At 45.6% G+C, this 1153433-nt stretch overlaps 1 protein-coding gene and 1 pseudogene across 1 annotated transcript; both read right to left on the bottom strand.

Moving 5' to 3' along the window:
* Positions 1–662720: 662720 nt before the first annotated feature.
* LOC131478740 (histone H4-like) lies at positions 662721–665150 on the bottom strand (annotated as a pseudogene).
* Positions 665151–1059258: 394108 nt separating this feature from the next.
* LOC131478739 (uncharacterized) lies at positions 1059259–1063574 on the bottom strand. The gene is given in 5 exon segments (XM_058659312.1): positions 1059259–1059377; positions 1059666–1059743; positions 1059746–1060672; positions 1060675–1061293; positions 1061295–1063574. Coding segments are annotated over 5 exon segments (4023 nt in total).
* Between the last annotated feature and the right edge of the window lie 89859 nt (positions 1063575–1153433).

Here is a 1153433-nt window from a genome sequence, read left to right as displayed (position 1 = left end):
TTGAGCGCCTTGAATGAGGAGCTACATGTTAGTTTTCTGTGGGTGCTCAAGGTTTAAATTCCATCACACTGGGCTTAATGGGCTTTGGACCAGAACTACCAAACAGGGTTTCCTAGATAGCTGCCAGGACAGCTGATGGTATGTGAAATTCATGAGCCAGGTGAAAATGTTTAGGCACTGGAAGACCTGTGCTGCTGCTTCGTGCTGTTGCCATTTACCACGACACTGAGTTCCCTACGTGTCACATTAACTGTTCCACATATGTGCTTCTGGAACACTTGGTTTCCATGGCAGCGGGAAATGGCTTGGGCGATGAATTTGTCTTTTGCTGTGGAGTTTGAGTGCCTTGAGTGAGGAGCTCCATGTTAGTTGTGTTTGGGTGCTCAAGCTGCTTTATTCCATCACACTGAGGTCAATTGGCATTGGACCGGAAGTGACCAAACAGGGTTTCCTAGATAGCTGCCAGGACAGCTGATGGTATGTGAAGTTCATGAGCCAGGTGGAGTTGTTTTGCCACTGGAAGAGCTGTGCTGATGCTTCTGGGAGTTGCCATTCATGAGCGAAGCACACTGAGTTCTCTAGGTCTCACATCCACTGTTCCACATATGTGCTGTCAGTGCATTTGGTTTGCATGGCAGCGGGAAATGGATTTGGCTCTGGAGTTTTGAGCGCCTTGATTGAGGAGCTCCATGTTAGTTTTCTGTGGGTGCACAGGTGGATTGATTCCATCACACTGGGCTCTATGGACATTTGACAGGAAGTGACAAAAAGGGTTTCCTAGATAGCTGCCAGGACAGCTGATGGTATGTGAAGTTCATGAGCCAGGTGGAGTTGTTTTGACAGCGGAAGAGCTGTGCTTCTGCTTCAGACAGGTGCCAATCGCCACCACACTATCTTCACTACGTATCATATCCACTTTCAGATATATGTGGTGTCAGAGCACTTGGTTTCCACGGCAGTAGAAAATGGCCTGGGCGATGAACTTGTCTTGGGCTGTGGTGTTTTGAGTGCCTTGAGTTAGGAGCTCCATGTTAGTTTTTTGTGGGTGCTCAAGCTGCTTTTTCCATCACACTGGGCTAAATGGGTATTTGACCTGAAGTTTCGCAAACAGGGTTTTCTACATAGCTGCCAGGACAGATGATATTATGTGAAGTTCATGAGCCACATGGAGATGCTTTGGCACTGGAAGAGCTGTGCTGCTGCTCTGGGCAGTTGTCATTCAATAGAGGACCTATATTTGCTTGTTGTCACATTCAATGTTCCACATATTTGCTTCCGGAGAACTTGGTATCCATGGCAGCGTGAAATGCCTTGGGCACTACTCTTGTCTTTGGCTGTGGAGTTTTGGGTGCATTGAGTGAGTAGCTCCATGTTAGTTGTGTTTGGGTGCTCAAACTGCTTGATTCCATCACAATGGGCTCAATGTGCATTGAACCGCAAGAGACCAAACGAGGTTTCCTATATATTTGACAAGACAGCTGATGACATTTGAGGTTCATAAGGCAGGTGCAGTTGTTTTGGCACGGAAAGACCTGTGCTACTGCTTCAGACATGTCATTCAACACGACAGTGCCTTCTCTAGGTGTCATATGCACTTTCAGACTCACGTGCTGTCAGAGCACCTGGTTTCCATGACAGCGGGAAATGGCTGAGGCGATTATCTTCTGTCTGGCTGTGGAGTTTTGAGCGCCATGAGTGAGGAGCTTCATGTTAATTTTGTGTTGGTGCTCAACCTGCTTAATACCATTATACTTGGCTCAATGGGCATTGTAAATGAAGAGACCAGACAGGGTTTCCTAGGGAGCTGCTAGCAAAGTTAATGGTATGTGAATTTCATGAGCCAGGTGGAGTTGTTTTGGCACTGGTAGAGCTGCACTGCTGCTTTGTACAATTGCCATTCACCAGAGAACCGACCTTCCCTTGATGCCATATCCACTGGTCCACATATGTGCTGGCAGAGCACTTGGTTTCCATGGCAACGGGAAATGGCTAGGGCGCAGAACTTGTATTTGACTGTGGAGTTTTCAGCACCTTGAGTGAAGAGCTACATGTTAGTTTTGTTTGGGTGCACAATATGCTTGATTCCATCACAGTGCGCTCAATGGTCATTGGAGCGCAAGTGACCAAACAGGGTTTCCTAGATAGCTGCCATGACAGCTAATGGTATGTGACGTTCATGAGCCAGGTGGAGTTGTTTTGGCAGTGGAAGAGCTGTGCTGCTGCTTCGGGCAGTTGCCATTCACCACCATACTGAGTTCTCTATGTGTCATGTCAACTTTCAGACATGTGTGCTTGCAGAGCACTTGGATTCCATGGCAGCGGGAAATGGCTATGGTGCTGAGCTTGTCTTTGTCAATTGAGTTTTGCTTGCCTTGAGTGAGGAGCTCCATGTCAGTTGTGTGTGTGTGTCAAGCTGCTGATTTCCATTACACTGTGCTCAATGGGTATTTTAGCGGAAGTGACTAACTATATTTTCCCAGATAGCAGCCAGGACAGCTGAAGGTATGTGAGTTTAAGAGCCAGGTGGAGTTCTTTTGGCACAGGAAGAGCTCTGCTGCTGCTTCCGGGAGTTGTCATTCACCAGCGAACCTACATTCCCGTGTCACTTCCACTGGTTCACATATGTGCTGCCAGAGCACTTGGTTTCCATGACAGCAGGTTATGCTTTGGGCGCTGAACTTGTATTGGGCTGCTAATTTTGAGCGCCTTGAATGAGGAGCTACATGTTAGTTTTCTGTGGGTGCTCAAGGTTTAAATTCCATCACACTGGGCTTAATGGGCTTTGGACCAGAACTACCAAACAGGGTTTCCTAGATAGCTGCCAGGACAGCTGATGGTATGTGAAATTCATGAGCCAGGTGAAAATGTTTAGGCACTGGAAGACCTGTGCTGCTGCTTCGTGCTGTTGCCATTTACCACGACACTGAGTTCCCTACGTGTCACATTAACTGTTCCACATATGTGCTTCTGGAACACTTGGTTTCCATGGCAGCGGGAAATGGCTTGGGCGATGAATTTGTCTTTTGCTGTGGAGTTTGAGTGCCTTGAGTGAGGAGCTCCATGTTAGTTGTGTTTGGGTGCTCAAGCTGCTTTATTCCATCACACTGAGGTCAATTGGCATTGGACCGGAAGTGACCAAACAGGGTTTCCTAGATAGCTGCCAGGACAGCTGATGGTATGTGAAGTTCATGAGCCAGGTGGAGTTGTTTTGCCACTGGAAGAGCTGTGCTGATGCTTCTGGGAGTTGCCATTCATGAGCGAAGCACACTGAGTTCTCTAGGTCTCACATCCACTGTTCCACATATGTGCTGTCAGTGCATTTGGTTTGCATGGCAGCGGGAAATGGATTTGGCTCTGGAGTTTTGAGCGCCTTGATTGAGGAGCTCCATGTTAGTTTTCTGTGGGTGCACAGGTGGATTGATTCCATCACACTGGGCTCTATGGACATTTGACAGGAAGTGACAAAAAGGGTTTCCTAGATAGCTGCCAGGACAGCTGATGGTATGTGAAGTTCATGAGCCAGGTGGAGTTATTTTGACAGCGGAAGAGCTGTGCTTCTGCTTCAGACAGGTGCCAATCGCCACCACACTATCTTCACTACGTATCATATCCACTTTCAGATATATGTGGTGTCAGAGCACTTGGTTTCCACGGCAGTAGAAAATGGCCTGGGCGATGAACTTGTCTTGGGCTGTGGTGTTTTGAGTGCCTTGAGTGAGGATCTCCATATAAATTGTGTGTGAGTACTCACACTGGTTGATTCCATCACACTGAGCTCAATTGTCATTTATCCGCAAGTGATAAAACAGGGTTTCCTAGATACCTGCCAGGACAGCTGATGGTATGTGAAGTCATGAGCCAGGTGGAGTTGTTTAGGCTCTGGAAGAACTTTGATGCTGGTACTTCGGGCAGTGGACATTCACCACCGCACTACCTTCCATTAGGTGTCATATCCACTGTTCCAATATGTGCTGCTAGAGCACTTGGTTTCCACGGCAATGGGAAATGGCTTGGCCACTGAACTTGTGTTTTGCTGTGGAGTCTTGAGCGCCTTGTTTGAGGAGCTCCATGTTAGTTGTGTTTCGGTGCTCAACCTGCTTGATTCCATCACACAGGGCATAATCGGCATTGAACCCAAAGTGACCAAACAGTTTTTGCTAGATAGCTGCCAGGACAGCTGATGGTATGTGAAGTTCATGAGCCAGGTGGAGTTGTTTTGCCACTGGAAGAGCTGTGCTGATGCTTCTGGGAGTTGCCATTCATGAGCGAAACACATTGAGTTCTCTAGGTCTCACATCCACTGTTCCACATATGTGCTGTCAGAGCATGTGATTTCCATGGCAGCGGGAAATGGATTTGGCTCTGGAGTTTTGGGTGAATTGATTGAGGAGCTCCATGTTAGTTTTCTGTGGGTGCACAAGTGGGTTGATTCCATCACACTGGGCTCAATGGGCATTTGACAGGAAGTGACAAAAAGGGTTTCCTTGATAGCTGCCAGGACAGCTGATGGTATGTGAAGTTCATGAGCCAGGTGGAGTTGTTTTGACAGTGGAAGAGCTGTGCTTCTGCTTCAGACAGGTGCCATTCGCCACCACGCTATCTTCACTAGGTATCATATCCACTTTCAGATATATGTGGTGCCAGAGCACTTGGTTTCCACGGCAGCAGAAAATGGCCTGGGCGATGAACTTGTCTTGGGCTGTGGTGTTTTGAGTGCCTTGAGTGAGGATCTCCATATAAATTGTGTGTGAGTACTCACACTGGTTGATTCCATCACACTGAGCTCAATTGTCATTTATCCGCAAGTGAAAAAACAGGGTTTCCTAGATACCTGCCAGGACAGCTGATGGTATGTGAAGTCATGAGCAAGGTGGAGTTGTTTTGGCACTGGAAGAGCTGTGCTGCTTAGGACATTTGTCATTCAGCCCCACATTGACTTCCCTAGGTGTCATATCCACTGTTCCACATATGTGCTGCCAGAGCACTGGGTTTCCATGGAAACGAGAAATGGCTTGGGTGCTGAACTTGTTTTGAGATGTGAAATTTTCAGCGCCTTAGGAGATGACCTACATCTTATATGTGCTTGTGTGCTCAACCTGCTTGATTCCATCACACTGAGATCAATGGGCATTGGACAGCAAGTGATCAAACAGGGTTTCCTACATAGCTGCCATGACAGTTGATTTTATGTGAAGTTCCTGAGTCAGGTGGAATTATTTTGGCACTGCAAGAGCCGTGCTGCTGCTTCGGGGAGTTGCCATTTACAACGACACTGAGTTCCCTACATGTCACATTCACTGTTCCACATATATGCTTCTGGAACACTTGGTTTCCATGGCAGCGGGAAATGGCTTGGGCAATGAACTTGTCTTTTGCTGTGGAGTTTTGAGTGCCTTGAGTGTTGAGCTCCATGTTAGTTTTGTTTGTGTGCTCAAGCTGCTTTATTCCATCACACTGAGGTCAATTAGCATTGGATTGGAAGTGACCAAACAGGGTTTCCTAGATAGCTGCCAGGACAGCTGATGGTATGTGAAGTTCATGAGCCAGGTGGAGTTGTTTTGCCACTGGAAGAGCTGTGCTGATGCTTCTGGGAGTTGCCATTCACGAGCTAACCAGACTGAGTTCTCTAGGTCTCACATCCACTGTTCCACATATGTGCTGTCAGTGCATTTGGTTTGCATGGCAGCGGGAAATGGATTTGGCTCTGGAGTTTTGAGCGCCTTGATTGAGGAGCTCCATGTTAGTTTTCTGTGGGTGCACAAGTGGATTGATTCCATCACACTGGGCTCAATGGGCATTTGACAGGAAGTGACAAAAAGGGTTTCCTAGATAGCTGCCAGGACAGCTGATGGTATGTGAAGTTCATGAGCCAGGTGGAGTTGTTTTGGCTCTGGAAGAGCTGTGCTTCTGCTTCAGGCAATTGTCATTCACCACACTGAGTTCCCCAGGTGTCACAACCACTTTCAGACATATGTGCTTCCAGAGCACTTGGTTTCCATGGCAACAGGAAATGGCTTTGACACTGAACTTGTCTTGGGCTGTGGAGTTTTGAGCGCCTTGAGTGAGGAGCTACATGTTAGTTGTGTGTGGATGCTCAACATGCTTTATTCCATCCCACTGGGATCAAAGGGCATTGGACGAGGTGTGACCAAACAGGTTTTCCTGGATAGCTGCCAGGACAGCTGATGGTATGTGAAATTCATGAGAAAGGTGGAGTTGTTTAGGCACTGGAAGAGCTTTGCTGCTGGTACTTCTTGCAGTGGACATTCACCACCGCACTACCTTCCATTAGGTGTCATATCCACTGTTCCAAAATGTGCTGCCAGAGCACTTGGTTTCCATGGCAACGGAAATGGCTTGGGCGATGAACTTTTGTTTTGCTGTGGAGTCTTGAGCGCCCTGTTTGAGGAGCTCCATGTTAGTTGTGTTTGGGTGCTCAACCTGCTTGATTCCATCACACTGGGCATAATTGGCATTGGACCCAAAGTGACCAAACAGTTTTTGCTAAATAGCTGCCAGGACAGCTGATGGTATGTGAAGTTCATGAGCCAGGTGGAGTTGTTTTGCCACTGGAAGAGCTGTGCTGATGCTTCTGCGAGTTGCCATTCATGAGCGAAGCACACTGAGTTCTCTAGGTCTCACATCCACTGTTCCACATATGTGCTGTCAGAGCATGTGGTTTGCATGGCAGCGGGAAATGGATTTGGCTCTGGAATTTTGGGTGCCTTGAATGAGGAGCTCCATGTTAGTTTTCTGTGGGTGCACAAGTGGGTTGATTCCATCACACTGGGCTCAATGGGCATTTGACAGGAAGTGAAAAAAGGGTTTCCTAGATAGCTGCCAGGACAGCTGATGGTATGTGAAGTTCATGAGCCAGGTGGAGTTGTTTTGACAGTGGAAGAGCTGTGCTTCTGCTTCAGACAGGTGCCATTCGCCACCACACTATCTTCACTAGGTATCATATCCACGTTCAGATATATGTGGTGCCAGAGCACTTGGTTTCCACGGCAGCAGAAAATGGCCTGGGTGATGAACTTGTCTTGGGCTGTGGTGTTTTGAGTGCCTGGAGTGAGGATCTCCATATAAATTGTGTGTGAGTACTCACACTGGTTGATTCCATCACACTGAGCTCAATTGTCATTTATCCGCAAGTGATAAAACAGGGTTTCCTAGATACCTGCCAGGACAGCTGATGGTATGTGAAGTCATGAGCAAGGTGGAGTTGTTTTGGCACTGGAAGAGCTGTGCTGCTTAGGACATTTGTCATTCAGCCCCACATTGACTTCCCTAGGTGTCATATCCACTGTTCCACATATGTGCTGCCAGAGCACTGGGTTTCCATGGAAACGAGAAATGGCTTGGGTGCTGAACTTGTTTTGAGATGTGAAGCTTTCAGCGCCTTAGGAGATGACCTACGTCTTATATGTGCTTGAGTGCTCAACCTGCTTGATTCCATCACACTGAGATCAATGGGTATTGGACAGCAAGTGATCTAACAGGGTTTCCTAGATAGCTGCCATGACAGTTGATTTTATGTGAAGTTCCTGAGTCAGGTGGAATTATTTTGGCACTGCAAGAGCCGTGCTGCTGCTTCGGGGAGTTGCCATTTACCACGACACTGAGTTCCCTACGTGTCACATTCACTGTTCCACATATGTGCTTCTGGAACACTTGGTTTCCATGGCAGCGGGAAATGGCTTGGGCGATGAACTTGTCTTTTGCTGTGGAGTTTTGAGTGCCTTGAGTGCTGAGCTCCATGTTAGTTTTGTTTGTGTGCTCAAGCTGCTTTATTCCATCACACTGAGGTCAATTGGCATTGGACCGGAAGTGACCAAACAGGGTTTCCTAGATAGCTGCCAGGACAGCTGATGGTATGTGAAGTTCATGAGCCAGGTGGAGTTGTTTTGCCACTGGAAGAGCTGTGCTGATGCTTCTGGGAGTTGCCATTCATGAGCGAAGCACACTGAGTTCTCTAGGTCTCACATCCACTGTTCCACATATGTGCTGTCAGAGCATTTGGTTTGCATGGCAGCGGAAATGGATTTGGCTCTGGAATTTTGGGTGCCTTTATTGAGGAACTCCATGTTAGTTTTCTGTGGGTGCACAAGTGGATTGATTCCATCACACTGGGCTCAATGGGCATTTGACAGGAAGTGAAAAAAGGGTTTCCTAGATAGCTGCCAGGACAGCTGATGGTATGTGAAGTTCATGAGCCAGGTGGAGTTGTTTTGACAGTGGAAGAGCTGTGCTTCTGCTTCAGACAGGTGCCAATCGCCACCACACTATCTTCACTACGTATCATATCCACTTTCAGATATATGTGGTGCCAGAGCACTTGGTTTCCACGGCAGCAGAAAATGGCCTGGGCGATGAACTTGTCTTGGGCTGTGGTGTTTTGAGTGCCTTGAGTGAGGATCTCCATATAAATTGTGTGTGAGTACTCACACTGGTTGATTCCATCACACTGAGCTCAATTGTCATTTATCCGCAAGTGAAAAAACAGGGTTTCCTAGATACCTGCCAGGACAGCTGATGGTATGTGAAGTCATGAGCAAGGTGGAGTTGTTTTGGCACTGGAAGAGGTGTGCTGCTGCTTCGGGCAGTGGCCATTCACCACCACACTACCTTCCCTACTTGTCATATCCACTTACAGATATAGGTGCTGCCAGAGCACTTGGTTTCCATGGCCACGGGAAATGACTTGGGCGCTGAACGTGTCTTTGACTGTGGTGTTTTGTGCGCCTTGAGTGAGGCGATACATGTTAGTTGTGTGTGGGTGCTCAACATGCTTGATTCCATCACACTGGGCTCAATGACCTTGGACTGCAAGTGACCAAACAGGGTTTCCTAGATAGCTGCCATGACAGCTGATGTTATGTGAAGTTCATGAGCCAGGTGGAGTTGTTTCAGCAGTGGAAGAGCTGTGCTGCTTCTTCAGGCAGTTGCCATTCAAAACACTGAGTTCCCTTCGTGTCACAACCAATTTCAGACATATGTGCTTCCAGAGCCCTTGGTTTCCATTGCAACTGAAAATGGATTGGGCACTGAACTTATATTGGGTTGTGGAGTTTTGAGCGCTTTGAGTGAGGAGCTCCATGTTAATTTTGTGTTCGTGATCAAGCTGCTTATTTCCATCACACTGGTTCCATGGGCATTTGACCACAAGTGACCAAACAGGGTTTCCAAGATAGCTGCTAGGACAGCTGATGGTATGTGAAGTTCATGAGTCAGGTGGAGTTGTTTAGGCACTGGAAGAGCTGTGCTGCTGCTTCTTGGAATGGTCATTCACCACCACATTGAGTTCCCTAGGTATCACATCCACTGCTCCACATATATGCTGCCAGAGCACTTGGTTTCCATGGCAGCGGGAAATGCCTTGGGCGCTGAACTTGTCTTTGATTATGCAGTTTTGAGCGCCTTGTGTGAAGAGCTCCATGTTAGTTGTGTGTATGTGAACAAGCTGCTTGATTACCATCCCACTGGGCTCAAAGGGCGTTTGACCGGAATTGACCAAACAGGGTTTCCTAGAGAGCTGCTAGGACAGCTGATGATATGCGAAGTTCATGAGCCAGCTGGAGTTGTTTAGGCACTGGAAGAGCTGTGCTGTTGCTTGGGGCTATTGCCATTTCCGACCTCTCAGTGTTTCCCAGGTGTCACTTCCACTGTTCCACATATGTGTTTCCACAGCACTTGGGTTCCTATGGCAGCAGGAAATGGCTTGGGCACTGAACTTGTGTTTGGCTATGGAATTTTAAGCTCCTTTAGTGAGGAAATACATGTTAGTTGTGTGTGGGTACTCAATATGCTTCATTCCATCACACTGGGCTCAATGTGCATTTAACCAGAAGTGACCAAACAGGGTTTCTCAGAAGCCTCCATGACTGCTGATGGCATGTGAAGTACATAAGTCAGGTTGAGTTGTTTTGGCACTGGAAGAGGTGTGCTGCCTCTTAGGGCTGTTGCCATTCACCACAACACTGAGTTCTCTAGGTGTCACATCCACTATTCCACATATATGCTGCCAGAGCACTTGGCTTCCATGGCAACGGAAAATGGCTTAGGCGCTGAACTTGTCTTTGGCTATGGAGATTTGAACGAATTGAGTGAGGAGCTCCATGTTCATTGTGTGTGTGATCAAGCTGCTTGATTAAATCACACTGAACTCCATTGGTATTTTGACAGCAAGTGACCAAACAGGGTTTCCTAGATAGCTGCCAGGAAAGCTGATCGTATGCAAAGTTCTTGAGCCAGGTGCAGTTGTTTTGACACTGAAAGAGCTCTGCTCCTGCTTCGGGCAGTTGCCATTCCCCAGCGATCGTGCATACCATTGGTGTCATATCCACTTTAAGAAATATGTCTTGCCAGGGTACTTGGTTTTCATGGCAGCGGGAAATGGCTTGGGCGCTGAACTTCTCTTTGGCTATGAAGTTTTGAGCGCCTTCCTTGAGGAGCTCCATGTTAGATTTGTGTGGGTGCTCAAGCTGCTTGATTCCATCACACTGGGATCAATGAGCATTGAATCGCAAGTCACCAAACAGGGTTTTTAGATACCTGCCATGACATTTGATGCTATGTGAAGTTCATCAGCCAGGTGGAGTTGTTTTGGCACTGGAAGAGCTGTGCTGCTGCTTCAGACATTTGAAGTTCAAACCACATACCTCACTTAGGAACCTTATCCACTTTCCGACATGTGTGCTGTCAGAGCACATGGTTTCCATGACAACAGGTAATGGCCTGGGAGCTGAACTTGACTTTGACTGTGGAGTTTTGAGCTCCTTGAGTGAGGAGCTCCATGTTAGTTTTGTTTGGGTGTTCAACCGGCTTGATTCCATCACACTGGGCTCAATTAGCTTTGGATCGCAAGTGAGCAAATAAGGTTACTACATACCTGCCAGGACAGCTGATGGTATGGAAAGTTCATGAGCCAGGTGGAGTTGTTTTGGCACTGGAACAGGTGTGCTGCTTAGGGTTGTTGCCATTCACCACCACACTATGTTCTCTAGGCATTACATGCACTATTCCACATGTATGCTGCCAGAGCACTTGGTTTCCATGGCAACGGAAAATGACTTCGGCGCTGATCTTGTCTTTGGCTATGGAGATAGTAGCACCTTGAGTGAGGAGCTCCATGTTAGTTGTGTGTGTGTTATCTAGCTGCTTGATTAAATCACCCTGGGCTCAAAGGGCATTTGACCGCAAGTGACCAAACAGGGATTCCTAGATAGCTGAAAAGACAGCTGAATGTATGTGAAGTTCATGAGCCAGATGGAGTTGTTTTGGCACTGGAAGAGCTGTGCTGCTGCGTCAGACAGTTGAAGTTCACCACCACACTACCTCCCTTAGGTTTCAAATCCACTTTCAGACATATGTGCTGCCAGAGCACTTGGTTCCATGGCAACGGGAACTCCCTTGAGTACCGACCTTGTGTTTGGCTGTTTAGTTTTGTGGCCTTGATTGAGGAGCTCCAAGTTAGTTTTGTGTGAGTGCTCAACCTGCTTGAATCGATCAGAGTGTGCTCAAAGGTCCTTGGACCGGAAGTGACCAAACATGGTTTCCTAGATATCTGTGAGAACAGCTGATGGTATTTGAAGTTTTTGAGCCAAGTTGAGTTGCTTTGGCACTGGAAGAGCTGTGCTGCTGCTTTGGGCAGTGGTCTTTCACAACACGTTACCTTCCCTAGGTGTCACATCCACTGTTCCACATATGTCTGCCAGAGCCCTGGTTTCCATGACAGCGGGAAATGGCTTTGGCACTGAACTTGTCTTTGGCTGTGGAGTTTTGAGCGCCTTGATTGAGGAACTTCATGTTAGATTTGTGTGGCTGCTCAACCTGCTTGATTCCATCAAACTGGGAACAATGGTCAATGGAATGCAAGTGACCAAACAGGGTCCTAGATGGCTGCCAGCACAGCTGATGGTATGTGAAGTTCATGAGCCAGGTGGAGTTGTTTTGGCCCTGGAAGAGCTTTGCTGTTTCTTCAGGCAGTTGACATTCACCACCACACTGTGTTCTCTAGATGTCATATCCACTGTTCCACATACGTGCTGCTAGAGCACTTGGTTATCAATGGCAATGGGAATTGGCTTGGGCACTGATCTTTTCTTTGGCTATGGAGATTTGAGCGCCTTGAGTGAGGAGCTCCATGTTCGTTGTGTGTATGTGATCAAGCTGCTTGATTAAATCACACTAGGCTCTTTGGGCATTGGACAAGAAGTGACCAAACTGGGTTTCCTAGATAGCTGCCAGGACAGCTGAAGGCATTTGAAGTTCATGAGCCAGGTGGAGTTGTTTTGGCACTTGAAGAGCTGTGCTGCTGCTTCGGGCATTTGCCATTCACAACCACACTACCTTCCCTATGTGTCATATCCACTTAGAGACATATGTGCTGCCATAGCACTTGGTTTCCATGGCAACGGGAAATGACTTTGGCTCTGAACTTGTCTTTATCTGTGCAGTTTTCAGCGGCTTGAGTGAGCAGCTAAATGTTAGTTTTTTTGGCTGCGCAAGATGCTTGATTCCATCATACAAAGCTCAAAGGTCTTTGGACCGCATGTGACCAAACAGGGTTTCCTTGATAGCTGCCAGGACAGCTGATGGTATGTGAAGTTCATAAGCCAGGTGGAGTTGTTTTGGCACTGGAAGAGCTGTGCTGCTGCTTCGGGAAGTGGCCATTCACCACCACCACACTACCATCCCTAGGTGTCATATTCACTGTTCCACATATGTGCTGCCGGAGCACTTGATTACCATGTCAGTGGGAAATGGCTTGGGCACTGAACTTGTATTTGGCTGTGGAGTTTTGAGATCCTTGAGTGAGGAGCTTTATGTTATTTTTCTGTGGGTTCCAAAGCTGCTTGTTTCCATCACACTGGACAAAATTGTCATTAGATCACAAGTGATCAAACAGGGTTTCCTTGATAGCTGCAAGGACAGCTGATTTGTGTGGTTGCTCAACCTCCTTGATTTCATCACAATGGGCTCAATGGGCCTTTGACCGCAAGTGAAGAAACAGGGTTCCTAATAGAGCTGCCATGACAGCTGATGGTATGTGAAGTTCATGAGCCAGGTTTAGATGTTTTGACACAGGAAGAGCTGTGCTGCTGCTTCAGGCAGTTGCTATTCACCACCACACTACCTTGCCTACCTGTCACATCCACTTACAGACATATGTGCTGCCAGAGCACTTGGTTTTTATGGCAACGGGAAATGGCTTGGGCGCTGAATTTGTCTTTTGCTGTGGAGTTTTGAGTGCCTTGAGTGAGGAGCTCCATGTTAATTTTGTTTGGGTGCTCAAGTGAATTGATTCCATCACACTGGTCTCAATTGGCTTTGACAGGATGTGACCAAACAGGGTTTCCTAGAGAGCTCCCAGGACAGCTGATGGTATGTGAAGTTGATGAGCCAGGTGGAGTTGTTTTGGCACTGGAAGTGCTTCTGATCCTTCAGACAGGTGCCATTCACCACCACAGTGTTTTGTCTAGGTGTCACATCCACTTTCATACATATGTGCTGCCAAGCACTTGGTTTCCATGGCAAGGGGAAATGTCTTGGACGCTGAATTTGTCTTTGGCTGTGGTGTTTTGAGCGCCTTGAGTGAGGAGCTCCATGTTAGTTTTGTGTATGTGATCAAGCTGCTTGATTAACTCCATCACCCTGGGCTCTATGGGCATTTGAGCGGTAGTGACCAAACAGGGTTTCCTAGATAGCTGCCAGGACAGCTGATGGCATGTGAAGTTTATGAGGCAGGTGGAGTTTTTTAGGCACTGGCAGAGCTGTGCTACTGCTCGGGCAGTGTTCATTCACCACCACATTGAGTTCGCTACGTGTCATATCCACTTAGAGACATATGTGCTGCCAGAGCACTTGGTTTAAAGGCAATGGGAAATGACTTGGGTAATGAAGTTGTCTTTTCCTGTGGAGTTTTGAGCACCTTGAGTTGGGAGCTACATGATAGTTGTGTGTGGATGCTCAAGATGCTTGATTCCATCCCTCTGGTATCAAAGATCATTGGACCGCAAGTGATCAAACAGGGTTTCCTAGATAGCTCACAGGACAGCTGATGGTATGTGAAGTTCATGAGCCAGGTGGAGTTGCTTTGGCACTGGAGGAGCTGTGCTGCTGCTTCGGACAGTGGCCATTCACCACCACACTACCTTGCCTACTGTCACATCCACTTAGGGACATATGTGCTTCCAGAGCACTTGGTTTCCATGGCAGCATTTAATGGCTTGGGCACTAAACTTGTGTTAGGCTCTTGAGTTTTAAGTGCCTTGAGTGAGGAGCTCCATGTTAGTTTTGTGTGGGTGCTCAACCTGCTTTATTCCATCTTACTGGGCTCAATGAGCATTGGACCCTAAGTGACCAAATAGGTTTTCCTAGATAGCTGCCAGGACAGCTGATGGTATGTGAAGTTCATGAGCCAGGGGGAGTTGTTCTGGCACTGGAAGAGCTGTGCTGCTGTTCCTGGCAGTTGCCTTCACCACCACATTGAGTTTGCTAGGTGTCACATCTGCTGTTCCACATATGTGCTGCCATAGCACTTGGTTTCCATGGCAGCGTGATATTGCTTGGGCACTGAACATGTGTTTGGCTGTGATTTTTGTCGCCTTCTGTGAGGAGCTCCATGTTATATTTGTGTGGGTGTTCAACCTGCTTGATTCCACTACTCTGGTCTCCATGGGCATTGGACCGGAAGTGATCAAACAGTGTTTCCTCTAGAACCTCCAGGACAGCTGATGGTATGTGAAGTTCATGAACCAGGTGGATTTGTTTTGGCAGTGTAAGAGGTGTACTGCCACTTAGGGCTCTTGCTATTCACCACCGCACTGAGTTCTCTAGGTGTCCCATCCACTGTTCCACATATATGCTGCCAGAGCACTTGGTTTCCATGGCAGTGGAAAATGGCTTGGGCGCTGAACTATTCTTTGGCTATGGAGATTTGAGCGCCTTGAGTGAGGAGCTCCATGTTAGTTGTGTGTGTGTGATCAACCTGCTTGGTTAAACCACACTGGGCTCCATGGGCATTTTGACAGGATGTGAAGAAACAGGGTTTCCTAGATAGCTGCGAGGACAACTGATGGTATTTGAAGTTCATGATCCAGGTGAAGTTGTTTTGGCACTGGAAGAGCTGTGCTGTTGCTATAGACAGTTGCAATTCCCCAGCGAATCTACATTCCCTTGGTGTCCCACATAGTGTTCCACATATGTGTGGCCAGAGTACTCGGTTGCTATGGCTATGGCAAATGTCTTGGGCACTGAACTTGTGTTTGGCTGTGGAGTTTTGGGTGCCTTGAGTGAGGAGCTTTATGTTATTTTTTTGTGGGTGAACAAGCTGCTTGTTTCCATCACACTCGACAAAATTGTCTTTGGATCGCAAGTGATCAAACAGTGTTTCCTAGATAGCTGCCAAGACAGCTGATGGTATGTGAAGTTCATGAGGCAGGTGGAGTTGTTTTGGCACTGGAAGAGCTGTGCTGTTGCTTCGGACAGGTGGCATTCACCAGCGAACCTATGTAGCCTTGGTGTCACATCCAATGTTCCACATATGTACTTCCAGAGCACTTGATTTCCATGGCAGCTGGAAATGAATGGGCGCTGTACTTGTCTCTGGCTGTTGAATTTTGGGCACCCTGAATGAGAAGCTACATGTTAGTTTTGTGTGGGTGTTCAACCAGCTTGATTCCATCCCACTGTCTGAAAATCATTGAACCCCAAGTGACCAAACAGTCTTTCCTAGATTGCTGCCAGGACAGCTGATGGTATGACAAGTTCATGAGCCAGATGGAGTTGTTTTGGCACTGGAAGAGCTGTGCTGCTGCTTCGGGAAGTGGCCATTCACCACCACCACACTACCATCCCTAGGTGTCATATTCACTGTTCCACATATGTGCTGCCGGAGCACTTGGTTACCATGTCAGTGGGAAATGGCTTGGGCACTGAACTTGTATTTGGCTGTGGAGTTTTGAGATCCTTGAGTGAGGAGCTTTATGTTATTTTTCTGTGGGTTCCAAAGCTGCTTGTTTCCATCACACTGGACAAAATTGTCATTAGATCACAAGTGATCAAACAGGGTTTCCTTGATAGCTGCAAGGACAGCTGATTTGTGTGGTTGCTCAACCTCCTTGATTTCATCACAATGGGCTCAATGGGCCTTTGACCGCAAGTGAAGAAACAGGGTTCCTAATAGAGCTGCCATGACAGCTGATGGTATGTGAAGTTCATGAGCCAGGTTTAGATGTTTTGACACAGGAAGAGCTGTGCTGCTGCTTCAGGCAGTTGCTATTCACCACCACACTACCTTGCCTACCTGTCACATCCACTTACAGACATATGTGCTGCCAGAGCACTTGGTTTTTATGGCAACGGGAAATGGCTTGGGCGCTGAATTTGTCTTTTGCTGTGGAGTTTTGAGTGCCTTGAGTGAGGAGCTCCATGTTAATTTTGTTTGGGTGCTCAAGTGAATTGATTCCATCACACTGGTCTCAATTGGCTTTGACAGGATGTGACCAAACAGGGTTTCCTAGAGAGCTCCCAGGACAGCTGATGGTATGTGAAGTTGATGAGCCAGGTGGAGATGTTTTGGCACTGGAAGAGCTTCTGATCCTTCAGACAGGTGCCATTCACCACCACAGTGTTTTGTCTAGGTGTCATATCCACTTTCATACATATGTGCTGCCAAGCACTTGGTTTCCATGGCAAGGGGAAATGTCTTGGGCGCTGAATTTGTCTTTGGCTGTGGTGTTTTGAGCGCCTTGAGTGAGGAGCTCCATGTTAGTTTTGTGTATGTGATCAAGCTGCTTGATTAACTCCATCACCCTGGGCTCTATGGGCATTTGAGCGGTAGTGACCAAACAGGGTTTCCTAGATAGCTGCCAGGACAGCTGATGGCATGTGAAGTTTATGTGGCAGGTGAAGTTTTTTAGGCACTGGCAGAGCTGTGCTACTGCTCGGGCAGTGTTCATTCACCACCACATTGAGTTCGCTACGTGTCATATCCACTTAGAGACATATGTGCTGCCAGAGCACTTGGTTTAAAGGCAATGGGAAATGACTTGGGTAATGAAGTTGTCTTTTCCTGTGGAGTTTTGAGCACCTTGAGTTGGGAGCTACATGATAGTTGTGTGTGGATGCTCAAGATGCTTGATTCCATCCCTCTGGTATCAAAGATCATTGGACCGCAAGTGATCAAACAGGGTTTCCTAGATAGCTCACAGGACAGCTGATGGTATGTGAAGTTCATGAGCCAGGTGGAGTTGCTTTGGCACTGGAGGAGCTGTGCTGCTGCTTCTGACAGTGGCCATTCACCACCACACTACCTTGCCTACTGTCACATCCACTTAGGGACATATGTGCTTCCAGAGCACTTGGTTTCCATGGCAGCATTTAATGGCTTGGGCACTAAACTTGTGTTAGGCTCTTGAGTTTTAAGCGCCTTGAGTGAGGAGCTCCATGTTAGTTTTGTGTGGGTGCTCAACCTGCTTTATTCCATCTTACTGGGCTCAATGAGCATTGGACCCTAAGTGACCAAACAGGTTTTCCTAGATAGCTGCCAGGACAGCTGATGGTATGTGAAGTTCATGAACCAGGTGGAGTTGTTTTCGCACTGGAAGAGCTGTGCTGCTGCTTCGGGCAGTTGCCATTTACCAGCGAACCAAACTGAGTTTGCTAGGTGTCACATCTGCTGTTCCACATATGTGATGTCAGATCACTTAGTTTCCATGGCAAAGGGAAATGGCTTGGGCACTGAACGCTTCTTGGGCTGTGGTGTTTTGGGAGTCTTGAATGAGGAACACCATGTTAGTTTTGTGTGGGTGTTCAACCTGCTTGATTCCATCACACTGGGCTCCATGGTCATTTGACGGAAAGTGACCAAACCGGGTTTCCTAGGTAGCTGCCAGGACAGCTGATGGTATGTGAAGTTCATGAGCCAAGTGGAGTTGTTTTGGCACTGGGAGAGCTGTGCTGCTGCTTTGGACAGTTGCCATTTACCACCACACTGTGTTCTCCAATTGTCACTTCCACTGTTTCACATATGTGCTGGCAGAGCACTTGGTTTCCATGGCAGCAGCAAATGGCTTGGGTGCTGAACTTGTCTTTGGCAATTGAGTTTTGAGCGCCTTGAGTGAGGAGCTTCATGTTAGTTTTGCGTTTGTGCTCAATCTGCTTGATTCCATCACACTGGGAACAATGGGCTTTGGACCGCAAGTGACCAATCAGGGTTCCCAAGAGAGCTGCCATGACAGCTGATGGTATGTGAAGTTCATGAGCCAGGTGGAGTTGTTTTGGCACTAGCAGATCTGTGCTGCTGCTTCAGGCAGTTACCATTCACCACCACATTGTGTGCTCTAGGTGTCATATCCACTTTCAAACACATGTGCTTGCAGAATACTTGGTTTCTGTGGCATTAGAAAAGAACTTGGGCGCTGAACTTGTCTTTTGCTGTGGAAGTTTGATCGCCTTGATTGAGTAGCTTCATGTTAGTTTTGTGTCGGTGCTCAACTTGCTTGATTCTATCACAGTGCGCTCAATGGTCATTGGAGCGCAAGTGACCAAACAGGGTTTCCTAGATAGCTGCCAGTACAGCTGATGGTATGTGAAGTTCATGAGCCAGGTGGAGTTGTTTTGGCACTGGAAGAGCTGTGCTGCTGCTTCGGGCTTTTGCCAATTACCACCACACTATGTTCTCTTGGTGTCACATCCACTGGTAAACTTATGTGCTTCCAGAGCACTTGGTTTCCATGGCAGTTTGAAACGACTTCAAGACTGTACTTGTCTTTGGATTTGGTGTTTTGAGCGCCTTGAGTGAGGAGCTGAATGTTAGTTTTGTTTGGGTGCTCAAGCTGCTTGATTCCATCACACTACCCCAATGGGTATTGGACCGCAAGTGACCAAACAGGGTTTCCTAGATAGCTGCCAGGACAGCTGATGGTATGTGAAGTTTATGAGGCGGGTGGATTTGTTTTGGTACTGGAAGACCTGTGCTGCTGCTTCGGGCAGTTGCCATTCATCAGCGAACCTATATTCCCTTCGTTTCACATCCATTGTTCCACATATATGCTGCCAGAGCACTTGGTTTCGATGACAGCTCTAAATGTCTTGGGCGCTGAGCTCTTTTCTGACCTTGGAGATTTACATGAATTCTAGAGGATCTCCATCTTTGTTTTCCTGGTGTACTTATGCTGCTTCATTTTACCCCTAGGCTCCATGGCTATTGGGCAGGAAGTGACCAAACAGGAGTTCCTGGAAACCTTCAAGGACAGCTGATGGTATGCGAAGTTCATGAGCTCGGTGGAGTTGTTTAGGCACTGGAACAGCTGTGCTGCTGCTTCAGGCAGTTGCCATTCACCACCACACTGAGTTCCCTTCGTTTCACATCCAATTACAGACACTAATGCTGACAGAGCACTTGTTTACCATGGGAGCTGGATATGGCTTGGGCACTGAATTTCTCTTTGGCTGTGTCCTTTTGCATGGATTTTTTGACGATCTCCATCTGTTTTTTGTGCGGTTGCTGAACATTTAATTTACATCTCCCTGGGTTCAATGGGCATTTTACAGGAAGTGACCAAAGAAGATTTCCCGGAGACCTGACTGTACAGCTGATGGTATGTGAAGTGAAAGAACCAGGTGGAGTTGTTTTGACACTGGAAGAGTTGTGCTGCTTCTGGCAGTTGTCATTCACAAACACACAGAGTTCTCCAAGTTTCAACTTCCAGCTACTTTCAGACATATGTGCTGCCAGAGCACTTACTTTCCAGGGCAGCTTGAAATGTCTTGGGCGCTGCAATACTCTGTGGCTTCGAGTTTGTCACGCCTTGAGTGAGGATCTCCATCTTTGTTTTGTGTGGTTACTGAACTTATAATTTACATCATACTGGACTCTATAGGCATTGGAAATAAAGTGACCAAACAAGTTTTCCCTGACACCTGCAAGGACAGCTTATAGTATGTGAAGTGAATGACCCAGGTTGAGTTGTTTTGGCATTTGAAGGGCTGTGCTGCTGCTTCGGGCAGTTGCCATTCGCCAACACACAGCCTTCTTTAAGTGTCACGTGCCAGCCGCATTCAGAAATGTGTGCTGCCAAAGCACTTGGTTTCCATGGCAGCTGGAAATGGCTTGGTCACTGAATTTCTCTCTGGCTGTGCAGTTTTGAGCGATTTGAGTGAGGATCTCCATCTTTTGTTTGAGTGTTTGCTCAAATTGCTTGATTCCATCCAACTGGGCTCAATCGGCTTTGGACAGCAAGTGACCAAACAAGATTTCCCGGATACCTTGTGGACAGGTGATGGTATGTGAAGTGAAAGAGCCAGATGGAGTTGTTTTGGCAGTGGAATACCTTTTCTGCCACTTCGGGCAGTTGCAATACACCACCACACTGAGATCTCCAAGTGTCCCGTCCACTATCACACATATCTGCTGCCACTGCACTTGGTTTCCATGGCAGCTGGAAATGGCATGGGCGCTGAAATTCTCTCTGGCCGTCCAGGTTTTCACGCCTTGAATGAGGATCTCCATCTTTGTTTTGTGTGGATATTTAGCCCTATTGATTCCATCCACCTGAGCTCAGTTGACATTGGATAGGAAGTAACCAAACTTGTTTTTCGGGAGCCCTGCCAGGACAGATGATGGTATGTGATGTGAATGAGCCAGGTGGAGTTTTTTTGGCACTGGGAGAGCTGTCCTGTTGATTCGGACAATTGTCATTCACCAACATACTGAGTTTCCCAGGTGTCATGCCGACTTTTAGATATATGCTGCCAGAGCACTTGGTTGCCATGGCAGGTGGAATTGGCTTTTGCACTGAAATTGTTTCTGGGTGTCGAGTTTGTCACACCTTGAGTCAGGATCTCCATCTTTGTTTTGTGTGTTGCTGAGCCTACACATGCCATCAGACTGGGCTCAATGCTCATTGGACAGGAAGTGTCCCAACAAGATTTCCTGGAGACCTGTGTGGACAGATGATGGTATGTGAAGTGAATGAAACAGGTTGAGTTATTTTGGCACAGGGAGAGCTGTCTTGTTGTTTCGGGCAATTGTCATTCACCACCACACTGAGTTCGCCAAGTGTCACGTCCACTTTCATACATATGTGCTGTGAGAACACTTGGTTCCTTTTTTTTAAACATATTTTTATTGCCTTTCATTTTTTTAATTAATTACATTTCATTATGTGATACATTTTTTAAGTACTTGGATTCCCCCAGCCCCTACCCACACCCTCCCCTACGACAGATTGCTCCCCATTTTTGCATTTCCATAATTCAAATTCAGTTGACATTCTTTCATTGGAGGTATTTACCAAGCATAAAGTCCAGCATCTTATTGTACTGGTAAGTTCCATGGTTTGTTTGTGAGACCATCTCTGGTCTGATGGTAGAGCCAGCAGAGTATCATCCCAATCCATTAAAAGCCCCAACATAATATTTCCAACCATTTACAACATTGTGCCAATAATTGACATGGTATTAACTAATATATTACTAGGAAAATGCAGGTTATCAACCACAACCTGTGACTTCTTCTTAGACATTTCAATTTTGCTTTATATTCAACCATGCTCTATACACATTAAATGGGTATAGATTGCTATTCAGCTGCCTCATGTGTATTTTAATTTTAGTCATTAGCAGTTTATAGCATTGAAGCATGTTTTCCCCGAACCTGGCTGTTTTTCAAGTGGTCTAACTCTATGATTCTATAAGGCAATTGTTAAGGTGAGCATGTTTAGGAGGGGTGTGCAGAGAAATCATCCATACCCCAGTGAGGAGTAACTAATCTTTGTTTCCCACCCAGTGAGTTATAAGTGCATCCCCGCTGACCATTTCCTGTCTGTTTCTAAGCTTTCTATCAATCTATTCCAGTTTTGTTTGTTTGTTTTGAGGGGTTTCTGTAATGCTCCTGATGGTTATTACAAGAAGGGGTGGGGACCCAAAATTGGAAGCAGAAAAGGACCAGAGAAAGCTCCTCTCCCTAGTCCCGAAGGAAGTTTACTGTTCTTCTGTTTCTGCGGACCGCTCAGGGATCCTGGTTGTTGTTCCAATGACCTTGGATCCTGCAAGGCAGGATTTGGGCTTCTTCCATCCTATGTGGTAGATCCAAATGGGGGTGGGTAACCTCAGAGTTCTTGGTCTCCGAAGGCACTCCATTTCCCCGTGGTCTCCTTGGCAGTAGGGATGTAGTCCTCGGTGCTCATACTGATAGTCCTTGGTGAGGATCTAGGAGTCTTCACGTTTGGGATAAAAGCCTCCTTCTGTCCACCTGCTCCACTCTGGGGACCCCTCCCTGCTCTAAGGGCATGACCTGCTGTTAAGAGGTTGTTAGGATTACTCTTGATTCCCCCATTTGCCTTTGTAGTTTTGCTATTGTCTAATGCTAATTCGAGTCTGTTGTCTATGAGTTACCAGTTATGATCCTGATAGGTTATATTTCCCGTCTTCCTCACACCTTCTGGGTGATGCAAGATTTCTCTGCTCTTCTTCCCCATTTCCAAGTATCATGGATTCTTACAAGTACATTAGGTTTTACAATTCTTTGATGTAAATCATAAGCAATCTGCCTCATATCATTGGTTACTTCACAAAATCTTATTGCATGAGATACAGGCTGTTTGGGGTTGAGATAATATTACTGGTTTTGGATTGACATCATTTCATAACAGCCACTGCTAAAATCATGTGCCACTGAGTATGCAACACATGCTGAACCAAAAGGAAACACAGAAGTCTTTTGGGAAATTTGATGCCCTTGTATACTTCATGAGCACTTGATGAATTCTACTAGAAAATAGAGATTATTTGGAAGCAAACAAACTGACATAAAAACATCAAAACATATGTGATACATCCAAAAGAGCAAACAGATAATCACCGAAAAAAAAAGTATAGATTGGACTGTTGGAGTTACACTTTCCATGTTGGCCTCCTTATATGAAAGACAATATATGGTATTTGTTCTCTTGTGAATGACTCATTTCACTGAGCATAATGACTTCTAGTTGGGACCACCTGGATTTAAATAGAATAATATCATTCTTCTTAATAGCTGAATAATATTCCATAGAGTAGATGTACCACAGTTTCTTTAACCACTCTTCCTTGGACGCACATCTGTTTTGTTTCCATGACTTTGCTATTGTAGATTGTGCTGCTGTAAATATAGGATTAAAGATCCCCTTCTCATATGCAGATTTCACTCCTTTTGGGTATATTCCTAAGAGTGGGATTGCTGGGTCATATGGCAGGTTTATTTGCAATTTTCCAAGCACTCTCCATACTGATTTCCACAGTGCTTGTACTAGCCTACACTCCCACCAGCAGTGAAGGAGGGTGCCAGAGTCCAGCTCTGGCTGAGTTTGGAGCTCTGGAAGGGTGCGTGGATGAGGCGTGAAGAGAGAAAGAAAGGAGACGGACCACCAGGATTCCTTGAAAGTAGTGGACAAAGCGAGAAAGCTGTCCACTTTATTTATACAGAAGCAGTACAAAGTTTTTTTCTTAGGGCATATTGACATAGCTTCAGGGGGGCACAATTTACAACTTCTTGAGAAATGATTGAGGAAGGATTCCATATTCCTTGCTTATCTTGGCTTGCCAGTCTTCATCTGCTCTCCTCAGGTTGGACTATAACCTAGGCGCCGCCTCTGTCAACCAGACCCCTATCTTGTATGAGTTAAAAGGTCTGGGGCCTTGGTCTATGGGGATTGGGGTTATTGACATTAGTTGGCCATTAGGTCTGTAAGCTCACACAGTTTGTTGACCAAACAAGTAAAGCAAGGATTATAATGGCGGAAAGAATTGAAGTTAGCAATGAGCTAAGTTACTCTATTTAAGTTTCAACTCTACAATGGATGAGTGAGTGTTTCCAAAGACAATTCTACAAATTCTTTCAGTATTAGACAAGGCATTATCCATTCCAACGTTGCAGCCAAGAGTTTCTCAGTAGACAACACATCTTATGCAGTAATACACTCCTACTACAATTCTTATTCTACAACTTAGCTATCACGAAATGGGAGAACTGCATCAAGAGAGAAAAAACATGAAGATCTAAGACAAAAAGCTTTAAACATTACATTCCTCTACAACCGCAGGCTCTACAACTTCATAAGTGATCAAACAATAATCAAAAATACATCTTTATGATGTTAGTGAAATCACCCTGTATTTCCTCTAGCTAAAAATTTGTGAAAACAACTAAAGCAAATGCATTTTCTATATTCTAAAGAATTGCAAGGACAGGCTAACCTTTTAAGACCACAGTGACTATATTTTTTGCCTTAGCAGGAAAGCCTTCAGAGTTACAGTAGCTATATTCTTCGTCATAGCAGGATGGCCTTTAGGGTCACAGTAACTATATTCTTTGTCATAGCAGGATGGCCTTTAGGGTCACAGTAACTATATTTTTGTCATAGCAGAATGAGCTTTAGGGTCACAGTAACAGGATAACTTTTAGGGTCCCTCTTACCAAGCCATTTCCTAGAAAGCATGATAAATATCTGGGCCAGATTTTCTGGCAGTGGGTAAACAGCACAGACTTAATTATACTCCTGTGTGTAGTTAAAGGCCCACTCACCAGGACATTCTCAGTCACATTAACTCTTAACCTCACGTTGGTTGTAAAAGCCATCTCACAGGGACAGACAATGCCTCAATAGATTACAAAATTCTTAGTGGGGTGGTTGAGTGCCCATGCGAAGGGGGGTGAAAACCGCGTCAAGGTGGTCAGAAATGAATCCACTTAGCCCTGCTAAGCAGCTGGTAGCTCCCCGGGCCCTGCCAGTCAGGGAGCTGTTCTCTTCACACCTTCGTGTTATTCACACCTACTGCATGGACCCCATCAGGAGGGTGCCTTTCTCCCCACATCCACACCAGCAGGTGTTGTTTTTCAAGTTCTGAATGTAGGCCAGTCTCACTGGAGTTAGGTGGTACCTCAAGGTGGTTTTCATTTGTATCTCTCTGATGGCTAGAGAGCCTGAGCATCTTTTCATATGTCTGTTAGCCATTTGAACCTGTTCTTTGGAGAAATATCTGTTCATTTCTTTTGCTCATTTTGCTACAGGGTTGGTTCATTTTACTATCCCTGTGTTTTTGAAGCTCTTTGTAGATTCTGGATGTCAGTCCCCTATCACTCATGTAGAATGCAAATATTTTCTCCCATTCTTTTGGTTGCTTCTTCACTTTGTTAATTGTTTCTTTTGCTGTACAGAAGCTTTTTAGTTTGGTGTAGTCCCATTTGTTCATTTTGGATTTGATTGCCTTTGCTTTAGGCGTCTTTTCTAAGAATTCCTTCCCTGTTCCTATATCTTGGAATGTGTTTCCTATGTATTCCTTTAATAGTTTGATGGTTTCTGGGTGTAGATTTACGTCCTTGAGCCAGTTAGATCTGATTTTTGTATAGTGCGACAGGTGCGGGTCTTGCTTCTTTATTTTACAAGCTTCTATCCAGTTGTCCCAACAGCATTTGTTGAATAGACCAGGTTTTATTTACCTGGATTGTTTTCCGTTTTCTTGTCAAAGATGAGTTGACTATACATGTGTGGATTCCCTTCTGGTGTTTCTATTCTGTCCCGCTGAAGTTCTTCTCTGTTTCTGTACCAGTATCAGACTGTTTTGATTACCACTGCTCTGTAATATGTCTTGAGGTCTTCTATTGTGATTCCTCCAGTTTGATTTCTGTTTTTCAGGACAGCTTTAGCTATTCGTGGTCTTTTGTGATTCCACATGAACTTCTGTATCATCTTTTCTATTTCTGAGAAGAATGTTGCTGGGATTTTGATTGGGATTGCGTTGAATCTATATATTGCTTTTGGTAATACGGCCATTTGGATAATGTTGATCCTGCCAATCCAAGAACATGGTAAGGTTCTCCATTTTTCGTGGTCTTCTTCTATTTGTTTTTAAATGATTTATAGTTTTCATGATAGAGGTCTTTCACCTCTTTAGTTAGCTTATTTCCTAGGTATTTAAGATTCCTTTCCTCTATTTTAAAGGGAACTGTACTTACAATTTCTTTCTCAGCAGTGGAATTATTTGTGTACACTAGTGCCATCGATTTGTGTTAATTAATTTTGTATCCTGCTACTTTGCCAAAGTCTCTTATGAGTTTCAATAGTCTCTTGACTGAGTCTTTTGGTTCTCCTATGTAGAGAATCATGTCATCTGCAAATAGCGATAATTTCAATTCCTCATTTGCAATTTGCATTCCTTTAATTGCTTTTTCTTGCCTAATAGCTCTAGCAAGGACTTCCAAAACTACATTAAAGAGTAGCGGTGGGAGTGGACATCCCTGTCTAGTTCCAGATTTTAGTGGGATGACTTCCAGTCTTTCCCCATTTAGTATGATACTGGCATTGGGTTTATCGTAAATTGTTTTGATTGTGTTATAGAATGTGCCTTCTATGCCTATCTTGTTTAGGGTTTTTAACATGAAGTGGTGTTGGGTTTTATCAAATGCCTTCTCTGCATCTATTCAGAGGATCATATGGTTTTTATTTGTCAATTTGTTGATGTGATGTATCACATTTATTGTTTTGCGAATGTTGCACCATCCCTGCATGCCTGGGATGAATCCCACCTGGTCCGGGTGAATGATCTGCCTGATGTGTTGTTGGAGCCTGTTGGCTAGTATTTTATTAAACATCTTTGCATCTATGTTCATCAAGGATATCGGTCTGTAGTTCTCTTTTTCTGTTGTTTCTCTCTCTGGCTTTGGTATTAAGGTGATATTAGCTTCATAGAAAGAGCTTGGAAGGATTGCCTCTTTTTCTATTGTTTGAAAAAGCTTGTGTAAGATTGGGGTAAGTTCCTCTTGGAATGTTTGGTATAATTCAGCAGTGAAGCCATCTGGTCCTGGACTCTTCTTGGTTGCGAGGGCTTTAATTACTGATTCATTCTCAGTATATGTTATTGGGCTGTTTAGATTGTTAATTGCTTCTTGACTCTATTCTTTTTGATTTGTTCGCATATAGTTGCTTGTAATAGTTCCTGATGATTCTTTGTATTTCCGAGGCATCTGTTGTTATATCTCCTTTCTCATCTCGGATGCTATTGATGCGTATTTTCTCCCTCCTTTTTTTAATTAGTCGAGCTAGTGGGGAGTCTATTTTGTTGATTTTCTCAAAGAACCAGCTCTTTGATTGATTGATCTTGTGTATAGTCGTCTTGGTCTCTATTTGGTTTATTTCCTCCCTTATTTTGATGATTTCTTTTTTCCTACTCATCTTGGGATTGCTTTGTTGTTGTGTTTCTAGTTCCTTCAACTGTAAGGTTAGCTGATTTACTTCGTGCTTTTCTTGTTTCTTGACATAAGCACTGATTGAAATGAACTTTCCTCTCAGCACCGCCTTCATTGTGTCCCATAAGTTTTGATAAGTTGTGTTGATGCCTTCATTTATTTCCAGCAATTTTTAAATTTCCCCTTTGATTTCCTCTCTAACCCATTGCTCATTTAGTAACATATTATTCAGCCTCCATATGTTTGTAAGTCTTCCTTGGTGTTTTGAATTCTTGGTCTCAAGCTTCACTCCTTGGTGGTCTGAGAAGATGCATGGTATGATTTCCACGTTTTTAAATTTGTTGAGGCTTGTTTTATGGCTTATAATATGATCAATTCTGGAGAAAGTTCCATGTACTGATGAAAAAAACGAATATTTTCTGTCTGTAGGATGAAAAGTTCGATAGATGTCAATTAAGTCCATTTGCTCTAGAGTTTGGGTTAGTTCTATCGTTTCTTTGCTGAGTTTCTGGTTTTTTTGCTCTGTCCATTTGCATTAATGGGGTATTAAGGTCTCCCACTATGATCGTATTGGAGTCTATTTCTCCCTTTAAGCCCGTTAATATTTGTTTCACGTAGCTAGATGCTTTGGCATTTGGAGCATAAACATTTATTATGCTGATCTCTTCCTGCTGGAGGCTTCCTTTGATCATTATGTGGTATCCTTTTTTGTCTCTTTTGAGGTTTTTCACATCAAAGTCTATGTCATCTGATGTAAGAATGGCTACACCTGCTCGTCTTTCTTTACCATTAGCTTGAAATATCTTTTTCCATCCTTTCACTTTAAATTTTTTCTGATCTTTGTTGGTGAGATGCGTCTCCTGTAAGCAGCAGATAGTTGGGTTTTGTTTTTTGATCCAATCCTCCAATATATGGCGTTTGACTGATGAGTTTAAGCCATTTACATTCAGCATTATTATGGATAAGGGGCAGTTTGGTCCTGTCATTTTGGCGATGTGTTGTTCTATGATTGGGTCTTCTGTTAGCCTTTTAGTGGGATGTTCTCCACATTTGCCTTTGTTTCTGGTGGTTGCTATTTCTTTTTTCTTTCATGGGAACATCCCTGAGTATCATTTGTAGGGCAGGTTTAGATGAGACAAAATCTTGAAGTTTTTCTTTATTGTGGAAGAATTTTATTTCATTTTCAAAGTCAAAGGAGAACTTTGCAGGGTAAGTTATTCTGGGTTGAAAAGTTTTCTCTTTTAGAATCTGGAATATGTCACTCCAGTCTCTTCTGGCCTGTAGTGTTTCCTCTGAAAGGTCAGCTGTGAGTTTGATTGGGGTTCCCCTATATGACACCTGAATTTTTTCTTGTGCACATTTAAGGTTTTTTCTTTTTGTTCAACTGAAGAGAGCTTGATTATCATGTGTCGTGAGGAAGTTTGTTTTTGGTCAACTCTGTTGGGAGTTCTGTAGCCCTCCTATATCTTACTTTCTAATTCTTTGGTCAGATTAGGGAAGTTTTCCTGTATTATTTCACTGAATAGGCCTCTAATCCCAGCTTCTCTTTCTGCACCTTCTGGAATTCCCATAACTCTTATGTTAGACCTTTTAATTATATCTTTTAATTCTTGGATTCTTTCACCCTTTGTAGTTGCCTATCTGGTTGATGAAATCATCTCTATGGTGTATTACCTACAGGTCTATAAGTTGATTGTTATGTTCAATCAGTGCCCTGGATTTGGGGAACACAGCTGCCAGGAATAATTGCTTCATCTGTGGCACTGATTTTGTAAGCAGCACTGAGCTTGTCGCCCCCTGCTGGCCAATAAGTATAAGTACCTCCTGGGGTTATTTTGGGTGGAGTTCGAGGCGTGCCTTTTCAGGCTGTTTTTTTCTGTGGAGCCTATGCAGTGCTCTAAGACGGAGGTATTTTTGTCCCCAGGTCAGCCCTTGGGTGATTCAGCTGACCTCCCTTCAGTGTAACAGCGTCTGCTCCCATTACACTGTTATCTGAGAGTTGCTGAATTAGCGCATGCGCAGTTTGCCACTCTTCCTCTTGCAATTTATCAGTGTTTGGAGCACATGCGTCAGTGTTCAATATGACGCCCGTATGAGGCAACAGTAAAGACCAGGGGACTGTCGCCATCAACTCCAGGGACCACACAGACCCCACAGGCCGCAAGGCTCTTGCCCTGGGCTCAGCTCCGTGCAATTAACCAGCAACACGCCCACTCTGGATCTCCACTTAGGGTTCACACCTGCTGCCCTGCCACCCAATATGGCTCCAGGTGGAGAACTGCAGCTGCTGGCTTTCAGTTCCACGGACCACACAGACCCTGCAGGGAGCAAAGCTGGTGCTCCCCTCCACCCTTGGATCAGTTCCGTATGAACAGCCAGAAAGGAGCCTGTGTGTTGCTCTGTCAACTCCGTGTTCTGTCTCTCCACACAAGATGGCACCCTCAGTCCCCGACTTTCTCTGCTGCAGCTAGTCCCAGTCACTCAGCTTGTCTGTCTGCTCCCAGACCAATCTCACTTTCCTAGCTCACCACGTGGACTCAGGCTCTCACCTGGCGGTCACAACGTCTGTGTGGAGGCCACTGCTGGATATTTGGCTGGCGCTGGAAACAGATTGCTGGAGCCTGGATCACCGGAACCTGGATCGTTGAAGACCGGATCACTGGGATTTGAGTTGCTGCTTGCCGTCTGCTCGTGGGAACTTTGATCAACTACAACACTGCTGTCTCATTTCCACAGCTTCCCTGTGTCCCGGGGGGTTCCTGGTAACACTGCTTACTGCCTGAGTACTACTTATCCCCTGTAAACTACTTATTGTACTACTCCCTGCCTAAAGATTCTCCACCTTATCAAACGTGCTGTACTCTATGCTGTCATCTTGGTTCCTTAGCACTTGGTTTCGATGGTAGCTGGACATGGCTTGGGCATTGAAATTCTCCCTGGCTGTTGACTTTTGCATGAATTCTATGAGGATCTCCATCTTTGTTTGTGCGGTTGCTGAACCTACAAATTATATTATACTGAGCTCAATGGGCATTGGACAGGAAATGACCAAACAAAATTTCCTGGAGATCTGACAGGACAGCTGGTGCTATGTGAAGTGAATGAGCCAGGTGGAGATGTTCTGTTACTGGAGGAGCTGTCCTGTGCTTTGGGCAGTTGCCATTCATCAACACACTGAATTCCTCAATTGCCACATCCACTTTCAGACAGATGTGCTGCCAGAGCACATCGTTTCCATAGCAGCCTGAAAAGGCTTGGGAGCTGAACTCGTCTCTGGCTGTCAGTTTTACATGTGCTCAGCCTGCTTGATTCTCTCCCACTGGGCTCAATGGGCATTGCAATGGAAGTGACCAAACAGGGTTTCCTAGATAGCTGCCAGGACAGCTGATGGTATGTAAAGTGAATGACCCAGGTGCATTTGTTTTGGCACTAGAAGAGCTGTGCTTCTGCTTCGAGCAGATGCCATTCACCACCACAAGCAGTTCCCCAAGTTCACCTCCCAGCCACTTTCAGAAATATGTGCTGCCAGAGTTCTTAGTTTCCACGGCAGCTGGAAATGACTTGGGCGCTGAAATTCTCTCTGGCTTTGGAGTTTTGAGCGCCTTGAGTGGGGATCTCCACCTTTGTTTTTTGTGGGTGCTCAACCTGTTTGATAACATCACACTGGGTTGAATGGACATTGGCCTGGAAGGGATCAAACCGGGTTTCAGGAGACCTGCAAGGACAGCTGTTGGTATGTGAAGCGAATGAGCCAAGCTGGAGTTGCTCTTTCCCTGGATGAGCTGTGCTGCTCCTTCGGGCAGTTGCCATTCACCAACACACAGAGTTCCCTAAATGTCACCTCCCAGCCACTTTCAGAAATATGTGCGGCCAGAGCACTTGGTTTCCATGGTAGCTGGAAATAGCTTGGGCGATAAACTTCCCCTGGACTGTGGAGTTTTGAGCGCCTTGAGGGAGTATCTCCATTTTATATTTCTGTGTGTACTCATCCTGCTTGATTACATCCCCTCGGGATAAATAGTGTTGGATAGGAAGTGACCAGACAGGGCTCCCAGAGACCTGCAAGGACAGCTGATGGTATGTGAAGTGAATGACTCAGGTGGATTTGTTTTTTTCCCTGGACAAGCTGTGCTGCAGCTTAGTACAGTTGCCATTCACCAACAAACTGAGTTTTTCAAGTGTCATGACCCAGCCACTTTCAGACATATGGGCTGCCAGAGCACTTGGTTTCCATGGCATCTGGAAATGGCTATGGCGCTGAACTTCTCTCTCGCTGTGAAGTTTTGAACGCTTTGAGTGAGGATCTCCATCTTTGTTTTTTGTGGGTGCTCAACCTGCTTGATTCTATCCCCCTGTGTTCATTGGGGATCGGACAGGATGTGACCAACTACGGTTCCAGGAGAACTGCAAAGAGAGCTGACGGTATGTGAAGTGAATGAGCCAGGTGGAGTTGTTTTACCAATGGAAGATGAGCTGTTGCTTCGGGCATTTGCCATTTACCAGCACACTGTGTTCGCTAGGTGTCACATCCACTTTCAGACAAATGTGCTGCCAGAGCACTTAGTTTCCACGGCAGCTGGAAATGGCTTGGGCACTGAAATTCTCTCTGGCTATCAAGTTTGTCACGCCTTGAGTGAGGATCTCCATCTTTGTTTTGTGCGGTTGTTGAACATACAGATTCCATTAGCTGGGGCTCAATGGGCTTTGGACAGAAAGTGACCAAACAAGATTTCCTGGAGACCTGTTTGGATAACTGATGATATGTGAAGTGAATAACCCATGTGGAATTGTTTTGGCACTGGAAGAGCTATGCTGCTGATTAGGGCAGTAGCCATTCACGAACAGACAGAGTTAAGCATGTGTCACGCCCACTTTCAGACTTATGTGCTGCCAGAACTCTTTGTTTCCATGGCAGCTGGAATTGGCTTGGGCGCTGAACTTCTCTCTGGCTCTGAAGTTTTGAGTGCCTTTGGTTTGGATCTGCATCTATGTTATTTGTGTGTGTTCATCCAGCTTGATTCCATCCCTCTAGGCTCCTTGGGCATTTGACAGGAAGGAACCAAACAGGGTTTCCGGGAGACCTGCAAAGATTGTTGATGTTATGTGAAGTTCATGAACCAGGTGGAGCTGATTTGGCACTGGAAGAGCTGTGCTGCTGCTTCAGGCAGTTGCCATTGATCAACATACTGAGTTCCCCAAGTGTCACGTCCACTTTCAGACATATGTGCTGCCAGAATTCTTGGTTTCCATGGCAGCTGGAAATGGTTTGGGCACTGAACTTCTCTCTGATTGTGGATTATAAGCGCCATTAGTGAAGATCTCCATCTTTGTTTTGTGTGTGTGTGCTCAACCTACAAATTCCACCTCCCAGGGCTCAATGGGCACTGGACATGCAGTGAACAAACAAGATTTCTGGGAGATTTGCTAGGACAACTGATACTATTTGAGTGAATGTGCAGATGGAGTTGTTTTGGCACTAGACGAGCTGTGCTGCTGCTTCGAGCAGTTGGAAGTCACCACCACACTGAGTTTCCTAGGTGCAATAACACTGCTACATATATGTGCTGCCAGAGTTCTTGGTTTCCATGGCAGCTGAAATGTCATGGCGCTAAATTTCTTTCTGGCTGTGTAGTTTGTCACGCCTTGAGTGAGGATTTCCATCTTTGTTTTTTGTGTGTGCTCAACCTGCTTGATTCCATCCCACAGGGCTCAATGGGCATTGGAAAAGAAGTGACCAAACAGAATTTTACATAAACATCTTAGAAGGTCTCCTGAAAAGCATGTCTGGTCACTGCCTGTGCAATGTCAATTGAGAGCAGTGGGAAGAAATCATCCTGATTGATTCCATCTCACTGGCCTCAATGGACATGGGGCCGGAAGTGACCAGATAGGGTTTCAGGGAGACCTGCAAACATTGTTGATGCTATATGAAGTGAGTGACTCAGATGTAGTTGTTTTGGCATTGAAAGAGCTGTGCTGCTGCTTCAGGCAGTTGCCATTGATCAACATACAGAGTTCCCCAAGTGTCACGTCCACTTTCAAACATATGTGCTGCCAGAGTTCTTGGTTTCCGTGGCAGCTGGAAATGGTTTGGGCACTGAACTTCTCTCTGATTGTGGATTATAAGCACCATTAGTGAAAGTCTCCATCTGTGTTTTGTGTGTGAGTGCTCAACCTACAAATTCCACCTCCCATGGCTCAATGGGCATTCGACATGCAGTGAACAAACAAGATTTTTGGGAGATTTGCTAAGACTACCTATGCTACTAGAGTGAATCTGCCAGATGGAGTTGTTTTGGCACTAGACGAGCTGTGCTGCTGCTTCGTGCAGTTGGAACTCGCCACCACACTGAGTTTACTAGGTGCAATAACACTGCTAGATATATGTTCTGCCAGAGTTCTTGGTTTTCATGACTGCAGAAATGTAGGAAAAAAATATAGGAATCATAACATGAACCCTCACAGACCAACATGGAATGAAAGTGGAAATCTAGCTCTAAGTATAATCATTCGGACATAGACTAGAACCTCACCACGATACTCAAATTCACACACAACAATCTCTTCATCCTCAATGGAGCCACAGCTTTCATCCTAACCTCAAGAGTAACCCTAACCGTATTCTAATTCCACAAGTCCTTTCCACAGTCTTCGTTACACGTCTTCTCTGCTAAGGCCTGTGGCGAGAAGGAACAAAGAAAGCAGAGCTTGAACCACTCACCATCTTTCTCCACTCCACAGAGGAGGCTGCCTGTCACCATGGCTTTTCTAGAATGCTGCAGCTACAGGATTCCAGGCTGCTATGACTAGGCAGCTGCTGATTGCACATCTTGTAGGGCCATACAGCCCTGTGAGGTCTTAGAGATGCAGCCAATCAGAATGCTCCCTGTCATCAGGACAGCCACAGGCAGTGACATGAGTGAAACAAGAGTGATGCCCGAGCGTGTGCTGGGCAGAATCAGGCTGGACTGCAAGACGCATTGGTTCCAGTGGAAGACAGGCCTGCAAACACAACCAACCCAGCAACTGCAACAACCAGCTGATCGGGCTGATGGGCTATGCCGGACCTTGGACTTGCTAGTATAGACAGAATCTGGACAGGGAAATACCTCAGACACAGAGGAGATCTTTGGGGATCTCCCCATTGAAACTGCTGCACTCAGAATCCTAACAATGAGAAGACAGAGGACAGAACAAGTCAATCACCCACCTCAGCCACGTATTGGCAGAGAAAACCTGGGCAAACGCAGACTCTAAGATGGACTGTGTCAATCAGTGTATGCTGCAGAGACCTCATCGTGCTTGCAGTTGCATGATTGGAAGCAATTCATGACTATCAAACCACTTGAGAAACAAAGAAACAAACAAGAAACCCACTTGAGCAGGACCCTCGCAGCATGCCCCACATCAGGGACCTGGGTTCGGGAGGAGACTGGGTAGGGCTTCTTCCTTTATCTCCCTCCCCATTTACCCTCAGAGGATGTGGAAATAATAGCCTTACTCACTGTCCTGTAGCCCTTGAACCTTTTGGCCCAAATCAACTGTGTAAAGATTGTCAACAATAGAATTCAACAAAAAGAAAAGGAGTTAGGGTTAGCTTTAGGAGTTTGATTTGTGTTTGAGCTAGGGATGCGCTTAGGACTAGTAGTAGAAATCGGGTCATGATTTGGTCTATGGGTATGATCAGGTAAAGTCTAGGGCTTGGCTTAGAGTTACGGAAAGGGCTGGCCTCAGGGAAGATTTGTTTCAGGAAGCCGGCTGGTTCAGGATGAAGAGAATCTTTAGTGTTGTTTTTGACACTTGAGGCTATGACTCTGGTTGGCTTTCTGTTGAGCTTGAATGCTCCTATTTCAGTTAGATTGTTGTAAAAATGTTGGAATTATGATTGGCGTAGGACTAAGGTTAGGGGGAAGAGCAGAGATGGACAAGGATTAAGGTTAGTATTTGGGACAGGGTTAAGTCAAAGCAGAGGTCGATGAGAGTAGCGCTAGGTGTAAGATTAGAATTAGGGCTACTTCTACAGGAAGAGTTGAGACTAACCCTGCCTGTAAAGCTGACTGAGTCGCTTGACTTTTCATAGATGTAATCAGCAGACAGGCTATAGGCCTAATCCTAAACCTCACGTTGACCCTAGTCATAATTTCAAACTAGAGTAGCCATAATACTTTGGCTTTTAATAATTACGATGTTTTATTGGAAAGTAAGATAGACAGCACTTACCCAAACCTGATTCCGAAGACTACCACGAATGCTAGTTACAACGTAGAGCACACCCAAAGCCAGCCAGATTGATCTCCAACCCTGGCCATCATCCTAACACGCATGCTGATACTAGCTCTAGCTCTAGCTCTAGCCCCAATCCTAAAAGTGACCCTGCCCTAAACCCAAACAAATCCCTAGTCCAAACAACAACTCCAACCCTGACACAGATGGAAACATCACTGTCATACTAAGCCTAGCCCTAACACTGAACGCAATGCCAGTGACATTTCTAAACCTAAACCCCAATGCTAATGTGAATCATCACCCTCATTAGAACACTAAGCCTAAATCCAACTCTAGCCTAAAACTTCACCACAAGATTTGCACCTAACACTAGATTTGGACCTAACCTTAATCCTACAACAACTTTCACACTACCGTTAGCCCACACCCCTAACATGAACTCTAGCTCTAAGCATAATCATTCGGACATAGACTAGAACCTCACCACGATACTCAAATTCACACAACACAACCTCTTCATCCTCAATGGAGCCACAGCTTTCATCCTAACCTCAAGAGCAACCTAACCGTATTCTGATTCCACACAGTCCTTTCCACAGTCCTAACAATAACCCTCAATCAAAGCACTAACTCAAACCAAGCCTGAACCAGAAATGGAACCCAAACTCTCTATCTGGCATTAATCCAAACACTATTCTTTACCTAGTACGAATCCTCACACAAATCCTACTTCATGCCACATACAAAACCTAAGTCTGGACCTAATCTTATTTGTCAGTTGAACACTCACCCTAACCCTAACCCTAACCCTAACCCTAAACCTAACCATTGGGATAACCAGAACTGAAATCTCAAAACCTAACAGTAACCTCCCTACTAGACTTGACGTTTAGCATTAGACCTAGCTCTCACCTTAATTCCACTTAAGCATAATCCTAGCTCTATTCCTACTAGTAACCCAAATCAGAAACCTCCATTGAACCTTAACACTCCACCTTGCCCTAACCTGAAATCTAGGCTTTGACATCACTGCAACAATAAGCCTAGATAGCATTCTAACCCTGATTCCAACCCTGTATCCAACCATGGTATTGATCCCAACCATCTCCCGGAAGTCATCTCTTTTACACTATGGTGACTCACTTACATGACACTGGACTGCACTAGGGAAACTTCACTGAGAGCCATGACTGGAAATGGGATGTAAGGTCTGCCTATGGAAATCAGCTTGGCTTGGTGCTTTCACATTACATAGGTTATTCCACACACTACCTCTAATGGAGAACTAGGATTAGATTGGCTCCTTGAAGAGACACAAGGATTCTCATCGACGGAAAATGGAAATGCTTTCATAGTACCGCTGTTGAAAAGGTTCTAGGCTTCAACACATTGTCAGCGGATTTGCAAACTCACATTCAAGGGAAACCCAAAACCCCACACACTCACGTTCTGCTGGCTTCCATGAAGTCTGCACGTCTTCTCTGCTAGGGCCTGTGGCGAGAAGGAACAAAGAAAGCAGAGCTTGAAGCACTCACCATCTTTCTCTACTCCACAGAGGAGGCTGCCTGTCACCATGGCTTTTCTAGAATGTTGAGGCTACAGGATTCCGGGCTGCTATGACCAGGCAGCTGCTGATTGGACAGCTTGTAGGGCCACACAGCCCTGTGAGGTCTTAGAGATGCAGCCAATCAGAATGCTCCCTGTCATCAGGACAGCCACAGGCAGTGACATGAGTGAAACAAGAGTGATGCCCGAGCGTGTGCTGGGCAGAATCAGGCTGGACTGCAAGACGCATTGGTTCCAGTGGAAGACAGGCCTGCAAACACAACCAACCCAGCAACTGCAACAACCAGCTGATCGGGCTGATGGGCTGTGCCAGGCCCTGGACTTGCTAGTATAGACAGAATCTGGACAGGGAAATACCTCAGACACAGAGGAGATCTTTGGGGATCTCCCCATTGAAACTGCTGCACTCAGAACCCTAACAATGAGAAGACAGAGGACAGAACATGTCAATCACCCACCTCAGCCACGTATTGGCAGAGAAAACCTGGGCAAACGCAGACTCTAAGATGGACTGTGTCAATCAGTGTATGCTGCAGAGACCTCATCGTGCTTGCAGTTGCATGATTGGAAGCAATTCATGACTATCAAACCACTTGAGAAACAAAGAAACAAACAAGAAACCCACTTGAGCAGGAGCCTCACAGCATGCCCCACATCAGGGACCTGGGGTTGGGAGGAGACTGGGTAGGGCTTCTTACTTAATCTCCCTCCCCATTTACCCCCAGATATAGTCAAAGAAGAGGATGTGGAAATAATAGCCTTACTCACTGTCCTGTAGCCCTTGAACCTTTTGGCCCAAATCAACTGTGTAAAGATTGTCAACAATAGAATTCAACAAAAAGAAAAGGAGTTAGGGTTAGCTTTAGGAGTTTGACTTGTGTTTGAGCTAGGGATGCACTTAGGACTAGTAGTAAAAATCGGGTCATGATTTGGTCTATGGGTATGATCAGGTAAAGTCTAGGGCTTGGCTTAGAGTTACGGAAAGGGCTGGCCTCAGGGAAGATTTGTTTCAGGAAGCCGGCTGGTTCAGGATGAAGAGAATCTTTAGTGTTGTTTTTGACACTTGAGGCTATGACTCTGGTTGGCTTTCTGTTGAGCTTGAATGCTCCTATTTCAGTTAGATTGTTGTAAAAATGTTGGAATTACGATTGGCGTAGGACTAAGGTTAGGGGGAAGAGCAGAGATAGACAAGGGTGAAGGTTAGTATTTGGGACAGGGTTAAGTCAAAGCAGAGGTCGATGAGAGTAGCGCTAGGTGTAAGATTAGAATTAGGGCTACTTCTACAGGAAGAGTTGAGACTAACCCTGTCTGTAAGGCTGACTGAGTCGCTTGACTTTTGATAGATGTAATCAGCACACAGGCTACAGGCCTAATCCTAAACCCCACGTTGACCCTAGTCATAATTTCAAGCTTGAGTGGCCATAAATCTTTTGCTTTTATTTTTATTTTTTATTAAATTTATTCATTAATTACATTGTGTTGTAATTACATAGAATCTGGGATTCTCCCCCCCCCCATCCTTCTCCTATGGTGGGTTCCTCCACCCCGCTGCATAACCATAGTTCAAGTTTGATTGAAATTCCCTCCCTGCAAGAATTTGCCAAGCATATAGTCCAACATCCCATAGTCCAGACAAGTCCTACCACTTATTTGGAAGACCCTCTCTGGTCTGAGGGCAGAGTCAGCAGAGTGTCTTCCCAGTCAAATAAAAGCACTAATATACCATCTGCAACAATTAACATCATTATGGATTTAATTGACATGATATTGAGCAGTCAACATGTTAAAAATAAATGTGATTTCTTAACCACTTTCTGTGACCCCCCATTCACAGTTCAATTTTAATTTATATACTACAAATGACATAATATCCAAAACATAACATGATATGCTTAACATCATATCATATTAAATTAAGGCAAACATGTGGTATCTAACCTTTTGGGATTGGTTCATTTCCCTTAGCATTATGGTTTCCAGTTTGGCCCATATTGCCGCAAAGAACTGCATTTTGTTTTTTTTTTTAATAGCTGAGTAGTATTCCATGGAGTGGATGAACCATAGCTTTCTTATCCAATCCTCTGCTGATGGGCATTTTGGCTGTTTCCAGGTTTTTGCAATTACTGATTGTGCTGCTATGAACATAGGAGTGCATGTTGGTTTCTCATAAAACAAGTGTTCTGTATATATTCCTAGGAGTGCTATTGCTGGATCATACGGTATGTTGAATTTGTGTTGTTTGAATATTCTCCATACTGATTGCCATAGAGGCTGTACCAATCTGCAGCCCCACCAGCAGTGGAGTAGGGTTCCTTTTTCCCCGCAACCTCGCCAACAAGTGTTGTTGGTGTTTTTCATGTGGGCCACACTTACTGGCATCAGGTGGTATCTCATTGATGATTTAATTTGAATTTCCCTTATTGCCAGGGAGCTTGAGCATTTTTTCATATGTTTATTTGCCATTTGGGATTGTTCCTTTGTGAAATGTCTGCCCATTTCCTGTGCCCATTTCTTGAGTGGCTTCTTTATTTTGGTGTTTTGGCTGTTTTGTAATTCTTTGTATACTCTGGAGATTAGTCCTTTATCACCTATGTCGTACGTGAAGATCTTCTCCCATTCCGTGGGTTGCTTTTTTACTTTGTTGATTGTTTCCTTTGCTGTGCAGAAGCTTCTTAGTTTGATGAGGTCCCATTTGTTTCTTTTGGTCTCGATTTCTACTGCTTTTGGAGTCTTTTTTTAGGAAGTGAGGGCCTACCCCTAAGTGTTTTTAGTGTGTTTCCAACATTTTCTTCCAAAAGTTTGAAGGTTTCTATATGCAGGTTTAGATCTTTTATCCATTTAGATTTGATCTTAGTATATGGTGAGAGATGTGGGTCTCTCTTTTTGTTTCTACAGGCTATCAACCAGTTGTCCCAACAGCATTTATTGAACACACCTTCCCATTTACCTGGGTTATCGTTTGTCCTTTTATCAAAGATTATTTGACTGTATCTGTGTGAATTCCCTTCTGGTGTTTCTATTCTGCTCCATTGATCTTCCTCTCTATCTTTGTGCCAGTACCAGGCTGTTTTGATAACCACTGCCCTGTAGTATGTCCAGAGGCCCGGAACTGTGATTCCCCCTGCTAACTTCCTTTTCTTCAGGATGGTTCTAGCTATTCGTGGTTTTTTGTGTTTCCAGATGAACCTTTGGATCATTGTTTCCAGTTCCATGAAGAATGTTTTTGGCAATTTGATTGGAATTGCGTTGAATGTATATATTGCTTTTGGCAATATAGACATTTTAATGATATTGATTTTACCTATCCAGGAGCATGGGATGTTACTCCGTCTTTCTAGGTCTTGTTCAATTACTTTTTTCAGTAGTTTGTAATTTTCCTCAAATAGGTCTCCTACATTTTTGGTTAGCTTTATTCCCAGATACGTCATGCTTTTCCCTGTTATTTTGAATGGTATCTTGCTGGTTAGATCTTTTTCCAACTTGGGGCTACTAGCATACACTATGGCTATTGATTTTTGTTCATTAATTTTGTACCCTGCCACTCCACAGAACTCTCGTATAAGTTCTAGTAGTCTCTGTGTTGAGCCTTTTGGCTCTTCCATATAAAGAATCATGTCATCTGCATATCGTGAGAGCTTGACTTCTTCATTTCCCATTTGGATTCCTTTGATTTCTTTTTCTTGTCTTATGGCCTCAGCGAGTACCTCTAGAACTATGTTGAATAGCAGTGGAAAAACGGACATCCCTGTCTTCTTCCAGATTTCAGTGGGAAGGGTTCCAGTTTTTCTCCATTCAGTAGGATGCTGGCGTTGGGTTTTTCATATATTGCTTTGATTATATTGTGATTTTTTCCATCTATGCCTACCTTGGTCAGGGTCTTTAGCAGGAAGTTGTGCTGGATTTTGTCGAAAGCGTTTTCTGCGTCTATTGATAATATCATGTGGTACTTGTTTTTCAGTTTTTGGATGTGGTGTATCACATTGATGGATTTCAGAATGTTGAACCACCCCTGCATTCCAGGGATGAATCCTACTTGATCCGGATGAATAATGTGTCGGATGATTTTTTGAATTCTATTTGCTAGGATTTTGTTGAGCTCTTAGCATCAATGTTCATCAAAGAGATAGGTCTGTAGTTTTCTTTCTCTGTAGGATCTCTGTCCGGTTTTGGGATTAAGGTAATGTTGGCTTCATAAAATGAGTTTGGAAGGGTTGCTTCCTTTTCTATTGTTTTGAAGAGTTTGTAGAGGATTGGGGTTAGTTCGGTTCGGAATGTTTTGTAGAATTCTGTAGTGAAGCCGTCTGGGCCTGGGCTTTTCTTTGCTGGGAGATCTTTAATCACTGATTCAATCTCTGCTTCAGTTATGGGTTTGTTCAGGTCGTTTGTTGCCTCTGGGCTAAGTTTTGGCAGGTTGTGTGAGTCTAAGAACTTTTCCATTTCTTGGTGGTCTTCTGATTTGTTGGAGTACAGTGATTTGTAGTAATTTCTAATTATGTTCTTAATGGTTGTAATGTCTGTTGTTATGTTGCCTTTTTCATCTTTGATGCTGTTAATTCTTGCGTTCTCTTGTTTTTTCTTTGTCAGTCGGACCAGCGGGGTGTCTATTTTGTTTATCTTTTCAAAAAACCAGCTTTTGGATTCATTGATTCTGTGTATTTTTTTTTTGTTTGTTTCTATCTGGTTGATTTTCTCCCTTGTTTTGATGATTTCTTGTTTCCTGTTGTGTGTGGGGCTCATCTGCTGCTGCTGTTCCAATCCCTGGAGGTGTGTGGTTAGTTCTTGTATTTGGCGCCTCTCTTGGGCCTTGACATGAGCTCCAATTGCGATGAATTTACCCCGTAACACTGCTTTGGCAGTGTCCCACAAGTTTTGGAATGTTGTGTCAGGGTTTTCATTGGTTTCCATAAATTTTTTGATCTCATCTTTAATTTCTTCCCTGACCCATTGTTCATTCAATAGCATATTGTTCACCCTCCAAAAGTTTCCGTATTTCCTTGGGCTTTTTGAATTGCTGATTTCCAGTTTCATTCCGTGGTGGTCTGAGAGGGTACATGGTATGATTCCTATCTTTTTGAAGTTATTTAGATTTGCTTTGTGTCCTATCATGTGGTCGATCCTGGAGAAGGTGCAATGCACTGCTGAAAAAAATGTATAATCTGTGGTCTTAGGATAAAAAGTTCTATAGATGTCTACTAAGTCCAATTGTTCTAATGTTTGTATGAGCTCTGTTGTTTCTTTGTTGAGTTTTTGTTTTGTTGATCTGTCTATAGTTGTTAGCGGAGTGTTAAGATTGCCCACTATTATTGTGTGTGTATCTATGTCTCCCCTTAAGTCTGTAAGTAATTGCTTCATGTAGCTAGGTGCATTGGAATTAGGTGCATATATGTTCACGCTTGTAATTACTTCCTGATGGATCAGACCCTTCACCATTATATAATGTCCTTCTCTGTCCTTTTTGATGTCTGTCAGCTTGAAGTCTAGGTCATGTGAGATTAGAACAGCTACTCCATGCAGCCTTCTTTTCTCGTCCTTTGACATGAAATGTCTTTTTCCATCCCTTCACTTTAAATTTCTTACAGGCTTTTCTGGTTAGATGTGTCTCTTGTAGGCAACAGATTGTTGGTCGCTGTTTGATGATCCATTCCCTTAATATATGCCTTTTGATTGGTGAGTTTAGGCCATTTGTGTTTAGAGATAATATTGAGAGAAATTTATTTTTGTGTGTAAGTGTGCAAGTGTATTTTTCGACTATTAGAGTTTCTGACTGGTTGACTTTCCTTGTGTGGGTTTCAGTGGGGAGGTCTTTCCATCTGCCATTTTTGATTTTGGTTTTCATTTTTTCTTTCTGGGTTTAGCACTTTCCTGAGGAGATTTTCCAGAGCTGGTTTCGTGATGATGTATTCTTCGAGTTTCTCTTTACTGTTGAAGTATATGATTTCATTCTCAAATACAAATGAGAGCTTTGCTGGGTATATTATTCTTGGTTGGCAGTTGTTTTGTTTCAGGATTTGATACAGGATTTCAGGATTTGCTGCTGTTTCGGGCAGTTGTCATTCTTCAGAGAACCTACATTCCCTTGGTGTGACATTCAGTGTTCCACATATGTGCTGCCAGAGAACTTGGTTTGCATGGCAACAGGAAATGACTTAGCCACTGAACTTGTGTTTGGCTGTGGAGTTTTGAGCACCTTGAGTGAGGAGCTACAGGTTAGTTGTGTTTGGGTGCTCAACCTGCTTGATTCCATTCCACTGGGCTCAAGGGGCATTGGAGCGGAAGTTACCAAACAGGGTTTCCTAAATAGCTGCCAGGACAGCTGATGGTATGTGAAGTTGATGAGCCTGGTGGAGTTGTTTTGACACTGGAAGACCTGTGCTGCTGCTTCGGGCAGTTTCCATTCACCACCACACTGTGTTCTCTGTGTGTCACATCCACTGTTCCACATATGTGCTGCTTGAGCACTTGGTTTCCATGGCAACGGGAAATGGATTGTGTGCTGAACTTGTCTTTGGCTGTGGCATTTTGAGTGCCTTGAGTGAGGAACTCTAGGTTAGTTGTGTTTGGGTGTGGGTGCTCAACCTGCTTGATTCCATCCCGCTGGGCTCAATGGGTATTGGAGCAGAAGTGACCAAACAGGGTTTCCTAGATAGCTGCCAGGACAGCTGATGGTATGTGAAGTTGATGACCCAGTGGAGTTATTTTGGCACTGGGAGAGCTGTGCTGCTGCTTCCGGCAGTTATCACTCTTCAGAGAACCTATATTCCCTTGGTGTGACATTCAGTGTTCCGCATATGTGCTGCCAGAGCACTTGGTTTCCATGTCAGTGGGAAATGGCCTGGGCGCTGAACTTGTCTTTGGCTGCGGAGTTTGAGCGCCTTGAGTGAAGAACTCCATGTCAGTTTTGCTTGGGTGCTCAACCTGCTTGATTTTATCCAGCTGGGCTTAAGGGGTATTGGAGCAGAAGTAACCATACAGGGTTTCCGAAATAGCTCCAGGACAGCTGGTGGTATGTGAATTTGATGAGCCAGGTGGAGTTGTTTTGGCACTGGAAGAGCTGTGCTGCTGCTTCCAGCAGTTGTCATTCTTCAGAGAACCTACATTCCCTTGGAGTGACATTCAGTGTTCCGCATATGTGCTGCCAGAGCACTTGGTTTCCATGGCAACGGGAAATCCCTTGAGTGATGAAGTTGTCTTTGGCTGTGGAGTTTTGAGTGCGTGGAATGAAGAGCTACATGTTTGTTTTATTTCGGTGCTCAAAATGCTTGATTCCATCCCACTGGTCTCCATGGGCATTGGACCGCAAGTGACGAAACAGGCTTTTCTAGATAGCTGCCAGGACAGCTGATGGTATGTGAAGTTCATGATCCCTTTGGAGTTGTTTTGGCACTAGAAGAACTGTGCGGCTGCTTCGGACAGTTGTCATTCATCAAAGAACCTACATTCCCTTGGTGCCCATTCAGTGTTCCACATAGGTGCTGCCAGAGCACTTGGTTTCCATGGCAACGGGAAATGGCTTTAGGCACTGAACTTGTGTTTGGCTGTGGAGTTTTGTGTGCCCTTACTGAAGAGCTCCATGATAGAGTTTCTGGGTGCTCATGATGCTTCATTCCATCCCACTGGGCTCAATGCGAATTTGACTGTATGTGATTAAATAGGGTTTCCTAGATAGCTGCCAGGACAGCTGATGGTATGTGAATTTCATGAGCCAGGTGGAGTTGTTTTTACACTGAAAGATCTGTGTTGCTGCTTCGGACAGTTGAAATTCACATCCCCATGGCCTGCCTTAGCTGTCATATCCACTTTCAAAAATATGTGCTGCCAGAGCACTTGGTTTCAAAGGCAACGGGAAATGGCTTGTGTGATGAACATGTCTTTGGCTGTGGAGTTTTGAGAGCCTTGAGTGAGGAGCTCCATGTTCGTTGTGTGTGGTTGATCATCCTGGTTGTTTAAATCACACTGGGCTCAATGGGCATTTGGACCGCAAGTGACGAGGCAGGGTTTCCTAGATATCTGCCAGGACAGCTGATGGTATGTGTAGTTCATGAACCAGGTGGAGTTGTTTTGGCACTGGAAGAGCTGTGCTGCTGCTTCGGGCAGTTGCCATTCACCACCACACTGTGTTCTCTATATGTCACATCCACTGTTCCACATATGTGCTGCCAGAGCACTTGGTTTCCATGGCAACGGGAAATGGATTGTGCGCTGAACTTGTCTTTGGCTGTGGAATTTTGAGTGCCTAGAGTGAGGAACTCTAGGTTAGTTGTGTTTGGGTGTGGGTGCTCAACGTGCTTGATTCCATCCCGCTGGGCTCAATGGGTATTAGAGAAAAAGTTACCAAACAGGGTTTCCTAGATAGCTGCCAGGACAGCTGATGGTATGTGAAGTTGATGACCCAGTGGAGTTGTTTTGCCACTGGAAGAGCTGTGCTGCTGCTTCCGGCAGTTATCATTCTTCAGGGAACCTACATTCCCTTGGTGTGACATTCAGTGTTCCACATATGTGCTGCCAGAGCACTTGGTTTCCATGGCAACGGTAAATGGCTTGTGTGATGAACTTGTCTTTGGCTGCGGGGTTTTGAGTGCGTGGAATGAAGAGCTACATGTTTGTTTTCTTTTGGTGCTTGATTAAATCCCACTGGTCTCCATGGGCATTGGACCAGAAGTGACCAAACAGGGTTTCCTAGAAAGCTGCCAGGACAGCTGATGGTATGTGAATTTCATGAGCCAGGTGTAGTTGTTTTGTCACTGGAAGATCTGTGCTGCTGTTTCGGGCAGTTGAAATTCACCACCAAACTACCTTCTATAGGTGTCATACCCACTTTCAGAAATATGTGCTGCTAGAGCACTTGGTTTCCATTGCAATGGGAAATTGCTTGGGCGCTGAACTAGTCTCTGGCTGTGCAGTTTTGAGCTCCTTGAGTGAGGAGCTCCATGTTAGTTTTGTGTGGTTGCTCAAGTTGTTTGATTCCATCACACTGGTCTCCATGCCCATTTGGAGCAGAAGTGATCAAACAGGGTTTCCTAGATAGCTGCCAGGACAGCTGATGGTATGTGAAATTGATCAGCCAGGTGGAGTTGTATTGGCTCTGGAAGAGCTGTGCTGCTGCTTCGAACAGTGGTCATTCATCAGAGAACCTACATTCCATTGGTGTCACATTCACTGTTCCACATATGTGCTGCCAGAGGACTTGGTTTCCATGACAGCGGGAAATGACTTTAGGCACTGAACATGTGTTTGGCTGTGTAGTTCTGCGTGCCCTTAGTGAGGAGTTCCATGTTAGTGTTTTGTGGGTGCTCAAGCTGCTTGTTTCTATCATACTTGGCTAAATGGGCATTTGGAACGCAAGTGATCAAACAGGGTTTCCTAGATAGCTGCCAGGTAGCTGATGATATGTGAAGTTGATGAGCCAGGTGGAGTTGTTTTGGCACTGGAAGAGCTGTGCTGCTGCTTCAGGCAGTTGCCATTCACCACCACACTACCTTCCTTTGGTGTCATATCCACTTACACACATATGTGCTGCCAGAGCACTTGGTTTCCATGGCAACGGGAAATTGCTTGGGCGCTGAACTTGTCTTTGGCAATGGAGTTTTGAGCGCATTGAGTGGGCAGCTCCATGTTAGTTTTGTTTGGGTGCTCAATCTGCTTGATTCGATCACAATGGGCTCTATGGGCATTTGACCGGAAGTGACCAAACAGGGTTTCCTACATGGCTGAGAGGTCAGCTGATGGTATCTGAAGTTCATGAGTCATGCGGAGTTGTGTTTTCACTGGAAGAGCTGTGCTGCTGCTTCGGGCAGTTGAAATTCACCACCACACTACCTTTCTTAGGTGTCATATCCACTTTTGGACATATGTGCTGCCAGAGCACTTGGTTTCCATGTCAACGGGAAATGTCTTGACCGCTGACCTTGTCTTTGGCTGTCGAGTTTTGAGCGCCTTGAGTGAGGAGCTCCATGTTAGTTGTGTGTGGGTGCTCAACATGCTTGATTTCATCCCACTAGTCTCAATAGGCATTGTACCGCAAGTGACTAAACAGGGTTTCCTAGATAGCTGCCATGACAGCTGATGTTATGTGAAGTTGATGAGCCAGGTGGAGTTGTTTTGGCACTAGAAGAGCTGTGGTGCTTCTTCAGGCAGTTGCCATTCACCACCACACTACATTCCCTATGTGTAATATCTTCTTACATACATATTTGCTGCCAGAGCACTTGGATTCCAAGGCAACGGGAAATGGCTTGGGCTTTGAACTTGTCTTTGGCAATGGAGTTTTGAGCGCCTTGAGTGAAGAGGTACATTTTTGTTTTGTTTTTGTGCTCAAGCTGCTTGATTCCATCACACTGGGCTCTATGAGCACTGGAGCAGAAGTGACCAAACAGAATTTCCTAGATAGCTGTCAACAGCTGATGCTATGTGAAGTTCATGAGCCAGGTGGAGTTGTTTTGGCTCTTCAAGAGCTGTGCTGCTGCTTTGGACACTTGAAATTCACCACCACACTACCTTCCTTAGGTGTCATATCCACTGACACACATATGCTGCCAGAGCACTTGGTTTGCATGGCAACAGGAAATGGCCTAGTCGCTGATCTTGTCTTTGGCTGTGGAATTTTGAGCTCCTGGAGTGAGGAGCTACATGTTGGTTTTGTTTGGGTGCTAAATATGCTTGATTCAATCACACTGGTCTCCATGGGCATTGGACCAGATGTGACCAAACAGGGTTTCCTAGATAGCTGCCAGAACAGCTGATGGTATGTGAATTTAATGAGCCAGGTGGAATTGTTTTGGCAAAGGAAGAGCTGTGCTGCTGCTTCGGACAGTTGTCATTCTTCAGAGAACCTACATTCCCTGGGTTTCACATTCAGTGTTCCACATAGGTGCTGCCAGAGCACTTGGTTTCCACAGCAACGGGAAATGGCTTTAGGCACTGAACTTGTCTTTGGCTGTGGAATTTTGCGTGACCTTACTGAGGAGCTCCATGTTAGATTTTGTGAGTGCTCAACTGCTTGATTCCATCCCACTGGGCCCAAAGGGAATTTGACCGGAAGTGACCATACAGGGTTTCCTAGATAGCTGCCAGGACAGGTGATGGTATGTGAATTTCATGAGGCAGGTGGAGTTGTTTTGGCACTGGAAGTCTGTGCTGATGCTTCGGGCAGTTGAAATTCACCACCACACTACCTTTGTTAAATGTCATATCCACTTAAACACATATGTGCTGCCAGAGCACTTGGTTTCCATGGCAACAGGAAATGGCTTGGGCGCTGAACTTGTCTTTGGCTGTGGAATTTTGAGGGCCTTGAGTGAGCAGCTCCATGTCAGTTGTGTTTTTGTGCTCAAGCTGCTTGATTCCATCACACTGGGGTCAACGGGCATTGATCCAGAAGTGACCAAACAGGGTTTCCTAGATAGCTGCCAGGACAGCTGATGGTTTGTGAAGTTGATGAGTCAGGTGGAGTTGTTTTGGCACTGGAAGATCTGTGCTGCTGCTTCGGGCAGTGGCCATTTACAACCAAACTGTGTTCTGCAGTTGTCACATCAACTGTTCCACATATGTGCTGGCAGAGCACTTTGGTCCATGGCAGCGGGAAATGGCTTGGGCGCAGAACTGGTCTTTGGCTATGGAGTTTTGATCGGCTTGAGTGAGGAGCTCCATGTTAGTTGTGTGTGTGTGATCAATATGCTTATTTAAATCACAGTGGTTTCCATGGGCATTTGGACCGCAATTGACAAAAGAGTGTTTCCTATATAGCTGCCAGGACAGCTGATGGTATGTGAAGTTTTGAGCCAGGTGGAGTTCTATTGGCTCTGGAAGAGCTGTGCTGCTGCTTCGGGCAGTTGCCATTCACCACCACACTACCTTCCCAGGTGTCATAAACACTTGTAGACTTATTTGCTGCCAGAGCACTTGGTTTCCATGGAAGTGGGAAATGGCTTAGTCGCTGAACTTGTCTTTGGCTGTGGAGGTTTTAGCGCCTTGAGTGAGGAGCTCCATGTTAGTTGTGTGTGTGTGATCATCCTGCTTGTTTAAATCACACTGGGCTCCATGAGCATTTGACCGCAAGTGACCAAGCAGAGATTCCTAGAGAGCTGCCAGGAGAGCTGATGGTATGTGAAGTTGATTAGCCAGGTGGAGTTGTTTTGGCACTGGAAGAGCTGTGCTGCTGCTTTAGGTAGTGTCCATTCACCACAACACTACCTTCCTTCGGTGTCATATCCACGGTTCCACATATGTGCTGCCAGAGCCCTTGGTTTCCATGGCAACGTGAAATGGCTTGGTCCTGAACTTGTCTTTGACTGTGGAGTTTTGAGCGCCTTGAGTGAGGAGCTCTATGTTAGTTTTGTGTTGGTGCTAAAGCTGCTTGATTCTATCACACTCGGACCAATTGGCATTGGACTGGAAGTGACCAAACAGGATTTCCTAGATAACTGCCAGGACAGCTGATGGTATGTGAAGTTGATGAGCCAGGTGGAGTTCTTTTGGCACTTGAAGAGCTCGGCTGCTGCTTCGGACAGTTGAAATTCAACACCACACTACCTTCCTTAGGTGTCATATCCGGTTTTAGACATATGTGCTGCCAAAGCACTTCGTTTCCATGTCGATGGGAAATGGCTTAGGCGATGTACTTGTCTTTGGCTGTGGAGTTTTGAGCGCCTTGAGTGAGGAGCTCTATTTAGTTGTGTTTGGGTGCTCAAGCTGCTTGCTTCCATCACACTGGGCTGAAAGGGCATTGGACCAGAAGTGACCAAACAGGGTTTCTTAGATAGCTGCCAGGGCAGCTGAATGTATCTGAAATTCATGAGCCAGGTGGAGTTGTTTTGCCATTGGAAGAGCTGTGCTGCTGCCTAGGACAGTTGGATTTTACCACCACACAACCTTCCTTAGATGTCATATCCACTTTCAAACATATGTGCTGCTTGAGCACTTGGTTTCCATGGCAACGGGAAATGGCTTTCGGCGCTGAACTTGTCTTTGTTGTGGAGTTTTGAGCGGCTTGAGTGAGCAGCTCCATGTTAATTGTGCGTGTGTGATCATCCTGCATGTTTAAATCACACTTGGCCCAATGGGGATTGGAGCGGAAGTGACCAAACAGGGTTTCCTAGATAGCTGCCAGGACAGCTGATGGTATGTGAAGTTGATGAGCCAGGTGGAGTTGTTTTGGCACTGGAAGAGCTGTGCTGCTACTTTGGGTAGTGGCCGTTCACCACCAAACTGTGTTCTGTATGTGTCACATCCACTGTTCTACATATATCTGCCAGAGCACTTGTTTTCCATGGCAGCGGGAAATGGCTTTGGCACTGAACTTATCTTTGGCTGTGGAGTTTTGAGCGCCTTGAGTGAGGAACTTCATGTTAGTTTTGTGTGGCTGCTTAACCTGCTTGATTCCATTAAACTGGGAACAATGGTCAATGGACCGCAAGTGACCAAACAGGGTCCTAGAGAGCTGCCAGGACAACTGATGGTATGTGAAGTTCTTGTGCCAGGTGGAGTTGTTTTGGCACTGGAAGAGCTTTGCTGTTGCTTCAGACAGTTGAGATTCACCACCACACTGTGTTCTCCAGGTGTCATATCCACTGTTCCACATATGTGCTGCCAGAGCACTTGAATACCATGGCAGTGGGAGATGGCTTGGGCACTGATCTTTTCTATGCTATGGAGATTTGAGCGCCTTGAGTTAGGAGCTCCATGTTAGTTGTGTGTATGTTATCAAGCTGCTTGATTAAATCACACAGGGATCCATGGGCATTGGACAAGAAGTGACCAAACAGGGTTTCCTAGATAGCTGCCAGGACAGCTGATGGCATGTGAAGTTCATGAGCCAGGTGGATTTGTTTTGGCACTGGAAGAGCTGTGCTGCTGCTTCGGGCATTTGCCATTCATCACCACACTACCTTCCCTATGTGTCATATCCACTTTCATACATATGTGCTTACAAAGCACTTGGTTTCCATGGCAACGGGATATGACTTTGGCGCTGAAGTTGTCTTTATCGGTGGAGTTTTGAGCAGCTTGAGTGAGCAGCTAAATGTTAGTCTTTTTGTCTGCGCAAGATGCTTGATTCTATCATACTGAGCTCAATGGGCATTGGACCGCATGTGACCAAACAGGGTTCCTTGATAGCTGCCAGGACAGCTGATGGTATGTGAAGTTGATGAGCCAGGTGGAGTTGTTTTTGCACTTTAAGAGCTGTGCTGCTGCTTCGGGTAGTTGCCATTCACCACCACCACACTACCATCCCTAGGTGTCATATCCACTGTTCCACATATGTGCTGCCAGAGAACTTGATTACCATGGCAGTGGGAAATGCCTTGGGCACTGAACCTGTGTTTGGCTGTGGAGTTTTGTGATCCTTGAGTGAGGAGCTTTATGTTATTTTTTTGTGGGTGCCAAAGCTGCTTGTTTCCATCACACTGGACAAAATTGTCATTGGATCAGAAGTGATCAAGCAGGGTTTCCTTGATAGCTGCCAGGACAGCTTTTTCCTGTGTTTGCTCAACCTGCTTGATTTCATCACAATGGGCTCAATGGGCCTTTGACCGCAAGTGAAGAAACAGGGTTCTACTAGAGCTGCCAATACAGCTGATGGTATGTGAATTTCATGAGCCAGGTGGAGATGTTTTGACACAGGAAGAGCTGTGCTGCTGCTTCAGGCAGTTGCTATTCACCACCGCACTACCTTGCCTACCTGTCACATCCACTTACAGACATATGTGCTGCCAGAGCACTTGGTTTTTATGGCAACGAGAAAAGGCTTGGGTGCTGAATTTGTCTTTTGCTGTGGAGTTTTGAGCGACTTGATTGAGGAGCGCCATGTTATTTTTGTTTGGCTGCTCAAGTGGATTGATTCCATCACACTGGTCTCAATGGGCTTTGACAGGATGTGACCAAACAGGGTTTCTTAGAGAGCTCCTAGGACAGCTTATGCTATGTGAATTTCATGCGTCAGGTGGAGTTGTTTTGGCACTGGAAGAGCTGTCCTGATGCTTCGCTCAGTGGCCATTCACCACCACACTACCTTCCCTATGTGTCACATCCACTGTTCCACATATGTGCTGCCAGAGCACTTGATTACCATTGCTGTGTGAAATGTCTTGGGCGCTGAACTTGTGTTTGGCTGTGGAGTTTTGAGATCCTTGAGTGAGGAGCTTTATGTTATTTTTCTGTGGGTGCCCAAGCTGCTTGTTTCCATCACACTAGACACAATTGTCATTGGATCGCAAGTAATCAAACAGGGTTTCGTAGATAGCTGGCAGGACAGCTGATGATATGTGAAGTTCATGAGGCAGGTGGAGTTGTTTTGGCACTGCAAGAGCTGTACTGATCCTTCAGACAGGTGCCATTCACCACCACAGTGTTTTGTCTAGGTGTCATATTTACTTTCATACATACGTGCTTACAGAGCACTTGGTTTCCATAGCAACGGGAAATGTCTACGGCGCTGAATTTTTCTTTGGCTGTGGTGTTTTGAGCGCCTTGAGTGAGGAGCTCCATGTTAGTTGTGTGTATGTGATCAAGCTGCTTGATTAATTCCATCACCCTGGGCTCTATGGGCATTTGAGCGGTAGTGACCAAGCAGGGTTTCCTAGATAGCTGCCAGGACAGATGATGGCATGTGAAGTTCATGAGGCAGGTGGAGTTGTTTAGGCACTGGCAGAGCTGTGCTACTGCTCGGGCAGTGTTCATTCACCACCACATTGAGTTTACTACATGTCATATCCACTTAGAGACTTATGTGCTGCCAGAGCACTTGGTTTCATGAAATGGGAAATGACTTGAGTACTGAACTTGTCTTTGACAATGAAGTTTTGAGCGCCTTGAGTGGGCAGCTCCATGTTAGTTTTGTTTGGGTGCTTAAGCTGCTTGATTCCATCACAAGGTGCCCAATGGGCAATGGACCGGAAGTGACCAAACAGGATTTCCTAGATAGCTGCCAGGACAGCTGATGGTATGTGAAGATGATGAGCCAGGTGGAGTTGTTTTGGCACTGAAATACCTGTGCTGCTGCTTCGGGCAGTTGCCATTCACCACCACAGTGTGTTCTCTATGTGTCACATTCACTGTTCCACATATGTGGTGTCAGAGCACTTGGTTTCCATGACAGCGGGAAATGGCTTGGGTGCTGAACTTGTCTTTTGCTGTGGAGTTTTGAGCGCCTTGAGTGAGGAGCTCCATGTTAGTTGTGTTTGGGTGCTCAGCATGCTTGATTCCTTCCCACTGGTGCACAATGGGCATTGGATCAGAAGTGACCAAACAGGGTTTCCTAGATACCTGCCAGGACAGCTGAATGTATGTGAAGTTGATGAGCCAGGTGGAGTTGTTTTGGCACTAGAAGAGCTGTGGTGCTTCTTCAGCCAGTGGGCATTCACCAACACAGTACATTCCCTTTGTGTCATATCCACTTACAGACTTATGTGCTGCCAGAGCACTTGGTTTCCATGTCAACGGGAAATGGCTTCGGCGCAAACTTGTCTTTGGCAATGAAGTTTTGAGCACCTTGAGTGGGCAGCTCCTTGTTAGATTTGTTGGGTGCTCAAGGTGCTTGATTCCATCACAATGGGCTCAAGGGGCATTTGACCGGAGGTGACCAAACAGGGTTTCTTAGATAGCTGCCAGGAGAGCTGATGGTTTGTGAATTTCATGAGCCAGGTGGAGTTGTTTTGGCTCTGGAAGAGCTGTGCTGCTGCTTTGGACACTTGAAATTCACCACCACACTACCTTCCTTAGGTGTCATATCCACTTACACACATATGCTGCCAGAGCACTTGGTTTTGCATGGCAACAGGAAATGGCCTGTTCGCTGAACTTGTCTTTGGCTGTGGAGTTTTGAGCTCCTGAAGTGAAGAGCTACATGTTTGTTTTGTTTGAGTGCTAACTATGCTTGATTCAATCAAACTGGTCTCCATGGGCCTTGAACCAGAAGTGACCAAACAGGGTTTCTGAGGTAGGTGCCAGTACAGCTGATGGTATGTGATTTTAATGAGCCAGGTGGAGTTGTTTTTGCAATGGAAGAGCTGTGCTGCTGCTTTGGACAATTGTCATTCATCAGAGAACCTACATTCCCTTGGTGTCACATTCAGTGTTCCACATAGGTGCTGCCAGAGCACTTGGTTTCCATTGCAACGGGAAATGGCTTGGGAGCTGCACTTGTCTTTGGCTGTGGAGTTTTAAGCGCCGTGAGTAAGGAGCACCATGTTAGTTGTGTTTGTGTGATCATCCTGCTTGTTTAAACCACACTGGGCTCAAGGAGCATTTGAATAGCAAGTGACCAAACAGGGTTTCCTAGGTAGTTGCCAGGACAGCTGATGGTATGTGAAGTTCATGAGCCAGGTGGAGTTGTTTTTGCACTAGAAGAGCTGTGGTGCTGCTTTGGAGAGTTGCCATTCACTACCAGAGTTCCTGCCTTAGGTGTCATATCCACTTGCACAATATGTGCTGCCAGAGGCACTTGGTTTCCATGGCAACAGGAAATGGCTTGGGCTATGTACTTGTCTTTGGTTGTGGAGTTTTGAGCGACTTGAGTGGGCAGCTCCATGTTAGTTATGTTTGGTTGCTCAAGCTGCTCATTTCCATCACACTGGTCTCCATAGGCATTTTACATGAAGTGACGAAACAGGGTTTCCTAGATAGCTACTGGGACAGCTGATGGTATGTGAAGTTGATGAGCCTGGCGGAGTTGTTTTCGCACTGGAAGAGCTGTGCTGCTGCTTCGGGCAGTGTACATTCACCACCACACTACCTTCCATAGTGGTCACATCCACTTTCACACATATGTGCTGACAGAGTTCTTGGTTTCCATGGCAACGGGAAATGGCTTGGGCGCAAACTTGTCTTTGGCACTGGAGTTTTGAGCGCCTTGAGTGAGCAGCTCCATGTTAGTTGTGTTTGGGTGCTCAAACTGCTTGTTTCCATCACACTGGGCTCAACGGGCATTGATCCAGAAGTGACCAAACAGGGTTTCTAGATAGCTGCGAGGACAGCTGATGGTATGTGAATTTCATGCGTCAGGTGGAGTTTTTTTGGCACTGGAAGTCTGTGCTGCTGCTGCTTCGGGCAGTGGCCATTTACAACCAAACTGTGTTCTGCAGTTGTCACATCCATTGTTCCACATATGTGCTTTCAGAGCACTTGGTTTCCATGGCAGCGGGAAATGGCTTGAGCGCTGAACTTGTCTTTGGCTGTGGAGTTTTGAGTGGCTTGAATTAGGAGCTCCATGTTAGTTGCGTGTGTGTGATCAAGATGCTTATTTAAATCACACTGGGCTGCATGGGCATTTGGACTGCAATTGACCAAACAGGCTTTCCTAGATAGCTGCCAGGACAGCTTATGCTATGTGAAGTTCATCAGCCAGGTGGAGTTGTTTTGGCACTGGAAGAGCTGTGCTGCTGCTTCGGGCAGTTGCCATTCACCACCACACTACCTTCCTTAGGTGTCATAACCACTTGCAGACGTATGTGCTGCCAGAGCACTTGATTTCCATGGAAGTGTGACATGGCTTAGTCGCTGAACTTGTCTTTGGCTGTGGAGTTTTGAGCGCCTTGAGTTAGGAGCTCCATGTTAGTTGTGTGTGTGTGATCTTCCTGCTTGTTTAAGTCACCTTGGACTCCATGAGCATTTGACCGCAAGTGACCAAGCAGAGATTCCTAGAGAGCTTCCATAACAAGTGATAGTATGTGAAGTTCATGAGCCAGGTGGAGTTGTTTTGGCACCTGAAGAGCTGTGCTGCTGCTTCCAACAGTGGCCATTCACCAACACATTACCTTCCTTCGGTGTCATATCCACTGTTCCACATATGTGCTGCCAGAGGCACTTGGTTTCCATGGCAACGGGAAATGGCTTGGGAGCTGAATTTGTCTTTGGCTGTGGAGTGTTGAGCGCCTTGAGTGAGGAGCTCTATGTTAGTTTTGTGTTGGTGCTAAAGCTGCCTGATTCTATCACACTGGGACCAAATGGCATTGGACCGGAAGTGACCAAACAGGATTTCCTAGATAGCTGCCAGGACAGCTGATGGTATGTGAAGTTGATGAGCCAGGTAGAGTTCTTTTGGCACTGGAAGAGCTCTGCTGCTGCTTCGGACAGTTGAAATTCACCACGACACTAACTTCCTTAGGTGTCATATCCAGTTTTAGACATATGTGCTGTCAAAGCACTTGGTTTCCATGTCAACGGGATATGGCTTGGGCGATGTACTTGTCTTTAGCTGTGGAGTTTTGAGCGACTTGAATGAGGAGCTCCATGTTAGTTTTGTTGTGTGCTCAAGCTGCTCATTTCCATCAGACTGGTCTCCATTGGCATTAGACATGAAGCGACCAAACAGGGTTTCCTAGATAGCTGCCAGGACAGCTGATGGTATGTGAAGTTCATGAGCCAACTGAAGTTGTTTTGGCGCTGGAAGAGCTCGGCTGCTGCTTTGGACAGTTGAAATTCACCATAACACTACCTTCCTTAGGTTTCTTATCCAGTTTTAGACATATGTGCTGCCAAAGCACTTGGTTTGCATGGCAACGGGAAACAGCTTGGGCGTTGAACTTGTCTTTGGCTCCGGAATTTTCAGCGCCTTGAGTGAACAGCTCCATGTTAGTTGTGTTTGGGTGCCCCACCTGCTTGATTCCATCCCACTGGGCTCAACGAGCATTAGAACGGAAGTGACCAAACAGGGTTTCCTGGATAGCTGCCAGGACAGCTGATGGTATGTGAAGTTGATGAATAAGGTGGAGTTGATTTTGCACAGGAAGAGCTCTGCTGCTGCTTCGGGCAGTGGCCATTTACCACCAAACTGTGTTCTGTTTGTGTCACATCAACTGTTACACATATGTGAGGCCAGAGCACTTTGTTTCCATGGCAGCGGGAAATGGCGTGTGCGCAGAACTGGTCTTTGCCTGTGGAGGTTTTAGTGCCTTGAGTTAGGAGCTTCATGTTAGTTGTGTGTGTGTGATCATCCTGCTTGTATAAATCACACTTGGCTCCATGGTCATTTGGACTGCAATTGACCAAAAAGGGTTTCCTAGATAGTTGCCTGGACAGCTGATGGTATGTGAAGTTGATGAGCCAGGTGGAGTTGTTTTGGTACTGGAATAGCTGTAGTGCTGCTTCGGGCAGTTGCCATTCACCACCACACTACCTTCCTTAGGTGTCTTAACCGCTTGCTGAAATATGTGCTGCCAGAGCTCTTGGTTTCCATGGCAACGGGAAATGGCTTAATTGCTGAACTTGTCTTTGTCTGCGGAGTTTTCAGCACCTTGAGTGAGGAGCTCCATGTTATTTTTGCGTGTGTGACCATCCTGATTGTTTAAATCACACTGGGCTCCATAAGCATTTGACAGCAAGTGACCATGCAAAGTTTCCTAGGTAGTTGCCAGGACAGCTGATGGTATGTGAAATTCTTGAGCAAGGTGGAGTTGTTTTGGCACTGGAAGTGCTGTGCTGCTGCTTCGAACAGTGACCATTCACCAACACACTTCCTACCTTGGTTGTCAAATCCACTTAAACACATATGTGCTGCCAGAGGTCTTGTTTTCCATGGCAACGGGAAATGGCTTGGGCGCTGAACTTGTCTTTGACTGTGGAGTTTTGAGCGCCTGGAGTGAGGAGCTCCATGTTAGTTGTGTTTGGGTGCTCAAGCTGCTTGATTCCATCACTCTGTGCTGAAGGGCATTGGACCAGAAGTGACCAAACAGGGTTTCGTAGATTGCTGCCAGGACAGATGATGGCATGTGAAGTTCATCAGCCAGGTGGAGTTGTTTTGGCACTGGAAGAGCTGTGCTGCTGCTTCGGGCAGTTGCCATTCACCACCACACTACCTTCCCTATGTGTCATATCCACTTTCATACATATGTGCTTACAAAGCACTTGGTTTCCATGGCAACGGGATATGACTTTGGCGCTGAAGTTGTCTTTATCTGTGGAGTTTTGAGCGGCTTGAGTGAGCAGCTAAATGTTAGTTTTTTTGGCTGCGCAAGATGCTTGATTCTATCATGCTGAGCTCAATGGGCATTGGACCGCATGTGACCAAACAGGGTTTCCTAGAAAGCTGCCAGGACAGCTGATGGTATGTCAAGTTCATGAGGCAGGTGGAGTTGTTTTGCCACTGGAAGAGCTGTGCTGCTGCTTCGTGCAGTGGCCATTCACCACCACACTACCATCCCTAGGTGTCATATCCACTGTTCCATATATGTGTTTCCAGAGCACTTGATTACCATGGCAGTGGGAAATGGCTTGCCACTGAAGTTGTGTTTGGCTGTGGAGTTTTGAGATCCTTGAGTGAGGAGCTTTATGTTATTTTTCTGTGGGTGCCAAATCTGCTTGTTTCCATCACACTGGACAAAATTGTCATTGGATCAGAAGTGATCAAACAGGGTTTCGTTGATAGCTGCCAGGACAGCTGATTTGTGTGGTTGCTCAACCTGCTTGATTTCATCACAATGGGCTCAATGGGCCTTTGACCGCAGGTGAAGAAACAGGGTTCCTAATAGAGCTGCCATGACAGCTGATGGTATGTGAATTTCATGAGCCAGGTGGAGATGTTTTGACACAGGAAGAGCTGTGCTGCTGCTTTGGGCAGTGGACATTCACCACCACACTACCTTCCATAGTGGTCACATCCACTTTCACACATATGTGCTGACAGAGTTCTTGGTTTCATGGCAACGGGAAATGGCTTGGGCGCAAACTTGTCTTTGGCACCGGAGTTTTGAGCACCTTGAGTGAGCAGCTCCATGTTAGTTGTGTTTGGGTGCTCAAACTGCTTGTTTCCATCACACTGGGCTCAACGGGCATTGATCCAGAAGTGACCAAGCAGGGTTTCTAGATAGCTGCAAGGACAGCTGATGGTATGTGAATTTCATGCGTCAGGTGGAGTTTTTTTGGCACTGGAAGTCTGTGCTGCTGCTGCTTCGGGCAGTGGCCATTTACAACCAAACTGTGTTCTGCAGTTGTCACATCCATTGTTCCACATATGTGCTGGCAGAGCACTTGGTTTCCATGGCAGCGGGAAATGGCTTGAGCGCTGAACTTGTCTTTGGCTGTGGAGTTTTGAGTGGCTTGAATTAGGAGCTCCATGTTAGTTGTGTGTGTGTGATCAAGATGCTTATTTAAATCACACTGGGCTGCATGGGCATTTGGACTGCAATTGACCAAACAGGCTTTCCTAGATAGCTGCCAGGACAGCTTATGCTATGTGAAGTTCATCAGCCAGGTGGAGTTGTTTTGGCACTGGAAGAGCTGTGCTGCTGCTTCGGGCAGTTCCCATTCAACACCACACTACCTTCCTTAGGTGTCATATCCACTTAGAGACATATGTGCTGCCAGAGCACTTGATTTCCATGGAAGTGTGACATGGCTTAGTCGCTGAACTTGTCTTTGGCTGTGGAGTTTTGAGCGCCTTGAGTTAGGAGCTCCATGTTAGTTGTGTGTGTGTGATCTTCCTGCTTGTTTAAATCACACTGGACTCCATGAGCATTTGACCGCAAGTGACCAAGCAGAGATTCCTAGAGAGCTTCCATAACAAGTGATGGTATGTGAAGTTCATGAGCCAGGTGGAGTTGTTTTGGCACCTGAAGAGCTGTGCTGCTGCTTCCAACAGTGGCCATTCACCAACACATTACCTTCCTTCGGTGTCATATCCACTGTTCCACATATGTGCTGCCAGAGGCACTTGGTTTCCATGGCAACGGGAAATGGCTTGGGAGCTGAATTTGTCTTTGGCTGTGGAGTGTTGAGCGCCTTGAGTGAGGAGCTCCATGTTAGTTTTGTGTTGGTGCTAAAGCTGCCTGATTCTATCACACTGGGACCAAATGGCATTGGACCGGAAGTGACCAAACAGGATTTCCTAGATAGCTGCCAGGACAGCTGATGGTATGTGAAGTTGATGAGCCAGGTAGAGTTCTTTTGGCACTGGAAGAGCTCTGCTGCTGCTTCGGACAGTTGAAATTCACCACCACACTAACTTCCTTAGGTGTCATATCCAGTTTTAGACATATGTGCTGTCAAAGCACTTGGTTTCCATGTCAACGGGATATGGCTTGGGCGATGTACTTGTCTTTAGCTTTGGAGTTTTGAGCGACTTGAATGAGGAGCTCCATGTTGGTTTTGTTATGTGCTCAAGCTGCTCATTTCCATCAGACTGGTCTCCCTTGGCATTAGACATGAAGTGACCAAACAGGGTTTCCTAGATAGCTGCCAGGACAGCTGATGGTATGTGAAGTTCATGAGCCAGGTGGAGTTGTTTTGGCACTGGATGAGCTGTGCTGATGCTTCGCTCAGTGGCCATTCACCACCACACTACCTTCCCTAGGTGTGACATCCACTGTTTCACATATGTGCTGCCAGAGCACTTGATTAGCATTGCCGTGTGAAATGTCTTGGGCGTGAACTTGTGTTTGGCTGTGGAGTTTTGAGATCCTTGAGTGAGGAACTTTATGTTATTTTTCTGTGGGTGCGCAAGCTGCTTGTTTCCATCACACTAGACACAATTGTCATTGGATCACAAGTAATCAAACAGGGTTTCGTAGATAGCTGGCAGGACAGCTGATGGTATGTGAAGGTCATGAGCCAGGTGGAGTTGTTTTGGCACGGGAAGAGCTTCTGATCATTCAGACAGGTGCCATTCACCACCACAGTGTTTTGTCTCAGTGTCATATCCATTTTCATACATATGTGCTTACAGAGCACTTGGTTTCCATAGCAACGGGAAATGTCTACGGCGCTGAATTTGTCTTTGGCTGTGGTGCTTTGAGCGCATTGAGTGACGAGCTCCATATTAGTTGTGTGTATGTGATCAACCTGCTTGATTAATTCCATCACCCTGGGCTCTATGGGCATTTGAGCGATAGTGACCAAACAGGGTTTCCTCGATAGCTGCCTGGACAGCTGATGGTATGTGAAGTTCATGAGACAGGTGGAGTTGTTTAGGCACTGGCAGAGCTGTGCTACTGCTCGGGAAGTGTTCATACACCACCACATTGAGTTCGCTACGTGTCTTATCCACTTAGAGACATATGTGCTGCCAGAGAACTTGGTTTCATGGCAATGGGAAATGACTTTGGTACTGAACTTGTCTTTTCCTGTGGAGTTTTGAGCGCTTTGAGTTTGGAGCTACATGATAGTTGTGTGTGGATGCTCAAGATGCTTTATTCCATGCCTCTGATATCAAAGATCATTGGACCGCAAGTGATCAAACAGGGTTTCCTAGATAGCTCACAGGACAGCTGATGGTATGTGAAGTTCATGAGCCAGCTGGAGTTGCTTTTGCACTGGAAGAGCTGTGCTGCTGCTTCTGACAGTGGCCATTCACCACCACACTACCTTTCCTACTGTCACATCCACTTAGAGACATATGTGCTGCCAGATCACTTGGGTTCCATGGCAGCATTTAATGGCTTGGGCCTTAACCTTGTGTTAGGCTCTTGAGTTTTAAGTGCCTTGAGTGAGGAGCTAAATGTTAGTTTTGTGTGGGTGCTCAACCTGCTTTATTCCATCTTACTGGGCTCAATGGGCATTGGACCTGAAGTGACCAAACAGGATTTCCTAGATAGCTGCCAGGACAGCTGATGGTAGGTGAAGTTCAAGAACCAGGTGGAGTTTTTCTGGCACTGGAAAAGCTGTGCTGCTGTTTCTGGCAGTTGTCTTCTCCACCACATTGAGTTTGATAGGTGTCACATCTGCTGTTCCACATATGTGCTGCCATTGCACTTGGTTTCCATGGCAGCGTGATATTGCTTGCGCACTGAACATGTGTTTGGCTGATTTTTGTTCGCCTTCTGTGAGTAGCCCCATGTTATATTTGTGTGGGTGTTCAATATGCTGGATTCCATTACTCTGGTCTCCATGGGCATTGGACCAGAAGTGATCAAACAGTGTTTCCTCTAGAGCCTCCAGGACAGCTGATGGTATGTGAAGTTCATGAACCAGGTGGATTTTTTTTGGCACTGGATGAGCTGTGCTGCCACTTAGGGCTCTTGCCAATCACCACCACACTGAGTTCTCTAGGTGTCCCATCCACTCTTCCACATATATGCTGCCAGAGCACTTGGTTTCCATGGCAGAGGAAAATGGCATGGGCGCTGAACTATTCTTTGGCAATGGAGATTTGAGCGCCTTGAGTGAGGAGCTCCATGTTAGTTGAGTGTGTGAAATCAACCTGCTTGATTAAACCACACTGGGCTCCATTGGCATTTGACAGGATGTGACCAAACAGGGTTTCCTAGATAGCTAAAAGGACAACTGATGGTATTTGAAGTTCCTGATCCAGGTGAAGTTGTTTTGGCCCTGGAAGAGCTGTGCTGCTGCTATAGACAGTTGCAATTCCCCAGCGAATCTACATTTCCTTGGTGTCACATCCAGTGTTCCACATATGTGCAGCCAGAGTACTCGGTTGCCATGGCTATGGGAAATGTCTTGGGCGCTGAACTTGTGTTTGGCTGTGGAGTTTTGGGTGCCTTGAGTGAGGAGCTTTATGTTATTATTCTGTTTGTGCCCAAGCTGCTTGTTTCCATCACACTCGACAAAATTGTCTTTGGATTGCAAGTGATCAAACAGGGTTTCCTAGATAGCTGCCAGGATGGACAGCTGATGGTATTTGAAGTTCATGAGGCACGTGGAGTTGTTTTGGCACTGGAAGACCTGTGCTGCTATTTGGATAGTTGCCATTCACCAGCGAACCTACATAGGCTTGGTGTCACATCCAATGTTCCACATATGTACTTCCAGAGCACTTAATTTCCATGGCAGCTGGAAATGAATGGGCGGTGTACTTGTCTCTGGCTGTTGACTTTTGCCACCCTGAATGAGGAGCTACATGTTAGTTTTGTGTTGGGTGTTCAACCAGCTTGATTCCATCCCACTGTCTGAAAATCATTGAACCCCAAGTGACCAAACAGGCTTTCCTAGATTGCTGCCAGGACATCTGATGGTATGTCAACTTCATGAGCCAGGTGGAGTTGTTTTCGCACTGGAAGTGCTGTGCTGCTTCGGGCAGTTGCCATTCAGCAGCGAACCAAACTGAGTTCTCTAGGTTTCACATTCACTGTTCCACATACGTACTGACAGATCACTTGGTTTCCATGGCAAAGGGAAATGGCTTGGGCACTGAACATTTCTTGGGCTGTGGTGTTTTGGGAGTCTTGAATGACGAACTCATGTTAGTTTTGTGTGGGTGCTCAAGCTGCTTGATTCCATCACTCTGGGCTCCATGGTCATTGGATGGAAAGTGACCAAACAGGGTATCCTAGGTAGCTGCCAGGACAGCTGATGGTATGTGAAGTTCATGAACCAGATGGAGTTGTTTTGGCACTGGGAGAGCTGTGCTGCTGCTTTGGACAGTTGCCATTTACCACCACACTGTGTTCCCCAATTGTCACTTCCACTGTTCCACATATGTGCTGCCAGAGCACTTGGTTTCCATGGCAGCAGCAAATGGTTTTGGCGCTGAACTTGTCTTTGGCTGTGGAGTTTCGAGCGCCTTGAGTGAGGAGCTTCATGTTAGTTGTACATTTGTCCTCAATCTGCTTGATTCCATCACACTAGGAACAATGGGCATTGAACCGCAAGTGACCAATCAGGGTTCCCAAGAGAGCTGTCATGACAGCTGATGGTATGTGAAGTTCATGAGCCAGGTGGAGTTGTTTTGGCACTGGCAGAGCTGTGCTGCTGCTTCGGGCAGTTGCCATTCACCACCACACTGTGTGCTCTAGGTGTCATATCAACTTTCAGACATATGTGCTGCCAGAGCACTTGGTTTCCATGGCAACGGGAAATGGCTTTGGCACTGAACTTGTCTTTTGCTGTGGAGGTGTGAGCGCCTTGATTGAGGAGCTTCATGTTAGTTTTGTGTCGGTGCTCAACCTGCTTGATTCCATCACTGTGCACTCAATGGTCATTGGAGCGCAAGTGACCAAACAGAGTTTCCTAGATAGCTGCCAGGACAGCTGATGGTATGTGAAGTTCATCAGCCAGGTGGAGTTGTTTTGGCACTGGAAGAGCTGTGCTGCTGCTTCAGGCTTTTGCCAATTATCACCACACTATGTTCTCTATGTGTCACATCCACTGGTAAACTTATATGCTTCCAGAGCACTTGGTTTCCATGGCAGTTTGAAACGACTTCAAGACTGTACTTGTCTTTGGATTTGGTGTTTTGAGCGCCTTGAGTGAGGAGCTGAATGTTAGTTTTGTTTGGGTGCTCAAGCTGCTTGATTCCATCACACTTCCCCAACGGGAATTGGACCGCAAGTGACCAAACATTGCTTCCTAGATAGCTGCCAGGACAGCTGATGGTGTGTGAAGTTCATGAGGCAGGTGGATTTGTTTTGGCATTGGAAGACCTGTGCTGCTGCTTCGGGCAGTTGCCATTCATCAGCGAACCTTTATTCCCTTCGTTTCACATCCATTGTTCCACATATGTGCTGCCAGAGCACTTGGTTTGAATGACAGCTCTAAATGTCTTGGGCGCTGAGCTCTTTTCTGGCTGTGGAGATTCACATGAATTCTAGAGAATCTCCATCTTTGTTTTCCTGGTGTACTTATGCTGCTTCATTTTTCCCCTGGGCTCCATGGCTATTGGACAGGAAGTGACCAAACAGGAGTTCCTGGAAACCTTCAAGGACAGCTGATGGTATGCGAAGTTCATTAGCCAGGTGGAGTTGTTTAGGCACTGGAATAGCTGTGCTTCTGCTTTGGGCGGTTGCCATTCACCACCACACTGAGTTCCGTTCGTTTCACATCCAATTACACACACTAGTGCTGCCAGAGCACTTGTTTACCATGGGAGCTGGATATGGCTTGGGCACTGAATTTCTCTTTGGCTGTGTCCTTTTGCATGGATTTTTTTGACGATCTCCATCTGTTTTTTGTGCGGTTGCTGAACATTTAATTTACATCTCCCTGGGCTCAATGGGCATTTTACAGGAAGTGACCAAAGAAGATTTCCCGGAGACCTGACTGTACAGCTGATGGTATGTGAAGTGAAAGAACCAGGTGGAGTTGTTTTGACACTGGAAGAGCTGTGCTGCTTCGGGCAGTTGTCATTCACAAACACACAGAGTTCTCCAAGTTTCAACTTCCAGCAACTTTCTGACATATGTGCTGTCAGAGCACTTACTTTCCAGGGCAGCTTGAAATGTCTTGGGCGCTGCAATACTCTGTGGCTTCTAGTTTGTCATGCCTTGAGTGAGGATCTCCATCTTTGTTTTGTGTGGTTACTGAACTTATAATTTACATCATACTGGACTCTATAGGCATTGGAAATAAAGTGACCAAACAAGTTTTCCCTGACACCTGCAAGGACAGCTTATAGTATGTGAAGTGAATGACCCAGGTTGAGTTGTTTTGGCATTTGAAGGGCTGTGCTGCTGCTTCGATCAGTTGCCATTCAACAACACACAGCCTTCTCTAAGTGTCACATGCCAGCCGCATTCAGAAATGTGTGCTGCCAAAGCACTTGGTTTCCATGGCAGCTGGAAATGGCTTGGTCACTGAATTTCTCTCTGGCTGTGCAGTTTTGAGTGATTTGAGTGAGGATCTCCATCTTTTGTTTGAGTGTTTGCTCAAATTGCTTGATTCCATCCAACTGGGCTCAAGCAGCATTGGGCAGCAAGTGACCAAACAAGATTTCCCGGATACCTTGTGGACAGGTGATGGTATGTGAAGTGAAAGAGCCAGATGGAGTTGTTTTGGCAGTGGAATACCTTTTCTGCCACTTCGGGCAGTTGCAATACACCACCACACTGAGTTCTCCAAGTGTCCCATCCACTATCACACATATCTGCTGCCACTGCACTTGGTTTCCATGGCAGCTGCAAATGGCATGGGCGCTGAAATTCTCTCTGGCCGTCCAGGTTTTCACGCCTTGAATGAGGATCTCCATCTTGGTTTTGTGTGGATATTTAGCCCTATTGATTCCATCCACCTGAGCTCAGTTGACATTGGATAGGAAGTAACCAAACTTGTTTTTCGGGCGCCCTGCCAGGACAGATGATGGTATGTGATGTGAATGAGCCAGGTGGAGTTTTTTTGGCACTGGGAGAGCTGTCCTGTTGATTCGGACAATTGTCATTCACTGCCACACTGAGTTCCCCAGGTGTCATGCCGACTTTTAGATATATGCTGCCAGAGCACTTGGTTGCCATGGCAGGTGGAAATGGCTTTTGTGCTGAAATTGTTTCTGGGTGTCGAGTTTGTCACGCCTTGAGTCAGGATCTCCATCTTTGTTTTGTGTGTTGCTGAGCCTACACATTCCATCAGACTGGGCTCAATGCTCATTGGACAGGAAGTGTCCCAACAAGATTTCCTGGAGACCTGTGTGGACAGATGATGGTATGTAAAGTGAATGAGCTGGATGGAGTTGTTTTGGCACTGGAAGAGCTGTCCTGTTGATTCGGGCAATTGTCATTCACCAACACACTGAGTTCCCCAGGTGTCATGTCGACTTTCAGATATATGCTGCCAGAGCACTTGGTTGCCATGGCAGATGGAATTGGCTTTTGCACTGAAATTGTTTCTGGGTGTTGAGTTTGTCACACCTTGAGTGCGGATCTCCATCTTTGTTTTGTGCTGTTGCTGAACCTACACATTCCATCAGCTTGGGCTCAATGAGCATTGGAGAGGAAGTGACCCAACAAGATAGCGCAGAGACCTGTTTGGACAGCTGATGGTATGTGAAGTGAATGAAACAAGTTGAGTTATTTTGGCACAGGGAGAGCTGTCTTGTTGTTTCGGGCAATTGTCATTCACCAACACACTGAGTTCGCCAAGTGTCACTTCCACTTTCATACATATGTGCTGTGAGAGCACTTGGTTCCTTTTTTTTTTAACATATTTTTATTGCCTTTCATTTTTTTAATTAATTACATTTCATTATGTGATAGATTTTTTAAGTACTTGGATTCCCCCCGCCCCTACCCACACCCTCCCCTACGACGGATTGCTCCCCCTTGTTGCATTTCCATAATTCAAATTCAGTTGACATTCTTTCATTGGAGGTATTTACCAAGCATAAAGTCCAGCATCTTATTGTCCTGGTAAGTTCCATGGTTTGTTTGTGAGACCATCTCTGGTCTGATGGTAGAGCCAGCAGAGTATCATCCCAATCAATTAAAAGCCCCAACATAATATTTCCAACCATTTACAACATTGTGCCAATAATTGACATGGTATTAACTAATATATTACTAGGAAAATGCAGGTTATCAACCACAACCTGTGACTTCTTCTTAGACATTTCAATTTTGCTTTATATTCAACCATGCTCTATACACATTAAATGGGTATAGATTGCTATTCAGCTGTCTCGTGCATATTTTAATTTTAGTCATTAGCAGTTTATAGTATTGAAGCATGTTTTCCCTGAACCTGGCTGTTTTTCAGGTGGTCTAACTCTATGATTCTAACACGATATAAGGCAACTGTTTAGGTGAGCATGTTTAGGAGGGGTGTGCAGAGAAATCATCCATACCCCAGTGAGGAGTAACTAATCTTTGTTTCCCACCCAGTAAGTGCATCCCTGCTGAACATTTCCTGTCTGTTTCTAAGCTTTCCCTGTTGTTCTCTATCTATTCCAGTTTTGTTTGTTTGTTTGTTTTGAGGGGTTTCTGGAGTGCTCCTGATGGTTATTACGAGAGGGGGTGGGGACCCAAAATTGGAAGCAGAAAAGGACCAGAGAAAGCTCCTCTCCCTAGTCCCGAAGGAAGTTTACTGTTCTGTTTCTGCAGACCGCTCAGGGATCCTGGTTGTTGTTCCAATGACCTTGGATCCTGCAAGGCAGGATTTGGGCTTCTTCCATCCTATGTGGTAGAACCAAATGGGGGTGGGTGACCTCAGAGTTCTTGGTCTCCGAAGGCACTCCATTTCCCCGTGGTCTCCTTGGCAGTAGGGATGTAGTCCTCGGTGCTCATACTGATAGTCCTTGGTGAGGATCTAGGAGTCTTCAGGTTTGGGATAAAAGCCTCCTTCTGTCCACCTGCTCCACTCTGGGGACCCCTCCCTGCTCTATGTGCATGACCTGCTGTTAAGAGGTTGTTAGGATTACTCTTGATTCCCCCATTTGCCTTTGTCTAATGCTAATTCAAGTCTGTTGTCTATGAGTTACCACTTATGATCCTGATAGGTTATATTTCCCGTCTTCCTCACACCTTCTGGGTGATGCAAGATTTCTCTGTTCTTCCTCCCCATTTCCAAGTCTCTTGGGTTCTTACAAGTACATTAGGTTTTACAATTCTTTGATGTAGATCATAAGCAATCTGCCTCATATCATTGGTTACTTCACAAAATCTTATTGCATGAGATACAGGCTGTTTGGGGTTGAGATAATATTACTGTTTTTTGGATTGACATCATTTCATAACAGCCACATCAATCACAATAACAACAACAACATCAACAACAAATTGTAGCACCCTGCGAAAATCATGTGCCACTGAGTATGCAACACATGCTTAACTAAAAGGAAACACAGAAGTCTTTTGGGAAATGTGATGCCCCCGTATACTTCATGAGCACTTGATGAATTCTACTAGAGAATAGAGATTATTTGGAAGCAGACAAACTGACATAAAAACATCAAAACATATGTGATACAGCCAAAAGAGCAAACAGATAATCACCGAAAAAAAAAGTATAGATTGGACTGTTGGAGTTACACTTTCCATGTTGGCCTCCTTATATGAAAGACAATATATGGTATTTGTTCTCTTGTGAATGACTCGTTTCACTGAGCATAATGACTTCTAGTTGGTACCACCTGGATTTAAATAGAATAATATCATTCTTCTTAATAGCTGAATAATATTCCATAGAGTAGATGTACCACAGTTTCTTTAACCACTCTTCCTTGGACGCACATCTGTTTTGTGTCCATGACTTTGCTATTGTAGATTGTGCTGCTGTAAATATAGGATTAAAGATCCCCTTCTCATATGCAGATTTCACTCCTTTTGGGTATATTCCTAAGAGTGGGATTGCTGGGTCATATGGCAGGTTTATTTGCAATTTTCCAAGCACTCTCCATACTGATTTCCACAGTGGTTGTACTAGCCTACACTCCCACCAGCAGTGAAGGAGGGTGCCGGAGTTCAGCTCTGGCTGAGTTTGGAGTTCGGGAAGGGTGCGTGGATGAGGTGTGAAGAGAGAAAGAAAGGAGACGGACCACCAGGATTCCTTGAAAGTAGTGGACAAAGCGAGAAAGCTGTCCACTTTATTTATACAGAAGCAGTACAAAGTTTTTTTTCTTAGGGGCATATTGACATAGCTTCAGGGGGGCACAATTTACAACTTCTTGAGAAATGATTGAGGAAGGATTCCATAATCCTTGCTTATCTTGGCTTGCCAGTCTTCATCTGCTCTCCTCAGGTCTGGACTATAACCTAGGCGCCGCCTCCGTCAACCAGACCCCTATCTTGTATGAGTTAAAAGGTCTGGGGCCTTGGTCTATGGGGATGGGGGTTATTGACATTAGTTGGCCATTAGGTCTGTAAGCTCACACAGTTTGTTGACCAAACAAGTAAAGCAAGGATTATAATGGCGGAAAGAATTGCAGTTAGCAATGAGCTAAGTTACTCTATTTAAGTTTCAACTCTACAGTGGATGAGTGAGTGTTTCCAAAGACAATTCTACAGATTGTTTCAGTATTAGACAAGGCATTATCCATTCCAACGTTGCAGCCAAGAGTTTCTCAGTAGACAACACGTCTTATGCAGTAATACACTCCTACTACAATTCTTATTCTACAACTTAGCTATCACGAAATGGGAGAAATACATCAAGAGAGAAAAAACATGAAGATCTAAGACAAAAAGTTTTAAACATTACATTCCTCTACAACTGCATGCTCTACAACTTCATAAGTGATCAAACAATAATCAAAAATATATCTTTATGATATTAGTGAAATCACCCTGTATTTCCTCTAGCTAAAAATTTATGAAAACAACTAAAGCAACTACATTTTCTATATTCTAAAGAATTGCAAGGACAGGCTAACCTTTTAAGACCACAGTAACTATATTTTTTGCCTTAGCAGGAAAGCCTTCAGAGTTACAGTAGCTATATTCTTCGTCATAGCAGGATGGCCTTTAGGGTCACAGTAACTATATTCTTTGTCATAGCAGGATGGCCTTTAGGGTCATAGTAACTATATTCTTTGTCATAGCAGGATGGCCTTTAGGGTCACAGTAACTATATTTTTGTCATAGCAGAATGAGCTTTAGGGTCACAGTAACAGGATAACTTTTAGGGTCCCTCTTATCAAGCCATTTCCTAGAAAGCATGGTAAATATCTGGGCCAGATTTTCTGGCAGTGGGTAAACAGCACAGACTTAATTATACTCCTGTGTGTAGTTAAAGGCCCACTCACCATGACATCCTCAGTCACATTAACTCTTAACCTCACGTTGGTTGTAAAAGCCATCTCACAGGGACAGACAATGCCTCAATAGATTACAAAGTTCTTAGTTGAGTGGTTCAGTGCCCATGCGAAGGGGGGTGAAAACCGCGTCAAGGTGGTCAGAAATGAATCCACTTAGCCCTGCTAAGCAGCTGGTAGCTCCCCGGGCCCTGCCAGTCAGGGAGCTGTTCTCTTCACACCTTCGTGTTATTCACACCTACTGCATGGACCCCATCAGGAGGGTGCCTTTCTCCCCACATCCATGCCAGCAGATGTTGTTTTTTGAGTCTGAATGTAGGCCAGTCTCACTGGAGTTAGGTGGTACCTCAAGGTGGTTTTCATTTGTATCTCTCTGATGGCTAGAGAGCCTGAGCATCTTTTCATATGTCTGTTAGCCATTTGAACCTGTTCTTTTGAGAAATATCTGTTCATTTCTTTTGCTCATTTTGCTACAGGGTTGGTTCATTTTACTGTCCCTGTGTTTCTGAAGCCCTTTGTAGATTCTGGATGTTAGTCCCCTATCACTCATGTAGAATGCAAACATTTTCTCCCATTCTGTTGGTTGCTTCTTCACTTTGTTAATTGTTTCTTTTGCTGTACAGAAGCTTTTTAGTTTGGTGTAGTCCCATTTGTTCATTTTGGATTTGATTGCCTTTGCTTTAGGCGTCTTTTCTAAGAAGTCTTTCCCTGTTCCTATAACTTGGAATGTGTTTCCTCTACATTCCTTTAATGGTTTGATGGTTTCTGGGTGTAGATTTAGGTCCTTGAGCCAGTTAGATCTGATTTTTGTATAGTGCGACAGGTGCGGGTCTTGCTTCTTTATTTTGCAAGCTGCTATCCAGTTGTCCCAACAGCATTTGTTGAATAGACCAGGTTTTATTTACCTGGATTGTTTTCCGTTTTCTTGTCAAAGATGAGTTGACTATACATGTGTGGATTCCCTTCTGGTGTTTCTATTCTGTCCCGCTGAAGTTCTTCTCTGTTTCTGTACCAGTATCAGACTGTTTTGATTACCACTGCTCTGTAATATGTCTTGAGGTCTTCTATTGTGATTCCTCCAGCTTGATTTCTATTTTTCAGGACAGCTTTAGCTATTCGTGGTCTTTTGTGATTCCACATGAACTTCTGTATCATCTTTTCTATTTCTGAGAAGAATGTTGCTGGGATTTTGATTGGGATTGCGTTGAATCTATATATTGCTTTTGGTAATACGGCCATTTTGATAATGTTGATCCTGCCAATCCAAGAACATGGTAAGATTCTCCATTTTTCGTGGTCTTCTTCTATTTGTTTTTAAATGATTTATAGTTTTCATCATAGAGGTCTTTCACCTCTTTAGTTAGCTTAATTCCTAGGTATTTAAGAGTCCTTTCCTCTATTTTAAAGGGCACTGTACTTACAATTTCTTTCTCAGCAGTGGAATTATTTGTGTACACTAGTACCATCGATTTGTGTTAATTAATTTTGTATCCTGCTACTTTGCCAAAGTCTCTTATGAGTTTCAATAGTCTCTTGACTGAGTCTTTTGGTTCTCCTATGTAGAGAATCATGTCATCTGCGAATAGCGATAATTTCAATTCCTCATTTGCAATTTGCATTCCTTTAATTGCTTTTTCTTGCCTAATAGCTCTGGCAAGGACTTCCAAAACTACATTAAAGAGTAGCGGTGGGAGTGGACATCCCTGTCTAGTTCCAGATTTTAGCGGGATGACTTCCAATCCTTTCCATTTAGAATGATACTGGCATTGGGTTTATCGTAAATTGCTTTGCTTGTGTTATAGAATGTTCCTTCCATGCCTATCTTGTTTAGGGTTTTTAACATGAAGTGGTGTTGGGTTTTATGAAATGCCTTCTCTGCATCTATTGAGAGGATCATATGGTTTTTATTTGTCAATTTGTTGATATGATGTATCACATTTATTGGTTTGCGAATGTTGAACCATCCCTGCATGCCTGGGATGAATCCCACCTGGTCCGGGTGAATGATCTGCCTGATGTGTTGTTGGAGCCTGTTGGCTAGTATTTTATTGAAGATCTTTGCATCTATGTTCATCAAGGATATCGGTCTGTAGTTCTCTTTTTCTGTTGTTTCTGGCTTTGGTATTAAGGTGATATTAGCTTCATAGAAAGAGCTTGGAAGGATTGCCTCTTTTTCTATTGTTTGAAAAAGCTTGTGTAAGATTGGGGTAAGTTCCTCTTGGAATGTTTGGTAGAATTCAGCAGTGAAGCCATCTGGTCCTGGACTCTTCTTGGTTGCGAGGGCTTTAATTACTGATTCAATCTCAGTACATGTTATTGGGCTGTTTAGATTGTTAATTGCTTCTTGACTCTATTTTTTCTGATTTGTTCGCATATAGTTGCTTGTAATAGTTCCTGATGATTCTTTGTATTTCTGAGGTATCTGTAGTTATATCTCCTTTCTCATCTCGGATGCTATTGATGTGTATTTTCTCCCTCCTTTTTTTAATTAGTCGAGCTAGTGGGGAGTCTATTTTGTTGATTTTCTCAAAGAACCAGCTCTTTGATTGATTGATCTTGTGTATAGTCGTCTTGGTCTCTATTTGGTTTATTTCCTCCCTTATTTTGATGATTTCTTTTTTCCTACTCATCTTGGGATTGCTTTGTTGTTGTGTTTCTAGTTCCTTCAACTGTAAGGTTAGCTGATTTACTTCGTGCTTTTCTTGTTTCTTGACATAAGCACTGATTGAAATGAACTTTCCTCTCAGCACCGCCTTCATTGTGTCCCATAAGTTTTGATAAGTTGTGTTGATGCCTTCATTTATTTCCAGCAATTTTTAAATTTCCTTTTGATTTCCTCTGTAACCCATTGCTCACATAGTAACATATTATTCAGCCTCCATATGTTTGTAAGTCTTCCTTGGTGTTTTGAATTCTTGGTCTCAAGCTTCACTCCTTGGTGGTCTGAGAAGATGCATGGTATGATTTCCACGTTTTTAAATTTGTTGAGGCTTGTTTTATGGCTTATAATATGATCAATTCTGGAGAAAGTTCCATGTACTGATGAAAAAAACGAGTATTTTCTGTCTGTAGATGAAAAGTTCGATAGATGTCAACTAAGTCCATTTGCTCTAGAGTTTGGGTTAGTTCTATCGTTTCTTTGCTGAGTTTCTGGTTTTTTTGCTCTGTCCATTTGCATTAATGGGGTATTAAGGTCTCCCACTATGATCGTATTGGAGTCTATTTCTCCCTTTAAGCCCGTTAATATTTGTTTCACGTAGCTAGATGCTTTGGCATTTAGAGCGTAAACATTTATTATGCTGATCTCTTCCTGCTGGAGGCTTCCTTTGATCATTATGTGGTATCCTTTTTTGTCTCTTTTGAGGTTTTTCACATCAAAGTCTATGTCATCTGATGTAAGAATGGCTACACCTGCCCGTCTTTCTTTACCATTAGCTTGAAATATCTTTTTCCATCCTTTCACTTTAAATTTTTTCTGATCTTTGTTGGTGAGATGCGTCTCCTGTAAGCAGCAGATAGTTGGGTTTTGTTTTTGATCCAATCCTCCAATATATGGCATTTGACTGATGAGTTTAAGCCATTTACATTCAGCATTATTATGGATAAGGGGCAGTTTGGTCCTGTCATTTTGGCGATGTGTTGTTCTATGATTGGGTCTTCTGTTAGCCTTTTAGTGGGATGTTCTCCACATTTGCCTTTGTTTCTGGTGTTTTCTGTTTCCTTTTTCTTTCATGGGAACATCCTTGAGTATCATTTGTAGGGCAGGTTTAGATGAGACAAAATCTTGAAGTTTTTCTTTATTGTGGAAGAATTTTATTTCATTTTCAAAGTCAAAGGAGAACTTTGCAGGGTAAGTTATTCTGGGTTGAAAATTTTTCTCTTTTAGAATCTGGAATATGTCACTCCAGTCTCTTCTGGCCTGTAGTGTTTCCTCTGAAAGGTCAGCTGTGAGTTTGATTAGGGTTCCCCTATATGACACCTGAATTTTTTCTTGTGCACATTTAAGGTTTTTTCTTTTTGTTCAACTGAAGAGAGCTTGATAATCATGTGTCATGAGGAAGTTTGTTTTTGGTCAACTCTGTTGGGAGTTCTCTAGCCCTCCTATATATTACTTTCTAATTCTTTGGTCAGATTAGGGAAGTTTTCCTGTATTATTTCACTGAATAGGCCTCTAATCCCAACTTCTCTTTCTGCACCTTCTGGAACTCCCAAAACTCTTATGTTAGACCTTTTAATTACATCTTTTAATTCTTGGATACTTGTTTTAGCTTGACCTAGCTCTGCTTCCAGCTTTTTGCTTGTTTCTTTATGGTGACAGAAACTATCTTCTAATTCTGAAATTTTTCTTCTGCCTCATTCATTCTGTTGTTGAGACTCTCCACTGTATTTTTATTTTGCTCTACTGTATTCTTCATTTGTGATATATCAGCCTTAATTTGATGTATTACTGCTATTTCTTCGTTGAACTCTTGTTTGTACTTCTCATTGTTGACCTGCAGCTTTGCAATGAGTTTTCTGAGTCTTTGTCCCCCATTTTCTCAATGTCTTTCTCAGTTAACTCTGGGAGTGGGCGAAGCTTTTGCTCCTTTGTTGGAGAGACTTCAGTAACATTCATAGTGCTTTTGTCTTGTCTTTCACCTTTTGTAGTTGCGTATCTGGTTGATGAAATCATCTCTATGGTGTATTACCTACAGGTCTATAAGTTGATTGTTATGTTCAATCAGTGCCCTGGATTTGGGGAACACAGCTGCCAGGAATAATTGCTTCATCTGTGGCACTGATTTTGTAAGCAGCACTGAGCTTGTCGCCCCCTGCTGGCCAATAAGTCTAAGTAGCTCTTGGGATTATTTTGGGTGGAGTTGGAGGCGTGCCTTTTTGGGGCTGTTTTTTTCCATGGAGCCTATGCAGTGCTCTAAGACGGAGGTATTTTTGTCCCCAGGTCAGCCCTTGGGTGATTCAGCTGACCTCCCTTCAGTGTAACAGCGTCTGCTCCCATTACACTGTTATCTGAGAGTTGCTGAATTAGCGCATGCGCAGTTTGCCACTCCTCCTCTTGCAATTTATCAGTGTTTGGAGCACATGTGTCAGTGTCCAAGATGGCACCCTTATGAGGCAACAGTAAAGATCAGGGGACTGTCGCCATCAACTCCAGGGACAACACAGACCCCACAGGCTGCAAGGCTGTTGCCGTGTGCTCAGCTCCGTGCAATTAACCAGCAACACGCCCACTCTGGATCTCCACTTAGGGTTCACACCTGCTGTTCTGCCACCCAATATGGCTCCAGGTGGAGAACTGCAGCTGCTGTCTTTCAGTTCCACGGACCACACAGACCCTGCAGGGAGCAAAGCTGGTGCTCCCCTCCACCATTGGATCAGTTCCCTATGAATAGCCAGAAAGGAGCCTGTGTGTTGCTCTGTCAACTCCGTGTTCTGTCTCTCCACACAAGATGGCACCCTCAGTCCCCGACTTTCTCTGCCTGCAGCTAGTCCCAGTCACTCAGCTTGTCTGTCCGCTCCCAGACCACACTCACTTTCCTAGCTCACCACGTGGACACAGGCTCTCACCTGGCGGTCACAACGTCTGTGTGGAGGCCACTGCTGGATATTTGGCTGGTGCTGGAAACAGATTGCTGGAGCCTGGATCACCGGAGCCTGGATCGTTGAAGACCGGATCACTGGGATTTGAGTTGCTGCTTGCCGACTGCTGGTGGGAACTTCGATCAACTACAACACTGCTGTCTCATTTCCACAGCTTCCCTGTGTCCAGGGCGGTTCCTGGTAACACTGCTTACTGCCTGAGTACTACTTATCCACTGTAAACTACTTATTGTACTACTCCCTGCCTAAAGATTCTCCACCTTATCAAACGTGCTGTACTCTATGCCGTCATCTTGGTTCCTCAGCACTTGGTTTCGGTGGTAGCTGGACATGGCTTGGGCATTGAAATTCTCCCTGGCTGTTGACATTTGCATGAATTCTATGAGGATCTCCATCTTTGTTTTGTGCGGTTGCTGAACCTATAAATTATATTATACTGGGCTCAATGGGCATTGGACAGGAAATGACCAAACAAAATTTCCTGGAGATCTGACAGGACAGCTGGTGGTATGTGAAGTGAATGAGCCAGGTGGAGATGTTCTGTTACTGGAGGAGCTGTCCTGCTGCTTTGGGCAGTTGCCATTCATCAACACACTGAGTTCCTCAAGTGCCACGTCCACTTTCAGACAGATGTGCTGCCAGAGCACATGGTTTCCATAGCAGCCTGAAAAGTCTTGGGAGCTGAACTCGTCTCTGGCTGTCGGTTTTACATGTGCTCAGCCTGCTTGATTCTCTCCCATTGGGCTCAATGGGCATTGGAACGCAAGTGACCAAACAGGGTTTCCTAGATAGCTGCCAGGACAGCTATGGTATGTGAAGTGAATGACTCAGGTGCAATTGTTTTGGCACTAGAAGAGCTGTGCTGCTGTTTGGGCAGATGCCATTCACCACCACAAGCAGTTCCCCAAGTTCACCTCCCAGCCACTTTCAGAAATATGTGCTGCCAGAGTTCTTAGTTTCCACGGCAGCTGGAAATGACTTGGGCGCTGAAATTCTCTCTGGCTTTGGAGTTTTGAGCGCCTGGAGTGAGGATCTCCACCTTTGTTTTTTGTGGGTGCTCAACCTGTTTGATACCATCACACTGGGTTCAATGGACATTGGACTGGAAGTGACCAGACAGGGCGCCAAGAGACCTGCAAGGACAGCTGTTGGTATGTGAAGTGAATGAGCCAGGCTGAAGTTGTTCTTTCCCTGGATGAGCTGTGCTGCTCCTTCGGGCAGTTGCCATTCACCAACACACAGAGTTCCCTAAATGTCACCTCCCAGCCACTTTCAGAAATATGTGCTGCCAGAGCACTTGGTTTCCATGGTAGCTGGAAATAGCTTGGGCGATAAACTTCTCCTGGACTGTGGAGTTTTGAGCGCCTTGAGGGAGTATCTCCATTTTATATTTCTGTGTGTACTCATCCTGCTTGATTACATCCCCTCAGGATAAATAGCGTTGGATAGGAAGTGACCAGACAGGGCTCCGGGAGACCTGCAAGGACAGCTGATGGTATGTGAAGTGAATGACTCAGGTGGATTTGTGTTTTTTCCCTGGATGAGCTGTGCTGCAGATTAGTACAGTTGCCATTCACCAACAAACTGAGTTTTTCAAGTGTCGTGACCCAGCCACTTTCAGACATATGGGCTGCCAGAGCACTTGGTTTCCATGGCAGCTGGAAATGGCTAGGGCGCTGAACTTCTCTCTCGCTGTGAAGTTTTGAACGCTTTGAGTGAGGATCTCCATCTTTGTTTTTTGTGGGTGCTCAACCTGCTTGATTCTATCCCCCTGTGTTCATTGGGCATCGGACAGGATGTGACCAACTACGGTTCCAGGAGAACTGCAAAGAGAGCTGACGGTGTGTGAAGTGAATGAGCCAGGTAGAGTTGTTTTACCAATGGAAGATGAGCTGCTGCTTCGGGCATTTGCCATTTACCAGCACACTGTGTTCCCTAGGTGTCACATCCACTTTCAGACAAATGTGCTGCCAGAGCACTTAGTTTCCACGGCAGCTGGAAATGGCTTGGGCACTGAAATTCTCTCTGGCTATCAAGTTTGTCATGCCTTGAGTGAGGATCTCCATCTTTGCTTTGTGCGGTTGTTGAACATGCAGATTCCATCAGCTGCGGCTCAATGGGTTTTGGACAGAAAGTGACCAAACAAGATTTCCTGGAGACCTGTTTGGACAACTGATGATATGTGAAGTGAATAACGCATGTGGAATCATTTTGGCACTGGAAGAGCTATGCTGCTGATTAGGGCAGTAGCCCTTCACCAACAAACAGAGTTAAGCATGTGTCACGTCCACTTTTAGACTTATGTGCTGCGAGAGCTTTTTGTTTCCATGGCAGCTGGAATTGGCTTGGGCGCTTAACTTCTCTCTGGCTCTGAAGTTTTGAGTGCCTTTGGTTTGGATCTCCATCTATGTTATTTGTGTGTGTTCATCCAGATTGATTCCATCCCCCTGGGCTCCTTGGCATTTGACAGGAAGGAACCAAACAGGGTTTCCAGGAAACCTGCAAAGATTGTTGATGTTATGTGAAGTTCATGAACCAGGTGGAGCTGATTTGGCACTGGAAGAGCTGTGCTGCTGCTTCAGGCAGTTGCCATTGATCAACATACTGAGTTCCCCAAGTGTCACGTCCACTTTCAGACGTATGTGCTGCCAGACTTCTTGGTTTCCATGGCAGCTTGAAATGGTTTGGGCACTGAACTTCTCTCTGATTGTCTCCATCTTTGTTTTGTGTGTGTGTGCTCAACCTACAAATTCCACCTCCCAGGGCTCAATGGGCATTGGACATGCAGTGAACAACAAGATTTCTGGGAGATTTGCTAAGAATACCTATGCTATTTGAGTGAATCTGCCAGATGGAGTTGTTTTGGCACTAGACGAGCTGTGCTGCTGCTTCGTGCAGTTGGAACTCACCACCACACTGAGTTTACTCGGTGCAATAACACTGCTACATATATCTGCTGCCAGAGTTCTTAGTTTCCATGACAGCAGAAATGTAGGAAAAAAATATAGGAATCATAACATGAACCCCCACAGACCAACATGGAATGAAACTGGAAATCTTGCTCTAAGCATACTCATTCGGACATAGACTAGAACCTCACCACGATACTCAAATTCACACAAAACAACCTCTTCATCCTCAAGGGAGCAACAGCTTTCATCCTAACCTCAAGAGTAACCCTAACTGTATTCTGATTCCACACAGTCCTTTCCACAGTCCTAACAATAGCCCTCAATCAAAGCACTAACTCAAAACAAGCCTGAACCTGAAGTGGAACCCAAACTCTCTATCCAGCATTAACCCAAACACTATTCTTTACCTAGTACTAATCCTCACACAAATCCTACTTCATGCCACATACAAAACCTAAGTCTGGACCTAACCTTATTTGTCAGTGGAACCCTCACCCTCACCCTAACCCTAACCCTAACACTAACCCTAACCATTGGGATAACCATAACTCAAACCTCAAAACCTAACAGTAACCTCTCTACTAGACTTGACCTTTAGTATTTGACCTAGCTCTCACCTTAATTCCACCTAAACATAATCCTAGCTCTATTCCTACTAGTAACCCAAATCAGAAACCTCAATTGAACCTTAACACTCCACCTTGCCCTAACCTGAAATCTAGGCTTTGACATCACTGCAACCATAAGCCTAGATAGCATTCTAACCTTGATTCCAACCCTGTATCCAGCCATGGTATTGATCCCAACCATCTCCCGGAAGTCATCTCTTTTACACTATGGTGACCCACTTACATGACACTGGACTGCACTAGGGAAACTTCACGGAGAGCCGTGACAGGAAATGGGATGTAATGTCTGCCTATGGAAATCAGCTTGGCTTGGAGCTTCCACATTACATAGGTTATTCCACACACTACCTCTAATGGAGAAGTAGGATTAGATTGGCTCCTTGAAGAGACACAAGGATTCTCCTCGACGGAAAATGGAAATGCTTTCATAGTACCGCTGTTGAAAAGGTCCTAGGCTTCAACACATTGTCAGCAGATTTGCAAACTCACATTCCAAGGAAACAGTGCCCGAAACACTCACGCTATGCTGGCTTCCATGGAGTCTGCACGTCTTCTCTGCTAGGGCCTGTGGCGAGAAGGAACAAAGAAAGCAGAGCTTGAGCCACTCACCATCTTTCTCCACCCCACAGGAGGCTGCCTGTCACCATGGCTTTTCTAGAATGCTGAGGCTACAGGATTCCGGGCTGCTATGACCAGGCAGCTGCTGATTGGACAGCTTGTAGGGCCACACAGCCCTGTGAGGTCTTAGAGATGCAGCCAATCAGAATGCTCCCTGTCATCAGGACAGCCACAGGGAGTGATGTGAGTGAAACAAGAGTGATGCCCGAGCGTGTGCTGGGCAGAATCAGGCTGGACTGCAAGATGCATTAGTTCCAGTGGAAGACAAGCCTGCAAACACAACCAACCCAGCAACTGCAACAACCAGCTGATCGGGCTGATGGGCTGTGCCAGGCCCTGGACTTGCTAGTATAGACAGAATCTGGACTGGGAATACCTCAGACACAGAGGAGATCTTTGGGGATCTCCCCATTGAAACTGCTGCACTCAGAACCCTAACCATGAGAAGACAGAGGACAGAACAAGTCAATCACCCACCTCAGCCACATATTGGCAGAGAAAACCTGGGCAAACTCAGACTCTAAAATGGACTGTGTCAATCAGTGTATGCTGCAGAGACCTCATCGTGCTTGCAGTTGCATGATTGGCAGCAATTCATGCGTATCAAAACCACTTGAGAAACAAAGAAACAAACAAGAAACCCACTTGAGCAGGACCCTCGAAGCATGCCCCACATCAGGGACCTGGGGTCGGGAGGAGAGTGGGTGGGGCTTCTTCCTTAATCTCCCTACCCATTTACCCCCAGATACAGTCAAAGAAGAGGATGTGGAAATAATAGCCTTACTCACTGTCCTGTAGCCCTTGAACCTTTTGGCCCAAATCAACTATGTAAAGATTGTCAACAATAGAATTCAACAAAAACAAAAGGAGTTAGGGTTAGCTTTAGGAGTTTGATTTGTGTATGAGCTAGGGATGCACTTAGGACTAGTAGTAGAAATCGAGTCATGATTTGGTCTAGGGGTATGATCAGGTAAAGTCTAGGGCTTGGCTTAGAGTTACAGAAAGGGCTGGCCTCAGGGAAGATTTGTTTCAGGAAGCCGGCTGGTTCAGGATGAAGAGAATCTTTAGTATTGTTTTTGACACTTGGGGCTATGACTCTGCTCGGCTTTCTGTTGAGCTTGAATGCTCCTATTTCAGTTAGATTGTTGTAAAAATGTTGGGATTGAGATTGGTGTAGGACTAAGGTTAGGGCGACGAGTAGTAATGGACAAGGATTAAGGTTAGTATTTGGGACAGGGTTAAGTCAAAGCAGAGGTCGATGAGAGTAGCGCTAGGTGTAAGATAAGAATTAGGGCTACTTCTACAGGAAGATTTGAGACTAACCCTGCCTGTAAGGCTGACTGAGTCTCTTGACTTTTGATAGATGTAATCAGCAGACAGGCTATAGACCTAATCCCAAACCTCACGTTGGCCCTAGTCATAATTTCAAACTAGAGTAGCCATAACTCTTTTGCTTTTAATAATTACAATGTTTTATTGGAAAGTAAGATATACAGCACTTACCCAAACCCGATTTCAAAGCCTAGCACGAATGCTAGTTACAACGTAGAGCACACCCAAATCCAGACAGGCTAATCTCCAATCCTGGCCATCATCCTTATCCGCATGCTGATACTAGCTCTAGCTCTAGCTCTAGCCCCAATCCTAAAAGTGATCCTAGCCCTCAACCCAAACAAATCCCTATTCCAAACACCAACTCCAGCCCTGACACAGATGGAGACATCACTGTCATACTAAGCCTAGCCCTAGCATAAATCTTTTCCTTTTATTTTTATTTTTTTATAAATTTATTCATTAATTACATTGTGTTGTAATTACATAGAATCTCGGATTCTCCCTCCCACCCTTCCCCTATGGTGGGTTCCTCTCCCCGCTGCATAACCATAGTTCAAGTTTGATTGAAATTCCCTCCCTGCAAGAATTTACCAAGCATAGATTCCAACATCCCAAAGTTCAGACAAGTCCAAATACTTGTTTGGAAGACCCTCTCTGGTCTGAGGGCAGAGTCAACAGAGTGTTTTCTCGGTCAAATAAAAGCACCATCTGCAACAATTAACATCATCATGGATTTAATTGACATGATATTGAGCAGTCAACATGTTAAAAATAAATGCGATTTCTTAACCACTTTCTGTGACCCCCCATTCACAGTTCAATTTTAATTTATATACTACAAATGACATAATATCCATAACATAACATGATATGCTTAACATCATATCATATTAAATTAAGGCAAACATGTGGTATCTAACCTTTTGGGATTGGTTCATTTCCCTTAGCATTATTGTTTCCAGTTTGGCCCATATTGCCGCAAAGAACTGCATTTTGTTTTTTTTTTTAATAGCTGAGTAGTATTCCATGGAGTGGATGAACCATAGCTTTCTTATCCAATCCTCTGCTGATGGGCATTTTGGCTGTTTCCAGGTTTTTGCAATTACTGATTGTGCTGCTATGAACATAGGAGTGCATGTTGGTTTCTCATAAAACAAGTGTTCTGTATATATTCCTAGGAGTGCTATTGCTGGATCATACGGTATGTTGAATTTGTGTTGTTTGAATATTCTCCATACTGATTGCCATAGAGGCTGTACCAATCCGCAGCCCCACCAGCAGTGGAGTAGGGTTCCTTTTTCCCCGCAACCTCGCCAACAGGTGTTGTTGGTGTTTTTCATGTGGGCCACACTTACTGGCATCAGGTGGTATCTCATTGATGATTTAATTTGAATTTCCCTTATTGCCAGGGAGCTTGAGCATTTTTTCATATGTTTATTTGCCATTTGGGATTGTTCCTTTGTGAAATGTCTGCCCATTTCCTGTGCCCATTTCTTGAGTGGCTTCTTTATTTTGGTGTTTTGGCTGTTTTGTAATTCTTTGTATACTCTGGAGATTAGTCCTCTATCACCTATGTCGTACGTGAAGATCTTCTCCCATTCCGTGGGTTGCTTTTTTACTTTGTTGATTGTTTCCTTTGCTGTGCAGAAGCTTCTTAGTTTGATGAGGTCCCATTTGTTTCTTTTGGTCTCGATTTCTACTGCTTTTGGAGTCTTTTTTAGGAAGTGAGGGCCTACCCCTAAGTGTTTTTAGTGTGTTTCCAACATTTTCTTCCAAAAGTTTGAAGGTTTCTATATGCAGGTTTAGATCTTTTATTCATTTAGATTTGATCTTAGTATATGGTGAGAGATGTGGGTCTCTCTTTTTGTTTCTACAGGCTATCAACCAGTTGTCCCAACAGCATTTATTGAACAGACCTTCCCATTTGCCTGGGTTGTCGTTTGTCCTTTTATCAAAGATTATTTGACTGTATCTGTGTGGGTTCCCTTCTGGTGTTTCTATTCTGCTCCATTGATCTTCCTCTCTATCTTTGTGCCAGTACCACACTGTTTTGATAACCACTGCCCTGTAGTATGTCCAGAGGCCCGGAACTGTGATTCCCCCTGCTAATTTCCTGTTCTTCAGGATGGTTCTAGCTATTCGTGGTTTTTTGTGTTTCCAGATGAACCTTTGGATCATTGTTTCCAGTTCCATGAAGAATGTTTTTGGCAATTTGATTGGAATTGCGTTGAATGTATATATTGCTTTTGGCAATATAGACATTTTAATGATATTGATTTTACCTATCCAGGAGCATGGGATGTTACTCCGTCTTTCTAGATCTTGTTCAATTTATTTTTTCAGTAGTTTGTAATTTTCCTCAAATAGGTCTCCTACATTTTTGGTTAGCTTTATTCCCAGATACGTCAGGCTTTTCCCTGCTATTTTGAATGGTATCTTGCTGGTTAGATCTTTTTCCAACTTGGGGCTATTAGCATACACTATGGCTGTTGATTTTTGTTCATTAATTTTGTACCCTGCCACTCCACAGAACTCTCGTATAAGTTCTAGTAGTCTCTGTGTTGAGCCTTTTGGCTCTTCCATATAAAGAATCATGTCATCTGCATATCGTGAGAGCTTGACTTCTTCATTTCCCGTTTGGATTTCTTTGATTTCTTTTTCTTGTCTTATGGCCTCAGCGAGTACCTCTAGAACTATGTTGAATAGCAGTGGAAAAACGGACATCCCTGTCTTCTTCCAGATTTCAGTGGGAAGGGTTCTAGTTTTTCTCCATTCAGTATGATGCTGGCGTTGGGTTTTTCATATATTGCTTTGATTATATTGTGATTTTTTCCATCTATGCCTACCTTGGTCAGGGTCTTTAGCAGGAAGTTGTGCTGGATTTTGTCGAAAGCGTTTTCTGCGTCTATTGATAATATCATGTGTACTTGTTTTTCAGTTTTTGGATGTGGTGTATCACATTGATGGATTTCAGAATGTTGAACCACCCCTGCATTCCAGGGATGAATCCTACTTGATCCGGATGAATAATGTGTTGGATGATTTTTTGAATTCTGTTGGCTAGGATTTTGTTGAGCATCTTAGCATCAATGTTCATCAGAGAGATAGGTCTGTAGTTTTCTTTCTCTGTAGGATCTCTGTCTGGTTTTGGGATTAAGGTAATGTTGGCTTCATAAAATGAGTTTGGAAGGGTTGCTTCCTTTTCTATTGTTTTGAAGAGTTTATAGAGGATTGGGGTTAGTTCGGTTCGGAATGTTTTGTAGAATTCTGTAGTGAAGCCGTCTGGGCCTGGGCTTTTCTTTGTTGGGAGATCTTTAATCACTGATTCAATCTCTGCTTCAGTTATGGGTTTGTTCAGGTCGTTTGTTGCCTCTGGGCTAAGTTTTGGCAGGTTGTGTGAGTCTAAGAACTTTTCCATTTCTTGGTGGTCTTCTGATTTGTTGGAGTACAGTGCTTTGTAGTAATTTCTAATTATGTTCTTAATGGTTGTAATGTCTGTTGTTATGTTGCCTTTTTCATCTTTGATGCTGTTAATTCTTGCGTTCTCTTGTTTTTTCTTTGTCAGTCGGGCCAGCGGGGTGTCTATTTTGTTTATCTTTTCAAAAAACCAGCTTTTGGATTCACTGATTCTGTGTATGTTTTTTTTTTTTTTGTTTCTATCTGGTTGATTTTCTCCCTTGTTTTGATGATTTCTTGTTTCCTGTTGTGTGTGGGGCTCATCTGCTGCTGCTGTTCCAATTCCTGGAGGTGTGTGGTTAGTTCCTGTATTTGGCGCCTCTCTTGGGCCTTGACATGAGCTCCAATTGCGATGAATTTACCCCGTAACACTGCTTTGGCAGTGTCCCACAAGTTTTGGAATGTTGTGTCAGGGTTTTCATTGGTTTCCATAAATTTTTTGATCTCATCTTTAATTTCTTCCCTGACCCATTGTTCATTCAATAGCATATTGTTCACCCTCCAAAAGTTTCCGTATTTCCTTGGGCTTTTTGAATTGCTGATTTCCAGTTTCATTCCGTGGTGGTCTGAGAGGGTACATGGTATGATTCCTATCTTTTTGAAGTTATTTAGATTTGCTTTGTGTCCTATCATGTGATCGATCTTGGAGAAGGTGCAATGCACTGCTGAAAAAAATGTATAATCTGTGGTCTTAGGATAAAAAGTTCTATAGATGTCTACTAAGTCCAATTGTTCTAATGTTTGTATGAGCTCTGTTGTTTCTTTGTTGAGTTTTTGTTTTGTTGATCTGTCTATAGTTGTTAGCGGAGTGTTAAGATTGCCCACTATTATTGTGTGTGTATCTATGTCTCCCCTTAAGTCTGTAAGTAATTGCTTCATGTAGCTAGGTGCATTGGAATTAGGTGCATATATGTTCACGCTTGTAATTACTTCCTGATGGATCAGACCCTTCACCATTATATAATGTCCTTCTCTGTCCTTTTTGATGTCTGTCAGCTTGAAGTCTAGGTCATGTGAGATTAGAACAGCTACTCCATACAGCCTTCTTTTCTCGTCCATTGGCATGAGATGTCTTTTTCCATCCCTTCACTTTAAATTTCTTACAGGCTTTTCTGGTTAGATGTGTCTCTTGTAGGCAACAGATTGTTGGTCGCTGTTTTATGATCTATTCCCTTAATGTATGCCTTTTGATTGGTGAGTTTAGGCCATTTGTGTTTAGAGATAATATTGAGAGAAATTTATTTTGGGCTGCCAAGAGTGTGTGTATGTGTGCAAGTGTGTATTTGCGACTATTAGAGTTTCTGACTGGTTGACTTTCCTTGTTTGGGTTTCAGTGGGGTGGTCTTCCCATTTGCCATGTTTGATTTTGGTTTTCATTTTTTCTTTCTGGGTTTAGCACTTTCCTGAGGAGATTTTCCAGAGCTGATTTCGTGTTGATGTATTCTTCGAGTTTCTCTTTACTGTTGAAGTATTTCATTTCATTCTCAAATACAAATGAGAGCTTTGCTGGGTATATTATTCTTGGTTGGCAGTTGTTTTGTTTCAGGATTTGATACAGGATTTCATGATTTGCTGCTGTTTCGGGCAGTTGTCATTCTTCAGAGAACCTACATTCCCTTGGTGTGACATTCAGTGTTCCACATATGTGCTGCCAGAGCACTTGGTTTGCATGGCAACAGGAAATGGCTTAGCCACTGAACTTGTGTTTGGCTGTGGAGTTTTGAGCGCCTTGAGTGAGGAGCTACATGTTAGTTGTGTGTGAGTGCTCAAGCTGGTCAATTCCACCCCACTGGTCTCCATGTGCATTGGAGCTGTGTGACCAAACGGGGTTTCCTAGATAGCTGCCAGGACAGCTGATGGTATGTGAAGTTGATGAGCCTGGTGGAGTTGTTTTGGCACTGGATGAGCTGTGCTGCTGCTTTGGGCAGTTGCAATTCACCAAAACACTATCTTTCGTAGGTGTCATATTCACTTTCAGAAATATGTACTGCCAGAGCACTTGGTTTAACTGGGAACGGGAAACGTCTTGGGTGCTGAACTTGTCTTTTGCTGTGGATGTTTGAGCACCTTCAGTGAAGAGCTACATGTTAGTTTTGGTTTGAGTGCTAAATATGTTTGATTCCATCATACTGCGCTCAAAGGGCATTTGACCGGAAGTGACCAAACAGGGTCTCCTAGATAGCTGTATGGACAGCTAATGGTATGTGAAGTTCATGAGCCAGGTGGAGTTGTTTTGACACTGGAAGAGCTGTGCTGCTGCTTCGGAAAGTTGAAATTCACCACCACCTTACCTTTCCTAGGTGTGATATCCACTTAAAAACATATGTGCTGCCAGAGCACTTGGTTTCCATGGCAACAGAAAATGGTTTGGGCACTAAACTGCTCATTGGCTGTGGAGTTCCGACCGATTTGAGTGAGGAGCTCCATGTTAGTTGTGTGTGGGAGCTAAACCTGCTTGATTCGATCCCACTGGTCTCCATGGGCATTGGAGCGGAAGCGACAAAACAGGGATTCCTAGATAGTTGCCAGGAGAGATGATGGTATGTGAAGTTCATGATCCAGGTGGAGTTGCTTTGTCACTGGAAGAGCTGTGCTGCTGCACTGGCTGTTGACATTCACCACCACACTACCTTCTATAGGTGTCATATGCACATTAAAACATATGTGCTGCCAGAGCACTTGGTTTCCATGGCAACGGGAAATGGCTTGGGTACTGAACTTGTCTTTGGCTGTGGAGTTTTGAGCGCCTTGAGTGAGCAGCTCCCTGTTAGCTGTGTGTGGGTGCACAACCTGCTTGATTTTGACACTGGAAGAGCTGTGCTGCTGCTTTGGGCAGTTGCCATTCACCACCACACTGTGTTCTCCATGTGTCACATCCACTGTTCCATATATGTGCTGCCAGAGCACTTGGTTTCCAGGGCAACGGGAAATGAATTGTGCGCGGAACTTGTCTTTGGCTGTGGAATTTTGAGAGCTTTGACTGAGGAACTCCAGGTTAGTTTCGTTTGGGTGTGGGTGCTCAACCTGCTTGATTCCATCCCAATGGGCTCAATGTGTATTTGAGCAGAAGTGACCAAACAGGGTTTCCTAGATAGCTGCCAGGACAGCTGAAGATATGTGAAGTTGATGACCCAGTGGAGTTGTTTTGGCACTGAAATAGCTGTGCTGCTGCTTCAGACAGTTGAAATTCACCACCACTGTATCTGCCTTAGGAGTCATATCCACTTTCACACATATGAGCTGCTAGAGCACTTGATTTCCATGGCAACGGGAAATGGCTTGGGCGCTGAACTTGTCTTTGGCTGTGGAGTTTTGAGTGCCTTGAGTGAGGAGCTCCATGTTAGTTTTGTTTGGGTGCTCAACATGCTTGATTTCATCCCTCTGGGCTCAGTGGGCGTTGTACCAGAATTCACCAAACAGCGTTTCCTAGATAGCTGCCAAAACAACTGATGGTATGTGAAGTACATGAGCCACGTGGAGTTGTTTTGGCACTAGAAGAGCTGTGGTGCTTTTTCAGGCAGTTGCCATTCACCACCACACTTCCTTCCTTTGGTGTCATATCCACTTACACACATATGTGCTGCCAGATCACTTGGTTCCATGGCAACGGGAAATGGCTTGGGTGCTGAACTTGTCTTTGGCAATTGAGTTTTGAGCGCCTTGATTGGGCAGCTCCATGTTAGTTGTGTGTGGGTGCTCAAGCTGCTTGATTCCATCACAAGGTGCCCCATGGGCATTTGACCCTAACTGACCAGACAGGGTTTCCTAGATAGCTGCCAGGACAGCTGATGGTATGTGAAGTTCATGAGCCAGGTGGAGATGTTTTGGCACTGAAATAGCTGTGCTGCTGATTCGGGCAGTTGCCATGCACCACCACACTGTGTTCCCTAGGTGGCACATTCCCTGTTCAACATATGTGCTGTCACAACACTTGGTTTCAATGACAGCGGGAAATGGCTTGTACGCTGGTCTTGTCTTTGGCTGTGGAGTTTTGAGTGCCTTGAGTGAGGAGCTCCATGTTAGTTTTGTATGGGTGCTCAAGCTGCTTGATTCCATCACAATAGGCTCAAAGGGCATTTGACCAGAGGTGACAGAACATGGATTTTTAGATAGCTGCCAGGACATCTGATGCTATGTGAAGTTCATGAGCCAGGTGGAGTTGTTTTGGCTCTGGAAGAGCTGTGCTGCTGCTTCGAACACTTGAAATTCACCACCACACTACCTTCTTTAGGTGTCATATCCACTTACACACTTATGCTGCTAGAGCACTTGGTTTGCATGGCAACGGGAAATGGTTGTTCGCTGAACTTGTCTTTAGCTGTGGATTTTAAGCTACTGGAGTGAAGAGCTACCTGTTTGTTTTGTTTGGGTGCTCAATATGCTTCATTCCATCACCCTGGTCTCCATGGGCATTGGAGCGGTAGTGATCAAACAGGGTTTCCCAGATAGCTGCTAGGCCAGCTGATGGTATGTGAATTTCATGATCCCGGGGGAGTTGTTTTGGAACTGGAAGAGCTGTGCTGCTGCTTTGGACAGTTGTCATTCATCAAAGAACCTACATTCCCTTGGTGTCACATTCAGTGTTCCACATAGGTGCTGCCAGCGCACTTGGTTTCCATAGCAACGGGAAACGGCGTGGGCGCTGAACTTGTCTTTTCCTGTTGCTTTTTGAGGGCCTTAGGTGAGCAGCTCCATGTTAGATTTGTTTGGGTGCTCAAGCTGCTTGATTCCATTACATTGGGCCCAACGGGCATTGGACTGCAAGTGATCAAACAGGGTTTCCTAGATAGCTGCCAGGACAGCTGATGGTATGTGAAGTTGATGAGCCAGGTGGAGTTGTTTTGGCACTGGAAGAGCTGTGCTGCTGTTCGGGGCAGTTGTCATTCATCAGAGAACCTACATTGCATTGGTGTGACCTTCAGTGTTCCATTTATGTGCGGCCAGAGCACTTGGTTTTCATGGCGGGGGGAAGTGGCTTTGGGTGCTGAACTTGTATTTCACTGTGGAGTATTGAGTGCCCTTCGTGAGGAGACCCACGTTACTTTTTTGTGGTTGCTCAAGCTGCTTGCTTCTATCCCACTGGTCTCAATGGGCTTTGGACCACTAGTGACCAAAAGGGGTTTCCTCGATAGCTGATAGGTCAGCTGATGGTATGTGAAGTTCATGAGCCAGGTGGAGTTGTTTTAGCACTGGAAGAGCTGTTCTGCTGCTTCGGACAGTTGCCATTCACCAGCAACTCCCTTCCTTAGTTGTCATATCTACTTGCATAAGTATGTGCTGCCAGAGCACTTGGTTTCCATGACAACGGGAAATTGCTTGGGCGCTGAACTTGTCTTTGGCTATGGAGTTCTCAGCGCTTTGAGTGAAGAGCTACATGTTAGTTTTGTTTGGGTGCACAATATGCTTGATTCCATCACAGTGCGCTCAATGGTCAATGGAGCGCAAGTGACCAAACAGTGTTTCCTAGATAGCTGCCAGGACAGCTGAGGCTATGTGAAGCTGATGAGCCGGTGGAGTTGTTTTGGCACTGGAAGAGCTGTGCTGATGCTTCAGGCAGTTGCCATTCACCACCACACTATGTTCAGTCACTATGTGTGACATCCACTGTTCCACATATGTGCTGCCAGAGCACTTGGTTTCCATGGCAACAGGAAATGGCTTGGGCACTGAACTTGTCTTTGGCTGTGGAGTTTTGAGCGCCTTGAGTGAGGAGCTCCATGTTAGTAGTGTGTGGGTGATCATCCTGGTTGTTTAAATCACACTGGGTTCCATAGGCATTTGTACTGCAAGTGACCAAACAGCGTTTCCTAGATAGCTGTCAGGACAGCTGATGGTATGTGAAGATGATGAGCCAGGTGGAGTTGTTTTGGCACTGGAAGAGCTGTGCTGCTGCTTCAGGCAGTTGCCATTCACCACACAACCTTCCTTAGGTGTCATATCTAATTACACACATATGTGCTGCCAGAGCTCTTGGTTTCCATGGCAACGGGAAATGGCTTTGTGTGCTGAGCTTGTCTTTGGCCCTGGAGTTTTTAGTGCTGTGAGTGAGGAGCAACATGCTGTTTTTGTGTGCGTGCTCAATATGCTTGATTCCATCACACTGGGCTCTATGGGCATCGGACCGCAAGTGACCAAACAGGGTTTCCTAGATGGCTGTCAGGTCATCTGATGGTATGGGAAGTTGATGAGCCAGGTGGAGTTGTTTTGGCACTGAAAGAGTTGTGTTGCTGCTTCGGACAGTTGACATTCACCAGCAACTCCCTTCCTTAGGTGTCCTATCCACTTTCACACATAAGTGCTGCCAGAGCGCTTGGTTTCCATGGCAACGGGAAATGGCTTGGGCACTGATCTTGTCTTTGGCTGTGGAGTTTTTAGCGCCTTGAGTAGAGAGCTACATGTTAGTTTTGTTTGGGTGCACAATATGCTTGATTCCATCACAGTGCGCTGAATGGTCATTGGAGCGCGAGTGACCAAACTGGGTTTTCTAGATAACTGCCAGGACAGCTGATGGTATGTGAAGTTGATGAGCCAGGTGGAGTTGTTTTGGCACTGGAAGAGCTGTGCTGATGCTTCGGACAGTGGCCATTCACCACCACACTACCTTCCTTAGGTGTCATATCCACTTATAGACGTATGTGCTGCCAGAGCACTTGGTTTCCATGGCAACAGGAAATGGCTTTGTGTGCTGAACTTGTCTTTGTCTATGGAGTTTGAGCGCCTTGAGTGAGGAGCTACATGTTAGTTGTGTGTGAGTGCTCAAGCTGGTCAATTCCACCCCACTGGTCTCCATGTGCATTGGAGCTGTGTGACCAAACGGGGTTTCCTAGATAGCTGCCAGGACAGCTAATTTTATGTGAAGTTCATGAGCCAGGTGGAGTTGTTTTGGACCTGGAAGAGCTATGCTGCTGCTTCCGGCAGTGGCCATTCACCACGAAACTGTGTTCTGTATGTGTCACATCCACTGTTCCACATATGTGCTGCCAGAGCACTTGAGTTTCCATGGCAGCGGGAAGTGGCTTAAGCGCTCAACTTATCTTTGGCTGTGGAGTTTTGAGCGCCTTGAGTGAGGAACGCTATATTAGTTGTGTTTGTGTGCTCAACATGCTTGATTTCATCCCATTGGGCTCAACAGGCATTGTAGCAGAATTGACCAAGCTGGGTTCCCTAGATAGCAGCCAGGACAGCTGATGGTATGTGAAGTTGAGGAGCCAGGTGGAGTTGTTTTGGCACTAAAAGGATGTGCTGCTGCTTCGGGTAGTTGTCATTTTTCAGAGAACCTACATTCAGTTGGTGTCATATTAACTTACAGACTTATGTGCTGCCAAAGCACTTGGTTTCCATGGGAATGGAAAATGGCTTGGGCGCTGAACTTGTCTTTTGCTGTGCAGTTCTGAGCGCCTTGAGTGAGAAGCTACATATTAGTTGTGTTTGGGTTCTCAAGTTGCTTGATTCCATCACACTGGGCTCATGGTTCATTTGAGTGGAAGTGACCAAACAGGATTTCCTAGATAGCTGCCATGACAGCTGATGCTATGTGAAGTTGCTGAGCCAGGTGGAGTTGTTTTGGCACTGAAAGAGCTGTGCTGCTGCTTCGAGTAGTTGCCATTCACTAAGACACTGTGTTCTCTATGTGTCATATCAACTGTTCCACATATGTGCTGCCGAGGCACTTGGTTACCATGGTAACGAGAAATGGCTTGGACGCTGAACTTGTCTTTTGCTGTGGCGTTTTGAGTGCCTTGAGAGAGGAGCTCCATGTTAATTGTGTGTGTGTGATCATCCTGCTTGTTTAAATCACACTTGGCACAAGGGGCATTTGACCGGAATTGACCAATCAGGGTTTCCTAGATAGGTGCCAGGACAGCTGATGGTATATGAAGTTGATGAGCCAGGTGGAGTTGTTTTGGCCTTGGAAGAGCTTTGCTGCTGCTTCGGACAGTGGCCATTCACCACCACACTACCTTCCATAAGTGTCATATTCACTTGCATAAATATGTGCTTCCAGACACTTGGTTTCCATGGCAACGTGAAATGGTTTGGGCGATGAACTTGTCTTTTTCTGTGGAGTTTTGAGCGCCTTGAGTGAAGAGTTTCATGTTAGTTGTGTGTGGGTTCTCAACATGCTTGATTTCTACCCACTTGGCTCAATGGGCATTGGAGCAGAAGTGACCAAACAGGGTTTCCTAGATAGCTGCCAGGACAGCTGAATGTATGTGAAATTCATGAGACAGGTGGAGTTGTTTTGGCATTGGAAGAGCTGTGCTGCTGCTTCGGAGAGTGGACATTCACCACCACACTACCTTCCATAGGTGTCATATCCGCTGTTCCACATATGTGCTGCCTGAGCACTTGGTTTCCATGGCAACGGGAAATGGCTTGTGTGCTGAACTTGTCTTTGGCTGTGGAGTTTGAGCGTCTTGGGTGAGGAGCTTCATGTTAGTTTTGTTTGGGTGCACAACATCCTTGGTTCCATCACACTGGGCTCTATGGGAATTGGACCTCAAGTGACAAAACAGGGTTCCCTAGATAGCTACCAGGACAGCTGATGGTATGTGAAGTTGATGCGCCAGGTGGAGTTGTTTTGGCACTGGAAGAGCTGTGCTGCTGTTCGGGGCAGTTGTCATTCATCAGAGAACCTACATTGCATTGGTGTGACCTTCAGTGTTCCACATATGTGCTGCCAGAGCCCTTGGTTTTCATGGCGGGGGGAAGTGGCTTTGGGTGCTGAACTTGTATTTCACTGTGGAGTATTGAGTGCCCTTCGTGAGGAGCTCCACGTTACTTTTTTGTGTTTGCTCAAGCTGCTTGCTTCTATCCCACTGGTCTCAATGGGCTTTGGACCACGAGTGACCAAAAAGGGTTTCCTAGATAGCTGATAGGTCAGCTGATGGTATGTGAAGTTCATGAGCCAGGTGGAGTTGTTTTAGCACAGGAAGAGCTGTGCTGCTGCTTCGGAGAGTTGCCATTCACCAGCAACTCCCTTTCTTAGTTGTCATATCCACTTGAATAAATATGTGCTGCCAGAGCACTTGGTTTCCATGGCAACGGGAAATGGCTTGGGCGCTGAGTTTGTTTTTGTCCGTGGAGTTTTTAGCGCCTTCAGTGAGGAGCTACATGTTAGTTTTTGTGGGTGCTCAAGATGCTTGATTCCATCCCACAGTTCTCAAAGCGCATTGGACCAGACGTGACCAAACAGGGTTTCCTAGATAGCTGCCAGGAGAGCTGATGCTATGTGAAGTTCATGAGCCAGGTTGAGTTGTTTTGTCCCTGGAAGAGCTGTGCTTCTGCTTCGGGCAGTTGCCATTCACCACCACACTTCCTTCCTTATGTGTCAATATCCACTTTCAGAAATATGTGCTGCCAGAGCACATGGTTTCCATGGCAACGGGAAATGGCCTGGGCGCTGAACTTGTCTTTGGCTATGGAGTTTTCAGCGCCTTGAGTGAAGAGCCACATGTTAGTTTTGTTTGGGTGCACAATATGCTTGATTCCATCACACTGCGCTCAATGGTCATTGGAGCGCAAGCGACCAAACAGGGTTTCCTAGATAGCTGCCAGGACAGCTGATGGTATGACAAGTTGATGAGCCAGGTGGAGTTGTCTTGGCACTGGAAGAGCTGTGCTGTTGCTTCGGACAGTGACATTCACCACCACACTACCTTCCATAGGTGTCATATAAACTGTTCCACATATGTGCTGCCAGAGCACTTGGTTTCCATGGCTACGGGAAATAGCTTGGGCAAGATCTTCTCTTTGGTGATGGAGTTTTGCGGGCCTTGAGGGAAGAGCTACATGTTAGTTTTGTGTTGGTGCTCAAGCTGCTTGATTCCATCCCACAGGGCTTAATGGGCATTGGAGCGGAAGTGACCAAACAGGGTTTCCTAGATAGCTGCCAGGACAGATGAGGCTATGTGAAGTTGATGAGCCAGGTGGAGTTGTTTTGGCACTGGAAGAGCTGTGCTGCTGCTTCAGGCAGTGGCCATTCACCACCACACTATGTGCACTATGTGTGACATCCATGTTCCACATATGTGCTGCCAGAGCACTTGGTTTCCATGGCACCGGGAAATGGCTTGGGCACTGAACTTGTCTTTGGCTGTGCAGTTTTGAGCGCCTTGAGTGAGGAGCTGCAGGTTAGTTGTGTTGGGTGCTCAACATGCTTGATTCCATCCCGCAGGTCTCAGAGCGAATTGGACCAGAAGTGATCAAACAGGGTTTCCTAGATAGCTGCCAGGACAGCTGATGGTATGTGAAGTTCATGAGCCAGGTGGAGCTGTTCTGGCCCTGGAAGAGCTGTGTTGCTGCCTCTTGCAGTGGCCATTCACCACCACACTACCTTCCTTAGGTGTCATATCCACTTTCAGAAATATGTGCTGCCAGAGCACATGGTTTCAATGGCAACGGCAAATGTCTTAGGCGCTGAACTTTTCTATTCCTGTGGAGTTTGAGCGCCTTGACTGAGGAGCTACCTGTTAGTTGTGTGTGTGTGATGATCCTGATTGTTTAAATCACTTTGCGCTCCATGGGCATTTGGATCGGAAGTGACCAAACAGGGTTTCATAGATAGCTGCCAGGACAGCCGATGGTATGTAAGTTCAGGAGCCAGGTGGAGTTGTTTTGGGACTGGAAGAGTTGTTTTCCTGCTACAGGCAGTGGCCATTCACCACCACACTACCTTCCATAGGTGTCATATCCACTTGCACACATATGTACTGGCAGAGCACTTGGTTTCCATGGCAACGGGAAATGGCTTCGGCGATGAACTTCTCTTTGGTGATGGAGTTTTGAGGGCATTGAGTGAGGAGCTCCATGCTAGTTGTGTGTGAGTGCTCAACATGCTTGATTCCATTCCACTGGTCTCAATGAGCATTGGAGCGGACGTGACCAAACAGGGTTTCCTAGATAGCTGCCTGGACAGCTGAGGCTATGTGAAGTTCATGAGGCAGGTGGAGTTGTTTTGGCACTGGAAGAGCTGTGCTGCTGCTTCAGGCAGTGGCCATTCACCACCACACTATGTGCACTATGTGTGACATCCACTGTTCCACATATGTGCTGCCAGAGCACTTGGTTTCCATGGCAACGGGGAATGGCTTGGGCACTGAACTTGTCTTTTGCTGTGGAGTTTTGAGCGCCTTGAGTGAGGAGCTCCATGTTAGTTGTTTGTGGGTGATCATCCTGCTTGTTTAAATCACACTGGGTTCCATGGGCATTTGTACTGCAAGTGACCAAACAGCGTTTCCTAGATAGCTGTGAGGACAGCTGATGCTATGTGAAGTTCATGAGCCAGGTGGAGTTGTTTTGGCACTGGAAGAGCTGTGCTGCTGCTTCGGGCAGGTGAAATTCAGCACCACACTACCTTCCTTAGGTGTCATATTCACTGTTCCACATATGTGCTGTCAGAGTACTTGGGTTCCTTGGCAACGGGAAATGGCTTGGGCGCTGAACTTGTCTTTGGCTGTGGAGTTTTGAGCGCCTTGAGTGAGGAGCTCCATGTTAGTTGTGTTTGGGTGCTCAACCTGGTTGATATCATCACACTGGTCTTTATGGGCATTGGACCAGAAATGTCCAAACAGTGTTTCCTAGATAGCTGCCAGGACATCTGATGATATGTGAAGTTCATGAGCCAGGTGCAGTTTTTCTGGCACTGAAAGAGGTTTTTTGCTGCTTCAGATAGTTGAAATTCACCACCACACTACCTTCCTAAGGTGTCCTATCCACTTGCAGACGTATGTGCTGCCAGAGCACTTGGTTTCCATGGTAGTGGAAAATGGCTTGGGCGCTGATCCTGTCTTTTCATGTTGTGTTTTGAGCACCTTAGGTGAGCAGCTCTATGTTGGTTTTGTTTGGGTGCTCATGCTGCTTGATTGCATTACATTTGGCCCAACGGGCATTGGACAACGAGTGACGAAACAGGGTTTCATAGATAGCTGCCAGGACAGCTGATGGTATGTGAAGTACATGAGGCAGGTGGAGTTGTTTTGGCACTGCAACAGCTGTGTTGCTGCTACTTCGGACAGTTGAAATTCACCACAACACTACCTTCTTTAGGTGTCATATCCACTTTCACACATATGTGCTGCCAGAGCACTTGGTTTCCATGGCAACGGGAAATGGCTTGGGCGCTGAATTTGGTCTTCTTCTGTTTAATTTTAAGTGCCTTGAGTGAGGAGCTCCATGTTAGTTTGTGTGTGTGATCATCCTGCTTGTTTAAATCACACTGGGCTCTATGGGTATCGGACAGCAAGTGACCAAACAGGGTTTCCTAGATAGCAGCCAGAACAGCTGATGGTATGTGAAGTTGATGAGCCAGGTGGAGTTGTTTTGGCACTGGAAGAGCTGTGCTGCTGCTTCAGGCCGTGGTCATTCACCACCACACTACCTTCCATACATGTCATATCCACTTAGAGAAGTATGTGCTGCCAGAGCACTTTGGTTCCTTGGCAACGGGAAATGGCTTGTGCGCTGAACTTGTCTTTGGCAGTGGAGTTTTGACCGCCTTGAGTGAGCTGCTCCATTTTAGCTGTCTGTGTGTGATCATCCTGCTGGTTTAAATGACACTGGGCTCCATGGGCATTTCGACCAGATGTGACCGAAGAGGGTTTCCTAGATAGCAGCCAGGACAGCTGATGGTATGTAAAGTTGAGGAGCCAGGTGGAGTTGTTTTGGCACTGGAAGAGCTGCTGCTTCGGGCAGTGGTTATTCACCACCACACTACCTTCCATACTTGTCATATTCACTTAGAGACATTTGTGCTGCCAGAGCACTTGGGTTCCTTGGCAACGGGAAATGACTTGGGCGCTGAACTTGTCTTTGGCTGTGGAGTTTTTAGCGCCTTGAGTGAGGAGCTCCTTTTTAGTTTTGTGTGGGTGCTCAATATGTTTGATTCCAGCACCCTGGGCTCAATGGGCATTGGAGCAGAAGTGACCAAACAGGGTTTCCTAGATAGCTGCCAGGACAACTGATGGTATGTGAAGTTGATGAGCCACGTGGAGTTGTTTTGGCACTGGAAGAGCTGTGCTGCTGCTTCGGACAGTGGCCATTCAACACCACACTACCTTCGATAGGTGTCATATCCAATTACACACATATGTGCTGCCAGAGCACTTGGTTTCCATGGCAACGGGAAATGGCTTGGGCGCTGAACTTGGTCTTCTTCTGTTTAATTTTAAGCGCATTGAGTGAGGAGCTCCATGTTAGTTCTGTGTATGTGATCATCCTGCTTGTTTAAATCACACTGGGCTCTAGGGGCATCGGACCGCAAGTGACCAAACAGGGTTTCCTAGATAGCAGCCAGGACAGCTGATGCTATGTGAAGTTCATGAGCCAGGTGGAGTAATTTTGCAACTGGAAGAGCTGTGCTGCTGCTTCGGGCAGGTGAAATTCACCACCACACTACCTTCCTTAGGTGTCATATTCACTGTTCCACATATGTGCTGTCAGAGTACTTGGGTTCCTTGGCAACGGGAAATGGCTTGGGCGCTGAACTTGTCTTTGGCTGTTGAGTTTTGAGCGCCTTGAGTGAGGAGCTCCATGTTAGTTGTGTTTGGGTGCTCAACCTGGTTGATATCATCACACTGGTCTTCATGGGCATTGGACCAGAAATGTCCAAACAGTGTTTCCCAGATAGCTGCCAGGACTTCTGATGATATGTGAAGTTCATGAGCCACGTGCAGTTGTTTTGGCACTGAAAGAGGTTTTTTGCTGCTTCGGATAGTTGAAATTCACCACCACACTACCATCCTTAGGTGTTCTATCCACTTGTAGACGTATGTGCAGCCAGAGCACTTGGTTTCCATGCAACGGGAATTGGCTTGGGCGCTGAACTTGTCTTTTTCTTTGGAGTTTTGAGCGCATTGAGTGAAGAGCTCCATGTTATTTGTGTGTGTGTGATCATCCTGCTTGTTTAAATCACACTGGGCTCCATGAGCATTTAGACCGGAAGTGAACAAACAGGGTTTCCTAGATAGCTGCGAGGACAGCTGATGGTATGTGAAGTTGATGAGCCAAGTGGAGTTGTTTTGGCACTGCAAGAGCTGTGCTGCTACTTTGGGCAGTGGACATTCACCACCAAACTGTGTTCTGTATGTGTCACATCCACTGTTTCACATATGTGCTGCAAGAGCACTTGGTTTCCATGCTAGCGGGAAATGGCTTGGGCGCTGAACCTGTCTTTTCCTTTTGTGTTTTGAGCACCTTAGGTGAGCAGCTCCATGTTGGTTTTGTTTGGGTGCTCATGCTGCTTGATTCCATTACATTGGGCACAACGGGCATTGGACAACGTGTGACCAAACAGGGTTTCATAGATAGCTGCCAGGACAGCTGATGGTATGTGAAGTACATGAGACAGGTGGAGTTGTTTTGGCACTGGAAGAGCTGTGCTGCTGCTTTGGGCAGTTTCCGTTCAAAATGATACTACCTTCCATAGGTGTCTTTTCCACTTTCACACATATGTGCTGCCAGAGCACTTGGTTTCCATGGCAACGGGAAATGGCTTGGGCGCTGAACTTGTGTTTTCCTGTGGAGTTTGTGCACCTTGAGTGAGGAGCTCCATGTTAGTTAGTTTTGATTGGGTGCTCAAGCTGCTTGGTTCCATCCCACTGGTCTCCATGGTCATTGGATTGGAAGTGACCAAACAGGGTTTCCTAGATAGCTGCCAGGAGAGCTGATGGTATGTGAAGTTCATGAGCCAGGTGGAGTTGTTTTGGCACTGGAAGAGCTTGCTGCTTCTTCCGGCAGTTGCCATTCACCACCACACAGTGTTCTGCATTTGTCACTTCCAGTATTCCACATATGTGCTGCCAGAGCACTTGGTTTCCATGGCAACGGGAAATGGCTTGGACGCTGAATATGTCTTTGTTGATGGAGTTTTGAGCCCCTTGATTGAGCAGCTGCATCTTAGTTTTGTTTGGTTGTTCAACATGCTTGATTCCATCACACTGGGCTCCATGGGCATTGGAGTGGAAGTGACCAAACAGGGTTTCCTAGATAGCTGCCAGGACATTCACCACCACACTGTGTTCTGAATGTTTCACATCCAGTGTTCCACATATGTTTTGCCAGAGCATTTGGTTTCCATGGCAACGGGAAATGGCTTAGGCGCTGAACTTGTCTTTGTCTGTGGAGTTTTTTTTATTAACAGTTACATATTTTTTTTAATTTTTTTTCTGTTAATTATTATGCATTATGTGACAGTTTCATAGGCTCTGGGAAGCCCCCCACCATTCCCCAAGCCCCTCCCCCCTTGTGGATTCCTCCACCTTGGTGCAGGATTTTTTTTTTTTTGCTGATTTGTGTATTTTATTTATTTTTTTTCATCATGAATTTCATTGTATTATGTGATACAGTTACATAGGTACTTGGGTTCTCCCCACCCCTTCCCAAACCCTCCCACCATGGTGGATTCCTCCACCTTGTTGCATGAACACAGCTCAAGTTTAGTTGAGATTCCCCCATTGCAAGCGTATACCAAACATAGAGTCCAGCATCTTATTGTCCAGTCATGTTCAACGGCTTCTTAGGTATTCCCTCTCTGGTCTGAAGACAGAGCCAGCAGAGTATCATCCCAGTCAATTGAAAGCTCCAACATACCGTCAGCAAAAATTTACATCACTATGGAATTAATTGACATAGTAATGAGTAACCAACATGTTAAAAGTAAATGCGAGTTCCCAGCCACCTTCTGTGACCACCTCACCTACACTTCAATTTTAGTTTATACACAACATATAACATTCATAACATAACATGTTATACATAACATCATATCATCTTAAATTAAGGCAAACATGTGGTATTTAACCTTTTGGGATTGGATCATTTCCCTTAGCATTATGGTTTCCAGTTTGGCCCATTTGGCCACAAAAAACTGTATTTTGTTTTTGTTAATAGCTGAGTAGTATTCCATGGAGTAGATGAACCATAGCTTTCTTATCCAGTCCTCTGTTGATGGGCATTTTGGTTGCTTCCATGTTTTTGCAATTACTGATTGTGCTGCTATGAACATAGGAGTGCATGTTGGTTTCTCATAAAACAATTGTTCTGGATATATTCCTAGGAGTGCTATTGCTGGATCATATGGTATGTTGAATTTGAGTTGCTTGAATATTCTCCATACTGATTTCCATAGAGGCTGTACCAGCCTGCTGCCCCACCATCAGTGGAGTAGGCTTCCTTTTTCCCCGCAACCTCGCCTACATGTGTTGTTGGTGCTTTTATTCATGTGGGCCAATCTTACTGGCGTCAGGTGGTACCTCATTGATGTTTTAATTTGGATTTCCCTTATTGCCAGGGAACTTGAGCATTTTTTCCTATGTTTATTTGCCATTTGGGTTTGTTCCTTTGTGAAGTGTTTGCCCATTTCCCGTGCCCATTTCTTGAGTGGCTTGTTTGTTTTGACATTTTGGTAGTTTGGTTTGAGTGAGTTGGGAGGGGACAGTGGTGGGTCGGAGGCTCCGGGAGTTGGCCCCATCTTCCTGCCCCTCCCCCTCGAGACTCCAGTGTCTAGGGACACAGGGCGAGTGCCTTGAAACTGCCAAAACTGTGTCTGGAAAGTGACGCACAGTGGTCCTGTGCACTGAGGAGAAAGGCAAAAGGCACACTGAATACTCCCCCGTGCCTTTGCGGTCTGGCACTCAGCTGGGCGGTGCTATCCCACAGGAACCAGAGCATGCCGTGCTAGCGCTGGGGCGGTCGGTCCCCTGCAAACGCTGGGATGGGCGGGCCTGAGCAAAAGGCGCTTCCAGAGAGCACCTGAAACACCCCACGCCCTATAGTCCCGTGCTTGGGAGATGCACAAGGAGAGCACTGAGGACCCACGTACAGGAGGCGTTCCCAGAGAGCACCTGGAACCTCCACACCCTGCAGTCCCTGGCACTGGCGACACACCGAGAAAGCACCTAGAATCCTCCGAGCCCTGTGATCCCACTCACAGGGGGCGCGCACAGTGAGTGCCTTCTCTCCCCCACGCCCTGTGGTAGCATACCTGTAGGGGACGAGCTGAGGGTGCGCTTTGAATCCGCTGGGCTCTGGAAGCGGTGCCCTGAGGTCCAGTGTTCTGGAGACGCACCAAAAGTGCCTTGAACATTCCCACACCCTGCTACTCCATGCCTGCAGACTCCGATCTCTACAGGATAGTGCTTGGAGACCCCTCAGCACACTGGTGCCTAGGTCTCTCAAAAAAAAAGCACTAACACAATGGGAAGAAATACCAGAAAAGGTAATGATCCAGATGAGAGAGCCAACACCCTACCAATAAAGGATCAAAAGCCAATATCTATTTCGGAGATGCGAGATGAAGACATAAAAGATCTGCCAGACAAGGATTTCAAAAAAATAATGTTACAATATGTCAGAGACAATGAGAAGAATTGGGAGGGCTTCAAGGAATTCAAGAACCACATAGCCTCAGAAATACAACAAATGAAAAGTAAAATCCTTGACTTAGAGCACAAAATTGAGAGCCTAACCAACAGAACAAATACAGCAGAAGAGAGGATCTCTGAAACGGAAGATACACAAAACGAACATACCCAGTTCATTAAACAGCTGGAGACAAGTCTGAACAAAGCCAATAAGACCATACAAGAAATAAAAGACAACCTCAGAAAATCGAATATTAGGATTATTGGCCTTCCTGAAGGAGCAGAAAAAGAGTCAGGAATGCAAATGGTGCTCGAAGAAATTATACAGGAAAACTTTCAAAACACTTGGAACATGAACCCAGCCCAAATCCAGGACGGTCAGAAGACTCCCAGCAGATATGACCCAAAGCGATCCTCACCCAGATATATGGTGCTCAAGTTCCACTCCAACGAAGACAAAGAAAGAATCCTAAGACAAGTACGGAGCAGAGAAAAGATCACATACCGGGGAAAACCAATCAGGATCACTGCTTACTTCTCTGAAGAGACTTTACAAGCAAGAAGAGAATGGACAAAGATCTTCCAAATCCTGAATCAGAACAACTGTCAACCAAGAATATTGTACCCAGCAAAGATCTCATTCGTAAATGAAAATGAAATCAAATAATTTCACAGCAAAGAGAAATTAGAACAATATGCCAGCACAAAACCAGCTCTACAAAATCTTCTTAGAAATGCACTAAATCCAGAAAAAAAAGGAGGTGAATCATAAGAAAAGATGGCAAACAGTAATGCCTACCCACTAAAGCCAACACAAGGAAGGGCAATTACACAAATACCAACACCCACAAAAACAAGTATTGCAGGGGAAAATCAAAACCTCTCAATTTAAACTCTTAACACAAATGGCCTGAACTCACCAATCAAAAGGAATAGATTAACAGAATGGATTATGAAACAGCACCCAACTATCTGTTGTCTACAAGAGAAACATCTAACCAGAAGACATTCTAAGAGGTTGTGGAGTTTTGAGACCCGTAGTGAGGAGCTCCCTGTTAGTTGTGTGTGTGTGATCATCCTGCTTGTTTAAATCTCACTGGGCTCCATGGGCTTTGGACGGCTAGTGACCAAACAGGGTTTCCTAGATAGCTGACAGTACAGCTGATGGTATGTGAAGTTGATGAGCTAGGTGGAGTTGTTTTGGCACTGGAAGAGCTGTGCTGCTGCTTCGGGCAGTGGCCATTTACCACCACACGGTGTTCTGTATGTGTCACATACAGTGTTCCACATATGCGCTGCCAGAGCACTTGGTTTCCTTGGAAACGGGAAATGGCTAGGGCGCTGAACTTGTCTATGATGATGGAGTTTTGAGCGCCTTGAGTGAGGACTGCACGTTAGTTTTGTTTGGGTGCTCAATAAGCTTGATTCCATCCCCCTGGGCTCAACTGGCATTGTAGCGGAAGTGATCAAACAGGGTTTCCTAGATAGCTGCCAGGACAGCTGATGGTATGTGAAGTTTATGAGCTAGGTGGAGTTGTTTTGACACTGGAAGAGTTGTGCTGCTTCTTCGGACAGTGGCCATTCACCACCACACTACCTTCCCTAGGTGTCATACCCACTTACAGAAGAATTTGCTGCCAGAGCACTTGGTTTCCATGGCAACGGGAAATGGCTTGGGCACTGAACTTGTCTTTGCTATGGAGTTTTGAGCGCCTTGTGTGAGGAGCTGCACGTTAGTTTTGTTTGGGTGCACAACATGCTTGATTCCATCACACTGGGCTCCATGGGCATTGGAGCGAGAGTGACCAAAAAGGGTTTCCTAGATAGCTGCCAGGACAGCTGATGGTATGTGAAGTTCATGAGTCAGGTGGAGTTGTTTTGGCACTGGAAGAGCTGTGCTGCTGCTTATATAAATGGCCATTTACCAACACACTACCTTCCATAGGTGTCATATCCACTTAAACATATATGTGCTGCCAGAGCACTTGGTTTACATGGCAACGGGAAATGGCTTGGGCGCTGAACCTGTCTTTCGCTGTGGAGGCTTGAGCGCCTTGAGTGAGGAGCTCCATGTAAGTTTTATGTGGGTGCTCAAGATGCTTGATTCCATCACACTGGTCTCTATTGGCTTTCGACCGGAAGTGACAAAACAGGTTTCCAAGATAGCTGCGAGGACAGCTGATGGTATGTGAAGTTCATGAGCCAAGTGGAGTTGTTTTGGCGCTGGAACACCTATGCTGCTGCTTTAGGCAGTTGACATTCACCACCACACTGTGATCTGTATGCGTCACATCCACTGTTCCACATATGTGCTGCCAGAGCACTTGGTTTAAATGGCAACGTGAAATGGCATAGGCGCTGAACTTGTCTTTGGTTGTGGAGTTTTGAGCCCCTGAGTGAGGAGCTCCACGTAAGTTTTGTGTTTGTGGTCATCCTGCTTGTTTAAATCACACTGGGCTCCATGGGCTTTGGACCGCTGGTGACCAAACAGGGTTTCCTAGATAGCTGAAAGGACAGCTGATGGTATGTGTGAAGTTCATCAGCCAGGTGGAGTTCTTTTGCCACTGGAAAAGCTGTGCTGCTGCTTTGGGCAATAGCCATTCACCACCACACTATGTTCTCTATGTGTGACATCCATTGTTCCACATATGTGCTGCCAGAGCGTTTGGTTCCAATGGCAGCGAAACATGGCTTGGGCGATAAACTTGTGTTTTTCTGTGGAGATTTGCGTACCTTTAGTGAGGAGCTCCATGTTAGATTTTGTAGGTGCTAGAGCTGCGTATTTCTATCACACTTGGCTCAATGGGGATTGGAAAGCAAGTGATCAAACAGGGTTTCCTGGATAGCTGCCAGGACAGCTGATGGTATGTGAAGCTCCTGAGCCTGTTGGAGTTGTTTTGGCACTGGAAGAGCTGTGCTGCTGCTTCGGGCAGTTGCCATTCACCACCAAACTGTGATCCTTATGTGTCACATCCACTGTTCCACATATGTGCTGCCAGAGAACTTGGTTTCCATGGCAACGGGAAATGGCTTGCTGATGAACTTGTCTTTGGCTGTGAGGTTTTGAGCGCCTTGAGTGAGGAGCTCCATGTAAGTTGTGTGTGTGTATGATCATCCTGCTTGTTTAAATCACATTGGGCTCCTAGGGCATTTCGACTTCAAGTGAACAGACAGCGTTTCCTAGGTAGCACCTGGACAGCTGAGGCTATGAGAAGCTGATGAGCCAGGTGGAGTTGTTTTGGCACTGGAAGAGCTGTGCTGCTGCTTCGGACAGGTGCCATTTACCACCACACTATGCTCTCTATGTGTCACATCCACTGTTCCACATATGTGCTGCCAGAGCACTTGGTTTCCATGGCAACGAGAAATGGATTGGGCGCTGAACTTGTCTTTGGCTGTGGAGTTTTGAGCACCTTGAGTGAGGAGCTACACGTGAGTTTGGTTTTGGTGCTCAACATGCTTGATTCCATCCCACTAGGCTGAATGGGCATTGTAGCGCAAGTGACCAACAGGGTTTCCTAGATAGCTGCCAGGACAGCTAATGGTATGTGAAGTTTTAGAGCCAGATGGAGTTGTTTTGGCACTGGAAGAGCTGTGCTGCTGCTTCGGGCAGTTGCCATTCACCACACGACTGTGTTCTGTATGTGTCACATCCAACGTTCCACATATGTTCTGCCAGAGCGCTTGGTTTGCATGGCAACGGGAAATGGCTTGGGTGCTGAACTTGCCTTGGCCTGTGGAATTTTGAGTGCCTTGTGTGAGGAGCTCTATGATAGTTTTGTTTGGTGCTCAACATGCTTGATTCCACCCCACTGGTCTTAAAGGGCATTGGACCTCAATTGACCAAACAAGGTTTCCTAGATAGCTGTCAGGACAGCTGATGGCATGTGAAGTTTATGAGTCAGGTGGAGTTGTTTTGGCATTGGAAGAGCTGTGATGCTGCTTCGGACAGTTGAAATTCACCACCATACTACCTTCTTTAGGTGTTATATCCACTTTCACACTTATGTGCTGTCAGAGCTCTTGGTTTCCATGGCAACGGGAAATGGCTTGGGCGCTGAACTTGTCTTTGGCTGTGGAGTTTTGGGCGCCTTGAATGAGGAGCTCCATGTTAGTTGTGTTTGGGTGCTCAACAAGCTTGATTCCATCACAATGGTCTCAATGGGCATTGGAGTGGAAGTGACCAAACAGGGTTTCAGATAGCTGCCAGGACAACTGATGGTATGTGAAGTTCATGAGCCAGGTGGAGTAGTTTTGGCACTGGAAGAGCTGTTCTGCTGCTTCGGACAGTTGCCATTCACCACCACACAGTGTTCTGCATGTGTCACTTTCAGTATTCCACATATTTGCTGCCAGAGCACTTGGTTTCCATCGCAATGGGAAATGGCTTAGGCGCTGAACTTGCCTTTGGCTGTAGAGTTTTGAGCGCCTTGACTGAGGAGCTCCATGTTAGTTGTCTGTTTGTGATCATCATGCTTGTTAAAATCACACTGGGCTCCATGGACATTTCGACTTAAAGTGACCAGACAGGGTTTCCTAGATAGCTGTCAGGACAGCTGATGGTATGTGAAGTTCATGAGCCAGGTGGAGTAATTTTGCAACTGGAAGAGCTGTGCGGCTGCTTCGGTCAGTTGACATTAACCAATACACTACCTTCCATAGGTGTCATATCCAGTTACAGACATATGTGCTGCCAGAGCACTGGTTTCCATGGCAATGGGAAATGGCTTGGGCGCTGAACTTGTATTTGGCTGTGGAGTTTTGAGCGCATTGAGTGAGCAGATCCACATTAGTATTGTTTGGGTGCTCAACATGCTTCATTCCATCACACTGGCATCAATGGGCATTAGAACGCAAGTGACCAAACAGGGTTTCCTAGATAGCTGCCAGGACCGCTGATGGTATGTGAAGTTCATGGGCCAGGTGGACTTGTTTTTTCACTGGAAGAGCTGTGTTGCTGCTTCGGGCTGTTGCCATTCATAACCACACTATGTTCTCTATGTGTCACATGCACTGTTCCACATATGTGCTGCCAGAGCCCTTGGTTTCCATGGCTACGGGAAATGGCTTGAGCGCTGAACTTGTCTTTTTCTTTGGAGTTTTGAGGGCCATGAGTGAGCAGCTACATGTTAGTTTTGTCTGTGTGGGTGCACAATATGCTTGATTCCATCATAATGTTCTCCATGGGCATTTGGAGCGGAAGTGACCAAACAGGGTTTCCTAGATAGCTGCAGGACAGCTAAAGGTATGTGAAGTTGATGAGCCAGGTGGAGTTGTTTTGGCACTGGAAGAACTGTGCTGCTGCTTCAGGCAGTTTCCATTCACCACCAATCTGTGTTCTGTATCTGTTACACCTACTGTTCCACATATGTGCTGCCAGAGCACTTGGTTTCCAAGGCAACTGGAAATGGTTTGGCGATGAACTTGTCTTTTGCTGTAGAGTTTTGAGCGCCTTGTGTGGGCAGCTCATTGTTAGTTTTCTTTGGGTGCTCATGCTTCTTGTTTCCATCAAACTGCAATGGGCATTGGACCAGAAGTGACCAAGTAGGGTTTCCTAGATAGCTGACTGGACAGCTGATGGCATGTGTTGTTCATGAGCCGAGTGGAGGTGTTTTGGCACTGGAAGAGCTGTGCTGCTGCTTCGGACAGTTGAAATTCACCACCACACTAACTTCCTAAAGTGGGCATATCCACTTTCACACATATGTGCAGCCAGTACACTTGGTTTATGGCAACGCGAAATGACTTGGGCGCTGAACTTGTTTGACTGAGGAGTTTTTACCACCTTGCGTGAGGAGCTCTATGTTAGTTTTGTTTGGGTGCTCAATCGGGTGGATTCCATCACACTGGGCTGAATGGGCTTTTGGACTAGAAGTGACCAAACGGGGTTACCTAGATAGCTGCCAGAGCAGCTGATGGTATGTGAAGTTCATCAGCCAGGTGGAGTTGTTTTTTTCACTGGAAGAGCTGTGCTGTTGCTTCGGGCAGTTGCCTTTCACCACCAAACTGTGTGCTCTATTTGTCACATGCACTGTTCCACATATGTGCTGCCAGAGCACTTGGTTTCCATGGCAACGGGAAACAGCTTTGCCGCTGAACTTGTCATTGGCTGTGAAGTTCTGAGCATCTTGAGTGAGGAGCTGCATGTTAGTTGTGTGTGTGTGATCATCCAGCATGTTTCTATCACACTGGGCTCCATGGGCATTTGGAGTGGAAATGACCAAACAGGGTATCCTAGATAGGTTCCAGGACAGCTGATGGTTTGTGAAGTTCATTAGCCAGGTGGAGTTGTTTGGCACTGGAAGAGCTGTGCTGCTGCTTTGGGCAGAGGCCGTTCACCACAACACTGTTTTCTCTTGTGTCACATCCACTGTCAAACATATGTGCTGCCACAGCACTTGGTTTCCATGGCAATGGGAAATTGCTTAGGCGCTGAACTTGTCTTTGGCTGTGGAGTTTTGAGCGCATTCAGTGAGGAGTTACACGTTTGTTGTGTTTGGGTGCTCAACATGCCTGATTCCATCATTCTGGACCCAATGAAGATTTTACCAGAAGGGACCAAAGAGGGTTTCCTAGATAGCTGCCAGGACAGCTGATGGTATTTGAAGTTGATAAGCCAGGTGGAGTTGTTTTGGAACGGGAAGTGCTGTGCTGCTGCTTCGAGCAGCTGAGATTAACCACACAACTACCTCCTTGGTGTCGCATCCAGTTTCAGCCATATGAGATCCCAGTGCACTTGGTTTCCATGGCAACGGGAAATGGCTTTGTGTGCTGAACTTGTCTTTGGTTGAGGAGTTTTGTGCGCCTTGAGTGAAGAGCTCCATGTTAGTTCTGTGTGGGTGTTTAAGATGCTTGATTCCATCCCCCTGTGCTCTATGGGCATTGCAGCGGAAGTGATCAAACATCATTTCCTAGATAGCTGCAAGGACAGCTGATGGTATGTGAAATTCATGAGCCAGGTGGAGTTGTTTTGGCACTGGAAGAGCTGTGCTGCTGCTTCGGACAGTTGAAATTCACCAGCACACTACCTTCCTTAAGGGGGCATATCCACTGTTCCACACAAATGTGCTGCCAGAGCAGTTGGTTTGCATGACAACGGGAAATGGCTTAGTCACTGAACTTGTGTTTGGCCGTGGAGTTTTGAGCACCTTGAATGAGAAGCTACATGTCAGTTGTGTTTGGGTGTTCATGTTGCTTGATTCCATCATTCTGTACCCAATGGCGATCGGACCGGAAGTGACCAAACAGGGTTTCCTAGATAGCTGCCAGGACAGCTGAGGCTATGTGAAGTTCATGAGCCAGGTGGAGTTGCTTTGGAACGGAAAGAGCTGTGCTGCTGATTAGGGCAGTGGCCATTCACCACCAAACTGTGTTCTGTATGTTGCACATCCACGGTTCCACATATGTGCTGCCAGAGCACTTGGTTTCCATGGCAAAGGGAAATGGCTTGGGCGCTGAACTTGTCTTTGGCTGTGGAGATTTGAGCGCCTTGAGTGATGAGCTCCATGTTAGTTTTATGTGGGTGATCAAGCTGCTTCATTCCATCCCACTGGTCTCAAAGGGCATTGGTCCGCACGTGACCAAACAGGGTTTCCTAGATAGGTGCCAGGACAGATGATGGTATGTGCAGTTCCAGAGCCAGGTGGAGTTGTTTTGGCACTGGAAGAGCTGTGTTGCTACTTCGGGCAGTTGTCATTCTTCAGAGAACCTACATTCCCAGGTGTCGCATTCATTGTTCCACATATGTGCTGCCAGAGCACTTGGCTTCCATGGCAGCGGGAAATGGCTTGGGCGATGAAGTTGTGTTTGGCAATGGAGTTTTGAGCGCCTAGAGTGAACATCTCCATGTTAGTTTTTTTTGGGTGCTACAGCTGCTTGTTTCTATCACATTGGCTCAATGGGCATTGGACCGCAAGTATCAAACAGGGTTTCCTTGATAGCTGCCAGGACAGCTGATGGTATGTGAAGTTCATGAGTCAGGTGGAGTTGTTTTGGCACTGGAAGAGCTGTGCTGCTGCTTAGATAAATGTCCATTTACCATCACACTACCTTCCACAGGTGTTTTATCCACTTAAACATATATGTGCTGCCAGAGCACTTGGTTTCCATGGCAAAGGGAAATGGCTTGGGCGCTAAGCTTGTCTTTGGCTGTAGAGTTTTGAGCGCCTCTTGTGAAGAGCTGCACGCTAGTTGTGTTTGGGTGCTCAACCTGCTTGATTTCTTCCCAATGGGTTCCATGGGCATTGTACCACAAGTGATCAAACAGGGTTTTCTAGGTAGCTGCCAGGACAGCTGATGGTATGTGAAGTTCATGAGAGAGGTGGAGTTGTTTTGGCACTGAAAGAACTGTGCTGCTGCTTCGGACAGTGGCCATTCACCACCCCACTACATTCCCTAGGTGTCATAACCACTTACAGACGAATTTGCTGCCAGAGCACTTGGTTTCCATGGCAACGGGAAAAGGCTTCAGCGCTGAACCTGTCTTGGTTGGGGAGATTTGAGCGCCTAGGGTAGGGAGCTCCATGTTAGTTTTGTTTGGATGCTCAACATGCTTGATTCCATCACACTGAGCTCTGTGTGCATTGGACCAGAAGTGACCAAACAGTGTTATCTAGATACCTGCCAGGACAGCTGATGGTATGTGAAGTTTATGAGCCAGCTGGAGTTGTTTTTGCACTGGAAGAGCTGTGCTGCTGCTTCGGGGAGTGGCCACTCACCACCACACTACCTTTCCTAGGTGACATACCCACCTACAGATGAATTTGCTGCCAGAGCACTTGGTTTCCATGGCAACGGGAAATGGTTTACGCGCTTAATTTGTCTTTGGCTGTGGAGTTTTGAGTGCCTTGAGTGAGGAGTTCCATCTTAGTTTATTCTGGGTGATCATCCTGCTTGTTTAAATCACAATGGGCTCCAGGGGCATTTGGACTGGAAGTGACCAAACAGCATTTCCTAGATAGCTGCCAGGACAGCTGATGCTATGTGAAGTTCATGAGCCAGGTGGAGTTGTTTTGGCAACTGGAAGAGCTGTGCTGCTGCTTCGGGCAGTGGTCATTCACCACCACACTAGCTTCCCTAGGGGTCATACCCACTTACAGATGAATTTGCTGCCAGAGCACTTGGTTTCCATGGCAACGGGAAATGCTTGCCCTGAACTTGTCTTTGGTTGTTGAGTTTTGAGCCCCTGAGTGAGGAGCTCCATGTAGTTGTGTGTGTGTGGTCATCCTGCTTGTTAAATCACACTGGGCTCCATGGGCAATTGGGCTGCTAGTGACCAAAGAGGGTTTCCTAGATAGCTGTCAGGACAGCTGATGGTATGTGTGAAGTTCATGAGCCAGGTGGAGTTGTTTTGAAACTGGAAGAGCTGTGCTGCTGCTTCGGGCAGTGGCCATTCTCCACCACACGACTCTCCATATGTGTCATATCCTCTTACACACATATGTCCTGTCAGAGCACTTGGTTTACATGGCAACGGGAAATGGCTTGCGCTGAACTTGTCTTTGGCTGTGGAGTCTGAGCACCTTAAGTGAAGACCTCCATGTTAGTTGTGGTTGGGTGCTCATCATGCTTGATTCCATCACACTGAGCTCAACCGGAATTGTAGCGGAAGTGAACAAACAGGGTTTCCTTGATAGCTGCCAGGACCGCTGATGGTATGTGAAGTTCATGAGCCAGGTGGAGTTGCTTTGGCACTGGAAGAGCTGAGCTGCTGCTTCGGGCACTGGCCATCACTACCACAATGTGGTCTCTATGTGTCACAGTGTTCCACATATGTGCTGCCAGAGCACTTGGTTTCCATTGCAACAGGAAATGGCTTGGGCGCTGAACCTGTCTTTGGCTGTGGAGTTTTGAGCGCCTTGAGTGAGGAGTTCCATCTTAGTTTTGTCTCTGTGATCATCCCGCTTGTTTAAATCACACTGGACTCCAAGCGCATTTGGACCGCAAAAGACCAAACAGGGTTTTCTAGATAGCTGCCAGGACAACTGATGGTATGTGAAGTTCATGTGCCAGGTGAAGTTGTTTTGGCCCTGGAAGAGCCATGCTGCTGCTTCAGGCAGTCGCCATTAACCACCAAACTGTGTAGTGAAAGTGTCACATACACTGTTCAACATATGTGCTGCCAGAGCACTTGGTTTCCATGGCAGCGGGAAATGGCTTAGGCGCTGAACTTGTCTTTGGCTGTTGACTTTCGAGCGCCTTGAGTGAGCAGTTACTTGTTAGTTGTGTTTCGGTGCTCAACATGCTTGATTCCTTCACACTCTCTCAAAGGGCATTGGACTGCAAGTGACCAAACAGGGTTTCCTAGATAGCTGCCATTACAGCTGATGGTATGTGAATTGGTGAGCCAGGTGGTGTTGTATTGGCACTGGCAGATCCGTATTGCTGCTTTGGGCAGTTGACATTAACAACCAAACTACCTTCCTTAGGTGTCATATCCATTTTCAGACATATGTGATGCCAGAGCCCTTGGTTTCCATTCTGTGGGAAATGGCGTGGGCGCTGAACTTGCCTTTGGCTGTGGAGTTTTGAGCACCTTGATTTGAGGAGCTCCATGTTACTTGTGTTTGTGTGCCCAACCTGCTTGATTCCATCCTACTGGGCTCAAGGGGCATTGGAGCGGAAGTGACCAAACAGGGTTTCCTAGATAGCTGCCAGGACCGCTGATGGCGTGTGAAGTTCATGAGCCTGGCGGAGTTGTTTTTGCACTAGTAGAGCTGTGCTGCTGCTTTTTACAGTTGCCATTCACACCACACTGTGTTCTCTATGTTTCACTTCCACATATGAGCTGCCAGAACACTTGGTTTCCATGGCAACGGGAAATGGCTTGGACGCTGAACTTGTCTTTGGTTGTGGAGTTTTTAGCGCTTTGAGTGAGCAGCTCCATGTTAGTTGTGTTTGTGTGCTCAACCTGCTTGATTCCATCCTCCTGGGTTCAACGGGCATTGGAGCGGAAGGGACCACACAGGGTTTCCTAGATTGCTGCCAGGACAGCTGATGGTATGTGAAGTTGATGAGCCAGGTGGAGTTGTTTTGGCACTGGAAGATCTGTGCTGCTGATTCGGACAGCGGACATTCACCACCACACTACCTTCCCTAGGTGTCATACCCACTTACAGAAGAATTTGCTGCCAGAGCACTTGGTTTCCATGGCAATGGGAAATGGCTTAGGCACTGAACTTGTCTTTACTGTGGAGTTTTGAGTGCCTTGATTGAAGAGCTCCATGTTCGTTGTGTGTGTGTGATCATCCTGCTTGTATAAATCACACTGGTCTCTATGGGCATTGGACCAGAAGTGACCAAACAGCGTTTCCTAGATAGCTGCCAGGACAGCTGATGGTATGTGAAGTTCGTGGGACAGGTGGAGTTGTTTTGGCACTGGAAGAGCTGTGCTGCTGCTTCGGACAGTTGCCATTCACACCACACTGTATTCTCTGTGTTTCACTTCCACTGTTCCACATATGTGCTGCCAGAGCACTTGGTTTCCATTGCAACGGGAAATGGCTTGGGCGCTGAACTTGTCTTTGGCTGTGGAGTTTTGAGTGCCTTGAGTGAGGAGTTCCATCTTAGTTTATTCTGTGTGATCATCCTGCTTGTTTAAATCACAATGGGCTCCAGGGGCATTTGGAGTGGAAGTGACCAAACAGCGTTTCCTAGATAGCTGCCAGGACAGCTGATGGTATGTGAAGTTCATGAGCCAGGTGGAGTTGTTTTGGCAATGGAAGAGCTGTGCTGCTGCTTTAGGTAGTGGCCATTCACCACCACACTAGCTTCCCTAGGGGTCATACCCACTTACAGATGAATTTGCTGCCAGAGCACTTGGTTTCCATGGCAACGGGAAATGCTTGCCCTGAACTTGTCTTTGGTTGTTGAGTTTTGAGCCCCTGAGTGAGGAGCTCCATGATAGTTGTGTGTGTGTGGTCATCCTGCTTGTTAAATCACACTGGGCTCCATGGGCAATTGGGCTGCTAGTGACCAAACAGGGTTTCCTAGATAGCTGTCAGGACAGCTGATGGTATGTGTGAAGTTCATGAGCCAGGTGGAGTTGTTTTGAAACTGGAAGAGCTGTGCTGCTGCTTCGGGCAGTGGCCATTCTCCACCACACGACTCTCCATATGTGTCATATCCTCTTACACACGTATGTCCTGTCAGAGCACTTGGTTTACATGGCAACGGGAAATGGCTTGCGCTGAACTTGTCTTTGGCTGTGGAGTCTGAGCACCTTAAGTGAAGACCTCCATGTTAGTTGTGTTTGGGTGCTCATCATGCTTGATTCCATCACACTGAGCTCAACCGGAATTGTAGCGGAAGTGAACAAACAGGGTTTCCTTGATAGCTGCCAGGACCGCTGATGGTATGTGAAGTTCATGAGCCAGGTGGAGTTGCTTTGGCACTGGAAGAGCTGAGCTGCTGCTTCGGGCACTGGCCATCACTACCACAATGTGGTCTCTATGTGTCACAGTGTTCCACATATGTGCTGCCAGAGCACTTGGTTTCCATTGCAACAGGAAATGGCTTGGGCGCTGAACCTGTCTTTGGCTGTGGAGTTTTGAGCGCCTTGAGTGAGGAGTTCCATCTTAGTTTTGTCTCTGTGATCATCCCGCTTGTTTAAATCACACTGGACTCCAAGCGCATTTGGACCGCAAAAGACCAAACAGGGTTTTCTAGATAGCTGCCAGGACAACTGATGGTATGTGAAGTTCATGTGTCAGGTGAAGTTGTTTTGGCCCTGGAAGAGCCATGCTGCTGCTTCAGGCAGTCGCCATTAACCACCAAACTGTGTAGTGAAAGTGTCACATACACTGTTCAACATATGTGCTGCCAGAGCACTTGGTTTCCATGGCAGCGGGAAATGGCTTAGGCGCTGAACTTGTCTTTGGCTGTTGACTTTCGAGCGCCTTGAGTGAGCAGTTACTTGTTAGTTGTGTTTCGGTGCTCAACATGCTTGATTCCTTCACACTCTCTCAAAGGGCATTGGACTGCAAGTGACCAAACAGGGTTTCCTAGATAGCTGCCATTACAGCTGATGGTATGTGAATTGGTGAGCCAGGTGGTGTTGTATTGGCACTGGAAGATCCGTATTGCTGCTTTGGGCAGTTGACATTAACAACCAAACTACCTTCCTTAGGTGTCATATCCATTTTCAGACATATGTGATGCCAGAGCCCTTGGTTTCCATTCTGTGGGAAATGGCGTGGGCGCTGAACTTGCCTTTGGCTGTGGAGTTTTGAGCGCCTTGATTTGAGGAGCTCCATGTTACTTGTGTTTGTGTGCCCAACCTGCTTGATTCCATCCTACTGGGCTCAAGGGGCATTGGAGCGGAAGTGACCAAACAGGGTTTCCTAGATAGCTGCCAGGACCGCTGATGGAGTGTGAAGTTCATGAGCCTGGCGGAGTTGTTTTGGCACTAGAAGAGCTGTGCTGCTGCTTTTTACAGTTGCCATTCACACCACACTGTGTTCTCTATGTTTCACTTCCACATATGAGCTGCCAGAACACTTGGTTTCCATGGCAACGGGAAATGGCTTGGACGCTGAACTTGTCTTTGGTTGTGGAGTTTTTAGCGCTTTGAGTGAGCAGCTCCATGTTAGTTGTGTTTGTGTGCTCAACCTGCTTGATTCCATCCTCCTGGGTTCAACGGGCATTGGAGCGGAAGGGACCACACAGGGTTTCCTAGATTGCTGCCAGGACAGCTGATGGTATGTGAAGTTGATGAGCCAGGTGGAGTTGTTTTGGCACTGGAAGATCTGTGCTGAGGATTCGGACAGCGGACATTCACCACCACACTACCTTCCCTAGGTGTCATACCCACTTACAGAAGAATTTGCTGCCAGAGCACTTGGTTTCCATGGCAATGGGAAATGGCTTAGGCGCTGAACTTGTCTTTACTGTGGAGTTTTGAGTGCCTTGATTGAAGAGCTCCATGTTCGTTGTGTGTGTGTGATCATCCTGCTTGTATAAATCACACTGGTCTCTATGGGCATTGGACCAGAAGTGACCAAACAGCGTTTCCTAGATAGCTGCCAGGACAGCTGATGGTATGTGAAGTTCGTGGGACAGGTGGAGTTGTTTTGGCACTGGAAGAGCTGTGCTGCTGCTTCGGACAGTTGCCATTCACACCACACTGTATTCTCTATGTTTCACTTCCACTGTTCCACATATGTGCTGCCAGAGCACTTGGTTTCCATTGCAACGGGAAATGGCTTGGGCGCTGAACTTGTCTTTGGCTGTGGAGTTTTGAGTGCCTTGAGTGAGGAGTTCCATCTTAGTTTATTCTGTGTGATCATCCTGCTTGTTTAAATCACAATGGGCTCCAGGGGCATTTGGAGTGGAAGTGACCAAACAGCGTTTCCTAGATAGCTGCCAGGACAGCTGATGGTATGTGAAGTTCATGAGCCAGGTGGAGTTGTTTTGGCAATGGAAGAGCTGTGCTGCTGCTTTAGGTAGTGGTCATTCACCACCACACTAGCTTCCCTAGGGGTCATACCCACTTACAGATGAATTTGCTGCCAGAGCACTTGGTTTCCATGGCAACGGGAAATGCTTGCCCTGAACTTGTCTTTGGTTGTTGAGTTTTGAGCCCCTGAGTGAGGAGCTCCATGATAGTTGTGTGTGTGTGGTCATCCTGCTTGTTAAATCACACTGGGCTCCATGGGCAATTGGGCTGCTAGTGACCAAACAGGGTTTCCTAGATAGCTGTCAGGACAGCTGATGGTATGTGTGAAGTTCATGAGCCAGGTGGAGTTGTTTTGAAACTGGAAGAGCTGTGCTGCTGCTTCGGGCAGTGGCCATTCTCCACCACACGACTCTCCATATGTGTCATATCCTCTTACACACGTATGTCCTGTCAGAGCACTTGGTTTACATGGCAACGGGAAATGGCTTGCGCTGAACTTGTCTTTGGCTGTGGAGTCTGAGCACCTTAAGTGAAGACCTCCATGTTAGTTGTGTTTGGGTGCTCATCATGCTTGATTCCATCACACTGAGCTCAACCGGAATTGTAGCGGAAGTGAACAAACAGGGTTTCCTTGATAGCTGCCAGGACCGCTGATGGTATGTGAAGTTCATGAGCCAGGTGGAGTTGCTTTGGCACTGGAAGAGCTGAGCTGCTGCTTCGGGCACTGGCCATCACTACCACAATGTGGTCTCTATGTGTCACAGTGTTCCACATATGTGCTGCCAGAGCACTTGGTTTCCATTGCAACAGGAAATGGCTTGGGCGCTGAACCTGTCTTTGGCTGTGGAGTTTTGAGCGCCTTGAGTGAGGAGTTCCATCTTAGTTTTGTCTCTGTGATCATCCCGCTTGTTTAAATCACACTGGACTCCAAGCGCATTTGGACCGCAAAAGACCAAACAGGGTTTTCTAGATAGCTGCCAGGACAACTGATGGTATGTGAAGTTCATGTGCCAGGTGAAGTTGTTTTGGCCCTGGAAGAGCCATGCTGCTGCTTCAGGCAGTCGCCATTAACCACCAAACTGTGTAGTGAAAGTGTCACATACACTGTTCAACATATGTGCTGCCAGAGCACTTGGTTTCCATGGCAGCGGGAAATGGCTTAGGCGCTGAACTTGTCTTTGGCTGTTGACTTTCGAGCGCCTTGAGTGAGCAGTTACTTGTTAGTTGTGTTTCGGTGCTCAACATGCTTGATTCCTTCACACTCTCTCAAAGGGCATTGGACTGCAAGTGACCAAACAGGGTTTCCTAGATAGCTGCCATTACAGCTGATGGTATGTGAATTGGTGAGCCAGGTGGTGTTGTATTGGCACTGGAAGATCCGTATTGCTGCTTCGGGCAGTTGACATTAACAACCAAACTACCTTCCTTAGGTGTCATATCCATTTTCAGACATATGTGATGCCAGAGCCCTTGGTTTCCATTCTGTGGGAAATGGCGTGGGCGCTGAACTTGCCTTTGGCTGTGGAGTTTTGAGCGCCTTGATTTGAGGAGCTCCATGTTACTTGTGTTTGTGTGCCCAACCTGCTTGATTCCATCCTACTGGGCTCAAGGGGCATTGGAGCGGAAGTGACCAAACAGGGTTTCCTAGATAGCTGCCAGGACCGCTGATGGCGTGTGAAGTTCATGAGCCTGGCGGAGTTGTTTTGGCACTAGAAGAGCTGTGCTGCTGCTTTTTACAGTTGCCATTCACACCACACTGTGTTCTCTATGTTTCACTTCCACATATGAGCTGCCAGAACACTTGGTTTCCATGGCAACGGGAAATGGCTTGGACGCTGAACTTGTCTTTGGTTGTGGAGTTTTTAGCGCTTTGAGTGAGCAGCTCCATGTTAGTTGTGTTTGTGTGCTCAACCTGCTTGATTCCATCCTCCTGGGTTCAACGGGCATTGGAGCGGAAGGGACTACACAGGGTTTCCTAGATTGCTGCCAGGACAGCTGATGGTATGTGAAGTTGATGAGCCAGGTGGAGTTGTTTTGGCACTGGAAGATCTGTGCTGAGGATTCGGACAGCGGACATTCACCACCACACTACCTTCCCTAGGTGTCATACCCACTTACAGAAGAATTTGCTGCCAGAGCACTTGGTTTCCATGGCAATGGGAAATGGCTTAGGCGCTGAACTTGTCTTTACTGTGGAGTTTTGAGTGCCTTGATTGAAGAGCTCCATGTTCGTTGTGTGTGTGTGATCATCCTGCTTGTATAAATCACACTGGTCTCTATGGGCATTGGACCAGAAGTGACCAAACAGCGTTTCCTAGATAGCTGCCAGGACAGCTGATGGTATGTGAAGTTCGTGGGACAGGTGGAGTTGTTTTGGCACTGGAAGAGCTGTGCTGCTGCTTCGGACAGTGGCCATTCACACCACACTGTATTCTCTATGTTTCACTTCCACTGTTCCACATATGTGCTGCCAGAGCACTTGGTTTCCATTGCAACGGGAAATGGCTTGGGCGCTGAACTTGTCTTTGGCTGTGGAGTTTTGAGTGCCTTGAGTGAGGAGTTCCATCTTAGTTTATTCTGTGTGATCATCCTGCTTGTTTAAATCACAATGGGCTCCAGGGGCATTTGGAGTGGAAGTGACCAAACAGCGTTTCCTAGATAGCTGCCAGGACAGCTGATGGTATGTGAAGTTCATGAGCCAGGTGGAGTTGTTTTGGCAATGGAAGAGCTGTGCTGCTGCTTTAGGTAGTGGTCATTCACCACCACACTAGCTTCCCTAGGGGTCATACCCACTTACAGATGAATTTGCTGCCAGAGCACTTGGTTTCCATGGCAACGGGAAATGCTTGCCCTGAACTTGTCTTTGGTTGTTGAGTTTTGAGCCCCTGAGTGAGGAGCTCCATGATAGTTGTGTGTGTGTGGTCATCCTGCTTGTTAAATCACACTGGGCTCCATGGGCAATTGGGCTGCTAGTGACCAAACAGGGTTTCCTAGATAGCTGTCAGGACAGCTGATGGTATGTGTGAAGTTCATGAGCCAGGTGGAGTTGTTTTGAAACTGGAAGAGCTGTGCTGCTGCTTCGGGCAGTGGCCATTCTCCACCACACGACTCTCCATATGTGTCATATCCTCTTACACACGTATGTCCTGTCAGAGCACTTGGTTTACATGGCAACGGGAAATGGCTTGCGCTGAACTTGTCTTTGGCTGTGGAGTCTGAGCACCTTAAGTGAAGACCTCCATGTTAGTTGTGTTTGGGTGCTCATCATGCTTGATTCCATCACACTGAGCTCAACCGGAATTGTAGCGGAAGTGAACAAACAGGGTTTCCTTGATAGCTGCCAGGACCGCTGATGGTATGTGAAGTTCATGAGCCAGGTGGAGTTGCTTTGGCACTGGAAGAGCTGAGCTGCTGCTTCGGGCACTGGCCATCACTACCACAATGTGGTCTCTATGTGTCACAGTGTTCCACATATGTGCTGCCAGAGCACTTGGTTTCCATTGCAACAGGAAATGGCTTGGGCGCTGAACCTGTCTTTGGCTGTGGAGTTTTGAGCGCCTTGAGTGAGGAGTTCCATCTTAGTTTTGTCTCTGTGATCATCCCGCTTGTTTAAATCACACTGGACTCCAAGCGCATTTGGACCGCAAAAGACCAAACAGGGTTTTCTAGATAGCTGCCAGGACAACTGATGGTATGTGAAGTTCATGTGCCAGGTGAAGTTGTTTTGGCCCTGGAAGAGCCATGCTGCTGCTTCAGGCAGTCGCCATTAACCACCAAACTGTGTAGTGAAAGTGTCACATACACTGTTCAACATATGTGCTGCCAGAGCACTTGGTTTCCATGGCAGCGGGAAATGGCTTAGGCGCTGAACTTGTCTTTGGCTGTTGACTTTCGAGCGCCTTGAGTGAGCAGTTACTTGTTAGTTGTGTTTCGGTGCTCAACATGCTTGATTCCTTCACACTCTCTCAAAGGGCATTGGACTGCAAGTGACCAAACAGGGTTTCCTAGATAGCTGCCATTACAGCTGATGGTATGTGAATTGGTGAGCCAGGTGGTGTTGTATTGGCACTGGAAGATCCGTATTGCTGCTTCGGGCAGTTGACATTAACAACCAAACTACCTTCCTTAGGTGTCATATCCATTTTCAGACATATGTGATGCCAGAGCCCTTGGTTTCCATTCTGTGGGAAATGGCGTGGGCGCTGAACTTGCCTTTGGCTGTGGAGTTTTGAGCGCCTTGATTTGAGGAGCTCCATGTTACTTGTGTTTGTGTGCCCAACCTGCTTGATTCCATCCTACTGGGCTCAAGGGGCATTGGAGCGGAAGTGACCAAACAGGGTTTCCTAGATAGCTGCCAGGACCGCTGATGGCGTGTGAAGTTCATGAGCCTGGCGGAGTTGTTTTGGCACTAGAAGAGCTGTGCTGCTGCTTTTTACAGTTGCCATTCACACCACACTGTGTTCTCTATGTTTCACTTCCACATATGAGCTGCCAGAACACTTGGTTTCCATGGCAACGGGAAATGGCTTGGACGCTGAACTTGTCTTTGGTTGTGGAGTTTTTAGCGCTTTGAGTGAGCAGCTCCATGTTAGTTGTGTTTGTGTGCTCAACCTGCTTGATTCCATCCTCCTGGGTTCAACGGGCATTGGAGCGGAAGGGACTACACAGGGTTTCCTAGATTGCTGCCAGGACAGCTGATGGTATGTGAAGTTGATGAGCCAGGTGGAGTTGTTTTGGCACTGGAAGATCTGTGCTGAGGATTCGGACAGCGGACATTCACCACCACACTACCTTCCCTAGGTGTCATACCCACTTACAGAAGAATTTGCTGCCAGAGCACTTGGTTTCCATGGCAATGGGAAATGGCTTAGGCGCTGAACTTGTCTTTACTGTGGAGTTTTGAGTGCCTTGATTGAAGAGCTCCATGTTCGTTGTGTGTGTGTGATCATCCTGCTTGTATAAATCACACTGGTCTCTATGGGCATTGGACCAGAAGTGACCAAACAGCGTTTCCTAGATAGCTGCCAGGACAGCTGATGGTATGTGAAGTTCGTGGGACAGGTGGAGTTGTTTTGGCACTGGAAGAGCTGTGCTGCTGCTTCGGACAGTGGCCATTCACACCACACTGTATTCTCTATGTTTCACTTCCACTGTTCCACATATGTGCTGCCAGAGCACTTGGTTTCCATTGCAACGGGAAATGGCTTGGGCGCTGAACTTGTCTTTGGCTGTGGAGTTTTGAGTGCCTTGAGTGAGGAGTTCCATCTTAGTTTATTCTGTGTGATCATCCTGCTTGTTTAAATCACAATGGGCTCCAGGGGCATTTGGAGTGGAAGTGACCAAACAGCGTTTCCTAGATAGCTGCCAGGACAGCTGATGGTATGTGAAGTTCATGAGCCAGGTGGAGTTGTTTTGGCAATGGAAGAGCTGTGCTGCTGCTTTAGGTAGTGGCCATTCACCACCACACTAGCTTCCCTAGGGGTCATACCCACTTACAGATGAATTTGCTGCCAGAGCACTTGGTTTCCATGGCAACGGGAAATGCTTGCCCTGAACTTGTCTTTGGTTGTTGAGTTTTGAGCCCCTGAGTGAGGAGCTCCATGATAGTTGTGTGTGTGTGGTCATCCTGCTTGTTAAATCACACTGGGCTCCATGGGCAATTGGGCTGCTAGTGACCAAACAGGGTTTCCTAGATAGCTGTCAGGACAGCTGATGGTATGTGTGAAGTTCATGAGCCAGGTGGAGTTGTTTTGAAACTGGAAGAGCTGTGCTGCTGCTTCGGGCAGTGGCCATTCTCCACCACACGACTCTCCATATGTGTCATATCCTCTTACACACACGTATGTCCTGTCAGAGCACTTGGTTTACATGGCAACGGGAAATGGCTTGCGCTGAACTTGTCTTTGGCTGTGGAGTCTGAGCACCTTAAGTGAAGACCTCCATGTTAGTTGTGTTTGGATGCTCATCATGCTTGATTCCATCACACTGAGCTCAACCGGAATTGTAGCGGAAGTGAACAAACAGGGTTTCCTTGATAGCTGCCAGGACCGCTGATGGTATGTGAAGTTTATGAGCCAGGTGGAGTTGCTTTGGCACTGGAAGAGCTGAGCTGCTGCTTCGGGCACTGGCCATCACTACCACAATGTGGTCTCTATGTGTCACAGTGTTCCACATATGTGCTGCCAGAGCACTTGGTTTCCATGGCAACAGGAAATGGCGTGGGCGCTGAACTTGTCTTTGGCTGTGGAGTTTTGAGCGCCTTGAGTGAGGAGTTCCATCTTAGTTTTGTCTGTGTGATCATCCCGCTTGTTTAAATCACACTGGACTCCAAGCGCATTTGGACCGCAAAAGACCAAACAGGGTTTTCTAGATAGCTGCCAGAACAGCTGATTGTTTTTGAAGTTCATGAGCCAGGTGGAGTTGCTTTGGCACTGGAAGAGCTGTTCTACTGCTTCGGGCAGTTGTAATTCTTCAGAGAACCTACATTTCCTTGTTGTCACATTCATTGTTCCACATATGTTTGCCAGAGACACTTGGTTTCCATGGCAACTGGAAATAGCTTCGGCACTGAACATGTCTTTGGCTGTGGAGTTTTGAGCGCCTTGAGTGAGGAGCTCCATCTTACTTTTTTGTCATTGCTAGAGCTGCTTGTTTCTATCACACTGGGCTCAAGGGGTATTGGACCTCAAGTGACCAAACAGGGTTTCCAAGATAGCTGCCAGGACAGCTGATGGTATGTGAAGTTCATGAGCCAGGTGGAGTAGTTTTTGCACTGGAAGAGCTGTGCGGCTGCTTCGAGCAGTTGCCATTCACCACGAAACTGTGTTCTGTATGTGTGACATCCACTGTTCTATATATGTGCTGCCAGAGCACTTGGTTTCCATGGCAACGGGAAATCGCTTGGGCACTGAACTTCTGTTTGGCTGTGGAGTTTTGAGCGCCTTGGGTGAGGAGCTCCATGTTGCTTTTTTGTGAGTGCACAATATGCTTGATTCTATCATACAGTTCTTCATGGGCATTTGGAGCGGAAGTGACCAAACAGGGTTTCCTAGATAGCTGCCAGGACAACTGATGGTATGTGAAGTTCATGTGCCAGGTGAAGTTGTTTTGGCCCTGGAAGAGCCATGCTGCTGCTTCAGGCAGTCGCCATTAACCACCAAACTGTGTAGTGAAAGTGTCACATACACTGTTCAACATATGTGCTGCCAGAGCACTTGGTTTCCATGGCAGCGGGAAATGGCTTAGGCGCTGAACTTGTCTTTGGCTGTTGACTTTCGAGCGCCTTGAGTGAGCAGTTACTTGTTAGTTGTGTTTCGGTGCTCAACATGCTTGATTCCTTCACACTCTCTCAAAGGGCATTGGACTGCAAGTGACCAAACAGGGTTTCCTAGATAGCTGCCATTACAGCTGATGGTATGTGAATTGGTGAGCCAGGTGGTGTTGTATTGGCACTGGAAGATCCGTATTGCTGCTTCGGGCAGTTGACATTAACAACCAAACTACCTTCCTTAGGTGTCATATCCATTTTCAGACATATGTGATGCCAGAGCCCTTGGTTTCCATTCTGTGGGAAATGGCGTGGGCGCTGAACTTGCCTTTGGCTGTGGAGTTTTGAGCGCCTTGATTTGAGGAGCTCCATGTTACTTGTGTTTGTGTGCCCAACCTGCTTGATTCCATCCTACTGGGCTCAAGGGGCATTGGAGCGGAAGTGACCAAACAGGGTTTCCTAGATAGCTGCCAGGACCGCTGATGGCGTGTGAAGTTCATGAGCCTGGCGGAGTTGTTTTGGCACTAGAAGAGCTGTGCTGCTGCTTTTTACAGTTGCCATTCACACCACACTGTGTTCTCTATGTTTCACTTCCACATATGAGCTGCCAGAACACTTGGTTTCCATGGCAACGGGAAATGGCTTGGACGCTGAACTTGTCTTTGGTTGTGGAGTTTTTAGCGCTTTGAGTGAGCAGCTCCATGTTAGTTGTGTTTGTGTGCTCAACCTGCTTGATTCCATCCTCCTGGGTTCAACGGGCATTGGAGCGGAAGGGACCACACAGGGTTTCCTAGATTGCTGCCAGGACAGCTGATGGTATGTGAAGTTGATGAGCCAGGTGGAGTTGTTTTGGCACTGGAAGATCTGTGCTGAGGATTCGGACAGCGGACATTCACCACCACACTACCTTCCCTAGGTGTCATACCCACTTACAGAAGAATTTGCTGCCAGAGCACTTGGTTTCCATGGCAATGGGAAATGGCTTAGGCGCTGAACTTGTCTTTACTGTGGAGTTTTGAGTGCCTTGATTGAAGAGCTCCATGTTCGTTGTGTGTGTGTGATCATCCTGCTTGTATAAATCACACTGGTCTCTATGGGCATTGGACCAGAAGTGACCAAACAGCGTTTCCTAGATAGCTGCCAGGACAGCTGATGGTATGTGAAGTTCGTGGGACAGGTGGAGTTGTTTTGGCACTGGAAGAGCTGTGCTGCTGCTTCGGACAGTGGCCATTCACACCACACTGTATTCTCTATGTTTCACTTCCACTGTTCCACATATGTGCTGCCAGAGCACTTGGTTTCCATTGCAACGGGAAATGGCTTGGGCGCTGAACTTGTCTTTGGCTGTGGAGTTTTGAGTGCCTTGAGTGAGGAGTTCCATCTTAGTTTATTCTGTGTGATCATCCTGCTTGTTTAAATCACAATGGGCTCCAGGGGCATTTGGAGTGGAAGTGACCAAACAGCGTTTCCTAGATAGCTGCCAGGACAGCTGATGGTATGTGAAGTTCATGAGCCAGGTGGAGTTGTTTTGGCAATGGAAGAGCCATGCTGCTGCTTTAGGTAGTGGCCATTCACCACCACACTAGCTTCCCTAGGGGTCATACCCACTTACAGATGAATTTGCTGCCAGAGCACTTGGTTTCCATGGCAACGGGAAATGCTTGCCCTGAACTTGTCTTTGGTTGTTGAGTTTTGAGCCCCTGAGTGAGGAGCTCCATGATAGTTGTGTGTGTGTGGTCATCCTGCTTGTTAAATCACACTGGGCTCCATGGGCAATTGGGCTGCTAGTGACCAAACAGGGTTTCCTAGATAGCTGTCAGGACAGCTGATGGTATGTGTGAAGTTCATGAGCCAGGTGGAGTTGTTTTGAAACTGGAAGAGCTGTGCTGCTGCTTCGGGCAGTGGCCATTCTCCACCACACGACTCTCCATATGTGTCATATCCTCTTACACACACGTATGTCCTGTCAGAGCACTTGGTTTACATGGCAACGGGAAATGGCTTGCGCTGAACTTGTCTTTGGCTGTGGAGTCTGAGCACCTTAAGTGAAGACCTCCATGTTAGTTGTGTTTGGATGCTCATCATGCTTAATTCCATCACACTGAGCTCAACCGGAATTGTAGCGGAAGTGAACAAACAGGGTTTCCTTGATAGCTGCCAGGACCGCTGATGGTATGTGAAGTTTATGAGCCAGGTGGAGTTGCTTTGGCACTGGAAGAGCTGAGCTGCTGCTTCGGGCACTGGCCATCACTACCACAATGTGGTCTCTATGTGTCACAGTGTTCCACATATGTGCTGCCAGAGCACTTGGTTTCCATGGCAACAGGAAATGGCGTGGGCGCTGAACTTGTCTTTGGCTGTGGAGTTTTGAGCGCCTTGAGTGAGGAGTTCCATCTTAGTTTTGTCTGTGTGATCATCCCGCTTGTTTAAATCACACTGGACTCCAAGCGCATTTGGACCGCAAAAGACCAAACAGGGTTTTCTAGATAGCTGCCAGAACAGCTGATGGTTTTTGAAGTTCATGAGCCAGGTGGAGTTGCTTTGGCACTGGAAGAGCTGTTCTACTGCTTCGGGCAGTTGTAATTCTTCAGAGAACCTACATTTCCTTGTTGTCACATTCATTGTTCCACATATGTTTGCCAGAGACACTTGGTTTCCATGGCAACTGGAAATAGCTTCGGCACTGAACATGTCTTTGGCTGTGGAGTTTTGAGCGCCTTGAGTGAGGAGCTCCATCTTACTTTTTTGTCATTGCTAGAGCTGCTTGTTTCTATCACACTGGGCTCAAGGGGTATTGGACCTCAAGTGACCAAACAGGGTTTCCTAGATAGCTGCCAGGACAGCTGATGGTATGTGAAGTTCATGAGCCAGGTGGAGTAGTTTTTGCACTGGAAGAGCTGTGCGGCTGCTTCGAGCAGTTGCCATTCACCACGAAACTGTGTTCTGTATGTGTGACATCCACTGTTCTATATATGTGCTGCCAGAGCACTTGGTTTCCATGGCAACGGGAAATCGCTTGGGCACTGAACTTCTGTTTGGCTGTGGAGTTTTGAGCGCCTTGGGTGAGGAGCTCCATGTTGCTTTTTTGTGAGTGCACAATATGCTTGATTCTATCATACAGTTCTTCATGGGCATTTGGAGCGGAAGTGACCAAACAGGGTTTCCTAGATAGCTGCCAGGACAACTGATGGTATGTGAAGTTCATGTGCCAGGTGAAGTTGTTTTGGCCCTGGAAGAGCCATGCTGCTGCTTCAGGCAGTCGCCATTAACCACCAAACTGTGTAGTGAAAGTGTCACATACACTGTTCAACATATGTGCTGCCAGAGCACTTGGTTTCCATGGCAGCGGGAAATGGCTTAGGCGCTGAACTTGTCTTTGGCTGTTGACTTTCGAGCGCCTTGAGTGAGCAGTTACTTGTTAGTTGTGTTTCGGTGCTCAACATGCTTGATTCCTTCACACTCTCTCAAAGGGCATTGGACTGCAAGTGACCAAACAGGGTTTCCTAGATAGCTGCCATTACAGCTGATGGTATGTGAATTGGTGAGCCAGGTGGTGTTGTATTGGCACTGGAAGATCCGTATTGCTGCTTCGGGCAGTTGACATTAACAACCAAACTACCTTCCTTAGGTGTCATATCCATTTTCAGACATATGTGATGCCAGAGCCCTTGGTTTCCATTCTGTGGGAAATGGCGTGGGCGCTGAACTTGCCTTTGGCTGTGGAGTTTTGAGCGCCTTGATTTGAGGAGCTCCATGTTACTTGTGTTTGTGTGCCCAACCTGCTTGATTCCATCCTACTGGGCTCAAGGGGCATTGGAGCGGAAGTGACCAAACAGGGTTTCCTAGATAGCTGCCAGGACCGCTGATGGCGTGTGAAGTTCATGAGCCTGGCGGAGTTGTTTTGGCACTAGAAGAGCTGTGCTGCTGCTTTTTACAGTTGCCATTCACACCACACTGTGTTCTCTATGTTTCACTTCCACATATGAGCTGCCAGAACACTTGGTTTCCATGGCAACGGGAAATGGCTTGGACGCTGAACTTGTCTTTGGTTGTGGAGTTTTTAGCGCTTTGAGTGAGCAGCTCCATGTTAGTTGTGTTTGTGTGCTCAACCTGCATGATTCCATCCTCCTGGGTTCAACGGGCATTGGAGCGGAAGGGACCACACAGGGTTTCCTAGATTGCTGCCAGGACAGCTGATGGTATGTGAAGTTGATGAGCCAGGTGGAGTTGTTTTGGCACTGGAAGATCTGTGCTGAGGATTCGGACAGCGGACATTCACCACCACACTACCTTCCCTAGGTGTCATACCCACTTACAGAAGAATTTGCTGCCAGAGCACTTGGTTTCCATGGCAATGGGAAATGGCTTAGGCGCTGAACTTGTCTTTACTGTGGAGTTTTGAGTGCCTTGATTGAAGAGCTCCATGTTCGTTGTGTGTGTGTGATCATCCTGCTTGTATAAATCACACTGGTCTCTATGGGCATTGGACCAGAAGTGACCAAACAGCATTTCCTAGATAGCTGCCAGGACAGCTGATGGTATGTGAAGTTCGTGGGACAGGTGGAGTTGCTTTGGCACTGGAAGAGCTGTGCTGCTGCTTCGGACAGTTGCCATTCACACCACACTGTATTCTCTATGTTTCACTTCCACTGTTCCACATATGTGCTGCCAGAGCACTTGGTTTCCATTGCAACGGGAAATGGCTTGGGCGCTGAACTTGTCTTTGGCTGTGGAGTTTTGAGTGCCTTGAGTGAGGAGTTCCATCTTAGTTTATTCTGTGTGATCATCCTGCTTGTTTAAATCACAATGGGCTCCAGGGGCATTTGGAGTGGAAGTGACCAAACAGCGTTTCCTAGATAGCTGCCAGGACAGCTGATGGTATGTGAAGTTCATGAGCCAGGTGGAGTTGTTTTGGCAATGGAAGAGCTGTGCTGCTGCTTTAGGTAGTGGCCATTTACCACCACACTAGCTTCCCTAGGGGTCATACCCACTTACAGATGAATTTGCTGCCAGAGCACTTGGTTTCCATGGCAACGGGAAATGCTTGCCCTGAACTTGTCTTTGGTTGTTGAGTTTTGAGCCCCTGAGTGAGGAGCTCCATGATAGTTGTGTGTGTGTGGTCATCCTGCTTGTTAAATCACACTGGGCTCCATGGGCAATTGGGCTGCTAGTGACCAAACAGGGTTTCCTAGATAGCTGTCAGGACAGCTGATGGTATGTGTGAAGTTCATGAGCCAGGTGGAGTTGTTTTGAAACTGGAAGAGCTGAGCTGCTGCTTCGGGCAGTGGCCATTCTCCACCACACGACTCTCCATATGTGTCATATCCTCTTACACACACGTATGTCCTGTCAGAGCACTTGGTTTACATGGCAACGGGAAATGGCTTGCGCTGAACTTGTCTTTGGCTGTGGAGTCTGAGCACCTTAAGTGAAGATCTCCATGTTAGTTGTGTTTGGGTGCTCATCATGCTTGATTCCATCACACTGAGCTCAACCGGAATTGTAGCGGAAGTGAACAAACAGGGTTTCCTTGATAGCTGCCAGGACCGCTGATGGTATGTGAAGTTCATGAGCCAGGTGGAGTTGCTTTGGCACTGGAAGAGCTGAGCTGCTGCTTCGGGCACTGGCCATCACTACCACAATGTGGTCTCTATGTGTCACAGTGTTCCACATATGTGCTGCCAGAGCACTTGGTTTCCATGGCAACAGGAAATGGCGTGGGCGCTGAACTTGTCTTTGGCTGTGGAGTTTTGAGCGCCTTGAGTGAGGAGTTCCATCTTAGTTTTGTCTGTGTGATCATCCCGCTTGTTTAAATCACACTGGACTCCAAGCGCATTTGGACCTCAAAAGACCAAACAGGGTTTTCTAGATAGCTGCCAGAACAGCTGATGGTTTTTGAAGTTCATGAGCCAGGTGGAGTTGCTTTGGCACTGGAAGAGCTGTTCTACTGCTTCGGGCAGTTGTAATTCTTCAGAGAACCTACATTTCCTTGTTGTCACATTCATTGTTCCACATATGTGCTGCCAGAGACCTTGGTTTCCATGGCAACTGGAAATAGCTTCGGCACTGAACATGTCTTTGGCTGTGGAGTTTTGAGCACCTTGAGTGAGGAGCTCCATCTTACTTTTTTGTCATTGCTAGAGCTGCTTGTTTCTATCACACTGGGCTCAAGGGGTATTGGACCTCAAGTGACCAAACAGGGTTTCCAAGATAGCTGCCAGGACAGCTGATGGTATGTGAAGTTCATGAGCCAGGTGGAGTAGTTTTTGCACTGGAAGAGCTGTGCGGCTGCTTCGAGCAGTTGCCATTCACCACGAAACTGTGTTCTGTATGTGTGACATCCACTGTTCTATATATGCGCTGCCAGAGCACTTGGTTTCCATGGCAACGGGAAATCGCTTGGGCACTGAACTTCTGTTTGGCTGTGGAGTTTTGAGCGCCTTGGGTGAGGAGCTCCATGTTGCTTTTTTGTGAGTGCACAATATGCTTGATTCCATCATACAGTTCTTCATGGGCATTTGGAGCGGAAGTGACCAAACAGGGTTTCCTAGATAGCTGCCAGGACAACTGATGGTATGTGAAGTTCATGTGCCAGGTGAAGTTGTTTTGGCCCTGGAAGAGCCATGCTGCTGCTTCAGGCAGTCGCCATTAACCACCAAACTGTGTAGTGAAAGTGTCACATACACTGTTCAACATATGTGCTGCCAGAGCACTTGGTTTCCATGGCAGCGGGAAATGGCTTAGGCGCTGAACTTGTCTTTGGCTGTTGACTTTCGAGCGCCTTGAGTGAGCAGTTACTTGTTAGTTGTGTTTCGGTGCTCAACATGCTTGATTCCTTCACACTCTCTCAAAGGGCATTGGACTGCAAGTGACCAAACAGGGTTTCCTAGATAGCTGCCATTACAGCTGATGGTATGTGAATTGGTGAGCCAGGTGGTGTTGTATTGGCACTGGAAGATCCGTATTGCTGCTTCGGGCAGTTGACATTAACAACCAAACTACCTTCCTTAGGTGTCATATCCATTTTCAGACATATGTGATGCCAGAGCCCTTGGTTTCCATTCTGTGGGAAATGGCGTGGGCGCTGAACTTGCCTTTGGCTGTGGAGTTTTGAGCGCCTTGATTTGAGGAGCTCCATGTTACTTGTGTTTGTGTGCCCAACCTGCTTGATTCCATCCTACTGGGCTCAAGGGGCATTGGAGCGGAAGTGACCAAACAGGGTTTCCTAGATAGCTGCCAGGACCGCTGATGGCGTGTGAAGTTCATGAGCCTGGCGGAGTTGTTTTGGCACTAGAAGAGCTGTGCTGCTGCTTTTTACAGTTGCCATTCACACCACACTGTGTTCTCTATGTTTCACTTCCACATATGAGCTGCCAGAACACTTGGTTTCCATGGCAACGGGAAATGGCTTGGACGCTGAACTTGTCTTTGGTTGTGGAGTTTTTAGCGCTTTGAGTGAGCAGCTCCATGTTAGTTGTGTTTGTGTGCTCAACCTGCTTGATTCCATCCTCCTGGGTTCAACGGGCATTGGAGCGGAAGAGACCACACAGGGTTTCCTAGATTGCTGCCAGGACAGCTGATGGTATGTGAAGTTGATGAGCCAGGTGGAGTTGTTTTGGCACTGGAAGATCTGTGCTGAGGATTCGGACAGCGGACATTCACCACCACACTACCTTCCCTAGGTGTCATACCCACTTACAGAAGAATTTGCTGCCAGAGCACTTGGTTTCCATGGCAATGGGAAATGGCTTAGGCGCTGAACTTGTCTTTACTGTGGAGTTTTGAGTGCCTTGATTGAAGAGCTCCATGTTCGTTGTGTGTGTGTGATCATCCTGCTTGTATAAATCACACTGGTCTCTATGGGCATTGGACCAGAAGTGACCAAACAGCGTTTCCTAGATAGCTGCCAGGACAGCTGATGGTATGTGAAGTTCGTGGGACAGGTGGAGTTGTTTTGGCACTGGAAGAGCTGTGCTGCTGCTTCGGACAGTGGCCATTCACACCACACTGTATTCTCTATGTTTCACTTCCACTGTTCCACATATGTGCTGCCAGAGCACTTGGTTTCCATTGCAACGGGAAATGGCTTGGGCGCTGAACTTGTCTTTGGCTGTGGAGTTTTGAGTGCCTTGAGTGAGGAGTTCCATCTTAGTTTATTCTGTGTGATCATCCTGCTTGTTTAAATCACAATGGGCTCCAGGGGCATTTGGAGTGGAAGTGACCAAACAGCGTTTCCTAGATAGCTGCCAGGACAGCTGATGGTATGTGAAGTTCATGAGCCAGGTGGAGTTGTTTTGGCAATGGAAGAGCTGTGCTGCTGCTTTAGGTAGTGGCCATTCACCACCACACTAGCTTCCCTAGGGGTCATACCCACTTACAGATGAATTTGCTGCCAGAGCACTTGGTTTCCATGGCAACGGGAAATGCTTGCCCTGAACTTGTCTTTGGTTGTTGAGTTTTGAGCCCCTGAGTGAGGAGCTCCATGATAGTTGTGTGTGTGTGGTCATCCTGCTTGTTAAATCACACTGGGCTCCATGGGCAATTGGGCTGCTAGTGACCAAACAGGGTTTCCTAGATAGCTGTCAGGACAGCTGATGGTATGTGTGAAGTTCATGAGCCAGGTGGAGTTGTTTTGAAACTGGAAGAGCTGTGCTGCTGCTTCGGGCAGTGGCCATTCTCCACCACACGACTCTCCATATGTGTCATATCCTCTTACACACACGTATGTCCTGTCAGAGCACTTGGTTTACATGGCAACGGGAAATGGCTTGCGCTGAACTTGTCTTTGGCTGTGGAGTCTGAGCACCTTAAGTGAAGACCTCCATGTTAGTTGTGTTTGGATGCTCATCATGCTTGATTCCATCACACTGAGCTCAACCGGAATTGTAGCGGAAGTGAACAAACAGGGTTTCCTTGATAGCTGCCAGGACCGCTGATGGTATGTGAAGTTTATGAGCCAGGTGGAGTTGCTTTGGCACTGGAAGAGCTGAGCTGCTGCTTCGGGCACTGGCCATCACTACCACAATGTGGTCTCTATGTGTCACAGTGTTCCACATATGTGCTGCCAGAGCACTTGGTTTCCATGGCAACAGGAAATGGCGTGGGCGCTGAACTTGTCTTTGGCTGTGGAGTTTTGAGCGCCTTGAGTGAGGAGTTCCATCTTAGTTTTGTCTGTGTGATCATCCCGCTTGTTTAAATCACACTGGACTCCAAGCGCATTTGGACCGCAAAAGACCAAACAGGGTTTTCTAGATAGCTGCCAGAACAGCTGATGGTTTTTGAAGTTCATGAGCCAGGTGGAGTTGCTTTGGCACTGGAAGAGCTGTTCTACTGCTTCGGGCAGTTGTAATTCTTCAGAGAACCTACATTTCCTTGTTGTCACATTCATTGTTCCACATATGTTTGCCAGAGACACTTGGTTTCCATGGCAACTGGAAATAGCTTCGGCACTGAACATGTCTTTGGCTGTGGAGTTTTGAGCGCCTTGAGTGAGGAGCTCCATCTTACTTTTTTGTCATTGCTAGAGCTGCTTGTTTCTATCACACTGGGCTCAAGGGGTATTGGACCTCAAGTGACCAAACAGGGTTTCCAAGATAGCTGCCAGGACAGCTGATGGTATGTGAAGTTCATGAGCCAGGTGGAGTAGTTTTTGCACTGGAAGAGCTGTGCGGCTGCTTCGAGCAGTTGCCATTCACCACGAAACTGTGTTCTGTATGTGTGACATCCACTGTTCTATATATGTGCTGCCAGAGCACTTGGTTTCCATGGCAACGGGAAATCGCTTGGGCACTGAACTTCTGTTTGGCTGTGGAGTTTTGAGCGCCTTGGGTGAGGAGCTCCATGTTGCTTTTTTGTGAGTGCACAATATGCTTGATTCTATCATACAGTTCTTCATGGGCATTTGGAGCGGAAGTGACCAAACAGGGTTTCCTAGATAGCTGCCAGGACAACTGATGGTATGTGAAGTTCATGTGCCAGGTGAAGTTGTTTTGGCCCTGGAAGAGCCATGCTGCTGCTTCAGGCAGTCGCCATTAACCACCAAACTGTGTAGTGAAAGTGTCACATACACTGTTCAACATATGTGCTGCCAGAGCACTTGGTTTCCATGGCAGCGGGAAATGGCTTAGGCGCTGAACTTGTCTTTGGCTGTTGACTTTCGAGCGCCTTGAGTGAGCAGTTACTTGTTAGTTGTGTTTCGGTGCTCAACATGCTTGATTCCTTCACACTCTCTCAAAGGGCATTGGACTGCAAGTGACCAAACAGGGTTTCCTAGATAGCTGCCATTACAGCTGATGGTATGTGAATTGGTGAGCCAGGTGGTGTTGTATTGGCACTGGAAGATCCGTATTGCTGCTTCGGGCAGTTGACATTAACAACCAAACTACCTTCCTTAGGTGTCATATCCATTTTCAGACATATGTGATGCCAGAGCCCTTGGTTTCCATTCTGTGGGAAATGGCGTGGGCGCTGAACTTGCCTTTGGCTGTGGAGTTTTGAGCGCCTTGATTTGAGGAGCTCCATGTTACTTGTGTTTGTGTGCCCAACCTGCTTGATTCCATCCTACTGGGCTCAAGGGGCATTGGAGCGGAAGTGACCAAACAGGGTTTCCTAGATAGCTGCCAGGACCGCTGATGGCGTGTGAAGTTCATGAGCCTGGCGGAGTTGTTTTGGCACTAGAAGAGCTGTGCTGCTGCTTTTTACAGTTGCCATTCACACCACACTGTGTTCTCTATGTTTCACTTCCACATATGAGCTGCCAGAACACTTGGTTTCCATGGCAACGGGAAATGGCTTGGACGCTGAACTTGTCTTTGGTTGTGGAGTTTTTAGCGCTTTGAGTGAGCAGCTCCATGTTAGTTGTGTTTGTGTGCTCAACCTGCTTGATTCCATCCTCCTGGGTTCAACGGGCATTGGAGCGGAAGGGACCACACAGGGTTTCCTAGATTGCTGCCAGGACAGCTGATGGTATGTGAAGTTGATGAGCCAGGTGGAGTTGTTTTGGCACTGGAAGATCTGTGCTGAGGATTCGGACAGCGGACATTCACCACCACACTACCTTCCCTAGGTGTCATACCCACTTACAGAAGAATTTGCTGCCAGAGCACTTGGTTTCCATGGCAATGGGAAATGGCTTAGGCGCTGAACTTGTCTTTACTGTGGAGTTTTGAGTGCCTTGATTGAAGAGCTCCATGTTCGTTGTGTGTGTGTGATCATCCTGCTTGTATAAATCACACTGGTCTCTATGGGCATTGGACCAGAAGTGACCAAACAGCGTTTCCTAGATAGCTGCCAGGACAGCTGATGGTATGTGAAGTTCGTGGGACAGGTGGAGTTGTTTTGGCACTGGAAGAGCTGTGCTGCTGCTTCGGACAGTGGCCATTCACACCACACTGTATTCTCTATGTTTCACTTCCACTGTTCCACATATGTGCTGCCAGAGCACTTGGTTTCCATTGCAACGGGAAATGGCTTGGGCGCTGAACTTGTCTTTGGCTGTGGAGTTTTGAGTGCCTTGAGTGAGGAGTTCCATCTTAGTTTATTCTGTGTGATCATCCTGCTTGTTTAAATCACAATGGGCTCCAGGGGCATTTGGAGTGGAAGTGACCAAACAGCGTTTCCTAGATAGCTGCCAGGACAGCTGATGGTATGTGAAGTTCATGAGCCAGGTGGAGTTGTTTTGGCAATGGAAGAGCTGTGCTGCTGCTTTAGGTAGTGGCCATTCACCACCACACTAGCTTCCCTAGGGGTCATACCCACTTACAGATGAATTTGCTGCCAGAGCACTTGGTTTCCATGGCAACGGGAAATGCTTGCCCTGAACTTGTCTTTGGTTGTTGAGTTTTGAGCCCCTGAGTGAGGAGCTCCATGATAGTTGTGTGTGTGTGGTCATCCTGCTTGTTAAATCACACTGGGCTCCATGGGCAATTGGGCTGCTAGTGACCAAACAGGGTTTCCTAGATAGCTGTCAGGACAGCTGATGGTATGTGTGAAGTTCATGAGCCAGGTGGAGTTGTTTTGAAACTGGAAGAGCTGTGCTGCTGCTTCGGGCAGTGGCCATTCTCCACCACACGACTCTCCATATGTGTCATATCCTCTTACACACACGTATGTCCTGTCAGAGCACTTGGTTTACATGGCAACGGGAAATGGCTTGCGCTGAACTTGTCTTTGGCTGTGGAGTCTGAGCACCTTAAGTGAAGACCTCCATGTTAGTTGTGTTTGGATGCTCATCATGCTTAATTCCATCACACTGAGCTCAACCGGAATTGTAGCGGAAGTGAACAAACAGGGTTTCCTTGATAGCTGCCAGGACCGCTGATGGTATGTGAAGTTTATGAGCCAGGTGGAGTTGCTTTGGCACTGGAAGAGCTGAGCTGCTGCTTCGGGCACTGGCCATCACTACCACAATGTGGTCTCTATGTGTCACAGTGTTCCACATATGTGCTGCCAGAGCACTTGGTTTCCATGGCAACAGGAAATGGCGTGGGCGCTGAACTTGTCTTTGGCTGTGGAGTTTTGAGCGCCTTGAGTGAGGAGTTCCATCTTAGTTTTGTCTGTGTGATCATCCCGCTTGTTTAAATCACACTGGACTCCAAGCGCATTTGGACCGCAAAAGACCAAACAGGGTTTTCTAGATAGCTGCCAGAACAGCTGATGGTTTTTGAAGTTCATGAGCCAGGTGGAGTTGCTTTGGCACTGGAAGAGCTGTTCTACTGCTTCGGGCAGTTGTAATTCTTCAGAGAACCTACATTTCCTTGTTGTCACATTCATTGTTCCACATATGTTTGCCAGAGACACTTGGTTTCCATGGCAACTGGAAATAGCTTCGGCACTGAACATGTCTTTGGCTGTGGAGTTTTGAGCGCCTTGAGTGAGGAGCTCCATCTTACTTTTTTGTCATTGCTAGAGCTGCTTGTTTCTATCACACTGGGCTCAAGGGGTATTGGACCTCAAGTGACCAAACAGGGTTTCCAAGATAGCTGCCAGGACAGCTGATGGTATGTGAAGTTCATGAGCCAGGTGGAGTAGTTTTTGCACTGGAAGAGCTGTGCGGCTGCTTCGAGCAGTTGCCATTCACCACGAAACTGTGTTCTGTATGTGTGACATCCACTGTTCTATATATGCGCTGCCAGAGCACTTGGTTTCCATGGCAACGGGAAATCGCTTGGGCACTGAACTTCTGTTTGGCTGTGGAATTTTGAGCGCCTTGGGTGAGGAGCTCCATGTTGCTTTTTTGTGAGTGCACAATATGCTTGATTCCATCATACAGTTCTTCATGGGCATTTGGAGCGGAAGTGACCAAACAGGGTTTCCTAGATAGCTGCCAGGACAACTGATGGTATGTGAAGTTCATGTGCCAGGTGAAGTTGTTTTGGCCCTGGAAGAGCCATGCTGCTGCTTCAGGCAGTCGCCATTAACCACCAAACTGTGTAGTGAAAGTGTCACATACACTGTTCAACATATGTGCTGCCAGAGCACTTGGTTTCCATGGCAGCGGGAAATGGCTTAGGCGCTGAACTTGTCTTTGGCTGTTGACTTTCGAGCGCCTTGAGTGAGCAGTTACTTGTTAGTTGTGTTTCGGTGCTCAACATGCTTGATTCCTTCACACTCTCTCAAAGGGCATTGGACTGCAAGTGACCAAACAAGGTTTCCTAGATAGCTGCCATTACAGCTGATGGTATGTGAATTGGTGAGCCAGGTGGTGTTGTATTGGCACTGGAAGATCCGTATTGCTGCTTCGGGCAGTTGACATTAACAACCAAACTACCTTCCTTAGGTGTCATATCCATTTTCAGACATATGTGATGCCAGAGCCCTTGGTTTCCATTCTGTGGGAAATGGCGTGGGCGCTGAACTTGCCTTTGGCTGTGGAGTTTTGAGCGCCTTGATTTGAGGAGCTCCATGTTACTTGTGTTTGTGTGCCCAACCTGCTTGATTCCATCCTACTGGGCTCAAGGGGCATTGGAGCAGAAGTGACCAAACAGGGTTTCCTAGATACCTGCCAGGACCGCTGATGGCGTGTGAAGTTCATGAGCCTGGCGGAGTTGTTTTGGCACTAGAAGAGCTGTGCTGCTGCTTTTTACAGTTGCCATTCACACCACACTGTGTTCTCTATGTTTCACTTCCACATATGAGCTGCCAGAACACTTGGTTTCCATGGCAACGGGAAATGGCTTGGACGCTGAACTTGTCTTTGGTTGTGGAGTTTTTAGCGCTTTGAGTGAGCAGCTCCATGTTAGTTGTGTTTGTGTGCTCAACCTGCTTGATTCCATCCTCCTGGGTTCAACGGGCATTGGAGCGGAAGGGACCACACAGGGTTTCCTAGATTGCTGCCAGGACAGCTGATGGTATGTGAAGTTGATGAGCCAGGTGGAGTTGTTTTGGCACTGGAAGATCTGTGCTGAGGATTCGGACAGCGGACATTCACCACCACACTACCTTCCCTAGGTGTCATACCCACTTACAGAAGAATTTGCTGCCAGAGCACTTGGTTTCCATGGCAATGGGAAATGGCTTGGGCGCTGAACTTGTCTTTACTGTGGAGTTTAGAGTGCCTTGATTGAAGAGCTCCATGTTCGTTGTGTGTGTGTGATCATCCTGCTTGTATAAATCACACTGGTCTCTATGGGCATTGGACCAGAAGTGACCAAACAGCGTTTCCTAGATAGCTGCCAGGACAGCTGATGGTATGTGAAGTTCGTGGGACAGGTGGAGTTGTTTTGGCACTGGAAGAGCTGTGCTGCTGCTTCGGACAGTTGCCATTCACACCACACTGTATTCTCTATGTTTCACTTCCACTGTTCCACATATGTGCTGCCAGAGCACTTGGTTTCCATTGCAACGGGAAATGGCTTGGGCGCTGAACTTGTCTTTGGCTGTGGAGTTTTGAGTGCCTTGAGTGAGGAGTTCCATCTTAGTTTATTCTGTGTGTTCATCCTGCTTGTTTAAATCACAATGGGCTCCAGGGGCATTTGGAGTGGAAGTGGCCAAACAGCGTTTCCTAGATAGCTGTCAGGACAGCTGATGGTATGTGAAGTTCATGAGCCAGGTGGAGTTGTTTTGGCAATGGAAGAGCTGTGCTGCTGCTTTAGGTAGTGGCCATTCACCACCACACTAGCTTCCCTAGAGGTCATACCCACTTACAGATGCATTTGCTGCCAGAGCACTTGGTTTCCATGGCAACGGGAAATGCTTGCCCTGAACTTGTCTTTGGTTGTTGAGTTTTGAGCCCCTGAGTGAGGAGCTCCATGATAGTTGTGTGTGTGTGGTCATCCTGCTTGTTAAATCACACTGGGCTCCATGGGCAATTGGGCTGCTAGTGACCAAACAGGGTTTCCTAGATAGCTGTCAGGACAGCTGATGGTATGTGAAGTTCATGAGCCAGGTGGAGTTGCTTTGGCACTGGAAGAGCTGAGCTGCTGCTTCGGGCACTGGCCATCACTACCACAATGTGGTCTCTATGTGTCACAGTGTTCCACATATGTGCTGCCAGAGCACTTGGTTTCCATGGCAACAGGAAATGGCGTGGGCGCTGAACTTGTCTTTGGCTGTGGAGTTTTGAGCGCCTTGAGTGAGGAGTTCCATCTTAGTTTTGTCTGTGTGATCATCCCGCTTGTTTAAATCACACTGGACTCCAAGCGCATTTGGACCGCAAAAGACCAAACAGGATTTTCTAGATAGCTGCCAGAACAGCTGATGGTTTTTGAAGTTCATGAGCCAGGTGGAGTTGCTTTGGCACTGGAAGAGCTGTTCTACTGCTTCGGGCAGTTGTAATTCTTCAGAGAACCTACATTTCCTTGTTGTCACATTCATTGTTCCACATATGTGCTGCCAGAGACACTTGGTTTCCATGGCAACTGGAAATAGCTTCGGCACTGAACATGTCTTTGGCTGTGGAGTTTTGAGCGCCTTGAGTGAGGAGCTCCATCTTACTTTTTTGTCATTGCTAGAGCTGCTTGTTTCTATCACACTGGGCTCAAGGGGTATTGGACCTCAAGTGACCAAACAGGGTTTCCTAGATAGCTGCCAGGACAGCTGATGGTATGTGAAGTTCATGAGCCAGGTGGAGTAGTTTTTGCACTGGAAGAGCTGTGCGGCTGCTTCGAGCAGTTGCCATTCACCACGAAACTGTGTTCTGTATTGTGACATCCACTGTTTCATATATGTGCTGCCAGAGCACTTGGGTTCCATGGCAACTGGAAATCGCTTGGGCACTGAACTTCTGTTTGGCTGTGGAGTTTTGAGCGCCTTGGGTGAGGAGCTCCATGTTGCTTTTTTGTGAGTGCACAATATGCTTGATTCCATCATACAGTTCTTCATGGGCATTTGGAGCGGAAGTGACCAAACAGGGTTTCCTAGATAGCTGCCAGGAGAACTGATGGTATGTGAAGTTCATGTGCCAGGTGAAGTTGTTTTGGCACTGGAAGAGCCATGCTGCTGCTTCAGGCAGTCGCCATTAACCACCAAACTGTGTAGTGAAAGTGTCACATACACTGTTCAACATATGTGCTGCCAGAGCACTTGGTTTCCATGGCAGCGGGAAATGGCTTAGGCGCTGAACTTGTCTTTGGCTGTGGAGTTTTGAGCGCCTTCAGTGAAGAGCTCCATGTTCGTTGTGTTTGGGTGCTCAAGCTGCTTGTTTCCATCACACTGGTCTCAAAGGGCATTGAAGCGGAAAGTGACGAAACAGGGTTTCCTAGATAGCTGCCAGGACAGCTGATGGTATGTGAAGTTGATATGCCAGGTGGAGTTGTTTTGGCAATGGAATAGCTGTGCTGCGGCTTCGGGCAGTTGCCATTCACACCACAATGTGGTCTGTATGTGTCACATCCACTGTTCCACATATGTGCTGGCAGAGCACTTGGTTTCCATTGCAACGGGAAATGGTTTGGGCGCTAAACTTGTCTTTGGCTGTGGAGTTTGAGCGACTTGAGTGAGGAGTTCCATGTTAGTTGTGTGTGTGTGATCAACATGCTTTTTTAAATCACTCTAGGATCAGTGGGCATCGGAGCGGAAGTGACCAAATTGGGTTTCCGAGATAGCTGCCAGGACAGCTGATGGTATGTGAAGTTCATGAGACAAGTGGAGTAGTTTTGGCACTGGAAGATCTGTGCTGCTTCTTCGGGCAGAGGCCATTCACAACCACACTACCTTCCCTTGGTGTCATAACTACTTACAGACGAATTTGCAGCCAGAGCACTTGGTTTCCATGGCAACGGGAAATGGCTTAAGCGCTGAACTTGTCTTTGCTCTGGAGTTTTGAGCGCCTTGTGTGATAAGCTGCTCCTTAGTTTTGTTTGGGTGCTCCTCATGCTTGATTCCATCACACTGGGCTCTATGGGCATTGGAGCTAAAGTGACCAAAAAGGGTTTCCCAGATAGCTGCTAGGACAGCTGATGGTATGTGAAGTTCATGCGTCAGGTGGAGTTGTTTTGGCACTGGAAGAGCTGTGCTGCTGCTTAGATAAATGTCCATTTACCATCACACTTCCTTCCATAGGTGTTTTATCCACTTAAACATATATATGCTGCCAGAGCACTTGGTTCCATGGCAAAGGGAAATGGCTTAGGCGCTTAACTTGTCTTTGGCTGTAGAGTTTTGAGCGCCTTATGTGAAGAGCTGCACGCTAGCTGTGTTTGGATGCTCAACCTGCTTGATTTCTTGCCACTGGGCTCCATGGGCATTGGACCACAAGTGATCAAACAGGGTTTTCTAGATAGCTGCCAGGACAGCTGATGGTATGTGAAGTTGAAGAGCCAGGTGGAGTTGTTTTGGCACTGAAAGAGCTTGCTGCTGCTTCGGACAGTTGCCATTCACACCACACTGTGTTCTCTATGTTTCACTTCCACATATGTGCTTCCAGAGCACTTGGTTTCCATGGCAACACGAAATGGCTCTGGCGCAGAACTTATCTTTGGCTGTGTAGTTTTGAGCGCCTTGAGTGAGGAGTTCCATGTTAGTAGATGTGTTTGTGATCATCCTACTTGTTTAAATCTCAATGGTCTCCATGGGCATTTTGACCGAAAATTGACCAAACAGGGTTTCCTAGATCTGCATTACAGCTGATGGTATGTGAAGTTCATGAGCCAGGTGGAGTTGTTTTTGCACTGGAAGAGGTGTGCTGCTGCTTCGGACAGTTGAAATTCACCACCTCACTACCATCCTTTGGTGTCATATCCACTTACACACATATGTGCTGCTACTGCACTTGGTTTGCATGGCTACGGGGAATGAATGGGCGCTGAACTTATCTTTTTCTGTGGACTTTTGAGCACCTTGAGTGAGGAGTTACATGTTAGTTGTGTGTTTCGGTGCTCAACATGCTTGATTCCATCACACTGCTCTCAAAGTGCATTGGACCACTAGTGACCAAACAGGGTTTCCTAGATAGCTGCCTGGATAGCTGATGGTATGTGACGTTCATGAGCCTGGTGGAGTTGTTTTGCAACTGGAAGAGCTGTGTTGCTGCTTCCAGCAGTGGCCATTCATCACCACACTACCTTCCCTAGGAGTCATATCCTCTTACACACATATGTGCTGAAAGAACACTTGGTTTACATGGCAACGGGAAATATTTTGGGTGATGAACTTGTCTTTGGCAATGGACTTGTGATCGCCTTGTGTGGGCAACTCCATGCTAATTTTGTTTGGGTGCTCAAGCTTCTTGATTCCATCACATTGAGCCCAATGTGCATTGGACCGAAAGTGACCAAACAGGGTTTCCTAGATAGCTGCCAGGACCGCTGATGGCGTGTGAAGTTCATGAGCCTGGTGGAGTTGTTTTGGCACTGGAAGAGCTGTGCTGCCCCTTCGGACAGTTGCCATTCACACCACAGTGTGTTCTCTATGTTTCACTTAAACATATGTGCTGCCAGAGCACTTATTTTCCATGGCAATGGGAAATGGCTTGTGCTGAACTTGTCTTTGGCTGTGGAGTTTGAGCGCCTTATGTGAGGAGCTGCACGTTTGTTTGTGTGATTAGTCCGCATGCTTGATTCCATCCCACTGGGCTCTATGGGCATTGGACCGGAAGTGACCAAACAGGGTTTCCTAGATATCTGCCAGGACAGCTGATGGTATGTGAAGTTGATGAGCCAGGTGAAGTTGTTTTGACCCTGGAAGAGCTGTGCTGCTGCTTCCGCAGTTGCCATTCACCACCACACTACCTCCTTAGGTGTGTTATCCACTTGCATAAATATGTGCTGCCAGAACACTTGGGTTCCATGGCAACTGGAAATGGCTTGGGCGCTGAACTTGTCCTTTGCTGTGGAGTTTTGATCTCCTTGAGTGAGGAGCTACACGTTAGTTCTGTTTGGGTGCTCAACATGCTTGATTCCATCACGCTGGGATCAATGCGCCTTAGACCGCAAGTGACCAATCAGCTTTTCCTAGATAGCTGCCAGGTCAGCTGATGGTATGTGATGTTCATGAGCCAGGTGGAGATGTTTTGACACTGGAAGAGCTGTTCTGCTGCTTCGGGCAGTGGCCATTCACCACCATACTGTGTTCTCTATGTGTCACATCCACTGTTCCACATATGTGCTGGCAGAGCACTTGGTTTCCATGGCAATGGGAAATGTCTTAGGCAGTGAACTTGTTTTTAGATGTGGAGTTTTCAGCGCCTTGGGTGAGGAGCTACACGTTAATTTTGTTTGAGTGCTTAACATGCTTGCTTCCATCCCACTGGGCTCCATGAAATTAGACCTGAAGTGACCAAACAGGGTTTACTAGATAGCTGCAGGACAGCTAATGGTATGTTATGTTCATGAGCCAGGTGGAGTTGTTTTTCACTGGAAGAGTTGTGCTGTAGCTACCAGCAGTGGCCATTCACCACTGCACTACCTTCCTTGGATGTCATATCCACTTACACAGATATGTGCTGCCCCAGCACGTTGTTTCCATGGCAACGGAAAATGGCTAGGGCGCTAAACCTGGTCTTTGGCGATCAGGTTTTGAGCGCCTTGTGTGAACAGCTTCATGTTCGTTTTGTTTGGGTGCTCAACCTGGTTGATTCCATCACACTTGGCCCAACGGGTATTGGAGCAGAACTGACCAAACAGGGTTTCCTAGATAGCTGTAGGACAGCTGATTGTATGTGAAGTTCATGAGCCAGGTGGAGTTATTTTGGCACTGGAAGAGTTGTGCTGCTGCTTCAGGTAGCTGTCATTCTTCAGCGAACCTAAATTCCCTTGGTGTCAATTTCAGTGTTCCATATATGCGCTGCCAGAGCACTTGGTTTCCATGGCAACGGGAAATGTCTTGGGCGCTGAACTTGTCTTTGGCTGTGGAGTTTTGAGAGCTTTGAGTGAGGAGCAACATTATAATTTTGTTTGGGTGCTCAACATGCTTTATTCCATCACACTGGGCTCCATGGGCATTTGGACTGCAAGTGACCAAACAGGGTTTCCTAGATATCTGCCAGTACAGCTCTTGGTATGTGAAGTTGATGAGCCAGGTGGAGTTGTTTTGGCACTGGAAGAGCTGTGCTGCGGCTTCGAGCTGGTGCCATAAACCACCACACTACATTCCTTAGGTGTCATATCTACTTACTGACATATGTGCTGCCAGAGCACTTGGTTTCCATCGCAAAGGAAAATGGCTTGGGCGCTTAACTTGTCTTTGGCTGTGGAGTTTTGAGCTCCTTGAGTGAGGAGCTCCATGGTTTTTGAGTGTGGTTGCTTAATATGCTTGATTAAATCACTTGCCTCAAATAGGCATTTAACCAGTAGTGACCAAACAGGGTTTCCTAGATAGCTGCCAGGACAGCTGATGCTTTGTTAAGTTCATGAGGTAGGTGGAGTTGTTTTGGCACTGGAAGAGCTATGATGCTGCTTCGGGCAGTGGTCATTCACCACCACACTACCTTCCTTTGGTGTCATATCCACTTACACACATATGTGCTGCCAGAGCATTGGTTTCCATGGCAACGGGAAATGGCTTGTTCGTTAAACTTGTCTTTGGCTGTGGAGTTTTGAGTGCCTTGAGTGAGCAGCTTCATATTAGTTGTGTGTGGGTGCTCAACATGCTTGATTCCATCCCACTGGGCTCAATGAGTATTGGACCAGAAGTGATGAAACAAAGTTTCCTAGATAGCTGCCAGGACAGCTGATGGTATGTGAAGTTCATGAACTTATGGTGTTGGTTTGGCACTGGAAGAGCTCTGTTGAGGCTTCGGGCTGTGTCCATTAACCACCACACTACCTTCCATAGGTGTCATATCCATTTACACACATATGTGCTGCCAGAGCACTTCGTTTCCATAGCAGCGGGAAATGGCTTATGCGATGAACTTGGTTTTGGCGATAGAGTTTTCAGCGCCTTGAATGAGCAGCTCGATGTTAGTTTTGTTAGGGAGCTCAACATGCTTGATTCCATCACACTTGGCCAAACGGGCATTTGACCGCAAGTGACCAAACAGGGTTGCTTAGCTAGCTGCCAGGACAGCTAATGGTATGTGAAGTTCATGAGCCAGGTGGAGTTGTTTTGGCACTGAAAGAGCTATGCTGCTGCTTTGGGCAGTTGCCATTCACCACAAAACTGTATTCTGCATGTATCACATCCACTCCTCCACTTATGTTTTGCCACAGCACTTGGTTTCCATGGCAACGGGAAAATGCTTGGGCGCTGAACTTGTCTTTGGCTGTGGAGTTGTGAGCACCTTGAGTGAGGAGCTCCATTTTAGTTGTGTTTGGTTGAGCATCATGCTTCTTTAAATCACAGTGGGCTTCATGTGCATTTGGAGCAGAAGTGACCAAAGAGGGTTTCCCAGATAGCTGCCTTAACAGCTGATGGTATGTGAAGTTGATGAGCCAGGTGCAGTTGTTTTGGCACTGGAAGAGCTTTGCTGCTGCTTCGGGCAGTGGCCATTTAACACCACATTACCTTCCTTAGGTGTCCTATCCATTTCCACCATTATGTGCTGCCAAAGCACTTGGTTTCCATGACAGCGGAAAATGGCTTGGGCGATGAACTTGTGTTTGGCTGTGGAGTTTTGTGTTCCCTTAGTGAGGAGCTCCATGTTAGTATTTTGTGGGTGCTAGAGCTATCTGTTTCTATCACTCTTGGCTCAATGGGCATTGGACCTCAGGTGATCAACCAGTGTTTCCTAGATAGGTGCCAGGATGGCTGATGGCATGTGAAGTTGATGAGCCAGGTGGAGTTGTTTTGGCACTGGAAGAGCTGTGCTTCTGCTTCGGGCCATTGGCATTCACCACCACACTACTTTCCCTTGGTGTCATATCCACTGTTCCACATATGTGCTGCCAGAGCACTTGGTTTCCATGGCAATTGGAAATGGCTTGGGCGATTAACTTGTCTTTGGCCGTGGAGTTTTGAGCGCCTTGAGTGAGGAGCTACACGTTATTTTTGTTTGGGTGCTCAACATGCTTGATTCCATCCCACAGGGCTCAAAGGGCATTGGACCGCAAGTGACCAAACAGGGTTTCCTAGATAGCTGCCAGGACAGTTGATGTTATGTGAAGTTCATGAGCCAGGTGGATTTGTTTTTTTCACTGGTAGAGCTGTGCTTCTGCTTCCGGCAGTTGCCATTCACCACCACACTGTGTCCTCTATGTGTCACATTCAGTGTTCCACATATGTGCTGCCAGAGCACTAGGTTTCCATGGCAACGGGAAATGGCTTAGGCGCTGAATTTGTGTTTCTGTGGAGTTTTGAGCACCTTGAGTGAGCAGCTCAATGTTAGTTGTGTGTGAGTGTTCAACATGCTTGATTCCATCCCACTGGTCTCAAGGGGCATTGGACCGCAAGTGACCAAACAGGGTTTCCTAGATAGCTGCCAGGACAGCTGATGGTATGTGAAGTTGATGAGCCAGGTGGAGTTGTTTTGTCACTGAAAGAGCTGTGCTGCTGCTTCGGGCAGTGGCCATTCACACCACACTGTGTCCTCTATGTGTCACATTCAGTGTTCCACATATGTGCTGCCAGAGCACTTGGTTTACATGACAGCCGGAAATGGCTTTGGTCGCTGAATTTGTCTTTGACTGTAGAGTTTTGAATTTCTTGTGTGAGCAGTTACATGTTAGTTTTGTTTGGGGGCTCAACATGCTTAATTCCTTCCCACTGGTCTCAAAGGGCATTTGACCGGAAGTAACCAAACAGGGTTTCCTAGATAGCTGCCAGGACAGCTAATGGTATTTGAAGTTCATGAGACAGGTGGAGTTGTTTTGACACTGGAAGAGCTGTGTTGCTGCTTCGGGTAGTTGACATTAACCACCCAATTACCTTCCCTTGGTGTTCTATCCAGTTTCAGCCATATTTGCTTCCAGAGCACTTGGTTTCCACGGCAACAGGAAGTGGCTTGGGAGCTGAACTTATCTTTTGCTGTGGAGTTTTAATCACCTTGAGTGAGGAGCTCCATGTTATTTGTGTTTGCGTGTTCAACATTCTTGATTCCATCCCACTGGGCTCAAGGGGTATTGGAGCGGAAGTGACCAAACAGGGTTTCCTAGATAGCTGCCAGGACAGCTGATGGTATGTGAAGTTTATGAGCCAGGTCGAAATGTTTTGGCACTGGAAAAGCTGTGCTGCTGCTTCGGACAGTGGCCATTCACCACCACACTACCTTCCTTAAGGGGGCATATGTTGGGAACCCTGCACAAGTGCCCTGCTCTAAAATAATGACTGGTTCAAGGACACGAGGCAGCAGGAAGACAGGAAGACACAGCTGATGCGGATCTGCCTTCTTTTCATGGCCTGGCCAGTCAGGTAGCACTCAGTTGACCCACGGGAATGCAAGTGATGCGAGTGAGAGCTGAAATTGCTATGGCAATAAGTATAGTTATTGTTATTTTATAGGCTAGCATGTTTTGCAGCACAGAAAATGTAGCTGTTTTAGCCACTTTTATAATTTTTAGCTAGAGGAATTAAGGATGCTTTTATTAAAGAAAAGTGCTTTTGATTATTGTTTTATTGTTTATGGAGTTGCAGGGTTTAGAGTTGTAGGGGGATTTAATATTTGTAATTTCTGTTTTTAGAATTATATTTTTTCCCTTGTAAACTATTTTCCCATTGAATAATGGGCAAGTTGTAAAAATAGAAATGTGGTAGTAATGTACTACTGATTAGCGGGTAATCGCATGTGCCTTGGCCTTGGAGTCCTGGCTGCTGCTCCATGGCTACTATTAAAGAATGAATAATGGCTTGCTTTGAAGAATATGAAAACAGTGTTTTAAAGAATTATCTCTGGGGACACCTGCTTAGCCCTGAAGTGCAGACGGAATGACCGAATGTCTGTACATGCCCCCTTAGTCTTGAAGTAAAAAAATAGAATGATTAGTTGCTTGTGCAGAAGCTTGTGAGGTGTCTGAGTAAATAAAAAGGACAGCTTTTTCTTGGGCTGTTGTGAGAACGCATCAAGTGTCAGTGTCTGTGTCTTTCTTTATCACCATCTCCACACACCATTCCCGAGATGTGAACTCACGGCTGGAGCTGGACTCCGGCAAGTGGCGCTTAATGTGAGGGTCGACGAAGGTAGGTCTTTTCTTTCTTTCTGTTTGTGGCGTGGATAGGACTTCAGCCAGGGTGCTGCAGACCCCCTGACAGAAGGTCAGGTTAGGAGGGTTGAATAGTCAGAACATTTCTTGAGAAGTTTTGTACCCTCTGTTGCTAAAGAGTAAAAGTGGGACAGAGTGCGTCTAGCGACAGAAGCCTGTACGCTGATATTATTCAGCATACTTTACAAAAGAGAGGCATTAAGGTTAGTAAAAAAGAGCTTTCAGGATTTTTGCAGTTTATACGGACAATTAGTCCTTGGTTCCCGGAGGAAGGAACTTTACATTTACAGACATGGGATCAGGTAGAGAATGACATAAAGAGGTGGTATCGCAGCCACGGGGGGGCTGACATGCCTTCCTCAGCCTATGCTATTTGGACAATATTGAGACAGACACTGGATATGAGAACAGATGCTTATGCCCCGTCCCCTCGGGAACACACTCCCTTGATTAACCGTAGAAAGGGAGGCGCAGGCTCTACTTATGGCTCTATGGAAAGTGTCTGTCCTGAAGATAAGGTAAACTATTCTAAAAATGACCAGGAAGGCTTAACAGGTGAAGAAGAAGATCTTTCAAAACCAGAGACACTTAGATCAGAAGTTAAGGATTGTGAAGAAGGGCAAACAGTTGAGTTACACGATAGATGGTCGCTTGCTGTTGATGATAAGCCTCCAAGATATTCGGCTAAGCAGTGCGAGCCCTTGCCAGCTAAACCAGACCCAGCGAAGATTGGCTTTAGAGGAGCAATACAGCAGGCACATAAGGAGGGTGATTTTTTCTGTTTTCCTGTTGTCTATGAATGGGAAGAACCTGAATGGGAACCATTGCCTTATAAGCTTCTTAAAGAATTAAAGCATGCTGTCTCTGATTACGGGCCAAACTCCCCATACACTATGGCAATGGTGGAAGGACTAGCAGCAAAGTGGATGACTCCATATGATTGGTTTCAGGTTGCTAAGGCTTGCCTCACCGGAGGAAATTTTCTTTTGTGGAAAATGGAATATGAGAAATTAGCAAAGGCAGAAGTAAAGTCTCATGGACCTGTGAGGCGTGGCAAGTTTCTTACGCTAGACATGCTTCTAGGACAGGGTACTCATATTGGCGTTTCAGAACAGCTTAATCTGCCTAAGGAGACATTACAGCTTATCTCCTCCCTGGCATTGGGAGCATGGAAACACCTGCCGTCTCCAGATCAGAAGTCCTCGGGTTTTGTAAATGTTAAGCAGAAGCATGAAGAGCCTTTTGAAGATTTTGTAGCTCGACTCACCGAAGCAGTGAGACGGACAGTAACTAACAGTACAGCTACAGATTTCATAGTTAAACAGCTAGCTTTTGAAAATGCTACTCCAACTTGCCAGACCTTGATTCAGCCAGTGAAAAGGACAGGAGACTTGTCAGACTATGTTCGAGCTTGTGCTGAAGTAACTCCAACCTACATGCAAGGGTTAACTATTGCTGCAGCTCTTCAAGGTCAAACTGCGACTCAGATTTTGAGGAACCAAAGAGACAATCAAGGAAGTCAAAAAAGAAACAATTGTTTTTCCTGTGGCGGAGTAGGGCATTTTAGCCACAGCTGTCCCACCAAAAATTTGTCACAAAGTTTCAGACAGGAAAAAACTTATGTGAACAATCCTAAACCTAATATAAATCCTCCTCACACTCTTTGCCCACGATGTGAAAAAGGATTTCATTGGCAGAAGGATTGTCGGTCTAAATTTCACAAGAATGAGACTCTTTTATTGCCTCAAAGCCAATTTAATCAGCCTGTCCAAGCCCAGATGCAGGGAAACGGGAGGCGGGCCCGGTCCCGGGCCCCCCAAATAATGGGGACATTACAAGCCTCAGTCAACCCATTTCCTGCAGTCAGGCGGGTCTCAGACCTTCAGCGTGCCACCCCAGGCAGCTCAGGACTGGACCTCAGCTCCTCCACCTCAGCAATATTAACCCCTGACTCGCCAGTTGTTTGCCTGGCCACTGGAGTTTTTGGACCTTTGCCAGTAGGCACGATGGGACTTATTTTAGGGAGAAGCTCCACCTCTTTGCAAGGAATCCAAGTTATTCCTGGAGTGGTGAATGCTGACTATTCTGGTGAAATTCAAGTTATGATAGGGCCACCAACGAAGACGGTTGTTATACACCCTGGTCAGAGAATTGCACAGTTAATTATTATGCCTTATTTTAGCATGGGCAGGTCAGCATCTCAGCTTCCCCGAGGTAAAAATGCATTTGGCTCTAGTAATGCAGCCTTTTGGATTCAGGAAATTCAGACTCAGCGACCTACTAAAGTATTAGAAATTCAAGGGAGAAAGTTTCTTGGACTGATGGACACGGGAGCTGATGTATCTTGTATAGCTGGGAAAGATTGGCCTTCTTCTTGGCCCACTCAGATGACCCCCTCGCATCTTGTGGGGCTTGGTCATGCCTCTAATGTAACTAAGAGTTCCCAAGTCCTGCCTTGGTCAGATGGGGAGCAGCAAGGAACCTTTTCTCCTTACATCGTGCCATCTCTCCCCATCTCCTTATGGGGAAGGGATGTCATGGCACAAATGGGCCTATTACTTGTAAGTCCTTATGAGCTTGTAACCTCACAAATGCTACAGATGGGTTTCCATCCTGATAAAGGCCTGGGCAAGTCTCTTCAAGGAAGGACATGTCCTGTCTCCGTACGACCAAAGCATGATAAAGCAGGCTTAGGTTATCAGGATTTTTTATCGGGGCCACTGTCCAAATAACAGCAGACCCTATAATATGGACCTCTTCCATGCCTGTGTGGGTAGAGCAGTGGCCCATAACCTCAGAAAAATTACAGGCAGCATCTCAATTAATCAATGAACAACTCTTATCAGGACATTTAGAACCTTCTACTAGTCCTTGGAATACTCCAATTTTTGTCATTAAGAAAAAATTAGGGAAGTGGAGATTACTTCAGGATTTAAGGAAAGTTAATGCTGTTATGGAGCCCATGGGAGCGCTTCAGCCAGGATTGCCCTCCCCTGTTGCAGTTCCGAGGGGAGATAATATTATTGTTGTAGATCTACAAGATTGTTTTTTTACCATTCCTCTGCACCCAAATGATAGGCCTAAATTTGCTTTTAGCCTGCCTTCCACTAATTTAAAACGGCCTTTTCAATGGTTTCAGTGGAAAGTTTTGCCCCAAGGTATGAAAAACAGTCCTACCTTGTGTCAAAAATTTGTGGATTTAGCCTTACAGCAGTTTAGGGAAAAATTTCCAACAATTTATGTTATTCATTATATGGATGATATATTAGTCTCTCACAAGGACAGAGCTTTTCTGCAAACAGCTCTTACTCAATTAATCGAAGTTTTGATTAATCATGGTCTAATAATAGCTCTTGAAAAAATTCAAGTACAACCTCCTTATAATTTCTTGGGACGGCAAATACATTCTAATTTCGTTTCACCCCAAACTTTACAGATTAGGATGGATAATTTAACAACCCTTAATGATTTTCAAAAACTCCTGGGAGATATAAATTGGTTACGTCCCTATTTAAGATTAACTACTGCTGACCTTCAGCCTTTGTTTAATATACTAAGAGGAGACTCTAATCCACAGTCTCCACGACTACTGACAGACGAGGCAAAGAAGGCATTACAGTTGTTTGAATCTAAATTATCTCAAAATAGAGTTCTTAGAATTGACTATAATCTCCCTTGGCAATTAGTTATTTTACCCACTACTTATACCCCAACTGGATGCTTGTGGCAACAAGGGCCTTTAGAATGGCTACATCTTTCTTCCATGCATAAAAAGGTTATTACTCCCTATTGTGTTTTAATTTCTACCTTAATTATGAAAGGACGTTATAGAAGTAAAGAGCTCTTTGGTAAAGATGTTGATGAAATAATTATTCCTTATAGCTCTCAACAGCTTACTTATTTGATATCAGAGGATGAGACATGGCAAATTGTGCTCTTGACTTTTGTGGGTAAAATTTCACATCATTTGCCCCAAAATCCCCTTTTACATTTTATTAAAAACCATCCTGTTATATTTCAAAAAACTTGTTCCTCAACTCCTGTGCCTCAGCCTGCTTCTTTAGTCTTTACAGATGGATCATCAAATGGAATGGCTTCATTAATTATTGATTCTGAAAAAATGTCCTTTAAGACAGCGGAGAAATCGGCTCAGAGAGTGGAACTTTGTGCTGTTATTGAGGCATTTAAATGTTTGAAGCATGTTGCTTTTAATCTTTATACAGATTCATCTTATATTGCCACTCTTTTCCCATATATAGAAACTACTCCTTTAACTGGCAGTCACACTGCTATTATTGCCTTGCTTACCCAGCTACAAGATTTAATTAATCTTAGAAATTTGCCTTTTTTTGTAGGACATGTGAGAGCCCATTCTAATCTGCCTGGACCAGTGCATGAGGGCAATGCACTAGCTGACTCTCTAACTAAAATTGTGGGTACAGTTCAGGCTGCGAGAGAGAATCATGCTCTTCACCATCAGAATGCTACTGCGCTCAGATTCCAGTTTCGTCTGCCCTGCGAGGCAGCTCGAGTTATTGTGTGAGAATGTGCAGTCTGCCCTGAGGTGCATCCCGCTCCTAAGATGGGAATTAACCCTAGAGGTTTGCGGCCTAATGATTTATGGCAAATGGATGTTACCCACATTGCCAGCTTTGGACGAGTAGCATATGTGCATGTTGTTGTTGACACCTTCTCACATGTAATTTGGGCTACGGCTCGAACTGGGGAAGCAGCTAAGGATGTCACACAGCATTTATGTGCTTGCTTTGCAGTGCTTGGTTGCCCTAAATCTATAAAGACAGATAATGCACCAGCATATACTTCTAAGGCATTTCAATCATTTTGTTCTATGTTTTCTATTTCTCATTCCACTGGAATTCCTTATAACCCCCAAGGTCAAGCCATAGTTGAGCGTTCTAACCAGATTTTAAAAACGCAAATATTCAAATTGCAACAGGGTGAATTCAAGCATTCATCACCTCATTATATTTTAAACCATGCCTTGTTTGTACTTAATCATCTTAATTTGGATCAGAACGGTGAAAGTTCATTCTCTAGACATTGTTCTCATATTGGATCCTCTCCTAAACCTCTGGTGAAATGGAAAGATACCCTTACAGGTCAATGGAAGGGACCTGATTTCCTCCTAACTTCCGGAAGAGGATATGCTTGTGTTTTCCCACAGGACTCAGACTCTCCAATTTGGATTCCAGATCGACTAATTAGACATCATGTCCAGCCTTCCTCAACTTCCGAGGCCTCCACCACAGTCAGGACATCCGTCCCACAAGAGACGTCATCCGCCATCACTCCTGACAACACCTCCGCCTCGGATACCTGTGGAATGCCCACCTGAGTCATCTTCTCCTGAGAGCAGTGTGCCTAAGAAGCCTGATTTATTAGCCACTGAGGAATTCCTCCCGATCCTCATGTCCAGCTTACAGCTTCAACCTCCTTCTACCTTACATCCACGAGCAGCCTCTATGCGCCAAGTCTCTCCTCCTATTTGGGGCCAGGTCAAAGCCCTAACCTCTTCAGCCCAACGGATGGTAATTTCTCAGCATTGCCCTTGCACTCCTGATAATTTGTTTATCACCATACTTGCCATCGTTACAGTTCAGGTGGGTTTCCGACCCATGGCCACTGCCCACCAATATTGGGCCTATATTCCTGACTCTCCTTTACTCCATCCAGCCACATGGAATTATCAGGAGATTAAGGTATTTACCTCTGACTCCTCCCTCATGGGAGGCAGTCAGGACTCCTTTGTCATTCACAAGGTTTCCCAACCCTTTGATTATCATGGGCTTGCAGATGCTTTACCTATTTGCTTTTCATCCCCAGGTGTCCTTCCTACCCCCGGCTGTGTTACTTTAACTCATCGATTTGTCATTACAGATTCCCCTAACCCTGATCCGCCCAAAAAGCCCTCAGGTCGCTTAAGGTCCTGGCAACAGAAGCAACTGCTTTGGATTCTTAGTTTTGCTTCTGTTGCAGATTTTTCGAGACCCAACAGCGTTGAAAGACATCCTTCTGTTTCTGCCCCTTCATCTATTGCAGCTTGTCAACCTCATACTGACCTTCTTCATGCTTGGGATCATATTAATCCCTATACAGGCTATCCGACCTGGTATCAGTGTGTGTTTCCTGGTAAAACTGCTTCTTTTCAGGTATCTAATGACACCAATCTCATATATGAATGGTCCACCTCCACTCCTCATGATAATCTCCTTCCATTTTTAAATTTGTTGATAAAGCATTTTAATTGGTTTAATGAGTTTTTTCCACCCTCCACAGTCATTAATCACTGGTATGGCCCTGGATGGGTAACTCCTATTTTTCTACTTCTTCCCTCTAATAACCCTATTCCTCAGCCTCATCTATATAAATTGTTTGCAGCAACAGATTCAGTCATTTTTCGACGCCCCTTTAAATCACCAGTTTCCAAGAATGTTCGTGCTTGCCTTCCTTCTCCTTTCCTTGTCCTCACAGAGGGACCCTTAGGTTCCCTCTCCATTATCCGAAATGGTTCTATATACACTGTAATTTGTACTAAGTGTATTGTTACTAATTGTCTTAATTCTTCCCTGACGCCAGGTACCTTTGTCATCTTCACTTGATCTTAGCCAAAAGGCCGAGAAGCGATACCTTTGTCATCTTAAGAAGGCCCTCATATGTGATGTTACCTGTAAATTTGACTGAGCCATGGTATGATGATGCCGCTCTTTATGCATTGGGATCAATTTCTACAGCTTTATCCCGTCCTAAACGCTTTGTGGTTTCCTTATTTTTAGGTCTCATTGCCTTTATTACCCTTATTGGATCTCTTACAGCTTCAGCGACTGCATTGACACAAGTTCATACAGCTCATCATGTTAATACTCTTTCCCGTAATGTTAGCCTTGCTTTGTTTACCCAGGAAAGTATTGATAAAAATTTAGAGGCTAAGGTTAATGCAGTGGAAGAGGCAGTAATTTATATTGGCAATGAAATTCAACATTTAAAAAGCAGATTTGGTGCCACTTGTCATAGTAATTATAAATGGATCTGTGTCACTCCACTGCCTTATATTTACTCAAATGATTCCTGGAATAGTATTCAAACTCATCTCCAAGGTGTATGGAATAGTACTTCTACTATTTTCAGCATCCAGGAACTACATGCCCAGATTTCTGCCATCTCTCGCTCTCATCTTCAGGCCCTTTCCGCAGGAGGTGTTGCTAATCAATTTTTACAATCTCTTTCATCTTTTATCTCTGATAAGACCTTTTTTTCATTCCTTATTAATTTGGGCATCACACTAATTGTTCTCCTTTTTATGTTGTTTCTTGGCCCAGTCATCTTCCAACGTTTGAGCTCCATGATTCAAGCCACTCGCAGAGAACTGCGCATCCTTCAGCTTAATAATAAGAAACGGGGAGATGCTGGGGTCCGTGCAGTAGGTGTGGATGGCACGAAGGTGTGAAGAAAACAGCTCCCCTGTGTGGCAAGGCCCGGTGAAAATCTCTCTCACCACCTTAGAAGAGGGCCTCCTTAATGTGCCACAGTGGGAACACTTGGGAGAAGACTTAAAGAGAGCCAATAACCAACGGCCTTTTCCCCCAGGGATAGGATAGCTCAATTGCTGATCTTACCCAGCTGCCATAGTTTATTTTCAGTTTAAAAGCCTTCAGAATGTCCCACTTGGTTTCTGATCATGGTAACAAAAGCACCATAGAGTTTTATCTTTTTGTTAATAATGCTGGTTAGGTAGGGATTCACTTAACTTGTGGAACAGATTGCTTTTTTTCAGAAAATTGGAATACAACCGAGCACCCGCTGGCTGTAGTGATGTGCGTGCCCACCTATTTTTCCAGACCAGCGGTGGTTAAAGAAGACCTGTCAGTCCTCCTGTGACCAGAGCACGACTTCGGGGTTACCGCTGTCATTGTGACAGCAATAGCTACAGCTGCCGCTACTGACGCCATGGCCATTGTGGCCCTAGTGACTGCTGTATTGGCGACTATGACTAAGCAGCCCTCTGTGGTTCTTCAGACACAGGAGCAGTTTAACCAATATGTTTGGACTGACTTGCTAATTATGAACTGATGAGTGAATTTGATCGAAGAACAGGTGGACATATTATCTGAGGACCTCTCAGTTTCAAACTTGCAGCTAATTTATGAAGAAGCTTTTTGGTTTATTTGTATGGGAGTTGGAATGTTCTGTTTGATAATTTATACACTGATTGCTTGAGAAAGATTATAACCATCTATGCCACCCGGGTTTACAATCTGTGGTCTGCTGGGGCAGACACTGGCTTGGGTTTCTGTCCCTTGGAGGGTTATTGTGCCTCGTGATCTTCCTGCATGTCTGGTTTATGTGCCTGAGACATTGCAAGATAACACCATTATGAAACAGGTCCTGATGGCCCTGGGAGCAGGGGCCTCCCCACAGGTACGGTTAAGCATACTAGACTGATAGTCAAAGACGGGTAAGTATCCGATAAGGCTTTACCAACCTAAGACAGGCGCCGCGTTCACAGCTACGCGATTAGCCCATGACGGGTAAGGAGAGCCCTAACTCGGAACACCTAAGACAGGCACGGTCTCTTGATTATTAAAACAAAAAGAGGGAGATGTTGGGAGCACTGCACAAGTGCCCAGCTCTAAAATAATGACTGGTTCAAGGCCACGAGGCAGCAGGAAGACAGGAGGTCACAGGTGAGGCAGATCTGCCTCCTTTCCATGGCCTGGCCAGTCAGGAAGCACCCAGTGGACCCACGAGAATGCAAGTGATGCGAGTGAGAGCTGAAATTGCTATGGCAATAAGTATAGTTATTGTTATTTTATAGGCTAGCCTGTTTTGCAATTTTTTGGAGCACAGAAAATGTAGCTGTTTTAGCCACTTTTATAATTTTTAGCTAGAGGAATTAAGGATGCTTTTATTAAAGAAAAGTGCTTTTGATTATTGTTTTATTGTTTATGGAGTTGCAGGGTTTAGAGTTGTAGGGGGATTTAATATTTTTAATTTTTGTTTTTAGAATTATATTTTTTCCCTTGTAAACTATTTTCCCATTGAATAATGGGCAAGTTGTAAAAATAGAAATGTGGTAGGAATGTACTACTCATTAGCAGGTAATCGCATGTGCCTTGGCCTTGGAGTCCTGGCTGCTGCTCCATGGCTACTATTAAAGAATGAATAATGGCTTGCTTTGAAGAATATGAAAACAGTGTTTTAAAGAATTATCTCTGGGGACACCTGCTTAGCCCTGAAGTGCAGACGGAATGACCGAATGTCTGTACATGCCCCCTTAGTTTTGAAGTAAAAAAAATAGAACAATTAGTTGCTTGTGCAGAAGCTTGAGAGGTGTCTGAGTAAATAAAAAGGACAGCTTTTTCTTGGGCTGTTGTGAGAACGCATCAAATGTCAGTGTCTGTGTCTTTCTTATCGCCGACTCCACGCACCATTCCCGAGATGTGAACTCACGGCTGGAGCTGGACTCCGGCAAGTGGCATATCCACTGTTCCACACAAATGTGCTACCAGAGCACTTGGTTTCCATGGCAACGGGAAATGGTCTGTGCGCTGAACTTGTCTTTGGATGAGGATTTTTGAGCTCCTTGAGTGAGGAGCTACATGTTAGTTGTGTTTCAGTGCTCAATATGCTTGATTCCATCCCACTGGTCTCAAAGGGCATTGGACTGCAAGTGACCAAACGGGGTTTCCTAGATAGCTGCCAGGACAGCTGATGGTATGTGAAGTTCATGAGGCAGGTGGAGTTGTTTTGGCACTGGAAGAGCTGTGCTGCTGCTTCAGGCAGTTGCCATTAACCACCAGACTCTGTTCTCTCTGTGTCACATCCCCTGTTCCACATATGTGCTGCCAGAGCACTTGAATTCCATTTAAATGGGAAATGGCTTGGGAGCAGAACTTGTCTTTGGCTGTGGAGTTTTGAGCACCTTGAGTGAGGAGCTCCATGTTAGTTGTGTTTGGGTGCTCAACATGCTTGCTTCCATCCCACTGGGCTCAATGGACATTGGACTGGGGGTGACCAGAGTTTCCCGATAGCTGCCAGGACAGCAGATGGTATGTGAAGTTGATGAGCCAGGTGGAGTTTTTTTGGCACTGGAAGAGCTGTGTTGCAGCTTCGGGCAGTGGCCATTCACCAACACACTACTGTCCTATGGTGTCATATCCAGTTTCAGACATATGTGTTGCCAGAGCACTTGGTATCCATGGCAATGGGAAATGGCTTAGGCGCTGAACTTGTCTTTTGCTGTGGAGTTTGAGCGCTTTGGGTGACGAGCTCCATGTTAGTTGTGTTTTGGTGATCAACCTGCTTGATTCCATCACACTGGTCTCAATGGGCATTGAACCTCAAGTGACCAAACAGGGTTTCTTAGATAGCTGCTAGGACAGCAGATGGTATGTGAAGTTGATGAGCCAGGTGGAGTTGTTTTGGCACTGGAAGAGCTGTGCTGCTACTTCGGGCAGTGGCCATTCACCACCACACAGCCTTTCCTAGGTGTCATATCCACTTTCTGAAATATGTGATTCCAGGGCACTTGGTTTCCATGGCAACAGGAAATGGCTTAGGCGTTGAACTTGTCTTTTGCTGTGGAGTTTTTAGCGCCTTGAGTGAGGAGCTCCATGTTAGTTTGTTGTGTGCTCAACATGCTTGCTTCCATCCCACTCTGCTCAATGGGCATTAGACCGGAAGTGACAAAACAGGTTTCCTAGACATGTTCCAGGACAGCTGATGGTATGTGAAGTTGAAGAGCCAGGTGGAGTTGTTTTGGCACTGGAAGAGTGGGGTGCTGCTTCGGGCATTGGCCATTCACCACCAACTGTGTTCTGTAGTTGTCACATTTACTTTTCCACTAATGTGCTGCCAGAGCACTTGGTTTCCATGGCAGCGGGAAATGGCTTAAGCGCTGAACTTGTCTTTGGCTGTGGAGTTTTGAGCACTTTGAGTGAGTAGCTCCAAGTTAGTTGTGTGTGTGTGATCATCCTGCTTGTTTAAATGATACTGGGTCCATGTGCATTTGAACCGGAAGTAGCCAAACAGGGTTTCCTAGATAACTGCAGGGACAGCTGATGGTATGTGAAGTTCATGAGCCAGGTGCAGTTGTTTTGGCACTGGAAGAGCTGTGCTGCTACTTCGGGCAGTGGCCATTCACCACCACACTACCTTCCCTTGGTGTCATATCCATTTACACACACATGTGCTGCCAGAGCACTTGGTATTGATGGCAATGGGGAAAAGCTTGGGCTATGAACTTGTCTTTGGCTTTGGAGTTTTTAGCGCCTTGAGTGAGGAGCTCCATGTTAGTTTTTTGTGGGTGCTCAAGTTGCCTGATTCCATCACACTGGTCTCAAAGAGCATGGGAGTAGAAGTGACCAAACAGGGTTACCTAGATAGCTGCCAGGACAGCTGATGGTATGTGAAGTTGATGAGCCAGGTGGAGTTGTTTGGCACTGGAAGAGCTGTGTTGCTGCTTCGGACAGTGGCCATTCACCACCACACTACCTTCCATAGGTGTTATATCCGCTTACACACATATGTGCTGCCAGAACACTTGGGTTCCATGGAAACGGGAAATGGCTTAGGTGCTGAACTTGTCTTTTGCTGTGGAGATTGAGCGCCTTGAGTGAGAAGATCCATGTTAGTTTGTTTTGGGTGATCAATATGCTTTACTTCAACCCAGTGGGCTCAATGTCATTTGAACCGCACGTGACCCAACAGGGTTTCCTAGATAGGTGTCAGGACAGCTGATGGCAACTGAAGTTCATGACCCAAGTGGAGTTGTTTTGGCACTGGAAGAGATGTGCTGCTGCTTCGGGCAGTGGCCATTCACCACAACACTACCTTCCATAGGTGTCACATCCACTGTTCCACATATGTGCTGCCATAATACTTGGTTTCCATGGCAATGGGAAATGGCTTGTCCACTGAACTTGTCTTTGGCTGTGGTGTTGAGCGCCTTCAGTGAGGAGCTCCATGTTAGTTGTGTGTGGATGCTCAACATGCTTGATTCCATAACAATTGGCTCCATGGGCATTTGACCAATAGTGATCAAACAAGGTTTCCTAGGTAGCTGCCAGGACAGCTGATGTTATGTGAAGTTGATGAGCCAGGTGGAGTTTTTTTGGCACTGGTAGAGCTGTGCTTCTGCTTTGGGAATAGGCCCTTCACCACCACACTGTGTTTTGTATGTGTTACATCCACTGTTCCACATATGTGCTGCCAGAGCACTTGGTTTCCATGGCAGCAGGAAATGGCTTAGGCACTGAACTTGTCTTTGACTGTGGAGTTTGAACACCTTGAGTGAGCAGCTCCATGTTAGTTGTGTGGTTGTGATCATCCTGCTTCTTTAAATGACACTGAGTCCATGTGCATTTGGACCGGAAGTGACCAAACAGGGTTTCCTTGATAGCTGCCAGGACAGCTGATGGTATTTGAAGTTCATGAGCCAGGTGGAGTTGTTTTGAGACTGGAAGAGGTGTGTTGCTGCTTCAGATAGTGGCCATTCATCACCACACTACCTTCCATGGGTGTCATATCCACTTGCAGACGTATGTGCTGCCAGATCACTTGGTTTCCATTTCAACGGGAAATGTCTAGGGCGCTGAACTTGCCTTTTGCTGTGGAGATTGAGCGCCTTGAGTGAAGACTCCATGTTAGTTTGTTTTGGGTGCTCAATATGCTTTAATCCATCGCACTGGTCTCAAAGGGCATTGGACCCTAATTGACAAACAGGGTTTCCTAGATATGTGCCTTACAGCTGATGGCTTGTGAAGTTAATGAGCCTGTTGGAGTTGTTTGGCACTGGAAGAGCGGTGCTGCTGCTTCGGGCAGTGGCCATTCACCACCACACTACCTTGACTTGGTGTCATATCCACTTACAAATGTATGTGCTGCCAGAGCACTTGGTTTCCATGGCAACGGGAAATGTCTGGTCCACTGAACTTGTCTTTTGTTGTGGAGTTTTGTGCGCCTTGAGTGAGGAGCTCCATGTTAATTGTGTTTGAGCTCAAAATGCTTGATTCCACAACAATTGGATCCATGGGCAATTGACCAGTAGTGACCAAACAAGGTTTCCTAGGTAGCTGCCAGGACAGCTGAAGTTATGTGAAGTGATTAACCACGTGGAGTTGTTTTGGCACTGGAAGAGCTGTGCTGCCTCTTCGGGCAGTGGCCCTTCACCACCACACTGTGTTCTGTATGTGTTACATCCACTGTTCCACATATGTGCTGCCAGAGCGCTTGGTTTCTATGGCAGCGGGAAATGGCTTGGTTGCTGAACTTGTCTTTGAATGTGGAGTTTTTAGCACCTTGATTGAGCAGCTCCATGATATTTTTGTGTGTGTGATCATCCTGCTTGTTTAAATGACCCTGGGTCTGTGTGCATTTGGACCGGAAGTGAACAAACAGGGTTTCCTAGATAGCTGCCAGGACAGCTGAAGGTTTGTGAAGCTGATTATCCAGTTGGAGTTTTTTGGCACTGGAAGAGCTGTTCTGCTGCCTCGGACAGTTGCCATTCACCACCACACTACCTTCCTTGGTGTCATATCCATTTACACACACATGTGCTGCCAGAGCACTTGGTTTTCATGGCAATGGGGAAAAGACTTGGTCGCTGAACTTGTCTTTGGCTGTGGAGTTATTAGCGCCTTGAGTGAGCAGCTCCATGTTAGTTTTTCGTGGGTGCTCAAGATGCCTAATTCCATCCCACTGCTCTCAAAAGGCATTGGAGTAGAAGTGACCAAACAGGGTTTCCTAGATAGCTGCCAGGACAGCTGATAGTATGTGAAGTTGATGAGCCAGGTGGAGTTGTTTTGGCACTGGAAGAGCTGTGTTGCTGCTTCAGGCAGTGGCCATTCACCACCACACTACCTTCCATACGTGTCATATCCGCTTTTCCACATATGTGCTGCCAGAGCACTTGGTATCCATGGCAATGGGAAATGGCTTATGCGCTGAACTGGTCTTTGGCTGTGGAGTTTTGAGCACCTTGAGTGAGCAGCTCCATGTTAGTTGTGTGGTTGTGATCATCCTGCTTGTTTAAATCACACTGGGTCCATCTGCATTTGGGCCGCAAATGACCAAACACGGTTTCCTAGAAGCTGCCAAGACAGCTGATGGCAACTGAAGTTCATGACCCAAGTGGAGTTGTTTTGGCACTGGAAGAGATGTGCTGCTGCTTCAGGCACTGGCCATTCACTACCACACTACCTTCCATAGGTGTCTTATCCAGTTACAGATGTATGTGCTGAAGAGCACTTGGTTTCCATGGAAATGGGAAATGTCTAGGGCGCTGAACTTGTCTTTTGCTTTGGAGTTTGGATGCCTTGAGTGAGCAGCTCCATGTTACTTTTGTGTGGGTACTCATGCTGCTTGATTCCATCACACTGGGCCCATGGACATTTGACAAGAAGTTATCAAACAGGTTTTCCTAGATAGCTGCCAGGACAGCTGATGGTATGTGAAGTTGATGAGCCAGGTGGAGTTGTTTTGCCACTGGAAGAGCTGTGCTGCTGCTTCGGAAAGAGGCCATTCACCACCACACTGTGCTCTGTAGGTGTCACCTCTACTATTCCACCTATGTGCTGCCAGAGCACTTGGTTTCCATGGCAGTGGGATATTGCTTAGGCACTGAACTTGTCTTTGATTATGGAATTTTGAGCGCCTTGAGTGATGAGCTCCATGTTAGTTGTTTGTGTGTGATCATCCTGCTTCTTTAACTGACACTGGTCTCAAAGGGCATTTGGACCGCAAGTGACCAAACAGAGTTTCCTAGATAGCTGTCAGGACAGCTGATGGTATGTGAAGATCATGAGCCAGGTGGAGTTGTTTGGGCACTGGAAGAGCTGTGCTGCTGTTCGGGAAGTTACCATTCACCACCACACTACCTTCCATAGGTGTCATATCCACTTACACACATATATGCTGCCGGAACACTTGGTTTCCAAGCAGCGGGAAATGGCTTAGGCACTGAACTTGTCTTTGGCTGTGGAGTTTTGAGCGCCTTGAGTGAGGAGTGACATGTTAGTTTTGTGTGTGTGATCATCCTGATTGTTTAAATCACACTGGGCTCAATGGGCATTGGAGCGTAAGTGAACAAACAGGGTTTCCTAGATAGCTGACTGTCGCGGCTAGCTGAGCCGGCATAGTAGGCACGGCGAATGTCCGAACGAAAAGCACCGACACACGGAGACCATGATGGTGTTTCAAGTGCTGGGAGCCGTCTCTCCGAGCCGTCTCTCCACAAGCCTCTTTATTACCATATTATCTCCTCTTTCCCCCAAGCCCATCAACAGGACAATAGGACGCCAATGAGTCTGCAAAGGCTAGGTGCTACTGCCCTAGGCCCGATTTCTGAGTGCTTAGCTTAAGGAATGTAAATCATCTCCTTTGCCCACAACATATTCCCCCTTCTGTATTAAAGCAGACTTGAATGCTCCTGTCTTAGGTTGTGGACTCTCATGTTATCAGCCTTACCCGTCATCGGGAACCTCCGTAGCATAACGGAGACCCTGTCCTAGGTTGGTCAGTTCCCGGTCCATCTCACCCGTCACTGGCTGCCATTCAACGCATTGTCTGCTGTAGCTGCTCAAACCATACTTGGGGAAGCTGGTAACCCTGTTCCAAGGCCAGGAGTGAATATCAGCTCAGTAGCAAAGAGCAAACAGCAGTTTTCGGGCTTGGGAAAACAAAGCACTTCACAGGTGAAACATACATAAAAGGCAGAATGGGAGACAAGAGGCCATGATCTTAGGAGTAACTTAGCTCAGTAACAATGAGCAGACAGCAGTTCCCAGGCTTAGGAAAACATTTTGCACTTGCACAGATGATAAAACAGAAATGCATACAATACAACAGAAAGGCATACGATGGGATACAGGAGGCCAATACTAAATCTAACAGCATTTGCTATTCCTTTTCTAACAAATCAACCCATAGTCTAGCATAAGCATGCCCACCCGCTCATGTTCATCAGTAAAGTCCTGTTGTTCCATAACTCTGGCAGTCTGCTCTGTGAGCTTGTTCACTGTCACCACGATAGCTGGTGGTGGCGGCTGTTGATGTACTGGCTATGATGGACGCCGTTATGCCAAAGTCTCTTTTATTCTTATCAGGCCAACATAGGCCTCTCCGTCAGTCCCAACAGGCACAGGCGGGATACAGGGCAGCTGCAGGATAACAGCAGAATTGCAATTGCCATTCCAGCATGCTGTCAGGGTGCACTGGAACTTGGTGTCATTTCTTTCAGAGGCATCTCCTGTACTTAAGAAAGAAGCATAGGGATAACACAAGCAAACACAAGCTTCAAATTCAAAGAGCTAAGGTTCACTCACAAGGGCGAGTCCTCAGGTTCAGAGGAAAGAAGGAACTAATCCTCTGCCATAGTGGCGGGAGGAAAAACAAGAGAGAAAAACCTGTATTCATGGTGGGAAGAGCATTTTTTTTTTTTTTTAAAGATTTATTTTATTTTTATTACAAAGTCAGATATACTGAGAGGAGGAGAGATAGAGAGGAAGTGGAGCTGCCGGGATTAGAACCAGCAGCCATATGGGATCAAGGCGAGAACCTTAGCCACCAGGCCATGCTGCCGAGCCCGGAAGAGCATTTTTTAAAGTTTCCTCTCAAAGCTGTTTCTCCAAAAACAAAGAAAATTCCTGGTATCCATGGTACCTGCCCCTGGGACAAAAGGCCAGACAGGTGTCACTGGCCCACTTCCTTGGTCCCTTTCAAATGATAAAGAGGCCAGTCTGAAGCCCTTCTCCTTGGCAATGCCTGGAGAAATGGGCTGAGGCTTCAGGTGGGGAATAGAAATGCAAATGTCACCCTTGTCTGTTGGGGAAGTAAGTACCTGTTAAGATAAGCATTTGTCCTGGGAGAGACATGCTCTGGTGAATCCAAGACAAGGTGGGGAAAAAATAAACAAAAGGAGTTTCAAATCAAAGCATGGATGGGTAATAGCAAGGCTCAATACTTCCTCCCCCATCCCACATAGCTCTCAGAGAACAAAGTCCAAAGCCACTGATAAACTTCGGCTTTGCCATCAGTCAGGGAACATGCTGCAGAACAGCGACAAAATACTGATATACTTATGTTATATATAAAGGCCTAATATACTTGCTTGTCCCGTCGATCTTCCGACTCAAATGCTATCATCTTGGCCAGTATCCGAGCTTTCACAAGACTCCGCAGCAGAAGCTTGCTGGACAAGCCTTTCAGGAATCCACCTCGGACAGTTTTCATTTTCTGGGAAAACACAAACTGATCCTCGCCCCCAAATGAGGACGGGATCTGGGCCTAGCCACTTACCAGTCAAGGGGTCTTTCCACATAACATAACCTTTCTGCTTCTGAGACGGATTCCAATAACGATCTGCAGCAGACCGTCCTTCAGCATCCAATGTTAGAAAATTTAAAATAAATAATACAAGATTCAAATGATCTCGGGGAGTGCTATATTCCCCCTTTTTGGTTTTAATAAGGTAATCCTTAATAGTACGGTTGGCACGTTCCACAATACCTTGTCCTTGAGGATTATAAGGAATAACTGTAATTAGTTGTATATGGTGGGAGGCAGCAAAATCACGAAACTTGCTGCTAGTATAGGAAGGACCATTATCAGTTTTGATAACTTTAAGAGTTCCCAAGATGGAAAAACATGCATAATACTGCCCCCATTTGTTGCAAAACATCTCTCCCCCACAAATTAACTGGCAGACCTGGTACTACATAGGGGGTAACATGGCCACCATTTCCTTCCTTATCCCTCCAGGTTAGAGGCCTGGAGCTAGCAAGGGGGCTTTGGGTAATCCCCAATCCTTGCAGAGTGGTCATGGTGGGTGTAACAGGCCAACCTGGGGGCCAATATTTCTGTGAAATAAGAGTGGTGTCAGCACCAGTGTCTAAAAGCCCAGTAAATTTCTTTCCTTCTATACTCAACTCCAAAGTAGGGTGGCTTGCCATATCAGCAACCCAATAAACAGAGGCTTCACCACTGGAACCAAACCCTGCTTTCTTCTGTCCAAGCCTGCAAGCATTATCTGACTTCACTGTGGGGAGCAGCACTAACTGTGCTATTTGTGCCCCCAGGGGCAAAACTGCAACTCCAGCATGAACACTGGCTAAAACTTTAATTTCTCCTGTATAGTCTGCATCAATCACTCCTGGGGTAATATGAACTCCTTTCAAGGCCGTGCTGCTACATCAGAGCAGAAGCCCTACAGTGTCAGGGGGTAGTGGCCCATAAATTCCTGTAGGAATAGCCTGTACCCCCATTTGGGGTGTCAATACGACGTAGGAGGTGGTATGGAGGTCCCATCCCCCACTGCCTGGGCTCCCTCGGGCAAGGTCATAAATGGCCTTTGTCCCTGAGGAACAAACTGAATCTCTGCCCCATACATTGGTGCTTCTGGGGCCCGGGGCTGGCCCCTGCTCCCGTTTCCCGGCACAGATGGCTGCCTGGAGATGTCTGTCTTGGACCTGCATTCATTTGCCCAATGTTTCCCACGTTGGCATCGAGGGCAAACTCCTGGGGACTGCCTGTCCATATTAGCAGCCTGTGCACAACCTTGGAGTGGGCAGTTCCGGCGGATATGTCCTAGCCGGCCACATTTAAAACATCCTTGTTTTGGACGAGCTCCTGAGCCCACGGTTGTGCCACCACGCAATGCCTCTGCAATGGCTGCACCCATTATCTGTCCTTTCCCAATGTCCTTACAAAGTTTAAGATAAGTGTTAAGGGCCTCATGCTTCCAAGGTCTAATTGCTTCCTGGCACCATTTGTTGGCATTTTCATATGCTAGTTGCTTTACAAAAGGCATGGCTATATCTGCATCACCAAATACCCTATCTGCAGTTACCAGTAGGTGATCTACAAATGCCTGGTAAGGCTCGTTCTGGCCTTGGACAATTTTAGAGAGATGTAAATGTAGCGGGCCCTTTGGTGATAGAGACTTCCAGGCCCTCACTGCAGCAGCAGCGGTCTGTGCATAAACTCCTAGGTCATAATTAATCTGATCCTGTACATTAGCAAAATTCCCCTCTCCTGTCAACATATCATGATTTCTCTCAGGAAAGCCTGCCTGGGTATTTTGCCGTGCTGTGTCAAGGCAAAGCTCAAAGAACTCAGATTTCCACATTAGAAAATCACCCCCATCCAGAGTAGCCTTACAGAGCTGTTTCCAATCGGCCAGAGTCAAATTGTTAGGTGCTAAGGCTTCAATCATGGAAATGGTGAAGGGGGCCGATGGGCCATATGTGGCAACAGCGTCTCTCAGACTCTTTATGTCCTTAAAGGACAGTGCCAGATGCTGTCTAATTCTCTGCCCCTGCTGATTCTCTACCTCAACTACTGGGAAGGTAAAGCGCCTAGCAAGGGTAGCTGCCTCAGAGTCTCCCTACTCCTGTGCTTGCTTTACCGCACGTTCCACAGCTGAAAGAGAAGTTGAAAGCGGGGGTCCAGCACGAGCCCTAACAGTGCATCCACTCTGTTCCTGCCTCAACTGAAGGGAGAGGCACTGAAGTTGCTCCTGTAAACCTTTTACAACTGTGCTCAGACATGATGGCACCAATGGCTCAGGTGGCGCAGAGAGCTCTGTGCCTGTCCAAGAGGGACTTTTGTTTGGCAGACGCTCTACAGGTGGAGGATCCTCAGCAAACTCACTTCCATCCTTTTCCTCCTCAGCCTCCTCAGAAGAGGACCACAAATCTCCTTCGCGCACTTTCTCCAGACTTTGTCTTGTCTGGGGTTCCTTCTCCTTATTTACCCTGGTTTGTAGCTGTCTCCTACTTTTAACAGACAATTTCTTACAGCGGGCTTCCACCACTGCTTGATGGGATGACCAAGCAATATTTAGCAAGCGCCAGAGAAAAAAGATGACTACAATGAAAGCAAACCATGGGAATACGTCGCAGACAGTTTCAAAAAAACTCTGCGAGGCCTTAAGCGTAGTGTCGGTGCCTAGTAACTGGAGAAGATCTCGGATTCCCTTAATTACTTGAATTTTAGAGAGTTCTTGCCCCATGATAAATTTTACTTATGCCCCTGCAAAAATTTTAAAACCTGCCTCTAGATTTCTGGGGTCCCTCAGATTGTCCCTCGTGCCCCAAGACAGGGAGAAGGTCTGGGGATGAAATTAATTATGCCCCTCTAGAGTTAAATCCTAAACTTGCCTCCGGATTTCCGGGGTCCCTCAGATTGTCCCTCGTGCCCCTGAATGGGGAGAAGGTCTGGGGATGAGATAAATTTGCCCCTCCAGAGTTCCGGGGTCCCTCAGATTGTCCCTCGTGCCCTAGCAGAGGGAGAGGGTCTGGGGATTAAATAAGTTATGCCCCTGCAAAATTCCTAAATTCCAAATCCTTAATTCAAAATTCCTAATTCCTTAATTCCTTACCTTCGTAGTTCCAGGGGTCCCTGGGATGTCCTTTGCACTGTGCCGTGCCCCACGTTACGGCGCCATTTGTCGCGGCTAGCTGAGCCGGCATAGTAGGCACGGCGAATGTCCGAGCGAAAAGCACCGACACACAGAGACCATGATGGTGTTACAAGTGCTGGGAGCCGTCTCTCCGAGCCGTCTCTCCACAAGCCTCTTTATTACCATATTATCTCCTCTTTCCCCCAAGCCCATCAACAGGACAATAGGACGCCAATGAGTCTGCAAAGGCTAGGTGCTACTGCCCTAGGCCCGATTCCTGAGTGCTCAGCTTAAGGAATGTAAATCAACTCCTTAGCCCGCAACAGCTGACAGGACAGCTGATGGCATGTCAAGCTGATGAGAAAGGTGGAGTTGTTTTGGTACTGGAAGAACTGTGTTGCTACTTCGGACAGTTGAAATTCACCACCACACTACCTTCCCTTGGTGACATACCCAGTTTCAGACATATGTGTTGCCAGAGAACTTGGTTTCCATGGCAACGGGAAATGGCGTGGGCGCTGAACTTGTCTTTGGCTGTGGAATTTTGAGCGCATTGAGTGAGCAGCTCCATGCTAGTTTTGTGTGGGTGCTCAACCTGCTTGATTTCATCCCTCTGGTCTTCTTGGGCTTTGGACTGCAAGTGATCAAACAGGGTTTCCTAGATAGCTGCGAGAACAGCTGATGGTATGTCAAGTTCATGAATCAGGTGGAGTTGTTTTGGCACTGGAAGAGCTGTGCTGCTGCTTTGGGCAGTGGCCATTCATCACCACACTACCTTCCATTGGTGTCATTTCCACTTGCAGACGTATGTGCTGCCAGAGCACTTGGTTTCCATGGCAATGGTAAATAGCTTAGGTGCTGAACTTGTCTTTGGCTGTGGAGTTTTGAGCAACTTTAGTGAGCATCTTCATGTTAGTTTTCTTTGGGTGCTCAATATGCTTGATTCCATCCCAGTGGGCTCAAAGGCATTGGACCTCAAGTGACCAAACATGGTTTCCTAAATAGCTGCCAGCACAGCTGATGGTATGTGAAGTTGATGAGCCAGGTGGAGTTGTTTGGGCACTGGAAGAGCTGTGCTGCTGCTTCGGACAGTGGTATTCACCACAACACTACTTTCCCTTGGTGTCATATCCAGTTACAGACGTATGTGCCGCCAGAGCACTTGGTTTCCATGGCAACGGGAAATGGCTTGGGCGCTGAACTTGTCTTTGGCTGTGGAGTGTTGGATGCCTTGAGTGAGCAGCTCCATGTTCGTTTTGTGTTCGGGTACTCAACATGCTTGATCCCACAACACTGGGCTCCATGGTCATTGGACCTCAAGTGACCAAACAGGGTTTTCTAGATAGCTGCCAGCACAGCTGATGGTATGTGAAGTTGATGAGCCAGGTGGAGTTGTTTTGGCACTGGAAGAGCTGTGCTGCTGCTTCGGGCAGTTGCCATTCACCACCACACTTCATTCCTTAGGTGTCATATCTTCTGTTCTACCTATGTGCTACCAGAGCACTTGGTATCCATGGCAACGGGAAATGGCTTAGGCGCTGAACTTTTCCTTGGCTGTGGAGATTTGAGCACCTTGAGTGAGGAGCTCCATGTTAGTTGTGTGTGTGTGATCATCCTGCTTGTTTAAATCACCCTGGGTCCATGTGCATTTGGGCCGCAAGTGACCAAACAGGGTTTCCTAGATAGCTGCCAGGACAGCTGAAGGTTTGTGAAGTTTATGAACCAGGTGGAGTTGTTTTGGCACTGGAAGAGCTGTGCTGCTGCTTCGGTCAGTGGCCATTCACCACCACACTACCTTCGATAGGTGTCATATATATTTACACACACATGTGCTGCCAGAGCACTTGGTTTCCATGGCAATGGGGAAAAGGCTTGGGCGCTGAACATGTCTTTGGCTGTGGAGTGTTGAGCGCCTTGAGTGAGCAGCTCCATGTTAGTTTTTCGTGGGTGCTCAAGCTGCCTGATTCCATCCTACTCCTCTCAAAGGGCATTGGAGTAGAAGTGACCAAACAGGGTTTCCTAGATAGCTGCCAGGACAGCTGATAGTATGTGAAGTTGATGAGCCAGGTGGAGTTGTTTTGGCACTGGAAGAGCTGTGTTGCTGCTTCAGGCAGTGGCCATTCACCACCACACTACCTTCCATACGTGTCATATCCACTTTTCCACATATGTGCTGCCAGAGCACTTGGTTTCCATGGCAACGGGAAATGGCTTATGCGCTGAACTGGTCTTTGGCTGTGGAGTTTTGAGCACCTTGAGTGAGCAGCTCCATGTTAGTTGTGTGGTTGTGATCATCCTGCTTGTTTAAATCACACTGGGTCCATCTGCATTTGGGCCGCAAATGACCAAACAGAGTTTCCTAGAGAGCTGCCAAGATAGCTGATGGCTTGTGAAGTTGATGAACCAGGTGGAGTCGTTTTGGCACTGGAAGAGATGTGCTGCTGCTTCAGGCAGTGGCCATTCACCACCACACTACCTTCCATAGGTGTCTTATCCAGTTACAGATGTATGTGCTGAAGAGCACTTGGTTTCCATGGAAATGGGAAATGTCTAGGGTGCTGAACTTGTCTTTTGCTGTGGAGTGTTGGATGCCTAGAGTGAGCAGCTCCATGTTACTTTTGTGTGGGTGCTCATGCTGCTTGATTCCATCACACTGGGCCCATGGGCATTTGACAAGAAGTTACCAAACAGGGTTTCCTAGATAGCTGCCAGGACAGCTGATGGTATGTGAAGTTGATGAGCCAGGTGGAGTTGTTTTGCCACTGGAAGAGCTGTGCTGCTGCTTCAGAAAGAGGCCATTCACCACAACACTGTGCTCTGTAGGTGTCACCTCTACTATTCCACCTATGTGCTGCCAGAGCACTTGGTTTCCATGGCAGTGGAATATTGCTTAGGCACTGAACTTGTCTTTGATTATAGAATTTTAAGCGCCTTGAGTGATGAGCTCCATGTTAGTTGTTTGTGTGTGATCATCCTGCTTCTTTAAATCACACTGGTCTCAAAGGGCATTTGGACCGCAAGTGACCAAACAGAGTTTCCTAGATAGCTGTCAGGACAGCTGATGGTATGTGAAGATCATGAGCCAGGTGGAGTTGTTTGGGCACTGGAGGAGCTGTGCTGCTGTTCGGGAAGTGGCCATTCACCACCACACTACCTTCCATAGGTATCACATCCACTAACACACATATATGCTGCCGGAACACTTGGTTTCCAAGCAGCGGGAAATGGCTTAGGCACCTAACTTGTCTTTGGCTGTGGAGTTTTGAGCGCCTTGAGTGAGGAGTGACATTTTAGTTTTGTGTGTGTGATCATCCTGATTGTTTAAATCACACTGGGCTCAATGGGCATTGGAGCGTAAGTGAACAAACAGGGTTTCCTAGATAGCTGACAGGACAGCTGATGGAATGTCAAGCTCATGAGAAAGGTGGAGTTGTTTTGGTATGGAAGAACTGTGTTGCTGCTAAGGACAGTTGAAATTCACCACCACACTACCTTCCATTGCTGACATACCCTGTTTCAGACATATGTGTTGCCAGAGCACGTGGTTTCCATGGCAACGGGAAATGACGTGGGCGCTGAACTTATCTTTGGCTGTGGAGTTTTGAGCGCCTTGAGTGAGCAGCTGCATGTTAGTTTTGTGGGGGTGCTCAATATGCTTGAATCCATCACAAGGGCCCAAAGGGCATTGGAGAGGAAGTGACCAAAAAGGGTTTCCTAGATAGCTGCCAGCACAGCTGATGGTATGTGAAGTTCATGAGCCAGGTGGAGTTGTTTTGGCACTGGAAGAGCTGTGCTGCTGCTTCGGGCAGTGGTATACACCACAACACTACTTTCCCTTGGTGTCATATCCAATTACAGACGTATGTGCCGCCAGAGCACTTGGTTTCCATGGCAACGGGAAATGGCTTGGACGCTGAACTTGTCTTTGGCTGTGGAGTGTTGGATGCCTTGAGTGAGCAGCTCCATGTTCGTTTTGTGTTTGGGTACTCAACATGCTTGATCCCACAACACTGGGCTCCATGAACATTGGACCTCAAGTGACCAAACAGGGTTTTCTAGATAGCTGCCAGCACAGCTGATGGTATGTGAAGTTGATGAGCCAGGTGGAGTTGTTGCGGCACTGGAAGAGCTGTGCTGCTGCTTCAGGCAGTGGCCATTCACCACCACACTTCATTCCTTAGGTGTCATATCTTCTGTTCTACATATGTGCTGCCAGAGCACTTGGTTTCCATGGCAACGGGAAATGGCTTAGGCGCTGAACTGGTCCTTGGCTGTGGAGTTTTCAGCACCTTGAGTGAGGAGCTCCATGTTAGTTGTGTGTGTGTGATCATCCTGCTTGTTTAAATCACCCTGGGTCCATGTGCATTTGGGCCGCAAGTGACCACAGGTTTTCCTAGATAGCTGTCAGGACAGCTGATTGTATGTGAAGTTTATGAACCAGGTGGAGTTGTTTTGGCACTGGAAGAGCTGTGCTGCTGCGTCGGGGAGTTGCCATTCACCCCCACACTACCTTCGATAGGTGTCATATCCACTTACAGACGTATGTGTTGCCAGAACACTTGGTTTCCATGGCAACGGGAAATGGCTTAGGCGCTGAACTTGTCTTTTGCTGTGGAGTGTTGAGCGCCATGAGTGAGGAGCTCCATGTTAGTTTTGTTTGGGTGCTCAACATGCTTGATTCCACAACACTGGGCTCCATGGTCATTGGACCTCAAGTGACCAAACAGGGTTTTCTAGATAGCTGCCAGCACAGCTGATGGTATGTGAAGTTGATGAGCCAGGTGGAGTTGTTTCAGCACTGGAAGAGCTGTGCTGCTGCTTCGGGCAGTGCCCATTTAAAACCACCACACTACCTTCCATATGTGTCATATCCACTTGCAGACGTATGTGTTGGCAGAGCACTTTTTTTCCATGGCAACGCGAAATGGCTTAGTTGCTGAACTTGTCTTTAGCTGTGTAGTTTTCAGTGCCTTAAGTGAGTAGCTCCATTTTTGTTTTGTTTGGCTGCTCAAGCTGCTTGATTCCATCACACTGGTCCAAATGGGCATTGGAACGGAAGTGAGCAAACAGGGTTTCCTAGATAGCTGCCAGGACTGCTCATGGTATTTGAAGTTGTTGAGCCTTGTGGAGTTCTTTTGGCACTGAAAGAGCTGTGATGCTGCTTTGGGCAGTTGCCATTCACCACCACACTACCTTCCCTGGGTGTCATATACATTTACACACACATGTGCTGCCAGAGCACTTGGTTTCCATGGCAATGGGGAAAAGGCTGGGCGCTGAACTTGTCTTTGGGTGTGGAGTTTTGAGCACCTTGAGTGAGCAGCTCCATGTTATTTGTGTTTGTGTGATCATCCTGCTTGTTTGAATCACACTGGGCTCAAAGGGCATTTGGACCTGAAGTGACCAATCAGGGTTTCCTAGATAGCTGCCAGGACAGCTCATGGTATTTGAAGTTGATGAGCCAGGCGGAGTTGTTTTGGCACTGTAAGAGCTGTGCTGCTTCTTTGGGCAGTGCCCTATCACTACCACACTGTGTTCTGTAGGTGTCACATCCACTCTTCCACATATGTAGTTGCCAGAGCACTTGGTTTCCATGGCAACGGGTAATGGCTTAAGCGCTGAACTGGTCTTTAGCTGTGGAATTTTGAATGCCTTGAGTGAGGAGATCCATGTTAGTTGTGTGTGTGATCATCCTGCATGTTAAATCACACTAGGCCCAACCGGCATTTGGACCGCAAGTGACCAAACAAGTTTTCCTATATAGCTGCCAGGACATCTGATGATATGTGAACTTGATGAGCCAGGTGGAGTTGTTTTGGCACCGTAAGAGCTGTGCTGCTGCTTCAGGAAGTTGCCATTCACCACTACACTATGTTCTGTATGTGTCACATTCACTGTTCCACATATTTGGTCCAGAGCACTTGGTTTCCATGGCAGTGGGATATTGCTTAGGTGTTGAACTTGTGTTTCGCTCTGGAGTTTTGAGTGCCTTGAGTGAGGAGCTCCATGTTAGTTTTGTGTATGTGATCATGCTGCTTGTTTAAATCACACTGGGCTCCATGGGCATTTGACCACTAGTGTCCAAACACTGTTTCCTAGGTAGCTCCCGGGACAGCTGATGGTATGTGAAGTTCATTAGCCAGGTGGAGATGTTTTGGCACTGTAAGAGCTGTGCTGCTTCGGACAATAGCCATTCACCACCACACTACTTTCCTTAAGTATCATATCCACTTTCACACACATGTGCTGGCAGAGCACTTGGTTTCCATGGCAACGGGAAATGGCTTAGGCGCTGAACTTGTCTTTTGCTGTGGAGTTTTGAGCGCCTTGAGTGAAGAGCTACATGTTAGTTGTGTGTGGGTGATCAACATGATTGATTCCACAACACTGGTCTCCATGGGTATATAAGAACAACTGACCAAACAGGGTTTCCTAGATAGCTGCCAGGACAGCTGATGGTATGTGAAGTTGATGAGCCAGGTGGAGTTGTTTTGGCACTGGAAGAGCTGTGCTGCTGCTTCGGGGAGTGGCCATTCACCACCACACTACCTTCCCTAGCTGTGATATCCACTTAGAGCCAATATGTGCTGCCAGGACACTTGGTTTCCATGGCAACGGGAAATGACTTGGGCCCTGAACTTGTCTTTGGCTGTGGAGTTTTTAGCGGCTTGAGTGAGCATCTCCATGTTACTTTTGTTTTGTTTGGTTGCTCAACATGCTTGATTCCATCCCACTGGGCTCAGTAGGCATTGGACCAGAAGTGTCAAAACAGGGTTTCCTAGATAGCTGCCAGGACAGCTGATGTTATGTGAAATTCATGAGCCAGGTGGAGTTGTTTTGGCACTGGAAGAGCTGTGCTGCTGCTTCGAGCACTGGCCATTCACCAACACTATCTTCCTTAGGTATCATATCCACTTACACACATATGTGTTGCCAGAGCAATTGGTTTCCATGGCAACGGGAAATGGCTTGGGCGCTGAACTTGTCTTTGGCTGTGGAGTTTTGAGCACCTTGAGTGAGCAGCTTCATGTTAGTTTTGTTTGGGTGCTAGAGGTGATTGATTCCATCACACTGGGCTCAATGGGCATTTGACCAGAAGTGTCCAAACAGGGTGTTCTAGATATCTGCCACGACAGCTGATGGTATGTGAAGTTGATGAGCTAGGTGGAGTTGTTTCAGCACTGGAAGAGCTGTGCTGCTGCTTCGGGCAGTGGCCATTTACCACCACACTACCTTCCATAGGTGTCACATCCACTGTTCCACATATGTGCTGCCAAAGCACTTGGTTTCCATGGCAAGGGGAAATGGCTTGTGGGCTGAACTTGTCTTTGGCTGTGGAGTTTTGAGCACCTTGAGTGAGGAGCTCCATGTTAGTTGTGTGTCTGTGATCATCCTGCTTGTTTGAATCACACTGGGCTCCATGAGCATTTGGAGCAGAAGTGACCAAAGAGGGTTTCCTAGATAGCTGCCAGAACAGCTGATGGTATGTGAAGTTGATGAGCCACCTGGAGTTGTTTTGGCACTGGAAGAGCTGTGCTGCTGCTTCGGGCAGTGGCCATTCATCACCACACTACATTCCCTAGCTGTCATATCCAATTACACTCATATGTGCTGCCAGATCACTTGGTTTCCATGGCAACGGGAAATGGCTTGTGGGCTGAACTTGTCTTTGGCTGTGGAGTTTTGAGCGGCTTGAGTGAGCAGCTCCATGTTAGTTTTGTGTGGGTGCTCTAGCTGCTTGATTCCATCACACTGGGCACAACGGGCATTTGACCGGAAGTGACCAAACTCAGTTTTCTAGATAGCTGCCAGGAAAGCTGATGTTATATGAAATACATGAGTAAGGTGGAGTTGTTTTGGCACTGAAAGAGCTGTGCCGCTGCTTCGGGCAGTTATCATTTTTCAGAGAAACTACCTTCCCTAGGTGTCATATCCACTTAGAGACATATATGCTGCCAGAGCACTCGGTTTCCATGACAACGGAAAATGGCTTGAGCGCTGAACTTGTCCTTGGCTGTGGAGTTTTGAGCGCCTTGAATGAGCAGCTCCATGTTTTTTGTGTGTGTGTGATCATCCTACCTGTTTGAATCACACTGGTCTCCGTGGGCATTTGGACCATAATTGACCAAACAGGGTTTCCTAGATAGCTACCAGGACAGCTGATGGTATGTGAAGTTCATGAGCCTTGTGGAGTTGTTTTGGCACTGGAAGAGCTGTGCTGCTGCTTTGAGCAGTGGCCATTCACCACCAAACTACCTTCCATAAGTGTCACATCAACTTTTCCACATATGTGCTGCCAGAGCACTTGGTTTCCATGGCAACGGCAAATGGATTGGTCGATGAAGTTGTCTTTACCCTGGAGTTTTGAGCGCCTTGAGTGAGGAGCTCTATGATAGTTGTGTGTGGATGCTCAACATGCTTGATTACATCACACTGGGCTCAAAGTTTGTTGGACCATAAGTGTCGAAACAGGGTTTTCTAGATAGCTATCAGGACAGCTCATGGTATGTGAAGCTGATGACCTATGTGGAGTTGTTTTGGCATTGAAAGAGCTGTGCTCTGCTACGGGCATTGGCCATTCACCAACACTATCTTCCTTAGGTGTCATATCCACTTACACACATATGTGCTGCCAGAGCACTTGGTTTCCATGGCAACGGGAAATGGCTTTTGCGTTGAACTTGTCTTTGGCTGTGGTTTTGAGCGCTTTTCTTGAGGAGCTCCATGTTAGTTATGTTTCGGTGCTAGAGGTGATTGATTCCATCACACTGGGCTTAATGGGCATTTGACCGTAAGTGACCAAACAGGGTTTCCTAGATAGCTGCCAGGACAGCTGATGGTACGTGAAGTTCATTAGCAAGGTGGAGTTGTTTTGGCACTGGAAGAGCTGTGCTGCTGCTTCGGGCAGTGGCTAATCTCTGCCACACTACCTTCCCTAGGTGTCATATCAACTTAGAGACACATATGCTGCCAGAGCACTTGGTTTCCATGTGAACAGGAAATGGCTTTTGCGCTGAACTTGCCTTTACTATGGAGGTTTGAGCGACTTGAGTTAGGAGTTCCATGTTAGTTTGTGTGTGTGTGATCATCCTGCATGTTAAATCACTCTGGCCCAAGGGGCATTTGGACCGCAAGTGACCAAACAGGTTTTCCTAGATTGCTGCCAGGACAGCTGAGGGTATGTGAAGTTGATGGGCCAGGTGGAGTTGTTTTGGCACTGGAAGAGCTGTGCTGCTGCTTCTGGAAGTTGCCATTCACCACCACATTGTGTTCTGTATGTGTCACATCCACTGTTCCACATATTTGGTTGCCAGAGCCCTTGTTTTCCATGGCACGGGAAATGGCTTAAGCGCTGAACTTGTCTTTGGCTGTGGAGTTTTGTGTGCCTTGAGTGAGGAGTTCCATCTTAGTTTATTCTGTGTGTTCATCCTGCTTGTTTAAATCACAATGGGCTCCAGGGGCATTGGACCGGAAGTGACCAAACAGGGTTTGTTAGATAGCTGACAGGACAGCTGATGGTATGTGACGTTGATGAGCCTGGTGGAGTTGTTTTCATGGGAAGAGCTGTGCTGCTGCTTATGGAAGTTTCCATTTACCACCACACTACCTTTCCTTGGTGTCATATCCACTTATACAAATATGTGCTGCCAGAGCACTTGGTTTCCATGGCAACGGGAAATGGCTTGGGCGATGAACTTGTATTTGGTAATGGAGGTTTGAGCGCCTTGAGTGAGGAGCTCCATGTTAGTTTTGTTTGGGTGCTCAGTATGCTTGATTCCATCCAACTGGTTTCAAATGGCATTGGAACGGAAGTGACCAAACAGGGTTTCCAAGATAGCTGTCAGGACAGCTGATGGTATGGAACTGAGAGACAGCAGCTACAGTTCTCCACCTGGAGCCATATTGGGTGGCAGGGCAGCAGGTGTGAACCCTAAGTGGCGATCCAGAGTGGGCGTGTTGCTCTGTCAACTCCGTGTTCTGTGTCTCCACACAAGATGGCGCCATCAGTCCCCGACTTTCTCTGCCTGCAGCTAGTCCCAGTCACTCAGCTTGTCTGTCCGCTCCCAGACCACACTCACTTTCCTAGCTCACCACGTGGACACAGGCTCTTACCTGGCGGTCACGTCTGTGTGGAGGCCACTGCTGGATGTTTGGCTGGCGCTGGAAATGAATTGCTGGAGTTGGATCACTGGAGCCTGGATCGTTGGAGACCGGATCACTGGGATTTGAGTTGCTGCTTGCCGACTGCTGGTGGGAACTTCGATCCACTACAACACTGCTGTCTCATTTCCGCAGCTTCCCTGTGTCCAGGGGGGTTCAAGGTAACACTGCTTACTGCCTGAGCCCTACTTATCCCCTGTAATCTGCTTATTGTACTACTCCATGCCTAAAGATTCTCCACCTTATCAAACGTGCTGAACTCTATGCTGTCATCTTGGTTCCTCAGCACTTGGTTTTGATGGCAGCTGGAAATGGCTTGGGCATTGAAATTCTCCCTGGCTGTTGACTATTGCATGAATTCTAGGAGGATCTCCATCTTTGTTTTGTGCGGTTGCTGAACCTATAAATTATATTATACTGGGCTCAATGGGCATTGGACAGGAAATGACCAAACAAAATTTCCTGGAGACCTGACAGGACAGCTGATGGTATGTGAAGTGAATGAGCCAGGTGGAGTTGTTCTGTTACTGGAGGAGCTGTCCTGCTGCTTTCGGCAGTTGCCATTCATCAACACACTGAGTTTCTCAAGTGTCACGTCCACTTTCAGACAGATGTGCTGCCAGAGCACTTGGTTTCCATGGCAGCTGGAAAAGGCTTGGGAGCTGAACTCGTCTCTGGCTGTCGGTTTTGCATGTGCTCAGCCTGCTTGATTCTCTCCCACTGGGCTCAATGGGCATTGGAACGCAAGTGACCAAACAGGGTTTCCTAGATACTTGCCAGGACAGCTATGGTATGTGAAGTGAATAACCGAGGTGCATTTGTTTTGGCACTAGAAGTGCTGTGCTGCTGCTTCGGGCAGATGCCATTCACCACCACAAGCAGTTCCCCAAGGTCACCTTCCAGCCACTTTCAGAAATATGTGCTGCCAGTGTTCTTAGTTTCCACGGCTGCTGGAAATGACTTTGGCGCTGAAATTCTCTCTGGCTTTGGAGTTTTGAGCGCCTTGAGTGAGGATCTCCACCTTTGTTTTTTTGGATGCTCAACCTGTTTGATAACATCACACTGGGTTCAATGGACATTGGCCTGGAAGGGATCAAACCTGGTTTCAGGAGACCTGCAAGGACAGCTGATGGTATGTGAAGTGAATGAGCCAGGTGGAGTGGTTTTGGCACTGGAAGAGCTGTGCTGCTGCTTCGGGCAGTTGCCATTCACCAACACACAGAGTTCCCCAAGTGTCACCTCCCAGCCACTTTCAGAAATATGTGCTGCCAGAGCATTTGGTTTCCATGGTAGCTGGAAATAGTTTGAGCGATAAACTTCGCCCGGACTGTGGAGTTTTGAGCGCCTTGAGGGAGTATCTCCATTTTTTATTTCTGTGTGTACTCATCCTGCTTGATTACATCCCCTCGGGATAAATAGCATTGGATAGGAAGTGACCAGACAGGGTTCCCAGAGACCTGCAAGGACAGCTGATGATATGTGAAGTGAATGACTCAGGAGGATTTGTTTTTTTCCCTGGACAAGCTGTGCTGCTGTTTCGTACAGTTGCCATTCACCAACAAACTGAGTTTTTCAAGTGTCACGACACAGCCACTTTCAGACATATGGGCTGCCAGAGCACTTGGTTTCCATAGCTGCTGGAAATGGCTAAGGCGCTAAACTTCTCTCTCGCTGTGAAGTTTTGAACGCTTTGAGTGAGGATCTCCATATTTGTTTTTTGTGTGTGCTCATCCTGCTTGATTCTATCCCCATGTGTTCATTGGGTGTTGGACAGGATGTGACCAACTATGGTTTCAGGAGAACTGCAAAGAGAGCTGAAGGTATGTGAAGTGAATGAGCCAGGTGGAGTTATTTTACCAATGTAAGATGAGCTGCTGCTTCGGGCATTTGCCATTTACCAGCACACTGTGTTCCCTAGGTGTCACATCCACTTTTAGACAAATGTGCTGCCAGAGCACTTGGTTTCCAAGGCAGCTGGAAATGGCTTGGACACTGAAATTCTCTCTGGCTATCAAGTTTGTCACACCTTGAGTGAGGATCTCCATCTTTGTTTTGTGCGGTTTTTGAACATACAGATTCCATCAGCTTGGGCTCAATGGGCTTTGGACAGAAAGTGACCAAACAAGATTTCCTGGAGACCTGTTTGGACAACCGATGATATGTGAAGTGAATAACCCATGTGGAATTGTTTTGGCACTGGAAGAGCTATGCTGCTGATTAGGGCAGTAGCCACTCACCAACAGACAGAGTTAAGCATGTGTCACGCTCACTTTCAGGCTTATGTGCTGCCAGAGCTTTTTGTTTCCATGGCAGCTGGAATTGGCTTGGGCGCTTAACTTCTCTCTGGCTCTGAAGTTTTGAGTGCCTTAAGTTTGGATCTCCATCTATGTTATTTGTGTGTGTTCATCCAGCTTGATTCCATCCCCCTGGGCTCCTTGGGCATTTGATAGGAAGGAACCAAGCAGGGATTCCGGGAGACCTGCAAAGATTGTTGATGTTATGTGAAGTGAATGACTCAGATGTAGTGGTTTTGCCACTGGAAGAGCTGTGCTGCTGCTTCAGGCAGTTGTCATTGACCAACATACTGAGTTCCCCAAGTGTTACGTCCACTTTCAGACATATGTGCTGCCAGAATTTTTGGTTTCCATGGCAGCTGGAAATGGTTTGGGCGCTGAACTTCTCTCTGATTATGGACTATAAGCGCCAGTAGTGAAGATCTCCATCTTTGTTTTGTGTGTGTGTGCTCAACCTACAAATTCCACCTCCCAGGGCTCAATGGGCATTGGACTTGCAGTGAACAAACAAGATTTCTGGGGGATTTGCTAGGACAACTGATGCTATTTGAGTGAATGTGCCAGATGGAGTTGTTTTGGCAGTAGACGAGCTGTGCTGCTGCTTCGTGCAGTTGGAAGTCACCACCTCACTGAGTTTCCTAGGTGCAATAACACTGCTAGATATATGTGCTGCCACACTTCTTGGTTTCCATGGCAGGTGAAATGTCATGGGGCTAAATTTCCTTCTGGCTGTGTAATTTGTCACGCCTTGAGGGAGGATTTCCATCTTTGTTTTTTGCGTGTGCTCAACCTGCTTGATTCCATCCCACAGGGCTTAATGGGCATTGGACAAGAAGTGACCAAACAGGATTTTACATAAACATCTTAGGTCTCCTGAAAAGCATGTCTGGTCACTTCCTGTGCAATATTGTTTGAGAGCAGGGGGAAGAAATCATCCTGCTTGATTCCATCCCCCTGGCCTCAATGGGCATGGGGCAGGAAGTGACCAGATAGGGTTTCTGGGAGACCTGCAAGGACAGCTGATGGTATGTGAATTGAATGAGCCAGGTGGAGTTGTTTTGGCACTGGTAGACCTGTGCTGCTGCTTCGGGCAGTTGCCATTTACGAGCACACTGTGTTACCTAGGTGTCACATCCACTTCAAACAAATGTGCTGCCAGAGCACTTGGTTTCCATGGTAGCTGGTAATGACTTGGGCGCTGAAATTCTCTCTGACTGCCTAGTCACGCCTTGAATGAGGATCTCCTTCTTCGTTTAGCGGGGTTGCTGAACAAACAGACTATATCACACTGGGCTCAATGAGCATTAGACAGGAAGTTCCCAAACAAGATTTCCTGGAGACGTGACAGGGCAGCTGATGGTATGTGAAGTGAATGAGCCAGGTGGAGTTGTTTTGGCACTTTTCTCTTGTTTTGGCACTGGAGAGCTGTGCTGCTGCTTCGGGTAGTTGCCATTCACCAACACACAGAGTTCCCCAAGTGTTGCCTCCAAGCTACTTTCAGACAGATGTGCTGCCAGAGCACTTGGTTTCCATGGCAACGGGAATGTCTAGGGTGCCAAGGTTCTCCCTGGCTGTGTAGATTTGAGCGCCTTGAGTGAATATCTCCATCTTTGCTTTGTGTGTGTTTTCAACCTGCTTGATTCCATCTCTCTGGGCTAAATGGGCATTGGAAAGGAAGTGACCAAACAAGGTTTCCAGGAGGTCTGCAGGGACAGATGATGGTACGTGAAGTGGAGGAGCGAGTTGGAGTGTCACGTTCATGTTCAGACATGTGTGTTGTCAGAGCACTTGGTTTCCATTGAGCTGGAAATAGCTGGGGCACCGAAATCTTCTCTGGCTGTGCAGTTTTATATGAATTCTGTGAGGATCTGCATAACACTGGGCTCAATATTCATTGCACAGAAGGGACCAAACAAGTTTTCCCAAAGACTTGATTGGACAGCTGATGGTATGTGAAGTCAGGGGCCAAGTACATTTGTTTTGGCACAGGAAGAACTGCTGCTTTTGGGGCAGTTGCCATTCACCACCACACTGATTTCCTCAAGTGTCACATCCAATTACAGACATATGTGCTGCCACAGCAATTGGTTTCCATGTAAACTGGAAATGGCTTGAGCGCTGAATTCTTCTCTGACTGTTGAGTTTTACATGAATTCTGTGAGGATCCCCATCTTTGTTTTGTGAGTGTGCTCAACCTGCTTGATTGTATCCACCTGGGCTCAATGGACATTTGACAGGAAGTGACCAACCAGGATTTGGGGGAAACCTGCAATGACTGCTGTTGGTATGTGAAATGAATGAGCCAGGTTGAGCTGTTTTGGCACTGGAAAAGCTGTGCTGCTGCTTCTGGCAGTTGTCATTTAACAACCCACTGTGTTCCCTAGGTGTGACAGTCACTTTCAGACATATGTGCGGCCAGAGCACTTGGTTTTCATGGCAGCTGGAAATGGCTTGGGCACTGAACTTATATCGTGTTGTTGAGGTTGTCATGCCTTGATTGAGGATCTACTTCTTTGTTTAGTGCGGTTGCTGAAACTCCAGAATACTTCACATTGAGCTCAATGGGCATTAGACAGGAAGTGACCAAACAGGGTTTCAGGGAGACCTCACGGAGTGCTGATGGTATGTGAAGTGAATGAGCAAGGTGGAAGAGTTTTGGTACTGGAAGCTCTGTGCTGCTGCTGCTTCAAGCAGTTGCCATTCACCACCACACTGCTTTCCCAAGTGTCATGTCCCAGCCAGTTTCAGATAAATGTGTTGTCAGAGCACTTGGTTTGCATAGCAGCTGTAAATGGCTTGATCTCTGAACTTCTCCCTGGGTGTGGAGTTTTGAGAGCCTTTAGTTATGATCTCCATCTTCATTTTGTGCGGTTGCTGAACCTACAGATTCCATCACACTGTGCTCAATGATCATTGGACAGGACATGCTCAATGATCATTGGACAGGACATGATCAAGCAAGATTTCCTGGACACCTGCTGGACAACTGCTGGTATGGGAAGTGAATGAGCTAGGTGGTGTTGTTTTGGCACTGGAGAGCTCTGCTGCTGCTTTTGGCAGTTGCCATTCACCAACACAGTTTTCCATAGGTGTCACATCCACTTTGTTTTTTGTTGCCAGAGCATTTGGCTTCCAAGGCAGCTGAAAACGGCTTGGACGCTGACTTCTTGTGTGGCTGTGGAGTTTTACATGAATTCTGTGAGAATCTCCATCTTTGTTTTGTGAGGATGATGAACCTATATATTAGATCGCACTGGGTTCAATGGGCATTGGACAGGAAGTGACCAAACAAGAAATCCTGAAGACCTGCAGGGACAGCTGAAGGTATGTGAATGAATGAGCCAGGTGGAGTTGTTTTGGCACTGGACAAGCTGTGTTGCTGCTTCAGGCAGTTGCCTTTCTCCAAGACACTGATTTCCCCAAGTGTCATGTCCCAGGCTCTTTCAGAAATAGGTGCTGCCAGAGCACTTGGTTTCCGAAGCAGCTGGGAAATATCTTGTATGCTGATCTTCTCTCTGGCTGTGGAGTTTAGAGCACCTTGAGTGAGGATCTCCATCTTTGTTTTGAGTGTGTGCTCAACCTGTATGATTCTATCCCCCTGGGGCTTAATGGGCATTGGACAGGAAGTAACCAAACAGTGTTTCCGGAAGCCCTGCTTGGACAGCTAATGGTATGTGAAGTGAATGAGCCAGGTGAAGTTGTTTGGGTCCTGGAAGACGTGTGTTGCTTCTTCAAGCAGTTGTCATATACCACCGCACTGAGTTCTTCACGTGTCACCTCCCAGTCACTTTCAGAAATATGTGCTGCCAGAGCACTTGATTTCCATGACAGCTGGAAAAGGCTTGGGTGCTGAAATTCTCTCTGGCTGCGGAGATGTGAGTGCCTTGAGTGAGTATCTTCATCTTTGTTTTGTGTGTGTGGTCAACCTACTTTATTGTACCCCCTGGGCTCAATTAGCATTGGACAGGAAGTGACCAAACACGGTTTCCTGGAGACCTGCTAGGACAGCTGATGGTATGTGAAGTTCATGAGCCAATTGGAGTTGTTTTGGCACTGGAGAGCTCTTCTGCTTTTTCGGGCAGTTGCCATTCACCACCACATTGAGTTCCTCATGTGTCACATCCGCTTTCAGACATATGTGCTGCCAGAGCACTTGGTTTCCATAGCATCTGGAAATTGGTTGGGGACTGAAATTCTCTCTGGCTCAAGAAATTTATGTGCATTGAGTGTTAACCTCCAACTTTGTTTTTTGTGTGTGCTCAACCTGATTGATTCCAACTGATTGAGCTCAATGTGCTTTTGGGCAGGAAGTGAGCAAACATGGATATCGGGAGACCTAAAAGGACAGCTGACGGTATGGGAGTTGGATGATCCAGGTGGAGTTGTTTTGCAACGAATGCCTGTGCTGCTGCTTTGTGCAGTTGCTATTCACAACCACACTATGTCCCCTAGGTGTCCAATCCACTTTCAGACATATGTTCTGCCAGAGGTTTTGGATTCCATGGCAGCTGGAAGTAGCTTGGAAGTTGAACTTCCCTCTGGCTCTGGAGTTATTAGCGCCTTGAGTGAGGATCTCCATCTTTATTTTGTGTGTGTGCTCAAAATTCGTGATCCCATTACCCTGGGCTCAATCGGCATTTAATAGGATGTGTCCAAACAGGGTTTTCTAGGAAACCTGGAAGGACAGCTGATTATATGTGAAATGAATTAGCCCAGAGGTGTTGTTTTGGCTTTAGGAGGCCTGCGCTGCTGCTTCGGTAAGTTGCCATTCACAAACACACTGAGTTTCCTAGGTGGCACATCCAGTGTTAAACATATGTGCTGCCAGAGCACTTGGTTTCCATGGCACCTGCAAATGGCTTGAGTGCTGAACTTCTCTCTGGCTGTGGAGATTAAGCGCCTTTTTTGAGGATCTACATCTTTGTTACGTGTGAGTGCTCCGCATGCCTCATTCCATCACACTGTACTCAATAGGCATTGGACAGCAATTGAGCAAACAGGGTTTTCGCGAGGCCTGCTATGACAGCTGATGGTAACTGAAGTGAATGTGGCATATGGATTTGTTTGGGCACTGGAAGAACTGTGCTGCTGCTTCGGGCAGTTGCCTTTCACCACAAAATTTAGAACCCCAAGTGGCACATCCACTTTCAGACATATGTGCTGCCAGAGCACTTGTTTTCCATGGCAGCTGGAAATGGTTGAGCACTGAACTCTCTGGCTGTGGTGTTTTCGTGACTTGAGTGAGAAACTCCATAATGCTGGGCTTTGAATATTGGAAAGCAAGTGACCAAACAGGGTTTCCTAGATAGCTGCCAGGACAGCTGATGGTATGTGAAGTTCATGAGCCAGGTGGAGTTGTCTTGGCCCTGGAAGACATGTGCTGCTGCTTTGAACAATTACCGTTCAACACCACAATGAGTTGCCTAGCTTATCAGCCACTTTGAGACATCCGTTCTTCCAGAACACTTAGTTTTCATGGCGGCTGGAAATGGCTTGGAAGTTTAACTTCTCCCTGGCTCTGGAGTTATGAGCGCTTTGAGTGAGGATCTGCATCCTTGTTTTGTGTGTGTGCTGAAACTGCATGATTCTTTTTCACTGGTGTCAATGGGCATTGGACAGGAAGTGCGCAAACATGGTTTCAGGAGACCTGCAAGGACAGCTGAAGGTAATTGATGTGAATGAGGCAGTTGGAGTTGTTTTGCCACTGGAAGACCTATCAGGCTGCCTTGGACAGTTGCCATTCAAGAACACACTGAGTTCCCTAGGTGGCACATCCAGTGATAAACCTATGCGCTGCCAGAGCACTAGGTTTCCATGGCAGCTGAAATTGGCTTGGGCCTTGAACTTCCCTCTGTCTGAGGAGTTTTGAGCACCTTGAGTGTGAATCTCCATCTTTGTTTTGTGTGGGTGCCCAATCTGCTTGATTCCATTCCATAGGGCTCAACGGGCATTGAACAGGAAGTGACCAAACAGGGTTTCCGGGAGATCAGCCATGATAGCTGATGGTATGTGAAGTGAATGAGCCAGGTGGAGATGTTTGGCACTGGAAGGCCTGTGCTGTTGTTTCATGCAATTGCCATTCACCACCACACTGAGCTCCCTAGATGTCCCATCCACTTTCAGACATATGTACTGCCAGAGCATTTGGTTGCCATGGCAGGTGGAAATGGCTTTGATGCTGAACTCCTCTCTTGCTCTTGAATTTTCAGCGTTTTGCGTAAGGATCTCCATCTTTTTTCTTTGCACATGCTGAACATGCTTGATTTGATCACACGAGGCTCAATTGGCATTGAACTGGAAGTGTTCAAACAGGTTATCTGGTAGACCTGTAAGGAGAGCTGATGGTATGTGATTTGACTGATGTGAGTCGAGTTTTTCTGAAACTGGAAAAGCTGTGCTGCTATTTTGGGCAGTTGCAATTCACCACCACACTGAGTTCCCCAGGTGTCACATCCACTCTCTGATATATGTGCTGCCAGAGCACTTGGTTTCCACGGCAGTTGGAAATGGCTTGGGTGCTAAACTTGTTATTTGGTTCTGGAATTTTTAGCACATTGAGTGATGATCTGTTTTGTGTGTGTGCTCAACATGCTTGATTCCATCCCCTTGGGCTCAACAGGCATTGGACAGGAAGTGACCAAACAACGTTGCTGGGAGACCTGCTAGGAGAGCTGATTTTATGTGAAGTGACTGACCCTGTTGGAGTTGTTTTGGCACTGGAAGACCTGTGCTACTGCCTCGGGCTGTTGCCATTCACCACCTAAATGTTTTTCCCAGGTTTACCCTTCACTTTCAGACATATGTGCTGCCAGATCACTTGTTTCCAACGCAGCTGCAAATGGCTAGGCTTCTGAACTTTTCTCTGTTGTCGAGTTTTGTGTGGGGGATCAACCTGCATGTTTAATCCCATTAGGCTCAATGGTCACTGGACAGAAAATGACCAAACAGGGTTTCTGCGAGACCTAATAAGAGAACAGATAGTATGTGACATGAATAAGGCCTTGGTTTCCATGGTAGCTGCAAATGGCTTGTGAGCTGAATTTCTCTCTGGATATCGAGTTTTGAGCACCTTGAGTGAGGATTTCCATCTTTGTTATGTTTGTGGGTGTTCAGACAGCCTGATTCCATCACACCGGGCTCCATGTGCATTGGACAGAAAGTGACCAAATAGGGTATGCAGGAAACCTGATAGGACTGCTGATTCTATATGAATTGAATGAGCCAGGTGGAGTTGTTTTGGCACTGGAAGACCTGTGCTGCTCTTTCAGTCAGTTGCAATTCACTACCACACTGAGTTTTCTAGATGTTGCAGCCGCTTTCGGACATATGTGCTGCCAGAGCACTTGGTTTCCATGGCAGCTGGAAATGGCTTGGGCACTAAATTTCTCTCTTGCGGTGGAGTTTTTGGCGCCTTAATGAGGATCTCCTCCATGTTTTCTGCTGGTTCTCAGCCAGCTTGATTCCATTGCACTGGGCTCTGTTGTCATTGGACAGGAAGTGATCAAGCAGGATTTCCGGGAGACTTGCGAGGACAGCTCATTCTATGTGTAGTGAATGAGCCAGATGGAGTTGTTTTGCCACTGGAACTCCTGTGCTGCTGCTTCATGCAGTTGCCATTCACCACTACACTGAGATTCCCAGTTGTCACAGCCACTTTGATAGATATGTGCTGCCAGAGCACTTGGTTTCCATGGTAGGTGGAAATGGGTTGTGAGTTGAATGTCTCTCTGGATGTCGGCTTTTGAGCGCCTTGAGTGAAGATCTCCATCTTTGTTTAGTGTGAGTGCTCAACCTGTATGGGTCCATCCCATTGGGCTCAGTGCTCATTGGACACAAAGTGACCAAACAAGATTTCTGGGAGACCTGCTAAGACAGCTGATTGTATGTGAAGTGAATCAGACTCGTGGAGTTGCTTTCGCATTGGAAGGCCTGTGCTACTGCTTCGGGCAGTTGCCATTCACCACCACCTAAATGATTTTCCCAGGTTTCACATCCACTTTCAGACATATATGCTGCCAGATCACTTGTTTCCAAGGCAGCTGCAAAAGGCTAGGGTGCTGAACTTTTCTCTGGTTTTTGAAATTTAGCGCCTTACTGAGGATCTCCATCTTTGTTTAGTGCAGTTTGATTCTTTCAAATTTTGTTAAATTGGCACTGGACAGGAAGTGACTAAACATGGTTTCTTGGACACCTGCCAGGACAGCTGATTGCATGAGAAGTGAATGAGCCAGGCGGAGTTGTTTTGGTACTATAAGACCTGTGCTGCTGCTTCGGGCAGTTTCCTTTCACCACCACACTGAGTTCCCTAGCTGTCACATCCACTTTCAGACATCTGTGCTGCCAGAGCACTTGGTTTTCATGGCAGCTGGAAATGGCTTGGGCGCTGAACTTCTCTCTGGCTCTGGATTTTTTCACGCCTTGTGTGAGGATCTCCATTTATGTTTACTGTGTGTTCTCAAACTGCTCGATTTCATCACACTGGGCTTAATTGGCAGTGGAGAGGAAGTGACCATACAGTTTTTTGGGAGACCTGTCAGGATAGCTGTGATGGTATGTGAAGTGAATGAGCCAGGTGGAGTTGTTTTGGCACTGGAAGACCTGTGCTGGTTTTTCGAGCAGCTGCCATTCACCACCACACTGAGTTTCCTAGGTGTCACATCCACTTTCAGACATCTGTGCTGCCAGAGCACTTGGTTTCCATGGCAGCTGATACTGGCTTGGGTGCTGAAATTCTCTCTGACTCTGGATTTTTTCACGCCTTGTGTGAGGATCTCCATTTATGTTTACTGTGTGTTCTCAAACTGCTTGATTTCATCACACTGGGCTCAATTGGCAGTGGAGAGGAAGTGACCATACAGTTTTTTGGGAGACCTGTCAGGATAGCTGTGATGGTATGTGAAGTGAATGAGCCAAGTGGAGTTGTTTTGGCACTGGAAGACCTGTGCTGGTTTTTCGAGCAGCTGCCATTCACCACCACACTGAGTTTCCTAGGTGTCACATCCACTTTCAGACATCTGTGCTGCCAGAGCACTTGGTTTCCATGGCAGCTGATACTGGCTTGGGCGCTGAAATTCTCTCTGACTCTGGATTTTTTCATGCCTTGTGTTAGGATCTCCATCTATGTTTTCTGTGTGTGCTCAACCTGGTTGATTCCATCCCCCTGGGCTCAATGGGCATTGGACAGGATGTGACCACACATGGTTTCTGGGAGTCCTGCTAGGACAGCTGATGGTATGTGAAGTGAATGAGCCAGCGGAGTTGTTTTCGCACTGAAGACCTGTGCTCATGCTTGTTGTAGTTGCCATTCACCACTACACTGTGTTCCCTAGGTACCACATCCTCTTTCAGACTTATATGCTGTCAGAGCACTTGGTTTCCATGGCAGTCGAAAATTTCTTGGGTGGTGAACTTCTCTTCGCATTTTGAGATTTTAGCGCCTTTAGTGAGAATCTCCATGATTCTTTAGTGCAGCTGCTCTGTTTGATTCCTTCAAGCTTTGCTCAATTGGTTTTTGGGAGGAACTGACAAAACAGGGTTTCTATGAGACCTGCCAGGACAGCTGATGGTATGTGTAGTGAATGAGCCAAGTGGAGTTGTTTTGTCAGGGGTAGATGTATGCTGCTGCTTCTGGCAGTTGCCATTTACCACCATAATGAGTTTGCTAGGTGTCCCACCCACTTTCAGACATATGTGCCTCCAGAACACTGGGTTTCCATAGCAGCTGGAAATGGCTTGGGCGCTGAACTTCTCTCTGGGTGTGGAGTTTTGAGCGCCTTCAGTGAGGATCTCCATCATTGTTTTGTGTGTGGTTCAACCTGCTTGATTCCATCCCCCTGGGCTGAGTGGGCATTGGACAGGAAGTCATCTAACCGGGTTTCCGTGAGATCTGCTATGACAGCTGATGGTATGTGAAGTGAATGAGTCAGGTGGAGTTTTTTTTGGCACTGGAAGACCTTTGCTGCTGCGTCAAGCAGCTGCCATTCACCACCACACTGAGTTCCCTAGATGTCACATCCACTTTCAGACATATGTGCTGCCACAGCGCTTGGTTTCCCTGAGGGTGGAAATGGCTTAGGCGCTGAAGTTCTCTCTGGCTGTGAAATTTTGAGCGCCTTGAGTGAGGATCTCCATGTTTGTTTTGTGTTGGTGTTCAACCTGCTTTATTCCACACACTGGGCTAAAAAGGCATAGGACAGTAAGGGACCAACAGGATATCCGAGAGACCTGCTATGACAGCTGATGATTTGTGATGTGAATGACCAGTGGAGTTCTTTTAATACTGGAAAACCTGAACTGATGCTTCTGGCAGTTGCCATTCACCGCCACACTGAGTTCCCTAGCTGTCACATCCACTTTCAGACATACGTGCTGCCAGAGCACTTGGTTTCCATTTCAGCTGAAAATGGCTTGAGGGCTGGACATCTCTCTGGCTCTGAAGTTTTTCGTGCCTTGACTGTCGTTCTCCATCTTTGTTATGTGTGAGTGCTCATCTTGCTTAATTCCATCTGACTCGGCTCAATGAGCATTGGAAAGCAAGTGATCCGATCAATTAAAGGCTCCAACATACCGTCAGCAACAATTAACTTCATTGTCTAATCAATAGTTATAATATTGAGTAACCAATATTTTAAAAACAATTTCAATTTCGGGCCCGACGGCGTGGCCTAGCAGCTAAAGTCCTTGCCTTGAAAGCCCCGGGATATCATATGGGCGCCGGTTCTAATCCCAGCAGCTCCAATTCCCATCCAACTCCCTGCTTGTGGCCTGGGAAAGCAGTTGAGGACGGCCCAATGCATTGGGACACTGCACCCGCGTGGGAGATCCGGAAGAGGTTCCTGGTTCCCGGCTTCAGATCGGCGCGCATTGGCCCGTTGAGGATAACTTGGGGAGTGAATCATCAGATGGAAGATCTTCCTCTCTGTCTTTCCTCTTCTGTGTATATCTGGCTGTAATAAAATCAATAAATCTTTAAAAAAAAAACAATTGCAATTTCTTAACCTTCTTCTGTGATTACCCCATTGTTAATTCAGTTTTAGTTTACATACAATATATGACATAACATCCATAACATAACATGTTATACATAACATCATATCATCTTAAATTAAGGCAAACATGTAGTATCTTAACCTTTTGGAATTGGCTCATTTTCCTTAGCATTATGGTTTCCAGTTTGGCCCATTTGGCCACAAAGAACTACATTTTTTTTTTTTAATAGTTGAGTAGTATTCCACGGAATAGATGAACCATAGCTTTCTTATCCAGTCTTCTGCTGATGGGCATTTCGGTTGCTTCCATGTTTTTGCAATTACTGATTGTGCTGCTATGGGCATAGGGGTTCATGTTGGCTTCTCATAAAACAGGTGTTTTGTGTATATTCCTAGCAGTGCTATTGTTGGATCATACGGTATGTCGATTTTGAGTTGTTTCAATGTTCTCCATACTGATTTCCATAGAGGCTGTACCAACCTGCAGACCCACCAGCAGTGGAGTAGGCTTCCCTTTTCCCCACAACCTCACCAGCAAGTGTTGTTGGTGCTTTTATTCATGTGGGTCAGTCTTACTGGCGTCAGGTAGTACCTCATTGATATTTTAATTTGGATTTCCCTTATTGCCAGGGAACTTGCGCATTTTTCATATGTTTACTTGCCATTTGTGTTTGTTCCTTTGTGAAGTTTTTGCCCATTTCCCATGCCCTTTTCTTGAGTGGCTTGTTTGTTTTGACACTTTTGTTATTTTGTAGTTCTTTGCATATTATCGAAATTAGCCCTCTGTCACCTATGTAGTGCGCGAAGATCTTCTTCCATTCTGTGGGTTGCTTTTTTACTTTGTTGATTGTTTCCTTTGCTGTACAGAAGCTTCTTAGTTTGATGAGGTCCCACTTGTTTATTGTCGTCTTGATTTCTATTGCATTTGGAGTCCTTTTTAGGAAGTAGGGACCTACCCCTAGATCTTGCAGAGTATTCCCGACATTTTCTTCCAAAGGTTTGAAGGTTTCTGGATGCAGGTTTAGATCTTTATCCATTTTGATTTGATCTTAGTGTATGGTGAGAGATGTGGGTCTAGCTTTTTGTTTCTGCAGGCTATCAACCAGTTGTCCCAATAGCATTTATTGAACAGACCTTCCCATTTGCCTGGATTGTCGTTTGTCTTTTTGTCAAAGAGTATTTGGCTGTATCTGTGTTTATTCCCTTCTGGTGTTTCTATTCTGCTCCATTGATCTTCTCTATTTTTTTCCAGTACCAGGCTGTTTTGATAACCACTGCCCTATAGTATGTCCAGAGGTCTGGGACTGTGATTCCCCCTGCTAACTTCCTGTTCTTGAGAACGATTCTAGCTATCCGTGGTTTTTTGTGTTTCCAAATGAACCTTTGAATCATTGCTTCCAGATCTGTGAAGAATGTTTTGGGCAATTTGATTGGGATTGCGTTGAATGTATATATTGCTTTTGGCAGTATAGATATTTTAATGATATTGATTTTACCGATGCAGGTGTATGGGATGTTATTTCATCTTTTGAGGTCCTGCTTGATTTCTTTTTTAAGTAGTTTGTAGTTTTCCTCAAATAGGTCTCCTACATTTTTAGTTAGGTTTATTCCCAGATACTTCATACTTTTCTGTTATTTTGGACGGTATCTTGCTGGTTAGGTCTTTTTCCATCTTGGGGCTATTTGCATACACTATGGCTGTTGATTTTTGTTCATTAATTTTGTATCCTGCCACTCTTCCAAACTCTCATTTAAGATCTAGCAGTTTCTGTATTGAGTCTCTTGGGTGTTCTATCTAGAGAATCATGTCATCTGCGTGTAGTGAAAGCTTGACTTCTTTGATTCCCATTTGGATTCCTTTTTTTTTTTTCTTGTCTTATGGCCTCAGCGAGTACCTCTAGGACTATGTTGAACAGCAGTGGAGAAAGCTGACATCCTTGTCTTGTTCCAGATTTCAGTGGGAAGGGTTCCAGTTTTTCTCCATTCAGTATGATGCTGGCGTTGGGTTTTTCATATATTGATTTGATTATGTTGTGGATTTTTCCATCTATGCCTACCTTGGTTAGGGTTTTTAGCAGGAATTGGTGTTGGATTTTTTCAAAAGCTTTTTCTGCGTCTATTGATACTATCATGTGGTACTTGTTTTGCAATTTTTGGATGTGGTGTATCACATTTATGGATTTCCGGATGTTGAAACATCCCTGCATTCCAGGGATGAATCCTACTTGATCTGGATGAATAATCTGTCTGATGTGTTTTTGAGTTCTATTGGCTAGGATTTTGTTGAGAACCTTAGTGTCGATGTTCATCAGAGAAATAGGTCTATAGTTTTCCTTCTCAGTTGGGTCTCTGTAGGGATTTGGGATTAAGGTGATGTTGGCTTCATAGAATGAGCTTGGAAGGGTTGCCTTTTTTTTTTATTGTATTGAAGAGTTTGTAGAGGATTGCGGTCAGTTCTGTTTGGAATATTTTGTAGAATCCTGCAGTGAAGCCATCTGGGCCTGGGCTTTTCTTTGTTGGGAGATCTTTAATCACTGATTCAGTCTCTGCTTCAGTTATGGGTTTGTTCAGTTCGTTTGTTACCTCTGGGCTAAGTTTTGGCAGGTGGTAGAAGTCTAAGAACTTTTCCATTTCTTGGTGGTCTTCTGATTTGTTCGAGTACAGTGCTTTGTAGTAATTTCTGATTATGTTCTTAATGGTTGCAATGTCTGATATTATGTTGCCTTTTTCATCTTTGATGCTGTTAATTCTAACTTTCTCTTGTTTTTTTCTTTATCAGTTGGGCCAGCAGGGTGTCTATTTTATCTTTTCAAAAAACCAACTTTTTTATTCATTGATTTTGTGTATACTTTTTTAGTTTCTATCTGATTAATTTCCTCCCTTGTTTTGATGATTTCTTGTTTCCTGTTCTGTGTGTGGCTCTTCTGCTGTTGTTTTTCCAATTCCTGGAGGTGTGTGGTTAGTTCCTGTATTTGACGCCTCTAATGGGCCTTGACATGGGCTCCAATTGCGATGAATTTACCCCTCAAACCTGCTTCGGCTGTGTCCAATCAGTTTTGGAATGTTGTGTCAGAATTTTCATTACTTTCCATAAATTTTTGATCTTATATTTAATATTTTCTCTGACACATTGTTCGTTTAATAACATATTTTTCAACCTCCAGGTGTTTCTGTATTTCCTGGGGCATTTTGAATTGCTCGGGATGGTGCCATGCATTGCTGAAAAAAATGTATAATCTGTGGCCTTGGGGTAAAAAGTTCTATAACTGTCTACCAAGTCCAGTTATTCTATTGTTTGTATGAGCTCTATTGTTTCTTTGTTGAGTTTTTGTTTTGTTGATCTGTCTATTGTTGTTAGCGGGGTGGAAAGGTCACCCACTATTATTGTGTGCATATCAATGTCTCCCTTTAAGTCTGTAAGTAATTGCTTCATGTAGATAGGTGCGTTGGAATTTGGGGAATATATATTTACAATGCTGATTACTTCCTGCTGTATCACTCCCTTCACCAATATATAATGACCATCCTGTCTTTTTTCATGTCTCTCAGGTTGAATTCTATATCATCTGAAATTAGAAAGGCTACCCCTGCTTAGAGATAGAGCCACAGGTTATACATTTTTTTCGGCAGTATATGGCACCTTCCAAAGGATTGGCCACATGATAGGACACAAAGCAAAACTAAATAACTTCAAAAATATAGGAATCATAACATGAACCCTGACAGACCAACATGGAATGGAACTGGAACTCTAGCTCTAAGCATAATCATTCAGACATAGACTAGAACCTCACCACGATACTCAAATTCACACAAAACAACCTCTTCATCCTCAATGGAGCCACAGCTTTCAACGTAACCTCAAGAGTAACCTTAACTGTATTCTGAATCCACACAGTCCTTTCCACAGTCCTAACAATAACCCTCAATCAAAGCACTAACTCAAACCAAGCCTGAACCAGAAATGGAACCCAAACTCTCCATCCAGCATTAATCCAAACACTATTCTTTACCTAGTACTAATCCTCACACAAATCCTACTTCATGCCACATACAAAACCTAAGTCTGGACCTAATCTTATTTGTCAGTTGAACCCTTACCTCACCCTAACCCTCAACCTAACCCTAACCCTAACCTTCACCCTAACCCTAACCATTGGGATAACCATAGCTCAGATCTTAAAACCTAACAGTAACCTCACTACTAGACTTGACCTTTAGCATTAGACCTAGCTCTCACCTTAATTCCACCTAAGCATAGTCCTAGCTCTATTCCTACTAGTAACCCAAATCAGAAACCTCAATTGAACCTTAACACTCCACCTTGCCCTAACCTGAAATCTAGGCTTTGACATCACTGCAACCATAAGCCTTGATAGCATTCTAAAACTGATTCCAACCTTGTATGCAACCATGGTATTGATCCCAACCATCTCCCGGAAGTCATCTCTTTTACACTATGGTGACCCACTTACATGACACTGGACTGCAATAGGAAAACATCACTGAGAGCCGTGACAGGAAATGGAATGTAATGTCTGCCTATGGAAATCAGCTTGGCTTGGCTCTTCCACATTATTACCACACACTACCTCTAATGGAGAACTAGGATTAGATTGGCTCCTTGAAGAGACACAAGGATTCTCATCGACGGAAAATGGAAATGCTTTCATAGTACTGGTGTTGAAAAGTTCCTACATTGTCAGCGGATTTGCAAACTCACATTCAAGGGAAACCCAACTCCACTCACACTCTGCTGGCTTCCATGGAGTCTGCACGTCTTCTCTGCTAGGGCCTGTGGCGAGAAGGAACAAAGAAAGCAGAGCTTGAACCACTCACCATCTTTCTCTACTCCACAGAGGAGGCTGTCTGTCACCATGGCTTTTCTAGAATGCTGAGGCTACAGGATTCCGGGCTGCTATGACCAGGCAGCTGCTGATTGGACAGCTTGTAGGGCCACACACCCAGGTGAGGTCTTAGAGATGCAGCCAATCAGAATGCTCCCTGTCATCAGGACAGCCACAGGGAGTGACGTGAGTGAAGCAAGAGTGATGCCCGAGCGTGTGCTGGGCAGAATTAGGCTGGACTGCAAGACGCATTGGTTCCAGTGGAAGACAGGCCTGCAAACACAACCAAGCCAGCAACTGCAACAACCAGCTGATCGGGCTGATGGGCTGTGCCGGGCCCTGGACTTGCTGGTATAGACAGAATCTGGACTGGGAATACCTCAGACACAGAGGAGATCTTTGGGGATCTCCCCATTGAAAATGCAGCACTCAGAACCCTAACCATGAGAAGACAGAGGACAGAACAAGTCAATCACCCACTTCAGCCACGTATTGGCAGAGAAAACCTGGGCAAACGCAGACTCTAAGATGGACTGTGTCAATCAGTGTATGCTGCAGAGACCTCATCGTGCTTGCAGTTGCATGATTGGCAGCAATTCATGCGTATCAAAACCACTTGAGAAACAAAGAAACAAACAAGAAACCCACTTGAGCAGGACCCTTGCAGCATGCCCCACATCAGGGCCTGGGGTCGAGAGGAGAGTGGGTGGGGCTTCTTCCTTTATCTCCCTCCCCATTTACCCCCAGATACAGTCAAAGAAGAGGATGTGGAAATAATAGCCTTACACACTGTCCTGTAGCCCTTGAACCTTTTGACCCAAATCAACTATGTAAAGATTGTCAACAATAGAATTCAACAAAGACAAAAGGAGTTAGGGTTAGATTTAGGAGTTTGATTTGTGTTTGAGCTAGGGATGCACTTAGTAGTAGCAGTAGAAATCGAGTCATGATTTGGTCTAGGGGTATGATCAGGTAAAGTCTAGGGCTTGGCTTAGAGTTACAGAAAGGGCTGGCCTCAGGGAAGATTTGTTTCAGGAACCCAGCTGGTTCAGGATGAAGGGAATCTTTAGTGTTGTTTTTGACACGTGGGGCTATGACTCTGCTTGGCTTTCTGTTGAGCTTGAATGCTCCTATTTCAGTTAGATTGTTGTAAAAATGTTGGGATTACGACTGGCCTAGGACTAAGGTTAGGGCGAGGAGTAGAGATGGACAAGGATTAAGGTTAGTATTTGGGACAGGGTTAAGTCAAAGCAGAGATCGATGAGAGTAGCGCTAGGTGTAAGATTAGAATTAGGGCTACTTCTACAGGAAGAGTTGAGACTAACCCTGCCTGTAAGGCTGACTGAGTCGCTTGACTTTTCATAGATGTAATCAGCAGACAGGCTATAGGCCTAATCCTAAATTATGACCCTAGTCATAATTTCAAACTAGAGTTGCCATAAATCTTTGGCTTTTAAGAATTACGATGTTTTATTAGAAACTAAGATATACAGCACTTACCCAACCACTATTTCAAAGACTACCACGAATGCTAATTACAACCTAGAGCACACCCAAACCAGACAGGTTTATCTCCAACCCTGGCCATCATTCTAACCCGCATGCTGATACTAGCTCTAGCTCTAGCTCTAGCCCCAATCCTAAAAGTGATCCTAGCCCTAAACCCAACCAAATCCCTAGTCCCAACACCAACTCCAACCCTGACACACATGGAGACATCACTGTCATACTAAGCCTAGTCCTGACACTGAATCCAATCCCAGCGACATTTCTAAACCTAAACCCCAATGCTAATGTGAATCATCACCCCATTAGAACACTAAGCCTAAATCTAACTGTAGCTTAAAACTTGACCATAAGATTTGCACCTAACACTAGATTTGGACCTAACCTTAATCCTGCAACAACTTTCACACTACCATTAGCCCACACCCTAACATGAACTCTAGCTCTAAGCATAATCATTCGCACATAGACTAGAACCTCACCATGATACTCAAATTCACACAAAACAACCTCTTCATCCTCAATAGAGCCACAGCTTTCATCCTAACCTCAAGAGTAACCCTAACTGTATTCTGAATCCACACAGTCCTTTCCACAGTCCTAACAATAACCCTCAATCAAAGCACTAACTCAAACCAAGCCTGAACCAGAAATGGAACCCAAACTCTCCATCCAGCATTAATCCAAACACTATTCTTTACCTAGTACTAATCCTCACACAAATCCTACTTCATGCCGCATACAAAACCTAAGTCTGGGCCTAATCTTATTTGTCAGTTGAACCCTCACTCTCACCTCACCCTCACCTTCACCCTAACCCTAACCCTAACCATTGGGATAACCATAGCTCAGATCTTAAAACCTAACAGTAACCTCACTACTAGACTTGACCTTTAGCATTAGACCTAGCTCTCACCTTAATTCCACCTAAGCATAGTCCTAGCTCTATTCCTACTAGTAACCCAAATCGGAAGCCTCAGAAGCCTCAATTGAAACTTAACACTCCACCTTGCCCTAACCTGAAATCTAGGCTTTGACATCACTGCAACCATAAGCCTTGATAGCATTCTAAAACTGATTCCAACCTTGTATGCAACCATGGTATTGATCCCAACCATCTCCCGGAAGTCATCTCTTTTACACTATGGTGACCCACTTACATGACACTGGACTGCACTAGGGAAACTTCACTGAGAGCCGTGACAGGAAATGGAATGTAATGTCTGCCTATGGAAATCAGCTTGGCTTGGCTCTTCCACATTACATAGGTTTTACCACACACTACCTCTAATGGAGAACTAGGATTAGATTGGCTCCTTGAAGAGACACAAGGATTCTCCTCGTCGGAAAATGGAAATGCTTTCATAGTACCGGTGTTGAAAAGGTCCTAGGTTTCACTACATTGTCAGCGGATTTGCAAACTCACATTCAAGGGAAACCCAACTCCACACACTCACACTCTGCTGGCTTCCATGGAGTCTGCACGTCTTCTCTGCTAGGGCCTGTGGCGAGAAGGAGCAAAGGAAACAAAGCTTGAACCACTCACCATCATTCTTCACTCCACAGAGGAGGCTATCTGTGGATAGTTGATGGTTTGTGAGGTTCATGAGCCAGGTGGAGTTGTTTTGGCACTGGAAGAGCGGTGCTGTTGCTTCAGGCTGTTGCCATTCACCACCACACTACCTTCCTAGGTTTCATATCCACTTTCAGACATATGTGCTGCAGAGCCCTTGGTTTCCATGGCAATGGGAAATGCCTTGTGCGCTGAACTTGTCTTTGGTTGTGGAGTTTTACGCACCTTTAGTGAGGAGCTCCATGTTAGTTTTGTGTGGATGCTCAACATGCTTGATTAAATCACACTGCTCTCCATGGGCATTGGGCCGCAAGTGAAGAAACAGGGTTTCCTAGATAGCTGACAAGACAGTTGATGGTGTGTGAAGTTCAAGAGCCAGGTGGAGTAGTTTTGGCGCTGGAAGAGCTGTGCTGCTTCGTTGGTCAGTTGTCATTTACCACCACATGGAGTTCTCCTGGTGTCACATCCACTTTCAGACATGTGTGCTGCCAGAGCGCTTGGTTTCCACGGCAGTGGGAAATGGCTTGAGCGCTTATCTTGTCTTTGGCTCTGGAGGTTTGAGTGCCTGGATTGAAGAGCTACATGATAGTTTTTTGTTTGTGCTAAACCTGGTTGATTCCATCACCCTGGACTCCATGTGCATTGGACCGCAAGTGGCCAAACAGGGTTTCCTAGATAGCTGCCAAGACAGCTGATGGTATGTGAAGTTCATGAGGCAGGTGGAGTTGTTTTGGCACTTTAAGAGCTGTGCTGCTGCTTCGGGCAGTTGCCATTTAGAACCACAGTACCTTCCTTAAGTATAACATCATCTGTTCCAGACAATTTGGTATCCATAGCAGCGGGAAATTTCTTGGTTGCTGAACTTTTCTTTGTCTTTAGAGTTTTGAGCACCTTGAGTGAGGAGCTTCGTGTTAGAATTCTATGTTTGCTCAATATGCTTGATTCCATCACATTAGACTCAATGCACATTTGAAAGGTAGTGACCAAACAGGGTTTCCTAGAGGGCTGCCAGGATAACTGATGGTATGTGAAATTCATGAGCCAGTGGAGTTTTTTGGCACAGGAAGAGCTGTGCTGCTGCTTCGGGCACTTGCCATTGAACACCACATTTTCATCTTTAGGTGTCGTATCCACTTTCAGACATACGTGCTGCCAGAGCACTTGGTTTCCATGGCAGAGTGAATTGGCTTGGGCACTAAAATTGTCTTTGGCTGTGCAGTTGTGATTGCCAAGAGTAAGGAGCTACATATTAGTTTTGTGTGGGAGATCAAGCTGCTTAATTCCATTACTCGGGCTCCACAGGCATTGGAGCGGAAGTGACCTAAAAGGGTTTCCTAGATAGCTGCCAGGACAGCTGATGCCATGTGAAGTTCATGAGCCAGGTGTAGTTGCTTTGGCAGTGGAACAGCTGTACTGCTGCTTCGGGAAGTTGACATTCACCACCACACTGAGTTTCCTAGGTGTCACATCCAGTGTTCCACATATGTGCTTCCAGAACACTTGGTTTCCATGGCAGCGGGAAATGGCTTGGTATCTGAAGTTATGTTTGGCTGTGGATTTTGGAGCATATTGAGGGAGGAGCTCCATGTTAGTTTGTGTGTTGCTCAATCTGCTTGATTTCATCCTACTGGGCTCAATGGGTATTTGATAGGAGGGGACCAAACAGGGTTTCCTAGATAGCTGCCAGGACAGCTGATGGCATGTGAAGTTCATGAGCCAGGTGGAGTTGTTTTGCAACTGGAAGAATTGTGCTGCTGCTTCGGGCAGTTGCCATTCACCAGCGAACCTATATTTCCTTTGTGTCCCATGCACTGTTCCACATATATTATGCCAGAGCATTTGGTTTCCATGGCAGCAGGAAATGGCTTGGGCACTGAACTTGTCTTTGGCTGTGGAGTTTTGAGCGTCTTGAGTAAGGAGCTGCATATTAGTTTTGTGTGGCTTTTTCAGCTGCTTGATTCCATCACACTTGGCTCAATTTGCAATGGAGCAGAAGTGACCAAACAGGGTTTGTTAGATATCTGCCAGGACAACTGATGGTTTGTGAAGTTCATGAATCAGTTGGAGTTGTTTTGGCACTGGAAGAGCTGTGCTGCTGCTTCGGGCAGTTGAAATTCAGCAAAATACTACCTTTCTTAGGTGTCATATCCACTTTCAGACATATGTGCTGCCTTAGCACTTAGTTTCCATGGCAACGGGAGATGGCTTAGGAGCTAAACTTTTCTTTTGCTGTGCAGTTTTGAGCGCCTTGAGTGTGGAGCTCCATTTAGTTTTGTTTGGGTGGTCAACCTGGTTGATCCCATCACACAGGGCTCAATGGGCATTGGACCAAAAGTCATCAAACAGAATTTCTTAGATAGCTGCCAGGACAGCTGATGGTATGTGAAGTTCATGAGCCAGGTGGAGTTGTTTTGGCAGTGGAAGAGCTGTGCTGCTACTTTGGGAATTGCTATTTGGACGAACCTATAATACCTTGGTGCAACGTTCACTCTTCCACATTTGTGCTGCCAGAGCACTTGGTATCCATCGCAGCGGGAAATGGCTTTTGCACTGAACTTGTCCATGGCTGTGGAGTTTTGAGCGTCTGGAGTGAGTAGCTCTATTTTAGTTTTGTGTGGGTGCTCAACTTGCTTGATTTCATCCTGCTGGGCTCCACGGGCATTGGACCGCAAATGACCAAACAGGGTTTCCTAGATAGCTGCCAGGACAGCTGAGGATATGTGAGGTTTATTAGCCTGGTGGAGTTTTTTGGCACTGGAAGAGCTGTGTTGCTGCTTTGGGCAGTAGACCTCACCACCACACTACCTTCCCTAGGTGTTATATCCAGTTATACACATATGTGCTGCCAGCGCTAGTGGTTTCCATGGCAACAGGAAATGGCTTGGGCGCTGAACTTATCTTTGGCTGTGGAATTTTGAACGCCTTGAGTGAGGAGCTTTATGGTATTTGTGTTTGGGTGCTAAGGTGCTTTATTCCATCCCGCTGGGCCCAGTGGGCATTGGACCGGAAGTGACCAAACAGGGTTTGCTAGATATCTGCCAGGACAGCTGATTGTATGTGAAGTTCATTAGCCAAGTGGCGTTTTGGCATTGGAAGAGCTGTGCTGCTGCTTCAGACACTTGTCATTCACCAAAACACTACCTTTCTTAGGTGTCATATCCACTTTCAGACATATGTTCTGCCAGAGCACTTGGTTTCCATGGCAACAGGAGATGGCTTGGGAGCTGAACTTTTCTTATGCTGTTGTGTTTTAAGTGCCTTGAGTGAGGAGCTCTATGTTAGTTTTGTTTTCATGCTCAACCTGGTTGATTCCATCACACAGGGCTCAATGTGCATTGGAGCACAAGTCACCAAACAGGATTTCTTAGATAGCTGCCAGGACAGCTGATGGTATGTGAAGTTCATGAGCCAGGTGGAGTTGTTTTGGCACTGGAAGAGCTGTGCTGCTGCTTCGGGCTGTTGCTATTCACCAGGGAACCTATATTTCCTTGGTGTCACATGCACTCTTTCACATATATTCGGCCAGAGCATTTGGTTTCCATAGCAGCGGGATATGGCTTTTGCACTGAATTTGTCTTTGGCTGTGGATTTTTGAGTGGCTTGAGTGTGGTGCTGCATGTTCGTTTTGTGTGGGTGCTCAAATTGCTTGATTCCATCACACTGTGCTCAATGGGCATTGGACCAGAAGTGACCAAACAGGGTTTCCTAGATAGCTGCCAGGACAGCTGATAGTATGTGAAGTTGATGAGGCAGGTGGAGTTGTTTTGGCACTGGAAGAGCTGTGCTGCTGCTTCTGGAAGTTGAAAAATTCACTACACATTTCCATCCCTAGGTGTCATCCACTTCCAGACACATGTGCTGTCAGAGCACTTGGTTTCCATGGTAACGGAAAATGGCTTGGTCGCTGAACTTGTGTTTGGCTGTGGAGTTTTAAGCGCCTTAAGTGAGGAGTTCTATGTTACTTTTGTGTGGGTGATAAAGCAGCTTAATTCCATTACACTGAGCTCAATGTGTTTGGACTGGAAGTGACCCAGGAGAATTTCCAAATAGCTGGCAAGACAGCTGATGGCATGTGAAATTCATGAGCCAGGCGGAGTTGGTTTGGCACTGGAAGAGCTGTGCTGCTGCTTCGGGACGTTGTCATTCACGAACACACTACCTTGCCTAAGTGTCATATCCACTTTCAGATGTATTTGCTGCCAGAGCACTTGGTTTCCATGGCAGCGGGAAATGGGATGTGCACTGAAGTTGTGTTTGGTTGTCGAATTTTGAGCGCCTTGAGTGAGGAGCTACATGTTAATTTGGTGTGGGTTCTCAACATGCTTGATTCCATCACAATAGGCTCAATGGGCATTGGGCTGGAAGTGACCAAACAGAGTTTCCTAGATAGCTGCCAGGATAGCTGATGATATGTGAAGTTGATGAGCCAGGTGGAGTTTTTTTGCCCTGGAAGAGCTGTGTTGCTATGTTGCTGATTCGGGCAGTGGCCATTCACCACCACACTACCTTCCCTAGGTGTCATATCCACTTCAGATATATGTGCTGCCAGAGCACTTGGTTTCCATGGCAACGGGAAATGGCTTGAGCCCTGAACTTGTCTTTGGCAATGGAGTTTTGAAAGCCTTGAGTGAGGAGCTCCATGTTAGTTGTGTCTGGATGGTCAACCTGGTTAATCCCATCACACAGGGCTCCATGGGCATTGGACTGCAAGTGACCAAACAGGGTTTCTTAGATAGCTGCCACGATAGCTGATGGAATGTGAAGTTGATGAGCCAGGTGGAGTTGTTTTGGCAGTAGAAGAGCTGTGATGCTGCTCGGGCTGTTGCTATTCACAGCGAACCTATAATACCTTGGTGCAACATTCACTCTTCCACAATTGTGCTGCCACATCTCTTGGTTTCCATTGCAGCGTGAAATGGCTTGGGCGCTGATCTTGTTTTGGGTTGTGGAATTTTTAGCGCCTTGAGTGAGAGCCTCCATGTTAGTTTTGTGTGGATGCTCAACTTGCTTGATTCCATCACACTGTGCTCAATGGGCATTGGAACGCAAGTGACCAAACAGGGTTTCCTAGATAGCTGCAAGAACAGCTGATGGTGTGTGAATTTCTTGAGGCAGATGGAGTTCTTTTGGCACTGGAAGAGCTGTACTGCTGCTTTGGGCAGTTGTAATTCACCACGACACTGTGTTCTCTATGTGTCACATCCACTTTCAGACATGTGTGCTGCCAGAGCACTTGGTTTCCATGGCAGCCGGAAATGTCTTGGTGCTGGAGTCCAGCTCCAGCCTGGGTTTCTGAACTCGGGAAGGGTGCGTGGATGAGGTGCAGAAAGAAAGAGACGAAGCACTAGGATTCCATGATGATGGTGGACACGGCAATATAGCCATGTGCTTTATTTATACAGAATCAGTTAAACTCTGGCTCAGACTTGCCACGTCATGGTCCAGTGGGTTTTCTAAGGACAACCATGCCATCTGCTTCATCCAAAAACAACACAAATTACTGCTACAATCCTTATCCTACAACCTAATCTTGCATCACAAAGAAAAGAAGAACCTAAAGATTAAGGAAAGGATGAAACCCTAAATATAGGTCCCTTGATTAGCATAAGGTCAATGGGGACAGCCAAAACAGTAGGAATAATAGAAGGCCCTTTTGTAAGACATTATTATTGACATTAACCTCCAAGCTCACATTGTGTAAAAAGCCAGTCTCACAATAGCGAAAATGCCTGGACAGGTTAGAATTCTTCTGCTGAGCCCGCATAGTAGGCATGGCGAATGTCCAAGTGAAAAGCACTGACACACGGAGACCATGGTGGTGGTAGAAGTGCTGGGAGCGGCCTGCTCCTAAGCCTCTTTGTTACATATTATCTCCTCTTCCCCCCAAGTCTATTAACAGGACAATAGGACGCCAATGAGTCTGCAAAGGCAAGGTGCTACTGCCTTAGGCCTGATTCCTGAGTGCTCAGCTAAAGCAATGTAAATCAGCTCCACAGCCCACAACATATTCCTCCTTCTGTATTAAAGCAGACTTGAATGCGCCTGTCTTAGGTTGTGGACTCTCAGGTTTAACAGCCTTACCCGTCATGGGGAATCTCCGTAGCATGACGGAGTCCCTGTCTTAGTTCGGTCCATGCCTGTGTCCATCTTACCCGTCACTGGCTGCCTTTCAACGCGTTGTCTGCTGTAGCTGCTCATACCATACTTGGGGAGGCTGGCAAACCTGTTCCAAGGCTAGGAGCGACATCAACTCAGTAGCAATGAGCAAACTCCAGTTCTCGGGCTTGGGAAAACAAAGCACTTCACAGGTGAAACATACATAAAAGGCAGAATGGGAGACAAGAGGCCATGAACTTAGGAGTAACTTAGATCAGTAGCAATGAGCGGACAGCAGTTCTCAGACTTGGGAAAACATTTTGCACTTGCACAGATGATACACGAGAAATGCATACAATACAACAGAAAGGCATACGATGGAGTACAGGAGGCTTAGACCAAATCTAACAATATCTGCTATTTCTTTTCCAACAAATCAACCCACAGTCACAGCATAAGCATGCCCACCCGCTCATGTTCATCAGTAAAGTCCTGTTGTTCCATAACTCTGGCAGTCTGTTCTGCGACCTTGTTACTGGCTATGATGGTCGTCGTTATGCCAAAGTCTCTTTTATTCTTATTCAGTCCCAACAGGCACAGGCAGGATTCAGGGCAGGTGCAGGATAACATCAGAATTGCAATTGCCATTCCAGCATGCTGTCAGGGTGCACCGGAACTTGGTGTCATTCACTTCAGAAGTGTCTTCTGTACAGTCAAGAGGTCCTTCCACATAACATAACCCTTCTGCTTCTGGTATCCAAGCAAAGGAAGGTGGAGCTGCATCCAGGTGACTGTAGACATCCGCCGGGCCCTGCCTCAATGGGAAGTTCCTGTGGCCCTGCCACATTGGAACAATGTCCTCACATCTTTGTGTCTCCCACATCCACTGTACGGACCCCAACATAGCACGGAGGATGATTGGGCCGGAAAACAATACGAAAAGGAGAATAGTTAGTGCAATTCCTAAATTTACACAAAATGAAAACAGTAGCAGCATCATACCATAGTTCAGGCAAATTTACAGCTAACATTACATATGAGGACCTTCTCAAGACACCAAAAGTATCAGGCATCAAGTAACAATTAACAATGCACTAGTACAAATTACAGTGTATACAGAACCATCTCAGGGAACCTGGAAGGAGCTTAAGGCTCCATCTTGTAAGGGAGGAATGTTACTTATCAACAGTCCTTTTGGAAGTGGCTTGAGTTCTGTGCAGAGATGTCTTCCGTGGTAGAAGGTAGTCAGCAGATGTACGCATGATGTGTCCTCATGGCAGGTGTTGATCTTCAGACTCAGCCTTTAAAACAGTTCTGGGTGGAAGTGTCTGTCGATCCCAGCAAGCGTAGCACGGAGGCTAGAGAAACTCTTTCCGTTGTTATGGCCACAGGGAGGCAAGAAGGAGAGATAGCACTTTGGTACCTAGCTTGCTATTCTTCCTCTGGGCCTCTGGGAAAGTGGGCTGTAGAGGCAATCCTTGGGATTTCAGGTCCATAAGTTAGCCACACCTATATAAACTCTGGATATCTAACTGTATATTCTGAGAGGCCCTTTGGAATTTTTGGAGAGGAAGTATAAGAGAAGTGAAGTAAAAGTTAAAATAATTAAAAATAATTATATAGATCACTCTCAGTAACAATATCAGGTGAAAACCATCAAAAAACAGCCTTAGAAAATATTTGCCCAAAGGTCCAATGTTTGCTATAAATTTAAAATAAAGGCACATACCCAAGTAACACATTGAAAAAGGCAATGAGTGTCTAACATGAGAAACCTGGCCATAAGTGAACTTAAGCAAAAGCATATGGCTGACTAAAAAACATTTTCAATGATAGTCTGAGATTTAAATTAAGTGAGCCAAAAAACAATATTAGCTTAGCACAATAAAGTAGCTTCAATAATGATCTAAGAACTTTAGACATTTAGAATTTTAAATTGGTTAGAATTACCCTGTTGTTTGTAGTAAAATAAGTTTGCATGGTTATTCAGATGGTTTACAAATATAGAATAGAAAATGGATTATAGTAAAGATTTTACCAAGATGGCTTAGGGAACATATATCAGACAAGTATATCTGTTCCATAAATAATTTTTGTTGCAAAAACTTTAAGAGTTAGTTAAAAGTATAGTATTTCCCAACTAGTAAATGCAGTAATGTATAATAGCAATTAAAATTTGTTCTGTAATAACTAGCTGGGAAAAAATGGCATAAAACTAAGATCTATCATGTACCCATTTCTCATCTTATCTCAAGGAATATTGAAGACAAACAATAAAACAAACACACGCACATATATACATTCTCCCTCTTTCTATTTAAACTATAGAAGATTATAATAGTAAAATTTCAAACAATTTTATTTTATTTTTTTTAAAGATTTATTTTATTTTATTACAAAGTCAGATATACTGAGAGGAGGAGAGACAGAGAGGAAGTGGAGCTGCCGGGATTAGAACCAGCAGCCATATGGGATCAAGGCGAGGAACTTAGCCACTAGGCCACGCTGCCGAGCCCCAAATTTCAAACAATTTTAACAAAAAGACGTACAGCAAGGCAGACATACGTGGCCACCACATTCACTCAATTTTAAATAGCCAATGAGCCATGACTTCTCATATACTGACTCAAGAAGTTGTGTTGCATCCAGTCCTCTCAAGTCCCAGATAAGTACTCAAGACAAGCAAATTTGGATGATGAGGTACCTGTATATAGGCAGAGGTCAGTGCAAATCCTGCGAGCCAGGAAGCCAGGACTGGCAATGGGACCGTGTTAATCATCACGGTGGCCTCCCAAGACTACCGAGTCAGGCTCTAGAACTCAGGATGGCTACTACCTTCTGACTGAGGCCTTCAAAATGTTACAAAGTGCACAAGAGATCATGTCAGATAAATTTAGGATTAACTAAGGGGCCTTTATAAACCAAGCTTGGTGATAGCAGTACCCATTAGAAAATTACTAAGTGATAAGTCAATAATGATAATTCAGTCTAAACTGAAACCCTGAGAGGAAAAAATTGGTCATTACTGAAGACCCTGATTTTAGTTAGCAATATAAATTAGCCTAAGAGATAAGCAGTCAACAGCCTAGACATATTTATAAAACCGTAAACATTTATCCTTTGCTGGGTTTTTTGTTGTTAAGCATTACCTGTCCTGGAACTCTTGGAAATACAGAAATTTGAATTAACTTCTGTAAAAAAAAATTGTTTTATAGTAGTATATTGATATGACAAAATTTTGCCCCACTTGGCATCTGGCAGTATCTTTAATACAATCCAAATGCTTGCTCAGTTGCATCTATTAAATAAAACTTTGAATTTTTAAAATGCATATCAAGGATGTCAAGATCTATAACATCTAGTTGAGAAAGAATCTTTATATAACACAATATAGATTAGATGTAATTATTGGCATTAAGTGATCTCTCTAAATACCTATAAAATAAGTACATAACTTTTATCAATCTTAAGCAATGTGAGCATATTGAAAGGAAGAAAACACAAAGATTACTTCAATATAGAATCTTATCATATTCTGAGATGCTTCAGCAAGGTCAGATCTGGAGTTCACTGGAGCTAACTAGAAAAATTTGATCATTAATTATATAAAAACAATTAAGAAGATGTTATAATATTTGGTTGTAAAACTTTGTTGTTATGACAGAGGAGCAGATTTTAATTCCATGTATCAATGATGAATATTTTAGAAAATGCTGCAAACAGTATTTTAAAGACTATAGACCTAAATTAAAAACTAGCAGATATAAGCACATGGGTACATCCCATACCTGGAAAAATTCAACAGTGGATTAGATGTTGCTTTTATGCTAATTTAGGTTTGGTGTAAATGTTACTACATTTTTAAAGCAATGCCTTAAACAATACTTTAAGAGTTATATTCATAAAATTCAAAAATTCAATATAAAAACTTAATAGTTGAAAGAGATGTTAATTATAAAAAAAATTGCATATAAAGTACAAGAGGCTAGGTGTTCTTCTGGAGACCCAGTTTAGTTTATCTCCTATCACTCTTCTCTTGGTTAAAAAAGGTTGGAGGTAGGAGGCTTCACAAAGGAAAAAAAAAGGTAAAGTGTCCTGGAGAAACTGCACTTGTGGGACAAAGAGAAGCAGGAGGGGGTCAGGAGTGAGCATACCTGCTGGGGAGAAGAGAATTTAATCCTGAAGTTGCTGGGCAGGAGGAAGAACTTCTGTAGAGGATGCTTGCTGCTGAGAAATGGCAGAGGGGTGGAAATGTAAATTGGATAAGATCTAGAGCCCTAGTCAGCAAGTCCACGCCCTGTGGAAAAAAAAAAGCATTCCCTCCTCCAAAAGTTACGAGGAAACCATGTCCTTTCCATTGGCCTGTAAGGACGTTTTCAAAATCTATGTTTAAAGAAGCTTTTTTGTTATATGACCATCTGTAAAGACTAAAGAAGCAGGTTAAGGAAACAAAAAAGGTTAAAAACAAAGATGTTAAGAAACAAATCTTTTGAAATATAACCAAAGGACTTTTAACAAAATGTAAGAGAGGATTTTCAGCTAACTGGTTTGAAATTGAATCTACAAGGGTTAAGAATGCTATTTGTCTTATCTCAACCTTGGATATTTAAAAAAGTAAGCTGTTTAGAGCTATAAGGAATAATTATTTACATCTTTGCCAAAAAAGCTCCTTATTCTTATGACATCTCTTTGTAATTAAGGTGGAGCTCAAAGCACAATAAGAAGTAATAATTTTTTATACATGAAAAGAGATGGAGCCACTCTAATGACCTTGTTGCCACAAGCATCCAGTTGGGGTACGAACAGTAGGTAGTATAATTAATTGCCAATGAAAATACCAACTTTTAGTTAGCATATCCACAATCAATATCAGGTTTTAAGTCTGTTACTCTTCTACAGGCACAGCTTGGGTAAGATAATGCTGTCTTTTAAACCTCTGATTGTTCAAGGCCCAAGACTGGCCCTGCCACGAGTTTCCTGACCACAGGCGCTGGCCATTATAATCAATTTTAGATTTACATTTACATACTTTTGCCCAATGATCCTTAGCAGTATAGGTGCCACATTTTTGAGCTAAAAGAGATGCTGTTCGGCATTCTTTTGGAAGGTGGCTGGGTTTCCTACAATTATGACATTTAAATCTATTTTGCTTTAACCCATTGCTTAAGGTAGCACTCAACATTTTAGTTTTGTACCTTTCAGAGACAATATTCATACATGACCCCATTACTTGGGGGGCCCAGGACTGGGCCCTCCCACTTCCCTGCTTCTGACCCTGTACAGACTGATTACCCAATCTAGATCGACTGCGAGGCAATAGAACTGTTCCATTCTTGTGGAATTTAGACTGACAAGCCTTCTGCCAATGAAATCTCTTCTCACACCGTGGACAGACAGTGTGAGGAATATTTAAATTGGGTCTAGCAATGTCCCTATAAGTTTCTTCCTGTTTGAAATTTTGAGATGAGTTACTGGCAGAACAACTGTGGCTAAAATGCCCTACTCTGCCACAAGAATAGCAATTGTTTCTTTTTTTACGTCTTTGATTGCCTCTTATGTTCTTTAAAATCTGAATCGCAGTTTGACCTTGAAGAGCTGCAGCAATAGTTAACCCTTGAACGTAAGATGGAGTTACCTCGACACAAGCTTGAACATAGTCTGACAACTTTCCTTTCCTTCTCACTGGCTGAATTAAGGTTTGGCAAGTTGGAGTAGCATTTTCAAAAGCTAACTGTTTAACTATAAGATCTGTAGCTGTACTGTTAATTACTGTCCGGCTTACTGCTTCTGTGAGTCGAGCTACAAAATCTTCAAAAGGCTCCTCAGCTTTCTGTTTAACATTTACAAAACCGGAAGACTTTTGATCTGGAGGTGGCAGGCGTTTCCATGCTCCCAATGCCAGGGAGGAGATAAGCTGTAGAGTCTCCTTAGGCAGAGTAAGTTGTTCTGAAACGCCAAGATGAGTGCCCTGTCCTAAAAGCATGTCTAAGGTAAAAGCAGGTTTGCCACACCTCACAGATCCCTGAGACTTTACTTCTGCCTTTGCTAATTCCTCATACTCCATTTTCCACACAAGGAAGTCTCCTCCTGTGAGGCAAGCCTCGGCAGTCTGAAACCAATCATAAGGAGTCATCCACTTTGCTCCTAAGCTCTCCACCATTGCCATAGTGTACGGGGAGTTTGGCCCGTAGTCTGAGATAGCATGCTTTAGTTCTTTAATAAGCTTATAAGGCAACGGTTCCCATTCAGGTTCATCCCATTCATAAATCACAGGAAAACAGAAAAAATCACCTTCCTTATGAGCTTGCTGCATTGCTCCTTTAAAACCAATCTTTGCTATATCTAGTCTATCTGGAAATGGCTTGGAATGCTTAGCCGAATACCTTGAAGGCTTGTGATTAACAGGAGGAGACCTTTTATCATGTAATTCAGCCATTTGCCCCTTTTCACAATCTCTAACTCCTGGTTCAAATATTTCTGGTTTAAAAAAATCTCCCTCATCTGTTAAACCTTCCTGGTCAGTTTTACAATATTTTACATTATCTTCAGGACAGACACTTTCTATTGAGCCATAACCAAGGCCTAAGCCTCCCTTCTCAGGATCAATAAGGGGAGTATGTTCTCTCCGCTGAGACGAGGGTGCGGGATAGGGCTCAAGTCCCACATCTAATGCCTGCCTTAAAACATTCCAAATGGCATATGCAGAGGATGGCATGCCCACTCTTCCATTACTCCGATACCACCTTTTCATATCATTCACTACCTGATCCCATGTGTGTAAGTCTAAAGTGACCTGCTCAATAAACCACGGGCTAACTTTTTGCACAAATTGTAAAAATTCTAATAGTTGCTTTCTGCTAACTTTAATGCTCTTCCTATGTAAGGTATGTTTAATAATATCAGCATATAAACTTCTTTCACTAGAATCACTATGGCCAATTTTTACAGCACAGAGGGTACACGACTTTTCAATATAAGTTCTGACTATTCACCCCTCCTACCCTGACCTTCTGTCAGCGGGCCTGCAGCGCCCTGGGGGAAGTCCTGTCCACGCCGCAAAGAGAAAGAAAAGACCTACCTTCGTGGAGTCACTCACGTTGGGCGCCACTTGCCAGAGTCCAGCTCCAGCCTGGTTTTCGGAACTCAGGAAGGGTGCATGGATGAGGTGCAGAAAGAAAGAGACGGACCACTAGGATTCCATGATGATAGTGGACACGGCAATAAAGCCGTCCGCTTTATTTATACAGAATCAGTTAAACTCTGGCTTAGACTTTCCACGTCATGGTCAAGTGGGTGTTTCTAAGGACAACCATGCCATCTGCTTTATCCAAAAACAACAGAAATTCCTGCTACAATCCTTATCCTACAACCTAATCTTGCATCACAAAGAAAAGAAGAACCTAAAGATTAAGGAAAGGATGAAACCCTAAATACAGGTCCCTTGATTAGCATAAGGTCAATGGGGACAGCCAAAACAGTAGGAATAATAGAAGGCCCTTTTGTAAGACATTATTATTGACATTAACCTCCAAGCTCACATTGTGTAAAAAGCCAGTCTCACAATAGCGAAAATGCCTGGACAGGTTAGAATTCTTCTGCTGAGCCCGCATAGTAGGCATGGCGAATGTCCAAGTGAAAAGCACTGACACACGGAGACCATGGTGGTGGTAGAAGTGCTGGGAGCGGCCTGCTCCTAAGCCTCTTTGTTACATATTATCTCCTCTTCCCCTCAAGTCTATTAACAGGACAATAGGACGCCAATGAGTCTGCAAAGGCAAGGTGCTACTGCCTTAGGCCTGATTCCTGAGTGCTCAGCTAAAGCAATGTAAATCAGCTCCACAGCCCACACCAGCTTGGGCACTGAACTTGTCTTTGGCTGTGGAGTTTTGAGCGCCTTGAGTGAGGAGCTGCATGTTAGTTTTGTGTGGGTGATCCAGCTGCTTGATTCCATCGCATTGGGCTCCATGAGCATTGGACCGGAAGTGACCAAAGAGGGTTTCCCAGATAGCTGCCTTAACAGGTGATGGTATGTGAAGTTGATGAGCCAGGTGGAGTTATTTTGGCACTGGAAGAGCTGTGCTGCGGCTTTGAGAAGCTGTAATTTACGAACACATTACCTTGCCTAAGTGTCATATCCACTTTCAGACGTATGTGCTGCCAGAGCACTTGGTTTCCATGGAAACGGGAAATGGAATGTGCGCTGAACTTTTGTTTGGTTGTCGAGTTTTGAGCGCCTTGAGTGAGGAGTTCCATCTTAATTGTGTGTGAGTGCTCAACATGCTTGATTCCATCCCACTGGGATCAATGGGCATTTGAAAGGATGTGATCAAACAGGGTTTCATAGATAGCTTCCAGGACAGCTGATGGTATGTGAAGTTCATGAGCCAAGTGGAGTTGTTTTGGCACTGGAAGAGCTATGCTGCTGCTTCGTGAAGTTGCCACTCGCCACCACACCAGCTGCCCTAGTTGTCATATTCACCTACAGACATATATGCTGTCAGAGCACTTGGTTTCGATGGCAAAGAGAAATGACTTGGGCGCTGAACTTGTCTTTGGCTGTGAAGTTTTAAGCACCTTGAGTGAGGAGCTCCATGTTAGTTTTTGTGGGTGCTCAACGCTCTTGATTCCATCCCACTGTGCTTATGGGCATTGGAGCGCAAGTGACCAAACAGGGTTTCCTAGATAGCTTCCAGGACAGCTGATGGTATGTGAAGTTGATGAGCCAGGTGGAGTTGTTTTGGCACTGGAAGAGCTTGCTGCTGCTTCAGACATGTGCCATTCACCACCACACTACCTTTCCTAGGTGTCATATAAACTGTTATACAAATGTGCTGCCAGAGCACTTGGTTTCCATGGCAATAGTAAATGGCTTAGGCACTGAACTTGTGTTTTGCTGTGGAGTTTTGAGCACCTTGTGTGAGGAGCAACATGTTAGTTTTTTGAGGGTGCTGAACATTCTTGGTTACATCCCACTGGGATCAACGGGCTTTTGACAGGAATTGACCAAACAGGGTTCCCTAGATAGCGGCCAGGACAGCTGATGGTATGTGAAGTTCATGAGGCAGGTGGAGATGTTTTATCACTAGAAGAGCTGTACTGCTGCTTCGGACAGTTGAAATTAACCACCACACTACCTTTCTTAGGTATCATCTCCACTTTCAGACATATGTGCTGGCACAGCACTTGGTTTCCATGGCAATGGGAGATGGTTTGGGCGCTGAGCTTGTTTTTGGCTGTGGAGTTTTGAGCGCCTTGAGTGAGGAGCTCCATGTTAGTTGTGTGTGGGTGCTCAACCTGTTTGTTTCTATCACACATGGCTCAATGGGAATCGGACTCCAAGTCACCAAACAGGGTTGCTTAAATAGCTGCCAGGAAGCTGATGGGATGTGAAGTTCATGAGCCAGGTGGAGTTGTTTTGGAACTGGAAGAGCTGTGCTGCTGCTTCGGGCTTTTGCTATTCACCGTGAACCTATAATACCTTGGCGCAAAATTCACTGTTGCACAATAGTGTTGCCAGAGTACTTGGTTTCTATGGCAGTGGGAAATGGCTTGGGCGCTGAACTTGTCTTTGGCTGTGGAGTTTTCAGCGAATTGAGTGAGGAGCTGCATGTTAGTTTTGTGTGGGTGCTCAATATGCTTAATTCCATCACATTGTGTTCAATGGGCATTGGAACCGAAGTGACCCAGCAGGGTTTCCTAGATAGCTGCCAGGACAGGTGATGGTATGTGAAGTTGATGAGGCTGATGCAGATCTTTTGGCACTGGAAGAGCTGTACCGCTGCTTTGGGCAGTTGTCATTCACCACGACACTGAGTTCTCTATGTGTCACATCCACTTTCAGACATGTGTGCTGCAAGAGCGCTTGGTTTCCATGGCAGCTGGAAATGGATTGGTCACTGAACTTGTATTTGGCTGTGGAGTTTTCAGCGAATTTAGTGAGGAGCTGCATGCTAGTTTTGTGTGGGTAATCCAGCTGCTTGATTCCATCGCATTGGGCTCCATGGGCATTAGACCGGAAGAGACCAAACAATGTTTCCTAGGTAGCTTCCAGGACAGCTGATGGTATGTGAAGTTGATGAGCCAGGTGGAGTTGTTTTGGCAGTGGAAGAGCTGTGCTGCTGCTTCGGGCTGTTGCTATTCACAGTGAACCTATAATACCTTGCTGCAACATTCACACTTCCACAATTGTACTGCCAAAGCCTTTGGTTTCCATCACAGGGGAAAATGGCTTGGGCGCTGAACTTGTTTTGGGCTGTGGAGTTTTGAGCACCTTGAGTGAGTAGCTGCATGTTAGTTTTGTGTGGGTGCTGAACATGCTTGGTTCCATCCCACAGTTATCAATGGGCATTGGAACGCAAGTGACCCAGCAGGGATTCCAAACAGCTGCCAGAACAGCTGATGGTATGTGAATTTCTTGAGGCAGATGCAGATCTTCTGGCACTGTAAGAGCTGTGCTGCTTCTTCGGGCTGTGGGCATTCACCACCACACTAACTGCCCTAGTTGTCATATCTACTTACAGACATATATGCTGTCAGAATACTTGGTTTCCATGGAAACCGGAAATGACTTAGGCGCTCAACTTGTCTTTGGCTCTGATGTTTTGAGCGCCTTGATTAAGGAGCTCCATGTTAGTTTTTTGTGGGTGCTCAAGCTGCTTTACTCCGTCACACTGAGCTCAAAGGGCATTGGACCAGAAGTGACCCAGTAGATTTTTCAAACACCTGGCAGGACAGCTGATGGTATGTGCAGTTCATGAGCCATTTGGCGTTGTTTTGGCACTGTAAGAGCTGTGTTGCTGCTTTGGGCAGTGGTCATTCACGAACACATTACCTTGCCTAACTGTCATATCCACTTTCAGACGTATGTGCTGCCAGAGCACTTGGTTTCCACGGCAACGGGAAATAGATGTGTGCTGAACTTGTGTTTGATTGTCGAGTTTTGAGAGCTTTGAGTGAGGAGCTACATGTTAATTTGGTGTGGGTTCTCAACGTGCTTGGTTCCATCACAACAGGCTCAATCGGCATTGGACCTGAGGTGACCAAACAGGGATTCCTAGATAGCTGCCAGGACAGCTGATGGTATGTGAAGTTCATGAGCCAGTTGACATTGTTTTGGCACTAGAAAAGCAGTGCTGCTCCTTCTGGAAGATGAAAAATTCACCATGCATTTCCATCCCTAGGTGTCATATCCACTTTCAGATATATGTCCTGCCGGAGCACTTCGTTTCCATGACAGCTAGAAATGTCTTGGGCACTGAACTTGTGTTTTGCTCTGGAGTTTTGAACGCCTTGAGAGTGGAGCTCCATGTTAGTTTTGTTGGTGCTCAAGCTGCTTGAATCCATCCCACTGGGCTCAATGGGCATTAGAACGGAAGTGATCAAACAGGGTTTCCTACATAGCTGTCTGGACAGCTGATGGTATGTGAAGTTCATGAGCCAGGTAGAGTTGTTTTGGCACTGGAAGAGCTGTGCAGCTGCTTTGGGCAGTACCCATTCACCACCCCAATTCTTTCTTTAGGTGTCATATCCACTTTCAGAAATACGTGCTGCCAGAGCACTTGGTATAAATGGCAGCTTGAAAAGGCTTCATCACTGAACTTGTGTTTGGCTGTAGAATTTTGAGTGCCTTTAGTGAGAAGCTCCATGTTAGTTTTCTGTTTGTGTTGAAGCTTCTTGATTCCATCATACTGGTCTTCTTGGGCATTTAACTGAAAGAAATCAAACAGGGTTTCCTAGACAGCTGCCAGGACAGCTGATGTTTGTAAAGTTCATGAGCCAGGTGGAGTTGTTTTGGCACTGAGGGAGCTGAGCTGCTGCTTCGGGCTTTTGCCATTCACCACCACAATGATTTCCCCAGCTGTCACATCCACTTTCCGAAATATTTGCTGCCAGAGCACTAGGTTTCCATGGCAATTGGAATTGGATTGAACACTGAACTTTCTTTGACTGTGGTGTTTTTTGCACCTTGTGTGAGGAGCTCCATGTTAGTTTTGTGTGTGTGATCAAGCAGCTTGAATCCATCACACTGGTTCCTTGGGCAATGGACCGGAAGTGACCAAACAGGGTTTCCTAGATAGCTGCCAGGACAGCTGTTGGTCTGTGAAGTTCCTAGGCCAGGTGGAGTTATTTTGGCGCTGGAAGTGCTGTGCTGCTGGTTCAGGCAGTGGCCATTCCCTACCATACAGTGTTCCGTAGGTGTCAAATCAATTCTTGCACATATGTGCTGGCACAGCACTTGGTTCCCTTGGCAGTGGGAAATGGCTTGGGTGCTGAACTTGTGTTTTTCTGTGGAGCTTTGTACACCTTGAATGAGGAGCTCCATGTTATTTGTGTTTGTGTGCTCAAGCTGCTTGATTCCATCACACTGAAATCAATGGGCATTTGAGAGGAAGTGACCAAACAGGGTTTCCTAGATAACTGCTGCCAGGACAGCTGATGGTATGTGAAGTTCATGAGCCAGGTGGAATTGTTTTGGTACTGGAAGAGCTGTGATGCTGCTTCGGGCAGTTGCCATTCAAAGGCGAACCACACTGAGTTCTCTAGGTGTCATATCTAATGTTCCACATATATGCTGCCAGAGCACTTGGTTTCCATGGCAACGGGAGATGGTTTGGGAGCTGAGCCTGTCTTTGGCTGTGGAGTTTTGAACGCCTTGAGTGAGGAGCTGCATGTTAATTCTGTTTGGGTGCTCAAAATGCTTGATTCCATCACACTTGGCCAAATGGGCATTGGAACGGAAGTGTCCAAACAGGGTTTCCAGATAGCTTCCAGGACAGCTGATGGTATGTGAAGTTCATGAGGCAGGTGAAGTTGTTTTGGCACTGGAAGAGCTGTGCTGCTGCTTAGGGCAGTTGCCATACACCACAACACTAAGTTCCTTAGGTGTCACAACCAGTGTTCCGCATATGTGCTGCCAGAGCACTTGGTATCCATGGCAGCGGGAAATGTCGTGGGTGCTGAATTTGTTCTTTCTGTGGAGGTTTGGACGCCTTGATTGATTAGCTCCATGTCAGTTGTGTGTGGGTGCTCAAGTGGATTGATTCCATCACACTGGGTTCAATTGGCATTGGACCGGAAATGACCAAACAGGGTTTCATAGATAGCTGCCAGGACAGCTGATGGTATGTGAAGTTCATGAGCCAGGTGGAGTTGTTTTGTCACTTGAAGAGCTGTGCTGCTGCTTCCGGCACTTGTCATTCACCTGCAAACCTACATTTCTTTGATGTCACATCCACTGTACCACATATGTGCTGCCAGAACACTTGCTTTCCATGGCAACGGGAAATGGCTTGGGCACTGAACTTGTGTTTTGCTGTGGAGTTTTGAGCGCCTTGAGTGACTAGCTCCATGTTAGTTGTGTGTGGGTGCTCCAGCTGCTTGTTTCCATCACACTGGACTCATTGGGCATTGGACCGGAAATGACCATACTGGGTTCCTAGATAGCTGCCTGGACAGCTGATGACATGTGTGTTTCATTACCCAGGTGGAATTATTTTGACACTGGAAGAGCTGTGCTGCTTCTTCGGGTAGTTTCCATTCACCACCACCCTGAGCTCCCTAGGTGTCACATGCAGTTTTCCACATATGTGCTGCCAGAGCACTTGGTTTCCATGGTAGAGGGAAATGCCTTGGCGCTGAACTTGTGTTTTGCTGTGGCGTAGTGAGCGCCTTGAGTGAGGAGCTACATGTTATTTTTTTGTGGGTGCTCAAGGTGCTTAATTGCATCCCACTGGGCTCAATGGGCATTTGACCGGAAGTGACCAAACAGGGTTTCCTAGATAGCTGCCAGGACAGCTGATGGTGTTTGAAGTTCATGAGCCTGGTGGAGTTGTTTTGGCACTAGAAAAGCAGTGCTGCTGCTTCGGACAGCTGCCATTCACCACCACACTGAGTTCCCCAGGTGCCATATCTACTTTCAGACATATGTGTTGCCAGAGTACTCGGTTTTCATGGCAGTGGGAAATGGCTTGGGCACTGAACTTGTGTATGGTTGTGGAGTTTTGAGTGCCTTGAGTGAGGAGCTCCATGTTAGTTGTGTGTGGGTGCTCAACCTGTTTGATTCTATCACACAGGGCTCAATGGGAATCGGACCCCAAGTCACCAAACAGGGTTGCTTAAATAGCTGCCAGGACAGCTGATAGGATGTGAAGTTCATGAGCCAGGTGGAGTTGTTTTGGCACTGGAAGAGCTGTGCTGCTGCTTTGGACATGTGCCATTCAACACCACACTACCTTCCTTAGGTGTCAAATCCACTGTGCAGACATATGTGCTACTAAAGCAATTGGTTTGCCTGGCAGCTGGAAATGTCTTTTGCACTGAACTTGTGTTTGGTTGTGGAGTTTTGAGCGCCTTGTGTTAGGTGCTCCATGTTAATTTTGTGTGGGTTCTTAACCTGCTGAATTCCATCACTCTGACTCTGTTGATATTGGACTGCAAGTGACATAACATCTGCTAGGACAGCTGATGATATGTGAAGTTCATGAGCCAAGTGGAGGTATTTTGGCACTGGTAGAGCTGTGCTGCCTCTTCGGCAGTTGCCATTTACCACCACACTGAGTTCCCTACGTTTCACATCCGATTACATACATTAGTGCTGCCAGATCACTTGTTTACCATGGGAGCTGAAAATGGCTTGGATACTGAATTTCTCTTTGGCTGTGTCATTTTTCATGGATTTTGTGATGATATCCATCTTTTTTTCTGCAGTTACTGAACATATAAATTACATCACCCTGGGCTCAATGCGCATTTCAGAGGAAGTGACCAAGCAAAATTTCCCGGAGACCTGACTGGACAGCTGATAGATGGTATGTGAAGTGAAAGAACCAGGTGGAGTTGTTTTGACACTGGAAGACCTGTGCTCTTGTTTCTGGCAGTTGTCATTCACCAACACAGAGTTCTCCAAGTTTCACCTTCCAGCTACTTTCAGACATATGTGCTGCCAGAGCACTTGGATTCCATGGCAGCTTGAAATGTCTTGGGTGCTGCAATGCTCTGTTGCTTCGAGTTTGTCATGCCTTGAGTGAGGATCTCCTTCTTTGTTTTGTGCGGTTATTGAACCTGTAAATTACATCATACTGGACTCTATAGGTATTGAAAAAAAGTGTCCAAACAAGTTTTCCCCGAGACCTGCAAATACAGCTTATAGTATGTGAAGTGAATGACCCAGGTTGAGTTGTTTTGGCACTAGAAGATTTGTGCTGCTGCTTCATCAGTTGCCATTCACCAACACACAGCCTTCTCCAATTGTCACCTCCCAGCCGCTGTAAGAATTGTGTGCTGCCAGAGCACTTGGTTTCCATGGCAGCTGGAAATGATTTGGTCACTGAACTTCTCTCTGGCTGTGCAGTTTTGAGCGATTTGAGTGAAGATGTCCATCTTTGTTTTGAGTGTTTGCTCAAGTTGCCTGATTCCATCCAACTGGTCTCAATCGGCATTGGACATCAAGTGACCAAACAAGATTTCCTGGATACCTTTTGGACTGGTGATGGTTTGTGAAGTGAATGAGCCAGATGGAGTTGTTTTGGCAGTGGAAGAGCTTTCCTGCTGCTTCGGGCAGTTGCGATACACCAACACACTGAGTTCTCCAAGTGTCCTGTCCACTATCACACATATTTGCCTCCACAGCACTTGGGTTCCATGGCAGCTGGAAACGGCATGGGCGCTGAAATTCTCTCTGGCCGTCCATGTTTTCATGCCTTGAATGAGGATCTCCATCTTTGTTTTTTGTGGTTATTTAGCCCTCTTGATTCCATCTACCTGGGCTCAGTTGACATTGGACAAGAAGTGACCAAACTTGGTTTTCGGGAGACCTGCCAGGACAGATGATGGCATGTGAAGTGAATGAGACAGGTGGAGTTGTTTTGACACTGGGAGAGCTGTCCTGTTGATTCAGGCAATTGTCATTCACCAACACACTGAGTTCCCCAGGTGTCATGTCAACTTTCAGATATATGTGCTGCCAGAGCACTTGGTTGCCATGGCAGGTGGAAATGGCTTTTGCACTGAAATTGTTTCTGGGTGTCCAGGTTTTCATGCCTTGAGTCAGGATCTCCATCTTTGTTTTATGCTGTTACTGAGCCTACACATTCCATCAGCCTGGGCTCATTGAGCATTAGACAGGAAGTGTCCCAACAAGATTTCCTGGAGACATGTTAGGACAGCAGATGGTATGTGAAGTGAATGTGACAGTTCGAGTTATTTTGGCACTGGGAGCGCTGTCCTGTTGATTTGGGCAATTGTCATTCACCAACACACTGAGTTCCCCAGGTGTCATGTCAACTTTCAGAATATGTGTTGCCAGAGCATTTGGATGCCATGTCAGGTGGAATTGGCTTTTGAACTGAAATTGTTTCTGGGTGTCGAGTTTGTCATGCCTTGATTGCGAATCTCCATCTTTGCTTTGTGCTGTTGCTGAGCCTACACATTCCATCAGCCTGTGCTCAATGAGCATTGGAGAGGAAGTGACCAAACAAGATTTTGTGGAGACCTGTTTGGACAGCTGATGGTATGTGAAGTGAATGAGACAGGTCGAGTTATTTTGGCACTGGGAGTGCTGTCCTGTTGATTCAGGCAATTGTCATTCACCAACGCACTGAGTTCGCCAAGTGTCACGTCCACTTTCATACATATGTGCTGTGAGAGCACTTGGTTTCTTTTTTTTTTTAACATTTTTTTATTGCATTTCATTTTTTTAATTAATTACATTTCATTATGTGATACATTTTTTATGTACTGGGATTCCCCCCGCCCCTACCCACACCCTCACCTACGACGGATTGCTCCACCTTGTTACATTTCCATAATTCAAATTCAGTTGACATTCTTTCATTGGAGGTATTTACCAAGCATAAAGTCCAGCATCTTATTGTCCTGGTTAGTTCAATGGTTTGTTTGTGAGACCATCTCTGGTCTGATGGTAGAGCTGGCAGAGTATCATCCCAATCCATTAAAAGCCCTAACATAATATTTCCAACCATTTGCAACATTGTGCCAATAATTGACATGGTATTGATTAACTAATATATTACTAGGAAAATGCAGGTTCTCAACCACAACCTGTGACTTCTTCGTAGACATTTCAATTTTGCTTTATATTCAACCGTGCTCTCTACACATTAAATGGCTATAGAGTGCTATTCAGCTGTCTCATGCGTATTTTAATTTTAGTGTTTAGCAGTTTATAGCATTGAAGCATGTTTTCCCCGAACCTGGCTGTTTTTCAGGTGGTCTAACTCTATGATTGTAACTGGATATAAGTCAACTGTTTAGGTGAGCATGTTTAGGAGGGGTGTGCAGAGAAATCATCCATACCCCAGTGAGGAGTAACTCATCTTTGTGTACCACCCAGTGAGTTATAAGTGCATCCCCGCTGACTGTTTCCTGTCTGTTTCTAAGCTTTCCTTGTTGTTCTCTATCTATTCTAATTTTGTTTGTTTGTTTGTTTTGAGGGGTTTCTGGAATGCTCCTGATGGTTATTTTTTTAAATTATTTATTATTTAACTTCATTAATTACATTGTATTATGTGATACAGTTACATAGATACTTGGGTTCTCCCCCCCCTCCCCATACGCTACCATCATGGTGGATTCCTCCAGCTTGTTGCATAACCACAGCTCAAGTTCAGTTGAGATTCACCCATTGCAAGCGTATACCAAACATAGAGTCCAGCATCTTATTGTCCAGTCAAGTTCAACAGCTTCTTAGGTATATCCTCTCTGGCCTGAAGACAGAGCCAGCAGAGTATCATCCCAGTCAATTGAAAGCTCCAACATACAATCAGCAAAAATTTACATTATTATGGAATTAATTGACATAGTAATGAGTAACCAATATGATAAAAGTAAATGCGAGGTCCCAGCCACCTTCTGTGACCACCTCATTGACATTTCAATTTTGGTTTATACACAACATGTAACATTCAAAACATAACATGTTTAACATAAGATCATATCATCTTAAATTAAGGCAAACAGGGTGGGGACCCAAAATTGGAAGCAGAAAAGGACCAGAGAAAGCTCCTCTCCCTAGTCCCAAAGGAAGTTTACTGTTCTTCTGTTTCTGCGGACCGCTCAGGGATCCTGGTTGTTGTCCCAATGACCTTGGATCCTGCAAGGCAGGATTTGGGCTTCTTCCATCCTATGTGGTAGATCCAAATGGGGGTGGGTGACCTCAGAGTTCTTGGTCTCCAAAGGCACTCCATTTCCCCGTGGTCTCCAAAGGCAGTAGGCATGTAGTCCTCGGTGCTCTTACTGATAGTCCTTGGTGAGGATCTAGGAGTCTTCAGGTTTGGGATAAAAGCCTCCTTCTCTCCACCTGCTCCACTCTGGGGACCCCTCCCTGCTCTAAGGGCATGACCTCCTGTTAAGAGGTTGTTAGGATTTCTCTTGATTCCCCCATTTGCCTATGAAGTTTTGCTATTGTCTAATGCTAATTCGAGTCTGTTGTCTATGAGTTACCAGTTATGATCCTGATAGGTTATATTTCCCGTCTTCATCACACCTTCTGGGTGATGCAAGATTTCTCTGCTCTTCCTCCCCATTTCCAAGTATCATGGGTTCTTACAAGTACATTAGGTTTTACAATTCTTGATGTAGATCATAAGCAATCTGCCTCATATCATTGGTTACTTCACAAAATCTTATTGCATGAGATACAGGCTCTTTGGTGCTGAGATAATATTACTGTTTTTTGGATTGACATCATTCATAACAGCCACATCGATCACAATAACAACAACAACATCAACAACAAATTGTAGCACCCTGTTAAAATAATGTGCCACTGAGTATGCAACACATACTTAAGTAAAAGGAAACACAGAAGACTTTTGGGAAATGTGATGCCCTCGTATACTTCATGAGCACTTGATGACTTCTATTAGAGAATAGAGATTATTTGGAAGCAAATAAACTGACATAAAAACATCAAAACATATGTGCTACAGCCAAAAGAGCAAACAGATAATCACCGAAAAAAAAAAAGTATAGATTGGACTGTTGGAGTTACACTTTCCATGTTGGCCTCCTTATATGAAAGAGAATATATGGTATTTGTTCTCTTGTGAATGACTCGTTTCACTGAGCATAATGACTTCTAGTTGGGACCACCTGGATTTAAATAGAATAATATCATTCTTCTTAATAGCTGAATAATATTCCATAGAGTAGATGTACCACAGTTTCTTTAACCACTCTTCCTTGGACGCACATCTGTTTTGTGTCCATGACTTTGCTATTGTAGATTGTGCTGCTGTAAATATAGGATTAAAGATCCCCTTCTCATATGCAGATTTCACTCCTTTTGGGAATATTCCTAAGAGTGGGATTGCTGGGTTGTACGGCAGGTTTATTTGCAATTTTCCAAGCCCTCTCCATAATGATTTCCACAGTGGTTGTACTAGCCTACACTCCCACCAGCAGTGAAGGAGGGTGCCAGAGTCCAGCTCCGGCTGAGTTTGGAGCTCGGAAAGGGTGCGTGGATGAGGCGTGAAGAGAGAAAGAAAGAAGATGGACCACCAGGATTCCTTGAATGTAGTGGACAAAGCGAGAAAGCTGTCTGCTTTATTTATACAGAAGCAGTACAAAGATTTTGCTTAATGGCATATTGACATAGCTTCAGGGGGGCACAATTTACAACTTCTTGAGAAATGATTGAGGAAGGATTCCATATTCCTTGCTTATCTTGGTTTGCCAGTCTTCATCTGCTCTCCTCAGGTCTGGACTATAACCTAGGCGCTTCCTCCGTCAACCAGACCCCTATCTTGTATGAGTTAAAAGGTCTGGGGCCTTGGTCTATGGGGATCGGGGTTATTGACATTAGTTGGCCATTAGGTCTGTAAGCTCATACAGTTTGTTGACCAAACAAGTAAAGCAAGGATTATAATGGCGGAAAGAATTGCAGTTAGCAATGAGCTAAGTTACTCTATTTAAGTTTCAACTCTACAATGGATGAGTGAGTGTTTCCAAAGACAATTCTACAAATTGTTTCAGTATTAGACAAGGCATTATCCATTCCAACGTTGCAGCCAAGAGTTTCTCAGTAGACAATACATCTTATGCAGTAATACACTCCTACTACAATTCTTATTCTACAACTTAGCTATCACTAAATGGGAGAAATACATCAAGAGAGAAAAAACATGAAGATCGAAGACAAAAAAGTTTTAAACATTACATTCCTCTACAACTGCAGGCTCTACAACTTCATAAGTGATTAAACAATAATCAAAAATATATCTTTATGATATTAGTGAAATCGCCCTGTATTTCCTCTAGCTAAAAATTTATGAAAACAACTAAAGCAACTATATTTTCTATATTCTAAAGAATTGCAAGGACAGGCTAACCTTTTAAGACCACAGTGACTATATTTTTTGCCTTAGCAGGATAGCCTTCAGAGTTACAGTCATAGCACAATGGCCTTTAGGGTCACAGTAACTATATTCTTTGTCATAACAGGATCTCCTTTAGGGTCACAGTAACGGGATAACTTTTAGGGTCGCTCTTATCAAGCCATTTCCTAGAAAGCATGATAAATATCTGGGCCAGATTTTCTGGCAAGGGGTAAACAGCACAGACTTAATTATACTCCTGTGTGTAGTTAAAGGCCCACTCACCAGGACATTCTTAGTGGGGTGGTTAAGTGCCCATGCGAAGGGGGGCGAAAACTGCGTCAAGGTGGTCAGAAATGAATCCACTTAGCCCTGCTAAGCAGCTGGTAGCTCCCTGGGCCCTGCCAGTCAGGGAGCTGTTCTCTTCACACCTTCGTGTTATTCACACCTACTGCACGGACCCCATCAGGAGGGTGCCTTTCTCCCCACATCCACTCCAGCAGGTGTTGTTTTTCAAGTTCTGAATGTAGGCCAGTCTCACTGGAGTTAGGTGGTACCTCAAGGTTTTTTTCATTTGTATCTCTGTGATGGCTAGAGAGCCTGAGCATCTTTTCATATGTCTCTTAGCCATTTGAACCTGTTCTTTTGAGAAATGTCTGTTCATTTCTTTTGCCCATTTTGCTACACGGTTGGTTCATTTTACTGTGCCTGTGTTTCTGAAGCTCTTTGTAGATTCTGGATGTCAGTCCCCTATCACTCATGTAGAATGCAAACATTTTCTCCCATTCTGTTGGTTGCTTCTTCACTTTGTTAATTGTTTCTTTTGCTGTACAGAAGCTTTTTAGTTTGGTGTAGTCCCATTTGTTCATTTTGGATTTGGTTGCCTTTGCTTTAGGCGTCTTTTCAAAGAAGTCTTTCCCTGTTCCTATATCTTGGAATGTGTTTCCTATGTTTTCCTTTAATAGTTTGATGGTTTCTGGGTGTAGATTTAGGTCCTTGAGCCGGTTAGAACTGCTTTTTGTATAGTGCGACAGGTGCGGGTCTTGCTTCTTTATTTTGCAAGCTGCTATCCAGTTGTCCCAACAGCATTTGTTGAATAGACCAGGTTTAATTTACCTGGATTGTTTTCCATTTTCTTGTCAAAGATTAGTTGACTATACATGTGTGGATTCCCTTCTGGTGTTTCTATTCTGTTCCACTGATCTTCTTCTCTGTTTCTGTACCAGTATCAGACTGTTTTGATAACCACTGCTCTGTAATATGTCTTGAGGTCTGCAATTGTGATTCCTCCAGTTTGATTTCTATTTTTTCAGGACAGCTTTAGCTATTTGTGGTCTTTTGTGATTCCAGATGAACTTCTGTATAATCTTTTCTATTTCTGAGAAGAATGTTGCTGGGATTTTGATTGGGATTGCGTTGAATCTATATATTGCTTTTGGTAATACGGCCATTTTGATAATGTTGATCCTGCCCATCCAAGAACATGGTAAGGTTCTCCATTTTTCGTGGTCTTCTACTATTTGTTTTTTAAATGATTTATAGTTTTCATCATAGAGGTCTTTCACATCTTTAGTTAGCTTAATTCCTAGGTATTTAAAATTCCTTTCCTCTATTTTAGAGGGAACTGTACTTACAATTTCTTTCTCAGCAATGGAATTATTTGTGTACACTAGTGCCATCGATTTGTGTTAATTAATTTTGTATCCTGCTACTTTGCCAAAGTCTCTTAGGATTTTCAATAGTCTCTTGACTGAGTCTTTTGGTTCTCCTATGTAGAGAATCATGTCATCTGAGAATAGCGATGCTTTCAATTCCTCATTTGCAAGTTGCATTCCTTTAATTGCTTTTTCTTGCCTAATAGCTCTGGCGAGGACTTCCAAAACTACATTGAAGAGTAGCGGTGAGAGTGGACATCCCTGTCTAGTTCCAGATTTTAGCCGGATGACTTCCAATCTTTCCCCATTTAGTATGATACTGGCATTGGGTTTATCGTAAATTGCTCTGATTGTGTTATAGAATGTTCCTTCTATGCCTATCTGTTCAGGGTTTTTAACATGAAGTGGTGTTGGATTTTATCAAATGCCTTCTCTGCATCTATTGAGAGGATCATATGGTTTTTATTTGTCAATTTGCTGATGTGATGTATCACATTTATTGTTTTGCGAATGTTGAACCATCCCTGCATGCCTGGGATGAATCCCACCTGGTCCGGGTGAATGATCTGCCTGATGTGTTGTTGGAGCCTGTTGGCTAGTATTTTATTGAAGATCTTTGCATCTGTGTTCATCAAGGATATTGGTCTGTAGTTCTCTTTTTCTGTTGTTTCTCTCTCTGGCTTTGGTATTAAGGTGATATTAGCTTCATAGAAAGAGCTTGGAAGGATTGCCTCTTTTTCTATTGTTTGAAAAAGGTTGTGTACGGTTGGGATAAGTTCCTCTTGGAATGTTTGGTAGAATTCAGCAGTGAAGCCATCTGGTCCTGGATTCTTCTTGGTTGCGAGGGCTTTAATTACTGATTCAATCTCAGTATATGTTATTGGGCTGTTTAGATTGTTAATTGCTTCTTGACTTTATTTTTCTGATTTGTTCACATATAGTTACTTGTAATAGTTCCTGATGATCCTTTGTATTTCTGAGGTATCTGTTGTTATATCTCCTTTCTCATCTCGGATGCTATTGATGTGTATTTTCTCCCTCCTTTTTTTAATTAGTCGAGCTAGTGGGGAGTCTATTTTGTTGATTTTCTCAAAGAACCAGCTCTTTGATTGATTGATCTTGTGTATAGTCCTCTTGGTCTCTATTTGGTTTATTTCCTCCCTTATTTTGATGATTTCTTTTTCCTACTCATCTTGGGATTGCTTTGTTGTTGTGTTTCTAGTTCCTTCAACTGTACGGTTAGCTGATTTACTTGGTGCTTTTCTTGTTTCTTGACATAAGCACTGATTGAAATGAACTTACCTCTCAGCACCGCCTTGATTGTGTCCCATAAGTTTTGATAAGTTGTGTTGATGCCTTCATTTGTTTCCAGCAATTTTTTAATTTCCCCTTTGATTTCAACTCTAACCCATTGCTCACATAGTAACATATTATTCAGCCTCCATATGTTTGTAAGTCTTCCTTGGTGTTTTGAATTCTTGGTCTCAAGCTTCACTCCTTGGTGGTCTGAGAAGATGCATGGTATGATTTCCACTTTTTAAAATTTGCTGAGGCTTGTTTTATGGCTTATAATATGATCAATTCTGGAGAAAGTTCCATGTACTGATGAAAAAAGGTGTATTCTCTGTCTGTAGGATGAAAAGTTCAATAGATGTCAACTAAGTCCATTTGCTCTAGAGTTTGGGTGAGTTCTATCATTTCTTTGCTGAGTTTCTGGTTTTTTTGATCTGCCCATTTGCGTTAATGGGGTATTAAGGTCTCCCACTATGATCGTATTGGAGTCTATTTCTCCCTTTAAGCCCGTTAATATTTGTTTCATGTAGCTAGATGCTTTGGCATTTGGAGCGCAAACATTTATTATGCTGATCTCTTCCTGCTGGAGGCTTCCTTTGATCATTATGTGGTATCCTTCTTTGTCTCTTTTGAGGCTCTTCACATCAAAGTCTATGTCATCTGATGCAAGAATGGCTACACCTGCTTGTCTTTCCTTACCATTAGCTTGAAATATCTTTTTCCATCCTTTCACTTTCAATTTTTTCTGATCTTTGTTGGTGAGATGCATCTCCTGTAAGCAGCAGATAGTTGGGTTTTGTTTTTTGATCCAATCCTCCAATATATGGCGTTTGACTGATGAGTTTAAGCCATTTACATTCAGCGTTATTATGGATAAGGGGCAGTTTGGTCCTGTCATTTTGGCGATGTATTGTTCTATGATTGGGTCTTCTGTTAGCCTTTTAGTGGGATGTTCTCCACATTTGCCTTTATTTCTGGTGGTTGCTATTTCTTTTTTCTTTCATGGGAACATCCTTGAGTATCATTTGTAGGGCAGGTTTAGATGAGACAAAATTTTGAAGTTTTTCTTTATTGTGGAAGAATTTTACTTCATTTTCAAAGACAAAGGAGAACTTTGCAGGGTAAGTTATTCTGGGTTGAAAATTTTTCTCTTTTAGAATCTGGAATATGTCACTTCAGTCTCTTCTGGCCTGTAGTGTTTCCTCTGAAAGGTGAGCTGTGAGTTTGATTGGGGTTCCCTGATATGACACCTGATTTTTTTCTCGTGCACATTTAAGGATTTTTTCTTTTTGTTCAACTGAAGAGAGCTTGATTATCATGTGTCGTGAGGAAGTTTGTTTTTGGTCAACTCTGTTGGGAGTTCTGTAGCCCTCCTGTATATTACTTTCTAATTCTTTGCTCAGATTAGGGAAGTGTTCCTGTATTATTTCACTGAATAGGCCTCTAATCCCAGCTTCTCTTTCTGCACCTTCTGGAACTCCCAAAACTCTTATGTTAGACCTTTTAATTATATCTTTTCATTCTTGGATACTTTTTTTAGCTTGACCTAGCTCTGCTTCCAGCTTTTGCTTGTTTTTTCATGGTGACAGAAACTATCTTCTAATTCTGAAATTCTTTCTTCTGCCTCATTCATTCTGTTGTTGAGACTCTCCACTGTATTTTTACTATGCTCTACTGTATTCTTCATTTCTGATATAGCATCCTTAATTTGATGTATTACTGCTATTTCTTGTTTGTACTTCTCATTGTTGACCAGCAGCTTTGCAATGAGTTTTCTGAGTTCTTTGTCCCCCATTTTCTCAATGTCTTCCTCAGTTAACTCTGGGAGTGGGCGAGGCTTTTGCTGCTTTGTTGGAGAGACTTCAGTAACATTCATAGTGCTTTTGTCTTGTCTTTTACCTTTTGTAGTTGCCAATCTGGTTGAAGAAATCATCTCTATGGTGTATTACCTACAGGTCTATAAGTTGATTGTTATGTTCAATCAGTGCCCTGGGTTTGGGGAACACAGCTGCCAGGAATAATTGCTTCATCTGCGGCACTGATTTTGTAAGCAGCACTGAGCTTGTCGCCCCCTGCTGGCCAATAAGTCTAAGTACCTCTTGGGGTTATTTTGGGTGGAGTTGGAGGTGTGCCTTTTCGGGGTTGTTTTGTTCCATGGAGCTTATGCAGTGCTCTAAGACGGAGGTATTTTTGTCCCCAGGTCAGCCCTTGGTTGATTCAGCTGACCTCCCTTCAGTGTAACAGCGTCTGCTCCTGTGACACTGTTATCTGAGAGTTGCTGAATTAGCGCATGCTCAGTTTGCCACTCCTCCTCTTGCAATTTATCAGTGTTTGGAGCACATGCGACAGTGTCCAAGATGGCACACGTATGAGGCAACAGTAAAGATCAGGGAGCTGTCGCCATCAACTCCAGGGACCACACAGACCCCACAGGCTACAAGGCTGTTGCCGTGGGCTCAGCTCCGTGCAATTAACCAGCAACACGCCCACTCTGGATCGCCACTTAGGGTTCACACCTGCTGCCCTGCCACCCAATATGGCTCCAGGTGGAGAACTGCAGCTGCTGGCTTTCAGTTCCACGGACCACACAGACCCTGCAGGGAGCAAAGCTGGTGCTCCCCTCCACCATTGGATCAGTTCCCTATGAACAGCCAGAAAGAAGCCTGTGTGTTGCTCTGTCAACTCCATGTTCTGTCTCTCCACACAAGATGGCGCCCTCAGTCCCCAACTTTCTCTGCCTGCAGCTAGTCCCAGTCACTCAGCTTGTCTGTCTGCTCCCAGACCACACTCACTTTCCTAGCTCACCACGTGGACACAGGCTCTCACCTGGCGGTCACAATGTCTGTGTGGAGGCCACTGCTGGATGTTTGGCTGGCGCTGGAAACGGATTGCTGGAGCCTGGATCACCGGAGCCTGGATCGTTGGAGACCGGATCACTGGGATTTGAATTGCTGCTTGCCGACTGCTGGTGGGAACTTCTATCCACTACAACACTGCTGTCTCATTTCCGCAGCTTCCCTGTGTCCAGTGGGGGTTCCTGGTAACACTGCTTACTGCCTGAGCCCTACTTATCCCCTGTAATCTGCTTATTGTACTACTCCCTGCCTAAAGATTCTCCACCTTATCAAACGTGCTGAACTCTTTGCCGTCATCTTGGTTCCTCAGCACTTGGTTTCGATGGTAGCTGGAAATGGCTTGGGCATTGAAATTCTCCCTGGCTGTTGACTTTTGCATGAATTCTAGGAGGATCTCCATCTTTGTTTTGTGTGGTTGCTGAACCTATAAATTATATTATACTGGGCTCAATGGGCATTGGACAGGAAATGACCAAACAAAATTTCCTGGAGACCTGACAGGACAGCTGGTGGTATGTGAAGTGAATGAGGCAGGTGGAATTGTTCTGTTACTGGAGGAGCTGTGCTGCTGCTTTCGGCAGTTGCCATTCATCAACACACTGAGTTCCTCAAGTGTCACGTCCACTTTCAGACAGATGTGCTGCCAGAGCACTTGGTTTCCATGGCACTAGGAAAAGTCATGGGAGCTGAACTCGTCTCTGGCTGTTGGTTTTGCATGTGCTCAGCCTGCTTGATTCTCTCCCACTGGGCTTAATGGGCATTGGAATGCAAGTGACCAAACAGGGTTTCCTAGATACTTGCCAGGACAGCTATGGTATGTGAAGTTCATGACCCAGGTGGAGTTGTTTTGGCACTAGAAGAGCTGTGCTGCTGCTTTGGGCAGATGCCATTCACCACCACAAGCAGTTCCCCAAGTTCACCTCCCAGCCACTTTCAGAAATATGTGCTGCCAGTGTTCTTAGTTTCCACGGCTGCTGGAAATGACTTGGGCGCTGAAATTCTCTCTGGCTTTGGAGTTTTGAGTGCCTTGAGTGAGGATCTCCACCTTTGTTTTTTTGGATGCTCAACCTGTTTGATAACATCACACTGGGTTCAATGCACATTGGACTGGAAGTGATCAATCCGGGTTTCAGGAGACCTGCCAGGACAACTGTTGGTATGTGAAGTGAATGAGCCAGGTGGAGTGGTTTTGGCACTGGAAGAGCTGTGCTGCTGCTTCAGGCAGTTGCCATTCACCAACACACAGAGTTCCCCAAGTTTCACCTCCCAGCCACTTTCAGAAATATGTGCTGCCAGAGCATTGGTTTCCATGGTAGCTGGAAACAGCTTCGGCGGTAAACTTCTCCTGGACTGTGGAGTTTTGAGCGCCTTGAGGGAGTATCTCCATTTTTTATTTCTGTGTGTACACATCCTGCTTGATTACATCACCTAGGGATAAATAGCATTGGATAGGAAGTGACCAGACAGGGCTCCGGGAGACCTGCAAGGACAGCTGATGGTATGTGAAGTGAATGACTCTTTTGGATTCATTTTTTTCCCTAGACGAGCTGTGCTGCTGCTTCGTACAGTTGTTATTCACCAACAAACTGAGTTTTTCAAGTGTCATGACCCAGCCACTTTCAGACATATGGGCTGCCAGAGCACTAGGTTTCCATGGCAGCTGGAAATGGTTGGGCACTGAACTTCTCTTACGCTGTGAAGTTTTGAACGTTTTGAGTGCGGATCTCCATCTTTGTTTTTTGTGTGTGCTCAACCTGCTTGATTCTATCCCTCTGTGTTCATTGGGCATTGGACAGGATGAGACCAACTATGGTTCCAGGAGAACTGCAAAGAGAGCTGACAGTATGTGAAGTGAATAACCCAGATGGAGTTATTTTACCAATGTAAGATGAGCTGCTGCTTCGGGCAGTTGTCATTTACCAGCACACTGTGTTCCCTAGGTGTCACATCCACTTTCAGACAAATGTGCTGCCAGAGCACTTGTTTCCAAGGCAGCTGGAAATGGCTTGGGAACTGAAATTCTCTCTGGCTATCAAGTTTGTCACGCCTTGAGTGAGGATCTCCATCTTTGTTTTGTGTGGTTGTTGAACATACAGATTCCATCAGCTGGGGCTCAATGGGCTTTGGACAGAAAGTGACCAAACAAGATTTCCTGGAGACCTGTTTGGATAACCGATGATATGTGAAGTGAATAACCCATGTGGAATTGTTTTGGCACTGGAAGAGCTATGCTGCTGATTAGGGCAGTAGCCATTTACCAACAGACAGATTTAAGCATGTGTCACTCCCACTTTCAGACTTATGTGCTGCCAGATCTTTCTGTTTCAATGACAGCTGAAATTGGCTTGGGCGCTTAACTTCTCTCTGGCTCTGAAGTTTTGAGTGCCTTCAGTTTGGATCTCCATCTATGTTATTTGTGTGTTCATCCAGCTTGATTCCATCCCCCTGGGCTCCTTGGGCATTTGACAGGAAGGAACCAAACAGGGTTTCCGGGAGACCTGCAAAGATTGTTGATGTTATGTGAAGTGAATGACTCAGATGTAGTTGTTTTGGCACTGGAGGAGCTGTGCTGTTGCTTCAGGCAGTTGTCATTTACCAGCACACTGTGTTACCTAGGTGTCCCATCCGTTCAAACAAATGTGCTGCCACAGCACTTTGTTTCCATGGTAGCTGGAAATGATTTGGGCGCTGAAATTCTCTCTGACTGCCTAGTTATTCATGCCTTGAATGAGGATCTCCATCTTTGTTTAGCGGGGTTGCTGAACAAACAGACTGTTTCACACTGGACTCAATGGGCATTAGACAGGAAGTGCCCAAACAAGATTTCCTGGAGACGTGACAGGGCAGCTGATGGTATGTGGAGTGAATGAGCCAGTTGGAGTGGTTTTGGCACTGGAAGAGCTATGCTGCTGCTTCGGGTAGTTGTCATTCACCAACACACAGAGTTCCCCAAGTGTTGCCACCCAGCCACTTTTAGAAATATGTGCTGCCAGAGAACTTGGTTTCCATGGCAGCTGGAAATGACTTGGGTGCTGAACTTCTCTCTGGCTTTGGAGTTTTGTCGCCTTGAGTTAGGATCTCCATCTTGTTTTTTGTTGGTGCTCAACCTGTTTGATTACATCACACAATGAGCATTGGACAGAAAGGAATCAAACAGGGTTTCCGGCAGCCATGCAAGGTGAGCTGATGGTATGTGAAGTGAATGAGTTAGGAGGTGTTGTTCTGTCACGAGACGAGCTGTGCTGCTGCTTCGGGCATTTGCCATTCACCACCATACTACCTTCCACATGTGTCTCCTCCCAGGCACTTTCAGAAATATGTGCTGCCAGAACTCTTTGCTTCCGAAGCAGCTGGAAATATTGGGCGCTGAACTTCTCTCTGGGTGTGGAACTTTGAGAGCCCTGAGTGTGTATTGCCATGTTTGTTTTGTGTTCGGGCTCAACCTGCTTGATTCTATCACCCTTGTTTCAATTGGCATTGGAGCGGTTTTGGCACTGGAAGAGCTGTGCTGCCTTTTCAGGCAGTTGCCATTCACCACCACACTAAGTTATCAAAGTGTCACATCCCAGCCACATTCAGACATATGTGCTGTCACAGCACTTGGTTTCCATGGCAGTTGGGAATGTCTAGGGTGCTGAGGTTCTCCATGGCTGTGTAGATTTGAGCACCTTGAGTGAGTATCTCCATCTTTGCTTTGTGTGTATGTTCAACCTCCTTGATTCCAACCCCCTGGGCGAAATGGACATTGGAAAGGAAAACCAAACAAGGTTTCCAGGAGGTCTGCAGGGACAGCTGATGGGATGTGAAGTGAAGGAGCGAGTTGGAGTGTCACGTTCACGTTCAGACATGTGTGTTGTCAGAGCACTTGGTTTCCATTGTAGCTGGAAATAGCTGGGGCACCGAAATCTTCTCTGGCTGTGCAGTTTTATATGAATTCTGTGAGGATCTCCATAACCCTATGCTCAATAGGCATTGGACAGAAGGGACCAAACAAGATTTACCAGAGACCTGATTGGACAGCTGATGGTATGTGAAGTGAATGACCCAGGTGCATTTGTTTTGGCACAGGAAGAACTGTTCTGCTTTTGGGGGCAGTTGCCATTCACCACCACACTGATTTCCTCAAGTGTCACATCCAATTACAGACATATGTGCTGCCACAGCAATTGGTTTCCATGTAAACTGGAAATGGCTTGAGCGCTGAAATCTTCTCTGACTGTTGAGTTTTACATGAATTCTGTGAGGATCTCCATCTTTGTTTTGTGAGTGTGCTCAACCTGCTTGATTGTATCCACCTGGGCTCAATGGGCATTTGACAGGAAGTGACCAACCAGGATTTGGGGGAAACCTGCAGAAACTGCTGTTGTTATGTGAAATGAATGAGCTAGGTTGAGCTGTTTTGACACTGGAAAAGCTGTGCTGCTGCTTCGGGCAGTTGTCATTTAACAATCCACTGTGTTCCCTAGGTGTGACAGCCACTTTCAGACATATGTGCAGCCAGAGCACTTGGTTTCCATGGCAGCTGGAAATGGCTTGGGCACTGAACTTATATCGTGTTGTCGAGGTTGTCATAGCTTTAGTGAGGATCTACTTCTTTGTTTAGTGCGGTGGCTGAAACTCCAGATTACATCACATTGATTACATTAATCTGATTACATCACATTACAATGGGCATTAGACAGGAAGTGTCCAAACAGGGTTTCATGGAGACCTCATGGAGTGCTGATGGTATGTGAAGTGAATGAACAAAGTAGAATAGTTTTGGTACTGGAAGTTCTATGCTGCTGCTTCAGGCAGTTGCCATTCACCACCACCACACTGCTTTCCCAAGTGTCATGTTCCAGCCAGTTTCAGATAAATGTGTTGTCAGAGCACTTGGTTTCCATAGCAGCTGTAAATGGCTTGATCTATGAACTTCTCCCTGGGTGTGGAGTTTTGAGAGCCTTTAGTTATGATCTCCATCTTCGTTTTGTGCAGTTGCTGAACCTACAGATTCCATCACACTGTGCTCAATGGTCATTGGACAGCACATGCTCAATGATCATTGGACAGGACGTGATCAAGCAAGATTTCCTGGACACCTGCTGGACAACTGATGGTATGGGAAGTGAATGAGCTAGGTGGTGTTGTTTTGGCACTGGAGAGCTCTGCTGCTGCTTTTGGCAGTTGCCATTCACCAACACAGTTTTCCATAGGTGTCATATCCATTTTCAAACATATGTGTTGCCAGAGCACTTGGTTTCCATGGCAACTGGAAATGGCTTGAACACTGATCTCTTGTCTGGCTGTGAAGTTTTACATGAATTCTGTGAGAATCTGCGTCTTTGTTTTGTGCGGTTGCTGAACCTATATATTACATCACACTGGGTTCAATGGGCATTGGACAGGAAGTGACCAAACAAGAAATCCTGAAGACCTGCAGGGACAGCTGAAGGTATGTGAATGAATGAGCCAGGTGGAGTTGTTTTGGCACTGGACAAGCTGTGTTGCTGCTTCGGGCAGTTGCCTTTCTCCATCACAATGATTTCCCCAAGTGTCATGTCCCAGGCTCTTTCAGAAATAGATGCTGCCAGAGCACTTGGTTTCTGAAGCAGCTGGGAAATATCTTGTATGCTGATCTTCTCTCTGGCTGTGGAGTTTAGATCACCTTGAGTGAGGATCTCCATCTTTGTTTTGAGTGTGTGCTCAACCTGTATGATTCTATCCCCCTGGGGCTTAATGGGCATTGGACAGGAAGTAACCAAACAGTGTTTCTGGAAGACCTACTAGGACAGCTAATGGTATGTGAAGTGAATGAGCCAGGTGGAGTTGTTTGGGTGCTGGAAGACGTGCGTTGCTACTTCAGGCAGTTGTCATATACCACCGCACTGAGTTCTTCACGTGTCACCTTCCAGCCACATTCAGAAATATGTGCTGCCAGAGCACTTGATTTCCATGACAGCTGGAAGAGGCTTGGGTGCTGAAATTCTCTCTGGCTGTGGAGATGTGAGTGCCTTGAGTGAGTATCTTCATCTTTGTTTTGTGTGCGTGCTCAACCTACGTTATTGTATCTCCCTTTCTCAATTGTCATTGGATAGGAAGTGATCAAACACGGTTTCCTGGAGACCTGCTAGGACAGCTGATGGTATCTGAAGTTGATGAGCCAGGTGGAGTTGTTTTGGCACTGGAGAGCTCTTCTGCTTTTTCGGGCAGTTGCCATTCACCACCACATTGAGTTCCTCATGTGTCACATCCGCTTACAGACATATGTGCTGCTAGAGTACTTTGTTTCTGTGGCACCTGGACATGATTTGAGCGATGAACTTCTCTCTGGCTGTGGAGTTTTACATGAAATCTGTGAGGATATCCATCTTTGTTTTTTGTGTGTGTTCATCCTGCTTGATTCTATCCTACAGGCCTCAATTGGCGTTGAACAGATAGTGACCTTAGAGGGTTTCTGGGAGACTTGTAAGGACAGCTGATGGTATGTGAAGTGAAGGAGCCAGTTGGAGTTGTTTTGGCAGTGGAAGAGCTGTGCTGCTGCCTCGGACAGTTGCCATTCACCACCACGCTGACTTCCACAAGTGTCATGTCCACTTTCACACATATGTGCTGACAGAGTCTTTGGTTTCCATGGCAACTAGAAATGGGATAGGCGCTGAAATTCTAAGTCTGGAGTTTTCAGTGTCTTGAGCTAGGATCTCCAACTTTACTTTGTGTGTGTGTTCAACCTGCTTGTTTCATCCGACTGGGCTCAATGGGCATTAGTCATGAAGTGACCAAACAAGGGTTTTCAGAAACTTGGTAGGACAGCTGATGGTATGTGAAGCGAATGATCCAGGTGGAGATGATTGTGCACAGGAAGAGCTGTGCTGCTGTTTTGGGCTGCTGCCATTCACCACCACACGGATTGCCTAGGTGTCACATACACTTTCACACATAATGCTGCCAGAGCACGTGGTTCCATGACAACTAGTAATGGCTTGCGTACTGAACTTCTCTCTGGCTGTCGAGTATGAGCGCCTTGAGTAAGGATCTCTATTCTTGTTTTGTGTGTTTTTTCTCAACCTGCTTGATTCCATCCCACTTTGCTCAAGTGGCATTTATAGGAAGGGACCAAGCAGGATTTCTTTAAGTCCTGCTAGGAAACTGCTGGTATGTGAATTGAATGAGTCAGGTGGAGTTGTTTTGGCACAGGAAGACATGTGATGCTTCTTTGGGCAGTTGACATTCACCAACACAATGAGTTCCTCACGTGTCACAGCCAATTTAGAACATATGTGCTGCCAGAGCACTTGGTTTCCATGGCAGCTGGATATGACTTGAGCGCTGAATTCTACCTGGCTGTGGAGTTTCACGTGCCTTGAGTGAGGATCTCCATCTTTCTTTTGTGTGTATCCTCAACCTGCTTGATTCCATCCCCCTGGGCTCAATGGGCATTCAAAAGGAAGTGACCAAACAGTGTTTCCCAGAGACCTGCAAGAAGAACTGATGGTATGTGAAGTGAATGAGCCAGGAGGAGTTTTTTTTGCACTGAAACATATGTATCGCTGCTAACGATAGAGGCCATTCAACACCACACTGAGTTCCTCAAGTATCACATTCGCTTGCAGACATATGTGCTGCCAGAGCACTTGGTTTTTATGGCATCTGGAAATTGGTTGGGGACTGAAATTCTCTCTGGCTCAAGAAATTTATGTGCATTGAGTGTTAATCTCCCACTTTGTTTTTTGTGTGTGCTCAACCTGATTGATTCCAACTGATTGAGCTCAATGTGCTTTGGGCAGGAAGTGACCAAACATGGATTCTGGGAGACCTAAAAGGACAGCTGATGGTATGGGAGTTGGATGATCCAGGTGGAGTTGTTTTGCAACTGGAATGCCTGTGCTGCTGCTTTGCGCAGTTGCTATTCACAACCACACTATGTCCCCTAGGTGTCCCATCCACTTTCAGATATATGTGCTGCCAATGCTTTTAGATTCCATGGCAGCTGGAAGTGGCTTGGACGCTGAACTTCACTTTGGCTCTGGAGTTATTAGCGTCTTGAGTGAGGATCTCCATCCTTGTTTTGTGTGTGTGCGCAACATTCGTGATTCCATTACCCTGGGCTCAATTGGCATTTAACAGGATGTGTCCAAACAGGGTTTTCTAGGAAACCTGAAAGGACAGCTGACTGTATATGAAGTCAATTAGCCCGGAGGTGCTGTTTTGGCACAGGAAGAACTATCAGGCTGCCATGGACAGTTGCCATTCAACACCACACTGAGTTTCCTAGGTGGCACATCCAGTGTTACACATATGTGCTGCCAGAGCACTTGGTTTCCATGGCAGCTGAAACTGGCTTGGGCGATGAACTTCCCTCTGTCTGTGGAGTTTGAGCACCTTGAGTGTGAATCTCCATCTTTGTTTTGTGAGTGTGCTCAACCTGCTTGAATCCATCCCACTGGGCTCAACGGGCATTTTACAGGAAGTGACCAAACAGGGTTTCCAGGAGATCAGCCATGATAGCTGAAGGTATGTGACGCGAATGAGCCAGGTGGAGATGTTTGGCACTGGAAGGCCTGTGCTGCTGTTTCAGGCAGTTGACATTCACCACTACACTGAGTTACATAGATATCCCTTCCACTTTCAGACATATGTGCTGCCAGAGCATTTGGTTGCCATGGCAGGTGGAAATGGCTTTGATGCTGAAATCCTCTCTGGCTCTTGAATTTTCAACATTTTGAGTGGGAATCTCCATCTTTTTTCTGTGCGTATGCTGAACATGCTTGATTCCATGACACGGCGCTCAATTGGCATTGAACAGGAATTGTTCAAACAACGTCTCTGGTAGACCGGTAAGGATAGCCGATGGTATGAGATTTGACTGACAAAGTCAAAGTTTTTCTGGACTGGATGACCTGTTCTGCTACTTCGGGCAGCTGCAATTCACCACCACACTGAGTTCCCCAGGTGTCACATCCACTTTCAGATATATGTGCTGCCAGAGCACTTGGTTTCCATGGCAGCGGAAAATGGCTTAGGCGCTGAATTTCTCTCTGTCTCTGGAATTTTTAGCGCATTGAGTGAGGATATCCATCTTTATTTTGTGTGGGTGTTCAATTTGCTTGATTCCGTTATCATGGTTTCAATGGGCATTAAACAAGGGGTCCAAACAGGGTTTCTGGCAGACATACTAGGACAGCTGATAATATCTGAAGTGAATGACTCAGGTGGAGTTGTTTTGGCACTGGAATTCCTGTGCTGCTAATACGGGCAGTGGCCTTTCACCACATCATAGTGTTTAATTCTTGTCACATCCATTTTCAAACATATTTGCTGCCAGAGCACTTGTTTTCCATGGCAGCTGGAAATGGTTGAGCACTGATCTTCTCTCTGGCTGTGGCGTTTTCGTGCCTTGAGTGAGAAACTCCACCTTTGTTTTCTGTGTGTCCTCCACCTACTTGATTCCATAATGCTGGCTTTGGATATTGGAAAGCAAGTGACCAAACAGGGTTTCTGGGAGAACTGTTAAGACAGCTGATGGTATGGGAGGTGAATGAACCAGGTGGAGTTGTCTTGGCCCTGGAATTATGTGCTGCTGCTTTGAGCATTTACCGTTCAACACCACAATGAGTTGCCTAGCTTATCAGCCACTTTGAGACATCCGTGCTTCCGGAACACTTAGTTTCCTTTGCGGCTGGAAATGGCTTGGGAGCTGAACTTCTCTCTGGCTCTGGAGTTATGAGCGCTTAGAGTGAAGATCTGCATCCTTGTTTTGTGTGTGTGCTGAAACTGCATGATTCTTTTTCACTGGTGTCAATGGGCATTGGACAGGAAGTGCGCAAACATGGTTTCAGGAGACCTGCAAGGACAGCTGAAGGTAATAGAAGTGAATGAGGCAATTGGAGTTGTTTTGGCACTGGAAGACCTATCAGGCTGCCTTGGACAGTTGCCATTCAACACCACACTGAGTTCCCTAGGTGACACATTCAGTGATAAACCTATGCGCTGCCAGAGCACTAGGTTTCCATGGCAGCTGAAATTGGCTTGGGCCTTAAACTTCCCTCTGTCTGAGGAGTTTTGAGCACCTTGAGTGTGAATCTCCATCTTTGTTTTGTGTGGGTGCCCAATGTGCTTGATTCCATTCCACAGGCTCAATGGGAATTGAACAGGAAGTGACCAAACAGGGTTTCCGGGTGATCAGCCATGATAGCTGATGGTATGTGAAGTGAATGAGCCAGGTGGAGATGTTTGGCACTGGAAGGCCTGTGCTGTTGCTTCATGCAATTGCCATTCACCACCACACCGAGTTCCCTAGGTGTCCCTTCCACTTTCAGACATATGTGCTGCCAGAGCATTTGGTTGCCATGGCAGGTGGAAATGGCTTTGATGCTGAACTCCTCTCTTGCTCTTGAATTTTCAGTGTTTTTCGTAAGGATCTCCATCTTTTTTCTTTGCACATGCTGAATATGCTTGATTTGATCACATGAGGCTCAAAGGGCATTGAACAGGAAGTGTTCAAACAGGGTATCTGGTAGACCTGTAAGGAGAGCTGATGGTATGTGATTTGACTGATGTGAGTCGAGTTTTTCTGAAACTGGAAAAGCTGTGCTGCTATTTTGGGCAGTTGCAATTCACCACCACACTGAGTTCCCCAGGTGTCACATCCACTCTCTGATATATGTGCTGCCAGAGCACTTGGTTTCCATGGCAGCGGGAAATGGCTTGGGTGCTAAACTTTTTCTCTGGTTCTGGAATTTTTAGCGAATTGAGTGAGGATCTGTTTTGTGTGTGTGCTCAACATGCTTGATTCCATCCCCTTGGGCTCAACAGGCATTGGACAGGAAGTGACCAAACAACGTTGCTGGGAGACCTGCTAGGAGAGCTGATTTTATGTGAAGTGACTGACCCTGTTGGAGTTGTTTTGGCACTGGAAGGCCTCTGCTACTGCCTCGGGCTGTTGCCATTCACCACTTAAATATTTTTCCCAGGTTTCACCCCCACTTTCAGACATATGTGCTGCCAGATCACTTGTTTCCAACGCAGCTGCAAAAGGCTAGGCTTCTGAACTTTTGTCTTGTTGTCGAGTCTTGTGTGGGGGATCAACCTGCATGTTTAATCCCATTATGCTCAATGGTCACTGGACAGAAAATGACCAAACAGAGTTTCTGCGAGACCTAATAAGAGAGCAGATAGTATGTGACATGAATGAGGCCTTGTTTCCATGGCAGCTACAAATGGCTTGGGCTCAACTTCTCTCTGGATATCGAGTTTTGAGCACCTTGAGTGAGGATTTCCATCTTCGTTATGTGTGTGGGTGTTCAGACAGAATGATTCCATCACACTGGGCTCCATGGGCATTGGACAGAAAGTGTCCAAATAGGGTATGCAGGAAACCTGATAGGACTGCTGATTCTATATGAATTGAATGAGCCAGGTGGAGTTGTTTTGATACTGGAAGACCTGTGCTGCTCTTTCAGGCAATTGCAATTTACTACCACACTGAGTTCTCTAGATGATGCAGCCGCTTTCAGACATATGTGCTGCCAGAGCACTTGGTTTCCTTGGCAGCTGGAAATGGCTTAGGCACTAAATTTCTCTCTTGCGGTGGAGTTTTTGGCGCCTTAATGAGGATCTCCTCCATGTTTTCTGTTGGTTCTCAGCCAGCTTGATTCCATTGCACTGGGCTCTGTTGTCATTGGACAGGAAGTGATCAAACAGGGTTTCCAGGAAACATGTGAGGACAGCTCATTCTATGTGTAGTGAATGAGCCAGATGGAGTTATTTTGCCACTGGAAGACCAGTGCTGCTGCTTCACGGAGTTGCCATTCACCACTACACTGAGTTCCCCAGTTGTCACAGCCACTTTCATACATACGTGCTTCCAGAGCACTTGGTTTCCATGGTAGGTGGAAATAGGTTGTGCGTTGAATGTCTCTCTGGATGTCGGCTTTTCAGCGCCTTGAGTGAAGATCTCCATCTTTGTTTAGTGTGTGTGCTCAACCTGTATGCTTCCATCCCATTGGGCTCAGTGCTCATTGGACACAAAGTGACCAAACAGGATTTCCGGGAGACCTGCTAAGACAGCTGATTGTATGTGAAGTGAATCAGAATTGTGGAGTTGCTTTCGCATTGGAAGGCCTGTGCTACTGCTTCAGGCATTTGCCATTCACCACCACCTAAATGATGTTCCCAGGTTTCACATCCACTTTCAGACATATATGCTGCCACATCACTTGTTTCCAAGGCAGCTGCAAAAGGCTAGGGTGCTGAACTTTTCTCTGGTTTTCAAAATTTAGTGCGTTGAGTGAGGATCTCCATCTTTGTTTAGTGCAGTTTGATTCTTTCAAATTTTGTTAAATTGGCATTGGACAGGAAGTGACTAAACATGGTTTCTTGGACACCTGCCAGGACAGCTGATTGCATGAGAAGTGAATGAGCCAGGTGGAGTTGTTTTTGTTCTGGAAGAATTGTGCTGCTGCTTCGGGCAGTTTCCATTCACCAACACACTGAGTTGCCTAGGTGTCACATCCACTTTTAGATATATGTGCTGCCAGAGCACTTGGTCTCCATAGCAGCTGGAAATGGCTTGGGCGCTGAACTTCTCTCTGGCTCTGGATTTTTTCACGCCTTGTGTTAGGATTTCCATTTATGTTTACTGTGTGTTCTCAACCTGCTTGATTCCATCACACTATGCTCAATTGGCAGTGGAGATTAAGTGACCATACAGATTTTTTGAAAGACCTGTCAGGATAGCTGAAGGTATGTGAAGTTCATGAGCCAAGTGGAGTTGTTTTGGCACTGGAAGACCTGTGCTGGTTTTTCAAGCAGCTGCCATTCACCACAATACTGAGTTTCCTAGGTGTCACATCCACTTTCAGACATCTGTGCTGCCAGAGCACTTGGTTTCCATGGCAGCTGAAACTGGCTTGGTCAGTGAACTTCTCTCTGGCTCTGGATTTTTTCGCACCTTGTGTTAGGATCTCCATCTATGTTTTCTGTGTGTGCTCTATCTGCTTGATTCCATCCCCCTGGGTTCAATGGGCATTGGACAGGAAGTGACCACACAGGGTTTCTGGGAGTCCTGCAAGGACAGCTGATGGTATGTGAAGTGAATGAGCCAGTGGAGTTGTTTTCGCAATGAAGACCTATGCTCATGTTTTTGCAGTTGTCATTCACCACTACACTGTGTTTCTTAGGTATCACATCCTCTTTCAGACTTATATGCTGTCAGAGCACTTGGTTTCCATGGCAGTTGAAAATTTCTTGGGTGGTGAACTTCTCTTTGCATTTTGAGATTTTAGCGCCTTTAGTGAGAATCTCCATGATTCTTTGGTGCAGCTGCTCTAAGTGTTTGATTCCTTCAAGCCTTGCTCAATTGGTTTTTGGAAGGAACTGACAAAACAGGGTTTCTGTGAGACCTGCTAGGACAGCTGATGGTATGTGTAGTGAATGAGCCAAGTGGAGTTGTTTTGTCAGGGGTAGATGTATGCTGCTGCTTCTGGCAGTTGCCATTTACCACCATAATGAGTTTGCTAGGTGTCCCACCCACTTTCAGACATATGTGCCTCCAGAACACTGGGTTTCCAGAGCAGCTGGAAATGGCTTGGGCGCTGAACTTCTCTCTGGGTATATAGTTTTGAGCGCCTTCAGTGAGGATCTCCATCATTATTTTGTGTGTGGCTCAACCTGCTTGATTCCATCCCCCTGGGCTGAGTGGGCATTGGACAGGAAGTCATCTAACCGGGTTTCCGTGAGATCTGCTATGACAGCTGATGGTATGTGAAGTGAATGAGTCAGGTGGAGTTTTTTTTTGGCACTGGAAGACCTTTGCTGCTGCGTCAAGCAGCTGCCATTCACCACCACACTGAGTTCCCTAGATGTCACATCCACTTTCAGACATATGTGCTGCCACAGCACTTGGTTTCCCTGAGGGTGGAAATGGCTTAGGTGCTGAAGTTCTCTCTGGCTGTGAAATTTTGAGCGCCTTGAGTGAGGATCTCCATGTTTGTTTTGTGTTGGTGTTCAACCTGCTTTATTCCACACACTGGGCTAAAAGGGCATAGGACAGGAAGAGACCAACAGGATATCCGAGAGACCTGCTATGACAGCTGATGGTTTGTGAAATGAATGACCAGTGGAGTTCTTTTGATACTGGAAAACCTGAGCTGATGCTTCGGGCAGTTGCCATTCACCACCACACTGAGTTCCCTAGCTGTCACATCCACTTTCAGACATACGTGCTGCCAGAGCACTTGGTTTCCATTTCAGCTGGAAATGGCTTGAGGGCTGGACATCTCTCTGGCTCTGAATTTTTTCGTGCCTTGACTGTCGTTCTCCATCTTTGTTATGTGTGAGTGCTCATCTTGCTTAATTCCATCTGACTCGGCTCAATGAGCATTGGAAAGCAAGTGATCCGATCAATTAAAGGCTCCAACATACCGTCAGCAACAATTAACTTCGTTGTCTAATCAATAGTTATAATATTGAGTAACCAATATGTTAAAAACAACTGCAATTTCTTAACCTTCTTCTGTGATCACCCCATTGTTAATTCAGTTTTAGTTTATATACAATATATGACATAACATCCATAACATAACATGTTATACATAATATCATATCATCTTAAATTAAGGCAAACATGTAGTATCTTAACCTTTTGGAATTGGCTCATTTTCCTTAGCATTATGGTTTCCAGTTTGGCCCATTTGCCCACAAAGAACTACATTTTTTTTTTTTAATAGTTGAGTAGTATTCCATGGAATAGGTGAACCATAGCTTTCTTATCCAGTCTTCTGCTGATGGGCATTTCGGTTGTTTCCATGTTTTTGCAATTACTGATTGTGCTGCTATGGACATAGGGGTTCATGTTGGCTTCTCATAAAACAGGTGTTTTGGGTATATTCCTAGCAGTGCTATTGTTGGATCATACGGTATGTCGATTTTGAGTTGTTTGAATGTTCTCCATACTGATTTCCATAGAGGCTGTGCCAACCTGCAGACCCACCAGCAGTGGAGTAGGCTTCCCTTTTCCCCGCAACCTCACCTACAAGTGTTGTTGGTGCTTTTATTCATGTGGGCCAGTCTTACTGGCATCAGGTAGTACCTCATTGATGTTTTAATTTGGATTTCCCTTATTGCCAAGGAACTTGGCATTTTTCATATGTTTATTTGCCATTTGGGTTTTGTGAAGTGGTTGTGAAGTGTTTGCCCATTTCCCATGCCCTTTTCTTGAGTGGCTTGTTTGTTTTGACACTTTGGTTAATTTGTAGTTCTTTGTATATTCTGGAAATTAGCCCTCTGTCTCCTATGTAGTGCATGAAGATCTTCTCCCATTCTGTGGGTTGCTTTTTTACTTTGTTGATTATTTCCTTTGCTGTACAGAAGCTTCTTAGTTTGATGAGGTCCCACTTATTTATTGTCGTCTTGAAATCTTTTGCTTTTTTTCTCTTTTATTTTTTAATTTTTTTATTAATTATTTTGCATTATGTTACAGTTTCATAGGCTCTGGGAATCCCCCCACGCCCCTCCACCTTGGTGACTTCCTCCACCTAGAGGCAGTATTACAGTTCAAATTCAATCAAGATTCTTTCCTTGTAAACATATACCAAGTATGAAGTGTAGCTATTTATTGTCCAGATGGATTGAACAGTCTCTTGGGGAGACCATTTCTGGTCCGTAGTAAGAGCTGGCAGAATATCATCCCATTCAACCAAGAGTCTTGAGTCCTTTTTAGGAAGTAGGGGCCTACCCCTAGATCTTGCAGAGTATTTCCAACATTTTCTTCCAAAAGTTTGAAGGTTTCTGGATGTAGGTTTAGATCTTTATCCATTTCGATTTGATCTTAGTGTATGGTGAGAGATGCGGGTCTAGCTTTTTGTTTCTGCAGGCTATCAACCAGTTGTCCCAATGGCATTTATTGAACAGACCTTCCCATTTGCCTGGATTGCTGTTTGTCTTTTTGTCAAAGAGTATTTGGCTGTATTTGTGTGGGTTCCCATCTGGTGTTTCTATTCTGCTCCATTGATCTTCTTCTCTATTTTTGTGCCAGTACCAGGCTGTTTTGATAATCACTGCCCTATAGTATGTCCAGAGGTCTGGGACTGTGATTCCCCCTGCTAAATTCCTGTTCTTGAGAACGGTTCTAGCTATTCGTGGTTTTTTGTGTTTCCAAATGAACCTTTGAATCATTGTTTCCAGATCTGTGAAGAATGTTTTGGGCAATTTGATTGGGATTGCGTTGAATGTATATATTGCTTTTGGCAGTATAGACATTTTAATGATATTGATTTTACCGATGCAGGTGTATGGGATGTTATTTCATCTTTTGAGGTCCTGCTTGATTTCTTTTTTAAGTAGTTTGTAGTTTTCTTCAAATAGGTCTCCTACATTTTTGGTTAGGTTTATTCCCAGATACTTCATACTTTTCTCTGTTATTTTGGACGGTATCTTGCTGGTTAGGTCTTTTTCCATCTTGGGGCTATTTGCATACACTATGGCTGTTGATTTTTGTTCATTAATTTTGTATCCTGCCACTCTTCCAAACTCTCATTTAAGATCTAGCAGTTTCTGTATTGAGTCTCTTGGGTCTTCTATCTAGAGAATCATGTCATCTGCGTGTAGAGAAAGCTTGACTTCTTTGATTCCCATTTGGATTCCATTGATTTTTTTTTTTTTTTGTCTTATGGTCTCAGCAAGTACCACTAGGACTATGTTGAACAGCAGTGGAGAAAGCTGACATCCTTGTCTTGTTCCAGATTTCAGTGGGAAGGATTCCAGTTTTTCTCCATTCAGTATGATGCTGGCGTTGGGTTTTTTCATATATTGGTTTGATTATGTTGTGGATTTTTCCATCTATGCCTACCTTGGTTAGGGTTTTTAGCAGGAAGTGGTGTTGGATTTTTTCGAAAGCTTTTTCTGTGTCTATTGATACCATCATGTAGTACTTGTTTTGCAATTTTTAGATGTGGTGCATCACATTTATGGATTTCTGGATGTTGAAACACCCCCCATTCCAGGGATGAATCCTAGTTGATCCGGATGAATAATCTGTCTGATGTGTTTTGGAATTCTATTGGCTAGGATTTTGTTGGGTAGGATAGTGTCGATGTTCATCAGAGAGATAGGTCTGTAGTTTTCCTTCTCAGTTGGGTCTCTGTCGGGTTTTGGGATTAAGGTGATGTTGGCTTCATAGAATGAGTTTGGAAGGGTTGCCTTTTTTTTTTTTGTATTGAAGAGTTTGTAGAGGATTGGGGTCAGTTCTGTTCGGAATGTTTTGTAGAATTCTGCAGTGAAGCCATCTTGGCCTGGGCTTTTCTTTGTTGGGAGATCTTTAATCACTGATTCAATCTCTGCTTCAGTTATGGGTTTGTTCAGGTAGTTTGTTGCCTCTGGGCTAAGTTTTGGCAGGTAGTAGAAGTCTAAGAACTTTTCCATTTCTTGGTGGTCTTCTGATTTGTTGGAGTACAATGCTTTGTAGTAATTTCTGATTATGTTCTTAATGGTTGCAGTGTCTCTTATTATGTTGCCTTTTTCATCTTTGATGCTGTTAATTCTTACTTTCTCTTGTTTTTTTCTTTATCAGTCAGGCTAGCAGGGTGTCTATTTTGTTTATCATTTCAAAAAATCAGCTTTTTGATTCATTGATTTTGTGTATAGTTTTTTTGTTTCTATCTGATTAATTTCCTCCCTTGTTTTGATGATTTCTTGTTTCCTGTTCTGTGTGTGGCTCTTCTGCTGTTGTTTTTCCAATTCCTGGACTTGTGTGTTTAGTTCCTGTACTTGGTGCATCTCTTGGGCCTTGACATGGGCTCCAATCGCGATGAATTTACCTCGCAAAACTGCTTCGGCTGTGTCCAATCAGTTTTGGAATGTTGTGTCAGAGTTTTCATTACTTTCCATAAATTTTTGATCTCATCTTTAATTTCTTCTCTGACCCATTGCTCGTTTAATAGCATATTTTTCAACATCCAGGTGTTTCTGTATTTTCTGGGACATTTTGAATTGCTCGGGATGGTGCCATGCACTGCTGAAAAAAATGTATAATCTGTGGCCTTGGGGTAAAAAGTTCTATAAATGTTTTTCAAGTCCAGTTATTCTATTGTTTATATGAGCTCTGTTGTTTCTTTGTTGAGTTTTTGCTTTGTTGATCTGTCTATTGTTTTTAGCGGGGTGGTAAGGTCACCCACTATTATTGTGTGCATATCAATGTCTCCTCTTAAGTCTGTAAGTAATTGCTTCATATACCTAGGCGCTTTGGAAATTGGTGCATATATATGCACAATGGTGATTACTTCCTGCTGTATCACTCCCTTCACCAATATATAATGACCTTCCCTGTCTTTTTTAATGTCTGTCAGCTTGAAGTCTGTATCATCTGAAATTAGAAAGGCTATCCCTGCTTAGAGTAAGAGCCACAGATTATACATTTTCTTCAGCAGTATACGGCATTTTACAAAGGATTGACCACATGATAGGACACAGAGCAAACCTAAATAACTTCAAAAATATAGGAATCATACCATTTTCCCTCACAGACCACCATGGAATGAAACTGGAAATCTAGCTCTAAGCATAATCATTCAGACATAGACTAGAACCTCACCACGATACTCAAATTCACACAAAACAACCTCTTCATCCTCAATGGAGCCACAGATTTCATCGTAACCTCAAGAGTAACACTAACTGTATTGTAATTCCACACAGTCCTTTCCACAGTCCTAACAATAACCCTCAATCAAAGCACTAACTCAAACCAAGCCTGAACCAGAAATGGAACCCAAACTCTCTATCCGGCATTAATCCAAACACTATTCTTTTTTTTTTTTTTTTTTATTAATTATTATGCATTATGTGACAGTTTCATATGCTCTGGGAATCCCCCCACCCCTCCCCACACCACTCCCCCCTGGTGGATTCCTCCACCTTGATGCAGTATTACAGTTCAAATTCCATCAAGATTCTTTCCTTGCAAACATATACCCAGCATAGAGTCCAGCTACTCATTGTCCAGATGGGTTGAACAGTTTGTTGGGGAGACCATTTCTGGTCCAAAGTCAGAGCTGGTAGAATATCATCCAAGTCAATTAAGTGTCTCAATATAAGATTAACAGCAATTTGTAACGTTATGGAATTGACAAGGTTTTGCGTAACCAGTATGTTAAAAAAAAAACAAAATAAAACAAAACAAAAAAACAACAAAAAAAAAAGAAGCAAGTTCTTAACCAAGTTCTTTGATTTGACCCAAATCAACTATGTAAAGATTGTCAACAATAGAATTCAACAAAAACAAAAGGAGTTAGGGTTAGCTTTAGGAGTTCGATTGGTGTTTGAGCTAGGGATACACTTAGTAGTAGTAGTAGAAATCGGGGCATGATTTGGTCTAGGGGTATGATCAGGTAAAGTCTAGGGCTTGGCTTAGAGTTACAGAAAGGGCTGGCCTCAGGGAAGATTTGTTTCAGGAACCCAGCTGGTTCAGGATGAAGGGAATCTTTAGTGTTGTTTTTGACACTTGGGACTAAGACTCTGCTTGGCTTTCTGTTGAGCTTGAATGCTCCTATTTCAGTTAGATTGTTGTAAAAATGTTGGGATTACAATTGGCATAGGACTAAGGTTAGGGCGAGGAGTAGAGTTGGACAAGGATTATGGTTAGTATTTGGGACAGGGTTAAGTCAAAGCAGAGGTCGATGAGAATAGCGCTAGGTGTAAGATTAGAATTAGGGCTACTTCTACAGGAAGAGTTGAGACTAACCCTGCCTGTAAGGCTGACTGAGTTTCTTGAATTTCGATAGATGTAATCAGCAGAAAGGCTACAGGCCTAATCCTAAACCTAACATTGACCCTAGTCATAATTTCAAACTAGAGTAGAAATAACTCTTTTGCTTTTAAAAATTACAATGTTGTATTGGAAAGTAAGATATACAGCACTTACCCAAACCCTATTTCAAAGACTACCACGAATGCTAATTACAACCTAGAGCACACCCAAAGCCAGACAGGCTGATCTCCAACCCTGGCCATCATCCTAACCCGCATGCTGATACTAGCTCTAGCTCTAGCCCCAATCCTAAAAGTGATCCTAGCCCTCAACCCAAACAAATCCCTAGTCCCAACACCAACTCCAACCCTGACACACATGGAGACATCACTGTCATACTAAGCCTAGCCCTAACACTGAACCCAATCCCAGCGAAATTTCTAAACCTAAACCGCAATGCTAATTTGAATCATCACCCTCATTAGAACACTAAGCCTAAATCCAACTCTAGCCTAAACCTTCACCACAAGATTTGCACCTAACACTAGATTTGGACCTAACCTTAATCCTACAACAACTTTCACACTACCATTAGCCCATACCCTAACATGAACTCTAGCTCTAAGCATAATCATTCGCACATAGACTAGAACCTCACCACGATACTCAAATTCACACAAAACAACCTCTTCATCCTCAATGGAGCCACAGATTTCATCGTAACCTCAAGAGTAACCCTAACTGTATTCTGATTCCACACAGTCCTTTCCACAGTCCTAACAATAACCCTCAATCAAAGCACTAACTCAAGCCAAGCCTAAACCAGAAATGGAACTCAAACTCTATCCGGCATTAATCCAAACACTATTCTTTACCTAACACTAATCCTCACACAAATCCTACTTCATGCCACATACAAAACCTAAGTCTGGACCTAATCTTATTTGTCAGTTGAACCCTCACCCTAACCCTAACCCTAACCCCAACCCTAACCATTGGGATAACCATAACTCAAATCTCAAAACTTAACAGTAGCCTCACTACTAGACTTGACCTTTAGCATTAGACCTAGCTCTCACCTTAATTCCACCTAAGCATAATCCTAGCTCTATTCCTACTAGTAACCCAAATCAGAAGCCTCAATTGAACCTTAACACTCCACCTTGCCCTAACCTGAAATCTAGGCTTTGACATCACTGCAACCATAAGCCTAGATAGCATTCTAACCCTGAGTCCAACCCTGTATCCAACTATGGTATTGATCCCAACCATCTCCTGGAAGTCATCTCTTTTACACTATGGTGACCCACTTACATGACACTGGACTGCACTAGGGAGACTTCACTGAGAGCCGTGACAGGAAATGGGATGTAATGTCTGCCTATGGAAATCAGCTTGGCTTGGCTCTTCCACATTACATAGGTTATTCCACACACTACCTCTAATGGAGAAGTAGGATTAGATTGGCTCCTTGAAGAGACACAAGGATTCTCATCGACAGAAAATGTAAGTGCTTTCATAGTACCAGTGTTGAAAAGGTCCTAGGCTTCACTACATTGTCAGCGGATTTGCAAACTCACATTCAAGGGAAACCCAACCCCACACACTCACGCTCTGATGGCTTCCATGGAGTCTGCACGTCTTCTCTGCTAGGGCCTGTGGCGAGAAGGAACAAAGAAAGCAGAGCTTGAACCACTCACCATCTTTCTCTACTCCACAGAGGAGGCTGCCTGTCACCATGGCTTTTCTAGAATGCTGAGGCTACAGGATTCCGGGCTGCTATGACCAGGCAGCTGCTGATTGGACAGCTTGTAGGGCCACACAGCCCTGTGAGGTCTTAGAGATGCAGCCAATCAGAATGCTCCCTGTCATCAGGACAGCCACAGGTAGGGACGTGAGTGAAGCAAGAGTGATGCCCGGGCGTGTGCTGGGCAGAATCAGGCTGGACTGCAAGACGCATTGGTTCCAGTGGAAGACAGGCCTGCAAACACAACCAAGCCAGCAACTGCAACAACCAGCTGATTGGGCTGATGGGCTGTGCCAGGGCCTGGACTTGCTAGTATAGACAGAATCTGGACTGGGAATACCTCAGACACAGAGGAGATCTTTGGGGATCTCCCCATTGAAACTGCTGCACTCAGAACCCTAACCATGAGAAGACAGAGGACAGAACAAGTCAATCACCCACCTCAGCCACGTATTGGCAGAGAAAACCTGGGCAAACGCAGACTCTAAGATGGACTGTGTCAATCAATGTATGCTGCAGAGACCTCATCGTGCTTGCAGTTGCAAGATTGGCAGCAATTCATGCGTATCAAAACCACTTGAGAAACAAAGAAACAAACAAGAAACCCACTTGAGCAGGACCCTCGCAGCATGCCCCACATAAGGGACCTTTGGTCGGGAGGAGAGTGGGTGGGGCTTCTTCCTTTATCTCCCTCCCCATTTACCCCCAGATACAGTCAAAGATGAGGATGTAGAAATAATAGCCTTACTCACTGTCCTGTAGCTCTTGAACCTTTTGACCCAAATCAACTATGTAAAGATTGTCAACAATAGAATTCAACAAAAACAAAAGGAGTTAGGGTTAGCTTTAGGAGTTCGATTGGTGTTTGAGCTAGGGATGCACTTAGTATTCGTAGTAGAAATTGGGTCATGATTTGGTCTAGGGGTATGATCAGGTAAAGTCTAGGGCTTGGCTTAGAGTTACAGAAAGGGCTGGCCTCAGGGAAGATTTGTTTCAGGAACCCAGCTGGTTCAGGATGAAGGGAATCTTTAGTGTTGTTTTTGACACTTGGGACTAAGACTCTGCTTGGCTTTTTGTTGAGCTTGAATGCTCCTATTTCAGTTAGATTGTTGTAAAAATGTTGGGATTACGATTGGCGTAACTAAGGTTAGGGCGAGGAGTAGAGATGGACAAGGATTATGGTTAGTATTTGGGACAGGGTTAAGTCAAAGCAGAGGTCGATGAGAGTAGCGCTAGGTGTAAGATTAGAATTAGGGCTACTTCTACAGGAAGAATTGAGACTAACCCTGCCTGTAAGGCTGACTGAGTCACTTGACTTTTTTTTTTTTTTAAACTTTAATAATTATATATTGTCATCTTTTCATGAAAGATCAAGTTCTATCACATTTCACACATGACTATACCCAAGTAAAGTCTGTCTTTCTCTGTCTTCTCTTATCTCTTTCTTCTTTTTCAATCATCCTTCCACAATATTTCTTTTGTTTTTCTGATTTGTGTGTTTCATTTTTTTTTCTTCATTAATTACATTGTTTTATGTGACACAGTTACATAGGTACTTGGGTTCTCCCCACCCCTTCCCAAACCTTCCAACCATGGTGGATTCCTCCACCTTGTTGCATAACCACAGTTCAAGTTCAGTTGAGATTCCCCCATTGCAAGCGTATACCAAACATAGAGTCCAGCATCTTATTGTCCAGTCAAGTTCAACGGCTGCTTAGGTATACCCTCTCTGGTCTGGAGCAGAGCCAGCAGAGTATCATCCCAGTCAATTGAAAGCTCCAACATACCATCAGCAAAAATTTACATCACTATGGAATTAAGTGACATAGTAATGAGTAACCAACATGTTAAAAGTAAATGCGAGTTCCCAGCCACCTTCTGTGACCACCTCACCTATACTTCAATTTTAGTTTATACACAACATATAACATTCATAACATAACATGTTATACATAACATCATATCATCTTAAATTAAGGCAAACATGTGGTATTTAACCTTTTGGGATTGGCTCATTTCCCTTAGCATTATGGTTTCCAGTTTGGCCCATTTGGCCACAAAGAACTGCATTTTGTTTTTTTTAATAGCTCAGTAGTATTCCATGGAGTAGATGAACCATAGCTTTCTTATCCAATCCTCTGTTGATGGGCATTTTGGTTGTTTCCATGTTTTTGCAATTACTGATTGTGCTGCTATGAACATAGGAGTGCATGTTGGTTTCTCATAAAACAATTGTTCTGGATATATTCCTAGCAGTGCTATTGCTGGATCATACGGTATATTGAATTTGAGTTGTTGGAATGTTCTCCATACTGATTTCCATAGAGGCTGTACCAGCCTGCAGCCCCACCAGCAGTGGAGTAGAGATCCCTTTTCCCTGCAACCTCACCTACAAGTGTTGTTGGTGCTTTTATTCATGTGGGCCAGTCTTACTGACGTCAGTGGTACCTCATTGATGTTTTAATTTGGATTTCCCTTATTGCCAGGGAACTTGAGCATTTTTTCATATGTTTATTTGCCATTTGGGCTTGTTCCTTTGTGAAGTGTTTGCATATTTCCCGTGCCCATTTCTTGATTGGGTTGTTTGTTTTGACATTTTGGTTGTTTTGTAGTTCTTTGTATATTCTGGAGATCATCCCTCTATCACCTATGTCGTTTGCGAAGATCTTCTCCCATTCTGTGGGTTGCCTTTTTACTTTGTTGATTGTTTCTCTAGCTGTACAGAAGCTTCTTAGTTTGATGAGGTCCCAATTGTTTATTTTGGTCTTGATTTCTACTGCATTTGGAATCTTTTTAAGGAAGTGAGGCCCTACCCCTAAGTGTTGCAGTGTGTTTCCAACATTTTCTTCCAAAGGTTTGAAGGTTTCTGGATGTAGGTTTAGATCTGTTATCCATTTAGATCTGATCTTAGTGTATGGTGAGAGATGTGGATCTATTTTTTTGTTTCTGCAGGCAATCAACCAGTTGTCCCAACAGCATTTATTGAACAGACCTTCCCATTTGCCTAGATTGCTGTTTGTCTTTTTGTCAAAGATTATTTGGCTGTATCTGTGTGGGTTTCCTTCTGGTGTTTCTATTCTGCTCCATTGATCTTCCTCTCTATCTTTGTGCCAGTACCACTCTGTTTTGATAATCACTGCCCTATAGTATTTCCAGAGGTCTGGGACTGTGATTCCCCCTGCTAACTTCCTGTTCTTCAGGATGGTTCTAGCTATCCGTGGTTTTTTGTGCTTCCAGATGAACCTTTGGATCATTGTTTCCACTTCCATGAAGAATGTTTTGGCAATTTGATTGAGATTGCGTTGAATGTATATATTGCTTTTGGCAGTATAGACATTTTAATGATATTGATTTTACCTATCCAGGAGCATGGGATGTTATTTCATCTTTTGAGGTCCTGCTTGATTTCTTTTTTAAGTAGTTTGTAGTTTTCTTCAAATAGGTCTCCTACATTTTTGGTTAGATTTATTCCCAGATATTTCATACTTTTCTCTGTTATTTTGAATGGTATCTTGCTGGTTAAGTCTTTTTCCATCTTGGGGCTGTTAGCATACACTATGGCTGTTGATTTTTGTTCATTAATTTTGTGCCTTGCCACTCTACCAATCTCCGTACAAGTTCTAGCAGTTTCTGTATTTAGTCTCTTGGCTCTTCCATATAAAGAATCATATCATCTGCATATAGTGAAATCTTGACTTCTTCGTTTCCCATTTGAATTCCTCTGATTTCTTTTTCTTGTCTTATGGCCTCATCACGTATCTCTAGAACTATGTTGAATAGTAGTGGAGAAAGTGGACATCCCTGTCTTCTTCCAGATCTCTGTGGGAAGGGTTCCAAGTTTTCTCCATTCAGTATGATGCTGGCGTTGGGTTTTTCATATATGGCTTTAATTATGTTGTGGATTTTTCCATCTATGTCTACCTTGGTTAGGGTTTTTAGTAGGAAGTGGTGTTGGATTTTGTCAAAAGCTTTTTCTGCATCTATTGATACTAGCATGTGATTCTTGTTTTTCCGTTTTTGGATGTGGTGTATCACATTTATGGATTTACGAATGTTGAACCATCCCTGCATTCCAGGGATGAATCCTACTTGATCCGGATGAATGATATGTCTGATGCGTTTTTGAATTCTGTTGGCTAGAATTTTGTTGAGAATCTTAGCATCAATGTTCATCAAAGAGATAGGTCTGTAGTTTTCCTTCTCAGTTGGGTCTCTGTCTGGTTTTGGGATTAAGGTAATGTTGGCTTCATAGAATGAGTTTGGAAGGGTTGCCTCTATTTCTATTGTTTTGAAGAGTATGTAGAGGATTGGGGTCAGTTCTGTTCGGAATGTTTTGTAGAATTCTGGAGTGAAGCCATCTGGGCCTGGGCTTTTCTTGTTGGGAGGTCTTTAATCACTGATTCAATCTCTGCTTCAGTTATGGGTTTGTTCAGGTCGTTTGTTGCCTCTGTGCTAAGTTTTTGGCAGGTGGTAGAAGCCTAAGAACTTTTCCATTTCTTGGTGATCTTCTGATTTGTTGGAGTACAGTGCTTTGTAGTAATTTCTAATTATGGCCTTAATGGATGCAGTGTCTGTTGTTATGTTGCCTTTTTCATCTTTGATGCTGTTAATTCTTGCCTTCTCTTGTTTTTTCTTTGTCAGTCGGGCCAGTGGGGTGTCTATTTTGTTTATCTTTTCAAAAAACCAGCTTTTTGATTCATTGATTTTGTGTATCTTTTTTTTTTATTTCTATCTGATTAATTTCTTCCCTTGTTTTGATGATTTCTTGTTTCCTATTGTGTGTGGGGCTCTTCTGCTGTTGTTTTTCCAATTCCTGGAGGTGTGTGTTTAGTTCCTCTATTTGGCGCCTCTCTTGGGCCTTGACATGAGCTCCAATTGCGATGAATTTACCCCGTAGCACTGCTTCGGCTGTGTCCAACCAGTTTTCGAATGTTGTATCAGAGTTTTCATTGGTTTCCATAAATTTTTGATCTCATCTTTAATTTCTTCCCTGACCCATTGTTCGTTTAATAGTATATTGTTCAACCTCCAAGAGTTTCTGTATTTCCTGGGGCATTTTGAATTGCTGATTTCCAGTTTCATTCCGTGGTGGTCTGAGAGGGTACATGTATGATCCCTATCTTTTTGAAGTTATTTAGGTTTGCTTTGTGTCCTGTCATGTGGTTGATCCTGGAGAAGGTGCCATGCACTGCTGAAAAAAATGTATAATCTGTGGTCTTAGGGTAAAAAATTCTAGAAATATCTATCATGTCCAATTGTTCTATTGTTTGTATGAGCTCTGTTGTTTCTTTGTTGAGTTTTTGTTTTGTTGATCTGGCTATAGTTGTTAGTGGGGTGTTAAGGATCACCCACTATTATTGTGTGTATATCTATGTCTCCCCTTAAGTCAGTGAGGAATTGCTTCACGTAGCTAGGTGCGTTTGTATTTGGTGCATATATGTTCACGATTGTAATTACTTCTTGATGGATCAGTCCCTTCACCAATATAGAATGTCCTTCCCTGTCCTTTTTGATGTGTGTCAGATTGAAGTCCACATCATCTGAAATTAAGACAGCTACCTCAGCCTTTTTTTCTCGTCCATTGGCATGAAATATCTGTTTCCAACCTTTCACGTTCAGCTTCTTATAATCTCTTCTGGTTAGATGTGTCTCTTGTAGGCAACAGATAGTTGGGTGCTGTTTGATAATCCATTCTGTTAATCTATGCCTTTTGATTGGTGAGTTCAGGCAATTTGTGTTAAGAGTTAAAATTGAGAGGTTGTGATTTTGCCCTGCCATACTTGCTTTTGTGGGTGTTGATGTCTGTGTAATTGCTCTTCCTTGTGTGGACTTTAGTGGGGAGGCCTTCCTGTTTGCCATCTTTGCTTATGATTCACCTCCTTTTTTTCTGGATTTAGTGCATTTCTAAGGAGATTTTGTGGAGTTGGTTTTGTGCTGGCATATTCTTCTAATTTCTCTTTGCTGTGAAAGTATTTGATTTCATTTTCAAATACGAATGAGATCTTTGCTGGGTACAATATTCTTGGTTGACAGTTGTTCTGATTCAGGATTTGGAAGATCTTTGTCCATTCTCTTCTTGCTTGTAAAGTCTCTTCAGAGAAGTCAGCAGTGATCATGATTGGTTTTCCCCGGTATGTGATCTTTTCTCTGCTTCGTACTTGTCTTAGGATTCTTTCTTTGTCTTCATTGGAGTGGAACTTGAGCACCATATGTCTGGGTGAAGATCGCTTTGGGTCATATCTGCTGGGAGTCCTCTGACCGTCCTGGATTTGGGCTGGGTTCATGTTCCAAGTGTTTTGAAAGTTTTCCTGCATAATTTCATCGAGCACCATTTGCATTCCTGACTCTTTTTCTGCCCCTTCAGGAAGGCCAATAATCCTAATATTCAATTTTCTGAGGTTGTCTTTCATATCTTGTATGGTCTTATTGGCTTTGTTCAGACTTGTCTCCAGCTGTTTAATGAACTGGGTATGTTCGTTTTGTTTATCTTCCGTTTCAGAGATCCTCTCTTCTGCTGTATTTGTTCTGTTGGTTAGGCTCTCAATTTTGTGCTCTAAGTCAATGATTTTACTTTTCATTTGTTGTATTTCTGAGGCTATGTGGTTCTTGAATTCCTTGAAGTCCTCCCAATTCTTCTCATTGTCTCTGACATATTGTAACGTTATTTTTTTTAATTCCTTGTCTGGTAGATCTTCTATGTCTTCATCTCGCATCTCCGAAATAGACATTGGCTTTCGATCCTTTATTGGTAGGGTGTTGGCTCTCTCATCTGGATCATTACCTTTTCTGGTATTTCTTCCCATTGTGTTAGTGCTTCTTTTTTGAGAGACCTAGGCACCAGTGTGCTGAGGGGTCTCCAAGCACTATCCTGTAGAGATCGGAGTCTGCAGGCATGGAGTAGCAGGGTGTGGGAATTTTCAAGGCACTTTTGGTGCGTCTCCAGAACACTGGACCTCAGGGTGGCGCTTCCAGGGCCCAGCGGATTCAAAGCGCACCCTCAGCTCGTCCCCTACAGGTATGCTACCACAGGGCGTGGGGGAGAGAAGGCACTCACTGTGCGCGCCCCCTGTGAGTGGGATCACAGGGCTCGGAGGATTCTAGGTGCTTTCTCGGTGTGTCGCCAGTGCCAGGGACTGCAGGGCGTGGAGGTTCCAGGTGCTCTCTGGGAACGCCTCCTGTACGCGGGTTCGCAGTGCTCTCCTGGTGCGTCTCCCAAGCACGGGACTATAGGGTGTGGGGTGTTCCAGGTGCTCTCTGGAAGCACCTCCTTCGCAGGCCCGCCCACCCCAGCGCTTGCAGGGGACCGACTGCCCCAGCGCTAGCACGGGACTGCTCAGCCCAGAGGTGTGCTTGGGTTCCTGTGGGATAGCACCGCCCAGCTGAGTGCCAGGCCGCAAAGGCACGCGGGAGTATTCAGTGTGCCTTTCGCTTTTCTCCTCCGTGCACAGGACCACTGTGCATCACTTTACAGACACAGTTTTGGCAGTTTCAAGGCACTCGCCCTGTGTACCTAGACGCTGGAGTCTCGGGGCGGAAGGGCGGGAAGATGGGGCCAACTCCCGGAGCCTCCGACCCACCAATGTCCCCTCCCAACTCACTCAAACCTCAGGTTCTTGCAGTCTGCCTCTTCCTCTGGTGGGAATCCTCGCCCCGGGTCGGTCTGCCAGCTACTGTGTCCGGTGCAGGTCCCGGCGGGTGCAGGTGGATGGAACCTGGAGGCTGTGGCTGGTGCAGGTCCCGGCGGGGCTTGGCGACCAGGGTGAGCGGATGCCAGCGGGTCCCGACGACTCCAGGTCCTGATGTCCTCAGCGGGCGCAGGTTCTGGCGGGTCCTGGTGACCAGGGTGAGCAGATGCCAAGAGGTCCCGATCAACGTCAGTCCTCACGGCCACAGCGTCTGCGGGTCCTGAGGTCTGCAGTCGACAGCGGCTTTCAGCGGCTGCTCGACTCCGGCTTTCAGCGGCTGCACTCAAAAGTGACTCAGCCGGTCAGGAGCGGAAAGTCGTCTTCCCTGCCCTTTGTTTTGTTTTTCCCTGGTTGCTCTTCCACGTTGTGTGGATTTTTTTTGGCTCCAGACTGTCCTGGGAACTTCACGTTCTTATCCCTGTAGTTCTATGCTGCTCCACTTACGCTTTTGTCGCTTTCTAGCCCTCTCTGTCTGTGAGCTCGCTCACAGTCTTCCTTCAATGTCGGCCATCTTGCGAGTCTTCCTCTTGACTTTTCATAGATGTAATCAGCAGACAGGCTATAGGCCTAATCCTAAACCTAACATTGACCCTAGTCATAATTTCAAACTAGAGTAGAAATAACTCTTTTGCTTTTAAAAATTACAATGTTGTATTGGAAAGTAAGATATACAGCACTTACCCAAACCCTATTTCAAAGACTACCACGAATGCTAATTACAACCTAGAGCACACCCAAAGCCAGACAGGCTGATCTCCAACCCTGGCCATCATCCTAACCCGCATGCTGATACTAGCTCTAGCTCTAGCCCCAATCCTAAAAGTGATCCTAGCCCTAAACCCAAACAAATCCCTAGTCCCAACACCAACTCCAACCCTGACACACATGGAAACATCACTGTCATACTAAGCCTAGCCCTAACACTGAACCCAATCCCAGCGAAATTTCTAAACCTAAACCGCAATGCTAATTTGAATCATCACCCTCATTAGAACACTAAGCCTAAATCCAACTCTAGCCTAAACCTTCACCACAAGATTTGCACCTAACACTAGATTTGGACCTAACCTTAATCCTACAACAACTTTCACACTACCATTAGCCCATACCCTAACATGAACTCTAGCTCTAAGCATAATCATTCGCACATAGACTAGAACCTCACCATGATATTCAAATTCACACAAAACAACCTCTTCATCCTCAATGGAGCCACAGATTTCATCGTAACCTCAAGAGTAACCCTAACTGTATTCTGATTCCACACAGTCCTTTCCACAGTCCTAACAATAACCCTCAATCAATGCCTGAACTCAAACCAAGCCTGAACCAGAAATGGAACCCAAACTCTCTATCTGGCATTAATCCAAACACTATTCTTTACCTAACACTAATCCTCACACAAATCCTACTTCGTGCCACATACAAAACCTAAGTCTGGACCTAATCTTATTTGTCAGTTGAACCCTCACCCTAACCCTAACCCTAACCCCAACCCTAACCATTGGGATAACCATAACTCAAATCTCAAAACTTAACAGTAGCCTCACTACTAGACTTGACCTTTAGCATTAGACCTAGCTCTCACCTTAATTCCACCTAAGCATAATCCTAGCTCTATTCCTACTAGTAACCCAAATCAGAAGCCTCAATTGAACCTTAACACTCCACCTTGCCCTAACCTGAAATCTAGGCTTTGACATCACTGCAACCATAAGCCTAGATAGCATTCTAACCCTGATTCCAACCCTGTATGCAACCATGGTATTGATCCCAACCATCTCCCGGAAGTCATCTCTTTTACACTATGGTGACCCACTTACATGACACTGGACTGCACTAGGGAGACTTCACTGAGAGCCGTGACAGGAAATGGGATGTAAGGTCTGCCTATGGAAATCAGCTTGGCTTGGCTCTTCCACATTACATAGGTTATTCCACACACTACCTCTAATGGAGAACTAGGATTAGATTGGCTCCTTGAAGAGACACAAGGATTCTCATCAACGGAAAATGCAAATGCTTTCCTGGTACCCGTGTTGAAAAGGTCCTAGGCTTCACTACATTGTCAGCGGATTTGCAAACTCACATTCAAGGGAAACCCAACCCCACACACTCACGCTCTGCTGGCTTCCATGGAGTCTGCACGTCTTCTCTGCTAGGGCCTGTGGCGAGAAGGAACAAAGAAAGCAGAGCTTGAACCACTCACCATCTTTCTCTACTCCACAGAGGAGGCTGCCTGTGGACAGCTGATGGTATGTGAAATTCATGAGCCAGGTGGAGTGGTTTTGGCACTGGAAGAACTGTGCTACTGCTTCAGGCTGTTGCCATTCACCAGCGAACCTATATTCCCTAGGTGTCACATCCAATGTTCCACATACATGCTGCCAGAGCACTTGGTTTCCATGGCAGCGTTAAATGGCTTGGGCGCTGAACTTGTCTTTGGCTGTGGATTTTTGAGTGCCTTGAGTGAGAAGCTATATGTTAGTTTTTTTTCGGTGCTCAACTGGCTTGATTCCATCACACTGGCTCAATTGGCATTGGACCGGAAGTGACCAAACAGGGTTTCCTAGAGAGCTGCCAGGACAGCTGATGGTATGTGAAGTTCATGAGGCAGGTGGAGTTGCTTTCGCTCTGGAAGAGCTGTTCTGCTGCTTCAGGCAGTTGTCTTTCACCACCACATTTAAATCCCTAGGTGTCGAATCCGCTTTGAGACATGTGTGCTCCAGAGCACTTGGTTTCCATGGCAGCATGAAATGGCTTGGGAGCTAAACTTGTGTTTGGCTGTGGATTTTTGAGTGCCTTGAGTGAGGAGATCACTGTTAGTTGTGTGTGTGTGATCAAGCTGCTTGATTAAATCATGATGGTTCCATCTGCATTTAACCGGAAGTGACCAAACAGAGTTTCCTAGATAGCTGAGAGGAGAGCTAATGGTATGTGAAGTTCATGAGCCAGGTGGAATTGTTTTTGCACTTTAAGAGCTGTGCTGCTGCTTCAGACACTTGCCTTTCCCCAGCGAAACGACATTCCTTAGGTGTCACATCCAGTGTTCAACATATATGCTGGCAAAGCAATTGGTTTCCATGGGAGTAGGAAATGTCTTGGGCGCTGAACTTGTTTTGAGCTGTGGAGCTTTGAGAGCCTTGAGTGAGAAGCTCCATGTTAGTTTTGTGTGGGTGGTCAACCTGCTTGATTCCATCCCACTGGTCTCCTTGGGCAATTGATAGTATATGATCAAACTGGGTTTCTTAGAGAGCTGTCAGGACAGCTGATGGTATGTGAAGTTAATGAACCAGGTTTAGTTGTTTCGGCTCGGGAAGAGCTGTGCTGCTGTTTCGGACAGTTGCCCTTCACCACACTGTGTTGTCTATGTGTCACATCCACTTTCCACATATGTGCTGCCAGAGCACTTGGTTTCCATGGCAGCAGGAAATGGCTTGGGCACAAAACTTTTCTGTGGCTATGGAGTTTTGAGCTCCTTGATTGAGGAGCTCCATGTAAGTTTTTGTGTGGATGCTCAAGTGGATTAATTGCATCACACTGGGCTCAATGCGCATTGGACCGGAAGTGACCAAAAAGCGTTTCCTAGATAGCTGCCAGGACAGCATATGTTATGGGAAGTTCTTGAGTCCGGTGGAGTTCATTTGGCACTGGGAGAGCTGTGTTGCTGCCTGGGCAGTTACCTTTCACCACTACACTGAGTCCTCTAGCGGTCGCATCCACTTTCAGACATATACGCTCCCAGGGCACTTGGTTTGCATTGCAACGGTAAATGGCTTGGGTGCTGAACTTGTCTTTGGGTGTGGAGTTTTGAGCGCCTTGAGTGAGGAACTCCATGATAGTTGTGTGTGTGTGATCAGCCTGATTATTTCCATCCCACTTGGCTCCATGGCATTCGACCGCAAGTGACCAAACAAGGTTTCCTGGATAGCTGCCAGGACAGCTGATGCAATGTGAAGTTCATGAGCCAGGTGGAGTTGTTTTGGCACTGGAAGAGCTGTGCTGGTGCTTCGGGCAGTGACCATTCACCAGCACACCTACATTCACTAGGTGTCCCATCCACTTACATATATATGTGCTGCTAGCACATTTGGTTTCCATGGCAGCTGGAAATATCTTGGGCGCTGAACTTGTCTTTTCCTGTGGAGTTTTGAGCGCCTTGATTTAGAAGCTTCATGTTAGTTTTTTGTGGGTGCTCATCTTTCTTGATTCCATCCCTCTTTTCTCCATGGGCATTAGACCTCAATTGATCAAATAGGGTTTCCTAGATAGCGTCCAGGACAATGATGGTATGTTACATTCATGAGCCAGGTGTAGTTGTTTTGGCATTGGAAGTGTTGTGCTGTTGCTTCGGACATGTTCCATTTACCACTACCCTGAGTTCTCTAGGTGTCATATCCACTTTCATACGTATGTGATGCCAGAGCACTTGGTTTCCATGGCAGCGGGAAATGGTTTGGGCGCTGAACTTGTGCTTGGTTATATAGTTTTGACAGCCTTGCGTGAGGAGCTCCATGTTAGTTTTGTTTGTGTGCTGAAGCTGCTTCTTCCATCACACTAAGATCAATGCGCATTGGACCGGAAGTGACCAAACAGGGTTTCCTAGAGAGCTTCCAGGACAGCACGTGGTATGTGAAGTTCATGAGCCAGGTGGAGTTTTTTTGGCACTGGAAGAGCTGTTCTGCTGCTTCAGACAGTTGCCATTCCCCAATGAACCTACATACCCTTGGAGTCACATCCAATGTTCCACATATGTGCTTCAAGAGCACTTGGTTTCCATGGCAGCGGGAAATGGCTGGGGCGCTGAACCTTGGTCTGGCTGTGGAGTTTTACGCGCCTTGAGTGAGGAGCTTCATGTTAGTTTTGTGTGGATGTTGAACCTGCTTGATTTCATCACACTGTGCTCAATGGGCATTGAACTGCAAGTGACCAAACTGGGTTTCCTAGAGAGCTGCCAGGACAGCTGATGGTACATGAAGTTCATGAGCAAGGTGAAGTTGTTTTGGCACTGGAAGAGCTGTGCTGCTGCTTCCGGCAGTTGCCTTTCCCCACCACAGTACCTTCCCTTTGTGTCATATCCACTTTTAGACATAGGTGCTGCCAGAGCACTTGGCTTCCATGGCAGCGGATAATGGTTTTGGCACTGAATTTGTGTTTTGCTGTTCAGTTTGTGCACCTTGAGTGAGGAGCTCCATGTTAGTTGTGTGTGGGTGCTCAACCTATTGATTCCATTACACTGTGTTCAATGGGCTTTGGACCGCAAGTGAACAAACACCGTTTCCTAGATAGCTGTCAGGACAGCTGATGGTATGTGAAGTTCATGAGCCAAGTGCAGTTGTTTTGGCACTGGAAGAGCTGTGCTGCTGCGTCGTGAAGTTGGCATTCACAACCACACTAACTTTCCTATGTGTCACATCCACTGTTCCACATATGTGCTGCCAGAGCACTTGGTTTCCATGGCAGCGGGAAATGGCTTGTGCGCTGAATTTGTGTTTGGCTGTGGTGTTTTGAGCACCTTGAGTGAGGAGCTACATGTTAATTTTGTGTGGGTGTTCAACCTGCTTGATTAAATCCCTCTGGTCTCCATGGGCTTTGGACCACAAGTTATCAAAAAGGTTTTCCTAGATAGCTGCCAGGACAGCTGATGGTATGTGAAGTTCATGAGCCAGGTGGAGTTATTTTGGCACTGGAAGAGCTGTGCTGCTGCTTCGAACAATTGCCATTCACAAGTGAACCTATATTCCCTTAGTGTCACATCCACTGTCCCACCTATGTGCTGCCAGAGTACTTGGTTTCTGTGGCAGCGGGAAATGGCTTGGGCACTGAACGTGTGTTTAGTGGTTGAGTTGTGGGCACCTTCAGTGAGGAGCTCCATGTTAGCTCTGTATGGGTGTTCAACCTGCTTGATTCCATCCATTTGGGCCCCATGGGCATTTGACCTCAAGTGATCAAACAGGGTTTCTTTGATAGCTGCCAGGACAGCTGTTGATATGTGAAGTCCATGAGCCAGGTAGAGTTGTATTGGCACTGGGAGAGTTGTGCTGCTGCTTCTGGCAGTTGCCATTCACCACCACATTGAGTTCTATAGGTGTCATATCCACTTTTAGACATATGTGGTGGCACAGCACTTGGTTTCCATGGCAGCGGGAAATGGTTGGCGCTGAACTGGTCTTTGGCTGTGGAGTTTTGAGTGCCTTGAGTGATTAGCTCCGTGATAGTTTTGTGTGGGTGCTCATGTTTCTTGATTCCATCCCACTGGGCTTCATGGGCTTTGGACCGGAAGTGACCAAACAGAGTTTCCTTGATACCTGCGAGGACAGCTGATGGTATTTGACGTTCATGAGCCAGGTGGACTTGTTTTGGCACTGGAATAGCTGTGCTGCTTCTTCGGGCAGTTGCCGTTCACCACCACACTACCTTCCCCTGGTGTCACATGCAGCGTTCCACATATGTGATGACAGACCACTTGGTTTCCATGGCAGCAGGAAATGTCTTGGGCGCTGAACTTCTGTTTTACTGCTTACTTTTGAGCGTCTTGATTGAGGAGCCCCATGTTAGTTTTGTGTGGGTGTTAATCCAGCTGAATTCCATCCCAATGTGCTCATTGGGTATTAGACTTCAAGGGACCAAACAGGGTTTCCTAGCGAGCTGTCAGGACAGCTGATGGTATGTGAAGTTGATGAGCCAGGTGGAGTTGTTTTGGCACTGGAAGAGCTGTGCTGCTGCTTCCAGCAGTGGCCATTCACAACTACACTGAGTTCCCTAGTTGTCACAATCACTGGTCCACATAGGTGCTGCCAGAACACTTGGTTTCCTTGGCAGCGGGAACTGGCTTGGGCGCTGAACTTGTCTTTGGCTGTGGAGTTTTGAGAGCCTTGCGTGAGGAGCTACATGTTCGTTTTGTGTGTGTGTTCACCCTGCATGATTCCATCCTTCTTGTCTCCATGGGCATTGGACAGGAAGTGACCGAACAGGGTTTCCTAGATAGCCTCCCTGACAGCTGATGGTATGTGAAGTTCATGAGCCAGGTGGAGTTTTTTTGGCACTGGAAGAGGTGTACTGCCTCTTAGGGCTGTTGCCGTTCACCACAACACTGAGTTCTCTAGGTGTCACATCCACTATTCCACATATCTGCAGCCAGAGCACTTGGTTTCCATGGCAGCGGGAAGTGGCTTGTGCACTAAATTTGTTTCTGGCTGTGCACTTTTGAGCGCATTGAAGGAGGAGCTCCATGTTAGTTTTGGTTCATTGGGAATTAGACTTAAAGGCATCAAACAGGGTTTCCTAGATAGCTGCCAGGACAACACGTGGCATGTGAACCTCATGAGCCAGGTGGAGTTGTTTTGGCACTGGAAGAGCTGTGCTGCTGCGTCTTGAAGTTGGCATTCTCAACCACACTATCTTTCCTATGTGTTACATCCACTGTTCCACATATGTGCTGCCAGAGCACTTGGTTTCCATGGCATCAGGAAATGTCTTTGGCACTGAACTTGTTTTTGGCTGTTGAGTTTTTTGCACCTTGAGTGAGGAGCTCCATGTTAGTTTTGTTTGGGTGCTCAGCCTCCTTGATTCAATCACCCTGGACTCTATGGCCATTGGAGCAGTGTGACCAAACAGGGTTTCCTAGATAGCTGCCAGGACAGCTGATGGTATGTGAAGTTTATGAACCAGGTGGAGTTGTTTTGGCACTTGAAGTGCTGCTGCTCTGGGCTTTTGCCATTTACCTCCACAATATGTTCTCTTTTTGTCACATCCACTGTTCCACATATGTGCTTCCAGAGCACTTGGTTTCCATGGCAGCGGGAAATTGCTTGATGAGTGTACTTGTCTTTGGCTGTGCAATTTTGAGCGCCTTGAGTGAGTAGCTTTATGTTTTTTTTCTGTGGGTGCCCAAGCTGCTTGTTTCCATTACACTGGGCTCCATGGTCATTGGATCGCAAGTGACCAAACAGGGTCTCCTAGAGAGGTGCCAGGACAGGTGTTGGTATGTTAAGTTCATGAGCCAGGTGGATTTGTTTTGGCACTGGAAGAGCTGTGCTGCTGCTTCGAACATGTGCCATTCACCACTACACTGTGTTCTCTAGGTTTCATATCCACTGTTCAACATATGTGCTGACAGAGAACTTGGTTTCCATGGCAGCAGCAAATGGCTTGGGCGCTGAACTTGTTTTTGGCTCTAGAGTTTTGAGCGCCTTGAGTGAGGAGCTCCATGTTAATTGTGACTGTGTGATCAAGCTGCTTGATTAAATCACACTGGGCTCAATGGGCATTTGGACCGCAGATGACCAAACAAGGTTTCCTAGATAGCTGCCAGGACAGCTGATGGTATGTGAAGTTCATTAGCCAGGTGGAGTTGTTTTGGCACTGGAAGAGCTGTGCTACTGCTTCGGGCAGTTGCCATTCACCACCACACTACCTTGCCTATGTGTCATATCCACTTTGAGACCTATGTGCTGCCAGTGCACTTTGTTTCCATGGCAGCACGAAATGTCTTGGGCACTGAACTTGTCTTTGGCTCCCGATTTTTGAGAGCCTTGAGTGTGCAGCTACATGTTAGTTTTATGTTGGTGCTCAAGCTGCTTGATTCCATCACACTGGGCTCAATGGGCATTGGACCGGAAGTGACAAAACAGGGTTTCCTAGATAACTGCCAGGACAGCCGATGGTATGTGAAGTTCATGAGCCAGGTAGAGTAGTATTGGCACTGGGAGAGTTGTGCTGCTGCTTCTAGCAGTTCCCATTCACCACCACATTGAGTTCTTTAGGTGTCATATCCACTATTTTTATTTATTTATTTATTTATTTTTTGTTTTTGCAATTTTTTAAAATTTTATTTTAAATTCATTTATTACATTGCATTATGTTACACAGTTTCATAGATACTTGGATTCTCCCCACCCCTCCCCAAGCCCTCCTACCATGGTGGATTCCTCCACCTTGTTGCATAAGCACAGTTCAAGTTCAGTAGAGATTCCCCCGTTGCAAGCATATACTAAACTAGAGTCAAGCATCTTATTGTCTAGTCAAGTTCAATGGCTTCTTAGGTATACCCTCTGTGGTCTGAAGACAGAGCCAGCAGAGTATCATGCCGATCAATTAAAAGCTCCAACATACCATCAGCAAATATTTACGTCATTATGGAATTAATTGACATAGTAATGAGTAACCAATATGTTAAAAGTAAATGCGAGTTCTTAACCACCTTCTGTGACCACCTCATTGACATTTCCATTTTAGTTTCTACACAACATATAACATTCATATCATAACTTGTTATACATAACATCATATCATCTTAAATTAAGGCAAACATGTGGTATTTAACCTTTTGGGATTGGCTCATTTCCCTTAGCATTATGGTTTCCAGTTTGGCCCATTTGGCCACAAAGAACTGCATTTTGTTTTTTTTAATAGCTCAGTAGTATTCCATGGAGTAGATGAACCATAGCTTTCTTATCCAATCCTCTGTTGATGGGCATTTTGGTTGCTTCCATGTTTTTGCAATTACTGATTGTGCTGCTATGAGCATAGGAGTGCATGTTGGTTTCTCATAAAACAATTGTTCTGGATATATTCCTAGGAGTGTTATTGCCGGATCATATGGTATGTTGAATTTGAGTTGTTTGAATATTCTCCATACTGATTTCCATAGAGGCTGTACCAGCCTGCAGCCCCACCAGCAGTGGAGTAGAGATCCCTTTTCCCCGCAACCTCGCCAACAAGTGTTGTTGGTGCTTTTATTCATGTGGGCCAGTCTTACTGGCGTCAGGTGGTACCTCATTGATGTTTTAATTTGGATTTCCCTTATTGCCAGGGAATTTGAGCATTTTTTCATATGTTTATTTGCCATTTGGGTTTTGTGAAGTGTTTGTGAAGTGTTTACCCATATCCCGTGTCCATTTTTTGAGTGGCTTGTTTGTTTTGACATTTTGACTCTTTTGTAGTTCTTTGTATATTCTGGAGATCATCCCTCTGTCTCCTATGCGGTGTGCGAAGATCTTCTCCCATTCTGTGGGTTGCCTTTTTATTTTGTTGATTGTTTCTCTAGCTGTACAGAAGCTTCTTAGTTTGATGAGGTCCCAATTGTTTATTTTGGTCTCAATTTCTACTGCTTTTGGAGTCTTTTTTAGGAAGTGAGGGTCTACCCCTAAGTGTTGCAGTGTGCTTCCAACATTTTCTTCCAAAAGTTTGAAGGTTTCTGGATGTAGGTTTAAATCTTTTATCCATTTGGATTTGATCTTAGTATATGGTGAGAGAAGTGGGTCTATCTTTTTGTTTCTGCAGGCTATCAACCAGTTGTCCCAACAGCATTTATTGAACAGACCTTCCCATTTGCTGGGTTGTCGTTTGTCTTTTGTCAAAGAGTATTTGGCTGTATTTGTGTGGGTTCCCATCTGGTGTTTCTATTCTGCTCCATTGATCTTCTTCTCTATTTTTTTTTCCAGTACCAGGCTGTTTTGATAACCACTGCCCTATAGTATGTCCAGAGGTCTGGGACTGTTATTCCCCCTGCTAACTTCCTGTTCTTGAGAATAGTTCTAGCTATTCGTGGCTTTTTGTGTTTCCAGATGAACCTTTGAATCATTGTTTCCACTTCCATGAAGAATGTTTTGGGCAATTTGATTGGGATTGCGTTGAATGTATATATTGCTTTTGGCAGTATAGACATTTTAATGATATTGATTTTACCTATCCAGGAGCATGGGATGTTACTCCATCTTTCTAGATCTTGTTCAATTTCTTTTTTAAGTAGTTTGTAGTTTTCCTCAAATAGGTCTCCTACATTTTTGGTTAGGTTAATTCCCAGATACTTCATGCTTTCCTTTGTTGCTTTGAATGGTGTCTTGCTGGTTAAGTCTTTTTCCAACTTGGGGCTGTTAGCATACACTATGGCTGTTGATTTTTGTTCATTAATTTTGTACCCTGCCACTCTTCGAAACTCTCGTATAAGTTCTACTAGTCTCTGTGTTGAGCCTTTTGGCTCTTCCATATAAAGAATCATGTCATCTGCATATAGTGAAATCTTGACTTCTTCGTTTCCCATTTGGATTCCTCTGATTTCTTTTTCTTGTCTTATGGCCTCAGCGAGTACCTCTAGAACTATGTTGAATAGCAGCGAAGAAAGCGGACATCCCTGTCTTGTTCCAGATCTCTGTGGGAAGGGTTCCAGTTTTTCTCCATTCAGTATGATGCTGGCGTTGGGTTTTTCATATATTGCTTTGATTATGTTGTGGATTTTTCCATCTATGTCTACCTTGGTTAGGGTCTTTAGCAGGAAGTGGTGTTGGATTTTGTCAAAAGCTTTTTCTGCATCTATTGATACTAGCATGTGATTCTTGTTTTTCCGTTTTTGGATGTGGTGTATCACATTTATGGATTTATGAATGTTGAACCACCCCTGCATTCCAGGGATGAATCCTACTTGATCCGGATGAATGATATGTCTGATGTGTTTTGGAATTCTATTAGGTAGAATTTTGTTGAGTATCTTAGCATCAATGTTCATCAGAGAGATAGGTCTGTAGTTTTCCTTATCAGTTGGGTCTCTGTCTGGTTTTGGGATTAAGGTAATGTTGGCTTCATAGAATGAGTTTGGAAGGGTTGCCTCTTTTTCTATTGTTTTGAAGAGTTTGTAGAGGATTGGGGTCAGTTCTGTTCGGAATGTTTTGTAGAATTCTGGAGTGAAGCCATCTGGGCCTGGGCTTTTCTTTATTGGGAGGTCTTTAATCACTGATTCAATCTCTGCTTCAGTTATGGGTTTGTTCAGGTCGTTTGTTGCCTCTGGGCTAAGTTTTGGCAGGTGGTAGAAGCCTAAGAACTTTTCCATTTCTTGGTGATCTTCTGATTTGTTGGAGTACAGTGCTTTGTAGTAATTTCTAATTATGTTCTTAATGGTTGTAATGTCTGTTGTTCTGTTGCCTTTTTCATCTTTGATGCTGTTAATTCTTGCGTTCTCTTTTTTTTTCTTTGTCAGACGGGCCAGTGGGGTGTCTATTTTGTTTATCTTTTCAAAAAACCAGCTTTTTGATTCATTGATTTTGTGTATCGGTTTTTTTTTTTTATTTCTATCTGGTTGATTTCCTCCCTTGTTTTGATGATTTCTTGTTTCCTGTTGTGTGTGGGGCTCATCTGCTGCTGCTTTTCCAATTCCTGGAGGTGTGTGGTTAGTACTTCTATATGGCGCCTCTCTTGGGCCTTGACATGAGCTCCAATTGCGATGAGTTTACCCCGTAGCACTGCTTCGGCTGTGTCCAATCAGTTTTCGAATGTTGTATCAGAGTTTTCATTGGTTTCCATAAATTTTTTGATCTCATCTTTAATTTCTTCCCTGACCCATTGTTCGTTTAATAGCATATTGTTCAACCTCCAAGAGTTTCTGTATTTCCTTGGGCATTTTGAATTGCTGATTTCCAGTTTCATTCCGTGGTGGTCTGAGAGGGTACATGGTATGATCCCTATCTTTTTGAAGTTATTTAGATTTGCTTTGTGTCCTATCATGTGGTTGATCCTGGAGAAGGTGCTATGCACTGCTGAAAAAAATGTATAATCTGTGGTCTTAGGATAAAAAATTCTATAAATGTCTACCAAGTCCAGTTGTTCTAATGTTTGTATGAGCTCTGTTGTTTCTTTGTTGAGTTTTTATTTTGTTGATCTGTCTATTGTTGTTAGCGGAGTGTTAAGATCGCCCACTATCATTGTGTGTATATCTATGTCTCCCCTTAAGTCTGTAAGTAATTGCTTCACGAAGCTAGGTGCATTGGAATTAGGTGCATATATGTTCTCGATTGTAATTACTTCTTGATGGATCAGTCCCTTCACCAATATATAATGTCCTTCTCTGTCCTTTTTGATGTCTGTCAGCTTGAAGTCTAGGTCATCTGAGGTTAGAACAGCTACTCCATACAGCCTTTTTTTCTCATCCATTGGCATGAAATGTCTTTTTCCATCCCTTCACTTTAAATTTCTTACAGGATTTTCTGGTTAGATGTGTCTCTTGTAGGCAACATATAGTTGGGTGTTGTTTGATGATCCATTCCGGTAATCTATGCCTTTTGATTGGTGAGTTTAAGCCATTTGTGTTTAGAGATAATATTGAGAGAAATTGATTTTGGGCTGCCATGAGTGTAATTGTGCAAGTGTGTATTTGCGACTATTAGAGTTTCTGATTGGTTGACTTTTCTTGTATGGATTTTAGTGGGGAGGTCTTCCCATTTGCCATCTTTGATTTTGGTTTTCATTTTTTCTTTCTGGGTTTAGCACCTTCCTGAGGAGATTTTCCAGAGCTGGTTTCGTGTTGATGTATTCTTCGAGTTTCTGTTTACTGTTGAAGTATTTGATTTCATTCTCAAATACAAATGAGAGCTTTGCTGGGTACATTATTCTTGGTTGTCAGTTGTTTTGTTTCAGGATTTGATAGGTTTTACCCCATTCTCTGCTTACTTGGAGCGTTTCTTCTGATAGGTCGGCTGTGATCCTGATTTCCCTTCCTCTGAAAGTAATCATCCTTTTTTCTTACTTGTCTTAGAATGGTTTCCTTGTATTCACTTGAAGGCAGCTTGAGGACCACATCTCTGGGTGAAGATTTGTTTGGGTCATATCTACTGGGGGTTCATTGTCCTTCCTGGATTTGTGCTGGATTTATATTTCCAGTATTCTGGAAGTTCTCCTGTGTTATCTCGTTGAGCACCCGTTGCAAGCCTGTCTCCTTTTCCACTCCTTCGGGAAGGCCTATTATTCTAATATTTGATTTTTTGAGGTTGTCTTTCATTTCCTGTATGGACCTATTGGCTTTCTCTAGATTTGTCTCCAATTCTGATTGTCTTCCAATTCTGATATTCTGTCCTCTGCTGTGTTCATTCTGTTGGTTAGGCTTTCAATTTTGTGCTCTATATCGAGGATTCCCTTTTTGACTTGATTTTTTTCTGCAATGATATGGTTTTCGAATACCTTAGACTCTTCCCAGCGCTTTTCACTCTCTCTGATGAATTTCATCACTAGTTTCTTAAAGTCCTTATCTGATAGTTCCTCTATGTCTTCATCTTGCAACTCAGATATTGGGATTAGGTTTTGGTTGTATTGGGAGGGAGTGCTTGATCTTTCCTCTGGGTCATTGCTTTTTCTGATACTTCTCCTCATTGTGTATTTGCTTCTTGTTGTTTGTGATTTTAGCATTGATTCAGCTGAGCCGGCTCTGGTTTGGGGTCTCCGGCTGAGCCCAGCAGGGCTTACTGCCTGAGTCACCAGCTACTTTCAGGGTCTGTAGATCACAGCCCCGAGCTGGGTCAGGAGGCTTTGTGGGCCAGCCCTAGTGCAAGGCCCCTTCCCCTGTGGCTCCCTCTCAAAGGCGGTGCCCTACAGATTCACTCTGCTGAGCTGCGCCTGGGCTTTGGGTCACAAGGCTAATACCGTGGGGGTCTCTGCCTCAGTGCTGAGCCGAGACTCTCCTTCAGGGCTTGAGGTTAGCACAGCAGAGGCTCCTGCTGTCCGAATCCTGAAATCCCCAACCCCAGGCTGGGCTGGGCTGGAAATCTCCGTGGCCCCAGTGCCGAACTTGGAAGTGCTGCTCCACTGAGGGCTGCAACACCGCAGGCAGGTCTTTCCCAGTGGGCTCCTGCTGGGAAAACCTGTCGGGCCAATTCAGCTGAGCCCGCTCCTGTCTGGCCTCTCTAGCTGAGCCCAGCTGGGGACTCCGCCCTGAAGAAGCCACTTCCACAGCTGCACTCTCTTATGGGTGGAAGCGGATCTCTGAGAGGCACTGAGCCCTTGAGGGGCACACAGACGTGCCCCCACTAGTCTGCTCCTCTGCCCAGGACGTGAGGCCCTGTCAAGCGTTGCCCAGCCTCTGGGGCTCAAGGCGAGTCCAGCAACAGGATCCATGGACTCTCCTGCAGCCAGTCCACAGCTTGGAACCAATACAGGGATCTCTGAGCCCCAGTCCCACAGCGCCGCTCCTGTTCCCTCTGCAATCTCCCAGAGCCACTAAGCAGCAGGTAGGCAAGCCTCTGGGAAATCTCCCCTGCTTTTCCTCCACTTCTGCAGGGGATGATGCCCCCAATGATCAGTCCAGCAGCCTCCTCTCGGGGCTCCTGCCTTCCAGGGGGCTGGTGCCCCTGCTAGTGTCGGCGCCTATCCTTCCAGCCCCATCTGTTTTCCCTGGGACGGTTGAGCCTCTGCCGCCTTCCCCCTGCCTGGGATTGTGACTCACCAGGTTTCTTGCAGCTTACAGTATTTTCTTTCATACTTTTTGCGGCTGTTATTCACGTTGTGTAGATCTTCTTGCTTTAGTGAGCTCCAGTGACCTACTCGCTCTTCTTCCTACAATTTCGCGTCTCCTGGCCTGTTTTTCTGCTGGATCGGCTCTCCTCGTTCCCTACTCCCCCCTACACCAGCTCTCTGCAGTCGGCCATCTTTCGGACTCTGTCATATCCACTATTCCAAATATGTGCTGTCAGAGCATTTGGTTTCCATGGCAACGGGAAATGGCTTTGGCACTGAATTTGTGTTTCGCTGTGGAGCTTGCAGTGCCTTGAGTGAGGAGCTCCATGTTAGTTTTGTGTGGGTGCTCGAGTGGATTGATTCCATCACACTGGGTTCAATGGGCATTGGAGCGGAAGTGACCAAACACCGTTTCCTAGATAACTGCCAGGATAGCTGATGGTATGTGAAGTTTATGAGCCAGGTGGAGTTTTTTTGGCACAGGAAGAGCTGTGCTGCTGCTTCAGGCAGTTGCCATTCACCACCACACTGAATTTCCAAGGTGTCACTTCCACTGTTCCACACACTTGCTTCTACATCACTCGGTTTCCATGGCAGCGGGAAATGGCTTGGGCGCTGAATTTGTGTTTGGCTGTGGTGTTTTGAGCACCTTGAGTGAAGAGCTCCATGTTAGTTTTGTGTGGGTGCTCAACCAGCTTGCTTTCATCCCTCTGGTCTATATGGGTATTGGACCATAAGAAACCAAAAAGGGTTTCCTAGATAGCCTCCAGGACAGCTGATGGTATGTGAAGTTCATGAGCTAGGTGGAGTTGTTTTGGCACTGGATGAGTTGTGCTGCTGCTTCGGGCAGGTGCCATTTACCACTACCCTGAGTTCTCTAGGTGTTATATCCACTTTCACACATATGTGCTTCCAGAACACTTGGTATCCATGCAGGGGGAAATGCCTTGATCATGGTACTTTTGTTTGGCTGTGGAGGTGTGAGCGCATTGAGTGAGAAGCTCCATGTTGGTTTTGTGTGGGTGTTCAAGCTGCTTGATTCCATCCCGCTAGGCTCAATGGGCATTGAAAGGGAAGTGACCAAACAGGGTTTCCTAGATAGCTGCCTTGACAGCTGATGGTACGTGAAGTTCATGATCCATGTGGAGTTCTTTTGTCAGTGGAAGAGCTGTGCTGTTGCTTCGGGCAGTTGGCAAATACCAACACACTGTGTTCTCTAGGTGTTATATCCACTGTTCCACTATGTGCTTCCAGAACACATAGTTTTCATGGCAGCGGGAAATGGCTTTGGCATTGAATTGTGTTTGGCCCTGGAATTTTGAGCGCCGTGATTGAGGAGTTCCATGTTAATTTTGTGTGGATGCTCAAGGGGATTAATTCCATCACTCTGGGCTTAATACGCTTTGGACCGCAAGTGAAAAAACAGGGTTTCCTAGATAGCTGCCAGGACAACTGATGGTATGTGAAGTTCATAAGCCAGGTAGAGTTGTTTTGGCACTGGCAGAGCTGTGCTGCTGCTTCGAGCAGTTGATATTCACCACCACACTGTGTTCTCTATCTGTCACATCCACTGTTCCACATATATGCTGCCAGAGCACTTTGTTTCCACGGCAGTTGGAAATGGCTGTTTCAGTTTAGTTGTGTCTGGCTGGGGAGTTTGAGAGCCTTGAATGAGGAGCTATATGTTAGTTGTTTGTGGGTGCTCAAGCTGCTTGATTCCATCACACTGGCTCAATTGGCATTGCACCGCGAGTGACCAAAAAGGGTTTCCTAGATAGCTGCCAGGACAGCTGATGGTATGTGAAGTTCATGAGCCAGGTGGAGTTGTTTTGGCAGTAGAAGAATTGTGCTGCTTCTTCGTAGGTTGCCCTTCACCACAACCATAAGTCCCTTGGTGTCATATCCTCTTTGATACATATGTGCTTCCCGAGCACTTGGTTTCCATGGCTGCGTGAAATGGTTTGGGCGCAGAACATGTGCTTGGCTCTGGAGGTTTGAGAGCTGGATTGAGGAGCTACACAATAGTTTTGTATGGATGCTCAACCTTCTTGATTCCATCACACTGGGTTCAATGGGCTTTGGACCGCAAGTGACCAAACAGGGTTTCTGAGATAGCTGCTAGGACAGCTGACGGTAGGTGAGGTTCATGAGCCAGGTGGAGTTCTTTTGTCACTGGAAGAGCTGTGTTGCTGCTTTGGGCAGTGGCCATTCACCACCACACTACCTTCCCTAAGTGTCATATCTACTTATAAACATATGTGCTGCCAGAGCACTTGGTTTCCATGGGGCGGGGGGAATGGCTTGGGCGCTGAACTTTTCTTTGGTGATGGAGTTATGAGTGCCTTGAGCGAGGAGTTCCATGTTACTTTTGTTTGGATGCTCAAGCTGTTTGATTTCATTTCACTGGCCCAACGGGCATTTGACCGCAAGTGACTAAACAGGGTTTCCTAGATAGCTGCCAGGACAGATGATGGTATGTGAAGTTCATCAGCCAGGTAGAGTTATTTTGGCACTGGAAGAGATGTGCTGCTGCTTCGGGCAGTGGCCATTCACCACACTACCTTCCCTAGGTGTCATATCCACTTACAGACATATGTGCTGCAGGAGAACTTGGTTTCCATGACAATGGGACACAGGTTGGGAGCTGTACTTGTCTTTGGTTGGGGAGTTTTGAGCGCCTTGAGTGAGGAGCTCATTATAGTTGTGTGTGAATGCTCAATATGCTTGATTCCATCCCACTGGACTCAATGGGCATTGGACCAGAAGTGACCAAACAGTGTTTCCTAGATAGCTGCCAGGACAGCTGATGGTATGTGAAGTTCATTAGCCAGGTGGAGTTGTTTTGGCTCTGGAAGAGCTGTGCTGCTGCTTGGGGCAGTTGCCATTCACCACCACATGTGTTCTCTATGTGTCATATCCACCTTCAGACATATGTGCTGTCAGAGCACTTGTTTTCCATGGCAGCTGGAAATGTCGTGGGCGCTGAGCTTGTCTTTGACTGTGGAGTTCTGAGCGCATTGAGTGAGGAGCTACATGTTAGTTTTGTGTGGGTGCTCAACCTGCTAGATTCCATTCCACTGGTCTCCTTGGGCATTTGATGGGTTATGATCAAACAGGGTTTCTTAGATAGCTGCCAGTAAGGCTGACGGTATGTGAAGTTCATGAACCAGGTGGAGTTGCTTCAGCTCTGGAAGAGCTGTGCTGCTGCTTTGGGCAGTTGCCATTCACCACCATATTGTGTTCTCTCTGTGTCACATCCACTGTTCCACATATATGCTCCCAGGGCACTTGGTTTTCATGGCAGCAGGAAATGTCTTCGGCGCTCAAGTTGTCTTTGGCTATGGAGTTTTGAGTGCCTTGATTCAGGAGCTCCATGTTACTTTTGTGTGGATGCTCAAGTGGATTAATTGCATCACACTGGGTTCAATGCGCATTGGTCCGGAAGTGACCAAAATGGGTTTCCTAGATAGCTGCCAGGACAGCTGATGGTATTTGAAGTTCATAATTCAGGTAGAGTTGTTTCGGCCCTGGAAGAGCTGTGCTGCTGCCTTGGGCAGTTACCTTTCGCCACCACACTGAGTTCCCTCGGGGTCACATCCACTTTCATACATATACGCTCCCAGGGCACTTCGTTTGCATTGCAACGGGAAATGGCTTGGGCGCTGAACTTGTTTTTGGGTGTGGAGTTTTGAGCGCCTTGAGTGAGGAGCTCCATGTTAGTTTTGTGTGGGTGCTCAACCTGCTTGATTTCATCCCTCTGCTCTTCTTGGGCTTTGGACTGCAAGTGATCAAACAGGGTTTCCTAGATAGCTGCGAGAACAGCTGATGGTATGTCAAGTTCATGAATCAGGTGGAGTTGTTTTGGCACTGGTAGTGCTGTGTTGCTGCTTAAGGCAGTTGCCATTCACCACCACATGAGTTCTCAAGGTGTCATATCCACTTTCAGACATATGTGCTGTAAGAGCACTTGGTTTGCGTGGCAGCGGGAAATGGCTTGGGCGCTGAACTTGTCTTTGGGCTGGACTTTTGAGCGCCTTTAGTGAAGAGCTCCATGATAGTTTTGTGTATGTGATCAAGCTTCTTGATTTCATCACACTGGGTTCAATGGGCATTGGACTGGAAGTGACCAAACAGGGTTTCCTAGATAGCTGCGAAAACAGCTGATGGTATGTGAAGTTCATGAGCCAGTTGCAGTTGTTCTGGCATTGGAAGAGCTGTGCTGCTGCTTCGGGCAGTTGCCATTCCCCAGCTAACCACACTGAATTCTCTAGGTGTCATATGCAGTGTTCCACATATGTAATGCCAGAGCACTTGGTTTTCATGGCAGTGGGAAATGGCTTGGGCGCTGATATTGTCTTTGATAGTGGAGATTTGAGCGCCTTGGGTGAAGAGCTACATATTGCTTTGGTGTGGGTGCTCAAGCTGCTTAATTCTATCACAGTGGGCTCAATGAGCATTGGACCGCAAGTGACCAAACAGGGTTTCCAAGATAGCTTCCAGGACAGCAAATGGTATGTGAAGTTCATGAGCCAGGTGGAGTTGTTTTGGTACTGGAAGAGTTGTGCTGCTTCTTCGGTAGTTGCCATTCACCACCACACTGAGTTTCCTAGGTGTCACATCTAGTGTTCCACATATGTGCTTTCAGAGCACTTGGTTTCCATGGCAGTGGGAAATGGCTTGGGTGCTGAACTTGTCTTTGGCTGTGGAGATTTGGGCGTCTTGAGTGAGGAGCTCCATGTTAATTATGTTTGGGTGCTCAAGCTGCTTAGTTTCATCACACTGGGCTCAATGGACATTGGACAGGAAGTGACCGAACAGCGTTTCCTGGATATCTGCCAGGACAGTTGATGGTATGTGAAGTTCATGAGCCAGGTGGAATTGTTTTGGCACTGGAAGAGTTGTGCTGCTGCTACGGGCAGTTGCCATTCACCAGCAAACCACACTGAGATCCCCATGTGTCACATCCAATGTTCCCCATAATTGCTGCAGGAGCACTTGGTTTCCATGGCAGCGGGAAATGGCTTGAGCACAGATCTTTTCTTTGGCTTTGGCGTTTTAAGTGCCATGAGTGAGCAGCTCCATGTTAGTTTTGTGTGGATGCTCAAGCTGGTTGATTGCAGCACACTGGGCTCAATGGACATTGAACCGCAGTGACCAAACAGGGTTTCCTAGATAGTTGCCAGGACAGCTGATGGTGTGTGAAGTTCAAAAGCCAGGTGGAGTTTTTTTGGCACTGGCAGAGCTGTGCTACCGCTTCGGGCAGTTGTCATTCACCAGCACACTGATTTCCCTAGGTGGCATATCCACTTTCAGACATATGTGCTGTCAGAGCACTTGGTTTCCATGGCAGCAAGAAATGTCTTGGGCACTAAACTTGTGTTTCGCTCTAGAGTTTTGATCACCTTGTGTTTGGAGCTCCGTGTTAATTTTCTGTTTGTGCTCTAGCTGCTTGATTCCATCACACTGGGCTCAATGGCATTGGAGCAGAGGTGACCAAACAGGGTTTCCTAGAGATGTGTCAGGACAGATGATGGTATGTGAAGTTCATGAGCCAGGTGGAGTTGTTTTGGCACTGGAAGAGCTGTGTTGCTGCTTCGGGCAGTTACCATTCACCACCACACTACCTTCCTTAGGTGTCATATCCACTTTCAGAAATATGTGATGCCATACACATGATATAAATGGAATCGGGAAATGGCTTGATCACTGAAGTTGTGTTTGGCTGTAAAATTTTGAGTGCCTTGAGTGAGGAGCTCCATGTTAATTTTCTGTAGGTGTTCAAGCTGCTTGATTCCATCACACTGGTCCCCATGGGCATTTGACCCAAAGAAATCAAACAGGGTTTCCTAGATAGCTGCCAGGACACCTGATGGTATGTGAAGTTCATGAGCCAGGTAAAGTTGCTTTGGCTCTGGAAGAGCTGTGCTGCTGCTTCAGGCAGTTGCCATTCACCACCACACTGAGTTCTTTAAGTGTCACATCTACTTTCCGACATATATGCTATCAGAGCACTTGGTTTCAAAGGCAATGGGAAATGTCTTGGGCACTGTACTTGTTTTTGGCTGTGTAGATTTGAGCGCCTTGAGTGTGGAGCTCCATGTTAGTTTTCTGTGGGTGCTCAAGAAAGTTGATTGCATCACAGTGGGCTCAATAAGCATTGGATCGCAAGTGATGAATAAGGGTTTTCTAGATAGCTGCCATGACAGCTGATTGCATGTGAAGTTCATGAACCAGGTGGAGTTATTTTGGCACTGGAAGAGCTGTGCTGCTTCTTCGGACTGTTGCCATTCACCACCACACTGATTTCCCTAGGTGTCTCATCCACTTTCTGACATATGTGCTGCCAGAGCAACTGGTTTCCATGTCAGCTGGAAATGGCTTGGACGCTGAACTTGTTTTGGGCTGTAGCGTTTTGTGCACCTTGTGTTAGGAGCTCCATGTTAGTTTTGTGTGGGTGCCCAACCTGCTAGTTTCCATCACACTGGCTCAATAAACATTGGACCGGAAGTGACCAAACAGACTTTCCTAGTTAGCCTCCAGCACAAATAAGGCATGTGAATTTCATGAGCCAGGTGAATTTGTTTCGGCACCTGAAGAGCTATGGTGCTGCTTCAGACAGGTGCGATTCAGCAGCGAACCTATATTCCATTGTTGTCACAACCACTGTTCCACATATGTGTTGCCAGAGCACTTGTATTCCATGGCTGCGGGAAATGGCTTGGGCGCTGAACTTGTGTTTGAATTTGGAGTTTTGAGCGCCTTGAGTGAGCAGCTCCATGTTAGTTTTGTGTGGGTGTTGAACCTGCTGGATTCCACCCCACTGTTCTCAATGGATATTGTACCTCAAGTGATCAAATAAGGTTTCCTAGAGAGCTGCCAGGACAGCTGATGGTATGTGAAGTTCATGATTCAGGTGGAGTTGATTGGCACTGGAAGGGCTGTGCTGCTTCTTCGGACAGGTGCCTTTCATTACCACTCTGAATTCTCTAGGTGTCACATCTACTCTCAGATATATGTGCTTCCTAAATACTTGGTTTCCATGCCAGTAGGAAATGGCATGTGCGCTGAACTTGTTTGGCTGTGGAGTTTTTAGCGCCTTGAGTGATTAGCTCCATGTTAGTTCTGTGTGGGTGCTCAAGCTGCTTGATTCCATCACAATGTGCTTAATTGGTTTTGGAGCAGAAGTGCCCAAAAGGTTTTCCTAGATAGCTGCCAGGATAGCTGATGTCATGTGAAGTCCATGAGCTAGGTGGAGGTATTTTGGCACGGCAGAGCTGTGCTGCTGCTTCAGGCAGTTGTCATTCACCAGCGAACGTACATTTCTTTGGTGTCATATCCACTGTTCCACATATGTTCTGCCAGAGCACTTGGCCTCCATGGCAACAGGAAATGGCTTGGGCACTGAACTTGTGTTTGGCTGGGGAGTTTTGAGTGCCTTGAGTGAGGAGCTCCATGTTAGTTTTGTGTAGGTGCTCAAGCTGCATAATTCTAACACACTGGGCTCAAAGTGCATTGGACCGCAAGTGACCAAACATGGTTTCCTAGATAGCTGCCAGGACAGCAGATGGTATGTGAAGTTGATGAGCCAGGTGGAGTTTTTTTGGCTCTGGTAGAGCTGTGCTGGTGCTTCAGGCAGTTGCCATTCACCACCACAATGAGTTTCCTAGGTGTCACATCCAGTGTTCCTCATATGTGCTTCCAGACCACTTGGTTTCCATGACAGCGGGAAATGGCTTGGGTGCTGAACTTGTCTTGGGTTGTGGTGTTTTGTGCTCCTTGAGTGAGGAGCTCCATGTTAGTTTTGTGTGGGTGCTCAAGCTGCATGATTCCATCACACTGGGCTCAATGGACATTGGAACGGAGATGACCAAACACCGTTTCCTAGATATCTGCCAGGACAACTAATGGTAGGTGAAGTTGATGAGCCAGGTGGAGTTGTTTTTGAACTGGAAGAGCTGTGTTGCTTCTTCGGGCAGTTGCCATTCACCACCACCCTGAGTTCTCTAGGTGTTACATCCACTTGCAGATATATATGTGCTGCCAGAGTACATGATTTCCAATGCAGCAGGTAATTGTTTGGGCATTGAACTTGTTCTTGGTTCTGGAGATTTGAGCGCCTTGAGTGTTGAGCTCCATGTTAGTTGTGTGTGGGTGATCAAGCTGCTTGATTGCATCACACTGCGCTCAATGGGCATTGGACCGCAAAAGACCAAACAGGATTTCCTAGATAGCTTCCAGGACAACTGATGGCATGTGAAGTTCATGAGCTAGGTGGAGTTATTTTGGCACGGAAAGAGCTGTGCTGCTTCTTCGGGCAGTTGTCATTCACCAGCACACTGATTTCCCTAGGTGGCATATCCACTTTCAGACATATGTGCTGTCAGAGCACTTGGTTTCCACGGCACGGGAAATGGCTTGGGTGCTGAACTTGTCTTGTGCTGTGGCGTTTTGTGCTCCTTGTGTGAGGAGCTCCATGTTAGATTTTTGTGTGGGTGTTGAACCTGCTGGATTCCATCCACTAGCCTTAATGGCTAATGGACTGCAAGTGAACAAACAGGGTTTCCTAGAGAGCTGCCAGGACAGCTGTTGATATGTGAAGTTCATGAGCCAGGTGGAATTATTTTGGTACTGGAAGAGCTGTGCTGCTTCTTCGGGCAGTTGCCATTCACCACCACACTGAGTTCCCTAGGTGTTACATCCAGTGTTCCACATATATGCTGCCAAAGCACCTGGTTTCCAAGGCAGCGGAAATGTTTTGTGCGCTGAACTTGTCTTTTGCTGTGCAGGTTTGAGCTCCTTGAGTGATTAGCTCCATGTTAGTTGTGTGTGTGTGCTCAAGCTGCATGATTCCATCACACTGGGCTCCATGGTCTTTGAACTCCAAGTGACCAAACAGGTTTTCCTAGATAGCTGCCAGGACAGCTGTTGTCATGTGAAGTCCATGAGCCAGGTGGAGGTATTTTGGCACGGGCATAGCTGTGCTGCTGCTTTGGGCAGTTGTCATTCACCAGCGAAGCTACATTCCTTTGGTGTCACATCCTGTGTTCCACATATGTGCTGCCAGAGCACTTGGTTTCCATGTCAGTGGGAAATGTCTTGGGCACTGAACTTGTGTTTGGCTTTGGAGTTTCACCGTCTTGAATGACTAACTCCATGTTAATTTTGTGTGGGTGCTCAAGCTGCTTGGTATCATCACACAGGGCTCTGGGCATTTGAACGAAAGTGAAAAAACACGTTTTCCTAGAGAGGTGCCAGAACAGCTGATGGTATGTGAAGTTCATGAGCCAGGTGGAGTTGTTTTGGCTCTGGAAGTGCTGTGTTGCTGCTTCGGGCAGTTGTTTTTCACCACCACACTGAGTTCCCTAGGTGTCACTTTCTGTGTTCCACATATGTGCTGATAGAATACTTGGTTTCCATGGCAGTGGGAAATGGCTTGGGCGTTGAACCTGTCTTGGGCTGTGCTGTTTTGTGCGCCTTGTGTGAAGAGCTCCATGCTAGTTTTTTCTGTGTGATCAAGCTGCTTGTCTCCATCCCAATGGGGTCAATGTTAATTGGACCACAAGTGACCAAACAAGGTTTCCTAGATAGCTGCCAGTACAGCTGAAGGTATGTGAAGTTCATAAGCCAGGTGGAGTTGTTTTGGCACTGGAAGAGCTGTGCTGTTACTTCGGACAGGTACCATTCACCCGCAAACCTATTTTCCATTGGTGTCAGAAACACTGTTCCACATATGTGTTGCCAGAGCACTTGGTTTCCATGGCAACAGGAAATGGTTTGGGTGCTGAACTTGTATTGGGCTGTGGTGTTTTGTGCGCCTTCAATGAGAAGCTCCATGTTAGTTTTGTATGCGTGCTCAACCTGCTTGATTCCCTCACACTGGGCTCAATGGGCATTGGTCCGGAAGTGAACAAACAGGTTTTCCTAGAGAGCTGCCAGGACAGCTGATGTTATGTGAAGTTCATGAGCCAGGAGAAGTTGTTTTGGCACTGGAAGAGCTGTGCTGCTGCTTCTGGCAGTTGCCATTCACCAGCGAAACTACATTCCTTTGGTGTCACATCCAGTGTTCCACATATATGCTGTCAGAGCACTTGGTTTCCATGGCAACGGTAAATGGCTTGGGTACTGAACTTGTGTTTGACTGTGGAGTTTTGAGAGTTTTTTTTTTTCAGTCATTGTTGCTTTATTTTCTTTTACTGATCAGTTAGTAGTTTCTTGTTCATATTTTTTTTTATTATTTAACTTCATTAATTACATTGTATTATGTGACACAATTACATAGATACTTGGGTTCTCCCATCCCTCCCCAAACCCTCCCACCATGGTGGACTCCTCCACCTTTTTGCATAACCACAGCTCAAGTTCAGTTGAGATTCCCCCATTGCAAGCATACACCAAACATAGAGTCCAGCATCTTATTGTCCAGTCAAGTTCAACGTCTTCTTAGGTATACACTCTCTGGTCTGAAGACAGAGCTAGCAGAGTATTATCCCAGTCAATTGAAAGCTCCATCATACCATCAGCAAAAATTTACATCATTATGGAATTAATTGACATAGTAATGAGTAACCAACATGTTGAAAGTAAATGCGAGTTCCCAGCCACCTTCTGTGACCACCTCACCTATACTTCAATTTAGTTTATACACAACATATAACATTCAAAACATAACATGTTATACATAACATCATATCATCTTAAATTAAGGCAAACATGTGGTATTTAACCTTTTGGGATTGGCTCATTTCCCTTAGCATTATGGTTTCCAGTTTGGCCCATTTGGCCACAAAGAACTGAATTTTGTTTTTTTTAATAGCTGAGTAGTATTCCATGGAGTAGATGAACCATAGCTTTCTTATCCAATCCTCTGTTGATGGGCATTTTGGTTGCTTCCAGGTTTTTGCAATTACTGATTGTGCTGCTATGAGCATAGGAGTGCATGTTGGTTTCTCATAAAACAATTGTTCTGGATATATTCCTAGGAGTGCTATTGCTGGATCATACGGTATGTTGAATTTGAGTTGTTTGGATATTCTCCATACTGATTTCCATAGAGGCTGTACCAGCCTGCAGCCCCACCAGCAGTGGAGTAGGGATCCCTTTTCCCTGCAACCTCGCCAACAAGTGTTGTTGGTGCTTTTATTCATGTGGGCCAGTCTTACTGGCGTTAGGTGGTACCTCATTGATGAGTTTTGAATGAAGGGCTCCATGCTAGTTTTGTGTGGGTGCTCAACCTGCTTGATTCTATCACACTGTGCTCAATGAGCATTTTGACCAGAAGTGACCAAACAGGGTTTCCTAGATAGCTGCCAAGACAGCAGATGGTATGTGAAGTTGATGAGCCAGGTGGAGTTGATTTGGCACTGGAAGAGCTGTGCTACTTCTTCGTGTAGTTGCCATTCACCGCCACACTTAGTTCCCTAGATGTCACATCCAGTGTTCCAGATATGTGCTGCCACAGCACTTGTTTTCCTTGGCAGCGGGAAATGGCTTTAGCGCTGAACTTGTCTTGGGCTGTGGTGTTTTGTACTCCTTGAGTGAGCAGCTCCATGTTAGTTTTGTGTGGGTGCTCAAGTTGCATGATTCCATCACACTGGGCTCAATGGGCATTGGAGCGCATTTGACCAAACACCGTTTCCTAGATAGGTGCCAGGACAGTTGATGGTATGTGAACCCATAAAATAGGCATTGGAACAAAAGTTACCAAACAAGTTTTCCCCAAGAACTGCCAGGACAGCTTATAGTATGTGAAGTGAATTACCCAGGTTGAATTGTTTTGGTACTTGAAGAGCTGTGCTGCTGCATCGGGCAGTTGCCATTCACCAACACACAGCCTTCTCCAATTGTCACCTCCCAGCCGCTTTCAGAAATGTGTGCTGCCAGAGCACTTGGTTTCCATGGCAGCGGGAAATTGCTTGGTCACTGAACTTCTCTGTGGCTGTGGAGTTTTGAGCGATTTGAGTGAGTATCTCCATCTTTGTTTTGAGTGTTATCTCAAGTTTCTTGATTCCATCCAACTGGGCTCAATCAGCTTTGGACAGCAAGTGACCAAAAAGATTTCCCGGATACTTTGTGTCAGGTGATGTTATATGAAGTGAATGAGCCAGATGGAGTTGTTTTGGCAGTGGAAGACCTTTTCTGCTGCTTCGGGCAGTTGCAATACACCACCACACTGAGTTCTCCAAGTGTCCCTTCCACTATCCCACATATCTGCTGCCACAGCACTTGGTTTCCATGGCAGCTGGAAATGGCTTGAGCACTGAAATTCTCTCTGGCCTTCCAAGTTTTCATGCCCTGAATTAGGATCTCCATCTTTGTTTTGTGTGGATATTCAGCCCTCTTGATTCCATCAACCTGGGCTCAGTTGACATTGGATTGGAAGTAACCAAACTTGGTTTTCGGGAGACCTGCTAGGACAGATGATGGTATGTGAAGTGAATGAGTCAGGTCGAGTTGTTTCGGCACTGGGAGAGCTGTCCTGTTGATTCGCACAATTGTCATTCACCAACACACTGAGTTCGCCAGGTGTCATGTCGACTTTCAGATATATGCTGCCAGATCACTTGGTTGCCATTTCAGGTGGAAATGGCTTTTGCACTGAAATTGTTTAAGGGTGTTGAGTTTGTCACGCCTTGAGTGCAGATCTCCATCTTTGTTTTGTGCTGTTGCTGAGCCTACACATTCCATCAGCCTGGGCTCAATGAGCATTGGAGAGGAAGTGACCAAACAAGATTTCGTGGAGACCTGTTTGGACAGCTGATGGTATGTGAAGTTCATGAGCCAGGTGGAATAACTATGGCACTGGACGTGCTGTACTGCTTCTCCAGGCAGTTGCCATTCACCAACACACTGAGTTCGCCAAGTGTCACGTCCACTTTCATACATATGTGCTGTGAGAGCACTTGGTTTTTTTTTTTTAAATATTTTTTTTTCCTTTCATTTTTTAATTAATTATATTGCATTATGTGATACATTTTTTATGTACTGGGATTCCCCCCGCCCCTACCCACACCGTCCCCTATGACGGATTGCTCCACCTTGTTGCATTTCCATAATTCAAATTCAGTTGACATTCTTTCATTGGAGGTATTTACCAAGCATAAAGTCCAGCATCTTATTGTCCTGGTAAGTTCAATGGTTTGTTTGTGAAACCATCTCTGGTCTGATTGTAGAGCCAGCAGCGTATCATCCCAATCCATTAAAAGCCCCAACATAATATTTCCAACAATTTACAACATTGTGCCATTAATTGACATGGTATTGATTAACTAATATATTACTAGGGAAATGCAGGTTCTCAACCACAACCTGTGGCTTCTTGTTAGACATTTCAATTTTGCTTTATATTCAACTGTGCTCTATACACCTTAAAATGGCTGTAGATTGCTATTCAGGTGTCTCATGCATATTTTAATTTTAGTCTTTAGCAGTTTATAGCATTGAAGCATGTTTTCGCCGAATCTGGCTGCTTTTCAGGTGGTCTAACTCTATGATTGTAACTGGATATAAGTCAACTGTTTAGGTGAGCATGTTTAGGAGGGGTGTGCAGAGAAATCATCCATACCCCAGTGAGGAGTAACTAATCTTTGTGTCCCACCCAGTGAGTTATAAGTGCATCCCCGCTGAATGTTTCCTGTCAGTTTCTAAGCTTTCCTTGTTGTTCTCTATCTATTCTAGTTTTGTTTGTTTGTTTGTTTTGAGGGGTTTCCGGAATGCTCCTGATGGTTATTACGAGAGGGGGTGGGGACCCAAAATTGGAAGCAGAAAAGGACCAGAGAGAGCTCCTCTCCTTAGTCCCGAAGGAAGTTTACTGTTCTTCTGTTTCTACGGACCACTCAGGGATCCTGGTTGTTGTTCCAATGACCTTGGATCCTGCAAGGCAGGATTTGGGCTTCTTCCATCCTATGTGGTAGAACCAAATGGGGGTGGGTGACCTCAGAGTTCTTGGTCTCCGAAGGCACTCCATTTCCCCATGGTCTCCTTGGCAGTAGGGATGTAGTCCTCGGTGCTCATACTGATACTCCTTGGTGAGGATCTAGGAGTCTTCACGTTTGGGATAAAAGCCTCCTTCTCTCCACCTGCTCCACTCTGGGGACCCCTCCCTGCTTTAAGGGCATGACCTCCTGTTAAGAGGTTGTTAGGATTTCTCTTGATTCCCCCATTTGCCTTTGTAGTTTTGCTATTGTCTAATGCTAATTCGAGTCTGTTGTCTATGAGTTACCAGTTATGATCCTGATAGGTTATATTTCCAGTCTTCCTCACACTTCCTGGGTGATGCAAGATTTCTCTGTTCTTCCTCCCCATTTCCAAGTATCATGGGTTCTTCTTTTTTTTTTTTTTTAATTTCATTGCATTATGTGACACACATTTTTTTTTTCTATGCACTGGAATCCCCCCCGCCCCTCCCTAAACCCTCCCCCTACCCACGGTGGATAGCTCCACCCCGCTGTATTTCCATAGTTCAAACTCAGTTGAGATTCTTTCATTGGAGATTTTGACCAATCATAAAGTCCAGCCTCTAATTGTCCTGGCAAGTTCAATGGCTTCCTGGTGAGACCATCTCTGATCAAAAGGAAGAACCAGAAGAGTATCATCCCAATCAATTAAAAAACTCAACCTAATATTTACAACCATTTACAGCATTATGGCATTAATTGACATGGTATTGATTAACCAATATGTTACTAGGAAAATGCATATTCTCGACCACAACCTGTGACTTCCTCATAGACATTTCAACTTTGGATTACATTCAACCATGTTCTATATACCTTAAAATGGCTATAGATTGCTATTCAGCTGTCTCTTGTCTATTTCAATGTTAGTATTTAGCATTTTATACCATTGAAGTATGATTTTGCCGAACCTGGCTGTTTTTCAGGTAGTCCAACTCTATAACTTTAACAGGACAAATGTCAACAGTTCAGGTGAATGTTTTTGGGAGGGGTGTGCAGAGAAATCCTCAACACCCCAGAGAGGAGTATCTGATCTTTATGTCCCACTCAGTGAGTCACAAGTGCATCCCGGCTGGCCACTTCCTGTCCGCTTTCAAGCCTTCCCATCTGTTCTCTGTCTATCTATTCTAGCTTGTTTGTTCGTGTTTGTTATGAGAGATTTCTGGAGCAATCCTGATGGTCCTCACAAAAGAGGGGGAAGCGTGCGTGGATGAGACGAGAAGAGAGAAAGAAAGGAGATGGACCACCAGGATTCCTTGAAAGTAGTGGACAAAGCCAGAAGGCTGTCCGCTTTATTTATACAGAAGCAGTACAAAGTTTTTTTCTTAGGGCATATTGACATAGCTTCAGGGGGGCACAATTTACAACTTCTTGAGAACTGATTGAGGAAGGATTCCATATTCCTTGCTTATCTTGGTTTGCCAGTCTTCATCTGCTCTCCTCAGGTCTGCACTATAACCTAGGCGCCGCCTGCTTCAACCAGACCCCTATCTTGTATGAGTTAAAAGGTCTGGAGCCTTGGTCTATGGGGATCGGGGTTATTGACATTAGTTGGCCATTAGGTCTGTAAGCTCACACAGTTTGTTGACCAAACAAGTAAAGCAAGGATTATAACGGCGGAAAGAATTGAAGTTAGCAATGAGCTAAGTTACTCTATTTAAGTTTCAACTCTACAATGGATGAGTGAGTGTTTCCAAAGAAAATTCTACAAATTGTTCCAGTATTAGACAAGGCATTATCCATTCCAACGTTGCAGCCAAGAGTTTCTCAGTAGACAACACATCTTATGCAGTAATACACTCCTACTACAATTCTTATTCTACAACTTAGCTATCACGAAATGGGAGAAATACATCAAGAGAGAAAAAACATGAAGATCTAAGACAAAAAAGTTTTTAACATTACATTCCTCTACAACCGCAGGCTCTACAACTTCATAAGTGATCAAACAATAATCAAAAATATATCTTCATGATATTAGTGAAATCACCCTGTATTTCCTCTAGCTAAAAATTTATGAAAACAACTAAAGCAACTACATTTTCTATATTCTAAAGAATTGCATGGACAGGCTAACCTTTTAAGACCACAGTAACTATATTTTTTCCTTAGCAGGATAGCCTTCAGAGTTACACTAGCTATATTCTTCGTCATAGCAGGATGGCATTTAGGGTCACAGTAACTATATTCTTTGTCATAGCAGAATGACTTTTAGGGTCACAGTAACAGGATAACTTTTAGGGTCCCTCTTACCAAGCCATTTCCTAGAAAGCATGATAAATATCTGGGCCAGATTTTCTGGCAAGGGGTAAACAGCACAGACTTAATTATACTCCTGTGTGTAGTTAAAGGCCCAGTCACCAGGACATCCTCAGTCACATTAACTCTTAAGCTCACGTTGGTTGTAAAAGCCATCTCACAGGGACAGACAATGCCTCAATAGATTACAAAATTCTTAGTGGGGTGGTTGAGTGCCCATGTGAAGGGGGGTGAAAACTGCATCAAGGTGGTCAGAAATGAATCTACTTAGCCCTGCTAGCAGCTGGTAGCTCCATGGGCCCTGCCAGTCAGGGAGCTGTTCTCTTCACACCTTCGTGTTATTCACACCTACTGCATGGACCCCATCAGGAGGGTGCCTTTCTCCCCACATCCACGCCAGCAGGTGTTGTTTTTCGAGTTCTGAATGTAGGCCAGTCTCACTGGAGTTAGTTGGTACCTCAAGGTGGTTTTCATTTGTATCTCTCTGATGGCTAGAGAGCCTGAGCATCTTTTCATATGTCCGTTAGCCATTTGAACCTGTTCTTTTGAGAAATGTCTGTTCATTTCTTTTACCCATTATGCTACAGGGTTGGTTCATTTTACTGTGCCTGTGTTGCTGAAGCTCTTTGTAGATTCTGGATGTTAGTCCCCTATCACTCATGTAGAATGCAAACATTTTCTCCCATTCTGTTGGTTGCTTCTTCACTTTGTTAATTGTTTCTTTTGCTGTACAGAAGCTTTTTAATTTGATGTAGTCCCATTTGTTCATTTTGGATTTGATTGCCTTTGCTTTAGGCGTCTTTTCAAAGAAGTCTTTCCCTGTTCCTATATCTTGGAATGTGTTTCCTATGTTTTCCTTTAATAGTTTGATGGTTTCTCGGTGTAGATTTAGGTCCTTGAGGCAGTTAGAACTGCTTTTTGTATAGTGCGACAGGTGCGGGTCTTGCTTCTTTATTTTGCAAGCTGCTATCCAGTTGTCCCAACAGCATTTGTTGAATAGACCAGGTTTTTTTAACCTGGATTGTTTTCCATTTTCTTGTCAAAGATTAGTTGACTATACATGTGTGGATTCCCTTCTGGTGTTTCTATTCTGTTCTACTGATCTTTTTCTCTGTTTCCGTACCAGTATCAGACTGTTTTGATAACCACTGCTCTGTAATATGTCTTGAGGTCTGCAATTGTGATTCCTCCAGTTTGATTTCTATTTTTCAGGACAGCTTTAGCTATTTGTGGTCTTTTGTGATTCCAGATGAACTTCTGTATCATCTTTTCTATTTCTGAGAAGAATGTTGCTGGGATTTTGATTGGGATTGCATTGAATCTACATATTGCTTTTGGTAATACGGCCATTTTGATAATGTTGATCCTGCCAATCCAAGAACATGGTAAGGTTCTCCATTTTTCGTGGTCTTCTTCTATTTGTTTTTTAAATGATTTATAGTTTTCATCATAGAGGTCTTTCACATCTTTAGTTAGCTTAATTCCTAGGTATTTAAGATTCCTTTCCTCTATTTTAAAGGAAACTGTACTTACAATTTCTTTCTCAGCAGTGGAATTATTTGTGTACACTAGTACCATCGATTTGTTTTTTTTTTTTTTATTGTTAATTATTTTGCATTATGTGACAGTTTCATAGGCTCTGGGAATCCCGCATTCCCCCTCCCCTCACCCCGGTGGATTCTTCCACCTTGATGCAGTATTACAGTTCAAATTCAATCAAGATTCTTTCATTGCAAACATATACCAAGCATAGAGTCCAGCTACTTATTGTCCAGATTGGTTGAACAGTTTCTTGGGGAGACCTTTTCTGGTCTGAAGTTTGAGCTGGCAGAATATCATCACAGTCAATTAAGAGTCCCAATATAACATCAACAGCAATTTGCAATGTTATGGATTTGACATGGTTTTGAGTAACCATTGTATTAAAAAGAAAAAAAAAAAAAAAGGAAAATAAGTCCTAACCACAACCTACGATTAGCTCATTGACATTTAAATTTTAGTTCATATACAGGACCGGCTGCTCTATACCTTAAAATGGCCATAAGGCACCATTCAGCTGTTTCGTGTCCATTTCATCTTAGCATTTAGCCAGTTGTTGTGTTGAAGTAAAATTTTGCTGATCTTGGCAGATTAGGATAATCCAGACTGGCTTGTAACTCTAACAAGATATATGTCAACATTTTAGGTGCAGAACATTTTTTTTTGGGGGGGGGTGCAGGAAATCCTCAACACCATGGTGAGGAGTAACTAATCTTTGTGACCCACTCAGCGAGGCATGAGCATATCCATGCTAGCTCTTTCCTGTCAGATTTCAAGTTCTACTTTCTGTTGTTTATTTTTTTTAGGTTTTTTTTTTTTTTTTTTTCTTTTTTTTTTAGTTTGTATGATTGTTTGCTGTGAGTGGTTTTCGAAGCGATCCCGATGGTCATTGCGAGGGAGGGGGGTCCACAGGTGGAGCCAGGCTCGGACCAGAAAAAGCTCTCCTCCCTGGTCCCGAAGGACGTTTATTGTTTTTCTGTTTCTGCAGACCACTCAGGGTTTCTGGTTGTCTTTCCGATGATGTTGGCTTCTGCACGGTAGTGTTTGGACTTCTTCCATCCCCTGTGGAAGCTCCGGTTGGGGGTGGGTGACCTCAGAGTACTCGGCCTTCGAGGGCATCCAATTCCCTATGGCCTCCTTGGCAGTTGGGATATAGTCATTGTTGCTCGTATTCATAGTTTGTGGTGAAGGTCTGGGAGTACCATCGATTTGTGTTAATTAATTTCGTATCCTGCTACTTTGTCAAATTCTCTTATGAGTTCCAATAGTCTCTTGACTGAGTCTTTTGGTTCTCCTATGTAGAGAATCATGTCATCTGCGAATAGCGATAATTTCAATTCCTCATTTGCAAGTTGCATTCCTTTAATTGCTTTTTCTTGCCTAATAGCTCTGGCAAGGACTTCCAAAACTACATTGAAGAGTCACAGTGAGAGTGGACATCCCTGTCTAGTTCCAGATTTTAGCGGGATGGCTTCCAATCTTTCCCCATTTAGTATGATACTGGCATTGGGTTTATCGTAAATTGCTTTGATTGTGTTATAGATTGTTCCTTCTGTGCCTATCTTGTTTAGGATTTTTAACATGAAGTGGTGTTGGATTTTATCAAATGCCTTCTCTGCATCGATTGAGAGGATCATATGGTTTTTATTTGTCAATTTGTTGATGTGATGTATCACATTTATTGTTTTGCGAATGTTGAACCATCCCTGCATGCCTGGGATGAATCCCACCTGGTCCGGGTGAATGATCTGCCTGATGTGTTGTTGGAGCCTGTTGGCTAGTATTTTATTGAAGATCTTTGCATCTATGTTCATCAAGGATATCGGTCTGTAGTTCTCTTTTTCTGTTGTTTCTCTCTCTGGCTTTGGTATTAAGGTGATATTAGCTTCATAGAAAGAGCTTGGAAGGATTGCTTCTTTTTCTATTGTTTGAAAAAGCTTGTGTAAGATTGGGGTAAGTTCCTCTTGGAATGTTTGGTAGAATTCAGCAGTGAAGCCATCTGGTCCTGGACTCTTCTTGGTTGCAAGGGCTTTAATTACTGATTCAATCTCAGTATATGTTATTGGGCTGTTTAGATTGTTAATTGCTTCTTGACTTTATTTTTTCTGATTTGTTCGCATATAGTTGCTTGTAATAGTTCCTGATGATTCTTTGTATTTCTGAGGTATCTGTTGTTATATCTCCTTTCTCATCTCGGATGCTATTGATGTGTATTTTCTCCCTCCTTTTTTTAATTACTCAAGCTAGTGGGGAGTCTATTTTGTTGATTTTCTCAAAGAACCAGCTCTTTGATTGATTGATTTTGGTCTCTATTTGGTTTATTTCCTCCCTTATTTTGATGATTTCTTTTTCCTACTCATCTTGGGATTGCTTTGTTGTTGTGTTTCTAGTTCCTTCAACTGTACGGTTAGCTGATTTACTTGGTGCTTTTCTTGTTTCTTGACATAAGCCCTGATTGAAATGAACTTTCCTCTCAGCACCGCCTTGATTGTGTTCCATATTTTGGATAAGCTGTGTTGATGCCTTCATTTGTTTCCAGCAATTTTTTAAATTTCCCCTTTGATTTCCTCTCTAACCCATTGCTCACATAGTAACATATTATTCAGCCTCCATATGTTTGTAAGTCTTCCTTGGTGTTTTGAATTCTTGGTCTCAAGCTTCACTCCTTGGTGGTCTGAGAAGATGCATGGTAGGATTTCCACTTATTTAAATTTGCTGAGGCTTGTTTTATGGCTTGTAATATGATCAATTCTGGAGAAAGTTCCATGTACTGATGAAAAAAAGGTGTATTCTCTGTCTGTAGGATGAAAGGTTCGATAGATGTCAACTAAGTCCATTTGCTCTAGAGTTTGGGTGAGTTCTATCATTTCTTTGCTGAGTTTCTGGTTTTTTTGATCTGTCCATTTGCTTTAATGGGGTATTAAGGTCTTCCACTATGATCGTATTGGAGTCTATTTCTCCCTTTAAGCCCGTTAATATTTGTTTCGCGTAGCTAGATGCTTTGGCATTTGGAGCATAAACATTTATTATGCTGATCTCTTCCTGCTGGAGGCTTCCTTTGATCATTATGTGGTATCCTTCTTTGTCTCTTTTGAGGCTCTTCACATCAAAGTGTATGTCATCTCATGTTAAGAATGGCTACACCTGCTCGTCTTTCTTTACCATTAGCTTGAAATATCTTTTTCCATACTTTCACTTCCAATTTTTTCTGATCTTTGTTGTTGAAATGCGTCTCCTATAAGCATCAGATAGTTGGGTTTTGTTTTTTGATCCAATCCTCCAATATATGGCATTTGACTGATGAGTTTTTTTTTTATTTTATTTATTTATTTATTTATTTTTTATTATTTAACTTCAATAATTACATTGTATTATGTGACACAGTTACATAGATACTTGGGTTCTCCCACCCCTCCCCAAACCCTCCCACCATGGTGGATTCCTCCACCTTGTTTACGTTGAACTTGACTGGACAATAAGATGCTGGACTTTATGTTTGGTGTATGCTTGCAATGGGGGAATCTCAAATAACTGATGAGTTTAAGCCATTTACATTCAGCGTTATTATGGATAAGGGGCAGTTTGGACCTGTCATTTTGGCGATGTGTTGTTCTATGATTGGGTCTTCTGTTAGCCTTTTAGTGGGATGTTCTCCACATTTGCCTTTATTTCTGGTGGTTGCTATTTCTTTTTTCTTTCATGGGAACATCCTTGAGTATCATTTGTAGGGCAGGTTTAGATGAGACAAAATCTTGAAGTTTGTCTTTATTGTGGAAGAATTTTATTTCATTTTCAAAGTCAAAGGAGAACTTTGCAGGGTAAGTTATTCTGGGTTGAAAACTTTTCTGTTTTAGAATCTGGAATATGTCACTCCAGTCTCTTCTGGCCTGTAGTGTTTCCTCTGAAAGGTCAGCTGTGAGTTTGATTGGGGTTTCCCTATATGACACCTGATTTTTTTCTCGTGCACATTTAAGGATTTTTTCTTTTTGTTCAACTGAAGAGAGCTTGATTATCATGTGTCGTGAGGAAGTTTGTTTTTGGTCAACTCTGTTGGGAGTTCTGTAGCCCTCCTGTATATTACTTTCTAATTCTTTGCTCAGATTAGGGAAGTTTCCCTGTATTATTTCACTGAATAGGCCTCTAATCCCAGCTTCTCTTTCTGCACCTTCTGGAACTCCCATAATTCTTATGTTAGACCTTTTAATTATATCTTTTAATTCTTGGATACTTTTTTTAGCTAGACCTAGCTCTGCTTCCAGCTTTTTCCTTGTTTCTTCATGGTGACAGAAACTATCTTCTAGTTCTGAAATTCTTTCTTCTGCCTCATTGATTCTGTTGTTGAGACTCTCCACTGTATTTTTATTTTGCTCTACTGTATTCTTCATTTGTGATATATCAGCCTTAATTTGATGTATTACTGCTATTTCTTCTTTGAACTCTTGTTTGTACTTCTCATTGTTGACCAGCAGCTTTGCAATGAGTTTTCTGAGTTCTTTGTCCCCCATTTTCTCAATGTCTTCCTCAGTTAACTCTGGGAGTGGGCGAAGCTTTTGCTCCTTTGTTGGAGAGACTTCAATAACATTCATAGTGCTTTTGTCTTGTCTTTTACCTTTTGTAGTTGCCAATCTGGTTGATGAAATCATCTCTATGGTGTATTACCTACAGGTCTATAAGTTGATTGTTATGTTCAATCAGTGCCCTGGGTTTGGGGAACACAGCTGCCAGGAATAATTGCTTCATCTGTGGCACTGATTTTGTAAGCAGCACTGAGCTTGTCGCCCCCTGCTGGCCAATAAGTCTAAGTACCTCTTGGGGTTATTTTGGGTGGAGTTGGAGGCGTGCCTTTTCAGGGCTGTTTTTATCCATGGAGCCTGTGCAGTGCTCTAAGACGGAGGTATTTTTGTCCCCAGGTCAGCCCTTGGTTGATTCAGCTGACCTCCCTTCAGTGTAAGAGCGTCTGCTCCCGTGACACTGTTATCTGAGAGTTGCTGAATTAGCACATGTGCAGTTTGCCACTCCTCCTCTTGCAATTTATCAGTGTTTGGAGCACATGCGTCAGTATCCAAGATGGCGCCCGTATGAGACAACAGTAAAGATCAGGGGGCTGTCGCCATCAACTCCAGGGACCAAACAGACCCCACAGGCTGCAAGGTTGTTGCTGTGGGCTCAGCTCCGTGCAATTAACCAGCAACACACCCACTCTGGATCTCCACTTAGGGTTCACACCTGCTGCCCTGACACCCGATATGGCTCCAGGTGGAGAACTGCAGCTGCTGGCTTTCAGTTCCACGGACCACACAGACCCTGCAGGGAGCAAAGCTGGTGCTCCCCTCCACCCTTGGATCAGTTCTGTATGAACAGCCAGAAAGGAGCCTGTGTGTTGCTCTGTCAACTCCGTGTTCTGTCTCTCCACACAAGATGGCACCCTCAGTCCCTGACTTTCTCTGCCTGCAGCTAGTCCCAGTCACTCAGCTTGTCTGTCCGCTCCCAGACCACACTCACTTTCCTAGCTCACCACGTGGACACAGGCTCTCACCTGGTGGTCACAATGTCTGTGTGGAGGCCACTGCTGGATGTTTGGCTGGCGCTGGAAACGGATTGCTGGAGCCTGGATCACCGGAGTCTGGATCGTTGGAGACCTGATCACTGGGATTTGAGTTGCTGCTTGCCGACTGCTGGTGGGAACTTTGATCCACTACAACACTGCTGTCTCATTTCCGCAGCTTCCCTGTGTCCAGGGGGGTTCCTGGTAACACTGTTTACTGCCTGAGCCCTACTTATCCCTTGTAATCTACTTATTGTACTACTCCCTGCCTAAAGATTCTCCACCTTATCAAACGTGCTGTACTCTATGCCGTCATCTTGGTTCCTCAGCACTTGGTTTCGATGGCAGCTGGAAATGGCTTGGGCATTGAAATTCTCCCTGGCTGTTGACTTTTGCATGAATTCTATGAGGATCTCCATCTGTGTTTTGTGCGGTTGCTGAACCTATAAATTATATTATACTGGGCTCAATGGGCATTGGACAGGAAATGACCAAACAAAATTTCCTGGAGACCTGACAGGACAGCTGATGGTATGTGAAGTGAATGAGCCAGGTGGAGTTGTTTTGTTACTGGAGGAGCTGTGCTGCTGCTTTGGGCAGTTGCCATTCATCAAAACACTGATTTCCTCAAGTGTCACGTCCACTTTCAGACAGATGTGCTGCCAGAGCACTTGGTTTCCATGGCAGCTGGAAAAGGCTTGGGAGCTAAACTCGTCTCTGGCTGTCAGTTTTACATGTGCTCAGCCTGCTTGATTCTCTCCCACTGGGCTCAATGGGCATTGGAACGGAAGTGACCAAACAGGGTTTCCTAGAGAGCTGCCAGGACAGCTATGGTATGTGAAGTTCATGACCCTGGTGCATTTGTTTTGGCACTAGAAGAGCTATGTTGCTGCTTCGGGCAGATGCCATTCACCACCACAAGCAGTTCCCCAAGTGTCACATCCCAGCCACTTTCAGAAATATGTGCTGCAAGATTTCTTAGTTTCCATGGCAGCATGAAATGACTTGGGTGCTGAAATTCTCTGTGGCTTGGAGTTTTGAGTGCCTTGAGTTAGGATCTCCACCTTTGTTTTTGTGGGTGCTCCACCTGTTTGATAACATCACACTGGGTTCAAAAGACATTGGACTGGAAAGGATCAAACCGGGTTTCAGGAGACCTGCCAGGACAGCTGTTGGTATGTGAAATGAATGAGCCAGGTGGATTGGTTTTGGCACTGGATGAGCTGTGCTGCTGCTTCGGGCTTTGCCATTCACCAACACACAGAGTTCCCCAAGTGTCACATCCCAGCCACTTTCAGAAATATGTGCTGCCAGATTTTTTCGTTTCCATGGCAGCATGAAATGACTTGGGTGCTGAAATTCTCTGTGGCTTGGAGTTTTGAGTGCCTTGAGTGAGGATCTCCACGTTTGTTTTTGTGGGTGCTCCACCTGTTTGATAACATCACACTGGGTTCAAAAGACATTGGACTGGAAGGGATCAAACCGGGTTTCAGGAGACCTGCCAGGACAGCTGTTGGTATGTGAAATGAATGAGCCAGGTGGAGTGGTTTTGGCACTGGATGAGCTGTGCTGCTGCTTCGGGCTTTGCCATTCACCAACACACAGAGTTCCCCAAGTGTCACATCCCAGCCACTTTCAGAAATATGTGCTGCCAGAGCACTTGGTTTCCATGGTAGCTGGAAATGGCTTGGGCGATAAAATTCTCCCAGACTGTGGAGTTTCGAGCACCTTGAGGGAGTATATCCATTTTTTATTTCTGTGTGTACTCATCCTGCTTGATTACATCCCCTCGGGATAAATAGCATTGGGTAGGAAGTGACCAGACAGGGATCCGGGAGAACTGCAAAGACAGCTGATGTTATGTGAAGTGAAAAACTCAGGTGGATTTGTTTTTTTCCCTGGATGAGCTGTTCTGCTGCTGCTTCGTACAGTTGCCATTCACCAACAAACTGAGTTTTTCAAGTGTTACGGCCCAGCCACATTCAGACATATGGGCTGCCAGAGAACTTGGTTTCCATGGCAGCTTGAAATGGCTGGGGCGCTGAACTTGTCTTACGCTGTGAAGTTTTGAACGTTTTGAGTGCGGATCTCCATCTTTGTTTTTTGTAGGTGCGCAACCTGCTTGATTCTATCCCCCTGTGTTCACTGGGCATTGGACAGGATGTGACCAAGTACAGTTCCAGGAGAATTGCAAAGAGAGCTGACGGTATGTGAAGTGAATGAGCCAGGTGGAGTTGTTTTACCAATGGAAGATGAGCTGCTGCTTCGGGCATTTGCCATTTACCAGCACACTGTGTTCCCTAGGTGTCACATCCACTTTCAGACAAATGTGCTGCCAGAGCACTTGGTTTCCAAGGCAGCTGGAAATGGCTTGGGCACTGAAATTTTCTGTGGCTTTCAAGTTTGTCATGCCTTGAGTGAGGATCTCCATCTTTGTTTTGTGCGGTTGTTGTACATACAGATTCCATCAGCTGGGGCTCAATGGGCTTTGGACAGAAAGTGACCAAAGGTTTTCTGGAGACCTGTTTGGACAACTGATGATAGGTGAAGTGAATAACCCATGTGGAATTGTTTTGGCACTGGAAGAGCTATGCTGCTGATTAGGGCAGTAGCCATTCACCAACAGACAGAGTTAAGCATGTGTCACTCCCACTTTCAGACTTATGTGCTGCCAGAGCTTTTTGTCTCCATGACAGCTGAAATTGGCTTGGGTGCTTAACTTCTCTCTGGCTCTGAAGTTTTGAGTGCCTTTAGTTTGGATCTCCATCTATGTTATTTGTGAGTGTTCATCCAGCTGAATTCCATCCCTTTGGGCTCCTTGGGCATTTGACAGGAAGGAACCAAACAGGGTTTCCGGGAGACCTGCAATGATTGTTGATGTTATGTGAAGTGAATGACTCAGAAGTAGTTGTTTTGGCACTGGAAGAGCTGTGCTGCTGCTTCAGGCAGTTGCCATTGATCAACATACTGAGTTCCCCAAGTGTCACGTCCACTTTCAGACATATGTGCTGCCACAGCACTTTGTTTCCATGGCAGCTGGAAATGGTTTGGGCGCTGAACTTCTCTCTGATTGTGGACTATAAACGTCATTAGTGAAGATCTCCATCTTTGTTTTGTGTGTGTGTGCTCAACCTACAAATTCCACATCCCCGGGCTCAATGGGCATTGGACATGCAGTGAACAAACAAGATTTCTGGGAGCTTTGCTAGGACAACTGATGCTATTTGAGTGAATGTGCCAGATGGGGTTGTTTTGGCGCTAGACGAACTGTGCTGCTGCTTCGAGCAATTGGAAGTTACCACCACACTGAGTTTCCTAGGTGCAATAACACTGCTAGATTATGTGCTGCTAGAGTTCTTGGTTTCCATGGCAGCTGAAATGTCATGGCGCTGAATTTCTTTCTGGCTGTGTAGTTTGTCACGCCTTCAGTGAGGATTTCCATCTTTGTTTTTTGTGTGTGCTCAACCTGCTTGATTCCATCCCACAGGGCTCTGTGGGCATTGGACAAGAAGTGACCAAACAGGATTTTACATAAACATCTAAGAAGGTCTCCTGAAAAGCATGTCTGGTCACTTCCTGTGCAATATTGTTTGAGAGCAGGGGGAAGAAATCATCCTGCTTGATTCCATCCCACTGGCCTCAATGGGCATGGGGCAGGAAGTGACCAGATAGGGTTTCTGGGAGACCTGCAAGGACAGCAGATGGTATGTGAATTGGAGGAGCCAGGTGGAGGTGTTTTGGCACTGTTAGACCTGTGCTGCTGCTTCGGGCATTTGCCAATTACCAGCACAGTGCGTTACCTAGGTGTCACATCCACTTCAAACAAATGTGCTGCCACAGCACTTGATTTCCATGGCAGCTGGAAATGGCTAGTGAGCTGAACTTCTCTCTGTCTTTCGAGTTTTGAGTGCCTTGAATGAGGATCTCCATCTTTGTTTAGCGGGATTGCTGAACCTACATATTCCATTACACTGTGCTCAATGATCATTGAACAGGAAGTGCCCAAACAAGATTTCCCGGAGACGTGACAGGGCAGCTGATATTATGTGAAGTGAATGAGCCAGGTGGTGTTGTTTGGGTCCTGGAAGACGTGTGTTGCTGCTTCAGGCATTAACCATATACCACCGCACTGAGTTCCTCAAGTGTCACCTCCCAGCCACTTTCACAAATATGTGCTGTCAGAGCACTTGGTTTCCATGGCAGCTGGAAATGGCTTGGGAGCTGAACTTCTCTCTGGCTGTGAAGCTTTGAGCGCCCTGAGTGAGGATTGCCATCTTTGTTTTGTGTTCCGGCTCAACCTGCTTGATTCCATCACCCTTGTTTCAATTGGCATTGGAGCTGTTTAGGCACTGGAAGGGCTGTGCTGCTATTTCAGGCAGTTGCCATTCACCACCACACTAAGTTCTCAAAGTGTCACGTCCCAGGCACATTCAGACATATGTGCTGCCAGAACACTTGCTTTCCATGGCAGGTGAAAAAGTCTAGTGTGCTGAGGTTCTCCCTGGCTGTGTAGATTTGAGCGCCTTGAGTGAGTATCTCCATCTTTGTTTTGTGTGTGTGCTCAACCTGCTTGATTCCATCTCCCTGGGCTAAATGGGCATTGGAAAGGAAAACCAAGCAAGGTTTCCAGGAGGTCTGCAGGGACAGCTGATGGGATGTGAAGTGAAGGAGCGAGTTGGAGTGTCACGTTCATGTTCAGACATGTGTGTTGTCAAGCACTTGGTTTCCATTGTAGCTGGAAATGGCTGGGGCACCGAAATCTACTCTGGCTGTGCAGTTTTATATGAATTCTGTGAGGATCTGCATAACACTGGGCTCAATAGGCATCGGACAGAAAGGACCAAACAAGATTTACCAGAGACCTGATTGGACAGCTGATGATATGTGAAGTGAATGACCCAGGTGCATTTGTTTTGGCACAGGACGAAGTGTTCTTCTGCTTTTTGGGGCAGTTGCCATTCACCACCACACTGATTTCCTCAAGTGTCACATCCAATTACAGACATATGTGCTGGCACAGCAATTGGTTTCCATGTAAACTGGAAATGGCTTGAGTGCTGAATTCTTCTCTGACTGTTGAGTTTTACATGAATTCTGTGAGGATCTCCATCTTTGTTTTGTGAGTGTGCTCAACCTGCTTCATTGTATCCACCTGGGCTAAATGGGCGTTTGACATAAGTGACCAACCAGGATTTGGGGGAGACCTGCACGGACTGCTGTTGGTATGTGAAGTGAATGAGCCAGGTTGAGCTGTTTTGGTACTGGAAAAGCTGTGCTGCTGCTTCGGGCAGTTGTCATTTAACAATCCACTGTGTTCCCTAGGTGTGAAAGCCACTTTCAGACATATGTGCAGCCAGAGCACTTGGTTTCCATGGCAGCTGGAAATGGCTTGGGCACTGAACTTATATCGTGTTGTCGAGGTTGTCATGCCTTTAGTGAGGATCTACTTCTTTGTTTAGTATGGTTGCTGAAACTCCAGATTACATCACATTGAGCTCAACGGGCATTAGACAGGAAGTGATTAAACAGGGTTTCAGGGAGACCTCACGGAGTGCTGATGGTATGTGAAGTGAATGAGCAAGGTGGAGTGGTTTTGGTACTGGAAGTTCTGTGCTGCTGCTGCTTCGGGCAGTTGCCATTCACCACCACACTGCTTTCCACAGTGTCACGTCCCAGCCGGTTTGAGACAAATGTGTTGCCAGAGCACTTGGTTTCCATAGCAGCTGTAAATGGCTTGATCTCTGAACTTCTCCCTGGGTGTGGAGTTTTGAGAGCCTTTAGTTATGATCTCCATCTTTGTTTTGTGCGGTTGCTGAACCTACAGATTCCATCACACTGTGCTCAATGATCATTGGACAGGACGTGATCAAGCAAGATTTCCTGGACACCTGCTGGACAACAGCTGGTATGGGAAGTGAATGAGTTAGGTGGTGTTGTTTTGGCACTGGAGTGCTCTGCTGCTGCTTTTGGCAGTTGTCATTCTCCAACAGTTTTCCATAGGTGTCACATCCACTTTCAGACATATGTGCTGACAGAGCATTTGGCTTCCATGGCAGCTGGAAATGGCTTGAACGCTGACCTCTTGTCTGGCTGTGGAGTTTTACATGAATTCTGTGAGAATCTCCGTCTTTGTTTTGTGCGGTTGCTGAACCTATATATTACATCACACTGGGTTCAATGGGCATTGGACAGGAAGTGACCAAATAAGAAATCCTGAAGACCTGCAGGGACAGCTGAAGTTATGTGAATGCATGAGCCAGGTGGAGTTGTTTTGGCACTGGAAAGCTGTGTTGCTGCTTCAGGCAGTTGACTTTCTCCACAACACTGATTTCCCCAAGTGTCATGTCCCAGACTCTTTCAGAAATAGGTGCTTCCAGAGCACTAGGTTTCTGAAGCAGCTAGGAAATATCTTGTATGCTGATCTTCTCTCTGGCTGTGGAGTTTAGAGCACCTTGAGTGAGGATCTCCATCTTTGTTTTGAGTATGTGCTCAATCTGTATGATTCCATCCCTCTGGGCTCAATGGGCATTGGACAGGAAGTGACCAAGCAGTGTTTTTGGAAAACTGATAGGACAGCTAATGGTATGTGAAGTGAATGAGCCAGGTGGAGTTGTTTGGGTCCTGGAAGACGTGTGTTGCTACTTCAGGCACTTGCCATATACCACCGCACTGAGTTCTTCATGTGTCACCTCCCAGCCACTTTCACAAATATGTGCTGCCAGAGCACTAGATTTCCATGGCAGCTGGAAAAGGCTTGGGTGCTGAAATTCTCTCTGGCTGCGGAGATGTGAGTGCCTTGAGTGAATATCTTCATCTGTGTTTTGTGTGCATGCTCAAGCTACTTTATTGTATTCCCCTGGGCTCAATTGGCATTGGACAGGAAGAGACAAAACACGGTTTCCTGCTAGGACAGCTGGTGGTATGTGAAATTGATGAGCCAGGTGGAGTTGTTTTGACATTGGAGAGCTGCTCTGCTGCCTCGGGCAGTTGCCATACACCACCACATTGAGTTCCTCAAGTGCCACATCCGCTTACAGACATATGTGCTGCCAGAGCACTAGGTTTCCGTGGCAGCTGCACATGATTTAAGCGATGAGCTTCTCTCTGGCTGTGGAGTTTTACATGAATTCTGTGAGGATATCCATCTTTGTTTTTTGTGTGTGTTCATCCTGCTTGATTCTATCCTACGGGCCTCAATGGGCATTGAACAGATAGTGACCTTAGAGGGTTTTTGGGAGACCTGTAAGGACAGCTGATGGTATGTGAAGTGAAGGAGCCAGTTGGAGCTGTTTTGGCAGTGGAAGAGCTGTGCTGCTGCCTCGGGCAGTTGCCATTCACCACCACACTGACTTCCACAAGTGTCATGTCTATTTTCAGACATATGTGCTGGCAGAAGTCTTTGGTTTCCATGGCAACTAAAAGTGGCATAGGCGCTGAACTTGTCTCTAGCTCTGGAGTTTTCAATGTCTTGAGTTAGGATCTCCAACTTTATTTTGTGTGTGTGCTCTACCTGCTTGATTCCATCCCCCTGTGCTCAATGGGCATTAGACATGAAGTGACCAAACAAGGGTTCTCAGAAGCTTGGTAGGACAGCTGATGATATGTGAAGCGAATGATCCTGCTTGAGATGATTGTGCACAGGAAGAGCTGTTCTGCTGCTTTGGCAGTTGCCATTCACCACCACACAGATTGCCTAGGTGTCACATACACTTTCACACATAATGCTGCCAGAGCACGTGGTTCCATGACAACTAGTAATGGCCTGCGCAGTGAACTTCTCTCTGGCTGTCGAGTTTGAGCGCCTTGAGTAAGGATCTCTATTCTTGTTTTGTATGTGTTCTCAACCTGCTTGATTCCATCCCACTTTGCTCAAGTGGCATTTATAGGAAGGGACCAAACAGGATTTCTTTGAGTCCTGCTAGGAAACTGCTGGTATGTGAATCGAATGAGTCAGGTGGAGTTGTTTTGGCACAGGAAGACATGTGCTGCTTCTTTGGGCAGTTGATATTCACCAGCACAATGTGTTCCTCACGTTTCACTTCCACTTTAGAACATATGTGCTACCAGAGCACTAGGTTTCCATGGCAGCTGGAAATGGCTTGGGCACTGAACTTCTACCTGGCTGTGGATTTTTACATGAATTCTGTGAGGATCTTCATCTTTGTTTTGTGTGCATCCTCAACCTGCTTGATTCCTTCCCCCTGGGCTCAATGGGCATTAGAAAGGAAGTGACCAAACAGTGTTTCCCAGAGACCTGCAGGGACAGCTGATGGTATGTGAAGTGAATGAGCCAGGAGGAGTTTTTTTTAGCACTAAAACATATGACGCTGCTAACAGTAGAGTCCATTCAACACCACACTGAGTTCCTCAAGTATCACATTCGCTTTCAGACATATGTGCTGCCAGAGCACTTGGTTTTTATGGCATCTGGAAATTGGTTGCAGACTGAAATTCTCTCTGGAACAAGAAATTTATGTGCATTGAGTGCTAATCTCCAACTTTGTTTTGTGTGTGTGCTCAACCTGATTGATTCCAACTGATTGAACTCAATGTACTTTGGGCAGGAAGTGACCAAACATGGATCCTGGGAGACCTAAAAGGACAGCTGATGGTATGGGAGTTGGATGATCCAGGTGGAGTTGTTTTGCAACTGGAATGCCTGTGCTGCTGCTTTGCGCAGTTGCTATTCACAACCACACTATGTCCCCTAGGTGTCCCATCCACTTTCAGACATATGTGCTGCCAGAGCTTTTGGATTCCATGGCAGCTGGAAGTGGCTTGGGCGCTGAACTTCACTATGGCTATGGAGTTATTAGCGCCTTGAGTGAGGATCTCCATCTTTATTTTGTGTGTGTGCTCAACAAACGTGGTCCCATTACCCTGGGCTCAATCGGTATTTAACAGGATGTGTCCAAACAGGGTTTTCTATGAAACCTGGAAGGACAGCTGATGGTATGTGAAGTGAATTAGCCTGGAGGTGTTGTTTTGGCATTAGGAGGCCTGCGCGCTGCTTCGGGAAGTTGCCATTCACCAACACATTGAGTTCCCTAGGTGGCACATCCACTGTTCCACATATGTGCTGCCAGAGCACTTGGTTTCCATGGCAGCTGAAACTGGCTTGGGCATTGAGCTTCCCTCTGTCTGTGGAGTTTTGAGCACCTTGAGTGTGAATCTCCATCTTTGTTTTGTGAGTGTGCTCAACCTGCTTGATTCCATCCCACGGGGCTCAACTGGCATTGGACAGGAAATGACCAAACAGGGTTTCTGGGAGATCAACCATGATAGCAGAAGTTATGTGAAGTGAATAGCCAGGTGGAGATGTTTGGCACTGGAAGGCCTGTGCTGCTGTTTCAGGCAGTTGCCATTCACCACTAAACTGAGTTCCTTAGATGTCCCATCCACTTTCAGACAAATGTGCTGCCAGAGCATTTGGTTGCCATGGCAGGTGGAAATGGCTTTAATGCTGAAATCCTCCTGCTGTGGAATTTTCAATGTTTTGAGTGAAATCTCCATCTTTTTTCTGTACGTATGCTGAACATGCTTGATTCCATCACACGGGGCTCAATCGACATTGAACAGGAATTGTTCAAACAGGGTCTCTGGTAGACCAGTAAGGACAGCCGATGGTATGTGATTTGACTGACGAAGTTGAAGTTTTTCTGGACTAGATGACCTGTGCTGCCTTTTAAGGCAATTGCAATTCACTACCACACTGAGTTCCCCAGGTGTCACATCCACTTTCAGACATATGTGCTGCCAGAGCACTTGGTTTCCATGGCAGCTGGAAATGGCTTGGGCACTAAATTTCTCTCTTGCACTGGAGTTTTTGGCGCCTTAATGAGGTTCTCCTCCATGTTTTCTGTTGGTTCTCAGCCAGCTTGATTCCATTGCACTGGGCTCTGTTGTCATTGGACAGGAAATGATCAAACAGGGTTTCCCGGAGACATGCGAGGACAGCTCATTCTACGTGTAGTGAATGAGCCAGATGGAGTTATTTTGCCACTGGAAGATCTGTGCTGCTGCTTCATGCAGTTGCCATTCACCACTACACTGAGTTTCCCAGTTGTCACAGCCACTTTTATACATATGTGCTGCCAGAGCACTTGGTTTCCATGGTAGGTGGAAAGGGGTTGTGCTTCGAATGTCTCTCTGGATGTCGGGTTTTGAGCGCCTTGAGTGAAGATCTCCATCTTTGTTTAGTGTGTGTGCTCAACCTGTATGTTTCCATCCCATTGGGCTCAGTACTCATTGGACACAAAGTGACCAAATAGGATTTCCGGGAGACCTGCTAAGAGAGCTGATTGTATGTGGAGTTGCTTTCACATTGGAAGGCCTGTGCTACTGCTTCAGGTAGTTGCCATTCACCAGAACCTAAATGATTTTCCGAGGTTTCACATCCACTTTCAGACATATATGCTGCCAGATCACTTGTTTCCAAGGCAGCTACAAAAGGCTGGGGTGCTGAACTTTTCTCTGGTTTTTGAAATTTAGCGCCTTGAGTGTGGAGCTCCATCTTTGTTTAGTGCAGTTTGATTCTTTCAAGTTTTGCTAAATTGGCATTGGACAGGAAGTGACTAAACATGGTTTCTTGGACACCTGCCAGGGCAGCTGATTGCATGAGAAGTGAATGAGCCAGGTGGAGTTGTTTCGGTACTGGAAGAACTGTGCTGCTACTGTGGGCAGTTTCCATTCACCACAACATTGAGTTCCCTAGGTGTCACATCCACTTTCAGATATATGTGCTGCTAGAGCACTTGGATTCCATTGCAGCTGGAAATGGCTTGGGCGCTGAACTTCTCTCTGGCTCTGGATTTTTTCACGCCTTGTGTTAGGATCTCCATTTATGTTTACTGTGTGTTCTCAACCTGCTTGATTCCATCACACTGGGCTCAATTGGCAGTGGAGAGGAAGGGACCATACAGGTTTTCTGGGAGACCTGTCAGGATAGCTGATGGTTTGTGAAGTGAATGAGCCAAGTGGAGTTGTTTTGGCACTGGAAGACCTGTGCTGGTGATTCAAGCAGCTGCCATTCACCACAACACTGAGTTTCCTAGGTGTCACATCCACTTTCAGACATCTGTGCTGCCACAGCACTTGGTTTCCATGGCAGCTGAAACTGGCTTCGGCGCTGAACTTCTCTCTGGCTCTGGATTTTTTCGCGCCTTGTGTTAGGATCTCCATCTATGTTTTCTGTGTGTGCTCAACCTGCTTGATTCCATCCCCCTGGGCTCAATGGGCATTGGACAAGAAGTGACCACACATGGTTTCTGGGAGTCCTGGTAGGACATCTGATGGTATGTGAAGTGAATGAGCCAGTGGAGTTGTTTTCACACTGACGACCTGTGCTCATGCTTCTTGCAGTTGCCATTCACCACTAAGCTGTGTTCCTTAGGTATCACATCCTCTTTCAGACTTATATGCTGTCAGAGCACTTGGTTTCCATGGCAGTCGAAAATTTCTTGGGTGGTGAACTTCTCTTTGCATTTTGAGATTTTAGTGCAGCTGCTCTAACTGTTTGATTCCTTCAAGCTTTGCTCAATTGGCTTTTGGGAGGAACTGACAAAACAGGGTTTCTGTGAGACATGCTAGGACAGCTGATGGTATGTGTAGTGAATGAGCCAAGTGGAGTTGTTTTGTCAGGGGAAGACGTATGCTGCTGCTTCAGGCAGTTGCCATTTACCACCATAATGAGTTTGCTAGGTGTCCCACCCACTTTCAGACATATGTGTCTCCAGAACACTTGGTTTCCATAGCAGCTGGAAATTGCTTTGGCGCTGATCTTCTCTAGGTCTGGAGTTTTGAGCGCCTTCAGTGAGGATCTCCATCATTGTTTTGTGTGTGGCTCAACCTGCTTGTTTCCACCCCCATGGGCTGAATGGGCATTGGACAGGAAGTCATCTAACAGGGTTTCCGTGAGATCTGCTATGACAGCTGATGGTATGTGAAGTGAATGAGTCAGGTGGAGTTTTTCTGGCACTGGAAGACCTTTGCTGCTGCTTCCGACAGCTGCCATTCACCACCACACTAAGTTCCCTAGATGTCACATCCACTTTCAGACATATGTGCTGCCACAGCACTTGGTTTCCCTGAGGGTGGAAATGGCTTAGGTGCTTAAGTTCTCTCTGGCTGTGAAATTTTGAGCGCCTTGAGTGAGGATCTCCATGTTTGTTTTGTGTTGGTGTTCAACCTGCTTGATTCCACACACTGGGCTAAAAGGGCATAGGACAGGAAGAGACCAACAGGATATCCGAGAGACCTGCTATGACAGCTGATGGTTTGTGAAGTGAATGACCAGTGGAGTTCTTTTGATACTGGAAAACCTGAACTGATGCTTCGGGCAGTTGCCATTCACCGCCACACTGAGTTCCCTGGGTGTCACATCCACTTTCAGACATACGTGCTGCCAGAGCAGTTGGTTTCCATTACAGCTGGAAATGGCTTGAGGGCTGGACATCTCTCTGGCTCTGAATTTTTTCGTGACTTCACTGTCATTCTCCACCTTTGCTATGTGTGAGTGCTCATCTTGCTTTTTTCCATCTGACTCAGCTCAATGAGCATTGGAAAGCAAGTAATCCGATCAGTTAAAGGGTCCAACATACCGTCAGCACCTATTAACTTTGTTGTCTACTCAGTAGTTATAATATTGAGTAATCATTATGTTAAAAACAATTGCAATTTCTTAACCTTCTTCTGTGATCACCCCATTGTTAATTCAGTTTTAGTTTATATACGATATATGACATAACATCCATAACATAACATGTTATACATAACATCATATCATCTTAAATTAAGGCAAACATGTAGTATTTAACCTTTTGGGATTGGCTCATTTTCCTTAGCATTTTGGTTTCCAGTTTGGCCCATTTGGCCACAGAGAACTGCATTTTTTTTTTTTTTTTAATAGCTGAGTAGTATTCCATGGAGTAGATGAAATATAGCTTTCTTATCCAGTCTTCTGCTGATGGGCATTTCGGTTGCTTCCAGGTTTTTGCAATTACTGATTGTGCTGCTATGAGCATAGGAGTGCATGTTGGCTTCTCATAAAACAGGTGTTTTGGGTATATTCCTAGCAGTGCTATTGTTGGATCATACGGTATGTCGATTTTAAGTTGTTTGAATGTTCTCCATACTGATTTCCATAGAGGCTGTAACAACCTGCAGCCCCACCAGCAGTGGAGTAGAGATCCCTTTTCCCCTCAACCTTGCCAACAAGTGTTGTTGGTGCTTTTATTCATGTGGGCCAGTCTTACTGGCGTCAGGTTTACCTCACTGATGTTTTAATTTGGATTTCCCTTATTGCCAGGGAACTTGCGCATTTTTTCATATGTTTATTTGCCATTTGGGTTTGTTCCTTTGTGAAGTGTTTGCCCATTTCCCATGCCCATTTCTTGAGTGGCTTGTTTGTTTTGACACTTTGGTTATTTTGTAGTTCTTTGTACATTCTGGAAATAAACCCTCTATTACCTATGTAGTGTGCGAAGATCTTCTCCCATTCTGTGGGTTGTTTTTTTTACTTTGTTGATTGTTTCTCTAGCTGTACAGAAGCTTCTTAGTTTGATGAGGTCCCATTTGTTTATTGTCGTCTTGATTTCTATTGCTTTTTGTGGTTTTTTTTTTTTTTTAGGAAGTGAGGCCCTACCCCTAGATCTTGCAGAGTATTTCCGACATTTTCTTCCAAAGGTTTCAAGCTTTCTGGATGTAGGTTTAGATCTTTATCCATTTTGATTTGATCTTAGTGTATGGTGAGAGATGCAGGTCTAGCTTTTTGTTTCTGCAGGCTATCAACCAGTTGTCCCAACAGCATTTATTGAACAGACCTTCCCATTTGCCTGGATTGTCGTTTGTCTTTTTGTAAAAGAGTATTTGGCTGTATTTGTGTGGGTTCCCATCTGGTGTTTCTATTCTGCTCCATTGATCTTCTTCTCTATTTTTTTCCAGTACCAGGCTGTTTTGATAATCACTGCCCTATAGTATGTCCAGAGGTCTGGGACTGTGATTCCCCCTGCTAACTTCCTGTTCTTGAGAACGGTTCTAGCTATTCATGGTTTTTTGTGTTTCCAAATGAACCTTTGAATCATTGTTTCCAGATCTGTGAAGAATGTTTTGGGCAATTTGATTGGGATTGCATTGAAAGTATATATTGCTTTTGGCAGTATAGATATTTTAATGATATTGATTTTACCTATCCAGGAGTATGGGATGTGATTTCATCTTTTGAGTTCCTGCTTGATTTCTTTTTTAAGTAGTTTGTAGTTTTCTTCAAATAGGTCTCCTACATTTTTGGTTAGGTTAATTCCCAGATACTTCATCCTTTCCTTAGTTACTTTGAATGGTATCTTGCTGGTTAGGTCTTTTTCCATCTTTGGGCTGTTCGCATACACTATGGCTGTTGATTTTTGTTCATTAATTTTGTATCCTGCCACTCTTCGAAACTCTCGTTTAAGATCTAGCAGTTTCTGTATTGAGTCTCTTGGGTCTTCTATGTAGAGAATCATGTCATCTGCGTGTAGTGAAAGCTTGACTTCTTCGATTCCCATTTGGATTCCTTTGATTTCTTTTTCTTGTCTTATGGCCTCAGCGAGTACCTCTAGGGCTATGTTGAACAGCAGTGGAGAAAGCTGACTTCCTTGTCTTGTTCCAGATTTCAGTGGGAAGGGTTCTAGTTTTTCTCCATTCAGTATGATGCTGGCGTTGGGTTTTTCATATATTGGTTTGATTATGTTGTGGATTTTTCCATCTATGCCTTCCTTGGTTAGGGTTTTTAGCAGGAAGTGGTGTTGGATTTTGTCGAAAGCTTTTTCTGCGTCTATTGATACTATCATGTGGTACTTGTTTTGCAATGTTTGGATGTGGTGTATCACATTTATGGATTTCTGGATGTTGAACCATCCCTGCATTCGAGGGATGAATCCTACTTGATCTGGATGAATAATCTGTCTGATGTGTTTTTGAGTTCTATTGGCTAGGATTTTGTTGAGAATCTTAGTGTCGATGTTCATCAGAGAAATAGGTCTGTAGTTTTCCTTCTCAGTTGGGTCTCTGTCGGGTTTTGGGATTAAGGTGATGTTGTCTTCATAGAATGAGTTTTTTTAAGAGTTGCCTTTTTTATTGTATTGAAGAGTTTGTAGAGGATTGGGGTCAGTTCTGTTCGGAATATTTTGTAGAATTCTGCAGTGAAGCCATCTTGGCCTGGGCTTTTCTTTGTTGGGAGATCTTTAATCACTGATTCAATCTCTGCTTCAGTTATGTTTTTGTTCAGTTAGTTTGTTGCCTCTGGGCTAAGTTTTGGCAGGTGGTAGAAGACTATGAACTTTTCCATTTCTTGGTGGTCTTCTGATTTGTTGGAGCACAGTGCTTTGTAGTAATTTCTGATTATGTTCTTAATGGTTGCAGTGTCTGTTGTTATGTTGCCTTTTTCATCTTTGATGCTGTTAATTCTTGCCTTCTCTTGTTTTTTCTTTGTCAGTCGGGCCAGTGGGGTGTCTATTTTGTTTATCTTTTCAAAAAACCAGCTTTTTGATTCATTGATTTTGTGTATAGTTTTTTTGTTTCTATCTGATTAATTTCCTCCCTTGTTTTGATGATTTACTGTTTCATGTTGTGTGTGTGGCTCTTCTGCTGTTGTTTTTCCAAATCCTGGAGGTGTGTGTTTAGTTCCTGTATTTGGTGCCTCTCTTGGGCCTTGACATGGGCTCCAATTGCGATGAATTTACCTCGCAAAACTGCTTCGGCTGTGTCCCATAAGTTTTGGAATGTTGTGTCAGAGTTTTCATTGGTTTCCATAAATTTTTGATCTCATCTTTAATTTCTTCTCTGACCCATTGCTCGTTTAATAGCATATTTTTCAACCTCCAGGTGTTTCTGTATTTCCTGGGGCATTTTGAATTGCTGGGGAAGGTGCCATATACTGCTGAAAAAAATGTATAATCACTGGCCTTGAGGTAAAATGTTCTATAAATGTCTAGCAAGTCCAGTTATTCTATGGTTTGTATGAGCTCTGTTGTTTCTTTGTTGAGTTTTTCTTTTGTTGATCTGTCTATTGTTGTTAGCGGGATGGTAATGTCACCCACTATTTTTGTGTACATATCAATATCTCCTCTTAGGTCTGTAAGTAATTGCTTCACGTAGCTAGGTGCGTTGGAATTTGGTGCATATATATTTACAAGTGTGATTACTTCCTGATGTATCAGTCAGTTCACCAATATTTAATGACCTTCCCTGCCTTTTTTGATGTCTGTCAGCTTGAAGTCTATATCATCTAAAATTAGAAAGGCTTCCCCTGCTTAGAGCTAGATCCAAAGATTATACATTTTTTTCAGCAAGACATGGCACCTTCAGAAGGATCGACCACGTGATAGGACACAAAGAAAACCTAAATAACTTCAAAAATATAGGAATCATAACATGAACCCTCACAGACCACCAACGAATGAAACTGGAAATCTAGTTCTAAGCATAATCATTCAGACATAGACTAGAACCTCACCATGATAGTCAAATTCACACAAAACGACTTCTTCATCCTCAATGCAGCCACAGCTTTCATCCTAACCTCAAGTGTAACCCTAACTGTATTCTGATTCCACACAGTCCTTTCCACAGTTCTAACAATAACCCTCAATCAATGCCTGAACTCAAACCAAGCCTGAACCAGAAAAGGAACCCAAACTCTCTATCCGGCATTAATCCAAACACTATTTTTTACCTAATACTAATCCTCACACAAATCCTACTTCATGCCACATACAAAACCTAAGTCTGGACCTAATCTTATTTGTTAGTTAAACCCTCACCCTAACCCTAACCATAGAGATAACCATAACTTAAATCTCAAAACCTAACAGTAACCTCACTACTAGACTTGACCTTTAGCATTAGACCTAGCCCTCACCTTAATTCCACCTAAGCATAATCCTAGCTCTATTCCTACTAGTAACCCAAATCAGAAGCCTCAGTTGAACCTTAGCACTCCACCTTGCCCTAACCTGAAATCTAGGCTTTGACATCACTGCAACCATAAGCCTAGATAGCATTCTAACCCTGATTCCAACCCTGTATGCAACCATGGTATTGATCCCAACCATCTCCCGGAAGTCATCTCTTTTACACTATGGTGACCCACTTACATGACACTGGACTGCACCAGGAAAAGTTCACTGAGAGCCATGACAGGAAATGGGATGTAATGTCTGCCTATGGAAATCAGCTTGGCTTGGCTCTTCCACATTACATAGGTTTTCCACACACTACCTCTAATGGAGAACTAGGATTAGAATGGCTCCTTGAAAAGACACAAGGATTCTCATCGACGGAAAATGGAAATGCTTTCATAGTACCGGTGTTGAAAAGGCCATAATCTTCACTACATTGTATGCAGATTTGCAAACTCACATTCAAGGGAAACGCAACCCCACACACTCAGGCTCTGCTGGCTTCCATGGAGTCTGCACGTCTTCTCTGCTAGGGCCTGTGGCGAAAAGGAACAAAGGAAGCAGACTTGAACCACTCACCATCTTTCTCCACTCCGCAAAGGAGGCTGCCAGGACAGATGATGGTATGTGAAGTTCATGAGCCAGGTGGAGTTGTTTGGGCACTGGAAGAGCTGTGGTACTGCTTCAGGTTGTTGCCATTCACCAGCAAAATTATATTCCCTTGGTGTCCCATTAAATGTTCCTCATATGTGCTGCCAGAAAATTTGGTTTCCATGGCAGTGGGAAATGGCTTGGGCGCTGAACTTGTGCTTGGCTATGGTGTTTTGAGTGCCTTGAGTTAGGAGCTCCATGTTAGTTTTATGTGGGCGCTCAACTTGCTTAATTGCATCACACTCGGCTCAATGGGGATTAGACCGCAAGTGAACAAACAGGGTTTCCTTGATAGCTGCCAGGACAGCTGATGGTATGTGAAATTCATGAGGCAGGTGGAATTGTTTTGGCACTGGAAGAGTTGTGCTGCTTTTTCGGGAAGTTGTCATTCATCACCACATTTCCATGCCTAGCTGTCGTATCCACTTTGAGACTTGTGTGCTACCAGAGCATTTGGTTTCCATGGCAATGGGAAATGGTTAAGGCGTTGAACTTTCCTTGATCTGGAGCTTTGTGCGCATTGAGTGAAGACCTACATGCTAGTTTTGTGTGGGTAATCAAGTTGCTTCATGGGCATTGAACCGGTAGTAACCAAACAGGGTTTCCTAGATAGCTGCCAGGACAGCTGATGATATGTGAAGTTCATGAGCCAGGTGGAGTTGTTTTGGCACTGGAAAAGCTATGCTGCTGCTTCGGGCAGTTGCTATTCACCACCACACTGAGTTCCCTAGGTGTCACATCCACTTTCAGACATATGTGCTTCCAGGGCACTTGGTTTCCATTGCAGCGAGAAATTGTTTTTTGTGCTGAACTTGTGTTTGGCTGTGGAAATTTGAGCGCCTTGAGTGAGGAGATGCATGTTAGTTTTCTCTGGGTGCTCAAGCTGCTTGATTCTATCCCATTGGGCTCCATGTGCATTAAACAGCAAGTGGCCAAACATGGTTTCTTAGAGAGCTGACAGGACAGTTGGTGGTATGTGAAGTTCATAAGCCAGGTGGAGTTATTTTGGCACTGGAAGAGCTGTGCTGCTTCTTTGAGCAGTTGCCATTCACCACCACACTACCTTCCCTATGTGTCACATCCACTGTTCAGATGTATTTGGTGGCCAGAACATTTGGTTTCCATGGCAGTGGGAAATGGCTTGTGTACGGAACTTGTGTGTGGCTTTCGAATTTTGAGCGCCTTGATTGAGGAGCTCCATGTTAGTTTTGTGTTGGTGCTCAAGCTGCTTTTTTCCATTACACTGGGTCCAATGGGCATTGGACCGCACGTGACCAAACAGGGTTTCCTAGATAGCTGCCAGGACAGCTGATGGTATGTGAAGTTCATGAACCAGGTGGAATTGTTTTGGCACTGGAAGAGCTGTGCTGCTGCTTCGAGCAGTTGCCATTCATCACCACCAGATTACCTTAACTTGGTGTCACAACCACTGTTCCTCATATGTGCTGCCAGAACACACAACCCAGCCATTCATCACAACCCTGAGTTCCTTTTGTATCATATCCACTTTCAAACATAATTTCTGCCAGATCACCTAGTTTCCATGGCAGCGGGAAATGGGTTGGGCGCTGAACTTGTCTTTGGCTGTGGAGTTTTGCGCTTCTTGATTGAGGAGCTATGTGATAGTTTTGTTTCGGTGCTCAACCTGCTTGATTTCATCACACTTGGTTCAATGGGCATTGAACCGCAAGTGACAAAACAGGGTTTCCTAAATAGCTGCCAGGATAACTGATGGTATGTGAAGTTCATGAGGCAGGTGGAGTTGTTTTGGCTTTGGAAGAGCTGTACTGCTGCTTTAGGCAGTTGCAGATCACCACATTTTTATGACTAGGTGTCATATCCACTTTCAGACATAAGTGCTGCCAGAGCACTTTGTTTCCATGGCAGCGGGAAATGGCTAGGGCGCTGAACTTGTTTTTAGCTGTGGAGCTTTGTGCGCCTTTAGTGAGGAGCTCCATGTTAGTTTTGTGTGGGTGGTCAACCTTCTTTATTCCATTCCACTGGCCTCAATGGGATTTGCAGCGGAAGTGATCAACAGGATTTCCTAGATAGCTGAAAGGACAGCTGATGGTATGTGAAGTTCATGAGGCAGAAGGAGTTGTTTTGGCACTGGAAGAGCTGAGCTGGTGCTTTGGGCAGTTGCCATTCACCACCAAACTGAGTTTCCTACGTGTCACATCCACTGTTCCACATATGTGCTACCAGAGCACTTGGTTTCAATGGCAGTGGGAAATGGCTTGGGCAGTGAACTTGCGTTTGGCTGTGGTGTTTTGAGCGCCTTGATTGAGGAGCTCCATGTTAGTTTTGTGTGGGTGCTCAACCTGCTTGATTCCATCTCACTGGTCTCAATGGGCATTGGACCGAATGTGACCAAACAGGGTTTGCTAGATAGATGCCAGGACAGCTGATGGCATGTGAAGTTCCTGAGCCAGGTGGAGTTGTTTTGGCACTGCAAGAGCTATGCTGCTGCTACGGGCAATTGCCATTCACCACCAAACTGAGTTTCCTACGTGTCACATCCAGTGTTTCACATAAGTGCGGCCAGAGCACTGAATTTCCATGGCAGCGGGAAATGGCTTTGGCACTGAACTTGTCTTTAGCTGTGGAGTTTTGAGCACCTTGAGTGAGGTGTTCCATGTTAGTTTTGTGTGGGTCCTCATCGTGCTTGATTGCATCACACTGGGCTCAACGTGCATGGACCTCAAGTGACCAAACAGGGTTTCCTGGATAGCTGCCAGGACAGCTGATTTTATGTGAAATTCATGAGCCAGTTGGAGTTGTTTTGGCACTGGAAGAGCTGTGCTACTGCTTCGGGCAGTTGTCATTCACCACCACACTTCTTTCCCTATCTGTCACATTCTTTTTCAGAAATATGTGTTGCCAGAGCACTTGGTTTCCACGGCAAGTGGAAATGGCTTGTGCGCTGAACTTGCCTTTTCCTGTGGAGTTTTGAGTGCCTTGAGTGAGGAGCTTCATGTTAGTTGTGTGTGGGTGCTCATCTTGCTTGATTCCATCACACTGAGATCAATGGGCATTGGACCGAGTGACCAAACAGGGTTTCCTAGATAGCTTCCAGGACAGCTAATGGTATTTGGCATTTATGAGCCAGGTCTAGTTATTTTGGCACTGGAAGAGCTGTGCTGCTTCAGGAATTTGCCATTCACCACCACACTACCTTCCCTAATTGTCATATTCTCTTTCAGACATATGTGCTGCCACAGCACTTGGTTTCCATGGCAGAGGAAAATGGCTTGGGCGCTGAACTTGTGTTATCTGTGGAGTTTTGAGCACCTTGAGGAGCTTTATGTTAGTTTTTTGTTGGTGCCCAAGCTGCTTGTTTCCATCACACTGGGCACATCGGTCATTTTTTTTTTTTAGTGTCTCAGAGGAAAACTTTATTGAACGGGGCACATAGTGGAAGTAGATGGTGGCAGCAATGTCAGGCTTCCACCATCGCAGCAGCAAGGCAGACATCGGTAGGGGCATTCGGGACCAGAAACGTGGGTGCTGTTGGGTGTGTCGGGGGTGATGGGGCATACCACTGGTGGCAGGGTGGGTCCTTTCGGCGCCAGGGTTGGCAGCATCGGGGAAGACACATTCTCTTCATCCACCTCTTGTTCCCAATGAGGTGCTCGCTCCCTCCCTCTTCATCCACCTACGCACAGCAGCCGCTTTTTCCTGAGCATCTTGGTGGGGTCAGCATAGGCAGGTCATCACTGAACGTTGAGCCCAGCTTCCCTACTGGAACGAGTGTTCCTTTCTTTCTCTTGACAGTTTCACGCCCTCTTGAACTCTCTCTTCCAAGTTCTTTTCAACTTTCCTTTAGGGTACTTCTTGACTATCTGTGTCATGCCAGTATTTAGCCTTAGATGGAGTTTATCACGAGCTTTGGGCTGCAATTCTAAGCAACCAGACTCCGGGAATCCCGGGCCCGGGGTGCCAGAGGCTGCTAACAACCTCACACTGGCAGAGCTGTACTGCTGCTTCGCGCAGTTGTCATTCATCAGCAAACCTACATTCCCTTGGTGTCACATCCACTGGTTCATATATGTGCTTCCAGAGCACTTGGTTTCCATGGCAGCGAGAAATTGTTAGGGCCCTGAAGTTGTGTTTGGCTGTGGAGTTTTGGGCGCTTTGATTGAGGAACTCCATGTTAGTTATGTGTGTGATCAGGCTGCTTGATTGCATCACACAGGGCACAATGGGCTTTGGACCGCAAGTGACCAAACAGTGTTTCCTAGACAGCTGCCAGGACAGCTGATGGTATGTGAAGTTTCTGAGCCAGGTGGAGTTTTTTTAGGCAATGGAAGAGCTGTGCTGCTGCGTCGTACAGCTGCCATTCAACGCCAGAGCACTTGGTTTCAATGGCAGCCGGAATTGGCTTGGACACTGAACTTGTGTTTGGCTGTGGAATTTTGAGCGCCTTGAGTGTGGAGCTCCATGTTAGTTTTGTGTGGGTCCTCAACCTGCTTGATTCCATCACACTGGGCTCAATGGGCATTGGGGCGGAAGTGACCAAACAGGATTTCCTAGATAGCTGCCAGGAAAACTGATTGTATGTGAAGTTCATGAGGCAGGTGGAGTTGGTTTGGCACTGGAAAAGCTGTGTTGCTGCTTCGGGCAGTTGCCATTCACCACCACACAAACTTCCTTAGGTGTCATATCCATTTACAGACATATGAGCTGTCATAGCACTTGGTTTCCATGGCAGTGGGAAATGGCTTGGGCACTGAACTTGTCTTCAGCTGTGGAGTTTTGAGCGCCTTGAGTGAGGAGCTCCATGTTAGTTGTTTGTGGGTGTTCAACCTGCATGATTCTATCACACTGGGCTCCATGGGCATAGCACCGCAAGTGACCAAACAGGGATTCCTAGATAGCTGCCAGGACAGCTGAAGGTATGTGACGTTCATGAGCCAGGTGGAGGTGTTTTGGCACTTGAAGAGCTGTGCTGCTACTTCAGGAATTTGCCATTCACAACCACACTACCTTCCTTAGGTCATATCCACTTACAGACATATGTGCTGTCAGAGCACTTGGTTTCCATGGCAGCGGGAAAATGGCTTGGGCGCTGAACGTGTCTTTGGCTGTGGAGTTTTGGGCGCCTTGAATGAGGAGCTCCATGCTAGTTTTGTTTGAGTGCTCAACCTGGTTGATTCCATTACACTGGGCTCAATGGGCATTAGAGCAGAAGTGACCAAACAGGGTTTCCTAGATTGCTGCTAGGACAGCTGATGCTATGTGAAGTTCATGAGCCAGGTGGAGTTGTTTTGGCACTGGAAGAACTGTGCTGCTGTCTCGGACAGGTGCCATTTACCAGCACTCTGTGTTCCCTAGGTGTCACATCCACTGTTCCACATATGTGCTTCCAGAGCACTTGGATTCCATAGCAGCGGGAAATGGCTTGATTACTGTACTTGTGTTTGGCTGTTGAGTTTTGCGCACCTTCAGGCAGGAGCCCCATGTTAGTTTTGTGTGCCTGCTCAGTCTGCTTGATTACATCACACGGGGCTCAATTGGCATTTTACGAAAAGTAATCAAACAGGGTTTCCTAAATAGCTGCCAGGACGGACAGCTGAAGGTATGTGAAGTTCATGAGATAGGTGGAGTTGTTTTGGCAGTGGAAGAGCTGTGCTGCAACTTCGGGCAGTTGCCATACACCACCACACCGTGTTCCCTAGATGTGACATCCAGTGTTCTACACATATGATGCCAGAGCACTTGATTTCCATGGCAGCGTGAAATGGATTGGGAGCTGAACTTGTGTTTGGCTTTGCTGTTTTGATCGCATAGAATGAGGAGTTCCATGTTAGTTTTGTGTTGGTCCTCAACCTGCTTGATTCCATCACACTGGACTCAATTGGCATTGGACTGGAAGTGACCAAACAGGGTCTCCTAGACAGCTGCCAGGACAGCTGATGATATGTGAAATTCCTCAGCCAGGTGGAGTTGTTCTGGCACTGAAAGAGCTGTGCTGCTGCCTTAGGCAGTTGTCATTCTTCAGCGAACCTACCCTCCCTAGGTGTCACATCCAGTGTTCCACATATGTGCTGCCAGAGCACTTGGTTTCCATGGCAGCAGAAAATGGCTTGGGCGCTGAACTTGTCTTTTGCTGTGGAGTTTTGAATGCCATGAGTGAGGAGCTCCATGTTAGTTGTGTGTATGATAAAGCTGCTGATTTCCATAACACTGGGCTCTATGGGCATTGGAAAGCAAGTGACAAAACAGGGTTTCCTAGCTAGCTTCTAGGACAGCTGATGGTATGTGAAGTTCATTAGACAGGTGGAGTTGTTTTGGCACTGGAAGAGCTGTACTGCTGCTTCGGAGATTGAAATTCAACACCACACTACCTTCCTTAGTTATCATATCCACATTCAGACATATGTGCTGCCAGAGCACTTGATTTCCATGGCAGCGGAGAATGGCTTGGTCAGTGAATTTGTCTTTTGCTGTGGAGTTTTGAACACCTTGAGTGAGCAGCTCCTTGTTAGTTGTGTTTGCGTGCTCAACCTGGTTGATTGCATCACACTGGGCTCAATTGGCATTGGACCGCAAGTGACCAAAAAGGGTTTGCTAGAGAGCTGTTGGGACAGCTGAAGGTATGTGAAATTCATCAGCCAGGTGGACTTGTTTTGGCACTGGAAGAGCTGTGCTGCTGCTTCGGACAGTGTGCATTCACAACCACATCCAATGTTCCACATGTGTACTTCGAGAGCACTTGGTTTCAATGGCAGCGTTAAATGGCTTGGGCATTGAACTTGTGTTTGCCTGTGGAGTTTTGAGTGCCTTGATTGAGGAGCTCCATGTTAGTTGTGCGTGTGTGCTCATTCTGCTTGATTCCATCATACGGGGCTCAATGGGCATTGGAGCGGAAGTGACCAAACAGGTTTTCCTAGATAGCTGCCAGGACAGCTGATGGTATGTGAAGTTCATGAGCCAGGTGGAGTTGTTTTGGCACTGGAAGAGCTGTGCTGCTGCTTCGAGCAGTTGCCATTCACCTCCACACTCTGTTCTCTAAGTGTCACATCCACTGTTCCACATATATGCTGCCAGAGCACTTGGTTTCCATGGCAGCCGGAGATGGCTTAGGTGCTGAACTTGTCTTTGGCTATGGAGTTTTGAGCGGCCTCAGTGAGGAGTACCATGTTAGTTGTGTGTGTGTGAAAAACCTGCTTGAGTAAATCATACTGGAAGAGCTGTTTTGCTGCTTCGATCATTTGACATTCACCACCAAACTACCTTCCTTAGGTGTCACATTCACTTTCAGAAATATGTGCTGCCTGAGCAATTGGTATGAATGGCAGCGTTTAATGGCTTGATCACTGAACTTGTGTTTGGTGATGGAATTTTGAGTGCTTTGAGTGAGCAGCTCCATATAAGTTTTTTGTGGATGCTCAAGCTTCTTGACTCAATCACACTGATCTCCATGAGCATTTGACCGAAAGAAATCAAACAGGGTTTACTAGACAGCTTCCAGGACAGCTGATGGTATGTGAAGTTCATGAGCCAGGTGGAGTTGTTTTGGCAGTGGAAGAGTTGTGCTGCTGCTTCGGGAAGTTGCCATTCACCAGCGAAACACACTGAGTTCTCTACGGGTCATATCCACTGTTCCACATATGTGCTTCGAGAGCACTTGGTTTCCATGGCAGCAGGAAATGAGTTTCGCACTGAACTTGTGTTTTGCTGTGGAGTTTTTAGTTCCTTGATTGAGGGGCTCCTTGTTTGTTTTGTGTGGGTCCTCAACCTGCTTGATTCCATCACACTGGGCTCAATGGGCATGTGACCGGAAGTGACCACTCAGGGTTTCCTAGATAGCTGCCAGGACAGCTGAAGGTATGTGACGTTCATGAGCCAGGTGGAGGTGTTTTGGCACTTGAAGAGCTGTGCTGCTGCTTCGGGCAGTTGCCATTCACCAGCGAACGTAAATTACCTTGGTGTCACATGCAAAGTTCCACATAAGTGCTGCCAGAGCACTTGGTTTCCATGCAGGGTGAAATGGCTTGGACGCTGAACTTGTGTTTGGCAATGGAGTTTTGAACGCCTTGAGTGAATAGCTCCATGTTAGTTGTGGGTATGTGATCAAGCTGCTTGAATAAATCACGCTGGGTTCCAAGGGCAATGACCGGAAGTGACCACTCAGGGTTTCCTAGATAGCTGCCAGGAAAGCTGATGGTATGTGACGTTCATGAGCCAAGTGGAGTTGTTTTGGCACTGAAAGAGCTGTGCTGCTGCTCGTTCAGTTGCCATTCACCACCACAGTACCTTCCCTAGTTGTCATATGCACATTCATAAATATGTACTTCCAGAATACTTGGTTTCCATTCAGCTGGATATGTCTTGGACACTGAACATATGTTTAGCTGTGGAGTTTTGAGCGTCTTGAGTGAGGAGCTACATGTTAGGTTTATTGTGGGTGCAACACCTCCTTGATTCCATCGCAATAGGTTCAAATGCATTGGAGCTGAAGTGACCAAATAGGGTTTCCTAGATAGCTGCCAGGACATCAGATGGTATGTGAAGTTCATGAGCCAAGTGGAGGTGTTTTGGCACTGGCAGAACTCTCCTGCATCTTCTGGCTGTTGCCATTCACCAGAGAACATACATTCGGTGGTATCACATCCACTGTTCCACATATGTGCTGGCAGAGCACTTGGTTTCTATGGCAATGGGAAATGGCTTAGGCGCTGAACGTGTCTTTGGCTGTGGGTTTGAGCGCCTTGAGTGAGGAGCTCCGTGTTAGTTTTGTGTGGGTGCTCAATCTGCTTAATTTCATCACACTTGGCTCAATGGGCATTGGACCAGAAGTGACCTAACAGGGTTACCTAGATAGGTTCCAGGACAGCTGAAGGTATGTGAAGTAAATGAGCCAGGTGGAGTTGTTTTGGCACTGGAAGAGCTGTGTTGCTGCTTCGGGCAGTCGCCATTCACCACCATATTGAGTTCTCTAAGTGTCATATCAACTTTCAAGTATATGTGCTGCTTGAATACTTGGTCCATGCAGTAGGAAATGGCTTAGGCCCTGAACTTGTGTTTGGATGTGGAGTTTTGGGTGCCTGGAGTGAGGAGCTCCATGTTAGTTTGGTGTGTGTGATCAAGTTGCTTATTTCCATCACATTGGGGTCAAGGGGCATTGGAGCGGAAGTGACCAAACAGGATTTCCTTGATAGCTGCCAGGACAGCTGATGGTATGTGAAGTTCATGAGCCAGGTGGAGTTGTTTTCGCACTGGAAGAGCTGTGCTGCTGCTTCAGGCAGTTGCATTCACCACCAAACTGTATTCTGTATGTGTCACATCCACTGTTCCACATATGTGCTGCCAGAGCACGTGGTTTCCATGGCAGCGGGAAATGGCTTGTGCGCTGAACTTGTATCTGGGTGTGGAGTTTTGAGCGCCTTGATTGAGCAGCTCCATGTTAGTTTTCTTTGGCTGCTTAAGCTGCTTGATTCCATTACTGTTAACAAACGGGCATTGGACCACAGGTGACCAAACAGGTTTTCTTAGATCTCTGCCAGGACAGCTGATGGTATGTGAAGTTCATGAGCCAGGTGGAGTTGTTTTGTTACTGGAAGAGCTGTGTTGCTGCTTTGGGCAGTGGCCATTCACCACCAAACTGTGTTCTGTATGTGTCACATCCACTGTTCCACATATGTGCTTCGAGAGCACTTGGTTTCCATGGCAACGGGAAATGGCTTGGGCGCTGAATTGTCTTTGGCTGTGGAATTTTGAGTGCCTTGAGTAAGGAGCTCCATGTTAGTTGAGTGTGTGTGATCATTCTGCTTGTTTAAATCACACTGGGCTCCATGGGCATTTACACCGCAAGTGACCAAACAGGGTTGCCTAGATTGCTGCCAGGACAGCTGATGGTATGTGAAGTTCATGAGCCAGGTGGAGTTGTTTTGGCACTGGAAGGGCTGTGTTGCTGCTTTGGGCTTGGCCATTCACCACCACACTAGTTTTCTTAAGTGTCATATCCAGTTTCAGACTTATGTGCTGCCAGAACACTTGTCTCCATGGCAAAGGGAAACGGTTTGGGCAATGAACTTGTTTTTGGCGATGGAGTTTGGAGTGGCTTGAGTGAGCAGCTCCATGTTACTTTTGTGTTGGTACTCAAGCTGCTTGATTCAATCACACTGGGCCCAACGGACATTTGAGTGGAAGTGACCAAACAGGGTTTCCTAGATAGCTGCCAGGAGAGATGATTGTATGTGATGGTCATGAGGCAGGTGGAGTTGTTTTGGCACTGGAAGAGCTGTGTTGCTGCTTCGGGCCGTTAACATTCACCACCAAACTGTGTTTTCTATGTGTCAGATTAACTCATTGAGGAGCTATTGTTAGTTTTGTGTGGGTGCTCATATGCTTGATTTCATCCCACTGGGTTCAATGGGCATGGGATCGCAAGTGATCAAAAAGGGTTTCCTAGGTAGCTTCCAGTACAGCTGATGGTATGTGAAGTTCATGAGCCAGGTGGTGTTGTTTTGCAACTGGAAGAGCTGTGTTGCTGCTTTGGGCAGTGGCCATTCACCACCACACTTCCTTCCATAGGTGTCATATCCACTTTCAGAAATATGTGTTGCCCAGCACTTGGTTTCCATGGCAACGGGAAATGGCTTTTGCGCGAAACTTGTCTTTGGCTGTGGAGTTTTGAGACCCTTGAGTGAAGAGCAACATGTTAGTTTTGTATGGGTGCTCAACCTGCTTGTTTCTATCACATTTGGCTCAATGGGCATTGGACCGGAAGTGACCAAACAGGGTTTCATACATAGCTGCCAGGACAGCTGATGGTATGTGAAGTTCATGAACCAGGTGGAGTTGTTTTGGCACTTGAAGAGCTGTGTTGCTTTTACGATAGTTCAAATTCACCACCACACTACCTTCTTTAGGTGTCAAACCCAGTTTCAGGCATATGTGCTGCCAGAGCACTTGGTTTCCATGCCAAAGGGAAATGGCTTGGGCTCTGAACTTGTCTTTGGCTGTGGAGTTTGAGCGCCTTGAGTGAGGAGCTCCATGTTAGTTGTGTTTGGGTGCTCAACCTGTTTGATTCCATTACCCTGGTCCCAATGGGCGTTGGAGCGGAAGTGACCAAACAGGGTTTCCTAGATAACTGCCAGGACAGCTGATTCTATGTGAAGTTCATGAGCCAGGTGGAGTTGTTTTGGTACTGGAAGAGCTGTGCTGCTGCTTTGGGCAGTGGCCATTCACCACCACACTACCTTCTTTAGGTGTCATATCTACTTTCAGAAATATGTGCTGCCAGAGCACTTGGTTTCCATGGCAACGGAAAATGGCTTAGGCGCTGAAGTTGTCTTTGGCTGTGGAGTTTTGAGCGCCTTGAGTGAGTTGCTCCATGTTAGTTTTGTTTGGGTTTTCAAGGTTTTAATTCCATCATTTTGGGCCCAACTTTCATTGGACCGCAAGTGACCACACAGGGTTTCCTAGATAGCTGTCAAAATAGCTGATGGTATGTGAAGCTGATGAGCCAGGTGGAGTTGTTTTGGCAATGGGAGAGCTGTGTTGATGCTTTGGGCAGTTGGAATTAACCAACACACTACCATTTTTAGGTGTCATATCCACTTACAGACATATGGGCTGCCATAGCACTTGGTTTCCATGGCAGCAGGAAATGGCTTAGGTGCTGAATTTGTCTTTGGCTGTGGGGTTGAGCCCCTTGAGTGTGGAGCTCCATGTTAGTTTTGTTTGGGTGCTCAAGTTGCTTGTTTCTGTCACACATGACTTAATGGGTATTTGACTTCAAGTGATCAAACAGGGTTTGCTAGATAGCTGCCAGACAGCTGATGGTATGTGAAGTTCATGAGCCAGGAGGAGTTGTTTTGGCACTGTAAGAGCTGTGCTGCTACTTCGGGCAGTTGCCATTCACCACCATACTGTGTTCTGTATATATCACATCCACTGTTCCACATATGTGCTGCCAGAACACTTGGTTTCCATGGCTGCGGGAAATGGCTTGGGCGCTGAGCTTGTATTTGGCTGTGGAGTTTTGAGGGTCTTTAGTGACTAGCAAGATGTTACTTTTTTTTGTTTGCTCAAGCTGCTTGTTTCTATCACACTGGGCTCAATGGACATTGGACCACAAGTGATCAAATAGGGTTTCCTAGATAGCTGCCAGGACAGCTGATTGTATGTGAAGTTCATGAACCAGGTGGAATTGTTTTGGCACTGGAAGAGCTGTGCTGCTGCTTCGGGCAGTTGCCATTCACGACCACACTATCTTCTTTAGGTGTCATATTTCCCTTCAGAAATTTTTGCTTCCAGAGCACTTGGTTTCCTTGGCAACTGGAAATGGCTTGGGCGCTGAATTCGCCTTTGGTGTGGAGGTTTTTAGCGCCTTGAGTCAGGAGTTGTGTGTGGGTTCTCAACATGCTTGATTCCATCCCAATCGTCTCAAACGGCATTGGAGCGGAAGTGAGCAAACAGGATTTCCTAGATAACTGTCAGGACAGCTGATGGTATGTGAAGTTGATGAGCCAGGTGGGGTTGTTTTGGCACTGGATGAGCTGTGTTGCTGCTTCTGGCAGTGGCCATCCACCATCACACTACCTTCCTTTGGTGTCATATCCACTTACACACATATGTGCTGCCAGAGCACTTGGTTTTCTTGCCAGCAGAAATGGCTTAGGCGATGAACTTGTCTTTGGCTGTGGAGTTTTGAGTGCCTTGAGTGAGCAGCTGCATGTTAGTTTTGTGTGGGTGCTCAATATGCTTGATTCCATCACACTGGGCCCAACGGGCATTGGACCTGAAGTGACCAAACAGGGTTTCTTAGATAGCTGCCAGGACAGCTGATGGCATGTGAAGTTCATAGGCCAGGTGGAGTTGTTTTGGCACTGGAAGAGCTGTGCTGCTGCTTCTGGTAGTGGCCATTCAACACCATACTACCTTCCCTTACCTGTCATATCGATTTAGAGACATATGTGCTGCCAGAGCACTTGGTTTCCATTTCAAAGGAAAATGGCTTTTGCGCTGAACTTGTGTTTGGCTGTGGAGTTTTGAGCGCCTTGAGTGAGCAGCACCTCCATGTTAGTTTTGTTTGGGTGCTTAAGCTGCTTGATTTGATCTTTCTGGGCCCCATGGGCATTTGTACCACAAGTGGCCAAACAGGGTTTCCTAGATAGTTGTCAGGACAGCTGATAACATGTGAAGGTCATGAGGCAGGTTGAGTTGTTTTGGCAATGGAAGAGCTGTTTTGCTGCTTCTGTCCGTGGCCATTCACCACCACCCTACCTTCCATAGGTGTCATATCCACGTACAGTCAAATGTGCTGTCAGAGCCCTTGTTTTTCATGGCAACGGGAAATGACTTGGGCGCTGAAGGTGTCTTTGGCGGTAGAGTTTTGAGAACCATGAGTGAGGAGCTCCTTATTAGTTGTGTGTGTGTGATCATCCTGCTTGTTTAAATCACTCTGGGCTCCTTGGGCGTTTGAACCCAAGTGACCAAACAGGGTTTCCTAGATAGCTGCTAGGACAGATGATGGTATGGGAAGTTTATGAGCAGATGGCATTGTTTTGCCACTGCAGCGCTATGCTGCTGCTTCGGACAGTTGAAACTCACCACCACACTACCTTCCTTATGTGTCATATCAAGTTTCAGACATATGTGCTGCCAGAGCACTTGGTTTCCATGGCAACGGGAAATGGCTTAGGCACTGAACTTGTCTTTGACTGTGGAGATTTGAGCACCTTGAGTGAGGAGCTCCATGTTAGTTTTGTTTGGGTGCTCAACATCCTTAATTCCATCCCGTTGATCTCAAAGGGCATTGGAGCGGACGTGACCAAACAGGATTTCCTAGATAGCTGCCAGGAGAGGTGATGGTATGTGAAGTTCATGAGCCTGGTGGAGTTTGTTTGGCACTGAAGAGCTGTGCTGCTGCTTCAGACAGGGGACGTTCAGAATCACACTACATTTCCTAGGTGTCATATCCACTTAGACACATATAGGCTGCGAGAGCACTTGGTTTCCATGGCAACTGGAAATGGCTTGTGCACTGAACTTGTTTTTGGCTGTGGAGTTTGGAGCATCTTTAGTGAGGAGCAAGATGTTAGTTACAGCTTAGTTAGTTAGTTTACAGCTTCTTGAGTAATGATTGAGGAAGGATTCCATATTCCTTGCTTATCTTGGCTTGCCAGTCTTCATCTGCGCTCCTCAGGTCTGGACTATAACCTAGGCGCCGCCTGTGTCAACCAGACCCCTATCTTGTATGAGTTAAAAGGTCTGGGGCCTTGATCTATGGGGATTGGGGTTATTGACATTAGTTGGCCATTAGGTCTGTAAGCTCACACAGTTTGTTGACCAAACAAGTAAAGCAAGGATTATAACGGCGGAAAGAATTGAAGTTAGCAATGAGCTAAGTTACTCTATTTAAGTTTCAACTCTACGATGGATGAGTGAGTGTTTCCAAAGACAATTCTACAAATTATTTCAGTATTAGACAAGGCATTATCCATTCCAACGTTGCAGCCAAGAGTTTCTCAGTAGACAACACATCTTATGCAGTAATACACTCCTGCTACAATTCTTATTCTACAACTTAGATATCACGAAATGGGAGAAATACACCAAGAGAGAAAAAACATGAAGATCTAAGACAAAAAGCTTTAAACATTACATTCCTCTACAACCGCAGGCTCTACAACTTCATAAGTGATCAAACAATAATCAAAAATATATCTTTATCATATTAGTGAAATCACCCTGTATTTCCTCTAGCTAAAAATTTGTGAAAACAACTAAAGGAAATGCATTTTCTATATTCTAAAGAATTGCAAGGACAGGCTAACCTTTTAAGACCACAGTGACTATATTTTTTGCCTCAGCAGGAAAGCCTTCAGAGTTACAGTAGTTATATTCTTCGTCATAGCAGGATGGCCTTTAGGGTCACAGTAACTATATTCTTCGTCATAGCAGGATGGTCTTTAGGGTCATAGTAACTAAATTCTTTGTCATCGCAGGATGGCCTTTAGGGTCACAGTAACTATATTTTGGTCATAGCAGAATGACCTTTAGGGTCACAGTAACAGGATAACTTTTAGGGTCCCTCTTATCAAGCCATTTCCTAGAAAGCATGATAAATATCTGGGCCAGATTTTCTGGCAATGGGTAAACAGCACAGACTTAATTATACTCCTGTGTGTAGTTAAAGGCCCACTCACCAGGACATCCTCAGTCACATTAACTCTTAACCTCACGTTGGTTGTAAAAGCCATCTCACAGGGGCAGACAATGCATCAATAGATTACAAAATTCTTAGTGGGGTGGTTGAGTGCCCATGCGAAGGGGGGTGAAAACTGCATCAAGGTGGTCAGAAATGAATCCGCTTAGTCCTGCTAAGCAGCTGGTAGCTCCACGGGCCCTGCCAGTCAGGGAGCTGTTCTCTTCACACCTTCGTGTTATTCACACCTACTGCATGGACCCCATCAGGAGGGTGACTTTCTCCCCACATCCACTCCAGCAAGTGTTGTTTTTTAAGTTCTGAATGTGGGCCAGTCTCACTGGAGTTAGGTGGTACCTCAAGGTGGTTTTCATTTGTATCTCTGTGATGGCTAGAGAGCCTGAGCATCTTTTCATATGTCTGTTAGCCATTTGAACCTGTTCCTTTGAGAAATGTCTGTTCATTTCTTTTGCCCATTTTGCTACAGGGTTGGTTTATTTTACTGTCCCTGTGTTTCTGAAGCTCTTTGTAGATTCTGGATGTTAGTCCCCTATCACTCATGTAGAATGCAAACATTTGCTTCTTCACTTTGTTGATTGTTTCTTTTGCTGTACAGAAGCTTTTTAGTTTGATGTAGTCCCATTTGTTCATTTTGGATTTGATTGCCTTAGCTTTAGGCATCTTTTCTAAGAAGTCTTTCCCTGTTCCTATATCTTGGAATGTGTTTCCTATGTTTTCCTTTAATAGTTTGATGGTTTCTGGGTGTAGATTTAGGTCCTTGAGCCAGTTAGAGCTGATTTTTGTATAGTGTGACTGGTGCAGGTCTTGCTTCTTTATTTTGCAAGCTGCTATCCAGTTGTCCCAACAGCATTTGTTGAATAGACCAGGTTTTTTTTTATTAACCTGGATTGTTTTCCATTTTCTTGTCAAAGATTTGTTGACTATACATGTGTGGATTCCCTTCTGGTGTTTCTGTTCTGTTCCACTGATCTTCTTCTCTGTTTCTGTACCAGTATCAGACTGTTTTGATAATCACTGCTTTGCAATATGTCTTGAGGTCTGCAATTGTGATTCCTCCAGTTTGATTTCTATTTTTCAGGACAGCTTTAGCTATTTGTGGTCTTTTGTGATTCCAGATGAACTTCTGTATCATCTTTTCTATTTCTGAGAAGAATGTTGCTGGGATTTTGATTGGGATTGCGTTGAATCTATATATTGCTTTTGGTAATACGGCCATTTTGATAATGTTGATCCTGCCAATCCAAGAACATGGTAAGGTTCTCCATTTTTCGTGGTCTTCTTCTATTTGTTTTTTAAATCATTTATAGTTTTCATCATAGAGGTCTTTCACATCTTTAGTTAGCTTAATTCCTAGGTATTTAATATTCCTTTCCTTTATTTTAAAGGGAACTGTACTTACAATTTCTTTCTCAGCAGTGCAATTATTTGTGTACACTAGTGCCATCGATTTGTGTTAATTAATTTTGTATCCTGCTACTTTGCCAAAGTCTCTTAGGAGTTTCAGCAGTCTCTTGACTGAGTCTTTTGGTTCTCCTATGTAGAGAATCATGTCATCTGATAATAGCGATAATTTCAATTCCTCATTTGCAATTTGCATTCCTTTAATTGCTTTTTCTTGCCTAATAGCTCTGGCAAGGACTTCCAAAACTACATTGAAGAGTAGCGGTGAGAGTGGACATCCCTGTCTACTTCCAGATTTTAGTGGGATGACTTCCAGTCTTTCCCCATTTAGTATGATACTGGCATTGGGTTTATCATAAATTGCTCTGATTGTGTTATAGATTGTTCCTTCTATGCCTATCTTGTTTAGGGTTTTTAACATGAAGTGGTGTTGGGTTTTGTCAAATGCCTTCTCTGCGTCTATTGAGAGGATCATATGGTTTTTGTTTGTCAATTTGTTGATGTGATGTATCACATTTATTGTTTTGCGAATGTTGAACCATCCCTGCATGCCTGGGATGAATCCCACCTGGTCCTGGTGAATGATCTGCCTGATGTGTTGTTGGAGCCTGTTGGCTAGTATTTTATCGAAGATCTTTGCATCTGTGTTCATCAAGGATATTGGTCTGTAGTTCTCTTTTTCTGTTGTTTCTCTCTCTGGCTTTGGTATTAAGGTGATATTAGCTTCATAGAAAGAGCTTGGAAGGATTGCCTCTTTTTCTATCGTTTGGAAAAGCTTGTGTAAGATTGGGGTAAGTTCCTCTTGGAATGTTTGGTAGAATTCAGCAGTGAAGCCATCTGGTCCTGGACTCTTCTTGGTTGCGAGGGCTTTAATTACTGATTCAATCTCAGTATATGTTATTGGGCTGTTTAGATTGTTAATTGCTTCTTGACTCTATTTTTTCTGATTTGTTCGCATATAGTTGCTTGTAATAGTTCCTGATGATTCTTTGTATTTCTGATGTATCTGTTGTTATATCTCCTTTCTCATCTCGGATGCTATTGATGTGTATTTTCTCCCTCCTTTTTTTAATTAGTCGAGCTAGTGGGGAGTCTATTTTGTTGATTTTCTCAAAGAACCAGCTCTTTGATTGATTGATTTTGGTCTCTATTTGGTTTATTTCCTCCCTTATTTTGATGATTTCTTTTTTCCTACTCATCTTGGGATTGCTTTGTTGTTGTGTTTCTAGTTCCTTCAACTGTAAGGTTAGCTGATTTACTTGGTGCTTTTCTTGTTTCTTGACATAAGCACTGATTGAAATGAACTTTCCTCTCAGCACCGCCTTGATTGTGTCCCATAAGTTTTGCTAAGTTGTGTTGATGCCTTCATTTGTTTCCAGCAATTTTTAAATTTCCCCTTTGATTTCCTCTCTAACCCATTGCTCATTTAGTAACATATTATTCAGCCTCCATATGTTTGTAAGTCTTCCTTGGTGTTTTGAATTCTTGGTCTCAAGCTTCACTCCTTGGTGGTTTGAGAAGATGCATGGTATGATTTCCACTTTTTAAAATGTGCTGAGGCTTGTTTTATGGCTTATAATATGATCAGTTCTGGAGAAAGTTCCATGTACTGGTGAAAAAAAGGTGTATTCTCTGTCTGTAGGATGAAAGGTTCGATAAATGTCAACTAAGTCCATTTGCTCTAGAGTTTGGGTGAGTTCTATCATTTCTTTGCTGAGTTTCTGGTTTTTTTTGATCTGTCCATTTGCATTAATGGGGTATTATGGTCTCCCACTATGATCGTATTGGAGTCTATTTCTCCCTTTAAGCCCGTTAATATTTGTTTCGCGTAGCTAGATGCTTTGGCATTTGGAGCATAAACATTTATTATGCTGATCTCTTCCTGCTGGAGGCTTCCTTTGATCATTATGTGGTATCCTTATTTGTCTCTTTTGAGGCTCTTCACATCAAAGTCTATGTCATCTGATGTAAGAATGGCTATACCTGCTCACCTTTCTTTACCATTAGCTTGAAATATCTTTTTCCATCCTTTCACTTTCAATTTTTTCTGATCTTTGTTGGGGAGATGCGTCTTCTGTAAGCAGCAGATAGTTGGGTTTTGTTTTTTGATCCAATCCTCCAATATATGGCGTTTGACTGATGAGTTTAAGCCATTTACATTCAGCGTTATTATGGATAAGGGGCAGTTTGGTCCTGTCATTTTGGCGATGTATTGTTCTATGATTGGGTCTTCGGTTAGCCTTTTAGTGGGATGTTCTCCACATTTGCCTTTGTTTCTGGCGGTTGCTGTTTCTTTTTTCTTTCATAGGAACATCCTTGACTATCATTTGCAGGACAGGTTTAGATGAGACAAAATCTTGAAGTTTTTCTTTATTGTGGAAGAATTTTATTTCATTTTCAAAGTCAAAGGAGAACTTTGCAGGGTAAGTTATTCTGGGTTGAAAATTTTTCTCTTTTAGAATCTGGAATATGTCACTCCAGTCTCTTCTGGCCTGTAGTGTTTCCTCTGAAAGGTCAGCTGTGAGTTTGATTGGGGTTTCCCTATATGACACCTGATTTTTTTCTCGTGCACATTTAAGGATTTTTTCTTTTTGTTCAACTGAAGAGAGCTTGATTATCATGTGTCGTGAGGAAGTTTGTTTTTGGTCAACTCTGTTGGGAGTTCTGTAGCCCTCCTGTATATTACTTTCTAATTCTTTGCTCAGATTAGGGAAGTTTCCCTGTATTATTTCACTGAATAGGCCTCTAATCCCAGCTTCTCTTTCTGCACCTTCTGGAACTCCCAAAACTCTTATGTTAGACCTTTTAATTATATCTTTTAATTCTTGGATACTTTTTTTAGCTTGACCTAGCTCTGCTTCCAGCTTTTTGCTTGTTTCTTCATGGTGACAGAAACTCTCTTCTAGTTCTGAAATTCTTTCTTCTGCCTCATTCATTCTGTTGTTGAGACTCTCCACTGTATTTTTAGTTTGCTCTACTGTATTCTTCATTTCTGGTATATCAGCCTTAATTTGATGTATTACTGCTATTTCTTCTTTGAACTCTTGTTTGTACTTCTCATTGTTGACCAGCAGCTTTGCAATGAGTTTTCTGAGTTCTTTGTCCCCTATTTTCTCAATGTCTTCCTCAGTTAACTCTGGGAGTGGGCGAAGCTTTTGCTCCTTTGTTGGAGAGACTTCAGTAACATTCATAGTGCTTTTGTCTTGTCTTTTACCTTTTGTAGTTGCCAATCTGGTTGATGAAATCATCTCTATGGTGTATTACCTACAGGTCTATAAGTTGATTGTTATGTTCAATCAGTGCCCTGGGTTTGGGGAACACAGCTGCCAGGAATAATTCCTTCGTCTGTGGCACTGATTTTGTAAGCAGCACTGAGCTTGTCGCCCCCTGCTGGCCAATAAGTCTAAGTACCTCTTGGGGTTATTTTGGGTGGATTTGGAGGCGTGCCTTTTCGGGGCTGTTTTTTTCTGTGGAGCCTATGCAGTGCTCTAAGACGGAGGTATTTTTGTCCCCAGGTCAGCTCTTGGGTGATTCAGCTGACCTCCCTTCAGTGTAAGAGCGTCTGCTCCCGTGACACTGTTATCTGAGAGTTGCTGAATTAGCGCGTGCGCAGTTTGCCACTCCTCCTCTTGCAATTTATCAGTGTTTGGAGCACATGCGTCAGTGTCCAAGATGGCACCCGTATGAGGCAACAGTAAAGATCAGGGGGCTGTCGCCATCAACTCCAGGGACCACACAGACCCCACAGGCTGCAAGGCTGTTGCCGTGGGCTCAGCTCCGTGCAATTAACCAGCAACACGCCCACTCTGGATCTCCACTTAGGGTTCACACCTGCTGCCCTGCCACCCAATATGGCTCCAGGTGGAGAACTGCAGCTGCTGTCTTTCAGTTCCACAAACCACACAGACCCTGCAGGGAGCAAAGCTGCTGCTCCCCTCCACCCTTGGATCAGTTCCGTATGAACAGCCAGAAAGGAGCCTGTGTGTTGCTCTGTCAACTCCGTGTTCTGTCTCTCCACACAAGATGGCACCCTCAGTCCCCGACTTTCTCTGCCTGCAGCTAGTCCCAGTCACTCAGCTTGTCTGTCTGCTCCCAGACCACACTCACTTTCCTAGCTCACCACGTGGACACAGGCTCTCACCTGGTGGTCACAACGTCTGTGTGGAGGCCACTGCTGGATGTTTGGCTGGCGCTGGAAACGGATTGCTGGAGCCTGGATCACCGGAGCCTGGATCATTGGAGACCGGATCACTGGGATTTGAGTTGCTGCTTGCGGACTGCTGGTGGGAACTTCTATCCACTACAACACTGCTGTCTCATTTCCGCAGCTTCCCTGTGTCCAGGGGGGTTCCTGGTAACACTGCTTACTGCCTGAGCCCTACTTATCCCCCTGTAATCTGCTTATTGTACTACTCCCTGCCTAAAGATTCTCCACCTTATCAAACGTGCTGAACTCTATGCCGTCATCTTGGTTCCTCAGCACTTGGTTTCGATGGTAGCTGGAAATAGCTTGGGCATTGAAATTCTCCCTGGCTGTTGACTTTTGCATGAATTCTATGAGGATCTCCATCTGTGTTTTGTGCGGTTGCTGAACCTATAAATTATATTATACTGGGCTCAATGGGCATTGGACAGGAAATGACCAAACAAAATTTCCAGGAGACCTGACAGGACAGCTGATGGTATGTGAAGTGAATGAGCCAGGTGGAGTTGTTCTGTTACTGGAGGAGCTGTATTGCTGCTTTCGGCAGTTGCCATTCATTAACACATTGAGTTCCTCAAGTGTCATGTCCACATTCAGAAAAATGTGCTGCCAGAGCACTTGGTTTCCATGGCAGCTGGAAAAGGCTTGGGAGCTGAACTCGTCTCTGGCTGTCAGTTTTACATGTGCTCAGCCTGCTTGATTCTCTCCCACTGGGCTCAATGGGCATTGGAACAGAAGTGATCAAACAGGGTTTCCTAGATAGCTGCCATTACAGCTGATGATATGTGAAGTGAATTACCCAGGTGCATTTGTTTTGGCACTAGAAGAGCTGTGCTGCTGCTTCGGGCAGACGCCATTCACCACCACAAGCAGTTCCCCAAGTTCACCTCCCAGCCACTTTCAGAAATATGTGCTGCCAGAGTTCTTAGTTTCCACAGCAGCATGAAATGACTTGGGCGCTGAAATTGTCTCTGGCTTTGGAGTTTGGAGCGCCTTGAGTGAGGATCTCCACCTTTGTTTTTTCTTGGTGCTCAACCTGTTTGATAACATCACACTGGGTTCAATGGACATTGGACTGGAAGGGATCATACCGGGTTTCAGAAGACCTGCAAGGACAGCAGTTGGTATGTGAAGTGAATGAGCCAGGTGGAGTTGTTTTTTCCTGGATGAGCTGTGCTGCTGCCTCGGGCAGTTGCCATTCACCAACACACAGAGTTCCCTAAGTGTCACCTCCCAGCCACTTTCAGAAATATGTGCTGCCAGAGCTCTTGGTTTCTATAGTAGCTGGAAATAACTTGGGCGATAAACTGCTCCTGGACTGTGGAGTTTTGAGCGCCTTGAGGGAGTATCTCCATTTTTTATTTCTGTGTGTACTCATCCTGCTTGATTACATCCCCTTGGGATAAATAGCATTGGATAGGAAGTGACCAGACAAGGCTCCGGGAGACCTGCAAGGACAGCTGATGATATGTGAAGTGAATGACTCTGTTGGATTCGTTTTTTTCCCTGGACGAGCTGTGCTGCTGCTTCGTACAGTTGCCATTCAACAACAAACTGAGTTTTTCAAGTGTCACGACCCAGCCACTTTCAGACATATTGGCTGCCAGAGCACTTGGATTCCACGGCAGCTGGAAATGGCTAGGGTGCTGAACTTCTCTCTCGCTGTGAAGTTTTGAACGCTTTGAGTGAGGATCTCCATCTTTGTTTTTTGTGGGTGCTCAACCTGCTTGATTCTATCCCCCTGTGTTCACTGGGCATTGGACAGGATGTGACCAACTACGGTTCCAGAAGAACTGCAAAGAGAGCTGACGGTATGTGAAGTGAATGAGCCAGGTGGAGTTGTTTTACCAATGGAAGATGAGCTGCTGCTTCTTTCATTTGCCATTTACCAGCACACTGTGTTCCCTAGGTGTCACATCCACTTTCAGACAAATGTGCTGCCAGAGCACTTGGTTTCCAAGGCAGCTGGAAATGGGTTGGGCACTGAAATTCTCTGTGGCTTTCAAGTTTGTTACGCCTTGAGTGAGGATCTCCATCTTTGTTTTGTGCGGTTGTTGAACATACAGATTCCATCAGCTGGGGTTCAATGGGCTTTGGACAGAAAGTGACCAAACAAGATTTCCTGGAGACCTGTTTGGACAACTGATGATAGGTGAAGTGAATAACCAATGTGGAATTGTTTTGGCACTGGAAGAGCTATGCTGCTGATTAGGGCAGTAGCCACTCACCAACAGACAGAGTTAAGCATGTGTCACGCCCACTTTCAGACTTATGTTCTGCCAGAGCTTTTTGTCTCCATGGCAGCTGGAATTGGCTTGGGCGCTTAACTTCTCTCTGGCTCTGAAGTTTTGAGTGCCTTTAGTTTGGATCTCCATCTATGTTATTTGTGTGTGTTCATCCAGCTTGATTCCATCCCCCTGGGCTCCTTGGGCATTTGACAGAAAAGAACCAAACAGGGATTCCGGGAGCCCTGCAAAGATTATTGATGTTATGTGAAGTGAATGACTCAGATGTAGTTGTTTTGGCACTGACAGAGCTGTGCTGCTGCTTCAGGCAGTTGCCATTGATCAACATACTGAGTTCCCCAAGTGTCACGTCCACTTTCAGACATATGTGCTGCCAGAACTTTTGATTTCCATGGCAGCTGGAAATGGTTTGGGCGCTGAACTTCTCTCTGAATGTGGACTATAAGCGCCAGTAGTGAAGATCTCCATCTTTGTTTTGTGTGTGTGTGCTCAACCTACAAATTCCACCTCCCAGGGCTCAATGGGCAATGGACATGCAGTGAACAAACAAGATTTCTGGGAGCTTTGCTAGGACAACTGATGCTATTTGAGTGAATGTGCCAGATGAAGTGGTTTTGGCACTAGACGAGCTGTGCTGCTGCTTCGAGCAGTTGGAAGTCACCACCACACTGAGTTTCCTAGGTGCAATAACACTGCTAGATATATGCGCTGCCACAGTTCTTGGTTTCCATGGCAGCTGAAATGTCATGGCGCTGAATTTCTTTCTGGCTGTGTAATTTGTCATGCCTTGAGTGAGGATTTCCATCTTTGTTTCTTGTGTGTGCTCAACCTGCTTGATTCCATCCCACAGGGCTCAATGTGCATTGGACAAGAAGTGACCAAACAGGATTTTACATAAATGACTTAGAAGGTCTCCTGAAAAGCATGTCTGGTCACTTCCTGTGCAATATTGTTTGAGAGCAGGGGGAAGAAATCATCCTGCTTGATTCCATCCCACTGGCCTCAATGGGCATGGGGCAGGAAGTGACCAGATAGGGTTTCTGAGAGACCTGCAAGGACAGTTGATGGTATGTGAATTGGAGGAGCCACGTGGAGGTGTTTTGGCACTGGAAGACCCGTGCTGCTGTTTCGGGCAGTTGCCATTTACCAGCACACTGTGTTACCTAGGTGTCACATCCACTTTAAACAAATGTGCTGCCAGAGCACTTGGTTTCCATGGTAGCTGGAAATAACTTGGGCGCTGAAATCCTCTCTGTCTAGTTAGTCATGCCTTGAATGAGGATCTCCATCTTTGTTTAGCGGGGTTGCTGAACAAACAGACTATATCACACTGGGCTCAATGGGCATTAGACAGGAAGTGCCCAAAATAGATTTCCCGGAGACGTGACAGGGCAGCTGATGGTATGTGAAGTGAATGAGCCAGGTGGAGTTGTTTTGGCACTGGAGAGCTGTGCTGCTGCTTCGGGTAGTTGCCATTCACCAACACACAGAGTTCCCCAAGTGTTGCCTCCAAGCCACTTTCAGAAAAATGTGCTGCCAGAGCACTTGGTTTCCATGGCAGCTGGGAATGGATAGGGCGCTGAGGTTCTCCCTGGCTGTGTAGATTTGAGCGCCTTGAGTGAGTATCTCCATCTTTGCTTTGTGTGTGTGCTCAACCTGCTTGATTCCATCCCTCTGGGCTAAATGGGCATTGTAAAGGAAGTGACCAAACAAGGTTTCAGGGAGGTCTGCAGGGACAGCTGATGGTATGTGAAGTGAAGGAGCGAGTTGGAGTGTCACGTTCATGTTCAGACATGTGTGTTGTCAGAGCACTTGGTTTCCATTGTAGCTGGAAATAGCTGGGGCACCGAAATCTTCTCTGGCTGTGCAGTTTTATATGAATTCTGTGAGGATCTGCATAACACTGTGCTCAATAGGCATTGGACAGAGGGGACCAAACAAGATTTCCCAAAGACCTGATTGGACAGCTGATGGTATGTGAAGTCAATGACCCAGGTGCATTTGTTTTGGCACTGGATGAACTATTCTTCTGCTTTTTTGGGGCAGTTGCCATTCACCACCACACTGATTTCCTCAAGTGTCACATCCAATTACAGACATATGTGCTGCCACAGCAATTGGTTTCCATGTAAACTGGAAATGGCTTGAGTGCTGAATTCTTCTCTGTCTGTTGATTTTTGCATGAATTCTGTGAGGATCCCCATCTTTGTTTTGTGAGTGTGCTCAACCTGCTTGATTGTATCCACCTGGACTCAATGGGCATTTGACAGGAAGTGACCAACCAGGATTTGGGGGAGACCTGCAGGGACTGCTGTTGGTATGTGAAATGAATGAGCCAGGTTGAGCTCTTTTGGCACTGGAAAAGCTGTGATGCTGCTTCGGGCAGTTGTCATTTAACAATCCACTGTGTTTCCTAGGTGTGACAGCCACTTTCAGACATATGTGCGGCCAGAGCACTTGGTTTCCATGGCAGCTGGAAATGGCTTGGGCACTGAACTTATATCGTGTTGTCGAGGTTGTCACGCCTTGACTGAGGATCTACTTCTTTGTTTAGTGCGGTTGCTGAAACTCCAGATTACATCACATTGAGCTCAAGGGGCATTAGACAGGAAGTGACCAAACAGGGTTTCAGGGAGACATCACGGAGTGCTGATGGTATGTGAAGTGAATGAGCAAGGTGGAGTAGTTTTGGTACTGGAAGTTCCTGTGCTGCTGTTTTGGAGAGTTGCCATTCACCACCACACTGCTTTCCCAAGTGTCACGTCCCAGCCAGTTTCAGACAAATGTGTTGCCAGAGCACTTGGTTTCCATAGCAGCTGTAAATGGCTTGATCTCTGAACTTCTCCCTGGGTGTGGAGTTTTGAGCGCCTTTAGTTATGATCTCCATCTTTGTTTTGTGCGGTTGCTGAACCTACAGATTCCATCACATTGTGCTCAATGATCATTGGACAGGACGTGCTCAATGATCATTGGACAGGACGTGATCAAGCAAGATTTCCTGGACACCTGCTGGACAACTGATGGTATGGGAAGTGAACGAGCTAGGTGGTGTTGTTTTGGCACTGGAGAGCTCTGCTGCTGCTTTTGGCAGTTGCCATTCACCAACACAGTTTTCCATAGGTGTCACATCCACTTTGTTTTTTGTTGCCAGAGCATTTGGCTTCCATGGCAGCTGGAAATGGCTTGGACGCTGACCTCTTGTCTGGCTGTGGAGTTTTACATGAATTCTGTGAGAATCTCCGTCTTTGTTTTGTGCGGATGATGAACCTATATATTACATCACACTGGGTTCAATGGGCATTGGACAGGAAGTGACCAAACAAGAAATCCTGGAGACCTGCAGGGACAGCTGAAGGTATGTGAATGAATGAGCCAGGTGGTGTTGTTTTGGCACTGGACAAGCTGTGTTGCTGCTTCGGGCAGTTGCCTTTCTCCACGGCACTGATTTCCCCAAGTGTCATGTCCCAGGCTCTTTCAGAAATAGGCGCTGCCAGAGCACTTGGTTTCCGAAGCAGCAGGGAAATATCTTGTATGCTGATCTTCTCTCTGGCTGTGGAGTTTAGAGCACCTTGACTGAGGATCTCCACCTTTGTATTGAGTTGTGCTCAACCTGTATGATTCTATCCCCCTGGGGCTTAATGGGCATTGGACAGGAAGTGACCAATCAGTGTTTCCGGAAGAGCTGCTAGGACAGCTGATGGTATGTGAAGTGAATGAACCAGGTGGAGTTGTTTGGGTCCTGGAAGACGTGTGTTGCTTCTTCAGGCAGTTGACATATACCACCGCACTGAGTTCCTCAAGTGTCACCTTCCAGTCACTTTCAGAAATATGTGCTGCCAGAGCACTTGATTTCCATGACAGCTGGAAAAGGCTTGGGTGCTGAAATTCTCCCTGGCTGCGGAGATGTGAGTGCCTTGAGTGAGTATCTTCATCTTAGTTTTGTGTGCGTGGACAACCTACTTTATTGTACCCCCTGGGCTCAATTGGCATTGGACAGGAAGTGACCAAACACGGTTTCCTGGAGACCTGCTAGGACAGCTGATGGTATGTTAAGTGAATGAGCCAACTGGAGTTGTTTTGGCACTGGAGAGCTCTTCTGTTTTTTCGGGCAGTTGCCATTCACCACCACATTGAGTTCCTCATGTGTCACATCCGCTTTCAGACATATGTGCTGGCAGAGCACTTGGTTTCCATAGCATCTGGAAATTGGTTGGGGACTGAAATTCTCTCTGGCTCAAGAAATTTATGTGCATTGAGTGTTAATGTCCAACTTTGTTTTGTGTGTGTGCTCAACCTGATTGATTCCAACTGATTGAGCTCAATGTGCTTTTGGGCAGGAAGTGACCAAACATGGATATCGGGAGACCTAAAAGGACAGCTGAGGGTATGGGAGTTGGATGATCCAGGTGGAGTTGTTTTGCAACGAATGCCTGTGCTGCTGCTTTGCGCAGTTGCTATTCACCACCACACTATGTCCCATAGGTGTCCCATCCACTTTCAGACATATGTGCTGCCAGAGCTTTTGGATTCCATGGCAGCTGGAATTGGCTTGGACGCTGAACTTCACTATGGCTCTGGAGTTATTAGTGCCTTGAGTGAGGATCTCCATCTTTATTTTGTGTGTGTGCTCAACATTCGTGATCCCATTACCCTGGGCACTATCGGCATTTAATAGGAAGTGTCCAAACAGGGTTTTCTAGGAAACCTGGATGGACAGCTGATTGTATGTGAAGTGAATTAGCCCGGAGGTGTTGTTTTGGCATTAGGAGGCCTGCGCTGCTGCTTCGGTAAGTTGCCATTCACAAACACACTGAGTTCCCTAGGTGGCACATCCAGTGTTCCACATATGTGCTGCCAGAGCACTTGGTTTCCATGGCAGCTGGGAATGGATAGGGTGCTGAGGTTCTCCCTGGCTGTGTAGATTTGAGCGCCTTGAGTGAGTATCTCCATCTTTGCTTTGTGTGTGTGCTCAACCTGCTTGATTCCATCCCTCTGGGCTAAATGGGCATTGTAAAGGAAGTGACCAAACAAGGTTTCAGGGAGGTCTGCAGGGACAGCTGATGGTATGTGAAGTGAAGGAGCGAGTTGGAGTGTCACGTTCATGTTCAGACATGTGTGTTGTCAGAGCACTTGGTTTCCATTGTAGCTGGAAATAGCTGGGGCACCGAAATCTTCTCTGGCTGTGCAGTTTTATATGAATTCTGTGAGGATCTGCATAACACTGTGCTCAATAGGCATTGGACAGAAGGGAACCAAACAAGATTTCCCAAAGACCTGATTGGACAGCTGATGGTATGTGAAGTGAATGACCCAGGTGCATTTGTTTTGCCACTGGACGAAGTATTCTTCTGCTTTTTGGGGCAGTTGCCATTCACCACCACACTGATTTCCTCAAGTGTCACATCCAATTACAGACATATGTGCTGCCACAGCAATTGGTTTCCATGTAAACTGGAAATGGCTTGAGTGCTGAATTCTTCTCTGTCTGTTGAGTTTTACATGAATTCTGTGAGGATCCCCATCTTTGTTTTGTGAGTGTGCTCAAACTGCTTGATTGTATCCACCTGGACTCAATGGGCATTTGACAGGAAGTGACCAACCAGGATTTGGGGGAGACCTGCAGGGACTGCTGTTGGTATGTGAAATGAATGAGCCAGGTTGAGCTCTTTTGGCACTGGAAAAGCTGTGATGCTGCTTCGGGCAGTTGTCATTTAACAATCCACTGTGTTTCCTAGGTGTGACAGCCACTTTCAGACATAAGTGCGGCCAGAGCACTTGGTTTCCATGGCAGCTGGAAATGGCTTGGGCACTGAACTTATATTGTGTTGTCGAGGTTGTCACGCCTTGACTGAGGATCTACTTCTTTGTTTAGTGCGGTTGCTGAAACTCCAGATTACATCACATTGAGCTCAAGGGGCATTAGACAGGAAGTGACCAAACAGGGTTTCAGGGAGACATCACGGAGTGCTGATGGTATGTGAAGTGAATGAGCAAGGTGGAGTAGTTTTGGTACTGGAACTTCTGTGCTGCTGTTTTGGGCAGTTGCCATTCACCACCCCACTGCTTTCCCAAGTGTCACGTCCCAGCCAGTTTCAGACAAATGTGTTGCCAGAGCACTTGGTTTCCATAGCAGCTGTAAAGGCTTGATCTCTGAACTTCTCCCTGGGTGTGGAGTTGAGCGCCTTTAGTTATGATCTCCATCTTTGTTTTGTGCGGTTGCTGAACCTACAGATTCCATCACATTGTGCTCAATGATCATTGGACAGGACGTGCTCAATGATCATTGGACAGGACATGATCAAGCAAGATTTCCTGGACACCTGCTGGACAACTGATGGTATGGGATGTGAACGAGCTAGGTGGTGTTGTTTTGGCACTGGAGAGCTCTGCTGCTGCTTTTGGCAGTTGCCATTCACCAACACAGTTTTCCATAGGTGTCACATCCACTTTGTTTTTTGTTGCCAGAGCATTTGGCTTCCATGGCAGCTGGAAATGGCTTGGACGCTGACCTCTTGTCTGGCTGTGGAGTTTTACATGAATTCTGTGAGAATCTCCGTCTTTGTTTTGTGCGGATGATGAACCTATATATTACATCACACTGGGTTCAATGGGCATTGGACAGGAAGTGACCAAACAAGAAATCCTGGAGACCTGCAGGGACAGCTGAAGGTATGTGAATGAATGAGCCAGGTGGTGTTGTTTTGGCACTGGACAAGCTGTGTTGCTGCTTCGGGCAGTTGCCTTTCTCCACGGCACTGATTTCCCCAAGTGTCATGTCCCAGGCTCTTTCAGAAATAGGCGCTGCCAGAGCACTTGGTTTCCGAAGCAGCTGGGAAATATCTTGTATGCTGATCTTCTCTCTGGCTGTGGAGTTTAGAGCACCTTGAGTGAGGATCTCCACCTTTGTATTGAGTGTGTGCTCAACCTGTATGATTCCATCCCTCTGGGCTCAATGGGCATTGGACAGGAAGTGACCAATCAGTGTTTCCGGAAGAGCTGCTAGGACAGCTGATGGTATGTGAAGTGAAGGAACCAGGTGGAGTTGTTTGGGTCCTGGAAGACGTGTGTTGCTTCTTCAGGCAGTTGACATATACCACCACACTGAGTTCCTCAAGTGTCACCTCCCAGTCACTTTCAGAAATATGTGCTGCCAGAGCACTTGATTTCAATGACAGCTGGAAAAGGCTTGGGTGCTGAAATTCTCCCTGGCTGCGGAGATGTGAGTGCCTTGAGTGAGTATCTTCATCTTTGTTTTGTGTGTGTGGTCAACCTACTTTATTGTACCCCATGGGCTCAATTGGCCTTGGACAGGAAGTGACCAAACACGGTTTCCTGGAGACCTGCTAGGAGAGCTGATGGTATGTTAAGTGAATGAGCCAATTGGAGTTGTTTTGGCACTGGAGAGCTCTTCTGTTTTTTCGGGCAGTTGCCATTCACCACCACATTGAGTTCCTCATGTTTCACATTCGCTTTCAGACATATGTGCTGGCAGAGCACTTGGTTTCCATAGCATCTGGAAATTGGTTGGGGACTGAAATTCTCTCTGGCTCAAGAAATTTATGTGCATTGAGTGTTAATGTCCAACTTTGTTTTGTGTGTGTGCTCAACCTGATTGATTCCAACTGATTGAGCTCAATGTGCTTTTGGGCAGGAAGTGACCAAACGTGGATATCGGGAGACCTAAAAGGACAGCTGAGGGTATGGGAGTTGGATGATCCAGGTGGAGTTGTTTTGCAACGAATGCCTGTGCTGCTGCTTTGCGCAGTTGCTATTCACCACCACACTATGTCCCCTAGGTGTCCCATCCACTTTCAGACATATGTGCTGCCAGAGCTTTTGGATTCCATGGCAGCTGGAAGTGGCTTGGACGCTGAACTTCACTATGGCTATGGAGTTATTAGTGCCTTGAGTGAGGATCTCCATCTTCATTTTGTGTGTGTGCTCAACATTCGTGATCCCATTACTCTGGGCTCTATCGGCATTTAAGAGGATGTGTCCAAACAGGGTTTTCTAGGAAACCTGGATGGACAGCTGATTGTATGTGAAGTGAATTAGCCCGGAGCTGTTGTTTTGGCATTAGGAGGCCTGCGCTGCTGCTTCGGTAAGTTGCCATTCACAAACACACTGAGTTCCCTAGGTGGCACATCCAGTGTTCCACATATGTGCTGCCAGAGAACTTGGTTTCCATGGCAGCTGAAACTGGCTTGGGCATTGAACTTCCCTCTGTCTGTGGAGTTTTGAGCACCTTGAGTGTGAATCTCCATCTTTGTTTTGTGAGTGTGCGCAACCTGCTTGATTCCATCCCACTGGGCTCAACGGGCATTGGACAGGAAGTGACCAAACAGGGTTTCTGGGTGATCAGCCATGATAGTGATGGTATGTGAAGTGAATGAGCCAGGTGGAGATGTTTGGCACTGGATGGCCTGTGTTGCTGTTTCTTGCGGTTGCCATTCACCAGTACACTGAGTTCCCTAGATGTCACATCCACTTTCAGACATATGTACTGCCAGAGCATTTGGTTGCCATGGCAGGTGGAAATGGCTTTGATGCTGAAATCCTCTCTGGCTCTGGAATTTTCAACGTTTTGAGTGGGGATCTCCATCTTTTTTCTCTGCGTATGCTGAACATGCTTGATTCCATCACACGGGGCTCCATAGGCATTGAACAGGAATTGTTCAATCAGGGTCTCTGATAGACCAGTAAGGACAGCCGATGGTATGTGATTTGACTGACGAAGTTAAAGTTTTTCTGGACTGGAAAAGCTGTGCTGCTACTTCGGGGAGTTGCAATTACCACCACACTGAGTTCCCCAAGTGTCACATCCACTTTCAGATATATGTGCTGCCAGAGCACTTGGTTTCCATGGCAGCTAAAAATGGCTTAGGCGCTGAATTTCTCTCTGGCTCTGAAATTTTTAGCGCATTGAGTGAGGATATCCATCTTTGTTTTCTGTGGGTGTTCAATTTGCTTGATTCCGTTACCATGGTTTCAATGGGCATTAAACAAGGGGTCCAAACAGGGTGTCTGGGAGACATACTAGGACAGCTGATAAAATCTGAAGTGAATGACTCAGGTGGACTTGCTTTGGCACTGGAAGTCCTGTGCTGCTAATTCTAGCAGTTTCCATTCACCACCTCACTGAGTTTAATTCTTGTCACATCCTTTTTCAGACATATGTGCTGCCAGAGCACTTGGTTTCCATGGCAGCTGGAAATATCTTGGGTTCTGAACTTCTACCTGGCTGTGGAGTTTTACGTGCTTTGTGTGAGGATCTCCACCTTTTTTTAAAGTGTGTGCTCCACCTACATCATTCCATCATCTGGGCTATGGATTTGGAACATAAGTGTCCAAACAGGGTTTCTGGGAGACCTTCTAGGGCAGCTGATGATATGTGAAGTGAATGAGTCAGAAGGAGTTGTTTTGGCCCTGAAAGACCTGTGCTTCTGCTTAGGGCAGTTATCATTCAATACCACACTGAGTTCTCCAAGCATCACATCCACTTTCAGACATATGTGCTGCCAGAGCACTTGGTTTCCATGGCACCTGCAAATGGCTTGAGTGCTGAACTTCTCTCTGGCTGTGGAGTTTAAGTGCCTTGAGTGAGGATCTACATCTTTGTTACGTGTGAGTGCTCAGCATGCCTCATTCCATCACACTGTACTGAATAGGCACTGAACAGCAATTGAGCAAACAGGGTTTTTGCGAGGCCTGCTATGACAGCTGATGGTAATTGAAGCTCCTGAACCAGGTGGAGTTGTTTTGGCACTGGAAGAGCTGTGCTGCTGCTTCGGGCAGTTGCCATTCACCACCAAATTTAGATTCCCAAGTGTCACATCCACTTTCAGACATATGTGCTGCCAGGGCACTTGTTTACCAAGGCAGCTGGAAATGCTTGAGCACTGATCTCTCTGGCTGTGGCGTTTTCGTGCCTTGAGTGAGAAACTCCACGTTTGTTTTCTGTGTGTCCTCCACCTACTTGATTCCATAATGCTGGGCTTTGAATATTGGAAAGCAAGTGACCAATCAGGGTTTCCTAGATACCTGCTAGGACAGCTGATGGTATGGAAGGTGAATGAGCCAGGTGGAGTTGTCTTGGCCCTGGAAGACATGTGCTGTTGCTTTGAGCAATCACTGTTCAACACCACAATGAATTGCCTAGCTTATCAGTCACTTTGAGACATCCGTGCTTCCAGAACACTTAGTTTTCATGGCAGCTGGAAATGGCTTGGGAGCTGAACTTCTCTCTGGCTCTGGAGTTATGAGCACCTTGAGTGAGGATCTCCATCCTTGTTTTGTGTGTGTGCTGAAACTGCTTGATTCTTTTTCACTGGTGTCAATGGGCATTGGACAGGAAGTGAGCAAACATGGTTTCAGGAGACTTGCAAGGACAGCTGAAGGTAATTGATGTGAATGAGGCAGTTGGAGATGTTTGGCACTGGAAGACCTATCAGGCTGCCTTGGACAGTGGCCATTCAACAACACACTGAGTTTCCTAGGTGGCAAATCCAGTGTTAAACATATGTGCTGCCAGTGTACTAGGTTTCCATGGCAGCTGAAATTGGCTTTGGCCTTAAACTTCCCTCTGAGGAATTTTGAGCACCTTGAGTGTGAATCTCCATCTTTGTTTTGTGTGGGTGCCCAATCTGCTTGATTCCATTCCATAGGGCTCAACGGGCATTGGACAGGAAGTGACCAAACAGGGTTTCCGGGAGATCAGAAATGATAGCTGATGGTATGTGAAGTGAATGAGCCAGGTGGAGATGTTTGGCACTGGAAGGCCTGTGCTGTTGTTTCATGCAATTGCCATTCACCACCACCCTTTGTTCCCTAGGTGTCCCATCCACTTTCAGACATATGTGCTACCAGATCATTTGGTTTCCACGGCAGTTGGAAATGGCTTGGGTGCTAAACTTGTTCTTTGGTTCTGGAATTTTTAGCGCATTGAGTGAGGATCTGTTTTGTGTGTGTGCTCAACATGCTTTATTCCATTTCCTTGGGCTCAATAGGCATTGGACAGTAAGTGACCAAACAACGTTGCTGGGAGACCTGCTAGGAGAGCTGATTTTATGTGAAGTGACTGACCCTGTTGGAGTTGTTTTGGCACTGGAAGGCCTCTGCTACTGGCTCGGACTGTTGCCATTCACCACCTAAATGTTTTTCCCAGGTTTCACCTCCACTTTCAGACATATGTGCTGCCAGATCACTTGTTTCCAAGGCAGCTGCAAATGCCTAGGCTTCTGAACTTTTCTCTTGTTGTTGAGTTTTGTGTGGGGGATCAACCTGCATGTTTAATCCCATTAGGCTCAATGGTCACTGCACAGAAAATGACCAAACAGGGTTTCTGGGAGACCTAATAAGAGAGCAGATAGTGTGTGACATGAATGAGGCCTTGGTTTCCATGGTAGCTGCAAATGGCTTGTGCGCTCAATTTCTCTCTGGATATCGAATTTTGAGCACCTTGAGTGAGGATTTCAATCTTTGTTACATGTGTGGGTGTTCAGACAGCCTGATTCCATCACACTGGGCTGAGTGGGCTTTGGACAGAAAGTGACCAAATAGGGTATGCAGGAAACCTGATAGGACTGCTGATTCTATATGAATTGAATGAGCCAAGTGGAGTTGTTTTGGCACTGGAAGACCTGTGCTGCTCTTTCAGGCAACTGCAATTCACTACCACACTGAGTTCTCTAGATGTCGCAGCCACTTTCAGACATATGTGCTGCCAGAGCACTTGGTTTCCATGGCAGCTGGAAATGGCTTGGGCACTAAATTTCTCTCTTGCGGTGGAGTTTTTGGTGCCTTAATGAGGATCTCCTCCATGTTTTCTGCTGGTTCTCAGCCAGCTTGATTCCATTGCACTGGGCTCTGTGGTCATTGGACAGGAAGTTATCAAACAGAATTTCCAGGAGACTTGCGAGGACAGCTCATTCTATGTATAGTGATTGAGCCAGATGGAGTTGTTTTGGCACTGGAAGACCTGTGCTGCTGCCTCATGCAGTTGCCATTCACCACTACACTGAGTTTCCCAGTTGTCACAGGTACTTTGATACATATGTGCTGCCAGAGCACTTGGTTTCCATGGTAGGTGGAAATGGGTTGTGCATTGAATGTCTCTCTGGATGTCGGCTTTTGAGCGCCTTGAGTGAAGATCTCCATCTTTGTTTAGTGTGTGTTCTCAACATATATATTTCTAACCCATTGGGCTCAATGCTCATTGGACACAAAGTGACCAAACAGGATTTCTGGGAGACCTGCTAAGAGAGCTGATTGTATGTGAAGTGAATCAGACTCGTGGAGTTGCTTTCACATTGGAAGGCCTGTGCTACTGCTTTGGGCAGCTGCCATTCACCACCACCTAAATGGTTTTCCCATGTTTCACATCCACTTTCAGACATATATGCTGCCAGATCACTTGTTTCCAAGGCAGCTGCAAAAGGCTAGGGTGCTGAACTTTTCTCTGGTTCTCGAAATTTAGCGCCTTGTGTGAGGATCTCCATCTTTGTTTAGTGCAGTTTGATTCTTTCCAATTTTGTTAAATTGGCATTGGACAGGAAGTGACTAAACATGGTTTCTTGGACACGTGCCAGGACAGTTGATTGCATGAGAAGTGAATGAGCCAGGCGGAGTTGTTTCGTTACTATAAGACTTGAGCTGCTGCTTCAGGCAGTTTCCTTTCACCACAACACTGAGTTCCCTAGGTGTCACATCCACTTTCAGACATATGTGCTGCCAGAGCACTTGGTTTTCATGGCAGCTGGAAATGGCTTGGGCGCTGAACTTCTCTCTGGCTCTGGATTTTTTCACGCCTTGCGTTAGGATTTCCATCTATGTTTTCTGTGTGTGCTCAACCTGCTTGATTCCATCCCCCTGGGCTCAATGGGCATTGGACAGGAAGTGACCACACATGGTTTCTGGGAGTCCTGCTAGGACAGCTGATGGTAGGTGAAGTGAATGAGCCAGTGGAGTTGATTTCACACTGAAGACCTGTGCTCATGCTTGTTGTAGTTGCCATTCACCACTACACTGTGTTCCCTAGGTACCACATCCTCTTTCAGACTTATATGCTGTCAGAGCACTTGGTTTCCATGGCAGTTGTAAATGGGGAGACTCGCAAGATGGCCGACATAGGAGGATGACTGTGAGGGAGCTCACAGACAGAGAGGGCTAGAACGTGACAAAAGCGTAAGTGGAGCAGCATAGAACTATAGGGAGAAGAACGTGAAGTTCCCTGGACAGTGTGGAGCCAAAAACATCCACACAACTCGGAAGAGCAACCAGGGAAAAGCAAAACAAAGGGCAGGGAAGACAACTTTCCGCTCCTGACCTGCTGAGTCACCTTTGAGTGCAGCCGCTGAAAGCCGCAGACCAACCCGCAGACACTGTGGCCGTGAGGACCGTCGGTGATTGGGACCCGCTGGCATCCGCCCACCCTGGTCGCCAAGCCCCCCTGCAGACATGCACCAGCCTCAGCCTCCAGGTTCCATCCTCCTGCACCCGCAGGGACCTGCAACAGACACAATAGCCGTGAGATGCATCCGCGTCGAGGGTTTCCACCAGAGGAAGAGGCAGACTGCAAGAACCTGAGGTTTGAGTGAATTGGGTGGGGACAGCGGTGGGTTGGAAGCTCCGGGATTGGACCCCCAGGGGCAGAATCAGGCTGGACTGCAAGACCCATTGGTTCCAGTGGAAGACAGGCCTGCAAACACAACCAACCCAGCAACTGCAATAACCAGCTGATCGGGCTGATGGGCTGTGCCGGGCCCTGCACTTGCTAGTATAGACAGAATCTGGACTGGGAATACTTCAGACACAGAGGAGATCATTGGGATCTCCCCATTGAAACTGCTGCACTCAGAACCCTAACCATGAGAAGACAGAGGACAGAACAAATCAATCACCCACTTCAGCCACGTATTGGCAGAGAAAACCTGGGCAAACGCAGACTCTAAGATGGACTGTGTCAATCAGTGTACACTGCAGAGACCTCATCGTGCTTACAGTTGCATGATTGGCAGCAATTCATGACTATCAAAACCACTTGAGAAACAAAAAAACAGACCCAAACCCACTTGAGCAGGACCCTCGCAGCATGCCCCACATCAGGGTCATGGGGTCGGGAGGAGACTGGGTGGGGCTTCTTCCTTTATCTCCCTCCCCATTTACCCCCAGATACAGTCAAAGAAGAGGATGTGGAAATAATAGCCTTACTCACTGTCCTGTAGCCCATGAACCTTTTGACCCAAATCAACTACGTAAAGATTGTCAACAATAGAATTCAACAAAAACAAAAGGAGTTAGGGTTAGCTTTAGGAGTTTGATTTGTGTTTGAGCTAGGGATGCACTTAGTAGTAGTAGTAGAAATCGGATCATCATTTGGTCCAGAGGTATGATCAGGTAAAGTCTAGGGCTTGGCTTAGAGTTACAGAAAGGGCTGGCCTCAGGGAAGATTTGTTTCAGGAAGCCGGCTGGTTCAGGATGAAGGGAATCTTTAGTGTTGTTTTTCACACTTGGGGCTATGACTCTGCTTGGCTTTCTGTTGAGCTTGAATGCTCCTAATTCAGTTAGATTGTTGTAAAAATGTTGGGATTACGATTGACGTAGGACTAAGGTTAGGGCGAGGAGTAGAGGTGGACAAGGATTAAGGTTAGTATTTGGGACAGGGATAAGTCAAAGCAGAGGTCGATGAGAGTAGCGCTGGGTGTAAGATTAGAGTTAGGGCTACTTCTACAGGAAGAGTTGAGACTAACCCTGCCTGTAAGGCTGACTGAGTCGCTTGACTTTTCATAGATGTAATCAGCACACAGGTTATAGGCCTAATCCTAAAATTCACGTTGACCCTAGTCATAAATTGAAGCTAGAGTAGCCATAAATTTTTTACTTTTAACCATTATGACGTTGTATTGGAAAGTAAGATATACAGCACTTACCCAACCCCTAGATTGAAGACTAGCACAAATACGTATTACAACCTAGAACACACCCAAAGCCAGACAGGTTGATCTCCAACCCTGGCCATCATCCTAACCCGCATGCTGATACTAGCTTTAGATCTAGCCCCAATCCTAAAAGTGATCCTAGCCCTAAACCCAACCAAATCCCTAGTCCCAACACCAACTCCAACCCTGACACAGATGGAGACATCACTGTCATACTAAGCCTAGCCCTAACACTGAACACAATGCCAGCAACATTTCTAAACCTAAACCGCAATGCTAATGTGAATCATCACCCTCATTAGAACACTAAGCCTAAATCCAACTGTAGCCTAAAACTTCACCAAAAGATTTGCACCTAACACTAGATTTGGACCTAATCTTAATCCTACAACAACTTTCACACTAGCATTAGCCCACACCCTAACATGAACTCTAGCGCTAAGCATAATCGTTCGGACATAGACTAGAACCTCACCACGATACTCAAATTCACACAAAACAACCTCTTCATCCTCAATGGAACCACAGCTTTCATCGTAACCTCAAGAGTAACCCTAACTGTATTCTGAATCCACACAGTCCTTTCCACAGTCCTAACAATCACCCTCAATCAAAGCACTAACTCAAACCAAGCCTGAACCAGAAATGGAACCTAAACTCTCTATCCAGCATTAATCCAAACACTATTTTTTACCTATTACTAATCCTCACACAAATCCTACTTCATGCCACATACCAAACCTAAGTCTGGACCTAATCTTATTTGTCAGTTGAACCCTCACCCTCACCCTCACCCTCACCCTCACCCTCACCCTAACCCTAACCATTGGGATAACCATGACCCAAACCTCAAAACCTCACAGTAACCTCACTACTAGACTTGACCTTTAGCATTAGACCTAGCTCTCACCATAATTCCACCTAAGCATAATCCTAGCTCTATTCCTACTAGTAACCCAAATCAGAAGCCTCAATTGAACCTTAACACTCCACCTTGCTCTAACCTGAAATCTAGGCTTTGACATCACTGCAACCATAAGCCTAGATAGCATTCGAAAACTGATTCCAACCCTGTATCCACCGTGGTATTGATCCCAACCATCTCCCGGAAGTCATCTCTTTTACACTATGGTGACCCACTTACATGACACTGGACTGCACTAGGGAAACTTCACTGAGAGCCGTGACAGGAAATGGGATGTAAGGTCTGCCTATGGAAATCAGCTTGGCTTGGCTCTTCCACATTACATAGGTTATTCCACACACTACCTCTAATGGAGAACTAGGATTAGATTGGCTCCTTGAAGAGACACAAGGATTTTCATCGACGGAAAATGGAAATGCTTTCAAAGTACCGGTGTTGAAAAGGTCCTAGGCTTCACTACATTGTCAGCGGATTTGCAGACTCACATTCAAGGGAAACCCAACCCCACACACTCACGCTCTGCTGGCTTCCATGGAGTCTGCACGTCTTCTCTGCTAGGGCCTGTGGCGAAAAGGAACAAAGAAAGCAGAGCTTGAAGCAATCACCATCTTTCTCTACTCCACAGAGGAGGCTGCCTGTCACCATGGCTTTTCTAGAAAGCTGAGGCTACAGGATTCTGGGCTGCTATGACCAGGCAGCTGCTGATTGGACAGCTTGTAGGGCCACACAGCCCTGTGAGGTCTTAGAGATGCAGCCAATCAGAATGCTCCCTGTCATCAGGACAGCCACAGGGAGTGACGTGAGTGAAGCAAGAGTGATGCCCGAGCGTGTGCTGGGCAGAATCAGGCTGGACTGCAAGACGCATTGGTTCCAGTGGAAGACAGGCCTGCAAACACAACCAACCCAGCAACTGCAACAACCAGCTGACCGGGCTGATGGGCTGTGCCGGGCCCTGGACTTGCTAGTATAGACAGAATCTGCACTGGGAATACCTCAGACACAGAGGAGATCTTTGGGGATCTCCCCATTGAAACTGCTGCACTCAGAACCCTAACCATGAGAAGACAGAGGACAGAACAAGTCAATCACCCACTTCAGCCACGTATTGGCAGAGAAAACCTGGGCAAACGCAGACTCTAAGATGGACTGTGTCAATCAGTGTATGCTGCAGAGACCTCATCATGCTTACAGTTGCATGATTGGCAGCAATTCATGACTATCAAAACCACTTGAGAAACAAAAAAACAAACAAGAAACCCAATTGAGCGGGACCCTCACAGCATGCCCCACATCAGGGTCATGGGGTCGGGAGGAGACTGGGTGGGTCTTCTTCCTTTATATCCCTCCCCATTTAACCCTAGATACAGTCAAAGAAGAGGATGTGGAAATAATAGCCTTACTCACTGTCCTGTAGCCCATGAACCTTTTGACCCAAATCAACTATGTAAAGATTGTCAACAATAGAATTCAACAAAAACAAAAGGAGTTAGGGTTAGCTTTAGGAGTTTGATTTGTGTTGGAGCTAGGGATGCACTTAGTGGTAGTAGTAGAAATCGGGTCATGATTTGGTCTAGGGGTATGATCAGGTAAAGTCTAGGGCTTGGCTTAGAGTTACAGAAAGGGCTGGCCTCAGGGAAGATTTGTTTCAGGAAGCCGGCTGGTTCAGGATGAAGGGAATCTTTAGTGTTGTTTTTGACACTTGGGGCTATGACTCTGCTTGGCTTTCTGTTGAGCTTGAATGCTCCTATTTCAGTTAGATTTTTTTTTTAAGATTTATTCATTTTATTACAGCCAGATATACACAGAGGAGGAGAGACAGAGAGGAAGATCCGTCCGATGATTCACTCCAAAAGTGAGCCGCAACAGGCCGGTGCGTTCCGATCCGATGCCGGGAACCTGGAACCCCTTCGGGTCCCCCACGCGGGTGCAGTGTCCCAAAGCTTTGGGCCGTCCTCTTCTGCTTTCCCAGGCCACAAGCAGGGAGCTGGATGGGAAGTGGAGCTGCCGGGATTAGAACCGGCTCCCATATGTGATCCCGGAGCATTCAAGGCGAGGACTTTAGCCGCTAGATCACGACGCCGGGCCCTCAGTTAGATTTTTATAAAAATGTTTATTATTACGACTGGCGTAGGACTAAGTTTAGGGCAAGGAGTAGAGATGGACAAGGATTAAGGTTAGTATTTGGGACAGGGTTAAGTTAAAGCAGAGGTCGATGAGAGTAGCGCTAGGTGTAAGATTAGAATTAGGGCTACTTCTGTAGGAAGAGTTGAGACTAACCCTGCCTGTAAGGCTGACTGAGTCGCTTGACTTTTCATAGATGTAATCAGCAGACAGGTTATAGGCCTAATCCTAAACATCACGTTGACCCTAGTCATAAATTCAAGCTAGAGTAGAAATAACTCTTTTGCTTTTAACAATTATGAAGTTGTATTGGAAAGTAAGATATACAGCACTTACCCAACCCCAATTTCAAAGACTACCACGAATGCTAATTACAACCTGGAGCACACCCAAAACCAGACAGGTTGATCTCCAACCCTGGCCATCATCCTAACCCGCATGCTGATACTAGCTCTAGTTCTAGCTCTAGCCCCAATCCTAAAAGTGATCCTAGCCCTAAACCCAACCAAATCCCTAGTCCCAACACCAACTCCAAAACTGACACAGATGAAGACATCACTGTCATACTAAGCCTAGCCCTAACACTGAACACAATGCCAGCAACATTTCTAAACCTAAACCGCAATGCTAATGTGAATCATCACCCTCATTAGAACACTAAGCCTAAATCCAACTGTAGCCTACAACTTCACCGCAAAATTTGCACCTAACACTAGATTTGGACCTAACCTTAATCCTACAACAACTTTCACACTAGCATTAGCCAACACCCTAACATGAACTCTAGCTCTAAGCATAATCGTTCGGACATAGACTAGAACCTCACCATGATACTCAAATTCACACAAAACAACCTCTTCATTCTCAATGGAGCCACAGCCTTCATCCTAACATCAAGAGTAACCCTAACTGTATTCTGAATCCACACAGTCCTTTCCACAGTCCTAACAATATCCCTCCATCAAAGCACTAACTCAAACCAAGCCTGAACCAGAAATGGAACCCAAACTCTCTATCCAGCATTAATCCAAACACTATTCTTTACCTCGTACTAATCCTCACACAAATCCTACTTCATGCCACATACAAAACCTAAGTCTGGACCTAATCTTATTTTTCAGTTGAACCCTCACCCTTTCCCTCACCCTGACCCTCACCCTAACACTAACCCTAACCCTGACTATTGGGATAACCATAACTCAAATCTCAAAACCTAACAGTAACCTCACTACTAGACTTGACCTTTAGCATCAGACCTAGCTCTCACCTTAATTCCACCTAAGCATAATCCTAGCTCTATTCCTACTAGTAACCCAAATCTGAAACCTCAATTGAACCTTAACACTCCACCTTGCCCTAACCTGAAATCTAGGCTTTGACATCACTGCAACCATAAGCCTAGATAGCATTCTAAAGCTGATTCCAACCCTGTATCCAACCATGGTATTGATCCCAACCAGCTCCCGGAAGTCATCTCTTTTTCATTATGATGAACCATTTACATGGCACTGGACTGCACTAGGGAAACTTCACTGAGAGCCATGACAGGAAATGGGATGTAAGGTCTGCCTATGGAAATCAGCTTGGCTTGGCTCTTCCACATTACATAGGTTATTCCACACACTACCTCTAACGGAGAACTAGGATTAGATTGGCTCCTTGAAGAGACACAAGGATTCTCATCGACGGAAAATGGAAATGCTTTCATAGTACCACTGTTGAAAAGGTGCTAGACTTCACTACATTGTCAGCGGATTTGCAAACTCACATTCAAGGGAAACCCAACCCCACACACTCACGCTCTGCTGGCTTCCATGGAGTCTGCACGTCTTCTCTGCTAGGGCCTGTGGCGAGAAGGAACAAAGAAAGCAGAGCTTGAAGCACTCACCATTTTTCTCTACTCCACAGAGGAGGCTGCGTGTCACCATGGCTTTTCTAGAATGCTGAGGCTACAGGATTCTGGGCTGCTATGACCAGGCAGCTGCTGATTGGACAGCTTGTAGGGCCACACAGCCCTGTGAGGTCTTAGAGATGCAGCCAATCAGAAAGCGCCGTGTCATCAGGACAGCCACAGGGAGTGACGTGAGTGAAGCAAGAGTGATGCCCGAGCGTGTGCTGGGCAGAATCAGGCTGGACTGCAAGACCCATTTTGGTTCCAGTGGAAGACAGGCCTGCAAACACAACCAACCCAGCAACTGCAACAACCAGCTGACCGGGCTGATGGGCTGTGCCGGGCCCTGGACTTGCTAGTATAGACAGAATCTGCACTGGGAATACCTCAGACACAGAGGAGATCTTTGGGGATCTCCCCATTGAAACTGCTGCACTCAGAGCCCTAACCATGAGAAGATAAGAACAAAACAAGTCAATCACCCACTTCAGCCACGTATTGCCAGGACAGCTGATGATATGTCATGTTGATGAGCCAGGTGGAGTTATTTTGGTACTGGAATAGCTGTGCTGCTGCTTCGGACAGTTGAAATTCACCATCACACTACCTTCCATAGTTGTCCTATCCACTTACACACATATGTGCTGCCAGAGCACTTGGTCTCCATGGCAAGGGGAAATGGCTTGGGCGCCTAACTTGTCTGGCTGTGGAGTTTTGAGAGCCTTGAGTGAGGAGCTCAATGTTAGTTGTGTGTGGGTGGTCAAGCTGCTTGTTTCCATCACACTGTGGCCAATGGGCATTGGACCAGAAGTGACCAAACAGGGTTTCCTTGATAGCTGATCATACGTGAAGTTCATGAGCCAGGTGGAGTTGTTTTGGCATTGGAAGAGCTGTGCTACTGCATCGCGCAGTGGTCTTTCACCACCACACTCTTTTCTCTATGTGTCACATCCACTGTTGATTTTATCACACTTTGCCCAAAGGTCATTGGACATCAAGTTACCAAACAGTGTTTCCTAAATAGCTGTCAGGGCAGCTGATGGTATGTGAAGTTCATGATCCAGGTGGAGTTGTTTTGGTACTGTAAGAGCTGTGTTGCTGCTTCGGGCAGTGGCCATTCACCACCACACTTCCTTCTTTAGGTGTCATACCCACTTACACACATATGTGCTGCCAGAGCATTTGGTCTCCATGGCAACGGGAAATGTCTTGGGCGCTGAACTTGTCTTTGGCTGTGGAGTTTGAGCGCCTTGAGTGAGGAGCTTCATTTTAGTTGTGTGTGGATGCTCAACATGCTTGATTCCATCCCACTGGGCTCAAAGTGCATTGGACCAGTAGTTATCAAACAGGGTTTCCTAATAGCTGCCATGACAGCTGATGGTATGTGACGTTTTTGAGCCAGGTGAAGCTATTTTGGCACTGGAAGAGCTGTGCTGCTGCTTTGGGCAGTGTGCATTCACCACCACACTACCTTCCCTTGGTGTTATATGCACTTACACACATATGTGCTGCCAGAGCACTTGTTGTCCATGTCAACGGGAAATGGTTTGGGCGCTGAACTTGTCTTTGGTTGTGGAGTTTTGAACGCCTTGAATGAGGTTCTCCATCTTAGCTTTGTTTGAGTGCTCAAGCTGCTTGATTCCATCTCAAAGGCCCAATTGGCATTGGACCAGAAGTGACCAAACAGGGTTTCCCAGACAGGTTTGAGGACAGCTGATGGTATGTGAAGTTCATGAGCCAAGTGGAGTTGTTTTGGCACTGGAAGAGCTGTGCTGCTGCTTCGGGCAGTTGTCATTCATCAGAGAAACTACATTCCCTGGTGTCACATTCAGTGTTCCACATATGTGCTGCCAGAGCACTTGGTTTCCATGGTAGCGGGAAATGGCTTGGGCACTGAACAAGTTTTTGGCTGTGGAGTTTTGAGCGCCTTGAGTGAGGAGCTCCATGTTAGTTTTTTGTAAGTGCTCAACATGCTTGATTCCATCACACTGGGCTCAATGGGCATTGCATCGGATGTGACCAAACAGTGTTACCTAGATAGCTGCCAGGACAGCTGATGGTATGTGAAGTTTGAGCCAGGTGGAGTTGTTTTCGCACTGGAAGAGCTGTGTTACTGCTTCGGGCAGTGGCCATTCACCACCACACCGCCTTCCCTTAGTTGCATATCCACTAACACATATATGTGCTGCCAGAGCACTTGGTTTCCATGGCAACGGGAAATGGCTTGTGGGCTGAAATTATCTTTTGTTGTGGAGCTATGAGCGCCTTGAGTGAGGAGCTCCATGTTAGTTTTCTTTGGGTGCTCAAGCTGCTTTATTCCATCACACTGTGCTCCATGGGAAGTGGACTGGAAGTGATCAAACAGGGTTTCCTACATAGTTGCCTGGACAGCTGATGATGTGTGAAGTTCATGAGCCAGGTGGAGTTGTTTTGGCACTGGAAGAGCTGTGCTGCTGCTTCGAAGGGTTGAAATTCACCACCACACTAGCGTCCTTAGGTGTCACATACACATTCACACAAATATGCTGCTATAGCACTTGGTTTCCATGGCAAAGGGAAATGCCTTGGCACTGAACATGTCTTTGGATGTGGAGTTTTGGGCGCCTTAAGTGAGGAGCTTCATAGTAGTTTTCTGTGAGTGCTCAACATGCTTGATTTCAGCACAAGGGGCTCCATGGGCATTGGACCGGAAGTTACCAAACAGTGTTTCCTAGATAGCTGGCAGGACAGCTGATGGTATGTGAAGTTGATGAGCCAGGTGGAGAGTTGTTTTGGCACTGGAAGAGCTGTGCTGCTGCTTCGGACAGTGGCCATTCACCACCACACTACCTTCCCTTGGTGTCACATGCACTGTTCCACCTATGTGCTGCCAGAGCACTTTGTTTCCATGGCAACGGGAAATAGCTTGGTTGCTGAACTTGTCTTTGGCTGTGGAGTTTTGAGCATTTTGAGTGTGGAGTTACATGTTAATTGTGGTTGGGTGCCCAAGATGCTTGATTCCATCACACTTGTCTAAAAGAGCATTGGAGCGCAAGGGACATAACAGGGTTTCCTAAATAGCTGCCAGGACAGCTGATGGTATGTGAAGTTCATGAGCCAGGTGGAGTTGTTTTCGCCTGGAAGAGCTGTGTTACTGCTTCGGGCAGTGGCCATTCACCAGCACACTACCTTCCTTAGGTGTCATGCCCACTTACACACATATGTGCTGCCAGAGCACTTGGTCTCCATGGCAACGGGAAATGGCTTGGGCCCTGAACTTGTGTTTTGTTGTGGAGTTTTGAGCGCCTTGAGTGAGTAGTTACATATCAGTTTTGTTTGGGTGCTCAACATGCTTGATTCCATCACAGTGGTCTTAAAGGGCATTGGACCACAAGTGACCAAACAGGGTTTCCTAGATAGCTGCCAGGACAGCTGATGATATGTGAAGTTCATCAGCCAGGTGGACCTGTTTTAGCACTGGAAAACCTGTGCTGCTGCTTCGGACAGTTGAAATTCACCAGCACGCTTCCTTCCTTGTGTGTCATATCCACTTACACACATATGTGCTGCAGAGCACTTGGTTTCCATGGCAACGGAAAATGGCTTGGGCTCTAAACTTGTCTTTGGTGATGGAGTTTTGAGCGCGTTGAGTGAGCAGCTCCATGTTAGTTTTTTGTTTTTGCTCAGCATGCTTGATTCCATTCCACTGGGCTCAATGGGCATTGGAGAGCAAGTGACCAAACAGGGTTTCCTAGATACCTGCGAGGACAGCTGATGGTGTGTGAAGTTGATGAGCCAGGTGGAGATGTTTTGGCACTGGAAGAGCTCTGCTGCTGCTGCTTCGGGCATTGACATTTACCAGCACACTACCTTCCATAGGTGTCGTATCCAGTTTCAGACATATGTGCTGCCAGAGCACTTGGTTTCCATGGCAACGGGAAATGGTTTGGGGGCCGAACTTGTCTTTCGCAATGGAGTTTTGAGCTCATTAAGTGAGGAGCTCCATGTTAGTTATGAGTGGGTGTTAAAGCTGCTTGATTCCATCACACTGAGCCCAATGGGCTTTGGAGCTGAGGTGACCAAAGAGGGTTTCCTACATAGCTGCCAGGACAGGTGATGGAATGTGAAGTTCATGAGCCAGGGTTAGTTGTTTTGGCACTGGAAGAGCTGTGCTGCTGCTTCGGGCTGTGACCGTTCACCACCACACTAACTTCACTAGGTGTCATATTCACTTACACAGATATGTGCTGCCAGAGCACTTGGTTTCCATGGCATCGGGAAATAGTTAGGGCAATGAACTTATCTTTGGCTGGGGAGTTTTGAGCGCCTTGATTGAGCAGCTCCATGTTAGTTTTGTTTGGGTGCTCAACCTGCTTGATTCCATCACACTGGGCCCCTTGGGCATTGGACCAAGAGTCACCAAATGGGGTTTCCTAGATAGCTGTCAGGACAGCTGATGGTATGTGAAGTTAATGAGCCAGGAGGATTTATTTTATCACTGGAACAGCTCTGCTGCTGTTTCGGGCCATGGCCGTTCACCACCACACTAAAATCCCTAGGTGTCATATCCACTGTTTCACATATGTGCTGCCAGAGCACTTGGTTTCCATGGCAACTGCAAAAGGCATGGGCGATGTATTTGTCTTTGGCTGTGGAGTTTTGAGCGCCATGAGTGAGGAGTAAAATGTTAGTTGTGTTTGGGTGCTCAACATGCTTGTTTCCATCACACTGGACTCAATGTCATTTGCCCAGTAGCGACCAAACAGGGTTTCCTAGATAGCTGCCAGGACAGCTGATGGTATGTGACATTGATGAACCAGTGGAATTGTTTCGGCACTGGAAGAACTGTGCTGCTGCTTCTGGCAGTGGCAATTCTCCACCACACTACCTTCCCTTGGTGTCATATCCACTTTCAGAAATATGTGCTGCCAAAACACTTGGTTTCCATGGCAATGGAAATGGCTTGTTCCCTGAAATTGTCTTTGGTGATGGAGTTTTGAGCGCCTTGAGTGAGGAGCTACATGTTAGTTTTGTGTGGGTGCTCAACATGTTTGATTCCATCACAGTGGTCTCAATGGGCATTTGACCACATGTGACCAAACAGTGTTTCCTAGATAGCTGCCATGACAGTTGATGGTATGTGAAGTCGATGAGCCAGGTGGAGTTGTTTTGGCACTGGAAGAGCTGTGCTGCTGCTTCGGGCAGTAGCCATTCACCACCACACTACCTTCCCTTGGTGTCATATCCACTTTCAGAAATATGTGCTGCCAGAGCACTTGGTTTCCATGACAATGGGAAATTGCTTGGGCAATAAACTTGTCTTTAGCTGTGGAATTTTGATCGCCTTGAGTGAGGAGATCCATGTTAGTTGTGTGTGGATGCTCAACATGCTTGATTCCATCCCACTTGGCTCAAAGGGCATTGGACCAGTAGTGACCAAACAGGTTTTCCTAGATAGCTGCCAGGACAGCTTTTGGTATGTGGAGTTTTTGAGCCAGGTGGAGTTATTTTGCACTAGAAGAGCTGTGATTTTGCTTCGGGCAGTGGCTATTCAGCACAAGTCTACCTTGCCTAGGTGTCATGTCCACCTACAGACGGGAAATGGCTTTGACGCTGAAGTTGTCTTTGGCTTTGGAGTTTTGAGCACCTTGAATGAGGAGCTCCATGTTAGTTGTGTGAGGGTGCTCAAGCTGCTTGATTCCATCACACTGGTCTCAATGGGCATTCGAGCGCAAGTGACCCAACAGGTTTTTCTAGATATCTGCCAGGACAGCTAATGGTATGTGAAATTCATGAGCCAGGTGGAATTGTATTCGCACTGGAAGAGCTGTGCTGCTGCTTCGGACAGTTGAAATTCACCACCACTCTAACTTCCTTAGGTGTCATATCTAGTTTCAGATTTTGTGCTGTCAGAGCACCTGGTTTGCATGGCAATGGGAAATGGCTTGCGGAATTAACTTGTCTTTGGCTGTGGAGTTTTGATCGCCTTGAGTGAAGAGCTCCATCTTAGTTTTGTGTGGGTGCTCAACATGCTTGATTCCATCACGCAGGGTTCAAAGCGCATTGGTCCAGTAGTGACGCAACAGGGTTTCCTAGATAGCTGCCAGGACAGCTGAGGTATGTGAAGTTGATGAGCCAGGTGGAGTTGTTTTGGCACTGGAAGAGCTGTGCTGCTGCTTCGGTCAGTGGCTATTCACCAGAACACGACCTTGCCTTGGTGTCATATCCACTTACAGACGTATGTGCTGCCAGAGCACTTGGTTTGCATGGCAACAGGAAATGGCTTTGGCGCTGAACTTGTCTTTGGCAATGGAGTTTTGCGCGCCTTGAGTGAGCAGCTCCATGTTAGTTTTTTTTTTTTGCTCGGGCTGCTTGATTCCATCACACTGGGCCCAATGTGCATTTGACCGCAAGTGACCAATCACGGTTTCCTAGATAGATGCCAAGACAGATGATGGTATGTGAAGTTGATGAGCCAGGTGGAGTTGTTTTGGCATTGGAAGAGCTGGGCTGCTGCTTCTGGTAGTTGTCATTCATCAGAGAACCTACATTCCCTTGGTGTCAATTCAGTGTTCCACATATGTGCTGCCAGAGCACTTGGTTTCCATGGTAGCAGGAAATAGCTCTGGGCGTTGAATTTGTCTTTGGCTGTGGAGTTTTGAGTGCATTAAAGAGGAGCTCCATGTTAGCTTTTTTTGGGTGCTCAAGCTGCTTGTTTCTATCACTCTTGGCTCAATCGGCTTTGGAGAAGCAGTGATCAAACAGGGTTTCCTAGGAAGCTGCCAGGACAGCTGATGGTATGTGAAGTTCATGAGCCAGGTGTAGTTGTTTTGGCACTGGAAGAGCTGTGCTGCTGCTTCGAGCTGTTGCCAATCACCATCACGCTGTGTTCTCTATGTGTCACATCCACTGTTCCACATATGTACTGCCAGAGCACTTGGTTTCCATGGCAACGGGAAATGGCTTGGGTTCTGAACTTGTCTTTGGCTGTGGAATTTTGAGCGCCTTGAGTGAGGAGCTACATGTTAGTTGTGTGTGGGTGCTCAACATGTTGATTCCATGCCAGTGGGGTCAATGGGCATTGGAGCGGAAGTGACCAAACTGGGTTTCCTAGATAGCTGCGAGGACAGCTGATGATATTAAGTGAAGTTCATGATCCGGGTGGAGTTGTTTTGGCACTGGAAGAGCTGTGCTGCTGCTTCGAGCAGTTGCCATTCACCACCACACTGTGTTCTCTTTGTGTCACATCCACTGTTCCACATATGTGCTGCCAGAGCACTTGGTTTCCATGGCAACGGAAAATGGCTTGGGCGCCGAACTTGTCTTTGGCTGTGGAGTTTTGAGCTCCTTGAGTGAGGAGCTCCATGTTAGGTATGAGTATGTGCTCAAGCTGCTTGATTCCATCACACTGAGCCCAATGGGCTTTGGAGCTGATGTGACCAAACAGGTTTTCCTACATAGCTGCCAGGACAGCTGATGGTATGTGAAGTTCATGAGCCAGGTGTAGTTGTTTTGGCACTGGAATAGCTGTGCTGCTGCTTCGGGCAGTGGCCGTTCACCACCACACTAATTTCCCTAGGTGTCATATCCACTTTCTTTTTTTTTTTTTTTTTTGTAAGCCTTGTGTGCTTTATTATCTTTAATTTCCCACTCTTGAGAAGTATCATTAAATTTCTCATCGCTTTATTTTTAGCACATATGTTCTCAATTTTCCCTGCATCAATTTACATTTATTTGTGAATTGCTGTTGGTAAAACATTTCTTAATGTTGTGTGTATGTACATTTATTTTTCATCTCTGCAACAGGATTGAAAAATGTGTGCAGGACAAATACTTAATTGGCTCCCTGTAACTGTCAGCTAGGGCAAGTGCTTAATCAAAGCTTATTGAAGACTCTTGGTTTACAGCCTTTATTTGCCACCAAATACAGAAAACATAAAGGAAAAGACTGTTGATTGAATTTTTTTTAAATTTTATTTTAAATTCATTAATTACATTGTATTATGTGACACAAATTTCATAAGTAATGGAATTCCACCCACCCCTCCCCAAACCCTCCCACCATGGTGGATTCCTCCACCTTGTTGCATAACCACAGTTCAAGTTCAGTTGAGATTCCCCCATTGCAAGCATATACCAAACATAGAGTCCAGCATCTTATTGTCCAGTCAAGTTCAATGGCTTCTTAGGTATACACTCTCTGGTCTGAAGACAGAGCCAGCAGACTATCATCCCGATCAATTAAAAGCTCCAACATACCATCAGCAAAAATTTACATCACCATGGAATTAATTGACATAGTAATGAGTAACCAATATGGTAAAAGTAAATGCGAGTTCTTAACCACCTTCTGTGACCACCTCATTGACATTTCCATTTTAGTTTATACACAACATATAACATTCATAACATAACTTGTCATACATAACATCGTGTCATCTTAAATTAAGGCAAACATGTGGTATTTAACCTTTTGGGAATGGATCATTTCCCTTAGCATTATGGTTTCCAGTTTGGCCCATTTGGCCACAAAGAACTGCATTTTGTTTTTTTCAATACCTGAGTAGTATTCCATGGAGTAGATGAACCATAGCTTTCTTATCCAATCCTTTGTTGATGGGCATTTTGGTTGCTTCCACATGGCAATGGGAAATGGCTTTGGCGCTAAACTTGTCTTTGGCTGTGGAGTTTTGAGCGCCTTGAGTGAGGAGTTACATGATAGTTTTTTTGGGTGCTCAGCATGCTTGATTCCATACCACTGGGCTCAAAGAGCGTTGGACCAGAAGTGACCAAACAGGGTTTCCTAGATAGCTGCAAGCACAGCTGATGTTATGTGAAGTTGATGAGCTAGGGCTCGGAACTTATGTTTTCCTGTGGAAGTTTGAGCTCCTTGAGTGAGGAGCTCCATGTTAGTTGTGTTTGGGTGCTCAAGCTGGTTGATTCCATCACACTGAGCCCAAAGGGGATTGGAGCAGAAGTGACGAAACAGAGTTTCCTAGATCGTTGCCAGGACAGCTGATGGTTTGTGAAGTTCATGAGCCAGGTGGAGTTATTTTGGCACTGGAAGAGCTGTGCTGCTGCTTCGGGCAGTGCCCGTTCACCACCACACTAACTTCCCTAGCTGTCATATCCACTTTCACACATATGTGCTGCCAGAGCACTTGGTTTCCATGGCAACGGGAAATGGCTTGGGCACTAAACTTGTCTTTGGCTGTGGAGTTTTGAGCTCCTTGAGTAAGGAGCTCCATGTTAATTTTGTTTGTGTGCTCAATATGCTTGATTCCATCCCACTGGGCTCAATGAGCATTAGAGCAGAAGTGACCAAACAGGGTTTCCTAGATAGCTGCCAGGACAGCTGATGATATGTGGAGTTGATGAGCCAGGTGGAGTTGTTTTGGAACTGGAAGAGCTGTGTTACTGCTTCGAGCCGGTGCCATTCACCTCCACACTGTTTTCTCTATGTGTCACATCCACTGTTCCACAGATGTGCTGCCAGAGTACTTGGTTTCCATGGCAACGGGAAATGGCTTAGACGCTGAACTTGACTTTGGCTGTGGAGTTTTGAGCGCCTTGAGTAAGGAGCTATATGTTAGTTGTGTGTGTGTGATCAGCCTGCTAGTTTAAATCACACTGGGATCTTGGGGCATTTTGACCGCAAGTGACCACACTGGGTTTCTTAGATAGCTGCCAGGACAGCTTATGGTATGTGAAGTTCATGAGCCAGGTGGAGTTGTTTTGGCACTTGTGCATCTGTGCTGCTGCTTATAGCAGTTGCCATTTACCAGCACACTACCTTCCATAAGTGTCATATCCACTTGCACACATATGTGCTGCCAGAACACTTGGCTTCCATGGCTACGAAAAATGTCTTCGGAGATGAACTTGTGTTTGGTGATGGAGTTTTGAGCGCATTGAGTGACCAGCTCCATGTTAGTTTTATCTGTTTGTTCAAGCTGCTTGATTCCATCCCACTGGGCTCAAAGAGCATTGGAGCGGTAGTGACCAAATAGGGTTTCCTAGATAACTGCCAGAACAGCTGATGGTTTGTGACGTGGATGAGGCAGGTGGAGTTGTTTTGGCACTGGAAGAGCTCTGCTGCTTCTTCGGATAGTTGAAATTCACCACCTCATTATCTTCCTTAGGTGACATATCCTCTTTCACACATATGTGCTTCCAGGGCACTTGGAGCAGTGGCAATGGGAAATCCCTTGGGCGCTGAACTTGTCTTTGGCTGTGGAGTTTTGAGTGTCTTGAGTGAGGAGTACATGTTAGTTGTGTTTCAGTGATCACCATGCTTGACTCCATCCCACTGGTCTCAATGTCATTGGACCAGAAGTGACCAAACAGGGTTTCCTAGATAGCTGCCAGGACAGCAGGTGGTATGTGAAGTTCATGAGCCAGGTGGAGTTGTTTTGGCACTGGAAGAGCTGTGCTGCTGATTCAGACAGTTGAAATTCACCAACAAGCTACCTTCCTTAGGAGTCATATCCACTTACACACTTATGTGCTGCCAGAGCACTTGGTTTCCATGGCAACGGGAAATGACTTGTGTGCTGAATTTGTCTTTGGTGATGGATTTTTGAGGACCATTACGGAGGAACTCCATGTTAGTTTTGTGTGGGTGCTCAAGCCGTTTTTTCCATCACACTGGCCCCAACGAGTTTTTGGACCGTAAGTGACCAAACAGGGTTTCCTAGATAGCTGCCAGGACAGCTGATGCCGTGTGAAGTTGATCAGTCAAGTGGAATTCTTTGTGCACTCGAAGAGTTGTACTGCTTGTACAGATAGTTTAAATTCACCACCAAACTACCTTCCTTAGGTGACATATCCACTTGCACACATATGTGCTGCCACAGCACTTGGTTTCCATCGCAACAGGAATTGCCTTGGTGCTGAACTTGTCTTTGGCAATGGAGTTTTGAGCGCCTTGAGTGAGCAGCTCCATGTTAGTTTTCTTTAGGTGCTCAGCTGCTTGATTCCATCACACTGAGCCCAATGCGATTTGACCGGAAGTGACCAAACAGTGTTTCCTAGATAGCTGCCAGGACAGCTGATGGTATGTGAAGTTCATGAGCCAGGTGAAGTTGTTTTGGCACTGGAAGGACTGTGCTGCTGCTTCGGGCAGTTGACATTTCCTACAAACTACCTAGCTTGGGTTTCATATCCAGTTTCAGACATATGTGCTGCCAGAGCACTTGGATTCCTTGGCAATGGGAAATGGTTTGGGCGAACAACTTTTCTTTGGCAAAGGAGTTTTGAGCGCCTTGAGTGGGCAGCTCCAGGTTAGTTTTGTTTGGGTGCTCAAGCTGCTTGATTCCAACACCATGAGCCCAATGGTCATTTGGACCGCAAGTGAGCAAACAGGGTTTCCTAGATAGCTGCCAGAACAGCTGATGGTATGTAAAGTTCATGAGCCAGGTGGAGTTGTTTTGGCACTGGAAGAGCTGTGCTGCTGATTCTGGCAGTTGCCATTCACTATCGGACCTATATTGACTTCCTGTCACATCCACAGGTGAACATACGTGCTGCCAGAGCACTTGGTTTCCATGGAAACAGCAATTGGCTTGGGAGCTGAACTTGTGTTTGGCAATGGAGTTTTGAGCGCATTGATTGAGAAGCTCCATTTTCTTTTGTTTAGGTGCTCAACATGCTTGATTCCACCACACTGTGCCCAACACGCATTTGACAGGATGTGACCAAACATTGTTTCCTAGATAGCTGCCAGGACAGCTTATGGTATGTGAAGTTCATCAGCTAGGTGAAGTTGTTTTGACACTGGAAGAGCTGTGCTGCTTCTTCAGATAGTTGAAATTCACCACCACACGACATTCCTTTTGTGACATATCCACTTTCACACATATGTGCTGCCAAAGCACTCTGTTTCCATGGCAACGGGAAATGACTTGGGCGATGAACTTATTTTTGCTGTGGAGTTTTGAGCGCCTCGAGTGAGCATCTACATGTTAGTTTTGTGTGGATGCTCAAGCTGCTATTTTCCATCACAGTGGGAGCAACGAGTTTTTGGACCGTAAGTGACCAAACAGGGTTTCCTGGATAGCTGCCAGGACAGCTGATGGCATGTGAAGTTGATGAGCCAAGTGGAATTCTTTGCGCACTCAAGGAGCTGTGTTGCTGCTTCTACAGATAGTTGAAATTCACCACCAAACTACCTTCCTTAAGTGACATATCCACTTTCACACATATGCTCTGCCAGAGCACTTGGTTTCCATGGCAACGGGAAATGACCTGGGCGATGAACTTGTCTTTAGCTGTGCAGCTTTCAGCGCCTTGAGTGAGGAGCTCCTTGTTAGTTTTATGTGGGGTGCTCAACATGCTTGATTCCATCACACTGTGCCCCATGGGCATTGGACCGCAAGTGACCAAACAGGGTTTCCTAGATAGCTGCCAGGACAGCTGATAGTATGTGAAGTTCATGAGCCAGGTGGAGTTGTTTTGGCACTGGAAAAGGTATGCTGCTGCTTCGCACAGTTGCCATTCACCACCACACTACCTTCCTTAACGGGGTATATCCACTTACACACATATGTGCTGCCAGAGAACTTTTTTCCATGGCAACAAGAAATGCCTTGGGCGATTAACTTGTCTTCGGCAATGGAGTTTTCAGCATCTTGAGTGGGCAGTTCCATGTTAGTTATGTTTGGTTACTCAGTATGCTTGATTCCATCCCATTGGGCTCCAGGGGCATTGGAGCGGAAATGTTCAAACACGGTTTCCTAGATAGCTGCCAGGACAGCTGATGGTATGTGAAGTTCGTGAGCCAGGATGAGTTGTTTTGGCACTGGAAGAACTCTGTTGCTGCTTCGGGCAGTTGCCATTCACCACCACACTGGGTTCTCTATGTGTCACATCCACTGTTTCACAGATGTGCTGCCAGAGCACTTGGTTTCATGGAAGTGGGAAATGGTTTGGACGATAAATTCTCTTTGGCTGTGGAGTTTTGAGCGCCTTGAGTGAGGAGCTCCATGTTATTTGTATGTGTCTGATCATCCTCCTTGTTTAAATGACACTGGGCATAACGGGTATTTGACTGGAAGTAACCAAACAGGGTTTCCTAGATAGCTGCCAGGACAGCTGATGGTATGTGAAGTTCATGAGCCAGGTGGAGTTGTTTTGGCACTTGAAGAGCTGTGTTGCTGCTTCGGGCAGTGGCCATTCACCACGACACTGTTTTCTGTATGCGTCACATCCTCTGTTCCACATATGTGCTGCCAAAGCGTTTGGTCTCCATGGCAACGGGAAATGGCATGGGCGATGAACTTGTCTTTGATGATGGATTTTTGAGCGACTTGAGTGAGCAGCTCCATGTTACTTTTGTGTGGGTGCTCAAGCTGCTTGATTCCATCTCACTGGCCCATGGGCATTGGACCGTAAGTGAGCAAACAGGTTTCCTAGATAGCTGCCAGGACAACTGATGGTATGTGAAGTTCATGAGCCAGGTGGAGTTATTGTATCACTGGAAGAGCTGTGCAGCTGCTTCGGACAGGTGAAATTCACCACCACACTACCTTCCTTAGGTGTTATATCCACTTAGAGACATGTGCTGCCAGTGCACTTGGTTTCCATGGCATCGGAAATGGCTTGTGCGATGAACTTATCTTTGGCAATGGAGTTTTGAGCGACTTGATCGAGCAGCTATATGCTAGTTTTGTTTCGCTACTCAACATGCTTGATTCCATCACACTGGGCTCAATGAGCATTAGACCACAAGTGACCAAACAGCTTTTCCTGGATACCTGCCAGGACAGCTGATGGTATGTAAAGTTCATGAGCAAGGCGGAGTTGTTTTGGCATTGGAAGAGCTGTGTTGCTGCTTCGGGCAGTTGCCATTCACCACCACACTGTGTTCTGTATGTGTCACATCTACAGTTGCACATATGTGCTGCCAGAGCACTTGGTTTCCATGGCAACGGGAAATGGCTTGGGCGATGAATTTGTCTTTGGCTGTGAAATTTTGAGCGCCTTGAGTGAGGAGCTCCATTTTAGTTTCCTGTGATCATCCTGCTTGTTTAAATTACACTGGGCATAATGGGCATTTGGAGCGCAAGTGAACAAACAGGGTTTCCTAGATAGCTGCCAGGACAGCTGATGGTATGTGAAGTTGATGAGCCAGGTGGAGTTGTTTGCACACTGGAAGAGCTGTGCTGCTACTTCGGGCAATGGATATTCACCACCACACTACCTTTCTTGGTGTCATATCCACTTACACACATATGTGCTGCCAGAGCACTTGGTTTCCATGGCAATGGGGAATGGCTTGGGCCCTGAACTTGTCTTTGGCAATGGAAATTGAGCGCCTTGAATGAGCATCTACATGTTATTTTTGTGTGGGTGCTCAAGCTGCTTTTTCCATCACACTGGGCCCAACGGGCATTTGACCGGAAGTGACCAAACAGGGTTTCCTAGATAGCTGCCTGGACAGATGATGGTATGTGAAGTTGATGAGCCAGGTGGAGATCTTTTGGCAGTGGAAGAGCTGTGTTGCTGCTTCGGGGAGTGGCCATTCACCTCCAAACAGTGTTCTCTTTGTGTCACACACACTGTTTCACATATGTGCTGCCAGAGCACTTGGTTTCCATGGCAACGGGAAATGGCTTGGGCGCTGAACTTCAATTTGGCTGTGGAGTTTTGTGCGCCTTGAGTGAGGAACTCCATGTTAGTTGTGTGTGGTTCCTCAACATGCTTGATTCCATTCCACTGGTCTAAATGGTCATTGGACCGGAAGTGACCAAACAGGGTTTCCTAGATAGCTGCCAGGACAGCTGATAGTATGTGAAGTTCATGAGCCAGATGGAGTTGTTTTGGCACTGAAGAGCTGTGCTGCTGCTTCGGCCAGTGGCCATTCACCACCAAGTCCCTTCCATAGGTGTGATATCCAATTACACACATATGTGCTGACAGAGCACTTTGTTTCCTTGGCAGTGGGAAATGCTTGTGCACTGAACTTGTCTTTGGTAATTGATTTTTTAGCAACTTGAGTGTAAAGCTCCATGTCAGTTTTTTGTGCGTACTCAAGCTGCTTGATTCCTTCACACTGAGCCCAACGGGCATTTGACAGGAAGTGACCAAACAGGGTTTCCTAGAGAGCTGCCAGGACAGCTGATGGTATGTGAAGTTAATGAGCCAGATGGAGTTCTTTTGGCACTGGAAGAGCTGTGCTGCTGCTTCGGGCAATTGACATTAACCTACAAATTATCTACCTTGGGTGTCATATCCAGTTTCAGACATATGTGCTGCCAGAGCACTTGGTTTCAATGGCTACTGTAAATTGTTTTTGGCAATGAACATTTCTTTGGCAATGGAGCTTTAAGCACCTTTAGTGGGCAGCTCCATGTTAGTGTTGTTTGGCTGCTCAAGCTGCTTGATTCCATCACACTTGGCCCAATGGGCATTGGACCACAAGTGAGCAAACAGGGTTTCCTAGATAGCTACCAGGACAGTTGATGCTATGTGAAGTTCATGAGCGAGGTGGAGTTGTTTTGGCACTGGAAGAGCTGTGCTGCTTCTTCAGATAGTTGAAATTCAGCACGACACTACCTTCCTTAGGTGACATGTCCACTTTCACACATATGTGCTTCCAGAGCACTTGGTTTTCATGGCAACTGGAATTGGTTTGGCGCTGAGCTTGTCTTTGGTAATGGAGTTTTGAGTGACCAGCTCCATGTTAGTTTTGTGTGTTGCTCAAGCTGCTTAATTCCATCCCAGTGGGCCCAACGCGCATTTGACCTGAAGTCACCAAACAGGGTCTCCTAGGTAGCTGCCAGGACTGCTGATTGTATGTGAAGTTGATGAGCCAGGTGGAGTTGTTTTGTCTCCGGAGAAGCTGTGTTGCTGCTTCGGGCAGTGGCCATTCACCACCACACTAGCTTCCATAGGTGTCATATCGAATTACACACATAGGTTATGCCAGAGCACTTGCTGTCCATGGCAACGGGAAATGACTTGGGCGCTTAACCTGTCTTTGGCTGTGGAGATTTGAACTACTTGAGTGAGGAGTTCCATGTTAGTTGTGTGTGTGCGATCATCCTGCTTGTTTAAATCACACTGGGCGCAATGGGCATTTGGATCGCAAGTGACCAAACAGGGTTTCCTAGATAGCTGCCAGGACGGCTGATGGTATGTGAAGTTCATGAGCCAGTTGGAGTTTTTTTGGCACTGGAAGAGCTCTGTTGCTGCTTCGGGCAATTGACATTACCCTACAAACTACCTACCTTGGGTGTCATATCCAGTTTCAGACATATGTGCTGCCAGAGCACTTGGTTTCCATGGCAATGGGAAATGGTTTGGGCGATTTACTTGTCTTTGGCTGTGTTGTTTTGAGCACCTTGCGTGAGGAGCTCCATGTTAGTTTTGTTTCGGTGCTCAACCTGGATTATTGCATCACACTTGGCTCCATGGTCATTGGAGCGCAAGTTCCCAAAGTGTTTCCTAGATAGCTGCCAGGACAGCTGCTGGTATGTGAAGTTCATGACCCAGGTGGAGTTGTTTTGGCACTGGAAGAGTTGTGCTGCTGGTTCGAGCAGTTGCCATTCACCTCAACAATGTTTTCTTTTTGTGTCACATCCACTGCTCCACATATGTGCTGCTACAGCACTTGGTTTCCATGGTAACAAGAAATGGCTTGGTCCCTGAACTTGTCTTTTGCTGTGGAGTTTTGAGCGCCTTGAGTGAGCAGCTCCATGTTAGTTTTGTGTGGGTGCTCAAGCTGCATTTTTCCATCACACTGGGCCCAACGGGCATTTGGACCATAAGTGGCCAAACAGCGTTTCCTAGATAGCTGCCAGGACAGCTTATGGTATGTGAAGTTGATGAGCCAGGTGGAGTTGTTTGCGCACTGGCAGAGCTGTGCTGCTTCTTCGGATAGTTGAAATTCACCACCACACTACCTTCCTTTTGTGACATATCCACTTTCACACATATGTGCTGCCAGAGCACTTGGATTTCATGGTAACAGGAATTTGCTTGGACGCTGAACTTGTCTTTGACAATGCAGTTTTGAGCGCTTTGAGTGAGCAACTCAATGTTAGTTTTGTGTGGTTGCTGAAGCTGCTTGTTTCCATCACACTGGGCCCCATGGGCATTTGACCAGAAGTGACCAAACAGCGTTTACTAGACAGCTGCCAGGACAGCTGATAGTATGTGAGGTTCATGAGCAAGGTTGAGTTGTTTCCGCACTGGAAGAGCTGTGCTGCTGCTTCTGACAGTGGCCATTCACCACCACACTACCTTCCCTAGTTGTCATTTCCACGTTCACTCATATGTGCTGCCAGAGCACTTGGTTTACATGGCATCGGTAAATGGCTTGGGCGCTGATCTTGTCTTTGGCTGTGGAGTTTTGAGAGCCTTCAGTGAGGAGCTACACGTTAGTTTTGTTTGCGTACTCAATATGCTTGCTTCTATCCTACTGGGCTCCATGGTCATTGGAGCTCAAGTGACCAAACAGGGTTTCCTAGATAACTGCCAGGACAGCTGATGGTATGTGAAGTTAATGAGCCAGGTGGAGTTGTTTTGGCATGCAAAGAGCCTTGCTGCTGCTTCGGGCAGGTGACATTCACCACCACACTACCTTCCCTAGGTGTCATATCCACTTACAGACGTTTGTGCTGCAAAAGCACTTTGTTTCCATGGCAACGGGAAATGGCTTAGGCACTGAACTTGTCTTTGGCACTGGAGTTTTGAATGCCTTGAGTGAGGAGCTACATGCTAGTTTTGTTTCGTAGCTCAACATGCTTGATTCCATCCCATTGGGCTCCATGGCCATTGGAGCTGAGATGACCAAACAGGGTTTCCTAGATAGCTGCCAGGACAGCTGATGGTATGTGAAGTTCTTGAGCCAGGCGGAGTGTTTTTGGCACTGGAAGAGCTGTGCTGCTTCTTCGGATTGTTGAAATTCAGAATCACACTACCTTCCTTAGGTGTCATATCTACTGTTACCCATATGTGTTGCCAGATCACTTGGTTTCCATGGCAAGGGTAATGTCTTAGGCGCTGAAATTGTCTTTGGATATGGAGTTTTGAGCGCCTTGAGTGAGCAGCTCCATGTTTGTTTTGTTTAGGTGCTCAAACTGTTTCTTTCCATCACACTTCCCCCAATGCACATTTGACCGGAAGTGAACAAACAGGGTTTCCTAGATTTCTGCCTGGACAGCTGATGGTATGTAAAGTTCATGAGCCAGGTGGAGTTGTTTTGGCACCATAGTGGTTGTGCTGATCCATCGGTCCGTGGCCATTCACCACCACACTGCTTACCGTAAATGTCCTATGCAATTACAGATGTATGTGCTGCAAGAGCACTTTGTTTCCATGGACTCAAAAAAGGCTTGGGCGTTGAACTTCTCTTTGGCTGTGGAGCTTTGAGTGCCTTGAGTGAGCAGCTCCATGGTAGTTTTGTCGGGGTGCTCAATATTCTTGATTCCATCACGTTGGGCTCAATGGGCATTTGACCGGAAGTGACCAAACAGGATATCCTAGATAGCTGCCTGGACAGCTGATTGTATGTGAAGTTCATAAGCCAGGTGGAGTTGTTTTGGCACTGGAAGAGCTGTGTTGCTGCTTTAGCAGTGGTCTTTCACCACCACACTACCATCCACAGGTGTCATATGCACTTAGAAACGTATGTGCAGCCAGAGCACTTTGTTGCCATGATCCCCGGAAATGCTTGTGCACTGAACTTGTCTTTGGTAATTGTTTTTTGAACGACTTCAGTGAACAGCTCCATGTTAGTTTTGTGTGGGTGCTCAAGCTGCTTGATTCCATCACACTGGGCCCAACGTGCATTTGAAGGAAGTGACGAAACAGGGTTTCCTAGATAGCTGCAGGGAAGCTGATGGTATGTGAAATTCATGAGCCAGATGGAGTTGTTTTGGCACTGAGAGATGTGCTGCTGCTTCGGTCATTTGACATTAATATACAAACTACCTACCTTGGGTGTCACATCCAGTTTCAGACATATGTGCTGCCAGAGCACTTGGTTTCCATGGCAACGGGAAATGGTTTGGGCAATGAACTTATCTTTGGTGATGGAGTTTTGAGATCCTTTAGTGGGCAGCTCCATGTTAGTTTTGTTTGGGTACTCAACCTGCCTGATTCCATCACACTGAGCCCAATGGGCATTTGACCGCAAGTGACCAAACAGGGTTTCCTAGATAGCTGCCAGGACAGCTTATGGTATGTGAAGTTGATGAGCCAGGTGAAGTTGTTTTGGCACTGGAAGAGCTGTGCTGCTGCTTCGGGGAGTGGCCATTCACTATCGGACCTATATTCTCTTCGTGTCACATCCACAGTTACACATACGTGCTGGCAGAGCACTTGGTTTCCATGGCAACGGGAAATGGCTTCGGCGTGAATTGTCTTTTGCTGTGACCTTTTGAGCGCCTCGAGTGAGGAGCTCCATGTTAGTTTTGTTTGGGTGCTCAATATGGTTGATTCCATCACACTGGGCAGAATGGGCATTGCAGCAGGAAGTGACCATACAGGTTTTCCTATATATCTGCTAGGACAGCTGATGGTATGTGAAGTTAATGAGCCAGATGGAGTTGTTTTGGCAGTGGAAGAGCTGTGCTGCTGCTTCGAGCAATTTGCATTCACTACCACACTACCTTCAATAGGTGTCATATCCATTGTTCCACATATGTGCTGCCAGAGCATTTGATTTCCATGGCAACGGGAAATGGCTTGTGCACTGAACTTGACCTTGGCTGTGGAATTTTGAGCGCCTGAGTGAGGAGCTCCATGTTAGTTGTGTGTGTGTCATCATTCTGCTTGTTTAAATCAAACTGGGTTCAATGGGCATTGGACCAGATGTGACCAAACAGGGTTTCCTAGATAGCTGCCAGGACAGTTAATTGTATGTGAAGTTGATGAGCCAAGTAAAGTTGCTTTGGCACTGAAAGAGCTGTGTTGCTGCTTCAGGGAGTGTCCATTCACCACCACACTACCTTTCATAGGTGTCATATCCACTGCTACACATATGTGCTGCCAGAGCACTAGATTTCCATGGCAACGGGAAATGCTAGTGCACTAAACTTGGCTTTGGTGATGGATTATTGAGCGACTTCAGTGAGCAACTCCATGTTAGTTGTGTGTGGTTGCTCAAGCTGCTTGATTCCATCCCACTGGCCCATGGGCATTTGACCAGAAGTGACCAAACAGCGTTTCCTAGATAGCTGCCAGGACAGCTGATGGTATGTGAGGTTCATGAGCCAGGTGGAGTTCTTTTGGCACTGGAAGAGCTTTGCTGCTGCTTAGGACAGTGGCCATTCACCACCACACTACCTTCCTTAGGTGTCATATCTAGTTTCACTCATATGTGCTGAAAGAGCACTTGGTTTCCATGGCATCGGGAAATGGCTTGGGCGCTGAACTTGTCTTTGGCTGTGGAGTTTTGAGCGCCTTGAGTGAGGAGCTACACGTTAGTTTTGTTTGGGTAATCAATATGGTTGATTCCATCCAACTGGGCTCCATGGTCATTGGAGGGGAAATTACCAAACAGGATTTCCTAGATAGCTGCCAGGACAGCTGATGGTATGTGAAGTTAATGAGCCAGGTGGAGTTGTTTTGGCACTGGAACAGTTGTGCTGCTGCTTCAGGCAGTTGCCACTCACCACCAAACTACCTTCCCTAGGTGTCATATCCACATACAGATGTTTGTGTTGCCAGAGCACTTTGTTTCTATGGCAGCGTTAAATGGCTTAGGCACTGAGCTTGTCTTTGGATATGGATTTTTGAGCGTCTTGAGTGAGCAGTTCCATGTTAGTTTTGTTTAGGTGCTCAAGCTGCTTGATTCCATCACACTGGGCCCAACGCGCATTTACAGAAAGTGAAAAAACAAGGTTTCCTAGATAGCTGCCAGGACAGCTGATGTTATGTGAGGTACATTGGCCAGGTGGAGTTGTTTTGGCACTGGAAGAGCTGTGTTGCTGCTTCGGGCAGTGGCCATTCACCACCACACTAGTTTCCCTATGTGTCATTTCCACTTACAGACGTTTTGCTCCAGATCACTTGGTTTCCATGGCAACGGGAAATGGCTTGGGCGCTGAACTTGTCTTTGGCTGTGGAGTTTTGAGTGCCTTGAGTGAGGAGCTCCATGTTAGTTTTGTTTACGTGCTCAACATGCTTGATTCCATCACATTTGACTCAATGAGCATTGGAGCAGAAATGACCGTACAGGGTTTCCTAGATAGCTGCCAGGACAGCTGATGGTATGTGAAGTTGATGAGCCAGATAGACTTGTTGTTGCAGTGGAAGGGCTGTGCTGCAGCTTCTTGCAGTTGCCATTAACCAGCAATATATTTTCTCCATGTGTCACATCCACTGTTAAACATATGTGCTGTCAGAGCACTTGGTTTCCATGGCAACGGGAAATGGCTTTTGCCCTGAACTTGTCTTTTGCTGTGGAGTTTTGAGCCCCTGAGTTAGGAGCTTCATGTTGTTTGTGTGTGTGTGATCATCATGCTTGTTTAAATCACACTGGGCATAACGAGAATTTGACCGCAAGTGACCAAACCGGGTTTCCTAGATAGCTGCCTGGACACATGAAGGTATGTGAAGTTCATGAGCCAGGTGGAGTTGTTTTGGTGCTTCCAGAGTTGTGTTGCTGAATCGGGCAGTGGCCATTCACACCACACTGTGTTCTCTATGTGTCAGATTCAGTGTTCCACATATGTGCTGCCAGAGCACTTGGTTTCCATGGCAACGGGAAATGGCTTGGGCGCTGAACTTCTCTTTGGCTGTGGAGTTTTGAGCGCCTTGAGTGAGGAGCTCCATGTTATTTGTGTGTGGGTGCTCAATATGTTTGATTCCATCCCTCTGGTCTAAATGGGCATTGGACCGCAAGTGACCAAACACGGTTTCCTAGATAGCTGCCAGGACACCTGATGGTATGTGAAGTTCATGAGCCAGGTGGAGTTGTTTTGGCACTGGAAGAGCTGTGCTGCTGCTTTGGCCAGTGACCATTCACCACCACACTACCTTCCATAAGTGTCATGTCCACTTTCACACATATGTGCTGCCAGAGCACTTAGTTTACACGACAATGGGAAATACTTGTGCACTGAACTTCTCTTTGGTAATTGATTTTTTAGCGACTTGAGTGAAAAGCTTTATGTTAGTTTTTTGTAGGTGCTCAAGCTGCTTGATTCCATATCACTGGGCCCAACGGGCATTTGACAGGAATTGACCAAACAGGGTTTCCTAGATAGCTGCCAGGACAGCTAATGGTATGTGAAGTTGATGAGGCAGGTGGTGTTGTTTGCACACCAGAAGAGTTGTGCTGCTTCTTCAGATAGTTGAAATTCACCACCAAACTACTTTCCTTAGGTGACATATCCACTTGCACACATATGTGCTGCCAGAGCACTTGGTTTTCATGGTAACATTAATTGGCTTGGGCGCTGAACTTGGTTATGGCATTGGAGTTTTGAGCGCCTTGAGTGAGCAGCTCCATGTTAGTTTTGTTTAAGTGCTCAAGCTGCTTGATTCCATCACACTGTGCCCAATGAGCATTTGACCAGATGTGACCAAACAGCGTTTCCTAGATAGCTGCCAGGACAGCTGATGGTATGTGAAGTTTATGAGCAAGGTGCATTTGTTTTGGCACTGGAAGAGCTGTGTTGCTGCTGCAGTCAGTGGCCATTCACCACAACACTACCTTCCCTAGGTGTCATTTCCAGATACAGACATATGTGCAGCCAGAGCACTTGGTTTCCATGGCAACAGGAAATAGCTTTGGCGCTGAACTTGTCTTTAGCTGTGGAGTTTTGAGTGCCTTGAGTGAGGAGCTATACGTTAGATTTCTTTAGGTGCTCAACATGCTTGATTCCATCACACTGGGCTCAACGGGCATTGGAGCGGAAATGACCAAATAGGGTTTCCTAGATAGCTGCCAGGACAGCTGATGGTATGTGAAGTTGATGAGCCAGGTGGAGTTGTTTTAGCACTGGAAGAGCTGTAGTGCAGCTTCGGGCAGTTGCCATTAACCACCAATATGTTTTCTCTATGTGTCACATCCACTGTTAAACATATGAGCTTCCAGAGCACCAGGTTTCCATGGCAACGGGAAATGGCTTAGTCGCTTAACCTGTCTTTTGCTGTGGAGTTTTGAGCGCCTTGAGTGAGGAGTTCCATGTTATTTGTGTGTGTCTGATCATGCTGCTTGTTTAAATCACTTTGGACGTAACGGGCATTTGGAGCGCAAGTGACAAAACAGGTTTTCCTAGATCGCTGCCTGGACAGCTGATGGTATGTGAAGTTCATGAGACAGGTGGAGTTGTTCTGGCACTGGAAGAGCTGTGCTCCTGCTTCTTCGGATAGCTCAAATTCACTAACACACTACCTTCCTTAGGTGTCATATCCGCTTTCACATATGTGCTGCCACAGCAATTGGTTACCATGGCAACGCGAAATGGCTTGGGCGCTGAACTTGTCTTTGGCTGTAGAATTTTGAGCGCTTTGAGTGAGGAGCTACACGTTAGTTTTGTTTGGGTACTAAATATGCTTGATTCCATCCCACTGTGCTTCACGGTCATTGGAGCTGAAATGACCAAACAGGGTTTCCTAGATAGCTGCCAGGACAGCTGATGGTATGTGAATTTCATGAGCCAGGTGGAGTTGTTTTGGCACTGAAAGAGCTGTGCTGCTGCTTTGGGCAGTGGCCATTCATCACCACACTACCTTCCCTTGGTGTCATTTGCACTTACAGGCGTATGTGCTGCAAGAGCACTTGGTTTCCATGGCAACGGAAAATGGCTTGTGCGCTGAACTTGTGGTTGGCTGTGGAGTTTGAGTGCCTTGTTTGAGGAGCTACATGCTAATTTTGTTTCGGTGCTCAACATGGTTGATTCCATCACACTGGGCTCAATGGGCATTGGAGCTGAAGTGAACAAACAGGGTTTCCTAGTTAGCTGCCAGGACAGCTGTTGGTATATGAAGTTCATGAGCCAGATGGAGTTGTTTTGGCACTGGAAGAGCTGTGTTGCTGCTACGGGCAGTGGCCATTCACCACCACACTTTGTTTTCTATGTGTTACATCCTCTGTTCCACATATGTGCTTCCAGAGTACTTGGTTTCCATGGCAATAGGAAATGGCTTGGGCACTGGACTTGTATTTGGTGATGGAGTTTTGAGCGCCTTGAGTGAGGAGCTCCATGTTATTTGTGTGTGTGATCACCCTGCTTTTATAAATCACATGGGCTCCATGGGCATTTGGAGCGGAAATGACCAAACAGGGTTTCCTAGATAATTGCCAGGACAGCTTATGGTATGTGAAGTTCATGAGTCAGGTGGAGTTGTTTTGGCACTGGAAGAGCTGTGCTGCTGCTTCGAGCAGTATCCATTCACCAGCACACTAACTATCATAAGTGTCATATCCAGTTACACACCCATTTGCTGACAGAGCACTTGGTTTCCATGACAACGGGAAATGGCATCGGAGATGAACTTGTCTTTGCTAATGGAGTTTTGAGCACCTTGAGTGAGCAGCTCCATGTTAGCTTTTGTGGATGCTCAAGCTGCTTTTTTACATCCCACTGGGCCCAAAAGGCCTTTGGACCGGCCTTGACCAAACAGGGTTTCCTAGATAGCTGCCAGGTCAGCTGATGGTATGTGAAGTTGATGAGCTAGGTGTAATTGTGCACTGGAAGAGCTGTGCTGCTTCTTCGAATACTTTAAATTCACCAGGACACTACCTTCCTTTTGTGACATATCCACTTTCACTCATATGTGCTGTCAGAGCGCTTGGTTTTCCTGGCAACTGGAAGTGGTTTCGCGCTGAACTTGTCTTTAGATATGGAATTTTGAGACCTTGAGTGAGCAGCTCCATGTTAGTTTTGTGCGGGTGCTCAAGGTGCTTAATTCCATCCCAGTGGGCCCAAAACGCATTTGACCGGAAGTCACCAAACAGGGTTTCCTAGGTAGCATTGAGGACAGCTGATGGTATGTGAAGTTCATGAGCCAGGTGGAGTTGTTTTGGCACTGGAGGAGCTGTGTGGCTCATTCGGCCAGTGGCCATTCACCACCACACTACCTTCCATAGATGTCATATTGACTTATACACATATGTGCTGCCAGAGAACGTGCTTTCCATGGCAACGGGAAATGACTTGGGCGCTTAACCTGTCTTTGGCTGTGAAGGTTTGAGCTCCTTGAGTGAGGAGTTACATCTTAGTTGTGTTTGTGCGATCATCCTGATTATTTAATCACTCTGGGTTCCATGGGCATTTGGATCGCAATTGACCGTAGAGGATTTCCTAGATAGCTGCCGGGAAGCTGATTGTATGTGAAGTTTATGAGCCAGGTGGAGTTGTTTTGGCTCTGGAAGAGCTGTGTTGCTGCTTTGGGCAGTTGACATTAACCTACAAACTACCTACCTTGGGTGTCATATCCAGTTTCAGACATATGTGCTGCCAGGGAACTTGGTTTCCATGGCAACGGGAAATGGCTTGGGCGCTGAACTTCTCTTTGGCTGTGGAGTTTTGAGCGCCTTGAGTGAGGAGCTCCATGTTAGTTGTGTGTGGGCGCTCAACATGCTTGATTCCATCCCACTGGTCTAAATGGGCATTGGAGCGCAAGTGACCAAACGGGGTTTCCTAGATAGCTGCCATGAGAGCAGATGGTATGTGAAGTTCATGAGCCAGGTGGAGATGTTTTGGCACTGGAAGAGCTGTGCTGCAGCTTCGGCCAGTGACCATTCACCACATCACTACCTAACATAGGTTTCATATCCACTTTCACACATATGTGCTGCCAGAGCACTTGGTTTTCATGGTAACAGGAATTGGCTTGGGCGCTGAACTTGGCTTTGGTGATGGAGTTTTGAGCGACTTGAGTGAAAACCTCCATGTTAGTTTTTGTGGGTGCTCAAGCTGCTTGTTTCCATATCACTGGGCCCAACGGGCATTTGGACCGGAAATGACCAAACAGGTTTTCCTAGATAGCAGCCGGGACAACTAATGGCATGTGAAGTTGATGAGGCAGGTGGTGTTGTTTGCGCACTGGAAGAGTTGTGCTGCTTCTTCGGATAGTTGAAATTCACCACCAAACTGCTTTCCTTAGGTGACATATCCACTTGCACATATATGTGCTGCCAGAGCACTTGGTTTTCATGGAAACAGGAATTGGCTTAGGCACTGAACTTGGTTTTGGCAATGGAGTTTTGAGCGCCTTGAGTGAGCACTTCCATGTTAGTTTTGTTTAAGTGCTCAAGCTGCTTGATTCCATCACACTGTGCCCAATGAGCATTAGATCGGAAGTGACCAAACAGCGTTTCCTAGATAGCTGCCATGACAGCTGATGGTATGCGAAGTTCATGAGCAAGGTGAAGTTGTTTTGGCACTAAAAGAGCTGTGCTGCAGCTTCAGGCAGTTGCCATTAGCCACCAATATATTTTCTCTATGTGTCACATCCACTGTTAAACATATGTGCTGCCAAAGCACTTGGTTTCCATGGCAATAGTAAATGGCTTAGTCGCTGAACTTGTGTTTTGCTGTGGAGTTTTGAGCGCCTTGAGTGAGGAGTTCCATGTTATTTGTGTGTGTCTGATCATCCTGCTTGTTTAAATCACACTGAACAAAACGGGCATTTGGAGCAGAGGTGACCAAACAGGGTTTCCTAGATCACTGCCTGGACACGTGATGGTATGTGAAGTTCATGAGCCAGGTGGAGTTGTTTTTTCTCTGGAAGAGCTGTGTTGCGGCTTCGGGCAGTTGACATTAACCTACAAACTACCTACCTTGGGTGTCATATCCACTTTCACACATATGTGCTGCCAGAGCACTTGGTTTCCATGGCATCGGGAAATGGCTTGGGTGCTGAACTTACTTTGGCTGTGGAGTTTTGAGCGCCTTGAGAGGGCAGCTTCATTTTAGTTTTGTTTGGGTACTCAATATGCTTGATTCCATCCCACGGGCTCCATGGGCATTGGAGCTGAAATGACCAAACAGGTTTTCCTAGATAGCTGCCAGGACAGCTGATGGTATGTGAAGTTCATGAACCAGGTGGAGTTTCTTTGGCACTGGAAGAGCTGTGCTGCTTCTTTGGGCAGTGGCAATTCACCACCACACTACCTTCCCTAGGTGTCATTTCCACTTACAGGCATATGTGCTGCCAGAGCACTTGGTTTCCATGGCAACGGGAAATGTTTTGTGCGCTTAACTTGTGTTAGGCTGTGGAGTTTTGAGTGCCTTGTTTGTGGAGCTATATGCTAGTTTTGTTTCGGTGCTCAACATGATTGATTCCATCACACTGGGCTCAATGGGGAATTGGAGCGCAAGTGACCAAACAGGATTTCCTAGATAGCTGCCAGGACAGCTTATGGTATGTGAAGTTCATGAGCCAGATGGAGTTGTTTTGGCAGCGGAAGAGCTGTGTTGCTGCTACGGGCTTGGCCATTCACCACCACACTGTGTTCTCTATGTGTCACATTCACTGTTCCACATATGTGCTTCCAGAGTACTTGGTTTCCATGGCAACGGGAAATGGCTAGGGCGCTGAACTTGTCTTTGGTGATGGAGTTTTGAGCGCCTTGAGTGAGCAGCTCCATGTTAGATTTGTGTGGGTGTTCAAGCTGCTTTTTTCCATCACACTTTGCCCAACGGGCATTTGGACCGGACGTGACCAATCAGGGTTTCCTAGATGGCTGCCAGGACAGCTTACGGTATGTGAAGTTGATGAGCAAGAAGGAGTTGTTTTAGCACTGGAAGATCTGTGCTGCAGCTTCGAGCAGTAGCCATAGGTCACCAATATATTTTCTCTATGTGTCACATCAACTGTTAAACATATGTGCTGCCAGAGCACTTGGTTTCCATGGCAACGGTAAATGGCTTAGTCGCTGAACTTGTGTTTTGCTGTGGAGTTTTGAGCGCCTTGAGTGAGCAGCTCCATGTTAGTTTTGTTTAGGTGCTCAAGCTGCTTTTTTCCATCACACTGGGCCCAACGGGCATTTGACCGGAAGTGTCCAACCAGGGTTTCCTAGATACCTGCCAGGACAGTTGATGGTATGTGGAGTTCATGAGCCAGGTGGTGTTGTTTTGGCACTGGAAGAGCTGTGTTGCTGTTTCGGGCAGTTGCCATTATCCACAACACTACCTTCCCTAGGTGTCATAGTCTTCTTTCAGAATTATGTGCTGCCAGAGCACTTGGTTTCCATGGCAACTGGAAATGTCTTAGGCACTGAACTTCCCTTTGACTGTGGAGTTTTGAGCGTCTTGAGTGAGGAGCTCCATGTTAATTGTGTGTGTGTGATCATCCTGCTTGATTCCGTACACTGGTCGCAATGGGCATTTGACCCGCAAGTGACCAAATAGGTATCCTAGATAGCAGTCAAGACAGCTGATGATATGTGAAGTTCATGAGCTGGATGGAGTTGTTTTACACTGGAAGACCTGTGCTTCTGCTTCGGGCAGTTGCCATTCACCAACACTCTACCTTCCTTAGGTGTCATATCTACTTTCACACATATGTGCTGCCAGAGCACTTGGTTTCCATGGCAACGGGAAATGGCTTGGGCGCTGAACTTGTCTTTGGCTGTGACCTTTTGAGCGCCTTGAGTAGGAAAAACATGTTAGTTTTGTTTGGGTGCTCAATATGGTTGATTCCATCACACTGGGCTCAATGGGCATTGGAGCAGGAAGTGACCATAGAGATTTTCCTAGATAGTTGCCAGGACAGCTGATGGTATGTGAAGTTCATGAGCAAGGTGGTGTTGTTTTGGCACTAGAAGACCTGTGCTGCTGCTTCGGACAGTGGCCATTCACCACCACAGTACCATCATTAGGTGTCATTTCCACTAACAAACATATGTGCTGCCAGAGCACTTGGTTTCCATGGCTACGGGAAATGGCTTGAGCGCTGAACTTGTCTTTGGCTGGTGAGTTTTGAGTGCCTTGACTGGGCCGCTCCATGTTAGATGTGTTTGGGTACTCAACATGCTTGATTCCATCACACTGGGCTCAAATTGCTTTGGACCAGAAGCAACCAAACAGGGTTTCCTAGATAGCTGCCAGGACAGCCGATGGTATGTGAAATTCATGAGCCAGGTGGAGTTGTTTTGGCACTGGAAGAGCTGCTGATGCTTCGGGCAGTTGCCATTCACACCACACTAACATCCCAAGGTGTCATATCCACTTTCAGATATATGTGCTGCCAGAGCACTTGGTTTCCGTGGGATCGGGAAATGGCTTGGGTGCTGAACTTGTCTTTGGCTGGGGAGTTTTGAGCGCCTTGAGAAATTAGTTTCCTGTTAGTTTTGTGTAGGTGCTCAATATGATTGATTCCATCACCCTGGGCCCAATGGGCATTGGACCGGAAGTGACCAAACAGGGTTTCCTAGATAGCTGCCTGGACAGCTAATGATATGTGAAGTTGATGAGCTAGGTGGAGTTGTTTTGGCACTGGAAAAGCTGTGCTGCTGCTTTTGGCAGTGGCTTTTACCACCACACTACCTTCACTAGTTGTCATATCCACTTGCAGAAACATATGTGCTGCCAGAGCGCTTGGTTTCCGTGGGATCGGGAAATGGCTTGGGTGCTGAACTTGTCTTTGGCTGGGGAGTTTTGAGCGCCTTGAGAAATTAGTTTCCTGTTAGTTTTGTGTAGGTGCTCAATATGATTGATTCCATCACCCTGGGCCCAATGGGCATTGGACCGGAAGTGACCAAACAGGGTTTCCTAGATAGCTGCCTGGACAGCTAATGATATGTGAAGTTGATGAGCTAGGTGGAGTTGTTTTGGCACTGGAAAAGCTGTGCTGCTGCTTTTGGCAGTGGCTTTTACCACCACACTACCTTCACTAGTTGTCATATCCACTTGCAGAAACATATGTGCTGCCAGAGCACTTGGTTTCCATGGCTACGGGAAATGTCTTGGGCGCTGAACTCGTCTTGGCTGTAGAGTTTTGAGCGCCTTGAGTGAGGAGCTGCTTGTTAATTGTGTTTGGGTTATCAACCTGCTTCTTTCCATCACCGGGCTCAATTGGCATTGGATTGCAAGTGACCAAACATTGTTTCCTAGATAGCTGACAGGACAACTGATGGTATCTGAATTTGATGAGGCAGGCGTAGTTGTTTTTGCACTGGAACAGCTGTGCTGCTGTTTCGGGCAGTGGCCATTCATCACCACACTAACTTCCCTATGTTTCATATCCACTTATACACATATGTGCTTTCAGATCACTTGGTTTCCATGGCAACGGGAAATGGCTTAGGCGCTGAACTTGTCTTTTGCTGTGGAGTTTTGAGTGCCTTAGGGTGGAGCTACAGATTAGTTGTGTGTGGGTGCTCAACATACTTGATTCCATCCCACTGGTCTCAAAGGGCATTGGAGCTGAAGTGACCACACAAGGTTTCCTAGATAGCTGCAAGAACAGCTGATGGTATGTGAAGTTCATGAGCCAGGTGGAGTTGTTCTGGCACTGGATGAGCTGTGCTGCTTCGGGCAGTTGTCATTCAGCAGAGAACCTACATTCCCTTGGTGTCACATTCAGTGTTGCACATATGTGCTGCCAGGGCACTTGGTTTCTATGGCAGCGGGAATTGGCTTTGTGCGCTGAATTTGTCTTTCACTGTGGAGTTTTGAACGCCTGAGTGAGGAGCTACATGTTAGTTTTCTGTGGGTGCTCAACATGCTTTAATCCATCCCATTGAGCTCTGAGTGCAGTGGAACAAAAGTGACCAAACAGGGTTTCCTAGATATCTGCCAGGACAGCTGATGTTATGTGAAGTTCATGAGCCAGGTGGAGTTGTTTTGGCACTGGAAGAGCTCTGCTGCTGTTTCAAGCAGTGGAAATTCACCACCACACTAACATCCCTAGGTGTCATATCCACTTTCATACATATGTGCTGCCAGAGCACTTGGTTTCCATGGCAACGGGAAATGGCTTGCGTGCTGAACTTGTCTTTGGCAATGGAGTTTTGAGCGCCTTGAGTGAGGAGCTCCTTGTTAGGTGGTTTTGGGTTATCAACCTGCTTTATTCCATCCCACTGGGCTCAATGGGCATTTGACCGGAAGTGAGCAAAGAGGGTTTCATAGATAGCTGCCAGGACAGCTGATGGTATGTGAAGTTGATGAGCCAGGTGGAGTTGTTTTGGCTCTGGAAGAGGTGTGTTACTGCTTCAGGCAGTGGCCATTCACCACCACTCTACCTACCCTTGGTATCATATCCACTTACAGACGTATGTGCTGCCAGAGCACTTGGTTTCCATGGCAATGGGAAATGTTTGGGCGCTGAACTTGTCTTTGTTCATGGAGTTTGAGCGCCTTGAGTGAGGAGCTCCATGTTAGTTTTGTTTGTGTGCTCAATATGCTTGATTTAATCACACTGGGCTCCATGGGCATTGGAGAGAAAGTGACTAAACAGGGTTTCCTAGAGAGGTGTCAGGACCGCTGATGGTATGTGAAGTTGATGAGCCAGGTGGAGTTGTTTTGGCACTGGAAAAGCTGTGCTGCTGCTTTGGACAGAGGCCATTCACCACCACACTACCTTCCTTAGGTGTCATATCCACTTTCACACATAAGTGCTGCCAGAACACGTGGTTTCCATGGCAACGGGAAATGAGTTGGGCGCTGAACTTATCTTTTGCTGTGGAGTTTTGAACGCCTAGAGTGAGGAGTTCCATGATAGTTTTGTTTGGGTGCTCAATATGCTTGATTCCATCACACTGGGCTCAAAGAACGTTGGACCAGAAATGACCAACCATGGTTTCCTAGATAGCTGTCAGGACAGCTGATCGTATGTGAGGTTCATTGGCCAGGTGGAGTTTTTTTGGCTCAGGAAGAGCTGTGTTGCTGCTTCGGGCAGTTGCCATTCACCACCACACTACCTTACTTAGGTGTCATATGCATTTCCACACATTTATGCTGCAAGAGAACTTGGTTTCCATGGCAACTGGAAATGGCTTGGGCGCTGAACTTGTCTTTGGCTTTGGAGTTTTGAGCACCATGACTGAGGAGCTACATGTTAGTTTTGTGGGTGCTCAAGCTGTTTGATTCCATCACACTGGGCCCAACGGCATTTGACCGGAAGTGACCAAACAGTGTTTCCTAGATAGCTGGCAGGACAGCTGATGGTATGTGAAGTTGATGAGCCAGGTGGAGTTGTTTTGGCACTAGAAGAGCTGTGTTGCTGCTTCGGGCAGTTGTTATTCACAGAGAACCTACATTCCCTTGGTGTCACATTCAGTGTTCCACATATGTGCAGCCAAAGCACTTCATTTCCATTGCACCGGGATATGGCTTTGGCGCTGAATTGATCTTTGGCTGTGAAGTTTTGAGCGCCATGACTGAGGAGTTCCATGTTAGTTGTGTGTGTGTGATCATCCTGCTTGCTTAAATCACACTGGTCTCCATGGGCATTTGGATCGCAAGTGAGCAAAGAGGGTTTCCTAGAGAGCTGCCAAGACAGATGATGGTATGTGAAGTTCCTGAGCCAGATGGAGTTGTCACCACCACACTACCTTCTTTAGGTGTCATATGCATTTACCCACATATGTGCTGCCAGAGCACTTGGTTTCCATGGCAAAGGGAAAAGGCTTTGGCGCTGAACTTGTCTTTGGCTGTAGAGTTTTGACCGCCTTGAGTGACGAGCTCCATGTTAGTTGTGTTTGGGTGCTCAACCTGGTTTATTCCATCCTCCTAGGCTCAATGGGCATTGGAGTGGAAGTGACCAAATAGGGTTTTCTAGATAGCTGCCAAGACATCTGATGGTATATGAAGTTCATGAGCCAGGTGGAGTTGTTTTGGCTCTGGAAGATCTGTATTGCTGCTTTGGGCAGTGGCCATTCAGCACCACACTACCTTCCCTTTGTTTCATATCCACTTACAGACGTATGTGCTACCAGTGCACTTGGTTTCCACGTTAGTGGTAAAAGTCTTAGGCGCTGAACTTGTCTTTGACTGTGGAAGTTTGAGCGCCTTGAGTGGGCAGCTCAATGTTATTTTTGTTTGGGTGCTCAATATGCTTGATTCATTCACACTGGGCTCAAAGTGCATTTCACCAGAAGTGACCAAACACGGTTTCCTAGATAGCTGCCAGGACAGGTGATGATATGTGAAGTTCATGAGCCAGGTGGAGTTGTTTTGGCTCTGGAAGAGCTGTGCTGCTGTTTCCGGTAGTTGTCATTCATTAGAGAACCTACATTCCCTTGGTGTCACATTCAGTGTTCCACATATGTGCTACGAGAGCACTTGGTTTCCATGGCAGCGGAAAATGGCTTGGGCGTTGAATTTGTCTTTGGCTGTGGAGTTTTGAGCGCCTTGAGTGAGGAGCTGTTTGTTAGTTGTGTGTGGGTTATCAACCTGTTTTATTCCATCCCACTGGGCTCAATGGGCATTGGACCGGAAGTGACCAAACAGGGACAGCTGATGGTATGTGAAGTTCATGATCCAGCTGGAGCTATTTTGGCACTGGAAGAGCTGTGCTGCTGCTTTGGGCAGTGGCCATTCACACCACACTGTGTTCTCTATGTTTCACAACCACTGTTCCACATATGTGCTGCCAGAGCACTTGGTTTCCATGGCAACTTGAAATGTTTAAGGCGCTGAACTTGTGCTGCTTCTTCGGGCATTGCCATTCACCACCACACTGCCTTCCTTAGATATCATATCCACTTTCACACATATGTGCTGCCAGAGTACTTGGTTTCCACAGCAATGGGAAATGGCTTGGGCGATGAACTTGTCTTTGGCTGTGGAGTTTTGAGCGCCTTGAGTGATGAGCTGCATGTTAGTTGTGTTTGGGTGCTCAACCTGCTTTATTCCATCCCACTGGGCTCAATGGACATTGGTGCGGAAGTGACCAGACAGGTTTTCCTAGATAGCTGACAGGACAGCTGATGGTATGTGAAGTTCATGAGCCAGGTGGAGTTGTTTTGGCTCTGGAAGAGCTGTGTTGCTGCTTCGTGCAGTTGCCGTTCATCACCACACTACCTTCCTTAGGTGTCATATGCACTTTCAGAAATATGTGCTGCCAGCGCACTTGGTTTCCATGGCAACGGGAAATGGCTTGGGCGCTGAACTTGTCTTTGGCTGTGCAGTTTGAACGCCTTGAGTGAGGAGCTCCATGTTAGTTTTGTTTGGGTGCTCAATATGCTTGATTCCATCACACTGGGCTCAAAGTGCATTGGAGCGCAATGAACCAAACAGGGTTTCCTACATAGGTGCCAGGACAGGTGATGGTATGTGAAGTTAATGTGCCAGGTGAAGTTTTTTTGGCTCTGGAAGAGCTGTGCTGCTGCTTCTTCGGATAGTTGAAATTCAGCACCACACTACCTTCCTTAGGTGTCATATCCAGTTTCAGAAACATGTGGTGAAAGAGTACTTGGTTTCCATGGGTACGGGAAATGTCTTGTGCGCTGAACTTGTCTTTGGCTGTGGAGTTTTGAACGAATTGAATGAAGGGCTCAATGTTAGTTGTGTGTTTGCTCATCCTGCTTGTTATAATCACACTGGGCTCAATGGGCATTTGAACTCCAAGTGACCAAACAGGGTTTCCTAGATAGGTGCCAGGACAGCTGATGGTATGTGAAGATGATAAGCCAGGTGGAGTTGTTTTGGCACTGGAAGAGCTGTGCTGCTGCTTCAGGCAGTGGCGATTCACCACCACACAACGTTCACTGCGTGTCATATTCAGTTTCAGACATCTGTGCTACCAGAACACTTGGTTTCCTTGGCAACAAGAAATGGCTTGGGCGCTGAACTTGTTTGGCAATGGAGTTTTGAGCGCCTGAGTGTCGAGCTGCATGTTAGTTTTGTTTGGGTCCTCAACATGCTTGATTCCATCCCATTGGGCTCAATGGACATTGGAGTGGAAGTGACCAACAGGGTTTCCTAGATAGCTGCAAGAACAGCTGATGGTATGTGAAGTTGATGAGCTAGGTGGAGTTGTTTTGGTAGTAGAAGAGCTGTCTTGCTGCTTCGGACAGTGGCCATTCACCACCACACTACCTTCCTCAGGTGTCATATCCACATTCATACATATGTGCTGCCAGAGGGCTTGGTTTACATGGCAACTGTAAATGGGTTGGGCACTGAACTTGTTTTTGGCTGTGGAGTTTTGAGCGCCTTGAGTGAGGAGCTCCGTGTAGTTTTCTGTGGATGCTCAAGCTGCTTGATTCCATCCCATTGGGCTCAATGGGCATTGGAGTGGGAGTGACCAAACAGGGTCTCCTAGACAGCTGCCAGGACAGCTGATGATATGTGAAGTTCCTCAGCCAGGTGGAGTTGTTCTGGCACTGAAAGAGCTGTGCTGCTGACTTAGGCAGTTGTCATTCTCCTGCGAACCTACCCTCCATAGGTGTCACATCCAGTGTTCCACATATGTGCTGCCAGAGCACTTGGTTTCCATGGAAACTGGAAATGGCTTGGGCGCTGAACTTGTCTTTGGCTGTGGAGTTTTGAGCATCTTGAGTGAGGAGGTGCCTGTTAGTTTTGTTTGAGTGCTCAATATGCTTGTTTCCCTCACACTGGGCCCAACGGGCATTGGAGTGGAAGTGACCAAACAGGGTTTCCTACATAGCTGCCAGGACAGCTGATGATATGTGAAGTTGATGAGCCAGGTGGAGTTGTTTTGGCACTAGAAGAGCTGTGCAGGTGCTTCGGACAGTTGAAATTCACCACCACACTTCCTTTCTTAGCTGTCATATCTAGTTTCAGACATATGTGCTGCCAGAACACTTGGTTTCCATGTCAACGGGAAATGTCTTGGGCACTGAACTTGTCTTTGGCAATGGAGTTTTGAGCGCCTTGAGCGGGCATCTCCGTGTTAGTTTTGAGTGGGTGCTCAAACCGTTTGATTCCATCCCACTGGGCTCAATGGACATTGGAGTGGAAGTGACCAAACAGAGTTTCCTAGATAGCTGCCAGGACAGCTGATGGTATGTGAAGTTGATGAGCCAGGTGGAGTTGTTTTGGCACTGGAAGAGCTTTGCCGCTGCATCTGGCAGTTGTCATTCATCAGAGAATCTACATTCCCTTGGTGTCATATTCAGTGTTCCACATATGTGCTGGCAAAGTACTTGGTTTCCATGGCTGCGGGAAATGGCTTTGTTTGCTTAATTTGTCTTTGGCTGTGGAGTTTTCAGCACCTTAAAGAGGAGCTCCATGTTACTTTTGTGTGGGTGCTCAAGCTGGTTGATTCCACAACACTTGGCTCAATGGGCACTGGACTTTTAGCAATAAAACAGGTTTACCTGTATAGCTGCAAAAACAGCTGATGGTATGTGAAGTTCATGATCCAGGTGGAGCTGTTTTGGCACTGGAAGAGCTGTGCTGCAGCTTTGAGCAGTGGCCATTCACAACACACTGTTTTCTCTATGTGTCACATCCACTGTTCCACATATGTGCTGCCAGAGCACTTGGTTTCCATGGCAGCGGAAAATGGCTTGGGCGCTGAATTTGTCTTTGGCTGTGGAGTTTTGAGTGCCTTGAGTGAGGAGTTCCATGTTAGTTGTGTGTGTGTGATCATCCTGCTTCTTTAAATCACACTCTGCTCCATGGGGATTTGGATCGCAATGACCAAAGAGGGTTTCCTAGAGAGTTGCCAGGACAGCTGATGGTATGTGAAGTTGATGAGCTAGGTGGAGTTTTTTTGGCACTGGAAGAGCTGTGCTGCTGCTTCTTGCAGTGCCATCCACCACCACACTACCTTCCTTAGGTGTCATATCCACTTTCACACATAAGTGCTGCCAAAGCACTTGGTTTCCATGGCAACAGGAAATGTCTTGTGCGCTGAACTTATCTTTTGCTGTGGATTTTCGAGCACAATGAGTGAGGAGCTACATGTTAGTTGTGTTTGGATGCTCAACCTGCTTGTTTCCATCCCATTGGTCTCCATGGGCATTGGAGCGCAAGTGACCAAACAGGGTTTCCTAGATAGATGCCAGGACAGCTGATGGTATGTGAAGTTGATGAGCCAGGTGGAGTTGTTTTGGCACTAGAAGAGCTGTGTTGCTGCTTCGGGCAGTTGCCATTCACCACTACACTACCTTCACTAGGTGTCATATCCACTTACAATCATATGTGCTGCCAGAGCACTTGGTTTCCAAGGCATCGGGAAATGGTTTGGTGCTGAACTTGTCTTTGGCTGTGGAGTTTTGAGCGCCTTGAGTGAGGAGCTACATGTTAGTTGTTTGTCGGTGCTCAACATGCTTGATTCCATCACACTGGGCTCAATGGGGCATGGGACCAGAAGTGACCAAACAGGGTTTCCCAGATAGGTGCCACGACAGCTGATGGTACGTGAAGTTGATGAGTCAGGTGGAGTTTTTTTGGCCCTGGAAGAGCTATGCTGCTGCTTTGGGTAGTTGTCATTCACTAGCAAACTAACTTCCTTAGTTTTCATATCCACTTTCACACATATGTGCTGCCAGAATACTTGGGGTCTGTGCAAACGGGAAATGGCGTGGGCGGTGAGCTTGTCTTTGGCTGTGGAGTTTTGAGTGCCTTGAGTGATGAACTGCATCTTAGTTGTGTTTGGGTGCTCAACCTGCTTTATTCCATCCCTCTGGGCTCAACGGACATTGGAGCGGAAGTGACCAAAGAGGGTTTCTGAGATATCTGCCAGGACAGCTGATGGTATGTGAAGTTCATGAGCCAGGTGGAGTTGTTTTGGCTCTGGAAGAGCTGTGTTGCTGATTCGGGCAGTTGCCATTCACCACCACACTACCTTCCCTTGGTGTCCTACCCACTTACAGACGTATGGGCTGCCAGAGCACTTGGTTTCCATGGCAACAGGAAACGGCTTGGGCGCTGAACTTGTCTTTCGCTGTGGAGTTTTGAGCGCCTTGAGTAAGGAGCTCCATGTTAGTTGTGTGTGGGTGCTCAAGCTGCTTGATTCCATCACACTTGTCCCAATGGGCATTTTGACCGCAAGTTACCAAACAGGGTTTCCTAGATAGCTGTCAGGACAGCTGATGGTATGTGAAGTTCATGAGCAATGTGGTGTTGTTTTGGCACTAGAAGACCTGTGCTGCTGCTTCGCACAGTGGCCATTCACCACCACAGTAGCATCATTAGGTGTCATTTCCACTAACAAACATATGTGCTGCCAGAGCACTTGGTTTCCATGGCTACGGGAAATGGCTTGAGCGCTGAACTTGTCTTTGGCTGGTGAGTTTTGAGTGCCTTGACTGGGCCGCTCCATGTTAGATGTGTTTGGGTGCTCAACATGCTTGATTCCATCACACTGGGCTCAAATTGCTTTGGACCAGAAGCAACCAAACAGGGTTTCCTAGATAGCTGCCAGGACAGCCGATGGTATGTGAAATTCATGAGCCAGGTGGAGTTGTTTTGGCACTGGAAGAGCTGCTGATGCTTCGGGAAGTTGCCATTCACACCACACTAACATCCCAAGGTGTCATATCCACTTTCAGATATATGTGCTGCCAGAGCACTTGGTTTCCGTGGGATCGGGAAATGGCTTGGGTGCTGAACTTGTCTTTGGCTGGGGAGTTTTGAGCGCCTTGAGAAATTAGTTTCCTGTTAGTTTTGTGTAGGTGCTCAATATGATTGATTCCATCACCCTGGGCCCAATGGGCATTGGACCGGAAGTGACCAAACAGGTTTTCCTAGATAGCTGCCTGGACAGCTAATGATATGTGAAGTTGATGAGCTAGGTGGAGTTGTTTTGGCACTGGAAAAGCTGTGCTGCTTCTTTTGGCAGTGGCTTTTACCACCACACTACCTTCACTAGTTGTCATATCCACTTGCAGAAACATATGTGCTGCCAGAGCCCTTGGTTTCCATGGCTACGGGAAATGTCTTGGGCACTGAACTCGTCTTGGCTGTAGAGTTTTGAGCGCCTTGAGTGAGGAGCTGCTTGTTAATTGTGTTTGGGTTATCAACCTGCTTCTTTCCATCACCGGGCTCAATTGGCATTGGATTGCAAGTGACCAAACATTGTTTCCTAGATAGCTGACAGGACAACTGATGGTATCTGAATTTGATGAGGCAGGCGTAGTTGTTTTTGCACTGGAACAGCTGTGCTGCTCTTTCGGGCAGTGGCCATTCATCACCACACTAACTTCCCTATGTTTCATATCCACTTATACACATATGTGCTTTCAGATCACTTGGTTTCCATGGCAACGGGAAATGGCTTAGGCGCTGAACTTGTCTTTTGCTGTGGAGTTTTGAGTGCCTTAGGGTGGAGCTACAGATTAGTTGTGTGTGGGTGCTCAACATACTTGATTCCATCCCACTGGTTTCAAAGGGCATTGGAGCTGAAGTGACCACACAAGGTTTCCTAGATAGCTGCAAGAACAGCTGATGGTATGTGAAGTTCATGAGCCAGGTGGAGTTGTTCTGGCACTGGATGAGCTGTGCTGCTTCGGGCAGTTGTCATTCAGCAGAGAACCTACATTCCCTTGGTGTCACATTCAGTGTTGCACATATGTGCTGCCAGGGCACTTGGTTTCTATGGCAGCGGGAATTGGCTTTGTGCGCTGAATTTGTCTTTCACTGTGGAGTTTTGAGCGCCTGAGTGAGGAGCTACATGTTAGTTTTCTGTGGGTGCTCAACATGCTTTAATCCATCCCATTGAGCTCTGAGTGCAGTGGAACAAAAGTGACCAAACAGGGTTTCCTAGATATCTGCCAGGACAGCTGATGTTATGTGAAGTTCATGAGCCAGGTGGAGTTGTTTTGGCACTGGAAGAGCTCTGCTGCTGTTTCAAGCAGTGGAAATTCACCACCACACTAACATCCCTAGGTGTCATATCCACTTTCATACATATGTGCTGCCAGAGCACTTGGTTTCCATGGCAACGGGAAATGGCTTGCGTGCTGAACTTGTCTTTGGCAATGGAGTTTTGAGCGCCTTGAGTGAGGAGCTCCTTGTTAGGTGGTTTTGGGTTATCAACCTGCTTTATTCCATCCCACTGGGCTCAATGGGCATTTGACCGGAAGTGAGCAAAGAGGGTTTCATAGATAGCTGCCAGGACAGCTGATGGTATGTGAAGTTGATGAGCCAGGTGGAGTTGTTTTGGCTCTGGAAGAGGTGTGTTACTGCTTCAGGCAGTGGCCATTTACCACCACACTACCTACCCTTGGTATCATATCCACTTACAGACGTATGTGCTGCCAGAGCACTTGGTTTCCATGGCAATGGGAAATGTTTGGGCGCTGAACCTGTCTTTGTTCATGGAGTTTGAGCGCCTTGAGTGAGGAGCTCCATGTTAGTTTTGTTTGTGTGCTCAATATGCTTGATTTAATCACACTGGGCTCCATGGGCATTGGAGAGAAAGTGACTAAACAGGGTTTCCTAGAGAGGTGTCAGGACCGCTGATGGTATGTGAAGTTGATGAGCCAGGTGGAGTTGTTTTGGCACTGGAAAAGCTGTGCTGCTGCTTTGGACAGAGGCCATTCACCACCACACTACCTTCCTTAGGTGTCATATCCACTTTCACACATAAGTGCTGCCAGAACACGTGGTTTCCATGGCAACGGGAAATGAGTTGGGCGCTGAACTTATCTTTTGCTGTGGAGTTTTGAACGCCTAGAGTGAGGAGTTCCATGATAGTTTTGTTTGGGTGCTCAATATGCTTGATTCCATCACACTGGGCTCAAAGAACGTTGGACCAGAAATGACCAACCATGGTTTCCTAGATAGCTGTCAGGACAGCTGATCGTATGTGAGGTTCATTGGCCAGGTGGAGTTTTTTTGGCTCAGGAAGAGCTGTGTTGCTGCTTCGGGCAGTTGCCATTCACCACCACACTACCTTACTTAGGTGTCATATGCATTTCCACACATTTGTGCTGCCAGAGAACTTGGTTTCCGTGGCAACTGGAAATGGCTTGGGCGCTGAACTTGTCTTTGGCTTTGGAGTTTTGAGCACCATGACTGAGGAGCTACATGTTAGTTTTGTGGGTGTTCAAGCTGTTTGATTCCATCACACTGGGCCCAACGGCATTTGACCGGAAGTGACCAAACAGTGTTTCCTAGATAGCTGGCAGGACAGCTGATGGTATGTGAAGTTGATGAGCCAGGTGGAGTTGTTTGGGCACTGGAAGAGCTGTGTTGCTGCTTCGGGCAGTTGTTATTCACAGAGAACCTACATTCCCTTGGTGTCACATTTAGTGTTCCACATATGTGCAGCCAAAGCACTTCATTTCCATTGCACCGGGATATGGCTTTGGCGCTGAATTGATCTTTGGCTGTGAAGTTTTGAGCGCCATGACTGAGGAGTTCCATGTTAGTTGTGTGTGTGTGATCATCCTGCTTGCTTAAATCACACTGGTCTCCATGGGCATTTGGATCACAAGTGAGCAAAGAGGGTTTCCTAGAGAGCTGCCAAGACAGATGATGGTATGTGAAGTTCCTGAGCCAGATGGAGTTGTCACCACCACACTACCTTCTTTAGGTGTCATATGCATTTACCCACATATGTGCTGCTAGAGCACTTGGTTTCCATGGCAAAGGGAAAAGGCTTTGGCGCTGAACTTGTCTTTGGCTGTAGAGTTTTGACCGCCTTGAGTGACGAGCTCCATGTTAGTTGTGTTTGGGTGCTCAACCTGGTTTATTCCATCCTCCTAGGCTCAATGGGCATTGGAGTGGAAGTGACCAAATAGGGTTTTCTAGATAGCTGCCAAGACATCTGATGGTATATGAAGTTCATGAGCCAGGTGGAGTTGTTTTGGCTCTGGAAGATCTGTATTGCTGCTTTGGGCAGTGGCCATTCAGCACCACACTACCTTCCCTTTGTTTCATATCCACTTACAGACGTATGTGCTACCAGTGCACTTGGTTTCCACGTTAGTGGTAAAAGTCTTAGGCGCTGAACTTGTCTTTGACTGTGGAAGTTTGAGCGCCTTGAGTGGGCAGCTCAATGTTATTTTTGTTTGGGTGCTCAATATGCTTGATTCATTCACACTGGGCTCAAAGTGCATTTCACCAGAAGTGACCAAACACGGTTTCCTAGATAGCTGCCAGGACAGGTGATGATATGTGAAGTTCATGAGCCAGGTGGAGTTGTTTTGGCTCTGGAAGAGCTGTGCTGCTGTTTCCGGTAGTTGTCATTCATTAGAGAACCTACATTCCCTTGGTGTCACATTCAGTGTTCCACATATGTGCTACGAGAGCACTTGGTTTCCATGGCAGCGGAAAATGGCTTGGGCGTTGAATTTGTCTTTGGCTGTGGAGTTTTGAGCGCCTTGAGTGAGGAGCTGTTTGTTAGTTGTGTGTGGGTTATCAACCTGTTTTATTCCATCCCACTGGGCTCAATGGGCATTGGACCGGAAGTGACCAAACAGGGACAGCTGATGGTATGTGAAGTTCATGATCCAGCTGGAGCTATTTTGGCACTGGAAGAGCTGTGCTGCTGCTTTGGGCAGTGGCCATTCACACCACACTGTGTTCTCTATGTTTCACAACCACTGTTCCACATATGTGCTGCCAGAGCACTTGGTTTCCATGGCAACTTGAAATGTTTAAGGCGCTGAACTTGTGCTGCTTCTTCGGGCATTGCCATTCACCACCACACTGCCTTCCTTAGATATCATATCCACTTTCACACATATGTGCTGCCAGAGTACTTGGTTTCCACAGCAATGGGAAATGGCTTGGGCGATGAACTTGTCTTTGGCTGTGGAGTTTTGAGCGCCTTGAGTGATGAGCTGCATGTTAGTTGTGTTTGGGTGCTCAACCTGCTTTATTCCATCCCACTGGGCTCAATGGACATTGGTGCGGAAGTGACCAGACAGGTTTTCCTAGATAGCTGACAGGACAGCTGATGGTATGTGAAGTTCATGAGCCAGGTGGAGTTGTTTTGGCTCTGGAAGAGCTGTGTTGCTGCTTCGTGCAGTTGCCGTTCATCACCACACTACCTTCCTTAGGTGTCATATGCACTTTCAGAAATATGTGCTGCCAGCGCACTTGGTTTCCATGGCAACGGGAAATGTCTTGTGCGCTGAACTTGTCTTTGGCTGTGGAGTTTTGAACGAATTGAATGAAGGGCTCAATGTTATTTGTGTGTTTGCTCATCCTGCTTGTTATAATCACACTGGGCTCAATGGGCATTTGAACTCCAAGTGACCAAACAGGGTTTCCTAGATAGGTGCCAGGACAGCTGATGGTATGTGAAGATGATAAGCCAGGTGGAGTTGTTTTGGCACTGGAAGAGCTGTGCTGCTGCTTCAGGCAGTGGCGATTCACCACCACACAACGTTCACTGCGTGTCATATTCAGTTTCAGACATCTGTGCTACCAGAACACTTGGTTTCCTTGGCAACAAGAAATGGCTTGGGCGCTGAACTTGTTTGGCAATGGAGTTTTGAGCGCCTGAGTGTCGAGCTGCATGTTAGTTTTGTTTGGGTCCTCAACATGCTTGATTCCATCTCATTGGGCTCAATGGGCATTGGAGTGGAAGTGACCAACAGGGTTTCCTAGATAGCTGCAAGAACAGCTGATGGTATGTGAAGTTGATGAGCTAGGTGGAGTTGTTTTGGTAGTAGAAGAGCTGTCTTGCTGCTTCGGACAGTGGCCATTCACCACCACACTACCTTCCTCAGGTGTCATATCCACATTCATACATATGTGCTGCCAGAGGGCTTGGTTTATATGGCAACTGTAAATGGGTTGGGCACTGAACTTGTTTTTGGCTGTGGAGTTTTGAGCGCCTTGAGTGAGGAGCTCCGTGTAGTTTTCTGTGGGTGCTCAAGCTGCTTGATTCCATCCCATTGGGCTCAATGGGCATTGGAGTGGGAGTGACCAAACAGGGTCTCCTAGACAGCTGCCAGGACAGCTGATGATATGTGAAGTTCCTCAGCCAGGTGGAGTTGTTCTGGCACTGAAAGAGCTGTGCTGCTGACTTAGGCAGTTGTCATTCTCCTGCGAACCTACCCTCCCTAGGTGTCACATCCAGTGTTCCACATATGTGCTGCCAGAGCACTTGGTTTCCATGGAAACTGGAAATGGCTTGGGCCTGAACTTGTCTTTGGCTGTGGAGTTTTGAGCATCTTGAGTGAGGAGGTGCCTGTTAGTTTTGTTTGAGTGCTCAATATGCTTGTTTCCCTCACACTGGGCCCAACGGGCATTGGAGTGGAAGTGACCAAACAGGGTTTCCTACATAGCTGCCAGGACAGCTGATGATATGTGAAGTTGATGAGCCAGGTGGAGTTGTTTTGGCACTAGAAGAGCTGTGCAGGTGCTTCGGACAGTTGAAATTCACCACCACACTTCCTTTCTTAGCTGTCATATCTAGTTTCAGACATATGTGCTGCCAGAACACTTGGTTTCCATGTCAACGGGAAATGTCTTGGGCACTGAACTTGTCTTTGGCAATGGAGTTTTGAGCGCCTTGAGCGGGCATCTCCGTGTTAGTTTTGAGTGGGTGCTCAAACCGTTTGATTCCATCCCACTGGGCTCAATGGACATTGGAGTGGAAGTGACCAAACAGAGTTTCCTAGATAGCTGCCAGGACAGCTGATGGTATGTGAAGTTGATGAGCCAGGTGGAGAGTTGTTTTGGCACTGGAAGAGCTTTGCCGCTGCATCTGGCAGTTGTCATTCATCAGAGAATCTACATTCCCTTGGTGTCATATTCAGTGTTCCACATATGTGCTGGCAAAGTACTTGGTTTCCATGGCTGCGGGAAATGGCTTTGTTTGCTTAATTTGTCTTTGGCTGTGGAGTTTTCAGCACCTTAAAGAGGAGCTCCATGTTACTTTTGTGTGGGTGCTCAAGCTGGTTGATTCCACAACACTTGGCTCAATGGGCACTGGACTTTTAGCAATAAAACAGGTTTACCTGTATAGCTGCAAAAACAGCTGATGGTATGTGAAGTTCATGATCCAGGTGGAGCTGTTTTGGCACTGGAAGAGCTGTGCTGCAGCTTTGAGCAGTGGCCATTCACAACACACTGTTTTCTCTATGTGTCACATCCACTGTTCCACATATGTGCTGCCAGAGCACTTGGTTTCCATGGCAGCGGAAAATGGCTTGGGCGCTGAATTTGTCTTTGGCTGTGGAGTTTTGAGTGCCTTGAGTGAGGAGTTCCATGTTAGTTGTGTGTGTGTGATCATCCTGCTTCTTTAAATCACACTGGGCTCCATGGGGATTTGGATGGCAATGACCAAAGAGGGTTTCCTAGAGAGTTGCCAAGACAGCTGATGGTATGTGAAGTTGATGAGCTAGGTGGAGTTGTTTTGGCACTGGAAGAGCTGTGCTGCTGCTTCGGGCAGTGCCATCCACCACCACACTACCTTCCTTAGGTGTCATATCCACTTTCACACATAAGTGCTGCCAAAGCACTTGGTTTCCATGGCAACAGGAAATGTCTTGTGCGCTGAACTTATCTTTTGCTGTGGAGTTTCGAGCACAATGAGTGAGGAGCTACATGTTAGTTGTGTTTGGATGCTCAACCTGCTTGTTTCCATCCCATTGGTCTCCATGGGCATTGGAGCGCAAGTGACCAAACAGGGTTTCCTAGATAGATGCCAGGACAGCTGATGGTATGTGAAGTTGATGAGCCAGGTGGAGTTGTTTTGGCACTAGAAGAGCTGTGTTGCTGCTTCGGGCAGTTGCCATTCACCACTACACTACCTTCACTAGGTGTCATATCCACTTACAATCATATGTGCCGCCAGAGCACTTGGTTTCCATGCTAGCGGGAAATGGTTTGGTGCTGAACTTGTCTTTGGCTGTGGAGTTTTGAGCGCCTTGAGTGAGGAGCTACATGTTAGTTGTTTGTCGGTGCTCAACATGCTTGATTCCCTCACACTGGGCTCAATGGGGCATGGGACCAGAAGTGACCAAACAGGGTTTCCCAGATAGGTGCCACGACAGCTGATGGTACGTGAAGTTGATGAGTCAGGTGGAGTTTTTTTGGCCCTGGAAGAGCTGTGCTGCTGCTTTGGGTAGTTGTCATTCACTAGCAAACTAACTTCCTTAGTTTTCATATCCACTTTCACACATATGTGCTGCCAGAATACTTGGGGTCCGTGCAAACGGGAAATGGTGTGGGCGGTGAGCTTGTCTTTGGCTGTGGAGTTTTGAGTGCCTTGAGTGATGAACTGCATCTTAGTTGTGTTTGGGTGCTCAACCTGCTTTATTCCATCCCTCTGGGCTCAACGGACATTGGAGCGGAAGTGACCAAAGAGGGTTTCTGAGATAGCTGCCAGGACAGCAGGTGGTATGTGAAGTTCATGAGCCAGGTGGAGTTGTTTTGGCACTGTAAGAGCTGTGCTGCTGCTTCGGGTAGTTGCCATTCACCAACACATAGAGTTCCCCAACTTCATAAGTGATCAAACAATAATCAAAAATACATCTTCATGATATTAGTGAAATCACCCTGTATTTCCTCTAGCTAAAAATTTGTGAAAACAACTAAAGCAAATACATTTTCTATATTCTAAAGAATTGCAAGGACAGGCTAACCTTTTAAGACCACAGTGACTATATTTTTTGCCTTAGCAGGAAAGCCTTCAGAGTTACAGCAGCTATATTCTTCGTCATAGCACAATGGCCTTTAGGGTCACAGTAACTATATTCTTTGTCATAGCAAAATGACCTTTAGGGTCACAGTAACAGGATAACTTTTAGGGTCCCTCTTACCAAGCCATTTCCTAGAAAGCATGATAAATATCTGGGCCAGATTTTCTGGCAAGGGGTAAACAGCACAGACTTAATTATATTCCTGTGTGTAGTTAAAGGCCCAGTCACCAGGACATCCTCAGTCACATTAACTCTTAAGCTCACGTTGGTTGTAAAAGCCATCTCACAGGGACAGACAATGCCTCAATAGATTACAAAATTCTTAGTGGGGTGGTTGAGTGCCCATGCGAAGGGGGGTGAAAACTGCATCAAGGTGGTTAGAAATGAATCCACTTAGCCCTGCTAGCAGCTGGTAGCTCCCCAGGTCCTGCCAGTCAGGGAGCTGTTCTCTTCACACCTTCGTGTTATTCACACCTACTGCATGGACCCCATCAGGAGGGTGCCTTTCTCCCCACATCCACGCCAGCAGGTGTTGTTTTTCGAGTTCTGAATGTAGGCCAGTCTCACTGGAGTTAGTTGGTACCTCAAGGTGGTTTTCATTTGTATCTCTGTGATGGCTAGAGAGCCTGAGCATCTTTTCATATGTCTCTTAGCCATTTGAACCTGTTCTTTTGAGAAATGTCTGTTCATTTCTTTTGCCCATTTTGCTACAGGGTTGGTTCATTTTACTGTGCCTGTGTTTCTGAAGCTCTTTGCAGATTCTGGATGTTAGTCCCCTATCACTCATGTAGAATGCAAACATTTTCTCCCATTCTGTTGGTTGCTTCTTCACTTTGTTAATTGTTTCTTTTGCTGTACAGAAGCTTTTTAGTTTGATGTAGTCCCATTTGTTCATTTTGGATTTGATTGCCTTTGCTTTAGGCGTCTTTTCAAAGAAGTCTTTCCCTGTTCCTATATCTTGGAATGTGTTTCCTATGTTTTCCTTTAATAGTTTGATGGTTTCTGGGTGTAGATTTAGGTCCTTGAGCCAGTTAGAACGGATTTTTGTATAGTGCGAGAGGTGCGGCTCTTGCTTCTTTATTTTGCAAGCTGCTATCCAGTTGTCCCAACAGCATTTGTTGAATAGACCAGGTTTTTTTTAACCTGTATTGTTTTCCATTTTCTTGTCAAAGATTAGTTGGCTATACATGTGTGGATTCCCTTCTGGTGTTTCTGTTCTGTTCTACTGATCTTCTTCTCTGTTTCTGTACCAGTACCAGACTGTTTTGATAACCACTGCTCTGTAATATGTCTTGAGGTCTGCAATTGTGATTCCTCCAGTTTGATTTCTATTTTTCAGGACAGCTTTAGCTACTTGTGGTCTTTTGTGATTCCAGATGAACTTCTGTATCATCTTTTCTATTTCTGAGAAGAATGTTGCTGGGATTTTGATTGGGATTGCGTTGAATCTATATATTGCTTTTGGTAATACGGCCATTTTGATAATGTTGATCCTGCCAATCCAAGAACATGGTAAGGTTCTCCATTTTTCGTGGTCTTCTTCTATTTGTTTTTTAAATGATTTATAGTTTTCATCATAGAGGTCTTTCACATCTTTAGTTAGCTTAATTCCTAGGTATTTAATATTTCTTTCCTTTATTTTAAATGGAACTGTACTTACAATTTCTTTCTCAGCAGTGCAATTATTTGTGTACACTAGTGCCATCGATTGGTGTTAATTAATTTTGTATCCTGCGACTTTGCCAAAGTCTCTTAGGAGTTTCAACAGTCTCTTGACTGAGTCTTTTGGTTCTCCTATGTAGAGAATCATGTCATCTGCGAATAGCGATAATTTCAATTCCTCATGTGCAAGTTGCATTCCTTTAATTGCTTTTTCTTGCCTAATAGCTCTGGCAAGGACTTCCAAAACTACATTGAAGAGTAGCGGTGAGAGTGGACATCCCTGTCTACTTCCAGATTTTAGTGGGATGACTTCCAGTCTTTCCTCATTTAGTATGATACTGGCATTGGGTTTATCGTAAATTGCTCTGATTGTGTTATAGATTGTTCCTTCTATGCCTATCTTGTTTAGGGTTTTTAACAGGAAGTGGTGTTGGGTTTTATCAAATGCCTTCTCTGCATCTATTGAGAGGATCATATGGTTTTTATTTGTCAATTTGTTGATGTGATGTATCACATTTATTGTTTTGCGAATGTTGAACCATCCCTGCATGCCTGGGATGAATCCCACCTGGTCCTGGTGAATGATCTGTCTGATGTGTTGTTAGAGCCTGTTGGCTAGTATTTTATTGAAGATCTTTGCATCTGTGTTCATCAAGGATATCGGTCTGTAGTTCTCTTTTTCTGTTGTTTCTCTCTCTGGCTTTGGTATTAAGGTGATATTAGCTTCATAGAAAGAGCTTGGAAGGATTGCCTCTTTTTCTATTGTTTGAAAAAGCTTGTGTAAGATTGGGGTAAGTTCCTCTTGGAATGTTTGGTAGAATTCAGCAGTGAAGCCATCTGGTCCTGGACTCTTCTTGGTTGCGAGGGTTTTAATTACTGATTCAATCTCAGTATATGTTATTGGGCTGTTTAGATTGTTAATTGCTTCTTGACTCTATTTTTTTCTGATTTGTTCGCATATAGTTGCTTGTAATAGTTCCTGATGATTCTTTGTATTTCTGAGGTATCTGTTGTTATATCTCCTTTCTCATCTCGGATGCTATTGATGTGTATTTTCTCCCTCCTTTTTTTAAATAGTCGAGCTAGTGGGGAGTCTATTTTGTTGATTTTCTCAAAGAACCAGCTCTTGATTGATTGATCTTGTGTATAGTCCTGTTGGTCTCTATTTGGTTTATTTCCTCCCTTATTTTGATGATTTCTTTTTTCCTACTCATTTTGGGATTGCTTTGTTGTTGTGTTTCTAGTTCCTTCAACTGTAAGGTTAGCTGATTTACTCGGTGCTTTTCTTGTTTCTTGACATAAGCACTGATTGAAATGAACTTTCCTCTCAGCACCGCCTTGATTGTGTCCCAAAGTTTTGATAAGTTGTGTTGATGCCTTCATTTGTTTCCAGCATTTTTTTAATTTCCTCTTTGATTTCCTCTCTAACCCATTGCTCATTTAGTAACATATTATTCAGCCTCCATATGTTTGTAAGTCTTCCTTGGTGTTTTGAATTCTTGGTCTCAAGCTTCACGCCTTGGTGGTCTGAGAAGATGCATGGTATGATTTCCACTTTTTAAAATGTGCTGAGGCTTGTTTTATGGCTTATAATATGATCAATTCTGGAGAAAGTTCCATGTACTGATGAAAAAAAGGTGTATTCTCTGTCTGTAGGATGAAAGGTTCGATAGATGTCAACTAAGTCCATTTGCTCTAGAGTTTGGGTGAGTTCTATCGTTTCTTTGCTGAGTTTCTGGTTTTTTTGATCTGTCCATTTGCGTTAATGGGGTATTATGGTCTCCCACTATGATCGTATTGGAGTCTATTTCTCCCTTTAAGCCCGTTAATATTTGTTTCACGTAGCTAGATGCTTTGGCATTTGGAGCGTAAACATTTATTATGCTGATCTCTTCCTGCTGGAGGCTTCCTTTGATCATTATGTGGTATCCTTCTTTGTCTCTTTTGAGGCTCTTCACATCAAAGTCTATGTCATCTGATGTAAGAATGGCTACACCTGCTCGCCTTTCTTTACCATTAGCTTGAAATATCTTTTTCCATCCTCTCACTTTCAATTTTTTCTGATCTTTGTTGGTGAGATGCGTCTCCTGTAAGCAGCAGATAGTTGGGTTTTGTTTTTTGATCCAATCCTCCAATATATGGTGTTTGACTGATGAGTTTAAGCCATTTACATTCAGCGTTATTATGAATAAGGGGCAGTTTGCTCCTGTCATTTTGGCGATGTATTGTTCTATGATTGGGTCTTCGGTTAGCCTTTTAGTGGGATGTTCTCCACATTTGCCTTTGTTTCTGGTGGTTGCTGTTTCTTTTTACTTTCATGGGAACATCCTTGAGTATCATTTGCAGGGCAGGTTTAGATGAGACAAAATCTTGAAGTTTTTCTTTATTGTGGAAGAATTTTATTTCATTTTTTTTTCTTTTTTCTTTTTTTTTTTTTTTTGCTAGTAACACTTTTATTACATCATCCAGATGACAGAAACACAAAACACTTAATTTAAGGAAGTAAGAAAACATCAGGCAATTCCTAGAGCATTACTACAAATACAACCTTGACCTACAGTAAAAATGAGGCCATTCAATCATTTTGGTCATCATCCCAGTCTTTCTTCCCACCAGGAGGCTTGGGTCCACCAGCTGGTTTTGCCGTTAAAGGAAAAAGAAAAAAAAAAGAAAAAATGAAAAAAAAAGGTTCAGGGGGATAGGAAAGTGGGCAATGCCATTATGTCCATATTGTTTCCATCCTGCATCTGAGGTAAAGGGGGACACTGAGGGAGAAGCCCCTCCCGGTTTCCCGCCCACCCCAAGTCCCGGATGTGGGGCATGCTCCGAGATATGTGCCCAAGTGGTGTTAATAGTTCTCTAGTTATGAATCGCTGCCCGTTTCGCTCAATGAGGTCGTCCACTGATTGATATGGTCCATCATAAAGTCTCCATTTGCCCCATAATTTGCTGCCAACATATAGCTGAGATGAATGACTGTCCCGTTCTGTCTTCTGTCTTTTCTTGGTTAGAGTTCTGAGTCCAGCAGTTCGGTTGGGGAGATCTCCAAAGATACTTTGAGGTATTCCCAGATTAGTTTTTTGTATGTTCTAGCAAGCACAGGGCCCGGCACAGTCCATCACCCCGATCAGTTGGTGGTTGCAACTGCTGGGTTGGTTCTGTTTTCAGTCCCGAGTTGCACTGGAACCAATGGGTGTTGCAGTCCAGTCTGGTTCGGCCCTTTCATCAACCAGTGGGAGCTGCAGCCTAGTCGGGGCGACCCACATTAACCCCCGCCAAGCCCGCCTCCCACCCGAGAACTTTGCAGGGTAAGTTATTCTGGGTTGAAAAATTTTCTCTTTTAGAATCTGGAGTATGTCACTCCAGTCTCTTCTGGCCTGTAATGTTTCCTCTGAAAGGTCAGCTGTGAGTTTGACTAGGGTTCCCCTATATGACACCTGATTTTTTTCTCGTGCACATTTAAGGATTTTTTCTTTTTGTTCAACTGAAGAGAGCTTGATTATCATGTGTCGTGAGGAAGTTTGTTTTTGGTCAACTCTGTTGGGAGTTCTGTAGCCCTCCTGTATGTAACTTTCTAATTCTTTGCTCAGATTAGGAAAGTTTTCCTGTATTATTTCACTGAATAGGCCTCTAATCCCAGCTTCTCTTTCTGCACCTTCTGGAACTCCCATAACTCTTATGTTAGACCGTTAAGTTATATCTTTTAATTCTTGGATACTTTTTTTAGCTTGACCTAGCTCTGCTTCCAGCATATTGCTTGTTTCTTCATGGTGACAGAAACTATCTTCTAGTTCTGAAATTCTTTCTTCTGCCTCATTCATTCTGTTGTTGAGACTCTCCACTGTATTTTTAGTTTGCTCTACTGTATTCTTCATTTCTGATATATCAGCCTTAATTTGATGTATTACTGCTATTTCTTCTTTGAACTCTTGTTTGTACTTCTCATTGTTGACCAACAGCTTTGCAATGAGTTTTCTGAGTTCTTTGTCCCCTATTTTCTCAATGTCTTCCTCAGTTAACTCTGGGAGTGGGCGAAGCTTTTGCTCCTTTGTTGGAGAGACTTCAGTAACATTCATAGTGCTTTTGTCTTGTCTTTTACCTTTTGTAGTTGCCAATCTGGTTGATGAAATCATCTCTATGGTGTATTACCTACAGGTCTATAAGTTGATTGTTATGTTCAATCAGTGCCCTGAGTTTGGGGAACACAGCTGCCAGGAATAATTGCTTCGTCTGTGGCACTGATTTTGTAAGCAGCACTGAGCTTGTCGCCCCCTGCTGGCCAATAAGTCTAAGTACCTCTTGGGGTTATTTTGGGTGGAGTTGGAAGCCTGCCTTTTTGGGGCTGTTTTTTTTCCGTGGAGCCTATGCAGTGCTCTAAGACTGAGGTATTTTTGTCCCCAGGTCAGCTCTTGGGTGATTCAGCTGACCTCCCTTCAGTGTAAGAGCGTCTGCTCCCGTGACACTGTTATCTGAGAGTTGCTGAATTAGCGCATGCGCAGTTTGCCACTCCTCCTCTTGCAATTTATCAGTGTTTGGAGCACATGCGTCAGTGTACAAGATGGCACCCGTATGAGGCAACAGTAAAGATCAGGAGGCTGTCGCCATCAACTCCAGGGACCACACAGACCCCACAGGCTGCAAGGCTGTTGCCGTGGGCTCAGCTCCGTGCAATTAACCAGCAACACGCCCACTCTGGATCTCCACTTAGGGTTCACACCTGCTGCCCTGCCACCCAATATGGCTCCAGGTGGAGAACTGCAGCTGCTGTCTTTCAGTTCCACGGACCACACAGACCCTGCAGGGAGCAAAGCTGGTGCTCCCCTCCACCCTTGGATCAGTTCTGTATGAACAGCCAGAAAGGAGCCTGTGTGTTGCTGTCAACTCCGTGTTCTGTCTCTCCACACAAGATGGCACCCTCAGTCCCCGACTTTCTCTACCTGCAGCTAGTCCCAGTCACTCAGCTTGTCTGTCCGCTCCCAGACCACACTCACTTTCCTAGCTCACCACGTGGACACAGGCTCTCACCTGGCGGTCACAACGTCTGTGTGGAGGCCACTGCTGGATGTTTGGCTGGCGCTGGAAACGGATTGCTGGAGCCTGGATCACCGGAGCCTGGATCATTGGAGACCGGATCACTGGGATTTGAGTTGCTGCTTGCTGACTGCTGGTGGGAACTTCTATCCACTACAACACTGCTGTCTCATTTCCGCAGCTTCCCTGTGTCCAGGGGGGTTCCTGGTAACACTGCTTACTGCCTGAGCCCTACTTATCCCCTGTAATCTGCTTATTGTACTACTCCCTGCCTAAAGATTCTCCACCTTATCAAACGTGCTGAACTCTTTGCCGTCATCTTGGTTCCTCAGCACTTGGTTTCGATGGTAGCTGGAAATGGCTTGGGCATTGAAATTCTCCCTGGCTGTTGACTTTTGCATGAATTCTATGAGGATCTCCATCTTTGCTTTGTGCGGTTGCTGAACCTATAAATTATATTATACTGGGCTCAATGGGCATTGGACAGGAAATGACCAAACAAAATTTCCTGGAGACCTGACAGGACAGCTGATGGTATGTGAAGTGAATGAGCCAGGTGGAGTTGTTCTGTTACTGGAGGAGCTGTCCTGCTGCTTTCGGCAGTTGCCATTCATTAACACACTGAGTTCCTCAAGTGTCATGTCCACTTTCAGACAGATGTGCTGCCAGAGCACTTGGTTTCCATGGCAGCTGGAAAAGAATTGGGAGCTGAACTCGCCTCTTCCTGTCAGTTTTACATGTGCTCAGGCTGCTTGATTCTCTCCCACTGGGCTCAATGGGCATTGGAACGGAAGTGACCAAACAGGCTTTCCTAGATAGCTGCCAGGACAGCTATGGTATGTGAAGTGAATAACCCAGGTGCATTTGTTTTGGCACTAGAAGAGCTGTGCTGCTGCTTCGGGCAGATGCCATTCAGCACCACAAGCAGTTCCCCAAATTCACCTCCCAGCCACTTTCAGAAATATGTGCTGCCAGAGTTCTTAGTTTCCACAGCAGCATGAAATGACTTGGTCGCTGAAATTCTCTCTGGCTTTGGAATTTTGAGCGCCTTGAGTGAGGATCTCCACCTTTGCTTTTGTGGGTGCTCAATCTGTTTGATAGCATCACACTGGGTTCAATGGACATTGGACTGGAAGGGATCAAACCGGGTTTCAGAACACCTGCAAGGACAGCAGTTGGTATGTGAAGTGAATGAGCCAGGTGGAGTTGTTTTTCCCTGGATGAGCTGTGCTGCTGCTTTGGGCAGTTGCCATTCACCAACACACAGAGTTCCCCAAGTGTCACCTCCCAGCCACTTTCAGAAATATGTGCTGCCAGAGCACTTGGTTTCCATGGTAGCTGGAAATAGCTTGGGCGATAAACTGCTCCCGGACTGTGGAGTTTTGAGCGCCTTGAGGGAGTATCTCCATTTTTATTTCTGTTTGTACTCATCGTGCTTGATTACATCCCCTCGGGATAAATAGCATTGGATAGGAAGTGACCAGACAGGGCTCCGGGAGACCTGCAAGGACAGCTGATGATATGTGAAGTGAATGACTCAGGTGGATTTGTTTTTTTCCCTGGACAAGCTGTGCTGCTGCTTCGTTCGGTTGCCATTCAGCAACAAACTGAGTTTTTCAAGTGTCACGACCCAGCCACTTTCAGACATATGGGCTGCCAGAGCACTTGGTTTCCATGGCAGCTGGAAATGGCTAGAGCACTGAACTTCTCTCTCGCTGTGAAGTTTTGAACGCTTTGAGTGAGGATCTTCATATTTGTTTTGTGTGGGTGCTCAACCTGCTTGATTCTATCCCCCTGTGTTCACTGGGCATTGGACAGGATGTGACCAACTACGGTTCCAGGCGAACTGCAAAGAGAGCTGACGGTATGTGAAGTGAATGAGCCAGGTGGAGTTGTTTTACCAATGGAAGATGAGCTGCTGCTTCTTTCATTTTCCATTTACCAGCACACTGTGTTCCCTAGGTGTCACATCCACTTTCAGACAAATGTGCTGCCAGAGCACTTGGTTTCCAAGGCAGCTGGAAATGGGTTGGGCACTGAAATTCTCTGTGGCTTTCAAGTTTGTTACGCCTTGAGTGAGGATCTCCATCTTTGTTTTGTGCGGTTGTTGAACATACAGATTCCATCAGCTGGGGTTCAATGGGCTTTGGACAGAAAGTGACCAAACAAGATTTCCTGGAGACCTGTTTGGACAACTGATGATATGTGAAGTGAATAACCCATGTGGAATTGTTTTGGCACTGGAAGAGCTATGCTGCTGATTAGGGCAGTAGCCACTCACCAACAGACAGAGTTAAGCATGTGTCATGCCCACTTTCAGACTTATGTGCTGCCAGAGCTTTGTGTTTCCATGGCAGCTGGAATTGGCTTGGGCGCTTAACACTTCTCTGGCTCTGAAGTTTTGAGTGCCTTTAGTTTGGATCTCCATCGATGTTATTTGTATGTGTTCATCCAGCTTGATTCCATCCCCCTGGGCTCCTTGGGCATTTGACAGAAAAGAACCAAACAGGGATTCCGGGAGCCCTGCAAAGATTATTGATGTTATGTGAAGTGAATGACTCAGATGTAGTTGTTTTGGCACTGAAAGAGCTGTGCTGCTGCTTCAGGCAGTTGCCACTGATAAACATACTGAGTTCCCCAGTGTCACGTCCACTTTCAGACATATGTACTGCCAGAATTTTTGGTTTCCATGGCAGCTGGAAATGGTTTGGGCACTGAACTTCTCTCTGATTGTGGACTATAAGCGCCAGTAGTGAAGATCTCCATCTTTGTTTTGTGTGTGTGCTCAACCTACAAATTCCACCTCCCAGGGCTCAATGGGCATTGGACATGCAGTGAACAAACAAGATTTCTGGGAGATTTGCTAGGACAACTGATGCTATTTGAGTGAATGTGCCAGATGGAGTTGTTTTGGCACTAGACGAGCTGTGCTGCTGCTTCGAGCAGTTGGAAGTCACCACCACACTGAGTTTCCTAGGTGTAATAACACTGCTAGATATATGCGCTGCCACAGTTCTTGGTTTCCATGGCAGCTGAAATGTCATGGCGCTGAATTTCTTTCTGGCTGTGTAATTTGTCACGCCTTGAGTGAGGATTTCCATCTTTGTTTTTTGTGTGTGCTCAACCTGCTTGATTCCATCCCTCTGGGCTCAATGGGCATTGGACAAGAAGTGAGCAAACAGGATTTTACATAAACGACTTAGAAGGACTCCTGAAAAGCATGTCTGGTCACTTCCTGTGCAATGTCGTTTGAGAGCAGGGGGAAGAAATCATCCTGCTTGATTCTATCCCACTGGCCTCAATGGGCATGGCGCAGGAATTGAATAGATAGGGTTTCTGGGAGACCTGCAAAGACAGCTGATGGTATGTGAATTGGAGGAGCCAGGTGGAGGTGTTTTAGCACTGTTAGACCTGTGCTGCTGCTTCGGGCAGTTGCCATTTACCAGCAAACTGTGTTACCTAGGTGTCACATCCACTTTAAACAAATGTGCTGCCAGAGCCCTTGGTTTCCATGGTACCTGGAAATGACTTGGGCGCTGAAATTCTCTCTGACTGCCTAGTTAGTCACGCCTTGAATGAGGATCTCAATCTTTGTTTAGCGGGGTTGCTGAACAAACAGACTATATCACACTGGGCTCAATGGGCATCAGACAGGAAGTGCCCAAACAAGATTTCCCGGAGACGTGACAGGGCAGCTGATGGTATGTGAAGTGAATGAGCCAGGTGGAGTTGTTTTGGCACTGGAGAGCTGTGCTGCTGCTTCGGTAAGTTGCCATTCACAAACACACTGAGTTCCCCAAGTGTTGCCTCCAAGCCACTTTCAGAAATATGTGCTTCCAGAGCACTTGTTTTCCATGGCAGCTGGGAATGGCTAGGGTGCTGAGGTTCTTCCTGGCTGTGTGGATTTGAGCGCCTTGAGTGAGTATTTCCATCTTTGCTTTGTGTGTGTGCTCAACCTGCTTGATTCCATCCCTCTGGGCTAAATGGGCATTGGAAAGGAAGTGACCAAACAAGGTTTCCGGGAGGTCTGCAGGGACAGCTGATGGTATGTGAAGTGAAGGAGCGAGTTGGAGTGTCACGTTCATGTTCAGACATGTGTGTTGTCAGAGCACTTGGTTTCCATTGTAGCTGGAAATAGCTGGGGCACCGAAATCTTCTCTGGCTGTGCAGTTTTATATGAATTCTGTGAGGATTTGCATAACACTGTGCTCAATAGGCATTGGACAGAAGGGACCAAACAAGATTTCCCAAAGACCTGATTGGACAGCTGATGGTATGTGAAGTGAATGACCCAGGTGCATTTGTTTTGGCACTGGACGAACTGTTCTTCTGCTTTTGGGGGCAGTTGCCATTCACCACCACACTGATTTCCTCAAGTGTCACATCCAATTACAGACATATGTGCTGCCACAGCAATTGGTTTCCATGTAAACTGGAAATGGCTTGAGCGCTGAATTCTTCTCTGTCTGTTGATTTTTACATGAATTCTGTGAGGATCCCCATCTTTGTTTTGTGAGTGTGCTCAAACTGCTTGATTGTATCCACCTGGACTCAATGGGCATTTGACAGGAAGTGACCAACCAGGATTTGGGGGAGACCTGCAGGGACTGCTGTTGGTATGTGAAATGAATGAGCCAGGTTGAGCTGTTTTGGCACTGGAAAAGCTGTGCTGCTGCTTCGGGCAGTTGTCATTTAACAATCCACTGTGTTTCCTAGGTGTGACAGCCACTTTCAGACATATGTGCGGCCAGAGCACTTGGTTTCCATGGCAGCTGGAAATGACTTGGGCACTGAACTTATATCGTGTTGTCGAGGTTGTCACGCCTTGACTGAGGATCTACTTCTTTGTTTAGTGCGGTTGCTGAAACTCCAGATTACATCACATTGAGCTCAAGGGGCATTAGACAGGAAGTGACCAAACAGGGTTTCAGGGAGACCTCACAGAGTGCTGATGGTATGTGAAGTGAATGAGCAAGGTGGAGTAGTTTTGGTACTCTAAGTTCTGTGCTGCTGTTTCGGGCAGTTGCCATTCACCACCACACTGCTTTCCCAAGTGTCACGTCCCAGCCAGTTTCAGACAAATGTGTTTCCAGAGCACTTGGTTTCCATAGCAGCTTTAAATGGCTTGATCTCTGAACTTCTCCCTGGGTGTGGAGTTTTGAGCGCCTTTAGTTATGATCTCCATCTTTGTTTTGTGCGGCTGCTGAACCTACAGATTCCATCACACTGTGCTCAGTGATCATTGGACAGGACATGATCAAGCAAGATTTCCTGGACACCTGCTGGACAACTGATGGTATGGGATGTGAACGAGCTAGGTGGTGTTGTTTTGGCACTGGAGAGCTCTGCTGCTGCTTTTGGCAGTTGGCATTCACCAACACAGTTTTCCATAGGTGTCACATACACTTTGTTTTTTGTTGCCAGAGCATTTGGCTTCCATGGCAGCTGGAAATGCCTTGGACACTGACCTCTTGTCTGGCTGTGGGGTTTTGCATGAATTCTGTGAGAATCACCGTCTTTGTTTTGTGCGGATGATGAACCTATACATTACATCACACTGGGTTCAATGGGCATTGGACAGGAAGTGACCAAACAAGAAATCCTGGAGACCTGCAGGGACAGCTCAAGGTATGTGAATGAATGAGCACTGGACCAGCTGTGTTGCTGCTTCGGGCAGTTGCCTTTCTCCACGGCACTGATTTCCCCAAGTGTCATGTCCCAGGCTCTTTCAGAAATAGGCGCTGCCAGAGCACTTGGTTTCTGAAGCAGCTGGGAAATATCTTGTATGTGGAATTGTTTATGCACTGGAAGAGCTGTGCTGTTGATTCTGGCAGTGGCAATTCACCACCACACTACCTTCCTTAGGTGTCATATCCACTTACACACATATGTGCTGCCAGAGCACTGGTTTCGATGGCAATGGGAAATGGCTTGGGCGCGGAACTTGTCTTTGGCTGTGGAGTTTTGAGTGCCTTGAGTGAGGAGCTCCATGTTGGTTGTGTTGGGTGCTCAACATGCTTGATTCCATCCCACTGACCTCAAAGGGCATTGACTGGAAGTGACCAAACAAGCTTTTCTGGATAGCGGCGAGGAGGGCTGATGGTATGTGAAGTTTATGAGCCAGATATAGTTGTTTTGGCACTGGGAGAGCTGTGCTGCTGGTTCGGGCAGTGGCCATTCACAACCACACTTCCTTTCCTTGGTGTCATATCCACTTTCAGAAATATGTGCTGCCAGAGCACTTGGTTTCTATGGTAACGGGAAATGGCTTGGGCACTGAACTTGTCTTTGGCTGTGGAGTTTTGAGCACCTTCAGAGAAGAGCTACTTGTTAGTTTTCTTTGGGTGCTCAATATGCTTGATTCCATCACACTGGGCTCCATGAGCATTGGAGATGAAGTGAACAAACAGGGTTTCCTAGATAGCTGTAAGGATAGCTGATAGTATGTGAAGTTCATTAGCCAGGTGGAGTTGTTTTGGCAGTGGAAGAGCTGTGCTGCTGCTTCGGACATTTGAAATTCACCACCACACTACCTTCCTAAGGTGTCATATCCACTTAAACACATATGTGCTGCCAGAGCACATTGTTTCTATGGCAATGGGAAATGGCTTATGCCTGAACTTGTCTTTGGCTGTGGAGTTTGGAGCACCTTGAGGGAAGAGCTACATGTTAGTTTTGTTTGAGTGCTCAATATGCTTGATTCCATCATTCTGGGCTCCATGGGCATTTGGAGCGGAAGTGACCAAACAGGGTTTCCAAGATAGCTGCCAGGACAGCTGATGGTATGTGAAGTTGATGAACCAGGTGAAGTTGTTTTGGCACTGGAAGAGCTGTGTTTCTGCTTCGGAGAGTTGAAATTCACCACCACACTAGCTTCCCTCGGTGTCAGATTCATTTAAACACATATGAACTGCCAGAGCACTTGGTTTCCATGGCAATGGCAAATGGCTTGGGTGCTGAACTTGTCTTTGGAAATGGAGTTTTGACAGCCTTCAGTGAAGAACTACATTGTAGTGATGTTTGGGTGATCACTATGCTTGATTAGATCACACTGGGCTCCATCGGCAATGGAGCGGAAGTGACCAACCAGTGTTTCCTAAATACCTGCCAGGGAAGCTGATGGTATGTGAAGTTCATTAGCCAGGTGAAGTTGTTTTGGCACTGAAAGAGTTGTGCTGCTGCTTTGGGCTGTTCTCATTCTTCAGAGAACCTACATTCGCTTGGTGTCACACTCAGTGTTCCACATATGTGCTGCCAGAGCACTTGGTTTCCATGCCAGTGAGAAATGACTTTGGCGATGTGCTTGTATTTGGATGTGGAGTTTTGAGTGCCCTTTTGAGCAGCTCCATGTTCGTTTTATTTGGGTGCTACAGAAGATTGATTCTATCACACTTGTCTCAATGGGCATTGGACCGCAAGTGTTCAAAGAGGGTTTCCTAGATAACTACCAGGAGAGCTAATGATATGTGAAGTTCATGAGCCAGGTGGAGTTGTTTTGGCACTGGAAGAGCTTTTCTGCTGCTTCGTGCAGTGGCCATTCACCACCAAATTGTGTTCTGTATGTGTCACATCCACTGTTCCACATATGTGCTGCCAGAGAACTTGGTTTCCATGGCAACGGGAAAACACTTATGCGATGAACTTGTCTTTGGTTGTGGAGTTTTGAGTGCCTTCAGTGTGGAGCTCTATGTTAGTTGTGTGTGTGTGATCATCCTGCTTGTTTAAATCACACTTGGCTCCATGGGCATTTGGAGCGCAAATGACCAACCAGCTGATGGTATGTGAATTTCATGAGCCAGGTGCAGTTGTTTTGGCACTGGAAGAGCTGTGCTACTGTTTCGGGCAGTGGAAATTCACCACCACACTACCTTCCTTGGGTGTCATATCCACTTAAACAGATATATGCTGCCAGAGCACTAGGTTTCCATGGCAACGGGAAATGGATTTTTGCGCTGAATTTGTCTTTGCCTGTGGAGTTTTGAGTGCCTTGAGTGAGGAAGTGCAGGTTAGTTGTGTTTTGGTGCTCATCCTGCTTGATTCCATCCCACTGGGCTCAAAAGGCATTTGACTGCAAGTGACCAAACAGTGTTTCCTACATAGCTGCCAGGACAGCTGATGGTATGTGAAGTTGATGAGCCAGGTGGAGTTGTTTTGGCAATGGAAGAGCTGTGCTGCTGCTTCGGTCAAGGCCACTCACCACCACACTACCTACCTTGGGTGTTATATTCACTTAAACAGATATATGATGCCAGAGCACTTGGTTTTCATTGCAGTAAAATTGGCTTGGGAGCTGAACTTGTCTTTGGCTGTGGAGTTTTGAGTACCTTGTGTGAGGAGCTCCATGTTAGTTTTTTTTGTGTGCTCAACCTGCTTGATTCCATCCCCCTGGGCTCAATGGGCATTGGAGTGGAAGTGACCAAACAGGGTTTCCTAGATAGCTGCCAGGACAACTGATGGTATGTAAATTCATTAGCCAGGAGGAGTAGTTTTGGCACTGAAAGTGCTGTGCTAATGCTTCGGACAGTTCAAATTCACCACAACAATACCTTCCCTAGGTGTCATATCCACTTTCAGAAATATGTGCTGCCGCAGCACTTGGTTTTTATGGCAACAGGAAATGGCTTGGGCGCTGAACTTGTCTTTGGCTGTGGAGTTTTGATCGCCTTGAGTGAGGAGTTGCATGTTAGTTGTGTTTGGGTGTTCAACATGCTTGATTCCATTCCTCTGGTCTCAAAGTGCAAAGGACCGCAAGTGAGCAAACAGGGTTTTCTTGGTATTTGCCATGGCAGCTGATGGTAGGTGAAGTTCATGAGTCTGATGGAGTTGTTTTGGAACTGGAAGATCTGTGCTGCTGCTTCGGTAAGTGGCCATTCACCACCGCTGTACTTTCCCTTGGTGTCATATCCACTTAGAGATGTATCTACTGCCAGAACACTTGGTTTCCATTGCAGAGGGAAATGGCTTGGGCGCTGAACTTGTCTTTGGCTGTGGAGTTTTGATTGCCTTGAGTGAGGAGTTGCATGTTAGTTGTGCTTGGGTGTTCAACATGCTTAATTCCATTCCTCAGCTCTCAATGTGCAAAGGACCGCAAGTGACCAAACAATGTTTCCAGGATAGCTGCGAGGATAGCTGATGGTATGTGCAGTTCATGAGCCAGGTGGATTTATTATGGCACTAGAAGAGCTGTGCTGCAGCTTCGGGCACTTGTCATTCATCAGAGAACCTACATTGCCTTGGTGTCACATTTAGTGTTCAACCTATGTGCTGCCAGAGCACTTGGTTTCCATGGCAAAGGGAAATGGCTTGGGCGCCTAGCTTGTCTTTGGAGTTTTGAGCGCCTTGAGTGAGGAGCTCCATGTTAGTTGTGTGAGTGTGATCATCCTGCATGTTTAAATCACACTGGGCTCCATGTGCATATGTACCGCAAGTGACCAAACAGGGTTTCCTAGATAGCTGCCAGGACAGCTGATGGTATGTGAAGTTCATGAGCCAGGTGGAGTCGTTAGGCACTGGAAGAGATGTGCTGCTGCATCGGGTAGTGGCCATTCACCACCACACTGCCTTCCATAGGTTTCATATACACTTAGACACATATGTGCTGCCAGATCCTTTGGATTCCATGCCAATGGAAAATTACTTGTGTGCTGAAGCTGTGTTTGGCTGTGGAGTTTTGAGGGCCTTGAGTGAGGAGCTCCATGTTAGTTGTGTGTGTGTGATCATCCTGCTTGTTTAAATCACACTGGGCTCAAAGGGCATTTGGACCGGAAGTGACGAAACAGGCTTTCCTAGATAGCTGCCAGGACAGCTGATGGTATGTGAAGTTGATGAGCCAGGTGAAGTTCTTTTGGCACTGGAAGAGCTGTGCTGCTGCTTCGGAGAGTTGCCATTCACCACCACACTACCTTCCTTAATTGAGCATATCCTGTTTTAGACATATATGCTGCCAGAGCACTTGGTTTCCATGACAACGGGCAATGGCTTGGGCGCTGAACTTGTCTTTCGATGTGGAGTTTTGAGCACCTTGAGTCAGGAGCTCCATGTCAGTTTTGTGGGGGTGCTCAACATGCTGCTTGATTCCATCCCACTGGGCTCCATGGGCTTTGGACCGGAAGTGACCAAACAGGGTTTCCTAGATACCTGCCAGTACAGCTGACGGTATGTGAAGTTGATGAGCCAGGTGGAGTTGTTTCGGCACTAGAAGAGCTGTGCTGCTGCTTCTGGCAGAGGCCATTCACCACTACACTTCCTTCAATAGGTGTCATATTCAGTTGCACACATATGTGCTGCCACAGCACTTGGTTTCCATGGCAGCTGGAAATGGTTTGGGCGATGAAATTGTATTTGTCGATGGAGTTTTGAGCGCATTGAGTGAGGAGCTCCATGTTAGTTTTGTTTGGTTGCTCAAGCTGCTTGCTTCCATCACACTGAGCATAATGGGCGTTTGACCGGAAGTGACCAAACAGGGTTTCCTAGATAGCTGCCAGTACAGCTGATGGTATGTGAATTTGATGAGCCAGGTGGAGTTGTTTCGGCACTAGAAGAGCTGTGCTGCTGCTTCTGGCAGAGGCCATTCACCACAACACTATGTTCTCCATGTGTCACATCCACTGTTCCACATGTGTGCTGCAAGAGCACTTGGTTTTCATGGCAATTATAAATGGCTTGGGCGCCGAACTTGTCTTTTGCTGTGGAGGTTTGAGAGTCTTGAGTGAGGAGCTCCATGTTAGTTTTGTGTGGTTGCTCAAGCTGCTTGCTTCCATCCCAAGGGACCCAATGGGCATTGTAGCGGAAGTGACCAAACAGGCTTCTAGATAGCTGCCATTACAACTGATGGTATGTGAAGTTCATTAGGCAGGTAGAGTTGTTTTGGCACTGGAAGAGCTGTGTTGCTGCTTCAGGCAGTTGGCATTCACCACCACACTACCTTACATAGGTGTCATATCCAGTAAGACATATGTGCTGCCAGAGCACTTGGTTTTCATGGCAATGGGAAATGGCTTGGGCGCCGAACTTGTTTTTTGCTGTGGAGTTTTGAGAGGCTTGAGTGAGGAGCTCCATGTTAGTTTTGTTTGGTTGCTCAAGCTGCTGGCTTCCATCCCAAGGGACCCAATGGGCATTGTAGCGTAAGTGACCATAGAGGCTTTCTAGATAGCTGCCAGGACAGATGATGGTATGTGAAATTCATGAGCCAGGTGGAGTTGTTTTGGCACTGGAAGAGCTGTGTTGCTGCTTCAGGCAGTTCGCATTAACCACCACACTACCTTACATAGGTGTCATATCCAGTCAGTCATATGTGCTGCCAGAGCACTTGGTTTCCATGGCAACAGGAATTGGCTTGGGCGATTAACTTGTCTTTAGCTCTGGAGTTTTGATCGCCTTTAGTTAGGAGCTGCACGCTAGTTTTGTTTGGTTGCTCAAGCTGCTTGTTTCCATCACTCTGAGCCTAATGGGCATTGGAGGCCTAGTGACAAAACAGGGTTTCCAAGATAGCTGCCAGGACAGATGATGGTATGTGAAGTTCATGAGCCAGTTGGAGTTGTTTTGGCACTTCAAGAGCTGTGCTGCTGCTTCGGGCAGTTGCCATTCACCACCACACTGTGTTCTCTATGTGTCACATTCTGTGTTCCACATATGTGCTGCCAGAGCACCTGGTTTCCATGGCATCGGGAAATGGCTTGGGCGCTGAACTTGTCTTTGGCAATGAAGTTTTTAGCACCTTGGGTGGGCAGTTCCATGTTAGCTTTGTGTGGGTGCTCAAGCTGCTTGATTCCATCACGCTGGGCCTAGTGGGCATTTGACGAGAAGAGACCAAACAGGGTACCTAGATAGCTGCCAGGACAGCTGATGGTATGTGCAGTTCATGAGCCAGGTGGATTTATTATGGCACTAGAAGAGCTGTCCTGCAGCTTCGGGCACTTGTCATTCATCAGAGAACCTACATTGCCTTGGTGTCACATTTAGTGCTCAACCTATGTGCTGCCAGAGCACTTGGTTTCCATGGCAGCGGGAAATGGCTTCGGCACTGAACTTGTCTTTGGCTGTGGAATTATGTGTGTCTTGAGTGAGGAGCTACACGTTAATTTTGTTTGGGTGTTCAAGCTGCTTGATTTCATCCCACTGGCCTCAATGGGCATTGGACAAAAAGTGACCAAACAGGGTTGCCTAGATAGCTGCCAGGACAGCTGATGGTATGTGAAGTTGATGAGCCAGGTGGAGTTGTTTTGGCACTGGAACAGCTGTGCTGCTGCTTCGGGCAGTTGCCTTTCACCATCACACTGTGTTCTCTATGTGTCACATTCTGTGTTTCACATATGTGCTGCCAGAGCACTTGGTTTCCATGGCAAAGGGAAATGGCTTGGGCGATGCACTTGTTTTGGCTGCCGAATTTTGAGCGCCTTGAGTGAGGAGCTCCATGTTAGTTGTGTGAGTGTGATCATCCTGCATGTTTAAATCACACTGGGCTCCATGGGCATATGTACCGCAAGTGACCAAACAGGTTTTCCTAGATAGCTGCCAGGACAGCTGATGGTTTGTGAGGTTCATGAGCCAGGTGGAGTCGTTAGGCACTGGAAGAGATGTGCTGCTGCATCAGGTAGTGGCCATTCACCACCACACTGCCTTCCATAGGTTTCATATACACTTAGACACATATGTGCTGCCAGATCCTTTGGATTCCATGCCAATGGAAAATTACTTGTGTGCTGAAGCTGTGTTTGGCTGTGGAGTTTTGAGGGCCTTGAGTGAGGAGCTCCATGTTAGTTGTGTGTGTGTGATCATCCTGCTTGTTTAACTCACACTGGGCTCAAAGGGCATTTGGACCGGAAGTGATGAAACAGGCTTTCCAAGATAGCTGCCAGGACAGCTGATGGTATGTGAAGTTGATGAGCCAGGTGGAGTTCTTTTGGCACTGGAAGAGCTGTGCTGCTGCTTCGGAGAGTTGCCATTCACCACCACACTACCTTCCTTAATTGGGCATATCCAGTTTTAGACATATATGCTGCCAGAGCACTTGGTTTCCATGACAACGGGCAATGGCTTGGGCGCTGAACTTGTCTTTGGCTGTGGAGTTTTGAGCGCCTTGAGTCACTAGCTCCATGTTACTTGTGTGTGTGTGATCATCTTGCTTGATTAAATCACACTGGGCTGAATGGGCATTGTAGCGGAAGTGACCAAACATGGTTTCCTAAACAGCTGCCAGGAGGCTGATGGTATGTGAAGTTCATGAGGCAGGTGGAGTTGTTTTGGCACTGGAAGAGCTGTGCTGCTGCTTCGAGGAGTTGTCATTCACCACTGCAATACCTTCCATAGGTGTCATAGGCACTTTCAGACATATGTGCTGCCAGAGCACTTGGTTTCCATGGCAACTAGAAATGGCTTGGGCGATGCACTTGTTTTGGCTGCCGAATTTTGAGCGCCTTGAGTGAGGAGCTGCATGGTAGTTGTGTGTGGGTACTCAACATACTTGATTCCATCCCAAAGGTCTCAAAGGGCATTGGAGTTGAAGTGACCAAACAGGGTTTCCTAGATAACTACCAGGACAGGTGATGGTATGAGAAGTTCATGAGCCAGGTGGAGTTGTGTTGGCACTGGAAGAGCTGTGTTGCTGGTTCGGGCTAGGGCTATTCACCACCACATTCTTTTCTGTATTTGTCACATCGACTGTTCCACATATGTGGTGGTAGAGCACTTGGTTTCCATGGCAACAGAAAATGGCTTGGGCTCTTAACTTGTCTTTGGCCTTGGAGTTTTGAGCGCCTTGAGTGAGCAACTCCATGTTAGTTGTGTGTGTGTGATCATCCTGCTTCTTTAAATCACACTGGGCTCAATAGGCAATTGGACCGGAAGTCACCAAACAGGGTTTTCTAGATAGCTGCCAGGACAGCTGATGGTATGTGAAGTTCATTAGGCAGGTAGAGTTGTTTTGGCACTGGAAGAGCTGTGCTGCTGCTTCGGGCAGTGGTCATTCAGCACCGCAATACCTTCCATAGGTGTCAAAGTCACTTTCAGGCATATGTGCTGCCAGAGCACTTGGTTTCCATGGAGTTGTTTTGGCACTGGAAGAGCTGTGTTGCTGCTTCCGGCAGTGGCCATCCACCATCACACTACCTTCCTTAGGTGTCATATTAACTTACACACATATGTGCTGCCAGAGCACTTGGTTTCCATGCTAGCGGGAAATGGCTTAGGTGATGAACTTGTCTTTGGCTGTGGAGTTTTGAGCACCTTGAGTGAGGAGCTCCATATTAATTTTGTGTGGGTGCTCAAGCTGCTTGATTCCATCACACTGGGCCCAATGGGCATTGGAGCGGATGTGACCACACAGGGTTTCCTAGAGAGCTGCCAGGAGGGTTGATGGCATGTGAATTTCATGAGCCAGGTGGAGTTGTTTTGGCACTGGAAGAGCTGTGCTGCTGCTTCGGACAGTTGAAACTCACCACCACACTACCTTCCTTAGCTCCATATCCAGATTCACATATGTGCTGCCAGAGCACTTGGTTTCAATGGCAACGGGAAATGGCTTTGGCCCTGAACTTCACTTCGGCTGTGGAGTTTTGAGCGCCTTGAGTGAGGAGCTCCATGTGAGTTTTGTGTGTGTGTGATCATAATACTTGATAAATCACTCTGGACTCCATGGTATTTGGACCGCAAGTGACCAAAAAGCTGCCTGGACAGGTGATGGTATGTGAAGTTGATGAGCCTGCTGGAGTTGTTTTGACACTGAAAGAGCTGTATTGCTGCTTCGGGCAGTGGCCATTCACCACCACACTACCGTCCCTAGTTGTCATATCCTCTTTCAGACATATGTGCTTGCAGAGCACTTGGTTTCCAGGGCAGCGGGAACTGGATTGGGCGCTGAACTTGTCTTTGGCTGTGGAGTTTTGAGCACCTTGATTGAGGTGCTCCATGTTAGTTATGTGTATGTGCTCAACCTGTTTTATTCCATCACATTTTGCTCAATGGGCATTTGATCACAAGTGACCAAACAGGGTTTCCTAGATAGCTGCAAGGACAGCTGATGGTATGTGAAGTTCATGAGCCAGGTGGAGTTGTTTTGGCACTGGAAGAGCTGTGCTGCTGCTTCAGGCAGTGGCCATTCACCACCACACTACCCTCCCTAGGTGTCATACCACTTAGAGACATATGTGCTGTCAGTGCACTTGGTTTTCCCGGCAACGGGAAATGGTTTATGCGTTGAACTTGTCTTTGGCTGGGGAGTTTTGAGCGCCTTGAGTGAGCAGCTACATGTTAGTTGTGTGTGGGTGCTCAACCTGATTATTTCCATCAGACTGGTCTCCATGGCCTTGGACCAGAAATGACCAAACAGGTTTTCTTAGATCGCTGCCAGGACAGCTGATGGTATGTGAAGTTCATGAGCCAGGTGGAGTTGTTTTGGCACTGGAACAGCTGTGCTGCTAGTTCAGGCAGTGGCCATTCACCACCACCCTGTGTTCTCTATGTGTCACATCCACAGTTCCACCTATGTGCTGCCAGAGCACTTGAATACCATGGCAGCGGGAAATGGCTTGGACACTGAGCATGTGTTTGACTGTGGAGTTTTGAGCCCCTTGAGTGAGGAGCTTTATGTTATTTTTGTGTAGGTGCCCAAGGTGCTTCTTTCCATCACTCTGGACACAATTTCATTGGATCTCAAGTGATCAAGCAGTGTTTCCTAGATAGCTGCCAAGACAGCTGATAGTATGTGAAGTTCATGAGCTAATGTGTTGTTTTGGTACCGGAAGACCTGATCTGCTTCTTTTGTGTCACATCCAATGTCCCATATATGTGCTGCCAGACTACATGGTTTCCATTGCAAAGGGAAATACCTTCGGCGCTGAACTTGTGTCTGGCTGTGGACATTTGTTCACCTTGAATGAGGAGCTCCAGTTTAGTTCTGTGTTGCTGTTCATCCTCCTTGTTTCCTACCCCCTGGTCTCCATTTGCATTGGAGCGGAAGTGACCAAACAGGGTTTCCTAGAGAGCTGCCCCAACAACTGATGGTATTTGAAGGTCATTAGCCAGGTGGAGTTGTTTTGGCACTGGAAGAGCTGTGCTGCTGCTTCGGGCAGTGGCCATTCACCACCACACTTCCTTCTCTAGGTGTCATATGCACGTATGGACATATGTGCTGCCAGAGCACTTGGTTTTCCGTGGCACAGGGAAATGGCTAGGGCGCTGAACTTGTCTTTGGCTGTGGAGTTTGAGCACCTTGAGTAAGGAGCTGCATGTTAGTTTTTTATGTGTGACCAGGCTGCTTATTTCCATCACACTTGTCTGAATGGGCATTGGATTGGAAGTGATCAAACAGGGTTTCCTAGATTGCTGCCAGGACAGCTGATGGTATGTGAATTTCATGAGTCAGTTGGAGTTGATTTGGCACTAGAAGAGCTGTATTGCTACTTCGGGCAGTTGCCATGCACCATAACACTACCTTCCCTAGGTGTCATATCTACTTTCAGACATATGTGCTTCCTGAGCACTTGGTTTCCATGGCATCGGGAAATGGCTTGGGCACTGAACTTGTGTTTGGCTGTGAAGTTCTGAGCACCTTGAGTGAAGAGCTCCATGTTACTTTTGTGTGGGTGCTCAACGTGCTTAATTCCATCACTCTCTGCTCAATAGGTATTGGACCAAAAGTGACTAAACAGGGTTTCCTAGATATCTGCCATGACAGCTGATGGTATGTAAAGTTCATGAGGCAGGTGGAGTTGTTTTGGCACTGGAAGAGCTGTGCTGCTGCTTCGGGCTGGTGCCATTCACCACCACACTACCTTCCTTAGGTGTCACATCCACTGTGCAGACATATGTGCTGCCAAAGTACTTGGTTTGCAAGGCAGCGGGAATTGTCTTGGGCACTGAACTTGTGTTTGGCTGTGGAGCTTTGAGCGCCTTGAGTGAGGAGCTCCATGTCAGTTTTGTGTGTGTTCTTAGGTTGCTGAATTCCATCACTCTGGATTCTGTCGGCATTGGACCGCAAGTGATCAAACAGGGTTTCCTAGATAGCTTCCAGGACAGCTGATGGTATGTGAAGTTCATGAGCCAGGTGGAGTTGGTTTCGCAGTGGAAGAGCTGTGCTGCTGCTTCGCGCAGTTGTCATTCACCAGCGAAGCTGCATTCCCTTGTTGTCACATCAACTGGTCCACATGTGCTGCCAGATCACTTGTTATATGGCCGTGGGAAATGGCTTGTGCGTTCTACTTGTCTTTGGCTGTGGAGTTTTGGGCACCTTGAGTTAGGTGCTCCATTTTTGTTGTGCCGTTGTGATCAAGCTGCTTGATTCCATCACACTGGGTCCAAATATCATTTGACCGAAAGTGACCAAACAGGGTTTCCTAGATAGCTGCCAGGACAGCTGATGGTATGTGAAGTTGATGAGCCAGGTGAAGTTGTTTTGGCACTGGAAGACCTGTTCTGCTGTTTTGCACTGTTGCCATTTACCACCACTCTGTGTTCCCTAGGTGTCACATCCTCTGTTCCACATATGTGCTGCCAGAGCACTTGGTTATCTTAGCTCGGGAAATGGCTTGATCACTGTACTTGCCTTTGACTGTGGAGTTTTAAATGCCTTGAGTGTGGAGCTCAATGTTATTTGTGTGTGGTTGCTCAACCTGCTTAATTGCATCACACTGGGTCAATGGGCAATGGACCGAATGAAATCAAACAGGGTTTCCTACATAGAAGCCAGAACATCTGATGTTATGTGAAGTTCATGAGCCAGGTGGAGTTGTTTTGGCACTGGAAGAGCTGTGCTGCTGGTTCGGTCATTTGTCATTCACCAGCGAACCTACATTCTCTTGGTTTCACATCCACTGTTCCACATATGTGCTGTCACAACACTTGGTTTCCATGACAGCTCTAAATGTCTTGGGCGCTGAACTCTTTTCTAACTGTGGATATTTACATGAATTCTTTGAGGATCTCCATCTTTGTTTTCTGGGTGTACTCAAGCTGCTTCATTTTATCACCTGGGCTCCATGGCTATTTGACAGGAAGTGACCAAACAGGAGTTCCGGGAATCCTTCAAGGACTTCTGATGGTATGTGAAGTTCATGAGACAGGTGGAGTTGTTTTGGCACTGGAAGAGCTGTGCTTCTGCTTCAGGCAGTTGCCATTCACCACTACACTGAGTTCCCTACGTTTCACATCCAATTACAGACATTACTGCTGCCAGAGCACTTGTTTACCATGGGAGCTGCAAATGGCTTGGACACTGAATTTCTCTTTGGCTATGGAATTTTTCATGGATTTTTTGAGTATCTCCATCTGTTTTTTGTGCGGTTGCTAAACATATAAAATACATCACCCTGGGCTTATGGGCATTTTACAGGAAGTGACCAAAGAAGATATTCAGGAGACCTGACTGGACAACTGATTGTATGTGAAGTGAAAGAACCAGGTGGAGTTGTTTTGACACTATAAGACCTGTGCTGCTGCTTCGGGCAGTTGTCATTCACCAACACACAGAGTTCTCCAAGTTTCACCTTCCAGCTACTTTCAGACATATTTGCTGCCAGAGTTCTTGGTTTCCATGGCAGCTTGAAATGTCTTGGGCGCTGCTATGCTCTGTGGCTTTGAGTTTGTCACACCTTGAGTGAGGATCTTCATCTTTTTTTGTGCGGTTACTGAACCTATAAATTACATCATACTGAATTCTATAGGCATTTGAAAAAAAGTGACCAAGTTTTCCCTGAGACCTGCAAGTACAGCTTATAGTATGTGAAGCGAATGACCCAGGTTGAGTTGTTTTGGCACTGGAAGAGCTGTGCTGCTGCTTCGGGCAGTTGCCATTCACCAACACACGGCCTTCTCCAAGTGTCACGTCTCAGCCGCTTTCAGAAATGTGTGCTGCCAGAGTACTTGGTTTACATCTCAGCTGGAAATGGCTTGGTCACTGAACTTCTCTCTGGCTGTGCAGTTTTGAGTGATTTGAGTGAGGATCTCCATCTTTGTTTTGAGTGTTTGCTCTAGTTGCTTGATTCCATCCAACTGGGCTCAATTGGCATTGGACAGCAAGTGACCAAACAAGATTTCCCGGATACCTTGTGGACATGTAATGGTATGTGAAGTGAATGGGCCAGATGGAGTTGTTTTGGCATTGGGAGACCTTTTCTGCAGCTTCGGGCAGTTGCGATACACCACCACACAGAGTTCTCTAATTGTTCCGTCCACTATCACACATATATGCTGCCACAGCACTTGGTTTCCATGGCAGCTGGAAATGGCATGGGAGCTGAAATTCTCTCTGGCCATCCAGGTTTTCATGCCTTGAATGAGGCTCTCCATCTTTGTTTTGTGTGGATATTTAACCCTCTTGATTCCATCAACCTGGGCTCAGTTGACATTGGATAGGAAGTAACCAAACTTGGTTTTTGGGAGACCTGCCAGGACAGATGATGGTATGTGAAGTGAATGAGTCAGGTCGAATTGTTTTGGCACTGGGAGAGCTGTCCTGTTGATTTGGGCAATTGTCATTCACCAACACACTGAGTTCGTCAGGTGTCACGTTGACTTCCAGATATATGTGCTGCCAGAGCACTTGGTTGCCATGGCAGGTGGAAATGGCTTTTGCGCCTAAATTGTTTCTGGGTGTCGAATTTGTCACGCCTTGAGTGCAGATCTCCATCTTTGTTTTTTGCTGTTGCTGAGCCTACACATTCCATCAGCCTGGGCTCAATGAGCATTGGAGCGGAAGTGATCAAACAAGATTTCATGGAGATCTGTTTCGACAGCTGATGGTATGTGAAATGAATGTGACAGTTCGAGTTAGTTTGGCACTGGGAGAGCTGGCCTGTTGATTCAGGCAATTGTCATTCACCAACGCACTGTATTCCTCAGGTGTCATGTCGACTTTCAGATATATGCTGCCAGAGCACTTGGTTGCCATGGCAGGTGGAAATGGCTTTTGTGCTGAAATTGTTTCTGGGTGTCGAATTTGTCACGCCTTGAGTGCGGAACTCCATCTTTGTTTTGTGCTGTTGCTGAGCCTACACATTCCATCAACCTGGACTCAATGAGCATTGGAGCGGAAGTGACCAAACAAGATTTCGTGGAGACCTGTTTGGACAGCTGATGGTATGTGAAGTTCATGAGCCAGGTGGAATTGTTATGGCACTGGACGTGTTGTACTGCTTCTCCAGGCAGTTGCCATTCACCGACACACTGAGTTCGCCAAGTGTCACGTCCACTTTCATACATATGTGCTCTGAAAGCACTTGATTTTTTTAAAAAACATATTTTTATTGCCTTTCATTTTCTTACTTAATTACATTTCATTATGTGATACATTTTTTATGTACTGGGATTCCCCCCGCCCCTACCCTCACCCTCCCCTATGACGGATTGCTCCACCTTGTTGCATTTCCATAATTCAAATTCAGTTGACATTCTTTCATTGGAGGTATTTGCCAAGCATAAAGTCCAGCATCTTATTGTCTTGGTAAGTTCCATGGTTTGTTTGTGAGACCATCTCTGGTCTGATGGTAGAGCCGGCAGAGTATCATCCCAATGCATTCAAAGCCCCTACATAATATTTCCAACCATTTACAACATTGTGCCATTAATTGACATGGTATTGATTAACTAATATATTACTAGGAAAATGCAGTTTATAGCATTGAAGCATGTTTTCGCCGAACCTGGCTGTTTTTCAGGTGGTCTAACTCTATGATTCCAACGGGATATAAGTCAACTGTTTAGGTGAGCATGTTTAGGAGGGGTGTGCAGAGAAATCATCCATACCCCAGTGAGGAGTAACGAATCTTTGTGTCCCAACCAGTGAGTTATAAGTGCATCCCCGCTGAATGTTTCCTGTCAGTTTCTAAGCTTTCCTTGTTGTTATCTCTCTATTCTAGTTTTGTTTGTTTGTTTGTTTGTTTTGAGGGGTTTCTGGAATGCTCCTGATGGTTATAACTAGAGGGGGTGAGGACCCAAAATTGGAAGCAGAAAAGGACCAGAGAAAGCTCCTCTCCCTAGTCCCAAAGGAAGTTTACTGTTCTTCTGTTTCTGCGGACCACTCAGGGATACTGGTTGTTGTTCCAATGACCTTGGATCCTGCAAGGTAGGATTTGGGCTTCTTCCATCCTATGTGGTAGATCCAAATGGGGGTGGGTGACCTAAGAGTTCTTGGTCTCCGAAGGCACTCCATTTCCCCGTGGTCTACTTGGCAGTAGGGATGTAGTCCTCGGTGCTCATACTGATAGTCCTTGGTGAGAATCTACGAGTCTTCAGGTTTGGGATAAAAGCCTCCTTCTGTCCACCTGCTCCACTCTGGGGACCCCTCCCTGCTCTAAGGGCATGACCTCCTGTTAAGAGGTTGTTAGGATTACTCTTGATTCCCCCATTTGCCTTTGTAGTTTTGCTATTGTCTAATGCTAATTCGAGTCTGTTGTCTATGAGTTGCCAGTTATGATCCTGATAGGTTATATTTCCCGTCTTCCTCACACCTTCTGGGTGATGCAAGATTTCTCTGCTCTTCCTGCCCATTTCCAAGTATCATGGGTTCTTACAAGTACATTAAGTTTTACAATTCTTTGATGTAGATCATAAGCAATCTGCCTCATATCATTGGCTATTTCACAAAATCTTATTGCATGAGATACAGGCTGTTTGGTGTTGAGATAATATTACTGGTTTAATCATGTGCCACTGAGTATGCAACACATGCTGAACCAAAAGGAAACACAGAAGTCTTTTGGGAAATGTGATGCCCTCGTATACTTCATGAGCACTTGATGAATTCTACTAGAGAATAGAGATTATTTGGACGCAAACAAACTGACATAAAAACATCAAAACATATGTGATACAGCCAAAAGAACAAACAGATAATCACCGAAAAAAAAAGTATAGATTGGATTGTTGGAGTTACACTTTCCATGTTGGCCTCCTTATATGAAAGAGAATATATGGTATTTGTTCTCTTGTGAATGACTCATTTCACTGAGCATAATGACTTCTAATTGGGACCACCTGGATTTAAATAGAATAATATCATTCTTCTTAATAGCTGAATAATATTCCATAGAGTAGATGTACCACAGTTTCTTTAACCACTCTTCCTTGGACGCACATCTGTTTTGTTTCCATGACTTTGCTATTGTAGATTGTGCTGCTGTAAATATAGGATTAAAGATCCCCTTCTCATATGCAGATTTCACTCCTTTTGGGTATATTCCTAAGAGTGGGATTGCTGGGTCATATGGCAGGTTTATTTGCAATTTTCCAAGCACTCTCCATACTGATTTCCACAGTGCTTGTACTAGCCTACACTCCCACCAGCAGTGAAGGAGGGTGCTGGAGTCCAGCTCTGGCTGAGTTTGGAGCTCGGGAAGGGTGCGTGGATGAGGCGTGAAAAGAGAAAGAAAGAAGACGGACCACCAGGATTCCTTGAACGTAGTGGACAAAGCGAGAAAGCTGTCCACTTTATTTATACAGAATCAGTACAAAGATTTTTTCTTAGGGCATATTGACATAGCTTCAGGGGGGCACAATTTACAACTTCTTGAGAAATGATTGAGGAAGGATTCCATATTCCTTGCTTATCTTGGCTTGCCAGTCTTCATCTGCTCTCCTCAGGTCTGGACTATAACCTAGGCACCGCCTGTGTCAACCAGACCCCTATCTTGTATGAGTTAAAAGGTCTGGGGCCTTGGTCTATGGGGATTGGGGTTATTGACATTAGTTGGCCATTAGGTCTGTAAGCTCACACAGTTTGTTGATCAAACAAGTAAAGCAAGGATTATAACGGCGGAAAGAATTGAAGTTAGCAATGAGCTAAGTTACTCTATTTAATTTTCAACTCTACAATGGATGAGTGAGTGTGTCCAAAGACAATTCTACAAATTATTTCAGTATTAGACAAGGCATTATCTATTCCAACGTTGCAGCCATGAGTTTCTCAGTAGACAACACATCTTATGCAGTAATACACTCCTACTGCAATTCTTATTCTACAACTTAGCTATCACGAAATGGGAGAAATACATCAAGAGAGAAAAAACATGAAGATCTAAGACAAAAAGCTTTAAACATTACATTCCTCTACAACCGCAGGCTCTACAACTTCATAAGTGATCAAACAATAATCAAAAATATATCTTTATAATATTAGTGAAATCACCCTGTATTTCCTCTAGCTAAAAATTTGTGAAAACAACTAAAGCAAATACATTTTCTATATTCTAAAGAATTGCAAGGACAGGCTAACCTTTTAAGACCACAGTGACTATATTTTTTGCCTTAGCAGGAAAGCCTTCAGAGTTACAGAAGCTATATTCTTTGTCATAGCAGGATGGCCTTTAGGGTCACAGTAACTATATTCTTTGTCATAGCAGGATGGCCTTTAGTGTCATAGTAACTAAATTCTTTGTCATAGCAGGATGGCCTTTAGGGTCACAGTAACTATATTTTTGTCATAGCAGAATGAGCTTTAGGGTCACAGTAACAGGATAACTTTTAGGGTCCCTCTTATCAAGCCATTTCCTAGAAAGCATGATAAATATCTGGGCCAGATTTTCTGGCAATGGGTAAATAGCACAGACTTAATTATACTCCTGTGTGTAGTTAAAGGCCCACTCACCAGGACATCCTCAGTCACATTAACTCTTAAGCTCACGTTGGTTGTAAAAGCCATCTCACAGGGGCAGACAATGCCTCAATAGATTACAAAATTCTTAGTGGGGTGGTTGAGTGCCCATGCGAAGGGGGGTGAAAACTGCGTCAAGGTGGTCAGAAATGAATCCACTTAGTCCTGCTAAGCAGCTGGTAGCTCCCCAGGCCCTGCCAGTCAGGGAGCTGTTCTCTTCACACCTTCGTGTTATTCACACCTACTGCATGGACCCCATCAGGAGGGTGCCTTTCTCCCCACATCCACGCCAGCAGGTGTTGTTTTTTAAGTTCTGAATGTAGGCCAGTCTCACTGGAGTTAGGTGGTACCTCAAGGTGGTTTTCATTTGTATCTCTCTGTGATGGCTAGAGAGCCTGAGCATCTTTTCATATGTCTGTTAGCCATTTGAACCTGTTCTTTTGAGAAATGTCTGTTCATTTCTTTTGCCCATTTTGCTACAGGGTTGGTTTATTTTACTGTCCCTGTGTTTCTGAAGCTCTTTGTAGATTCTGGATGTTAGTCCCCTATCACTCATGTAGAATGCAAACATTTTCTCCCATTCTGTTGGTTGCTTCTTCACTTTGTTAATTGTTTCTTTTGCTGTACAGAAGCTTTTTAGTTTGATGTAGTCCCATTTGTTCATTTTGGATTTGATTGCCTTTGCTTTAGGCGTCTTTTCTAAGAAGTCTTTCCCTGTTCCTATATCTTGGAATGTGTTTCCTATGTTTTCCTTTAATAGTTTGATGGTTTCTGGGTGTAGATTTAGGTCCTTGAGCCAGTTAGAGCTGATTTTTGCATAGTGCGACAGGTGCGGGTCTTGCTTCTTTATTTTGCAAGCTGCTATCCAGTTGTCCCAACAGCATTTGTTGAATAGACCAGGTTTTTTTTTTTTTTTTTTTTTTTTTAACCTGGATTGTTTTCCATTTTCTTGTCAAAGATTAGTTGACTATACATGTGTGGATTCCCTTCTGGTGTTTCTGTTCTGTTCCACTGATCTTCTTCTCTGTTTCTGTACCAGTATCAGACTGTTTTGATAACCACTGCTCTGTAATATGTCTTGAGGTCTGCAATTGTGATTCCTCCAGTTTGATTTCTACTTTTCAGGACAGCTTTAGCTACTCGTGGTCTTTTGTGATTCCAGATGAACTTCTTTATCATCTTTTCTATTTGAGAAGAATGTTGCTGGGATTTTGATTGGGATTGCGTTGAATCTATATATTGCTTTTGGTAATACGGCCATTTTGATAATGTTGATCCTGCCAATCCAAGAACATGGTAAGGTTCTCCATTTTTCGTGGTCTTCTTCTATTTGTTTTTTAAATGATTTATAGTTTTCATCATAGAGGTCTTTCACCTCTTTAGTTAGCTTAATTCCTAGGTATTTAAGATTCCTTTCCTTTATTTTAAAGGGAACTGTACTTACAATTTCTTTCTCAGCAGTGCAATTATTTGTGTACACTAGTGCCATCGATTTGTGTTAATTAATTTTGTATCCTGCTACTTTGCCAAAGTCTCTTAGGAGTTTCAACAGTCTCTTGACTGGGTCTTTTGGTTCTCCTATGTAGAGAATCATGTCATCTGCGAATAGCGATAATTTCAATTCCTCATTTGCAAGTTGCATTCCTTTAATTGCTTTTTCTTGCCTAATAGCTCTGGCAAGGACTTCCAAAACTACATTGAAGAGTAGCGGTGAGAGTGGACATCCCTGTCTACTTCCAGATTTTAGTGGGATGACTTCCAGTCTTTCCTCATTTAGTATGATACTGGCATTGGGTTTATCGTAAATTGCTCTGATTGTGTTATAGATTGTTCCTTCTATGCCTATCTTGTTTAGGGTTTTTAACAGGAAGTGGTGTTGGGTTTTATCAAATGCCTTCTCTGCATCTATTGAGAGGATCATATGGTTTTTATTTGTCAATTTGTTGATGTGATGTATCACATTTATTGTTTTGTGAATGTTGAACCATCCCTGCATGCCTGGGATGAATCCCACCTGGTCCTGGTGAATGATCTGTCTGATGTGTTGTTAGAGCCTGTTGGCTAGTATTTTATTGAAGATCTTTGCATCTGTGTTCATCAAGGATATCGGTCTGTAGTTCTCTTTTTCTGTTGTTTCTCTCTCTGGCTTTGGTATTAAGGTGATATTAGCTTCATAGAAAGAGCTTGGAAGGATTGCCTCTTTTTCTATTGTTTGAAAAAGCTTGTGTAAGATTGGGGTAAGTTCCTCTTGGAATGTTTGGTAGAATTCAGCAGTGAAACCATCTGGTCCTGGACTCTTCTTGGTTGCGAGGGATTTAATTACTGATTCAATCTCAGTATATGTTATTGTGCTGTTTAGATTGTTAATTACTTCTTGACTCTATTTTTTCTGATTTGTTCGCTTATAGTTGCTTGTAATAGTTCCTGATGATTCTTTGTATTTCTGAGGTATCTGTTGCTATATCTCCTTTCTCATCTCGGATGCTATTGATGTGTATTTCCTCCCTCCTTTTTTTAATTAGTTGAGCTAGTGGGGAGTCTATTTTGTTGATTTTCTCAAAGAATCAGCTCTTTGATTGATCTTGGTCTCTATTTGGTTTATTTCCTCCCTTATTTTGATGATTTCTTTTTTCTTACTCATCTTGGGATTGCTTTGTTGTTGTGTTTCTAGTTCCTTCAACTGTAAGGTTACCTGATTTACTTGGTGCTTTTCTTGTTTCTTGACATAAGCACTGATTGAAATGAACTTTCCTCTCAGCACCGCCTTGATTGTGTCCCATAAGTTTTGATAAGTTGTGTTGATGCCTTCATTTGTTTCCAGCAATTTTTTAATTTCCTCTTTGATTTCCTCTCTAACCCATTGCTCATTTAGTAACATATTATTCAGCCTCCATATGTTTGTAAGTCTTCCTTGGTGTTTTGAATTCTTGGTCTCAAGCTTCATTCCTTGGTGGTCTGAGAAGATGCATGGTATGATTTCCACTTTTTTAAATTTGCTGAGGCTTGTTTTATGGCTTATAATATGATCAGTTCTGGAGAAAGTTCCACGTACTGATGAAAAAAAGGTGTATTCTCTGTCTGTAGAATGAAAGGTTCGATAGATGCCAACTAGGTCCATTTGCTCTGGAGTTTGGTTGAGTTCTATCATTTCTTTGCTGAGTTTCTGGTTTTTTTGATCTGTCCATTTGCGTTAATGGGGTATTAAGGTCTCCCACTATGATCGTATTGGAGTCTATTTCTCCCTTTAAGCCCGTTAATATTTGTTTCACGTAACTAGATGCTTTGGCATTTGGAGCGTAAACATTTATTATGCTGATATCTTCCTGCTGGAGGCTTCCTTTGATCATTATGTGGTATCCTTCTTTGTCTCTTTTGAGGCTCTTCACATCAAAGTCTATGTCATCTGATGTAAGAATGGCTACACCTGCTCGCCTTTCTTTACCATTAGCTTGAAATATCTTTTTCCATCCTTTCACTTTCAATTTTTTCTGATCTTTGTTGGTGAGATGCGTCTCCTGTAAGCAGCAGATAGTTGGGTTTTGTTTTTTGATCCAATTCTCCAATATATGGCGTTTGACTGATGAGTTTAAGCCATTTACATTCAGCGTTATTATGGATAAGGGGCAGTTTGGTCCTGTCATTTTGGCGATGTATTGTTCTATGATTGGGTCTTCGGTTAGCCTTTTAGTGGGATGTTCTCCACATTTGCCTTTGTTTCTGGTGGTTGCTGTTTCTTTTTTCTTTCTTGGGAACATCCTTGAGTATCATTTGCAGGGCAGGTTTAGATGAGACAAAATCTTGAAGTTTTCTTATTGTGGAAGAATTTTATTTCATTTTCAAAGACAAAGGTGAACTTTGCAGGGTAAGTTATTCTGGGTTGAAAATGTTTCTGTTTTAGAATCTGGAATATGTCACTCCAGTCTCTTCTGGCCTGTAGTGTTTCCTCTGAAAGGTCAGTTGTGAGTTTGATTAGGGGTCCCCTATATGACACCTGATTTTTTTCTCGTGCACATTTAAGGATTTTTTCTTTTTGTTCAACTGAAGAGAGCTTGATTATCATGTGTCGTGAGGAAGTTTGTTTTTGGTCAACTATGTTGGGAGTTCTGTGGCCCTCCTGTATATTACTTTCTTTTTTTTTTTAATTTTATTTTAAATTCATTAATTACATTGTATTATGTGACACAGTTTCATAGGTACTGGGATTCTCCCCACCCCTCCCCAAACCCTCCCAACATGGTGGATTCCTCCACCTTGTTGCACAACCACAGTTCAAGTTCAGTTGAGATTCCCCCATTGCAAGCATATACCAAACATAGAGTCCAGCATCTTATTGTCTAGTCAAGTTCAACGGCTTCTTAGGTATACCCTCTCTGGTCTGAAGACAGAGCCACCAGAGTATCATCCCGATCAATTAAAAGCTCTAACATACCATCAGCAAAAATTTACATCATTATGGAATTAATTGACATAGTAATGAGTAACCAATATGGTAAAAGTAAATGCGATTTCTTATCCACCTTCTGTGACCACCTCATTGACATTTCAATTTTGGTTTATACACAACATATAACATTCATAACATAACTTGTTATACATAACATCATATCATCTTAAATTAAGGCAAACATGTGGTATTTAACCTTTTGGGATTGGCTCATTTCCCTTAGCATTATGGTTTCCAGTTTGGCACATTTGGCCACAAAGAACTGCATTTTGTTTTTTTTAATAGCTGAGTAGTATTCCATGGAGTAGATGAACCATAGCTTTCTTATCCAATCGTCTGCTGATGGGCATTTTGGCTGCTTCCATGTTTTTGCAATTACTGATTGTGCTGCTATGAACATAGGAGTGCATGTTGGTTTCTCATAAAACAAGTGTTCTGGATATATTCCTAGGAGTGCTATTGCCGGGTCATACGGTATGTTGTATTTGAGTTGTTTGAATGTTCTCCATACTGATTTCCATACAGGCTCTACCAGCCTGCAGCCCCACCAGCAGTGGAGTAGGGTTCCCTTTTCCCCGCAACCTCGCTAACAAGTGTTGTTGGTGCTTTTATTCATGTGGGCCAGTCTTACTGGCGTTAGGTGGTACCTCATTGATGTTTTAATTTGGATTTCCCTTATTGCCAGGGAACTTGAGCATTTTTTCATATGTTTATTTGCCATTTGGGTTTGTTCCTTTGTGAAGTGTTTGCCCATTTCCCGTGCCCATTTCTTGAGTGGCTTGTTTGTTTTGACATTTTGGTTGTTTTGTAGCTCTTTGTATATTCTGGAGATCAGCCCTCTATCACCTATGTCGTGTGCGAAGATCTTCTCCCATTCTGTGGGTTGCCTTTTTACTTTGTTGATTGTTTCTCTAGCTGTACAGAAGCTTCTTAGTTTGATGAGGTCCCAATTGTTTATTTTGGTCTTGATTTCTACTGCATTTGGAGTCTTTTTTAGGAAGTGAGGGCCTACCCCTAAGTGTTGCAGTGTGTTTCCAACATTTTCTTCCAAAAGTTTGAAGGTTTCTGGATGTAGGTTTAAATCTTTTATCCATTTAGATCTGATCTTAGTATATGGTGAGAGATGTGGGTCTATTTTTTTGTTTCTGCAGGCTATCAACCAGTTGTCCCAACAGCATTTATTGAAGAGACCTTCCCATTTGCCTGGGTTGTCGTTTGTCTTTTTGTCAAAGATTATTTGGCTGTATTTGTGTGGGTTCCCATCTGGTGTTTCTATTCTGCTCCATTGATCTTCTTCTCTATTTTTTTGCCAGTACCAGGCTGTTTTGATAACCACTGCCCTATAGTATGTCCAGAGGTCTGGGACTGTGATTCCCCCTGCTAACTTCCTGTTCTTGAGAATGGTTCTAGCTATTCGTGGTTTTTTGTGTTTCCAGATGAACCTTTGAATCATTGTTTCCAGATCTGTGAAGAATGTTTTGGGCAATTTGATTGGGATTGCGTTGAATGTATATATTGCCTTTGGCAGTATAGACATTTTAATGATATTGATTTTACCTATCCAGGAGCATGGGATGTTACTCCATCTTTCTAGATCTTGTTCAATTTCTTTTTTAAGTAGTTTGTAGTTTTCCTCAAATAGGTCTCCAACATTTTTGGTTAGGTTAATTCCCAGATACTTCATGCTTTCCTTTGTTACTTTGAATGGTATCTTGCTGGTTAGATCTTTTTCCAACTTGGGGCTGTTAGCATACACTATGGCTGTTGATTTTTGTTCATTAATTTTGTACCCTGCCACTCTACCGAACTCTCGTATAAGTTCTAGTAGTCTCTGTGTTGAGCCTTTTGGCTCTTCCATATAAAGAATCATGTCATCTGCATATAGTGAAATCTTGACTTCTTCATTTCCCATTTGGATTCCTTTGATTTCTTTTTCTTGTCTTATGGCCTCAGCGAGTACCTCTAGAACTATGTTGAATAGCAGTGGAGAAAGCGGACATCCCTGTCTTGTTCCAGATCTCAGTGGGAAGGGTTCCAGTTTTTCTCCATTCAGTATGATGCTGGTGTTGGGTTTTGCATATATTGCTTTGATTATGTTGTGGATTTTTCCATCTATGCCTACCTTGGTTAGTGTCTTTAGCAGGAAGTTGTGCTGGATTTTGTCGAAAGCTTTTTCTGCATCTATTGATACTATCATGTGATTCTTGTTTTTCAGTTTTTGAATGTGGTGTATCACATTTATGGATTTCCGGATGTTGAACCATCCCTGCATTCCAGGGATGAATCCTACTTGATCTGGATGAATGATCTGTCTGATGTGTTTTTGAATTCTGTTGGCTAGGATTTTGTTGAGAATCTTAGCATCAATGTTCATCAAAGAGATAGGTCTGTAGTTTTCTTTCTCTGTAGGATCTCTGACCGGTTTTGGGATTAAGGTAATGTTGGCTTCATAGAATGAGTTTGGAAGGGTTGCTTCCTTTTCTATTGTTTTGAAGAGTTTGTAGAGGATTGGGGTTAGTTCTGTTCGGAATGTTTTGTAGAATTCTGTAGTGAAGCCGTCTGGGCCTGGGCTTTTCTTTGTTGGGAGGTCTTTAATCACTGATTCAATCTCTGCTTCAGTTATGGGTTTGTTCAGGTTGATTGTTGCCTCTGGGCTAAGTTTTGTCAGGTGGTGTGATTCTAAGAACTTTTCCATTTCTTGGTGATCTTCTGATTTGTTGGAGTACAGTGCTTTGTAGTAATTTCTGATTATATTCTTAATGGTTGTAATGTCTGTTGTTATGTTGCCTTTTTCATCTTTGATGCTGTTAATTCTTGCTTTCTCTTGTTTTTTCTTTGTCAGTCAGGCCAGCGGGGTGTCTATTTTGTTTATCTTTTAAAAAAACCAGCTTTTTGATTCGTTGATTTTGTGTATGATTTTTTTTATTTCTATCTGGTTGATTTCCTCCCTTGTTTTGATGATTTCTTGTTTTCTGTTGTGTGTGGGGCTCATCTGCTGCTGCTTTTCCAATTCCTGGAGGTGTGTGGTTAGTTCCTGTATTTCGCGCCTCTCTTGGGCCTTGACATGAGCTCCAATTGCGATGAGTTTACCCCGTAGCACTGCTTTGGCAGTGTCCCACAAGTTTTGGAATGTTGTATCAGAGTTTTCATTGGTTTCCATAAATTTTTTGATCTCATCTTTAATTTCTTCCCTGACCCATTGTTCGTTTAATAGCATATTGTTCAACCTCCAAGAGTTTCTGTATTTCCTTGGGCATTTTGAGTTGCTGATTTCCAGTTTCATTCCGTGGTGTTCTGAGAGGGTACATGGTATGATTCCTATCTTTTTGAAGTTATTTAGATTTGCTTTGTGTCCTATCATGTGGTCGATCCTGGAGAAGGTGTCATGCACTGCTGAAAAAAATGTATAATCTGTGGTCTTAGGATAAAAAATTCTATACTTGTCTACCAAGTCTAGTTGTTCTAATGTTTGTACGAGCTCTGTTGTTTCTTTGTTGAGTTTTTGTTTTGTTGATCTGTCTATAGTTGTTAGCGGGGTGTTAAGATCTCCCACTATTATTGTGTGTGTATCTATGTCTCCCCTTAAGTCTGTAAGTAGTTGCTTCACGAAGCTAGGCACATTTGAATTAGGTGCATATATGTTCACGATTGTAATTACTTCTTGATGGATCAGTCCCTTCACCAATATATAATGTCCTTCTCTGTCTTTTTTGATGTCTGTCAGCTTGAAGTCTAGGTCATCTGAGATTAGAACAGCTACGCCAGCCTTTTTTTCTCGTCCATTGGCATGAAATTTCTTTTTCATTCCTTTCACTTTAAATTTCTTACAGGATTTTCTGGTTAGATGTGTCTCTTGTAGGCAACATATAGTTGGGTGTTGTTTGATGATCCATTCCGTTAATCTATGCCTTTTGATTGGTGAGTTTAAGCCATTTGTGTTTAGAGATAATATTGAGACGAATTGGTTTTGGGCTGCCATGAGTGTAAGTGTGCAAGTGTGTATTTGCGACTATTAGAGTTTTTGATTGGTTGACTTTTCTTGTATGGATTTTAGTGGGGAGGTCTTCCCATTTGCCATCTTTGATTTTGGTTTTCATTTTTTCTTTCTGGGTTTAGCACCTTCCTGAGGAGATTTTCCAGAGCTGGTTTCGTGTTGATGTATTCTTCGAGTTTCTCTTTACTGTTGAAGTATTTGATTTCCTTCTCAAATATAAATGAGAGCTTTGCTGGGTACATTATTCTTGGTTGGCAGTTGTTTTGTTTCAGGATTTGATAGGTTTTACCCCATTCTCTCCTTGCTTGGAGCGTTTCTTCTGATAGGTCGGCTGTGATCCTGATTTCCCTTCCCCTGAAAGTAATCTTATCCTTTTTTCTTACTTGTCTTAGAATGGTTTCCTTGTATTCACTTGAAGGTAGCTTGAGGACCACATGTCTGGGAGACGATTTGTTTGGGTCGTATCTACTGGGGGTTCTTTGTCCTTCCTGGATTTGTGCTGGATTTATATTTCCAGTATTCTGGAAGTTCTCCTGTATTATCTCATTGAGCACTCGTTGCAAGCCTGTCTCCTTTTCCACTCCTTCGGGAAGGCCTATTATTCTAATATTTGATTTTTTGAGGTTGTCTTTCATTTCCTGTATGGACCTATTGGCTTTCTCTAGATTTGTCTCCAACTGTTTGATGAGTTGCTGCCTTTCATTCTGATTGTCTTCCAATTCTGATATTCTGTCTTCTGCTGTGTTCATTCTGTTGGTTAGGCTTTCAATTTTGTTCTCTATATCGAGGATTCCCTTTTTGACTTGATTTATTTCTGCAGTGATATGGTTTTCGAATGCCTTAGACTCTTCCCAGCGCTTTTCACTCTCTCTGACGAATTTCATCATTAGTTTCTTAAAGTCCTTATCTGATAGTTCCTCTATGTCTTCATCTTGCATCTCAGATATTGGGATTAGTTTTTGGTTGTATTGGGAGGGAGTGCTTGATCTTTCCTCTGGGTCATTGCTTTTCCTGATACTTCTCCTCATTGTGTTTTTGCTTCTTGTTGTTTTGAGGTTTTAGCGGTGATTCAGCTGAGCTGGCTCTGGTTTGGGGTCTCCGGCTGAGCCCAGCAGGGCTTACTGCCTGAGTCACCAGCTGCTTTCAGGGTCTGTAGATCACAGCCCCGAGTTGGGTCAGGAGGCTTTGTGGGCCAGCCCTAGTGCCAGGCCCCTTCCCCTGTGGCTCCCTCTCAAAGGCAGTGCCCTACAGATTCACTCTGCCGCGCCGTGCCTGGGCTTTGGGTCACAAGGTTAATACAGCGGGGGTCTCTGCCTCAGTGCTGAGCCGAGACTCTCCTTCAGGGCTTGAGGTTAGCACAGCAAGGGCTCCTGCTGCTCGGAGCCTAAAATCCCCAACCCCGGCCTGTGCTGGGCTGGAAATCTCCGCAGCCCCAGTGCCAAACTCGGAAGCTCGCTGCTCCACTGAGGGCTGCAACACCACAGGCAGGTCTTCCCGAGCAGGCTCCTGCTGGGAAAACCTGTCCGGCCAGTTCAGCTGAGCCTGCTCTGGTCTGGCCTCTCTAGCTGAGCCCAGATGGGGACTCTGCCCTGAAGAAGTCATTTCCTCAGCTGCACTCTCTCAGGGATGGAAGCGGATCTCTGAGAGGCACAGAGCCCTTGAGGTGAGACGTGCCCCCACTAGTCTGCTCCTCTGCCCAGGACGTGAGGCCCTGTCAAGCGTTGCCCAGCCTCTGGGGCTCCGGGCGAGTCCAGCAACAAGATCCAAGGACTCTCCCCCAGCCAGTCCACAGCTCGGAGCCGATATGGGTATCTCTGAGTCCCAGTCCCACAGCACCGCTCCTGTTCCCTCTGCACTCTCCCACCGCCGCTGAGCAGCGGGTAGGCAAGCCTCTGGGAAATCTCCCCTGCTTTTCCTCCACTTCTGTAGGGATAATGTACCCAATGATCAGTCCAGTAGCCTCCTCTGGGGGCTCCTGCCTTCCAGGGGACTGGTGCCCCTGTCGGTGTGGGCGCCTATCCTTCCAGCCGCCTCTGTTTTCCCTGGGGCGGTTGAGCCTCTGCCGCCTTCCCCCTGCCTGGGATCGTGACTCACCAGGTTTCTCGCGGCGTGCTGTATTTTCTTTCCTACTTTTTGCGGCTGTTCCTTCACGCTGTGTAGATCTTCTTGTTTTAGTGAACTCCAGTGACCTTCTTGCTCTTCTCCCTACAATTTCGCACCTCCTGGCCTGTTTCTCTGCTGGATCGGCTCCCCTCCTTCCCTACTCCACCCTACACCAGCTCTCTGCAGTCGGCCATCTTTTTCCAACCTGTATATTACTTTCTAATTCTTTGCTCAGATTAGGAAAGTTTTCCTGTATTATTTCACTGAATAGCCCTCTAATCCCAGCTTCTCTTTCTGCACCTTCTGGAACTCCCATAACTCTTATGTTAGACCTTATAATTATATCTTTTAATTCTTGGATACTTTTTTTAGCTTGACCTAGCTCTGCTTCCAGCTTTTTACTTGTTTCTTCATGGTGACAGAAACTATCTTCTAATTCTGAAATTCTTTCTTCTGCCTCATTCATTCTGTTGTTGAGACTCTCCACTGTATTTTTAGTTTGCTCTACTGTATTCTTCATTTCTGATATATCAGCCTTAATTTGATGTATTACTGCTATTTCTTCTTTGAACTCTTGTTTGTACTTCTCATTGTTGACCAGCAGCTTTGCAATGAGTTTTCTGAGTTCTTTGTCCCCTATTTTCTCAATGTCTTCCTCAGTTTACTCTGGGAGTGGGCGAAGCTTTTGCTCCTTTGTTGGAGAGACTTCAGTAACATTCATAGTGCTTTTGTCTTGTCTTTTACCTTTTGTAGTTGCCAATCTGGTTGATGAAATCATCTCTATGGTGTATTACCTACAGGTCTATAAGTTGATTGTTATGTTCAATCAGTGCCCTGGGTTTGGGGAACACAGCTGCCAGGAATAATTGCTTCATCTGTGGCACTGATTTTGTAAGCAGCACTGAGCCTGTCGCCCCCTGCTGGCCAATAAGTCTAAGTACCTCTTGGGGTTATTTTGGGTGGAGTTGGAGGCGTGCCTTTTCAGGGCTGTTTTATTTCGTGGAGCCTATGCACTGCTCTAAGACGGAGGTATTTTTGTCCCCAGGTCAGCTCTTGGGTGATTCAGCTGACCTCCCTTCAGTGTAAGAGCGTCTGCTCCCATGACACTGTTATCTGAGAGTTTCTGAATTTGCGCATGCGCAGTTTGCCACTCGTCCTCTTGCAATTTATCAGTGTTTGGAGCACATGCGTCAGTGTACAAGATGGCACCCGTATGAGGCAACAGTAAAGATCAGGGGGCTGTCACCATCAACTCCAGGGACCACACAGACCCCACAGGCTGCAAGGCTGTTGCCGTGGGCTCAGCTCCGTGCAATTAACCAGCAACACGCCCACTCTGGATCTCCACTTAGGGTTCACACCTGCTGCCCTGCCACCCAATATGGCTCCAGGTGGAGAACTGCAGCTGCTGTCTTTCAGTTCCACGAACCACACAGACCCTGCAGGGAGCAAAGCTGGTGCTCCCCTCCACCCTTGGATCAGTTCCGTATGAACAGCCAGAAAGGAGCCTGTGTGTTGCTGTCAACTCCGTGTTCTGTCTCTCCACACAAGATGGCACCCTCAGTCCCCGACTTTCTCTGACTCAGCTAGTCCCAGTCACTCAGCTTGTCTGTCCGCTCCCAGACCACACTCACTTTCCAAGCTCACCACGTGGACTCAGGCTCTCACCTGGCGGTCACAACATCTGTGTGGAGGCCACTGCTGAATGTTTGGCTGGCACTGGAAACGGATTGCTGGAGCCTGGATCACCGGAGCCTGGATCATTGGAGACCGGATCACTGGGATTTGAGTTGCTGCTTGCCGACTGCTGGTGGGAACTTCTATCCACTACAACACTGCTGTCTCATTTCCGCAGCTTCCCTGTGTCCAGGGGGGTTCCTGGTAACACTGCTTACTGCCTGAGCCCTACTTATCCCTTGTAATCTGCTTATTGTACTACTCCCTGCCTAAAGATTCTCCACCTTATCAAACGTGCTGAACTCTTTGCCGCCATCTTGGTTCCTCAGCACTTGGTTTCGATGGTAGCTGGAAATGGCTTGGGCATTGAAATTCTCCCTGGCTGTTGACTTTTGCATGAATTCTATGAGGATCTCCATCTTTGTTTTGTGCGGTTGCTGAACCTATAAATTATATTATACTGGGCTCAATGGGCATTGGACAGGAAATGACCAAACAAAATTTCCTGGAGACCTGACAGGACAGCTGATGGTATGTGAAGTGAATGAGCCAGGTGGAGTTGTTCTGTTACTGGAGGAGCTGTCCTGCTGCTTTCGGCAGTTGCCATTCATTAACACACTGAGTTCCTCAAGTGATGTGTCCACTTTCAGCAATATGTGCTGCCAGAGCACTTGGTTTCCATGGCAGCTGGAAAAGGCTTGGGAGCGGAATTCGTCTCTGGCTGTCAGTTTTACATGTGCTCAGGCTGCTTGATTCTCTTCCACTGGGCTCAATGGGCATTGGAACGGAAGTGACCAAACAGGCTTTCCTAGATAGCTGCCAGGACAGCTATGGTATGTGAAGTGAATAACCCAGGTGCATTTGTTTTGGCACTAGAAGAGCTGTGCTGCTGCTTCGGGCAGATGCCATTCACCACCACAAGCAGTTCCCCAAGTTCACCTCCCAGCCCCTTTCAGAAATATGTGCTGCCAGAGTTCTTAGTTTCCACAGCAGCGTGAAATGACTTGGGCGCTGAAATTCTCTCTGGCTTTGGAGTTTTGAGTGCCTTGAGTGAGGATCTCCACCTTTGCTTTTGTGGGTGCTCAACCTGTTTGATAACATCACACTGGGTTCAATGGACATTGGCCTGGAAGAGATCAAACCGGGTTTCAGAACACCTGCAAGGACAGCAGTTGGTATGTGAAGTGAATGAGCCAGGTGGAGTTGTTTTTCCCTGGATGAGCTGTGCTGCTGCTTCGGGCAGTTGCCATTCACCAACACACAGAGTTTCCCAAGTGTCACCTCCCAGCCACTTTCAGAAATATGTGCTGCCAGAGCACTTGATTTCCATGACAGCTGGAAAAGGCTTGGGTGCTGAAATTCTCTCTGGCTGCGGAGATGTGAGTGCCTTGAGTGAGTATCTTCATTTTTGTTTTGTGTGCATGGTCAACCTACTTTATTGTACCCACTGGGCTCAATTGGCATTGGACAGGAAGTGACCAAACATGGTTTCCTGGAGACCTGCCAGGAGAGCTGATGGTATGTGAAGTTCATGAGCCAATTGGAGTTGTTTTGGCACTGGAGAGCTCTTCTGCTTTTTTGGCCAGTTGCCATTCACCACCACATTGAGTTCCTCATGTGTCACATCCGCTTTCAGACATATGTGCTGGCAGAGCAGTTGGTTTCCATGGCATCTGGAAATTGGTTGGGGACTGAAATTCTCTCTGGCTCAAGAAATTTATGTGCATTGAGTGTTAATGTCCAACTTTGTTTTGTGTGTGTGCTCAACCTGATTGATTCCAACTGATTGAGCTCAATGTGCTTTTGGGCAGGAAGTGACCAAACATGGATATCGGGAGACCTAAAATGACAGCTCAGGGTATGGGAGTTGGATGATCCAGGTGGAGTTGTTTTGCAACGAATACCTGTGCTGCTGCTTTGGGCAGTTGCTATTCACAAACACACTATGTCTCCTAGGTGTCCCATCCACTTTCAGACATATGTTCTGCCAGAGGTTTTGGATTCCATGGCAGCTGGAAGTGGCTTGGATGCTGAACTTCACTATGGCTCTGGAGTTATTAGCGCCTTGAGTGAGGATCTCCATCTTTAATTTGTGTGTGTGCTCAACATTCGTGATCCCATTGCCCTGGGCTCTATCGGCATTTAATAGGATGTGTCCAAACAGGGTTTTCTAGGAAACCTGGAAGGACAGCTGATTGTATGTAAAGTGAATTAGCCCGCAGGTGTTGTTTTGGCATTAGGAGGCCTGCACTGCTGCTTCGGTAAGTTGCCATTCACAAACACACTGAGTTCCCTAGGTGGCACATCCAGTGTTCCACATATGTGCTGCCAGAGCACTTGGTTTCCATGGCAGCTGAAACTGGCTTGGGCCTTGAACTTCCCTCTGTCTGTGGAGTTTTGAGCACCTTGAGAGTGAATCTCCATCTTTGTTTTGTGAGTGTGCTCAGCCTGCTTGATTCCATCCCACTGGGCCCTACGGGCATTGGACAGGAAGTGACCAAACAGGGTTTCCGGGAGATCAGCCATGATAGCTGAAGGTATGTGAAGTGAATGAGCCAGGAGGAGATGTTTGGCACTTGAAGGCCTGTGTTGCTGTTTCTTGCGGTTGCCATTCACCACTACACTGAGTTCCCTAGATGTCACATCCCCTTTCAGACATATGTACTGCCAGAGCATTTGGTTGCCATGGCAGGTGGAAATGGCTTTGATGCTGAAATCCTCTCTGGGTCTGGAATTTTCAACGGTTTTGAATGGGGATCTCCATCTTTTTTCTGTGCGTATGCTGAACATGCTTGATTTCATCACACGGGGCTCAATCGGCATTGAACAGGAATTGTTCAATCAGGGTCTCTGATAGACCAGTAAGGACAGCCGATGGTATGTGATTTGACTGACAAAGTTAAAGTATTTCTGGACTGGAAAAGCTGTACTGCTACTTCGGGCAGTTGCAATTACCACCACACTGAGTTCCCCAGGTGTCACATCCACTTTCAGATACATGTGCTGCCAGAGCACTTGGTTTCCAAGGCAGCTGGAAATGCTTGAGTACTGATCTCTCTGGCTGTGGGGTTTTCGTGCCTTGAGTGAGAAACTCCACCTTTGGTTTCTGTGTGTCCTCCACCTACTTGATTCCATAATGCTGGGCTTTGAATATTGGAAAGCAAGTGACCAAACAGGGTTTCCTAGATAGCTGCCAGAACAGCTGATGGTATGGGAGGTGAATGAGCCAGGTGGAGTTGTCTTTGCCCTGGAAGACATGTGCTACTTCTTTGAGCAATTACCGTTCAACACCACAATGAGTTGCCTAGCTTATCAGTCACTTTGAGACATCCGTGCTTCCAGAACACTTAGTTTTCATGGCAGCTGGAAATGGCTTGGGAGCTGAACTTCTCTCTGGCTCTGGAGTTATGAGCGCCTTGAGTGAGGATCTCCATCCTTGTTTTATGTGTGTGCTGAAACTGCTTGATTGTTTTTCACTGGTGTCAATGGGCATTGGACAGGAAGTGAGCAAACATGGTTTCAGGAGACCTGCAAGGACAGCTGAAAGTAATTGATGTGAATGAGGCAGTTGGAGTTGTTTTGGCACTGGAAGACCTTTCCGGCTGCCTTGGACAGTGGCCATTCAACAACACACTGAGTTTCCTAGGTGGCACATCTAGTGTTAAACATATGTGCTGCTAGAGTACTAGGTTTCCATGGCAGCTGAAATTGGCTTGCACCTTAAACTTCCCTCTGTCTGTGGAATTTTGAGCACCTTGAGTGTGAATCTCCATCTTTTTTTTGTGTGGGTGCCCAATCTGCTTGATTCCATTCCATAGGACTCAACTGGCATTGGACAGGAAGTGACCAAACAGGGTTTCCGGGAGATCAGAAATGATAGCTGATGGTATGTGAAGTGAATGAGCCAGGTGGAGATGTTTGGCACTGGAAGGCCTGTGCTGTTGTTTCATGCAATTGCCATTCACCACCACCCTTTGTTTCCTAGGTGTCCCATCCACTTTCAGACATATGTGCTGCCAGAGCATTTGGTTGCCATGGCAGGTGGAAATGGCTTTGATGCTGAACTCCTCTCTTGCTCTTGAATTTTCAGTGTTATGCGTAAGGATCTCCATCTTTTTTCTTTGCACATGCTGAACATGCTTGATTTGATCACAAGAGGCTCAATTGGCATTGAATAGGAAGTGTTCAAACAGGATATCTGGTAGACCTGTAAGGAGAGCTGATGGTATGTGATTTGACTGATGTGAGTCGAGTTTTTCTGAAACTGGAAAAGCTGTGCTGCTATTTTGGTCAGTTGCAATTCACCACCACACTGAATTCCCCAGGTGTCACATCCACTTTCTGATATATGTGCTGCCAAAGCACTTGGTTTCCACGGCAGTTGGAAATGGCTTGGGTGCTAAACTTGTTCTTTGGTTCTGGAATTTTTAGCGCATTGAGTGAGGATCTGTTTTGTGTGTGTGCTCAACATGCTTGATTCCATCCCCTTGGGCTCAATAGGCATTGGACAGGAAGTGACCAAACAACGTTGCTGGGAGACCTGCTAGGAGAGCTGATTTTATGTGAAGTGACTGTCCCTGTTGGAGTTGTTTTGGCACTGGAAGGCCTCTGCTACTGCCTCGGGCTGTTGCCATTCACCACCTAAATGTTTTTCCCAGGTTTCACCTCCACTTTCAGACATATGTGCTGCCAGATCACTTGTTTCCAAGGCAGCTGCAAACGGCTAGGCTTCTGAACTTTTCTCTTGTTGTCGAGTTTTGTGTGGGGGATCAACCTGCATGTTTAATCCCATTAGGCTCAATGGTCACTGGACAGAAAATGACCAAACAGCGTTTCTGGGAGACCTAATAATAGAGCAGATAGTGTGTGACATGAATGAGGCCTTGGTTTCCATGGCAGCTGCAAATGGCTTGTGCGCTCCATTTCTCTCTGGATATCGAGTTTTGAGCACCTTGAGTGAGGATTTCCATCTTTGTTACGTGTGTGGGTATTCAGACAGCCTGATTCCATCACACTGGGCTGAGTGGGCTTTGGACAGAAAGTGACCATATAGGATATGCAGGAAACCTGATAGGACTGCTGATTCTATATGAATTGAATGAGCCAGGTGGAGTTGTTTTGGCACTGGAAGAGCTGTGCTGCTCTTTCAGGCAACTGCAGTTCACTACCACACTGAGTTCTCTAGATGTCGCAGCCGCTTTCAAACATATGTGCTGCCAGAGCACATGCTTTCCATGGCAGCTGGAAATGGCTTGGGCACTAAATTTCTCTCTTGTGGTGGAGTTTTCGGCGCCTTAATGAGGATCTCCTCCGTGTTTTCTGCTGGTTCTCAGCCAGCTTGATTCCATTGCACTGAGCTCTGTTGTCATTGGATAGGAAGTGACCAAACAGGATTTCCGGGAGACCTGCTAAGAGAGCTGATTGTATGTGAAGTGAATCAGACTCGTGGAGTTGCTTTCGCATTGGAAGGTCTGTGCTACTGCTTCGGGCAAGTGCCATTCACAACCACCTAAATGATTTTCCCAGGTTTCACATCCACTTTCAGACATATATGCTGCCAGATCACTTGTTTCCAAGGCAGCTGCAAAAGGCTAGGGTGCTGAACTTTTCTCTGGTTGTCGAAATTTAGCGCCTTGAGTGAGGATCTCCATCTTTGTTTAGTGCAGTTTGATTCTTTTAAATTTTGCTAAATTGACATTGGACATGAAGTGACTAAACATGGTTTCTTGGACACCTGCCAGGACAGTTGATTGCATGAGAAGTGAATGAGCCAGGCAGAGTTGTTTTGGTACTATAAGACCTGTGCTGCTGCTTCATTCAGTTTCCTTTCACCACAACACTGAGTTCCCTAGGTGTCACATCCACTTTCAGACATATGTGCTGCCAGAGCACTTGGTTTTCATGGCAGCTGGAAATGGCTTGGGCGCTGAACTTCTCCCTGGCTTTGGATTTTTTTGTGCCTTGTGTGAGGATCTCCATTTATGTTTACTCTGTGTTCTCAACATGCTTGATTGCATCACACTGGGCTCAATTGGCAGTGGAGAGGAAGTGACCAAACAGGTTTTTTGGGAGACCTGTCAGGATAGCTGTGATGGTATGTGAAGTGAATGAGCCAGGTGGAGTTGTTTTGGCACTGGAAGAGCTGTGTTACTGCTTCGGACATTTGCCATTCACCACCACACTGAGTTTCCTAGGTGTCACATCCACTTTCAGACATCTGTGCTGCCACAGCACTTGGTTTCCATGGCAGCTGAAACTGGCTTTGGCGCTGAAATTCTCTCTGACTCTGGATTTTTTCTAGCCTTGTGTTAGGATTTCCATCTATGTTTTCTCTGTGTGCTCAACCTGCTTGATTCCATCCCCCTGGGCTCAATGGGCATTGGACAGGAAGTGACCACACATGGTTTCTGGGAGTCCTGCTAGGACAGCTGATGGTAGGTGAAGTGAATGAGCCAGTGGAGTTTTTTTCACACTGAAGACCTGTGCTCATGCTTGTTGTAGTTGCCATTCACCACTACACTGTGTTCCCTAGGTACCACATCCACTTTCAGACTTATAGGCTGTCAGAGCACTTGGTTTCCATGGCAGTTGTAAATGGGGAGACTCTCAAGATGGCCGACATAGGAGGATGACTGTGAGGGAGCTCACAGAGAGGGCTAGAACGTGACAAAAGCGTAAGTGGAGCAGCTTAGAGCTATAGGGAGATGAACGTGAAGTTCCCTGGACAGTGTGGAGGCAAAAAAATCCACACAATTTGGAAGAGCAACCAGGGAAAAACAAAACAAAGTGCAGGGAAGATGACTTTCCGCTCCTGACCTGCTGAGTCACCTTTGAGTGCAGCCGCTGAAAGCCGCAGACCAACCCGCAGACGCTGTGGCCGTGAGGACCGTCGGTGATTGGGACCCGCTGGCATCTGCCCACCCCGGTCGCCAAGCCAACCCGGGACCTTCACAAGCCTCAGCCTCCAGGTTCCATGCTGCTGCACCCACAGGGACCTGCAACGGACACAGTAGCCGGGAGATGCACCCGCGGCGAGGGTTTCCACCAGAGGAAGAGGCAGACTGCAAGAACCTGATGTTGAGTGAGTTGGGTGGGAAAAGTGGTGGGTGGGAGGCTCTGGGATTGGGCCCCCAGGGGCAGAATCAGGCTGGACTGCAAGACCCATTGGTTCCAGTGGAAGACAGGCCTGCAAACACAACCAACCCAGCAACTGCAACAACCAGCTGATCGGGCTGCTGGGCTGTGCCGGGCCTCGACTTGCTAGTATAGACAGAATCTGGACTGGGAATACCTCAGACACAGAGGAGATCATTGAGGATCTCCCCATTGAAACTGCTGGAATCAGAACCCTAACCATGACAAGACTGAGGACAGAACAAGTCAATCACCCACTTCAGCCACGTATTGGCAGAGAAAACCTGGGCAAACACAGACTCTTAGATGGACTGTGTCAATCAGTGTACACTGCAGAGACCTCATCGTGCTTACAGTTGCATGATTGGCAGCAATTCATGACTATCAAAACCACTTGAGAATCAAACAAACAGACCCAAACCCACTTGAGCAGGACTCTTACAGCATGTCCCTCATCAGGGTCCTGGGGTCGGGAGGAGACTGGGTGGGGCTTCTTCCTTCATCTCCCTCCCCATTTACCCCCAGATACAGTCAAAGAAGAGGATGTGGAAATAATAGCCTTACTCACTGTCCTGTAGCCCTTGAACCTTTTGACCCAAATCAACTACGTAAAGATTGTCAACAATAGAATTCCACAAAAACAAAGGGAGTTAGGGTTAGCTTTAGGAGTTTGATTTGTGTTTGAGCTAGGGATGCACTTAGTAGTAGTAGTAGAAATCGGGTCATGATTTGGTCCAGAGGTATGATCAGGTAAAGTCTAGGTCTTGGCTTAGAGTTACAGAAAGGGCTGGCCTCAGGGAAGATTTGTTTCAGGAAGCTGGCTGGTTCAGGATGAAGGGAATCTTTAGTGTTGTTTTTGGCACTTGGGGCTATGACTCTGCTTGGCTTTCTGTTGAGCTTGAATGCTGCTATTTCAGTTAGATTGTTGTAAAAATGTTGGGATTACGATTGGCGTAGGACTAAGGTTAGGGCGAGGAGTAGAGATGGACAAGGATTAAGGTTAGTATTTGGGACAGAGTTAAGTCAAAGCAGAGGTTGATGAGAGTAGCGCTAGGTGTAAGATTCGAATTAGGATTAGTTCTACAGGAAGAGTTGTGACTAACCCTGCCTGTAAGGCTGACTGAGTTGCTTGACTTTTGATAGATGTAATCAGCAGACAGGCTATAGGCCTAATCCTAAACCTCACGTTGACCCTAGTCATAAATTCAAGCTAGTCAGCCATAACTCTTTTGCTTTTAAGAATTATGATGTTGTATTGGAAAGTAAGATATGTGGCACTTACCCAACCACTATTTCGAAGACTACCACGAATGCTAATTACAACCTAGAGCACATCCAAATCCAGACAGGTTGATCTTCAACCCTGGCCATTATCCTAACCCGCATGCTGATACTAGCTCTAGCTCTAGCTCTAGCCCCAATCATAAAAGTGATCCTAGCCCTAAACCCAACCAAATCCCTAGTTCCAACACCAACTCCAACCCTGACACAGATGGAAACATCACTGTCATACTAAGCCTTAGCCCTAACACTGAACCCAATCCCAGCGACATTTCTAAACCTAAACCGCAATGCTAATGTGAATCATCACCCCCATTAGAACACTAAGCCTAAATCCAACTGTAGCCTAAAACTTCACCGCAAAATTTGCACCTAACACTAGATTTGGACGTAACCTTAATCCTACAACAACTTTCACACTAGCATTAGCCCACACCCTAACATGAACTCTAGCTCTAAGCATAATCATTCGGACATAGACTAGAACCTCACCATGATACTCAAATTCACACAAAACTACCTCTTCATCCTCAATGGAGCCACAGCTTTCATCGTAACCTCAAGAGTAACCCTAACTGTATTCTGAATCCACACAGTCCTTTCCACAGTCCTAACAGTAACCCTCAATCAAAGCACTAACTCAAACCAAGCCTGAACCAGAAATGGAACCTAAACTCTCTATCCAGCATTAATCCAAACACTATTCTTTACCTAGTACTAATCCTCACACAAATCCTACTTCATGCCACATACAAAACCTAATTCTGGACCTAATCTTATTTGTCAGTTGAACCCTCACCCTCACCCTAACCCTCACCCTCACCCTCACCCTAACCCTAACCTTAACCCTAACCCTAACCCTAACCCTAACCATTGGGATAACCATAACTTAAATCTCAAAACCTAACAGTAACCTCACTACTAGACTTGACCTTTAGCATTAGACCTAGCTCTCACCTTAATTCCACCTAAGCATAATCCTAGCTCTATTCCTACTAGTAACCCAAATCAGAAACCTCAATTGAACCTTTACACTCCACCTTGCCCTAACCTGAAATCTAGGCTTTGACATCACTGCAATCATAAGCCTAGATAGCATTCTAACCCTGATTCCAACCCTGTATCCAACCATGGTATTGATACCAACCATCTCCCGGAAGTCATCTCTTTTACACTATGGTGAACCACTTACATGACACTGGACTGCACTAGGGAAACTTCACTGAGAGCCGTGACAGGAAATGGGATGTAAGGTCTGCCTATGGAAATCAGCTTGGCTTTGCTCTTCCACATTACATAGGTTATTCCACACACTACCTCTAATGGAGAACTAGGATTAAATTGGCTCCTTGAAGAGACACAAGGATTCTCATCGATGGAAAATGGAAATGCTTTCATAGTACCGCTGTTGAAAAGGCCCTAGGCTTCACTACATTGTCAGTGGATTTGCAAACTCACATTCAAGGGAAACCCAAACCCACACACTCATGCTCTGCTGGCTTCCATGGAGTCTGCACGTCTTCTCTGCTAGGGCCTGTGGCGAGAAGGAACAAAGAAAGCAGAGCTTGAAGCACTCACCATCTTTCTCTACTCCACACAGGGGGCTGCCTGTCACCAGGGCTTTTCTAGAATGCTGAGGCTACAGGATTCCGGGCTGCTCTAACCAGGCAGCTGCTGATTGGACAGCTTGTAGGGCCACACAGCCCTGTGAGGTCTTAGAGATGCAGCCAATCAGAATGCTCCCTGTCATCAGGACAGCCACAGGGAGTGACGTGAGTGAAGCAAGATTGATGCCCGAGCGTGTGCTGGGCAGAATCAGGCTGGACTGCAAGACCCATTGGTTCCAGTGGAAGACAGGCCTGCAAACACAACCAACCCAGCAACTGCAACAACCAGCTGATCAGGCTGATGGGCTGTGCTGGGCCTCGACTTGCTAGTATAGACAGAATCTGGACTGGGAATACCTCAGACACAGAGGAGATCTTTGGGGATCTCCCCATTGAAACTGCTGAAATCAGAACCCTAACCATGAGAAGACAGAGGACAGAACAAGTCAATCACCCACTTCAGCCACGTATTGGCAGAGAAAACCTGGGCAAACGCAGACTCTTAGATGGACTGTGTCAATCAGTGTATGCTGCAGAGACCTCATCGTGCTTACAGTTGCATGATTGACAGCAATTCATGACTATCAAAACCACTTGAGAATCAAACAAACAAATAAGAAACCCACTTGAGCAGGACTCTTACAGCATGTCCCTCATCAGGGTCCTGGGGTCGGGAGGAGACTGGGTGGGGCTTCTTCCTTTATCTCCCTCCCCATTTACCCCCAGATACAGTCAAAGAAGAGGATGTGGAAATAATAGCCTTACTCACTGTCCTGTAGCCCTTGAACCTTTGACCCAAATCAACTACGTAAAGATTGTCAACAATAGAATTCAACAAAAACAAAGGGAGTTAGGGTTAGCTTTAGGAGTTTGATTTGTGTTTGAGCTAGGGATGCACTTAGTAGTAGTAGTAGAAATCGGGTCATGATTTGGTCCAGGGGTATGATCAGGTAAAGTCTAGGTCTTGGCTTAGAGTTACAGAAAGGGCTGGCCTCAGGGAAGATTTGTTTCAGGAAGCTGGCTGGTTCAGGATGAAGGGAATCTTTAGTGTTGTTTTTGGCACTTGGGGCTATGACTCTGCTTGGCTTTCTGTTGAGCTTGAATGCTGCTATTTCAGTTAGATTGTTGTAAAAATGTTGGGATTACGATTGGCGTAGGACTAAGGTTAGGGCGAGGAGTAGAGATGGACAAGGATTAAGGTTAGTATTTGGGACAGGGTTAAGTCAAAGCAGAGGTCGATGAGAGTAGCGCTAGGTGTAAGATTCGAATTAGGGTTAGTTCTACAGGAAGAGTTGTGACTAACCATGCCTGTAAGGCTGACTGAGTCGCTTGACTACTCATAGATGTAATCAGCAGACAGGCTATAGGCCTAATCCTAAACCTCACGTTGACCCTAGTCATAAATTCAAGTTGGAATAAGCATAACTTGTTTTGCTTTTAACAATTATGACGTTGTATTGGAAAGTAAGGTATACAGCACTTACCCAACCCCTAGATCGAAGACTAGCACAAATATGTATTACAACCTAGAGCACACCCAATGCTGTCTCATGTCTATTTCATTTTAGTATTTAGCCATTTGTTGTGTTGAAGTATAATTTTGTTGATCTTGGCAGATTTTGGGATAATCTAGACTGGCTTGTAACTCTAACAAGATATTTGTCGACATTTAATGTGCAGAACATTTTTTTGGGGGGGTGGAGGTTTGCAGGAAAATCCTCAACACCATGGTGAGGAGTGACTAATCTTTGTGTCCCACCCAGCAAGGCATGAGCCAATCCATGCCAGCTCTTTCCTGTCAGATTTCAAGCTCTACTTTCTGTTGTTTGTCTATTTATTTTATGGTTTTTTTTTTTTTTAGTTTGTATGATTGTTTGCTGTGAGTGGTTTTTGAAGCAATCCCGATGGTCACTGCGAGGGAGGGCGGGGGTCCAGAGGTGGAGCCAGGCCAGGACCAGAGAAAACTCTCCTCCCTGGTCCCGAAGGACATTTATTGTTCTTCTGTGTCTGCTGACCGCTCAGGGCTTCTGATTTTCTTTCCGATGATGTTGCTTTCTGCACGGTAGTGTTTGGACTTCCATCCCCTGCGGAAGCTCCGGTTGGGGGTGGGTGACCTCAGAGTACTCAGCCTTCGATGGCATCCAATTCCGTGTGGCCTCCTTGGCAGTTGGGGTATAGTCCTGGTTGCTCATATTAGTAGCTTGTGGTGAAGGTCTGGGAGTCTTCGTGGTTGGGATCCAAGCTTCCTCCTTACAACCTGGCCATTCACCACCACACTACCTTCCATAGGAGTCATATCCACTTTCACACATATGTGCTGCCAGAGCACTTGGTTTCCATGGCAATAGGAAATGGCTTTGGCGCTGAACTTGTCTTTGGCTGTAGAGTTTTGAGCGCCTTGAGTGAGGAGCTACATGTTAGTTGTGTGTGGGTGCTCAACATGCTTGATTTCATCCCAGTGGACACAAAGGGCATTGGAGCAGAAGTGACCAAACAGGCTTTCCTAGATAGCTGCCAGGACAGCTGATGGTATGTGAAGTTGATGAGCCAGGTGGAGTTGTTTTGGCACTGGAAGGGCTGTGTTGCTGCTTCAGGCAATGACCATTCACCACCACACAGTGTTCTCTTTGTGTCACATCCTCTGTCTACATATTTGCTGCCAGAGCACTTGGTTTCCATGGCAACGGGAAATGGCTTGGGCGAAGAACTTGTCTTTGGCTGTGGAGTTTTGAGCACCTTGAGTGAGGAGCTACATCTTAGTTGTGTGTGGGTGCTCAACATGCTTGATTCCATCGCACTGGGCTCAATGTGCATTGGACCGCAAGTGATCAAACAGTTTTTCCTAGATACCTGGCAGGACAGCTGATGGTATGTGAAGTTGATGAGCCAGGTGAAGTTGTTTTGGCACTGGAAGAGCTGTGTTGCTGCTTTGAGCAGTTGCCATTCACCACCACACTGTGTTCTCTATGTGTCACATCCACTGTTCCACATATGTTCTGTCATAGCACTTGTTTCCATGGCAACGGAAAATGGCTATGGCGCTGAACGTGTCTTTGACTGTGGAATTTTGAGTGCTTTGAGTGAGGAGCTACATGTTAGTTGTGTGTGGGTGCTCAACATGTTTATTCCATGCCACTGGGCTCAATGGGCATTGGAGCGGAAGTGACCAAACTGGGTTTCCTAGATAGCTGCCAGGACAGCTGATGATATTAAGTGAAGTTCATGAGCCGTGTTGAGTTGTTTTGGCACTGGAAGAGCTGTGCTCCTGCTTCGAGCAATTGCCATTCACCACCACACTGTGTTTTCTTTGTGTCACATCCACTGTTCCACATATGTGCTGCCAGAGCACTTGGTTTCCATGGCAATGAGAAATGGCTTGGGCGCTGAACTTGTGTTTGACTGTGGAGTTTTGAGGGCTTTGAGTGAGGAGCTACATGTTAGTTGTGTGTGGGTGCTCAACCTGCTTGTTTAAATCCCACTCTGCCCAACGGGCATTGGAGCGGAAGTGACCAAACAGGGTTTCCTAGACAGCTGCTAGGACAGCTGATGGCATGTGAAGTACATGAGCCAGGTGGAGTTGTTTTGGACTGGAAGAGCTGTCCTTCTGCTTCGATCAGTGGCCATTCACCACCACACTACCTTCCCTTGGGGTCACATTAACTTACACACATATGTGCTGCCAGAGAAAATGGTTTCCATGGCAACGGGATATGGATTAGGAGCTGATCTTCTCTTTGGCTGTGGAGATTTGAATGCCTGGAGTGAGAAGATCCATGTTACTTGTGTGTGTGTGATCTTTCTGCTTGATTAAATCACACTGGGCTCAATAGGCATTTGGACCAACTTGACCAAACAGGGTTTCATAGATAGCTGCCAGGATAGCTGATGGTATGTGAAGTTCATGAGCCAGGTGGAGTTGTTCTGGCACTGGAAGAGCTGTGCTGCTGCTTCAGAAGGTGCCATTCACCACCACACTACATTCCTTAGGTGTCCCATCCACTGTGCAGCCATATGTGTTGCCAAAGCACTTGGTTTGTATGGCAGCGGCAATTGTCTTGGGCACTGAACTTGTGTTTGGCTGTGGAGCTTTGAGCGCCTTGAGTGAGGAGCTCCATGTTAATTTTGTGTGTGTTCTCAGCCTGCTGAATTCCATCACTCTGGACTCTTTCGGCATTAGACCGCAAGTGATCAAACAGGGTTTCCTAGATAGCTTCCAGGACACCTGATGGTGTGTGAAGTTCATGAGCCAGATGGAGTTGTTTTGGCAGTGGAAGAGCTGTGCTGCTGCTTCGGGCAGTTGTCATTCACCAGCGAAGCTACATTTCCTTGGTGTCACATCCACTGGTCCACATGTGCTGCCAGATCACTTGTTTTCTTTGGCAGTGGGAAATTGCTAGGGGTTGAACTTGTCTTTGGATGTTGAGTTTTGGGCACCTTGAGTTAAGAGCTCCATTTTTGTTGTGCGGGTGTGATCATGCTGCTTGATTCCATCACACTGGGCCCAAAGGTCATTTGACCAAAAGTGACCAAACAGGGTTTCCTAGAAAATTGCAGGACAGCTGATCGTATGTGAAGTTCATGTGCCAGGTGGAGTTGTTTTGGCACTGGAAGACCTGTTCTGTTGCTTCGGGCTGTTGCCATTTACCACCACTCTGTGTTCCCTAGGTGTCACATCCACTGTTCCACATATGTGCTGCCGGAGCACTTGGTTTCCATAGTTCGGGAAATCGCTTGATCACCGTACTTGTCTTTGACTGTGGAGTTTTAAACGCCTGGAGTGTGGAGCTCCATGTTATTTGTGTGTGGTTGCTCAACCTGCTTAATTGCATCACACTGGGTCAATGGGCCTTTGACCGAATGAAATCAAAAGAGGGTTTCCTACATAGAAGGCAGAGCAGCTGATGGTATGTGAAGTTCATGATCCAGGTGGAGTTGTTTTGGCACTGGAAGAGCTGTGCTGCTGCTGCTTCGGTCAGTTGTCATTCACCAGCGTACCTACATTCTCTTCGTGTCACATGCACTGTTCCACATATGTGCTGTCACAACACTTGGTTTCCATGACAGCTCTAAATGTCTTGGGTGCTGAACTCTTTTCTAACTGTGGATATTTACATGAATTCTTTGAGGATCTCCATCTTTGTTTTCTGTGTGTACTCAAGCTGCTTCATTTTATCTCCTGTGCTCCATGGCTATTTGACAGGAAGTGACCAAACAGGAGTTCCGGGAATCCTTCAAGGACAGCTGATGGTATGTGAAGTTCATGAGCCAGGTGAAGTTGTTTTGGCACTGGAAGAGCTGTGCTTCTGCTTCAGGCAGTTGCCATTCACCATCGCTACACTGAGTTCCCTACGTTTCACATCCAATTACAGACATTAGTGCTGCCAGAGCACTTGTTTACCATGGGAGCTGCAAATGGCTTGGACACTGAATTTCTCTTTGGCTATGGAGTTTTTCATGGATTTTGTGAGTATCTCCATCTGTTTTTTGTGCGGTTGCTAAACATATAAATTATATCACCCTGGGCTCAATGGGCCTGTTACAGGAAGTGACCAAAGAAGATATCCCGGAGACCTGACTGGACAGCTGATTGTATGTGAAGTGAAAGAACCAGGTGGAGTTGTTTTGACACTGTAAGACCTGTGCTGCTGCTTCGGGCAGTTGTCATTCACCAACACACAGAGTTCTCCAAGTTTCACCTTCCAGCTACTTTCAGACATATTTGCTGCCAGAGCACTTTTTTCCATGGAAGCTTGAAATGTCTTGGGCGCTGCAATGCTCTGTGTCTTCGAGTTTGTCACACCTTGAGTGAGAATCTCCATCTTTTTTTTGTGCGGTTACTGAACCTATAAATTACATCATACTGAACTCTATAGGCATTGGAAACAAGGTGACCAAACAAGTTTTCCCCGAGACCTGCAAGGACAGCTGATCGTATGTGAAGTTGATGAGCCAGGTTGAGTTGTTTTGGCACTGGAAGAGCTGTGCTGCTGCGTCGGGAGTTGCCATTCAACAAAACACAGCCTTCTCCAAGTTTCACGTCTCAGCCGCTTTCAGAAATGTGTGCTGCCAGAGTACTTGGTTTACATCTCAGCTGGAAATGGCTTGGTCACTGAACTTCTCTCTGGCTGTGCAGTTTTAAGTGATTTGAGTGAGGATCTCCGTCTTTGTTTTGAGTGTTTGCTCAAGTTGCTTGATTGCATCCAACTGGGCTCTATTGGCATTGGACAGCAAGTGACCAAACAAGATATCCCGGATACCTTGTGGATAGGTGATGGTATGTGAAGTGAATGGGCCAGATGGACTTGTTTTGGTATTGGAAGACCTTTTCTGCAGCTTCGGGCAGTTGCGATACACCACCACACAGAGTTCTCTAATTGTTCCGTCCACTATCACACATATCTGCTGCCACAGCACTTGGTTTCCATGGCAGCTGGAAATGGCATGGGCGCTGAAATTCTCTCTGGCCGTCCAGGTTTCCACGCCTTGAATGAGGATCTCCATCTTTGTTTTGTGTGGATATTTAACCCTCTTGATTCCATCAACCTGGGCTCAGTTGACATTGGATAGGAAGTAACCAAACTTGGTTTTTGGGAGACCTGCCAGGACAGATGATGGTATGTGAAGTGAATGAGCCAGGAGGAATTGTTTTGGCACTGGGAGAGCTGTCCTGTTGATTCGGGCAATTGTCATTCACCAACACACTGAGTTCCTCAGGTGTCATGTCGACTTTCAGATATATGTGCTGCCAGAGCACTTGGTTGCCATGGCAGGTGGAAATGGCTTTTGTGCTGAAATTATTTCTGGGTGTCGAGTTTGTCACGTCTTGAGTGCGGATCTCCATCTTTATTTTTTGCTGTTGCTGAGCCTACACATTCCATCAGCCTGGGCTCAATGAGCATTGAAGAGGAAGTGACCAAACAAGATTTCGTGGGGACCTGTTTGGACAGCTGATTGTATGTGAAGTTCATGAGCCAGGTGGAATTGTTATGGCACTGGACATGTTGTACTGTTTCTCCAGGCAGTTGCCATTCACCAACACACTGAGTTCGCCAAGTGTCACGTCCACTTTCATACATATGTGCTCTGAAAGGACTTGGTTTTTTTTTTAAACATATTTTTATTGCCTTTCTCTCTCCTGGTAAATAATTTTAGAGAGGTCTAACAAATTTAACAGGACCTGGCCAGATCGGACTCCCCACCTCCACTGGGAAAAAATTCGTGTATAATTTTCTTGCTGTTTGGTCTTCAGCTTATAGTGTTGTCCTGGCATTGATTAAGTCTAACATACAGTATTCAACATGTTCAGTTAAATGCTAAAGGTACTTTTTGTTTAACTCATTTAGACTTCTAAATTCTTCAGAGTTTTAAACCAAATCTCATGACTTTGGGGGTTCCAGTAGGATCCCTGGAACTCTCAAAGATTGAGACAAAATTTAAATAATGTACTTGTCATTTAAAATAATTTGGATTATAATCTCACAATATTACAAAATTATGCTAAATTTATTGCATCATATATGCTGTTAAAATAGAAGAGCATTTATGTTCATTGGTCAAAATGTTTCCTACTCATGAAATTGATCCAGATTGTAAATTACTTGTGTTCTTACTTACAAGGAAATATGTGAAATTTTGCCTTGCAGGAGAACAACGAATTCTTTAAAGATGTATAGTAAAATGGGTCATAATGTGTATATTTTCTGAATGTTTGCCTTTAAAACAATAGAATTGAAGTCTGATTCTTTGTGAAAAACAGTGTATTAACTTCTTCTTTAAAGTAATTTTCATCTTATTGATAACCAAACCTGTTAACTAACTTCAGTCAATTCCAAGGTAGTCTCTCAAGACAACAACTAAATTTAAGTTTTTTCAGCTCTCTTGACTTCAATAAGAGAGAAGCTTAGGGGAAGCTCCAGGCCCATCAGCCATAAAACAAAGAAGGGACATGCTTGGAGTCTGCCTTTTGAAAAATTTGGGACTTTGACTTTGTCCCTGTTGTGGTGATTCTTATCTGCCTTCATTTTAAAAGGGAAAAATTTCCAAATCAGCTAGAAGAAGACTGAAAAAACTTCTCTTTCCCAGTTTTGAGGAGCATTTGTGCTAAAATGTGTTTCCATGTATTAGGAGAAATGATTGAAAATTGCTTAAAGCCATTGTATTTAAAAGTTGGTATCCTTTTATTAAGAAAATGTCTTAAGAAAAGTTGAGGAATGAATCTTGTAAGCTTTACATATAATTGGCTATAATTTTAAAGATACTATTACAACATTGTGTAAGTCTTTAACATTAATACCTAATACATGCTGATGTTAGAATTGATATCTGTATTCAAAAAAGTTTTTGAAGTGTGCATACATAGCAATACTAGTAAATACCTAAAAATAAAAATATCTCCAATTTTGAAAGCTGTTAAGAAATTGAAGCATTGAAAAAAAAATTGAAACATTGAACTTTAGGTAGTCTCTATTTAATGGGTAGCTTTGTCAATTGTCTATCCAGCCTCAGTAAGCTCTAGTCTTGTCCCAGCCTTTGAGTTTGTTACAGTTCTTAAACAGTTAAGAGATGATTTTATGCACTAATTCCCATGTTTAAGGTTATATCTCCCTTTTGGTGACTGGCTAAGGAAATATACATTTTGCCTTTCAGTTAGATAATCCCTTGTGTTCTGTATATTATCTTTGTTAAATTCTCATGATTTAAAAGAACTGTGTTTAAGGGTATTTTCTGGTATGTACTTACTTTAAAATGTTTGGGTGATCATTTATAAGTGATAAAAAAATTTTTTTTTGATGTGTTGCTGTTTGAATCAGTCTGACTAAATGAATGGATATTATAATGAGGAATCTTTGATCAGATACTTTAAGAACTCTTGGCATATTTAATAGGTTTAACTCTTCTGGTTCTGGAATTTCTAAATAGGCCCCTGACAGTCTCAAACTCAGAAGAATGTTTTTCAAAGGTTGTATCTTTCTGCTAATGAAGTTAATTGTGAGACAAATAATTAATTAAATCTAAAAAAAACCATTAAATTGGGGGTGAGAGGGGATTGCAGAAAAGACATTGGGAAACCTTGCCAGTGGGGAACCTTGCCAGTGAGGAGCCAGGATGGCTAAGTCTAAAAAGTACAAGAGTGTGTAAAATCCTACAGGTGGTATCACAACGCTAAACATAGATATTTTATTTTCTAGGATTCCAGCAAGCCTATTGTATTCATTAAAGCTAAAGTTTAATTGTAAACTATAGTTTTGGTTTATTCAGATTACTAAGAGCAAAATATAACTCTAAACAATTGGTAACTTTAACACACTTAAGAGAATTCTCAAGTAGCTGTTACAAAAGCTGTTTCGTTTCTTATGTGTTACCCCATATGCATGTACATGTTTATGAATGAGAATTGCTAAGCTAAATCCTTTTTTAAAATTATGTATAGATGCATAATTAAGCTCTTAGAGAGTCATGTCTGTTACTGTTTTCTCAGGATCTACAAGGTCTGTTCAGCTTAATAGTTCTACACTATTTTAAATGGACTTACTGCTAGCGTACAGTTTCAAGATTGGCCATGAGAGCCCAAATCCTCATAAGCTAGATGGAAAATATATGAGTATATGTATGCAAGTGTTTAATGATAACTCAGATGTTAGAGAATGTTAAAATGCTCCAACATGGGAAACAGCTCTTACAGCAGACTCATAGACTGTCATTTTTAAGAAGCACTCAGTGGCCTCAGAATCAGCCCAAAAGGCATTCTGATCTGACAGGAGAGCCAGCAAGAGAGCAAGCATATCAGTGTGGAAAGCCAGGACACTGCTACTAAGAGTGTCCCTCCGTGAAGGAGCTCAGTGGTCCACGCCCCAGTGCAAAGAAGCAACCACCGAGGATGGTTGTGCTCTTCTCTCAATGGAGAAGAGAACTTCCACTCTGTGTGTTGCCAGGTCTGATGGGGTTGTTGTTGATTCAAGAGGCTTCCACAGCCTAAACATTGTGTGTCTGGAGCCTCAGGTGATAACTGACGTCACACATAAGAGTGCTAATTTGTTAAATCCACTAGAGTCACTGTGTACACTGGCTTCCCATGCAGGACTGTATATTCAGAGTCATAGTAAAATTAATAGTACAACTTGCTGTATTTTAGTATAAAGATTTATCATCTCAGTTTTTTATTATGTCTGAATATTTAACTCTTTTGCTCTAAGAAGTCAGCTTGCATTTACCTGTCCTGTGATGGGCTTATATCCTGATGCTGTATGCTAATCCTTACATTGTTACTGTGCCTTCTGATTGATCTAGGTTAGCAATTTTATGCAGTTCAAAAGAAGTTTCATGTGTTCCATTGAGTTCATTGAATATGTTCCAAAATTTGAGAATTAAAGGAGTTAATTTAGACAGATGTAAATCTAGTCCACAGTTTTAAATTAAAGTTTACTCTGACAAAGATTGAAACCTAACAATTCTTTTACATCTAAGTTCTGAAGCTCAAGTGTTCAAACTGCTAACCGAACTCACAACCTGCTAGGCTGGGAAAGTTAACTATGTTATGTCTTGTTGTTTAGACTTCAAGAAAGAGAAACCTTTCAAGTGCCAGAATGTACATCGAACATCTGATGACTTCTGCCTTCTATCAGGAACCACTAGATGGATCCCCTATAGCTGCTGTTACCCAACGGTGCCCCCCCCTCAGCAGGAAGTAGTTAAGAACAGATGACAGCATCCCTTTTCCCTAAAAGCAGCTGGGGTCCATTTCTCTGTTTGGAAATGTAGGAGCTAGATGGGATAATGGGCAGTTAGGGTCTCCGGTTCCTGGTAAAACTGTCTTGTGTACATGTAACAATGTTAGTGTTATGAGATTCTTGAATGTTAGTATTTTCAACAATACTTGTACATTGTTAAGTATGTCTTTTTGAATTTCACCAGACAGGACTGGCAATCAATCTAAGACAGAGGCCCCGCATGCCCTGGGCAGGACTCCCCAAGTGATAACCCCCCACATCATGCCATGCGGCTCCAGTCTTCTAACCGGTTCGTCTAAGGTAATGTGGCCGTTTACGGTTGGAGCAGTGTTTCCCAACAGGGCTGTCATTTATGGCAGCATTGCTGGGGAATACATGCTCCAGCTATGAATTGTTACATGGCCCCTTTTCTAGTAAGCGTGTAGCCAATGACGGGCACCTTTCTGATACCCCGCCAACCTAAGACAGGGAGCCCTGGATGACTGGCAGGGCTGCCAAGAGACAGGTAAGAGCTGAGGGTCCCTCAGAATGAACCTAAGACAGGCAGCGCTTATCTTGCTTCACGAACCTTTCTCTTTTTGCCACTTTCATTGATATATAGAAAAAAGGGGGAGATGTCAGGAGCCGTGCACTATAGCCACACTGAAGCCATTTTGAATATAGACCTATGGGACAGTGGAAACCCCCGGTTGGCTAGATGCTTGGGAAAGAAGTTATGAAACTAATCACACGCTTAGCTTCAATTGTTCCAAGCAACTGTTTCAGAATGTGATTGATGCTGTACTTACCAATATATTGTTACTGATTACCTACGCTATTGTCGATATGTTGGTTACTATTGTTGATATGGTGGCTGCTCAAGAACAATCGGTCTTGAGACCATGGCTTGCGTCCCAGTTTCTCTTTCCCTGAGCCTTAGTTACTGAAGAATATAAAAACCCTCACTTGAAATCAATAAACTGACAGCTTGATCAGACCTACTGTCTTGCTGTCCATTCTCTGTGTCTCTTGTCCCTTCATTCTCTCCTAGGTGGCTGCGACCCCGTTGACTGTCCTGCTGGACAGGACAATTTGGAAGCAAACAAACTGACATAAAAACATCAAAACATATGTGATACAGCCAAAAGAGCAAACAGATAATCATCAAAAAAAAAAAAAAGTATAGATTGGACTGTTGGAGTTACACTTTCCATGTTGGCCTCCTTATATGAAAGAGAATATATGGTATTTGTTCTCTTGTGAATGACTCATTTTACTGAGCATAATGACTTCTAGTTGGGACCACCTTGATTTAAATAGAATAATATCATTCTTCTTAATAGCTGAATAATATTCCATAGAGTAGAAGTACCACAGTTTCTTTAACCACTCTTCCTTGGACGCACATCTGTTTTGTTTCCATGACTTTGCTATTGTAGATTGTGCTGCTGTAAATATAGGATTAAAGATCCTCTTCTCATATGCAGATTTCACTCCTTTTGAGAATATTCCTAAGAGTGGGATTGCTGGGTCATATGGCAGGTTTATTTGCAATTTTCCAAGCACTCTCCATACTGATTTCCACAGTGCTTGTACTAGCCTACACTCCCACCAGCAGTGAAGGAGGGTGCCAGAGTCCAGCTCTGGCTGAGTTTGGAGCTCGGGAAGGGTGCGTGGATGAGGCGTGAAGAGAGAAAGAAAGAAGACGGACCACCAGGATACCTTGAACGTAGTGGACAAAGCGAGAAAAATGTCTGCTTTATTTATACAGAAGCAGTACAAAGTTTTTTTCTTAGGGCATATTGACATAGCTTCAGGGGGGCACAATTTACAACTTCTTGAGAAATGATTGAGGAAGGATTCCATATTCCTTGCTTATCTTGGCTTGCCAGTCTTCATCTGCTCTCCTCAGGTCTGGACAATAACCTAGGCGCCGCCTGTGTCAACCAGACCCCTATCTTGTATGAGTTAAAAGGTCTGGGGCCTTGATCTATGGGGGTTGGGGTTACTGACATTAGTTGGCCATTAGGTCTGTAAGCTCACACAGTTTGTTGACCAAACAAGTAAAGCAAGGATTATAACGGCGGAAAGAATTGAAATTAGCAATGAGCTAAGTTACTCTATTTAATTTTCAACTCTACAATGGATGAGTGAGTGTTTCCAAAGACAATTCTACAAATTGTTGCAGTATTAGACAAGGCATTATCTATTCCAACGTTGCAGCCATGAGTTTCTCAGTAGACAACACATCTTATGCAGTAATACACTCCTACTACAATTCTTATTCTACAACTAACTATCACTAAATGGGAGAAATACATCAAGAGAGAAAAAACACGAAGATCTAAGACAAAAAGCTTTAAACATTACATTCCTCTACAACCGCAGGCTCTACAACTTCATAAGTGATCAAACAATAATCAAAAATATATCTTTATGATATTAGTGAAATCACCCTGTATTTCCTCTAGCTAAAAATTTGTGAAAACAACTAAAGCAAATACATTTTCTATATTCTAAAGAATTGCAAGGACAGGCTAACCTTTTAAGACCACAGTGACTATATTTTTTGCCTCAGCAGGGAAGCCTTCAGAGTTACAGTAGCTATATTCTTCATCATAGCAGGATGGCCTTTAGGGTCACAGTAACTATATTCTTTGTCACAGCAGGATGGCCTTTAGGGTCATAGTAACTAAATTCTTTGTCATAGCAGGATGGCATTTAGTGTCACAGTAACTATATTTTTGTCATAGCAGAATGACCTTTAGGGTCACAGTAACAGGATAACTTTTAGGGTCCCTCTTATCAAGCCATTTCCTAGAAAGCATGATAAATATCTGGGCCAGATTTTCTGGCAATGGGTAAACAGCACAGACTTAATTATACTCCTGTGTGTAGTTAAAGGCCCACTCACCAGGATATCCTCAGTCACATTAACTCTTAACCTCACGTTCGTTGTAAAAGCCATCTCACAGGGGCAGACAATGCCTCAATAGATTACAAAATTCTTAGTGGGGTGGTTGAGTGCCCATGCGAAGGGGGGTGAAAACTGCGTCAAGGTGGTCAGAAATGAATCCACTTAGTCCTGCTAAGCAGCTGGTAGCTCCACGGGCCCTGCCAGTCAGGGAGCTGTTCTCTTCACACCTTCGTGTTATTCACACCTACTGCATGGACCCCATCAGGAGGGTGCCTTTCTCCCCACATCCACGCCAGCAGGTATTGTTTTTTAAGTTCTAAATGTAGGCCAGTCTCACTGGAGTTAGGTGGTACCTCACGGTGGTTTTCATTTATATCTCTCTGATGGCTAGAGAGCCTGAGCATCTTTTCATATGTCTGTTAGCCATTTGAACCTGTTCTTTTGAGAAATGTGTGTTCATTTCTTTTGCCCATTTTGCTACAGGGTTGGTTTGTTTTACTGTCCCTGTGTTTCTGAAGCTCTTTGTAGATTCTGGATGTTAGTCCCCTATCACTCATGTAGAATGCAAACGTTTTCTCCCATTCTGTTGGTTGCTTCTTCACTTTGTTAATTGTTTCTTTTGCTGTACAGAAGCTTTTTAGTTTGATGTAGTCCCATTTGTTCATTTTGGATTTGATTGCCTTTGCTTTAGGCGTCTTTTCTAAGACGTCTTTCCCTGTTCCTATATCTTGGAATGTGTTTCCTATGTTTTCCTTTAATAGTTTGATGGTTTCTGGGTGTAGATTTAGGTCCTTGAGCCAGTTAGAGCTGATTTTTGCACAGTGTGACAGGTGCGGGTCTTGCTTCTTTATTTTGCAAGCTGCTATCCAGTTGTCCCAACAGCATTTGTTGAATAGACCAGGTTTTGTTTTTTTTTTTTTTACCTGGATTGTTTTCCATTTTCTTGTCAAAGATTAGTTGACTATACATGTGTGGATTCCCTTCTGGTGTTTCTGTTCTGTTCCACTGATCTTCTTCTCTGTTTCTGTACCAGTATCAGACTGTTTTGATAACCACTGCTCTGTAATATGTCTTGAGGTATGCAATTGTGATTCCTCCAGTTTGATTTCTATTTTTCAGGACAGCTTTAGCTACTCGTGGTCTTTTGTGATTCCAGATGAACTTCTGTATCAACTTTTCTATTTCTGAGAAGAATGTTGCTGGGATTTTGATTGGGATTGCGTTGAATCTATATTTTGCTTTTGGTAATACGGCCATTTTGATAATGTTGATCCTGCCAATCCAAGAACATGGTAAGGTTCTCCATTTTTCGTGGTCTTCTTCTATTTGTTTTTTAAATGATTTATAGTTTCATCATAGAGGTCTTTCACATCTTTAGTTAGCTTAATTCCTAGGTATTTAAGATTCCTTTCCTTTATTTTAAAGGGAACTGTACTTACAATTTCTTTCTCAGCAGTGCAATTATTTGTGTACACTAGTGCCATCGATTTGTGTTAATTAATTTTGTATCCTGCTACTTTGCCAAAGTCTCTTAGGAGTTTCAGCTGTCTCTTGACTGAGTCTTTTGGTTCTCCTATGTAGAGAATCATGTCATCTGTGAATAGCGATAATTTCAATTCCTCATGTGCAAGTTGCATTCCTTTAATTGCTTTTTCTTGCCTAATAGCTCTGGCAAGGACTTCCAAAACTACATTGAAGAGTAGCGGTGAGAGTGGACATCCCTGTCTACTTCCAGATTTTAGTGGGATGACTTCCAGTCTTTCCCCATTTAGTATGATAATGGCATTGGGTTTATCGTAAATTGCTCTGATTGTGTTATAGATTGTTCCTTCTATGCCTATCTTGTTTAGGGTTTTTAACATGAAGTGGTGTTGGGTTTTATCAAATGCCTTCTCTGCATCTATTGAGAGGATCATATGATTTTTATTTGTCAATTTGTTGATGTGATGTATCACATTTATTGTTTTGCGAATGTTGCACCATCCCTGCATGCCTGGGATGAATCCCACCTGGTCCTGGTGAATGATCTGCCTGATGTGTTGTTGGAGCCTGTTGGCTAGTATTTTATTGAAGATCTTTGCATCTGTGTTCATCAAGGATATCGGTCTGTAGTTCTCTTTTTCTGTTGTTTCTCTCTCTGGCTTTGGTATTAAGGTGATATTAGCTTCATAGAAAGAGCTTGGAAGGATTGCCTGTTTTTCTATTGTTTGGAAAAGCTTGTGTAAGATTGGGGTAAGTTCCTCTTGGAATGTTTGGTAGAATTCAGCAGTGAAACCATCTGGTCCTGGACTCTTCTTGGTTGCGAGGGCTTTAATTACTGATTCAATCTCAGTATATGTTATTGTGCTGTTTAGATTGTTAATTGCTTCTTGACTCTATTTTTTCTGATTTGTTCGCATATAGTTGCTTGTAATAGTTCCTGATGATTCTTTGTATTTCTGAGGTATCTGTTGTTATATCTCCTTTCTCATCTCGGATGCTATTGATGTGTATTTTCTCCCTCCTTTTTTAATTAGTCGAGCTAGTGGGGAGTCTAGTTTGTTGATTTTCTCAAAGAATCAGCTCTTTGATTGATCTTGGTCTCTATTTGGTTTATTTCCTCCCTTATTTTGATGATTTCTTTTTTCCTACTCATCTTGGGATTGCTTTGTTGTTATGTTTCTAGTTCCTTCAACTGTAAGGTTAGCTGATTTACTTGGTGCTTTTCTTGTTTCTTGACATAAGCACTGATTGAAATGAACTTTCCTCTCAGCACCGCCTTGATTGTGTCCCATAAGTTTTGATAAGTTGTGTTGATGCCTTCATTTGTTTCCAGCAATTTTTTAATTTCCCCTTTGATTTCCTCTCTAACCCATTGCTCATTTAGTAACATATTATTCAGCCTCCATATGTTTGTAAGTCTTCCTTGGTGTTTTGAATTCTTGGTCTCAAGCTTCATTCCTTGGTGGTCTGAGAAGATGCATGGTATGATTTCCACTTTTTTAAATTTGCTGAGGCTTGTTTTATGGCTTATAATATGATCAGTTCTGGAGAAAGTTCCACGTACTGATGAAAACAAGGTGTATTCTCTGTCTGTAGAATGAAAGGTTCGATAGATGCCAACTAAGTCCATTTGCTCTAGAGTTTGGGTGAGTTCTATCGTTTCTTTGCTGAGTTTCTGGTTTTTTTGATCTGTCCATTTGCGTTCATGGGGTATTAAGGTCTCCCACTATGATCGTATTGGAGTCTATTTCTCCCTTTAAGCCCGTTAATATTTGTTTCATGTAGCTAGATACTTTGGCATTTGGAGCATAAACATTTATTATGCTGATCTCTTCCTGCTGGAGGCTTCCTTTGATCATTATGTGGTATCCTTCTTTGTCTCTTTTGAGGCTCTTCACATCAAAGTCTATGTCATCTGATGTAAAAATGGCTACAACTGCTCGCCTTTCTTTACCATTAGCTTGAAATATCTTTTTCCATCCTTTCACTTTAAATTTTTTCTGATCTTTGTTGGTGAGATGCGTCTCCTGTAAGCAGCAGATAGTTGGGTTTTGTTTTTTGATCCAATCCCCCAATATATGGCGTTTGACTGATGAGTTTAAGCCATTTACATTCAGCGTTATTATGGATAAGGGGCAGTTTGGTCCTGTCATTTTGGCGATGTGTTGTTCTATGATTGGGTCTTCGGTTAGCCTTTTAGTGGGATGTTCTCCACATTTGCCTTTGTTTCTGGTGGTTGCTGTTTCTTTTTTCTTTCATGGGAACATCCTTGAGTATCATTTGTAAGGCAGGTTTAGATGAGACAAAATCTTGAAGTTTTTCTTTATTGTGGAAGAATTTTATTTCATTTTCAAAGACAAAGGTGAACTTTGCAGGGTAAGTTATTCTGGGTTGAAAATGTTTCTGTTTTAGAATCTGGAATATGTCATTCCAGTCTCTTCTGGCCTGTAGTGTTTCCTCTGAAAGGTCAGCTGTGGGTTTGATTGGGTTTCCCCTATATGACACCTGATTTTTTTCTCGTGCATATTTAAGGATTTTTTCTTTTTGTTCAACTGAAGAGAGCTTGATTATCATGTGTCATGGGGAAGTTTGTTTTTGGTCAACTCTGGAGTTGTTTTGGCACTGGAAGAGCTGTGCTGCAGCTTCGGGCAGTTGCCATTCATTAACACATTGAGTTCCTCAATTGTCATGTCCACTTTCAGACAGATGTGCTGCCAGAGCACTTGGTTTCCATGGCAGCTGGAAAAGGATTGGGAGCTGAACTTGTCTCTGGCTGTTGGGTTTACATGTGCTCAGCCTGCTTGATTCTCTCCCACTGGGCTCAATAGGTATTGGAACGGAAGTGACCAAACAGGGTTTCCTAGATAGCTGGCAGGTCAGCTATGGTATGTGAAGTGAATAACCCAGGTGCATTTATTTTGGCACTAGAAGAGCTGTGCTGCTGCTTCGGGCAGATGCCATTCACCACCACAAGCAGTTCCCCAAGTTCAACTCCCAGCCACTTTCAGAAATATGTGCTGCCAGAATTCTTAGTTTCCACAGCAGCGTGAAATGACTTGGGCGCTGAAATTCTCTCTGGCTTTGAAGTTTTGAGCTCCTTGAGTGAGGATCTCCACCTTTGTTTTTTTGTTGGTGCTCAACCTGTTTGATAACATCACACTGGGTTCAATGGACATTGGCCTGGAAGGGATCAAACCGGGTTTCAGAACACCTGCAAGGACAGCAGTTGGTATGTGAAGTGGATCAGCCCGGTGGAGTTGTTTTTCCCTGGATGAGCTGTGCTGCTGCTTTGGGCAGTTGCCATTCACCAACACACAGAGTTCCCCAAGTGTCACCTCTCAGCCACTTTCAGAAATGTGTGCTGCCAGAGCACTTGGTTTCTATGGTAGCTGGAAATAGCTTGGGTGATAAACTTCGCCCGGACTGTGGAGTTTTGAGCGCCTTGAGGGAGTATCTCCATTTTTTATTTCTGTGTGTACTCATCCTGCTTGATTACATCCCCTCGGGATAAATAGCATTGGATAGGAAGTGACCAGACAGGGCTCCGGGAGACCTGCAAGGACAGCTGATGATATGTGAAGTGAATGACTCAGGTGGATTTGTTTTTTTCCCTGGACGAGCTGTGCTGCTGCTTCGTACAGTTGCCATTCACCAACAAACTGAGTTTTTCAAGTGTCACGACCCAGCCACATTCAGACATATGGGCTGCCAGAGCACTTGGTTTCCATGGCAGCTGGAAATGGCTAGGGCACTGCACTTCTCTCTCGCTGTGAAGTTTTGAACGCTTTGAGTGAGGATCTCCATATTTGTTTTTTGTGGGTGCTCAACCTGCTTGATTCTATCCCCCTGTGTTCATTGGGCATTGGACAGGATGTGACCAACTACGGTTCCAGGAGAAATGCAAAGAAAGCTGACGGTATGTGAAATGAATGAGCCAGGTGGAGTTGTTTTACCAATGGAAGATGAGCTGCTGCTTCTTGCATTTGCCATTTACCAGCACACTGTGTTCCCTAGGTGTCACATCCACTTTCAGACAAATGTGCTGCCAGAGCACTTGGTTTCCAAGGCAGCTGGAAATGGCTTGGGCACTGAAATTCTCTCTGGCCATCAAGTTTGTTACGCCTTGAGTGAGGATCTCCATCTTTGTTTTGTGCGGTTGTTGAACATACAGATTCCATCAGCTGGGGCTCAATGGGCATTGGACAGAAAGTGACCAAACAAGATTTCCTGGAGACCTGTTTGGACAACTGATGATATGTGAAGTGAATAACCCATGTGGAATTGTTTTGGCACTGGAAGAGCTATGCTGCTGATTAGGGCAGTAGCTACTCACCAACAGACAGAGTTAAGCATGTGTCACGCCCACTTTCAGACTTATGTGCTGCCAGAGCTTTGTGTTTCCATGGCAGCTGGAATTGGCTTGGGCGCTTAACTTCTCTCTGGCTCTGAAGTTTTGAGTGCCTTTAGTTTGGATCTCCATCTATGTCATTTGTGTGTGTTCATCCAGCTTGATTCCATCCCCCTGGGCTCCTTGGGCATTTGACAGAAAAGAACCAAACAGGGATTCCGGGAGCCCTGCAAAGATTATTGATGTTATGTGAAGTGAATGACTCACATGTAGTGGTTTTGGCACTGGAAGAGCTGTGCTGCTGCTTCAGGCAGTTGCATTGATCAACATACTGAGTTCCCCAAGTGTTACGTCCACTTTCAGACATATGTGCTGCCAGAATTTTTGGTTTCCATGGCAGCTGGAAATGGTTTGGGCACTGAACTTCTCTCTGATTGTGGACTATAAGCGCCAGTAGTGAAGATCTCCATCTTTGTTTTGTGTGTGTGTGCTCAACCTACAAATTACACCTCCCAGGGCTCAATGGGCATTGGACATGCAGTGAACAAACAAGATTTCTGGGAGATTTGCTAGGACAACTGATGCTATTTGAGTGAATGTGCCAGATGGAGTGGTTTTGGCACTAGACGAGCTGTGCTGCAGCTTCGAGCAGTTGGAAGTCACCACCACACTGAGTTTCCTAGGTGCAATAACACTGCTAGATATATGCGCTGCCACAGTTCTTGGTTTCCATGGCAGCTGAAATGTCATGGCGCTGAATTTCTTTCTGGCGGTGTAATTTGTTACGCCTTGAGTGAGGATTTCCATCTTTGTTTTTTGTGTGTGCTCAACCTGATTGATTCCATCCCACAGGGCTCAATAGGCATTGGACAAGAAGTGACCAAACAGGATTTTACATAAACATCTTAGAAGGTCTCCTGAAAAGCATGTCTGGTCACTTCCTGTGCAATGTTGTTTGAGAGCAAGGGGAAGAAATCATCCTGCTTGATTCCATCTCACTGGCCTCAATGGGCATGGGGCAGGAAGTGACCAGATAGGGTTTCTGGGAGACCTGCAAGGACAGCGAATGGTATGTGAATTGGAGGAGCCAGGTGGAGGTGTTTTGGCACGGGTAGACCTGTGCTGCTGCTTCGGGCAGTTGCCATTTACGAGCACACTGTGTTTCCTAGGTGTCACATCCACTTTAAACAAATATGCTGTCAGAGCACTTGGTTTCCATGGTAGCTGGAAATAACCTGGGCCCTGAAATTCTCTCTGACTGCCTAGTTAGTCACGCCTTGAATGAGGATCTCCATCTTTGTTTAGCGGGGTTGCTGAACAAACAGACTATATCACACTGGGCTGAATGGGCATTAGACAGGAAGTGCCCAAACAAGATTTCCTGGAGACGTGACAGGGCAGCTGATGGTATGTGAAGTGAACGAGCCAGGTGGAGCTGTTTTGGCACTGGAGAGCTGTGCTGCTGCTTCGGGTAGTTGCCATTCACCAACACACAGAGTTCCCCAAGTGTTGCCTCCAAGCCACTTTCAGAAAAATGTGCTTCCAGAGCACTTGTTTTCCATGGCAGCTGGGAATGTCTAGGGTGCTGAGGTTCTCCCTGGCTGTGTAGATTTGAGCGGCTTGAGTGAGTATCTCCATCTTTGCTTTGTGTGTGTGCTCAACCTACTTGATTCCATCCCCCTGGGCTAAATGGGCATTGGAAAGGAAGTGACCAAACAAGGTTTCAGGGAGGTCTGCAGGGACAGCTGATGGTATGTGAAGTGAGGAGCGATTTGGAGTGTCACGTTCATGTTCAGAAATGTGTGTTGTCAGAGCACTTGGTTTCCATTGTAGCTGGAAATAGCTGGGGCACCGAAATCTTCTCTGGCAGTGCAGTTTTATGTGAATTCTGTGAGGATCTGCATAACACTGGGCTCAATGGGCATTGGACAGAAGGGACCAAACAAGATTTCCCAAAACCTGATTGGACAGCTGATCGTATGTGAAGTGAATGACCCAGGTGCATTTGTTTTGCCACTGGACGAACTGTTCTTCTGCTTTTTGGGGCAGTTGCCATTCACCACCACACTGATTTCCTCAAGTGTCACATCCAATTACAGACATATGTGCTGCCACAGCAATTGGTTTCCATGTAAACTGGAAATGGCTTGAGCGCTGAATTCTTCTCTGTTGAGTCTTACATGAATTCTGTGAGGATCCCCATCTTTGTTTTGTGAGTGTGCTCAAACTGCTTGATTGTACCCACCTGGGCTCAATGGGCATTTGACAGGAAGTGACCAACCAGGATTTGGGGGAGACCTGCAGGGACTGCTGTTGGTATGTGAAATGAATGAGCCAGGTTGAGCTGTTTTGGCACTGGAAAAGCTGTGCTGCTGCTTCGGGCAGTTGTCATTTAACAATCCACTGTGTTTCCTAGGTGTGACAGCCACTTTCAGACATATGTGCAGCCAGAGCACTTGGTTTCCATGGCAGCTGGAAATGGCTTGGGCACTGAACTTATATCGTGTTGTCGAGGTTGTCACGCCTTGACTGAGGATCTACTTCTTTGTTTAGTGCGGTTGCTGAAACTCCAGATTACATCACATTGAGCTCAAGGGGCATTAGACAGGAAGTGACCAAACAGGGTTTCAGGGAGACCTCACGGAGTGCTGATGGTATGTGAAGTGAATGAGCAAGGTGGAGTGGTTTTGGTACTGGAAGTTCTGTGCTGCTGTTTCTGGCAGTTGCCATTCACCACCACACTGCTTTCCCAAGTGTCACGTCCCAGCCAGTTTCAGACAAATGTGTTTCCAGAGCACTTGGTTTCCATAGCAGCTTTAAATGGCTTGATCTCTGAACTTCTCCCTGGGTGTGGAGTTTTGAGCGCCTTTAGTTATGATCTCCATCTTTGTTTTGTGCGGTTGCTGAACCTACAGATTCCATCACACTGTGCTCAATGATCATTAACAGGACGTGCTCAATGATCATTGGACAGGACATGATCAAGCAAGATTTCCTGGACACCTGCTGGACAACTGATGGTATGGGAAGTGAATGAGCTAGGTGGTGTTGTTTTGGCACTGGAGAGCTCTGCTGCTGCTTTTGGCAGTTGCCATTCACCAACACAGTTTTCCATAGGTGTCACATCCACTTTGTTTTTTGTTGCCAGAGCATTTGGTTTCCATGGCAGCTTGAAAATGGCTTGGACGCTGACCTCTTGTCTGGCTGTGGAGTTTTACATGAATTCTGTGAGAATCTCTGGCTTTATTTTGTGCGGATGATGAACCTATATATTACATCACACTGGGTTCAATGGGCATTGGACAGGAAGTGACCAAACAAGAAATCCTGGAGACCTGCAGGGACAACTGAAGGTATGTGAATGAATGAGCCAGGTATAGTTGTTTTGGCACTGGACAAGCTGTGTTGCTGCTTCGGGCAGTTGCCTTTCTCCACGACACTGATTTCCCCAAGTGTCATGTCCCAGGCTCTTTCAGAAATAGGCGCTGCCAGAGCATTTGGTTTCTGAAGCAGCTGGGAAATATCTTGTATGCTGATTTTCTCTCTGACTGTGGAGTTTAGAGCAGCTTGAGAGAGGATCTCCATCTTTGTTTTCAGTGTGTGCTCAAACTGTATGATTCCATCCCTCTGGGCTCAATGGACATTGGACAGGAAGTGACCAAACAGTGTTTCCGAAAGACATGCTAGGACAGCTGATGGTATGTGAAGTGAATGAGCCAGGTGGAGTTGTTTGGGTCCTGGAAGACGTGTGTTGCTGCTTCAGGCAGTTGCCATATACCACCGCACTGAGTTCCTCAAGTGTCACCTCCCAGTCACTTTCAGAAATATGTGCTGCCAGAGCACTTGATTTCCATGACAGCTGGAAAAGGCTTGGGTGCTGAAATTCTCTCTGGCTGCAGAGATGTGAGTGCCTTGAGTGAGTATCTTCATCTTTGTTTTGTGTGCGTGGTCAACCTACTCTATTGTACCCCCTGGGCTCAATGGGCATTGGACAGGAAGTGACCAAACACGGTTTCCTGGAGACCTGCTAGGACAGCTGATGGTATGTGAAGTTCATGAACCAATTGGAGTTGTTTTGGCACTGGAGAGCTCTTCTGCTTTTTCGGGCAGTTGCCATTCAACACCACATTGAGTTCCTCATGTGTCACATCCGCTTTCAGACATATGTGCTGGCAGAGCACTTGGTTTCCATAGCATCTGGAAATTGGTTGGGGACTGAAATTCTCTCTGGCTCAAGAAATTTATGTGCATTGAGTGTTAATGTCCAACTTTGTTTTGTGTGTGTGCTCAACCTGATTGATTCCAACTGATTGAGCTCAATGTGCTTTTGGGCAGGAAGTGACCGAACATGGATATCGGGAGACCTAAATGGACAGCTGAGGGTATGGGCGTTGGATGATCCAGGTGGAGTTGTTTTGCAAAGAATGCCTGTGCTGCTGCTTTGGGCAGTTGCTATTCACAACCACACTATGTCTACTAGGTGTCCCATCCACTTTCAGACATATGTTCTGCCAGAGGTTTTGGATTCCAGGGCAGCTGGAAGTGGCTTGGACGCTGAACTTCACTATGGCTCTGGAGTTATTAGCGCCTTGAGTGAGGATCTCCATCTTCATTTTGTGTGTGTGCTCAACATTCGTGATCCCATTACCCTGGGCTCAATCGGCATTTAACAGGATGTGTCCAAACAGGGTTTTCTAGGAAACCTGGAAGGACAGCTGATTATATGTGAAATGAATTAGCCCGGAAGTGTTGTTTTGGCATTAGGAGGCCCGCACTGCTGCTTCGGGAAGTTGCCATTCACAAACACACTGAGTTCCCTAGGTGGCACATCCAGTGTTCCACATATGTGCTGCCAGAGAACTTGGTTTCCATGGCAGCTGAAACTGGCTTCGGCATTGAACTTCCCTCTGTCTGTGGAGTTTTGAGCACCTTGAGTGTGAATCTCCATCTTTGTTTTGTGAGTGTGCTCAGCCTGCTTGATTCCATCCCACTGGGCTCAACAGGCATTGGACAGGAAGTGACCAAACAGGGTTTCCGGGAGATCAGCCATGATAGCTGAAGGTATGTGAAGTGAATGAGCCAGGTGGAGATGTTTGGCACTGGAAAGCCTGTGTTGCTGTTTCTTGCGGTTGCCATTCACCACTACACTGAGTTCCCTAGATGTCACATCCACTTTCAGACATATGTACTGCCAGAGCATTTGGTTGCCATGGCAGGTGGAAATGGCTTTGATGCTGAAATCCTCTCTGGGTCTGGAATTTTCAACGTTTTGAATGGGGATCTCCATCTTTTTTCTGTGCGGATGCTGAACATGCTTGATTTCATCACACGGGGCTCAATCGGCATTGAACAGGAATTGTTCAATCAGGGTCTCTGATAGACCAGTAAGGACAGCCGATAGTATGTGATTTGACTGACGAAGTTAAAGTTTTTCTGGACTGGAAAAGCTGTGCTGCTACTTCGGGCAGTTGCAATTCATCACCACACTACCTTTCATAGGTGTCATATCCACTTTCAGATATATGTGCTGCCAGAGCACGTGGTTTCCATGGCAGCTAAAAATGGCTAGGGTGCTGAATTTCTCTCTGGCTCTGGAATTTTTAGCGCATATAGTGAGGATATCCATCTTTATTTTCTGTGGGTGTTCAATTTGCTTGATTCCGTTACCATGGTTTCAATGGGCATTAAACAAGAGGTCCAAACAGGGTTTCTGGGAGACATACTAGGACAGCTGATAAAATCTGAAATGAATGACTCAGGTGGAGTTGTTTTGGCACTGGAAGTCCTGTGCTGCTAATTCGGGCAGTTTCTATTCACCACCTCACTGAGTTTAATTCTTGTCACATCCATTTTCAGACATATGTGCTGCCAGAGCACTTGGTTTCCATGGCAGCTGGAAATATCTTGGGTTCTGAACTTCTACCTGGCTGTGGAGTTTTACGTGCCTTGTGTGAGGATCTCCACCTTTTTTTAAAGTGTGTGCTCCACCTACATCATTCCATCATCTGGGCTATGGATTTGGAACATAAGTGTCCAAACAGGGTTTCTGGGAGACCTGCTAGGGCAGCTGATGATATATGAAGTGAATGAATCAGATGGAGTTGTTTTGGCCCTGGAAGACCTGTGCTTCTGATTAGGGCAGTTATCATTCAATACCACACTGAGTTCTCCAAGTGTCACATCCACTTTCAGACATATGTGCTGCCAGAGCACTTGGTTTCCATGGCACCTGCAAATGGTTTCAGTACTGAACTTCTCTCTGGCTGTGGAGTTTAAGCGCCTTGAGTGAGGATCTACATCTTTGTTACGTGTGAGTGCTCAGCATGCCTCATTCCATCACACTGTACTCAATAGGCATTGGACAGCAATTGAGCAAACAGGGTTTTCGCGAAGCCTGCTATGACAGCTGATGGTAATTGAAGTGAATGAGGCATGTAGAGTTGTTTTGGCACTGGAAGAGCTGTGCTGCTGCTTCGGGCAGTTGCCATTCACCACCAAATTTAGATCCCCAAGTGTCACATCCACTTTCAGACATATGTGCTGCCAGAGCACTTGTTTTCCAAGGCAGCTGGAAATGCTTGAGCACTGATCTCTCTGGCTTTGGCGTTTTCGTGCCTTGAGTGAGAAACTCCACCTTTTTTTCTGTGTGTCCTCCACCTAGTTGATTCCATAACGCTGGGCTTTGAATATTGGAAAGCAAGTGACTAAACAGAGTTTCCTAGATAGCTGCCAGGACAGCTGATGGTATGGGAGGTGAATGAGCCAGGTGGAGTTGTCTTGGCCCTGGAAGACATGTGCTGCTGCTTTGAGCAATTACCGTTCAACACCACAATGAGTTGCCTAGCTTATCAGCCACTTTGAGACATCCGTGCTTCCAGAACACTTAATTTCCATGGCAGCTGGAAATGACTTGGGAGCTGAACTTCTCTCTGGCTCTGGAGTTATGAACGACTTGAGTGAGGATCTCCATCCTTGTTTTGTGTGTGTGCTGAAACTGCTTGATTCTTTTTCACTGGTGTCAATGGGCATTGGACAGGAAGTGAGCAAACATGGTTTCAGGAGACCTGCAAGGACAGCTGAAAGTAATTGATGTGAATGAGGCAGTTGGAGTTGTTTTGGCACTGGAAGACCTTTCCGGCTGCCTTGGACAGTTGCCATTCAACACCACACTGAGTTTCCTAGGTGGCACATCCAGTGGTAAACATATGTGCTGCCAGAGTACTAGGTTTCCATGGCAGCTGAAATTGGCTTTGGCCTTAAACTTCCCTCTGAGGAATTTTGAGCTCCTTGAGTGTGAATCTCCATCTTTGTTTTGTGTGGGTGCCCAATCTGCTTGATTCCATTCCATCGGGCTCAACGGGCATTGGACAGGAAGTGACCAAACAGGGTTTCCGGGAGATCAGCCATGATAGCTGATGGTATGTGAAGTGAATGAGCCAGGTGGAGACGTTTGGCACTGGAAGGCCTGTGCTGTTGTTTCATGCAATTGCCATTCACCACCACACTGAGTTCCCTAGGTGTCCCATCCACTTTCAGACATATGTGCTGCCAGAGCATTTGGTTGCCATGGCAGCTGGAAATGGCTTTGATGCTGAACTCCTCTCTTGCTCTTGAATTTTCAGCGTTTTACGTAAGGATCTCCATCTTTTTTCTTTGCACATGCTGAACATGCTTGATTTGATCACCGAGGCTTAATTGTCATTGAACAGGAAGTGTTCAAACAGGGTATCTGGTAGACCTGTAAGGAGAGCTGATGGTATGTGATTTGACTGATGTGAGTCGAGTTTTTTTTTAATTAATATTTAGCATTATGTGACAGTTTCATAGGCTTTGGGAATCCCCCTACCGCTCCCCCCCATCCCTCCTGGTGCATTCCCCCACCTTTATGCAGCATTACAGTTCAAGTTCAATCAAGATTCTTTCCTTGCAAAAATATATTAAGCATGGAGTCCAGCTACTTATTGTCCAGATGGTTTGAACAGTTTCTTGGGGAGACCATTTCTGGTCCGAAGTCAGATCTGGTAGAATATCATCACAGTCAATTAAGAGTCCCAATATAACATCAATAGCAATTTGCAATATTATGGAATTGACATGGTTTTGAGTAACCAGTATGTTAAGAAAAAAAAAAAACAAAAAACAAAAAATAAGTCCTAACCACAACCTATGATTAGCTCATTGACATCTCAATTTTAGTTTATATACAGGACCGGACCGGCTGCTATATACCTTGAAAAGGCTATAGGGTACCATTCAGCTGTCTCATGTCTATTTCATTTTAGTATTTAGCCATTTGTTGTGTTGAAGTATAATTTTGTTGATCTTGGCAGATTTTGGGATAATCTAGACTGGCTTGTAACTCTAACAAGATATTTGTCGACATTTAATGTGCAGAACATTTTTTTGGGGGGGGTGGGGGTGTGCAGGAAAATCCTCAACACCATGGTGAGGAGTGACTAATCTTTGTGTCCCACCCAGCAAGGCATGAGCCAATCCATGCCAGCTCTTTCCTGTCAGATTTCAAGCTCTACTTTCTGTTGTTTGTCTATTTATTTTAGGGTTTTTGTTGTTTTAGTTTGTATGATTGTTTGCTGTGAGGGGTTTTCGAAGCGATCCCGATGGTCACTGCGAGGGAGGGCGGGGGTCCAGAGGTGGAGCCAGGCTCGGACCAAAGAAAACTCTCCTCCCTGGTCCCGGAGGACATTTATTGTTCTTCTGTGTCTGCTGACCGCTCAGGGCTTCTGGTTGTCTTTCCGATGACGTTGCTTTCTGCACGGTAGTGTTTGGACTTCTTCCATCCCCTGCGGAAGCTCCGGTTGGGGGTGGGTGACCTCAGAGTACTCAGCCTCCGAGGGCATCCAATTCCCTGTGGCCTCCTTGGCAGTTGGGGTATAGTCCTTGTTGCTCGTATTAGTAGTTTGTGGTGAAGGTCTGGGAGTCTTCGTGGTTGGGATCCAAGCTTCCTCCTTACCACCTGCTCCACTCTGGAGTGCCCCCCTGCTCCACGCACATGACCTCCTGTTAAGAGGTTGTCAGGATCGCACCCGATTCCCCCCTCATGCATTGGTATAGTAGTTTTATTGTTGTTTAGTGCCGCTTAGAGTCTGTTATCTATGAATTACCAGATTTGACCTTGATAAGCTATATTGTACTTTTTTTATCTCACTCTTTTTATGGTCCTGAAAAATTTCCCTGCACTCCCTCCCCATTACTGGTTAACATAGGGTATTGAGGGTATAGTAGGTTTTACAGTTTTATGATGTAGATCTTAAATATTCTGACATTAGTTGTTGGTTTATATATTATATCACGTTATCTTATTGCATTGGATACAGGTTGTTAGAGATTGCACTAATATTGCGATATACAGGTATTATCTTTCAAGTTGTCATCTTTTCATCTCAGATTAAGGTGAACATGTGGTATTTAACCTTTTGGGATTGGTTCATTTCTCTTAGCATGATGGATTCCAGTCGGGCCCATTTGTCCACAAAGAACTGCATTTCATTTTTTTAATAGCTGAGTAGTATTCCATAGAGTAGATGAACCATAGCTTCCTTATCCAGTCTTCTATTGATGGGCATTTGGCTGCTTCCAGGTTTTTGCGATTGTAGATAGTGCTGCTATGAACATAGGCGTGCATGTTGGTTTCTTGTGTAGGAGATCTTTTGGATATATCCCTAGGAGTGCTATTGCTGGATCATATGGTATGCTGATTTTCAGTTGTTTGAGTATTCGCCAAACTGATTCCCATAGAGGCTGTACAAGTCTGCAGTCCCACCAGCAGTGGAGAAGGGTTCCCTTTTCCCCACAGCCTCGCCAGTAAGTGTTGGTGGTATTATGTATGTGTGCCATCCTTACTGGAGTTAGGTGGTATCTCATTGTTGTCATCATTTGGATTTCCCTTATTGCCAAGGAACTTGAGCATTTTTTCATATGCTTGTTTGCCATTTGGGTTTGTTCTTTTGTGAAATGTCTGCCCATTTCCCGTGCCCATTTCTTGAGCAGTTTGTTTGTTCTGTTGTTTTGGTTTCTCTGTAGCTCTTTGTATATTCTGGAGATCAGCCTTCTATCTCCTATGTAGTGTGCAAAAATCTTCTCCCATTCTGTAGGTTGTTTTTTTTCTTTGTTGATTGTTTCTCTAGCTGTACAGAAGCTTCTTAGTTTGATGAGGTCCCAATTGTTTATTTTGGTCTTGATTTCTACTGCTTTTGGAGTCTTTTTTAGGAAGTGAGGGCCTACCCCTAAGTGTTGCAGTGTGTTTCCAACATTTTCTTCCAAAAGTTTGAAGGTTTCTGGATGTAGGTTTAGGTCTTTTATCCATGTAGATTCCATCTTGGTGTATGGTGAGAGATGTGGGTCTATCTTTTTGTTTCTGCAGGCTATCAACCAGTTGTCTGGAAAAGCTGTGCTGCTATTTTGGGCAGTTGCATTTCACCACCACACTGAGTTCCCCAGGTGTCACAACCAGAGCACTTGGTTTCCACGGCAGTTGGAAATGGCTTGGGTGCTAAACTTATTCTTTGGTTCTGGAATTTTTAGCGCATTGAGTGAGGATCTGTTTTGTGTGTGTGCTCAACATGCTTGATCCCATCCCTTTGGGCTCAATAGGCATTGGACAGTAAGTGACAAACAACGTTGCTGGGAGACCTGCTAGGAGAGCTGATTTTATGTGAAGTGACTGACCCTGTTGGAGTTGTTTTGGCACTGGAAGGCCTCTGCTACTGCCTCGGGCTGTTGCCATTCACCACCTAAATGTTTTTCCCAGGTTTCACCTCCACTTTCAGACATATGTGCTGCCAGATCACTTGTTTCCAAGGCAGCTGCAAATGGCTAGGCTTCTGAACTTTTCTCTTGTTGTCGAGTTTTGTGTGGGGGATCAACCTGCATGTTTAATCCCATTAGGCTCAATGGTCACTGGACAGAAAATGTCCAAACAGGGTTTCTGGGAGACCTAATAAGAGAACAGATAGTATGTGACATGAATGAGGCCTTGGTTTCCATGGCAGCTGCAAATGGCTTGTGCGCTCAATTTCTCTCTGGATATCGAGTTTTGAGCACCTTGAGTGAGGATTTCCATCTTTGTTACGTGTGTGGGTATTCAGACAGCCTGATTCCATCACACTGGGCTGAGTGAGCTTTGGACAGAAAGTGACCATATAGGGTATGCAGGAAACCTGATAGGACTGCTGATTCTATATGAATTGAATGAGCCAGGTGGAGTTGTTTTGGCACTGGAAGAGCTGTGCTGCTCTTTCAGGCAATTGCAATTCACTACCACACTGAGTTCTCTAGATGTCGCAGCCGCTTTCAGACATATGTGCTGCCAGAGCACATGCTTTCCATGGCAGCTGGAAATGGCTTGGGCACTAAATTTCTCTCTTGTGGTGGAGTTTTCGGCGCCTTAATGAGGATCTCCTCCGTGTTTTCTGTTGGTTCTCAGCCAGCTTGATTCCATTGCACTGAGCCATGTTGTCATTGGATAGGAAGTGATCAAACAGGATTTCCGGGAGACTTGTGAGGAGAGCTCATTCTATGTGAGGTGAATGAGCCAGATGGAGTTGTTTTGCCCCTGGAAGACCTGTGCTGCTGCTTCATGCAGTTGCCATTCACTACTACACTGAGTTTTCCAGTTGTCACAGCCACTTTGATACATATGTGCTGCCAGAGCACTTGGTTTCCATGGTAGGTGGAAATGGGTTGTGCGTTGAATGTCTCTCTGGATGTCGGGTTTTGAGCGCCTTGAGTGAAGATCTCCATCTTTGTTTAGTGTGTGTGCTCAACATATATATTTCTAACCCATTGGGCTCAATGCTCATTGGACACAAAGTGACCAAACAGGATTTCCGGGAGACCTGCTAAGAGAGCTGATTGTATGTGAAGTGAATCAGACTCGTGGAGTTGCTTTCGCATTGGAAGGCCTGTGCTACTGCTTCGGGCAGTTGCCATTCACCACCACCTAAATGATTTTCCCATGTTTCACATCCACTTTCAGACATATATGCTGCCAGATCACTTGTTTCCAAGGCAGCTGCAAAAGGCTAGGGTGCTGAACTTTTCTCTGGTTGTCCAAATTTAGCGCCTTGAGTGAGGATCTCCATCTTTGTTTAGTGCAGTTTGATTCTTTCAAATTTTGCTAAATTGGAATTAGACAAGAAGTGACTAAACATGGTTTCTTGGACACCTGCCAGGACAGTTGATTGCATGAGAAGTGAATGAGCCAGGCGGAGTTGTTTTGGTACTATAAGACCTGTGCTGCTGCTTCGGGCAGTTTCCTTTCACCACAACACTGAGTTCCCTAGGTGTCACATCCACTTTCAGACATATGTGCTGCCAGAGCACTTGGTTTTCATGGCAGCTGGAAATGGCTTGGGCGCTGAACTTCTCTCTGGCTCTGGATTTTTTTGCTCCTTGTGTGAGGACATCCATTTATGTTTCCTGTGTGTTCTCAACATGCTTGATTCCATCACACTGTGCTCAATTGGCAGTGGAGTGGAAGTGACCATACAGGTTTTTTGGGAGACCTGTCAGGATAGCTATGATGGTATGTGAAGTGAATGAGCCAACTGGAGTTGTTTTGGCACTGGAAGACCTGTGCTGGTTTTTTGAGCAGCTGCCATTCACCACCACACTGAGTTTCCTAGGTGTCACATCCACTTTCAGACATCTGTGCTGCCACAGCACTTGGTTTCCATGGCAGCTGAAACTGGCTTTGGCGCTGAAATTCTCTCTGACTCTGGATTTTTTCCCACCTTGTGTTAGGATTTCCATCTATGTTTTCTGTGTGTGCTCAACCTGCTTGATTCCATCCCCCTGGGCTCAATAGGCATTGGACAGGAAGTGACCACACAGGGTTTCTGGGATTCCTGCTAGGACAGCTGATGGTAGGTGAAGTGAATGAGCCAGTGGAGTTGTTTTCGCACTGAAGACTTGTGCTCATGCTTGTTGTAGTTGCCATTCACCACTACACTGTGTTCCCTAGCTATCACATCCTCTTTCAGACTTATATGCTGTAGGAGCACTTGGTTTCCATGGCAGTTGCAAATGGCTTGAGCGTGCTGAACTTCTCTTTCCATTTTGAGATTTTAGCGCCTTTAGTGAGAATCTCTGTGATTCTTTAGTGCAGCTGCTCTAACTGTTTGATTCCTTCAAGCTTTGCTCAATTGGTTTTTGAGAGGAACTGACAAAACAGGGTTTCTGTGAGACCTGCTAGGACAGCTGATTGTATGTGTAGTGAATGAGCCAAGTGGAGTTGTTTTGTCGGGGGAAGACTTATGCTGCTGCTTTGGGCAGTGGCCATTTACCACCATAATGAGTTTGCTAGGTGTCCCACCAACTTTCAGACATAGGTGCTTCCAGAACACTGGGTTTCCATAGCAGCTGGAAATGGTAGGGGCCCTGAACTTCTCTCTGGTCTGGAGTTTTTTGCACCTTCAGTGAGGATCTCCATCATTGTTTTGTGTGTGGTTCAACCTGCTTGATTCCATCCCCCTGGGATGAATGGGCATTGGACAGGAAGTCATCTAACAGTGTTTCCATGAGATCTGCCAGGACAGCTGATGGTATGTGAAGTGAATGAGTCAGGTGGAGTTTTTTTGGCACTGGAAGAGCTGTACTGCATCAAGCAACTGCCATTCACCACCACACTGAGTTCCCTAGATGTCACATCCACTTTCAGACATATGTGCAGCCACAGCACTTGGTTTCCCTGAGGGTGGAAATGGCTTAGGCGCTGAAGTTCTCTCTGGCTGTGAAATTTTTGAGCGCCTTGAGTGAGGATCTCCATGTTTGTTTTGTGTTGGTGTTCAACCTACTTGATTCCATCACGCTGGGCTAAAAGGTCATAGGACAGGGAGGGACCAACAGGATATCCGAGAGACCTGCTATGACAGCTGATGGTTTGTGACGTGAATGACCAGTGGAGTTCTTTTGATACTGGAAAACCTGAAGTGATGCTTCGGGCAGTTGCCATTCACCACCACACTGAGTTCCCTAGGTGTCACATTCACTTTCAGACATACGTGCTGCCAGAACAATTGGTTTCCATTTCAGCTGGAAATGGCTTGAGGGCTGGACATCTCTCTGGCTCTGAAGTTTTTCGTGCCTTGACTGTCATTCTCCATCTTTGTTATATGTGAGTGCTCATCTTGCTTAATTCCATCTGACTCGGCTCAATGAGCATTGGAAAGCAAGTGATCCGATCAATTAAAGGCTCCAACATACTGTCAGCAACAATTAACTTTGTTGTCTAATCAATAGTTATAATATTGAGTAACCAATATGTTAAAAACAATTGCAATTTTGGGCCCGACGGCGTGGCCTAGCAGCTAAACTCCTTGCCTTGAAAGCCCCGGGATCCCATATGGGCGCCGGTTCTAATCCCGGCAGCTCCACTTCCCATCCAGCTCCCAGCTCGTGGCCTGGGAAAGCACTTGAGGATGGCCCAATGCATTGGAACATTGCACCCAAGTGGGAGACCCGGAAGAGGTTCCTGGTTCCCGGGTTCAGATCGGCGCGCATCGGCCCATTGCAGCTCAATTGGGGAGTGAATCATCGGACAAATATCTTTCTCTCTGTCACTCCTCATCTGTGTATATCTGGCTGTAATAAAATGAATAAATCTTAAAAAAAACAATTGCAGTTTCTTAACCTTCTGTGATCACCCCATTGTTAATTCAGTTTTAGTTTATATACGATATATGACATAACATTCATAACATAACATGTTATACATAATATCATATCATCTTAAATTACGGCAAACATGTGGTATCTTAACCTTTTGGGCTTGGCTCATTTTCCTTAGCATTATGGTTTCCAGTTTGGCCCATTTGGCCACAAAGAACTGCGTTTTTTGTTTTTTGTTTTTTGTTTTTTTACTAGCTGAATAGTATTCCATGGAGTAGGTGAACCATAGCTTTCTTATCCAGCATATGCTGAGGGCATTTCGGTTGCTTCCAGGTTTTTGCAATTACTGATTGTGCTGCTATGGGCATAGGGGTTAATGTTGCCTTCTCATAAAACAAGTGTTTTGGATATATTCCTAGGAGTGCTATTGCTGGATCATACAGTATGTCGATTGTGAGTTGTTTGAATGTTCTCCATACTGATTTCCATAGAGGCTGTACCAATCTGCAGCCCCACCAGCAGTGGAGTAGGGTTCCCTTATCCCCACAACCTCGCCAACAAGTGTTGTTGGTGCTTTTATTCATGTGGGCCAGTCTTACTGGCGTCAGGTAGTAACTCATTGATATTTTAAATTGGATTTCCCTTATTGCCAGGGAAATTGCACATTTTTCATAAGTTTATTTGCCATTTCGGTTTGTTCCTTTGTGAAGTGTTTGCCCATTTCTCATGCCCATTTCTTGAGTGGTTTGTTTGTTTTGACACTTTGGTTATTTTGTAGTTCATGACTATCAAAACCACTTGAGAAACAAAGAAACAAACAAGAAACCCACTTGAGCAGGACCCTCGCAGCATGCCCCACATCAGGGACCTGGGGTAGGGAGGAGACTGGGTGGGGCTTCTTAGTTAATCTCCCTCCTCACTTACCCCCAGATACAGTCAAAGAAGAGGATGTGGAAATAATAGCCTTACTCACTGTCCTGTAGCCCTTGAACCTTTTGACCCAAAGCAACTACGTAAAGATTGTCAACAATAGAATTCAACAAAAACAAAAGGAGTTAGGGTTAGCTTTATGAGTCTGATTTGTGTTTGAGCTACTGAAGCACATATTAGCACTTAGTAGTAGTAGTGGAAATCGGGTCATGATTTGGTCTAGGGGTATGATCAGGTAAAGTCTAGGGCTTGGCTTAGAGTTACAGAAAGGGCTGGCCTCAGGGAAGATTTGTTTCAGGAAGCCTGCTGGTCAGGATGAAGGGAATCTTTAGTGTTGATTTTGACACTTGGGGCTATGAATCTGCTTGGCTTTCTGTTGAGCTTGAATGCTCCTATTTCAGTTAGATTGTTGTACAAATGTTGGGGTTACGATTGGCGTAGGACTAAGGTTAGGGCGAGGAGTAGAGATGGACAAGGATTAAGGTTAGTATTTGGGACAGAGTTAAGTCAAAGCAGAGGTCGATGAGAGTAGCGCTAGGTGTAAGATTAGAATTAGGGCTACTTCTACAGGAAGAGTTGAGACTAACCCTGCCTGTAAGGCTGACTGAGTCGCTTGACTTTTCATAGATGTAATCAGCAGACAGGCTATAGGCCTAATCCTAAACCTCACATTGACCCTAGTCATAAATTGAAGCTGGGGTAGCCATAACTCTTTTTGCTTTTAACAATTACGACGTTTTATTGGAAAGTAAGATATACAGCACTTACCCAACCCCTAGATCGAAGACTACCACGAAGGCTAATGACAACCTAGAGCACACCCAAAGCCAGACAGGTTGATCTCCAACCCTGGCCATCATCCTAACCCGCATGCTGATACTAGCTCTAGCTCTAGCTCTAGCCCCAATCCTAAAAGTGATCCTAGACCTAAACCCAACCTAATAACCAGTCCCAACACCAACTCCAACCCTGACACAGATGGAAACATCACTGTCATACTAAGCCTGGCCCTGACACTGAACCCAATCCCAGCGACATTTCTAAACCTAAACCGCAATGCTAATGTGAATCATCACCCTCATTAGAACACTAAGCCTAAATCCAACTGTTGCCTAAAACTTCACCACAAGATTTGCACCTAGCACTAGATTTGGATCTAACCTTAATCCTACAAAAACTTTCACACTAGCATTAGCTCACACCCTAACATGAACTCTACCTCTAAGCATAATCATTCGGACATAGACTAGAACCTCACCATGATACTCAAATTCACACAAAACAACCTCTTCATCCTCAATGGAGCCACAGCTTTCATCCTAACCTCAAGAGTAACCCTAACTGTATTCTGAATCCACACAGTCCTTTCCACAGTCCTAACAATAACACTCAATCAAAGCACTAACTCAAGCCAAGCCTGAACCAGAAATGGAACCCAAACTCTCTATCCAGCATTAATCCAAATACTATTCTTTACCTAGTACTAATCCTCACACAAATCCTACTTCATGCCACATACAAAACCTAAGTCTGGACCTAATCTTATTTGTCAGTTGAACCCTAACCCTAACCCTAACCCTCATCCTAACCCTAACCATTGGGATAAACATAACTCAAATCTCAAAACCTCACAGTAACCTCACTACTAGACTTGACCTTTAGCATCAGACCTAGCTCTCACCTTAATTCCACCTAAGCATAATCCTAGCTCTATTCCTACTAGTAACCCAAATCAGAAACCTCAATTGAACCTTAACACTCCACCTTGCCCTAACCTGAAATCTAGGCTCTGACATCACTGCAACCATAAGCCTAGATAGCATTCTAACCCTGATTCCAACCCTGTATCCAACCATGGTATTGATCCCAACCATCTCCTAGAAGTCATCTCTTTTACACTATTGTGACCCACTCACATGACACTGGACTGCACTAGGGAAACTTCACTGAGAGCCGTGACAGGAAATGGAATGTAAGGTCTGCCTATGGAAATCAGCTTGGCTTGGCTCTTCCACATTACATAGGTTATTCCACACACTACCTCTAATGGAGAACAAGGATTAGATTGGCTCCTTGAAGAGACACAAGGATTCTCATCAACGGAAAATGGAAATGCTTTCATAGTACCGCTGTTGAAAAGGTCCTCGGCTTCAACACATTGTCAGCGGATTTGCAAACTCACATTCAAGGGAAACCCAACCCCACACACTCACGCTCTGCTGGCTTCCATGGAGTCTGCACGTCTTCTCTGCTAGGGCCTGTGGCAAGAAGGAACAAAGAAAGCAGAGCTTGAAGCACTCACCATCTTTCTCTACTCCACAGAGGAGGCTGCCTGTCACCATGGCTTTTCTAGAATGCTGAGGCTACAGGATTCCAGGCTGCTATGACCAGGCAGCTGCTGATTGGACAGCTTGTAGGGCCACACAGCCCTGTGAGGTCTTAGAGATGCAGCCAATCAGAATGCTCCCTGTCATCAGGACAGCCACAGGGAGTGACATGAGTGAAGCAAGAGTGATGCCCGAGCGTGTGCTGGGCAGAATCAGGCTGGACTGCAAGACCCATTTTGGTTCCAGTGGAAGACAGGCCTGCAAACACAACCAACCCAGCAACTGCAACAAGCAGCTGATCGGGCTGATGGGCTGTGCCGGGCCCTGGACTTGCTAGTATAGACAGAATCTGGACTGGGAATACCTCAGACACAGAGGAGATCTTTGGGGATCTCCGCATTGAAACTGCTGAAATCAGAACCCTAGCCATGACAAGACAGAGGACAGAACAAGTCAATCACCCACTTCAGCCACGTATTGCTGCTAAGACAGCTGATGGTATGTGAAGTTCATGAGCCAGATGAAGTTGTTTTGGCACTGGAAGAGCTGTGCTGCTTCTTCAGACTGTTGAAATTCACCACCACACTCCCTTCCCTAGGTGTCATATCCACTAACACACATATGTGCTGCCAGAGCTCTTGGTTTCCATGGCAGCGGAAAATATCTTGGGCACTGAACTTGTCTTTGTCTGTGGAGTTTTGAGCGCCGTGAGTGAGGAGCTCCATGTTAGTTTTGTTGCGGTGATCCGTATGCTTTATTCCATCACACTGGGCTCAATAGGCATTGGAGCACAAGAGACCAAACAGGATTTCCTAGATAGCTGCCAGGACAACTGATGGTATGTGAAGTTCCTGAGCCAGGTGGAGTTAAGTTGGCACTGGAAGAGCCTCGTTGATGCTTTGGACATTGGCCGTTCAACACCACACTAACTTCCCTAGGTGTCATATCCACTTACAGATGTTATGTCCTGCCAGAGCACTTGGTTTCCATGGCAAGCGGAAATGGCCTGGGCGCTGAACTTGTCTTTGGCTGTGGAGTTTTGACCGCCGTTACTGAGGAGCTCATTTCAGTTTTGTGTGGGAGCTCAAGGTGCTTGACTCCATCCCACTGGGCTCCATGGGCATTTGACCGCAAGTGACCAAACAGGGTTTCCTAGATCGCTGCCAGGACAGCTGATTGTATGTGAGGTTCATGAGCCGGAGGAATTTTTTCAGCACTGGAAGAGCTTAGGAAGAGCTGTGCTGCTGCTTCGGGCAGTGGCCATTAACCACCACACTACCTTACCTAGGTGTCATATCCAATTTCACACATATGTGCTGCCAGAGGACTTGGATTCCGTGGCAACAGGAAATGTTATGGGCGCTGAACTTTTCTTGTCTTTGGAGTTTTGTGCGCCTTGAGTGAGGAACTCCATGTTAGTTTGTTTGGGTGCTCAAGCTGCTTCATTCATCACACTGAGCCCAATGGGTATTGGAGCGCAGGTGACCAAACAGTGTTTCCTAGATAGCTGCCAGGACAACTGATGGTATGTCAAGTTCATGAGCCAGGTGGAGTTTTTTTTGGCACTGGAACAGCTGTGCTGCTGCTTAAGGCATTGGCCATTCACCACCACACAACCTTCCCTGGGTGTCATATACCCTGTTCCACATATGTGCTGCCAGAGCACTTGGTTTCCATGGCAACGGGAATTTGCTTAGGAGCTGAACTTGTCTTTGGTGATGGAGTTTTGAGAGCCTTGAATGAGCAGCTCCATGTTAGTTTTGTGTGGGTGCTCAAGGTGCTTAATTCCATCACCCTGGGCTCAAAAGGCACTGGAGCAGAAGTGACCAAACAGGGTTTCCTAGATAGCTGCCAGGACAGCTGATGGTATATGAAGTTCATGACCCAGGTGGAGTTGTTTTGGCACTGGAAGAGCTGTGCTGCTGCTTCAGACTGTTGAAATTCACCACCACACTACCTTCCCTAGCTGTCATAACTACTTACACACATATGTGCTGCCAGAGTACTTGGTTTCCATGGCAACGGGAAACGGCTTGGGCGCTGAACTTGTCTTTCGCTGTGGAGTTTTGAGCACCTTGAGTGAAGAGTTACATGTTAGTTGTCTTTGGGTGCTCCACATGCTTGATTCAACCACACTGGTCTCAACAGGTATTTGACCACAAGTGACCAAACAGGGTTTCCTAGATAGCTGCCAGGAAATCTGATGGTATGTGAAGTTGATGAGCCAGGTGGAGTTGTTTGCACTGGAAGAGCTGTGTTGCTGATTTGGGTAGTTGCCATTCACCACCACACTCCCTTCCCTAGGTGTCATATCCACTTACACACATATTGCTGCCAGAGCACTTGGTTTCCATGGCAACGGGAAATGATTTGGCGCTGAACCTGTCTTTTGCTGTGCAGTTTTGAGCGTCTTGAGTGAAGAACTCCATGTTAGTTTTGTTTTGGTGCTCAACCTGCTTGATTCCATCTCACTTGGCTCTATGGGATTGGAACGGAAGTGACCAAACAGGGTTTCCTAGATAGCTGCCAGGACAGCTGATGGTATGTGAAGTTCATGAGTCAGATGGAGTTGTTTTGGCAGTGGAAGATCTGTGCTGCTGCTTCGGGCAGTTGCCATTCACCACCACACTACCTTCTCTAGCTGTCATATCCAACTAGAGACATATATGTTGCCAGAGCACTTGGTTTCCATGGCAACGGGAAATGGTTTGGGCGATGAGCTTGTCTTTGGCTGTGGAGTGTTGAGTGCCTTGAGTGAGGAGTTACATGTTAATTTTTTGTGGGTGCTCCACACGCTTTATTCAATCACACTGTTCTCATCAGGCATTTTACCGCAAGTGACCAAACAGGGTTTCCTAGATTGCTGCCGGGACAGCTGATGGTATGTGAAGTTCATGAGCCAGGTGGAGTTGTTTGCACTCGCAGAGCTGTGCTGCTGCTTCGGGCAGTAGCCATTCTCCACCACAACACTAACTTCCGTAGGTGTCATATCCACTATCACACATATGTGCTGGCAGAGCACTTGGTTTCCATGGCAACGGGAAATGGCTTGGACGCTGAACTTGTCTTTGGCTGTGAAATTTTGAGCGCCTGGAATGAGGAGTTACATGTTAGTTCTGTTTTGGTGCTCAACATGTTTGATTGCATCACACTGGGCTAAAGGGGCATTGGAGCGGAAGTGAGCAAACAGGGTATCCTAGATAGGTGCCAGGACAGCTGATGGCATCTAATGTTCATGAGCCAGGTGCAGTTGTTTTGGCACTGGAAGAGCTGTGCTGCTGCTTTGGGCAGTGGCCAATCACCACCAATATGTATTGTGTATGTGTCACATCTACAGTTCTACATATGTGCTGGCAGAGCACTTGGTTTCCATGCAATTGAAAATGTCTTCGGCGCTGAACTTGTTTTGGGCTGTGGAATTTTGAGCGCCTGGAGTGAGGAGTTACATGTTAGTTCTGTTTGGTGCTCAGCATGTTTGATTGCATCACACTGGGCTAATGGGCATTGGAGCGGAAGTGACCAAACAGAGTTTCCTAGATAGCTGCCAGGACAGCTGATGGTATGTGATGTTGATGATCCAGGTGGAGTAGTTTTGGCACTGGAAGAGCTGTGCTGCTTCTTCGGGCAATGGCAATTCACCACCACACTCTGTTCTGTAGGTGTCATATCCAATTACAGACGTATGTGCTGCCAGAGCACTTGGTTTTCATGGCAGCGGAAAATATCTTGGGCGCTGAACTTGTCTTTGGCTGTGGAGTTTTGAGCGCCTTGAGTGAGGAGCTCCATGTTAGTTTTGTTTCGGTGCTCAATATGCTTGAATCCATCCCACTGGGCTCAATGGGTATTGCATCACAAATTACCAAACAGGGTTTCCTAGATAGCTGTCAGTCAGCTGATGGCATGTGAGGTTTATGAGCCAGATGCAGTTGTTTTGGCACTGGAAGAGCTGTGCTGCTGCTTCGGGCTGTGTCCATTCACTACCACACTGTGTTCTCTATGTGTCACATCCACTATTCCACATATGTGCTGTCAGAGCACTTGGTTTCCATGGCAACAGGAAATGGTTTAGGCGATGTACTTGTCTTTTGGTGTGAAGTTTTGAGCATCTTGAGTGAGGATCTCCATGTTAGTTGTTTGTGTTTGATCATCCCGTTTGTTTAAATCACAGTGGTCTCAAAGGGCATTTGGAGCGCAAGTGACCAAACAGAGTTTTCTAGATAGCTGACTGGAAAGCTGATGGCATGTGAAGTTCATGATCAGGTGGAGTTGTTTTGGCACTGGAAGATCAGTGTTGCTGCTTTGGACAGTTGTCATTCAACACCACACTACCTTCCCTAAGTGTCATATCCTCTTTCATACATATGTGCTGTCAGAGCATGTGGTTTCCATTGCAACGGGAAATGGATTAGGCGCTGAACTTGATTTTCCTGTGGAGTTTTGAGAGCCTTGAGTGAGCCGCTCCATGTTTGTTTTGTTTGGGTTCTAAAGCTGCTTGATTAAATCACACTGGGCCCATGGGCATTGGACTGGATGTTACCAAACTGGGTTTTCTAGATAGCTACCAGGACAGCTGATGGTAAGTGAAGTTGATGAGCCAGTTAGAGTTGTTTTTGCAGTGGAAGAGCTGTGCTGCTGCTTCGGGCAGTGGCCATTCACCACCACACTGTGTTCTGTAGGTGACAAATCCCGTGTACCACATATGTGCTGCCAGAGCACTTGGTTTCCATTGCAACGGGAAATGGCTTTGGCGCTGAACTTGTCTTTGTGGTGGTTTGAGCACCTTGAGTGAGGAGCTGCATGTTACTTGTGTGTGTTTGATCATTCTGCTTGTTTAAATCACACTGGGCTCAATGGGCATTGGACCGCAAGTGAACAAACAGAGTTTCCGAGATTGCTGACTGGAAAGCTGATGGCATGTGAAATTCATGAGCCAGGTAGAGTTGTTTTGGCACTGGAAGAGCTGTGCTGCTGCTTCGGGCAGTGGCCATTCATCACCACACTACCTTTCATAGGTGTCATATCAACTTTCACACATATGTGCTGCCAGAGCACTTGGTTTCCATGGCAACAGAAATGGCTTGGGCGCTGAACTAGTCTTTGGCTGTAGAGTTTTGAGCTCCTTGAGTGAGGCGCTCCAGGATAGATGTGTTTTTGTGCCCAACATGCTTGATTCCATCACACTGGGCTCAATGGGCATTGGAGCGAAGTGAGCAAACAGGGTTTCCTGGATAGGTGCCAGGACAGCTGATGGTATGTGAAGTTCATGAACCAGGTGGAGTTGTTTTGATACTGGAAGAGCTATGCTGCTGCTTCGGGCTTTTGCCATTCACCACCACACTCTGTTCTCTGTGTTTCACATCCACTGTTCACATATGTGCTGCCAGAGCTCTTGGTTTCCATGGCAACGCGAAATGTCTTGGCGCTGAACTTGTCTTTGGCTGTGGAGTTCTGATTGCCTTCCGTGAGGAGTTACATGTTAGTTGTGTTTGGTTGCTCAAGCTACTTGATTCCATCACACTGGTCTCAAAGGGCATTGGACCAGAAGTGATGAAACAGGCTTTCCTAGATAACTGCCAGGACAGCTGATGTTATCTCAATATGATTATCCAGGTGGAGTTGTTTTGTCAATGGCACTTGGAGAGCTGTGCCGCTGATTCGGGCAGTTGCCATTCACCACCACACTCTGTTCTCTGTGTTTCACATCCAATGTTCCACATATGTGCTGCCAGAGCACTTGGTTTCTATGGCAACGAGAAATGGCTTATTCGCTGAACTTGTCTCTGGCTGTGGAATTTTGAGCGCCTTGAGTGAGCAGCTCTATGTTAGTTGTGTGTGTGTGATCATCCTAGTTGTTTAAATCACACTGGTCTCAAAGGGCTTTTGGACAACAAGTGACCAGAGTTTCTTAGATAGCTGCCAGGACAGCTGATGGTATGTGCAGGTGATGATCCAGGTGTAGTTGTTTTGCAACTCGAAGAGCTTTGCTGCTGATTCCGGCAGTCGCCATTCGCCACCACACTACCTCTCCCTGGTGTCATACCCAGTTTCAAACACTTGTGTTGCCAGAGCACTTGGTTTTCTTGGCAGCGGAAATGGATTAGGCGCTGAGCTTGTCTTTGGCAGTGGAGTTTTGAGCAGCTAAGTGAGGAGCTACATGTTAGTTGTGTGTTTGTGATCATCCTGCTTGTTTAAATCACACTGGGCTCAAAGGGCTTTGGACCTGAAGTGACCAAACAGGGTTTCCTACATTCCTGCCAGGAGAGCTGATGGTATGTGAAGTTCATGAGCCAGTGGAGTTGTTTTGGCACTGGAAGAGCTGTGTTTCTGCTTCGGGCAGTTGCCATTCACCACCACACTACCTTTCATAGGTGTCATATCCACTGTTCCACATATGTGCTGCCAGAGCACTTGATTTCCATGGCAACGGGAAATGGCTTGGGCGATGAACTTGTCGTTGGCTGTGGAGTTTTGTGCGCCTTGAGTGAGGAGCTGCATGTTAGTTCTGTTTGGGTGTTCAACATGCTTCATTCCATCACAATGGGCTCAAAGGGCATTGGAGCGGAAGTGACAAAACAGGGTTTCCTAGTTAGCTTACCAGTACAGCTGAAGTATGTGAAGTTGATTAGAGAGGTGAATTTGTTTTTGCACTTTAAGACCTGTGTCTCCTCTTCGAGCAGTTGCCATTCACCACCACAATATGTTCTCTAAGTTTCACCTCCACTGTTCCACATATGTGCTGCCAGAGCACTTGGTTTCCATGGCAATAGTAAATGGCTTGGGCGCTGAACTTGTCTTTGGCTGTGAAGATTGGAGCACCCTGATTGAGGAGCTCTATGTTAGTTTTGTCTGTATGATCATCCTGCTTGTATAAATCACACTGGGCTCCATGGGCATTTGGACGGAAATGACCAAACAGGTTTTCCTAGATAGCTGTCAGGAGAGCTGATGGTATGTGAAGTTCAAGAGCCAGGTGGAGTTGTTTTGGCACTGGAAGAGCTGTGCTGCTGCTTCGGCAGTGGCGATTCACGACCACACTACCTTCCTTAGGTGTCCTATCCACTTACACATATATGTGCTGCCAGAGAACTTGATTTCCATGGCAATGGGAAATGGCTTGATGCTGAGCTTGTCTTTGGCTGTGGAGCTTTCAGCGCCTTGATTGAGGAGCACTATGTTAGTTTTGTCTGTGTGATCATCCTGCTTGTTTCCATCACACTGGGCTCCATGGGCATTTGGACCGGAAGTCAACAAACAGGGTTTACTAGATAGCTGCCAGGACAGCTGATGGTATGTGAAGCTGATGAGCCAGGTGGAGTTGTTTTGGCACTGGAAGAGCTGTGCTGCTGCTTCGGGCAGTGGACATTCACACCACACTGTGTTCTCTATGTGTCACATCCACTGTTCCCTATATGCGCTGCCAGAGCACTTGGTTTCCATGGCAACGAGAAATGGCTTGGGCGCTGAACTTGTCTTTGGCTGTGGAGTTTTGATCGCCTTGAGTGAGAAGCTACATTTTAATTGTGTTTGGGTGCTCAGCATGCTTGATTCCATCCCCAGGGCTCAACGGCCATTGTAGCGGAAGTGACCAAACAGGGTTTCCTAGATAGCTGCCAGGACAGCGTATGGTATGTGAAGTTCATGAGCCAGGTGGAGTTGTTTAGGCACTGAAAGAGCTGTGCTGCTGCTACGGGCAGTTGCGATTCACCACAACACTGTATTCTCTATGTGTCACGTCCACTGTTTCACATATGTGCTGCCAGAGCCCTTGGTTTCCATGGCAACGGGAATGACTTAGGCGCTGAACTTGTCTTTGGCTGTGGAGTTTTGAGCGCCTTTAGTGAGGAGTTCCATGTTAGTTCTGTTTGGGAGCTCAAGCTGCTTGATTCCATGACAGTGGGCTCAAAGGGCATTTGGACCGCAAGTGACCAAACAGGGTTTCCTAGATAGCTGCTAGGATGGCGTATGGTATGTGAAGTTGATGAGCCAGGTGGAGTTGTTTTGGCACTGAAAGAGCTGTGCTGCTGCTACGGGCAGTTGCGATTCACCACAACACTGTATTCTCTATGTGTCACGTCCACTGTTTCACATATGTGCTGCCAGAGCCCTTGGTTTCCATGGCAACGGGAAATGTCTAGGGCAATTAACTTGTGTTTGGCTGTGGAGTTTTGAGCGCCTTGAGTGAGGAGCTACATGTTAGTTGTGTTTGGGTGCTCAACATGCTTGTTTCCATCCCACTGTCTTAATGTGCCTTTGAGTGGAAGTTACCATGCAGGGTTTCCTAGATAGCTGCCAGGACAGCTGATGGTATGTGAAGTTCATGAGCCGCGTGGAGTTGTTTTGGCACTGGAAGAGCTGTGCTGCTGCTTGTGGAAGTTGCCTTTAACCAAGACACTACCTTCCCTAGGTGTCATATCCACTTACAGATGAATTTGCTGCCAGAGCACTTATTTTGCATTGCAGCGGGTAATGTCTTGGGTGCTAAACTTTGTTTGGCTGTGGGGTTTTTAGCTCCTTGAGTGAGGAGCTACATGTTACTTGTGTTTGGGTGCTCAACCTGCTTCTTTCCATCACACTGGTCTTCATGGCCATTGGAGCGGAAGTGACCAAACAGGGTTTTATAGTTATCTGCCAGGATAGTTGATGGTATGTGAAGTTCAAGAGCCAGGTGGAGTTGTTTTTGTCCTGGAAGAGCTGTGCTGCTGCTTCGGGCAGTGTGCATTCGCCACCACACTACCTTCCTTAGGTTTCATATCCTCTTACACACATATGTGCTGCCAGAGCACTTGGTTTCCATGGCAATGTGAAATGGCTTAGGCGATGAACTTGTCTTTGGCTGTGGAGTTTTGAGCGCCTTGAGTGAGCAGCTCCATGTTAGTTTTATGTGGGTGCTCAAGGTGCTTCTTTCCATCCCACTGGGCTCCATGGGCATTGGAGCGGAAGTGACCAAACAAGGTTTCCTAGATAGCTGCCAGGACAGCTGATGGCATGTGTAGTTCATGAGCCAGGTGGAGTTGTTTTGGCACTGGAAGAGCTGTGCTGCTGCAATGGGCAGTGGCCATTCACCACCACACTGTGTTCTCTATGTTTCACATGCACTGATCCACATATGTGTTGCCAGAGCCCTTGGTTACCAGGGAAAGGGGAACTATATTAGTCGCTGAACTTGTCTTTGGCTGTGGAGTTTTGAGCCCCTAATTGAGCAGCTCCATGTTAGTTGTGTGTGTGTGATCATGCTGCTTGTTTAATCACACTGGTCTCAAAGGTCTTTTGACTGAAATGACCAAACAGGGTGTCCTAGATAGCTGCGTGGACAGCTGATGGTATGTGAGGTTCATGAGCCAGGTGGAATTGTTTTGGCACTGGAAGAGCTGTGCTGCTGCTTCGGGGAATTGCCATTCACCATCACACTACCTTCCATATGTGTCATATCCACTAACGCACATATTTGCTGCCAGAGCACTTGCTCTACATAGCAACGAGAAGTGGCTAGGGCGCTGAACTTGTCTTTGATGATGGAGTTGAGTGCCTTGAGTGATGAGCTACATGTTAGTTTTGTTTGGGTGCTCAATATGCTTGATTCCATCACACTGGGCTCAATGTTCATTAGAAGAGAAGAGACCCAACAGGGTTTCCTAGATAGCTGCCTGGACAGCTGATGGTATGTGAAGTTAATGAGCCAGGTGGAGTTGTTTTGGCAATGGAAGAGCTGTGCTGCTGCTTTGGGCAGTGGCCATTCACCACCACAATACCTACCCTAGGCGTCATATCCACTTAGAGACATATTTGCTGCCAGTGCACTTGATTTCCATGGCAACAGGAAATGGCTTGGGCGATGAACTGGTCCTTGGCTGTGGAGTTTTGAGCTCCTTGAGTGAGAAGCTCCATGTTAGTTTTGTTTGGGTGCTCAATATGCTTGATTCTAACACACTGGGCTCATAGGGCATTGGAGCTCAAGTGACCAAACAGGGTTTCGTAGATAGCTGCCAGGACAGCGTATGGTATGTGAAGTTGCTGAGTCAGGTGGAGATGCTTTGGCACTGGAAGAGCTGTGCTGCTTCTTCGGGCAGTTGCCATTCATCACCACACTGTGTTCCCTATTTGTCACATCCACTGTTCCGCAAATGTGCTGCCAGAGCACTTGCTCTACATGGCAACGGGAACTGGCTTGGGTGCTGACCTTGTCTTTGGCTGTGGAGTTTTCAGCGCCTTGAGTGAGCAGCTCCGTGTTAGTTGTGTGTGTGTGCTCAACCCGCTTGATTCCATCCCCCTGGGCTCAAAGGGCATTGTAGCAGAAGTGACCAAACAGGGTTTCCTAGATAGCTATCAGGACAGCTGATGGTTTGTGAAGTTGATGAACCAGGTGGAGTTGTTTTGGCACTGGAAGAGCTGTGCTGTTGCTTTGGGCACTTGCCATTCACCACCACACTACCTTCCTTAGGTGTCATATCCACTTACACATATATGTGCTGCCAGAGCACTTGGTTTCCATGGCAACGGGAAATGGCTTGGGCGCTAAACTTGTCTTTGGCTGTGGAGTTTTCAGCGCCTTGAGGGAGCAGCTCCATGTTAGTTTTGAGTGGTTGCTCAACATGCTTGTTTCCATCACTCTGGGCTCAATTTGCATTGGAGCGGAAGTGACCAAACATGGTTTCCTAGATTGCTGCCAGGAGAGCTGATGGTATGTGACGTTGATGAGCCAGGTGGAGTTGTTGTGGCACTGGAAGAGCTGTGCTGCTGCTTCGGGCAGTTGCCATTCACCACCACAGTGTGTTCTGTATGTGTCACATCCATTGTTCAACATATGTGCTGCGAGAGCACCTGGTTTCCATGTCAGCAGGCAATGGCTTAGGTGCTGAACTTGTCTTTTTCTGTGGAGTTTTGAGCGCCTTGAGTGAGGAGCTCTATGTTAGTTTTGTTTGGGCGCTCAACATGCTTATTTCCATCAAACTGGGCTCAAAGGCCAATTGATCGCAAGTGACCAAACAGGGTTTCCTAGATAGCTGCCAGGACAGCTGATGGTATGAGAAGTTGATGAGCCAGGTGGAGTTGTTTTGGCACTGGAAGAGCTGTGCTGCTGTTTCAGGCAGTGGCCACTCACAACCTCACTGTGTACTTTTTGTGTCACACACACACTGTTCCACTTATGTGCTGCCAGAGCACTTGGTTTCCATGGCATCGGGAAATGACTTAGGCGCTGAGCTTGTCTTTGGCTGTGGAGTTTTGAGCAGCTAAGTGAGGAGCTACATGTTAGTTGTGTGTTTGTGATCATCCTGCTTGATTCCATCACACCTGGCTCAAAGGGCTTTGGACCTGAAGTGACCCAACAGGGTTTCCTAGATTCTTGCCAGGAGAGCTGATGGTATGTGAAGTTCATGAGCCAGGTGGAGTTGTTTTGGCACTGGAAGAGCTGTGTTACTGCTTCGGGCAGTTGCCATTCACCACCACACTACCTTTCATAAGTGTCATATCCACTGTTCCACATATGTGCTGCCAGAGCACTTGGTTTCCATGGCAACGGGAAATTGCTTGGGCGCTGAACTTGTCTCTGGCTGTGAAGTTTGGAGCGCCTTGATTGAGGAGCTCTATGTTAGTTTTGTCTGTATGATCATCCTGCTTGTTTAAATCACACTGGGCTCCATGGGCATTTGGACGGAAATGACCAAACAGGGTTTCCTTGATAGCTGCCAGGACAGCTGTTGGTATGTGAAGTTCATGAGCCAGGTGGAGTTGTTTTGGCACTGGAAGAGCTGTGCTGCTGATTCGGGCAGTTGCCTTTCACCACCACAGTACCTTCCCTAGGTGTCATAATCCCTTACACATATATGCTGCCAGAGCACTTGGTTTCCCTGGCAGCGGGAAATGGCTTCGGCGCTGAGCTAGTCTTTTGCTGTGGAGTTTTGAGCGCCTTGAGTGAGGAGCTCCATGTTAGTTCTGTTTGGGAGCTCAAGCTGCTTGATTCCATGACAGTGGGCTCATGGGCATTTGGACCGCAAGTGACCAAACAGTTTTTCCTAGATAGCTGCTAGGATGGCGTATGGTATGTGAAGTTGATGAGCCAGGTGGAGTTGTTTTGGCACTGAAAGAGCTGTGCTGCTGCTACGGGCAGTTGCCATTCACCACCACACTGTGTTATGTATGTGTCACATCCAATGTTCCACATCTGTGCTGCCAGAGCCCTTGGTTTCCATGGCAACGGGAAATGTCTAGGGCAATTAACTTGTGTTTGGCTGTGGAGTTTTGAGCGCCTTGAGTGAGGAGCTACATGTCAGTTTTGTTTGGGTGCTCAATATGCTTGATTCCATCACACTGGGCTCAATGTTCATTTTAAGAGAAGAGACCCAACAGGGTTTCCTAGATAGCTGCCAGGACAGCTGATGGTATGTGAAGTTGATGAGCCAGGTGGAGTTGTTTTGGCACTGGAGGAGCTGTGCTGCTGCTTCGGGCAGTGGCCATTCACCACCACAATACCTACCCTAGGTGTCATATCCACTTACAGACGTATTTGCTGCCATCAATGCACTTGATTTCCATGGCAACAGGAAATGGCTTGGGCGATGAACTGGTCTTTGGCTGTGGAGTTTTGAGCGCTTTGATTGAGCAGCTCCATGTTAGTTCTGTTTGTGGGCTCAATATGCTTGATTCTATCACACTGGGCTCAAAGGGCATTTGAGCGGAAGTGATCAAACAGGATTTCCTAGATAGCTACGAAGAAAGCTGATGGTATGTGAAGTTCATGAGCCAGGTGGAGTTGTTTTGGCACTGGAGGAGCTGTGCTGCTGATTCAGGCATTGGACATTAACCACCACACTACCTTTCTTAGGTGTGATATCCACTTACAGAAATTTGTGCTGCCAGAGCCCTTGGTTTCCATGGCAACGGGAAATGGCTTGGGCGCTGAACTTTTCTTTGATTGTGGAGTTTTCAGCGCCTTGATTGATAATCTCCATGTTAGTTGTGTTTGGCTGGTCAACATACTTGATTCCATCACAATGGGCTGAATGGGCATTGTAGCGGATGTGACCAAACAGGGTTTCCTAGATAGCTGCCAGTACAGCTGATGGTATGTGAAGAACATTAGAAAGGTGGAGTTGTTTTGGCACTGGAAGAGCTGTGCTGCTGCTTCGGGCAGTGGCCATTCACCACCACATTCTGTTCTCTATGTGTCACATCTACTGTTCCAAATATGTGCTGTCAGAATACTTGGTTTCCATTGCAACGGGAAATGTCTTGGCGCTGAAGTTGTCTTTGGCTGTGGAGTTTTGAGCGCCTTGTTGGAGCAGCTAAGGGTTAGTTCTGCTTGGAGGATCAAGCTGCTTGATTTATTCCCCTGGGCTCAATGGCCATTTGGAAAGCAAGTGACCAAACAGGGTTTCCTAGATAGCTATCAGGACAGCTGATGGTTTGTGAAATTGATGAGCCAGGTGGAGATGTTTTGGCATTGGAAGAGCTGTGCTGCTGCTTCGGGCAGTTGCCATTCATCACCACACTGTGTTCACTATGTTTCACATCCACTGTGCTACAAATGTGCTGCCAGAGAACTTGCTCTACATGGCAACGGGAACTTGTTCGGCGCTGAACTTGTCTTTGCTGTGGAGTTTTCAGCACCTTGAGTGAGCAGCTCCATGTTAGTTGTGTTTGTGTGCTCAACCTGCTTGATTCCATCACACTGGGCTCAATGGGCATTTGGACCGAACGTGACCAAACAGGGTTTCCTAGATACCTGCCAGGACAGCTGATGGTATGTGAAGTTGATGAGCCAGGTGGAGTTGTTTTTGCACTGGAAGAGCTGTGTTGCTGCTTAAGACAGTGGCCATTCTCCACCACACTACCTTCCCTAGGTGTCATATCCACTTTCACACGTATGTGCTGCCAGAGCACTTGGTTTCCATGACAACGGTAACTGGCTGGGCGCTGAACTTGTCTTTGGCTGTGGAGTTTTGCATGCCCTTAATGTAGATCTCTATATAGTTTTCTGTGGGTGCTCAAGCTGCTTGTTTCCATCAAAATGGGCTCCATGAGCTTTTGGACCGCAAGTGACCAAACAGGGTTTCCTAGATAGCTGCTAGGATCTCGTATGGTATGTGAAGTTGATGAGCCAGGTGGAGTTGTTTTGGCACTGGAAGAGCTGTGCTGCTGCTTCGGACAGTGGCCATTCACCACCACGCTACGTTCCCCAGCTGTCACACCCACTTAGAGACAGATTTGCCCCCAGAGCACTTGGTTTCCATGGCAACTGGAAATGGCTTGTGCGCTGAACTTGTCTTTGGCTGTTGAGTTTTGAGAGCCTTGTGTGAGGAGCTGCACATTAGTTTTATTTGGGTGCTCAACATGTTTGATTCCATCACCCTGGGATCAATGGGCATTGGAGCGGAAGTGACCAAACAGTGTTTCCTATATAGCTGCCAGGACAGCTGATAGTATGTGAAGTTCATGAGCCAGGTGGAGTTGGTTTGGCACTGGAAGAGCTGTGCTGCTGCTGCTTCGGAGGGTGGCCATTCAAAACAACACTACCTTCTCTAGCTGTCACAAACACTTTCAGACGAATTTGCCATCAATGCACTTGGTTTCCATGGCAACGGGAAATGGCTTGTGCGCTGAATTTGTCGTTGGCTGTGAAGTTTTTAGTGCCTTGTGTGAGGAGCTGCACGTTAGTTTTATTTCGGTGCTCAACATGATTGATTCCATCACAGTGGGCTCAATGGGCATTTGAGCGGAAGTGACCAAACAGGGTTTGCTAGATAGCTGCCAGGACAGCTGATAGTATGGGAAGTTAATGAGCCAGTTGGAGTTGTTTTGCAACTGGAAGAGCTGTGCTACTTCTTCCGGCAGTGGCCATTGACCACCACACTGTGTTCTCTATGTGTCACATCCACTAATCCACATATGTGCTGCCAAAACACTTGGTTTCCATGGCACCGTAAATGGCTTAGTCTATGAACTGGTCCTTGGCTGTGGAGTTTTGAGCGCCTTTAGTGAAAACCTCCTTGTTAGGTTTGTTTGGGTGCTCAATATGCTTGATCCATCACACTGGGCTCAAAGGGCATTGGACCGCAGGTGACCAAACAGGGTTTCCCAGATAGCTGCCATTACGGCTGATCGTATGTGAAGTTCATGAGCAGGTGGAGTTGTTTTTGCACTGGAAGAGCTGTGCTGCTGCTTCGGGCAGTTGTCATTCACCACCACACTACCTTCCATTGGTGCCCTATCCACTTAACACACATATGTGCTGCCATAACACTTAGTTTCGATGCCATCGGGAAATGGCTTGAATGCTGAACTTGTCTTTGGCTGTGGAGTTTTCAGCACCTTGAGTGAGGAGCTCCATGTTAGTTTTGTGTGTGAGATCATCCTGCTTGTTTGAATCACACTGGTATCAAAAGGCATTGGACCAGAAGTGACCAAACAGGGTTTCCTAGATAGCTGGCAGGACAGCTGATGGTATGTGAAGTTCATGAGCCAGGTGGAATAGTTTTGGCACTGGAAGAGCTGTGCTGCTGCTTCGGGCAGTGGCCATTCACCACCACTCCATCTTCCGTTGGTGCCATATCCTCTTACACACATATGTGCTGCCAGAGCACTTGGTTTCCATGGCAGCGGGAAATGGTTTGGTGCTGAACTTGTCTTTGGCTGTGGAGTTTTGAGCGCCATGAGTGAGGAGCTACACGTTCGTTTTCTTTGGGTGCTCAATCTAGTTGATTCCATCACACTGGGTTTCATGGGATTTTTACCAAATGTGACCAAACATGGTTTCCTAGATAGCTGCCATTAGTGCTGATGCTATGTGAAATTCATGAGCCAGGTGGAGTTGTTTTGACGCTTTATGAGCTGTGCTGCTGCTTCGGCAGTGGGCATTCGGCACCACACTACCTTCCTTAGGTGACATATCCACTTACATACATATGTGCTGCCAGACCACTTGGTTTCAACGGCAACGGAAAATGGCTTGGACGTTGACTTGTCTTTGGCTGTGGAGTTTTGCGTGCCGTTAGTGTGGAGGTCAATGTTAGTTTTCTCTGGGTGCTCAAGCTGCTTGATTCCATTCCACTGGGCTCAGCGGTCATTGGAGCGAAAGTGACCAAACAGGGTTTCCTGGATAGCTGCCAGGACAGTTTACGGTATGTGAAGTTGATGAGCCAGGTGGAGTTGTTTTGGCACTGGAAGAGCTGTGTTGCTGCTTCGGGCAGTGGCCCTTCACCACCAAACTACCTTCCATAGTTTCATATTCACTTACACACATATGTGCTGCCGGAACGCTTGGTTTCCATGGCAACGGGAAATGACTTGGGCGCTGAACGTATCTTTGGCTGTGGAATTTTGAGCGCCTTGAGTGCGGAGCTACACGTTAGTTTTGTTTGGGTGCTCAACATGTTTGTTTAAATCACACTTGGCTCAATGGGAATTGTACCAAAAGTAACCAAACAAGGTTTCCTAGATAGCTGCCGGGACAGCTGATGGTATGTGAAGTTGATGAGCCAGGTGGAGTTGTTTTGGCACTGGAAGGACTGTGCTGCTGCTTCGGGCAGCTGCCATTCACCAGCAACGACCTTCCTTAGGTGTCATATCCACTTTCACACATAAGTGCTGCCAGAGTACATGGTTTTTTCGCTTGTGTCACATTGAGTGTTCCACATATGTGCTGCCAGAGCCCTTGGTTTTCATGGCGGGTGGAAATGGCTTGGGCGATGAACTTGTCATTGGCTGTGGAGATTTGAGTGCCCTTAGGAAGGAGCTCCATGTTAGTTTCTTGTGTGTGCTCAAGCTGCTGTTTTAAATCACACTGGGCTCCATGGGCATTGACGCGTCATTGAACAAACAGGGTTTCCTAGATAGCTGCCAGGACATTGATGGTATGTGAAGTTGATGAGCCAGGCGGAGTTGTTTTGGCACTGGAAGAGCTGTGCTGCCTCTTCGGGCAGTTGCTATTCACTACCCCACTGTGTTCTCTATGTGTCACATCCACTGTTCCTCATATGTGGTGCCAAAACACTTGGTTTCCATGGCAACGGGAAATGACTTGGCCGCTGAACTTGTCTTTGGTTGTGGAGTTTTGAGCGCCTAGAGTGACGAGCTACATGTTGGTTGTGTGTGTGATCAAACTGCATGTTTACATCATACTGGGCTCCATGGGCAGTTGGTCTGTAAGTGACCAAACTGGGTTTCCCAGATACCTGCCAGGACAGCTGATGGTATGTGAAGTTGATGAGGCAGGTGGAGTAGGTTTGGCACTTGAAGAGCTGTGCTGCTCCTTCGTGTAGATGCCATTCACGGCCACACTACCTTCCTTAGGTGTCGTATCCACTTATAAACATATGTGTTTCCAGAGCACTTGATTTCCATGGCATAGGGAAATGGCTTTGGCCATGAACTTATCTTTGGCAATGGAGTTTTGAGCGCCTTGTGTGAGGAGCTACACGTTACTTTTGTTTGAGTTCTCAACATGTTTGTTTCCATCAGATTGGGCTCAATGGGAATTGTACCAGAAGTGACCAAACAGGGTTTCCTAGATAGGTGCCAGGACAGCCATTGATATGTGAAGTTCATGAGTCAGGTGGAGTTATTTTGGCACTGGAAGAGCTGTGCTGCTGCTTCGGGCAGTGGCCATTCGCCACCACACTACCTTCCTTAGGTGTCATATCCACTTAAACGCATATGTGCTTCCAGAGCACTTGTTTTCCATGGCAACGGGAAATGGCTTGGACACGGAACTTGCATTGGCTGTGAGTTTTGAGCGCCTTGAGTGGGTGCTCCATGTTAGTTTTGTGTGTGTGATCATCCTGCTTGTTTCCATCACACTGCGCTCAATGGGCGTTTGACCTCAAGTGACCAAACAGAGTTTTCAAGATAGCTACCAGGACAGCTGATGGTATGTGAAGTTCATGAGCCAGGTGGGGTTTTTTTGGCTGGAAGAGCTGTGCTGCTGTTTCAAGCAGTGGACATTCACCACCACACTGTGTTCTCTCTGTGTCACATCCACTGTTCTAAATATGTGCTGCCAGAGCACTTGGTTTCCATGGCAACGGGAAATGGCTTGGGCACTGAACTTGCATTGGCTGTGGAATTTTGAGCGATTTCAATGAGGAGCTCCATGTTAACTTTGTTTGTGTGTGATCATCCTGCTTGTTTAAATCACATTTGGCTCCTTTGGCATTATAGCACAAGTGACCAAACAGGGTTTCCTAGATTGCTGCCAGGAGAGCTGATGGTATGTGAAGTTGATGAGCCAGGTGGAGTTGTTTTGGCACTGGAAGAGCTGTGCTGCTTCTTTTGGCAGTTGCCAATCATCACCACACTACGTTCCATAGGTGTCATATCCACTTAGGGACATATATGCTCTCAGAGCCCTTGGTTTCCATGCAACGGGAAATGGCTTGGGCGTTGCACTTGTCTTTGGGATGGAGTTTTGAGCGCCGTGAGTGAGAAGTTACACGTTAGTTGTGCGTGGGTGCTCAGCAGGCTTCATTTCATCCCACTGTTCTCCATAGGCATTTGACCGCAAGTGACCAGAGTTTCCTAGATTGCTGCCAGGACTGCAAATGGTATGTGAAGTTGAAGAGCCAGCTGGAGTTGTTTTCGCACTGGAAGAGCTGTGCTGTTTCTTCGGGCAGTTACCATTCACCACCAAACTACTCTCACTTGGTGTCATATCCAGTTTAAGACATATTTGCTGCCAGAGCACTTGCTTTCCATGGCAACGGGACTTGGCTCAAGCGCTGAACTTGTCTTTGACTGTCGAGTTTTGAGCACCTTGATTTAGGAGTTGCATGTTAGTTGTGTGTGTGTGATACTCCTGCTTGTTTAAATCACACTGGACCCCATGGGTATTTGGACCGCAAGTGACCAAACAGGGTTTAATAGATACCTCCCAGGACACCTGATGGTATGTGAAGTTGATGAGCCAGTGGAGTTGTTTTGGCACTGTAAGAGATGTGTTGCAGCTTCGGGCTACTGTCATTCATCAGAGAACCTACATTCCCTTGGTGTCACATTCAGTGTTTCACATATGTGCTGCCAGAGCACTTGCTTTCCATGGCAATGGGAAATGGCTTAGGCGCTGAACTTATCTTTGCCTGGGCCCAAGGGGCATTTAAAAAAAGTGACCAAACAGGTTTTCCAAGATAGCTGCCAGGACAGCTGATGGTATGTGAAGTTGATGAGCCAGGTGGAGTTGTTTTGGTACTGGAAAAGCTGTGCTGCTGCTTCGGACAATTTAAATTCACCACCAAACTAACTTCCTTTGGTGTCATATCCACTTACACATATGTTCTGCCAGAGCACTTGGTTTCCATGGCAATGAGAAATGGCTTGGACGGTGAACTTATCTTTGGCTGTGGAGTTTTGAGTGCCTTGATTGAGGAGCTCCATGTTAATTTTGTTTGTGTGCTCAAGATGGTTGATTCCATCACACTACGCTCCATTGGCATTATAGCGAGGAAGTGACCAAACAAGGTTTCCTAGATAGCTGCCAGGACAGCTGACGGTATGTGATGTTCATGAGCCAGGTGGAGTTGTTTTGGTACTGGAATAGCTGTGCCTCTGCTTCGGGAAGTTGCCATTCACCACAACATGCCTTCCTTATATGTCATATCCACTTACAAACATATGTGCTGACAGAGCACTTGGTTTCCATGGCAACGGGAAATGGCTTGGGCGGTGAACTTGTTTTTGGCTGTGGAGTTTTGAGTGCCTTGAGTGAGGAGCTACATGTTACTTGTGTGTGTGTGATCATCCTGCTTGTTTAAACCACACTGGTCTCATAGGACATTTGGACCGCAAGTGACCAAACAGGTTTCCTAGAGAGCTGCCAGGAAAGCTGATGTTATGTGAAGTTCATGAGCCAGGTGGAGTTGTTCTGGCACTGGAAGACCTGTGCTGCTGCCTCGGGCAGTTGTCATTCATCAGAGAACCTACATTCCCTAGGTGTCACATTCAGTGTTCCACATATGTGCTACCAGAGCACTTGGATTCCATGGCAACGGGAAGTGGCTTTGGGTGCTGAACTTGTCTTTTGCTGTGGAGTTTTGAGTGCCCTTAGTGAGTAGTTCCATGTTAATTTTTTGTTAGTGCTCAAGGTGATTTTTCTATCACACTGGGCTCAATGGGCATTGGAGCGGAATTGAACAAACACGGTTTCATAGAGAGCTGCCGTGACAGCTGATGGTATGTGAAGTTGATGAGCAGGTGGAGTTTTTTTGGCACTGGAAGAGCTGTGCTGCTGCTTCGGGCAGTGGCCATTCACCACCACACTACCTTCCATAGGTGTCATATCCACTTACACACATATGTGCTGCCAGAGCTTTAGTCCATGGCAAAGGGAAATGGCTTGGGCGCTGAACTTGTCTTTTTTGTGGAGTTTTGAGCGCCTTGAGTGAGGAGCTACATGTTAGTGTTGTTTGGGTGCTGAAGCTGCTTGATTCCATTAAACTGTGCTCCATGGGCCTTGGAGCGCAAGTGACCAAACAGGGTATCCTATATAGCTGCCAGGACAGCTGATGGTATGTGAAGTTAATGAGGCTGGTGGAGTTGTTTTGACACTGAAAGATCTGTGCCGCTGCTTCGTGAAGTTTCCATTCACCACAACATACCTTTCTTAGGTGTAATATCCTCTTACAGAAATATGTGCTGCCAGGGCACTTGGTTTCCATGGCAACGGGAAATGTCTTGGTCGCTGAACTTGGCTTTGCCTGTGGAGTTTTGAGCGCATTGAGTGAGGAGCTCCATGTTTGTTTTGTGTGGGTGATAATCCTGCTTGTTTAAATCACAATGGGCTCCATGGGCATGTGGACCGCAAATGACCAAACAGGGTTTCCTAGAGAGCTGCCAGGACAGCAGATGGTATGTGAAGTTGAGGAGCCAGGTGGAGTTGTTTTGGCAGTGGAAGAGCTGTGCTGCTGCTTCGAGTAGTGGCCATTCACCACCACACTGTGTTCTAAATGTGTCACATTCACTGATTCATATGTGCTGCCAGGGCACTTGTTTTCCATGGCAACGGGAAATGGCTTAGGCGCTGAACTTGTCTTTGCCTGTGGAGTTTTGAGCGCCTTGAGTGAGGAGCTCCATGTAAGTTTTGTTTGGGTGCACAACATGCTTGATTCCATCACACTGCGCTCCATGGGCATTTGGACCGCAAGTGACCAAACAAGGTTTCCTAGACAGCTGCCAGGACAGCTGATGGTATGTGAAGTTGATGAGCCATGTGGAGTTGTTTTGGTACTGGAAGAGCTGTGTTGCTGCTTCGGACAATTTGAATTCACCACCAAACAAACTTCCTTTGGTGTCATATCCACTTACACATATATTCTGCCAGAGCACTTGGTTTCCATGGCAATAGGAAATGGCTTGGACGGTGAACTTATCTTTGGCTGTGGAGTTTTGAGCGCCTTGATTGAGGAGCTCCATGTTAATTTTGTTTGTGTGCTCAAGATGGTTGATTCCATCACACTAGGCTCCATGGGCATTATAGTGCAGAAGTGACCAAACAGGGTTTCCTAGATAGCTGCCAGGACAGCTGACGGTATGTGATGTTCATGAGCCAGGTGGAGTTGTTTTGGTACTGGAATAGCTGTGCCTCTGCTTCGGGAAGTTGCCATTCACCACAACATGCCTTCCTTATATGTCATATCCACTTACAAACATATGTGCTGACAGAGCACTTGGTTTCCATGGCAACGGGAAATGGCTTGGGCGGTGAACTTGTTTTTGGCTGTGGAGTTTTGAGTGCCTTGAGTGAGGAGCTACATGTTACTTGTGTGTGTGTGATCATCCTGCTTGTTTAAACCACACTGGTCTCATAGGACATTTGGACCGCAAGTGACCAAACAGGTTTCCTAGAGAGCTGCCAGGAAAGCTGATGTTATGTGAAGTTCATGAGCCAGGTGGAGTTGTTCTGGCACTGGAAGACCTGTGCTGCTGCCTCGGGCAGTTGTCATTCATCAGAGAACCTACATTCCCTAGGTGTCACATTCAGTGTTCCACATATGTGCTACCAGAGCACTTGGATTCCATGGCAACGGGAAGTGGCTTTGGGTGCTGAACTTGTCTTTTGCTGTGGAGTTTTGAGTGCCCTTAGTGAGTAGTTCCATGTTAATTTTTTGTTAGTGCTCAAGGTGATTTTTCTATCACACTGGGCTCAATGGGCATTGGAGCGGAATTGAACAAATACGGTTTCATAGATACCTGCATGACAGCTGATGGTATGTGAAGTTGATGAGCAGGTGGAGTTTTTTGGCACTGGAAGAGCTTTGCTGCTGCTTCGGGCAGTGGCCATTCACCACCACACTACCTTCCATAGGTGTCATATCCACTTACACACATATGTGCTGCCAGAGCTTTAGTCCATGGCAAAGGGAAATGGCTTGGGCGCTGAACTTGTCTTTTTTGTGGAGTTTTGAGCGCCTTGAGTGAGGAGCTACATGTTAGTGTTGTTTGGGTGCTGAAGCTGCTTGATTCCATTAAACTGCGCTCCATGGGCCTTGGAGCGCAAGTGACCAAACAGGGTATCCTATATAGCTGCTAGGACAGCAGATGGTATGTGAAGTTGATGAGCCAGGTGGAGTTGTTTTGGCACTGAAAGAGCTGTGCTGCTGCTTCGAGTAGTGGCCATTCACCACCACACTCTGTTCTAAATGTGTCACATTCACTGATTCATATGTGCTGCCAGGGCACTTTTTTTCCATGGCAACGGGAAATGGCTTAGGCGCTGAACTTGTCTTTGCCTGTGGAGTTTTGAGCGCCTTGAGTGAGGAGCTCCATGTTAGTTCTGTTTGGGTGCACAACATGCTTGATTCCATCACTCTGGGCTCCATGGGCATTTGGACCGCAAGTAACCAAACAGGGTTTCCTAGATAGCTGCCAGGACAGCTGATGGTATGTGAAGTTGATGAGCCATGTGGAGTTGTTTTGCTACTGGAAGAGCTGTGTTGCTGCTTCGGACAATTTGAATTCACCACCAAACTAACTTCCTTTGGTGTCATATGCACTTACACATATATGCTGCCAGAGCACTTGATTTCCATGGCAACGGGAAATTGCTTAGGAGCTGAACTTGTGTTTGGCTGCTGAGTTATGAGCGCCTTTAGTGAGGAACTCCATGTTAGTTTTGTTTGGGTGCTCAAGCTGCTTGATTCCATCACACTGCGCTCAATAAGCATTGGACCCCATGTGACCAAACAGGGTTTCCTAGATAGCTGACAGGACGGCTGATGGTATGTGAACTTCACGAGCCAGGTGGAGTTGTTTTGGCACTGAAAGAGCTGTGCTGCTGCTTCGGGAAGTTGCCATTCACCACCACACTGTGTTCTAAATCTGTCACATTCACTGATCCACATATGTTCTGCCAGAGCACTTGGTTTCCATGGCAATGGTACTGGGTTGTGCGTTGAACTTGTCTTGGCTGTGGAGTTTTGATCGCATTGAGTGAGGTGCTACATGTTAGTTGTGTGTGTGTGATCCTCCTGCTTGTTTGAATCACACTGGGCCTAATGGGCATTTGGACAGCCAGTGACATAACAGGTTTCCCTAGATAGCTGCCAGGACAACTGGTGGTATGTGAAGTTGATGAGCCAGGTGGAGATGTTTTGGCACTGGAAGAGCTGTGCTGCTGCTTCTTCGGGCAGTGGCCATTCACCACCACACTGCCTTCCTTACGTGTCATATCCACTATAAACATATGTGTTGCCAGAGCATTTGATTTCCAAGGCATCGTTAAATGGCTTGGGCCATGAACTTGTCTTTGGTGATGGAGTGCTGAGCGCCTTGTGTGAGGAGCTACACGTTACTTTGTTTGTGTTCTCAACACTTTTGTTTCCATCACACTGAGCTCAATGGGAATTGTACCAGAAGTGACCAAACAGGGTTTCCCAGATAGCTGCAAGGACAGCTGTTGGTATGTGAAGTTCATGAGCCAGGTGGAGTTGTTTTTGCACTTTAAGAGCTGTGTCTGCTCTTTGGGCAGTAGCCATTCGCCAACACACTACCTTCCTTAGGTGTCATATCGACTTATACGCGTATGTGCTGCCCGAGCACTTGGTTTCCATGGCAGCCAGAAATGGCTTTTGCGGTGAACTTGACTTTGGCTGTGGAGTTTTGAGCACCTTGAGTGAGGAGCTCCATGTTAGTTTTTTTTGGGTGCTCAACATACTTGTTTCAATGACACTGGGCTCCATGGGCATTTGGACCGCAAGTGACCAAACAGGGTTTCCTAGATATCTGCCAGGACAGCTGATGGTATGTGAAGTTCATGAGCCAGGTGGAGTTGTTTTGGCACTGGAAGAGCTTTGCTGCTGCTTCGGGCAGTGGTCATTCACCAGCGCATTACCTTCCTTAGGTATCATATCCACTTTCAGAAATATGTGCTGCCAGAGCACTTGGTTTCAATGGCAATGGGAATTGGCTTGGGCGCTGAACTTGTCTTTGGCTGTGGAGTTTTGCCTGCCTTAAATGTGGAGCTTTATGTTAGTTTTCTGTAGGTGCCCAAAATGGTTGATTCCATCACACTAGGCTCAATGGGCATTGGACCGCAAGTGACCAAACAGGGTTTCCTAGATAGCTGCCAGGACAGCTGGTGGTATGTGAAGTTGATGAGTCAGGTGGAGTTGTTTTGGCACTGGAAGAGCTGTGTTCCTGCTTCGGGCAGTGGCCATTCCCCACCACACTACCTTCCCTAGTAGTCATATCCACTTACAGACGTATGTGCCGCCAGAGCACTTGGTTTCCACGGCAACACGTAATGGCTTGGGCGCTGAACTTGTCTTTGGCTGTGGAAAGTTGCGCGCATTGAGTTGGAGCTCCATGTTAGTTTTATTTGGGTACTCAACATGCTTGTTTCCATCAAACTGAGCTCAAAAGGCATTGGACAAGAAGTGACCAAACAGGGTTTCCTAGATAACTGACAGGACAGCTGATGGTATGTGAAGTTGATGAGCCAGGTGAAGTTGTTTTGGCACTGGAAGAGCTGTGCTGCTGCTGCGGACAGTTGCCATTGACACCACACTGTGTTCTCTATGTGTCACACACACTGTTCCTCATATGTGCTGCCAGAGCACTTGCTGTCCATGGCAACGGCACATGGCTTGGGCGCTGAACTTGTCTTTGGCTGTGGGGTTTGAGTGCCTTTAGTGATGAGGTGCATGTTAGAATTTTTGGGTGCTCAATATGATTGATTCCATCACACTGGGCCCAATGCGCATGTGGAGCGGAAGTGACCAAACAGGGTTTCCTAGAGTGCTGCCAGGACTTCTGATGGCATGTGAAGTTCATGAGCCAGGTGGAGTTGTTTTGGTACTGGAAGATCTGTGTTGCTGCTTCGGGCAGTGGCCATTCACCACCACACTCCCTTGCTTAGGTGTCATATCCACTTACAGATATATGTGTTGCCAGAGCACTTGGTTTCCAAGGCAACGGAAATGGCTTGGGCACTGAACTTGTTTTGTGTTTGGCTGTTTAATTTTGAGCGCCTTGATTGAGGAGCTCCATGTTAGTTGTTTGTGGGTGCTCAAGCTGCTTGATTCCGTTACATTGAGATCAATGGGCATTAGACCGCAAGTGACCAGCAGGGTTTCCAAACAGCTGGCAGGACAGCTGATAATATGTGAAGTTCATGAGCCAGGTGGAGTTGTTTCGGCACTGGAAGAGCTGTGCTGCTTCTTCAGACTGTTGAAATTCACCACCACACTCCCTTCCCTAGGTGTCATATCCACTAACACACATATGTGCTGCCAGAGCTCTTGGTTTCCATGGCAGCGGAAAATATCTTGGGCACTGAACTTGTCTTTGTCTGTGGAGTTTTGAGCGCCGTGAGTGAGGAGCTCCATGTTAGTTTTGTTGCGGTGATCCGTATGCTTTATTCCATCACACTGGGCTCAATAGGCATTGGAGCACAAGAGACCAAACAGGATTTCCTAGATAGCTGCCAGGACAACTGATGGTATGTGAAGTTCCTGAGCCAGGTGGAGTTAAGTTGGCACTGGAAGAGCCTCGTTGATGCTTTGGACATTGGCCGTTCAACACCACACTAACTTCCCTAGGTGTCATATCCACTTACAGATGTTATGTCCTGCCAGAGCACTTGGTTTCCATGGCAAGCGGAAATGGCCTGGGCGCTGAACTTGTCTTTGGCTGTGGAGTTTTGACCGCCGTTACTGAGGAGCTCATTTCAGTTTTGTGTGGGAGCTCAAGGTGCTTGACTCCATCCCACTGGGCTCCATGGGCATTTGACCGCAAGTGACCAAACAGGGTTTCCTAGATCGCTGCCAGGACAGCTGATTGTATGTGAGGTTCATGAGCCGGAGGAATTTTTTCAGCACTGGAAGAGCTTAGGAAGAGCTGTGCTGCTGCTTCGGGCAGTGGCCATTAACCACCACACTACCTTACCTAGGTGTCATATCCAATTTCACACATATGTGCTGCCAGAGGACTTGGATTCCGTGGCAACAGGAAATGTTATGGGCGCTGAACTTTTCTTGTCTTTGGAGTTTTGTGCGCCTTGAGTGAGGAACTCCATGTTAGTTTGTTTGGGTGCTCAAGCTGCTTCATTCATCACACTGAGCCCAATGGGTATTGGAGCGCAGGTGACCAAACAGTGTTTCCTAGATAGCTGCCAGGACAACTGATGGTATGTCAAGTTCATGAGCCAGGTGGAGTTTTTTTTGGCACTGGAACAGCTGTGCTGCTGCTTAAGGCATTGGCCATTCACCACCACACAACCTTCCCTGGGTGTCATATACCCTGTTCCACATATGTGCTGCCAGAGCACTTGGTTTCCATGGCAACGGGAATTTGCTTAGGAGCTGAACTTGTCTTTGGTGATGGAGTTTTGAGAGCCTTGAATGAGCAGCTCCATGTTAGTTTTGTGTGGGTGCTCAAGGTGCTTAATTCCATCACCCTGGGCTCAAAAGGCACTGGAGCAGAAGTGACCAAACAGGGTTTCCTAGATAGCTGCCAGGACAGCTGATGGTATATGAAGTTCATGACCCAGGTGGAGTTGTTTTGGCACTGGAAGAGCTGTGCTGCTGCTTCAGACTGTTGAAATTCACCACCACACTACCTTCCCTAGCTGTCATAACTACTTACACACATATGTGCTGCCAGAGTACTTGGTTTCCATGGCAACGGGAAACGGCTTGGGCGCTGAACTTGTCTTTCGCTGTGGAGTTTTGAGCACCTTGAGTGAAGAGTTACATGTTAGTTGTCTTTGGGTGCTCCACATGCTTGATTCAACCACACTGGTCTCAACAGGTATTTGACCACAAGTGACCAAACAGGGTTTCCTAGATAGCTGCCAGGAAATCTGATGGTATGTGAAGTTGATGAGCCAGGTGGAGTTGTTTGCACTGGAAGAGCTGTGTTGCTGATTTGGGTAGTTGCCATTCACCACCACACTCCCTTCCCTAGGTGTCATATCCACTTACACACATATTGCTGCCAGAGCACTTGGTTTCCATGGCAACGGGAAATGATTTGGCGCTGAACCTGTCTTTTGCTGTGCAGTTTTGAGCGTCTTGAGTGAAGAACTCCATGTTAGTTTTGTTTTGGTGCTCAACCTGCTTGATTCCATCTCACTTGGCTCTATGGGATTGGAACGGAAGTGACCAAACAGGGTTTCCTAGATAGCTGCCAGGACAGCTGATGGTATGTGAAGTTCATGAGTCAGATGGAGTTGTTTTGGCAGTGGAAGATCTGTGCTGCTGCTTCGGGCAGTTGCCATTCACCACCACACTACCTTCTCTAGCTGTCATATCCAACTAGAGACATATATGTTGCCAGAGCACTTGGTTTCCATGGCAACGGGAAATGGTTTGGGCGATGAGCTTGTCTTTGGCTGTGGAGTGTTGAGTGCCTTGAGTGAGGAGTTACATGTTAATTTTTTGTGGGTGCTCCACACGCTTTATTCAATCACACTGTTCTCATCAGGCATTTTACCGCAAGTGACCAAACAGGGTTTCCTAGATTGCTGCCGGGACAGCTGATGGTATGTGAAGTTCATGAGCCAGGTGGAGTTGTTTGCACTCGCAGAGCTGTGCTGCTGCTTCGGGCAGTAGCCATTCTCCACCACAACACTAACTTCCGTAGGTGTCATATCCACTATCACACATATGTGCTGGCAGAGCACTTGGTTTCCATGGCAACGGGAAATGGCTTGGACGCTGAACTTGTCTTTGGCTGTGAAATTTTGAGCGCCTGGAATGAGGAGTTACATGTTAGTTCTGTTTTGGTGCTCAACATGTTTGATTGCATCACACTGGGCTAAAGGGGCATTGGAGCGGAAGTGAGCAAACAGGGTATCCTAGATAGGTGCCAGGACAGCTGATGGCATCTAATGTTCATGAGCCAGGTGCAGTTGTTTTGGCACTGGAAGAGCTGTGCTGCTGCTTTGGGCAGTGGCCAATCACCACCAATATGTATTGTGTATGTGTCACATCTACAGTTCTACATATGTGCTGGCAGAGCACTTGGTTTCCATGCAATTGAAAATGTCTTCGGCGCTGAACTTGTTTTGGGCTGTGGAATTTTGAGCGCCTGGAGTGAGGAGTTACATGTTAGTTCTGTTTGGTGCTCAGCATGTTTGATTGCATCACACTGGGCTAATGGGCATTGGAGCGGAAGTGACCAAACAGAGTTTCCTAGATAGCTGCCAGGACAGCTGATGGTATGTGATGTTGATGATCCAGGTGGAGTAGTTTTGGCACTGGAAGAGCTGTGCTGCTTCTTCGGGCAATGGCAATTCACCACCACACTCTGTTCTGTAGGTGTCATATCCAATTACAGACGTATGTGCTGCCAGAGCACTTGGTTTTCATGGCAGCGGAAAATATCTTGGGCGCTGAACTTGTCTTTGGCTGTGGAGTTTTGAGCGCCTTGAGTGAGGAGCTCCATGTTAGTTTTGTTTCGGTGCTCAATATGCTTGAATCCATCCCACTGGGCTCAATGGGTATTGCATCACAAATTACCAAACAGGGTTTCCTAGATAGCTGTCAGTCAGCTGATGGCATGTGAGGTTTATGAGCCAGATGCAGTTGTTTTGGCACTGGAAGAGCTGTGCTGCTGCTTCGGGCTGTGTCCATTCACTACCACACTGTGTTCTCTATGTGTCACATCCACTATTCCACATATGTGCTGTCAGAGCACTTGGTTTCCATGGCAACAGGAAATGGTTTAGGCGATGTACTTGTCTTTTGGTGTGAAGTTTTGAGCATCTTGAGTGAGGATCTCCATGTTAGTTGTTTGTGTTTGATCATCCCGTTTGTTTAAATCACAGTGGTCTCAAAGGGCATTTGGAGCGCAAGTGACCAAACAGAGTTTTCTAGATAGCTGACTGGAAAGCTGATGGCATGTGAAGTTCATGATCAGGTGGAGTTGTTTTGGCACTGGAAGATCAGTGTTGCTGCTTTGGACAGTTGTCATTCAACACCACACTACCTTCCCTAAGTGTCATATCCTCTTTCATACATATGTGCTGTCAGAGCATGTGGTTTCCATTGCAACGGGAAATGGATTAGGCGCTGAACTTGATTTTCCTGTGGAGTTTTGAGAGCCTTGAGTGAGCCGCTCCATGTTTGTTTTGTTTGGGTTCTAAAGCTGCTTGATTAAATCACACTGGGCCCATGGGCATTGGACTGGATGTTACCAAACTGGGTTTTCTAGATAGCTACCAGGACAGCTGATGGTAAGTGAAGTTGATGAGCCAGTTAGAGTTGTTTTTGCAGTGGAAGAGCTGTGCTGCTGCTTCGGGCAGTGGCCATTCACCACCACACTGTGTTCTGTAGGTGACAAATCCCGTGTACCACATATGTGCTGCCAGAGCACTTGGTTTCCATTGCAACGGGAAATGGCTTTGGCGCTGAACTTGTCTTTGTGGTGGTTTGAGCACCTTGAGTGAGGAGCTGCATGTTACTTGTGTGTGTTTGATCATTCTGCTTGTTTAAATCACACTGGGCTCAATGGGCATTGGACCGCAAGTGAACAAACAGAGTTTCCGAGATTGCTGACTGGAAAGCTGATGGCATGTGAAATTCATGAGCCAGGTAGAGTTGTTTTGGCACTGGAAGAGCTGTGCTGCTGCTTCGGGCAGTGGCCATTCATCACCACACTACCTTTCATAGGTGTCATATCAACTTTCACACATATGTGCTGCCAGAGCACTTGGTTTCCATGGCAACAGAAATGGCTTGGGCGCTGAACTAGTCTTTGGCTGTAGAGTTTTGAGCTCCTTGAGTGAGGCGCTCCAGGATAGATGTGTTTTTGTGCCCAACATGCTTGATTCCATCACACTGGGCTCAATGGGCATTGGAGCGAAGTGAGCAAACAGGGTTTCCTGGATAGGTGCCAGGACAGCTGATGGTATGTGAAGTTCATGAACCAGGTGGAGTTGTTTTGATACTGGAAGAGCTATGCTGCTGCTTCGGGCTTTTGCCATTCACCACCACACTCTGTTCTCTGTGTTTCACATCCACTGTTCACATATGTGCTGCCAGAGCTCTTGGTTTCCATGGCAACGCGAAATGTCTTGGCGCTGAACTTGTCTTTGGCTGTGGAGTTCTGATTGCCTTCCGTGAGGAGTTACATGTTAGTTGTGTTTGGTTGCTCAAGCTACTTGATTCCATCACACTGGTCTCAAAGGGCATTGGACCAGAAGTGATGAAACAGGCTTTCCTAGATAACTGCCAGGACAGCTGATGTTATCTCAATATGATTATCCAGGTGGAGTTGTTTTGTCAATGGCACTTGGAGAGCTGTGCCGCTGATTCGGGCAGTTGCCATTCACCACCACACTCTGTTCTCTGTGTTTCACATCCAATGTTCCACATATGTGCTGCCAGAGCACTTGGTTTCTATGGCAACGAGAAATGGCTTATTCGCTGAACTTGTCTCTGGCTGTGGAATTTTGAGCGCCTTGAGTGAGCAGCTCTATGTTAGTTGTGTGTGTGTGATCATCCTAGTTGTTTAAATCACACTGGTCTCAAAGGGCTTTTGGACAACAAGTGACCAGAGTTTCTTAGATAGCTGCCAGGACAGCTGATGGTATGTGCAGGTGATGATCCAGGTGTAGTTGTTTTGCAACTCGAAGAGCTTTGCTGCTGATTCCGGCAGTCGCCATTCGCCACCACACTACCTCTCCCTGGTGTCATACCCAGTTTCAAACACTTGTGTTGCCAGAGCACTTGGTTTTCTTGGCAGCGGAAATGGATTAGGCGCTGAGCTTGTCTTTGGCAGTGGAGTTTTGAGCAGCTAAGTGAGGAGCTACATGTTAGTTGTGTGTTTGTGATCATCCTGCTTGTTTAAATCACACTGGGCTCAAAGGGCTTTGGACCTGAAGTGACCAAACAGGGTTTCCTACATTCCTGCCAGGAGAGCTGATGGTATGTGAAGTTCATGAGCCAGTGGAGTTGTTTTGGCACTGGAAGAGCTGTGTTTCTGCTTCGGGCAGTTGCCATTCACCACCACACTACCTTTCATAGGTGTCATATCCACTGTTCCACATATGTGCTGCCAGAGCACTTGATTTCCATGGCAACGGGAAATGGCTTGGGCGATGAACTTGTCGTTGGCTGTGGAGTTTTGTGCGCCTTGAGTGAGGAGCTGCATGTTAGTTCTGTTTGGGTGTTCAACATGCTTCATTCCATCACAATGGGCTCAAAGGGCATTGGAGCGGAAGTGACAAAACAGGGTTTCCTAGTTAGCTTACCAGTACAGCTGAAGTATGTGAAGTTGATTAGAGAGGTGAATTTGTTTTTGCACTTTAAGACCTGTGTCTCCTCTTCGAGCAGTTGCCATTCACCACCACAATATGTTCTCTAAGTTTCACCTCCACTGTTCCACATATGTGCTGCCAGAGCACTTGGTTTCCATGGCAATAGTAAATGGCTTGGGCGCTGAACTTGTCTTTGGCTGTGAAGATTGGAGCACCCTGATTGAGGAGCTCTATGTTAGTTTTGTCTGTATGATCATCCTGCTTGTATAAATCACACTGGGCTCCATGGGCATTTGGACGGAAATGACCAAACAGGTTTTCCTAGATAGCTGTCAGGAGAGCTGATGGTATGTGAAGTTCAAGAGCCAGGTGGAGTTGTTTTGGCACTGGAAGAGCTGTGCTGCTGCTTCGGCAGTGGCGATTCACGACCACACTACCTTCCTTAGGTGTCCTATCCACTTACACATATATGTGCTGCCAGAGAACTTGATTTCCATGGCAATGGGAAATGGCTTGATGCTGAGCTTGTCTTTGGCTGTGGAGCTTTCAGCGCCTTGATTGAGGAGCACTATGTTAGTTTTGTCTGTGTGATCATCCTGCTTGTTTCCATCACACTGGGCTCCATGGGCATTTGGACCGGAAGTCAACAAACAGGGTTTACTAGATAGCTGCCAGGACAGCTGATGGTATGTGAAGCTGATGAGCCAGGTGGAGTTGTTTTGGCACTGGAAGAGCTGTGCTGCTGCTTCGGGCAGTGGACATTCACACCACACTGTGTTCTCTATGTGTCACATCCACTGTTCCCTATATGCGCTGCCAGAGCACTTGGTTTCCATGGCAACGAGAAATGGCTTGGGCGCTGAACTTGTCTTTGGCTGTGGAGTTTTGATCGCCTTGAGTGAGAAGCTACATTTTAATTGTGTTTGGGTGCTCAGCATGCTTGATTCCATCCCCAGGGCTCAACGGCCATTGTAGCGGAAGTGACCAAACAGGGTTTCCTAGATAGCTGCCAGGACAGCGTATGGTATGTGAAGTTCATGAGCCAGGTGGAGTTGTTTAGGCACTGAAAGAGCTGTGCTGCTGCTACGGGCAGTTGCGATTCACCACAACACTGTATTCTCTATGTGTCACGTCCACTGTTTCACATATGTGCTGCCAGAGCCCTTGGTTTCCATGGCAACGGGAATGACTTAGGCGCTGAACTTGTCTTTGGCTGTGGAGTTTTGAGCGCCTTTAGTGAGGAGTTCCATGTTAGTTCTGTTTGGGAGCTCAAGCTGCTTGATTCCATGACAGTGGGCTCAAAGGGCATTTGGACCGCAAGTGACCAAACAGGGTTTCCTAGATAGCTGCTAGGATGGCGTATGGTATGTGAAGTTGATGAGCCAGGTGGAGTTGTTTTGGCACTGAAAGAGCTGTGCTGCTGCTACGGGCAGTTGCGATTCACCACAACACTGTATTCTCTATGTGTCACGTCCACTGTTTCACATATGTGCTGCCAGAGCCCTTGGTTTCCATGGCAACGGGAAATGTCTAGGGCAATTAACTTGTGTTTGGCTGTGGAGTTTTGAGCGCCTTGAGTGAGGAGCTACATGTTAGTTGTGTTTGGGTGCTCAACATGCTTGTTTCCATCCCACTGTCTTAATGTGCCTTTGAGTGGAAGTTACCATGCAGGGTTTCCTAGATAGCTGCCAGGACAGCTGATGGTATGTGAAGTTCATGAGCCGCGTGGAGTTGTTTTGGCACTGGAAGAGCTGTGCTGCTGCTTGTGGAAGTTGCCTTTAACCAAGACACTACCTTCCCTAGGTGTCATATCCACTTACAGATGAATTTGCTGCCAGAGCACTTATTTTGCATTGCAGCGGGTAATGTCTTGGGTGCTAAACTTTGTTTGGCTGTGGGGTTTTTAGCTCCTTGAGTGAGGAGCTACATGTTACTTGTGTTTGGGTGCTCAACCTGCTTCTTTCCATCACACTGGTCTTCATGGCCATTGGAGCGGAAGTGACCAAACAGGGTTTTATAGTTATCTGCCAGGATAGTTGATGGTATGTGAAGTTCAAGAGCCAGGTGGAGTTGTTTTTGTCCTGGAAGAGCTGTGCTGCTGCTTCGGGCAGTGTGCATTCGCCACCACACTACCTTCCTTAGGTTTCATATCCTCTTACACACATATGTGCTGCCAGAGCACTTGGTTTCCATGGCAATGTGAAATGGCTTAGGCGATGAACTTGTCTTTGGCTGTGGAGTTTTGAGCGCCTTGAGTGAGCAGCTCCATGTTAGTTTTATGTGGGTGCTCAAGGTGCTTCTTTCCATCCCACTGGGCTCCATGGGCATTGGAGCGGAAGTGACCAAACAAGGTTTCCTAGATAGCTGCCAGGACAGCTGATGGCATGTGTAGTTCATGAGCCAGGTGGAGTTGTTTTGGCACTGGAAGAGCTGTGCTGCTGCAATGGGCAGTGGCCATTCACCACCACACTGTGTTCTCTATGTTTCACATGCACTGATCCACATATGTGTTGCCAGAGCCCTTGGTTACCAGGGAAAGGGGAACTATATTAGTCGCTGAACTTGTCTTTGGCTGTGGAGTTTTGAGCCCCTAATTGAGCAGCTCCATGTTAGTTGTGTGTGTGTGATCATGCTGCTTGTTTAATCACACTGGTCTCAAAGGTCTTTTGACTGAAATGACCAAACAGGGTGTCCTAGATAGCTGCGTGGACAGCTGATGGTATGTGAGGTTCATGAGCCAGGTGGAATTGTTTTGGCACTGGAAGAGCTGTGCTGCTGCTTCGGGGAATTGCCATTCACCATCACACTACCTTCCATATGTGTCATATCCACTAACGCACATATTTGCTGCCAGAGCACTTGCTCTACATAGCAACGAGAAGTGGCTAGGGCGCTGAACTTGTCTTTGATGATGGAGTTGAGTGCCTTGAGTGATGAGCTACATGTTAGTTTTGTTTGGGTGCTCAATATGCTTGATTCCATCACACTGGGCTCAATGTTCATTAGAAGAGAAGAGACCCAACAGGGTTTCCTAGATAGCTGCCTGGACAGCTGATGGTATGTGAAGTTAATGAGCCAGGTGGAGTTGTTTTGGCAATGGAAGAGCTGTGCTGCTGCTTTGGGCAGTGGCCATTCACCACCACAATACCTACCCTAGGCGTCATATCCACTTAGAGACATATTTGCTGCCAGTGCACTTGATTTCCATGGCAACAGGAAATGGCTTGGGCGATGAACTGGTCCTTGGCTGTGGAGTTTTGAGCTCCTTGAGTGAGAAGCTCCATGTTAGTTTTGTTTGGGTGCTCAATATGCTTGATTCTAACACACTGGGCTCATAGGGCATTGGAGCTCAAGTGACCAAACAGGGTTTCGTAGATAGCTGCCAGGACAGCGTATGGTATGTGAAGTTGCTGAGTCAGGTGGAGATGCTTTGGCACTGGAAGAGCTGTGCTGCTTCTTCGGGCAGTTGCCATTCATCACCACACTGTGTTCCCTATTTGTCACATCCACTGTTCCGCAAATGTGCTGCCAGAGCACTTGCTCTACATGGCAACGGGAACTGGCTTGGGTGCTGACCTTGTCTTTGGCTGTGGAGTTTTCAGCGCCTTGAGTGAGCAGCTCCGTGTTAGTTGTGTGTGTGTGCTCAACCCGCTTGATTCCATCCCCCTGGGCTCAAAGGGCATTGTAGCAGAAGTGACCAAACAGGGTTTCCTAGATAGCTATCAGGACAGCTGATGGTTTGTGAAGTTGATGAACCAGGTGGAGTTGTTTTGGCACTGGAAGAGCTGTGCTGTTGCTTTGGGCACTTGCCATTCACCACCACACTACCTTCCTTAGGTGTCATATCCACTTACACATATATGTGCTGCCAGAGCACTTGGTTTCCATGGCAACGGGAAATGGCTTGGGCGCTAAACTTGTCTTTGGCTGTGGAGTTTTCAGCGCCTTGAGGGAGCAGCTCCATGTTAGTTTTGAGTGGTTGCTCAACATGCTTGTTTCCATCACTCTGGGCTCAATTTGCATTGGAGCGGAAGTGACCAAACATGGTTTCCTAGATTGCTGCCAGGAGAGCTGATGGTATGTGACGTTGATGAGCCAGGTGGAGTTGTTGTGGCACTGGAAGAGCTGTGCTGCTGCTTCGGGCAGTTGCCATTCACCACCACAGTGTGTTCTGTATGTGTCACATCCATTGTTCAACATATGTGCTGCGAGAGCACCTGGTTTCCATGTCAGCAGGCAATGGCTTAGGTGCTGAACTTGTCTTTTTCTGTGGAGTTTTGAGCGCCTTGAGTGAGGAGCTCTATGTTAGTTTTGTTTGGGCGCTCAACATGCTTATTTCCATCAAACTGGGCTCAAAGGCCAATTGATCGCAAGTGACCAAACAGGGTTTCCTAGATAGCTGCCAGGACAGCTGATGGTATGAGAAGTTGATGAGCCAGGTGGAGTTGTTTTGGCACTGGAAGAGCTGTGCTGCTGTTTCAGGCAGTGGCCACTCACAACCTCACTGTGTACTTTTTGTGTCACACACACACTGTTCCACTTATGTGCTGCCAGAGCACTTGGTTTCCATGGCATCGGGAAATGACTTAGGCGCTGAGCTTGTCTTTGGCTGTGGAGTTTTGAGCAGCTAAGTGAGGAGCTACATGTTAGTTGTGTGTTTGTGATCATCCTGCTTGATTCCATCACACCTGGCTCAAAGGGCTTTGGACCTGAAGTGACCCAACAGGGTTTCCTAGATTCTTGCCAGGAGAGCTGATGGTATGTGAAGTTCATGAGCCAGGTGGAGTTGTTTTGGCACTGGAAGAGCTGTGTTACTGCTTCGGGCAGTTGCCATTCACCACCACACTACCTTTCATAAGTGTCATATCCACTGTTCCACATATGTGCTGCCAGAGCACTTGGTTTCCATGGCAACGGGAAATTGCTTGGGCGCTGAACTTGTCTCTGGCTGTGAAGTTTGGAGCGCCTTGATTGAGGAGCTCTATGTTAGTTTTGTCTGTATGATCATCCTGCTTGTTTAAATCACACTGGGCTCCATGGGCATTTGGACGGAAATCACCAAACAGGGTTTCCTTGATAGCTGCCAGGACAGCTGTTGGTATGTGAAGTTCATGAGCCAGGTGGAGTTGTTTTGGCACTGGAAGAGCTGTGCTGCTGATTCGGGCAGTTGCCTTTCACCACCACAGTACCTTCCCTAGGTGTCATAATCCCTTACACATATATGCTGCCAGAGCACTTGGTTTCCCTGGCAGCGGGAAATGGCTTCGGCGCTGAGCTAGTCTTTTGCTGTGGAGTTTTGAGCGCCTTGAGTGAGGAGCTCCATGTTAGTTCTGTTTGGGAGCTCAAGCTGCTTGATTCCATGACAGTGGGCTCATGGGCATTTGGACCGCAAGTGACCAAACAGTTTTTCCTAGATAGCTGCTAGGATGGCGTATGGTATGTGAAGTTGATGAGCCAGGTGGAGTTGTTTTGGCACTGAAAGAGCTGTGCTGCTGCTACGGGCAGTTGCCATTCACCACCACACTGTGTTATGTATGTGTCACATCCAATGTTCCACATCTGTGCTGCCAGAGCCCTTGGTTTCCATGGCAACGGGAAATGTCTAGGGCAATTAACTTGTGTTTGGCTGTGGAGTTTTGAGCGCCTTGAGTGAGGAGCTACATGTCAGTTTTGTTTGGGTGCTCAATATGCTTGATTCCATCACACTGGGCTCAATGTTCATTTTAAGAGAAGAGACCCAACAGGGTTTCCTAGATAGCTGCCAGGACAGCTGATGGTATGTGAAGTTGATGAGCCAGGTGGAGTTGTTTTGGCACTGGAGGAGCTGTGCTGCTGCTTCGGGCAGTGGCCATTCACCACCACAATACCTACCCTAGGTGTCATATCCACTTACAGACGTATTTGCTGCCATCAATGCACTTGATTTCCATGGCAACAGGAAATGGCTTGGGCGATGAACTGGTCTTTGGCTGTGGAGTTTTGAGCGCTTTGATTGAGCAGCTCCATGTTAGTTCTGTTTGTGGGCTCAATATGCTTGATTCTATCACACTGGGCTCAAAGGGCATTTGAGCGGAAGTGATCAAACAGGATTTCCTAGATAGCTACGAAGAAAGCTGATGGTATGTGAAGTTCATGAGCCAGGTGGAGTTGTTTTGGCACTGGAGGAGCTGTGCTGCTGATTCAGGCATTGGACATTAACCACCACACTACCTTTCTTAGGTGTGATATCCACTTACAGAAATTTGTGCTGCCAGAGCCCTTGGTTTCCATGGCAACGGGAAATGGCTTGGGCGCTGAACTTTTCTTTGATTGTGGAGTTTTCAGCGCCTTGATTGATAATCTCCATGTTAGTTGTGTTTGGCTGGTCAACATACTTGATTCCATCACAATGGGCTGAATGGGCATTGTAGCGGATGTGACCAAACAGGGTTTCCTAGATAGCTGCCAGTACAGCTGATGGTATGTGAAGAACATTAGAAAGGTGGAGTTGTTTTGGCACTGGAAGAGCTGTGCTGCTGCTTCGGGCAGTGGCCATTCACCACCACATTCTGTTCTCTATGTGTCACATCTACTGTTCCAAATATGTGCTGTCAGAATACTTGGTTTCCATTGCAACGGGAAATGTCTTGGCGCTGAAGTTGTCTTTGGCTGTGGAGTTTTGAGCGCCTTGTTGGAGCAGCTAAGGGTTAGTTCTGCTTGGAGGATCAAGCTGCTTGATTTATTCCCCTGGGCTCAATGGCCATTTGGAAAGCAAGTGACCAAACAGGGTTTCCTAGATAGCTATCAGGACAGCTGATGGTTTGTGAAATTGATGAGCCAGGTGGAGATGTTTTGGCATTGGAAGAGCTGTGCTGCTGCTTCGGGCAGTTGCCATTCATCACCACACTGTGTTCACTATGTTTCACATCCACTGTGCTACAAATGTGCTGCCAGAGAACTTGCTCTACATGGCAACGGGAACTTGTTCGGCGCTGAACTTGTCTTTGCTGTGGAGTTTTCAGCACCTTGAGTGAGCAGCTCCATGTTAGTTGTGTTTGTGTGCTCAACCTGCTTGATTCCATCACACTGGGCTCAATGGGCATTTGGACCGAACGTGACCAAACAGGGTTTCCTAGATACCTGCCAGGACAGCTGATGGTATGTGAAGTTGATGAGCCAGGTGGAGTTGTTTTTGCACTGGAAGAGCTGTGTTGCTGCTTAAGACAGTGGCCATTCTCCACCACACTACCTTCCCTAGGTGTCATATCCACTTTCACACGTATGTGCTGCCAGAGCACTTGGTTTCCATGACAACGGTAACTGGCTGGGCGCTGAACTTGTCTTTGGCTGTGGAGTTTTGCATGCCCTTAATGTAGATCTCTATATAGTTTTCTGTGGGTGCTCAAGCTGCTTGTTTCCATCAAAATGGGCTCCATGAGCTTTTGGACCGCAAGTGACCAAACAGGGTTTCCTAGATAGCTGCTAGGATCTCGTATGGTATGTGAAGTTGATGAGCCAGGTGGAGTTGTTTTGGCACTGGAAGAGCTGTGCTGCTGCTTCGGACAGTGGCCATTCACCACCACGCTACGTTCCCCAGCTGTCACACCCACTTAGAGACAGATTTGCCCCCAGAGCACTTGGTTTCCATGGCAACTGGAAATGGCTTGTGCGCTGAACTTGTCTTTGGCTGTTGAGTTTTGAGAGCCTTGTGTGAGGAGCTGCACATTAGTTTTATTTGGGTGCTCAACATGTTTGATTCCATCACCCTGGGATCAATGGGCATTGGAGCGGAAGTGACCAAACAGTGTTTCCTATATAGCTGCCAGGACAGCTGATAGTATGTGAAGTTCATGAGCCAGGTGGAGTTGGTTTGGCACTGGAAGAGCTGTGCTGCTGCTGCTTCGGAGGGTGGCCATTCAAAACAACACTACCTTCTCTAGCTGTCACAAACACTTTCAGACGAATTTGCCATCAATGCACTTGGTTTCCATGGCAACGGGAAATGGCTTGTGCGCTGAATTTGTCGTTGGCTGTGAAGTTTTTAGTGCCTTGTGTGAGGAGCTGCACGTTAGTTTTATTTCGGTGCTCAACATGATTGATTCCATCACAGTGGGCTCAATGGGCATTTGAGCGGAAGTGACCAAACAGGGTTTGCTAGATAGCTGCCAGGACAGCTGATAGTATGGGAAGTTAATGAGCCAGTTGGAGTTGTTTTGTAACTGGAAGAGCTGTGCTACTTCTTCCGGCAGTGGCCATTGACCACCACACTGTGTTCTCTATGTGTCACATCCACTAATCCACATATGTGCTGCCAAAACACTTGGTTTCCATGGCACCGTAAATGGCTTAGTCTATGAACTGGTCCTTGGCTGTGGAGTTTTGAGCGCCTTTAGTGAAAACCTCCTTGTTAGGTTTGTTTGGGTGCTCAATATGCTTGATCCATCACACTGGGCTCAAAGGGCATTGGACCGCAGGTGACCAAACAGGGTTTCCCAGATAGCTGCCATTACGGCTGATCGTATGTGAAGTTCATGAGCAGGTGGAGTTGTTTTTGCACTGGAAGAGCTGTGCTGCTGCTTCGGGCAGTTGTCATTCACCACCACACTACCTTCCATTGGTGCCCTATCCACTTAACACACATATGTGCTGCCATAACACTTAGTTTCGATGCCATCGGGAAATGGCTTGAATGCTGAACTTGTCTTTGGCTGTGGAGTTTTCAGCACCTTGAGTGAGGAGCTCCATGTTAGTTTTGTGTGTGAGATCATCCTGCTTGTTTGAATCACACTGGTATCAAAAGGCATTGGACCAGAAGTGACCAAACAGGGTTTCCTAGATAGCTGGCAGGACAGCTGATGGTATGTGAAGTTCATGAGCCAGGTGGAATAGTTTTGGCACTGGAAGAGCTGTGCTGCTGCTTCGGGCAGTGGCCATTCACCACCACTCCATCTTCCGTTGGTGCCATATCCTCTTACACACATATGTGCTGCCAGAGCACTTGGTTTCCATGGCAGCGGGAAATGGTTTGGTGCTGAACTTGTCTTTGGCTGTGGAGTTTTGAGCGCCATGAGTGAGGAGCTACACGTTCGTTTTCTTTGGGTGCTCAATCTAGTTGATTCCATCACACTGGGTTTCATGGGATTTTTACCAAATGTGACCAAACATGGTTTCCTAGATAGCTGCCATTAGTGCTGATGCTATGTGAAATTCATGAGCCAGGTGGAGTTGTTTTGACGCTTTATGAGCTGTGCTGCTGCTTCGGCAGTGGGCATTCGGCACCACACTACCTTCCTTAGGTGACATATCCACTTACATACATATGTGCTGCCAGACCACTTGGTTTCAACGGCAACGGAAAATGGCTTGGACGTTGACTTGTCTTTGGCTGTGGAGTTTTGCGTGCCGTTAGTGTGGAGGTCAATGTTAGTTTTCTCTGGGTGCTCAAGCTGCTTGATTCCATTCCACTGGGCTCAGCGGTCATTGGAGCGAAAGTGACCAAACAGGGTTTCCTGGATAGCTGCCAGGACAGTTTACGGTATGTGAAGTTGATGAGCCAGGTGGAGTTGTTTTGGCACTGGAAGAGCTGTGTTGCTGCTTCGGGCAGTGGCCCTTCACCACCAAACTACCTTCCATAGTTTCATATTCACTTACACACATATGTGCTGCCGGAACGCTTGGTTTCCATGGCAACGGGAAATGACTTGGGCGCTGAACGTATCTTTGGCTGTGGAATTTTGAGCGCCTTGAGTGCGGAGCTACACGTTAGTTTTGTTTGGGTGCTCAACATGTTTGTTTAAATCACACTTGGCTCAATGGGAATTGTACCAAAAGTAACCAAACAAGGTTTCCTAGATAGCTGCCGGGACAGCTGATGGTATGTGAAGTTGATGAGCCAGGTGGAGTTGTTTTGGCACTGGAAGGACTGTGCTGCTGCTTCGGGCAGCTGCCATTCACCAGCAACGACCTTCCTTAGGTGTCATATCCACTTTCACACATAAGTGCTGCCAGAGTACATGGTTTTTTCGCTTGTGTCACATTGAGTGTTCCACATATGTGCTGCCAGAGCCCTTGGTTTTCATGGCGGGTGGAAATGGCTTGGGCGATGAACTTGTCATTGGCTGTGGAGATTTGAGTGCCCTTAGGAAGGAGCTCCATGTTAGTTTCTTGTGTGTGCTCAAGCTGCTGTTTTAAATCACACTGGGCTCCATGGGCATTGACGCGTCATTGAACAAACAGGGTTTCCTAGATAGCTGCCAGGACATTGATGGTATGTGAAGTTGATGAGCCAGGCGGAGTTGTTTTGGCACTGGAAGAGCTGTGCTGCCTCTTCGGGCAGTTGCTATTCACTACCCCACTGTGTTCTCTATGTGTCACATCCACTGTTCCTCATATGTGGTGCCAAAACACTTGGTTTCCATGGCAACGGGAAATGACTTGGCCGCTGAACTTGTCTTTGGTTGTGGAGTTTTGAGCGCCTAGAGTGACGAGCTACATGTTGGTTGTGTGTGTGATCAAACTGCATGTTTACATCATACTGGGCTCCATGGGCAGTTGGTCTGTAAGTGACCAAACTGGGTTTCCCAGATACCTGCCAGGACAGCTGATGGTATGTGAAGTTGATGAGGCAGGTGGAGTAGGTTTGGCACTTGAAGAGCTGTGCTGCTCCTTCGTGTAGATGCCATTCACGGCCACACTACCTTCCTTAGGTGTCGTATCCACTTATAAACATATGTGTTTCCAGAGCACTTGATTTCCATGGCATAGGGAAATGGCTTTGGCCATGAACTTATCTTTGGCAATGGAGTTTTGAGCGCCTTGTGTGAGGAGCTACACGTTACTTTTGTTTGAGTTCTCAACATGTTTGTTTCCATCAGATTGGGCTCAATGGGAATTGTACCAGAAGTGACCAAACAGGGTTTCCTAGATAGGTGCCAGGACAGCCATTGATATGTGAAGTTCATGAGTCAGGTGGAGTTATTTTGGCACTGGAAGAGCTGTGCTGCTGCTTCGGGCAGTGGCCATTCGCCACCACACTACCTTCCTTAGGTGTCATATCCACTTAAACGCATATGTGCTTCCAGAGCACTTGTTTTCCATGGCAACGGGAAATGGCTTGGACACGGAACTTGCATTGGCTGTGAGTTTTGAGCGCCTTGAGTGGGTGCTCCATGTTAGTTTTGTGTGTGTGATCATCCTGCTTGTTTCCATCACACTGCGCTCAATGGGCGTTTGACCTCAAGTGACCAAACAGAGTTTTCAAGATAGCTACCAGGACAGCTGATGGTATGTGAAGTTCATGAGCCAGGTGGGGTTTTTTTGGCTGGAAGAGCTGTGCTGCTGTTTCAAGCAGTGGACATTCACCACCACACTGTGTTCTCTCTGTGTCACATCCACTGTTCTAAATATGTGCTGCCAGAGCACTTGGTTTCCATGGCAACGGGAAATGGCTTGGGCACTGAACTTGCATTGGCTGTGGAATTTTGAGCGATTTCAATGAGGAGCTCCATGTTAACTTTGTTTGTGTGTGATCATCCTGCTTGTTTAAATCACATTTGGCTCCTTTGGCATTATAGCACAAGTGACCAAACAGGGTTTCCTAGATTGCTGCCAGGAGAGCTGATGGTATGTGAAGTTGATGAGCCAGGTGGAGTTGTTTTGGCACTGGAAGAGCTGTGCTGCTTCTTTTGGCAGTTGCCAATCATCACCACACTACGTTCCATAGGTGTCATATCCACTTAGGGACATATATGCTCTCAGAGCCCTTGGTTTCCATGCAACGGGAAATGGCTTGGGCGTTGCACTTGTCTTTGGGATGGAGTTTTGAGCGCCGTGAGTGAGAAGTTACACGTTAGTTGTGCGTGGGTGCTCAGCAGGCTTCATTTCATCCCACTGTTCTCCATAGGCATTTGACCGCAAGTGACCAGAGTTTCCTAGATTGCTGCCAGGACTGCAAATGGTATGTGAAGTTGAAGAGCCAGCTGGAGTTGTTTTCGCACTGGAAGAGCTGTGCTGTTTCTTCGGGCAGTTACCATTCACCACCAAACTACTCTCACTTGGTGTCATATCCAGTTTAAGACATATTTGCTGCCAGAGCACTTGCTTTCCATGGCAACGGGACTTGGCTCAAGCGCTGAACTTGTCTTTGACTGTCGAGTTTTGAGCACCTTGATTTAGGAGTTGCATGTTAGTTGTGTGTGTGTGATACTCCTGCTTGTTTAAATCACACTGGACCCCATGGGTATTTGGACCGCAAGTGACCAAACAGGGTTTAATAGATACCTCCCAGGACACCTGATGGTATGTGAAGTTGATGAGCCAGTGGAGTTGTTTTGGCACTGTAAGAGATGTGTTGCAGCTTCGGGCTACTGTCATTCATCAGAGAACCTACATTCCCTTGGTGTCACATTCAGTGTTTCACATATGTGCTGCCAGAGCACTTGCTTTCCATGGCAATGGGAAATGGCTTAGGCGCTGAACTTATCTTTGCCTGGGCCCAAGGGGCATTTAAAAAAAGTGACCAAACAGGTTTTCCAAGATAGCTGCCAGGACAGCTGATGGTATGTGAAGTTGATGAGCCAGGTGGAGTTGTTTTGGTACTGGAAAAGCTGTGCTGCTGCTTCGGACAATTTAAATTCACCACCAAACTAACTTCCTTTGGTGTCATATCCACTTACACATATGTTCTGCCAGAGCACTTGGTTTCCATGGCAATGAGAAATGGCTTGGACGGTGAACTTATCTTTGGCTGTGGAGTTTTGAGTGCCTTGATTGAGGAGCTCCATGTTAATTTTGTTTGTGTGCTCAAGATGGTTGATTCCATCACACTACGCTCCATTGGCATTATAGCGAGGAAGTGACCAAACAAGGTTTCCTAGATAGCTGCCAGGACAGCTGACGGTATGTGATGTTCATGAGCCAGGTGGAGTTGTTTTGGTACTGGAATAGCTGTGCCTCTGCTTCGGGAAGTTGCCATTCACCACAACATGCCTTCCTTATATGTCATATCCACTTACAAACATATGTGCTGACAGAGCACTTGGTTTCCATGGCAACGGGAAATGGCTTGGGCGGTGAACTTGTTTTTGGCTGTGGAGTTTTGAGTGCCTTGAGTGAGGAGCTACATGTTACTTGTGTGTGTGTGATCATCCTGCTTGTTTAAACCACACTGGTCTCATAGGACATTTGGACCGCAAGTGACCAAACAGGTTTCCTAGAGAGCTGCCAGGAAAGCTGATGTTATGTGAAGTTCATGAGCCAGGTGGAGTTGTTCTGGCACTGGAAGACCTGTGCTGCTGCCTCGGGCAGTTGTCATTCATCAGAGAACCTACATTCCCTAGGTGTCACATTCAGTGTTCCACATATGTGCTACCAGAGCACTTGGATTCCATGGCAACGGGAAGTGGCTTTGGGTGCTGAACTTGTCTTTTGCTGTGGAGTTTTGAGTGCCCTTAGTGAGTAGTTCCATGTTAATTTTTTGTTAGTGCTCAAGGTGATTTTTCTATCACACTGGGCTCAATGGGCATTGGAGCGGAATTGAACAAACACGGTTTCATAGAGAGCTGCCGTGACAGCTGATGGTATGTGAAGTTGATGAGCAGGTGGAGTTTTTTTGGCACTGGAAGAGCTGTGCTGCTGCTTCGGGCAGTGGCCATTCACCACCACACTACCTTCCATAGGTGTCATATCCACTTACACACATATGTGCTGCCAGAGCTTTAGTCCATGGCAAAGGGAAATGGCTTGGGCGCTGAACTTGTCTTTTTTGTGGAGTTTTGAGCGCCTTGAGTGAGGAGCTACATGTTAGTGTTGTTTGGGTGCTGAAGCTGCTTGATTCCATTAAACTGTGCTCCATGGGCCTTGGAGCGCAAGTGACCAAACAGGGTATCCTATATAGCTGCCAGGACAGCTGATGGTATGTGAAGTTAATGAGGCTGGTGGAGTTGTTTTGACACTGAAAGATCTGTGCTGCTGCTTCGTGAAGTTTCCATTCACCACAACATACCTTTCTTAGGTGTAATATCCTCTTACAGAAATATGTGCTGCCAGGGCACTTGGTTTCCATGGCAACGGGAAATGTCTTGGTCGCTGAACTTGGCTTTGCCTGTGGAGTTTTGAGCGCATTGAGTGAGGAGCTCCATGTTTGTTTTGTGTGGGTGATAATCCTGCTTGTTTAAATCACAATGGGCTCCATGGGCATGTGGACCGCAAATGACCAAACAGGGTTTCCTAGAGAGCTGCCAGGACAGCAGATGGTATGTGAAGTTGAGGAGCCAGGTGGAGTTGTTTTGGCAGTGGAAGAGCTGTGCTGCTGCTTCGAGTAGTGGCCATTCACCACCACACTGTGTTCTAAATGTGTCACATTCACTGATTCATATGTGCTGCCAGGGCACTTGTTTTCCATGGCAACGGGAAATGGCTTAGGCGCTGAACTTGTCTTTGCCTGTGGAGTTTTGAGCGCCTTGAGTGAGGAGCTCCATGTAAGTTTTGTTTGGGTGCACAACATGCTTGATTCCATCACACTGCGCTCCATGGGCATTTGGACCGCAAGTGACCAAACAAGGTTTCCTAGACAGCTGCCAGGACAGCTGATGGTATGTGAAGTTGATGAGCCATGTGGAGTTGTTTTGGTACTGGAAGAGCTGTGTTGCTGCTTCGGACAATTTGAATTCACCACCAAACAAACTTCCTTTGGTGTCATATCCACTTACACATATATTCTGCCAGAGCACTTGGTTTCCATGGCAATAGGAAATGGCTTGGACGGTGAACTTATCTTTGGCTGTGGAGTTTTGAGCGCCTTGATTGAGGAGCTCCATGTTAATTTTGTTTGTGTGCTCAAGATGGTTGATTCCATCACACTAGGCTCCATGGGCATTATAGTGCAGAAGTGACCAAACAGGGTTTCCTAGATAGCTGCCAGGACAGCTGACGGTATGTGATGTTCATGAGCCAGGTGGAGTTGTTTTGGTACTGGAATAGCTGTGCCTCTGCTTCGGGAAGTTGCCATTCACCACAACATGCCTTCCTTATATGTCATATCCACTTACAAACATATGTGCTGACAGAGCACTTGGTTTCCATGGCAACGGGAAATGGCTTGGGCGGTGAACTTGTTTTTGGCTGTGGAGTTTTGAGTGCCTTGAGTGAGGAGCTACATGTTACTTGTGTGTGTGTGATCATCCTGCTTGTTTAAACCACACTGGTCTCATAGGACATTTGGACCGCAAGTGACCAAACAGGTTTCCTAGAGAGCTGCCAGGAAAGCTGATGTTATGTGAAGTTCATGAGCCAGGTGGAGTTGTTCTGGCACTGGAAGACCTGTGCTGCTGCCTCGGGCAGTTGTCATTCATCAGAGAACCTACATTCCCTAGGTGTCACATTCAGTGTTCCACATATGTGCTACCAGAGCACTTGGATTCCATGGCAACGGGAAGTGGCTTTGGGTGCTGAACTTGTCTTTTGCTGTGGAGTTTTGAGTGCCCTTAGTGAGTAGTTCCATGTTAATTTTTTGTTAGTGCTCAAGGTGATTTTTCTATCACACTGGGCTCAATGGGCATTGGAGCGGAATTGAACAAACACGGTTTCATAGATACCTGCATGACAGCTGATGGTATGTGAAGTTGATGAGCAGGTGGAGTTTTTTGGCACTGGAAGAGCTTTGCTGCTGCTTCGGGCAGTGGCCATTCACCACCACACTACCTTCCATAGGTGTCATATCCACTTACACACATATGTGCTGCCAGAGCTTTAGTCCATGGCAAAGGGAAATGGCTTGGGCGCTGAACTTGTCTTTTTTGTGGAGTTTTGAGCGCCTTGAGTGAGGAGCTACATGTTAGTGTTGTTTGGGTGCTGAAGCTGCTTGATTCCATTAAACTGCGCTCCATGGGCCTTGGAGCGCAAGTGACCAAACAGGGTATCCTATATAGCTGCTAGGACAGCAGATGGTATGTGAAGTTGATGAGCCAGGTGGAGTTGTTTTGGCACTGAAAGAGCTGTGCTGCTGCTTCGAGTAGTGGCCATTCACCACCACACTCTGTTCTAAATGTGTCACATTCACTGATTCATATGTGCTGCCAGGGCACTTTTTTTCCATGGCAACGGGAAATGGCTTAGGCGCTGGACTTGTCTTTGCCTGTGGAGTTTTGAGCGCCTTGAGTGAGGAGCTCCATGTTAGTTCTGTTTGGGTGCACAACATGCTTGATTCCATCACTCTGGGCTCCATGGGCATTTGGACCGCAAGTAACCAAACAGGGTTTCCTAGATAGCTGCCAGGACAGCTGATGGTATGTGAAGTTGATGAGCCATGTGGAGTTGTTTTGCTACTGGAAGAGCTGTGTTGCTGCTTCGGACAATTTGAATTCACCACCAAACTAACTTCCTTTGGTGTCATATGCACTTACACATATATGCTGCCAGAGCACTTGATTTCCATGGCAACGGGAAATTGCTTAGGAGCTGAACTTGTGTTTGGCTGCTGAGTTATGAGCGCCTTTAGTGAGGAACTCCATGTTAGTTTTGTTTGGGTGCTCAAGCTGCTTGATTCCATCACACTGCGCTCAATAAGCATTGGACCCCATGTGACCAAACAGGGTTTCCTAGATAGCTGACAGGACGGCTGATGGTATGTGAACTTCACGAGCCAGGTGGAGTTGTTTTGGCACTGAAAGAGCTGTGCTGCTGCTTCGGGAAGTTGCCATTCACCACCACACTGTGTTCTAAATCTGTCACATTCACTGATCCACATATGTTCTGCCAGAGCACTTGGTTTCCATGGCAATGGTACTGGGTTGTGCGTTGAACTTGTCTTGGCTGTGGAGTTTTGATCGCATTGAGTGAGGTGCTACATGTTAGTTGTGTGTGTGTGATCCTCCTGCTTGTTTGAATCACACTGGGCCTAATAGGCATTTGGACAGCCAGTGACATAACAGGTTTCCCTAGATAGCTGCCAGGACAACTGGTGGTATGTGAAGTTGATGAGCCAGGTGGAGATGTTTTGGCACTGGAAGAGCTGTGCTGCTGCTTCTTCGGGCAGTGGCCATTCACCACCACACTGCCTTCCTTACGTGTCATATCCACTATAAACATATGTGTTGCCAGAGCATTTGATTTCCAAGGCATCGTTAAATGGCTTGGGCCATGAACTTGTCTTTGGTGATGGAGTGCTGAGCGCCTTGTGTGAGGAGCTACACGTTACTTTGTTTGTGTTCTCAACACTTTTGTTTCCATCACACTGAGCTCAATGGGAATTGTACCAGAAGTGACCAAACAGGGTTTCCCAGATAGCTGCAAGGACAGCTGTTGGTATGTGAAGTTCATGAGCCAGGTGGAGTTGTTTTTGCACTTTAAGAGCTGTGTCTGCTCTTTGGGCAGTAGCCATTCGCCAACACACTACCTTCCTTAGGTGTCATATCGACTTATACGCGTATGTGCTGCCCGAGCACTTGGTTTCCATGGCAGCCAGAAATGGCTTTTGCGGTGAACTTGACTTTGGCTGTGGAGTTTTGAGCACCTTGAGTGAGGAGCTCCATGTTAGTTTTTTTTGGGTGCTCAACATACTTGTTTCAATGACACTGGGCTCCATGGGCATTTGGACCGCAAGTGACCAAACAGGGTTTCCTAGATATCTGCCAGGACAGCTGATGGTATGTGAAGTTCATGAGCCAGGTGGAGTTGTTTTGGCACTGGAAGAGCTTTGCTGCTGCTTCGGGCAGTGGTCATTCACCAGCGCATTACCTTCCTTAGGTATCATATCCACTTTCAGAAATATGTGCTGCCAGAGCACTTGGTTTCAATGGCAATGGGAATTGGCTTGGGCGCTGAACTTGTCTTTGGCTGTGGAGTTTTGCCTGCCTTAAATGTGGAGCTTTATGTTAGTTTTCTGTAGGTGCCCAAAATGGTTGATTCCATCACACTAGGCTCAATGGGCATTGGACCGCAAGTGACCAAACAGGGTTTCCTAGATAGCTGCCAGGACAGCTGGTGGTATGTGAAGTTGATGAGTCAGGTGGAGTTGTTTTGGCACTGGAAGAGCTGTGTTCCTGCTTCGGGCAGTGGCCATTCCCCACCACACTACCTTCCCTAGTAGTCATATCCACTTACAGACGTATGTGCCGCCAGAGCACTTGGTTTCCACGGCAACACGTAATGGCTTGGGCGCTGAACTTGTCTTTGGCTGTGGAAAGTTGCGCGCATTGAGTTGGAGCTCCATGTTAGTTTTATTTGGGTACTCAACATGCTTGTTTCCATCAAACTGAGCTCAAAAGGCATTGGACAAGAAGTGACCAAACAGGGTTTCCTAGATAACTGACAGGACAGCTGATGGTATGTGAAGTTGATGAGCCAGGTGAAGTTGTTTTGGCACTGGAAGAGCTGTGCTGCTGCTGCGGACAGTTGCCATTGACACCACACTGTGTTCTCTATGTGTCACACACACTGTTCCTCATATGTGCTGCCAGAGCACTTGCTGTCCATGGCAACGGCACATGGCTTGGGCGCTGAACTTGTCTTTGGCTGTGGGGTTTGAGTGCCTTTAGTGATGAGGTGCATGTTAGAATTTTTGGGTGCTCAATATGATTGATTCCATCACACTGGGCCCAATGCGCATGTGGAGCGGAAGTGACCAAACAGGGTTTCCTAGAGTGCTGCCAGGACTTCTGATGGCATGTGAAGTTCATGAGCCAGGTGGAGTTGTTTTGGTACTGGAAGATCTGTGTTGCTGCTTCGGGCAGTGGCCATTCACCACCACACTCCCTTGCTTAGGTGTCATATCCACTTACAGATATATGTGTTGCCAGAGCACTTGGTTTCCAAGGCAACGGAAATGGCTTGGGCACTGAACTTGTTTTGTGTTTGGCTGTTTAATTTTGAGCGCCTTGATTGAGGAGCTCCATGTTAGTTGTTTGTGGGTGCTCAAGCTGCTTGATTCCGTTACATTGAGATCAATGGGCATTAGACCGCAAGTGACCAGCAGGGTTTCCAAACAGCTGGCAGGACAGCTGATAATATGTGAAGTTCATGAGCCAGGTGGAGTTGTTTCGGCACTGGAAGAGCTGTGCTGCTGCTTCGGTCAGTGGCCATTCACCACCACACTACCTTCCCAATGTGTCATATCCACTTTGAAACATATGTGCGGCCAGAGCAATTGGTTTCCATGGCAGCGGGAAATGGCTTGGGCACTGAACTTGTCTTTGGCTGTGGAGTTTTGAGCGGCTTGAGTGAGGAGCTCCATGTTAGTTGTGTTTGGATGATCAAGCTGCTTGATTCCATCCCACTGGGCCCAACGGGCTTTTGACCAAAAGTGACCAAACAGGGTTTTCTAGATAGCTGCCAGGAAAGCTGATGGTATGTGAAGTTCATGAGCCAGGTGGAGTTCTTTTGACAGTGGAAGAACTGTGGTGCGGCTTCGTTCTGTTGCTATTCACCGTGAACCTATAATACCTTGTTTCAACATTCACACTTCCACAATTGTGCTTCCAGAGCACTTGGTTTCCATCGCAGGGGAAAATGGCTTGAGTGCTAAACTTCTTTTGGGCTTGGAGTTTTGAGCACCTTGAGTGAGTAGCTGCATGTTTGTTTTGTGTGGGTGCTCAACTTGCTTGATTCCATCCCCCTGTGATCAATGGGCATTGGAACGCAAGTGACCAAACAGGGTTTCCTAGATAGCTGCCAGGACATCTGATGGTATGTGAAGTCCTTGAGGCAGATGGAGATTTTTGGCACTGGATGAGCTGTACTGCAGCTCCGGTCAGTTGTCATTCACCACGACACTATGTTCTCTATGTGTCACATCCGCTTTCAGACATGTGTGCTGTCAGAGCAGGTGGTTTTCATGGCAGCAGGTAATGGCTTGGGCACTGAACTTGTCTTTGACTGTGGAGTTTTGAGCGCCTTGAGTGAGGAGCTGCATGTTAGTTTTGTGTAGGTGATCAACCTGCTTGATTCCATCACCTTGTGCTCCATGGGCATTGGACCGGAAGTGACCAAACAGGGTTTCCTAGATAGCTGCCAGGACAGCTGATGGTATGTGAAGTTCATGAGCCAGGTGGAGTTGTTTTAGCAGTGGAAGAGCTGTGCTGCTACTTCGGACTGTTGCTATTTATAGTGAACCTATAATACCTTGGTGCAATCCTCACAGTTCCACAATTGTCCTGCCAGAGCCCTTGGTTTCCATCGCAGTGGAAAAGGGCTGGGGCGTTGAACTTGTTTTGGGCTGTTAAGTTTTGAGCGTCTTCAGGGAGTAGCTGCATGTTAGTTTTGTGTGGGTGTTCAACTTGCTTGATTGCATCCCACTGTGATCAATGGGCATTGGAACGCAAGTGACCCAGCAGGGTTTCCAAACAGCTGCCAGGACAGCTAATGGTATGTGAATTTATTGATGCAGATGGAGATCTTTTGGCACTGGAAGAGCTGTGCTGCTGCTTCAGGCTGTGGCCATTCTCCACCAAACCAGCTGCCCTAGATGTTATATCCAATTACAGACATATATGCTGTCAGAGCACTTGGTATCCATGGCAACGGGAAATGACTTAGGAGCTGAACTTGTCTTTGGCTCTGATGTTTTGAGCGCCTTGTTTGAGGAGCTCCATGTTAGTTTTTTGTGGGTGCTCAAGCTGCTTGATTCCGTCACACTGTGATCAATGGGCATTGGTGCACAAGTGACCAAGCAGGGTTTCCTAAATAGCTGCAAGAAGAGCTGATGGTATGTGAAGTTCACGAGCCAGGTGGAGTTGTTTTGACACTGGAAGAGCTGTGCTGCTGCTTCGGGCTGTGGCCATTCACCACCACATTTCTTTCCCCAGTTGTCATATCCACTTTCAGACGTATTTGCTGTCAGAGCACTTGGTTTCCATGGCAACGGGAAATGGAATGTGCACTGAACCTGTGTTTGGTTGTCGGGTTTTGAGTGTTTTGAGTGAGGAGCTACATGTTAACTTGGTGTGGGATCTCAACATGCTTGATTCCATCCCACTGGTCTTTATGGGCATTGGAGCGGAAGTGACCAAACAGGGTTTCCTAGATAGCTGCCTGGACAACTGATGGTATGTGAAGTTCATGAGCCAGGTGGAGTTGTTTTGGCACTGGAAAAGCTGTGCTGCTGCTTTGGGCAGTTTCCATTCACCACCACATTTCCAACCCTAGGTGTCATATCCACTTTTAGACATAAGTGCTGACTGAGCACTTGGTTTCCATGGCAGCGGGAAATGGCTTGGGAGCTGAACTTGTCTTTGCCTGTGGAGTTTTGAGCGCCTTGAGTGAGGAGCTCCATGTTTGTTTTGTGTGGGTGATCAACGTGCTTGCTTCCATCACACTGGTCTTAAAGGGCCTTAGACCGGAAGTGACCAAACAGGGTTTCCTACATAGCTGCCAGGACAGCTGATGGTTTGTGAAGTTCATGAGCCAGGTGGAGTACTTTTGGCAGTGGAAGAGCTGTGCTGCTGCTTTGGGCTGTTGCCATTCACAGTGAACCTATAATACCTTGTTTCAACTTTCACACTTCCACAATTATGGTGCCAGATCTCTTGGTTTTCATCGCAGGGGAAAATGGAGTGGGCGCTGAACTTCTTTTGGGCTGTGGAGTTTTGAGCGCCTTGAGTGAGGAGCTGCATGTTAGTTTTGTGTGGGTGCTCAACTTGCTTGATTCCATCACATTGTCCTCAATGGGTATTGGAATGCAAGTGACCAAACAGTGTTTCCTAGATAGCTGCCAGGAGAGCTAATGGTATGTAAATTTCTTGAGGCAGATGGAGATCTTTTGGTACTGGATGAGCTTTGCTGCTGCTTCGGGTTGTGGCCATTCTCCACCAAACTAGCTGCCCTAGTTGTTATATCCAATTACAGACATATATGCTGTCAGAGCACTTGGTATCCATGGCAATGGGAAATGACTTAGGAGCTGAACTTGTCTTTGGCTCTGGTGTTTTCAGCCTTGTTTGAGGAGCTCCATGTTAGTTTTTTGTGGGTGCTCAAGCTGCTTGATTCCGTCACATTGAGCTCAATGGTCATTGGACCGGAAGTGACCAAACAGGGTTTCCAAACAGCTGGCAGGACAGCTGAAGGTATGTGATGTTCATGAGCCAGGTGGAGTTGTTTTGGCACTGGAAGAGCTGTGCTGCGGCTTCGGGAAGTTGTCATTCACGCACACATTACCTTGCCTAAGTGTCATATCCACATTCAGACGTATGTGCTACCAGAACACTTGGTCTCCATGGCAACGGAAAATGGGATGTGCCCTGAACTTGTGTTTCGTTGTCGAGTTTTGAGCGCTTTGAGTGAGGAGCTACATGTTAATTTGGTGTGGGTTCTCAACGTGCTTGATTCCATCCCTCTGGGCTCAGTGGGCATAGGTGCGCAAGTGACCTAGCAGGGTTTCCGAAATAGCTGCCAGAAGAGCTGATGGTATGTGAAGTTCACGAGTCAGGTGGAGTTGTTTTGGCACTGGAAGAGCTGTGCTGCTTCTTCAAGTTGTAGCCATTCACCACCACACTCCCTTCCCTAGTTGTCATATCCACTTAAAGACATATATGCTGTCAGAGCACTTGGTTTCCATGGCAACGGGAAATGACTTGGGTGCTGAACTTGTCTTTGGCTGTGAAGTTTTGAGCACCTTGAGTGAGGTGCTCCATGTACTCTGTGTTTGTGAGTGCTCAACATGCTTGATTCCATTCCACTGGGAACAATGGGCATTTGACAGGAAGTGACCAAACAGGATTTCTTAGATAGCTGCCAGGACAGCTAATGGTATGTGAAGTTGATGAGCCAGGTGGAGTTGTTTAGCAGTGGAAGACCTGTGCTGCTGCTTCGGTCAGTGGCCATTCACCATCACACTACCTTCCCTAGGTGTCATATCCACTTTCAGACATATGTGCTACCAGAGCACTTGGTTCCCATGGCAGCAGGAAATGGCTTGGGCACTGAACTTATCTTTGGCTGTGGAGTTTTGAGTGCCTTGAGTGAGGAGCTCCATTTTAGTTGTGTTTGGATGATCAAGCTGCTTGATTCCATCCCAATGGGCCCAACGGGCTTTTGACCTGAAGTGACCAAACAGGGTTTCGTAGATTGCTGCCAGGACAGCTGATGGTATGTGAACTTCACGAGCCAGGTGGAGTTGTTTTGGCACTGTAAGAGCTGTACTGCTGCTTCAGGCAGGTGCCATTCACCACCACATTGTGTTCTCTATGTGTCACATCCACTGTTCCACATATATGCTGCCAGAGCACTTGGTTTGCATGGCAGCGGGAAATGGCTTGGGCTACTGGACTTGTCTTTGGCTATGGACATTTTAGCGCCTTGAGTGAGGAGCTGCATGTTAGTTGTGTGTGTGTGATCAACCTGCTTGATTAAATCACACTCTGCTCCATGGCCATTTGTACCGCAAGTGACCAAACATGGTTTCCCAGATTACTGCCAGAACAGCGGATTGTATGTGAAGTTCATGAGCCAGGTGAAGTTGTTTTGGCACAGGAACAGCTGTGCAGCTGATCCGGGCAGTACCCATTCACCACCACAATTCCTTCTTCAGGTGTCATATCCACTTTCAGAAATATGTGCTGCCAGAACACTTCGTATAAATGGCAGCTTGAAAAGGCTTCATCACTGAACTTGCATTTGGCTGTATAATTTTGAGTGCCTTCTTGAGGAGCTGCATGTTAGTTTTGTGTTGGTGCTCAAGCTTCTTGATTCCATCATACTGGTCTCCATGGGCATTTAACTGAAAGAAATCAAACAGACTTTCCTAGACATCTTCCAGGACAGCTGAGGGTTTGTGAAGTTCATGAGCGAGGTGGAGTTGTTTCGTAACTGGAAGAGCTGTGCTGCTGCTTCGGGCTTTTGCCATTCAACACCACAATGAGTTCCCCAGATGTCACATCCACTTTCAGAAATATGTGCTGCCACAGCACTAGGTTTCCATGGCTACGGGAATTGAATTGGGCGCTGAACTTTCTTTGGCTGTGGTGTTTTGAGCGCCTTGTGTGAGGAGCTCCATGTCAGATGTGTGTTTGTGATCAAGCAGCTTGATTCCATCACACTGGTTCCTTGGGCATTAGACCGGAAGTGACCAAATAGTGTTTCCTAGATAGCTGCGAAGACAGATGTTGGTACGTGAAGTTCATGAGCCAGGTGATGCTATTTTGGCAGTTGAAGAGCTGTGCTGCTGCTTCGGACAGTGACAATTCCCTACCATAGTGTGTTCCCATACGTGTCAAATCAACTTTTCCACATATGTGCTGGCACAGCAGTTGGTGTCCTTGGCAGCGGGAAATGGCTTGGGCGCTGAACTTGTGTTTGGCTGTGGAGCTTTGTACGTCTTGAATGAGGAGCTCCATGTTATTTGTGTTTGTGTGCTCAAGCTGCTTGATTCCATCACTATGAAATCAATGGGTATTTGAGAGGAAGTGAACAAACAGGGTTTTCTTGATAACTGCCCGGACAGCTGATGGTATGTGAAGTTCATGAGCCAGGTGAAGTTGTTTTGGTAGTGGAAGAGCTGTGCTGTTGCTTCAGTCAGTTCCCATTCAAAGGCGAACCACACTGAGTTTTCCAGGTGTCATATCCAATGTTTTATATATATGCTGCCAGAGTACTTGGCTTCCATGGCAACGGAAAATGGCTTGGGCCCTGAACTTGTTTTGGGCTGTGCAGTTTCGAGCGCCATGAGTGAGGGCTCCATATTAGTTGTGTTTGGGTGTTCAAAGTGCTTGATTCCATCCCTCTGGGCTCAATGGGCATTGGACCGCAAGTGACCAAACAGGGTTTCCAAGATAGCTGCCAGGAGAGCTGATGGTATGTGAAGTTCATGAGCCAGGTGGGGTTGTTTTGAAACTGGAAGAGCTGTGCTGCTGCTTCAGGCAGTTGCCATTCACCACCACATTACTTTCCCCAGTTATCAATTTCACTTATAGACATATGTGCTGCCAGAGCACTTGGTTTCCATGGCAATGGGAAATGTCTTGTGCGCTGAACTTGTCTTTGGCTGTGGAGTTTTGAGAGCCTTGAGTGAGGAACTACATGTTAGTTGTGTGTGTGTGATCAACCTGCTTGATTCCATCCCACTGGTCTCAAAGGGCAGTGGACCAGCTGTGACCAAACAAGGTTTCCTAGATAGCTGCAAGGACAGGTGATTTTATGTGAAGTTCATGAGCCAGGTATACTTGTTTTGGCACTGAAAGAGCTGTGTTGCTGCATTGGGCAGTGGCCATTTACCACCACCCTTCCTTCCATAGGTGTCATATCCACTAACGCATATATTTGCTGCCAGAGCAGTTGGTTTCCATGGCTACGGGAAATTGCTTGTGCGCTGAACTTGTCTTTGGCTGTGGAGTTTTGAGCGCCTTGAGTGAGAAACTCCATGTTAGCTGTGTGCGTGTGATCATCCTGCTTCTTTAAATCACAATGTCCTACATGGGCATTTGGAGCAGAATTGACCAAACAGGGTTTCCTAGATAGCTGCCAGGACAGCTGATGATATGTGAAGTTCATGAGCCAGGTGGAGTTGTTTAGGCTCTGTAAGAGCTGTGCTGCTGCTTCGGACACTTGAAATTCTCCACCACACTACCTTCCATAGGTATCATATTCAGTTTCAGACATATGTGCTGCCAGAGACTTGTTTTCCATGGCATCGGGAAATGGCTTAGGAGCTGAACTTGTCTTTGGCTGTGGAGTTTTGAGCGCCTTGAGTGAGGAGCTACATGTTAGTTGTGTGTGGGTGCTCAACATGCTTGATTCCATCCCACTGGTTTCCATGGGCATTTGACCACAAGTGACCAAACAGGTTTTCCTAGAGAGCTGCCAGGACAGCTGAAGGTATGTGAAGTTGATGAGCCAGGTGCAGTTGTTTTTTACACTGAAAGAGCTGTGCTGCTTCTTCGGGCAGTTGTCATTCATCAGAGAACCTACATTCCCTTGGTGTCACATTCAGTGTTATAGATATGTGCTGCCAGAGCACTTGGATTCCATGGCAGCGGGAAACTGCTTTAGGCCCTTAACTTGTGTTTGGCTGTGGAGTTTTGCGCGCCCTTAGTGAGGAGCTCCATGTTAGTTGTGTGATTCCATCACACTGGGCTCAAAGTGCATGGGACCAGAAGTGAACAAACAAGGTTTCCTAGATAGCTGCCAGGACAGCTGATGATATGTGAAGTTGATGAGCCAGGTGGAATTGTTTTGGCACTGAAGAGCTGTGCTGCTGCTTCACGCAGTTGTCATTCACCACCACACTACCTTCCATAGGTGTCATATCCAATTTCACTTTCAGAAATATGTGCTGCCAGAGCATTTGGTTTCCATGGCAACGGGAAATGGTTTGGGCGCTGAACTTGTCTTTGGCTGTGGAGTTTTGAGCGTCTTGAGTGAGCAGCTCCATGTTTGTTGTGTGTGGGTGCTGAATAGGATTGACGCATATTTTCGCCGAACCTGGTTGTTTTTCAGGTGGTCTAACTCTATGATTCCAACGGGATATAAGTCAACTGTTTAGGTGAGCATGTTTAGGAGGGGTGTGCAGAGAAATCATCCATACCCCAGTGAGGAGTTACAAATCTTTGTGTCCCACCCAGTGAGTTGTAAGTGCATCCCCGCTGAATGTTTCCTGTCAGTTTCTAAGCTTTCCTTGTTGTTCTCTATCTATTCTAGTTTTGTTTGTTTAATTTTTTTGAGGGGTTTCTGGAATGCTCCTGATGGTTATAATGAGAGGGGTTGGGGACCCAAAATTGGAAGCAGAAAAGGACCAGAGAAAGCTCCTCCCCCTAGTCCCAAAGGAAGTTTACTGTTCTTCTGTTTCTGCGGACCACTTAGGGATACTGGTTGTTGTTCCAATGACCTTGGATCCTGCAAGGTAGGATTTGGGCTTCTTCAATCCTATGTGGTAGATCCAAATGGGGTGGGTGACCTAAGAGTTCTTGGTCTCCGAAGGCACTCCATTTCCCCGTGATTTCCTTGGCAGTAGGGATGTAGTCCTCGGTGCTCATACTGATAGTCCTTGGTGAGGATCTACGAGTCTTCAGGTTTAGGATAAAAGCCTCCTTCTGTCCACCTGCTCCACTCTGGGGACCCCTCCCTGCTCTAAGGGCATGACCTCCTGTTAAGAGGTTGTTAGGATTACTCTTGATTCCCCCATTTGTCTTTGTAGTTTTGCTATTGTCTAATGCTAATTCGAGTCTGTTGTCTATGAGTTGCCAGTTATGATCCTGATAGGTTATATTTCCCGTCTTCCTCACACCTTCTGGGTGATGCAAGATTTCTCTGCTCTTCCTCCCCATTTCCAAGTATCATGGGTTCTTACAAGTACATTAGGTTTTACAATTCTTTGATGTAGATCATAAGTAATGTGCCTCATATCATTGGTTACTTCACAAAATCTTATTGCATGATATACAGGCTGTTTGGTGTTGAGATAATATTACTGGTTTTGGATTGACATCATTTCATAACAGCCACATCGATCACAATAACAACAACAACATCAACAACAAATTGTAGCACCCTGCGAAAATCATGTGCCACTGAGTATGCAACACATGCTGAACCAAAAGGAAACACAGAAGTCTTTTGGGAAATGTGATGCCCTCGTATACTTCATGAGCACTTGATGAATTCTACAAGAGAACAGAGATTATTTGGAAGCAAACAAACTGACATAAAAACATCAAAACATATGTGATACAGCCAAAAGAGCAAACAGATAATCACCGAAAAAAAAAAGTATAGATTGGACTGTTGGAGTTACACTTTCCATGTTGGCCTCCTTATATGAAAGAGAATATATGGTATTTGTTCCCTTGTGAATGACTCATTTCACTGAGCATAATGACTTCTAGTTGGGACCACCTGGATTTAAATAGAATAACATCATTCTTCTTAATAGCTGAATAATATTCCATAGAGTAGATGTACCAGTTTCTTTAACCACTCTTCCTTGGACGCACATCTGTTTTGTTTCCATGACTTTGCTATTGTAGATTGTGCTGCTGTAAATATAGGATTAAAGACCCCCTTCTCATATGCAGATTTCACTCCTTTTGGGTATATTCCTAAGAGTGGGATTGCTGGGTCATATGGCAGGTTTATTTGCAATTTTCCAAGCACTCTCCATACTGATTTCCACAGTGCTTGTACTAGCCTACACTCCCATCAGCAGTGAAGGAGGGTGCCAGACTCCAGCTCTGGCTGAGTTTGGAGCTCGGGAAGGGTGCATGGATGAGGCGTGAAAAGAGAAAGAAAGAAGACGGACCACCAGGATTCCTTGAACGTAGTGGATAAAGCGAGAAAGCTGTCTGCTTTATTTATACAGAAGCAGTACAAAGTTTTTTCTGAGGGGCATATTGACATAGCTTCAGGGGGGCACAATTTACAACTTCTTGAGAAATGATTGAGGAAGGATTCCATATTCCTTGCTTATCTTGGCTTGCCAGTCTTCATCTGCTCTCCTCAGGTCTGGACTATAACCTAGGTGCCGCCTGTGTCAACCAGACTCCTATCTTGTATGAGTTAAAAGGTCTGGGGCCTTGGTCTATGGGGATTGGGGTTATTGACATTAGTTGGCCATTAGGTCTGTAAGCTCACACAGTTTGTTGACCAAACAAGTAAAGCAAGGATTATAACAGCGGAAAGAATTGAAGTTAGCAATGAGCTAAGTTACTCTATTTAAGTTTCAACTCTACAATGGATGAGTGAGTGTTTCCAAAGACAATTCTACAAATTATTTCAGTATTAGACAAGGCATGATCCATTCCAACGTTGCAGCCAAGAGTTTCTCAGTAGACAACACATCTTATGCAGTAAAACACTCCTACTACAATTCTTATTCTTTTTTTTTTTTAAGATTTATTCATTTTATTACAGCCAGATATATACAGAGGAGAGACAGAGAGGAAGATCTTCCGTCCGATGATTCACTCCCCAAGTGAGCCGCAACGGGCCGATGCGCGACGATCCGAAGCCGGGAATCTGGAACCTCTTCCGGGTTTCCCACGCGGGTGCAGTGTCCCAATGCATTGGGCAGTCCTCAACTGCTTTCCCAGGCCACAAGCAGGGAGCTGGTTGGGAAGTGGAGCTTCCGGGATTAGAACCGGCGCCCATATGGGATCCCGGGGCTTTCAAGGCGAGGACTTTAGCCGCTAGGCCAAGCCGCCGGGCCCTACAATTCTTATTCTACAACTTAGCTATCACGAAATGGGAGAAATACATCAAGAGAGAAAAAACATGAAGATCTACGACAAAATGCTTTAAACATTACATTCCTCTACAACCGCAGGCTCTACAACTTCATAAGTGATCAAACAATAATCAAAAATATATCTTTATGATATTAGTGAAATCACCCTGTATTTCCTCTAGCTAAAAATTTGTGAAAACAACTAAAGCAAATACATTTTCTATATTCTAAAGAATTGCAAGGACAGGCTAACCTTTTAAGACCACAGTGACTATATTTTTTGCCTTAGCAGGAAAGCCTTCAGAGTTACAGTAGCTATATTCTTCATCATAGCAGGATGGCCTTTAGGGTCATAGTAACTAAATTCTTTGTCATAGCAGGATGGCCTTTAGGGTCACAGTAACTATATTTTTGTCATAGCAGAATGAGCTTTAGGGTCACAGTAACAGGATAACTTTTAGGGTCCCTCTTATCAAGCCATTTCCTAGAAAACATGATAAATATCTGGGCCAGATTTTCTGGCAATGGGTAAACAGCACAGACTTAATTATACTCCTGTGTGTAGTTAAAGGCCCACTCACCAGGACATCCTCAGTCACATTAACTCTTAGCCTCACGTTGGTTGTAAAAGCCATCTCACAGGGGCAGACAATGCCTCAATAGATTACAAAATTCTTAGTGGGGTGGTTGAGTGCCCATGCGAAGGGGGGTGAAAACTGCGTCAAGGTGGTCAGAAATGAATCCACTTAGTCCTGCTAAGCAGCTGGTAGCTCCACGGGCCCTGCCAGTCAGGGAGCTGTTCTCTTCACACCTTCGTGTTATTCACACCTACTGCATGGACCCCATCAGGAGGGTGCCTTTCTCCCCACATCCACGCCAGGAGGTGTTGTTTTGCAAGTTCTGAATGTAGGCCAGTCTCACTGGAGTTAGGTGGTACCTCAAGGTGGTTTTCATTTGTATCTCTGTGATGGCTAGAGAGCCTGAGCATCTTCTCATATGTCTGTTAGCCATTTGAACCTGTTCTTTTGAGAAATGTCTGTTCATTTCTTTTGCCCATTTTGCTACAGGGTTGGTTTATTTTACTGTCCCTGTGTTTCTGAAGCTCTTTGTAGATTCTGGATGTTAGTCCCCTATCACTCATGTAGAATGCAAACGTTTTCTCCCATTCTGTTGGTTGCTTCTTCACTTTGTTAATTGTTTCTTTTGCTGTACAGAAGCTTTTTAGTTTGATGTAGTCCCATTTGTTCATTTTGGATTTGATTGCCTTTGCTTTAGGCGTCTTTTCTAAGAAGTCTTTCCCTGTTCCTATATCTTGGAATGTGTTTCCTATGTTTTCCTTTAATAGTTTGATGGTTTCTGGGTGTAGATTTAGGTCCTTGAGCCAGTTAGAGCTGATTTTTGCATAGTGCGACAGGTGCGGGTCTTGCTTCTTTATTTTGCAAGCTGCTATCCAGTTGTCCCAACAGCATTTGTTGAATAGACCAGGTTTTTTTTTTTTTTTTTTTTAACCTGGATTGTTTTCCATTTTCTTGTCAAAGATTAGTTGACTATACATGTGTGGATTCCCTTCTGGTGTTTCTGTTCTGTTCCACTGATCTTCTCTGTTTCCGTACCAGTATCAGACTGTTTTGATAACCACTGCTCTGTAATATGTCTTGAGGTATGCAATTGTGATTCCTCCAGTTTGATTTCTATTTTTCAGGACAGCTTTAGCTACTCGTGGTCTTTTGTGATTCCAGATGAACTTCTTTATCATCTTTTCTATTTGAGAAGAATGTTGCTGGGATTTTGATTGGGATTGCGTTGAATCTATATATTGCTTTTGGTAATACGGCCATTTTGATAATGTTGATGCTGCCAATCCAAGAACATGGTAAGGTTCTCCATTTTTCGTGGTCTCCTTCTATTTGTTTTTTAAATGATTTATAGTTTTCATCATAGAGGTCTTTCACATCTTTAGTTAGCTTAATTCCTAGGTATTTAAGATTCCTTTCCTTTATTTTAAAGGGAACTGTACTTACAATTTCTTTCTCAGCAGTGGAATTATTTGTGTACACTAGTGCCATCGATTTGTGTTAATTAATTTTGTATCCTGCTACTTTGCCAAAGTCTCTTATGAGTTTCAACAGTCTCTTGACTGAGTCTTTTGGTTCTCCTATGTAGAGAATCATGTCATCTGTGAATAGCGATAATTTCAATTCCTCATTTGCAAGTTGCATTCCTTTAATTGCTTTTTCTTGCCTAATAGCTCTGGCAAGGACTTCCAAAACTACATTGAAGAGTAGCGGTGAGAGTGGACATCCCTGTCTACTTCCAGATTTTAGCGGGATGACTTCCAGTCTTTCCCCATTTAGTATGATAATGGCATTGGGTTTATCGTAAATTGCTCTGATTGTGTTATAGATTGTTCCTTCTATGCCTATCTTGTTTAGGGTTTTTAACATGAAGTGGTGTTGGGTTTTATCAAATGCCTTCTCTGCATTTGAGGATCATATGGTTTTTATTTGTCAATTTGTTGATGTGATGTATCACATTTATTGTTTTGCGAATGTTGCACCATCCCTGCATGCCTGGGATGAATCCCACCTGGTCCTGGTGAATGATCTGCCTGATGTGTTGTTGGAGCCTGTTGGCTAGTATTTTATTGAAGATCTTTGCATCTGTGTTCATCAAGGATATCGGTCTGTAGTTCTCTTTTTCTGTTGTTTCTCTCTCTGGCTTTGGTATTAAGGTGGTATTAGCTTCATAGAAAGAGCTTGGAAGGATTGCCTGTTTTTCTATTGTTTGGAAAAGCTTGTGTAAGATTGGGGTAAGTTCCTCTTGGAATGTTTGGTAGAATTCAGCAGTGAAGCCATCTGGTCCTGGACTCTTCTTGGTTGCGAGGGTTTTAATTACTGATTCAATCTCAGTATATGTTATTGGGCTGTTTAGATTGTTAATTGCTTCTTGACTTTATTTTTTCTGATTTGTTCGCATATAGTTGCTTGTAATAGTTCCTGATGATTCTTTGTATTTCTGAGGTATCTGTTGTTATATCTCCTTTCTCATCTCGGATGCTATTGATGTGTATTTTCTCCCTCCTTTTTTTAATTAGTCGAGCTAGTGGGGAGTCTATTTTGTTGATTTTCTCAAAGAACCAGCTCTTTGATTGATTGATCTTGGTCTCTATTTGGTTTATTTCCTCCCTTATTTTGATGATTTCTTTTTTCCTACTCATCTTGGGATTGCTTTGTTGTTGTGTTTCTAGTTCCTTCAACTGTAAGGTTAGCTGATTTACTCGGTGCTTTTCTTGTTTCTTGACATAAGCACTGATTAAAATGAACTTTCCTCTCAGCACTGCCTTAATTGTGTCCCATAAGTTTTGATAAGTTGTGTTGATGCCTTCATTTGTTTCCAGCAATTTTTTAATTTCCCCTTTGATTTCCTCTCTAACCCATTGCTCATTTAGTAACATATTATTCAGCCTCCATATGCTTGTAAGTCTTCCTTGGTGCTTTGAATTCTTGGTCTCAAGCTTCACGCCTTGGTGGTCTGAGAAGATGCATGGTATGATTTCCACTTTTTAAATTTGCTGAGGCTTGTTTTATGGCTTATAATATGATCAATTCTGGAGAAAGTTCCACGTACTGATGAAAAAAAGCTGTATTCTCTGTCTGTAGGATGAAAGGTTCGATAGATGTCAACTAAGTCCATTTGCTCTAGAGTTTGGGTGAGTTCTATCATTTCTTTGCTGAGTTTGTGGTTTCTTTGATCTGTCCATTTGCATTAATGGGGTATTATGGTCTCCCACTATGATCGTATTGGAGTCTATTTCTCCCTTTAAGCCCGTTAATATTTGTTTCATGTAGCTAGATGCTTTGGCATTTGGAGCATAAACATTTATTATGCTGATCTCTTCCTGCTGGAGGCTTCCTTTGATCATTATGTGGTATCCTTCTTTGTCTCTTTTGAGGCTCTTCACATCAAAGTCTATGTCATCTGATGTAAGAATGGCTACACCTGCTCGCCTTTCTTTACCATTAGCTTGAAATATCTTTTTTCCATCCTTTCACTTTCAATTTTTTCTGATCTTTGTTGGTGAGATGCGTCTCCTGTAAGCAGCAGATAGTTGGGTTTTGTTTTTTGATCCAATTCTCCAATATATGGCATTTGACTGATGAGTTTAAGCCATTTACATTCAGCGTTATTATGGATAAGGGGCAGTTTGGTCCTGTCATTTGGCGATGTGTTGTTCTATGATTGGGTCTTCGGTTAGCCTTTTAGTGGGATGTTCTCCACATTTGCCTTTGTTTCTGGTGGTTGCTGTTTCTTTTTTCTTTCATGGGAACATCCTTGAGTATCATTTGCAGGGCAGCTTTAGATGAGACAAAATCTTGAAGTTTTTCTTTATTGTGGAAGAATTTTATTTCATTTTCAAAGTCAAAGGAGAACTTTGCAGGGTAAGTTATTCTGGGTTGAAAATGTTTCTGTTTTAGAATCTGGAATATGTTCACTCCAGCTCTTCTGGCCTGTAGTGTTTCCTCTGAAAAGTCAGCTGTGAGTTTGATTAGGGTTCCCCTATATGACACCTGGTTTTTTTCTGGTGCACATTTAAGGATTTTTTCTTTTTTTTCAACTGAAGAGAGCTTGATTATCATGTGTCATCGGGAAGTTTGTTTTTGGTCAACTCTGTTGGGAGTTCTGTAGCCTTCCTGTATATTACTTTCTAATTCTTTGCTCAGATTAGGAAAGTTTTCCTGTATTATTTCACTGAATAGGCCCCCAAGTTCACCTCCCAGCCACTTTCAGAAATATGTGCTGCCAGAGTTCTTAGTTTCCACAGCAGCGTGAAATGACTTGGGCGCTGAAATTCTCTCTGGCTTTGGAGTTTTGAGCGCCTTGAGTGAGGATCTCCACCTTTGTTTTTTGTGGGTGCTCAACTTGTTTGATAACATCACACTGGGTTCAATGGACATTGGACTGGAAGGGATCAAACCGGGTTTCAGAAGACCTGCAAGGACAGCAGTTGGTATGTGAAGTGAATGAGCCAGGTGGAGTTTTTCCCTGGATGAGCTGTGCTGCTGCTTCGGGCCGTTGCCATTCACCAACCCACAGAGTTCCCCAAGTGTCACCTCCCAGCCACTTTCAGAAATATGTGCTGCCAGAGCACTTGGTTTCCATGGTACCTGGAAATAGCTTGGGCGATAAACTGCTCCCGGACTGTGGAGTTTTGAGCGCCTTGAGGGAGTATCTCCATTTTTTATTTCTGTGTGTACTCATCCTGCTTGATTACATCCCTCGGGGTAAATAACATTGGATAGGAAGTGACCAGACAGGGCTCCGGGAGACCTGCAAGGAAAGCTGATGATATGTGAAGTGAATGACTCAGGTGGATTTGTTTTTTTTCCCTGGACGAGCTGTGCTGCTGCTTCGTACAGTTGCCATTCACCAACAAACTGAGTTTTTCAAGTGTCACGACCCAGACACTTTCAGACATATGGGCTGCCAGAGCACTTGGTTTCCATGGCAGCTGGAAATGGCTAGGGCGCTGAACTTCTCTCTCGCTGTGAAGTTTTGAACGCTTTGAGTGAGGATCTTCATATTTGTTTTTTGTGGGTGCTCAACCTGCTTGATTCTATCCCCCTGTGTTCATTGGGTTTTGGACAGGATGTGACCAACTACGGTTCCAGGAGAACTGCAAAGAGAGCTGACGGTATGTGAGGTTCATGAGCCAGGTGGAGTTGTTTTGGCACTGAAAGAGCAGTGCTGCTGCTTCGGGCAGTGGCCATTCACCACCACACAACCATTCCTAGCTTTCACATCCACTGTTCCACATATGTGCTGCCAGAGCAATTAGTTTACTTGGCAACGCGAAATGGCTTGTGCCCTGAAGTTGTCTTTGGCTGTGGAGTTTTGAGTGCCTTGAGTGAGCAGCTACATGTTAGTTTTGTTTGGGTGCTTAAGCTGCTTGATTCTATCACTTTGTTCCCAATGGTTGTTGGAGCGGAAGTGACCAAACAGGGTTTCCTAGATAGCTGCCACGACAGCTGATGGTATGTGAAGTTCATGAGCCAGGTGGAGTTGTTTAGGCTCTGGAAGAGCTGTGCTGCTGCTTCGGACACTTGAAATTCACCACCACACTACCTTCCATAGGTATCATATGCAATTTCAGACATATGTGCTGCCAGAGCACTTGGTTTGCTTGGCATCGGGAAAGGGCTTGGGAGCCGAACTTGTCTTTAGCTGTGGAGTTTTGAGAGCCTTGAGTGAGGAGCTACATGTTAGTTGTGTGTGGGTTCTCAACATGCTAGATTCCATCCCACTGGTTTCCATTGGCATTTGAACCGCAAGTGACCAAACAGGTTTTCCTAGAGAGCTGCCAGGACAGCTGATGATATGTGAAGTTCATGAGCCAGGTGCAGTTGTTTTTGCACTAAAAGAGCTGTGCTGCTTCTTCGGGCAGTTGTCATTCATCAGAGAACCTACATTCCCTTGGTGTCACATTCAGTGTTATAGATATGTGCTGCCAGAGCACTTGGATTCCATGGCAGCGGGAAACTGCTTTAGGCCCTTAACTTGTGTTTGGCTGTGGAGTTTTGCGCGCCCTTAGTGAGGAGCTCCATGTTAGTTGTGTGATTCCATCACACTGGGCTCAAAGTGCATGGGACCAGAAGTGAACAAACAAGGTTTTCCTAGATAGCTGCCAGGACAGCTGATGATATGTGAAGTTGATGAGCCAGGTGGAGTTGTTTTGGCACTGAAGAGCGGTGCTGCTGCTTCGTGCAGTTGCCATTCACCACCACACTACCTTCCATAGGTGTCATATCCAATTTCACTTTCAGAAATATGTGCTGCCAGAGCATTTGGTTTCCATGGCAACGGGAAATGGCTTGGGCGCTGAACTTGTCTTTGGCTGTGGAGTTTTGAGCGTCTTGAGTGAGCAGCTCCATGTTAGTTGTGTGTGGGTGCTGAATAGGATTGACGCATATTTTCGCCGAACCTGGTTGTTTTTCAGGTTGTCTAACTCCAACGAAGAGATACAAAACAACCAAAATGTCAAAACAAACAAACCACTCAAGAAATGGGCACGAGAAATGGGCAAACACTTCACAAAGGAACAAACCCAAAGGGCAAATAAACATATGAAAAAATGCTCAAGTTCCCTGGCAATAAGGGAAATCCAAATTAAAACATCAATGAGGTACCACCTAACGCCAGTAAGACTGGCCTACATGAATAAAAGCACCAACAACACTGTTGGCAATGTTGAGGGGAAAAGGGATCCCTACTCCACTGCTAGTGGGGCTGCAGGCTGGTACAGCCTCTATGGAAATCAGTATGGAGAACATTCAAACAACTCAAAATCGACATACTGTATGATCCAACAATAGCACTCCTAGGAATATATCCAGAACACTTGTTTTATGAGAAACCAACATGCACTCCTATGCTCATAGCAGCACAATCAGTAATTGCAAAAACCTGGAAGCAACCAAAATGCCCATCAACAGAGGATTGGATAAGAAAGCTATGGTTCATCTACTCCATGGAATACTACTCAGCTATTAAAAAAAAACAAAATGCAGTTCTTTGTCGCCAAATGGGTCAAACTGGAAACCATAATGCTAAGAGAAATGAGCCAATCACCAAAGGTTAAATACCACATGTTTGCCTTAATTTAAGATGATATGATGTTATGTATAACATGTTATGTTTTGAATGTTATATGTTGTGTATAAACTAAAATTGAAGTATAGGTGAGGTGGTCACAGAAGGTGGCTGGGAACTCGCATTTACTTTTAACATATTGGTTACTCATTACTATGTCAATTAATTCCATAATGATGTAAATTTTTGCTGATGGTATGTTGGAGCTTTCAATTGACTGGGATGATACTCTGGTGGCTCTGTCTTCAGACCAGAGAGGGTATACCTAAGAAGCCGTTGAACTTGACTGGATAATAAGATGCTGGACTCTAGGTTTGGTATACGCTTGCAATGGGGGAATCTCAACTGAACTTGAGCTGCGGTTATGCAAAAAGGTGGAGGAATCCACCATGATGGGAGGGTTTGGGGAGGGGTGGGGAGAACCCAAGTACCTATGTAACTGTGTCACATAATACAATGTAATTAATGAAGTAAAATAATAAATAATTAAAAGAAAAAAAAAAAAGAAAATGTCTTGGGCGTGCTGAACTTCTCTTCGCATTTTGAGATTTTAGCGCCTTTAGTGAGAATCTCTGTGATTCTTTAGTGCAGCTGCTCTAACTGTTTGATTCCTTCAAGCTTTGCTCAATTGGTTTTTGAGAGGAACTGACAAAACAGGGTTTCTGTGAGACCTGCTAGGAGCTGATTGTATGTGTAGTGAATGAGCCAAGTTGAGTTGTTTTGTCAGGGGAAGACTTATGCTGCTGCTTTGGGCAGTTGCCATTTACCACCATAATGAGTTTGCTCGGTGTCCCACCCACTTTCAGACATATGTGCCTCCAGAACACTGGGTTTCCATAGCAGCTGGAAATGGTAGGGGCGCTGAACTTCTCTCTGGGTCTGGAGTTTTGAGCGCCTTCAGTGAGGATTTCCATCATTGTTTTGTGTGTGGTTCAACCTGCTTGATTCCATCCCCCTGGGCTGAATGGGCATTGGACAGGAAGTCATCTAACAGGGTTTCCGTGAGATCTGCTATGACAGCTGATGGTAGGTGAAGTGAATGAGTCAGGTGGAGTTTTTTTTGGCACTGTAAGAGCTGTGCTGCTGCATCAAGCAGCTGCCATTCACCACCACACTGAGTTCCCTAGATGTCACATCCACTTTCAGACATATGTGCTGCCACAGCGCTTGGTTTCCCTGAGGGTGGAAATGGCTTAGGCGCTGAAGTTCTCTCTGGCTGTGAAATTTTGAGTGCCTTGAGTGAGGATCCCCATGTTTGTTTTGTGTTGGTGTTCAACCTGCTTGATTCCATCACACTGGGCTAAAAGGGCATAGGACAGTAAGGGACCAACAGGATATCCGAGAGACCTGCTATGACAGCTGATGGTTTGTGACGTGAATGACCAGTGGAGTTCTTTTGATACTGGAAAACCTGAAGTGATGCTTCGGGCAGTTGCCATTCACCACCACACTGAGTTCCCTAGGTGTCACATTCACTTTCAGACATACGTGCTGCCAGAGCACTTGGTTTCCATTTCAGCTGGAAATTGCTTGAGGGCTGGGCATCTCTCTGGCTCTGAAGTTTTTCGTGCCTTGACTGTCATTCTCCATCTTTGTTATGTGTGAATGCTCATCTTGCTTATTTCCATCTGACTCGGCTCAATGAGCATTGGAAAGCAAGTGATCCGATCAATTAAAGGCTCCAACACACCGTCAGCAACAATTAACTTCGTTATCTAATCACTAGTTATAATATTGAGTAACCAATATGTTAAAAACAATTGCAATTTCGGGCCCGACGGCGTGGCCTAGCAGCTAAAGTCCTTGCCTTGAAAGCCCCGGGATCCCATATGGGCGCCGGTTCTAATCCCGGCAGCTCCACTTCCCATCCAGCTCCCTGCTTGTAGCCTGGGAAAGCAGTTGAGGACGGCCCAATGCATTGGGACACTGCACCCAAGTGGGAGACCCTGAAGAGGTTCCTGGTTCCCGGCTTCAGATCAGCGTGCATCGGCCCGTTGCGGCTTACATGGGGAGTGAATCATCGGACGGAAGATCTTCCTCTCTTTCTCTCCTCCTCTGTGTATATCTGGCTGTAATAAAATGAATAAATCTTTAAAAAAAAAACAATTGCAATTTCTTAACCTTCTTCTGTTATCACCCCATTGTTAATTCACTTTTAGTTTATATACGATATATGACATAACATCCATTACATAACATGTTATACATAACATCATATCATCTTAAATTAAGGCAAACATGTGGTATTTAACCTTTTGGGATTGGATCATTTCCCTTAGCATTATGGCTTCCAGTTTGGCCCATTTGGCAACAAAGTACTGAATTTTTTTTTTTACTAGCTCAGTAGTATTCCATGGAGTAGATGAACCATAGCTTTCTTATCCAATCCTCTGTTGATGGGCATTTTGGTTGCTTCCAGGTTTTTGCAATTACTGATTGTGCTGCTATGGGTATAGGGGTTCATGTTGGCTTCTCATATAACAAGTGTTTTGGGTATATTCCTAGCAGTGCTATTGTTGGATCATACAGTATGTCGATTTTGAGTTGTTTCAATGTTCTCCATACTGATTTCCATAGAGGCTCTACCAACCTGCAGCCCCACTAGCAGTGGAGTAGGCTTCCCTTTTCCCCACAACCTCACCAACAAGTGTTGTTGGTGCTTTTATTCATGTAGGCCAGTCTTACTGGCGTTAGGTGGTACCTCACTGATATTTTAATTTGGATTTCCCTTATTGCCAGGGAACTTGCGCATTTTTCATATGTTTATTTGCCCTTTGGGTTTGTTCCTTTGTGAAGTGTTTGCCCATTTCACATGCCTTTTTCTTGAGTGGTTTGTTTGTTTTGACACTTTGGTTATTTTGTAGTTCTTCGTATATTCTGGAAATTAGCCCTCTATCACCTATGTAGTGTGCGAAGATCTTCTCCCATTCTGTGGGTTGCTTTTTTACTGTGTTGATTGTTTTCTTTGCTGTACAGAAGCTTCTTAGTTTGATGAGGTCCCATTTGTTTATTGTCGTCTTGATTTCTATTGCTTTTTGAGTCCTTTTTAGGAAGTGAGGGCCTACCCCTAGATCTTGCAGAGTATTTCTCACATTTTCTTCCAAATGTTTGAAGGTTTCTGGATGTAGGTTTAGATCTTTATCCATTTTGATTTGATCATAGTGTATGGTGAGAGATGCAGTTCTAGCTTTTTGTTTCTGCAGGCTATTAACCAGTTGTCCCAACAGCATTTATTGAAGAGACCTTCCCATTTGCCTGGATTGTCATTTGTCTTTTTGTCGAAGAGTATTTGGCTGTATCTGTGTGGGTTCCCATCTGGTGTTTCTATTCTGCTCCATTGATCTTCTTCTCTAGTGTTTTTCCAGTACCAGGCTGTTTTGATAATCACTGCCCTATAGTATGTCCAGAGGTCTGGAACTGTGATTCCCCTGCTAACTTCCTGTTCTTGAGAACGGTTCTAGCTATCCGTGGTTTTTTGTGTTTCCAATGAACCTTTGAATCATTGTTTCCACTTCCATGAAGAATGTTTTGGGCAAGTTGATTGAGATTGCGTTGAATGTATATATTGCTTTTGCCAGTATAGACATTTTAATGATATTGATTTTACCTATCCAGGAGCATGGGATGTTATTTCATCTTTTGAGGTCCTGCTTGATTTCTTTTTTAAGTGGTTTGTAGTTTTCCTCAAATAGGTCTCCTACATTATTGGTTAGGTTTATTCCCACATACTTCATACGTTTCTCTGTTATTTTGGATGGTATCTTGCTGGTTAGGTCTTTTTCCATCTTTGGGCTATTTGCATACACTATGGCTGTTGATTTTTGTTCATTAATTTTGTATCCTGCCACTCTTCCAAACTCTCATTTAAGATCTAGCAGTTTCTGTATTGAGTCTCTTGGGTCTTCTATCTAGAGAATCATGTCATCTGCGTGTAGTGAAAGCTTGACTTCTTCGATTCCCATTTGGATTTCTCTGATTTCTTTTTCTTGTCTTATGGCCTCAGCGAGTACCTCTAGGACTATGTTGAACAGCAGTGGAGAAAGCTGACATCCTTGTCTTGTTCCAGATTTCAGTGGGAAGGCTTCCAGTTTTTCTCCATTCAGTATGATGCTGGCGTTGGATTTTTCATATATTGGTTTGATTATGTTGTGGATTTTTCCATCTATGCCTACCTTGGTTAGGGTTTTTAGTAGGAAGTGGTGTTGGATTTTGTCAAAAGCTTTTTCTGCGTCTATTGATACTATCATGTGGTACTTGTTTTGCAATTTTTGGATGTGGTGTATCACATTTATGGATTTCCAGATCTTGAAACATTCCTGCATTCCAGGGATGAATCCTACTTGATCTGGATGAATGATCTGTCTGATGAATAATCTGTCTGATGTGTTTTTGAGTTCTATTGGCTAGGATGTTGTTGAAAATCTTAGCATCAATGTTCATCAGAGAAATAGGTCTGTAGTTTTCCTTCTCCGTTTTCTCTGTCGGGTTTTGGGATTAAGGTAATGTTGGCTTCATAGAATGAGCTTGGAAGGGTTGCCTTTTTTTTATTGTTTTGAAGAGTTTGTAGAGGATTGGGGTCAGTTCTGTTCGGAATGTTTTGTAGAATTCTGTAGTAAAGCCGTCTGGGCCTGGGCTTTTCTTTGTTGGGAGATCTTTAATCGCTGATTCAATCTCTGCTTCAGTTATGGGTTTGTTCAGGTCATTTGTTGCCTCTGGGCTAAGTTTTGTCAGGTGGTAGAAGTCTAAGAACTTTTCCATTTCTTGGTGGTCTTCTGATTTGTTGGAGTACAGTGCTTTGTATTAATTTCTAATTATGTCCTTAATGGATGTGGTGTCTGTTGTTATGTTGCATTTTCATCTTTGATGTTGTTAATTCTAACTTTCTCTTGTTTTTTTTCTTTATCAGTTGGGTCAGCAGGGTGTCTATCTTGTTTATCTTTTCAAAAAACCAGCTTTTTGATTCATTGATTTTGTGTATAGTTTTTTGTTTCTATCTGATTAATTTCCTACCTTGTTTTGATGATTTCTTATTTCCTGTTGTGTGTTGGCTCTTCTGCTGTTGTTTCTCCAATTCCTGGAGGTGTGTGTTTAGTTTCTGTATTTGGTGCATCTCTTGGGACAAGACATGGGCTCCAATTGCGATGAACTTACCCCGTAGCACTACTTTGGCAGTGTCCCACAAATTTTGGAATGTTGTGTCAGAGTTTTCATTGGTTTCCATAAATTTTAGATCTTATCTTTAATTTTTTCTCTGACCCATTGTTCGTTTAATAACATATTTTTCAACCTCCAGGTGTTTCTGTATTTCCTGGGGCATTTAGAATTGCTGGGGAAGGTGCCATATACTGCTGAAAAAAATGTATAATCTGTGGCCTTGGGATAAAAAGTTCTACAAATGTCTACCAAGTCCATTTATTCTATTGTTTGTATGACCTCTGTTGATTCTTTGTTGAGTTTTGTTTTGTTGATCTGTCTATTGTTGTTAGAAGGGTGGTAAGGTCACCCACTATTATTGTGTGCATATCAATGTCTCCCCTTAAGTCTGTAAGTAATTGCTTCACGTAGCTAGGTGCGTTGGAATTTGGTGCATATATATTCACAATGGTGATTACTTCCTGATGTATCAGTTCCTTCACCAATATAAAATGACCTTCCTGTCTTTTTTCATGTCTGTCAGCTTGAAGTCTATATCATCTGAAATTAGAAAGGCTACCCCTCCTTAGAGCTAGAGCCACAGATTATACATTTTTTTCAGCAATATATGGCAAATTCCAAAGGATCGACCACATGATACTACACAAAGCAAACCTAAATAACTTCAAAAAGATAGAAATCATAACTAACCTCACAAACCACCATGGAATGAAAATGGAAATCTACCTCTAAGCATAATCATTCAGACATAGACTAGAACCTCACCATGATACTCAAATTCACACAATACAACCTCTCAATCCTCAATAGAGCCACAGCATTCATCCTATTCATCCTAACCTCAAGAGTAACCCTAACTGTATTCTGAATCCACACAGTCCTTTACACAGTCCTAACAATAACCCTCAATCAAAGCACTAACTCAAACCAAGCCTGAACCAGAAATGGAACCCAAACTCTCTATCCAGCATTAATCCAAACACTATTCTTTACCTAGTACTAATCCTCACACAAATCCTACTTCATGCCACATACAAAACCTAAGTCTGGACCTAATCTTGTTTGTCAGTTGAACCCTCACGCTAACCCTAACCCTAACCCTAACCCTAACCCTAACCATTGGGATAACCATGACTCAAATCTCAAAACCTCACAGTAACCTCACTACTAGACTTGACCTTTAGCATTAGACCTAGCTCTCACCTTAATTCCACCTAAGCATAATCCTAGCTCTATTCCTACTAGTAACCCAAATCAGAAACCTCAATTGAACCTTTACACTCCACCTTGCCCTAACGTGAAATCTAGGTTTTGACATCACTGCAACCATAAGCCTAGATAGCATTCTAACCCTGATTCCAACCCTGTATCCAACCATGGTATTGATCCCAACCATCTCCCGGAAGTCATCTCTTTTACACTATGGTGACCCACTTACATGACACTGGACTGCACTAGGGAAACTTCACTGAGAGCCGTGACAGGAAATGGAATGTAAGGTCTGCCTATGGAAATCAGCTTGTCTTGGCTCTTCCACATTACATAGGTTATTCCACACACTACCTCTAATGGAGAACTAGGATTAGATTGGCTCCTTGAAGAGACACAAGGATTCTCATCGACGGAAAATGGAAATGCTTTCATAGTACCGGTGTTGAAAAGGTCCTAGGCTTCAACACATTGTCAGCGGATTTGCAAACTCACATTCAAGGGAAACCCAACCCCACACACTCACGCTCTGCTGGCTTCCATGGAGTCTGCACGTCTTCTCTGCTAGGGCCTGTGGCAAGAAGGAACAAAGAAAGCAGAGCTTGAAGCACTCACCATCTTTCTCTACTCCACAGAGGAGACTGCCTGTCACCATGGCTTTTCTAGAATACTGAGGCTACAGGATTCCGGGCTGCTATGACCAGGCAGCTGCTGATTGGACAGCTTGTAGGGCCACACAGCCCTGTGAGGTCTTAGAGATGCAGCCAATCAGAATGCTCCTTGTCATCAGGACAGCCACAGGGAGTGACGTGAGTGAAGCAAGAGTGATGCCCGAGCGTGTGCTGGGCAAAATCAGGCTGGACTGCAAGACCCATCGGTTCCAGTGAAAGACAGGCCTGCAAACACAACCAACCCAGCAACTGCAACAAGCAGCTGATCGGGCTGATGGGCTGTGCCGGGCCCGGGACTTGCTAGTATAGACAGAATCTGGACTGGGAATACCTCAGACACAGAGGAGATCTTTGGGCATCTCCCCATTGAAACTGCTGCACTCAGAACCCTAACCATGAGAAGACAGAGGACAGAACAAGTCAATCACCCACTTCAGCCACGTATTGGCAGAGAAAACCTGGGCAAACGCAGACTCTAAGATGGACTGTGTCAATCAGTGTATGCTGCAGAGATCGCATCGTGCTTACACTTGCATAATTGGCAGCAATTCATGACTATCAAAACCACTTGAGAAACAAAGAAACAAACAAGAAACCCACTTGAGCAGGACCCTCGCAGCATGCCCCACATCAGGGTCCTGGGGTCGGGAGGAGACTGGGTGGGGCTTCTTCCTTTATCTACCTCCTCACATACCCCCAGATACAGTCAAGGAAGAGGATGTGGAAATAATAGCCTTACTCACTGTCCTGTAGCCCTTGAACCTTTTGACCCAAATCAACTACGTAAAGATTGTCAACAATAGAATTCAACAAAAACAAAAGGAGTTAGGGTTAGCTTTAGGAGTTTGATTTGTGTTTGAGCTAGGGATGCACTTAGTAGTAGTAGTGGAAATCGGGTCATGATTTGGTCTAGGGGTATGATCAGGTAAAGTCTAGGGCTTGGCTTAGAGTTAGAGAAAGGGCTGGCCTCAGGGAAGATTTGTTTCAGGAAGCCGGCTGGTTCAGGATGAAGGGAATCTTTAGTGTTGTTTTTGACACGTGGGACTATGACTCTGCTTGGCTTTCTGTTGAGCTTGAATGCTCCTATTTCAGTTAGATTGTTGTAAAAATGTTGGGATTACGATTGGCGTAGGACTAAGGTTAGGGCGAGGAGTAGAGATGGACAAGGATTAAGGTTAGTATTTGGGACAGAGTTAAGTCAAAGCAGAGGTCGATGAGAGTAGCGCTAGGTGTAAGATTAGAATTAGGGCTACTTCTACAGGAAGAGTTGAGACTAACCCTGCCTGTAAGGCTGACTGAGTCGCTTGACTTTTCATAGATGTAATCAGCAGACAGGCTATAGGCCTAATCCTAAACCTCACGTTGACCCTAGTCATAAATTCAAACAAGAGTAGCCATAACTCTTTTGCTTTTAAGGATTACGATGTTTTATTGGAAAGTAAGATATGTGGCACTTACCCAATCCCTATTTCAAAGACTACCACGAAGGCTAATTACAACCTAGAGCACACCCAAAGCCAGACAGGTTGATCTCCAACCCTGGCCATCATCCTAACCCGCATGCTGATACTAGCTCTAGCTCTAGCTCTAGCCCCAATCCTAAAAGTGATCCTATTCCTAAACCCAATCAAATCCCTAGTCCCAACACCAACTCCAACCCTGACACAGATGGAAACATCACTGTCATACTAAGCCTAGCCCTAACACTGAACCCAATCCCAGCGACATTTCTAAACCTAAACCCTAATGCTAATGGGAATCATCACCCTCATTAGAACACTAAGCCTAAATCCAACTGTAGCCTAAAACTTCACCACAAGATTTGCACCTAACACTAGATTTGGACCTAACCTTAATCCTACAACAACTTTCACACTAGCATTAGCCCATACCCTAACATGAACTCTAGCTCTAAGCATAATCATTCGAACATAGACTAGAACCTCACTATGATACTCAAATTCACACAAAACAACCTCTTAATCCTCAATGGAGCCACAGCTTTCATCCTAACCTCAAGAGTAACCCTAACTGTATTCTGAATCCACACAGTCCTTTCCACAGTCCTAACAATAACCCTCACTCAAAGCACTAACTCAAACCAAGCCTGAAATAGAAATGGAACCCAAACTCTCTATCCAGCATTAAACCAAACAGTATTCTTTACCTAGAACTAATCCTCATACAAATCCTACCTCATGCAACATACAAAACCTAAGTCTGGACCTAATCTTAGTTGTCAGTTGAACCCTCACCCTCACCCTAACCCTCATCCTAACACTCACAATAAGCCTAACCCTAACCCTAACCCTAACTCTAACCATTGGGATAACCATGACTCAAATCTCAAAACCTCACAGTAACCTCACTACTAGACTTGACCTTTAGCATTAGACCTAGCTCTCACCTTAATTCCACCTAAGCATAATCCTAGCTCTATTCCTACTAGTAACCCAAATCAGAAACCTCAATTGAACCTTTACACTCCACCTTGCCCTAACGTGAAATCTAGGTTTTGACATCACTGCAACCATAAGCCTAGATAGCATTCTAACCCTGATTCCAACCCTGTATCCAACCATGGTATTGATCCCAACCATCTCCCGGAAGTCATCTCTTTTACACTATGGTGACCCACTTACATGACACTGGACTGCACTAGGGAAACTTCACTGAGAGCCGTGACAGGAAATGGAATGTAAGGTCTGCCTATGGAAATCAGCTTGTCTTGGCTCTTCCACATTACATAGGTTATTCCACACACTACCTCTAATGGAGAACTAGGATTAGATTGGCTCCTTGAAGAGACACAAGGATTCTCATCGACGGAAAATGGAAATGCTTTCATAGTACCGGTGTTGAAAAGGTCCTAGGCTTCAACACATTGTCAGCGGATTTGCAAACTCACATTCAAGGGAAACCCAACCCCACACACTCACGCTCTGCTGGCTTCCATGGAGTCTGCACGTCTTCTCTGCTAGGGCCTGTGGCAAGAAGGAACAAAGAAAGCAGAGCTTGAAGCACTCACCATCTTTCTCTACTCCACAGAGGAGACTGCCTGTCACCATGGCTTTTCTAGAATGCTGAGGCTACAGGATTCCGGGCTGCTATGACCAGGCAGCTGCTGATTGGACAGCTTGTAGGGCCACACAGCCCTGTGAGGTCTTAGAGATGCAGCCAATCAGAATGCTCCCTGTCATCAGGACAGCCACAGGGAGTGACGTGAGTGAAGCAAGAGTGATGCCCGAGCGTGTGCTGGGCAAAATCAGGCTGGACTGCAAGACCCATCGGTTCCAGTGAAAGACAGGCCTGCAAACACAACCAACCCAGCAACTGCAACAAGCAGCTGATCGGGCTGATGGGCTGTGCCGGGCCCTGGACTTGCTAGTATAGACAGAATCTGGACTGGGAATACCTCAGACACAGAGGAGATCTTTGGGCATCTCCCCATTGAAACTGCTGCACTCAGAACCCTAACCATGAGAAGACAGAGGACAGAACAAGTCAATCACCCACTTCAGCCACGTATTGGCAGAGAAAACCTGGGCAAACGCAGACTCTAAGATGGACTGTGTCAATCAGTGTATGCTGCAGAGACCTCATCGTGCTTATCGATGCATGATTGGCAGCAATTTATGACTATCAAAACCACTTGAGAAACAAAGAAACAAACAAGAAACCCACTTGAGCAGGACCCTCGCAGCATGCCCCACATCAGGGTCCTGGGGTCGGGAGGAGACTGGGTGGGGCTTCTTCCTTTATCTACCTCCTCACATACCCCCAGATACAGTCAAGGAAGAGGATGTGGAAATAATAGCCTTACTCACTGTCCTGTAGCCCTTGAACCTTTTGACCCAAATCAACTACGTAAAGATTGTCAACAATAGAATTCAACAAAAACAAAAGGAGTTAGGGTTAGCTTTAGGAGTTTGATTTGTGTTTGAGCTACTGAAGCACATATTAGCACTTAGTAGTAGTAGTGGAAATCGGGTCATGATTTGGTCTAGGGGTATGATCAGGTAAAGTCTAGGGCTTGGCTTAGAGTTACAGAAAGGGCTGGCCTCAGGGAAGATTTGTTTCAGGAAGCCAGCTGGTCAGGATGAAGGGAATCTTTAGTGTTGTTTTTGACACGTGGGACTATGACTCTGCTTGGCTTTCTGTTGAGCTTGAATGCTCCTATTTCAGTTAGATTGTTGTAAAAATGTTGGGATTACGATTGGCGTAGGACTAAGGTTAGGGCGAGGAGTAGAGATGGACAAGGATTAAGGTTAGTATTTGGGACAAAGTTAAGTCAAAGCAGAGGTCGATGAGAGTAGCGCTAGGTGTAAGATTAGAATTAGGGCTACTTCTACAGGAAGAGTTGAGACTAACCCTGCCTGTAAGGCTGACTGAGTCGCTTGACTTTTCATAGATGTAATCAGCAGACAGGCTATAGGCCTAATCCTAAACCTCACGTTGACCCTAGTCATAAATTCAAACAAGAGTAGCCATAACTCTTTTGCTTTTAAGGATTACGATGTTTTATTGGAAAGTAAGATATGTGGCACTTACCCAATCCCTATTTCAAAGACTACCACGAAGGCTAATTACAACCTAGAGCACACCCAAAGCCAGACAGGTTGATCTCCAACCCTGGCCATCATCCTAACCCGCATGCTGATACTAGCTCTAGCTCTAGCTCTAGCCCCAATCCTAAAAGTGATCCTATTCCTAAACCCAATCAAATCCCTAGTCCCAACACCAACTCCAACCCTGACACAGATGGAAACATCACTGTCATACTAAGCCTAGCCCTAACACTGAACCCAATCCCAGCGACATTTCTAAACCTAAACCCTAATGCTAATGGGAATCATCACCCTCATTAGAACACTAAGCCTAAATCCAACTGTAGCCTAAAACTTCACCACAAGATTTGCACCTAACACTAGATTTGGACCTAACCTTAATCCTACAACAACTTTCACACTAGCATTAGCCCATACCCTAACATGAACTCTAGCTCTAAGCATAATCATTCGAACATAGACTAGAACCTCACTATGATACTCAAATTCACACAAAACAACCTCTTAATCCTCAATGGAGCCACAGCTTTCATCCTAACCTCAAGAGTAACCCTAACTGTATTCTGAATCCACACAGTCCTTTCCACAGTCCTAACAATAACCCTCACTCAAAGCACTAACTCAAACCAAGCCTGAAATAGAAATGGAACCCAAACTCTCTATCCAGCATTAAACCAAACAGTATTCTTTACCTAGAACTAATCCTCATACAAATCCTACCTCATGCAACATACAAAACCTAAGTCTGGACCTAATCTTAGTTGTCAGTTGAACCCTCACCCTCACCCTAACCCTCATCCTAACACTCACAATAAGCCTAACCCTAACCCTAACCCTAACTCTAACCATTGGGATAACCATGACTCAAATCTCAAAACCTCACAGTAACCTCACTACTAGACTTGACCTTTAGCATTAGACCTAGCTCTCACCTTAATTCCACCTAAGCATAATCCTAGCTCTATTCCTACTAGTAACCCAAATCAGAAACCTCAATTGAACCTTTACACTCCACCTTGCCCTAACGTGAAATCTAGGTTTTGACATCACTGCAACCATAAGCCTAGATAGCATTCTAACCCTGATTCCAACCCTGTATCCAACCATGGTATTGATCCCAACCATCTCCCGGAAGTCATCTCTTTTACACTATGGTGACCCACTTACATGACACTGGACTGCACTAGGGAAACTTCACTGAGAGCCGTGACAGGAAATGGAATGTAAGGTCTGCCTATGGAAATCAGCTTGTCTTGGCTCTTCCACATTACATAGGTTATTCCACACACTACCTCTAATGGAGAACTAGGATTAGATTGGCTCCTTGAAGAGACACAAGGATTCTCATCGACGGAAAATGGAAATGCTTTCATAGTACCGGTGTTGAAAAGGTCCTAGGCTTCAACACATTGTCAGCGGATTTGCAAACTCACATTCAAGGGAAACTCAACCCCACACACTCACGCTCTGCTGGCTTCCATGGAGTCTGCACGTCTTCTCTACTAGGGCCTGTGGCAAGAAGGAACAAAGAAAGCAGAGCTTGAAGCACTCACTATCTTTCTCTACTCCACAGAGGAGACTGCCTGTCACCATGGCTTTTCTAGAATACTGAGGCTACAGGATTCCGGGCTGCTATGACCAGGCAGCTGCTGATTGGACAGCTTGTAGGGCCACACAGCCCTGTGAGGTCTTAGAGATGCAGCCAATCAGAATGCTCCTTGTCATCAGGACAGCCACAGGGAGTGACGTGAGTGAAGCAAGAGTGATGCCCGAGCGTGTGCTGGGCAAAATCAGGCTGGACTGCAAGACCCATCGGTTCCAGTGAAAGACAGGCCTGCAAACACAACCAACCCAGCAACTGCAACAAGCAGCTGATCGGGCTGATGGGCTGTGCCGGGCCCGGGACTTGCTAGTATAGACAGAATCTGGACTGGGAATACCTCAGACACAGAGGAGATCTTTGGGCATCTCCCCATTGAAACTGCTGCACTCAGAACCCTAACCATGAGAAGACAGAGGACAGAACAAGTCAATCACCCACTTCAGCCACGTATTGGCAGAGAAAACCTGGGCAAACGCAGACTCTAAGATGGACTGTGTCAATCAGTGTATGCTGCAGAGATCGCATCGTGCTTACACTTGCATAATTGGCAGCAATTCATGACTATCAAAACCACTTGAGAAACAAAGAAACAAACAAGAAACCCACTTGAGCAGGACCCTCGCAGCATGCCCCACATCAGGGTCCTGGGGTCGGGAGGAGACTGGGTGGGGCTTCTTCCTTTATCTACCTCCTCACATACCCCCAGATACAGTCAAGGAAGAGGATGTGGAAATAATAGCCTTACTCACTGTCCTGTAGCCCTTGAACCTTTTGACCCAAATCAACTACGTAAAGATTGTCAACAATAGAATTCAACAAAAACAAAAGGAGTTAGGGTTAGCTTTAGGAGTTTGATTTGTGTTTGAGCTAGGGATGCACTTAGTAGTAGTAGTGGAAATCGGGTCATGATTTGGTCTAGGGGTATGATCAGGTAAAGTCTAGGGCTTGGCTTAGAGTTAGAGAAAGGGCTGGCCTCAGGGAAGATTTGTTTCAGGAAGCCGGCTGGTTCAGGATGAAGGGAATCTTTAGTGTTGTTTTTGACACGTGGGACTATGACTCTGCTTGGCTTTCTGTTGAGCTTGAATGCTCCTATTTCAGTTAGATTGTTGTAAAAATGTTGGGATTACGATTGGCGTAGGACTAAGGTTAGGGCGAGGAGTAGAGATGGACAAGGATTAAGGTTAGTATTTGGGACAGAGTTAAGTCAAAGCAGAGGTCGATGAGAGTAGCGCTAGGTGTAAGATTAGAATTAGGGCTACTTCTACAGGAAGAGTTGAGACTAACCCTGCCTGTAAGGCTGACTGAGTCGCTTGACTTTTCATAGATGTAATCAGCAGACAGGCTATAGGCCTAATCCTAAACCTCACGTTGACCCTAGTCATAAATTCAAACAAGAGTAGCCATAACTCTTTTGCTTTTAAGGATTACGATGTTTTATTGGAAAGTAAGATATGTGGCACTTACCCAATCCCTATTTCAAAGACTACCACGAAGGCTAATTACAACCTAGAGCACACCCAAAACCAGACAGGTTGATCTCCAACCCTGGCCATCATCCTAACCCGCATGCTAATACTAGCTCTAGCTCTAGCTCTAGCCCCAATCCTAAAAGTGATCCTATTCCTAAACCCAATCAAATCCCTAGTCCCAACACCAACTCCAACCCTGACACAGATGGAAACATCACTGTCATACTAAGCCTAGCCCTAACACTGAATCCAATCCCAGCGACATTTCTAAACCTAAACCCTAATGCTAATGGGAATCATCACCCTCATTAGAACACTAAGCCTAAATCCAACTGTAGCCTAAAACTTCACCACAAGATTTGCACCTAACACTAGATTTGGACCTAACCTTAATCCTACAACAACTTTCACACTAGTATTAGCCCATACCCTAACATGAACTCTAGCTCTAAGCATAATCATTCGAACATAGACTAGAACCTCACTATGATACTCAAATTCACACAAAACAACCTCTTAATCCTCAATGGAGCCACAGCTTTCATCCTAACCTCAAGAGTAACCCTAACTGTATTCTGAATCCACACAGTCCTTTCCACAGTCCTAACAATAACCCTCACTCAAAGCACTAACTCAAACCAAGCCTGAAATAGAAATGGAACCCAAACTCTCTATCCAGCATTAAACCAAACAGTATTCTTTACCTAGAACTAATCCTCATACAAATCCTACCTCATGCAACATACAAAACCTAAGTCTGGACCTAATCTTCGTTGTCAGTTGAACCCTCACCCTCACCCTAACCCTCATCCTAACACTCACAATAAGCCTAACCCTAACCCTAACCCTAACCCTAACCATTGGGATAACCATGACTCAAATCTCAAAACCTCACAGTAACCTCACTACTAGACTTGACCTTTAGCATTAGACCTAGCTCTCACCTTAATTCCACCTAAGCATAATCCTAGCTCTATTCCTACTAGTAACCCAAATCAGAAACCTCAATTGAACCTTTACACTCCACCTTGCCCTAACGTGAAATCTAGGTTTTGACATCACTGCAACCATAAGCCTAGATAGCATTCTAACCCTGATTCCAACCCTGTATCCAACCATGGTATTGATCCCAACCATCTCCCGGAAGTCATCTCTTTTACACTATGGTGACCCACTTACATGACACTGGACTGCACTAGGGAAACTTCACTGAGAGCCGTGACAGGAAATGGAATGTAAGGTCTGCCTATGGAAATCAGCTTGTCTTGGCTCTTCCACATTACATAGGTTATTCCACACACTACCTCTAATGGAGAACTAGGATTAGATTGGCTCCTTGAAGAGACACAAGGATTCTCATCGACGGAAAATGGAAATGCTTTCATAGTACCGGTGTTGAAAAGGTCCTAGGCTTCAACACATTGTCAGCGGATTTGCAAACTCACATTCAAGGGAAACTCAACCCCACACACTCACGCTCTGCTGGCTTCCATGGAGTCTGCACGTCTTCTCTGCTAGGGCCTGTGGCAAGAAGGAACAAAGAAAGCAGAGCTTGAAGCACTCACCATCTTTCTCTACTCCACAGAGGAGACTGCCTGTCACCATGGCTTTTCTAGAATACTGAGGCTACAGGATTCCGGGCTGCTATGACCAGGCAGCTGCTGATTGGACAGCTTGTAGGGCCACACAGCCCTGTGAGGTCTTAGAGATGCAGCCAATCAGAATGCTCCTTGTCATCAGGACAGCCACAGGGAGTGACGTGAGTGAAGCAAGAGTGATGCCCGAGCGTGTGCTGGGCAAAATCAGGCTGGACTGCAAGACCCATCGGTTCCAGTGAAAGACAGGCCTGCAAACACAACCAACCCAGCAACTGCAACAAGCAGCTGATCGGGCTGATGGGCTGTGCCGGGCCCGGGACTTGCTAGTATAGACAGAATCTGGACTGGGAATACCTCAGACACAGAGGAGATCTTTGGGCATCTCCCCATTGAAACTGCTGCACTCAGAACCCTAACCATGAGAAGACAGAGGACAGAACAAGTCAATCACCCACTTCAGCCACGTATTGGCAGAGAAAACCTGGGCAAACGCAGACTCTAAGATGGACTGTGTCAATCAGTGTATGCTGCAGAGATCGCATCGTGCTTACACTTGCATAATTGGCAGCAATTCATGACTATCAAAACCACTTGAGAAACAAAGAAACAAACAAGAAACCCACTTGAGCAGGACCCTCGCAGCATGCCCCACATCAGGGTCCTGGGGTCGGGAGGAGACTGGGTGGGGCTTCTTCCTTTATCTACCTCCTCACATACCCCCAGATACAGTCAAGGAAGAGGATGTGGAAATAATAGCCTTACTCACTGTCCTGTAGCCCTTGAACCTTTTGACCCAAATCAACTACGTAAAGATTGTCAACAATAGAATTCAACAAAAACAAAAGGAGTTAGGGTTAGCTTTAGGAGTTTGATTTGTGTTTGAGCTAGGGATGCACTTAGTAGTAGTAGTGGAAATCGGGTCATGATTTGGTCTAGGGGTATGATCAGGTAAAGTCTAGGGCTTGGCTTAGAGTTAGAGAAAGGGCTGGCCTCAGGGAAGATTTGTTTCAGGAAGCCGGCTGGTTCAGGATGAAGGGAATCTTTAGTGTTGTTTTTGACACGTGGGACTATGACTCTGCTTGGCTTTCTGTTGAGCTTGAATGCTCCTATTTCAGTTAGATTGTTGTAAAAATGTTGGGATTACGATTGGCGTAGGACTAAGGTTAGGGCGAGGAGTAGAGATGGACAAGGATTAAGGTTAGTATTTGGGACAGAGTTAAGTCAAAGCAGAGGTCGATGAGAGTAGCGCTAGGTGTAAGATTAGAATTAGGGCTACTTCTACAGGAAGAGTTGAGACTAACCCTGCCTGTAAGGCTGACTGAGTCGCTTGACTTTTCATAGATGTAATCAGCAGACAGGCTATAGGCCTAATCCTAAACCTCACGTTGACCCTAGTCATAAATTCAAACAAGAGTAGCCATAACTCTTTTGCTTTTAAGGATTACGATGTTTTATTGGAAAGTAAGATATGTGGCACTTACCCAATCCCTATTTCAAAGACTACCACGAAGGCTAATTACAACCTAGAGCACACCCAAAGCCAGACAGGTTGATCTCCAACCCTGGCCATCATCCTAACCCGCATGCTAATACTAGCTCTAGCTCTAGCTCTAGCCCCAATCCTAAAAGTGATCCTATTCCTAAACCCAATCAAATCCCTAGTCCCAACACCAACTCCAACCCTGACACAGATGGAAACATCACTGTCATACTAAGCCTAGCCCTAACACTGAACCCAATCCCAGCGACATTTCTAAACCTAAACCCTAATGCTAATGGGAATCATCACCCTCATTAGAACACTAAGCCTAAATCCAACTGTAGCCTAAAACTTCACCACAAGATTTGCACCTAACACTAGATTTGGACCTAACCTTAATCCTACAACAACTTTCACACTAGTATTAGCCCATACCCTAACATGAACTCTAGCTCTAAGCATAATCATTCGAACATAGACTAGAACCTCACTATGATACTCAAATTCACACAAAACAACCTCTTAATCCTCAATGGAGCCACAGCTTTCATCCTAACCTCAAGAGTAACCCTAACTGTATTCTGAATCCACACAGTCCTTTCCACAGTCCTAACAATAAGCTGGGCAAACGCAGACTCTAAGATGGACTGTGTCAATCAGTGTATGCTGCAGAGACCTCATCGTGCTTACAGTCATTCACCACCACACTACCTTCCATAGGTGTCATATGCAGGTTCAGAAATATGTGCTAATAGAACACTTGCTTTCCTTGGCAACAGGAAAAGGCTTGGGCGCTGAACTTGTCTTTGGCTATGGAATTTTGAGCGCCTGAGTGACGAGCTGCATGTTAGTTGTGTTTGGGTGCTCAACATGCTTGTTTCCATCCCACTGTCTTAATGTGCATTTGCACGGAAGTGACTAAACAGGGTTTCCTAGATAGCTGCCAGGACAGCTGATGGTATGTGAAGTTCATGAGCCAGGTGGAGTCCTTTTGCATTGGGAGAGCTGTGCTGCTGCTTCCGGCTGTAGCGATTCACCACCACACTGCGTTCCATAGATTTCATATCCACTTAGAGACATATATGTGCTGCCAGAGCACTTGGTTTCCATGGCAACGGGAAATGGTTAGGGCGCTGAACTTGTCTTTGGTGATGAATTTTTGAGCGCCTTGAGTGAGGAGCTCCGTGTTAGTTTTGTGTGGGTTCTCAAGCTGCTTGTTTCGATCACCTTGGGCCCAAAGGGAATTTGACCCGAAGTGACCAAACACGGTTACCTAAATAGCTGCCAGGACAGCTGATGGCATGTGAAGTTGATGAGCCAGGTGGAGTTCTTTTGACACTGGAAGAGCTGTGCAGCTGCTTCGAACAGTTAAAATTCACCACCACACTACCTTCCACAGGTGTCATATCCACTTATACACGTATGTCCTGCCAGAGCACTTAGTTTCAATGGCAACGGAAAATGCCTTTGGCGCTGAACATGTCTTTGGCTCTGGAGTTTTGATGGCCTTGAGTGAGGAGCTACTCTTTAGTTTTGTTTGGGTGCTCAACATGCTTGATTCCATCACATTGCGCTCTATGCGCATTAGACCGCAAGTGACCAAACAGGGTTTCCTAGATAGCTGACAGGACAGCTGATGGCAGGTGAAGTTCATGAGCCAGGTAGAGTTGTTTTGGCACTGGAAGAGCTGTGCTTTTGCTTGAGCAGTTTCAATTCACCACCACAAAACTTTCCTCAGTTGTCATATCCACTTACACACATACCTACTGCAGGAGCACTTGGTTTCCATTGCATTTGTAAATGGCTTGGGCGCTGAACTTGTCTTTGGCTGTGAAATTTTGAGTGCCTTGAGTGAGGAGCTACGTGTTAGTTGTGTTTGGGTGCTCAACATGCTTCATTCCATCCCACTGTTCTTAAAGAGCATTGGAGAGAAAGTGACCAAAAAGGGTTTCCTAGATAGCTGCCAGACAGATCATGGTATGTGAAGTTCATGAGCCAGGTGGAGTTGTTTTGGCACTGGAAGAGCTGTGCTGCTGCTTCGGAGAGTTGAAATTCACCATCACACTATCTTTCCTAGGTGTCATATCCACTTACACACGTATGTGCTGCAAGAAAACTTGGTTTCCATGGCAACGGGAAATGGCTTGGGCGCTGAACATGTCTTTGGCTGTGCAGTTTTTATCGCCTTGAGTGAGGAGCTCCATGTTAGTTTTGTTTGGGTGCACAACATGCTTGATTCCATCCCACTGGGTTCAATGGGCATTTGACCACAAGTGACAAAACAGGGTTTCCTAGATAGCTGCCTGGACAGGTGATGGTATGTGAAGTTCATGAGACAGGTGGAGTTGTTTTGGGACTGGAAGAGCTGTTCTGCTGCTTCGGACAGTTGACATTAACCAACAACCTACCTTCCCTTGTTGTCATATGCAGTTTGAGACATATGTGCTGCCAGATCACTTGGTTTCCATGGCAACGGGAAATGGCTTGCACGCTGAACCTGTTTTTGGCTGTGAAGTTTTGAGCGCCTTGAGTGGGCAGCTCCATGTTAGTTTTGTGTGGGTGCTCAACATGCATGATTCCATCCCACTGGTCGCAATGCTCATTGGACCAGAAGTGACCAAACAGAATTTCCTAGATAGCTGCCAGGACAGCTGATGGTATGTGAAGTTCATGAGCCAGGTGGAGTTGTTATGGCAGTGGAAGAGCTGTGCTGCTGCTTCGGGCAGTTGCCACTCACTATCGGAAGTATATTCCCTTGGTGTCACATTCACAGTTGCACATACGTGCTGCCAGAGTACTTGGTTTCCATGGCAACGGGAAATGGCTTGCACGCTGAACCTGTCTTTGGCTGTGGAATTTTGAGCGCCTTGAGTGAGTAACTCCATGTTAGTTTTGTTTGAGTGCTCAAGCTGCTTGATTCCATCCCCCTGGGCTCAATGGGCATGAGACCGCAAGTGACCAAACATGGTTTCCTATATAGCTGCCAGTACAGCTGATTGTATGTGAAGTTCATGAGCCAGGTGGAGTTCTTTTGGCACTGGAAGAGCTGTGCTGCTGCTTCGAGCAGTGGCCATTCACAACCACAATACCTTCCCTGGTTGTCATATACTCTTACACATATATGTGCTGCCAGAGCACCTTGTTTCCATGGACTCGGGAAATGGCTTGGGTGCTGAACTTGTCTTTGGCTGTGGAGTTTTGAGCGCCTTGAGTGAGGCGCACCATCTTAGTTTTGTGTGGGTGCTCAGGCTGCCTGATTCCATCACACTGTACCATGGGCATTGTAGGGGAAGTGACCAAATATGGTTTCCGAGATAGCTGCCAGGACAGCTGATGGTATGTGAAGTTCGTGAGCCAAGTGGAGTTGTTTTGGCACTGGAAGAGCTGTGCTGCTGCTAATTCGGACAGTTCCAATTCATCACCACACTACCTTCCTTAGGTGTCACATCTACTTAGAGACATATATCTGCCAGAGCACTTGGTTTCCATGGCTACGAGAAATTTCTTTGGCGATGAACTTGTCTTTGGTGATGGATTTTTGAGCGTCTTGAGTGAGGAGCTCCATTTTAGTTTTGTGTGTTTTCTCAAGCTGCTTTTTTCCACCACACTGGCCCCAATGGGAATTTAGACCGAGGTTGACCAAACAGGGTTACTTAAATAGCTTCCAGGACAGCTGATACCAAGTGAAGTTGATGAGCCAGGTGGAGTTGTTTTTGCACTGGAAGAGCTATGCTGCTGCTTCGGACAGTTGAAATTCACCACCACACTTCCTTCTATAGGTGTCATATCCACATACACACGTATGTGCTGCAAAAACACTTGGTTTCCATGGCAACGGGAAATGGCTTGGGCGCAGATCAGATTTGATCGCCTTGAGTGAGGAGCTACTCTTTAGTTTTGTTTGGGTGCTCAACATGCTTGATTCCATCCCACTGGTCGCAATGGGCATTGTACTGCAAGTGACCAAACAGGGTTTGCTAGATAGCTGCCAGGACAGCTAATGGAATGTGAAGTTGATGAACCAGGTGGAGTTTTTTTTTCACTGGAAGAGCTGTGCTGCTGCTTCGATCAGTTGCCATTCACCACCACACTATGTTCTCTGAGTGTCACATCAACTGTTCCACATATGTGCTGCCAAAGCACTTGATTTCTATGGCAACGGAAAATGGCTTAGGCGCTGAACTTGTCTTTCGCTGTGGAGTTTTGAGCACCTTGATTGATGATCTCCATGTTAGTTGTGTGTGTGTGATCATCCTGCTTGTTTAAATCACACTGGTCGCAATACTCATTGGACCAGAAGTGAGCAAACAGGGTTTCCAAGATGGCTGCGAGAACAGCTGATGGTATGTGAAGTTATGAGCTAGGTGGAGTTGTTTTGGCACTGGAATAGCTGTGTTGCTGCTTTGGGCATTTGGCATTCACCACCACACTACCTTTCATAGGTGTCATATCCACTTACACACATATGTGCTGCCAGAGCACGTGGTTTGCATGGCAATGGGAATTGGCTTGGGCGCTGAACTTGTCTTTCATGATGGATTATTGAGCGCCTTGACTGATCAGCTCCATGTTAGTTTTGTTTTTTGTGCTCAAGCTTCTTGATTCCATCACTCTGAGCACAATGGACATTTGACCGGAAGTAACCAAACAGGGTTTCCTAGATAGCTGCCAGGACAGCTGATGGTAAGTGAAGTTCATGAAACAGGTGTAGTTCTTTTGGCACTGGAAGAGCTGTTGTGCTGCTTCGGACAGTTGAAATTCACCAACACATTTCCTTCCTTAAGGTGGCATATCCACTTACACACATATGTTCTGCCAGAGCATTAGGTTTCCATGGCAACGTGGAATGGCCTTTGCCGCTGAACTTGTCTTTGGCTGTGGAGTTTTGAGCACCTTGAGAGTGCAACTCTATGTAAGTTTTGTGTGGGTGCTCAACATGCTGGATTCCATCCCACTTGGCTCAAAGGGCATTAGACAGCAAGTGATCAAACAGTGTTTCCGAGATAGCTGCCAGGACAGCTGATGGTATGTGAAGTTGATCAGCAGGTGAAGTTGTTTTGGCGCTGGAAGAGGTGTGTTGCTGCTTCGGGCAGATGACATTAACCAACAAATTACTTTCCCTTAGTGTCATATTCAGTTTCAGACATATGTACTGCCAGAGCACTTGGTTTCCATGGCAACGGGAAATGGCTTGGGCACTTAACTTGTCTTTGGCTGTCGATTTTTGAGCTCCTTGAGTGGGCCGCTCCATATTAGTTGTGTGTGGGTGTTCAACATGCTTGATTCCATCCCGCTGGTATTAAAGGGCTTTGGAGCGGAAGAGCGGAAGTGACCAAACAGAATTTCCTAGATAGCTGCCAGAACAGCTGATGTTATGTGAAGTTCATGAGCCAGGTGGAGTTCTATTGGCACTGGAAGAGCTGTGCTAATGCTTCGTGCAATTGCCATTCACCACCTCACTACCTTCCATAAGTGTCACATCCGCTGTTCAACATATGTGCTGCCAGAGCACTTGGTTTCCATGGCAACGGGAAATGGCTTGGGCGCTGAACTTGTGTTTGGCGGTGGAGTTTTGAGCGTCTTGAATGAGGAGCTCCATGTTAGTTTTGTGTGTGGGTGCTCAATATGCCTGGTTCCATCCCACTGGTCTCAAAGTCATTGGACCTCAAGTGGCCAATCAGGGTTTCCTAGATAGCTGCCAGGACAGCTGATGGTATGTGAAGTTGATGAGCCAGGTGGACTTGTTTTGGCTCTGGAAGAGCTGTGCTGCTGCTTCAAGCAGTTGCCATTCAGCATCGAACCTATATTCCCTTGGTGTCACATCCACAGTTGCACATACGGGTTGCCAGAGCACTTGGTTTCCATGACAACGGGAAATGGTTTGGGCTATGAACATGTCTTTGGCAATGGAGTTTTGAGCGCCTTGATTGAGCAGCTCCATGTTAGTTTTTTTTGGGTACTCAATCTGCTTGATTCCATTACATTGAGCCAAAGGGCATTGGACCGGAAGTGACCAAACAGGGTTTCCTAGATAGCTGCCAGAACAGCTGATTATATGTGAAGTTGATTAGCAGGTGGAGTTTTTTGGCACTGGAAGAGCTATGCTGCTGCTTCGGGCAGTTGCCATTCACCACCACACTATGTTGTCTATGTGTCATATCCACTGTTCCACATATGTGCTTCCAGATCACTTGGTTTCCATTGCAACGGGAAATCGCTTGGGTGCTGAACTTGTCTTTGGCTGTGGAATTTTTAGGATCTTGAGTGAGGAGCTCAATGTTAGTTGTGTGTGTGTGATCATCCTGCTTGTTTCAATCACACTGGCCTCAATAGGGATTTTGACTGCAAGTGACCAAACAGGGTTTCCTAGATATCTGTCAGACAGCTGATGGTATGTGAAGTTGATGAGCCAGGTGGAGTTTTTTTTGGCACTGGAAGAGCTGTGTTGCTGCTTCGCGCAGTTGCCATTCACCACCACACTACCTTCCCTTGGTGTCACATCCACTGATCCCCAGATGTGCTGCCAGAGCACTTGATTTCCATGGTAACTGGAAATGGCTTGGGCGCTAAACTTCTCTTTGGCTGTGGAATTTTGAGTGCCTTGAATGAGGAGCTCCATTTCAGTTTTGTGCGTGTTTGCTCAACATGCTTAATTCCATCCCAATGTTCTTCATTGGGATTGGACAGGGACGTGACCAAAAAGGGTTTCCTAGATAGCTGCCAGGACAGCTGATGGTATGTAAAGTTCATGAGCCTGGTGGAGTTGTTTTGGCACTGGAAGAGCTGTGTTGCTGCTTCGATCAGTGGCCATAAACCTCCACACTACCTTCCATAGGTGTCATATCCACTTACACACATATGTGCTGCCAGAGCACTTGGTTTTTATGGCAACGGAAATGGTTTGGGCACTGAACTTGTCATTGGCAATGGAGTTTTGAGCGCCTTGAGTGGGCAGCTCAATGTTTGTTTTATTTGGGTGCTCAAGCTGCTTCATTCCATCACACTGAGCCCAATGAGCATTGGACAGGGAAGTGACCAAAAAGGGTTTCCTAGATAGTTGCCAGGGCAGCTGATGATATGTGAAGTTCATGAGCCAGGTGGAGTGTTTTCGCACTGGAAGAGCTGTGCTTCTGCTTCGGACAGTTGAAATTGACCACCACATTACCTTCCTTTAGGGGACATATCCACTTTCACACATACGTGCTGGCAGAGCACTTGGTTTCCATGGCAACGGGAAATGACTTGGGCGCTGAACTTGTCTTTGGATGTGGAGTTTTGAGCACCTTGACTGAGGAGCTCCATGTTAGTTTTGTGTGTGTTGTCATCCTGCTTTTTTAAATCACACTGGGCTCCATGGGCATTTGACCGCAAGTGACCAAACAGTGCTTCCCAGATAGCTGCCAGGACAGCTGATGGTAGGTGAAGTTCATGAGCCAGGTGGAGTTTTTTGGCACTGGAAGAGCTATGTTGCTGCTTTGGGCAGTTGCAATCACCACCACAAAACCTTCCATAGTTGTCATATCCACTTACACACATATGTGTTGCCAGAGCACCTGGTTTCCATGGCAATGGGAAATGCTTGTGCGCTGAACTTGTCTTTGGCTGGGGAGTTTTGAGTGCCTTGAGTGAGGAGCTCCATGTTAGTTGTGCGTGTGTGATCATCTTGCTTGTTTCATCACACTGGGATCCATGGGCATTGGAGCGGAACTGACGAAACAGGGTTTCCTAGATAGGTGCCAGGACAGCTGATGGTATGTGAAGTTGATGAGCCAGGTTGAGTTGTTTTGGCACTGGAAGAGCTGTGCTGCTGCTTCGGGCATTTGCCATTCACCACTACACTGTGTTCTCTATGTGTCACATGCAGTGTTCCAAATATCTGCTGCAGAGCACATGGTTTCCACGGCAACTGGAAATGGCTTGGGCGCTGAACTTGTCTTTGGCAGTGGAGTTTTGAGCGCCTTGAGTGAGGAGTTCCTTGGTATTTGTGTGTTGTTGCTCAACATCCGTGATTCCATCCCACTGGTCTTAAAGGACATTGGAGCAGAAGTGACCAAACCGGGTTTCCTAGATAGCTGCCAGGACAGCTGATGGTATGCGAAGTTCATGAGCCACGTTGAATTGCATTTTCTGTCCAGTGACCATTGAGCCTAATGTGATTAAACATGCAGGTTGATCCCCCACACAAAACTCGACAACAAGAGAAAATTTCAGAACCCTAGCCTTTTGCAGCTGCCTTGGAAACAAGTGATCTGGCAGCACATATGTCTGAGTGGAGGTGAAACCTGGGAAAAACATTTAGGTGGTGAATGGCAATAGCACGAGGCAATAGCAGAGGGTTTCCAGTGCCAAAACAACTCCAACACGGTCAGTCACTTCACATAAAATCAGCTCTCCTAGCAGGTCTCCCAGCAACGTTGTTTGGTCACTTCCTGTCCAATGCCTATTGAGCCCAAGAGGATGGAATCAAGCATGTTGAGCACACACACAAAACAGATCCTCATTCAATGCGCTAAAAATTCCAGAGCCAAAGAAAAAGTTTAGCGCCGAAGCCATTTATACCTGCTGTGGAAACCAAGTGCTCTGGCAGCACATATATCTGAAAGTGGATGTGACACCTGAGGAACTCAGTGTGGTGGTGAATGGCAACTGCCCGAAATAGCAGCACAGCTTTTCCAGTTTCAAAAAAACTCAACCCACATCAGTCAAATCACATGCCATCAGCTCTTCTTACAGATCTACTGGATACCCTGTTTGAACAATTCCTGTTCAATGCCAATTGAGCCCCGTGTGATCGAATCAAGCATGTTCAGCATGCGCACAGAAAAAAGATGGAGATCCTTATGCAAAATGCTGAAAATTCAAGAACAAGAGAGGAGTTCAGCATCAAAGCCATTTCCACATGCCATGGCAACCAAATGCTCTGGCAGCACATATGTTTGAAAGTGGATGGGACACCTAGGGAACTCAGGGTGGTGGTGAATGTCAATTGAATGAAGCAACAGCACAGGCCTTCCAGTGCCAAACATCTCCACCTGGCTCATTCACTTCACATACCTTCAGCTATCATGGCTGATCTCCCGGAAACCCTGTTAGGTCACTTCCTGTCCAATGCCCGTTGAGCCCTGTGGAATGGAATCAAGCAGATTGGGCACCCACACAAAACAAAGATGGAGATTCACACTCAAGGTGCTGAAAACTCCACAGACAGAAGGAAGTTTAAGGCCAAAGCCAATTTTAGCTGCCATGAAAACCTAGTACTCTGGCAGCACATATGTTTAACACTGAATGTGCCACCTAGGAAACTCAGTGTGGTGTTGAATGGCAACTGTCCAAGGCAGCCTGATAGGTCTTCCAGTGCCAAAACAACTCCACCTGCCTCATTCACTTCAATTACCTTTAGCTCTCCTTGCAGGTCTCCTGATACCATGTTTGCTCACTTCCTGTCCAATGCCCATTGACACCAGTGAAAAAGAATCAAGCAGTTTCAGCACACACACAAAACAAGGATGGAGTTCCTCACTTAAGGTGCTCATAACTCCAGAGCCAGAGAGAAGTTCAGCTCCCAAGCCATTTCCACCTGTCATGGAAACTAAGTGTTCTGGAAGCACAGATATCTCAATGTGGCTGATAAGCTAGGCAACTCATTGTGGTGTTGAACGGTAATTGCTCAAAGCAGCCGCACCTAATTCCAGGGCCAAGACAACTCCACCTGGCTCATTCACCTCCCATACCATCAGCTGTGTTAGCAGTTCTCCCAGAAACCCTGTTTGGTCACTTGGTTTCCAATATCCCAAGCCCAGCGTTATGAAATCAAGTAGGTGGAGGACACACAGAAAACAAAGGTGGAGTTTCTCACTCAAGGCACGAAAACACCACAGCCAGAGAGAATTTCAGTGCTCAAGCATTTCCAGCCACCATGGAAAACAAGTGCTCTGGCAGCACATATGTCTGAAAGTGGATGTGACACTTGGGGATCTAAATTTGGTGGTGGATGGCAACTGCCCGAAGCAGCAGCACAGCTCTTCCAGTGCCAAAACAACTCCACCTGGCTCATTCACTTCACATACCATCAGCTGTCATAGCAGGCCTCACAAAAACCCTGTTTGCAAAATTCCTGTCCAATGCCTACTAGTACAGTGTGATGGAATGAGGCATGCTGAGTACTCACATGTAAGAAAGATGTAGATCCTCAGTCAAGGCGCTTAAACTCCACAGCCAGAGAGAAGTTCAGCCCTCAAGCCATTTCCAGCTGAAATGGAAACCAAGTGCTCTGGCAGCACAGATGTCTGAAAGTGGATGTGACACGTGGAGAACTCAGTGTGTTATTGAATGATAACTGCCCTAAACAGAAGCACAGGTCTTCCAGTGCCAAAACAACTCCATCTGACTCATTCACTTCACATATCATCAGCTGCCCTAGCAGGCCTCCCAGAAACCCTGTTTGGTCAATTATGTTCCAAATCAATAGCCCAGATGATGGAATGATGTAGTTGGAGCACACAATTAAAAAATAGGTGGAGATCCTCACTCAAGGCACATCAAACTCCACAGCCAGGTAGAAGTTCAGCCCCCAAGATATTTCCAACTGCCATGGAAACCATGTGCTCTGGCATCACATATGTCTGAAAATGGATGTGACAAGAATTAAACTCAGTGAGGTGGTGAATGGCAACTGCCCGAATTAGCAGCACAGGACTTCCAGTGCCAAAACAACTCCACCTGAGTCATTCACTTCAGATATTATCAGCTGTCCTAGTATGTCTCCCAGAAACCTGTTTGGGCATGTCTTGTTTAATGCCCATTGAAACCATGATAATGGAATCAAGCAAATTGAACACCCACACAAAACAAAGATGGATATCCTCACTCAATGCCCTAAAAATTCCAGAGCCAAAGAGAAATTCAGCGCCCAAGCCATTTTTAGCTGCCATGGAAACCAAGTGCTCTGGCAGCACATATATTTGAAAGTGGATGTGACACCTGGGGAACTCAGTGTGGTGGTGAAATGCATCTGCCCGAAGTAGCAGCACAGGTCATCCAGTCCAGAAAAACTTTAACTTCGTCAGTCAAATCACATACCATCGGCTGTCCTTACTGGTCTACCAGAGACTCTGAACAATTCCTATTCAATGCCAATTGAGGCCCATGTGATGGAATCAAGCATGTTCAGCATACGCACAGAAAAGAGATGGAGATCCCCACTCAAACCGTTGAAAATTCCAGACCCAGAGAGGATTTCAGCTTCAAAGCCATTTCCAACTGCCATGGCAACCAAATGCTCTGGCAGCACATATGTTTGAAAGTGGATGGGACATCTAGGGAACTCAGTGTAGTGGTGAATGGCAACTGCCTGAAACAACAGCACAGGAATTCCAGTGCCAAACATCTCCACCTGGCTCATTCACTTCACATACCTTCAGCTATCATGGCTGATCTTCCGGAAACCCTGTTTGGTCATTTACTGTCCAATGCCGGTTGAGCCCAGTGGGATGGAATCAAGCAGGTTGAGCACACTCACAAGACAAATATGGAGATTCACATTAAAGGTGCTCAAAACTCCACAGACAGAGGGAAGTTCAATGCCCAAGCCAGTTTCAGCTGCCATGGAAACCAAGTGCTCTGGCAGCACATATGTGGAACACTGGATGTGCCACCTAGGGAACTCAGTGTGTTGGTGAATGGCAACTTCCCGAAGCTGCAGCGCAGGCCTCCTAATGCCAAAACAACACCACCTGGCTAATTCACTTCACATACGATCAGCTGTCCTTCCAGGTTTCCTAGAAAAAACAGTTTGGACTCATCCTCTTAAATGCCGATTGAGCCCAGGGTAATGGGATCATGAATGTTGAGCACACACCCAAAATAAAGACAGAGATCCTCTTTCAAGGCGCTAATAACTCCAAAGCTATAGTGAAGTTCAGCGTCTAAGCCACTTCCAGCTGACCTGGAATCCAAAAGCTCACAGCTCATATATCTGAAAGTGGATGGGACACCTAGGGGACATAGTGTGGTTGTGAATAGCAACTGCCCATGGCAGCAGCACATGCATTCATTGCAAAACAACTCCACCTGGATCATCCAACTCACATATCCTCAGCTGTCCTTTTAGGTCTCCTGGAATCCATGTTTGGTCACTTCCTGCCCAAAGCACATTGAGCTCAATCAGTTGGAATCCATCAGGTTGAGCACACACACAAAACAAAGTTGGAGATTAACACTCAATGCACATAAATTTCTTGAGCCAGAGAGAATTTCAGTCCCCAACCAATTTCCAGATGCTATGGAAACCAAGTGCTCTGGCAGCACATATGTCTGAAAGTGAATGTGATACTTGAGGAACTCAGTGTGGTGTTGAATGGCCTCTACCGTTAGCAGAGTCACTTATGTTTCAGGGCCAAAAAACACTGTTTGGTCACTTCCTTTCTAATGCCCATTGAGCCCAGAGGGAAGGAATCAAGCACGTTGAGGATACACACTAAAGAAAGATGGAGATCCTCATAGAATTCATGTAAATATCCACAGCCTGGTAGAAGTTCAGTGCCCAAGCCATTTCCAGCTTCCATGGAAACCTAGTTGTCTGGCAGCACATATGTTCTAAAGTGGATGTGACACGTGAGGAACTCATTGTGTTGGTGAATGTCAACTGCCCAAAGAAGCAGCACATGTCTTCCTGTGCCAAAACAACTCCACCTGACTCATTCAATTCACATACCAGCAGTTTCCTAGCAGGACTCAAAGAAATCCTGTTTGGTGTCTTCCTATAAATGCCACTTGAGCAAACTGGGATGGAATCAAGCAGGTTGAGAAAACACACTAAACAAGAATAGAGATCCTTACTCAAGGCGCTCAAACTCGACAGCCAGAGAGAAGTTCAGTGCGCAAGCCGTTACTAGTTGTCATGGAACCACGTGCTCTGGCAGCATTATGTGTGAAAGTGTATGTGACACCTAGGCAATCCGTGTGGTGGTGAATGGCAGCTGGCCGAAGCAGCAACAAAGCTCTTCCTGTGCACAATCATCTCCACCTGGATCATTCACTTCACATACCATCAGCTGTCCTACCAAGTTTCTGAGAAACCTTGTTAGGTCACTTCATGTCTAATGCCCATTGAGCACAGGGGGATGGAATCAAGCAGGTTGAAAACACACACAAAATAAAGTTGGAGATCCTAACTCAAAACACTGAAAACTCCAGAGCTAGAGAGATGTTCAGCGCCTAGCCATTTCTAATTGCCATGGAAACCAAAGACTCTGGCAGCACATATGTCTGAAAGTGGACATGACACTTGTGGAAGTCAGTGTGGTGGTGAATGGCAACTGCCAGAGGCAGCAGCACAGCTCTTCCACTGCCAAAATAACTCCAACTGGCTCCTTCACTTCACATACCATCAGCTGTCCTTTCAGGTCTCCCAGAAACCCTCTAAGGTCACTATCTGCTCAATGCCCATTGAGGCCCGTAGGATAGAATCAAGCAGGATAAGCACACACAATAAACAAAGATGGATATCCTCACAGAATTCATGTGAAACTCCACAGCCAGAGAGAAGTTCATCGCTCAAATAATTTCCATCTGCGACGGAAACCAAGTGCTCTGGCAGCACATATGTCTGTAAGCAGATGTGACACATGAGGAACTCAATGTGGTGGTGAATGGCAACTGCCCGAAAAAGCAGAAGAGCTCTCCAGTGCCAAAACAACTCCACCTGGCTCATGAACTTCACATACCGTCAGAGGTCTTAGCAGGTCTCCAGGAAACCGTGTTTGATCACTTCCTGTCCAATGCCAATTGAGCCCAGGGGGATACAAAAAAATAGGTTGAGCATGCACACAAAACAAAGATGAAGATACTCGCTCAAGGCACTCACATCTCTGCAGCCAGAGAGAATTTCAGCACCCAAGTCTTTTCCAGCTGTCATGGAAATCAAGTGCTCTGGCAGCACATATTTCTGAAAGTGGCTGGGAGGTGACACTTGAGGAACTCAGTGCGGTGGTATATGGCAACTGCCTGAAGCAGCAACACACGTCTTCCAGGACCCAAACAACTCCACCTGGCTCACTCACTTCACATACCATCAGCTGTCCTAGCAGGTCTTCCGGAAACACTGTTTGGTCACTTCCTGTCCAATGCCCATTGAGCCTCGGGGGATGGAATCATACAGGTTGAGCACACACTCAAAACAAAGATGGAGATCCTCACTCAAGGTGCTCTAAACTCCACAGCCAGAGAGAAGATCAGCATACAAGATATTTCCCAGCTGCTTCGGAACCCAAGTGCTCTATACCCAGCACCTATTTCTGAAAGAGCCTGGGACATGACACTTGGGGAAATCAGTGTCGTGGAGAAAGGCCAATGCCCAAAGGAGCAACACAGCTTGTTCAGTGCCAAAACAACTCCACCTGGCTCATTCATTCACATACCTTCAGCTGTCTCTGCAGGACTCCAGGATTTCTTGTTTGGTCACTTCCTTTCCAATGCCCATTGAACCCAGTGTGATGTAATATATAGGTTCAGCAACCGCACAAAACAAAGACGGAGATTCTCACAGAATTCATGTAAAACTCCACAGCCAGACAAGAGGTCAGCGTCCAAGCCATTTTCAGCTGCCATGAAAGCCAAATGCTCTGGCAACAAAAAACAAAGTGGATGTGACACCTATGGAAAACTGTGTTGGTGAATGGCAACTGCCAAAAGCAGCAGCAGAGCTCTCCAGTGCCAAAACAACACCACCTAGCTCATTCACTTCCCATACCATCAGTTGTCCAGCAGGTGTCCAGGAAATCTTGCTTGATCATGTCCTGTTCAATGATCATTGAGCATGTCCTGTCCAATGATCATTGAGCACATTGTGATGGAATCTGTAGGTTCAGCAACCGCACAAAACAAAGATGGAGATCATAACTAAAGGCGCTCAAAACTCCACACCCAGGGAGAAGTTCAGAGATCAAGCCATTTACAGCTGCAATGGAAACCAAGTGCTCTGGCAACACATTTGTCTGAAACTGGCTGGGACGTGACACTTGGGAAAGCAGTGTGGTGGTGAGTGGCAACTGCCCAAAACAGCAGCAGAGAACTTCCGGTACCAAAACTACTCCACCTTGCTCATTTACTTCACATACGATCAGCACTCCGTGAGATCTCCCTGAAACCTTGTTTGGTCACTTCCTGTCTAATGCCCATTGAGCTCAATATGATGTAATCTGGAGTTTCAGCAACCGCACTAAACAAAGAAGTAGATCCTCAGTCAAGGCGTGACAACCTCGACAACACGATATAAGTTCAGTGCCCAAGCCATTTCCAGCTGCCATGGAAACCAAGTGCTCTGGCTGCACATATGTCTGAAAGTGGCTGTCACACCTAGGAAACACAGTGGATTCTTAAATGACAACTGCCCGAAGCAGCATCACAGCTTTTCCAGTGCCAAAAGAGCTCAACCTGGCTCATTCATTTCACATACCAACAGCGGTCCCTGCAGGTCTCCCCCAAATCCTGGTTGGTCACTTCCTGTCAAATGCCCATTGAGTCCAGGTGGATACAATCAAGCAGTTTGAGCACACTCACAAAACAAAGATGGGGATCCTCACAGAATTCATGTAAAACTCAACAGACAGAGAAGAATTCAGCGCTCAAGCCATTTCCAGTTTACATGGAAACCAATTGCTGCGGCAGCACATATGTCTGTAATTGGATGTGACACTTGAGAAAACAGTGTGGTGGTGAATGGCAACCGCCCCAAAAAGCAGAAGAACAGTTCGTCCAGTGGCAAAACAAATGCACCTGGGTCATTCACTTCACATACCATCAGCTGTCCAATCAGGTCTTTGGGAAATCTTGTTTGGTCCCTTCTGTCCAATGCCTATTGAGCCAAGTGTTATGCAGATCCTCACAGTATTCATATAAAACTGCACAGCCAGAAAAGATTTCGGTGCCCCAGCTATTTCCAACTACAATGGAAACCAAGTGCTCTGACAACACACATGTCTGAACATGAACGTGACACTCCAACTCGCTCCTCACTACACATACCATCAGCTGTCCCTGCAGACCTCCCTGAAACTTTGTTTGGTCACTTTCTTTCCAATGCCCATTTAGCCCAGAGGGATGGAATCAAGCAGGTTGAGCACACACACAAAGCAAAGATGGAGATACTCACTCAATGCGCTCAAATCTACACAGCCAGGGAGAACCTCAGCACCCTAGACATTCCCAGCTGCCATGGAAACCAAGTGCTCTGGCAGCACATATTTCTGAAAGTGGCTTGGAGGCAACACTTGGGGAACTCTGTGTGTTGGTGAATGGCAACTACCCGAAGCAGCAGCACAGCTCTCCAGTGCCAAAACAACTCCACCTGGCTCATTCACTTCACATACCAAAAGCTGCCCTGCCACGTCTCCGGGAAATCTTGTTTTGGCACTTCCTGTCTAATGCCCATTGAGCCCAGTGTGATATAGTCTGTTTGTTCAGCAACCCCGCTAAACAAAGATGGAGATCCTCATTCAAGGCGTGACTAACTAGGCAGTCAGAGAGAATTTCAGCGCCCAAGTCATTTCCAGCTACCATGGAAACCAAGTGCTCTGGCAACACATTTGTTTAAAGTGGATGTGACACCTAGGTAACACAGTGTGCTGGTAAATGGCAACTGCCCGAAGCAGCAGCACAGGTCTACCAGTGCCAAAACACCTCCACCTGGCTCCTCCAATTCACATACCATCAGCTGTCCTTGCAGGTCTCCCAGAAACCCTATCTGGTCACTTCCTGCCCCATGCCCATTGAGGCCAGTGCGATGGAATCAAGCAGGATGATTTCTTCCCCCTGCTCTCAAACAACATTGCACAGGAAGTGACCAGACATACTTTTCAGGAAACCTTCTAAGACGTTTATGTAAAATCCTGTTTGGTCACTTTTGTCCAGTGCCCATTGAGCCCTGTGGGATGGAATCAAGCAGGTTGAGCACACACAAAAAACAAAGATGGAAATCCTCACTCAAGGCGTGACAAATTACACAGCCAGAAAGAAATTCAGCGCCATGACATTTCAGCTGCCATGGAAACCAAGTGCTCTGGCAGCACATATATATAGCAGTGTTGCAGTGTTATTGCACCTAGGAAACTCAGTGTGGTGGTGACTTCCAACTGCTCGAAGCTGCAGCACAGCTCATCTAGTGCCAAAACAACTCCATCTGGCACATTCACTCAAATAGCATCAGTTGTCCTAGCAAATCTCCCAGAAATCTTGTTTGTTCACTGCATGTCCAATGCCCATTGAGCCCTGGGAGTTGGAATTTGTAGGTTGAGCACACACACAAAAAACAAAGATGGAGATCTTCACTAATGGCGCTTATAGTCCACAATCAGAGAGAAGTTCAGCACACAAACCATTTCCAGCTGCCATGGAAACCAAAAATTCTGGCAGCACATATGTCTGAAAGTGGACGTGACACTTGGGGAACTCAGTATGTTGATCAATGGCAACTGCCTGAAGCAGCAGCACAGCTTTTCCAGTGCCAAAACAACTACATCTGAGTCATTCACTTCACATAACATCAATAATCTTTGGAGTTCTCCCGGAATCACTGTTTGGTTCTTTTCTGTCAAATGCCTAAGGAGCCCAGGGGGATGAAATCAAGCTGGATGAACACACACAGATAACATATATGGAGATCCAAACTAAAGGCTCTCAAAACTTCAGAGCCAGAGAGAAGCGCCCAAGCCAATTCCAGCTGCCATGGAAACCAAAAGCTCTGGCAGCACATAAGTCTGAAAGTGGGCGTGACATATGCTTAACTCTGTCTGTTGGTGAGTGGCTACTGCCCTAATCAGCAGCATAGCTCTTCCAGTGCCAAAACAATTCCACATTGGTTATTCACTTCACATATCATCAGTTGTCCAAACAGGTCTCCAGGAAATCTTGTTTGGTCACTTTCTGTCCAAAGCCCATTGAGCCCCAGCTGATGGAATCTGTATCTTCAACAACCGCACAAAACAAAAATGGAGATCCTCACTAAAGGCATAACAAACCTGATAGCCAGAGAGAATTTCAGTGCCCAAGCCATTTCCAGCTGCCTTGGAAACCAAGTGCTCTGGCAGCACATTTGTCTGAAAGTGGATGTGACACCTAGGGAACACAGTGTGCTGGTAAATGGCAAATGCAAGAAGCAGCAGCTCATCTTCCATTGGTAAAACAACTCCACCTGGGTCATTCACTTCACATACTGTCAGCTCTCTTACCAGTTCTCCTGGAACTGTAGTTGGTCACATCCTGTCCAATGCCCAATGAACACAGGGGGATAGAATCAAGCAGGTTGAGCACCCACAAAAAACAAATATGGAGATCCTCACTCAAAGCGTTCAAAACTTCACAGCGAGAGAGAAGTTCAGCGCCCTAGCCATTTCCAGCTGCCATGGAAACCAAGTGCTCTGGCAGCCAATATGTCTGAAAGTGTCTGGGTCATGACACTTTAAAAACTCAGTTTGTTGGTGAATGGCAACTGAACGAAGCAGCAGCACAGCTCATCCAGGGAAAAAAACAAATCCACCTGAGTCATTCACTTCACATATCATCAGCTGTCCTTGCAGGTCTCCCGGAGCCCTGTCTGGTCACTTCCTATCCAATGCTATTTATCCCGAGGGGATGTAATCATGCAGGATGTGTACACACAGAAATAAAAAATGGAGATACTCCCTCAAGGCGCTCAAAACTCCACAGTCCAGGAGCTGTTTATTGCCCAAGCTATTTCCAGGTACCATGGAAACCAAGTGCTCTGGCAGCACACATTTCTGAAAGTGGCTGGGAGGTGACACTTAGGGAACTCTGTGTGTTGGTGAATGGCAACTGCCCGAAGCAGCAGCACAGGTCATTCAGTGCCAAAACAACTCCACCTGGCTCATTCAATTCACATACCAACTGCTGTCCTTGCAGGTCTTCTGAAACCCAGTTTGATCCCTTCCAGGCCAATGTCCATTGAACCCAGTGTGATGTTATCAAACAGGTTGAGCACCCACAAAAAACAAAGGTGGAGATCCTCACTCAAGGCGCTCAAAACTCCAAAGCCAGAGAGAATTTCAGCGCCCAAGTCATTTCACGCTGCTGTGGAAACTAAGAACTCTGGCAGCACATATTTCTGAAAGTGGCTGGGAGGTGAACTTGGGGAACTGCTTGTGGTGGTGAATGGCATCTGCCCGAAGCAGCAGCACAGCTCTTCTAGTGCCAAAACAAATGCACCTGGGTTATTCACTTCATATACCATAGCTGTCCTGGCAGCTATCTAGGAAAACCTGTTTGGTCACTTCCGTTCCAATGCCCATTGAGCCCAGTGGGAGAGAATCAAGCAGGCTGAGCACATGTAAAACCGACAGCCAGAGACGAGTTCAGCTCCCAAGCCTTTTCCAGCTGCCATGGAAACCAAGTGCTCTGGCAGCACATCTGTCTGAAAGTGGACATGACACTTGAGGAACTCAGTGTGTTAATGAATGGCAACTGCCAAAAGCAGCAGGACAGCTCCTCCAGTAACAGAACAACTCCACTTGGCTCATTCACTTCACATACCATCAGCTGTCCTGTCAGGTCTCCAGGAAATTTTGTTTGGTCATTACCTGTCCAATGCCCATTGAGCCCAGTATAATATAATTTATAGGTTCAGCAACCACATAAAACAAAGATGGAGATCCTCATAGAATTCATGCAAAAGTCAACAGCCAGGGAGAATTTCAATGCCCAAGCCATTTCCAGCTACCATCGAAACCAAGTGCTGAGGAACCAAGATGACGGCAAAGAGTTCAGCACGTTTGATAAGGTGGAGAATCTTTAGGCAGGGAGTAGTACAATAAACAGATTACAGGGGATAAGTAGTGCTCAGGCAGTAAGCAGTGTTACCAGGAACCCCCCTGGACACAAGGAAGCTGCGGAAATGAGACAGCAGTGTTGTAGTGGATCGAAGTTCCCACCAGCAGTCGGCAAGCAGCAACTCAAATCCCAGTGATCTGGTCTCCAATGATCCAGGCTCCAATGATCCAGGCTCCAGCAATCCGTTTCCAGCGCCAGCCAAACATCCAGCAGTGGCCTCCACACAGACGTTGTGACCGCCAGGTGAGAGCCTGAGTCCACGTGGTGAGCTAGGAAAGTGAGTGTGGTCTGGGAGCGGACAGACAAGCTGAGTGACTGGGACTAGCTGCAGGCAGGGAAAGTCGGGGACTGAGGGTGCCATCTTGTTTGGAGAGACAGAACACGGAGTTGACAGAGCAACACACAGGCTCCTTTCTGGCTGTTCATACGGAACTGATCCAAGGGTGGAGGGGAGCACCAGCTTTGCTCCCTGCGGTGTCTCCGTGGTTCTTGGAACTGAAAGCCAGCAGCTGCAGTTCTCCACCTGGAGCCATATTGGGTGGCAGGGCAGCAGGTGTGAACCCTAAGTGGAGATCCAGAGTGGGCGTGTTGCTGGTTAATTGCACGGAGCTGAGCCCACGGCAACAGCCTTACAGCCTGTGGGGTCTGTGTGGTCCCTGGAGTTGATGGCGACAGCCCCCTGATCTTTACTGTTGCCTCATACGGGCGCCATCTTGGACACTGACGCATGTGCTCCAAACACTGATAAATTGCAAGAGGAGGAGTGGCAAACTGCGCATGCGTTAATTCAGCAACTCTCAGATAACAATGTCATGGGAGCAGACGCTGTTACACTGAAGGGAGGTCAGCTGAATCACCCAAGAGCTGACCTGGGGACAAAAATACCTCCGTCTTAGAGCACTGCATAGGCTCCATGGAAAAAAACAGCCCCGAAAAGGCACGCCTCCAACTCCACCCAAAATAACCCCAAGAGGCACTTAGACTTATTGGCCAGCAGGAGGCGACAAGCTCAGTGCTGCTTACAAAATCAGTGCCACAGATGAACAATTATTCCTGGCAGCTGTGTTCCCCAAACCCAGGGCACTGATTGAACATAACAGCCAACTTATAGACCTGTAGGTTATACTCCATAGAGATGATTTCATCAACCAGATTGGCAACTACAAAAGGTAAAAGACAAGACAAAAGCACTATGAATGTTACTGAAGTCTCTCCAACAAAGGAGCAAAAGCTTCGCCCACTCCCAGAGTTAACTGAGGAAGACATTGAGAAAATGGGGAACAAAGAACTCAGAAAACTCATTGCAAAGCTGCTGGTCAACAATGAGAAGTACAAACAAGAGTTCAAAGAAGAAATAGCAGTAATACATCAAATTAAGGCTGATATATCAGAAATGAAGAATACAGTAGAGCAAACTAAAAATACAGTGGAGAGTCTCAACAACAGAATGAATGAGGCAGAAGAAAGAATTTCAGAACTAGAAGATAGTTTCTATCACCATGAAGAAACAAGCAAAAAGCTGGAAGCAGAGCTAGGTCAAGCTAAAAAAAGTATCCAAGAATTAAAGATATAATTAAAAGGTCTAACATAAGAGAAGCTGGGATTAGAGGCCTATTCAGTGAAATAATACAGGAAAACTTTCCTAATCTGAGCAAAGAATTAGAAAGTAATATATAGGAGGGCTACAGAACTCCCAACAGAGTTGACCAAAAACAAACTTCCTCATGACACATGATAATCAAGCTCTCTTCAGTTGAACAAAAAGAAAAATCCTTAAATGTGCACGAGAAAGAAAATCAGGTGTCATATCAGGAAACCCTAATCAAACTCACAGCTGACCTTTCAGAGGAAACACTACAGGCCAGAAGAGACTGGAGTGACATATTCCAGATTCTAAAAGAGAAAAATTTTCAACCCAGAATAACTTACCCTGCAAAGTTCTCCTTTGACTTTGAAAATGAAATAAAATTCTTCCACAATAAAGAAAAACTTCAAGATTTTGTCTCATCTAAACCTGCCCTACAAATGATACTCAAGGATGTTCCCATGAAAGAAAAAAGAAACAGCAACCACCAGAAACAAAGGCAAATGTGGAGAACATCCCACTAAAAGGCTAACCGAAGACCCAATCATAGAACAACACATCGCCAAAATGACAGGACCAAACTGCCCCTTATCCATAATAACGCTGAATGTAAATGGCTTAAACTCATCAGTCAAACGCCATATATTGGAGGATTGGATCAAAAAACAAAACCCAACTATCTGCTGCTTACAGGAGACGCATCTCACCAACAAAGATCAGAAAAAATTGAAAGTGAAAGGATGGAAAAAGATATTTCAAGCTAATGGTAAAGAAAGGCGAGCAGGTGTAGCCATTCTTACATCAGATGACATAGACTTTGATGTGAAGAGCCTCAAAAGAGACAAAGAAGGATACCACATAATGATCAAAGGAAGCCTCCAGCAGGAAGAGATCAGCATAATAAATGTTTATGCTCCAAATGCCAAAGCATCTAGCTATGTGAAACAAATATTAACGGGCTTAAAGGGAGAAATAGACTCCAATACGATCATAGTGGGAGACCATAATACCCCATTAATGCAAATGGACAGATCAAAAAACCAGAAACTCAGCAAAGAAATGATAGAACTCACCCAAACTCTAGAGCAAATGGACTTAGTTGACATCTATCGAACCTTTCATCCTACAGACAGAGAATACACCTTTTTTTCATCAGTACATGGAACTTTCTCCAGAATTGATCATATTATAAGCCATAAAACAAGCCTCAGCAAATTTAAAAATGTGGAAATCATACCATGCATCTTCTCAGACCACCAAGGCGTGAAGCTTGAGACCAAGAATTCAAAACACCAAGGAAGACTTACAAACATATGGAGGCTGAATAATATGTTACTAAATGAAGAATGGGTTAGAGAGGAAATCAAAGGGGAAATTAAAAAATTGCTGGAAACAAATGAAGGCATCAACACAACTTATCAAAACTTATGGGACACAATCAAGGCGGTGCTGAGAGGAAAGTTCATTTCAATCAGTGCTTATGTCAAGAAACAAGAAAAGCACCAAGTAAATCAGCTAACCTTACAGTTGAAGGAACTAGAAACACAACAACAAAGCAATCCCAAGATGAGTAGGAAAAAAGAAATCATCAAAATAAGGGAGGAAATAAACCAAATAGAGACCAAGAGGACTATACACAAGATCAATCAATCAATCAAAGAGCTGGTTCTTTGAGAAAATCAACAAAATAGACTCCCCACTAGCTCGACTAATTAAAAAAAGGAGGGAGAAAATACACATCAATAGCATCCGAGATGAGAAAGGAGATATAACAACAGATACCTCACAAATACAAAGAATCATCAGGAACTATTACAAGCAACTATATGCGAACAAATCAGAAAAAATAGAATCAAGAAGCAATTAACAATCTAAACAGCCCAATAACATATACTGAGTTTGAATCAGTAATTAAAGCCCTCGCAACCAAGAAGAATCCAGGACCAGATGGCTTCACTGCTGAATTCTACCAAACATTCCAAGAGGAACTTACCCCAATCTTACACAAGCTTTTCCAAACAATAGAAAAACAGGCAATCCTTCCAAGCTCTTTCTATGAAGCTAATATCACCTTAATACCAAAGCCAGAGAGAGAAACAACAGAAAAAGAGAACTACAGACCGATATCCTTGATGAACACAGATGCAAAGATCTTCATAAAATACTAGCCAACAGGCTCCAACAACACATCAGGCAGATCATTCACCAGGACCAGGTGGGATTCATCCCAGTCATGCAGGGATGGTTCAACATTCGCAAAACAATAAATGTGATACATCACATCAACAAATTGACAAATAAAAACCATATGATCCTCTCAATGGATGCAGAGAAGGCATTTGATAAAATCCAACACCACTTCATGTTAAAAACCCTAAACAAGATAGGCATAGAAGGAACATTCTATAACACATTCAAAGCAATTTACAATAAACCCAATGCCAGTATCATACTAAATAGGGAAAGATTGGAAGCTATCCCACTAAAATCTGAAACTAGACAGGAATGTCCACTCTCACCGCTACTCTTCAATGTAGTTTTGGAAGTCCTTGCCAGAGCTATTAGACAAGAAAAAGCAATTAAAGGAATGCAAATTGCAAATGAGGAATTGAAATTATCGCTATTCACAGATGACATGATTCTCTACATAGGAGAACCAAAAGACTCACTCAAGAGACTATTGGAACTCAAAAGAGTCTTTGGCAAAGTAGTAGGATACAAAATTAATTAACACAAATCGATGGCACTAGTGTACACAAATAATTCCACTGCTGAGAAAGAAATTGTAAGTACAGTTCCCTTTAAAATAGAGGAAAGGAAACTTAAATACCTAGGAATTAAGCTAACTAAAGATGTGAAAGACCTCTATGATGAAAACTATAAATCATTTAAAAAACAAATAGAAAAAGACCACGAAAAATGGAGAACCTTACTATGTTCTTGGATTGGCAGCGTCAACATTATCAAACTGGCCATATTACCAAAAGCAATATGTAGATTCAATGCAATCCCAATCAAAATCCCAGCAACATTCTTCTCAGAAATAGAAAAGATGATACAGAAGTTCATCTGGAATCAAAAAGACCATGAATAGCTAAAGCTGTCCTGAAAAATAGAAATCAAACTGGAGGAATCACAACTGCAGACCTCAAGACATATTACAGAGCAGTGGTTATCAAAACAGTCTGGTACTGGTACAGAAACAGAGAAGAAGATCAGTGGAACAGAATAGAAACACCAGAAGGGAATCCACACATGTATAGTCAACTAATCTTTGACAAGGTAACGAAAACAATTTAGCTTAAAAAAACCTGGTGTATTCAACAAAAGCTGTTGGCACAACTGGATAGCAGCTTGCAAAATAAAGAAGCAAGACCCGCATCTGTCGCACTATACAAAAATCAGCTCAAAGACCTAAATCTACACCCAGAAACCATCAAACTATTAAAGGAAAACATAGGAAACACATTCCAAGATATAGGAACTGGGAAAGACTTCTTAGAAAAGATGCCTAAAGCAAAGGCAATCAAATCCAAAATGAACAAATGGGACTACATCAAACTAAAAAGCTTCTGTACAGCAAAAGAAACAATTAACGAAGTGAAGAAGCAACCAACAGAATGGGAGAAAATGTTTGCATTCTACACGGGTGATAGGGGACTAACATCCAGAATCTACCAAGAGCTTCAGAAACACAGGGATAGTAAAAGGAACCAACCCTGTAGCAAAATGGGCAAAAGAAATGAACAGACATTTCTCAAAAGAACAGGTTCAAATGGCTAACAGACATATGAAAAGATGCTCAGGCTCTCTAGCCATCAGAGAGATACAAATGAAAACCTCCTTGAGCTACCACCTAACTCCAGTGAGACTGGCCTACATTCAGAACTTGAAAAACAACACCTGCTGGTGTGGATGTGGGGAGAAAGGCATCCTCCTGAAGGGGTCCATGCAGTAGGTGTGAATAACACGAAGGTGTGAAGAGAACAGCTCCCTGACTGGCAGGGCCCGGGGAGCTACCAGCTGCTTAGCAGGGCTAAGTGGATTCATTTCTGACTACCTTGACGCAGTTTTCACCCCCCTTTGCATGGGCACTCAACCACCCCACTAAGAATTTTGTAATCTATTGAGGCATTGTCTGCCCCTGTGAGATGGCTTTTACAACCAACGTGAGGTTAAGAGTTAATGTGACTGTGGATGTCCTGGTGAGTGGGCCTTTAACTACACACAGGAGTATAATTAAGTCTGTGCTGTTTACCCATTGCCAGAAAATCTGGCCCAGATATTTATCATGCTTTCTAGGAAATGGCTTGAAAAGAGGGACCGTAAACGTTATCCTGTTACTGTGACCCTAAAGGTCATTCTGCTATGACAAAAATATAGTTACTGTGACCCTAAAGGCCATCCTGCTATGACGAAAAATATAGTTACTATGACCCTAAAGGCCATCCTGCTATGACAAAGAATATAATTACTGTGACCCTAAAGTCCATCCTGCTATGACGAAGAGTATAGCTACTGTAACTCTGAAGGCTATTCTGCTAAGGCAAAAAATATAGTTATTGTGGTCTTAAAAGGTTAGCCTGTCCTTGCAATTCTTTAGAATATAGAAAATGTAGTTGCTTTAGTTGTTTTCATAAATTTTTAGCTAGAGGAAACACAGGGTGATTTCACTAATATCATAAAGATATATTTTTGATTATTGTTTGATCACTTATGAAGTTGCAGAGCCTTCAGTTGTAGAGGAATGTAATGTTTAAAACGTTTTGTCTTAGATCTTCATGTTTTTTCTCTCTTGATGTATTTCTCCCATTTAGTGATAGTTAGTTGTAGAATGAGAATTGTAGTAGGAGTGTATTACTGCATAAGATGTGTTGTCTACTGAGAAACTCTTGGCTGCAACGTTGAAATGGATAATGCCTTGTCTAATACTGAAACAATTTGTAGAATTGTCTTTGGAAACACTCACTCATCCATTGTAGAGTTGAAACTTAAGTAGAGTAACTTAGCTCATTGCTAACTGCAATTCTTTCCGCCGTTATAATCCTTGCTTTACTTGTTTGGTCAACAAACTGTGTGAGCTTACAGACCTAATGGCCAACTAATGTCAATAACCCTGATCCCCATAGAACAAGGCCCCAGACCTTTTAACTCATACAAGATAGGGGTCTGGTTGACACAGGCAGCGCATAGGTTATAGTCCAGACCTGAGGAGAGCAGATGAAGACTGGCAAGCCAAGATAAGCAATGAATATGGAATCCTTCCTCAATCATTTCTCAAGAAGTTGTAAATTGTGCCCCCTGAAGCTATGTCAATATGCCCCTCAGAAAAAACTTTGTACTGCTTCTGTATAAATAAAGTGGACAGCTTTCTCACTTTGTCCACTACGTTCAAGGAATCCTGGTGGTCCGTCTTCTTTCTTCCTCTCTTCACGCCTCATCCATGAACCCTTTCCGAGCTCCAAACTCAGCCGGGGCTGGACTCTGGCACCCTCCTTCACTGCTGATGGGAGTGTAGTCTAGTACAAGCACTGTGGAAATCAGTATGGAGAGTGCTTGGAAAATTGCAAATAAACCTGCCATATGACCCAGCAATCCCTCTCTTAGGAATATACCCAAAAGGAGTGAAATCTGCATATGAGAAGGGGATCTTTAATCCTATATTTACAGCAGCACAATCTACAATAGCAAAGTCATGGAAACAAAACAGATGTGCGTCCAAGGAAGAGTGGTTAAAGAAAGTGTGGTACATCTACTCTATGGCATATTATTCAGCTATTAAGAAGAATGATATTATTCTATTTAAATCCAGGTGGTCCCAACTAGAAGTCATTATGCTCAGTGAAATGAGTCAATCACAAGAGAACAAATACCATATATTCTCTTTCATATAAGGAGGACAACATGGAAAGTGTAACTCCAACTTTCCAATCCATACTTTTTTTTTTTTTTGGTGATTATCTGTTTGCTCTTTTGGCTGTATCACATATGTTTTGATGTTTTTATGTCAGTTTGTTTGCTTCCAAATAATCTCTATTCTCTAGTAGAATTCATCAAGTGCTCATGAAGTATACGAGGGCATTACATTTCCCAAAAGACTTCTGTGTTTCCTTTAGTTAAGCATGTGTTGCATACTCAGTGGCACATGATTTTCGCAGGGTGCTACAATTTGTTGTTGATGTTGTTGTTGTTATTGTGATCGATGTGTCTGTTATGAAATGATGTCAATCCAAAACCAGTAATATTATCTCAACACCAGACAGCCTGTATCTCATGCAATAAGATTTTGTGAAGTAACCAATGATATGAGGCAGATTGCTTATGATCTACATCAGAGAACTGTAAAACCTAATGTACTTGTAAGAACCCATGATACTTGGAAATGGGGAGGAAGAGCAGAGAAATCTTGCATCACCCAGAAGGTGTTTGGAAGACAGGAAATATAACCTATCAGGATCATAACTGGTAACTCATAGACAACAGACTCGAATTAGCATTAGACAATAGCAAAACTACAAAGGCAAATGGGGGAATCAAGAGTAATCCTAACAACCTCTTAACAGGAGGTCATGCGCATAGAGCAGGGAGGGGTCCCCAGAGTGGAGCAGGTGGACAGAAGGAGGCTTTTATCCTAAACCTGAAGACTCGTAGATCCTCACCAAGGACTATCAGTATGAGCACCGAGGACTACATCCCTACTGTCAAGTAGACCACTGGGAAATGGAGTGGCTCCGGAGACCAAGAACTCTGAGGTCACCTATCCCCTTTTGGATCTACCACATAGGATGGAAGAAGCCCAAATCCTACCTTGCAGGATCCAAGGTCATTGGAACAACAACCAGGATCCCTGAGCGGTCCGCAGAAACAGAAGAACAGAAAACTTCCTTCGGGACTAGGGAGAGGAGCTTTCTCTGGTCCTTTTCTGCTTCCAATTTTGGGTCCCCCCGCCTGTTGTAACAACCATCAGGAGCATTCCAGAAACCCCTCAAAATGAACAAACAAACAAAACTAGAATAGGTAGAGAACAAAAGGAAAGGTTAGAAACAGACAGGAATCGGTCAGCAGGGATGCACTTATAACTCACTGGGTGGGACACAAAGATTAGTTACTCCTCACTGGGATATGGATGATTTCTCTGCACACCCCTCCTAAACATGCTCACAATGTTGTAAATGGTTGGAAATACTATGTTGTGGCTTTTAATGGATTGGGATGATACTCTGCCGGCTCTACCATCAGACCAGAGATGGTCTCACAAACAAACCAAGGAATTTACCAGGACAATAAGATGCTGGGCTTTATGCTTGGTAAATACCTCCAATGAAAGAATGTCAACTGAATTTGAATTATGGAAATGCAACAAGGTGGAGCATTCCGTCATAGGGGAGGGTGTGGAGGGGGGTGGGGTCAATCTTAGTACATAAAAAATGTATCACAGAATGAAATGTAATTAATTAAAAAATGAAAGGCAATAAAAATATGTTTTAAAAAAAAAAGAAACCAAGTGCTCTCACAGCACTTATGTTTGAAAGTGGAAGTGACACTTGGCGAACTCAGTGTGTTGGTGAATGGCAACTGTCTGGAGAAGCAGTATAGCACGTCCAGTGCCATAACAATTCCACCTGTTTCATTCACTTCACATACCATCAGCTGTCCAAACAGGTCTCCAGGAAATCTTGTTTGGTCCCTTCCTGTCCAATGCTCGTTGAGATCAGACTGAAGGAATGTGTAGGCTCAGCAACAGCACAAAACAAAGATGGAGATCCTCACTCAAGTCGTGACAAAATCGACACCCAGAAACAATTTCACTGCAAAAGCCATTTCCACCTGCCATGGCAACCAAGTGCTCTGGCAGCACATATATCTGAAAGTTGACATGACACCAGGGAACATAGTGTGTTGGTGAATGACAATTACCCGAATCAAAAGGACAGCTCTCCCAGTGCCAAAACAACTCGACCTGGCTCATTCACTTCACATACCATCATCTGTCCTGGCTGGTCTCCCGAAAACCTTGTTTGGTCACTTACTATCCAATGTCAACTGAGCCCAGACTGATGGAATCAAGAGGGCTGAATACCCACAAACAAAAAAAGATGGAGATCCTCATTCAAGGCATGAAAACTGGACGGCCAGAGAGAGAATTTCAGTGCCTAAGCCATTTCCCGCAGCCATGGAATCCAAGGCTGTGGCAGCACATATGTCTGATAGTGGATGGGACACTTGGGGAACTCAGTGTGGTGCTGTATGGCAACTGCCCGAAAAAGCAGCAAAGGTCTTCCAGTGCCAAAACAGCTCCAGCTGGCTAATTCAATTCACATACCATCACCTTTCCACCAGGTATCTGGGAAATTTTGTTAGGTAACTTGCTGTCCAATGCCGATTAAGCCCAGTTGGATGGATTCGAGCAACTTGAGCAAACTCTGAAAAGGAAGATGGAGATTCTCACTCAAGGATCTCAAAACTGCACAGATAGAGAGAAGTTAAGTGACCAAACCGTTTTCAGCTGCAATGGAAACCAAGTGCTCTGGCAGCACACATTTCTGAAAGCGACTGGGACGTGACACTTGGAGAACTCTGTGTATTGGTTAATGACAACTGCCAGAAGCAGTAGCACAGCTCTTCCAGAGTCAAAACAACTCCACCTGGTTCTGTCACTTCACATACAATCATCTGTCCTATCAAGTCCCCATGAAATCTTGTTTGATCACATCTGGTAAAATGCGCTTTGAGCCCAGGTTAATATAATTTATATGTTCAGCAACCGCACAAAACACAGATTGAGATCCTCACAGAATCAATCTAAACGACACAGCCAAAGAGAAATTCAGTGCCCAAGCAATTTGCAGCTGCCATGGATAACAATGCTCTGGCAGCACATATGTCTGTATTTGGATGTGAAACGTAGCGAACTCAGTGTGGTGGTGAATGGAAACTATCCGGAGCAGCAGCACAGCTTTTCCAGTGCCAAAACAACTCCACTTGGCTTAGGAAATTCACAAAGGATCAGCTGTCCTGTCAGGTATCTCGGAAAACCTGTTTGGTCACTTCCGGTCCAATCTCCATTGAGCCCAGTGTGATAGAATTAAGCAGGTTGAGCACACTACCCAAAACTAACATGGAGCTCCTCACTCAAGGGGCCCAAAACGCCACAGCCAATGACAAGTTCAGTGCCTGAACCATTTCCCGTTGCCATGGAAACCAAGTGCTCTGGCAGCACATATGTCTTAGAGTGGATATGACACCTAGGGATGGTAGTATGGTGGTAAATGGCAAGTGCCCGAAGCAGCAGCACATATCTTCCAGTGCCAAAACAACTCCACCTGGCTCATGGACTTCACATACCATCAGCTGTGCTGGCAGCTATCTAGGAAATCCCATTTAGTCACTTGCGGTCCAATGCCAATTCAGCCCAGCGTGATGCAATCAGCTTGAGCACACAAACACAACAAAGATGGAGTTCTTCAATCAAGGCGTTCAAAACTCCACAGCCAAAGACAAGTTCAGCGCCCAAGCCATATCCTGCTGCCATGGAAACCAAGCGCTCTGCCAGCACTTATGTGCACCAGTGGATGTGACACCAAGGTAAGTTAGTGTGGTGGTGAATGGCAACTGCCCGAAGGAGCAGAACAACTCTTCCAGTGCAAAAACAACTCCACCTGGCTCATCAACTTCACATACCATCAGCTGTCCTCACAGCTGTCTAGGAAACCCTGTTTCGTCACTTGCGGTCCAAAGCCCATGGAGCCCAGTGTGATGAAATCAAGAAGGTTGAGCACTCACACAAAACTAACATGGAGCTCCTCACTCAAAGCGCTCAAAACTCCACAGCCAAAGACAATTTCATCGCCCAAGACATTTCCCGCTGCCATTGAAACCAAGTGCTCTGGCAGCACACATGTCTGAACAATGGATTTGACACCAAGAGAACTCAGTGTGGTTGGTGAATGGCAACTTCCTGAAGGAGCAGCACAGCTCTTCCAGTGCCAAAACAACTCCACCTGGCCCATGAACTTCACATACCAGCAGCTGTATTCGCAGCTACCCAGGAAACCCTTTTTCATCACTTCCAGTGATGGAATCAAGCAGCTTGAGCACCAAGACAGAACTAACATGAAGGTCCTCACTCAAGGAGCACAAAACTCCACAGCCTAAGACAAGTTCAGTTCCAAGCTATTTCGCGCAGCCATGGAAACCAAGTGTTCTGGCAGAACATATATCCGAAAGCGGATATGACACCTAGAGAACTCATGTGGTGGTGAAAGGCACCTGTCCGAAGCAGCAGCACAGCTCTTCCAGTGCCAAAACAACTGCACCTGGATCATGAGCTTCATATATCATCAGCTCTCTTGGCAGCTATCTAGCAACCCTGTTTATTCACTTCCGGTCAAATGCCCATGGAGCCCAGTGTGATGCAATTAAGTAGCTTGAACACCTACAAAAAGCTAGCATGAAACCCCTCACTCAAGGCGCCCAAAACTGCACAGCCAAAGACAAGTTCAGCACCCTAGCCATTTCCTTCTGCTGTGCAAACCAAGTGCTCTGGCAGCACACATGTCTGAACTGTGGATATGACACAAAGGGAAGGTAGTGTGGTGGTGAATGACACCTGTCCGAAGCAGCAGCACAGGTCTTCCAGTGCCAAAACAACTCCACCTGGCTCATGAATTTCAAATACCAGCAGCTGTCCTGGCAGCTATCTAGGAAACCCTGTTTGGTTACTTGTGGTCCAATGCCCATTGATCCCAGTGTGATGGAATCAAACAGCTTGAGCACCCACACACAACTAACATGGAGCTCCTCACTGAAGGCGCCCAAAACTCCACAGCCAAAGACAAGTTCAGCGCCCTAGCCATCTTCCGCTGCCATTGAAAGCAAGTGCTCTGGAAGTACACATATGTCTGAAAGTGAATGTCACACCTAGGGAACTCAGTATAGTGGTGAATGGCACCTGTGCAAAACAGCAGCACAGCTCTTCAAGTGCCAAAACAACTCCACCTGGATCATGAACTTCACAATCCATCAGCTGTCCAGGCGGTTAACTAGCAACCCTGTTAATTCACTTACAGTCAAATGCCCATTCAGGCCAGTGTGATGGAATTAAGCAGCTAGAGCACCCACACACAACTAACATGGAGCTCCTCACTCAAGGCGCCCAAAAATACACAGACCAAGACAAGTTCAGCGCCCCAGCCATTTCAGGCTGCCATGGAAACCAAGTGCTCTACCAGCACACAGTGGAACACTGTGTATGACACCTACCGAAGGCAGTATGGTGATGAATGACAACTGCCTGAAGCAGTAGTACAGCTCGTTCAGTGCCAAAACAACTCCACCTGGCTCATGAACTTCACATACCATCAAATGCCCTGGCATCTATCTGGGAAACTATGTTTCATTTCTTGTCATCCAATGCCCATTCAGCTCAGTGTAATGTTATCAAGCAGCTTGAGTACCCACACACACCTAACATGCAGCTAATCACACAAGGCGCTCAAAACTCCACAGAAAATGACAAGTTTAGCACCCAAGGCATTTCCCGCTGCCATGGAAACCAAGTGCTCTTGCAGCACGTATGTCTGAAAGTGGATATGACACCAAGAGAACTCAGTGTGGTTGGTGAATGGCAACTTCCCGAAGGAGCAGCACAGCTCTTCCACTGCCAAAATTACTCCACATGGCTCATGACTATACATAACATCAGCTGTTCTCGCAGCTATCTAGGAAATCCTTTTTCATCAATTCCAGTAAAATGCCCATTGATCCCACCGTGATGGAATCAAGCAGCTTGAACAACCACACGAAATTAACATGGAGCTCCTCACTCAAGGCACTCAAAACTCCACAGCCTAAGACAAGTTCAGTGTCCAATCTATATCAGGCTGCCATGGAAACCAAGTGTTCTGGCAGCACTTATGTCCGAAAGAACTCATGTGGTGGTGAATGGCAACTTCCCGAAGGAGCAGCACAGCTCTTCCAGTGCCAAAACAACTCCACCTGGATCATGAGCTTCATATATCATCAGCTCTCCTGGCAGCTATCTAGCAACCCTGTTTATTCACTTCCGGTCAAATGCCCATTGAGCCCAGTGTGATGCAATTATGTAGCTTGAACACCTACAAAAAGCTAACATGAAGCCCCTCACTCAAGGCCCCCAAAACTGCACAGCCAAAGACCTGTTCAGCGCCCTAGCCATTTCCTTCTGCTGTGCAAACCAAGTGCTCTGGCAGCACACATGTCTGAACTATGGATATGACACAAAGGGAAGGTAGTGTGGTGGTGAATGACACCTGTCCGAAGCAGCAGCACAGGTCTTCCAGTGCCAAAACAACTCCACAAGTATCATGAACTTCACATACCATCAGCTGTCCTGGGAGCTCTATTAGAAACCCTGGATGGTTCTTGTGGTTAAATGCCCATTGAGCCAAGTGTGATGGAATCAAGAAGCTTGAGCACCCACACAAAACTAACATCGAGCTCCACACTCAAGGTGCTCAAAACTCCACAGCCTAAGACAAGTTCAGTGCGGAAGATTTTTCACGCTTCCATGGAAAACAAGTGTTGTGGAAGCACATATTTTTAAAGTGGATATGAAACATAGAGATCTCATGTGGTCGTGAATGACAACTGTCTGAAGCAGCAGCACAGCTCTTCCAGGGGCAAAACAACTCCACCTAGCTCATGATCTTCACATACCATCAGCTGTCCTGGCAGCTATGTAGAAAACCCATTTTCATCACTTGAGGTCCAATGCCCATTCAGCCCAGTGTGATGGAAACAAGCAGCTTTAGCACCCACACAAAACTATCATGGAGCTCCTCATTCAAGGCGCCCAAAACTCCACAGCCAAAGACAAGTTCAGAGCCTTAGCCATTTTTCTCTGCCATGGAAACCAAGTGCTCTGGCAGCACACATATGTGGATCAGTGGATGAGACTCCTAGGGAACTCAGTGTGGTGGTCAATCGCAACTGCCCTAAGCAGAAGCAAAGCTCTTACAATTCCAAAACAATCTCAGCTGGCTCATTCACTTCACATACCATCAGCTGTCCTGGACGATATATAGGAAACCTGTTTGGTCACTTGCATTCAAATGCCGATTGAGACAAGTGTGATGGAATCAAACAGCTTGATCACACACACAAAACTAACATGTAGATCTCAAGATGCTGAAAAAAACCTCAGCTAAAGACAAGTTCAGCCCCTAGCCATTTCCTGCTGCCACGGAAACCAAGTGCTGTGCCAGCACATATGTGGAATTGTGGATGTGACACCTAGGGAAGGTAGTTTGGAGGTGATTGGCAACTGCCCGAGCAGCAACACAGCCCTTTCAGTGCCAAAACAACTCCACCTGGCTCATGAACTTCACATACCAGCAGCTGTCCTGGCAGCTATCTAAGAAACCCTGTTTGGTCACTTGCGGTCCAATGCCCATTGAGCCCAGTGTGACGGAATCAAGCAGCTTGAGCACCCACAAACTGCTAACATGAAGCTCCTCCCTCAAGGCGCCCAAAACTCCACAGACAAAAACATGTTCAGCGCCCTAGCCATTTCCCGCGCCCATAGAAACCACGTGCTCTGGCAGCACACATATGTGGAACACTGGATGTGACACATAGGGAACTCAGTGTGGTGAAGAAGGGCACCAGTCTAAAGCAGCAGCACAGCACTGCCAGTGCCAAAACAACTACACCTGGATCATGAACTTCACATACCATATGCTGTCCTGTCAGCTATGTAGGAAACCCTTTTTCATCACTTGAGGTCCAATGCCCATTGAGACCAGTGTGATGGAAACAAGCAGCTTTAACACCCACACAAAACTATCATGGAGGTCCTCACGCAAGACGCCCCAAACTCCTCAGCCCAAAATCATGTTCAGCCCCCTAGCCATTTCCCGCGCCCATGGAAACCAAGTGCTCTGGCAGCACACATGTCTGAACAGTGTTTATGACACCAAGGGAAGGTAGTTTATTGGTGAATGGCAACTGCCCGAAGCAGCAGCACAGCTCTTCCAGTGCCAAAACAACTCCACCTGGCTCATGATCTTCACATACCATCAGCTGTCCTGTCAGTTATGTAGGGAACCCTTTTTCATCACTTGAGGTCCAATGTCCATTGAGCCCAGTGTGATAGAATCAAGCAGCTTGAGCACCCACACGAAGCTAACATGAAGATCCTCATTGAAGGCGCACAAAACTTCACAGCCAGAGACAAGTTCAGCGCCCTAGCCATTTCACGCTGCCATGGAAACCAAGTGCTCTGACAGCACACATATATGGAACAGTGTATGTGACACCTAGGGAACTCAATGTAGTGGTGAAGGGCGCCTGTCCGAAGATGCAGCAAGCTCTTATAGTGCCAAAACAACTCCACCTGGCTTATGAACTGCACATATCATCAGTTGTCCTCGCAATTATGTAGGAAACCCTGTTTGGTCATTGTGATCCAGGGCACATTGAGCCCAGTGTGCAGGAATCAAGCAGCTTGAGCACCCACAACAACTAACATGGAGCTCCTTACTCAAAGCGCTCAAAACTCCACAGGCCCAGACAAGTTCAGCGCCCACGCTGTTTTCCGCTACTATGGAAACCAAGTGCTCTGGAATCACACATGCCTGAACAGTGGATGTGACACCTAGGGAAATCATTGTGGTGGTGAATGGCACCTGTCCGAAGCAGCAGCACAGGTCTTCCAGTGCCAAAGCAACTCCACATGGCTCATGAACTTCACATACCATCAGCAGTCCTGGCGGAAGTCTTGAAAACCTGTTTGGTCACTTGCGGTCCAATGCCCATTGAGCCCAGTGTGATGGAATCAAGCAGCTCGAGCACACACACACAAAACTAGCATGGAACTACTCACTGAAGGCGCTCAAAACACCACAGCCTAAGACAAGTCAGCGCCCTAGCCATTTCACGCTGACATAGAAACCACGTGCTCTGGCAGCACACAGGTGGACCACTTGATGTGACACACCTAGGGAAGGTAGTGTGGTGGTGAATGACAACTTTCTGAAGCAGCAGCACAGCTTTTCCAGTGCCAAAACAACTCCACCTGGCTCATCAACTTCACACACCATCAGCTGTTCTGGCAGCTATCTAGGAAACCCTGTTTGGTTACTTGTGGTTCAATGCCCATGGAGCCCAGTGTGATGGAATCAAGGAGCTTGAACACCCACGCAAAACTAAAATGGAGCTCCTCACTAAAGGCGCCCAAATCTCCACAGCTAAAGACAAGTTCAGCGCCCCAGCCATTTCCCGCTACCATGGAAACCAAGTGCTCTGCCAGCACACATGTCTGAACAGTGGATATGACACCAAGGGAAGGTAGTGTGGTGGTGAATGGCACCTATCCGAAGCAACAGCACAGTTCTTCCAGTGCAAAAACAACTCCACCTGGCTCATGAACTTCACAATCCATCAGCTGTTCTGGTAGCAAAGAGGAAACCCTGTTTGGTCACTTGTGGTTCAATGCCCATTTAGCCCATTGTGATGGAAACAAGCAGCTTGAACAACCACAAACAATAACATGGAGCTCCCCACTCAAGGCCCCCAAAACTCCACAGCCAAAGACAAGTTCAGCGCCCCAGCCATTTTTCTCTGCCATGGAAACCAAGTGCTCTGGCAACACATATGTGGAACAGTGGATATGACACCTAGGGAACTCAGTGTGGTGGTCAATGGCAACTGCCCGACTAACCAGCACAGCTTTTCTAGTGCCAAAACAACTACACCTGGCTTATGAACTTAACATACCATCAGCTTCCCTGGTCGCTATAAAAGAACTCTGTTCGGTCACTTGCGCTCAAATGCAAATTGAGCCTAGTGTGATGGATCAAGCAGGTTGATCACACAGAAAAAACTAACATGTAGCTCCTCACTCAAGAAACTCAAAACACCACAGCCAAAGACAAGTTCATGCCCAAGCCATTTCACGCTCACATGGAAACCAAGTGCTCTTTCAGCACATATGTGGAATAGTTTATGTGACACCTAGGGAACTCATGTGGGGGTGAATGGCAACTGCCCGAACCAGCAGCACAGCCCTTCCAGTGCCAAAACAACTCCACCAGGCTCATGAACTTCACATAATCAGCTGTCCTGGCAGCTTTTTAGGAAACCCTGTTTGGTGAATTGTGGTCCAACGCCCATTGAGGCCAGTGTGATGGAATCAAGCAGCTTGAGCTCCAACACGAAACTAACATGGAGCATCTCACTCAAGGCCCAATAAACTCCACAGCCATAGACAAGTTCAGCGTCCTAGCTGTTTCAAGCTGCTATGGAAACCAAGTGCTCTGCCACCACACATGTCTGAACAATGGATGTGACAGCTAGGTAACTCAGTGTAGTGGTGAATGTCACCTGTCCGAAGACGCAGCACAGCTCTTCCAGTGCCAAAACAACTCCACCTGGCTCATGAACTTCACATATGATCAGCTGTCCTGGCAGCTATGTAAGAAACCCTGTTTGGTCACCTACGGTCCAAATCAAATAGAGCCCAATGTGATGCAATCAAGCAGCTTGATCACACACAAACAAATAAAATGGAGCTCCTCACTCAAGGCGCCCAAACTCCACAGGCCAAGACAAGTTCAGTGCCTAAGCCATTTTTCTCTGCCATGGAAACCAAGTGCTCTGGCAGCACACATATGTGGAACACTACATGTGACATCTAGGGAATTCAGTGTGGTGGTCAATGGCACCTGTGCGAAGCAGCAGAAGAGCTCTCCAGTGCCAAAGCAACTCCACCTGGTGCATCAACTTCACATACCATCAGCTGTCGTCGCAGCAATCTAGGAAACCCTGTTTGGTCACTTGCGGTCCAATATTCAGTGAGCCCAGTGTGATGGAATCAAGCAACTTGAGCACCCACACAAAACTAGCATGGAGCCTCTCACTTAAGTCGCACGAAACTTGACCGCCAGAGACAAATTCAGCGCCCTAGCCATTTTACGTTGCCATGGAAACCACGTGCTCTGCCAGCAAACAGGTGGAACACTGGATGTGACACCTAGGGAAGGCCGGGTGGTACTGAATGACAACTGCCTGAAGCAGCCGCACAGCTCTTCCATTGCCAAAACTACTCCACCTGGATCATGAACTTCACATACCATCAGTTGCTCTTAAAGCTATCTAGCAACCCTGTTTATACACTTCTTCTCCTATGCCCATTGAGCCCATTGTGATGGAATTAAGCAACTTGAGCACTCACACATAACTAATATGTGGTTCTCACTCAAGGCAATCAAAACTCCACAGCCAATGACAAGTTCCGCTGTCAAGGAAACCAAGTGCTCTGGCAGCACGTATGTTGAGCAGTGGATGTGAGACCAGGGTAATGTAGGTTCGTTGTTGAATGATAACTAACCAAAGCAGCAGCACAGCTCTGCCAATGCCAAAACAACTCCACCTGGCTCATGAACTTCACATACCATCAGCTGTCCTGGCTTATATGTAGGAAACAATGTTTGGTCACTTTTTGTCCAATACCCATTGTGCCCAATGTTATGGAATCAAGGAGGTTGAGCACCCACACACAACTAACATGGAGCTCCTCACTCAAGGCACTCAAAACTCCACAGCCAAAGACAAGTTCAGCGACAAAGCCATTTCCCATTGCCATGGAAACCAAATGCTCTGGCAGCACATATGTCTGAAAGTGGATGTGACCACTGAAAGTGGATGTGGTGAAAGGCAAAAGCCTGAAATAGTAGCACATTACTTCAATTGCCAAAACAACTCCAACTGGCTCATGAACTTCACACACCAACAGCTGTCCTGGCAGCTGTTTAGGAATCCCTATTTAGTCACTTCCGTTACAAGGCCCATGGAGCCCAGTGTGATGGAATCAAACAACTTGAGCACCCACACAAAACTAGCATGTGGGTCCTCACTCAATGCTCAAAAAAATTCCACATCCAAAGAGAAGTTCAACGCCCTAGCCATTTCCCGCTGCCATGGAAACCAAGTGCTCTGGCAGCACACATGTCTCAAAATTGATATGACACCTAGGGATGGAAATGTGGTGTGAATGACAACTGCCCGAAGCATCAGCACAGCTCTTCCACTGCCAATGCAACTCCTCCTGTCTCATGAACATCACATACCATCAGCTGTGCTGTCAAATATATAGGATACGCTTTTTGTTCACTTGCGCTCAAATTTCCATTGAGCTGAGTATGATGAAATCAATCAAGTTGAGCAGCCACAAAAGACTAACATGGAGCTCCTCACTCAAGGCGCTCAAAACACCACACCCAAACACAAGTTCAGAGCCCAAGCCATTTTCCGCTGCTATGGAAATCAAGATCTCTGGCAGCATATAGGTGCATCATTGGATGGGACACCAAGGGAATATAGGCTCGCTGGTAAATGGCAACAGCCTGAAGCAGTAGCACAGCTCTTCCAGTGCCAAAACAACTCCACCTGGTTCATGAACTTCACATACCATCAGCCTCCTCTGTGGAGTGGAGAAAAATGGTGAGTGGTTCAAGCTCTGTTTTCTTTGTTCCTTCTCGCCACAGGCCCTAGCAGAGAACACGTGCAGACTCCATGGAAGCCAGCAGAGCGTGAGTGTGTGGGGTTGGGTTTCCCTTGAATGTGAGTTTGCAATTCCGCTGACAATGTAGTGAAGCCTAGTACCTTTTCAACAGCGCTACTATGAAAGCATTTCCATTTTCTGTCGATAAGAATCCCTGTGTATCTTCAAGGAGCCAATCTAATCCTAGTTCTCCATTAGAGGTAGTGTGTGGAATAACCTATGTAATGTGGAAGAGCCAAGCCAAGCTGATTTCCATAGGCAGACATTACATCCCATTTCCTGTCATGGCTCTCAGTGAAGTTTCCCTCGTGCAGTCCAGTGTCATGTAAGTGGGTCACCATAGTGTAAAACAATGTCTTCCGGGACATTGTTGGGATCAATACCATGGTTGGATACAGGGTTGGAATCAGGGTTAGAATGCTATCTAGGCTGATGGTTGCAGTGATGTCAAAGCCTAAATTTCAGGTAATGCAAGGTGGAGTGTTAAGGTTCAATTGAGGCTTCTGGTTTGGTTTACTAGTAGGAACAGAGCTAGGATTATGCTTAGGTGGAGTTAAAGTGAGAGCTAGGTCTAATGCTAAAGGTCAAGTATAGCAGTGAGGTTACTGCTAGGTTTTGAGATTTGAGTTATGGTTATCCCAATGGCTAGTGTTAATGATAACGTTAGGGTTAGGGTTAGAGTTAGTGTTAGGGTTCAACTGACAAACAAGATTAGGTCCAGACTTAGGTTTTGCATGTGGCATGAAATAGGATTTGTGTGAGGATAAGTATTAGGTAAATAGCGTTTGGATTAATGCTGGATAGAGAGTTTGGGTTCCATATCTGGTTCAGGCTTGGTTTGAGTTAGAGCTTTGATTGAGAGTTATTGTTAGGACTGTGGAAAGGACTGTGTGCAATCAGAATACAGTTAGGGTTACACTTGAGGTTAGGATGAAAGCTGTGGCTCCATTGAGAATGAAGAGGTTGTTTTGTGTGAATTTGAATATTGTGGTGTGGTTCTAGTCTATGTCCGAATGATTATGCTTCGAGCTAGAGTTCATCTTAGGGTGTGTGCTAATGCTAGTGTGAAAGTTGTTGTAGGATTAAGGTTAGGTCCAAATCTAGTGTTAGGTGCAAATCTTGTGGTGATGGTTTAGTCTAGAGTTGGATTTAGGCTTAGTGTTCTAATGAGGGTGATGCTTCAAATTAGCATTGCAGTTTAGGTTTAGAAATGTCACTGGGATTGGGTTCAGTGTTAGGGCTAGGCTTAGTATGACAGTGATGTCTCCATCTGCCTCAGGGTTGGAGTTGGTTTTGGACTAGGGATTTGGTTAGGTTTAGGGCAAGTATCACTATAAGGATTGGGGCTAGAGCTAGAGCTAGTATCAGCATGCGGGTAAGGATGGTGGCCAGGGTTGGAGATCAACCTGTCTGGCTTTGGGTGTGCTCTAGGTTGTAATTAGCATTTGTGGTAGTCTTTGAAATAGGTGTCGGGTAAGTGCTGTATATCTTATTTTCCAATAAAACGTCATAATTGTTAAAAGCAAAAAGAGTTATGGATACTCTAGCTTGAATTTATGACTAGGGTCAACGTGAGGTTTAGGATTAGGACTATAGCCTGTCCACTGATTACATCTATCAAAAGTCAAGAGACTCAGTCAGCCTTACAGGCAGGGTTAGTCTCAACTCTTCCTGTAGAAGTAGCCCTAATTCTAACCTTACACCTAGTGCTACTCTCATCTACCTCTGCTTTAACTTAACCCTGTCCCAAATACTAAACTTAATCTTTGTCCATCTCTACTCCTCACCCTAACCTTAGTCCTACGCCAATCGCAATCCCAACATTTTTACAACAATCTAACTGAAATAGGAGCATTCAAGCTCAACAGAAAGCCAAGCAGAGTCATGGCCCCAAGCGTCAAAAACAACACTAAAGATTCCCTTCATCCTGAACCAGCCAGGTTCCTGAAACATATCTTCCCTGAGGCCAGCCCTTTCTGTAACTCTAAGCCAAGCCCTAGACTTTGAGATTTGAGTTATGGTTATCCCAATGGTTAGGGTTAGCGTTAGGGTTAGTGTTAGAGTTAGGTTTAGGGTGAGGGTTCAATTGACAAATAAGATTAAGCCCATACTTAAGTTTTGTATGTGGCATGAAGTAGGATTTGTGTGAGGTATTGTATTAGGTAAAGAATAGTGTTTGGATTAAGGCTGGATAGAGAGTTTGGGTTCCATTTCTGGTTCACGCTTGGTTTGAGTTAGTGCTTTGATTGAGGGTTATTGTTAGGACTGTGGAAAGGACTGTGTGGAATCAGAATACAGTTAGAGTTACACTTGCTGTTAGGATGGAAGCTGTGGCTCCATTGAGGATGAAGAGGTTGTTTTGTGTGAATTTGAGTATCATGGTGAGATTCTAGTCTATGTCCAAATGACTATGCTTAGAGCTAGATTTCCAGTTTCATTACATGGTTGTCTGTGAGGCTACATGGTATGATTCCTATCTTTTTGAAGTTATTTAGGTTTGCTTTGTGTCCTATCATGTGGTATATCCTGGGTAAGCTGCCATATACTGCTGAAAAAAATGTATAATCTATGGCTATAGCTCTAAGCATTGGTAACCTTTCTAATTTCAGATGATATAGACTTCAAGCTGACAGACATCAAAAAAGACAGGGAAGGTCATTATATATTGGTGAAGGGACTGATACATCAGGAAGTAATCACCATTGTGAATATATATGCACCAAATTCCCATGGGTGTAGCAATGTGAAGCAATTACTTACAGACTTAAAAGGAGACATTGATATGCACACAATAATAGTAGGTGTCCTTACCACCCAGCTAACAACAATAGACAGATCAACAAAACAAAAACTCAACAAAGAAACAACAGAGCTCATACAACAAATAGAATAACTGGACTTGGTAGACATTTATAGAACTTTTTACTTCAAGCCCACAGATTGTACATTTTTTTCAGCAGTATATGGCACCTTCCCCAGCAATTCAAAATGCCCCAGGAACTACAGAAACACCTGGAGGTTGAAAAATATGCTATTAAATGAACAATGAGTCAGAGAAGAAATTAAAGATGAGATAAAAAAATTTATGCAAACCCATGAAAACTCTGACACAACATTCCAAAACTTATGTGACATAGCGAAAGTAGTTTTGTGGGGTAAATTCATCGCAATTGGAGCCCATGTCAAGGCCCAAGAAAGGCGCCAAGTACAGGAACTAAATACACACCTCCAGGATTTGGAAAAACAACAGCAGAAGAGGCACACACACAACAGGAAACAAGAAATCATCAAAACAAGGGAGGAAATTAATCAGATAGAAACAAAAAAGTTATACACAAAATCAATGAATCAAAAAGCTGGCTTTTTGAAAAGATAAACAAAATAGACACCAAGCTGGCCCGACTGATAAAGAAAAAAACAAGAGAAAGTAAAAATTAACAGCATCAAAGATGAAAAAAGCAACATAAAAACAGACACTGCAACCATTAAGAACATAATCAGAAATTACTACAAAGCACTGAACTCCAACAAATCAGAAGACCACCAAAAAATGGAAAAATTCTTAGACTTCTACCACCTGCCAAAACTTAGCCCAGAGGCAACAAAAGAACTGAACAAACCCATAACTGAAGCAGAGATTGAATCAGTGATTAAAGATCTCCCAACAAAGAAAAGCCCAGGCCCAGATGGCTTCACTGCAGAATTCTACAAAATATTCCGAACAGAACTCACCCCAATCCTCTACAAACTCTTCAATACAATAAAAAAAGGCAGCTCTTCCAAATTCATTCTATGAAGCCAACATCACCTTAATCCCAAAACCTGACAGAGACCCAACTGAGAAGGGAAACTACAGACCTATTTCTCTGATGAACATCGACACTAAGATTCTCAACAAAATCCTAGCCAATAGAACTCAAAAACACATCAGACAGATTATTCACCCAGATCAAGTAGGATTCATCCCTGGAATGCAGGGATGTTTCAACATCCAGAAATCCATAAATGTGATACACCACATCCAAAAATTGCAAAACAAGTACCACATGATAGTATCAATAGACACAGAAAAAGCTTTCCAAAAAATCCAACACCACTTCCTGCTAAAAACCCTAACCAAGGTAGGCATAGATGGAAAAATCAACAACATAATCAAACCAATATATGAAAAACCCAATGCCAGCATCATACTGAATGGAGAAAAACCGGAGCCCTTCCCACTGAAATCTGGAACAAGACAAGGATGTAAGCTTTCTCCACTGCTGTTCAACATAGTTCTAGAGGTACTCGCTGAGGCCATAAGTCAAGAAAAGTAATCAAAGGAATCCAAATGGGAATCGAAGAAGTCAAGCTTTCACTACACGCAGATGACATGATTCTCTACAGAGAAGACCCAAGAGACTCAATACAGAAACTACTAGATCTTGTTTTTTTTAAGTATTTATAATTTTTAATTCATTAAATTCATTAATTACATTGCATTATGTGACACAGTTTCATAGGTACTTGGGTTCTCCCCCCCCTCCCCAAACCCTCCCACCATGGTGGATTCCTCCACCTTGTTGCATAACCAGAGCTCAAGTTCAGTTGAGATTCCCCCATTGCAAGCGTATACCAAACATAGAGTCCAGCATCTTATTGTCCAGTCAAGTTCAACGGCTTCTTAGGTATACCCTCTCTGGTCTGAAGACAGAGCCACCAGAGTATCATCCCAGTCAATTGAAAGCTCCAACATACCATCAGCAAAAATTTACATCATTATGGAATTAATTGACATAGTAATGAGTAACCAATATGTTAAAAGTAAATGCGAGTTCCTAGCCATCTTCTGTGACCACCTCATTGACATTTCAATTTTAGTTTATACACAACATATAACATTCAAAACATAACATGTTATACATAACATCATATCATCTTAAATTAAGGCAAACATGTGGTATCTAACCTTTTGGGATTGGTTCATTTCCCTTAGCATTATGGTTTCCAGTTTGGTCCATTTGGCCACAAAGAACTGCATTTTGTTTTTTTTTAATAGCTGAATAGTATTCCATGGAGTAGATGAACCATAGCTTTCTTATCCAATCCTCTGTTGATGGGTATTTTGGCTGCTCCCATGTTTTTGCAAATACTGATTGTGCTGCTATGAGCATAGGAGTGCATGTTGGTTTCTCATAAAATAATTGTTCTGGATATATTCCTAGGAGTGCTATTGCTGGATCATACGTCCTTTCCAATGATCATTGAGCACAGTGTGAAGGAATCTGTAGGTTCAGCAAACGCACAAAACAAAGATGTAGATCATCACTAAAGGCGCTCAAAACTCCACACCCAGGGAGAAGTTCAGAGATCAAGACATTTACAGCTGCTATGGAAACCAAGTGCTCATTAAACAAATTTGTCTGAAACTGGCGGGGACATGACATTTGGGAAACTGTGTGTATTGGTGAATGGCAACTGCCCGAAACAGCAGCACAGAACTTCGAATACCATAACAACACCACCGTGCTCATTCAATACACATACCATCAGCTGTCCTTGCAGGTCTCCCAGAGCCCTGTCTGGTCACTTCCTGTCTTATGCCCATTGAGCTCAATGTGATGTAATCTGGAGTTTCAGCAACCGCACTAAACAAACAAGTAGATCCTCACTCAAGGCGTGACAACCTCGACAACAAGATACAAGTTCAGTGCCCAAGCCATGAACAGCCGACATGGAAACCAAGTGCTCTGGCAGCACATATGTCTGAAAGTGGCTGTCACACCTAGGGAACACAGTGGATTGTTAAATGACCACTGCAGAAGCAGCAGCACAGCTTTTCCAGTGCCAAAACAGCTCCACGTGGCTCATTCTCTTCACATACCAACAGCAGACCCTGCAGGTCTCACCCAAATCCTGGTTGGTCACTTCCTGTCAAATGCCCATTGAGCCAAGGTGGATACAATCAAGCAGGTTGAGCACACTCAGAAAACAAAGATGGAGATCCTCACAGAATAAATGTAAAACTCAAAGGTCAGAGAAGAATTCAGCGCTCATACTATTTCCACTTTGCATGGAAACCAATTGCTGTGGCAGCACATATGTCTGTAATTGGATGTGACGCTTAAGGAAATCAGTGTGGTGGTTAATGGCAACTGCCCAAAAAAGCAAAAGAAAACTTCGTCCAGTGCCAAAACAAATGCACCTGGGTCATTTACTTCACATACCATCAGCTGTCCAATCAGGTCTCTGGGAAATCTTGTTTGGTGCCTTCTGTCCAATGCCTACTGAGCCCAGTGTTATGGAGATCCTCACAGAATTCATATAAAACTGCACAGCCAGAGAAGATTTCGGTGCCCCAGCCATTTCCAGCTACAATGGAAACCAAGTGCTCTGACAACACACATGTCTGAACATGAACGTGACACTCCAACTCGCTCCTTCACTTCAGGTACCATCAGCTGTCCCTGCAGACCTCCCGGAAACCTCGTTTGGTCACTTCCTTTCCAATGCCCATTTAGCCCAGGGGGATAGAATCAAGAAGGTTGAGCACACACACAAAGCAAAGATGGAGATACTCACTCAAGGCACTCAAATCTACACAACAGGGTAGAACCTCAGCACCCTAGACATTCCCAGCTGCCATGGAAACCAAGTGCTGTGGCAGCACATATTTCTGAATGTGGCTGGGACATGACACTTTGAGAACTTAGTGTGGTGGTGAATGGCAACTGCCTGAAACAGCAGCAGAGCAATTCCAGTGCCAAAACCGCTCCAATGCCAATTGACACAAGGGTGATGGAATCAAGCAGATTGAGCCCAAACACAAAACAAAGATGGCAATCCTCACTCAGGGTGCTCAAAGCTCCACAGCCAGAGAGAAGTTCAGCGCCCAAGCCATTCCCAGCTGCTTCGGAAACCAAGAGTTCTGGCATCACATATTTCTGAAAGTGGCTGAGAGGTGACACTTGTGGAAGGTAGTGTGGTGGAGAATGGCAAATGCCCGAAGCAGCAGCACAGCTCGTCCCATGACAGAACGACACCTCCTAACTCATTCACTTCACATACCATTAGCTCTCCTTGCAGGGCTCCCGGAAACCCTGTTTGGTTCCTTTCTGTCCAATGCCCATTGAACCAGTGTGATGTAATCAAAAAGGTTGAGCACCCACAAAAAAAAAAGATGGAGATCCTAACTCAAGGCGCTCAAAATTCCAAAGCCAGAGAGAAGTTCAGCTCGCAAACCATTTAAAGCTGCCATGGAAACTGAGCGCACTGGAGGCACATATTTCTGAAAGTGGCGGGGAGGCAACACTTGGGAAACTCACTGTGTTGGTGAATGGCAACTGCCCGAAGCAGCAGCACAGCTCTCCAGTGCCAAAACAACTCCACCTGGCTCATTCACTTCACATACCAGAAGCTGCCCTGCCACGTCTACGGGAAATCTTGTTGGGGCACTTCCTGTCCAATGCCCATTGAGCCCAGTGTGATGTAGTTTGTTTGTTCAGCAGCCCCGCTAAACAAAGTTGGAGATCCTCATTCAAGGCGTGACTAACTAGGCAGTCAGATAGAAGTTCAGCGCCCAAGTCATTTCCAGCTACCATGGAAACCAAGTGCACTGCCAGTACATTTGCTTGAAGTGGATGTGACACCTAGGTAACACAGTGTGCTGGTAAATGGCAACTGCCCGAAGCAGCAGCACAGCTCTTCCAGTGCCAAAACACCTCCACCTGGCGCCTCCAATTCACATTCCACTAGCTGTCCTTGAAGGTCTCCCAGAAACCCTATCTGGTCACTTTCTGCCCCATGCCCATTGAGGCCAGTGGGATGGAACCAAACAGCAAGGTTTCTTCCCAATGCTCTCAATCGACATTGCACAGGCAGTGACCAGACATGCTTTTCACGTTAATAAAACATCCTGTTTGGTCACTTCTTGTCCAGTGCCCATTGAGCCCTGTGGGATAGAATCAAGCAGGTTGAGCACACACAAAAATCAAAGGTGGAAATCCTCACTCAAGGCGTGACAAACTACACAGTCAGAAAGAAATTCAGCACCCATGACATTTCCAGCTGCCATGGAAACCAAGAACTCTGGCAGCACATATATCTAGCAGCGTTATTGCACCTAGGAAACTCAGTGTGGTGGTGACTTCCAACTGCTCGAATCAGCAGCACAGCTCGTCTAGTGCCAAAACAACTCCATCTGGCACATTTTACTCAAATAGCATCACTTGTCCTAGCAAATCTCCCAGAAATCTTGTTTGTTCACTGCATGTCCAATGCCCATTGAGCCCTGGGGCGTGAAATTTGTAGGTTGAGCACACACACACACAACAAAGATGGAGATACTCATTAATGGCGCTTAGAATCCACAGTCAGAGAGAAGTTCAGCACCCAAGCAATTTCTCACTGCCATGGAAACCAAGTGCTCTGGCAGCACATATGAGGATCAGTGGATGTGACACCTTCGGAACTCAGTGTGGTGTTGAATGACAACTGCCGGAAGCAGCAGCACAGCTCTTCCAATGTCAAAACAGCTCCACCTGGTTCATGAACTTCACATAACATCAACAATCTTTGCAGGTCTCCCGGAAACCCTGTTTGGTTCCTTCCTGTCAAATGCCCAAGAGCCCAGGGGGATGGAATCAAGATGGATGAACACACACAAATAACATAGATGGAGATCCAAACTAAAGGCACTCAAAACTTCAGAGCTGGAGAGAAGTTAAGCGCCCAAGCCAATTCCAGCTGCCATGGAAACAAAAAGCTCTGGCAGCACATAAGTCTAAAAGTGGGTGTGACACATGCTTAACTCTGTCTGTTGGTGAATGGCTACTGCCCTAATCAACAGCATAGATCTTCCAGTGCCAAAACAATTCCACATGGGTTATTCACTTTACATATCATCAGTTGTCCAAACAGGTCTCCAGGAAATCTTGTTTGGTCTCTGTCCCAAGCCCATTGAGTCCCAGCTGATGGAATCTGTATGCTCAACAACCGCACAAAACAAAGATGGAGATCCTCACTCAAGGCATGATTAACTTGATAGCCAGAGAGAATTTCAGTGCCCAAGCCATTTCCAGCTGCCTTGGAAACCAAGTGCTCTGGCAGCACATTTGTTTGAAAGTGGATGTGACACCTACGGATCACACTGTGCTGGTAAATGGCAAATGCCCGAAGCAGCAGCTCATCTTCCATTGATAAAACAACTCCACATGGCTCATTCACTTCACATACCATCAGCTGTTCTAGCAGGTCTCAGAGAAACCCTGTTTGGTCACTTGCGCTCCAATGCCCATTGAGCCAAGAGGAATGGATCTCAGCAAGTTGAGCATACTCACAAAACAAAGATGGAGATCCTCACAGAATTCATGTAAAATACAACAGACAGAGAGAAGTTCAGCGCCCAAGCCATTTCCAGCTGCCTTGGAACCAAGTGCTCTGGCAGCACATATATCTGAAACTGGACATGACACTTGAGGAAATCAGTGTGGTGGTGAATGACAACTGCCCGAAGCAGCAGCACAGCTCGTCCAGTGCCATAACAATTCCACCTGGGTCATTCACTTCACATACCGTCAGCTTTCTTTGCAGTTCTCCTGGAACTGTAGTTGGTCACATCCTGTCCAATGCCCAATGAACACAGGGGGATAGAATCAAGCAGGTTGAGCACCCACAAAAAAAAAAAAAAAAAAAAAAAGATGGAGATACTCAAAGCGTTCAAAACTTCACAGAGAGAGGGAAGTTCAGCGCCCTAGCCATTTCCAGCTGCCATGAAAACCAAGCGCTCTGGAAGCCCACATGTCTGAAAGTGACTGGGTCATGACACTTGAAAAACTCAGCTTGGTGGTGAATGGCAGCTGTACGAAGCAGCAGCAAAGCTCATCCAGGGAAAAAAACAAATCCACCAGTCATTGACTTCACATACCATCAGCTGTCCTTGCAGGTATCCCGGAGCCCTGTCTGGTCACTTCCTATCCAATGCTATTTATCCCAAGGGGATGTAATCAAGCGGGATGAGTACACACAGAAATAAAAGATGGAGATACTCCCTCAAGCCGCTCAAAACTCCACAGTCTGGGAGAAGTTTATCGCCCAAGCTATTTCCAGCTACCATGGCCACATCCACATTCAGACATGTGTGCTGCCAGAGCCCTTGGTTTCCATGGCAGCTGGAAATGGTTTGGGCATTGAAGTTGTCTTTGGCTGTGGGGTTTTGGTCTTCTTGAGTAGGAGCACCATGATATTTGTTTGTGGGTGCTCAAGCTGCTTGATTCCATCACACTGGGCTCAATGGGCAATAGACTGCAAGTGAACAAACAGGGTTTCTTACAGAGCTGCCAGGACAGCTGATGGTATGTGAAGCTCATGAGCCAGGTGGATTTTTTTTGGCACTGGAAGTGCTGTGCTGCTGCTTCGGGCAGTTGTCATTCACCACCACACTGAATTCCCTAGGAGTCACATCCAGAGTTCCACATATGTGCTGCCAGAGACATTGGTTTCCATGGCAGCGGGAAATGGCTAGGGCGATGAACTTGTCTTTAGCTGTGGAGTTTTGAGCGTCTTGAGTGAGGAGCTCCATGATAGTTATCTATGGGTGCTCAAGCTGCTTGATTCCATCACAGTGGGTCAATGGGCATTGGACCGCAAGTGTCCAAACAGGTTTTGCAAGAGAACTACTAACACAGCTGATGGTATGTGAAGTTCATGAGCCAGGAGGTGTTGTTTTGGCACTGGAAGAGCTGTGCTGCTGCTTCGGGCAGTTGAAATTCACCACCACACTACCTTGCACAAGTGTCACATCCACTTTCAGACATATGTGCTGCCAGAGCACTTGGTTTCCCTTTCAGCATGAAATGGCTTGGGCACTAAACTTGTCTTTAGCTATGGAGTTTTGTGCGAATTGAGTGAGGAGCTCCATGTTAGTTTTGTGTGGGTGCTCCAGCTGCTTGATTCCATCACACTGGGCTCAGTAGGCATTGGACTGCAAGTTACCAAATAGGGTTTCCTAGATAGCTGCCAGGACAGCTGATGGTATGTGAAGTTCATGAGCCTGGTGGAGTTGTTTTGGCACTGGAAGAGCTGTGCTGCTGCTTTGGACAGGTGCCATTCACCACCACATGATTCTCTAGGTGTCATATCTGCTTTCGGACATATGTGCTACCAGAACACTTCGTTTCCATGGCAGCGTGAAATAGCTTGGGCACTGAACTTGTGTTTGGATGTGGAATTTTGAGTGCCTTGAGTGAGGAGCTCCATGTTGGTTTCGTGTGTGTGCTCAACCTGCGTGATTCCATCACGCTGGGATCATTGGGCATTGGCCTGGAAGTGATGAAAAAGGGTTTCCAGACAGCTGCGAGGACAGCTGATCGTATGTGAAATTCATGAGCCAGGTGGAGATTTTTTGGCACTGGAAGAGCTGTGTTTCTCTTTCGGGCAGTTGCCACTCAACAGCCACACTGAATTCTGTAGGTGTCATATCCACTTTCAGACATATGTGCTGCCAGAGCACTTTGTTTCCATGGCAGCGAGAAATGGCTTGGGCGCTGAAGTTGTGTGCCTTGAGTGAGGAGCTCATTTATAGTTTTGCGTGGGTTCTCACCGTGCTTGATTGCATCACGCTGGACATAATGGGCATTGGACCGGAAGGGACCAGTGTTTCCTAGATAGCTGTCAGAACAGCTGATTATGAATTTCATGAGCCAAGTGGAGTTGTTTTGGGACTGGAAGAGCTGTTCTGCTGCTTCGGGCATTTACCATTCACCACGACACTAACTTTTCTAAGTTTCATATCCCCTTTCCACACATGTGCTGCCAGAGCACTTGGTTTCCATTGCAGCTAGAAATGGCTTGGGTACTGAACTTGTGTTTGTGGAGTTTTCTGTGCCTTGAGTGAGGAGCTCCATGTTAGTTTTGTGTGGGTGCTCAAGCTGCTTGATTCCATCACTCTGGAATCAATATGCATTGGTACTGAAGCGACCAAACAGGGTTTGCAAGAGAACTACTAACACAGCTTATGGTATGTGAAATTCATGAGCCAGGTGGAGTTGTTTTGGCACTGGAAGAGCTGTGCTGATGCTTCAGGCAGTTGCCATTCGCCACCAGACTACCTTCATTATTTGTCATATCCACTTTCAGACATATGTGCTGCCAGAGCACTTAGTTTCCATGGTACTGAGAAATTTCTTGGGTGCTGAAGTTGTCTTTATATATGGAGCTTTGAGCACCTTGTGTGAGGACCACTATGTTAGTTTTGTGTGGGTGCTCAACCTGTTTGATTCCATCACACTGGCTCCAGGGGCCTTGGACCACAAGTGACCAAACAGGGTTTCTTACAGAGCTGCCAGAACAGTTGATGTTATGTGAAGGTCATGAGCCAGGTGGAGTTGTTTTGGCACATATGTGCTGCCAGAGTCCTATGGAATACTACTCAGCTATTAAAAAAAACGAAATGCAGTTCATTGTGGAGAAATGGGCCTGACTGGAATCCATCATGCTAAGAGAAATGAACCAATCCCAAAAGGTTAAATACCCCATGTTTGCCTTAATTTGGGATGAACAGATGACCACCTGAAAGATAGTACCTGTATATTGTAATATTATTGCAATCTCTAACAACCTGTATCCAATAAAATAAGATAATGCGATATAATCTATAAACCAACAATTAATGTCAGAATACTTAAGATCTACATCGAAAAACTGTAAAACCTAGTATACCCTCAATACGCTATATTAATCCGTAATGGCGGGGAGTGCAGGGAAGCCTTTCAGGACCATAAAAAGAGTGAGGAAAAAGTACAATATAGCCTAGCAAGATCAAATCTGGTAATTCATAGACAACAGATTCAAAGCGGCACTAAACAATAGTAAAACTACTATACCAATGCATGAGGGGGGAATCGGGTGTGATCCTGAAAACCTCTTAACAGGAGGTCATGTGCGTGGAGCAGGGGGGCACTCCAGGGTGGAGCAGGTGGCAAGGAGAAAGCCTGGATCCCAACCATGAAGACTCCCAGACCTTCACCACAAACTACTAATATGAGCAACAAGGATTATATCCCAACTGCCAAGGAGGCCACTGGGAATTGGATGCCCTCGGAGGCCGAGTACTCTGAGGTCACCCACCCCCAACCGGAGCTTCCACTGGGGATGGAAGAAGTCCAAACACTACCGTGCAGAAACCAACATCATCGGAAAGACAACCAGAAGCCCTGAGCGGTCCGCAGAAACAGAAGAACAATAAACGTCCTTTGGGACCAGGGAGGAGAGCATTCTCTGGTCCAAGCCTGGCTCCACCTCTGGACCCCCGCCCTCCCTTTCAGTGACCATCAGGATCGCTCCGAAAACCCCTCATAGCAAACAATCATACAAACTAAAAAAACCTAACATAAATAGACAAACAACAAAAAGTAGAGCTTGGAATCTGACAGGAAAGAGCTGGCATGGATTTGCTCATGCCTCGCTGGGTGGGACACGAAGATTAGTCACTCTTCACCGTGGTGTTGGGGACTTTCCTGCAACCCCCCTCAAAAAAAAATGTTCTGCACCTTAATTGTTGACAAATGTATTGTTAGAGTTACAAGCCAGTCTAGATTATCCTAAAATCTGCCAAGATCAGGAAAATTATACTTCAACACAACAAATGGCTAAATACTAAAATGAAATAGACACGAAACAGCTGAATGGTACCTTATAGCCATTTTAAGGTATATAGTAGCCAGTCCAGTATACAAACTAAAATTGAAATATCAATGAGCAAATCATAGGTAGTGGTTAAGAACTTGTTTTTTGTTTTATTTTTTTAAACATACTGGTTACGCAAAACCATGTCAATCCCATTATGTTACAAATTGCTGTTAATGTTATATTGGGACACTTAATTGACTGGGATGATATTCTACCAGCTCTAACTTTGGACAAGAAATGGTCTACCCAAGAAACTGTTCTACCCATCTGGACAATAAGTAGCTGGACTCTGTTTGGTATATGTTTGCAAGGAAAGAATCTTGATTGAATTTGAAGTGTAATACTGCACCAAGGTGGAGGAATCCACCAGGAGGGAGGGGCGTGGGGAGAGGTGGGGGGATACCCAGAGACTATGAAACTGTCACATAATGCATAATAATTAATAAAAAAAAAAAGTAAAAAAAAAAGGGAATATAGGTTCGCTGGTGAATGGCAACTGTCCGAAGCAGCAACACAACACTTCCAGTGTCAAAACAACTCCACCTGGCTCATCAACTTCACATACCATACCTTTCCTGGCTGGTATCTACAAAACCTCGTTGGGCACTTCCGGTCCATTGCCCATTGAGCCCATGGTGATGAAATTAAGCAAGTTGAGCACCCACACACAACTATCATGGAGCTCCTCACTCAAGACACACAAAACTCTACAGACAAAGAGAAGATCAGTCTCCAAGCCACATTCCGCTGCCATGGAAACCAAGTGCTCTGGCAGCACATATGACTGAAAGTGGTTGTGAGAATAAGGGAACTCAGTGTGGTGGTGAATGGCAACTGCCCGAAGCCGCAGCACAGCTCCTCCAGTGCCAAAATAACGTCACATTTCTCAGAAACTTCACATGCTATCAGCTGTCCTGGAAGCATCTTGGAAACCCTCTGGGATCACGTGCAGTCCAATAATCAAATAGTCAATTGTGATGGAATCAAGCAGGTTGAGCACCCACACAAAACTAACATGGAGCTCCTTACTCAAGACGCTCAAAACTCCACAGCCAAAGACAAGTTCAGCGCCTATGACATTTCCCAGTGCCAGAGATATAAAGTGCTCTGGATGCACATACGTGGAACAGTCGATGTGACACCTAGGGAAAGTAGTGTGGTGGTGAATGGCAAATGCCCGAAGTAGCAGCACAGCTCTTACATTGCCAAAACAACTCCACCTGGCTCAGGAACTTGACGTACCATCACCTTTCCTGATGGCTATCTAGGAAACCCTGTTTTTTCACATGTGGTCCAATGCCCATTGAGCCCAGTGTGATGGAATCAAGCAAGTTGAACACCCATAAACAACTAACATGGAGCCCCTCACTCAAGGCGCTCAAAACTCCACAGCCAAAAACAAGTTCAGCGCCCAAGCCATTTCCCAAACCAAGTGCTCTGGCAGCACATATATTTGAGAGTGGATGTGACACATAGGGAAGGTAGTGTGGTGGTGGTTGGCAAAGGCCCGAGGAGCAGCACAGCTATTCCAGTGCCAAAACAACTCCACCTGGCTCAGGAACTTCAAATACCATTAGCTGTCCTGGCAGTATGTAGGAAACCCTGTTTGGTCACTTCTGCTTGAATGCCCAATGAGTCCAGTGTGATGCAATCAAGCAGGTTGAGCACCCACAGAAAAATAGCATGTAGCTAATCACTCAAGGCACTCAAAACTTAATCACTGTACCCATTTCACGCTGCTGCGGAAAACAAGTACTTTGGCAGCACAAATGTAGAACAGTGGAAGAGACACCAAGTTAAGGCAATGTGGTGGTGAATTGCAACTGCTTGTAGCAACAGCGCCACAGCTCTACCAGTGCCAAAACAATTCCGCCAGGCTCATGAACTTCACATACCGTCAGCTCTGTTAGTAGCTCTATTTGAAACCATGTTTGGTCACTTGCGGTCCATTGCCACTGATCTCTGTGCAGTCCAATGCCCATTGATCTCTGTGTGATGTAATCAAGCAGCTTTAGCACCTACACAGAACTTACATGGAGCTCCTCAATCAAGGTGCTCAAAAGTTCACACCCAAAGAAAAGTTCAGCGGCAAAGCCATTTCCCACTGCCATGGAAACCCAGTGCTCTGGCAGCACATATGTGGAACAGTGGATGTGACACCAAGGTTATATAGGTTCACTGGTGAACAGTAACTACCCGAGTAGCAGCACAGCTCTTCCAGTGTCAAAACAACTCCACCTGGCTCATGAACTTCACTTACCATCAACTGTTCTGGAAGCTATGTAGGAAACCCTGTTTGGTCACTTGCGGTCTAATGCCCTTGGATTCCAGCGTGATGGAATCAAGCAGGTTGAGCACCCACAGAATATTAACATGGAGCTAATCACTCAAGGCGCTCACACCTCTATAGCCAAAGACAAGTTCAGCGTCCAAGACATTTCCTGCTGCCATGGAAACCAAGCGCTCTGGCAGCACATATGTGGAACAGTGGATGTGACACCTAATGAAGGTAGTGTGGTGGTGAATTTCAACTGCCGGAAGCAGCAGCACAGCTCTTCCAGTGCCAAAACAACTCCATCTGGCTCATGAACTTCACATACCATCAGCGGTGCTGCCAGCTATTTAGGAAACCCTGTTTGTTCACTTGTCATCCAATGCCCATGGAGCAAAGGGTGATATAACCGAGCTGCTTGAGCACCCACAAACAACCAACATGTAGCTCCTCACTCAAGGCGCTCAAAACTCCACAGCCTACAACAAGTTCAGCGCCCTAGCCATTTCTTTTTTTTTTAATTATTTATTATTTAACTTCATGAATTACATTGTATTATGTGACACAGTTTCATAGGTACTTGGGTTCTCCCCCCCCTCCCCAAACCCTCCCACCATGGTGGATTCCTCCACCTTGTTGCATAACCAGAGCTCAAGTTCAGTTGAGATTCCCCCATTGCAAGCGTATACCAAACATAGAGTCCAGCATCTTATTGTCCAGTCAAGTTCAACAGCTTCTTAGGTATATCCTCTCTGGTCTGAAGACAGAGCCACCAGAGTATCATCCCAGTCAATTGAAAGCTCCAACATACCATCAGCAAAAATTTACATCATTATGGAATTAATTGACATAGTAATGAGTAACCAATATGTTAACAGTAAATGCGAGTTCTCAGCTACCTTCTGTGACCACCTCATTGACATTTCAATTTTAGTTTATACACAACATATAACATTCAAAACATAACATGTTATACATAAGATCATATCATCTTAAATTAAGGCAAACATGTGGTATTTAACCTTTTGGGATTGGCTCATTTCCCTTAGCATTATGATTTCCAGTTTGGCCCATTTGGCCACAAAGAACTGCATTTTGTTTTTTTTTAATACCTGAATAGTATTCCATGGAGTAGATGAACCATAGAATTCTTATCCAATCCTCTGTTGATGGGCATTTTGGTTGCTTCCATGTTTTTGCAATTACTGATTGAGCTGCTATGAGCATAGCAGTGCATGTTGGTTTCTCATAAAACAAGTGTTCTGGATATATTCCTAGGAGTGCTATTGCTGGATCATACGGTATGTTGAATTTGAGTTGTTTGAATGTTCTCCATACTGATTTCCATAGAGGCTGTACCAGCCTGCAGCCCCACTAGCAGTGGAGTAGGGATCCCTTTTCCCCGCAACCTCGCCAACAAGTGTTGCTGGTGCTTTTATTCATGTGGGCCAGTCTTACTGGCGTTAGGTGGTACCTCATTGATGTTTTAATTTGGATTTCCCTTATTGCCAGGGAACTTGAGCATTTTTTCATGTTTATTTGCCCTTTGGGTTTGTTCCTTTGTGAAGTGTTTGCCCATTTCCCGTGCCCATTTCTTGAGTGGCTTGTTTGTTTTGACATTTTGGTTGTTTTGTAGCTCTTTGTATATTCTGGAGATCAGCCCTCTATCACCTATGTCGTGTGCGAAGATCTTCTCCCATTCTGTGGGTTGTCTTTTTATTTTGTTGATTGTTTTCTTTGCTGTACAGAAGCTTCTTAGTTTGATGAGGTCCCAATTGTTTATTTTGGTCTTGATTTCTACTGCATTTGGAGTCTTTTTTAGGAAGTGAGGGCCTACCCTTAAGTGTTCCAGTGTGTTTCCAACATTTTCTTCCAACAGTTTGAAGGTTTCTGGATGTAGGTTTAGATCTGTTATCCATTTAGATCTGATCTTAGTGTATGGTGAGAGATGTGGATCTATTTTTTTGTTTCTGCAGGCTATCAACCAGTTGTCCCAACAGCATTTATTGAACAGACCTTCCCATTTGCCTGGATTGTCGTTTGTCTTTTTGTCAAAGAGTATTTGGCTGTATTTGTCCAGGTTTCCTTCTGGTGTTTCTATTCTGCTCCATTGATCTTCCTCTCTATCTTTGTGCCAGTACCAGGCTGTTTTTATAATCACTGCCCTATAGTATGTCCAGAGGTCCGGAACTGTGATTCCCCCTGCTAACTTCCTGTTCTTCAGGATGGTTCTAGATATCCGTGGTTTTTTGTGCTTCCAGATGAACCTTTGGATCATTGTTTCTAGTTCCATGAAGAATGTTTTGGGCAATTTGATTGGGATTGCGTTGAATGTATATATTGCTTTTGGCAGTATAGACATTTTAATGATATTGATTTTACCTATCCAGGAGCATGGGATGTTACTCCATCTTTTGAGGTCTTGTTCAATTTCTTTTTTAAGTAGTTTGTAGTTTTCTTCAAATAGGTCTCCTACATTTTTGGTTAGATTTAATTCCCAGATATTTCATACTTTTCTCTGTTATTTTGAATGGTATCTTGCTGGTTAAGTCTTTTTCCATCTTGGCGCTGTTCGCATACACTATGGCTGTTGATTTTTGTTCATTAATTTTGAACCCTGCCACTCTACGAAACTCTCGTACAAGTTCTACCAGTCTCTGTATTGAGTCTCTTGGCTCTTCTACATAAAGAATCATATCATCTGCATATAGTGAGAGTTTGACTTCTCCGTTTCCCATTTGGATTCCTCTGAAACCAAGTGCTGTGGCAGCACATATGTCTGAAAGTGGATGTGAATGTGAAAATGAATGTGAAAGTGTGGTGGTGAATGGCAGCTGCTTGATGCAGCAGCACAGCTCTTACAGTGCCAAAAAAAACTCCACCTGACTCATTCACTTCCCCTACCATCAGCTGTCATAGCAGATCTCACGGAAACCCTGTTAGATGACTTCCTGTCCAATGCCCATTCACCCCAGGAAGATGGAATCAAGCAGGTTGAACCACACACAAAACAATGATGGAGATCCTCACTGAAGACGCTCAAAACTCAAGACCCAGAGAAGTTCAGCGCCAAAGCTATTTACAGCTGCTATGGAAACCCAGTGTTCTGGAGGCACATATGTCAGAAAGTGGGTGGGACACCTAGTAAACTCATTATGGTGGTAAATGGCAACTGCTTGAAGCAGCATCATACGTCTTCCCCTGAAAAAACAACTCCACTTGGCTCAATCACTACACATAGCATCAGCTGTCCTTGCAGGTCTCACAGAAACCCTGTTTTGTCAGTTCCTCCCAAAAACCAATTGAGCAAAGCTTGAAGGAATCAAACAGTTAGAGCAGCTGCACTAAAGAATCATGGAGATTGTCACTAAAGGCGCTAAAATCTCAAAATGCAAAGAGAAGATCACCACCCAAGCCATTTTCAACTGCCATGGAAACCAAGTGCTCTGACAGCATATAAATCTGAAAGAGGATGTGATACCTAGGGAACACAGTGTAGTGGTGAATGGCAACTGCACGAAGCATGAGCACAGGTGTTCAGTGCGAAAACAACTCCACTTGGCTCATTCACTTCACCTACCATTAGCGGTCCTAGCAGGACTCCCAGAAACCCTGTGTGGTCACTTCCTGTCCAATGCCCATTGAGCTCAGGGGGATGGAATCAAGCAGATAGAGCACACACAGAAAACATAGATGGAGATCCTAACACAAGGTGCGAAAAAATGCAGAGCCAGAGAGAATTTCAGCGCCGAAGCCAGTTTCAGCTGCCATGGAAACGAAGTGCTGTGGCAGCAGAGATGTATGAAAGTGGATGTGACACCTAGGAAACTCAGTGTTGTGGTGAAAGGCAGCTGCTCGAAAAACCAGCACAGGTCTTCCAGTGCCAAAATAACTCCACTTGGCTCATTCACTTCACATACCATCACAGTTATCCTGACAGATCTCCCAAAAAACCTTTATGGTCACTTCCTCTCCACTGCCAATTGAGCCCAGTGTGATGGAATCAAGCAGGTAGAGAACACACAGTAAACATAAATGGAGATCCTAACACAAGGCGTGAAAAAATCCAGAGCCAGAGAGAAGTTCAGTGCCCAAGCCATTTCCAGCTTCCATGGAAACCAATGCTCTAGCACCACAGATATCTGAAAGTGGATGTGACACCTAGGGAACTCAGTGTGTTGCTGAATGGAAACTGCCCGAAGCAGCAGCACAGGTCTTCCATTACCAAAACAACTCCACCTGGCTCATTCACTTCTCATACAATCAGCTGTGCTGGCAGGTGTCCAAGAAACCATGTTTAGTCACTTCCTGTCCAATGCCAATTTAGCAAAATTTGAAAGAATCAAACTGCACTAAATAAAGATGGAGATCCTCACTCAAGGCGCTAAATTTCAAACACCAGAGAAAAGTTCAGCACCCAAGCCTTTTGCAGCTGCCTTGGAAACAAGTGATCTGGCAGCATATATGTCTGAAAATGGATGTGAAACCTGGGAAAATCATTTAGGTGGTGGTGAATGGCAACTGCCCGAAGCAGTAGCACAGGCCTTCCAATGCGAAAGCAACTCCACGAGTCTGATTCACTTCACATACAATCAGCTCTCTTAGCAGGTCTCCAGAAAATCCTGTTTGGTCACTTTGTGTCCAATGAGCATTGAGCCCAATGGGATGGAAACATACAGGTTGAGCACACACACTAAACAAAGATGGAGATCTTCACTCAAGGCGCTCAAAACCCGACATCCAGAGAGACATTCAATGAACAACCCATTTCCACCTACCATGGAAACCAAGTGCTCTGGCAGCACATATGCATGAAAGTGGCTGTGACAACTGGGGAACTCAGTGTAGTGGTGAATGGCAACTGCCTGAAGCAGCAGCACAGGTCTTCCAGTGGCAAAACAACTCCATCTGGCTCATTCACTACACATAGAATGAGCTGTCCTCGCATGTCTCCCGGAAACCCTGTTAGATCACTTCCTGTCCAATAACAACAGAGCCCAATGCAATGGAATCACGCTGGCTGAGAACCAACAGAAAACATGGAGGAGATCCTCATTAAGGCTCCAAAAACTCCACCGCAAGAGAGAAATTTAGTGCCCAAGAAATTCCCAGCTGCCAAGGAAACCAAGTGCTCTGGCAGCACATACGACTGTAAGTGGATATGACACCCAGGAAGGTAGTTGGTGGTGAATGGCCACTGCCCGAAGCAGCAGCACAGCTCTTCCAGTGCCAAAACAACGCCTCCTGGCTCATGAACTTCACATACCATCAGCTGTCCTGGCAGCTATCTAAAAATCCCTGTTTGTTCTCTTGCGGTCCAATGCCCATGGAGCCCAGTGTGATGGAATCAGGCTGTCTGAACACCCACACACGTAACAAAGATGGAAATCCTCACTCAAGGTGCTCAAAACTCGATATCCAGAGAGAAGTTGAGCACCCAAGCCATTTGCAGCTGCCACGGAAACAAGGCCTCATTCATGTCACATACTATCTGCTCTCTTATTAGGTCTCCCAGAAACCTTGTTTGGTCATTTTCTGCCCAGTGACCATTGAGCCTAATGGGATTAAACATGCAGGTTGATCCCCCACACAAAACTCGACAAGAGAAAAGTTCAGAACCCTAGCCTTTTGCAGCTGCCTTGGAAACAAGTGATCGGCAGCACATATGTCTGAAAGTGGAGGTGAAACCTGGGAAAAAACACTTAGGTGGTGAATGGCAACAGCCCGAGCAGTAGCACAGGCCTTCCAGTTCCAAAACAACTCCAACAGGGTCAGTCACTTTACATACAATGAGCTCTCCTAGCAGGTCTCCCAGCAACGTTGTTTGGTCACTTCCTGTCCAATGCCTATTGAGCCCAAGGGGATGGAATCAAGCATGTTGAGCACACACACAAAACAGATCCACACTCAATGCGCTAAAAATTCCAGAGCCAAAGAAGTTTAGCACCCAAGCCATTTTCAGCTGCCATGGAAACCAAGTGCTCTGGCAGCACATATATCTGAAAGTGGATGTCACACCTGAGGAACTCAGTCTGGTGGTGAATTGCAACTGCCTGAATTAGCAGCACAGCTTCTTCAATTTCAGAAAAACTCGACTCACATCAGTCAAATCACATACCATCAGCTCTCCTTACATGTCTACCAGATAACCTGTTTGAACACTTCCTGTTCAATGCCAATTGAGCCTTGTGTGATCGAATCAAGCATGTTCAGCATGTGCAAAGAAAAAAGATGGAGATCCTTACGCAAAACGCTGAAAATTCAAGAGCAAGAGAGGAGTTCAGCATCAAAGCCATTTCCACATGCCATGGCAATCAAATGCTCTGGCAGCACATATGTCTGAAAGTGGAAGGGACACCTAGGGAACTTAGTGTGGTGGTGAATGGCAACTGCATGAAGCAACAGCACAGGCCTTCCAGTGCCAAACATCTCCACCTGGCTCATTCACTTCACATACCATCAGCTATCATGGCTGATCTCCCGGAAACCCTGTTTGATCACTTCCTGTCCAATGCCCATTGAGCCCTGTGGAATGGAATCAAGCAGATTGGGCACCCACACAAAACAAAGATGGAGATTCACACTCAATGCGCTCAAAACTCCACAGAGGGAAGTTCAATGCCCAAGCCAGTTTCAGCTGCCATGGAAACCAAGTGCTCTGGCAGCACATATGTTTAACACTGGATGTGCCACCTAGGAAACTCAGTGTGGTGTTGAATGGCAACTGTCCAAGGCAGCCTGATGGGTCTTCCAGTACCAAAACAACTCCACATGCCTCATTCACATCAATTATCTTCAGCTGTCCTTGCAGGTCTCCTGAAACCATGTTTGCTCACTTCCCATCCAATGCCCATTGACACCAGTGAAAAAGAATCAAGCAGTTTCAGCACACACACAAAAGAAGGATGGATATCCTCACTCAAGGTGCTCATAACTCCAGAGCCAGAGAGAAGTTCAGCTCCCAAGCCATTTCCAGCTGCCATGGAACTAAGTGTTCTGGAAGCACAGATATCTCAAAGTGGCTGATAAGCTAGGCAATTCATTTTGGTGTTGAGCGGTAATTGCTCAAAGCAGCAGCACATGTCTTCCAGGGCCAAGACAACTGCACCTGGCTCATTCACCTCCCATACCATCAGCTGTCTTAGCAGTTCTCCCAGAAATCCTGTTTGGTCTCTTGTTTTCCAATATCCAAAGCTCAGCGTTATGGAATCAAGTAGGTGGAGGACACACAGAAAAAAAAGGTGGAGTTTCTCACTCAAGGCACAAAAATGCCACAGCCAGAGAGAAGATCAGTGCTCAAGCATTTGCAGCTGCCATGGACACTTGGAGATCTAAATTTGGTGGTGAATGGCAACTGCCCGAAGCAGCAGCACAGCTCTTCCAGTGCCAAAACAACTCCACCTGGCTCATTCACTTCACATACCATTAGCTGTCATACCAGGCCTTGAGAAAACCCTGTGTGCTCAATTCCTGTCCAATGCCTATTGAGTACAGTGTGATGGAATGAGGCAAAGATGTAGATCCTCACTCAAGGCGCTTAAACTCCACAGCCAGAGAGATGTTCAGTCCTCAAGCCATTTCCAGCTGCCATGAAAACCAAGTGCTCTGGCAGCACATATGTCTGAAAGTGGATGTGACACGTGGAGAACTCAGTGTGTTATTGAATGATAACTACCCTAAGCAGAAGCACAGGTCTTCTAGTGAAAAAACAACTCCATCTGAATCATTCACTTCACATATCATCAGCTGCCCTAGCAGGTCTCCCAGAAACCCTGTTTGGTCACTTATGTTCCAAATCCATAGCCCAGATGATGGAATGATGTAGGTGGAGCACACACTTAAAAAAAAGATGGAGATCTGAAAGTGGATGTGACACCTGGGGAACTCAGTGTGGTGGTGAATTGCAGCTGCCCAAAGTAGCAGCACAGGTCATCCAGTCCAGAAAACTTTAACTTCGTCAGTCAAATCACATATCATCGGCTGTCCTTACTGGTCTACCAGAGACCCTGTTTGAACAATTCCTGTTAAATGCTGATTGAGCCCAGAGTAATGCGATGACGAATATTGAGCACACACAGAAAATAAAGTTGGAGATCCTCACTCAAGGCGCTAATAAATCCAGAGCCAAAGTGAAGTTCAGCGTCCAATCCACTTCCAGCTGCCATCAAATCCAAAACCTCTGGCAGCACATATGTCTGAAAGTGGATGGGACACCTAGGGGACATAGTGTGGTTGTGAATAGCAACTGCGCAAAGCAGCAGCACAGGCATTCCAGTTGCAAAGCAACTCCACCTGGATCATCCAACTCCCATACCCTCAGTGTCCTTTTAGGTCTCCCAGAATCCATGTTTGGTCACTTCCTGCCCAAAGCACATTGAACTCAATCAGTTGGAATCCATCAGGTTGAGCACACACACAAATCAAAGTTGGAGATTAACACTCAATGCACATAAATTTCTTGAGCCAGAGAGAATTTCAGTCCCCAACCAATTTCCAGATGCTATGGAAACCAAGTGCTCTGGCAGCACATATGTCTGAAAGTTAATGTGATACTTGAGGAACTCAGTGTGGTGTTGAATGGCTTCTACCGTTAGCAGCGACACATATGTTTCAGTGCCAAAAAAACTCCTCCTGGCTCATTCACTTCACATACCATCAGCTATCCTTACAGGTCTCTGGGAAACACTGTTTGGTCACTTCCTTTCTAATGCCCATTGAGCCCAGGACAATGGAATCAAGCAGGTTGAGGTTACACACAAAAGAAAGATGGAGATCCTCACTCAAGGCACGTATAACTCCACAACTAGGTAGAAGTTCAGCGCTCAAGCCATTTCCAGCTGCCATGGAAACATAGTGCTCTGGCAGCACATATATTCTAAAGTGGATGTGACACGTGAGGAACTCATTGTGTTGGTGAATGTCAACTGCCCAAAGAAGCAGCACATGTCTTCCTGTGCCAAAACAACTCCATCTGACTCATTCAATTCACATACCAGCAGTTTCCTAGCAGGACTCAAAGAAATCATGTTTGGTCCCTTCCTATAAATGCCACTTGAGCAAAGTGGGATGGAATCAAGCAGGTTGAGAACACACACAAAACAAGAATAGAGATCCTTATTCAAGGCGTTCAAACTCGACACCCAGAGAGAAGTTCAGTGCGCAAGCCGTTACTAGTTGTCATGGAACCATGTGCTCTGGCAGCATTATGTGTGAAAGTGTATGTGACACCTAGGCAATCCGTGTGGTGGTGAATGGCAGCTGGCCGAAGCAGCAGCACAGCTCTCCTTTGCACAATCATCTCCACCTGGATCATACACTTCACATACCATCAGCTGTCCTACCAAGTTTCTGAGAAACCTTGTTAGGTCACTTCATGTCTAATGCCCATTGAGCCCAGTGGGATGGAATCAAGCAGGTTGAGCACACACACAAAATAAAGTTGGAGATCCTAAGTCAAGACACTGAAAACTCCAGAGCTAGAGAGAAGTTCAGCGCCTGTGCCATTTCTAGTTGCCATGGAAACCAAAGACTCTGGCAGCACATATGTCTGAAAGTGGACATGACACTTGTGGAAGTCAGTGTGGTGGTAAATGGCAAATGCCCGAGGCAGCAGCACAGCTCTTCCACTGCCAAAACAACTCCAACTGGCTCCTTCACTTCACATACCATCAGCTGTCCTTACAGGTCTCCCAGAAACCCTCTAAGGTCACTATCTGTTCAATGCCCATTGAGACCCATAGGATAGAATCAAGCAGGATGAGCACACACAAAATCAAAGCTGGATATCCTCACAGAATTCATGTAAAACTCCACAGCCAGGGAGAATTTCATCACTCAAATCATGTGCAGCTGCCACGGAAACCAAGTGCTCTGGCAGCACATATGTCTGTAAGCGGATGTGACAAATGAGGAACTCAATGTGGTGGTGAATGGCAACTGCCCGAAGCAGAAGAGCTATCCAGTGCCAAAAAAACTCCACCTGGCTCATGAACTTCACATATCATCAGCTGTCCTAGCAGGTCTCCAGGAAACCGTGTTTGATCACTTCCTGTCCAATGCCAATTGAGCCCAGGGGGATACAATCAGGTAGGTTGAGCACGCACACAAAAGAAAGATGAAGATACTCACTCAAGGCACTCACATCTCCACAGCCAGAGAGAATTTCAGCACCATAGCCTTTTCCAGCTGTCATGGAAATCAAGTGCTCTGGCAGCACATATATCTGAAAGTGGCTGGGAGGTGACACTTGAGGAACTCAGTGCGGTGGTATATGGCAACTGCCTGAAGCAGCAACACAAGTCTTCCAGGACCCAAACAACTCCACCTGGCTCATTCACTTCACATACCATCAGCTGTCCTAGCATGTCTTCCGGAAACACTGTTTGGTCACTTCCTGTCCAATGTCCATTGAGCCCAAGGGGATGGAATCATACAGGTTGAGCACACACTGAAAACAAAGATGGAGATCCTCACTCAAGGTGCTCTAAACTCCACAGTCAGAGAGAAGTTTAGCATACAAGATATTTCCCAGCTGCTTCGGAAACCAAGTGCTCTGGCATCACCTATTTCTGAAAGAGCCTGGGACATGACACTTGGGGAAATCATTGTCGTGGAGAAAGGCAACTGCCCGAAGCAGCAACACAGCTTGTCCAGTGCCAAAACAACTCCACCTGGCTCATTCATTCACATACCTTCAGCTGTCCCTGCAGGTCTCCAGGATTTCTTGTTTGGTCACTTCCTGTCCAATGCCCATTGAACCCAGTGTGATGTAATATATAGGTTCAGCAACAGCACAAAACAAAGACGAAGATTCTCACAGAATTCATGTAAAACTCCACAGCCAGACAAGAGGTCAGCGTCCAAGCCATTTTCAGCAGCCATGGAAACCAAGTGCTCTGGCAACACATATGTCTGAAAGTGGATGTGATACCTATGCAAAACTGTGTTGGTGAATGGCAACTGCCAAAAGCAGCAGCGGAGCTCTGAAGTGCCAAAACAACACCACCTAGCTCATTCACTTCCCATACCATCAGTTGTCCAGCAGGTGTCCAGGAAATCTTGCTTGATCACGTCCTGTCCAATGATCATTGAGCACGTCCTATCCAATGATCATTGAGCACAGTGTGATGGAATCTGTAGTTTCAGCAACCACACAAAACAAAGATGGAGATCATAACTAAAGGCGCTCAAAACTCCACACCCAGGGAGAAGTTCAGAGATCAAGCCATTTACAGCTGCTATGGAAACCAAGTGCTCTGGCAACACATTTGTCTGAAACTGGCTGGGACGTGACACTTGGGAAAGCAGTGTGGTGGTGAATGGCAACTGCCCGAAGCAACAGCACAGAACTTCCACTACCAAAACAACACCACCTTGCTCATTCACTTCACATACCATCAGCAGTCCCTGAGGTTTCCCAGAAACCCTGTATGGTCACTTCCTGTCTAATGCCCATTGAGCTCAATGTGATGTAATCTGGAGTTTCAGCAACCACACTAAACAAACAAGTAGATCCTCAGTCAAGGCGTGACAACCTCGACAACACGATATAAGTTCAGTGCCCAAGCCATTTCCAGCTGCCATGGAAACCAAGTGCTCTGGCAGCACATATGTCTGAAAGTGGCTTTCACACCTAGGGAACACAGTGAATTGTTAAATGACAACTGCCCGAAGCAGCATCACAGCTTTTCCAGTGCCAAAACAACTCCACCTGGCTCATTCACTTTACATACCAACAGCAGTCCCTGCAGGTCTCCCCCAAATCCTGGTTGGTCACTTCCTGTCAAATGCCCATTGAGCCCAGGTGGATACAATCAAGCAGGTTGAGCACACTCAGAAAACAAAGATGGAGATCCTCACAGAATTCATGCAGAACTCAACAGTCAGAGAAGAATTCAGCGCTCAAGCCATTTCCAGTTTACATGGAAACCAATTGCTGTGGCAGCACATATGTCTGTAATTGGATGTGACACTTGAGGAAATCAGTGTGGGGAGCCATGCAGTTGGGTCGGATGGCATCGGTGTGTGATGAGCACTGCTCCTTGGTTAGCAAGGCTACGAGGAGTTTCTAGCAGCAAGGCAAGGCCCGGCAGAATGACTCTGGTCACCTCATTGCTGCCTCAGCCCATTGTGTGGACACTCAATCACCTCTCTGATGTTTCATAGAATTCTCCTGAGGGTGTTGTTGTTTTTCTGCTAATGTTTAGTGATTCCTGTAATGGGTATGACACCTCAGATTGATCAATCATGATATGATAAAAACATCTTTAGCAACGTAAGGCTATGACACACAGCTAAAAGTATACAATAGTATAATTGAGCCCACAATGTCTCCAAACATCCTGTTATGTGCCCACTTTTGTCCTGGAATTTGCCCTAGTATAAGTAATGTTTTCCTTAAGAAATGGCTTGATAATATCTTGCAACTGATGGCAATAATGGAGGTACAAAAAGTTTGTTTACCATGCGCCTCGAACTGTTACAACACATGATATGACGTATTCTAGTTTCTCACCATAGAAAGCAAAAGTATATGCGGCATCTTCTAACGGGAAACAAATGTGAACCCCCTCAAAGTGGTTTAAAATCTCTATCTTATATTGGCACTTATGTTTAGGGAAAGAAATCAGTTTATAAAAACTTTTGTCTTATATTGGCACTTATATTTAGGGAAAGAAAACAGTTTATATAGATAAAAGGAAGTTTCTTGTAAAGGCCCTCTGTAGATTGGCTGGGCTGCCTTAATCCCTTTCACTGCCCTTTAACAAAAGAACAAAAAACAATTGAATCAGCTCTAGGTGAAGGTGACGGTAATTAATGCATGACTTGATTATAAGATTTAGCAAAGAACCTATGCTATATGCTTGTATAAGATCCTTTCATTTATAATCTTTTAATTCTGTATTCTTAATATTTTAATCAATATTAGTTTGTGTTTAGTAAAAATTGATTTTGAGTATAAAATTAATTTTGAGTATAAGTAAACTACTTCTCACTATGTAACTGCATGTGCTGTTACGTGCTTCAGCCAGGTCACTGCAGATTTCAATGAGTAATGGCTTGCCAAAAATGTTTTCTTTAAAGTAAATAATATGTTAGGATTGTTTTTTGCATTTTCTTAGCCATGATGTAAAAATGAAACAATTGGATATTGTGCAAAAGTTTGTGATGATTTGTGTATAAATAAAGAAGAAACTTTTCTGAGTTGTCCATAATGAGCATCAAGCCATAGTGGTCCGTGTCTTATCTTTTCCTCTTACATTCTCGCTGATCCACGCATCCTTTGCAAGCTCTCAGTCAGCTGGAGCTGGTCTCTAGCAGTGGTGAATGGCAACTGCCCCAAAAAGCAGAAGAACAGTTCGTCCAGTGGCAAAACAAATGCACCTGGGTCATTCACTTCACATACCATCAGCTGTCCAATCAGGTCTCTGGTAAATCTTGTTTGGTCCCTTCTGTCCAATGCCTATTGAGCCCAGTGTTATGGAGATCCTCACAGAATTCATATAAAACTGCACAGCCAGAGAAGATTTCGGTGCCCCAGCCATTTCCAGCTACAATGGAAACCAAGTGCTCTGACAACACACATGTCTGAACATGAACGTTACATTCCAACTCGCTCCTTCACTTCAGGTACCATCAGCTGTCCCTGCAGACCTCCCGGAAACCTCGTTTGGTCACTTCCTTTCTAATGCCCATTTAGCCCAGGGGAATGGAATCAAGCAGGTTGAGCTCACCCACAAACAAAGATGGAGATACTCAAGGCGCACAAATCCACACAACAGGTAGAACCTCAGCACCCTAGACATTTCCAGCTGTGATGGAAACCAAGTGCTGTGGCAGCACATATGTATGAATGTGGCTGGGAAGTGACACTTTGAGAACTTAGAGTGGTGTTGAATGGCAACTGCCTGAAACAGCAGCATAGCCCTTCCAGTGCCAAAACAGCTCCAATGTCAATTGAAACAAGGGTGATGGAATCAAGCAGGTTGAGCCAGAACACAAAACAAAGATGGCAATCCTCACTCAGGGCGCTCAAAGCTCCACAGCCAGAGAGAAGTTCAGCGCCCAAGCCATTTCCAGCTGCTTCGGAAGAAAAGAGTTCTGGCAGCACATATTTCTGGAAGTGGCTGGGAGGTGACACTTGAGGAAGGTAGTGTGGTGGTGAATGGCAATTGCCCGAAGCAGCAGCACAGCTCGTCCCATGACAGAACAACACCTCCTAACTCATTCACTTCACATACCATCAGCTCTCCTTGCAGGGTTCCCGGAAACCCTGTTTGGTTCCTTTCTGCCCAATGCCCATTGAACCAGTGTGATGTAATCAAACAGGTTGAGCACCAACAAAAAACAAAGATGGAGATCCTAACTCAAGGCACTCAAAACTCCAAAGCCAGAGAGAAGTTCAGCACCCAAGGCATTTCCAGCTACCATGGAAACCAAGTGCACTGCCAGTACATTTGCTTGAAGTGGATGTGACACCTAGGTAACACAGTGTGCTGGTAAATGGCAACTGCCCGAAGCAGCAGCACAGCTCTTCCAGTGCCAAAACACCTCCACCTGGCTCCTCCAATTCACATACCATTAGCTGTCCTTGCAGGTCTCCCAGAAACCTTATCTGGTCACTTCCTGCCCATGCCCATTGAGGCCAGTGCGATGGAATCAAGCAGGATGATTTCTTCCCAATGCTCTCAATCGACATTGCACAGGCAGTGACCAGACATGCTTTTCAGGAGACCTTCTAAGACGTTTATGTAAAATCCTGTTTGGTCAGTTTTTGTCCAATGCCCATTGAGCCCTGTGGGATGGAATCAAGCAGGTTGAGCACACACAAGAAACAAAGATGGAAATCCTCACTCAAGCCGTGACAAACTACACAACCAGAAAGAAATTCAGCGCCCATGACATTTCCAGCTGCCATGGAAACCAAGAACTCTGGCAGCACATATATCTAGCAGTGTTATTGCACCTAGGAAACTCAGTGTGGTGGTGAATTCCAACTGCTCGAATCAGCAGCACAGCTCGTCTAGTGCCAAAACAACTCCATCTGGCACATTTTACTCAAATAGCATCACTAGTCCTAGCAAATCTCCCAGAAATCTTGTTTGTTCACTGCATGTCCAATGCCCATTGAGCCCTGGGACGTGGAATTTGTAGGTTGAGCACACACACACACAAAACAAAGATGGAGATCCTCAATAATGGTGCTTAGAATCCACAGTCAGAGAGAAGCTCAGCACACAAACCATTTCCAGCTGCCGTGGAAACCAAGTGCTCTGGCAGCACATATGAGGATCAGTGGAAATGACACTTGGGGAACTCAGTATGTTGATCAATGGCCACTGCCTGAAGCAGCAGCACAGCTCTTCCAGTGCCAAAACAACTACATCTGAGTCATTCACTTCACATAACATCAACAATCATTGCAGGTCTCCTGGAGACCCTGTTTGGTTCCTTCCTGTCAAATGCTCAAGGAGCCCAGGGGGATGGAATCAAGCTGGATGAACACACACAGATAACATATATGGAGATCCAAACTAAAGGCACTCAAAACTTCAGAGCCGGAGAGAAGTTAAGCGCCCAAGCCAATTCCAGCTGCCATGGAAACAAAAAGCTCTGGCAGCACATAAGTCTGAAAGTGGGCGTGACACATGCTTAACTCTGTCTGTTGGTGAATGGCTACTGCCCAAATAGGCAGCATAGATCTTCCAGTGCCAAAACAATTCCGCATGGGTTATTCACTTCACATATCATCAGTTGTCCAAACAGGTCTCCAGGAAATCTTGTTTGGTCACTGTCAGTCCCAAGCCCATTGAGTCTCAGCTGATGGAATCTGTATGTTTAACGACCCCACAAAACAAAGATGGAGATCCTCACTCAAGGCATGACAAACTTGATAGCCAGAGAGAATTTCAGTGCCCAAGCCATTTCCAGCTGCCTTGGAAACCAAGTGCTCTGGCAGCACATTTGTTTGAAAGTGGATGTGGCACCTAGGGATCACAGTGTGCGGGTAAATGGCAAATGCCCGAAGCAGCAGCTCATCTTCCATTGGTAAAACAACTCCACCTGGGTCATTCACTTCACATACTGTCAGCTCTCTTACCAGTTCTCCTGGAACTGTAGTTGGTCACATCCTGTCCAATGCCCAATGAACACAGGGGGATAGAATCAAGCAGGTTGAGCATACACAAAAAACAAACATTGAGATCCTCTCTCAAAGCGTTCAAAACTTCACAGTGAGATAGAAGTTCAGCGCCCTAGCCATTTCCAGCTGCCATGGAAACCAAGTGTTCTGGCAGCCCATATATCTGAAAGTGGCTGGGTTGTGACACTTGAAAAACTCAGTTTCTTGTTGAATGGCAGCTGTACGAAGCAGCAGCAAAGCTCATCCAGGGAAAAAAACAAATCCACCAGAGTCATTCACTTCACATACCATCAGCTGCCCTTGCAGGTATCATGGAGCCCTGTCTGGTCACTTCCTATCCAATGCTATTTATCCCGAGGGGATGTAATCAAGCAGGATGGGTACACACAGAAATAAAAAATGGAGATACTCCCTCAAGGCGCTCAAAACTCCACAGTCTGGGAGAAGTTTATCGCCCAAGCTATTTCCAGCTACCATGGAAAACAAGTGCTCTGGCAGCACATATTTCTGAAAGTGGCTGGGAGGTGACACTTGGGGAACTCTGCGTGTTGGTGAATGGCAACTGCCTGAAGCAGCAGCACAGCTCATTCAGTGCCAAAACAACTCCACCTGGCTCCTTTACTTCACATACCAACAGCTGTCCTTGCAGGTCTCCTGAAACCCGGTTTGATCCCTTCCAGGCCAATGTCCATTGAACCCAGTGTGATGTTATCAAACAGGTTGAGCACCCAAAAAAGCAAAGGTGGAGATCCTCACTCAAGGCACTTACAACTCCAAAGCCAGAGAGAATTTCAACGCCCAAGTCATTTCCAGCTGCTGTGGAAACTAAGAACTCTGGCAGCACATATTTCTGAAAGTGGCTGGGAGGTGAACTTGGGGAACTGCTTGTGGAGGTGAATGGCATCTGCCTGAAGCAGCAACACAGCTCTTCTAGTGCCAAAAAGACTCCACCTGGGTCATTCACTTCACATACCATAGCTGTCCTGGCAGCTATCTAGGAAACCCTGTTTGGTCAGTTCCGTTCCAATGCCCATTGAGCCCAGTGGGAGAGAATCAAGCAGGCTGAGCACATGTAAAACCGACAGCCAGAGACGAGTTCAGCTCCCAAGCCTTTTCCAGCTGCCATGGAAACAAAGTGCTCTGGCAGCACATCTGTCTGAAAGTGGACGTGACACTTGAGGAAATCAGTGTGTTGATGAACAGCAACTGCCAAAAGCAGCAGGAGAGCTCCCGCAGTAACAGAACAACTCCACCTGGCTCATTCACTTCACATACCATCAGCTGTCCTGTCAGGTCTCCAGGAATTTTTATTTGGTCATTTCCTGTCCAATGCCCATTGAGCCCAGTATAATATAATTTATAGGTTCAGCAACCACACAAAACAAAGATGGAGATCCTTATAGAATTCATGCAAAAGTCAACAGCCAGGGAGAATTTCAAACCCTAAGCTATTTCCAGCTACCATCGACACCAAGTGCTGAGGAACCAAGATGATGGCATAGAGTTCAGCAGGTTTGATAAGGTGGAGAATCTTTAGGCAGGGAGTAGTACAATAAGTAGATTGCAGGGGATTAGTAGGGCTCAGGCAGTAAGCAGTGTTACCAGGAACCCCCCTGGACACAGGGAAGCTGCAGAAATGAGACAGCAGTGTTGTAGTGGATCGAAGTTCCCACCAGCAGTCGGCAAGCAGCAACTCAAATCCCAGTGATCCAGTCTCCAACGATCCAGGCTCCAGTGATCCAGGCTCCAGTGATCCGTTTCCAGCGCCAGCCAAACATCCAGCAGTGGCCTCCACACAGACGTTGTGACCTCCAGGTGAGACTCTGTGTCCAGGTGGTGAGCTAGGAAAGTGAGTGTGGTCTGGGAGCAGACAGACAAGCTGAGTGACTGGGACTAGCTGCAGGCAGAGAAAGTCGGGGACTGAGGGCGCCATCTTGTGTGGAGAGACAGAACACAGAGTTGACAGAGCAACACACAGGCTCCTTTCTGGCTGTTCATACGGAACTGATCCAAGGGTGGAGGGGAGGACTAGCTTTGCTCCCTGCAGGGTCTGTGTGGTCCTTGGAACTGAAAGACAGCAGCTGCAGTTCTCCACCTGGAGCCATATCGGGTGGCAGGGCAGCAGGTGTGAACCCTAAGTGGAGATCCAGAGTGGGCGTGTTGCTGGTTAATTGCACGGAGCTGAGCCCATGGCAACAGCCTTGCAGCCTGTGTGGTCTGTGTGGTCCCTGGAGTTGATGGCGACAGCCCCCTGATCTTTACTGTTGCCTCATACGGGCGCCATCTTGGACACTGACACATGTGCTCCAAACACTGATAAATTGCAAGAGGAGGAGTGGCAAACTGCGCATGCTCTAATTCAGCAACTCTCAGATAACAGTGTCATGGGAGCAGACGCTCTTACACTGAAGGGAGGTCAGCTGAATCACCCAAGGGCTGACCTGGGGACAAAAATACCTCCGTCTTAGAGCACTGCATAGGCTCCATGGAGAAAAACAGCCCCGAAAAGGCACGCCTCCAACTCCACCCAAAATAACCCCAGGAGGTACTTAGACTTATTGGCCAGCAGGGGGCGACAGGCTCAGTGCTGCTTACAAAATCAGTGCCACAGACAAAACAATTATTTCTGGCAGCTGTGTTCCCCAAACCCAGGTCACTGATTGAACATAACAATCAACTTATAGGCCTGTAGGTAATACACCATAGAGATGATTTCACCAACCAGATTGGCAACTACAAAAGGTAAAAGACAAGACAAAAGCACTATGAATGTTACTGAAGTCTCTCCAACAAAGGAGCAAAAGCTTCGCCCACTCCCAGAGTTAACTGAGGAAGACATTGAGAAAATAGGGGACAAAGAACTCAGAAAACTCATTGCAAAGCTGTTGGTCAACAATGAGAAGTACAAACAAGAGTTCAAAAAAGAAATAGCAGTAATACATCAAATTAAGGCTGATATATCAGAAATGAAGAATACAGTAGAGCAAACTAAAAATACAGTGAAGAGTCTCAACAACAGAATGAATGAGGCAGAAGAAAGAATTTCAGAACTAGAAGATAGCTTCTGTCACCATGAAGAAACAAGCAAAAAGCTGGAAGCAGAGCTAGGTCAAGCTAAAAAAAGTATCCAAGAATTAAAAGATATAATTAAAACATCTAACATAAGAGTTATGGGAGTTCCAGAAGGTGCAAAAAAGAAGCTGGGATTAGAGACCTATTCAGTGAAATAATACAGGAACACTTCCCTAATCTGAGCAAAGAATTAGAAAGTAATATACAGGAGGGCTACAGAACTCCCAACAGAGTTGACCAAAAACAAACTTCCTCATGACACATGATAATCAAGCTCTCTTCAGTTGAACAAAAAAAAAAAAAAAAAAATCCTTAAATGTGCATGAGAAAGAAAATCAGGTGTCATATCGGGGAACCCCAATCAAACTCACAGCTGACCTTTCAGAGAAAACACTACAGGCCAGAAGAGACTGGAGTGACATATTCCAGATTCTAAAAGAGAAAAATTTTCAACCCAGAATAACTTACCCTGCAAAGTTCTCCTTTGACTTTGAAAATGAAATAAAATTCTTCCACAATAAAGAAAAACTTCAAGATTTTGTCTCATCTAAACCTGCCCTACAAATGATACTCAAGGATGTTCCCATGAAAGAAAAAAGAAACAGCAACCACCAGAAACAAAGGCAAATATGGAGAACATCCCACTAAAAGGCTAACAGAAGACCAAATCATAGAACAACACATCGCCAAAATGACAGGACCAAACTGCCCTTTATCCATAATAACGCTGAATGTAAATGGCTTAAACTCATCAAACGCCATATATTGGAGAATTGGATCAAAAAACAAACCCAACTATCTGCTGCTTAAAGGAGATGCATCTCCCCAACAAAGATCAGAAAAAATTGAAAGTGAAAGGATGGAAAAAGATATTTCAAGCTAATGGTAAAGAAAGGCGAGCAGGTGTAGCCATTCTTACATCAGATGACATAGACTTTGATGTGAAGAGCCTCAAAAGAGACAAAGAAGGATACCACATAATGATCAAAGGAAGCCTCCAGCAGGAAGAGATCAGCATAATAAATGTTTACGCTCCAAATGCCAAAGCATCTAGCTATGTGAAACAAATATTAACAGGCTTAAAGGGAGAAATAGACTCCAATACGATCATAGTGGGAGACCTTAATACCCCATGAACGCAAATGGACAGATAAAAAAAAACAGAAACTCAGCAAAGAAATGATAGAACTCACCCAAACTCTAGAGCAAATGGACTTAGTTGACATCTATCAAACCTTTCATCCTACAGACAGAGAATACACCTTTTTTTTCATCAGTACATGGAACTTTCTCCAGAATTGATCATATTATAACCCATAAAACAAGCCTCAGCAAATTTAAAAAAGTGGAAATCATACCATGCATCTTCTCAGACCACCAAGGCGTGAAGCTTGAGACCAAGAATTCAAAACACCAAGGAAGACTTACAAACATATGGAGGCTGAATAATATGTTACTAAATGAGGAATGGGTTAGAGAGGAAATCAAAGGGGAAATTAAAAAATTGCTGGAAACAAATGAAGACATCAACACAACTTATCAAAACTTATGGGACACAATCAAGGCGGTGCTGAGAGGAAAGTTCATTTTAATCAGTGCTTATGTCAAGAAACAAGAAAAGCACCAAGTAAATCAGCTAACCTTACAGTTGAAGGAACTAGAAACACAACAACAAAGCAATCCCAAGATGAGTAAGAAAAAAGAAATCATCAAAATAAGGGAGGAAATAAACCAAATAGAGACCAAGAGGACTATACACAAGATCAATCAATCAAAGAGCTGGTTCTTTGAGAAAATCAACAAAATAGACTCCCCACTAGCTCGACTAATTAAAAAAAGGAGGGAGAAAATACACATCAATAGCATCCGAGATGAGAAAGGAGATATAACAACAGATACCTCGGAAATACAAAGAATCATCAGGAACTATTACAAGCAACTATATGCAAACAAATCAGAAAAAATAGAGTCAAGAAGCAATTAACAATCTAAACAGCCCAATAACATATACTGAGATTGAATCAGTAATTAAAGCCCTCGCAACCAAGAAGAGTCCAGGACCAGATGGCTTCACTGCTGAATTCTAACAAACATTCCAAGAGGAACTTACCCCAATCTTACACAAGCTTTTTCAAGCAATACAAAAAGAGGCAATCCTTCCAAGCTCTTTCTATGAAGCTAATATCACCTTAATACCAAAGCCAGAGAGAGAAACAATAGAAAAAGAGAACTACAGACCGATATCCTTGATGAACACAGATGCAAAGATCTTCAATAAAATACTAGCCAACAGGCTCCAACAACACATCAGGCAGATCATTCACCCGGACCAGGTGGGATTCATCCCAGGCATGCAGGGATGGTTCAACATTCGCAAAACAATAAATGTGATACATCACATCAACAATTGACAAATAAAAACCATATGATCCTCTCAATAGATGCAGAGAAGGCATTTGATAAAACCCAACACCACTTCATGTTAAAAACCCTAAACATGATAGGCATAGAAGGAACATTCTATAACACAATCAAAGCAATTTACGATAAACCCAATGCCAGTATCATACTAAATGGGGAAAGATTGGAAGTCATCCCGCTAAAATCTGGAACTAGACAGGAATGTCCACTCTCACCGCTACCCTTCAATGTAGTTTTGGAAGTCCTTGCTAGAGCTATTAGACAAGAAAAAGCAATTAAAGGAATGCAAATTGCAAATGAGGAATTGAAATTATCGCTATTCGCAGATGACATGATTCTCTACATAGGAGAACCAAAAGACTCATTCAAGAGACTCTTGAAACTCATAAGAGACTTTGGCAAAGTAGTAGGATACAAAATTAATTAACACAAATCGATGGCACTAGTGTACACAAATAATTCCACTGCTGAGAAAGAAATTGTAAGTACAGTTCCCTTTAAAATAGAGGAAAGGAAACTTAAATACCTAGGAATTAAGCTAACTAAAGATGTGAAAGACCTCTATGATGAAAACTATAAATCATTTTAAAAACAAATAGAAAAAGACCACGAAAAATGGAGAACCTTACCATGTTCTTGGATTGGCAGGATCAACATTATCAAACTGGCCGTATTACCAAAAGCAATATGTAGATTCAATGCAATCCCAATCAAAATCCCAGCAACATTCTTCTCAGAAATAGAAAAGATGATACAGAAGTTATTCTGGAATCAAAAAGACCACGAATAGCTAAAGCTGTCCTGAAAAATAGAAATCAAACTGGAGGAATCACAATTGCAGACCTCAAGACATATTACAGAGCAGTGGTTATCAAAACAGTCTGGTACTGGTACAGAAACAGAGAAGAAGATCAGTGGAACAGAATAGAAACACCAGAAGGGAATCCACACATGTATAGTCAACTAATCTTTGACAAGAAATCGGAAAATAATTCAGGCAAAAAAAACCTGGTCTATTCAACAAATGCTGTTGGCACAACTGTATAGCAGCTTGCAAAATAAAGAAGCAAGACCCGCACCTGTCGCACTATACAAAAATCAGCTCTAACTGGCTCAAGGACCTAAATCTACACCCAGAAACCATCAAACTATTAAAGGAAAACATAGGAAACACATTCCAAGATATAGGAACAGGGAAAGACTTCTTAGAAAAGACGCCTAAAGCAAAGGCAATCAAATCCAAAATGAACAAATGGGACTACATCAAACTAAAAAGCTTCTGTACATCAAAAGAAACAATTAACAAAGTGAAGAAGCAACCAACAGAATGGGAGAAAATGTTTGCATTCTACATGAGTGATAGGGGACTAACATCCAGAATCTACAAAGAGCTTCAGAAACACGGGGACAGTAAAATAAACCAACCCTGTAGCAAAATGGGCAAAAGAAATGAACAGACATTTCTCAAAAGAACAGGTTCAAATGGCTAACAGACGTATGAAAAGATGCTCAGGCTCTCTAGCCATCAGAGAGATACAAATGAAAACCTCCTTGAGGTACCACCTAACTCCAGTGAAACTGGCCCACATTCAGAACTCAAAAAACAACACCTGCTGGCGTGGATGTGGGGAGAAAGGCATCCTCCTGATGGGGTCCATGCAGTAGGTGTGAATAACACGAAGGTGTGAAGAGAACAGTTCCCTGACTGGCAATGCCTGGGGAGCTACCAGCTGCTTAGCAGGGCTAAGTGGATTCATTTCTGACCACCTTGACGCAGTTTTCACCCCCCTTTGCATGGGCACTCAACCACCCCACTAAGAATTTTGTAATCTATTGAGGCATTGTCTGCCACTGTGAGATGGCTTTTACAACCAACGTGAGCTTAAGAGTTAATGTGACTGAGGATGTCCTGGTGAGTGGGCCTTTAACTTCATACAGGAGTATAATTATGTCTGTGGTGTTTACCCATTGCCAGAAAATCTGGCCCAGATATTTACCATGCTTTCTAGGAAATGGCTTGATAAGAGATACCCTAAAAGTTTTTTTTTTGGGGGGGGGCGGCCCTGAAAAAGGCCTTTGTGATGTTGTGCAAAGGCGGGGAACAGCTCAGCCACAGAAGCCGTAGAGGGTGCGTCCCTAGCGCTTGAGCGCATAGACCACGTACATGGCTGTGATCGTTTTGCGCTTGGCATGCTCTGTGTAGGTGACGGCGTCGTGGATCACGTTCTCCAAGAAGACCTTGAGCACGCCACGCATCTCCTGGTAGATGAGCCCCGAGATGCGCTTGATGCTGCCGTGCCACGTCAGGCGGCGGATGGCGGGCTTGGTGATGCCCCTGGATGTTGTTGCTCAGCACCTTGCGGAGGCGCTTGGCGCCGCCTTTACCATGGCCCTTCCCGCCCTTGCCGCGACCAGACGTCTTCAACAGTCACACAAACAGCAAAGACTGCTCACCACTTGCACACCAGCACCTTTATAGGCGCTCGTCAGACCTGATTGAGAGCAGGTCCTCCCGCATGGCGGACACACCCCCGAAAAGGCAGGGACAGGAGCAGGCGGGAGCCCTCAGCACCGACCTCCCGCCTCCTTACTGGGAAGGTTCCTAGACCCGCTGCTGTTTTCCTCTCCTCACGCTGATCCCGTTCTAATCAGGTCTGCTCAAGTTAGGGGTTTCCGAGGTCTTCGCATGTAATGCGTTTTTTTTTTTAATTATTATACATTATGTGACAGTTTCATAGGCTCTGGGAATCCCCCCACCCCTCCCCACGCCCCTCCCCCCTGGCGGATTCCTCCACCTTGGTGCAGTATTACACTTCAAATTCAATCAAGATTCTTTCCTTGCAAACATATACCAAACATAGAGTCCAGCTTCTTATTGTCCAGATGGGTTGAACAGTTTCTTGGGGAGACCATTTCTGGTCCAAAGTTAGAGCTGGTAGAATATCATCCCAATCAATTAAGTGTCCCAATATAACATCAACAGCAATTTGTAACATTATGGGATTGACATGGTTTTGCGTAACCAGTATGTTTAAAAAAAAAAAAAAAACAAGTTCTTAACCACAACCTATGATTTGCTCATTGATATTTCAATTTTAGTTTGTATACAGGACCAGCTGCTATATACCTTAAAATGGCTATAAGGTACCATTCAGCTGTCTTGTGTCTATTTCATTTTAGTATTTAGCCATTTGTTGTGTTGAAGTATAATTTTACTGATCTTGGCAGATTTTAGGATAATCTAGACTGGCTTGTAACTCTAACAATACATTTGTCGACAATTAAGGTGCAGAACATTTTTTTTGCGGGGGGGTGTGCAGGAAAGTCCCCAACACCACGGTGAAGAGTGACTAATCTTCGTGTCCCACCCAGCGAGGCATGAGCAAATCCATGCCAGCTCTTTCCTGTCAGATTCCAAGCTCTACTTTTTGTTGTTTGTCTATTTATGTTAGGTTTTTTAGTTTGTATGATTGTTTGTTTGCTATGAGGGGTTTTCGGAGCGATCCTGATGGTCATTGGAAGGGAGGGTGGGGGTCCAGAGGTGGAGCCAGGCTTGGACCAGAGAAAGCTCTCCTCCCTGGTCCCAAAGGACGTTTATTGTTCTTCTGTTTCTGCGGACCGCTCAGGGCTTCTGGTTGTCTTTCCGATGATGTTGGTTTCTGCACGGTAGTGTTTGGACTTCTTCCATCCCCAGTGGAAGCTCCGGTGGGGGTGGGTGACCTCAGAGTACTCGACCTCCGAGGGCATCCAATTCCCAGTGGCCTCCTTGGCAGTTGGGATGTAGTCTGTGTTGCTCGTATTAGTAGTTTGTGGTGAAGGTCTGGGAGTCTTCATGGTTGGGATCCAGGCTTTCTCTGTGCCACCTGCTCCACCCTGGAGTGCCCCCCTGCTCCACGCACATGACCTTCTGTTAAGAGGTTGTCAGGCTCACACCCGATTCCCCCCTCATGCATTGGTATAGTAGTTTTACTATTGTTTAGTGCCGCTTTGAATCTGTTGTCTATGAATTACCAGATTTGATCTTGCTAGGCTATATTGTACTTTTTCCTCACTCTTTTTATGGTCCTGAAAGGCTTCACTGCACTCCCACCCCATTACAGATTAACATAGCATATTGAGGGTATAGTAGGTTTTACAGTTTTTCGATGTAGATCTTAAGTATTCTGACATTAATTGTTGGTTTATAGATTATATCACATTATCTTATTGTATTGGATACAGGTTGTTAGAGATTGCAATAATATTACAATATACAGGTACTATCTTTCAGGTGGCCAACTTTTCATCTCAAATTAAGGCAAACATGTGGTATTTAACCTTTGGGGATTGGTTCATTTCTCTTAGAATGCTGGATTCCAGTCAGGGACCCTAAAAGTTATCATGTTACTGTGACCCTCAAGGTCATTCTGCTATGACAAAAATAGAGTTACTGTGACCCAAAAGGCCATCCTGCTCTGACAAAGAATATAGTTACACTGACACTAAAGGCCATCCTGCTACGATAAAGAACATAGATACTGTGACCCTAAAGGCCATCGTGCTATGACGAAGAATATAGCTACTCTAACTCTGAAGGCTATTCTGCTAAGGCAAAAAATATAGTTACTGTGGTCTTAAAATGTTAGCCTGCCCTTGCAATTCTTTAGATTATAGAAAATGTAGTTGCTTTAGTTGTTTTCAAAAATTTTTAGCTAGAGGAAATACAGGATGATTTCACTAATATCATAAAGATATATTTTTGATTATTGTTTGATCACTTATGAAGTTGTAGAGCCTGAAGTTGTAGAGGAATGTAATGTTTAAAGCTTTTTGTCTTAAACCTTCATGTTTTTTCTCTCTTAATGTATTTCTCCCATTTAGTGATATCTAAGTTGTAGAATAAGAATTGTAGTAGGAGTGTATTACTGCATAAGACGTGTTGTCTACTGAGAAACTCTTGGCTGCAACGTTGGAATGGATAATGCCTTGTCTAATACTGAAACAATTTGTAGAATTGTCTTTGGAAACACTCACTCATCCATTGTAGAGTTGAAACTTAAATAGAGTAACTTAGCTCATTGCTAACTGCAATTCTTTCCGCCGTTATAATCCTTGCTTTACTTGTTTGGTCAACAAACTGTGTGAGCTTACAGACCTAATGGCCAACTAATGTCAATAACCCTGATCCCCATAGACCAAGGCCCCAGACCTTTTAACTCATACAAGATAGGGGTCTGGTTGACGCAGGCGGCGCCTAGGTTATAGTCCAGACCTGAGGAGAGCAGATGAAGACTGGCAAGCCAAGGTAAGCAAGGAATATGGAATCCTTCCTCAATCATTTCTCAAGAAGTTGTAAATTGTGCCCCCCTGAAGCTATGTCAATATGCCCTAAGAAAAATCTTTGTACTGCTTCTGTATAAATAAAGCGGACAGCTTTCTCGCTTTGTCCACTATGTTCAAGGAATCCTGGAGGTCCGTCTCCTTTCTTTCTCTCTTCACGCCTCAGCCACGCACCCTTCCCGAGCTCCAAACTCAGCCAGAGCTGGACTCCGGCACCCTCCTTCACTGCTGGTAGGAGTGTAGGCTAGTACAACCACTGTGGAAATCAGTATGGAGAGTGCTTGGAAAATTGCAAATAAACCTGCCATATGACCCAGCAATTCCACTCTTAGGAATATACCCAAAAGGAGTGAAATCTGCATATGAGAAGGGGATCTTTAATCCTATATTTACAGCAGCACAATCTACAATAGCAAAGTCATGGAAACAAAACAGATGTGTGTCCAAGGAAGAGTGGTTAAAGAAACTGTGGTACATCTACTCTATGGAATATTATTCAGCTATTAAGAAGAATTATATTATTCTATTTAAATCCAGGTGGTCCCAACTAGAAGACATTATGCTCAGTGAAATAAGTCATTCACAAGAGAACAAATACCATATATTCTCTTTCATATAAGGAGGACAACATGGAAAGTGTATCTCCAACAGTCCAATCTATACTTTTTTTTGGTGATTATCTGTTTGCTCTTTTGGCTGTATCACATATGTTTTGGTGTTTTTATGTCAGTTTGTTTGCTTCCAAATAATCTCTATTCTCTAGTAGAATTCATCAAGTGCTCATGAAGTATACGAGGGCATCACATTTCTCAAAAGACTTCTGTGTTTTCTTTTAGCTATGCATGTGTTGCATACTCAGTGGCACATGATTTTAGCAGGATGTTGCAATTTGCTGTTGATGTTGTTGTTGTTATTGTGATCGATGTGGCTGTTATGAAATGATGTCAATCCAAAAAACAGTAATATTATGTCAACCCCAAATAGCCTGTATCTCATGCAATAAGATTTTGTGAAGTAACCAATGATATGAGGCAGATTGCTTATGATCTACATCAAAGAATTGTAAAACCTAATGTACTTGTAAGAACCCATGATACTTGGAAATGGGGAGGAAGAGCAGAGAAATCTTGCATCACCCAGAAGGTGTGTGGAAGACAGGAAATATAACCTATCAGGATCATAACTGGTAACTCATAGACAACAGACTCGAATTAGCATTAGACAATAGCAAAACTACAAGGACAAATGGGGGAATCAAGAGTAATCCTAACAACCTCTTAACAGCAGGTCATGCGCATAGAGCAGGGAGGGGTCCCCAGAGTGGAGCAGGTGGACAGAAGGAGGCTTTAATCACAAACCTGAAGACTCGTAGATCCTCACCAAGGACTATCAGTATGAGCACCGAGGACTACATCCCTACTGCTAAGGAGACCACTGGGAAATGGAGTGCCTTCGGAGACCAAGAACTCTGAGGTCACCCACCCCCATTTGGATCTACCACATAGGATGGAAGAAGCCCAAATACTGCCTTGCAGGATCCAAGGTCATTGGAACAACAACCAGAATCCCTGAGCGGTCCGCAGAAACAGAAGAACAGTAAACTTCCTTCGGGACTAGGGAGAGGAGCTTTCTCTGGTCCTTTTCTGCTTCCAATTTTGGGTCCCCACCCCCTCTCGTTCTAACCATCAGGAGCATTCCAGAAACCCCTCAAAACAAACAAACAAACAAAACTAGAATAGATAGAGAACAACAAGAAAAGCTTAGAAACAGACAGGAAACGGTCAGCGGGGATGCACTTACAACTCACTGGGTGGGACACAAAGATTAATTACTCCTCACTGGTGTATGGATGATTTCTCTGCACACCCCTCCTAAACATGCTCACCTAAACAGTTGACTTATATCCTGTTAGAATCATAGAGTTAGACCACCTGAAAAACAGCCAGGTTCGGCGAAAACATGCTTCAATGCTATAAACTGCTAAAGACTAAAATTAAAATATGCATGAGACAGCTGAATAGCAATTTATAGCCTTTTTAAGGTGTATAGAGCATGGTGGAATATAAAGCAAAATTGAAATGTCTAAGAAGATGTCACAGGTTGTGGTTGAGAACCTGCATTTTCCTAGTAATATATTAATCAATACCATGTCAATTAATGGCACAATGTTGTAAATGGTTGGAAATATTATGTTGGGGCTTTTAATGCATTGGGATGATACTCTGCCGGCTCTACCATCAGACCAGAGATGGTCTAACAAACAAACCATTGAACTTACCAGGACAATAAGATGCTGGACTTTATGCTTGGTAAATACCTCCAATGAAAGAATGTCAACTGAATTTGAATTATGGAAATGCAACAAGGTGGAGCAATCCGTCATAGGGGAGGGTGTGGGGAGGGGTGGGGGAATACCAGTACATAAAAAATGCATCACATAATGAAATGTAATTAATTAAAAATGAAAGCCAGTAAAAATATGTTTTTTAAAAAAAAGAAACCAAGAGCTCTCACAGCACATATGTATGAAAGTGGACATGACACTTGGCGAATGCAGTGTGTTGGTGAATGGCAACTGCCTGGAGAAGCAGTACAGCACATCCAGTGCCATAACAATTCCACCTGACTCAAGAACTTCACATACCATCAGCTGTCCAAACAGGTCTCCAGGAAATCTTCTTTGGTCATTTCCTGTCCAATGCTCATTGAGCAAGGCTGATGCAACGTGTAGGCTCAGCAACAGCGCAAAAAAAAAAAAATGGAGATCCGCAATCAAGGCGTGACAAACTCGACACCCAGAAACAATTTCAGCGCAAAGCCATTTCAACCTGCCATGGCAACCAAGTGCTCTGGAAGCACATATATCTGAAAGTCGACATGACATCTGAGGAACTCAGTGTATTGGTGAATGACAATTGCCCAAATCAACAGGACAGCGCTCCCAGTGCCAAAAAAATCGATCTGCCTCATTCACTTCACATACCATCCTCTCTCCTGGCAGGTGTCCTGAAAAACAAGTTTGGTTACTTCGTAACCAATGTCAACTGAGCCCAGGTTGATGGAATCAAGAGGGCTGAATATCCACACAAAACAAAGGTGGAGATCCTCATTCCAGGCGTGAAAACTTGGACGGCCAGAGAGAATTTCAGCGCTCATGCCATTTCCACCTGCCATGGAAAACAAGTGCTGTGGCAGCAGATATGTGTGATAGTGGACAGGACACTTGAAGAACTCAGTGTGATGGTGTATCACAACTGCCCGAAGCAGCAGGAAAGGACTTCCACAGCCAAAACAACTCCATCGGGCTCCACTTTACTGCAGCACACATTTCTGAAAGTGGCTGGGACGTGACACTTGGAGAAGGCTGTGTGTTGGTGAATGGTAACTGCCCGAGCAGCAGCACAGCTCTTCCAGTGCTAAAACAACTCAATCTGGGTCATTCACTTCACATAATATAAGCGGTCCTTGCAGGTGCAGGGGAAAACTTGTTTGGTCACCTTTGTCCAATGCCTATAGAGTCCAGTATGATGTAATTTATAGGTTCAGTAACCACACAAAACAAGATGGAGATCCTCATCAAGGCTTGACCAACTCGAAGCCACAGAGCATTGTAGTGCCCAAGCCATTTCAAGCTGCCATTGAAACCAAGAGCTCTGGCAACACATATGTCTGAAAGTAGCTGGAGGTGAAACTTGGAGAACACTGTGTGTTGGTGAATCACAACTGCCTGAAGCAGCAGCACAGCTATTCCAGTGCCAAAACAACTCCACCTGGCTCATGAACTTCACATACCATCAGCTGTCCAGGCAACTATCTAGGAAACACTGTTGGGTCAATCTGGTCCAATGCCCATTGTACCCAAGGCGATTAAAATTAATCACATTGAGCACTCATACACAACTAACATGGAGCTCCTCACTAAAGGCGCCCAAAACTCCACAGTCAAAGACAAGTTCAGTGCCCAAGAAATTTCCTGCTGCCATGAAAACCAAGTGCTCTGGCAGCACATATGTGTGAAAGCGCATATGACACCTAGGGGAGGTAGTGTAGTGGTGAATGGCAACTCTCCAAAGCAGCAGCAAAGCTCTTCCAGTGCCAAAAACTCCACCTGGCTGTTAAACTTCACATACCCTCAGCTGTCCTGGCAGCTATCTAGCAAACCATGTTTGAAAAATTGCAATCCAAATATGATTGTGCCAACTGTGATGGAAACAAGCAGCTTGGGCACCCAAAGAAAACTAACATAAAACTCTTCCCTGAAGGTGCTCAACAATCCACAGCCAAACACAAGTTCAGCGCCCAAGCCATTTCTCATTGCCATGGAAACCAAGTGCTCTAGCTCCACACATGTCTGTAAGTGGATAATGACACCTAAGGAAGGTAGTGTATTGGTGTGGCAACTTCACGAAGCAGCAGCTCAGCTCTTCCAGTGCCAAAACAACTCCACTTGGCTAATGAATTTCACAAACCATCAGCTGTCCTGGCAGCTCTGTAGGAAACCCTGTTTGGTCACTTCCGCTCCAATGCCCATGGAGCCCAGTGGGATGGAAAGAAGCAGATTGATCACCCACACAAAACTGACATGGAGCTTCTCACTCGAGCCACTCACAACTCAACAGCCAAAGACAATTTTAGTATCAAAGCCATTTCCAGCTGCCATGGAAACCAAGGGCTCTGGCAGGACACTAGTCTGAAAGTGGATATGACACGTAGGGAGGATAGTGTGTTTGTTAATGACAACTGCCCGAATCAGCAGCAAAGCTCTTCCAGTGCAAAAACAACTCCACGTGGCTCATGAAGTTCACATACAATCAGCTGTCCTGGCAACTATCCAGGAACTCCTACTGGGTCACTTGAGGTCCATTGCCCATTGAGCCCAGTGTGATGGAATCATGCAGCTTGATAACCCACAGAAAAAACTAACACGGAGCTCCTCACTCAAGGCACTCAAAACTCCACAGCCCAAGACAAATTCAGTACCAAAGACATTTCCCTTTGCCATGGAAACCAAGTTCTCTGGCAGCACATATGTCTGAAAGTGGATGAGACACCAAGGGAATATAGGTTCACTGGTGAATGACAACTGCCCGAAGCAACAGTACAGTTCGTCCAGTGCCAAAAGATCTCCATCTTCCTCATGAAATTCACATACCATCAGTTGTACTGGCAGCTATCTAGGAAACCCTGTTTGGTCACATGCCGTCCAATGCTCTTTGAGCCCAATCAGATGGAATCAAGAAAGTTGAGCACCCACACAAAACTAATATGCAGCTACAAAATCAATGCACACAAAACTCCACAGCCCAAGATAAGCTCAGCGCCCAAGCCATTTAACCCTGCCATGGAAACCAAGTGCTCTGGAAGCACAATTATGGAACAGTGAATGTTGCACCAATGTATTATCGATTCACTGCGAATAACAATAGCCCAAAGCAGCAGCACAGCACTTCCAGTGCCAAAACAACTCCACCTGGCTCATGAACTTCACATACCGTAGGCTGTGCTAGCAGCTACCTAGGAAACACTGTTTGGTCACTTACAATCCAATTCCCATTGAGTCAGCTGAGATGGAATCAAGCACCTTGAGCACCCACACAAAACTAATATGGAGCTACTCACTCAAGGCCCTGAAAACTCCACAGGCAAAGACAAGTTCAGCACCAAAGCCATTTCCCGCTGCCATGGAAACCAGGTGATCTAGCAGCACATACGTCTGAAAGTGGATATGACACCAAGGGAACTCAGGGTTGTGGCGAATGGAAGGGTTGTTTGCTTTGGCAGCACATATGTGGAACAGAGGAAGTGACACCAAGGGAAGGTAACGTAGTGGTAAATGGCAATGGACCGAAGCAGCAGCACAGCTCTTCCAGTGCCAAAACAACTCCACCTGGCTCATCAACTTCACATACCATCAGCTGTCCTGGAAGCTATCTAGGAAACCTTGTTTGGTCACTTCCGCTCCAAAGCCAATTGAGCCTATTGTGATTAAATCAAGCAGGTTGAAGCCGCAGACAAAACTAACATGGAGCTCCTCACTCAAGGCGCTCAAAACTCCACAGCCCAAGACAAGTTCAGCGCCCAAGCCATTTCCCGTTGCGATAGAAACCAAATGCTCTGGCAGCACATATGTGGAAAGTGAATGTGACAACTAGGGAAGGGAGTGCGGTGTGAATGACAACTGCCCGAAGCAGCAGCACAGGTCTTCCAGTGCCAAAACAACTCCACCTGGCTCATGAACTTTACCATACCATCAGCTGTCCTGGCAGCTATGTAGGAAACACTGTTTTGCCCCCTCCGGTGCAATGACAATTGAGCCCAGTGTGATAGTATGAAGCAGGTTGAGCACCCACACAAAACTGACATGGAGCTCCTCAATCAAGGCGCTCAAAACTAGACAGCTAAACACAAGTTCAGTGTTCAAGCCATTTCGCGTTGCCATGGATACCAAGTGCTCTGGCAGCAAAAATATCTAAAAATGGATATGACACCTACAGATGGAAATGTGGTGGTGAATGGCAACTGCCCGAAGCAGCAGCACAGCTCTTCCAGTGCCAAAACAACTCCACCTGGCTCATGAACTTCACATATCCTCAGCTGTCATGGCAGCTATCTAGGAAAACCTGTTTGGTCATTTGCGGTCCAATGCCCTTTGAGCACAGTGTGATGGAATCAAGCAAGTTTAGCACCCACACACAACTAACATGCAGCCGCTCACTCAAGGCACTCAAAACTCCACAGCTAAACACAAGTTCAGCGCCCAAGCCATTTTCCGTTGCTATTAATACAAAGTGCTCTGGCAGCACAATTGTGGAACAGTGAAAGTTGCACCAAGGAATTATAGGCAGCAGCCCTAAGCAGCAGCACAGCTCTTCATTTACCAAAATAACTTCACCTGGCTCAAGAAGTTCACAAACAATCAATTTTCCTGGCAGCTATCTAGGAAACCCTGCTTGATCACTCCTGTTAAATCACCATTGCGCCCAGTGTGATGGACTGAAGCAGCTTGACCACCAGACAAAACTAACGCGGAGCTCATCACTCAAGGCGCTCAAAACTCCACAGCCAAACACAAGTTCAGCGCCCAAGCCATTTCCTGCTGCCATGGAAACCAAGTGCTCTGGCACCACATATGTCTGTAAGAGGATATGACACATAGGGAAGGTAGTATGGTGGTGAATGGCACCTGCCTGAAGCAGCAGCACAGCTCTTCCAGTGCCAAAACAACTCCACCTGGCTCATGAACTTCACATACCATCAGCTGCCCTGGCAGCTATCTAGGAAACCTTGTTTGTTCACTTCCGCTCCAATGCCCATGGAGCCCAGCGTGAAGGAATTTAAACCTTGAGTACCCACACAAAAGTAACATGGAGCTCCTTACTCAAGGAGCACAAAACTCCACAGCCAAACACAAGTTCAGCTCCCAAGCCATTTCAAGCTGCTGTTGATACCAAGTGCTCTGGCAGAACATATGTGGAACATTGGATGTAACACCAGGGGAAAATAGGTTAGATGGTGAATGGCAACTCTCCGAAGCAGCAGCACAGCTCTTCCAGTGCCAAAACAACTAAACCTGGCTCAGGAACTTCACATGCCATCAGCTGTCCTGGCAGTTATCTAGGAAACCCTGTTTGGTCTCTTGCGCTCCAATGGCCATTGAGCCCAGTGTGATGAAATGAAACAAGTTTGAACACACACACACACACAACTAACATGGAGCTCCTCACTCAAGGCACTCAAAACTTGACAGCCAAACACAAGTTCAGCGCCTAAGCCATTACCCGCTGTCATGGAAATTAAGTGCTCTGGCAGCACATATGACTGAAAGTGGATGTGACACCTACAGATGGAATTTGATGGTGAATGGTAACTGTCCGAAGCAGCAGCACAGCTCTTCCAGTGCCAAAACAACTCCACCTGGCTCATGAACTTCACATACCATCAGCTGTACTGGCAGCTATCTAAGAAACCCTGTTTGGTCACTTCCGGTCCATTGCCTATTGATACAAGTGTGATAGAATTTAAACCTTGAGCACCCACACAAAACTAACATGGAGCTCCTCACTCAAAGCTCCAAAAACTCCACAGCCCAAGACAAGTTAAGTGCCCAAGTCATTTCCTGCTGCCATTGATACCCTGTGCTCTGGCAGCACATATTTCGAACACTGGATGTGACAACAAGGCTATGTAGGTTCGTTGGTGAGTGGCAACTGCCCGAAGTAGCAACACAGCAGTTCCAGGGCCTAAACAACTCCACCTGGCTCAGAAACATCACATACCATCAGCTGTCCTGGCAGCAATCTAAGAAACACTGTTTGGTCACTTGAGGTCCAATGCCCATTTAGCCCAGTGTGATGAAATCAATTCACTTGATCACGCGCACACAAAGCTAACGTGGAGCTCATCACACAAGGCGCTCAATACTGCACAGTAAAAGAATGGTCATCGCCCAAGGCATTTCCCGCTTCCATGGAAACCAAGTATTCTGGAAGCACATATATAGAACAGAGGATATGACTAAAAGGGAATATAGGTACGCTGGTGAATGGCACCTGCCTGAAGCAGCAGCACAGCTCTTCCAGTGCCAAAACAACTCCACCTGGCTCGGGAACTTCACATACCATCAGCTGTCCTGGCAGCTTCTAGGAAACACTGTTTGGTCACTTCCTGTCAAATGCCCTTTGATCCACTGTGATGGAATCAATCAGCTTGAGCACTCAAACACAACTAACATGGAGCTCCTCAGTTCAGGCGCTCAAAACTCCACAGAAAAAATCATGTTCCGCGCCCAAGCCATTTCCCGCTGCCATGGAAAACAAGTGCTCTGGCAGAACATATGTGGACCAGTGGATATAACACCTAGGGAAGGTAGTGTGGTGGTGAATGGCAACTCTCCGAAGCAGCAGCACAGCTCTTCCAGTGCCAAAACAACTCCACCTGGCTCATGAACTTCACATACCATCAGCTATACTGGAAGCTATCTAGGAACCCCCTGTTTGGTCACTTCCTGTCAAATGCCCATTGAGCCCAGTGTGATGGAATCAATCAGCTTGAGCACTCACACACAACTAACATGGAGCTCTTCAGTTCAGGCGCTCAAAACTCCACAGCAAAACACATGTTCAGCACCCAAGCAATTTCCTGCTTCCTTGGAAAACAAGTGCTCTGGCAGAACATATGTGGACCAGTGGATATGACACCTAGGGAAGGTAGTGTGCTGCTGAATGGCAACTCTCCGAAGCAGCAGCACAGATCTTCCAGTGCCAAAACAACTCCACCTGGCTCATGAACTTCACATACCATCAGCTGTCCTGGCAGCTATCTAGGAAACCCTGTTTGGTCACTTCCGGTCCAATGCCCATTGATACAAGTGTGATAGAATTTAAACCTTGAGCACCCACACAAAACTAACATGGAGCTCCTCACTCAAGGCTCCAAAAACTTCACAGCCCAAGACAAGTTCAGTGCCCAAGTCATTTCCTGCTGCCATTGATACCCTGTGCTCTGGCAGCATATATTTGGAACATTGGATGTGACAACAAGGCTATGTAGGTTCGTTGGTGAGTGGCAACTGCCCGAAGCAGCAGCACAGCACTTCGAGGGCCTAAACAACTCCACCTGGCTCAGAAACATCACATACCATCAGCTGTCCTGGCAGCTATCTAGGAAACCCTGTTTGATTTCATTCGGTCAAATGCCCATTGATCCCAGTGTGATGCAATCAACCAGGTTGAGCACTGAAACAAAACTAACATGGAGTTCCTCACTCAAGGCGCTCAAAACTCCACAGCCCAAGACAAGTTCAGCACCCAAGCCATTTTCCACTTCCTTGGAAATCAAGTATTCTGGAAGCAATAAGTCTGAAAGTAGATATGACATATAGAGTACTCAGTGTGGTGGATAATGGCAACTGCCCGAAGAAGCAGCACAGCTCTTCCAGTGCCAAAACAACTCCACCTGGCTCATGAACTTCACATACCATCAGCTGTCCTGGCAGTTATCTAGGAAACCCTGTTTGGTCTCTTGCGGTCCAATGCCCATTGATCTCAGTGTGATGGAAACAAGCAGCTTGAGCACAGAAAAAAAACTAACATGGAGCTCCTCAGTTCAGGTGGTCAAAACTCCACAGCCCAAGACAAGTTCAGCGCCCAAGCCATTTCCTGCTTCCTTGGAAAACATGTGCTCTGGAAGCACATATGTAGAACAGTGGATGTTACAGCTAGGGAACACAGTGTGATGGTAAATGACGATGGCCCAAAGTAGCAGCACAGCTCTTCCAGTGCCAAAACAACTCGACCTGCCTCAAGAACCTCACATACCATCAGCTGTCCTGGCAGCTATCTAGGAAACACTGTTTGGTCACTTGAGGTCCAATGCACATTTGCCCAGTGTGATGAAATCAATATACTTGATCACGCGCACACAAAACTAACATGGAGCTCATCACACAATACGCTCAATACTGCACAGTAAAATAATGGTCAGCGCCCAAGGCATTTCCCACTTCCATGGAAACCAAGTATTCTGGAAGCACATATGTAGAACAGAGGATATGACTAAAAGGGAATATAGGTACGCTGGTGAATGGCACCTGCATGAAGCAGCAGCACAGCTCTTCCAGTGCTAAAACAACTCCATGTTGCTCATGAACTTAACATACCATCAGCTGTTCTGGCAGCTATGTAGCAAACCCTGTTTGTTCACTTCGGCTCCAATGCCCATGGAGCCCAGTGTGATGGAATTCAAACCTTGAGCACCCACACAAAACTAACTTGGAGCTCCTCACTCAAGGAGCACAAAACTCCCCAGCCAATGACAAGTTCAGCTCCCAAGCCATTTCCCCCTGCCAGGGATACCAAGTGCTGTGGCAGAACATATGTGGAACAGTGGATATAACACCTAGGGAAGGTAATGTGGTGGTGAATGGCAACTCTCCGAAGCAGCAGCACAGCTCTTCCAGTGCCAAAACAAGTCCACCTGGCTCAGGAACTTCACATACCATCAGCTGTCCTGGAAGCTATCTAGGAAACCCTGTTTGGTCAAATGCGGTCCAATGCCCATTCATCCCAGTGTGATGCAATCAAGCAGCTTGAACACACACACAGACACAACTAACATGGAGCTCCTCACTTAAGGCGCTCAAAACTCAACAGCCAAACACAAGTTCAGTACTCAAGCAAATTTCCCGCTGCCATGGTAAGCAAGTGCTCTGGCAGCACGAATGTCTAAAAGTGGATAAGACACGTGAGGATCTCAGTGTGTTGGTGAATGGCAACTGCCCGAAAGAGCAGCACAGATGTTTTACTGCCAAAAAAACTCCACCTGGCTCAGGAACTTCACATACCATCAGCTGTCCTGGCAGCTATCTAGGAATCGTTATTTGGTCACTTTCTGTCCAAAGCCCATTGAGCCGAGTGTGATGGAATCAAGCATGTTGAGCACCCAAACAAAACTAACATGGAGTTCCTCATTCAAGGCGCTCAAAACTCCAGAGCGAAAGACAAGTTCAGTGCCCAAGCCATTTCGTGCTCCATGGAAACCAAGTGCTCTGGCAGCACTATTGTGGAACAGTGGATGTTGCTCCAAGGTATTATAGGTTCGCTGTGACTGGCAACATCCCGAAGCAGCAGCACAGCTCTTCAATTGCCAAAAAAACTCCACCTGGCTCATGAACTTCACATACCATTAGCTGTCCTGGCAGCTAGGTAGGAAACAATGTTTGTTCACTTCCGATCCAATGTCCATGGAGCCCAGTGTGATGGAATAAAGCAGGTTGAACACCCACACAAAGCTAACATGGAGCTACTCAATCCACGGGCTCAAATCTCCACAGCCAAAGACAAGTTCAGCGTCCAAGCCATTTCACGCTGCCCTGGAAACCAAGTGCTCTGGCAACACAAATGTAGAACAGTGGATATGACACCTAGGGAAGGTAGTGTGGTGGTGAATGGCAACTGCCCGAAGCAGCAGCACAGCTCTTACAGTGCCAAAAGAACTCCACCTGGCGCATGAAATTCACATACCCTCAGCTGTGCTAGCACTTATCTAGGAAACCCTGCTTGTTCACTTCTGGTCAAATGCCCATTGAGCCCAGTGTGATGGAATCAAGCAGGTTGAGCATCCATACAAAAGTATCGTGTAGCTCCTCAATCCAGGCGCTCAAATCTTAGCCAAGCACAAGTTCAGTGCCCAAGCCAGTTCCCGATGCCATGGATACCAAGTGTTCTGGCAGCACACATGTCTGAACAGTGGAAATGACACCTAGAGAACTCAGTGTGGTGGTGAATGACAAAAGTCCGAAGCAGCAGCACAGCTCTTCCAGTGACAGAACAAATCTACCTGGCTCATGTTCTTCACATAGCATCAGCTGTCCTGGAAGCTCTCTAGGAAACCATGTTTTTCCTCTTGCTGTCAAATGCCCATGGAGACCAGTGTGATGGAATCAAGCAGGTTGAGCACCCACACTCAACTAACATATAGCTCGTCATTCAAGGCTCTCAAAACTCCGAAGACACGGACAACTAAATCGCAACAGCCATTTCCTGCTGCCATGGAAACCAAGTGCTGTGACAGCACATGTGTGGAACACTGGATGTGACACATAGAGAACTCAAGGTGGTAAATGGCAACTGCATGAAAGAGTAGCAAAGCTCTTCCAGTGCCAAAACAACTCTACCTGGCTCATGACCATCTCATAGCATGATCTGTCCTGCCAGCTCTCTAGGAAACCCTGTTTTTTCTCTTGCTGTCCAATGCCCATTGAGCCCAGTGTGATGGAATCAAGCAGGTTGAGCACCCACACAAATTAACATGGAGCTCCTCACTCAAGGCGCTCAAAACTCCACAGCCAAAAACAATTTCAGTTTCAAAGCCTTTTTCAGCTGCCATGGAAACCAAGTGCTCTGGCAGCACATATGTTTGCAATTGGATGTGACCCCAAGAGAATATAGGTTCGCTGGTGAATGGCAACAGCCTGAAGCAGTAGCACAGTACTTCAATTGCCAAAACACCTCCACCTGGCTCATGAATTTCACACATCATCAGCTGTCCTGGTAGCTATCTAGGACACCCAGCTTGGTCACTTGTGCTCCAATGCCCATGGAGGCCAGTGTGATGGAATCAAGCAACTTGAGCCTCCACACAAAACTAGAATGTGAGTCCTAACTTAATGCGCAAAAAAATTCCACAGCCAAAGACAAGTTCAACGCCGTAGCCATTTCCCACTGCCATGGAAACCAAGTGCTCTGGCAGCACACATCTCTCAAAGTGTATATGACCCCTAGGGATGGAATCGTGGTGGTGAAAGACAACTATCCGAACAAGCAGCACTGCTCTTCCACTGCCAATACAACTCGACCTGCCTCAAGAACTTCACAAACCATCAGCTGTAGTGTTAAATATATAGGAAACCCTGTTTGTTCACTTGCGGTCTAATTTCCATTGAGCCGAGTGTGATGAAATCAAGCAAGTTGAGCACCCACAAAAAACTAACATGGAGCTGCTCACTCAAGGCGCTCAAAACACCACAGCCAAAGACAATTTCAGCGCCCAAGACATTTACCGCTGCCATGATAACCAAGATCTCTGGCAGCACATATGTGGATCATTGGATGTGACACCAAGGGAATATAGGTTCGTTGGTGAATGGCAACAGCCTGAAGCAGTAGCAGAGCTCTTCCAGTGCCAAAACAAGCCCACTTGGCTCATGAACTTCACATACCATCAGCTGTCCACAGGCAGCCTCTTCTGTTGAGTGGAGAAGGATGGTGAGTGGTTCAAACTCTGCTTTCTTTGTTTCTTCTCGCCACAGGCCCTAGCAGAGAAGACGTGCAGTCTCCATGGAAGCCAGCAGAGCGTGAGTGTGTGGGGTTGGGTTTCCCTTGAATGTGAATTTGCAAATCCGCTGACAATGTTTTGAAGCCTAGGACCTTTACAACACCGGTACTATGAAAGCATTTCCATTTACCGTCGATGAGAATCCTTGTGTCTCTTCAAGGTGCCAATCTAATCCTAGTTCTCCATTAGAGGTAGTGTGTGGAATAACCTATGTAATGTGGAAGAGCCAAGCCAAGCTGATTTCCATAGGCAGACATTACATCCCATTTCCTGTCATGGCTCTCAGTGAAGTTTTTCTGGTTCAGTCCAGTGTCATGTAAGTGGGTCACCATAGAGTAAAAGAGATGACTTCGGGGAGATGGTTGGGATCAAAACCATGGATGGATACAGGGTTGGAATCAGGGTTAGAATGCTCTCTAGGCTTATGGTTGCAGTGATGTCAAAGCCTAGATTTCAGGTTAGGGCAAGGTAGAGTGTTAAGGTACAATTGAGGCTTCTGATTTGAGTTATTAGTAGGAATAGAGCTATTGTTATGCTTAGGTGGAATTAAGGTGAGGGCTGGATCTACTGCTAAACATCAAGTCTAGTAGTGAGGTTACTGTTAGGTTTTGTGATTTGAGTTATGGTTATCCCAGTGGTTAGTGTTAGTGATAGGGTTAGGGTTAGGGTAAGGATGAGGGTTCAAGAGACAAATAAGATTAGGTCCAGACACTTCGGTTTTGCATGTGGTATGAAGTAGGATTTGTGTGAGGATTAGTACTAGGTATAGGGAAAGAATAGTGTTTGGATTAATGCTGGATAGAGGGTTTGGGTTCCATTTCTGGTTCAGGCTTGGTTTGAGTTAGTGTTTTGGTTGAAGGTTATTGTTAGGACTGTGGAAAGGACTGTGTGGAATCAGAATACAGTTAGGGTTACACCTGCGGTTAGGATGAAACCTGTGGTTCCATTGAGGATGAAGAGGTTGTTTTGTGTTAATTTGAGTATCGTGGATGGGTTCTATGTCCGAATGATTATGCTTTGAGCTAGAGTTCATGTAAGGGTGTGGGCTAATGCTAGTGTGAAAGTTGTTGTAGGATTAAGGTTAGGTGCAAATCTAGTGTTAAGTGCAAATGTTGTGGTGAAGGTTTAGCCTACAGTTGGATTTAGGCTTAGTGTTCTAATGAGGGTGATGATTCAAATTAGCATTGCGGTTTAGGTTTAGAAATGTCACTGGGATTGGGTTCAGTGTTAGGGCTAGGATTAGTATGACAGTGATGTTTCCATCTGTGTCAGGGTTGGAGTTGGTGTTGGGACTAGGGATTTGGTTGGGTTGGGGTAGGAGACTCAGTCAGCCTTACAGGCAGGTTAGTCTCAACTCTTCCTGTAGAAGTAGCCCTAATTCTAATCTTACACCTAGCGCTACTCTCATCGACCTCTGCTTTGACTTAACCCTGTCCCAAATACTAACCTTAATCCTTGTCCATCTCTACTCCTCTCCCTAACCTTAGTCCTACACCGGTCGTAACCCCAACATTTTTAAAGCAATCTAACTGAAATAGGAGCATTCAAGCTCAACAGAAAGCCAAGCAGAGTCATAGCCCCAAGTGTCACAAACAACACCAAAGATTCCCTTCATCCTGAACCAGCCGGCTTCCTGAAACAAATCTTCCCTGAGGCCAGCCCTTTCTGTAACTCTAAGCCAAGCCCTAGACTTTGAGATTAGAGTTATGGTTATTCCAATGGTTAGGGTTAGGTTTAGGTTTAGGGTTAGGGTTAGGGTTAGGGTTAGGGTTAGGGTTACGGTTAGGGTTAGGGTGAGTCTTCAACTGACAAATAAGATTAGGTCCAGACACTTAGGTTTTGTATGTGGCATGAAGTAGGATTTGTGCGAGGTTTTGTATTACATAAAGAATAGTGTTTGGATTAATGCCAGATAGAGAGTTTGGGTTCCATTTCTGGTTCACGCTTGGTTTGAGTTAGTGCTTTGATTAAGGGTTATTGTTAGGACTATGGAATGGACTTTGTGGAATCAGAATACAGTTAGAGTTACACTTGCTGTTAGGATGAAAGCTGTGGCTCCATTGAGGATGAAGAGGTTGTTTTGTGTGAATTTGAGTATCATGGTGAGGTTCTAGTCTATGTCCAAATGATTATGCTTAGAGCTAGATTTCCAGTTTCATTACATGGTTGTCTGTGAGGCTACATGGTATGATTCCTATCTTTTTGAAGTTATTTAGGTTTGCTTTGTGTCCTATCATGTGGTATATCCTGGGTAAGCTGCCATATACTGCTGATAAAAATGTATAGTCTGTGGCTCTCGTTCTAAGCAGGGGTAGCCTTTCTAATTTCAGATGATATAGACTTCAAGCTGACAGACATCAAAAAAGACAGGGACGGTCATTATATATTGGTGAAGGGACTGATACATCAGGAAGTAATCACCATTGTGAATATATATGCACCAAATTCCCATGGGTGTAGCAATGTGAAGCAATTACTTACAGACTTAAGAATAGACATTGATATGCACACAATAATAGTGGGTGACCTTACCACCCAGCTAACAACAATAGACAGATCAACAAAACAAAACTCAACAAAGAAACAACAGAACTCATACAAACAATAGAATAACTGGACTTGGTAGACATTTATAGAACTTTTTACCCCAAGGCCACAGATTATACATTTTTTTCAGCAGTATATGGCACCTTCCCCAGCAATTCAAAATGCCCCAGGAAATACAGAAACACCTGGAGGCTGAAAAATATGCTATTAAATGAAAAATGGGTGAGAGAAGAAATTAAAGATGAGATAAAAAATTTATGCAAACCCATGAAAACTCTGATACAACATTCCAAAACTTATGGGACACAGCCAAAGCAGTTTTGCGGGGTAAATTCATCACAATTGGAGCCCATGTCAAGGCCCAAGAGAGGCACCAAATACAAGAATTAAACACACACCTTCAGGATTTGGAAAAACAACAGCAGAAGAGGCACACACACAACAGGAAACAAGAAATCATCAAAACAAGGGAGAAAATCAACCAGATAGAAATAAAAAAAACCATACACAAAATCAACGAATCAAAAAGCTGGTTTTTTGAAAAGATAAACAAAATAGACACCCCGCTGGCCCGTCTGACAAAGAAAAAACAAGAGAAAGCAAGAATTAACAGCATCAAAGATGAAAAAGGCAACATAACAACAGACATTACAACCATTAAGAACATAATCAGAAATTACTACAAAGCACTGTACTCCAACAAATCAGAAGACCACCAAGAAATGGAAAAGTTCTTAGACTCACACAACCTGCCAAAACTTAGCCCAGAGGCAACAATCAACCTGAACAAACCCATAACTGAAGCAGAGACTGAATCAGTGATTAAAGATCTCCCAACAAAGAAATGCCCAAGCCCAAATGGCTTCACTGCAGAATTCTACAAAATATTCCGAACAGAACTGACCCCAATCCTCTACAAACTCTTCAATACAATAAAAAAAGGCAAGTCTTCCAAGCTCATTCTATGAAGCCAACATCACCTTAATCCCAAAACCCGACAGAGACCCCACTGAGAAGGAAAACTACAGACCTATTTCTCTGATGAACATCGACACTAAGATTCTCAACAAAATCCTAGCCAATAGAACTCAAAAACACATCAGACAGATTATTCATCCAGATCAAGTAGGATTCATCCCTGGAATGCAGGGATGGTTCAACATTCGGAAATCCATAAAAGTGATACACCACATCCAAAAATTGCAAAACAAGTACCACATGATAGTATCAATAGACGCAGAAAAAGCTTTCGACAAAATCCAACACCATTTCCTGCTAAAGACCCTAACCAAGGTAGGCATAGATGGAAAAATCAACAACATAATCAAATCAATATATGAAAAACCCAACGCCAGCATCATACTGAATGGAGAAAAACTGGAACCCTTCCCACTGAAATCTGGAACAAGACAAGGATGTCAGCTTTCTCCACTGCTGTTCAACATAGTTCTAGAGGTACTCGCTGAGGCCATAAGTCAAGAAAAGTAATCAAAGGAATCCAATTGGGAATTGAAGAAGTCAAACTTTCACTACATGCAGATGACATGATTCTCTACATAGAAGACCCAAGAGACTCAATACAGAAACTGCTAGATCTTGTTTTTCTTAATTATTTATTATTTTTAATTCATTAATTACATTGCATTATGTGACACAGTTTCATAGGTACTTGGGTTCTCCCCCCCCCACCCCTCCGTAAAACCTCCCACCATGGTGGATTCCTCCACCTTGTTGCATAACCACAGTTCAAGTTCAGTTGGTAAACTTCCTTCAGGACTAGGGAGAGGAGCTTTCTCTGGTCCTTTTCTGCTTCCAATTTTGGGTCCCCACTCCCTCTCGTAATACCCATCAGGAGCATTCCAGAAACCCCTCAAAACAAACAAACAAAACTAGAATAGATAGAGAACAACAAGGAAAGCTTAGAAACAGACAGGAAACGGTCAGCGGGGATGCACTTACAACTCACTGGGTGGGACACAAAGATTAGTTACTCCTCACTGGGGTATGGATGATTTCTCTGCACACCCCTCCTAAACATGCTCACCTAAACAGTTGACTCATATTCTGTTAGAATCATAGAGTTAGACCACCTGAAAAACAGCCAGGTTCGGCGAAAACATGCTTCAATGCCATAAACTGCTACAGACTAAAATTAAAATACGCATGAGACAGCTGAATAGCAATTTATAGCCATTTAATGTGTATAGAGCACGGTTGAATATAAAGCAAAATTGAAATGTCTAAGAAGAAGTCACAGGTTGTGGTTGAGAACCTGCATTTTCCTAGTAATATATTAGTTAATCAATACCATGTCAATTATTGGCACAATGTTGTAAATGGTTGGAAATATTATGTTGGGGCTTTTAATGGATTGGGATGATACTCTGCCGGCTCTACCATCAGACCAGAGATGGTCTAACAAACAAACCATTGAACTTACCAGGACAATAAGATGCTGGACTTTATGCTTGGTAAATACCTCCAATGAAAGAATGTCAACTGAATTTGAATTATGGAAATGCAACAAGGTGGAGCAATCCGTCATAGGGGAGGGTGTGGGTAGGGGAGGGGGGAATCCCAGTACATAAAAAATGCAATAAAAATATGTTTAAAAAAAAAGAAATCAAGTGCTCTTATAGCACATATGTATGAAAGTGGACGTGACACTTGGCGAACTCAGTGTGTTGGTGAATGGCAACTGCCTGGAGAAGCAGTACAACACGTCCAGTGCCATAGCAATTCCACCTGGCTCATGAACTTCACATACCATCAGCTGTCCAAACAAGTCTCCAGGAAATCTTGTTGGGACACTTCCTGTCCAATGCTCATTGAGCAAGGCTGATGGAATGTGTAGGCTCAGCAACAGCACAAAACAAAGATGGAGATTCGCACTCAAGTCGTGACAAACTCGACACCCAGAAACAATTTCAGGGCAAAAGCCATTTCCACCTGCCATGGCAACCAAGTGCTCTGGCAGCATATATCTGAATGTCGACATGACACCTCGGGAACACAGTGCGTTGGTGAATGACAATTGCCCGAATCAACAGGACAGCTCTCCCAGTGCCAAAACAATTCCACATGGCTCATTCACTTCACATACCATTATCTGTTCTGGCAGGTCTCCCGAAAACCAAGTTTGGTTACTTCGTAACCAATGTCAACTGAGCCCAGGTTGATGGAATCAAGAGGGCTAAATATCCACACAAAACAAAGGTGGAAATCCTCATTCCAGGCGTGAAAACTTGGACGGCCAGAGAGAATTTCAGCGCTCATGCCATTTCCACCTGCCATGAAAACCAAGTGCTGTGGCAGCACATATATGTGATAGTGCACGGGACACTTGGAGAACTCAGTGTGACGGTGTATCGCAACTGCCCGAAGCAGCAGAAAAGCTCTTCCACTACCAAAACAACTCCATCTGGCTCATTCACTTCACATACATTCACCTGTCCACAAGATATCCGGGAAATCTTGTTTGGTCACTTGCTGTCCAATGCCAATTGAGCCCAGTTGGATGGAAACAAGCAACTTGAGCAAACACTCAAAACAAACATGGAGCTCCTCACTCAAATCACTATAAACTGCACAGTCACAGAGAATTTCAGTGACCAAGGCATTTCCAGCTGCCATGGAAAGCAAGTGCTCTGGAAGCACACATTTCTTAAAGCAGCAGGTCTGTGACACTTGGAGAAGGCTGTGTGTTTGTGAATGGCACCTGTTTGAAGAAGTTGCACAGCTTTTCCAGTGCCAAAACAACTCAATCTGGGTCATTCACTTCACATACTATAAGCTGTCCTTGCAGGTCTCCAGGAAAAGTTGTATGGACACTTTTTTTAAAATGCCTATAGAGTCCTGTATGATGTAAATTATAGGTTAATTAACCGCAGAAAACAAAGAAGGAGATTTTCACTCAAGGCATGACAAACTCGAAGCCACAGATCATTGCAGCACCCAAGACATTTCAAGCTGCCATTGAAACCAAGTGCTCTGGCAGCACATATGTCTGAAAGTAGCTGGAGGTGAAACTTGCAGAACTTTGTGTGTTGGTGAATGACAACTGCCTGAAGCAGCAGCACAGATCTTCCAGTGTCAAAACAATTCCACCTGGTTCTTTCACTTCACTGCCATCAGCTGTCCAGGCAGGTCTCCGGAATATCTTCTTTGGTCACTTCCTGTAAAATGCCCATTGAGCCCAGGGTGATGTAATTGATATGTTCAGTAACGGCAGAAAAAACAGATGGAGATCCTCACAAAATCCATGAAAAATTCCACAGGCAAAGAGAAATTCAGTGCCGAAGCCATTTGCAGCTCCCATGGTAAACAAGTGCTCTGGTAGCACTAATCTCTGTAATTGCATGAGAAACGTAGGGAACTCAGTGTGGTGGTGAATGGCAACTGCCCGAAGCAGCAGCACAGCTCTTCCAGTGCCAAAACAACTCCACCTGGCTCATGAACTTCACATATCATCAGCTGTCCTGCCAGCTGTTTATTCACTTGCGGTCCAATGCCAACAGAGTCCAGAGTGATGGAATTCAGCAGGTTGAGAACCCTCACAAAGTTAACATGGAGCTCCTCACTCAAGGAGCGCAAAACACCACAGCCCAAGGTAAGTTCGGCGCCCAAGACATTTCGCGCTGCCATGCAAACCAATTGCTTTGGTAGCACATATGTCTGCACAGTGGATTAGACACCTAAGGAAGGTAGTGTGGTGGTGAATGGCACATGTCCGAAGAAGCAACAAAGCTCTTCCAGTGCTAAAGCAAGTCCATCTTGCTCATGAACTTCACATACAATCAGCTGTCCTGCCAGCTATCTAGGAAACCCTGTTTAATCACTTCCGGTCCAATGCCTATTGAGCACAGTGTGATGGAATCAAGCAGGTTGAACACACACAAAACTAACATTGAGCTCCTCACTCAAGGCGCTCAAAACTCCACAGCAAAACACAAGTTCAGTGCCCAAGCCATTTCCCGCTACCATGGAAACCAAGTGCTCTGGAAGCACATATGCCTGAAAGTAGATATGAATCCTAGGGAACTAAGTGTGGTGGTGAATGGCAATTCCCGAAGCAGCAGAACAACTCTTCCAGTGCTAAAACAACACCACCTGGATTCCTGAACTTCACATACCATCAGCTGTCCTGGCAGCTATCTAGGAACCCTGTTTGATCACTTCTAATCCAATGCTCATGGATCTCAGTGCAATGGAAAAATGAAGCTTGGGCACCCACACAAAACTAACATGGAGTTCCTCACTCAAGGCACTCCAGACTCAACAATACAAGACATGTTCAGCGCCATAGCCATTTCAATCTGCCATGGAAACCAAAGCTCTGGCAACACATATGTGGAACACTAGTTATGACATCTAAGGAAGTTAGTGTGGTGGTGAGGGGCAACTGCCCGATGCAACAGCACAGCTCTGCCAGAGCCTAAACAAATCCACCTGGCTCATGAACTTCACATACCATCAGCTGTCCTGGCAGCTGTGTACGAAACCCGGTTTGGTCACTTGTGCTCCAATGCCCATGGAGTCCAGTGTGATGGAATTATGAATCTTGAGCACCCACACACAACTAACATGGAGCTCCTCACTCTAGGCGTCCCCAACTGCACAGCAAACACAAGTTCAGTGCCCTAGACATTTCCTGATGCCATGGAAACTAAGTGCACTTGCAGCACATATGTGGACCAGTGGATGTGACACCAAGGGAATGTAGGTTCGCTGTTGAATGGGAACTACCCCAAGCAGCAGCACAGCTCTTCCACTGCCAAAACAACTCCACCTGGCTCATGAACTTCACATACCATCAGTTGTTTCGCAGCTATCTAGGAACCCTGTTTGGTCATTGCAGTCCAAAACCCATTGAGCCCAGTGTGATGGAATCAGGCAGCTTATGCACCCACACAAAACTAAAATGAAGCTCCTCACTCAAGGCGCTCAAAACTCCACAGCCCAAGAGAAGTTCAGCGCCAAAGCCATTTCCCGCTGCCATGGAAACCAAGTGCTCTGGCAGCAAATAGGTGGACCAGTGGATGTGACACCTAGGGTACTCAGTGTGGTGGTGAATGGAAACTGCCCGAAGCAGCAGCACAGATCTTCCAGTGCCAAAACAACTCCACCTGGCTCATGACCTTCACATATCCTCAGCTGTCATGCAAGCTATCTAGGAAACCCTATTTGGTCATTTGCGGTCCAATGCCCTTTGAGCACAGTGTGATGGAAATAAGCAGCTTGAGGACCCACAAAAAACTACCGGAGCTCCTCACTTAAGGCGCTCAAAACACCACAGCCAGACACAAGTTCAGAGCCCTAGCCATTTCTCGCTGTAATGGAAACCAAGTGCTTCGCCAGCACATATGTGGACAGGGGCTGTGACACCAAGGGAACTCAGTGTGGTGGTGAATGGCAACTGCCCAGAGCAGCAACACAGCTCTTCCAGTGACGAAACAGCTCCACCTGGCACATGAACTTCACATACCATCAGCTGTCCTGGTAGCTATATAGCAACCCTGTTTGGTCACTTGAGGTCAAATGCCCGTGGGGCCTAGTGTGATGGAATCAAGCAGCTTGGTCACACACACAAAACTAACACGGAGCTCCTTACATAAGGAGCTCAAAACACCACAGCCAAAGACAAGTTCTGTGCCACAGCCATTTCCCGCTGCCATGAAAACCAAGTACTCTGGCAGCGCATAGGTGAACCAGTGGAAGTGACACCAAGGGAAAATCGGTTCGCTGGTGATTCACAACTGCCTGAAGCAGCAGCACACTTCCTCCAGTGCCAAAACAGCTCCACCTGGCACATGAACTTGACATACCATCAGCTGTCCTAGCAGCTATCTAGGAAACCCTGTTTGGTCGCTTTCGGTCCAATGCTCATGGAGTCCAGTGTGATTGAATCAAGCAGTTTGAGAACCCACACAAAACTAACATGGAGCTCCTCACTCAAGGCACTGACAACTCCACAGACAAATACAAGTTCAACACCTTAGCCATTACTCCCACCTATGGAAACCAAGTGCTGTGGTAGCACATATGTACGCACAGTGGAAGTGACACCTAGAGAATGTAGTGTGGTGGTAAATGGCACCTCTCTGAAGCAGCAGCACAGCTCTTCAAGTCCCAAAACAGCTCCACCTGGCTCATGAACTGCACATACCATCAGCTGTCCTGTTTGATCAGCTTACGGTCCAACACGCATTGGGGCCAAGTGTGATGGAATCAAGCAGCTTGAGCACCCACACAAAACTAACATGGGGCTGCTCATTCAAGGCGATCAAAACTTCTCAGTCAGAGACAAGTTAAGCGACAAAGCCATTTCCCGCTGCCATGGAAACCAAGTGCTCTGGCAGCATGTATGTGGAACACTGGATGTAACACCAAGGGAATGTAGGTTTGCTGGTGAATGGCAACTGCCCGAAGCAGCAGCACAGCTCTTCCAGTGCCAAAACAACACCGCCTAGCTCATGAACTTCACATACCATCAGCTGTCCTGGCAGCTATCTAGGAAATCCCATTTAGTCACTTGCGGTCCAATGCCAATTCAGCACAGTGTGATGCCAACAATCAGCTTGAGCCCACAAACACAACAAAGATGGAGCTCCTCACTCATGGCGCCAAAATTCCACAGTCAAAGACAAGTTCAGTGCCCAAGCCATTTTCTGCTCCATGGAAACCAAGTGCCCTGGCAACACATATGTGTGAAAGAAGATATGACACCTAGGCAACTCAGAGTGGGGGTGAATGGCACCTTTCTGAAGCAGCAGCACAGCTCTTCCAGTGCCAAAACAACTCCACCTGGCTCATGAACTTCACATAACATCAGCTGTCCTCACAGCTATGTAGGAAACCCTGTTTGGTCACTTGCGATCCAATGCAAATTGAGCCCAGTGTAATGGAATCAAGCAGCTTGATCACACACAACTAACATTGAGCTCCTCACGCAAGGCACCAAAATCTCCACAATCAAAGATAAGTTAAGCGCCACAGCCATTTCCCGCTGCTATGAAAACCAAGAGCTCAGGCAGCACATATATGGAACAGTGGATGTGACACCTAGGGAATATAGATTCGCTGGTGAGTGCAATTACCCGAAGCAGCAGCACAGCTCTTCCAGTGCTAACACAACTCCACCTGGCTCATTAACTTCACATACCATTAGCTGTCCTGGCAGCTATCTAGGAAACTCTATTTGGTCACTTTCACTCCGATGCACATTGAGCCGAGTGTGATGGAATCAATCCACTTGAACACCCACAAAAACAACTAACATGGAGATGCTCAGTTAAGTCGATCAAAACACCACAGCCCAAGACACTTTCAGAGCCCAAGCTGTTTCCTGCTGCCCTGGAAACCAAATGCTCTCGCATCACATATGTGGATGAATGGATATGACACCTGGTCAACTCAGAGTGGTGGTGAATGGCAATTGCCCGAAGAAGCAGCATAGCTCTTCCAGTGATATATCAACTTCAACTGGCTCATCAACTTCACATACCATCAGCTGTCCTGACAGCTGTCTAGAAAACCCTGTTTGGTCACTTGCGGTCCATTACCCATTGAGCCAAGTGTGATAGAATCAAGCATGTTGAGAATACACACTAAACCTAAATGGAGATCCTCACTCAAGGCGCCCAAAATCCATTGCCAAACACCATGGTTGCATACAGGGTTGGAATCAGGGTTAGAATGCTATCTAGGCTTATGTTTGAAGTGATGTCAAAGCCTAGATTTCAGGTTAGGGCAAGGTGGAGAGTTAAGGTTCAATTGAGGCTTCTGATTTGGGTTACTAGTAGGAATAGAGCTAGGATTATGCTTAGGTGGAATTAAGGTGAGAGCTAGGTCTAATGTTAAAGGTCAAGTCTAGTAGTGAGGTTACTGTTAGGTTTTGAGATTTGAGTTATGGTTATCCCAATGGTTAGGGTTAGGGTTAGGGTTAGGGTGAGGGTTCAACTGACAAATAAGATTAGGTCCAGACTTAGGTTTTGTATGTGGCATGAAGTAGGATTTGTGTGAGGATGGTACTAGGTATAGGTAAAGAATAGTGTTTGGATTAATGCTGAATAGAGAGTTTGGGTTCCATTTCTCGTTCAGGCTTGGTTTGAGTTAGTGCTTTGATTGAGGGTTATTGTTAGGACTGTGGAAAGGACTGTGTGGATTCAGAATACAGTTAGGGTTACTCTTGAGGTTACGATGAAAGCTGTGGCTCCATTGAGGATGAAGAGGTTGTTTTGTGTGAATTTGAGTAGCGTGGTGAGGTTAAGTCTATGTCCGAATGATTATGCTTTGAGCTAGAGTTCATGTTAGGGTGTGGGCTAATGCTAGTGTGAAAGCTGTTGTAGGATTAAGGTTAGGTGCAAATCTAGTGTTAGGTGCAAATCTTACGGTGAAGGTTTAGGCTACATTTGGATTTAGACTTAGTGTTCTAATGAGGGTGATGATTCACATTAGCATTGCGGTTTAGGTTTAGAAATGTCACTGGGATTGGGTTCAGTGTTAGGGCTAGGCTTAGTATGACAGTGATGTTTCCATCTGTGTCAGGGTTGGAGTTGGTGTTGGGACTAGGGATTTGTTTGGGTTTAGGAATAGGATCACTTTTAGGATTGGAGCTAGAGCTAGAGCTAGAGCTAGAATTAGCATGCTGGTTAGGATGATGGCCAGGGCTGGAGATCAACCTGTCTGGCTTTGGGTGTGCTCTAGGTTGTAGCTAGCATTCGAGCTAGGCTTTTTAAGATGGGTTGGGTAAGTGGTGTATATCTTACTTTCCAATAAACCATCATAATTATTAAAAGCAAAAGATTTATGGCTACTCTAGTTTGAAGTTATGACTAGAGTCAACATGAGGTTTAGGATTAGGTCTATAGCCTATCTGCTGATTATATCTGTCAAAAGTCAAGCGACTCAATCAGCCTTACAGGCAGGGTTAGTCTCAACTCTTCCTGTAGAAGTAGCCCTAATTCTAATCTTACACCTAGCTCTACTCTCATCGACCTCTGCTTTGACTTAACCCTGTCCCAAATACTAACCTTAAACCTTGTCCATCTCTACTCCTCACCCTAACCTTAGTCCTACGCCAATCGTAATCCCAACATTTTTACAAAAATCGAACTGAAATAGGAGCATTCAAGCTCAACAGAAAGCCAAGCAGAGTCATAGTCCCACGTGTCAAAAACAGCACTGAAGATTCCCTTCACCCTGAACCAGCCGGCTTCCTGAAACAAATCTTCCCTGAGGCCAGCCCTTTCTCTAACTCTAAGCCAAGCCCTAGACTTTACCTGATCATACCCCTAGACCAAATGATGACCCGATTTCTACTACTACTACCAAGTGCATCCCTAGCTCAAACACAAATCAAACTCCTAAGGCTAACACTAACTCCTTTTGTTTTTGTTGAATTCTATTGTTGACAATCTTTACATAGTTGATTTAGGAAAAAAGGTTCAAGGGCTACAGGACAGTGAGTAAGACTATTATTTCCACATCCTCTTCTTTGACTGTATCTGGGGGTAGATGGGAGGGAGATAAAGGAAGAAGCCCCACCCAGTCTCCTCCCGACCCCAGGTCCCTGATGTGGGGCATGCTGCGAGAGTCCTGCTCAGGTGGGTTTCTTGTTTGTTTCTTTGTTTCTCAAGTGGTTTTGATAGTCATGAATTGCTGCTAATCATGCAACTGCAAGCACGATGAGGTCTCTGCAGCATACACTGATTGACACAGTTCATCTTAGAGTCTGCGTTTGCCCAGGTTTTCTCTGCCAATACGTGGCTGAGGTGGGTGACTGACTTGTTCTGTCCTCTGTCTTCTCATGGTTAGGGTTCTGAGTACAGCAGTTTCAATGGGGAGATCCCCAAAGATCTCCTCTGTGTCTGAGGTATTCCCAGTCCAGATTCTGTCTATACTAGCAAGTCCAGGGCCCAGCACAGCCCATCAGCCCGATCAGCTGGTTGTTGCAGTTGCTGGGTTGGTTGTGTTTGCAGGCCTGTCTTCCACTGGAACCGATGGGTCTTGCAGTCCAGCCTGATTCTGCCCAGCACATGCTCGGGCATCACTCTTGCTTCACTCACGTCACTCCCTGTGGCTGTCCTGATGACACGGAGCATTCTGATTGGCTGCATCTCTAAGACCTCACAGGGCTGTGTGGCCCTACAAGCTGCCCAATCAGCAGCTGCCTGGTTATAGCAGCCCGGAATCTTGTAGCCTCAGCATTCTAGAAAAGCCCTGGTGACAGGCAGCCTCCTCTGTGGAGTAGAGAAAGATGGTGAGTGCTTCAAGCTCTGCTTTCTTTGTTCCTTCTTGCCACAGGCCCTAGCAGAGAAGACGTGCAGACTCCATGGAAGCCAGCAGAGCGTGAGTGTGTGGGGTTGGGTTTCCCTTGAATATGAGTTTGCAAATTCGCTGACAATGTGTTGAAGCCTAGGACCTTTTCAACAGCGGTACTATGAAAGCATTTCCATTTTCCATCGATGAGAATCCTTGTGTCTCTTCAAGGAGCCAATCTAATCCTAGTTCTCCATTAGAGGTAGTGTGTGGAATAACCTATGTAATGTGGAAGAGCCAAGCCAAGCTGATTTCCATAGGCAGACCTTACATTCCATTTCCTGTCACGGCTCTCAGTGAAGTTTCCCTAGTGCAGTCCCTTGTCATGTAAGTGGGTCACCATAGTGTAAAACAGATGACTTCCGGAAGATGGTTGGTGCAGGCCCCGGTCTCCCAAGTATTAACTCCACAGCTTAGCTTGTTTCTCAGAGGGAAACAGGATGAGCAATTTTGGCCTGATACATCTAGCCACTGGCTTAACCGCAAGTTCCTGCTTCCTATTTGTCAAGTTATCTGCCAAGGGATTGGATAGACACTGGGAGGAACTTGAGGGATTTAGGGTGGCCACTTGAGGATTGGATAGGCACTGGAAGGAACTCAAGGGATTTAGGTTGGCTACTACTGGGAGGAACTTGAAGGATTTAGGGTGGCCATTTGAGGACTGGATAAACACTGGGAGGAGCTGGGCAGAGTATAAAAGAAAGCCTGGAGTTGCAATAAAATCAATCTGTCATCGATCGGCATTCTGTGTACTGCATGCTGTGTTGTCTGTGTTGTAACCCTAGTCCCTCCGCTCGGCTCGGGGTACGTGGCGACAAGGGCGTTGCCAACATCTGGAGGTTCCACTGAGATTTGAGCTCGGATCGCTGGATTCAGAGTCCAGAGTGCTAACCTAGGAAGAAGTAGTGCTACTATGCATGGAATCAGGGTACTCCCAGAAGTGATAGATGAGGATACCCCTGCAGAAATAGAAGTCATGGCAGAATCAGCCAAAGGCACTATAATCATTCCACCAGGAGCTAGATTTGCCCAGCTGATCTTGATCCCCAAGGTTCCAACTGACAACCCCATTCTTAAGAGAGATAGACAAGGAGGATTTGGATATTCTGGCCCCTTGGCATGTTGGGTCTCCGACATGCAAACCCGACCCACCTTACAGTTAGAAATAGAAGGGAGAAAATTCACAGGTTTACTTGATACCGGGGCTGACAGTACAGTTATATCCCAGGCACAGTGGCCAAGTTCCTGGCCATTAGAGGCCACCCCAACCGTTCTCCAAGGGATAGGAACTTCTCAGCCACAGAAAAACACCAGGATGTTAAGGTGGAAGGATCAAGAGGGGCATTCAGGAGTTTTCCAGCCATATGTCTTACCACATATTCCTATCAATCTGTGGGGATGAGATTTGTTGAGTGCCATGAATGTTGTATTGACCTCTCAGCATGTGCCAACTATGCTTAATAGACAGGGGTGCTTTCCTGGAAAAGGTTTGGGCAGACATCTTCAAGGTGACCCCCAACCAGTCTGTGACAGGGTTAGGACATTTTTCGCAGGGGCCATTGTAGAGCAGCCTCGTCAGTTAGTGGAACCCATTAAATTAACATGGAAAACAGATGAACCAGTTTGGGATGAACAATGGCCCCTTTCAAGTGAAAAATTAGAGGCTGCAATTGAATTGGTAAAGGAACAGCTTGAGGCTGGACATATTGTTCCATCCACCTCTCCTTGGAACACCCCAATTTTTGTTATTAAAAAGAAAAATAATAAATGGAGGCTTTTACAAGATTTACGTGCAGTAAATGCCGTCATGGCCCCTATGGGGGCCACACAGCCTGGTTTGCCATCTCCTGTGGGAATACCAAAAGATTGGCATATGCTTGTGTTAGATTTAAAAGACTACTTTTTCTCCATTCCCTTGCACCCGGAAGATGCTCCACGTTTTGCCTTTACCTTACCATCCATCAATTTAAAGGCCCCTTCCCAACGTTTCCATTGGGTTGTGCTCCCACAAGGGATGATGAACAGCCCTACCATTGGTCATATATATGTGGATAAGGCCTTAAAAGGAATTAGATCACAATTTCCAAATATTTATTCAATCCATTATATGGATGATCTTTTGATTGTGGCTGAAACCCGTTCCATTCTGTCCTCAGCAGCACAATGTATTTATCAGGCTTTAGCCACAGCCAGGTTGATTGTTGCCCCGAATAAAATTCAGACAGATTTTCCTTATCAGTATTTAGGCCATCAACTTTTACCAACTGGTGTCACCCCTCAGAATTTGACCATCAGATTAAGTGATGTGAAGACTTTGAATGATCTGCAGAGTTTGGTGGGTGATATTAATTGGATCCGACCAATTTTGCATATTTCCACTGGGCAACTCAAGCCCCTTTTTGATATTCTTAAAGGTGATCCAGATCCTTCCTCACCCAGACAATTGTCCAAAGAAGGCAGGGAATGTCTGCAGTTAGTCCAGCAGGCCATTCATAATGCTCATGTTAATTATGTGTATTATAAGGCACCAATGCGGTTGTTGGTCTTTCCTTCCAATCATGCGCCTACAGCAGTGTTTTGGCAGACTGGACCTATATATTGGGTCCACTCCCCAGCATCCACTGGACAAATTGTGCAATCCTATCCCACTGCTGTTGTATCCCATGCAATATATGCCTCCACTCATTCAGGAGAGAAATTAAAAGATGTTAAAGCCCATTGTTTACAGGCCTTTGCCTATATGGGGGTCCCCAAACAAATTAAGACCGATAATGGACCGGCCTATGTTAGCCAAGGTTTTGAGAAGTTCTGCCAAGATTTTATTATAACTCACAAAACAGGCATCCCTTATAATCCTCAGGGTCAAGTCATTGTCGAACGTGCCAACCGCACCCTTAAAGTTTATCTAGAAAAAATAAAGAAGGGGGATGTGGCCGAGCATTGCAGCTCACCCCATTCCTTACTGGCATCTGCCATCTATGTGCTAAATTTTTTAACTGTCACTAATGATGTAGCTTCTGCAGAGCGCCATTGGCTTCGCCTTGCTAATGAGAATAAAGGCCAAGTAAAATGGAAAGGTCTGGCCACAAATAAATGGCGGGGACCAGATCCAGTACTAACGTGGGGGCTAGGCTCCGTTTGTGTTTTTCCCCAGGATGAAGAAACACCTACATGGGTTCCCGAGAGACTTACACGGCAAATCTCTTTGGCTCCAACTCAGCATGATTCCACTCCTAATGATGTTCTTGCAGGATAGGAGACCCTGCAGCAGTGGTGCAACTTCCTGGTATCCTGCCCAGGGAAAACGCAAATCTCCAGCTTCTCCCTGATTTACCATCATAAATGTGTTACCCCTGTGAAATGGCATTTAACTGGCAGCATGGATGTTTTAGGAACAAAGCGGAATCTTGGCCATGGGGTTGATGGTTATAGCCATGATTGCAGTACTGTTTACTCTTCTTTGCCGCCTATGCAGGCAACAAGCCTGGGAGCAGGTCATTATTTGACAAACCATGATGGATTTAGCTGTGGAAAACCCTAGCGCTCAAGTTTGGTTAAACATGGTTGATGGGCAGCCAGAGACGGGTAAGATCTGGCAGCACTGATGACCAACCTAAGACAGGGATCCCCCAGGTGGGGCTCCCCATGACGGGTAAGGCGTCAACTGACTGCTGGACAACCTAAGACAGGCGTCCATTAAAAAAAAAACAAAAAAGGGGGACATGCAGGCCCCGGTGTCCCAAGGATTAACTCCACAGCTTAGCTTGTTTCTCAGAGGGAAACAGGATGAGCAATTTTGGCCTGATACATCTAGCCACTGGCTTAACCGCAAGTTCCTGCTTCCTATTTGTCAAGTTATCTGCCAAGGGATTGGATAAACACTGGTAGGAAATCAAGGGATTTAGGGTGGCCACTTGAGGATTGGATAGACACTGGGAGGAACTCAAGGGATTTAGGTTGGCCACTACTGGGAGGAACTTGAAGGATTTAGGGTGGCCATTTGAGGACTGGATAAACACTGGGAGGAGCTGGGCAGAGTATAAAAGAAAGCCTGGAGTTGCAATAAAATCAATCTGTCATCGATCGGCATTCTGTGTACTGCATGCTGTGTTGTCTGTGTTGTAACCCTAGTCCCTCCGCTCGGCTCGGGGTACGTGGCAATAAGGACGTTGCCAACAGTTGGGATCAATACCATGGTTGCATACAGGGTTGGAATCAGGGTTAGAATGCTATCTAGGCTTATGGTTGCAGTGATGCCAAACCCTAGATTTCAGGTTAGGGCAAGGTGGAGGGTTAAGGTTCAATTGAGGCTTCTGATTTGGGATACTAGTAGGAATAGAGCTAGGATTAAGCTTAGGTGGAATTAAGGTGAGAGCTAGGTCTAATGTTAAAGGTTAAGTCTAGTAGTGAGGTTACTGTTAGGTTTTGAGATTTGAGTCATGGTTATCCCAATGGTTAGGGTTAGGGTTAGGGTTAGGGTGAGGGTTAGGGTTCGGGTTAGGGTGAGGGTTCAACTGACAAATAAGATTAGGTCCAGACTTAGGTTTTGTATGTGGCATGAAGTAGGATTTGTGTGAGGATTAGTACTAGGTATAGGGAAAGAATAGTGTTTGGATTAATGCTGAATAGAGAGTTTGGGTTTCATTTCTGGTTCAGGCTTGGTTTGAGTTAGTGCTTTGATTGAGGGTTATTGTTAGGACTGTGGAAAGGACTGTGTGGATTCAGAATACAGTTAGGGTTACTCTTGCGGTTAGGATGAAAGCTGTGGCTCCATTGAGGATGAAGAGGTTGTTTTGTGTGAATTTGAGTAGCGTGGTGAGGTTCTAGTCTATGTTCGAATGATTATGCTTTGAGCTAGAGTTCATGTTAGGGTGTGGGCTAATGCTAGTGTGAAAGTTGTTGTAGGATTAAGGTTAGGTGCAAATCTAGTGTTAGGTGCAAATCTTACGGTGAAGGTTTAGGCTGCAGTTGGATTTAGACTTAGTGTTCTAATGAGGGTGATGATTCAAATTAGCATTGCGGTTTAGGTTAAGAAATGTCGCTGGGATTGGGTTCAGTGTTAGGGCTAGGCTTAGTATGACAGTGATGTTTCCATTTGTGTCAGGGTTGGAGTTGGTGTTGGGACTAGGGATTTGTTTGGGTTTAGGAATAGGATCACGTTTAGGATTGGGGCTAGAGCTAGAGCTAGAGCTAGTATCAGCATGAGGGTTAGGATGATGGCCAGGGTTGGAGATCAACCTGTCTGGCTTTGGGTGTGCTCTAGGTTGTAATTAGCCTTCGTGGTAGTCTTTGAAATAGGGATTGGGTAAGTGCCACATATCTTACTTTCCAATAAAACATTGTAATCCTTAAAAGCAAAAGAGTTATGGCTACTCTAGCTTGAATTTATGACTAGGGTCAACGTGAGGTTTAGGATTAGGCCTATAGCCTGTCTGCTGATTACATCTATGAAAAGTCAAGCGACTCAATCAGCCTTACAGGCAGGGTTAGTCTCAACTCTTCCTGTAGAAGTAGCCCTAATTCTAATCTTACACCTAGCGCTACTCTCATCGACCTCTGCTTTGACTTAACTCTGTCCCAAATACTAACCTTAAACCTTGTCCATCTCTACTCCTCACCCTAACCTTAGTCCTACGCCAATCGTAATCCCAACATTTTTACAAAAATCGAACTGAAATAGGAGCATTCAAGCTCAACAGAAAGCCAAGCAGAGTCATAGCCCCAAGTGTCAAAAACAGCACTGAAGATTCCCTTCATCCTGAACCAGCCAGCTTCCTGAAACAAATCTTCCCTGAGGCCAGCCCTTTCTGTAACTGTAAGCCAAGCCCTAGACTTTACCTGATCATACCCCTAGACCAAATGATGACCCGATTTCTACTACTACTACTAAGTGCAATCCTAGCTCAAACACAAATCAAACTCCCAGGGCTAACACTAACTCCTTTTGTTTTTGTTGAATTCTATTGTTGACAATCTTTACATAGTTGATTTGGGACAAAAGGTTCAAGGGCTACAGGACAGTGAGTAAGGCTATTATTTCCACATCCTCTTCTTTGACTGTATCTGGGGGTAGATGGGAGGGAGATAAAGGAAGAAGCCCCACCCAGTCTCCTCCCGACCCCAGGTCCCTGATGTGGGGCATGCTGCGAGAGTCCTGCCCAAGTGGGTTTCTTGTTTGTTTCTTTGTTTCTCAAGTGGTTTTGATAGTCATGAATTGCTGCTAATCATGCAACTGCAAGCACGATTAAGTCTCTGCAGCATGCACTGATTGACATAGTCCATCTCAGAGTCTGCGTTTGCCCAGGTTTTCTCTGCCAATACGTGGCTGAGGTGGGTGATTGACTTGTTCTGTCCTCTGTCTTCTCATGGTTAGTGTTCTGAGTGCAGCAGTTTCAATGGGGAGATCCCCAAAGATCTCCTCTGTGTCTGAGGTATTCCCAGTCCAGATTCTGTCTATACTAGCAAGTCCAGGGCCCGGCACAGCCCATCAGCCCGATCAGCTGGTTGTTGCAGTTGCTGGGTTGGTTGTGTTTGCAGGCCTGTCTTCCACTGGAACCAATGCGTCTTGCAGTCCAGCCTGATTCTGCCCAGCACACGCTTGGGCATCACTCTTGCTTCACTCACGTCACTCCCTGTGGCTGTCCTGATGACACGGAGCATTCTGATTGGCTGCATCTCTAAGACCTCACAGGGCTGTGTGGCCCTACAAGCTGTCCAATCAGCAGCTGCCTGGTTATAGCAGCCCGGAATCTTGTAGCCTCAGCATTCTAGAAAAGCCCTAGTGACAGGCAGCCTCCTCTGTGGAGTAGAGAAAGATGGTGAGTGCTTCAAGCTCTGCTTTCTTTGTTCCTTCTCGCCACAGGCCCTAGCAGAGAAGACGTGCAGACTCCATGGAAGCCAGCAGAGCGTGAGTGTGTGGGGTTGGGTTTCCCTTGAATGTGAGTTTGCAAATTCGCTGACAATGTAGTGAAGCCTAGGACCTTTTCAACAGCGGTACTATGAAAGCATTTCCGTTTTCCGTCGATGAGAATCCTTGTGTCTCTTCAAGGAGCCAATCTAATCCTAGTTCTCCATTAGAGGTAGTGTGTGGAATAACCTATGTAATGTGGAAGAGCCAAGCCAAGCTGATTTCCATAGGCAGACCTTACATCACATTTCCTGTCATGGCTCTCAGTGAAGTTTCCCTAGTGCAGTCCATTGTCATGTAAGTGGGTCACCATAGTGTAAAAGAGATGACTTGTGGGAGATGGTTGGGATCAATACCATGGTTGCATACAGGGTTGGAATCAGGGTTAGAATGCTATCTAGGCTTATGGTTGCAGTGATGTCAGAGCCTAGATTTCAGGTTAGGGCAAGGTGGAGTGTTAAGGTGCAATTGAAGCTTCTGATTTGGGTTACTAGTAGGAATAGAGCTAGAATTAAGCTTAGGTGGAATTAAGGTGAGAGCTAGGTCTAATGCTAAAGGTCAAGTCTAGTAGTGAGGTTACTGTTAGGTTTTGAGATTTGAGTCATGGTTGTCCCAATGGTTAGGGTTAGGGTTAGGGCTATGTTGAGGGTTCAACTGACAAATAAGATTAGGTCCAGACTTAGGTTTTGTATGTGGCATGAAGTAGGATTTGTGTGAGGATTAGTACTAGGTATAGGGAAAGAATAGTGTTTGGATTAATGCTGGATAGAGGGTTTGGGTTCCATTTCTCGTTCAGGCTTGGTTTGAGTTAGTGCTTTGATTGAGGGTTATTGTTAGGACTGTGGAAAGGACTGTGTGGATTCAGAATACAGTTAGGGTTACTCTTGAGGTTACGATGAAAGCTGTGGCTCCATTGAGGATGAAGAGGTTGTTTTGTGTGAATTTGAGTAGCGTGGTGAGGTTCTAGTCTATGTCTGAATGATTATGCTTCAAGCTAGAGTTCCAGTTTCATTCCATGATGCTCTGTGAGGGTACATGGTATGATTCCTATGTTTTTGAAGTTATTTAGGTTTTCTTTGTGTCCTATCATGTGGTTGATTCTTTGGATGGTGCCATGTACTACTGAAAAAAATGTATAATCTGTGTTTCTAGCCTAAGCTGGGGTAGCCTTTCTAATTTCAGATGATATAGACTTCAAGCTGACAGACAGTAAAAAAGACAGGGAAGGTCATTATATATTTGTGAAGGGACTGACATCAGGAAGTTATCACCATTGTTAATATATATGGACCAAATTCCAACACACCGAACTACGTGAAGCAATTACTTACAGACTTAAGGGGAGACGTTGATATGCACACAATAATAGTGGGTAACCTTACCACCCAGCTAACAACAATAGACAGATCAACAAAACAAAAACTCAACAAAGAAACAACAGAGCTCATACAAACAATAGAATAACTGGACTTGGTAGACATTTATAGAACTTTTTACCCCAAGGCCACAGATTATACTTTATTTTCAGCAGTATATCGCACCTTCCCCAGCAATTCAAAATGCCCCAGGAAATACAGAAACAAATGGAGGTTGAAAAATATGCTATTAAATGAACAATGGGTCAGAGAAGAAATTAAAGATGAGATCAAAAAAATTATGGAAACCAATGAAAACTCTGAAAGAACATTCCAAAACTTATGGGACACAGCTGAAGTACTTTTGCAGGATAAATTCATTGCAATTGGAGCCCATGTCAAGGCCCAACAGAGGCACCAAATACAAGAACTAAACACACACCTCCAGGATTTGGAAAAACAACAGCAGAAGAGCCACACACACAACAGGAAACAAGAAATCATCAAAACAAGGGAGGAAATTAATCAGATAGAAACAAAAAAATTATAAACAAAATCAATGAATCAAAAAGCTGGTTTTTTGAAAAGATAAACAAAATAGACACCCTGCTTAACCTACTGATAATGAAAAAAACAAGAAAAAGTAAGAATTAACAGCATCAAAGATCAAAAAGGCAACATAATAAGAGACACTGCAACCATTAAGAACATAATCAGAAATTACTACAAAGCACTGTACTCCAACAAATCAGAAGACCACCAAGAAATGGAAAAGTTCTTAGACTTCTACCACCTGCCAAAACTTAGCCCAGAGGCAACAAATGACCTGAACAAACCCATAACTGAAGCAGAGATTGAATCAGTGATTCAATATTTCCCAACAAAGAAAAGCCCAAGCCCAGATGGCTTCACTACAGAATTCTACAAAATATTCCGAACAGAACTGACCCCAATCCTCTACAAACTCTTCAATACAATAAAAAAAGGCAAGTCTTCCAAGCTCATTCTATGAAGCCAACATCACCTTAATCCCAAAACCCGATAGAAACCCAACTGAGAAGGAAAACTACAGACCTATTTCTCTGATGAACATCGACACTTAGATTCTCAACAAAATCCTAGCCAATAGAACTCAAAAATACATCAGACAGATTATTCATCCAGATCAAGTAGGATTCATCCCTGGAATGCAGGGATGTTTCAACATTCGGAAATCCATAAAAGTGATACACCACATCCAAACATTGCAAAACAAGTACCACATGATAGTATCAATAGACGCAGAAAAAGCTTTCGACAAAATCCAACACCATTTCCTGCTAAAGACCCTAACCAAGGTAGGCATAGATGGAAAAATCAACAACATAATCAAACCAATATATGAAAAACCCAACGCCAGCATCATACTGAATGGAGAAAAAACGGATCCCTTCCAGAAAAATCTGGAACAAGACAAGGATGTTAGCTTTCTCCACTGCTGTTCAACATAGTCCTAGAGGTACTCACTGAGACCTTAAGACAAGAAAAAGAAATCAAAGGAATCCAAATGGGAATTGAAGAAGTCAAGCTTTCACTACACGCAGATGACATGATTCTCTACATAGAAGACCCAAGAGACTCAATACAGAGACTGCTAGATCTTAAACGAGAGTTTGGAAGAGTGGCAGGATACAAAATTAATGAACAAAACTCAACAGCCATAGTGTATGCTAACAGCCCAAAGATAGAAGTAAACCTAACCAGCAAGATACCGTCCAAAATAACAGAGAAACGTATGAAGTGTCTGGGAATAAATCTAACCAAAAATGTAGGAGACCTATTTGAGGAAAACTACAAACTACTTAAAAAAGAAATCAAGCAGGACCTCAAAAGATGAAATAACATCCCATGCTCCTGGATATGTAAAATCAATATCATTAAAATGTCTATACTGCCAAAAGCAATATATACATTCAACACAATTCCAATCAAATTGCCCAAAACATTCTTCACAGATCTGGAAACAATGATTCAAAGGTTCATTTGGAAACACAAAAAACCACGAATAGCTAGAACCGTTATCAAGAACAGGAAGTTAGCAAGGGGAATCACAGTCCCAGACCTCTGGACATACTATAGGGCAGTGATTATCAAAACAGCGTGGTACTGGAAAAAAACAGAGAAGAAGATCAATGGAGCAGAATAGAAACACCAGATGGGAACCCACACAAATACAGCCAAATACTCTTTGACAAAAAGACAAACGACAATCGAGGCGAATAGGATGGTCTGTTCAATAAATGCCATTGGGACGATTGATTGATAGCCTGCAGAAACAAAAAGCCAGACCCGCATCTCTCACCATACACTAAGATCAAATCGAAATGGATAAAGATCTAACCTACATCCAGAAACCTTCAAACTTTTGGAAGAAAATGTCGGAAATACTCTGCAAGATCTAGGGGTAGGCCCCTACTTCCTAAAAAGGACTCAAAAAGCAATAGAAATCAAGACGACAATAAACAAATGGGACCTCATCAAACTAAGAAGCTTCTGTACAGCAAAGGAAACAATCAACAAAGTAAAAAAGCAACCCACAGAATGGGAGAAGATCTTCGCACACGACATAGGTGACAGATGGCTAATTTCCAGAATATACAAAGAACTACAAAATAACCAAAATGTCAAAACAAACAAGCCACTCAAGAAATGGGCACGGGAAATGGGCAAACACTTCACAAAGGAACAAACCCAAATGGCAAATAAACATATGAAAAATGCACAAGTTCCCTGGCAATAAGGGAAATCCAAATTAAAACATCAATGAGGCAAACCTGGCCCACATGAATAAAAGCACCAACAACACTTGTTGGCGAGGTTGCGGGGAAAAGGGAAGCCTACTCCACTGCTGGTGGGGCTGCAGGTTGGTACAGCCTCTTTGGAAATCAGTATGGAGAACACTCAAACAACTCAAAATTGACATACTGTATGATCCAACAATAGCACTGCTAGGAATATATCCAGAACAATTGTTTTATGAGAAGCCAACATGAACCCCTATGCCCATAGCAGCTCAATCAGTAATTGCAAAAACCTGGAAGCAATCCAAATGCCCAGCAGAAGACTGGATAAGAAAGCTATGGTTCACCTACTCCATGGAATACTACTCAGCTATTAAAAAAAAAGAAACAAAATGTAGTTCTTTGTGGCCAAATGGGCCAAACTGGAAGCCATAATGCTAAGGAAAATGAGCCAATCCCAAAAGGTTAGATATCACATGTTTGCCTTAATTTAAGATGATATGATCTTATGTATAACATGTTATGTTATGGATGTTATGTCATATATCGTATATAAACTAAAACTGAATTAACAATGGGGTGATCACAAAAGAAGGTTAAGAAATTGCAATTATTTTTAACATATTTGTTACTCAATATTATAGCTATTGATTGGACAACGAAGTTAATTGTTGCTGACGGTATATTGGACCCTTTAATTGATCGGATCACTTGCTTTCCAATGCTCATTGAGCCGAGTCAGATGGAATTAAGCAAGATGAGCACTCACACATAACAAAGATGAAGAATGACAGTCAAGGCACGAAAACCTTCAAAGCCAGAGAGATGTCCAGCCCTCAAGCCATTTCCAGCTGCCATGGAAACCAACTGCTCTGGCAGCACGTATGTCTGAAAGTGGATGTGACACCTAGGGAACTCAGTGTGGTGGTGAATGGCAACTGCCCGAAGCATCAGTTCAGGTTTTCCAGTATCAAAAGAACTCCACTGGTCCTTCACATCACAAACCATCAGCTGTCATAGCAGGTCTCTCTGATATCCTGTTGGTCCCTTCCTGTCCTATGACCTTTTAACCCAGTGTGATGGAATCAAGCAGGTTGAACACCAACACAAAACAAACATGGAGATCCTCACTCAAGGCGCTCAAAATTTCACAGTCAGAGAGAACTTCAGCGCCTAAGCCATTTTCACCCTCAGGGAAACCAAGTGCTGTGGCAGCACATATGTCTGAAAGTGGATGTGACATCTAGGGAACTCAGTGTTGTGGTGAATGGCAGCTGTCAGAAGCAGCAGCACAGGTCTTCCAGTGCCAAAAAACCTCCACCTGACTCATTCACTTCACATACCATCAGCTGTCATAGCAGATCTCATGGAAACCCCATTAGATGACTTCCTGTCCAATGCCAATTGAGCCCAGTGTGATGGAATCAAGCAGGTTGAGAACACAGTAAACATAAATGGAGATCCTAACACAAGGCACGAAAAAATCCAGAGCCAGAGAGAAGTTCAGCGCCCAAGCCATTTCCAGCTGCCATGAAAACCAAGTGCTCTGGCAGCATATATATCTGAAATTGGATGTGACACCTAAGGAACTCAGTGTTGTGGTGAATGGAAACTGCCCACAGTAGCAGCACAGTTCTTCCAGTACCGAAACAACTCCGCTTGGCTCATTCACTTCTCATGCAATCAGCTCTCCTGGCAGGTGTCCAAGAAACCATGTTTAGTCACTTCCTGTCCAATGCTAATTTAGCAAAATGTGAAAGAATCAAACTGCACTAAACAAAGATGGAGATCCTCATTCGAGGCACTAAATTTCGAAAACCAGAGGAAAGTTCAGCACCCAAGCCTTTTGCAGCTGCCTTGGAAACAAGTGATCTGGCAGCATATATGTGTGAAAGTGGATGTGAAACCTGGGAAAATCATTTAGGTAGTGGTGAATGGCAACTGCCTGAAGCAGTAGCACAGGCCTTCCAATGTGAAAGCAACTCCACGAGTCTGATTCACTTCACATACAATCAGTTCTCTTAGCAGGTCTCCCGGAAATCCTGTTTGGTCACTTTGTGTCCAATGAGCATTGAGCCCAATGGGATGGAAACATACAGGTTGAGCACACACACTAAACAAAGATGGAGATCTTCACTCAAGGCGCTCAAAACCCGACATCCAGAGAGACATTCAACACACAACCCATTTCCACCTACCATGGAAACCAAGAGCTCTGGCAGCACATATGTATGAAAGTGGCTGTGACAACTGGGGAACTCAGTGTAGTGGTGAATGGCAACTGCATGAAGCAGCAGCACAGGTCTTCCAGTGGCAAAACAACTCCATCTGGCTCATTCACTACACATAGAATGAGCTGTCCTCACATGTCTCCCAGAAACCCTGTTTGATCACTTCCTGTCCAATGACAACAGAGCCCAGTGCAATGGAATCAAGCTGGCTGAGAACCAACAGAAAACATGGAGGAGATCCTCATTAAGGCGCCAAAAACTCCACCACAGAAGAGAAATTTAGTGCCCAAGCCATTTCCAGCTGCCATGGAAACCATGTGCTCTGGCAGTACATATGTCTGAAAACGACTGTGACATCTAGGGAACTCAGTGTGGTAGTGGATTGCAATTGCCTGAAAGAGCAGTACAGATCTTCCAGTGCCAAAACAACTCTACCTGGCTCATTCAATTCATATAGAATCAGCAGTCCTATCAGGTTTCCTGCATACCCTATTTGGTCACTTTCTGTCCAAAGCCCACTCAGCCCAGTGTGATGGTATCAGGCTGTCAGAACACCCACACACGTAACAAAGATGGAAATCCTCACTCAAGGTGCTCAAAACTCGATATCCAGAGAGAAGTTGAGCGCCCAAGCCATTTGTAGCTGCCATGAAAACCAAGGCCTCATTCATGTCACATACTATCTGCTCTCTTATTAGGTCTCCCAGAAACCTTGTTTGGTCATTTTCTGCCCAGTGACCATTGAGCCTAATGGGATTAAACATGCAGGTTGATCCCCCACACAAAACTCGACAACAAGAGAAAAGTTCAGAACCCTAGCCTTTTGCAGCTGCCTTGGAAACAAGTGATCTGGCAGCACATATGTCTGAAAGCGGAGGTGAAACCTGGGAAAAACATTTAGGTGGTGAATGGCAACAGCCCGAAGCAGTAGCAGAGGCTCTTCCAGTGCCAAAACAACTCCAACAGGGTCAGTCACTTCACATAAAATCAGCTCTCCTAGCAGGTCTCCCGGCAACGTTGTTTGGTCACTTCGTGTCCAATGCCTATTGAGTTCAAGGGGATGGAATCAAGCATGTTGAGCACACACACAAAACAGATCCTCACTCATGCGCTAAAAATTCCAGAACCAAACAAAAAGTTTAGCGCCGAAGCCATTTCCAACTGCCGTGGAAACCAAGTGCTCTGGCAGCACATATATCTGAAAGTGGATGTGACACCTGAGGAACTCTGTGTGGTGGTGAATGGCAACAGCCTAAAGCATCAGTTCAGGTTTTCCAGTATCAAAAGAACTCGACCCGTATCAGTCAAATCACATACCATCAGCTCTCCTTACAGGTCTACCAGATCTCCTGTTGGAACACTTCCTGTTCAAAGCCAATTGAGCCCCGTGTGATCGAATCAAGCATGTTCAGCATGCGCAAAGAAAAAAGATGGAGATCCCCACACAAAACGTTGAAAATTCCAGAGCCAGAGAGGATTTCAGCATCAAAGCCATTTCCACCTGCCATGGCAACCAAATGCTCTGGCAGCACATATGTCTGAAAGTGGATGGGACACCTAGGGAACTCAGTGTGGTGGTGAATGGCAACTGCCTGAAGCAGCAGCACAGGCCTTCCAGTGCCAAACGTCTCCACCTGGCTCATTCACTTCACATACCATCAGCTATCATGGCTGACCTCCAGGAAACCCTGTTTGGTCACTTTCTGTCCAATGCCCATTGAGCCCTGTGGAATGGAATCAAGCAGATTGGGCACCCACACAAAACAAAGATGGAGATTCACACTCAATGCGCTCAAAACTCCACAGAGGGAAGTTCAATGCCCAAGCCAGTTTCAGCTGCCATGGAAACCCAGTGCTCTGGCAGCACATATGTTTAACACTGGATGTGACACCTAGGGAAACTCAGTGTGGTGTTGAATGGCAACTGTCCAAGGCAGCCTGATAGGTCTTCTAGGGCCAAAACTACTCCACCTGCCTCATTCACTTCAATTATCTTCAGCTGTCCTTGTAGGTCTCCTGAAACCACGTTTGCTCACTTCCTGTCCAATGCTCATTGACACCAAGGAAAAAGAATCAAGCAGTTTCAGCACACACACAAATCAAGGATGGAGATCCTCACTCAAGGCACCCATAACTCCAGAGCCAGATAGAAGTTCAGCTCCCAAGCCATTTCCAGCTGCCATGGAAACTAAGTGTTCTGGAAGCACAGATGTCTCAAAGTGGCTGATAAGCTAGGCAATTCATTGTGGTGTTGAACAGTAATTGTTCAAAGCAGCAGCACAGCTCTTCCAGGGCCAAGACAACTCCACCTGGCTAATTCACCTCCCATACCATCAGCTGTCTTAGCAGTTCTCCCAGAAACCCTGTTTGGTCACTTGTTTTCTAATATACAAAGCCCAGCGTTATGGAATCAAGTAGGTGGAGGACACACAGAAAACAAAGGTGGAGTTTCTCACTCAAGGCACGAAAACGCCACACCCAGAGAGAAGATCAGTGCTCAAGCATTTCCAGCTGCCATGGAAAACAAGTGTTTGGCAGCACATATGTCTGAAAGTGGATGTGACACTTGGGGATCTAAATTTGGTGGTGAATGGCAACTGCCTGAAGCAGCAGCACAGCTCTTCCAGTGCCAAAACAACTCCACCTGGCTAATTCACTTCACATACCATCAGCTGTCATAGCAGGCCTCGCGACAACCCTGTTTGCTCAATTCCTGTCCAATGCCTATTGAGTACAGTGTGATGGAATGAGGCATGCTGAGCACTCACACGTAACAAAGATGTAGATCCTCACTCAAGGCGCTTAAACTCCACAGCCAGAGAGAAGATCAGCCCTCAAGCCATTTCCAGCTGCCATGGAGACCAAGTGCTCTGGCAGCACATATGTCTGAAAGTGGATGTGACACGTGGAGAACTCAGTGTGGTATTGAATGATAACTGCCCTAAGCAGAAGTACAGGTCTTCCAGTGCCAAAACAACTCCATCTGACTCATTGACTTCACATATCATCAGCTACCCTAGCAGGTCTCCCAGAAACCCTGTTTGGACACTTATGTTCCAAATCCATAGCCCATTGATGTAGGAATGATGTAGGTGGAGCACACACTTAAAAAAAAGGTGGAGAGCCTCACTCAAGGCACGTAAAACTCCACAGCCAGGTAGAAGTTCAGAACCCAAGATATTTCCAGCTGCCATGGAAACCTAGTGCTCTGGCAGCACATATGTCTGAAAATGGATGTGACAAGAATTAAACTCAGTGAGGTGGTGAATGGAAACTGCCCGAATTAGCAGCACAGGACTTCCAGTGACAAAACAATTCCACCTGAGTCATTCACTTCAGATATTATCAGCTGTCCTAGTATGTCTCCCAGAAACCCTGTTTGGACACCTTGTTTAATGCCCATTGAAACCATGATAACGGAATCAAGCAAATTGAACAACCACACAAAACAAAGATGGGTATCCTCACTCAAGGCTCTAAAAATTCCAGAGCCAAAGAGAAATTCATCGCCCAAGCCATTTCCAACTGCCATGGAAACCAAGTGCTCTAGCAGCACATATATCTGAAAGTGGATGTGACACTTGGGGAACTCAGTGTGGTGGTGAATGGCAACTGCCCGAAGTAGCAGCACAGGTCATCCAGTTAAGAAAAACTTTAACTTCGTCAGTCAAATCACATACCATCGGCTGTCTTTACTGGTCTACCAGAGACCCTGTTTGAACAATTCCTGTTCAATACCAATTGAGCCCCGTGTGATTGAATCAAGCATGTTCAGCATACACACAGAGAAAAGATGGAGATCCCCACTCAAAACATTGAAAATTCCAGAGCCAGAGAGGATTTCAGCATCAAAGCCATTTCCAGCTGCCATGGCAACCAAATGCTCTCGCAGCACATATGTCTGAATGTGGATGGGACACCTAGGGAACTCAGTGTGGCGGTGAATGGCAACTGCCTGAAACAGCAGCACAGGCCTTCCAGTGCCAAACATCTCCACCTGGCTCATTCACTTCACATACCTTCAGTTATCATGGCTGATCTACTGGAAACCCTGTTTGGTCACTTCCTGTCCAATGCCCGTTGAGCCCAGTGGGATGGAATCAAGCAGGTTGAGCACACTCACAAAACAAGGATGGAGATTCACACTCAAGGTGCTCAAAACTCCACAGACAGAGGGAAGCTCAATGCCCAAGCCAGTTTCAGCTGCCATGGAAACCAAGTGCTCTGGCAGCACATATGTGGAACACTGGATGTACCACCTAGGGAACTCAGTATGTTGGTAAACTGCAACTTCCTGAAGCAGCAGCGCAGGCCTCCTAATGCCAAAACAACACCTTCGGCCTAATTCACTTCACATACAATCAGCTGTCCTTCCAGGTTTCCTAGTAAACCCTGTTTGGACACATCCTGTTAAATGCCGATTGAGCCCAGGGTAATGGGATCACGAATGTTGAGCACACACACAAAATACAGATGGAGATCCTAACTCAAAGTGGTAATAACTCCAGAGCCAAAGTGAAATTCAGTGTCCAAGCCACTTCCAGCTGCCATGGAATCCAAAAGCTCTGGCAGCACATATGTCTGAACGTGGATGGGACACCTAGGGGACATAGTGTGGTTGTGAATAGCAACTGCCCAAAGCAGCAGCACAGGCATTCCAGTTGCAAAACAACTCCACCTGGATCATCCAACTCCCATACCCTCAGCTGTCCTTTTAGGTCTGCCGGAATCCATGCTTGGTCACTTCCTGCCCAAAGCACATTGAGCTCAATCAGTTGGAATCCATCAGGTTGAGCACACACACAAATCAAAGTTGGAGATTAACACTCAATGCACATAAATTTCTTGAGTCAGAGAGAATTTCAGTCCCCAACCAATTTCCAGATGCTATGGAAACCAAGTGCTCTGGCAGCACATATGTCTGAAAGCGAATGTGATTCTTGAGGAACTCAGTGCGGCGTTGAATGGCCTCTACCATTAGCAGCGTCACTTATGTTTTAGTGCCAAAAAAACTCCTCCTGGCTCATTCCCTTCACATACCATGAGCTGTCTTTTCTGCTCTGGGAAACACAATTTGGTCACTTACTTTCTAATGCCCATTGAGCCCAGGGGGAAGTAATCAAGCAGGTTGAGGATACACACAAAAGAAAGATGGAGATCATCACAGAATTCATGTAAATATCCACAGCCAGGTAGAAGTTCAGCGCTCAAGCCATTTCCAGCTGCCATGGAAACATAGTGCTCTGGCAGCACATATATTCTAAAGTGGATGTGACACGTGAGGAACTCATTGTGTTGGTGAATGTCAACTGCCCAAAGAAGCAGCACATGTCTTCCTGTGCCAAAACAACTCCACCTGACTCATTCAATTCACATACCAGCAGTTTCCTAGCAGGACTCAAAGAAATCATGTTTGGTCCCTTCCTATAAATGCCACTTGAGCAAAGTGGGATGGAATCACACACAAAACAAGAATAGAGATCCTTACTCAAGGCGCTCAAACTCGACAGCCAGAGAGATGTTCAGTGCGCAAGCCGTTACTAGTTGTCATGGAACCATGTGCTCTGGCAGCATTATGTGTGAAAGTGTATGTGACACCTAGGCAATCCGTGTGGTGGTGAATGGCAGCTGGCCGAAGCAGCAGCACAGCTCTTCCTGTGCACAATCATCTCAAGCAGGATTATTCGCTTCACATACCATCAGCTGTCCTACCAAGTTTCCTAGAAACCTTGTTTGGTCACTTCATGTCTAATTCCCATTGAGCACAGGGGGATGGAATCAAGCAGGTTGAGCACACACAATAGATAAAGTTGGAGATCCTAAGTCAAGACACTGAAAACTCCAGAGCTAGATAGAAGTTCAGCGCCTATGCCATTTCTAGTTGCCATGGAAACCAAAGACTCTGGCAGCACATATGTCTGAAACCAGAGATGACACTTGTGAAAGTCAGCGTGGTGGTGAATGACAACTGCCAGAGGCAGCAGCACAGCTCTTCCACTGCCAAAATAACTCCAACTGGCTCCTTCACTTCACATACCATCAGCTGTCCTTTCAGGTCTCCCAGAAACCCTCTAAGGTCACTATCTGTTCAATGCCCATTGAGGCCCGTAGGATAGAATCAAGCAGGATGAGCACACACAAAAACCAAAGATGGATATCCTCACACAATTCATGTAAAACTCTAGAGCCAGAGGGAAGTTCATCGCTCCAATCATTTCCAGCTGCCACGGAAACCAAGTGCTCTAGCAGCACATATGTCTGTAAGCGGATGTGACAAATGAGGAACTCAATGTGGTGGTGAATGGCAACTGCCCGAAGCAGAAGAGCTATCCAGTGCCAAACCAACTCCACCTGGCTCATGAATTTCACATACCATCAGCTGTCCTAGCAAGTTTCCAGAAAACGTTGTTTGGTCACTTCCTGTCCAATGCCAATTGAGCCCAGGGAGATACAATAAAGTAGGTTGAGCACGCACACAAAACAAAGATTAAGATACTCACTCAAGGCACTCACATCTCCGCAGCCAGAGAGAATTTCAGCACCCAAGCCTTTTCCAGCTGTCATGGAAATCAAGTGCTCTGGCAGCACATATTTCTGAAAGTGGCTGGGAGGTGACACTTGAGGAACTCAGCGTGGTGGTATATGGCAACTGCCTGAAGCAGCAACACACGTCTTCCAGGACCCAAACAACTCCACCTGGCTCATTCACTTCACATACCATCAGCTGTCCTAGCATGTCTTCCGGAAACACTGTTTGGTCACTTCCTGTCCAATACCCATTGAGCCCAAGGGGATGGAATCATACAGGTTAAGCACACACTCAAAACAAAGATGGAGATCCTCACTGAAGGTGCTCTAAACTCCACAGCCAGAGAGAAGATCAGCATACAAGATATTTCCAGGCTGCTTCGTGAACCAAGTGCTCTGGCAGCACCATTTCTGAAAGAGCCTGGGACATGACACTTGGGGAAATCAGTGCCGTGGAGAAGGCAACTGCCCGAAGCAGCAACACAGCTTGTCCAGTGCCAAAACAACTCCACCTGGCTCATTCATTCACATACCTTCAGCTGTCCCTGCAGGTCTCCAGGATTTCTTGTTTGGTCACTTCCTGTCCAATGCCCATTGAACCCAGTGTGATGTAATGTATAGTTTCAGTAACCGCACAAAACAAAGATGAAGATTCTCACAAAATTCATGTAAAACTCCACAGCCAGACAAGAGGTCAGCATCCAAGCCATTTCCAGCTGCCAAGGAAACCAAGTGCTCTGGCAGCACATATGTCTGACAGTGGATGTGACACCTATGGAAAACTGTGTTGGTGAATGGCAACTGCCAAAAGCAGCAGCGGAGCTCTGAAGTGCCAAAACAACACCACTTAGCTCATTCACTTCCCATACTATCAGTTGTCCAGCAGGTGTCCAGGAAATCTTGCTTGATCTCGTCCTGTCCAATGATCATTGAGCACGTCCTGTCCAATGATCATTGAGCACAGTGTGATGGAATCTGTAGGTTCAGCAACCACACAAAACAAAGATGGAGATCATAACTAAAGGCGTTCGAAACTCCACACCCAGGGAGAAGTTCAGAGATCAAGCCATTTTCAGCTGCTATGGAAACCAAGTGCTCTGGCAACACATTTGTCTGAAACTGGCTGGGATGTGACACTTGGGAAAGCAGTGTGGTGGTGAATGGCAACTGCCCGAAGCAGCAGCACAGAACTTCCACTACCAAAACAACTCCACCTTGCTCATTCACTTCACATACCATCAGCATTCCCTGAGGTCTCCCGGAATCCCCGTTTGGTCACTTCCTGTCTAATGCCCATTGAGCTCAATGTGATGTAATCTGGAGTTTCAGCAACCGCACTAAACAAACAAGTAGATCCTCACTCAAGGCGTGACAACCTAGACAACACGATATAAGTTCCGTGCCCAAGCCATTTCCAGCTGCCATGGAAACCAAGTGCTCTGGCCGCACATATGTCTCAAAGTGGCTGTCACACCTAGGGAACACAGTGCATTGTTAAATGACAACTGCCCGAAGCAGCAGCACAGCTTTTCCAGTGCCAAAACAGCTCAACCTGGCTCATTCACTTCACATACCAACAGCAGACCCTGCAGGTCTCACCCAAATCCTGGCTGGTCACTTCCTGTCAAATGCCCATTGAGCCCAAGTGGATACAATCAAGCAGGTTGAGCACACTCACAAAACAAAGATGGAGATCCTCACAGAATAAATGTAAAATTCAACAGTCAGAGAAGAATTCAGCGCTCAAGCCATTTCCAGTTTACATGGAAACCAATTGCTGCGGCAGCACATATGTCTGTAATTGGATGTGACACTTGAGGAAATCAGTGTGGTGGTGAATGGCAATTGCCCCACAAAGCAGAAGAACAATTCGGCCCAGTGCCAAAACAAATGCACCTGGATCATTCACTTCACATACCATCAGCTGTCCAATCAGGTCTCTGGTAAATCTTGTTTGGTCCCTTCTGTCCAATGCCTATTGAGCCCAGTGTTATGGAGATCCTCACAGAATTCATATAAAACTGCACAGCCAGAGAAGATTTCGGTGCCCCAGCCATTTCCAGCTACAATGGAAACCAAGTGCTCTGACAACACACATGTCTGAACATGAACGTGACACTCCAACTTGCTCCTTCACTTCAGGTACCATCAGCTGTCCCTGCAGACCCGCGGAAACCTTTTTTGGTCACTTCCTTTCCAATGCCCATTTAGCCCAGGGGGATGGAATCAAGCAGGTTGAGCACACACACAAAGCAAAGATGGAGACACTCACTCAAGGCGCTCAAATCTACACAGCCAGGGAGAACCTCAGCAACCTAGACATTCCCAGCTGCCATGGAAACCAAGTGCTGTGGCAGCACATATTTCTGAATGTGGCTGGGATGTGACACTTTGAGAACTTAGTGTGGTGGTGAATGGCAACTGCCTGAAACAGCAGCACAGCCCTTCCAGTGCCAAAACAGCTCCAATGCCAATTGAAACAAGGGTGATGGAATCAAGCAGGTTGAGCCCAAACACAAAACAAAGATGACAATACTCACTCAGGGTGCTCAAAGATCCACAGCCAGAGAGAAGTTCAGCGCCCAAGCCATTTCCAGCTGCTATGGAAACCAAGAGTTCTGGCAGCACATATTTCTGAAAGTGGCTGAGAGGTGACAATTGAGGAAGGTAGTGTGGTGGTGAATGGAAAATGACCGAAGCAGCAGCACAGCTCGTCCCGTGACAACACCTCCTAACTCATTCACTTCGCATACCATCAGCTCTCCTTGCAGGGCTCCCGGAAACCCAGTTTGATTCCTTTCTGTCCAATGCCCATTGAACCAGTGTAATGTAATCAAATAGGTTGAGCACCCACAAAAAACAAAGATGGATGTCCTAACTCAAGGCTCTCAAAACTCCAAAGCCAGAGAGAAGTTCAGTACCCAAGCCATTTCCAGCTGCCATGGAAACCAAGTGCTCCATCAGCACATATTTCTGAAAAGTACCTCGGAGGCAACACTTCGGTAATTCTGTGTGTTGGTGAATGGAAACTGCCCGAAGCAGCAGCACAGCTCTCCAGTGCCAAAACAACTCCACCTGGCTCATTCAATTCACATACCATCTGCTGCCCTGTCACGTCGCCAGGAATTCTTGCTTGGGCACTTCCTGTCTAATGCCCATTGAGCACAGTGTGATATAGTCTGTTTGTTCAGCAGCCCCGCTAAACAAAGATTGAGATCCTCATTCAAGGCGTGACTAACTAGGCAGTCAGAGAGAATTTCAGCGCCCAAGTCATTTCCCGCTGCCATGGAAACCAAGTGCACTGGCAGCACATTTGTTTGAAGTGGATGTGACAACTAGGTAACACAGTGTGCTGGTAAATGGCAACTGTCCAAAACAACAGCACAGCTCTTTCAGTGCCAAAACACCTCCACCTGGCTCCTCCAATTCATATACCATCAGCTGTCCTTGCAGGTCTCCAAGAAACCCTATCTGGTCACTTCCAGCCCCATGCCCATTGTTTCCAGGGGGATGAAATCAAGCAAGATGAATTCTTCCCACTGCTCTCAATTGACAGTGCACAGGAAGTGACCAGACATGCTTTTCAGGAGACCTTCTAAGACGTTTATGTAAAATTCTGTTTGGTCACTTCTTGTCCAATGCCCATTGAGCCCTGTGGGATGGAATCAAGCAGGTTGAGCACACAGAAAAATCAAAGATGGAAATCCTCACTCAAGGCGTGACAAACTACACAGCCAGAAAGAAATTCAGCGCCATGATATTTCAGCTGCCATGGAAACCAAGAACTCTGGCAGCCCATATATCTAGCAGTGTTATTGCACCTAGGAAACTCAGTGTGGTGGTGACTTCCAACTGCTCAAAGCAGCAGCACAGCTCATCTAGTGCCAAAACAACTCCATCTGGCACATTCACTCAAATAGCATCAGTTGTCCTAGCAAATCTCCCAGAAATCTTGTTTGTTCACTGCATGTCCAATGCCCATTGAGCCCTGGGACATGGAGTTTGTAGGTTGAGCACACACACAGAAAAGAAAGATGGAGATCTTCACTAATGGAGCTTATAATCCACAATCAGAGAGAAGTTCAGCGCCCAGACCATTTCAGCTGCCATGAAAACAAAGAACTCTGGCAGCACATATGTCTGAAAGTGGATGTGACACTTGGAGAACTCAGTATGTTGATCAATGGCAACTGCCTGAAGCAGAAGCACAGCTCTTCCAGTGCCAAAACAACTACATCTGAGTCATTCACTTCACATAACTTCAACAATCGTTGCAGGTCTCCCGGAGACCCTGTTTGCTTCCTTCCTGTCAAATGCCCAAGGAGCCCAGGGGGATGGAATCAAGCTGGATGAACACACACAAATGACATAGATGGCGATCCAAACTAAAGGCACTCAAAACTTCAGAGCCAGAGAGAAGTTAAGCGCCCAAGCCAATTCCAGCTGCCATGGAAACCAAAAGCTCTGGCAGCACATAAGTCTGAAAGTGGGCGTGACACATGCTTAACTCTGTCTTTTGGTGAGTGGCTGCTGCCCTAATCAGCAGCATAGCTCTTCCTGTGCCAAAACAATTCCACATGGGTTATTCACTTCACATATCATCAGTTGTCCAAACAGGTCTCCAGGAAATCTTGTTTGGTCAGTTTCTGTCCCAAGCCCATTGAGTCCCAGCTGATGGAATCTGTATGCTCAACAACCGCACAAAACAAAGATGGAGATCCTCACTCAAGGCGTGACAAACTTGATAGCCAGAGAGAATTTCAGTGCCCAAGCCATTTCCAGCTGCCTTGGAAACCAAGTGCTCTGGCAGCACATTTGTCTGAAAGTGGATGTGACACCTAGGGAACACAGTGTGCTGGTAAATGGCAAATGCCCGAAGCAGAAGCTCATCTTCCATTGGTAAAACAACTCCACCTGGGTCATTCACTTCACATACTGTCAGCTCTCTTTGCAGTTCTCCTGGAACCATAGTTGGTCACATCCTGTCCAATGCCCAATGAACACAGGGGGATAGAACCAAGCAGATTGAGCACTCACAAAAAACAAAGATGGAGATCGTCACTCAAAGCGTTAAAAACTTCACAGCGAGAGAGAAGTTCAGCGCCCTAGCCATTTCCAGCTGCCATGGAAACCAAGTGCTCTGGCAGCCCACATGTCTGAAAGAGGCTGGGTCATGACACTTGAAAAACTCAGTTTCTTGGTGAATGGCAACTGTACAAAGCTGCAGCACAGCTCATCCAGGGAAACAAACAAATCCACCTGAGTCATTCACTTCACATACCATCAGCTGTCTTTGCAGGTCTCCCGGAGCCCTGTCTGGTCACTTCCTATCCAATGCTATTTAACCCGAGGGGATGTAATCAAGCAGGATGAGTACACACAGAAATAAAAAATGGAGATACTCTCTCTAGGCGCTCAAACTCCACAGTCTGGGAGAAGTTTATCTCCCAAGCTATTTCCAGCTACCATGGAAAACAAGTGCTCTGGCAGCACATATTTCTGAAAGTAGCTGGGAGGTGACAGTTGGGGAACTCTGTGTGTTGGCTAATGGCAACTGCCCGAAGCAGCAGCACAGCTCATCCAGGGAAAAAACAACTCCACCTGGCTCATTCACTTCACATACCAACAGCTGTCCTTGCAGGTCTCCTGAAACCCGGTTTGATCCCTTCCAGTCCAATTCCATTGAACCCAGTGTGATGTTATCAAACAGGTTGAGCACCCACAAAAAACAAAGGTAGAGATCCTCACTCAAGGCGCTCAAAACTCCAAAGCCAGAGAGAACTTCAGTGCCCAAGTCATTTCCAGCTGCCGTGGAAACTAAGAACTCTGGCAGCACATATTTCTGAAAGTGGCTGGGAGGTGAACTTGGGGAACTGCTTGTGGTGGTGAATGGCATCTGCCCGAAGCAGCAGCACAGCTCTTCTAGTGCCAAAACAACTCCACCTGGGTCATTCACTTCACATACCATAGCTGTCCTAGCAGGTCTTCCGGAAACACTGTTTGGTCACTTCCGTTCCAATGCCCATTGAGCCCAGTGGGAGAGAATCAAGCAGGCTGAGCACATGTAAAACCGACAGCCAGAGACGAGTTCAGCTCCCAAGCCTTTTCCAGCTGCCATGGAAACCAAGTGCTCTGGCAGCACATCTGTCTGAAAGTGGACGTGACACTTGAGGAACTCAGTATGTTGATGAATGGCAACTGCCGAAAGCAGTAGGACAGCTCCTACAGTAACAGAACAACGCCACCTGGCTCATTCACTTCACATACCATCAGCTGTCAGGTCTCCAGGAAATTTTGTTTGGTCATTTCCTGTACAATGCCCATTGAGCCCAGTATAATATAATTTATAGGTTCAGCAACTGCACAAAACAAAGATGGAGATCCTCATAGAATTCATGCAAAAGTCAACAGCCAGGGAGAATTTCAATGCCCAAGCCTTTTCCAGCTACCATCGAAACCAAGTGCTGAGGAACCAAGATGATGGCATAGAGTACAGCACGTTTGATAAGGTGGAGAATCTTTAGGCAGGGAGTAGTACAATAAGTAGATTACAGGGGATAAATAGGGCTCAGGCAGTAAGCAGTGATACCAGGAATCCCCCTGGACACAGGGAAGCTGCAGAAATGAGACAGCAGTGTTGTAGTGGATCGAAGTTCCCACCAGCAGTCGAGAAAGAGCAACTCAAATCCCAGTGGTCCGGTCTCCAACGATCCAGGCTCTGGTGATCCAGGCTTCAGCAATCCATTTCAAGCGGCAGCCAAACATCCAGCAGTGTCCTCCACACAGACGTTGTGACCGCCAGGTGAGAGCCTGTGTCCACGTGGTGAGCTAGGAAAGTGAGTGTGGTCTGGGAGCGGACAGATAAGCTGAGTGACTGGGACTAGCTGAAGGCAGAGAAAGTCGGGGACTGAGGGTGCCATCTTGTGTGGAGAGACAGAACACGGAGTTGACAGAGCAACACACAGGCTCCTTTCTGGCTGTTCATACGGAACTGATCCAAGGGTGGAGGGGAGCACCAGCTTTGCTCCCTGCAGGGTCTGTGTGGTCCTTGGAACTGAAAGACAGCAGCTGCAGTTCTCCACCTGGAGCCATATTGGGTGGCAGGGCAGCAGGTGTGAACCCTAAGTGGAGATCCAGAGTGGGCGTGTTGCTGGTTAATTGCACGGAGCTGAGCCCATGGCAACAGCCTTGCAGCCTGTGTGGTCTGTGTGGTCCCTGGAGTTGATGGCGACAGCCCCCTGATCTTTACTGTTGCCTCATACGGGCGCCATCTTGGACACTGACACATGTGCTCCAAACACTGATAAATTGCAAGAGGAGGAGTGGCAAACTGCGCATGCTCTAATTCAGCAACTCTCAGATAACAGTGTCATGGGAGCAGACGCTGTTACATTGAAGGGAGGTCAGCTGAATCACCCAAGGGCTGACCTGGGGACAAAAATACCTCCGTCTTAGAGCACTGCATAGGCTCCACAGAAAAAAACAGCCCCGAAAAGGCACGCCTCCAACTCCACCCAAAATAACCCCAGGAGGTACTTAGACTTATTGGCCAGCAGGGGGCGACAGGTTCAGTGCTGCTTACAAAATCAGTGCCACAGATGAACAATTATTCCTGGCAGCTGTGTTCCCCAAACCCAGGGCACTGATTGAACATAACAATCAACTTATAGACCTGTAGGTAATACACCATAGAGATGATTTCATCAACCAGATTGGCAACTACAAAAGGTAAAAGACAAGACAAAAGCACTATGAATATTACTGAAGTCTCTCCAACAAAGGAGCAAAAGCTTCGCCCACTCCCAGAGTTAACTGAGGAAGACATTGAGAAAATGGGGGACAAAGAACTCAGAAAACTCATTGCAAAGCTGTTGGTCAACAATGAGAAGTACAAACAAAAGTTCAAAGAAGAAATAGCAGTAATACATCAAATTAAGGCTGATATATCAGAAATGAAGAATACAGTAGAGCAAACTAAAAATACAGTGGAGAGTCTCAACAACAGAATGAATGAGGCAGAAGAAAGAATTACAGAACTAGAAGATAGTTTCTGTCACCAAGAAGAAACAAGCAAAAAGCTGGAAGCAGAGCTAGGTCAAGCTAAAAAAAGTATCCAAGAATTAAAAGATATAATTAAAAGGTCTAACATAAGTGTTATGGGAGGTCCAGAAGGTGCAGAAAGAGAAGCTGGGATTACAGGCCTATTCAGTGAAATAATACAGGAACACTTCCCTAATCTGAGCAAAGAATTAGAAAGTAATATACAGGGGGGCTACAGAACTCCCAACAGAGTTGACCAAAAACAAACTTCCTCACGACACATGATAATCAAGCTCTCTTCAGTTGAACAAAAAGAAAAAATCCTTAAATGTGCACGAGAAAAAAATCAGGTGTCATATAGGGGAACCCTAATCAAACTCACAGCTGACCTTTCAGAGGAAACACTACAGGCCAGAAGAGACTGGAGTGACATATTCCAGATTCTAAAAGAGAAAAATTTTCAACCCAGAATAACTTACCCTGCAAAGTTCTCCTTTGTCATTGAAAACAAAATAAAATTCTTCCACAATTAAGAAAAACTTCAAGATTTTGTCTCATCTAAACCTGCCCTACAAATGATACTCAAGGATGTTCCCATGAAAGAAAAAAGAAACAGCAACCACCAGAAACAAAGGCAAATGTGGAGAACATCGCACTAAAAGGATAAAAGAAGACCCAATCATAGAACAACACATCGCCAAAATGACAGGACCAAACTGCTCCTTATCCATAATAACGCTGAATGTAAATGGCTTAAACTCATCAGTCAAACGCCATATATTGGAGGATTGGATCAAAAAAAAAAAAAAAAAAACACCCAACTATCTGCTGCTTACAGAAGACGCATCTCACCAACAAAGATCAGAAAAAATTGAAAGTGAATGGATGGAAAAAGATATATCAAGCTAATGGTAAAGAAAGACGAGCAGGTGTAGCCATTCTTACATCAGATGACATAGACTTTGATGTGAAGAGCCTCAAAAGAGACAAAGAAGGATACCACATAATGATCAAAGGAAGCCTCCAGCAGGAAGAGATCAGCATAATAAATGTTTATTCTCCAATTGCCAAAGCATCTAGCTACGTGAAACAAATATTAACGGGCTTAAAGGGAGAAATAGACTCCAATACGATCATAGTGGGAGACCTTAATACGCCATGAACGCAAATTGACAGATCAAAAAAAAATAAATAAATAAAATAAGAAACAGAAACTCAGCAAAGAAACGATAGAACTCACCCAAACTCTAGAGCAAATGGACTTAGTTGACATCTATTGAACCTTTCATCCTACAGACAGAGAATACACCTTTTTTCATCAATACATGGAACTTTCTCCAGAATTGATCATATTATAAGCCGTAAAACAAGCCTCAGCAAATTTTAAAAAAGTGGAAATCATACCATGCATCTTCTCAGACCACCAAGGAGTGAAGCTTGAGACCAAGAATTCAAAACACCAAGGAAGACTTACAAACATATGGAGGCTGAATAATATGTTACTAAATGAGCAATGGGTTAGAGAGGAAATCAAACGGGAAATTAAAAAATTGCTGGAAGCAAATGAAGGCATCAATACAACTTATCAAAACTTATGGGACACAATCAAGGCGGTGCTGAGAGGAAAGTTCATTTCAATCAGTGCTTATGTCAAGAAACAAGAAAAGCACCAAGTAAATCAGCTAACCTTACAGTTGAAGGAACTAGAAACACAACAACAAAGCAATCCCATGATGAGTAGCAAAAAAGAAACCATCAAAATAAGGGAGGAAATAAACCAAATAGAGACCAAGACGACTATACACAAGATCAATCAATCAAAGAGCTGGTTCTTTGAGAAAATCAACAAAATAGACTCCCCACTAGCTCGACTAATTAAAAAAAGGAGGGAGAAAATACACATCAATAGCATCCAAGATGAGAAAGGAGATATAACAACAGATACATCAGAAATACAAAGAATCATCAGGAACTATTACAAGCAACTATATGCGAACAAATCAGAAAAAAATAGAGTCAAGAAGCAATTAACACTCTAAACAGCCCAATAACATATACTGAGATTGAATCAGTAATTAAAGCCCTCGCAACCAAGAAGAGTCCAGGACCAGATGGCTTCACTGCTGAATTCTAACAAACATTCCAAGAAGAACTTACCCCAATCTTACACAAGCTTTTTCAAGCAATACAAAAAGAGGCAATCCTTCCAAGCTCTTTCTATGAAGCTAATATCACCTTAATACCAAAGCCAGAGAGAGAAACAACAGAAAAAGAGAACTACAGACCGATATCCTTGATGAACATAGATGCAAAGATCTTCAATAAAATACTAGCCAACAGGCTCCAACAACACATCAGGCAGATCATTCACCCGGACCAGGTGGGATTCATCCCAGGCATGCAGGGATGGTTCAACATTCGCAAAACAATAAATGTGATACATCACATCAACAAATTGACAAATAAAAACCATATGATCCTCTCAATAGATGCAGAGAAGGCATATGATGAAACCCAACACCACTTCATGTTAAAAACCCTAAACAAGATAGGCATAGAAGCAACATTCTATTACGATAAACTATATGCCTGTATCATACTAAATGGGGAAAGATTGGAAGCCATCCCGCTAAAATCTGCAACTAGACAGGGATGTCCACTCTCACCGCTACTCTTCAATGTAGTTTTGGAAGTCATTGCCAGAGCTATTAGGCAAGAAAAAGCAATTAAAGGAATGCAAATTGCAAATGAGGAATTGAAATTATCGCTATTCGCAGATGACAAGATTCTCTTTATAGGAGAACCAAAAGACTCAGTCAAGAGACTATTGAAACTCCTAAGAGACTTTGGCAAAGTAGCAGGATACAAAATTAATTAACACAAATCGATGACACTAGTGTACACAAATAATTCCACTGCTGAGAAAGAAATTGTAAGTACAGTTCCCTTTAAAATAAAGGAAAGGAATCTTAAATACCCAGGTATTAACCTAACTAAAGATGTGAAAGACCTCTATGATGAAAACTATAAATCATTTAAAAAACAAATAGAAGAAGATCACGAAAAATGGAGAACCTTACCATGTTCTTGGATTGGCAGGATCAACATTATCAAAATGGCCGCATCACCAAAAGCAATATATAGATTCAACGCAATCCCAATCAAAATCCCAGCAACATTCTTCTCAGAAATAGAAAAGATGATACAGAAGTTATTCTGGAATCACAAAAGACCACGAATAGCTAAAGCTGTCCTGAAAAATAGAAATCAAACTGGAGGAATCACAATTGCAGACCTCAAGACATATTACAGAGCAGTGGTAATCAAAACAGTCTGGTACTGGTACAGAAACAGAGAAGAAGATCAGTGGAACAGAATAGAAACACCAGAAGGGAATCCACACATGTATAGTCAACTAATCTTTCACAAGAAATCGGAAAACAATCCAGGCAAAAAAAACCTGGTCTATTCAACAAATGCTGTTGGCACAACTGGATAGCAGTTGCAAAATAAAGAAGCAAGACCCGCACCTGTCGCGCTATACAAAAATCAGCTCTAACTGGCTCAAGGACCTAAATCTACACCCAGAAACCATCAAACTATTAAAGGAAAACATAGGAAACACATTCCAAGATATAGGAACAGGGAAAGACTTCTTAGAAAAGACGCCTAAAGCAAAGGCAATCAAATCCAAAATGAACAAATGGGACTACATTGAACTAAAAAGCTTCTGTACAGCAAAAGAAACAATTAACAAAGTGAAGAAGCAACCAACAGAATGGGAGAAAATGTTTGCATTCTACATAAGTGATAAGGGACTAACATCCAGAATCTACAAAGAGCTTCAGAAACACAGGGACAGTAAAATAAACCAACCCTGTAGCAAAATGGGCAAAAGAAATGAACAGACATTTCTCAAAAGAACAGGTTCAAATGGCTAACAGACATATGAAAAGATGCTCAGGCTCTCTAGCCATCAGAGAGATACAAATGAAAACCACCTTGAGGTACCACCTAACTCCAGTGAGACTGGCCCACATTCAGAACTCAAGAAACAACACCTGCTAGCGTGGATGTGGGGAGAAATGCACCCTTCTGATGGGGTCCATGCAGTAGGTGTGAATAACACGAAGGTGTGAAGAGAACATCTCCTTGACTGGCAGGACCCGGGGAGCTACCAGCTGCTTAGCAGGGCTAAGTGGATTCATTTCTGACCACCTTGATGCAGTTTTCACCCCCATTTGCATGGGCACTCAACCATCCCACTAAGAATTTTGTTATCTATTGAGGCATTGTCTGCCCCTGTGAGATGGCTTTTACAACCAACGTGAGCTTAAGAGTTAATGTGACTGAGGATGTCCTGGTGAGTGGGCCTTTAAGTACACACAGGAGTATAATTAAGTCTGTGCTGTTTACCCACTGCCAGAAAATCTGGCCCAGATATTTATCATGCTTTCTAGGAAATGGCTTGATAAGAGGGACCCTAAAAGTTATCCTGTTACTGTGACCCTAAAGGTCATTCTGCTATGTCAAAAATATAGTTACTGTGACCCTAAAGGCCATCCTACTATGACAAAAAATATAGCTACTGTAACTCTGAAGGCTATCCTGCTAAGGCAAAAAATATAGTTACTGTGGTCTTAAAAGGTTAGCCTGCCCTTGCAATTCTTTAGAATATAGAAAATGTAGTTTCTTTAGTTGTTTTCATAAATTTTTAGCTAGAGGAAATACAGGGTGATTTCACTAACATCATAAAGATATATTTTTGATTATTGTTTGATCACTTATGAAGCTGTAGAGCCTGCAGTTGTAGAGGAATATAATGTTTAAAACTTTTTGTCTTAGATCTTCATGTTTTTTCTCTCTTGATGTATTCCTCCTATTTAGTGATAGCTAAGTTGTAGAATAAGAATTGTAGTAGGAGTGTATTACTGCATAAGACGTGTTGTCTACTGAGAAACTCTTGGCTGCAACGTTGGAATGGATAATGCCTTGTCTAATATGAAAAAATTTGTAGAATTGTCTTTGGAAACACTCATCCACTGTAGAGTTGAAACTTACAGTAACTTAGCTCATTGCTAACTGCAATTATTTCCACCGTTATAATCCTTGCTTTACTTGTTTGGTCAACAAACTGTGTGAGCTTACAGACCTAATGGCCAACTAATGTCAATAACCCCGATCCCCATAGACCAAGGCCCCAGACCTTTTAACTCATACAAGATAGGGGTCTGGTTGACACAGGTGGTGCCTAGGTTATAGTCTAGACCTGAGGAGAGCAGATGAAGACTTGCAAGCCAAGATAAGCAAGGAATATGGAATCCTTCCTCAATCATTTCTCAAGAAGTTGTAAATTGTGCCCCCCTGAAGCTATGTCAATATGCCCTAAGAAAAAAACTTTGTTCTGATTCTGTATAAATAAAGCAGACAGCTTTCTCACTTTGTCCACTACGTTCAAGGAATCCTGGTGGTTCGTCTCCTTTCTTTCTCTCTTCACGCCTCATCCACACACCCTTCCCGAGCCCCAAAATCAGCCAGAGCTGGACTCCGGCACCCTCCTTCACTGCTGGTGGGAGTGTAGGCTAGTACAAGCACTGTGGAAATCAGTATGGAGAGTGCTTGGAAAATTGCAAATAAACCTGCCATATGGGTGGACTGAAAAAGATGGCCGACTGCAGAGAGCTGGTGTAGGGTAGAGTAGGGAAGGAATGGAGCCGATCCAGCAGAGAAACAGGCCAGGAGGCGCGAAACTGTAGGGAGAAGAGCAAGAAGGTCACTGGAGTTCACTAAAGCAAGAAGATCTACACAGCGTGAAGGAACAGCCACAAAAAGTAGGAAAGAAAATACAGCACGCTGCGAGAAACCTGGTGAGTCACGATCCCAGGCAGGGGGAAGGCGGCAGAGGCTCAACCGCCCCAGGGAAAACAGAGGCGGCTGGAAGGATAGGCGCCCACACCGGCAGGGGCACCAGTCCCCTGGAAGGCAGGAGCCCCCAGAGGAGGCTACTGGACTGATCATTGGGTGCATTATCCCTGCAGAAGTGGAGGAAAAGCAGGGGAGATTTCCCAGAGGCTTGCCTACCTGCTGCTCAGCCACTGTGGGAGAGTGCAGAGGGAACAGGAGCGGCGCTGTGGGACTGGGGCTCAGAGATCCCTGTATTGGCTCCAAGCTGTGGACTGGCTGCTGGAGAGTCCGTGGATCTTGTTGCTGGACTCGCCCGGAGCCCCAGAGGCTGGGCAATGCTCGACAGGGCCTCACATCCTGGGCAGAGGAGCAGACTAGTGGGGGCACGTCTCACCTCAAGGGCTCTGTGCCTCTCAGAGATCCGCTTCCACCCTTGAGAGAGTGCAGCTGAGGAAGTGGCTTCTTCAGGGCGGAGTCCCCAGCTGGGCTCAGCTAGAGAGGCCAGACCTGAGCGGGCTCAGCTGAACTGGCCTGACAGGTTTTCCCAGCAGGAGCCCGCTCCGAAAGACCTGCCTGCGGTGTTGCAGCCCTCGGCAGAGCAGCGCTTCCGAGTTTGGCACTGGGGCCGCGGAGATCTCCAGCCCAGCACAGGACGGGGTTGGGGATTTTAGACTCCGAGCAGCAGGAGCCCTTGCTGTGCTAACCTCAAGCCCTGAAGGAGAGTCCCGGCTCAGCACTGAGGCAGAGACCCCCGCTGTATTAGCCTTGTGACCCAAAGCCCAGGCGCGGCTCAGCAGAGTGAATCTGTAGGGCACTGCCTTTGAGAGGGAGCCACAGGGGAAGGGGCCTGGCACTAGGGCTGGCCCACAAAGCCTCCTGACCCAGCTCGGGGCTGTGATCTACAGACCCTGAAAGCAGCTGGTGACTCAGGCAGTAAGCCCTGCTGGGCTCAGCCAGAGACCCAAAATCAGAGCCAGCTCAGCTGAATCACCGCTAAAATCTCAAAACAACAAGAAGCAAAAACACAATGAGGAGAAGTATCAGAAAAAGCAATGACCCAGAGGAAAGATCAAGCACTCCCTCCCAATACAACCAAAAACTAATCTCAATATCTGAGATGCAAGATGAAGACATAGAGGAACTATCAGATAAGGACTTTAAGAAGCTAATGATGAAATTCGTCAGAGAGAGTGAAAAGCGCTGGGAAGAGTCTAAGGCATTCGAAAACCATATCACTGCAGAAATAAATCAAGTCAAAAAGGGAATCCTCGATATAGAGCACAAGATTGAAAGCCTAACCAACAGAATGAACACAGCAGAGGACAGAATATCAGAATTGGAAGACAATCAGAATGAAAGGCAGCAACTCATCAAACAGTTGGAGACAAATCTAGAGAAAGCCAATAGGTCCATACAGGAAATGAAAGACAACCTCAAAAAATCAAATATTAGAATAATAGGCCTTCCCGAAGGAGTGGAAAAGGAGACAGGCTTGCAACAGGTGCTCAATGAGATAATACAGGAGAACTTCCAGAATACTGGAAATATAAATCCAGCACAAATCCAGGAAGGACAAAGAACCCCCAGTAGATACGACCCAAACAAATTGTCTCCCAGACATGTGGTCCTCAAGCTACCTTCAAGTGAATACAAGGAAACCATTCTAAGACAAGTAAGAAAAAAGGATAAGATTACTTTCAGGGGAAGGGAAATCAGGATCACAGCCGACCTATCAGAAGAAACGCTCCAAGCAAGGAGAGAATGGGGTAAAACCTATCAAATCCTGAAACAAAACAACTGCCAACCAAGAATAATGTACCCAGCAAAGCTCTCATTTATATTTGAGAATGAAATCAAATACTTCAACAGTAAAGAGAAACTCGAAGAATACATCAACACGAAACCAGCTCTGGAAAATCTCCTCAGGAAGGTGCTAAACCCATAAAGAAAAAATACAAACCAAAATCAAAGATGGCAAATGGGAAGACCTCCCCACTAAAATCCATACAAGAAAAGTCAACCAATCAGAAACTCTAATAGTCGCAAATACACACTTGCACACTTACACTCATGGCAGCCCAAAACCAATTCCTCTCAATATTATCTCTAAACACAAATGGCTTAAACTCACCAATCAAAAGGCATAGATTAACGGAATGGATCATCAAACAGCACCCAACTATATGTTGCCTACAAGAGACACATCTAACCAGAAAATCCTGTAAGAAATTTAAAGTGAAAGGATGAAAAAAAACATTTCATGCCGATGGACTAGAAAAAAAGGCTGGTGTAGCTGTTCTAATCTCAGATGACCTAGATTTCAAGCTGACAGACATCAAAAAGGACAGAGAAGGACATTATATATTGGTGAAGGGACTGATCCATCAAGAAGTAATTACAATCGTGAACATATATGCACCTAATTCAAATGTGCCTAGCTTCGTGAAGCAACTACTTACGGACTTAAGGGGAGACATAGATACACACACAATAATAGTGGGCGATCTTAACACCCCACTAACAACTATAGACAGATCAACAAAACAAAAACTCAACAAAGAAACAACAGAGCTCGTACAAACATTAGAACAACTAGACTTGGTAGACAAGTATAGAATTTTTTATCCTAAGACCACAGATTATACATTTTTTTCAGCAGTGCATGGCACCTTCTCCAGGATCGACCACATGATAGGACACAAAGGAAATCTAAATAACTTCAAAAAGATAGGAATCATACCATGTACCCTCTCAGACCACCACGGAATGAAACTGGAAATCAGCAATTCAAAATGCCCAAGGAAATACAGAAACTCTTGGAGGTTGAACAATATCCTATTAAACGAACAATGGGTCAGGGAAGAAATTAAAGATGAGATCAAAAAATTTATGGAAACCAATGAAAACTCTGATACAACATTCCAAAACTTGTGGGACACTGCAAAAGCAGTGCTACGGGGTAAACTCATCGCAATTGGAGCTCATGTCCAGGCCCAAGAGAGGCGCCAAATACAGGAACTAACCACACACCTCCAGGAATTGGAAAAACAACAGCAGATGAGCCCCACACACAACAGGAAACAAGAAATCATCAAAACAAGGGAGGAAATCAACCAGATAGAAATAAAAAAAACCATACACAAAATCAACGAATCAAAAAGCTGGTTTTTTGAAAAGATAAACAAAATAGACACCCCGCTGGCCCGTCTGACAAAGAAAAAACAAGAGAAAGCAAGAATTAACAGCATCAAAGATGAAAAAGGCAACATAACAACAGACATTACAACCATTAAGAACATAATCAGAAATTACTACAAAGCACTGTACTCCTACAAATCAGAAGACCACCAAGAAATGGAAAAGTTCTTAGACTCACACAACCTGCCAAAACTTAGCCCAGAGGCAACAATCAACCTGAACAAACCCATAACTGAAGCAGAGATTGAATCAGTGATTAAAGACCTCCCAACAAAGAAAAGCCCAGGCCCAGACAGCTTCACTCCAGAATTCTACAAAACATTCCGAACAGAACTAACCCCAATCCTCTACAATCTCTTCAAAACAATAGTAAAGGAAGCAACCCTTCCAAACTCATTCTATGAAGCCAACATTACCTTAATCCCAAAACCGGGCAGAGATCCTACAGAGAAAGAAAACTACAGACCTATTTCTTTGATGAACATTGATGCTAAGATTCTCAACAAAATCCTAGCCAATAGAATTCAAAAACACATCAGACAGATCATTCATCCAGATCAAGTAGGATTCATCCCTGGAATGCAGGGATGGTTCAACATTCGAAAATCCATAAATGTGATACACCACATCCAAAAACTGAAAAACAAGAATCACATGATAATATCAATAGATGCAGAAAAAGCTTTCGACAAAATTCAGCACAACTTCCTGCTAAGGACTCCAACCAAGGTAGGCATAGATGGAAAAATCCACAACATATTCAAAGCAATATATGAAAAACCCAATGCCAGCATCATACTGAATGGAGAAAAGCTGGAACCCTTCCCACTGAGATCTGGAACAAGACAGGGATGTCCGCTTTCTCCGCTGCTATTCAACATAGTTCTAGAGGTACTCGCTGAGGTCATAAGACAAGAAAAAGAAATCAAAGGAATCCAAATGGGAAATGAAGAAGTGAAGCTTTCACTATATGCAGATGACATGATTCTTTATATGGAAGAGCCGAAAGGCTCAACACAGAGACTACTAGAACTTATACGAGAGTTCGGTAGAGTGGCAGGGTACAAAATTAATGAACAAAAATCAACAGCCATAGTGTATGCTAACAGCCCCAAGTTGGAAAAAGATCTAACCAGCAAGATACCATTCAAAGTAACAAAGGAAAGCATGAAGTATCTGGGAATTAACCTAACCAAAAATGTAGGAGACTTATTTGAAGAAAACTACAAACTACTTAAAAAAGAAATTGAACAAGATCTAGAAAGATGGAGTAACATCCCATGCTCCTGGATAGGTAAAATCAATATAATTAAAATGTCTATACTGCCAAAAGCAATATATACATTCAACGCAATCCCAATAAAATTGCCCAAAACATTCTTCACAGATCTGGAAACAAGGATCCAAAGGTTCATCTGGAAACACAAAAAACCACGAATAGCTAGAACCATTCCCAAGAACAGGAAGTTAGCAGGGGGAATCACAGTTCCGGACCTCTGGACATACTGGCCCACATGAATAAAAGCACCAACAACACTTTTTGGCGAGGTTGCGGGGAAAAGGGAACCCTTCTCCACTGCTGGTGGGGCTGCAGGCTGGTACAGCCTCTATGGAAATCAGTATGGAGAACATTCAAACAACTCAAATTCAACATACCGTATGATCCAGCAATAGCACTCCTAGGAATATATCCAGAACACTTGTTTTATGAGAAACCAACATGCACTCCTATGTTCATAGCAGCACAATCAGTAATTGCAAAAACATGGAAGCAGCCAAAATGCCCATCAACAGAGGATTGGATAAGAAAGCTATGCTTCATCTACTCCATGGAATACTACTCGGCTATTAAAAAAAACAAAATGCAGTTCTTTGTGGCCAAATGGGCCAAACTGGAAACCATAATGCTAAGGGAAATGAGCCAATCCCAAAAGGTTAAATACCACATGTTTGCCTTAATTTAAGATGATATGATCTTATGTATAACATGTTATGTTTTGAATGTTATACGTTGTGTATAAACTAAAATTGAAATGTCAATGAGGTGGTCACAGAAGGTGGCTGGGAACTCGCATTTACTTTTAACATATTGGTTACTCATTACTATGTCAATTAATTCCATGGTGATGTAAATTTTTGCTGATGGTATGTTGGAGCTTTTAATTGATCGGGATGATACTCTGCTGGCTCTGTCTTCAGACCAGAGAGTGTATACCTAAGAAACCGTTGAACTTGACTGGACAATAAGATGCTGGACTCTATGTTTGGTATACGCTTGCAATGGGGGAATCTCAACGGAACTTGAGCTGTGGTTATGGAACAAGGTGGAGGAATCCACCATGGTGGGAGGGTTTGGGGAGGGGTGGGGAGAATCCCAGTACCTATGAAACTGTGTCACATAATACAATGTAAAAAATGAATTTAAAATAAAATTTTTAAAAAAAGAAGAAGAATGATATTATTCTATTTAAATCCAGGTGGTCCCAAGTAGAAGTCATTTTGCTTAGTGAAATGAGTCATTCACAAGAGAACAAATACCATATATTCTCTTTCATATAAGGAGGCCAACATGAAAAGTGTAACTCCAACAGTCCAATCTATACTTTTTTTTTCGGTGATTATCTGTTTGCTCTTTTGGCTGTATCACATATGTTTTGATGTTTTTACGTCAGTTTGTTTGCTTCCAAATAATCTCTATTCTCTAGTAGTAGAATTCATCAAGTGCTCATGAAGTATTCGATGGCATCACATTTCCCAAAAGACTTCTGTGTTTTCTTTTAGTTAAGCATGTGTTGCATACTCAGTGACACAGTATTTTAGCAAGGTGCTATAATTTGTTGTTGATGTTGTTGTTGTTATTGTGATCGATGTGGCTGTTATGAAATGATGTCAATCCAAAAAACAATAATATTATCTCAACCCCAAACAGCCTGTATCTCATGCAATAAGATTTTGTGAAGTAACCAATGATATGAGGCAGATTGCTTATGATCTACATCAAAGAATTGTAAAACCTAATGTACTTGTAAGAACCCATGATACTTGGAAGTGGGGAGGAAGAGCAGAGAAATCTTGCATCACCCAGCAGGTGTGAGGAAGACGGGAAATATAACCTATCAGGATCATAACTGGTAACTCATAGACAACAGACTCGAATTAGCATTAGACAATAGCAAAACTACAAAGACAAATGGGGGAATCAAGAGTAATCCTAACAACCTCTTCACAGGAGGTCATGCGCATAGAGCAGGGGGGGACCCCAGAGTGGAGCAGGTGGACAGAAGAAGGCTTTAATCACAAACCTGAAGACTCGTAGATCCTCACCAAGGGCTATCAGTAAGAGCACCGAGGACTACATCCCTACTGCCAAGGAGACCACGGGGAAATGTTGTGCCTCCGGAGACCAAGAACTCTGAGGTCACCCATCCCCATTTGGATCTACCACATAGGATGGAAGAAGCCCAAATCCTGCCTTGCAGGATCCAAGGTCATTGGAACAACAACCAGGATCCCTGAGCTGTCCGCAGAAACAGAAGAACAGTAAACTTCCTTCGGGACTAGGGAGAGGAGCTTTCTCTGGTCCTTTTCTGCTTCCAATTTTGGGTCCCCACCCCCTCTCATAATAACCATCAGGAGCATTCCAGACACCCCTCAAAACAAACAAACAAAACTAGAATAGATAGAGAACAACAAGGAAAGCTTAGAAACACACAGGAAACTCTCAGCGGGGATGCATTTATAACTCACTGGGTGGGACACAAAGATTAGTTACTCCTCAGTGGGGTATGGATGATTTCTCTGCACACCCCTCCTAAACATGCTCACCTAAACAGTTGACTTATATCCTGTTAGAATCATAGAGTTAGACCACCTGAAAAACAGCCAGGTTCGGCCAAAACATGCTTCAGTGCTATAAACTGCTAAAGACTAAAATTAAAATATGCATGAGACAGCTGAATCGCAATCTATAGCCATTTAATGTGTATAGAGCACGGTTGAATATAAAGCAAAATTGAAATGTCTAAGAAGAAGTCACAGGTTGTGGTTGAGAACCTGCATTTTCCTAGTAATATATTAGTTAATCAATACCATGTCAATTATTGGCACAATGTTGTAAATGGTTGGAAATATGATGTTGGGGCTTTTAATGGATTGGGATGATACTCTGCCGGCTCTACCATCAGACCAGAGATGGTCTCACAAACAAACCATTGAACTTACCAGGACAATAAGATGCTGGACTTTATGCTTGATAAATACCTCCAATGAAAGAATGTCAACTGAATTTGAATTATGGAAATGCAACAAGGTGGAGCAATGCGTCATAGGGGAGGGTGTGGGAAGGGGAGGGGGGAATCCCAGTACATAAAAAATGTATCACATATTGAAATGTAATTAATTAAAAAAATGAAAGGCAATAAAAATATGTTTTAAAAAAAAGAAATCTAGTGCTCTCACATCACATATGTATGAAAGTGGACGTGACCCTTGGCAAATTCAGTGTATTTGTGAATGGCAACTGCCTGGAGAAGCAGTACAGCATGTCCAGTGCCATAACAATTCCACTGGGCTCATGAACTTCACATACCATCAGCTGTCCAAACAGGTCTCCAGGAAATCTTGTTGGGACACTTCCTCTCCAATGCTCATTGAGCCCAGGCTGATGGAATGTGTAGGCTCAGCAACAGCACAAAACAAAGATGGAGATCCTCACTCAAGGCGTGACAAACTCGACACCCAGAAACAATTTCAGCGCAAAAGCCATTTCCACCTGCCATGGGACCAAGTGCTCTGGCAGCATATATCTGAAAGTCGACATGACAGCTGGGAACTCAGTGCGTTGGTGAATGACAATTGCCCAAATCAACAGGACAGCTCTCCCAGTGCCATAACAACTCCACCTGGCTCATTCACTTCACATACCATCATCTGTCCAAACAGGTTTCCACGAAATCTTTTATGGTCACTTACTCTCCAATGCTCATTGAACCCAGGCTGATGGAATATATAGGCTCAGCAACAGCACAAAACAAAGATGGATATCCTCACTCAAGGCGTGACAAACTCGACACCCAGAAACAATTTCAACGCAAAAGCCATTTCCACCTGCCATGGCAACCAAGTGCTCTGGCAGCATATATCTGAAAGTCGACATGACACCTGGGGAGCTCAGTGTGTTGGTGAATGACAATTGCCCAAATCAACAGGACAGCTCTCCCAGTGCCAAAACAACTGCACCTGGCTCATTCACTTCACATACCATCATCTGTCCTGGCAGGTCTCCCAAAAACCAAGTTTTTTTACTTCCTATCCAATGTCAACTGAGCCCAGGTTGATGGAATCAAGAGGGCTAAATATCCACACAAAACAAAGGTGGAGATCCTCATTCAAGACGTGAAAACTTGGACGGCCAGAGAGAATTTCAGCACCCATGCCATTTCCAGCTGCCATGGAAACCAAGGGCTGTGGCAGCAGATATGTGTGATAGTGGACGGGACACTTGGAGAACTCAGTGTGGTGGTGTATCGCAACTGCCCGAAGCAGCAGAAAAGGTCTTCCAATGCCAAAACAACTCCATCTGGCTCATTCACTTCACATAAAATCACCTGTCCACAAGGTATCTGGGAAATCTTGTTTGTTCACTTGCTGTCCAATGCCGATTGAGCCCAGATGGATGGAATCAAACAACTTGAGCAAACACTCAAAACAAAGATGGAAATCCTCACTCAAATCGCTGAAAACTGCACAGCCAGAGAGAAGTTCAGTGACCAAGCCATTTCCAGCTGCCATGGAAACCAAATGCTCTGGCAGCACACATTTCTGAAAGCGGCTGGGACGTTACACTTGGAGAAGTCTGTGTGCTGGTGCATGGCAAGTGCAAGAAGCAGCAGCACAGCTCTTTCAGTGCCAAAACAACTCAACCTGGGTCATTCAGTTCACATAATATAAGCTGTCCTTGCAGGTCACGGGGAACACTTGTTTGGTCGCTTTTTTTTCCAATGCCTATAGAGTCCAATATGATGTAATTTATAGGTTCAGTAACCGCACAAAACAAAGATGGAGATTCTCACTCTAGGCGTGACAAACTTGAAGCAACAGAGCATTGCAGCACCCAAGACATTTTAAGCTGCCATGGAAATCAAGTGCTCTGGCAGCACATATGTCTGAAAATAGCTCGAAGGTGAAACTTGGAGAATTCTGTGTTGGTGAATGACAACTGCCCAAACCAGCACACGTCTTCCAGTGTCAAAACAACTCCACATGGTTCTTTCACTTACATACCATCAGCTGTCCAGTCAGGTCTCCGGGATATCTTCTTTGGTCACTTCCTGTAAAATGCCCATTGAGCCCAGGGTGATGGAATTTATATGTTCAGTAACCGTACAAAAAACAGATGGAGAGCCTCACAAAATCCATGAAAAACTCCACAGGCAAAGAGAAATTCAGTGCCCAATCCATTGGCAGCTCCCGTGGTAAACAAGAGTTCTGGCAGCACTAATGCCTGTAATTGGATGTGAAACGTAGGGAACTCAGTGTGGTGGTGAATGGGAACTGCCCGAAACAGAAGCACAGCTCTTCCAGTGCCAAAAAACTCCACATGGCTGATAAACTTCACATACCATCAGCTGTCCTGGCAGCTATCTAGGAAACCCTGTTTGATTTCATTCTGTCAAATGCCCATGGAGCCCAGTGTGATGCAATCAAGCAGGTTGAGCACTCACACACAACTAACATGGAGCTCCTAAGTTAAGGCGCTCAAAACTCAACAAAACAAGAAAAGTACAGTGATCAAGCCATTTCCCACTGCTATGGAAACCAAGTGCTCTGGCAGCACATATGTGGAACAGTGGTTGTGACACCTAGGGAACACAGAGTGGGGGTAAATGGCAGCAGCCATAAGCAGCAGCACAGCTCTTCCAGTGCCAAAACAACTCCACCTGGATCATAAACTTCACATACCATCAGCTGTCCTGGAAACTGTCTAGAAAACCCTGTTTGGTCACTAGTGATCCAATGTTAATTGAGCCCAGTGTGATGGAATCAATCCACGTGAGCACTCACACAGAAAACTAACATGGAGCATCTCACTGAAGGCGCCCAAATCTCCCCAGCCATAGACAATTTCAGTGCCCAAGCCATTTCCCGCTGCCGTGGAAACCAAGTGATCTGACAGCACATATGTCTGAAAGTGGATACGACACCTGAGGAAGGTAGTGTGGTGGTGAATGGCAACTGCCTGAAACAGCAGCACAGCTCTTCCAGTGACAAAACAACTCCACCCAGCTCATCAACTTCAAATAATATCAGTTGTCCTGCAAGTTATCTAGGAAACCCTGTTTGGTCACTTCCGGTCCAATGACCTTTGGACCTAGTGTGATGTAATCAAGCACCTGGATCACATACACACAACTCACATGGAGCTCCTAACTCAAAGTGCCCAAAAATCAAGATCCAAAGTCAAGTTCAGCCCGTAGGCATTTCCCGCTGAAATGGAAACCAAGTGCTCTGGCAGCATATATGTGAAACAGTGGATGTGACACCTAGGGAATGTAGCTTCGCTGGTGAATGACAGCTGCCAATGCAGTAGCACAGCTCTTCCAGTGCCAAAACAACTCCACCTGGCTCATGAACTTCACATACGATTAGCTGTCCTGGCAGCTATCTAGGAAACCCCTGTTTGGTCACATGCGCTCCAATGCCCATAGAGCCCAGTAGGATGGAAATAAACAGCTTGATTACTCACACACAACTAACATGGAGACCTCACTCAAGGCGCTCAAAACTCCACAGCCCAAGACAAGTACAGCGCCTAAGCCATTTCCCATTGCCAAGGAAACCAAGTGCTCTGGCATCACGTATGTCTGAAAGAGGAAGTGACACCTAGGGAACTCAGTGTGGTGGTGAATGGTCACTGCCCGAAGCAGCAGCACAGCTCTTCCAGTGCCAAAATACCTCCACCTAGCTAGTGAACTTCACATACCATTAGCTGTCCTCGCAGCTATCTAGGAAACCCTGTTTGGTCACCTCCGGTCCAATGCCCATAGAGACCAGTGGGATGGAAATAAACAGCTTGATCACTCACACACAACTACCATGGAGATACTCACTCAAGGCGCTCCAAACTACACAACCTAAGACAAGTTGAGCGCCTAAGCCAACTCCACCTGGCTCATGAACTTCACATACAATCCGCTGTCCTGGCAGCTTCTATGAAACACTGTTTGTTCCCTTGTGGTCCAATGCCCATTGATCCCAGTGTGATTGAATTGTGAAGCTTGCGCACCCAGACAAAACTAACATATAGTTCCTCACTAAGGCACTAAAATCTCCACAGCTGGAGACAATTTCAGCACCCAAAGCATTTCATGCTGCCATGGAAACCAAGTGCTCTGGAAGCACATAAGTGGACCAATGGATGTGACACGTAGGGGAATGTAGGTTCGCCTTTGCATGGCACTGCCCGAAGCAGCAGCACAGCTATTCCAGTGCCAAAACAATGCCACCTGGCTCATTAACTTTACATACAATCAGCTATCATGACTTCTATAAAAGAAAACCTGTTTGGTCACTTCTGGTCCAATGACCATTGCGCCAAGATTGATTGAATCAAGCAGCATGATCAGCCACACACAACTAACATGGAGCTCCTCACTCAAGACACTCAAAACACTACAGCCACTGACAAGTTCAGTAATGAAGCCATTTCCCGCTGCCATGGATACCAAGTGCTCTGGCAGCACATAGGTGGAACACTGGATATGACACCTAGGCAACTCAGTGTGGTGGTGAATGGCAACTTCCCGAAGCAGCAGCACACCTCTTCCAGTGCCAAAACAACTTCACCTGGATCATGAACTTCACATACCATCAGCTGTCCTGGCAGCTATGTAGGAAACCCTGTTTGGTCACTTGCAGTTCAATTACCATTGAGTTCAGTGTGATGGAATCAAGCAGGTTGATCACCCACACGAAACTAACATGGAGCTCCTCACTCAAGATGCTCAAACTCCACAGTCAAAGACAAGTTCAGTGCCCAAGCCATTTCCTGCTGCCATGAAACCAAGTGCTCTGGCAGCACATATGACTGAAAGTTGATATTTCACCTAGGGATGGAAATGTGGTGGTCAATACCAACTGCCCGAAACAGCAGCACAGCTTTTACAGTGCAAAAACATCTCTATCTGCCTCAAGAAATTCTCATAACATCATCTGTCCAGGCACCTATTTAGGAAAAACTGTTTGGTAACTTGCGCTCCAATGCCCATTGAGAACATTGTGATGCAATCAAGCAAGATGAGCACCCGCAGAAAACTAACATGGAGCTACTCACTCAATGGGCACAAAATTCCATAGCCAAACACAAGTTCTGCGCTCAAGCCATTTCCCACTGCCATGAATACCAAGTGTTCTGGCAGCACATATGTTCAACACTGGATATGACACCTAGAGAACTCAGTGCGGTTTGCCTTTGAATGGCAACTGCCCAAAACAGCTCAGAGCTCTTCCAGTGCCAAAACAACTCAACCTGGCTCATGAACTTCACATACCATCAGCTGTCCTGGCAGCAATCTAGGTAACCAATTTGGTCACTTGCGGTCCAATGCCCATTGAGACCAGTGTGATGGAATAAAGCAGGTTGAGCACGCACACCAAAGTAATATGTAGCTCCTCACTCAAGGCAGTCAAAACACAGTCAAACAAAAGTTCAGCGGCTAAGCCATTTCCTGCTGCCATGGAAACCAAGTGCTCTGGCAGCACTTATGTCTCTAAGCGGATATGAAACCTAGGAAAGGTCGTGTATTAGTTAATTACAACTAGCCGAAGCAGCAGCACAGCTCTTCATGTGCAAAAGCATCTCTATCTGCCTCAAGAAATTCACATACCATCAGCTGTCGAGACACCTATTTAGGACACCCTATTTTTTAACTTGCGCTCCAAAGCACATTGAGAACAGTGTGATGCAATCAAGCAAGATGAGCATACACAAAAAACTCACAGGGAGCTACTCACTCAAGGGGCACAAAATTCCATGGCCAAAAACAAGTTCAGTGCCCAAGCCATTTCCCGCTGCCATGGAAACCAAGTGCTCTGGCAGCACATATGAGGAACACTGGATGTGACACTTAGGGAACGCAGTGTGGTGGTGAATGACAACTTCACGAAGCAGAAGCAGCACAGCTCTTCTAGGGCCAAAACAACTCCCCCTGTCTCAAGAATTTAACATACCATCAGCTGTCCTGGAAGCTATGTAGGAAACCCTGATTAGTCACTTGCGTTCCAATGCCAATTGGGCCCAGTTTGATGGAATCAAGCAGGTTGATCACCAACACAAAACTAACATGGAGCTCCTCACTCAAGGCTCTCAAAACTCCACAGCCAAAGACAATTTCAGTGCCCAATCCATTTCCCGTTGCCATTGACACCAAGGGATCTGGCAGCACATATGTCTGAAAGTGAATATGACAACTACGGATGGAAATGTGGTGGTGAATACCAACTGCCCGAAGCAGCAGCAGAGCTCTTCCAGTGCCAAAATGACTTCACCTGGCTCATAAACATCACATACCATCAGCTGTACTGGCAGCTATCTGGAAAACCCTGTTTGGTCACTTCCGGTCCAATGCCAACTGAGCCTATTGTGATGGAATCAAGCACGTTGAGGAGCAACACCAAATTAACATGTAGCTACTCACTCAAGGCGCACAACACTCGACAGCTAAACAGAAGTTCATCGCCCAAGCCAATTCCCGTTCCCATGGAAACCAAGTGCTCTGGTCTGGAGGAACATAGGTAGAAGAGTGGATGTGACACCAAGGGAACTCAGTGTGGTGGTGAATGGCAACTGCCTGAAGCAGCAGCACAGCTCTTCCAGGGCCAAACCAACTCCATCTGGCTCATGAACTTCACATACGATCAGCTGTCGTGGCAGCTATCTAGCAAAAACCTGTTTGGTCACTTCCGGTCCAATGCCAACTGAGCCTATTGTGATGGAATCAAGCACGTTGAGGACCAACACCAAATTAACATGTAGCTACTCACTCAAGGCGCACAACACTCGACAGCTAAACAGAAGTTCATCGCCCAAGCCATTTCCCGTTGCCATGGAATCCAAATGCTCTGGCAGCACACATGTCTAAAAGTGGATGTGACACCAAGGAAATATAGGTTCGCTGGTGAATGACAACTGCCCGAAGCAGCAGCACAGCTCTTCCAGTGACAAAACAACTCCACCTGGCTCATGGACTTCACCTACCATCAGCTGTCCTGGCAGCTATCTAGGAAACCCCTGTTTAGTCACTTGCACTCCAATGCCCATTGAGCACAGTGTGATGAAATGAAGCAAGTTGAGCACTCATACAAATCTAAGACGAGGCTGCCCACTCAAGGAGCTCAAAACTCCATAGCCAAAGACAAGTTCATCCCCCAAGCCATTTCCCGTTCCCCTGGAAACTAAGTGCTCTGGTCTGGAGGAACATAGGTAGAACAGTGGATGTGACACCAAGGGAACTCAGTGTGGTGGTGAATGGTAACTGCCTGAAGCAGGAGCAAAGCTCTTCCAGGGCTAAAACAACTCCATCTGGCTCATGAACTTCACATACCATCAGCTGTCGTGACAGCTATCTAGCAAAAACCTGTTTGTTCACTTCCGGTCCAATGCCCATTGAGCCCAGTGTGATGGAATCAATCCACTTCAGCACCCATCAAAATTAACATGGAGTTCCTCACTCAAGCTTTTTAAAACTCCAAAGCCAAGCACAATTTCAGAGCTCAAACCATTTCCCGCTGCATGAAAACCAAGTGTTCTGGAAGCACATATGTTCAACAGTGGATATGACACCTAGAGAACTCAGTGAGGTTCGCCTTTGAATGGCAACTGCCTGAAGCAGCAGCACAGCTCTTCCAGTGCGAAAACAACTCCACCAGGCTCACGAACTTCACATACCATCAGCTGTCCTGGCAGCTATCTAGGAAACCCTGTTTGGTCACTTCCTGTCAAATGCCCATTGAGCCCAGTGTGAATGAAATAAGCAGCTTGATCACACACACACAACTAACATGGAGCTCCTCGGTCAAAGCGCTCAAAATTACACAGTGAAACAGAATTTCAGTGATCAAGCCATTTCCCTCTGCCATGGAAACCAAGTACTCTGCCAGCATATTTGTGTGACAGTGAATATGACACCTATGGAAGGTATTGTGGTGGTGAATGGCCACTGCCCGAGGCAGCAGCACAGCTCTTTGAGGGCAAAAACATCTCTATCTGCCTCAAGAAATTCACATATGATCAGCTGTCCAGGCACCAATTTAGGAAACCCTGTATGGTCACTTGTGGTCCAATTCCCATTGAGTGCAATGTGACGCTATCAAGCAAATTGACCACACAAACAAAGCTAACATGCTGATCCTCACTCAAGGACTCAAAACTCCACAGCCCAAGACAAGTTCAGTCATCAAGCCATTTCCCGCTGCCATGGATACCAAGTGCTCTAGACGTTCATACTTCTGAAAGTGGATATGACAGCTAAGGAAGGTAGTGTGGTGATGAATAGCAACTGCCCGAAGCAGCAGCACAGCTCTTCCATTGCCAAAACAACTCCACCAGGCTCATGAACTTCACATACCACCAGCTGTCCTGGCAGCAATCTAGGTAACCATGTTTGGTCACTTGCGGTCCAATGCCCATTGAGCCCAGTGAAATGGAATCAAGCAGGTTGAGCACCCACACCAAAGTAATATGTAGCTCCTCACTCAAGGCAGTCAAAACACAGTCAAACAAAAGTTCAGCGCCCAAGCCATTTCCTGCTGCCATGGAAAACAAGTACTCTGGCAGCACATATGTGGAACACTGAATGTCACACCAACTGAATGTAGGTTCTCTGAAGAATGACAACTGCCCGAAGCAGCAGCACAGCTCTTCCAGTGCCAAAACAACTCCACCTGGCTCATCAACTTCACATACCATCAGCTGTCCCGGCAGCTATCTAGGAAATCCTGTTTGGTCACTTCCGCTCCAATGCCCATTGAGCCCAGTGGGCTGGCATCAAGCATGTTGATCACCCAAACAAACCTAACGTGTAGCTCCTCACTCAAGGTGCTCAAAACTCCACAGCAAAAGACAAGTTCAGTACCTAAGCCATTTCCCGTTGCCATGGAAACCAAGTCCTCTGGGAGCACATACGTCTGTAAGTGGCCATGACACCTATGGAATGTAGTGTGGTGGTGAATGGCCACTGCCCGAAGCAGCAGCACAGCTCTTCCAGTGCCAAAACAACTCCACCTGGCTCATGAACTTCACATACCTTCAGCTGTCCTGGCAGCTATCTAGAAAACCCTGTTTGGTCACTTCTGGTCCAATTCCCTTTGAACCAAGTGTGATATAATCAAGCAGCTCTAGCACCCACAAAAAACTAACATGGAGCTCCTCACTAAGGGCACTCTAAACTCCACTCTCAAACACAAGCTCATCGAACAAGCCATTTCTCACCGCCATGGAAACCAAGTGTTCTGGCAAAACACATGTAAAACCCTGAATGTCACACCAAGGGAATGTAGGTTCTCTGAAGAATGACAACTGCCCGAAGCAGCAGCACAGCTCTTCCAGTGCCAAAACAACTCCACCTGGCTCATCAACTTCACATACCATCTGCTGTCCTCGCAGCTATCTAGGAAACCCTGTTTGGTCACATGCGCTCCAATGCCCATTGAGCCCAGAGGGATGGAATCAAGCACCTTGAGCACCAAATACAACCAACATGGAGCTGCTCACTCAAGGCGCTCAAATCTCCACAGCCAAAGACCAGTTCAGCACCCAAGCCATTTCCCGTTGCCATGGAAACTAAGTGCTCTGCCACCACATATGTGGAACAGAGGATGTGACACATACAGAACACAGTGTGGTGAAGAATGGCAACTGCCCAAAGCAGAAACACAGCTCTACCAGTGCCAAAACAACTCCACCTGCCTCATCAACTTGTCATACAATCAGCTGTTCTGGCCACTATCTAGGAAGCCCTATTTGGTCATTTCCGGTCAAATGCGCATTGAGCCCAGTGGGATGGAATCAAGCAGGTTGAGCTCCCACACAAAAATAACATGGAGCTCCTCACTCAACGCGCTCTATACTCCACAGCCAAAGACAAGTTCAGCTCCCAAGCCATTTCCTGTTGCCATGGAGATCAAGTACTCTGGCAGCACATATGTGTGTAAGTGGATATGACAGCTATGGAAGGTAGTGTGGTGGAGAATGGCCACTGCCCGAAGCAGCAACACAGCATTTCCAGTGCCAAAGCACCTCCACCTCGCTCATGAACTTCACATACAATCAGCTGTCCTGGCATCTATGTAGGAAAACCTGTTTGGTCACTTGTGGTCCAATGGCCATTGGGCCCAGTGTGATGGAATCAAGCAGCTTGAGCACTCATTCAAATCTAACATGAAGCTGCCCACTCAAGGTGCTCCAAACTCCACAGCCAAAGACAAGTTCATCGCCCAAACCATTTCCCGTTGCCATGGAAACCAATTGCTCTGGCAGCACATATGTGTGTAAGTGGATATGACACTTAAGTAAGGTAGTGTGGTGGTGAATTTCAACTGTCCGAATCAGCAGCACAGCTCTTCCAGTGCCAAAACAACTCCACCTGGCTCATCCACTTCACATACCATCAGCTGTCCTGGCAGCTATCTAGGAAACCCTGATTGGCCACTTTTGGTCCAATGCCCATTGAGCCCAGTGTGATGGAACCAGGCAGCTTGAGCACCCACACAAAACTGACATGCAGCTGCTCTATCAAGGCGCTGAAAACTCCACAACCCAATATAAGTTCATCGCCCAAGAAATTTGCCGTTGCCATGGAAACAATGTGGTCTGGCAGCACATATTTCTGAAAGTGGAATTGAGCTAGGGAAGGTAGTGTGGTGGTGAATGGCCACTGCCCGAAGCAGCAGCAAAGCTCTTCCAGGTCCAAAACAACCCCACAAGGCTCATGAACTTCACATAGAATCAGCTGTCCTGGCAGCTATCTAGGTAACCCTGTTTGGTCACTTCCGCATCAATGACCATTGAGCCCAGTTTGATGGAATCAAGCAAGTTGAGCACCCACACACAACTAACATGGAGCTCCTCACTCAAGGACTCAAAACTCTACAGCCCAAGACAAGTTCAGTCATCAGGCCATTTCCCGCTGCCATGGATACCAAGTGCTCTAGACGTTCATATTTCTGAAAGTGGATATGACATGACACCTAAGGAAGGTAGTGTGGTGATGAATAGCAACTGCCCGAAGCAGCAGCACAGCTCTTCCATTGCCAAAACAACTCCACCAGGCTCATGAACTTCACATACCACCAGCTGTCCTGGCAGCAATCTAGGTAACCATGTTTGGTCACTTGCAGTCCAATGCCCATTGAGCCCAGTGGGATGGAATAAAGCAGGTGAGCACCCACACCAAAGTAATATGTAGCTCCTCACTCAAGGCAGTCAAAACACAGTCAAACAAAAGTTCAGCGCCCAAGCCATTTCCTGCTGCCATGGAAAACAAGTACTCTGGCAGCACATATGTGGAACACTGAATGTCACACCAACTGAATGTAGGTTCTCTGAAGAATGACAACTGCCCGAAGCAGCAGCACAGCTCTTCCAGTGCCAAAACAACTCCACCTGGCTCATCAACTTCACATACAATCAGCTGTCCCGGCAGCTATCTAGGAAATCCTGTTTGGTCACTTCCGCTCCAATGCCCATTGAGCCCAGTGGGCTGGCATCAAGCATGTTGATCACCCAAACAAACCTAACGTGTAGCTCCTCACTCAAGGTGCTCAAAACTCCACAGCAAAAGACAAGTTCAGTACCTAAGCCATTTCCCGTTGCCATGGAAACCAAGTCCTCTGGGAGCACATACGTCTGTAAGTGGCCATGACACCTATGGAATGTAGTGTGGTGGTGAATGGCCACTGCCCGAAGCAGCAGCACAGCTCTTCCAGTGCCAAAACAACTCCACCTGGCTCATGAACTTCACATACCTTCAGCTGTCCTGGCAGCTATCTAGAAAACCCTGTTTGGTCACTTCTGGTCCAATTCCCTTTGAACCAAGTGTGATATAATCAAGCAGCTCTAGCACCCACAAAAAACTAACATGGAGCTCCTCACTAAGGGCACTCTAAACTCCACTCTCAAACACAAGCTCATCGAACAAGCCATTTCTCACCGCCATGGAAACCAAGTGTTCTGGCAAAACACATGTAAAACCCTGAATGTCACACCAAGGGAATGTAGGTTCTCTGAAGAATGACAACTGCCCGAAGCAGCAGCACAGCTCTTCCAGTGCCAAAACAACTCCACCTGGCTCATCAACTTCACATACCATCTGCTGTCCTCGCAGCTATCTAGGAAACCCTGTTTGGTCACATGCGCTCCAATGCCCATTGAGCCCAGAGGGATGGAATCAAGCACCTTGAGCACCAAATACAACCAACATGGAGCTGCTCACTCAAGGCGCTCAAATCTCCACAGCCAAAGACCAGTTCAGCACCCAAGCCATTTCCCGTTGCCATGGAAACTAAGTGCTCTGCCACCACATATGTGGAACAGAGGATGTGACACATACAGAACACAGTGTGGTGAAGAATGGCAACTGCCCAAAGCAGAAACACAGCTCTACCAGTGCCAAAACAACTCCACCTGCCTCATCAACTTGTCATACAATCAGCTGTTCTGGCCACTATCTAGGAAGCCCTATTTGGTCATTTCCGGTCAAATGCGCATTGAGCCCAGTGGGATGGAATCAAGCAGGTTGAGCTCCCACACAAAAATAACATGGAGCTCCTCACTCAACGCGCTCTATACTCCACAGCCAAAGACAAGTTCAGCTCCCAAGCCATTTCCTGTTGCCATGGAGATCAAGTACTCTGGCAGCACATATGTGTGTAAGTGGATATGACAGCTATGGAAGGTAGTGTGGTGGAGAATGGCCACTGCCCGAAGCAGCAACACAGCATTTCCAGTGCCAAAGCACCTCCACCTCGCTCATGAACTTCACATACAATCAGCTGTCCTGGCATCTATGTAGGAAAACCTGTTTGGTCACTTGTGGTCCAATGGCCATTGGGCCCAGTGTGATGGAATCAAGCAGCTTGAGCACTCATTCAAATCTAACATGAAGCTGCCCACTCAAGGTGCTCCAAACTCCACAGCCAAAGACAAGTTCATCGCCCAAACCATTTCCCATTGCCATGGAAACCAATTGCTCTGGCAGCACATATGTGTGTAAGTGGATATGACACTTAAGTAAGGTAGTGTGGTAGTGAATTTCAACTGTCCGAATCAGCAGCACAGCTCTTCCAGTGCCAAAACAACTCCACCTGGCTCATCCACTTCACATACCATCAGCTGTCCTGGCAGCTATCTAGGAAACCCTGATTGGCCACTTTTGGTCCAATGCCCATTGAGCCCAGTGTGATGGAACCAGGCAGCTTGAGCACCCACACAAAACTGACATACAGCTGCTCTCTCAAGGCGCTGAAAACTCCACAACCCAATATAAGTTCACTGCCCAAGCCATTTTCCGTTGCCATGGAAACAATGTGGTCTGGCAGCACATATTTCTGAAAGTGGAATTGAAAGCTAGGGAAGGTAGTGTGATGGTGAATGGCCACTGCCCGAAGCAGCAGCAAAGCTCTTCCAGGTCCAAAACAACCCCACAAGGCTCATGAACTTCACATAGAATCAGCTGTCCTGGCAGCTATCTAGGTCACCCTGTTTGGTCACTTCCGCGCCAATGACCATTGAGCCCAGTTTGATGGAATCAAGCAAGTTGAGCACACACACACAACTAACATATAGCTTCTCACTCAAGGCCCTCAAAACTCCACAGCCAAAGATAAGTTCAACGCCTAAGCCATTTCCTGTTGCCATGGAAACCAAGTACTCTCGCAGCACATATTTCTGAAAGTGGATATGACACCTAGGGAAGATAGTGTGGTGGTGAATGGCAACCACCCGAAGCAGCAGCACACCTCTTCCAGTGCCAAAACAGTTCCACTGGCTCATGAACTTCACATACCATCAGCTGTCCTGGCAGCTATCTAGGAAAACCCTGTTTGCTCACTTGCGGTCCAAATGCAAATGGAGCCCAGTGTGATTTAAACAAGCAGGATGATTACACACACAGAACTATAATTTAGCTCCTCACTCAAGGCGTTCAAAACTCCACAGACAAAGACAAGTTCAGTTCCTACGCCATTTCCGGTAGCCATGGAAACCAAGTGCTCTGGCAGCTCATATGTGGAACAGTGGATGTGAAACATAGAGAACACAGTGTTGTGGTGAATGGCAACTGCCGGAGGAAAAGACAGCTCTTCAAGTGCCAAAACAACTCCACCTGACTCATGAGCTTCACATACCATCAGCTGTCGTGGCAGCATTCTAGGAAACCTTGTTTGGTCACTTTTGATCCAATGCCCATTGAGCCCAAAGTGATGGAATCAAGCACGTTGAGCACACACACAAATCTAACATGGAGCTGCTCAATGAAGGCGCTCAAAACTCTAGAGAAAAGACAAGTTCATCGCCCAAGCCATTTGCCGTTGCCATGGAAACCAGTGTTCTGGAAGCACATATGTGGAACTGTGGATGTGTACATAGAGAACACAGTGTGGTGGTGAATGGCACCTGCACGAATAGCAACACAGCCTTTCCAGTGCCAAAACAACTCCACCTGGCTCATCAACTACATATACCATCAGCTGTCCTGGCAGCTATCTAGGAAACCCTGTTTGGTCACTTTTGGTCCAATGCCCATGGGCCCAGAGTGATGGAATCAAGCCTTTTGAGCACACACAAAAAACTAACATGGAGCTGCTCACTGAAGGCACTCAAAACTCCACAGCCAAAGACAAGTTAATCGCCCAAGCCATTTCCCGCTGCCATGGAAACCAAGTGCTCTGGCAGCGCATATGTGTGAAACTGGATATGACACCTATGCAAGGTAGTGTGGTGGTGAATGCCCACTGTCCAAAGCAGCAACACAGCAATTCCAGTGCCAAAACAACTCCACCTGGCTCATCAACTTCACATACCATCACTTGTCCTGGCAGCTATCTAGGAAACACTGTTTGGTCAATACCGGTCAAATGCCTTTTGGGCCGAGTTCGATGGAATCAAGCACCTCTAGCACCAACAAAAAACTAACATGCAAATCCTCACTAAGGGCACTTAAAACTCCACAGCCAAAGACAAGTTCAGTGCCCAAGTCATTTTCGGCCGCCATGGAAACCAAGTGCTAGGGCAAAACATATGTGGAACACTGAATCTCACACCAAGGGAAGGTCGTTTCTCTGAAGAATGACAACTGCTCGAAGCAGCAGCACAACTCTTCCAGTGCCAAAACAACTCCACCTGGCTCATGAACTTCACATGCCATCAGCTCTCGTGGCAGCTGTCTAGGAAACCTTGTTTGGTCACTTTTGATCCAATGCCCATTGAGCCCAAAGTGATGGAATCAAGCACGTTGAGCACACACACAAATCTAACATGGAGCTGCTCAATGAAGGCGCTCAAAACTCTAGAGAAAAGACAAGTTCATCGCCCAAGCCATTTGCCGTTGCCATGGAAACCAGTGTTCTGGAAGCACATATGTGGAACTGTGGATGTGTACATAGAGAACACAGTGTGGTGGTGAATGGCACCTGCACGAATAGCAACACAGCCTTTCCAGTGCCAAAACAACTCCACCTGGCTCATCAACTACATATACCATCAGCTGTCCTGGCAGCTATCTAGGAAACCCTGTTTGGTCACTTTTGGTCCAATGCCCATGGGCCCAGAGTGATGGAATCAAGCCTTTTGAGCACACACAAAAAACTAACATGGAGCTGCTCACTGAAGGCACTCAAAACTCCACAGCCAAAGACAAGTTAATCGCCCAAGCCATTTCCCGCTGCCATGGAAACCAAGTGCTCTGGCAGCGCATATGTGTGAAACTGGATATGACACCTATGCAAGGTAGTGTGGTGGTGAATGCCCACTGTCCAAAGCAGCAACACAGCAATTCCAGTGCCAAAACAACTCCACCTGGCTCATCAACTTCACATACCATCACTTGTCCTGGCAGCTATCTAGGAAACACTGTTTGGTCAATACCGGTCAAATGCCTTTTGGGCCGATTTCGATGGAATCAAGCACCTCTAGCACCAACAAAAAACTAACATGCAAATCCTCACTAAGGGCACTTAAAACTCCACAGCCAAAGACAAGTTCAGTGCCCAAGTCATTTTCGGCCGCCATGGAAACCAAGTGCTAGGGCAAAACATATGTGGAACACTGAATCTCACACCAAGGGAAGGTCGTTTCTCTGAAGAATGACAACTGCTCGAAGCAGCAGCACAACTCTTCCAGTGCCAAAACAACTCCACCTGGCTCATGAACTTCACATGCCATCAGCTCTCGTGGCAGCTGTCTAGGAAACCCTGTTTGGTCACTTCTGGACCAATGCCCATTGAGCCCAGTGTGATGGAATCAAGCAGGTTGAGCACCCACACACAACTAACATGGAGTTCCTCACTCAAGGCGCTCAAAACTCCACAGCCCAAGGAAAGTTCATTGCCCAAGCCATTTCCCGTTGCCATGGAAACCAAGTGCTCTGGCAGGACATATTTCTGAAAGTGGATATGACACCTTAGGAAGGTAGTGTTTTGGTTAATGGAAACTGCCCAAAGCAGCAGCGCAGTTCCTCCATTGCCAAAACAACTCCACCTGGCTGATGAACTTCAGATACCATCAGCAGTCCTGGCAGCTCTAGGAAACCCTGTTTGATCACTTGTGCTTCAATGCACATTAAGTCAAATGTGATAGTATCAAGTAGCTCTAGCACCTACAAAAAAATATCATGGAACTCCCCACTAACGGTACTCAAAACTCCACATCCAAGCACAAGCTCATCGCCCAGGCCATTTCCCGCCGCCATGGAAACCAATTGTTGTGGCAGCCCATATGTGGAACACTGAAATTGACACCAAGGTAATGTAGGTTCTCTGAAGAATGACAACTGCCCAAAGGAGCAACACAGCTCTTCCAGTGCCAAAACAACTCCAGCTGGCTCATAAACTTCACATACCATCAGGTGTCCTAACAGCTATCTAGGATACCCTGTTTTGGTCACTTGCGTTCCAATGCCCATTGAGCCCAGTGTGATGGATTAAAGCAGCTTGAGCACCTGTACAAAACTAGCGTGTAGCTCCTCACTCTAGGCGCTCAAAACTCAATTGCCGTAGACAAGTTCAGCGCCTAAGCCTTTTCCCAGTGCCATGAAAACCAAGTGCTCTGGCAGGACATATGTGCAACAGTGGATGTGTTAATTAGAGAACACAGTTTGGTGGTGAATTTCAACTGTCCGAAGCAGCAGCACAGCTCTTCCAGCGCCAAAACAACTCCACCTGGCTCATGAACTTCACATACCATCAGCTGTCCTGGCAGCTATGCTGGAAACCTTATTTGGTCACTTCTGCTCCAATGCGCATAGGGCCAAGTGTGATGGAATAAAGCATATTGAGCACCCAAACAAAACTATCGTACAGCTCCTCATTGAAGGCGCTCAATACTTCACAGCCAAACACAGGTTCAGCGCCCAAGCCATTTCCCGCTGCCATGGAAACCAAGTGCACTGGCAGCACATATGTGGAACAGTGGATGTGACACATAGGGAACACAGTTTGGTGGTGAATGACCACTGCCCGAAGCCGCAACACAGCTCATCCAGTGCCAAAACAACTCCACCTGGCTCATGAACTTCACATACCATCAGCTGTCCTGGCAGCTATCTAGGAAACCCTGATTGGTCACTTCCGTTCCAATGCTCATTGAGCCCAGTGTGCTGGAATCAAGCATGTTGAGTACCCACACACAACTAACATGGAGATCCTCACTCAAGCCGCTCAAAACTCCACAGACAAAGACAAGTTCAGCGCCTACGCCATTTCCGGTAGCCATGGAAACCAAGTGCTCTGGCAGCACATATGTGTGAAAGTGGATATGACACCTATGGAAGGTAGTGTGGTGGTGAATGACCACTGCCCGAAGCAGCAACACAGCTCTTCCAGTGCAAAACAACTCCACCTGGCTCATCAACTTCACATACCATCAGCTGTCCTGGCAGCTATCTATGAAACCCTGTTTGGTCACTTCCACTCCAATGCCCATTGAGCCAAGCTTGATTTAAACAAGCAGGATGATCACACACACACAACTAACATGTAGCCCCTCAGTGAAGGTGCTCAAAACTCCACAGCCAAAGACAAGTTCAGCGCCCAAGCCATTTCCCGCTGCCATGGAAACCAAGTGATTTGGAAGCACCTATGAGGAAAGCGGATATGACACACCTAATGAAGGTAGTGTGGGGTGAATTACAACTGCCCGAAGCAGCAGCACAGCTCTTCCACTGCCAGAACAACTCCACCTGGCTCATGAACTTCACATACCATCACCTGCCCTGGCAGCTATACTGGAAACCCTGTTTGGTCACTTGCGGTCCAATGCCCATGGAGCCCAGTGGGATTCAATCAAGCATGTTGAGCACCCACACACAACTAACATGTAGCTCCTGACTAAAGGAGCTCAAAACTCCACGGCCAAAATCAAGTTCAGTGCCCAAGTAATTTCCCGTTGCCATGGAAACCAAGTGCTCTGGCAACACATATGTGTGAAAGTGGATATGACAACTAAGGAATGTAGTGTGATGGTTAATGGCCACGGTCCGAAGCAGCAGCACAGCTCTTCCTGTGCAAAAACAACTCCACCTGGCTCATGAACTTCACATACCATCAGCTGTCCTGGCAGCTGTCGAGGAAATCCTGATTGGTCACTTGCGATCTAAATGCCCATAGAGCCCAGTGTGATTTAAACAAGCAAGATGGGCACACTCACACAATTCACATGATGTCCTCACTCAAGGCACTCAAAACTCCAAAACCAGAGACAATTTCAGCGCCTAAGCCAATTCCTGTTGCCATGGAAACCAAGTGCTCTGGCAGAACATATGTGGATCAGAGTAGGTGACACATAGACAATACAGTGTGGTGTGAATGGCAACTGAACAGCTCTTCCAGTGCCAAAACAACTCCACCTGGCTCATGAACTTCACATACCATCAGCTGTCCTGGCAGCTATGCTGGAAATCCTGTATGATCTCATGAGGTCCAATGCACTTTGAGCCCAGTTTGATAAAAAAAAAAAGCAGCTTGAGCACAAACACAAACATGAAGCTCCTCAATCAAGGTGTTGGAACTCCACAGCCAAAGACATGTTCAGCGCCCAAGTGCTCTGGCAGCATATATGTCTCTAAGCGGATATGACAACTATGGAAGGCAGTGTGGTGGTGAATGGCCACTGCCCGAAGCAGCCGCACAGCTCTTCCAGTGCCAAAACAACTCCACCTGGCTCATCAACTTCACATACCATCAGGTGTCCTGGCAGCTATCTAGGAAACACTGTTTGATCACTCCTGGTCCAATGCCCATTGAGCCCAGAGGGATGGAAAAAAGCAGGTAGAGCACACAAACAAAACTAACATGTACCTCCTCACTGAAGGCGCACACAACTCCACAGCCAAAGACAAGTTCAGCGCCCAAGCCATTTCCCGCTGCCATGGAAACCAAGTGCTATTGCAGGACATATGTGGAACAGTGGATGTGACACATAGAAAACACAGTATGGTGGTGAATGGCCACTGCCCGAAGCAGCAGCACATCTCTTGCAGTGTCAATACAACTCCACCTGGCACATCAACTTCACATACCATCAGCTGTCCTGCCAGCTATCTACGAAAACCTGTTTGGTCACTTGTGGTCCATGGCCCATTGAGCATAGTGGGATGGAATAAAGCATATTGAGCAGCCAAACAAAACTATCATATAGCGCCTCACTCAAGGCTCTAAAAACTCCACAGCCAAACACAAGTTCAGCACACAAGCCATTTCCCATTGCCATGGAAACCAAGTGCTTTGGAAGCACACATGTGTGAAAGTGGATTTGACACCCTAGGAACGTAGTGTGCTGGTTAATGGCAACTGCCCGAAGCAGCAGCACAGCTCTACCACTGCCAAAACAACTCCACCTGGCTCATCAACTTCACATACCATCAGCTGTCCTGGCAGCTATCTAGCAAACTCTGTTTGGTCACTTGCGGTCCAATGCCCATTGAGACCAGAGGGATCGAATCAATCATGTTGAGCACCGACACATCCCACTAACATGCAGCTCCTCACTCAAGGGGCTCAAAACTCCAAAGAAAGAGTCAAGTTTAGGGCCAAGCCATTTCCCGTTACCTTGGAAAACAAGTGCTCTGCCAGCACATATGTGTGTAAGTGGATATGCCCCATTAAGCAAGGTAGTGGGGTTGTGAATTTCAACTGTCCAAAGCAGCAGCACAGCTCTTCCAGTGCTAAAACAACTCCACCAGGCTCATCAACTGCACATACCATCAGCTGTCCTGACAGCTATCTAGAAAACCCAGTTTCGTCATCTCTGGTCCAAAGCCCATTTTGCTCAGTGTGATGGAATAAAGCAGCTTGAGCACACAAACACAACTAACATGGAGCTCCTCACTCAAGGCGCTCAAAAATCCATCACCAAAGACAACTTCAGCGCCCAAGCCATTTCCCGTTGCCTTGGAAACCAAGTGCTCTGGCAGCACATATGTGTTTATGTTATATGACACCTAAGAGAGGTAGTGTGGTGGTGAATTTCAACTGTCCAAAGCAGCAGCACAACTCTTCCAGTGTCAAAACGACTCCACCTGGCTCATGAACTTCACATACCATCAGCTGTCCTGGCAAATACGTGGCTGAACTGGGTGATTGACTTGTTCTGTCGTCTGTCTTCCCATGGTTAGGGTTCTGAGTGCAGGCCCTAGCAGAGAAGACGTGCAGACTCCATGTAAGCCAGCAGAGCGTGAGTGTGTGGGGTTGGGTTTCCCTTGAATGTGAGTTTGCAAATCTGCGGACAATGTGTTGAAGCCTAGGACCTTTTCAACAGCGGTACTATGAAAGCATTTCCATTTTCCGTCGATGAGAATCCTTGTGTCTCTTCAAGGAGCCAATCTAATCCTAGTTCTCCATTAGAGGTAGTGTGTGGAATAACCTATGTAATGTGGAAGAGCCAAGCCAAGCTGATTTCCACAGGCAGACCTTACATCCCATTTCCTGTCACGGCTCTCAGTGAAGTTTCCCTAGTGAAGTCCAGTGTCATGTAAGTGGGTCACCATAGTGTAAAAGAGATGACTTCCGGGAGATGGTTGGGATCAATACCATGGTTGCATACAGGGTTGGAATCAGGGTTAGAATGCTCTCTAGGCTTATGGTTGCAGTGATGTCAAAGCCTAGATTTCAGGTTAGGGCAAGGTGGAGTGTTAAGGTTCAATTGAGTTTTGTGATTTGGGTTACAAGTAGGAATAGAGCTAGGATTATGCTTAGGTGGAATTAAGGTGAGAGCTAGGTCTAATGCTAAAGGTCAAGTCTAGTAGTGAGGTTACTGTTAGGTTTTGAGATTTGAGTTATGGTTATCCCAATATTTAGGGTGAGGGTGAGGGTTAGGTTTGGGGCTAATGTTAGGGTGAGGGTGAGTGTTCAACTGACAAATAAGATTAGGTCCAGACTTACGTTTTGTATGTGGCATGAAGTAGAATTTGTGTGAGGATTAGTACTAGGTATAGGGAATGAATAGTGTTTGGATTAATGCTGGATAGAGAGTTTGGGTTCCATTTCTAGTTCAGGCTTGGTTTGAGTTAGTGCTTTGATTGAGGGTTATTGTTAGGACAGTGGAAAGGACTGTGTGGATTCTGAATACAGTTAGGGTTACTCTTGCAGTTACGATGAAAGCTGTGGCTCCATTGAGGATGAAGGCGTTGTTTTGTGTGAATTTGAGTAGCGTGGTGAGGTTCTAGTCTATGTCCGAATGATTATGCTTGCATCCAGAGTTCATGTTAGGATGTGAGCTAATGCTAGTGTGAAAGTTGTTGTAGGATTAAGGTTAGGTCCAAATCTAGTGTTAGGTGCAAATCTTGCGGTGAAGTTTTAGGCTAGAGTTGGATTTAGGCTTAGTGTTCTAATGAGGGTGATGATTCACATTAGCATTGTGGTTTAGGTTTAGAAATGTCGCTGGGATTGGGTTCAGTGTTAGGGCTAATCTTAGTATGACAATGATGTCTCCATCTGTGTCTCAGGTTGGAGTTGGTGTTTGGACTAGGGATTTGGTTGGGTTTAGGGCTAGGATCACTTTTAGGATTGAGGCTAGAGCTATAGCTAGTATCAGCACGAGGGTTAGCATGATGGCCAGGGTTGGAAATCAACCTGTCTTGCTCTGGGTGTGGTCTTGGTTGTAATACGTGTTTGTGCTAGTCTTCGATCTAGGGGTTGGGTAAGTGCTGTATATCTTACTTTCCAATACAACGTCATAATTGTTAAAACAAAAAGAGTTATGGCTACTCTAGTTGAAATTATGACTAGGGTCAACGTGAGGTTTAGGATTAGGCCTATAGCCTGTCTGCTGATTACATCTATGAAAAGTCAAGCGACTCAGTCAGTCTTACAGGCAGGGTTAGTCTCAACTCTTCCTGTAGAAGTAGCCCTAATTCTAATCTTACACCTAGCGCTATTCTCATTGACCTCTGCTTTGACTTAACCCTGTTCCAAATACTAACCTTAATCCTTGTCCATCTCTACTCCTCGCCCTAACCTTAGTCCTACGCCAATCGTAATCCCAACATTTTTACAAAAATCGAACTGAAATAGGAGCATTCAAGCTCAACAGAAAGCCAAGCAGAGTCATAGCCCCAAGTGTCAAAAACAACACTAAAGATTCCCTTCATCCTGAACCAGCCGGCTTCCTGAAACAAATCTTCCCTGAGGCCAGCCCTTTCTGCAACTCTAAGCCAAGCCCTAGACATTACCTGATCATACCCCTAGACCAAATGATGACCCGATTTCTACTACTACTACTAAGTGCATCCCTAGCTCAAACACAAACCAAACTCGTAAAGCTAACCCTAACTCCTTTTGTTTTTTGTGGAATTCTATTGCTGACAATCTTTACGTAGTTGATTTTGGGACAAAAGGTTCAAGGGCTACAGGACAGTGAGTAAGGCTATTGTTTCCACATCCTCCTCTTTGACTGTATCTGGGGGTGAATGGGGAGGGAGATAAAGGAAGAAGCCCCACTCAGTCTCCTCCCGACCCCAGGTCCCTGATGTGGGGTATGCTGCGAGAGTCCTCCTCAAGTGGGTTTCTTGTTTGTTTCTTTGTTTCTCAAGTGGTTTTGATAGTCATGAATTGCTGCCAATCATGCACCTATAAGCACGATGAGGTCTCTGCAGCATACAGTGATTGACACAGTCCATCTCAGAGTCTGCGTTTGCCCAAGTTTTCTCTGTCAATACGTGGCTGAAGTGGTTGATTGACTTGTTCTGTCCTCTGTCTTCTCATGGTTAGGGTTCTGAGTGCAGCAGTTTCAATGGGGAGATGCCCAAGGATCTCCTCTGTGTCTGAGGTATTCCCAGTCCAGATTCTGTCTATACTAGCAAGTCGAGGACCCGGCGCAGCCCATCAGCCCGATCAGCTGCTTGTTGCAGTTGCTGGCTTGGTTGTGTTTGCAGGCCTGTCTTCCACTGGAACCAATGCCTCTTGCAGTCCAGCCTGATTCTGCCCAGCACACGCTCGGGCATCACTCTTGCTTCACTCACGTCACTCCCTGTGGCTGTCCTGATGACAGGGAGCATTCTGATTGGCTGCATCTCTAAGACCTCACAGGGCTGTGTGGCCCTACAAGCTGTCCAATCAGCAGCTGCCTGGTCATAGCAGCCCGGAATCCTGTAGCCTCAGCATTCTAGAAAAGCCATGGTGACAGGCAGCCTCCTCTGTGGAGTAGAGAAAGATGGTGAGTGCTTCAAGCTCTGCTTTCTTTGTTCCTTCTCGCCACAGGCCCTAGCAGAGAAGACGTGCAGACTCCATGGAAGCCAGCAGAGCGTGAGTGTGTGGGGTTGGGTTTCTCTTGAATGTGAGTTTGCAAATCCGCTGACAATGTGTTGAAGCCTAGGACCTTTTCAACAGCGGTACTATGAAAGCATTTCCATTTTCCGTCGATGAGAATCCTTGTGTCTCTTCAAGGAGCCAATCTAATCCTAGTTCTCCATTAGAGGTAGTGTGTGGAATAACCTATGTAATGTGGAAGAGCCAAGCCAAGCTGATTTCCACAGGCAGACCTTACATCCCATTTCCTGTCACGGCTCTCTGTGAAGTTTCCCTAGTGCAGTCCAGTGTCATGTAAGTGGGTCACCATAGTGTAAAAGAGATGACTTCCGGGAGATGGCTGGGATCAATACCATGGTTGCATACAGGGTTGGAATCAGGGTTAGAATGCTCTCTAGGCTTATGGTTGCAGTGATGTCAAAGCCTAGATTTCAGGTTAGGGCAAGGTGGAGTGTTAAGGTTCAATTGAGTTTTGTGATTTGGGTTACTAGTAGGAATAGAGCTAGGATTATGCTTAGGTGGAATTAAGGTGAGAGCTAGGTCTAATGCTTACGGTCAAGTCTAGTAGTGAGGTTACTGTTAGGTTTTGAGATTTGAGTTATGGTTATTCCAATGGTTAGGGTTAGGGTTAGGGTTAGAGTGAGGGCTAGTGTTAGTGTGAGGGTGAGTGTTCAACTGGCAAATAAGATTAGGTCCAGGCTTAGGTTTTGTATGTGGCATGAAGTAGAATTTGTGTGAGTATTAGTACTAGGTAAAGAATAGTGTTTGGAGACTCTCAAGATGGCCGACATAGGAGGAATACTGTGAGGGAGCTCACAGAAAGAGAGGGCTAGAACGCGACAAAAGCGTAAGTGGAGCAGCATAGAACTACAGGAAGAAGAACGTGACGTTCCCTGGACAGTGTGGAGTTAAAAAAATCCACACAACTCTTAAGAACCACCAGGGAAAAACAAAACAAAGGGCAGGGAAGACGAGTTTCCGTTCCTGACCTGCTGAGTCACCTTTGAGTGCAGACGCTGAAATTCACAGACCGACCCGCACACCGACCCGCAGTTGCTGTGGCCATGAGGACCGGCGGTGATTGGGACCCGCTGGCATCTGCTCACCCTGGTCACCAGGACCCGCCAGGACCTGCGCCCGCTGCGGAAATCAGAACGCTGAGTCATCTGGACCCGCCAGCATCTGCCCACCCTGGTCGCCAAGCCCCTCCAGGACCTGCACCAGCCGCAGCCTCCAGGTTCCATCCACCTGCACCCACTGGGACCAGCAACGGACGCAGTACCCGGGAGACGCACCTGTGGCGAGGGTTCCCACCAGAGGAAGAGGCAGACTGCAAGAACCTGAGGTTTGAGTGAGTTGGGTGGGGACAGTGGTGGGTTGGAGGCTTCGGGAGTTGGCCCCCCCAGGGGCATGCACAGAGTCTGAACACAATTGGTGCTAGTCTCCCCCCCGCCCCCCCGAGACTCCAGCGTCTAGGGACACTGGGCGAGTGCCTTGAAACTGCCAAAACTGTGTCTGGGAGAAAGGCAAAAGGCACACTGAATACCCCCCATCCCTTTGCTGTCTGGCACTCAGCTGGGCGGTGCTATCCCACAGGAAACCAAGCACGCCTCTGGGCTGGGCAGTCCCGTGCTAGCGCTGGGGCGGTCGGTCCCCTGCAAGCGCTGGGGTGGGCGGGCCTGCTCAGAAGGCGCTTCCAGAGAGCACCTGGAACACCCCACGCCCTATAGTCCCGTGCTTGGGAGACGCACCAGGAGAGCACTGTGGACCCACGTGCAGGAGGCGTTCCCAGAGAGCACCTGGAACCTCCACGCCCTGCAGTCCCTGGCACTGGGGATACACCGAGAAAGCACCTAGAATCCTCCGAGCCCTGTGATCCCGCGCACAGGGGGCGCACATAGAGATTGCCTTCACTCCCCCACGTCCTGTGGTAACATACCTGTAGGGGACGAGCTGAGAGTGTGCTTTGAATCCGCTGGGCCCTGGAAGTGGCGCCCTGAGGTCCAGTGTTCTGGAGACGCACCAAAAGTGCCTTGAAAATTCCCACACCCTGCTACTCCACGCCTGCAGACTCCGATCTCTACAGGATAGTGCTTGGAGACCCCTCAGCACACTGGTGCCTAGGTCTCTCAAAAAACAAAAACTAACACAATGGGAAGAAATACCAGAAAAGGTAATGATCCAAATGAGAGTGCCAACACCTTACCAATAAAGGATCGAAAGCCAATGTCTATTTCGGAGATGCGAGATGAAGACATAGAAGATCTACCAGACAAGGAATTCAAAAAAATAATGTTAAAATATGTCAGAGACAATGAGAAGAATTGGGAGGACTTCAAGGAATTCAAGAACCACATAGCCTCAGAAATACAACAAATGAAAAGTAAAATCCTTGATTTAGAGCACAAAATTGAGAGCCTAACCAACAGAACAAATACAGCAGAAGAGAGGATCTCTGAAATGGAAGACACACAAAACGAGCATACCCAGTTCATGAAACAGCTGGAGACAAGTCTGAACAAAGCCAATAAGACCATACAAGAAATGAAAGACAACCTCAGAAAATCGAATATTAGGATTATTGGCCTTCCTGAAGGAGCGGAAAAAGAGTCAGGCATGCAAATGGTGCTCGACGAAATTATACAGGAAAACTTTCAAAACACTTGGAACATGAACCCAGCCCAAATACAGGACGGTCAGAGGACTCCCAGCAGATATGACCCAAAGCGATCTTCACCCAGACATATGGTGCTCAAGTTCCACTCCAACGAAGACAAAGAAAGAATCCTAAGACAAGTACGAAGCAGAGAAAAGATCACATACCGGGGAAAACCAATCAGGATCACTGCTGACTTCTCTGAAGAGACTTTACAAGCAAGAAGAGAATGGACAAAGATCTTCCAAATCCTGAATCAGAACAACTGTCAACCAAGAATATTGTACCCAGCAAAGATCTCATTCGTATTTGAAAACGAAATCAAATACTTTCACAGCAAAGAGAAATTAGAAGAATATGCCAGCACAAAACCAGCTCTACAAAATCTCCTTAGAAATGCACTAAATCCAGAAAAAAAGGAGGTGAATCATAAGCAAAGATGGCAAACAGGAATGTCTCCCCACTAAAGTCCACACAAGGAAGGGCAATTACACAGATATCAACACCCACAAAAACAAGTATGGCAGGGCAAAATCACAACCTCTCAATTTTAACTCTTAACACAAATGGCCTGAACTCACCAATCAAAAGGCATAGATTTACCGAATGGATTATCAAACAACACCCAACTATCTGTTGCCTACAAGAGACACATCTAACCAGAAGAGATTCTAAGAAGCTGAAAGTGAAAGGTTGGAAACAGATATTTCATGCCAATGGACGAGAAAAAAAGGCAGGGGTGGCTGTCTTAATTTCAGATGATGTGGACTTCAATCTGAAACACATCAAAAAGGACAGGGAAGGACATTATATATTGGTGAAGGGACTGATCCATCAGGAAGTAATTACCATTGTGAACATATATGCACCAAATTCAAACGCACCTAGCTACGTGAAGCAATTACTCACGGACTTAAGGGGAGACATAGATATACACACAATAATATTGGGTGATCTTAACACCCCACTAACAACAATAGACAGATCAACAAAACAAAAACTCAACAAAGAAACAACAGAGCTCATACAAACAATAGAACAACTGGACATGATAGATATTTATAGAATTTTTTTACCCTAAGGCCACAGATTATACATTTTTTTCAGCAGTGCATGGCACCTTCTCCAGGATCGACCACATGATAGGACACAAAGCAAACCTAAATAACTTCAAAAAGACAGGAATCATACCATGTACCCTCTCAGACCACCACGGAATGAAACTGGAAATCAGCAATTCAAAATGCCCCAGGAAATACAGAAACTCTTGGAGGCTGAACAATATGCTATTAAACGAACAATGGATCAGAGAAGAAATTAAAGATGAGATCAAAAAATTTATGGAAACCAATGAAAACTCTGACACAACATTCCAAAATTTGTGGGACACAGCCAAAGCAGTGCTACGGGATAAACTCATCGCAATTGGAGCTCATGTCAAGGCCCAAGAGAGGCGCCAAATACAGGAACTAACCACACACCTCCAGGAATTGGAAAAACAACAGCAGAAGAGCTCCACACACAATAGGAAACAAGAAATCACCAAAACAAGGGAGGAAATCAACCAGATAGAAATAAAAAAAAAACCATACACAAAATCAATGAATCAAAAAGCTGTTTTTTTGAGAAGATAAACAAGATAGACACCACACTGGCCCGACTGACAAAGAAAAAACAAGAGAAGGCAAGAATTAACAGCATCAAAGATGAAAAAGGCAACATAACAACAGACATTACAACCATTAAGGCCAATATTAGAAATTACTACAAAGCACTGTACTCCAACAAATCAGAAAATCACCAAGAAATGGAAAAGTTCTTAGACTTCTACCACCTGCCAAAACTTAGCCCAGAGGCAACAAACGACCTGAACAAACCCATAACTGAAGCAGAGATTGAATCAGTGATTAAAGATCTCACAACAAAGAAAAGCCCAGGCCCAGACAGCTTCACTCCAGAATTCTACAAAACATTCTGAACAGAACTGACCGCAATCCTCTACAAACTCTTCAAAACAATAGAAAAAGAGGCAACCCTTCCAAACTCATTCTATGAAGCCAACATTACCTTAATCCCAAAACCAGACAGAGACCCAACTGAGAAGGAAAACTACAGACATCTCTTTGATGAACATTGATGCTAAGATTCTCAACAAAATCCTAGCCAACAGAATTCAAAAACACATCAGACAGATCGTTCATCCAGATCAAGTAGGATTCATCCCTGGAATGCAGGGATGGTTCAACATTCGCAAATCCATAAATGTGATACACCACATCCAAAAACTGAAAAACAAGAATCACATGATAGTATCAATAGATGCAGAAAAAGCTTTCGACAAAATCCAACACCACTTCCTACTAAAAACCCTAACCAAGGTAGGCATAGATGGAAAAATCCACAACATAATTAAAGCCATATATGAAAAACCCAACGCCAGCATCATACTGAATGGAGAAAAGCTGGAACCCTTCCCACTGAAATCTGGAACAAGACAGGGATGTCCACTTTCTCCACTACTATTCAACATAGTCCTAGAGGTACTCGCTGAGGCTATAAGACAAGAAAAAGAAATCAAAGGAATCCAAATGGGAAACGAAGAAGTCAAACTCTCACTATATGCAGATGATATGATTCTTTATGTAGAAGAGCCAAGAGACTCAATACAGAGACTGCTAGAACTTGTACGAGAGTTTGGTAGAGTGGCAGGGTGCAAAATTAATGAACAAAAATCAACAGCCATAGTGTATGCGAACAGCCCCAAGATGGAAAAAGACTTAACCAGCAAGACACCATTCAAAATAACAGAGAAAAGTATGAAATATCTGGGAATAAAACTAACCAAAAATGTAGGAGACCTATTTGAAGAAAACTACAAACTACTGAAAAAAGAAATTGAACAAGACCTCAAAAAATGGAGTAACATCCCATGCTCCTGGATAGGTAAAATCAATATCATTAAAATGTCTATACTGCCAAAAGCAATATATACATTCAACGCAATCCCAATCAAATTGCCCAAAACATTGTTCATGAAAGTGGAAACAATGATCCAAAGGTTCATCTGGAAACACAAAAAACCACGGATAGCTAGAACCATCCTGAAGAACAGGAAGTTAGCAGGGGGAATCACAGTTCCAGACCTCTGGACATACTATAGAGTAGTGGTTATCAAAACAGCGTGGTACTGGCACAAAGATAGAGAGGAAGATCAATGGAGCAGAATAGAAACACCAGAAGGAAACCCACACAGATACAGTCAAATAATCTTTGACAAAAAGACAAATGACAATCCAGGCAAATGGGAAGGTCTGTTCAATAAATGCTGTTGGGACAACTGGTTGATAGACTGCAGAAACAAAAAAAATAGATCCACATCTCTCACCATACACTAAGATCAGATCTAAATGGATAAAGATCTAAACCTACATCCAGAAACCTTCAAACTTTTGGAAGAAAATGTTGGAAACACACTGCAACGCTTAGGGGTAGGCCCTCACTTCCTAAAAAAGACTCCAAATGCAGTAGAAATCAAGACGACAGTAAACAAATGGGACCTCATCATACTAAGAAGCTTCTGTACGGCTAGAGAAACAATCAACAAAGTAAAAAGGCAACCCACAGAATGGGAGAAGATCTTCGCACACTACATAGGTGACAGAGGGCTGATCTCCAGAATATACAAAGAGCTACAAAACAACCAAAATGTCAAAACAAACAAGCCACTCAAGAAATGGGCACGGGAAATGGGCAAACACTTCACAAAGGAACAAACCCAAATGGCAAATAAACATATGAAAAAATGCTCAAGTTCCCTGGCAATAAGGGAAATCCAAATTAAAACATCAATGAGGTACCACCTAACGCCAGTAAGCCTGGCCCACATGAATAAAAGCACCAACAACACTTGTTGGAGAGGTGGCAGGGAAAAGGGATCCCTACTCCACTGCTGGTGGGTCTGCAGGCTGGTACTGCCTCTATGGAAATCAGTATGGAGAATATTCAAACAACTCAAATTCAACATACCATATGATCCAGCAAGAGCACTCCTAGGAATATATCCAGAACAATTGTTTTATGAGAAACCAACATGCACTCATATGCTCATAGCAGCACAATCAGTAATTGCAAAAACATGGAAACAACCAAAATGTCCATCAACAGAGGATTGGATAAGAAAGCTATGGTTCATCTACTCCATGGAATACTACTCAGCTATTAAAAAAAACAAAATGTAGTTCTTTGTGTCCAAATGGGCCAAACTGGAAACCATAATGCTAAGGGAAATGAGCCAATCCCAAAAGGTTAAATACCACATGTTTGCCTTAATTTAAGATGATATGATGTTATGTACAACATGTTATGTTATGAATGTTATATGTTGTGTATAAACTAAAATTGAAGTATAGGTGAGGTGGTTACAGAAGGCGGCTGGAAACTCGCATTTACTTTTAACATATTGGTTACTCATTACTATGTCAATTAATTTCATAATGATGCAAATTTTTGCTGATGGTATGTTGGAGCTTTCAATTGACTGGGATGATACTCTGCTGGCTCTGTCTTCATACCAGAAAGGGTATACATAAGAAGCCGTTGAACTTGACTGGACAATAAGATGCTGGACTCTATGTTTGGAATACACTTGCAATGGAGGAATCTCAACTGAACTTGAGCTGTGGTTATGCAACAAGGTGGAGGAATCTAACATGGTGAGAAGGCTTGGGAAGGGGTGGGGAGAACACAACTATCTATGTAACCGTGTCACATAATACAATGCAATTAATGAAGTTAAATAATAATTTAAAAAAAAAAGAATAGTGTTTGGATTAATGCTGGATAGAGAGTTTGGGTTCCATTTCTGGTTCAGGCTTGATTTGAACAGTTAGTGCTTTGATTGAGGGTTATTGTTAGGACTGTGGAAAGGACTGTGTGGATTCAGAATACAGTTAGGGTTACTCTTGAGGTTACGATGAAAGCTGTGGCTCCATTGAGGATGAAGAGGTTGTTTTGTGTGAATTTGAGTATCATGGTGAGGTTCTAGTCTATGTCCGAATGATTATGCTTAGAGCTAGTGTTCATGTTAGGGTGTGGGCTAATGCTAGTGTGAAAGTTGTTGTAGGATTAAGGTTAGGTCCAAATCTAGTGTTAGGTGCAAATCTTGCAGTGAAGTTTTAGGCTACAGTTGGATTTAGGCTTAGTGTTCTAATGAGGGTGACGATTCACATTAGCATTGCAGTTTAGTTTTAGAAATGTCGCTCGGATTGGGTTCAGTGTTAGGGCTAGGCTTAGTATGACAGTGATGCTTCCATCTGTGTCTCAGGTTGGAGTTGGTGTTGGGACTAGGGATTTGGTTGGGTTTAGGGCTAGGATCACTCTTAGGATTGGGGCTAGAGCTAGAGCTATAACTAGTATCAGCATGCGGGTTAGGATGATGGCCAGGGTTGGAGATCAACCTGTCTGGCTTTGGTTTGTAATACGTATTTGTGCTAGTCTTCGATCTAGGGGTTGGGTAAGTGCTGTATATCTTACTTTCCAATAAAACATCGTAATTCTTAAAAGCAAAAGAGTTATGGCTACTCTAGTTGAAATTATGACTAGGGTCAATGTGAGGTTTAGCATTAGGCCTATAGCCTGTCTGCTGATTACATCTATCAAAAGTCAAGCGACTCAGTCAGTCTTACAGACAGGGTTACTCTCAACTCTTCCTGTAGAAGTAGCCCTAATTCTCATCTTACACCTAGCGCTACTCTCATCGACCTCTGCTTTGACTTAACCCTGTCCCACATACTAACCTTAATCCTTGTCCATCTCTACTCCTCGCCCTAACCTTAGTCCTACGCCAATCGTAATCCCAACATTTTTACAAAAATCGAACTGAAATAGGAGCATTCAAGCTCAACAGAAAGCCAAGCAGAGTCATAGCCCCAAGTGTCAAAAACAACACTAAAGATTCCCTTCATCCTGAACCAGCCGGCTTCCTGAAACAAATCTTCCCTGAGGCCAGCCCTTTCTGCAACTCTAAGCCAAGCCCTAGACTTTACCTGATCATACCGCTAGACCAAATGATGACCCGATTTCTACTACTACTACTAAGTGCATCCCTAGCTCAAACACAAATCAAACTCCTAAAGCTAACCCTAACTCCTTTTGTTTTTGTGGAATTCTATTGTTGACAATCTACATAGTTGATTTCGGTCAAAAGGTTCAAGCGCTACAGGACAGTGAGTAAGGCTACTATTTCCACATCCTCTTCTTTGACTGTATCTGGGGGTAAGTGGGGAGGGAGATAAAGGAAGAAGCCCCACACAGGCTCCTCCCGACCCCAGGACCCTGATGTGGGGCATGCTGCGAGGGTCCTGCTCAAGTGGGGTTTTTGTCTGGTTGTTTGTTTCTCAAGTGGTTTTGATAGTCATGAATTGCTGCCAATCATGCACCTGTAAGCACGATGAGGTCTCTGCAGCATACACTGATTGACACAGTCCATCATAGAGTCTGCGTTTGCCCAGGTTTTCTCTGCCAATATGTGGCTGAGGTGGGTGATTGACTTGTTCTGTCCTCTGTCTTCTCATGGCTAGGGTTCTGAGTGCAGCAGTTTCAATGGGGAGATGCCCAAGGATCTCCTCTGTGTCTGAGGTATTCCCAGTCCAGATTCTGTCTATACTAGCAAGTCCAGGGCCCGGCACAGCCCATCAGCCCGATCAGCTGCTTGTTGCAGTTGCTGGGTTGGTTGTGTTTGCAGGCCTGTCTTCCACTGGAACCAATGCGTCTTGCAGTCCAGCCTGATTCTGCCCAGCACACGCTCGGGCATCACTCTTGCTTCACTCACGTCACTCCCTGTGGCTGTCCTGATGACAGGGAGCATTCTGATTGGCTGCATCTCTAAGACCTCACAGGGCTGTGTGGCCCTACAAGCTGTCCAATCAGCAGCTGCCTGGTCATAGCAGCCCGGAATCTTGTAGCCTCAGCATTCTAGTAAAGCCATGGTGACAGGCAGCCTCCTCTGTGGAGTAGAGAAAGATGGTGAGTGCTTCAAGCTCTGCTTTCTTTGTTCCTTCTCACCACAGGCCCTAGCAGAGAAGATGTGCAGACTCCATGGAAGCCAGCAGAGCGTGAGTGTGTGGGGTTGGGTTTCCCTTGAATGTGAGTTTGCAAATCCGCGGACAATGTGTTGAAGCCTAGGACCTTTTCAACAGCGGTACTATGAAAGCATTTCCATTTTCCGTCGATGAGAATCCTTGTGTCTCTTCAAGGAGCCAATCTAATCCTAGTTCTCCATTAGAGGTAGTGTGTGGAATAACCTATGTAATGTGGAAGAGCCAAGCCAAGCTGATTTCCATAGGCAGACCTTACATTCCATTTCCTGTCACGGCTCTCAGTGAAGTTTCCCTAGTGCAGTCCAGTGTCATGTAAGTGGGTCACCATAGTGTAAAAAAGATGCCTTCTGGGAGATGGTTGGGATCAATACCATGGTTGGATACAGGGTTGGAATCAGGGTTAGAATGCTATCTAGGCTTATGGTTGCAGTGATGTCAAAGCCTAGATTTCAGGTTAGGGCAAGGTGGAGTGTTAAGGTTCAATTGAGGTTTCTGATTTGGGTTACTAGTAGGAATAGAGCTAGGATTCTGCTTAGGTGGAATTAAGGTGAGAGCTAGGTCTAATGCTAAAGGTCAAGTCTAGTAGTGAGGTTACTGTGAGGTTTTGAGATTTGAGTTATGCTTATACCAATGTTTAGGGTGAGGGTGAGGGTGAGGGTGAGGGTTCAACTGACAAATAAGATTAGGTCCAGACTTAGGTTTTGTATGTGGCATGAAGTAGGATTTGTGTGAGGATTAGTACTAGGTAAAGAATAGTGTTTGGATTAATGCTGGATAGAGAGTTTGGGTTCCATTTCTGGTTCAGGCTTGGTTTGAGTTAGTGCTTTGATTGAGGGTTATTGTTAGGACTGTGGAAAGGACTGTGTGGATTCAGAATACAGTTAGGGTTACTCTTGAGGTTACGATGAAAGCTGTGGCTCCATTCAGGATGAAGAGATTGTTTTGTGTGAATTTGAGTATCATGGTGAGGTTCTAGTCTATGTCCGAATGATTATGCTTCGAGGTAGAGTTCATGTTAGGGTGTGGACTAATGCTGGTGTGGAAGTTGTTGTAGGATTAACGTTAGTTCCAAATCTAGTGTTAGGTGCAAATCTTGCGGTGAAGTTTTAGGCTAGAGTTGGATTTAGGCTTAGTGTTCTAATGAGGGTGATGATTCACATTAGCATTGCGGTTTAGGTTTAGAAATGTCGCTGGGATTGGGTTCAGTGTTAGGGCTAGGCTTAGTATGACAGTGATGTCTCCATCTGTGTCAGGGTTGGAGTTGGTGTTTGGACTATGGATTTGGTTGGATTTAGGAATAGGATCACTTTTAGGATTGGGGCTAGAGCTAGAGCTAGAGCTAGTATCAGCATGCGGGTTAGGATGATGGCCAGGGTTGGAGATCAACCTGTCTGGCTTTGGGTGTGCTCTAGGTTGTATTACGTATTTGTGCTAGTCTTCGATCTAGGGGTTGGGTAAGTGCTGTATATCTTACTTTCCAATAAAACATCGTAATTCTTAAAAGCAAAAGAGTTATGGCTACTCTAGTTGAAATTATGACTAGGGTCAATGTGAGGTTTAGCATTAGGCCTATAGCCTGTCTGCTGATTACATCTATCAAAAGTCAAGCGACTCAGTCAGTCTTACAGACAGGGTTACTCTCAACTCTTCCTGTAGAAGTAGCCCTAATTCTCATCTTACACCTAGCGCTACTCTCATCGACCTCTGCTTTGACTTAACCCTGTCCCACATACTAACCTTAATCCTTGTCCATCTCTACTCCTCGCCCTAACCTTAGTCCTACGCCAATCGTAATCCCAACATTTTTACAAAAATCGAACTGAAATAGGAGCATTCAAGCTCAACAGAAAGCCAAGCAGAGTCATAGCCCCAAGTGTCAAAAACAACACTAAAGATTCCCTTCATCCTGAACCAGCCGGCTTCCTGAAACAAATCTTCCCTGAGGCCAGCCCTTTCTGCAACTCTAAGCCAAGCCCTAGACTTTACCTGATCATACCGCTAGACCAAATGATGACCCGATTTCTACTACTACTACTAAGTGCATCCCTAGCTCAAACACAAATCAAACTCCTAAAGCTAACCCTAACTCCTTTTGTTTTTGTGGAATTCTATTGTTGACAATCTACATAGTTGATTTCGGTCAAAAGGTTCAAGCGCTACAGGACAGTGAGAAAGGATACTATTTCCACATCCCCTTCTTTGACTGTATCTGGGGGTAAGTAGGGAGGGAGATAAAGGAAGAAGCCCCACACAGGCTCCTCCCGACCCCAGGACCCTGATGTGGGGCATGCTGCGAGGGTCCTGCTCAAGTGGGGTTTTTGTCTGGTTGTTTGTTTCTCAAGTGGTTTTGATAGTCATGAATTGCTGCCAATCATGCACCTGTAAGCACGAAGAGGTCTCTGCAGCATACACTGATTGACACAGTCCATCATAGAGTCTGCGTTTGCCCAGGATTTCTCTGCCAATACGTGGCTGAGGTGGGTGATTGACTTGTTCTGTCCTCTGTCTTCTCATGGTTAGGGTTCTGAGTGCAGCAGTTTCAATGGGGAGATGCCCAAGGATCTCCTCTGTGTCTGAGGTATTCCCAGTCCAGATTCTGTCTATACTAGCAAGACCAGGGCTCGGCACAGCCCATCAGCCCGATCAGCTGGTTGTTGCAGTTGCTGGGTTGGTTGTGTTTGCAGGCCTGTCTTCCACTGGAACCAATGCGTCTTGCAGTCCAGCCTGATTCTGCCCAGCACATGCTCGGGCATCACTCTTGCTTCACTCACGTCACTCCCTGTGGCTGTCCTGATGACACGGAGCATTCTGATTGGCTGCATCTCTAAGACCTCACAGGGCTGTGTGGCCCTACAAGCTGTCCAATCAGCAGCTGCCTGGTCATAGCAGCCCGGAATCTTGTAGCCTCAGCATTCTAGTAAAGCCATGGTGACAGGCAGCCTCCTCTGTGGAGTAGAGAAAGATGGTGAGTGCTTCAAGCTCTGCTTTCTTTGTTCCTTCTCGCCACAGGCCCTAGCAGAGAAGACGTGCAGACTCCATGGAAGCCAGCAGAGCGTGAGTGTGTGGGGTTGGGTTTCCCTTGAATGTGAGTTTGCAAATCCGCGGACAATGTGTTGAAGCCTAGGACCTTTTCAACAGCGGTACTATGAAAGCATTTCCATTTTCCGTCGATGAGAATCCTTGTGTCTCTTCAAGGAGCCAATCTAATCCTAGTTCTCCATTAGAGGTAGTGTGTGGAATAACCTATGTAATGTGGAAGAGCCAAGCCAAGCTGACTTTCATAGGTAGACCTTACATCCCATTTCCTGTCATGGCTCTCAGTGAAGTTTCCCTAGTGCAGTCCAGTGTCATGTAAGTGGGTCACCATAGTGTAATAGAGATGACTTGCGGGAGATGGCTGGAATCAATACCATGGTTGCATACAGGGTTGGAATCAGGGTTAGAATGCTCTCTAGGCTTATGGTTGCAGTGATGTCAAAGCCTAGATTTCAGGTTAGGGCAAGGTGGAGTGTTAAGGTTCAATTGAGGTTTGTGATTTGGGTTACTAGTAGGAATAGAGCTAGGATTCTGCTTAGGTGAAATTAAGGTGAGAGCTAGGTCTAACGCTAAAGGTCAAGTCTAGTAGTGAGGTTACTGTGCGGTTTTGAGATTTGAGTTATGGTTATCCCATTGGTTAGGGTTAGGGTGAGGGTGAGGGTTCAACTGACAAATAAGATTAGGTCCAGGCTTAGGTTTCGTATGTGGCATGAAGTAGGATTTGTGTGAGGATTTGTACTAGGTAAAGAATAGTGTTTGGATTAATGCTGGATAGAGGGTTTGGGTTCCACTTCTGGTTCAGGCTTGGTTTGAGTTAGTGCTTTGATTGAGGGTTATTGTTAGGACTGTGGAAAGGACTGTGTGGAATCAGATTACAGTTAGGGTTACTCTTGAGGTTACGATGAAAGCTGTGGCTCCATTGAGGATGAAGAGGTTGTTTTGTGTGAATTTGAGTATCGTGGTGAGGTTCTAGTCTATGTCAGAATAATTATCCTTAGAGCTAGATTTCCAGTTTCATTCCATGGTGTTCTGTGAGGGTTCATGTTATGATTCCTATATTTTTGAAGTTATTTACTTTTGCTTTGTGTCCTATCATGTGGTATATGCTTGGGAAGCTGCCATATACTGCTGAAAAAAATGTATAATCTGTGGCTCTAGGTCTCATCAGGGGTAGCCTTTCTAATTTCAGATGATATAGACTTCAAGCTGACAGGCATGAAAAAAGACAGAAAGGTCATTATATATTGGTGAAAGGACTGATACATCAGTAGGTAATCACCATCGTGAATATATATGCACCAAATTCCACAAACCTAGTGGGTGATCTTACCACCCCGCTAACAGCAATAGACAGATCAACAAAACAAAAACTCAAGAAAGAATCAACAGAGCTCATACAAACAATAGACTAACTTTACTTGGAGGACATTTATAGAACTTTTTCCCTCAGGCCACAGATTATACATTTTTTTTAGCAGTATATCGCACCTTCCCCAGCAATTCAAAATGCCCCAGGAAATACAGAAACACCTGGAGGTTGAAAAATATGTTATTAAACGAACAATGGGTCAGAGAAAAAATTAAAGATAAGATCAAAAATTTATGGAAACCAATGAAAACTCTGACAGAACATTCCAAAACTTATGTGACATAGCGAAAGTAGTTTTGTGGGGTAAATTCATCGCAATTGGAGCCCATGTCAAGGCCCAAGAGAGGCGCCAAATACAGGAACTAAACACACACCTCCAGGAATTGGAAAAACAACAGCAGAAGAGCCACACACAGAACAGGAAACAAGAAATCATCAAAACAAGGGAGGAAATTAATCAGATAGAAACAAAAAAACTATACAGAAAATCAATTAATCAAAAAGCTGGTTTTTTGAAAAGATAAACAAAATAGACACCCTGCTGGCCCAACTGATAAAGAAAAAAACAAGAGAAAGTTAGAATTAACAGCATCAAAGATGAAAACGGCAACATAACAACAGACACTGCAACCATTAAGAACATAATCAGAAATTACTACAAAGCACTGTACTCCAAAAAATCAGAAGACCACCAAGAAATGGAAAAGTTCTTAGACTTCTACCACCTGCCAAAACTTAGCCCAGAGGCAACAAATGAACTGAACAAACCCATAACTGAAGCAGAGATTGAATCAGTGATTAAAGATCTCCCAACAAAGAAAAGCCCAGGCCCAGATGGCTTCACTACAGAATTCTACAAAATATTCCGAACAGACCTGACCCCAATCCTCTACAAACTCTTAAATACAATAAAAAAAGGCAACTCTTCCAAATTCATTCTATGAAGCCAACATTACCTTAATCCCAAAACCCGACAGAGACCCAACTGAGAAGGAAAACTACAGACCTATTTCTCTGATGAACATCGACACTAAGATTCTCAACAAAATCCTAGCCAACAGAATTCAAAAACACATCAGACAGATTATTCATCCAGATCAAGTAGGATTCATCCCTGGAATGCAGGCATGTTTCAACATCCGGAAATCCATAAATGTGATACACCACATCCAAAAATTGCAAAACAATCACCACATGATAGTATCAATAGACGCAGAAAAAGCTTTTGACAAAATCCAACACCACTTCCTACTAAAAACCCTAACCAAGGTAGGCATAGATGGAAAAATCAACAACATAATCAAACCAATATATGAAAAACCCAACGCCAGCATCATACTGAATGGAGAAAAACGGGAGCCCTTCCACTGAAATCTGGAACAACACAAGGATGTCAGCTTTCTCCACTGCTGTTCAACATAGTCCTAGAGGTACTCGCTGAGGCTATAAGACAAGAAAAAAAAAGGAATCCAAATGGGAATTGAATAAGTCAAGCTTTCACTACATGCAGATGACATGATTCTCTACATAGAAGACCCAAGAGACTCAATACAGAAACTGCTAGATCTTAAACGAGAGTTTGGAAGAGTGGCAGGATACAAAATTAATGAACAAAAATCAACAGCCATAGTGTATGCAAATAGCCCCAAGATGGAAAAAGACCTAACCAGCAAGATACCGTCCAAAATAACAGAGAAAATATGAAGTATCTGGGAATTAATCTAACCAAAAATGTAGGAGACCTATTTGAAGAAAACTACAAACTACTTAAAAAAGAAATCAAGCAGGACCTCAAAAGATGAAATAACATCCCATGCTCCTGGATAGGTAAAATCAATATCATTAAAATGTCTATACTGCCAAAACCAATATATACATTCAACGCAATCCCAATCAAATTGCTCAAAACATTCTTCACAGATCTGGAAACAATGATTCAAAGGTTCATCTGGAAACACAAAAAACCACGGATAGCTAGAACCGTTCTCAAGAACAGGAAGTTAGCAGGGGGAATCACAGTCCCAGACCTCTGGACATACTATAGGGCAGTGATTATCAAAACAGCCTGGCACTGGAAAAAAATAGAGAAGAAGATCAATGGAGCAGAATAGAAACACCAGATGGGAACCCACACAAATACAGCCAAATAATCTTTGGCAAAAAGACAAACGACAACCCAGACAAATGGGAAGGTCTGTTCAATAAATGCCATTGGGACAACTGGTTGATAGCCTGCAGAAACAAAAAGCTAGACCGGCATCTCTCACCATACACTAAGATCAAATCGAAATGCATAAAGATCTAAACCTGCATCCAGAAACCTTCAAACTTTTGGAAGAAAATGTCGGAAATTCCCTGCAAGATCTAAGGGTAGGCCCCTACTTCCTAAAAAGGACTCAAAAAGCAATAGAAATCAAGGCCAAAATAAACAATTGGGACCTCATCAAACTAAGAAGCTTCTGTACAGCAAAGGAAACAATCAACAAAGTAAAAAAGCAATCCACAGAATGGGAGAAGATCTTCGCACACTACATAGGTGACAGAGGGCTGATTTCCAGAATATACAAAGAACTACAAAATAACCAAAGTGTCAAAACAAACAAATCACTCAAGAAATGGGCATGAGAAATGGGCAAACATTTCACAAAGGAACAAACCCAAAGGGCAAATAAACATATGAAAAATGCGCAAGTTCCCTGGCAATAAGGGAAATCCAAATTAAAATATCAATGAGGTACTACCTGACGCCAGTAAGACTGGCCCACATGAATAAAAGCACCAACAACACTTGTTGGCGAGGTTGCGGGGAAAAGGGAACCCTTCTCCACTGCTGGTGGGGCTGCAGGTTGATACAGCCTCTATGGAAATCAGTATGGAGAACATTCAAAGAACTCAAAATTGACATACTGTATGATCCAACAATAGCACTCCTAGGAATATACCCAAAACACCTGTTTTATGAGAAGCCAACATGAACCCCTATGCCCATAGCAGCACAATCAGTAATTGCAAAAACCTGGAAGCAACCGAAATGCCCATCAGCAGAAGACTGGATAAGAAAGCTATGGTTCACCTACTCCATGGAATACTACTCAGCTAGTAAAAATAAATGCAGTTCTTTGTGGCCAAATAGGCCAAACTGGAAACCATAATGCTAAGGAAAATGAGCCAATCCCAAAAGGTTAAGATACCACATGTTTGTCTTAATTTAAGATGATATGATGTTATGTATAACATGTTATGTTATGGATGTTATGTCATGTATCGTATATAAACTAAAACTGAATTAACAATGGGGTGATCACAGAAGAAGGTCAAGACATTGCAATTGTTTTTTTTTTTTTAAAGATTTATTCATTTTATTATAGCCAGATATACACAGAGGAGGAGAGACAGAGAGGAAGATCTTCCGTCCGATGATTCACTCCCCAATTGAGCCGCAACGGGCAGATGCGCGCCGATCTGAAGCCGGGAACCAGGAACCTCTTCCGGGTCTCCCACGCGGGTGCAGTGTCCCAATGCATTGGGCTGTCCTCAATTGCTTTCCCAGGCCACAAGCAGGGAGCTGGATGGGAAGTGGAGCTGCCGGGATTAGAACCGGCGCCCATATGGGATCCCGAGGCTTTCAAGGCAAGGACTTTAGTTGCTAGGCCACGCCGTTGGGCCCAAAATTGCAATTGTTTTTAACATATTGGTTACTCAATATTATAACTATTGATTAGACAACGAAGTTAATTGTTGCTGACGGTATGTTGGAGCCTTTATTTGATCGGATCACTTGCTTTCCAATGCTCATTGAGCCGAGTCAGATGGAATTAAGCAAGATGAGCACTCACACATAACAAAGAAGGAGAACGACAGTCAAGGCATGAAAAACTTCAGAGCCAGAGAGATGTCTAGCCCTCAAGCCATTTCCAGCTGCCGTGGAAACCAAGTGCTCTGGCAGCACGTATGTCTGGAAGTGGATGTGACACCTAGGGAACTCAGTGTGGTGGTGAATGGCAACTGCCCGAAGCATCAGTTCAGGTTTTCCAGTATCAAAACAACTCCACTGGTCATTCACGTAACAAACCATCAGCTGTCATAGCAGGTCTCTCGGATATCCTGTTGGTCCCTTCCTGTCCTTTGCCCTTTTAGCCCAGTGTGATGGAATCAAGCAGGTTGAACACCAACACAAAACAAACATGGAGATCCTCACTCAAGGCGCTCAAAATTTCACAGCTAGAGAGAACTTCAGCGCCTAATCTATTTCCACCCTCAGGGAAACCAAGTGCTGTGGCAGCACATATGTCTGAAAGTGGATGTGAATGTGAAAATGAATGTGAAAGTGTGGTGGTGAATGGCAGCTGTCGGAAGCAGTAGCACAGGTCTCCCAGTGCCAAAAAAACTCCACCTGACTCATTCACTTCACATACCATCAGCTGTCATAGCAGATCTCACGGAAACCCTGTTAGATGACTTCCTGTCCAATCCCCATTCAGCCCAGGGGGATGGAATCAAGCAGGTTGAACCACACACAAAACAATGATGGAGATCCTCACAGAAGGAGCTCAAAACTACAGACCCAGAGAGAAGTTCAGCTCCCAAGCCATTTCCAGCTGCCATGCAACCCAAGTGTTCTGGAGGCACATATGTCTGAAAGTGGGTGGGACACCTAGCAAACTCATTATGGTGGTAAATGGCAACTGCCTGAAGCAGCAGCATACGTCTTCCTCTGACAAAACAACTCCACTTGGCTCATTCACTACACCTACCATCAGCTGTCCTAGCAGGTCTCACAGAAACCCTGTTTTGTCAGTTCCTCCCAAAATCCAATTGAGGAAAGCTTGAAGGAATCAAACAGTTAGAGCAGCTGCACTAAAGAATCATGGAGATTCTTACTAAAGGCGCTAAAATCTCAAACTGCAAAGAGAAGTTTACCACCCAAGCCATTTTCAACTGCCATGGAAACCAAGTGCTCTGACGGCATATAAGTCTGAAAGAGGATGTAATACCTGAGGAACACAGTGTAGTGGTGAATGGCAACAACAACAAGCATGAGCACAGGTCTTCAGTGCGAAAAAAATTCCACTTGGCTCATTCACTTCACCTACCATCAGCTGTCCTAGCAGGACTCCCAGAAACCCTATGTGGCCACTTCCTGTCCAATGCCCATTGAGCCCAGGGGGATGGAATCAACCAGGTTGAGCACACACAGAAAACATAGATGGAGATCTGAACACAAGGCGCGAAAAAATCCAGAGCCAGAGAGAAGTTCAGCGCCCAAGCCAGTTTCAGCTGCCATGGAAACCAAGTGCTCTGGCAGCACAGATGTCTGAAAGTGGATGTGACACCTAGGAAACTCAGTGATGTGGTGAATGGCAGCTGCTTGAAAAACCAGCACAGGTCTTCCAGTGCCACAACAACTCCACTTGGCTCATTCACTCCACATACCATCAGCTATCCTGACAGGTCTCCCGGAAAACAGTATGGTCAGTTCCTGTCCAATGCCTATTGAGCCCAGTGTGATGGAATCAAGCAGGTTGAGAACACACAGTAATCATAAATGGAGATCATAACACAAGGTGCGAAAAAATCCAGAGCCAGAGAGAAATTCAGCGCCCAAGCCATTTTCAGCTGCCATGAAAACCAAGTGCTCTAGCAGCACATATATCTGAAAGTGGATGTGACACCTAGGGAACTCAGTGTTGTGGTGAATGGCAGCTGCCCGCAGGAGCAGCACAGGTCTTCAACTACCAGAACAACTCCACCTGGCTCATTCACTTCTCATGCAATCAGCTGTCCTGGCAGGTGTCCAAGAAACCATGTTTAGCCATTTCCTGTCCAATGCCAATTTAGCAAAATTTGAAAGAATCAAACTGCACTAAACAAAGATGGAGAGCCTCACTCAAGGCGCTAAATTTCAAACACCAGAGAAAAGTTCAGCACCCAAGCCTTTTGCAGCTGCCTTGGAAACAAGTGATCTGGCAGCATATATGTGTGAAAGTGGATGTGAAACCTGGGAAAATCATTTAGGTAGTGGTGAATGGAAACTGCCTGAAGCAGTAGCACAGGCCTTCCAATGCGAAAGCAACTCCACGAGTCTGATTCACTTCACATACAATCAGCCCTCTTAGCAGGTCTCCTGGAAATCCTGTTTGGTCACTTTGTGTCCAATGAGCATTGAGCCCAATGGGTTGGAAACATACAGGTTGAGCACACACACTAAACAAAGATGGAGATCTTCACTCAAAACGCTCAAAACCCGACATCCAGAGAGACATTCAACGCACAACCCATTTCCACCTACCATGGAAACCAAGTGCTCTGGCAGCACATATGTATGAAAGTGGCTGTGACAACTGGGGAACTCAGTGTAGTGGTGAATGGCAACTGCATGAAGCAGCAGCACAGGTCTTCAAGTGGCAAAATAACGCCATCTGGCTCATTCACTACATATAGAATGAGCTGTCCTCCCATGTCTCCCGGAAACCCTGTTTGATCACTTCCTGTCCAATGACAACAGAGCCCAGTGCAATGGAATCAAGCTGGCTGAGAACCAACAGAAAACATGGAGGAGATCCTCATTAAGGAGCCAAAAACTGTACCGCAAGTTAAAAATTTAGTGCCGAAGCCATTTCCAGCTGCCAAGGAAATCAAGTGCTCTGGCAGCACATATGTCTTAAGCGGCTGCGACATCTAGGTAACTCAGTGTGGTAGTGAATTGCAATTGCCTGAAAGAGCAGCACAGGTCTTCCAGTGCCAAAACAACTCCACCTGGCTGATTCAATTCATATAGAATCAGCAGTCCTATCAGGTTTCCTGTATACCCTATTTGGTCACTTTCTGTCCAAAGCCCACTCAGCCCAGTGTGATGGAATCAGGCTGTCTGAACACCCACACGTGTAACAAAGATGGAAATCCTCACTAAAGGTGCTCAAAACTCGATATCCAGAGAGAAGTTGAGCGCCCAAGCCATTTGCAGCTGCCATGGAAACAAGGCCTCATTCATGTCACATACTATCTGCTCTCTTATTAGGTCTCCCAGAAACCCTGTTTGGTCATTTTCTGTCCAGTGACCATTGAGCCTAATGGGATTAAACATGCAGATTGATCCCCCACACAAAACTCAACAACAAAGAAAAGTTCAGCACCCTAGCCTTTTGCAGCTGCCTTGGAAACAAGTGATCTGGCAACATATATGTCTGAAAGTGGATGTGAAACCTGCGAAAAACATTTAGGTGGTGAATGGCAACAACCCGAGGCAATAGCACAGGCCTTCCAGTGCCAAAACAACTCCAACACGGTCAGTCACTTCACATACCATCAGCTCTCCTAGCAGGTCTCCCAGCAACGTTGTTTGGTCACTTACTATCCAATGCCTATTGAGCCCAAAGGAATGGAATCAAGCATGTTGAGCACACACACAAAACAGATCCTCACTCAATGCGCTAAAAATTCCAGAACCAGAGAAAAAGTTTAGCACCCAAGTCAATTTTAGCTGCCATGGAAAACAAGTGGTCTGGCAGCACATATATCTGAAAGTGGATGTGACACCTGAGGAACTCAGTGTGGTGGTGAATTGCAACTGCCCGAAATAGCAGCACAGGTCATCCAGTCCAGAAAAACTTTAACTTCGTCAGTCAGATCACATACCATCACTCTCCTTACAGGTCTACTAGATACCCTGTTTGAACAATTCCTGTTCAATGCCAATTGAGCCTCCTGTGATCGAATCAAGCATGTTCAGCATGCCAAAAGAAAAAAGATGGAGATCCTTATGGAAAACGCTGAAAATTCAAAAGCAAGAGAGGAGTTCAGCATCAAAGCCATTTCCAGCTGCCATGGCAACCAAATGCTCTGGCAGCACATATGTCTGAAAGTGGATGGGCACCTAAGGAACTCAGTGTGGTGGTGAATGCAAATTGCATAAAGCAACAGCACAGGCCTTCCAGTGCCAAACATCTCCACCTGGCTCATTCACTTCACACACCATCAGCTATCATAGCTGATTTCTCTGAAACCCTGTTTGGTCACTTCCTGTCCAATGCCCATTGAGCCCTGTGGAATGGAATCAAGCAGCTTGAGCACATACGCAAAACAAAGATGGAGATTCACACTCAAGATGCTCAAAATTCCTCAGACAGAGGGAAGTTTAAGGCCAAAGCCAATTTCAGCTGCCATGGAAACCAAGTGCTCTGGCAGCACATATGCTTAACACTGGATGTGCCACCTAGGAAACTCAGTGTGGTGTTGATTGGCAACTGTCCAAGGAAGCCTGATAGGTCTTCCAGTGCCAAAACAACTCCACCTGACTCATTCACTTCAATTGCCTTCAGCTGTCCTTACAGGTCTCCTGAAATCATGTTTGCTCACTTCCTGTCCAATGCCCATTGTCACCAGTGAAAAAGAATCAAGCAGTTTCAGCACACACACAAAACAAGGATGGAGATCCTCACTCAAGGCACTCATAACTCCAGAGCCAGAGAGAAGTTCAGCGCCCAATCCATTTCCAGCTGCCATGGAAAACAAGTGTTTGGCAGCACATATGTCTGAAAGTGGATGTGACACTTGGGGATCTAAATTTGGTGGTGAATGGCAACTGCCCGAAGCAGCAGCACAGCTCTTCCAGGGCCAAAACAACTCCACCAGGCTAATTCACTTCACATAACCTCAGCTGTCATAGCAGGACTCGCGAAAACCCTGTTTGTTCAATTCCTGTCCAATGCCTATTGAGTACAGTGTAATGGAATGAGGCATGCTGAGCACTCACACGTAACAAAGATGTAGAACCTCACTCAAGGCGCTTAAACTCCACAGCCAGAGAGAAGTTCAGCCCTCAAGCCGTTTCCAGCTGAAATGGAAACCAAGTGCTCTGGCAGCACATATTTCTGAAAGTGGATGTGACACTTGGAGAACTCAGTGTGGTATTGAATGATAACTGCCCTAAGCAGAAGCACAGCTCTTCCAGTGCCAAAACAACTCCTTCTGACTCATTGACTTCACATATCATCAGCTGCCCTAGCAGGTCTCCCAGAAACCCTGTTTGGTCAATTATGTTCCAAATCCATAGCCAAGATGATGGAATGATGTAGGTGGAACACACACTTAAAGGTGGAGATCCTCACTCAAGGCACATAAAGCACCACAGCCAGGTAGAAGTTCAGAACCCAAGATATCTCCAGCTGCCATGGAAACCAAGTGCTCTGGCAGCACATATGTCTGAAAATGGATGTGACAGGAATTAAACTCCATGAGGTGGTGAATGGACACTGCCCAAATTAGCAGCACAGGACTTCCAGTGCCAAAATAACTCCACCTGAGTCATTCACTTCAGATATTATCAGCTGTCCTAGTATGTCTCCCTGTTTGGACACGTCTTGTTTAATGCCCATTGAAACCATGATAACGAAATCAAGCAAATTTAACACCCACACAAAACAAAGATGGATATCCTCACTCAATGCGCTAAAAATTCCAGAACCAGAGAGAAATTCAGCGCCAAAGACATTTTTAGCTGCCATGGAAACCAAGTGCTCTGGCAGCACATATATCTGAAAGTGGATGTGACACTTGGGGAACTCAGTGTGGTGGTGAATTGCAACTGCCCGAAGTAGCAGCACAGGTCATCCAGTCTAGAAAAACTTTAACTTCGTCAGTCAAATCACATACAATCAGCTCTCCTTACTGGTGTACCAGAGACCCTGTTTGAACAATTCCTGTTAAATGCTGATTGAGCCCCATGTGATGGAATCAAGCATGTTCAGAATACGCACAAAAAAAAGATGGAGATCTCCTCTCAAAATGCTGAAAGTTCCAGAGCCAGAGAGGATTTCAGCATCAAAGCCATTTCCAGCTGCCATGGCAACCAAATGCTCTGGCAGCACATATGTCTGAAAGTGGATGGGACATCTAGGGAACTCAGTGTAGTGGTGAATGGCAGCTGCCTGGAACAGCAGCACATGCCTTCCAGTGCCAAACATCTCCACCTGGCTCATTCACTTCACATACCTTCAGCTATCATGGCTGATCTCCCGGAAACCCTGTTTGGTCACTTCCAGTCCAATGCAAGTTGAGCCCAGTGGGATGGAATCAAGCAGGTTGAGCACACTCACAAAACAAAGATGGAGATTCACACTGAAGGTGCTCAAAACTCCACAGACAGAGGGAAGTTTAAGGTCCAAGCCAGTTTCAGCTGCCATGGAAACCAAGTGCTCTGGCAGCACATATGCTTAACACTGGATGTGCCACCTAGGGAACTCAGTGTGTTGATGAATGGCAACTTCCTGAAGCAGCAGTGCAGGCCTCCTAATGCCAAAACAACACCTCCGAGGGCCCAGCGGCGTGGCCTAGTGTCTAAAGTCCTCACCTTGAAAGCCCCAGGATCCCATATGGGCGCCGGTTCTAATCCCGGCAGCCCCACTTCCCATCCAGCTCCCTGCTTGTGGCCTGGGAAAGCAGTTGAGGATTCCCCAATGCTTTGGGACACTGCACCCATGTGGGAGACCCGGAAGAGGTTCCAGGTTCCCGGATTCGGATTAGCGCACATCGACCCGTTGCGGCTCACTTGGGGAGTGAAACATCGGATGGAAGATCTTCCTCTCTGTCTCTACTCCTCTCTGTATATTCCAGCTTTCCAATAATAATAAAATCTTAAAAAAAAAAAAAAAAAAAAACACCTCCGAGCTAATTCACTTCACATACAATCAGCTGTCCTTCCAGGTTTCCTAGAAAGCCCTGTTTGGACACATCCTCTTAAATTTCGATTGAGCCCAGAGTAATGGGATCACGAATGTTGAGCACACACACAAAATAATGATGGAGATCCTCACTCAAGGCGATAATAACTCCAGAGCCAAAGTGAAGTTCAGCTCCCAAGCCACTTCCAGCTGCCATGGAATCCTAAATCTCTGGCAGCACATACATCTGAAAGTGGATGGGACACCTAGGGGACATAGTGTAGTTGTGAATAGCAACTTCCCAAAGCAGCAGCACAGGCATTCCAGTTGCAAAACAACTCCACCAGGATTACCCAACTTCCATACCCTCAGCAGTCCTTTTAGGTCTCCCGGAATCCATGTTTGGTTACTTCCTGCCCAAAGCACATTGAGCTCAATCAGTAGGAATCAATCAGGTTGAGCAAACACACAAAACAAAGTTGGAGATTAACACGCAATGCACATAAATTTCTTGAGTTAGAGAGTATTTCAGTCCCCAACCAATTTCCAGATGCTATGGAAACCAAGTGCTATGGCAGCACATATGTCTGAAAGCCAATGTGATACTTGAGGAACTCAGTGTGGTGTTGAATGGCCTCTACCGTTAGCAGTGTCACATATGTTTTAGTGCCAAAAAAACTCCTCCTGGCTCATTCACTTCACATACCATCAGCTGTCCTTGCAGGTCTCTGGGAAACACTGTTTGGTCACTTATTTTCTAATGCCCAATGAGCCCAGGCGGAAGGAATCAAGCAGGTTGAGGATACACACAAAAGAAAGATGGAGATCCTCACAGAATTCATGTAAAAATCCACAACCTGGTAGAAGTTCAGCGCCCAAGCCATTTCCAGCTGCCATGGAAACATAGTGCTCTGGCAGCACATATGTTCTAAAGTGGATGTGACACGTGAGGAACTCATTGTGTTGGTGAATGTCAACTGCCCAAAGAAGCAGCACATGTCTTCCTGTGCCAAAACAACTCCACCTGACTCATTCAATTCACATACCAGCAGTTTCCTAGCAGGACTCAAAGAAATCCTGTTTGGTCCCTTCCTATAAATGCCACTCGAGCAAAGTGGGATGGAATCAAGCAGGTTGAGAACACACACAAAACAAAAATAGAGATCCTTATTCAAGGCGTTCAAACTCGACAGCCAGAGAGAAGTTCAGTGCGCAAGCCGTTACTAGTTGTCATGGAACCACATGCCCTGGCAGCATTATGTGTGAAAGTGTATGTGACACCTAGGCAATCCGTGTGGTGGTGAATGGCAGCTGGCCGAAGCAGCAGCACAGCTCTTCCTGTGCACAATCATCTCCACCTGGATCATTCACTTCACATACCATCAGCTGTCCTACCAAGTTTCTGAGAAACCTTGTTTGGTCACTTCATGTCTAATGCCCATTGAGCACAAGGGTGATCGAATCAAGCACGTTGAGCACACACACAAGATAAAGTTGGAGATCCTAACTCAAGACACTGAAAACTCCAGAGCTAGAGAGAAGTTCAGCGCCTGTGCCATTTCTAATTGCCATGGAAACCAAAGACTCTGTCAGCACATACCTCTGAAAGTGGACATGACACTTGTGGAAGTCAGTGTGGTGGTGAATGGCAACTGCCAGAGGCAGCAGCACAGCTCTTCCACTGCCAAAACAACTCCTACTGGCTCCTTCACTTCACATACAATCAGCTGTCCTTTCAGGTCTACCAGAAACCCTGTAAGGTCACTATCTGTTCAATGCCCATTGAGGCCTGTAGGATAGAATCAAGCAGGATGAGCACACACGAAAAACAAACATGGATATCCTCACAGAACTCATGTAAAACTCCACAACCAGAGAGAAGTTCATTGCTCAAATCATTTCCAGCTGCCACGGAAACCAAGTGCTCTGTCAGCACATATGTCTGTAAGCGAATGTGATACATGAGGAACTCAAAGTGGTGGTGGTGAATGGCAACAGACCGAAGCAGCAGAAGAGCTATCCAGTGCCAAACCAACTTCACCTGGCTCATGAACTTCATACCATCAGCTGTCCTAGCAGGTCTCCAGGAAACCATGTTTGATCACTTCCTGTCCAATGCCAATTGAGCCCAGGGGGTACAATAAAGTAGGTTGACCACGCACACAAAACAAAGATGAAGATACTCGCTCAAGGCACTCACATCTCCGCAGCCAGAAAGAATTTCAGCACCCAAGCCTTTTCCAGCTGTCATGGAAATCAAGTGCTCTGGCAGCACATATTTCTGAAAGTGACTGGGAGGTGACACTTGAGGAACTCAGTGCGGTGGTATATGGCAACTGCCCGAAGCAGCAACACACGTCTTCCAGGACCCAAACAACTCCACCTGGCTCATTCACTTCACATACCATCAGCTGTCCTAGCAGGTCTTCCGGAAACACTGTTTGGTCACTTCCTGTCCAATGCCCATTGAGACTTGGGGGATGGAATCATACAGGTTGAGCACACACTCAAAACAAAGATGGAGATCCTCAGTCAAGGTGCTCTAAACTCCACAGCCAGAGAGAAGATCAGCATACAAGATATTTCCGAGCTGCTTCACAAACCAAGTGCTCTGGCAGCACCTATTTCTGAAAGAGCCTGGAACATGACACTTGGGGAAATCAGTGCCGTGGAGAAAGGCCAATGCCCAAAGCAGCAACACAGCTTGTTCAGTGCCAAAACAACTCCACCTGGCTCATTCATTCACATACCTTCAGCTGTCACTGCAGGAATCCAGGATTTCTTGTTTGGTCACTTCCTGTCCATTACCCATTGAACCCAGTGTGATGTAATATATAGGTTCAGCAACCGCACAAAACAAAGATGGAGATTCTCACAGAATGCATGTAAAACTCCACAGCCAGACAAGAGGTCAACGTTCAAGCCATTTCCAGCTGCCATGGAAACCAAGTGCTCTGGCAGAACATATGTCTGACAGTGGATGTGACACCTATGGAAAACTGTGTTGGTGAATGGCAACTGCCAAAAGCAGCAGCAGAGCTCTCCAGTGCCAAAACAACACCACCTAGATCATTCACTTCCCATACCATCAGTTGTCCAGCAGGTGTCCAGGAAATATTGCTTGATCACGTCCTGTCCATTGATCATTGAGCACGTCCTGTCCAATGATCATTGAGCACAGTGTGATGGAATCTGTACTTAAGTAACAGCATAAAACAAAGATGGAGATCATAACTAAAGGCGCTCAAAACTCCACACCCAGGGAGAAGTTCAGAGATCAAGTCATTTACAGCTGCTATGGAAACCAAGTGCTCTGGCAACACATTTGTCTGAAACTGGCTGGGACGTGACACTTGGGAAAGCAGTGTGGTGGTGAATGGCAACTGCCCGAAGCAGCAGCACAGAACTTCCAGTACCAAAACAACACCACCATGCTCATTCACTTCACATACCATCAGCAGTCCCTGACATCTCCCGGAAACCCTGTTTGGTCACTTCCTCTCTTATGCCCATTGAGCTCAATGTGATGTAATCTGGAGTTTCAGCAATCGCACTAAACAAACAAGTAGATCATCACTCAAGGCGTGACAACCTAGACAACATGATATACGTTCAGTGCCCAAGCCATTTGCAGCTGCCATGGAAAACAAGTGCTCTGGCAGCACATATATCTGAAAGTGACTGTCACACCTAGGAAACACAGTGGATTGTTAAATGACAACAGCCCGAAGCAGCAGCACAGCTTTTCCATTGCCAAAACAGCTCAGCCTGGCTAATTCACTTCACATACCAACAGCAGTCCCTGCAAGTCTTGCCCAATTCCTGGTTGGTCACTTCCTGCCAAATGCCCATTGAGCCCAGGTGGATACAATCAAGCAGGTTGAGCACACTGACAAAACAAAGATGGAGATCCTCACAGAATTCATGTAAAACTCAACACTCAGAGAACAATTCAGCGCTCAAGCCATTTCCCATTTACATGGAAACCAATTGCTGTGGCAGCACATATGTCTGTAATTGGATGTGACACTTGAGGGAATCAGTGTGGCGGTGAATTGCAACTGCCCCCAAAAGCAGAAGAACAGTTCGTCCAGTTCCAAAACAAATGCACCTGGGTCATGAACTTCACATACCATCAGCTGTCCAATCAAGTCTTTGGGAAATCTTGCTTGGTCCCTTCTGTCCAATGCCTATTGAGCCCAGTGTTATGGAGATCCTCACAGAATTCATGTAAATTCCACAGCCAGAGAAGATTTCGGTGCCCCAGCCATTTCCAGCTACAATGGAAACCAAGTACTCTGAAAACACACATGTCTGAACATGAACGTGACACTCCAACTAGCTCCTTCACTTCACATACCATCAGCTGTCCCTACAGAACTCCCGGAAACCTTGTTTGGTCACTTCCTTTCCAATGCTCATTTAGCCCAGGGGGATGGAATCAAGCAGGTTGAGCACACACACAAAGCAAAGATGGAGATACTCACTCAAGGCGCTCAAATCTACACAGCCAGGGAGAACCTCAGCACTCTAGACATTCCCAGCTGCCATGGAAACCAAATGCTGTGGCAGCACATATGTCTGAATGTGGCTGGGAAGTGACACTTTGAGAACTTAGTGTGGTGGTGAATGGCAACTGCCTGAAACAGCAGCACAGCCCTTCCAGTGCCAAAACAGCTCCAATGCCAACTGAAACAAGGGTGATGGAATCAAGCAGGTTGAGCCCGAACACAAAACAAAGATGGCAATCCTCACTCAGGGCGATCAAAGCTCCACAGCCAGAGAGAAGTTCAGCGCCCAAGCCATTTCCAGCTGCTTCGGAAACCAAGAGTTCTGGTAGCACATATTTCTGAAAGTGGCTGGGAGGTGACACTTGTGGAAGGTAGTGTGGTGGTGAATGGCAAATGCCAGAAGCAGCAGCACAGCTCGTCCCGTGACAGAACAACACCTCGTAACTCATTCACTTCACATACCATCAGCTCTCCTTGCAGGGCTCCCGGAAACCCAGTTTGATTCCTTTCTGTCCAATGCCCATTGAAATAGTGTGATGTAATCAAACAGGTTGAGCACCCACAAAAAACAAAGATGGAGATCCTAACTCAAGGTGCTCAAAACTCCAAAGCCAGAGAGAAGTTCAGCTCCCAAGCCATTTCCAGCTGCCATGGAAACAAAGTGCTCTGGCAGCACATATTTCTGAAAGTGGCTTGGAGGCAACACTTTGGGATCTCTGTGTTTTGGTGAATGACAACTGCCCAAAGCAGCAGCACAGCTCTCCAGTGCCAAAACAACTCCACCTGGCTCATTCCTTTCACATACCATCAGATGCCCTGTCACGTCTCCGGGAAATCTAGCTTGGGCTTTCCTGTCTAATGCCCATTGAGCCCAGTGTGATATAATCTGTTCAGCAACCCCGCCAAACCAAGATGGAGATCCTCATTCAAGGCGTGACTAACTAGGCAATCAGAGAGAATTTCAGCGCCCAAGTCATTTCCAGCTACCATGGAAATCAAGTGCTCTGGCAGCACATTTGTTTGAAGTGGACGTGACACCTAGGTAACACAGTGTGCTGCTAAATGCCAAATGCCCGAAGCAGCAGCACAGCTCTTCCAGTGCCAAAACACCTCCACCTGGTGCCTCCAATTCACATACCATCAGCTGTCCTTGAAGGTCTCCCAGAAACCCTATCTGATCACTTCCTGCCCCATGCCCATTGAGGCCAGTGGGATGGAATCAAGCAGGATGATTTCTTCCCCCTGCTCTCAATGGACATTGCACAGGAAGTGACCAGACATGCTTTTCAGGAGACCTTGTAAGACGTTTATGTAAAATCCTGTTTGGTCACTTCTTGTCCAATGCCGATTGAGCCCTGTGGGATGGAATCAAGCAGGTTGAGCACACACAAAAAGCAAAGATGGAAATCCTCACTCAAGGCATGACAAACTACACAGCCAGAAAGAAATTCAACGCCCATGACATTTCAGCTTCCATGGAAACCAAGAACTGTGGCAGCACATATATCTAGCAGTGTTATTGCACCTAGGAAACTCAGTGTGGTGGTGACTTCCAACTGCTCGAAGCAGCAGCACAGCTCGTCTAGTGCCAAAACAACTCCATCTGGCACATTCACTCAAATAGCATCAGTTGTCCTAGCAAATCTCCCAGAAATCTTGTTTGTTCACTGCATGTCCAATGCCCATTGAGCCCTGGGACGTGCAATTTGTAGGTTGAGCACACACACAGAAAAGAAAGATGGAGATCTTCACTAATGGCGCTTATAATCCACAATCAGAGAGTTCAGCGCCCAGACCATTTCAGCTGCAATGGAAACCAAGAACGCTGGCAGCAAATATATCTGAAAGTGGACGTGACACTTGGGGAACTCAGTATGTTGATCAATGGCAACTGCCTGAAGCAGCAGCACAGCTCTTCCAGTGCCAAAACAACTACATCTGAGTCATTCACTTCACATAACATCAATAATCTTTGCAGGTCTCCTGGAATCCCTGTTTGGTTCTTTTCTGTCAAATGCCCAAGGAGCCCACGGGGATGGAATCAAGCAGGATGAACACACACAAATAACATAGATCCAAACTAAAGGCACTCAAAACTTCTGAGCCAGAGAGAAGTTAAGCGCCCAAGCCAATTCCAGCTGCCATGGAAACCAAAAGCTCTGGCAGCACATAAGTCTGAAAGTGGGCGTGACACATGCTTAAGTTTGTCTGTTGGTGAATGGCTATTGCCCTAATCAGCAGAATAGCTCTTCCAGTGCCAAAACAATTCCACATGGGTTATTCACTTCACATATCATCAGTTGTCCAAACAGGTCTCCAGGAAATCTTGTTTGGTCAGTTTCTGTCCCAAGCCCATTGAGTCCCAGCTGATGGAATCTGTATGCTCAACAACCGCACAAAACAAAGATGGAGATCCTCACTCAAGGCGTGACAAACTTGATAGCCAGAGAGAATTTCAGTGCCCAAGCCATTTCCAGCTGCCTTCGAAACCAAGTGCTCTGGCAGCACATTTGTCTGAAAGTGGATGTGACACCTAGAGAACACAGTGTGCTGGTAAATAGCAAATGCCCGGAGCAGAAGCTCATCTTCCATTGGTAAAACAACTCCACCTGGGTCATTCACTTCCCATACCATCAGCTCTCTTTGCATTTCTCCTGGAACCGTAGTTGGTCACATCCTGTCCAATGCCCAATGAACACAGGGGGATAGAATCAAGCAGGTTGAGCACCCACAAAAAATAAATATGGAGATCCTCACTCAAAGCGTTCAAAACTTCACAGCGAGAGAGAAGTTCAGCGCCCTAGCCATTTCCAGCTGCCATGGAAACCAAGTGCTCTGGCAGCCCACATGTCTGAAAGTGGCTGGGAGGTGACACTTGAAAAACTCAGTTTGTTGGTGAATGGCAACTGTACGAAGCAGCAGCACAGGTCGTCCAGGGAAAAAAGTAAATCCGCCTGAGTCATTCACTTCGCATAGCATCAGCTGTCCTTGCAGGTCTCCCAGAGCCCTGTCTGGTCACTTCCTATCCAATGCTGTTTATCCCTAGGGGATGTAATCAAGCAGGATGAGTACACACAGAAATAAAAAATGAAAATACTCCCTCAAAGCGATCAAAACTCCACAGTCCAGGAGAAGTTTATCTCCCAAGCTATTTCCAGCTACCATGGAAACCACATATTTCTGAAAGTGACTGGGAGGTGACACTTGGGGAACTCTGTGTGTTGGCTAATGGCAACTGCCCGAAGCAGCAGCACAGCTCATCCAGGGAAAAAACAACTCCACCTGGCTCATTCACTTCACATAGCAACAGCTGTCCTTGCAGGTCTCCTGAAACCCAGTTTGATCCCTTCCAGTCCAATGTCCATTGAACCCAGTGTGATGTTATCAAACAGGTTGAGCACCCACAAAAAGCAAAGGTGGAGATCCTCACTAAAGGCGCTCAAAACTCCAAAGCCAGAGAGAATTTCAGCGCCCAAGTCATTTCCAGCTGCCATGGAAACGAAGAACTCTGGCAGCACATATTTCTGAAAGTGGCTGGGAGGTGAACATGGGGAACTCCTTGTGGTGGTGAATGGCATCTGCCCAAAGCAGCAGCATAGCTCTTCTAGTGCCAAAACAAATGCACTTGGGTTATTCACTTCACATACCATAGCTGTCCTGGCAGCTATCTAGGAATCCCTGTTTGGTCACTTCCTGTCAAATGCCCATTGAGCCCAGGGGGAGAGAATCAAGCAGGCAGAGCACATTTAAAACCGACAGCCAGAGACGAGTTCAGCGCCCAAGCCTTATCCAGCTGCCATGGAAACCAAGTGCTCTGGCAGCACATAATTCTGAAAGTGACGTGATACTTGAGGAACTCAGTGTGTTAATAAATGGCAACTGCCGAAAGCAGCAGGACAGCTCCTCCAGTAACAGAACAACTCCACCTGGCTCAATCACTTCACATACCATCAGCTGTCCTGTGAAGTCTCCAGGAAATTTTGTTTGGTCATTTCCTGTCCAAAGCCAATTGAGCCCAGAATAATATAATTTATAGGTTCAGCAACCGCACAAATCAAAGATGGAGATCCTCATAGAATTCATGTACAATTCAACAGCCAGGGAGAATTTCAATGCCCAAGCCATTTCCAGCTACCACCCAAACCAAGTGCTGAGGAACCAAGATGACAGCATAGAGTACAGCACATTTGATAAGGGGGAGAATCTTTAGGCAGGGAGTAGTACAATAAGTAGATTACAGGGGATAAGTAGGGCTCAGGCAGTAAGCAGTGTTACCAGGAATCCCCCTGGACACAGGGGAGCTGCGAAAATGAGACAGCAGTGTTGTAGTGGATAGCAGTTCCCACCAGCAGTCGGCAAGCAGCAACTCAAATCCCAGTGATCCGGTCTCCAATGATCCAGGCTCCGGTGATCCAGGCTCCAGCAATCCGTTTCCAGTGCCAGCCAAACATCCAGCAGTGGCCTCCACACAGACGTTGTGACCGCCAGGTGAGACTCTGTGTCCACGTGGTGAGCTAGGAAAGTGAGTGTGGTCTGGGAGCGGACAGACAAGCTGAGTGACTGGGACTAGCTGAAGGCAGAGAAAGTCAGGGACTGAGGCCGCCATCTTGTGTGGAGAGACAGAACACGGAGTTGACAGAGCAACACACAGGCTCCTTTCTGGCTGTTCATATGGAACTGGTCCAAGGGTGGAGGGGAGCACCAGCTTTGCTCCCTGCAGGGTCTGTGTGGTCCGTGGAACTGAAAGACAGCAGCTGCAGTTCTCCACCTGGAGCCATATCGAGTGGCAGGGCAGCAGGTGTGAACCCTAAGTGGAGATCCAGAGTGGGCGTGTTGCTGGTTAACTGCATGGAGCTGAGCCCACGGCAACAACCTTGCAGCCTGTGAGGTTTGTGTGGTCCCTGGAGTTGATGGTGACAGCCCCCTGATCTTTACTGTTGCCTCATACGGGCGCCATCTTGGACACTGACGCATGTGCTCCAAACACTGATAAACTGCAAGAGGAGGATTGGCAAACTGCGCATGCGCTAATTCAGCAACTCTCAGATAACAGTGTCATGGGAGCAGACGCTGTTACACTGAAGGGAGGTCAGCTGAATCACCCGAGGGCTGACCTGGGGACAAAAATACCTCCGTCTTAGAGCACTGCATAGGCTCCACGGAAAAAAACAGCACCGAAAAGGCACGCCTCCAACTCCACCCAAAATAACCCCAGGAGGTACTTAGACTTATTGGCCAGCAGGGGGCGACAAGCTCAGTGCTGCTTATAAAATCAGTGCCACAGGAGAAGAAATTATTCCTCGAGACTCGCAAGATGGCCGACATAGCAGGAAGACTGTGAGAGAGCTCACAGACAGAGAGGGCTAGAACGCGACAAAAGAGTAAGTGGAGCAGCATAGAACTACAGGGAGAAGAACGTGAAGTTCCCTGGACAGTGTGGAACCAAAAAAATCCACACAACTCGGAAGAGCAACCAGGGAAAAAACAAAAGAAAGAGCAGGGGAGACGACTTTCCGATCCTGACCTGCTGAGTCACCTCTGAGTGCAGACACTGAAAGCCGCCGACCGATCTGGAGACCGACCCGCAGACGCAGTGGCCGTGAGGACCAGCGGTGATTGGGACCCACTGGCATCTGCTCACCCTGGTCACCAGGACCCTGAATCACCAGGACCCGCCGGCATCCACCCACCCTGGTCGCCAAGCCCCGCCGGGACCTGCCCCAGCCGCAGCCTCCAGGTTCCAGCCGCCTGAACCCGCCGAGAACAGCAACGGACACAGCAGTCGCTGGGAGACACACCTGCGGCGAGAATTCCGACCAAAGAGGCAGACTGCAAGAACCTGAGGTTTGAAAGAGCTGGGTGGGGACAGTGGTGGGTTGGAGGCTTCGGGAGTTGGCCCCCAGGGGCATGCACAAAGCCTGAACACAATTGGTGCTCCTCTCCCCGCCCCTCCCCCACCCCCAGACTCCTGCGTCTAGAGACACAGGGCGAGTGCCTTGAAATTGCCAAAACTGTGTCTGGGAGAAAGGCAAAAGGCACATTGGATATTCCCCCGTGCCCGTGCCTTTGCGGTCTGGCACTCAGCTGGGCGGTGCTATACCACAGGAACCCAAGCACGCCATGTGGGCTGGGCAGTCCCGTGCTAGCGCTGGGGCGGTCGGTCCCCTGCAAGCGCTGGGGTGGGCGGGCCTGCACAGGAGGCGCTTCCAGAGAACACCTGGAACACCCCACGCCCTATAGTCCAGTGCTCCGAGCCCTGTGATCCCGCGCACAGGGGGTGCGCACAGAGAGTGCCTTCACTCCCCCACGCCCTGTGGTAGCATACCTGTAGGGGACGAGCTGAGAGTGCGCTTTGAATCCACTGGGCCCTGGAAGTGGCGCCCTGAGGTCCAGTGTTCTGGAGACACACCAAAAGTGCCTTGAAAATTCCCACACCCTACTACTCCACGCCTGCAGACTCCGATCTCTAGAGGATAGTGCTTGGAGACCCCTCAGCACACTGGTGCCTAGGTCTCTCAAAAAAGAAACACTAACACAATGGGAAGAAATACCAGAAAAGGTAATGATCCAAATGAGAGTGCCAACACCCTACCAATACAGGATCGAAAGCCAATGTCTATTTCGGAGATGCGAGATGAAGACATAGAAGATCTACCAGACAAGGAATTCAAAAAAATAATGTTAAAATATGTCAGAGACAATGAGAAGAATTGGGAGGACTTCAAGGAATTCAAGAACCACATAGCCTCAGAAATACAACAAATGAAAAGTAAAATCCTTGACTTAGAGCACAAAATTGAGAGCCTAACCAACAGAACAAATACAGCAGAAGAGAGGATCTCTGAAACAGAAGACACACAAAACGAACATACCCAGTTCATGAAACAGCTGGAGACAAGTCTGAACAAAGCCAATAAGACCATACAAGAAATGAAAGACAACCTCAGAAAATCGAATATTAGGATTATTGGCCTTCCTGAAGGAGCGGAAAAAGAGTCAGGCATGCAAATGGTGCTCGACGAAATTATACAGGAAAACTTTCAAAACACTTGGAACATGAACCCAGCCCAAATCCAGGACGGTCAGAGGACTCCCAGCAGATATGACCCAAAGCGATCTTCACCCAGACATATGGTGCTCAAGTTCCACTCCAACGAAGACAAAGAAAGAATCCTAAGACAAGTACGAAGCAGAGAAAAGATCACATACCGGGGAAAACCAATCAGGATCACTGCTGACTTCTCTGAAGAGACTTTACAAGCAAGAAGAGAATGGACAAAGATCTTCCAAATCCTGAAACAGAACAACTGTCAACCAAGAATATTGTACCCAGCAAAGATCTCATTCGTATTTGAGAACGCAATCAAATACTTCCACAGCAAAGAGAAATTAGAAGAATATGCCAGCACAAAACCAGCTCTACAAAATCTCCTTAGAAATGCACTAAATCCAGAAAAAAAGGAGGTGAATCATAAGCAAAGATGGCAAACAGGAATGTCTCCCCACTAAAGTCCACACAAGGAAGGGCAATTACACAGATATCAACACCCACAAAAACAAGTATGGCAGGGCAAAATCACAACCTCTCAATTTTAACTCTTAACACAAATGGCCTGAACTCACCAATCAAAAGGCATAGATTAACAGAATGGATTATCAAACAGCACGCAACTATCTGTTGCCTACAAGAGACACATCTAACCAGAAGAGATTCTAAGAAGCTGAAAGTGAAAGGTTGGAAACAAATATTTCATGCCAATGGACGAGAAAAAAAGGCAGGGGTGGCTGTCTTAATTTCAGATGATGTGGACTTCAATCTGACACACATCAAAAAGGACAGGGAAGGACATTATATATTGGTGAAGGGACTGATCCATCAGGAAGTAATTACCATTGTGAACATATATGCACCAAATTCAAACGCACCTAGCTACGTGAAGCAATTACTCACGGACTTAAGGGGAGACATAGATATGCACACAATAATAGTGGGTGATCTTAACACCCCACTAACAACTATAGACAGATCAACAAAACAAAAACTCAACAAAGAAACAACAGAGCTCATACAAACAATAGAACAACTGGACTTGGTTGACATCTATAGAATTTTTTACCCTAAGGCCACAGATTATACATTTTTTTCAGCAGTGCATGGCACCTTCTCCAGGATCGACCACATGATAGGACACAAAGCAAACCTAATAACTTCAAAAAGATAGGAATCATACCATGTACCCTCTCAGACCACCACGGAATGAAGCTGGAAATCAGCAATTCAAAATGCCCCAGGAAATACAGAAACTCTTGGAGGCTGAACAATATGCTATTAAACGAACAATGGATCAGAGAAGAAATTAAAGATGAGATCAAAAAATTTATGGAAACCAATGAAAACTCTGACACAACATTCCAAAATTTGTGGGACACTGCCAAAGCAGTGCTACGGGGTAAACTCATCGCAATTGGAGCTCATGTCCAGGCCCAAGAGAGGCGCCAAATACAGGAACTAAACACACACCTTCAGGATTTGGAAAAACAACAGCAGAAGAGCCCCACACACAATAGGAAACAAGAAATCATCAAAACAAGGGAGGAAATCAACCAGATAGAAATAAAAAAAACCATACACAAAATCAATGAATCAAAAAGCTGGTTTTTTGAGAAGATAAACAAGATAGACACCCCACTGGCCCGACTGACAAGGAAAAAACAAGAGAAGGCAAGAATTAACAGCATCAAAGATGAAAAAGGCAACATAACAACAGACACCGCATCCATTAAGGCCATAATTAGAAATTACTACAAAGCACTGTACTCCAACAAATCAGAAGATCACCAAGAAATGGAAAAGTTCTTAGACTTCTACCACCTGCCAAAACTTAGCCCAGAGGCAACAAACGACCTGAACAAACCCATAACTGAAGTAGAGATTGAATCAGTGATTAAAGACCTCCCAACAAAAAAAAGCCCAGGCCCAGACGGCTTCACTCCAGAATTCTACAAAACATTCCGAACAGAACTGACCCCAATCCTCTACAAACTCTTCAAAACAATAGAAGAAGAGGCAACCCTTCCAAACTCATTCTATGAAGCCAACATTACCTTAATCCCAAAACCAGACAGAGACCCAACTGAGAAGGAAAACTACAGACCTATTTCTCTGATGAACATCGACACTAAGATTCTCAACAAAATCCTAGCCAACAGAATTCAAAAACTCATCAGACAGATCGTTCATCCAGATCAAGTAGGATTCATCCCTGGAATGCAGGGATGGTTCAACATTCGCAAATCCATAAATGTGATACACCACATCCAAAAACTGAAAAACAAGAATCATATGATAGTATCAATAGATGCAGAAAAAGCTTTCGACAAAATCCAACACCACTTCCTACTAAAAACCCTAACCAAGGTAGGCATAGATGGAAAAATCCACAACATAATTAAAGCCATATATGAAAAACCCAACGCCAGCATCATACTGAATGGAGAAAAACTGGAACCCTTCCCACTGAGATCTGGAACAAGACAGGGATGTCCACTTTCTCCACTACTATTCAACATAGTCCTAGAGGTACTCGCTGAGGCCATAAGACAAGAAAAAGAAATCAGAGGAATCCAAATGGGAAACGAAGAAGTTAAACTCTCACTATATGCAGATGATATGATTCTTTATGTAGAAGAGCCAAGAGACTCAATACAGAGACTGCTAGAACTTGTACGAGAGTTTGGTAGAGTGGCAGGGTACAAAATTAATGAACAAAAATCAACAACCATAGTGTATGCGAACAGCCCCAAGATGGAAAAAGACTTAACCAGCAAGATACCATTCAAAATAACAGAGAAAAGTATGAAATATCTGGGAATAAATCTAACCAAAAATGTAGGAGACTTATTTGAAGAAAACTACAAACTACTTAAAAAAGAAATTGAACAAGACCTCAAAAGATGGAGTAACATCCCATGCTCCTGGACAGGTAAAATCAATATCATTAAAATGTCTATACTGCCAAAAGCAATATATACATTCAACGCAATCCCAATCAAATTGCCCAAAACATTCTTCATGGAACTGGAAACAATGATCCAAAGGTTCATCTGGAAACACAAAAAACTACGGATAGCTAGAACCATCCTGAAGAACAGAAAGTTAGCAGGGGGAATCACAGTTCCGGACCTCTGGACATACTATAGGGCAGTGGTTATCAAAACAGCGTGGTACTGGCACAACGATAGAGAGGAAGATCAATGGAGCAGAATAGAAACACCAGAAGGAAACCCACACAGATACAGCCAAATAATCTTTGACAAAAAGACAAACGACAATCCAGGCAAATGGGAAGGTCTGTTCAATAAATGCTGTTGGGACAACTGGTTGATAGCCTGCAGAAACAAAAAAATAGATCCACATCTCTCACCATACACTAAGATCAGATCTAAATGGATAACAGATCTAAACCTACATCCAGAAACCTTCAAACTTTTGGAAGAAAATGTTGGAAACACACTGGAACACTTAGGGGGTAGGCCCTCACTTCCTAAAAAAGACTCCAAATGCAGTAGAAATCGAGACCAAAATAAACAATTGGGACCTCATCAAACTAAGAAGCTTCTGTACAGCTAGAGAAACAATCAACAAAGTAAAAAGGCAACCCACAGAATGGGAGAAGATCTTCGCACACTACATAGGTGATAGAGGGCTGATCTCCAGAATATACAAAGAACTACAAAACAACCAAAATGTCAAAACAAACAAGCCACTCAAGAAATGGGCACGGGAAATGGGCAAACACTTCACAAAGGAACAAACCCAAATGGCAAATAAACATATGAAAAAATGCTCAAGTTCCCTGGCAATAAGGGAAATCCAAATTCAAACATCAATGAGGTACCACCTAACACCAGTAAGACTGGCTCACATGAATAAAAGCACCAACAACACTTGTTGGCGAGGTTGCGAGGAAAAGGGAACCCTACTCCACTGCTGGTGGGGCTGCAGGCTGGTACAGCCTCTATGGAAATCAGTATGGAGAATATTCAAACAACTCAAATTCAACATACCTTATGATCCAGCAATAGCACTCCTAGGAATATATCCAGAACACTTGTTTTATGAGAAACCAACATGCACTCCTATGCTCATAGCAGCACAATCAGTAATTGCAAAAACATGGAAGCAACCAAAATGCCCATCAACAGAGGATTGGATAAGAAAGCTATGGTTCATCTACTCCATGGAATACTACTCAGCTATTAAAAAAAACAAAATGCAGTTCTTTGTGGCCAAATGGGCCAAACTGGAAACCATAATGCTAAGGGAAATGAGCCAATCCCAAAAGGTTAAATACCACATGTTTGCCTTAATTTAAGATGATATGATGTTATGTATAACATGTTATGTTATGTATGTTATATGTTGTGTATAAACTAAAATTGAAATGTCAATGAGGTGGTCACAGAAGGTGGTTAAGAACTCGCATTTACTTTTACCATATTGGTTACTCATTACTATGTCAATTAATTCCATAATGATGTAAATTTGTGCTGATGATATGTTGGAGCTTTCAATTGACTGGGATGATGCTCTGCTGGCTCTGTCTTCAGACCAGAGAGGGTATACCTGAGAAGCCGTTGGACTTGACTGGACAATAAGATGCTGGACTCTATGTTTGGTATACGCTTGCAATGGGGGAATCTCAACTGAACTTGAACTGTGGTTATGCAACAAGGTGGAGGGATCCACCATGGTGGGAGGGTTTGGCAGGGAGGGGTGGGGAGAACCCAAGTATCTATGTAATTGTGTCACATAATACAATGTAATTACTGAAGTTAAATAATAAATATATTAAAAAAAATAAAAAAAAATTAAAAAAAAAAAAAAGAAATTATTCCTGGCAGCTGTGTTTCCCAAACCCAGGTCACTGATTGAACATAACAATCAACTTATAGACCTGTAGGTAATACACCATAGAGATGATTTCATCAACCAGATTGGCAACTACAAAAGGTAAAAGACAAGACAAAAGCACTATGAATGTTACTGAAGTCTCTCCAACAAAGGAGCAAAAGCTTCGCCCACTCCCAGAGTTAACTGAGGAAGACATTGAGAAAATGGGGGGCAAAGAACTCAGAACACTCATTGCAAAGCTGCTGGTCAACAATGAGAAGTACAAACAAGAGTTCAAAGAAGAAATAGCAGTAATACATCAAATTAACGCTGATATATCAGAAATGAAGTATACAGTAGTGCAAACTAAAAATACAGTGGAGAGTCTCAACAACAGAATGAATGAGGCAGAAGAAAGAATTTCAGAATTAGAAGATAGTTTCTGTCACCATGAAGAAGCAAGCAAAAAGCTGGAAGCAGAGCTAGGTCAAGCTAAAAAAAGTATCCAAGAATTAAAAGATATAATTAAAACGTCTAACATAAGAGCTATGGGAGTTCCAGAAGTTGCAGAAAAAGAAGCTGGGATTAGAGGCCCATTTAGTGAAATAATACAGGAACACTTCCCTAATCTGAGCAAAGAATTAGAAAGTAATATACAGGAGGGCTACAGAACTTCCAACAGAGTTGACCAAAAACAAACTTCCTCACGACACATGATAATCAAGCTTTCTTCAGTTGAACAAAAAGAAAAAATCCTTAAATGTGCACGAGAAAAAAATCAGGTGTCATATAGGGGAACCGCAATCAAACTCACAGCTGACCTTTCAGAAGAAACACTACAGGCCAGAAGAGAATGGAGTGACATATTCCAGATTTTAAAAGAGAAAAATTTTCAACCCAGAATAACTCACCCTGCAAAGTTCTCCTTTGTCTTTGAAAATGAAATAAAATTCTTCCACAATAAAGAAAAACTTCAAGATTTTGTCTCTTCTAAACCTGCCCTACAAATGATACTCAAGGATGTTCCCATGAAAGAAAAAAGAAACAGCCACCACCAGAAACAAAGGCAAATGTGGAGAACATCGCACTAAAAGGATAAAAGAAGACCCAATCATAGAACAACACATCGCCAAAATGACAGGACCAAACTGCCCCTTATCCATAATAACGCTGAATGTAAATGGCTTAAACTCATCAGTCAAACGCCATATATTGGAGGATTGGATCAAAAAAAACCAAAAACAAAACAAAAAAAACAACCCAACTATCTGCTGCTTACAGGAGACACATCTCACCAACAAAGATCAGAAAAAATTGAAAGTGAAAGGATGGAAAAAGATATTTCAAGCTAATGGTAAAGAAAGACGAGCAGGTGTAGCCATTCTTACATCAGATGACATAGACTTTGATGTGAAGAGCCTCAAAAGAGACAAAGAAGGATACCACATAATGATCAAAGCAAGCCTCCAGCAGGAAGAGATCAGCATAATAAATGTTTACGCTCCAAATGCCAAAGCATCTAGCTACGTGAAACAAATATTAACAGGCTTAAAGGGAGAAATAAACTCCTATACGATCATAGTGGGAGACTTTAATACCCCATTAACGCAAATGGACAGATCAAAAAAAAAAAAAAAAAAAAAAAAAAAAAAACAGAAGCTCAGCAAAGAAATGATAGAACTCACCCAAACTCTAGAGCAAATGGACTTAGTTGACATCTATCGAACCTTTCATCCTACAGAGAATATACCGTTTTTCATCAGTACATGGAACTTTCTCCAGAATTGATCATATTATAAGCCATAAAACAAGTCTCAGCAAATTTAAAAAAGTGGAAATCATACCATGCATCTTCTCAGACCACCAAGGAGTGAAGCTTGAGACCAAGAATTCAAAACACCAAGGAAGACTTACAAACATATGGAGGCTAAATAATATGTTACTAAATGAGCAATGGGTTAGAGAGGAAATCAAATGGGAAATTAAAAAATTGCTGGAAACACATGAAGGCATCAACACAACTTATCAAAACTTATGGGACACAATCAAGGCGGTGCTGAGAGGAAAGTTCATTTCAATCAGTGCTTATGTCAAGAAACAAGAAAAGCACCAAGTAAATCAGCTAACCTTACAGTTGAAGGAACTAGAAACACAACAACAAAGCAATCCCAAGATGAGTAGGAAAAAAGAAATCATCAAAATAAGGGAGGAAATAAACCAAATACAGACCAAGAGGACTATACACAAGATCAATCAATCAAAGAGCTGGTTCTTTGAGAAAATCAACAAAATAGACTCCCCACTAGCTCGACTAATTAAAAAAAGGAGTGAGAAAATACACATCAATAGCATCCGAGATGAGAAAGGAGATATAACAACACATACCTCACAAATACAAAGAATCATCAGGAACTATTACAAGCAACTATATGAGAACAAATCAGAAAAAATAGAGTCAAGAAGCAATTAAAAATCTAAACAGCCCAATAACATATACTGAGTTAGAATCAATAATTAAAGACCTTGCAACCAAGAAGAGTCCAGGACCAGAGGGCTTCACTGCTGAATTCTACCAAACATTCCAAGAGGAACTTATCCCAATCTTACACAAGCTTTTTCAAACAATACAAAAAGAGGCAATCCTTCCAAGCTCTTTCTATGAAGCTAATATCACCTTAATACCAAAGCCAGAGAGAGAAACAACAGAAAAAGAGAACTACAGACCGATATCCTTGATGAACATAGATGCAAAGATCTTCAATAAAATACTAGCCAACAGGCTCCAACAACACATCAGGCAGATCATTCATCCGGACCAGTTGGGATTCATCCCAGGCATGCAGGGATGGTTCAACATTCGCAAAACAATAAATGTGATACATCACATCAACAAATTGACAAATAAAAACCATATGATCCTCTCAATAGATGCAGAGAAGGCATTTGATAAAACCCAACACCACTTCATGTTAAAAACCCTAAACAAGATAGGCATAGAAGGAACATTCTATAACACAATCAAAGCAATTTATGATAAACCCAATGCCAGCATCATACTAAATGGGGAAAGATTGGAAGTCATCCCGCTAAAATCTGGAACTAGACAGGGATGTCCACTCTCACCACTACTCTTCAATGTAGTTTTGGAAGTCCATGCCAGAGCTATTAGGCAAGAAAAAGCAATTAAAGGAATGCAACTTGCAAATGAGGAATTGAAATTATCCTTATTCGCAGATGACATGATTCTCTACAAAGGAGAACCAAAAGACTCAGTCAAGAGACTATTGAAACTCATAAGAGACTTTGGCAAGGTAGCAGGATACAAAATTAATTAACACAAATTGATGACACTCGTGTACACAAATAATTCCACTGCTGAGAAAAAATTTGTAAATACAGTGCCCTATAAAATAGAGGAAAGGAATCTTACACACCTAGAAATTAAGCTAACTAAAGATGTGAAAGACCTCTATGATGAAAACTATAAATAATTTAAAAAACAAATAGAAGAAGACCACGAAAAATGGAGAACCTTACCATGTCCTTGGATTGGCAGCATCAACATTGTCAAAATGGCCGTATCACCAAAAGCAATATATAGATTCAACGCAATCCCAATCAAAATCCCAGCAACATTCTTCTCAGAAATAGAAAAGATGATACAGAAGTTCATCTGGAATCACAAAAATCCACGAGTAGCTAAAGCTGTCCTGAAAAGTAGAAATCAAACTGGAGGAATCACAATTGCAGACCTCAAGACATATTACAGAGCAGTGGTTATCAAAACAGTCTGATACTGGTACAGAAACAGAGAAGAAGATCAGTGGAACAGAATAGAAACACCAGAAGGGAATCCACACATGTACAGTCAACTAATCTTTGACAAGAAAACGGAAAACAATCCAGGTTAAAAAAAACCTGGTCTATTCAACAAATGCTGTTGGGACAACTGGATAGCAGCTTGCAAAATAAAGAAGCAAGACCCGCACCTGTCGCACTAGGCAAAAATCAGCTCTAACTGGCTCAAGGACCTAAATCTACACCCAGAAACCATCAAACTATTAAAGGAAAACATAGAAAACGCATTCCAAGATATAGGAACAGGAAAAGACTTCTTAGAAAAGATGCCTAAAGCAAAGGCAATCAGATCCAAAATGAACAAATGGGACTACATTGAACTAAAAAGCTTCTGTACAGCAAAAGAAACAATTAACAAAGTGAAGAAACAACCAACAGAATGGGAGAAAATGTTTGCATTCTACACGGGTGATAGGGGACTAACATCCAGAATCTACAAAGAGCTTCAGAAACACAGGGACAGTAAAATAAACCAACCCTGTAGCAAAATGTGCAAAAGAAATGAACAGACATTTCTCAAAAGAACAGGTTCAAATGGCTAACAGACATATGAAAAGATGCTCAGGCTCTCTAGCCATCAGAGAGATATAAGTGAAAACCACCTTGAGGTACCACCTAACTCCAGTGAGACTGGCCTACATTCAGAACTTGAAAAACAACACCTGCTGGCGTGGATGTGGGGAGAAAGGCACCCTCCTGATGGGGTCCGTGCAGTAGGTGTGAATAACACGAAGGTGTGAAGAGAACAGCTCCCTGACTGGCAGGGCCCGGGGAGCTACCAGCTGCTTAGCAGGGCTAAGTGGATTCATTTCTGACCACTTTGACACAGTTTTCACCCCCCTTCGCATGGGCACTCAACCACCCCACTAAGAATTTTGTAATCTATTGAGGCATTGTCTGCCCCTGTGAGATGGCTTTTATAACCAACGTCACCTTAAGAGTTAATGCGACTGAGGATGTCCTGGTGAGTGGGCCTTTAACTACACACAGGAGTATAATTAAGTCTGTGCTATTTACCCATTGCCAGAAAATCTGGCCCAGATATTTATCATGCTTTCTAGGAAATGGCTTGATAAGAGGGACTCTAAAAGTTATCCTGTTACTGTGACCCTAAAGCTCATTCTGCTATGACAAAAATATAGTTACTGTGACCCTAAAGGCCATCCTGCTATGACAAAGAATATAGTTACTAGGACCCTAAAGGCCATCCTGCTATGACAAAGAATATAGTTACTGTGACCCTAAAGGCCATCCTGCTGTGATGAAGAATATAGCTACTGTAACTCTGAAGGCTTTCCTGCTAAGGCAAAAAATATAGTCACTGTGGTCTTAAAAGGTTAGCCTGTCCTTGCAATTCTTTAGAATATAGAAAATGTAGTTGCTTTAGTTGTTTTCATAAATTGTTAGCTAGAGGAAATACAGGGTGATTTCAATAATATCATAAAGATATATTTTTGATTATTGTTTGATCACTTATGAAGTTGTAGAGCCTGCAGTTGTAGAGGAATGTAATGTTTATAACTTTTTGTCTTAGATCTTCATGTTTTTTCTCTCTTGATGTATTTCTCCCATTTAGTGATAGATAAGTTGAATAAGAATTGTATTAGGAGTGTATTACTGCATAGGATGTGTGGTCTACTGAGAAACTCTTGGTTGCAACGTTGGAATGGATAATGCCTTGTTTAATACTGAAACAATGTGTAGAATTGTCTTTGGAAACACTCACTCATCCATTTTAGAGTTGAAACTTAAATAGAGTTACTTAGCTCATTGCTAACTGCAATTCTTTCTGCCGTTATTACCCTTGCTTTAACAAACTGTGTGAACTTACAGACCTAATGGCCAACTAATGTCAATAACCCAGATCCCCATAGACCAAGGCCCCAGACCTTTTAACTCATACAAGATAGGGGTCTGGTTGACACAGGCGGCGCCTAGGTTATAGTCCAGACCTGAGGAGAGCAGGTGAAGCCTGGCAAGCCAAGATAAGCAAGGAATATGGAATCCTTCCTCAATCATTTCTCAAGAAGTTGTAAATTGTGCCCCCCTGAAGCTATGTCAATATGCCCTAAGAAAAACTTTGTACTACTTCTGTATAAATAAAGCGGACAGCTTTCTCGCTTTGTCCACTACATTCAAGGAATCCTGGTGGTCCGTCTCCTTTCTTTCTCTCTTCACGCCTCATCCACACATCCTTCCCGAGCTCCAAACGCAGCCAGAGCTGGACTCCGGCACCCTCCTTCACTGCTGGTGGGAGTGTAGACTAGTACAAGCACTGTGGAAATCAGTATGGAGAGTGCTTGGAAAATTGCAAATAAACTTGCCATATGACCCAGCAATCCCACTCTTAGGAATATACCCAAAAGGAGTGAAATCTGCATATGAGAAGGGAATCTTTAATCCTATATTTATAGCAGCACAATCTACAATAGCAAAGTCATGGAAACAAAACAGATGTGCGTCCAAGGAAGAGTGGTTAAAGAAACTGTGATACATCTACTCTATGGGAATATCATTCAGCTATTAAGAAGAATGATATTATTCTATTTAAATCCAGGTGGTCCCAACTAGAAGTCATTATGCTCAGTGAAACGAGTCATTCACAAGAGAACAAATACCATATATTCTCTTTCATATAAGGAGGCCAACATGGAAAGTGTAACTCCAACAGTCCAATCTATACTTTTTTTTGGTGATTATCTGTTTGCTCTTTTGGCTGTATCACATATGTTTTGATGTTTTTATGTCAGTTTGTTTGCTTCCAAATAATCTCTGTTCTCTAGTAGAATTCATCAAGTGCTCATGAAGTATACGAGGGCATCACATTTCCCAAAAGACTTCCGTGTTTCCTTTTAGTTCAGCATGTGTTGCATACTCAGTGGCACATGATTTTTGCAGGGTGCTACAATTTGTTGTTGATGTTGTTGTTGTTATTGTGATCGATGTGGCTGTAATGAAATGACGTCAATCCAAAAAAAAGTAATATTATCTTAACCCCAAACAGCCTGTATCTCATGCAATAAGATTTTGTGAAGTAACCAATGATATGAGGCAGATTGCTTATGATCTACATCAAAGAATTGTAAAACCTAATATACTTGTAAGAGCCCATAATACTTGGAAATGGGGAGAAAGAGCAGAGAAATTTTGCATCACCCAGAAGGTGTGAGGAAGACGGGAAATATAACCTATCAGGGTCATAACTGGTAACTCATAGACAACAGACTCGAATTAGCATTAGACAATAGCAAAACTACAAAGACAAATGGGGGAATCTAAGGTCATGCCCTTAGAGCAGGGAGGGGTCCCCAGAGTGGAGCAGGTGGACAGAAGGAGGCTTTAATCACAAACCTGAAGACTCATAGATCCTCACCAAGGACTATCAGTATGAGCACTGAGGACTACATCCCTACTGCCAAGGAGCCCACGGGGAAATGGAGTGCCTTCGGAGACCAAGAACTCTGAGGTCACCCACCCCCATTTGGATCTACCACATAGGATGGAAGAAGCCTAAATCCTACCTTGCAGGATCCAATGTCATTGGAACAACAACCAGTATCCCTGAGTGGTCCGCAGAAACAGAAGAACAGTAAACTTCCTTTGGGACTAGGGAGAGGAGCTTTCTCTGGTCCTTTTCTGCTTCCAATTTTGGGTCCCCACCCCCTCTCGTTCTAACCATCAGGAGCATTCCAGAAACCCCTCAAAACAAACAAACAAACAAACAAACAAACAAAACTAGTATAGATAGAGAACAACAAGGAAAGCTTAGAAACTGACAGGAAACGGTCAGCGGGGATGCACTTACAACTCACTGGGTGGGACACAAAGATTAGTTACTCCTCACTGGGGTATGGATGATTTCTCTGCACACCCCTCCTAAACATGCTCACCTAAACAGTTGACTTATATCCTGTTAGAATCATAGAGTTAGACCACCTGAAAAACAGCCAGGTTCTGTGAAAACATGCTTCAATGCTATAAACTGCTAAAGACTAAAATTAAAATATGCATGAGACAGCTGAATCGCAATCTATAGCCATTTTAATGTGTATAGAGCATGGTTGAATATAAAGCAAAATTGAGATGTCTAAGAAGAAGCCACAGGTTGTGGTTGAGAACCTGCATTTTCCTAGTAATATATTAGTTAATCAATACCATGTCAATTATTGGCACAATATTGTAAATGGTTGGAAATATTATGTTGGGGCTTTTAATGGATTGGGATGATACTCTGCCGGCTCTACCATCAGACCAGAGATGGTCTCACAAACAAACCATGGAACTTACCAAGACAATAAGATGCTGGACTTTATGCTTGGTAAATACCTCCAATGAAAGAATGTCAACTGAATTTGAATTATGGAAATGCAACAAGGAGGAACAATCCGTCATAGGGGAGGGTATGGGTAGGGGCGGGGGGAATCCCAGTACATAAAAAACGTATCACATAATGAAATGTAATTAAGTAAAAAAATAAAAGGCAATAAAAATATGTTAAAAAAAAAACCAAGTGCTTTCACAGCACATATGTATCAAAGTTGACGTGACACTTGGCGAACTCAGTGTGTTGGTGAATGGCAACTGCCTGGAGAAGCAGTACAACACGTCCAGTGCCATAACAATTTCACCTGGCTCATGAACTTCACATACCATCAGCTGTCCAAATAGGTCTCCACGAAATCTTGTTTGGTCACTTCCTCTCCAAAGCTCATTGAGCCCAGGCTGATGGAATGTGTAGGCTCAGCAACAGCACAAAACAAAGATGGAGATCCACACTCAAGGCGTGACAAACTCGACACCCAGAAGCAATTTCAGCGCAAAAGCCATTTCCACCTGCCATGGCAACCAAGTGCTCTGGCAGCATATATCTGAAACCCAACATGACACCTGAGGAATACAGTGCGTTCGTGAATGACAATTGCCGGAATCAACAGGACAGCTCTCCCAGTGCCAAAATAACTCGAACTGTCACATTCACTTCACATAGCATCAGCTGTCCAAATAGGTCTCCACGAAATCTTGTTTGGTCACTTCCTCTCCAAAGCTCATTGAGCCCAGGCTGATGGAATGTGTAGGCTCAGCAACAGCACAAAACAAAGATGGAGTTCCGCACTCAAGGCGTGACAAACTCGACACCCAGAAGCAATTTCAGCGCAAAAGCCATTTCCACCTGCCATGGCAACCAAGTGCTCTGGCAGGAAGTATATCTGAAAGTCAACATGACACCTGAAGAACTCAGTGTGTTGGTGAATGACAATTGCCCGAATCAACAGGACAGCTCTCCCAGTACCAAAACAATTCCACCTGACTCATTCACTTCACATACCATCATCTGTCCTGACAGGTCTCCCAAAATCCAAGTTTGGTTACTTCCTATCCAATGTCAACTGAGCACAGGTTTATGGAATCAAGAGGGTTAAATATCCACACAAAACAAAGATGGAGATCCTCATTCAAAGCGTGAAAACCTGGACGGCCAGACAGAATTTCAGTGCCCATGCCATTTCCAGCTGCCATGGAAACCAAGTGCTGTGGCAGCAGATATGTGTGATAGTGGATGGGACACTTAGAAAACTCTGTGTGGTGGTGTATTGCAACTGCCCGAAGCTGCAGAAAAGGTCTTCCAATGCCAAAGCAACTCCATCTGGCCCATTCACTTCACATACCATCACCTGTCCACAAGGTATCTGGGAAATCTTGTTTCGTCACTTGCTGTCCAATGCCGATTGAGCCCAGTTGGATGGAATCAAGCAACTAGAGCAAACACTCAAAACAAAGATGGAGATCCTCACTCAAATCACTCAAAACTGCACAGCCAGAGAGAAGTTCAGTGACCAAGCCAATTCCAGCTGAGAGGGAAATCAAGTACTCTGGCAGCACACGTTTCTGAAAGCGGCTGAGACATGACACTTGGAGAAGGCTGTGTGTTGGTGAATGGCAACTGCCCGAAGCAGCAGCATAGCTCTTCCAGTGCCAAAACAACTCAACCTGGGTCATTCACTTCACATACTATAAGCTGTACTTGCAGGTCTCAGGGAAAACTTGTTTGGTCACTTTTTTTCCAATGCCTATAGAGTTCAGTATGATGTAATTTATAGGTTCAGTAACCGCACAAAAAAAAGATGAAGATCATCACTCAAGGTGTGACAAACGAAGTCACAGAGCATAGCAGTGCCCAAGACATTTCAAGCTGCCATGGAAACCAAGTGCTCTGGCAGCACATATGTCTGAAAATAGCTGGAAGGTGAAACTTGGAGAACTCTGTGTGTTGGTGAATGACAACTGCCCGAAGCAGCAGCACAGGTCTTATAGTGTCAAAACAACTCCACCTGGTTCTTTCACTTCACATACAATCAGCTGTCCAGTCGGGTCTCCGGGATATCTTCTTTGGTCACTTCCTGCAAAATGCCCATTGAGCCCAGGGTGATGTAATTTATATGTTTAGCAACCGCACAAAAAACAGATGGAGAGCCTAACAAAATCCATGCAAAACTCCACAGCCAAAGAGAAATTCAGTGCCCAAGCCATTTGCAGCTCCCATGGTAAACAAGTGCTCTGGCAGCACTAATGTCTGTAATTGGATGTGAAACGTAGGGAACTCAGTGTAGTGGTGAATGGCAACTGCCTGAAGCAGAAGCACAGCTCTTCCAGTGCCAAAACAATGCCACCTGTCTCACGAACTTCACATACCATCAGAAGTCCTTGAAGGATTCCCAGAACTCCTGTTTGGTCACTTCCTGTCAAATAGCCATGAAGCCCAGGGGATAAAATGAAGCAGCTCGAGTACACCCAGAAAACAAAGATGGAGATCCTCAAAGAATTCATGTAAATATCCACAGTTACAAAAGAGTTCAGCGCCCAAGACATTTAGAGCTGTCATGGAAACCAAGTGTTGTGGCAGCACATATGTTGAACAGTGGATGTGAAGCCAAGACAATGTAGGTTCGCTGGTGAATGACAACTGGCCGAAGCAGCAGCACAGGTCTTCCAGTGGCAAAAAACTCCACCTGGCTCATCAACTTCACATACCATCAGCTGTTGTAGCTTCTATGAAGGAAACCGTGTTTGATTTCATTCGGTCAAAGGCCCATTGACCCAGTCTGATGCAATCAAGCAGGTTGAGCAACCACACACAAATAACATGGAGCTCCACACTCAAGGCATTTAAAACTTCACAGTCAAAGACAAGTACAGTGATCAAGCCATTTCCCGATGCCATGGAAACCAAGTGCACTGGCAGCACATATGTGGAAAACTGGATGTGACACCAAAAGAATGTAGGTTCGCTGGGGAATGGCACCGGTCTGAAGCAGCAGCACAGCTTTTCCAGTGCCAAAACAACTCCACCTGGCTCATGAACTTCACATACCAGCAGCTGTCCTGGCAGCTATCTAGGAAACCCTGTTTGGTCACTTCCGGTCAAATGCTCATTGGTCCAGTGAGATGGAATCAAGCATGTTGAGCACCCACACAAAAGTAACATGTAGCTCGTCACTCAAGGCGCTCAGAACTTCACAGCCAAACACAAGTTCAGTGCCCAAGCCATTTCCAGATGCCATGGAAACCAAGTGCTCTGGCAGCATATATGTCTAAAAGTAGATATGACACTTAGGGAAGGTAGTGTAGTGGTGAATAGCAACTGCCCAAAGCAGAAACACAGCTCTTCAAGTGCCAAAAGAACTCCACCTGGCTCATGAACTTCAAATACAATCAGCTGTTCTGTCAGCAATCTAGGAAACCCTGTTTCATCACTTCCAATCCAATGCCCATTGAGACCAGTGTGATGGAAATAAGCAGCCTGGTCATACATAAAAAACTAACATGGAGCTTCTTACTCAAGGCACTCAAAACTCCACAGCCAAAAACAAGTTCAGCGCCATAGCCATTTCCCTCTGCCACGGAAAACCAAGTGCTCTGGCACCACATATGTCCATTCGCGGATATGACACCTAGAGAAGGTAGTGTGGTGGTGAGTGGCCATGGCCCGAAGCAGCAGCACAGCTCTTCATGTGCCAAAACAACTCCACCTGGCTCATGAACTTCACGTACCATGAGCTGTCCTGGCAGCTATCTAGGAAGTCCTGTTGTTCACTTCCCGTCCAATGCCCATTGAGCCCATTGAAATGGAATCAAGCATATTGAGCACCCACACAAAAATAACTAATATGTAGCTCCTCATTCAAGGCGCTGAAAACTCCACAGCCAAAGACATGTTCAGCGCCCAAGCCATTTCCCGTTGCCATGGAAACCAAGTGCTCTGGCAGCACATAAGTCTCTACGTGGATATGACCCCTAGGAAGGTAGTCAGGTTGTGAATTTCAACTGCTTGAAGCAGCAGCACAGCTCTTCCAGTGCCAAAACAACCCCACTTGGCTCATGAACTTCACATACCATCAGCTGTCCTGGCAGCTCTCTAGGAAACCCTGTTTGGTCACTTGCGGTCCAATGCAAACGGAGAAAAGAGTGAAGGAATCAAGGAGGTTGAACACCCACACAAAACTAACATGGAGCTCCTCATTCAAAGTGAACAAAACTCCACAGCCAGACAGAAGTTCAGCGCCCAAGTCATTTCCTGCTGCCATGGAAACAGTGCTCTGACAGCACATATGTGGAACATTGGATATAACACCAAGCGAATATAGGTTCATTGGTGAATGGCCAATGCCCGAAGCAGCAGCACAGCTCTTCATGTGCCAAAACAACTCCACCTGGCTCATGAACTTCACATACCATCAGCTGTCTTGGCAGCTATCTAGGAAACCCTCTTTGATCACTTCTGATCCAAATACAAATATGTCCAGTGTGATGGAAACAAGCAGCTTGAGGCATTCCCAGTCCAGGCTCCTACATGTACTACTAGTAAGCACAGTGCCCGCCACCGTCCATCACTCCGATCAGCTGATGGAAGTTTTTTTTAGGGGGATTCCCCTGAACAAAATGGAGGAATCAAAGCATTAACCAAAAAAAGATGGAAAATGGAGTAGATGAATCAACCACCTCAGCTTTATGCTTGCAGCGGAAAACTGGACAAGGGGAAACCCTAAGACGGACTATGTCAATCAGTGGACTCTGCACCAGCCTCATCATACCTGGACTGTTGCTGATGATATGTTGGTGCTTCTAATTGATCGAGGTGACGCTCTGCTGGCTCTGCCTACAAACCTGAGAGGGCCTCCCTAAGAGGCGGTTGAACTTGAACTGGACAAGTGGGATGCTGGACTCTGTATGGTGTAAACTTTTAATTAGGGAATCTCAATGGAACTTGAGCTGTGGTTATGCATCAAGGTGAAGGAATTCATGATGGGGGAAGGGTTTGGGGTGAAGGGGGGGGAATCCCAGTACCTATGAAATTGTGTCATGTAATGCAATGTAATTAATGAATAAATCAATATTTAAAAAAAAATAAATAAAATAAAAAAGAAAAAAAAAAAAAGAAACAAGCAGCTTGGGCACCCACACAAAAATAACAAAAATCTTCCCACTTAAGAGGCTCAAAGCTCCACAGCCAAACACATATTCAGCGCCCAAGCCGTTTCCCGCTGCCATGGTACTCAAGTGCTCTGGCAGGACATATGTGGAACAGTGAATATAACACCTAGGGAAGGTAATGTGGTGGTGAATGGCAACTTCCCGAAGCAGCAGCACAGCTCTTCCACTGCCAAAACAGCTCCACCTGGCTCATGAATTTCACATACTATCAGCTGCCCTGGCAGCTCTCTTGGGAACCCTGTTTGGTCACTTGCAGTCCAATGACCATTTTTCCCAGTGTTATGTAATCAAGCAGGTTGAGCACCCACACAAAACTAACATGAAGCTCCTCACTGAAGGCGCTGAAAACTCCACAGATAAATCCAAGTTCAGTGCCCAAAACATTTCCCGCTGTCATGGAAACCAAGTGCTCTGGAAGCACAAATGTGGAACAGTGGAAGTGACGCCTGGGGAACACTGTGTGGTGGTAACTGGCAATAGCCTAAACCAGCAGCACAGCTCTTCCAGAGCCAAAACAACTCCAACTGGCACATGAACTTCACATACCATCAGCTGTCCTGGCAGCTATCGAGGAAACACTGTTTGGTCACTTGCGGTTCAATGAATTTTGGGGGCAATGTGAGGGAATCAAGCCGGTCGAGCACGCACAAAAAACTAATATGTAGCTCATCACTCAAGGCGCCCAAAACTTCACAGCCAAACACAAGTTCACCGCCCAAGCCATTTCTGGATGCCATGTAATCCAAGTGCACTGGGCAGCACATATATGGAACAGTGGATGTGACACCAAAAGAATGTAGGTTCGCTGGGGAATGGCACTTGTCCGAAGCAGCATCACACCGCTCTTCCAGTGCCAAAACAACTCCACCTGGCTCATGAACTTCACATACCATCAGCTGTCCTGGCAGCTATCTAGGAAACCCTGTTTGGTCACTTCCTGTCAAATGCCCATGGAGCCCAGTGGGATGGAATCAAGCAGCTTGAGCACCCAAACACAACTAACATGGAGCTCCTCAATCAAGTGCTCAAAACTCCACAGCGAAAGACAAGTTCAGCACACAAGCCATTTCCCATTGCCATGGAAACCAAGTGCTCTGGCAGCACTTATGTCTGAAAGAGGATATGACAACTAGGGAAGGTAGTGTGGTGGCGAATGTTAACTGACCGAGCAGAACACAGCTCATCCAGTGCCAAAACAACTCCAATTGGCTCATGAACTTCACATACCATCAGCTGTCCTGGCAGCAATCTAGGAAACCCTGTTTGGTCATGTGTGGTCCAAATGCTCATGGAGCATAGTTTGATTTAATCAAGCAGGATGATCACAAACACACAAGCAACATGGAGCTCCTCACTAAATGCACTCAAAACTGCACAGCCAAAGACAAGTTCAACGACTAAGCCATTTCCCGTTGCCATAGAAATTAAGTGCTCTAGCAACACATATGTCTGAAACTGGATAGGACGCCTATGGAAGGTAGTGTGGTGGTGAATTTCAATTGCCCGAAGCAGCAGCACAGCTCTTCATGTGCCAAAACAACTCCACCTGGCTCATGAACTTCAAATACCATCAGCTGTCCTGGCAGCTATCTAGGAAACCCTGTTTGGTCACTTGCGGTTCAAATACCCATGGAGCCCAGTGGGAATTAAACAAGCAGGATGAGCACAAACACACAACCAACATGGAGCTCCTCACTCAAGGCGCTAAAATCTCCACAGCCAAAGATAAGTTCAGCGCCCAAGCCATTTCCCGTTGCCATGGAAACCAAGTGCTCTGGCAACACATATGTCTGTAAGTGCATATGACACTTAAAAGGTAGTGTGGTGGTGAATGGCCACTTACCGAAGCAGCAACAAAGCTCCTCCAGTGCCAAAGCAACTCCACCTGGCTCGTGAACTTCACATACAATCACCTGTCCTGGCAGCTGTCTAGGAAACCCTGTTTGGTCACCTGCGGTCCAATGCAAATTGAGCCCAGGGTGATGTAATCAAGCATAGTGAGCACCCAAATAAAACTAAAATGTAGCTCCTCACTCCAGGCACTCAAAAGGCCACAGCCAAAGACAAGTTCAGCGCCTAAGCTATTTCCCATTGCAATGGAACCCAAGTGCTCTGGCAGCACATATGTGGAACAATGAATGTGACACATACAGAACACAGTTTGGTGGTGAATGGCAACTGCCCGAAGCAGCAGCACAGCTCTTCCAGTGCCAGAACAACTCCACATGGCTCATCAACTTCCCATACCATTAGCTGTCCTGGCAGCTATCTAGGAAACCCTGTTTGAACACTTGCGCTTGAATACACATTGAGGCAAGTGGAATGGAATCAAGCCGGTTGAACACCCACACAAAACTCACATGGAGCTCCTCATTCAAGGCGCTAAAAACTCCACAACCAAACACAAGTTCAGCACACAAGCCATTATCCGCTGCCATAAAAATAAAGAGCTCCTGCAGCACATATGTTGATCAGTGGACTTGACACCAAAGGAATGTAGGGTCACTGGTGAATGGCCACTGCCCGAAGAAGCAGCACAGCTCTTACAGTGACAAAACAACTCCTTCTGGCTCATGAACTTCACATAGCATCAGCTGTCCTCGCAGGTATCTAGGAAACCCTGTTTGGTCACTTCATGTCCAATACCCATTTAGCCTTTGCGTGGAATCAAGCAGATTGAACACCCACACAAATCTAACATGGATGTCCTCACTCAAGGCGCTCAAAACTCCACAGCCAAAGAAAAAGTTAGGCGCATAAGCTATTTTCCTCAGCAATGGAAACCAAGTGCTATGGCAGCACATATGTCTGAAAGTGGATATGACACCAAGGGAAGGTAGTGTGGAGGTGATTGGCCACTGACCGAAGAAGCAACACAGCTCCTCCAATGCCAAAACAACTCCACCTGGCTCATGAACTTCACATACCATCAGCTGTCCTGGCAACTATCTAGGAAACCCTGTTTGGTCACTTACGCTCCAATGCCAATAGAGACCAGAGGGTAGGAATCAAGGAGGTTGAACACCAACACAAAACTAAACTGGAGCTCCTCATTCAAGTCTAACAAAAGAACACAGCCAGACACATGTTCCGCGCCTAGGCCATTTCCCTTTGCCATGGAAACCAAGTGATCTGGCAGCACATATGTGGAACATTGGATTGACACCAAGGGAATATACATTCATTGGTGAATGGACACTGCCCGAAGCAGGAGCTCAGGTCTTCCAGTGCCAAAACAACTACACCTAGCTCATGAACTTCACATACCATCAGCTGTCTTGGCAGCTATCTAGGAAACCCTGTTTCATCACTTCTGATCCAATCACAATTGTGTCCAGTGTGATGGAAACAAGCACCTTGGGCACCCACACAAAAATAACATAAATCTCCAACTCAAGGGGTTCAAACCTCCACAGACTAACACATGTTCAGTGTCCAAGCCATTTCCTGCTGCCATGGTAATCAAGTGCTCTGGCAGCACATATGTGGAACAGTGGATATGACACCTAGGGAAGGTAGTGTGGTGGTGAACGGCAACTGCCCGAAGCAGCAGCACAGCTATTCCACTGCCAAAATAACTCCACATGGCTCATGAACTTCACATAACATCAGCTGTCCTGGTAGCTCTCTTGGGAACAATGTTTGGTCACTTCCGCCCCAAGGACCATTTTTTCCAGTGTGATGCAATCAAGCAGGTTGAGCACCAACACAAAACTAACATGAAGCCTCTCACTGAAGGCGCTGAAAACTCCACAGCCAAAGCCAAGTACAGTGCCCAAAACATTTCCCGTTGCCATATAAACCCAGTGCTCTGGAAGCACATATGTGGAACAGTAGACGTGACGCCTGGGGAACACTGTGTGGTGCTAAATAGCAATAGCCCTAAGCAGCAGCACTGCACTTCCACGGCCAAAACAACTCCACCTGGCTCATCAACTTCACATACCATCAGCTGTCCTGGCAGCTATCTAGGAAACCCTGTTTGGTCACTTCCGCCCCAATGCCGATTGAGCCCAGTGTGATTGAATGAAGCAGCTTGAGCAACCACACAAAACTAACATGCAGCTTCTCACTCAAGGCACTCAAAACTCCAGAGCCAAAGCCAAGTTCAGCACCCAAGCCATTTCCCGTTGCAATGAAACCAAGTGATCTGGCAGCACGTATGTCTGTAAGTGCATATGAAACCTTTGAAACGTAGTGTGGTGTTGAATGGCCACTGACCGAAGCAGCAGCACATCTCATCCAGTGCCAAAACAACTCCACCTGGCTCATGAACTTCACATACCATCAGCTGTCCTGGCAGCTATCTAGAAAACCCTGTTAGGTCTCTTCCGCTCCAATGACCATGGAGTCCAGTGGGATGAAATCAAGCATGTTGAGCACCCAAACACAACTAACATGGAGCTTCTCACTCAAGGCGCTGAAAACTCAACATCAAAAGACAAGTTCAGCGTCCAAGCCATTTCCCATTGCCATGGAAACCAAGTGCTCTGGCAGCACATATGTCTGAACCTGGATATGACACGTAAGGAAGGTAGTGTAGTGGTGAGTTTAAATTGTCTGAAGTAGCAGCACAGCTCTTCCAGTGCCAAAACAACTCCACCTGCCTCATGAAATTCACATACCATCAGCTGTCCTGGCAGCTATCTAGGAAACCCTGTTGTTCAGTTCCGCTGCAATGTCCATTGATTCCAGTGTGATGGAATCAAGCATATTGAGCACCCACACAAACCTAACATGTTGCTATTCACTCAAGGCGCTCAAAACTCCACAGACAAAGACAAATTCAGCGCTCAAGCAATTTCCCGTTGCCATGGAAACAAAGTGCTCTGGCAGCACATATGTGTGTAACTGAGTATGACACCTATGGAAGGTAGTGTGGTGGTGAATGACCACTGCCCGAAGCAGCAGCACAGCTCTTCCAGTGCCAAAACAAGTCCACTGGGCTCATGAACTTCACATATGATCAGCTGTGCTGGCTGCTATCTAGGAAACCCTGTTTGGTCACTTGCGGTCCCAATGCACTTGTAGCCCAGTGTGATGAAATCAAACAGGTTGAACACCCAAACAAAAGTAACATGTAGCTCCTCACTCAAGGGGCTCAAAATTCCACAGAAAAGACAAGTTCAGCGCACAAGCCATCTCGGTTGCCATGGAAACCAAGTGTTCTGGCAGCACATATGTCTGTAAGTAGTTATGACACCAAGGAAATTACTGTGGTGGTAAATTTCAACTGCCCGAAGCAGCAATACAGCTCTTCCAGTGAGAAAACAACTCCTCATGGCTCATCAACTTCACATACCATCAGCTGTCCTAGCAGCTATCTAGGAAACCCTGTTTGGTCACTTCCGCCCCAATGCCGATTGAGCCCAGTGTGATTGAATCAAGCAGCTTGAGCAACCACACAAAACTAACATGCAGCTTCTCACTCAAGGAGCTCAAAACTCCACAACCAAAGACAAGTTCAGCGCCCAAGCCATTTCCTGTTGCCATGGAAACCCAGTGTTCTGGCACCACATATGTGGATCAGTGGATGTGACACATACAGAACACAGTGTGGTGGTGAATGGACACTGTCCGAACTAGCAACGCAGCTCTTCCAGGGCCAAAACAACTCCACCTGCCTCATGAAATTCACATACCATCAGCTGTCCTGGCAGCGATCTAAGATAACCTGTTTGATCACCTGTGGTACAATTCCCGTTGGGCCCAGTGGGATGAAATCAAGTAGCTTAAGCACCCAAACAAAACTAACATGGAGCTCCTGACTCAAGGCGCTCAAATCTCCACAGAAAAGAAAAGTTCAGTGCCCAAGACATTTACTGTTTCCATGGAAACCAAGTGTTCTGGCAACACATATGTTTGTAAGTGGATATGATGCCTAGAAGGTAGTATGGTGGTGAATTTCAACTACCCGAAGCAGCAGCACAGCTCTTCCAGTGCCAAAACAACTCCTCATGGCTCATTAACTTCACATACCATCAGCTGTCCTGGCAGCTATCTAGGAAACACTGGTCACTTCTGGTCAGATGCTCGTTGGGCCCGTGTAATGGAATCAAGCAGCTTGAGCACCCACACAAAATCAACATGGAGCTGCTCACTCAAGGCGCTCAAAACTCCATCGCTAAAGAAAATTTCATCGCCCGGCCATTTCCCCTTTGCCCTGGAAACCAAGTGTTCTAGCACCACATATGTGGAATAGTGGATGTGACACATACAGAACACAGTTTCATGGTGAATGGCCACTGCACGAAGCAGAAACACAGCTCTTCCAGTGTAAACACAACTCCACCTGCCTCATGAACTTCACATACCATCAGCTGTCCTGGCAGCTATCTAAGAAACCCTGTTTGGTCACTTGTGCTCCAATGCCCATTGAGCCCAGTGGGATGGAATCAAGCAGGTTGAGCACCCAAACAAAACTAACATGGAGCTCCTCACTCAAGGGTCTCAAAACTCCACAGAAAAGACAAGTTCAGCGCACAAGCCATTTCGGTTGCCATGGAAACCAAGTGTTCTGGCAGCACGTATGTCTGTAAGTAGTTATGACAGCAAGGAAATTAGTGTGGTGGTGAATGGACCCTGCCCAAAGTAGCAACACAGCTATTCCAGTGCCAAAACAACTCCTCCTGGCTCATGAACTTCACATACCATCAGCTGTCCTAGCAGCTATCTAGGAAACCCTGTTTGGTCACTTCTGCTCCAATGCCCATTGAACCCAGTGTGATGGAATCAAGCAGCTTGAGCACCCACAAAATACTAACATGGAGCTGGTCACTTAAGGCGCTCAAAACTCCAGAGCCAAAGACAAGTTCATCGCCTAAGCCATTTCCCGTTTTCATGGAAACCAAGTGCTCTGACAGCACATATGTGTATAAGTGGATATGAAAGCTATGGAAGGTAGGGTGGTGGTGAATGGCAACTGCCCGAAGCAGCAGCACCGCTCTTCTAGTGCCAAAACACCTCCACCTGGCTCATGAACTTCACATACCATCAGCTGTCCTGGCAGCTATCTTGGAAACCCTGTTTGGTCACTTGCGCTCCAAATGCCCATGGAGCCCAGTGTGATTTAAACAAGCAGGATGATCACACACACCCAACTAACATGGAGCTCCTGACTCAAGGCGCTCAAAACTCCACAACCAAAGATAAGTTTATTGCCCAAGCCATTTCCTGTTGCCATGGAAACCAAGTGCTGTAGCATCACATATGTGGAACAGTGAATGTGACACATACAGAACACAGTGTGGTGGTGAATGGACACTTGTTGTGGGCTGTGGAGCTGATTTACACGCCTTAAGCTGAGCACTCAGGAATCGGGCCTAAGGCAGTAGCACCTGGCCTTTGCAGACTCAGTGGCGTCCTATTGTCCTGTTGATGGGCTTGGAAGAAAGAGGAGATAATAGGGTAATAAAAGAGGCTTGTGAGGACGGCTGAGAGAGAGTTGGCCCCCAGCACTTGTAACACCATCATGGTCTCCGTGTGTCGGTGCTTTTCGCTCGGACATTTGCCGTGCCTACTACACCGGCTCAGCTAGCCGCGACAAATGGCGCCCAACGTGGGGCATGGCACAGCGCAAAGGACGTCCGAGGGACCCCTGGAACTACAAAGGTAAGGAATTAAGGAATTAGGAATTTTGAATTAAGAATTTGGAATTTGGGAATTCTGCAGGGGCATAACTGATTTAATCCCCAGACCCTCTCCCTGTGCTAGGGCACGAGGGACAATCTGAGGGACCCCTGGAACTCTGGAGGGGCAAATTAATCTCATCCCCAGACCTTCTCCCCGTTCAGGGGCACGAGGGACAATCTGAGGGACCCCGGAAATCCGGAGGCAAGTTTAGGATTTAACTCTAGAGGGGCATAATTAATTTCATCCCCAGACCTTCTCCCCGTTCTGGGGCACGAGGGACAATCTGAGGGATCCCGGTAATCCAGAGGCAAGTTTAGGATTTAACTCTAGAGGGGCATAATTAATTTCATCCCCAGACCTTCTCCCCGTCTTGGGGCACGAGGGACAATCTGAGGGACCCCGGAAATCTAGAGGCAGGTTTTATAATTTTTGCAGGGGCATAAGTAAAATTTATCATGGGGCAAGAACTCTCTAAAATGCAGGTAATTAAGGGAATCCGAGATCTGCTCCAGTCACTAGGCACCGACACTAAGCTTAAGGCCTCGCAGAGTTTTTTTGAAACTGTCTGCGACGTATTCCCATGGTTTGTTTTCTTTGTAGTCATCTTTTTTCTCTGGCGCTTGCTAAGTATTGCTTGGTCATCCCGTCAAGCAGTGGTGGAAGCCTGCCGTAAGAAATTGTCTGTTAAAAGTAGGAGACAGCTACAAACCAGGGTAAATAAGGAGAAGGAGCCCCAGACAAGACAAAGTCTGGAGAAAGTGCGCGAAGGAGATTTGTGGTCCTTTTCTGAGGAGGCTGAGAAGGAAAAGGATGGAAGTGAGTTTGCTGAGGATCCTCCACCTGTAGAGCGTGTGCCAAACAAAAGTCCCTCTTGGACAGGCACAGAGCTCTCTGCGCCGCCTGAGCCATTGGCGCCATCATGTCTGAGCACAGTTGTAAAAGGTTTACAGGAGCAACTTCAGCGCCTCTCCCTTCAGTTGAGGCAGGAGCAGAGTGGATGCACTGTTGGGGCTTGTGCTGGACCCCCGCTTTCAACTTCTCTTTCAGCTGTGGAACGTGCGGTAAAGCAAGCACAGGAGCAGGGAGACCCTGAGGCAGCTACCCTTGCTAGGCGCTTTACCTTCCCGGTAGTTGAGGTAGAGAATCAGCAGGGGCAGAGAATCAGACAGCACCTGGCACTGTCCTTTAAGGACATAAAGAGTCTGAGGGACGCTGTTGCCACATATGGTCCATCGGCCCCCTTTACTGTTTCCATGATTGAAGCCTTAGCACCTAACAAATTGACTCCGGCCGATTGGAAACAGCTCTGTAAGGCTACTCTGGATGGGGGCGATTTTCTAATGTGGAAATCTGAGTTCTTTGAGCTTTGCCTTGACACAGCACGGCAGAATACCCAGGCAGGCTTTCCTGAGAGAAATCATGATATGTTGACAGGAGAGGGGAATTTTGCTAATGTACAGGATCAGATTAATTATGACCCAGGAGTTTATGCACAGACCGCTGCTGCTGCAGTGAGGGCCTGGAAGTCTTTATCACCAAAGGGCTCGCTACATTTACATCTCTCTAAAATTGTCCAAGGCCCGGACGAGCCTTACCAGGCATTTGTAGATCGCCTACTGGTAACTGCAGATAGGGTATTTGGTGATGCAGATCAAGCCATGCCTTTTGTAAAGCAATTAGCATATGAAAATGCCAACAAATGGTGTCAGGAAGCAATTAGACCTTGGAAGCGTGAGCCCCTTAACACGTATCTTAAACTTTGTAAAGACATTGGGGAAGGACAGATAATGGGTGCAGCCATTGCAGAGGCATTGCGTGGTGGCAAAACCGTGGGCTCGGGAGCTCGCCCAAAACAAGGATGTTTTAAATGTGGCCGGATAGGGCATATCTGCCGGAACTGCCCACTCCAAGGTTGTGCACAGGCTGCTAATATGAACAGGCAGTCCCCAGGAGTTTGCCCCCGATGCCAACATGGAAAACATTGGGCAAATGAATGCAGGTCTAAGACAGTCATCTCCAGGCAGCCATCTGTGCCGGGAAACGGGAGCAGGGGCCAGCTCCGGGCCCCGCAAGCACCAATGTACGGGGCAGCGATTCAGTTTGTTCCTCAGGGACAAAGGTCATTCATGACCTTGCCCGAGGGAGCACAGGCAGTGGAGGATGGGACCTCCATACCACCTCCTACATAGTATTGACACCCCAAATGGGGGTACAGGCTATTCCTACAGGAATTTATGGACCACTACCCCCTGACACTGTAGGGCTTCTGCTGGGATGTAGCAGCACAGCCTTGAAAGGAGTTCATATTACCCCAGGAGTGATTGATGCAGACTATACAGGGGAAATTAAAGTTTTAGCCAGTGTTCATGCTGGGGTTGCAGTGTTGCCCCAAGGGGCACGAATAGCACAGTTAGTGCTGCTCCCCACAGTGAAGTCAGATAATGCTTGCAGGCTTGGACAGAAGAAAGCAGGGTTTGGTTCCAGTGGTGAAGCCTCTGTTTATTGGGTTGCTGATATGGCAAGCCGCCCTACTTTGGAGTTGAGTATAGAAGGAAAGAAATTTACTGGGCTTCTAGACACTGGTGCCGACACCACTCTTATTTCACAGAAATATTGGCCCCCAGGTTGGCCTGTTACACCCACCATGACCACTTTACAAGGTTTGGGGATTACCCAAAGCCCCCTAGCTAGCTCCAGGCCTCTAGCCTGGAGGGATAAGGAAGGAAATGGTGGCCATGTTACCCCCTATGTAGTACCAGGTCTGCCAGTTAATTTGTGGGGGAGAGATGTTTTGCAACAAATGGGAGCAGTATTAGTATCTGGTCAGGAATTAGCTATGCAGTAGATGGAGAGGTACGGCTACATTCCTGGAAAAGGTATAGGAAGAAAGCTGCAAGGAATTACTCAACCAATCTCCGTGGAACATAAGAAGGACCCCTTCACTGGTAAGTGGCTAGGCCCAGATCCCGTCCTCATTTGGGGGCGAGGATCAGTTTGTGTTTTCCCAGAAAATGAAAATGGTCCGAGGTGGATTCCTGAGAGGCTTGTCTGGCAAGCTTCTGCTGCAGAGTCTTATGAGAGCTCGGATACTGGACAAGATGATGGCATTTGAGTCGGAAGATCAACGGGACAAGCAAGTATATTAGGCCTTTATATTTAACATTAGTATATCAGTATTTTGTCGCTGTTCTGCAGCGTATTCCCTGACTGATGGCAAAGCCGAAGTTTATCAGTGGCTTTGGACTTTGTTCTCTGAGAGGCATGTGGGATGGGGGAGGAAGTATTGAGCCTTGCTATTACCCATCCGTGCTTTGATTTGAAATTCCTTTTGTTTTGTTTATATTTTCCCCACCTTGTCTTGGAGTCACCAGAGCATGTCTGTCCCAGGATAAATGCTTATCTTAACAGGTACTTACTTCCCCAACAGACAAGGGTAACATTTGCATTTCTATTCCCCACCTGAAGCCTCAGCCCATTTCTCCAGGCATTGCCAAGGAGGAGGGCTTCAGACTGGCCTCTTTGTCATTTGAAAGGGACCAAGGAAGTTGGCCAGTGACACCTTTCTGGCCTTTTACTGGCCTCTTTGTCATTTGAAAGGGACCAAGGAAGTTGGCCAGTGACACCTTTCTGGCCTTTTGTGCCTAGACCAGGTACCTTGGAAACCAGGAATTTTCTTTGTTTTTGGAGAAACAGCTTTGAGAGGAAACTACGGGTTTTTCTCTCTTGTTTTTCCTCCTGCCACTATGGCAGAGGATTAGTTCCTTCTTTCCTCTGAACCTGAGGACTCGCTCTTGTGAGTGAACCTTAGCCTTTGAATTTAAAGCTTGTGTTTGCTTGTGTTATCCCTATACTTCTTTCTTAAGTACAGGAGATGCCTCTGAAAGGAATAACACCAAGTTCCAGTACACCCTGACAGCATGCTGGAATGGCAATCGCGATTCTGCTGTTATCCTACAGCGGCCCTGAATCCCGCCTGTGCCTGTTGGGACTGACGGAGAGGCCTATGTCGGCCTGATAAGTATAAAAGAGACTTTGGCATAATGACGACCATCATAGCCAGTACATCAACAGCCTCTGCCGCCAGCTACCGTGGTGACAGTGAACAAGGTTGCAGAACAAACTGCCAGAGTTACGGAACAACAGGACTTTACGGAAGAACATGAGCGGGTGGGCATACTGGACTATGCCGGACTATGGGTTGATTTATTGGAAAAGAAATAGCAGATGCTATTAGATTTGGTCTAGGCCTCCTGTACCCATCGTATGCCTTTCTGTTGTATTGTATGCATTTCTGTTTTATCATCTGTGCAAGTGCTAATTGTTCTCCCAAGCCTGGGAACTGCTGTCTGCTCATTGTTACTGAGCTAAGTTACTCCTAAGTTTATGGCCTCTTGTCGCCCATTGTGCCTTTAATGTATGTTTCACCTGTGAAGTGCTTTGTTTTCCCAAGCCCGAAAACTGCTGTTTGTTCTTTGCTACTGAGCTGATATTCACTCCCAGCCTTGGAACAGGGTTACCAGCCTCCCCAAGTATGGTTGAGCAGCTGCAGCAGACAAGGCGTTGAATGGCAGCCAGTGACGGGTGAGATGGACCGGGAACTGACCAACCTAGGACAGGGTCTCCGTCATGCTACGGAGGTTCCCGATGACGGGTAAGGCTGATAACCTGAGAGTCCACAACCTAAGACAGGCGCATTCAAGTCTGCTTTAATACAGAAGGGGGAATATGTTGTGGGCTGTGGAGCTGATTTACACGCCTTAAGCTGAGCACTCAGGAATCGGGCCTAAGGCAGTAGCACCTGGCCTTTGCAGACTCAGTGGCGTCCTATTGTCCTGTTGATGGGCTTGGAAGAAAGAGGAGATAATAGGGTAATAAAAGAGGCTTGTGAGGACGGCTGAGAGAGAGTCGGCCCCCAGCACTTGTAACACCATCATGGTCTCCGTGTGTCGGTGCTTTTCGCTCGGACATTTGCCGTGCCTACTACGCCGGCTCAGCTAGCCGCGACAGACACTGCCCAAAGTAGCAACACAGCTATTCCAGTGCCAAAACAACTCCACCTGCCTCATGAAATTCACATACCATCAGCTGTCCTGGCAGCGATCTAAGAAAACCTATTTGGTCACCTGTGGTACAATTCCCTTTGGGCCCAGTGGGATGAAATCAAGCAGCTTAAGCACCCAAACAAAACTAACATGGAGCTCCTGACTCAAGGCACTCAAATCTCCACAGAAAAGAAAAGTTCAGTGCCCAAGCCATTTCCTGTTTCCATGGAAAGCAAGTGTTCTGGCAACACATATGTTTGTAAGTGGATATGATGCCTATGGAAGGTAGTATGGTGGTGAATTTCAACTACCCGAAGCAGCAACACAGCTCTTCCAGTGCCAAAACAACTCCTCATGGCTCATTAACTTCACATACCATCAGCTGTCCTGGCAGCTATCTAGGAAACACTGTTTGGTCACTTCTGGTCAAATGCTCCTTGGGCCAGTGTAATGGAATCAAGCAGCTTGAGCACCCACACAAAATCAACATGGAGCTGCTCACTCAAGGCGCTCAAAACTCCATCGCCAAAAAAATTTCATCACCCAAGCCATTGCCCCTTTGCCCTGGAAACCAAGTGCTCTAGCACCACATATGTGGAACAGTGGATGTGACACATACAGAACACAGTTTCGTGGTGAATAGCAACTGCCCGAAGCAGAAACACAGCTCTTCCAGTGCCAACACAACTCCACCTGGCTCATCAACTTCACATACCATCACCTGTCCTTCTAGTTATCTAGGACACTCTGTTTGGTCACTTCAGCTCCAAAGCCATTTGAGACCATTGGGATGGAATCAAGCATGTTAAGCACCCACACAGAACTAACATGCAGCTCCTCACTCAAGGCGCTCAAAACTCCACAGCCAAAGACAAGTGCATCACTCAAGCCATTTCCCCTTGCCATGGAAACTGCCGGAGTCCAACTCCAGCTGAGTCCGGAACTCGGGAATGATGTGTGGATGAGGCGTGAAGAGAGAAAGAAAGGAGATGGACTACCAGATTCCTTGATCGTCGTGGACAAAGCGAGAATGCTGTCTGCTTTATTTATACTGAAGTAGTACAAAGTTTTTTCTTAGGGGCATATTGACATAGCTTCAGGGGGGCACAATTTACAACTTCTTGAGAAATGATTGAGGAAGGATTCCATATTCCTTGCTTATCTTGGCTTGCCAGGCTTCACCTGCTCTCCTCAGGTCTGGACTATAACCTAGGCGCCGCCTGTGTCAACCAGACCCCTATCTTGTATGAGTTAAAAGGTCTGGGGCCTTGGTCTATGGGGATATGGGTTATTGATATTAGTTGGCCATTAGGTCTGTAAGTTCACACAGTTTGTTAAAGCAAGGGTAATAACGGCGGAAAGAATTGCAGTTAGCAATGAGCTAAGTAACTCTATTTAAGTTTCAACTCTAAAATGGATGAGTGAGTGTTTCCAAAGACAATTCTACACATTGTTTCAGTATTAAACAAGGCATTATCCATTCCAACGTTGCAACCAAGAGTTTCTCAGTAGACCACACATCCTATGCAGTAATACACTCCTAATACAATTCTTATTCAACTTATCTATCACTAAATGGGAGAAATACATCAAGAGAGAAAAAACATGAAGATCTAAGACAAAAAGTTATAAACATTACATTCCTCTACAACTGCAGGCTCTACAACTTCATAAGTGATCAAACAATAATCAAAAATATATCTTTATGATGTTAGTGAAATCACCCTGTATTTCCTCTAGCTAAAAATTTATGAAAACAACTAAAGCAACTACATTTTCTATATTCTAAAGAATTGCAAGGACAGGCTAACCTTTAAGAGCACAGTAACTTTTTTTTGCCTTAGCAGGATAGGCTTCAGGCTTACAGTAGCTATATTCTTCGTCATAGCAGTATGGCCTTTAGGGTCACAGTAACTATATTTTGGTCATAGCAGAATGACCTTCAGGGTCACAGTAACAGGATAACTTTTAGAGTTCCTCTTATCAAGCCATTACCCAGAAAGCATGCTAAATATCTGTGCCAGATTTTATGGCAATGGGTAAACAGCACAGACTTAATTATACTCCTATGTGTAGTTAAAGGCCACTCACCAGGACATCCTCAGTAACATTAACTCTTAAGCTCACATTGGTTGTAAAAGCCATCTCACAGGGGCAGACAATGCCTCAATAGATTACAAAATTCTTAGTGGGATGGTTGAGTGCCCATGCGAAGGGGGGTGAAAACTGCGTCAATGTGGTCAGAGATGAATCCACTTAGCCCTGCTAAGCAGCTGGTAGCTCCATGGGCCCTGCCAGTCAGGGAGCTGTTCTCTTCACACCTTCATGTTATACACACCTACTGCATGGACTCCATCAGGAAACCAAGTGCTCTGGCAGCATATATGTCTCTAAGTGGATATGACACCTAAGGAAGGTAGTGTGGTGGTGAATGGCCACTGCCCGAAGCAGCACAGCTCTTCCAGTGCCAAAACAACTCCTCCTGGCTCATGAACTTCACATACCATCAGCTGTCCTGGCAGCTATCTAGGAAACCCTGTTTGGTCACATCTGCTCCAATGCCCATTGAGCCAAGTGTGATGGAATCAAGCAGGTTGAGCACACACACAAAACTAACATGGAGGTCCTAACTCAAGGCGCTCAAAACTCCACTGTGAAACACAAGTTCATCGCCTAAGCCATTTCCCGTATTCATGGAAACCAAGTGCTCTGGCAGCACACACGTGGGTAAGTGGATATGAAAGCTATGGAAGGTAGGGTGGTGGTGAATGTCCACTGCCCGAAGCAGCAGCACAGCTCTTCCAGTGCCAAAAGAACTCCACCTGGCTTATGAACTTCACATACCATCAGCTGTCCTGGCAGCTATCTTGGAAACCCTGTTTGGTCACTTCCGCTCCAATGCCCTTTGAGACAAGTGTGATGGAATCAAGCAGCTTGAGCACCCACACAAAACTAACATGAAGCTGCCTGCTCAAGGCGCTCAAAACTCCACTGCCAAACACGAGTTCAGCGCCCAAGCCATTTCCCGTTGCCATGGAAACCAAGTGCTGGGGCACCACATATGTCTGAAACTGGATATGACACCTAAGTAAATGGTGTGGTAGTGAATGGCCACAGTCCGAAGCAGCAACGCAGCTCTTCCAGTGCCAAAACAACTCCACCTGGCTCATGAACTTCACATACCATCAGCTGTCCTGGCAGCTATCTAGGAAACCCTGTTTGATCACTTGCGGTCCAAATTCGAATGGAGCCCAGTGTGATTTAAACAAGCAGGATGTTCACATACACACAACTAACATGGAGCTCCTGACTCAAGGCGCTGAAAACTTCACAGCAAAGACAAGTTAAGGGCCGAAGCCATTTCCTGTTGCCATGGAAACCAAGTGCTGTAGTGTCCTGTCCAGCAGGACAGTCAACGGGGTCGCAGCCACCTAGGAGAGAATGAAGGGACAAGAGACACGAAGAATGGCCAGCAAGACAGTAGGCCTGATCAAGCTGTCAGTTTGTTGATTTCAACTGAGGGTTTTTATATTCTTCAGTAACTAAGGCTCAGGGAAAGAGAAACTGGGACGCAAGCCATGGTCTCAAGACCGATTGTTCTTGAGTAGCCACCATATCAACAATAGTAACCAACATATCGACAATAGCATAGGTAATCAGTAACAAGATGTTGGTAAGTACAGCATCAATCACATTCTGAAACAGTTGCTAGGAACAATTGAAGCTAAGCGTGTGATTAGTTTCATAACTTCTTTCCCAAGCACCTAGCCAACCGGGGTTTTTTCACTGTCCCATTGGTCTATATTCAAAATGGCTTCAGTGTGGCTATACTGCATGGCTCCCGACATCTCCCCCTTTTTTCTATATATCAGTGAAAGCGACGAAAAGAGAAAGGTTTGTGAAGCAAGATAAGCACTGCCTGTCTTAGGTTCATTCTGAGGGACCCTCAGTTCTTACCCATCTCTGGGCAGCCCTGCCAGTCATCCAGGGCTCCCTGTCTTAGGTTGGCGGGGTATCAGAAAGGTGCCCGTCATTGGCCTAACACTTATCTTGCAAAGGCTGTGCCCCATTATATTAGACAAGCCTCTTTGAAGACTGGAGCCGCATGGCATGATGTGGGGGGTTATCACTTGGAGAGTCCCGTCAGATCTTATCCGTCTCTGATCACCTATTAACACATCATGCTCAGCCAAACTTGAGCACTAGGGTTTTCCACAGCCAGTGCCATCATGGCTTGTCCAATGACAACTTGCTCCCAGGCTTGCTGTTTGTGCATGCAGTACAGGAAGAGCATGGCAACTACTAGTGCAGCAACCATCGAGGTTTCTAAGGCCATAATCTTGCTCCATTCCTTGAACATGTAAGCTGCCAGTTTAATGCCATTTAGAATAACTTCTCCTGACATGAGTGGAACTCGGGTCTCATTTACTTTAATTATACTGGTGGCTAACTGACTGGTGAAATTTAGGAAGGCACTAGAACATTGTCCCTGGAGGTATTGATTGATTTTCATCACTCTGGCCAAAACATTGTGGACTTTTACTGGAGTGACACATATATGATGGTATATTGGGGAGTAGCTGGCTGGTGAGATTCAAAAGGACATACTTAACAATGTATAAGTATTGTTGAAACTACTAACATTCAAGAATCTCATAACACTAACATTGTTACATGTACACAAGACAGTTTTACCAGGAACCGGAGACCCTAACTTCCCATTATCCCATCTAGCTCCTACATTTCCAAACACAGAAATGGACCCCAGCTGCTTTTAGGGAAAAGGGACGCCGTCATCTGTTCTTAACTACTTCCTGCTGGGGGGGGGGCGCCGTTGGGTAACAGCAGCTGTAGGGGATCCATCTAGTGGTTCCTGATAGAAGGCAGAAGTCATTAGGTGTTCGATGTACATTCTGGCACTTGAAAGGTTTCTCTTTCTTGAAGTCTAAATAACAAGACATAACATAGTTAACTTTCCCAGCCTATCAGGTTGTGAGTTCGGTTAGTAGTTTGAACACTTGAGTTTCAGAACTTAGATGTAAAAGAATTGTTAGGTTTCAGTCTTTGTTAGAGTAAACTTTAATTTAAGACTATGGACTAGATTTACCTCTGTCTAAGTTAACTCCTTTAAATCTCAAATTTTGGAACATATTCAATGAGCTCAATGGAACACATGAAACTTTTTTTGAGCTGCATAAAATTGCTAACCTAGATCAATCAGAAGGCACAGTAACAATGCAAGGATTAGCATACAGCATCAGGATATAAGACCATTATAGGACAGGTAAATGCAAGCTGACTTATTAGAGCAAAAGAGTTAAATATTCAGACCTAACCAAAACTGAGATGATAAATCTTTATACTAAAATACAGCAAGATGTACTATTACTTTTACTATAACTCTAAATATATGGTCCTGCATGGGAAGTCAGTGTACACAGTGACTCTAGTGGATTTAACAAATTAGCACTCTTATATGTGACGTCAGTTATCACCTGAGGCTCCAGACACGCAATGTTTAGGCTGTGGAAGCCTCTTGAATCAACAACAACCCCATCAGATCTGGCAACACACAAAGTGGAAGTTCTCTCCTCCATTGAGAGAAGAGCACAACCATCCTCGGTGGTTGCTTCTTTGCACTGGGGCGTGGACCACTGAGCTCCTTCACGGAGGGACACTCTTAGCAGCAGTGTCCTGGCATTTCACACCTGATATGCTTGCTCTCTTGCTGCCTCTCCTGTCAGATCAGAATGCCTTTTGGGCTGATTCTGAGGCCACTGAGTGCTTCTTAAAATTGACAGTCTATGAGTCTGCTGTAAGAGCTGTTTCCCATGTTGGAGCATTTTAACATTCTCTGACATCTGAGTTATCATTAAACACTTGTATACATATACCCATATATTTTCCATCTAGCTTATGAGGATTTGGGCTCCCATGGCCAATCTTGAAACTGTACGCTATCAGTAAGTCCATTTAAAATCGTGTAGAACTATTAAGCTGAACAGATCTTGTAGGTCCTAAGAAAACAGTAACAGACATGACTCTCTAATAGCTTAATTATGCATCTATACATAATTTTTAAAAAGGATTTAGCTTAGCAATTTTCATTCATAAACATGTACATGCATATCAGATAACACACATAAAACAAAACAGCTTTTGTAACAGCTACTTGAGAATTCTGTTAAGTATGTTCAAGTTACCAATTGTTTAGAATTACATTTTGCTCTTAGTAATCTGAATAAACCATACCTATAGTTTGCAATTAAACTTTAGCTTTAATGGATGCAATAGGCTTGCTGGAATCCTAGAAAACAAAATATCTATGTTTAGCTCTGATACCACCTGTAGGATTTTACACACTCTTGTACTTTTTTAGACTTAGCCATCCTGGCTCCCCACTGGCAAGGTTTCCCAATGTCTTTTCTGCAATCCCCTCTCACCCCCAATTTAATGTTTTTTTTAGATTTAATTAATTATTTGTCTCACAATTAACTTCATTAGCAGAAAGATACAACCTTTGAAAAACATTCTTCTGAGTTTGAGACTGTCAGGGGCCTATTTAGAAATTCCAGAACCAGAAGAGTTAAACCTATTAAATATGCCAAGAGTTCTTAAAGTATCTGATCAAAGATTCCTCATTATAATATCCATTCATTTAGTCAGACTGATTCAAACAGCAACACATCAAAAAAAATTTTTTTTTATCACTTATAAATGATCACCCAAACATTTTAAAGTAAATACATACCAGAAAATACCCTTAAACACAGTTCTTTTAAATCATGAGAATTTAACAAAGACAATATACAGAACACAATGGATTATCTAACTGAAAGGCAAAATGCATATTTCCTTAGTCAGTCACCAAAAGGGAGATATAACCTTAAACATGGGATTTAGTGCATAAAATCATCTCATAACTGTTTAAGAACTGTAACAAACTCAAAGGTTGGAACAAGAATAGAGCTTACTGAAGCTGGATAGACAATTGACAAAGCTACCCATTAAACAGAGACTACCTAAAGTTCAATGTTTCAATTTTTTTTTTCAATGCTCCAATTTCTTAACAGCTTTCAAAATTGGAGATATTTTTATTTTTAGGTATTTACTAGCATTGCTATGTATACACACTTCAAAAACTTTTTTTGAATACAGATATCAATTCTAACATCAGCATGTATTAGGTATTAATGTTAAAGATTTACACAATGTTATAATAGTATCTTTAAAATTATAGCCAATTATATGTAAAGCTTACAAGATTCATTCCTCAACTTTTCTTAAGACATTTTCTTAATAAAAGGATACCAACTTTAAATACGATGGCTTTAAGCAATTTTCAATCATTTCTCCTAATTCATGGAAACACATTTTAGCACTAATCCTCCTCAAAACTGGGAAAGAGAAGTTTTTTCAGTCTTCTTCTAGCTGATTTGGAAATTTTTCCCTTTTAAAATGAAGACAGATAAGAATCACCACAACAGGGACAAAGTCAAAGTCCCAAATTCTTCAAAGGGCAGACTCCAAGCATGTCCCTTCCTTGTTTTATGGCTGATAGGCCTGGAGCTTCCCCTAAACTTCTGTTTTATTGAAGTCAAGAGAGCTGAAAAAACTTAAAGTTAGCTGTTGTCTTGAGAGACTACCTTGGAATTTACTGAAGTTAGTTAACAGGTTTGATTATCAGTAAGATGAGAATTACTTAAAAGATGTTAAAACACTGTTGTTTTTCACAAGGAATCAGACTTCAACTCCATTGTTTTAAAGGCAAACATTCAGAAAATATACACATTATGACCAATTTTACTATACGTCTTTAAAGAATTCGTTGTTCTCCTGCAAAGGCAAAATCTCACATATTTCCTTGTAAGTAAGAACACAAGTAATTTACAATCTGGATCGATTTCATGAGTAGGAAACATTTTGACCAATGAACATAAATGCTCTTCTATTTTAATAGCATATACGATGCAATAAATTTAGCATAATTTTGTAATATTGTGAGATTATAATCCAAATTATTTTAAATCACAAGTACATTATTTAAATTTTGTCTCAATCTTTGAGGGTTCCAGGGATCCTACTAAAACTCTCAAAGTCATGAGACTTAGTTTAGAACTCTGAAGAATTTAGAAGTCTAAATGAGTTAAACAAAAAGTACCTTTAGCATTTAACTGAACGTGTTGAATACTGTTAGACCTAATCAATGCCAGGACAACACTGTAAGCTGAAGACCAAACAGCAAGAAAATTACACATGAATTTTTTCCCAGTGGAGGTGGGGAGTCTGGTCTGGCCAGGTCCTGTTAGATTTGTTAGACCTCTCTAAAATTATTTAGCAGGAGAGAGAAAGGGGGTTACTCATGGTCCGTCCCATCTCGTCTGTCAGTCACACACGCACCCAATTCAGAACAAGAACAACAACTTCACAATTCAAGACAAAGACACAACTGGAGAAAGAATATTAAAACAAAATTTAGTTTTGTCCGGACAAAAATAATAGAACACCAAGAATATTGACAAAACAAACATAAGCACAAACACCAAACATGTCGAAACAGAGACATATAACTCTCAAACCTGTTGCAACTTCCAGACTCTTCTTCAAAATACTTTAACCTGGAGATATTTTATAAAACAAGCACACATAGGTTCATCTCATGCTTTAAGTTAATTTAACAGTAGATTTGGATCACTCTATATCAGATTACTTTTGTTAAGTCAAATTACAGAACACGTTTTTCTTTTCTTTTCTTTTTCTTTTTTTTCTTTTTTTTTTTTTTAAATAAACCTTAAATGGCTTATCTTACACTGCCTCTCTCAGCTAAGGGGTTGGGTAAAGAAGTGGGAGATGCATGCCTGAAAAGGACTCAATAAGGGCAAACAAAGGTAAAAGGTGTCTGAGTGCCATAATCTTTCACTGCTTGCTTAATATTTTTTAGATCTTTAAACTGCAATGGTTGATGTTCTTGGCGTGGTGTCCACCACCTCGTGCAGGGATGTGAATAACAGGGCAGCATATTACACTCTTCTTGGGGAGATCTGAAGCCTCACTCTTATGGGGTTCTATTACAGGTTCCTCTTCTAGTAATGAGGCAGGGGCTGAAGGAGCTGCTGCTTCTGAAGCATAAGGTGGAGGTGGGTGAGAGGCATCGTGAATGACTATTAATCTGAGAGCGTATAGTTTCTGGGGCAGATTGATCAAGGGGCTTGGCACTGGGCTCTGCCTCAATATCTATAATGACAGAAGATGGTCGAGAACCGGGGGAAGGTGAGGGGATAGGTGTGGACAGTCAAGAGTGACTTTTTTTTTTTTTTTTAAGAGATCGTTCTCCCTCAAAAGCCAGATCCTGTAAATCTGGATGCTGAGACTTAATCTTTAAAATATCATAAATCAAAGTCCAATAATTAAAAGAAGTAACAGGAATTTTCTCAGGTCCAAAAACTTCATAATAATCTTTAAAACAATCACCTACTCTACACCAAGTTTTCTCATCAATAGAACCGTCCTGGGGATACCAAGGACAAATTTGACCTACAAAATCCAAAAAGGTTTTGAGGTCTTTCATTTTCACCCTAATTCCTAGTGTCTTGAATGAATCTATAAGACCTTGCAAGAATAGGTCATGTTATGATAATGCTTGTCCCATCTTACCTTGGCTCTGTAAGATTTGCACCGTGAATATTTCCCACGAGCTCGACTTCCGGCAGGTCAACCATGAAACTGCTCAACTGGTGTTCCTTTTCGACACCAGGAGAGGCCTCTCCATGAATGATGGCATGGCGTTCTCTCTGTCGGTGGTCTGCACACATCCACGTTGGGTGCCAATTTGTCCTGTCCAGCAGGACAGTCAACGGGGTCACAGCCACCTAGGAGAGAATGAAGGGACAAGAGACACGAAGAATGGACAGCATGACAGTAGGTCTGATCAAGCTGTCAGTTTATTGATTTCAACTGAGGGTTTTTATATTCTTCAGTAACTAAGGCTCAGGGAAAGAGAAACTGGGACGCAAGCCATGGTCTCAAGACCGATTGTTCTTGAGCAGCCACCATATCAACAATAGTAACCAACATATCGACAATAGCATAGGTAATCAGTAACAAGATGTTGGTAAGTACAGCATCAATCACATTCTGAAACAGTTGCTAGGAACAATTGAAGCTAAGCATGTGATTAGTTTCATAACTTCTTTCACAAGCATCTAGCCAACCGGGGTTTTTCCACTGTCCCATAGGTCTATATTTAAAATGGCTTCAGTGTGGCTATACTGCATGGCTCCTGACAGTGTAGCACCACATATGTGGAACAGTGGATGTGACACATACAGAACACAGTGTGGTGGTGAATGGACACTGCCTGAAGTAGCAGCACAGCTATTCCAATGCCAAAACAACTCCACCTGCCTCATGAAATTCACATACCATCAGCTGTCCTGGCAAGGATCTAAGAAAACCTGTTTGGTCACCTGTGGTCCAATGGCCGCTGGGCCCAGTGGGATGGAATCAAGCAGGTTAGCACCCAAACACAACTAACATGGAGCTCCTCACTCAAGGCGCTCAAAACTCCATCGCCAATGACAAGTTCAGCGCCCAAGCCATTTCCCGTTGCCATGGAAACCAAGTGCTCTGGCAGCACATATATCTGAAACTGGATATGACACCAAAGAAGGTAGTGTGCTGGTGAATGGCCACTGTCCGAATCAGCAGCACAGCTCTTCCAGTGCCAAAACAAATCCACCTGGCTCATCAACTTCACATACCATCAGCTGTTCTGGCAGCTATCTAGGAAACACTGTTTGGTCACTTGCGGTCCAAATGCCCATGGAGCCCAGTGTGATTTAAACAAGCAGAATGATCACACACACACAACTAACATGTAGCTCCTCACTCAAGGCGCTCAAAACTCCACAGCCAAACAAGTTAAGGGCCAAAGCCATTTCCTGTTGCCATGAAACCAAGTGCTCTGGTACCACATATGTGAAAGAGTGGATGTGACACATACAGAACACAGTAGGGGGTTAATGGCAACTGCCGCAAGAAGCAGCACAGCTCTTCCAGTGCCAAAACAACTCTAGCTGCCTCATGAACTTCAAATACCATCACATGTGCTGGCAGCTATCTAGGAAATCCTGTTTGATCACTTGCCCCTTGAGACAAGTGTGATAGAAACAAGCAGCTTGAGCACCCACATAAAACTAACATGTTGCTCTTTGCTCAAAGTGCTCAAAACTCCACAGCCAAGCACAAGCTCATCGAACAAGCCATTTCCCGTAGCCATGGAAACCAAGTGCTCTGGCAGCACATATGTCGAACAGAGGATATGACACCTATAGAAGGTAGTATGGTGGTGAAAGGCCACTGCCCAATGCAGCAGCCCAGCTCTTCCAGTGCCAAACCAACTCCACCTGCCTCATGAAATTCACATAGAATCTGCTGTCCTGGCAGCAATCTAGGAAACCCTGTTTGGTCACTTGCGGTCCAAAGCCCATTGAGCCCATTCGGATGGAATCAAGCAGATTGACAACCCAAGCAAAATTAACATGGAGTTCCTCACTAAGGGAACTCAAAACTCCACAGCCAAAGACAAGTTCAGTGCCTAAGCCATTTCCTGCTGCCATGGAAACCAAGTGCTCTGGCAGCACATATGTCTGTAATTGGATATGACACCTAAGGAAGGTAGTGTGGCAGTGAATTTCAACTGTCCGATGCAGCAGCTCAGCTCTTCCAGTGCCAAAACAACTCCACCTGCCTCATCAATTTCACATGCCATCAGCTGTCCTGGCAGCTATCTAGAAAACCCTGTTTGGTCACTTGCGGTCCGAAAGCCATTGGGCCCAGTGTGATGCAAACAAGCAGCTTGAGCACCCACACAAAACAAACATGAAGCAGCTCACTCAAGGCGTTCATAAATCTATCACCAAAGACAAGTTCAGCGCTCAAGCAATTTCCCGTTGCCATGGAAACCAATTCCTCTGCCAGCACATATGTGTGTAACTTGGTATGACACCTATGGAAGGTAGTGTGGTGGTGAATGGCAACTGTCCAGAGCAGCAACACAGCTCTTCCAGTGCCAAAACAACTCCACCTGGCTCATCAACTTCACATACCATCAGCTGTCCTGGAGCTATCTAGGAAATCCTGCTTGGTAACTTTCGGTCCAATGCCATATGAGGCCAGTCGGATGGAATCAACCATGTTGAGCAGCCACACACAACTAAAATGGAGCTCCACACTGACTGTGCTCGACTCCACAGCCAAAGATTAGTTCAGCATTCAAGCCATTTCCCGTTGCCATGGAAATCAAGTGCTCTGGCAGCACATACGCGGGTAAGTCTATTTGACACATAGGGAAGCTAGTGTGGTGGTGAATGGCCACTGCTCGAAGCAGAAGCACAGCTCTTCTAGTGCCAAAACAACTCCACCTGGCTCATGAACTCACATACCATCAGCTGTCCTGGCAGCTATCTAGGAAACCCTGTTTGGTCACTTGCGGTAGAATGATCTTTAAGACCAGTGGGATGGAATGAAGCATGTTGACCACCTAAACAAAACTAACGTGGATTTCCTCACTTAAGGCGCTCAAAACTCCACAGCCAAAGACAAGTTCAGCGACCAAGCCATTTTCCGTTGCCATGGAAACCAAGAGCTCTGGCAGCACATATGTGTGAAAGTGGATACGACACCTAAGGAAGGTATTGTGGTTGTGAATTTCAACTGTCCGAAGCAGCAGCACAGCTCTTCCAGTGACAAAACAACTCCACCTGTCTCATCAACTAAACATACCATCAGCTGTCCTGGCAGCTATCGAGGAAACCCTGTTTGGTCACTTGCGGTCAAATGGCGATTGGGACCAGAGTGATTTATACAAGCAGGATGATCACCCAAACACAACTAACATGGAGCTCCTGATTCAAAGCGCTCAACTCCACAGCCAAAGACAAGTTCAGCGTTCCGCCATTTCCCGTTGCCATGGAAACCAAGTGCTCTAGCAGCAAATAAGTGGTGGAGTGGATGTGACACACACAGAACAGAGTTTTGTGGTGAACGGCCACTGCCCGAATCAGCAGCACAGCTCTTCCAGTGCCAAAACAACTCCACCTGGCCCATGAACTTCACATACCATCAGCTGTCCTGGCAGCTATCTAGGAAACCCTGTTTGGTCACTTCCGTTCAAATGTACGTTGAGCCCAGTGTGATGGAATCAAGCATGTTGAGCACCCAAACACAACTAACATATAGTTGCTCACTCAAGGCGGACAAAACTCCATAACAAAAGACAGGTTCATCGAAAAAGCCATTTCCCGTTTTCATGGAAACCAAGTGCTCTGACAGCACATATTTGTGTAAGTGGATATGACACCCAAGGAAGGTAGTGTGGTGGTGAATGGCAACTGCCCGAAGCAGCAGCACAGCTCTTCCAGTGCCAAAACAACTCCACAAGGCTCATGAACTTCACATAGCATCAACTGTCTTGGTAGCTATCTAGGAAACCATGTTTGGTCACTTGCGGTCCAAATGCCCATTGAGCCCAGTGTGATTTAAACAAGCAGGATGATCACACACACACAACAAAGATGGAGCTGCTCACTGAAGGCGCTCAAAACTCCATAGCCAAACACAAGTACAGAATATAAGGCATTTCCCGTTGACATGGAAACCAAGTGCTCTGGCAGCACATATGGGGAACAGTGGATGTGACACAGAGAGAACATAGTGTGGTGTTAAATGGCCACTGCCCGAAGCAGCAGCACAGCTCTTCCAGTGCCAAAACAACTCCACCTGGCTCATGATCTTCACATACCATCAGCTGTCCTGGCAGCTATCAAGGAAACCCTGTTTGGTCACTAGCGCTCTAATGCCCATGGAGCTCAATGTGATGGATTCAAGCATGTTGAGCACCCAAACAAAACTAAGGTGGAGCTCCTCACTCAAGGCTGCCAAAACTCCACAGCCAAACACCAGTTCAGCGTCCAATCCATTTTCCGTTGCCATGTAAACCAAGTGCTCTGGCAGTACATATGAATTAAAGTGAATTCGACACCTAAGGAAGGTAGTGTGGTGGTGAATTTCAACTGTCCGAAGCAGCAACACAGCTCTTCCAGTGCCAAAACAACTCCACCTGGCTCATGAACTTCACATACAACCAGCTGTCCTGGCAGCTATCTAGGAAAATCTGTTTGGTCACCTGCGTTACAATGCCAATTTGGTACAGTGTGATGGAATCAAGCTGCTTCAGCACCCAAACAAAACTAACGTGGAGCTCCTCACTGAAGGCGCTCAAAACTCCACAGCCAAAGACAAGTTCAGCGTACAAGCCATTTCTCGTTGCCATGGAAACCAAGTTCTCTGGCAGCACATATGTGTGTAAGTCGATTTGACACCTAGGGAAGCTCCTGTGGTGGTGAATGGCCACTGCCCTAAGCAGCAGCACAGCTCCTCCAGTGCCAAAACAACTCCACCCATCTCATGAACTTAAAATGGCATCAGCTGTCCTGGCAGCTATCTAGAAAACCCTGTTTGGTCACTTGCGGTTCAATGATCTTTAAGTGTGATGGAATGAAGCATGTTGAGCACCTAAACACAACTAACGTGAAGCTCCTCGCTTAAGGTGCTCAAAACTCCACAGCCAAAGACAAGTTCAGCGCCCAAGCCATTTCCCGTTGCCATGGAAACCAAGTGCTCTGGCAGCACATATGTGTGTAATTGGATATGACACCCAAGGAAGGTAGTGTGGTGGTGAATGGCCACAGCACAAAGAAGCAGCACAGCTCTTCCAGTGTTAAAACAATTCCACATGGCTCATGAACTTCACATACCATCAGCTGTCCTGGCATCTATCTGGGAAACCCTGTTTGGTCACTTGCGGTCCAATGTTCTTTAAGGCCACACGGATGGAATCAAGAGTGTTGAGCACACACATACAACTAACATTGAGCTCCTCACTCAAGGCGCTCAAAACTCCACAGCCAAACTCAAAGTTCAGCGCCCAAGCCATTTCCTGTTGCCATGGAAACCAAGTGCTCTGGCAGCACATGTGTGGAACAGTGGAGATGACACATAGAGAACATAGTGTGGTGGTGAATGGCAACTGACCGAAGCAACAACACACTCTTCCAGTGCCAAAACAACTCCACCTGTCTCAGAACTTCATATACCATCAGCTGTCCTGGCAGCTATCTTGGAAACCCTGTTTGGTCTCTTTACATCCAACGCACATGGAGCCCAGTGTGATAGAAAAAGCAGCTCTTGCACCTTCAAAAAAACTAGCATGGAGCTCATCAATAAGGGAACTCAAAACTCCCCAGCCAAACACAAGTTCAGCGCCTAGGCCATTTCCTGCTGCCATGGAAACCAAGTGCTCTGGCAGGACAAATGTCTGTAATTGGATATGAGACCTATGGAAGGTAGTGTGGAGGTAAGTGGCCACTGCCCGAAGCAGCAGCACAGCTCTTCCAGTGCCAAAACAATTCCACCTGGCTCATGAACTTCACATGCCATCAGCCTTCCTGGCACCGATCTAAGAATTCCTGTTTGGTCACCTGTGGTTCAATGTCCGTTGGGAACAGTAATGGAATCAAGCAGCTTAAGCACCCAAACAAAACTAACATGGAGCTGCTCACTCAAGGCGCTCAAAACTCCACAGCAAAAGACAAGTTCTGCGCACAAGACATTTCCTCTTGCATGGAAACCAAGTGCTCTGGCAGCAGATATATCTGAAATTCGATACGACACCCAAGAAAGGTAGTGTGGTGGTGAATTTCAACTGCCCAAAGCAGCAACACAGCTCTTCCTGTGCCAAAACAACTCCACCTGGCTCATGAACTTCACATACCATCAGCTGTCCTGGCAGCTATCTAGGATACACTGTTTGGTCACTTGCAGTCCAAAGCCCGTTGAGCCCAGTGTGATGGATTCCACCATGTTGAGCACCAACACACAACTTCCATGGAGCTTCTCACTCAAGCTGCTCAAAACTCCACACAAAAGAGAGGTAAATTGCCCAAGCCATTTCCCGTTGCCATGGAAACCAAGTGCTCTGGCAGCACATATGTGTGTAAGTGGTTATGACACCTAAGGAAGGTGGTATGGTGGTGAATGGCAACTTCCCGAAGCAGTAACAAAGCTCTTCTAGTGCCAAAACAACTCCACCTGGCTCATCAACTTCACATGCCATCAGTTGTCCTTTCAGCTATCTAGGATACACTGTTTGGTCACTTGCGGACCCAATGCCATTGGGCCAATTGTGATGGAATCAAGCATATTGAGCACCCACACAAAACTAACATGGAGCTGCTCACTCAATGCGCTCAAAAATCCATCACCAAAAACAAGTTTAGCGCACAAGCCATTTTCCGTTGCCATGGAAACCAAGTGTTCTGGCGCGACATATGTGGAACAGTTGTTATGACACCTATGGAAGTTAGTGTGCTGGTGAATGGCAACTGCCCGAAGCAGCAACAGAGCTTTTCCTGTGCGAAAACAACTCCACCTGTCTCATGAACGTCACATACCATCATCTGTCCTGGCAGCTATCTAGGAAACCCTGTTTGGTCAATTGCGCTCCAATGCCCATTGAGCCCAGTGGGATGGAATCAAGCATGATGAGCACCCACACAAAACTAACATGGAAATCCTCACTCAAGGCGCTCAAAACTCCAAGGTAAAAGGCAAGTTCAGCGCCCAAGCCATTTCTCGTTGCCATGGAAACCAAGTGCTCTGGCAGAACATATGTGGAACACAGAATGTGACACATAGAGAACACAGTGTGGTGGTGAATGGCAACTGCCCGAAGCAGCAGCACAGCTCTTCCAGTGCTAAAACAACTCCAACTGGCTCATCTACTTCACATGCCATCAGCTGTCCTGGCAGCTATTGAGGAAACCCTGTTTGCTCACTTGCAGTCCAAATGCCCATTGGGCCCAGTGTGATGGAAACAAGCCGGTTGAACACCCACACAAAACTCACATGGAGCTGCTCACTCAAGGCGCTCAAAAATCCATCACCAAAGACAAGTTCAGCACCCAAAGCCATTTCCCGCAGAAATGGAAACCATGTACTCTGGCAGCACATATTGTGAACAGTGGATGTAACACATAGAGAACACAGTTTTGTGGTGAATGGCCACTGCACGAAGCAGCAACACAGCTCTTCCAGTGCCAAAACATCTCCACCTGGCTAATTAACGTCACATACCATTAGCTGTCCTGGCAGCTATCTAGGAAACCCTGTTTGGTCACTTCTGGTCAAATGCCCATTGGGCCCAGTGTGAGTTAAACAAGAAGGATGATCACACACAGACAATTAACATGGATCTCCTCACTCAAGGCGCTCAAAACTCCACAGAAAAAGACAAGTTCAGCGCCCAGGCAATTCCTGTTTCCATGGAAACCAAGTGGTCTGGCAGCACATATGTGGAACAGTGTATGTGACACCTATGGAAGGTAGTGTGGAGGCGAATGGTAACTGCCCGAAGCAGAGGCACAGCTCCTACAGTGCCAAAACAACTCCACCTGGCTCATGAACTTCACATACCATCAGCTGTCCTGACAGCTATCTAGGAATCCCTGTTTGGTCACTTTCGATTCAATGATCTTTAAGACCAGTGGGATGGAATGAAGCATGTTGAGCACCTAAACACAACTAACGTGTAGCTCCTCACTTAAGGTGCTCAAAGCTCCACAGACAAAGACAAGTTCAGCGCACAAGCCATTTTTCGTTGCCATGGAAACCAAGTGCTCTGACAGCACATATGTGTGAAAGTGGATATGACACCTAAGGAAGGTATTGTGGTGGTGAATTTCAACTACCTGAAGCAGCAGCACAGCTCTTCCAGTGCCAAAACATCTCCGCCTGGCTCATCAACTTCACATGCCATCATCTGTCCCTGCAGCTATTTTCGAAACCCTGTTTGGTCATTTCCGGTCAAATGCCCGTTGAGGCCAGTGTGATGGAATCAAGCATGTTGAGCACACACACAACTAACATGGAGCTGCTCACTCAAGGCGCTCAAACATAAATTAACAAAACAAGTTCAACGCACAAGCCATTTCCCGTTGCCATGGAAGCCAAGTGCTCTTGCAGCACATTCGTCTGTTAGTGGATATGACACCTAAGAAAGGAAGATAGTGTAGTGGTGAATGGCAACGGCGCAAAACAGCAGCACAGCTCTTCCAGTGCCGAAACAACTCCACCTGGCTTATGAACTTCACATACGATCAGCTGTCATGCCAGATATCTAGAAAACCCTGTTTGGTCACTTGCGCTCCAGTGCTCATTCGGCCCTGGGTGACGGATCATGCAGCTTCAGCACCAAACAAACTAACATGGAACTCCTCACTCAAGGTGCTCAAAACTCCACAGCCAAAGACAAATCCAGCGCCAAAGCCATTTCCCGTTGCCATGGAAAGCAAGTGCTCTGGCAGCACATATGTGGAACACAGAATGTCACACATAGAGAACACAGTGTGGTGGTAATTTCAACTGCCTGAAGCAACAACACAGCTCCTCCAGTGCCAAAACAACTCCACCTTGCTCATTAACTTCACATACCATCAGCTGTCCTGGCAGCTATCTTGGAAACCCCGTTTCATCACTTGCGGTCCAATGCACATGGAGCCAAGTGTGATAGTAACAAGCAGCTCTAGCACCCATAAAAAACTAACATGGAGTTCGTCACTAAGGGAACTCAAAACTCCACAGCCACAGGCAAGTTCAGTGCCTAAGCCATTTCCTGCTGCCATGGAAACCAAGTGCTCTGTCAGGACATACATCTGTAATTGGATATGACACCTAAGGAAGGTAGTGTGGCAGTGAATTTCAATTGTCCGATGCAGCAGCTCAGCTCTTCCAGTGCCAAAACAACTCCACCTGCCTCATCAACTTCACATGCCATCAGCTGTCCTGGCAGCTATTGAGGAAACCTGTTTGGTCACTTGCGGTCCAAATGCCATAGGGCCCAGGGTGAAGCAAACAAGCAGCTTGAGCACCCACACAAAACAAACATGGAGCAGCTCACTCAAGGCGCTCAAAAATCTATCACCAAAGACAAGTTCAGCGCTCAAGCAATTTCCCGTTGCCATGGAAACCAATTGCTCTGCCAGCACATATGTGTGTAACTAGGTATGACACCTATGGAAGGTAGTGTGGTGGTGAATGGCCACTGCACGAAGTAGCAGCACAGCTCTTCCAGTGCCAAAACAACTCCACCTGGATCATCAACTTCACATACCATCAGCTGTTCTGCAGCTATCTAGGAAATCCTGCTTGGTAACTTGCGGTACAATGCCCTATGAGGCCAGTCGGATGGATCAAGCATATTGAGCACCCACACACAGGTAACATGGAGCTCCTCACTGACTGTGCTCGAAACTCCACAGCCAAAGACTAGTTCAGCGTTCAAGCCATTTCCCGTTGCCATGGAAATCAAGTGCTCTGGCAGCACATACGCGGGTAAGTCTATTTGACACCTAGGGAAGCTAGTGTGTTGGTGAATGGCCATGCCTGAAGCAGCAGCGCAGCTCTTACATTGCCAAAAAACTCCACCTGTCTCATGAACTTCACATACCATCAGCTCTGTCCTGGCAGCTATCTAGGAAAACATGTTTGGTCACTTGCGGTTGAATGATTTTAAGACCAGTGGGATGGAATGAAGCATGTTGAGCACCTAAACACAACTAACGTGGATCTCCTCACTTAAAGCGCTCAAAACTCCACATCAAAGACAAGTTCAGCACCCAAGCCATTTTCGGTGGCCATGGAAACCAAGTGCTCTGGCAGCACATATGTGTGAAAGTGGATATGACACCTAAGGAAGGTATTGTGGTTGTGAAGTTCAACTGTCCGAAGCAGCAGCACAGCTCTTCCAGTGCCAAAACAACTCCACCTGGCTGATGAACTTTACATACCATCAGCTGTCCTGGCAGCTATCTAGGAAACCCTGTTTGGTCACTTGCGGTCAAATGGCGATTGGGCCCAGAGTGATTTGAAAGAGCAGGATGATCACCCACACACAACTGACATGGAGCTCCTGACTCAAAGCGCTCAAAACTCCACAGCCAAAGACAAGTTCAGTGCCTAAGCCATACCCTATTGCCATGGAAACCAAGTGCTCTGGCAGCACGTAAGTGGTGGAGTGGATGTGACACACACAGAACACAGTTTGGTGGTGAACGGCCACTGCCCAAAGCAGCAGCACAGCTTCCAGTGCCAAAACAACTCCACCTGGCTCATGAACTTCACATACCCTCAGCTGTCCTGGCAGCTATCTAGGAAACCCTGTTTGGTCACTTCCATTCAAATGTACGTTGAGCCAATGTGATAGAATCAAAAGCTTGACCACCCAAACACAACTAACATAGAATTGCTCACTCAAGTCACTCAAAACTCCATCACCAAAGACAGGTTCATCGAAAAAGTCTTTTCCCTTTGCCATGGAAACCATGTGCTCTGGCAGCACATATTTGTGTAAATGGATATGACACCCAAGGAAGGTAGTGTGGTGGTGAATGGCAACTGCCCGAAGCAGCAGCACAGCTCTTCCAGTGCCAAAACAACTCCACCTCGCTCATGAACTTCACATAGCATCAGCTGTCCTGGTAGCTATCTAGGAAACCCTGTTTGGTCACTTGCAGTCCAAATGCCCATTGAGCCCAGTGTGATTTGTACAAACAGGATGATCACACACACACAACTAAGATGGAGCTGCTCACTGAAGGCCCTCAAACTCCACAGGCAAACACAAGTACAGCATATAAGCCATTTCTCGTTGCCATGGAAACCAAGTGCTCTGGCAGCACATATGTGGAACAGTGGATGTGATACATACAAAACACAGTGTGGTTTTGAATGACCACTGCCCAAAGCAGCAGCACATCTGTTTCAGTGCCAAAAGAAATGCACCTGGCTCCTGAGCTTCATATAGCATCAGCTATCCTGGTTGCTATTTAGGAAACCCTGTTTGGTCACTTCCGCTCCTAATGCCCATGGAGCACATTATGATTTAACAAAGTATGATGATCACACACACAACTAAAATGTAGCTCCAAACTCAAGGCGCTCGAAATTCCACAGCAAAAGTCAAGTTCAGCGCCCAAGACATTTCCCGCTGCCATGGAAACCAAAGCTCTGTCAACACATATGTGTGTATGTGGATATGACACATAAGGAAGGTAGTATGGTGGTGAATGGCCACTGCCAAAAGCAGCAGCACAGCTCTTCCAGTGCCAAACAACTAACCAGTCTTATGAACTTCACATACCATCAACTGTCCAGGCAGCTATTTAGGAAACCCAATTTGGTCACTTGCGGACCAAATGCCATTAAGCCCACTGTGATGGAATCAAGCACGTTGAGCACAAAAATAAAACTAACATGTAATGTGGAAGAGCCAAGCCAAGCTGATTTCCATAGGCAGACCTTACATTCCATTTCCTGTCACGGCTCTCAGTGAAGTTTCCCTAGTGCAGTCCAGTGTCATGTAAGTGCGTCACCATAGTGTAAAAGAGATGACTTGCGGGAGATGGTTGGGATCAATACCATGGTTGCATACAGGGTTGGAATCAGGGTTAGAATGCTATCTAGGCTTATGGTTGCAGTGATGTCAAAGCCTAGATTTCAGGTTAGGGCAAGGTGGAGTGTTAAGGTTCAATTGATGTTTCTGATTTGGGTTACTAGTAGGAATAGAGCTAGGATTATGCTTAGGTGGAATTAAGGTGAGAGCTAGGTCTAATGCTAAAAATCAAGTCTAGTAGTGAGGTTACTGTGAGGTTTTGAGATTTGAGTTATGGTTATCCCAATGGTTAGGGTTAGGGTTAGGGTTAGGGTGAGGGATAGGGTTAGGGTTAGGGTGAGGGTTCAACTGACAAATAAGATTAGGTCCAGACTTAGGTTTCGTATGTGGCATGAAGCAAAATTTGTGTGAGGATTAGTACTAGGTAAAGAATAGTGTTTGGATTAATGCTGGATAGAGAGTTTGGGTTCCATTTCTGGTTCAGGCTTGTTTTGAGTTAGTGCTTTGATTGAGGGTTATTGTTAGGACTGTGGAAAGGACTGTGTGGATTCAGAATACAGTTAGGGTTACTCTTGAGGTTACGATGAAAACTGTGGCTCCATTGAGGATGAAGAGTTTGTTTTGTGTGAATTTGAGTATCATGTTGAGTTTCTAGTCTATGTCCGAATGATTATGCTTCGAGCTAGAGTTCATGTTAGGGTGTGGGCTAATGGGAGTGTGAAAGTTGTTGTAGGATTAAGGTTAGGTCCAAATCTAGTGTTAAGTGCAAATCTTGTGGTGAAGTTTTAGGCTACAGTTGGATTTAGGCTTAGTGTTCTAATGAGGGTGATGATTCACATTAGCATTGCGGTTTAGGTTTAGAAATGTCGCTGGGATTGGATTCAGTGTTAGGGCTAGGCTTAGTATGACAGTGATGTCTCCATCTGCGTCAGGGTTGGAGTTGGTGTTGGGACTAGGAATTTGATTGTGTTTAGGAATAGGATCACTTTTAAGATTGGGGCTAAGCTAGAGTTAGGGCTAGTATCAGCATGCGGGTTAGGATGATGGCCAGTGTTGGAAATCAACCTGTCTGGCTTTGAGTGTGCTCCAGGTTGTAACACATATTTGTGCTAGTCTTCGATCTAGGGGTTGGGTAAGTCCTGTATATCTTACTTTCCAATACAACGTCATAATTGTTAAAAGGAAAAAGAGTTATGGCTACTCTAGCTTGAATTTATGACTAGGGTCAACGTCAGGTTTAGGATTAGGCCTATAGCCTGTCTGCTCATTACATCTATCAAAAGTCAGTTCAGTTCAGTTCAACTGAACTTGAACTGTGGTTATGCAACAAGGTGGAGGAATCCACCATGGTGGGAGGGTTTGGGGAGGGGTGGGGAGAATCCCAGTACCTATGAAACTGTGTCACATAATACAATGTAATTAATGAATTTAAAATAAAATTAAAAAAAAAAAAAAAAAAAAGTCAAGCGACTCAGTCAGCCTTACAGGCAGGGTTAGCCTCAACTCTTCCTGTAGAAGTAGCCCAAATTCTAATCTTGGATCCTAGCGCTATTCTCATCGACCTCTGCTTTGACTTAACCCTGTCCCAAATACTAACCTTAATCCTTGTCCATCTCTACTCCTCGCCCTAACCTTACTCCTACGCCAATCGTAATCCCAACATTTTTACAACGATTTAACTAAAATAGTAGCATTCAAGCTCAACAGAAAGCCAAGCAGAGTCATAGCCCCAAGTGTCAAAAACAACACTAAAGATTCCCTTCATCCTGATCCAGCTGGCTTCCTGAAACAAATCTTCCCTGAGGCCAGCCCTTTCTGTAACTCTAAGCCAAGCCCTAGACTTTACCTGATCATACCCCTAGACCAAATCATGACCTGATTTCTAGTACTACTACTAAGTGCATCCCTAGCTCAAACACAAATCAAACTCATAAAGCTAACCCTAACTCCTTTTGTTGTTCTTGAATTCTATTGTTGACAATCTTTACACAGTTGATTTGGGTCAAAAGGTTCAAGGGCTACAGGACAGTGAGTAAGGCTATTATTTCCACATCCTCTTCTTTGACTGTATCTGGGGGTAAATGGGGAGGGAGATAAAGGAAGAAGCCCCACACATGCTCCTCCTGACCCCAGGACCCTGATGTGGGGCATGCTGCGAGGGTCCTGCTCAAGTGAGTTTCTTGTTTGTTTCTTTGTTTCTTTGCTTCTCAAGTGGTTTTGATAGTCATGAATTGCTGCCAATCATGCAACTGTAAGCACGATGAGGTCTCTGCAGCATACACTGATTGACACAGTCCATTTAGAGTCTGCATTTGCCCAGGTTTTCTCTGCCAATACGTGGCTGAGGTGGGTGATTGACTTGTTCTGTCCTCTGTCTTCTCATGGTTAGGGTTTTGAGTGCAGCATTTTCAAAGGGGAGATCCCCAAAGATCTCCTCTGTGTCTGAGGTATTCCCAGTCCAGAGTCTGTTTATACTAGCAAGTCCAGGGCCCGGCACAGCCCATCAGCCCAATCAGCTGGTTGTTGCAGTTGCTGTGTTGGTTGCATTTGCAGGCCTGTCTTCCACTGGAACCAATGCGTCTTGCAGTCCAGCCTGATTCTGCCCAGCACACGCTCGGGCATCAATCTTGCTTCACTCACGTCACTCCCTGTGGCTGTCCTGATGACAGGGAGCATTCTGATTGGCTGCATCTCTAAGACCTCACAGGGCTGTGTGGCCCTACAAGCTGTCCAATCAGCAGCTGCCTGGTCATAGCAGCCCGGATTCCTGTAGCCTCAGCATTCTAGACAAGCCATGGTGACAGGCAGCCTCCTCTGTGGAGTAGAGAAAGATGGTGAGTGCTTCAAGCTCTGCTTTCTTTGTTCCTTCTCGCCACAGGCCCTAGCAGAGAAGACGTGCAGACTCCATGGAAGCCAGCAGAGCGTGAGTGTGTTGGGTTGGGTTTCCCTTGAATGTGAGTTTGCAAATCCGCTGACAATGTAGTGAAGCCTAGGACCATTTCCACAGCGGTACTATGAAAGCATTTCCATTTTCCTTCGATGAGAATCCTTGTGTCTCTTCAAGGAGCCAATCTAATCCTAGTTCTCCATTAGAGGTAGTGTGTGGAATAACCTATGTAATGTGGAAGAGCCAAGCCAAGCTGATTTCCATAGGCAGACCTTACATTCCATCTCCTGTCACGGCTCTCAGTGAAGTTTCCCTAGTGCAGTCCAGTGTCATGTAAGTGGGTCACCATAGTGTAAAAGAGATGACTTGCGGGAGATGGTTGGGATCAATACTATGGTTGCATACAGGGTTGGAATCAGGGTTAGAATGCTCTCTAGGCTTATGGTTGCAGTGATGTCAAAGGCTAGATTTCAGGTTAGGGCAAGGTGGAGTGTTAAGGTTCAATTGAGTTTTGTGATTTGGGTTACTAGTAGGAATAGAGCTAGGATTATGCTTAGGTGGAATTAAGGTGAGAGCTAGGTCTAATGCTAAAAATCAAGTCTAGTAGTGAGGTTACTGTGAGGGTTTGAGATTTGAGTTATGGTTATCCCATATTTAGGGTTATGGTTAGGGTGAGGGCTAGGGTGAGGGATAGGGTTAGGGTTAGGGTGAGGATTCAACTGAAAAATAAGATTAGGTCCAGACTTAGGTTTCGTATGTGGCATGAAGCAAAATTTGTGTGAGGATTAGAACTAGGTAAAGAATAGTGTTCGGATTAATGCTGGATAGAGAGTTTGGGTTCCATTTCTGGTTCAGGCTTGGTTTGAGTTAGTGCTTTGATTGAGGGTTATTGTTAGGACTGTGGAAAGGATTGTGTGGATTCAGAATACAGTTAGGGTTACTCTTGAGGTTACGATGAAAGCTGTGGCTCCATTGAGGATGAAGAGTTTGTTTTGTGTGAATTTGAGTATCATGTTGAGTTTCTAGTCTATGTCCGAATGATTATGCTTCGAGCTAGAGTTCATGTTAGGGTGTGGGCTAATGGGAGTGTGAAAGTTGTTGTAGGATTAAGGTTAGGTCCAAATCTAGTGTTAAGTGCAAATCTTTCAGTGAAGTTTTAGGTTAGAGTTCCATTTAGGCTTAGTGTTCTAATGAGGGTGATGATTCACATTAGCATTGCGGTTTAGGTTTAGAAATGGTGCTGGGATTGGATTCAGTGTTAGGGCTAGGCTTAGTATGACAGTGATGTCTCCATCTGCGTCAGGGTTGGAGTTGGTGTTGGGACTAGGGATTTGGTTGTGTTTAGGAATAGGATCACTTTTAGGATTGGGGATAGAGCTAGAGCTAGGGCTAGTATCAGCATGCGGGTTAGGATGATGGCCAGGGTTGGAGATCAACCTGTCTGGCTTTGGGTGTGCTCTAAGTTGTAACACATATTTGTGCTAGTCTTCGCTCTAGGGGTTGGGTAAGTGCTGTATATCTTACTTTCCAATAAAACATTGTAATTCTTAAAAGCAAAAAGAGTTATGGCTACTCTAGTTTGAAATTATGACTAGGGTCAACGTGAGGTTTAGGATTAGGCCTATAGCCTGTCTGCTGATCACATCTATCAAAAGTCAAGCGACTCATCGACCTCTGTTTTGACTTAACCCTGTCCCAAATACTAACCTTAATCCTTGTCCATCTCTACTCCTCGCCATAACATTAGTTCTACGCCAATCGTAATCCCAACATTTTTTACAACAATCTAACTGAAATAGGAGCATTCAAGCTTAACAGAAAGCCAAGCAGAGTCATAGCCCCAAGTGTGAAAAACATCACCAAAGATTCCCTTCATCCTGAACCAGCTGGCTTCCTGAAACAAATCTTCCCTGAAGCCAGCCCTTTTTGTAACTCTTAGCCAAGCTCTAGACTTTACCTGATTATACCCCTAGACCAAATCATGACCCGATTTCTACTACTACTACTAAGTGCATCCCTAGCTCAAACACAAATCAAACTCATAAAGCTAACCCTAACTCCTTTTGTTTTTGTTGAATTCTATTGATTACAATCTTTATGTAGTTGATTTGGGTCAAAATTTCAAGCGCTACAAAACAGTGAGTAAGGCTATTATTTCCACATCCTCTTCTTTGACTGTATCTGTGGGTAAATGGGGAGGGAGATAAAGGAAGAAGCCCCATCCAGTCTTCTCCGGAGCCCAGGTCCCTAATGTGGGGCATGCTGCGAGAGAGAAACCAGGTGCTATGGCAGCACATATATATGTAAGTGGTTATAAAACATATGGAAGGTAGTGTGGTGGTGAATGGCCACTGACCGAAGCAGCAACACAGCTCTTCCAGTGGCAAAACATCTCCACCTGGCTCATCAACTTCACATACTATCAGCTGTCCTGGCAGCTGTCTAGGAAACCTTGTTTGGTCACTTCTGCTGCAATGCTCTTTGAGACCAGTATGATGGAATCAAGCAGCTTGAGCACCCACAACCAAACAACCATGTAGATCCTCATTCAAGGCGTTCAAAACTACACAGCCAAAGACAAGTTCAGCGACCAAGCCATTTCCCGCTGCCATGGAAACCAAGTGCTCTGGATGCACATAGGTCTGTAAGTGAAAGTGACACCTAGGGAATGTCGTGTGGTGGATGAATGGCCACTGCCCGAGGCAACAGAACAGCTGTTCCAGTGCAAAAACAACTCCACCTGGCTCATGAACTTCACATACAATCAGCTGTCCTGGCAGCTATCTAGGAAACCCCATTTGGTCACTTGCGGTCCAAATGCCCATGGAGCCCAGTGTGATAGAAACAAGCATTTTGAGCACCCACACAAAATTAACATGGAGCTGCTCACTCAAGGCACTCAAAACTCCATAGCCAAAGACAAGTTCAGCGCCCAAGCCATTTCCCATTGCCATGGAAACCAAGTGCTCTGGCAGCTTCTATGTCTGAAAGTAGATATGACACCAAGAGAATGTAGTGTGGTGGTGAATGTCTAATGCCCGAAGAAGCAACACAGCTCTTCCAGTGCCAAAATAACTCCACCAGGCTCATGAACTTCACATACCATTAGCTGTCCTGGCAGGTATCTAGCAAAACCTTTTTGGTCACCTCCGCTGCAATGCCCATTCAGCCCAGTGGGATGGAATCAAGCATTTTGAGCAACCACACAAAACTAACATGGAGCTCCTCACTCAAGGCACTCAAAACTTCACAGCCAAAGACAAGTTCAGCGCCCAAGCCATTTACCGTTGCCATGGAAACCAAGTGCTCTGCCAGCACATATCTGGAACAGCGGATATGACACATAGAGAACACAGTGTGGTGGAGAATGGAAACTGCCCGAAGCAGCAGCACAGCTCTTCCAGTGCCAAAACAACTCCACCTGGCTCATCAACTTCACATACCATCCCCAGTCCTGGCAGATATCTAGGAAACCCTGTTTGGTCACTTGCGCTCCAATGCCCATTGAGCCCAGTGTGATGGAATCAAGGAGCTTGAACTGCCAAACAAAAAAAACATGGAGCTGCTCACTCAAGGCGCTCAAAATTCCACAGTCAAAGACAAGTTCGGCGCCTAAGCAATTTCCGTTTGTCTTTTAAACCAAGTGCTCTGGCAGCATATATGTCTATAAATGGATATGAAACCGAGGGAAGGTAATGTGGTGGTGAATGGCCACTGCCAGAAGCAGCAGCACAGCTCTTCCAGTGCCAAAACAACTCAATCTGGCTCATGAACTTCCCATACCATCAGCTGTCCTGGCAGCTATCTAGGAAACCATGTTTGGTTACTTACGCTCCAATACCCACTGAGCCCAGTCGGATGGAATCAAGCATGAGGAGCACCCAACAAACCTAACGTGTGCTTCCTCACTCAAGGTGCTCAAAACTTCACAACCAAAGACAAGGTTAGCGCCTAAGCCATTTCCCATTGCATTGAAAACCAAGCGCTCTAGCAGCACATAGGTCTCTAACTGGATATGAAACCTAGGGAAGGAAGTGTTGTGGTGAATGGCCACTGTCCGAAGCAGCAGCAAAGCTCTTCCAGTGCCAAAACAACTCCACCAGGCTCATGAACTTCACACACCATCAGCTGTCCTGGCAGCTATCTGGGAAACCCTGTTTGGTCACTTGCGCTCCAAAGCATCTTGAGCCCAGTCGGATGGGATTAAGCAGGTTGAGCACCCCAACACAACTAACATGGAGATCCTCACTAAGGGCACTCAAAACTCCACAGTCAAATACAAGTTCAGCACGCAAAGCCATTTCCTGCCGCCATGGAAACCAAGTGCTCTGGCAGCACATAGGTCTGTAAGTGGATATGACACCAAGGGTAGGTACTGTGGTGGTGAATTTCAACTGCCCGAAGCAGCAAAACAGCTCTTCCAGTGCAAAAACAACTCCACCTGGCTCATGAACTTCACATACCATTAGCTGTCCTGGCAAATATCTAGCAAACCCTGTTTGGTCACTTGCGATCCTAAAGCCCTTCGAGCCCAGTGTGATTTAAATAAGCAGGATGATCACACACACACAACTAACATGTAGCTACTCATTCAAGGCGCTCAAAACTCCACAGCGAATGACAAGTTCAGTGCCCAAGCCATTTCCCGTTGCCATGGAAACCAAGTGTTCTGGCAGCACATATTTCTGAAAGAGGATATGACACCTGAGGAAGGTAGTGTGATGGTGAATGGCAACTGTCCGAAGCAGCAGCACCACTCCTCCAGTGCCAAAACAACTCCACCTGGCTCATGAACTTCACATAACATTAGCTGTCCTGGCAAATATCTAGGAAACCCTGTTTGGTCACTTTCACTCCTAAAGCCCATGAAGCCCAGTATGATTTAAATAAGCAGGATGATCACACACACACAACTAACATGTAGCTACTCACTCAAGGCGCTCAAAACTCCACTGTGAAAGACAAGTTCAGTGCCCAAGCCATTTCCCCTTGCCATTGAAACCAAGTGCTCTGGCAGCATATATGTGGAACAGCGGATGTGACACATCCAGAACACAGTATGGTGGTGAATTTCAACGGCCCGAAGCAGCGGCACAGCTCTTCCAGTGCCAAAATAACTGCAACAGGCTCATGAACGTCATGTATCATCAGCTCTCCTGGCAGCTATCTGGAAACCCTGTTTGGTCACTTCATGTCAAACCCCGCTGGGCCAAGAGTGATGGATTCAAGCAGCTTACACAACCAAACAAAAGTAACATATAACTGCTCACGGAAGTCGCTCAAATGTCCATTGCAAAGACAAGTTCAGGGCACAAGCCATTTCAAATTGCCATGGAAACCAAGTGCTCTGGCAGCACATATTTCTGAAAGTGGATTGACACCTAAGGAAGGTAGTGTGGTGGTAAATGGCCACTGCCCGAAGCAGCAGCACAGCTCTTCCAGGGCCAAAACAACTCCACATGCCTCATGAACTTCACATACCGTCAGCTGTCCTGGCAGCTATCTAGGAAACCCTTTTTGGTCAACTGTGGTCCAAATGCCGATGGAGCCCAGTGTGATTTAATCAAGCAGGAAGATCACACACACACAAGTAACATGGAGCTTCACAATCCAGGCGGACAAATCTCCACAGCAAAAGCGAAGTTCAGCTCCAAAGCCATTTCCCCTTGCCATGGAAACCAAGTGCTCTGGCAGCACATATTTCTGAAAGTGGATATGACACCTAAGGAAGGTAGAGTGTTGGTGAATTGCAACTACTCGAAGCAGAAGCACAGCTCTTCCAGTGCCAAAACAACTCCACCTGGCTGGTCAACTTCACATACCATTAGCTGTCCTGGCAGCTATCTAGGAAACCCTGTTTGGTCACTTCCGCTCTAATGACAATGGAGACCAGTGGGATGGATTCAAGCATGTTGAGCACCCACACTAAACTAACATGGAGGTCCTCACTCAAGGCACTCAAAACTTCACAGCGAATCACAAGTTCAGTGCCATAGCCATTTCCGGTTGTCTTTTAAACCAAGTGCTCTGGCAGCATATATGTGTGTAAGTGGACATGACACCAAGGAAGGTAGTGTGGTGGTGAATTCCAACTGTCCGAAGCAGCAGCACAACTCTTCCATTGCCAAAACAAATCCACCTGGTTCATGAACTTCACATACCATCAGATGTCCTGATAGGTATCTAGGAAACCCTGTTTGGTCATTTCCGCTCCAATGCCCCTTGAGAACAAAGGGATTTAATCAATCATACTGAACACTCAAACACAACTAACATGGAGCTCTTCACTTAAGGCGCTCAAAACTCCACAGCCAAAGACAAGTTCAGTGCCCAACTCCCTTCCTGTTGCCATGGAAACCAAGTACTCTGGCAGCACATACATCTCTAAGAGGATATGACACGAAGGGAAGTTACTGTACTGGCTCATGAACTTCACATGCCATCAGTTGTCCTGGCAGCTATCAAGGAAACCCTGTTTTGTCTCTTTCGGTCAAATGGCCATTGGGCCCATTGTGATGGCGTCAAGCAGCTTGAGCAACCAAACAAAACTAACATAGAGCTCCTCACTCAAGGCGCTCAAAACTCCATTGCCAAACACAAGTTCAGCCCCCAAGCAATTTCCCTTTCCCATGGAAACCAAGTGTTCTGGCAGCACATATGTTTGAAAGTGGATATGAAAGCTATCGAAGGTAGGGTGGTGGTGAATGGCAACTGCCCAAAGACTCAACACAGATCTTCCAGTGCCAAAACAGCTGCACCTGGCTGGTCAACTTCACATACCATCAGCTGTCCTGGCAGCTATCTAGGAAACCCCGTTTTGTCACCTCTGGTCCAATGCTCATTGAGCCCAGTGGGATGGAATCAAGCATGTTGAGCACCCACACACAACTAACATGTGGCTCCTCAGTCAAGGCGCTCAAAACTCCACAGCCAAAGACAAGTTCAGCGCCCAAGCCATTTCCCCTTGCCATGGAAACCAAGTGCTCTGGCAGCACATATGTGGAAAGTGGATATGACACCAAGGGAAGATAGTGTGGTGTTGAATAGCCACTGTCTGAAGCAGCAGCACAGCTCTTCAACTGCCAAAACAACTCCACCTGGCTCATGAACTTCACATACCATCAGCTGTCCTGGCAGCCATCTAGGAAAACCTGTTGGGTCACTTCTGCTCTAATGGTCATTGAGCCCAGTGTGATTTAAACAAGCATGCTGAACACCCAAACAAAACTAACATGTTGCTCCTCCCTCAAGGCGCTCAAATTTCCACAGCTAAAGACAAGTTCACAACCCAAGCCATTTCCCGTTGCCGTGGAAACCAAGTGCTCTGGCAGCACATATGTGGAACAGCGAATGTGACACCAAGGTAATGTAGGTTCTCTGATGAATGACAACTGCCCGAAGCAGCAGCAAAGCTCTTCCAGTGCCAAAAGTAATCCACCTGGATTATCAATTTCACATTCCATCAGCTATCCCGGCAGCTATCTAGGAAACCCTTTTTGTTCACTTCTGGTCAAATGCCAATGGAGACCAGTGTGATGGAATCAACCAGGTTGAGGACCCACAAAATCTAACATGGAGCTCCTAACTAAGGGCACGCAAAACTCCACAGCCAAACACAAGTTCAGTGTATAAAGCCATTTCCCGCTGCCATGGAAACCTAGTGCTCTGGCAGCACATATGTGGAACAATAAATGTTACACCAAAGCAATGTAGGTTCTCTGATGAAAGACAACTGCCCGAAGCAGCAGCACAGCTCTTCCAGTGCCAAAAAAACTCCAGCTGGCTCATCAACTTCACATACCATTAGCTGTCCAGGCAGCTATCTAGGAAACCCTGTTTGGTCACTAGCGGTCCAAATGCACTTGGAGCCCAGTGTGATGGAATCAAGCATGCTGAGCACCCACACACAACTAACGTGTATCTTCTCACTCAAGGCACTCAAAAATCCATCACCAAAGACAAGTTCACAACCCAAGCCATTCCCCGTTGCCATGGAAACCAAGTACTCTGGCAGCACAATGTGGAACAGTTGATGTGACACACAGAGAACATAGTGTAGTGGTGAAAGGCAACTGCCCGAAGCAGCAGCACAGCTCTTCCAGTGCCAAAACACTCCACCTGGCTCATGAACTTCACATACCATCATCTGTCCTGGCAGCTATCTAGGAAACCCTGGTTGGTCATTTGCGGTCCAATGCCCATTGAGCCCAGTGGGATGGAATGAAGCATGTTGAGCACCCACAAAAATCTAACATGGAGCTGCCCACTCAAGGCGCTCAAAACTCCACAGCCAAAGACAAGTTCAGCGCCCAAGCCATTTACCGTTGCCATGGAAACCAAGTGCTCTGCCAGCACATATGTCTGAACCTGCATATGACACCAAGGGAAAGTAGTTTGTTGGTTAATGTCAAATGCCTGAAGCAGCAGCACAGCTCTTCCAGTGCCAAAACAACTCAAAATGGCTCATCAACTTCACATACCATCCACTGTCCTGGCAGCTATCTAGGAAACCCTGTAGGGTCACTTGCGCTCCAGTGCCCATTGAGCCCAGTGTGATGGAATGAAGCAGCTTGAACTGCCAAACAAAAAACACATGGAGCTCCTCACTCAAGGCGCTCAAAATTCCACAGTCAAAGACAAGTTCTGCGCCTAAGTATTTCCGGTTGCCATTTAAACCAAGTGCTCTGGCAGCATATATGTCTGTAAATGGATATGAAACCTAGGGACGGTAGTGTGGTGGTGAAGGGCCACTGCCCGAAGCAGCAGCACAGCTCTTCCAGTGCAAAAACAACTCCACCAGGCTCATCAACTTCACATACCATCAGCTGTCCTGGCAGCTATCTAGGAAACCCTGTTTGCTCACTTGCGGTCCAATGCATCTTGAGACCAGTGGGATGGAATCAAGCAGGTTGAGCACCCAAACGCAACTAACATAGAACTCCTCACCCAAGGCGCTCAAAGCTCCACAGCCAAAGACAAGTTCATCGACCAAGATATTTCCCGTTACCATGAAAACCAAGTGCTCTGGCAGCACACGTCTGAAAGTGGATATGACACCTATTGAAAGTACTGTGGTGGTGAATGGCCACTGCCCAAAGCAGCAACACAGAACTTCCAGTGCTAAAACAACTGCACCTGGCTCATGAACTTCACATACCATCAGCTGTCCTGGCAGCTATCTAGGAAACCCTGTTTGGTCACCTGCGGTCCAATGCCCATTGAGCCCAGTGTGATGGAATCAAGCATGTTGAACACCAAAACAAAACTAACATGTAGCCTCTCAATCAGAGCGCTTAAAACTCCACAGCCAAAGACAAGTTCTGTGTACAAGAAATTTCCCGTTGCCAGGGAAACCAAGTGCTCTGGCAGCACATATGTGTCTAAGTGGATATGACACCTAGGTAATGTAGTGTGGTATTGAATGGCCACTGCCAGAAGCAGCAGCACAGCTCTTCCAGTGCCCAAACAATTCCACCTGGCTCATCAACTTCACATGCCATCAGCTGTCCAGGCAGCTATCTAGGAAACCGTGTTTGGTCACTTGTGGTCCAATGCATTTTGAGCCCAATGTGATGGAATCAAGCAGCGTGAGAACCCAAACAAAACTAACAAGGAGCGCCTCACTCAAGGTGCTCAAAACTCCACAGCCAAAGACAAGTTCAGCGCCCTAGCCATTTCTCATTGGCATGGAAACCAAGTGCTCTGGCAGCACATATGTGTGCAAGTGGTTATGACACCTAAGGGAGGTAGTGTGCTGGTGAAATGCTACTGCCCGAAGCAGCAGCACAGCTCTCCCACTGAAAAACAACTCCACCTGGCTCATGAACATCGCATACCATAAGCTGTCCTGGCAGCTATCTAGGAGACGCTGATTACTCACGTCCGCGGCAAATGCCCATGGAGCCCAGGATGATCACACACACACAAAACTAACATGGAGCTCCTCACTCAAGGCCCTCAAAACTCCACAGCCAAAGACAAGTTCAGCGCCCAAGCCATTTCCCACTGCCATGGAAACCATGTGGTATGGCAGGACACATGTGGAACACTGTGTGTGACACATAGAGAAAAGAGTGTGTTGGTGAATGGCCACTGCCCGAAGCAGCAGCACAGCTCTTCCAGAGCCAAAACAACTCCACCTGGCTCATCAACTTCACATACCATCAGCTTTCCTTTCAGCTATCTAGCAAACTCTGTTTGGTCACTTGCGGTCCAAATGCCCAATAAGCCTAGTGTGATGGAATCAAGCATTTTGAGCACCCACACACAAATAACAAGGAGCTCCACACAAAAGGCGCTTAAAACTCCACAGCAGAAGACAAGTTCAGCGCACAAGCCAAGTCCAATTGCCATGGAAACCAAGTGATCTGGCAGCACATATGTGTGAAATTGGATATGACACCTAAGGAAGGTAGGGTAGTGGTGAATGGCCACTGCCCGAAGCAGCAGCACAGCTCTTCCAGTGCCAAAACAACTCCACCTGGCTCACGAACTTCACATACCATCAGCTGTCCTGGCAGCTGTCTAGGAAACCCTGTTTGGTCACTTACGCTGCAATGCCCATTGAGCCCAGTGTAATGGAATCAAGCACATTGAGCACCCAAACACAACTAACATGTAGCTCCTCACTCAAGGCTCTCAAAACTCCACAGCCAAAGACAAATTCAGCGCACAAGACATTTCCCGCTGCCATGGAAACCAAGTGCTCTGGCAGGACATATGTGGAAGAGTGCATGTGACACATAGAGAACACAATGTGGTGGTGTATTTCAACCTTCACAGCAGCAGCACAGCTCTTCCAGTGCCAAAACTACTCCACCTGGCTTATGAATTTCACATACCATCAGCTGTCCTGGAAGCTATCTAGGAAACCCTGATTAGTCACTTCCGCTCCAAATGCCCACGGATATCAGTGTGATTTAAAGAAGCAGGATGATCACACACACACAACTATCATGGAGCTCCTCACTCAAGGCGCTCAAAGCTCCACAGCAAAAGACAAGTTCAGCGCCCTGGCCATTTCCCGCTGCCATGGAAACCAAGTGCTCTGGCAAGACATATGTGTAACAGTGGATGTGACACATAGAGAACATAGTGTGGTGGTGAATGGCCACTGTCCGAAGCAGCAGCACAGCTCTTTCAGTGCCAAAACAACTCAACCTGGCTCATCAACTTCACATGCCATCAGCTGTCCTGGCAGCTATCTAGGAAACACTGTTTGGTCCCTTGCAGTCCAATGACCATTGAACCCAGCGGGATGGAATTAAGCATGCTGAGCACCTAAACAAAACTAACGTGGAGCTTCTCACTCAAGGCGTTCAAAACCCCACAGCCAAAGACAAGTTCAGCACCCAAGCCATTTCCCGTTGCCACGTAAACCAACTGCTCTGGAAGCACATATATGTGTAAGTGTATTTGAAACCTATGGAAGGTAGTGTGGTGGTTAATGGCAATGCAGGAAACAGCAGCACAGCTCTTCCAGTGCCAAAACAACTCCACGTGGCTCATCAACTTCACATACCATCAGCTGTCCTGCAGCTATCTAGGAAACCCTGTTTGGTCACTTCCGCTCCAATGCACATTTAGCCCAGCGGGATGGAATAAAGCAGGTTGAGCACGAACCACAACTAACATGGAGCTCCTCACTCAAGGTGCTCAAAACTCCACAGCAAAAGACACGTTCAGCGCACAAGCCATTTCCCATTGCCCTCTAAACCAAATGCTCTGGAAGCACATATGTGGAACAGTGGATGTGACACACAGAGAACACAGTGTGGTGGTGAATGTCCACTGTCCGAAGCAGCAGCACAGCTCTTCCAGTGCCAAAACAACTCCACCTGGCTAATGAACTTCACATACCATTAGCTGTCCTGCCAGCTCTCTAGGAAACCCTGTTTGGTCACTTCTGGTCCAATGCACTTAGAGCCCAGGGTGATGGAATCAAGCAGCTTGAGAACCCAAACAAACTAACATGGAGCGCCTCACTCAAGGTGCTCAAAACTCCACAGACAAAGACCAGTTCAGCGCCCAAGCCATTTCCCGTTGCCACGGAAACCAAGTGCTCTGGCAGCACATATGTGAAACAGTGGATGTGACATATACAGAACACAGTGTGGTGGTGAAGGGCAACTGCTTGAAGCAGCAGCACAGCTCTTCCAGTGCCAAAATAAATCCACCTTTCTCATGAACTTCACATAGCATCAGCTGTCCTAGCAGCATGTTGGAAAACCTGTTTGGTCATTTCCAGTCAAATGCCCATTGGGCTCAGTGTGATGAAATCAAGCAGATTGAGCATCCAAACAAAACTAACATGGAGCTGCCCAATCAAGGCGCTCAAAACTCCATTTCCAGAGACGAGTTCAGCGCCCAAGCCATTTCCCGTTTCCATGGAAACCAAGAGCTCTGGCAGCACATATGTATGTCAGTGGATATGACAGGAATGGAAGGTGGTGTGCTGGTGAAATGCTACTGCCTGAAGCAGTAGCACAGCTCTTCCAGTGCCAAAACAACTCCACGTGGCTCATGAACTTCACATACCATCATCTATCCTGACACCTATCTAGGAAACCCTGTTTGGTTACTTGCGGTCCAAATACCCATTGAGCCAAGTGTGATTTAAACAAGCAGGATGATCACACACACACAACTAACATGGAGCTCCTCACTCAACGTGCACAAAACTCCACAGCCAAAGACAAGTTCAGCGCCCAAGCCATTTCCCTTTGCCATGTTAACCAAGTTCTCTGGCAGCACATATGTGTGTAAGTGGTTATGACACCTAGGGAATGTAGTGTAATGGTGAATGGCCACTGCCCGAAGCAGCAGCACAGCTCTTCCAGTGCCATAACGACTCCACCTGGCTCATGAACTTCACATATGACCAGCTGTCTTCGCAGCTATATCGGAATCCCTGTTTGGTCACTTGCTTTTAATGCCCATTGAGCCCAGTGTAATGGAATCAAGCATATTCAGCACCCAAATACAACTAACATTGAGCTCCTCACTCAAGGCGCTCAAAACTCCACAGACAAAGACAAGATCAGCGCCCAAGCCATTTCCCATTGCCTTGGAAACCAAGTGCTCTGGCAGCACACATGTGAAACAGTGGATGTGACACATATGGAAGGTAGTGTGGTGGTGAATGACAACTGCCCGAAGCAGTAATACAGCTCTTCCAGTGCCAAAACAACTCCACCTGGCTCATCAACTTCATATACCCTCTGCTGTCCTGGCAGCTATCTAGAAACACTGTTTGGTCACTTGCGGTCCAATGCCCATTGAGCCCAGTTGGATGGAATCAAACATGTTGAGCACCCAAACAAAATGAACATCGAGCTCCTCACTCAAGGCGCTCTAAACTCCACAGCCAAAGACAAATTCAGCACCCAAACCATTTAAGGTTGCCAGGAAAACCAATTGCTCTGGCAGCACATATGTCTCTAAGTGGATATGACACCTAAGAAAGGAAGGTAGTGTGGTGGTGAATCGCCACTGCCCGAAGCAGCAGCACAGCTCTTCCAGTGCCAAAACAACTCCACCTGGCTAATCAACTTCACATATCATCAGGTGTCCTGGCAGCGATCTACAAAACCCTGTTTGCTCATTTCCGGTCAAATGCCCATTGGGCTTAGTGTGATGAAATCAAGCAGCTTGAGAACCCAAACAAAACTAACATGAAGCTGCCCGCTCAAGGCGCTCAAAACTCCACTGCCAAAGACGAGTTCAGTACCCAAGCCATTTCCAGTTGACATGGAAACCAAGAGCTCTGGCAGCACATATGTGTGTAAGTGGATATGACACCAATGGAAGGTAGTGTGGTGGTGAATGACAACTGCCCGAAGCAGCAGCACAGCTCTTCCAGTGCCAAAAAAACTCCACCTGGCTCATGAACTTCACATACCATCATCTATCCTGCCACCTATCTAGGAAACCCTGTTTGGTTACTTCCGCTCCAATGCCCATTGAGCCCAGTGTGATTTAAACAAGCAGGATGATCACACACACACAACTAACATGGAGCTCCTCACTCAAGGTGCTCAAAACTCCACAGCCAAAGACAAGTTCAGCGCCTAAGCCATTTCCCGTTGCCATGGAAACCAAGTGCTCTGGCAGCACATATGTGGAACAGTGGATGTGACACATGGAGAACACAGTGTTGTGGTGAATGGCAACCGCTCGAAGCAGCAGCACAGCGCTTCCAGTGCCAAAACAAATCGACCTGGCTCATGAACTTCACATACCATCAGCTGTCCGGGCAGCTTTCTAGGAAAACCTGTTTGATCAATTTCGGTCCAATGCCCAATGAGCCCAGTGTGATGGAAACAACCAGGTTGAGCAACCACAAAAAACTAACATCGAGCACGCAAACAAAACTTACATGGAAATGCCCACTCAAAGCGCTCAAAACTCCATTGCCAAAGACAAGTTCAGCGCCCAAGCCATTTCCCGTTGCCATGGAAACCAAGTGCTCTGGCAGCACATATGTGTAAGTGGATACGACACCTAGGGACGGTAGTGTGGTGGTGAATGGCAACTGCTCGAAGCAGCAGCACAGCTCTTCCAGTGCCAAAACGACTCTACATGGCTCATGAACTTCACATACGATCAGCTGTCTTGGCAGCTAAATCGGAATCCCTGTTTGTTCACTTACTTCAATGCCCATTGAGCCCAGGGTAATGGAATCAAGCATATTAAGCACCCAAATACAACTAACATAGAGCTAATCCCTCAAGGCGCTCAAAACTCCACAGAAAAAGACAAGATCAGCGCCCAAGCCATTTCCCATTGCCTTGGAAACCAAGTGCTCTGGCAGCACACATGTGAAACAGTGGATATGACACCTATGGAAGGTAGTGTGGTGGTGAATGACAACTGCTCAAAGCAGCAACAGAGCTGTTCCTGTGCCAACACAACTCCACCTGGCTCATCAACTTCATATACCATCAGCTGTGCTGGCAGCTCTCTAGGAAACCCTGTTTGGTCATTTCTGGCCCAATGCGCATTGATCCCAGTGGGATGGAATCAAGCATTTTTAGCACCCAAACACAACTACGTTTGAGCTCCTCACTCAAGGCGCTCAAAACTGCACAGACAAAGACAAGTTCAGCGCCAAAAACATTTCCCGTTGCCATGGAAACCAAGTGCTCTGGCAGGACATATGTGGAACAGTGGATGTGACACATAGAGAACACAGTGTGGTGGTGAATTGCCACTACCCGAAGCAGCCGCACAGCTCTTCCAGTGCCAAAACAACTCCTCCTGGCTCATCAACTTCACATACCATCAGCAGTCCTGGCAGTTATCTAGGAAACACTGTTTCGTCACTTCCGGTCTAATGCCCTTTAAACCAGTGGGATTGAATCAAGCAGGTTGAGCACACAAACAAAACTGACTTGGAGCTCCTCACTCAAAGCACTCAAAACTCCACAGCAAAAGACAAGTTCAGCGCCCAAGCCATTTTCCATTGCCATTGAAACCAAGTGCTCTGGCAACACATATGTGGAACAGTGGATGTGACACCAAGGGAAGGTAGTGTGGTGGTGAATGACAACTGCCTGAAGCAGCAACACAGCTCTTCCACTGCCAAAACAACTCCACCTGGCTCCTGAACTTCACATACAATCAACTATCCTGGCAGCTATCTCGGAATCCCTGTTTGGTCACTTGCGGTCCAAACGCCCATTGGGCTCAGTGTGATTAAACAAGCAGGATGATCACACACACTCAACTAACATGGATCTCCCACTCAAGGCTCTGAAAACTCCTCAGCCTAAGACAAGTTCAGTGCTTAAGCCATTTCCCTTTACCTTTTAAACTAAGTGATCTGGCAGCACATATGTTTGAAAATGAATATGACACTTAGGGAAGGTAGTGTGGTGGTGAATGGCCACTGCCCGAAGATGCAGCACAGCTCTTCTAGTGCCAAAACAACTCCAGCTGGCTCATCAATTTCACATACCATTATCTGTCCTGGCAGCTACCTAGGAAACACTGTTTGGTCACTTGCGGTCCAATGCCCATTGAGGCAAGTGTGATGGAATCAAGCAGCTTGAGCACCCGAACAAAACTAACATGGAGCTCCTCACTCAAGGCACTCAAAACTCCACAGCTAAAGACAAGTTCAGCACCTAAGCCATTTTCCGTTGCCATGGAAACGAAGTGCTCTGAGCACATATGTGGAACACTGAATGTGACACATAGAGAACATACTGTGGTGGTGAATGGCAAATGCCCACACAGCAGCACAGCTCTTCCAGTGCCAAAACAACTCCACACGGCTCATCAACTTCCAAAAGCAGCAGCTGTCCTGGCAGCTCTCTAGGAATCCCTGTTTGGTCACTTCCGCTCCAATGCCCATTGACCGCAGTGTAATATAACCAAGCATGTTGAGCACTCAAACACAACTACCATGGAGCTCCTCACTCAAGGCGCTCAAAACTCCACAGCCGAAGACAAGTTCAGTGCCAAGCCATTTCCTGTTGCCATGGAAACCAATTGCTCTGGCAGCATATATTGTGTAAGTGGATATGACACCTATGGAAGGTAGTGTGGTGGTGAATGGCAGCTGCCCGAAGCAGTAACACAGCTCTTTCAGTGCCAAAACAACTCCACCTGGCTCATCAACTTCACATACCATCAGCTGTCCTGGCAACTATCTAGGAAACCTTGTTTGGTCACTTGAGTTCCAAATTCCCATTGAGTCAAGTGCGATAGAAACAAGCAGCTTGAGCATCCTCAAAAAACTAAAATGGAGCTCCTACTAAGGGCAGTCAAACTACACAAGCAAACACAAGTTCAGTGCCTAAAGCCATTTCCCGCTGCCATGGACACCAAGTGCTCTGGCAGCACATGTATCTGAAACTGGAAATGACACCTATGGAAGGTACTTTGTTGGTGAATGGCCACTGCCCTAAGCAGAAACACAGCTCTGCCAGTGCCAAAACATCTCCACCTGGCTCATCAACTTCACATATCATCAGCTGTTCTGGCAGCTATCTCGGAGACCCTGTTTGGTCATTTCCAGTCAAATGCCCATTGGGCCCAGTGTGATGGAATCAAGCAGCTTGAGCACCCAAACAAAACTAACATGCAGCTGCCCACACAAGGCGCTCAAAACTCCATTGCCTAAGACAAGTTCATCGTCCAAGCCATTTCCCGTTGCATGGATACCAAGTGCTCTGGCAGCACATATGTGTGTAAGTGGATATGACACCTAAGGAAGGTAATGTGCTTGTGAATGGCCACTGACCGAAGCAGTAACACAGCTCTTCCAGTGCCTAAACAACTCCTCATGGCTGATGAACTTCACATACCATCAGTTGTCCTTACACCTATCTAGGAAACCCTGTTTGGTTACTTGCTGTCCAAATGCGATTGGAGCCCTGTGTGATTTAAACAAGCAGGATGATCACACACACACAACTAACATGGAGCTCCTCACTCAGGGTGCTCAAAACTCCATAGTCAAAGACAAGTTCAGAGCCGAAGCAATTTCCCGTTGCCATGGAAACCAACTGCTCATGCAGCACATATGTGGAACGGTGGATGTGACACATGGAGAACACAGTGTTGTGGTGAATGGCAACTGCTCGAAGCAGCAGCAAAACTCTCCCAGTGCCAAAAAAAATTGCCCTGGCTCATGAACTTCACATACCATCAGCTGTCCTGGCAGCTATCTAGGAAAACCTGTTTGCTCACTTGCGGTCCAATGCCAATTGAGCCCAGTGTTATGGAATCAACCAGGTTGAACACCCAAACAAAACTAACATGGAGCTCCTCACTAGAGACGCTCAAAACTCCACAGCAAAAGACAAGTTCAGCGTCCAAGCCATTTGCCGTTGCCATGGAAACCAAGTGCTCTGTCACCACATTTGTGTGAAAGGGGATATGCCCCCAAAGGAAGGTAGTGTGTTGGTGAATGGGCAGTGCCCGAAGCAGCAGCACAGCTCTTCCAGTGCCAATACAACTCCACCTGGATCATGAACTCCACATACCATCAGGTGTTCTCACAGCTATCTAGGAAACCCTGTTTGGTCACTTCCGGTAAAATGGCCTTTGGGCTCAGTGTGATGGAATCAATCAGCTTGAGCACCCAAAGAAAACTAACATGGAGCTCCGCGCTCAAGGCATTCAAAACTCCATGGCCAAAGACAGTTTCATGGCCCAAACCATTTCCCGTTGCCATGGAAACCAAGTGCTCTGGCAGCAATATTGTGTAAGTGGATGTGACATGTAGAGAACACAGTGTGGTGGTGAATGGCAACTGCCCAAAGCAGCAGCACAGCTCTTCCAGTGCCAAAACAACTTCACCTGGCTCATCAACTTCACATACAATCAGCTTCCTGGCAGCTATCTAGGAAACACTGTTTGCTCATTTCCGGTCCAAATACCAATTGTGCCCAGTGTGATTTAAACAAGCGGGATGATCACACACACACAACTACCATGGAGCTCCTACTCAAGACGCTCAAAACTCCACAACAAAGACAAGTTCAGGTCCTAAAGCCATTTCCCGCTGCCATGGAAACCAAGTGCTCTGGCAGCACATATGTGGAACCCTGAATGTGACACCAAGGCAATGTAGGTTCTCTGATGAATGACAACTCTCCGAAGTAGCAGCACAGCTCTTCTATTGCCAAAATAAATCCACATCCTCATGAACTTCGCATACAATCAGCTGTCTTGGCAGCTATCTACGAAACCCTGTTTTGTCACTTGCGGTCCAAATGCCCACTGGGCCCAGTGTGATGGTATCAAGCAGCTTGAGCAACCAAACAAAAGTAACATGGAGCTGCCCACTCAAGGCGCTGAAAACTCCACAGCCAAAGACAAGTTCAGCGTCCAAGCCATTTCCCGTTGCCATGTAAACCAAATGCTCTGGCAGCACATATGTGTGAAAGTGGATATGACACCTAGGGAAGGTAGTGTGGTGGTGAATGGCAACTGCCCGAAGCAGCACAGCTCTTCAAGTGACAAAACAACTCCACCTGGCTCATGAACTTCACATATCATCAGCTGTTCTGGCAGCTACCTAGGAAACCCTGTTTGGTCACTTGCGGTCAAATACAAATTGTGCCAAGTGTGATTTAAACTAGCAGGATGATCACACACTCACAACTATCATTTAGTTCCTAACTGAAGGCGCTCAAAACTCCACAGCTGACGACAAGTTCAATGCCTAAGCCATTTCCCGTTGCCATGGAAACCAAGTGCTCTGGCAGCATATAATTGTGTAAGTGGATATGACACTTATGAAAGGTAGTGTGGTGGTGAATGGCAACTGCCCGAAGCAGTAACACAGCTCTTCTAGTGCCAAAACAATTCCACCTGCCTCATGAACTTCACATGTCATCAGCTGTCCGGGCAGCTAATTAGGAAACCCTGTTTGGTCACTTCCGCTCCAATGCCCATTGGGTCCTGTGTGATGGAATCAAGCAGCTTGAGCACCCTAACAAAACTAACATGGAGCTCCTCACTCAATGCGCTCAAAACTCCACAGCCAAAGACAAGTTCTGGGAACAAGCCATTTCCCGTAACCATGAAAACCAAGTGCTCTGGCTGCACATGTGTGGAACAGGATGTTACTCATGGAGAACACAGTGTTGTTGTGAAGGGCCACTTAACGAAGCAGCAACACAGCTCTTCCAGTGCCAAAACTACTCCAGCTGGCTCAAGAATTTCACATACCATCAGCTGTCCTGGCAGCTATCTAGAAAACACTGTTTGGTTACTTGGCGTCAAATGCCCATTGAGCCCAAAGTGAGGGAATCAACCAGGTTGAACAACCACACAAAACTTACATGGAGCTCCTAACTCAATGCGCTCAAAACTCCACAGCCAAAGACAAGTTCATCGTCCAAGACATTTCTGATTGCCATGGAAACCAAGTGCTCTGGCCGCACATTTGTGTGAAAGTGGATATGTCCCCTTAAAGAAGGTAGTGTGGTGGTGAATGGCAACTGCCCGCAGCAGGAACACAGCTCTTCCAGTGCCAAAACAACTCCACCTGGCTCATCAACTTCACATACCATCATCTGTCCCTGCAGCTATCTAGGAAACCCTGTTTGGTCACTTCCGGTAAAATGCCCATTGAGCCCAAAGTGATGGAATCAACCAGGTTGAACAACCACACAAAACTTACATGGAGCTCCTCACTCAATGCGCTCAAAACTCCACAGCCAAAGACAAGTTCAGCGTCCAAGCCAGTTCCCGTTAGCATGCAAACGAAGTGTTCTGGCAGCACATATGTGAAAGTGGATATGCCCCATTAAGGAAGGTAGTGTGGTTGTGAATTACACCTGCCCGAAGCAGCAGCACAGCTCTTCCAGTGCCAAAACAACTCCACCTGGCTCATCAACTTCACATATCATCAGGAGTCCTGGCAGATATCTAGGAAACCCTGTTTGGTCACTTCCTCTCCAATGCCCATTGGTCCCAGTGTCATGGAATCAAGCAGCTTAAGCACCCAAACAAAACTAACATGGAGCTCCTCACTCAAGGCGCTCAAAACTCCATTGCCAAAGACAGTTTCATCGCCCAAACCATTTCCCGATGCCATGGAAACCAAGGGCTCTGACAGCACATATGTGGAACAGTGGATGTGACACATAGAGAAAACATTGTTATGGTGAAGGGCAACTGCTTGAAGCAGCAGCACAGCTCTTCTAGTGCCAAAATAAATCCACCTGGCTCATGAACTTCACATACAATCAGCTGTCCTGGCAGCTATCTAGGATCCCTGTTAGGTCACTTCCACTCCAATGCCCATTGAGCGCAGTGTGATATAATCAAGCAGCTTGAGCACCAAAACAAAACTAACATGGAGCTCCGCACTCAAGGCGCTCAAAACTCAATTGCCAAAAACAAGTTCAGCGCACAAGGAATTTACCGTTGCCATGGAAACCAAGCGCTCTGGCAGCACATATGTGTGTAGTTGGATATGACACCTATGGAAGTAAGTATGGTGGTGAATGACAACTGCCCAAAGCAGTAATACAGCTCTTCCAGTGCAAAAACAACTCCACCTGGCTCAACAACTTCACATACCATCAGCTGTCCTGGCAGCTATCTGGGAAACCCTGTTTGGTCACTTCCTGTCCAATGCCCATTGAGCCCAGAGGAATGGAATCAAGCATGTTGAGCACCCAAACAACTACCATGGAGCTCCTCACTCAAGGCGCTCAAAACTCCACAGCCAAAGACAAGTTCAGCACACAAGCCATTTCTGGTAGCCATGGAAACCAAGTGCTCCTGCAGCACATGTATCTGAAACTTGAAAAGATAGCTATGAAGGGTAGTTTGTTGGTGAATGGCCACTACCCGAAGCAGCAACACAGCTCTTCCAATGCCAAAACAACTCCTCCTGGCTCATGAACTTCACATACCATCAGCTGTCCTGGCAGCTATCTAGAAAACCCTGCTTGGTGACTTGCGGTCATATGCCCATTGGGACCAGTTGGATGGAATCAAGCAGGTTGAGCACCCACACAAAACTAACATCGAGCTCCTGACTCTAGGCGCTCAAAACTCAACATCGAAAGGCAAGTTCATCGCCCAAGCTATTTCCCGTTGCCATGGAAACCAAGTGCTCTGGCAGCACATATGTCTGAAACTGAATGTGACACCTATGGAAGGTAGTGTGGTGGTTAATGTCAACTGCCCGAAGCAGCAACACAGCTCTTCCAGTGCAAAAACAGCTCCACCTGGCTCATGAACATCACATACAATAAGCTGTCCGGGCAGCTATCTAGGAAACACTGTTTGGTCACTTCCAGTCCAATGCCCATTGGGCCCAGTGTGATATAATCAAGCATGTTGAGCACCCAAACAAAACTAACATGGAGCTTGCCACTCAAGGCACTCAAAACCCCATTACCAAAGACAAGTTCAGTGACTAAGCAATTTCCCTCTGCCATGGAAAACAAGAGCTCTGGAAGCACATATGTGAAGCAGTGGATGTGACACATAGAGAACACAGTGGGGGTGAATAGCAACTGCCCGAAGAAGCAGCACAGCTCTTCTAGTGCCAAAACAACTCCACATGGCTCATCAACTTCACATAATATCAGCTGTCCTGGCAGCTATCTCGGAATCTGTTTGATCACTTGCTCCAATGCCCATTGGGCCCAGTTTGATATAATCAAGCATGTTGAGCACCCAAACAAAAATAAAATGAAGCTGCTCACTCAGGCGCTCAAAACTCCACAGCCAAAGACAATTTCAGAGCCCAAGCAATTTACCGTTGCCATGGAAACAAAGTGCTCTGGCAGAATATATGTCTCTAATTGGATATGACACCTAGGGAAGGTGTGTGGTGGTGAGTGGCCACTGCCCGAAGCAGCAGCACAACCATTCCAGTGCCAAAATAAATCCACCTGGCTCATGAACTTCACATACAATCAGCTGTCCTGGCAGCTATCTAGGAAACCCTGTTTGGTCACTTCCGGTCCAAATAAACATTGGATCCAGAGTGATTTAAACAAGCAGGATGATCACACACTCACAACTATCATGGAGCTCCTCACTCAAGGCACTCAAACTCCACAGTCAAAGAAAAGTTTAGTGCCTAAGTCATTTCCCGTTGCCATGGAAACCAAGTGCTCTAGAACCACATATGTTGAACAGTGGAGCTGACACATAGAGAACACAGTGTGGGGGTGTACAGACACTGCCCGAAGCAGCAGCACAGCTCTTCCAGTGCCAAAACAACTCCACCTGGCTCATGAACCTCACATATCATCACCTCTCCTGGCAGCTATCTAGGAAACCCTGTTTGGTCCCTTGCAGTGCCATGCCCATTGCGCCAATTGTGATAGAACCAGCAGCTTGAGCACCCAAAAAAATACTAACATGAAGCTACTAAATCAAGGCGCTCAAAACTCCACAGCCAAAGACAAGTTCAGCGCCCAAGCCATTTCCTGTTGCCATGGAAACCAAGTGCTCTGGCAGCACATATGTCTGAAACTGGATATGACAGTTAAAAAAGGAAGTGTGGTGGTGAATTTCAACTATCCGAAGCAGCAGGACAGCTCTTCCAGTGCCAAAACAACTCCACCTGGCTCATGCACTTCACATACTATCAGCTGTCCTGGCAGCTATCTGGGAAACCCTGTTTGGTCACTTCCTGTCCAATGCCCTATGAGCCCAGTGGGATGGATTCAAGCATATTGAGAGCCAAAACCAAACTAACATGGAGCACCACACTAAGGCACTCAAAACTCCACAGTCAAACACAAGTTCAGCACCCAAAGCTTTTTCCCGCCGCCGTGGAAACCAAGTGCTGTGGCAGCACATATGTGTTTAAGTGGATTTGACACCTATGGAAGGTAGTTTCATGGTGAATGGCCACTGTCCGAAGCAGCAACACAGCTCTTCCAGTGCCATAATAAATCAACCTGACTCATGAACTTCACATACCATCAGCTGTCCTGGCAGCTATCTAGGAAACCCTAATTGGTCACTTCCGCTCCAATGCCCATTGGACCAGTGTGATGAAACCAAGCAGCTTGAGCACCCACACAAAATTACCATGAAGCTTCTCACACAAGGCGCTCAAAACGCCAGAGCAAAAGACTAGTTCAGCTCCCCAGCCATTTCCCGTTGCCATGGAAACAAAGTGCTCTGGCAGCACATATGTCTGTAAGTGGATATGACACCTAGGGAAGGTGGTGTGGTGGTGAATTTCAACTGCTCGAAGCAGCAGCACAGCTCTTCCAGTGCCAAAACAACTCCACCTGGCTCATGAACTTCACATACCATCAGCTGTCCTGGCAGCTATCTAGGAAACACTGTTTGGTCACTTTCGGTCCAATGCCCTTTAAGACCAGTGGGATGGAATCAAGCATGTTGAGCACCCAAACACAACTAATATGGAGCTCCTCACTCACGGCTCTCAAAACTCCACAGTCAAAGACAAATTCAACTCCCAAGCCATTTCCTATAACCATGCAAACCAAGTGCTCTGGCAGCACATTTGTGTGAAAGTGGATATGCCTCCTTAAGGAAGGTAGTGTGGTGGTGAATTTCAACGGTCCGAAGCAGCCGCACAGCTCTTAAAGTGCCAAAACAACTCCACATGGCTCATGTACTTCACATACTAACAGCTGTCCTGGCAGCTATCTAGGAAACCCTGTTTGGTCACATCTGGTCGCATGCCCATTGGGCACAGTGAGATGGATTTAAGCAGCTTGAGCACCAAAACAAAACTAACAAGGAGCTGCCCACACAAGGCGCTCAAAACTCCATTGCCAAAGACAGTTTCATCGCCCAAACCATTTCCCATTTTCATCGAAACCAAGTGCTCTGGCAGCACATATGTGTGTAAGTGGATATGAAAGCTTTGGAAGGTATTGTGGTGTTGAATGGCCACTGACCGAAGCAGCAACACAGTTCTTTCAGTGCCAAAACAACTCCACCTGGCTCATGAACTTCACATACCATCAGCTATCCTGGCAGCTATCGAGGAAACCCTGTTTGTCACTAGCGGTCCAATGCCCGTTGGGCCCAGTGTGCTGGAATCAAGCAGCTTGAGCAATAACACAAATCTAACATGGAGATCCTCACTCAAGGCACTCAAAACCCATCAACAAACAAAAGTTTTTTACCGAAACCATTTCCCGTTGCCACGAAACAAAGTGCTCTGGCAAGAATTATGTGGAACAGTGGATATGACACCTAAGAAAGGTAATGTGTTGGTAAATGTCCAGTGTCCGAAGCAGCAACACAGCTCTTCCATTGCCAAAAGAAATCCACCTGTCTCATCAACTTCACATACCATCATCTGTCCTGGCAGCTATCTAGGAATCCCTGTTTGATCACTTGCGTTTAAATACATCTTGAGCCCAGTGTGATGGAATCAAGCATATTCAGACCCAAAAAAACCTAACCTCTAGCTCCTCATTAAGGGTACTCAAAACTCCACAGTCAAACACAAGTTCAACGCCCAAACCATTTTCCGCCGCCATGGAAACCAAGTGCTCTGGTAGCACATATGTGGAACACTGAATGTGACACCAAGGGAATGTAGGTTCTTTAATGAATGCCAACTGCCCGAAGCAGCAACACAGCTCCTCCAGTGCCAAAACAACTCCTCCTGGTTCATCAACTTCACATACCATCAGCTGTCCCGGCAACTACCTAGGAGACTCTGTTTGGTCACTTGCGTCCCAATGCCCATGGACACCAGTGGGATGGAATCAAGCATGTGGAGCTCCCAAACACAAATATCATGGAGTGCTTCACTCCAGGCGCTCAAAACTCCACAGCCAAAGACAAGTTCAGCGCCTAAGCCATTTCCCATTGCCATGGAAACCAAGTGCTCTGGCAGCATGTATGTCTCCAAGTGGATAACACACCAAGAGAAGGTAGTGTGGTGGTGAATGGCAAACGACCGAAGAAGCAGCACAGCTCTTCCAGTGCCAAAATAACTCCACCTGGCTAATCAACTTCACATACCATCAGCTCTCATGGCAGGTATCTAGGAAAACCTGTTTGGTCACTTCCCCTCCAGTGCTCTTTGAGACCAGTGTGATGGAATCAAGCATGTTGAGTACCCAAACACAACTAACATATAATTCCTCACTCAAGGCGCTCAAAAGTCCACAGCGAAAGACAAGTTCAGCGCACAAGCCATTTCCTGTTGCCATGGAAACCAAGTGCTCTGGCAACATATATGTCTCTAAGAGGATTTGACACCTAGGGAAGGTAGTGTTGTGGTGAATGGCCACTACCTGAAAATGCAGCACAGCTCTTCCCCTGCCAAAACAACTCAACCTGGCTCATGAACTTCACATACCATCAGCTCTCATGGCAGGTATCTAGGAAAACCTGTTTGGTCACTTCCCCTCCAGTGCTCATTGAGCTCAGTGGGATGGAATCAATCCTGTTGAGCACCTACACACAAGCACATGGAGCTCCTCACTCAAGGCGCTGAAACTCAACAGCCAAAGACAAGTTCAGGTCCCAAGCAATTTCCTGTTGCCAGGGAAACCAAGTGCTCTGGTAGCACGTATGTCTGAATCTGGAAATGACACCTAGGAAAGGTAGTGTCGTGGCAAATGTCCACTGCCGGAAGCAGCAGCTCAGCTCTTCTAGTGCCAAAACAACTCCACATGGCTCATCAACTTCACATACCATCAGCTGTCCTGGCAGCTATCTAGGAAATCCTGCTTGGTCACTTCCGGCAAAATGCCCGTTGAGCCCAGTGGCATGGACTCAAGCAGCTTGAGCACCCAACGAAAACTAACATGGAGCTCCTCACTCAAGGCGCTCAAAACTCCATTGCCAAAGACAAGTTCAGCTCCGAAGTCATTTCCCTTGCCATGGAGACCAAGTGCTCTGGCAGCACATCTGTGTGTAAGTGGACATGACACCAAGGAAGGTAGTGTGGTGGTGAATGGCCACTTCCCAAAGCAGCAACACAGCTCTTCCAGTGCCAAAAAAACTCCACCTGGTTCATCAACTTCACATACCATCAGCTGTCCTGGCAGCTATCTAAGAAGCACTGTTTGGTCACATGCGGGCAAATGCTCTTTGAGACCAGTGTGATGGAATCAAGCATGTTGAGCACAAAACACAACTAATATGTAACTCATCAATCAAGGCGCTGAAACCTCCACAACCAAAGACCAGTTCAGCTCCCAAGCCATTTCAAGTTGCCATGAAAACCAAGTGCTTTGGCAGCACATATGTGTGTAAGGGGATATGACACATAAGAGAGGTAGTGTGGTGGTGAATTTCAACTGTCCGAAGAAGCAGCATCTCTAAGACCTCACAGGGCTGTGTGGCCCTACAAGCTGTCCAATCAGCAGCTACCTGGTCATAGCAGCCCGGAATCCTGTAGCCTCAGCATTCTAGACAAGCCATGGTGACAGGCAGCCTCCTCTGTGGAGTAGAGAAAGATGGTGAGTGCTTCAAGCTCTGCTTTCTTTGTTCCTTCTCGCCACAGGCCCTAGCAGAGAAGACGTGCAGACTTCATGGAAGCCAGCAGAGCGTGAGTGTGTGGGGTTTTGGGTTTCTCTTGAATGTGAGTTTGCAAATCCGCTGACAATGTGTTGAAGCCTAGGACCTTTTCCACAGCGGTACTATGAAAGCATTTCCATTTTCCATCGATGAGAATCCTTGTGTCTCTTCAAGGAGCCAATCTAATCCTAGTTCTCCATTAGAGGTAGTGTGTGCAATAACCTATGTAATGTGGAAGAGCCAAGCCAAGCTGATTTCCATAGGCAGACCTTACATTCCATCTCCTGTCACGGCTCTCAGTGAAGTTTCCCTAGTGCAGTCCAGTGTCATGTAAGTGGGTCACCATAGTGTAAAAGAGATGACTTGTGGGAGATGGTTGGGATCAATACCATGGTTGCATACAGGGTTGGAATCAGGGTTAGAATGCTATCTAGGCTTATGGTTGCAGTGATGTCAAAGCCTAGATTTCAGGTTAGGGCAAGGTGGAGTGTTAAGGTTCAATTGAGGTTTCTGATTTGAGTTACTAGTAAGAATAGAGCTAGGATTATGCTTAGGTGGAATTAAGGAGAGAGCTAGGTCTAATGCTAAAAGTCAAGTCTAGCAGTGAGGTTACTGTCAGGTTTTGAGATTTGGGTTATGGTTACCCCAATAGTTAGGGTTAGGGTTAGGGTGAGGGTGAGGGTGAGGGTGAGGATGAGGGTGAGGGTGAGGGTGAGAGTGAGGGTTCAACTGACAAATAAGATTAGGTCCAGACTTAGGTTTTGTATGTGGCATGAAGTAGGATTTGTGTGAGGATTAGTACTAGGTAAAGAATAGTGTTTGGATTAATGCTGGATAGAGAGTTTGGGTTCCATTTCTGGTTCAGGTTTGGTTTGAGTTAGTTCTTTGATTGAGGGTTATTGTTAGGACTGTGGCAAGGACTGTGTGGATTCAGAATCCAGTTACGGTTACTCTTGAGGTTACGATAAAAGTTGTGGCTCCATTGAGGATGAAGAGGTTGTTTTGTGTGAATTTGAGTATCATGGTGAGGTTCTAGTCTATGTCTGAATGATTATGCTTAGAGCTAGAGTTCATGTTAGGGTGTGGGCTAATGGGAGTGTGAAAGTGGTTGTAGGATTAAGGTTAGGTCCAAATCTAGTGTTCGGTGCAAATCTTGCAGTGAAATTTTAGGCTAGAGTTGGATTTAGGCTTAGTGTTCTAATGGGAGTGATGATTCACATTAGCATTGCGGTTTAGGTTTAGAAATGGCGCTGGGATTGGATTCAGTGTTAGGGCTAGGCTTAGTATGACAGTGATGTGTCCATTAGTGTCAGGGTTGGAGTTGGTGTTGGGACTAGGGATTTGGTTGGGTGTAGGAATAGGATCACTTTTAAGATTGGGGCTAGAGCTAGAGCTAGTATCAGCATGCGGTTTAGGATGATGGCCAGGGTTGGAGATCAACCTGTCTGGCGCTGGGTGTGCTCTAGGTTGTAATTAGCATTCGTGGTAGTCTTTGAAATAGGGATTGGGTAAGTGCCACATATCTTACTTTCCCATAAAACATCGTAATTCTTAAATGCAAAAGAGTTATGGCTACTCTAGCTTGAATTTATGACTAGGGTCAACGTGAGGTTTAGGATTAGGCCTATAGCCTGTCTGCTGATTACATCTATCAAAAGTCAAGCGACTCAGTCAGCCTTACAGGCAGGTTTAGTCTCAACTCTTCATGTAGAAGTAGCCCAAATTCTAATTTTACACCTAGCACTACGCTCATCGACCTCTGCTTTGACTTAACCCTGTCCCAAATACTAACCTTAATCCTTGTCCATCTCTACTCCTCGCCCTAAACTTAGTCCTACGCCAATCGTAATCCCAACATTTTTACAACGATTTAACTAAAAGAGTAGCATTCAAGCTCAACAGAAAGCCAAGCAGAGTCATAGCCCCAAGTGTCAAAAACAACACTAAAGATTCCCTTCATCCTGAACCAGCCGGCTTCCTGAAACAAATCTTCCCTGAGGCCAGCCCTTTCTCTAACTCTAAGCCAAGCCCTAGACTTTACCTGATCATACCCCTAGACCAAATCATGACCCGATTTCTACTACTACTACTACTAAGTGCATCCCTAGCTCAAACACAAATCAAACTCCTAAAGCTAACCCTAACTCCTTTTGTTTTTGTTGAATTCTATTGTTGACAATCTTTACACAGTTGATTTGGGCCAATAGGTTCAAGGGCTACAGGACAGTGAGTAAGGCTATTATTTCCACATCCTCTTCTTTGACTGTATCTGGGGGTAAATAGGGAGGGAGATAAAGGAAGAAGCCCCACCCAGTCTCCTCCCGACCCCAGGACCCTGATGTGGGGCATGCTGCGAGGGTCCTGCTCAAGTGGGTTTCTTGTTTGTTTCTTTGCTTCTCAAGTGGTTTTGATAGTCATGAATTGCTGCCAATCATGCAACTGTAAGCACGATGAGGTCTCTGCAGCATACACTGATTGACACAGTCCATTTAGAGTCTGCGTTTGCCCAGGTTTTCTCTGCCAATACGTGGCTGAAGTGGGTGATTGACTTGTTCTGTCCTCTGTCTTCTCATGGTTAGGGTTCTGAGTGAAGCAGTTTCAATGGGGAGATCCCCAAAGATCTCCTCTGTGTCTGAGGTATTCCCAGTCCAGAGTCTGTCTATAGTAGCAAGTCGAGGGCCCGGCACAGCCCATCAGCCCGATCAGCCCAACCAGCTGCTTGTTGCAGTTGCTTGGTTGGTTGTGTTTGCAGGTCTGTCTTCCACTGGAACCAATGCGTCTTGCAATCCAACCTGATTCTGCCCAGCACACGCTCGGGCATCACTCTTGCTTCACTCACGTCACTCCCTGTGGCTGTCCTGATGACAGGGAGCATTCTGATTGGCTGCATCTCTAAGACCTCACAGGGCTGTGTGGCCCTACAAGCTGTCCAATCAGCAGCTACCTGGTCATAGCAGCCCGGAATCCTGTAGCCTCAGCATTCTAGACAAGCCATGGTGACAGGCAGCCTCCTCTGTGGAGTAGAGAAAGATGGTGAGTGCTTCAAGCTCTGCTTTCTTTGTTCCTTCTCGCCACAGGCCCTAGCAGAGAAGACGTGCAGACTTCATGGAAGCCAGCAGAGCGTGAGTGTGTGGGGTTTTGGGTTTCCCTTGAATGTGAGTTTGCAAATCCGCTGACAATGTGTTGAAGCCTAGGACCTTTTCCACAGCGGTACTATGAAAGCATTTCCATTTTCCTTCGATGAGAATCCTTGTGTCTCTTCAAGGAGCCAATCTAATCCTAGTTCTCCATTAGAGGTAGTGTGTGCAATAACCTATGTAATGTGGAAGAGCCAAGCCAAGCTGATTTCCATAGGCAGACCTTACATTCCATTTCCTGTCACGGCTCTCAGTGAAGTTTCCCTAGTGCAGTCCAGTGTCATGTAAGTGGGTCACCATAGTGTAAAAGAGATGACTTGTGGGAGATGGTTGGGATCAATACCATGGTTGCATACAGGGTTGGAATCAGGGTTAGAATGCTATCTAGGCTTATGGTTGCAGTGATGTCAAAGCCTAGATTTCAGGTTAGGGCAAGGTGGAGTGTTAAGGTTCAATTGAGGTTTCTGATTTGAGTTACTAGTAAGAATAGAGCTAGGATTATGCTTAGGTGGAATTAAGGTGAGAGCTAGGTCTAATGCTAAAAGTCAAGTCTAGTAGTGAGGTTACTGTGAGGTTTTGAGATTTGGGTTATGGTTATCCCAATAGTTAGGGTTAGGGTTAGGGTGAGGGTGAGGGTGAGGGTGAGGGTGAGGGTGAGGGTTCAACTGACAAATAAGATTAGGTCCAGACTTAGGTTTTGTATGTGGCATGAAGTAGGATTTGTGTGAGGATTAGTACTAGGTAAAGAATAGTGTTGGATTAATGCTGGATAGAGAGTTTGGGTTCCATTTCTGGTTCAGGCTTGGTTTGAGTTAGTGCTTTGATTGCGGGTTATTGTTAGGACTGTGGCAAGGACTGTGTGGATTCAGAATCCAGTTACGGTTACTCTTGAGGTTACGATAAAAGTTGTGGCTCCATTGAGGATGAAGAGGTTGTTTTGTGTGAATTTGAGTATCATGGTGAGGTTCTAGTCTATGTCTGAATGATTATGCTTAGAGCTAGAGTTCATGTTAGGGTGTGGGCTAATGGGAGTGTGAAAGTGGTTGTAGGATTAAGGTTAGGTCCAAATCTAGTGTTCGGTGCAAATCTTGCAGTGAAATTTTAGGCTAGAGTTGGATTTAGGCTTAGTGTTCTAATGGGAGTGATGATTCACATTAGCATTGCGGTTTAGGTTTAGAAATGGCGCTGGGATTGGATTCAGTGTTAGGGCTAGGCTTAGTATGACAGTGATGTGTCCATTAGTGTCAGGGTTGGAGTTGGTGTTGGGACTAGGGATTTGGTTGGGTGTAGGAATAGGATCACTTTTAAGATTGGGGCTAGAGCTAGAGCTAGTATCAGCATGCGGTTTAGGATGATGGCCAGGGTTGGAGATCAACCTGTCTGGCGCTGGGTGTGCTCTAGGTTGTAATTAGCATTCGTGGTAGTCTTTGAAATAGGGATTGGGTAAGTGCCACATATCTTACTTTCCCATAAAACATCGTAATTCTTAAATGCAAAAGAGTTATGGCTACTCTAGCTTGAATTTATGACTAGGGTCAACGTGAGGTTTAGGATTAGGCCTATAGCCTGTCTGCTGATTACATCTATCAAAAGTCAAGCGACTCAGTCAGCCTTACAGGCAGGTTTAGTCTCAACTCTTCCTGTAGAAGTAGCCCAAATTCTAATTTTACACCTAGCACTACGCTCATCGACCTCTGCTTTGACTTAACCCTGTCCCAAATACTAGCCTTAATCCTTGTCCATCTCTACTCCTCGCCCTAAACTTAGTCCTACGCCAATCGTAATCCCAACATTTTTACAACGATTTAACTAAAAGAGTAGCATTCAAGCTCAACAGAAAGCCAAGCAGAGTCATAGCCCCAAGTGTCAAAAACAACACTAAAGATTCCCTTCATCCTGAACCAGCCGGCTTCCTGAAACAAATCTTCCCTGAGGCCAGCCCTTTCTCTAACTCTAAGCCAAGCCCTAGACTTTACCTGATCATACCCCTAGACCAAATCATGACCCGATTTCTACTACTACTACTAAGTGCATCCCTAGCTCAAACACAAATCAAACTCCTAAAGCTAACCCTAACTCCTTTTGTTTTTGTTGAATTCTATTGTTGACAATCTTTACACAGTTGATTTGGGCCAATAGGTTCAAGGGCTACAGGACAGTGAGTAAGGCTATTATTTCCACATCCTCTTCTTTGACTGTATCTGGGGGTAAATGGGGAGGGAGATAAAGGAAGAAGCCCCACCCAGTCTCCTCCCGACCCCAGGACCCTGATGTGGGGCATGCTGCGAGGGTCCTGCTCAAGTGGGTTTCTTGTTTGTTTCTTTGCTTCTCAAGTGGTTTTGATAGTCATGAATTGCTGCCAATCATGCAACTGTAAGCACGATGAGGTCTCTGCAGCATACACTGATTGACACAGTCCATTTAGAGTCTGCGTTTGCCCAGGTTTTCTCTGCCAATACGTGGCTGAAGTGGGTGATTGACTTGTTCTGTCCTCTGTCTTCTCATGGTTAGGGTTCTGAGTGAAGCAGTTTCAATGGGGAGATCCCCAAAGATCTCCTCTGTGTCTGAGGTATTCCCAGTCCAGATTCTGTCTACACTAGCAAGTCCAGGGCACAGCACAGCCCATCAACCCAATCAGCTGCTTGTTGCAGTTGCTTGGTTGGCTGTGTTTGCAGGCCTGTCTTCCACTGGAACCAATGCATCTTGCAGTCCAGCCTGATTCTGCCCAGCACACGCTCGGGCATCACTCTTGCTTCACTCATGTCACTCCCTGTGGCTGTCCTGATGACAGGGAGCATTCTGATTGGCTGCATCTCTAAGACCTCACAGGGCTGTGTGGCCCTACAAGCTGTCCAATCAGCAGCTACCTGGTCATAGCAGCCCGGAATCCTGTAGCCTCAGCATTCTAGACAAGCCATGGTGACAGGCAGCCTCCTCTGTGGAGTAGAGAAAGATGGTGAGTGCTTCAAGCTCTGCTTTCTTTGTTCCTTCTCGCCACAGGCCCTAGCAGAGAAGACGTGCAGACTTCATGGAAGCCAGCAGAGCGTGAGTGTGTGGGGTTTTGGGTTTCCCTTGAATGTGAGTTTGCAAATCCGCTGACAATGTGTTGAAGCCTAGGACCTTTTCCACAGCGGTACTATGAAAGCATTTCCATTTTCCTTCGATGAGAATCCTTGTGTCTCTTCAAGGAGCCAATCTAATCCTAGTTCTCCATTAGAGGTAGTGTGTGCAATAACCTATGTAATGTGGAAGAGCCAAGCCAAGCTGATTTCCATAGGCAGACCTTACATTCCATTTCCTGTCACGGCTCTCAGTGAAGTTTCCCTAGTGCAGTCCAGTGTCATGTAAGTGGGTCATCATAGTGTAAAAGAGATGACTTGGGAGAGATGATGGGGATCAATACCATGGTTGCATACAGGGTTGGAATCAGGTTTAGAATGCTATTTAGGCTTATGGTTGCAGTGATGTCAAAGCCTAGATTTCAGGTTAGGGCAAGGTGGAGTGGTAAGGTTTAATTGAGGTTTCTGATTTGGGTTACTAGTAGGAATAGAGCTAGGATTATGCTTAGGTGGAATTAAGGTGAGGGCTATTTCTAATGCTAAAGGTCAAGTCTAGTAGTGAGGTTACTGTCAGGTTTTGAGATTTGGGTTATGGTTATCCCAATGGTTAGGGTTAGGGTTAGGGTTAGGGTGAGGGTGAGGGTGAGGGTTCAACTGACAAATAAGATTAGGTCCAGACTTAGGTTTCGTATGTGGCATGAAGTAGGATTTGTGTGAGGATTAGTACTAGGTAAAGAATAGTGTTGGATTAATGCTGGATAGAGAGTTTGGGTTCCATTTCTGGTTCAGGCTTGGTTTGAGTTAGTGCTTTGATTGAGGGTTATTGTTAGGACTGTGGAAAGGACTGTGTGGATTCAGAATACAGTTAGGGTTACTCTTGAGGTTAGGATGAAAGCTGTGGCTCCATTGAGGATGAAGAGGTTGTTTTGTGTGAATTTGAGTATCGTGGTGAAGTTCTAATCTATGTCTGAATGATTATGCCCCGAGCTAGATTTCCAGTTTCATTCCATGGTGGTCTGTGAGGGTTCGTGTTATGATTTCTATCTTTTTGAAGTTATTTATGTTTGCTTTGTGTCCTATCATGTGGTTGATCCTTTGGAAAGTGCCATATATTGCTGAAAAAAATGTATAATCTGTGGCTCTAGCTCTCATCAGGGGTAGCCTTTCTAATTTCAGATGATATAGACATCAAGCTGACAGACATGAAAAAAGACAGGATGGTCATTATATATTGGTGAAGGGACTGATACATCAGGAAGTAATCACCATTGTGAATATATATGCACCAAATTCCAACGCACCTAGCTACGTGAAGCAATTACTTACAGACTTAAGGGGAGACATTGATATGCACACAATAATAGTGGGTGACCTTACCACCCCGCTAACAACAATAGACAGATCAACAAAACAAAACTCAACAAAGAAACAACAGAGCTCATACACACAATAGAATAACTGGACTTAGTACACATTTATAAAACTTTTTACCCCAAGCCACAGATTATACATTTTTTTCAGCAGTATATGGCACCTTCCCCAGCAATTCAAATGCCCCAGGAAATACAGAAACACCTGGAGGTTGAAAAATATGTTATTAAACAAACAATGGGTCAGAGAAGAAATTAAAGATAACATCAAAAATTTATGGAAACCAATGAAAACTCTGACACAACATTCCAAAACTTATGGGACACAGCCGAAGCAGTTTTGCGGGGTAAATTCATCGCAATTGGAGCCCATGTCAAGGCCCAAGAGAGGCACCAAATACAGGAACTAAACACACACCTCCAGGAATTGGAAAAACAACAGCAGAAGAGCCACACACACAACAGGAAACAAGAAATCATCAAAACAAGGGAGGAAATTAATCAGAGAAAAACAAAAAAACTATACACAAAATCAATGAATCAAAAAGCTGGTTTTTTGAAAAGATATACAAAATAGACACCCTGCTGACCTGACTGATATAGAAACAAACAAGAGAAAGTTAGAATTAACAGCAACAAAGATGAAAAAAGCAACATAATATCAGACACTGCAACCATTAAGAAAATAGTCAGAAATTACTACAAAGCACTGTACTCCAACAAATCAGAAGACCACCAAGAAATGGAAAAGTTCTTAGACTTCTACCACCTGCCAAAACTTAGCCCAGAGGCAACAAACGAACTAAAAAAACCCATAATTGAAGCAGAGATTGAATCAGTGATTAAAGATCTCCCAACAAAAAAAAGCCCAGGCCCAGATGGCTTCACTACAGAATTCTACAAAATATTCCGAACAGAACTGACCCCAATCCTCTACAAACTCTTCAATACAATAAAAAAAGGCAACTCATCCAAGCTCATTTTATGAAGCCAACATCACCTTAATCCCAAAACCAGACAGAGACCCAACTGAGAAGGAAAACTACAGACCTATTTCTCTGATGAACATCGACACTAAGATTCTCAACAAAATCCTAGCCAATAGAACTCAAAAACACATCAGACAGATTATTCATCCAGATCAAGTAGGATTCATCCCTGGAATGCAGGCATGTTTCAACATTCAGAAATCCATAAATGTGATACACCACATCCAAAAATTGCAAAACAAATACCACATGATAGTATCAATAGATGCAGAAAAAGCTTTTAACAAAATCGAACACCACTTCCTACTAAAAATCCTAACCAAGGTAGGCATAGATGGAAAAATCCACAACAGAATCAAACCAAAATATGAAAAACCCAATGCCAGCATCATACTGAATGGAGAAAAACTAGAAGCCTTCCCACTGAAATCTGGAACAAGACAAGGATGTCAGCTTTCTCCACTGCTGTTCAACATAGTCCTAGAGGTACTTGCTGAGGTCATAAGACAAGAAAAGGAAATCAAAGGAATCCAAATGGGAATCGAAGAAGTCAAGCTTTCACTACACGTAGATGACATGATTCTCTAGATAGAAGAGCCAAGAGACTCAATACAGAAACTGCTAGATCTTAAATGAGAGTTTGGTAGAGTGGCAGGATACAAAATTAATGAACAAAAATCATCAGCCATAGTGTATGCAAATAGCCCAAAGATGGAAAAAGAACTAACCAGCAATATACCGTCCAAAATAACAGAGAAAAGTATGAAGTATCTGTGAATAAACCTAACCAAAAATGTAGGAGACTTATTTGAAGAAAACTACAAACTACTTAAAAAAGAAATTGAACAAGACCTCAAAAGATGGAGTCATATCCCATGCTCCTGGATAGGTAAAATCAATATCATTAAAATGTCTATACTGCCAAAAGCAATATATACATTCAACGCAATCCCAATCATATTGCCCATAACATTCTTCACAGATCTGGAAACAATGATTCAAAGGTTCATTTGGAAACACAAAAAACCACGAATAGCTAGAACCGTTCTCAAGAACAGGAAGTTAGCAGGGGGAATCACAGTCCCAGACCTCTGGACATACTATAGGGCAGTGATTATCAAAACAGCGTGGTACTGGAAAAAAATAGAGAAGAAGATCAATGGAGCAGATGAGAAACACCAGATGGGAACCCACACAAATACAGCCAAATACTCTTTGACAAAAAGACAAATGACAATCCAGGCAAATGGGAAGGTCTGTTCAATAAATGCTGTTGGGACAACTGGTTGACAGCCTGCAGAAACAAAAAGCTAGACCCGCATCTCTCACCATACACTAAGATCAAATCGAAATGCATAAAGATCTAAACCTGCATCCGGAAACCTTCAAACTTTTGGAAGAAAATGTCGGAAATTCTCTGAAAGATCTAAGGGTAGGCCCCTACTTCCTAAAAAGGACTCCAAAAGCAATAGAAATCAAGACGACAATAAACAAATGGGACCTGATCAAACTAAGAAGCTTCTGTACAGCAAAGGAAACAATCAACAAAGTAAAAAAGCAACCCACAGAATGTGAGAAGATCTTCACGCACGACATAGGTGATAGAGGGCTAATTTCCAGAATATACAAAGAACTACAAAATAACCAAAGTGTCAAAACAAACAAACCACTCAAGAAATGGGCAGGGGAAATGGGCAAACACTTCACAAAGGAACAAACCCAAATGGCAAATAAACATATGAAAAATGCCCAAGTTCCCTGGCAATAAGGGAAATCCAAATTAAAATATCAATGAGGTACTACCTGACGCCAGAGAAGTTCAGCATGCCCAAGCCAGTTTCAACTGCCATGGAAACCAAGTGCTCTGACAGCATATAAGTCTGAAAGAGGATGTGGTACCTAGGGAACACAATGTAGTGGTGAATGGCAACTACAACAAGCATGAGCACAGGTCTTCAGTGCCAAAACAACTCCACTGGCTCATTCACTTCACCTACCATCAGCTGTCCTAGCAGGACTCCCAGAAACCATGTGTGGTCACTTCCTGTCCAATGCCCATTGAGCCCAGGGGGATGGAATCAAGCAGGTTGAGCACACACAGAAAACATAGATGGAAATCCTAACACAAGGCGCGAAAAAATACAGAGTCAGAGAGAATTCAGTGCCCAAGCCAGTTTCAGCTGCCATGGAAACCAAGTGCTGTGGCAGCACAGATGTCTGAAAGTGGATGTGACCCCTAGGAAACTCAGTGTTGTGGTGAATGGCAGCTGCTCGAAAACGAGCACAGCTCTTCCAGTGCCAAAACAACTCCAGTTGGCTCATTCACTTCACATACCATCACAGCTATCCTGACAGGTCTCCCAAAAAACCTGTATGGTCACATCCTCTCCATTGCCAATTGAGCCCAGTGTGATGGAATCAAGCAGGTTGAGAACACACAGTAAACATAAATGGAGATCCTAACACAAGGCGCGAAAAAATCCGCCTAGCTCATTCACTTCTCATGCAATCAACTGTCCGGGCAGGTGTCCAAGAAACCATGTTTAGTCACTTCCTATCCAATGCCAATTTAGCAAAATTTGAAAGAATCAAACTGCACTAAACAAAGATGGAGATCCTCACTCAAGGCGCTAAATTTCGAAAACCAGAGAAAAGTTCAGCACTCTAGCCTTTTGCAGCTGCCTTGGAAACAAGTGATCTGGCAGCATATATGTCTGAAAGTGGATGTGAAACCTGCGAAAATCATTTAGGTGGTGGTGAATGGCAACTGCCCGAAGCAGTAGCACAGGCCTTTCAATGCGAAAGCAACTCCACGGGTCTGATTCACTTCACATACAATCAGCTCTCTTAGCATGTTTCCCGGAAATCCTGTTTGGTCACTTTGTGTCCAATGAGCATTGAGCCCAATGGGTTGGAAACATACAGATTGAGCACACACACTAAACAAAGATGGAGATCTTCACTCAAGGCACTCAAAAGCCGACATCCAGAGAGACATTCAACGCACAACCCATTTCCACCTATCATGGAAACCAAGTGCTCTGGCAGCACATATGTATGAAAGTGGCTGTGACAACTGGGGAACTCAGTGTAGTGGTGAATGGCAACTGCATGAAGCAGCAGCACAGGTCTTCCAGTGGCAAAACAACTCCATCTGACTCATTCACTACATATAGAATGAGCTGTCCTTGCATGTCTCCCGGAAACCCTGTTTGATCACTTCCTGTCCAATGACAACAGAGCCCAGTGCAATGGAATCAAGCTGGCTGAGAACCAACAGAAAACATGGAGGAGATCCTCATTAAGGCGCCAAAAACTCCACCGCAAGAGAGAGAAATTTAGTGCCCAACCCATTTCCAGCTGCCATGGAACCAAGTGCTCTGGCAGCACATATGTCTGAACGCAGCTGAGACATCTAGGAAACTCAGTGTGGTAGTGAATTGCAATTGCCTGAAAGAGCAGCACAGGTCTTCCAGTGCCAAATCAACTCCACGGGGCTCATTCAATTCATATAGAATCAGCAGTCCTATCAGGTTTCCTGCATACCCTATTTGGTCACTTTCTGTCCAAAGCCCACTCAGCCCAGCGTGATGGAATCAGGCTGTCTGAACACCCACACGTGTAACAAAGATGGAAATCCTCACTAAAGGTGCTCAAAACTCGATATCCAGAGAGAAGTTGAGCGCACAAGGCATTTGCAGCTGCCACGGAAACAAGGCCTCATTCATGTCACATACTATCTGCTCTCTTATTAGGTCTCCGAGAAAACCTGTTTGGTCATTTTCTGTCCAGTGACCATTGAGCCTAATGGGATTAAACATGCAGGTTGATCCCCCACACAAAACTCGACAACAAGAGAAAAGTTCAGAAGCCTAGCCGTTTGCAGCTGCCTTGGAAACAAGTGATCTGGCAGCACATATGTCTGAAAGTGGAGGTGAAACCTGGGAAAAATATTTAGGTGGTGAATGGCAACAGCCCGAGGCAGTAGCAGAGGCCTTCCAGTGCCAAAACAACTCTAACAGGGAAGTATTTCACATAAAATCAACTCTCCTAGCAGGTCTCCCGGCAACGTTGTTTGGTCACTTACTGTCCAATGCCTATTGAGCCCAAGTGGATGGAATCAAGCATGTTGAACACACACACAAAACAGATCCTCACTCAATGCGCTAAAAATTCCAGAACCAAGGAAAAAGTTCAGCACCCAAGCCATTTCCAACTGCCGTGGAAACCAAGTGCTCTGGCAGCACATATATCTGAAAGTGGATGTGACACCTGAGGAACTCAGTGTGGTGGTAATTGCAACTGCCCGAAGTAGCAGCACAGCTTTTCCAGTCCAGAAAAACTAACTTCGTCAGTCAAATCACATACCATCAGTTGTCCTTACTGGTCTATCAGAGACCCTGATTGAACAATTCCTGTTCAATGCCAATTGAGCCCCGTGTGATGGAATCAAGCACGTTCAGCATACGCACAGAAAAAAAGATGGATATCCCCACTCAAAACGTTGTAAAATCCAGAGCCAGAGAGGATTTCAGCATCAAAGCCATTTCCACCTGCCATGGCAACCAAAAGCTCTGGCAGTACATATGTCTGAAAGTGGATGTGACATCTAGGGAACTCAGTGTAGTGGTGAATGGCAACCCCCTGAAACAGCAGCACAGGCCTTCCAGTGCCAAACATCTCCACCTGGCTCATTCACTTCACATACCTTCAGTTATCATGGCTGATCTCCCGGAAACCCTGTTTGGTCACTTCCTGTCCAATGCCCGTTGAGCCCAGTGGGATGGAATCAAGCAGGTTGAGCACACTCATGAAACAAAGATGGAGATTCACACTCAAGGTGCTCAAAACTCCACAGACAGAGGGAAGTTCAATGCCCAAGCCAGTTTCAGCTGCCATGGAAATCAAGTGCTCTGGCAGCACATATGTGAAACACTGGATGTGGCACCTAGGGAACTCAGTGTGTTTGTGAATGGCAAATTACCGAAGCAGCAGTGCAGGCCTCCTAATGCTAAAACAACACCTTCGGCCTAATTCACTTCACATACAATCAGCTGTCCTTCCAGGTTTCCTAGAAAACCCTGTTTGGACACATCCTGTTAAATGCCGATTGAGCCCAGGGTAATGGGATCACGAATGTTGAGCACACACACAAAATAAAGATGGAGATCCTCACTCAATGCGCTAATAACTCCAGAGCCATAGTGAAGTTCAGCGTCCAAGCCACTTCCAGCTGCCATGGAATCCAAAACCTCTGGCAGAACATATGTCTGAAAGTGGATGGGACACCTATGGGACATAGTGTGGTTGTGAATAGCAACTGCCCAAAGCAGCAGCACAGGCATTCGTTGCAAAACAACTCCACCTGGATCATCCAACTCCCATACACTCAGCTGTCTTTTTAGGTCTCCCGATATCCATGTTTGGTCACTTCCTGCCCAAAAGCACATTGAGCTCAATCAGTTGGAATCAATCAGGTTGAGAACACACACAAAACAAAGTTGGAGATTAACACTCAATGCACATAAATTTCTTGAGCCAGAGAGAATTTCAGTCCCCAACCAATTTCCAGATGCTATGGAAACCAAATGCTCTGGCAGCACATATGTCTGAAAGCGGATGTAACACATGAGGAACTCAATGTGGTGGTGAATGGCAACTGCCCGAAAAAGCAGAAGAGCTCTCCAGTGCCAAAACAACTCCAATTGGCTCATGAACTTCACATACCATCAGCTGTCCTAGCAGGTCTCCAGGAAACCGTGTTTGGTCACTTCCTATCCAATGCCCATTGAGCCCAGGGGGTACAATAAAGTAGGTTGACACGCACACAAAACAAAGATGACGATACTCACTCAAGGCACTCACATCTCTGCAGCCAGAGAGAATTTCAGCACCCAAGCCTTTTCCAGCTGTCATGGAAATCAAGTGCTGTGGCAGCACATATTTCTGAAAGTGACTGGGAGGTGACACTTGAGGAACTCAGTGTGGTGGTATATGGCAACTGCCTGAAGAAGCATAACACGTCTTCCAGGACCCAAACAACTCCACCTGGCTCATTCACTTCACATACCATCAGCTGTCCTAGCAGGTCTTCCGGAAACACTGTTTGGTCACTTCCTGTCCAATGCCCATTGAGCCCCAGGGGGATAGAATCATACAGGTTGAGCACACACTCAAAACAAAGATGGAGATCCTCACTCAAGGTGCTCTAAACTCCACAGCCAGAGAGAAGATCAGCATACAAGATATTTCCCAGCTGCTTCGGAAACCAAGTGCTCTGGCAGCACCTATTTCTGAAAGAGCCTGGGACATGACACTTGGGGAAATCAGTGTCATGGAGAAAGGCAACTGCCAGAAGCAGCAACACAGCTTGTCCAGTGCCAAAACAACTCCACCTGGCTCATTCATTCACATACCTTCAGCTGTCCCTGCAAGTCTCCAGGATTTCTTGTTTGGTCACTTCCTGTCCAATGCTCATTGAACCCAGTGTGATGTAATATATAGGTTCATCATCCGCACAGAACAAAGACGGAGATTCTCACAGAATTCATGTAAAACTCCACAGCCAGACAAGAGGTCAGCGTCCAAGCCATTTCCAGCTGCCATGGAAACCAAATCCTCTGGCAACAAAAAACAAAGTGGATGTGACACCTATGGAAAACAGTGTTGGTGAATGGCAACTGCCAAAAGCAGCAGCAGAGCTCTCCAGTGCCAAAACAACACCACCTAACTCATTCACTTCCCATACCATCAGTTGTCCAGCAGGTGTCCAGGAAATCTTGCTTGATCACGTCTTGTCCAATGATCATTGAGCATTTCCTGTCCAATGATCATTGAGCACAGTATGATGGAATGTGTAGGTTCAGGAACAGCACAAAACAAAGATGGAGATCATAACTAAAGGCGCTCAAAACTCCACACCCAGGGAGAAGTTCAGAGATCAAGTCATTTACAGCTGCTATGGAAACCAAGTGCTCTGGCAACACATTTGTCTGAAACTGGCTGGGACGTGACACTTGGGAAAGCAGTGTGGTGGTGAATGGCAACTGCCCGAAACAGCAGCACAGAACTTCCAGTACCAAAACTACTCCACCTTGCTCATTCACTTCACATACCATCAGCAGTCCCTGACATCTCCCTGAAACCCTGTTTGGTCACTTCCTGTCTAATGCCCATTGAGTTCAATGTGATGTAATCTGGAGTTTCAGCAACAGCATTAAACAAAGAAGTAGATCCTCAGTCAAGGCGTGACAACCTCGACAACATGATATAAGTTCAGTGCCCAAGCCATTTCCAGCTGCCATGGAATCCAAGTGCTCTGGCCGCACATATGTCTCAAAGTGGCTGTCACACCTAGGGAACACAGTGGATTGTTAAATGACAATTGCCCGAAGCAGCAGCATCACAGCTTTTCCAGTGCCAAAACAGCTCAACCTGGCTCATTCATTTCACATACCAACAGCAGTCCCTGCAGGTCTCCCCCAAATCCTGGTTGGTCACTTCCTGTCAAATGCCCATGGAGCCCAGGTGGATACAATCAAGCAGTTTGAGCACACTCACAAAACAAAGATGGGGATCCTCACAGAATTCATTTAAAACTCAACAGTCAGAGAAGAATTCAGCGCTCAAGCCATTTCCAGTTTACATGGAAACCAATTGCTATGGCAGCACATATGTCTGTAATTGGATGTGACACTTGAGGAAATCAGTGTGGTGGTGAATGGCAACTGCCCCAAAAAGCAGAAGAACAGTTCGTCCAGTGCCAAAACAAATGCATCTGGGTCATTCACTTCACATACCATCAGCTGTTCAATCAGGTCTTTGGGAAATCTTGTTTGGTCCCTTCTGTCCAATGCCTATTGAGCCCAGGGTTATGCAGATCCTCACAGAATTCATATAAAACTGCACAGCCAGAGATTTCTGTGCCCCAGCTATTTCCAGCTACAATGGAAACCAAGTGCTCTGACAACACACATGTCTGAACATGAACGTGACACTCCAACTCGCTCCTTCACTTCACATACCATCCGCTGTCCCTGCAGACCTCCCTGAAACCTTGTTTGGTCACTTCCTTTCCAATGCCCATTTAGCCCAGGGGGATGGAATCAAGCAGGTTGAACACACACACAAAGCAAAGATGGAGATACTCACTCAAGGCGCTCAAATCTACATAGCCAGGGAGAATCTCAGCACCCTAGACATTCCCAGCTGCCATGGAAAGCAAGTGCTCTGGCAGCACATATTTCTGAAAGTGGCATGGAGGCAACACTTGGGAAACTCTGTGTGTTGGTGAATGGCAACTACCCGAAGCAGCAGCACAGCTCTCAGTGATAAAACAACTCCACTTGGCTCATTCACTTCACATACCATCAGCTGCCCTGTCACGTCTCTGGGAAATCTTGTTTGGGCACTTCCTGTCTAATGCCCATTGAGCCCAGTGTGATATAGTCTGTTTGTTCAGCAACCCCGCTAAACAAAGATGGAGATCCTCATTCAAGGCGTGACTAACTAGGCAGTCAGATGGTATTTCAGCACCCAAGCCATTTCCAGCTACCATGGAAACCAAGTGCTCTGGCAGCACATTTGTTTGAAGTGGACGTGACACCTAGGTAACACAGTGTGCTGCTAAATGGCAACTGCCCAAAGCAGCAGCACAGGTCTACCAGTGCCAAAACACCTCCATCTGGCTCCTCCAATTCACATACCATCAGCTGTCCCTGCAGGTCTCCCAGAAACCCTATGTGTTCACTTCCTGCCCCATGCCCATTGAGGCCAGTGGGATGCAATGAAGCAGGATGATTTCTTCCCCCTGCTCTCAAACGACATTGCACAGGAAGTGACCAGACATGCTTTTCAGGAGACCTTGTAAGACGTTTATGTAAAATCCTGTTTGGTCACTTCTTGTCCAATGCCCATTGAGCCCTGTGGGATGGAATCAAGCAGGTTGAGCACACACAAAAAACAAAGATGGAAATCCTCACTCAAGGCGTGACAAATTACACAGCCAGAAAGAAATTCAGCGCAATGACATTTCAGCTTCCATGGAAACCAAGAACTGTGGCAGCACATATATCTAGCAGTATTATTGCACCTAGGAAACTCAGTGTGGTGGTGATTTCCAACTGCTCGAAGCAGCAGCACAGCTCGTCTAGTGCCAAAACAACTCCATCTGGCACATTCACTCAAATAGCATCAGTTGTCCTAGCAAATCTCCCAGAAATCTTGTTTGTTCACTGCATGTCCAATGCCCATTGAGCCCTGGGAGGTGGAATTTGTAGGTTGAGTACAAACACACAAAACAAAGATGGAGATCTTCAATACTGGTGCTTATAATCCACAATCAGAGAGAAGTTCAGCGCCCAAACCATTTTCAGCTGCCATGGAAACCAAAACTTCTGGCAGTACATATGTCTGAAAAAGGACGTGACACTTGGGGAACTCAGTATGTTGATCAATGGCAACTGCCTGAGGCAGCAGCACAGCTCTTCCAGTGCCAAAACAACTACATCTGAGTCATTCACTTCACATAACATCAATAATCTTTGCAGGTCTCCTGGAATCCCTGTTTGGTTCTTTTCTGTCAAATGCCCAAGGAGCCCAGGGGGAAGGAATCAAGCTGGATGAACACACACAAATAACATAGATGGAGATCCAAACTAAAGGCACTCAGAACTTCAGAGCCAGAGAGAAGTTAAGCGCCCAAGCCAATTCCAGCTGCCATGGAAACCAAAAGCTCTGGCAGCACATAAGTCTGAAAGTGGGCATGACACATGCTTAACTCTGTCTGTTGGTGAGTGGCTACTGCCCTAATCAGCAGCATAGCTCTTCCAGTGCCAAAACAATTCCACATGGTTATTCACTTCACATATCATCAGTTGTCCAAACAGGTCTTCAGGAAATCTTGTTTGGTCACTTTCTGTCCAAAGCCCATTGAGCCCCAGCTGATGGAATCTGTATGTTCAACAACCGCACAAAACAAAGATGGAGATCCTCACTCAAGGCGTAACAAACTTGATAGCCACAGAGAATTTCAGTGCCCAAGCCATTTCCAGCTACCTTGGAAACCAAGTGCTCTGGCAGCACATTTGTCTGAAAGTGGATGTGATACCTAGGGAACACAATGTGCTGGTAAATGGCAAATGCCCGAAGCAGCAGCTCATCTTCCATTGGTAAAACAACTCCACCTGGGTCATTCACTTCACATACCGTCAGCTCTCTTTGCAGTTCTCCTGGAACCGTAGCTGGTCACATCCTGTCCAACGCCCAGTGAACACAGGGGGATAGAATCAAGCAGGTTGAGCACCCACAAAAAACAAATATGGAGATCCTCACTCAAAGCGTTCAAAACTTCACAGCGAGAGAGAAGTTCAGCGCCCTAGCCATTTCCAGCTGCCATGGAAACCAAGTGCTCTGGCAGCCCATATGTCTGAAAGTGGCTGGGTCGTGACACTTGAAAAACTAAGTTTGTTGGTGAATGGCAACTGTACGAAGCTGCAGCACAGCTTGTCCATGGAAAAAAACAAATCCACCTGAGTCATTCACTTCACATATCATCAGCTGTCCTTGCAGGTGTCCCGGAGCCCTGTCTGGTCACTTCCTATCCAATGCTATTTATCCCAAGGGGATGTAATCAAGCAGAATGAGTACACACATAAATAAAAAATGGAGATACTCCCTCAAGGCGCTCAAAACTCCACAGTCTGGGAGAAGTTTATCGCCCAAGCTATTTTCAGCTACCATGGAAACCAAGTGCTCTGGCAGCACATATTTCTGAAAGTGGCTGGGAGGTGACACTTGGGGAACTCTGTGTGTTGGTGAATGGCAACTGCCCGAAGCAGCAGCACAGCTCATCCAGGGAAAAACAACTCCATCTGGCTCATTCACTTCACATACCAACTGCTGTCCTTGCAGGTCTTCTGAAACCCGGTTTGATCCCTTCCAGTCCAATGTCCATTAAACCCAGTGTGATGTTATCAAACAGGTTGAGCACCCACAAAAAACAAAGGTGAAGATCCTCACTCAAGGCGCTCAAAACTCCAAAGCCAGAGAGAATTTCAGCGCCCAAGTCATTTCACGCTGCTGTGGAAACTAAGAACTCTGGCAGCACATATTTCTGAAAGTGGCTGGGAGGTGAACTTGGGGAACTGTTGTGGTGGTGAATGGCATCTGCCCAAAGCAGCAGCACAGCTCTTCTAGTGCTCATGGGTTATTCACTTCACATACCATAGCTGTCCTGGCAGCTATCTAGGAAACCCTATATGGTCACTTCCATTCCAATGTCCATTGAGCCCAGTTCGAGAGAATCAAGCAGGCTGAGCACATGTAAAACCGACAGCCAGAGACGAGTTCAGCTCCCAAGCCTTTTCCAGCTGCCATGGAAACCAAGTGCTCTGGCAGCACATAATTCTGAAAGTGGACGTGACACTTGAGGAACTCAGTGTGTTGATGAATGGCAACTGCCAAAAGCAGCAGGACTGCTCCTCCAGCAACAGAACAACTCCACCTGGCTCATCAACTTCACATACCATCAGCTGTCCTGGCAGGTCTCCTGGAAATTTTGTTTGGTCATTTCCTGTCCAATGCCCATTGAGCCCAGTATAATATAATTTATAGGTTCAGCAACCGCACAAAACAAAGATGGAGATCCTCATAGAATTCACGCAAAAGTCAACAGCCAGGGAGAATTTCAATGCCCAAGCCATTTCTAGCTACCATCGAAACCAAGTGCTGAGGAACCAAGATGACGGCATAGAGTTCAGCACGTTTGATAAGGTGGAGAATCTTTAGGCAGGGAGTAGTACAATAAGCAGATTACAGGGGATAAGTAGGGCTCAGGCAGTAAGCAGTGTTACCAGAAACCCCCCTGGACACAGGGAAGCTGCGGAAATGAGACAGCAGTGTTGTAGTGGATCGAAGTTCCCACCAGCAGTCGGCAAGCAACAACTCAAATCCCAGTGATCCCATCTCCAACGATCCAGGCTCCGGTGATCCAGGCTCCAGCAATCCGTTCCAGCCAAACATCCAGCAGTGGCCTCCACACAGACGTTGTGACCGCCAGGTGAGAGCCTGTGTCCACGTGGTGAGCTAGGAAAGTGAGTGTGGTCTGGAAGCAGACAGACAAGCTGAGTGACTGGGACTAGCTGCAGGCAGAGAAAGTCGGGGACTGAGGGCGCCATCTTGTGTGGAGAGACAGAACACGGAGTTGACAGAGCAACACATAGGCTCCTTTCTGGCTGTTCATATGGAGCTGATCCAAGGGTGGAGGGGAGCACCAGCTTTGCTCCCTGCAGGGTCTGTGTGGTCCGTGGAACTGAAAGACAGCAGCTGCAGTTCTCCACCTGGAGCCATATTGGGTGGCAGGGCAGCAGGTGTGAACCCTAAGTGGAGATCCAGAGTGGGCGTGTTGCTGGTTAATTGCACGGAGCTGAGCCCACGGCAACAGCCTTGAAGCCTGTGGGGTCTGTGTGGTCCCTGGAGTTGATGGTGACAGCCCCCTGATCTTTACTGTTGCCTCATACAGGTGCCATCTTGGACACTGACGCATGTGCTCCAAACACTGATAAATTGCAAGAGGAGGAGTGGCAAACTGTGCATGCGCTAATTCAGCAACTCTCAGATAACAGTGTCATGGGAGCAGACGCTGTTACACTGAAGGAGGTCAGCTGAATCACCCAAGAGCTGACCTGGGGACAAAAATACCTCCGTCTTACAGCACTGCATAGGCTCCACGGAAAAAAACAGCCCCAAAAATGCACGCCTCCAACTCCACCTAAAATAACCGCAGGAGGTACTTAGAGTTACTGGCCAGCAGGGGGCGACAGGCTCAGTTCTGCTTACAAAATCAGTGCCACAGATGAAGCAATTATTCCTGGCAGCTGTGTTCCCCAAACCCAGGGCACTGATTGAACATAACAATCAACTTATAGACCTGTAGGTAATACACCATAGAGATGATTTCATCAACCAGATTGGCAACTACAAAAGGTAAAAGACAAGACAAAAGCACTATGAATGTTACTGAAGTCTCTCCAACAAAGGAGCAAAAGCTTCGCCCACTCCCAGAGTTAACTGAGGAAGACATTGAGGAAATGGGGGACAAAGAACTCAGAAAACTCACTGCAAAGCTGCTGGTCAACAATGAGAAGTACAAACAAGAGTTCAAAGAAGAAATAGCAGTAATACATCAAATTAAGGCTGATATATTGAAATGAAGAATACAGTAGAGCAAACTAAAAATACAGTGGAGTGTCTTAACAACAGAATGAATGAGGCAGAAGAAAGAATTTCAGAATTAGAAGATAGTTTCTGTCACCATGAAGAAACAAGCAAAAAGCTGGAAGCAGAGCTAGGTCAAGCTAAAAAAAGTATCCAAGAATTAAAAGATATAATTAAAAGGTCTAACATAAGAGCTATGGGAGTTCCAGAAGGTGCAGAAAGAGAAGCTGGGATTAGAGGCCTATTCAGTGAAATAATACAGGAACACTTTCCTAATCTGAGCAAAGAATTAGAAAGTAATATACAGGAGGGCTACAGAACTCCCAACAGAGTTGACCAAAAACAAACTTCCTCACGACACATGATAATCAAGCTCTCTTCAGTTGAACAAAAAGAAAAAAATCCTTAAATGTGCACGAGAAAAAAAATCAGGTGTCATATAGGGGAACCCTAATCAAACTCACAGCTGACCTTTCAGAGGAAACACCACAGGCCAGAAGAGACTGGAGTGACATATTCCAGATTCTAAAAGAGAAACATCTTCAACCCAGAATAACTTACCCTGCAAAGTTCTCCTTTGTCTTTGAAAATGAAATAAAATTCTTCCACAATAAAGAAAAACTTCAAGATTTTGTCTCATCTAAACCTGCCCTACAAATGATACTCAAGGATGTTCCCATGAAAGAAAAAAGAAACAGCAACCACCAGAAACAAAGGCAAATGTGGAGAACATCCCACTAAAAGGCTAACAAAAGACCCAATCATAGAACAACACATCGCCAAAATGACAGGACCAAATTGCCCATTATCGATATTAATAATGAATGTAAATGGCTTAAACTCATCAGTCAAACGCCATATATTGGAGGATTGGATCAAAAAACAAAACCCAACTATCTGCTGCTTACAGGAGACGCATCTCACCAACAAAGATCAGAAAAAATTGAAAGTGAAAGAATGGAAAAAGATATTTCAAGCTAATGGTAAAGAAAGGAGAGCAGGTGTAGCCATTCTTACATCAGATGACATAGACTTTGATGTGAAGAGCCTCAAAAGAGAAAGAAGGATACCACATAATGATTAAAGGAAACCGCCAGCAGGAAGAGATCAGCATAATAAATGTTTACGCTCCAAATGCCAAAGCATCTAGCTACGTGAAACAAATATTAACGGGCTTAAAGGGAGAAATAGACTCTAATACGATCATAGTGGGAGATCATAATACCCCATTAACGCAAATGGACAGATCAAAACAACCAGAAACTCAGCAAAGAAACGATAGAACTCACCTAAACTCTAGAGCAAATGGACTTAGTTGACATCTATCGAACCTTTCATCGTACAGAGAATACAGCTTTTTTTCATCAGTACATGGAACATTCTCCAGAATTGATCATGTTATAAGCCATAAAACAAGCCTCAGCAAATTTAAAAAAGTGGAAATCATACCATGCATCTTCTCAGACCACCAAGGAGTGAAGTTTCAGATCAAGAATTCAAAACACCAAGGAAGACTTACAAACATGTGGAGGCTGAATAATATGTTAGTAAATGAGCAATGAATTAGAGAGGAAATCAAAGGGGAAATTAAAAAATTGCTGGAAACAAATGAAGACATCAACACAACTCATCAAAACTTATGGGACACAATCAAGGTGGTGCTGAGAGGAAAGTTCATTTCAATCAGTGCTTATGTCAAGAAACAAGAAAAGCACCAAGTAAATCAGCTAACCTTACAGTTGAAGGAACTAGAAACACAACAACAAAGCAATCCCAAGATGAGTAGGAAAAAAGAAATCATCAAAATAAGGGAGGAAATAAACCAAATAGAGACCAAGATCAATCAATCAAAGAGCTGGTTCTTTGAGAAAATCAACAAAATAGACTCCCCACTAGCTCGACTAATTAAAAAAAGGAGGGAGAAAATACACATCAATAGCATCCGAGATGAGAAAGGAGATATAACAACAGATACCTCACAAATACAAAGAATCATCAGGAACTATTACAAGCAACTATATGCGAACAAATCAGAAAAAATAGAGTCAAGAAGCAATTAACAATCTAAACAGCCCAATAACATATACTGAGATTGAATCAGTAACTAAAGCACTCGCAACCAAGAAGAGTCCAGGACCAGATGGCTTCACTGCTGAATTCTGCCAAACATTCCAAGAGGAACTTAACCCCAATCTTACACAAGCTTTTCCAAACAATAGAAAAAGAGGCAATCCTTCCAAGCTCTTTCTATGAAGCTAATATCACCTTAATACCAAAGCCAGAGAGAGAAACAACAGAAAAAGAGAACTACAGACCGATATCCTTGATGAACACAGATGCAAAGATCTTCAATAAAATACTAGCCAACAGGCTCCAACAACACATCAGGCAGATCATTCACCAGGACCAGGTGGGATTCATCCCAGGCATGAAGGGATGGTTCAACATTCGCAAAACAATAAATGTGATACATTACATCAACAAATTGACAAATAAAAACCATATGATCCTCTCAATAGATGCAGAGAAGGCATTTGATAAAACCCAACACCACTTCATGTTAAAAACCCTAAACAAGATAGGGCATAGAAGGAACAATCTATAACACAATCAGAGCAATTTACCATAAACCCAATGCCAGTATCATACTAAATGGGGAAAGACTGGAAGTCATCCTGCTAAAATCTGGAAGTAGACAGGGATGTCCACTCTCACCGCTACTCTTCAATGTAGTTTTGGAAGTCCTTGCCAGAGCTATTAGGCAAGAAAAAGCAATTAAAGGAATGCAACTTGCAAATGAGGAATTGAAATTATCACTATTCGCAGATGACATGACTCTCTACATAGGAGAACCAAAAGACTCAGTCAAGAGACTGTTGAAACTCCTAAGAGACTTTGGCAAAGTAGCAGGATACAAAATTAATTAACACAAATCGATGGCACTAGTGTACACAAATAATTCCACTGCTGAGAAAGAAATTGTAAGTACAGTTCCCTTTAAAATAAAGGAAAGGAATCTTAAATACCTAGGAATTAAGCTAACTAAAGATGTGAAAGACCTCTATGATGAAAACTATAAATCATTTAAAAAACAAATAGAAGAAGACCACGAAAAATGGAGAACCTTACCATGTTCTTGGATTGGCAGGATCAACATTATCAAAATAGCCGTATTACCAAAAGCAATATATAGATTCAATGCAATCCCAATCAAAATCCCAGCAACATTCTTCTCAGAAATAGAAAAGATGATACAGAAGTTCATCTGGAATCACAAAAGACCATGAGTAGCTAAAGCTGTCCTGAAAAATAGAAATCAAACTGGAGGAATCACAATTGCAGACCTCAAGACATATTACAGAGCAGTGGTTATCAAAACAGTCTGATACTGGTAGAGAAACAGAGAAGAAGATCAGTGGAACAGAACAGAAACACCAGAAGGGAATCCACACATGTATAGTCAACTAATCTTTCACAAGAAATCGGAAAACAATACAGGTTAAAAAAAAAAAACAAAAAAAAAAAACCTGGTCTATTCAACAAATGCTGTTGGGACAACTGGATAGCAGCTTGCAAAATAAAGAAGCAAGACCCGCACCTGTCGCACTATGTAAAAATCAGCTCTAACTGGCTCAAGGACCTAAATCTACACCCAGAAACCATCAAACTATTAAAAGAAAACATAGGAAACACATTCCAAGATATAGGAACAGGGAAAGACTTCTTAGAAAAGACGCCTAAAGCAAAGGCAATCAAATCCAAAATGAACAAATGGGACTACATCAAACTAAAAAGCTTCTGTACAGCAAAAGAAACAATTAGCAAAGTGAAGAAACAACCAACAGAATGGGAGAAAATGTTTGCATTCTACATGAGTGATAGGGGACTAACATCCAGAATCTACAAAGAGCTTCAGAAACACAGGGACAGTAAAATAAACCAACCCTGTAACAAAATGGGCAAAAGAAATGAACAGACATTTCTCAAAAGAACAGGTTCAAATGGCTAACAGACATATGAAAAGATGCTCAGGCTCTCTAGCCATCAGAGAGATACAAATGAAAACCCACCTTGAGGTACCACCTAACTCCAGTGAGACTGGCCTACATTCAGAACTTGAAAAACAATACCTGCTGGCATGGATGTGGGGAGAAAGGCACCCTCCTGATGGGGTCCGTGCAGTAGGTGTGAATAACACGAAGGTGTGAAGAGAACAACTCCCTAACTGGCAGGGCCCGGGGAGCTACCAGCTGCTTAGCAGGGCTAAGTGGATTCATTTCTGACCACCTTGATGCACTTTTCACCCCCCTTCGCATGGGCACTCAACCACCCCACTAAGAATTTTGTAATCTATTGATGCATTGTCTGCCCCGTGAGATGGCTTTTACAACCAACGTGAGCTTAAGAGTTCATGTGACTGAGGATGTCCTGGTGAGTGGGCCTTTAACTACACACAGGAGTATAATTAAGTCTGTGCTGTTTACCCATTGCCAGAAAATCTGGCCCAGATATTTATCATGCTTTCTAGGAAATGGCTTGATAATAGGGACCCTAAACGTTATCCTGTCACTGTGACCCTAAAGGTCATTCTGTTATGACAAAAATATAGTTACTGTGACCCTAAAGGCCATCCTGCTATGACAAAGAATATAGTTACTGTGACCCTAAAGGCCATCCTGCTATGACGAAGAATATAGCTACTGTAACTCTGAAGGCTTTCCTGCTAAGGCAAAAAATATAGTCACTGTGGTCTTAAAAGTTTAGCCTGTCCTTGCAATTCTTTAGAATATAGAAAATATAGTTGCTTTAGTTGTTTTCATAAATTTTTAGCTAGACGAAATACAGGGTGATTTCACTAATATCATAAAGATATATTTTTGATTATTGTTTGATCACTTATGAAGTTGTAGAGCCTGCGGTTGTAGAAGAATGTAATGTTTAAAGCTTTTTGTCTTAGATCTTCATGTTTTTTTCTCTCTTGATGTATTTCTCCCATTTCGTGATAGCTAAGTTGTAGAATAAGAACTGTAGTAGGAGTGTATTACTGCATAAGATGTATTGTCTACTGAGAAACTCTTGGCTGCAACGTTGGAATGGATAATGCCTTGTCTAATACTGAAATAATTTGTAGAATTGTCTTTGGCAACACTCACTCATCCATTGTAGAGTTGAAACTTAAATAGAGTAACTTAGCTCATTGCTAACTGCAATTCTTTCCGCCGTTATAATCCTTGCTTTACTTGCTTGGTCAACAAACTGTGTGAGCTTACAGACCTAATGGCCAACTAATGTCAATAACCCCCATCCCCATAGACCAAGGCCCCAGACCTTTTAACTCATACAAGATAGGGGTCTGGTTGACGCAGGCGGCGCCTAGGTTATAGTCCAGACCTGAGGAGAGCAGATGAAGCCTGGCAAGCCAAGATAAGCAAGGAATATGGAATCCTTCCTCAACCATTTCTCAAGAAGTTGTAAATTGTGCCCCCCTGAAGCTATGTCAATATGCCCTAAGAAAAAACTTTGTACTGCTTCTGTATAAATAAAGCGGACAGCTTTCTCGCTTTGTCCACTACATTCAAGGAATCCTGGTGGTCCGTCTCCTTTCTTTCTCTCTTCACGCCTCATCCAGGCACCCTTCCCGTGCTCCAAATTCAGCCAGAGCTGGACTCCGGCACCCTCCTTCACTGCTGGTGGGAGTGTAGACTAGTACAAGCACTGTGGAAATCAGTATGGAGAGTGCTTGGAAAATTGCAAATAAACCTGCCATATGACCCAGCAATCCCACTCTTAGGAATATACCCAAAAGGAGTGAAATCTGCATATGAGAATGGGATCTTTAATCCTATATTTATAGCAGCACAATCTACAATAGCAAAGTCATGGAAACAAAACAGATGTGCGTCCAAGGAAGAGTGGTTAAAGAAACTGTGGTACATCTACTCTATGGAATATTATTCAACTATTAAGAAGAATGATATTATTCTATTTAAATCCAGGTGGTCCCAACTAGAAGTCATTATGCTCAGTGAAAGGAGTCATTCACAAGAGAACAAATACCATATATTCTCTTTCATATAAGGAGGCCAACATGGAAAGTGTAACCCCAACAGTCCAATCTATACTTTTTTTTTTCGGTGATTATCTGTTTGCTCTTTTGGCTGTATCACATATGTTTTGATGTTTTTATGTCAGTTTGTTTGCTTCTAAATAATCTCTATTCTCTAGTAGAATTCATCAAGTGCTCATGAAGTATACGAGGGCATCACATTTCCCAAAAGACTTCTGTGTTTCCTTTTGGTTCAGCATGTGTTGCATACTCAGTGGCACATGATTTTCGCAGGGTGCTACAATTTGTTGTTGATGTTGTTGTTGTTATTGTGATCGATGTGGCTGTTATGAAATGATGTCAATCCGGTTTGGGCCTTGGGATTCGGGGGCAACTGCCGCTCCTCACAGTGTGGCGGCTGTGGGGGGTGCCCCTGCCGGGTCGGACCCAATGCTGGGGGCTCACGCCAAAGACACTGCCGCAAGGCAGTGAACGAGTCCTTGGCCTCATCCAGGACCCAAGAGAGCTCATTCCTCAGGGTAACTGCACCATGAGGGAACTTGGGAACTGGCTTAAAATTCCTAGCTCCACCCAGCTGCTAATATCTGGCAGCTAGGTGAGTTTGGGAGGGGTTTGGGCCTTGGGATTCGGGGGCAACTGCCGCTCCTCACAGTGTGGTGGCTGTGGGGGGTGCCCCTGCCAGGTAGGACCCAATGCTGGGGGCTCACGCCAAAGACACTGCCGCCAGGCAGTGAACGAGTCCTCGGCCTCATCCATGGCGGCCAGTGCACCATGTGGAGCCAGGCTTTGCCTGCTGGCCGCCCGGCTGGGAAGCTCTGGGGTAATTGATGTCCGAATTGCTGCTTAGATAGCTCTATGGTGACCCCACTGTTTCTGGGTTCTGAGTCAATCCTAAAGATTCCCAACGCCAGTGCCTCTTCTTTTGGAGAACTTCTAATCACTCAATAATGCTGAGCTTTGAACACCTATAATGCAGAAGATAACCCCCAGATTGTCTAGCAGGATATTTTTTTGCCTGACATGTTGTTGGTTCAGGAGACTGGTCACATTAGGCAGGTCCATAATTTTAACTAGCACTCTAGAACCTTATCCTGGGGTGGACTCTGTGCAGGATGTGTGGGCCACACCCTGTAGAAAGTTTGGCCCCACTGGTAAACCTAAATTTTAGGTGGCTGTGGACTAAGCTAGGTGTGACCAAGGAGCCTGCCATCAATCACAGGTAAAGGGATCCGCCATAGACTGGACTGGGCAAGGCAGCAGCACCCAAATGTGCATCCTGAATAGGTTGTGGGGTAGGCCGGACTGCAACATTCACCAGCTCATACAAGACCAAATGGGAGGCCAGAGTACACTGGGCACTGGCCTAAAAACCAATGGCATGTATGTAAACTGGGTTTGGGAGTGGATCAAGTGGAGGTACTTGGGAAGCTCCCCTGGCGAGTCATAGCTCTCGCTGGTGAACACGCCGTCCAGATCTGGGGGTCGGACTAGCAGGGCATAGTAGCTCCAAAATGTGTAAATTGGTAATGGAACGTAATGTACTGGGCAGGACTGAGCAAACCTTTGTTTACAAGCAAAACTAGAAACCAGCATGGAACACAGGTCATACCGAGCTAGGCTCTTGCACCTACTGGTCCTCAGAGCAACCACGGGCAGGTGCATGATTTACAGCTAGGAACAAGCCCAATCGGGGAGGTAACGGGACACCCTAACTAGGTTGAGGTTCCCACTAAGGGGCGTATGTGCTAGAATTGGGGCTGCGTTCTATCTAGGAAACAGTTGCAGTCACCCGAGGCACTAGTGTAGGCTGGGATTGGATGCACCAGGCCAGTTCAGACCCCAACACCATCTGGTGTCATGGAGAACCAGGGGGTAGATGTGGAACTGACTAGGCTGGGTCTCAACCCCCTACTGAGCCATGCGTGAGCTGTATGTGGGTATGGACGAGCCATGGCTGGGCTGAAACATCCAACAACAAGAACCAGAATGGGGTGAAAGCCAGCCAGGAAAAGCCACTGTCCCTGCTAGGACAGGAGGTGAACTGAGTTGGGTTGGCTCAAGGACCCCCTGGCATGCGCAAAACCTGCCATTGGGAGGGGTTCTGATGGAGGAGCCTGGGCAACTCCTCTGGCAGGACACAGTCCCTGCAGGTAAGCGCAAGAAGCATGATAGGAAACAGTCCAGAATAGGCCATGGAAAGTTTCCCACTGGCACACATTCAGCATGGGTCAGGAGCAGACCAGGCTGAATCAGTCCATATCACCCACTGGCAAATCCGATCACCAGATCAGAGTGTGGGATGAGCCGGGTTTGGTCGCGACAAAACCAGTACACATTATGGAATGCCAGGGCGTGGCTGCCTGTACTGGATATGAATGCAGCACCCAACCAGCACACGTGAGATCCAGGAAGGAAGGGAGGGGCAGAACTGGCGGGGAGATTAAAGGGCTGGTTCCCTCGCCGGACAGCTACTCCCACCGGAGAGCGTGGGCTGGGATAGAGACAGACTAGACTATGCAAGGCTACAACACCTGTGCGCTGCATGTGGAATAGATCAGGGAAAAGCCAGGCTGGTCTGATTATTCCTGCTGGTGCAAGCATAAATTAGAGTAGGTGAGGGATGTTTCGGCATAGCCGCAGAAGCTGGCACTGGGGACTAATTCTGTCAAGTCAAATCACAGAACCACCTAAAGAGTGCATAAACCGGGACAGAGAGACCTGGGAAGGAAAAAGTGGGTTCCCCCTTCTTGGGTCACTAGTCCCGTGGGAGGGCATGAAAACTAGGACGGGGGCTGGGATGGCTAGATAGAGAGGCACTCAACAACACCCATGAGGGCTGGATGGTTGAGTTGGTTAGATAGAACTAAGCTTTAATACCAATTGACAAGTGCCAGAGCCAAATGGGATGGGGGACAGACTGGTCTTCTGCTACACATACTGGCAAACCAGAGTAGGGGGCGGGCCTGGTTTGGGTTATCGTGGGTCGCCCCAACTAGGCTGCAGCTTCCACTGGTTAGTGTGAGGGCCGAATACGTGTTGGGCAGAACCAGACTGGACTGCAACACCCATTGGTTCCAGTGCAACTCGGGACTGAAAACAGAACCAACCCAGCAATTGCAACCACCAGCTGATCGGTGTGATGGACTATGCCGGGCCCTGTGCTTGCTAGAACATGCAAGAAACTAGTCTGGGAATACCTCAAAGTTTCTTTGGAGATCTTCCCAATCGAACTGCTGGACTCAGAACTCTAATCAAGAAAAGACAGAAGACAGAGCAGATCAATCATTCATCTCAGCTATATGTTAGCAGCGAAAAATGGGGCAAACAGAGACTTTATGATGGACCATATCAATCAGTGGACGACCTCATCGAGCGAAACTGGCAGCGATTCATAACTGGAGAACTATTAACACCACTCGAGCACATATCTCAGAGCATGCCCCACATCCGAGACTCGGGGTGGGTGGGAAACCGGGTGGGGCTTCTCCCTCAATATCCTCCTTTACCTCAGATACAAGATGGAAACAATATGGACATAATAGTATTGCCCAATTCCCTATCCCCCAGAACTTTTTTTTTTTCTTTTTCTTTCTTTAACTGTAATTAACTATGAAAAGATTGTCAACAACAACACAATAAAATAGATTATAAAAAAAAGAAATGATGTCAATCCAAAACCAGTAATATTATCTCAACCCCAAACAGCCTGTATCTCATGCAAGATTTTGTGAAGTAACCAATGATATGAGGCAGATTGCTTATGATCTACATCAAAGAATTGTAAAACCTAATGTACTTGTAAGAACCCATGATACTTGGAAATGGGGAGGAAGAGCAGAGAAATTTTGCATCACCCAGAAGGTGTGAGGAAGACGGGAAATATAACCTATCAGGATCATAACTGGTAACTCATAGACAACAGACTCAAATTAGCATTAGACAATAGCAAAACTACAAAGGCAAATGGGGGAATCAAGAGTAATCCTAACAACCTCTTAACAGGAGGTCATGCCCTTAGAGCAGGGAGGGGCCCCAGAGTGGAGCAGGTGGACAGAAGGAGGCTTTTATCCCAAACCTGAAGACTCGTAGATCCTCACCAAGGACTATCAGTATGAGCACCGAGGACTACATCCCAACTGCCAAGGAGACCATGGGGAAATGGAGTGCCTTCGGAGACCAAGAACTCTGAGGTCACTCACCCCCCATTTGGATCTACCACATAGGATGGAAGAAGCCCAAATCCTACCTTGCAGGACCCAAGGTCATTGGAACAACAACCAGTATCCCTGAGTGGTCCACAGAAACAGAAGAACAGTAAACTTCCTTCGGGACTAGGGACAGGAGCTTTCTCTGGTCCTTTTCTGCTTCCAATTTTGGGTCCCCACCCCCTCTCGTAATAACCATCAGGAGCATTCCAGAAACCACTCAACATAAACAAACAAACCTAGAATAGATAGAGAACAACAAGGAAAGCTTAGAAACTGACAGGAAACATTCAACGGGGATACACTTACAATTCACTGGGTGGGACACAAAGATTAGTTACTCCTCACTGGGATATGGATGATTTCTCTGCACACCCCTCCTAAACATGCTCACCTAAACAGTTGAATTATATCCCGTTGGAATCATAGAGTTCTCCAAGTTTCACCTTCCTGCTACTTTCAGACATATTTGCTGCCAGAGCATATTTGCAGCCAGGTTCGGCGAAAACATGCTTCAATGCTATAAACTGCTAAAGACTAAAATTAAAATATGCATGAGACAGCTGAATAACAATCTATAGCCATTTAATGTGTATAGAGCATGGTTGAATATAAAGCAAAATTGAAATGTGTAAGAAGAAGCCACAGGTTGTGGTTGAGAACCTGCATTTTCCTAGTAATATATTAGTTAATCAATACCATGTCAATTATTGGCACAATGCTGTAAATGGTTGGAAATATGATGTTGGGGCTTTTAATGGATTGGGATGATACTCTGCCGGCTCTACCATCAGACCAGAGATGGTCTCACAAACAAACCATGGAACTTACCAAGACAATAAGATGCTGGACTTTATGCTTGGTAAATACCTCCAATGAAAGAATGTCAACTGAATTTGAATTATGGAAATACAACAAGGGGGAGCAATCCATCATAGGGGAGGGCGTGGGTAGGGGCGGGGGGAATCCCAGTACATAAAAAATGTATCACATAATGAAGTGTAATTGATTTAAAAAATGAAAGGCAATAAAAATATGTTTAAAAAAAAAGAATACAAGTGCTTTCACAGCACATATGTATGAAAGTGTACGTGACACTTGGCGAACTCAGTGTGTTGGTGAATGGCAACTGCCTGGAGAAGCAGTACAACACGTCCAGTGCCATAGTTATTCCACCTGGCTCATGAACTTCACATACCATCAGCTGTCCAAACAGGTCTCCACGAAATCTTGTTTGGTCGCTTCCTCTCCAATGCTCATTGAGCCCAGGCTGATGGAATGTGTAGGCTCAGTAACAGCACAAAACAAAGATGGAGTTCCGCACTCAAGGCGTGACAAACTCGACACCCAGAAGCAATTTCAGTGCAAAAGTGATTTCCACCTGCCATGGCAACCAAGTGCTCTGGCAGCATATATCTGAAAGTCGACATGACACCTGAGGAACTCAGTGCGTTGGTGAATGACAATTGCCCGAATCAACAGGACAGCTCTCCCAGTGCCAAAACAATTCCACCTGACTCATTCACTTCACATACCATCATCTGTCCTGTCAGGTCTCCCGAAAACAAAGTTTGGTTACGTCCTATCCAATGTCAACTGAGCCCAGGTTGATGGAATCAAGAGGGTTAAATATACACACAAAACAAACATGGTGATCCTCATTCAAGGCATGAAAACCTGGACGGCCAGAGAGAATTTCAGCGCCCATGCCATTTCCAGCTGCCATGGCAACCAAGTGCTGTGGCAGCAGATATGTGTGATAGTGGACGGGACACTTAGAGAACTCAGTGTGGTGGTGTATCGCAACTGCCCGAAGCTGCAGAAAAGGTCTTCCAATGCCAAAACAACTCCACCTGGCTCATTCACTTCACATACCATCACCTGTCCACAAGGTATCCGGGAAACCTTTTTTGGTCACTTGCTGTCCAATCCCAATTGAGCCCAGTTGGATGGAATCAAGCAACTTGAGCAATCACTCAAAACAAAGATGGAGATCCTCACTCAAATCACTCCAAACTGCACAGCCAGAGAGAAGTTCAGTGACCAAGCCATTTCCAGCTGAGAGGGAAACAAAGTACTCTGGCAGCACACATTTCTGAAAGCGGGTGAGACGTGACACTTGGAGAAGGCTGTGTGTTAGTGAATGGCAACTGCTCGAAGCAGCAGCACAGCTCTTCCAGTGCCAAAACAACTCAACCTGCGTCATTCACTTCACATACTGTAAGCTGTACTTGCAGGTCTCGGGGAAAACTTGTTTGGTCACTTTTTTTCCAATGCCTATAGAGTTCAGTATGATGTAATTTATAGGTTCAGTAACCGCACAAAAAAAAGATGAAGATCATCACTCAAGGTGTGACAAACTCGAAGCCACAGAGCATTGCAGCGCCCAAGACATTTCAAGCTGCCATGGAAACCAAGTGCTCTGGCAGCTTATATGTCTGAAAGTAGCAGGAAGGTGAAACTTGGAGAACTCTGTGTGTTGGTGAATGACAACTGCCCGAAGCAGCAGCACAGGTCTTCCAGTGTCAAAACAACTCCACCTGGTTCTTTCACTTCACATACAATCAGCTGTCCAGTCAGGTCTCCGGGATATCTTCTTTGGTCACTTCCTGCAAAATGCCCATTGAGCCCAGGGTGATGTAATTTATATGTTTAGCAACCGCACAAAAAACGGATGAAGATCCTCACAAAATCCATGAAAAACTCCATAGCCAAAGAGAAATTCAGTGCCAAAGCCATTTGCAGCTCCCATGGTAAAAAAGTGCTCTGGCAGCACTAATGTCTGTAATTGGATGTGAAACGTAGGGAACTCAGTGTGGTGGTGAATGGTAACTGCCTGAAGCAGAAGCACAGCTCTTTCAGTGCCAAAACAACTTCACCTGTCTCATGAACTTCTCATACCATCAGAAGTCCTTGAAGGATTCCCAGAACCAATGTTTGGTCACTTCCTGTCAAATAGCCATGGAGCCCAAGGGATAAAATGAAGCAGGTTGAGTACACCCAGAAAACAAAGATGGAGAGCTTCAAAGAATTTATGTAAATATCCACAGTTACAAAAGAGTTCAGCGCCCAAAACATTTAGAGCTGTCATGGAAACCAAGGGTTGTGGCAGCACATATGTGGAACAGTGAACGTGAAACCAAGAGAATGTAGGTTTGCTGGTGAATGACAACTGACCGAAGCAGCAGCACAGGTCTTCCAGTGTCAAAACAACTCCACCTGGCTCATGAACTTCACATACCATCAACTGTTCAGGCTTCATGTAGGAAACAATGTTTGATTTCATTCGGTCAAATGCCCATTGACCCAGTGTGAGGCAATCAAGCAGGTTGAGCAACCACACAAAAATAACATGGAGGTCCACACTCAAGGCATTTAAAACTCCACAGTCAAAGACAAGTACAGTGATCAAGCCATTTCCCGAGCTATGAAATCCAACTGCTCTGGCAGAAGATATGTGGAACAGTGGATGTGACACCCAGGGAAAACAGAGTGGTGGTAAATGGCAACAACCCAAAGAAGCAGAACAGGTCTTCCAGTGCCAAAACAACTCCACCTGGCTCATGAACTTCACATACCAGCAGCTGTCGTGGCAGCTATCTAGGTACCCTGTTTGGTCAATTGCGGTCCAAATGCCCATTGAGCCCAGTTAGATATAAACAAGCACCTTGAGCACCCAAAAAAACTAACATGGAGCTGCCCACTCAAAGCACTCAAAACTCCATTGCCAAAGACCAATTCAGCGCCCAAGCCATTTCCCGTTGCCATGGAAACCAAGTGCTCTGGCAGCACATATGTGTGTAAGTGGATATAACACCTAGGGAGGGTAATGTGGTGGTGAATGGCAACTGCCCGAAGCAGCACAGCTCTCCCAGTGCCGAAACAACTCCACCTGGCTCATCAACTTCACATACCATCAGCTGTCCTGGTAGCTATCTAGGAATCCCTGTTCGGTCAATTCTGCTCCAATGCCGATTGAGCCCAGTGGGATGGAATCACGCATATTGAGCAATCACACAAAACTAACATGGAGCTGAACACTCAAGGGTCTCAAAACTCCACAGCCAAAGACAAGTTCAGCGCCCAAGCCATTTCCCGTTGCCATGGAAACCAATTGCTCATGGCAGCATATTTGTCTGTACGTGGATATGACCCATTAAAAAAGGTAGTGTGGTGGTGAATTTCAACTGTCTGAAGCAGCAGCACAGCACTTTCAGTGCCAAAACAACTCCACCTGGATCATGAACTTCACATAATATCAGCAGTCCTGAAACCTATCTAGGAAACCATGTTTGGTCATTTCCGGTCAAATGCCCATTGGGCTCAGTGTGATGGAATCAAGCAGCTTGAGCACCCAAACAAAACTAAGATGGAATGCTCACTCCCGGCGCTCAAAATTCCGTTGCCAAAGACAATTTCATTGCCCAATCCATTTTCCGTTGCCAAGAAACCCAAGTGCTCTGGCAACACATATGTGTGTAAGTGGATATGACACCTAATTAAGGTAGTGTGGTGGGGAATGGCAACTGCCCGAAGCAGTAACACAGCTCTTCCAGTGCCAAAACAACTCCACCTGGCTCATGAACTTCACATACCATCAGCTGTCTGGGCAGCTATCTGGAAAACCCTATTTGGCCACTTGCAGTCCAAGTGCCCGTTGGGCGCAGTGTGATGGAATCAAGCAGCTTGAGCACACACACAAAACTAACATGGAGCTCCTCACGCAAGGCGCTCAAACTCCACAGACAAAGAGAAGTGCAGCGCCCTGGCCATTTCCCGATGCCATGGAAACCAAGTGCTCTGGCAGCACATATGTGTGAAAGTAGATATGACACCTAAGGAAGGTAGTGTGGTGAAGAATGGCCAACCCCGAAGCAGCAGCACAGCTCTTTCAGTGCCAAAACAACTCCACCTGGCTCATGAACTTCACAGACCATCAGCTGTCCTGCCATCTATCTAGGAAAACCTGCTTGTTCACTTCAGGTCTAATGCCCATTGAGCCCAGAGTAATGGAATAAAGCAGCTTGAGCACACACACAAAACTAACATGGAGCGCTCACTCAAGGCGCTCAAAATTCCATCACCAAAGACAATTTCATCACCCAAACCATTTCCCATTGCCATGGAAACCAAGTGCTCTGGCAGCATATATGTGTGTAAGTGGATATGACCCTTGAGCCCACTGTGATGGAATCAAGCAGGTTGAGCACACAAAAACAAATACCATGTAGCTCCTCACTCAAGGCGCTCAAAACTAAACAGCTAAAACAAGTTCAGCGCCTAAGCCATTTCCCGCTGGCATGGGAATCAAGTGCTCTGGCAGCACATATGTGTGAAAGTGGATATGACACCTAAGGAAGGTAGTGTGGTGGTGAATGGCCACTGCCCGAAGCAGCAACACAGCTCTTCCAGTGCCAAAACAACTCCACCTGGCTCATCAACTTCACATACCATCAGCTGTCCTGGCAGGTCTCTAGGAAACCCTGTTTGGTCACGTCCGCTCCAATGCCCCTTGAGCCCAGTGTGATGGAATCAAGCATATTGAGCACCCAAGCACACCTAACATGGAGCTGTTCACTCAAGGCGCTCAAAAATCCACAGCCAAAGACAAGTTCAGTGCCTTAGCCATTTCCCGTTGCCATGGAAACCAAGTGTTCTGGCAGCACATATGTGTGTAAGTGGATATGACACCTAAGGAAGTTAGTGTGGTGGTGAATTTCAATTGTCCGAATCAGCAGCACAGTTCTTCCAGGGCAAAAACAACTCCACCTTGCTCATCAATTTCACATACCATCAGCTGTCCTGGTAACTATCTAAGAAACCCTGTTTGGTCACTTCTGGTCGAATTCCCATGGAGCCCAGTGTGAAGGAATCAAGCATGTTGAGTACGCAAACAAAAGTAAAGTGTAGAGCCTCACTCAAAGCGCTCTAAACTCCACAGCCAAAGACAAGTTCAGCGCCCAAGCCATTTCCCCTTGCCATGGAAACCAAGTGCTCTGGCAGCACATACGTCTGTAAGTGGATATGACACCTATGGAAGGTAATGTGTTGGTGAATGGCCACTTCTCGAAGAATCAGCACAGCTCTGCCAGTGTCAAAACAACTCCACCTGGCCAATGAACTTCACATACCATCAGCTGTCCTGGTAGCTATCTAGGAAACCCTGTTTGGTCACTTCTACTCCAAATGCCCGTGGAGCCCAGTGTGATTTAAACAAACAGGATGATCACACACACACAACTAACATGCAGCTTCTCACTCAGGGCGCTCAAAACTCCACAGGCAAAGACAAGTTCAGTGCCAAAGCCATTTCAAGCTGCCATGGAAACCAAGTGCTCCGACAGCAGTTCTGTATGAAAGTAGATATGACACCTAATTAAGCTAGTGTGCTGGTGAATGGCCACTGCCCGAAGCAGCGGCAGAGCTCTTCCAGTGCCAAAACAACTCCACCTGGCTCATGAAATTCACATACCATCAGCTGTCCTGGCAGCTATCTAGGAAACCCTGTTTGGTCACTTCCAGTCAAATGCACATTGTGCTCTGTGTGATGGAATCAAGCATGTTGACCACCCAAACAAAAATAACATGGAGCTCCTCACACAAGGCGCTCAAAACTCCACAGCCAAAGATAAGTTCAGCGTCCACGCCATTTCCCGCTGTCACTGAAACCAAGTTCTCTGGCAGTACATACATCTGTAAGTGGAAATGACACCTAAGGAAGGTAGTGTGGTGGTGAATGGCCACTGCCCAAAGCAGCAGCACAGCTCTGCCAGTGCCAAAACAACTCCACCTAGCTAATGAACTTCACATACCATCAGCTGTCCTGGCAGGTATCTAGGAAACCCTGTTTGATCACTTCTGTTCCAATGCCCATTGAGCCAAGTGTGGTAGAAACAAGCAGCTTGAGCACCCATCAAAAACTAACATGGAGCTCCTCACTAAGGGCACTGAAAACTCCACCGTCAAAGACAAGTTCAGCGCCCAAAGCCATTTCCCCTTTCCATGGAAACCAAGTGCTCTGGCAGCACATATGTGGAACACCAAATGTGACTCCAAGGGAATGTAGGTTCTCTGATGAATGAAAACTTCGCGAAGCAGCAGCACAACTCTTCCAGTGCCAAAACAACTCCACCTGCCTCATGAACTTCACATAACATCAGCTATCCTGGCAGCTATCTAGGAATCCCTGTTTGGTCACTTGCAGTCAAATGCCCTTTGGGCGCAGTGTGATGGAATCAAGCAGCTTGAGCACCCACACACATAACATGGAGCTCATCACTCAAGGCGCTCAAAACTCCACAGCCAAAGAAAGTTCAGTGCCCAAGGCATTTTTCGTTGCCATGGAGACCAAGTGCTCTGGCAGCACATATGTGGAACAAAGGATATGACAACTATGAAAGGTAGTCTGGTGGTGAATGGCCACTGCCCGAAGCAGAAACACAGCTCTTCCAGTGCAAAAACAACTCCACCTGGCTCATGAACTTCACATACCATCAGCTGTCCTGGTAGCTATCTATGAAACCCTGTTTGGTCACCTCTGGCAAATTCCCATAGAGCCCAGTGTGATGGAATCAAGCATGTTGAGCATCCAAACAATAGTAAAATGTAGAGCCTCACTGAAGGCGCTGATAACTCCACAGCCAAAGACAAGTTCAGCGCCCAAGCCATTTCCCCTTGCCATGGAAACCAAGTGCTCTGGCAGCACATATGTGGAACACTGAATGTGACACCAAGGGAATGTAGGTTCTCTGAAGAATGACAACTGCCCGAAGCAGCAGAACAGCTCTTCCACTGCCAAAACAACTCCACCTGGCTCATGAACTTCACATAGCATCAGCTCTGGGCAGCTATCAAGGAAACCCTGTTTGGTCACCTCCGGTCCAATGCCCATTGAGCCCAGTGTGATGGAATCAACCAGGTTTAGCACCCAAACAAAACTGACATGGAGCTCCTCACTCAATGTGCTCAAAACTTCACAGCCAAAGACAAGTTCAATGCCCAAGCCAATTCCTATTGCCATAGAAACTAAGTGCTCTGGCAGCACATACATCTGTAAGTGGATATGACACCTAAGGAAGGTAGTGTGGTGGTGAATTTCAACTCTCCGAAACAGCAGCCCAGCTCTTCCAGTGCCAAAACAACTCCACCTTGTTGGCATCACCCGCGTTGCCACATACCCCGAGCCAAGCGGAGGGACTAGTGTTACAACACAAACAACTCAGAGAGACAACACAAGACAACACGCAGTACACCGAATGCCGATCGATGAAAGATTGATCTTTATTGCAACTCCACGCTCTCTTTTATACTCTCCCTAGCTCCTCCCAGTGTTTATCCAGTCCTCAAGTGGTCAGCCTAAATCCTCGAGTTCCTCCCAATAGTGGCCACCCTAAATCCCTTGATTTCCTACCAGTGTTTATCCAATCCCTTGGCAGATAACTTGACAAATAGGAAGCAGGAATTTGCTGTTAAGCCAGTGGCTAGATGTATCAGGCCAAAATTGCCAATCCTGTTATGCTCTGAGAAACAAGCTAAGCTGTGGAGTTAATCCTTGGGAGACCGGGGCCTGCATGTCCCCCTTTTTTTTTTTAAAGAACGCCTGTCTTACGTTGTCCAGCAGTCAGTTGACGCCTTACCCGTCATGGGGAGCCCCACCTGGGGAATCCCTGTCTTAGGTTGGTCATCAACTCTGCCAGATCTTACCCTTCTCTGGCTGCCCATCACACCCTGTTCAGCACTAGGGTTTTCCACAACTAAGCCATCATGGTTTGTCAAATAATGACCTGCTCCCAGGCTTTTTGCCTGCATAGGCGACAAAGAAGAGTAAACACTACTGCAATCATGGCTATGACCATCAGCCCCATGGCCAAGATTCCGCTTTGTTCCTAAAACATCCATGCTGCCAGTTAAATGCCATTTCACAGGGGTAACACATATATAATTGTAAATCGGGGAGCAGCTGGAGATCTGCGTTTCCCATGGGCAGAATACCAGGAAGTTGCACCACTGCTGTCAGGGTCTCCTATCCTGCAAGAACATCATTAGGGGTGGGATCATGCTGAGTTGGAGCCAAGGAGATTTGCAGTGTAAGTCTCTCGGGAACCCATCTAAGTGTTTCTTCATCCTGGGGAAAAACACAAACGGAGCCTTGCCCCCACGTTAGTACTGGATCTGGTCCTTGCCATTTATTTGTGGCCAGATCTTTCCATTTTACTTGGCCTTTATTCTCATTAGCAGGGCGAAGTCAATGGCACTCTGCAGGAGCTACATCATTAGTGACAGTTAAAAAATTTAGCACATAGATGGCAGATGCCAGTAAGGAATGGGGTGAGCTGCAATGCTCGGCCACATCCCCCTTCTTTATTTTTTCTAAATAAACTTTATGGGTGCGGTTGGCACGTTCAACAATGTCTTGACCCTCAGGATTAAAAGGGACGCCTGTTTTGTGAGTTATATTAAAATATAGGCAAAGGCCTGTAAACAATGGGCTTCTTTTAATTTCTCTCAAGCTGTTCCTTTACCAATTCAATTGCAGCCTCTAATTTTTAACTCTGTCACAGACTGGTTGGGGGTCACCTTGAAGATGTCTGCCCAAACCTTTTCCAGGAAAATATCCCTGTCTATTAAGCATATTTGGCACAGGCTGAGAGGTCAATACAACATTCATGGCACTCAACAAATCTCGTCCCCACAGGTTGATGGGAATATGTGGTAAGACATACGGCTGGAAAACTCCTGAATGCCCCTCTTGATCCTTCCACCTTAACAACCTGGCGCTTTTCTGTGGCTGAGAAGTTCCTATCCCTTGGAGAACGATTGGGGTGGCCTCTAATGGCCAGGAACTTGGCCACTGTGCCTGGGATATAACTTTACTGTCAGTCCCGGTATCAAGTAAACCTGTGAATTTTCTCCCTTCTATTTCTAACTGTAAGGTGGGTCGGGTTTGCATGTCGGAGATCCAACATGCTAAGGGGCCAGAATGTCCAAATCCTCCTTGTCTATCTCTCTTAAGAATGGGGTTGTCAGTTGGAACCTTGGGGATCAAGATCAGCTGGGCAAATCTAGCTCCTGGTGGAATGATTATAGTGCATTTGGCTGATTCTGCCATGACTTCTATTTCTGCGGGAGTATCCTCATCTATCACTCCTGGGAGTACTCTGATTCCATGCATAGTAGCACTACTTCTTCCTAGGATCAGGCCCAAGGTATTCTTAGGCAAGAGGCCCCTGACTCCTGTTTTTATCCGTTGGGGCCCCAGGAGCGGGGTCAATACCTCTCCAGAGGTGGCACAGAGGTCCAGTCCTGCGCAACCTGGTGTTGCTCTGAGGAGGGTTGAAATGTCGGTGTTCCTCGCCGTGGGAAAGGGACTCTGAAAGGAGTCTGCGCTGTTCCAGAAGTTACAGGTGTCTGCTGGGCTCCGTACACCTGAGGTTGGGGGGCCTGGGGTGGGCGCCTGACCCCATTTCCCGATAGGGGATTGCCTTGGGCATCATATCTGGACCTACAATCACTGCTCCAATGATAGCCTTTATGGCATCTTGGACAAAGATTTGGGGCCTGCAAGGATTGCGGGGGTGATCTTCCTTGTCGCAGAATTTTGGGGCACTGTTTTTTAAAATGTCCAGGCTGTCCACATCTGAAACAGGTTTTGGGAGTCGCTCTGGGGCGGGGCTGAGGGTGTTGAACAGCGGCTGCTATCACTTGCCCAAGGGCATGGGTGGAGTCAATATGTCTGCAAATTTTAAGATAATCATGCAGGGACTTATCTCTGTGGGACATGAGAGCATCCTGGCAATATTTATTAGCATTCTCAAAGGCTATATGCTTAATTACTGGCATTGCTGGTTCCACGTTACCAAAGATCTTAGTAGCAACCTGCATAATATGGTCCACAAATTCTTGAAAAGGTTCTGTAGGGCCTTGCAAGACCTTGGAAAGCTGGTCTCCTGTATTAGCATTAGGTAAGGCCTTCCAGGCTCCAAGAGCTGCATTTGCTATCTGTGCATAAACTCCTAAATCATAATTAACTTGTTGTTGGATGCCCTCAAAAGGTCCAGTGCCAGTAAGCATTTCAAGGCTTCGATCTGCGTGTCCCCCAGCTGCGTTCTGCTCAGCAAAAAACTGCACCTATCTTGAAAGTCCCCTCTCCATAGGAGAAAGTCGCCACCATCGAGAGCAGAGTGGCACAATTGCATCCAATCACTAGGAGTAAGATTCAAACTCAAAAAGGATTCTATGAGTGCAAGAGTAAAGGGTGCCTGGGCACCATAATCTTTAACAGCCTGCTTTACATTTTTCAGGTCTTTAAATTGAAGGGGCTGATGCTCCCGGTGAGGGGCACCTCCTCGAACTGAGACCTCTATTACAGGGAAGCATCGAACCCCACCCATAGGCTGATCAGTGAGGCCATCACTCCATGGCCGCGTGGGGTAATTATTGCGTGAATGGCCCGTGGCTTCCTCCTCAGGAGAAGCGGTAGGGGTCACAAAATTAGGGGCATATGGTAGTGGTCTTGAACTGGACAATTTGCCAGAGGAACGTGCACCTATTCCTGCTTTCTTTAACTTTCTTGTAATGGCCCTAATTTCCCGCTTTAAGAAAACCTTCTCTTTATCCTTAATTTTCCGCTTTAAGAAAACCTCCTCATCTCGTTTGTCCTCACTCTCTTCCGAGGAAGAGGCCTCGTTCTCATCTGAAGAAGAGGCTTCACTCTCCTCTAAAGAAGAGACCTCACTCTCCTCTAAATAAGAGGTCTCACTTGGGGTGGTCTCACTCGAGGCCGCTTCATTCCAGGCTTCCAAGGACCGTAGAACTTCCCACCCCTGGATTGCTTCAAAAGTAGTCTGTACTTCTCCTAACTGTCTCTCAACTTTCACTTTATCAGTAAATAATGAATCACGGACTAAGCGCCACAAAGAAAAGTTAACAATGGGGAAATTATCTGGGTCTTTTTGTAAACAGGATTGTAAATTGGCCTTAACCTGTTCCCAATCAGGAATATTCAAGATGCCTGAAACAATAAACCAAGGACTGCTAGGTTGAATGGCTTTAACAAAATTTCTAATCATTTTAAATTTAACTGGCATCCCCAGCTGATGTAGAAGTTCTTCAAGCTCGGTGGCCAATTTATCCCGGGAGAAGGCAGAACCCATTTTATCGTCCTTTTCACCGGATAAATTAAACACCAAGACCTAACTATACTTCAAAATAAATCTAAAACCTGACTATACTTCAAAATAAATTGAAAACTTATAAAATAAATCTAAAGCCTAGTTATATTTCAAAATAAGTCTAAAACCTAACTGTACTTCAAAATAAAACTAAAACCCGAATATATTTCAAAATGAAACTCCCTCTCCTACCAGTTTAAAAGAGACTTACAATACGTCCCACTTACCAAAATCAGCTGGCCAGCCTGCCGGGACGACCCTTCGTCGTATCTTCTTTCTCAATCTCGGTGAGACCTCCAGATGTGGGCAACGCCCATGTCGCCACGTAACCCAAGCCGAGCGGAGGGACTAGAGTTACAAAAAACACAATACGCAGAGATACAACACAAGACAACACGCAGTACACCGAATGCCGATCGATGACAAAGTGATCTTTATTGCAACTCCAGGCTTTCTTTAATACTCTCCCTATCTCCTTACAGTGTTTATCCAGTCCTTAAGTGGCCACCCTAAATCCTCGAGTTCCTCCCAGTAGTAGCCACGCTAAATCCATTGAGTTCCTATCACTGTTAATAAAATCCTCTAGTGGCCACCCTAAATCCCTTAGGTTCCACCCAGTGTTTATCCAATCCCGTGGCAGATAACTTGACAAATAGGAAGCAGGAATTTGCGGTTAAGCCAGTGGCTAGATATATCAGGCCAAAATTGCCCATCCTGCTACCCTCTGAGAAACAAGCTAAGCTGTGCAGTTATTCCTTGTGAGACCGGGGCCTGCACACCTGGCTCATGAACTTCACATACCATCAGCTGTCCTGGCAGGTCTCTAGGAAACCCTGTTTGGTCCCTAGAGGTCCAAATTCCAATGGAGCAAGTGTGATTTAAATAAGCAGGATGATCACACACACAAAACTAACATGTAGCTCCTCACTAAAGGAGCTCAAAACTCCATTGCGAAAGACAAGTTCAGCACCTTAGCCATTTCTGGCCGCAATGGAAAACAAGTGCTCCGGCACCAAATATGTGGAACAGAGGATATGACACCTAAGGAAGGTGGTGTGGTGGCGAATGGCCACTGATCAAAGCAGCAGCACAGCTCTTCCAGTGCCAAAACAACTCCACCTGGCTCATGAACTTCACATACCATCAGCTGTCCTGGTAGTTATCTAGGAAACCCTGTTTGGTCACTTCCGGTCAAATGCACGTTGGGCCCTGTGAGATGGAATCAAGCACTTAGAGCACATAAACAAAACTAACATGGAGCTGTTCACTCAAGGCGCTCAAAACTCCACAGCCAAAGACAAGTTCAGTGACAAAGCCATTTCTCATTGCCATGGAAACCAAGTGCTCTGGCAGCACATACGTGTGTATGTGGATATGACAGCCAGGGAAGGTAGTGTGGAGGTGAATTTAAACTGTCCAAAGCAGCAGTTCAGCTCTTCCAGTGTCAAAACACCTCCACCTGGCTCAAGAATGTCACATACCATCACCTGTCCTGGCACCTATCAAGGAAACCCTGTTTGGTCACTTCTGCTCCAAAAGCCCATGGAGCCCAGTGTGATTTAAACAAACAGGATGATTACACACACACAACCAACATGCAGCTCCTCAATCAAGGCGCTCAAAACTCCACAGCCAAAATATGTTCAGAGCCCAAGCCATTTCGCTTTGTCATGAAAACCAGTGTTCTGACAGCACATATGTGGGACAGTGAATGTAACACATAGAGAACACAGTGTGGTGGTCAATGGCAACTGCCCGAAGCAGCAGCACAACTCTTCCACTCCTAAACAACTCCACCTGGCTCATGAACTTCACATACCATCAGATGTCCTGACAGCTATCTAGGAAACCCTGTTTGGTCACTTCCGCTCCAATGCCCATTGAGCCCAGTGGGATGGAAACAAGCAGGTTGAGAACCCACACAAACCTAACATGGAGCTCCTCACTAAAGGAGCTCAAAATTCCACAGCCAAAGACAAGATCATCGCCCAAGCCATTTCCCGCTGCCATTGAAACCAAGTACTCTGGCAGCACCTATGTGGAACAGTGTATGTGAAATATAGAGAACACAGTTGGTGGTGAATGGCAAATGCCGGAAGAACAGCACATCTCTTCCAGACCAAAACAACTCCACCTGGCTCATCAACGTCACATACCTTCAGCTGTCCTGGCAGCTATCAAGGAAACCTAGTTTGGTCACTTGCGCTCCAATGCCTGTTCGGATCAGTGGGATGGAATCCAGCAACTTGAGCACACACACAAAATTATCATGGAGCTCCTCACTCAAGGCGCTCAAAACTCCACAGCCAAAGACAAGTTCAGCCCCCAAGCCATTTCCCGTTGCTATGGAAACCAAGTGCTCTGGCAGCATATATGTTTCTAAGTGGATATGACACCTAGCTAAGGTAGTGTGGTGGTGAATAGAAAAGGCCCGAAGAAGCAGCACAGTTCTTCCAGTGCCAAAACAACTCCACCTGGCTCATCAACTTCACATACCATCAGCTGTCATGGCAGCAATCTAGGAAACCCTGTTTGGCCACTTTTGGTGCAATTCCCATTGAGCCCAGTGTAATGGAATCAAGTATTTTCAGCACACACACAAATCTAACATGGAGCTGCTCATTGATGGCGCTCAAAACTCCACAGCCAAAGACAAGTTCATCGTCCAAGGCATTTTCCGTTGCCATGGAAGCCAAGTGCTCTGGCAGCACATATTTCTGAAAGTGGATATGACACCTAAGGAACGTAGTGTGGTGGCGAATGGCAACTGTCCCGAAGCAGCAACACAGCTCTCCCTGTGCCAAAACAACTCCACCTGGCTCATGAACTTCACATACCTTCAGCTGTCCTGGCAGCTATCTAGGAAACCCTGATTGGTCACTTCTGGTCCAAATTCCATAGAGCCCAGTGGGATGGAATCAAGCACATTGAGCACCCAAACAAAACTCACATGGAGCTCCTCACTAAGGGCACTCAAAACTCCACAGCCAAAGACAAGTTCAGCGCTCAAGCCATTTTCCATTGACATGGAAACCAAGTGCTCTGGCCAGCACATAGTTGGAATACTGATTGTGACACCAAGAGAATGTAGTTTCTCTGAAGAATGACAACTGCCTGAAAGAGCAGCATAGCTCTTCCAGTGCCAAAACAACTCCACCTGGCTCATCAACTTCACATACCATCAGATGTCCTGGCAGCTATCAAGGAAAACCTCTTTGGTCACTTCCGGACCAAATGCCCGTTGTGCCCAGTGGGATGGAATCAAGCATGTTGAGCAATCAAACACAACTAATATGTAGCTCTTCATTCAAGGCGCTCAAAACTTCACAGCCAAAGACAAGTTCAGCGCCCAAGCCATTTCACTTTGCCATGGAAACCAAGTCCTCTGGCAGGATATATGTCTCTAAGTGCATATGACACCTAGGGAAGGTAATGTGGTGGTGAATGGCAACTGGCCGAACAGGCAGCACAGCTCTACCAGTGTCAAAACAACCCCACCTGCTTCATGAACTTTATATACCATCAGCTGTCCTGGCAGGTATCAAGGAAACCCTGTTTGAATACTTGTGGTCCAATGCCAATTGAGCCAAGTGTGATAGAAATAAGCAGGTTGAGCATCCACACACAACTCACATGGAGCTCCTCACTCAAGGCGCTCAAAACTCCACAGCCAAAGACAAGTTCAGCACGCCAGGCATTTCCCGTTGCCAGGGAAACCACGTGCTCTAACAGCACATATGTGGAACACTGATTGGGACATCAAGAGAATGTAGGTTCTCTGAAGAATGACAACTGCCCGAAGCAGCAGCACAGCTCTTACAGTGCCAAAACAACTCCACCTGGCTCATCAACTTCACATACCATCAGCTCTCCTGGCAGCTATCTAGGAAATCCTGTCTGGTCACTTCTGGACCAAATGCTCATGGAGCCCAGTGTGATTTAAACAAGCAGGATGAACACACACACGTGACTAAGATGTAGATCCTCACTCAATTCGCTCAAAACTTCACAGCTAAAGACAAATTCATCGCCGAAGCCATTACCCGTTGCCATGGAAACCAAGTGCTCTGGCAGTACATATTTCTGAAAGTGGATATGACACCTAGGGAAGGTAGTGTGGTGGTGAATGGCAACTGCCCCAAGCAGCAGCACAGCTCTTCCATTGCCAAAACAACTCCACCTGGCTCATCAACTTCACATACCATCAGCTGTCATGGCAGCTTCTAGGAAACCCTATTTGATCACTTGCAGTCCAATGCCCATTGAGCCAAGTGTGATAGAAACAAGCTGCTTGAGCACCTACAAAAGACTAACATGGAGGTCCTCACTAAGGGTACTTAAAACTCCACAGCCAAAGACAAGTTCAGCGCCCAAGCTATTTCCCGTTGCCATGGAAACGAAGTGCTCTGGCAGCACATACGTCTGAAAGTGGATATGACACATAGGGAAGGTAGTGTGCTGGTGAATGACAACTGCCCGAAGCAGCAGCACAGCTCTTCCAGTGCCAAAACAACTCCACCTGGCTCATCAACTTCGCATACAATCAGCTGTCCTGGCAGCTTCCTAGGAAACCCTGCTTGGTCACTTGCGGTCCGAATGCCCATGGAGCCCAGTGTGATTTAAAAAACCAGGATGATCACACACAAACAACTAACATGTAGCTCCTCACTCAATGCGCTCAAAATTCCACAACCAAAAGACAAGTTCAGCGCCTAAGCCATTTCCCGTCGTCATGGAAACCAAGTGCCCTGTCAGCACATATGTGGGCCATAGGCTGTGACCCATACATAACACAGTGTGGTGATGAATAGAAACTGCCCCAAGCAGCAGCACAGCTCTTCCAGTGCCAAAACAACTCCACCTGGCTCATCAACTTCACATACCATCAGCTGTCCTGGCAGCTATCTAGGAAAACCGGTTTGGTCACTTGAAGTCCAAATACCCATTGACCCAGTGGGATGGAATCAAGCAGGTTGAGCACCCACACACAACTGACATGGAGCTCCTCACTCAAGGTGCTCAAACCTTCACAGCCAAAGACAAGTTAAGCGCCCAAGCCATTTCCCTTTGCCATGGAAACCAAGTCCTCTGGCAGCACATATTTCTGAAAGTGGATATGACACGTAAGGCAGGTAGTGTGGTGGTGAATGGCAACTGCCGGAGGAACAGCAGCACAGCTCCTCTTGTGCCCAAACAACTCCACCTGCCTCATGAACTTCACATATCATCAGCTGTCCTGGCAGCTGTCTAGGAAACCCTGTGTGGTCACTTGTGGTCCAATGCCCATTGAGCCAAGTGTGATAGAAAAAAGCAGCTCTAGCACCCACAAAAAACTAACATGGATCTCCTCACTAAGGGCACTCAAAACTCCACAGCCAAGCACAAGCTCATCGCCAAAGACATTTCCTGGTGCCACCATGAAAATGAAGTGCTCTGGCAGCACATATGTGGAACACTGAATGTGACACCAAGAGAATGTCGGTTCTCTGCAGAATGTCAACTGCCCGAAGCAGCAGCACAGCTCTTCCAATGCCAAAAGAACTATACCTGGCTCATGAACTTCACATACCATCAGCTTTCCTGGCAGCTATCTAGGAAACCATGTTTGGTCACTTGCGCTCCAATGCCCTTTGAGCCCAGTGGGATGGAATCAAGCAGGTTGAGCACCCACACGCAACTCACATGTAGCTCCTCACTCAAGGCGCTCAAAACTCCACAGCCAAAGACAAGCTGAGCGCCAAAAAACATTTCCCGTTGCCATGGAAGCCAAGTGCTCTGGCAGCACATCTTTCTGAAAGTGGATATGACACCTAGGGAACGTAGTGTGGTGGTGAATGACAACTGCCCGAAGCAGCAGCACAACTCTTCCAGTGACAAAACAACTCCACCTGGCTCATGAACTTCACATACCATCAGCTGTCCTGGCAGCTATCTAGGAAACCTGTTTGGTCACTTGCGGTCTAAATGCCCATGGAGCCCAGTGTGATTTAAACAAGAATGTTGATCACACACACAACTAATATGGAGCTCCTCACTCAAGGCGCTCAAAACTCCACAGCCAAAGACACATTCAGCGCCCAAGCTATTTCCCGTTGCCATGGAAACCAAGTGCTCTGGCAGCACATATATGTGAAACAGAATATGACAAATAAGGAAGTAGTGTGGTGGTGAATGGCCACTGCCTGAAGCAGCAGCACAGCTCTTCCATTGCCAAACAAATCCACCTGGCTCATGAGCTTCACAGACCTTTAGCTGTCGTGACAGCTATCTAGGAAACCCTGTTTGGTCACTTGCGGTCCAATGCATCTTGAGCACAGTGGGATGGAATAAAGCAGGTTGAGCACCCACACCCAACTAACATGGAGCTCGTAACTAAGGGCACTCAAAACTCCACAGTCAAACACAAGTTCAGAGCCCAAAGCCATTTCCCGTTGCCATCTAAACCAAGTTCTCTGGAAGCACATATGTGTGAAACCGGATATCACACCTATGTAACACATATGGTGGTAAATGGCCACGGCCCGAAGCAGCAACACAGCTCTCCCTGTGCCAAAACAACTCCACCTGGCTCATGAACTTCACATGTCATCAGCTGTCCTGGCAGCTATCTAGGAAACCCTGTTTGGTCACTTCCGCTCCAATGCCCACGGAGCCCAGTGGGATGGAATCAAGCATGTTGAGCACCCACACACAACTAACATGGAACTCCTCATTCAACTCGCTCAAAACTCCACAGCCAAAGACAAGTTCAGCGCACAAGCCATTTAAGGCCGCCATGGAAACCAAGTGCTCTGGCAGCACATAAGAGGACCAGTGGTTGTGAAAAATAGAGAACACAGTGTGGTGGTGAATGGCAACTGCACATGGAGCCCAGTGTGATGGGATCCAGCAGTTTTGCACCCAAACAAAACTATCGTGTAGCTCCTCACTCAAGGTGCTCAAAACTCCAAAGCCAAAGAAAAATTCAGTGCCTGAACCAATTCCCGTTGTCATGAAAACCAAGTGCACTGGCAGCACAGATGTTTGTAAGTGGATATGACACCAAGGGAAGGTACTGTGTTGGTGAATGGCAACTGCCGGACGCAGCAGCACAGCTCTTCCAGTGCCAAAACAACTCCACCTGGCTCATCTACTTCACATACCACCAGCTGTCCTGACAGCTATCTAAGAATCCTGTTTGGTCACTTCCGCTCAAATGCCCATTGATCCCAGCGGGATGGAATCAAGCAGGTTGAGCACCCAAACACAACTAACTTTGAGCTCCTCACTCAAAGCGCTCTAAAGTCCACAGTCAAAGACAAGTTCAGCAATCAAGCCGTTACCCGTTGCCATGGAAACCAAGTACTCTGGCGGCATATATGTGGAACAGTGGATGTGACACATGCAGAACACAGTGTGGTGGTGAATGACAACTGCCCGTAGCAGCAGCACAGTTCTTCCAGTGCCAAAACAACTCCACCTGGCGCATCAACTTCACATACCATCAGCTGTCCTGGCAGCTATCTAGGAAAGCATGTTTGGTCACTTGCAGTCCAAAGCCCGGTGGTTCCAGTGTGATGGAATCAAGCAGCTTGAGCACCCAAAGAAAACTAACATGGAGTTCCTCACTCAAAGCGCTCAAACGTCCATTGCCAAAGACAAGTTCAGCGCTCAAGCCATTTCCCGTTGCCATGGAAACGAAGTGCTCTGTCAGCACATATGTGTGAAACTGGATATGACACCTATGGAACACCGTGTGGAGGTGAATGGCAACTGCACGAAGCAGTAGCACAGCTCTTTCAGTGACAAAACAACTCCACCTGGCTCATGAACTTCACATACCATTAGCTGTCCTGGCAGCTATCTAGGAAACCCTGTTTGGTCACTTCCTCTACAATGCCCATTGAACCCAGTGTAATGGAATCAAGCATACTGAGCACCGAAACAAAACTACCATGGAGCTCCTCACTCAAAGCGCTAAAAACTCCACAGCCAAAGACAAGTTCAGCGCCCAAGCAATTTCCTCTTCCCATGGAAACCAAGAGCTCTGGCAGCACATATGTGTGTAAGTGGATATGACTGACACCTAGGGAAGGGAGTGTGGTGGTGAATTTCATCTTTCCGAAGCAGCAGCACTGCCCTTCCAGTGCCAAAACAACTTCACCTGGCTAATGAACTTCACACACCATCAGCTGTCCTTCAAATACGCGGCTGAAGTTGGTGATTGACTTGTTCTGTCCTCTGTCTTCTCATGGTTAGGGTTCTGAGTGAAGCAGTTTCAATGTGGAGATCCCCAAAGGTCTCCTCTGTGTCTGAGGTATTCCCAGTTCAGATTCTGTCTATACTAACAAGACCAGGGCCCGGCACAGCCCATCAGCCCGATCAGCTGGTTGTTGCAGTTGCTGGGTTGGTTGTGTTTGCAGGCCTGTCTTCCACTGGAACCAATGTGTCTTACAGTCCAGCCTGATTCTGCCCAGCACAAGCTCGGGCATCACTCTTGCTTCACTCACGTCACTCCCTGTGGCTGTCCTGATGACAGGGAGCATTCTGATTGGCTGCATCTCTAAGACCTCACAGGGCTGTGTGGCCCTACAAGCTGTCCAATCAGCAGCTGCCTGGTCATAGCAGCCCGGAATCCTGTAGCCTCAGCATTCTAGAAAAGCCATGGTGACAGGCAGCCTCCTCTGTGGAGTAGAGAAAGATGGTGAGTGCTTCAAGCTCTGCTTTCTTTGTTCCTTCTCGCCACAGGCTCTAGCAGAGAAGACGTGCAGACTTCATGGAAGCCAGCAGAGCGTGCTTGTGTGGGGTTGGGTTTCCCTTGAATGTGAGTTTGCAAATCCGCTGACAATGTGTTGAAGCCAAGGACCTTTTCAACAGCGGTACTATGAAAGCATTTCCATTTTCCGTCGATGAGAATGCTTGTGTCTCTTCAAGGAGCCAATCTAATCCTAGTTCTCCATTAGAGGTAGTGTGTGGAATAACCTATGTAATGTGGAAGAGCCAAGCCAAGCTGATTTCCACAGGCAGACCTTACATTCCATTTCCTGTCACGGCTCTCAGTGAAGTTTCCCTAGTGCAGTCCAGTGTCATGTAAGTGGGTCACCATAGTGTAAAAGAGATGACTTCCGGGAGATGGTTGGGATCAATACCATGGTTGCGTACAGGGTTGGAATCAGGGTTAGAATGCTATCTAGGCTTATGGTTGCAGTGATGTCAGAGCCTAGATTTCAGGTTAGGGCAAGGTGGAGTGTTAAGTTTCAATTGAGTTTTGTGATTTGGGTTACTAGTAGGAATAGAGCTAGGATTCTGCTTAGGTGGAATTAAGGTGAGAGCTAGGTCTAATGCTAAAGGTCAAGTCTAGTAGTGAGGTTACTGTGAGGTTTTGAGATTTGAGTTATGGTTATCCCAATGGTTAGGGTTAGGGTTAGGGTTAGGGATAGGGTTAGGGTTAGGGTGAGGGTGAGGGTTCAACTGACAAATAAGATTAGGTCCAGACTTAGGTTTTGTATGTGGCATGAAGTAGGATTTGTGTGCGAATTAGTACTAGGTGAAGAATAGTGTTTAGATTAATGCTGGATAGAGAGTTTGGGTTCCATTTCTGGTTCAGGCTTGGTTTGAGTTAGTGCTTTGATTGAGGGTTCTTGTTAGGACTGTGGAAAGGACTGTGTGGATTCAGAATACAGTTAGGGTTACTCTTGAGGTTAGGATGAAAGCTGTGGCTCCATTGAGTATGAAGAGGTTGTTTTGTGTGAATTTGAGTATCATGGTGAGGTTCTAGTCTATGTCCGAACGATTATGCTTAGCGCTAGAGTTCATGTTAGGGTGTGGGCTAATGCTAGTGTGAAAGTTGTTGTAGGATTAAGATTAGGTCCAAATCTAGTGTTAGGTGCAAATCTTGTGGTGAAGTTTTAGGCTACAGTTGGATTTAGGCTTAGTGTTCTAATGGGGGTGATGATTCACATTAGCATTGCAGTATAGGTTTACAAATGTCTCTGGGATTGGGTTCAGTGTCAGGGCTAGGCTTAGTATGACAGTGATGTCTCCATCTGTGTCAGTGTTGTAGTTGGTGTTGGGACTGGGATAGGATCACTTTTAGGATTGGGGCTAGAGCTAGAGCTAGAGCTAGTATCAGCATGTGGGTTAGGATGATGGCCACTGTTGGAGATCAACCTGTCTGGCTTTGGGTGTGCTCTAGGTTGTAATACGTATTTGTGCTAGTCTTCGATCTAGGGGTTGGGTAAGTGCTGTATATCTTACTTTCCAGTAAAACGTCATAATTGTTAAAACCAAAAGAGTTATGGCTACCCTAGGTTGAATTTATGACTAGAGTCAACGTGAGTTTTAGGATTAGGCCTATAGCCTTTCTGCTGATTACATCTATCAAAAGTCAAGCGACTCAGTCAGCCTTACAGGCAGGATTAGTCTCAACTCTTCCTGTAGAAGTAGCCCTAATTCTAATCTTAGATCCTAGCGCTTCTCTCATCGACCTCTGCTTTGACTTAACCCTGTCCCAAATACTAATCTTTAATCCTTGTCCATCTCTACTCCTCGCCCTAACCTTAGTTCTACACCAGTCAGAATCCCAACATTTTTATAACAATCTAACTGAAATAGCAGCATTCAAGCTCAACAGAAAGCCAAGCGGAGTCATAGCCCCAAGTGTCAAAAACAACACTAAAGATTCCCTTCATCCTGAACCAGCCGGCTTCCTGAAACAAATCTTCCCTGAGGCCAGCCCTTTCTCTAACTCTAAGCCAAGCCCTAGACTTTACCTGATCATACCCCTAGACCAAATCATGACCCCATTTCTACTACTACTACTAAGTGCATCCCTAGCTCAAACACAAATCAAACTCCTAAAGCTAACCCTAACTCCTTTTGTTTTTGTTGAATTCTATTGTTGACAATCTTTACACAGTTGATTTGGGTCAAAAGGTTCAAGGGCTACAGGACAGTGAGTAAGGCTATTATTTCCACATCCTCTTCTTTGACTGTATCTGGGGGTAAATGGGGAGGGAGATAAAGGAAGAAGCCCCACCCAGTCTCCTCCCAATCCCACGACCCTGATGTGGGGCATGCTGCGAGGGTCCTGCTCAAGTGGGTTTCTTGTTTGTTTCTTTGCTTCTCAAGTGGTTTTGATAGTCATGAATTGCTGCCAATCATGCAACTGTAAGCACGATGAGGTCTCTGCAGCATACACTGATTGACACAGTCGATCTTAGAGTCTGCGTTTGCCCAGGTTTTCTCTGCCAATACGTGGCTGAAGTGGGTGATTGACTTGTTCTGTCCTCTGTCTTCTCATGGTTAGGGTTCTGAGTGAAGCAGTTTCAATGGGGAGATTCCCAAAGATCTCCTCTGTGTCTGAGGTATTCTCAGTCCAGATGCTGTCTATACTAGCAAGTCGAGGGCCCAGCACAGCCCATCAGCCCGATCAGCTGGTTGTTGCAGTTGCTGGGTTGGTTGTGTTTGCAGGCCTGTCTTCCACTGGAACCAATGCGTCTTGCAGTCCAGCCTGATTCTGCCCAGCACATGCTCGGGCATCACCCTTGCTTCACTCACGTCACTCCCTGTGGCTGTCCTGATGACAGGGAGCATTCTGATTGGCTGCATCTCTAAGACCTCACAGGGCTGTGTGGCCCTACAAGCTGTCCAATCAGCAGCTGCCTGGTCATAGCAGCCCGGAATCCTGTAGCCTCAGCATTCTAGAAAAGCCATGGTGACAGGCAGCCTCCTCTGTGGAGTAGAGAAAGATGGTGAGTGCTTCAAGCTCTGCTTTCTTTGTTCCTTCTCGCCACAGGCCCTAGCAGAGAAGACGTGCAGACTTCATGGAAGCCAGCAGAGCGTGCTTGTGTGGGGTTGGGTTTCCCTTGAATGTGAGTTTGCAAATCCGCTGACAATGTGTTGAAGCTGAGGACCTTTTCAACACCGGTACTATGAAAGCATTTCCATTTTCCGTCGATGAGAATGCTTGTGTCTCTTCAAGGAGCCAATCTAATCCTAGTTCTCCATTAGAGGTAGTGTGTGGAATAACCTATGTAATGTGGAAGAGCCAAGCCAAGCTGATTTCCATAGGCAGACCTTACATCCCATTTCCTGTCATGGTTCTTAGTGAAGTTTCCCTAGTGCAGTCCAGTGTCATTTAAGTGGGTTACCATAGTGTAAAAGAGATGACTTCCGGGAGATGGTTGGGATCAATACCATGGTTGGATATAGGGTTGGAATCAGGGTTAGAATGCTATCTAGGCTTATGGTTGCAGTGATGTCAAAGCCTAGATTTCAGGTTAGGGCAAGGTGGAGTGTTAAGGTTCAATTGAGGTTTCTGATTTGAGTTACTAGTAGGAATAGAGCTAGGATTCTGCTTAGGTGGAATTAAGGTGAGAGCTAGGTCTAATGCTAAAGGTCAAGTCTATTAGTAAGGTTACTGTGAGATTTTGAGATTTGAGTTATGGTTATCCCAATGGTTAGGTTTAGGGTTAGGGTGAGGGTTCAACTAACAAATAAGATTAGGTCCAAACTTAGGTTTTGTATGTGGCATGATGTAGGATTTGTGTGAGGATTAGTACTAGGTAAAGAATAGTGTTTGGATTAATGCTGGATAGAGAGTTTGGGTTCCATTTCTGGTTCAGGCTTGGTTTGAGTTAGTGCTTTAAGGGTTATTGTTAGGACTGTGGAAAGGACTGTGTGGATTCAGAATCCAGTTACGGTTACTCTTGAGGTTAGGATGAAAGCTGTGGCTCCATTGAGGTTGAAGAGGTTGTTTTGTGTGAATTTGAGTATCATGGTGAGGTTCTAGTCTATGTCTGAATGATTATGCATCGAGCTAGAGTTCATATTAGTTTGTGAGCTAATGCTAGTGTGAGAGTTGTTGTAGGATTAAGGTTACGTCCAAATCTAGTGGTAGGTGCAAATCTTGTGGTGAACTTTTAGGCTAGAGTTGGATTTAGGCTTAGTGTTCTAATGAGGGTGATGATTCACTTTAGCATTGCGGTTTAGGTTTAGAAATGTCGCTGGGATTGGGTTCAGTGTTAGGGCTAGGGTTACTATGACAGTGATGTTACCATCTGTGTCTCAGGTTGGAGTTGGTGTTGGGACTAGGGATTTGGTTGGGTTTAGGGCTAGGATCACTTTTAGGATTGGGGCTAGAGCTAGAGCTAGAGCTAGTATCAGGATGCGGGTTAGGATGATGGCCAGGGTTGGAGATCAACCTGTCTGGCTTTGGGTGTGCTCTAGGTTGTAATTAGCATTCGTGGTAGTCTTCGATCTAGGGGTTGGGTAAGTGCTGTATATCTTACATTCCAATAAAACATCGTAATTTTTAAAAGCAAAAGATTTATGGCTACTCTAGCTTGAATTTATGACTAGGGTCAATGTCAGGTTTAGGATTAGGCCTATAGCCTGTCTGCTGATTACATCTATCAAAAGTCAAGCGACTCAGTCAGCCTTACAGGCAGGGTTAGTCTCAACTCTTCCTGTAGAAGTAGCCCTAGTTCTAATCTTACACCTATCGCTACTCTCATTGACCTCTGCTTTGACTTAACCCTGTCCCAAATACTAACCTTAATCCTTGTCCATCTCTACTCCTCGCCCTAACCTTAGTCCTCCGCCAATTGTAATTCCAGCATTTTTTACAACAAACTGACATAGGAGCATTCAAGCTCACCAGAAAGCCAAGCAGAATCATAGCCCCACGTGTCAACAACAACACTAAAGATTCCTTTCATCCTAAACCAGCCGGCTTCCTGAAACAAATCTTCCCTGAGGCCAGCCCTTTCTGTAACTCTAAGCCAAGCCCTAGACTTTACCTGAACATACCCATAGACCAATCATGACCTGATTTCTACTGCTACTACTAAGTGCATCCCTAGCTAAAACACAAATCAAATTCATAAAGCTAACCCTAACTCCTTTTGTTTTTGTTGAATTCTATTGTTGACAATCTTTATGTAGTTGATTTGGGTCAAAAGGTTGAAGGGCCACAGGACAGTGAGTAAGGCTATTATTTCAACATCCCCTTCTTTGACTGTATCTGGGGGTAAATGGGGAGGAGGATAAAGGAAGAAGCCCCACCCAGTCTCGTAACGACCCCAGGACCCTGATGTGGGGCATGCTGCGAGAGAGAAACCAAGTGCTCTGGCAGCACATATATGTGTAAGTGGATAAAACACATATGGAAGGTAGTGTGGTTGTAAAGTTCAACTGTCCGAAGCAGCAGCACAGCTTTTCCAGTGCCAAAACAACTCCACCTGGCTCATGAACTTCACATACCCTCAGCTGTCCTGGCAGCTATCTAGGAAATCATGTTTGGTCATTTGCGCTGCAATGCCCCTTGAGCCCAGTGGGATGGAATCAAGCATTTTCAGGACCTACACAAAACTAACATGGAACTCCTCACTCAAGGCAATCAAAACTCCACAGAAAAAGACAAGTTCAGCGCCCAAGCCGTTTCCCGCTGCCATGGAAACTAAGTGCTATGGCAGCACATATGTGGAACTGCCGATGTGACACATAGAGAAAGCAGTGTGGTGGTAATGGCAACTGTCCGAAGCAGCAGCACATCTCTCCAGTGCCAAAACAACTCCACCTGGCTCCTGAAATTCACATACAATCAGCTGTCCTGGCAGCTATCTAGGAAACACTGTTTCGTAACTTCCTCTAAAATGCCCCTTAAGACCAGTGGGATGGAATTAAGCATATTAAGGACCCAAACAAAACTAACATGGAGCTGCTCACTCAAGGCGCTCAAAACTCCATCATCAAAGTCAAGTTCATCGCCCACGCCATTTCCTGTTGCCGTGGAAACCAAGTGCTCTGGCAGCATATACCTATCTAAGTGGATATGACACCTAGGGAAGGCAGTGTGGTGGTGAATAGCCACTGCTCGAAGCAGCAACACAGCTCCTCCAGTGCCAAAACAACTCCACCTGGCTCAACAACTTCACATACCATCAGCTGTCCTGGCAGCTATCTAGGAAACCCTGTTTGTTCACTTGCGCTCCAATGCCCATTGGACCCAGTGGGATGGAATCAAGCAGCCAATGCACCCAAACACAACTAACATGGAGCTCATCACTCAAGGCGCTCAAAAATCCACAGCTGAAGACAAGTTCAGTGCCCAAACCATTTCCAGTTGCCATGGAAACCAAGTGCTCTGGCAGCACATATGTCTCTAAGTGGATATGACACCTAGGAAGGTATTGTGGTGGTGAATTTCAACTGTCCGAAGCAGCACTACAGCTTTTCCAGTGCCAAAAACAGTCCACCTGGCTAATCAACTTCACATACCATCAGCTGTCCTGGCAGGTATCTAGGAAACCCTGTTTGGTCACTTACGGTCAAATGCAATTTGTGTCCAGTGTGATAGAATCAAGCAGCTTGAGCACCCACGCAAAATTAACATGTAGCTCCTCAGTCAACGCCCTCAAAACTCCACAGCCAAAGACAAGTTCAGCGCCAAAGCCATTTCCCGTTGCTATGGAAACCAAGTTCTCTGGCAGCACATATATATGTAAGTGGATATAACACATAAGAAAGGTAGTGTGGTGATGAATGGCCAATGCCTGAAGAAGCAGCACAGCTCCTCCAGTGCCAAAACAACTCCACCTGGCTCAACAACTAATGCCCTTTGAGCCCAGTGTGATTTAAAGAAACATAATGATCACTCACACACAACTAGCATTGAGCTCCTCACTCAAAGCGCTCAAAATTCCACAGCCAAAGACAAGTTCAGCGCCAAAGCCATTTCCCGTTGCCATGGAAACCAAGTGCTCTGGCTCAAATATTTCTGAAAGTGTATATGACAGCTAAGGAAGGTAGTGTGGTGGTGAATGGCGACAGCCCAAAGCAGCAGCATAGCTCTTCCAGTGTCAAAATAACTCCACCTGGCTCAACAACTTCACATACCATCAGCTGTCCTGGCAGCTATCTAGGAAACCCTGTATGGTCACTTGCGGTCCAATGCACAGTGAGACCAGTGGGATGGAATCAAGCAGCTTTAGTACCCACACAAAACTAACATGGATCTCCTCACTCAAGGCGCTCAAAACTCCACAGCCAAAGACCAGTTCAGCGCCCAAGCCATTTCCCGTAGCCATGGAAACCCAGTGCTCTGCAAGCACATACGTCTGTATGTGGATATGACTCCAGGGGAGTGAAGGTTCTCTGAAGAATGATCACTGCCAGAAGCAGCAGCACAGCTCTTCCAGTGCCAAAACAAGTCCACCTGGGTCATCATCTTCACACACCATCAGCTGTCCTGGCAGCTATCTAGGAAACCTGTTTGGTACTAGCGGTCCAAATGCCCATGGAGACCAGTGTGATTTAAACAAGCAGGATGATACACACACACAACTATCATGGAGCTCCTCACTCAAGGCGCTCAAAACTCCACAGCCAAAGAAAAGTTCATCGCCCAAGCCATTTTCGGTCGCTATGGAATCTCAGTGTTCTGGCAGCACATATGTGGAACTACGGACGTGACACATAGTGAAGACACTGTGGTGGAGAATGGCCACTGCCCGAAGCACCAGCACAGCTCTTCCAGTGCCAAAACAACTCCACCTGGCTCATCAACTTCACATACAATTAGCTGTCCTGGCAGCTATCTAGGAAACCCTGCTTGGTCACTTCCGCTCCAATGCCCGTTGGCCTCAGGGTGATGGAATCAAGCAGCTTCAGCTCCCAAACACAACTAACATGGAGTTCCTCAATCAAGGTGCTCAAAACTGCACAGCCAAAGACAAGTTCAGCGCCTAAGCCATTTCCGTTCCCATATAAAGCAAGTGTTCTGGCAGCACATATGTGGAACAGTGGATATGACACCTAGGGAACGTAGTGTGGTGCTGAATGGCCACTGTCAGAAGCAGCAACACAGCTCTCCAGTGCCAAAACAGGTCCACCTGGCTCAGAAACTTCACATACGTTCAGCTGTCCTGGCCGATATCAGGGAAACCATGTTTGGTCACTTCCGCTCCAATTTATCTTGAGCCCAGTGGGATGGAATCAAGAACGTTGAGCACCCACACACAACTAACATGGAGCTCAAAACTCAAGGAGCTCAAAAATCCACAGACAAAACAAGTTCAGAGCCCAAGCCGTCTCCCGCTGCCATGGAAACTAAGTGCTCTGGCAGCACATATGTGGAACCGCTGATGTGACTCTTAGAGAAAACAGTGTGGTTTTAAATGGCAACTGCCCAAAGCAGCAGCACAGCTCTCCAGTGCCAAAACGACTCCACCTGGCTCCTGAAATTCACATACAATCAGGTGTTTTGGCAGCTATCTACGAAACCCTGTTTGGTAACTACCACTCCAATGCCCATGGAGAACAGCGGGATGGAATTAAGCATATTGAGGACCCAAACAAAACTAACATGGAGCTGCTCACTCAAGGCGCTCAAAACTCCACAACCAAAGACAAGTTCAGCACCCAAGCCATTTCCCGTACCAATGGAAACTAAGTGCTCTGGCAGCACATATGTCTGTAAGTGGAAATGACACCAAGTGAGTGAAGTTTCTCTGGAGAATACCTACTGTCCGAAGAAGCAGCATAGCTCTTCCAGTGCCAGAACAACTCCACCTGGCTCATGAACCTCACATACCATCCGCTGTCCTGGCAGCTATCTAGGAAATCCTGTTTGGTCACTTCCGCTAAAACGCCCCTTGAGCCCAGTTGGATGGAATCAAGCAAGGTGAGCACCCAAACACAACTAACATAGAGCTCCTCACTCAAGGAGCTCAAAACTCATAGAGAAAGACCAGTTCAGCACCCAAGCATTTCTCCGTATCCATGGCAACCAAATGCTCTGGCAGCATATAGTTCTGAAAGTAGATATGAAAGCTAGAGAAGGTAGTGTGTTGGTGAATAGCCACTGCCCGAAGCAGCAACACAGCTCTTCCAGTGCAAAAACAACTCCACCTGGCTCATGAACTTCACAAACCTTCAGCTGTCTCGGCAGCTATCTAGGAAATCCTGTTTGGTCACTTGCGCTCCAATGCCCATTGGGCCCAGTGGGATAAAATCAAGAGTTTTGAGCACCAACACACAACTAACATTGAGCTCTTCCCTGAAAGGGCTCAAAACTCCAAAGCCAAAGACCAGTTCAGCGCCAAAGCCATTTCCCATTGCCATGGAATCTAAGTGCTCCGGAAGCACATAAGTGGAACAGCGGATATGACACATAGAGTACACAGTGTTGCGGAGAATGGCTACTGACCAAAGCAACAGCACAGCTCTTCCAGTGCCAAATAACTCCACCTGGTTCATCAACTTCACATACCATCAGCTGTCCTGGCAGCTATCTAGGAAGCCCTGTATGGTCGCTTGCGCTCCAATGCCAATTAAGCCTAGTGTGATGGAATCAAGCAGCTTGAACACCGAAACACAAATAACATGGAGCTGCTCACTCAAGGCGCTCAAAACTCCACAGCCAAAGACCAGTTCACCGCCCAAGCCAATCCCGTTGCCATGGAAACCAAGTGCTCTGGCAGCACATACATCTGTAAGTGGAAGTAACACCTATGGAAGGTAGTGTGGTGGTGAATGGCCACTGACCGAAGCAGCAGCAGAGCTCTTCCAGTGCCAAAAAAACTCCACCTGCCTCTTGAACTTCACATACCATCAGCTGTCCTGGCAGCTCTCTAGGAAACCCTGTTTGGTAACCTCTGGTCCAAAACCCATTAAGCCCAGTGTGATGGAATCAAGCATTTTGAGCACCACACAAAACTAACATGGAGCTGCTCACTCAAGGCACTCAAAATTCCACAGCCAAAGAAAAGTTCAACGCCCAAGCCATTTCCCCTTTCCATGGAAACCAAGCGCTCTGGCAGCACATATGTGGAACAGTGGATCTGACACATAGAGAAAACAGTGTTGTGGTGAATATCAACTGCCCGAAGCAGCAGCACAGGTCTTTCAGTGCAAAAACAACTCCACCAGGCTCATGAATTTCACATACCACCAGCTGTCCTGGCAACTATCTAGGAAACTCTGTTTGGTCAATTGTGGTCCAAACGCCCGTTGGGCCCAGTGTGATTTAAACAAGCAGGATGAGCACCCACACAAAAGGAACATGGAGCTCCTCACTCAAGGCGCTCAAAGCTCCACAGCCAAAGACAAGTTCAAGGCCAAGCCATTTTCCGTTGCCATGGAAACCAAGTGCTCTGGTAGCAAATATGTGTGTACATGGATATGACACCTAGGGAAGGGAGTGTGGTGTTGAATGGCCACTGCCCGTAGCAGCAACACAGAAATTCCAGTGCCATAATAACTCCACCTAGCTCATCAACTTCACATACCATCAGCTGTCCTGGCAGCTATTTAGGAAAACCTGTTTGGTCACATGCGGTTAAATGCATCTTGAGCCCAGTGTGATTTAAACAGGCATATTGATCACACACACACAACTTAGATGGAGATCTTCACTCAAGCCGCGCAAAATTCCACAGCCAAAGACAAGTTCAGCGCCCAAGCCATTTCCCGTTGCCAGGGAAACGAAGTACTCTGGTAGCATATATGTGGAACACTGAGTTTGACACCAAGGGAATGTGGGTTATCTGATGAATGGCCACTGCCCGAAGCAGCAGCACAGCTCTTCCAGTGTCAAAAGAACTCCACCTGGCTCAGTTATCTAGGAAACCTTTTTTGTCACTAGTGGTCCAAATGCTTCATGTCAAAAGCCCGGTTGGCCAAGTGTGTTGGATTCAAGCAGCTTACAGAACCAAACAAAACTAACATGTAGCTGCTCACTAAAGAAGTTCAAATGTCCATTGCCAAAGACAAGTTCAGCGCCCAAGCCATTTCCCGTTGCCATGGAAACCACGTGCTCTGGCAGCACATATGTGTGTAAGTGGACATGACACCTAGAGAAGGTAGTGTGGTGGTGAATGGCCACTGCCCGAAGCAGCAGCACAGCTCTTCCAGTGCAAAAACAACTCCACATGGCTCATGAAATTCACATACCATCAGCTGTCCTGGCAGGTATCTAGGAAACCCTGTTGGGTCACTTCTGGTCCACTGTCCTTTGAGAAAGTGGAGTGAAATCAAGAATGTTGAGCACCCAAACACAACTGACATGTAGCTCCTCACTCAAAACGCTCAAAACTCCACAGCCAAAGACAAGTTCAGCGCCCAAGCCATTTCCCGTTGCCATGGAAACCAACTGCTCTGGAATCACATCGTGTGAAATTGGATATGACACCTATGGAAGGTAGTGTGGTGGTAGATGGCAAGTGCCTGAAGCAGTAACACAGCTCTTCCAGTGCCAAAACTACTCCACCTGGCTCATGAACTTCACATACCATCAGCTGCCCTGGCAGCTATCTAGTAAACCTTTTTTGTCTCTAGCGGTCCAAATGCCCATGGAGACCAGTGTGATTTAAACAAGCAGGATGATCACACACACACAACTAACATGGCGCCACACACTCAAGCGCTCAAAACTCCACAGCCAAAGACAAGTTCAGCGCCCAAGACATTTCCCATTGCCATGTTATCTTTGTGTTCTGACAGCACATATGTGGAACAACGGATGTGACATATAGAGAACACAGTGTGCTGGTGAATGGCAACTGCCCAAAGCAGCACTACAGCTCTTCCAGTGCCAAAACAACTCCACCTGGCTCATCAACTTCACATACCATCAGCTGGGTTGGCAGCCATGTAGGAAAACTTGTTTGGTCACCTCCGTTGCAATGCCCATTGAGCCCAGTGTGATGGAATCAAGCATTTTGAGCACCCACACAAAACTAACATGGAGCTGCTCACTCAAGGCGCTAAAAACTCCACAGCCAAAGACAAGTTCAGCGCCAAAGCCATTTCCCGTTGCCATGGATACCAAGTGTTCTGACAGCTTATATGTCTGTAGGTGGATATCACACCAAGAGAAGTTAGTGTGGTGGTGAATGGCCACTGTCCGAAGCAGCAACACAGCTCTTCCAGTGCCAAAACAGCTCCACCTGGCTCATCAACTTCACATACCATCAGCTGTCCTGGCAGCTATCTAGGAAACCCTGTGTGGTTACTTACGGTTCAAATGCCCTTTGAGCACAGTGTGATTTAAACAAGAAGGATGATCACACACACAACTAACATGGAGCTCCTCACTCAAGGTGCTCAGTACTCCACAGCCAAAGACAAGTTCAGCGCTCAAGCCATTTCCCGTTGCCATGGAAACCTAGTGCTCTGGCAGCACATATGTCTGAAAGTGGATATGACACCTAAGGAAGGTAGTGTGGTGGTGAATTTCAACTGTCCAAAGCAGGAGCACGGCTTTTCCAGTGGCAAAACATCTCCACCTGGCTCATCAACTTCACATACTATCAGCTGTCCTGGCAGCTGTCTAGGAAACCTTGTTGGTCACGTCTGCTGCAATGCTCTTTGAGACCAGTATGATGGAATCAAGCAGCTTGAGCACCCACAACCAAACAACCATGTAGATCCTCATTCAAGACGCTCAAAACTCCACAGCCAAAGGCAAGTTCAGACCCAAGCCATTTCCCGTTGCCATGGAAACCATGTGCTTTGGCAGCACATATGTGGAACAGTGGATATGACACCTAAGGAAGGTAGTTGGTGGTGAGTTTCAACTGTCTGAAGCAGCAGCACAGCTCTTTCAGTGCCAAAACAACTCCATCTGCTCATGAAATTCCCATACCATCACCTGTCCTAGCAGCTATCTAGGAAACCCTGTTTGGTCACTTGTGGTCCAAAAGCCCATTGAGCCCAGAGTGATTTAAACAAGCAGGATGATCACACACACAACGACCATGTAGCTTCTCATTCAAGGGGCTCAAAACTCCACAGCCAAAGACAAGTTCATCCTGTAAGCCATTTCCCGATGCCACGGAAACCAAGTGCTCTGGCAGCACATATGTGGAACAGTCGATATGACACCTAAGGAAGGTAGTGTGGTGGTGAATGTCCAGTGCCCGAAGCAGCAGCATAGCTCCTCCAGTGCCAAAAAAACTCCACCTGGCTCATCAACTTCACATACCATGAATTGTCCTGGCAGCCATCTAGGAAACCCTTTTTGATCACATACGCTCCACTGACCGTTTGGCCCAGAGTGACGGAATAAAGCAGCTTGAGCAACAAAGGAAAACTAACATGGAGGTGCTCCTGACACAACGCGCTCAAATCTCCACAGCCAAAGACAAGTTCAGCGCCCAAGCCATTTCCCGTTGCCATGGAAACCAAGTGCTCTGGCAGCACATACCTCTCTAATTCGATATGACACCTAGGAAGGTAGTGTGGCGGTGAGTTTCAACTGTCCGAAGCAGCAGCACAGCTCTTCCAGTGCCAATACAACTCCACCTGGCTCAAGAACTTCACATACCATTACCTGTCCTGGCAGCTATCTAGGAAACCCTGTTTGGTCACTTGCGCTCCAATGCCCACTGAGACCACGGGGAACGAATCAAGGATATTGAGCACCCAGACAAACTACCATGTAGTTGCTCACTCAAGGCGCTCAAAACTCCACAGCCAAAGACAAGTTCAGTGCACAAGCCAGTTTCTTTGCCATGTAAACCAAGTACTCTGGAAGCACATATGTCTCTAAGTGGATATGACACCTAGGAAGGTAGTGTGGTGGTGAATTTCAACTGTCTGTAGCAGCAGCACAGCTCTTCCAGTTCCAAAACAACTCCATCTGCCTCATGAACTTCACATACCATCAGCTGTCCTGGGAGCTATCTAGGAAACCCTGTTTAGTCACTTTCGCTCCAATGACAATTGAGCCCAGTGGGGTGCAATCAAGCATATTGAGAACCCACACAAAAGTAACATGTTGTTCCTCAATCAAGGTGCTCAAAACTCCACAGCCAAAGACTAGTTCTGCGCCAAAGCCATTTCCCTTTGCCATGGAAACCAAGTTCTGTGGCAGCACATATTTCTGAAAGTGGATATGAAACCTAAGGAAGGCAGTGTGGTTGTTAATGGCCACTGATCGAAGCAGCAGCACAGCTCTTCCAGTGCCAAAACAACTCCATCTGCCTCAAGAATTTCACATACAATTAGCTGTCCTGTCAGCTATCAAGGAAACACTGCTTGGTCATTTCTGTTCCGATGCCAATTGAGCCCAGGGTGATGGAATCAAGTAGCTTGAGAACCCAAACAAAATAACGTGTACAGCCTCATTCAAGGCGCTCAAACACCCCAGACAAAGACAAGTTCAGCGCCGAAGCTATTTCCCATTGCCATGGAAACCAAGTGCTCTGACACCACATAATTCTGAAACTGGATAGACACCTAAAGAAAATAGTGTGGCGCTGAGTTTCAGCTGTCCGAAGCAGCAGCACAGCTCTTGCAGTTGCAAAACAACTCCACCGGGCTGATCAAGTTCACATAACATCAGCTGTCCTGGAAGATTTCTAGGAAATTCTGTATGGAGACTTCCGCTCCAATTCACATTGACCCCAGTGTGATGGAATCAAGCATATTGAGCACTCAAACAAATCTAACATGCTGCTCCTGACGAAAGGCGCTCAAATGTCCAGTGCCTTAAGCAGCAGCATAGCTCCTCCAGTGCCAAAAAAACTCCACCCGGCTCATCAACTTCACATACCATTACCTGTCCGGGCAGCTATCTAGGAAACCTTTTTTGATCACATACGCTCCACTGAACCTTTGGCCCAGAGTGACGGAATCAAGCAGCTTGAGCAACAAAGGAAAACTAACATGGAGGTGCTCTTGACTCAACGCGCTCAAATCTCCACAGCCAAAGACAAGTTCAGTGCCCAAGTCATTTCCCGTTGCCATGGAAACCAAGTGCTCTGGCAGCACATACGTCTGTAAGTGCATATGACACCTAAGGAAGGTAGCGTGGTGGTGAATGGCCACGGTCCCGAGCAGCAGCACAGCTCCTCCTGTGCCGAATAACTCCATCTGCCTCATGAACTTCACATACCATCAGCTGTCCTGGCAGCTATCTAGGAAACCCTGTTTGGTCACTTGCTCTCCAATGCCCATTGAGCCCAGTAGGATGGAATCCAGCATATTGAGAAGCCATACAAAACTAACATGTTGTTCCTGACTGAAGGCGCTCAAAACTCCACAGCCAAAGACAAGTTCAGCGCCCTGGCCATGAACTTCACATACCATCAGCTGTCCTGGCAGCTATCAAGGAAACTCTGTTTGGTCACATGCGCTCCAATGTCCATTGAGCCCAGTGTGATGGAATCAAGCAGCTTGAGCACCCAGACAAAACTAACAAGGAGCTCCTCACTCAAGGAACTCAAAACTATACAGCCAGTGACCGGCGGCGTGGCCTAGCGGCTAAAGTCCTCGCCTTGAAAGCCCCGGGATCCCATATGGGCGCCGGTTCTAATCCTGGCAGCTCCACTTCCCATCCAGCTCCCTGCTTGTGGCCTGGGAAAGCAGTTGAGGACGGCCCAATGCATTGGGACACTGCACCCGCGTGGGAGACCCAGAAGAGGTTCCAGGTTCCCGGCTTCGGATCGGCGCACATCGGCCCGTTGCGGCTCACTTGGGGAGTGAATCATCGGATGGAAGATCTTCCTCTCTGTCTCTCCTCTGTATATATCTGGCTGTATAAAAATGAATAAATCTTTAAAAAAAAAAAAAAAAAACCTCTACAGCCAAAGAAAAGTTCAGCGCCCAAGCCATTTCCCGTTGCCATGGAAACCAAGTGCTCTAGCAGCACATAAATCTGTAAGTGCATATAACACCTAAGGAAGAAAGTGTAGTGGTAAATGGCCACTGCCCGAAGCAGCAGCACAGCTCCTCCACTGCCAAAACAACTCCACCTGCATCATGAACTTCACATACCATCAGCTATTCTGGCAGCTATCTTGGAAACCCTGTGTGGTTACTTGCGGTCCAATATCCATTGAGCCCAGTTGGATGGAATCAAGCAGCTTGAACACCAACACACAACTAACATGGAGTTCCTCACTCAAGGGGCTCAAATCTCCACAGCCAAAGACAAGTTCCGCGCAAAAACCATTTCCCGTTGCCATGGAAACCAAGTGCTCTGGCAGCACATATGTCTGTAAGTGGATATGACACCTGTGGAAGGTAGTGTGGTGGTGAATGGCCACTGCCCGAAGCAGCAACACAGCTCTTACAGTGCCAAAACAACTCCACCTGAATCATGAACTTCACATACCATCAGCTGTCCACACAGCTATCTAAGAAACCCTGTTTTGTCATTTGTGGTACAATACACATTGAGCACAGTGGGATGGAATCAAGAAGGTTGAGTATCCACACACAACTAACATGTAGCTGCTCTCTCAAGGGGCCCAAAACTCAACAGAAAAGGCAAGTTCAGCGCTCAAGCCATTTCCCATTGCCATGGCAACCAAGTGTTCTGGCAGCACATATGTGTGTAAGTAGATAGGACACCTAAGGATGTTAGTGTGGTGGTGAATGGCCAATGCCCGAAGTAGCAACACAGCTCTTCCTGTGCTAAAACAACTCCACCTGGCTCATGAACTTCACATACCATCAGCTGTAGTGGCAGCTATCTAGGAAACCCTGTTTGGTCACTTCCGGTCCAATGCCCTTTGAGCTCAGTGTTATAGAAAAAAGCAGCTTGAGCACCCAAAAAGCTAACATGGAGCTCCTCACTCAAGGCGCTCAAAACAACACAGCCAAACACAAGCACAGCTCCCAAGGCATTTCCCGTTGCCATGGAAACCAAGTGCTCCGGCAGCACATACGTCTGTAAGTGCATATGACACCTAAGGAAGGTAGTGTGGTGGTGAATGGCTACTGACCGGAGCAGCACACAGCTCCTCCAGTGCCAAAACAACTCCACCTGGCTCATCAACTTCACATACCTTCAGCTGTCCTGGCAGCTATGTAATAAACCCTGTTTGGTCTCTTGCGGTCAAATGCAAGTTGTGCCCAATGTGATTAAATCCAGCAGCTTGAGCACCCACACACAACTAACATGGAGCTCCTCACTCAAGGTGCTCACAACTGCACAGCCAAAGACAAGTTCATCGCCCAAGCCATTTCCCGTTGCCATGGAAACCAAGTGCTCTGGCAGCATATATATGTCTAAGTGTGTATGACACCTACGGCAGGTAGTTTGGTGGTGAATGGTCACTTTGCGTAGCAGCAACACAGCTCTTCCAGTGACAAAACAACTCCACCTGGCTCATCAACTTCACATACCATCAACTGTCCTGGCAGCTATCTAGGAAACCCTGTTTCGTCACTTGCAGTCCAAATGCCGATGGAGCCCAGTGTGATTTAAACAAGCAGGATGATTACACACATACAACTAACATGTATCTCCTCACTTAAAGCACTCAAAACTCCTCAGCCCAATACAAGTTCATCGCCCAAGCCATTTCCCGCTGCCATGGAAACCAAGTGCTTTGGTAGCACATATGTGGAACAGTGGATGTGATACATACAGAATGCAGTTTGGTGGTGAATGGCAACTGCCCGAAGCAGCAACACAGCTCTTCCAGTGCCCAAACAACTCAACCTGCTTCATGAACTTCACATACCATCAGCTGTCCTGGCAGCTATCTAGGAAAATCCTGTTTGATCACTTGCCCATTGAGCCAAGTGTGATAGAAACAAGCCGCTTGAGCACCGACAGAAAAATAACATGTTGCTTTTCACTCAAGGTGCTCAAAACTCCACAGCAAAAGACAAGTTCATCGCCCAAGCCATTTTCCGTTGCCATGGAAACCAAGTGCTCTGGCAGCACATATGTCTGAAACTGGATATGACATCTATGGAAGGTAGGGTGGTGGTGAATGGCCACTGCCCAAAGCAGCAGCACAGCTCTTCCATTAAGAAAACAACTCCTCCTGGCTGATGAACTTCACATACCATCAGCTGTCCTGGTAGAGATCTAAGAAAACCAGTTAGGTTACCTGTGGTCCAATGACCGTTGGGAACAGTAATGGAATCAAGCAGCTTAAGCACCCAAACAAAACTAGCATGCAGCTCCTCACTCAAGGCGCTCAAAACTCTACAGCCAAAGACAAGTTCAGCGCCCACGCCATTTCCGTTGTCACGGAAACCAAGTGCTCTGGCAGCACATATGTGGAACAGTGCATGTGACACATACAGAACCTAGTGTAGTGGTGAATGACAACTGCCTGAAGCAGCAGCACAGCTCTTCCAGTGCCAAAACAGCTTCATCTGGCTCATCAACGTCACATACCATCAGCTGTCCTGGCAGCTATCTAGGAAACCCTGTTTGGTCACTTCTGCTCCATTGCCCTTTGACACCAGTGGAATGGAATCAAGCATGTTGAGCACCCAAACAAAACTAACATGCAACTCCTCACTCAAGGTGCTCAAACTCCACAGCCAAAGACAATGTAAGCGCACAAGCCATTTCCCGTTGCCATGGCAACCAAGTGCTCTGGCAGCACATATTTCTGAAACTGGATATGACACATACGGAAGGTAGTGTGGTGGTGAATTTCACCTATCCGAAGCTTCAGCACAGCTCTTTCAGTGCCAAAACAACTCAACCTGGGTAATGAATTCACATACCATCAGCTGTCCTGACAGCTATCTAGGAAACCCTGTTTGGTCACTTGCAGTCCCAATGCCCATTGAGCCCAGTGGGATGGAATCAAGCAGGTTGAGCACCCAAACACAACTAACATGTAGCTCCTCTCAAGGCACTCAAAACTCCACAGCGAAAGACCAGTTCAACGCCCAAGCCTCTTCCCCCTGCCATGAAAACAAAGTGCTCTGGCAGCACATATGTGGAACAGTGGATGTGACACATACAGAACACAGTGTGGTGGTGAATGGCCACTGCCCGAAGTAGCAACACAGCTCTTTCAGTACCAAAACAACTCCACCAGGCTCATGAACTTCACATACCATCACCTGTCCTGACAGCTATCTAGGAAACCCTGTTTGGTCACTTTAAGCCCAAATGCCTATTTAGCCCAGTGAGATTTAAACAAGCAGGATGATCACACACACACAAAACTAACATGGATTTCCTCACTCAAAGCGCTCAAAACTCCACAGCCAAAGACAAGTTCAGCGCCTAAGCCATTTTACGTTGCTATGGAAACCAAGTGCTCTGGCAGCACATATGTGTGTAAGTGGATATTACACCTATGGAAGGTAGTGTGGTGGTGAATGGCAACTGCCTGAAGCAGCAGCACAGCTCCTCCAGTGCCAAAACAACTCCACCTTGTTGGGAGCACTGCACGTGTGCCCTGACCTAAGATGATGCCTGGACCCTACTTCCTCTTGGAGACAGGTTTCAGGAAGTGCCCTGTGATTGGCCCTTTACTGCTTGCCTCAGGCGTGTAAGCTGATTGGATAAGCCAGGGGCCTTGGGGGAGAGGTGAGGAGGTTCTCTAGGAACGGAAATAACGGACTTAACTGACTTAACTGAAGGCTTCTGGGTAACGGATTCAACGGATAGGAGGGATATATAAGCAAGGGGCTTCTGCCCCAAAAAGTAGGAACTGAAGGTTGGAATAAAAGTGCCTCTGAAATGCTCTCCAGTATCGTGTGATTTCTTCCGCAGGACGGGAGACACCGATATCTGGTATCGTGACTCGGACAGAAGTTAGCTGGTGAATACCAGGAAATTAAGTAGCTGAGCAGATCGCTCAGGGAGCCGCTTACAGCGGGAATTAGTTTACAACTGAGCCTTTTGCTCAGGAAGCCGCACTAGGCGGGGACGTGCACGTCAGGTTTGCAGGTTAGCGACAATAAAAAATAAAAAATAAATAAAAAAGTTCACAGTTGGCGACAATAAGGTTCACGGTTGAGTGACTAGAGTAAAGTTAGAGCAATGGAGAATTTGTCCTCCACGGTGCGCATGCAGCACCTGCTGCAGAGATTGTTAAGTGAGTCAGGAGAGTCAGACTCAGAGGATAAGGAAGAGGTCTCTGGAAGTGAGTCTTCTGAGGATCCTCCACCCATTAAAAGCTTGGCTAAATGCTTTGCTCTGATAGCAGTTCTTGGGATGCTGATTTTTTTAGTCAGGCCTTATATTACTACAGGTGGCCGCTTTTTGATTCATGCAGACCTCCATTACCTGACCCTAAGTTTTCTGTTGCCTGGTTTTCTACCTTTTAAATATCTTTTTAGTATGATCCGAAAGAAAAGGTCAAGAAAAAAAAAAAAAAACTATTTTATCTCTTGTAATTCTTAAGGTTTCATTTGTGATGTTTTCAAAAATATAAAATTTTATTGCAAATAATTTGTTATAGAAGTTAACTGCAATTCACTACTAAATTATTTCAAGGTATAAGTTAAATTAATGTGGTATTTATTTTATATAAAGCATTTTTATAGTTTAAAATAATTCTTGTGTTTTCGGCTGGTTATCAAACTTCTCACTGCTTTAAATTGGTAAAGATTTTGTATTTGTTTTAAAGGTATTTGAGTGATGATTTCATGTCAATAACGAAGTCTAACCTATAATGTGTTATACTAACAACAACAAAAACCTTCTTCCAGATATTTTTAGCCATCCTTAAAGCGGCATCCAAGAATTCAAAAGTTTCCAATTCTAGGGTTTCCCTTGGTATTCTTATGAGGCCTCAAGAATGCCAATGGATTTATCTCCCGTTTTGTGGAGACAGTTAATCAGGTTGATTGGATTAAGATTATTGCCAAATGTAGTAAAATTTTGTCGTGTCAAACTGTTGTATACATCCATGGAGTTATGAAGGTTTAAATTTTAGTTTGCACTTTTAATGATTTAGTTTTACAGTTGTATTTGGTTGTTCACTACATATTCTTAGGATAGCTATATTATTGGGAAGACTAAAATTCACATTCTTGCAATGATGAAAAGATGTAACAGTGACTTTTCTTTCTCAAGGTCTTTGTTCAAGACTATTTACTTGATGATTTTACAGCTACTGGTTTCTGGCGAACACTACTATTACTAAGTTTAATTGAGAATAATTTTTTTAAGTCTCCAAAAGCATGTGTCTGTGTGTGTGTGTGCATGCACATGTGTGTCTTAATGTTTGTCATCTGTATAAATTGTTTAAAATTGTTATAATGTGTTACTGTCTGTTTGTTGGTCAGAAAATATTCTAGCTTTTGTGAATTAAGATTAAACTTCCTGTAGGAAACATTTTAAAAAGCAGGCAAATTAATGCATACATATAATTTGCATATCAACAGCAAAAGCAGGTTGCCTTGAGCTCTGAATTCTGCAGACACTCCCAGAGCTTTCAGATAGGACTGTAAAAATATCTAAGTGATTTTAAACCTTTGCTACGAATTCATTTACTTTGAATAAGATTACTAGTTAACATGGATTTCTTAAATTTATGTAATTTAAATTACTAATAATTGTTTTCAAAATATGTTATATCATTGATACATTTATTACTAACCTGTATTCCTGTCTCATTTATAACAGGAAGTAGGCCTTTGGGATTAATGTTTAGTAAAGCTATTATTTGACAGTTTTCACTTTATACTAACCCTATAAGAGTAAGCAACCTGGTACCTCAGACCCAAGGCCCAGATCCCGTCCTCATCTGGGGGCAAGGATCAGTCTATATTTTCCCAAAAAACGAAAATGGTCCGAGGTGGATTCCTGAGAGGCTTGTCCGGCAAGCTCCTGCTGCTGAGTCTTGTGAAAGCTCAGGTACTGGCCAAGATGATGGCATTTGAATCGGACTATCGATGGGACAAACAAGTATATTAGGCTTTTATATATTATATATTGGTATTTGTTAAGCACTTAGGTCCTGATATTTCCTGCCAGTTTCTCCTTAAACCAGACTATCAGATTGTCTGGTGTGTGACCCCAGCTGTTGGGGGTCTGGAGCTCTTTTTATAACTAGCTCAATTTCTGCCCATGCTTTTTCTTGGAAGGTGGCATACCAAGAGTTTTGTTCAGACACTGTGCAGCGTAATGCTGCTGCAGGAAACCCCCAGTGGAATTTAGAACAGGCAGTGGGGATCTACAGGGATGTCTCTCCAAAGTCATTCAAGGAGCCAATGAGCCTTATGTTGATTTTGTAGCTAGACTTATTCAAACTGCCTCTAGAATTTTTGGGGAGGTGGAGTCAGCAATGCCTTTGGTAAAGCAGTTAGTGTATGAACAGGCTAAAAAATGGTGCCAAGAGGCAATAAAGCTGTGGAAGCGTAGGAAAAAAAAATTAAAACTATGCTATATAAACAGAAAGGAGGAATAGGGATCAATATAGATCCCTAAAGGACAAGCTAGTTATTATTGTTTCAGGTGAGTATTAATATTAGTAATTCTACTGTGCCATCACCCTGCATTGTATTGACTAGTTAAACCTTAGGAATAGTGGCCATTCTTTTACAGATAAAAACAGTACATTTAGAGGACGTAAGTATTCCTACTAAAATCCTATGCAGAGTATAACCACAAATTCTTTTGAGGTGAAGCCTCCGTTTGTGCTGTGGAAGCAGCAATGTCCATGATTTTTGGAGGCCAGTTGCAGAATTGCTTTTATCCGTTTGTGTTTCTTGTTAGCAATGCTAGTCAGGTAGGGATTAACTTAACTTGTGGAATAGATTGTTTTCTTTCAGAATGTTGGAATACAACCGAGAACCCGCTGGCTGTGGTGATGTGCGTGCCCACCTATTTTCCCAGAACGATGACAGTTAAAGAAAACGACCTGTCAGTCCACCTGCAGCCAGAGTATGACTTCGGGGTTACCGCTGCCACTGTAACAGCAATAGCTACCAGCGGTTATGACTGTGTACACCCTGGCGTGGCAGATCTCTGTGGTTCTTCAGACACAGCAGCAGTTTAACCAACGTGTTTGGACTGGCTTGCTAATCATAAGCTGATGAGTGAACTTGACTTAAGAACAGGTGGACATGTTATCTGAGGTCCTCTCAGTTTCAAACTTGCAGCTAATCTATTTAGAAGACTTTCAGTTTATTTGAATGGGACTCGAGATGTTTAGTTTGATAATTTACATGGTTTATTTGTATGGGACTCGGGATGTTCAGTTTGATATAATTATACATATGGTAATTCTGTTCAATCTGTATCTGCCCTGCCCTGGAATGCTTGGGTATTGTGCACCAGCAGGGGTAGATGTTCAGATATATCAGCTTTTGCATTTATTGATAAGGTAGTGATAAGAAATTGTAATTATAGTAGTAATAGTTCTAGAATATGGGAAGATGTTAAAGTTAATTGCAGTCATAATGTCATCTATAATGCTATTTATGTATGTGTACAAGCTCCATTTACCTGGATTGTGTGTTACTCCTTCTATTGTCACCAATGGGTCCCGAGCATTGAATTTGTACAGAGAGTTAAAATTTGACTTAGGAACTAAGATCCCAAATTATAGCCATAAATAGCACCAAAGTAGAGATTGCTACGGTAGAGCAATGGACAAATTGGATACTAAAGGGTCTTTCCTTTGCACGCCAATGGGCCGGTATAGTAGGCCTGGGCCTTATCTTATTAATTATTTCTTTGGGGTCAGCGGACGCTTCATACAGCGGCTGCTAGTGCAAGCTGTGCTTGCCCTTCACAACAGAGAATCCCCAGAAGTCTGGCTAGGCATGTTGGACTGGTAGTCAGAGACAGGTAAGTATCCGAAAAGGCTTTACCAACCTAAGACAGGCGCCACGTTCCTAGCCACGCGGTTTGCCCATGACGGGTAAGGAGAGCCTGAACTCAGAACACCTAAGACAGGCACGGTCCCTTGCTTAATAAAACAAAAAGGGGGAGTTGTTGGGAGCACTGCACGTGTGCCCTGACCTAAGATGATGCCTGGACCCTACTTCCTCTTGGAGACAGGTTTCAGGAAGTGCCCTGTGATTGGCCCTTTACTGCTTGCCTCAGGCGTGTAAGCTGATTGGATAAGCCAGGGGCCTTGGGGGAGAGGTGAGGAGGTTCTCTAGGAACGGAAATAACGGACTTAACTGACTTAACTGAAGGCTTCTGGGTAACGGATTTAACGGATAGGAGGGATATATAAACAAGGGGCTTCTGCCCCAAAAAGTAGAAACTGAAGGTTGGAATAAAAGTGCCTCTGAAATGCTCTCCAGTATTGGGTGATTTCTTCCGCAGGACGGGAGACACAGATACCTCCTGGCTCATGAACTTCACATACCATTAGCTATCCTGGTAGCTATCTAGGAAACCCTGTTTGGTCACTTCCGCTCCAATGATCTTTAAGACCAGTGTGATGGAATCAAGCATATTGAGAACCCAAACAAAACAAAAATGTAGCTCCTCACTCAAGTCGCTCAAAACTCCACAGCCAAAGACAAGTTCAGCGCCCAAGCCATGTCCCGTTGGCATGGAAACCAAGAGCTCTGGCAGCACAAACCACTGTAAGTGGATATGATACCAAAGGAAGGTAGTGTGGGGGTGAATGGCAACTGCCTGAAGCAGCAGCACAGCTCTTCCAGTGCAGAAACAACTCCACATGGCTCATGAACTTCACATACCATCAGCTGTCCTGGCAGCTATCTAGGAAACCCTGTTTGGTCAATTGCAGTCCAATGCCCATGGAGCCCAGTGTGATGGAATCAGCCAGGTTGAGCACCCACACAAAACTAACATGGAGCTCTTCACTCAAGGCGCGCAAAACTCCACAGCCAAAGACAAATTCACCGCCCAAGCCATTTTCCGCTGCCATGGAAACCAAGTGCCAGGTAGAACATATGTGGAACACTGAATGTGACACCAAGGGAATGTAGGTTCTCTAATGACTGACAACTACTGGAAAGAGCAGCACAGCTCTTCCACTGTCAAAACAATTCCACCTGGCTCATAAACTTCACATATCATCACCTGTCCTGGCAGCTATCTAGGAAACCCTGTTTGGTCACCTCTGGTCAAATGCACTTTGAGCCTAGTGTGATGGAATCAAGCATATTGAGCACCCAACAAAACTAACATTGAGCTGCACACTCAAGGCGCTCAAACCTCCACAGTCAAAGACAAGTTCAGCGCCTAAGACTTTTCCCTCTACCAGGGAAACCAAGTGCTCAGGCAGCACATACGTTTGAAAGTGGATATGAAACAAAGGGGAGGTAGTGTGGTGGTGAATGGCCACAGCCCGAAGCAGCAACGCAGATCTTCCAGAGCCAAAACAACTCCACCTGGCTCATGAACTTCAAATACCATCAGCTGTCCTGGCAGCTCTCTAGGAAACCCTGTTTGCTCACTTGCGATCCAAATGCCCATTGAGCGCAATGGGATGGAATCAAGCATGTTGAGCACCCAAACACAACTAACATGTAGCTCCTCCGTCATGGTGCTCAAAACTCCACAGCCAAAGACAAGTTCAGTTTCTAAGACATTTCCCGTTGCCATGGAAACCAAGTGCTCTGGCAGCACATATGTGTGAAAGTGGGTATGACACCTATGGAAGGTATTGTGGTGGTGAATGGCAACTGCCAGAAGCAGGAGCACAGCTCTTCCAGTGCCAAAACACGTCCACCTGGCTCATGAACTTCACATACCATCAGCTGTCCTGGCAGCCATCTAGGAAACCCTGTTTGGTCACATGTGGTCCAATGCCCATGGATCCACTGGAATGGAATCAAGCATGTTGAGCACCGACACACAACTAACATGTAGCTCCACACTCAAGGAGCTCTAAACTCCATAGCCACCAACAAATTCAGCGCACAAACCATTTCCCGTTGCCATGGAAACCAAGTGACCTGGCAGCACATATGTGTGTAAGTGGATGTGACACCAAGGGAAAATAGGTTCTCTGAAGAATGACAGCTGCCCGAAGCAGCAGCACAGCTCATCCAGTGCCAAAACACCTCCACCTGGCTCATGAACACACACAACATCAGCTGTCCTGGCAGCTATTTAAGAAATCCTGTTTGGTCATTTCCGGTCCAAATGCACTTGGAGCAAAGTGTGATTTAAACAAGCAGGATGATCACACACACAAAACTAACATGAAGCTCCTTACTCAAGGCGCTGAAAACTCCACAGCCGAAGACAAGTTCAGCACCCAAGCCATTTCCCATTGCCAAGGAAACCAAGTGCTCTGGCAGCACACATGTGTGTAAGTGGATATGGCACCTAAGGAAGGTAGTGTGGTGGTGAATGGCAACTGCCTACAGCAGCAGCACAGCTCTTCCAGTGCCAAAACAACTCCACCAGCCTCATCAACTTCACATACCATCAGCTGTCCTGGCAGCTATCTAGGAAACCCTGTTTGATCACTTACGGTCCAATGCCCATTGAGCCAAGTGTGATAGAATCAAGCAGCTCTAGCACCCACAATAAACTAACATGTAGCTCCACAGTAAGTGCATTCAAAACTCTTCAGCAAGAGACAAGATCAGCGCCCAAGCGATTTCGCGTTGCCATGGAAACCAATTGCTCTGGCAGAACATATGTGTGTAAGTGCATATGACACCTATGGATGTTAGTTTGGTTCTGAATGGCAACTGCCTAAAGCAGTACAGCTCTTCCAGTACCAAAACAATTCCTTCTGCCTCATGAACTTCACATACCATCAGCTGTCCTGGCAGCTACGTAGGAAAATCCTGTTTGGTCACTTGCGATTCAAATGCTCATGGAGACCAGTGGGATGGTATCAAGCAGCTTGAGCACCCACACAAAACTAACATGTAGCTCCTCACTCAAGGCGCTCAAATCACCATAGCCAAAGACAAGTTCAGCGCCAAAGCCATTTCCCGTTGGCATGGAAACCAAATGCTCTGGCAGCACATATGTCTGAAAGTGAAATTGGTTATGACACCTAGGGAATGTAGTGTGGTGGTGAATGGCCACTGCCTGAAGCAGCAGATCAGATCTTCCAGTGCCAAAACAATTCCACCTTTCTCAGGAAATTCACATAGCATCAGCTGTCCTGGCAGCAATCTAGGAAACCCTGTTTAGTCACTTGTGATCCAAATTCCCATATAGCCCAGTGTGATTTAAACATGAGGGTGATCACACAAACACAACTAACGTTGAGCTCCTCACTCAATGTGTTCAAATCTCCACAGCCAAAAACAAGTTCACCACCCAAGCCATTTTCCGTTGCCATGGAAACCAAGTGCTCTGGCAGCACATATGTGTTTAAGGGGATTAGAAACCTATAAAAGATAGTGTGGTGGTGAATTTCAACTGTCCGATGCAGCAACACAGTTCTTTTAGTGCCAAAACAACTCCACCTGGCTCATGAACTTCACTTACCATCAGCTGTCCTGGCAGCTATCTAGGAAACCCTGTTTTGTCACTTGCGGTCCAATGCCCATGGAGACCAGTGGGATGGAATCAAGCATGTTGATCACCCACACACAACTAACATGTAGCTCCTCACTCAAGGCGCTTAAAACTCCACAGCCAAACAGAAGTTCAGCTCCCAAATCAATTCCCGTTGCCGTGGAAACCAAGTGCTCTGGCAGCACATATGTGTGAACGTGGATATGACACCTAAGGAAAGTAGTGTGGTGGTGAATGGCAACTGCTTGAAGCAGCACAGCTCTGCCAGTGCCAAAAAACTCCACCTGGCGCATGAACTTGACATACCATCAGCTGTCCTGGCAGCTATCTAGGAAACCCTGATTGGTCAGTTCTGCTTCAATGCCCATTGAGTCAAGTGTGGTGGAAAAAAGCATATTCAGCACTGAAACAAAACTATCGCATAGCTCCTCATTCAAGGCTCTCAAAACTCCACAGCCAAAGAGAAGTTCAGCGCCCAGGCCATTTCCCGTTGCCATGGAAACCAAGTTCTGTGGCAGCACATATGTGTGTAAGTGGATATGACAACTACGAAAAGTAGTGTTGTGGTGAATTTCAACTGTCCGAAGCAGCAACACAGCTCTTCCAGTGCCGAAACAACTCCCCCTGGCACATCAACTTCACATACCATCAAGTGTCCTGACAGCTATCCTATAAAACCCTGTTTGTTCACTTCCAGTCAAATGCCCCTTGGGACCAGTATAATGGAATCAAGCAGCTTGAGCACCCACACAAAACTAACATGGAGCTGCTCACTCAAGGAGCTCAAAACTCCACAGCAAAGACAAGTTCAGCGAACAAGTCATTTCCCATTGCCATGGAAACCAAGTGCTCTGGCAGCAAATATGTGTGAAATGGATATGACACCTAAGGAAGGTAGTGTGGTGGTGAATTGCCTCTGCCCGAAGCAGCAGCACAGCTCTTCCAGTGCCAAAACAACTCCACCTGGCTCATGAACTTCACATACCTTCAGCTGTCTTGGCAGCTATCTAGGAAACCCTGTTTGGTCACTTGTGGTCAAATGACCATTGGGCCCAGAGTGATGGAATCAAGCATGTTGAGCACCCACACACAACTAACATATAGCTTCTCACTCAAGGTGCTCAAAACTCCACAGCCAAAAACACGTTCAGCGAACAAGCCATTACCCGTTGCCAAGGAAACCAAGTGCTCTGGCAGCACATAAGTGTGAACGTGGATATGGCACCTAAGGAAGGTAGTTTCCTGGTGAACTGCCTGTTCCCGAAGCAGCAGCACAGTTCTTTCAGTGCCAAAACACCTTCACCTGGCTCATGAACTTCAGATATCATCAGCTGTCTTGGCAGCTATCTAGGAAACCCTGTTTGGTCACTTGCGCTCCAATGCCCTTTGAGCCCATTGTGGTTTAAACAAGCATGTTGAGCTCCCACACACAACTAACATGTAGCTCCTCACTGAAGGCCCTCAATGCTCCACAGCCAAAGACAAGTTCAGTGCCCAAGCCATTTCCAGTTGTTATGGAAACTAAGTGCTCTGGCAGCACATAAGTGTGAAAGTGGATATGGCACCTAAGGAAGGTAGTGTCGTGGTGAACTGCCTCTTCCCGAAGCAGCAGCACAGTTCTTCCAGTGCCAAAACACCTCCACCTGGCTCATGAACTTCACATACCATCAGCTGTCCTGGCATATCTCTAGGAAACCCTGTTTGTTCACTTCCGGTCAATTGCCCATTGAACCCATTGTTTTTTTTTTTAATTACTTATTATTTAACTTGAGTAATTACATTGTATTATGTGACACAGTTACATAGGTACTTGGGTTCTCCCCACCCCTCCCCAAACCCTCCCACCATGGTGGATTCCTCCACCTTGTTTCATAACCACAGCTCAAGTTCAGTTGAGATTTCCCCATTGCAAGCGTATACCAAACATACAGTCCAGCATCTAATGTCCCGTCAAGTTCAACGGCTTCTTAGGTATACCCTCTCTGGTCTGATGACAGAGCCAGCAGAGTATCATCCCAGTCAATTGAAACCTCCAACATACCATCAGCAAAAATTTACATCATTATGGAATTATTCGACATAGTAATGAGTAACCAATATGTTAAAAGTAAATGCGGGTTCCCAGGCACCTTCTGTGACCACCTCACCTATACTTCTATTTTAGCTTATACACAACATATAACATTCAAAACATAACATGTTATACATAACATCATACCATCTTAAATTAAGGCAAACATGTGGTATTTAACCTTTTGGGATTGGCTCATTTCCCTTAGCATTATGGTTTCCAGTTTGGCCCATTTGGCCACAAAGAACTGCATTTTGTTTTTTTTAATAGCTGAGTAGTATTCCATGGAGTAGATGAACCATAGCTTTCTTATCCATTGAACCCATTCTGATGGAATCAAGCATATTGAGCATCCAAAACAAAACTAACATGTAGCACTTCACACAAGGTGCTCAAAACTCCATTGCCAAAGACAAGTTCAGCGCCCAAAAAATTTCCCGTTGCCATGGAAACCAAGTGCTCTGGCAGGACATATGTGGAACAGTGGATGTGACAAATAGAGAACACAGTGTGCTGGTTAATGGCCACTGTCCTAAGCAGCAGCACAGCTCGTCCAGTGCCAAAACAACTCCACCTGGCTCATCAACTTCACATACAATCTGCTGTCCTGGCAGCTATCTAGGAAAACCTGTTTGGTCACTTGAGGTCAAATGCCCATGGAGACCAGTGGGATGGAATCAAGCAGCTTGAGCATCCACACAAAACTAACATATAGCTCCTCACTCAAGGCGCTGAAATCTCCACAGCCAAAGACAAGTTCAGCACAAGCCATTTCCCGTTGTCATGGAAACCAAGTGTTCTAACAGCACATATATCTGAAACTGGATATGATACATAAGAAGGTATTGAGGTGGTGAATGGCCACAGCCCGAAGCAGCAGCACAGCTCTGCCAGTGCCAAAAAAACTCCACCTGGCTCATCAACTTCGCATACCATCAGCTGTCCTGGCAGCTATCTAGGAAACCCTGTTTGGTCACTTGAGGTCAAATACCCATGTAGACCATTGGGATGGAATCACACACACACAACTAACATGTAGCTCCACACTGAAGGTGCTCAGAACTCCACAGTCAAAGACACGTTCAGCGCCCAATCCATTTCCATGTCATGGAAACCAAACGCTCTGGCAGCACATATGTCTGAAACTGGATATAACACCTAAGGAAGATAGTGTGGTGGTGAATGGCAACTGCCTGAAGTAGCAGCACAGCTCTTCCAGTGCCAAAACAACTCCACCTGGCTCATGAACTTCACATACCATCAGCTGTCTTGGCAGCTATCTAGGAAACCCTGATTTATCTCTTGCGCTCCAAATGCCCTTGGAGCCCAGTGTGATTTAAACAAGCAGGATGATCACACACACACAAATAACATGGAGCTCCTCACTCAAGGGGCTCAAAACTCCAGAGCTAAAGACACGTTCCGCGCACAAGCCATTTCCCGTTGCCATGGAAACCAAGTGCTCTGGCAGCACATATGTGTGAAAGTGGATATGACACCTAAGGAAGGTAGTGTGGTGGTGAATGTCCACTGCCTGAAGCAGCAGCACAGCTCTTCCAGGGCCAAAACAACTCCACCTGGCGCATGAACTGCACATAACATCAGCTGTCATGGCAGCTATCTAGGAAACCCTGATTGGTCACTTTCACTACACTGTGCATTGAGCCATCTGTGGTGGAATAAAGCATATTGGGCACCCAAACAAAACTATTGTATAGCTCCACATTCCAGCTTTTCCAGTCCAGAAAAACTTTAACTTAGTCAGTCAAATCACATACCATCGGCTGTCCTTACTGGTCTATCAGAGACCCTGATTGAACAATTTCTGTTCAATGCCGATTGAGCCCGTGTGATGAAATCAAGCATGTTCAGCATACGCACAGAAAAAAGATGGAGATCCCCACTCAAAACGTTGAAAATTCCAGACCCAGAGAGGATTTCAGCATCAAAGCCATTTCTAGCTGCATGGCAACTAAAAGCTCTGGCAGTACATATGTCTGAAAGTGGATGTGACATCTAGGGAACTCAGTGTAGTGGTGAATGGCAACCGCAAGAAACAGCAACACAGGCCTTCCAGTGACAAACATCTCCACCTGGCTCATTCACTTCACATACCTTCAGCTATCATGGCTGATCTCCCGGAAACCCTGTTTGGTCACTTCCTGTTTAATGCCCGTTGAGCCCAGTGGGATGGAATCAAGCAGGTTGAGCACACTCACAAAACAAAGATGGAGATTCACACTCAAGGTGCTCAAAACTCCACAGACAGAGGGAAGTTCAATGCCCAAGCCAGTTTCAGCTGCCATGGAAACCAAGTGCTCTGGCAGCACATATGTGGAACACTGGATGTGCCACCTAGGGAACTCAGTGTGTTTGTGAATGGCAACTTACCTAAGCAGCTGCACAGGGCTCCTAATGCCAAAGCAACACCTCCAGGCTAATTCACTTCACATACAATCAGCTGTTCTTCCAGGTTTCCTAGAAAACCCTGTTTGGACACATCCTGTTAAATGCCGATTGAGCCCAGGGTAATGGGATCACAAATGTTGAGCACACACACAAAATAAAGATGGAGATCCTCACTCAAGGCGCTAATAACTCCAGAGCCATAGTGAAGTTCAGCATCCAAGCCACTTCCAGCTGCCATGGAATCCAAAACCTCTGGCAGAACATATGTCTGAAAGTGGATGGGACACCTAGGGGACATAGTGTGGTTGTGAATAGCAACTGCCCAAAGCAGCAGCACAGGCATTCGTTGCAAAACAACTCCACCTGGATCATCCAACTCCCATACCCTCAGCTGTCCTTTTAGGTCTCCCGATATCCATGTTTGGTCACTTCCTGCCCAAAAGCACATTGAGCTCAATCAGTTGGAATCAATCAGGTTGAGCACACACACAAAACAAAGTTGGAGATTAACACTCAATGCACATAAATTTCTTGAGCCAGAGAGAATTTCAGTCCCCAACCAATTTTCAGATGCTATGGAAACCAAGTGCTCTGGCAGCACATATGTCTGAAAGCGGATGTGACACATGAGGAACTCAATGTGGTGGTGAATGGCAACTGCCCAAAAAAGCAGAAGAGCTCTCCAGTGCCAAAACAACTCCAATTGGCTCATGAACTTCACATACCATCAGCTGTCCTAGCAGGTCTCCAGGAAACCGTGTTTGGTCACTTCCTATCCAATGCCCATTGAGCCCAGGGGGTACAATAAAGTAGGTTGACCACGCACACAAAACAAAGATGAAGATACTCACTCAAGGCACTCACATCTCTGCAGCCAGAGAGAATTTCAGCACCCAAGCCTTTTCCAGCTGTCATGGAAATCAAGTGCTCTGGCAGCACATATTTCTGAAAGTGACTGGGAGGTGACACTTGAGGAACTCAGTGCGGTGGTATATGGCAACTGCCTGAGGAAGCAACACACGTCTTCCAGGACCCAAACAACTCCACCTGGCTCATTCACTTCACATACCATCAGATGTTCTAGCAGGTCTTCTGGAAACACTGTTTGGTCACTTCCTGTCCAATGCCCATTAAGCCCCAGGGGGATAGAATCATACAGGTTGAGCACACACTCAATACAAAGATGGAGATCCTCAGTCAAGGTGCTCTAAACTCCACAGCCAGAGAGAAGATCAGCATACAAGATATTTCCCAGCTGTTTCAGAAACCAAGTGCTCTGGCAGCGCCTATTTCTGAAAGAGCCTGGAACATGACACTTGGGGAAATCAGTGCCGTGGAGAAAGGCAACTGCCCGAAGCAGCAACACAGCTTGTCCAATGCCAAAACAACTCCACCTGGCTCATTCATTCACATACCTTCAGCTGTCCCTGCAGGTCTCCAGGATTTCTTGTTTGGTCACTTCCTGTCCAATGCCCATTGAATCCAGTGTGATGTAATATATAGGTTTATCATCCGCACAAAACAAAGACGGAGATTCTCACAGAATTCATGTAAAACTCCACAGCCAGACAAGAGGTCAGCGTCCAAGCCATTTCCAGCTGCCATGAAAGCCAAATGTTCTGGCAACAAAAAACAAAGTGGATGTGACACCTATGGAAAACTGTGTTGGCGAATGGCAACTGCCAAAAGCAGCAGCAGAGCTCTCCAGTGCCAAAACAACACCACCTAACTCATTCACTTCCCATACCATCAGTTGTCCAGCAGGTGTCCAGGAAATCTTGCTTGATCATGTCCTGTCCGATGATCATTGAGCACGTCCTGTCCAATGATCATTGAGCACAGTGTGATGGAATCTGTAGGTTCAGCAACCGCACAAAACAAAGATGGAGATCATAACTAAAGGCGCTCAAAACTCCACACCCAGGGAGAAGTTCAGAGATCAAGCCATTTACAGCTGCTATGGAAACCAAGTGCTCTGGCAACACATTTGTCTGAAACTGGCTGGGACGTGACACTTGGGAAAGCAGTGTGGTGGTGAATGGCAACTGCCCGAAACAGCAGCACAGAACTTCCAGTACCAAAACCACTCCACCTTGCTCATTCACTTCACATACCATCAGCACTCCGTGAGGTCTCCCTGAAACGCTGTTTGGTCACTTCCTGTCTAATGCCCATTGAGTTCAATGTGATGTAATCTGGAGTTTCAGCAACCGCACTAAACAAAGAAGTAGATCCTCAGTCAAGGTGTGACAACCTCGACAACACGATATAAGTTCAGTGCCCAAGCCATTTCCAGCTGCCATGGAAACCAAGTGCTCTGGCTACACATATGTCTGAAAGTGGCTGTCACACCTAGGAAACACAGTGGATTGTTAAATGACAACTGCCCGAAGCAGCATCACAGCTTTTCCAGTGCCAAAACAGCTCAACCTGGCTCATTCATTTCATATACCAACAGCAGTCCCTGCAGGTCTCCCCCAAATCCTGGTTGGTCACTTCCTGTCAAATGCCCATTGAGCCCAGGTGGATACAATCAAGCAGTTTGAGCACACTCACAAAACAAAGATGGGGATCCTCACAGAATTCATGTAAAACTCAACAGCGAAGAATTCAGCGCTCAAGCCATTTCCAATTTACATGGAAACCAATTGCTGTGGCAGCACATATGTCTGTAATTGGATGTGACACTTGAGGAAATCAGTGTGGTGGTGAATGGCAACTGCCCCAAAAAGCAGAAGAACAGTTCGTCCAGTGGTAAAACAAATGCACCTGGGTCGTTGACTTCACATACCATCAGCTGTCCAATCAGGTCTTTGGGAAATCTTGTTTGGTCCCTTCTGTCCAATTCCTATTGAGCCCAGTGTTATGCAGATCCTCACAGAATTCACGTAAAACTGCACAGCCAGAGATTTCAGTGCCCCAGCTATTTCCAGCTACAATGGATACCAAGTGCTCTTAAAACACACATGTCTGAACATGAACGTGACACTCCAACTCGCCCCTTCACTTCACATACCATCAGCTGTCCCTGCAGACCTCCCTGAAACCTTGTTTGGTCACTTCCTTTCCAATGGCCATTTAGCCCAGGGGGATGGAATCAAGCAGGTTGAGCACACACACAAAGCAAAGATGGAGATACTCACTCAAGGCGCTCAAATCTACACAGCCAGGGAGAACCTCAGCACCCTAGACATTCCCAGCTGCCATGGAAAGCAAGTGCTCTGGCAGCACATATTTCTGAAAGTGGCTTGGAGGCATCACTTGGGGAACTCTGTGTGTTGGTGAATGGCAACTACCCGAAGCAGCAGCACCGCTCTCCAGTGCCAAAACAACTCCACCTGGCTCATTCACTTCACATACCATCAGCTGCCCTGTCACATCTCCAGGAAATCTTGTTTGGACACTTCCTGTCTGATGCCCATTGAGCCCAGTGTGATATAGTCTGTTTGTTCAGCAACCCCGCTAAACAAAGATGGAGATCCTCATTCAAGGCGTGACTAACTAGGCAGTCAGAGAGAATTTCAGCGCCCAAGTTATTTCCAGCTACCATGGAAACCAAGTGCTCTGGCAGCACATTTGTTTAAATTGGATGTGACACCTAGGTAACACTGTGTGCTGGTAAATGGCAACTGTCCGAAGCAGCAGCACAGGTCTACCAGTGCCAAAACACCTCCACCTGGCTCCTCCAATTCACATACCATCAGCTGTCTTTGCAGGTCTCCCAGAAACCCTATCTGGTCACTTCCTACCCCATGCCCATTGAGGCCAGTGGGATGGAATCAAGCAGGATGATTTCTTCCCCCTGCTCTCAAACGACATTGCACAGGAAGTGACCAGACGTGCTTTGCAGGACACCTTCTAAGACGTTTATGTAAAATCCTGTTTGGTCACTTCTTGTCCAATTCCCATTGAGCCCTGTGGGATGGAATCAAGCAGGTTGAGCACACACAAAAAACAAAGATGGAAATCCTCACTCAAGGCGTGACAAATTACACAGCCAGAAAGAAATTCAGCGCAATGACATTTCAGCTGCCATGGAAACCAAGAACTGTGGCAGCGCATATATCTAGCAGTGTTATTGCACCTAGGAAACTCAGTGTGGTGGTGACTTCCAACTGCTCGAAGCAGCAGCACAGCTCGTCTAGTGCCAAAACCACTCCATCTGGCACATTCACTCAAATAGCATCAGTTATCCTAGCAAATCTCCCAGAAATTTTGTTTGTTCACTGCATGTCCAATGCCCATTGAACCCTGGGAGGTGGAATTTGTAGGTTGAGCACACACACACACAAAACAAAGATGGAGATCTTCACTACTGGCGCTTATAGTCCACAATCAGAGAGAAGTTCAGCGCCCAAACCATTTCCAGCTGCCATGGAAACCAAAAATTCTGGCAGCACATATGTCTGAAAGTGGACGTGACTCTTGGGGAACTCAGTATGTTGATCAATGGCAACTGCCTGAAGCAGCAGCACAGCTCTTCCAGTGCCAAAACAACTACATCTGAGTCATTCACTTCACATAACATCAATAATCTTTGCAGGTCTCCCGGAATCCCTGTTTGGTTCTTTTCTGTCAAATGCCCAAGGAGCGCAGGGGGATGGAATCAAGCTGGATGAACACACACAAATAACATAGATGGAGATCCAAACTAAAGGCACTCAAAACTTCAGAGCCAGAGAGAAGTTAAGCACCCAAGCCAATTCCAGCTGCCATGGAAACAAAAAGCTCTGGCAGCACATAAGTCTGAAAGTGGGCGTGACACATGCTTAACTCTGTTGGTGAGTGGCTACTGCCCTAATCAGCAGCATAGCTCTTCCAGTGCCAAAAAATTCCACATTGGTTATTCACTTCACATATCATCAGTTGTCCAAACAGGTCTCCAGGAAATTTTGTTTGGTCACTTCTGTCCAAAGCCCATAAACCCCAGCTGATGGAATCTGTATGTTCAACAACCACACAAGACAAAGATGGAGATCCTCACTAGAGGTGTAACAAACTTGATAGCCAGAGAGAATTTCAGTGCCCAAGCCATTTCCAGCTACCTTGGAAACCAAGTGCTCTGGCAGCACATTTGTCTGAAAGTGGATGTGACACCTAGGGAACACAGTGTGCTGGTAAATGGCAAATGCCCGAAGCAGCAGCTCATCTTCCATTGGTAAAACAACTCCACCTGGCTCATTCACTTCACATACAGTCAGCTCTCTTTGCAGTTCTCCTGGAACCGTAGTTGGTCACATCCTGTCCAATGCCCAATGAACACAGGGGGATAGAATCAAGCAGGTCGAGCACCCACAAAAAACAAAGATGGAGATCCTCACTCAAAGCGGTCAAAACTTCACAGCGAGAGAGAAGTTCAGCGCCCTAGCCATTTCCAGCTGCCATGGAAACCAAGTGCTCTGACAGCCCATATGTCTGAAAGTGTCTGGGTCATGACACTTGGAAAACTCAGTTTGTTGGTGAATGGCAACTGTACGAAGCAGCAGCACAGCTCGTCCAGGGAAAAAAACAAATCCACCTGAGTCATTCACTTCACATATCATCAGCTGTCCTTGCAGGTCTCCCAGAGCCCTGTCTGGTCACTTCCTATCCAATGCTATTTACCCCGAGGGGATGTAATCAAGCAGAATGTGTACACACAGAAATAAAAAATGGAGATACTCCCTCAAGGAGCTCAAAACTCCACAGTCCGGGAGCAGTTTATCACCCAAGCTATTTCCAGCTACAATGGAAATCAAGTGCTCTGGCAGCACATATTTCTGAAAGTGGCTGGGAGGTGACACTTGGGGAACTCTGTGTGTTGGTGAATGGCAACTGCCCGAAGCAGCAGCTCAGCTCATCCAGGGAAAAACAACTCCACCTGGCTCATTCACTTCACATACCAACTGCTGTCCTTGCAGGTCTTCTGAAACCCGGTTTGATCCCTTCCAGGCCAATGTCCATTGAACCCAGTGTTATCAAACAGGTTGAGCACTCACAAAAACCAAAGGTGGAGATCCTCACTCAAGGCGCTCAAAACTCCAAAGCCAGAGAGAATTTCAGCGCCCAAGTCATTTCACGCTGCTGTGGGAACTAAGAACTCTGGCAGCACATATTTCTGAAAGTGGCTGGGAGGTGAACTTGGGGAACTGTTGTGGTGGTGAATGGCATCTGCCCAAAGCAGCAGCACAGCTCTTCTAGTGCCAAAACAAATGCACCTGGGTTATTCACTTCACATACCATAGCTGTCCTGGCAGCTATCTAGGAAACCCTGTTTGGTCACTTCCGTTCCAATGTCCATTGAGCCCAGTGGGAGAGAATCAAGCAGGCTGAGCACATGTAAAAGTGACAGCCAGAGACGAGTTCAGCTCCCAAGCCTTTTCCAGCTGCCATGGAAACCAAGTGCTCTGGCAGCACATATTCTGAAAGTGGACATGACACTTGAGGAACTCAGCGTGTTATTGAATGGCAACTGCCAAAAGCAGCAGGACAGTTCTTCCAGTAACAGAACAACTCCACCTGGCTCATTCACTTCACATACCATCAGCTGTCCTGGCAGGTCTCCAGGAAATTTTGTTTGGTCATTTCCTGTCCAATGCCCATTGAGCCCAGTATAATATAATTTATAGGTCCAGCAACCGCACAAAACAAAGATGGAGATCCTCATAGAATTCACGCAAAAGTCAACAGCCAGGGAGAATTTCAATGCCCAAGCCATTTCCAGCTACCATTGAAACCAAGTGCTGAGGAACCAAGATGATGGCAAAGAGTTCAGCACGTTTGATAAGGTGGAGAATCTTTAGGCAGGGAGTAGTACAATAAGCAGATTACAGGGGATAAGTAGGGGTCAGGCAGTAAGCAGTGTTACCAGGAACCCCCTGGACACAGGGAAGTTGTGGAAATGAGCCAGCAGTGTTGTAGTGGATAGAAGTTCCCACCAGCAGTCGGCAAGCAGCAACTCAAATCCCAGTGATCCGGTCTCCAATGATCCAGGCTCCGGTGATCCATGCTCCAGCAATCCGTTTCCAGCGAAAGCCAAACATCCAGCAGTGGCCTCCACACAGACGTTGTGACCGCCAGGTGAGAGCCTGTGTCCGCGTGGTGAGCTAGGAAAGTGAGTGTGGTCTGGGAGCGGACAGACAAGCTGAGTGACTGGGACTAGCTGCAGGCAGAGAAAGTCGGGGACTGAGGGTGCCATCTTGTGTGGAGAGACAGAACACGGAGTTGACAGAGCAACACACAGGCTCCTTTCTGGCTGTTCATACGGAACTGATCCAAGGGTGGAGGGGAGCACCAGCTTTGCTCCCTGCAGAGTCTGTGTGGTTCGTGGAACTGAAAGACAGCAGCTGCAGTTCCCCACCTGGAACCATATTGGGTGGCAGGGCAGCAGGTGTGAACCCTAAGTGGAGACCCAGAGTGGGCGTGTTGCTGGTTAATTGCACGGAGCTGAGCCCACGGCAACAGCCTTGCAGCCTGTGGGGTCTGTGTGGTCCCTGGAGTTGATGGCGACAGCCCCTGATCTTTACTGTTGCCTCATACGGGTGCCATCTTGGACTGACGCATGTGCTCCAAACACTGATAAATTGCAAGAGGAGGAGTGGCAAACTGCGCATGCGCTAATTCAGCAACTCTCAGATAACAGTGTCACGGGAGCAGATGCTGTTACACTGAAGGGAGGTCAGCTGAATCACCCAAGAGCTGACCTGGGGACAAAAATACCTCCATCTTAGAGGACTGCATAGGCTCCACGGAAATAAACAGCCCTGAAAAGGCACGCCTCCAACTCCACCTAAAATAATCGTAGGAGGTACTTAGACTTATTGGCCAGCAGGGGGCGACAAGCTCAGTGCTGCTTACAAAATCAGTGCCACAGACGAATCAATTATTCCTGGCAGCTGTGTTCCCCAAACCCAGGGCACTGATTGAACATAACAATCAACTTATAGACCTGTAGGTAATACACCATAGAGATGATTTCATCAACCAGATTGGCAACTACAAAAGGTAAAAGACAAGACAAAAGCACTATGAATGTTACTGAAGTCTCTCCAACAAAGGAGCAAAAGCTTCGCCCACTCCCAGAGTTAACTGAGGAAGACATTGAGAAAATGGGGGACAAAGAACTCAGAAAACTCATTGCAAAGCTGCTGGTCAACAATGAGAAGTACAAACAAGAGTTCAAAGAAGAAATAGCAGTAATACATCAAATTAAGGCTGATATATCAGAAATGAAGAATACAGTAGAGCAAACTAAAAATACAGTGGAGAGTCTCAACAACAGAATTAATGAGGCAGAAGAAAGAATTTCAGAACTAAAATTTAGTTTCTATCACCATGAAGAAGCAAGCAAAAAGCTGGAAGCAGAGCTAGGTCAAGCTAAAAAAAGTATCCAAGAATTAAAAGATATAATTAAAAATTCTAACATAAGAGCTATGGGAGTTCCAGAAGGTGCAGAAAAAGAAGCTGGGATTAGAGGCCCATTTAGTGAAATAATACAGGAACACTTCCCTAATCTGAGCAAAGAATTAGAAAGTAATATACAGGAGGGCTACAGAACTCCCAACAGAGTTGACCAAAAACAAACTTCCTCACGACACATGATAATCAAGCTCTCTTCAGTTGAACAAAAAGAAAAAATCCTTAAATGTGCACGAGAAAAAAATCAGGTGTCATATAGGGGAACCCTAATCAAACTCACAGCTGACCTTTCAGAGGAAACACTACAGGCCAGAAGAGACTGGAGTGACATATTCCAGATTCTAAAAGAGAAAAATTTTCAACCCAGAATAACTTATCCTGCAAAGTTCTCCTTTGTCTTTGAAAATGAAATAAAATTCTTCCACAATAAAGAAAAACTTCAAGATTTTGTCTCATCTAAACCTGCCCTACAAATGATACTCAAGGATGTTCCCATGAAAGAAAAAAGAAACAGCAACCACCAGAAACAAAGGCAAATGTGGAGAACATCCCACTAAAAGGCTAACTGAAGACCCAATCATAGAACAACACATCGCCAAAATGACAGGAACAAACTGCCCCTTATCCATAATAACGCTGAATGTAAATGGCTTAAACTCATCAGTCAAATGCCATATATTGGAGAATTGGATCAAAAAACAAAACCCAACTATCTGCTGCTTACAGGAGACGCATCTCACCAACAAAGATCAGAAAAAATTGAAAGTGAAAGGATGGAAAAAGATATTTCAAGCTAATAGTAAAGAAAGACGAGCAGTTGTAGCCATTTTTGCATCAGATGACATAGACTTTGATGTGAAGAGCCTCAAAAGAGACAAAGAAGGATACCACATAATGATCAAAGGAAGCCTCCAGCAGGAAGAGATCAGCATAATAAATGTTTACGCTCCAAATGCCAAAGCATCTAGCTGCGTGAAACAAATATTAACGTGCTTAAAGGGAGAAATAGACTCCAATACGATCATAGTGGGAGACCATAATACCCCATTAACGCAAATGGACAGATCAAAAAAACCAGAAACTCAGCAAAGAAACGATAGAACTCACCCAAACTCTAGAGCAAATGGACTTAGTTGACATCTATCGAACCTTTCATCCTACAGACAGAGAATACACCTTTTTTTTCATCAGTACATGGAACTTTCTCCAGTATTGATCATATTATAAGCCATAAAACAAGCCTCAGCAAACTTAAAAAAGTGGAAATCATACCATGCATCTTCTCAGACCACCAAGGAATGAAGCTTGAGACCAAGAATTCAAAACACCAAGGAAGACTTACAAACATATGGAGGCTGAATAATATGTTACTAAATGAGCAATGGGATAGAGAGGAAATCAAAGGGGAAATTAAAAAATTGCTGGAAACAAATGAAGGCATCAACACAACTTATCAAAACTTATGGGACACAATCAAGGCGGTGCTGAGAGGAAAGTTCATTTCAATCAGTCCTTATGTCAAGAAACAAGAAAAGCACCAAGTAAATCAGCTAACCTTACAGTTGAAGGAACTAGAAACACAACAACAAAGCAATCCCAAGATGAGTAGGAAAAAAGAAATCATCAAAATAAGGGAGGAAATAAACCAAATAGAGACCAAGATCAATCAATCAAAGAGCTGATTCTTTGAGAAAATCAACAAAATAGACTCCCCATTAGCTCGACTAATTAAAAAAAGGAGGGAGAAAATACACATCAATAGCATCCGAGATGAGAAAGGAGATATAACAACAGATACCTCACAAATACAAAGAATCATCAGGAACTATTACAAGCAACTATATGCGAACAAATCAGAAAAAATAGAGTCAAGAAGCAATTAACAATCTAAACAGCCCAATAACATATACTGAGATTGAATCAGTAATTAAAGCCCTCGCAACCAAGAAGAGTCCAGGACCAGATGGCTTCACTGCTGAATTCTACCAAACATTCCAAGAGGAACTTATCCCAATCTTACACAAGCTTTTCCAAACAATAGAAAAAGAGGCAATCCTTCCAAGCTCTTTCTATGAAGCTAATATCACCTTAATACCAAAGCCAGAGAGAGAAACAACAGAAAAAGAGAACTACAGACCGATATCCTTGATGAACACAGATGCAAAGATCTTCAATAAAATACTAGCCAACAGGCTCCAACAACACATCAGGCAGATCATTCACCAGGACCAGGTGGGATTCATCCCAGGCATGCAGGGATGGTTCAACATTCGCAAAACAATAAATGTGATACATCACATCAACAAATTGACAAATAAAAGCCATATGATCCTCTCAATAGATGCAGAGAAGGCATTTGATAAAACCCAACACCACTTCATGTTAAAAACCCTAAACAAGATAGGCATAGAAGGAACACAATCAGAGCAATTTACGATAAACCCAATGCCAGTATCATACTAAATGGGGAAAGACTGGAAGTCACCCCACTAAAATCTGGAAGTAGACAGGGATGTCCACTCTCACCGCTACTCTTCAATGTAGTTTTGGAAGTCCTTGCCAGAGCTATTAGGCAAGAAAAAGCAATTAAAGGAATGCAATCTGCAAATGAGGAATTAAAATTATCGCTATTCGCAGATGACATGATTCTCTACAAAGGCAAACCAAAAGACTCAGTCAAGAGACTGTTGAAACTCCTAAGACATTTTGGCAAAGTAGCAGGATACAAAATTAATTAACACAAATCGATGGCACTAGTGTACACAAATAATTCCACTGCTGAGAAAGAAATTGTAAGTACAGTTCCCTTTAAAATAAAGGAAAGGAATCTTAAATACCTAGGAATTAAGCTAACTAAAGATGTGAAAGACCTCTATGATGAAAACTATAAATAATTTAAAAAACAAATAGAAGAAGACCACGAAAAATGGAGAACCTTACCATGTTCTTGGATTGGCAGGATCAACATTATCAAAATGGCCGTATTACCAAAAGCAATATATAGATTCAACGCAATCCCAATCAAAATCCCAGCAACATTCTTCTCAGAAATAGAAAAGATGATACAGAAGTTCATCTGGAATCACAAAAGACCACGAGTAGCTAAAGCTGTCCTGAAAAATAGAAATCAAACTGGAGGAATCACAATTGCAGACCTCAAGACATATTACAGAGCAGTGGTTATCAAAACAGTCTGATACTGGTACAGAAACAGAGAAGAAGATCAGTGGAACAGAACAGAAACAACAGGAGGGAATCCACACATGTATAGTCAACTAATCTTTGACAAGAAAATGGAAAACAATCCAGGTTAAAAAAAAAAAAAACCTGGTCTATTCAACAAATGCTGTTGGGACAACTGGATAGCAGCTTGCAAAATAAAGAAGCAAGACCCGCACCTGTCGCACTAGGCAAAAATCAGCTCTAACTGGCTCAAGGACCTAAATCTACACCCAGAAACCAACAAACTATTAAAGGAAAACATAGGAAACACATTCCAAGACATAGGAACAGGGAAAGACTTCTTAGAAAAGACGCCTAAAGCAAAGGCAATCAAATCCAAAATGAACAAATGGGACTACATCAAACTAAAAAGCTTCTGTACAGCAAAAGAAACAATTAGCAAAGTGAAGAAGCAACCAACAGAATGGGAGAAAATGTTTGCATTCTACATGAGTGATAGGGGACTAACATCCAGAATCTACAAAGAGCTTCAGAAACACAGGGACAGTAAAATAAACCAACCCTGTAGCAAAATGGGCAAAAGAAATGAACAGACATTTCTCAAAAGTTACTGTGACCCTAAAGGCCATACTGCTATGACAAAGAATTTAGTTACTGTGACCCTAAAGGCCATCGTGCTATGACAAAGAATATAGTTACTGTGACCCTAAAGGCCATCCTGCTATGACGAAGAATATAGCTACTGTAACTCTGAAGGCTTTCCTGCTAAGGCAAAAAATATAGTCACTGTGGTCTTAAAAGGTTAGCCTGTCCTTGCAATTCTTTAGAATATAGAAAATGTATTTGCTTTAGTTGTTTTCACAAATTTTTAGCTAGAGGAAATACAGGGTGATTTCACTAATATCATAAAGATATATTTTTGATTATTGTTTGATCACTTATGAAGTTGTAGAGCCTGCGGTTGTAGAGGAATGTAATGTTTAAAGCTTTTTGTCTTAGATCTTCATGTTTTTTCTCTCTTGATGTAGTTCTCCCATTTCGTGATAGCTAAGTTGTAGAATAAGAATTATAGTAGGAGTGTATTACTGCATAAGATGTGTTGTCTACTGAGAAACTCTTGGCTGCAACGTTAGAATGGATAGTGCCTTGTCTAATACTGAAACAATTTGTAGAATTGTCTTTGGAAACACTCACTCATCCATTGTAGAGTTGAAACTTAAATAGAGTAACTTAGCTCATTGCTAACTGCAATTCTTTCCGCCGTTATAATCCTTGCTTTACTTGTTTGGTCAACAAACTGTGTGAGCTTACAGACCTAATGGCCAACTAATGTCAATAACCCCAATCCCCATAGACCAAGGCCCCAGACCTTTTAACTCATACAAGATAGGGGTCTGGTTGACACAGGTGGCGCCTAGGTTATAGTCCAGACCTGAGAAGAGCAGATGAAGACTGGCAAGCCAAGATAAGCAAGGAATATGGAATCCTTCCTCAATCATTTCTCAAGAAGTTGTAAATTGTGCCCCCCTGAAGCTATGTCAATATGCCCTAAGAAAAAACTTTGTACTGCTTCTGTATAAATAAAGCAGACAGCTTTCTCGCTTTATCCACTACATTCAAGGAATCCTGGTGGTCCGTCTCCTTTCTTTCTCTCTTCACGCCTCATCCACGCACCCTTCCCGAGCTCCAAACTCAGCCAGAGCTGGACTCCGGCACCCTCCTTCACTGCTGGTGGGAGTGTAGGCTAGTACAAGCACTGTGGAAATCAGTATGGAGAGTGCTTGGAAAATTGCAAATAAACCTGCCATATGACCCAGCAATTCCACTCTTAGGAATATACCCAAAAGGAGTGAAATCTGCATATGAGAAGGGGATCTTTAATCCTATATTTACAGCAGCACAATCTACAATAGCAAAGTCATGGAAACAAAACAGATGTGCGTCCAAGGAAGAGTGGTTAAAGAAACTGTGGTACATCTACTTTATGGAATATTATTCAGCTATTAAGAAGAATGATATTATTCTATTTAAATCCAGGTGGTCCCAACTAGAAGTCATTATGCTCAGTGAAACGAGTCATTCACAAGAGAACAAATACCATATATTCTCTTTCATATAAGGAGGCCAACATGGAAAGTGTAACTCCAACAGTCCAATCTATACTTTTTTTTTTCTGGTGATTATCTGTTTGCTCTTTTGGCTGTATCACATATGTTTTGATGTTTTTATGTCAGTTTGTTTGCTTCCAAATAATCTCTGCTCTCTAGTAGAATTCATCAAGTGCTCATGAAGTATACGAGGGCATCACATTTCCCAAAAGACTTCTATGTTTCCTTTTGGTTCAGCATGTGTTGCATACTCAGTGGCACATGATTTTTGCAGTTGCTACAATTTGTTGTTGATGTTGTTGTTGTTATTGTGATCGATGTGGCTGTTATGAAATGATGTCAATCCAAAACCAGTAATATTATCTCAACCCCAAACAGCCTGTATCTCATGCAATAAGATTTTGTGAAGTAACCAATGATATGAGGCAGATTGCTTATGATCTACATCAAAGAATTGTAAAACATAATGTACTTGTAAGAACCCATGATACTTGGAAATGGGGAGGAAGAGCAGAGAAATCTTGCATCACCCAGAAGGTGTGAGGAAGGCGGGAAATATAACCTATCAGGATCATAACTGGTAACTCATAGACAACAGACTCGAATTAGCATTAGACAATAGCAAAACTACAAAGGCAAATGGGGGAATCAAGAGTAATCCTAACAACCTCTTAACAGGAGGTCATGCCCTTAGAGCAGGGAGGGGTCCCCAAAGTGGAGCAGGTGGACAGAAGGATGCTTTTATCCCAAACCTGAAGACTCGTAGATCCTCACCAAGGACTATCAGTATGAGCACCGAGGAGTACATCCCCACTGCCAAGGAGACCACGGGGAAATGGAGTGCCTTCGGAGACCAAGAACTCTTAGGTCACCCACCCCCATTTGGATCTACCACATAGGATGGAAGAAGCCCAAATCCTACCTTGCAGGATCCAATGTCATTGGAACAACAACCAGTATCCCTGAGTGGTCCGCAGAAACAGAAGAACAGTAAACTTCCTTTGGGACTAGGGAGAGGAGCTTTCTCTGGTCCTTTTCTGCTTCCAATTTTGGGTCCCCACCCCCTCTCGTTCTAACCATCAGGAGCATTCCAGAAACCCCTCAAAACAAACAAACAAACAAAACTAGAATAGATAGAGAACAACAAGGAAAGCTTAGAAACACACAGGAAACGGTCAGCGGGGATGCACTTATAACTCACTGGGTGGGACACAAAGATTCGTTACTCCTCACTGGGGTATGGATGATTTCTCTGCACACCCCTCCTAAACATGCTCACCTAAACAGTTGACTTATATCCCGTTGGAATCATAGAGTTAGACCACCTGAAAAACAGCCAGGTTCTGTGAAAACATGCTTCAATGCTATAAACTGCTACAGACTAAAATTAAAATATGCATGAGACAGCTGAATAGCAATCTATAGCCATTTAATGTGTATAGAGCATGGTTGAATATAAAGCAAAATTGAAATGTCTAAGAAGAAGCCACAGGTTGTGGTTGAGAACCTGCATTTTCCTAGTAATATATTAGTTAATCAATACCATGTCAATTATTGGCACAATGTTGTAAATGGTTGGAAATATTATGTTGGGGCTTTTAATGGATTGGGATGATACTCTGCCGGCTCTACCATCACATCAGAGTTGGTCTCACAGACAAACCATGGAACTTACGAAGACAATAAGATGCTGCACTTTATGCTTGGTAAATACCTCCAATGAAAGAATGTCAACTGAATTTGAATTATGGAAATACAACAAGGTGGAGCAATCCGTCATAGGGGAGGGTATGGGTAGGGACTGGGGGAATCCCAGTACATAAAAAATGTATCACATAATGAAATGTAATTAAGTAAGAAAATGAAAGGCAATAAAAATATGTTTTAAAAAAAAAAACACAAGTGCTTTCACAGCACATATGTATGAAAGTGGACGTGACACTTGGCGAACTCAGTGTGTTGGTGAATGGCAATTGCCTGGAGAAGCAGTACAACACGTCCAGTGCCATAGTTATTCCACCTGGCTCATGAACTTCACATAACATCAGCTGTCCTGGCAGCTATCTAGGAAGCCCTGTTTGGTCACTTCCCTCCAATGCCCATTGAACCCAGTGGGTTTGGAATCAAGCATGTTGAACACAAAAACACAACTAACATGGAGCTAGTTACTCAAGGCGCTCAAAACTCCACAGCCAAAGACATGTTCAGTGCCCAAAACATTTCCGGTTGTCATGGAAACCAAGTGCTCTGGAAGCACAAATGTGGAACAGTGGAAGTGACGCATGGGGAAGACTGTGTGGTGGTATATGGCAATAGCCCAAACCAGCAGCACAGCTCTTCCAGAGCCAAACAACTGCATCTGCCACATGAACTTCACATACCATCAGCTGTCCTGGCAGCTATCTAGGAAACACTGTTTGGTCTCATGCGGTCCAATGAATTTTGGGACCAGTGTGAGGGAAACAAGCCGGTAGAGCACCCACAAAAAACTAATATGTAGCTCCTCACTCAAGGCGCAGAAAACTCCACAGCCAAACACAAGTTCAGCGCCCAGGTCATTTTGCGATGCCATGGAAACCAAGTGCACTGGCAGCACATATGAGGAAAACTGGATGTGACACCAAAAGAAGGTAGGATCGCTGGGGAATGCCACCTGTCTACAGCAGCAGCACAGCTCTTCCACTGCCAAAACAACTCCACCTGGCTCATGAACTTCTCATACCATCACATGTCCTCGCAGCTATCTAGCAAACCCTGTTTGGTCACTTCTGGTAAAATGCCCATTGGCCCAGTGGGATGGAATCAAGCAGCTTGAGCACGCAAACAAAACTAACATGCTGCTCACTCAAGGCACCCAAAACTCCACAGCCAAAGACAAGTTCAGCGCCCAAGCCATTTCCCATTGCCAAGGAAACCAAGTTATCTGGCAGCACATATGTCTGAAACTGGATATGACACACAAGGAAGATAGTGTGGTGGTGAATGGCCACTGCCTGAAGCAGCAAAACAACTATTCCAGTGCCAAAACAAGTCCACCTGGCTCATGTAATTCCATACCATCACATGTCCTGGCAGCTATCTAGAAAACCATGTTTGGTCACTTCCTGTCAAATACCCATTGATCCCCGTGTGACGGAATCAAGCAGGTTGAGCATCCACACTAATCTAACATGCTGCTCCTCACTCAAGGTGCTCAAAACTCAACAGCCAAAGACAAGTTCAGTGCCCAAGCCATTTCCCGTTGCCATGGAAACCAAGCGCTCTGGCAGACTTATGTCTGAAAGAGAATATGACAACTAGGGAAGGTAGTGAGGGGGAAAATGAGAACTGACTGAGGCAGAACACAGCTCTTCCAGTGCCAAAACAACACTAATTGGCTCATCAACTTCACATACCATCTGCTGTCCTAGCAGCGAACTAGGAAACCGTGTTTGGTTACATGTGGACCAAATGCTCATGGAGCATAGTGTGATTTAATCAAGCAGGATGATTACACACACTCAACTAACATGGAGCTTCTCACTCAATGCGTTCAAAACTCCACAGCCAAAGACAAGTTCAGCGCCTAAGCCATTTCCAGTTGCCATGGAAACCAAGTGCTCCGGCAGCACATATGTGCAACAGAGGATATGACACCTAAGGAAGCTAGTGTGGTGGTGAATTTCAACTGCTCGAAGCAGCAGCACAGCTCTTCCAGTGCCTAACAACCCCACCTGGCTCATGAACTTCATATACCATCAGCTGTCCTGGCAGCTATCTAGGAAACCCTGTTTGGTCACTTGCGGTTCAAATACCCTTGGAGCCCAGGGTGATTTAAACAAGAAGGATGAGCACACACACAACCAACATGGAGCTCCTCACTCAAGGCGCTCAAAACTCTATCGCCAAAGACAAGTTCATCGCCCAGGCCATTTCCCATTGCGATGGAAACCAAGTGCTCTGGCAGCACATATGTGTGTAAGTGGATATAACACCAAGGGAAGGTAGTGTGGTGGTGAATGGCCACTGACCGAAGCAAGAGCACAGCTCCACCAGTGCCAAAACAACTCCACCTGGCTAATGAACTTCACATACAATCAGCTGTCCTGGCAGCTGTCTAGGAAACTCTGTTTGGTCACTTCAGCTCCAATTCCCATTGAGTCCAGTGTGATGGAATCAACCACATTGAGCACCCAACAAAACTAAAATGTAGCTCCTCACTGAAGGCACTCAAAAGGCCACAGCCAAATACAAGTTCAGCGCCTAAGCCATTTCCCATTGCAATGGAATCCAAGTGCTCTGGCAGCACATATGTGGAACAGTGGATGTGACACATACAGAACACACTTTGGTGGTGAATGGCAACTGCCCGGAGAAGCAGCACAGCTTTTCCAGTGCCAAAACAACTCCACCTGGCTCATGAACTTCACAAACCATCAGCTGTCCTGGCAGCTATCTAGGAAACCCTGTTTGATCACTTGCGCTCCAATACACGTAGAGCCAAGTGGTAGGGGATCAAGCCTGTTGAACACCCACACAAAACTAACATGGAGCTACTCATTCAAGGCGCGCAAAACTCCACAACCAAAGACAAGTTCAACGCACAAGCCATTATCCGCTGCCATGGAAACCAAGTGCTCTGGCAGCACATATGTGGAACAGTGGACTTGTCACCAAAGAAATGTAGGTTCACTGGTGAATGGCCACTGCCCGAAGCAGCAGCACAGCTCTTCCAGTGCCAAAACAACTTCACCTGGCTAATAAATTTCACATACCATCAGCTGTCCTCACAGTTATCTAGGAAACGCTGTTTGGTCACTTGCGGTCTAATACCAATTTAGCCTCTGCGATGGAATCAAGCAGATTGAACACGCACTCAAATCTAACATGAAGCTCCTCATTCAAGGCGCGCAAAACACCACAGCCAAAGAAAAAGTTAGGCACATAAGCCATTTCCCGTTGCCATGGAAACCAAGAGTTCTGGAAGCACATATGTCTGAAAGTGGATGTGACACCTGGGGAACAAAGTGTGGTGGTGAATGGCAACCGCTTGAAACAGAAGCACAGCTCTTCCGGTGCCAAAAGAACTCCACCTGGCTCATCAACTTCACATACCATCAGGTGTCCTGGCAGCTATCTAGGAAACCCTATTTGGTTCTAGCAGTCCAATGCCCATTGAGCCTAGAGTAATGGAATCAAGCAGCTTGAGCACCCACACACAACTAACATGGAGCTCCTCACTCAAAGTGCTCAAAACTCCACAGCCAGACACAAGTTCAGTGCCCAAGCCATTTCAGTTTGCATTGGAAACCAAGGGATCTGGCAGCACATATGTGGAACATTGGATGTAACACTAAGGGAATATATGTTCATTGGTGAATGGACACTGCACGAAGCAGCAGATCAGTTCTTCCAGTGCCAAAACAACTACACTTAGTTCATGAACTTCAAATACCATCAGCTGTCTTGGCAGCTATCCAGCAAACCCTGTTTGATCACAGGTGATCCAATGACAATTGTGTTCACTGAGATGGAATTAAGCACCTCGGGCACCCACACAAAAATAACATACAGCTCTTCACTCAAGTGGCTCAAAACTCCACAGCCAAACACATGCTCAGTGTCCAAGCCATTTCCCGCTGCCATGGTAATCAAGTGCTCTGGCAGCACATATGTGGAACAGTGGATATGACACCTAGGGAAGGTAGTTTGGTGGTGAATGGCCACTGCCCGAAGCAGCAACACAGCTCTTCCAGTGCCAAAACAAATCCACCTGGTTCATGAACTTCACATACCATCAGCTGTCCTGACAGCACTCTTGGGAACCCAGTATGCTCACTTCCGCTCCAGTGACCATTTTCCCAGTGTGATGTCATCAAGCAGCTGGACACCAACAAAAAACGAACATGAAGTTCCTCAATGAAGGCGCTGAAAACTCCAGAGAAAAAGCCAAGTAGTGCCCAAAACATTTCCCGTTGCCATATAAACCAAATGCTCTAGAAGCACATATATGGAACAGTGGAAGTGACGATTTGGGAACACCGTGTGGTGGTAAGTGGCAATAGCCCAAAACAGCAGCACAGCTCTTCCAGAGCCAAAACAACCCCACCTCGCTCATGAACTTCACATAGCATCAGCTGTCCTGGCAGCGATCTAGGAAACCCTGTTGGTCACTAGAGCTCCAAGACCCGTTGGGTAAAGTGGGATGGAATCAAGCAGGTTGAGCACACACACACAACAAACATGTAGCTCCTCACTCAAAGAGCTCAGAACTCCCCATCCAAAGACAAGTTCAGCGCCCACGCTATTTCCGGTTGCCAAGAAAACCAAGGGCTGTGGCAGCACGTATGCAGAACACGGAATGTTACACCATTGGAATGCAGAATCTCTGATGAATGACAACTGCGCAAAGCAGCAGCATAGCTTTTCCAGTGCCAAAAGAACTCCACCTGGCTCATCAACTTCACATACCATCAGGTGTCCTGGCAGCTATCTAGGAAACCCTGTTTGGTCACTTGCAGTCCAATGCAGATTGAGCCTAGAGTGATGGAATAAAGCAGGTTGAGCACCCACACAAAACATGGAGCTCCTCACTCAAGGCGCTCAAATCTCCACAGCCAAAGACAAGTTCAGCACAAGCCATTTCCCTTTGCCATGGAAACCAAGTGCTCTGGCAGCACAAATGACTCTAAGTGGTTATGACACCTATATAAGATAGTGTGGTGGTGAATGGCCACTGCCCGAAGCAGCAGCACTGCTCTTCCGGTGCCAATACAACTACACCTGGCTCATGAACTTCACATACCATCAGCTGTCCTGGCAGCTATCTCGGAAACTCTGTATGATCACGTCCTGTCCACATTCCCATGGAACCCAGTGTGATTTAATCAAGTAAGATGATCACACACACACAAGTAAAAGGGAGCTTCTGACTCAAGGCGCTCAAAACTCCACAGCCAAAGACAAGTTCAGCGCCCAAGCCATTTCCCGTTGCCATGGAAACCAAGTGCTCTGGCAGCACTTATGTGGAACACTGAATGTGACACCAAGGGAATGTAGATTCTGTGATGAATGACAAAACTGCCCGAAGCAGCAGCACAGCTCAACCACTGCCAGAAGAAGTCAACCTGGCTCATGAACTTCACATACCATCAGCTGTCCTGGTAGCTATCTAGGAAACACTGTTTGGTCACTTCTGCTCCAATGCCAATTTAACCCCTTGTGATGGAATCAAGCATGTTGAGCACTCACACAAAACTAACATGGAGCTCCATACTCAAGGCGCTCAAAACTCCACAGCCAAAGACAAGTTCAGCGCCTAAGCCATTTCCCGCTACCATGGAAACCAAGTGCTCTGGCAGCAAATATGTCTGAAAGAGGATTATGACAACTAGGGAAGGTAGTGTGGTGGTTAATGGCCGATGCCCGAAGGAGAGGCACAGCTCTTCCGGTGTAAAACAACTCCACCAAGCTCATGAACTTCATATGCCATCAGCTGTCCTTACAGCTATCGATGAATCCATATTTGATCACTTTCAGTTCAAATGCCACTTGAGCCCAGTGTGATTTAACCAAGTAGGATGATCACACAAACACAATTAACATGGAGCTCCTCACTCAAGGAGCTCAAAATTCCACAGCCAAAGACAAGTTCAGCGCCCAAGCCATTTCCAGTTGCCATGGAAACCAAGTTCTCTGGCAGCACATATGTCTGTAAGTGCATATGACACCTATGGAAGGTAGTGTGTTGGTGAATGGCCAATGCCAAAAGCAGCAAGAAGACCTTACAGTGCCAAAACAACTCCACCTGGCTCATGAACTTCACATACCATCAGCTGTCCTGGCAGCTCTCAGAAACCCTGTTTGGTCACTTGCGGTCAAATGCCCTTTGAGCCCAGCGTTATGGAAAAAAGGAGGTAGAGCACCCACACACAACTATCATGGAGCTCTTCAATCAAGGTGCTCAAAACTTCACAGCCAAAGAAAACTTCAGCGCCCTAGCCATTTCCCGCTGCCATGGAAACCAAGTGATCTGTAAGCACGTATGTGGAACAGTGGATGTGATACTTAGCGATGGTAGTGTGGTGGTGAAGGGCCACTGCCCGAAGCAGCAGCACAGCTCTTCCAGTGACAAAACAACTCCACCTGGCTCATGAACTTCACATACCATCAGCTTTCCTGGCAGCTATCTAGGAAACCCTGTTTGTTCACTAGCGATCCAAATAACCATGGAGTCCAGAGTTTTTGAATCAAGCATTATGATCACACACACACAAAACTCACATGTAGCTCCTGACTCAAGGCGCTCAAAACTCCACAGCCAAAGACAAATTCAGGGTCAAGCCATTTCAAGTTGCCATGGAAACCAAGTGCTCTGGCAGCACATATGTGAAACTGGATATGAATCCTAAGGAAGGTAGTGTGGTGGTGAATTTCAACTGTCTGATACACCAGCACAGCTCTTCCAGTGCCAAAACAACTCCACCTGGCTCATGAACTTCACATACCATCAGCTGTCCTGGCAGCTCTCAGAAACCCTGTTTGGTCACTTGCGGTCAAATGCCCTTTGAGCCCAGCGTTATGGAAAAAAGGAGGTAGAGCACCCACACACAACTATCATGGAGCTCTTCAATCAAGGTGCTCAAAACTTCACAGTCAAAGAAAACTTCAGCGCCCTAGCCATTTCCCGCTGCCATGGAATCCAAGTGATCTGTAAGCATGTATGTGGAACAGTGGATGTGATACTTAGGGATGGTAGTGTGGTGGTGAAGGGCCACTGCCAGAAGCAGCAGCACAGCTCTTCCAGTGACAAAACAACTCCACCTGGCTCATGAACTTCACATACCATCAGCTTTCCTGGCAGCTATCTAGGAAACCTTGTTTGTTCACTAGCGGTCCAAATAACCATGGAGTCCAGAGTTTTTGAATCAAGCATTATGATCACACACACACACAAAACTCACATGTAGCTCCTGACTCAAGGCGCTCAAAACTCCACAGCCAAAGACAAATTCAGGGTCAAGCCATTTCAAGTTGCCATGGAAACCAAGTGCTCTGGCAGCACATATGTGAAATTGGATATGAATCCTAAGGAAGGTAGTGTGGTGGTGAATTTCAACTGTCTGATACACCAGCACAGCTCTTCCAGTGCCAAAACAACTCCACCTGGCTCATGAACTTCATATACCATCAGCTGTCCTGGCAGCCATCTAGGAAACCCTACGTGGTCACTTCCGCTCCAAATGCCCATTAGCCCAGTTAGATGGAATCAAGCAGGTTGAGCACCAAGACAAAACTAACATGCAGCTCTTGACTCATGACGCTCAAAGCTCCACAGCCAAAGACAAGTTCAGCGCACAAGGCGTTTCCCGTTGCCATTGAAACAAAGTGCTCTGGCAGCACGTATTTCTGAAAGTGGATATGACAACTAAGGAAGGTAGTGTGGTGGTGAATGGCAACTGCCCGAAGCAGCAGCACAGCTATTCCAGTGCCAAAAGAACTCCATCTGGCTCATGAACTTCACATACCATCAGCTGTCCTGCAGCTATCTAGGATACCATGTTTGGTCACTTACGCTCCAAGGCTTATGGAGCCCAGTGTGGTGGAATCAAGCATGTTTTGCACCCAAAAACAACTAACATGGAGCTCCTCACTCAATGCGCTCAAAACTCCACAGCCAAAAACAAGTTCAGCGCCCAAGCCATTTCCCGTTGCCATGGAAACCAAGTGCTCTGGCAGCACATATGTGGAACAGTGGATATGACACCTAAGGAAGGTAGTGGGGTGGTGAATTTCAACTGTCCGAAGCAGCAGCACAGCTCTTCTAGTGCCAAAACAACTCCACCTGGCTCATGAACTTCACATACCATCAGCTGTCCTGGCAGCTATCTAGGAAACCCTGTTTGCTCACTTCCGGTCGAATGCCATTGAGCCCAATGTGATGGAATCAAGTAGCTTGAACACCCAAACAAAACTAACATGTAGCTCTTCATTCAAGCTGCTCAAAACTCCACAGTCAAAACAAGTTCAACGCCCAAGCCATTTCTTGTTGCCATGGAAACCAAGTGCTCTGGCAGCAAATATGAGGAACAGTGGATGTGACACATACAGAACAGGATTTGGTGGTGAATGGCCACTGCCCGAAGAAGCAGCACAACTCTTCCAGTGCCAAAACAACTCCACTTGGCTCATGAACTTCACATACCATCAGCTGTCCTGGCAGCTATCTAGGAAACCCTGTTTAATCACTTCTTGTATAATGCCCATGGAGCCAATGTGATAGATTCAAGCAGCTCTAGCACCCCAAAAAACTAACATGGAGCTAATCACTAAGGGCACTCAAAACTCCACAGCCAAAGACAAGTTCAGGGCACAAGGCATTTCCCGTTGCCATGGAAACCAAGTGCTCTGTCAGCACATACGTCTGTAAGTGCATATGACACCTAAGGAAGGTATTGTGGTGGTGAATGACAACTGTCCGAAGCAGCAGCACAGCTCTTCCAATGCCAAAACAACTCAACCTGGCTCATCAACTTCACATACCATCTGCTGTCCTTGCAGCTCTCTAAAAACCCTGTTTGGTCACTTCCGGTCGAATGCCCATTGAGTCCAGGGGGATGGAATAAAGCAGGTTTAGCACCCAAACACAACTTACATGGTGCTCCTCACTTAAGTCGCTCAAAACTCCACAGCCAAAGACAAGTTCAGCGCCCAAGCCATTTCCAGATGCCATGGAAACCAAGTGCTCCGGCAGCACATATGTGGATCAGTGGATGTGACACCTAGGGATGATAGTGTGGTGGTGAATGGCAACTGCTCGAAGCAGCAGAACAGCTCTTCCAGTGCCAAAAAAACTCCACCTGGTGCATGAACTTCATATACCATCAGCTGTCCTGGCAGCTATCTAGGAAATCCTGTTTGATCACTTCCTCTCCAGTGCCCATTGAGCCAAGTGTGATAAAATCCAGCAGCTCTAGCACCCTCAAAAAACTAACATGGAGCTCCACAGTAAGGGCGCTCAAAACTCCTCAGCCAACGACAAGTTCAGCGTCCAAGCCATTTCCCGTTGCCATGGAAACCTTCAGGGCCCAAGTAATTTCTCGTTGCCATGGAAAGCAAGTGCTCTGATAGCACATATGTGTGTAAGTGGATATGACACCTATGGAAGGTAGTGTGGTGGTGAAGGGCAACTGCCTACAGGAGCAGCACAGCTCTTCCAGTGCTAAAACAATACCACCAGGCTCATGAACTTCAAATACGATCAGCTGTCCTGACAGCTATCTAGGAAACCATTTTTGGTTACTTGCGATCCAAATGCTCATGGAGAACAGTGGGATGGAATCAAGCATGTTGAGCACCCACACACAAATAAAATGTATCTCCTCATTCAAGGCGATCAAATCTCCACAGCCAAAGACAAGTTCAGCACAAGCCATTTCCTCTTGCCATGGAAACCAAGTGCTCTGTCAGCACATATGTCTGAAACTGGATATGATACATAAAGAAGGTAGTGTGGTGGTGAATGGCCACTGCCCGAAGCAGCAGCACAGCTCTTCCAGTGTCAAAACAACTCCACCTGGCTCATGAACTTCACATACCATCAGCTGTTCTGGCAGCTATCTAGGAAACCCTGTTTTGTCACTTATGCTCCAAGGCTTATGGAGACCAGTGTGATGGAATCAAGCAGTTTGAGCCCCCACACACAACTAACATGGAGCTCCTCACTCAAGGCGCTCAAAACTCCACAGCCAAAGACAAGTTCAGCGCACAAGCCATTTCCCGTTGCCATGGAATCCATGTGCTCTGGCAGTACATATGTGGAACATGGGATATGACACCTAGGGAAGGTAGTGTGGTGGTGAATGTCAACTGCCTGAAGCAGCAGCAAAGCTCTTCCAGTGCCAAAACAACTCCTCCTGGCTCATGAACTTCACATACCATCAGCTGTCCTGGCAGCTATCTTGAAACCCTGTTTGCTCACTTCCGGTCGAATGCCCATTGAGCCCAGTGTGATGGAATCAAGCAGCTTGAACACCCAAACAAAACTACCATGGTTACTTGCGCTCCAATGCCCTTTGAGCCCATTGTGGTTTAAACAAGCATGTTGAGCTCCAACACACAACTAACATGTAGCTCCTCACTGAAGGCCCTCAAAGCTCCACAGCCAAAGACAAGTTCAGAGCCCCAGCCATTTGCAGTTGTTATGGAAACCAAGTGCTCTGGCAGCACATATGTGTGAAAGAGGATATGACACCTAAGGAAGGTACTGTGGTGGTGAATTTCAACTGCCCGAAGCAGCAGAACAGCTCTTCCAGTGCCTTAACAACTCCATCTGGGTCATCAACTTCACATTCCATCAGCTCTCCTGGAAGGTATCTAGGAAACCCTGTTTGGTCACTTCCTGTCAAATAACCATTCGGCCAATTGTGGTGGAATCAAGCATGTTGAGCACATAAACACAAAACTAAATGTACCTCCTCACACAAGGTGCTCAAAACTCCACAGCCAAAGACAAGTTCAACGCCCAAGCCATTTTTCGATGCCAAAGAAACCAAGTGATTTGACAGCACATATGTTTTTAAGATTATATGACACCTAGGGAAGGTAGTGTGTTGGTGAATTTCAACTGTCTGAAGCAGCAGTACAACTCTTGCAGAGCCAAAACAACTCCACCTAGCTCATGAACTTCACATACCATCAGCTGTCCTGGCAACTATCTAGGAAACCCTGTTTGGTCACTTCAGGTCCAAGGCACTTTGAGCCCAGTGAGATGGAGTCAAGCACCTTCAGCACATACACGCAACTAACATGGAGCTCCTCACTAAGGGCACGCAAAACTCTACAACCAAAGACACATGCAGTGCCTAAAGCAATTTCCCAGTACCATGGAATCCAAGTGCTCTGGCAGCACATATGTGGAACACTGAATGTGACACCAAGGGAATGTAGGTTCTCTGATGAATGACAACTGCTTGAAGAAGCAGCACAGCTCTTCCAGTGCCAAAAAAACTGCACCTGGTTCATGAATTGCAAATACCATCAGCTGTCCTGGCAGCTATCTAGGAAACCCTGTTTGGTCAGTTGCGGTCCAATGCCCATTGGGCCCAATGTGATGGAATCAAGCAGCTTGAGCACCCAAACAAAAGTAACATGGAGCTGCCAAATAAAAGTTCAGCGCCAAAACCATTTCCCGTTGCCATGGAAACCATGTGCAATGGCAGCACATATATGTGTAAGTGGATATTACACCAATGGAAGGTAGTGTGGCGATGAATGGTCACTGCCCGAAGCAGCAGCATAGCTTTTCCAGTGCCAAAACAACTCCACCTGGCTCATGAACTTCGCATGCCATCAGCTGTCCTGGCAGCTATCTAGGAAATCCTGTTTGGTCACTTCGGGTCCAATGCTCTTTGAGAGCAATGGGATGGAATCAAGCAGTTTGAGACCCCACAAACAACTAACATGTAGCTCCTCACTCAAGGCGCTCAAAACTCCACAGCCAAAGAGAAGTTCAACGCACAAATCTTTTCCCGCTGCCATGGAAACCAAGTGCTCTGGCAGCACATATGTGCGTAAGTGGATATGATACGTAAGGAAGTTAGTGTGGTGGTGAATTTCAATGCACGAAGCAGCAGCACATCTCTTCCAGTGCCAAAACAACTCCACCTGGCTCATCAACTTCACATACATTCAGCTGTCCTGGCAGCTATCTAGGAAACCCTTTTTGATCACTTGAGGTCAAATGCCAATTGAGGCCAGTGTGATGGAATCAAGCATATTGAGCACTAAAACAAAACTAACATGTAGCTCTTCCCTCAAGGCGCTCAAAACTCCACAGCCAAAGACAAGTTCAGCGCCCAAGCCATTTCTTGTTGCCATGGAAACCAAGTGCTCTGGCCGCACTTACGTCTGTGGGTGGATATGACACCAAGGGAAGGTACTGTGGTGGTGAATAGCAACTGTCCGAAGCAGCAGCACAGCTCTTCCAGAGCCAAAACAACTCCACCTGGCTCATGAACTTCACATACCATCAGCTGTCCTGGCAGCTATCTAGGAAACCCTATTTGGTCTCTTCTTGACAAATGCAAAATGGGCCAATTGTGATGGAATCAAGCAGCTTGAGCACCCATACAAAACTAACATGGAGCTGCCCACTCAAGGCACTCAAAACTCCATTGGGAAAGACAAGTTCAGCGCACAAGCCATTTCCCGTTGCCATGGAAACCAAGTTCTCTGGCAGCACATATTTCTGAAAGTGGATATGACACCTAGGGAAGGTCGTGTGGTGGTGAATGGCCACTGTCCGAAGCAGCAGCACAGCTCTTCCAGAGCCTAAACAACTTTACCTGGTTCATGAACTTCACATACCATCAGCTGTCCTGGCAGCTATCTAGGAAACCCTATTTGGTCTCTTCTTGACAAATGCAAAATGGGCCAATTGTGATGGAATCAAGCAGCTTGAGCACCCATACAAAACTAACATGGAGCTGCCCACTCAAGGCACTCAAAACTCCATTGGCAAAGACAAGTTCAGCGCACAAGCCATTTCCCGTTGCCATGGAAACCAAGTTCTCTGGCAGCACATATTTCTGAAAGTGGATATGACACCTAGGGAAGGTCGTGTGGTGGTGAATGGCCACTGCCCGAAGCAGCAGCACAGCTCTTCCAGTTCCAAAACAACTTTACTTGGTTCATCAACTTCACATACCATTAGCTGTCCTGGCAGCTATCTAGGAAGCACTGTTTTTTCTCTTCTGGTCCAATGCCCATGGAGACCAGTGTGATGGAATCAACCAGGTTGAGCAACCACACACAACTAACATGGAGCTCCTCACTCAAGGTGCTCAAAACTCCACAGCCGAACACAGGTTCAACCCTCAAGGGATTTCCCGTTGCCATGAAAACTGCCCTGGCAGCACATATTTCTGAAAGTGGATATGGCACATATGGAAGGTAGTGTGGTGGTGAATTTCAACAGCCCGAAGCAGCAGCACAGCTCTTCCAGTGCCAAAACAACCACACCTGGCTCATGAACTTTACATACCAACAGCTGTCCTGGCAGCTATCTAGGAAACCCTGTTTGGTCACTTCCACTCTGATGCCCATTTAGACCAGTGTGATGGAATCAACCAGATTGAGCAAGAAAACACAACTTACATGTAGCTCCTCACTCAAGGCGCTCAAAACTCCACAGCCAAAAACAAGTTCAGCGCCCATGTCATTTTCCGTTTCCACGGCAACCAAGTTCTCTGGCAGCACATATGTGTTTAAGAGGATATGACACCTAGGAAATGTAGTGTGGTGGTGAATCTCACCTGTGCGAAGCAGCAGCACAGCTCTTTCAGTGCCAAAACAACTCCACCTGGCTCATCAACTTCAGATACCATCAGCTATCCTAGCAGCTATCTAGGAAACCCTGTTTCGTCGCTTGGAGTCCAATGCCCTTTGAGCCCATTGTGATTGAATCAAGCATACTGAGCACCTAAACAGAACAAACATGTAGCTCTTAACTCAAGACTATCAAAACTCCACAGGAAAAGACAAGTTCAGCGCCCATGCCATTTCCCGTTGCCATGGAAACCAAGTGCTCTGGCAGCACATACATCTCCAAGTGGAAGTGACACCAAGGGATGGTACTGTGGTGGTGAATGAACAGAACTCGAAGCAGCAGCACAGCTCTTCCCATACCAAAACAACAACTCCTGGTTCATGAACTTCACTTACCATCAGCTGTCCTGGCAGGTATCTAGGAAACCCTCTTTGGTAACTTCCGCTCCAATGCGCATTGCGCTCACTGTGATATAATAAAGCATAGTGAGCACCCAAACAGCACAACCATGTAGTTCTTCACTCAAGGCGCTAAAAACTCCAAAGCGAAACACAAGTTCAGCGCCCAAGTCATTTCCCGTTGCCATGGAAACCAAGTGCTTGGGCAGCACATATGTGTGTAAGCGGATATGACACCTATGGAAAGTAGTGTGGTGGTGAATTGCCACTGTCCGAAGCAGCACCACAGCACTTCCAGTGCCAAAACAACTCAACCTGGCTCATGAACTTCGCATACCGAGCTGTCCTGGCAGCTATCTAGGAAACCCTTTTAGGTCACTTCCGCTCCAATGCCCATTGAGCCCATGGGATGGAATCAAGCATGTTGAGCACCCACACACAACTAACATGAAGCTCCTCACTCAAGGCGCTCAAAGCTCCACAGCCAAATACAAATTCAGCGACCAAGCCATTTCCCGTTGCCATGGAAACCAATTGCTTTGGCAGCACTTATTTGTGAAAGTGGATATGACACCTATGGAAGGTAGTGTGGTGGTGAATGTCCACTGCCCGAAGCAGCAGCACAGCTCTTCCTGTGCCAAAACAACTCCACCTGGCTCATGAACTTCACATACCATCAGCTGTCCTGGCAGCTATCTAGGAAACCCTGTTTAGTCTTTGCGATTCAAATGTCCATTGAGCCCAGTGTGATTTAAATAATCAGGATGATCACACAAACACATCTAACATGGAGCTCCTCATTCAAGGCGCTCAAAATTCCACAGCCAAAGACAAGTTCAGCGCACAAGCCATTTCCCGCTGCCATGGAAACCAAGTGCTCTGGCATCACATATGTGTGAAAGTGGATATGACACCTAAGGAAGGTAGTTTGGTGGTGAATGGCCACTGCATGAAGCAGCAACCGCCCTTCCAGTGCCAAAACAACTCCACCTGGCTCATGAACTTCACATACCATAAGCTGTCCTGGCAGCCATCTAGGAAACCCTGATTGGTCACTTGCGCTCCAGTGCCATTAAGCCAATTGTGATGGAATAAAGCATATTGAGCACCTAAACAAAACAATCGTATACCTCCTCATTCAAGGCGGTCAAAACTCCACCGCCAAAGACAAGCTCATCGCTCAAACCATTTCCTGTTGCCATGGAAACCAAGTGCTCTGGCCACATATATGTCTTTAAGTGGATATGACAGCTAGAGAAGATAGTGTGGTGGTGAATGGTAACTGTGCGATGCAGCAGCACAGCTCTTCCAGTGCCAAAACTACTCCATCTGGCTCATCAACTTCACATACCATCAGCTGTCCTGGCAGCTATCTAGGAACCAATGTTTGGTCACTTCCGCTCCAAAGCCCATTGAGCCCAGCGGAATGGAATCAAGCAGCTTGAGCACCGAAGCAAAACTAAGATGGAGCTCCTCACTTAAGGCGCTCAAAACTCCACAGCAAAAGACAAATTCAGCGTCAAAGCTATTTCCCATTGCCATGGAAACCAAGTGCTCTGGCAGCACATATGTGTGAAACTGGATATGACACCTATGGAAGTTAGTGTAGTGGTGAATTGCCACTGCCTGAAGCAGCAGCATAGTTCCTCGAGTGCAAAAACTCCACCTGGCTCATGAACTTCACATACTATCAGCTGTCCTGGCAGCTATCTAGGAAACCCTGTTTGGTCACTTGCGGTCCAATGCCTTTTGAGACCAATGTGATTGAATCAAGCATGTTGAGAACTCACACATAACTAACATGTAACTCCTCACTCAAGGCGCTCAAAACTCCACAGTCAAAGACAAGCTCATCGCCCAAACCATTTCTCGTTGCCATGGAAACCAAGTGCTCTGGAAACATATATGTCCCTAAGTGGATATGACAGCTGGAGAAGATAGTGTGGTGGTGAATGGCTACTGCCCAAAGCAGAAGCACAGCTCTTCCAGTGCCAAAACAACTCCAACTTGCTCATGAACTTCACATGCCATCAGCTGTCCTGGCAGCTATCTAGGAAATTCTGTTTGGTCACATCCGCTCCAATGCCCATCGAGCCCATGTGATGTAATCAAGCATACTGAGCACCGAAACAAAATAACATGAGCTCCTCACTCAAGGCGCTCAAAACTCCACAGCCAAAGACAAGTTCAGCGCCCAAGCCATTTCCCGTTGTCATGGAAACCAAGTGCTCTGGCAGCACATATGTGTGTAAGTGGATATGACACCTATGAAAGGGAGAGTGGTGGTGAATTTCATCTTTCCGAAGCAGCAGCACTGCCCTTCCAGTGCCAAGACAACTTCACCTGGCTAATGAACTTCAGATACCATCAGCTGTCCTGGCAATACGTGGCTGAAGTGGGTGATTGACTTGTTCTGTCTCTGCCTTCTCATGTTTAGAGTTCTGAGTGCAGCAGTTTCGCTGTGGAGATCCCCAAAGATCTCCTCTGTGTCTGAGGTATTCCCAGTCCACATTCTATCTATTCTAGCAAGTCCAGGGCCCAGCACAGCCCATCAGCCCGATCAGCTGGTTATTGCAGTTGCTGGGTTGGTTGTGTTTGCAGGCCTGTCTTCCACTGGAACCAATGCGTCTTGCAGTCCAGCCTGATTCTGCCCAGCACACGCTCGGGCATCACTCTTGCTTCACTCACGTCACTCCCTGTGGCTGTCCTGATGACAGGGAGCATTCTGATTGGCTGCATCTCTAAGACCTCACAGGGCTGTGTGGCCCTATAAGCTGTCCAATCAGCAGCTGCCTGGTCATAGCAACCAGGAATCCTGTAGCCTCAGCATTCTAGAAAAGCCATGGTGACAGGTAGCCTCCTCTGTGGAGTAGAGAAAGATGGTGAGTGCTTCAAGCTCTGCTTTCTTTGTTCCTTCTCGCCACAGGTCCTAGCAGAGAAGACGTGCAGACTCCATGAAAGCCAGCAGAGCGTGAGTGTGTGGGGTTGGGTTTCCCTTGAATCTGAGTTTGCACATCCGCTAACAATGTGTTGAAGCCTAGGACCTTTTCAACACCGGTACTATGAAAGCATTTCCATTTTCCTTCGATGAGAATCCTTGTGTCTCTTCAAGGAGCCAATCTAATCCTAGTTCTCCATTAGAGGTAGTGTGTGGAATAACCTATGTAATGTGGAAGAGCCAAGCCAAGCTGATTTCCATAGGCAGACCTGACATTCCATTTCCTGTCACGGCTCTCAGTGAAGTTTCCCTAGTGCAGTCCAGTGTCATGTAAGTGGGTCACCATAGTGTAAAAGAGATGACTTCCGGGAGATGGTTGGGATCAATACCATGGTTGCATACAGGGTTGGAATCAGGGTTAGAATGCTATCTAGGCTTATGGTTGCAGAGATGTTAAAACCTAGATTTCAGGTTAGGGCAAGGTGGAGTGTTAAATCTCAATTGAGGTTTCTGATTTGGGTTACACGTAGGAATAGAGCTATTATTATGCTTAGGTGGAATTAAGGTGAGAGCTAGGTCTAATGCTAAAGGTCAAGTCTAGTAGTGAGGTTACTGTGAGGTTTTGAGATTTGAGTTATGGTTATCCCAATGGTTAGGGTTAAGGTTAGGGTTAGGGTGAGGGTGAGGGTTCAACTGACAAATAAAATTAGGTCCAGACTTAGGTTTTGTATGTGGCATGAAGTAGGATTTGTGTGAGGATTAGTACTAGGTAATGAATAGTGTTTGGATTAATGCTGGATAGAGAGTTTGGGTTCCATTTCTGGTTCAGGCTTGGTTGGAGTTAGTGCTTTGATTGAGGGTTATTGTTAGGACTGTGGAAAGGACTGTGTGGATTCAGAATACAGTTAGGGTTACTCTTGAGGTTACGATGACAGCTGTGGCTCCATTGAGGATGAAGAGGTTGTTTTGTGTGAATTTGAGTATCATGGTGAGGTTCTAGTCTATGTCCGAATGATGATGCTTAGAGCTAGAGTTCATGTTAGGGTGTGGGCTAATGCTAGTGTGAAAGTAGTAGTAGGATTAAGGTTAGGTCCAAATCTAGTGTTAGGTGCAAATCTTGTGGTGAAGTTTTAGGCTACAGTTGGATTTAGGCTTAGTGTTCTAATGGGGGTGATGATTCACATTAGCATTGCGGTTTAGGTTTAGAAATGTCGCTGGGATTGGGTTCAGTGTCAGGGCTAGGCTTAGTATGACAGTGATGTCTCCATCTGTGTCAGGGTTGGAGTTGGTGTTGGGACTAGGGATTTGGTTGGGTTTAGGGCTAGGATCACTTTTAGGATTGGGGCTAGAGCTAGAGCTAGAGCTAGTATCAGCATGCGGGTTAGGATGATGGCCAGGGTTGGAGATCAACCTGTCTGGCTTTGGGTGTGCTCTAGGTTGTAATTAGCATTCGTGGTAGTCTTTGAAATAGGGATTGGGTAAGTGCTGTTTATCTTACTTTGTAATAAAACATCGAAATTCTTAAAGGCAAAAGATTTATGGCTACTCTAGTTTGAAATTATGACTAGGGTCAACGTGAGGTTTAGGATTAGGCCTATAGCCTGTCTGCTGATTACATCTATGAAAAGTCAAGCGACTCAGTCAGCCTTACAGGCAGGGTTAGTCTCAACTCTTCCTGTAGAAGTAGCCCTAAATCTAATCTTACACCTAGCGCTACTCTCATCGACCTCTGCTTTGACTTAACCCTGTCCCAAATACTAACTTTAATCCTTGTCCATCTCTACTCCTCGCCCTAAACTTAGTCCTAGGCCAGTCGTAATCCCAACATTTTTACAACAATCTAACTGAAATAGGAGCATTCAAGCTCAACAGAAAGCCAAGCAGAGTCATAGCCCCAAGTGTAAAAATCAACACTAAAGATTCCCTTCATCCTGAAACAGCCGGCTTCCTGAAAGAAATCTTCCCTGAGGCCAGCCCTTTCTGTAACTCTAAGCCAAGCCCTAGACTTTACCTGATCATACCCCTAGACCAAATCATGACCCGATTTCTACTACTACTACTAAGTGCATCCCATGCTCAAACACAAATCAAACTCCTAAAGCTAACCCTAACTCCTTTTGTTTTTGTTGAATTCTATTGTTGACAATCGTTACACAGTTGATTTGGGTCAAAAGGTTCAAGGGCTACAGGACAGTGAGTAAGGCTATTATTTCCACATCCTCTTCTTTGACTGTATCTGGGGGTAAATGGGGAGGGAGATAAAGGAAGAAGCCCCACCCAGTCTCCTCCCGACACCAGGACCCTGATGTGGGGCATGCTGTGAGAGTCCTGCTCAAGTGGGCTTCTTCTTTGTTTCTTTGTTCCTCAAGTGGTTTTGATAATCATGAATTGCTGCCAATCATGCAACTGTAAGCACGATGAGGTCTCTGCAGCATACACTGATTGACACAGTTCATCTTAGAGTCTGCGTTTGCCCAGGTTTTCTCTGCCAATACGTGGCTGAAGTGGGTGATTGACTTGTTCTGTCCTCTGTCTTCTCATGGTTAGGGTTCTGAGTGCATCAGTTTCAATGGGGAGATCCCCAAAGATCTCCTCTGTGTCTGAGGTATTCCCAGTCCACATTCTATCTATACTAGCAAGTCCAGGGCCCAGCACAGCCCATCAGCCCGATCAGCTGGTTGTTGCAGTTGCTGGGTTGGTTGTGTTTGCAGGCCTGTCTTCTACTGGAACCAATGCGTCTTGCAGTCCAGCCTGATTCTGCCCAGCACACGCTCGGGCATCACTCTTGCTTCACTCACGTCACTCCCTGTGGCTGTCCTGATGACAGGGAGCATTCTGATTGGCTGCATCTCTAAGACCTCACAGGGCTGTGTGGCCCTATAAGCTGTCCAATCAGCAGCTGCCTGGTCATAGCAACCAGGAATCCTGTAGCCTCAGCATTCTAGAAAAGCCATGGTGACAGGTAGCCTCCTCTGTGGAGTAGAGAAAGATGGTGAGTGCTTCAAGCTCTGCTTTCTTTGTTCCTTCTCGCCACAGGTCCTAGCAGAGAAGACGTGCAGACTCCATGAAAGCCAGCAGAGCGTGAGTGTGTGGGGTTGGGTTTCCCTTGAATGTGAGTTTGCACATCCGCTAACAATGTGTTGAAGCCTAGGACCTTTTCAACACCGGTACTATGAAAGCATTTCCATTTTCCTTCGATGAGAATCCTTGTGTCTCTTCAAGGAGCCAATCTAATCCTAGTTCTCCATTAGAGGTAGTGTGTGGAATAACCTATGTAATGTGGAAGAGCCAAGCCAAGCTGATTTCCATAGGCAGACCTGACATTCCATTTCCTGTCACGGCTCTCAGTGAAGTTTCCCTAGTGCAGTCCAGTGTCATGTAAGTGGGTCACCATAGTGTAAAAGAGATGACTTCCGGGAGATGGTTGGGATCAATACCATGGTTGCATACAGGGTTGGAATCAGGGTTAGAATGCTATCTAGGCTTATGGTTGCAGAAATGTTAAAACCTAGATTTCAGGTTAGGGCAAGGTGGAGTGTTAAATCTCAATTGAGGTTTCTGATTTGGGTTACTCGTAGGAATAGAGCTATTATTATGCTTAGGTGGAATTAAGGTGAGAGCTAGGTCTAATGCTAAAGGTCAAGTCTAGTAGTGAGGTTACTGTGAGGTTTTGAGATTTGAGTTATGGTTATCCCAATGGTTAGGGTTAAGGTTAGGGTTAGGGTGAGGGTGAGGGTTCAACTGACAAATAAAATTAGGTCCAGACTTAGGTTTTGTATGTGGCATGAAGTAGGATTTGTGTGAGGATTAGTACTAGGTAATGAATAGTGTTTGGATTAATGCTGGATAGAGAGTTTGGGTTCCATTTCTGGTTCAGGCTTGGTTGGAGTTAGTGCTTTGATTGAGGGTTCTTGTTAGGACTGTGGAAAGGACTGTGTGGATTCAGAATACAGTTAGGGTTACTCTTGAGGTTACGATGACAGCTGTGGCTCCATTGAGGATGAAGAGGTTGTTTTGTGTGAATTTGAGTATCATGGTGAGGTTCTAGTCTATGTCCGAATGATGATGCTTAGAGCTAGAGTTCATGTTAGGGTGTGGGCTAATGCTAGTGTGAAAGTAGTAGTAGGATTAAGGTTAGGTCCAAATCTAGTGTTAGGTGCAAATCTTGTGGTGAAGTTTTAGGCTACAGTTGGATTTAGGCTTAGTGTTCTAATGGGGGTGATGATTCACATTAGCATTGCGGTTTAGGTTTAGAAATGTCGCTGGGATTGGGTTCAGTGTCAGGGCTAGGCTTAGTATGACAGTGATGTCTCCATCTGTGTCAGGGTTGGAGTTGGTGTTGGGACTAGGGATTTGGTTGGGTTTAGGGCTAGGATCACTTTTAGGATTGGGGCTAGAGCTAGAGCTAGAGCTAGTATCAGCATGCGGGTTAGGATGATGGCCAGGGTTGGAGATCAACCTGTCTGGCTTTGGGTGTGCTCTAGGTTGCAATTAGCATTCGTGGTAGTCTTTGAAATAGGGATTGGGTAAGTGCTGTTTATCTTACTTTGTAATAAGACATCGAAATTCTTAAAGGCAAAAGATTTATGGCTACTCTAGTTTGAAATTATGACTAGGGTCAACGTGAGGTTTAGGATTAGGCCTATAGCCTGTCTGCTGATTACATCTATGAAAAGTCAAGCGACTCAGTCAGCCTTACAGGCAGGGTTAGTCTCAACTCTTCCTGTAGAAGTAGCCCTAAATCTAATCTTACACCTAGCGCTACTCTCATCGACCTCTGCTTTGACTTAACCCTGTCCCAAATACTAACTTTAATCCTTGTCCATCTCTACTCCTCGCCCTAAACTTAGTCCTAGGCCAGTCGTAATCCCAACATTTTTACAACAATCTAACTGAAATAGGAGCATTCAAGCTCAACAGAAAGCCAAGCAGAGTCATAGCCCCAAGTGTAAAAATCAACACTAAAGATTCCCTTCATCCTGAAACAGCCGGCTTCCTGAAAGAAATCTTCCCTGAGGCCAGCCCTTTCTGTAACTCTAAGCCAAGCCCTAGACTTTACCTGATCATACCCCTAGACCAAATCATGACCCGATTTCTACTACTACTACTAAGTGCATCCCATGCTCAAACACAAATCAAACTCCTAAAGCTAACCCTAACTCCTTTTGTTTTTGTTGAATTCTATTGTTGACAATCGTTACACAGTTGATTTGGGTCAAAAGGTTCAAGGGCTACAGGACAGTGAGTAAGGCTATTATTTCCACATCCTCTTCTTTGACTGTATCTGGGGGTAAATGGGGAGGGAGATAAAGGAAGAAGCCCCACCCAGTCTCCTCCCGACACCAGGACCCTGATGTGGGGCATGCTGTGAGAGTCCTGCTCAAGTGGGCTTCTTCTTTGTTTCTTTGTTCCTCAAGTGGTTTTGATAATCATGAATTGCTGCCAATCATGCAACTGTAAGCACGATGAGGTCTCTGCAGCATACACTGATTGACACAGTTCATCTTAGAGTCTGCGTTTGCCCAGGTTTTCTCTGCCAATACGTGGCTGAAGTGGGTGATTGACTTGTTCTGTCCTCTGTCTTCTCATGGTTAGGGTTCTGAGTGCAGCAGTTTCAATGGGGAGATCCCCAAAGATCTCCTCTGTGTCTGAGGTATTCCCAGTCCACATTCTATCTATACTAGCAAGTCCAGGGCCCAGCACAGCCCATCAGCCCGATCAGCTGGTTGTTGCAGTTGCTGGGTTGGTTGTGTTTGCAGGCCTGTCTTCTACTGGAACCAATGCGTCTTGCAGTCCAGCCTGATTCTGCCCAGCACACGCTCGGGCATCACTCTTGCTTCACTCACGTCACTCCCTGTGGCTGTCCTGATGACAGGGAGCATTCTGATTGGCTGCATCTCTAAGACCTCACAGGGCTGTGTGGCCCTATAAGCTGTCCAATCAGCAGCTGCCTGGTCATAGCAACCAGGAATCCTGTAGCCTTAGCATTCTAGAAAAGCCATGGTGACAGGTAGCCTCCTCTGTGGAGTAGAGAAAGATGGTGAGTGCTTCAAGCTTGCTTTCTTTGTTCCTTCTCGCCACAGGTCCTAGCAGAGAAGACGTGCAGACTCCATGAAAGCCAGCAGAGCGTGAGTGTGTGGGGTTGGGTTTCCCTTGAATGTGAGTTTGCACATCCGCTAACAATGTGTTGAAGCCTAGGACCTTTTCAACACCGGTACTATGAAAGCATTTCCATTTTCCTTCGATGAGAATCCTTGTGTCTCTTCAAGGAGCCAATCTAATCCTAGTTCTCCATTAGAGGTAGTGTGTGGAATAACCTATGTAATGTGGAAGAGCCAAGCCAAGCTGATTTCCATAGGCAGACCTGACATTCCATTTCCTGTCACGGCTCTCAGTGAAGTTTCCCTAGTGCAGTCCAGTGTCATGTAAGTGGGTCACCATAGTGTAAAAGAGATGACTTCCGGGAGATGGTTGGGATCAATACCATGGTTGCATACAGGGTTGGAATCAGGGTTAGAATGCTATTTAGGCTTATGGTTGCAGAGATGTTAAAACCTAGATTTCAGGTTAGGGCAAGGTGGAGTGTTAAATCTCAATTGAGGTTTCTGATTTGGGTTACTCGTAGGAATAGAGCTATTATTATGCTTAGGTGGAATTAAGGTGAGAGCTAGGTCTAATGCTAAAGGTCAAGTCTAGTAGTGAGGTTACTGTGAGGTTTTGAGATTTGAGTTATGGTTATCCCAATGGTTAGGGTTAAGGTTAGGGTTAGGGTGAGGGTGAGGGTTCAACTGACAAATAAAATTAGGTCCAGACTTAGGTTTTGTATGTGACATGAAGTAGGATTTGTGTGAGGATTAGTACTAGGTAAAGAATAGTGTTTGGATTAATGCTGGATAGAGAGTTTGGGTTCCATTTCTGGTTCAGGCTTGGTTTGAGTTAGTGCTTTGATTGAGGGTTATTGTTAGGACTGTGGAAAGGACTGTGTGGATTCAGAATACAGTTAGGGTTACTCTTGAGGTTACGATGACAGCTGTGGCTCCATTGAGGATGAAGAGGTTGTTTTGTGTGAATTTGAGTATCATGGTGAGGTTCTAGTCTATGTCCGAATGATGATGCTTAGAGCTAGAGTTCATGTTAGGGTGTGGGCTAATGCTAGTGTGAAAGTAGTAGTAGGATTAAGGTTAGGTCCAAATCTAGTGTTAGGTGCAAATCTTGTGGTGAAGTTTTAGGCTACAGTTGGATTTAGGCTTAGTGTTCTAATGGGGGTGATGATTCACATTAGCATTGCGGTTTAGGTTTAGAAATGTCGCTGGGATTGGGTTCAGTGTCAGGGCTAGGCTTAGTATGACAGTGATGTCTCCATCTGTGTCAGGGTTGGAGTTGGTGTTGGAACTAGGGATTTGGTTGGGTTTAGGAATAGGATCACTTTTAGGATTGGGGCTAGAGCTAGAGCTAGAGCTAGTATCAGCATGCGGGTTAGGATGATGGCCAGGGTTGGAGATCAACCTGTCTGGCTTTGGGTGTGCTCTAGGTTGTAATTAGCATTCGTGGTAGTCTTTGAAATAGGGATTGGGTAAGTGCTGTATATCTTACTTTCTAATAAAACATCGTAATTCTTAAAGGCAAAAGATTTATGGCTACTCTAGTTTGAAATTATGACTAGGGTCAATGTGAGGTTTAGGATTAGGCCTATAGCCTGTCTGCTGATTACATCTATGAAAAGTCAAGCAACTCAGTCAGCCTTACAGGCAGGGTTAGTCTCAACTCTTCCTGTAGAAGTAGCCCTAATTCTAATCTTACACCTAGCGCTACTCTCATCGACCTCTGCTTTGACTTAACCCTGTCCCAAATACTAACCTTAATCCTTGTCCATCTCTACTCCTCGCCCTAAACTTAGTCCTAGACCAGTCGTAATCCCAACATTTTTACAACAATCTAACTGAAATAGGAGCATTCAAGCTCAACAGAAAGCCAAGTAGAGTCATAGCCCCAAGTGTCAAAATCAACACTAAAGATTCCCTTCATCCTGAAACAGCCGGCTTCCTGAAAGAAATCTTCCCTGAGGCCAGCCCTTTCTGTAACTCTAAGCCAAGCCCTAGACTTTACCTGATCATACCCCTAGACCAAATCATGACCCGATTTCTACTACTACTACTAAGTGCATCCCATGCTCAAACACAAATCAAACTCCTAAAGCTAACCCTAACTCCTTTTGTTTTTGTTGAATTCTATTGTTGACAATCGTTACACAGTTGATTTGGGTCAAAAGGTTCAAGGGCTACAGGACAGTGAGTAAGGCTATTATTTCCACATCCTCTTCTTTGACTGTATCTGGGGGTAAGTGAGGAGGGAGATAAAGGAAGAAGCCCCACCCAGTCTCCTCCCAACCCCAGGAACCTGATGTGGGGCATGCTGTGAGAGTCCTGCTCAAGTGAGTTTCTTGTTTGTTTCTTTGTTTCTCAAGTGGTTTTGATAGTCATGAACTACAAAATAACCAAAGTGTCAAAACAAAGAAACCACTCACGAAATGGGCATGATAAATGGGCAAACATTTCACAAAGGAACAAACCCACATGGCAAATAAACTTATGAAAAATGCGCAAGTTCCCTGGCAATAAGGGAAATCCAAATTAAAATATCAATGAGGTACTACCTGACGCCAGTAAGACTCGCCCACATGAATAAAAGCACCAACAACACTTGTTGGGGAGGTTGTGGGGATAAAGGAAGCCTACTCCCCTGCTGGTGCGGCTGCAGATTGGTACAGCCTCTATGGAAATCAGTATGGAGAACATTCAAGCAACTCACAATCGAAATACTGTATGATCCAACAATAGCACTGCTAGGAATATATCCAAAACACTTGTTTTATGAGAAGCCAACATGAACCCGTATGCCCATAGCAGCACAATCAGTTATTGCAAAAACCTGGAAGCAACCAAAATGCCCATCAGCAGAATGCTGGGTAAGAAAGCTATGGTTCATCTACTCCATGGAATACTACTCAGCTAGTAAAAAAAAAAAAAATGCAGTTCTTTTTGGCCAAATGGGCCAAACTGGAAACCATAATGCTAAGGGAAATGATCCAATCACAAAAGTTTAAATACCACATGTTTGCCTTAATTTAAGATGATATGATGTTATGTATAACATGTTATGTTATGAATGTTATGTCATATATCGTATATAAACTAAAACTGAATTAACAGTGGGGTGATCACAGAAGAAGGTTAAGAAATTGCAATTGTTTTTTTTTAAAGATTTATTCGTTTTATTACAGCCAGATATACACAGAGGAGGGGAGACAGAGAGAAAGATCTTCTGTCCGATGATTCACTCCCCAAGTGAGCTGCAACGGGCCGATGCGCGCCGATCTGAAGCCAGGAACCAGGAACCTCTTCCGGGTCTCCCACGCCGGTGCAGTGTCCCAATGCATTGGGCCGTCCTCAAGTGCTTTTCCATGCCACAAGCAGGGAGCTGGATGGGAAGTGGAGCTGCCGGGATTAGAACCGGCGCCCATATGGGATCAGGGGCTTTCAAGGCAAGGACTTTAGCTGCTAGGCCACGCCGTTGGGCCCAAAATTGCAATTGTTTTTAACATATTGGTTACTCAATATTATAACTATTGATTAGACAATGAAGTTAATTGTTGCTGACAGTATGTTGGAGCCTTTAATTGATCGGATCACTTGCTTAGCAATGCTCTTTGAGCCAAGTCAGATGGAATTAAGCAAGATGAGCACTCACACATAACAAAGATGAAGAACGACAGTCAAGGCACGAAAAGCTTCAGAGCCAGAGAGATGTCCAGCCCTCAAGCCATTTCCAGCTGAAATGGAAACCAAGTGTTCTGGCAGCACGTATGTCTGAAAGTGGATGTGACACCTAGGGAACTCAGTGTGGTGGTGAATGGCAACTGCCCGAAGCATCAGTTCAGGTTTTCCAATATCAAAAGAACACCACTGGTCATTCACATCACAAACCATCAGCTGTCATAGCAGGTCTCTCGGATATCCTGTTGGTCCCTTCCTGTCCTATGCCCTTTTAGCCCAGTGTGATGGAATCAAGCAGGTTGAACACCAACACAAAACAAACATGGAGATCCTCACTCAAGGTGCTCAAATATTTCACAGCCAGAGAGAACTTCAGCGCCTAAGCCATTTCCACCTTCAGGGAAACCAAGTGCTGTGGCAGCACATATGTCTGAAAGTGGATGTGACATCTAGGGAACTCAGTGTGATGGTGAATGGCAGTTGCTTGACGCAGCAGCACAGCTCTTCCAGTGCCAAAAAAACTCCACCTGACTCATTCACTTCACATACCATCAGCTGTCCTGGCAGATCTCATGGAAACCCTGTTAGATGACTTCCTGTCCAATGCCCATTGAGCCCAGGGGGATGGAATCAAGCAGGTTGAACCACACACAAAACAATGATGGAGATCCTCACTGAAGGCACTCAAAACTCCAGCAACGAGAGAAGTTCAGTGCCCCAGCCATTTCCAGCTGCTATGGAAACCCAGTGTTCTGGAGGCACCAATGTCTGAAAGTGGGTGGGACACCTAGCAAACTCATTATGGTGGTAAATGGCAACTGCCCAAAGCAGCAGCATAAGTCTTCCCCCGACAAAACAACTCCACTTGGCTCATTCACTACACATACAATCAGCTGTCCTAACAGGTCTCACAGAAACCCTGTTTTGTCAGTTCCTCTCAAAAACCAATTGAGCAAAGCTTGAAGGAATCAAACAGTTAGAGCAGCTGCACTAAAGAATCATAGAGATTCTCACTAAAGGCGCTAAAAACTCAAAATTCGAAGAGAAGTTCAGCACGCCCAAGCCATTTGCAACTGCCATGGAAACCAAGTGCTCTGACAGCATATAAGTCTGAAAGAGGATGTGATAGCAAGGGAACACAGTGTAGTGGTGAATGGCAACAACAACAAGCATGAGCACAGGTCTTCAGTGCGAAAACAACTCCACTGGCTCATTCACTTCACCTACCATCAGCTGTCCTAGCAGGAATCCGAGAAACCCTGTGTGGTCACTTCCTGTCCAATGCCCATTGAGACCAGGGGGATGGAATCAAGCAGGTTGAGCACACACAGAAAACATAGATGGAAATCCTAACACAAGGAGCGAAAAAATCCAGAGTCAGAGAGAATTTCAGTGCCCAAGCCTGTTTCAGCTGCCATGGAAACCAAGTGCTGTGGCAGCACAGATGTTTGAAAGTGGATGTGACACCTAGGAAACTCAGTGTTTTGGTGAATGGCAGCTGCTCAAAAAACCAGCACAGGTCTTCAAGTGCCAAAACAACTGAAGTTGGCTCATAGACTTCACATGCCATCACAGCTATCCTGACAGGTCTCCCAGAAAATCTGTATGGTCACTTCCACTCCACTGCCAATTGAGCCCAGTGTGATGGAATCAAGCAGGTTGAGAACACACAGTAAACATAAATGGAGATCCTCACACAAGGCACGAAAAAATCCAGAGCCAGAGAGAAGATCAGCGCCCAAGCCATTTCCAGCTGCCATGAAAACCAAGTGCTCTGGCAGCACAGATGTCTGAAAGTGGATGTGACACCTGGGGAACTCAGTGTTGTGGTGAAAGGAAACTGCCTGAAGCAGCAGCACAGGTCTTATAGTACCAAAACAACTCCACCTAGCTCATTCACTTCTCATGCAATCAACTGTCCTGGTAGGTGTCCAAGAAAGCATGTTTAGTCACTTCCTGTCTAATGCCAATTTAGCAGAATTGAAAGAATCAAACTGCACTAAACAAAGATGCAGATCCTCACTCAAGGCGCTAAATTTTGAAAACCAGAGAAAAGTTCAGCACCCTAGCCTTTTGCAGCTGCCTTGGAAACAAGTGATCTGTCAGCATATATGTCTGAAAGTGGATGTGAAACCTGGGAAAATCATTTAGGTGGTATTGAATGGCAACTGCCCGAAGCAGTAGCACAGGCCTTCCAATGTGAAAGCAACTCCACGAGTCTGATTCACTTCACATACCATCAGCTCTCTTAGCAGGTCTCCCGGAAATCCTGTTTGGTCACTTTGTGTCCAATGAGCATTGAGCCCAATGGGATGGAAACATACAGGTTGAGCACACACACTAAACAAAGATGGAGATCTTCACTCAAGGAGCTCAAAAGCCGACATCCAGAGAGACATTCAACGCACAACCCATTTCCCGTTGCCATGGAAATCAAGTGCTCTGGTAGCACATATGTATCAAAATGGCTGTGACAACTGGAAAACTCAGTGTAGTGGTGAATGGCAACTGCATGAAGCAGCAGCACAGGTCTTCCAGTGGCAAAACAACTCCATCTGGCTCATTCACTACACATAGAATGAGCTGTCCTCACAAGTCTCCCCGGAAATCCTGTTTGATCACTTCCTGTCCAATGACAACAGAGCCCAGTGCAATGGAATCAAGCTGGCTGAGAACCAACAGAAAACATGGAGGAGATCCTCATTAAGGCGCCAAAAACTCCACCGCAAGAGAGAAATTTAGTGCCCAAGCCATTTCCAGCTGCCATGGAAACCAAGTGCTCTGGCAGCTAATATGTCAGAAAGCGGCTGCAACATCTAGAGAACTCAGTGTGGTAGTGAGTTGCAATTGCCTGAAAGAGCAGCACAGCTCTTCCAGTGCCCAAACAACTCCACGTGGCTCATTCAATTCATATAGAATCAGCAGTCCTATCAGGTTTCCTGCATACCCTATATGGTCACTTTCTGCCCAAAGCCCACTCAGCCCAGTGTGATGGAATCAGGCTGTCTGAATACCCACAAACGTAACAAAGATGGAAATCCTCACTCAAGGTGCTCAAAACTCGATATCCAGAGAGAAATTGAGCGCCCAAGCCATTTGCAGCTGCCATGGAAACCAAGGCCTCATTCATGTCACTTACTATCTGCTCTCTTATTAGTTCTCCCAGAAACCCTGTTTGGTCATTTTCTGTCCAGTGACCATTGAGCCTAATGGGATTAAACATGCAGGTTGATCCCCCACAAAAAACTCGACAACAAGAGAAAGGTTCAGAGGCCTAGCTGTTTGCAGCTGCCTTGGAAACAAGTGATCTGGCAGCACATATGTCTGAAAGTGGAGGTGAAACCTGGGAAAAATATTTAGGTGGTGAATGGCAAGAGCCCAAGGCAGTAGCAGAGGCCTTTCAGTGCCAAAACAACTCCAACAGGGTCAGTCACTTCACATAAAATCAGCTCTCCTAGCAGGTCTCCCAGCAACGTTGTTTGGTCACTTACTGTCCAATGCCTATTGAGCCCAAAGGGATGGGATCAAGCATGTTGAGCACACACACAAAACAGATCCGCACTCAATTCGCTAAAAATTCCAGAACCAAAGAATAAGTTTAGCACCCAAGCCATTTCCAACTGCCGTGGAAACCAAGTGCTCTGGCAGCACATATATCAGAAAGTGGTTGTGACACCTGGGGAACTCAGTGTGATGGTGAACTGCAACTGCCCAAAATAGCAGCACAGCTTTTCCAGACAACTGGTTGATAGTCTGCAGAAACAAAAAGATAGACCCACATCTCTCACCATACACCAAGATCGAATCTAAATGGATAAAAGACCTAAACCTACATCCAGAAACCTTCAAACTGTTGGAAGAAAATGTTGGAAACACACTGCAACACTTAGGGGTAGGCCCTCACTTTCTAAAAAGACTCCAAAAGCAGTAGAAATCAAGACCAAAACAAACAATGGGGACCTCATGAAACTAAGAAGCTTCTGCACAGCTAGAGAAACAATCAACAAAGTAAAAAAACAACCTACAGAATGGGAGAAGATCTTTGCACACTATATAGGAGATAGAAAGCTGATCTCCAGAATATACAAAGAGCTACAGAGAAACCAAAACAACAGAACAAACAAACTGCTCAAGAAATGGGCATGGGAAATGGGCAGACATTTCACAAAAGAACAAACCAAAATGACAAACAAGCATATGAAAAAATGCTCAAGTTCCTTGGCAATAAGGGAAATCCATATGAAGACAACAATGAGGTACCACCTAACTCCAGTAAGGATGGCACACATACATAATACCACCAACACTTACTGGCGAGGCTGTGGGCAAAAGGGAACCCTTCTCCACTGCTGGTGGGACTGAAGACTTGTACAGCCTCTATGGGAATCAGTTTGGCGAATACTCAAACAACTGAAAATCAGCATACCATATGATCCAGCAATAGCACTCCTAGGGATATATCCAAAAGATCTCCTACACAAGAAACCAACATACACGCCTATGTTCATAGCAGCACTATCCACAATCGCAAAAACCTGGAAGCAGCCAAATGCCCATCAATAGAAGACTGGATAAGGAAGCTATGGTTCATCTACTCTATGGAATACTACTCAGCTAGTAAAAAAAATGAAATGCGGTTCTTTGTGGACAAATGGGCCCGACTGAAATCCATCATGCTAAGAGAAATTAACCAATCCCAAAAGGTTAAATACCACATGTTCGCCTTAATCTGAGATGAAAAGAAGACAACTTGAAAGATAATACCTGTATATCGTAATATTAGTGCAATCTCTAACAACCTGTATCCAATGCAATAAGATAACGTGATATAATCTATAAACCAACAATTAATGTCAGAATATTTAAGATCTACATCGTAAAACTGTAAAACCTACTGTACCCCCAATACGCTATGTTAACCGGTAATGGGGAGGGAGTGCAGGGAAATCTTTCAGGACCATAAAAAGAGTGAGAGAAAAAAAAGTACAATATAGCTTATCAAGGTCAAATCTGGTAATTCATAGATAACAGACTCTAAGTGGCACTAAACATCAATAAAACTACTATACCAATGCATGAGGGGGGAATCGGGTGCGATCCTGACAACCTCTTAACAGGAGGTCATGTGCGTGGAGCAGGGGGGCACTCCAGAGTGGAGCAGGTGGTAAGGAGGAAGCTTGGATCCCAACCACGAAGACTCCCAGACCTTCACCACAAACTACTAATATGAGCAACAAGGACTATACCCCAACTGCCAAGGAGGCCACAGGGAATTGGATGCCCTCAGAGGCTGAGTACTCTGAGGTCACCCACCTCCAACCGGAGCTTCCGCAGGGGATGGAAGAAATCCAAACACTACTGTGCAGAAACCAACGTCATCGGAAAGACAACCAGAAGCCCTGAGCGGTCAGCAGACACAGAAGAACAATAAATGTCCTTCGGGACCAGGAAGGAGAGTTTTCTCTGGTCCGAGCCTGGCTCCACCTCTGGACCCCCGCCTTCCCTCGCAGTGACCATCGGGATCACTTCGAAAACCCTTCACAGCAAACAATCATACAAACTAAAAAAAAAAAAAAAACCCTAAAATAAATAGACAAACAACAGAAAATAGAGCTTGAAATCTGACAGGAAAGAGCTGGCATGGATTGGCTCATGCCTTGCTGGGTGGGACACAAAGATTAGTCACTCCTCACCATGGTGTTGAGGATTTTCCTGCACACCCCCACCCCCCCAAAAAAAATGTTCTGCACATTAAATGTTGACAAATATCTTGTTAGAGTTACAAGCCAGTCTAGATTATCCCAAAATCTGCCAAGATCAACAAAATTATACTTCAACACAACAAATGGCTAAATAGTAAAATGAAATAGACATGAGACAGCTGAATGGTACCCTATAGCCTTTTCAAGGTATATAGCAGCCGGTCCGGTCCTGTATATAAACTAAAATTGAGATGTCAATGAGCTAATCATAGGTTGTGGTTAGGACTTGTTTTTTGTTTTTTGTTTTTTGTTTTTTGTTTTTTAACATACTGGTTACTCAAAACCATGTCAATTCCATAATATTGCAAATTGCTGTTGATGTTATATTGGGACTCTTAAATGACTGTGATGATATTCTACCAGCTCTGACTTTGGACCAGAAATGGTCTCCCCAAGAAACTGTTCAACCCATCTGGACAATAAGTAGCTGGACTCCATGCTTAATATATGTTTCAAGGAAAGGATCTAGATTGAATTTGAACTGTAATGCTGCATCAAGGTGGAGGAATCCACCAGGGCGGATGGGGGGGAGGGGTAGGGGGATTGCCAAAGCCTATGAAACTGTCACATAATGCTAAATATTAATTAAAAAAAAAAACAAACTCGACTCACATCAGTCAAATCACATACCTTCAGCTCTCCTTACAGGCCTACCAGATACCCTGTTTGAACACTTCCTGTTCAATGCCAATTGAGCCTCGGTGATCAAATCAAGCATGTTCAGCATGTGCAAAGAAAAAAGATGGAAATCCTTTCGTAAAACGCTGAAAATTCAAGAGGAAGAGAGGAGTTCAGCATCAAAGCCATTTCCAGCTGCCATGGCAACCAAATGCTCTGGCAGCACATATGTCTGAAATTGGATGGGACATCTAGGGAACTCAGTGTGGTGGTGAATGGCAATTGCATGAAACAACAGCACAGGCCTTCCAGTGACAAACATCTCCGCCTGGCTCATTCACTTCACATACCATCAGCTATCATGGCTGATCTCCCGGAAACCCTGTTTGGTCACTTCCTGTCCAATGCCCGTTGAGCCCTATGGAATGGAATCAAGCAGATTGGGCACCCACACAAAACAAAGATGGAGATTCACACTCAAGGTGCTCAAAACTCCACAGACAGAGGGAAGTTTAAGGCCCAAGCCAATTTCAGCTGCCATGGAAACCTAGTACTCTGGCAGCACATATGTTTACCACTGGATGTGCCACCTAGGAATCTCAGTGTGGTGTTGAATGGCAACTGTCCAAGGCAGCCTGATAGGTCTTCCAGTGCCAAAACAACTCCAACTGCCTCATTCACATCAATTACCTTCAGCTGTCCTTGCAGGTCTCCTGAAACCATGTTTGCTCACTTCCTGTCCAATGCCCATTGACACCAGTGAAAAAGAATCAAGCAGTTTTAGCACACACACAAAACAAGGATGGAGATCCTCACTCAAGGCGCTCATAACTCCAGAGCCAGAGAGAAGTTCAGCTCCCAAGCCATTTCCAGCTGCCATGGAAACTAAGTGTTCTGGAAGCACGGATGTCTCAAAGTGGCTGATAAGCTAGGCAACTCATTGTGGTGTTGAACCGTAATTGCTCAAAGCAGCAGCACATGTCTTCCAGGGCCAAGACAATTCCACCTGGCTCATTCACCTCCCATACCATCAGCTTTCCTGGCAGCTATCTAGGAAACCCTGTTTAGTCACTTGCTTTCCAATATTCAAAGCCCAGCATTATGGAATCAAGTAGGTGGAGGACACACAGAAAAAAAGGTGGAGTTTCTCACTCAAGGCACGAAAACGCCACAGCCAGAGAGATCAGTGCTCAAGCATTTCCAGCTGCCTTGGAAAACAAGTGCTCTGGCAGCACATATGTCTGAAAGTGGATGTGACATATGGGGATCTAAATTTGGTGGTGAATGGCAACTGCCCGAAGCAGCAGCACAGCTCTTCCAGTGCCAAAACAACTCCACATGCCTCATTCACTTCAATTACCATCAGCTGTCATAGCAGGCCTCGCCAAAACCCTGCTTGCTCAATTGCTGTCCAATGCCTATTGAGTACAGTGTGATGGAATGAGGCATGCTGAGCACTCACACGTAACAAAGATTTAGATCCTCACTCAAGGCGTTTAACCTCCACAGTCAGAGAGAAGTTCAGCACTCAAGCCATTTGCAGGTGCCATGGAAACCAAGTGCTCTGGCAGCACATACGTCTGAAAGTGGATGTGACGCTTAGAGAACTCAGTGTGGTATTGAATGATAACTGCCCTAAGCAGAAGCACAGGTCTTCCAGGGCCAAAACAACTCCATCTGACTCATTCACTTCACATATCATCAGCTGCCCTAGCAGGTCTCCCAGAAACCCTGTTTGGACACTTATGTTCCAAATCCATAGCCCAGATGATGGAATGATGTAGGTGGAGCACACACTGAAAAAAAAGGTGGAGATCCTCACTCAAGGCACGTAAAACTCCACAGCCAGGTAGAAGTTCAGAACCCAAGATATTTCCAGCTGCCATCTAAACCAAGTGCTCTGGCAGCACATATGTCTGAAAATGGATGTGACAAGAATTAAACTCAGTGAGGTGGTGAATGGAAACTGCCCGAATTAGCAGCACAGGACTTGCAGTGCCAAAACAACTCCACCTGAGTCATTCACTTCAGATTTTATCAGCTATCCTAGTATGTCTCCCAGAAACACTGTTTGGACCCCTTGTTTAATGCTCATTGAAACCATGATAACGGAATCAAGCAAATTGAGCACCCACAGAAAACAAAGATGTATATCCTCACTCAATGCGCTAAAAATTCCAGAGCCAGAGAGAAATTCAGCGCCCAAGCCATTTTTAGCTGCCATGGAAACCAAGTGCTCTAGCAGCACATATATCTGAAAGTGGATATGACAACTATGGAAGGTAGTGTGGTGGTGAATTGCAACTGCCCGAAGTAGCAGCACAGCTTTTCCAGTCCAGAAAAACTTTAACTTCGTCAGTCAAATCACATACCATCAGCTGTCCTTACTGGTCTATCAGAGATCCTGATTGAACAATTCCTGTTCAATGCCAATTGAGCCCCGTGTGATGAAATCAAGCACGTTCAGCATACGCACAGAAAAAAGATGGAGATCCCCACTCAAAACGTTGAAAATTCCAGACCCAGAGAGGATTTCAGCATCAAAGCCATTTACACCTGCTATGGCAACCAAATGCTCTGGCAATACATATGTCTGAAAGTGGATGGGACATCTAGGGAACTCAGTGTAGTGGTGAATGGCAACCGCCTGAAATAGCAGCACAGGCTTTCCAGTGACAAACATCTCCACCTGGCTCATTCACTTCACATACCTTCAGCTATCATGGCTGATCTCCCGGAAACCCTGTTTGGTCACTTCCTGTCCAATGCCCGTTGAGCCCAGTGTGATGGAATCAAGCAGGTTGAGCACACTCATGAAACAAAACAAAGATGGAGATTCACACTCAAGGTGCTCAAAACTCCACAGACAGAGGGAAGTTCAATGCCCAAGCCAGTTTCAGCTGCCATGGAAACCAAGTGCTCTGGCAGCACATATGTGGAACACTGGATGTGCCACCTAGGGAACTCAGTGTGTTTGTGAATGGCAACTTCCCGAAGCAGCAGTGCAGGCCTAAGGCCAAAACAACACTTCCGGGCTAATTCACTTCACGTACAATCAGCTGTCCTTCCAGGTTTCCTAGAAAACCCTGTTTGGACACATCCTATTAAATGCCGATTGAGCCCAGGGTAATGGGATCACAAATGTTGAGCACACACACAACATAAAGATGGAGATCCTCACTCAAGGCGCTAATAACTCCAGAGCCATAGTGAAGTTCAGTGTCCAAGCCACTTCCAGCTGCCATGGAATCCAAAACCTCTGGCAGAACATATGTCTGAAAGTGGATGGGACACCTAGGGGACATAGTGTGGTTGTGAGTAGCAACTGCCCAAAGCAGCAGCACAGGCATTCGTTGCAAAACAACTCCACCTGGATCATCCAACTCCCATACCCTCAGCTGTCCTTTTAGGTCTCCCGATATCCATGTTTGGTCACTTCCTGCCCAAAAGCACATTGAGCTCAATCAGTTGGAATCAATCAGGTTGAGCACACAGACAAAACAAAGTTGGAGATTAACACTCAATGCACATAAATTTCTTGAGCCAGAGAGAATTTCAGTCCCCAACCAATTTCCAGATGCTATGGAAACCAAGTGCTCTGGCAGCACATATGTCTGAAAGCGGATGTGACACATGAGGAACTCAATGTGGTGGTGAATGGTAACTGCCCAAAAAAGCAGAAGAGCTCTCCAGTGCCAAAACAACTCCAATTGGCTCATGAACTTCACATACCATCAGCTGTCCTAGCAGGTCTCCAGGAAAGCGTGTTTGGTCACTTCCTGTCCAATGTCCATTGAGCCCAGGGGGCACAATAAAGTAGGTTGACCACGCACACAAAACAAAGATGAAGATACTCACTCAAGGCACTCACATCTCTGCAGCCAGAGAGAATTTCAGCACCCAAGCCTTTTCCAGCTGTCATGGAAATCAAGTGCTGTGGCAGCACATATTTCTGAAAGTGACTGGGAGGTGACACTTGAGGAACTCAGTGCGGTGGTATATGGCAACTGCCTGAGGAAGCAACACACGTCTTCCAGGACCCAAACAACTCCACCTGGCTCATTCACTTCACATACCATCAGCTGTCCTAGCAGGTCTTCCGGAAACACTGTTTGGTCACTTTCTGTCCAATGCCCATTAAGCCCCAAGGGGATAGAATCATACAGGTTGAGCACACACTCAATACAAAGATGGAGATCCTCACTCAAGGTGCTCTAAACTCCACAGCCAGAGAGAAGATCAGCATACAAGATATTTCGCAGCTGCTTCAGAAACCAAGTGCTCTGGCAGTACCTATTTCTGAAAGAACCTGGGACATGACACTTGGGGAAATCAGTGTCGTGGAGAAAGGCAACTGCCCGAAGCAGCAACACAGATTGTCCAGTGCCAAAACAACTCCACCTGGCTCATTCATTCACATACCTTCAGCTGTCCCTGCAGGTCTCCAGGATTTCTTGTTTGGTCAGTTCCTGTCCAATGCCCATTGAATCCAGTGTGATGTAATATATAGGTTCATCATCCGCACAAAATAAAGACCGAGATTCTCACAGAATTCATGTAAAACTCCACAGCCAGACAAGAGGTCAGCGTCCAAGCCATTTCCAGCTGCCATGGAAACCAAATGCTCTGGCAACAAAAAACAAAGTGGATGTGACACCTATGGAAAACTGTGTTGGTGAATGGCAACTGCCAAAAGCAGCAGCAGAGCTCTCCAGTGCCAAAACAACACCACCTAGCTCATTCACTTCCCATACCATCAGTTGTCCAGCAGGTGTCCAGGAAATCTTGCTTGATCACGTCCTGTCCGATGATCATTGAGCACGTCCTGTCCAATGATCATTGAGCACAGTGTGATGGAATCTGTAGGTTCAGCAACCGCACAAAACAAAGATGGAGATCATAACTAAAGGCGCTCAAAACTCCACACCCAGGGAGAAGTTCAGAGATCAAGCCATTTACAGCTGCTATGGAAACCAAGTGCTCTGGCAACACATTTGTCTGAAACTGGCTGGGACGTGACACTTGGGAAAGCAGTGTGGTGGTGAATGGCAACTGCCCGAAACAACAGCACAGAACTTCCAGTACCAAAACCACTCCACCTTGCTCATTCACTTCACATACCATCAGCACTCCGTGAGGTCTCCCTGAAACCCTGTTTGGTCACTTCCTGTCTAATGCCCATTGAGCTCAATGTGATGTAATCTGGAGTTTCAGCAACCACACTAAACAAAGAAGTAGATCCTCAGTCAAGGCGTGACAACCTCGACAACACGATATAAGTTCAGTGCCCAAGCCATTTCCAGCTGCCATGGAATCCAAGTGCTCTGGCCGCACATATGTCTCAAAGTGGCTGTCACACCTAGGGAACACAGTGGATTGTTAAATGACAATTGCCCGAAGCAGCAGCACAGCTTTTCCAGTGTCAAAACAGCTCAACCTGGCTCATTCATTTCACATACCAACAGCAGTCCCTGCAGGTCTCCCCCAAATCCTGGTTGGTCACTTCCTGTCAAATGCCCATTGAGCCCAGGTGGATACAATCAAGCAGTTTGAGCACACTCACAAAACAAAGATGGGGATCCTCACAGAATTCATGTAAAACTCAACAGTCAGAGAAGAATTCAGCGCTCAAGCCATTTCCAGTTTACATCGAAACCAATTGCTGTGGCAGCACATATGTCTGTAATTGGATGTGACACTTGAGGAAATCAGTGTGGTGGTGAATGGCAACTGCCCCAAAAAGCAGAAGAACAGTTCGTCCAGTGCCAAAACAAATGCACCTGGGTCATTGTCTTCACATACCATCAGCTGTCCAATCAGGTCTTTGGGAAATCTTGTTTGGTCCCTTCTGTCCAATGCCCATGAGCCCAGTGCTATGCAGATCCTCACAGAATTCATATAAAACTGCACAGCCAGAGAAGATTTCGGTGCCCCAGCTATTTCCAGCTACAATGGAAACCAAGTGCTCTGACAACACACATGTCTGAACATGAACGTGACACTCCAACTCGCTCCTTCACTTCACATACCATCCGCTGTCCCTGCAGACCTCCCTGAAACCTTGTTTGGTCACTTCCTTTCCAATGCCCATTTAGCCCAGAGGGATGGAATCAAGCAGGTTGAGCACACACACAAAGCAAAGATGGAGATACTCACTCAAGGCGCTCAAATCTACACAGCCAGGGAGAACCTCAGCACCCTAGACATTCCCAGCTGCCATGGAAACCAAGTGCTGTGGCAGCACATATTTCTGAAAGTGGCTTGGAGGCAACACTTGGGGAACTCTGTGTGTTGGTGAATGGCAACTACCCGAAGCAGCAGCACCACTCTCCAGTGCCAAAACAACTCCACCTGGCTCATTCACTTCACATATCATCAGCTGCCCTGTCATGTCTCCAGGAAATCTTGTTTGGGCACTTCCTGTCTGATGCCCATTGAGCCCAGTGTGATATAGTCTGTTTGTTCAGCAACCCCGCTAAACAAAGATGGAGATCCTCATTCAAGGCATGACTAACTAGGCAGTCAGAGAGAATTTCAGCGCCCAAGTTATTTCCAGCTACCATGGAAACCAAGTGCTCTGGCAGCACATTTGTTTGAAGTGGATGTGACACCTAGGTAACACTGTGTGCTGGTAAATGGCAACTGCCCGAAGCAGCAGCACAGCTCTTCCAGTGCCAAAGCACCTCCACCTGGCTCCTCCAATTCGCATACCATCAGCTGTCTTTGCAGGTCTCCTAGAAACCCTATCTGGTCACTTCCTACCCCATGCCAATTGAGGCCAGTGGGATGGAATCAAGCAGGATGATTTCTTCCCCCTGCTCTCAAACGACATTGCACAGGAAGTGACCAGACGTGCTTTTCAGGAGACCTTCCAAGACATTTATGTAAAATCCTGTTTGGTCACTTCTTGTCCAATTCCCATTGAGCCCTGTGGGATGGAATCAAGCAGGTTGAGCACACACAAAAAACAAAGATGGAAATCCTCACTCAAGGCGTGACAAATTACACAGCCAGAAAGAAATTCAGCGCCATGACATTTCAGCTGCCATGGAAACCAAGAACTGTGGCAGCGCATATATCTAGCAGTGTTATTGCACCTAGGAAACTCAGTGTGGTGGTGACTTCCAACTGCTCGAAGCAGCAGCACAGCTCGTCTAGTGCCAAAACCACTCCATCTGGCACATTCACTCAAATAGCATCAGTTATCCTAGCAAATCTCCCAGAAATCTTGTTTGTTCACTGCAGGTCCAATGCCCATTGAGCCCTGGGAGGTGGAATTTGTAGGTTGAGCACACACAAACAAAACAAAGATGGAGATCTTCACTACTGGCTCTTATAGCCCACAATCAGAGAGAAGTTCAGCGCCCAAACCATTTCCAGCTGCCATGGAAACCAAAAATTCTGGCAGCACATATGTCTGAAAGTGGACGTAACACTTGGGGAACTCAGTATGTTGATCAATGCAACTGCCTGAAGCAGCAGCACAGCTCTTCCAGTTCGAACACCACTACATCTGAGTCATTCACTTCACATAACATCAATAATCTTTGCAGGTCTCCCGGAATCCCTGTTTGGTTCTTTCCTGTCAAATGCCCAAGGAGCCCAGGGGGATGGAATCAAGCTGGATGAACACACACAAATAACATAGATGGAGATCCAAACTAAAGGCACTCAAAACTTCAGAGCCAGAGAGAAGTTAAGCGCCCAAGCCAATTCCAGCTGCCATGGAAACACAAAGCTCTGGCAGTACATAAGTCTGAAAGTGGGCGTTACACATGCTTAACTCTGTTGGTGAGTGGCTACTGCCCTAATCAGCAGCATAGCTCTTCCAGTGCCAAAAAATTCCACATTGGTTATTCACTTCACATATCATCAGTTGTCCAAACAGGTCCAGGAAATCTTGTTTGTTTATTTTCTCTCCAATGCCCATTGAGCCCCAGCTGATGGAATCTGTATGTTCAACAACCGCACAAAACAAAGATGGAGATCCTCACTCAAGGCGTAACAAATTTGATAGCCAGAGAGAATTTCAGTGCCCAAGCCATTTCCAGCTACCTTGGAAACCAAGTGCTCTGGCAGCACATTTGTCTGAAGTGGATGTGACACCTAGGGAACACAGTGTGCTGGTAAATGGCAAATGCCTGAAGCAGCAGCTCATCTTCCATTGGTAAAACAATTCCACCTGGCTCATTCACTTCACATACCGTCAGCTCTCTTTGCATTTCTCCTGGAACCGTAGTTGGTCACATCCTGTCCAATGCCCAATGAACACAGAGGGATAGAATCAAGCAGGTTGAGCACCCACAAAAAACAAATATGGAGATCCTCACTCAAAGCGTTCAAAATTTCACAGTGAGAGAGAAGTTCGGCACCCTAGCCATTTCCAGCTGCCATGGAAACCAAGTGCTCTGGCAGCCCATATGTCTGAAAGTGGCTGGGTTGTGACACTTGGAAAACTCAGTTTGTTGGTGAATGGCAACTGTACGAAGCAGCAGCACAGCTCGTCCAGGGAAAAAAACAAATCCATCTGAGTCATTCACTTCACATATCATCAGCTGTCCTTGCAGGTCTCCCGGAGCCCTGTCTGGTCACTTCCTATCCAATGCTATTTACCCCGAGGGGATGTAATCAAGCAGGATGAGTACACACAGAAATAAAAAATGGAGATACTCCCTCAAGGCGCTCAAAACTCCACAGTCCGGGAGAAGTTTATCACCCAAGCTATTTCCAGCTACCATGGAAACCAAGTGCTCTGGCAGCACATATTTCTGAATGTGGCTGGGAGGTGACACTTGGGGAACTCTGTGTGTTGGTGAATGGCAACTGCCCGAAGCAGCAGCTCAGCTCATCCAGGGAAAAACAACTCCACCTGGCTCATTCACTTCACATACCAACTGCTGTCCTTGCAGGTCTTCTGAAACCCGGTTTGATCCCTTCCAGGCCAATGTCCATTGAACCCAGTGTGATGTTATCAAACAGGTTGAGCACTCACAAAAAACAAAGGTGGAGATCCTCACTCAAGGCGCTCAAAACTCCAAAGCCAGAGAGAATTTCAGTGCCCAAGTCATTTCATGCTGCTGTGGAAACTAAGAACTCTGGCAGCACATATTTCTGAAAGTGGCTGGGAGGTGAACTTGGGGAACTGCTGTGGTGGTGAATGGCATCTGCCCAAAGCAGCAGCACAGCTCTTCTAGTGCCAAAACAAATGCACATGGGTTATTCACTTCACATACCATAGCTGTCCTGGCAGCTATCTAGGAAACCCTGTTTGGTCACTTCCGTTCCAATGCCCATTGAGCCCAGTGGGAGAGAATCAAGCAGGCTGAGCACACGTAAAACCGACAGCCAGAGACGAGTTCAGCTCCCAAGCCTTTTCCAGCTGCCAAGGAAAACCAAGTGCTCTGGCAGCACATATTCTGAAAGTGGACGTGACACTTGAGGAACTCAGTGTGTTGATGAATGGCAACTGCCCAAAGTAGCAAGACAGCTCCTCCAGTAACAGAACAACTCTACCTGGCTCATTCACTTCACATACCATCAGCTGTCCTGGCAGGTCTCCAGGAAATTTTGTTTGGTCATTTCCTGTCCAATGCCCATTGAGCCCAGTATAATATAATTTATAGGTTCAGCAACTGCACAAAACAAAGATGGAGATCCTCATAGAATTCATGCAAAAGTCAACAGCCAGGGAGAATTTCAATGCCCAAGCCATTTCCAGCTACTATTGAAACCAAGTGCTGAGGAACCAAGATGACGGTATAGAGTTCAGCACGTTTGATAAGGTGGAGAATCTTTAGGCAGGGACTAGTACAATAAGCAGATTACAGGGGATAAGTAGGGTTCAGGCAGTAAGCAGTGTTATCAAGAACCCCCCTGGACACTGGGAAGCTGCGGAAATGAGACAGCAGTGTTGTAGTGGATAGAAGTTCCCACCAGCAGTCGGCAAGCAGCAACTCAAATCCCAGTGATCCGGTCTCCAATGATCCAGGCTCCGGTGATCCATGCTCCAGCAATCCGTTTCCAGCGCCAGCCAAACATCCAGCAGTGGCCTCCACAAAGACGTTGTGACCGCCAGGTGAGAGCCTGTGTCCGCGTGGTGAGCTAGGAAAGTGAGTGTGTTCTGGGAGCGGACAGACAAGCTGAGTGACTGGGACTAGCTGCAGGCAGAGAAAGTCGGGGACTGAGGGTGCCATCTTGTGTGGAGAGACAGAACATGGAGTTGACAGAGCAACACACAGGCTCCTTTCTGGCTGTTCATACGGAACTGATCCAAGGGTGGAGGGGAGCACCAGCTTTGCTCCCTGCAGGGTCTGTGTGGTTCGTGGAACTGAAAGACAGCAGCTGCAGTTCTCTACCTGGAGCCATATTGGGTGGCAGGGCAGCAGGTGTGAACCCTAAGTGGAGATCCAGAGTGGGCGTGTTGCTGGTTAATTGCACGGAGCTGAGCCCACGGCAACAGCCTTGCAGCCTGTGGGGTCTGTGTGGTCCCTGGAGTTGATGGCGACAGCCCCTGAAATTTTCTGGTGCCTCATACGGGTGCCATCTTGGACACTGACGCATGTGCTCCAAACACTGATAAATTGCAAGAGGAGGAGTGGCAAACTGCGCATGCGCTAATTCAGCAACTCTCAGATAACAGTGTCACGGGAGCAGACGCTCTTACACTGAAGGGAGGTCAGCTGAATCACACAAGAGCTGACCTGGGGACAAAAATACCTCCGTCTTAGAGCACTGCATAGGCTCCATGAAAAAAACAGCCCACAAAAAGCACGCCTCCAACTCCACCCAAAATAACCCCAAGAGGTATTTAGACTTATTGGCCAGCAGGGGGCGACAAGCTCAGTGCTGCTTACAAAATCAGTGCCACAGATGAAGCAATTATTCCTGGCAGCTGTGTTCCCCAAACCCAGGGCACTGATTGAACATAACAATCAACTTATAGACCTGTAGGTAATACACCATAGAGATGATTTCATCAACCAGATTGGCAACTACAAAAGGTAAAAGACAAGACAAAAGCACTATGAATGTTACTGAAGTCTCTCCAACAAAGGAGCAAAAGCTTCGCCCACTCCCAGAGTTAACTGAGGAAGACATTGAGAAAATGGGGGGCAAAGAACTCAGAACACTCATTGCAAAGCTGCTGGTCAACAATGAGAAGTACAAACAAGAGTTCAAAGAAGAAATAGCAGTAATACATCAAATTAAGGCTGATATATCAGAAATGAAGAATACAGTAGAGCAAACTAAAAATACAATGGAGAGTCTCAACAACAGAATGAATGAGGCAGAAGAAAGAATTTCAGAATTAGAAGATAGTTTCTGTCACCATGAAGAATCAAGCAAAAAGCTGGAAGCAGAGCTAGGTCAAGCTAAAAAAAGTATCCAAGAATTAAAAGATATAATTAAAAGGTCTAACATAAGAGCTATGGGAGTTCCAGAAGGTGCAGAAAGAGAAGCTGGGATTAGAGGCCTATTCAGTGAAATAATACAGGAACACTTTCCTAATCTGAGCAAAGAATTAGAAAGTAATATACAGGAGGGCTACAGAACTCCCAACAGAGTTGACCAAAAACAAACTTCCCCATGACACATGATAATCAAGCTCTTTTCAGTTGAACAAAAAGAAAAAATCCTTAAATGTGCACGAGAAAAAAATCAGGTGTCATATAGGGGAACCCTAATCAAACTCACAGCTGACCTTTCAGAGGAAACACTACATGCCAGAAGAGACTGGAGTGACATATTCCAGATTCTAAAAGAGAAAAATTTTCCACCCAGAATAACTTACCCTGCAAAGTTCTCCTTTGTCTTTGAAAATGAAATAAAATTCTTCCACAATAAAGAAAAACTTCAAGATTTTGTCTCATCTAAACCTGCCCTACAAATGATATTCAAGGATGTTCCCATGAAAGAAAAAAGAAACAGCAACCACCAGAAACAAGGGCAAATGTGGAGAACATCCCACTAAAAGGCTAACTGAAGACCCAATCATAGAACAACACATCGCCAAAATCGCAAGACCAAACTGCCCCTTATCCATAATAACACTGAATGTAAATGGCTTAAACTCATCAGTCAAACGCCATATATTGGAGGATTGGATCAAAAAAACAAAACCCAACTATCTGCTGCTTACTGGAGACGCATCTCACCAACAAAGATCAGAAAAAATTGAAAGTGAAAGGATGGAAAAAGATATTTCAAGCTAATGGTAAAGAAAGGCGAGCAGGTGTAGCCATTCTTACATCAGATGACATAGACTTTGATGTAAAGAGCCTCAAAAGAGACAAAGAAGGATACCACATAATGATCAAAGGAAGCCTCCAGCAGGAAGAGATCAGCATAATAAATGTTTACGCTCCAAATGCCAAAGCATCTAGCTGCGTGAAACAAATATTAACGTGCTTAAAGGGAGAAATAGACTCCAATACGATCATAGTGGGAGACCATAATACCCCATTAACGCAAATGGACAGATCAAAAAAACCAGAAACTCAGCAAAGAAACGATAGAACTCACCCAAACTCCAGAGCAAATGGACTTAGTTGACATCTATCGAACCTTTCATTCTACAGACAGAGAATACACCTTTTTTTTCATCAGTACATGGAACTTTCTCCAGTATTGATCATATTATAAGCCATAAAACAAGCCTCAGCAAATTTAAAAAAGTGGAAATCATACCATGCATCTTCTCAGACCACCAAGGAATGAAGCTTGAGACCAAGAATTCAAAACACCAAGGAAGACTTACAAACATATGGAGGCTGAATAATATGTTACTAAATGAGCAATGGGATAGAGAGGAAATCAAAGGGGAAATTAAAAAATTGCTGGAAACAAATGAAGGCATCAACACAACTTATCAAAACTTATGGGACACAATCAAGGCGGTGCTGAGAGGAAAGTTCATTTCAATCAGTCCTTATGTCAAGAAACAAGAAAAGCACCAAGTAAATCAGCTAACCTTACAGTTGAAGGAACTAGAAACACAACAACAAAGCAATCCCAAGATGAGTAGGAAAAAAGAAATCATCAAAATAAGGGAGGAAATAAACCAAATAGAGACCAAGATCAATCAATCAAAGAGCTGATTCTTTGAGAAAATCAACAAAATAGACTCCCCACTAGCTCGACTAATTAAAAAAAGGAGGGAGAAAATACACATCAATAGCATCCGAGATGAGAAAGGAGATATAACAACAGATACCTCACAAATACAAAGAATCATCAGGAACTATTACAAGCAACTATATGCGAACAAATCAGAAAAAATAGAGTCAAGAAGCAATTAACAATCTAAACAGCCCAATAACATATACTGAGATTGAATCAGTAATTAAAGCCCTCGCAACCAAGAAGAGTCCAGGACCAGATGGCTTCATTGCTGAATTCTACCAAACATTCCAAGAGGAACTTACCCCAATCTTACACAAGCTTTTCCAAACAATAGAAAAAGAGGCAATCCTTCCAAGCTCTTTCTATGAAGCTAATATCACCTTAATACCAAAGCCAGAGAGAGAAACAACAGAAAAAGAGAACTACAGACCGATATCCTTGATGAACACAGAAGCAAAGATCTTCAATAAAATACTAGCCAACAGGCTCTAACAACACATCAGGCAGATCATTCACCAGGACCAGGTGGGATTCATCCCAGGCATGCAGGGATGGTTCAACATTCGCAAAACAATAAATGTGATACATCACATCAACAAATTGACAAATAAAAACCATATGATCCTCTCAATAGATGCAGAGAAGGCATTTGATAAAACCCAACACCACTTCATGTTAAAAACCCTAAACAAGATAGGCATAGAAGGAGCAATCTATAACACAATCAGAGCAATTTACGATAAACCCAATGCCAGTATCATACTAAATGGGGAAAGACTGGAAGTCATCCCACTAAAATCTGGAAGTAGACAGGGATGTCCACTCTCATCGCTACTCTTCAATGTAGTTTTGGAAGTCCTTGCCAGAGCTATTAGGCAAGAAAAAGCAATTAAAGGAATGCAATCTGCAAATGAGGAATTAAAATTATCGCTATTCGCAGATGACATGATTCTCTACATAGGAGAACCAAAAGACTCAGTCAAGAGACTATTGAAACTCCTAAGAGACTTTGGCAAAGTAGCAGGATACAAAATTAATTAACACAAATCGATGGCACTAGTGTACACAAATAATTCCACTGCTGAGAAAGAAATTGTAAGTACAGTTCCCTTTAAAATAAAGGAAAGGAATCTTAAATACCTAGGAATTAAACTAACTAAAGATGTGAAAGACCTCTATGATGAAAACTATAAATAATTTAAAAAACAAATAGAAGAAGACCACGAAAAATGGAGAACCTTACCATGTTCTTGGATTGGCAGGATCAACATTATCAAAATGGCCGTATTACCAAAAGCAATATATAGATTCAATGCAATCCCAATCAAAATCCCAGCAACATTCCTCTCAGAAATAGAAAAGATGATACAGAAGTTCATCTGGAATCACAAAAGACCACGAGTAGCTAAAGCTGTCCTGAAAAATAGAAATCAAACTGGAGGAATCACAATTGCAGACCTCAAGACATATTACAGAGCAGTGGTTATCAAAACAGTCTGATACTGGCACAGAAACAGAGAAGATCAGTGGAACAGAACAGAAACACCAGAAGGGAATCCACACATGTAGAGTCAGCTAATCTTTGACAAGAAAATGGAAAACAATCCAGGTTAAAAAAAAAACCTGGTCTATTCAACAAATGCTGTTGGGACAACTGAATAGCAGCTTGCAAAATAAAGAAGCAAGACCCGCACCTGTCGCACTATGCAAAAATCAGCTCTAACTGGCTCAAGGACCTAAATCTACACCCAGAAACCATCAAACTATTAAAGGAAAACATAGGAAACACATTCCAAGATATAGGAACAGGGAAAGACTTCTTAGAAAAGACGTCTAAAGCAAAGGCAATCAAATCCAAAATGAGCAAATGGAACTACATCAAACTAAAAAGCTTCTGTACAGCAAAAGAAACAATTAACAAAGTGAAGAGGCAACCAACAGAATGGGAGAAAATGTTTGCATTCTACATGAGTGATAGGGGACTAACATCCAGAATCTACAAAGAGCTTCAGAAACACAGGGACAGTAAAATGAACCAACCCTGTAGCAAAATGGGCAAAAGAAATGAACAGACATTTCTCAAAAGAACAGGTTCAATGGCTAACAGACATGAAAAGATGCTCAGGCTCTCTAGCCATCAGAGAGATATAAGTGAAAACCACCTTGAGGTACCACCTAACTCCAGTGAGACTGGCCTACATTCAGAACTTAAAAAACAACACCTGCTGGCGTGGATGTGGGGAGAAAGGCACCCTCCTGATGGGGTCCATGCAGTAGGTGTGAATAACACGAAGGTGTGAAGAGAACAGCTCCCTGACTGGCAGGGCCCGGGGAGCTACCAGTTGTTTAGCAGGACTAAGTGGATTCATTTCTGACCAGCTTGACACAGTTTTCACCCCCCTTCGCATGGGCACTCAACCACCCCACTAAGAATTTTGTAATCTATTGACGCATTGTCTGCCCCTGTGAGATGGCTTTTACAACCAACGTGAGGTTAAGAGTTAATGTGACTGAGGATGTCCTGGTGAGTGGGCCTTTAACTACACACAGGAGTATAATTAAGTCTGTGCTGTTTACCCATTGCCAGAAAATCTGGCCCAGATATTTATCATGCTTTCTAGGAAATGGCTTGATAAGAGGGACCCTAAAAGTTATCCTGTTGCTGTGACCCTAAAGCTCATTCTGCTATGACAAAAATATAGTTACTGTGACCCTAAAGGCCATACTGCTATGACAAGGAATATAGTTACTATGACACTAAAGGCCATCCTGCCATGACAAAGAATATAGTTAGTGTGACCCTAAAGGCCATCCTGCTATGACGAAGAATATAGCTACTGTAACTCTGAAGGCTTTCCTGCTAAGGCAAAAAATATAGTCACTGTGGTCTTAAAAGGTTAGCCTGTCCTTGCAATTCTTTAGAATATAGAAAATGTAATTGCTTTAGTTGTTTTCACAAATTTTTAGCTAGAGGAAATACAGGGTGATTTCACTAATATCATAAAGATATATTTTTGATTATTGTTTGATCACTTATGAAGTTGTAGAGCCTGTGGTTGTAGAGGAATGTAATGTTTAAAGCTTTTTGTCTTAGATCTTCATGTTTTTTCTCTCTTGATATATTTCTCCCATTTCGTGATAGCTAAGTTGTAGAATAAGAATTGTAGTAGGAGTGTATTACTGCATAAGATGTGTTGTCTACTGAGAAACTCTTGGCTGCAACGTTGGAATGGATAATGCCTTGTCTAATACTGAAACAATTTGTAGAATTGTCTTTGGAAACACTCACTCATCCATTGTAGAGTTGAAACTTAAATAGAGTAACTTAGCTCATTGCTAACTGCAATTCTTTCCGCCGTTATAATCCTTGCTTTACTTGTTTGATCAACAAACTGTGTGAGCTTACAGACCTAATGACCAACTAATGTCAATAACCCCCATCCCCATAGACCAAGACCCCAGACCTTTTAACTCATACAAGATAGGGGTCTGGTTGACACAGGCGGCGCCTAGGTTATAGTCCAGACCTGAGGAGAGCAGATGAAGCCTGGCAAGCCAAGATAAGCAAGGAATATGGAATCCTTCCTCAATCATTTCTCAAGAAGTTGTAAATTGTGCCCCCCTGAAGTTATGTCAATATGCCCTAAGAAAAAACTTTGTACTGCTTCTGTATAAATAAAGCAGACAGCTTTCTCGCTTTGTCCACTACGTCCAAGGAATCCTGGTGGTCCGTCTCCTTTCTTTCTCTCTTCACGCCTCATCCACACATCCTTCCCGAGCTCCAAACTCAGCCAGAGCTGGACTCCGGCACCCTCCTTCACTGCTGGTGGGAGTGTAGACTAGTACAAGCACTGTGGAAATCAGTATGGAGAGTGCTTGGAAAATTGCAAATAAACTTGCCATATGACCCAGCAATCCCACTCTTAGGAATATACCCAAAAGGAGTGAAATCTGCATATGAGAAGGGAGTCTTTAATCCTATATTTATAGCAGCACAATCTACAATAGCAAAGTCATGGAAACAAAACAGATGTGCGTCCAAGGAAGAGTGGTTAAAGAAACTGTGATACATCTACTCTATGGAATATTATTCAGCTATTAAGAAGAATGATATTATTCTATTTAAATCCAGGTGGTCCCAACTAGAAGTCATTATGCTCAGTGAAACGAGTCATTCACAAGAGAACAAATACCATATATTCTCTTTCATATAAGGAGGCCAACATGGAAAGTGTAACTCCAACAGTCCAATCTATACTTTTTTTTTGGTGATTATCTGTTTGCTCTTTTGGCTGTATCACATATGTTTTGATGTTTTTATGTCAGTTTGTTTGCTTCCAAATAATCTCTGTTCTCTAGTAGAATTCATCAAGTGCTCATGAAGTATACGAGGGCATCACATTTCCCAAAAGACTTCTGTGTTTCCTTTTAGTTCAGCATGTGTTGCATACTCAGTGGCACATGATTTTTGCAGGGTGCTACAATTTGTTGTTGATGTTGTTGTTGTTATTGTGATCGATGTGTCTGTAATGAAATGACGTCAATCCAAAAAAAAGTAATATTATCTCAACCCCAAACAGCCTGTATCTCATGCAATAAGATTTTGTGAAGTAACCAATGATATGAGGCAGATTGCTTATGATCTACATCAAAGAATTGTAAAACCTAATGTACTTGTAAGAACCCATGATACTTGGAAATGGGGAGAAAGAGCAGAGAAATCTTGCATCACCCAGAAGGTGTGAGGAAGACGGGAAATATAACCTATCAGGATCATAACTGGTAACTCATAGACAACAGACTCGAATTAGCATTAGACAATAGCAAAACTACAAAGGCAAATGGGGGAATCTAAGGTCATGCCCTTAGAGCAGGGAGAGGTCCCCAGAGTGGAGCAGGTGGACAGAAGGTGGCTTTAATCACAAACCTGAAGACTCGTAGATCCTCACCAAGGACTATCAGTACGAGCACCGAGGACTACATCCCTACTGCCAAGGAGACAACGGGGAAATGGAGTGCCTTCGGAGACCAAGAACTCTGAGGTCACCGACCCCCATTTGGATCTACCACATAGGATGGAAGAAGCCCAAATCCTACCTTGCAGGATCCAAGGTCATTGGGACAACAACCAGTATCCCTGAGTGGTCCGCAGAAACAGAAGAACAGTAAACTTCCTTTGGGACTAGGGAGAGGAGCTTTCTCTGGTCCTTTTCTGCTTCCAATTTTGGGTCCCCACCCCCTCTCGTTCTAACCATCAGGAGCATTCCAGAAACCCCTCAAAACAAACAAACAAACAAAACTAGAATAGATAGAGAACAACAAGGAAAGCTTAGAAACACACAGGAAACGGTCAGCGGGGATGCACTTATAACTCACTGGGTGGGACACAAAGATTCGTTACTCCTCACTGGGGTATGGATGATTTCTCTGCACACCCCTCCTAAACATGCTCACCTAAACAGTTGATTTATATCCTGTTAGAATCATAGAGTTAGAACACCTGAAAAACAGCCAGGTTCTGTGAAAACATGCTTCAATGCTATAAACTGCTAAAGACTAAAATTAAAATATGCATGAGACAGCTGAATAGCAATCTATAGCCATTTTAAGGTGTATAGAGCATGGTTGAATATAAAGCAAAATTGAGATGTCTAAGAAGAAGCCACAGGTTGTGGTTGAGAACCTGCATTTTCCTAGTAATATATTAGTTAATCAATACCATGTCAATTATTGGCACAATGTTGTAAATGGTTGGAAATATTATGTTGGGGCTTTTAATGGATTGGGATGATACTCTGCCGGCTCTACCATCAGACCAGAGATGGTCTCACAAACAAACCATGGAACTTACCAAGACAATAAGATGCTGGACTTTATGCTTGGTAAATACCTCCAATGAAAGAATGTCAGCTGAATTTGAATTATGGAAATGCAACAAGGAGGAACAATCCGTCATAGGGGAGGGTATGGGTAGGGACTGGGGGAATCCCAGTACATAAAAAACGTATCACATAATGAAATGTAATTAAGTAAAAAAATAAAAGGCAATAAAAATATGTTAAAAAAAAACCAAGTGCTTTCACAGCACATATGTATGAAGGTGGACGTGAAACTTGGCGAACTCAGTGTGTTGGTGAATGGCAACTGCCTGGAGAAGCAGTACAACACGTCCAGTGCCATAACAATTCCACCTGGCTCATGAACTTCACGTACCATCAGCTGTCCAAATAGGTCTCCACGAAATCTTGTTTGGTCACTTCCTCTCCAAAGCTCATTGAGCCCAGGCTGATGGAATGTGTAGGCTCAGCAACAGCACAAAACAAAGATGGAGTTCCGCACTCAAGGAGTGACAAACTAGACACCCAGAAACAATTTCAGCGCAAAAGCCATTTCCACCTGCCATGGCAACCAAGTGCTCTGGCAGCATATATCTGAAACCCAACATGACACCTGAGGAATACAGTGCGTTCGTGAATGACAATTGCCGGAATCAACAGGACAGCTCTCCCAGTGCCAAAATAACTCGAACTGTCACATTCACTTCACATACCATCAGCTGTCCAAACAGGTCTCCACGAAATCTTGTTTGGTCACTTCCGCTCCAATGCTCATTGAGCCCAGGCTGATGGAATGTGTAGGCTCAGCAACAGCACAAAACAAAGATGGAGTTCCGTACTCAAGGCGTGACAAACTCGACACCCAGAAACAATTTCAGCGCAAAAGCCATTTCCACCTGCCATGGCAACCAAGTGCTCTGGCAGCACATATATCTGAAAGTCAACATGACACCTGAAGAACTCAGTGTGTTGGTGAATGACAATTGCCCGAATCAACAGGACAGCTCTCCCAGTACCAAAACAATTCCACCTGACTCATTCACTTCACATACCATCATCTGTCCTGACAGGTCTCCCAAAATCCAAGTTTGGTTACTTCCTATCCAATGTCAACTGAGCACAGGTTGATGGAATCAAGAGGGTTAAATATCCACACAAAACAAAGATGGAGATCCTCATTCAAGGCGTGAAAACCTGGACGGCCAGACAGAATTTCAGTGCCCATGCCATTTCCAGCTGCCATGGAAACCAAGTGCTGTGGCAGCAGATATGTGTGATAGTGGACGGGACACTTAGAAAACTCTGTGTGGTGGTGTATTGCAACTGCCCGAAGCTGCAGAAAAGGTCTTCAAATGCCAAAACAACTCCATCTGGCCCATTCACTTCACATACCATCACCTGTCCACAAGGTATCTGGGAAATCTTGTTTCGTCACTTGCTGTCCAATGCCGATTGAGCCCAGTTGGATGGAATCAAGCAACTAGAGCAAACACTCAAAACAAAGATGGAGATACTCACTCAAATCACTCAGAACTGCACAGCCAGAGAGAAGTTCAGTGACCAAGCCAATTCCAGCTGAGAGGGAAATCAAGTACTCTGGCAGCACACGTTTCTGAAAGCGGCTGAGACGTGACACTTGGAGAAGGCTGTGTGTTGGTGAATGGCAACTGCCCGAAGCAGCAGCATAGCTCTTCCAGTGCCAAAACAACTCAACCTGGGTCATTCACTTCACATACTATAAGCTGTACTTGCAGGTCTCGGGGAAAACTTGTTTGGTCACTTTTTTTCCAATGCCTATAGTGTTCAGTATGATGTAATTTATAGGTTCAGTAACCGCACAAAAAAAAGATGAAGATCATCACTCAAGGTGTGACAAACGAAGTCACAGAGCATAGCAGTGCCCAAGACATTTCAAGCTGCCATGGAAACCAAGTGCTCTGGCAGCAAATATGTCTGAAAATAGCTGGAAGGTGAAACTTGGAGAACTCTGTGTGTTGGTGAATGACAACTGCCCGAAGCAGCAGCACAGGTCTTATAGTGTCAAAACAACTCCACCTGGTTCTTTCACTTCACATACAATCAGCTGTCCAGTCGGGTCTCCGGGATATCTTCTTTGGTCACTTCCTGCCAAATGCCCATTGAGCCCAGGGTGATGTAATTTATGTTTAGCAACCGCACAAAAAACAGATGGAGATCCTCACAAAATCCATGAAAAACTCCACAGCCAAAGAGAAATTCAGTGCCCAAGCCATTTGCAGCTCCCATGGTAAACAAGTGCTCTGGCAGCACTAATGTCTGTAATTGGATGTGAAAAGTAGGGAACTCAGTGTAGTGGCGAATGGCAACTGCCTGATGCAGAAGCACAGCTCTTGCAGTGCCAAAACAATGCCACCTGTCTCACAAACTTCACATACCATCAGAAGTCCTTGAAGGATTCCCAGAACTCCTGTTTGGTCACTTCCTGTCAAATAGCCATGAAGCCCAGGGGATAAAATGAAGCAGCTCGAGTACACCCAGAAAACAAAGATGGAGATCCTCAAAGAATTCATGTAAATATCCACAGTTACAAAAGAGTTCAGCGCCCAAGACATTTAGAGCTGTCATGGAAACCAAGTGTTGTGGCAGCGCATATGTTGAACATTGGATGTGAAACCAAGACAATGTAGGTTCGCTGGTGAATGACAACAGACCGAAGCAGCAGCACAGGTGTTCCAGTGGCAAAAAAACTCCATCTGGCTCATCAGCTTCACATACCATCAGCTGTTGTGGCTTCTATGAAGGAAACCGTGTTTGATTTCATTCGGTCAAAGGCCCATTGACCCAGTCTGATGCAATCAAGCAGGTTGAGCAACCACACACAAATAACATGGAGCTCCACACTCAAGGCATTTAAAACTTCACAGTCAAAGACAAGTACAGTGATCAAGCCATTTCCCGATGCCATGGAAACCAAGTGCACTGGCAGCACATATGTGGAAAACTGGATGTGACATCAAAAGAATGTAGGTTCGCTGGGGAATGGCACCGGTCTGAAGCAGCAGCACAGCTTTTCCAGTGCCAAAACAACTCCACCTGGCTCATGAACTTCACATACCATCAGCTGTCCTGGCAGCTATCTAGGAAACCCTGTTTGGTCACTTCCGGTCAAATGCTCATTGGTCCAGTGAGATGGAATCAAGCAGGGTGAGCACCCACACAAAAGTAACATGTAGCTCGTCACTCAAGGCGCTCAGAACTTCACAGCCAAACACAAGTTCAGTGCCCAAGCCATTTCCCGATGCCATGGAAACCAAGTGCTCTGGCAGCATATATGTCTAAAAGTAGATATGACACTTAGGGAAGGTAGTGTAGTGGTGAATAGCAACTGCCCAAAGCAGAAACACAGCTCTTCTAGTGCCAAAAGAACTCCACCTGGATCATGAACTTCAAATACAATCAGCTGTTCTGTCAGCAATCTAGGAAACCCTGTTTCATCACTTCCAATCCAATGCCCATTGAGACCAGTGTGATGGAAATAAGCAGCATGGTCATACATAAAAAACTAACATGGAGCTTCTTACTCAAGGCACTCAAAACTCCACAGCCAAAAACAAGTTCAGCGCCATAGCCATTTCCCTCTGCCACGGAAAACCAAGTGCTCTGGCACCACATATGTCCATTCGCGGATATGACACCTAGAGAAGGTAGTGTGGTGGTGAATGGCCATGGCCCGAAGCAGCAGCACAGCTCTTACAGTGCCAAAACAACTCCACCTGGCTCATGAACTTCACGTACCATGAGCTGTCCTGGCAGCTATCTAGGAAGCCCTGTTGTTCACTTCCCGTCCAATGCCCATTGAGCCCATTGAAATGGAATCAAGCATATTGAGCACCCACACAAAAATAACTAATATGTAGCTCCTCATTCAAGGCGCTGAAAACTCCACAGCCAAAGACATGTTCAGCGCCCAAGCCATTTCCCGTTGCCATGGAAACCAAGTGCTCTGGCAGCACATAAGTCTCTACGTGGATATGACCCCTAGGAAGGTAGTCAGGTTGTGAATTTCAACTGCTTGAAGCAGCAGCACAGCTCTTCCAGTGCCAAAAAAACTCCACTTGGCTCATGAACTTCACATACCATCAGCTGTCCTGGCAGCTCTCTAGGAAACCCTGTTTGGTCACTTGCGGTCCAATCCAAACGGAGAAAAGAGTGAAGGAATCAAGGAGGTTGAACAACCACACAAAACTAACATGGAGCTCCTCATTCAAAGTGAACAAAACTCCACAGCCAGACACAAGTTCAGCGCCCAAGTCATTTCCTGCTGCCATGGAAACAGTGCTCTGACAGCACATATGTGGAACATTGGATATAACACCAAGCGAATATAGGTTCATTGGTGAATGGCCAATGCCCGAAGCAGCAGCACAGCTCTTCATGTGCCAAAACAACTCCATGTGGCTCATGAACTTCACATACCATCAGCTGTCTTGGCAGCTATCTAGGAAACCCTCTTTGATCACTTCTGATCCAAAGACAAATATGTCCAGTGTGATGGAAACAAGCAGCTTGGGCACCCACACAAAAATAACAAAAATCTTCCCACTCAAGAGGCTCAAAGCTCCACAGCCAAACACATATTCAGCGCCCAAGCCGTTTCCCGCTGCCATGGTACTCAAGTGCTCTGGCAGGACATATGTGGAACAGTGAATATAACACCTAGGGAAGGTAATGTGGTGGTGAATGGCAACTTCCCGAAGCAGCAGCACTGCTCTTCCAGTGTCAAAACAGCTCCACGTGGCTCATGAATTTCACATACTATCAGCTGCCCTGGCAGCTCTCTTGGGAACCCTGTTTGGTCACTTGCAGTCCAATGACCATTTTTCCCAGTGTTATGTAATCAAGCAGGTTGAGCACCCACACAAAACTAACATGAAACTCCTCACTGAAGGCGCTGAAAACTCCAGAGATAAATCCAAGTTCAGTGCCCAAAACATTTCCCACTGTCATGGAAACCAAGTGCTCTGGAAGCACAAATGTGTAACAGTGGAAGTGACGCCTGGGGAACACTGTGTGGTGGTAACTGGCAATAGCCTAAACCAGCAGCACAGCTCTTCCAGAGCCAAAACAACTCCAACTGGCACATGAACTTCACATACCATCAGCTGTCCTGGGAGCTATCGAGGAAACACTGTTTGGTCACTTTCGGTTCAATGAATTTTGGGGGCAATGTGAGGGAATCAAGCCGGTCGAGCACGCACAAAAAACTAATATGTAGCTCGTCACTGAAGGCGCCCAAAACTTCAGAGCCAAACACAAGTTCAGCGCCCAAGCCATTTCTGGATGCCATGTAATCCAATTGCACTATGCAGCACATATATGGAACAGTGGATGTGACACCAAAAGAATGTAGGTTCGCTGGGGAATGTCACTTGTCCGAAGCAGCATCACAGCTCTTCCAGTGCCAAAACAACTCCACCTGGCTCATGAAATTCACATACCATCACCTGTCCTGGCAGCTATCTAGGAAACCCGGTTTGGTCACTTCCTGTCAAATGCCCATGGAGCCCAGTGGGATGGAATCAAGCAGCTTGAGCACCCAAACACAACTAACATGGAGCTCCTCAATCAAGTGCCTAAAACTCCACAGCGAAAGACAAGTTCAGCACACAAGCCATTTCCCGTTGCCATGGAAACCAAGTGCTCTGGCAACACTTATGTCTGAAAGAGGATATGACAACTAGGGAAGGTAGTGTGGGGGTGAATGTTAACTGACCGAGCAGAACACAGTTCATCCAGTGCCAAAACAACTCCAATTGGCTCATGAACTTCACATACCATCAGCTGTCCTGGCAGCAATCTAGGAAACCCTGTTTGGTCATGTGTGGTCCAAATGCTCATGGAGCATAGTGTGATTTAATCAAGCAGGATGATCACAAACACACAAGCAACATGGAGCTCCTCACTCAAGGCGCTAAAATCTCCACAGCCAAAGACAAGTTCAACGACTAAGCCATTTTCCGTTGCCATAGAAACTAAGTGCTCTGGCAACACATATGTCTGAAACTGGATAGGATGCCTATGGAAGGTAGTGTGGTGGTGAATTTCAATTGCCCGAAGCAGCAGCACAGCTCTTCATGTGCCAAAACAACTCCACCTGGCTCATGAACTTCAAATACCATCAGCTGTCCTGGCAGCTATCTAGGAAACCCTGTTTGGTCACTTGAGGTTCAAATACCCATGGAGCCCAGTGGGATTTAAACAAGCAGGATGAGCACAAACACACAACCAACATGGAGCTCCTCACTCAAGGCGCTAAAATTTCCACAGTCAAGATAAGTTCAGCGCCCAAGCCATTTCCCGTTGCCATGGAAACCAAGTGCTCTGGCAACACATATGTCTGTAAGTGCATATGACACTTAGGAAGGTAGTGTGGTGGTGAATGGCCACTTACCGAAGCAGCAACACAGCTCCTCCAGTGCCAAAGCAACTCCACCTGGCTCATGAACTTCACATACAATCAACTGTCCTGGCAGTTGTCTAGGAAACCCTGTTTGGTCACCTGCCTTCCAATGCAAATTGAGCCCAGGGTGATGTAATCAAGCATAGTGAGCACCCAAATAAAACTAAAATGTAGCTTCTCACTCCAGGCACTCAAAAGGCCACAGCCAAAGACAAGTTCAGCGCCTAAGCTATTTCCCATTGCAATGGAATCCAAGTGCTCTGGCAGCACATATGTGGAACAATGGATGTGACACATACAGAACACAGTTTGGTGGTGAATGGCAACTGCCGGAAGCAGCAGCACAGCTCTTCCAGTGCCAGAACAACTCCACATGGCTCATCAACTTCCCATACCATTAGCTGTCCTGGCAGCTATCTAGGAAACCCTGTTTGATCACTTGCGCTTGAATACACATTGAGGCAAGTGGAATGGAATCAAGCCGGTTGAACACCCACACAAAACTCACATGGAGCTCCTCATTCAAGGCGCTAAAAACTCCACAACCAAACACAAGTTCAGCACACAAGCCATTATCCGCTGCCATAAAAATAAAGAGCTCCTGCAGCTCATATGTTGATCAGTGGACTTGACACCAAAGGAATGTAGGGTCACTGGTGAATGGCCATTGCCCGAAGAAGCAGCACAGCTCTTACAGTGACAAAACAACTCCTTCTGGCTCATGAACTTCACATAGCATCAGCTGTCCTCGCAGGTATCTAGGAAACCCTGTTTGGTCACTTTTTGTCCAATACCCATTTAGCCTTTGCGTGGAATCAAGCAGATTGAACACCCACACAAATCTAACATGGATGTCCTCACTCAAGGCGCTCAAAACTCCACAGCCAAAGTAAAAGTTAGGCGCATAAGCTATTTTCCTCTGCAATGGAAACCAAGTGCTCTGGCAGCACATATGTCTGAAAGTGGATATGACACCAAGGGAAGGTAGTGTGGAGGTGATTGACCACTGACCGAAGCAGCAACACAGCTCCTCCAATGCCAAAACAACTCCACCTGGCTCATGAACTTCACATACCATCAGCTGTCCTGGCAACTATCTAGAAAACCCTGTTTGGTCACTTCCGCTCCAATGCCAATAGAGACCAGAGGGTAGGAATCAAGGAGGTTGAACACCAACACAAAACTAAACTGGAGCTCCTCATTCAAGTCTAACAAAAGAACACAGCCAGACACATGTTCCGCGCCTAGGCCATTTCCCTTTGCCATGGAATCCAAGTGATCTGGCAGCACATATGTGGAACATTGGATTGACACCAAGGGAATATATATTCATTGGTGAATGGACACTGCCCGAAGCAGGAGCTCAGGTCTTCCAGTGCCAAAACAACTACACCTAGCTCATGAACTTCACATACCATCAGCTGTCTTGGCAGCTATTGGGAAACCCTGTTTCATCACTTCTGATCCAATCAAAATTGTGTCCAGTGTGATGGAAACAAGCACCTTGGGCACCCACACAAAAATAACATAAATCTCCTCACTCAAGGGGTTCAAAACTCCACAAACACATGTTCAGTGTCCAAGCCATTTCCTGCTGCCATGGTAATCAAGTGCTCTGGCAGCACATATGTGGAACAGTGGATATGACACCTAGGGAAGGTAGTGTGGTGGTGAATGGCAACTGCCCGAAGCAGCAGCACAGCTATTCCACTGCCAAAATAACTCCACATGGCTCATGAACTTCACATAACATCAGCTGTCCTGGTAGCTCTCTTGGGAACAATGTTTGGTCACTTCCGGCCAATGACCATTTTTTCCAGTGTGATGCAATCAAGCAGGTTGAGCACCAACACAACACTAACATGAAGCCTCTCACTGAAGGCGCTGAAAACTCCACAGCCAAAGCCAAGTACAGTGCCCAAAACATTTCCCGTTGCCATATAAACCCAGTGCTCTGGAAGCACATATGTGGAACAGTAGACGTGACGCCTGGGGAACACTGTGTGGTGCTAAATAGCAATACCCGAAGCAGCAGCACTGCACTTCCACGGCCAAAACAACTCCACCTGGCTCATCAACTTCACATACCATCAGCTGTCCTGGCAGCTATAGGAAACCCTGTTTGGTTACTTCCGCCCCAATGCCGATTGAGCCCAGTGTGATTGAATCAAGCAGCTTGAGCAACCACACAAAACTAACATGCAGCTTCTCACTCAAGGCACTCAAAACTCCAGAGCCAAAGAAAAGTTCAGCGCCCAAGCCATTTCCCGTTGCAATGAAACCAAGTGATCTGGCAGCACATATGTCTGTAAGTGCATATGAAACCTAGGAAAGGTAGTGTGGTGTTGAATGGCCACTGACCGAAGCAGCAGCACATCTCATCCAGTGCCAAAACAACTCCACCTGGCTCATGAACTTCACATACCATCAGCTGTCCTGGCAGCTATCTAGAAAACCCTGTTTGGTCTCTTCCGCTCCAATGCCCATGGAGTCCAGTGGGATGAAATCAAGCATGTTGAGCACCCAAACACAACTAACATGGAGCTTCTCACTCAAGGCGATGAAAACTCAACATCAAATACAAGTTCAGCATCCATGCCATTTCCCATTGCCATGGAAACCAAGTGCTCTGGCAGCACATATGTCTGAACCTGGATATGACACGTAAGGAAGGTAGTGTGGTGGTGAGGTTAAATTGTCTGAAGTAGCAGCACAGCTCTTCCAGTGTCAAAACAACTCCACCTGGCTCATGAACTTCACATACCATCAGCTGTCCTGGCAGCTATCTAGGAAACCCTGTTGTTCAGTTCCGCTGCAATGTCCATTGATTCCAGTATGATGGAATCAAGCACATTGAGCACCCACACAAAACTAACATGTTGCTATTCACTCAAGGCGCTCAAAACTCCACAGACAAAGACAAGTTCAGCGCTCAAGCAATTTCCCGTTGCCATGGAAACAAAGTGCTCTGGCAGCACATATGTGTGTAACTGAGTATGACACCTATGGAAGGTAGTGTGGTGGTGAATGACCACTGTCCGAAGCAGCAGCACAGCTCTTCCAGTGCCAAAACAAGTCCACCTGGTTCATGAGCTTCACATATGATCAGCTGTGCTGGCTGCTATCTAGGAAACCCTGTTAGGTCACTTGTGGTCCCAATGCACTTGTAGCCCAGTGTGATGAAATCAAACAGGTTCAACACCCAAACAAAACTAACATGGAGCTCCTCACTCAAGGGGCTCAAAATTCCACAGAAAAGACAAGTTCAGCGCACAAGCCATTTCGGTTGCCATGGAAACCAAGTGTTCTGGCAGCACATATGTCTGTAAGTAGTTATGACACCAAGGAAATTAGTGTGGTGGTGAATTTCAACTGCCCGAAGCAGCAATACAGCTCTTCCAGTGAGAAAACAACTCCTCCTGGCTCATGAACTTCACATACCATCACCTGTCCTGGCAGCTATCTAGGAAACCCTGTTTGGTCATTGCGCTCCAATGCAAATTGAGCCCAGTGTGATGGAATCAAGCAGCTTGAGCATCCACACAAAACTAACGTGGGGCTGGTCGCTCAAGGCGCTCAAAACTCCACAACCAAAGACAAGTTCAGCGCCCAAGCCATTTCCTGTTGCCATGGAAACCAAGTGTTCTGGCACCACATATGTGGAACAGTGGATGTGACACATACAGAACACAGTGTGGTGGTGAATGGACACTGCCCGAACTAGCAACGCAGCTCTTCCAGTGCCAAAACAACTCCACCTGCCTCATGAAATTCACATACCATCAGCTGTCCTGGCAGCGATCTAAGAAAACCTATTTGATCACCTGTGGTACAATTCCCGTTGGGCCCAGTGGGATGAAATCAAGTAGCTTAAGCACCCAACAAAACTAACATGGAGCTGCTCACTCAAGGCGCTCAAATCTCCACAGAAAAGAAAAGTTCAGTGCCCAAGACATTTACTGTTTCCATGGAAACCAAGTGTTCTGGCAACACATATGTTTGTAAGTGGATATGATGCCTATGGAAGGTAGTATGGTGGTGAATTTCAACTACCCGAAGCAGCAGCACAGCTCTTCCAGTGCCGAAACAACTCCTCATGGCTCATTAACTTCACATACCATCAGCTATCCTGGCAGCTATCTAGGAAACACTGGTCACTTCTGGTCAGATGCTCGTTGGGCCCGTGTAATGGAATCAAGCAGCTTGAGCACCCACAAAAAATCAACATGGAGCAGCTCACTCAAGGCGCTCAAAACTCCATTGCTAAAGAAAATTTCATCGCCCGGCCATTTCCCCTTTGCCCTGGAAACCAAGTGTTCTAGCACCACATATGTGGAACAGTGGATGTGACACATACAGAACACAGTTTCATGGTGAATGGCCACTGCACGAAGCAGAAACACAGCTCTTCCAGTGTAAACACAACTCCACCTGCCTAATGAACTTCACATACCATCAGCTGTCCTGGCAGCTATCTAAGAAACGCTGTTTGGTCACTTGTGCTCCAATGCCCATTGAGCCCAGTGGGATGGAATCAAGCAGGTTGAGCACCCAAACAAAACTAACATGGAGCTCCTCACTCAAGGGTCTCAAAACTCCACAGAAAAGACAAGTTCAGTGCACAAGCCATTTCGGTTGCCATGGAAACCAAGTGTTCTGGCAGCACGTATGTCTGTAAGTAGTTATGACAGCAAGGAAATTAGTGTGGTGGTGAATTTCAACTGCCCGAAGCAGCAATACAGCTCTTCCAGTGACAAAACAACTCCTCCTGGCTCATGATCTTCGCATACCATCAGCTGTCCTGGCAGCTATCTAGGAAACCCTGTTTGGTCACTTCTGCTCCAATGCCCATTGAGCCCAGTGTGATGGAATCAAGCAGCTTGAGCACCCACAAAATACTAACATGGAGCTGGTCACTTAAGGCGCTCAAAACTCCAGAGCCAAAGACAAGTTCATCGCCTAAGCCATTTCCCGTTTTCATGGAAACCAAGTGCTCTGACAGCACATATGTGTATAAGTGGATATGAAAGCTATGGAAGGTAGGGTGGTGGTGAATGGCCACTGCCCGAAGCAGCAGCACCGCTCTTCTAGAGCCAAAACAACTCCACCTGGCTCATGAACTTCACATACCATCACCTGTCCTGGCAGCTATCTTGGAAACCCTGTTTGGTCACTTGCGCTCCAAATGCCCATGGAGCCCCGTGTGATTTAAACAAGCAGGATGATCACACACACCCAACTAACATGGAGCTCCTGACTCAAGGCGCTCAAAACTCCACAACCAAAGACAAGTTTAGCGCCCAAGCCATTTCCTGTTTCCATGGAAACCAAGTGCTGTAGCACCACATATGTGGAACAGTTAATGTGACACATACAGAACACAGTCTGGTGGTGAATGGACACTGCCCAAAGTAGCAACACAGCTATTCCAGTGCCAAAACAACTCCACCTGCATCATGAAATTCACATACCATCAGCTGTCCTGGCAGCGATCTAAGAAAACCTATTTGGTGTCCTGTGGTACAATTCCCATTGGGCCCAGTGGGATGAAATCAAGCAGCTTAAGCACCCAAACAAAACTAACATGGAGATGCTCACTCAAGGCGCTCAAATCTCCACAGAAAAGAAAAGTTCAGTGCCCAAGACATTTACTGTTTCCATGGAAACCAAGTGTTCTGGCAACACATATGTTTGTAAGTGGATATGATGCCTATGGAAGGTAGTATGGTGGTGAATTTCAACTACCCGAAGCAGCAACACAGCCCTTCCAGTGCCAAAACAACTCCTCATGGATCATTAACTTCACATACCATCAGCTGTCCTGGCAGCTATCTAGGAAACACTGTTTGGTCACTTCTGGTCAAATGCTCGTTGGTCCAGTGTAATGGAATCAAGCAGCTTGAGCACCCACACAAAATCAACATGGAGCTGCTCACTCAAGGCGCTCAAAACTCCATCGCTAAAGAAAATTTCATCACCCAAGCCATTTCCCCTTTGCCCTGGAAACCAAGTGCTCTAGCACCACATATGTGGAACAGTGGATGTGACACATACAGAACACAGTTTCGTGGTGAATGGCAACTGCCCGAAGCAGAAACACAGCTCTTCCAGTGCCAACACAACTCCACCTGGCTCATCAACTTCACATACCATCACCTGTCCTTCTAGTTATCTAGGACACTCTGTTTGGTCACTTCAGCTCCAAAGCCATTTGAGACCATTGGGATGGAATCAAGCATGTTAAGCACCCACAAAGAACTAACATGCAGCTCCTCAATCAAGGCGCTCAAAACTCCACAGCCAAAGACAAGTGCATCACTCAAGCCATTTCCCCTTGCCATGGAAACTGCCGGAGTCCAACTCCAGCTGAGTCCGGAACTCGGAAATGGTGCGTGGATGAGGCGTGAAGAGAGAAAGAAAGGAGACGGACTACCAGATTCCTTGATCGTCGTGGACAATGCGAGAATGCTGTCTGCTTTATTTATACTGAAGTAGTACAAAGTTTTTTCTTAGGGGCATATTGACATAGCTTCAGGGGGGCACAATTTACAACTTCTTGAGAAATGATTGAGGAAGGATTCCATATTCCTTGCTTATCTTGGCTTGTCAGTCTTCATCTGCTCTCCTCAGGTCTGGACTATAACCTAGGCGCCGCCTGTGTCAACCAGACCCCTATCTTGTATGAGTTAAAAGGTCTGGGGCCTTGGTCTATGGGGATCTGGGTTATTGACATTAGTTGGCCATTAGGTCTGTAAGTTCACACAGTTTGTTAAAGCAAGGGTAATAACGGCGGAAAGAATTGCAGTTAGCAATGAGCTAAGTAACTCTATTTAAGTTTCAACTCTAAAATGGATGAGTGAGTGTTTCCAAAGACAATTCTACACATTGTTTCAGTATTAAACAAGGCATTATCCATTCCAACGTTGAAACCAAGAGTTTCTCGGTAGACCACACATCCTATGCAGTAATACACTCCTAATACAATTCTTATTCAACTTATCTATCACTAAATGGGAGAAATACATCAAGAGAGAAAAAACATGAAGATCTAAGACAAAAAGTTATAAACATTACATTCCTCTACAACTGCAGGCTCTACAACTTCATAAGTGATCAAACAATAATCAAAAATATATCTTTATGATGTTAGTGAAATCACCCTGTATTTCCTCTAGCTAAAAATTTATGAAAACAACTAAAGCAACTACATTTTCTATATTCTAAAGAATTGCAAGGACAGGCTAGCCTTTAAGAGCACAGTAACTTTTTTTTGCCTTAGCAGGATAGGCTTCAGGCTTACAGTAGCTATATTCTTCGTCATAGCAGTATGGCCTTTAGGGTCACAGTAACTATATTCTTTGTCATAGCAGAATGACCTTCAGGGTCACAGTAACAGGATAACTTTTAGAGTTCCTCTTATCAAGCCATTACCCAGAAAGCATGCTAAATATCTGTGCCAGATTTTATGGCAATGGGTAAACAGCACAGACTTAATTATACTCCTATGTGTAGTTAAAGGCCACTCACCAGGACATCCTCAGTAACAGTAACTCTTAAGCTCACATTGGTTGTAAAAGCCATCTCACAGGGGCAGACAATGCCTCAATATATTACAAAATTCTTAGTGGGGTGGTTGAGTGCCCATGCGAAGGGGAGTGAAAACTGCGTCAATGTGGTCAGAGATGAATCCACTTAGCCCTGCTAAGCAGCTGGTAGCTCCATGGGCCCTGCCAGTCAGGGAGCTGTTCTCTTCACACCTTCATGTTATACACACCTACTGCATGGACTCCATCAGGAAACCAAGTGCTCTGGCAGCATATATGTCTCTAAGTGGATATGACACCTAAGGAAGGTAGTGTGGTGGTGAATGGCCACTGCCCGAAGCAGCACAGCTCTTCCAGTGCCAAAACAACTCCTCCTGGCTCATGAACTTCACATACCATCAGCTGTCCTGGCAGCTATCTAGGAAACCCTGTTTGGTCACATCTGCTCCAATGCCCATTGAGCCCAGTGTGATGGAATCAAGCAGCTTGAGCACACACACAAAACTAACATGGAGCTTTTCACTCAAGGCGCTCAAAACTCCACTGTGAAACACAAGTTCATCGCCTAAGCCATTTCCCGTATTCATGGAAACCAAGTGCTCTGGCAGCACACATGTGGGTAAGTGGATATGAAAGCTATGGAAGGTAGGGTGGTTGTTAATGTCCACTGCCCGAAGCAGCAGCACAGCTCTTCCAGTGCCAAAACAACTCCACCTGACTTATGAACTTCACATACCATCAGCTGTCCTGGCAGCTATCTAGGAAACCCTGTTTGGTCACTTCCGCTCCAATGCCCTTTGAAACAAGTGTGATGGAATCAAGCAGCTTGAGCACCCACACAAAACTAACATGAAGCTGCCCGCTCAAGGCGCTCAAAACTCCACTGCCAAACACGAGTTCAGCGCCCAAGCCATTTCAAGTTGCCATGGAAACCAAGTGCTGGGGCACCACATATGTCTGAAACTGGATATGACACCTAAGTAAATGGTGTGGTAGTGAATGGCTACAGTCCGAAGCAGCAACGCAGCACTTCCAGTGCCAAAACAACTCCACCTGGCTCATGAACTTCACATACCATCAGCTGTCCTGGCAGCTATCTAGGAAACCCTGTTTGATCACCTCTGGTCCAAATTCGAATGGAGCCCAGTGTGATTTAAACAAGCAGGATGATCACATACACACAACTAACATGGAGCTCCTGACTCAAGGCGCTGAAAACTTCACAGCAAAGACAAGTTAAGGGCCAAAGCCATTTCCTGTTGCCATGGAAACCAAGTGCTGTAGTGTCCTGTCCAGCAGGACAGTCAACGGGGTCACAGCCACCTAGGAGAGAATGAAGGGACAAGAGACCCGAAGAATGGCCAGCAAGACAGTAGGTCTGATCAAGCTGTCAGTTTGTTGATTTCAACTGAGTGTTTTTATATTCTTCAGTAACTAAGGCTCAGGGAAAGAGAAACTGGGACGCAAGCCATGGTCTCAAGACCGATTGTTCTTGAGCAGCCACCATATCAACAATAGTAACCAACATATCGACAATAGCATAGGTAATCAGTAACAAGATGTTGGTAAGTACAGCATCAATCACATTCTGAAACAGTTGCTAGGAACAATTGAAGCTAAGCGTGTGATTAGTTTCATAACTTCTTTCCCAAGCACCTAGCCAACCGGGGTTTTTTCACTGTCCCATTGGTCTATATTCAAAATGGCTTCAGTGTGGCTATACTGCATGGCTCCCTACATCTCCCCCTTTTTTCTATATATCAGTGAAAGCGACGAAAAGAGAAAGGTTTGTGAAGCAAGATAAGCACTGCCTGTCTTAGGTTCATTTTGAGGGACCCTCAGTTCTTACCCATCTCTGGGCAGCCCTGCCAGTCATCCAGGGCTCCCTGTCTTAGGTTGGCGGGGTATCAGAAAGGTGCCCGTCATTGGCCTAACACTTATCTTGCAAAGGCTGTGCCCCATTATATTAGACAAGCCTCTTTGAAGACTGGAGCCGCATGGCATGATGTGGGGGGTTATCACTTGGAGAGTCCCGTCAGATCTTATCCGTCTCTGATCACCTATTAACACATCATGCTCAGCCAAACTTGAGCACTAGGGTTTTCCACAGCCAGTGCCATCATGGCTTGTCCAATGACAACTTGCTCCCAGGCTTGCTGTTTGTGCATGCAGTACAGGAAGAGCATGGCAACTACTAGTGCAGCAACCATCGAGGTTTCTAAGGCCATAATCTTGCTCCATTCCTTGAACATGTAAGCTGCCAGTTTAATGCCATTTAGAATAACTTCTCCTGACATGAGTGGAACTCGGGTCTCATTTACTTTAATTATACTGGTGGCTAACTGACTGGTGAAATTTAGGAAGGCACTAGAACATTGTCCCTGGAGGTATTGATTGATTTTCATCACTCTGGCGAAAACATTGTGGACTTTTACTGGAGTGACACATATATGATGGTATATTGGGGAGTAGCTGGCTGGTGAGATTCAAAAGGACATACTTAACAATGTATAAGTATTGTTGAAAATACTAACATTCAAGAATCTCATAACACTAACATTGTTACATGTACACAAGACAGTTTTACCAGGAACCGGAGACCCTAACTGCCCATTATCCCATCTAGCTCCTACATTTCCAAACAGAGAAATGGACCCCAGCTGCTTTTAGGGAAAAGGGACGCCGTCATCTGTTCTTAACTACTTCCTGCTGAGGGGGGGGGCGCCGTTGGGTAACAGCAGCTGTAGGGGATCCATCTAGTGGTTCCTGATAGAAGGCAGAAGTCATTAGGTGTTCGATGTACATTCTGGCACTTGAAAGGTTTCTCTTTCTTGAAGTCTAAATAACAAGACATAACATAGTTAACTTTCCCAGCCTATCAGGTTGTGAGTTCGGTTAGTAGTTTGAACACTTGAGTTTCAGAACTTAGATGTAAAAGAATTGTTAGGTTTCAGTCTTTGTTAGAGTAAACTTTAATTTAAGACTATGGACTAGATTTACCTCTGTCTAAGTTAACTCCTTTAAATCTCAAATTTTGGAACATATTCAATGAGCTCAATGGAACACATGAAACTTTTTTTGAGCTGCATAAAATTGCTAACCTAGATCAATCAGAAGGCACAGTAACAATGCAAGGATTAGCATACAGCATCAGGATATAAGACCATTATAGGACAGGTAAATGCAAGCTGACTTATTAGAGCAAAAGAGTTAAATATTCAGACCTAACCAAAACTGAGATGATAAATCTTTATACTAAAATACAGCAAGATGTACTATTACTTTTACTATAACTCTAAATATATGGTCCTGCATGGGAAGTCAGTGTACACAGTGACTCTAGTGGATTTAACAAATTAGCACTCTTATATGTGACGTCAGTTATCACCTGAGGCTCCAGACACGCAATGTTTAGGCTGTGGAAGCCTCTTGAATCAACAACAACCCCATCAGATCTGGCAACACACAAAGTGGAAGTTCTCTCCTCCATTGAGAGAAGAGCACAACCATCCTCGGTGGTTGCTTCTTTGCACTGGGGCGTGGACCACTGAGCTCCTTCACGGAGGGACACTCTTAGCAGCAGTGTCCTGGCATTTCACACCTGATATGCTTGCTCTCTTGCTGCCTCTCCTGTCAGATCAGAATGCCTTTTGGGCTGATTCTGAGGCCACTGAGTGCTTCTTAAAATTGACAGTCTATGAGTCTGCTGTAAGAGCTGTTTCCCGTGTTGGAGCATTTTAACATTCTCTGACATCTGAGTTATCATTAAACACTTGTATACATATACCCATATATTTTCCATCTAGCTTATGAGGATTTGGGCTCCCATGGCCAATCTTGAAACTGTACGCTATCAGTAAGTCCATTTAAAATCGTGTAGAACTATTAAGCTGAACAGATCTTGTAGGTCCTAAGAAAACAGTAACAGACATGACTCTCTAATAGCTTAATTATGCATCTATACATCATTTTTAAAAAGGATTTAGCTTAGCAATTTTCATTCATAAACATGTACATGCATATCAGATAACACACATAAAACAAAACAGCTTTTGTAACAGCTACTTGAGAATTCTGTTAAGTATGTTCAAGTTACCAATTGTTTAGAATTACATTTTGCTCTTAGTAATCTGAATAAACCATACCTATAGTTTGCAATTAAACTTTAGCTTTAATGGATGCAATAGGCTTGCTGGAATCCTAGAAAACAAAATATCTATGTTTAGCTCTGATACCACCTGTAGGATTTTACACACTCTTGTACTTTTTTAGACTTAGCCATCCTGGCTCCCCACTGGCAAGGTTTCCCAATGTCTTTTCTGCAATCCCCTCTCACCCCCAATTTAATTTTTTTTTAGATTTAATTAATTATTTGTCTCACAATTAACTTCATTAGCAGAAAGATACAACCTTTGAAACACATTCTTCTGAGTTTGAGACTGTCAGGGGCCTATTTAGAAATTCCAGAACCAGAAGAGTTAAACCTATTAAATATGCCAAGAGTTCTTAAAGTATCTGATCAAAGATTCCTCATTATAATATCCATCCATTTAGTCAGACTGATTCAAACAGCAACACATCAAAAAAAAATTTTTTTTTATCACTTATAAATGATCACCCAAACATTTTAAAGTAAATACATACCAGAAAATACCCTTAAACACAGTTCTTTTAAATCATGAGAATTTAACAAAGACAATATACAGAACACAAGGGATTATCTAACTGAAAGGCAAAATGTATATTTCCTTAGTCAGTCACCAAAAGGGAGATATAACCTTAAACATGGGATTTAGTGCATAAAATCATCTCATAACTGTTTAAGAACTGTAACAAACTCAAAGGTTGGAACAAGAATAGAGCTTACTGAAGCTGGATAGACAATTGACAAAGCTACCCATTAAACAGAGACTACCTAAAGTTCAATGTTTCAATTTTTTTTTTCAATGCTCCAATTTCTTAACAGCTTTCAAAATTGGAGATATTTTTATTTTTAGGTATTTACTAGCATTGCTATGTATACACACTTCAAAAACTTTTTTTGAATACAGATATCAATTCTAACATCAGCATGTATTAGGTATTAATGTTAAAGATTTACACAATGTTATAATAGTATCTTTAAAATTATAGCCAATTATATGTAAAGCTTACAAGATTCATTCCTCAACTTTTCTTAAGACATTTTCTTAATAAAAGGATACCAACTTTAAATACGATGGCTTTAAGCAATTTTCAATCATTTCTCCTAATTCATGGAAACACATTTTAGCACAAATCCTCCTCAAAACTGGGAAAGAGAAGTTTTTTCAGTCTTCTTCTAGCTGATTTGGAAATTTTTCCCTTTTAAAATGAAGACAGATAAGAATCACCACAACAGGGACAAAGTCAAAGTCCCAAATTCTTCAAAGGGCAGACTCCAAGCATGTCCCTTCCTTGTTTTATGGCTGATAGGCCTGGAGCTTCCCCTAAACTTCTGTTTTATTGAAGTCAAGAGAGCTGAAAAAACTTAAAGTTAGCTGTTGTCTTGAGAGACTACCTTGGAATTTACTGAAGTTAGTTAACAGGTTTGATTATCAGTAAGATGAGAATTACTTAAAAGGTGTTAAAACACTGTTGTTTTTCACAAGGAATCAGACTTCAACTCCATTGTTTTAAAGGCAAACATTCAGAAAATATACACATTATGACCAATTTTACTATACGTCTTTAAAGAATTCGTTGTTCTCCTGCAAAGGCAAAATCTCACATATTTCCTTGTAAGTAAGAACACAAGTAATTTACAATCTGGATCGATTTCATGAGTAGGAAACATTTTGACCAATGAACATAAATGCTCTTCTATTTTAATAGCATATACGATGCAATAAATTTAGCATAATTTTGTAATATTGTGAGATTATAATCCAAATTATTTTAAATCACAAGTACATTATTTAAATTTTGTCTCAATCTTTGAGAGTTCCAGGGATCCTACTAAAACTCTCAAAGTCATGAGACTTAGTTTAGAACTCTGAAGAATTTAGAAGTCTAAGTGAGTTAAACAAAAAGTACCTTTAGCATTTAACTGAACGTGTTGAATACTGTTAGACCTAATCAATGCCAGGACAACACTGTAAGCTGAAGACCAAACAGCAAGAAAATTACACATGAATTTTTTCCCAGTGGAGGTGGGGAGTCTGGTCTGGCCAGGTCCTGTTAGATTTGTTAGACCTCTCTAAAATTATTTAGCAGGAGAGAGAAAGGGGGTTACTCATGGTCCGTCCCATCTCGTCTGTCAGTCACACACGCACCCAATTCAGAACAAGAACAACAACTTAACAATTCAAGACAAAGACACAACTGGAGAAAGAAAATTAAAACAAAATTTAGTTTTGTCCGGACAAAAATAATAGAACACCAAGAATATTGACAAAACAAACATAAGCACAAACACCAAACATGTTGAAACAGAGACATATAACTCTCAAACCTGTTGCAACTTCCAGACTCTTCTTCAAAATACTTTAACCTGGAGATATTTTATAAAACAAGCACACATAGGTTCATCTCATGCTTTAAGTTAATTTAACAGTAGATTTGGATCACTCTATATAAGATTACTTTTGTTAAGTCAAATTACAGAACACGTTTTTCTTTTCTTTTCTTTTTCTTTTTTTTTCTTTTTTTTTTTTAATAAACCTTAAATGGCTTATCTTACACTGCCTCTCTCAGCTAAGGGGTTGGGTAAAGAAGTGGGAGATGCATGCCTGAAAAGGACTCAATAAGGGCAAACAAAGGTAAAAGGCGTCTGAGTGCCATAATCTTTCACTGCTTGCTTAATATTTTTTAGATCTTTAAACTGCAATGGTTGATGTTCATGGCGTGGTGTCCACCACCTCGTGCAGGGATGTGAATAACAGGGCAGCATATTACACTCTTCTTGGGGAGATCTGAAGCCTCACTCTTATGGGGTTCTATTACAGGTTCCTCTTCTAGTAATGAGGCAGGGGCTGAAGGAGCTGCTGCTTCTGAAGCATAAGGTGGAGGTGGGTGAGAGGCATCGTGAATGACTTTTAATCTGAGAGCATATAGTTTCTGGGGCAGATTGATCAAGGGGCTTGGCACTGGGCTCTGCCTCAATATCTATAATGACAGAAGATGGTCGAGAACCGGGGGAAGGTGAGAAGATAGGTGTGGACAGCCAAGAGTGGCTTTTTTTTTTTTTTTAAGAGATCGTTCTCCCTCAAAAGCCAGATCCTGTAAATCTGGATGCTGAGACTTAATCTTTAAAATATCATAAATCAAAGTCCAATAATTAAAAGAAGTAACAGGAATTTTCTCAGGTCCAAAAACTTCATAATAATCTTTAAAACAATCACCTACTCTACACCAAGTTTTCTCATCAGTAGAACCGTACTGGGGATACCAAGGACAAATTTGACCTACAAAATCCAAAAAGGTTTTGAGGTCTTTCATTTTCACCCTAATTCCTAGTTTCTTGAATGAATATATAAGACCTTGCAAGAATAGGTCATGTTATGATAATGCTTGTCCAATCTTACCTTGGCTCTGTAAGATTTGCGCCATGAATATTTCCCACGAGCTCGACTTCCGGCAGGTCAACCATGAAACTGCTCAACTGCTGTTCCTTTTCGACACCAGGAGAGGCCTCTCCATGAATGATGGCACGGCGTTCTCTCTGTCGGTGGTCTGCACACATCCACGTTGGATGCCAATTTGTCCTGTCCAGCAGGACAGTCAACGGGGTCACAGCCACCTAGGAGAGAATGAAGGGACAAGAGACACGAAGAATGGACAGCATGACAGTAGGTCTGATCAAGCTGTCAGTTTATTGATTTCAACTGAGGGTTTTTATATTCTTCAGTAACTAAGGCTCAGGGAAAGAGAAACTGGGACACAAGCCATGGTCTCAAGACCGATTGTTCTTGAGCAGCCATCATATCAACAATAGTAACCAACATATCGACAATAGCATAGGTAATCAGTAACAAGATGTTGGTAAGTACAGCATCAATCACATTCGGAAACAGTTGCTAGGAACAATTGAAGCTAAGCATGTGATTAGTTTCATAACTTCTTTCACAAGCATCTAGCCAACCGGGGTTTTTCCACTGTCCCATAGGTCTATATTCAAAATGGCTTCAGTGTGGCTATACTGCATGGCTCCAGACAGTGTAGCACCACATATGTGGAACAGTGGATGTGACACATACAGAACACAGTGTGGTGGTGAATGGACACTGCCCGAAGTAGCAGCACAGCTATTCCAGTGCCAAAACAACTCCACCTACCTCATGAAATTCAAATACTATCAGCTGTCCTGGCAGCGATCTAAGAAAACCTGTTTGGTCACCTGTGGTCCAATGGCCGTTGGGCCCAGTGGGATGGAATCAAGCAGGTTAGCACCCAAACACAACTAACATGGAGCTCCTCACTCAAGGCACTCAAAACTCCATCGCCAATGACAAGTTCAGCGCCCAAGCCATTTCCCGTTGCCATGGAAACCAAGTGCTCTGGCAGCACATATATCTGAAACTGGATATGACACCAAAGAAGGTAGTGTGCTGGTGAATGGCCACTGTCAAAATCAGCAGCACAGCTCTTCCAGTGCCAAAACAACTCCACCTGGCTCATCAACTTCACATACCATCAGCTGTTCTGGCAGCTATCTAGGAAACACTGTTTGGTCACTTGCGGACAAAATGCCCATGTTGCCCAGTGTGATTTAAACAAGCAGGATGATCACACACACACAACTAACATGTAGGTCCTCACTCAAGGCGCTCAAAACTCCACAGCCAAAGACAAGTTAAGGGCCAAAGCCATTTCCTGTTGCCATGAAACCAAGTGCTCTGGCACCACATATGTGAAACAGTGGATGTGACACATACAGAACACAGTAGGGGGTGAATGGCAACTGCCGCAAGAAGCAGTACAGCTCATCCAGTGCCAAAACAACTCTAGCTGGAACATGAACTTCACATACCATCACATGTCCTGGCAGCTATCTAGGAAATAATGTTTGATCACTTGCCCCTTGAGACAAGTGTGATAGAAACAAGCAGCTTGAGCACCCACATAAAACTAACATTTTACTCTTTGCTCAAAGTGCTCAAAATTCCACAGACAAGAACAAGTTCATCGCCCAAGCCATTTCCCGTAGCCATGGAAGCCAAGTGCACTGGCAGCACATATGTGGAACAGTGGATATGACACCTATAGAAGGTAGTGAGGTGGTGAATGGCCACTGCCCAATGCAGCAGCCCAACTCTTATAGTGCCAAACCAACTACACCTGCCTCATGAAATTCACATAGAATCAGCTGTCCTGGCAGCTATCTAGGAAACCCTTTTAGGTAACATGCGCTCCAAGGCCCGTTTGGCCCACTTGATGGAATCAAGCAGCTTGAGAAATCAAAAAAGCTAACATGGAGCTGCTCCTGACTCAAGGCACTCAAAACTCCACAGCCAAATACAACTTCAGCGCCCAAGGCATTTCCCGTTGCCATGGAAACCAAGTGCACTGGCAGCATATATGTGGAACAGTGGATGTGACACATAGAGATCACAGTGTGGTGGTGAATGGAACATGCAGCCTGGTGTGATTAAAAAACCATGTTGAGCACCCAAACACAATTAACATGGAGCTCCTCATTCAAGGCGTCCAAAACTCCACAGCCAAAGACAAGTTCAGTCCCAAGCCATTTCCCATTGCCATGGAAACCAAGTGCTCTGGCAGCACATACGTCTATAAGTGCATATGACACCAAAGGAAGGTAGTGTGGTGGTGAAAGGCCAATGCACAACGCAGCAGCTCAGCTCTTCTACTGCCATAATAACTGCACCTGCCTCATGAACTTTACATACCATCAGCTGTCCTGGCAGCTATCTTGGAAACCTTGTTTGGTCACTTCCGCTCCAATGACCATGGAACCCAGTGGGATGAAATCAAGGATATTGAGCACTCAAACAAAACTAACATGTTGCTGCTCATTCAAGGTGCTCAAAACTCCACAGCCAAAGACAAGTTCATTGCCCAAGCCATTTCCTGTTGCCATGGAAACCAAGTGCTCTGCCAGCATATATGTATGAAAGAGGATATGATACATAAAGAACACAATGTGGTGGTGAATGGCCACTGCCCGAGCTGCAGCACAGCTCTTCCAGTGCCAAAACAACTCCACCTGGTTCATGAACTTCACATACCATCAGCTGTCCTGGCAGCTATCTAGGAAACCCTATTTCATCACTTGCGGTCCAAATGCCCATGGAGCCAAGTGTGATTTAATCAAGCAGGTTGATTACCCACACACAACTAACATGGATCTCCTCATTCAAGGCGCTCAAAACTCCACAACCAAAGACAAATTCAGCGCATAGGCCAATTCCGGTTACCATTGAAACCAAGTGCTTTGGCAGCACATATGTGGATAACTTGATGTGACACCAAGGGAATGCAGATTCTCTGATGTATGACAACAGCCAGAAGCAGCAACACAACTCTTCCAGTGCCAAAACAACTCCACCTGGCTCATCAACTTCACATACACTTAGCTGTCTTGGCAGCTATCTAGGAAACCCTGCTGGTCACTACCGCTCCAATTTCCATTGAGCCCAGTGATATGGAAACAAGCATGTTGATCACCCGAACAAAACTAACATGGAGCTATTCACTCAAGGTGATTAAAACTCCACAGTCAAAGACATCTTAAGTGCCCAAGCCATTACTGGTTGCCATGGAAGCCAAGTACTCTTGCAGCACATATGTGTGAAAGAGGATATAACAACCAGGGAAGGTAGTGTGGTGGTGAATGGCAACTGCCTGAAGAAGCTCACAGCTCTTCCAGTGCCAAAACAACTCCACCTGGCTCATCAACTTCACATACCATCAGCTGTCATGGCAGCTATCTAGGAAACCCTGTTTGGTCACTTGCGGTCCAAATGCCCATGGAGCCCAGTGTGACTAAATCAAGCAGGATGATCACACACACACACTTACATGAAGCTCCTCACTCAAGATGCTTAAAACTCCATCGCCAAAGACAAGTTCAGCGCTCAAGCCATTTCCCGTTGCATGGAAACCAAGTGCTCTGGCAGTACATATGCCTGAAACTGGATATGACACCTAAGGACGGTAGTGTGGTGGTGAGATTCAACTGTCCGAAGCAGCAGCACAGCTCTTCCAGTGCCAAAACAACTCCACCTGGCTCATCAACTTCACATACCATCAGCTGTCCTATCAGCTATCTAGGAAACCCTATTTCATCACTTGCAGTCCAAATGCGCTTGGAGACAAGTGTTATATAATCAAGCAGGTTGATCACCCACAAACAACTAACATGGAGCTCCTCACTCAAGGCGCTCAAAACTCCACAGCCAAAGACAAGTTCAGCACCTAGGCCAATTCCAGTTGCCATGGAAAGCAAGTGCTCTGGCAGCACATATGTGGATAACTGGATGTGACACCAAGGGAATGCAGATTTTCTGATGTATGACTACTGCCCAAAGCAACAACACAGCTCTTCCAGTGCCAAAACAACTCCACCTGGCTCATGAACTTCACATACCATCAGCTGTCCTGGCAGCTATCTTGGAAACCCTATATGATCACTTTCTGCTCCAATGCCCATTTGGCTCAGTGTGATGGAATCAAGCATATTGAGCACCCACACAAGACTAATATGGATCTCCTCACTCAAGGCACTCAAAAGGCCACAGCCAAAGTCAAGTTCAGCTTCAAAGCCATTTCCCATTGCCATGGAAACCAAGTGCTCTGGCAGCACATATTTCTGTTACTGGATTCGACACCTATGGAAGGTAGTGTGGTGGTGAATGGCTACTGCCCAAAGCAGCAACACAGCTCCTCCAGTGCCAAAACAACTCCACCTGGCTAATGAACTTCACACACCATCAGCTGTCGCTGCAGCTATCTAGGAAAACCTGTGTGGTGAATTCCTGTTCAATTTCCCGTTAGACCCAGTGCGATGGAAACAAGCAGTTTGAGCCCCAAGACAAAACTAACAAGGAGCTGCTCACTCAAGGAGCTCAAATCTCCATCACCAAAGACAAGTTCATTGCCCAAGCCATTTCCCGTTGCCATGGAAACAAAGTTCTCTAGCTGCACATATGTCTCTAAGTGCATATGACACCTATGGATGGTAGTGTGGTGGTGTAAGACCACTGCTCAAAGCAGCAGCACAGCTCTTCCAGTGCCAAAACAACTCCACCTGGCTCATGAACTTCACATAAAATCAGCTATCCTGGCAGCTATCTAGGAAACCCTGTTTGGCAATTTCTGCTCCAATGCCCACGGAGCTAAGAGGGATGGAATCAAGCAGATTGAGTACCCAAACAAAACCTACATGCAGCTCCTCACTCAAGGCGCTCGAAACTCCACAGCCAAAGACAAGTTCAGCGCCCAAGCCATTTCCCGATGCCACGGAAACCACGTGCTCTGGCAGCACATATGTGTGAAAGTGGATATGACACCTAAGGAAGGTAGTGTGGTGGTGAATTTCAACTGCCAGAAGCAGAAGCACAGCTCTTCCAGTGATAAAACATCTCCACTTGGCTCATCAACTTCACATACCCTCACCTGTCCTGGCAGCTATCTAGGAAACCCTGTTTGATGAGTTCCGCTCCAATGCCCATTGAGCCCAGTGTGATGGAAACAAGCAGCTTAATCACCCAAAGAAAACTAACATCTTGATCCTCACTAAATGTGCTCAAATCTCTACAGCCAAAGACAAGTTCAGCGCCCGAGCCATTTCCTGTTGTCATGGAAACAAAGTGCTCTGGCAGCACATATGTATGAATCTGAACATGACACCTAAGGAAGGTAGTGTGGTGGTGAATTTCAACTGTCCGAAGCAGCAGCACAGCTCTTCCAGTGCCAAAATAACTCCACCTGGCTCATGAAGTTCACATACCATCAGCTGTCCTGGTAGCTATCTAGGAAACCCTGTTTGGTCACTTGCAGTCAAATGCCCATTGGGCCAGTGTGATGGAATCAAGCATATTGAGCTCCCCAAGAAAACTAACATGGAGCTGCTCACTCAAGGAGCTCAAAACTCCACAGCCAAAGACAAGTTCATCGCCCAAGCTATTTCTCGTTGCCATGGAAACCAAGTGCTCTGGCAGCACATATGTGTGAAAGTGAACATGTCACGTAAGGAAGGTAGTGTGGTGGTGAATTTCAACTATTGTTAAACCCGAGTGGGCAGGGGCCAGGGGTCCCTCACCACCGGATGAACGGAGCCCTCCGGCAGACACGAGACACGAGACCAAGAGATGCAATCATGCATAAGGCAAGGTTTATTTCACACGGGCTCGTGGACGCTCCCGCGCGTTTTAGCAGGGAGTCGCTCCGAGCCGCACAAGCTGGGACTTTTTATAGGATATGGGAAGCAGGAAGCGGGGTTACAGAAGCAGATGCATAGTTACAGGGATCTCATTGGCACCTTTAAGTTACACAAGGCTATGATTGGTACAGGAGCTGCCCTTGCTCAAAGTAGTCTTCAAGAATGACTCAACGTCTGAGAAATGGAAACTTATCTTTCTTTTGTAAAAATGGAAACTTGGGAAACTGAAGCTTACTGTTCCTAGCTCTTGGAAAGCACCCAACGGCTCCTAGCTCTCTATCTTGCAAGGTCTTCTGCCGCTCCTTATCTCACATGGTCTTCTGCCTGCAGGCATCCTATTGACCCTTTTTCTGCTGGAGCTAAATTTGGGCTCTACATTCCCCCCTTTTCTTTTGGGCATGAGGCAAATCATTGACTCAAGTTGCTTCTTGTTCTGGCCTGAGTGCTTGATACTGGTTTGTTAGTATAGAAGTCTGGATCACTGACAATCTTTCTCTTATGAACCGTACTAGTCTACTGATAATATATGGCCCAATGGTTAGGAGTAAAAACAGAATGATGAGTGGTCCCAGTAGTGAAGATATTAAGGTAGTCAGCCAGGGTGAGCGGTTAAACACTCCTTCGAACCAGCCCTGTTGGGCCTCAAATTCTCTCTGTCTCTGGTCTAGTCTTTCTCTCAGTTTATTTAATGTCTCAGTAACTATGCCTGTCTGATCCGTATAAAAGCAACACTTTTCTTTTAGGGCTGCACACAATTCTCCTTCTTTTAGAAGAAGCAGGTCTAATCCTCGTCTATTTTGTAACACCACTTCAGATAAGGAAGTTAGAGAGTCCTTGAGGACCTGTACTGACTTTTCTAGAGCTCTTAAATCTTCATCCATTGCATCATGGAGGAACTGATGCTGGTCTGTACGGTGCAGGGCTGTTGCCCCGGTTCCTATGCTGGCTGCGACTCCTCCTGTTTTTAATAAAATGGCTAAGGTCAAGGAAACAGGCTCTCGTTTGATTCGGTTGGGATGCTCGTAGGCTGCAAGAATAGCATTGGAGGAATAGTAAGTCATCCTGGGCCACAATCGTACAAGCACACAAAAATCACTGGTAAGATTAAGAATCCTAGCTGAAACACAAGGAGTTAACCCGGTGTTACAAGTCCAATAGGTTCCTTCAGGTGGGGTCAAGTAGTAATCTCCAGGCCTTACCTGGAGAGAGGCATTACAAAGACTCAGTCTCTTAGGTGCTTTACCAATACATAACCCTTTATTTGTGACCTCAGTCAGAGTCAGCTCATGATCCTTCACAGAGCAGGCTGGGGGAGGCGAAGAGTGGGTGGAAGGCTCTAGACTCACAGCGATGCCTTCATAATACGGAGGACTCGGGCTTAAACACAGCCAACAGTCTTTAGCACGATCGGGATCTGAAGCATTCAAAGCTAAATACGCCGCCTTGATTAATTTCAACAGGCGATTTCCGGTGCCTCCGGGAATAGGGGGTGAAGTAACAGCTATGCTAGGAGTGGAAGTGGGCGGTGCTGGAGGAGGCTCATGTAATCTGGATGGGCCCCTCTGATCTGCCAAAACGAAGTTCGGTCCAATGGACTGTGGGAGCCCTTGATTTAGGTGTAGTTTGATCTTGAAGAGAAGCCCTTGATCCTCCCCTGATTTGTACAGACGTAGTCCCCAGGTTCTACCTGTCAGCCAAGGCAAATGGCTTTTTTTACCTTTGGCGGTGAAGGTGACATTTAATTGATTACAAGATGAGGGATTAAAGGTAGCTCTGGTCATTTGTATGTAGTCATTACTTGTCTTAGGTATCCAGTATCCTGTCCCCGTAGTCTTACAGCCCCATGTTTTACAATAGTAGGACTCTGTTCCCCACAAGCAGGGCGTCTGCGGTCCTCTCGAGGACACACATAAAAAGGTTCATCTCGAAGGGACCACCTGAGCAAGGAGTTATAACAGCGGGCTAGGTTAGGGAGAAAACCCAAAGGGCCCCGCCCTCTGAAATTGGAAGGGTAGAATGTCGAGGCTGAGGCAGGGTCTTTATCACTGGCACCCCAATTCTCTAGGCCGGCCACTAGCTGGCAAAGATCAGGGTATAGATTTGGCCACCAAGTTCCTATGGGATGTCGGTCTGACTGTACCTCCCATGCTACCTTACCGGTAGCAGAAATCACCTGCCAAGTTTGTAATTGTGGCAGGTGAGGGCTACTGCATACAAAAGCAACGCAGAAAATTAGGCATGCGATAGTCTTATCTTTAAAGGGTTTTGAGTGCGCTGGACTTTCCATTGCGAAGGTGGAGTGTTGGCGTTTGGGCATTCGGGTCTGGTTGCCTTGACGTGAGAAGCGTGGATCCACGACGCAATCCCGTCTACCTTCAAAGTGGTGGGAGTGTTGAGAAGGACAGTGTAGGGTCCTTTCCAACGCGGTTCCAGCGTCCCGGACTGATGTCGGCGAACCCAGACAGTATCTCCAATCTTATAGGGGTGTGGCACCATAGGGGATGTCTGGGCGTCCTGATAGGCAGCGGCCAGGGGCCCCCAGATGTCCTGGTGCACCAGTTGTAGCGCCCTCAGATGTGCCTGGAGTGGCGTCGCCTGAGTTTGGTTAGAAATGAAATCATTACAAAAATTTATAAGGGGAGTGGGTGCACCATATAAAATCTCAAATGGGGTTAGGCCAAGCGGGCCAGGGGTGTCCCTGGCCCGGTAGAGTGCCAATGGCAGGGACTGTACCCAGTCTTTAATGCTGTTTTCAAGCGTTAATTTGGTCAGAGCCTCCTTGATTGTTCTATTCATTCTTTCTACCTGTCTTGAGCTCTGGGGTCGATATGCACAATGAAGTTTCCAATTGATCCCCAGTGTCTTGGCCACTGACTGACTTACCTGGGAGACGAAGGCAGGCCCGTTGTCCGTCCCTATTACCTGTGGCATTCCATATCATGGGAAGATTTCTACTAGTAGTTTCTTAGCCACCACATTGGCCGTCTCGTTCTTGGTGGGAAAGGCTTCTGCCCATCCTGAGAAGGTGTCTACAAAGACTAGAAGGTATTTGTAACCATACATCCCTGGCTTAACTTCAGTAAAGTCTATTTCCCAATGTTCTCCTGGTCTACGCCCTCTTAGTCTAGCTCCCAATGCCGGTTTTTCCCGACTGGGGTTGACAAGGGTGCAGGCATTACAGTTATCAACAGTCTTCTGCAAGAGTGCCGTTTTACATAGGATGTAGGTGGCTACCTCTTCTCGTTGTAAAACTGACTTCATCTTCTTGACACCTAAATGAGTGAGTCTGTGAATTTGGTCAATCAACTGCTTGGCCACTGCTAGGGGCATCACACGTCTACCTTGATGAACCCAGACCTCTTCCTCTGGGTTTAAACTGGCCTGTAGTCCCTGGACTATATCCAGGTCCTGCTCCGAATATTCCCATTTGGGTTGGGCCTCTGGAGTCTCAGAGCAGGGATCTCTGGTGACTAGGACTTGAGGCCCTGTTGCTGCCTCTCGAGCCGTAGCGTCCGCTAAACGGTTTCCTTTCGCCACCAGGATATCTCCTTTTTGATGTCCTGGACAGTGTATGATACTTAAGGCCTTTGGAAGAAACAAAGCTTTTAGCAGTTCAATAATTTCTTGTCTATTTTTAACAGTTTTTCCCTCAGACGTTAACAGCCCTCTCCTCCGGTATATTTCTCCATGAATGTGGGCAGTAGCAAAGGCGTATCTACTGTCTGTGTATACATTAAGTCTCTTACCTTCCGCCAATTGAAGGGCTTTCGTCAAGGCAATTAGCTCCGCTCGTTGGGCTGACGTCCCTTGCGGTAGGGCGCCAGCCCAAATCACCTGAGAATCGGTAGTCACTGCTGCTCCGGCCCTCCGTTCTCCATTGGCGATGAAGCTCCCGACAGAGGCTGGTCCAGCAGGTCTGGTCGGGTGCCGTGAACTTCGGCCAGGACTTGCTGACAATCATGAGGATCGCTGGTGGCCTCATGGGGTGTTGGCAATAGGGTGGCAGGGTTGAGGGTAGTGACTGGCCCAAACCGAATTCTATCAGTATCCAACAGCATTGACTGGTAGTGAGTCAGTCTAGCATTGGATACCCATCTCTCCGGAGGCTGTCGAATGAGGGATTCAACAGCGTGGGGCGTCAACACAGTCAGGGGCTGCCCCAAGGTCAGTTTGGTGGCATCCTTAACAAGCACTGCCACTGAGGCCACCATCCTGAGACACAAGGGCCACCCAGCAGCCACTGGGTCCAGTTTCTTGGATAAGTAGGCGACAGGGCGCCTCCAAGGTCCAAGTCGTTGAGTAAGGACTCCCTTGGCATATCCCCCTCGCTCATCCAGGAAGAGTTCAAAGGGCTTGGTTAGATCAGGGAGTCCTAATGCCGGGGAAGAGAGCAATTCCTTTTTGATCCTGTCAAACACCCCCTGCTGCTCTGGGGTCCATTCGAAGGGAGTCTCAGATTTTAGCAGTGGGTAAAGGGGGGCCGCCAATTCGGCGAACCCCGGGATCCATCCACAATCGGCAGAACCCGGCGGTGCCAATGAATTATCGTAATTGGCAGCGGTTCTGAGGCACGGGAATGTTGCAAATAGTTTCTTTCCGTGCCTCAGTTAGCCACCGTTGTCCTTCTTTTCGTTTGTAACCTAAGTAAGTCACTTCCTGTTGGCAAATCTGGGCCTTCTTGGCTGAGGCCCGATATCCCAAATGCCCCAATGTCTCTAAAAGAGTTCCTGTGCCCTCCTCGCATTCCCTTTCTGACGAGGCAGCTAAAAGTATGTCATCAACATACTGGAGAAGAATCAGATGGGGGTTTCTTACCCGATAGTCTGCGAGGTCTCGATGTAGCGCCTCGTTGAACAGAGTAGGGCTGTTTTTGAAGCCTTGAGGCAAACGAGTCCAAGTCAATTGTCCTGAGATACCCATTTCCGGGTCCTGCCATTCGAACGCGAACAAGGGCTGACTCTGGGGGCTCAGTCTTAAACAAAAGAAAGCGTCTTTCAAATCCAACACTGTATACCAAATATGAGTAGGTGGCAGGGTGCTGAGAAGATTATAAGGATTTGGCACTGTTGGGTGCATATCTTCGACCCTCTTATTAACCTCCCGTAGATCTTGCACAGGTCTAAAATCATTAGTACCAGGTTTCTTGACCGGCAGCAGAGGGGTGTTCCAAGGGGAACGGCAGGGAGTCAGAATCCCCTGATTTAGGAGTCTCTGGATGTGAGGTTGTATCCCTTCATGGGCCTCATGGGTCATTGGATATTGTCTCACTGCAATCGGCACCGCCGATGCCTTAACATTTATTATGAGGGGAGGTTGGTGCACGGCCATCCCCATTCCCCCAGTCTCTGCCCATGCCAATGGATATTTAGTCAGCCACATAATCTGAGAGTCGATAGCCATGGTCATTGAGTAGTCAGGTTTATCATACAATCGATATTCTTCTTCCAAGCTCAGAGTTAGGACCTGCAAGGGGGCTCCCTCTGGACCAGTAACTGTAGCCCCACCTTTTTCAAAATGTATTTGGGCTTTTAACTTTCCTAATAAGTCTCTTTCCAAGAGTGGGTATGGGCAATCGGGTACATGTAAAAACGAATGAGTAACTCTCCCTGATGCCAATTGTACTTTTCTCTCAGTGGTCCATCGGTATTGTTTTCCCCCAGTGGCCCCCTGCACCCATGCCGTTCGGTCACTTAGAGGCCCAGGTCTTTGATTGAGCACCGAGTGTTGAGCCCCTGTGTCTACTAAGAAGGTTACCGGCTGCCCCCCTACTTGCAAGGTTACCCTGGGCTCAGGGGGAGGCTCATGGCCCCGACTTTCCTAGTCTTCATCCAAAGCCAGAACTCGAGAAGGCTGGTTCACTTCTTTCCGTTGTTCCTTTGCTCTCAGTTTGGGGCAATTTCTGACCCAATGCCCCCTCTCCTTGCAATAGGCACACTGGCCTCGATAGTCTCTAGGTCTGCCCGTCTCCCAGCGCCTATCTGTTCTCCCTGCGCTTGAATTCCTGTTTTCCACTACTGTGGCCAAGAGCCGGCTAAATTCCTTATCGCGCTTTTTATCTCTCTCTTCTGCTTCTTTTCGCAACCTCTCCTCACGCAACTCTGCCTCTTTCTTAAGTCTCTCTTCTTTTTCTTCGGCTGTTTCTCTCTTATTGAAAATCTTCTCAGCCTCCTTTAATAAGTCAGTCAAGCTGTATCCTTGCAAATTTTCTAATCGCTGTAACTTATTCCGAATATCTGGCGCTGACTGCCAAATGAAGGCCATTGCCACATTTACTGCTTGCTCCTCGCTATTGGGATTAAATTGTGTGTACATGCAATAGGCTTCCTTTAATCTCTCTAAGAAACCCGTCGGGGTCTCCTCTGGTTTTTGAATCACCTGCTTTACCTGTGACAAATTGGTCGGGCGTCGCCCGGCACTTCTGAGGCCCGCTATGAGAATCCGGCGATAAAGACGCAGGTGTCCCCTACCTTGGTCGGTGTGAAAATCCCAATCCGGACGCGTCAGAGGGAACGCCTCATCAATTTCATTGGGTAGCTGAGTGGGCCGGCCACCGTCCCCCGGAACATTTTTCCGGGCTTCCATGAACACCCGTTGCCTCTCCTCAGAGGTTAATAGGATCTGTAAAAGCTGCTGGCAATCATCCCACGTGGGCTGATTAGTCAACAGAATAGATTCAATCAACCCAGTCAGCGCAACGGGATCCTTGGAGAAAGGGGGGTTATTCTGTTTCCAATTATAAAGATCAGACGCAGAAAAAGGCCAATACTGCCAGGGACCCTCGGGGCCTCCCATCTGGCACAATGGAAGGGTCACTGACACTTCTCCTGGAACAGCTTCCCTCCTCCCTCTCAGCCTGCCTGCCACGGGGGAGCTGGCGGTGATCTGGTGGTGGTGTCCGCCTCCACTGGGGCAGACGGCTCCAGTCGCTCTGGGGCCCCTGGCGGAGGCTGAGCCGCCGCCTGTGGGGCGGCAGGCTGTGCAGGAGGGACCTGGTATGGAGGGGGTTCCTCATTCAGCAGATCAGCTAGTAAGGTGTCATCCTGAGGAAGGACCGCCTTAACGGAGCCTTTAACTACAGTGGGATATAAGGAGGAGACATTTCCCAATGGTCCGCTTACTCTCTCCTTTCCTGTTGGGAGAAATGGAGACACCCAGGGAGGGGGATTAGTGGCAAGGTTCTCCCACACAGTTACATAAGGGATCTGATCCGGATGGCCTTGGGGACCCTTGTCATACATCCGGTCCTTGACCTGTAAAATAATGGGTAGATGAAAAGTTCCCTCTCATGGCCATCCGACATCAAATGACAGCCATTCAGCTGCACAAAGGGTCCTCCATTTCTTCTTTTTCACATCCACGGAGAGGCTATGACCCCAGTCACGGACCTCACTCCAGTGATCTAGGGAAAGACTCAGGGGAGTTGTGACCTTTTGGCCCATCTTAACACATCCACACTACTTACTTATCACACTTTACACACTACAGGCAATATACACAGGCCTTTCTCACACACACACGCACACGCAGCGTGCTTACTCACTCACACAGTGCCGGCGCCTCCACAGAACACATGGGGAGTTCAACCCCTGGACAACAAATGCACCAAAAACAACAACACCAAAAGGAAGAAAGATGTGGCCACCACACGAAGCCCGGAGGCTTCCAAACGAAGCCCGAAGGCTTCCAATCCCATGGGGCGTCCCCCAGGGCAGAGAGAGAGAAGTCCGAAGAGTCCGTGGACTCCTTCTCTAGTCTCCCAAACGCCTTATCAGAGGCCAAACGGCCACCAAACGAAGCCCGAAGGTTTCCAAACGAAGCCTGAAGGCTTCCAATCCCACGGGGCGTCCCCCGGGGTGGAGAGAGAGAAATCCGAACAGTCCGTCGACTCCTTCTCTAGTCTCCCAAACGCCTCATCAGAGGCCAAACGGATCCGTCAGGAAAAGAGCAAAGACCAAGTCTCACAATATCACAAAGAGATCACCAAAGACCAAATCTCACAATATCACAAAGAGATCACCAAAAACCAAATCTCACAATATCACAAAGAGATACAACAATAAGAGACAACAGAAAGCGATTGACTGCAGTCGCAGCCTTACCGCCTGGTGGCCAGCTGTCCGTGGGTGCTGCAAAGGGTCCCCAAATCTCGGTGGAACCTTCAAATGTTAAAACCGAGTGGGCAGGGGCCAGGGGTCCCTCACCACCGGATGAACGGAGCCCTCCGGCAGACACGAGACACGAGACCAAGAGATGCACTCACGCATGAGGCAAGGTTTATTTCACACGGGCTCGTGGATGCTCCCGCGCGTTTTAGCAGGGAGTCGCTCCGAGCCGCACAAGCTGGGACTTTTTATAGGATATGGGAAGCAGGAAGCGGGGTTACAGAAGCAGATGCATAGTTACAGGGATCTCATTGGCACCTTTAAGTTACACAAGGCTATGATTGGTACAGGAGCTGCCCTTGCTCAAAGTAGTCTTCAAGAATGACTCAATGTCTGAGAAACGGAAACTTATCTTTCTTTTGTAAAAATGGAAACTTGGGAAACTGAAGCTTACTGTTCCTAACTCATGGAAAGCACCTAATGGCTCCTAGCTCTCTATCTTGCAAGGTCTTCTGCCTCTCCTTATCTCACAAGGTCTTCTGCCTGCAGGCATCCTATTGACCCTTAATCTGCTGGAGCTAAACTTGGGCTCTACACTATAAGAAGAAGCGACACAGCTCGTCAGTGCCAAAACAACTCCACCTGGCTCATGAACTTCACATACCATCAGCTGTCCTGGTAGCTATCTAGGAAACCCTGTTTGGTCACTTTAACTCCAAATGCCCATGGAGCGCAGTGTGATGAAAAAAGCAGCTTGAGCACCCACACAAAACTAACATGGAGCTGATTACTCAAGGCGCTCAAAACTATATCACCAAATACAAGTTCACCGCCCATGCCATTTTCCATTGCCATGGAAACCAAGTGCTCTGGCAGGACATATGTGTGAAAGTGGACATGTCACCTAAGGAAAGTAGTGTGGTGGTGAATTTCAACTATAAGAAGAAGCAGCACAGCTCTTCCAGTGCGCATACAACTCCACGTGGCTCATGAACTTCACATATCATCAGCTGTCCTGGCAGCTATCTAGGAAACGCTGTTTGATCACTTGCGGTCCATTGCCCATTGAGCCCAGGGGGATGGAATCAATCAGGTTGAGCACATACACACAACTGACATGGAGACCCTCAACCAAGGCACTCAAAACTCCACAGCCAAAGACAAGTTCAGCGCACAAGCCATTTCCCGTTGCCATGGAAACCAAGTGCTCTGGCAGCACATCTGTGTGAAAGTGGATATGACACCTATGGAAGCTAGTGTGGTAGTGAATGGCCACTGCCCGACGCAGCAGCACAGCTCTTCCAGTGCCAAATAAACACCTGGTTCATGAGCTTCACATATCATCAGCTGTCCTGGCAGGTATATAGGAAACACTGTTTGGTCACATGAGGTCTAATGCCCGTTTGGCCCAGTCTGATGGAATCAAGCAGCATGAGCACCGAAACAAAACTAACATGGAGCTGTTCACACTAGGCGCTCAAAACTCCACAGCCAAAGACAAGTTCAGCGCACATGCCATCTCCGTTGCCATGGAAACCAAATGCTCTGTCACAACGTACGTCTGAAAGAGGATACGACAAATAGGGAAGGTAGTGTGGTAGTGAATGGCAACTGCCCGAAGCTGCAGCACAGCTCTTCCAGTGCCAAAACAATTCCACCTGCCTCATGAACTTCACATACCATCAGCTGTCCTGGCAGCTATCTAGGAAACCCTGTTTGGTCATTTCCGCTCCAATGCCCGTTGAGCCAAATGTGATGGAATCAAGCATGTTGGGCATCAAAACAAAACTAACGCGTTGCTCCTCACTCAAAGAGCTCAAAACTCCACAGAAAAAGACAAGTTCAGCGCACAAGCCATTTCCCGTTAGCATTGAAACCAAGTGCTCTCGCAGCACATACGTCTTAAAGAGGATATGACAATTAGGGAGGGTAGTGTGGCGGTGAATGGCCACTGCCGGAAATTGCAGCAACACAGCTCTTCCAGTGCCAAAACAACTCCACCTGTCTTATCAACTTCACATACCATCAGCTGTCCTGGCAGCTATCTAGGAAACCATGTTTGGTCACTTCCGGTTCAAATACCCGTTGGGCCCACTGCGATGGAAAAAGCAGCTGGAGCACCCAAACAAAATTAACATGGAGCTCCTCACTCAAGGCGCTCAAGACTCCATCACCAAAGACAAGTTCATTGCCAAAGCCATTTCCCGTTGCCATGGAAACCAAATGCTATATCAGCACATGTGTGGAGCAGTGGATGTGACACATAGAGAAAACATTTTGGTGGTGAATGGCAACTGCCAGAAGCAGCAGCACAGCTCTTCCAGTGCCTAAACAACTCCACCTGGCTCATCAACTTCACATACCATCAGCTGTCCTGGCAGCTATCTTTGAAACCCTGTTTGCTCACTTGTGGTCCAATGCCCATGGGGCTCAGTGTGATGGAATCAAGCAGGTTGAGCACCCACACAAAACTAACATGGAGCTGCCCACTCAAGTAGCTCAAAACTCCATTGCCAAAGACAAGTTCAGCGCCCAAGCCAATTCCTGTTACCATGAAAACCAAGTGCTCTGGCAGCACATATGTGTAAAAGTGGATATGTCACCTAAGGAAAGTAGTTTGGTGGTGAATTTCAACTATCCGAAGAAGCAGCACAACTCTTCCAGTGATAAAACAACTCCACCTGGCTCATCAACTTCACATACCATCAGCTGTCCTGGCAGCAATATAGGAAAACCTGTTTGGTCATTTCACGTCAAAAAGCCCGTTGGTCCCAGTCTGATGGAAAAAAGCAGCTTCAGCACGGACAAAAAACTAACATGGAGCTCCTCACTCAAGGCGCTCAAGACTCCATCACCAAAGACAAGTTCATTGCCAAAGCCATTTCCCGTTGCCATGGAAACCAAATGCTATATCAGCACATGTGTGGAGCAGTGGATGTGACACATAGAGAAAACATTTTGGTGGTGAATGGCAACTGCCAGAAGCAGCAGCACAGCTCTTCCAGTGCCTAAACAACTCCACCTGGCTCATCAACTTCACATACCATCAGCTGCCCTGGCAGCTATCTAGGAAACCCTGTTTGCTCACTTGCGGTCCAATGCCTATGGGGCTCAGTGTGATGGAATCAAGCAGGTTGAGCACCCACACAAAACTAACATGGAGCTGCCCACTCAAGTAGCTCAAAACTCCATTGCCAAAGACAAGTTCAGCGCCCAAGCCAATTCCTGTTACCATGAAAACCAAGTGCTCTGGCAGCACATATGTGTAAAAGTGGATATGTCACCTAAGGAAAGTAGTTTGGTGGTGAATTTCAACTATCCGAAGAAGCAGCACAACTCTTCCAGTGATAAAACAACTCCACCTGGCTCATCAACTTCACATACCATCAGCTGTCCTGGCAGCAATATAGGAAAACCTGTTTGGTCATTTCACGTCAAAAAGCCCGTTGGTCCCAGTCTGATGGAAAAAAGCAGCTTCAGCACGGACAAAAAACTAACATGGAGCTCTTCACACAAGGCGCCCAAAACTCTATCACCAAAGACAAGTTCATCGCCCATGCCATTTCCCATTGCCATGGAAACCAAGTGCTCTGCCAGCATGTATGTGCAACTGTGGATGTGACACGAAGAGAATATAGGTCCGATAGTGAATGGCAACTTCCAGAAGCACCATACAGCTCGTCCAGTGCCAAAGGAACTCCACCTGGCTGATGAACTTTACATACCATCAGCTGTCCTGGCAGCTATCTAGGAAACCCTGTTTGCTCACTTGCAGTCCAGTGCCCATTGGGCTCAGTGTGATGGAATCAAGCAGGTTGAGCACCCAAAAAAAACTAACATGGAGCTGCCCACGCAAGGCACTCAAAACTCCATTGCCAAAGAAAAGTTCATCCCCAAACCATTTCCCGTTGCCATGGAAACCAAGGGCTCTGGCAGGACATATGTGTGAAGGTGGATATGTCACCAAAGAAGTTAGTGTGGTGGTGAATTTCAACTATAAGAAAAAACAGCACAGCTCTTCCACTACGCAAACAACTTCACCTGGCTCATGAACTTCACATACCATCAGCTGTCCTGGCAGCTATCTAGGAAAACCTGTTTGATCACTTGCGGTCCAATGCCCATTGAGCCCAGTGGGATGGAATCAAGCAGGTTGAGCACATACACATAACTGAAATGGATCTGCTCACTCAAGGCGCTCAAAACTCCACAGCCAAAGACAAGTTCAACGCACAAGCCTTTTCCCGCTGCCATGGAAACCAAGTGCTCTGGCAGCACATATGTGTGAAAGTGGATATGACACCTATGGAAGGTAGTTTGCTGGAGAATTTCAACTGACTGAAGCAGCAGCACAGCTCTTCCAGTGCCAAAACAACTACTCCTGGCTCATCAACTTCACATACCATCAGCTGTCCTGGCAGCTATCTAGGAAAAACTGTTTGGTCATTTGTGGTCCAATGCCCGTTTGGCTCAGTGGGATTGAAACATGCAGCATGAGAACCAAAACAAAACTAACATGGAGCTGTTCACACTAGGCGCTCAAAACTCCTCAGCCAAAGACAAGTTCAGGGCACAAGCCATTTCCCGTTGGCATGGAAACCAAGTACTCTGGCAGCACATATTTCTGTAAGTGGATATGACACCTAGGGAAGGTAGTGTGCTGGTGAATGGCCTATGCCCGAAGTAGCAGCACAGCTCTTCCTGTGCCAAAATAACTCCACCTAGATCATCAACTTCAGATACCATCAGCTGTCCTGGCAGCTATCTAGGAAACCCTGTTTGCTCACTTCCGGGCAAATGCCCATTGGGCCAGTGTGATAGAATCAAGCAGCTTCAGAACCTAAAAAAAACTAACATGGAGCTCCTCACTCAAGGCAGTCAAAACTGCATTGCCAAAGACAAGTTCAACGCCCAAGCCAATTCCTGTTACCATGAAAACCAAGTGCTCTGGCAGCACATATGTGTAAAAGTGGATATGTCACCTAAGGAAAGTAGTTTGGTGGTGAATTTCAACTATCCGAAGAAGCAGCACAACTCTTAAAGTGATAAAACAACTCCACCTGGCTTATCAACTTCACATACCATCAGCTGTAGTGGCAGCTATCTAGGAAACCCTGTTTGGTCATTTCCTGTCCAAATGCCCGTTGGGCCCAGTCTGATGGAATCAAGGAGCTTGAGCACCGACAAAAAACTAACATGGAGCTCTTCACACAAGGCGCTCAAAACTCTATCCCCAAAGACACGTTCAGCGCCCAAGCCATTTCCCGTTGCCATGGAAACCAAGTGCTCTGCCAGCACATACCTCTGTAAGTGGAAGTGACACCTAGGGAAGGTAGTGTGGTGGTGAATGGACACTGCCTGAAGCAGAAACACAGCTCTTCCAGTACCAAAACAACTCCACCAGGATCATGAACTTCACATACCATCAGCTGTCCTGACAGCTATCTAGGAAACCCACTATGCTCACTTATGATCCAAATGCCCATGGAGCCCAGAGAGATTTAAACAAGCAGGATGATCGCACGCACACAACTAACATGGAGCTGCTCACTCAAGGATCTCAAACCTCCACAGCCAAAGACAAGTTAAGCGTCTAGGCCATTTCCCCATGCCATGGATAGCAAGTCCTCTGGCAGCACATATGTGTGTAAGTCGATATGACACCTATGGAAGGTAGTATGGTGGTGAATGGCCAAAGGCTGAAGCAGTAACACAGCTCCTCCAGTGCCAAAACAACTCCACCTGACTCATGAACTTCACATACCATCAGCTGTCCAGGAGGCTACCTAGGAGACCCTTTTTGGTGACTTCCGCTCAAATGCGCGTTGGGCCCACTGGGATGGAATCAAGCAGCTTGAGTACCCACACAAAACTAACATGGAGCTGCTCACTCAAGGCGCTCAAAACTCCATTGCCAAAGACAAGTTAGGCGCCAAAAAATTCCAGTTGCCATGAAAACCAAGTGCTCTGGCAGCACATATGTGTGCAAGTGGACATGTCACCTAAGGAAAGTAGTGTCGTGGTGAATTTCAACTATCCGAAGAAGCAGCACAGCTCTTCCAGTGTGCAAACAATTACACCTGGCTCATCAACTTCACATACCATCAGCTGTCCTGGCAGCTATCTAGGAAACCCTGTTTGGTCACTTCCGGTCAAATGCTGTTTGGCCCAGTGTGATGGAATCAAGCAGCTTGAGCACCTAAAAAAAACTAACATGGAGCTGCTCACTCAAGGCGCTCAAAACTGCATTGCCAAACACAAGTTCAGCGCCCAATCCAATTCCTGTTACCATGAAAACCAAGTGCTCTGGCAGCACATATGTGTAAAAGTGGATATGCAACCTAAGGAAGGTAGTGTGGTGGTGATTTCAACAATCCCTTGAAGCAGCACAGCTCTGCCACTGCCAAAACAACTCCACCTGGCTCATGAACTTCACATACCATCAGCTGTCCTGGCAGCTATCTAGGAAACCCTGTTTGGTCACTTTAACTCCAAATGCCCATGGAGCGCAGTGTGATTTATACAAGCAGGATGATCACACACACAACTAACATGGGGCTCCTCACACAAAGCGCTCAAAACTCCACAGCCAAAGAAAAGTTCACCGCCCAAGCCATTTCCCATTGGCATGGAAGCCAAGTGCTCTGCTAGCACATATGTGGAACAGTGGATGTGACACATAGAGAACACAGTTTTTTGGTGAATGGCAACTGCCCGAAGCAGCAACACAGCTCTTCCAGTGCCAAAACAACTCCACCTGGCTCTTGAACTTCACATACCATCAGCTGTCCTGGCGGCTATCTAGGAAACCCTGATTGGTCACTTCCGCTCCTATGCACCTTGAGCCCAGTGTGATGGAATCAAGCATGATGAGCACCGAAACAAAACTAGCATGTAGCTCCTCACTCAAAACTCCATTGCCAAAGACAAGTTCAGCGTACAAGCCATTTCCCGTTGCCATGGAAACCAAGTCTCTGACAGCACAAAAGTTTGTAAGAGGAAATGACACCTAGAGAACGTAGTGTGGTGGTGAAAGGCCACTGCCTGAAGCAGCAGCACAGCTCTTCCAGTGTCAAAAGAACTCCACGTGGCTCATGAACTTCACATACCATCAGCTGTCCTGGCAGCTATCTAGGAAACCCTGTTTGGTCATTTCAGCTCGTATGCCCATGCAGCCCAGTGGGATGGAATCAAGCATATTGAGTACCCAAAGAAAACTAACGTGTAGCTCCTCACTCAAGGCGCTCAAAACTCCTTTACCAAAAATAAGTTCATCGCCCATGCCATTTTCCGTTGCCATGGAAACCAAGTGCTCTGGCAGCACATATGTGTGAAAGTGGATATGAGACCTAAGAAACTTAGTGTGGTGGTGAATTTGAACTATCCGAAGAAGCAGCACAGCTCTTCCAGTGCCAAAACAACTCCACCTGGCTCATGAACTTCACCTACTATCATCTTTCCAGGCAGCTATGTAGGAAACCCTGTTTGGTAACTTCCGCTCCAAATGCCCGTTATGTCCAGTGTGATTTAAACAAGCAGGATGATCAGACACACACAAATAACATGGAACTCCTAACTCAAGGCGATCAAAACTCCACAGCCAAAGAAAAGTTCAGCGACTAAGCCATTTCCCGTTGCCATGGAAACCAAGTGCTCTGGAAGCACATATGTTTAACAGTGGATGTGACACCTAGAGAAAATATATTGGTGGCTAATGGCAACGCCCCGAAGATGCAGCACAGCTCTTCCAGTGCCAAAACAACTCCATCTGGCTGATCAACTTCACATACCATCAGCTGTCCTGGCAGCTATCTAGGAAACCCTGTTTGGTCATTTCCGCTCCAATGCCCGTTGAGCCCAGTGTGATGGAATCAAGCATGTTGAGCTCCTAAACAAATCTAAAGTGTAGCTCCTCACTCAAGGTGCTCAAAACTCCACAGCCAAAGACAAGTTCAGCGCCAAAGCCATTTCCCGTTGCCATGGAAACCAAATGCTCTGGCAGCACATACGTCTGTAAGTGGAAATGACACCTAGGGAAGGTAGTGTGCTGGTGAATGGCAACTGCTTGCAGCAGCAACACAGCTCTTCCAGTGCCAAAACAACTTCACCTGGCTCATGAACTTCGGATACCATCAGTTGTCCTGGCAGCTATCTAGGGAACCCTTTTTGGTCACTTCCGGTCAAATGCTCATTGGACACAGTGTGATGGAATCAAGCAGGTTCAGCACCTAAACAAAACTAACATGGAGCTGCTCACTCAAGTCGCTCAAAACTCCATTGCCAAATACAAGTTCAGCGCCCAAGTAAATTCCTGTTACCATGAAAACCAAGTGCTCTGGCAGCACATATGTGTAAAAGTGGATATGTCACCTAAGGAAAGTAGTTTGGTGGTGAATTTCAACTATCCGGAGAAGCAGCACAGCTATCCCAGTGCCAAAACAACTCCACCTGGCTCATCAACTTCACATACCATCAGCTGTCCTGACAGCTATCTAGGAAACCCTGTTTGGTCAATTTCAGTCCAAATGCAATTTTGGGCCCAGTGTGATGGAATCAAGCAGCTTGAGCACCCACAATAAAACTAACATGGAGCTGTTCACGCAAGTCGCTAAAAAATCAATTGCCAATGACATGTTCAGTGAACAAGCATTTTCCACTGCCATGGAAACCAAGTGCTCTGGCAGCACATAAGTGTGTAAGTGGATGTGACACAGAGAGAACACAGTGTGGTGGCGAATGGCAACTGTTCAAAGCAGCAGAACATCTCTTCCAGTGCCAAACGAACGCCACCTGGCTCATCAACTTCACATACCATCAGCTGTCCTGGCAGCTATCTAGGAAACCCTGTTCAGTCACTTGTGGTTCAATGTCCTTTAGGCCAGTGAGATGGAATCAACCAGGTTGAGCACCCAAACACAGCTAACATGAAGATCCTCACTCAAGGAGCTCAAAACTCCACAGCCAAAGACAAGTTCAGCGCCCACGCCATTTCCTATTGCGATGGAAACCAAGTGCTCTGGCAGCACATATGTGTGTTAGTGGTTATGCATCCCTTACGAAGATAGTGTGGTGCTGAATTTCAACTGTCCGAAGCAGCACACAGCTGTTCCAGTGCCAAAACAACTCCACCTGGCTCATCAACTTCACATACCATCAGCTGTCCTGGAAGCTATCTAGGAAACCCTGCTTGTTCACTTGCGTTCCAATGCCCACTGGGCTCAGTGTGATGGAATCAAGCAGCCTGAGCACCCAAACAAAATTAACATGGAGCTGCCCACTCAAGGCACTCTAAACTCCATTGCCAAAGACAAGTTCATCGCCCAAGCCATTTCCCGTTGCCATGGAAACCAAGTGCTCTGGCAGCACATATGTGTGAAACTGGATATGACACCCAAGACACGTAGTTTGTATCTTAATGTCAACTGCCCGAAGCAGCAAAACAGCTCTTCCAGTGCCGAAACAACTCCACGTGGCTCATGAACTTCACATACCTTCAGCTGTCCTGGCAGCTATCTAGGAAACCGTCTTTGGTCACTTCCTGTCAAATACCCGTTTGGCCCAGTGTGATGGAATCAAGCAACTGTAGCACCCACAAAAAACTAACCTGGAGATGTTCACTCAAGTCGCTAAAAAATCAATTACGAAAGACAAGTACAGTGCACAAGCATTTCCCACTGCAATGGAAACCAAGTGCTCTGGCAGCACATATGTGTGTAAGTGGATATGACACTTATGGAAGGTACTGTGGTGGTTAATGGCCACTGCCCGAAGCAGCAGCACAGCTCTTCCAGTGCCAAACGAACTCCACCTGGCTCATCGACTTCACATACCATCAGCTGTCCTGGCAGCTATCTAGGAAACCCTGTTAAGTCACTTGTGGTCCAATGCCCGTTGGGCCCAGTGGGATGGAATCAAGCAGCTTGAGCACCCACACACAACTAACATGGAGCTCCTCACTCAAAGCGCTCAAAACTCAACAACCAAAGACAAGTTCATCGCCCAAGCCATTTCACGTTGCCATGGAATCCAAGTGCTCTGGCAGCACATATGTGGAACAGTGCATGTGACACATACAGAACACAGTTTCGTGGTGAAAGGCCACACCACGAAGCAGCAACACAGCTGATGCACTACCACAAGAACTACACATGGCTCAAGAACTTCACATATGATCATCTGTTAAGGCATCTCTCTAGGAAACCCTGTTTGGTCACTTCCGGTCAAATGCCTGGTATGCCCAGTGTGATTTAAACAAGCAGGATGATTACATACACACAAACAACATCGAGCTCTTCACTCAAGGCGCTCAAAACTCCACAGCAAAAAACAAGTTCATCGCCCAAGCCATTTCCCGTTGCCATGGAAACCAAGTGCTCTGGCAGCACATACGTCTGTAAGTGGATATGACACCTAGGGAAGGTAGTGTGGTGGTGAATTGCAACTGCCCAAAGATGCAGCACAGGCCTTCCAGTGCCAAAACAACTCCATCTGGCTCCCCACATACCATCAGCTGTCCTGGCAGCTATCTAGGAAACCCTGTACGGTCATTTCTGCTCCAATGCCCGTTGAACCAAATGTGATGGAATCTAGCATGTTGAGCAACAAAAAACAACTAACATGGAGCTCCTCACTCAAGGTGTTCAAAACTCCACAGCCAAAGACAAGTTCAGTGCCCAAGCCATCTCCCGTTGCCATGGAAACCAAATGCTTTGGCAGCAAATATGTGTGATAGTGGTCATACCCCCTTAAGGAAGATAGTGTGGTGGTGAAAGGCCACTGCCCGAAGCAGCAGCACAGCTCTTCCAGTGTCAAAACAACTCCACCTGGCTCATCAACTTCACATACCATCAGCTGTCCTGGCAGCTATCTAGAAAACCCTGTTTGGCCATTTCCGCTCCAAAGCCTATCGAATCCAGTGGGATGGAATCAAGCATATTGAGTACCCAAACAAAACTAGCGTGTAGCTCCTCACTCAAGGCACTCAAAACTCCACAGCCAAAGACAAGTTCAGCGCCCAAACCATTTCCCGTTGTCATGGAAACCAAGTGTTCTGGCAGCACATATGTGTGATAGTGGTTATGCCCTCTTAAGGAAGATAGTGTGGTGGTGAATTTCAGTTGTCCGAAGTAGCAGCACAGTTCTTCCAGTGCCAAAACAACTCCTCCTGGCTCATGAATTTCACATACCATCAGCTGTCCTGGCAGCTATCTAGGAAGCCCCATTTGGTCACTTCCCGTCCAATGGCCTTTTGGGCCCAGTGTGATGGAATCAAGCAGATTGAGCACCCAAACAACTCTAACATGGAGCTGCCCCCTCAAGCCGCTCTAAACTCCATTGACAAAGACAGTTTAAGCGCCCAAGCCATTCCCCGCTGCCATGGAAACCAAGTGCTCTAGTTGCAGATGCGTGTAAGTGGATGTGACACATACAGAATACATTTTGGTTGTGAATTTCAAATGCCCGTAACAGCAGCACAGCTCCTCCAGTGCCAAAACAACTCCACATGCCTCATGAACTTCACATACCATCATCTGTGCTGGCAGCTATCTAGGAAACCCTGTTTGGTCTCTTGCGGTCCAATGCACTTTGAACCAAGTGTGATAGAAACAATCACCTCTAGCACCCACAAAAAACTAACATGGAGGTCCTCACTAAAGGAACTCAAAACTCCACAGCCAAACACAAGTTCATCGCCCAAGTCATTACCCACAGCCATGGAAACCAAGCGCTCTGGAAGCACATATGTGGATCACTGAATGTAACACCAAGGGAATGTAGGTTCTCTGAAAAATGACCACTGCCCAAAGCAGCAGCACAACTCTTCCAGTGCCAAAACAACTCCACCTGGCTCATCAACTTCACATACCATCAGCTGTCCAGGCAGCTATCTAGGAAACACTGTTTGCTCACTTGCTGTTCAAATGCCCATGGAGCCCAGTGTGATTTTAACAAGCAGTTAATCACACACACAGAACTAACATGGAACTGCTCACTCAAGGCACTCAAAAATCCATCACCAAAGTAAAGATAATCGCCCAGGCCATTTCCCGTTTCCAGGGAAACCAAGTTCTCTGGCAGCACATATGTGTGAATGTGGTTATGCAACCTTAAGGAAGATCGTGTGGTGGTGAATGGTCACTGCCCGAAGCAGCAGCACAGCTCTTCCAGTGCAAAAACAACTCCACCTGGCTCATGAACTTCACATACCATCAGCTGTCCTGGCATTTATCAAGGAAACCCTGCTTGGTCACTTCAGGTCAAATGCCCATTGGGCTCCGTGTGATGGAATCAAGCAGATTGAGCACCCAACTAAAACTAACATATAGCTGCTCACTTAAGGCGCTCAAAACTCCATTGCTAAAGACAAGTTCAGTTCCCAAACCATTTCCATTCCCATGGAAACCAAGTGCTCAGGCAGCAGATGTGTGTAAAAGTGGATATGACACCTATGGAAGGTAGTGTGGTGGTGAATGGCCACTGCCCGAAGCAGCAGCGCAGCTCTCCAGTGCCAAAACAACTCCACCAGGCTCATGACCTTCACATACCATCAGCTGTCTTGGCAGCTATATAGGAAAACCTCTTTGGTCATTTCCGCTAGAATGCCCAATGAGCCAAATGTGATGGAATCAAGCATGTTGAGCACCTAAAGAAAACTAACGTGTAGCTCCTCAATGAGGGTGCTCAAAACTCCAGAGCCAAAGACAAGTTCATCGCCCAAGCCATTTCTCATTGCCATGGAAACCAAGTGCTCTGGCAGCACATATGTGTGAAAGTGGACATGTCATCTGAGGAAGGTAGTGTGATCGTGAATTTCAAGTATAAGAAGAAGCAGCACAGCTCTTCCAGTGACACATAGAGAACACAGTGTGGTGGTGAATGGCAACTGCCCGAAGCAGCAGCACAGCTCTTCCAGTGCCAAAACAGCTCCACCTGGCTCATGAACTTCACATACCATCAGCTGTCCTGGCAGCTATCTAGAAAAAGCTGTTTGGTCACTTCCGGTCCAAATGCCGATTGAGCCCAGTGTGATGGAATCAAGAATGTTGAGCACCGAAACAAAACTAGCATGTAGCTCCTCACTCAAGGCACTCAAAACTCCATTGCCAAAGACAAGTTCAGTGCACAAGCCATTTCCCGTTGCCATGGAAACCAAGTTCCCTGGCAGCACATATGTGAAACAGTGGATGTGACACATACAGAACACAGTTTGGTGGTGAATGGCCACTGCCCGAAGCAGCAACACAGCTCTTCCAGTGCCTAAACAACTCCACCCGGCTCATCAACTTCAGATACCATCAGCAGTCCTGGCAGCTATCTAGGAAACCCTCTTTGATCACTTGTGCTCCAAATTCCCATAGAGCCCAGAGTGATTCAAATAAGCTGGATGATCACACACACAAAATCAAAATGCAGCTCCTCATTCAAGGCGCTCAAAACTCCACACCCAAAGACAAGTTCAGCGCCCAAGCCATTTCCCGTTCCCATGGAAACCAAGTGCTCTAGCAGGACATATGTGGAATAGTGGATGTGAAACATAGGGAATATAGTGTGGTGTTGAATGGCAACTGCCCGAAGCTGCAGCACAGCTCATCCATTTCCAAAACAACTCCACCTATCTCGTCCACTTCATATACAATCACCTGTCCTGGCAGCTATCTAGGAAACCCTGTATGGTGAATTCTGCTCAAATGCACATTGGGTTCAACGTAATGGATCCAAGCATCTTGATAACCCAAACAAAACTGACATGGAGGTCCTCACTCAAGGCGCTCAAAACTCCACAGCCAAAGACAAGTTCATCGCCCAAGCCATCTCCCGTTTCCATGTGAACCAAGTGCTCTGGCAGCACATATGTGGAAGAGTGGATGTGAAACCTAGAGAAAATAGTGTGGTGGTGAATGGCCACTGCCCAAACAAGCAGCAACACAGCTCTTCCAGTGCCAAAAGAACTCCACCTGGCTCATCAACTTCACATACCATCAGCTGTCATGGCAGGTACCTAGGAAACCATGTTTGGCCATTTCAGCTCCAATGCCCATGGAGCCCAGTGGGATGGAATCAAGAATATTGAGTACCCAAACAAAACTAGCTTGTAGCTCGTCACTCAAGGCACTCAAAACTCCACCGCCAAAGACAAGTTCAGCGCCCGAACCATTTCCCGTTGTCATGGAAACCAAGTGCCCTGGAAGCACATATGTGTGATACTGGTTATGCCCCCCTAAGGAAGATAGTGTGGTGGTGAATTTCAATTGTCCTAAGTAGCAGCACAGCTCTTCCAGTGCCAAAACAACTCCTCCTGGCTCATGAATTTCACATACCATCAGTTGTCCTGGCAGCTATCTAGGAAGACCTGTTTGGTCACTTCCCGTCCAAAGGCCTTTTGGGCCCAGTGTGATGGAAGCAAGCAGATTGAGCACCCAAACAACACTAACATGAAGCTGCCCACTCAAGGCGCTCAAAACTCCATTGCCAAAGACAAGTTAAGGGCCCAAGCCATTTCCCGTTGGCATGGAAACCAAGTGCTCTGGCAGCAGTTGTGTGTAAGTGGATGTGACATACACAGAATACAGTTTGGTTGTGAATTTCAAACGCCCGTAACAGCAGCACAGCTCTTCCAGTGCCAAAAGAACTCCACATCCCTCATGAACTTCACATACCATCAGCTCTCCTGGCAGCTATCTAGGAAACCCTGTTTGCTCACTTGCGGTCCAATTCCCATGGGGCTCAGTGTGATGGAATCAAGCAGCTTGAGCACCTAAACAAAACTAACGTGTAGCTCCTCACTAAAGGCGCTCAAAATTCCAAAGCCAAAGACAAATTCAGCGCCCAAAGCCATTTCCCGTTGGCATGGAAACCAAGTGCTCTGTCAGCACAAATGTGTGAAAGTGATTATGCCCCCTTAAGGAAGATAGTGTGGTGGTGAATATCAACTAACCGAAGCAGCAGCACAGCTCTTCCAGTGCCAAAACAACTCCACCTGGTTCATCAGCTTCACATACCATCAGCTATCATGTCAGGTATCTAGGAAACCCGGTTTGGTCATTTCCTCTCCAATGCCCATGGGGCCCAGTGGGATGGAATCAAGAATACTGAGTACCCAAACAAAGTTAACATATAGCTGCCCACTGAAGGCGCTCAAAACTCCATTGCCAAAGACAAGTTAATCGCCTAAGCCATTTCCCGTTGCCATAGAAACCAGGTTCTCTGGCAGCACATATGTGTGTAAGTGGACATGACACCTATCGAAGGTAGTGTGGTGGTGAATGTCCACTGCCCAAAGAAGCAGCAACACAGCTCTTCAAGTGCCAAAACAACTCCACCTGGCTCATGAACTTTACATAACATCAGCTGTCCTGGCAGCTATCTAGGAAACCCTGTTTGGTCACTTGCTGTCCAATACCCATGGGGCACAGTGGGATGGAATCAAGCATGTTGAGCAACCACACACAAAACTAACATGCAGCTCCTCACTCAAGGTGCTCAAAACTCCACAGCCAAAGACAAGTTCAGCTCCCAAGTCATTTCCCGTTGCCATGGAAACCAAGTGCTATGGCAGCACATATGTGTGAAAGTGGATATGTCACCTAAGGAAGTTAGTGTGGTGGTGAATTTCAACTATCCGAAGAACCAGCACAGCTCTTCCAGTGATAAAACAACTCCACCTGGCCACCAACTTCACATACCATCAGCTGTCCTGGAAGCTATCTAGGAAATCCTGTTTGGTCACTTCCGGTCAAATGCCCGTTGGGCCCAGTGTGATTTAAACAAGCAGGATGATCAGACACGCACAAATAACATGGAGCTCCTCACTCAACGTGCTCAAAACTAAACAGCAAAAGACAAGTCCAGCGCCGAAGCCATTTCCCAATGCCATGGAAACCAAATGCTATGGCAGCACGTACGTGGAACAGTGGATGTGACACAGAGAGAAAATATATTGGTGGTTCATCGCAACTGCCAGAAATTGCGGCACAGCTCTCCCAGTGCCAAAACAACTCCATCAGGCTCATCAACTTCACATACCATGAGCTGTCCTGGCAGCTATCTATGAAACCCTGTATGGTCATTTCCTCTCCAATGCCTCTTGAGCGAAATGTGACTGAGTCAAGCATGATGAGCACCGAAACAAAACTAACGTGTAGCTCTTCACTCAAGGCGCTCAAAACTCCACAGCCAAGGAGAAGTTAAACGCCCAAGCCATTTCTCGTTGCCATGGAAACCAAGTGCTCTGGCAGCACATACATCTGTAAGTGGAAATGAAACCTAGAGAAGGTAGTGTGGTGGTGAATGGTCACTGCCCGAAGCAGCAACACAGCTCTTCCAGTGCCAAAACAACTCCACCTGGCTCATCAACTTCACATACCATCAGCTGTCTTGGCAGCTATCTAGGAAACCCTGTTTGGTCACTTCAGGTCCAATGCCCTTTGGTACAAGCGTGATGGAATCAAACATATTGAGCACCCAACCAAAACTAACATGGAGCTGCTCACTCAAGTCGCTCAAAACTCCATTGCCAAAGGCAAGATCAGCGCCCAAGCCATTTCCCGTTGGCATGGAAACCAAGTGCTCTGGCAGCACATATGTGTGCAAGTGGATATGTCACCTAAGGAAGGCAGTTTGGTGGTGAATTTCAACTACCCGAAGAAGCAGCACAACTCTTCCAGTGCGCAAACAACTCCACCTGGCTCATCAACTTCACATACCATCAGCTGTCCTGGCAGCTATCTAGGAAACCCTGTTTGGTCACTTTGCCCCAAATGCCCATGGAGCCCAGTGTGAGTTAAACAAGCAGGAAGATCACACAAAACTAACATGGAGTTCCTCACTCAAGGCGCTCAAAATTCCACAGCCAAAGACAAATTCATCGCCCAAGCCATTTCCCGGTGCCATGGAAACCAAGGTCTTCTGGCAGCACATATTTGCAACTGTGAATGTGACACATAGACAACACAGTGTGGTGGTGAATGGCAACTGCCCGAAGCAGCAGCACAGCTCTTCCAGTGATAAAACAACTCCACCTGGCTCATCAACTTCACATACCATCAGCTGTCCTGGCAGCTATCTAGGAAACATGTTTGATCATTTCCGCTCCAATGCACATGGGGCCCAGTGGGATGGAATCAAGCAGCTTAAGCACCCACACAAAACTAACATGGAGCTGCTCACTAAGGAGCTCAAAAATCCATCACCAAAAACAAGTTCATCGCCCATGCCATTTCCCGTTGGCATGGAAACCAAGTGCTCTGCCAGCACATACATCTGTAAGTGAAAATGAAACCAATAGAAGATAGTGTGGTGGTGAATGGTCACTGCCCGAAGCAGCAACACAGCTCTTCCAGTCCCAAAACAACTCCACCTGGTTCATCAACTTCACATACCATCAGCTGTCCTGGCAGCTATCTAGGAAACCCTGTTTGGTCACTTGCTGTCCAATACCCATGGGGCACAGTGGGATGGAATCAAGCATGTTGAGCACCCAACCAAAACTAACATGTACCTCCTCACTCAGGGCTTCAAAACTCCATTGCCAAAGGCAAGGTCAGCGCCCAAGCCATTTCCCGTTGGCATGGAAACCAAGTGCTCTGGCAGCACATATGTGTGCAAGTGGATATGTCACCTAAGGAAGGCAGTTTGGTGGTGAATTTCAACTACCCGAAGAAGCAGCACAACTCTTCCAGTGCGCAAACAACTCCACCTGGCCACCAACTTCACATACCATCAGCTGTCCTGGCAGCTATCTAGGAAACCCTGTTTGGTCACTTTGTCCCAAATGCCCATGGAGCCCAGTGTGAGTTAAACAAGCAGGAGGATCACACAAAACTAACATGGAGTTCCTCACTCAAGACGCTCAAAATTCCATTGCCAAAGACAAGTTCATCGCCCAAGCCATTTCCCGTTGCCATGGAAAGCAAATGATCTGGCAGCACATATATGTGTAAGTGGATATGACAGCTATGAAAGGTAGTGTGCTGGTGAAAGACAACTGCCCGAAGCAGCAGCACAGCTCTTCCAGTGCCAAAACAACTTCAGCTGGCTCATGAACTTCACATAACATCAGCTGTCCTGTCAGCTATCTAGGAAACCCTGTTTGGTCACTTCCGGTCAAAAGCGCGTTAGGCCCAGGGTGATGGAATCAAGCAGCTTGAGCACCCACACAAAACTAACGTGGAGCTGCTCACCAAGGTGCTCAAATCTCCAATTGCCAAAGACAAGTTCAGTCCCGAAGCCAATTCCTGTTACCATGACAACCAAGTGCTCTGGCAGCACATATGTGTGCAAGTGGATATGTCACCTAAGGAAGCTAGTTTGGTGGTGAATTTCAACTACCCGAAGAAGCAGCACAACTCTTCCAGTGTGCAAACAACTCCACCAGGCTCATCAACTTCACATACCATCAGCTGTCCTGGCAGCTATCTAGGAAACCCTGTTTAGTCACTCCACCTCCAAATGCCCATGGAACCCAGTGTGAGTTAAACAACAGGATGATCATACACACAACTACCATGCAGCTCCTCACTCAAGGCGCTCAAAATTCCACAACCAAAGACAAATTCATTGCCCAAGCCATTTCCCGTTGCCATGGAAACCAAGTGCTCTGTCAGCACATATGTGCAATTGTGAATGTGACACCTAGAGAACACAGTGTGGTGGTGAATGGCACCTGCCCGAAGCAGCAACACAGCTCTTCCAGTGCCAAAACATCTCTACCTGGCTCATGAACTTCACATACCATCAGCTGTCCTGGCAGCTATCTAGGAAAAGCTGTTTGGTCACTTCCAGTCCAAATGCCCATTGATTCCAGTGTGATGGAATCAAGCATGTTGACCACCGAAACAAAACTAGCAAGTAGCTCCTCACTCAAGGCACTCAAAACTCTAAGACCAAAGACAAGTTCAGCGCAAAAGCCATTTCCCGTTGGCATGGAAACCAAGTGCTCTGGCAACACATATGTCTGTAAGTGGATATGACACCTATGGAAGGTAGTGTGGTGGTGAATGGCCATTGCCTGAAGCAGCAGCACAGCTTTTCCAGTGATAAAAAAACTCCACCTGGCTCATGAACTTCACATATCATCAGCTGCCCTGGCAGCTATCTAGGAAACCCTGTTTGCTCACTTCCGGTCCAATGCCCATGGATCCCAGTGCGATGGAATCAAGCATGTTGAGCACCAAGAAAACTAACGTGTAGCTCCTCACTCAACGTGCTAAAAACTCCACAGCCAAAGACAAGCTCAGCCCCAAGCCATTTCCCATTGCCATGGAAACCATGTGTTCTGGCAGCACATATATGTCTCTAAGTGAATATGAAAACAAGGGAAGGTAGTGTGGTGGTGAATTTCAACCGTCCGAAGCAGCAGCACAACTCTTCCCGTGCCAGAATAACTTCACCTGGCTCATCAAGTTCACATACCATCAGCTGTCCTGGCAGCTATCTAGGAAACACTGTTTGGTCACTTGCTCTCCTATGCCCATTGAGCCCAGTGTGATGTTATCAAGCATGTTGAGAACCCACACAAAATTAACATGGAGCTGCTCACTCAAGGAGCTCAAAACTCAATTGCCAAAGACAAGTTTAGCATCAAAGCCATTTCCCGTTGCCATATAAACCAAGTGCTCTGGCAGCACATATGTGGAACAATGGATGTGACAATTAAAGAACACAATGTGGTGGTGAATGGCCGCTGCCAAAAGCAGCAGCACAGCTCTTCCAAGGCCAAAACAACTCAACCTGGCTCATCAACTTCACATACCATCAGCTGTCCTGACAGCTATCTAAGAAATCGTTATTGCTCACATCCGGTCAAATGCCCTTGGGCCCAGGGGGATGTAATAAATCAGCTTGAGCACCCACACAAAACTAAAATGGAGCTGCTCACTCAAGGCGCTCAAAACTGCACAGCCAAAGACAAGCTCAGCACCGAAGCCATTTCCCATTGCCATGGAAACCAAGTGCTCTGGCAGCACATATTTTTCCCTAAGTGGATACGACACTTATGGAAGGTAGTGTGGTGGTGAATGGCAACTGCCCGAAGCAGCAACACAGCTCTTCCAGTACTAACACAACTCCAACTGGCTCATGAACTTCACATACCATCAGCTGTCCTGGCAGCTATCTAGGAAACCCTGTTTGGTCACTTCCGGTCAACTACCAGTAGGACCACATGTGATGGAATCAAGAGCTTGAGCACTGAAACAATACTAACAAAGAGCTGCTCACTCAAAGCACTCAAAACTCCATCGCCAAAGACAAGGTCAGCGCCCAAGCCATTTCCCATTGATATTTAAACCAAGTGCTCTGGCAGCACATATGTAAGTGGTTATGACACCCAAGGAAGGTAGTGTGGGGGTGAATGGCAACTGCCCGAATCAGCAACACAGCTCTTCCAGTGCCAAAACAACTTCAGCTGGCTCATGAACTTCACATAACATCAGCTGTCCTGGCAGCTATGTAGGAAATCCTGTTTGGTCATTTCCGGTACAATGCCCACTGTGCTCATAGTGATGGAATCAAGCAGATTGAGCACCCAAACAAAACTAACATGGAGCTCCTCACTCAAGGCCCTCAAAACTCCACAGCCAAAGACAAGTTCATCGCACAAGCCATTTCTCGTTGCCATGGAAACCAAGTGCTCTGGCAGCACATATGTCTGAAAATTGGATATGAAACCAAGGGAAGGTAGTGTGGTGGTGAATTTCAACGGTCCGAGGCAGCAGCACAGCTCTTCCAGTGATAAAACAACGCCACCTGCCTCATGAATTCCACATACCATGAGCTTTCCTGGCAGCTATCTAGGAAACTCTATTGGGTCACTTGCAGTCTAATGCCCTTTGAGCCCAGTGGGATGGAATCAAGCATGTTGAGAACCCAAAAAAAATAATAATAACATGTAGCTCCTCACTCAGGGCTTTCAAAACTCCACAGCCGAAGACAAGTTCAACGCCTGAGCTTTTTCCCGTTGCTATGGAAACCAATTGCTCTGGCAGCACATATGTGGAACAGTGGAGGTGACACATACAGAACACAGTTTCGGTTTGTGGCAACTGCTCGAAGCAGCAACACAGCTCTTCCAGTGCCAAAACAACTCAACCTGACTCATGAACTTCACATACCATCAGCTGTCCTGGCAGCTATCTAGGAAACCCTGTTTGGTCACTTCCGGTCAAATACCAGTAGGACCACGATGATGGAATCAAGCATGTTGAGCACCGAAACAATACTAACATGGAGCTGCTCACTCAAAGCACTCAAAACTGCAGCGTCAAAGACAAGTTCAGCACCCAAGCCATTTCCCGTTCCCTTTTCAAGCAAGTGCTTTGCCAGCACCTATGTGTGTAAGTGGTTATGACAGCCAAGGAAGGTAGTTTGGTGGTTAATGGTCACTCCCCAATGCAGCAGCACAGGTCTTCCAGTGCCAAAACAACTCCACCTGGCTCATGAAATTCACGTACCATTAGCTGTCCTGGCAGCTATCTAGGAAACCCTGTTAGGTCACTTGCGATCCAATGCCCGATTTGTCGATGGTGATGGAATCAAGTAGCTTAAGCACAAACTAAAAACTAACATGCAGCTCCTCACTCAAGGCCCTCAAAACTCCACAGTCAAAGACAAATTCATCGCCCAAGAAATTTCCCGTTGCCATGGAAACCAAGTGCTGTGGTAGCACATATGTGGAACAGTGGATGTGACACATACAGATCAGAGTTTGGTGATGTATGGCAACTGTCCTAATCAGCAGCACAGCTCTTCCAGTGATAAAACAATGCCACCTGGCTCATGAACTTCACATACCATCAGCTGTCCTGGCAGCTATCTAGGAAACCCTGTTTGGTCACTTCTGGTTCAATGCTCATTGAGCCCAGTGGGATGGAATCAAGCATGTTGAGCACCCACACACAACTAACGTGGAGCTCCTCACTCAAGGCGATCAAAACTCCACAGCCAAAGACAAGTTCAGCGCCCAAGCCATTTCCCATTTCCATGTAAACCAAGTGCTCTGGCAACACATATGTGTGAAAGTGGATATGACTCCTAAGGAAAGAAGTGTGCTGGTGAGTGGAAACTGCCCGAAGGAGCAGCACAGCTCTTCCAGTGCCAAAACAACTCCACCTGGCTCATCAACTTCACAAACCATCATTGTCCTGGCAGCTATCTAGGAATCCCTGTTTCGTCACTTCAGGTCAAAGGCCCATTGAGCGCAGTGGGATGGAATCAAGCAGGTTGAGCACCGACACAAAACTAACATGTATCTCCTCACACACGTCGCCCAAAACTGTACAGAAATAGACAAGTTCAGTGCCAAAGCCATTTCCCGTTGCCATAGAAACCAAGTGCTCTGGCAGCACATATGTGTGAAAGTGGATATGACACCTGGGGAAGGTAGTGTGGTGATGAACGGCCACTCTCCGAAGCAGCAGCACAGCTCTTCTGGAGCCAAAACAACTCCACCTGGCTCATGAACTTAACATACCATCAGCTTTTGTGGCAGCTATCTAGGAAACCTTGTTTGTTCACATGCGTTCCAATACTCATTGAGCCCAGTGGGATAGAATAAAGCAGCTTGAGCACCAAAACAGTACTAACATCAGCTCCTCACTCAAGGTGCTCAAATCTCCACAACCAAAGACATGTTCAGCGCCAAAGCCATTTCCCGTTGCCATGGAAACCAAGTGCTCTGGCAGCACATATGAGTGAAAGTGGATATGACACCTAAGGGAGGTAGTTTCGTCGGGAATGGCAACTGCCCGAAGCAGCAGCACAGCTCTTCCAGTGCCAAAACATCTCCACCTGGCTCATCAGCTTCACATAACATCAGCAGCCCCGGCAGCGATCTAGGAAACCCTGTTTATTCAATACTGGTCCAACACACTTAGATCTCAGTGGGATGGAATCAAGCATGTAGAGCAGCCACACACAACTAACATGGAGCTCCTCACTAACGGACCTCAAAGCCCCACAGCCTAAGACAAGTTCAGCACCCTAGGCATTTCCCGTTGTCATGGAAACCAAGTGCTCTGGCAGCACATATGTGGAACAGTGAATGTGACACCAAGGGAATGCAGTTTCTCTGATGATTGACAAATGCCCAAATCAGAAGAACAGCTCTTCCAATGCCAAAACATCTCCACCTGGATCATGAACGCCACATAACATCAGCTGTTCTGGCATCTGTCTAGGAAACACTGCTTGGTCACTTCCGGTCAAATGCCCATTGGGCCAAGTGTGATGGAATCAAACAGCTTGAGCACCCACACTAATCTAAAATGCAGCTCCTCACTCAAGGCGCTCAAAACTCCAAAGCCAAAGACAAGTTCAGCGCGTAAGCCATTTCCTTTTGCCATGGAAACCAAGTGCTCTGGTAGCATATACGTCTGTAAGTTGATATGAAACCAAGTGAAGGTACTGTGGTGGTGAATGGCCACTGTCCGAAGCAGCACAGCTCTTCCAGTGCCAAAAGAAATCCACCTGGCTCATAAATTTTACATACCATCAGCTATCTTGGCAACTCTCTAGGAAACCCTGTTTGGTCTCTTCTGCTCCAATGCCCATTGTGCCCAGAGGGATGGAATCAAGCAGCTTGAGCACAAACACAAAACTAACATGTAGCTCCTCACTCAAGGCACTCAAAACTCCACAGCAAAAGACAAGTTCAGTGCCTAAGCCATTTCTCGCTGCCATGGAAACCAAGTGCTCTGACAGCACTTATGTCTCTTCGTGGATATGACACCAAGGGAATGCAGGTTCTCTGATGAATGAAAAATGCCCGAATCAGAAGAACAGCTCTTCCAGTGCCAAAACAGCTGTCCTGGCAGCTATCTAGGAAATCCTGTTTGGTCACTTCCGGTCAAATGCCCATTGAGCCCAGTGGGATGGAATCAAGCATACTGAGCACCGAAACAATACTAACATGGAACTGCTGACTAACGCGCTCAAATCTCCACAGAAAAAGACAAGTTCAGCGCCCAAGCCATTTTCCATTGCCATGGAAACCAAGTGCTCTGGCAGCACATATGTGTGAAAGTGGATATGACACCTAAGGAAGGTAGTTTGGTGGTGAATGGCCACTGCCCGAAGCAGCAACACAGCTCTCCCAGTACCAAAACAAATCCACCTGGCTCATCAACTTCACATACCATCAGCTGTCCTGGCAGCTATCTAGGAAACCTGGTTTGGTCACTTCCGCTCTAATACCCGTTGGCAACAGTGGCATGGAATCAAGCATGTTGAGCACCGACTAACAACTAACATGGAGATGCCTACACAAGGCCTTCAAAACTCCACAGCAAAAATAAGTTCAGCGCTCAAGCCATTTCGCGTTGCCATGGAAACCAAGTGCTCTTGCAGCACATATGTGGAACAGTGGATGTGACACCTAGAGAACATAGTGTGGTGGTGAATGGCAATGGCCCAAAACAGCAGCACAGCTCTTCCAGTGCCAAAAGAACTCCACCTGGCTCATCAACTTCACATACCATCATCTGTCCTGGCAGCTATCTAGGAATTCCTGTTTCGTCACTTCAGGTCAAAACCCCTTTGAGCCCAGTATAACGGAATCAACCAGGTTGAGCACCCACACAAAACTAACATGGCGCCCCACTAAATGTGCTCAAAACTCCATCACCAAAGACAAATTCAGCTCCCAAGCCATTTACGGTTGCCATGGAATCCAAGATCTCAGGCAGCACATATGTCTGAAACTGGATATGACACCTAAGTAAGGTAGTGTGGTGGTGAATTTCAACTGTCCGAACTTGCAGCACAGCTCTTCCAGAGCCGAAACAACTCCACCTGGCAGCACTTATGTGTGTAAGTGGATATGACACCAAAGGAAGGTAGAGTGCTGGTGAATTTCAACTGTCCGAAGCAGCAGCACAGCTCTTCCAGTGATAAAACAACTCCACCTGGCTCATTAGCTTCACAAACCATCAGCTGTCATGGCAGCTATCTAGGAAGCTCTCTTTGCTCACTTGCAGTCCAAAGGACCATGGAGCTTAGTGTGATTTAATTTGCAGGATAATCATACATAACAACTAACATGGAGCTCCTCACTCAAGGCACTCAAAACAACACATCTAAAGACAAGTTCATCGCCCATGCCATTTCCCGTTGCCATGGAAACCAAGTGAACTGGCAGCACATATTTCTGAAAGTGGATATGACACCTAAGGGAGGTAGTTTCGTGGGGAATGGCAACTGCCCGAAGCAGCAGCACAGCTCTTCCAGTGCCAAAAAAACTCTACCTGGCTCATGAACTTCACATACCATCAGCTATACTGGCAGTCATCTAGGAAACACTGTTTGGTCACTTGCGCTCCAATGCTCACTGAGCCCAGTGCGATGGAACAAAGCAGCTTGAGCACCAAAACACAATTAGAATGCAGCTCCTCACTCAAGGTGCTCAAAACTCCACAGGAAAAGACAAGCTCAGCTCCCAAGCCATTTCCCGTTGCCATTGAAACCAAGTGCTCTGGCAGCACTTATGTGTGTAAGTGGATATGACACCTAAGGAAGGTAGTGTGGTGGTGAATGACTACTGCCCAAAGCAACAACACAGCCCTTCCAGTGCCAAAACAACTCCACCTGCCTAATGAACTTCACATACAATCAGCTGTTCTGGCAGCTATCTAGGAAACTCTGTTTGCTCACTTCCTCTCCAAATGCCAATGGAGCACAGTGTGATTTCAACAAGCAAGATGATGAAACACACACAACTAACATGGAGCTGCTCACTCAAGGCGCTCAAAACTCCACAGCCAAACACAAGTTCAGCGCCCAAGCCATTTCCCGTTGCCATGGAAATCAAGAGCTCTGGCAGCACATAAGTGTGTAACTCGATATGACACCTAAGGAAGATAGCATGGTGGTGAATGGCCACTGCCTGAAGCAGCAACACAATTCTTCCAGTGCCAAAACAACTCCACCTGGCTCATCAACAGCACATAGCAGCTGTCCTGGCACCTATCTAGGAAACACTGGTTGGTCACTTCCGCTCAAATGCCCGTTGAGACCATCGGGATGGAATCAAGCAGCTTGAGCACCAAAACACAAAACTAACAGGTAGCTCCTCACTCAAGGCGCTCAAAACTCCATCACCAAAGAGAAGTTCAGCACCAAAGCCATTTCCCATTGCATTGGAAACCAAGTGTTCTGGCAGCACATATGTTTCTAATTGGGTATGACACCAATGGAAGGCAGTGTGGTGGTGAATGGCCACCATTTAAAGCAGCAACACAGCTCTTCCAGTGCCAAAACAACTCCACCTGACCCAAGAATTTCACATTCCATCAGCTGTCGTGGCAGCTATCTAGGAAATCCTGTTTGGTCACTTGCTCTCCAATGACCATTGAGCCAAGTGTGATGGAAACAAGCAGCTTGAGCCCCACACACAACGAACATGGAGCTCCTCATTAAGGGCACTCAAAACTTCACACCCAAACACAAGTTCAACGCCCAAGCCATTTCCCGCAGCCATGGAAACCAAGTGCTCGGGCAGCACATATGTGTGAAAGTGGATCTGACACCTAAGGAAGGTAGTGTGGTGGTGAATTTCAATTGTCTGAATTAGCAGCACAGCTCTTCCAGTGACATAACAACTCCACCTGGCTCATGAACTTCACATACCATCAGCTGTTGTGGCAGCTATCTAGGAAATTCTGTTTTGTCACTTCCGCTCCAATGCCCATTGAGCCCATCGGGATAGAATCAACCATACTGAGCACCCAAACACAACTAACATGGAGCTCTCCACTCAAGGTGCTCAAACTCCACAGCCAAAGACAGTTCAGCGCCCAAGCCATTTCCCGTTGCCATGTAAACAAAGTACTCTGGCAGCACATATGTGTGAAAGTTGATATGATAGGAAACCTAGGGAAGGTGGTCTGGTGGTGAATGGCCACTGCCCGAAGCAGCAACAAAGCTCTTCCAGTGCCAAAACAACTCCACCTGGCTCATGAACTTCACATACCATCAGCTGTCCTGACAGCTATCTAGGAAACCCTGTTTAATCACTTCCAATCCAATGCCCATTGAGCCAAGTGTGATAGAAACAAGCAGCTTGAGCACCCACACACAATGAACATGGAGCTCCTCATTAAGTGCACTCAAAACTTCACAGCCAAACACAAGTTCAAAGCCCAAGCCCATTTCCCGCCGCCATGGAATCCAAGTACTCTGGCAGCACATATGTGTGAAAGTGGAAATGAAACCTAAGGAAGGTAGTTTGGTGGTGAATTTCAATTGTCCGAATTAGCAGCACAGCTCTTCCAGTGATAAAACAACACTACCTGGCTCATCAACTTCACATACCATCAGCTCTCCTGGCAGCTATCTAGGAAACCCTTTCTGGTCACTTCCGGTCAAATGCCAGTTGCACCCAGGGGGATGGAATGAAGCATGTTGAGCACCCACACACAACTAACATGGAGCTGTCTACTCAAGGAGCTCAAAACGCCACAGCCAATGATAAGTTCAGAGCCCAAGACATTTCCCGTTACCTGGAAACCATGTGCTCTGGCAGCACTTATTTCTCAAAGTGGATATGACACCAGGGGAAGGTAGTGTGGTGATGAATGGCCACTGCCGAAGCAGCAACACAGCTCTTCCAGTGCCAAAACAACTCTACCTGGCTCATCAACTTCACATACCATCAGCTGTATTGTCAGCTATCTAGGAAACCCTGTTTGATCACTTCCACACCAATGCCCTTTGAGACCAGTGGGATGAAATCAAGCATATTGAGCACCCACACACAAGTATCATGGAGCTCCTCAATCAAGGCACTCAAAACTCCACAGCCAAAGACAAGTTCAGCGCCCAAGCCATTTCCCATTGCCATGGAAACCAAGTGCTCTGGCAGCACATATGTGTGAAAGTGGCTTTGTCACAAAACGAAGGTAGTGTGGTGGTGAATGGCCACTGTCCGAAGCAGCAGCACAGCTCTTCCAGTGCCAAAAGAAATCCACCTGGCTCATGAAATTCACATAAAATCATCTCTCTTTGCAGCTATCTAGGAAACCCTGTTTGATCACTTCCGGTCCAATTCCCTTAATGACTTGTGGGATGAAATCAAGCATGTTGAGCACCCACACCCAAATAACGTGCAGCATCTTACTCAAGGCGCTCAAAATTCCACAGCCAAAGACGAGTTCAGTGCCAAAGCCATTTCCCCTTGACATGGAATCCAAGTGCTCTGGCAGCACATATGTGTGAAAGAGGATATGTCACCTAAGGAAGGTAATGAGGTGGTGAATATCAACTAACCGAAGCAGCAGCACAGCTCTTCCAGTGCCAAAACAACTCCACCTGGCTCATCAACTTCACACACCATCTGCTGTCCTGGCAGCTATCTAGGAAATCTTGTTTGGTCTCTTCCGCTCCAATGCCCATGGGGCCCAATGGGATGGAATCAAGCAGCTTGATCAAACAGAAAAATTAAGATGGAGCTGCTCAATCAACGCGCTCAAAACTCCACAGCCAAACAGAAGTTCATCCCCGAATTCATTTCCCGTTGCCATGGAAACCAAGTGCTATGGCAGCACATATGTGTGTAAGTGGATATGACACCTATGGAAGATAGTGTGCTGGTAAATGACAACTGCTCTAAGCAGCAGCACAGCTCTTCCAGTGCCAAAACTACTCCACCAGGCTCATGAACTTCACATACCATCAGTTGTCCTGGCAGCTATCTAGGAAACCCTGTTTATTCACATGTGGTCGAAATACCCATGGAGCCCAGTGTGATTTAAACTAGCAGGCGGATCACACACACACAACTAACATTGAGCTCCTCAATCAAGGCGCTCAAAACTGCACAGCCAAAGTAAGTTCAGCGCCCAAGACATTTGCCATTGCCATGGAAACCAAGTGCTCTGGCAGGACATATGTGAAATAGTGGATGTCACACATAGAGAAAACAGTGTGGTGGTGAATGTCAACTGCCTGAAGCAGTAACACAGCTCTTCCAGTGCCAAAATAACTCCAGCTGGCTCAGGAATGTAACACCAACGGAATGTAGGTCCTCTGATGAATGACAACTACCCGACGAAGGAGCACAGCTCTTCCCGCTGGCCCGACTGACAAAGAAAAAACAAGAGAAAGCAAGAATTAACAGCATCAAAGATGGAAAAGGCAACATAACAACAGACATTACAACCATTAAGAACTTAATCAGAAATTATTACAAAGCTCTGTACTCCATCAAATCAGAAGATCACCAAGAAATGGAAAAGTTCTTAGACTCACACAACCTGCCAAAACTTAGCCCAGAGGCAACAATCAACCTGAACAAACCCATAACTGAAGTAGAGATTGAATCAGTGATTAAAGACCTCCCAACAAAGAAAAGCCCAGGCCCAGACAGCTTCACTACAGAATTCTACAAAACATTCCGAACAGAACTAACCCCAATCCTCTACAAACTCTTCAAAACAATAGAAAAGGAAGCAATCCTTCCAAACTCATTCTATGAAGCCAACATTACCTTAATCCCAAAACCGGGCAGAGATCCTACAGAGAAAGAAAACTACAGACCTATCTCTTTGATGAACATTGATGCTAAGATTCTCAACAAAATCCTAGCCAACAGAATTCAAAAACACATCAGACAGATCATTCATCCAGATCAAGTAGGATTCATCCCTGGAATGCAAGGATGGTTCAACATTCGGAAACACCACATCCAAAAACTGAAAAACAAGAATCACATGATAGTATCAATAGATGCAGAAAAAGCTTTCAACAAAATCCAGCACAACTTCCTGCTAAACACCCTAACCAAGGTAGGCATAGATGGAAAAATCCACAACATAATCAAACCAATATATGCAAAACCCAACGCCAGCATCATAGTGAATGGAGAAAAACTGGAACCCTTCCCACTGAGATCTGGAACAAGACAGGGATGTCCGCTTTCTCCGCTGCTATTCAACATATTTCTAGAGGTACTCGCTGAGGCCATAAGACAAGAAAAAGAAATCAGAGGAATCCAAATGGGAATCGAAGAAGTCAAGCTTTCACTATATGCAGATGACATGATTCTTTATATGGAAGAGCCAAAAGGCTCAACACAGAGACTACTAGAACTTATACGAGAGTTCGGTAGAGTGGCAGGGTACAAAATTAATGAACAAAAATCAACAGCCATAGTGTATGCTAACAGCCCCAAGTTGGAAAAAGATCTAACCAGCAAGATACCATTCAAAGTAACAAAGGAAAGCATGAAGTATCTGGGAATTAACCTAACCAAAAATGTTGGAGACCTATTTGAGGAAAACTACAAAATACTTAAAAAAGAAATTGAACAAGATCTAGAAAGTTGGAGTAACATCCCATGCTCCTGGATAGGTAAAATCAATATCATTAAAATGTCTATACTGCCAAAAGCAATATATACATTCAACGCAATCCCAATCAAATTGCCCAAAACATTCTTCACAGATCTGGAAACAATGATTCAAATGTTCATCTGGAAACACAAAAAACCACGAATAGCTAGAACCATTCTCAAGAACAGGAAGTTAGCAGGGGGAATCACAGTCCCACACCTCTGGACATACTATAGGGCAGTGGTTATCAAAACAGCCTGGTACTGGCAAAAAAATAGAGAAGAAGATCAATGGAGCAGAATAGAAACACCAGATGGGAACCCACACAAATGCAGCCAAATAATCTTTGACAAAAAGACAAACAACAACCCAGGCAAATGGGAAGGTCTGTTCAATAAATGCTGTTGGGACAACTGGTTGATAGCCTGCAGAAACAAAAAACTAGACCCACATCTCTCACCATATACTAAGATCAGATCTAAATGGATAAAAGATTTAAACCTACATCCAGAAACCTTCAAACTTTTGGAAGAAAATGTTGGAAACACACTGGAACACTTAGGGGTAGGCCCTCACTTCCTAAAAAAGACTCCAAATGCAGTAGAAATCAAGACCAAAATAAACAATTGGGACCTCATCAAACTAAGAAGCTTCTGTACAGCAAAGGAAACAATCAACAAAGTAAAAAGGCAACCCACAGAATGGGAGAAGATCTTCGCACACGACATAGGTGATAGAGGGCTGATCTCCAGAATATACAAAGAGCTACAAAACAACCAAAATGTCAAAACAAACAAGCCACTCAAGAAATGGGCATGGGAAATGGGCAAACACTTCACAAAGGAACAAACCCAAATGGCAAATAAACATATGAAAAAATGCTCAAGTTCCCTGGCAATAAGGGAAATCCAAATTAAAACATCAATGAGGTACCACCTAATGCCAGTAAGCCTGGCCCACATGAATAAAAGCACCAACAACACTTGTTGGCGAGGTTGCGGGGAAAAGGGAACCCTACTCCACTGCTGGTGGGGCTGCAGGCTGGTACAGCCTCTATGGAAATCAGTATGGAGAACATTCAAACAACTCAAATACAACATACCGTATGACCCGGCAATAGCACTCCTAGGAATATATCCAGAACACTTGTTTTATGAGAAACCAACATGCACTCCTATGTTCATAGCAGCACAATCAGTAATTGCAAAAACCTGGAAGCAGCCAAAATGCCCATCAGGAGACGATTGGATAAGAAAGCTATGGTTCATCTACTCCATGGAATACTACCCAGCTATTAAAAAAAACAAAATACAGTTCTTTCTGGCCAAATGGGCCAAACTGGAAACCATAATGCTAAGGGAAATGAGCCAATCCCAAAAGGTTAAATACCACATGTTTGCCTTAATTTAAGATGATATGGTGTTATGTATAACAAGTTATGTTATGAATGTTATATGTTGTGTATAAACCAAAATTGAAATGTCAATGAGGGGGTCACAAAAGGTGGATAAGAAATCGCATTTACTTTTGCCATATTGGTTACTCATTACTATGTCAATTAATTCCATCATGATGTAAATTTTTGCTGATGGTATGTTGGAGCTTTTAATTGATCAGGATGATACTCTGCTGGCTCTGTCTTCAGACCAGAGAGGGTATACCTAAGAAGCCGTTGAACTTGACTAGACAATAAGATGCTGGACTCTATGTTTGGTATATGCTTGCAATGGGGGAATCTCAACTGAACTTGAACTGTGGTTATGCAACAAGGTGAAGGAATCCACCATGGTGGGAGGGTTTGGAGATGGGGGGGGAGAATCCCAGTACCTATGAAACTGTGTCACATAATAAAATGTAATTAATGAATTTAAAATAAAATTAAAAAAAAAAAACTCCACAGGAAAACATAAGTTCAGCGCCCAAGCCATTTCCAGTTGCCATGGAAACCAAGTGCTATGGCAGCACATATGTCTGCACCTGGATATGACACCCTAGGTAGATAGTGTGTAGGTTAATGTCAACTGCCCGAATCAGCAGCACAGCTCTTCCAGTGCCAAAAGAACTCCACCTGGCTCATCCACTTCACATACCATCAGCTGTCCCGGCACTATCTAGGAAACCCTGTTTGGTCACTTTCGGTCAAATGCCCATATAGCCCATTGTGATTTAAACATGCAGGATGATCACACACACAGAACTAACATGGAGCTGCCCACTCAAGCCGCTCAAATCTCCACAGCCAAAGACAAGTTCAGCACCCAAGCCATTTCCGGTTGCCATTAAACCAAGTGCACTGGCAGCACTTCTGTGTGAAGGGGATATGACACCTAAGGAAGGTAGGGTGCTGGTGAATGGCCACTGCCTCAAGCAGCAGCACAGCTCTTCCAGTGACAAAACAACTCCACCTTTCTCAGGAAATTCACATACCATCAGCTGTCCTGGCAGCAATCTAGGAAACCCTGTTTGGTCACTTGTGATTCAAATTACCATATAGCCCAGTGTGATTTAAACATGCAGGATGATCACACAAACACAACTAACGTTGAGCTCCTCACTCAATATGTTCAAATCTCCACAGCCAAAAACAAGTTCAGCACCCAAGCTATTTCCCGTTGCCATGGAAACCAAGGGCTCTGGCAGCACATATGTCTGAAACTGGATATGACACTAAGAGAAGGTAGTGTGGTGGTGAATGGAAACTGCCCTAATGAGCAACACAGCTCTTCCAGTGCCAAAACAACTCCACCTGGCTCATCAACTTCACATACCATCAGCTGTCCTAGCAGCTATCTACGAAACCCTGTTTGCTCACTTGCGGACCAATGCCCTTTGAGACCAATGGGATGAAATCAAGCATGGTGAGCACCCACACACAAATAACATGGAGCTCCTCACTCAAGGCGCTCAAAACTCCACAGCTAAAGGCAAGTTCAGCGCAAAAGACATTTCCCGTTGCCATGGAAACCAAGTGCTCTGGCAGCACATAAGTGGAAAGTGGATTTGTCATAAAAGGAAAGTATTGTGCTGGTGAATGGGCACTGTCCGAAGCAGCAGCACAGCTCTTCCAGTGATAAAACATCTCAACCTGGCTCATGAACTTCACATACCATGAGCTGTCCTGGCCGTTATCTTGGAAACCCTGCTTGGTCACTTCCGGTCAAATGCCCATTGGGCTCAGTGTGATGGAATCAAGCAGCTTGAGCACCCACACAAAACTAACATGGAGTTGTTCACGCAAGTCGCTCAAAAATCAATTACCAAAGACCAGTTCAGTACACAACCATTTCCTGTTGCCATTTTAACCAAGTGCTCTTGCAGCACATATGTGTGTAAGAGGATGTGACACATAGAGAACACAGTGTGGTGGTGAATGGCAACTGCTCGAAGCAGCAGCACAGCTCCTCCAGTGCCAACAACTCCACCTGGTTCATAAACTTCACATACCATCAGCTGTCGTGGCAGCTATATAGAAAACACTGAATGCTCACTTGCGGTCCAATGCCCATTGAGAGCAGTGTGATGAAAAAGCATGTTGAGCACCGAAAGAAAACTAGCATGTAGCTCCTCACTCAAGGCACTCAAACCTCCATTGCCAAAGACAAGTTCAGCGCAGAAGCCATTTCCAGTTGCCATGGAAACCAAGTGCTATGGCAGCACATATGTCTGCACCTGGATGTGACACCCTAGGTAGATAGTTTGTAGGTTAATGTCAACTGCCCGAATCAGCAGCACAGCTCTTCCAGTGCCAAAAGAACTCCACCTGGCTCATCCACTTCACTTACCATCAGCTGTCCTGGCAGCTATCTAGGAAACCCTGTTTGATAACTTCCGCACCAATGCCCTTTGAGACCAGTGGGATGAAATCAAGCATGGAGCGCACCCACACACAACTGACATGGAGCTCCTCACTCAAGGCACTTAAAACTCCACAGCAAAAGAAAAGTTCATCGCCCAAGCCATTTCCCGTTCCCATGGAAACCAAGTGCTCTGGCAGCACATATGTGGAACACTGGATGTGACACATACAGAACAGTTTTTTGGTGAATGGCCACTGCCCGAAGCAGCAACACAGCTCTTCCAGTGCCAAAACAACTGCACCTGGCTCATCAACTTCACATACCATCAGCAGTCCTGTCAGCTATCTAGGAAACCCTGTTTGCTCACTTGTGCTCCAAATTCCCTTAGAGCCCAGAGTGATTTAAATAAGCTGGATGATCACACACACAAAACTAAAATGTAGCTCCTCACTCAAGGCGCTCAAAACTCCACAGCCAAAGACAAGTTCAGCGCCCAAGCCATTTCCCGTTCCCATGGAAACCAAGTGCTCTGGCAGCACATATTTCTGCAAGTGGATATGACACCTATGAAAGGTAGTGTGCTGGTGAATGACAACTGCCCAAAGCTGCAGCACAGCCCTTCCCGTACCAAAAAAACTACACCTGGCTCCTCCACTTCATATACCATCTCCTGTCCTGGCAACTATCTAGGAAACCCTGTATGGTGAATTCCGCTACAATGCACATTGGGTTAAATGTGATGGATCCAAGCATGTTGAGAAACCAAACAAAACTGACACGGAGGTCCTCACTCAAGGCGCTCAAAACTCCACAGCCAAAGACAAGTTCAGCGCCCAAGCCATTTCCCGATGCCACGGAAACCAAGTGCTCTGGCAGCACATATGTGTGAAAGTGGATATGACACCTGGGGAAGGTAGTGTGCTGAAGAACGGCCACGCCCGAAGCAGCAGCAGTACAGCTCTCCAAGTGCCAAAACAACTCCACCTGCCTCATCAACTTCACATACCGTCAGCTGTTTGGCAGCTATCTAGGAAACCCTGTTTGGTCATTTACAGTCAAATGCCTGTTGGGCCAAGTGTGGTGGAATGAAGCAGCTTGAGCACCAAAACACAACTATCATGCAGCTCCTCACTCAAGGCGCTCAAAACTCCACAGCCAAAGACATATTAGCGCCCAAGCCATTTCCCGTTGCCACGAAAACCAAGTGCTCTGGCAGCACATATGTGTGAAAGTGGATATGACACCTGGGGAAGGTAGTGTGGTGATGAACGGCCACTGCCCGAAGCAGCAGCACAGCTCTTCCAGAGCCAATACAACTCCACCTGGCTCATGAAATTAACATACCATCAGCTGTCCTTGCAGCTATCTAAGAAACCCTGTTTGGTCACATCCCTTCCAATACTCATTGAGCCCAGTGGGATGGAATAAAGCAGCTTGAGCACCAAAACAATACTAACATCAGCTTCTCACTCAAGGCACTCAAAACTCCACAGCCAAAAACATGTTCAGCACCCAAGACATTTCCCGTTGCCATGGAAACCAAGTGCTCTGGCAGCACATATGAGTGAAAGTGGATATGACACGTAAGGAATGTAGTTTAGTGGTGAATTGCCACTGTCCGAAGCAGCAGCACAGCTCTTCCAGTGAAAAAACATCTCCACCTGGCTCATCAGCTTCACATAACATCAGCAGTCCCGGCAGCTATCTACGAAACACTGTTTGTTCAATTCTGGTCCAATACACTTAGAGCTCAGTGGGATGGAATCAAGCATGTAGAGCAGTCACACACAACTAACATGGAGCTCCTCACTAACGGAACTCAAAACTCCATAGCCAAAGACAAATTCAGTACTCAAGCCATTTCCCGTTGCCATGGAAACCAAGTGCTCTGGCAGCACGTATGTGTGGAAGTGGATATGTCACAAAAGGAAGGTAATGTGGTGGTGAATGGCCACTGCCCGAAGCAGCAGCACAGCTCTTCCAGTGCCAAAACAACTCCACCTGACTCATGAACTTCACATACCATCAGTTGTCCTGCCAGCTATCTAGGAAACACTATTTGGTCACTTCCGGTCAAATGCCCATGGAGACCAGTGGAATGCAATTAAGCATGTTGAGCACTGAAACACAACTAACATGTAACTCCTCACTCAATGCGCTCCAAACTCCACAACAAAGATATGTTCAGTTCCCAAGACATTTCCCATTACCATGGAAACCAAGTGTTCTGGCAGCACATATGTCTCTAATTGGATATGACACCTAAGGAAGTTAGTGTGGTGGTGAATGGCCACCGTTTGAAGCAGCAGCACAGCTCTTCCAGTGCCAAAACAACTCAACCTGGCTCATGAACCTAACATACCATCAGCTGTCCTGGCAGCTATCTAGGAAATCCTGTTTGGTCACTTGCGCTCCAATGTCCATTGAGCCCATCGGGATGGAATCAAACATATTGAGCACCCAAACAAAACTAACATGTTGCTCTTCACTCATGGCGCTCAAAACTCCAAAGCAAAAGACATGTTTAGCGCCCAAGCCATTTCGCGCCGCCATGGAATACTAGTGCTCTGGCAGCACATATGTGTGAAAGTGGATATGACACCTAAGGAAGGTAATGTGGTGGTGAATTTCAATTGTCCGAAGCAGCAGCACAACTCTTCCAGTGCCAAACAACTCCACCTGGCTCATCAACTTCACATACCATCAGCTGTCCTGGCAGCTATCTAGGAATCCCTGTTTCGTCACTTCAGGTGAAATGCCCATTGAGCGCAGTGGGATGGAATCAAGCAGGTTCAGCACCCACACAAAACTAACATGTAGCTCCTAACACACGCCACTCAAAACTGCACAGAAATAGACAAGTTCAGTGCCCAAGCCATTTCCCGTTGCCACGGAAACCAAGTGCTCTGGCAGCACATATGTGTGAAAGTGGATATGACACCTGGGAAGGTAGTGTGCTGATGAACGGCCACTGCCCGAAGCAGCAGCACAGCTCTTGCAGTGCCAAAACAACTCCACCTGGCTCATGAACTTAACATACCATCAGCTGTCGTTGCAGCTATCTAGGAAACCCTGTTTGGTCACATCCGTTCCAATACTCATTGAGCCCAGTGGGATGGAATAAAGCAGCTTGATCACCAAAACAATACTAACATAAGCTCCTCACTCAAGGAACTCAAAACTCCACAGCCAAAAACATGTTCAGCGCCCAAGCCATTTCCCGTTGCCATGGAAACCAAGTGCTCTGGCAGCACATATTTCTGAAATTGGATATGACACCTAAGGAAGGTAGTTTAGTGGTGAATTTAAACTGTCCGAATTAGCAGCACAGCTCTTCCAGTGACAAAACAACTCCACATGGCTCATCAACTTCAAATACCATCAGCTGTCCTTGAAGCTATGTAGGAAACCCTGTTTGGTCACTTGCAGTCAAAATGAGCATGGAGCACAGTGTGATTTAAAAAAGCAGGATGATCACACACACACAACTAATATGGAGCTCCTCACTCAAGGCGCTCAAAATCCACAGAAAAAGACAAGTTCAGCGCCCAAGCCATTTCCTGCTGCCATGGAAACCAAGTGCTCTGGCAGCACATATGTGGAACAGTGGATGTGCCACATAAAGAACACAGTGTGGTGGTGAATGGCCACTGCCCGAATCAGCAGCACAGCTCTTCCTGTGTCAAAACAACTCCATCTGGCTCATGAACTTCACATACCATCAGCTGTCCTGACAGCTATGTAGTAAACCCTGTTCGGTCACTTCCGGTCAAATGCCCGTTGGAAACAGTGGGATGGAATCAAGCACGTTGAGCACCCACAAACAAATAACATGGAGATGCCTACACAAGGCGCTCAAAACTCCACAGCAAAAATAAGTTCAGCGCCCAAGCCATTTCCCGTTCCCATGGAAACAAAGTGCTCTGGCAGCACATATGTGTGAAAGTGGATATGTCAGAAAAGGGAAGGTAATGTGGTGGTGAATGGCCACTGCCCGAAGCAGCAGCATAGCTCTTCCAGTGCCAAAACAACTCCACATGACTCATGAACTTCACATACCATCAGTTGTCCTGCCAGCTATCTAGGAAACCCTGTTTGGTCACTTCCGGTCAAATGCCCATGGAGACCAGTGGAATGCAATTAAGCATGTTGAGCACCGAAACACAACTAACATGTAACTCCTCACTCAATGCGCTCAAAACTCCACAACAAAAGATAAGTTCAGGGCCCAAGACATTTCCCGTTACCATGGAAACCAAGTATTCTGGCAGCACATATGTCTCTAATTGGATATGACACCTATGGAAGTTAGTGTGGTGGTGAATGGCCACCGTTTGAAGCAGCAGCACAGCTCTTCCAGTGCTAAAACAACTCAACCTGGCTCATGAACTTCACATACCATCAGCTGTCCTGGCAGCTATCTAGGAAATCCTGTTTGGTCACTTGTGCTCCAATGCCCATTGGGCTCACTGTGATGGAATCAAGCATCTTGAGCACCCAAACAAAACTAATATGGAGCTCTTCACTCAAGGCGTTCAAAACTCCACCGCCAAAGAGAGTTCAGCGCCCAAGCCATTTCCCGTTGCCCTGGAAACCAAATTCTCTGGCAGCACATGTGTGAAAGCGGATAGGAGACCTGGATAAGGTGGTGTGGTGGTTAATGGCCACTGCCCGAAGCAGCAACACAGCTCTTCCAATGCCAAAACAACTCCACCTGGCTCATGAACTTCACATACCATCACCTGTCCTGGCAGCAATCTAGGAAACCCAGATTGATCATTTCTGCTCCAATGCGCATGGAGCCCAATGGAATGGAATCAACAGCTTAAGCACCAACACACAACCACCATGGAGCTCCTCATTCAAGACGCTCAAAACTCCACAGCCAAAGACAGGTTCAGCGCCCAAGCCATTTCCAGATGCCATGGAAACCAATGCTCTGGCAGCACATATGTCTCAAACCAGATATGACACCAAGGTAAGGTAGTGTAGTGGTGAACAGCCACTGCCCGAATCAGCAGCACAGCTCTTCAAGTGCCAAAAAGAAATACTCCTCCTGGCTCATGAATTTCACATACAATCAGCTGTACAGGCAGCTATCTATGAAACCCTGTTTGGTCACTTTCTCTCGAAGCACCTTTTAGAACAGTGGGATGGAATCAAGCATGTTGAGCACCCACAAACAACAAACATGGAGCTCCTCACTCAGGGCGCTCAAAACTCCACAGCAGAGGACAAGTTCAGCTCCCAAGCCATTTCCCGTTGCCATGGAAATCAAGAGCTCTGGCAGCACATATTTCTGAAAGTGGATATGACACCTAAGGAAGGTAGTTAAGTGGTGAATTTCAACTGTCCGAAGCTGCAGCACAGCTCTTCCAGTGCCAAAACAACTCCATCTGCCTCATAAACTTCACATACCATCAGCTGTCCTGGCAGCAATCTAGGAAACCCTGTTTGGTCACTTCCGGACAAAAGCCCATTGAGCGCAGTGGGATGGAATCAAGCATATTGAGCAAACAAACAATACTAACATGGAGCTGCTGACTCAAGGCGCTCAAATCTCCACAGAAAAAGTCAAGTTCTGTGCCCAAGCCATTTCCCGTTGCCATGGAAACCAAGTGCTCTGGCAGCATATTTGTGAAAGTGGATATGACACCTAAGGAAGGTAGTTTGGTGGTGAATAGGAACTGCCCAAGCAGCAACACAGCTCTCCCAGTGCCAAAACAAATCCACCTGGCTCATCAACTTCACATACAATCAGCTGTCCTGGCAGCTATGTAATAATCCCTGTTCGGTCACTTCCTGTCAAATGCCCATTCTCAACAGTGGGATGGAATCAAGCATGTTGAGCACCCACAAACAACTGACATGGAGATGCCTACACAAGGCGCTCAAAACTCCACAGCAAAAATAAGTTCAGCGCCCAAGCCATTTCCCGTTGCCATGAAAACCAAGTGCTCTTGTTGCATATATGTCTCTAAGTGGATATGACACCTAAGGAAGGTAGTGTGGTGGTGATTTTCAACTGTCCGAAGCAGCAGCACAGCTCTTCCAGTGCCAAAACAACTCCACCTGGCTCATCAATTTCACATACCATCAGCTGTCCTGCCAGGTATCTAGAAATCCCTGTTTCGTCACTTCAGGTCAAATGCCCTTTGAGCTCAGTATAATGGAATCAACCAGGTTGAGCACCCACACAAAACTAACATGGCGCCCCTAGGTGCTCAAAACTCCATCACCAAAGACAAATTCATCGCCGAAGCCATTTCCGGTTGCCATGGAAACCAAGATCTCAGGCAGCACATATGTCTGAAACTGGATATGACACCTAAGGAAGGTAGTGTGGTAATGAATTTCAACTGTCCGAACCTGCAGCACAGCTCTTCCAGTGCCAAAACAACTCAACCTAGCTCATGAACTTCACATACTATCAGCTGTCCTGGCAGCTATGTAGGAAACCCTGTTTGGTCACCTCTGGTCCAATGCCCATTGAGTCCAGTGGGATGGAATAAAGCAGCTTGTGCACCCAAACACAACTAATATGCAGCTCCTCACTCAAGGCGCTCAAAACTCCACAGCCAAAGACAAGTTCAGCGCCCAAACCATTTCCCGTTCCCATGGAAACCAAGTGCTCTGGCAGCACTTATGTGTGTAAGTGGATATGACACCTAAGGAAGGTAGAGTGCTGGTGAATGGAAACTACCCGAAGCAGCAGCACAGCTCTTCCAGTGATAAAACAACTCCACCTGGCTCATCAACTTCACAAACCTTTAGCTGTCGTGGCAGCTATCTAGGAAGCTCTCTTTGCTCACTTGCAGTCCAAATGACCGTGGAGCTCAGTGTGATTTAAATTCCAGGTTGATCACACACAACAACTAACATGGAGCTCCTCAATCAAGGCGCTCAAAACTCCACAGCCAAAGACAAGTTCAGCGCAAAAGCCATTTCCCATTGCCAAGGAAACCAAGTGTTCTGTCAGCACATATGTGTGTAAGTGGATATGACACATAAGGAAGGTAGTGTGCTGGTGAATGGCCACTGCCAAAAGCAGCAGCACAGCTCTCCCAGTGCCAAAACAACTACACCTGGCTCATGAACTTCATATACCATCAGCTGTCCTGGCAGCCATCTAGGAAACCCTGTTTGGTCACTTGCAGTCAAAATGCTAGTGGAGCCCAGTGTGATTTAAACAAGCAGGATGATCACACACACACAACTAACATGGAACTCCTGGCTCAAGGCTCTCAAAACAACACATCAAAAGATAAGTTCAGCGCCCAAGCCATTTCCCGTTGCCATGGAAACTAAGTGCTCTGGCAGCACATATGTGTGAAAGTGGATATGACACCTAAGGGAGGTAGTGTGCTGGTGAATGGCCACTGCCCGAAGCAGCAGCACAGCTCTCCCAATGTCAAAACAACTCCACCTGGCTCATCAAATTCACATACCATCAGCTGTCCTGGCAACTATTTAGGAAACACTGTTTGGTCACTTCCGGTCCAATGTCCATTGAGCCCAGTGGGATGGAATCAAGCATGTTGAGCACCCAAACACAACAAACATAGAGCTCCTAACTCAAGGGTTTCAAAACAACACATCAAAAGATAAGTTCAGCGCCCAAGCCATTTCCCGTTCCCATGGAAACCAAGTGCTCTGGCAGCACATATTTCTGCAAGTGGATATGACACCTAAGGTAGGTAGGGTGGTGGTGAATGGCCACTGCCAGAAGAGGCAGCACAGCTCTTCCAGTGCCCAAAAAAACAACTCCACCTGGCTCATGAACTTCAATACCATCAGCTATCCTGGCAGCTATCTAGGAAACCCTGTTTGGTCACTTGCGCTCCAATGCTCCCTGAGCCGAGTGGTATGCAAAAAAGCAGCTTGAGTACCAAAACACAACTAGCATGCAGCTCCTCACTCAAGGTGCTCAAAACTCCACAGCAAAAGACAAGTTCAGCTACCAAGCCATTTCCAGATGCCATGGAAACCAAGCGCTATGGCAGCACATATTTCTGAAAGTGGATATGACACGAAAGGAAGGTAGTGTGGTGGTGAATTGCAACTGCCCGAAGCAGCAGCACAGCTCTTCCAGTGCCAAAACATCTCCATCTGGCTCATCAACTTCATATACCATCAGCTGTCCTGGAAGCTTGCTACGAAACCCTGTTTGGTCTTTTCCGCTCCATTGCCCTTTGAGACCAGTTGGATGGAATAAAGCATGTTGAGCATCCAAACAAACTAAAATGTAGCTCTTCACTCAACGTGCTCAGAACTCCACAGCCAAAAACAAGTTCATCGCTCAAGCCATTTCCCGTTGCCATGGAAACCAAGTGTTCTGGCAGCACTTATATGTGTAAGTGGATATGACACCTAAGGAATGTAGTGTGGTGGTGAATGACCACTGCCCAAAGCAACAACAAAGCTCTTCCAGTGTCAAAACAACTCCAACTGGCTCATGAACTTCACGTACAATCAGCTGTTCTGGCAGCTATCTAGGAAACACTGTTTGCTCACTTCCTCTCCAAATGCCAATGGAGCACAGTGTGATTTCAACAAGCAGGATGATGAAACACACACAACTAACATGGAGCTGCTCACTCAAGGCGCTCAAAACTCCACAGCCAAACACAAGTTCAGCGCCCAAGCCATTTCCCGTTGCCATGGAAATCAAGAGCTCTGGCAGCACATAAGTGTGTAAGTCGATATGACACCAAGGGAAGGTAGTGTGCTGGTGAATGGCCACTGCCCGAAGCAGCAGCACAGCTCTACCAGTACCAAAACAACTTCACCTGGCTAATCAACTGCACATACCATCAGCTGTTCTGGCAGCTATCTAGGAAACACTGTTTGGTCACTTCCGGTCAAATGCCCATATAGCCCATTGTGATTTAAACATGCAGGATGATCACACACACACAACTAACATGGAGCTGCCCACTAAAGTCGCTCAAATCTCCACAGCCAAAGACAAGTTCAGCGCCCAAGACATTTCTCGTTGCCATGGAAACAAAGTGAACTGGCAGCACTTATATGTGAAGGGGATATGACACTTAAGGAAGGTAGTGTGCTGGTGAATGGCCACTGCCTGAAGCAGCAGCACAGGTCTTCCAGTGCCAAAATAACTCCACCTTTCTCAGCAATCTCACATACCATCAGCTGTTCAGGCAGCTATCTAGAAACCCTGTTTGGTCACTTGCGATCCAAATTCCCATATAGACCAGTGTGATTTAAACATGCAGGATGATCAAACAAACACAACTAACTTGGAACTCCTCACTCAAGGTGCTCAAATCACCACAGAAAGACAAGTTCAGCACCCAATCCATTTCCCGTTGAAATGGAAACCAAGTGCTCTGGCAGCACATATGTGGAACCATGAAAGTGACACCAACGGAATGTAGGTCCTCTGATGAATGACCACTTCCCGACACAGCAGCACAGCTCTTGCAGTGCCAAAACAACTCCACCTGGCTCATCAACTTCACATACCATCAGCTGTACTGGCAGCTATCTAGGAAACCCAGTTTGGTCACTTCCACTCCAACGCCAATTGGGCCCAGGGTGATGGATTCAAGCAGGATGATCACACACTCACAACGAACATGTAGCTCTTCACTCAAGGCTCTCAAAACTCCACAGCCAAAGACAAGTTCAGTGCCCAAGACATTTCCCGTTGCCATGGAAGCCAAGTGCTCTGGCAGCACATATGCGGAACAGTGGATGTGACACATAGAGAAAACAGTGTGGTGGTGAATTTCAACTTCTTGAGGCAGCAGCACAGCTCTTCCAGTGCCAAAACAACTCCTCCTGGCTCATGAACTTCGCATACCATCAGCTGTCCTGGCAGCTATCTAGGCAAACCTGTTTGGTCACTTGCGGTCGAATGCCCATTCAGCCAAGTGTGATGGAATCAACTAGGTTGAGCACGCAAACAAAACTAACATGGAGCTCCTCACTCAAGGAGCTCAAAACTCCATTGCCAAAGACAAGTTCAGCGCCCAAGCCATTTCTCGAAGCCATGGAAACCAAGTGCTCTGGCAGCACATATGTCTGAAACTGGATATTACACCTAAGTAAGGTAGTGTGTTGGTGAATGGCCACTGCCCTAAGCAGCAGCACAGCTCTTCCAGTGCCAAAAGAACTCCACCTGGCTCAGGAGCTTAACATACCATCAGCTGTCCTGGCAGCTACCTAGGAAACCCTGTTTGGTCACAATCGCTTCAATGACCATGGAGACCAGTCGGATGGAATCAAGTATGTTGATCACACACACCCAACTAACATGCAGCTCCTCACTCAAGGCGCTCAAAATTTCACAGGCAAAGACGAGTTCAGCGCCAAAGCCATTTCCCGTTGCCATGGAAACCAAGTGCTCTGGCAGCACATATTTGTGAAAGTGGATATGACACCTAAGGAAGGTAGTGTGGTGGTGAATTTCAACTGTCCGAAGCAGCAGCACAGCTCTTCCAGTGCCAAAACAACTCCACCTGGCTCATGAACTTCACATACCATCAGCTGTCCTGGCAGCTATCTAGGAAACCCTGTTTGGTCACTTGCGCTCCAATGCCCATTGGGCTCACTGTGATGGAATCAAGCAGCTTGAACACACAAAAAAACTAACATTGAGCTGGACGCTCAAGGCGCTCAAAACTCCAATGCCAAAGACTAGATCATCACCCAAACTATGTCCCGTTGCCATGGAAACCAAGTGCTCCTGCAGCACATATTTCTGAAAGTGGATATGACACCTAAGGAAGGTCGTGTGGTGGTGAATGGCCACTGCCCGAAGCAGCAGCCCAGCTCTTCCAGTGCAAAAACAACTCCACCTGGCTCATGAGCTTCACATACCATCAGCTGTCCTGGCACCTATCTAGGAAACCCTGTTTGATCACTTGCTGTCCAATGCCCTTTGAGGCCAGTGGGAGGAAATCATTCATGTTGAGCTCCCACACACAACTAACATGGAGCTCCTCACTCAAGGCGCTCAAAACTCCACAGCAAAAGACAAGTTCAACGCCCAAGCCATTTCCCGTTGCCATGGAAACCAAGTGCTATGGCAGCACATATGTGGACAGAGGATGTGACACAAAGAGAACACAGTGGGGTGGTGAATGGTCATTGCCCGAAGCAGCAACACAGCTCTTCCAGTGCCAAAACAACTCCACCTGGCTCATGAGCTTCACATACCATCAGCTGTCATGGCAGCTATCTAGGAAACCCTGTTTGATCACTTCTGCCCCAATCCCTTTGATGCCAGTGGGATGAAATCAAGCAGCGTGAGCACCCACACACAACTAACATGTAGCTCCTCAGTTAAGGCTCTCAAAACTCCACAGCCAAAGACAAGTTCGGCGCCAAAGCCGTTTCCCATTGCCATGGAAACCAAGTGCTCTGGCAGCACATATGTGTGAAAGTGGAATTGACAGCTATGGAAGGTAGTGTGGTTGTGAATGGCCAGCTGGTAAGGAGGAAGCTTGGATCCCAACCACGAAGACTCCCAGACCTTCACCACAAACTACTAATATGAGCAAAAAGGACTATACCCCAACTGCCAAGGAGGCCACAGGGAATCGGATGCCCTCGGAGGCTGAGTACTCTGAGGTTACCCACCCCCAACCGGAGCTTCTGCAATGGATGGAAGAAGTCCAAACACTACCGTGCAGAAACCAACGTCATCGGAAAGACAACCAGAAGCCCTGAGCGGTCAGCAGACACAGAAGAACAATAAATGTCCTTCGGGACCAGGGAGGAGAGTTTTCTCTGGTCCGAGCCTGGCTCCACCTCTGGACCCCCGCCCTCCCTTGCAGTGACAATCGGGATTGCTTTGAAAACCCCTCACAGCAAACAATCATAAAAACTAAAAAAAAAAAAAAAAAACCCTAAAATAAATAGACAAACAACAGAAAATAGAGCTTGAAATCTGACAGGAAAGAGCTGGCATGGATTGGCTCATGCCTTGCTGGGTGGGACACAAAGATTAGTCGCTCCTCACCATGGTGTTGAGGATTTTCCTGCACACCCCCACCTTCCCAAAAAAAATGTTCTGCACATTAAATGTCGACAAATATCTTGTTAGAGTTACAAGCCAGTCTAGATTGTCCCAAAATCTGCCAAGATCAACAAAATTATACTTCAACACAACAAATGGCTAAATACTAAAATGAAATAGACATGAGACAGCTGAATGGTACCCTATAGCCTTTTCAAGGTATATAGCAGCCGGTCCGGTCCTGTATATAAACAAAAATTGAGATGTCAATGAGCTAATCATAGGTTGTGGTTAGGACTTGTTTTTTGTTTTTTTGTTTTTTGTTTTTTGTTTTTTGTTTTTTGTTTTTTTTTTTAACATACTGGTTACTCAAAACCATGTCAATTCCATAATATTGCAAATTGCTGTTGATGTTATATTGGGACTCTTAAATGACTGTGATGATATTCTACCAGCTCTGACTTCGGACCAGAAATGGTCTCCCCAAGAAACTGTTCAACCCATCTGGACAATAAGTAGCTGGACTCCATGCTTAATATATGTTTGCAAGGATAGAATCTTGATTGAATTTGAACTGTAATGCTGCATCAAGGTGGAGGAATCCACCAGGGGGGAGGCGAGGGGGAGGGGGAGGGGGATTCCCAAAGCCTATGAAACTGTCACATAATGCTAAATATTATTAAAAAAAAAAAAGAAAGTGCATGTGATCACATGGATTATATTTGTCCAGAAAATGTTTGCTCCTTCCTTCTCCCGTTATGCATGAGTCTATCTTATTAGCCCATTGAAGCTGGGCCTGGCCTGGAGAATGACATGACAAGCCATATATATCTCATGAGCAGAAGTCCTCAATGTACTTGCACATACTGGCTTCCTTCTTAGGTTCCTCATGCATATGCATAAAACAGCATGACTCTGTGGCTGGTGTTTTGGCCCAGCAGGCTGAGTTGTGAAGCCAGCATCCCTTATGGACATGTTTGTGTACTGGCTGTTCCATTTCTAATCTTTCTAATCCAGTTCTGTGTGGCCTATGAAATTTGTGGATAATGCCCCAATTCCTTGGGCACCTGCACCCACTTGGGAGGCCCAGAATAAGTTCCTGACTCCTGGCTTTGGATTATGTCACCTCTGGTCTTTGGGGCCGTTTAGAGAGTGAACCAGCAGATGGAAGAACTCTCTCTTCTTTCTGTAAAATCATCCTGTAGGTAAAAAAAAAAAAAATAAAATAAACAAATCTTTTTAAAAAGTCATCAATTGATTCAAAATTATAGATAGCAATTACAATTTAGCATTAGGGAATACAGGGCTGGCATTGCAGTACATCAGGTCAAGCTCAGACTGGCACACCAGTATTTTGGCTACATTGCATCTGATCCAGTTCCCTAGAAACAAGCTAAGAAGCACTGAAACACAGCATGAGTGTTGTGAGTGCTTGGGCTGGACGGTGCTCCAGGTTGTTGGCTTCAGCATGACCCAGTCCTGGACATTGCAGTCATCTGGGGAGTGACCAGAAGAGAAGAGATCTCTCTCTCTTTTTCTTTCTCGCCCTCTCAGTCTCTGTTTATCTGTGTGCGCATGTATGTGTCTCCAGCTCTTTTAAATTCTTCACACAAGCAAATACATGTACACAAACATATATATGTTAATTCTTAGTGTAAAGTAGATAGAAGCCATTTCAAATGGGAAACTGATTTCTTCAGATTTGCTTTTAGCAATGTTTTGAAATGACCACTTTCACAAATATGCAATCAAAATGTGTTTCAAAAAATATTTTCCTTATTCGTTTCTGAAAATATCTCCAATATATATAATATCTACAAGACTGAAAAGCCATACTGATATTCAACATGGGTCTATCATGTGTGCTTCATTTCAAAGTATGGTAATATCATCTGCCCATTTACGCATTGGAAATTTCTTTCATCATCAATTTGCAGTTAGTAGCTTATGCATGAATAAAGTCTATGTGTCCTAAATATTATCTATTTTGTCTCTGTTTTACTTATGTTTTCATTTTTAAATTCATCATGATTTAATTTACAAATTCAAAGATAAAATCCAATCAACAGTCTTTTCCTTTATGTTTTCTGTATTTGGTGGCAAATAAAGGCTGTAAACCAAGAGTCTTCAATAAGCTTTCATTAAGCACTTGCCCTAGCTGACAGTCACAGGGAGCCAAATAAGTATTTGTCCTGCACACATTTTTCAATCCTGTTGCAGAGATGAAAAATAAATGTACATTCACACAACATTAAGAAATGTTTTACCAACAGCAATTCACAAATAAATGTAAATTGATGCAGGGAAAATTGAGAACATATCTGCTAAAACTAAAGGGTTGAGCAATTTAATGATACTTCTCAAGAGTGGGAAATTAAAGATAACAAAGCACACAAGGCTTACAAAAAAAAAGAAAGAAAGAAAGAAAGAAAGAAAGTGGATATGACACCTAGGGAAGTTAGTGTGGTGGTGAACGGCCACTGCCCGAAGCAGCAGCACAGCTCTCCCAGTGCCAAAACAACTCCACCTGGCTCATCAACTTCACATACCATCAGCTGTCCTGGCAGCTATCTAGGAAACCCTGTTTGGTCACTTCTGCTCCAATGCCCATTGGGCTCAGTGTGATGGAATCAAGCAGCTTGAGCACGCAAACACAACTAACATGGAGCTCCTCACTCAAGGAGCTCAAAACTCCATTGCCAAAGACAAGTTCAGCGCCCAAGCCATTTCCCGATGCCTTGGAAACCAAGTGCTCTGGCAGCACATATTTCTGAAAGTGGATATGACACCTAAGTAAGGTAGTGTGGTGGTGAATGGCCACTGCCCTAAGCAGCAGCACAGCTCTCCCAGTGCCAAAACAACTCCACCTGGCTCAGGAACTTCACATACCATCAGCTATACTGGCAGCTATCTAGTAAACCCTGTTTGGTCACTTGCGCTCCAATGCCCATTGGGCTCCGTGTGATGAAATCAAGCAGCTTGAGCACCCAAATAAAACTAACCTGGAGCTCCTCATTCAAGGCACTCTAATCTACACAGCCAAAGACAAGTTCATCGCCCAAACCATGTACCGTTGCCATGGAATCCAAGTGCTCCTGCAGCACATATGTGTGAAAGTGGATATGACACCTAAAAAGGTCGTGTGGTGGTGAATGGCCACTACCCGAAGCAGCAGCACAGCTCTTCGAGTGCAAAAACAACTCCATCTGGCTAATGAACTTCACATACCTCAGCTGTCCTGGCAGCTATGTAGGAAACGCAATTTGGTCACTTGCGGTCCAATACCCATTGAACCAGACGGATTGAATCAACATGTTGAGCACCCACACACAAGTAACATGTAGCTCCTCACTCAAGGCGTTCAAAATTCCACAGGCGAAGACAATTTCAGCGCCCAAGCCATCTCCCGTTGCCATGGAAACCAAGTGCTATGGCAGCACATATGTGGAACAGTGGATGTGACACTTAGAGAACTCAGTGCGGCCGAAAATGGCAACTGCTCGAAGCAGCAGCAAAGCTCTTCCAGTGCCAAAATAACTCCACCTGGCTCATGAACTTCACATACCATCAGCTGTCCTGGCAGCTATCTAGGAAACCCTGTTTGATCACTGCTGCTCCAATGCCCATTGAGCCAAGTGTGATAGAAACAAGCAGCTGGAGCACCCCGAAAAAACTAACATGGAGCTCCTCTTTAAGGCACTCAAAACTCCGCAGTCAAAGACAAGTTCAACACCCAAAGCTATTTTCCGCTGCCATGGAAACCAAGTGCTCTGGCAGCACATATGCGGAACACTGAATGTGACACCAAGGGAATGTAGGTTCTCTGATGAATGACAACGACCAGAAGCAGCAGCACAGCTCTTCCAGTGCCAAAACAACTCCACCTGGCTCATGAACTTCACATACCATCAGCTGTCTTGGCATCTATCTTGGAAACCCTGTTTGATCACTTGCGATCAAATGCCCATTGGGCCCAGTGTGATGGAATCAAGCATATTGAGCACCAATACAAAACTAAGCTGTAGCTCCTCAGTTAAGGCTCTCAAAATTCCACAGCCAAAGACAATTTCAGCGCCCAAACCATGTACCGTTGCCATGGAAACCATGTGCTCTGTCAGCACATACGTCTGTAAGTGGATTTGACAACAAGGCAAGGTAGTGTTCTGGTGAATAGCCACTGCCCGAAGCAACAGCACAGCTCTTCCAGTGCCAAAACAACTCCACATGGCTCAAAACCTTCACATGCAAACAGTTGTCCTGGCAACTATCTAGGAAACCCTGTATGCTCACTAGTGCTCCAATGCGCTTTAAACCCTGTGGGTTGGACTGTGGGATGGAATCAAGCATGTTGAGCACCGAAACACAACTAACTTAGAGCTCCTCACGCAAGTTGCTGAAAACTCGACAGCCAAAGACAAGTTCAGAGCCCAAGCCATTTCCCGTTGGCATGGAAACCAAGTGCTCTAGCAGCATATATGTGGAACCACGGATGTGACAGCAAGGGAATGTACGTTCTCTGAAGAATGGCAACAGGCCAAAACAGCAGCATAGCTCTTCCAGTGCCAAAACAACTCCACCTGGCTCATCAACTTCACATACCATCAGCTGTCCTGGCAGCTATCTAGGAAACCCTCTTTGGTCACTTCCGGTCTAATGACCATGGAGCCCAGTGCGATGGAATCAAGCATATTGAGCACCAAAAAAACTAACGTGTAACTCCTCACTCAAGGCGCTCAAAACTCCACAGCCAAAGACAAGCTCAGTGCCCAAGCCATTTCCCGTTGCCATGGAAACCATGTGTTCTTGCAGCACATATATGTCTCTAAGTGGACATGAAAACAAGGGAAGGTAGTGTGGTGGTGAATTTCAATGGTCCGAAGCAGCACCACAGCTATTCCAGTGCCAAAATAACTCCACCTGGCTCATGAAGTTCATATACCATCAGCTGTCCTAGCAGCTATCTAGGAAACACTGTTTCTTCACTTCCGGGGAAATGCCCGTAGGGCCCAGTGGGATGGAATCAAGCAGCTTGAGCACCGAAACAATACTAACATGGAGCTGCTCATTCAAGGCACTCAAATCTCCATCGCCAAAGACAAATTCAGCGCCCAAGCCAGTTTCCGATGCTATTTAAAGCAAGTGCTCTGGCAGCACCTATGTGTGAAAGTGGATATGACAGCCAAGGTAGGTAGTGTGCTGGTGAATGGCAAAAGCCCGAAGCAGCAGCACAGCTCATACAGTGCAAAACAGCTCCACCTGGCTCATGAACATCACCTACCATCAGCTGTCCTGGCAGCTATCTAGGAAACACTGTTTGCTCACTTCCAGTCCGAAGCCCACTGTGCTCAGTGAGATTTAAATTGGAGATTGAGCACTGAAACAAACTAACATGGAGCTCCTCACTCAAGGCACTCAAAACTACACAGGCAAAGACAACTTCAGCGCACAATACATTTCTCGTTGCATTGGAAACCAAGTGCTCTGGCAGCACATATGTCTGAAACTGGATATGAAACCAAGGGAAGGTAGTGTGGTGGTGAATTTCAACGGTCTGAAGCAGCAACACAGCTTTTCAAGTGCCAAAATAACTCCAACTGGCTCATGAATTCCACATACCATCCGCTGTCCTGGCAGCTATCTAGGAAACCCTATTGGGTCACTTGAAGTCTAAAGCCCAATGAAACCAGTGGGTTGGATTCAAGCAGCTTGAGCACCCACACAAAACTGACATGTAGCTCCTCACTCAGGGCGTTCAAAACTCCACAGCGAAAGACAAGTTCAGCGCCTGAGCTTTTTCCCGTTGCCATGGAAGCCAAGTGCTCTGGCAGCACATATATGGAACAGTGGTGGTGACACATACAGAACACAGTTTGGTGGTGAATGGCAAGTGCTTGACGCAGTGACACAGCTCTTCCAGTGACAAAACAACTCCACCTGGCTCATCAAGTTCACATACCATCAGCTGTCCTGGCAGCTATCTAGGAAACCCTATTGGGTCACTTGCAGCCTAATGCCCATTGAGTCCAGGGTGATGGAATCAAGCATGTTGAGCACCCAAAAAAAAATAACGTGTGGCTCCTCACTCAGGGCGTTGAAAACTTCACAGGCTAAGACAAGTTCAGCACCTGAGTTTTTTCCCGTTGCCATGGAAACCAAGTGCTCTGGCAGCACATATGTGGAACAGTGCAGGTGACACATACAGAACACAGTTTGGTGGTGAATGGCAACTGTCCGAAGCAGCAACACAGCTCTTCCAGTGCCAAAAGAACTCCATCTGGCTCATGAACTTCACATACCATCAGCTGTCATGGCAGCTATCTAGGAAACCCTATTTGGTCAATTCTGGTCAAATACCAGTAGGACCACGTTGATGGAATCAAGCCTGTTGAGCACCGAAATAATACTAACCTGGAGCTTCTCACTCAAAGCACTCAAAACTCAATCTCCAAAAACAAATTCAGCACCCAAGCCATTTCCCGTTCCCTTTTCAAGCAAGTGCTCTCGCAGCACATATGTGTGTAAGTGGTTATGACAGCCAAGGAAGGTAGTGTGGTGTTGAATGGCCACTCCCCGAAGCAGCACAGCTCTTCAAGTGCCAAAACAACTCCACGTGGCTCATCAACTTCACATGCCATCAGTTGTCCTGCCAGCTATCTAGGAAACCCTGTTTGCTCACTTGCGGTCCAATGCCCTTTGAGCCCAGTGGGATGGAATCAAGCATGTTGAGCACCCACACAAAACTAACATGTAACTCCTCACACACGTCGCTCAAATTGCACAGAAATAGACAAGTTCAGGGCCAAAGCCATTTCCCGTTGCCACGCAAACCAAGTGTTCTGGCAGCACATATGTCTCTAATTGGATATGACACCTAAGGAAGTTAGTGTGGTGGTGAATGGCCACCGTTTGAAGCAGCAGCACAGCTCTTCCAGTGCCAAAACAACTCAACCTGGCTCATGAACCTAACATACCATCAGCTGTCCTGGCAGCTATCTAGGAAATCCTGTTTGGTCACTTGCGCTCCAATGCCCATTGGGCTCCGTGTGATGAAATCAAGCAGCTTGAGCACCCAAATAAAACTAACCTGGAGCTCCTCATTCAAGGCACTCTAATCTACACAGCCAAAGACAAGTTCATCGCCCAAACCATGTACCGTTGCCATGGAATCCAAGTGCTCCTGCAGCACATATGTGTGAAAGTGGATATGACACCTAAAAAGGTCGTGTGGTGGTGAATGGCCACTACCCGAAGCAGCAGCACAGCTCTTCGAGTGCAAAAACAACTCCATCTGGCTAATGAACTTCACATACCTCAGCTGTCCTGGCAGCTATGTAGGAAACGCAATTTGGTCACTTGCGGTCCAATACCCATTGAACCAGACGGATTGAATCAACATGTTGAGCACCCACACACAAGTAACATGTAGCTCCTCACTCAAGGCGTTCAAAATTCCACAGGCGAAGACAATTTCAGCGCCCAAGCCATCTCCCGTTGCCATGGAAACCAAGTGCTATGGCAGCACATATGTGGAACAGTGGATGTGACACTTAGAGAACTCAGTGCGGCCGAAAATGGCAACTGCTCGAAGCAGCAGCAAAGCTCTTCCAGTGCCAAAATAACTCCACCTGGCTCATGAACTTCACATACCATCAGCTGTCCTGGCAGCTATCTAGGAAACCCTGTTTGATCACTGCTGCTCCAATGCCCATTGAGCCAAGTGTGATAGAAACAAGCAGCTGGAGCACCCCGAAAAAACTAACATGGAGCTCCTCTTTAAGGCACTCAAAACTCCGCAGTCAAAGACAAGTTCAACACCCAAAGCTATTTTCCGCTGCCATGGAAACCAAGTGCTCTGGCAGCACATATGCGGAACACTGAATGTGACACCAAGGGAATGTAGGTTCTCTGATGAATGACAACGACCAGAAGCAGCAGCACAGCTCTTCCAGTGCCAAAACAACTCCACCTGGCTCATGAACTTCACATACCATCAGCTGTCTTGGCATCTATCTTGGAAACCCTGTTTGATCACTTGCGATCAAATGCCCATTGGGCCCAGTGTGATGGAATCAAGCATATTGAGCACCAATACAAAACTAAGCTGTAGCTCCTCAGTTAAGGCTCTCAAAATTCCACAGCCAAAGACAATTTCAGCGCCCAAACCATGTACCGTTGCCATGGAAACCATGTGCTCTGTCAGCACATACGTCTGTAAGTGGATTTGACAACAAGGCAAGGTAGTGTTCTGGTGAATAGCCACTGCCCGAAGCAACAGCACAGCTCTTCCAGTGCCAAAACAACTCCACATGGCTCAAAACCTTCACATGCAAACAGTTGTCCTGGCAACTATCTAGGAAACCCTGTATGCTCACTAGTGCTCCAATGCGCTTTAAACCCTGTGGGTTGGACTGTGGGATGGAATCAAGCATGTTGAGCACCGAAACACAACTAACTTAGAGCTCCTCACGCAAGTTGCTGAAAACTCGACAGCCAAAGACAAGTTCAGAGCCCAAGCCATTTCCCGTTGGCATGGAAACCAAGTGCTCTAGCAGCATATATGTGGAACCACGGATGTGACAGCAAGGGAATGTACGTTCTCTGAAGAATGGCAACAGGCCAAAACAGCAGCATAGCTCTTCCAGTGCCAAAACAACTCCACCTGGCTCATCAACTTCACATACCATCAGCTGTCCTGGCAGCTATCTAGGAAACCCTCTTTGGTCACTTCCGGTCTAATGACCATGGAGCCCAGTGCGATGGAATCAAGCATATTGAGCACCAAAAAAACTAACGTGTAACTCCTCACTCAAGGCGCTCAAAACTCCACAGCCAAAGACAAGCTCAGTGCCCAAGCCATTTCCCGTTGCCATGGAAACCATGTGTTCTTGCAGCACATATATGTCTCTAAGTGGACATGAAAACAAGGGAAGGTAGTGTGGTGGTGAATTTCAATGGTCCGAAGCAGCACCACAGCTATTCCAGTGCCAAAATAACTCCACCTGGCTCATGAAGTTCATATACCATCAGCTGTCCTAGCAGCTATCTAGGAAACACTGTTTCTTCACTTCCGGGGAAATGCCCGTAGGGCCCAGTGGGATGGAATCAAGCAGCTTGAGCACCGAAACAATACTAACATGGAGCTGCTCATTCAAGGCACTCAAATCTCCATCGCCAAAGACAAATTCAGCGCCCAAGCCAGTTTCCGATGCTATTTAAAGCAAGTGCTCTGGCAGCACCTATGTGTGAAAGTGGATATGACAGCCAAGGTAGGTAGTGTGCTGGTGAATGGCAAAAGCCCGAAGCAGCAGCACAGCTCATACAGTGCAAAACAGCTCCACCTGGCTCATGAACATCACCTACCATCAGCTGTCCTGGCAGCTATCTAGGAAACACTGTTTGCTCACTTCCAGTCCGAAGCCCACTGTGCTCAGTGAGATTTAAATTGGAGATTGAGCACTGAAACAAACTAACATGGAGCTCCTCACTCAAGGCACTCAAAACTACACAGGCAAAGACAACTTCAGCGCACAATACATTTCTCGTTGCATTGGAAACCAAGTGCTCTGGCAGCACATATGTCTGAAACTGGATATGAAACCAAGGGAAGGTAGTGTGGTGGTGAATTTCAACGGTCTGAAGCAGCAACACAGCTTTTCAAGTGCCAAAATAACTCCAACTGGCTCATGAATTCCACATACCATCCGCTGTCCTGGCAGCTATCTAGGAAACCCTATTGGGTCACTTGAAGTCTAAAGCCCAATGAAACCAGTGGGTTGGATTCAAGCAGCTTGAGCACCCACACAAAACTGACATGTAGCTCCTCACTCAGGGCGTTCAAAACTCCACAGCGAAAGACAAGTTCAGCGCCTGAGCTTTTTCCCGTTGCCATGGAAGCCAAGTGCTCTGGCAGCACATATATGGAACAGTGGTGGTGACACATACAGAACACAGTTTGGTGGTGAATGGCAAGTGCTTGACGCAGTGACACAGCTCTTCCAGTGACAAAACAACTCCACCTGGCTCATCAAGTTCACATACCATCAGCTGTCCTGGCAGCTATCTAGGAAACCCTATTGGGTCACTTGCAGCCTAATGCCCATTGAGTCCAGGGTGATGGAATCAAGCATGTTGAGCACCCAAAAAAAAATAACGTGTGGCTCCTCACTCAGGGCGTTGAAAACTTCACAGGCTAAGACAAGTTCAGCACCTGAGTTTTTTCCCGTTGCCATGGAAACCAAGTGCTCTGGCAGCACATATGTGGAACAGTGCAGGTGACACATACAGAACACAGTTTGGTGGTGAATGGCAACTGTCCGAAGCAGCAACACAGCTCTTCCAGTGCCAAAAGAACTCCATCTGGCTCATGAACTTCACATACCATCAGCTGTCATGGCAGCTATCTAGGAAACCCTATTTGGTCAATTCTGGTCAAATACCAGTAGGACCACGTTGATGGAATCAAGCCTGTTGAGCACCGAAATAATACTAACCTGGAGCTTCTCACTCAAAGCACTCAAAACTCAATCTCCAAAAACAAATTCAGCACCCAAGCCATTTCCCGTTCCCTTTTCAAGCAAGTGCTCTCGCAGCACATATGTGTGTAAGTGGTTATGACAGCCAAGGAAGGTAGTGTGGTGTTGAATGGCCACTCCCCGAAGCAGCACAGCTCTTCAAGTGCCAAAACAACTCCACGTGGCTCATCAACTTCACATGCCATCAGTTGTCCTGCCAGCTATCTAGGAAACCCTGTTTGCTCACTTGCGGTCCAATGCCCTTTGAGCCCAGTGGGATGGAATCAAGCATGTTGAGCACCCACACAAAACTAACATGTAACTCCTCACACACGTCGCTCAAATTGCACAGAAATAGACAAGTTCAGGGCCAAAGCCATTTCCCGTTGCCACGCAAACCAAGTGTTCTGGCAGCACATATGTCTCTAATTGGATATGACACCTAAGGAAGTTAGTGTGGTGGTGAATGGCCACCGTTTGAAGCAGCAGCACAGCTCTTCCAGTGCCAAAACAACTCAACCTGGCTCATGAACCTAACATACCATCAGCTGTCCTGGCAGCTATCTAGGAAATCCTGTTTGGTCACTTGCGCTCCAATGTCCATTGAGCCCATCGGGATGGAATCAAACATATTGAGGACCCAAACAAAACGAGCATGGAGCTCTTCACTCAAGGCGCTCAAAACTCCACAGCCAAAGACAAGTTCAGCGCCCAAGCCATTTCGCGCCGCCATGGAATACTAGTGCTCTGGCAGCACATATGTGTGAAAGTGGATATGACACCTAAGGAAGGTAATGTGGTGGTGAATTTCAATTGTCCGAAGCAGCAGCACAACTCTTCCAGTGCAAAAACAACTCCACCTGGCTCATCAACTTCACATACCATCAGCTGTCCTGGCAGCTATCTAGGAATCCCTGTTTCGTCACTTCAGGTGAAATGCCCATTGAGCGCAGTGGGATGGAATCAAGCAGGTTCAGCACCCACACAAAACTAACATGTAGCTCCTAACACACGCCACTCAAAACTGCACAGAAATAGACAAGTTCAGTGCCCAAGCCATTTCCCGTTGCCACGGAAACCAAGTGCTCTGGCAGCACATATGTGTGAAAGTGGATATGACACCTGGGAAGGTAGTGTGCTGATGAACGGCCACTGCCCGAAGCAGCAGCACAGCTCTTGCAGTGCCAAAACAACTCCACCTGGCTCATGAACTTAACATACCATCAGCTGTTGTTGCAGCTATCTAGGAAACCCTGTTTGGTCACATCCGTTCCAATTCTCATTGAGCCCAGTGGGATGGAATAAAGCAGCTTGATCACCAAAACAATACTAACATAAGCTCCTCACTCAAGGAACTCAAAACTCCACAGCCAAAAACATGTTCAGCGCCCAAGCCATTTCCCGTTGCCATGGAAACCAAGTGCTCTGGCAGCACATATTTCTGAAATTGGATATGACACCTAAGGAAGGTAGTTTAGTGGTGAATTTAAACTGTCCGAATTAGCAGCACAGCTCTTCCAGTGACAAAACAACTCCACATGGCTCATCAACTTCAAATACCATCAGCTGTCCTTGAAGCTATGTAGGAAACCCTGTTTGGTCACTTGCAGTCAAAATGAGCATGGAGCACAGTGTGATTTAAAAAAGCAGAATGATCACACACACACAACAAATATGGAGCTCCTCACTCAAGGCGCTCAAAATCCACAGAAAAAGACAAGTTCAGCGCCCAAGCCATTTCCTGCTGCCATGGAAACCAAGTGCTCTGGCAGCACATATGTGGAACAGTGGATGTGCCACATAAAGAACACAGTGTGGTGGTGAATGGCCACTGCCCGAATCAGCAGCACAGCTCTTCCTGTGTCAAAACAACTCCATCTGGCTCATGAACTTCACATACCATCAGCTGTCCTGACAGCTATGTAGTAAACCCTGTTCGGTCACTTCCGGTCAAATGCCCGTTGGAAACAGTGGGATGGAATCAAGCACGTTGAGCACCCACAAACAAATAACATGGAGATGCCTACACAAGGCGCTCAAAACTCCACAGCAAAAATAAGTTCAGCGCCCAAGCCATTTCCCGTTCCCATGGAAACAAAGTGCTCTGGCAGCACATATGTGTGAAAGTGGATATGTCAGAAAAGGGAAGGTAATGTGGTGGTGAATGGCCACTGCCCGAAGCAGCAGCATAGCTCTTCCAGTGCCAAAACAACTCCACATGACTCATGAACTTCACATACCATCAGTTGTCCTGCCAGCTATCTAGGAAACCCTGTTTGGTCACTTCCGGTCAAATGCCCATGGAGACCAGTGGAATGCAATTAAGCATGTTGAGCACCGAAACACAAATAACATGTAACTCCTCACTCAATGCGCTCAAAACTCCACAACAAAAGATAAATTCAGGGCCCAAGACATTTCCCGTTACCATGGAAACCAAGTATTCTGGCAGCACATATGTTTCTAATTGGATATGACACCTATGGAAGTTAGTGTGGTGGTGAATGGCCACCGTTTGAAGCAGCAGCACAGCTCTTCCAGTGCCAAAACAACTCCACCTGGCTCATCAACTTCACATACCATCAGCTGTCCTGCCAGGTATCTAGAAATCCCTGTTTCGTCACTTCAGGTCAAATGCCCTTTGAGCTCAGTATAATGGAATCAACCAGGTTGAGCACCCACACAAAACTAACATGGCGCCCCTAGGTGCTCAAAACTCCATCACCAAAGACAAATTCAGCGCCCAAGCCATTTCCCGTTGCCCTGGAAACCAAATTCTCTGGCAGCACATATGTGTGAAAGCAGATAGGAGACCTGGATAAGGTGGTGTGGTGGTTAATGGCCACAGCCCGAAGCAGCAACACAGCTCTTCCAATGCCAAAACAACTCCACCTGGCTCATGAACTTCACATACCATCACCTGTCCTGGCAGCTATTTAGGAAACCCTGATTGGTCATTCCGCACCCATGCCCTTTGAGACCAGTGGGATGGAATAAAGCATGTTGAGCACCCACACACAACGAACATGGAGCTCCTCATTAAGGGCACTCAAAACTTCACAGCCAAACAGAAGTTCAACGCACAAAGCCATTTCCCACCGAAATGGAATCCAAGTGTTCTGGCAGCACATATGTGTGAAAGTGGATATAACACCTAAGGAAGGTAGTGTGGTGGTGAATTTCAACTGTCCGAAACAGCAGCACAGCTCTTCCAGTGACAAAACAACTCCACCTGGCTCATCAACCTCACATACCATTAGCTGTCCTGGCAGCTATCTAGGAAACCCAGATTGGTCATTTCTGCTCCAATGCCCACGGAGCCCAGTGGAATGGAATCAACAGCTTAAGCACCAACACACAACCACCATGGAGCTCCTCATTCAAGACGCTCAAAACTCCACAGCCAAAGACAGGTTCAGCGCCCAAGCCATTTCCAGATGCCATGGAAACCAATGCTCTGGCAGCACATATGTGTCAAACCAGATATGACACCAAGGTAAGGTAGTGTAGTGGTGAACAGCCACTGCCCGAATCAGCAGCACAGCTCTTCAAGTGCCAAAAAGAAATACTCCTCCTGGCTCATGAATTTCACATACAATCAGCTGTACTGGCAGCTATCTATGAAACCCTGTTTGGTCACTTTCTCTCGAAGCACCTTTTAGAACAGTGGGATGGAATCAAGCATGTTGAGCAACCACAAACAACTAACATGGAGCTCCTCATTCAAGACGCTCAAAACTCCACAGCACAGGACAAGTTCAGCTCCCAAGCCATTTCCCGTTGCCATGGAAACCAAGTTCTCTGGCAGCACATATTTCTGAAAGTGGATATGACACCTAAGGAAGGTAGTTAAGTGGTGAATTTCAACTGTTCGAAGCTGCAGCACAGCTCTTCCAGTGCCAAAACAACTCCACGTGGCTCATAAACTTCACATACCATCAGCTGTCCTGGCAGCAATCTAGGAAACCCTGTTTGGTCACTTCCGGACAAAAGCCCATTGAGCGCAGTGGGATGGAATCAAGCATATTGAGCAAACAAACAATACTAACATGGAGCTGCTGACTCAAGGCGCTCAAATCTCCACAGAAAAAGTCAAGTTCTGCGCCCAAGCCATTTCCCGTTGCCATGGAAACCAAGTGCTCTGGCAGCACATATTTGTGAAAGTGGATATGACACCTAAGGAAGGTAGTTTGGTGGTGAATAGGAACTGCCGAAGCAGCAACACAGCTCTCCCAGTGCCAAAACAAATCCACCTGGCTCATCAACTTCACATACAATCAGCTGTCCTGGCAGCTATGTAATAATCCCTGTTCGGTCACTTCCGGTCAAATGCCCATTGGCAATCAGTGGGATGGAATCAAGCATGTTGAGCACCCACAAACAACTGACATGGAGATGCCTACACAAGGCGCTCAAAACTCCACAGCAAAAATAAGTTCAGCGCCCAAGCCATTTCCCGTTGCCATGGAAACCAAGTGCTCTGGCTGCATATATGTCTCTAAGTGGATATGACTCCTATGGAAGGTAGTGTGGTGGTGATTTTCAACTGTCCGAAGCAGCAGCACAGCTCTTCCAGTGCCAAAACAACTCCACCTGGCTCATCAACTTCACATACCATCAGCTGTCCTGCCAGGTATCTAGAAATCCCTGTTTCGTCACTTCAGGTCAAATGCCCTTTGAGCTCAGTATAATGGAATCAACCAGGTTGAGCACCCACACAAAACTAACATGGCGCCCCTAGGTGCTCAAAACTCCATCACCAAAGACAAATTCAGCGCCCAAGCCATTTCCGGTTGCCATGGAAACCAAGATCTCAGGCAGCACATATGTCTGAAACTGGATATGACACCTAAGGAAGGTAGTGTGGTAATGAATTTCAACTGTCCGAACCTGCGGCACAGCTCTTCCAGTGCCAAAACAACTCCACCTAGCTCATGAACTTCACATACTATTAGCTGTCCTGGCAGCTATGTAGGAAACCATGTTTGGTCACCTCTGGTCCAATGCCCATTGAGTCCAGTGGGATGGAATAAAGCAGCTTGAGCACCCAAACACAACTAACATGGAGCTCCTCACTCAAGGCGCTCAAAACTCCACAGCCAAAGACAAGTTCAGCGCCCAAACCATTTCCCGTTGCCATTGAAACCAAGGGCTCTGGCAGCACTTATGTGTGTAAGTGGATATGACACCTAAGGAAGGTAGAGTGCTGGTGAATGGAAACTACCCGAAGCAGCAGCACAGCTCTTCCAGTGATAAAACAACTCCACCTGGCTCATCAACTTCACAAACCTTTAGCTGTTGTGGCAGCTATCTAGGAAGCTCTCTTTGCTCACTTGCAGTCCAAATGACCGTGGAGCTCAGTGTGATTTAAATTCCAGGTTGATAACACACAACAACTAACATGGAGCTCCTCAATCAAGGCGCTCAAAACTCCACAGCCAAAGACAAGTTCAGCGCAAAAGCCATTTCCCATTGCCAAGGAAACCAAGTGTTCTGTCAGCACATATGTGTGTAAGTGGATATGACACATAAGGAAGGTAGTGTGCTGGTGAATGGCCACTGCCAAAAGCAGCAACATAGCTCTCCCAGTGCCAAAACAACTACACCTGGCTCATGAACTTCATATACCATCAGCTGTCCTGGCAGCCATCTAGGAAACCCTGTTTGGTCACTTGCAGTCAAAATGCTAGTGGAGCCCAGTGTGATTTAAACAAGCAGGATGATCACACACACACAACTAACATGGAACTCCTGGCTCAAGGCTCTCAAAACAACACATCAAAAGATAAGTTCAGCGCCCAAGCCATTTCCCGTTGCCATGGAAACCAAGTGCTCTGGCAGCACATATTTCTGAAAGTGGATATGACACCTAAGGGAGGACACAGTGTGGTGGTGAATGGCCACTGCCAAAAGCAGCAGCACAGCTCTCCCAATGCCAAAACAACTCCACCTGGCTCAGGAACTTCACATACCATCAGCTGTCCTGGCAACTATTTAGGAAACACTGTTTGGTCACTTCCGGTCCAATGTCCATTGAGCCCAGTGGGATGGAGTCAAGCATGTTGAGCACCCAAACACAACAAACATAGAGCTCCTCACTCAAGGCTTTCAAAACAACACATCAAAAGATAAGTTCAGCGCCCAAGCCATTTCCCGTTGCCATGGAAACCAAGTGCTCTGGCAGCACATATTTCTGCAAGTGGATATGACACCTAAGGGAGGTAGGGTGGTGGTGAATGGCCACTGCCCGAAGAGGCAGCACAGCTCTTCCAGTGCCAAAAAAAAACAACTCCACCTGGCTCATGAACTTCAATACCATCAGCTATCCTGTCAGCTATCTAGGAAACCCTGTTTGGTCACTTGCGCTCCAATGCTCCCTGAGCCGAGTGGGATGCAACAAAGCAGCTTGAGTACCAAAACACAACTAACATGCAGCTCCTCACTCAAGGTGCTCAAAACTCCACAGCAAAAGACAAGTTCAGCTACCAAGCCATTTCCAGATGCCATGGAAACCAAGCGCTATGGCAGCACATATTTCTGAAAGTGTATATGACACGAAAGGAAGGTAGTGTGGTGGTGAATTGCAACTGCCCGAAGCAGCAGCACAGCTCTTCCAGTGCCAAAACATCTCCATCTGGCTCATCAACTTCACATACCATCAGCTGTCCTGGAAGCTTGCTACGAAACCCTGTTTGGTCTTTTCCGCTCCATTGCCCTTTGAGACCAGTTGGATGGAATAAAGCATGTTGAGCATCCAAACAAACTAAAATGTAGCTCTTCACTCAACGTGCTCAGAACTCCACAGCCAAAAACAAGTTCATCGCTCAAGCCATTTCCCGTTGCCATGGAAACCAAGTGTTCTGGCAGCACTTATGTGTGTAAGTGGATATGACACCTAAGGAATGTAGTGTGGTGGTGAATGACCACTGCCCAAAGCAACAACAAAGCACAGCTCTTCCAGTGCCAAAACAACTCCAACTGGCTCATGAACTTCACGTACAATCAGCTGTTCTGGCAGCTATCTAGGAAACACTGTTTGCTCACTTCCTCTCCAAATGCCAATGGAGCACAGTGTGATTTCAACAAGCAGGATGATGAAACACACACAACTAACATGGAGCTGCTCACTCAAGGCACTCAAAACTCCACAGCCAAACACAAGTTCAGCGCCCAAGCCATTTCCCGTTGCCATGGAAACCAAGTGTTCTGGCAGCACTTATGTGTGTAAGTGGATATGACACCTAAGGAATGTAGTGTGGTGGTGAATGACCACTGCCCAAAGCAACAACAAAGCTCTTCCAGTGCCAAAACAACTCCAACTGGCTCATGAACTTCACGTACAATCAGCTGTTCTGGCAGCTATCTAGGAAACACTGTTTGCTCACTTCCTCTCCAAATGCCAATGGAGCACAGTGTGATTTCAACAAGCAGGATGATGAAACACACACAACTAACATGGAGCTGCCCACTAAAGTCGCTCAAATCTCCACAGCCAAAGACAAGTTCAGCGTCCAAGACATTTCCCGTTGCCATGGAAACAAAGTGAACTGGCAGCACTTATATGTGAAGTGGATATGACACTTAAGGAAGGTAGTGTGCTGGTGAATGGCCACTGCCTGAAGCAGCAGCACAGATCTTCCAGTGCCAAAATAACTCCACCTTTCTCAGCAATCTCACATACCATCAGCTGTTCAGGCAGCTATCTAGAAACCCTGTTTGGTCACTTGCGATCCAAATTCCCATATACACCAGTGTGATTTAAACATGCAGGATGATCAAACAAACACAACTAACGTGGAGCTCCTCATTCAAGGTGCTCAAATCACCACAGACAAAGACAAGTTCAGCACCCAATCCATTTCCCGTTGAAATGGAAACCAAGTGCTCTGGCAGCACATATGTGGAACCATGAAAGTGACACCAACGGAATGTAGGTCCTCTGATGAATGACCACTTCCCGACACAGCAGCACAGCTCTCCCAGTGCCAAAACAACTCCACCTGGCTCATCAACTTCACATACCATCAGCTGTACTGGCAGCTATCTAGGAAACCCAGTTTGGTCTCTTCCACTCCAACGCCCATTGGGCCCAGTGTGATGGATTCAAGCAGGATGATCACACACTCACAACTAACATGTAGCTCTTCACTCAAGGCTCTCAAAACTCCACAGCCAAAGACAAGTTCAGTGCCCAAGACATTTCCCGTTGCCATGGAAGCCAAGTGCTCTGGCAGCACATATGCGGAACAGTGGATGTGACACATAGAGAAAACAGTGTGGTGGTGAATTTCAACTTCTTGAGGCAGCAGCACAGCTCTTCCAGTGCCAAAACAACTCCTCCTGGCTCATGAACTTCACATACCATCAGCTGTACTGGCAGCTATCTAGGCAAACGTGTTTGGTCACTTGCGGTCGAATGCCCATTCAGCCAAGTGTGATGTATCAACTAGGTTGAGCACGCAAACAAAACTAACATGGAGCTCCTCACTCAAGGAGCTCAAAACTCCATTGCCAAAGACAAGTTCAGCGCTAAAGCCATTTCTCGAAGCCATGGAAACCAAGTGCTCTGGCAGCACATATGTCTGAAACTGGATATTACACCTAAGTAAGTTAGTGTGTTGGTGAATGGCCACTGCCCTAAGCAGCAGCACAGCTCTTCCAGTGCCAAAAGAACTCCACCTGGCTCAGGAGCTTAACATACCAACAGCTGTCCTGGCAGCTGCCTAGGAAACCCTGTTTGGTCACAATCGCTTCAATGACCATGGAGACCAGTGGGATGGAATCAAGTATGTTGATCACACACCCAACTAACATGCAGCTCCTCACTCAAGGCGCTCAAAATTTCACAGGCAAAGACGAGTTCAGCGCCAAAGCCATTTCCCGTTGCCATGGAAACCAAGTGCTCTGGCAGCACATATGTGTGAAAGTGGATATGACACCTAAGGAAGGTAGGGTGGTGGTGAATTTCAATGGTCCGAAGCAGCAGCACAGCTCTTCCAGTGCCAAAACAACTCCACCTGGCTCATGAGCTTCACATACCATCAGCTGTCCTGGCACCTATCTAGGAAACCCTGTTTGATCACTTGCTGTCCAATGCCCTTTGAGACCAGTGGGAGGAAGTCATTCATGTTGAGCTCCCACACACAACTAACATGGAGCTCCTCACTCAAGGCGCTCAAAACTCCACAGCAAAAGACAAGTTCAACGCCCAAGCCATTTCCCGTTGCCATGGAAACCAAGTGCTATGGCAGCACATATGTGGACAGAGGATGTGACACAAAGAGAACACAGTGGGGTGGTGAATGGTCATTGCCCGAAGCAGCAACACAGCTCTTCCAGTGCCAAAACAACTCCACCTGGCTCATGAGCTTCACATACCATCAGCTGTCATGGCAGCTATCTAGGAAACCCTGTTTGATCACTTCTGCTCCAATGCCCTTTGATGCCAGTGGGATGAAATCAAGCAGCTTGAGCACCCACACACAACTAACATGTAGCTCCTCACTCAAGGCGCTCAAAACTCCACAGCCAAAGACAAGTTCGGCGCCAAAGCCGTTTCCCATTGCCATGGAAACCAAGTGCTCTGGCAGCACATATGTGTGAAAGTGGAATTGACAGCTATGGAAGGTAGTGTGGTTGTGAATGGCCAGCTGGTAAGGAGGAAGCTTGGATCCCAACCACGAAGACTCCCAGACCTTCACCACAAACTACTAATATGAGCAAAAAGGACTATACCCCAACTGCCAAGGAGGCCACAGGGAATCGGATGCCCTCGGAGGCTGAGTACTCTGAGGTTACCCACCCCCAACCGGAGCTTCTGCAATGGATGGAAGAAGTCCAAACACTACCGTGCAGAAACCAACGTCATCGGAAAGACAACCAGAAGCCCTGAGCGGTCAGCAGACACAGAAGAACAATAAATGTCCTTCGGGACCAGGGAGGAGAGTTTTCTCTGGTCCGAGCCTGGCTCCACCTCTGGACCCCCGCCCTCCCTTGCAGTGACAATCGGGATTGCTTTGAAAACCCCTCACAGCAAACAATCATAAAAACTAAAAAAAAAAAAAACCTAAAATAAATAGACAAACAACAGAAAATAGAGCTTGAAATCTGACAGGAAAGAGCTGGCATGGATTGGCTCATGCCTTGCTGGGTGGGACACAAAGATTAGTCGCTCCTCACCATGGTGTTGAGGATTTTCCTGCACACCCCCACCTTCCCAAAAAAAATGTTCTGCACATTAAATGTCGACAAATATCTTGTTAGAGTTACAAGCCAGTCTAGATTGTCCCAAAATCTGCCAAGATCAACAAAATTATACTTCAACACAACAAATGGCTAAATACTAAAATGAAATAGACATGAGACAGCTGAATGGTACCCTATAGCCTTTTCAAGGTATATAGCAGCCGGTCCGGTCCTGTATATAAACAAAAATTGAGATGTCAATGAGCTAATCATAGGTTGTGGTTAGGACTTGTTTTTTGTTTTTTTGTTTTTGTTTTTGTTTTTTTTTTTTTTTAACATACTGGTTACTCAAAACCATGTCAATTCCATAATATTGCAAATTGCTGTTGATGTTATATTGGGACTCTTAAATGACTGTGATGATATTCTACCAGCTCTGACTTCGGACCAGAAATGGTCTCCCCAAGAAACTGTTCAACCCATCTGGACAATAAGTAGCTGGACTCCATGCTTAATATATGTTTGCAAGGATAGAATCTTGATTGAATTTGAACTGTAATGCTGCTTCAAGGTGGAGGAATCCACCAGGGGGGAGGCGAGGGGGAGGGGGAGGGGGATTCCCAAAGCCTATGAAACTGTCACATAATGCTAAATATTATTAAAAAAAAAAGAAAGTGCATGTGATCACATGGATTATATTTGTCCAGAAAATGTTTGCTCCTTCCTTCTCCCGTTATGCATGAGTCTATCTTATTAGCCCATTGAAGCTGGGCCTGGCCTGGAGAATGACATGACAAGCCATATATATCTCATGAGCAGAAGTCCTCAATGTACTTGCACATACTGGCTTCCTTCTTAGGTTCCTCATGCATATGCATAAAACAGCATGACTCTGTGGCTGGTGTTTTGGCCCAGCAGGCTGAGTTGTGAAGCCAGCATCCCTTATGGACATGTTTGTGTACTGGCTGTTCCATTTCTAATCTTTCTAATCCAGTTCTGTGTGGCCTATGAAATTTGTGGATAATGCCCCAATTCCTTGGGCACCTGCACCCACTTGGGAGGCCCAGAATAAGTTCCTGACTCCTGGCTTTGGATTATGTCACCTCTGGTCTTTGGGGCCGTTTAGAGAGTGAACCAGCAGATGGAAGAACTCTCTCTTCTTTCTGTAAAATCATCCTGTAGGTAAAAAAAAAAAAATAAATAAACAAATCTTTTTAAAAAGTCATCAATTGATTCAAAATTATAGATAGCAATTACAATTTAGCATTAGGGAATACAGGGCTGGCATTGCAGTACATCAGGTCAAGCTCAGACTGGCACACCAGTATTTTGGCTACATTGCATCTGATCCAGTTCCCTAGAAACAAGCTAAGAAGCACTGAAACACAGCATGAGTGTTGTGAGTGCTTGGGCTGGACGGTGCTCCAGGTTGTTGGCTTCAGCATGACCCAGTCCTGGACATTGCAGTCATCTGGGGAGTGACCAGAAGAGAAGAGATCTCTCTCTCTTTTTCTTTCTCGCCCTCTCAGTCTCTGTTTATCTGTGTGCGCATGTATGTGTCTCCAGCTCTTTTAAATTCTTCACACAAGCAAATACATGTACACAAACATATATATGTTAATTCTTAGTGTAAAGTAGAGATAGAAGCCATTTCAAATGGGAAACTGATTTCTTCAGATTTGCTTTTAGCAATGTTTTGAAATGACCACTTTCACAAATATGCAATCAAAATGTGTTTCAAAAAATATTTTCCTTATTCGTTTCTGAAAATATCTCCAATATATATAATATCTACAAGACTGAAAAGCCATACTGATATTCAACATGGGTCTATCATGTGTGCTTCATTTCAAAGTATGGTAATATCATTTGCCCATTTACGCATTGGAACATTCTTTCATCATCAATTTGCAGTTAGTAGCTTATGCATGAATAAAGTCTATGTGTCCTAAATATTATCTATTTTGTCTCTGTTTTACTTATGTTTTCATTTTTAAATTCATCATGATTTAATTTACAAATTCAAAGATAAAATCCAATCAACAGTCTTTTCCTTTATGTTTTCTGTATTTGGTGGCAAATAAAGGCTGTAAACCAAGAGTCTTCAATAAGCTTTCATTAAGCACTTGCCCTAGCTGACAGTCACAGGGAGCCAAATAAGTATTTGTCCTGCACACATTTTTCAATCCTGTTGCAGAGATGAAAAATAAATGTACATTCACACAACATTAAGAAATGTTTTACCAACAGCAATTCACAAATAAATGTAAATTGATGCAGGGAAAATTGAGAACATATCTGCTAAAACTAAAGGGTTGAGCAATTTAATGATACTTCTCAAGAGTGGGAAATTAAAGATAACAAAGCACACAAGGCTTACAAAAAAAAAAAAGAAAGAAAGAAAGAAAGAAAGTGGATATGACACCTAGGGAAGTTAGTGTGGTGGTGAACGGCCACTGCCCGAAGCAGCAGCACAGCTCTCCCAGTGCCAAAACAACTCCACCTGGCTCATCAACTTCACATACCATCAGCTGTCCTGGCAGCTATCTAGGAAACCCTGTTTGGTCACTTCTGCTCCAATGCCCATTGGGCTCAGTGTGATGGAATCAGGCAGCTTGAGCACGCAAACACAACTAACATGGAGCTCCTCACTCAAGGAGCTCAAAACTCCATTGCCAAAGACGAGTTCAGCGCCCAAGCCATTTCCCGATGCCTTGGAAACCAAGTGCTCTGGCAGCACATATTTCTGAAAGTGGATATGACACCTAAGTAAGGTAGTGTGGTGGTGAATGGCCACTGCCCTAAGCAGCAGCACAGCTCTTCCAGTGCCAAAACAACTCCACCTGGCTCAGGAACTTCACATACCATCAGCTATACTGGCAGCTATCTAGTAAACCCTGTTTCGTCACTTGCGCTCCAATGCCCATTGGGCTCCGTGTGATGAAATCAAGCAGCTTGAGCACCCAAATAAAACTAACCTGGAGCTCCTCATTCAAGGCACTCTAATCTACACAGCCAAAGACAAGTTCATCGCCCAAACCATGTACCGTTGCCATGGAATCCAAGTGCTCCTGCAGCACATATGTGTGAAAGTGGATATGACACCTAAGAAAGGTCGTGTGGTGGTGAATGGCCACTACCCGAAGCAGCAGCACAGCTCTTCGAGTGCAAAAACAACTCCATCTGGCTAATGAACTTCACATACCTCAGCTGTCCAGGCAGCTATGTAGGAAACGCTGTTTGGTCACTTGCGGTCCAATACCCATTGAACCAGAGGGATTGAATCAACATGTTGAGCACCCACACACAAGTAACATGTAGCTCCTCACTCAAGGCGTTCAAAATTCCACAGGCGAAGACAATTTCAGCGCCCAAGCCATCTCCCGTTGCCATGGAAACCAAGTGCTATGGCAGCACATATGTGGAACAGTGGATGTGACACTTAGAGAACTAAGTGCGGCCGAAAATGGCAACTGCTCGAAGCAGCAGCAAAGCTCTTCCAGTGCCATAATAACTCCACCTGGCTCATGAACTTCAAATACCATTAGCTGTCCTGGCAGCTATCTAGGAAACCCTGTTTGATCACTGCTGCTCCAATGCCCATTGAGCCAAGTGTGATAGAAACAGGCAGCTGGAGCACCCCGAAAAAACTAACATGGAGCTCCTCTTTAAGGCACTCAAAACTCCACAGTCAAAGACAAGTTCAACACCCAAAGCTATTTTCCGCTGCCATGGAAACCAAGTGCTCTGGCAGCACATATGCGGAACACTGAATGTGACACCAAGGGAATGTAGGTTTTCTGATGAATGACAACTACCAGAAGCAGCAGCACAGCTCTTCCAGTGCCAAAACAACTCCACATGGCTCATGAACTTCACATACCATCAGCTGTCTTGGCATCTATCTTGGAAACCCTGTTTGATCACTTGCGATCAAATGCCCATTGGGCCCAGTGTGATGGAATCAAGCAGCTTGAGCACCAATACAAAACTAAGCTGTAGCTCCTCAGTTAAGGCTCTCAAAATTCCACAGCCAAAGACAAGTTCAGCGCCCAAACCATGTACCGTTGCCATGGAAACCATGTGCTCTGTCAGCACATATGTCTGTAAGTGGATTTGACACCAAGGCAAGGTAGTGTTCTGGTGAATAGCCACTGCCCGAAGCAACAGCACAGCTCTTCCAGTGCCAAAACAACTCCACATGGCTCAAAACCTTCACATGCAAACAGTTGTCCTGGCAACTATCTAGGAAACCCTGTATGCTCACCAGTGCTCCAATGCGCTTTAAACCCTGTGGGTTGGACTGTGGGATGGAATCAAGCATGTTGAGCACCGAAACAAAACTATCATGAAGCTCATCATGCAAGCCGCTCAAAACTCCACAGCAAAAGACAAGTTCAGATCCGAAGCCATTTCCAGATGCCTTGGAACCAAGTGCTCTGGCAGCACATATCTCTGAAAAGTGATATGACACCAAGAAAGGAAGTGTGGTGGTGAATGTCAACTGCCAGAAGCAGCAGCATAGCTCTTCCAGTGCCAAAACAACTCCACCTGGCTCATGAACTTCACATACCATCAGCTGTCCTGGCAGCTATCTAGGAAACCCTGTTTGGTCACTTCTGGTCAAATGCCCATTGGGGTAGTGGGATGGAATCAAGCAGCTAGAGCACCCACACACAACAAACATGGAGCTCCTCACTCAAGGCGCTCAAAACACCATTGCCAAAGACAAGTTCACCGCCCAAACCATTTCCCGTTGCCATGGAAACCAAGTGCTCTGGCAGCACATATGTGTGTAAGTGGATATGACATCAAAGGAAGAAAGCGTGGTGGTGAAATTCAATTGTCCGAAGCAGCTGCACAGCTCTTAGAGTGCAAAAACAGCTCCACCTGGCTCATGAACTTCACATACCATCAGCTGTCCTGGCAGCTATCTAGGAAACCCTGTTTGATCACTTCTGGTCCAATGCACTTTAAGACCAGTGGGATGGAATCAGGCAGCTTGAGCACCCAAACACAACTGATATGTAACTACTCAATCAAGGCACTCAAAACTCCACAGCCGAAGACAAGTTCAGTGCCCAAACCATTTCCCGTTGCCATGGAGACCAAGTGCTGTGGCAGCACATATGTGTGTAAGTGGATATGACACCTATTGAAGGTGCGTGGTGGTGAATTTCAACTGTCCGAAGCAGCAGCACAGCTCTTCAAGTGCCAAAACAACTCCACCTGTCTCATCAACGTCACATACTATGAGCTGTCCTGGCAGCTATCTAGGAAACACTGTGTGGTAACATGCCGTCCATTGCCCATTGGGCTCAGGGTGATGGAAAGAAGCTAATTGAGCACCCACACAGAACTAACATGGAGCTCCTCATTCAAGGCACTCAAAACTCCACAGCCAAAGACAAGTTCAGCACCCAAGCCATTTCCCGTTGCCATGGAAACCAAGTGCTCAGGCAGCACATATGTGTGACAGCGGATATGAGAACTAAGGAAGGTAGTATGGTGGTGAATTTCAACTATCCGAAGCAGCAGCATGGCTCTTCCAGTGCCAAAACTACTCCACCTGGCTCATGAACATCACATACCATCATCTGTCATGGCAGTTATCTAGGAAACCCTGTTGGTCACTTCTGGTCAAATGCCCATTGGGCCCAGTGTGATATAATCAAGCATGATGAGCACCCAAACACAACTAACATGGAGCTCCTCATGCAAGGCACTAAAAACTACACAGCCAAAGACAAGTTCAGCTCCCAAGCCATTACCCATTGCCATGTAAACCAAGTGTTCTGACAGCACATATGTCTGAAACCAGATATGACACCAAGGGAAGGTAGTGTGGTGATGAATGGCATCCTTCCCATGCAGCAGCACAGCTCTTCCAGTGCCAAAAAGAAACAACTACACCTGGCTCATCAACTTCACATACCATCAGCTGTCCTGGCAGCCATCTATGAAACCCTGTTTGGTCACTTTCCCTGCAATGCCCTTTAAGACCAATGTGATGGAATCAAGCATATTGAGCACCAACGAGCAACTAATATGGAGCTGCTCACTTAGGGCACTCAAAATTCCACAGCCAAAGACAAGTTCAGAGCCCAATCCATTTCCCGATGCCATGGAAACCAAGTGCTCTGGCAGCACAAATGTGGAACATTGGATGTGACACAAAGAGATCACAGTGTGGAGGTGAATGGCAAATGCTCGAAGCAGCAACATGGCTCTTCCAGTGCCAAAACAATTTCACCTGACTCGTGAACTTCACTTAATATCTGCTGTGCTGGCAGCTATCTAGGAAACACTGTTTGGTCCCATGCGGTCCAATGCCCCTTGAGACAAGTGGGATGGAATCAAGCATGTTGAGCACCCAAACAAAACTAACCTGGGGCTCCTAATGAAGTCGGTGAAAACTCCATCACCAAACACAAGTTCAGTGCCAAAGCCATTTCCCGTTGCCATGGAAACCAAGTGAAGTGGCAGCACATATGTTTGTAAATGGATATCACACCAAGAAAGGTAGTGTGGTCGTGAATGACAACTGCCCGAAGCAGCAGCACAGCTCTTCCAGTGCCAAAACAACTCCACCTGGCTCATGAACTTCACATACTTGCAGCTATCTAGGAAACCCTGTTTGGTCACTTGCCGTCCAATGCCCATTGAGACCAGTGGGATGGAATCAATCATGTTGAGCACCCACACAAAACTAACATGCAGCTGCACACACAAGGCCCTCAAAATTCCACAGCCAAAGACAAGTTCATCGCCCAAGCCATTACCTCTTGCCATGGAAACCAAGAACTATGACAGAACATATGTCTGAAAGTGGATATGACACATAAGGAAGGTAGTGTGGTGGTGAATTTGAACTGTCAAAAGCACCAGCACAGCTCTTAAAGTGCCAAAACAACTCCACCTGGCTCATGAACTTCACATACTGGTAGCTATCTAGAAAACCCTATTTGGTGACTTGCGGTCCAATGCCCATTGAGCCAGTGGGATGGAATCAAGCAGCTTGAGCACCCACACACAACAAACATGGAGCTCCTCACTAAGGGCACTCAAAACTCCACAGCCAAAGACAAGTTCAGCACCCAAGCCATTTCCCCTTGCCATGGAAACCAAGTGCTCAGGCAGCACATATGTGTGACAGCGGATATGAGAACTAAGGAAGGTAGTATGGTGGTGAATTTCAACTATCCGAAGCAGCAGCATGGCTCTTCCAGTGCCAAAACTACTCCACCTGGCTCATGAACTTCACATACCATCAGCTGTACTGGCAGTTACCTATGAAACCATGTTTGGTCACTTCTGGTCAAATTCCCATTGTCCCATTGTGATGGAATCAAGCATGTTGAGCACCCAAACACAACTAACATGGAGCTCCTCATGCAAGGCACTAAAAACTCCACAGCCAAAGACAAGTTCAGCTCCCAAGCCATTTCCCATTGCCATGTAAACCAAGTGCTCTGACAGCACATATGTCTGAAACCCGATATGACACCAAGGGAAGGTAGTGTGGTGATGAATGGCATCCTTCTCATGCAGCAGCACAGCTCTTCCAGTGCCAACAAATAAAACAATTCCACCTGGCTCATGAACTTCACATACCATCAGCTGTCCTGGCAGCTATCTAGAAAACCCTGTTTGATCACTTCTGGTCCAATGCCCTTTAAGACCAGTGGGATGGAATCAATCATGTTGAGCACCCACACAAAACTGATATGTAACTACTCACTCAAGGCACTCAAAACTCCACAGCCGAAGACAAGTTCAGTGCCCAAACCATTTCCCGTTGCCATGGAGACCAAGTGCTGTGGCAGCACATATGTGTGTAAGTGTATATGACACCTATTGAAGGTAGCGTGGTGCTGAATTTCAACTGTCGAAAGCACCAGCACAGCTCTTAAAGTGCCAAAATAACTCCACCTGGCTCATGAACTTCACATACTGGTAGCTATCTAGGAAACGCTATTTGGTGACTTGCGGTCCAATGCCCATTGAGCCAGTGGGATGGAATCAAGCAGCTTCAGCACCCACACACAACAAACATGGAGCTCCTCACTAAGGGCACTCAAAACTCCACAGCCAAACACAAGTTCAGCGCCCAAAAGTTTCCCGTTGCCATGGAAACCAAGTGATCTGGCAGCACATATGTCTCAATCAGATATGACACCAAGGAAGGTCGTGTGGTGGTGAATGGCCACTGCCCGAGGAAGCAGCACAGATCTTCCAGTGCCAAAACTACTCCACCTGGCTCATGAACTTCACATACCATCAGCTGTCCTGGCAGCTATCTAGGAAACCCTGTGTGGTCACTTCTGGTCAAATGCCCCTTGAGCCAAGTGTGATGGAAAAAAGTAGCTTGAGCACCCTCAAAAAACTAACATGGAGCTCCTCACTCAAGGCACTCAAAACTTCACAGCCAAATACAAGTTCAGTGCCCAAACCATTTCCCATTGCCATGTAAACCAAGTGCTCTGGCCGGACATATGTGGAACACAGAATGTGACACCAAGGGAATGAGTGTTCTCTGATGAATGACAACTGCCCGATGCAGCAGAAATACAGCTCTTCCAGTGCCAAAACAACTCCACCTGGCTCATGAACTTCACATAATTGCAGCTATCTAGGAAACCCTGTTTGGTCACTTGCCGTCCAATGCCCATTGAGACCAGTGGGATGGAATCAATCATGTTGAGCACCCACACAAAACTAACATGCAGCTGCACACACAAGGCCCTCAAAACTCCACAGCCAAAGACAAGTTCATCGCCCAAGCCATTACCCCTTGCCATGGAAACCAAGAACTATGGCAGAACATATGTCTGAAAGTGGATATGACAACTAAGGAAGGTAGTGTGGTGGTGAATTTGAACTGTCGAAAGCACCAGCACAGCTCTTAAAGTGCCAAAACAACTCCACCTGGCTCATGAACTTCACATACTGGTAGCTATCTAGGAAAACCTATTTGGTGACTTGCGGTCAAATGCCCATTGAGCCAGTGGGATGGAATCAAGCAGATTGAGCACGCACACACAACAAACATGGAGCTCCTCACTAAGGGCACTCAAAACTCCACAGCCAAACACAAGTTCAGCGCCCAAAACTTTCCCGTTGCCATGGAAACCAAGTGATCTGGCAGCACATATGTCTCAATCAGATATGACACCAAGGAAGGTAGTGTGGTGGTGAATGGCCACTGCCCGAGGAAGCAGCACAGATCTTCCAGTGCCAAAACAACTCCACCTGGCTCATGAACTTCACATACCATCAGCTGTCCTGGCAGCTATCTAGGAAACCCTGTGTGGTCACTTCTGGTCAAATGCCCATTGAGCCAATTGTGATGGAAAAAAGTAGCTTGAGCACCCTCAAAAAACTAACATGGAGCTCCTCACTCAAGGCACTCAAAACTTCACAGCCAAATACAAGTTCAGTGCCCAAACCATTTCCCGTTGCCATGGAGACCAAGTGCTGTGGCAGCATATATGTGTGTAAGTGGATATGACACCTATTGAAGGTAGTGTGGTGGTGAATTTCAACTGTCCGAAGCAGCAGCACAGCTCTTCAAGTGCCAAAACAACTCCACCAGCCTCATCAACGTCACATACTATCAGCTGTCCTGGCAGCTATCTAGGAAACACTGTGTGGTAACATGCCGTCCAATGCCCTTTGGCCTCAGTGTGATGGAATGAATCTTGTTGAGCACCCACACACAATTAACATGGAGCTCCTCATTCAAGGCACTCAAAACTCCACAGCCAAAGACAAGTTCAGCACCCAAGCCATTTCCCCTTGCCATGGAAACCAAGTGCTCAGGCAGCACATATGTGTGACAGCGGATATGAGAACTACGGAAGGTAGTATGGTGGTGAATTTCAACTATCCGAAGCAGCAGCATGGCTCTTCCAGTGCCAAAACTACTCCACCTGGCTCATGAACATCACATACCATCAGCTGTACTGGCAGTTATCTAGGAAACCCTGTTTGGTCACTTCTGATCAAATGCCCATTGGACCCAGTGTGACGGAATCAAGCATGTTGAGCACCCAAACACAACTAACATGGAGCTCCTCATGCAAGGCACTAAAAACTCCACAGCCAAAGACAAGTTCAGCTCCCAAGCCATTTCCCATTGCCATGTAAACCAAGTGTCCTGGCAGCACATATGTGGAACAGTGAATGTTACACATACAGAACACAGTGTCATGGTGAATGGCCACTGCCCGAAACAGCAGCACAGCTCTTCCATTGCCAAAGTAACTCCACCTGGCTCATGAACTTCACATACCATTAGCTGTCCTGGCAGCTATCTAGGAAACCCTGTTTGATCACATCTTCTTGAATGCCCATTGAGCCAAGTGTGATAGAAACAAGCAGCTTGAGCATCCACAAAAAACTAACATGGAGCTCCTCATTAAGGGCACTCAGAACTCCACAGCCAAACACAAGTTCAACGACAAAGTCATTTCCCACTGCCATGGAAACCAAGTGCTCTGGCAGCACATATGTGGAACACGGAATGTGACACCAAGAGAATGTAGTTTCTCTGATGAATGACAACTGCTGGAAGCAGCAGCACAGTTGTTCCAGTGCCAAAATAACTCCGCCTGGCTCATGAACTTCACATACAACCAGCTGTCCTGACAGCTATCTAGGAAACCCTATTTGGTCACTTGCGGTCAAATGCACTTTAAGACCAGTGGGATGGAATCAAGCAGCTTGTTCACCCAAACACAACTGATATGTAACGACTCACTCAAGGCGCTTAAAACTCCACAACCAAAGACAAGTTCATCGCCCAAACCATTCCCCGTTGTCATGGAAACCAAGTGCTCTGGCAGCACATAAGTGTGTAAGTGGATATAACACCAAGGGAAGGTAGTGTGGTGGTGAATGGCAACATCCCCAAGAAGCAGCACAATTCTTCCAGTGCAAAAATAACTCCACCTGGCTCAAAAACGTCACATACCATCAGCTTTCTTGGCAGCTATCTACGAAACCCTGTTTGATCACTACTGGTCCATTGCCCTTTGAGCCCAGTGGGATGGAATCAAGCATGTTGAGCACTCAAATAAAACTAACATGAATCTCCTCACTAAGGGCACGCAAATCTCCACAGCCAAACACAAGTTCAGCATCCATAACATTTGCAACCGCCATACAAAACAAGTGCTCTGGCAGCATATATATGGAACACTGAATGTGACACCAAGGAAATGTATGTTCTCTCATGAATGACAACAGCCCCAAGCAGCAGCAACACAGCTCTTCCAGTGCCAAAACAACTCCACCTGGCTCATGAACTTCGCATCCCATCAGCTGTTCTGTCAGCTATTTAAGAAACCCTGTTTGGTCACTTGCGGTCAAATGCCCATGGAGGTCAGTGTGATGGAAAAAAGCAGCTTGACCACCCACAGACAACTAACATGGAGCTCCTCACTCAAGGCGCTCAAAAATCCACAACCAGAGACAAGTTCAGCGCCCAAGCAATTTCCCATTGCCATGGAGACCAAGTTCTCTGGCAGCACATATGTGTGTAAGTGGATATGACACCTATGGAAGGTAGTGTGGTATTGAATTTCAACTGTCCAAAGCAGCAGCACAGCTCTTCCAGTGCCAAAACAACTCCACCTGGCTCATCAGCATCACATACCATCAGTTGTAATGGTAATACGTGGCTGAACTGGGTGGTTGACTTGTTCTGTCCTCTGTCTTCTCATGGTTAGTATCCTAGTGCAGTCGTTTCAATGGGGAGATCCCCAAAGATCTACTCTGTGTCTGAAGTATTCCCAGTCCAGATTCTGTCTATACTAGCAAGTCCAGGGCCCAGCACAGCCCATCAGCCCGATCAGCTGGTTGTTGCAGTTGCTGGGTTGGTTGTGTTTGCAGGCCTGTCTTCCACTGGAACCAATGCGTCTTGCAGTCCAGCCTGATTCTGCCCAGCACACGCTCGGGCATCACTCTTGCTTCACTCACGTCACTCCCTGTGGCTGTCCTGATGACAGGGAGCATTCTGATTGGCTGCATCTCTAAGACCTCACAGGGCTGTGTGGCTCTACAAGCTGTCCAATCAGCAGCTGCCTGGTCATAGCAGCCCGAAATCCTGTAGCTTCAGCATTCTAGAAAAGCCATGTTGACAGGCAGCCTCCTCTGTGGAGTAGAGAAAGATGGTGAGTGCTTCAAGCTCTGCTTTCTTTGTTCCTTCTTGCCACAGGCCCTAGCAGAGAAGACGTGCAGACTCCATGGAAGCCAGCAGAGCGTGAGTGTGTGGTGTTGGGTTTCCCTTGAATGTGAGTTTGCAAATCCGCTGACAGTGTGTTGAAGCGTAGGAGCTTTTCAACACCGGTACTGTGAAAGCATTTCCATTTTCCATCAATGAGAATGCTTGTGTCTCTTCAAGGAGCCAATCTAATCCTAGTTCTCCATTAGAGGTAGTGTGTGGAATAACCTATGTAATGTGGAAGAGCCAAGCCAAGCTGATTTCCATAGGCAGACCTTACATTCCATTTCCTGTCACGGCTCTCAGTGAAGTTTCCCTAGTGCAGTCCAGTGTCATGTAAGTGGGTCACCATAGTGTAAAAGAGATGACTTCCGGGAGATGGTTGGGATCAATACCATGGTTGGATACAGGGCTGGAATCAGGGTTAGAATGCTATCTAAGCTTCTGGTTGCAGTGATGTCAAAGCCTAGATTTCAGGTTAGGGCAAGGTGGAGTGTAAAGGTTCAATTGAGGTTTCTGATTTGGGTTACTAGTAGGAATAGAGCTAGGATTATGCTTAGGTGGAATTAAGGTGAGGGCTAGGTCTAACGCTAAAGGTCAAGTCTAGTAGTGAGGTTCCTGCTAGGTTTTGAGATTTGAGTTATGGTTATCTCAATGGTCAGGGTTATGGTTAGGGTTAGGGTTAGGGTTAGGGTGAGGGTTAGGTTGAGGGTGAGGGTTCAACTGACAAATAAGATTAGGTCCAGACTTAGGTTTGGTATGTGGCATGAAGTAGGATTTGTGTGAGGATTAGTACTAGGTAAAGAATAGTGTTTGGATTAATGCTGGATAGAGAGTTTGGGTTCCATTTCTGGTTCAGGCTTGGTTTGTGTTAGTGCTTTGATGGAGGGTTATTGTTAGGACTGTGGAAAGGACTGTGTGGATTCAGAATACAGTTAGGGTTACTCTTGAGGTTACAATGAAAGCTGTGGCTCCATTGAGGATGAAGAGGTTGTTTTGTGTGAATTTGAGTATCATGGTGAGGTTCTAGTCTATGTCCGAATGATTATGCTTAGAGCTAGAGTTCATGTTAGGGTGTGGGCTAATGCTAGTGTGAAAGTTGTTGTAGGATTAAGGTTAGGTGCAAATCTAGTGTTAGGTGCAAATTTTGCAGTGAAGTTGTAGGCTACAGTTGGATTTAGGCTTAGTGTTCTAATGAGGGTGATGATTCACATTAGCATTGCGGTTTAGGTTTAGAAAAGTCGCTGGGATTGGGTTCAGTGTTAGGGCTAGGCTTAGTATGACAGTGATGTTTCCATCTGTGTCAAGGTTGGAGTTGGTGTTGGGACAAAGGATTTGGTTGGGTGTAGGACCAGGATCAATTTTAGGATTGGGGCTAGAGCTAGAGCTAGAGCTAGTATCAGCATGCGGGTTAGGATGATGGCCAGGGTTGGAGATCAACCTGTCTGGCTTTGGGTGTGCTCTAGGTTGTAATACGTATTTGTGCTAGTCTTCGATCTAGGGGTTGGGTAAGTGCTGTATATCTTACTTTCCAATACAACGTCATAATTGTTAAATGCAAAAGTGTTATGGCTACTCTAGCTTGAATTTATGACTAGGGTCAACGTGAGGTTTAGGATTAGGCATATAGCCTGTCTACTGATTACATCTATGAAAAGTCAAGCGACTCAGTCAGCCTTACAGGCAGGGTTAGTCTCAACTCTTCCTGTAGAAGTAGCCCTAATTCTAATCTTAGATCCTAGCGCTATTCTCATCGACCTCTGCTTTGACTTAACCCTGTCCCAAATACTAACCTTAATCCTTGTCCATCTCTACTCCTCGCCCTAACCTTAGTCCTACGCCAATCGTAATCCCAACATTTTTACAACAATCTAACTGAAATAGCAGCATTCAAGCTCAACAGAAAGCCAAGCAGAGTCATAGCCCCAAGTGTCAAAAACAACACTAAAGATTCCCTTCATCCTGAACCAGCCGGCTTCCTGAAACAAATCTTCCCTGAGTCCAGCCCTTTCTGTAACTCTAAGCCAAGCCCTAGACTTTACCTGATCATACCCCTAGACCAAATCATTACCCGATTTCTACTACTACTAAGTGCTAATAAGTGCTTTCCAAGCTCAAACACAAATCAGACTCCTAAAGCTAGCCCTAACTCCTTTTGTTTTTGTTGAATTCTATTGTTGACAATCTTTACATAGTTTTTTTTGGGTCAAAATGTTCAAGGGCTACAGAACAGTGAGTAAGGCTATTATTTCCACATCCTCTTCTTTGACTGTATCTGGGGGTAAGTGAGGAGGGAGATAAAGGAAGAAGCCCCACCCAGTCTCATCCCGACCCCAGGACCCTGATGTGGGGTATGCTGTGAGAGTCCTGCTCAAGTGGGTTTCTTATTTGTTTCTTTGTTTCTCAAGTGGTTTTGATAGTCATGAATTGCTGCCAATCATGCAACTGTAAGCGCGATGAGTTCTCTGCAGCATACACTGATTGACACAGTCCATCTTAGAGTCTGCGTTTGCCCAGGTTTTCTCTGCCAATACGTGGCTGAAGTGGGTGGTTGACTTGTTCTGTCCTCTGTCTTCTCATGGTTAGGGTTCTGAGTGCAGCAGTTTCAATGGGGAGATCCCCAAAGATCTCCTCTGTGTCTGAGGTATTCCCAGTCCAGATTCTGTCTATACTAGCAAGTCCAGGACCTGGCACAGCCCATCAGCCCAATCAGCTGCTTGTTGCAGTTGCTGGGTTGGTTGTGTTTTTGCAGGCCTGTCTTCCACTGGAACCAATGCGTCTTGCAGTCCAGCCTGATTCTGCCCCTGGGGCCCAGCTCCCGGAGCCTCCAACCCACCACTGTCCCCACCCAACTCACTCAAACCTCACGTTCTTGCAGTCTGCCTTTTCCTCTGGGGGAAACACTCGCCGCGGGTGCGTCTCCCGGCTACTGTGTCCGTTGCAGGTCCCGGCGGGTGCATGTGGATGGAACCTGGAATCTGAAGCTGGTGCAGGTCCCGGCGGGGCTTGGCGACCAGGGTGGGCAGATGATAGCGGGTTCCAATCACCGCCGTTCCTCACAGCCACAGTGTCTGCGGGTTGGTCTGCGGCTTTCAGCAGCTGCACTCAAAGGTGACTCAGCAGGTCAGGAGCGGAAATTCGTCTGCCCTGCCCTTTGTTTTGTTTTTATCTGGTTGCTCTTCCAAGTTGTGTGGATTTTTTTGGCTCCACACTGTCCAGGGAACTTCACGTTCTTCTCCCTAGAGTTCTATGCTGCTCCTCTTACGCTTTTGTCGCGTTCTTACCCTCTGTCTGTGAGCTCCCTCACAGTCATCCTCCTATGTCGGCCATCTTGCGAGTCTCCCCATTTGCAACTGCCATGGAAACCAAGTGCTCTGACAGCATATACGTCTGAAAGAGGATGTGGTACCTAGGGAACTCAGTGTAGTGGTGAATGGCAACTACAACAAGCATGAGCACAGGTCTTCAGTGTGAAAACAACTCCACTGGCTCATTCACTTCACCTACCATCAGCTGTCCTAGCAGGACTCCCAGAAACCATGCGTGGTCACTTCCTGTCCAATGCCCATTGAGCCCAGGGGGATGAAATCAAGCAGGTTGAGCACACACAGAAAACATTGATGGAAATCCTAACACATTCGCAAAAAAATCCAGAGTCAGAGAGAATTTCAGCGCCCAAGCCAGTTTCAGCTGCCATGGAAACCAAGTGCTGTGGCAGCACAGATGTCTGAAAGTGGATGTGACACCTAGGAAACTCAGTGTTGTGGTGAATGGAGGCTGCTCGAAAACCCAGCATAGGTCTTCCAGTGCCAAAACAACTCCAGTTGGCTCATTCACTTCACATACCATCACAACCATCCTGACAGGTCTCCCAAAAAACCTGTTTGGTCACTTTCCTCTCCACTGCCAATTGAGCCCAGTGTGATGGAATCAAGCAGGTTGAGAACACACAGTAAACATAAATGGAGATCCTCACACAAGGCGCGAAAAAATCCAGTCAGAGAGAAGTTCAGCGCCCAAGCCATTTCCAGCTGCCGTGAAAACCAAGTGCTCTGGCAGCACATATGTGTGAAAGTGGATGTAACACCTAGGGAACTCAGTGTTGTGGTGAAAGGAAACTGCCTGAAGGAGCAGCACAGGTCTTATAGTACCAAAACAACTCTGCCTGGCTCATTCACTTCTCATGCAATCAACTATCCTGGCAGATGTCCAAGAAACCATGTTTAGTCACTTCCTGTCCAATGCCAATTTAGCAAAATTTGAAAGAATCAAACTGCACTAAACAAAGATGGAGATCCTCACTCAAGGCGCTAAATTTCGAGAAACAGAGAAAAGTTCAGCACCCTAGCCTTTTGCAGCTGCCTTGGAAATAAGTGATCTGGAAGCATATATGTCTGAAAGTGGATGTGAAACCTGGGAAAATCATTTAGGTGGTGGTGAATGGCACCTGCCCGAAGCAGTAGCACAGACCTTCTAATGCGAAAGCAACTCCACGAGTCTGATTCACTTCACATACAATCAGCTCTCTTAGCAGGTCTCCCAGAAATCCTGTTTGGTCACTTTGTGTCCAATGAGCATTGTTCCCAATGGGTTGGAAACATACAGGTTGAGCACACACACTAAACAAAGATGGAGATCTTCACTCAAGGTGCTCAAAAGCTGACATCCAGAGAGACATTCAACGCACAACCCATTTCCACCTACCATGGAAACCAAGTGCTCTGGCAGCACATATGTATCAAAGTGGCTGTGACAACTGGGGAACTCAGTGTAATGGTGAGTGGCAACTGCATGAAGTAGCAGCACAGGTCTTCCAGTGGCAAAACAACTCCATCTGGCTCATTCACTACACATAGAATGAGCTGTCCTCGCAAGTCTCCCGGAAATCCTGTTTGATCACTTCCTGTCCAATGACAACAGAGCCCAGTGCAATGGAATTAAGCTGGCTGAGAACCAGCAGAAAACATGGAGGAGATCCTCATTAAGGCACCAAAAACTCCACCGCAAGAGAGAAATTTAGTGCCCAAGCCATTTCCAGCTGCCATGGAAACCAAGTGCTCTGTCAGCACATATGTCTGAAAGTGGCTGCGACATCTAGAGAACTCAGTGTGGTAGTGAATTGCAATTGCCTGAAAGAGCAGCACAGCTCTTCCAGTGCCCAAACAACTCCACCTGGCTCATTCAATTCATATAGAATCAGCAGTCCTATCAGGTTTCCTGCATACCCTATTTGGTCACTTTCTGTCCAAAGCCCACTCAGCCCAGTGTGATGGAATCAGGCTGTCTGAACACCCACACACGTAACAAAGATGGAAATCCTCACTCAAGGTGCTCAAAACTCGATATCCAGAGAGAAATTGAGCGCACAAGCCATTTGCAGCTACCATGGAAACCAAGGCCTCATTCATGTCACATACTATCTGCTCTCTTATTAGGTCTCCCAGAAACCATGTTTGGTCATTTTCTGTCCAGTGACCATTGAGCCTAATGGGATTAAACATGCAGGTTGATCCCCCACACAAAACTCAAAAACAAGAGAAAAGTTCAGAAGCCTAGCCGTTTGCAGCTGCCTTGGAAACAAGTGATCTGGCAGCACATATGTCTGAAAGTGGAGGTGAAACCTGGGAAAAACATTTAGGTGGTGAATGGCAACAGCCCAAGCCAATAGCAGAGGCCTTCCAGTGCCAAAACAACTCCAACAGGGTCAGTCACTTCACATAAAATCAGCGCTCCTAGTAGGTCTCCCAGCAACGTTGTTTGGTCACTTACAGCCCAATGCCTATTGAGCCCCAGGGAATGGAATCAAGCATGTTGAGCACACACACAAAACAGATCATCACTCAATGCGCTAAAAATTCCAGAACCAAAGAACAAGTTTAGCGCCCAAGCCATTTCCAACTGCCGTGGAAACCAAGTGCTCTGGCAGCACATATATCAGAAAGTGGATGTGACACCTGGGGAATTCAGTGTGGTGGTGAATTGCAACTGCCCAAAATAGCAGCACAGCTTTTCCAGTTTCAGGAAAACTCGACTCACATCAGTCAAATCACATACCATCAGCTCTCCTTACACGTCTACCAGATATCCTGTTTGAACACTTCCTGTTCAATGCCAATTGAGCCTCGTGTGATCAAATCAAGCATGTTCAGCATGTGCAAAAAAAAAAAGATGGAGATCCTTACGCATAACGCTGAAAATTCAAGAGCAAGAGAGGAGTTCAGCATCAAAGCCATTTCCACCTGCCATGGCAACCAAATGCTCTGGCATCACATATGTCTGAAAGTGGATGGGACACCTAGGGAACAAAGTGTGGTGGTGAATGGCAATTGCATGAAACAACAGCACAGGCCTTCCAGTGCCAAACATCTCCACCTGGCTCATTCACTTCACATACCATCAGCTATCATTTCTGATCTCCCGGAAACCCTGTTTGGTCACTTCCTGTCCAATGCCCGTTGAGCCCTATGGAATGGAATCAAGCAGATTGGGCACCCACACAAAACAAAGATGGAGATTCACACTCAAGGTGCTCAAAATTCCTCAGAGGGAAGTTTAAGGCCCAAGCTAATTTCAGCTGCCATGGAAACCTAGTACTCTGGCAGCACATATGTTTAACACTGGATGTGCCACCTAGGAAACTAAGTGTGTTGTTGAATGGCCACTGTCCAAGGCAGCCTGATAGGTCTTCCAGTGCCAAAACAACTCCAACTGCCTCATTCACATCAATTACCTTCAGCTGTCCTTGCAGGTCTTCTGAAACCATGTTTGCTCACTTCCTGTCCAATGCCCATTGACACCAGTGAAAAAGAATCAAGCAGTTTCAGCACACACACCAAACAAGGATGGAGATCCTCACTCAAGGCGCTCATAACTCCAGAGCCAGAGAGAAGTTCAGCTCCCAAACCATTTCCAGCTGCCATGAAAACTAAGTGTTCTGGAAGCACGGATGTCTCAAAGTGACTGACAAGCTAGGCAACTCATTGTGGTGTTGAACGGTAATTGCTCAAAGCAGCAGCACATGTCTTCCAGGGCCAAGACAACTCCACCTGGCTCATTCACCTCCCATACCATCAGCTGTCCTGGCAGCTATCTAGGAAACCCTGTTTGGTCATTTGCTTTCCAATATTCAAAGCCCAGCATTATGGAATCAAGTAGGTGGAGGACACACAGAAAACAAAGGTGGAGTTTGTCACTCAAGGCACGAAAACGCCACAACCAGAGAGATCAGTGCTCAAGCATTTCCAGCTGCCTTGGAAAACAAGTGCTCTGGCAGCACATATGTCTGAAAGTGGATGTGACACTTGGGGATCTAAATTTGGTGGTGAATGGCAACTGCCCAAAGCAGCAACACAACTCTTCCAGTGCCAAAACAACTCCACCTGGTTCAGGAACTTCAATTACCATCAGCTGTCATAGCAGGCCTCGCGAAAACCGTGTTTGCTCAATTGCTGTACAGTGCCTATTCAGTACAGTGTGATGGAATGAGGCATGCTGAGCACTCACACGTAAGAAAGATGTAGATACTCACTCAAGGCGCTTAAACTCCACAGCCAGAGAGAAGTTCAGCACTCAAGCCATTTGCAGGTGCCATGGAAACCAAGTGCTCTGGTAGCACATATGTCTGAAAGTGGATGTGACGCTTGGAGAACTCAGTGTGGTATTGAATGATAACTGCCCTAAGCAGAAGCACAGGTCTTCCAGGGCCAAAACAACTCCATCTGACTCATTCACTTCACATATCATCAGCTGCCCTAGAAGATCTCTCAGAAACCCTGTTTGGACACTTATGTTCCCAATCCATAGCCCAGATGATGGAATGATGTAGGTGGAGCACACACTGAAAAAAAAGGTGGAGATCCTCACACAAGGCACGTAAAACTCCACAGCCAGGTAGAAGTTCAGAACCCAAGATATTTCCAGCTGCCATGGAAACCAAGTGCTCTGGCAGCACATATGTCTGAAAATGGATGTGACAAGAATTAAACTCAGTGAGGTGGTGAATGGAAACTGCCCGAATTAGCAGCACAGGACTTCCAGTGCCAAAACAAATCCACCTGAGTCATTCACTTCAGATTTTATCAGCTGTCCTAGTATGTCTCCCAGAAACCCTGTTTGGACCCCTTGTTTAATGCCCATTGAAACCATGATAACGGAATCAAGCAAATTGAACAACCACAGAAAACAAAGATGGATATCCTCACTCAATGCGCTAAAAATTCCAGAGCCAGAGAGAAATTCAGCGCCCAAGCCATTTTTCCAACTGCCATGGAAACCAAGTGCTCTGGCAGCACATATAGCTGAAAGTGGATGTGACACCTGGGGAACTCAGTGTGGTGGTAATTGCAACTGCCCGAAGTAGCAGCACAGCTTTTCCAATCCAGAAAAACTTTAACTTTGTCAGTCAAATCACGTACCATCATCTGTCCTTACTGGTCTATCAGAGACCCTGATTGAACAATTACTGTTCAATGCCGATTGAGCCCCGTGTGATGGAATCAAGCATGTTCAGCATACGCACAGAAAAAAGATGGAGATCCCCACTCAAAACGTTGAAAATTCCAGACCCAGAGAGGAGTTCAGCATCAAATCCATTTCCATCTGCCATGGCAACCAAAAGCTCTGGCAGTACATATGTCTGAAAGTGGATGTGACATCTAGGGAACTCAGTGTAGTGGTGAATGGCAACTGCAGGAAACAAAAACACTGGCCTTCCAGTGACAAACATCTCCACCTGGCTCATTCACTTCACATACCTTCAGCTATCATGGCTGATCTCCCGGAAACCCTGTTTGGTCACTTCCTGTCCAATGCCCGTTAAGCCCAGTGTGATGGAATCAAGCAGGTTGAACACACTCACAAAACAAAGATGGAGATTCACACTCAAGGTGCTCAAAACTCCACAGACAGAGGGAAGTTCAATGCCCAAGCCAGTTTCAGCTGCCATGGAAACCAAGTGCTCTGGCAGCACATATATGGAACACTGGATGTGCCTCCTAGGGAACTCAGTGTGTTTGTGAATGGCAACTTACCGAAGCAGCAGTGCAGGCCTCCTAATGCCAAAACAACACCTCCGGACTAATTACTTCACATACAATCATCTGTCCTTCCAGGTTTCCTAGAAAACCCTGTTTGGACACATCCTATTAAATGCCAATTGAGCCCAGGGTAATAGGATCACGAATGTTGAGCACACACACAAAATAAAGATGGAGATCCTCACTCAAGGCGCTAATAACTCCAGAGCCATAGTGAAGTTCAGTGTCCAAGCCACTTCCAGCTGCCACGGAATCCAAAACCTCTGGCAGAACATATGTCTGAAAGTGGATGGGACACCTAGGGGACATAGTGTGGTTGTGAATAACAACTGCCCAAAGCAGCAGCACAGGCATTCGTTGCAAAACAACTCCACCTGGATCATCCAACTCCCATACCCTCAGCTGTCCTTTTAGGTCTCCTGATATCCATGTTTGGTCACTTCCTGCCCAAAAGCACATTGAGCTCAATCAGTTGGAATCAATCAG

This window comes from Ochotona princeps, chromosome Y (assembly GCF_030435755.1).
Source record: "Ochotona princeps isolate mOchPri1 chromosome Y, mOchPri1.hap1, whole genome shotgun sequence".
NCBI lineage: Eukaryota > Metazoa > Chordata > Mammalia > Lagomorpha > Ochotonidae > Ochotona > Ochotona princeps.
The sequence above is the reverse complement of the archived record's forward strand: the minus strand, read 5'-3'. Positions and strand labels throughout refer to the sequence as shown.